Source organism: Ursus americanus, chromosome 9 (genome assembly GCF_024610735.1).
Source record: "Ursus americanus isolate L20-20 chromosome 9, mUrsAme1.1.p, whole genome shotgun sequence".
Taxonomy (NCBI): Eukaryota; Metazoa; Chordata; class Mammalia; order Carnivora; family Ursidae; genus Ursus; species Ursus americanus.
This window is the reverse complement of record NC_142135.1, coordinates 38,913,602-40,066,747: the sequence shown is the minus strand read 5'-3', so window position 1 is coordinate 40,066,747 and position 1,153,146 is coordinate 38,913,602. Positions and strand designations below refer to the sequence as shown.

Here is a 1,153,146-nt window from a genome sequence, read left to right as displayed (position 1 = left end):
TCTGTGAGCCAGGAGCTCGTATGGCTCCTGCTGCCAAGCTACGTCTTCAGTCACACGGCTACTTCTGGGCCACTGCCCAGCAGTAGTCATGTGCCAGAGGCAGCCTGAGGTGGGGTCCGTAACCATGAATTGCTCTATTATGGGGACAGCTTCGGTAGAACTTTTCTTTCTGCTCTTCTCAAAAGGATGCCTCAGATAATACGATTGCTACTTACGTAAGCTACACACCGCTTACATAGTCTGCCTGTTTAAGGAAAACTTATTTATTGGGTTATTCTTTTTGCTGGAATTAACCACCTCAAATATCGATTACATTTTGCAAGATTAATGTTCTTAAATGTCCAGATTGTTTGTGGCTTTGGCAAAAGACCTAAGCATGTTGATAATCTGAGGCGGGAGGGTTTTTGATTTCTATCCTTTTGGGGCCTCTTCTCCTGCTTTACTCCTCTTAGGAGTAGTCATTTCTCTCCCTTTGTAGCGCAGGCAGAGGGAGGACATGAATATGTAGGCCTGTAACAGTTGAACACCATACCCCCACTCATTCAGGCCTGCCGTGTTCACAGCATCCATCCATCCATCCGGTAAGCATTTAATGAGCATCTGCTCTATGCCAGGCCCCAGAGACACAGGAGTGAGCAAAACAAAGTCTCAGCCCTAAGGAGCTTCCACCTAGTGGAGGACATACCACAAGCAAGTAAACATATAACGTAATGAGTGCTGTGAAGCTGTGAAGAATGGGCTGCTGGGGAGATAGGAAGGTCAGGCGGGCTTCTTTGAGGAGGTGGCCCTTGAGCAGCAAGAACAGAAGGGCATAAGGGGAAAGGTAGCCCAGGCAGCGAGAGGAGCCAGTGCAAAGGCTGGAGGCAGAAGAGGTTTTGTGCTGGAGGAAGAGCACTGTTCTCAAATTAAACAGTGTCATTGAGAATTGGGTGTGACCTGGTATCTGTTGGTTACCTGAGCTGACCCACAGATCTATGAGTTGAAGAGGACTGGCCACAGCACTTTATTTTTTTTTAATTTTATTTTAAAATTTATTGTAAAGATTTATTTAAAAGAGAGAGAGAGAGTGCACGTGCACACAAGTAGGAGGGGGTGGGGGGCGCAGAGGGAGAGAGAGAGAGTCTCCAGCAGACTCCCCAGTGTGCGTGGAGCCCTACATGGGGCTCGATCCCAGGACCCTGAGATCATGACCTGAGCCAAAGGTAGACATTTAACTGACTGAGCCACCCAGGTGCCCCAGAACTTTAAACTCCTGTGCAGTCTTTTGGGTTTCTGCAACACTTTCTGAAAGGCATATAGGTCCCGGGGAAGTAACTTTTCATGTTTTTCATATCATGGAACTAAATTTCAGGGCCCTGAGAACAGGTCTCACAGAATGGGCCTCAGGTAATCAACTGTGTTGCATGCTGGGAAGGCAAAACTACTTAGCATGTGCTCTCTGGTAAGGAAGGAGGGAGAAGAAACTGTGGAGTTCCTGCTCTGTATGGGGACAGTTGCTTACCTTCTGAGTCCCACAGCGTCAACTGTAAAAAAGGAGAAAGCAATATCAACTCAGGGAGACAATGCAGTCAGAAAAGTGTCTGGGACATGAGGTGTTCGATAAATGTTTGTTTTCACCAGCACACAGACCTTTTTCTGAGGATTTTATTTTAATGGTTTTGTTTCTAATCACCTTGTAGAAATAGGATTTTTTAAGAGGAAAAACCTAAAGCTTCAAAGCTTTAATAGCTTCTCAGAACTTGAGCCTAAAAAACCAACAAGGTTAAGGACAAAATACTCTCATATTCTTTGATAAGTCTATATAAGCAAGAACCACAGAGGTCTAGACCCATGTTTGAACTTGTCCCTACCTAACTTGTGTTTCGTATCATCTGAATGTTTAAAGCCAGAGTTGGGAAAATAAGCCCTTCCCCAGCACACACACTGATACACCTGTTACTTTACCTGCTCAAACGCAAGTGCAACTGAAACCAATCAAGCGTGGAGGCCATATCGTCCATAATTAAGAATAGTATTTAAAGTGAGAAGCAGCTGTATCTAATGGTTAAGAGCACTAGTTCTGGAATCCGACCTTAGTGCAGGCTATCTGATCTTGGATTTGACCTCTCTTCTCCTTAGTTTCCTCATCTGTAAATGGGGATGATAAGATTGTCTCTATTAGGTGGTTCTGACGATTAAACGAGATCATGCATATAAAACATTTAATATAATGCTTGACGCTATAGTATGAGCTTATTAAAATGTTATACGTGTAACCTGAGAGGACTGAGTTCTACAACCTCAGGAGAGCGATATGTGAGACAGTGGGTCAAGGAAGGCCTCTCAAGAAGGTGAATTTTGAGCCAAGCCCTGAATGATAATAAAGGAGCAAGTAAGCTCTGTGAAGCTCTAGCCAGTGACTTGTCACAGAGGCAGAAGGAACAGTGAGTGTAAAGGCCCATCATAGGCGTCCAGAGAGAGCCAGCAGTGTGGCTGGAGGATAGGGAGGGAGGGGTCGGTGGAAGGAGATGAGGTCAGAAAGGTCATGAGGAAACTTGCAAGCAGGGATGAGGAGTCTGGATTTCATTCTAAATGTGACAGGACATGAGAGCTGGAACCCTGGAGTTTCAGACATGTTGAGATTGAAATGCTCTTTGGATACCAAGGGGGAAATGTTTCGGGCAATCGACTATTTGAGCCCAGAGCTAAAGGGACAGGTGGGGGCTGGTGACATAAATTGTGTGACTTACCAGCTTGTTAATCTTTAAAGACACAGAACTGGATGGAATGGGCAGGGAGAGACGATAAACAGTGAAGAGGGGTGAGGCCTGGGCTTGGGATTCTGACATTTAGAAGAAAGAAGGATGGGGCTCCTAGGTGGCTCAGTTGGTGGAGTGTCCCACTCTTGATTTTGTCTCAGGTCACGATCTTAGGGTCCTGGGATAGAGCCCCGCATCGGGTTCCGTGCTCAGAGGGGAGTCTGCCTGAGATTCTCCCTCTACCTCTGCACTCCCCCCTCCCCCTGTCTGCACTCTCTCTCTCTCTCTCTCAAATAAATAAATAAATAAATAAATAAATAAATGTTAAAAAAAAAAAAAGAGAAAAGGATAAGGAATATTCAGCCAAGAAGACTAAGAAGTAGCAGCCAATTAGGTAAGTGAAAAATTAGAGTGAGAGGGTAGTGCCGAAAATGCCTTCAGAAGGAAATTGTGACCAAGGGCGGAGAAGCCACATCTGATTAAGGATAGCAAAATGGGGGACGCCTGGGTGGGTGAGCCGGTTAAGCATCTGCCTTTGGCCGGGGTCGTGAACCCAGGGTCCTGGGATCAAGTCCCACTTCGGGCTCCCTGCTTGGTGGGGAGCCTGCTTCTCCCTCTGCCTGCCGCTCCCCCTGCTTGTGCACTCTCTCTGACAATTAAATAAAATAAAATCTTTAAAAAAAAAAAGGGGGGGGGCAGCAAAATGGTCTCTGGAGCTGGCAAGGTGGCGGTCAGGTCAGTGGTACCCTCGGATGAACAGTTCTGGTGGATTGATTGGTGGCTACGGAATTCTGATGAGAGAAAGGAAGGTCACAAGAAAGCGAGACTGTGGGAAGAGGAAGCAGAGACAGAAAGCCTAAGTGTGTCAGTTTGCTAGGGCCGCCATACCGGAGTGCTGCAGACTGGTGGCTTAACCACCGGACGTTTGTTTTCTCACAGTTCTGGAGGCTGGAAGTCCAAGATCAAGGTGTTGACAGGATTGGTTTCTCCTGAGGCCTCTTTCCGCGGCTTGCAGATGGCTGCCTTCTCCCTGTGTCCTCACATGGACTTCCTCTGTGTTGTCTGCATCCCAGTCTCCTCAGATTGGGATTGGAGCCCACTCAGGCTGCCCTGGTTTAACCTACACCTCTTTAGAGGCTCTGTCTCCCAATACAGTCACCTTCTGAGGTGCTGGGGGCTAGGGCTTCCACATATTAATTTTGGGGGTGGGGGGTGACACCCAATTCAGTCTGTAACACGAAGCAATTCTTTTTTAGGAATTTTGTTGTTAAGGAGACCAGAGCAAAGGATTGGGGTGGAACTAAAGACAGTCTTTCCAAATGGGGAGACAGGGAGGTTTTGTGTTTATTTTGGATTTTTACTAAGGGAGAAGCTCCAGCCGCTGGTATTGCTGACGAGAATGGCATGGTAGAGAATCAGAGACTACGGCTGCAGGGGAGAGGGGTTATTTCAGAAGGAAAATCCTGGAATAGCAGAGAAGGGATGGGATCAAGAGGTGTTAAATGACTTACCCAGGTCACTGACTTGTGAGTGGTAGGGCTCGCACTCGACCCCTGAAACACACTGTCCCACTGACTACATTTCAATCCTTGGGAGCAGCCATAACCAGAACAATCCCCTAGGAAGGAAGGAGAGGAACACAAGAGAGGAAACATGTTCACACATGGAATTACAGCTGTCCGGGCCACCTACTACCATCTGCGGGGGTGAGGGAGGTCGTGAGGGGTTCATAGATGGGGAAGGAGGAGAAACAGGTGAGGCTCTACTTGGCTGATTCATGAACTAAAACACCCTCCGGAAGTCCAGCTCCAAAAGTGGTTGAGTATTTCCGGTCTGAGCCCCAGCCCTGGCCTATTTATTTGAACTGAGCTTGGCTACAGGGCACCGCCAGTTTCAGATAGTTACATCAGCTTTTCATACGCAGATCGCTACCCTCTCTTACCAGCACCAAGAAGCAGGTGGCTTTGTGATTTTGCTTCTACAAACTCTCTTATCACAGCACTTGCATGTTAGGGCCCAGGTGTTAAACAAATTAATCAATAAATAAACCTTGGCTTCACATTTTGTACAAATTTGACACCTACACGTACAACATCTCTTAGCTGCTCACAGCCTCTGGGTCTTGGGGTCTTCTGCAAACACTTCCTTCTTTTTTTTGTTTTGTTAAGATTTTATTTATTTATTTGAGAGAGAGAGAGCACACGAGCATGGAGAGGGGGAGGGGCAGAGCAGGGAGCCTGATGAGGGGCTCGATCCCAGGACCCTGAGATCACAACCTGAGCCGAAGGCAGGTGCTTAACCAACGGAGCCACCAGGCGCCCTCCCCTTTTTGTTAACAGCTTTATTGACACACAATTCACATGCCACAGAATCCACCCATTTGAAGTGTACAATTCATTGTTTTTTAGTGTATTCAGAGTTGTCTACACATCCTTCTTGACTCTGTGCTTCGAGCGAACGGGCCAGTCTCCTGCTGTTCGTGTGGCTCTGCCATCCCGGTCACAGCAATTTCCTCACCTGAGCAGCGCACCGGAAGGCGCGTGTCCATCTGACTGTGACTTCCCCGGTGCCTCGGGAGCAGCTGGGGACCTGTCCAAATTCACCGTGAAAACCACGCAGTGTCTGTTCCGTGGGCGACTGCTGTGGAATGAATAGACACGGAACCGGGGGAGCAGGTCTCAACACAGCGAGGGATGGGCGCTCTACTTGGTGCTCAGACGACGGCATCCCAGCATTTTAAATTCACGTGGTGGAACACCAAATCCCTTACATTTGTTTCATGTCTTCTTACGAACCCTTTCCCTTAAATGCTCCATTGCATTATCCTCCAAAGCATTTGTTTAGAAACCGTGTGTGTCCTCCTTCCTCTCATGGAAACCACCTGTAGCAGCAACAACTGGGGCGGCTGCAAACATTTGTTTTTGATAACCGTGTATTTTGAACGTCTGTGGTTTCAATTTCTATTTTTGTTCCTTACTGTCGCAATTTTTCGATCTCTTCTTGCTTTTTACAGATAGTTTTGCTTTTCCCAGGCAGTTGTACTCTGCTGAAGACGTCAGCTGCAAAAACTGTGACCTGAGAATTTCTACATTTCCCAAAATCAGTACCCCGGTCCAATGACTTATATTTTCCAATACGTTTTCATCTGCAATATTTAAATTGGTCTTCACAACAATTCAGTGGATGAAGTCGGGGCAATTGTTAATATTCCCATTTTATAGATCAAAAAACTCATGTCTCCTGGCTAGCCTGTGGCAAAAAGTATAGTAAAAATATGGGCAATTTCAATTCTAGTCTAGGATTTTTTTCCCTACCGTACAACTGGCTATAATATATGACTACGGTTCTCCAGCTTTAATGGAATCAGAATCATTTAGAAGACTTGTCACAGCACAGAATGCTGGGGTCCACCTCTAGCACTTGTGGTTCCGTAGACCTGGGTGGGGCCCAAAGCTGTCCTCATTCATACCCCTGCCCCTTCACTTTCTCCCTTGCCCTCCCCTCCTTTCTCAGCCTCCCTTGTAGCTCAGGCTGGTCATGTGACATCGTTTTGGCCAATGAGATGTAAATGGAAGTTTTCTGGGACATCCTTGGCTCTTCATCCTTCCTACCTCTTCCTGCTTACTTATATGTAATGCTCAGAGGTACAGCAGCCATCTTAGGACCAACTCATCTATCCAGCAGGATAGGAAGATAGGAAGAAGCTTCATCTCAGACAGGCCTGAGTTGCTTACCTACAGACTTCTTGCTGCGTGAGAAAAATAAATCTCTATTTAAGCCACTGTAGTCAGGTTCTCTGTTACTTGCAGCCAAACGCATCTCTACCACATACAGACGAACAGGAAAGAATGATGCGTGAGAGTCCAGGGGACTGCATGAGAAACAGCATTTAACAAGCATTTGTGAGGCCCTAATCTGCAGCTGACATTGTGCCAGGTGAACGAGACATGGTTCCACTCCCAAGGTGTTCACAGTCAGGGTGAAAAAGCCACAATGGAAATACATAAATAATAATACAGTGTGGAAAGCATAGAGATATAAGCAAAATGGTATGAAACCCAGGGAAGGAATCCAGCCTAGGGAGGTCAGGGAAGGCTCCTGGGAGGGGACATTTGAGCAAGCCCTAAAAGATAAGTAACGTTCTGCCAGGTAGAGAAGAGAGAGAGGAAAAAAAAAAAAAAAAGCTTTCTGTGCTGTGTCCCTTCTCACCCCTACCTTTTGGGGCCAGAGGCCGGCCTGACTGGGTGGGGGCACGTTGGAACAAGCTGCTGGCAGAGTCAATAGCTCCACAGGCAACTCAAAGTCCAGAGAACCAGGAGGGAAGTTGTGAGGGTTGGCAAAAACTCCTGACAGCAGGTCTAGGGAGCCAGAAATCTGGGGCAGAAAGACAAGAGCAAGAGATCAGAGGGCAAGCAGGGAGGAGCAGGGCTGGAGCCCAAGAGGATGGGTCAAGGCTTGCTGCTCAAGCAAGTAAGAAACTCAGGGCACTAACTGTCCCATTTTTCTTATCACTCAACTTCATTTCGCCCTCAGCCCCCATCTTGTTAGGCCTGTAGGAAATTCAGTCTTCGTCCCTCCTGGGGCTTCCCCTTGCACCTAAAGCTGTGCTAAAATCCTGTGCAGCCTGCTGGGCTGTGCGGTCCCCTGCACCGCTGTCTAAATGGCACAACACCCTGACTGTGGAATCCCTTCTCCCTGGTGCATGATGGGTATTTCCGCCAAGTCCCTGGTACATCCTCTGGTGCATCTAGAAAGCAGGGCACAGGTCTCTGCAGCTGGGGCTCCAGGGAGCTCTTTCTTCTCCCCAGGCTCAGTCATCTCTTCTTGGTTTGGGGGAAATAACCTCCCTCTAGCCCTGCTCCCACCAGAGACACTCTCTCACCTCTTCAGCTCCGTGGGCTCAGGGTTCGGGAAATACAAGCCAGGAAGGCAAGCATCTCCAGGCCAGCTCTGTGGTCCACCTGCCCAGCTGCCCCTGATACAAAGGACAGAACCTTTTAGAATGGGTGGAGGCAAAGAGGGAAATGCAGGGAGAAAAATTTAAACTTTCAAATAGTTATTAGGCCACATAGCGACGGTGATGGTGTGGTTTAAAGGACCAAGGGCAAGACATACACATCCCAACAGCTCTGAAGACAGAGTCAGGAAAGGGCCTGAGAATGGTGAGTACCTGGGGAAAGAGGAGCAGGGGCTGAAGGGGATGCAATGAGACAGACTTGGATGACCATTTGTTGAATTTGGATTTTATTCTGTAGGCAAGAAAATTCAGGAAAGGCCCATAAGCTATGCTGATACAAGATACTGTTTTGCTTTTTCTTCCCCCCAAAGGGACAACTCTGATAGAAGGGTGGGAGGTTAAGTTGTAGAGAGCCTATAACTGGCCATAGAAATAAGAGTAATAATGGAGATAGAAAAGCATGGTCACAGTTCTAGTATAGAATCAACAGAATTTGGTCACCGATTGGCTATGAGGGAATGATGGGGACTAACAGAGAGAAGCTGAAGAAGATTCCAAGATTTCTATCTTGGGAAACTGGGCAGTTGGTGAAGCCATTTACCTGAAGGTGAGAAGACAGAAGACAGGGATGCCTGGGTGGCTCAGTCAGTTAAGCAATTGCCTTTGGCTCAGGTCATGATCCCATGGTCCTAGGATCGAGTTCCACATCAGGCTCCTTGCTCAGCTGGGGTTCTGCTTCTCCCTCTGCCTGCTGTTCCCCCTGCTTGTGTGCTCTCTCTCTCTGACATAATAAATAAATAAATAAATAAATAAATAAATAAATAAATAAGATCTTAAAAGAAAAAAAAAAGAAGACAGAAGATAGTGGACATGGGTGGGGGGTGGGATGGGTGATGGGGATGAGAGAATTAAAGGTATCTAGCACTGGTTATATGCCAAGAACTGTTTTACATAGATTTGTGTCATAAAAACCCTATGAAGTAGTAGTATTAGGTTCATTACATCTCAGATAAGAAAACTAAGCCTCAGAGATGCTGTTACTCACCCAAGGTTACTCAGAGTAATGGAGTCAGGGTTGGAAACTATTTCTACCTGACTCCACAATCCATGCTATCCCCAAAATGCTTCTAAGGTGCCATCCGGTTGGGATATCTAGGAGTCACTGTGACTCTGCGTCTAGAGCTTGGGAAATAGGCAGAAGGTGCAGGCATCAGTTTGGGAGTCTTTATTATGTAGATGGTTCCTGGAGTCACGGGAGCAGATGTGATGAGCTGGGAAAAGTGTGTGCATGAAAAGAGAAGACAAGGACAGATTCCTGGGAAGTTCATATTTAAGGGTTATGTCACTTATGCTATTGATAACAGAAAAAAACAAGTAACAAGATTAGGATTTCTATTTCTCTCATCACAGAAGTTCTGAGGTGGGGTTCTCAGGGTTAGTATGTTGGCTTCATTAGAGACCTCGGCCCTCTCTTTTCTTTCACCATATTTAGTGTGTGTGTTTCAGCCTCAAATTTGCTTCAATCATTAAATGGCCACATTAGGTCCCACCACCACATTTCAGGAAGCAGGAAAGCGGAAGAGGGCAGCCAAGTGAGCCTGTTTTTAAGGAAGTCTTTCCAGAAGACCCACCCCATAATTTCTCCTTATACTAGCCAGAACTTAGTCACATGACCTATCTTCAAGGGAGGCTGGGAAATGTAGTTCTTTAGCTGGGCGCCTTACTGCTCTCACTAAATCAGTATTCTCTTGCTAGAGAAGAAGGGAGAATGGAAACTGGGTAGACAACTGTAATCTCTACCACTAAGGGGGTAGGTGGAGGAAAGAAAAAGATAAAGAAGAACATTTGGGGACAGGGGACAGAATGATGGCATAAAAACTGTTGGGATGCTTTTCATTTCAAATTATTGAAAAGTCAGCCCAAGCTAGTTTAAATTTTGCTCACGTAACCAAAAAAATTTACAGGTAGGGCAGGTATGTTCACTGGGTTTCTGACTCTGTGACTTACTTTCTTGGCTCTGCCCACTCTGTGTTGGCTTTGCATTCAGGGTGGCTTAACAAATGGTAATAAAACGGCCAAAGTCATTTCCAGTACTCACATAGGCACACCACATTGTCCAGAGCAAAAGAGTCCGTCTTCCTAGCACAACTGAAGTTCAGTCATTCATTCAGAAATATTGCTGAGTAACTACTGTGTGCACTTTTCTAGATGTTGGGGATAATGTGGATAAAATAAATAGGAATCTTGCTCCACTGGACCTTGTTTTAGTCATTTATTGCTGTGTAATACATTTCTCCAAAACTCAGAGGCTTAAAACAATGAACTTTTGTTATTTCAGTGTTTCTATGGGTCAGGAATTTAGGCATGACTTGGGAACTCTGAGTGCCTGTGGCTTGGGGTCTCTCATAAGGCTGTAGTCATCTCAAGGTCTAGTAGGGGAGGATCTATTTCCCAGCTCACTCATGTGGTTGTTAGCCTCACGTCTTCCTGGTTGTTGGCCAGAGACATCAACTCATTGCAACGTGGGCCTTTCCATTGAGCCAGAGGTCAAGCAAGAAGCAGGATGGCAGTTTGTCTTTTGTAACCTAATTTTAGCAGTGATGTCCAATCACTTTTTCCATATTCTATTTGTTGTGAAATAAGTCTAGGTTCAGCTCACACTCAAGCGGAGGGGATTATATAAGGGCATGAATACTGGAAAGTGAGGATCATGGGAAACCACTTAGAGGTTTCTACCACAGAGCTACATTCTAGTCAGTGGAGATAGACAATGAACAATAAATAGACACATCATATGTAGGTGACAATAAGTGCTCTGAAGAAAAATAAAGCAGAGTAAGGGAAGGCCTCTTTCATGAAATGACATTTGAGTAGAGTCTGAAGCAGATGAGGTCACAAGGGAGCTGCGGAGGAGGTTTCCAGGTAGAGGGAAGAACCGGTGTGAACTCTCTGAGGCAGGAGCATGCTTGGTTCTCTTGAATGAATCACACAACCGACTTGACTGGAGCAGAGTAAGCAAGGGAGAAAACAGTCAAAAAGGTGGGGTGGGAGACAATAGGTACAGACTTATAGGACATGGTAAAGACTTTATGGAAGGGTGACATGATTTACCTTACTTTTAAAAGGCTTTAGTATGGGGAAGAGATGATACAAGGGCCAAGCGTTAGAGCAGGAAGACCAGGCGGGATTCTACCAGAGCAGCCCAGGTGAGAGATAATGGAGTCTTGGATTGGCAGAAGTGAGAAGTGACTGGATTCCAGATATATTTGATACGATTTGCTGACAGACTGGATTTAGGGTATGACAGAGTGGAATCAGAGATGACTCCAAAGCTTTTAATGTGAGCCTCTGTAAGGCTGAGGTTGCCATTTGCGAGGATAGGGAGGACAAGTCTGAGAGAGTAAATCAAAGATTTGACTTTGGCCTTGTGGTCATGTTAAGTTTGCGATGGCTATTAAATGTCCAAGTGGAGATGTTGCAGAGGAAGTTGGAGTATGGAGTTCAAGGGTGAGGTTCGGGTTGGCAATAGAAATTTGGGAGTCACCAGTATGGAGTTGGCATTTATAGCTACAGGACTAAATCAGATTAATCACCTAAAGAATAAGACTTAATGAACAAGAGAAGATATCTCTCAGAACCTTTGGAAATGGGAGGAGTACGAGGGGGACTGAGAAGAAGCAGTCAGTGAGAAAGGGCAGGTGGTACTGGGGAGGCAATCAACAGGGTCCACCTTGCAGGCCAAGAGGAGAGGTGCTCTCCACCTTCCAGATGCCTCTAGGGGGTCAGGTGGGGCCACAAGATTTAAAAGGTGGTAGAAGGTCATTGGAGACTTTATAGAGAGCAGCTTGTAAGAAGTCCTAGATTCAACAGCTGGATGATGGTGGATTTTGAAGACAGTGGAATTTAGAAAAGCAACCTAGTGGGTACGGGCCTCTCTTTCAAGAATGTCAGTGTTAGAAACAATAGAAGTACAGGAGAAAGTTATAAAAAAGTTATAAAAGATAAGTTATAAAAAAACTGGAAAATATCTATATCAATAAAGAAACACTATAGCATTAAAACTCAGGCCACAGAAAGAGGGAAATTGTTTTCAGCAAATATGACACGGTTTAGAATCTTTAAAACGGAAAAAAACTCATGCAAATCAGTAAGAGGAACATGAAGACCCTACTAGGTAAATGGACAAAGGACGCTAACAGACAATTCACAAAGGAGGAAATACAGTTAGTAAACAAAGATAAAGAAAAATGTTTGGCACCATTAGCAAGGAAAGAAATACAGATTAAAACCACAAGATGACGTGTTTTAAACTATCAAATTAGCAAAAGCTGTTTATTCCCTTTAACCCGGCAATTCCAGTTCAGGGAATCCTAAGAAACCAAGCCAAAAATGCAGATGAAAGAGCTGGCCACAGTTTTATTTACAATAGTTAATAAGAGGAAATAATCTAAAGGCTGAACACCAAAAAAAAAAAAAAAAAGGCTTAGAAAATTTTGGTACATTCACACAAATATTAATATCACTCACATGCACACAGGGAAAAAATGGGGAAGAATTTGTGGAATACAGTATCTTAGGCTGCTATAAAAAACACCAGAGACTAGGTCTCTTATAAACAACGGAAATTTATTTATCTTGTTAACCCAAGATCAGGGTGCTAGCATGGTCTGTAAGGGTCCTCTTGAGGTCACAGACTTCTCATAGCATCCTCACATGGTGGAAGAGGCAAGCGAGCTCTCCGGGGTTTCTTCTATACAAGCACTAATCCCGTTTTATGAGGGCTCCACCCTCACGGCCTACCGACCTCCTAAAGGCTCTACCTCCTAACATCGTCTCCTTGGGCATTAAGTTTTCAACATATAAATTTGGGGTTGGGGGGCGCAATTATTCAGACTATAGCACACAGGAAAATGCCTGTATCATGTTCATTGGAAACAAAAAGTAGGATTGCAAATTGTGTATACCTTATATTCTCACCCATGGGAAAAATATTTATAGAAAAAGGAAACCTATCCAAATGTCCCCTCCAGGTCACACAGGAAGACTGGCTACCTTTCTTCCAAGCAGCACACCTTTGTGGAGTTCCGTACTGGCCTCTCTCTGTCAAGACCTGGGATGACAAAGATAATTCAGATATTTTTGTCCTTCAGGAGTTTGCATCTAATTAAAGCTTTAAAAAACTGTTCTGTGGGAGAGGTGCCTGGGTGGCTTGGTGGCTTAAGCGTCCAGGGTCGGGTTCCCTGCCTCTCCCGCTCCCCCTGCTTGTGCTTTCTCTCTCTCTCTCGCTCTCTGTCAAATAAATAAATAAAATCTTAAACAAAACAAAACTGTTCTGTGGGAGTAAATAATGGAAATAAATAATAAAGTCTCAAAAGATACAAACACAGTTGGGATTCCAAAATATCCCAGCAAAGATGAGCCACAAACTGAACATCGGCGACACAGTTGGGCCCTTTGGTGGCCAAAGTGATCGGGTGTTGGGGCAGGAGTGGGGCGGGGGGCAGGCTTAGCTGTCAGTTGAGTTCTTTTTGGAAACACCAGTGCTGGGGTCGAGGCGGTCTTGACCGCGAAGGAATGAAAGTCAAGCAACAGTTACTGGAACTATAGGATAAAGCTGAAGCTTCCGAATAACGTGTGTCACCTACCTTCCTGCTCTAAGAGGTTCGGTGCAGCCTCGGAAGCACTGGGACAATAACATCGGGTCACTGCTCGCCTTTCCTCCCTTCTGGGGCTGCTTCTCCAGCTCATGTGGCAGAGACGGGCTTGGGAGGTTCTTGCGGTGGTGTCAGGCTCAGGCTGGTGGGAATGCTTCTGTGCTCGGGTTTCTCGTGGATGGAGATTACAGACGACCATACCTTCTGTTTCTAGAGTCCTTTATGTATATTTCACACGTGTTTTAAAAAATTCTGACTCACCTGCAAAGGGAGGCATGGTGATGTCAGCTGTAAAACCAACCAGCTATTACTTGTTTCCTGGCAGTGTCACCTCAACCTTGCTTCCCCACTTATCAAATTGCAGCTACTTGACAAATGCTACATAAGAAAAATAATGGCTCTGATAGCATCAGGCAGAAAGCTCTCCTGGAAAGCTGTTCTCTGAAAAGATGAAAGAGCTTATTTTTCAAAATGATGAAGTGTTTTAGTCAATGGCACGCAAGACCGATTTAGAGGGCAAAGACGTGATCTTTAAATAGCACTGGGTGTTATCCGCAACTGATAAACTGTTGAACTCTACATCTGAACTTAATAATGTACATATGTTGGCTCATTGAATGTAAATTAAAAAAACAGATCATCAAGGTCAAGCTAAAGGCAAATGAACTTCTAATTACGAAGATGAGTACATTTAAAAAATTCAGTTCTCAAGAGGAACTCTCAGTAATTACCATGGAATTAGGACTGCAAGTTCTAAAGACAAACTGGGTTCAAATCCTGGCTTTGCCACTATCAGCTGTGCGACCCGAAGGGAGCAATTTCTCTGTGTCGCAGTTTTTTCCTCATCTGTGAAATGGGGACAACGATAGGACCTACCTACCCGATAAAGTTGTTAAGAGAACGAAACGAGTTAGTGTTGGTAAACAGCTCTGAGCAGCACCTGGTATGTGACCCTTGCTATGGAAGTGCTTGTTAAGTAAAAATATTAATAAAAGCAACCACTGATTTTTTCTTGCTATCTTATTAATAACACAATTGTCACAAGTAAAAACTAGCACATAAAATAGTTCTGTCACAAAATAGTCTTCATTTATGTTTCTCCCTTCTCTGGGTGTCCTTCTCGCCTCCTTTCAAGCAGGGAGCCATGCTCTCGTGCCTGTGGCTGGAGGGATTCTTGTACCGGGGGAAGCCCAGAGGCGCCTGAAGCCAGCGGCTCTTCCAGTCTCCCAGGAAAGCTGAACCCCGGGACAGGTGATGCTGGGTGTCCCTGGAGAGAGGTGGAGGTGGGTGAGGCCTGCGGGTCCGAGACGGGGGAGGGACAGGAGGAAATTAGTGCCTAGGGGCTAGCGAGCCCGTGCAGGGTTACAACGGTGGCATCCCGTCAGTGGGGGAGCGGCGGTGCTCTAAGGAAGGCGGCGCCCATCATTCCGTGCCTTGCAGCCCAGATAACCTTTTCAACAAATGGTGCTAGAACAATGAGACGTCATGGGCCAAAAACGAACAAAAAGAAACCCCCAAATCTTGTCCTATGTCTCAGAGCTTATAGAAAAATTAACTCATGGGGCGCCTGGGTAGCGCAGTCGTTAAAGCGTCTGCCTTCGGCTCAGGGCGTGATCCCGGCGTTGCGGGATCGAATCCCACATCGGGCTCCTCTGCTGGGAGCCTGCTTCTTCCTCTCTCACTCGCCTGCTGTGTTCCCTCTCTCACTGGCTGTCTCTCTGTCACCTAAATAAATAAAAAAAACTTTAAAAAAAAAAAAAAGAAAGAAAAATTAACTCATGGACTTCAATGTGAAACTACAAAACTTTCAGAATAGAACATAGGAGAAAAATCTCAGAATCTAGGATTCTCAGACTCAATGCTGAAAGTAAGATCTATAAAGGGAAAAATGGTTAAATCGAACTTCATTAAAATTACAAACTTGCTCTGAGAAAGGCCCTGTTAAAAGAATAAAAACAGAAGCTACAAAACAGGAGCAAATATTTGCAAACCACACATTCCACAAAGAACCAGTATCTAGAATCTATAAAGAATTCTCAGAACTCAACAATAAAAAAAAAAAAATCTAATCACAAAACAGGTACAACCCATGAAGAGACATTTCACCAAAGAGGAATACAGATGGCAAATAAGCACACGAAAAGATGTTCCACTTCATTAGCCATTACAGAAATACAGATTAAAATCACAGTGAAATATTGCTAGACACCGATCAGAATGGCTAAACCAAACAACAGTGACAATACCAAAGTCTGGCGAGAACACAGAGCAACTGGCTCACTCAGACATTGTTAGTAGGAACGTAAAATGGCACAACCACCCTGGAAGACAGTTTGGCCATTTCTTTTAAAACTAAACATGTAACTATCCCACGACTCAGCAATTGCACTCCCAAGCATTTATCCCAGAGAAATGAAGACTCATGTTCACGCAAAAATCCATACATGAATGTTTACAGGAGCTTTCTTCGTAACAGCCCAGGCATGTTTCAATGTGTGAATGCTCAAACAAACTGTGGTACAGTCATACCGTGGAATAGTACTCTGCAGTACAAGGGAACAAACTTTTCATATCTATATATTGTATTTATTTATTTTTAAGTAGGCTCCACGCCCAGTGTGGAGCCCAATTCGGGGCTTGAACTCATGACCCTGAGATCAAGACCTGAGCCGATATCAAGAGTCAGATGCTTAACCCCCTGAGCCACCCAGGTGCCCCAGGGAACAAACTATTGATATAAGCAATGACCTGATGCATCTCCAGAGAATTATGCTGAGTGAAAAAAAGTCAACCCCCAAAGTTACATACTGTATCACTCCATTTATACAACATTCTTGAAATGACAAGAATGAAATTATGGATAAGAACACATTAGTGGTGGCCAGGGGTTGAGGAGGGGACAAATGTGGCTGTGGCTATAAAAGGGCAGCAGGAAGGATCCTTGTGGCGATGGAAATGTTCTGTATCCTGACTCTTTCAAAGTCAGTCTCCTGATGCTGATCTTGCACCACAGCTACCATTGGGGGAAACTAGCAAAAGCTACTTGAGATCTCTCTGTAGTATTTCTTACAACTGCATTGGAATCGACAGTTATCTCAAAGTAAAAAGTAAAAAGTAAAAAGACCTTGCAAGGAACGTCTGGCGTACTTCCAAATAGAAGCCTCACCCACATGAATTTGCTATCAGCAAGATCCCAGCCCAAGATCCCTCAGATGCAAGTTTATTGGTGGACAGATCTATTTTTTTTGAGGGTCTTTGTAGACTGAAAGTGCTAATGGTCCCTCCCAAACGAAATTCACTCCCTTTATTGTGGGTAACATTAAATCCAATGTCTAGAAACACATCTGGAGGAAGTTGTATAAATGCAGATGTTTTTACACCCCTAAAAATAGATATCCATGGGGTGTTGTAAATATGTGAAACATATGTGCACAGCAAGAGCACATGCTTATAAAATAGTCTGGAGAATGTTACAGATCTCACCTGTGTGTTTCAGCTCCTAGTTCCTAGAGAGAGAGCAGCTTCCGGTTAGCAACTGAGACTTGGTAGTAGGGGTTCTTTCAGAAGGGTGGACTGACTGACCATCTGTTGAGTACCTGGCCTGTGCGAGGGGAGCTACAGAATCCAGTTTCATCTTTAGCCCTATGCCAGGAGGTGGGCGATATTACCCCCAGAACAGGTACTGAATCTCCGAATGTCTCAGTGAAGACATGTGCCTCAAGCCTTGACCTGAAATTCACACCCAAGGCATTCTAGGTCCCAAGCGAGTAAGTGCAGCCAGGAAGTCAAACCCAGCTTTGTTTCCAAAACGCCAGCTCTTCACTGCTGTCTTTCCACGTGGGGCGTTTGCCGGCCCCACCTGCGTCATCCAAATGCTGGGTTGCCCCTAGGATAAGAGCAAGCCTTTCTCTGCCCTCCCTGAAGCTGCTGGGGCCAGGCAGAGACGGAGGGGGGGGTGCAGGGGATGGAGGGTCCCCTTTCATTCACACTCTGCAGCTGGCTTTCTTGAGTCTATTTTCCCCTTTCAAGCTATGTTAATTGATCATTTTAGCCAGATTTTATCTTCTTAGGAGGGAGGTGTGGGAGGAGAAAAGAGCAGATGAAGGCACAGTGAGATGTCTACTGAACTACTCCTTCCTCCAAGGCTTCCGCTGAAAATTCCAGGTGTGCCTCCCAGGCCCTGAGCTCGAGTCCCACCAAGGCTCAGGCAGAGGGGAGCCAAGGCAGTTAGAGAGAGGACACGCTCATAGAACTCCGGTGACCCGCAGCTGCTGCTCTCTGGGAAGCTCTCTCTATTGCTCTTGTGTGCTAGACTTTTGTACGGTTTTTTGGATATGTTTGCTAGACTTTTGACTGTATTTACAGGGTGTAGGATTGGGGATAGAGAAAGAGAGGGAGGGAGGGCAGGGGGGAGAAAAGGCCTGAATGGGCGCTGGGAAATGGCTCATCTGAAGAGACTGCCTCCAAGGTCATTTCCAGTCAGATATTCAGGTCATTATTAATTTTTTTTCCTGTCAACAGTGCTTTGTATTTTATTTTCAGCCTCATTAGCGGACTCTTTCTTAGGATCATATGTTGTTGTTTTATAACCTGTTTTCATTTTCCGAACGGGATTCCCTCCTGAATAGCTGGAATCAACCTTGGCCGCACACTGGCATCACTTGGGAACTTTAAAAATACTGATGCTTGGGGCGCCTGGGTGGCACAGCGGTTAAGCGTCTGCCTTCGGCTCAGGGCGTGATCCCGGCGTTCTGGGATCGAGCCCCACATCAGGCTCCTCCGCTGGGAGCCTGCTTCTTCCTCTCCCACTCCCCTGCTTGTGTTTCCTCTCTCTCTGGCTGTCTCTATCTCTGTCGAATAAATAAATTAAAAAATCTTAAAAAAAAAATACTGATGCTTGTGTCCCAAGAAAGTCTGACCCAACTGGGGGGTCGTGAAGTCCGGGGAGCAGTTAAATGTGGTCTGGGGAGCAGTGGGTACCTGACTCGTAAAAGCTCCCAGGCAACACGGAGGCCTGTGTCTCAGCGGATCTGAAATCCCAAATTTTCACGTCCTCATTGTTCTGGTAACTCTGTTTTCTCAGGGGGCAAGTTCCTCCTTTTGTTGAGATTTTTGTCTCATTTGGATGGTGTTGGCCTTTTTCAGAGGCTGGGTGAGCTCACCTTCTGCTACCTTCTTTTTTAAACAATGGTGGGGAAATGGAGCCACTCATGTTAAAGTTGAGTCCACTGCAGAAGCGCCCGTGGTCAGAAACGGTTTGGAGGAGACACCCAAGCTCAAAGAAGCTGACTGCGGTGTATCCTGAGGAAGGTGTGCCTGGACGGTGGTTACTGTCCGAAGAAAACTAACATTGTCAACTAATACCTTAACTGTATTGGGCGTGGAGTCAGAGGTTAGTAGATTTTTGTCTATTTACAGCTAGTCCCCATTTTTTCAGCAAGCGTGCCTTTGTCTATTTGGGCATCCACCCCTCCATAAGCCAGGAAGCGTCTGGGGCTCCACCTTTGCCTCAGGAGGACGGGACATGACGTAGGCCCATGCCAATCAGCATTTCACATTCCTCTTGCCTCATGATTGGTTCAAAGGTGAGCAACTGATTTAAGCCAGTTAAATTGAAGCCACTAAATTGAAGAGGCTCTTTTTTGTTGTTGTTGTACTTGAACTTGAACCTCGTGGCTGCAGCAGCTGTAGCCATCTTGCTTCCATGAGGAGCCTGAGAATTACACGATATATGGAGAGGAGCAAATGATGTGAACCCTCGTCTGGCCATGGTGAGGTCAGGTCTTCTGCCCTTAGATTTTCAGTTATGTGAGCAAGTACATTTCCTAAGCCAGGCTGAGCTGGGCTTTTAGATATTTATAACCCAAATACTTCTACAAACTGTGCTTATGGAGATTTGCTTTAAAAGGAAAACTAGAGAGTGAGAATTGTTGCCTTTCATTCAGTGCTTTCTTAAGACAGCTGATGAGAACTCCATTTCTTGACCCCCCCACCCCGATTTGCGGGACCGATGCATCCCTCCCCTGCAGAAACAGTCATCTGTTTGGTTAGCCTAGCCTGATGGAAAGGTCTCCCCACGGCATCCAACTCCTATTTCTGCTTCCAGATTTTCCAAACTATCTTCTGACCTGTGATTTGGTCCCTTGACTGGGTTGATGATCAGGGAGGTACCCTCCCACTGCTCATGAACGTACTGGCATTACACGTGCCCAGTCAGCCTCCTGGGGGTTTGGTTATGCGATTAGTTGCTAGAGTTTGCATGAACTGGAAACCTTGAGGTTCTGGCTGCAAAGCTGAGAACTGTCCCAACTCCATGCTGACCCACCCTAATACAGAGGAGCCAACCAACTTAGCTCTTTATGTCTCTAACGGTAACAAGCTCATTCACATAGAGAGAGGAGGAATAAAGGCAGAGTGTGCACAGTCAGCATGTGGCTCTGACCACACCAGTTGGCTCTGGGCCACGGCAGGCCCGGGTTTACTGCCCCTGCTTTCAGTAGAGTCTTGGGCCGGCCAGCATCTCCCTCAGCCTCTGTTTTGATTCTTCTACTCTAAAGTGGAGACAATAATAATTTTCTCAGGGGGTTATTGCAAAAACCAAAGAGAACAATATACACGAAGTCCGAGCACGATAAAAGCTACATAGCAGCGGATTTTACAGAAAGCCAATGAACCTTCAGTGTCCGCAGGCCAGGCAGTCTGCATCCAAGGGGTGTCCGGGGCCCGTGGTTTCTCCATTCCACATGCTTTCCCAAACTCAGTTGGCCAAACAATCACCAGAAGGCCCTTTGTAAAGTGCAAACTCCCTGGCTCAGCTCAGAGCTCCCAAATTAGGATCTCTAGGGGAGGGACTTGGGACTCTATTTTTAATATTCTTCCCAAATGAATTTGATGAGTAGGCGGATAATTGCTCTTCAACCTGTTGCCTCTGGTATAATAAGAGTTCAATATAAGTTGGCTAAGATTATAATAAAAATTGTTTTTATTATAATAGAGACCTCAATCTTGGGTTTCACAGAGGAGGCAGCATTTAAACTAAGCTGTGGAGAACAGACAGAACTTTGCAAAGCGGAAACAAGGGAGGAAGTCTATACGCTGTGTATATCTAGTACAAAAAAAATGTGATAAAATGCAACCTCTGTAGTTCCTTTTATCTGAACTGAAATAGACATTTACTGAGATCACTTGAACAGTCAAGTTGTTATCTCACCTAAAAGAATTTTGGTTACTTTTACCTCTGGTTAATTATTGTTGCCAAAATTTGGTGTTGGTGGAGTCAAAAGTTTTTCTTTTTCTTTTTTTTTTAATGAAAGTTCTCTAGCTTACTTAAGTAAATGTGAAGCCATCACATTTGGAACACACCTGACAAAGATCCAGCAGGGCCACAGAAGTATCTAATCAAAAGGAAATCAGGACATTTCAACAATGAAGCACTTTAACATCACTGAGGAGCTGGTATAGGCCCAATACAGCGTTGGCGCTCTTTTGCCAAAAGTAAATGGAAGGATATTTATTTCTTGTGTATTGAGTTTGAAAAGTTCTTTGTAGATCTGGATACCAGTCTTTTATCTGTAGTGTCATTTGCATATCTTCTCCCATACCGTGGGCTGCCTCTTAGTTTTTTTGACTGTTTCCTTGGCTGTGCAGAAGCTTTTTGTCTTGATGAAGTCCCACAAGTTCATTTTTTCTTTTCTTTCTCTTGCCTTTGGAGATGTGTCATGAAAAAGGTTGCTGTGGCCGATGTCAAAGAGGTTGCTGCCTATGTTCTCCTCTAGGATTTTGATGGATTCCTGTCTCACGTCGAGGTCTTTCATCCATTTGGAATTTATCTTTGTGAAGGATAAAGCTTTGTGACTCATTCAGTCTGGGGAAGGAAAGAAGAAAACCCTACCAAAGGGCCTGCAGATTTTGTGTCCGAATTGAGTGAAAACTAATTTCCCATGTGTAATATTTGTCTACTATACTTTCTACTAAATACATAGCCATAGGCTTCAAAGGTTCTGAAAGATGGAGAACCAGTGAATTTTTAATTTACTTATGCAAATTCTAAACATACACACAAGTGGGGTGCTATAAGGAATTTCCACACAGCTATCATCTAGCTCCAACAACTCTTAACATGCTGCTAATTTTGAGAAGCAGTTGAAAAATCAATAAAGACCAGTGCTTAGAAGTTACAGAATTTGGAAGGGTTAAAACAGCCATTCCAATAATTTGGGAGAGGAAAACAGCTGCTTTTAGGTAAACTTCCTAAATAATTCGGGCAAGAAATATTCTTATAGTTAAAACACAGTGGAAAAGAGAAAAAGACAATGTTAAACTTTTGGGGTAGCTCTTTTGTACCATATTGCTTCACTCAAATCCCCCCAAATACTATACTATGAAGAGAAACTTGTTTTCTGTTACACTTCCTTCTGCAGCTCAGAGGGCGAAACAGTTCAATTCAATTCACCAGACTTGTCAAGACTTTGCAGACCCTGTGCTAGACCTCGTGTGGGGAGTCTCCTAGTGCTATGGGAGACCAGAGGGAAGAGTTGCAAAGTATGATCAATTATTTGCATGGTGTCTGAGTGACAATTTCAGGAGTGGACTCTATGTTTAAAAGCAGACGTGGAAGGAGACAGAATCCCAGGCTGAGGGAACTGCATGTGCGAAGATGGGAGGCAGAAAGAAAGGTAGGGTGAATTTGAGGGTGGGGTACATTGTAGACTTTGTGATGAAAAGGCCATTTAAGACCTGTAAGAATCTTAAAGGTGACATCATGGAGCAAAGCATACGTTCTGTCTGCAGACAGACCTGTCTGGTTACCTACTGCCTTGGCTGACAGTGCTGTTGCCAATCCAAGAGACATTCCCATTGTGTTTTCCTTGCTGGTAGAGCTGCCTCCCTCTTAAAGGCTGAAAATACCAGGTACTCATTAACCAGCCTCTCTTGCAGCTGGGGTGTGGCCATGTGATCCAACTTTGGTCAAAGAAACCTGAAAGGAAATTTGCAGGTGGGCTTCTGGAAAGAGTTTTCTCCCTTAAAAAAAAAAAAAAATGATTCTAAAGCAAAAACTTCTTTTTGCCTTTGAACACAATTGTATGACACTGAGCTTTAAAGCTGTGGCCGCCATCTTGTGACCGGAAGGCACAAGCTGAGGATGAATGCAAGGTGGTAAGGATGGCGAAGGAGGAAGATGAAAAGTGACTCGGTCCTCAAAGACATCATTATGCCACTCTACCTCTGTCACCCTATGTCTGGAGCTTTGTGTTGTATGAAATAATACATTTTCCTTATTGTTCAAGTCATTTTGAGTTGCCTAACCCCTGGGTTGACATCCGCCCAGAAAACAGAAGTTACTCTCCTACTTAAGATTATTTCTCCTTTACAGCCTCTTACTTTTAAAAATTATTTAGAACATACAAGTATATGTAGACAGCAAAAACGATTCTTCTGTATTTTTGAAAAACCTCATATCTAGCCAAATCGTGCACTAAAAATAAAAGAGCAAGAGCTTATGGGAAAAACAGAGTTAAGAACAGGCCACTCAAAAATCTTAAGAAGTTTGTAAGCAGAGTCCTAATAAAACTGATAACCATCCTCATGGCACCCCAGCTGCCTCACTCCTCATTGGCATTTGCAGCCAAACTCATAGGCTTTTTTTTTTTTTTTTAAGATTTATTTATTTGAGAGAGAGAATGCGAGAGTGAGCACACGTGCGGCATGGGGGTGGGGGTAGCAGAGGGAAAGGGAGAGAGACACCCAAGCACACTCCACGCTGAGCACGAACCCAATGTGGGGCTCGATCTCACTACCCTGAGATTGTGACCTGAGCCAAAACAAAGAGCTGGACACTTACCCGACTGAACCATGTAGGCACCCCAACACATGGCCTTTTTTTGGAGTCTAATCTTCCAAAAGAGATGATCAATCTAGCTTTCTTGAATCACTTTATTTAAACATAGGAGGGGGTCTTCATAATTTCTCACCTGCTTCAGGTAGAGGAAATGCAGAAGTTCTTGAAGCCACAAAACCAGCCACTATATTCACTCAAGGAAGGCACTGATGTGGGATTTTCAGCTTTTTTCTTAGGGTCCTCAAAATATGATGAACACTTCCCTTTGTGAGAAGGTTTGCCCTGATCATGTCAAAATATTAACAGACTGGAAAAACTGCATATGAACCAACTGGGTTTCTGTCTTATGTTGCTACCATTCCCTCTCCACCTGTCACATGGGGGCCAGTAGCATGAAAAGAACACCAGTGTGGTTAAAATGGTAAATTTTGTTATGTATATTTTACCAAAATTAAAAAAAAAAAAAGACTACTCAGGCATATGAAACAGACGAATTGAGGACTGGAAGGAGCTCTCATTTATGTAGTGGTGTCCATCAGTGTTTATTTTTTTAGTCATTAAGACTGAGAAATTTAAAGAAAATGAACTCCATTGTGAACAGATGGTGCTCTGAACGCTCACTAACCCACCACTCAGCTTCAGCAATGAAACTCCTAATATCATGGAGTTCCTTTGTCTTTCCCTGAAAGCACTGCTTCTCTGTCCCTCAAGGGGAACAACTATCCAGGACTTGGTCTTTTGTCATTCCCATGTCTTTCTTTGTGGTTTTTCCAAATTTGGATATATCCCTGGGGACACAGAGTTTTGAAATTTTAAGTCAACATAATCACACTATGTGTAGTATTCTTCAACTTTTATGGTTCTTCTTGGTTCATTCACCCTTACAGATGAAAGGCCCTCCCAGATCAGGGGTGCGCTCTCCCTAATACTGTATTAGTTTGCTTTGATGTTTTGCTTCCAGTCTCTCTCAGAAGTTATGGTGGGACACTGTGAGATAACAATAAGTATATATTGGTCTCTGCTCTTGGTTCCTGACACAGTGCTCTTGAAATCCCTATAATTTCCGGGGTGATTGGAGTGTCTTTTGTTCTAAGAAGGCAACCCTGGGTGGCTCCAGGTTGAGGGCTGGGCACCAAAACACCAAGCCATGATTAGAAGTTTGGAATTTTCCACTCTGCTCCCCTCCCCCATTCTTTTGAGAAGGGAGAAGGGCTGAAAATGGAATTAATGACCCATTCTGCCTACATAATGAAGCCTCTGTAAAATCCCAATAGTACTGGGGGTGGGGGACTCAGAGAGGTTCCGGATTGGTGAACACGTCCTACTGGGAGGATGAGGATGCACCCCAACTCCATGGGGACAAAAGCTCCTGTGCTCACAGCCCCCCCCACCCCCACCAGATCTTGCCTCTATGTATCTCTGCATCCAGCTGTTCACCTGTATCCTTTACCATATCCCTTAATAAACTGGTAGTTGTGTTTCTCTGAGTTCTGTGAGCTGCTCTAGCAAATTAACCAAACCCAAGGAGCAGGCTGTTGGAGCCTCCCCTCTACAGTTGGTAGGTCAGAAGCACAGGTAATAACCTGGGCTTGCAACTGGACTCTGAAATGAGTTCGTGTATCTCTGGGTAGAGAGTGTCAGACCTGAGTCAAATTGTAAGACACCCAGCTGGTATTGAAGACTTGCTTGCTGTTGTAGGGAAACCACCCCCACTCATACATTTGGTGACCAGAAGTGTCAGAAGTGAAGTGTTTTGTAAAATCTTTTTTAAAAGATTTTCTTTATTTGAGAGAGAGAGAGAGAGAGCACGAGCGGGAAAAGGAGCAGAGGAAGAGGGAGAAGCAGACTCCTGGCTGAGCATAGAGCCAGACATATGGCTCAATCTCAGGACCTGGGAGCATGACCTGAGCCAAATGCAGACGCTTAACCGAATGAGCCACCCAGGAGCCCCAGAAGTGAAGTGTTTTGTGTGGATAGTAAAAGAAACACTCAGGAGATAGACTGAACTGAGGTTTTTTTCTAAATCCCACAACAGGAGGGAAAGACCAGGTTTTTCGTTTTATTTATTTATCTGAGTGAGGGAAAGGAAGTACAGGCAGGTGGAGGGGCAGGGGGAGAGGGAGAAACAGACTTCCTAGCACACAAATATTCAGAAGAGGAGCAGAGGCCAGTACTGACTAGAACAGTCCTACCTGGCAGATCCACCCAGATTTAAGCTGGTTGGTTCACTGAGATCCTAGAATAGGAATCTAGGAAGAGAGGAAAGCTCTCTTCTTGGGAGACAAAGTGGAAGTGAGAAATGAACTGTAAAAAACTCACTGAGGTTGAAACATCAACCTGGTATTGTACATAGTAAGTTCTGACGAGGTTCTCTTGTTTCTATCAGCTTCCTTCTCTTAGTCTAGTTAACTAGGCTGGTATTTAACTTTGATGCTTCTGAGTTCATTTATTCAACTTTATTATCCTTGCTATATGCTATAGACTTGATATTTGTGTCCCCCCAAAATTCATAGGTTGAAATCCAAATTCCTATGTGCTGGTTTTTGGAGGTGGGGCCTTTGGAATGTGATTAGGTCATGAGGGTGAAATCCTCATGAATGGGATCAGTGCTTTTATAAGAGACCCCAGAGAGCTCTCTTGCTCTCTTCTGCCATCTGAGGACACAGTGAGAAGATGGCCATCTATGAACAGAGAGTGAGTCCTCACCAGAAACCGAATCTGTCAGCACCTTGATCTTGGACTCCCCAGACTCCAGAACTGCGAGAAATAAGTTTCTGTTGTTTATAAGCAATCCAGTCTATGGTATTCTCTTATAGCAGCCTGAACCTATCTTCAGTGTGATTAATGCATCCAGACTGTTTTCTAGTATATCCAGGTTTGAACCTGTGGGTTGTGGGGCACCTGGGTAGCTCAGTTGGTCAAGCATCTGAGTTTTGATCTCAGCTCAGGTCTTGATTTCAGGGTCGTGAGTTCAAGCCCTATATGTTGGGCTCCATGCTGGGGATGGACCCTACTGAAAATGAAACAAAACCAAAAAAATACCTGTGGGTTGTTTCATTTGCATATAGATTGGTTTTTATACCATAGAGCATTGCTTGACTGTTTATAGAAGACTCACTACCAGGATGAACATTACTGTATGTTGCACTGAAGCTATCCGGAGAGAATACAAAAATGATGGTTTTGGCATACCATCAGAGAAACTGTAAAACTCAAATGACCATGTATAGTTTGTCAAGAGTCTAGATTAGTTTTGTTTTACACCATATGGGATGAAGAAACGTCCATGGGGCTCATTAAGCGTGCTCTTGCTAGCTGCTGAAAAATAGAAGTTGGCTACTCTTGGAATTTGATTTAAAGCTGGACATATTTGCTTTGTTAGGGTCAAAGTTTTGTCTAAAGTTGTTTTCTTTTTTAAGATTTATTTATTTATTTTAGAGAGAGAGCATGGGAAATCAAGGGGGAGGGGGAAGGTGGGAAGGGGCAGAGGGAGAGAGAAAATCCCAAGCAGACTCCCCTCCCTTCCCTGCTGAGCGTGGAGCCTGACATGGGCTCCATCTCACAACCCTGAGATCATGACCTGAGCCGAAATCAAGAGTCAGATGCTCAACCGACTGAGCCACCCAGGCGCCCCCAAAGTTGTTTTCTTTTAAAACTGAATAAAATCTCTGTATACAGAAATTATTATATTATAGTAGCCTCCACTATGGTATCTCCCGACCGGGGACTCGTCTAAGTGTATAAAACTAGTGGGTAGACAAGAGTCAGTGGGATGAATTTCGTAACATTTGCATATGTAGCTGTGGATTGTGGAGACAGCCTTGGCACCTGAAGTTGAATGGTGATGGCTGTCGACCTCTGATGTACTTCTTTTTAATCAGAAACTTTTTTTCTCTCTCTCAGCTCTCACAGGCCCGTTCTAATGACCTATGACTTGCTCACAGACAGCAACAGAGAAGAGAGACGTAGAATCTGAGAAAGAGACAGGGGCAACAGAGAGAACTGTGTTCTACAGAGACCCATTTTTTTATTGACTTCTTTTTATTTTTTTCCCTGGAAATAGGGAAAAACCCTTAAACGGCAATAGCAAATAGTGAGGAGGCTGCCTGGACCACTGAGGTGACAGTCCTAGAAGCTACGCTGCATTTCTTAGCTTCATTCCCTATTGCAGAATGTTGTAGATACATGTGTTTTAGAAGTAGAAATGAACATGTACTTTTAAGTTATGGGACCTAGTGGATTTTATGGAATGAGCACTGGTTTGGGAGCCAGGAGACCTGGCTTTGAATGGCCCATTTATTTGCATTAGTTTCTTCACATATAAAATGAAATATACCAAAAAATAAAATAAAATAAAATAGGATACATCATCTACTAATGAATGGATAAATAAAATGAAACATCCACATAATGGAATATCATTCAGCCATAAAAGGGAATGAAGTACCGAAACATGCTACGACATGGATGAGCCATAGAAACATTATGCAAGGTGGAGGAAGCCAGTCACAACAGATTATGCATTATAGGGTTCCACTTAGGTGACACGTGCAGAATAATTAAATCTATAAGGATAGAAACTATATATAAGATAGCAGTTATGGGGTTTTTTTCTGGAGTGATGAAAATGTTCCTAAAATTGATTATGGTGATAGCTTATTCACAACTTTATGAATGTAGTAAAAGCTACTGAACTGCACACTTTAAATGGTAAGTTGTGTGGTATGAGAATTATATCTCAATGAAGCTGTTATTTATAAAAGGAAGAGAGGCGCCTGGATGGCTCAGTCGGTTAAGCATCTGCCTTTGGCTCAGGTCATGAGCCCAGGGTCCTGGGATCGAGCCCCATGTTGGGCTCCCTGCTCAGCAGGGAGCCTGCTTCTCCCTCTCCCTCTGGTTGGGCTCTCTCTTGCTATCTCTCTCTCAAATAAATAAATAAAATCTTTTAAAAAATAATAAAGGGAAAAAAGAAAGAAAAGAGAATAATTTCTGCCCACTTCAGCTACGTTGTGAAGCTCAAAAGAGTTGTTTTCCAAATAAGAAAGGTATTTCGAACTATATAATGATGATGATTTTTAGACCTCACTACTTCCTTCAGTTGGAAGCTGATATGCTAAGAGTTCTCCGGTGATAACTGGCACTCCTGTAGGTCAGAGAGACAGGGCCGTGGCTCTGAAGCATGGAGACCTGAGAAGAGGGAGCAGTTTGAAGCTGGTGAGTGATGAGGGAGAGAACCACAGCTGCACTGTAAGCTCCTCGAGGGCAGGGATTGCAACTCTGTCGTGCTCTGTTGCAAGCCCGGTGCCTAATATGCCATCTGGCTCAGCAAGTACAAATGAATGAGTAACTGCATAATGAATGAACGTGTGGTGAAGTGAACGAATGGAGGGTCCCCGAGGAAACCATGAGACACCATCCAGCCAATACACCATTTCACCAGATTCTCGCTTTGATGCTGACCGGTGACTGGGGATCTGGGTGTTATATGTATTCCATGACCAAGGGAGTGCTCCTTCTCTTTCAAGCATTGCAGATCACAGGGGTTCTTATTTCTCCTTAAGACTGCAGAGAAGGAAAGTTTTACTCTATATTGACTTTAGCAGTGTCATGGCTAAGATTGCTTCATCTTCTCTTAGTTGTGAAGCCAAGGAGAGGGCTGGTCTCCAGAACAAAAGCACCACAAGGTCTGGTCTGGTCATGCTGGGAGGACCGAGGGCCTGTGGGTCAAGCCCGAGGTCAGCTTTGCTGCAAGACAAAGGCAAAGCGTTCATAAGGTGGTTTGGAACTAGGGCAACCATTTTGTGTGGTCCTTGCATTGTAAGTTCCTGTGATGGGGACAGGAGTCACCTCAGGAAAAAGCAACTGCTCTATTATTCCATCTTTACCAGAGAATGGAAAAGTGGAGAACCCTCCACTTTCTGCTATGGGTTCTGGAGATTCCCCTCTTTTTCACTAAACTTAAAAAAAAAAAAATCCTTGCCATCCAAAGAGTCCTAATTAGAACCCCTCCAAAGGACATACATCGCCAGGTCTTACACTTAAGTAACAACCATGAACATGTGACTAACGGACTTTAGGAGGAGAACTGCTCAGACCAAGAGCTGCTTGATTCAAGGCCTGGATATTTCCATTTAGAAACCGATTCTGGCTTAAGAGAGATTTCCTCATGACATGGAAAAAAGGACACGATTAGTTAAGAAAAGATCTAGAACACACAGTATAACTTAACTGGGAGCCAAAACTTTCCTGCTGATGGATGAACTCCAGACTTTTCCATTTATGCTCAGATAGTAAGTCCTCCCTACCGAGGAGACTTGCAGCAGTGATGGTAGAAGTCTTAACCAGGAATGGACTTCTCTTCACCTTTTTTTTTTTTTTTTAAGATTGATTTATTTATTTGGGAGAGAGAGAACAGATGGGAGGGGCAGGGGGAGAGAATCTTCAAGCAGACTCCCCACCAAGTGCAGAGCCTGAGGAGGGGCTCGATCCCACGACCCATGAGATCATGACCTGAGCCGAAACCAAGAATAGGACGCTCAACCAACTGAGCCACCCAGGCACCCCTTTTCTTCACCTTTTATTTCCCTTCCTATATTTCCAGTCTTTCTTGGACCACATATCCTGGACCTAAACAGCATAAATGCTAAACTTCAAAAGCCTCAACAAAAAATTACTTGCCTAAGGGAACTGTACGTACCACATAAAGTAGATCATCTTTCCATCCCCTCCTCCACTTACTGCTTCCAAAGCAGACATCTAAAAAGCTAGGAAGTCAACAAAGGAACAAATAAACAAAAGAAACCACCAGTAAAACCAGCCCACCCCACCCCACCAATAAAAAAACATCTCCCAATCTCTAGCCCCTTGTATTTGCATAAACACCTTAAAATATGTTTGGCTATTACTTTTGATTATTCAGCTTTCAATATGATTTATTTTAGATCATAAATCTGAAGACCAGGGGCACATGCTTATTCAGGGAACAGTTTGCATCATGTTAAAGCATGGACTTTGGAGTTAGGCTGGAATTAGGCTCCATGTTTACCAGCTGTGTAAACTGGTAAACTGGGCAAGTGACTTGGTCTTTCTAATCTCCATCTGTAAAATGGGGGTAACAATACTTGCTGCAGATTTGTTATAAGGCTCTAATGACATTTTATATAAATGGGAAAACAATCTAGAATGACCCTTTGTTCCTATCTACACCCTTCTCTCCAGATAACCAATTCTATTTGCTTCTTATCCCTCCAGAGTTTCTTTATGCAACTATAAGCAAATTAAAAATATATGTTATATGTATACTTATAAATGTATTCTTCTCTTGCCTTCTTGCTTACATAAAAGGAGCATACAGCTGTTCTGTACTCTGTTTTTTTCTTCATCTAATCTATCTTGGAAATCTTTCCATATCAGTACAAGAAGGGCTTCCTCATTCTTTTTTTTTTTTTTTAAATAACAGCATGAGATTCCATTGTGTGTCTGTAGCACAGTTTATTTAACTGTCCCTTCTTGGAAGACACTTGGATTATTTCCAGATTTTTCCTATAACAAACAAAGCTACTCTGAATATCCTTGTACATAGTATCATTTTGCATGTGTGAGTACATCTAAAGGGTTTATGCATTTGTAATATTTTTTAAACGACTTGATTAAGGTATAATTAACTGCATTTGTAATTTTGATGTTTTTTTTCCCCCAAATTGCCGTCCAAAGGGGTTCTGCATTTTGCTCTCCCCAGCAATGTAGGAGAATGTGCACCAAATTCCTAGAAGCACATATTTTGAAAATATGGAAATACACTAGGGGTAGAGGGCCCAAGAGGATTTGACTTTCTTTCTTTAAAAATGATTATATGTTAAGAAAATTTTTACATGTAGATATATTCTTACGGTAAAATGTAGCAAGCAGTAGAAATATGGTAAAAATGTAAAGTTCTGGCGATCACTCTTTTCTTCCCTGCCACCAACCCCAGCCGCTCTCATGCTGTGAACTGTTTGAATTACCAACTGTCAAATCTGATGGCCATTTCTCAGTCCTCATCCTTCTTGAGATTTCCAGAGAGCTCTTACCAAGATTCTCTTTTCCTTTGGCTTCCATGACACAACCATTCGTCTGGTTCTCTCATATTTCTCTGATCCTTTACCATTTTCTCCGGAATCTCTTTCTTCTCTTGCCTTGAAAAACAGGCCCGATAACAGGCAATATTTATTTAATGCTGATGATGCATAAGAACAATGGAATTCTGGGGCGCCTGGGTGGCACAGCGGTTAAGCGTCTGCCTTCGGCTCAGGGCGTGATCCTGGCGTTATGGGATCGAGCCCCACATCAGGCTCCTCTGCTATGAGCCTGCTTCTTCCTCTCTCACTCCCCCTGCTTGTGTTCCCTCTCTCGCTGGCTGTCTCTATCTCTGTCAAATAAATAAATAAAATCTTTAAAAAAAAAAAAAAGAACAATGGAATTCCAAACTACAAGGAGCTTCTGGTCTTGGGGTGGGGGTGGGGGGTGCGGCAGAATGTCAGAAAAGGTATAGCTGCAACAATTCCTCCTGTCTTTCTAAGTCTACTAGTCGGCTGGGGCTACCATAACAGAATACCACAGACTGGGTAGCTTAAACAGAAATTTATTTTATCACAATTCTGGAGGCCAGAAGTCCAAGATCAAGGTGTCAGCAAGGCTGGCTGGATTTCTTTCTTTTTCTTTTTCTTTCTTTCTTTCTTTCAGAGGGAGGGGGGAGGGGCAGAGTGAGGGAGAGAGACTTTTTTTTTTTTAAGATTTTATTTATTTATTTGACAGAGAGAGACAGCCAGCGAGAGAGGGAACACAAGCAGGGGGAGCAGGAGAGGAAGAAGCAGGCTCCTAGTAGAGAAGCCTGATATGGGGCTCGATCCCAGAACTCCGGGATCATGCCCTGAGCTGAAGGCAGACGCTTAATGACTGCGCCACCCAGGCGCCCCGGGACAGAGACTCTTAAGCAGGCTCCACACCCAGCACAGAGCCCAACACAGGGCTCAATCATATGACCCTGAGATCATGACCTGAGCCAAAATCAAGAGCCTCACTGAGCCACCCAGATGCCCCAGGGTTGGTTTCTTCTGAGGCCCCTCTCCTTGGCTTGTAGATGGCTGTCTTCTTGTTCACATGGTGTTTTCCCTCTCTGTGTGTCTGTGTCCTAAACCCCTCCTCTTACAAGGACAACAGTTATATTGGGTGTTTCTCCCCTCAATGGAAAGGACAGCAAAATCACATTGTAAAGAAGCATGCTTGTTGGTATGAACTGAATTCTGCTCTGCTCTCCCAAATTCATATGTTGAAGTCCTAACCCCCAGTAACCTCGGAATGTAATTGTATTTGGAGACAGGGCCTTTAAAAGGGTAATTAAGCTAAAATGAGGTCTTTAGAGTGGGCCCTGATCTAATATGATTGGAGACTAGAACAGTGGCACCCACAGAGGGAACACAATGTGGAAACACAGGTAGGAGAAGATGGCCACCTTCTAGCCAAAGAGAGTGGCTTCCAAAGAAATCAACCCTGCCGACACCTTGAGCTTGGCCTTCTGGGCTGCAGAACTGTGAGAAAATAAATTTCTTTTGTCTCAGCCACCTAGTCCGGGTACTACGCTACAGCAGCCCTAGCAAACCAATACAAAGGATTATGCCATCTGTTTCGCAATAAGTCAAGAAAGTAACTTATTTCAGAGAAGAATGTGTGTTTGAAAACATGAATCCGAAAGGGCCCATCTCAGGGCCCCCTATTTGGAGTTCATCCTCCATTCTGAGGAGAGGAACGTGGAGATGCAGCAGAAGGGAGCACGTTCCCTGGAGCCTTCACACGTGGCCACAGGGCAGGCCCCAACCCGAGGCCAGGGTCACCCCTGCCAGGATTTCAGCAGGCACTTAAGCAAAACAGAAAGAAGGGGGATGGAGGAGAGGGGGGTGCGGATTGTAAGAGACAGATATGTAATGTAATGTGATATAAAGGGGAAAATGATCTTTTCTTCCACAACACATCTGCTTGGAACACCTCAATGATACCCCTAAAGGAGACATGAATATATTTTTAACTCCGAATCCTTTCCGTGACTTTACCAGAGAATGTTTTGCTGGGTTTTAAGAAGTCTGCAGAACTCCACAGTTGGTCTTGTTGTGACACGCAGAGTAGCTGGCTCTCAATTAGTTGTCTTATTAAAAGGATTCACAGGGCTACCTATTATTAGTGTATATTATTTTTCTCGATGCTTCAGACACTTTGGCATTTATTTTACTGTTGCCATAGAAACCCAGGTCTGTAATAAGCAGTTCTTTTAATTCTGATAATTAGGCTTATATAAAGGAATATTTTAATGAGGTGAAGAATTTGGAGAGCTCCATCAGAGGACTGCTGGAAGAAGAACCCTATTCTCCAAATGGTTACAAAATTAGCTTAGATTATCCTTTGTTACCACTGCTCTCTTTGACAACTGCTGAGTGTTCATTAGCCAGGCCTTCCTAAGGACCTGTGGTTTCCCATAAAGACGGGAGGTTTGCTTATTTCTGGGAAACTGCAATTCCAACCACCCCAGTCTCCCTCTTACACCCAGGCTGCTCTCCTGGCTAGAAGCAGATGCAACTTCTCCCTTTTTATGGTAAATCAGAAAAAGTCTAGGTTTATCTTTAAGCTTCACAGACCATAAAGGCTTTTTTTTCCCTTTTAAACCAGCTGATAAAAAATAATTATGCCTTTCTACATGTAGGATATTTGGAAGCCAGAAATCTTGTTTTTTTAAAATCTTGTCTTTCTTATATTCACTGCCTATAAAGTCATTTTGGAGGAATATTTATTAATGGATTTTAGTGACAGGCAACCCACGTACACAGCACAAAAATCAAGAGGCAGATAGTGAAATAGTCTCCTTTCTATGCCTGTCCCTAGGTGGCAACCGTTGTTACTAGTTTCCTTTGTATTCTTCCAAACTATTCTCTGCCACCAAATACACACACATACACACACACACACCGGTAGCATATTATCCATACTGTATGGCATCTTGCTTTTTTCACTTACTGCTGAAAAATGTGGATGCCATTCTATTTCACTACATAAAGAACTGTTCTGTTCTTCATAAAGGCTTTTCCCTGTAATTACTTGACAGTCATGTACCAAGTGCTACAGGCATTGTGTGGGGCCCTGGCATACGAGGGAGGGACCACGAAGTCCCCAATCTCGGAAACCCACCCTAGTGGAAGAGGTGACGGGCTATCTGGTGCCCGGCACTGTGATGAATTGGGGGGAAGGGGAGGTGGAAGCACCCAGAAGGGAGTCTGGCTCTGCTCAGAAGGGTCACAGAGGGTTCACGGGCAAGATACTTGAGCAGGATCTCGAAGGGTAAGCCAGGGGCCCTCAGGCAGTCAAGGAGGCAAGTACATTTCAGACAAAGGGAGCAAGAAGTCCCAGGTCCTCTAGAGTAGAAAGCAGCATGATGTTTTGGTGTGCTGAAAGTGGTTTGTTATGGCTGGGGAGCAGGGTGTGTGTGTAACTTAGACTAGACTAGTGGCTCTCAAACTTTCTGACTGCAGCCCAGAGTGAAGAAATACATTTTACATCACCACACAGTATGTGCAAAACGGAAACAAAATTTCACAAAACAATACCCTCATTAAATGTACTGTTTTTTTTTCTCTACTGAATTCTATTCTATTCTTTTTAAATGCCAGTCCTGACTCGCTACACTGATTTCACAAACCACTAAGAGGCACTATCTGAAAGTTGGGAAACAGGACTATAGTGTCTACAGGCTCTGATCGTCTATTAACTAATCAGCCTTTCCCTGATTTACATGACTGTGACCACTTTTTTATTTTATTTATTTATTTATTTATTTATTTATTTAATTTGTTTATTTTAAGATTTTATTTATTTATTTGACAGAGAGAGAGACAGCCAGCGAGAGAGGGAACACAGGCAGTGGGAGTGGGAGAGGAAGAAGCAGGCTCCCAGCGGAGAAGCCTGATGTGGGGCTCGATCCCAGGACTCTGGGATCACGCCCTGAGCCGAAGGCAGATGCTTAACGACTGAGCCACCCAGGCGCCCCTGTGACTACTTTTTAAATCAGAATAGATTGACAGGCGTCAAGAGGCTTATTTGGATATTCATTCAGCACGCGCAGTGTCTTAGACATTGTGCTATATGCTAAAGGTATAGGGCTGTGGCAAAATGAAACATGGTTTCTACCCTCATAGAACCAAAATTTGGTCTCACAGATGAATTATTTGCTGCCATAATTTAAAAATGTGCATTTTAGTATAAAAGTAAAACTGCCTATTGCAAAAAATATTCAAACTATGTCATAGAGCATAACGTACCAATCCCCTCTTCTTTTTTGAAAAAAGATTTATTTATTTGGTGGGGGGTGGGAGCAGAGGGAGAGGGAGAGAGAGAATCTCAAGCAGACGTGTTGCTGAGAGTAGAGCCTGATGTGTGGCTTGATCTCACGACCCCAAGGTCATGACCTGAGTCAAAATTAAGAGTCAGACACTTAATCGACTGAGGCACCCAGGTGCCCCACCAATCCCCTCTTCTTATAAGAAAAAAAAATCTCGGGTGCCTGGGTGGCTCAGTTGGTTAAGCATCTGCCCTTGGCTCAGGTCATGATCCTGGGGTCCTGGGACCAAGCCCTGCGTCAGGCTCCCTGCTGAGCAGTGAGCCTGCTTCTCTCTCTCCCTCTGTGCTCTCTCTCTCACTCTCAGATAAAGAAATAAGATCTTAAAAAAAGAGAAAAAGAAAAAAAATCCCCTGACCTTTTTGTGCATAAAGTTTCTGTATTTACTTCATTAGGGTTGAAGACTCAATTTCAGGGTGGTTGAATCTCTGACCCATTGGGAAGTGTTTTGGGGGAGTGCAACTCAGTTTCCTAGACTTCAATCACCCTTTTAAGACGGTTAATTTTATCAACTTGATTTGGCTAAGGGGGGCCCAGATAGCTGGTAGAATGTTATTTCTGAGTGTGTCTGTGAGGGTGTCTCTGGAAGAGAGAAGCATTTGAATCAGTAGACTGAGTAAAGAAGGTCACTCTCACCAATGAGGTGGGCATCATTCAATCCACTGAGGGACTGAATAGAATAAAAAGGCAGAGAAAGAATTTGCTCGCTCAACCTGAGCTGAGACATTTATCTTTTCCTGCTCTCAGATAGTGGCGTTCCTGGTTGTTGAGCTTTCTGACACACCCGGGACTTACACCACCATTCTCATCCCTCCACCCCCCTGCAACCCCCTTTCACAGGCCTGTCTGTACCCAGACAGAAGTACATCACGAGCTTCCCTGGTTCTCCAGCTCACAGATCAGCCTCCATAACCACATGAGCCAATTCCTAGAATAAATCTCCTATACATCCTATTATACAAGCCATTCATGGTTCTGTTTCTCTGGAGAATGCCGGACTAACACACCTATCTTGAATAGTAGGTCTAGTCAAATTGCTAATCAAATGCAGAACTGAGGCCCTGAGCCTCGATGCTTCACCCTGGTAATGCCACTCTGTGGTGACACCCGACTGCGCAGCCAGCCACCTGGTCGCTCCAGATCTTAACTGCAGCCAGGAAAGCTTTCAGGGGACTGAGGACACTGAGCAATGTTATTACTGCTGAGATGACATAATCACTTCGGGCATATTTACCCAGATGCCTTTTGCCTGATTCCCCTAAGGCTGTCCAGAGATTAGACTAAGATTCCTGGATTCTTGCATAAACTGTTGCTTCCATTTGGCTGTCCAGGGCTAGACTCAGACCTCTGAAGCAGCTGAAGAGGAAACAATGTGAGGAAGCTGGGGAGGAGCACACCCGAGGGAGAAGATTGGATTTGAGTTGCTCACCATTCCTTCAACAGACATTCCCTTCCCAGAGCATGTGCAGACTGAAAGTTTCAGGGGTGGTGGTGCACCGACGATGCAGAGTTGAATGAAATTCTGCCACCATATTTAACATAGAGCTGGAATAGTTCAAACAATTAGGCGTCATCAGTGTTCTCTGGAGAAGCAGGGCATTTTGCAGCCATTGAGTTTACCGAGGGTTAGACGCATACAGAGGATCAGATTAACCTACCCTTATGTAGTTGGAAAGAAATCTGGAGACAATGAAAAGAGGATTTACTGACTCCTACAGTTGCTAATTTATGTGTGTGGAAATGCTGTGTTTGACTTTATTTATGAGTGGTTTTGTATTTCCAGGATATTTGGTTCCTGATCTATTTATAAAATGTTTCCAAACTTGTTCTGCATTCTTCTAACACTTCCTGATAAAAATATCTTCTGCTCTCAGTCTAGAGCTTTGTTTCTCCATAAGGATCTATGCTACTTACTTTCCTCTCTATTCATTTTCTATTCAGGCCAAGGCAATTCACATTATTTGCTGAATGCGTGCCTCCAGAGCCTCAGAGCAGAGACTGTGTCCGGCCTTCTTTCTCTTCTCCTCTGCACAGCTGGCACACGGGAGTGCAATTAAGAACAGCTACCTTTTACTGAGCACCTACCACAGACTTAAGCCCTGCATCCAAGGTACTTATTATCTGGTAGGGAGACATGGCCAAGAACACAACCAAAATAAGAAGCAAAATCTATAACGTGCCATTGGGAGTCACAGGCAATTGCTTTAGGGTTCTGAGAAGGATCCTACTTGGTCTGGGGGGTCAAAATTTTTTTATAGATGGAAATGAGGTTTGAATTGGACCCGGAATGATTGTTAGGATTTCAACATGTATTTCATACTATTGAGCGCCCTTCATGCTAGATGCTGTGATTCAAGGTCGGTGTCTAGCTGAGCACGTAGAGTCTAGCCCAGGAGACAACAGGTATATTCACTGAGACTGTTTTGGGGGGCAAGTAAACAAAACCGGCTCCTGCTGGCTTAAGCAAAAAAGGCACTTGAATGGCTTGTACAACTGTGAGTTCCAGGAAGGGAGGTGGCATCAGGTGGCACCAGCCAAAGAATGTGATCCTGGCTTGGGTTTCCTCTTTTTTCCCCCCTCTATGTGGTAGTGGTTAGAAGTCACGGTGTGGAAATTGGCCACAGACAACTTCTGGATTACATCATCTCAGCTGGTAGATCTAAACAAAGAGAGACCGGTTCACTCTCCACATATATGATCCTGAGAAAAGATGCTGATTGGCCTAGTTTGGGTCACGTGCTCCTAATTATAGCCAGATGGTCCTGGATCCACATTTGGGAGCCGTGTCAGATCCACATGAGAGAAGGAAGGGCAAGTGTCTAACTGCAGGCCGGACCTGTTATCAAGACAAGGAGATGAGCCATGAAGAAGGGATCTTGGGCAGATGAACACAACAGATACCGTCTACAAATGGAAACAAAAAATTAGAATAAAATGTGACAAGGGCTGTAACAGAGATGTGCATTAAATTCTACAGGAACAATGAGAAAGGACTGATTTATGTCATGCAGAGGGCATTCCTAAGGGAGCAAAGTACACAAGCAATGGCACAGAGGTGAGAAAGCAGTGGAGAACTTCTGGTCCAATCTGGTTCACCACTGGGTGGGTATTCCAAGAGGAACAGAAGGGACAGATGATAGAGAAGGTTTTGGAGATATGACTCCAGCGGGGGTCTCTGGGCCCTACTGCGGAAGGCTTTTAACACAAGCTCAGTTTTTACTTAGGTTGGTGGACTCCAACGGAGGGACGTGATTGAAATCATACTTTAAAAACGCTCCCGTGGTAAGTGTGTGGCGTAGAGCAATGCTCTCCACTTCCTAGCCCCTCACCTCACAGCCACCCCCCTCCACCTCCAGAGCCCTAGGCCCTCTGGAACCTCCCCGTGGCTTTTGCCTCTTCAGCCTTCAACTCTCCTGCACTCTCAGTTTTGTACCATCGGGGAAAAGCCTAACCCGAGGCAGGCCCCTCTTTCTGTGCTCTCTCTATACCTGACTCCACAGCTGAGTGGTGCTGGAGAAAGTCACACTCCAGGGCAAAATGGGGTGAGAGAAATCCCAGATGGCCGACTTACAACCAGCTCTAAGCACTGCCAGACAACCACCCCTGCTCCTGAGAACCTGCTCACATGAACACTTCAGACCTTCTCCACTGTTTTAAGCTTCTACCTTCCCATCTCATACCCCCAGTGGGTGGATCTCCCGCTTCACAAGAGAACTGAATCCCTTGACTTCCCATCGCCCTCCTCTCTCCTTCTCTGCCTCTTGCTTTAGGGGCAATTCCTCTCCGTGACTCAGCCGTGCCACCGCACCCATGCTTTGCACTCTGCGGCTCTGCCTCGAGCACCTCACCCTTACACGATCCTTCACTCTTCTGTAACCAGTCTTCTTAATCGGTATCTTTCCCATCCACATCAAACATATTCAGTTCTCTCATCCTACCAAACTTTTTGAGGGACTTAGCTACCGCCAGCCGCATTTTCTCCTCTTTCGCTAACTCCTCCACCCACCGGGTCTGACTTCACCACCATTTTTCCATTGATCAGCTCTTGCTAAGTGGATCATTTCAGTTAATTCACCCTTCCTAACATTCTTAACTACGTTCTCCTTTAGTAAACTTTCTTTTCCTTGGCTCCATGATGCCACACTCTCTTGCTTTCTTCCAAATTCTCTATTATTATTTTTTTGTGTGGTAAAACATAAATAATATAAAATTTGTGTTTTTCACCATTTTAAAACACACAATTCAGTGTCATTAACAACAATCATGATGTTGTGCAACCATCCAAAACTTTTTTTATCACCCTAAACAGAAACTCTGTACCCATTAATAAATAACTCCCCATCTCTCCCTCATCCAGACCCTGGTAGCTCCTAGTCTACCTTCTGTCTCTACGAGCTTGCCTATTCTAGATACGTCATTTAAGTAGAATCATATAATATTTGTCCTTTTCTGCGTGGCTTATTTCACTTAAAATGTCTTCAAGAATCACCCATATTTTAGCATGTAGGAGAACTTCGTTTCCTTTTATGGCTGAGTAACATTCCACTGTATGGATATACTATATCTGTTGACACACCTTTTGGCTCTTATGAATAATGCAACAATAAACTCTGGCATACAAGTATCTGTTTGAGTCCTTGTTTTCAATTAATTTGGATATATACCTAGGACTGAGATTGCTGGGTCCTATGGTAAGTATATGTTTAGCTTTTTGAGGAACCCCCACACTGTATTCCACAGTGCCTGCACCATTTTATCGTCCCACCAGTAATATATGAGGATTCCAATTTCTCTACATTGTCACCAACACATTATTTTCCATTCCATAGATTACGGTCATTGTATTAGTTTGGTCAGTCTGTCATAACGGAATGCCACAGATGTAGCTTAAACAACGTAAATTTATTTTCTCGCAGTTCTGAAGGCTAGAAGTCCAAGATCAAGATGCCAGTAGGGTTGGTTCCTGGTTAGGCCACTCTCCCTGGCTTGTAGACAGCAACTTTTCACTTGTCTTCACATGGCCTTTTTTCTGTGCATGCAAGGAGAGAGAGAGGGAGCACTCTGGTGTCTCTTCCTTTTCTTATAAGGACATCAGTGCTATTAGATTAGGGTGCTACCCTTATTACTTCATTTAACTTTATTGATCTCACTGGGGGCCAGGGCTCCAACATATGAATTTGGGAGGGGGAACACACAGATCGGTTCCTAACAGCCATCCTAATAGGTATGAGATGGTACTTCATTGAGGTTTTCTATCTCCTTTGATGATTCAACCTACTCTTCCTAGCCATAAATGTTGGAGGTGTCCAGACTTGTCCAGCAGCCCGCTCCTCTTCGCATCCCACACGCACTGTCTAGGTACATTGTGTTCTTCCCTATGGTTTCAGTTACATGCCAGTGAATCCCACTTTTAAAATGGAGAACTCCCTTCTGAGTTCTAAATAAACTCTTCTACAGTGCTTACTACGTGCCAGGCACTACTTTAAGTGCTTTACGATCAGCTCATTTTCTCCTCATGACAACTCTAGGAGAAAGGTAGTGTTATTCCTAGTTACAGACGACGATGGGGCTGTGTCTAACAAATTTACATTAAGCTGAGTGTGCCCCCACAGTTGGTAAACAGCAGACAGAGCCTGGGTCCAAACCCAGGCAGAGGGCTCCAGAGCCCATGCTTTTAGCTACCTTGTTGTTTCTCAAATAGCCCCTTAAACTCAGTTTGTCCAGAGTCAGATTTCTGATTTTCTTTCCTATGTTAGTTTCCTAGGGCTCCTATCACAAAGTACCCCAAGCTGGGTGGCTTACAAAACAGAGATGTGTTGTCTGTTATCTATTCTGGAGGCTAGAAGTCTGGGATCTAGATGCTGGCAGGGTGGGTCCTGCTGAGGGCAATGGGCAATACTCTGTTCCATGCCTCTCTCGCAGCCTCTGGTAGCCTCAGGCATGCCTTTACCTGCAGATGGTGCTCTCCCTGTGTCTCACATGGTCTTCTCTGCGCAGGTCTCTGGGTCCAAATTTCCCTTTTTTACAAAGACACCTGTCATTTTGGAGTAGGACCCACCCTAATGACTTCATTTTAACTTGATTACCTCTATAAAGAAACTATTTCCACATAAGGTCATATTGTGAAGTACTTGGGGTTAGGATTTTAACATACCTTTTTTGAGGGGGCACAATTCAACGCGTAACCATCCCCAAACGTGGCCTACCATGTTTTCCTAGCTCAGTGAATACCTTAATCATTTGTTCAAGTTAGAAACCTAGGAGTCATGCTGGCACTTCACTCTCCCCTGCTCCCATGTCCAGTGCACTGCCAAGTCCTGTTATGGCTCCTGAATCACTCTTCCTATCTTCACTGCCCTCTGTCTCCATGGCCGTCATCACAGGTCATGCTCTCATTCTCTGTCACCTGCAATTCCACAGTAGCCGAGAGGTGGTCTCTACTCACTCTCCAATTCAGTGTCTATGCTGCCGCCAGAGTGATCTTCCAAACCAATTCTGACATCTGACCGTAGCCACCCCGTCCTCATTTCCTTCCTGAATTAAAATTCTCTGCTACTGAGAATCCCACTTGCTGTTAGGATATAAACCAAAATCCTTACCCTGGCCCACGGATCCTCCCATGATCTGCCCTGGCCCCCTCCCAGCTTCACCGAGGCCACCTTCCTTCCTCACTCTTCGTTTCTCTTTGTTTCTTGATGAGCCTTGCTCCCTCCCACCACTGGCACAGCACCCATCTCCTCTGCTTAATGCTCTCTCCAGTCCTTTCTCTCCTCTCTAATCTCCTTCTTGATCTCTCAGCTCCTGTCCTTTTCTCTGGGAAACCTTCCCTTGGCTCTCAAAGTTGGTTCAGTTTCCTTCCGTATACTCTTATTGACCTGCGTTCCTTTTCTTCACAGCTCTTCCTTCTGTTTGAATTAGGCTCATTCTTAGTGGCCTTCAGCAAACTGTGAGCTCTAAGATCTGTTCTGTTCACCACTGTAGGCACTCACCTGTCATGGACCATACATTCAGTCCATGTTTGTTGAGTGAGTGAATAGAGAGAGAGTTGCTTCTTTTCTATTTGCCGGATCCATTCCCCACTTCTCTGTACGGGGCGGATGACCCATGATTGCAAACCTGGTTCCATTGGTGGTCCGGCTTCTGAGTTGGAGCAGGGGGTGGCTCCAATAGATCCGAGGAGAGAGAGGTTTCCTCCTTCCTCCTCCCATGGCTGTAGTTCCTAAGCAGCGGCAGCTCTGCAGTATTTTGGCCCTAGGCACGGTTGTAGTTTCTCACTGTTGCTAGTTTCTGGATGTCTCCCTATTATTTAAAAAAATTCTTTGCCTTGGGGCGCCTGGGTGTCTCAGTAGGTGAAGCGTCTGACTCTTTATTTCAGCTCAGGTCGTGATCTTGGGGTCATGGGATCGAGCCCCACAACAGGCTCCGTCTGCGCTCAGCAGTCATTTGGCCCCCTCTCTCTGCTCCCCCCACCCAAATAAATAAATAAATAAATTCTTTACGCTGCCCACAACTCTGAGTAGATCTCCCATGACCTGGCTAAAAACACAGAAAGACCACTTTTTTTTTCTTTAAAGATTTTATTTCTTAGAGAGAGAGAGTGAGAACGAGGAGGAGGGAGAAAGAATCCGAAGCAGATTCCACACTGAGCACAGAGCCTAATGTGGGGCTTGATGCCAGGAGAGCTGTGAGATCATGAGCTGAGCTGAAACCAAGAACTGGAGCTTAACCGACTGAGCCATCCAGCCATCCCCAGAAAGACCACTTGTAAGACTACTGTCCAGGCAGTGAGGGCCTATACCAGAGACTCAGAAGAGGAATATGGGGAGAGATATATGAGAAGTGAATCCTATATGGTTTAGTAACTGATTCCATGTACAAACTGTATTCTCTTTGGGAGTGGGAATTGTATTTCATTCATTCTTTAACCCCAATGCCTAGCTCTTATTAGATGATCTATAAAGAGTGGTGTAATGATTGATTGGAAGGATCAATAAAGACTCCAAGGTTCAAGCCTGTGTACATTCCCTTAAAGAAAGGGGAAATCAAGTCAATTTACAAGCAGTAGTTAAAGTAACAGTAAGAATGACACAAAGATACTGTAGAAATAGCATCATTTTTAGAGTGAGATGGATCTAAAGCCCACCTTTCCCACCCAACCTTGGGCAAATGACTTGATAACTCTCTTTGAGGTCAGTTTCCTTCCCTGGACAATAGGAGTAAAAATCTCCAACTCACAGAGATGCTATGAGGAATACCTGAGATTATATATGCGGAGCACATCGGGACCATTCACGAGGTTTCTCTGGAAGTATATTTTAGGTTGCCATGAAACAAACCATGAGTCGTGACTGTTCTGCTCCTTCCTGGAGGACCACTGCAGATTTTAAAATCTTCCTCGACCTGCCCTCGGTAGCATCCTAGAAAGTTTCAGCTTGGGCCAATGTTGCTCATTAGCTTGTATTTTAGCTCTTAGAACTCTGGGCTCTTCGGAGTGGGGCTGACGACATGAGCCTCCCTCCTTCTATTGTGCTTTTCCCTTCGGCACTCGCGTTCGGACCAGCAGGAACACATTAACTCCGCAGCAGAGATGGAATTCAGACTCAAACCTTCCTCTCACCTTTGTGCCCTTTGTCTCTTTGTCTCCCCTATTCTTCTCTAAATGCCCTTGGCCAGGCCAATGCCTATTGGTCTCAAAGATAGAATTTCCCAACTCCAACTGGACAGATGCCTTCTTATTTCAGTCTGTTAAATAATGGTTTGTTATGTCTGTTAAAAAATGGTTGTCTCTATGCTCTGTACTGAATTTGCTGAAATAACCATAAATGCTTCCCCAGGAGACAATGCAGTTGTGAGAACTGGGCAAACAAGAGGAAGAAGTTCTTTTTCAGGATATTTATAATTCAGATAATGACCTCTGTTGACCTGTTACCCAGGATTAACCTTCCCTTCTAACTCATGACAGTTGACTTTCTTATTGTTTTAGTTGTCACTCCTTTCTCCTTTAAGACATTGCTGTAAGACTTGTCTTTCAAAGACCCTCTATCCGTCAGGTTTTATTTTAGCATTAGCCTCGGGTGTCCAAGAACACTCGTTCATCATACCATTTACTCTGGTTGAATATTCACAGCTTCACACACGTGCAAGTTCTAGAAGTTTACCAAAGCCAGTTAGTGGACACTGAGAAAGTATGCTTTAAAGGTGCAGACAGTATATATCTTAAATTTGTATTAATATGTTGGAATAGTAAGACTGAAATACTCGCAGTCCATAAAATCCAATATAAAGGTAAAAAAAAAAGAGTATGCAATGGGTACTTTTTTATTTGAAACACACAATTTATTCTTTCCTATCATTTCCTATTTTCTGGATTGCTTAGTCTAGTTTCTTAGGCTTATATGAAAACGCTCCTGCTACTTCATGGAAATATTTGCATTCTAACCAAATAATTGCAGAACTTCTCAAAGGCTGAGAGAGATCCAGGCTGCCTCCATTATTTTTGAGGTTCCCAGTGTATTAATTTTTTTTAAATCGCTAAAAGAATTAAAAACTGTGGTGTTAAGGGTGCCTGGGTGGTTTAGTTGGTTGGGCACTGCCTTCGGCTCAGGTTGTGATCCCAGGGTCCTGGGACTGAGTCCCGCATTGGGCTCCCTGCTCAGTGGGGAGTCTGCTTCTTCCTCTGCCCCTCCCCCCAGCTCGTTCTCTCTGTCTCTCTCAAAAATAAAATCTTTTAAAAAATAAACAAAAATTGTAGTGTTTTGAATGTTCACATTTTTAACAATTGACGACTATAACACAAAAAAATTACAACACAAAACAGTTGTGCTAGTCAGAAGATAATTTAAAGATTTAATTTTGGGGGGCGCCTGTGTGGCTCAGTTGGTTAAGCAACTGCCTACAGCTCAGGTCATGATCCCGGAGTCCTGGGATCAAGTCCCGCATTGGTTTGCTCTGTGGGGAGCCTGCTTCTCCCTCTCCCTCTGCCACTCCCCCTGCTTGTGCTCTCCTGCTCTCTCTCTGTCAACTAAAAAGAATCTTTTATAAAGAAAGAAGGCAGGAAGGCAGGAAGGCAGGAAGGCAGGAAGGCAGGAAGGCAGGAAGGCAAGAAAGAAAGAAAGAAAGAAAGAAAGAAAGAAAGAAAGAAAGAAAGAAAGAAAGAAAGAAAGAAAGAAAGAAAGAAAGATTGATTTAATTTTTTAAATTTATAGTACACTAAAGGTGATACACTTTAGACAGGGATCTCAATTTTAAATTTGGATGAGGGTGTCTCTTTCAATTCCATCAGCATATGTTTGTGTAATCTCCTTTGGAGGTAAAGTCAAAAGCCTAAATTCAAGGCCCTTTATAATGTCAGGACTGGGCCAGATAGCCTTTCAGCTCTGTGCCTGCCCCTCTTCCTCTTCCTCTCCCTTACCATAAGCCAAGAATATTTAATTAATAAGTGAGAAACTACATTATTATTTAGTAATACATAATGCATTAAAGATGATGTTCATCAGGTCTTATCCATTTCTAATTGTGTAAAGAAAAACTTCGAATAATCCTAGCTTGGAGAAGTATAACAAAGGGCAAATTCTAAGACCAGTTTTCCCCCCCAATGCTGAAGCCTAGGCTTTTCTTAGCCAATTTTTATAGGTATTGGTTTGATAAGTCTTGTTTAGATCACAAGCTCCTTACAAAGGAACTGTATTTATCCTGAGCTGTTACTAAAAACAGTAATTAATCTTACTGGGCAGTTTCCATTTATTTTTAAGATTTTTTTTTTTTTTTTTGACAGAGACAGAGACAGCCAGTGAGAGAGGGAACACAAGCAGGGGGAGTGGGAGAGGAAGAAGCAGGCTCACAGCAGAGGAGCCTGATGTGGGGCTCGATTCCACAACGCCGGGACCACGCCCTGAGCCGAAGGCAGACGCTTAACCACTGTGCCACCCAGGCGCCCCAGGGCAGTTTCCATTTAAACTATTTAAGATTAAAACAGGAAAACAATTTTCCACTTATGATATGGGCTACACTAATACTTACACATACATATTATAGATGTGGACATATCCTGAACTCTGTGCTTAGGAACACACACGTCATCACTGTTAGCCAACATATAATACATAAACATACAAGGACACATAAGTAAATACCGTTCACTCAAATGATTGCCTCTGATTTGGAAACAACCTGTCTCAATTTAGTGCCACAGAAAAGATACTCAACCAACCGTGTGTAATTTGTAGCTGAAACTACCCTTCTGTATAGACAAGTTGGTTGTTCCATAGTGTCAACAGAAACCAGGTATAGCTGGACTTAGATCATCAGCCACCTTGCCCTGGGGACTACTGGGTCAGTGGGTCACAGGAGAGAGCTCCTCAAAGCAGCAGCAGAGAAAGGTCTAGGGACCAGGGTCTTCCTAAGAGGCTGAGAAATCTCACTGTAACCTCATCTGCTCCAGGCCAGGGGGTGGAAAGTGGATAACTGAAGGTCAAGCAACCTGGGTCTGAAGTTGAGCTTCTCCTTTTTGTAAAGGAGAAAGAGCCAAGCGCAGATGTAATTTCAGCAGAGATCACAAAAGAGGCCAGAGAACCGAGCATTTAGAGAATGAAAGGAATTGACAAATATATTCCCCTATTAAACACACAGAAAAATAATTTTGAATGTCAGTTTCTCCCTTAACGTATTTAAAAGCTTATTAAACAAGTAATAAGTATTTATTAATGTTATTTTTAAAGTAATTTTAAAGTAACGCATTTTTAAAGTAATTTTTTTCTTCCTCACAAAACAAAGAATGCCCCTCCCCACAAAAATACACTGTATTGAATGAATGATTGTAAATTCCCCAGCACATAGAATAGATCAGAAAGGCCAAGTAGCCTTATGTGTTGCTTTTCTGAAAAAGAAAACGGAGTTGTCTTTCTAAGAAATACAATTGGTAAATTGAAAACAATGAAAAGGAAAATGTAGCCAATAGAAAAAAAAATCCTAAAGATTGAACCTTTTGTTCTTCTTGAATAATTTAAGCGCTAGTTTCTCTAGGTGGATGTTACCACCAAGTATGACCGTAATCCTGAATAATGCAAACATAGTTATAACCATTTGGAATGTTAACTGTTTACTAAGATGGCTGCAAAGTTGTGTTGTTTGTGGTCTGCTTCTGTAACTGGAGATCTAGATGACAGTTTTCAAAGGCTCTGTGGACGAATGCTCCCGCGCAAAGTCAGGGACTTTAGTTGGAAGAAACTTCAAGATCTTTTCTTATTCTAAAACTAGAAGTCCATTGTTCATAAAAGTTAGAAAGTTTTGTCACAATATTTGTTAGGTCTTTCGCCTCCAAAATTTCTTTCATTACTTTTTAACAACAAAAAAATGAAAAGGAATATGTTCTGGAGGGAGTTTGTGATTGTTTGCTCAGACAAAATCGGTCATCAGTCAAGGTCAAACAGTGACTGTGTGGCAGAGAACAGACTGGCAATTATTCGGTTTTAAATTCTGAACTTGAAATTAAAATAAGACAAAGTTCCTTTTGGTATCTTAAAGATCCCCACGGGTGTGAAACAGTTGCAGTTGCAAAGAGGGGTCTTTAGCTGTGCCAGGGGCTCTCCGGGGAGCAGGTGCAGAGACAGGGAAGGAGTGGGAAGGGAGTAAAAGCTGTGAAGACAAAGGGGAGGCAAGCCCGCTTGGGCAGCGGCGGGGATGGGGGGGGGGGGGGTAAACCCTCTGACCCAGGCCCTCTTGACAAAGGCTTGGCCGGAATCAGGGACGCTCAAAGAACAGCTTGCACGGTAAAGGAGCCTTCTATCTGGCAGCAATGTTTAGGCCTTGTCCATGGCCTGCCTCAGTCATTGCTGGGGGCTACCCTGAAAAGAGCGGACTCCTCCCCAGCTCCTGGAAGAAAAAACAAAAAATCCTGGAGCGGCTCCTGACGGAGGTATCAGCTGGAGGCAGTCCTCCAACCCCGCGCTGGGGCTCCCGGATGCGAACTGGGGAGGGAGTGTCAGAGATGCTCCCAGGCCTCGGTGCCCTGTGCCGGCTGAGCCTCCCCTTCCCTCTCAAACCCCCTCAAACCTCACCCATTTCCTGACCTGCTCTCCTCCCCCACTCTAGGAGAAGTCCAGGTTCTTCTCACTTTGTTACGCAGAGCAGTTAACAGGATAAAAATAACCTTTCTTAGTGAGAGGAGTCTTGTCTTTTCTATTCAAAGAGGCCTCTCACCTGGTCTTTTCCCTGGCTGTACACAGGAAACATAAAGCCGCACTCCCTTAATATGAGAAAATGATCGTGGCAAATTCTCGCTCTAAGTCACACTTGCCCCTTCTCATTACAAACAGAAACAACCAGGGATGGCAAGAGCAGAGAGTAACGTTTGGGAACCAAGGCTGTGAGGTTTACTGCCCTGGGCACACGCCCTGCCCTTCCTTCACCTAAGTTCACCTTTGGGTGAGAGACGGGGTTAGTGAAGGAGTGGTAGGAGCTGAAGAGTTATTTTCTTAAATAGTCACAACGAAATCCCTAGAACAGCATTTCAAGGAATTGGACTACATGCCTTGCCTCTACTTGCCATTTAATAAATGTTGATTGTGCTATTTAATTAATAATTAATTCTGTAGAGAGCAGGAATTTTACTCCATAAATTCAAAAGCACAAGAAATATCATATTCTTGATTTGTTTAGAACCAAATGGGCACCCCTAGGTCTCTCCTATATTGAAATTCTGGAGTCTTATTGATATGTATCATTTTGAGGGCTGACTCTTTTGTAGGACAGATTCCTAAACATGGGATTTTTGGGTCAGAAGGTCAATGTATTTCAAATCTGAACATACAGTTTCACATACTGTCCCACACCCGAAAGTTTCAAAGTGTCTGATTATCCACACCCTCACCAGCCTGGAAGTTATCAATCTTTTCAACTTTTGTCAAGCAGATGGGCAAAAATTTAATTTTGTTATTATTTTAATTTGCATTTCCCTGGCTACTGGCAAGATTGAGCAACTTTTAATGTTTATATGGCACCTGCACTTTCTTTGATCCACGGGGTCATTTGTCTTCTCACTGATCTATAAAAGCCTTACGTAAGTAAGGGCTCTTAACTCTTTTTTGTGTGTGTATGCTGCAAATATTTTCTTCTAATTTACCACTTGTCCTTTGACTGCCTATGGGCTAGCAAAGACAAAGCCTCCTGCCCCTCAGCTCATAGTCCAATAGGGGCATCAGATGAAAGATAATAATAAGACAACTTGATAAAATTATCTACAGATAATACATCCTAATAAATGCCACAGGGGCCACTTCGAATATCTGCAGCAGGCAAAATTTGTTTTCATATTAAAAATGCTTTTTAAAAATATTTATTTAGTTAGTTTTTAAAGATATTATTTATTTATTTTAGAGAGAAAGAGCAAGAGCACGCACACAAGTCGGGGGAGGAGCAGAGGGAGAGGGACAAGCAGCCTCCGCGCTGAGTGCAGAGCCCCACGTGGGGCTCAGTCCCATGACCCTGAGATCAGGACCTGAGCCAAAACCAAGAGTCGGATGCTTAACTGCCTGCACCACCCAGGTGCCCCTAAAAATGCTTTTTAATGTGTAATAAACACAATGTAGCTCCACTGAAGGCCACTGGCATACTTTTATCATGAAGTCAGGCATAAAGACCACTACTTTTAGATTTTGTCATACTTGACCACTTTTAACCTCATTCAACTTCTACCACTGCTCACATGTCCTCCCTCAACCTACCACTCCCAAATTCCATTCTTCCCCAGAGTGTTTCTATTCAGTCTTCTATTTTCAAAGTAATGGTATTTGTTAGTTTGTGATAGAGATTTTGGATAGATGTCTGGTGAGTCTTAGACTCCAAATATGTACATTAAAGAAACTGGAGAAGTCTTAGCTTCTTCAAAGTCTTTTTTTTTTTTTAAGATTTATTGATTTATTTTAGAGAGACAGAGAGAGAAAGTGCGGGGGGAGGGGCAGAGAGAGAGAGTCTTAAGCTGACTCCACACTGAGTGCAGACCCTGAAATCATGACCTGAACCAAAACCAAGGGTCAGACGCCTAACCAACTACACCACCCAGGCACCCCAGTTTCTTCAAATTCTTGACTATGCAAACAGAAGTTTCAGACTTTAATATTTTAAAACTGGAGAATCTATTTTCCTGTTTAGTATTCACTCATTTACCAAATATTTGATTGCATACCTTCGATATACTTAGGCACTGTTTTATTTATTTATTTATTTTTTAAAAAAGATTTTATTTATTTATTTGACAGAGAGAGCACAAACAGAATAAGGGACAGAGGGAGAGGGAGAAGCAGACTACCCACTGAGCAAGGAGCCTGATGTGGGGCTTGATCCCAGGACTCTGGAATCATGACCTGAGCCGAAGGCAGATGCTTAACCAACTGAGCCACCCAGGCGCCCCATAGACACTGTTTTAAATAACATTATATCCACATGTTCATGGAACTTACATCCTAGTTGGGAGAGAGAGAGACATTAAAGGTTATAATATGTCAGACAGTGATATATACTATAAAAGAAAATAAGGCAAGATAAGAAGGGTATTATGGGTTGAACTGTGCCCCCTCCAAAACTGAAGTCCCAGTACTTGTGAATGTGTGACCTCATTTGGAAATAGGATCTTTGCAGATGATCAAGTCATGATGAAGCCATTAGAGTGGGCCCTAATCCAATGACTAGTGTCCTTATAAAAAGGGGAAATTTGACACAGAGACATGCACACAGGAAGAACACCATGTGAAGATGAAGGCAGAGATCTGGCTGATGCTTCTAGAAGCCAAGGAACATTAAAGTTTGCCAGCAAACCGCCAGAAGCTAAGAGTGAAACATGGAATAGATTCTTTCTCATGGCCTCAGAACAAACCAACTCTGTCAACACCTTGACCTCAGACTTCTAGCTTTTAGGACTGTGAGACAATAAATTTCTGTTGTGCAAGCCTCCCACATTGTAATACTTTGTTAGGACTGCCCTAGGAAACTAATAAGGAAGAGGGAAAGTCAGATTTTAGATAGGGTGATGAGGGAAGTTTGCGTATGAAAAGAGAACAGAATATGGTCAGGAAGGTAACTGGGATAAGACCAGGCAGAGGGAAGAGCAAGTACAAATACCTTCTGGTGGGAGCACATGACTGGCAAGGGTAAGGATTGCTAAGGTCAGGGTTCCTGAAGCATAGTGAGCAAAGTGAAGGAAAGTGGGTGGAGATAAGGTCAGACCACAGAGGGACCAACTGGTCACGTGTGGATAGTTGCCTTCTTCCCTGGGTAAGATGAGAAGCCAATGGAGGGCAGAGAAATGACATCATTGTCAAAAGTAGCATATTTAGTTTTCTGTTGAGCAGAAAACAAGTTCCAAGTTCTTGATTTATGGTTTTGCTTATGCCTCTGTTTTAGCCAGGACTCTTGGGGTTGTAAGTGACAGAGATTCAGCTCAAACTCTCCTAAGCAAGGGAGGGAACTTATTAGCTCCCATAACCAAAAAGCCCATGAGTAATTCAGGCAGAGCTGGGGATCAACCCACATCATCAATAATCTGTCTCCTTTTCTCCTTTCCATTCTCCTTTCCTCTGTGTTGACTTTACTTGCAGGTAAGCTTTTATTATGTGGCAAAAGAACCACTTCGTGCTTAGTATTGGATATCCCAGGAGACTTTTTCTCTCCTACCATTTACATAATCCCCCAAAGAATGCTGGTTGGCCGCCTTGGTCATGAGCCTAGTCTTACAATAATCAATGGTGGTTTCTAGAGATAATTCTTTGACTAACTGGCCTAGATCTCGTGTCTACTTCTGTGGCAAGGAAGCAGACCCACAGGCTGGACTATCTAGGTGGGAGAGGAACATTTACCAAAAGAAAAGAGTTATGCCAGGGCCACAAAGCTGTACAGCTTCAGAACTCAGATTCATGTTAACGTCTGCATGAATGGGACCCACTGCAGTGCACAATCCCTAAGAAACCATACATGGTGGTCTGTGGTTTTCTAACCTAGGAAGGGGGAAAAGAAGCTGTGCAGACAAAAACAGCAGGCATCCCCGAGTCCATCTAATAACAAAGCTAGTCATTTATAACTCTAAGAAAGAACTTATTTTTTTTAAGACTATTTATGCAAAGTCGGCTGGACTTCTGGGTTCCTAGAACAAAAGATGACTCATAAAATGCAAATCTACAGCAGATATATAAATACATTTATTTATCTAAAGAATGATATCCAGTAGTCCTAATTATGGCACACCCTTGAGCTTAAGGCAAGCAAATAATTCACCTTTGATAAAGGTAGTATAAACGGAGTTATGATTCACAGATGCATGGTTCTTCCTAAGAACTTTGTGCGTTCATTTATTTCACAGCTATAGATTGGCCCCTAATACTGACAGGTACTATGTTAGGAATTACAAATATAGTGGGGGAACCAAACAAACCTGGTTCCTGTCCTCATGGGTGAGATGGACATTGGACAATGAACACACAAATAAATATATACTTATATTGTGATAGTATGTAGACGGAAAAGAACTGGGTTCTATCAGAGAAAATTAACAGGAGGTTGGAGGTTAATTTAGATTGGGATCAGGGATTTATCTGAGGTTGTGCCATTTAGGCAGAACGCTGAGGGATAAATAGGAATTAGCCAGATGAAGAGTGGGAGAGGAAGGGAGAGTATTCCAGGCAGAGGGAATAGAATGTGCAAAGGCCTTAAAGAGTTTCAGATATCACCAGACATCCCTGCCCAGGCCCTGGGACGTTATCCCAGATGCTTACCATTTCTATTGTTCATTGCTTTCTTTTTGTTGTTGTTGTTGTTTAAATATTTTATTTATTTATTTGACAGAGAGACAGCCAGTGAGAGAGGGAACACAGGCAGGGGGAGTGGGAGAGGAAGAAGCAGGCTCCCAGCAAAGGAGTCTGATGTGGGGCTAGATCCCAGGACTCTGGGATCACGCCCTGAGCCAAAGGCAGACACTTAACGACTGAGCCATCCAGGCACCCCTGTTTGTTGCTTTCCATGATATTTCTAATTAACTAAATAACACACATTCCCTTTCATCATTACATAGTAGATGAAATGTTTAGATTTCCCCCACTGATTATAATTTTTATGTATTAATGTATTAGTATACAAAGATGGCACAGTGACCAAAACTGATCAAAAATGGAACTGATGAAAGGATGATTGTAATTATTTCATGCTGGCAATATACTTTCAAATGTTTTGTAGTCATTTACCACTTCTGTTTCCATAACTTCATGGTAGGAAAGAAGAGGCAAAACGACTTAGAAAGAGCTGAGGACACCAGCTATGGAGAGGAGGTTAGTATTCACAGGTAATTCTCTAAAGTTCTCTTCTGGCATCTACTAAGTGAAGAACAGAAGCATGGGTGCTAACTACTGGGGAGGATGTAAAACTTGGATGTCATAGTCCAGGCCCTTGAAAAATCAGGGTCCAAACAGAAAACAGATGGCACACGCAGAAGGGGCTAATTTGGGGTGTCTTGAATATGAAGGGACTGTTTTCAAAGGTGTGTGTATATGAGCTCTTACTATATAAGTCCACAGGTATGAGAAAAGATGGTTACTGGACCTAAGAGACCTATCTATCTATCTATCTATCTATCTATCTATCTATCTATCTATCATCATCTATCTATCTACAGAGAGTCATAGAGTCATGTAGAGTTGCCACTCTGTATCAGAGAGGAGTAATTCCCTTCAGTCAAGAGACACAGCCAGCTGGAGGCAACTCTATAGAAAGGGAACAAGGTGGGGGTGCCCAGATGGCTCAGTTGGCTAAGTGTCTGACTCTTGGTTTCGGCTCAGGTCTCCTTTCGGCTCAGGATCTCAGGGTTGTGAGATCCAGCCCTGTGTCAAGCTCCGTGCACAGTGAGGAGTCTACTTGAAGATTTTCTCTTTCTGCCCTCCCCCCCACTCACATGCATGCTCTCTCTCAAATAATCTTAAAAAAAAAAAGAGAACAAAGGGATCAAGCAACCTGACCTCCTTCTCCTTCTTCCTTCTCTTTGACTTCTAACTCAACCCAACTAGAAGGCAGAAATCATGAGCATCCACCAATGTGGTCCATACAGGTCAACCTTCCAGGAAGAGAGTAGGATGGAGAAGAGGAAGAATAGATCAGACCTGAAGGATCAAAAGATATTTTGCCAGAATTTTTTACAGGTAGAAACCAATCCCCAGGTATCTAGCTAGCTAATGTTGCCTAGATGGATCTGGTTCTTCTTGACAATATTTCATAATTCATAGAGGCTGGATATATATTAAAATAGACCAAAGTGCTTATCTGCTGATTCCTAGGTTGCCCTGACAACTGGACAAGTAGTGTCAATTCCTGCTCTTCTAGTTTCAGAGTTATTTGCTGCTTTTTTTTTTTTCCTGCCCAGTCAACTCCTAAAAATGTACAGCCCAATAGACTTCTGCAATCATGTGTACTTGGAACAATTCCCTAATTAAGTGATGAGATACCTGAAGAAAGGCACTTTTGTCATACTGCTATCACCCTATCACTCATCTTGGTTTTTCAAAATATGATAGGAATTTTTAAATATGAAAAACAGCACAGAGAGTAAGATAACGTGTACTCATATATCCGCCACCCTGATTTAGAAAATGTTAATATTTTGACATTTGTTTCCGAATTTTTAAACAAAATATCACAGATATTACACAGAGTGTAAGGCTTCTTGTTACTTGTCACTACCTCCTATTTATTCGTTCATTAATGCCTTCATTACCTTCATTTTAAAAAGATTTATTGAACAACTACTTAGTATGCTACAAAAGCCACAGGATAAAAACAAATAAGATTGAGACTTACTTCCTTTCCTCAAGGTATTCCCAATCTAGTAACGATATCGCCAAAATGTTTGTCTGTTTTCAGAAGGTGGGTGTGAATATACAAAAATGGGGAGAAAAACTAAAGAAATGACAGCTTCTGCATTGAAAAATTGGCAATTTAAGATCACAGTGGAAACCAAAGAGCGAGATGGATAAAACTCCAATTGCACTAACATAGTGACCACTTTGCCTCTTCTTGTTTCTGATAGAAGGGTATGGTAGATGTCCTTTTAGCAAATGAAAACCTGCCACTAAATAGGTATTTGACATTGGTCAATTTTTATGACAGCTTCTAGTGCTTGGTCCGTACTGAACATATAGACAGTATTAACTGCTCAAACAAACAAACAAAAAATAGATAGGTAGCTTTCAGGTCTAAAACCCTGTAACTGTATACATTTTTTTAAACTGTAATTGAGGATTAACACACTACACTGAAAAGTGTAATGCATTCAAATTCCTCTTATTCATAATTGACGGTAAGTTCTCTAAAATCAGGTAACTGTGAGGCTTGCCTATTAGATGAGTAGTGGAAACTTTTCACAAGGGAAGCTATTCCTTTCAAGCTTGAATTTCTTCACGTTCTGCCATGCTGCTGGGTCTGGTTTGTCTGGGTCTGCAGTCGGGAAGACTGCGAGTCTATGTAGTATCTAGGTACAATTTAGGAGATACCCCCTCTGGGCTCCTACAGGCCTGCCAGCTTGTGCCTTGTGCCCTCTCCTCAGAGACAGCCCCAGAGCAGCCCACCCCAGCCCCACCCGCCCCCTTGGCCCAGCATGCTTGTGCACTGCACACACCGTACAACCAGGGGCCTTGTTTCCAGTGCCAGAAAACACGGCTTTCAGCAGGCTACACCGAACACCTCCCAGTGCCGGGCACTTGGCCAGGCACTGGAAATAAAAAGAGGAATAAGACGGAGTCTACCTTTGGTGTCTGGGAAGAGGGCCATATAAACAGATTACCACAATAAGACCTAGTAAAGGGATCAAAGAGAAATACAAACAGGATCACTAATGAAGGAACCACTCGTTTTTCTTGGATGGGGCTGTGGTCGAGGAAAATTCAGAAAGGAAGAGGCTTCTGAATTGGGGTTCATAGAATGAGTAGAAGTTCATGAGGCGGGAAAAGGGCATCCGGGCTTTTGATGACAAGGATTGGCTTGGGAGTCTCTTCCTGCGGCCTCGGCCTCGGGAAAGCCGGGGCTGCAGCTTCATCATTTTGATCTAGGTTTTGGGTCCCACCATTTTGGTCGGGTTCGTCTATGTCTCTTTTTGTCTTTGAAGTGATCCAGACAAGCTCAGCAGCGGGGCTCGTATAAACAGTGTAAAAAAACAGTGTTCCCTTGCCAGCGCTGTCCCCCCACATAGCTCTCTTGGGAGTCTACAGAGGCAGGAGGTGGCTGGTCAAAGGCCAGGGAGTTGGGAACGTGGCCAAATGGCCTCCTTGAAGATACAGCACACAAGGACATTCCAGGAAGAGGGAGCAGTATAATACCACACACAGTATTTTGTTTGCCAGATGGAAATATCCTTAGTGACAAACATATTTAATTTGGCTGCAGGTGTGACCTTTGATTATGCAATAGAATCGTGGATCAGCTAGAATGTAATTTTTGAAAGAGACCTAGACTGCTTATTTCCCTGGAAGGATCAGTTAGTTTTGCCCAGAAAAGCTATTCAAAGACTGTGGACTACATTTCTAACTCTAATGAACCTTTCCCTCTGTTGGCATGTTCTACTCGTTGCTAGAAGAATCAGGAGGAAGCATGTGCCCAGAATAGTTCCATAGAAGCCACTGTCACTCTCAGAAAAACAGCTAGGTGTGTGTCCTTCCGGCAGGGAGTTAGAGAGCACTTCTCTGGGTCATTAAGGGAGAGTGGTCAGAGGCATCGGACTGACTGTAGAGGGTAGGGGACCAGCGGCAAGGACCTTTATTTCTGCCCTTACCGTAGGGACTCTGACGTTGCAGTGATGTACTGAAATGACGGTGTCCTCTGAACCTGTTTGTGGAGTTCAAGGAGGACTAGAAGCACTGTTCAGCACAATAAGGACAACAACAACAAACCTGCTGACTGTGTTTTTACGGATTAGTTCCAAACTAGCTATTCCAGGCCACACACTCACAAACTAGGTTCTCCTTTGATGACCCCTATGTTGAAATAAAAGGAGGTGGTGAGTTATGCAGCCCCGGCCCTCAGGAACTGCCTGAGGGCCCTCGTTGCAACAATCTGATAACAGCGGAAAGCACTGAGGAGTACCTCCCCGCCCATGTTTGTGATCCTCCACTGCCCAAAACACTCCTTTCCAGGCTCCCACAGACTAGGCAATGGAAAACCTTGGCCCATATTAGTACCCAGGTAGGAGTCATCAATGAGAACACAAGACAAACTCAAGCACACTTTGTAAACACAAAAGAACATTCCTACAAAGTAGGCAGGCCCATTAAAACATAGGAGGTAAAAAAGAATAATAATAAAAGATAAAATAAAATAAAATAAAATAAAATAAAATAAAATAAAAAAGACCAAGGGCAGCCACAGAGAGTTGAGGGATACGTCAGCTTGTATTTAAGGACCTGCAAAAGGGGATCACATGTCAATGAATAGCATTGGGAAAGTACCATGCACCAAAATGTCCTCAATCACCCTATAAAGACTTCATATTCTTCAGCTCAGGAATGAAAAAGATACCCCATTCCATCAGGTGCATATGCCAAAAATCCAGGAACCATCATTTATTTCTCTCTTTTCTCCACTGCTTTCCTCCCACCAGTCTGTCAGCAAGCCTACTCCAAATTATCCCAGTCCAAGACACAATAATCTCTTTGCCCAGACAACCTCAATATCCCACCTACTGGTTTCTCTATACTCACTTCGGCTCCCCACCATCTCTGATTTCAGTATGGGAAGGTCTTTCTAAGCATAAACTGATGGAAGAAATTAACATAGGAAGAGTTACATATTTGACAACAAAGAAAGCTTAACATTTTGAATGTCAAAAAAAAATCACCAAACATATCCCTTAGCAGAAGTGAGAGGATTGGGGCAAAGAGAAATTTCACTTTCTACTATACATGTTTCTGTATTATTTAATTTATTCAGTGCATAGATATGTCTTTTAAAATAAAGAAAATTGCATACAACAAAACATGCTACAAACAACTAAAAATAAACAACAAACTGGAAAAGTATTTGACACAAATATGATAAGACTTAATAAATTTGATGGTCTTAATATATAAAAATTCATACAAATCAAAAAGAAAAACATTAAGACCATCAGCATTAAAATGGATAAGGAAAGGGGTACCTGGGTGGCTTAGTGGGTTGAGCAACTGACTCTGGGTTTCAGCTCAGGTCATGATCTCACGGGTCGTGGGATAGGGCACTCAGTGGAGAATCTGCTTGAAGATTCTCTCCCCGCTTGCGCACGTATGTGCATGTGCACGTGTGCTCTCTCTCTCTCAAATGAATAAATAAAGCTTTACAAAAATGGGTAAGAAAAAAATTATACTTTGAAATAAACTGCCAGGTTTTTGACAAAAAAATGAGGAAGGATATTGACAATAAATCACTGAAAATCCAATACAAATATGTAGTAAAGAGAAAATGTCCTACTCACTAGTAATCAAATAAAAGAAAATTAAAAGTGAGATAACACTTTTTACATTTTAGGGTACCAAGACTTTTTAAAAATTTAATAAATCTATCACTTTCACCCACATTTTGTGGGAGTACCTAACGCCTTTGGTAAGAATTTTGGCAATGTCAGATATCTCAAAAGTCACAGCCTTTTTTTTTTTTTTTTAAGATTTTATTTATATGAGTGAGAGAAAGAGAGAGAGAAAGAAAGCACGCGGGAGCACGTGCGTGCAAGAGCATGGGAGGAGGGGCAGAGGGACAGGGAGAAGCAGACTCCAGACTGAGCAGGGGCCGGACATGGGGCTAGATCCCAGGGCCCTGAGATATGACCTGAACCAAAGGAAAATGCTTAACCAACTGAGCCACCCAGATGCCCCAAAAGTTCACAGCCTTTGACTAGTGATTTTATTTCTAGGAATTTATCACGAGGTAATAAAATCACAGATATGGACAAAGATTAAACTATAGTGGTTCATCTAAGAATTATTTATAAAATAAAAAATTGGGGAAAACATAAGGATCAAATAACAAGAACACAGTTAAATCAATGGTGTTACATCTAACAGTAAGGTAAGTTATAATAGTGCCATTAAAAATGTTTATGGGGGTACCTGGGTGGCTCAGTTGGTTAAGCGTCTGCCTTCAGCTCAGGTCATGATCTAAGAGTCCTGGGATTGAGCCCCCTGTCGGGCTCTCTGCGCAGCAGGGAGTCTGCTTCTCTCTCTCTCTCTCTCTCTCCCTCTCAAATAAATAAATAAAATCGTTAAAAAATGTTTATGAAGGCTCAATATAATAAAAATACCTATTTTCCATAATTTAGCTATAAATTTAATATAATTCCAATAAAAATACCTTCAGAATTTTTTCAATAGAAAAACTGATCCTAAAAGTCAAATGGAAAAATAAACAAGACTGGCCAGGAAAACACTGGTAAGGGAAAAGAGCAATGAGAAAGGACCAATATTACCAGACATATATGATAACATACTTTATGCAATAGTTAAGAGAGTACAGTATTAGAATATTAATAGACAAATGGAACAGTATAGACACAAAAACATACATTAGTTCATTCCTTGGAAAAGTAAGCATCTTAAGTCAAAGGGGAAAGGTGGACCCATGAGTATATGATGTCAAGACAACTAGAAAGATACAAAGAAAACAGTTGGATCCATGCCTTTGCAATATTTATCCCCTCCAAAAAACAAACCCAAGAAAGACAAATATAAAAATTAGAAGTATAGAAGTACTAGAAGAAAACAAAGATTAAAAAATTTTTTTAATTGGGAAGGTCTTTATAATGATGATTCAAAATCCAGAAACCATAAAAGTAAATATTAAGTCTGACTACATAAAAACATATGCAAAAATTTCTACATGGGAAGATTCTACAAGAAAAGTCAAAGCCAAAACAAACTGAGAAAAAAGTTGTGATTTATGTCCCAGACATATGACTAATCTCCCTCATGTACACAGAGCTCCTATAAATCAATATGGAAGGCCTGTAACCTGTAGAAAAGTGGGCAAAGTTTATGAAAAGACAGTTTAGTTCCATACAAATTTTAGGATTGTTTGTTCCAGCTCTGTGAAAAATGCTGATGGTATTTTGATAAGGATTGCACTGAATGTGTAGATTGTTTTGGGTTGCATAGACATTTTAACAATATTTGTTCTTCCAATCCATGAGCATGGAATGTTTTTCCATTTCTTTGTGTCTTCCTCAATGTCTTTCATAAGTGTTTTATAGTTTTCAGAGTACAAACAAAGAGTACCTCTTTGGTTAAGTTTATTCCTAGGTATCTTAATAGCCAATCTGTTGAAAAAGAAAACCAAAGCTGGAGGCATCACAATTCCAGATTTCAAGCTCTATTACAAAGCTATAATCATCAAGACAGTATGGTATGGCACAAAAACAGACACATAGATCTATGGTCCAGAACCCAGAACCCAGAACCCAGAAATGGACCCTCAACTCCATAGTCGACTGATCTTCAGCAAAGCAGGAAAGGATATCCAATGGAAAAGACAGTCTCTTTAACAAATGGTGTTGGGAAAATTGGACAGCAACATGCAGAAGAATGAAACTGGACCACTTTCTTACACCATACACAAAAATAAATTCAAAATTGATGAAAGACCTAAACATGAGACAGGAATCTATAAAATCCTGGAAGAGAACACAGGCAGCAACCTCTTTGACCTTGGCTTCAGCAACTTTTTGCTCTACACATCTCCAAAGGCAAGAGAAACAAAAGCAAAAATGAACTGCTGGGACTTCATCAAGATAAAAAGTTTGCACAGCAAAGGAAATAGTCAACAAAACTAAAAGGCAACCTATGGAATGGGAGAAGTTATTTGCAAATGACTTATCAGGTAAAGGGCTAATACTCAAAATCTATAAAGAACTTATCAAACTCAACACCCAAAACCAAAAAATCCAGTCATGAAATGGGCAGAAGACATGAACAGATATTTCTCCAAATAAGACATCCAAATGGCCAACAGACACATGGAAAAATTCTCAACATCACTGAGCATCAGGGAAATACAAATCAAGACCACAATGAGATACCACCTCACACCAGTCAGAATGGCAAAAATTAAACACTCAGGAAACAACAGACGTTGGTGAGGATGCAGAGAAAGGGGAACCCTCTTACACTGTTGGTGGGAATACAAGCTGGTGCGGACACTGGAAAACAGTATGGAGGTTCCTCAAAATGTTAAAAATAGAATTACCCTACAACCCAGTAATTGCACTACTAGGTATTTATCCAAAGAATACAAAAACAGTGATTTGAAGGGGTTCATGCACTGCCCCAATGTTTATAGCAGCAGTGTCCACAATAGCCAAAATATGGAAGGAGCCCAGATGTCCGTCGACAGATGAATGGGTAAAGAAGATGTGGTATACATATACAACAGAATATTACTCAGCCATCTAAAAAAAAAAAAAAGAAATCTTGCCATTTGTAATATGGATGGAACTAGAAGGTATTATGCTAAGCAAAATAAGTCAGAAACAAAACAGATGGACACAGGGGAAGGGAAGGAAAAATAAAATAAGATAAAAACAGAGAGGGAGGCAAACCATAAGAGACTTAACTATAGGAAACAAACTGAGGTTGCTTCGGGGGTGGCTGAGAGATGGGATAACTGGGTGATGGGCATTAAGGAGGGCATATGATGTAATGAGTACTGGTGTTATATGGAACTGATGAATCACTAAATTCTACTCTGAAATTTAAAAAAAAGAAAAGCATATGGAAGAATTCTGTACCGGATGTCCTTTTCAAGACTCTTTAAGATTTCATGCCACTTTAAAGAAGTTGAAATTTGGAATTGTGGATTACACATTATAGATGTGATTTATGCAAAAAAGAGATAGCAAGGATCCCCTGTGAGGGCACCAGGCTCAAAGAAAAGGCTTTGGCCCTATGTTAAAATATTGGCAAATAGGGGTGCCTGGCTGGCTCAGTTGGTAGAGTGTGGGACTCTCGATATTGGGGTTGAGTTCAAGCCCCATGCTGGGCATAGCGTTTACTTAAAAAAAAAAAAATGTATATATATATATATATATATATATATGTGTATATATATATTTATATATACATATATATAATATATATGTGTATATATATATACACACACATATATATATACACATATATATATACACACACATATATATTCTTTTTAAAATATTGACAAATAAATGACACAGTGTTTTAAGTTAAAATGTTTAAAGTACAAAAAAATGACAGTTTATAGGAAAGGATATAAGAATAATTCTAAAACTATGAAAAGATTCTCATCTTCACTTTTTTTTGGAGAGGGAGAGAGGGAGGGAGGAGAGGGGCAGAGAGTGATAGAGAATTTTTTAAAAAGATTTATTTATTTATTTATTTATTTGAGAGGGAGGGAGGGAGAGTAAGTGGAGGGGGGCTGGAGAGGGAGAGAGAATCCTCAAGCAAACTCCTTGCTGAGCCTGGAGCCCAATGCTGGGGGTGGGAAGGGGGTGATCCCAGGACCCTGAAGTCATGACTTGAGCCAAAATCAAGAGTCAGATGCTTAATTGACTGAGCCACCCAGGTGCCCCTCATCTTCACTCTTAATAAGAGAAATACAAATTAAAACTAAACTGAAATACTACTTTTTTACTTATCCAATTGGTAAAAATGTCCAAACTTTCGGCAAGGCTGCACAGAACTGTGTTCTCTCACAGCTAGTAGGAGTCCAAAATGCCGTAAGTTCAATAAAGGGAACTTAGCAGCATCTATCAAAAACATAATTTTGACCCAGAAATTCTACTTTTGGGAATTTATTTATGCATTTGCATGCAAAAATAATGTACAAAGCTAATAATTTAAGCACTGGTTGTCATAGGAAATGAATAGAGAAAAACAAGTGTCTACCATTAGAAGACTAGTTAAATTAACCAGTATGTACCTATTAAAAAATGGTAAAACTCACTATGAACTTCTATGGAAATATCGGTAAGAGAAATTATGATAATGTGAACAATATACTATCTTTTATGTAAAAAGGAGGGGGAGAGAATAAAATCTATATTCATATCTGCATATATATGCATAAATAAAGGGTACTGTATTAGTTATTTATGGCCATATAACGAATCACCCTAAACCTTAATGGATTAAAACAACCAATATTTAATACCTCATATGGCTTTTGAAGGGCCAGGGATCAGGAAGTAGCTTTGCTGGGTGGCTCTGGGTGGCTGTGGCACAGGGTCTCTCATGACGCTGCAGGGAAGTTGTCAGCTGGGGCTGCAGTCATCTGAAGGGGCTGGAACATCCACTTCTCAGCTCACTCGTGACTGCTGGCAGGAGGCTTCAGTTCTTTGCCATACGGGCCTCTCCACAGGGCTGCTCACATGTGTGGCAGTTTTCTTCCCGCAGTGCAAGTGACGGGTGGGGTGGGGGTGGGGATCCCAAGATGGCAAGTGCAGACCTTTTAGCTCCTCATCTCAGAAGTGGAATATCATTTTCCTTGTTAGAAGCAAATATGATAGAATTTGTGGACATGGTTTTTAAATTACCACAGACACATTCTAACTAATGATAGTGGTTACCTAGGGGTTATGGGGGAGTGAGGAGATGGGCAGGTATGGAATGGGTCAGAGAAAAACTTTCACTGGTATCTTCAATTGTGGTAAAATATATATAACAAAATTTATCATCTTAACCGTTTTTAAGTGTATAGCTCTGCATCATTAAGTCCATTCACATTGTTGTGCAACCATCACCACCATCCAGCCCCAGAATTATCACCATTTTGCAAAACTCAAACCCTGTACGAATTAGACAATGACTGCCCCCTCCTTCCCTACAGCTCTGGCAACCACCATTCTTTCAATCTCTGTGAATTTGACTCCTCCGGGTACCTTATATAAGAGGAATCATATAGTGTGTGTCCTTTTGTGACTGACTTACTTCGCTCAGCATAATGTCCTCAAGTTTCATTCACAGTATAGCATGTGTCAGAATTTCCTTCCTTTTTAAGGCTGAATAATATTCCACTGCATGTATAGACCATATTTTTTATCCATTCATCAATCAGTGAACATGTGGTTTGCTTCTACCCCTTGGCTATCATGAATGATGCTATGAATATCTGTGTACAAATATCTCTTTGAGTCCTCACTTGTGTATTTTTATATTTAAAAATTTTTATACCATGGAAATTGTATTAATAACCAGTTGCTACATAAGAACAATGACTTATTATTGCTTCTGGTTCTGTGGGTTGGCTGGGTGGTTCTTCTGCTTGTTTATCTGGCCTCAGTCACGTGGTAGCATTGAGCTGGGAGATGTGGTGGGCCCGAAGGCCCAAGTTGGCCTTGTTCACATGGCTGCCAGTTGGTCTTGGCTCTTGTTTTCCTCCCTAATCCTCTAGTGGGTTAGACCAACTTCCTTACAGGGAGGACTCAGAGAAGTGTTCAAGACAGGAAAAGCAGGGGTGCCTGGGTGGCGCAGTCGTTAAGCGGCTGCCTTCGGCTCAGGGTGTGATCCCAGCATTCTGGGATCGAGTCCCACATCAGGCTCCTCCGCTAAGAGCCTGCTTCTTCCTCTCCCACTCCCCCTGCTTGTGTTCCCTCTCTCGCTGGCTGTCTCTCTCTCTCTGTCAAATAAATAAATAAAATCTTAAAAAAAAAAAAAGACAGGAAAAGCAGAAGCTGCAAGGTTTCTGAGGCATACGCTCTGGGACTTGCACAATGTCACTTCTGTTATCTTCTATTGGTCGAAGCAAATGTCAAAGACAGCTCAGATTTCAGATACAGAAAGACAAATGCCACATGATTTCACTCATATGTGAAATCAAAAGAGCAAAACAAACAAGCAAACAACAACAAAAAACCAAAGAGACTTTTAAATACAGAGAACAAACTGGTGGTTACCAGAGGAGAGGTCGATGGAGGGGGGGATGGGTGAAACAGATGAAGGGGATTAAGAGGTACAAACTTCCGGGTATAAAATAAATGAATCATAGAGATGAAAAGTACAGCACAGGAAATAAAATCAATAATATTGTAATTGTGTAGTATGGTGACAGATGGTGACCACACATACCATGGTGAGAACCAAGTAATGTATAGAATCGTTGAATTATGTTGTTATACAACTGAAACTAATGTAATGCTGGCTGTTAATTGTGCTTCAAAAAACCCCAGCTCCACTTCAAGGGATGGGGAACACTCTACCTCTTGATGAGAGTAGCTGCAAGATATCTGTGGCCATATTCAGGGGCACCTGGGTGGCGAAGTCAGTTAAGTGTCCTGCTCTTGGTTTCAAATCAGGTCATGATCTTGGGGTCCTGGGATTGAGCCCCAAGTTGGGCTCTGCGCTCAGTGTGGAGTCTGCCTAAGATTCTCTACCTCTCTCTCCCTCTGCCCCTCCTGCTCGTGCTGTCTCTCTCTCTCTAAAAAAATAAAAAAATAAAAAAAATGTTAAAAAAAAAATCTGGGGCCATTATTTAACCCACCACAAGAACATATTACTTATTCCAAAACATTAAATAAAAATGTCTATAAGTAAATCTTAATGATACGGGAAAATTCATGTTATATTTTAATAAGCAGAGAGCAAAACTGTATACAAAAGATGATTTATACCTCTACCACCATTGTCGCCTGGCTTCCCTGCTGCCTCCCTGACTACTCTGTGTTTAGTCCTTTTCTCTGTCTCCACGAGAGGGAATGGCTCAAGCCAAAATGCTTAAATAGTAAGGGCTATGGATTATTTCACATAACAGAGAGTTGGGAGGAAGGCAGCTCCAGCGGTTGGAAATGCATCTGCTTGCTCATGTCAGCAGGCCCCACAGCCAGGTCAGCCGTTCAGCCAGATGCTCACGCTAGTCTCCCTCATGGCCACACCACCGCCGTGTCAGTTACAGGCGTCGCATTCAGAACTGACAGCCTCCAGCGGGAGAAGAGTATGTGTCTTCCTGGTGTCTTTCTGCCCCGTCATCTCTTCACTTTGAAAAATTTTAAACATACAGAAAAGTTGAGAATAGTAACCACGACCCATATACCCTCCACCTAGATTCAACAATTGATAACATTTTGCCACATGCTACAATTGCTTAATCTCTCTCCTTCACTCTTTTTCCCGGACCATTTGAAAGTAATTTGCAGACATCATACAGTACCCCTACACAATTCAGCCTATATTTCCTTTTTTATAAAGATTTTATTTATTTATTTGAGAGAGAGAGTGAGCACAAGTGGGGGAGGGGGCAGAGGGAGAGGGACAAGAAGACTCTCCACTGAGAGCGATGCCCGACATCAAGCTTGATCAAAGGACCCCCGAGATCATGACCTGAGCTGAAGTCAGACGCTTAACCGACTGAGCCACCCAGATGCCCCATCCGCCTATATTTCCTAAGAATACAATGTCTCGGGGGGACTGGGTGGCTCAGTCAGTTAAGCGTCTGCCTTTGGCTCAGGTCATGATCCCAGGGTCTTGGCATCCCTGTGTCGGGCTCCCTGTTCCGCAGGTAGTCTGTTTCTCCCTCTTGCTCTGCCTCTTCCCCTGCTCGTGCTCTCTCTCTCTCTCCCCCCCTCACTCTCTCACTCAAATACATAAAATCTTTTAAAAAAGAATAAATATGTCTACTACAGATCCACAATAACAGCACACTTAAGAAAAATTAACAGTAATTCCCTAGAATCACTTAATATTCAGTCCAAGTTCAAATCTCCTCAGTAGTCCCTAAAATGTATTTTATAGCTTATCTTTTTTTGTACCAGAATCCAATCAAGTTTCATACACTGCATTTGGTTTTATGTTTTTTGGTCCCCTTTCATTTAGAATATTCCCTCAATTTGATTCTCATTGCATTGTGTTTTTCTTTTGAAGCATTCTGATATATTTCCTCATGATGCCATTTATTTTGTTCCTCTTATCTTTGTATTTCTTGTGAACTTCAAAATTAGATTTAGACGCTTAACTAGATTTATGTTAAACCTTTGGCAAGAATATTTCATAAGTGGTTTATTGTATCTTTATCAGTGAGGCGAATTTCTCAGAAGCCCCATAGTAGACTTTTTCATAAGTGCCACTGGCCACAGCAGGGACAGCACTGGCCTGGACCAATCACTGGTGACGGAAGTGGAAATACCATGCTTAGGTTGAGCCCACAGAGGTCTCGGGGTGTTGCCTAGCTCCTCGAAGGGAGGAAGGTGGATACACGTAGAAAAAGGGTTCTGCCAGGTGGAGGAAGCTAGGACACACCCTTTCCTTGACCCCTCCCATGCATCAGCAAGTTCTGCTGGTGCGACCTTCACCCACATGATATCTACCCACTTTTCTCCATCTCCACTACTCCACTTGTCCAAGTCACCAACAATGTTGGCCCGGGCTCCAGCCACAAGCTCCTAACCAGTGTCCCTGCTTCCAGTCTATTCTCCAGACAGACACCAGAGCTGTCTTTTAAAATCTAAGTTGGATTATCCCAAACCCCTGCTTTAATCCCTCCACGGGCTTCCTTGTGCACTTAAGCTAAAATCCTCAAATCTCAACTTGGCCTACAACACACCACATCCCTGGTTCCTGCTTACCTCTCCACTTTCCCTTGGCCCACCCTCCTGCACATTCAATAAATGCCAGCTACGCAGGTTTTCGCTCTTTGAATGCACTACTGGAATCAGTAGTGACTGATTCAGGGTTTGTGCACACGCCGTTCCCTCTCGTGGAACACTACCCCCCATCCCCACACACAGTCTTAGCCTGGTAGCAGAATGTACTAGTTGTTATGGGCTCGAATTGTGTTCCCCCCAAATTCATATCTTGAGGCCAACTTCCAGGACCTCAGAATGTAACTATTATTTAGAGATAGCATTTTCAAAGATGTAATTAAGGTAAAATGAGGTCATTAGGGTGGGTCCTAATCCAATGACTGATGTCCTTATAAAAGATAATATTAGGCCGCAGACACAGAGGACAGAGCATGTAAAGACACAGGGAGAAGGGCGCCGTTTACCAGTCAAGAGAAGCCTCTGAATAAATCAACCCTGCTGACACTTTGATCTTGGACATCGAGCTTCTAGAAGTGCAAGAAAATAAATTTCTGTTGTTGAAGCCACCCAGTCCGTGGCACTTTATTATGGCTGCCCCACCAGTAGTGAAGCAGGCAGGTTCCAGAGCGGCCTTCCTGGATGCAAACTCTGCCAGTTACTAGCTGAGTAATTTGGGGCAACTTTCTTAACCTTTTCATGCCTTGGTTTCCTTTTCTGTAAAATGGGGATGGTGACAACAGTACCGCCACAGTGACAACCATCCAGTTTGCCCCAGACTGAGGGGTGTCCCAGGATGCAGGACTTTCAACCCTAAAACCTCAACAATCACCCTAAGTGAGAGACTGAATTAATACGGGGAGCAAACTCGAAGAAGGCCCGGCACTTGGGAAGCACTCAATAAGTAACGAGCGTCGTCACTACTATTATTACTAATTACATTTCAGATCTCAGTTTAACTGTCACTTTCTCAGAGATATTTTCCTGACTCCATAATCTGAATTAGGACTCCCTGTTAAATCCTTTCATAGTGTAAGGTTCTTTTTTTGTTAGTGGTACCACAATATCCGTTCTCCTCATTTTCAATAATAATAGGACCCCTGATTTCTAACTGGGTACATGGCTGACTAGAATAAAAACGATCTCCCAGCTTCCCTTGTAGAAAACTAAATTCTGACCAATGGGATATGGGCAGATGTGATATGTGGGAATTCTGGGGTGTTCCCTTAAAGCAGAAGGTTTTCTGTGTGTTTTTTTTTTTTAAGATTTATTTATTTATTTGAGAGACAGAGAGAGAGTGCACAGTGCAGAGGGGCAGAGGGAGAGGGAGAGAGAAACTCTAAGTAGACTCTACACTTGGTGTGAAGCCCCACACAGGACTTGATCTCATGACCCTGAGATCATGACCTGAGCCAAGACCACAGGTCAAAAGCTCAACCAACTGCACCACCCAGGCACCCCAAGCAGGAGGTTCTTAACCTAAAAAAGTTGTGGATAGAATTCTCGGAGCCTGTGAACTAGAATGGGGGAAAAAAATTACATCTGTAGTTTTGTGAACTGCTAACTGAAATTCAGCATTTGCTTCAATTATGAATACAGGCAACGAAGCACAAAAATATTGGCACTAACTGTGATCCTGTCACCGAACGAAACCACAGACTTTTTCATATCACATAATTGTTTTGCATATATCTAATATATTGTTTATGTTCATCGCCACTATGAAATTTGAAATTAGACTCACTGAAAGTTTATTAGTTAATGCTTAAAGGAGCACATACTTGGTTATATGCCATGGCACAAAAATGACTTCATTCTTAAAGAGAAGGGCGTCTTGCCCCTATCCTTTCACTCATGCTACTGGCTGCCATATGGAACTACTAGAGAGCCATGCTAGACATACCGGAGAGGGCTACACTCCTCAGATGGTAGAATGACCAGACTGAAAGAGCCTAAGTCTCTGGGATCTCCGTACAATCTGAGACTGCATTCACCCAAACTGCCATGTGACCGAGGGATAAATGTTTACCTTGTTGATAGCACTGTTATTTTGTGACTTTATTTGAGAGGCTGAATTTATATCCTTAATAACACACTAGCAGTTATCACATTTTATGATTATATATTTATTTGTGATGATTTTTGGATAAGTGTCTTTATCTACTACTAAAGAATAAACTCTTTGAGGACATGGAGCATGTCTATTTGCTTGCTCTGGAATCTGGGCAACTAGTATCGTGTAGGAACAGAGTACACGTCCAATAAATGTTTTAGAATGAATGAAATAATAGCATAATAAAAGTTTATAACCATGTTTAGCTATTCAAATAATATTGTACAGGCAATATTTAAAAGCAAGCAAAAAGCCTATGCATAGAAAAAAGGTTAGAGCTAATACCAAAATGTAAACAGTAACTGTTTGAATTATTGGTTTTAGCATGATTTTTCCCCTACATATATATATCTATATCTATACTTTATATACTTCAATTGTATATATATATTTATGCTTTAATGATTATATATATATATATGTATATATATATATATACACACACACACACATATATCATTGAAGGAAATCTGGAAACTATAGGCAACTCTGTGTGTGTGTGTGTGTGTGTGTGTGTGTGTGTGTGTGTGTGTGTAAAATGAAAAACATGTAACAAAACAAAATGGACTAAGAAGTCAGTTGATCCCTGAGGGCCTTGGAGAAGGAGGAGAAAGTATGTGGAGTAGTCTTATCCTGGGAGATTTAACCAGCTGTGATCTGGTGTAGACCCTCTCAGACCGTTTAGATGCTCAAGATGTCATGTAAAAGCCAAAATGCCAGACTGACTCTTAACATAAGGAACAAAACTCACTTCTTGACAGAGGGCCTGGAAAAAATAAGAGGGGGAGCAATATTATGGAACAATAAGGCATAACTCTATAAAATATAGCAATCAGGGGTGCCTGGGTAGCTCAGTCGGTTAAGCGGCTGCCTTCGGCTCAGGTCATGATCCCAGGGTCCTGCGATCGAGCCCCGCATAGAGCTCCTTCCTCAGCGGAGAGCCTGCTTCTCCCTCTCCCTCTGCCTGACGCTCCACCTGCTTGTGCTCTCTATGTCAAATAAATAAATAAATAAATAATCTTAAAAAAATACTAACTCCTCTAGTCCTTATAGCAAAAAATACTATTAAAAATAAAATAAAATATACCAACCAACCATAGGACAATCCTTATTGGGCTAAAGCTTGGAAAGAAATGCTATTATATTTCATCCATTATTACACAGATGGAACAGTTATAATCACCATCGACTCAGAAAGGATATAGTGAGCAAATGCCATAGCTAAAGGCCACGTTAATGAATTGTTCTCTGTGGTCATTTATTTGTAAATGTTAGTCCTGGTGTTAAGCACTGAGTTTCTGCCTTGATTGTAACCTGGACTGAATAAAAGTTGATGCATATTTCAAATATATTGGTTTTGATACCAAGTAATTAGACTAAGGAAATCTTTTATGTGCTCATAATTCTAAAAAAATTAATTCCAAGATTAGCAAATAATAGACGTTCTTATAAATGTTAGTTGGTGGCAGTGTGTTATCCATAGCATAATTTTAAAAGTCCTTAATTTTTCCTCCATTGCCATTAATTGGAATTCGGCCTTAGGGTTTATAGATCTATGGACTCATACTGTGCGTTTCTTAGATTTGCATTAATTTGTGATTACTAGAAATGATATTCTTCAATACAGACTGATTGACCTGGAGATAAGGAAACAAATGAAATATGTCCATCAGAAAGATGTAAAACTAGGTACTGGAAGTAAAAGGGAAGAGAAGTTAATAATACCTAATGGTAGTTGTTAAAGAATAATTTTTAACAAGATTGTATAACCACGACTCTCATACAGATATAAAATGAACACATGTCAAAAATTTCATTTAAAGGGCACCTGGCTGGCTCAGTCAGTAAAGCATGAGACTCTTGATCTTGGGGTTGTGAGTTCAAGCCCCACGTTGGGAGCAGAGATTACTTAAAAATCTTTTTTAAAAAGATTTATTTATTTATTTATTTGAGAGCGAGAGAGAGGGAGAGAGAGAGATAGCACGAGTGGGAGGGGCAGGGGGAGAGGGAGAGAGAATCTCAAGCAGATGCCATGCTCAGGGTGGAGCCTGATGCCCAGCTCGATCTCACCACCCGGAGATCACGACCTGAGCCGAAACCAAAAGTTGGATGCTTAATCGACTGTGCCATCCAGGAGCCCCAAAATAAAATCTTAAAAAAAATTTTTTTTTCATTTAACTCATTAATTAATGTGGGAACCAGTAAGATGTTGCAACCAATTCAAAGAAGTAATCTAAGTACCAGACTATATACGCAGTTAGGAACACTTAAGTAAATCTGCTGAACAGACACAAAGCTGGCAAAACTGGTCAATATCCATAGAACAGTAATCAACAGAATCTCCTACAAACATAATTTGCATATTTATGGACAAGAATTATTTGCATTGTTGTCAATATCCTGCAACTTGTGGAACTGTAAAATAGCTCAAAGATGATGAAAGGCACAAAGACCCCATCAAATCAAATAACCTGAACAATGTCTAGCATCCCACTGGGACACCCAGCAATCTTTTTGCTTCTTTTATTTATTTAAAGAGAGAGAGAAAGAGTGCATGGGGGGGCCAAGGGTTAGAAGGAGAGGGAGAGAGAGACTCTGAAGCAGGCTCCACACTCAGCACAGAGCCCATGCAGGGCTCTATCTCACAAGATCATGTGAGCTGAGATCATGACCTGAGCTGAAATCAAGAGTTGGACACCTAATGGATTGAGCCACCCAAACACCCCTTTTTGCTCCTTTTAAACAGTCTTTCTTAATATTTCCCCTACATAGCTGACTTGTGTTAAGTGCTGTTTATGGGCCAGACACTGCCTAGGTGCCTTTAATGTATTATCTTATTTAATTCTCATTAGAACCTTATGAGGTAGGTTTTATTATTATTTCCATTTTGTAGGGGAGGAATCTGAGGCACAAGAAAAGGTAAATCTGTCACCCAAGGTCACAGAGATAGGAAGTGGAGCCAGGATCAGAGTCCAGGTTTCTCATCAGCTATGAAGCCACGGATGAGAGTATGTGAAGGAAAAAAAAACTGATGGACCTGACCAACTATATTACATTATATAGAGAAGAGGGAAAAGGGAAGGATGACTCCAAAGTGTTTCCTCTGGTTGTGAGAGGGGGAATACTGTCCAGAGAAATAAAGAGACTGAGAAGGGCAGTTAGTTTGATTTGGTTTTTAGACAGATGGACTTTGAAGTAATGGCAAGATGTCTAGATGGAAAAGTCCTGCTGGGCAGGAGATCAGAATTGGAGATGTGGATGAGTGATTTTTCTTTTATGGATCAGGTTTAAACTGTGGTATTGAAAACACTAGTGTGTGTGTGTTTGAGCTAAAGGACAAAAGGCCACTGGGAAAAGAGAGCATTAGGCAGGAGGGACTGAGGTCCTGCACGGGCTGCAGGGAGGCGGTCTCAGGGAGTAAAACTAAAGCAGGGTGAATCCGCTAGATTTCGTAGGTCCAGGCAACAGGGTACACACTCCTTTGGGTTTAAGGAGAGGGAGTCACAAATGCAAATAGTTAGGGTTGAGGCTGAAAAGTAAACAGAGGCCATATCATGGAGGGGCGTTATCCAATGCACAGTAAAGACTGTCAAGCAAGCAAGGATCATGATCAGATATACACATTAGAAAGAACCAGTTTGGCTACCGCATGAACAGTCCGGGCAAATCTGCAGGCAGGTGTCACTGGGATCCAGATGTAGGCAGGGATGGCCTGGACCAGGGCAGGTCTTAGCAACTAGACCCAGCTCTAACATTTGAAAGGCCACGGGTAAGAGTACCAAAGAAGGCTCACATACCATGTGATAAGTACTTAAAAGTTGTCAGTTAAGCTAGTAAACTATCAGATAACATATTCTCTATCCTCCTACCTCGATAAATATTTTCAGAAGGACCTGGAAGGAAGGAGGAGAGCCGAGGCGAGGTCCCACGGATTTAGGCGGGGTTTTTCTGGAACCCACAAGGCAGAAGAGCGCGGCGACCCACATGCAGAGGACCACAGCGACACCTGGCTCCCCTCCGAGCTGCGTCCGCGGGCCGCCTGCCCGCCACTGAGAGGTGGGCGGGTGAACCTGCGGAGGCGTGGCGGGGTCGGAGGGCACGTGGCGTCGGTGTCATGGCGGCCTCTGTGCTGGGCTCCGCCTGCGGCCCGCTGCGGCTCGCTGTTGCCGGCATGGGCCGCCGCCGGCCGCCCCGGGGACTGTGGGCGCGCGCGCGGCGGCTCCCGGGGCTCGCGGGATCCGGGCGGAGCGTGGCCGCGGCCAGCGGATCGGGCGCCTGGGGCACCGACCGCTACTGCTTGGAGCTGCTGCGGTGAGCGAGCCCGGCCTGCCCCGGCAGGCGGTCGGGGAGCGGCCCGAGGGGACCGGGTGGGCGCGGCGGGACTCGGGGCCGACCCGGGCGAGCGGACGACTGCCTTCCTGCGCTCGTGTTGGCGGGGAGTGAGGCCGTGGGAACTTTCACGCGGGTCACAGAATGGTGGCAAAACTCCGTCTGTCACCTTGACTGAAACTTTATTTTTACCTAGTTAAACGTACTGTCCGTACACCTTTTAAAAAATGGACAGACGACTAGTAATTTTTAGCCCAGTTCATATGTGTCAGGCACTACGCAAAGTACAAGTATTTCACTTAATCTTCGTTACAAATTGTGATACACGCGTGTAGACCTACCATTTAGGGTTAGGAGGATTAAAGCGTTTAGAACAATGTCGGGCACAAAGCAAGGGCACAGTGAGTACAATATAAGCCGTTATTATCATATTTAAATGGATGAGGATACGAAGGTTTTGAGAGATTAGGGAATTTACCAGAGATTCAGTAGAATAGTCTCATGAAGTCAGGGCCTGATGACAATAACACCGGAAAGGCTTGGCACATGGCAGTCGCTGTTAATCACGTGTGGTCGAGTTAGATGAATCAGGTCAACCAGGTGACCCAGTTCATTAGGCCTGACTGCAAAGACCAGTGGCTGAGGCCCTACTGCCCTTCTGCTGCCTTTGATTTATAACAGTGGTGAAATGCTCAAAGTACCTGGTGTTAAGAACTTCTGAGAAGTGCTAGAATAATTAAGCTACCTTGGATTTGATTGGGCGAATACATCCAATTTTTTTGAATTTTATTTTAGCAAAATGTAGCATAACACAACAGAATTCCCATGCATTTCAGAATTTTGTTTTTAATCACTTTTAAAAATAATGTTCCTGCCCCACTCTATTCGTTGATTACTTGTAACTGAAACAAGATAACAATAGTGGAAATCAGAGCGATAAGAACTTGTAAAAGCCAAAACTGCTAAAAGTTATATTCATTTTTATATATTTTAAAGTTACCATTTTTTGATAATAAAAAGACACAAGTTACCAAAATGTATACCACCCATATCCACTGGTCCAGTACAATTTTTGACACTGGTAGTGTCCTAACTTCCCTGTCCAGAGGTGAATAATCACTCTTCCTTTTTTTTTTTTTTTTTAAGATTTTATTTATTTTATTTGAGAGAGTGAGTGAGAGAGAGCATGAGGGGGTAAGGAGCAGAGGGAGAGGGAGAAGCAGACTCCCTGCTGAGCTGGGAGCCTGATGGGGGGCTCCATCCCGGGACTCCGGAATCATGACCTGAGCCGAAGGCAGACGTTTAACCGACTGAGCCACCCAGGTACCCTCACTCTTCCTAATTTCTTATGTACTACTATGTATAAGTAATAGTATGATCACTATATAACCTATATAATATATATATTACTACATGTATATAGTGTATATGGTACATATAGTGTATATGGTACATATATAGTGTGTGTGTGTATATTTATATAGTGATCATACTATACTTCCAGTAATAGTCTGTGGGTGTCACATGACAGTTTTCTCAAATATATATTTACAAATGGGCAGATACTTAATCTGTCCATATAGGTATTTGAGTGGAATGGATGCTTTTGACTGTAGTGATTTATTAAAACCCTGGATTTTGCAGACAGACATGATCTGAGTTTATTAATCCTAGGTCCATCACTTGGGAAAGTTACTCATATTAAGATATTTCCTCATTTGTGGGGCGCATGGGTGGCACAGAGGTTGGGCGTCTGCCTTCGGCTCAGGGCGTGATCCTGGCGTTCTGGGATCGAGCCCCACATCAGGCTCCTCTGCTATGAGTCTGCTTCTTCCTCTCCCACTGCCCCTGCTTGTGTTCCCTCTCTCGCTGGCTGTCTCTATCTCTGTCGAATAAATAAATAAAAATCTTTAAAAAAAAAAAGATATTTCCTCATTTGTAAATTTCTACTCCTACTTTATAGCCTGGTTATGAGGGTTAAATGCAATGATGTATATAAAAATGCTGGCGTATAACATGCACCACAGTAGTTCTTAAATAAAAACAAAAACTTGAAAGAAAGATTGCAATGTCTGTCTTCTGATTGTCCATTAATCTTTTTGGCCTCTGAAATTATCTGGGCAGAGTTGTTTTGGACATGTATCTTTTGTAAGGCTTCCAAATATTGAAAAAGATACCAGGCCAGAAGTGCAGGTTAGCCAACCAGAGCTCTGCTAGGAGTCTAGGTTCCTGGGAGTATCTCAAACCTAATTTACATAGGTTTCTTGGGGTATGGTTTTGAGGAACCCCCAGGCTGCCTAAGGCCTTGGGATTAGCACTATAAGGAGGTAAGGAGGTGCTAGTGGTGATGTGTGAAAGTGTACCTGTTCTCCATTCTCCCCCAGCCACACTGGGGAACCGCTTTTTGTACCTTGATGGCACAGGTCCATGAACTAGAACTAGCACAGTGGTCCTAACATCAGATATGCTTATTTTTCATGTCTGCCTCTCCCTGCCAGACTGAAGTCTGAAACTATCTTCAGTGTCTAGCACAGTGCTGGTGCATAGTGGGCACTGGATAAATGTTACAATGAATGAATGAATGAAAGGTTCTTGGCCCTGTTGCTGTATAAAACCATCATAGTATGGAATGTCTCACTATCTGGAACAGTTCTCCAATAACTGGACCTTGTTCGGCTACTTAAGATACCCTGTCTACCAATAGTCGGTATTTATAACAATGATCCTAAGTGATGAAGAAATGGTTAAATATTCAGTATATCTTACTCAGTGTAAAGAAGTTGGTAATATTGTTTAGAAAAATTTCCAACCAAAATTTAATTTAATTTAATTTAATTAAAAATTTTTTAAAAATTTAAATTAAAAAAATTAAAAAAAAAAACTTTACAGGGAAACCCTTCTCTGCAGAATATCTTATTTCCCAAAGCTTGTTACCATACTAGTATGTCTTCATTTTTCATTTCCCTGTAAGAAACCTGAAGTACTTCACATATTGATTATTTTTAGGAGATATGAGACAGGTTATCAAGCGTCATTTTGCAAATTAGGAAATAGATGTGGCAGGTATCATTTCTGCTAGCCACTTGAATGGAAGTTAAGATTGTAATTTTGATTCCTACCCACTATTTTCTCACTGTTTCATAATAACATCCTAATGTTTTTAAGCAGTTTTGATGTTCAGAGACTTATACTAAAATTAAATTTTAAAATTTGTCTGTATTTATTATAGATATATATTTATATTATTAAATTTATTAAATATCTATATATTATAGATATATTAAAATATATCTATATGTATTTGAAAGTAGAAATTATAGAGCTGTTTTGCCCACACTGTGCATTTTGTAGCTGTAACCACTTACAGTGAAATTTTTTCATAGAGCTGTTTTGTGTTAGCAGGGTTACTTGTCATTATTGCTTCCTTTTGTTTATGTGGAAGTTGGAGGAAATTGTGAAGGGTGTGGCTAGAAGAAGTTTAAGTTCTCTGTTAGGCAGACAACAAAATGTAACCAATTGAGGGGCGCCTGGGTGGCTCAGTCAGTTGAGCATCCAAGTCTTGATTTTGGCTCAGGTGGTGATCTCAGGGTGGTGAGATCAAGTCCGGAGTCAGGCTCTGCACTGAGCATGGAGCCTGCTTGGGATTCTCTCTCTCTCCCCCTACCCCTCCCTCCTGCTCACATTCTTTCTCTCTCTCTCTCTCTCTCTCTCTCTCTCAAGAAAGAAAATTAAATTAAATTGAAAAAAAAGTGAACCAATTGAAATGTGGGAGTAGTCTGAATTTCAGTACCTAAACTCCATGGAAGGATGTTGGACCCCCTTTATTTAGGTTACTGTTTTAAAGGAAATAATGTTACAATAAAGTTCCAATATATTGTAGTGAAAGCCTTGTTGATAGGCAGTCATCCTGTGCTGTATATAATAAGGATTATATTGTTTTAAACTTTTTATTTTGAAGTAATTTCAAATTGATATAGAAATTATAGAAATAATACACAGAGCTCCAGTATACTCTTCATCCAGATTCCCTCATTGTTAACATTTTGAGCCACTTGAGAATAAGATGTAGACATGATGCCCCATTACCTCCTCTTAATATGTTGGTGTGTATTTTTTAAAGATTGATTGATTTTAGAGCGCGCGCGCGCGAGAGAGCATGGGTGCGTGTGAGTGGGGGAGAGGGAGAGAGAGAGAATCTCAAGCAGACTTCCTGCCAAGCGTAGAGCCTGATGTCAGGCTTGATTCCACAACCCCAAGATCAAGACCTGAGCCAAAAGCAAGAGTTGGTCACTCAACTGATTGAGCCACCAGGTGTCCCTTGGTTTGTATTTTTTAATGCACACGGGTCCTCTTCCATATAACTATGGTAAAACCATCAAAATCAGGATATTAAAATCAATCCATATTACGATTGAATCCACAGACTCCATTCAAATTTTGCTGATTATTCGATTATGACTTTCATACATCCAGGATCATATGCTACATTTTTTTGTGAAATCTCTAGTCTTTTCCAGCCTTGAACAACTTCTCAGTCTTTCCTTATCTTTCATGAGTTTGACAGTTTTTGAAGAGAACAGGCCAGTTACTATGTAGAATTTTTATCAGTTGGGTTTATTTAATGTTTCCTTGTGATTTATACATTTTTGGCAGGAATATTACAGAAGCGATGCTGTGTTTTTCTCAGTATGGTTTCAGGAAGCACATGATGTTGATTTTCCTATTTCTGTGGTGTGAACCTTTTATTGCTTTGTTGAAAAGGTAGTTTTGGGGTTTCTCCCCTGTAAATTTAGTTAATAAGAATATTAATTAGTAACATGTATTTTGTGAAGAGATACTTCACAGGTATGTCAACATTCTGTTTCTATCACACTTTCATCCATTTAACATTTTAAGATATTTATTGATGATTTTTGACTGAATTGTCACTTTGATAGTTATCAAATAATTATTTAAAAATTTTTCAGCATGTCTTCTAGATTTATCAGTTGGCATTGTACTGTTGTCAGATTTTTCCTTCTCTTCCTATTCATCCATTCTTTTATATTGGTATGGACTTACGGCATTCTGTTACAGTCTGTGAGTATCATTATTTTTTTTTTATGCTCAGATTGTCCCAGACTTAGTGAGAACTTCGTCAGGCCAGTTTCTTTGTCATTTTGACAAGTCCCTCAAACATTTCATTACTTTCTGTCCAAGAAGATGTTTCTGGCTTATCTTGTATTTTCCCTGCCCCAGCCCTGGACTTAGTCCCTCCTCCAATGAGCCCTAGTTTCTTCCAGTGGAGAATGGTATTTAGAAACCAAGGATCTAGGTGTTAGGTGTGTTCACTGATACTGGGGGCTTGGGGGATATCATTGCTTCTAGGCTTTCTTAGCAGATGCTGCTAGGAGACTAAGTGTGCACCCAGGTACACACACCCACACGCTCCATATTATTTTCTGTTTCTGTGTCTTATCTGTGTCTATCTGTGCACTGAAGACTGTGAGTTCGTACCAGTACTTGCTGGTATTACTTTCTTGATTTCTACCTTAGTAGGTTATTTGAATTCTTATTAAAATGAAAGTGATTCTGAAACAATAAAAATTGTAAGTACTATATAAGTCCAAATAAATTAATAGAGATTATTTCTTTTTAACTGGTCTGGGATTGGGGGCAGATACATTTTTTGTAATTTTAAAGAAATAAGTATAAAATATAAGAAATTTCAGGCCTATTTTGAATTGAAGTCTTGTTTTTTCCAGTTAATTCTAGTCAGCATTTTTGTGTGTGTACAGTTTAGAAAGTGAAAAGTGACTGTCTTTTATTGCCTATTTGTTATAGGAAACGAGATTATGAAGGCTATTTATGCTCCCTACTGCTCCCTGCCGAATCCAGAAGCTCTGCTTTTGCACTGAGGGCCTTCAATGTGGAACTGGCTCAGGCTGGTATTAAAATACCTTAAAAAATTACTTGCAAAAATGGTGATATAATGTGTTTAATGCTGAACCATAAAGAAATACAGTTATAACTTATGTTAGATGTGCATAAGGTCTCTGCTGTTGATTTGTTTGTCCTGCTATATAGGCTTATCAATTCAATTCCAGAAATAAACTAGCTAACAAACTTCATGTTTGTCAAGATATCAGGGTTGTGGGATCAAGCCCCTGGGTAGGGCTTGTCGCTGAGTGCGGAACCTGCTTAAGATTCTCTCTCTCCCTGTGGATTTGTGGTGAGGGCTGTGATCAGATAATCCCTGGGACGGAACCTAGCAAAGGGCCTGACACTCCTGGTCATTTGATACATGTTACTTCCTTCCCTGCTTCTTCTGGAAAGCCCCTGGTTCTGTTTCCTAGGTTTATCTCCACACTTAAACATAATTTTACCATCACTAATCCAATGAGGATTGTTTTTCTTCTCTTCTACTTATTTTTAAAAACCTTTTTATTATGGAAAACTTGGAACATACATAGAATTAGAGAGCGTAGTATAATAAATTCCCATAAACCCATCACCCAGCTCCATCAGTTACTAATTTATGGCCAATCCAGATTTTTCATCTCTATCCCCACCTACCCTATCCTCACCTCTGTTATTTTGAAAGAAGTCTCAGATAAATTTTTTCATCTGTAAATATTTAGGTATGTATCTCTAAAAGATAACTCATTAAAAAATAACTATAATACCATTGTCATACATTAAAAATTTAATACCTCTTTAATATCTTAAACATCCAGTGTTCAGATTTTTCCCAGTTGTCTCTCTTCAAATCAGGATACAGATAAACTCCACATAGTGCAGTTGGTTCCTCTATCAAATTTCTTTTAATCTAAATGTTCCCACCCCACTATTTTTTTCCTTGCAATTTATAACTAGAAGAATATCTCCTATTTTGGAATGCAAATCTTGAAAATATTGGAAGTAATTTGTAGGTTACTTAGGAAACTCTTAATGACAACAATTTAATTGACATCTAGCTTCAAGGAAAAATTAAAACAAATGTAAAGAATTAAATAGTTTTGGGCTGAATTATGTGATTATGCAGTCAACAGATTCTGATTTTGAGACTGTGAAGAGTGCATTTATTAAGGTTTTTGAACGCTGTTTATAGGTAAAGGACTCCGTCTCTGAGAAAACAATTGGACTGATGAGAATGGAGTTTTGGAAAAAAACAGTGGACGACATATACTGTGACAGCCCACCCCAGCAGCCTGTGGCCCTCGAGCTATGGAAGGTAAAAACAAAATGCTACTTTCAATTTTTAAGTGTTATTTGAGCATACTTTTTGATGCATATAATTTGGCTAGTGGTGATAGGGAGTCTATCCTGAAAATAATGTTAGGCTCATGTAATGTTCAGAGCTCTGTTTTGACAGGAATTTAAAATCATCTGCTAATAATTTGCACAGATCTTTAGTGAATTTCTTTATGAAAGGAAAAAAAGAGGAATCTGGTCTCTTTGTGTTATAAATTATGTATTTATTTTCCACATATTTGCTGTAGAAATTAAACCCCACAAATTTTGAAGCAGTGGCAGGTTAATTGTCTGTTTTGTCTGCCCAGCAGCTCCTTATTCCAGTGCTCTGATCCGTACTGTGGGCTGTAGAAAAACACAGACTGATCTTTTGTGAAGGGAGACTTGCCCTCACCATTGTCCAGACACAAATATAAAACTGTCTTGTTGAGTTTGATAGAGTTACATATTCATTGATGAATTTGAAGTATTAGAGAATGGAAACCTGTGCGCTAGAGAATTCTTTGGATAGCTAGATGTATCTAGTGAATGGTTTCACAGTAGAGCAGTTATATGGATCCTTCGTTCATGAACAGCTCTGCGGAGTTTGGAAATGTGCTACACCATGATTGGAGGAAGGGAATTAGGTGCCTTTTGTCACTGATCTGTGTCCCCACTATAGCGTCAGGAGTGCCAAAAGACAGGTTCTGTGACGGAGCCACTGAACGGACCTGACAGGGGTGCACCTCTCCTCAGGTCTGCGTACCAGCAGAGGCAGGCCCCATTCCTGGGCCCCCGATTGACTTCACAGAGCCCCAGTAAGGATGGAAAGCCAGGCAACCCCCCAACTGGGGACTAAGAAGAAAAAGTGGATGGGAAGCTGTGAGTATTAGATTAGTTGTTTACCTCTGTTCATCTCCCTTTAAGAACCTCAACCTTGCTGACTGCGTTTAAAGAAGAGTTTCTCTAAAGCCCAGAAAAACGGTGATTTTACACGCAAACATCACTGCAGTGGGAGTTTATGCTAAGACTTGCATTGAAGGTCCTGGCCTTTGCCAGGAAACATCATGGAAGATTAGAGATTCCTTCATCACAAATTTATCTTGTTCTTGGCCCCTCTTAAAAAAAAAAACAGAGGAGGTATCTGAATTGTAGAATGTTTACACGTGTGCCAATTTGTCCAGTTTTCATAGCTGCTTAAATTTAGATGATTGCTGTTGGCCAGCTTTCTGATATGACCAGTGTTGAGTTTAATATGAATATTTGAAATAAGCGGGTGGTGTGCATAGCAGTTGTCCCCATTGCATGTTCTCTTCCCTTCCCCATCCTGCTGGACCATATGCTTACTGGACTGCTGTCCAGTAAAACGTTCCATTGGTTCTTTGGAGAGGGTCAGGTTCTTTTAGAAGATTAAATAGGGAAGGAGTGACGGTATTGTTCAGAGGACACTTTTCTGCCACAGTGATTCATTAGTGCTTTTAGGGTACAAAATCATTGCATTTCTATAATTACATATGTGTTTCATATGGGCTTCTTCATTTCTCTGTATATTAATGTTAGTTGCAGTTTGAATTTATGTTTATAGCCAAGGTTTTTATTTTATTTGTCTTTGTTTCCGAAATTGATACTATTCAGCAGATTTTCAGCTTCTTATTAACTACTTGTTTTTTACCTTGATCTCTGATTTCCTCCAGAATCAGACAGAAGAATTGTATTTTGTGGTCAAGGAACTGCAGCTGGTATGGGTTCAGCCTTGAGTAAACAGGAATCTGACTTTCAGGGGTTAAATATTTCTTGAGTACTTTACGTACCAGGAATGGTGCTTGATGGTGTTGCAAAGATCAAACATGCCTCACTCCACTTAGACACGTACAAAATAAAGCAATATCAGGATTCTGTAATGACTGAGGAATCCCAGGCTGATTCCTGGGAGTGGGGAGAGGCCTGTAGGTAGTCCTACCATGTAATAGTGGCTGTACTGAGAGCACTTTGCAGCCAATGCCATGCAGCACTTGGAGCTTCTGTTAGGTTCCCGCCGGGCAAAATGGGCTCTGTGCTCCCTGCTTCCACCTCTGTCACAGAAATGTGTATTGATGAGCATGCTTTTACATTTTAGTATCAGTGACATCTTAGAGTCTTAAGTGGTGTATAGGATAGTCCTAAGATTTTGTTTCACTACCATCTTTATTTATTATGAAAATATATCTTGTTGACTTGGTAAGGAAACGATGTTTTAAAAACTTACTTGGAAATAATTTCAAACTTTCAGAAAGTTTGCAAAATTTAAAAGAGTACAAAGAACACTTCTATAAGCTATATCCATATTCACCTGTGGTTAACATTGTATCCTATTCGTTAATGATTTCTGAGTACTCACTTACATGTGCATGTGCGCTCTGTGCGTGTGTGTGCATTTACACACTCATAATTTTTATCTGAATCACCTGAGTGGAAGTTATATACATCATGGCCCTTTATGCCTAAATACTTCAATGAGTATTTCCTAAGAATAGCGATATTCTCTTCTGTAACCAGAACAGTTACTGACTTTCGTAAATTTAACTTTGATATAATACTTTTATCTAATTTTCCATTTATATTCCACATTTGTCAGTTTCTCCGCTAATGTCCAGGATAGTATTTTTCCCCTCCGGTATAGGATCCAGTCTAGGATCAGGTATTAGTCATCATGTTTCTTTAGTCTGCTTAATCAGGAACATTTCTAGAGCTTCTCTTTGTCTTCTAAGACATTGACTTTTTTTTTTAAGCGTATAGCCCCTTCCCCCCTGCCATTTTAAAGCATTCCTCATTTTGTAATTGTCTGATGTTTTCTCATGACTAATTCGGTTTATGGGTGTTTGGGCAGAATACTGCGAAGGTGACATGTTCTTCTCAGGATGTCATGTCTAGAGGCACATTTTGTCCATCTGTCCTTTATTGGCGTTGTTAATTTTCATCACCTGGTCAAGGTGTTGCCTGGTTTTCCCAGTCTATAATTATAATTCTTCTTACAAAGTAGTTGACTTTAAGACGATGCGTGTATCCTGCTCCTCATCAGTTTCTTCCTAAACTTAGCATTCATTGATGGTTCTTGTCTGATTCAGTCTTTACTTGTGATGATTGCAAAATGATAATTTCCAGAGTCTAGCACTCTGCCAACATTACTAGCTGGCACTTGGCATTCTGCCATAAGGAAGAGCTCTCAATCTCCTGTGTTTATTTATTTGTTTATTAATTACTGCTATGAACTCATGAATTCCTATTTTTTCCAGTAGTTTATAATTCATTACTATATTTAATTATTTTGGTGTTCAAGCTGGCCCAGATTTGGACAGTGGGAGCCCTTTCAAACTGGCTCCTTTTGTCATGCACCCCATCACTTTTGGGGGCACTTTCTATTTTCTGGCACAGTAAAATATTCTGGGATTACCTTGACTCTCCCCTGCCCTAGTTCTGGAATCACCCATTTTTCCAGAGCCTTGTTTCCTTTGGGAGGAATGGGACTGGAGACCATGATCTGGGCACTAGGTCTGCTTTTTCCTACTGGAGTGTCTTTGTTTGCTAAGATAACACTGTGCCCTGCCGATTATTTTCTTTGGATCTTTAGTTATTCTTTTCATGTTTGGAGAAGTGGTTATTTTCACTAAGTAGAATTTTTATCCTATGGAAAAAAGTTTATGTGGGATAAAGAAGCATAGAACTTAAGACGCATCATATAACAGAAGCTGGTATTTAATTCTTATTTTGTTTTTGTTTTGAAAGTGGAATTGTTAAATTACTAATAGCATAAGAAAAAAAGTCTAGTGGAAATGTTTTGGATGTATCATCTGTACTTTGAAATGTTTTGAAATATTTTCTAGGGACATTTTCTTTTCCCCTGATATTTCTTTAACATGGCTGTTTATCTGGTGATGAGTTATTACAAATGTTTTCTTACCTAGTTTTGTATTTGGTTTGTTTATTTTATTCAGGTCTGCTGAAGTAATTTCTAGTACTTTCTAAAAATTTACAACACTGTTTGTTGTTTTTTTAGGCTGTCAAAAGACATAATCTGACCAAAAGATGGCTTATGAAAATCATTGATGAAAGAGTAAGTTGAAATTGCTCAAGTTTTCAGTGTTTTCTTCCTTTTTAATCCGTAAGCTAATTCCTCAGGGAGGAAATGTCTTATTATGTGTATTATATTTTGGAGGAAGGAACCTCTTAGAGGACTGTGCCATTCTGTCTGTTGTCCCTCACTTCATGCCACCCACCTCAGCCCCTGCCCTGCATCGAGTCAGACAGGCAACCACAAGCACCCAGGCAAAGGCACGTGCATGAACACCCACATACTGATGTTTTGTGGGTTTTGTTGTTGTTTTTTAATGGAAATTTTCGGGCTTATACAAAAGTAGAGAGAATAGTGTGATATACTTTCACGTATCTGTAACCCAACTTTAGCTATGAACACATGTCCACTCTTGTTTCATTTATACTCTACCAGCTCCTCTCATTAAACCTTATGGGATTATTTTAAAGTCAACCCCAGATATCATATTAGTTGATCTGCAAATATATATGAATCTTGAAAAGATTTAAAAAATGCTTTTAGAAAACATACCCACAATAAATGATCATACCTTTAAAATTGACAGTTCCTTAATATCATCAAAACTTGAGTAGTCGTGCACATACCTTTATGTACACCCAGTGTTTGGATCTCTGTCTAGATAGTAGAGGGAATAGGGAAGGTCTGATGATTCTATTCTAGTGAATGGAGTACTATACTATGTTCTAAGAACTGAGTTCTAGGTCCAACCAAGCATGCAGATTGCTCTCTGTCCTGGGCTAACTTATGTAATCTTTCTGACACATTGTTGGCTCAGTGTCCTCATCAGCCTGATATTTATCACATACTGTTATCATGAAAATGTAAGTTTAGTTTATTTGGATACAACCCATTAATACCATAGGCTGTGGGGCAGCTGGCTAGCTTAGTCAATTAAGCGTCTGCCTTCGGCTCAGGGCTCGATCCCGCCCTGGGATCGAGCCCTGCATCAGGTGCCCTGCTCAGCGGGGAGCCTGCTTCTCCCTCTGCCTGTCGCTCCCCCTGCTTGTGCTCTCTCTCTCATTATCAGATAAATAAATATCTTTAAAAAATCATAATCATAAGCTACAGTAATTATAATATAAACCAAAATGGGAGATAATGATTTAGCATTTTAAAAAAATTGCGCAGTTGGCCTACAGAGTTAATTGGCACTAGAAAGATCTATTTTTCAGGTGTTTTCTGTTTTGTTTTTTTAAAGATTTATTTTAGAGAGAGAGACCACGTGCTTGCATGTGTGTATGTGTGTGAGCTGGGGGTGGGGGGTGGGCAGAGGGAGAGGGAGAGAATCTCAAGCAGACTTCCTGCTTCGTGTGGAGCTTGGGAGGGCGGGGCTGGATCTTATGACCCTGAGATCATGAGATCATGACCTGAGCCAAAACAGTCAGAGGCCTAACCAACTGAGCCATCGAGGCACCAAAGGTGTTTTCTGTTTTTATGAGGTAAAGACAGAGAATTCAAGACAGAGAGAACTTTTTGGTTTAATGGAAAATAACATTTGGCATTTGTAGGGAGGGATATTTAAGAGTAAAAGATGGGGATCAATCTCGCACATTGATCTTTAGATTCAGTGCAATTCCTATAGAAATGCCAGCTGCCTTTTTGCAGAAATTGACTAGCTGGTCCTGAAATCCATGTGGAAATGCAAGAGACCCAGAATCACTAAAGCAATCTTGAAAAAGAAGAAAGCTCCAAAGTTACAATAGTCAGACATAGAGTATTAGCATGCCATGGACATACAGATCAATGGAATAGAATTGAGAGTCCAGAAATAAACCTATATATTTATAGTTAATCGATTTTTTTTGACAGGGATGTGAAGATAATGGAATGGGGAAAGAATAGCCTTTTCAACAAATAATGCCAGGACAACTGGATATCCACATGCAAAGGAATGAATGTGGATGCCTGTTTAATACCATGTACAGAAGCTGACTCCAAATAGGTCAGACACCAAAATCTAACAGTTGGAACTGTGAAACACTTAGGAAAACGCTTTGGCATAAATCTTTGGGACTTCGGGTTAGGCAGTGATTTCTTAGATATGATAGTAAAAGCCTAAGCAATAAAAGAAAGAAACAGGTAATTGGACTTCAACAAAATTAAAAATTTCAAGAAAGTGAAAAGGCAGCCCATGGAATGGGAGAAAATATTTGCAAGTTATATATTTGATAAGGAAGAAGTATCTAGAATATGTAAAGAACTCTTACAACTTAACAGTAAAAAAGACAAATAACCCAACTTAAAATGGGGCAAAGGATTTGAGTAAACAGTTCTGCAAGGAAGATCTACAAATGAGCAGTAAGCACCTAAAAGATGCTCAGCATCTTTTCATTAGGGGAATGCAAATCAGAACCAGACTACATGACTCCTTTCCACGCATTAGGACGGCTGTGATAAAAGAGATGAGCAGTAATGAGTGTTGGTGAGGACGGAGAGAAATTAGAGACCTTCGTACACTACTGATGGGAATGGGAAATGGGGCAACCACTTTGGAAAAACAGTTCGGCAGTTCTTCAGAAAGTTAGACATAGAGTTACCGTTGACCCAGCGATTCACTCCTATATTTATAGCCAAGAGAAATGAAAACGTGTCCACACAAAACTTGCACACAGCTGTTCATAGCAGTGTTATTCATAACAGTCCAAAAGTGGGAACAACTCAGTCTATCAATGAGTGAATAAAAATATAATGTGGTATATCCATACAATGGAATATTATTAATAATTTCTTCAGTTAAAAAGCATCAGGTACCGATACATGCTCCAACACAGATGAACCTTGAAAACCTGCTAACTGAAAGAAGCCAGATACAAAAAACTACATATCATATTTCTGCATTTGTTTTTAAAGATTTATTAGAGAGAGAGAGAGAGAGTGTACAAGCAGGGGGGAGGGGCAGAGGGAGAAGCAGACTCCCCGCAGAGCAGGGAGCCCAGTGTGGGGCTTCATCCCAGGACCATGAGATCATGACTTCAGCGGAAGGCAGATGCTTAACCAACTGAGCCACCCAGGTGCCCCATGTATCACTGCATTTTTATAAAATGTCCAGAACAAACAAATCCATGGAGATAGAAAGTCGATGTGTGGTTTGCTGGGGGATGAGGGAAGGGGGAAATGGTTTGTAACTGCTTAATGGATACAGGGTTTCCTTTTTGAGGTGGAGAAAACATTCTGGGATTAGATCATGGTGATAGTTGTACAACTTTGTGAATACACTAAAAACCACTGAATTGTACATTTGAAGAGGGTATATTTTATGGTATGTGAATTAAGTCTCAATTTTTAAAAAAATGTAAAAGATCGGACATAATTTTTTCCCCCTGGGATCATTGCTGGTGCCATTTTCTTCTGATTAAAAAAAAAAAAAGGAGGAGGAAGCAGTGTATTTCCTTAGCAATAGAGTCTTTTAAATGTATTATTATAAAAGTAGCTAGATGTTCTTGCTCTGAGATTTACATTTTCCTGTTTCTGGGATATAGTTGTCATCAGGTAACATAATCATCCCTGTTACTTTATTGAACATGGTTTCTTTGGGGTGGGGGCTAGTTATGATCTCCTTTCCTTTTCTAGGCACCTTTTCTTTATTAAGAACATGGACTTAACAGTTAAAATATATGGGTTTGAATCCTATCCCCACCATTTACTAGCTCTGTGACCTTGGGAATATTACTTAATGTATCCATGACTCAGTTTCTTCATCTGCAACATGGAAAAAGCATTAATTCTTCTCTTTTGGTAAGAGGTTTTTAGGATTAAGAAGTAATGTCTAAAGTATGTGAGAACTCAGTTAAGTCTGTTTCTCATGATTCCTTGGGCTTTTGAAGGAATTAAAAATTAAGCTAACCACATGTCTATGCATTGATGTTATTCCCAAGGTATTATTTTGAGGGGTGATTTGTAAGTATTGAATGTGTAGGACTTTAATATTTTAATTTTATTGTGTACTAAACAATATATACTAATTTTAAAAAATTATTAGTTCTTTAGGGCAAAAAAATGGTGCCTTTTCTTTATAAAATATTGACAATTCATCAAACTGTAATTGAATTTTGTTTGACTATAGGAAAAAAATTTGGATGACAAAGCATATCGTAATATTCAGGAATTGGAAAATTATGCTGAAAACACACAGAGCTCTCTTCTCTACTTAACACTAGAAATATTGGGTAAGTCTTTTTTCTGTTTTATAATTCTCTTTTTCAAAGAAAATACCCTTCAGACTTGATTCATAATTTGACAGTCTGATCAGTTTAACACTGAAGTTTTTCTTTGCATCACCGATAAAAGAACAGTTTTTAGTTTTGTTTTTTAAACAAGAAGGGGAATATGTAGCTTTCTTTGGAGTACAGACTAATCAAATACTCAGGCTCTCATAAAAGTACTTTAGCTACCTCATGGGAATGCTGTAATTAATACTCTGGTAATTGCAGATGGTGTTTCTTTTTTAAGTGTCTCCTACAGTTTGGAAGGCCTGGGGCCTAACTCTTCCTTCCCTGTCAATAATACTTCCCCACATTAAAAAAAAAAAAGAGTAGAAAATATAAAACTGAATTTCTCAAAGTTTTTATGAGATTTTTCTTTCTCTTTCTTCTTAAAAATAAATAAAACAAATGAATTGAGATGATACTTTTCCTCATCTGACTTTTAAGTTGGTGAAGTCTTATTATAATGAGGAAATTATTTGGACCAAAGACAATACCCTCTCTTTGAAGAAGGTAATATATCTTTATGTCATCCTAAAGGAATAACACAAGTCCCTGTTGAGATTCCCAGGCCTCTTCTGCCTGTACACCCGGTGACACGTTTGCCAACACAATGAAAGGAGGGAGCAAAGAGCAGAATGTTTGTCAAGCGTATACTTGAAATGAGGTCACATGGAAATTGCATTGAGGAGAAGAAATGGAAGACTTGTAATGTTTTTCCAAGACAGCTGATTAAAATTCCAAATGTGTTCTCAGTGGGCCGTAGTCCGAGGAGAACTCTTTTCTTTAAAAGTTGAGGTTCGGAAACCTGTTCAGTGGTAAACAGTCAGCTTGATCTTGTGCCCAGTTTTGCTCAAATAAGTCCTGTTTTTCAGCTTTACAACATAGGATGAACACCTGCTTTTCCACGTGTAGGTGGTTTCTGCAAGCTGCTTCTGTTGAGTTGTTGTGCACGTAAGGAGTAAAGAGCAGCCCTGTTGCTTAATTTCTGAAATCATAGGTGTAAGGGATCTTCATGCAGATCATGCCGCAAGTCACATTGGAAAAGCCCAGGGCATTGTCACGTGCTTGAGAGCGACGCCCTATCATGGTAGCAGAAGAAGGGTGTTCCTTCCCATGGATATTTGTATGCTGGTAAGACTGACTTGTTTCCTCTAATGAGTTACCTCAGGAACTCGGGGAGGGCCGTGATCTCTTGGTTCTTTTGCTTCATCTATTCAAGTAACTGCTTTGAAATGAATGCTGATTGCTTTTTGGCTCCATTTAGCAAGTCAGATTTTTATCAGTCAGGCACCTAGGTCTATGAGGGATCCATATGTGTGTTTTCTTGTTTGTATAATTTTGTTCTACGTGCAACTGTGGTTAATTAACATCTTGTTGTATATTCTTCTAGGAGTGTGTGTGTATGTGTGTCTGTATACACACACGTGCATAAACATGTATTTTCAAAACAAAATAGGCATTATACTGTACATACTGTTCTATCACCCGTTTTTCTGGAGCTAAAAGTGTGCCTTTAGATTCCTAATGTAATATGTATTTTCCCACACAGCATGGTGTTTCACAAGAGGATTTTCTACGGAAGAACCAAGATAAAAATGTGAGAGATGTGATATATGACATTGCCAGTCAGGCACACTTGCACCTGAAGCACGTAAGTAGCCTCTCTGCCAAACCATGTAGGAAACTACCATTTCTAGATGTGGCTGTTCCTAGCGTGTGGTGATGGTTCCCAGCCTTTATTCTGTTTCTCATTGAAATCCCAGCAGATTTATCTCAGGGACTATTGTGAACTCTCTCCAGTTTTTTACAGTCCCCCTTTCTCCCTGTCAGTGGATGAACACATCCTTCCTCAGCTTCCTCGCTGAGCTCCTGTCTGCTCTGTGCGCCCGCCAGCTCTCGCTCTCGGGGGACAGGGTGTGTCTCTGCCTTGCCAGGGCTGGTGGCTCCTTTCCCGGGAGCTCATGTCCTCAGCGTCCGCAGCTGGCCTGATAATTCGCCCCTTTTCTGGGCAGCTTGTGGACCCTCCTGTGGCTCATTTGCCCCTCCCAGGTAAACTTCTGTAAGTGGTCTGCATTCATTCCCTCAAGGCCAGCATCACCCTAGCACCATTCATCGTGCTATCATTCCGCTTCCTTCCCGCCTACTCTGATAATAAGCAATCTCCTTATTGCCGCATTTAACGGGCACTTAAAACTCTCGTTCATGTTAACTCTGCTTTTGACACCACAGACATTTTTTTCTCCTTGAAACTTTCTGATATCTTTTTCCCTTGGTTCTCTGACTTGGCTTCTAAACTGGATCCTGATTTCTCCTGCATACTACTTTCAGTGCTTCCTCAGAGTTAGGCCTTCATGTTTTCTCAAACTGTAACTTGTCTTCTCTTGACTCCCCCCACCCCTGCTTTCTTTTTTTTTTTAAGGCTTTAAGTAATCTCTATACCCAATGTGGGGCTTGACCTCACACCCCCCAGATCAAGAGTCATGTGCTCCATGGACTGAGCCAGCCAGGCACGTCCTGCCCCCACTTTCTTGAAACTGTGTCCTTCATTCCAATAATTTATTCCTTCCCAGTTCTCCTGGAACTATTCCTTCATTTTAGTGGCTCCTGAGAACTTGGTGGAAACTTTCTATTTCCTTGACTCCCATGATGCTGTTTTTTCCTGATTCTTCTTGTGAAACCGCCCCCCCCCAGCTTTTTTTTTTTTTTTTTTTTGAGCTTCAGTGGATCCTAAAGACTTGTCATTTACCTGCAAATCTCAGGGCCTTTGTACTTGCTGTTTATCTGCCTGGAAGATGTTCTCCACCCCCCAACTCCTCCACCCCCAACCCCATAGACAGTATTAAATATCACCTTATCAGAACGATCTTTCCTGGCCACCATATCTAAAATAACATCCTCCCTTTCCATCACCCTCAGTCCCTTTACCTGGCTGAGTACTTTTCACTACCTGACGTACTAAAAGTTTGTTTAATGCTTCCCCATCTCATAGAATGTAAGTGACTTTGGTTCTTCAGCATCTAAAGTGCCTGGTACATTATAGGCACTCAGTAAATATTTGTGTAATATTAAGTAGGTAATCTGATTGTAAGCTTTTTGAAGGCAAAGAGTCTTTCTTAATCTTTTTTTTTAATTTCCTGAAGCACGGTTCTCTGCTATAACAGAGGTATAGATAAAATACATGGGACTTTAGATGAGAAATAAACTGGCAGAGTTTTAGGTAAAGTCTGAGAACACAACAAAATCATAGAAGCAGGAAAGCCTTATGCTGGAAGCTGAATAGTTCCAGTTGATGGACACTTAAGGCACCTGAAAAATACAGATTCCCAGGCCTCACCCCCTGGAGATACAGTAAATCTAGGATGAGGCCAGGAATTAAAATTTCCAAATGATTTTAAACAGCCACGTTTGAAAACTACTGGTGTGTAGGTTATGTGAACCAGGACCCTGATAAACAGGTTTGGAAGGGTGGATTGAAGAAAGAGTACGGCGTGTGGGAAGCTTACGAGAGGCGCTGGAGCATGGGAGATCAGAGTGCAGACTCTGGAACCGGAACTTGACTTTGAGTCCTGGCTCCGCAATTTACTAATCACATGATCTTAACCTCTGTGCCTCAGTTTCCTCCTCCGGGAAAGAGGGTCAGATTAGTACCTAGCTCAAAGGGCTGTGATTTGGATAAATGGGGTTAGCGTGTATAAAGACTTCATAACTGTGCCTGGCATACCGTAAGTGACATGTTTCCCCATTGTCACCATGAAGTGGAGCAGGGACAGTCGTGTTGCACATGAGAGAACCTGGCCAGCAGTGTTGGAGATGAATCTGGGGAGTGGGAGATCTGTTAGGAGGCTTGTTCAGGAGAGAGAGAAAGAGGATCTGACTTAGAGACAGTAGGTGTTTATGTAGATTTACACACACGTACACACAGCAGAGGTGGAGTCAGCTAGACTCGATGATGGATTGGGTCGTGGCAGGATCGGGGAGAGGGAAGGCTGCAGAGTTCAGGTTCAGGTAGTGATGGTGCCATTCAGAGACTACAGTGAAAAGCAGTGGCCTACTGGTGCTGATCAGTAGCCTCTGGACCAACTGTTGGACATCATGGAATTTAAGGGGATTCAACGGGCTGTTGAAGACTGCAGGATTGTGAGTTTGCCGGGAGGTTAGAACTGGAGATGGAGATTTGGGAGTCATGCACATAGAACGCCTATGGTTAAAGCTCTAAGTGTGGATGGGGTTGTCCGAGGAGAATGTACATCTAGACATGAGGACCAAGGGCAGAACCCGAGGCCCACCTCTGCCTCTCAGGTTGGAGGAGAAGGAACTAGTGCTCAAAGAAGTAGGTGCACTAAGAATCAGTCTCTTGGAAACCAGGGGAGGAGAAAATTCTCGAAAGGGGAATATTAAAGTTGTGCATGCTGTGGAGAGGTTGAAAAGATGGGTATGGTGATTAAGTAAACCATGGATGATCTTGAAAAGAGCAATTTTAGTGGACAGGTGAGGGTAAAGCCAGAGTGCCGGGGGTGAAGACGTCAGGAAGTAGAGGCCCTGTCAGTGTAAACGAAGAGTGGCTTGCTGAGTGCAGGGTGATAGGCATCTGCGTGAGTGGATCCGGGCTTCGTAGTCCAGGGCAATAGTGAGATACGGAGGCCTTGGAACCCCAAAATGAAGCCAACACTTGTGTATCAGGGAGTTAAGTTAAAGAAAGTAAAAACAAAACAGAGACTAAGGACATTCATTTGGCTGCCTGTATGAACTGGACGAAAGGTGGAGAACGCAGGCAGGAGATCAGTCAGGACCCTCTGAAGTTCAGGTAACCGGGAGCTGCCCACGATCGAAGCTAGGCTGCTGCCGGGACTTGGGAATGCCACTATTTCTTCCTTCCCCCTCACTGCAGAGCTAGAGGGCCAAAGCTGTGAGATGTTGGAAGACAGCTGGCAAAGGCCAGAGTCAATCTGCAAGAACGAATGGGATTCTTATTAGAGTACTTTTTCCTGAGTCCTTTAGGCTTAAGAAATTAATTTTCATTGGCAAGAGAGCTATTTTCTTGTCTTTGAGAGAGGCCCTAGCCGTGTTGTTGAACTTCTAGTGTTGCTTTGTGATCACTTTCAGAGGCAGAGTGTTTATTTCCAGAAATATTTATGTTTGAAACCAGTTTCCTTTTGTCTTCCTTTGTAGGCTAGGTCCTTCCACAAAAGTGTTCCTGTGAAAGCATTTCCTGCTTTTCTTCAGACGGTAAGTAGATTAACAGAGAAGGCTGTTTAATTAATGAAACAGATGTGTATGATCTCTTTTTCTGTTTTGTAAGGTTCCCAATGCAGTTCTTTAGCGTGGGATCTTTGTGTTTGCTTCCCTCCCTTCTGGTGTGTTTGTTCGTTACGTTCTGCTTTTGGTGACGGCCGTGCCTGTGTTTCTGGGGCAGGGAGTGCAGTCACCAGACTGCATAGGTCTATATAGGCGCACGCGCGTGTGTGTGTAGCCAGACTTTCCTTTGGATCCAATCCTAATTTGTGAATGTCCAGTTGAGCTCTGATTTTGAGGTCACATTTCATCTATATTTGAATGGAATTTTCTCCTAGTTGTAAAAACTACATTCTCAGTTGTAAAAACTACATTCTCAGAACAGAGATTTGGACAGTATAAAAAAATGAGAAGGAGGGGCGCCTGGGTCGCACAGCGGTTAAGCGTCTGCCTTCAGCTCAGGGCGTGATCCCGGCGTTCTGGGATCGAGCCCCACATCAGGCTCCTCTGCTATGAGCCTGCTTCTTCCTCTCCCACTCCCCCTGCTGGTGTTCCCTCTCTCACTGGCTGTCTCTATCTCTGTCGAATAAATAAATAAAATCTTAAAAAAAAAAAAAAAATGAGAAGGAGAGAGCAACCACCTATAATGCCGGGACCCAGACATAACCACTGCTTATTCTGTTTTGTTTTTTTTAATGAATTTTTGTGTACAGTTGAAATCCCACTTTATAGGTCATTGTCCTACTTATCAAGCATCTAGCTACATCATTAAAGATATTTAGAAGTACAATATTTAATGGCTATATAATATTCTGTCATGTGCTGGCACCTTAATTTCATTAACTATTCCTTATAATTAAATATTATAAACTACTAAAATGAATATAGTAGAATTCTTAGAGATGGAAAGTTGATCACAAAATATTTTCCTTCTCTTTAAAATTTTTAATATTTGATATCTACAAATGAATGTGGTCTATTTACATATGTGTGCACGTGTTATAAAGCATAACGTCACGGACACCCATGAGCTCACCACTCAATCCAGGAGCGAGAACGTCACCATCAAACTGCCCTCGTGTGCTTTCCCCCATCTCACCCCCCTGCCTCTGCCTGCCTCCTTCAAATAGCTCTCCCGAATTCTAATTTATTATTCTGTTGCTTTTATTCCAAAGGGCTCTTCCCCATTTTACATATTCCTAAGCAACAGATTGTTTAGTTTTGGTTTTGAGCTTTATAAAAATGGATCATACTGTTTATGTCTTTTAGGTCACATGTTTCACTGCAGTGTATTTCGTTGTGTGAATAGTGCTTTCTTTTTTGGGGGGGGGGGTCAAAGGCCTGGATTGTTTGCAGGTATTTTGCTAATACAACACACAGCAGCTGTGCACATTCATGCGTATCTCCTGTTGTACACATCTATAAGTTTAGGGTTTAAAATGTAGATGCTGAATTTGTATGTACATTTGTCTGTGTGTAGGAAAAGAGTCTGGGAGAAAATACAGTCCTTTTTGTTGTCTTTTGGCTCCTCCATATATTCTAGCGAATCCGCAGCAGGGCCTCTGCGGGGTCACACAGCTTGTCCTGCAGACACTAGGCGGAGCTGTGCACGTGGACTGAGAAGGCGAGAGGTGCCTCAGGATGGTGCAGTGCAAAACTAAGCGCTTCTGTTTAATCAAGTTATTGCGATAACATTAAAATGTACAAATTAATAAAAATAACTGAAAACCATAAAATAAAGAGGACGGCCCATCGCAACTGTTTTCCGTCCTGCTTCCCAGTCCGCATGAAAGTTTAATCAAGTTTTGCATGATGGGCGAAGCATGGGGTGATATTTATTAGGGACCTGTGGTGGTTCTCCCAGGTTGCTAATTGTTTTCTAACAAGAACATGGAGACCCATTAAACTTTTCCACAAAATAATGTTTTCAACAAACAACTTAAGCTCATCTTCACAGAACAATGCATTTGTGCGGGGGGGGGGGGGGGGGCTCAGTGTCCTTGATTGACACACCCCTTCTGTTTACTACAGAATCTAGTAATAATACCTGACAAACAATAATTTCTCTAATTTTTTACACATTTTGTGTAAAACACAAATTCGAATACATATATGTTCTATTAAGTTATGATCAGAATTGACTTGATAATTTCTAGTACTAGCTCTTTGATCCTGTTTTACTGGTCTACTAGAAACTTCTTAGATGTCTTTATTTTCTCTCTCCCTTTTAAAATTCTCATTTAGAATTAGTACATAGTACATACATCCTAGCACATAGAAGACCATCTCAGGGAAACTAAAATAACCTTAATGCTTAGAATTTTTCTTTAGTTTCTTTAAAACCCTTAATCATTCTGTGACCTCATGACCATTATTCTCCTTTTCCAGGTTGCTCTGGAGGACTACTTAAAGAAAATTCAACAGGTGGACTTTGACATATTCCACCCATCTTTACAGCAGAAGAATACGTTACTTCCATTATCATTGTATATTCAGTCATGGAGAAAAAGATATTAAAATAATTTTATGGCACTGCTCTTTACTTTTGTTAGTTTCATAAAAGTATACTGGTTAGGGTTCTTGTTTACAAACAACAGGAGCTGACTGTTTACTTGAGGAGAAAGCGGATTTTTAGGATGGGTGTGTGTGGCTCACAGAATCAATGAGACGTTGCTGGGGGGCGGAGGCACCCCAGCGCCGCTCGGATTCTGCCACAGGCACCACTGCTGTCGCCAGCTGTCACCAGCAGCCCAGAGAAGTGTGCTGTGCTATCCCTGTCAAGTCGGAGCCCCGGGAGGGACTGCGGTTTTAGTGGCACTGAGAGTGCAGGCTGTGCGTCAGCCACCAGGGGGCAGGGAGAAGGACCGTCTCCTCCCTTCTTCACTCTTGGAGCCAGGCAAGGAGCTCAGGTGACACCCCCCCCCCCCCCCCCCGGTCCGTTTGCATGTGGAGCAGCCACACTCGGGGCCCGTACAGCTAGGAAATGCTTTTCCTTAGGGGTCACGAAGAGTGAAGTTACTACTGGGGAGTGTCAGTCACTATGGCGAGGGCTTTATATCCCAAACATTTCATCTTTACAACTCTGTAGACTTTCCCATGATGAGAAAATAAAAGGTAAGCTGGCTGGCTGTCCAGAGCTAGAACCCTAATTTGACTCGAGGTCTGGCTGACTTGTCCTGTGCTTGTATAAGTTAGTATACTCTTAGTTGATGCTGATGCCGAAAGAATATCCTCTTGTTTAACTTTGTGGCTTTAGAGGGCCTTTTAGCTTATCTAAAAGAGGCAAGTACAAGGAAATGGCACACATTTCCTCTTGGGATTCTGAGTGGAGTTCAGTAGAGACATTCTTTGTTAGTAAGCATTGTCTGTGTGTCTTCCCAGGTTAAATCGGGTAGCAATCAGCTGCTAAGCATCTTGGTTCCTATCTAAGGGTCTTAAAAAGAAGGGTTTAAACATGAAGTGGATTACTGGATTCTTTACTGGCTCAGTAGCTAACTTACTATTAAGTAAATAATTTCAAAATACTCTCTAAGCCGTTTTAAATTTGGTGCTTAGAAATTTGGACGAACTGATGTTTCCAGTATGCTAGAGATTAAAATGGCATCTTATTCAGTGACATTTACTGTACTCCTAACTTCATGGCAGAAAAGACACTCCTTTAGGTAGTGGTGCCAACATTCTTTTTCATTTTTCACATTTCTTTTTTTTTATTGGAGCATTTTAAAGGAGTCCGATGCATTTTTAAACCATTTAAGATGTATTTTGGTATTGAATAGGTGGAGAGCAACAGGTAACATGTTAAATATAAATTACAGATTAATCTCAATGTAGGTAAAGTTGCATATCATTATAAAATACACCTTGAGGGGCGCCTGGGTGGCACAGCGGTTGGGCGTCTGCCTTCGGCTCAGGGCGTGATCCCGGCGTTGTGGGATCGAGCCCCACATCAGGCTCCTCTGCTAGGAGCCTGCTTCTTCCTCTCCCACTCCCCCTGCTTGTGTTCCCTCTCTCGCTGGCTGTCTCTATGTCTGTCGAATAAATAAATAAAATCTTTAAAAAAAATAAAAAAAAATAAAAAAATAAAATACACCTTGAGTAATTCCTACTCAACTCGCAGTATCCTTCCTCTCTTTTTGATTAAATGTCTCCTTTTCACAAAACTAAATTCCTCTTGAGAAATACCATAGCAGCTAACACTCAGCTGAGCATGAATTTGGACAGGTGATAGCTCTGCACCCTTTGCATTAATCTTCACAGAGAAGGAAGTCTTTATTTTCCAAAGGATAAAACTGCCTCAGAGTTGTTAAGTTCAAGGTCACATAGCCATTAGAACTGGAGTTGGATGCCAAACCCACATTCGTTCAACGCCGAAGCCCACAACCCATGTATTTTTACCATTCTTGAGATTGTAAAATAAACTGCCAAGTTTAAAAGCTCAAGGGCACAGCTAAAAAGTAAGTATGACTATATGTATTTTAGGTACAAATTAGGTTAAGAAGTATAGTTCCAACTACAAATTAGGTGAGAGATAAATAGGCAACTGAAATAGATACTAAGTGCTGGGCACGGGGTATATACAGGGGAGACACGTCACCACTTTGGAGGTCAGGGGATGTGGCATGCGAGGAGTGTCAGGGAGGTTGGGTAGGAGCCAGAGTCTGGGGAGGGGGTGTAGATGTAGGGCGGGCCTGGCTGAGGGAGCAGTAGAAACAAAGGCCAGGAGGCAAAACAGATAGCATATCAAAAGACTCCTAATATTTTGGCTTTCGTGAGAGTAAAAACAGAATGTGATGTCCAGAGTTCTTAGAAAAGTCTGTGAATAAAATGTGGCTACATCCCCTCGTCCAGTGAAACATTTTGAATGAAGATCAAAGAGTTGGGAGTTTATATTTTGCCCATTTCACCAAATCCCTAAGTGCCCCTGGATTTGTTTTAGCACACATAAATAGGATTTCTCTGAAGACACTGGCCTAATAACCGATTGCCTTGTCCAGAAAGATCCACAGAGTTGTAAACATTACGCAGTTATTGAAAAGAAAGCATTATCCCGTTTGTACCTGTAAAGAGGACTGGGCAACAAACCACCAAGCCCCAGAACTGGGAAGGGTATCGCAGCGGGTCGGAAGGAGGGGGGGAGGAGCTGGAGAGTGAGGGAATCCGTGAAGCACCAGACCCTTCCCTGGGCCTGCTTTCTGGAACACAGGATTAGGACCCTTCAGATCAGAAAGATGGTGATAAGCAGGGAATGTGATTAGGTTCATGAAACAATGGATAGATGGACATGAATTTTTCCATCAAAACTGTATACACCAGATAAAAGAGTTTGTTCAACAAAATGGAGTAAGATTTGGCATGCTAAATCATTAACCGTGTAACTCATTCGTATGATAAGCTGAATAAAGAAATGTTAAAAGTTCGGGTACAGAGCAACAGAGTGCTTTCAAGCACTTCTTTTAAAGGTGTAGACTCTGGAGATGGCTAGTGCCAGACCCCAGCTCCCCCCACCCTAGCCGCTGTGCCACCTCAGCAAGGGACACGAACTCTCCAGGGCCTCAGTCGGTCCACTTAGCAAATGCGCAAAATCATAGTATCTGTCTCAATGGTTGTGAGGAGTACGTGAAAACACGTGAAGTGCCTAGAACAAGGACTTACACGTACTAAACGTGAGATGACGCGTCAGTATTATACAGAAGCCACCCACTGGCAGCCTGCACCCCGTGAGGCCTGCGGGCAGATTTCATTTTGCAGGCATGGCACCTGAAAAAGACGGAGACCTTGAGTGACGTCGGACAGAATGTGTGCGCTCCATCCGGCCTCAGCCCCAGCAGGCGCGCCCACAGCCAGCCGGACGCCTGCGTCCGTGTTACTCGCTTACGCTCCAAGCGCTCGTGTCTGCTCGAGAATTTGTGGATGGTGGATTCATAACAAGTGGTCACCACAAGCATGGCCCCCCTTCTCCACCAAAGCCAGCCAGCTTGTAACTATTGTTGATACGTCTGTCCCGCACTCGCCAAAGTTCTTTGAGTGCATGACCACGTTGTAGTCATGTCTCTCTTCGTCCCCCGACCCTCCCCTAGGCCCTGATGCCGCTGTGTGCATCTCTCTATCTGAATGAACATGCTGTAGTATGAGGCGGGGCGCTGGGCTCTGAGGAAACGTGAACACGTTGGGGCTCAGACGTGCAGGCTGAAACTGGAAATGCGTGTGGAAGGTGTGCGGCGAGGCAGTGCCCGGGCGTTCGAGAAACAAGGTTGTTGGGTACCCCGGCAAAGGAGGGTGTGAGGAAGGAAAGAGAAATCACAGACACATTCAAGTGTTTGGCTTTTAAGAATGGGCATGAAATTTGAAAATGGTCCATAATACATGTATTTTGTGTATAGGCTCACGGAGAGTATTTGCATTCATTCCAATGTAATCATTTCTTTGGGTAAGCAGTACCTTTTGAGTCGCATATGAGATACAATGTCTTTATTCTTATTTGATAAGTCTGTGGCTTGACTTTTCATTACCCTGTACAAATATTGTTTCCCTTCAAGTTACCCTTTTCTCATAAAACAGTCCTGCCCTGGTGTACTGTGTGTTTTCCCTTTTTATTTTTAATCACGATTAATCTTCCCAGCTGCTCAGTTATATAATAATATCCTGCGTGTATTTAAACACAGGCCTACAGATTAAATTTCTCAGAGAGCAAATTCAAGAGCTGTTCAAAACCACAGGATCCCTTTTACGGGTGCTCCAAAGATTTTTTAGGAAGTCAACATTAATGATTTGAGAAGCTATTTCACTACGTCTTATATTAATTTCTTGTTGCAGTGATTCTATCCTATATTAATCTCCTAAATTGACAAACAAGTTGAGAAAGTTCTCACCTAAATTAATCAACATAAAGACACTTCTTCCATTCTTTGTAAGTTATCCCATGTGGTTGTTAGAAATCTGAGTCTTGGCTTGGAGGAATGTATCATGCACTCTTTACTGGGAGAGATTTTTTTTTTAAATTAATGTGCTTATTTTTTTATACAAGTAATGTACATGTGCTCATTGCAGAAATATTGAGAAAAAGAAATACAAAAGTATAAAGAAAAAGTATTTTAAAATTCAACTATAATTTTACTAGGTAAGAGATAACCATCATTAACATTTTGGTCTATGTTCTTCCAATTTTTTCCTTGACATACAAAATATACAATATTGGGATATTCTATATGCTGTTTTTTAGTCTGCATTTTAGCTTAGTAATACAATGTAAAAAGATACTAGAAAAATATTCTTAATTTTTATTCTATAGAATGTTAATTTAGTAGGAATATGTTCTCTTATTTTGCAATTGTAATCTAAATTGTACCTAAGGCCCTCAGTCTTCTGAAGTCAACCTTTCCTTGAATAACCAAATAAAATGGTGTAGGCCACATCCCATGGAATGTTCTATGAAAAGCCAGCATAATAACATTTGCCAATATTTACAAGATTTCCAGGGTAGAATGGAACACAGGATTTATTGATTTCTATCACTTCTCCATACAGTTTCATTTGTCTTTCTCTTATTATGGATGAATTTGAACATCTTTTCATGTATTTAAAAGTCCTTTGTTTATCCTTTAATTCTGTATATTCTTTGCCCACTGGAAGATTATAAAAAAACATTTCTCTCACAATTTTAGTATTTGTGTGTGTGTATTTTTTTCCGTGTAAACCCACATGAAATGAATGTGAGGCAAGATGTGGAGTATGGGGCCACAGATGGTCGCCCAACTGAACCAATGCCATCAGCCTTGTTGAGCGTACACTCAATTTCCAATTTGAATCTGAAGGGTATTTTAAATCAATTAGAGGAGGTCACTTTTTAAAGAAATGTTCCAACTCCTCTTTGTTAAAAATAAAAGACTCTTTGAGAATTGGGCAGTGATTCTCAACATATTACACAATTATAAATCATCTCGACCTTTTTCTTTTTTCTTAGTTTTGGACAGCTACAAAAGAAAACAGGATTTTCCTTTTGTTGCCTGAAGTGCTAGCTCGGACGTGAGCCATCATAAGAGAAATGGCATGTTGGGTCTCGGCTTGACCCAGGAATATGAAGCAGACTAATAATTTAGCTCTATCCAAACTAATATTCATTTAAATAAAATTTCATGGTTCATTTAGTGTGGATGGAGCCGGTGCCCACGGGGACCATTTTCCCCACTCAAGGCACTGTCTTCTTCTGTGGGAGCGGGACCAGTTTCCATATACTGGTTATGTGAGGAGATGCTTGTGGGACCTGTTATTCCTGTGATGTTTACTGGTTCATATGGACTGAACACGCCCCACACAGCTGTTCAGCTCACCTCTTAAACTAGTTCTGGGGGGGCAAGCTCTTACTCTCTCTGACCTTTTCATGAGCGTGCCTGTGTGTGTGTGTGTGTGTGTGTGTGAGAGAGAGAGAGAGAGAGAGAGAGAGAGGATGAACAGATGAAATTTATCTTGTGTTGCCTGAATGTCACAGGCAAAATTACGTCAGTGTGTGCCTCAGGCTGAATGGGCTCTGAAGGATCCACCCAGCTGGGTCCTGGTGAGAATTGGAGGTCGAAGACACTTATTTTGCTCCTGTCAGAGGAAGAGTTACTACTGCAGCTGATTGCCAGGGCAGCTGCACTGGTCCTGGCTCATGGAATGTTCCTAGAAAATACACTTAGGGGGATGGAGAAGCAGGAGAGAAGAGGAAATTGGGGCAGACACAGATATGAGGAATGACTGCTTTGTGGAAAGGCTACTCTCCCATCTTGACCACAGAGCAGTCCACCGAGAGGCCTGGGCCTGGTTCTGCAGTTGCCCAGAATGCCCAGTGCATGGACACATTGTTTTCTGGGGCAAAGGGCATTTTCTTGTCACTGGTAAATTTTCTCCCATAATTAAATGGAAAAAAAAAAAGAGTCATTTGGCTCTTCATTTTTTCTCTTTGTTCAAAGGGAGAACGGAGAAGTGTCCTTGTGCGTGTCTCGATTTTAAAATTTTTCAATCTTGATGCAAACTCCCCAGATAGGAATTTTTTTTTTCTAATGGCATTTCTGGGATATAACTCATTTGATGTGTAATTGTAATGTAAATCACTATTTAGATTGACATGATACTTCCTGTTTGGAGTCTTATCTTGCCTGAACCAAGGAAACCACACTAGGGAGTAGAGAATGCGGTTAAATGTTAAGTGCGAACCTATCCTAGGGATAGGCCTCTTCATTCTCCCTGGTGAACATCAGGACTTTCTTGTGCTAGGCCAGTCACTACTTCACACACATCACTGAGTCCATTGGTGGTTCCAACTCCTCATTGTCTACACCTGAAATCAGTTGCCCAGGGAGTTTTGTTACCCCCCCCCCCCCGAAAAAAAAAAGATATATTAGTCAGTCATTCAGCAAACTGGATGCTCTGTTGCAAGCTGGGTAAGCAAAGATATCTATGACGCCACAGCACGCCTTGTCCTGCCAACAGTTTGGCTTTATGAGCCTTCCAGTAAATTCCTCCTTTTGCTTATGCAAGTTTGAGTTCAATTTCTGTCATTCATAACCACAACGGTCTGGTCAAGAGAGGGGCTGAGAGCCTGAGGGGATGAGATGTGTGTGCCACATCCTTCGCTGAGGAAAAGGCCCAACCATCATCTTGCCGCTGTGTGACCACGCTAATCAAGTGTGCGCTTATGCGTTTGTTCGCATGTCCCGAGAAGGTAAATGACAAACTTTTGTCATAGCCACTGTACATGTGCTTTTGTTAATGTAAGAAATTTTCTATAGAAGTAGAATGTACAGGGGCACTTGGGTGGCTCAGTCAGTTGGGTGTTGAACTCTTGATTTTGGCTCAGGTCATGATCTTAGGGTTTGTGGGATCGAGCCCTGCCTTGGGCTCCACACAGCCTGGAGCCTGCTTGAGATAGTCTCTCTCCCTCTCCCTCTGCCTCTCTCCCCTTTTACACTCTCTTGTGTACATATGCTGAAAGAAAGAAAGAAAGAAAGAAAGAAAGAAAGAAAGAAAGAAAGAAAGAAAGAAAGAAAGAAAGAAAGAAAGAAGTACAAAGTACTTCTTGGTTAGGAAAGAGAATTTAGGCTTAAATAGGGGAGCTTCCAGTAGAGCAATATTTTGGCCAATCTTTTATGAAACCATCTGTGAATGTGAAAACAACTTTGTAAATACAGATTTTCGTAATTTGGGTTTGCTTAACGTGAGTGCTTCCCCTGCCCCTATTTGGGAAGGGAAGAGAGGAGTTATCTGTTGTGGCAGATAAAATGCAGTCAACATCAATTTGTAATGAAAGTGAAATACAATTTAAATCTTCGCTTTTGATAAACTAACTCCAATATAAACCCAATGGTTATTTCTAAATATTTCAAGGGACAATAGGTGTGATTAATAGAGTTTTCTAAATTGTGAAATTTGGTTATAATCCTATCTTGGCATATGTTCCATGGGCAGTTGAAAAGACTGTGCATTCTGCTATTTTTGGGTGAGGTGTTCTGTAAATGTCAGTTGAATCCTGTTACTTGATGATGTTCTATATCCTCGCTGATTCTATGTCTAGGTGTTCTATCAATTGCAGAGAGAAGGATACTGGATTCTCCAACCATAACTGTGGATTTGTCTCCTCCTTTTCAGTCTAGCACCTGTTGCTTCCTGTATTTCGTAGCTCACTGTTTGGTACCTCCACCATATTTAAGATTGCTATGTCTCCTTGCTGGATTAATCCTTTCATCATTACATAATATGCCTATTGCGGGTAAATTTCTTCACTCTAAAGTGTACTTTATTGATATTATTATAGCCACTTCTGCTTTCCTTCAATTAATGTTTGCATGATATGTCTTTCTCTATCTTTTTACTTTCAACCTACCTATACAGTTATATCTAAGTGAGTTTCTTGTAAACGGCATTCAGTTGGGTCATATTTTCTATTCCATCCTGCCAATCTTTGTCTTTCAATTGATGGATTTCGATCACTTACATTTTTGAATTATTTTTATTTATTTATTGAAGTACAGTTGAGACACAATGTTCTTTTAGTTTCGGGTGTACAACATCATGATTTCACAATTCTGTATATTATGATATGCTCCCCATGGTAACTATAATTACCATCTGTCACCATACAATGTTATTACAATATTATTGACTATATTCTATGCTGTACTTGAAGTTTGTAACTCTTAATCCCCTTCACTTATTTCCCGAAACTTGCTCCAACTCCTCCTCTGGAAACCACTAGTTTGTTCCCTGTGTTTATGATTCTGTTTCTGTTTTTATTTTGTTTTTGAGATTCCATATATATACGTGAAATTATATGGTATTTGTCTTTGTCTTATTTCACTTAGCATAATACCTCGTTTTGCATATGGCAAGATCTCATTCGTTTTTAATGGTTAATACTCCTCTGTGTGTGTGTGTGTGTGTGTGTACCACATCTTCTTATCCATTCATCTATTGATAAATATTTGGGTTGTTTTCATATCTTGGCTATTGTAAATATGCTACAATAAACATTGGGGCGCATGTATCTTTTTGAATTAGTGTTTTGTGTTCCTCAGGTAAATACCCAATAGGAGAATTACTAGATCATATCGTATGATATTTTTATTTTTTTGAGGAATCTCCATACTGTTTTCCAAAGTGGCTGCACTAATTTATATTCCCACCAACAGTGCACTAGGGCCCCCTTTTCTCCACATCTTACCAATGCTTGATCCTAGCTCATTCTGACAAATAGAAGGTGGTGTCTCCTGCTTTTGATTAGATCATTTACATTTAATATAATTATTGATATTAGGACTTAAATCTGCCATTCTATTTTTTGTTTTCTATTTGTTCTATTTCTTATTTTTCTATTTATTTATTTTTGGGGTTTTTTTGTGGATTACTTATACAATTTTTGGAATTCTATTTTCATCTATAGAGGGTTTTTTTTAACTTTAATTTTTATTTTAAAATTATTCTATACATTCTCTTAGGACTATGGTGTTTGTTTGGGGTGTATCTCTTTGTAGCTTTTTTAATGGTTGCTCCAGCTATTACTTTATAGATGCATAATTTATTATAGTCTAATGGTGTCAATATTTTATTGTTTAAGTCAAGTATAGAAAACTTAAATCTGGGATGCTTGGGTGGCTCAGTCAGTTAAGCACTGGCTCAGGCCATGATCCCAGGGTCCTGGGATTGAGCCCTGCATCAGGCTGCCTGCTCAGCGGGGAGCCTGCTTCTCCCTCTCCCTCTGCCTGCCACTCCCTCTGCTTGTGCGCTCTCTCTTGCTCTGTCAAATAAATAAAATCTTAAAAAAAAAAAAAACTTAAATCCCTTTACATCCTTTTGCCTTCCCCTGCTTATAAATTCTTTAAAGTATTTTGTTCACATACATACATTTTTTTTTAAGTAGGCTCCAAACCCAGTGTGGAACCCAGTGTGGAGCTTGAACTCGTGACCCTGAGATCAAAATTCAGATGCTTAATCAACTGAGCCACCCAGGCGCCCCTCCTCTACATACATTTACAAGCACAACAGACAGTGTTATAATTTTTGGTTCAACCATCAAACATAATTCAGAAGCTTAAGAGAAGAAGGAAATGTATTTACTTTTAACTTCTACTCTTTCTATTGTTCTTTCTTTCTTCCTGATATTTTAGGATTCTTTTCTTTTTCATTTCTTTTCTGTTTCTCTAACAGAACTTCTTTTAGTCATTCTCTTAAGATAAGTCTGCTGATGACAAATTCATTTAGTTTTTCTTCAGCTGATAATGTCTTGGTTTTCCCTTCATTTTTGAAAGATATGTTCACTGGACATAGAATTCTGGGTTGTCAGTTTTTTCATTTCATCACTTGTAAAATGTGCCATTTTCTTCTGGCCTCCATGGTTTCTGATGGGAAATCTGCTATCCTTCAAGCTGTTTTTGTTCTACATGTAAGGTATTACTTCTCTCTGACTGCTTTCAAGATTTTTTTGTCTTAGTTTAAAAAAAAAAAAAAAGCTCTAAATTTTATTATTATACTCAGCAGGCATAAAATTACATTGAAGTAAATATAAGAACAAATTCTATATTCAGTTTTGAGAGGTGCCTGGGTGGCTCAGTCTTTAAGCGTCTGCCTTTGGCTCAGGTCATGATCCCAGAGTGCTGGGATGTAGCCCCACATCAGACTCCCTGCTCAGCAGGAAGCCTGCTTCTCCTTCTCCCACTGCCCCTGCTGGTGTTCCCTCTTTCACTGTGATTCCCTCTCTGTCAAATAAATAAATAAAATCTTTTTTAAAAAATTCTATATTCAATTTTGAGAAGTTTGAGTTGGTATGGATTTCTTTGGTTTATCCTGTTTGTGATTCACTCACACCTTGAATCTGTAGGTTTATGTCTTTTGTCAAATTTGGAAAGTTTTCAGCCATTATTTCTATAAGTATTTTTTCAGCTTTGCTCTCTTTCTCCTCACATACTGTGATTTGGATGACAGAAATGTTAGATTTTTTGTTGTGGGCCCACAGGTCCTTGAGCCTCTGCTGGCTTTCTTTCTCTTTTTCTTTCTCTTTTTTCTTTTCTTTCCTTTCCTTTTCTTTCTTCCTTTCTTTTTTTCTCTTTTTTTTCTTTCTCCTTCCTTCCTTCCTCCCTCCTTCCCTTCCATTCATTCTTTCTTTTCCTTCCTTCCTTCCTTTCTTCTTTCCCCCCATCCCTTCCTTTCCTTTCTTCCTTTCCTTCCCTCCCTCCCCCTCTCTCTGTCTTCTTCTTCTCCTTCTTCTTCCTAGTCTATTTTCTCTTTATTTTTCAGATTGGGCAATTTCTGTTGCTGTATATTCTAGCTCACAGATTTCATTTTTCTCTGGCCCCTGCACCCTTCTATGGAGCACATCCACCAAGTTAACTTCTGTTATTGTATTTTTAAGTTCTGAAGTTTCCATTTGGTTCTTTTTACCTTCTATTTCTGTACGGCGACTACATTTCTTTACTTGGACTTTTGATTTTTTTCACATTTCAAACATGTCTGTAATTGCTTTTTGAAGCATTCTCAGATGGCTCCTTTAGTACCTTTGTCAGATAATTCTAACATCTCTGCCACTTTAGTGTTGGCATCTATTGATGATCTTTTGTCTTAAGATTTTTCTAATATTTGGCAGATGAGTGGTTTTCAATCAAAAACTGGACATTTTGGATATTATGTTATGAGACTCCGATCTTACTTAAACTTCCTGTTTTCACTGGCTGTTCTGATGCCAATCTGGCAGAGGAAGGGAGGAGCACTGCCTTGTTACTGCCAGGGTGGGGGAGTGTGGGGCTGAGGGGGTAGGAGGCCACATTCATCACTTGACCTCTGTTCATGCTGGAGAGGGAAGGGGCTCCTAGTTGCTGCTGAGCAGGGGTGGGAGCTCTAGATCCCACGAGGCATCCACTACTATTATATCAGCCTGCCTGGGAGGGGCAGAGGTGCCTTGTTATGGCTGATGCTACAGGAAGGGGGTTTCCTTACGTCTGGGCAGTGGTGAAAGTCCTGACGGCTTCTTTGACACCACTCGAGCAGGGAGAGGGAGAGGGAGGGGTATTTTATTACTGCAGTCTGTGGGTAGAGTTCAGATTCCCCATGTGGTCTCTACTGATCCTGTGGTGGCAGGGGCCTTGCTACAGTCATATGGGAATAAAAGTCCCAGCTCTCTATGGCCTGCTCTGATAGCACCCCAGCATGTATGAGTGTGTGTGTGTGTGTGTGTGTGTGGTGCGCAGTTGGAGTTCTTTGCTAAAGCCTGGTGAAGCAGGAAGTCTAGGCTCCTGCTCCCTGCTTTACTGCTGTGGGTGGGAGCGGGGCCACCATTTCTCCTGTGTTGTTGTTTTGTTGGGTGGGGGGGAGGCAGAGGGAGAGGGAGAGGGAAAATCTTAAGCAGGTTCCATGCCCAGCATGGAGCCCAGTGCAGGGCTTGATCTCACCACCCTGAGATCATGACCTGCTCTGAAATCAAGAGTCAGACACTTCACCGACTGCGCCACCCAGGCGCCCCTCTCCTGTGGTTTTTAGCTGGAGTAAGTGATTACTGTCTAAAAGTTTTTAGTCTTGGTAGGCCGCCCCTTTCCTGGACTTTGAGAGAACAGGCTTTTGTTGGGGATTTTTTTTTATTTGTTTGCTCCCGTTGGCATTTCTAGGTTGCCAGCTTCTTCAGCTCTAAGTCTGGTATACATGAAGCTAAGAGAAAACCCAGACAACTCATCACCAGGGTGTGCTTTGGATCCCACAGTCCCTAGTCTGTCCCTTCTCTCCACCTTTCAGGATCGTCTCATGTCTTATATACTATGTCCAGGGTTTTTAGCTGTACTTAGTGGGACCAATAGGAAAAAGTGCATCTAACTCCATTTTCCTAGAAGTGGAAGCCAAGATATAATTTTAAAATACTAGTTGGCTTCATGTCTTTGGAATTGTACAGAGATCTATTTCCCATGGTATGCTAACCTCCCCACCAGAACAGTGTCTGGCACATGGTAAAACTTAATATTCAGTGACTAATGTTCAGTGACTGAATCCCCACTTTACTGATGAGAAAACTTAGGGAATTAAGCCATCTCCCTCAGGTCTCACAGCTGGTAATAGGAAGAACTGGGATTTGAACTAGGGCATTCTGATTCCAAAGCCTGAGCTCTCAGAAGCATCACTGGGGCACTTGTGAAATTCAAGGCCCCTTTTGTTCTCTTAGGACAAAGGACAAGTGAGAGGGAGCATCCACTTGAGACAGTAACAAAGTAACAACAGGACACTTCTCTATTGAATTAACAATGTCATTGCATTTGCAAGAAAATGTCCAATGCTGTCATCTCTCTTTCCTTCCATTCACTGCCAAACTTCCTGTCTAGCATCTCAATTACTCCTTAAGTCCCTTGCAAATGGGGTCCCACTGCAGTTTCTCTCCTGCTGTTGCCCCTCTTTTCAGCCCCAAGACCAAATGCAACAGTGTTTTCCCAATTCTCACTCTTCTAAATCTTTCTGTAGCGCTTCCTAATGCTGCTCACCACTTCCCGAACTGCACCCCTACTCTTGGCTTCCACTTTCTGTGGCTGCCCTTATCCTGCTGCGTTCTGCCTCCTCTTTCGGTCCCATCCTTAAAATGCCAGTCTCATCCTCAAATCACTTCCCCAAGCCCACGGCCTCAACAAGGCTAGCAATACACTCACTCGCTTGCTCATTCATTTGTTCAGTGTTCATTTATTGGACACCTGCTGTGTACCAGGCACTGTACTACAGCAGGAAACAAGGTAAACAAGGTAACTATTCTCGTGGACCTTATATTCTAGGTAGAAGATACAGAGAGTAAGAAACAGCAACAAGTCAGTTAGTTATGGAGCCATATGACATTTCCACAATATGAATCACACTTGTAAACTTTCGCGTGCATAGTCTCAATGATCCATTAGATTCTAAAAATACTGAGGGTAAGAACTGTGTTATTTCCATAAAACTAATGCTACCGCCTTATATTTATTTGTATTATGGTTTGCTTGAAAGATGGGCTTTCACGTAGTTGGTGATTTTAAAAATCCTTTGAATTATTAAATATTAGTTTTTTTCTAAGACCTTTATTTACAAATGCCTCAAAGCAGTTTCATGTGTTCTTGATGTGACACAATGACTTCAAAACCTGTCCAGCCACACAGTCTGAGGCAGACTTAACCTCTCTGAACAAGAACATTATTCTTGTATTCTTGTCACTAGGAGCACCTTAACTTGTGAACCTCATCCCCACACAAGGACTCAACTCAAGGCAGGTGTCTTGAGGGTCCTTTGTCTCCTAAGGAGAGGAGGACCTCCTCCTCCTCCCCCTCTTCTTCTTCTTCTTTTTTTCTTTTCTTTCTTTTTTTTTTTGAGAAACACTGCATATAGAGCAGAATGTGGCTCTGGGACCAGGCAGCTTGGATTTTTGTGCTAGCTCCTTCACTTCCTAGTGTTTGACCCTTAGCAAGTTATTTAACCTCTCAGTGCCTCTATTTTTTCATCCATAAAATGGGGGTCATGATAATGCCTACTCCCTAGAACTGTCATGAAGATTAAATGAGTCAATACCTGTAAGTGTCTACATAGTACCTGGCACTGAGTAAGTGTTGCATGTGTGTTTGCTCCTTTAATCCATACACAGTGTCTATTTCCCGTTCAGAGAAAACTGCGTCACTCTATTTTATCTATTGTAATCTTATGACGTTAAGGTTTGAATCTCAGACTTTTTACATCTTGGATGCTTTACTGATTTCAGGTTATCAAACAACTTTCAGAGAGGAAATACATTTTTATCTCTTTCAACTTCAGCGAATGAGCTTCTAAAAATAAGTGTTGCGTTTCTCCCCACTTTAGATTATGGAAAAAAGAAGATGTATGTGTGTGTATATATATACACACACATATACATATATAAACAAAAGAAAAAGCACATAAAAATCCATTAATTCAGAAGCTATATTTAGAATAAATGGGCCAGATGGCAGGTAATTAATATACACTAAAATTGTTAATATCACACATAAGGATTAAAATGTATCAACAACCAGAAGCCAGGCAGAGAATTTTTGGTGTCATAATTCGTTTCTATAGCACTTTGCTGTGTAATTCATCCACAATGAAAAACAGAAAAAACCTCTCACACGCGTCTCTTTTTCTCAGGTTTGTAATTTGAAAGTGTATCGCCCATGATTTTCCCCCACCCTGATCACTTTCCCTATATTATTTGTCTAAGTCAGAGGAAGAAAATGATCTTAGAAGAGCAACAAGCAATAAAAAAAAAAAAAAATTCTATTCCAGGCAAACAAGATCCTGACTCATCTCCAGATCACTTAGCGGCGGAATTTCCAAGCCCAGTAAAACCAGCTCCTTTGCTTCTGTTAGTACCGTAGGATTCTGCGCAAGCCTGAGGCCGACTTCACCAGCACAGCACCTCCTTGTGCAGCCAGCGTCACCGCCTTGCGCGCCCCCGCGGGCTGTCCTGGGGGCCCCAGGGCCTGCAGAGGGGTTGAAGAGGTTGGCCATTCACCAGGGCTGACTCAGCGGCCTCTGCAGCTTCCCCGTGAGGGTTTCAGGGTCCTGCATCCTGTTCAGAGGGCAAAGGAAAGGGCTCATGGGCTGAATATAGCTAGCCTGGCTCCATGCGGCTCAAAGTAGTTCCTGGCAGAATTCCTGCAGGAATGAGTTTGGATGGTGCTAGAGTCGCGTCCCTCCTCCTTTCGGAGGTGGTGGCTGGAGGGGCCTGTGGGAATCTCGAGGGCAGCCATCTGAAGCCATTCCTGGCCCGGGCTCAGCTCCAGCCATGCCCAGGGCACCTTGGAACCAGCTGTGCCTCAGAGCAGAGACCCTTTCATGGGCTTTTGGTGAGAAAGGAGCTACACTGGCATAGAAATCAGTACCAGGCACGGGGGTTTTCTTGCTTCTCATACCCACTTCTTTCAAGTCTTCTTTCATTCTGCACACACTGGTTTTATCTTCAAGGGAAAGGAGGAACAAAAGATGCGGGTTTCCACCTCAACAACGTTTAACCCCTCTTGCCCAGAACTTAATCTGTGTCTCTGCAGCAGCACAATGGCCATCTCGATGTGCAGGAAGATGACAGTTTCCTTGCCCGGCGTATCTCCTGCCTTCCCCATCCAGGCTACTCACTAAGACCCAGGGCCTTCGTGTTGGGCTGCCCACTTTGCAGCCCCATCTGGACCTGTCCAGGGCTGCTCCCCCTGCTAGAGCCCGCTCAACCCCCATCAGAACCAAGCTATCCATTGTTCCTTTCCCCACACATCTTCATTTTCATCATTGAAGCCACCATATCCTTTATACTAATCTACATCTTATAGTACATTTTGAGAGGCATTGGGTATCTGCTGGTACTGAGTTAACCTTGTGCCAGAGGCCTCAGGTGCCGAAGCAAAGCTGTGATGGACGCTGAGATTTGGGGGTGTCTGGGTAGTTGGAGAAAGGGAGTTGAACTGACTCTGCTTCTCAGCTCACAGGTTTCCTATTACGGCTCAGAAGCCCTGCCCAGCATTTCCTTCTGAAGAGAGACCTTTGTGATGAGCCCAGCCTCTTTCCAGAACTTTCCAAGGCAAAGAAGGACTTACTGCTCCTGGCTCTGCTGCAAGGCAGAGTGAAGCAGCCACCTGGGCATTCCTGGGACACAGGTGACCAAGTTGGCTTGATCCACCAATCTGAGACCAGGTGTGTTTGCACGATGGTGCAACCTGCTGCTTCCTCAGGCCTGTGTGCAGGACAGGAGTGTCCTTCATTGAAGGCACAGAACAAGGGTGACTCCAAATACCTCCACAGGCAGCAAGAAAGTGGGGCACAGCTGTGAGGACAATGGGTGGTGGGCACTTGGAGGAAGAGCGAGGCCCCGGGGTGGGGGGTAGAGAGAGAATCCACAGGGTAAAAGAGACTTAAAAGCTTATCAGCCAATCCCAATCTGTGGCCTAATTTGAATTCTGATTCAAATAAACTAGTTGTGTGTTTTTTTAATGGAAATGTGAACCTGACTTGACATGAATAATATATCACTCAATTTTTAAGGCATAATAATGGTATTGTGCTTTTGTGTTTAAAAAAGAGTCCTTATCTTTTGAAATTCATACTGAAATATTTATAACGAAAGATGTGATGTCTGGAATTTGCTTCAAAATCACAATCACAGGGAGAAGTGGGTGCAGGCGGAAGAAGACAAGATGGACCATGATTTGATCGTTGCTGAGGCTGCGTGATGGGAACATGGGTGTCCATTATGTTCTTTCTACCCTAGCTTATTTTTTAAGTTCTCTATAATAAGAAGTTTAAAAAAAAAGAAAAGAGGAAAGAAAACGATATATTCCAGCTGACTGGTCTCAACGCTGCCAGGGCTAGATATGAGTATATGGAGAACTGGAGAAGACTTGGGGTTGCTGAGCTGTGTGGCTCCTCTGGTGCCCTCTGACCCCTGACTGGGGTGACCTTTGACCTGGGGCTGGGGTTTCTAACCCTCTGCACTTCCCTTCCTGAACATTCACAAAAAGTGGCCCTGGGTTTCCAATGACCTGAAAGGCAGGTTTCTAGTTCTTCCAGCCTCAGTATGTCTGAAACCATGCAGCTTCGTGCTCTCGCTCCAAACTCCCCATTTCTATGAATAGTTGAGTAGGTCCCCTGCTGCTGTCACAGACTAGAGCCACCCTGCTGAGCCGTCGTCAACCACCCGCTCCTTTTCTCTCCGTATATCCATGTATTTGGCACGTTCTATGGATTCTTCTTTCACAGCGGTTCTCAGACTCACCTCTTCCTTTCCGCCCTTGCAGCTATCCTCCAATCCCAGATGTGGATTCTGTCCTGTGTGCCTTTCCGTCCCCACAAGTTCCCTGCCCTTCCTGCCATCCTTCCGGCCATCCCCCTGCCCCTGACCATTAGAGAGTGCCAGGAGCTCAACAGCCTCATGTGTAGTCTGAAGCCAAAAGAGGGGGAGTCATGACGTAGGCGTTGCAAATCCCGAATTCTACCCTGACAGTCTTGAAAGAGTCTCATTCAAAGGAACTTGGAACGATGTTTATCAGGCAGCCAATAAAAAGGGCAGCACAGCTCCACCAGAGCCTAACGTGTAAAACGTTACTTCTCACCAATGGTTGGTAGGTCCACAACACCCCAGACCTGGGTGATCAACAAGCAGGATCCAAGGTCACAAGGGTCGCATTCAAGTGGGTCAACAGACAAATGAAAACTCCAATGACAGAAGAAGGCAGATCCAGAGATGCCTGCTAATGTCTCTAATATGTCCTACAATACATCAGGCCTCCTAAACCAAGGACAGAAGATTTGACAAATCACTTTCAGATTTGTTCATTCATATGAAGTTGTACAAAGGTGTACCAAAAAATCACACTTAGTTATACACTTAAAAATCTTTACTAAGGAAAAATTATATTAAATGAAACTGGAACTATTCAGGAAAATTCAGGCTATGAGGTCACCAGGAACAGCCAGCCTCAAAATGCTTGAAAATAAAAATGATTTATTTGAGGCCCCAAAACAGACATTTATTATTTTATCAGCCTAGATTAGCACCCCCTTTTTTGAGAAGGGATTTTCTGCTTCCCAGGCCAATCATAAGCTTCTCTTGGGGCAAGGGTGGATAGATGAACTAATCAGTATTTCCCTATAATTTTCTAGTTGGTTCTGGTAAGGAAGGCTCCTCTTTCCTCTTTGGAGGAAATGAAGGATGTAGCCATTCAGGATGTGAGTCTTGTGTAACCAGCCAGCCAGCCAGCAAGAGTGAAGCCAACATAAGACAGATTTGAGGGACTGGAATTCCTGGTTCCAGGCATGACTAAGGCCAGCTGCACCCCCACTCCTCTAGTTGCTTGGGCTTAGAAAACTTTTGCTTAACTAGCTCTAGGGGGTTTTGTCAATTACCACAAGAGAATCCTCGACAAACACAGATCAGTGGTCGTGTGAGCAGGGCAAGGTAACCCCAATGAAATCGAAACAATAAAAGAAGAGAGCCACTTGCTGGGTCTCCCAGAAGGCCAGTGGAATTACCCCAACTCTTTAAAAGCTTTAAACAAGGATAGTGACTCGCCCCTACTAGAAAATGACCTGGTTGTGTCATAAAAGGAGTCGATTTTAATACGAGGACTCAAAGATCCCGTTACCTAATGTTACATCACGAGAAAAACCAAACTTTGACCAGAAAGAGGTAGTCCCGGCCCCCCTTCACAATTTTCTCAAATTCTTAATAAAAACTGCATATCTCAGGCAGAAGTTCTCTGAGGCCAGATTTTCCACTAACATTCAAATGCTGGTTCTCTCAAGTTCTTCCTCTGCTCATGACCTCTAGGGCAGCTGTGTCACTTGCAGGGTAATTTCCAAATGCCTCAGCTGGGCAGTCGGGACTTCTAGAATTGGGCTTGATCAGAGCAAGGAAGAATGTATGTATATTAAGCCATGTATATATATTATATATGTATATGTAAATATTTCTACATGTCACCTTCTGTATCTATATTAAAAAACATGAGTTTTTAAGTTAAACATGAGTTCATACTATGTCTCCCAATCTAATCATAATATGTCTGTAACCTCCCACTCGAACAGAGGGAAATCTGGCTCCTCCTATCCGCCATCATTTACTTAATTGCTGAATTCCAACATACATGAACAGTGGTTTCTGAATTAACTTGTAGCCCCTTGGGGGCTACCAACTAGAGCACGGCACTTATGTGTAGTTACTTTTGCCTTTAGCTTTACAGACTCTAATCATTTCCAAAATTAATTAGGTCAGCACTTTTTCTCCTACCCCCTCCAGTGAGGTTGTTTCATACATTTATAAAGCAGTCAGATGCTTTGCTCACATTCCACATTCCATCCTGGGATTCCCCCAACCTCCTAAATGATGTGTTAAAAAATTTGCATACATTAAGGTTCATTCGTTGCGCTGAAAAGCCCTACAGGTTTTGACAAATGCATAGTAGCATGCATTCACCATTATAGTATCACACAGAATAGATTACTTTGAGTAAAATTTCAGACATCCTGTCATTTCAGCAGTAAATATTTAGTATATACCTCTAAAAGATAAAGACACTTTTAAAAAGTACCACTACTACATCTTTAAAAAAAAAAAAAATCTAACATCCAGTCTGTGTTTAAATCTTTTCGATTATCTCATAATTTAAAAAAAAGTACCAGTTTGTTTAAATTAGGATACAGAGAAATCCCAATATCACCCTTCATATTGCTCTTGATGTCCTTAGTCTCTCCTTGATTTGAGTCCAACACCTGGCTACAGCTGGGGTGCGACCTGGCTAGAACATCTACTCACACTAGTGGATTTGTACACATATCCCATTGGGAGCCATTCATCTTCATTTGGTACCACTACCTTGGCTTGACACCAATTCAGCTGGCTTTCTACTTAACTGGACTCAAACACCAAGACTTTAGATGGCAAACTCCACAGTAGGTGAGACCATTAGAAATCTAAAACCCCCTCTCACATCAGGCTCAGAAAGGGAGGTTCCTTTTTGCACCAAACAACACTTGGGTGCCTACCATGAGAGTTAGCTTTTGTAACTGAACTTTCACAGAAATAGAACTTGAGAAAGTACTAGGGAGTAAAGGGAATATATTTAGAGGCTGCCTTACTTTCATAGATCTTAAGTATAGTATAGAGGCTCAGGTCCAAGTAATTTTGGTTTCGAACTCCTTGATGATCTCTATACTAAAAACTTCATTGCTTGGTCTAGAACCACACTTGGTAAATGTGCAACGACATTACAATACCATCCGACAACTCCTTCATGGTGCTTTGGTCAAAGACAGATTTCTAATGGCCTCTAATACCTGGGATCAGATTTGTAGCACAAAAGCCTATTGGCTGTCACCTGTAAATCGGACAGAGATCTGCCATCTTGGTAAACTAATGCTTGCCTTCAGGATCATCCAGGGTCCCCTTGACCCATAAAATTCCCTTAGATTATGTGATTCTAAGAATGAGAAAAACTGGATTTTGATCTGAGTTCAAAAACTTTCACCGCTCAAAAGGAATTTGGGGCTATCTTTTCCAATGTCTCTTCATTCCATTCTTTACAAAAGGCCTGAAGAATGAGAAAAATCCCCTGAACTTTGGCTCAGAGAATAGCAGGAGAGCTAGACACCGTCACTAAGGTGATGGAAAACTTCAGGAGGTTCATAAAATCAGATGGGTGGTGGTATAGAACACTCTAGATACCATAGAGGCCTCCCAAGGTGGAACATAGGTCATCTCAGAGGAGTGTTGCACCTGCATGCCTATAGACCTCTTCAGAATCTTAAACATTATTAAAAAGACCTGAGAAATAAATGTGGAAATCAGGAGAATAGGTAATTTAACTAATACCCCTGTCTCTGGTTCCACAGGCTCTGCAGACTGGGGATGGAACTGGTTCTCTGGCATAATTTTGAGTAAATTGGCTCTTGGTTTAGAAATGGACTTGGGGCGCCTGGATGGCACAGCGGTTAAGCGTCTGCCTTCGGCTCAGGGCGTGATCCCGGAGATCTGGGATCAAGCCCCACATCAGGCTCTTCTGCTATGAGCCTGCTTCTTCCTCTCCCACTCCCCCTGCTTGTGTTCCCTCTCTCGCTGGCTGTCTCTATCTCTGTCGAATAAATAAATAAAAAATCTTAAAAAAAAAAAAAGAAATGGACAACACACACTGATCATGATCTATTCTGCTAATATTTGTCTGTGTTGTAGTTATCAAATGGGTGACCTCCAGAGTCCATGCTAATGCATAGCCATTGTCCTATCAGATGAGCCGCAGTTTATCTCACAACAGAAGGAATGAGAACCTTCCTTTCATCTGACTATGGGCTATGTTCTCTGAACTGCTTTCAGATCAACCCAGATTATGGTGAAGATCTGGGTTTCACAGATCAATGTCCTACGGGCTGACACTGTCTGCTCGTGGCCAGAATGGGACTGAAAGAGAAAAACCTGACTGATACTTAAGAGTAAAAACCAGCTCAAATTGAGACAGAAAAAAGCAGTCCTACCTTTAACTGCGGCGGGAGGACAGACAGATTGGGCCAGCTGCAAAATAAACAGAAAACATTTTTTTCTCTCAAGACTGCAAAATGTCATAATACTCCTCTCTTTGAGCGATTATTGATTTGTACCAATGACGCCCCCAGACCTACCTTGCTACTTACATAGATGACTGTGGACAGCTCATTCCTCAGCCACAAACAGCTCTCAATTCTTAGGTAATCCTGCTTCTAATGTTGCCCGAGAAACAGCAATCAATCCAGAAACGGCCCTTTCCTGTACACCCTCCTCAGAATCCTGACAGAAGATGCTTCCTTCCTTTCTCTCGTCCTCTGGGAGTGCCCTCCCTCGCCGCCATCCGGTCCGCACAACCTCGTGTCCCCACACCAAGTCCCCTACACCAAGTAAGGTGTGGCCGCCATTACCCCAGGCAGGTGTTCGCTATCCTCGCGGTGCGCCTGCGCCCTCCGCAGTTTGTGGGTTACCAGGGGCCAAATAAAACAGTTCATGCTGGGCACCTGGGTGGCTCAGTGGGTTCAGCGTCCGCCATTGGCTCAGGTCATGATCCCGGGGTTTTAGGATCCCGGGCTCCCTGCTCAGCGGGGAGTCTGCTTCTCCCTTTACCACTCCCGCCTTTTCTCTCTCTCTCTCTCTCTCTCTCTCTCTCTCAAATAAATAAAATCTGAAAAAACAAAACAAACACCAACCCATGCTTACACCTTGCCCTGTCTCCTTTCTATAATGTTTTTTTCTGGTTCTGGCTGCTTCTTACACATTTGTGGGCGCCCCCATTTCTGCTCTCCAGAGTCTTCAACCCCATAGCGGGCGCCTGGTACTTCTTTTCTTTCTTGGAGTAAGGCACTCTGTTCCCTTTCCCATTTCCCCTAAAGTCCCCCCTCCCATTCCTCATTCTCTGATTTGGGCTATGACAACTGCTCCTCGCACTTTTCTGGCCGCTGTGTCATTCTCTACCTTTCTCTCCTTGACCTACGCGCTTCATCTAAACCGTGGGGCCGCCACAAACCTGCTTCCGTTTAAAACCTTGCTGTGCCTTGCTCCTTTCCTGACATGCTTTTAACTTACAACATTTTAAAAGCATTTCTCGCCATTCTGTGCTTCCTTGAAAAGAGATCCAAATACCCTTCCGTTGTGCTTTTATTTTACTTTGCATTTCTCTGTACGGCCCAGTCGCCGAGGGCTTGGTGCCGCGGACCCACCGCCCGGCCTCGGAGGTCCGGTTTCCACTCTTACCACAAGGTCCGCAGCGAGGCGGCGTCTTCCGACTTGGGTTTCACAACCTGCAGTCTTGCTTGCACGTTCGGTTCAGGGCCGGGGAGGGGCACGCACCCGATTACAACAAAACGCGGTTTCTCAAGACTCCCCTCCCCCAGCTAGCTAACTGGAAAACCCGGCCTCGCCCGGGCCGTGGGGAGAGGAAGGCAGCCGTCCCCGCGTGGGTGGGTGTATCTTCCCGCAGGTGCCCGCCCTTGCCGCCTGCAGCGCCCTCTGCAGCCCTCCCCGCCGCAGGGGCCGCGGAGTCCAGGGCGCCCACCTGGCTTGACAGCCTCTAATGGCTGTGCCCGCTCTCTCACCTCTGTGGCAGACTCGCCCATCATGGACCCCTAGGCCCCTGGCAGGACTGGAGGGAGACAGGCATGCCCATTAGATGGCGTCCCAAAGTGAGGCACCCCCACCCTTGCCCATTCTCGGTCTTTCTAGATTCCTTCCAGAAACTGGAAGTGGAAGATCGAAGTCGTTACCGGTCCCAGATTGTGCAACAGTTGGCTATTCTTCCATTGTACACTGTCTGGTTGGATTCTGCTCCTTTCTACCCCGACTTCACTGAATTCCCCGCCCGCACACCCACCCGGCCGTCTCCCGCGCGTTGCAAGCCCACCAGGATGGGTCTGCGGGGGCCGCTCCCCGCGGCAGGCTCCCCGTGTTCATAGCGCGCCGCAGATGCGTACTCTGTTACTCACACAGTGACCTAGGGCTTTGGCTTCAGAAATCGGCCGTAGGTTATTTTCAGCTGCATCGCTTTCCTAAAGATTCCTCTGAAATTCCCTTCCAGTGTCACTTGATATAGAAGTGTATCTACGTTATAAACTACTTAGAAAAAGGAAGGGGGAGTTGTCAATATTCTTACTCCTCACATTTCATAACAGAATTTCCCCCCTACAATTTATTTCTCCAAACATCCTCTTAAACCTCAGAGCTCCTGTGCATGTAGTGTGGGTGGAAGCAGTCATTCTGGGGAAGAGGAAGTGACAGCATGGCTGTGGCCGGCTCACTCCCTTCAAACCCAGCAGTCCCCTCCATAGCAGGCGTGACATGTGCCACCCCCGATAATGGGCACGTCCTTTCCAGGCTGGCCAAGGTCCTCAGGATCATTTGTGCTTGCGCAGTTCAGTGTGGCGTCTGTGGGGCTCAGAATCAGCTCTTCTATCATGTGTGTTTTCTGTGAAAATATTTTGAAAAATATTATTCTTAACGCCACCATAGTGGGGCCTGTGTTTTGTGTTTAAATACTGCCCCCCCCCCCCTTATGACACGATTGTGCAGTTTTACTGGACTTCCCTTCCTGCTGGTTGGGTAAATATCTGACACCTGAGAGTCCCCCTACCTTGGGCTCTTCTCAGCCCTTCCTCTGAGGTATCTTCCCCCACCTCCTGTGTCCCCCACAGTGGGAGGGCTCCAGACCTTGTGCCTCAGCAGAGGTCACCTCCTGACTGGTGTGGGAAGTTCTCCTTATTCTATATTTTCGATCACATTGGAGTCTACCCAATGGGCCCCCCTCCCCAAATATCCCATGGTGCTGGGGAGAACCCCCTCTGCCGTTTCTGTGCACAGGAAGTGGCCCTCTCTGTATCACATTAGAAGTTCCCTTGTAGGGGCGCCTGGGTGGCAGAGCGGTTAAGCGTCTGCCTTCGGCTCAGGGTGTGATCCCGGTGTTATGGGATCAAGCCCCACATCAGGCTCCTCTTCTATGAGCCTGCTTCTTCCTCTCCCACTCCCACCGCTTGTGTTCCCTCTCTCGCTGGCTGTCTCTATCTCTGTCGAGTAAATAAATTAAAAAAAAAAAAAGTTTCCTTGTAGAGTTCCCATCTCTAGAATTTTCCATTCCCAGGCCACTTAAGTAGCATGGTCCCACCTGCTACTCAAGCGTCATAATGTTAATATCCTTCTCCTGTTCTGCTTTATTTCATGTTCTACTGGTGTCTCCAGCTCTACGCTCCAACATCTCTTTTCTTGGAGACTTGAGATTCCGACAATGAACCTCATAATCCTTCCTCTCCTTTCCCTTATTAATTCTCCTGGGTGGTCTCCCTGCCCTCCTTTTCCTCCTCTGCAGGCTTAAGACAGAATTGAGTCATGGTCCTCTCATTTCCTCTCAGCAGCTCTCTTCTCCCACTCTTTCTTGTTGCTGCTCTCGTTTATTGCTTACAGTTATGAAAGTCACCAGTCCCATTCTCCAAACACCTGCCCCAAGCTGAGTTCTATCTTCTTTATCTTCTCCTGGAAGCTTTTCCAGAAATACTCCATCCTTTTACATATCTCCCCACCCCAATTCTTACCTTCATTCTTTCAGACAAATGAAAATAACTCATTCGTTCCTCTTCCCTTTTCTTTCGTATGCCCTTCAAGCAAGCCCAGCTCTGCCCACCTCCTTCTAATTTTGTCACGCTCTTGGGCAATTGGCCCCACTGCATGCTAACCGTAAACAACTGCTGTTGTTCATCTTCCACATTTACACTGTCTCCCTTACAGCTGGACCAATGTTCCCAGCGTCACCTTGCGCTCAAGAGCTTTCAATCACACCTGTGTGACTTCCACTGTCTCTAAATGCAATTATCTAGCATGTGGTTAACCTCAAGTTCCCCTCTGATATACTTTGATTCCATACTAATCATCTCCAAGCTCGGCACCCAAACTCGGTCAGCACCTTTAATTAGGCTCACGAAGCCTCTTAAAGCAAATCATAAACTCTCCTATATCCATCCTTACCTGTAGAAATAGTATCCAAAATACAACCGACCCTTGAACAATACAGATTTGAATTGCATGGGTCTACTTATATGCAGATTTTTTTTTCAGTAAATATATTGGAAAAATTTTTGGAGATTTGTGATAATTTGAAAAAAGTTACAAATGGCATAGCCTAGAAACATTTAAAAAATTAAGTGTGTCATGAATGTATAAATATATGTAGATTCTAGACTATTTTATTATTTACTACCATAAAATATACATGAATCTATTGTAAAAAGTTAAAATTTATCAAAATTTATCCACACGAGCACTTACAGACTGTACACGGTACTATTTGCTTGGAGAAAAAGGTAAGCAAGTGGGAAGATGCAGTATTAAATCGTAACTGCACAAAATTATTGTAGTACTTAATGATTTCATGGCCATCTCCTGTTGCTATTACATTGAGCTCAAGTGTTGTATCTGCTTAAAACGTCATGTGATGATAATTATCTCCGTGAAGAGTTTGTCTCTCCAGCAAATCGTGTATCACTGTAAAAACTGATCTCGCTGTTCCCACGTATTTTTCACTGTGGTTAGTACCGTACCTTAAACCTTGAATAACATCATGAGACCCATAGGAAGTGCCACTAGTGATGTTGCAAATGCTCCCAAGAAGCAGAGAAAAATTGTGACATTACAAGAAAAAGTTGAGTTGCTTGATACGTCCACAGATTGAGGTCTGCACCTGCAGTGGCCCACCATTTCAAGATAAATTAATCCAGTGTAAGGATCGTTGTAAAAAAAGAAAAGAAAAGAAAATCTGTGACGTTATGCTGCATCTATGCCAGCAGGTTGCAAAAACCTTGTACTCTTTGCAAAATACCTTTTTATCTCATACTGAAAATGCAGCCTTTATGTGGGTGTAGTATTGTATAAGAAAGGCATACCCGTGTACTCTAATATGATTCGAGAAAAAGTGAAGTCATTATATGACAACTTAAAGCAAAAGGAAGGTGAAAGATCTCAAGCTGGAGAATTTAATGCCAGCAAAGGATGGTCTGATAATTTTAGAAAGAGGTTTGTCTTAAAACATGTCAAGATAAGAGGAGAAGCAACTTCTGCTGACTGAGAGGCAACTGACGAGATCCCAGACGCCACTAAGAAAATCACTGAAGACCCTGGAAAGATGCTCAACATCATTAATCATCAGGGAAATGTAAATTAAAACCACAATGAGATACCACTTTACACCTGTCAGAATGTATCAAAAAGAAGAGAAATAACAAATGTTGGTGAAAATGTGGAGAAGGAACCCTTATGTACTGTTGGTGGGAATGCAAACTGGTGCAGCCACTGTGGAAAACAGTATGGAGGTTCCTCAAAAAGTTAAAAATAGAACGACCATATGATTCAATAATTCCACTACTGGCTATTTACCCAAAGAAAATGGAAACACCAGCTCAAAAAGATACATGCACCCTATGTTTATTGCAGCATTATTTGCAATAGCAAAGATATGGAAGTAACCCAAGTGTTTACTGATAGATGAGAGGATACGGAGATGTGCCATATATGTATCCATCCAGGTTGCTGAAATGGCAAGACCTCATTCTTTTTTTATGACCAAGTTATTCTCTATTGTATTGGTCATAAAAAGAATGAGATCTTGCCATTTCAACAACATGGATGGACCTAGAGGGTATTATGCTAAGTGAAATAAGTCAAAGACAAATACCATATAATTTCACTTACATGTATAATATAAAAACCAAACCAAACAAACATTTAAAAAAAGCAGAAACAGACCCATAAATACGAGAACAAACTGATGGATGCCAGAGGGGAAGAGTGTGAGGGAATGGGCAAAATGGGTGAAGGGGAATGGGGATACAGGCTTCCAGTTATAGAATGAAAAAGTCACAGGGATGAAAGGTACAGCATAGGGAATGTAGTCAATAATGTAATGGCATTGTATGGTGACAGATGGTAGCTACACTTGTGGTGTCCATAGCATAACGTAAGAGTTGTTGAATTACTATGTTGTGCACTGAAACTAATGTAACATTGTGTGTCAACTATAGTTCAGTTGAAAAGGAAAAGAAAATCACTGAGGAGACAGGATATGTACCCCAAAACTTTTTCTTTCTTCTTCTTTTTTTTTAAAGTGAGCTCTACTCCCAATGTGGGGCTCAAACTCAGGACCCCAAAATCAAAAGTGCCATGCCTGCCAGATGCCCCTGCCTGGAAATTTTTTAATGCAGATGATAAGTGTCCTGTTCTGGGGAAAAAATGCCACAAAGGACATTTCTTAGTAAAGAAGATAAGTGAGCACCAGGGTTTAAGGCAGGAAGTCTGTTTAGCGCAAATGCAGTTGGGTTTATGATCAGGCCTGCCCTTATTATAAAGTTGCTAACCCCCAGCTTTGAAGGGAAGAGATAAACACCAGCTGTCAGGCTTTTGGTTGTAGAACAAGAAGGCCTGGACAATGAGAAACCCTTTTCTGGATTTGTTCTATCAATGCTTTGTCCCCGAAGTCAGGAGTATCTTGCCAGTAAGGGACTGCCTTTTAAAGTTCTTTTATAGGACAAATGTCCCAGGCCACCCAGAACCCCATGAGTTCAAAAGTGAAGGTGTCAAAATAATCTACTTGTCCTCAAATATAACGTTTCTAGTTCAGCCTCTAGATCAGGGAGTCCTAAGGACTTTTATTTATTTATTTAAAGATTCTATTTATTTGACAGAGAGAAAGAGTACAAGGAGGTGGAACGGCTGGGAGAGGGAGAAGCAGGCTCCCGCTGAGCAGAGCCTGACATGGGGCTCGGATCCCAGGACCCTGGGATCATGACCAGAGCAGATGCTTAACCAACTGAGCCACCCAGATGCCCCCATAGGGACCTTTAAAGCTCATTACACACGGTACTCTATGGAGAAGACTGTCAACACTATGGAGGAGAACCCCAACAGAGAGAAAAACATTAAAGTCTGGAAGGGTTACGCCACTGAAGATACCGTTGTTACAGAAAAAGCCATGAAAGCTATCAAGCCTGAAATAATAAATTCCTGCTGGAGAAAACCGTGTCTAAATGTGCATGATTTCACAGGATTTACAATAGATCCAACAAGGAAATCATGAAAGAGATTATGCATATAACCAAAAAGGGGTGGGGTTGGGGTGAGGTGAAAGGTCTCAAGATATGGGTCTTGGAGAAATTCAAGAGCTAAGAGACACCACGCCAGAGAAATTAACAGAAGATGACCTAACGGAGACGAGTGATTCCAAACCAGTGCCAGATGACGAGAAAGGAGACATAGAAGAAGCTGGGCTAAAAAACAAATTTACATGAGACAATCTGGCAGAAGGGTTCTAGTTATTCAAGACTGCTTTTGACTTCTCTTATGACATGGACCCTTCCATGATATGCGCATTGAAACTAAAGCAAATGGCGGAAGAAGGATTGGTACCCTATAGAAATATTTTAGAGAAATAAAAAGCAAGAAAGTCACACAGAAATTATGACGTATTTCCATGAAGTTCCACTAAGTGTGCCTACCTGTCCTGCCTCCTCCTCCCCCCGCACCTCCTGTGTCTCTGCACCCCTGAGAGAGCAAGACCAACCCCTCTTCTCCTGAGCCCTGTGAGGAGGGGAAGGATGAAGACCTTTATGATGATGCACTTTCACTTAATGAATAGTAAATAATTGTCATGCTGTTAGGTTAAAAAACTTCTCTGTGGTGTATGTGTGTGAGTGTCTTCGTGTGAGAACCTAAGAACTATGCAGCAAGAACTGCAGGAGACATTTTTGTGTCATCATCATCATCACTGCCCAAGTATTCATCGTGTAGACCATCATGGGCAAGACTCATACGAAGTAGAAGCCATCCTTACAGGCATAAAGTGAGTGATTTTCTTTTTTCTTTTTCCTTCTTTCTTTCTCTTTCTTTCTTTCTTTCTTTCTTTCTTTCTTTCTTTCTTTCTTTCTTTCCTTTTTCTTTCTTTCTTGAGAGAGAGAGAGAGTGCACATGAGTGGGGAGGGGCAGGGAGGGACAGAGGGAGAGAGAAAGAGAGAATCCCAAGCAGATTCTACGCCCAGTGCGAGCCTGACGCAGGGCCCGATCTCACGATCCTGAGATCATGACCTGAACCAAAATCAAGAGTTGGATGCTTAATAGACTGAGTCACCCAGGTGCTCCAAGTGAGTGATATTTAATATAAAATTCATAATGTGTTACTTATCTTACTGTTTTATAACCTTGCTTTCAAAGAATTACATTACCATAGAGTATGCCTCTCTCATAATTGGAGAAACTACACACCAGCCTATCGTTATAGGCAAGTGGTTTTTAAAAATGTAACAATGTTTCTGGTACTGTATTATAAATATGACTGTAATATGGTATGCCATAAAAATTTTATAACCATTCATTAGTGTATAGGCTAGGCTACGGGGAAGCAATCCTACCGATTACAGTAGGCTACCATAAAGCAATCGTACTGCTGCTTCTTCACTATCGACCCATGCATTGTTGCATTTGTAAATGAGAATTTCTTGTTCACATTATCTTTTCATTTTTGATGTCTAGTGTGAATAATATATAATGGCTACGGTGTTTGCATCTTGTAAGACAATATTGATGTAGTTAATGACAGATGATTCATCTTTACAAGATTTACACATTCATCTTTACACACTTACAATGTGATGTAAACTTATGGTATCTATAAATACAGTATAGTACTGTACATGGATTTTCTCTTCCTTATGCTTTGCTTAATAATTTGCTTTTCTCCAGCTTACTTTGTTTTAAGAAAACAGTATATAATACTTGTACAAAATGTTTGTTGATTGACTTTATGTCTTCTGCTCTATCAGTAAATTTTGTGGGGAGTCAAAAGTTATAGTGGATGTTCCAATGTATGGGGGTCAGCACCCCATCCTCTGTGTTGTTCAAGGGTCAACTGTGTATTAATTTACAGTCAGACTCTACAACTTGCTTTGGCTGAAATTAAGATAATTTGGCATCTTAGCAACTGGCCAAGTGAAAGCTGCTTTTAATATTTTGTCATTGATTCTTTCTGCTTTTAATACCCTAAAAGCTACTACGAAATAGTCTAAGTCACAAAAGCTATTTCTAAAGCACAAGATGTAAAATGTCAAACTATCACCGGACACTTGATGTTATCATTGGTACTTCCCTATTATGGAATATAGGGAAATGATTAACAACTTCATAAGTCATTTATGTTTCTACATCAGACATGCTTTTCATTCTTTTATTCAGGCAAGGAAAGCAACAGGGGAAAACCTGACTTTCATTGTAACACAGGTTTTAGCGTCCATACTGACAGACTTAGATAAAATAGCCCAGAGAAATGCTTTTAAAAGATAGAAGCCTATAAAATTGGGAGTCATTACGCTCCCAAATATGCTTTGTTATACCAAGTTAAAAGTAAACTGGTTTCAAAAAAAGCTGGGTATTCAAAAATATAATCTCTCTTAACCTCATTGTCCTTGCTCTAGCAGTTTGCTCTGCTTTTTCTATTTCTTGACACATTACTCTGTATAATTATTGTCATTTAATTAGCAACATTCCCTTTGTACATGTGAATACCAATGTTTCTGTTTACAGATTTTATTTTCCTGAAATATGCCATGATGTGTCATACTGGCTCAAAGACAGATGTAGAATTGTATATAATAGTGGCCACTTATTTTTCCTATGGCAGAAATATGTTTTCAAGTAATTTCTAGAGAACTGTTTGCTTCAAACCCACTTCAAGGCTTTTCACTAAAACCCTCTCAAAATTTAATAAATTTCATTCATGAACTCCTCATCCAAATTGAGGTCCTAAGTCTTCTCCCTCAAGCTTATTCTCTGTCAGGGTCACACCACTGTTACAGTAAGTTGATGTGTGATTTACTTAGAAGTTGAACTGAAGCTCTGAAAATAACTTTACGCCTTTACTTTCTAATCATCATCATGAAATAAGAACTGGAAACCACCTGGCTTGTCTTGGGAAAGCTAGCCCTCAGGTGCTGTGACCAATGTCCACTGACTTGGTGGAAAGCAGGGGGTTTCAAGCCCCTGAGGTCTTAGCAGGGGTGGAGTCAGAACAAGTGAGGGGTGGGCCTGGTTGCTGTTCTCCAACCCTCCCTTCAGCCAGAGTAGCTCACACCTCTCGTTTTATCAGTCTGATTTGTACATGCTGCCATTGAGTTTGTTGTGCTCGCTTGCTTGCTCTTTTTTCTCTCCGCCACCTCCTGCCTTTCTTTTTCTAGGAGGTATGGAATGTGCAGCCCTTCCCTTCTTCTGCACGATTCTGTCCTAATGCCATTTGGTGGGCCAGAGCAAGGCAGGGGTCTGTGCAAAGGGGCAGCTAGTGTAGGGTGTCAGAGACTAGAGGAGAGTATGCAGAGGGGGTGTGAAGTGTGGGAGAGGGTAGATAGCCTGGTGCAAGGAGTCAGAGCCCAAAGAGGGCAAGGTGTCTACATGGGGGGAGCGGCTTGGCATGGTGGTTGGAGCCTGAGCGGAGTGAGGAGAGAGGGTATCCTTCCATGGGGGCAGCTTGGCGTGTAGTTCTATATCCCAAGCATGGCAAAAAGGGCAGTTGTGCAGGGGGAAGACTGGGGGCCTGGTGTCAAAGCTCAAGCAGGATGAAGAAGGGGCTCAGGCAGGTGAATGAGGGGAGTCAGAGACCCAGCAGGGTAGAGTGTCTCTGTGTGTGGGTGACTCAGAGCTAGGCAGGGTGAGGAGTGTCCCCACAGAGAGGGCGTCCACTGATGAGGACTGGAACCCAAGTGTGGAGAGTATCCATAGGTGAGGGCAGCCCAGAAGGAGGTTTTAGACAACAGAGGGTGAAGATGTTTACAGGGGGTGGGCGTGGGGGAGGCCCAGCATGGGGTGTTGGAGCCTAAGTGGGATAAGGGGGGCATCCATGATGAGAACAGCCTGGTATGAAGCATCAGAGCCCGAGGGGGTTAGAGGTATCCATGTGAGAGAGAGGTAGCAGTGGTGATGAGAGACAGGTTACAAACAGGGAGACTGATCTAATAATTTAAATATAGTAAAGCTAAGGCGACCCAGTCTTCCACAGTCAGAGAAGAGAGAAACCCTATAGTGTTGTTACGTTTGGAGATACCAGTATGAACTCATGGATTTCAATACAGAGACAGAAATCTAGATCTAAATGTATGTCTATATGCACATACATATGTTCCCTAGATTTGTCTCCTAAAAGAGCTCGGGAGAGGCACTCTCTCCAAAGCAACAAGCACACAAAATGCCCAGACCTCGGCTTTTAAGTACTCTCCACTAAAAGACACAAGGGCTCCTGGGAAAAGGGCTGATTCCTGGGTGGGGGCAGGGAAAATTCAAGATGAATCTAGAACATCCTATTGTAGCAAAAATGTAAGGGACTGAAATAATGATTTGTCATTAGGGCACAGAAACCAGCCTGCCACTGGCCAAATAGGGATAATAGGAGCATCAAAAGAAATTATGATAATAAAGGGTAGTAAAGTATGGTCCCTGGGCCAGCAGCAACAGCAGCACTGGGAACTTCTTGGAAATGCAAACTTTTTGGGTCTCCAGACCTACAGGATCTCTGGAGATGGGGCCTAGCAGTTTGTGTTTTTACAAGCCCTCCAAGGCATTCTCAGACACTCAAGTTTGAGAACCACTGAACTAGGAAAACAGGAGTCCGTTAAGGAAGGAAATGAATAAAATGAAAGTTTGTTGAGGAATGTAACTTCCACATAGTCTCCAAAGTACCACTTCACAAAATACTATAAAAAGAGTAACCTTACAATGAAAAAGTCTGGGCTACAGCACTTGGTGAAGTGGTCAAAGTGAACACAGTAAGTGATGGGACAAAGTGAGTGAGCACCGCCTGATAAGATGTGACGAGAAAACATACTTCTGTGATATTCCTGCTACACAGATGCGTAACTTAATAACGAAACGTCGGACAAACCCCTGTTGAGGGTCATTCTACAAAATCACTCCTGCCTCATATTTTAAAAATACCAAGGTCATGAAAATCACGAGAATCACGCGTTGGAACAGCAACTCATTCTTTTCAACAGTAGTAGACACATTAGAAGTGCTCAATAAATGTTTATGAAGTAAAAAGTTTGCCTTAAGTAGCTCTGGAATTTTGGTTTCTTCAAGTCATGATTCCTATAAAATATATAAAAAATCAAAACTTTACAATTTTACCCTATTACTTTTGTAATAGTTTATCTTAAGTCAGAATAGTTGACCTTGAGGGGTTCTTTCTGACAGTAACTGGACTACAAAGAGAAATTATACTGAGGCAGCTCCAAATAACAATAAACCATGTCATCAGTATATGGAATAATGTGTGTTTTCTGAGTCTGCCTGCAGTACATCCAAAAGTATATTTCTACCCTAGGAAAAGGCTGATGTGAACACACTGCTGTTTCACTTGCCTGGAAATTCCCTAATGAATGATCTAATTCACTAGGAAATAGTTTCCAACTCTAATTTTGGAGGTATATTAAGACTACATTCTGTGTATCAATAACCAAGAGTCTTCATCAGACTCAGAGTTGGAAGAAAACACAGGAGTAAATCTTCATGATCTTGAGTTAGGCAATGACACCAAAAGCATAATAGACAAAAGAAGAAATTGATAAATTGGAGTTCATTAAAATTGAACTTTTGTGCTTCAAACAATACCATCAAGAAAGCGAAAAGACAGTTCACAGACTGGGAGAAAACATTTGCAAATCCTGTATTGGTTAGGGTCTTATATTCAGATTATATGAATAACACTCCTACGACTCAATGATAAAAACAACCTAGAGCAAAGGATCAAAATAGACACTTCTCCTAAGAAGATATGCAAATGACCAATAATCACACGAAAAGATCCTTAACAGCATTAGCCATTAGGAAAATGCAAATGAAAAGCAGAGACAGTTCACATGCTACAATCAGAGACAGCAGGTGTTGGGGAAGATGGGGAGAAACTGGAACCCTCCTATATTGCTGATGGGAAAGTAAAATGGAGCAGTAAAGTGGTGCAGACTTTGGAAAAGTTTGGCAATTCCTCAAAAGGTTAAACGTAGAGGAACAACGTAACCCAGCAGGTCCACTTTGAGGTACATACCCAAGAGGAAGAAAAACATGTCTACGCAAAAGCCTGAACACAAATATTCACAGCAACATTATTATTCATAATAGCCCCAAAGTGGAAACAGCCCAAATGTCAACTGATGAAAAATATGGGACATACATATCACAGAATATTTGGCAACAAACAGGAATAAGTACGTACTCTTGCTTGATACAACACGAATGCTACTTAAAAACATACTAAGTGAACGAAACCAGTCACCAAAGACCACAGAAGACATGATTTCATTTGTGAAATGTCCAGATAAGGTACATCCATAGAGAGAGAGGATTAGTGGCTGCTTGGGCTAGGGGACTGGGGAATGAAACGGGAGAGACTGCTAACAGCGCATTTCTCTCTGCAGTGATGAAAATGTTCTGGGAAGTGACATGGTTTTAGCGAATATACCAAAAACCCCTGGATTTTATACCTTGAATTAAATTGTGTGGTATGTGAATTTTATCTCAAAGCTGCTAAAAATAAAGAATAGAAAAGCATGCATTTCCTCTAAACATTAAGAGAACAGCAGTATGCCAATTCAAATAGTACTTACTGCTTTTTTCTTGATAAACTAGTTGATAATACCATCAAAGCTTTACTGCAGTCTTTTTAACTAGTGTGAGTAACAGTAACGGTAGGGACGAAGAGAAGATAGTGTTAACAATATTATCAACCAACTTCCTCTACTTTTCAATTCCTGATGAAAGGATAGGGTTCGCAGGCCAAGCAATGGTACCAGTGGCAGTTTGTGTTTTCCCCACACTACACTGGCAGTGGAGGCAGAGAAATACTGTTGGTTTTATGGCTTAAAATTCTGCTTTCTAGTGGTGAAATTTTGTATGAGTATACTGTGGTAAAAAAATATTTCAATTAGGGTAGATGCCAAGGACAAAGTAATTCTTTTTAAAGATTTATTTTAGAGCAAGTGGGGGGAGGGTAGGGACAGAGGGAGAGAATCTTCAAGCAGACTGCTTGGCATGAGCTGAAACCAAGAGTTGGATGCTTAACCAACTGAGCTACCCAGGAGCCCCGAATACAAAATAATTTTTAAGGAATTTATTTTGAGTTGATATTTAAGAGAATGCTATTGATAATAAACTTTACAGAAATGTACCTTTAAAAAGTTTAGAACACCCAACACCAAATCTATAGAGCCTGACATTATAGTTAATAAATGCTGAATGATCTAAAATAACTTAGTTTTAAAAGAAAGCCTTACAATTACTATGGATAAATTTAATTTCAAGGGGACCTGGGTGGCTCAGTCATTAAGCGTCTGCCTTTGGCTCAGGTCATGATATCAGGGCTCTCGGATTGAGCCCGGCATCGGGGGTCTCTACTCGGTGGGGAGCCTGCCTCTCCCTCCCCTCTGCCTGCTGCTCCCCCTACTTGTGCTGTCAAATAAATAAAAATCTTTAAAAATAAATAAATATACATAATTTCATGTATTTTAATCCTAAACTTCACTATGAAATTTTATCCTGTAAAATGTATAGCAATCTAATGAATGTGGATATGTAAATAATTGCTACTATACTCTTTAAAGCTACAACCTATATCTGAGAACAAAATTAGCATATCTGAGAGAAAAGAGTGTGGCTGAAGTCCTGGGACCTTTTAAGAATCATTAGGTATACAACTGAATGCTACCTATCTATAAGAATTACAGAATAAAGGTAATAAAGATATATAAACAAATGACTTTATATTAACTAAGGACATTTTATGCACTTGACCCAAAGGTATGAATTCCTGTATTAAGGTGTATTCAATTTAATATTTTCTCTTGATATCTAGAGAATCTTGCTTTCTTTACATCTATAGTTACCAATTTGGTTAATGAACTGCAGGTCCAGTATAGTCCAAGTAAATTTCATTCAAGAGGAATGGCATGAAAAATAGGCACCAAAATCATTTCCGGTTTACATATAACTAAGATTTAGAAAAGCTTTTTTAGGGGGCGCCTGGGTGGCTCAGTCGTTAGGCGTCTGCCTTCGGCTCAGGGCGTGATCCTGGAATTCTGGGATCGAGCCCCGCATTGGGCTCCTCTGCGGGAAGCCTGCTTCTTCCTCTCCCACTCCCCTTGCTTGTGTTCCCTCTCTCGCTGGCTGTCTCTCTCTGTGAGATAAATAAATAAAATCTTTAAAAAAAAAAAAGAAAGAAAAGAAAAGCTATTTTAGAAAATATGCATAATACTTCCATAACCTTAAAAAGGGGGAAAAATTTTCAAGTCACAATATGCAGAGTTAAATTGTAAAATATTTTTTATTGTAAAAACAGAGTCAACAGAAGTTGACAATGCAAATGTCATCCCAGAACATTTCCCCTTGGTTCTTGAATTTGCTAGGTTCCCAGGTACCAGCAAGTCTCCATTAGCACTTCTCAGGTTTCATGGTCATTTTGAGATATGTTGATTAATTATATGTATATATTGCTTGGAAATAAATGTCCATCTGATATTAAAACAAACAAACAAAAAAACTGTTGTGTCTTTGTTTCACATTTCCTACAGGGAAATCTATATATCTCAGATACCTTCACAATTTAACAGTAAAGTTAGTGCCTTAACCAAACCCCGAAATTCTCCATCACATTATTAAATCAAACTCATGACATTTGCAATATATCCAGATTTAAATGTTTAAAAACAAAAAAAGTTTGGAATTTAAAACAAACTTTAGGCTGATTTTTTCATATTTAAAAGACTGTAGTTACTTGCAGCATACAAATGGAGAAAATAGTGCAAAATGCATCAAGTTTTATATGATAAATATACTTTCAACCTAAATGGCTTCCTCAAAAGCAAAGAGTGAAAAATTACCAATTCTCAAAAGCAATCTAGACTCAATAAAGTTCACAATTTAGAAAGATCAATTGCTACTCTATTTCTATAGATTGCAAAAGATTTCAGAAACAGATTAAACATACAATTGTTTTACAAAAATAGAAATATTGTTTGGGACTTTACAAAACTTTATAAAATATAACACTATATTTGCAAATTCAAGATAGTTTCACACTGAAATAGACAATACGTCCACCGATATAAAGTCTAGTCAATCTTAACTGGTCTGTCTTGACCATTCTTACACATTATTTCTTCCAAGTCTTGAGCCTAAGTAGATCTGTGCTCTATCATGGGATTTTTTTTTTTTTTAAGAGATTGTTTAATTTGAAAGGTTTACAAGATTTTTCATTCTAGAAATAATGTTAAACCAGATGAATTTATACCTACAAATATGTTTTACTAAAAGTAGAAACTAAGGCAATGTGAAAATTCTGTATGTGATAAATTTCAAACCAAATTCTTAAGAATGAAAACCTACCTACTGATTTAAAATATATATTTGACAATTATAATTTGGTACCTATAAAACATAAAAATATAATCACAACTATTTTATGGAAAAAATATTTATTCCTATAAAATGAAGAAGCTCTAAATTTAGTTATTTGTAGCTGGCAGATGAGAAGTATTTTCAAATTACACCCATTCATAAATGCTCATTTTATCACCTCAAAGAGCACCAGTGTATTTTCAAAACAAGCTAAAAGTGAGAAGGTAGGGGCTTATTTCACGTAACAGTGCTATTATGATAAGGCACCATTTGGTATATGAAACAGCCGAACAAAATAATTTCAAATCACGTTTTTTTGTTACTGGTGTCTTAACCATTAGATAGGATGGTTAGGAAAAAGCTAATTAATATTAGCCAACCGCATTGTACTCCTTTTCCCATCTTTTTTTGCTTTTAGTTTTTCCATGTAACAGAACATACAGTAAACAACAATGCAGTACCCGATCTGTTAAATAAACATCTTTTCCCAACCTTCCAACAAAATAATCCAAAATTAAACAAGAATAAGAAACCAAAAATTTATCTGATATACTTTGCAATAATCTATCCCTGTAGAAGAGTGAGGAGTTGGGTGGGGAGGGGGTGACAACACAATGACAGGACCTATTTTCTATAGCATATATTGAGGCACACAGGTTATAAGTTTCTCAGGCAAATTCAAGGCTAGAGCAAAACCGAGAGAAAGCTCAGAATTTTACATTCCCCCCAGAGCTGATTTCTCAGGTAGTCACACCCAATTAAATATTTCAAAGTACGTCCTTAGTCACTGCTATCATCATCATCATCATCATCAGACACATCATTTAAAGGAGACTTCAATGACTGACTGTAAGAGTCTGATCTAGTAGGCTGGCATGCGGCCATGTCCCCCGTAGAAAGCAGGTCATAGCAGAAGTCACAAATCCGCACAGGCTTAGAAGACTGGCTTGGAAGAAGAAATCTCTTTTCAGAGCAGGGCCCACAGACAACAAAACCACATTTGCGGCAATGGTGACGACGATTAACAGGTGTGAATTTTGCTTTCTGGCAACGCATACATACAGTTGCTTCAGAGTCAGGAACCCAGACAGCAGCATGTTCATTACTGGGTGTCTTCCCACTTTTGGAGAGTAAATCAGTAACACATTTATTTATGTGATTCATCCATTCTGATTTCTCAGTGGCAGTGGCAGCATAAACTGCAAATGATTTAGTTGGTGTCTTGATAAGCCATCCATTCCTCAAGTCTCCCTCATCTTTGATGGAATCAATAGTGACATTCTCCAGGGGAATAATATGTTGTTTGTTATATTTTTTCTTCTGGATGACAATATTGCCATATACAAGAATATCATTAAATAAGAAAAACTGCCTTGCTTTGGGCTTTTTTCTGCACAACTTAGTCAATACTCCTTCTCCAATAAGAACCCTTCCAGGTATAGTTAAGGGTTGACCAGCTGCTCCAAAACAGTTTTCTACTATATTTATACGTCTAGTATTTGCTTCACTGTTTGCCAAGCGATCCACCATCTTTTGCTAGTAGCCTTAAAAAAAGAGAGAGAAAGAAAGAAATAAGCACACAGAAATGATAAATTCGTAAGTTAAAAATTATATAACCTAAATTTAATCTAATAAATCGTTACTTTTACTCAAAGGCAAAATTCTCTAATATTGTTTCCCTCTCAAGATAATCACCAAGCATACCAAAAGCGTTAACATCTCCTACTTTTTATAATCATCAAAAACATTTATTAACCATCTCCATATAGCACTATACTCATTATGTAGGTATTTATAAAAGTATAAACTTCTTAAGGCATAAATGAATAAACAATTGGACAATGAATATAAGTCATCTTGCAAAACAATAATCTCAGTTCCACGAAATTTAATCTCAGAGGGATTCTAAAGAAGAGGGCGAAATTCCGTAAAAACCTAGAGAAATTGATTTTTCTGGTAAACTATTCCCATGGAGCTAAAGCCTTAATCCTCTCACCTGGATTACCAGAACTGTTTCCCAACATGTCTCTTTGCCTTTGGTCTTGCACCCTAAATCAATCTTCAGGCAGTGATTTCTCAAATGCAAATCTCACCATGTCATTATTCAAAAGAACTCCCCTTGATCTACAAAATGCAGAATTTTTAGCATGGCATACAAGGCTGTTTATTATCTGGGTTTTTTTTTTTTAAGATTTTATTTATTAATTTGACAGAGAGAGAGAATGAAAGAGGGATGGAGAGAGAGCCACGTGCACAAGCAGAGGGAATGGCAGAGAGAGAGGGAGAAGCAGGCTCCCTGCTGAGCAGAGAGCCAGATGCGGAACTCATCCTAGGACACTGGGATCGTGACCTGAGCTGAAGGCCGACGCTTAACTGACCAAACCACCCAGGCGCCCCCATGATCTGGTTCTTGCTTACCTTCCCAGACTCGTCAATAGTCACTGTCACTCTTTACCTCAAACTTTATGTTCTAAGAAAACTCTACTACTCAGAGTCCATTTCATCCATGCACGCCTTCTCTCACGCTGCTATATCCTTTACTACTTACTACTCAGAGCTAACTCTTACTGATCCTTCAGGACTCAGTTTAGGGTATCATACTGAAGCCAGAAGTCTCCCTTAAACTCTTTTAGACTAAACACCTTCCTCTGTGCTCTTTACATTCCATGTACCCTCTGGCTGCATTATTAACAAAGGATTGAAATGTCTTCCTTAAAGGCTGCAATGGAACCTAAAAGACAGAGACCATCTGATACCTACCTATCTTTGAAACTGACACCCTCTGGCACAACAAAGGTGATCAAAAATGCTGACAAGAATATTTTGGCATTGTGCAAAAACTTATATTAATCTACTCTTAAATGATGACAGATTTAATCTCTAGATCCAATAGTGACTTCACTCAAGTCCTTGAGTTGTGCCCTATTTCAGATCTACTAACCTAATACTACCACAACCAAGTCATATTAAAGAGAAGAGGAACATTGAAAGTCTAACAGCACAGTCTGAATTCCAGTATTCAGCTCACAAACTGTTTGATGATACTGCACCCCTTCTTGGCCTCCATTATAAAGGTTCTGATCATTCCTGAACTTGTCTCCTCTAATCTTGGGTCCTTATAAAGCCCTCTTGCTCTCCACAAGGGTAGGCTGTGCCCTGAAAGTTGTTCCCAAGAAATTATATGATAATGCATGGTTCCAAACCGTGATGACTTCTTTTTCTAGTAACAGCAAATGTGCCAGCCAATTAAAGGTTTATTGTCCTATGCACAGTGCATCACAGAAGAGGAACTAAAAACAGCTCATGAACACCAACATGCATAATTAAAGAAATGATAATACAACATTAGGATATTTTTTTCACTTATCAGATTAACAAAAATTTTAAAAATGTCCTAAGATGCAGTACTACTGAGGATACAGGGAAACAGGCACCCTCATACACTAGAGAAAAGATGTGTATTCACTGATCTAGGGATTTTATCAAAAGAAATTCCAGACAAGTGCATAAAGGATATCCAACACTGCGCTGTTCGTAACATACACACAAAACTGGAAAAGCTCCAAATGTCCAAGAGGAACTGGTTGAACAATTTATGATACACCCATAATAATATGCTAGATATCTGTTAATAATGAGATAGATGTAAACACAGTGATATGGGAAAATGTTCAAAATATTTGGGGGGGAGATGTATTTGTTTCAAATATATACTGCGTTTATTGCGTTTCATCAAATCTAAGATGCTACAGATTTTCATTTTATGTGCCACTGAAAATGAAAAAATGCTGCCAAGTATATCATGGCATACCCCTGATTATATGAGGTCCCAATTTCAGAGACATAAAATACAGTAAAACATGTTCATCTTTAGACTCAATGAAATATGGTATAAATGCATAATCACGGGGCACATGGGTGCCTCAGTCGTTAAGCGTCTGCCTTTGGCCCCAGGCGTGATCCCAGGGTCCTGGGACCAAGCCCCTCATTGGGCTCGCTGCTCCGCTGGAAGCCTGCTTCTCCCTCTCCCACTCCCCGCTTGTGTTCCCTCCCTCGCTGGCTCTCTGTCAAATAAATAAATAAAATCTTAAAAAAAAATGCATAATCACAGACACTTGTAAATATGTAAGCATACACACATAAAATAAAATTAGAAAACTATATACCACAATATCAACAACTGTTATTAATCTCTGAGAAGTACAATTATGGATAATTTTTCATACTTTACACTATCTTTAAACATTCAACAGGTATTTATTTTGTTAGGCACTGATCTAAGTGCAGGAGAAAAGAAATATACAAAACAGGCACGGTCCCTGTTCCTTAAGGCTTACATCCTAGTTGGTGAAAACGAGTGAAAAGAAAACTGAGAACCAACTTGTAAATCAAGTTATAATTAAAGTGATTTTTTAAAAAACCAACTGGGAAGCTATTCAGACTGGATGGTCAGGGAAGGCCTTTCTAAAGTGGTATTATTTTAGCTGATAAGGAGGAACTAGATAGACAAGAGGCCCACGTGGAGAGAGAGTAGTATATTTCAAGCAAACAGAGTAACTGCGAAGGTCCTAAAGCAGAAAGAGGTTGGCACTTTGAGAGAACTGAAAGTACCTATTTATTCCCATCTAAATCAACTGCAGAGTCTACTGCTTTGGACGCACAGTTATTAATCAGCTCATAAGCAATGCAAACAATTTCCTATGATTGCTACTACTGGAATTGATACCATCTAAATTTGTGCAGTACTTTCCACATTTATTATCTTCTGATTTTAACTGTCACAAATTCCTGTGAAGTAATGAGAAGTTTTTACATCTTCCAAAGCAGCATCTAATAATATTAGCTAAAATGTGAGCTGAAGGAGAAACTAAGGCACAAAGTGAGAGATTCCATAATGTTCAAGGCAAAATAGCCTGGAAGTAATTCTACTCATTGGGAGTCCAGCAACCAGCTGAGCACTTTGAATGTGATACAGTATATTCTATTCACTGCAACCTTAAATAGATATGCGCTACTATCCCCACTTTACAGATGAGTAAACAGATAAAAAGTGGTTAAGGGCCGCCTGGGTGGCACAGTCGTTAAAGCGTCTGCCTTCGGCTCAGGGCGTGATCCCGGCGTACCGGGATCGAGTCCCACATCGGGCTCCTCCGCTGTGAGCCTGCTTCTTCCTCTCCCACTCCCCCTGCTGTGTTCCCTCTCTCTCTGGCTGTCTCTCTGTCACATAAATAAATAAAATCTTTAAAAAAAAAAAAAAAGTGGTTAAGTACTTGGCCCAAGGCTGTCACAGAAGTGAGGCTCCAATCTGATTCCTTGGTGCTGTTACCAGCGTATTATGGTACACTAATTATTCCTTATGGCTCCACTCACTCTATAAGAACTGAGAAAGCTATTGCTAACCTTTGGACCTCCTCTGCAAAACCTACAAAGAAGAAAGAAGAAAGAGAATACTAACTTGAGCAAATAAACTGAAACGACAGGTCATCATGATTTAGCCAGTCTCTTGAATGTTTCATTCTTCAAATTTTGCAATATATTAAGCCTGAATCTCTTTTCATAAATCTTGCCCCATTTAAGAATGATGCAACAAAAGAGAAGCTTAGGCATCATTAATTGGTATTTGGCTAGAACAAAATAGCTTTCAAAGTTTGACAGTGACCCACATAAAAAGTACATTTCACACTGCAAGGTTATAAATACATACTCATAATTCTTTCAACTATAAATAATGTGTTCTATTATCTTCACTTATTTTAATGATATGCAGCCCACTTGATTGATTTCACTAATGGATTATAACCTATACTGGAAAAACAATGAGCATGAAGAACTTAAGACCTTTCCATTATCCCTGTATGTCCTAAAATAGTTTCTGTATGTGTCTGACATGAAGAAAGAAAGCACTGAGCTAAAAAACCCAGGAATACACAAATGCCTTACACACACACACACACACACACACACACACACGAGATAGTTGGGTGTCCAGCAGGAACAGCACAGAGAGGAATGGGAAAATAGGGGGAAGTTACCAAAAGGGAAATCAAAGTACCACTTTTAGCTGGATTACTGCTAGATACCCCAAAGCAAGGTTCTTTGGTAAACTGGATTAGGGTACTACCCTTTGGCTCAGAGCCTCAACATGGCCTCAACAGGGCCTCTGCCTTCCCCCAAAGCCGAAATCCAAATTTACCACCAGCACACTGAAGTGCCCCAAGCAGTAAGAACTCTTAAAGATTTTTGTGAGAATATTACAAGATTACTCAGCCTGGCCAAGGAGTGAATCCTATGCACAACTTGCTCATTGTGGGGCACAGAAAGAGGAAGCAGAAGACAACTACAGGACAAGGCCCAACTAAATTTGTCTACTTTTCTTAGGAAGGAATACCAGTTACTATAAGAAGAGCTACGAAGAAAGCTTCTGAATCTCCTGGCAGAGATGACTTCTTTAGAACAGTTTCCAAGAAGTAAAATTACTGGGTCAAAAGACATGAATGTTTAAGGCTCCTGCTACCTTGTATAAAATTTCCATTCTGAAAGGTAACACCAATTTACCAAGCAGTACAATGACTGTACCCATCCCATCTCGTCTCATGTATTTTTCTTTAAAAATGTCAGTAAACAAGATAGATTTCAAAAATGGTATCTCATTTTATCCATTTATTTTTTTATTTATCCAACATTTATTGAACACTTTTTAGATGGCATTCATATTCTTTTCCTCTTAGAGCACAGAGTCTGCTGAAGGAGAAAGAGAGTAGGTAAGTAAATAGGTGATTCCGAAAGGTGAAGTGCAATGAAGGAAATCAGCAGGGTGTCAAGATACAGGGAAAAACTCATTTACTAAGTGGTTCAAAAGGCCTCACTGGAGATGGTGCTATACACGAGTCTTAAAGGATGGGGAGTCAGCCATACAAAGGAACTAATACCACGGACATAGGTCCTAAGACAGCAAAGAACAAATACACTACTTTCAGTTTAATTAAATGTTTTATTTCATAGCTACCTAGTGAAGGCAACCACTTTCTAATGTGTTTATTAACCACCTGTATTTCTAAGCTCATATATTTAGAGTTTATTAATTTGCATGAGAGTGTTTTACACATAAAGGCTAAAAACCAATTTCTTTGCTTTTCCTAGTATATTAAGCTGTAATTTTATGGAGTTTGGCATGGGGCAGTTTTATCTCTTAAGTAGTTAAACTTACCCATATATTCTTTTGTGCTTTTTCTTTCATTACTCCTAAGCTCTCCTTGTTCAGATATCAGATACACCTACAGGTTTCCTCTGCCACCTCAGAGTAGAGCATTCCTAGGAAACCTTTTGTAAGCCAAAAAGGCTTAAAGCAAAAAAGCAATTACCACTAATTTACGTGGAAAACTTTTGAGTGTTCCCAGACCGAAAAAAACCCCACTTTATTAGGCTTTTCTGATTCCTTAGGACACATCTTGTTAACAGATATACAAAAATAAATCAAGATAAAACACAGATGCTTTATCAAAGACACATGGCGGCTTGATGTGGAGATGCTGAGTTCCAGGAAAGGAGCTTGGTGGTGCCACTCTTCCTGCTCAGGGTATGTACTGCCTCTATAATGGCTCGCTGCAAAACACTATTTTCTTTTTTTATATATTTTTTAAAAGTAATCTCTACACCCAACGTGGGGCTCGAACTCACAACCCCGAGATCCAGAGTCGCATGCTCTACTGACTGAGCCAAAACAGACACTACCTGCACCTATTTCACTTTTTTTCATAAAGGTAAATTCTTTGGGTTTCTTTCAGCTACCGAAAACAGGTACTAATGTAGGTCTTTCATAAAAGTGAATTGTGTAATGCAAAGTTCAAAAAGTGGGGTATACCTGTATTTAGTGTCTATATATTTAGGATATGAACTTTACATTTAATTCTTTTATCCACCTGAAATGTACTGACATAGGTAAAAATTCCTTTCTTTTTAAATATTTACATTCTAAGAGAGCTAATTAATTTGCTTCAGAATCACCAAATACTGTGTGACCTCAGGTTTCCTCCCTTGTAAATGGGAATAATAGCAACAGCTATGTCAGGAAGAGGATTAAATGATAATGCATATAAAATGTTCATCAAGTAGTGAATAAGTGATAGCACTTAACGGTATTAATAATCTAATCTACAGATTTATAACACTCTCTTTATATTAACTTTTATATATTCTGATATCTGCTTCTGGGCTGTTTGGTCAAATCCATTAATCTGTTTTCTAATTCTTATGTGAGTACCATGTACCTCGTAGGACTAGTCTAGGCTATCTCCATTACTTAACCTTTTAAAAAAAGGCTTACCTAATCTCCTCTGTTTATTTGTTCAGATGAAGTTTACTTAGAACAGTGGTTCTCAACCTTAGCTGTACACTGGAACCACAGGAGAGCTTTAACTTTCAGTATACCAGAAAAAAACAGCCATCCCAACTTACTGAGTCCAAATTACCCCTCTTATTTATTTTTAACATTTTAAGCCATTTTATGACTAATTTATAGAAATAATAAAGGAATAGTTAAAAAATGATTTTACGGGGGCGCCTGGGTGGCACAGCGGTTAAGCGTCTGCCTTCAGCTCAGGGCGTGATCCTGGCATTATGGGATCGAGCCCCACATCAGGCTCCTCCGCTATGAGCCTGCTTCTTCCTCTCCCACTCCCCCTGCTTGTGTTCCCTCTCTCGCTGGCTGTCTCTCTCTCTCTGTCAAATAAATAAATAAAATCTTTAAAAAAAAATGATTTTACGAATCTTTATAAAAAAATAAACATAGCAAATTTCTTTTTTTTTTTTTCTTAAAGATTTATTTATTTATTTATTTAACAGAGACAGCCAGCGAGAGAGGGAACACAAACAGGGGGAGTGGGAGAGGAAGAAGCAGGCTCCTAGCGGAGGAGCCGATGTGGGGCTCGATCCCAGAACGCCGGGTATCACGCCCTGAGCCGAAGACAGACACTTAACGACTGCACCACCCAGGCACCCCAAACATGGCAAATTTCTTGTTCCACATTTCTCTGTTATTGAAGGTATATATATCCAAAAAACCAGCATCTTTTGAATGCAACACTCCTTATAAGCTATCATGCATGAATCTGTAATACGTTCATTTCCGTCTTTAGGAGTACTGTTCAATGATTTGAGTTTGAGAAACCTCATCTAGAATATCATCTGAACACTCAGTCTGAGATTTCACTTATGATTCACCAACATTATTAGTCTAAGTGTTGCTGTTTCTTTATATTCATCTTCTGACTTGTCTGGTAGTTCTGAAATGTCTACCTTTTCTGATTTTTTTCTTTGCAGTTAAAGATGAAAAATGTAGAATAAAAAAAATCTTAAATTCTCAAATATGTTAAATGAAGGCTTAAAACAAACAAACAAAAGAAAAAGAAAGACGAATATCTCCAAACTGTTTTGTATCTTTTTGAAAGATGATGCAGTACTTTGGGCAATGCCATAATAAAACTGAAGATGGTGCAATACTGATGATTTATTTCATCCTCATATCATCCTTCTAGGCAATTACATCACTCTTCCATTTTTTTCTTTTTGGTTAAATGATTCTTAGGACACTGAAATAGTGAACTGCTTCAAAACATAGAAAAGCAAGGTCATTAAGATCCTGTATTGTAGATTTATATATGTCCTATGAAGCTAGATGTAATTGCAAGCTAGAATGAATTTTATTCTATTTTTTAGTAATTTCCCTTTTTATTTTGCAAATCTCTAAGAAATAATAAAAGTTACAAAATATCAATTACTACAAATAATTTGAACTGCTTAAACAGAAACTCAAAAACCAAAATGGAAGCCAATGGACTCTGATGATAAACAAAAAGAGTTACAGAAATACTGATCCCTAAGGTCCCTCCCCCAAAATAAAATATTCTGATTTTATTGGTCTGGGGTATGGAAGGTATGGAGGGAAACTGGAATATTTTATTTTATTTATTTAATTTTTAATAGATTTTAGATTCACAAAAAGGAGAAAGAGAGAGAGAAAAAAAAAAACATCAGTGGGGGGGAGGGGCAGAGGGAGAGACAGAGGGAGGGAGCAGGGAGCCCAACATGGGGTTTGATCTCAGAACTCTGAGATCAAGACATGAGACAAAACCAAGAGTTAGACCCTTAACCGACTGAGCCACCCAGGTGCCCCTGGACACTGGAATATTTTAAAGTTCGCCAAGTAATTCTAATATGCAGCTAAGGTTTAGAACCATTTTTCAATTACAATAAATATAGAACAAAATCCACTAAAATTATGGAACTCATATTACACCCATATATTAATTTAGAGTAAGTTAACATCTTAAGCTTTTTTTTTTTAAAGATTTTATTTTTAAGCAGTGTCTACATGTGAGGCTCAAACTCAAAACCCCAAGATCAAGAGTTCCCTGCTCCACTGATCGAGCCAGCCAGGCACCCCAACACCTTCTTAAGTTTTTATTGTTCCTAGTCAGGTTGATAATATCTCTTCCCAAGGTTTCGAATCTTCTTTTGTGGCCCAATAATTTTATAGGTTTCTTCTCACAAGATTATTACACCTTTTTTTTTTTTTTTAAAGGGAGGGTTGGGGGAGAGGATGACAGAAAAAGGGAATCTTAAGGAGGCTCCATGGAGCCTGACATGGGGATCGATCTCACAACCCTGACTGAGGTCAGAGAGTCAGACACTTAACCAACTGAGCCACCCAGGCACCCCTACACATTTCTTTAGTGGGTTCCGAGGTATTTCATACTTTTTGTTGCTATTTTGAATCTAATCTTTCCCCATTATATTTTCTAATTAGTTACTAGTATTGATAAGAAAACTACTGATACATGTCTTTTCTCCCCTATGTCCAGCCATTTCACAGAACTCTATAAATTCCCAATTTCCCAAATGATTTCCCCTTTGTCTTCTTTTCCAGCAAACAGTGTCTGGCAGTGCTATTTCATAGCTAAAAATGTAAGACTCCATGGCAAAAGAATAAAAAAAAAAACAACTAAACTTTTACAAAGCTAGATTTGTATACCAATTTAAAAAATTAATCCGAAGTTTCAAGTTCTCTCCTTCAAAACTGCAGACAAGAACTGCTTTTGAATTGTCCAAGCTCCACCCTAGTCTTTTGGTAACATCTTGTTTCTGAATATGTTCTTCAGTGGAGTGTCTACCACCTGTTAAAAATGTAACACTAGAAGAGGCAAAAACTCTTCTAAAAAAGAGACAGAATACTATTTACAATGGAGAAGAGAGCCCAACTGTCACAGAATACTATGGCCCAGTTCTTACCAAAAATCAAAACTTCTTATCTTTGCAGTTGAGTTTAAAACAAAAAAAAAAACATCTAATTAATTTCTTACATGTACCCATGACATCTGATATCAGTGAACATCAGTATTCAACTATGCATTATAGTTGGAAAAATCAATAAACTATGAACCAAAAGACCTGGATTCTAATGACAGCTCAGGCACTAAAATAAGAGATTTCATACAAATTACCTAACTGTTGGGGAGGAGGGAGGAGGGGAGGAGGAGCAGTGGCAGCCACAGCCTTAAATAAAGTAATCTCTAAAACACCTTCTGTCTTTAAAATAATAAACTCTGACTGTAGTTGGGCCATGTTTCTGGTTTACTGCAAGGCTGACTTGCCTACAAATAAATTTTTAATAAAAAATTTGACTGTGTCTTAATATCAATCAAGATTTTAAAATCTGTTGTTACTGCTGAATTGAGACTACAGAAAATGTAAAAGGGAGAGACAAACAGAAAAGTGATGAAGAGGAAAAAAATGGCAACAAATTATCAGAGATACATCTTCCCTGGGCAAATGTTAAAGTACTAAAGCACACTACTCCTTCTCCTAATACAGTAAGTCAGATGAACAATTATTCTTTGTGCCTACTATATGCAGAAGACAGGACCATTCTCATTTTCAAAAGTTCTATAGTTTAGTAAGCATGATAACAATAATCAGGAAATTCTAGGTCAGATTTTCAATAAAATAATAGGATGATAAAGCAAAGAAGAAATACTTGGAAATTTATCAAAATTTGTAATTTCAGTAAATTTTACTTATCCCATCAATAAGAAGAGACAAAATTTTGTCCTCACCTTTCCAATAAGATTTCTGCCACTGTGACAAACCAACTGCATAAAAGAATACATGTGTTTACTATTGAGGTATAATTGACGTATAACATATTAGCTTCAGATGTACGTTTTGACATTTGTATACACTGCAAAATGATCACTACAGTAAGACTAGTTACCATCTGTCACCGTACAAATTTTGTTTTCTTGTGATGAGAACTTCAAAGATTTACTCTCTTCAGAATGTGCACAATATTGTTGACTCCTGTCACCATGCTACGTATTACCTCCCTACGACTGGAAGTTTGTTCCTCTTGATCCCCTTAACCCATTTCACCCACCCCCCTGGCAACCACCATTCTGAGTTTTTTTGTTCATCTTTGCTTTTAGATTTCAATTTTAATTGAGATCATATAGTACTGTCTCTGCCTAACTTACTTCATTAGCATAACACACTCACGGTCCATCCATGTTGTCACAAATGGCGAGATCTCATTCTTTTTTATGTCTGAGCACTACCCCATTATGTATATATATAGCCATTCTAATAGGTGTGAGGTGATACCTCATTTTGATTTTGATTTGCATTTCCCTGATGATCAGTGATACTGAGCATCTTTTCACGGGCCAGTTCTCCATCTGTATGTCTTCTTTGAAAAAATGTCTATTCAGATCCTTTGACCATTTTTTTTTTATTAAAATTGATTGTTTTTTGTCCATTGAGTTTTAAGAGTTCTTTACATATTCTGGATATAAATCCCTTATCAGATATATGATTTGCAACTATTTTCTCCCATTCAGTAGGTTGCCTTTTTATTTTGTTGATGGCCACCTTTGCTGTGCAGAAGCTTTTTAGTTTGATGTAATTCTACTTATTTTTATTTTGTTGCCTTTGCTACTAGAGTCAGATCCAAAAAACCATTGCCAAGATGGATGTCAAGTAGGTCACTGCCTACAATTTCTTCTAGGAGTTCTATGGTTTCAGATCTTAACGTTCAAGTCTTTAATCTGTTTTAAGTTGATTTTTGTGTATGGTAAATGACAGTACCCTAGTTTCACTCTTTTGCATGTGGCTGTCCAGTTTTCCAAATACCACTTTTTAAAGAGACAGTCCTTTTTCCATTGTATATTCTTGCCTCCTTCAATATAGTTTGAAATCAGGGAGTGTGATGCCTCCACCTTTGTTCTTTCTCAAGATTGCTTTGACTATTCAGGGTCTTTTGGGGTCCATACATATTTTAGGATTGTCTGTTCAATTCTGTGAAAAATAACACTGGTAGGGATTGCACTGAATCTGTAGATTACTTTGGGAAATATGGACATTTTAAGAATATTCTTTTAAACCATGAGCATGGAATATCTTTCCATTTATTTGTGTCTTCAGTTTCTTTCATTAATGTCTTAAAGTTTTCAGTGTGCAAGTTTCTCATCTTGGTTAAATTTATTCCTAGGTATTTTATTCTTTTTGATGCAGTTGTAAATGGGACTGTTTTCTTAATTTCTCTTTTGGGTAGTTTGTTGTTACCATATATAAATGCATGATTTTTTACTTTCTACACTGAGACTCTACTGCATTCATTTATTAGTTTTAATAGTTTTATGGCAGAGTCTTTAGAGTTTTCTATATAGAAAAGCATGTCATCTGCAAATAATGAGTTTTACTTCTTTCCAATTTGGACAGCTTTTATTTCTTGCTTAACTACTGTGACTAGGGATTTCCAATACTATGTTTAATAAAAGTGGTGAGAGTGGGCAGGCATCCTTGTCTTTTTCCTAATCTTAGAGGAAAAGCTTTCAGTTTTTCACATTTAGTATGATCTTAGCTCTGGGCTTGTCATACATAGCCTTTATTATGTTGATGAATGTTTCCTCCATACCCACATATTCAGAAGTTCTTATCATAAATAGATGTTGAATGTTGACAAATGCTTTTTCTACATCTATTGAGATTACCATATGATTTTTATCCTTCATTTTGTTAATGGGCTATATTACATTGATTTGCAAATGTTAAACTATCCTTGCATCCCTGGAATAAATCCCACTCAATTACAGTGTATTATCCTTTTAAGGTATTGTTAAGTAAGGGTTTGCTAGTATTTTGTTGATGATTTTTGCATCTGTGTTCATCAGGAATACTGGCCTACAATTTTTGTGTGTGTGATGCCCGTCTGGCCAGATAATGCTGGCCTTGTAAAGTGAGTCTGGAAGCATTCCCTCCTCTTCCATCTTCCCGAAGAGTTTGAGAAGGGTAGGTATTAACTCTTTAAATGTTTGGTTGGTAGAGTTCATCTGTGAAGCCATCTGGTCCTGGACTTTTGTTGGGAGGTTTTTGATTACTGCTTTGATCTCCTTACCCCCATCTATTCAGATTTTCTATTTCTTCATTATTCAGTCTTGGAAAATTATATGTTTCTAGAAATTTATCCATTTCTCCCAGGCTGTCCAATTTCTTGATGTGTAAGCATTTATAGTAGTCTTTTATGATCCTTTGTATTTCTGTGGTATCACCTGTAACTTCTCTTTCATTTCTGATTTATTTGAGTCCCCTCTTTTCTTCTTGGTGAGTCTAACTAAAGCTCTGTCAATTTTATCTTTTAAAAAACCAGCTTTTAGTTTCATTGATCTTTTCTATCATCTTTTAGTCTCTTTTTCATTTATTTCTGCTCGGATCTTTATTTCCTCCCTTCTACTAACTTTGGCTTTGTTTGTTCTTTTTCTTCTATTTCTTTTAGGCATAAAGTCAGATTATTTGAGATCTTTCTTGTTTCTTATGGTAGGCTTATAATGCTATGAATTTCCCTCCTAGAACCGTTTTTGCTGCCTCCCATAGACTTTGGTAAATTGTATTTCCATTTTCATTTGTCCCAAAGTATTTTTTTTTAATCTTTAAAAATTTATTTCAGTAGGCTCCACACCTAGTGTGGAGCCCAGAATTGGGCTTTAACTCCAGACCCAGAGATCAAGACCTGAGCTGAGATCAAGAGCTGGACGCTTAACCAACTGAGCCACCTAGGTGCTCCTCAAAAAAAAAATTTTTTTTTTTTTAAATTTCTCCATTGATTTCTTCATTGACACACTGGTTGTTAGGTAGCATGTTGTTTAATCTCCCAAGTATTTGTGATTTTTCTAGTTTTCTTCTTGTAATTGATTTCCGGTGTCATACCACTGTGGTCAGAGGAGATATTATGATTTCTTCTTAACTTTGTTTTGTGGAGTAGCATATGATCTATCTTGGAATATTCCATGTGCATTTGAGAAGAATGTGTATTCTGCTGCTTTTGGATAGAATGTTCTGTATGTACCTATTAAGTCCATCTACTCTAATGTGTTGTTTAAGGCTGATGTTTCTTTATTGATTTCCTATCTGGATGATCTATCCATTGATGTAAGTGGGGCACTGAAGTCCCCTACTGTTATCATATTGCTGTCAATTTCTCCCTTTAGGTCTGTTATGTAAAGCAAACATTATTTAGGTGCTCCTATGTTGGGTGCATAAATACGTATAAATGTTATAATCCTCTTGTTGGACTGAACCTCTTATCATTATATAATGCCTATGCCTATCTTTGTCTTTTACTACAGTCTTTTTTAAAAGTCTAGCTTGTTTGATATAGGTATAGCTACCCCAGCTTTCTTTTGAGTTCTATCTGCATGAAATGTCTTTTCACATCTCTTCACTTTCTGTCTGTGTCTTTACATCTGAGGTGAGTCTCTTGTAGGCAAGGTATAGATGGGTCTTTTTTGGTTGTTGATTAAACCTATTCAACCACTCTGTGTCTTCTGATTGGAGAATTTAGTCCTTTTACATTTAAAGTACTTATTGATTTCTGGCTGTTTTGTTGTTCTTCTCTATTCCTTTCTTCTTCTCTTGCTCTCTTCACTTGTGGTTAACACTTTTCTTCAGTGTTATGCTTAGGTTTTTCTTACTACGTTTTGTGTATCTAAAATAGGTTTTTGTTTTGTCATTACCATGAAGCTCACATGTAACATCCTATATATAAAAAACAGTCTATTTTGACTTGATAGCAACCTAAGTTTAAATGTATTCTTAAAACTCTATACTTTTACCCCTCCATGTTTTGTTTTTGATGTCACTTTTTATTTTGTGTATCCCTTAACTGATCATTGTAGTTACAGGTTTTTTTAAATTACTTTTATCTTTTAACTTTCACATTAGCCTTATAAATAATTTACCCACTATCTTTACTATATATTTACCTTTACCAGTGAGATTTATATTGCCCAATGTTACCTTGTTATTAATTAATGCCCTTTATTTTCAGCTTAAAGAAGTCCCTTAAACATTTCTGTAAGACTGGTTTACTGGTGATGAACTTCTTCAGCTTTTGTTTGTCTGGGAAAACTCTTTACCTCTTCTTCAATTCTGAATGATAACCTTGCCATGTAAGATATTCTTAGTTGGAATTTATTTATCTTTCAGCACTTGGAATACACTGTGCCACATTCCCGTGGCCTGCAAAGCTTCCGCTGAAAAATATGCCTTTTCTTGTTACCAGTTGTTTTTTCTCTTGCTATTTTTAAGATGCTCCCTTTAACTTTTGACATTTCAATTATAATGTGTCTTGGTGTGGATCTTTGGGGGTTCATCTTATTTGGAACTCTCTGGGCTTCCTGGATCTGGATGTCTGTTTCCTTCCCAAGTTAGTAAAGTTTTTAGCCATTATGTCTTCAAGTAAGTTTTCTGCCCCTTACTTTCTCTCTTCTCCTTTTGGGACCCCTATATGCAAATGTTATTCTGCTTGATGTTGTCCCATAGGTCCCTTAAGCTATCTTCATTTTTTAAAGTTCTTTTTTCTTTTTGCTGCTCTGTTTCGGAGAGTTATACTGCCCTGACTTCTAGATTACTAGTCCTTTTTTCTGCTTCATCTAGTCTGCTGCTGAATGGCTCTAATGTATTTTTCAGTTCAGTTAGTGTATTCTTCAGCTCTGTGAGTTTGTTGGGTACGTTCTTATTTTTCTATCTCTGTTGAAGTTCTCACTGTACTTATTCTTCTCCTAAGTTCAGTGAGCATCTTTATGACCATTACTTTATCAGGGCAGAGACCCCTGGCTCCTCAAGGAGCAGCTTCATTTGTGAGATCCATCCCAACTGTGCACTGCCACAATGGGTGGGGTTTTTGGAAAGATTGCATCTCTGCCTCTCCTACCTGTCTCAGTGTGGCCCTTTTACTGTTGGTTGTGAAGGAGTTGTTTGGCTAGTTTTTGGGTCTTATTCAGAGGAAATTGTTCCATAGGTAGCTGTAGATTCAGTGTGTCCACGGGAGGACGGGAATTCCTATACCATCATCTTGAACATCCCTTCCACAACATATATTGTAGAAATTAGTAGTGATTAACAAAAAAAATAAAAATAAAAAAAATCCATGTTTTAGATAAGAAAAAAGGGACAAGCATTTATATTTTAAATTTAAAAGCATATAAAGCTGGATTGAGAGAACTGAACAAAATATCAAACATTTAGAGAGAAGCCACAGTAATTTTTTAAAAAGTCTCTCCTAGACACCAAATCTGCCTATTATTGAAGCATAAACTCAAATGTATTATTCTACAGGCTTAGCCAGAAAAGGAAAAGAGAAAAAAACTAACATTTACTCAACACCTATACACATGCTAGGCACTTCCACATTTTACTATTTTAATGACCTAAATGTTGTTAAGTGGTAATTATATACATTTTACAAAAAGTAAATTGAATCATGTATAGTTAAACAATTTTCCCATTGTCTCACAGCTAGCTTTTATAAAAATGCATGTTTTTCTATTATACTTTGCTACCTCCAGAAATACTACAGAAATATTTCACTTATGTGAACCATATTATGTATGTGGAGAAAGCCACTGATAAGAGAAAAAAATGAAAACATGGTAGTAAGTATAAAAATGCTAAAAGTGATCATTCAATACTAAAAGGAAGTGAAAAGTAAAGCTGTCACTAGTATAGGGTGTCAGTAAAGGCAATTTCAAATAGATTAGGCTTCCTAGAGAAATTTACCATGGAGTATAAAAACTGAGCCACAGTTGAGGATTTTAGAGAATCTGGAAAACCAAAATAGAGACACTGGGAGTTATAAAAGGTTTTTAGAGAGGTAGGAGATAGAGGAAGAATACAGACCTCAAGTTCTGAGCAGGACTCCAGACTTAAACTAGCATTTAAGGCATACAACACAAGGCAAGATTAATATTCTTTTTTTTTTTTTTTTTTTGAGAGAGAGAGAGAGAACACGTGCACACACACACAGATATAGTGGGGGAGGGAGGGGCAGAGGGAGAGACAGAGAATCTCAAGCAAGCTCCATGCCCAGAGCAGAGCTCGATGTAGGGCTCAATCTCATGACCCCGAGATCATGACCCAAATCGAAATCAAGAGTCAGATGTCCAACCGACCAGGTGCCCCAAGATTAATATCCTTTAACTACACTATAATCAGGTAATCCCTATTCAAAAATCAAAGGTTCCCTGGCTGACCAAATTAAATCTAAAATCCTTAATCTGGCATTAAAGCCCTTCACAGTCAAGCCCCAGCCTGTCCCATTCTATCTTTCCAGTTTTACCTCTTTCTATATGTTCCCTGTTATAGTCAAAGCAGATTACATGCTATTCCCAGAATATGCTGACCTTCCTCACCTACCTCTGAGCCCAATATGTGGCCCCCTCCCCTGCTATTCTGAAATTTGACCAATTCTTCATGATGCAGTCAGTTCAGCAGCCTCATAGCCAGATAACTGTTTCATCTTTAAATCCTCATACCATTTTATCTGCACCACCTTATGGCACTTACGTTCTACTAGGTTTTATAAAGATGTGTATACCTGCTTTTCTCCCCAAAAGATTGGAGGTTCCTAGAAACAAGAATATCTTTTCCTACAACTCTGTATTCCTCAAAGCACCTACAATAATGCTTGCATATATATGCCATCAATCTGTACCAAGCTGAGTATGACCAGCAATTAAAAGTGGCAGTAGCTTCTCAACCTAGAGTTGACAAAAATCAAAGACTTCACTTTGACATCTGTACCAGTGTTCACAGAAAACAGGAACCACACCCTACACATCAATTGCTTCACTAGATCCAGAGATTTTAAATTCACAAGCAAATGTTTGGGTCCATTTAACTAGTACCTAATTATGAATTCTAAGTATTGAGCATGGCAGATCCTGTTTAAAAAAAATCTCAATCTCATGATAATATACAAAAATGATTTCTTCTCTTGCCAAGAAGCACAGCTGTTTAGTTAGCAAATAAAAAATGATGATGTGTGCATATTTTCACCACCAACAAAATTCAGATAAAAAAGTGCATCATTTCAAGAAGTTTTTATACAGGGGCAGCTGTACAGTGCTGACTGCTATAAAGACACCACTGTGTAATACTGAAAAGTAAAGCTAGTGAAGCTCAAATAAACACTACTGTGGAGCTGGTTACTCCATCACATCCCTAACAAATTTTCTTATAAAGCAGTTACAATCCGCTCACCACATTTCAAGGCTTTACGCTTTGTGTCAGAGGGAAAAAAGAATGAACAAGACACTGTGATTTAAGACACGTACCACAGAGTTTTAATAAAAAGCACAATGAGTTAAGTACTGTGATAAAAATAGTAACAAAGCAGTGAGGAAGCAAAAAAGGAAGAATGAAGGTATGGCTTGAAAAATGTAGCTTTTGAACACTTGAAACAGGTGTGAACAGTAAGTGGAACCTCAAAAGGCAAAACAATGGTAAAGGCATAAAGATCTGCAAGAAAATAGGTGTTAAAAAAAAGTCACATGTACAGATGCAGCAGAGGCTAGAGGGAGTTATTTAGTAGAAAAACAGGAGAGAAAAAAAGTAAGACCAGATCTTGCTGGTTCCTGAGAGTTCTTTCTGAAGCTTTTGGAATGAGTGGTCTGATTGAGTTGACACAAGTGAAGTTCGCAACAGAAGAAAGAATAGTGACCAGGTGCAGGATTGCTATGACTAACTACGAGTGGAAGAGTAAAGCTGCAGTCGCAGGTTTTTGGTCTAAGCAATAGGGAAGCTGGCAAAACCAATATTAATTTTCCACAAATTTGAAGTAGTAGCAAACATTTATTGACCAACTCTAAGATGACCAGAAATTCAAGCTAGGCCTTAAGGCAAAAGTAGTAGGTCAAACTATTTGGGGGAGAGGGAGAGACAAGGGGGGGGGGTGGTGTACAAACATATTCCTCCGAGAAGAAATAGGTGAACCCAGGCTGGAGGAGGTAGGGCCAGGACAAAGGATGGTGGTAGAACAGAAATCTGGTAAGATAGAGAAGAGCCAAACCGCAAAAGAAAATAAGCATCAGACTAAAGAGTTTAGACTTTATTATTATATAGGCAACAGGAAGACTGAGGCTTTCAAATAGGAAAATATTAATCAGTACACAAAAGCAGTACACAGGATGGACTGGAGAAACTACTGAAGTTAGACTGAAGGCAAACAAAACAAAACAAAAAACCAGAGGGTAACAAAAGCCTCAGTCACAGTAATTGACAGCAGAAATAAAAAGGGGAAGAGAGACTTACTGAGTTATAGAGGATAGGATTTAGAAATCAACTGAATATATGCGTGAAAGTGAGTGCAAGATGACTTCAAACATCTAAGCATAAGCCTTTGGCAGATGCCAGGTTTGCTTCAGGAGGGAAAGACATCAGTTTAGGACACAGTTCTCTTGAAGTACCTTCAGGGTATCCGTAAGACAAACATCAGTCCGATAAACACAAATGCTAGGATGAGCAGGCAGCTACAGAACCGAAAAAGACTGAGTAGCCATTCATGTAGAGATGCTGGCTGGTGCTGCGGAAGACAGAAGAGGTCAAAGGACTGAACTTTGGGGAACACCTAGTTTAGAAAGCAAGAGACAAGCAAGAGAAGAGAGAAGGGGAGAAAAGAGCACAAAGCATCTTTTCAACATGATTTCACATGTCTCACAGGTCTCAGAGACTAAATAATCTTACTGTGCCAAAAAATCACAATAAGCAGTGAAACACGTGGAAAAATTGAGGACTAATGGTAACGTATAATAATAAAATGCTTCAGAAAGCACTGCCCTTTGATCCTGGAATTTTTAACCAGAGAAATCTATCCTGAGAAAGAAACTCTTGTGGGGGTCAGGGGAGGGGCACACATGCTGTACATAAAAAGTTTCCTTCTGGCATTAACTCTGATAGTGAAAAACAGAATCTAAATTTCTAGCCATAGAGAGGAATGGTTATATATACCATGAAAGAGCCAAATGTCTTAAAGGAAGATATTTTACCACATAAAATTTTAAAACTTCAACATTGAAGGGAAAAAGCATTAAAGTTAAAGAAAAATATTTGTGACATATGACAAAGGGTCAATATTTTTAATATATAAAGGGCCCATGTAATTAAATCAAAAGAAAAAAGGCAAATATCCCCAAAAAAAAATGGGTAAGATACAAACAGCAATTTCCAAAACAACAAATAAAAATGATGAGTAAATGGAATAATGTTGGTTCTCAGTGCTAATCAAAGAAATAAAAATGAAAATGATGTATTAATCACCCCTCTGAGATGTGGGGAAAATGGGCACTCATATTCTTGACAGAATACACTGGAACAACTTTTCTAAATGCCATTTTTGGCAACAGAAGCACTTTAGAAAGTTTACACAAAAATTCTATTTCCAAGAACATATGCAAAAAAACTTTAGACCATTGTACAAAGTTATTCACATACAGAAGTTCACTGTAGCTTTGTCTTAATAATGCTGAAAAGCCAGAAATAACCTAAGCATTCAACAACAGAATACTAGTTAAGTAAATTGTGGCATATCCATATAATGGATTTTTCGAAAGCTTTTGAAGGAACAGACATTAATATTTATGTGGAAAATTGTTAAATAAGGCAGTTTATTAAATAAAGGTTTCTAAATAGCACATATAATATAAACCTTTTTTTTTTTTTTTAAGTCTGGAAAGATACACACCAAAAATTTAGTACTGGTTGTCTCTAAGTACTAGGGTAAAATATTTTTACATTGCCTAATTATTTTATAATGACATATATTCTCTTTTTTTAAAAAAAAAGATTTTATTTATTTATTTCATAGAGAGAGTGAGAGTGAGAGAGAGAGAGAGAGTGCGCGCATGAGCAGGGGGAGGGGTGGAGGGAGAAGCAGACTCCTGGCTGAGCAGGGAGCCCAATGTGGGACTAGATCCCAGGACCCTGGGATTATGACCTGAGCCAAAGGAAAACGCTTAACCCTAACCAACTGAGCCACCCAGGCACCCAACACGTATTCTAATAGACAAAGAATACTTGTTGCTTCTTAAGTAACGATGTAAAGAAGAACATGTAGAAAAATATAGGTGTAAAAAACAAATGCAAAACTACAGATACAATTGATAAAAATATGAAAAAACAACAAAAATCTTTTTTAATTTCCCCCAACTATTGTTTAAATGAAACAAGCATAAAGAATCAAGTATAGTTCCATTTACAAAAACGTAAAGAAGGGGCGCCTGGGTGGCACAGCGGTTAAGTGTCTGCCTTCAGCTCAGGGCGTGATCCCGGCGTTCCGGGATGGAGCCCCACATCAGGCTCCTCCACTATGAGCCTGCTTCTTCCTCTCCCACTCCCCCTGCTTGTGTTCCCTCTCTCGCTGTCTGTCTCTATCTCTGTCGAATAAATAAATAAAATCTTTAAAAAAAAAAGTGAAGAAAAAAAGATGAAGTTAATGCAAAGAAGAAAAGAGAAAATTCACATCACAAAATCTTAATCATTTTAGAAGGAAGCAAGTTCATTTCTAAGAGTCAAGCGTTTCAAGATTGGGGTTAACAATGTGAGTTAGACTGAAAACACAACAGAGAAAATGAGTCAACTTTGGGATGAGAAAAAAGGATTAGAAAGCAACTAGTACACAGGCAGCTGGAAAACAAATACTCAACAGTCACCAAAGCTGTGACTTTTTTTCAGGAGTGCTGGGGAGAAGAAGGAAATGGTGGTATTTACAAGCCGAGAATTGACCAGTTATATGCAGCAAAGGTCAAGGAGGGGAATATGAGGTGCTAGTAAGTTCACAGAATATGAACTACAAGGTTCACCACCGGAAAGAAGGTAGAAACTAACAGCCTGGGAGGTGGCAATGAGGACAAAAAGCTGGTTCATCAGGTATGATGGAAAACAGAAACACAGGCTCTTGAATCACCGCCTCTGGTGAGTTTAAGACTTGAGGTAGTTCAAAATGATGACAAGGTTAAATAATGCGGTCATCCGTGTAGGCTGCTGATGTAGAGTGGCGGTGAAGGTCACTGGAGTAAGTCAACTGTAGTTACTTACAAATGTGGCCCACCTTTCTGGTCTGAAATGAATATAACTATTACTTTAATCTCTACATACTTCACTTTCCTCTGACTCATATATATCCCTCTGTAGTCTGACTGAGGAATTTGGGGGGCACTTAACTTCTCTCTGCACTTTATTCAACCACAAAATGAAGAGAATAAGGAGACAGGAGAGTGAATTATATCAATGATTCTCAACCTTAACTACACATTAAAATCATGGGTGCTTAAAAAAAAAACCAAAAAACCAAACAAACAGGCAAAACTACCCATGCTTTGACCCCAAACCCGGTAATTCTGACTTGGTTCTAGGGTGGAGTTCAGGAATCAGTATTTTTAAGAAGTTCCTCAGGGAATTCTAATGTGTGGCCAAGGTGGAGAACTAAACTACACATTTCTAATGGCTGCTTCCCCCCCCCTTTTTTTTAAAGATTTATTTATTCATTTATTTATTTGAGAGAGAGAGAGAACATGAACAAGCAGGAGGAACAGAGGGAGAGCAAATCTCAAGCAGACTCCATGCCGAGTTCGGAGCCTCACTCAGGCTCGACCCCACCACCTGGAGATCAGACCTGAGCCAAAACCAAGTCGAATGCTCAACCAACCGTGCCACCCAGGTGCCCCTAAAGGTTGCTTCCTTTTAAAATGCTTCCACAAACATATTTTAGTAAATCCTCACAACAGTTTGAGGCAAGTATTTGTGTCCATTTCACAAATGAGTCCTGTGAAGCTTAGAAAAATGAAGCAACTTGTTCTAGAGTCACAAGTCAGTCAGGAGCAGAGCTAGGATACAGGTTTGTTTGGCCCAGTCCACCCTATGTGCAACCTGCTTTCTCTAGCACTCACAGCAACTACTTGAATGCCTTCTCTTCCTTCCTAGGACCTCACAAATTGGACACACCAAATTGTGATTTATGGATTGGAGGGAAAGTTATTTTTTGGGGGGGCAGGGAATTAACCCCAAATTCTACAGTAATTTCATTACAGAATTAGTAAACACCTTCACCTAAAGAGGTTTGAAACTTGACACAGCACTCCGTAAGTGTATCTATGAAGTATATTTTATTCAGTTAAGCCAACAAGAATGTTGCTATTAGGCATGCAGCTGGCATACAAAGCTGGTTCTCAGAGATAAGCTTATCAATAGAAAAGCAATTTTTATATGCTTTCCATTAAGTAAGGCATTCTAAACCAAAATCCTAACGTAATTCTGACAAAACAATAATTGACAGAGAAATGAGAGTTGCTCTATCAAAGAGCTTATATGTATAAATATGACCTTCAAATTTATAAGGATTTACCTCTATTTCCATCTAGTACAAATAAATTCAATTACACTTTAAAATTATGATCATTATTCTTTCGTTGACACACTGCTTCTTCTTTGTTGATTATACCATTATCTACTTAGAAATTTCATAAACATTCAAGTTCTGTATCCCCAGGCGAAAATTTATTGAGTTAACAAGATAAATTCTCAAAAAAGAAATAAAAAGAAAAGAAAAAAGTATTAGAGAAGATTTAACTTCTATGCCCATGGAAAGGGCAATTTATTTTATCTTAAAGATCTTATTTATTTGAGAGAGAGTGCGAGAGCACGTGAGCTCCTGAGTGAGCATGGTGGAGAGGGAAAGAATCTCATGCACACTCTGCTCTGAGCGCTGGGGTTCCATCTCACAACCCTGAGAACACGAACTGAGCCAAAACCAAGAGTTGGATGCTTAACCGACTGTGCCACCCAGGTGCCCCTGGAAAAGGCAATGTAATAAATTCATGAAGTATATTTACAAGGGAACAGATGTGTCCACATCCATTCAAACCTTTCCTGAGCATCTGCTATGTTCTCTGCACACTGGGGATGAAGAGGCAGATCAGACTTCATGCAAGGACTGTGGTCAAGGAGGTACCATGACAGATCAGTGTAGTATTTACGGGACTGCAGTGGGATAAGTGAATTATTCTTGGTGAGAGAAGGGGTGGGTAAGGAGAACAGCACAGAGAAGGTTTCAAAAAGTACAGGCTCAAGTGAAAATTTCACTACAAGAACCCTTGTAAATCAGCTCTCTAGGAAATAAGTATACTGAGGAACTAAAATCAGAAAAAGCAGCAAAGACGGAGGAAACAAGGTGGACAGAGATTGCTCCAAAACAGGGAGTTGCGTATCCTACAAAGTTAATGCTATAGGAAAAACAAGAAGGCTTCAGAGTCATAAAGACCTCCGTTAAATACCAGTTTGGCTGCTAGATTTATGAAGTTAGTTAAGTCACCTCATTCCTAAGTTAACTCTTCATCCAGAAAAACAAATGTGTATAAGGGTGTTTACCTGACAATGAAGCAAAACAAAAAGGATTTAAGAAGTAAGGAAATTAGCAGCCAAATCTGAGCAGAAGCTCTACTATTACATCTAGATTAAGAAGAGAACTTCTCCAAGACATGTTTTAGGGTTTATCCTATTTGTGGTTAAGAGTCCCTTCACTTTAACAGAATTTTAAAGCTAAGATGCCTTTATTAAAACACATCAATTTACATCCATTGACTGGGGTAAATCAGGCTCAATCTTTTTTGATACCTTGGGTTAGTACATCAGTTTTATTGTTTGAGGCGATAGCATGTGCTTTCCAATTAAGTACAGAAACTCAATACCATTCACCTCCAGTGCTGTCTGGACCCAAAGAGATTAAAAATAGAAGCCTTCGTTAATACTGAATTAACCTGAGGACCCCGTGAGCTACTACAGTACAGGAAAAAAGGTAAATGCTCAAAACAAGACAGGCACGCACCTTTAAAAAACCAAAGGGAGAAAAAAAAAAAAAAACTTCGTAACGTCAAGATTACTTCACCTTAAGACACACGCCTTTAAGTATGTCAAAGCTCCTAAGTCTGTCGTTAGTCTCTTCTGTAACGTACTAAAACACAACAAAGAAGGTATTTATCAATTTACATACTTTGAGTCTATGAATTACAAAAGGGCTTAGTTATCTGTAACCTTATTACTACCATTTCCACCGCACACTCAGGGGTTATTGCTATAATGTCAGAACACACAAGGGAATTCAAACAACATGAGCAGCAAGCTCTCGGCCCTCGGTAAAATTTTAAAAAGGAAAAATAAATTCAGCCGAAGACTATAAACTTTAGAAGACTCTAAATAAACGTGTTAGAGCCAGCCTTCCATCAGAGCAAATTCTGCGGTGCCATTTTTTGCCCCAAGTCACATAAAAATATGCTGTTCAACTTACAACGTCCCTAATGCCCAGACCCCGCAAACTTTTTGGAGAGAAAGACGGAGACTCCAGTGGCCGCGAATGGGACCCAGTCCTCACGCCCCACAACTTCTCGCCGACCTCGGGACCCCCTTGGCGCCTCCGCCCGTCCCCGGCCCCCCGGTCCGCGGTCCCGCGGCCCCGGCAGGCACCAGCGCGGACCCTCCGGACAGCCCCCAAGCCCGCGGGCACAGGCGGCGGTGTTCTGCGGCCGGGCGCGACTCGCTCCCGGCGTCCGCGGGCCAGCCCAAGCTCGCGGGGAGCGGCCGGGAGCGCCCCGTTTCTCACAGACCCCAACATGGCGTCGGCCGCCGCCCGCGACGACGACACCTCCCCGCGCCGCAGACGGCCCGGGGACCGTGGAGGGAAGCGCCGGAAAGTTTCGCTTCTCCTCTCCCGGCCCGCCAGGGACCGGCGCACAACCAACCTCGAGCTTCACCTACCCAGCCGGGCGCGGGCGGCGGCGACGGCGGCGAAGGTCCGACTCCTCCTCGTCCCGGTCGCCGGGCGCGGACTCTGCCCGCTCCTCCGCCCCAGCCTCCCAGGGTGTGTGTAGCCAGCGGCCCAGCGCAGCCGGCGCGATCCGGACGCGGCGGGCGGGCGGGCGGGCAGGCGGCCGGCACCGCCGCTCGCAGGTGACTCCCCCGCCGCTCCAGTCGAACCCCACAACGGCCGCCTAGGCTGGCCTCTCCCCTGCGCGTGCACGGGCGCGCCGCCGCCCACACGCCAGGCGCGAGCGCTCGGGTACGAGCACACCCACCAGGCTCACTCCCCGCCCTTTCTTGCTTGTCCCCTCGCCCCGCCCGTGCGGCCCCGCGCGTTGTGCTCGATGGGGCGGGGCCTCAGCGAAGGCCACACCCACCTAGGCAGCCGGGACAGAGAGTAGGTTCCTCCGCTCGCTGTGCGAACGCGCGCACCGGAATCGTTTGGGTGCACTTGGAACGCCTTACCTGATTTTCCTGGCTCTTGGCAATCCTTTGGGAAGGATTGTTCATCTCATTACTAGGTTCTTAGGAAGAACGGAAGGAAGGTTGGGTTGCCTTTCCCCTACCACCGAACGGGCATCCCAGGGAACTCAAACTTTCTGCGGGCGAAAGAGAAAGGCTCTTTGGATGTTAGATGCCCAAAGGATTCCGGGCAGACGTCTGTTTGCTACTCCCAGTTAGCGCGGCGTTCCTGTCCGTCACACCTTTCATTCGCTTTCCCTGAAACCCCTACCTCTTGAAACCGAAAGAGCTGCGGTTGCAACACATATACCCTGCGGACTCTGCACAGCCCTTTAAGTGCATGCCTTTATTGCCTGCCTTAGAACTCTGGTCTTACCAGAACTTTTCTCTGACGCTGCAAAACCTCGTCTACCTACTTCACATACTTGGAAACGGTAATGATAGTATATAAGGTTAAACCTGCCCTTCTCAGACCGCAGCAACTGTGCTAAACGCGCTGGGGGGTACGTGGAAAGATATCAAGCTGTCGGAGGTCGCCAAGGAATGGGGGAAGGGGACGGCATACTCCACACGAAAAGTGTATAGGTGAAATTAGATTTGGGTAAATTTTATCTTTCCCATTGGTCTATTCAAGGGTATTTAACCTTTGTTAGTTCTTGAATCAGAGCCTCCAGCATCCAAGCTGCACGTCAATGAGCACCCACCCAGGGAAATGAGCAGGTCTTGCTTCTGATCAGCTTTCTCTACATCTGGGATTCTACCTCCTCCGGGTCTTTGGCCCATCCTCCCCTATTTCAATGTCTCAGAAACAAATCTTTTTTTTTTTTTTTTTTTTTCAAAAAAAAAATAGTAACTAGAGCAAAACTAGCAAGGATGGACTTGGGGAAACTTACAGTATCACCATCACACAAATCTTCATATGTGTTAGCTACACTTGTCTCTGTAGACAAGTACGAATGCCCCCGGACCCTTGTTTCAACCATCACCCTACCCACCCCTTCATTCAGCCTCATCCCTCTCTACATGCAAAGCAACACTTTATCAGTGGGAAAAAAGGTGGGCTTGATCATCCAAAATTCCTTTAAATTTTGAAATTAGGAGTTGCTATGTCTAGTCTACAGCAATAGTCACCAAACATTTTTGGTCACTCAGCCATCAGTAAAAATGTTTGCCTACTCTCCCCTCCCAATATACTTATTTAGCTTATCCTAAAATGCATGTAGTTAGAAGTCAACAGGACTGTAATGAAAGCATCTACCTCACAGTATCATTATGAAGATTAAATGAGTTAATATTTGTAAAGCATAGTGCCTGGTACATGGTAAGTGCTATGTAAGTGTTAGATAAGAGGTATTATATATAATATATATTAATTACATATGTAATAGTATATATAATACATAGTATGCATATACACACACACATCTATTATATAACTAATATATTAGGTACATTATAAAACATACACACAAAAAATCAGAAATGATTATTTAAAATGTTGTGTGGGTTTTCTTTCTCTATTCTGCATGTTCTGTCCCTTTCCTGGGCTGTGCACAACCCAATTTGTACTCCATTGATTTAGAGCTGTACTGACAAATATGGTAGCCACTAACCACATGTAGTTATTAAAAATTCAGTTCCAAAAAAAAAAAATTCAGTTCCTCAGTCACACTGACCACATTTCAAGTACTTAATAGCCACAGGACTACTGGAAGGTGCAGATATAAAATATTTACATTGTTGCAGAAAGTACTATTGGATAGCACTGACGAAGCTGAAATAAACAAGGGACTAAGGCAAATAGGATCAACCCATGCCTGGGACCTGTAACCATGGCACCATGTTCAAATCGAGTGATAAGATCTCTCTTTGAGCTTCACATCTCTGTAAAATGAAGATAAAAATAGGAACTACCTCATGGACTGCAGAGCAGAGGAAATGAGATAAGGTGTGTAAAGTCTGTGGCAGAGTGCCTAAAACATAGAGGAACTTGAAAATATTGGTAAAATTTGACTTTAACCCAATTCGATAAACCTGAAAGGCAAAGATCTTATTATTGTCCTTGATTTTAATGGGTAAGTTTTTCAAGGTATTTATTTTGGAAAAGACAAAGAGTTTGGTGAATTTTTAGTTAAAAGCAGAGCATTCAAGGAGAGCTGGCAAACACCTGGATTTTACTTACTCCTTGATTTCCTCTTTCTGAAGCCCCTGGTCTTCTCCTAGTTGTGCCCATCTCAGTGAAATTGCACTGCCACCCACAAGCCTGGTGAGTCATCACCGTGTCATCCTCTTTTCTATTGCCTTCATCCAGTCCCTTGGCCTCCAAAATATTGTAGAATCTACTTCCAAAGCACTTCCACTGAAATCCTCTCATCTCCTTGTGTCCCCTCCACACAGGGACAACACAGGATTGCACCACTCCCCTGCAGAAAGCCTTCCATGGCTCCCCACAGAGGCTGCCATACACAGTTGTACAGGTTGCAGTAGAATAAAACTTTGCAAGAGTGCCTTTCACATTGGGGCATTGTAAATTTTGTATTTATTACAAATATCCTCTGGCAGGTTTCAGAGAAATGGCTTATTCTACTAAAATTATTTTACAACAATTTTCTAGCAAGATAGAAATGTGTCGAGGAGTGGATGCCTTTTTCTAATTTGCCCAAAGGTGTCATATGGAGTAGGAACATTTCACATTTCTATTTCACTTAGAACTAAATGCCAGTTCATCACCGAGTCCTATAAAGCCCAGCACAATCCAACCTCGGCCATCCTCTCCACTGTAAAATGATGCCAAGCTCCACCAAATTCCATTCATGTCGACCTCCTGTTGTTTTTAAAATATACCAAGCGCTTTTCTGCTAGGGGACCCTCTGCCCCGGCCACTTCTCTACCTAGACAGTCAAGCCCATCGCACCTCACACTTCACATAACTGTGGCTCCTTGTCATCTTTCAGGCCTCTGCGCCCTGACAGACTGCCCCTGTCATTCTGGGTCGCAGCGCTGTGTGTTTCCCTCATGGCCCATACAGAGACTGTAAGCTCTGTGAAGGCAGGGAGTTCATTGTCTTCTCTGTTCTATCCCCAGCTTCTCCGGGATCAACTTAGCACTGTTGCCACCCCTCTCTACATTCTTCTGTGCACAATGGGAGAAAGCCCAGAATTCTATTTTCCAGAAGACTTTTCACTGAATGCTTCCAGGTGAAATTCTGCCAGTGGAGACACCTATCTGAGATTCGAAATGTAGAAGAAAAGGAGAAATCGTTCCTCTTCAGCATAGCTTCAGACAGACAGCTCAGATCAGAGAGAGCGTTTCCCTAGGTTTCTGGGAAAATATCAGACAAACTGAAAACATAATATTCTGTTTTTTAAGAGGGGCGGTAGGGCTATAGTCTTAAAAAGAGCAGTGGAAATGTTCCAGATTAAAAAGAGTAAAAGAGGGGGCGCCTGGGTGGCACAGCAGTTAAGCGTCTGCCTTCGGCTCAGGGCGTGATCCCGGCGTTCTGGGATCGAGCCCCACATCAGGCTCTTCTGCTATGAGCCTGCTTCTTCCTCTCCCACTCCCCCTGCTTGTGTTCCCTCTCTCGCTGGCTGTCTCTATCTCTGTCAAATAAATAAATAAATAAAATCTTTAAAAAAAAAAAGAGTAAAAGAGATATGACAGTGAGGCCTTGGTGGCTCATTTGGTCGGGTGTCTGAGTCTTGATTTCGGCTCAGGTCATGATCTGTGGGTTGTGGGAGTGAGCTCTGTGTCAGGCTCTGTACTGGGCATAGAAGCTACTTAAGATTCTCCCTTTCCCTCTTCCTCTGGCCCTCCTGCCCCCACCCCAAAAGAAAGACACATGACAACTAACTATAATACCTGACCCTAGACTGGGTCCTGTAGTGGAAAGGGAGAATGCTACAAAGGACATTATTGGGCTAATTGAAAAAATTGGAATATGAACTGAAAAGTAGATAAAGGTACTATATTAGAGTGAAACATACTGTCTTGGTTATATAAGAGAATGTCCTCTTCTTCGGATATACACACAGAAGTATTTAGGGGTAAAGGACCATGAGGTATATAACATACCCTCAAAGGATTCAGAAAACATTTCATATGTAACATTTAAATATTATCTCTGAAAGAAAGACATCACCTATATATATGATAAGGCAAATGGAGTAAAACGTTTGTAAGTAAATCTGGATAAAGAGTATACGGGCGTTCTTGGTATAATTTCTATTTGTGCAAGCTATAAGTTTGAAATTATTCCCCCCCTAAAAAATAGTTTAAAATGTGTATATAAGAAAGCACTAAAGAAACTATACTAAATAATTCAAAACAAACTAGGATAGGTGTCTTAAATATCCAGTCTCAAAATAGGTCCAGACTGACAGCCACATGATTAAAGAACAATGTGTTTTTGCTTTTTTTCTAATTCCCCAGGGAACAAAAAGTGAATTTATCCTTCCTGCAGGAGACAAAATGCTCCCTGGCTATGGGAGAATAATCCCTCCTACACAGAGGGTCTTTCTAAACACTGAAGCATGGGCTGTTTGTGGCTTTGCCCGCCACTGTGTCCTACAACCGGTTTGGCACAATCACGTTTACTGTAGATCCTGGGCTGCAGGGAGTGGGAACAGACACTATATTCCTTACAGAACTTCATTATGTGAAGAGAACAATCCAAATTATAACCATATCTCCAAATGTCATCACTGCACACTTTTTGCTTTGAAGCAGGAAGGCCCCGTGACTCCGGGAAATACAGTTCTATGCTGTTTTATCAGAGAGCCTTATAGTCAGCCCTTAGAAGATCATTTAGAAACATTTCCCAATTAAATGACATAGAAAGTTCTCTTAAAAATATTGCAAGACAGTCAAATGATCCGTGGTTGCCAGGTGTTAGGGGGAAGGGAGGGATAAGCAGGATTTTAGGGCAGTGAAACTATTCTGTACAATACTATACTGGTGGATACATGTCACTATGTATTTGTCAAAAGTCATAGAATGTATTATAACAGGAGTGAACCTTAACACACACTATGGACTTTGGGTGATAAGGACATGTCAGTGCAGGTTCATTGATTGTAATAACTGTGCCACTCTGGTGCAGGATGCTGATAGTGGGGGAGGCTTGTGTGGGTGTAGGAGTTTTATGGAGCTCTCTGTACTTTCCACTCAGTTTTGCTCTGAACCTAAAGCTGCTCTAAAAAACATAATCCCTGCAAAAAGAAAAAAAAATATTGCACATGTCTCTTGGAAAGTTTGGAATTTAAGCTTGGGGAGTTGAGAAGCTTTCTGGAAGGAATTTTAATTCATTTCTTGAAAGATTTATTGTCAATTGTATTTCCCAGACTACTGCTCTTTTAAGCATCTGTCAAACTATCTTACCTTAGAATCAAAAGCTGACATTTAAATTTGAACAAAGAAGCCTATTAATATTTTAAAAAATTAAATTTTCTTGGCAGAAATTTGATGTTGAGGGCGCCTGGGTAGCGCAGTCGTTAAAGCGTCTGCCTTCAGCTCAAGGCGTGATCCTGGCGTTCCGGGATCGAGTCCCACATCGGGCTCCTCTGCTGGGAGCCTGCTTCTTCCTCTCTCACTCTCCTGCTGTGTTCCCTCTCTCGCTGGCTGTCTCTCTGTCACATAAATAAATAAAATCTTTTAAAAAAAAAAAAAAAGAAATTTGATGTTGATCTTGGCAGTTTTTTTTTTTTTAAGATTTTATTTATTTATTTAACAGAGATAGAGACAGCCAGCGAGAGGGGGAACACAAGCAGGGGGAGTGGGAGAGGAAGAAGCAGGCTCATAGCGGAGGAGCCTGATGTGGGGCTCGATCCCACAACGCTGGGATCACGCCCTGAGCTGAAGGCAGACGCTTAACCGCTGTGCCACCCAGGCGCCCCTGATCTTGGCAGTTTTAACATATGAATCTAGTATACATCAAGAATCTTGTGAATTTTCCCAACAGTGGATATAAATTGATCAGGGATTTGCCTCACTGCAAACCAAGTTTATGTATTTCCAACAGGGACACCATGTATCATATTGGAAACTAAGGGACTAGTTTCAAGTTCATCTCTGTCTCACCAGAAACATAAGGCTTAACGCCCCTTACTGAAATAACTTCCATGTAGAGTAGTAAATTACATGTAAACTATGTAAACTTTGGAATAAAAAAGACATGTAAAATATACAACTATATTAATTATCTTTAGTAGGGTTATGCATGATTCTTTTTCTTCTCTGTGTTTTACCAATCTTCTATAATAAATATGTACTGTTTTATTAAAAAAAAAAAAAACCACAAGGCACAATCATTGGTAAGTTCTCAATGAAGTAAAAATCATATTCAAGTACTCATACACAAAAAGGCACAATGGTTGCTTTCTTCTCTAGAAAATTCCTAAATTATTTGCACATTACCTTCCCTGCCGGTAGAGTGGAATTATACAACAAATGCCTTATGCCTCTCCGTTAACCCTATAAATGACAAAACGTGAATCTCAACAAGCAGTTATTGAAAAAGTTTACCTTCTATAAAACTAGCTTAAAATAAGTACCAAACTTGCAAAGTTGAAATACTGTATCACATTTTTAAAAGTTGGTGCCAGATTAAATAAAATTTAACAGAAACTTTAAATCCAAATATTATCAAGAGAACCTATTCTAAAAAGCAATATACTTTTCAGGAGTAGTAGTATAAATAGGTCATTCATACTTCTATGTAAAGAGAAGAAATTGAAGCATGATTTCATTTAAAAAATTCATTTCAAATAAAAATAAAAACTTTCAGAGTTTGGAGCCAGATAGAGCTGTGTTCAAATTCTGATTCTGCAACTTATTGGCTGTATAACCTTGTGTACATGGCTTAACCGTTCTGCTCTGCTCAATTTTCTTATTCGTAAAATCTGTAAAAATGGGAAAAGAATCCCTTCTGCCCTAGGATGATAAAGATTGGGGATAATAGAAGCAAAGCTCATAGTGAACAGTAGGTGCCTGGAAAATATTGGTACTCTATAAACAGCGGATGCGGTAGTTATGTTGTAGTAGTAAATGTTGTTGCTGTTGAAATTCTTAATAAAATATAAATTTTATCACTTCTGTGAAAAGGCAGGAAATAGCCTATTAAATCTTGACATGCCTGATTTCTAGATCTCTGGCCAGTTCTTTCAAAGGTCCTTCCTCCATATTTGTGTCTTTCTAGTGACCCTTCATACACTCTAGATTGACAACAAACAAGGAATGTTCATAAGCAGAAGAAATCCCATGAAAACAAGCCATTGTTCATTACACTCCTCACCTAGTCTCCCCCTGGCTCTGTATGGAGCCGCCCCCAACACCACCTCAGTCCGTGACTTCTACCCAAATCCACCCATGCGTTTCTTCACTTCTTAACCCAAACTCAGCTCCCAGAACTGGTGGGTGCCAGCCAGCCAGGCATGGCCAGATACAACAGGGCCTCTGGTTCTGGAAGAGGGGCCAGGTGGCTGGGCCCAGAGCACTCTGGAGACTCTTTGTAGAACAGTAGTCCTGTTCCACCTCACTCGAGCCTCAGCATATGCAATCACTTTACTGCACCATGACTCACACGTGAGGAAACTCGAATTTGGAAATGAAACTGAGTGGCAAGGCAGGCAAACCAGCCAAGAAATAGGGAACACAGTCGAAAGACATAGGCTCACAGCCAGAGACCGTAGGACGTGGTGCAGAGGACTACTTCTAAAGCTGGGGTCAAAACTCCTTAAGGTTGGAAAGAACATTTTGATCTGGAAAACACTGAACAGCTTTTTTAATGATAATGCAAAGGTATGAATGGCCTCTTCTGCCATATAGCACCTTCTTCTCATGTTCTCCAAGTATTGAACCCTTTTCCTGTCATTTTTCTTCCATATGATCGCCAGCATATTTTCACTTTATTTTCTCCTAGCCTCTGCCTTCCTGCATGAGGAGTCCTGATACACATTCTACTTTCCCAGAAATGGACTGTCATGTATATGTATAGAAATATAGGGGGTCGGGGCGCCTGGGTGGCACAGCGGTTAAGCGTCTGCCTTCGGCTCAGGGCGTGATCCCGGCGTTGTGGGATCGAGCCCCACATCAGGCTCCTCTGCTGTGAGCCTGCTTCTTCCTCTCCCACTCTCCCTGCTTGTGTTCCCTCTCTCGCTGGCTGTCTCTGTCTCTGTCAAATAAATAAATAAAATCTTAAAAAAAAAAAAAAAAAAGAAATATATGGGGCGCCTTGGTAGCGCAGTCGTTAAAGCGTCTGCCTTCGGCTCAGGGCATGATCCCGGCATTCCGGGATCGAGTCCCACATCGGGCTCCTCTGCTGGGAGCCTGCTTCTTCCTCTCTCACTCACCTGCTGTGTTCCCTCTCTCGCTGGCTGTCTCTCTGTCACATAAATAAATAAAATCTAAAAAAAAAAAAAAAGAAGAAATATAAATATGTACATCATGGATTTGAAGACCAAAATAATCCATGAAAATCTACTTGGGGATAAACTTGGGATGGAGATATAAGATAGAGTGACTCAGTCCTATTTATTTATAAAGCAATTCATTAACTTATTAGAAAATATCCATTGATTGCTATGAGTTAGGTATTGTTCTTAGAGTTGGGGGTGGCATGGGGTACATTAGGAAGACAGACAAGAACCATGTCTTTAAGAAGCCTACCTTCCAGCAAGGGGAGAAAACCCAGATAAGATCATTGCGGACAGTAATGAGTGCAGTAAAGGAAATAGATATGGCAAGTACCCTGATATCACCCAGGACTGTTGAGGGTGGGAGGTATTTTATCCCCATAGTATTCATCAATCCCACCACCACTGTTACTGATCTTTGAGAAGACAATTGAGAGTCTCTCAGTCTCATGCAAGTTGCTACGTGAATGCATTTTCAAGACAAGCATTCTAAATGAAAGTTGCCACCAGCCCCTCCCACCTCACACACTCAAACAGACTATTGCCCCTAAACTATTCTTCTATAAAAGTTCTGGAACTATCACAGGGTATTTAATGGAAAGTGACTGGCTATTTTCAATAGAATAGTCCATACAACTTCTCTAAGAAGACGACAATTGAAAGATAAGAAAGAGGCAACTCCTGGTAGAGCTAGGGAAAAGTGTTCTAGGACAAGAAGGAACAGATGCAAAGGCCCTGAGGCAAAAAGAGTTTATAGTGAACTCAGACAAGAAAGATCAGTGTGGCTGGGGAGGGGCAGATGTTAAGAGCTATGTGCAGTAGATAGAGGCCAAAGGGTTCTGGCCTGAACCAGAAGGGCCTGAACTAAAGGGTTATAGGCAGGAGAGTAACACTCTCTGATTCACAGTTTTAACAGATCTAACTCAGAATTGAAGACAAAAATGGAAGCAGGAAGACCTTTTAGCAAAACATTGCAATAGCTCAGGGGAAGACAATGATAGATTAGGCCAGGCGGGCAGCTTTGGAAAGAAAGAAATGGACAAAGGAGGTATATTTTGGAGATAAAACAGGTAGGACTTGTTAACTGACTGCAAGAAGGCAAAAGAATGGATGGAATGAAGAACGACTCCCACATTTAGGCTTGAGCAGTTGAGCAGATCCTGGCCTCATTTACTGAGAGAAAAAGGCCTGGGGAAGGAGCTGATTTGAGAAGTGGAGGGAAATCAAGAATAATTTGACGTATTTGGTTTGAAATGTCTATTAGTGATCACAAGTAGTGATGTCAAATCTAGAGTAAGTGGAGAGATCTGGACTGGAAATATAAACTGGGGCATTGTCCACAGAGGACACAGTTAGGGATGATCTCAAGAAATTTATTAGAATAAAACCTTTCAAAATCAGGGATCTAAAGATGAATGAATATAATCTATCAAAAAGAAATAACACTTTAAGCACAAAGATATTTATGGCAGTATTATATATGGCACTAAACGTATCTACATGGCATAATAACTATACAAAAATATACATAAAAGATAAGAAGGAAATATATGAAAGATTAATCATAGTCATTTTTTCTTTGAACTTTTGCATATTTTCTGTAATTCCCATTCTGTTCGATAGCTCCAGTGAGGCTTATGCTAAGGTAACAAACAACCCCCAAAATTTCAATAGCTTATTGCATAAAATGATTTCTTGCTCATCCAAAGTCCACTGTAGGTCAGATATAGTAGATAATAAAAGATGGCCACTATCATACTTTCCCTTCCTAAAACATATGCTACTCTCTATATCAAGTGTAGGAGTTTGATTTCCCTTGCTTTGAACCTGGACTGGCCTTGGTGACTTGCCTTGACCCATAGAATATGGCAGCAGTGATGGTATGGGACATCCCAAATACGTTTTAAGAAGCCTTTTAATTCCTCCTGGGTCTCTTGGAACACAAGCTCTTGGGATGCATCTTCTCAGAACCCGGGACCCAGGCAATAAGAAGCCCAAGACATATAGGCACTGGGGTTGATAGCGCAGAGCCCCCAGTTGATAGCATCAAGTCCAGCCATTTTGGACATCCAGTTCAGGTGAGTGGTCAGATGACTGCAGCATCAGTCAACCACTGTCTGCATGAGAGACCCCTGGTGAGATCTGCCTAACTGAGCCCGCTCAGCACACACGGAACCGTGAGAGCTAATAGAAAATTATTGCTTTAAGCCAGTAAGTTTGGGAGTGATTTGACACACAGAAATCAATAACCAGAACCTGTGACCACTTTCCAAGGCCGCTGACATCCTTGCAGTGACTCAGAGATGCATGTTTCTTTGCTCTTGTGGCTCTCCCATCTCACCTGTCTGCCATCACCATCACCCTGAAGGGGAAGGCAGAACTGAACGTTTGCACAGGACGTTTCACTGCCTCAGACCAGAAGAGACAGGTATCATTTTTGCTTACAGCCTGTTGGTCAACACGAGGCAAGCAAGGAAACGTAGTTTCTTGGGTATGTAGGAGGGGGGAAAATGGTATATTGGTAAGCGCTGGTAATGTCTACTGTGCCTTTACATTACTTTCACTTTTTAATTGTGAACTATTCTAAACCTAACAAAAAAGGTACAAAGAGGAAAATAATAGGCGTCCATCTACTCACTAACCAGACATCAAACTCTTAGAACTACACACAAAAAAGTTTTATTTGTAAAAAGGCTGTTAGATACTAAATGCCTCTGGAGAGCTTTCTGGGGATGTTGGGTGATGATTGCTGACTACAACTCTTCGAAGTTCAGACTCCCTAACACAGCCCTTCACTATGACTCCTCAGCCTCCCTTTCTGGATAGCTTACAGTCTTCCCCCCAACACACTTAATAGAGAATGTTGGTTATTTTTCCCTCCTTGTATCCATGTACTCTTCTTTTGGTAAAACATTATCCCAATTTTCTTTTGCATAATCATTTCTACCCCATTCTTAGCAAAATGATTTAGTGGGATCAACTCACCTTCAGCTCAAGGATGAGCTGGCTTTTGTCCAGCACGCTACCCCATCCTCCCAGACCCAGGAATCTGTCCCATTCCTGGGATGAAACCCAGGAATTGTAGTTGTCATTTGAAGAAAAAGATGTTCTCTCTCCTGACATGAACAAAGAATCCTATGACCCCAGGACTGTTAGGGTCACGTAGTAGAAGCCAAAACAGAGGGAGGAGAAGAAACGAGACCCTTAACCCATCAAGCCTTATCAGTAGCCTGAATCATCTCTGGCATGAACGACTGCTTGCCTTTTAGGGGAGACAATGAATTTCTTTTGTTTTATCAGTCTAAATTGGATTTTCAGTTGATTTCAACAAAAAGACTAATTATTATTAGTTAATAGCAACACTGTGATCCAACCACCTTAAGTCACTTTTGGTTCCCTAAAATACATGTATTTTCACTTCAAAATAAGGTTAAACTGAGCCTAAAATGTATTGAGAGTTGTCTCCACAAAAAGCATGGTCCGGGCCCCTGTTGTCATGGCTGAAGAACAAAACTACCATCTGCAGCATCCAGGAAACATTTTAAAAATTGTGAACATTCCAGATTATCAGCTGTCGAGGTGTGCTGTTCCTTAAGTGTTGACTTGTAGACATCAGTAATTTCAGGGCATTTGCCTGGACAAATGACCATGGGAAGCTGTCTGAGGTCCAAGTTTCCCTCAAAACTATACATTGAGGGGCGCCTAGCTGGCTCAGTTGGCAGAGCACGCCACTCTTGATCTCAGGGTGGTGAGTGTGAGTCCCATGCTGGGTGTAGAGTTTACTTAAAAAACAACAAACAACAACAACAACAAACTATCTGTTGAGCAGTTGGGTTGAATGCCCCTGAGAATAAACCTGACGCAATGTAAAGACCCTCATCCGAGGCCCAACAGCTTGTATATGGAAAACACGTGGACAGAAAAATTACCGTTGGGTCAAAGTTATGCTTCTAACTTCCTGATGCGGTCCTATGAATGGGGAAGTGTGTGTCCCTTGGAGAATATGCAACGCAGCTCCAGCCAGTGTGACCGAGTCAACAAGACAGGGTTTCAAGGTGACATCAAAGGGGGAAGTGGAGAAACATTTTTCAATCAGAGGAGCTAGACCCTCCCTTACCTTCATATTATCATTTTCTCATCTTGTCACCACATTTGAACAGCTAGAGAAGCCTCCAAGGAATGACGATAGAACACTTAAAAGTTGCCAAGGGAGACCTTCCAGAAATAGTGTAGTAAATGAAACAGGTGGTTTACGGTCTTCCTGGCCATATGAATCCATCTTTTCTTTTCTTTTCTTTTTTAAAGATTTTATTTATTTATTTGATGGAGAGAGAGACAGCCAGTGAGAGAGGGAACACACCAGGGGGAGTGGGAGAGGAAGAAGCAGGCTCCCAGCGGAGGAGCCTGATGGGGAGCTCCATCCCAGGACTCTGGGATCACACCCTGAGCTGAAGGCAGACGCTTAAGGACCGAGCCACCCAGGCATCCCCTAATCCATCTTTTCTTGAGTCACTTTCCCTCTCTCCTTCAGTCTGCTTGGGGTTGACACATATGGGGGTGTTCAAGATTCACTTTTTAGACTCAGTAGCAATGACGGACAGAGCAGACCTACCGAACATGAAAAGGGATTTTTGAAGTCTTGGTCATTTGGTAAGAGGAGCACACGATTTGAGAGGCCGGGCAAAGGCAAGCCTTTCTCGATATACACTTCTGCTTATTGCAAATCGCAGAAGAACTTTTATAGTAGCTTATTTGCAATTTCAGATAGAAGTGGAAGCACCAGCGTCAAAGTGAGTTTTAGAAATCCCCATGGGGGGCGCCTGGGGGGCGCAGTCGTTAAGCGTCTGCCGTCGGCTCAGGGCGTGATCCCAGCGTTCTGGGATCGAGTCCCACATCAGGCTCCTCCGCTGGGAGCCTGCTTCTTCCTCTCCCACTTCCCCTGCTTGTGTTCTCTCTCTCGCTGGCTGTCTCTGTCAAATAAATAAATAAAATCTTAAAAACAAAGAAAGAAGGAAGGAGATCCCCATGTGATAGTAACGAAAATCGCATCTGCCCTTTGGGTTGTTGTTGCTATTTTGATCTCAGAAAAAAAGAATGTAGGCGAAGGTAAAAACATCATTATCACCTGTATTCACTGAATGAAAGAATGTGATTATAGAACAGGGGTAGAAAATATATACAGCAAGCTGGCGAGATGACTCACAAGTAGAAGTGCCAAAATAGCTCCGCTTTTGTATATGATATGACAGGTCTGCCAACAGCTAACTAATGTCGTAGAATCATGAATCACTTGGGACTAGATTGATTTAAAAGTTCCCATAAAGCACACCTACACATGTAGTACCAGAAAAGGCCACTGACTTTGCCCAAACACGGCCGTTAGCATATGTGGGGTCAGGGAGTAGAGGCAAGGAGATCATGCACTGGTAAATCCCATAGTACCAGACACTCTTGCTTTTAGTAGGCCCCCCTCACTTTCCCCTCCACCTGTCTGTGGTGAAGCCCCATGGGCCACGCCTGTGGCTGAGGCTGAGGTAGGCCTCCCTGGTTCTCCTTTTTCTCTTCTGCAGGTCCCAGGCTGCTGAGGGCTCTTCCCTCTTTCAAGGCAACACCGCCCCTGTTATCTCTGGATTCACTTCTCCACTTCAAGGCTGGAGATGCAGGCTTGCTTGTTTTATGGTCTCTGCCCCTCCCTCACATAAGCTCGTGTGAACTTTCCATACCAAGGCCTCACAGGATCAGCTCAGAGAGGCCGGCAGGGAAAGAAAAGCAAGTGTGGGGAAACCTCAGGCTTCAGGAAATCTTACCAAGTTCTCACCTTTGGGGTCCTGGCTGTCATTCCCAACCCTCTGGAAGTCTCTCAGCCTCCATGTACTCTGAGCTCTCTGCCATGATTGTATCATGAGCTTGGAGCTCACCTCAACCTGGGGTGCCAGTGGAGGGCACCCCATACCCCTGCCCACTCTCCCTCGAGGTTGATGTATTCCTTGGGTCTGAGGCTCCAACTGGGACTAAATGATGAGTCCACTAGTAGCCCCTATGATGCCATTCTTCTGAAATAATTAATTTGTGTTTCTGAGGGCCCCGGGCTGGATGACACTCCTTTCCAAGGATTCCCTACTCCAGAGAGAAATGACCCTCTCCAGGCATTTCCTCACATGCTCTGCAGCAGAGCTCAGAGCCAAGCTGCGTGGCCTCGGGCCCTCATTCTGCTACCTGCTTGCCACCTATGGGACCTCAGGCACATCATTGAACCTTCTTTAGCCTCAGTGTCTTTACCCGTCTCGTGGTGGTAGAGTTTCAAAGAGATGGTCCACTGAGCGTAGTTCCCAGAACACAGTAAGAATTCTCATCGGGACGCTTGCCAATATCTGGCAGCCATGATCCAGCACCTAGAGGGGTAGTGCCCGGCCCGGCAGGGGCCTCCGGGACCGTGCTCCATCCCTGCAGCCAGCGGCCATTCCGACTGGGCAGGGCCTGGGCCATCCCACTTGCTCAACATTTTTAATCTTCACGTTGGCTACACTGTGTGTATTGAAAGCAGAGCTACACCGGGGACTGTGGGCTAATGAGTCCTTAAAGCACAGGAGAGCTGAGACAGGAACTACCAGCAAAAGCATGGAGGGAGGGAGCGAGCAGGAAGGCAAGGTGTCTTTTGTCTACAGTGTGCTAGGCGAACAGGATCTTAGCAGCTCACAGCATGACAGAGAAATATAGGGAAGGTGGTTGTATTTTTTTCTGTGATAGCCATAACAAATGACCACAAACTGGGCTTTAAAACAGGAGAAATGGATTCTCTCACAATTCTGGAGGCCAGAAGTCTGAACTCCCTCTGAAAGTGTTGGCAGGGCTGTCTGTGCTCCTTCTGAAGACTGGTATAGAATCCTTCCTTGCTTCTTCCAACTTCAAGCAACATCAGGCTTTCATTGGCTTGTGGCAACAAAAGTCCAATCTTTGCCACTGTCATCACATGGCCGTGCCACTGTGTGTCTCTGTGCCTCAAATCTCCTGCCTTTCTCTTATAAGGACATCTCTTGTTGGAATTAGGGCCACCCTGAGACCAGGATGATCTTATCTTGAGATCCTTAATGTAATTATATCTGCAAGGAACTTTATTCAAAATAAGGTCATAGTCGTAGGTTGTGGGGGTTAATACTTGAACATATTTGGGGGGCACCACTATTCAACCTGCTGTAATTACATACAAAAGCAGAGGCCTTGGGGCACCTGGGTGGCACAGTTGGTTAAGCAACCAACTCTTGGTTTTGGCTCCAGTCATTATCTCAGGGTTGTGAGATCAAGCCCCACGTCTGGTTCTGAACGCTCAGTGCAGAGTCTGCTTGGGATTCTCTCTTCCTTTGACCCTCCCCGCCTCTAAAATAAATAAATAAATCTTAAAAATGCAGAAGTCTTTGCACACAGAGGGCCCCTAATAAATATTGTGGCTGATACATGTCTACGTTGTGCTTGACGATTTTCAGAAAACTGTAATTCTCTGACATCAAAGAAGATAATGTGGGAACCTTGGCACTTACTCAAAGATGTTTCTCAGGACCATTCTTCTGCTCTGGCTCTAGGAAATAATCTATTTTTTTCATTTTCCGAGCTTCTGGAGGACACGTCTGCTTACATCTTCCTTCTCTGACTCGGGCCCTTCTGCTTCACTTTTATAAGGACCCTTATGATGACATTGGGCCCACCCAGATAATCCAGGGTAATCTTTCCATCTTGAGATCCTTAATTTAATTACATTAGCAAAGCCTTTTCTGCCATGTAAGATACCATAATCAGGTTCCAGCATTTAGGACATGACTATCTTTGGGGTCATTATTCTGTTAACCAGAGTCGGGAATTTGGGTTTCATCCTTAGAGCAGCAGAACTCAACAGAGGGTTTTAAGCAAGGAAATGAAATCAAAGAATCAGAATGGTAAAAGCAGAAGAAGAATCACTGGATTGCGAGGACAAAAGAGTTAACCACGGCCAGTGGACTTAAAAGTTAACATGGAATCACTCTAAACAATACTTGAGACTTATGGAATATCTGGTCATGTGTAGGATAACTGGTATATAATAGGTTCCTCTTCCTTCATAGTCTGCGTTTGGTCTGTTTTATTTAATTCTTTGAGGTTTTTATGAAGCCCTGAGTTCCACCTTTGGTTATATTATTAGAGGTAGCCAGCTGGGCAAGGTGGACCTGAAAGACTCTTCCCGTCAAGATTCTATGCCCACGATGAGTATGAGCCCAGGTGTACGTGTGCCTGGGGGAATGCTGCTTTAGCAGGCACAGGTCCACAACATCTTATCAAGCATTGCCCAGGACAGAAAGATACTGGAGTTGCTGCTTTGAGAGTAAGGAAATGGCCAAAGAGCAACAGGAAGGAGTGTCATAAAACTTAAAGATCCAAGAATGTGGACTCTGTTGATTACTGGAAATGCCTCATTAACACTAAGTGAAAAGAGTACACAGAATTGTTCCTATTGATTACACGCATATGTAAGGGATATGAAAATTAATAAGATTTGAATAGAATTTTAAGTTTTCTCTGACGTTTGTGAAGTTTATTCAAACATGTCTGTGCTTCTGGCAACAACTTCCTGTCTCTGATCTTGCACAGAGTTGCTCAAAATTGCCTGGAAGGCCCTCTAATGACTCCTTTTGGCTGGCCTCTTCCTGCTCCTGTCTTCACTGCCTTTCTGAACCCATTCTTCTCCGCTTTAGCTCTTTTTACCTACCTCAATGTTACCTTGTTTAGGTGACGTGTTAGAATAAAACTCCTGAGTTCATTGGCTGTCTCCAACCTGTCTGAGAGTCTTGGCTCCCCTTTCATAGCCATGGATGAGAGCCTCAGCCTCCCTGCCCAGGCTGCTCAGGGTCAGACAAGCCAGGCCAGCCCATCAGGCTTCACCTCCAAGTAGGGAATCCAGAGAGATGGGATAATAATTCCTTTCCAGGGACATCTGGCTGGCTCAGTCAGTAGAGTATGCGACTCTTGATTGGTTGTGAGTTTGAGCCCCACGTTGGGTGTAGAAATTACTTTAAAAAAATAAAATCTTTAAAAAGTAATCATAATTCCTTTCCAGAAACTCATTGCCTGAAAAAGTTACAAGTTATTTGCTAATCAGCATAAGAAAACCTCTTTCAGCCAGAAATTTTCCGTAGCAACACAAATCACAGAACTGACACTAAATGTTGGTATCCAGAAACAATATCAACCAAGGACACCTTGATGGGGGGCGAGGGGTGGGGAGACAAACAACCAACCCTAAAGAAGGCCAAAATGTCCTTCAGGAGGCTGGAAGACAGTGTGGTTCTGATGTATAATTATCAGCTATGTCAAACTGTATAGGACAGATGAGGCAGAAGAGTGTCAAGATTTAAAAGCACAGATTCTGACACCAGCTTTTCTGGACTCAAACCCCAGCTCTGCCACTTGCTGGCAGCTCCTTTGGGAGAAGTGACTTAACAGCTCTTTATTCAATCAGAATAATCATAGTCCCTACCTTACTGGGTTATTTTGAAGATGAAATGAGTAAACATCAAGAGCCCTCAGAACAGTGCCTGGGACAGAGAGAGCACTCAACGTGTGTTAGTTATATTTGTACTGGAATGTGTCTAACACTGTACATGGGTGATAGTGAAAACTGCCTAAATAGCCCATCTAGCTTCTTAAGTGAATGGCACCCACGAACGATACATCATTGAGCAATGAAATCGTGTCTGTTGATACAGAGCTCTGCAAAGGCGTCTTGATGGTTGCTGGGTAGGAGGCTGGAGCATGTTCTGTCTGGTGCCTGGTTTGCGGGGTAGGCAAGATGCTAATGAGACCATAGCTGTAGAGTTAAATATGTTCATTCTGTTCCATGACCCCAAACTGAAGTCTTTGCTTCTCTAACCATCTCTCAGGTATATGCCACTAGTCCTAAGGGCACCTGCCCACCATTATTGGTTACTATTGGGGACTGAGGGCACCATTATTGGAAGAAATGCCCCAACTCATGGGCAACATTAGGATTCCCCATCCTTAATTGATAAGAATGACTTCTATCCTCATCAGAGGGCTGGATAAAGGTAATTCAAAGAAGATAGAGAAAAGAAGAATCCCTATAAAGACATACTGATACACAACTTCAAATTGTTTGGAAGTGTAGCAAACTATTTCATAAAGAGAGGCAGAGACAGCCCCCCCTGCATAATCTTGGATAAGCCACTTTTTATTTCACAAATTAAAGTTTGTTTCCTTATCAGCAGAGGGGTCGGGAAGTTGCAGACAGTGACCTAGATCAGCCTTATTGGAAGACCGAATCCTTTCCTACCCGGAACACGCAGAACATCACATGGCACATTATTAGAAGCACTATCCCAGAGGGTCTGTCGTGAGAGGTATCTCATTTATTATGCTCCCAGGGCAGCCGCAGCAGCCCCCCTGGCTCAGACAAGGGTTTCCGCCTCAAGTCTCACACAGCACTCCCTCCCCTTAGCCTATCCCTATGCTCTTGGGTCTAGATGCCACGTGCACTTATGATATTCTAATTTGCAGACTCAAAATAATATGAATATGAATATTTATGCATGAGCTTGGAGCTACAGAGAAGAGAGCCCCTAAGTATCCCACGTGGGTCTGAGACTCATCTCAAGCCTCTGCTCAATTCTTCTGGGTCCTGTATCTTGGTAAAACCTGAGGGATGGTTTTGGGTGCCATCTAATGCCCTCTCTGTGCTAATCTCACTGCATTGCCTCTTACATGCTCCCCACTCCACACCCACCACTCAGGACAAAGCTTCTGTGTAACTGGGTTTCCTTTTCTGTAGAAAATAGTATGGCAGTTTCTCTCCGGGGGCTGCACCATTTTAAGCTCCCAGCAGCAATGCACAAGGGTTCCAATTTCTCCGCATCTGCACCAACATTTGTTGTGTTCTATTCTTTTGTTAATAGCCATCCTAATGGATGAGAAACGCCAGCAGATGTTAAGATCCTTGGAGCGAGAGGGCTTGCCAATAGAACCTAACTAGACACCTGCTGCCCGGACCATTTAATACCACAGTCAGGGGCCGTCCTGGTCCCCTCAGGTTTCCTCTGGGATTGTCCAAGCTCTTAGGTCACCAATCCAAATGACCCAGGGCGTCTGGTTATACACTCCCAAGCTCCTCTTGTTCCTTAAATTCGGGCAGACTCAATCTGTCCCACACATTTGTCCTTCATGACTTCCCTGGTACCTTCAAAAAACTCAATAATTGGTATTTACATTAACTGTCTTTAAAAAAAAACACTTTAAAATAACAGCTTTATTGAGATATAATTCACACACCACAAAATTAGCCTTTTTAAAGTAACATTCTTAAAGGCAACTTTCTGGTTCCTATGGGTGATTAAGATGGTTGCCCCACGTTCATGGTCCCTTTTTGGAAGACGAGTCTCTCATGCTTGAGCAGGAGTGAACTGTCTCCCAGCTAGACGTCTGCTTACAGGCATGGCTTGCTATCTTGGTCAGGCTCCTTTGGTTGATCGAAACAAAGACTCAGTCAAGTCCTTCGGAAAAGGGCATTTACGATAAAGATCTTTGTTAACAGAAACTAGGAAGCCATCCGGAAACAAAGCTACTTTTTCTTTCTCTTGGACAACGCTATCTCCGTCTCTGTTTCTTACAGCAACATTGTTTCTCTGTGTGCATCTGTCCCACTCAAAATGTGACTTGCTATTACCATTGTTGGTGGCCCCAGTTCTAACTTGTGTTCACTCTTTCTAGGCAGCCTTTCCTTTCCTGTTCCTGTTAACAGCAGCTTCATTGTCTCAGAGAGAATTCTGATTGGCCCGGCTTCTCTTGTCCAGCTGGGCCGCAGGGTAAGTGCTGACCAGCCGATGTAATGCTGTCCTAGAATCAGGTGCCCAGACTGGCCCAATTTACTTTGCCATAAGGGGGGACTAAGGTCACATAATAAACACAGCTGTTGGGGTGACGTGAAGAGAACCCAATGGCAACTGCACACACAATGGGGTGAGTTATAGGAGGGAAGCCTGAGCTTAGGAAACGTGAATCTTTTACAATGGGCAGTAATAATTCCCTTTGCTCCAGAGGAGACATTATCTTTATTAGATTGGACGGTATGCTTGGCTGCCCTTTGCTCTGCAGGGAGACGCTATTTTTATATTCCAACTATATTCCAAGGCTAGTCACTGTATAAACATTCTTAGATGAGGCTAAGAAATACGATCTAGGGGCACCTGGGTGGCACAGTGGTTAAGCGTCTGCCTTCGGCTCAGGGCGTGATCCCGGCGTTGTGGGATCGAGCCCCACATCAGGCTCCTTCGCGATGAGCCTGCTTCTTCCTCTCCCACTCCCCCTGCTTGTGTTCCCTCTCTCACTGGCTGTCTCTATCTCTGTCGAATAAATAAGTAAAATCTTAAAAAAAAAAAAAAGAAAAGAAAAGAAATACGATCTAGAGGGGCACCTGGGTGGCTCAGTCGGTTAAGCATCTGCCTTGGGCTCAGGTCATGATTCCAAGGTCCTGGGATGGAGCCCGCATCGGGATCCCTGCTCAGCGGGGAGTCTGCTTCTCCCTCTCCCTCTCCTCCCACCTGTCCCCTTGCTTGTGTGCACTCTCTTTCTCTCTCTTTCAAATAAATAGACAAAATCATAAAAAGAAAAAAAAGAATATGATCTAGAATAAAGGTAGGTCAGTAACTGCTTGTAAGCCATACAGAAACACTAAAGATCAATAGAGAATTATTTCCTGACAGTTACCAGCAAATCTCTTCTCCTCACTTTGTGTGTGTGTGTGTGTGTGTGTGTGTGTAAATACTAGGAAGATCATAGGATTCTATTGTGTATGCTGTGATGTGCTATTCATGAATGCGAATGTGGATATTCTAAATTCTTTTCTGCGTGATGATTATACTATTATAATCACCACAGCCATGCTTAACTGCAAAGGTAATGTGCCTATTGTTGTTTTATTCTTGTAAGAGTTACAGAAATAGACCAGCCTTTGCCTGGGCCCTTCTAGGCTCTACTTGGTAAGTGTTGACTAGTCTCACCTAAAAGAGTACAGATGGGTGTCCACCTGGTTGAAACAAGATACCCAGAATGGCAGGGAAGACCCCAACCATGGGGGCCTAGCACACGTTTAAATGCCTACATTGGCCAGGCAGGTAGGTAAATGAGTGAGGTGGCCAGTTGTAATAACTGGGATTAGTGGGGACTACAGCAAACAGGAGAGAGCATCCTCTATTCTGAAGGTGGCAGCCACTACTCGGGTCTAATTGATCATTTCATTTTGACAACGAGAGTCCTAAGTCCTTTGATTTCCACCCTCCCACCAAAGAACTTGAAATGAGATTTGTATGTGGTATCACCCACTCTTTATATGTTGCAACTAATTCAAATGTAAAATACAGCAAGAACCCAGAAAATAACCCAAAGGAGCAGTGGTTGGAAGTGAGGGAGCCTCATCAAGGAGGGAGCCGGATCTGGTGGGTGCCTGAGGCTCCAAGAATAGGTAGCTAAAACTTCGTTAACCCAATTAACCAAGCTAGAGAGTGTGGGTGGGGCTTTACTAGAATTACATTCCTATTCTCTTGCCCACTACCCCCCCCTCACTCTTCCCCAGGGGAAGAAGAATAGCTTATTTGCAGAGGGAAGTTTAGAAAAAATAATTGCGCATGTCTGGATCAGCTCACTCCTCTCCTTCTCTTTGAGATTTGTCTACCTACAGAGAACACAAGCCTTGGTCTACTCCCCTAGGTCTATGTCATAAGCTTTACAGTTGCCAATGCATACGGCCTGAGGGACGGGGAGGTGTGCAGCGTCCTGCGGGCTGTTCAGTACTACCAGAGACTGGGTCAGCCCCTGAAAGTCATTCAATACCAACTTTTCTCCCTAATAAAGCTGAAATGCTATACTCCATCTTACTGACTCTTGACTCTATTTCTCAATTGTTTCTAAATGTGGTCAGGAATAAATGTGTGACATTTTTAAAATCCCTTCTAACGCAAATGGCATTATTACCATTTGTACTCTACAAAGGTGAGAAAACAGAGGCATTGGTTGATTGAGACCTTTGCTCTAATAGCCACCAGTGTGGTTTTTGCCTGAGTATCAGCTGTTCCTTCTTCTGGTATCGACAACTTGATTTTACTTGGAATTTTCTCTGTACACTTGACAGGGGTGATGTGAACTCACCCCTACCTCTAGGGGCAGGATACCTCAGGGCTGGCCTTTCAGGGCAACAGAACCACCAGGATACTGTGACTGGTGCAGGAATGAACACATGATACAAGATTGACAAACTAGGGTTGATTAAAATTCATCTGGTATAATACTTGGGAGAGTATTCCCTTCCCAGCTGAGTCACCAAGAGGAGGAGATAGAAACCTGGAGCTACTGACAGCCATCTTGCCATCATAGGAGAGTGGGTACAGAGCCTGAAGAGAGGAAAGGAATATAATGGTTGTTTGCCAGTTACTGATTTATTGTCTCTGAGCCCCAAATTCATCTTTTATTGTCTGCTCTGCAAAAGTGTAGATGGGCCCTTAAATATTTTTTCTTTAGTAGCTGTCATATGCTACACTTTGTCAGCATCTACACTTTCCCCAGCATCCTAAGAAGATGAATTTGCAGCAAATTCCAGGGGGTAAATTTCCAGAAAGTTCCCCTGAAACAGCATGACAGCTACTTGTCTGCTGGTCAGTGAAAGAGAGCTGCGACCTCTCCAACAAGGCCTGGATCTCAGCTTAGGGTCAGGGAATGGGAATGGCGGGCTCTTCCTTGGATACTCTATTCCAGCCCTAAGGGGAATATTGTTCCTTCTTTGTGCTACTCCTGCGTTTTCAAGAATTCTCTTTACTTCTAGGGGCACCTGGCTGGCTCAGCCGGAGGAGTATGTGACTCTTGATCTCGGGGTTATGAGTTTGAGCCTTATGTTGGGTGTAGAGATTACTTAAAAATAATATCTTGAAAAAAAAAGAATTCTCTTCACTTCTTGATAGCCAATCCCTTGTTAATCAAATCCCCTGTTATAGTTAATAGTTCTTTAGATTAAACTTTCCCCGTTCAAGTGATTGTGCGGTTTTTTTCTCCTGATGGGATGCGGAAGGGCACAGATGGCAAGTGAGGCCAAGTTCTAACGGAGTTGACTGGGCCAGAATCCTCCTCTTCCTCTGGACTTTTCGGTTCGTAAATCAGTACTTTTTTTCTTCATTTGAGCCAGTTTGAATTGGGTTTCCTGCCTCTGGCAAGTTAAAGAATCTCAATTGTGTAAGCCACAGGAGAACGAACAGTTGAAAGAACAAGAAATGTTGACCTGGAAAAAGAAAGTCCCCTTCTTAGGGGGCAATATGAGAACTATTTACATTTTCTCTGTGGGAAAGAAGAATTTAAACGTTGCGATCAATTTGAATTTTATGACCAAAATATAACCTGTCATTTGATGATCAAATTAGGACCAATGGGTGGAAATTACAGAGACCAAAATCTCAGTTCATCATGACAACATGAGGAAGAACTTTCCAGGAATTCAGGGATGGGGTTTTGGAATATAGGTGAGGTTCAGTGGGGTGGAGTCCGGAGCTGATGACCAAGAAAGAATTCTTGAGATGTCTCTGGTGCAATGGTGGTTCAAGAAAGCACGGGGACAGGAGCGGTGGGCAGAAAGAGCTGCTGCCCGGGGTTGTGAGGGGTGGCGGATTGTAAACTATGGGGTTGGGGGTGGTAAGGGAAAAGGGAGGTTTCAAAAGAACTTTCATATGCTAAAAAGGACCTAAAAGATCGGGAGGCCTTGCCATTGTCAAGTTAAGGTTGTTTCCCCCTCTAGCAAGGTATTAACATTAAGATAGTTGGGAGACCCCTGGAAGAACTTCACACATGTCCCACCCAGGAGTGGGGGTGGGGGGAGGTTGCAAGGTGTCAGCTTATGCTTTGTCTTCAGCTAGCTTTCTGCTCCCTCATAGTCAGTGTTCAACAGTGGAATGAAGTGCCTTGTCCACTGTGAGGGCCCTGTCCCTGGAAGTGGTGGGGGACAAGGGGTGATGGCCGCTGGCAGGTATGCTATGGAAGAGAGTATTGCACTGGGTGGGAAATGCACTGAATGACCTAAGAGGTCCCTCCCAAATCTAAGATTCTACTAATAAGTTTGTGGAAATTCCTTAGCCCAAATTCTGTTGGACAGTCCCACTTAAGAGAAAACCAGACAAGAGCAACATCATACATGATGTGAATCACTGGGCATTGGAACTTCGGATACTGCCAGATGTTATCATCAGATGCAAAGAAAATGGACCAAGTCACCAGATAGGGGTGTTTAAATACACTTCTTTGCCCTGCTAAGAACACAATGTATTGCATGAAAAACAGGAAAGCAATTACTATAAATAAAATTATTCTGAAAATAAGCATATTAAACACTTGACATTAATTTGGCTCCAGCATATTTACCTGACTCAGAATTAGATTGCTTAAATGAGTAGGCAAATGAAAAGTGCTCCAAGATCCGGCAACATTAAGCTGGGAGGCAGCCAACATTCACTTTATTCCTGCTTTTTATAGTGACCTTGGGGCGAGGGAGGGCGGGGTGGAGGGGAAGAAGAAAAAGAACTTGGTTTTGCTGAGCTTTGGCTGGTCCAAGTACAAGAATCAACAAAACAATAGTCATACCTACATCACAGAGTATGTAAAAGTAAAACAGGAAATGCCTACAAAAATAGAAAACAATGTATTCTTCTGTGGACATAATAGATACAGTGACTCAGAATTTTTTAATGCAAAGGTTTCTAGTCAGAAATTACACTGAAAGCTGCATTATTTAACTAATATTTTCCAGCACCCTCTGAATTAATATAACTTTAAAAAATATCTGATCCAAAACTAGCTAGCTCTAGCACAGAAGATAAGCTGGTTTAACATATGCTAACAACACACAGAAAGTGAAACTAAAACCTATAGAAAATCAGTAACAAGTGGATTCAAAGGTATAATATATTTAGAAAGTCAGAGGCAACTTTGCCTCTGACCTTATATGGAATAGTTCTCTAAACCAAACATTTCAGCAAATCAGACCATTTTCTTTTCACTATCAGTATTTTTTTTCTTTTCTTTAAGAGAAAAAAAAATCCAACCACAATTACATCACAGTTTTTGTGGAGCAAAACTTGCTTTCAAGTTTAATTACTTGTTTCTGCTTACCATTATTCCCTCTATTTATTTTTTGCATGTAGACCCCATCCTGAGGAGGAAATCATTTTAAAACCTAATTCTTATGGATATCCTCATTTCAGGGTCTTTTTGTGGTAGCATATTTATTCCTAACACAGAGTGAGGGACAACAGGGATTACTAGGAGCCGAGAAGGGTAGGGACTGCCCCTGGATCGACTCTTTACAATTTAGCTTCCCTGATTGGTTCAAGTCAATTTCTAGATCTGACAGACTCATCCATATTCAATTTACTCTAGTGCCTCATGTATGATTTAGGGGATCATTATCTGCAACCCAGATCGATGCAGAAGAGCCCAGACACTCTCAGAGTCTCAGAGGGAGAGGGCTTGAGAAAGCACTTTTGCAGATGTTCTCCTGAAGCCTAAAGCAATGAAAGGGGTACCAGAGAAAGCATTAGAGGCCAAATTTCTACTAATGGAAGATCCATTATTTTATAGGCACTTGCAAACGCCCAGTTATAGGAAATGCTTCAGAGATGAGGCAGAAGAAGTGGGGTAGTTAGTAATGAGAGTGGGACAGTAGGGGTGGTGGGTGCCTCCAGCAAGCCCGTGAGAACGGTTGGACTCTGTAACCTGGGTTGAAGAGGTGGGAAGGATGGAACATTTAAGAGGTTGGTCTTCAGGGAACACCACTGCAGGCGCTCTCCTCTCATAGTCACCCCCTGGCATGAACCATGGAAGTTTTGACCAGGCATGGAAGTGAAGGAGTGGAGACAAGGTGGAGGCAGGCGTGATGAACACAGCCATTTTTTTGGCCGGCCCGAAGCCCAGGAGAACCGGTGGTGACCCATCAGAACACACCCAGAGAGCAAAGCCAGCTTTCAAGGAAAATGGGTCTTTCTGGATTGAGGTGGTGCCCCCACCACACTGGAAGTAAGAGGAGAGGCCTCAGTGTTACTAAAGACTTTGAGGTCGCACATCAAAGGACAGATGTAGCCGAAATCTACCATGAGCAATGGCCTGTTTTAATATGCTCGGGATACGGCTGAGTCAGCATGGGTGCATTTTCTCAGGTTTAAAGGAAAAAGACCCTGTTCCTTTCATAGTGCCTGGTCCCAGGGAGGGCTTGGCTTGTTGGGAAATAGGTTTTCAGGATTCAGGGATTTTAACCCCCCCCCCTTGCCACAGCTGTAAGTTTGGCTCTTTCCCTCTGGAGAGGCGCTCCAGCAGACTCCCTGCTGAGCTCGGAGCCCAGCGTGGGACTCAATCCCACAATCCCGGGATCATGACCTGAGCTGAAATCAGGAGTTGGACACTCAACAGACTGAGCCACCCAGGCACCCTTTTTCTTCTAGTCTTTTTTTTTTTTTTTAAAGATTTTATTTATTTATTTGACAGAGATAGAGACAGCCAGCGAGAGAGGGAACACAAGCAGGGGGAGTGGGAGAGGAAGAAGCAGGCTCATAGCGGAGGAGCCTGATGTGGGGCTCGATCCCAGAACGCCGGGATCACGCCCTGAGCCGAAGGCAGACGCTTAACTGCTGTGCCACCCAGGCGCCCCTTTTCTTCTAGTCTTTTAAAATTGAATGCATAATTTTTTAAAACTGAAGTAAAAATACACATAACATAAAATTTCTCATTTTACTCAGTTTTAAGCGTGCGATTCCATGGCATTAAGTACACTCACACTGTGAGGCAAACATCACCACCATCCGTCTCCAGAACTCTTTTCTTCTCAAAACACTGGAACTCTGTACCCCTCCCCCACTCGTGTGTGTGTGTGTGTGTGTGTGTGTGTGTGCGCGTGCACGCGTGTACAGGCTCTTTCTCTCTCTCTCTCTCAAATAAATAAGTCTTTGAAAAAAAAAAAACTAGAAGAAAGTAACAAAATACCAGAAGTTATTACTTTGCAATGGTGAGATTACAGATAGTTTGTTTTCTTTATGCTTTTTAAAATATTTTCTAACTTTTGTAAACATTTTTAATCATTAAAAATTTTTTAATCAAAAAATAATTTTAAACATCTCTCTTCAAATTCCAGTTTTCTCAGATTTCTCAAATTGTCAGTTTACGTTTCAACTTCCTCAAGATTTCCCAAGCACAGCTACTAGGTTTTCTTCTTCTTGGGACACAATCTGTCTAGTTTCCCATTAAGGTTTTGTAGAATTAGGAAACCATATATTCCAAATATTGCAACAGAGTTCAGTTTCATCCTCGTACTCAGAACACCACTATTTAACCCAGAGAGTGTGCCACTGCACCTATGAGGTTTTTCAACTGCCCGCAGCCATTGCCCACCTTGTTTTCTCTCATCTCTTCCTTTTGTTATCTCAGAAGCTGTGGTAGGTGAGGTTTCACACCTTGCCCCCTGATTGCAGTCAGTTCATTGTTTCATTGTTCAGTGCTCTACACATCTTCCCAATTCTGAACACTCAAGATGTAGCAATAGACAATATTATTTTAAATTTGTTAAGAGAATTCACCCTGGAGACCCCAGATTCAGAGGAGACCCCAGATCAGAATATCACCACTAAAGCATCAGCTGCTCTCGCCTGCAAAAAACCCTTCACAAACAAGGAGCTGTAAGAAATAAAGGACCTCTTCTCACCTTTCTAATGTGTCATTGCAGCTGCAGACAAAGGGATTCAGAAGCCACCAGGAATCTCTCAAACACCTGCATCAGCAGCCTCTTTTCCAGTCCAGCCATAGACTTCGGAAGACAAAGGAGGTCTGCACACCAGGCTCTACTCCAGTCTAGGAGTTGACTTCGGAAAACCAAGTAGGTCCTGGGAATGAAAGGAGCCCTAGCGATCCCCCACAAGCAACAGATGAGCCGCCATATAGCAGGATTTTCCAAAGACCTTTACAGTCATCAGATCCTAGGCTCCCCCGTTAGTGCCTTTAAGTTCTAGAAGTTAGTTCTTTCAGGAGCATGGCGACTTTTAAAAGCTTGATTTTCAACTAGGAGTCAACCATATAGGCAGAAAATAGATTGTGCACAAATATTTAAATGACTGTATAGCAGTCTATATCTTCTACTGCTGAACATTTTGGTTTTCCCATTTTTTACCTCTTACCAATTATGCCATTACCAACAAGGGATGTAGTAATTCTTTATTTTCATTGGGAACTTTCCTCCTGCATAATGCTTCTGTCATCTAAGCTCATGTTGTATATATGTGAATAATTCGATCTAACTTCCCTTTACAGTAAAAGCTGTGCTGTGTGTTTTAGGGGCCAGATTTACCTGGACGGTTAAAACTGTCCTTCTCTTTGGCATGGGTCCTCATTTGGAGTTAACCTCACTGCCCAGGATGGAAACTAGAACTGCCTTTAAATCATAATTGGTAATTTTTTTCAATTTTAGGCATGCTCTTCTGTTCATAACAACAACAATAACAGTGATTTAATTAATAACAACAACGGTTATAGTAACAACTATCACTTGAGGCTGCTCTGTATGACAGGCCCTGTTCTAAACACAGTCATGAAGTCGATTAATTCTCATGCCAGACCTATGAGGTAGGTGTGTTATTATTATCTTTAACTTGTAGGGATAGCGACATAGTTAACACATCCAATAATCGGCTGGCCCGTGATGTGAAGCCAGGCAGACTGGCTCAAAGTCACGCTGCTGTGTCTAGCCCGAAGGGGCTCTACAAAGTTGGGGAAGTCTCTGTGGGTATTTGAGGGAACTGCCGAAGAGTTTTGCAAATGAGCAACACTAGCAAGTTCCTACTCTTAAAATAAGCTTCAGCTCAATATCCTCATCTGTCTTTTTCATTTCATTGCTGATTCTCTGGGCTTCTTCAATGCTTCATTTATGTTATGTTTTGCATCCACTATATTTATCATAATGAGGCTATTTACTCTACCAAATGTGACCTGAGGGAAAGGATCCCGTATTATTATTTTAGAATCTTTGATATTTATTCAATCAACACACTTATTCTTTTATTGATTTATCCATTTAGTGGTAGGAATTTAGCTGCTTTTCCATAATCTCCATTATTCTCTGCACCAAATCACTCCAAGTCCACCCATGATCTAAGGAGAAAGAAGGCGCTTGCTGGGCAAACCAGCCTGAAGGCACGCGCCTTCCATCAGCCCTCGACTGAGACCCCTCAGCTCCGTTTATATAGAAACGAGGCAGCCACTACTACGTTCAGTAAATTTATGTCAACTACACAGCACAATGGTTGACTCATCCATTCACCAGAATGAACCAGCAAGAATCTCATAGAGCAAGTACTTCTACCAGCCACTGTTCAGGCTCTGGGATGATAGCAGTGATCAAAGGAACTGGAGGGCCTGCCCACGTGACGTTCGTGTTCTGTACATCATACAATACAACGTCAGGCAGTGTACGTTCTACGATGAAAATGACATTCGTGTGAGGGACAGAGAGCTGGGAAGAGCTCCAGTTTTGAATCCCTACTATGTACATAGCCAGGTCTTCAGGAATTTTGGGGATGAATGCATGTTACAGCTCTAGATAGAAATGCAGTCTACTGCTGGGGCGCCTGGGGGGCTCAGTCGTTGAGCGGCTGCCTTCGGCTCAGGTCATGATCCTGGGTTCCTGGGATCAAGTCCTGCAGCAGGCTCCCTGCTCAGCAGGGAGTCTCCCTCTCTCTCTGCCTGCAACTCCCCCTGCTTGTGCTCTCTCTCTCTCTGTGTCAAATAAATAAATAAAACCTTAAAAAAGAAAGAAAGAAAGAAATGTAGTCTATAGTCCTAAACTAAAATCAACTATTAGGTTATAATTCTATTCTGAAGGATGAACATTTGCTTAAGTAATCCATACTTAAAAAATAAAGTTGGCCTCTAGACCAAGAGGAAGCTAGGCCCTGCTAGGAAATATTTGACTTGGATTCAAGAACTTTTGCTCACTTACTGAATTCAAACAGAATGATACTTTTATGGTCAAGTTTTTTTAAAAAGATTATTTATTTATTTATTTATTTATTTATTTATTTATTTATTTATTTTTGAGAGAGAGAGAGAGAGAGAACTTGCGTGCGCATGAGCAGGAGGAGGGCCAGAGGGAGAAGCAGACTTCCCGCAGAGCAGGGAGCCTGAGGCGGAACTCCATCCCAGGACTCCGAGATCATGACCTGAGCTGGAGGCAGACGCTTAACCAACTGAGCCACCCAGGCGCCCCTGGGGTCAAGTTTACATGCATCTTTCAATTCATGAATTTGTTAAGACTTTCCTTTGTGGAAGACTGAAGAAAGACTTATCTTGCTTTGGGATGACAAAGAGGAAAAAAAAATTATGAGTGAGTAAATTAGGCATGCCAGCAATGGTCATACGTGGAATGCTAGCAAAACAGCCCAGGCAGGGCTCATTCTCATTTAAAGTCATTCTCTGTCCTAGTCTGTCATTGGATGAGCGGCTTTGAAGTGGGCTACCCCACTGCTTCGTTCAGCTTCCGAGGACGGCCACTAATTAGGGTATTACGTAGCTAAAGAACGCAGCTCTTTCCAGGCCTGTGTGAGTTCTTAGAACGGGGAGCTCTGAAACGAAAGATGGAGATTTGCTTCCTGGCACTGGAAGTTCGGAGAAAACCCAGCTCAACAGTGACCGCTTCCCAGCCTTCTCCCTGTAGCCCCCTCTTCTCTGCACCCCACCTCCCACCAGAAGCATCCTCATCTGCCAGTCTAATCTGCTCCTGTTGTCCTAGAGTCTCTCTATGGGGCTTGTTTCTTAGACTTTCTTGGGACCCATGAGGCCGAGGGTTGCTTGTTCATGCTTTTATCCTCAGGGCTTCACACAGGGCCGGACCTATAGTAGGTGCTCAATAATTACGAATTGAATTGGAGGCGATCAAAGTGCCCCCTTGAGCGTCCTCCTTTAGGGGAAAGAGAAATGTCTCCTGAATCTGCACACATACAGGATTTTCTTTAAGCGAGCCTGGCAAGCTCCATGGCAGGGCGGCTGCCGGCTTACAGGTTAATGCACGCCGCACCGGGTGTGCCGAGGACGGCCGGCGCCCCTGCTGCCTCGCAGGCCGGCTCCGCGGGCCTCGCGCGAGGGGCGGCCTGCCCAGCCCGGCGGTGCAAGCGCCGGGAGCACAAGCCCACGGCGGGGATGGCCCTTCCAAAGGCGTCGGGGCCTCTTCACTCCGTTCTGGGGCCCCGGCTTGGCCGAGCCCGGGCTCTTCCTTGATGTGGCCTGTCCGCCAAAGGAGACGCAGCGGGTGTTGGCTTTTCCAAATGCGCTTTGGAAATGACACACGGAATCTGCTCCAGCAGACGCGAGGTCTCTGCTACTCCCCGTCCCCTCTCTCCTGATTTCTTCCGCTGCTCCAATCCTTCCACAAACCAGTGTAAGAATACGCACTTGAGACAGACTTCGAATTGCTTTCGGCGGCTTCACAGAAGGAAAAGCTTTTCTACTAACTTCACTTTGGGGACAATTGGAATCTGTTTATTTAAACTTGGAGACCTACTTCTCTGTTTTCCAATGAACGGAGAAACCAAAAGCTGCTTCTTTATTGAAGCTTATGGCTGGCTTTTAGGTGGGCGGAGGGCAAGACTGATCAGTTGGTAACTACAAAAAATATGGCACATTATAGGGATATGTATGGAGAAAAATACAATTTTTTTCTGGGGACTACTAACATTTTAGTCAGTATCCCATTGTAGGCTGTTTGGCTGAAGAAAAATTCAAGATCTTAGAAATTTCTCATAGACCATGATGGTGATCAGAGTGTGGAAAATAGGGGCTTTGAAAGTTGCTATCACTTTTATTTCCAGTGGCCAAAAAGAAAGTTGGGAGCTGACTTTAATAGGATTCCCTTACAATAAGGCTTTATAAGCAAAATCTGGGTATACTACATATCAATAAAGGAAATTATGTAATAGTAAACAATATATGGCACGGGCATGGAATGATCTCTTTAAGAGATGTCGTCCATAATACCGGTTCTGGGGGGAAATCTCTGGTGCTTTAGCTGTTGATTATAATGTTGCATATTGTTTACATGTCTTAAATAACAAAGGTTCTCCATCAGCATTGGTAAGAAGCCCATCACTGAACTGGATGGGTACAGAAATTCCCACACCGGAGAAGCAATGTGGGTGGAAAGGAGATGGGCTTTAGTTTCCATCAGAACCAGAATGACATTCCAACCCATGCTGTTGTGGACTTGCAGCATGACCTTGTTGGTTATACAATCTCTCTGAGTCTTAGTTTCTTTATTTGAGAGCTGGGGTCAATAATACCTTGCAGAATTTTTGGGTAGGTTCAACGAGAGTCCACAAAGCTCTAATACCCATCATGCTCGCCACACAATAAATGTTCAAAGCATGTGGCTGTCATGATTTTGGAAACATCTCATTGTAAAAATGCTATAAACGTGCATCAGGAGCAAATTTTATTGTGTTCTTTTGGTGGTATTTTCTTTTTTTTTTTTTTTCTTTTAAAGATTTTATTTATTTATTCGACAGAGATAGAGACAGCCAGCGAGAGAGGGAACACAAGCAGGGGGAGTGGGAGAGGAAGAAGCAGGCTCATAGCGGAAGAGCCTGATGTGGGGCTCGATCCCATAACGCCGGGATCACGTCCTGAGCCGAAGGCAGACGCTTAACCGCTGTGCCACCCAGGCACCCCTTTTGGTGGTATTTTCTATCTGTATTCATGTCAAGATAATTCTCTAGTTCCAAAAATTAAATACAGAGATTATATTGTCTCCTCATGAAAAGAAATTGCAAAGCAAATGACCTCACATCTTATGTAGAAAAAGAAATTAAATGCCAGAAAGATCCAGAGTACATGAGATTATCGAGGGAGAGCGCAGTGGAAAGATGATGAACATAGCCGTGGAGCTAAGGGTATTTGGAAGACAGTGATTAATTCAACATGTCATGGAGACTGGGTTTGATAGGGAAGGAAGTAAAAATAGGTTGATAGAGAAGGAGAAAGCAGAGGAGTCAAGATACCTAAGGTCTTGCTGAAATAAAAGATAGATGGTAATTGAAATGAAAGTGGTAGCTTGTGATCAGAGTGGGCTGTTGGATTTAAGATGTCATAGCCAGAACAATTCTGAGTGATGACAAGGTTTAGGAGGTGGCCAAGAGGAGGAAGGCTTAAGTGGCTTTGAGGGGACATTCTTTTGAGATCACAGAACTAAGATCTTGAAGCTGCCCAGGATAATGGCGGGACTTGGTGGGGAAAGGAAGTTTGGGCAAGGTGCCAAAAGCTCCTTGAATGAAGAGGAGGAACGTCTGGAGGTTGGCATTTGACGTTGACAGAGTGTAGTATAAAGGCTCATTTAGCATTAGCCTAATTGGGTAAAGGAATTGTCATCTGGAACTGACATTGGGATTCTCCCAACTCCTAGATTTAGTCTGTGGGGTGAGGGAGAATGAGTGGCATCTCCTTGGGAAGGCTGCAAAGGAGAAATGCTGTCTTTGCAAGGGTGAGCTAGGGTTCATTTAGCCTGAAGAGATGGAGGGAAGTGACATGATTGTGGGTGAGAGAGATTTTACGTGGCATGAAGTTCTAGAGGGCTCAGGTAAAGGTTACAGAGGGAAGAGAGCAATGGAAGTTGGTCAATGGCAAGGGAGCTCATGTTTGGGGTTAGAGTATAGGCGAAGAGATGACCAGGGGGCTCACATTTTGGCCATTGGTCAAAGATAGTAGGACTCTGGTGCTGGGAAGGACTGGCTGGCTGCAAGTGTTCCAAAGAACGGGTTCAGAAGTCCCTCAGTAGATGGCAGGGGGATGAAGACTTGGGTATCTCTGAAAGAAAGCAGCCTTCCTTGGACTGGAGAGGGAGGATTTTCCCAGAGAGGGAAGGGTCAGACGCACAGAAGAAGAGGCAGTTTCGTACTACCAGGAACCAATGACTAAGTAGTTCAGTGGGGCTGAGACACAGTGTTTGTGGAAGAGTGACAGGCGGGGCCAGACCGTGAGGGGCCTTGCAGCACTGCTCAGATGTTGCTAAGCAGGGATGTGCAGAGCGACTGAATGCAGACTATGGCAGGGGCGGGGTGCCGGGAGCTAAACATGCAAGGTTTGACCCTTGCTGCCCTCACCCCACCCCACTCTAAATAGGAACATGTAAATACTATGGAACAGATCTTCTTTTTGTACATTTTGCTTTTTTAGGACCTATGTGAACAAATAGATGTAGTTTCTGTTTGTTACCCTTCCTTTTTATAAATGGTGATTATTAACTGTACTAAATCTCTTGTAATTTAATCTAACATCCCAAACTCACTTAGAAACCAAATAATGCACATCGTTGAGGCTGCGGGGACCTCACCACCTGCCAATCCTTAAATGAGACATGGTTATTCTTGATTTATAAATTTATTCATGCCTTGACTCCTTTAATTAAAAATCCAGGGATAAGTAACTCAGAAACATGAGGATAGACTAGAGAAATTAAAGGTAACTGAAACAAAAATCTAAGTAAAGGCCCGAGGTAGCATGTGGGGCTATGACTGGCTACAGGGCTTGATAAACTCACGCAGTGATTGTTTGATGCGCCGTTCTCGGAGTTACCGAGGTTTAAACATTCCGAATTTACTCTGGGTTTCTCTGTAACTGCTCAACAATTAAATATGAATTCATCACTATTTTATTCCTTTTGCTATTTTGTAATACTAACAGCAGGAGTCTATATAAGTTCAGAAGTTCAGTCATATTGGGGCGCCTGGGTGGCTCAGTCGTTAAGCGTCTGCCTTCGGCTCAGGGCGTGATCCCAGAGTCCTGGGATCGAGCCCCACATCGGGCTCCTCCGCTGGGAGCCTGCTTCTTCCTCTCCCACTCTCCCTGCTTGTGTTCCCTCTCTCTCTGGCTGTGTCTCTCTGTCAAATAAATAAATAAAATCTTAAAAAAAAAAAAAAAGTTCAGTCATATTACCCATAAGGGATAGATGATTTTGCTGACCTCCTTATCATCAGTTGTCCTAAGATGTTCTCATGCAGTCCAGTGCAGGGCAGAGACTGTTTTCCTTATTCTATGTTTATGAGATACAACGTGTTTAGCCTGCGTATGGTATACGGGGCAGAGGCCGCCCGCATGAGTATATGTGTGCAAGTGTGTGTGTTCATATGTCTGTGAACTGGTCCGTCTTGGGTAGTATACCCAAAGTTCATACACTGGTCAGAATTTGAGACTTGGAGTTCTTTTTCACTCCAGCCTTCGCCTGCTGTGAGGCAGGAGGTGAACACAATCATAGACGTTTGTAGCTGGAGGGGCTGTAGGTCGTCTGACCCGCTCCATGTGTCCAGGCGAGGAATCTGAAACCCCGGGTAATGACTTGCCTGAGGCCTTGAGACGGAGGCCTGCGAACAATCCAATGTCCTAGTTACTTGGTGATATTTGCTAATTGGGATGATTGAGGTCCTGGGGTAATTTTGATAAAGAATACTGAAATGAAGACGTGTCCTTTGAAATGAATGTTTGAGTGAAGAGAGCAGAGAGCAGGAGACCCATTGCGGCTTCTCCCGATGCATGGTTCCAGTGCTTGGGTGCGGCTGGGTGGGGAGTGGAAGGACGGCTGCCCCTCGAGTCCATCCAGACATGGGCTCATGACTTGACCCGAAGGCAGATGTGCTTCAGATTTAAGCAATTTAAGCATTTGCTCATTTGATACCACGGTGGACTATTATTTTGCTGAAACCAATTAATTCTAATACGAAAGTCATATAGATAAGATTATCCCAGCCTCTTAATATACTTCTTTCTCTCCTCTCTTATGTCCTCCCTTTGCTTCCCTTTACTTTCTTTCCCCAAACTTAGCTTCTATTTTTTTTTTTTTTCTGGTAGAATTGTTTGAAGCCTCCCCCCACCACTAGCGGTGTCCTGCTTAGAAAATGATACCCACTTTCTACGTCCTTCTACTTACTCTTTTATTTCTCCCTTCATCCAAGCTTGTCAACTATAGCTTGTTTATTCTTTAGAGTAAGAGTTTGTGGGTTTTTTTTTTTTAATTAAATTTATTTGTTTGTTTATTTTGCTTTTCTTTTTTTTCTTTTAGGAAAAAATATTTGATGACTTCCCCTTACCTTTAAGTTTTCCTTCAGTTAATGCTAATTTCCTAGCTGGTCGCTTATTGGTTGTGTGACTGGACACAATATTCTTAACGTGTTTAAGCCTGTTTCCTCTCCTGTGAAATGGGGATAATAATAGCGTTTTCTGAAAGAGTTGTTTTTAAGAAGTCCATGAGATAATTAGAGTGGGTAGTTTGGGGTACCCCAAATGTTTAATTAATGGTAACTATTAAGATTCTCAGTTTTAAATTTAAGACTTGTATTTTAAATTACATCACCTAGCTGCTGCCTAAAGATAAAGAATATTTCTATTGTTAGTTTTTTTGTTTTTGTTTTTGTTTTTTTATTTATTTGACAGACACAGAGACAGCCAGCGAGAGAGGGAACACAAGCAGGGGAGTGGGAGAGGAAGAAGCAGGCTCCCAGCGGAGCAGGGAGCCTGATGCGGGGCTCGATCCCAGGACTCTGGGATCATGCTCTGAGCCAAAGGCAGACGCTTAACGACTGAGCCACCCAGGCGCCCCTCTATTGTTAGTTTTAATTTCACTTCGCTTCATCCCCATTGTATATGTGGATAATGTTTGCGTCCTGAAACTGTTCTGAATGGGGAGAACTCCTCATAGCTTTTTCTTTTTTTTAGTCTTTAATGAACTTTACTTTTAAACGTGTTTTAGGTTCACAGAAACATTGAGTGGAAAGTACAGGGAGTTCCCATACGTCCCCTTTCCCCACCACTGCTCAGGCGCCCCCGCTGTAAACAAGGGGCATCAGAGTGGTAACTTTGTTACCATCAGTGAGCCTATATTGGCTTATTTTTTTTAACTCTCATATTTGCAAGTGTAAATTTTTCTGAAAAGCGGTCATCCCTGTCATCCCTGTGTTCTGTGAGCCCTCCTTAAGACCCCCTTTTCCCAGCATGTTAGGATAAGGTATCGGGTCAATGGGGACCAGCTGCGCGTTAACCTTTCATTATCTATTCAAGATGCAGGAGTTCCTTGGAACTGGATGAACTGCTCAGAATAGTACCACCAGTGTGTCCGGTGTGACTGCCTCTTTTCTTGTCTCTTCTACTTCGTGAAGTTCTTTAAGGGCCTCAAAATGCAGAAACGCAGCCCGAACCCCACAATGGGGTGAGAGACAAAGCCAGCTTCAGAGACGCCAGGGTTTACGCTGAAGGGACGTGGGCAGAATCTGCCAACAGATAATATAACACGAACCCATTCAGACCGGGTTCTGAGTGGGTGTGGTGAATGAGTAACGAGCGTCCCCACCAGCCCTGTCCCTTCTGCCTGAGAGCACAGAGTAAACTGTGCCCGGTGTGGGTAGCTCGCCAGCCTCCAGGAACCACTTCCCCGCTGGCTGCCCCGCCTGCAGGCACAAGCTCGGAGAACCCGGCAGGGAGATCTGGCTAAGAATTAACTTTCAGTTGAGCTCTGCCCAAATTAAAGAGGGGATGACAGGACAATAGGACATGGCCCTGGGTCTGGATGGTTAGCATACTTCACACTGATTTCTTCTTTTGCAAGGTCGCCACATTTGAGTTACAGAAATCATAATATAATTTCTTCTCCCCGAACTACCAAATGTCTTAAAAATTAATAGAAGTGGAATTTGAACCTAGGATGTTAAAGTGACTCAAGAAACAAGGTCCCAGAGAGCCATCTGGTAATCTTTGTCTGTTGATTGACTAAAAGAGGAAACAAATATCATGAAAGCAAGGAGTAAAGAGGAAATCTTTATTTTTTCTAAAGTTTTGCATCTCCATGTCTATTGTCAAGTATTACATTTGTCAAGAAATGCATTTATAATCTCATTTCAAAAAAATAATTAGATTAGTAAGCAATTCTCTTAGAGAGTAGATTGAATGGCTTCTAGAGATGTTTAAAAAGAGAGACTGGCAAGTACAGTGTTCTGGAAGGTCCGGTGTTGCTCTGTGTTCAGCCGGCAGAATACAGCCCTGGCAAAAGCTACCTCACCCTCTGTCTCTCACTTAGGCAAATTGGATTCTGATTTACAGGACTGGGGAATGCCTCCCCCCACACACACACTTTGGGCTTAAATTATGGTGCCCTAATCAACGGGTTCATCTAACCATGGTTGTGAAAGGTTTGACTGAAAAGCTGATTTAAATGTGGGTTACTGAACTTTCCGGGGGCTACAAGAGCTCATCATTTGTTCAGCCCTTACATTCAGGGAAACCTTTTTAATGAACCTCATTTCACGTTGACACACAATAGACCAGCTTAGCTGGAAGAGACAGGAAGCCCCCTGCTCAGGCACCCTGAATAAAGGGGTGTGTGTGTGTGTGTGTGTGTGTGTGTGTGCAGGGGGTGGCGGTATGTCCAGCATGATCACAGCTTCTGTCCCCTCTTTGGAGAAGCTTCTTATTCTCCAGCGACGGGTACCTGCCATCCCCCCATCAGCTTCCTCCGCGTGCTCCTCTGACCATCTCTCTACCTTTAACTACTGCAGTAAATGGCTGTAAAAGGCTAAACGCCAACACCTTCAATCCATTCTTTCCTACCCCTCCCCCCGTTTGTTTCTTCCTCCTTAGCACCTACGACCACCTAACAGGCTACTTATTTTGTGTGCACATTTTGTTTGTTGTCTCTTTTGCCGGGTCAGCGTCATGAGGCCAGGACTTTTGGTTTTGTGTATTGTTTTATCTTCAGCACTTGCAACGGTGCCTGGCACATAACATAGTAGGTGCTCAATCAGTATTTGTGGAGTGAACAAATAACGGCAGGCCCTATCGCTCAAGCCACGTCCTATCTCTTAGTGCAGTGTTACTTAATAGGAGACGAGAGTGGCAGAGTTGGGGGGAGAGGGGATATGGTTGTCACCACGGTCAGCTTCCCGGCTGTGCTCTGTGCAGATTGCCTAGACCCGGCCTCAGAAGGGTCTTGTGCTTGATTTAATGCTCTGCTGTCACTGTGTCAAAATTCCTATGCATTTTTTTCTTTGAACTTCTGCTTCGTGAAGTCCAGTGGGACAAAGGAGGATGCACGTGAGAGACAGACATAGGCACTGAGGGTCCCTTCCTCACCACCCCATTTACATACAATGCTCATGATGCCCTAGGAGCACAGAGTTCCGGACGCATGATGCGAGGGAGTTCAATGAGACTCAAGCAGGTGCAAGACAGGTGTGTTGTCTCTGCCTGAGTGAGCAGGGCCTCTAGCAGCCCGGGAGGCCATACATTTTTGTTTGACTCAGAACTTGCTTTGATGGGGCGCCTGGGTGGCTCAATCGGTTAACGGTCTGCCTTCAGTTCAGGTCATGATCTCAGAGTCCTGAGATCCAGCCCTGCACTGGACTCCCTGCTCAGAGGGGAGCCTGCTTCTCCTTCTCCCTCTGCCCTCCCCTCCCCCCTGCCCCAGCTGTGCTGTCTCTCTCTCACGCTCTCTCTCTCAAATAAAGGAATAAAATTTTATTAAAAAAAAAGAAAGAACTTGCTTTGAACACAGAAAGAAGGCAAGAGACATGAACGAACAAAAAACTCTATCATATCCTATGTTATTCCCGTTCTTTTCCTGGGTGAGCAGACCTCTTGCCCTGGAAGGAAAGAGAGAGAACTGTTCCTAGTTCCTTTCCTTTCAGTCCTTCCTTGCTTGTCAGTAAGCTGAAGGTAAAGGTTGGCACTCCGTTTTGTATTAAGTAAAATAAAATTAGCTGAGTTAGTTTTGTACAACATTTCCACTGTTATGTTAAGAATGAAATACATATGCAAGTACTCGGAAATAGAAATTTTGTAAAATGCTCTTACATTTGCATTTAAAGCTGGCATTGCTCAATATAAAGATGAACAGTGTAATTCATGCTAATATTTTAGAAGTTTACTTTTCCTTTACTGAGGACAATATTAACTAGCAAATAAAAAACACCCATGGAAGGAAGGAGAGAGCTTTATAATTCACTACCTTTAACAGCACTTTTTTCTTGCTTTTTGAACAAGGGGCCCCAGGATTGGGACCCACAAATTACGTAGCCGGCCCTGTTTGTCATGGCTGTAGTTGAATAATTCAATCCAGCCTGTCAAATTCTGGGGCTATGTTTCTAAAACAAACTTTAACGTATGGGAAGCCCAACGTACCGACAGACTGCGTTCCACTTGATTATATAAGTCAGCTGTTTGGAACTTGGCACATATTTTCTTACAGGAACACTGTTTTGAATAGCGGTCAGTTTGCCAAACTAGCCCTCAAAAATGTACTGAAACTAGAGTATGGTGGACTTCTCTAGCACATGAGAGTGATTGGATTAATGCCGCTGAGGACTCAGTGCTGTTTGCCAAGTACTGCGCTGCAGGCTTGCACTTAACGGTTGGGTGGGGTCATGGGAATTCTGGTTGGTTCTGGCCAATGAGCTGTGAGTACTGGCAGGAGCTGACCAGGGCCAGAGACCCTCTGAGGTGCTTTCTTCCTCTCCGTTAGAGGGACTGGCACTCTTCCAGGGGTGACTGCTCCATCAGCCCGGGCACAATGAGGGTAGGACTCAGAGCAGAGTTCCAGTGGGCTGTGACAACACGTAGCATTACCAGACCATAACCTGACCAACCCTGACCGATAAAATTGTTCATTAGAGTTCTTTGATTGCAGGCAATAGAAACCAATCCCAGCTAATGAAAGCAAACAGGGATGTGTTGGCTCCTGGGGCAGCTGACAGATGTGAAGACACACCCAGGACTTAGGTGGCAGAGCAGCCCCAGGACTCTCAGGCATTTATGGGCCGATATCGGCATAACTCAGTGCCCATCATTTTCTGCCCCTGTGTTACCCCACGCAAGAGCGGGATTTCAGGGAGAGAGGGCTGGGTTGATTGAGTTTGGGTCTGCCCCTCCCTTAGCTGAGAGTGGAGACCTTGAGGGGCAGTCCCAGCAGGAATGCCCCCAAAGAAACGTGGAGGTGCGGCTGTCCACCATAAGCCGCACGGCCGCTGCAGCCCCGGGGGGCCGGTGGAAAGCAATGTCAGAGCAACCCTGCCGCTGGAGCACTGTTTCATAGCTTGGGGTCTGTCGCTCGGGAAAGCTGGTACATGCTTTGTGTCTGAACATCACAGGGCTTTCCTGGCTTTCAGACCAGCGGTTCTGAACCCTGGCTGCACGCCTGGGGTGGGGGTGGGTGGGGAGGAGGAGTTTCTGTAAAAATAACCAATGCCCAGGGCCTTGTCCCTGAGATGGTGATTTAGCTGTCTTGTGAGCCTGGACGTCAGTTTATTCACCGCTCCCCTGGTTAAGCCAACACGTACCCAGGATTGCAGAGTGGATTTGCTCTGGGCCCTAACCGGCCAAACCCCACCCCAGCACTTGGTCACTACTTCCCAGGGGCGGGGGGGGCTACGTGGGGGTGTTCCTCTTCCATAGGTTTATTGCCTGAAAAGTATTCAAGCTGCTTATGCTTTTTCTAGAAGCTCAAGGTATGTTTTCTGCAGTGTCTTAGCCCCCCTTTATTTATCCAGTGAAATTTCAGGCTTGTGGCTGGAGCAAATAGACTGAGCTACTCAGTACTCAGAGGAGAAGAAAAACCGGGAAGATTGGGCTGGAATTCCTTCATCCTGCTGTTATTTCTTTATTTCTTCCCCTGCTGTGGCTGCCTGGTGACTCCTCTAAAGTCCCTCTTACACCCAGTCCCTGCCTGGAAAGAAAAAGGGACAGTTAAAAATACTTCAGCTGTGTATGCTCATGCCACAATCGAGTGGTGAAGTCACATCCCTGGCTCCTGGTGGTAAAGCCTTGCCAAGCTGCATGTACCCTCTCAGTGGCTTGAGCCAACCTCCCTTTGCAAAGCAGGCACAGCAGTAAGCTGGGACAGGAGGCATCCCGGGAGCAGAGACTTGTTTTCGTTTTGAACTGCAATTATCAGGCGATCTGTCACTGCTGAATCGCTTCGTCTCTTTTGTCTTGACTTAGTGGGTTTCACGTTGGTTCCACTGCCCCCTCTCATCGGCTGGAAGGCCGAGGAAGAAATGCCCACTCCAGCTTGGGGAGTCATTCCTTGCAAGTGGTAGGTGGAGTCATTTATGGGCACATCCACTTGGCAGAGGGCCTCTGTTGTGGGGAGGAGGAAGTGGTAATCCCGGGCACCCGAGCCCCCTCCCTGTGACTTAGGTCACCACCCGGCACCAGCCCGCTGGAGAAGATGGCAAGCAAAGCATCATCCTCTGGGTGGGAAGCCAGGGCACAGCTATCCTGCTGCAGCCTCATTTTGGAGTCACACCAGGGGCTTGCTGGCCACAGCAGTCTCTCGTGCTGCTCCCGTGGATACGTTGGGTACATGCCAGGGTCCCTGGCATTTCCCTTTGCTCGCTTGGCCTCTTAGGGACATTCCTAAATATATTCATGAACCCAGAAGTCGTGGAGTCTCAGTCTGTTTTTCTTTTATGACATGAGGGGGAGGCCCTCTGGTATTAAAATTCTGAGTTCCTATACATTTTCTTAGAATCATTCCATTTCAGCAGTGGAAGGAGTTTTGGTATCATCTGACTCTCCCAAGAGAAATTTTCACGGGAAAAAGTTTGAAAACTCTATCTAAGAATCTCAGAATTGGCAGGGTAGGTTTTAACTGGGAAGTAGTGTGGTATATAAACAGATCCTTGACTAAGAGTAGCCAGGCTCCTGACCCCCATGCTGACTGTTGACCTTAGGCCCTCTGTCCTTGTGTTAACTTCCCTATGACCGAGGGAAGGTGGGCAGTCTGGTGGTTAGGGACGTGGGCTTTGGTGTCAGACCCGCCTGGGGTTAACACTTGGTCCAGCCGGTTTCCACCATGTGAACTTGCAGGAGTAACTTAACTTTGTCAAGGCCTTAGTTCCTTCATCTGTATAAACAGGATGTAAGAATTTGTGCAAATTTGCATTTACTTAACTTCCTTAAGCCATCAGTTCCCTTGGCTGGAAACTGGGGATAATAAATGTCCCAATCTTGGACAGTTGTTGAAGCATTTAGGCCAGTCCTGGGCACAGAGTGGTGCCTCCCCAAATCCGAAAATCCAAGTCCTGCGTACGGAGGCCCCTACCACCTCCATTGTAGGTGGTTCTTTGGCTCAAATGAAGCAGTGTTTCCAAAAGCACTTGGTAAACTGGAGATGAACGTACATGTAAGATGATTGTTTGGAAACATTGCTTTTCTGGCTCATTAAGGCTAAAACTCTTACTTTTTGAAGGAGCATGATTTCCAATTGATATCCCATTTATTTTTCATGAGCAATTTTGTGAGATACCAGAAAAAAATGTGAAATCAGTAGTTTATAAAAGCTTGTTTTGGGAAGCTTGAAAGACAAACTAGGTTTCCAGAACATGCTCTATTAGGTACCCAATTCTATCCTGTATCTTTAGCCAGTATATTTCTATTTATCTCTGTTCCTCTGCCTCTGTCTCTCTCTCTCTCTCCCTTGCTCTCTCTCTTTTTTTTCCCCTCTTCCCTTCTCTTCCTCTCCCTTTTCCTCTCTATGTCTTCCTGTCTCTCCTGACTCTCATATAAATGCCCACAGGGCTCTCACATCTTTACAAATTAAGAAAAACATGAGCAAGGGGCGCCTGACTGGCTCAGTCAGTAGAGCATGCAATTCTTGGCTGGCTCAGTTGATAGAGCATATGACTCTTGATCGCAGGGTTTTGAGTTCAAGCCCCACATTGGGCATGAAGCCAACTTAAAAAAAATAAAAATAAAAAGCATCAGCAAATAAAATCCTCCCTAATTTCTGTCCCTCTCCAGCTACTGCCCCATCTCTCCACATCCCTTCTTGTCCAAACATCTGGGGAGAGAATGGAGACCTTTTATTCCCTTATCAGTTCTGTCCAAAGATGTTACAGCTTTTCACATTTACTATTTCTGAAATTGGGCTGTATCTTGTGTGTGTGTGTTCCAATAAAACTTTTTTTTAATAGATGCTGAAATCTGAATTTCATATAATTTTTACTTGTCATGAAGAATTATTCTTTTAACTTTTTTAACCATTTATTAATGTAAAAACCATTTTGAGCTCCTGGTCCATACAGAAGCAGGAATTCAGCCCTAGTTCTGCCAACCCTTGGGCTGTGTCATTTAAACCTGTCAAGAGAAACTTGCAGCCAGGCTGAGGACAAGCTCTATCATGAGTGTCTTGGCATCTGTGCATATGAAAACTTGGCCTGACGCATCTGCTTATCAGATGTGTACTTCTCTGAGTTATTTGCTTAGAATGCACCTCACATGACTGAATCTTAACTTTAGATTCTTAATTATTTCTTCATGTCTTTAGAAAATCGCACGATGACATGGCATTGAAGTCAAAGTTCAGAACGTGGCTCGCACATGCCAGGCAAAGGAATTGACGTGGTAGAAATGGCCAAATCCCTCAGAATCGATCCCAGAATTTTCAAAATTCAGAAAAGTTAGAGGGATGGACAGTTTGTCAAAGACTTCAGGAGAAGCCATCTAATTTCCATAATGTAGAATCCCATGAAGGAAAGCAGAAACTTCAAGGGGACCCAGAAATGCAAGCAATTCTACAATTCTTGCACAGACATGGATTTACACTGTTAGTTTTAAAGCTGTTACAGAAGTCAAGGTCACAAGGCCTGACTATGGAAGACGCGACGCCTCTGCATAGTTTCACAGAGCTGCTGATGGCCAAAAATTATTTCCAAGGCTCTTTAGATGTTCAGTACCAAGCAGGCTTAGGGCACCTGGGTGGCTCAGCCAGTTAAGCGTCTGCCTTTGGCTCAGGTCATGATCCCAGGGTCCTGGGATCGAGTCCTGCATTAGGTTCCTTGTTCTGTGGGGAGTCTTCTTCTCCTTCTCTCCCAGCTCGTGCTCACTCTCTCTCTCTTAAATAAAAAAATTTTTTTTAAAAAGAAAAAACAAAGCAGGCTTAAACTTAATCATAATATGATATAATAAAATGAAGAAAGTGACATAATGGTATTTTGACGAATGTATGCTATGGACAGTTGAAAAAAATATGTAATTTCAGCAGGACTAGGATGAGGGGAGTGAAGTGGCCAGGAAGAAATGTAGGGAGGAGGTCACTTTCAGGGTGTGGCAAAGTGAAAGTGAGGGCCTCCTTACATTTTCTGTCCTAGGTGTCTCCCTTGTTTCACCCTAGACTGGCCCTGAATTTAAATATAGTTTGTTTTTTCTTCCCCAAGAGCTGAGAAATCCATGGTGTATCTTACAATCTGCGGTACCTCAGACTCAAGGCAGTGCAGTGGTTGGGGTTCTGCCGAGGGGGCGAGGTTGTCCCCCTGGGCCCCTTAGGGGTCTCCTTGACCTGGCCATCTTGGTGCGTCTCTTCAGCCTGGGAGGCCAGCAGGCGCCCTAACTCTGTGTGCTCCTCATGCCCTGGGTTTATGTTTTTATGGGTCCTGTGCTCAATGTAATTGTTTTTTCAGAATCTGTCTCTCCTCTAGACTATGAGCTCTTTGGGAAGAAAAACTCCTCATCTCTTTATTTTGCCATGGCTGATGCCCAAATCCGGCCGTACTCAGCCAATGCCAGGACAGTGCATGCATAAAGCAAACTGCTGAATGAATAAATATTTTCCACAATTGAGTTCAAATGACTTTTAATGCTTGGAAGATGCAGAGAATGCAAAACTTGACCTGATAAAGCAAGTCATATCTTCTTTATGTCTGGCCAATTTGAAATCCTATGGTGACCCTGCTTTGGAAAATCTGACCTTTCACCTTTTCAGATGATGAATACACTTTATGACCTCCCAGCTTAGAGCAATGACTAAATTCTTGACTTCCAAATGCCATTGAGGGAGACGAGCAGGGCTCGAGGATCAGGATTTAAGCAGCAGTGGTGTCATACCGTCTGCAGTCGGCCCAATGGCAGAGTCGGTAAGCTAGGACATTCTTTGGGGATGGAAAGAAAAAATGAATTCCTTTGCTGATGGAATTACTAATTTTTCTATTTTAAGGGTCAGTACGGTCCATGGTGGGCTGATAAAATGTCCTCAGAGGCTGCTGGGCCAAGCCTTGCCCTTGCCTTCAGTCCAGGGCTAATCTGATCATCCAGGAATATGTAGCTTTTACTTTTTAAGACTCACAACTCCAGCACTTTTTTTTTTTTTTTTTTAAGAGCTCAAAGTTAGTCTTAGTCAAAATGGGTGCAGTCCCTGGGAACCTTTGGAAGAAGGTGCCTCCACGTACTGGTGCCTAGTGTAAGGCCGCAGGTGTGTTGTCTAAGGTGCGTTGTGTAAGCTGTTTAAAATCCCTCTGGTTCCATTAAAGCTAAGATGCTAACTTTCTAAAGGAAGCAGGGCTTCCAAATTCTGTTGAGATCCCTAGACAAATTGTCTGATTCATATAAAAAGGCATAACTTACACATGACTCCCGTTTCTAAAATGTGACATTCTGAGCTGATTGCCCTCTCCAACCTACCCCCACTTATTAGCCACAGAATTTCCAGTTCATCTTATCCTGACAATAGTGTAGATCTGTCTATACTGGCTTATTATAATTTGAGAAGTCCTGACTTTTAGCATTTAAAGATGTATTTATGTATTTTAGAGAGAGAGAGCATGAGTGGGAGGGGTAGAGGAAGAGGGAGGGAGGCTCTCAAGCAGACTCGGTGCAGAGTGCAGAGCCCAGGCACAGAGACCTGAGTGAAGAGCTCCACGCGGGGCTCCATCTTACAAGCCTGAGGTCGCAGTCCTGACATCATGACCCTGAGATCATGACCCTGAGATCACGATCTGAGCTGAAACCAAGAGCTGGAGCCTTAACTGATTGCGCCACCCAGGCACCCCACAAGTTTGTAGCATTTAAAAAAGTAATTATGGAAAAAAAAGTAATTACGTAGGGCCGCCCGGTAGCTCAGTCGGTTGAGCGGCTGACTTTTTAATTTCGGCACAGGTCATGATCTCAGGGTCTGGGGATTGAGTTCCATGTGGGCTCAACGCTCAGCAGGGTGTCGCTTGAGGATTCTTTGTCTCCCTCCACTCCTCCCCCTGCTCATGCTCGCTCACTCTCTCTCTCAAATAAATAACTCTTAAGAAAGAGTAATTATGTAAACATGTATATTAGTATATTCTGGTCAGCAGGGTGGAGGCATGGACACAAAGGGGGAGGTGCTGATGGCTGGAAAGATTCATAGCAGGATAGAGAAGATAAAAATCATATCTCATATGATGGCATAATGCCATTCAACCTCTTTTAATCGCATGTATTTAGAACGTTTTGTTATAAGAATAATACTCAATTAGCATAGAAAAAGAAGGGGGAAAAGCCTGTAATCCCGGCATTTAGATAACCAATGTTACCATCATGCTGTTGTTTGTTTTTTTACCCTGCACAGAAAGGCAAACACTGAATATGCATTACTCCTTCTGCGTGTTCCCAAACAAAAACATAGCGCAAACTTTAATTATACAAGATAGAAATGATTGCACACAGTATGTGCTGACATATCCCACATTTCAAACTTATTTATAAACATCGATGAAAAATATCAAATAAAATAGTAGGTATAGAATCCAGCCGCATAATTTACGAAACTTATTATGACTGGGTGACGTTCATCCAGGAATGCAGAGATAACAAAATATTAGGAGATCTATTAACATAATCAATCTTATATGAACACTTCTTATGACCATTTTGACACTGAAAAGCCATATAAAACTTTACAATGTGATTTTTAAAAAAAATCTCAAACTAACAGAATTATGCTTAATTAGACATCGTCCTGTTAAAGTCAGAGAAAGACAAGTGTCACTGTTATCTCCTTGTTAAAAAGCGCTTGTCCGTACGGTGAGCAGGACTATTAAACAAGATGTGTAACTCCAGGAGGTAAGGAGGCAAAGCATCTCCATTTGAAGATGATGTGATTGCCTACTGAGAGAATCATTAAAATATTTTCTTGGAAGTAATAGAGTTCAATATAGTGCGTAAATGCAAAATAAATATATATATAAAATTTATAGTTTCTTATATATCAGCAACAATCCATCAGAAAATATAATGGAAAAGCAATTCCACTCATAATTAACATCAGGAAAATAAAACACCTGGGAACACATGTAACAGAAAACAAATACAGAACAAAATAGAATAGCATCTTTGTGAAACTCTCCTGGGACTGGTAAGGTTTGAATACACAGAAGGACAAATCTTATTATTGGATGGTGTATTAGTTTCCTAGGGTTGCTGTAATGAATGACCACACACTGAGCGGCCAAGAAATTTGCTCTCACAGTTCTGGGGGCTGGAATTCTTTTTTTTTTTTTTTTAAGATTTTATTTATGTATTTGAGAGAGAGAGACTGAGATAGTGACAGAGATAGCAAGAGAGAGCATGAGAGGGGGAACGAGGGAGGAGGAGGCTCCCCGATGAACAGGGAGCCTGATGCGGGATTCCATCCCAGGACCCTGGGATCATGACCTGAGCAGAAGACAGATACCCAACCGGCTAAGCCACCCAGGTGCCCCTGGGGGCCGGAATTCTGACATCAGGGTGTCTGCAGACTCCCTCTGAAGGCTCTGTGCAATGCATTTCTCTTGGCTTCTGGTGTTACTGGAACCCCTGGTGTTCCTTGGGCTGTGGACACATCATTCCAATCTTTGCCTCTGTCACCACATAGCGGTTTCCTTGTATTTCTGTCTCTGTGTCCCTGCTCCTTTTCTCATCAACACTTCAGTCATATTGGATTCAGCCTATCCTAATGACCTCATCTTAACTTGACTACATCTGCAAAGACCCTATTTTTCCAAATAAAGTCATATTCACAGGCACCAGGGGCGAGGATTTCAACACGTCTTTGGGGGAAACACATTTCAACATATAACAGATGTGAAGACCCAATATTAAAAAGAAGCACATTCTCAAACTAATCTATAATTCCTATTCAACCTCAGTAAAAATCCCCAAAAGATTCCAAACGAATCCTGAAACTCACAGGGGGAGTAAGCAATGTGAAATTAGCCAGGACAATTCTGAAAAAGTCAAGTCACGAGGCGATAGGTTTTGCCCTGCTAAATATGAAAATGTGTTACAAAGTTCCAACAACTGTGTTTGATACTGTTGCAGGTACAGACAGATCAATGAAATAAGGTGATCCAGACCCAAGTGAATCCAATGTGCATGTGTGTGAATTATGGGCTGAATGGTATTCCCCCAAAATTCATATATTGAAGTTCTAACCCCCAGTACCTCAGAATGTGACTTTATTTGGAGCCAGGAGGTTCAAAGAGGTACTTAAGTTAAATGAGCTCATTAGATTGGCTTTAATCCAATATGATTGGTGTCCTAATAAGAAGAGGATAGGACACAGACACGCACAGAGGTAAGATCAGGTGAAGACACAGGCAGAGAACAGCCCTGTACAAGCCAAGGACAGCGGCCTTAGGAGAAATCGACCTGCTGGTAACTTGACTTTGGACTTCCAGCTTCAGAACGGGGAGAAAGCAAGTTTCCGTTGCTCAAGCCATATGCTCTGTGGTTCTTTGTTATGGTAACCCCAGCAAACCCACACAGTGTGTGTATATAAATATGTAACAGAATTGAGCATCTGTGTGTGCTAAAAAGGGCGTTTCAAATCTCTGTGACAACTCTAGCAGAAAAACCATAAAGCTTGATCCTAATCTCATTTTTACACCAAAATAAATTGTAAGAAATAAGAAACTCAAATATTAGAAGTGAACCATAAAGTACTAAATATGGGTAAATATTTTTATTGTCTTGAAGTGCAGAAGGTATGATGCCAAAAGGAAACTACAATGGAATATTTTATAGATTAAAAAACGTGCAGTTAAAAAAAGAAACCACCTGGCATGTTAAGAGTAATAAAGTTGAAACACAAGTAACAAACTAGGAAATATGTTTGCAACATATGTGACACTGAGTTAATATCTCTAATATGCACAGGACATTTACAAATTAATTTTAAAAAGGCAAGTCTTTTAAAAAGTGAGCAAAGGATATCAACAGCAGTTCACAAAAGATAAAAAGCAAATGAGAAATAAATATATGCAAATATGTTAATTCTCACTCATCATTAAAAGAGTGTCCATCAAAACAATAAAGACAGTTTGTATTTGGCTGCCAGATTGGTGGCAATTACAAAGATTGACAGGATAACAGTTCTTGATTACATGAGTCTTTGGCAAATATTTTCTTCTGCCCTGTGGCTAGTGTTTTCATTCTCTTGACAGTGTCTTTCACACAGCAGTTTTTAATTTTAGTGAAGTCCAGTTTGTCAGTTAGCTCTTTGGTGTTACACCTAGAAAGTCATCACTATACCCAAGGTCACCTTGATGTTTTCCTATGTTATATTCTAAGAATTTTATAGTTTTGCATTTGACATTTAGGTCTATGATCCATTTTGTTGTGAAGAGAGTAAGATCTGTGTGTCCAGATTATTATTATTTTCTATATGGATGTCCCATTGTTCCAACACCATTTGTGGAAAAGACGGTCTTTTCTCCATTGTATTGCTCCTCACAGTCTCTTGTTAAGTAACCCATCCCCTCACCTTTCATTTGAGGTGCATCTTTTATCCCATGTCAGGTTCTTTGTAGAAGGTACATTTCCAGATTCTTAATTGTGCTCTGTTAATGTGTTTGCCCATAACTTGCCTATACTTGCTTTTTTAATTTAATAAGTTTTAAAATCAAGAAACACCACTCCCCAATTATTACTATTTTTTTTCAGTGTAAATGTATTGGTTTTCCCTGGCCTGTTTATTTTTCCAAATCAGCGAGGTTTCACCAAAAAAGTCCCGTCAGAATTTTGAACGGAAGTAACAAAGCCATAAATTAATTAATTTGGGGGAAGATTGACACATTTGTTTCTGGTTTCTAAGAACCTGGTGGGTCTCTCAGCCACGTTGTTTTGCTCATTCATCAAACCAGGCCGAAGGGCAAGGAGCTGGGAAGGGACCTCAGCTGAAAGGGGGGGCACCACACCACGACAGGCATTCCCTAAATGTGGTTTATGTGAGGAGTGGCCAGAAATTGTGGGGATCACAGGGGCTCTCCTGTGAGAATTTATCAACCAGAGGCATTATGGGGGCCGGCCTTTGTTTTGAAGTTTTGTTTTGTTTTTTTAAGATTTTATTCGACAGAGAGAGACAGCCAGCGAGAGAGGGAACACAAGCAGGGGGAGTGGGAGAGGAAGAAGCAGGCTCATAGCGGAAGAGCCTGATGTGGGGCTCGATCCCATAACGCCGGGATCACGTCCTGAGCCGAAGGCAGACGCTTAACCGCTGTGCCACCCAGGCGCCCCTGTTTTGAAGTTTTTATCCCAGGACAGATTTGCCCCAAGGGGAAGTGAGGCTGGGTTTGACACAGATTCCTCCGTCTGCAGGAAGGGGCGTGGAAGAGCGGGCTGGAACTGGCATTGCGGGAGTTCTGCCTCCAACCCACCCCAGGGAGGAGGGGCCGTGGGCGGGGTGGAACACACCCGGAGGGTGGGAGGGGCAGTTCTGGGTTTGAGTTCTGGCGGCTGTGTGATCTTGGGCCCTTAACTCTCCATCCTCATCTGGAATGTGGATAATGATACTCACCTGACCAGAGTGGTTGTTTGTGGTAAATGAGATAGTGACATAAAGTCTGTGTGTCGGCCCGGCACATGGTAACACTCAAACAAATCAGGAGTGGTCATACAATTATTGGGGGGTTTTTTTGGTGGTGGGGGGAGGATTAAAAGAGGTAATGGAGTAAAGAGTTATCACAATGCCTGGCACATACTCACACCAGTCCACAAACACCCTAGTATGTTAGTACATACTCATAACACCATCGTTACTCTTGTCGCTGCATTGTTGCTGTTTGTGGAGCCGTCAAGCATTCCACATGTGATCGCAAACCACTTGCGTGCAAAGGCATTCGTTATGAACCGTGGGCAGGGGCCACGAGGGCGTCCCTGCCCGTCTGTGTAGTGCTGCCCGCCGGAACCCAGGTGGACTTGGTCTACGTGCCTGGGCTCCACTCTAAGGGCTGAGTCCCTGGCTGGGACCTGCCTTCTCTGACCATAGTGAAGCGGGATCCCCCATGGCTCCACCAGCCGTAGCTCTTCCTTACCTGTAAGCTCTGACCCACTAAAAAGTAGGGTGGGAGGTCAGGGGCTCAAGGTTCCAGTCCCCACCCACTTTTTCTGAGCTGTGGCACATGAAGCAAATCAGGTTACTTCCCAAAGTATCCTTTTTCTCATCTGCACGGTAAGGTCAATATAACTTAATCATGGCCCCCTCTCAGGGCTGAGTGAAGACGGAATGAGAGAACGGGCAGACAACCTTAGGCGCACAGTAGGCCTCCAACTAGGGTCACCTGATAAAATACAGGACACCCAGTTACCCTTGAATTTCAGATAAACAACAAAGAATTTTTTAGTATAAGAACATCCCAAATATTCATAGGGTATACTTACACTAAAAAATTATTTGCTGTTTATCTGAAATTCAAATTTAACTGGGAATCTCATGCTTTGATTTGCTAAATCTGGCACCCTGACCCCTAACAGATGTTGGTTTCTTCCCCTTCTTACCATCTGTAAGAATGATTTTGTAATAACCCTGGCCACCTCCCAGGTCACTGTGAGGATCGCATTAATTCCCGTGAACGGATTCAACCAACAAAGGCCCGTTGGGCGGGTACAGAAGCTTCATGAAGGCAGAGGAATATAGATTAACCAGGTTTCTGGCTTAGGCATTATGAAATGCCCTGGAAAAGGTTAAGTGCAGTTCAAACATGAGCTGTTGGGGGCCATTCAGTTTTTGCAGGCCTCCTTTTAAACTGGGAACTCCAAAAGAATGGCATTTGATCTCTTTCAGGAGCTTAATGTGGTATCTGTCATCATCCCCCCCCCCCCCCCCCCCGCCCTGTTCCTAGGAAGCTTGTCAGGGCAGAGGAAGGGCACGGTCACTTGCAGGTCAGGGGAGAAGCCGGGATTAGCACCTCCAGGCTCACAAAGCCGCACCCCTCCAGCAACCCCTCCCTAACTCTGCTCACACCTGTCCATGAGTCTTCACTTTATTCTAGGCCCCCTGAAGGCATGAGCCCTCCCGGCCCGCCCCATGATAGAGATCGCTTTCTGGGGTCTTCAGAATGAGAAAGTGAGAGAGCAGATGGCTGCCCTGGGCCACACGTTCAGGTTCCCCTGGGTGCTGGGTTGATTACGTCCCCTGAGCAGGGACAGGGACAGCAGAACCCATGCCTCACCATGTGGCCAGGTCACTGCAAGGTAGGTAAAGTGATGACCCACCTACCAGAGTCAGAGGACAGGAAGCAGGTAAGTGCAGCAGATTTTCCTCCTGCCTTTTTGGGGGTGCTTGGGGTGGGGGTAAGGCAAAGCTGTCAGTCATCTTAGGGAGGATTAAAGTGGGCCAAGCTGAAAGGTTCGTATAAACTTGTACTGGGTCAGGTGACTTACAGGTGCGGCTGCTCTCACCCAGGGGGAGAACAGAAGCCCTGAACACCTGGGTTGAGCTCTAGCACATACACCTGAACCTCAGGTTAGCGCTTCTTTGTGCCCAGTTGCCTCTGCAAATTAGGTACAAGGAACTGCCAGACTCCCGGGGCTGCTGTGAGGCATAATGAAAAGATGCAACCAAAACGCTTGGTCTAGCGCCTCATGTTAGTAAGACAAGGAAAAGCAGCTCTGATGTTGGGTTTAAATGGTTTCCCCTGAGTAAGCTGAAAAGAGGGCCATATCTTGCTTTCTGCAGGTGTCCTAGGGGGTGGATGGCGGGTCCTTCCTTCCCCCACCCCCGCTGCCTCCAGGAAAGGGTGCACGTGTGTGTCCACGTGGAGTGTAGAGGGGGCGATGATCTCACGGGCTCACTGCAAAGCCACCTAATCTTTATAAACTGAAAACCTGTCCCTTCAGAATAGCAACCAGCAGGCACACCTGAAAGACAATGCTGAAGGAATTTTATCCTCCCAGGATGGGCCATTGATATACGTAATGATGGCTCTGTCCTTAGCCCCACATGGGTTTGCATCTGTGTGACACAGGGACTGAAGGGTAATACCGCTCCCAGCTTCTGCGATCACCGATTATAGACATGAAGAGAGGTATGCCGAGATGCTGACGTGAGGGATCTTAGAGGTGAGAAGAAGGAAGGTAACACTGGGTGCACCTGGGTGCTAGGTGTTCTGCAAACATCACTTCGTTAAATCTTCATAAGAACTCTATATCATAAATAGGTCTCATCAGTTTATAGAAATGGGTGCCCAGAGGTTAAGCAACAGTGTCACCTAATGTGTGAATGGGAAGCCGGCATTCACACCCACTAAGCTGATTACAGCACACTCTCCCACTGAATCCAGGGCAGCCTCAGCACTCTTCCAAATACAGTGGGTGGCTACTTACCTGCAGGGTGGGCATGGGGACCACGCCCGTGGGCCCTCCCAGCATTACCCAAGCTGCCTTCCAATTGGCATTACAAGCTCTTTGTGCCAGCTCAGGTGAATCTTAGGGCCCAGCTCCCCCTGCAGAAGACTGGTGCTGGACTCGGGTAGGCAGCACAGGGGGCATAACAGACTTCCTCTGAAGATTTATCTTTGATCGGGCATTTTTTTTTTATTAGCAATGCATACTTTCAAGTCACTCATTGCCCTCTTCTCTGTTAAAACGTGAGTACTGGGGCACCTGGGTGGCTCAGTCAGTTAAGCATCTGTCTTCGGCTTAGGTCATGATCTCAGGGTTCTGGGATTGAGCCGGGTGTCAGGCTCCCTGCTCAGCCAGGAGTCTGCTTCTCCCTCTCCCAATGCCCCTCCCCCCACTCATGAGAGAGAGAGAGAGAGAGCACTCACACGCTCTCTCTAATAAATAAAATCTTAAAAAAATTACAAAAAAAAAGAAATGTGAGTACCTCTGGGATTAGGTGACACCTGTACTTTACTGTGAATTTATATTCTGGCTCACTTTTTTCCTTGTTGAGAAGGATAGGCTAGACTTTTCCAGCTCTCTGGGATATTGGTTAAAGCCCAAGGCTGAGAAGAATAGGTGATCTCCCAGCCCTACCACTTTCACCTCTACCAACACACATGTATTTTTAAGAGAGGAGCTAGGCCATCCATGAAGAGTTGCTAAGAAGTATCCAAACTGGTTCTGCAACTTCTGGTCTTGACACATCACCCATGTCCAGCTGAGTTCTAAGAAAAGGCTAACAATTGCTGAGAGAGTCAAGAATTTCTTTATTCAGAAAGAATGCAGGCCACTCCGTGAGGCTCCATTAAAGTGTTTCTTGGGAGTGGCATATGCTTCTAGAATTTGTTGCGGCCAGGGCTGGGATGTTTACTTGGCCAGGTGTCAGGTCACCTTGGAAGGTAGCTAGGCTTGAGGGTCTTGAAAGTACCGCACCCGAGATTTCTGCCTGCTCAGGAGGGGAGACTCTAACAGAAAGCGTCTCTGTGAGCTATACCTTCAAGCAGGAGTTGAGGAACTTTTGTAGAAAGTTAGCTGGAGAGGGTATCACCCATGTTTCCTGGATCGAGAATGGCACTGGAGATCCCCAGCTGGAGGTCTTCAAAGAGCCCACTAAAATACAAGAGGAAGGAAAACTTCCAAATTCATTCTATGAGGACAGTATCACCCTGATACCAAAACCAGATACAGACACCACCAAAAAAAGAGAGCTGCAGGCCAATATCTCTCACGAATATACTTGCAAAAATCCTCAGCAATATATTAGCCAATCGAATCCAACAATACATCAAAAAATATATATATATACACCACGATCAAGTGGGATTTATTCCCGGGATGCAAGAGGGGTTCCATAGTCACAAAACAACCAATGTGATACATCACATCAATACGAGAAAGGATAAAAACCACGTGATAATTTCAATAGATACAGAAAAAGCGTTTGATAAAGTACAACCGTTTGTGATAAAAACCCTCAACAAAGTAGGTCTACAGGGAACAGACTTAACATAATAAGGCCTTATATGAAAAAGCCACAGCCAACAGCATCCTCAATGGTGAAAAAGTGAAAGCTTTTCCCTTAAGGTCAGGAATAAGACAAGGACGTCCACTCTCACCACTTTTATTCAATGTAGTACAGGAAATCCTAGCCACAGCAATCAGACAACATAAAGAAACACAAGGCATCTGAATTGGTAAGGAAGAAGTGAAACTCTCACTATTTGCAAATGATATGATACCAAATATAAAAAAACCCAAAGACTCCACCAAAAAAACTACTGGAACTGATCAATGAATTCAGTAAAGTCACAGGATACATAATCAATGTGCAGAAATCTGTTGCATTCTTATACATTAATAATGAAGCAGCAGAAAGTGAAATTAAGAAAACAATCCCATTTACAATTATACCAAAACAACAAAATACCTAAGAATAAACTCAGCCAAAGAGGTGAAAGACCTGTACTCTAAAAACTATAAAACACTGATAAAAGAAATTAAAGATGACACAAAGAAATGGAAAAACATTCCATGCTCATGGTTAGAAGAATAAATCTTGTTAAAATGTCAATACTATCCAAAGCAATCTACACATTTAATGTAATTCCTACCAAAATACCAATGACATTTTTCACAGAACTAGAACAATCCTAAAATTTGTATGGAACTACAAAAGACCTCAAATGGCTAAAGCAATGTTGAAAAAGAAAAACACCAGCCATCAAAAAGGATGAATACACACCACTTGCCTTGACATGGACGGCACTGGAGGAGATTATGCTAAATGAAATAAGTTAAGCAGAGAAAGACAATTATCATATGGTTTCACTTATATGTGGAATATAAGGAATAGCGCTAGTGCGGGGGACCACAGGGGGAGGGAGGGAAAACTGAATGGGAAGCAATCAGAGAGGGAGACATGCCATGAGAAACTCTGGACTCTGGGAAACAAACTGAGGGTTGCAGAAGGGAGGGGGTGGGGGGATGGGGCAACCAGATGATGCGTATTAAGGAGGGCACGTGTGGTGATAAGCACTGGGTGTTAAATGCAACTAATGAATCATTGAACGCTACATCAAAAACTAATGATGTACTACATGTTGGCTAATTGAACATAATAAAAAAATATAGAAAAAAAGAAAAAAGCAAGGTATCACAATTCCTGGCTTCAAGTTACATCACAAAGTGGTAGTAATTAACACAGTATGGTACTGCATTAAAATAGACACATAGATAATAGAATAGAACAGAAAACCCAGAAATAAACCCACAATTATTTGGTCAATTTATCTTGAAAGAGGAGGAATAAATATACAATGGGGAAAAGACAGTGTCTTCCACAAATGGTGTTGGGAATACTGGACAGCCATATGCAAAAGAATGACACTGGACTGCTTTCTTTTACTATACATGAAAATAAACTGAAAATCAATTAAAGAGCCAAATGTGAGACCAGCAACCATAAAAATTCTTGAAGTGAGCACAGGCAGTCATTTCTCTGACATTGGCCATAGCAACATTTTTCTAGATATGTCTTTTGAGGCAAGAGAAATAAAAGTGAAAATAGGCTATTGGAACTACATCAAAATAAAAAGTTTCTGCACAGCAAAGGAAACAATCAACAAAACTAAAAGGCAACCCACCGAATGGGAGAAGATATTTGCAAATGACATCTCTGATAAAGGGTTACTATCCAAAATATATAAAGAACTGATACAACTAAATACCCCAAAAACAAATAATCCAATTAAAAATGGGCAGAAGACATGAACAGACATTTCTCCAAGGAAGACATCCAGATGGTCAACAGATCACTCATCATCAGGGAAATACAAATCAAAACTACAATGAGATATCCCCTCACACCTGTCAGAATGGTTGCAATCAAAAACACAAGAAAAAACAAGTGCTGGTAAGGATGTGGAGAAAAAGGAACCCTCATGCACGGTTGGTGGGAATGCAAACTGGTGCAGCCACTGTGGAAGACAGTATGGAGTTTCCTCAAAAAGTTAAAAATAGAACTACCGTATGACCCAGCAATTGCACTACTGGATACTTACCCCCAAAATACAAAAACACTAATTTAAAGGGATACATGCACCCCTATGTTTATTGCAGCATTATTTACAGTAGCCAAGCTATGGAAGCAGCCTAAGTGTCCATCATAGGTGAATGGATAAAGAAGATGTGGCAAATACATACAATGAATATTATTCAGCAATAAAAAAGAATGAAATCTTGCCATTTGCAACAATGTGGATGGAGCTAGAGAGTATAATCCTGAATGAAATAAGTCAGCCTGAGGAAGACAAATACCATATGATCTCACTCATATGTGGAACTTAAGAAACAAAACAAACGAGCAAAGGAAAAAAAAAAAAAGAGACAAACCAAGAAACAGACTCTTAACTATAGAGAACCAACTGATGGTTACCAGATGCCAACAAACTGATTGGCAGAATCTGAGACACATGCCTTCGTCTGTTGCAAGAAAGGCTGCAATTTGATTTGAGTTCTATGTTGTAGAAGTGGGATGCACAGGGCTGAAATGATCCCAAACAGCAAGGACATTTAACATGCGCTGAGATGTCAGTAAACATGACTGATGTCTGCAAATGCGGTGTAGGAAGTTAGAGAGTCTCGGCATTGGGCAGCCAGGCTATGGTTTCCAAATGAAACACAGGATATCCAAGTATGGCATGCCACTTTCTTGTACCAAAAATCCTTTCTTGTTTATCTGACATTCACATTTAACTGAGCAGCCTGTTTTTTTATTTGTTGAATCTGGCCAGAGAGGAGTAGAAATCTCATTACTTAAGTAAAAGGACATTTTGCTCTTTTGCTTGTCATTTCTCCTCCCTGCCCCAAACCCAGAGAGCCGGAAACAGGTGGTCGATGTGGATGGAGAGGGGGAAATGCTCAGAGGAAGAGACAAAGAAGAGACGGTGACTCTCCTCAAGGCAGTTTCTGCTTCTGGGTCAGGCGTGGGGTTTGAAGATGGGATAGGAGATGAAGGTGAAGGAATAAACTGGCTGAGACCTGCAAGGTCTCACTGAGATTGGCCTGGCACTTTTAATATCTGAAAATAAAGGTCATTGGTTGATATCTGAAAATGACCAAAACGTTTTGGGATTTTCCACAGTGCCAGGTAGGGAAGAGGGAACCAAAAGCACAGATTAGAAAGTCAGGAGTAGGAAGAAAAGTGAAGGTGATGCCCACCTGCTCAAAGAGTTGGGTGTAGTCAACAACCCGGTTCTGATCCCTTTATCCAATCACTATTCTCTCTGCTGAATTGCCCTTCTCGCTTCTAGGAAGAGTAACACCCACATGTTACCAGGCTGTAATTTTACTGGATTGCTTTTCTTCCTGTGCCAGGAAAGAGGACAGGGCACCACAGTGAGGGGACAGGGTGAGGATGGGGCAGACGTTGCAGAGGGGACCTCAGAAATAACGAGGACCCTGTGTGGACCTGATCTCTCCAGGCCTGACTACCTCATGAGACAGGACCTGAGCAGCTTTGGTGAACCAAGCCCAAATCCTATCATCAAAAGGGAAAATGTGGTGAAGTTGCAGATTCATACGCCTGGAATTTTCTGGACAGGTCCTGTGAAAATTTCCCAAAGCAGAGATCTCTCCAGAATTCCAAGTGACCACAAAAGCATTGGCTACCGGGAACTGCTTAGGACATTTCTCTACACCGGGGTTTTCTTGACTTAAGCAGATGTGAATGGCTTCTGTCTGACTCACCCTGAGCTTGACCTATTTTTGAAATGCTTTCTTTACAAAAAGCTGGAGATAAGTGCAGAGAATTATACATTTATAATCCCAGTATAGACAGGATTGTCTAACCCTCTCATTTTAGTTGCTCCCTGTCCTGCCGCTGGTAGGTGAATGCTGACCGAAAGTTGGGGAGAGTCTAATGGCCTAAGCTATTTGCTCTAGCAGTAATTACCAGGAAGGTAGGGGTGCGGTAGGAGATGGGGAGTGGGAGAAGGTCATGCCAGGTGCCAGAGCAGCAGGCTGGGGGAGGCTGTGAGGGCCCCAGAGATTCATTTGGAATTCTGCCTCTGCTTCATGGCACCCCAGGAACCGCTGAAGGATGAATGGGCCACAATGAGGTATCAGCACGGCAGGGTGTTGGCTTGGTGCAGTGGGAAGAGCTGGGACTTCAGATTCAGATCTGGGTTTGGATTTTTTTCTGCCATTGTACTTGCCATGTGATGTTGGCTTTCACTCCATCTTCCAGAACCCATTTCCTCACCTAACCAATGGGTATAGTGATTTACCTTTCATGCCTCTCAGATTTCATGGAAGAGGAAATAAATATTACATGTGAAATGCTGTTCTATACTGTTCTGTGTTATAAAGTGCTCTACAAAATTACTGAAAGCACTTGAAGAGCTTTAAATGGGGTTTCTGAAAATGTGCCTTTTTCATGGGTAGAAGGGGGAGCGAAGTCTACGTTAATTCTCAGTGATGACTGATGCTAACATGGTTTGGACTGGCTGAGCCCACCTGAGACTCTCCAGTTGGCCAAGACTCTCCCCCACCTGACTCCCTTTCAGGGTTTTTGTGTGGGAGCCCAGTGGGTCCCACGTCACTCTGGGTAGTAACTAGAACTGCCACTGATAATACTGATTGCTGCTGGTCTAGTGCCCCTGAGAAAGTCTCTATTTCCATCTCGGTGCCCACAGACGAGGAGTAGGGAGCACTCTGGGACTGGCAGGCATGGTAGTAAAGCAGACAGCACCTCGCTGGGTTCAGCCATGGCCACCTGCTAGCTGCCTTAGCAATCACTGAACGTGGAAACTTGAGGGCATGTTGGTGGTGACTTCGGGTTCAGCTCAGATGACACGCTCATTCCTGCTGCTGAGAGCAGCTACCTACAAGGGCACATATGAGCTTTTTTTGATGCAGTGGAGAAGGGTTATTTATTCTCTCCCAGAGTTCCCTTAGGCTCCATCTTTGAAAAGGGAAGATGTGATGTAATGGCTGAGTCAGGTGATTTGACTCGTTTCCTTGGAGATCTGACTTGTTACCACTGGGACCCTAGGCACAGGTGGAGCTGGCCTCCTGTGCATTTGTTCTCAATGCCTGGTGTTAGCAGAATGCCGGGATTCTAAACACTTCCCAGGTCTAGCTGGGCCAGTGTAGACAGTGCCAGGAATCTGCAAGCAGGCCGGCAGTCCAGTCAGGGAATACACAGGCCCTGGAGGGCACAGGTGGGGAGGGAGAAGGGGAGGCCCCGTCTCAGCCAGAAGTCGCAGACACACTTCCTGCTGGGCTCTGCTACCTATCCCAGCTGTGGCCAGGCTGCACCTGCAGATGAGCTGCTCTGGGGTGGGTGGGAAATGGGGAAGTCAGCTGCATTGAGAAGCAGGACCAGAGCAAGGTGCGTTTACGGACAAAAGCATTGCTCTACGGACTTCGGAGGATACTGTAGGATGGATAAGCACCTTTCCTGGTGTCCAACATGCAAAACTGTAAAGCTGTTCTTATCTTTGTCTTTTGCCATGATCATTAGCTGAAAATACCCCTAGCACATGGACAGTATCTCCACGGTGTAATGGTTATTTAAATATGCAAGTTTTAGATCCAGACTGCTCGGGTTCAAATCCTAATTTTTTCCCTTACTTGCTGGGTGACTTTGGGCAAGTAACATAACCTGTCTGTGCCTCAGTTTTCTCCTAGGTAAAATGGGACTTATAACAGTATCAACCTCATAGGATTGTTGTGAAGGAGCAAAATGAGTTAATACATGTAAAATGCTTAGACTAGGGACTGCTGGCACAAGATAACGACTCAAGGAGTATGAGCTATTCTTGTTTCGTGTCATTGTCTCAAGAGTAGCACGGTTCCCCTTTACTTTTGGCACTTCTGGCTGGCTCTGATGGAAAAGAAGTTTCAACCTGTGTGTCAAATTCAATCACTTGGTTGTAGCTACCTGGACAGCTGTGTTGAGAAAGATTCTGAGGCTGCATCCAATCTCAGCAAGAGGGAATTGTAAGTGTCCCGTTAGCAAGGTCCGCCATGAGTGAGGAAATAGGGCATGGTGGCCTGGGTGCCAGATAGTTTCCTGTTCTATGACTTCTCTTACTGTAAGTTTTTTCCCTACCTCTGTCTCAGTCCTTCCTGCCTTTGCTTCTGCAACGCTTCCTGGTTCTTGGATGGGTTTTCCTGCAAATCGGAAGGAGTCTGGAATCCATTCCAAATAGGAACCTTCCAAGACTATTTTCTTTGGAGACAACAAAGTCCGTGTGGTATGGTATTGAGGATGCTTCTAGCCCATGCTTCTAGTATCTGTAGGTTCCTCTGTGTGCAGAGCAAGAGTGTTCTTAGAGAAACCAGTAAGTTCTTCACCAATTAGTCTTCCGTGACCCCCATGGTTCTGGAATCCAAACACTAGTGATTAACATAGGAACTTCCTCATGGCCTTGCCTTGGCAATCATTGATTTGTTAATCCACGCAGGACCTCGTGCTGAGTTATGTCTATTTCCATTGTGATGAGGTCTCTGCTTGCACCTTTGTTTGCAAATGTGCCTTTCTGTCAGTTTTTATGAGCTGCGCTGTTTGAGTTTGAATTCCTTTCTCTACCAATTACTAGCATTATAATTTGAATAAGTTGCTTAAATTCTCTAAGCCTCACTATCCTTGTCTAAAAAATTGGAAAAACAGAGCAGCTTGTACTGAGGCCGAAGTCAACAATGTATTAAAAGTACTCGGTACGGGCCTCGCCCGCAGGAAGCGTGCCAAAAGCAGTAGCCATTCTTTTCTTAGCGAGAAAGCTCATCTGTGTTAAATGATATAATATAAAAATAATGCAATGTGATATAATGTAAATTTGTGTGACACTTTCACATTTATCACACCTTGCACAGAGCAAATGCTCAATGAATATTAGCTGTTATTATTATTTCTATTATTGGCAGCAGCAGTTCTATCTCAGCAGCTGTGAAGGGTAAGATTATCAACCAAGCCCTTGACCAGGCTTCTTAGTGTGGGGCCCATGGACCCCTGGATGGTCTGTGGGTAGAATTTGTGGGGTCTGTGACCTTGGCTAGGAAAAAATTTCGACCTTCTATTTTCACTGACTTCTAACTAAAATTTAGAATCTCCTCCAGTTATGAATGTAGGCCACAAAACACACCAGTGGGAACACCACCTGTGACTTTGACACCAACACAAGTCCACATTTCTTTATAGTTGTTGCAGGTAACTTGAAAGAGTGGCTATGCTTGTCACTACTTCAAAACTAGGTATTAAATCTGCTACTAGAACTTGTTATTAATTAATTAATTAATTAATTAATTTTATTTGACAGAGAGTGAGAGAGCGCACAAGCAGGGGGAGCAGCAGGCAGAGGGAGAGGGAGAAGCAGGCTCCCCCCTGAGCAGGGAGCCCGATGCGGAACTCGATCCCAGGACCCTGGGATCATGATCTGACTGGAAGGCAGACGCTTACCCGACTGAGCCACCCAGGTGCCCCTAGAACTTGTTATTTAATGTGTCAATAAAGAAGCACGTGTTTTGATACTTTGATTTCAATGTGACTGGTTTTCTTTGAATACTTTATATTTCATTTTATGCGTTTAAGAACATAATCCTGGAAAAGGTCCATAGGCTTCACCAGACTGCCAAGGGAGTCAGTCCATGGCACAAAAATAGGTAAGAACTTAGAACGTGGACCACCCTCACTTCTGATGCCAATTGCAAGTCTGGGGGTCCCCAAGTCCACCCTCAGTTTCGATAAATGACTAGGACTTCGAGAATACACTGAAAGCTGTTAGGGTTACAGTGTATTACAATGAAAGCAATGAGCCAAGGGAAGAGACACACGGAGCAGAAAGTTCCAAGAGTAGAGCTTCTGGCTCTCCTTTCCCAGTGGAATCATAGACAGCACCAATTTTTCCTGGCAACAGGGTATGACAACACACATGGAGGACGGCCAACCAGGGAAACTCCCCCGAAATTTGGTGTCCAGAGTTTTTACTGGAGCTCAGTCAGGTCGCCATCATGGACTACCCACTTGGCTGACCTTTAATCTCTAGCCATTCTGGAGGTCAAGCTGATACCATGTGGCCAAAGCCCCACCATAAATCACATTGTGCGGCCCAAGGCCCCCAGGTAAACTCTTATCAGGCAGGACATTCCAAGGGCTTAGAGATACCTCAGAGGACCTGAACACAGAGGCTGGACTTCTCTTTGGGTAAGGTCGATTCTTTACTACTCAGCACTCTGCTCAGGAAACTCCACTCTGGAGCTGTAAGCATGGAGGCAGGTAACGAGGAAGGGGGTGGGGAATCAGCTGACACATAGTTGTAGCTACTGAAACAAAGTTTAGAGGAAGATTTTTTTTTTTTTTTTTTTTTTTGGTGTGTGTGGGGGAACCCTGCAAAGACGATGTAGAATTCATTGTTTCCAGAGGAAACTGAATAATGCCAGTGATTAAAAACATCACTTGGCCTTCCATACCCAATTCTTGTCCAAGTGTACTTCCATCTGTTCTCTCGTTTAATCCTCAAAGGAGGTGGAAAGAAGGGGGGTTGTTCAGTGTCTGAGATGCAGGAGGCCCAGGAGGTTGGGGCGGAATGAGGACTGTCTTGGCCTCCTTCCTTGCCCGGCACTGCCCATTGCCTCCTCTCAGGTTGTTCAGACAGAGCCCTGCGGCCAGGAAGATCAGCAGATATTTTGCAGCATCAGGTATCTGGTAATGCCGGGGTGGTGCAAGGAGCCTAACCAGTTTTGGAGGTGGCCTCTTCTGGAGTTTACCGCATGGGGTGATTACATGAGGTCACCGCCTGCCCGATGTAGCCAGCGAATGTGTGGAAAAGCACGAGCTTGCCGGAGCGTGGAGTCTCGTAGGCCCAACGTGTTTTGACTCATCTAAAGCAAGCCCGGAGTTGTGACCTCACCCTGAAGTTTGGGGTAAATTGCATGCAGTCAGTCTCTGTGTTAACACCGAAAAGCCATTCTTTCAGGGCCCTTTCCATGGTATCTTCCCTGGGTTAGACCATTTCTGTGGGCCGGTCAGCGGCTGAGGCCTGCTCAGCAGGAGCCTTCATTCTCTAAAGGGGGGAGCGCCGTGAACATGGGCCTCCTCTGACCAGCTTTGTCCCCACAGGGACCGAAGGCTTTCTGGGATGCAGCTGGGATCTGGAGAGCTTTGTGTTTTCCCTGAAGAGCACATCTGTGCTTACAAGTATACTTGTATATAATTTGTCAAGTAATTGCCACTATTTTATGGAGACCCATGTGGGGTTTTTTAAAGCTACCTTTAGAAAGTATCGTTTAAAAGGACCGTTCGTTCCTTGTCTGGGAGGCTGCCATAATTTGTAGGCAGCTCTGTCGGACGGTCACTCCATGCCTTTGGGCCCTCCCCACGCAGCTGGGTGCAGTGCTGTGGGGCCAGGCCTGCTCCGTCCTGTTCACGGCTGCATTTCACACCTACGCCAGTGCTCGGCCTATGGTAGGCGTTTGGTAAATGTTGAATGAATAATAGAAAAGAATCCTGTGAGGTCACTCCCTGTATTAATTTCCTGTGGTTCCTGTAGCAAATCCCCAGAAACCGGGTGGCTTCAAACACAGAAATTCATTCTCTCACACTTCTGGAGGCTGTAAGGGCTAGGTCAGTCTCCCTGGGCCCAATTAAGGTGTCAGCAGGGCCCTACTCCCTCTGGAGGCTCGAGGGGAGAATTTGCTCCTCGTTTCTTCTAGCCTCTGATGGCTGCACATTCCTTGGCTTGTGGCTACATTATTCCAGTCTCTGCCTCTGTGGTCACCTCATCTTCTCTTCTGTGTATGCCAAATGTCCCTGTGCCTCCCTCTTGTAAGGATCCATGTGATTACATTTGGGGTCCTCCAGGAAATCCAGGATAATCTGTGCATCTCAAGATCCTTAATCACACCTGCAAACTTCCTCCCCCCACCCACCCTTTTCTGTATAAGGTAGCACCCATGGGTTCTAGGACTAGGAAGTAGAAATGTCTTGGGGGCCATTGTTCAGCCTACCACACTCACAAAGGGGAGAGAAGCATGGAGAAGTCTAGGCCGGGAGACACCCAAGAATCCTTACTATGCACCTGCTATGCTGGGAATACGGATAACACTTGGAAGTGGGTGTGGATGGATTCCTCTTGTCCAGGCTGAGGCTGGTCTGTCCGGAGGCTGGGCTGTGGGCTGGAGCTGTAGGAGCACAGGACTTCCCAGGCCCATCCTGCTGGCCTTGCTAAGCAGTCAGGCGCCTGGGCTGGAAGGGACTAGAATCTGAAATGTCCTCCACCCCGAAGCAGATGTGAGGAGGGTGCCGGTCCCAAGGACACGTGGTTGGCGCAGGTTTCTCTGGGAGTCAGGACCAGGGCGGTAGAGTCCTGCCGGACCTGCAAGGAAGTTCATGGGGTGAAGTGTGGAGCTGCCAAACCCCAGGGGACTGGGAGGCCTGCAGCCCAGGTGTGGAGCCGTCCAGAGGGCTGCCAGCCATGGGAGCTTACAGCCGCTCTCTCCAGGGACAGGCTCCCTGATGTGGGGCTCGACGGGAGCTGTGGTTTGCACTCACTTTTGTGCCTGTTTGGCCTGAAGGAAGGGATGGATGTCCCTGGAGGACAGAGGGGTCTCCGGCCTTTCTACCACTCGTGGGACTCTGGGCAACACTGACCTTGGGCCTGAGGGTTTCTGGACCTTGGTTTTCCTGTGACAGTGCACCCTGGCCATGGGGATGTATGTGAGGCCATCCCTGGGCACGCTGAACCAGAGAGCGTACCGGCCTGACTCACTGAGTCAGCTGATAGGGGGCGGTGGCATCTTTTCTTCAACTTTATGGAAGAGACAGAGTTCAGGGAAGAGGGAGTGGTCTTGTCAAATCAGGGAGAGAAAGACTGAGGGAAGTTAGCCAGGAACAGGAGCTGGGGATGCCGGTTAGCACCCAGAAACCAGAACGTTTCAGCACTTCCTGAAAAGAGGACGTCCCCCTCAGAGGGAGAGGTCAGTATTCCATTCATTTCTTTGAGGGATCAGGAAACTTTGGGAATCTGACGTGGTGAGGACAGTGGCAGCTTCTGTGGCGCTCTGTGGCTATCTCTCTCCTCTCTCCATTTCTGTCTTTCCATCCCATCTCCCCTCTGGGCTGCTCTTTTCGCTCTCCATCCCTTGTTTTGTCTCTTTATGTCTCCTTGACTCTTCCTGGATCTCTTTCTGTCCGGTGCTGGTGTCTGCCTCTGTGACACGCCCCCCTACACACCCCCACCCACACCCCCACCCTGGCTGTATTCGGATCACTTGGGCTAAAGTGCCAGGACGTGTGACAGGAAGCACCTGTGCTCTGACTCCTCCCAAGCACATTTTTTCCCCATTTATACTTCCTCATTCATCCTTTCCTTTATAAATACTTGCTCACAATGTCATCTGTGACTTTCTGGGTCCCCTCACGTATCTTCATCTGTTTTTATTAGCAAACAACCAAACATCTTCCTGTGTCCCCCAACCCTTTGGCCTGGACCAGGCTGGCAGAGAAGCCTCAGCTCCTTGGGGCCCAGGTTAGGTCAGGAGCCTGCTGTGGGTGGGCTGCAGGCAGACATGTCCAGAGAGGTCTGGCTTCTCACCTTGACTCCTGAGAAGCCACTCAAATAGGAGGAGGAGAATACAGCCTCCCCTCAGCTCTCAGACTCCTGGGGCTGCTCCTAGGGGAAGGCTGCAGAGCGTCTCATTAGCACATGACTTGGAGCTGGGATACCAGACCTCCGATGACCTCTGACGAGTCACGTAATCCCTTGGAGCCTCAGTATTTTTAATGTGGAAAATGGGTATTTTTTAAAATAATAATATTTTTTTAGTATATCATGTTAGTCACCATACAGTACATCCCTAGTTTTTGATGTAGAGTTCCATGATTCATTACTTGCGTACAACACCCAGTTGGAAAATGGGTATTTTATTATCACAGGTGCCTTCACGTAAAAGTCACTTAATTCTACCACAAACTTATGAGTAGGTACTATCATTATCTCTGCTTTGCAGGTGAGAAAATAGAGGTGCAAAGAGGTTAAGCTACTTGTCTAAGGTTGCACAGCTGTAAGCGGCTGAGCTGAGATTCAAACCCAGCAGTCTGGTCCCGACCTCACACCCAGATGAGTGTTTTCCTGATGGCCTGGGAAACACTCTTCCTTTCCTATACTTCAATGGCCTGGGAGAACAATGGTGGTGCCCCTCTCCCAGGAACCCTGAGAAACTCTATATGCAGGCCTGGCTCTGTGGACAAATGCCCAGGGAGAGGTGACCCAGTCTGCAGAAGTGATTGTCCAGTGCCTGAGGGCACATGGCCATCCCACCTTGGCCTTGTGAGGGATGTGGGGGGTCACAGGAAGGAAGGCAGGGGTTGCTCCAAGGCTTCAGTAACCAGCTCTGTTTTTCGGTGAGGTTTCTTCAGGCTTTGTTTCCACAATACATTTATTTTTGGAGAATTACTATTCCCAGCTTGGCCCACCAGGCCTCTTATTTGTCAGCCACATTCCTTCTGGTTTCTGTGTAAGTGTGCTGTGAATCAGCTTTGCTGCTGTTAACTTTGCTTCTCTTCTAAAAACAGTATTCGTGTGGGAAGTGCTGTGTATTCACTCGCTTCCACAAACATGATTTCTGTGTACAGGACACTGCGGTGGTTGCTCGGGGACATCAAAGATGAGATCAATGTGGTCTTAGCCCTCAAGGATCTACTCGCAACAATATAACATGCACAGGGGTCCCTAAAATGGCACGTGGATGTTGTATGGGCATTGCCTCCAAAGTCACGAGAGGACATCAGACAGAGCTCTCAGGGAAGCTTCCACAGAGAAGACAATACATAAACAAGCCATGGTGCAGAGATGCCAAGACACTGTCTCTTATGCAAGGTCAATCTTAAGATACGATTTTATTTCTCTCTCCTACAACAGTGCGGATGCAGGCGGCAGTCCAGGCTGGAGGGACCGCTCAGCTCCACAAGGTCGTTCAGGGACCCAGTTCTGCTCTATCCCGTTGCTCTGCTCCATTGTCCTGGTGGGTATTGTCTTCAACTATATGGTTAAAACTTGGTCGTTGCCACATGAATGTTCCAGCTTGTGGGAAGGGCAAAAAAGGATGGAGGAACACACAACAGATGCTTTGAAGCACAGACCCAGAAGTGGCTCACATATCCTGGTGGCTGCAACTTGGTCATTTGGTCACATCTAGTTACAAAGCATGCTGGGAAATCATTTTTTTTGTAGTCTATAGCCAAGTTTTTTGTAGTCTATAGCCAAGTAGATAGGCTATGTTGGGTAGAAATTAGAGGGCGAGGATGTTCCAGGCAGAGAAGATGGCAGAAGTATGAGAAGGTGCAGGATGGAGTTGAGGCACGGGAGTAGCAAGCATAACTGAGTGTGGGGTTAGGTAGAAGAGCTTGTGGGTGGAGCTGGGGCGGGTTTCATCCATTTAGCAGGCTGCTCGGTCTTCCCACAGAAGGTGACCCTTGTCACCTGCTATCCAAAACGAATCTTCTTTGGTCACCCACACAGGATGTGTGCACTTTTGGCCTGAGTCAGGAGATTTAATCTTCAACTGATAGTGATCTAGTTCCTATCAATGGGGCACCTGGGTGGCTCAGTCAGTTAAGGGTCTGACTCTTGATTTCAGCTCAGGTCATGCAGGGTCATGAGACTGAGCCCTGCGTGGGGTTCCAAGCTTAGTGGAGTCTGCTTAACACTCTGTCTCCCTCCGCCCTCCCCCCACCCACGTGTGCATGTGCTTTCTCTCTCTCTCAAATAAATAAATAAGGGTGCCTGGGTGGCTCAGTTAGTTGTGTCTGCCTTTGGCTCAGGTTATGATCCAGGGGTCCTGGGTTCGAATCCCACATCGGGCTCCCTGCTGGTCTGCTTCTGCCTCTGACCCTCCCCCCTGCTTGTGCTCTCTCTCAAATAAATAAAAATAAAACCTTTAAAAATAAATAAATAAATAAGTAAATCTCTCTTTAAAAAAAATCTTGGCTGCCCAAGGGTGTGCTACTTTCAGCAGTGATTACGGTATTAGATGCTGATCCCCATTTGATACAAGTTCTATGAAGAACTACATTAGCCCAGTCGCCTAGCACAAGACCTTTACCGTGTTGGATTTTGTGTTAAGCCCTTGGAAGAAATGGCCACATGAAGGACACTTAGGTATATTTCAATAAAACATTAAGGATGTTGCCTGCTATTTTGTTCATTGTATAATATGGTATTTTTCTTTGTATGAGAATCAACCAGTTATATGGCAATCATAGCTCAACAGAACTGAAAAAACATAAATTTAAATGTATTTATAAAGATCCTATGTACATACAGACCACTTTTGGGATTTTTTTGTTGAGCCTTTGTCTTGGTTTTTGGCGTTAGAATACATGTATTTTAATAATGATGTTATTGTTTTAGCTCAAACCTTGTTTTTTGTCTTGCTTTCCCAAAATGGCCATGCTGTCTTTCAGAGTTTTCATGATTTCTGGATTTTTATGTGATTTACTAAACGAATGAATTTTTTCCATGCATAGATATCCTTCCTTCCAATATGAAATGCCAAAAGCAAACAAACAAATATCATGAAAAAAAATCATCAACCAGATCTCTCTCTTAATATCATGCTGTTCTCTCCTTGGCATTCGACACTTGAACAAATGTTTATTAAGGCACTACTGGCAGGTACGGTCCAGGTGCTGGGAATACAGAGAAGAGACACAGTCCCAAATTTGAGGGAGCTCACAGTCTGAGGCAGGGTGCAAGGCTGTGTGGCGTGTGGAGTAGAGAGATAAATAACTGGTATTTATGATATAATCTGCAGATGTTGCGAGAGACACAGGACAAGACGGTATGGAAGCCAGAAGAGAGAAGGCTGAAGGGGCCGAGTCTGGAAGGTTGAATAAGGGTTAAAAATGTGAGAAGAAAGGGAAGAAGAAAGGGGGGGTAATCAGAAGGGGGAATGAAGCATGAGAGACTATGGATTCTGAGAGACAAACTGAGGGCTTCAGAGGGGAGGGGTATGGGGGAATGGGATAGACCGGTGATGGGTAGTAAGGAGGGCACGTATTGCATGGTGCACTGGGTGTTATACGCAACTAATGAATCATTGAACTTTACATCAAAAACCAGGGATGTACTGTATGGTGACTAACATAATATAATAAAAAATATTATTATAATAAAAAAAATGTGAGGAATGAATAAAAGTGTTCCCAGAGAAGGGAACAGCTTATGCAAAGCATGGAGAAATGAGAGCTAGTGGGGAGGGGCGTGGAAGTGGTGGGGGACTGCAAGTAGCTCCACAGGGCTCTGGCTCAGGGGACCAGGGGCTGGGGAAGCAGCTGGGGCTGTCCACCTGGGCCTTGCGGCCACACTGAGCAGGTGGGTCTCAGGCCCAAAGGCTCTGTGCAGTCCTGCACGTGTTTAGATCTGTGTCTTAGAAACACCAGCTTAGTAAGCATATATTGGGCAAGGAAGAGACTGAGAAGGGAAGCTGTTGCATTATTTCAGGTGGGACATGATGTAGCTTTCAGTGTGTGCAGACGAGGTGGACAGGGAGAGGCCGAGAGAGCTAAGGGGTATTAAGAAAGAAGCACCTCTGGCATTTGATGACTGGTTTGGAGAGAAGGGCTGGTGCCTGCAGATGTTTGGACCAGGTGGTTGCTCACAGATGAAATGACAGAAGCCAGGTAAGGAGTGGACGATGTGGAATTTGACCGGGGCCACTGTGAGATAGGGGCAGGCAGTCAGATATGCAGGAGGAAGTGAGAGGGATAGCAGGTACCATGTGCGGATGCTGGTTGAAGATAGGAGTGTGCTTAAACCTGGTGAATACCGAATGACGCAAGTAAAAAAGCTTATGGCGTGCCCACTGTGGGCCTGGAAGCTCTGCATTTCCTCTTTCAGCCCTCTGCATACGCCTGCAAGGAAGGATTTGTTTACTGCTCCCCGGTCTAGCTGGAGAAAGGATTTAAGTCTGCCGGTACTGGTAGCAGTCCGATTTCACAGCGAGGTGCTGGGAGTGGCACGAGCGGCTCAAGGTCAGACAACCCAGAAGGTACGGAGGGGGATTTGGAGCCGGGCTTGGGCAGCCTGCTCTTTATCACAACTGCTCTTCGTGCTGTGGGTGAACTTTGAGCGGGAGGAGCTTAGACTGGGGTGGACCGTGGTGCCCACAGGCGGTTGCATGAGTAGGTGGGAGGAGGGCAACGTGACCACGGCCTTGACTCATGTTCGTGTACTGCGTTCTGCATCGGGCACACCCTGAGGAAGACTCAGCACAGTGATCTGGTAACCTTCGCAGAAGGTTTGGCACTCATTACCCTCGTGGGAACAGGAGGCTTTCTGCCTCTCAGTCCCCCGCCTGTCCTGCCATCCTAGCTGCAGGAGGGGAGGTCTGCAATGAGCCAAAACACACCAGGGCAGGCCTGTCTCTGGTGAGAGGAGAGGTTCCCTAGCACCGGGTTTGAAAAGGTTTGCACAAGGGGGTGGGAGGTGGGGAACAAAGTGGGACGAGGTACTTAATCACTGAACTTTATTTAGTACAAGGCTGGTGTAGTGGGTTGAACTGTGTCCCCCAACCCCCATCAATATGTCTAAGTCCTAACCCCTGGTACCTGTAAATGTGTCCTTTGGAAAAGGGGTCTTTGCAGATGTAATTAAGGTACTGAGCTTGAGATGAGATCATCCTGGATTCAGGGTGGGTACTAAATCTACAGACTGGTGTCCTCATAAAAGCAAGGGGAGGGGGAGGAAGGGGGCCCTTGTGAAGGAAGGAGGAAGAGGGTCATGTGAAGCCGGAGGCAGGAGTGGAGGCTGCTGGGACCACTGCAAGCTGCAGCAGGTGGGGAAGGATTCTTCCAAGAGCGTTTAGAGGAAGCATGGCCCTACTGACACCTTGATTTTGACCCAGTGAGACTAATTTCAGACTTCTGGCTTCCAGAACTGTGAGAGAATAAATTTCTGTTGTTGTAAGCCACCCAGTTTGTGGTAATTCATTGTAGTAGTCCCAGGAATGTAATACGGCCTCGAACACGGGGCAGGCAAGGGTGTCCTGTGCCCGCGGCAGGCATCAGCAATCGCGCTCAGCATTCTTTCCCATGGAAGCCACACCGCCCTACCCCGTCCAGCTGCGACCCCGTGCCTGGAGCTGGCAAGCCCCATGAAACCGATCGGCATCCCTGATTTGGTGCCTACCACTGGGTGAGGCTCTGGCAGTTCATGGCAGGACCACTGTTCTCAAGGGGCTCGGAATCTTCGCCTGTCTGGGGTGTGGGTGTATTGTCTCTGCAGCATTTACAGCTCTTGTTCTGTTCCAACATCTGCTCAGGCCCACCTGGACTGTTCGACAGCTGGGCCTCCTCCAGCTCCCTGCTGGTCCAGCTGCTCTCAGCAGATAGCAGCCTAGGAGTTGCGGCTTGCCTCCCACCCCCCCGCCCAGTGAGTAAGTCACCCACCAAGCATTAAGCAGTGAAAACCACCACTTGCGCCAATATGATAAATAAAATGCACCAGCGCCGAGATTTAAGGGCTATGAAGTTCCCAAGGAGGCCTCCTTAACTTGGTCTGGAGCCACGGAGACACAGCACAGGGGAGATGTGACCTGGGAGCTGGGTCTAGGAGGAGGAGCAGAAATTTATCTAGGTATGGAGAAAGAGGTAAGACGTCATTAAGGATGCAGCCTTCCCTACCCATCATGGGGAGGCGCTTCTTATCCTTCTGTCAAGGGCTGATTGCTAACTCAGGGCTCCTTCCTTCCCTCCCTCCTTCCTTCCTTCCTTCCTTCCTTCCTTCCTTGCTCCCTCCTTCTTCCTTCCTTCCTTCCTTCCTTCCTTCCTTCCTTCCTTCCTTCCTTCCTCCCTCCCTCCCTCCCTTCTCTATCTCTTTCTTTCCTTCCTCCCCTTCCTCCTCCTTTTTTTCAGCGTACTGATGAAGCATTACTTTCATCAGAATCACTAGCTATATTTATGAAAATGTGGATTCCTGGGCTGCATCCCAAACATTAAGAGTTAGAATCTCTAAGGACAGGACTTAAAGATCTTAGGTATCTGCATTTTTAACCCTCTTCCCAGATTATTCTGATGCATCATCAGCTGGGAATTATTGACCTAAAGGATTTCCAATGCAGCCCACCGTTGTTGGACTGATACAAAGCGGGTGTGTGGGACTTTGGGCCGAGTCCCATTCTCTCCTTGGGAAACAGGTCATGGATATGGAGGCCCCTTGGTTCAGAACACCCCTGAGCTGTGGGCCAGTCTGGGCAGGGTGTAGCACTTAGCGGCTAGCCTGGGATTTGGTGAGACAGGCTTTGCTACTTATTACCTGGGTGGTCTTAAGCAAGTGGGTTCCCTTCTATCTCAGCTTTCACATCTGTCAAATGGGGCTACCAAGAGAACCAACCTCCGAGGGCTGCTGAGAGGACAAACGAGGGCATGCACGTGAAGTGCCTCACCTGGCACATTGTACAGTTTAATAAAGCAGAGTTTTTGTTTGTGTTTGTTTTTAAATAATGGTGATGAAGAAAAGTAAGGTATCTTATCTAGGAGAGAAAACTTGATTGAAATCATCATTACAAAGTGCAGTTGAAACTGAGCTGTTTCTGAGCTAAAGATCAAATTGGTGAAAACAGGGTCAGGTATGCCTGGGGGTAAGGAATGATTCTCAACAGACTGCACATCCGACCCGCTGTGTTCAAAAACAGCAGCCTCACCTTGTCCCTGCCACCCCCACCCTGCTGGACTGTAATCTCTAGTGAGGAGGCTTCTGCATTTAAAAAAAGAAAAAGAGGGACGCCTGGGTGGCTCAGTCGGTTAACTGTCCGACTCTTGATGTAAACTCAGGTCTTGATCTCAGGGTCATGAGTTAGAGCCCTGAGATGGTCTCCTCACTGGGCATGGAGCCTACTTAAAAAATAGAAATAGAGAGAGAGAAAGAGAGAGAGAGGAAGGAAGGAAAGGAAGGCAGGCAGGCAAAAACAGAAAGCTTTCCTATGGTAAGAGTCAGGTGAGGGCACTTGTTGAAATGACATCTTTCTTGACCTCTCCTGGGAATTTTGCTTCAGGGTGTTGGGGATGGGTTCTGGAATTTGCATTTTAAAACAGGGGCTTCTTTTGAGAAGTTAGGGAAGCACCGATTGAAAGCAAGTTTGACCTTCTGTAGCGGAGAGAACTTCTGGCGTCATCCAACTCAGAAGCCTCCTCGACTGGCCACACTTCTTTGTGATTGTGCTCCCCCCAGCCAGGGCTCTGGAAAGTGTTCATGGCCGGCAGGAGACCAAGAGAGTTGTCTGGAGGTTACAGAGCAGAAAACCGTAGTCAGTGCGCGTATGTGTTTGTACAAACCTGTGCACACTCAAACACACTTGCGGACACTACCCAAGATGACGGCAGAAAAGGAATTGGCTAAAATCATTGAATTTGGGCGCAGAGACTGTGTTCAGAGGAATATTATCTCTAATTTTAAAAACAAAAGGATGAAGGGATAGTCCCATGGATAATTGGGGAGAATTTGGGTCTCAGTCCTGAATGGAGGGAGGGTCTTGTCGCTGAAACCCAACAGTCTTCACCTCGGTCACCTTCCAGGATGGTGCAGCTTCACCCACTGTGTCCTCCTGGCAATTCCCAGAGGGCTAACAACTGTGTGCTTTATGCCTAGAAAATGCTAGAACCTGGTGGAACAGGGAAAGGCCCTCTTAGCCAGCCTCAGTGAGACAGGAGCCAGGAGAGGCTAAGGCTCTCCCTCCCGGTCTCCCCACTGTAGAGGCCACTTTTAGGCAACAGGCCTGAGCAATAGAAACCAGGGCAAGGCAAACGGACCACAGTGACCACCAAGCTGAATGCGAACAGGCTCACTGGGCAACTGACCTCAAAATAGCCATAGACCCTAACTACCCAATGGGCTACTTATAACTGGTAATCCTAACATTTCCAAAAAAGGGAAAATTCCATACGGCCCCATAGTCCCTCACTATGGCCCCTCAGCACCACCTCATGGCCGACAGTCTCCTTTGCTGTCCTGACCCCTGCTCCCTGGCTGTGTATTCAGTAAACTTCTCTTTTGTTCTGCTTGGGTGAATTCTTTCACCGGCTGCCCTGCTGCCCCCCCCCATCAGAGCACCCCACACCCACCTCCTTCTAGGGAACACTCTCTCCAGTCTAGACTCTCCTGTCTGTCTCCTCCCTGGGGCCCGCTGCCAAGGGGACGGCTTTGCTTGCTGAACCCCATGTAGCTTTTCTGTGTGACTTCTCTAACAGGAACTTGAAAATGGTATTCTGAACATATCATGCTCAACCGGTCCCATTTTGAGGGACCACGCATACCAGGCGTGTTGAAGTTTGGGATGAACCGGTGCTGGATTAATAGACCAGACCAGGAGCCACCAGACGTGACAGGGATTGAACTGGGCCTGGAAAATGGTTTATGAGAACAAAACAAAAATGAGAATATGCGACTCTGTGAATGTACTAAAAACCATTGAGTTGTACACGGTCAATGGGTGAATTATGTGGTATGTGAATTATACCTCAATAAAACTGCTACCCTCTCACCCCCCCAAAAAGAATTAAATACTGAGAAGTAGATAATTTCCTGGAAAGGCAGTTTCTCATTTTAAGACATAATGACCAGCCCATGTGAGGCTTGGTTTTCTCTCCCATCCTATCCTGTTTAGAAATACCAGCCTGTGTCACCCACCAGCAGCCCGGAGCCTGACCCATGCCCACCCCCACAAACCATGCCACTATTGAAGAGGGCGAGATTTGACAAATCCCAAAGCAGCCAAAGAGGCTAACCATGGTTTTTCAGGTTTGGGTTTGCAAGCTGAATCCTGACGACGACGACTAACCGCCAGCACTCGGTGAAGAGTTACGACAGGCCAGGCACTGAACCCTGTAAGGTACTGCTAGCAGATCTGCGTCTCACACAGGAGAAAACTGAAGCACGGTTTCCGGAAATTGCCCAGACTCACTCAGCCGCGGAGTGGCTGGCCACGGTTCAACTTCAGGTTCTAACTTGGGTTGTACCGGGGAAACACCTGGAGAGTTTCTAATCCACTGGTACCTGGTTCCTGCCCCTGGAGATTCTAATTTTATTGATTTAGGGTGTGGCCCGAGCATCAGGCTTTTTTTGGTTTTGTTTAGAGCACACCAGGTGATTCCAATGAGAACCTATCTCCAGGGTCCAAGGTCCACAAGATCAAGGCTGTTCACTCCTTGCAGGCACCACGCCCGTGACTTGAGTGGCAGTTACTGACGGCAAGGCTGAATTCCTCCGTTTGGGGTTAATACAGGGAAGAAGAAGAGAGGTTTCAGGACAGGGGCCCTGGCTGCAGGCCTCTGCAGGATTTGTCAGGCCTTGGCTGATCCTTGACCTCTGTCAGCCTCCCCTCTGCACAGCTGGAGACCATGATCTCACTGCCCAGTCCAGCCTACCCCACTCCAAGCCCTCTGCCCAAGTCTCGCCCTGGGTGGGGCAGGGTGGGGGGGCAGGCAACTCTTGTGCATATCAACAGCAAGAATTTTTTTTTTTTAAAGATTTTATTTATTTATTCGACAGAGATAGAGACAGCCAGCGAGAGAGGGAACACAAGCAGGGGAGAGGAAGAAGCAGGCTCATAGCGGAGGAGCCTGATGTGGGGCTCGATCCCATGACACCGGGATCACGCCCTGAGCCGAAAGCAGACACTTAACCGCTGTGCCACCCAGGCGCCCCTCAACAGCAAGAATTCTTGATCAGGAACCCACCTGACCCGTTGCTAAGCTCCGTAACCAGCTTCCGGACTTAGTCCTGGGTCGGCCCTTGTGAACCTGGCTAAGGTGACTCTGAATCGGCCCACTTCCTGCAAAGTTCTCATCAGGAACGCCGTTCCCGCATACATGTGTAGCCCCTGCATTTCACCTAGCAAGCGGTGAGTCCCTCTTCAGGCTTTGACCCCAGAGCTGCCCCTTTATAATAGCCGTCCCAAATCCCTATCCTGCCACGATTCCCGAGTGGCTCTCTCTCCATCAGTTTTGAGCTGGCCTCCTTTCGAGTCCTGGCAGGCTGCTGCCTATTAAATGGTCCTCTTAAAGACCCACACACGTGCCCAGGATTTACACTTTCAATTGTTTATCGGTCTGCCCTTCAAAAATAGAGATGGAGAGTCCTCTGAAATTAATATGAAAATTAGGTTGGAAACATGCAATTAAAACAGTCAAGAAGACAAAGCAGGAAATGAGCCTGAGAAGATGATGGCCCACCCTCCGGCCCTCTCTGCTGGGGCTGGAGGGGGAGCTCGTCTTCCCACTCGGCCCCCAAGGCTTCGCTGGCCCTGCCTGCAGCCTCCCTGCCCTGCCCTCCCAAACTCGGGCTGGCTTCCTGCCCACCCCTGCCAGTAGAAGGCAGCTGCTGCAGGGAACCTTTGTCTCCCCAAACCTCACAAGTTCAGCAGGACATTGGCTAAACTCCACTGAAAAATGTGAGCCCCTTGACTCTCCCTGTTAACTTCTTTTTTTTTTTTTTTTAAGATTTTATTTATTTATTTGACAGAGAGAGAGACAGTCAGCGAGAGAGGGAACACAAGCAGGGGGAGTGGGAGAGGAAGAAGCAGGCTCATAGCGGAGGAGCCTGATGTGGGGCTCGATCCCATAATGCTGGGATCACGCCCTGAGCCGAAGGCAGACGCTTAACTGCTGTGCCACCCAGGCGCCCCTCACTGTTAACTTCTGTCTTGCATACGGCCCCCTCCCATGGTCCAGGACAGGATGCTCTGACTGGCAGGCTCCCAGCTACCTTCTCACTGCTGAGCTCCCCACTCTCAAGGCTTTTAGAAACACTTCCGTTACTGACACCCTCCCCCTTGGCTTCTAGCTCTTTGCAGAACCTCCCTCCTCCTCCTCCCTTCAGCGAAGGAACACAACTGCCTAGAGCCCCTGTGAGTGGAGGCTACTTGTTCTTAACACTTCCAATTTACCTTAGGCCTAGAAGCCACTGCTGACGTTCTTGCAGCTTCTTGCTGTTTACAGGCAAATACATGCTCAGCCTCCTTTGAAATCTGTGCCATCGTCCTAAACCATCTGTAATATTGAGGCTTAGTTCCTCTACTGACAGAAGACCTCACGGAACAGTGTTTCAACCTCACCAGATTTTTATTTTTTGAGTTAAAGATGTCTCAGAGGTAGACAGTCCAGAGCAAGTATGGTGGCTTTGTGAGGTCCTCAGGGACCCAGGCTTTTTCCTGCTCAGTGCTTTGCCATTGCTAGGTTGGGACCCTCATCCTCAGGGCCCAAGATGCATCTCAGGCTTCTGTCATTACATGGGATTTCCAGGTTGGCCATCGAGGAAAGGAGACAAAAAGGCTTCCAGAAGTACCAGAGAGCAGTCACATGGGCACCCCGAGCTGCCAGCTAGGCTGGGCAAAGTGTTTAAAAAGTCTAGGTGACAGTGGTTCCAGCTAAAAAAATCAAACTCCTTATTGCTGAGGAAGAAGGGGGAGGTGGGTATTTGGTGGCAACAGTCCGTCCCTTCCATGCCCTTCTCTACCAGCCTTGTTGTGCCCTCCACCTACAACTTGGTTCTTCTTCACAAGCTCTGAGGACTTCAGTACTTGCATCATCTGGGGAGTCCTTAGCACCCCCACTCTGTGACCTTCCCATGCCAACAATTGTGGCCTCCCTCCAGCCTCCCATCCTCGCGGCCATAGCACGGAGCTCGGAGCTTGTCGGTACACCTTGGGGAAGGGTGCGGTGTCCTCTGACCACAACCTCTTACCTTCCAGCTCCCTCCTCCCTCCCTCCAATTCTATTCCGGGACCTCATTCGGATCTTGAGTTCCCTGACTCTGCATTTAGCATCCGCAATTTACTCCCCAGGGCCAGATGGTGTCCTGCTGTCCTCTTGCCCACACTCCCAGGTCCCTCCTCCTGGACCCCAGCCCCTGCCTCCCTCTGCAGACCCTGCTCCTTCAGACACCACACAGCCCAGATGCATGGTGTCCAGTGGCAGCTGCCTCCACACACTGCTTTCTTTCAAAGCCTCTTCCATGGACTTTGTCAAATCCTTCCCCCAATTCCCTTAGCAGAGATTTCAAACCCTAATGACTCCCTTAAGCCTTCCCCCCAGTAATGACCCTGCTTCTTCTATTTTTTTTTAAAGATTTTATTTATGTGAGGGGGGTTGGTAGGGGCAGAGGGAGAGAGAGAATCTGAAGCAGACTTCCAGTTGAGTGTGGAGCCCAATGCAGGGTTTGATCTCAGGACCCTGAGATCATGACCTGAGCCGAAATCAAGTGGAACACTTAACTGACTGAGCCCCCCAGGCTATCCTTCAGAGAAGGGGTCCTTAGGTGTGGTCTCCTCCACTCCCCCGCCCCACCTGCAAGCTTCCTGAATCCAGCCCTTTCCTTCGGCCCCCATCTCCAAGGAGGAGGGGTCTCCTCCCTGGGCCAAGGCTGAACCGCTACAGGCAGTACACTTCTCCTCTCCCTTTGAGTAGCCCCTCCATTGCCTGTACCTTTAATCTCTTTGTCCTTTTTGGCTTCTTCCTCCCAGGGTAGAAATATGAGGCTCTCTTTCAAACTGAAAAAGCCCCCATGTATCTCACCCTACTGGCCTATAGAGATCCTTCTGCAGCCCAGTTTGTGGAAAAGTTGCCTCCCCTCCCTTTCTCCACTTCCTCACTCCCTCGGACTTCCACCCTTTCCTGTCTGGCTCCTGCTCTTACTATGTCCTGGAAACTGGGTCAAGGTGCCCACTGACAAGGCTTTTTTGGGCTTCTCCTTGGTGGCTTCCCCTGGGGCAGGACTCACTATCACTATCAGCCACTGCCTCCCTCTTCGGAAATCCTCCGTCCTCTCTCGGCTTTCTTGGCTCGGCCCCCCTTCAGGGTCTGCTGTGCCAGCTCCTTCTCCTCTGGGCCTTGATATGGGTAATTAGTCCATCCAGGGAAGTGGAGGCTGCCCCCACGGCCTGGGCCCCATCACAAGTCTGAATCAGCTGGACTTGCGGAAACGCCTCTCTGTCTAGGAAATGGAACATGCAAACTCAGCCTTCGCTCACCTTTCCCTGGCAAACAGGACCTGCTGGCCTTATAGGGAAGGCCCTGACCCCCCGCCAGTCACACTCTGCTCCCCACTTGCTGCCTCGAAGGCTCTACAACACAGGCTCTCCTCTCAGAGAGGCCCTGTCTTCCCCAATTCAGGGACTGCTTTCCCTTGAACAAGCCCACCAAGCTCCTTACCAATTGTTTTATTTTTGTCACCTGACAGCGTCTTGAGAAGTTGGGTTCTCCCAGCGCTCCCCAGCCCCACGGCTCTTCCCAGCGTCCGTATCCCTGTGATGAAGGAGAGTCGGAAGAAAGGCAGGCAGGGACCCGGGACAAGGGGCCACCCCGCCCGAAGAAACCACCCTTGAAAGGATTTGACAGCACCCTGGAAGGAGCCCTCCACCCTTTCCCATATGATAGATAAGTGACAAAAACCTGATTGGGTGACAGGCACGTGGAGGGTTAATCAGATTAAAACGGCCCGCCAGTAAGCCGTAAAAACCCCTAGACCTAGCGACTCCGGTGCAGGGTCTCCTCCCTTCTTGGGCCTTGTGCTGTCCCTGTCCTATTAGCTCAATAAACCCGCTTTGCTGCCCACCACGCTGTCCAGTCGGTCTACCTCTTCAGTCTTTGAAGCGGTGAGACCAAGAACTTCAGGAACCCGAAGGAAAAAAATCTTATAACCCCCGACGGGGATCTCTTTCATACCCAGGGTTTTGACTGCTCCCTACATCCCAGCAGGACTCTCTGGTTTGAACTGAACTGAGCCCCCCAGCTCTCAGGCACGTTTGGGCATGTGTGGGGGCCCGCTGGATGGGATGGGCTCCGGTCCGTTTCTGTGTGGACTAGATGTCTCCTGGGGAAGAACATGGCTATCGTTTCCATCCCCTCATCGCAGATCAACAGAGTGATTACAGAGTTAATCCAACGCATATTAACAAGCAGTCTTCTAGCCCTGGGAGGTGGGGGTCAGCAGCGAACAAAAAAGACAAAATCCTGTCTTCGTGCGGACAGGCATAAACAGCAAAATAAGAAAGACACGTTGTGAGAAGTGCTAAGGAGAAAAATTACACAGGGTGAAGGGATAGGAAGTGTGTGTGTGAGGCTTGACGTTTGAGGTGGCATAACCGCTGAGATGGTGCGGCAAGATTGAGGGGTGATGTGCGGCCGTGTGCAGGGGACAGTACTCCAAGGGGAGGGGACAGCAAGTGCAAAAGCCCTGAGAGGACAGAAAAGGTCCTTTGCTTGAGGACCGAAGGGAGTGAATAAGGAACAGCAGCCTAGAGATAAGGTCAGAGCATCACGAGGGGGGGTGTGTGTGTGTGTGGTTGTGCAAAGGCTGATAGCACAGGGCTTTGTAAAGACTTGGGTTTCATTTTGAGGTGGGCAGGCAGGGAGGGTTTTGAGCAGAGGAGTGACACGGTCTGGCGGATTCGAAAGGCTCACTGGGGCTGCTGTGTTAAGAACAGGCTAAAGGGCAGAAACGGGAAAACCAATTAGGAGGCTCTAAGCCAGGCGAGATGTAAGGGTGGCTGGGTCTGGGCTGGGAACAGCGGAGGTGGTAAGTGGTTAGGATTTGCGTGGATTTTGAGGGTAGTGCCAACAGGATTTGCTACTGGTGGACCCAGAGGTGATATTATATAAGAATGAACGATCCAGACTCTGGGTACTGATCTTGCCTACGTGGGCTATGCCTTCAGGTTGTACCCCATGGGTGGGGTTAGGTTTTTCCCTTCCTCCTGGAGCAAATTCATGGTTCCCACATCAGGCATTGTGGGAAGATGCTAACCCTGGGGTAGGAAGGCAGGCAGGTTTGGACTGGGGCCGGGGTGTGGAGATGCTGGGGACATTTCCAGTGATGGTGGCGGAGGTCTTGGTGTTGGCAGCAGCGTGCGCTGAGTGAGTTAGCCCTGACCTAGGCAGGGCTTGGCCTGCTAAGGGACCAGCTGAGGGTAGAGCTGGGTTCTGTTGTTTTCAGAGAAACCACTTTTAAAAAAAAAATTTTTTTTATTGTGTTATGTTAGTCAGCATACCGTACACCATTAAGAGAAACCACTTCTCATCGTGGACGTGCTTCATTTGTTTGTTGCACGTTTGTTCTCTGCAGTGCAGACATGCGTGCCCCTGATGGCAGGTACTGGCCCCAGTGGGTCGGGGCTAGTGTCATGGCCGTTCGAGGGCCCTAGGCATGGCCGAGCCCAGGGGGCCCACGGTGAGCCCAACAGGCAGGGGAAACCATGGCTACCATGGGGCAGCACAGGTCTAGTTGATGAGTAAGTTCATGTAAGGTACCCCCCTCACACCCCCACCCGGTGGTCCCCAGATTTCCCGGGATGTGTGGGGGAGGCACTGGAGTTTCCTAGGAGCCGGAGGAGATCCAGGCAGAGAAAGCCCGTCCTGGGTGACTCACTGTCATGCTATTTTCCACACCAGGCTCCTGTTGTCTGGGAAACGTGCCTTCTCCTAGTTGGCTGACTCTGGGTCTCTGCCTCCAAGGTAGCTTTCCCTCCTGACATCCGTACCTCCGGGGCATCTTCTGATATACCAGACCTCAAGCCCAGCATGTCCCACAGTGAGCTCTTCTTCCCCTGCCACCCTCGCTCCCTCCTCTCAGCCTCCAGAACCATACCATCACCCAGCCAGCTGCAGGCCAGAACCCTGCAGTGAAACCTGACTCCCTCTTTCCTTTTGTCCGTCACACCCACTTAATCATCTGGCCCTATGTGCCACTTCCCAAACACCTCTCCATTCCCTCTTTTTTTTCATCCTTGCTGCCCCAGGCAGTTCCGGGGTGACCCGTTGCAGGTTGCCCCCACCGCTCCCAGAGTGACCTTCTGGTGCTCTCGTCATCCTGCTCACCATTCTTCATGGCTCCCCATCGCCTTCGGGAGTCAAGCTCTCGCCCACTGCACAGCGCAGAGACCTTGTGTGTGGCTGGCGTGTGGCCCCAGGCTACCTGCCCACCTGTTCGGCCTTAGGCAACCCCTCTGTAGCATTTCCCATGGCAGCCACTCTGAACGGGGGGGGGGGGGGCAGTTATTCCCAAGGTCTTCTGTTTCTATGGACTGGAAGGAATTTTAGACTCCCCAGAGGGAAGAATATAGAAGAAAAAGCCCCTCCCTCTGCTCTCCTGGGGCTGGGGGTGGGCTATTTGTTGACTTGGGAGAAAAGAACAGCACTTTCAGCCAGGTATCTTTCCCTTCCTGTCCTGCAGAAAGATGCATGTGGGCCTGTTTCCAGTGGTTGTGACTGGGGTGGGCTTTGCTTTGGGAAGGGGGAGGTCTACGGTTTTGGGCGGGAGGAATTCAATTTATGGGGGAGGACCCTTCGAAAGCCCACTCCCTCCAGAGTGCTATTTATTATTCCCCTAAAACTCTGGCGAAACAGGGCTCTTTCAGACCCTCGTGCTTCAGCTTCTGCTCTCTCCTCCCTGCAAGGTCCTAGCCATTGTAGTGAATTTCCTTCTTGTGTCCAAACTCACTCAGGTTCTGCATGGGCCGCGGCGGTCACCACAACCCCTTTCTCCAGGCCGACTCCTGGCCTCCTTCCTCGTGTCTCCACCAAACTTTGCTAATCCTTCCATCCTTACAAGTCCCCAGTTCCACTGCGGTGTCTGTCTGTTTAACGCAGGGTGTTTTTTTGTTTGTTTGTCTCTTTGTTACCTCATTTTCATCTTTGTAGCTCTTGTTTTTCGCACCAGGTCTGGCACATAGTATTTTGCTTGGTAAAAGTTTGCAGAATAATTAAGTTCAGCATAGTGTATTCAGCATAAATGAGGCTCGGGGCACTCGAAGCACTGGGTTACAAGAATGAGTAAGATGGGGACCCCTGGAGGTGTACAGTCTAGTGGAAAAGGCACACACACTTGCAATTAAATAATTATCAAATAATATGCTAAATTCAACAACTATGTCTACGAAAGCTGCAGCTCTTAGGTGGTTAAATACTGAATCTGGAGTTAGGACCCAGGTTTATAAATCCTAGCTCCACGACCCACCAGCTTCATGTTCACAGCTGTGAAATGGGAGGAGCAGTGCCCGCATCAATAGGCTAAGGATAAAGGGAGATAAGTAGGCAAAAGCATCGGGCCTGGTTACTGGGCACATAACATGGGCCCAATTCAAGTTTGCAGGCTGTCTGGGCTGCAAAGCCCAGAGCCTTTGATTTTGCCTGGGGCAGTTGGGCGGATGAGGCGGAGGAAGGCCGCTGGCGCCGGATTCAGAGACAGGGGCTCTAAGCTGCATTTCTGGAAAGAAGTCTCTCCGTGGGGGGTCTGTGACCCTGTGCCGCTTCAGGCAAGGCAGCGTTCAGGGGTGAAGTAAGCTCGCAGGAACAGCGATGAGATCTGGGGTAATGTGTCCCCAGCCTGCCTCTGAAGCTGCTGAGTCAGGCCAAGGCCCAAAGGGCTCTGTTTTGTTCCGAAGGCACTTGTGGCTGAAGGACAGGCCTGGACAGGGCCTGGGTGCTGGGACTTTGTGCCCAGTTATTTCCTGGGAGCAGCTCAAAGCCCTGCCCCGCCAGGCCCCTCCCATTCCCCCACCCCTGCAGACAGGCCCCAGGGAGCCTCAGCCCAGCTTCCTAAAGTGAGTTCCAGCCTGGATTTACAGAGGGGATGTTTCTGGCTTGGGGCTTTGTTCTAGATGCAGCCCCCAAAGCAAGAATTCCTGCCTCAAGAGGCAGGTTTCAGCCCGGGGTGAAATCCCAGTTCTTGGTCTGTAGCCTTGAACAAGTAGTCTCACTTCCTTAAGCCAAGCCCCTTCATCTGTAAAATGGAGAGAGCAGCACCAGCCTCCCGCGATTGCTACCGGAATGAAGTGAGAGAAGGTGTGTTTACTTTGCATCAAGACCTTCATACCTCATGTTTATTATTCTCATGGGTCTTGGGGGAGAGGGAAAGAAATGAACTAGAGACTCACCTCTAGATTTAATCAATCTTGCAGTTGCCTGGAAATCAGCGCTTCTCAAATGTTCTCATCGCCCAGTGATCTGCAGGATGGATTCTGACCCAGCAGGCCTGGGGTGGGGGCAGCGAGTCCGAATTGCCAACAAGTCCGGAGCTGAGCTGACGTCTGCACCGTCCTGTCCTGTCACCACACACGGCGGTGCGTGGCTGCAGGCGCTTCTCCAACACGTCTCCCTAAGGGCTCCCTGCCCTGTTCTCATAACCTGCCTGGCTGCCTCCAGCCCTCCCCACCTCAGTGCAGGCCGCTCACCGTTGCTGGACCAGTCTTACTGAAGTGGAGGAGAAAATTTCTGCTGTATAGCCATGATCAATGGCAGGAGCAACTGCTTTCATGGGAGAGGGGGAAGGAGGGCATCTTTGTCTCAGGAGTGGATGGGCTTTTGTCTAGCAAAACACGTCAGAGTCTGCCTGGGTGTGGGAGGTGAATCACCCGGGGCTTGTTTATAAGGAGACCTTAAGTGGTGTGAGGTATAACATGAAAGGGGGCTATTCCAAATCCTGACGCTTCTCCCTGTGGGCCATGATTGCTGTTAGGCTCTTTGCCGGTTTCTCGGTTAGGAAAAGGCTTAGCAGGTGCCTGGAATCGCCGGCCGATTGGCAGTGAGGAGCACCTCTCTGGGAAGGAGGCCCGGTGAAAGGCCCAGAGCCAATCGTGTCTGCCCCCTCTCTGCTCAGCTCCAGTGTCCTGGGGGGAGAGGAGAAGGCTTGGTGTAGTCCCTTAGCCTTTTAGAAACATGCTTAGGCATTTGAACAGATCAAGTCCTTCTTGAAAGAGCTGGCGGCCTTCTCCATAATGTGCTTCGAGATACTCTGGAGAAAAGAGGAAAATGGGCTGACGGGTGCTGGGGAATACGGTGGGTGTCCCAGTTGAGTGGCTCCCAGCATCACCAGGGGCTGGGCCCCACACAAACCTTCCCCTCAGCTGAGAGGGCTTCCCTTGTTTTCTGACAGCCGTAGTGTCAGCCAAGGAGAAGCGCTGTGCTGTCTTCGCATGGTCCTAATGTCAAGAAATAGAAAATTAAGATTTAATAAACTGTACAAAACTGAAAGAGTCGCTGTGCACCTGGGCCAGTCTGGAGCTGTAGCCAAAGATTCTGCCACCAGGGGTTGGAGGGTTGATCTGTAAGGTCAGATTCTAAGAGCAGATCCGGAGGAACGCAATTTTCTAGCTGACGAATGAGAAAATGCAGATGGCAATTACTGCACATAAACCGCGTTTGGGACATTGGGGCCCCCGTGAGGCTTCATGCACGCTTTGGGTCTCCTTGCATAAAAGAGATGATTGGCGTGAGCCTGGCGGGTCTGTTAGCTAAACACAGATGTGTGCTTGCAGCTGCCGCTGGACTTGTCTGGCCAGCAGGAAGAAACGGTGTGCTGTGCAGGGGTGAGCAACGCACCGAACAGGGGAAGCTGGCCGTCCACCAGTGGTGGCTCTGATTCCGCTTTGACGGCCTAGACAGAAGATAAGGAACTGCTTTAAAACATGGGAGGGCCTGGATTTAATCTAGCAAATTACTTTACACCTATGGAGGCTCTGTGGAATAAAAAAAAAAAAAAAAGAAAAAAGAAAAAAACCACTTTCCCAATATTCTTATTTCATTTATTTATTAATCTACTTCCAGAAAGTAATGGAGGCAACTTATAATTAAAAATACATGTATAAACTGGGCAGCTTAGATATATGTCAGAAAGGTCAAAAGCCAGAGAGGAAGCAGGGAGAAAATTCCGCCCAGAACCTAAGGTAAGTGGTTTTGGGCATTAAATGTAATCCTGACCCTCACGTGTCTTGTTTTCTCCACCTTCCGGTACACGTGACCCTGAAGAAGTTGCATTTCCCATGGCTCTCTCTCGAAAGAAGTTATGAAAAATTTCTCAAGAAGTTCAAAGCTGGAGTCTGGATCAGCTCTCAGCAGCTTTCAGAGGCCATGGATAGAGCTCAGGAACCATCCTTTTTGAGCCTGTGGTGCCCTCTCCTTGCTCTGAAAGGTCTCTGCTCACCCCTGCTGCCCCCAGGGTTTGTTCTTGACCCCAGACCCTGTGAAAGCCCCTGTTCTGGCCTCAGCTCACTGGGTGTCCAGTGGAGAGGCAGCCATGGCGAGTACAGGGAGGCCAGGTGCTCCACTAGACAGCAGGTGCCGAGGACTGGTCTTTGGCTGGTGTCTGCACGTGGACCCATTCCCTTCTGAATGCTCATCTGAGTTGGGGGGTGTGGTGCCAGCAGTGCAGGGAGAAGCCAAGGGTGGGAGAGACCAGAGGCTGGAGAGTGGACAGGGCACTGAAGGCCATGTTGAACCAGGGACTGTGTTTTAAGCAGGGAAGGGGCCTGGTCAGATTTAAGCCTCATCCTCACCTACCACTGGGTCCCCAGCTACTGTGACAGGTGACACTCAACACTCCCTTGGTCTCTGCCATTCCTCAGGCCTGCTCTCTGAGTCGCAGTCATACTGCAGATCTTTAAGTTCCTCCAAAGGTCTTGTTCTCTCCCGTCTCTGGGCCTTCCTGCGGGTTTTCCCTCCTAAGATTATGAACCCACAACCTTCACTTGGCTGAGGCCTGCTCCTTCCTTGGGGAACACATCCCCGCTGCCTTACCCTGGGGCAGGTGACCCATGGCCCCTTGTAGTTCCCCTTTGAAATATTCTCCTCACTAGTAATTACATGGATGGGGCGGATAGTCCCTATTTTTGTGGCCTAGCAGCCTATTTTGTATGTATTAGCCACTGCACCTATGTTTTATTTTGGGGTACAACCCCTCCTTCTCTCTCAACCTATGTGCTGTGGGTAAAGTTGACCCCTACCATGGGGGAGCATGTGACCTAGTCTACACTAATCAGTAGAGTCCATCCCCCTTGGCTTCAGTGATTGGGCTCAGGAATGGGCAGGTGATCTAAATAAGCCAATCAGGGCTAAGGGCACTCAATCCCCGAATATTAGTTTGAGTTTCTGGGATCGTTGATTCACTCACTTCTAATGGCCTAAGTTGGTAATGATATGAGCTGCAAGTTGCCTGGGCCACCATGACTTGCCTGAGAATTAAACTAACCAAGAGGGAGCAAAGGCAAGGGATGGCTCCTCATGACAGCATTTAAGCTTTGGATCAAGCTGTACCTAAAGCCAACTCTATCCTTGCAGGCTGCAGTTATAGGAGCCAGTCAATTCTCTTATTTATTTGAAGATTTTATTTATTACTTGACAGAGAGAGAGCACCCACAAGCAGGCAAAGCATTAGGCAGGGGGAGAAGCAGGCTCCCCACTGAGCAGGAAGCCCGATTCCAGACTCTATCCCAGGAACCTGGGATCATGACCTGAGCCAAAGGCAGATGCTTAACCGACTGAGCCACCCAAGCGCCTTCAATTCTCTTTTTATTTTTTATTTATTTTTTTAATGATTTTTTTATATTATGTTAGTCACCATACAGTACATCCCTAGTTTTTGATGTAAAGTTCCATGATTCATTACTTGAGTGTAACACCCAGTGCACCATGCAATACGTGCCCTCCTTAATACCCATCACCAGCCTATCCCAATTCCCCACTCCCCTCCCCTCTGAAGCCCTCAGTTTGTTTCCCAGAGTCCATAGTCTCTCGTGGTTCATTCCCCCTTCTGTTTACCCCACCCCCTTTCTTCTACAATTCTCTTTTTAAACACAGACCTGTTTGGGTGGATTTGCTGTCATTTGCAGTTGGAATAATATAAACGATAACCTTGGTCTATGTTGTCTTCCTTTTGCCATGAGTGCAGGGACTATGTCTGCGTCCTCAGGGCCTGGTTCAGTGCCTGGCCCATAGGAATGTATAACTAACGAATCTAGATATGAAAAAAGGGGTCCCAGAGCTTTTCCAACCCCACCCCTTCTTCCTTTCAGACTTGAAGATGAGGCAGTGGGCTGTGGTTCTTTCTGGGTGATGATCTTGTTACAGAATCCTGTTGGAACTAATTTTCATTAGAGCGGGGAACTCAGACTACGAGAAAGCAGCCCCTTACAGGTCATTGCTAAAAGGGGCTCTGGAAAAGAACTGTCGTCCAATGAGATATTTAGAGTGCCTAAAGTTCTACCGTCAAGATTTCTTTGGCTTATAGTTCTGAGAACTCTTAAGAATTTTCTGTGAATATATATATCTCTATCTGCTTATATAAGTATAAAGAAACTCTGAAAAGATACACAAGAAACTAATAAAAATGATTACCTGTGGAGTTGGGATGGGAATTGGTTCAATGAAAGGCAGGTGGGGAATGAGGATTTTTATACGGTTTGAATTTTGAGCCACATAAATTGAGACTTTTCAAAAATTAAGTTAAAAAAAAGAATATCCATGAGTGCAGAACCACTCAGAGCCATTATCAGCTTTTAACAGCTGGGGTGGGAGCCATTTATTTATCAGTTTGTTTTTCAACTTGGGGAGCTGGTTTCGGGGGGGGGGAGGCCATGATAGTATGGACAGGAGCAGTTTGTCTTGTTGAGGGAGGGGAGGTGGAAAGAGGGGACCACCCGGAGAGATCTGGCCTGGGCCGGTCACACATGTGACAAAGTAAAAGTTAAGAGAATTAGGCCAAAGGGAGGGGTAGGGCCTTGAAGATACTCTTTCCCAAGCGCCTACCTGTCTCTGGCTGGACTTGATAATTTCCAGACTCCTCTCATCTAAAAAAGATCCTGACGCCATTATCTGTGTGTCTGTAGGTGTGTCGCTTCAACTTTCTGAGTGTGACTTGTGTGTAAAAGGAAGGGGCTGGATGAATGATCTAGTCTGATGTTCTTTCCAGTTCTGATGCTCTCATTCTGAGATGCTGTCTTCTCTCCTTGCAGCCTGTCCTAAGGCCCTGCCCCTGTCCAGAAAAGACGCAGCTTATAATAATCAGGGAACAATACATGTACCTGCAGGACATGCAAGCTTAACCACTGCAGAGACCTTGGGACATAGAGTATCTGGCAAGGACTTTCACAGTTCCTTCCTGCCTGTCGCTGGTGCTCCTTGAGGGTAAGTGGATGAGCCAGCACGTGATGATTTAGCTAACTGCTGTGACGGGCTTCCTGCCACTCTCACCCTGCACTTCCGAGTCTCCCTGGCGGACCCTCTAATGCCCTCCTGATGCAGCAGACTCCTTCATGGGCAGTGGACACCTGCAGAGCTGAAAACCTGGGCTGGTGACCGTGACCCTAGGGAGGTTGCTGTCCCTCACCTCTGAGAGAGCAGGGAAGGCCCTCACCTTTGAAGTGTAGTCATCGTGGTTGCTGTGGTTCTGTCAGTGGCCAGGGGGCAGCAAAGGCCAGGGGGCAGCAAAGGGGCAGTGGCCAGGGGGCAGCAAAGGTTCTGTCAGTGGCCAGGGGGCAGCAAAGGTCTGCAAGAACACAGACCTGATGTGGGGTGACAGTGGTGCACCCAGGCTTGTGTGTGGGGCTGGATGATGGACGTGGACCCTTGGGCACAAGGTCTGTTAAGGGATGGGAAGACAGGAAGCCCAGGGGGAACATTTACCAAGGACTCAGGTTTAGGTCTTGATATTATAGCAATAAATACAGGCACAGAGATACGGGGGCAGGACTGAAAGGCATCCTGTCCCTTAAAACTGGCAGCTCCTGGCCTCCAGCTCTTATGATAGTTTGAGCACAGCAGCAGCAGCTCACAGGTAGGAGAACAGCAGGGGGTTAGAGATGCTGTTCAAGCCCCACAGAACCTACTGCTTATACTGCCCTGTTTAAAAATAAAAAATAAAAAAAATACATATATATGTATATATATACACACATATATAAATACCTATATAAATAAATATATATACATACAATTTATAGCATCTACAGTGCTTATAATACACTGTAAAAAATATACACATATAACATACAATATATTACATATTACATATAATATATATGCAATTAATTTCTGTAACTTTATGTGGCTTGTACTTTTGTGTTCATAAGTAATTTGCTTAATGTAATGGTTTAAATGATATCAGAATTTTTGTGACCTTGTTTTGAGCATTCATTTTCTGACTGTGAGGCGTGGCACGTGGAGGCAGAGGCGGCTCTCTTTGCCAGGAGGCCCTGTGGGGAGATGGTGGGCCCCACTGAGCTCCCTCCTCTGCACATGGTGGGCTTGAGGTTGCCCAGGCAGCTAATGGGACTCCATCATTTTCTTTGCTAAGGAAAGAAAAAAATTTTAGTAAATGTCTCATCCACCCATCCAGAAGGATGGGCACCAAATGAACAGTGTTTCCCTCTTGGGATAGTCGAAGGATTTCTGCATTTTTATATATTGTAGTATTTCAATGCACAAAAAAAGAGTTATGAAATGATTTTTTTCTTTTGTTTTTTTTTGTACATTTAAATAAACAAAATTAAAAATAAAACCCAATCACTGTATTCTGGGAATATTTGTGCTGAATAATCATGCTCTAAGGTCATGGAGATATGGTTTCCTGGTCTCAGAACGCCTGTCAGCACAAACTCTCACCCCGGTGGCTTCCCCAATTGTCTCTGCCAAGCTCGGCTCCCTGATTTCCCATCTTTTGTTGGAGGTGAGGAGTCCTTTTATGGCTCCTCTTGAATTTTAGGTCCACTTAGAGTCCCTGAAGTCCTTAAGGAGTTAGTTTTTGGAAGGGAGTTACTGAAACTGTTCGGATTGTCTTCCAGACGCGGGGCCATAAGCCCCAGAAGACAAGTGCTTCCGCGTGGAGGGGGTGGTTCCGCGTCTTTGGTAAAAGGGATCTCGTGTTTGGTGACTCTCCTTTTCTCCTAAAATCAGACAGATGGTTTCGACGACGGATGATTTCTATTTTTGGCCAGAGAAGAAACACGGAACTCCACCACAGCAGGCGCACTGACGGAAAATGGGACGGACGATGTTTTACAACAGTGTTACGGGTGCTCTTCCCAGATCACAGCCCAACAAAGAAATTTTATCCGTGCTCAGTGCAGGTCTGCCCCCTATGGGCCAGATTCCCAACTTACTTAGTTTCATCAAGTCTGTTAGGGCTCAGAACGATGGGTCTTTTTAAATCCTTAAGTCCTGGGAGCAAAATTCGTGTCTTTCTTCTCCACTGTAACTAGCTGTCGCTCTGTAAAGAGTTCTTCAGGACCTCCTTCCTTCGCTGGGTCCCTCAGGCCTCAGGGACCGCGGAGTTGGGCTCAGAATGTGATTGGATGACTCAACAGCTGACCCGAAATCACAGTAAGAATTTTTAAACTCTAGAAGCGAAAGTTTAGGCAAAGTGCTTTCCATACTCTCTGCCTGGGAGAAGTGCATGTCTCTAGCTCAAGTACGGACACATAGATGAAGTTTCCATTTTGGACATGATATAACCAAAGATGAGCGAACGCGGGGTGTCCTGGGTTGAATTTCACTAGGTTGCGAAGGGCCTAAACGTACCGATTCTGCCTGTAGGTGTCTGCATTTTGTCGTTTGGTATTCACCAGAGTCAGACACTTAATGTAAAAGACTGATTATTATAGTTCCTTAAGAAATAACCCACGTTTGACCCACTCTGCTCCTGTGTGACGACCAGCAACTCTGGGCCTGCTGGCCACACAAGGAGCACAGCGCAGGTGGGCCCTTTAAGTGAAATACACCTGCGATTTGAAGCTCCTTTTAAATGGGTCGTTTTGGGTCTGCATGTGACATGATGCTTGCTGGTAGTGGAACACCTTTAAGGCAAAATAGGAAGAATGTCGGAGGAGAAAACCCATCTAGGATTGTGGCAGGAAGTCGTCTTTAAGGTAGGCACTTTTATACTGACAGAACTTTGCAGAGAATTCGCACTTACTAAGCACTTACTATGAGCCAGGTGTCACGTTAAATGCTTTCCATGGATTATTTCATTCGTTTCCTCCCACCAGTTCTGTGAGGCTGGCGTTCTTGCAATCTCTGTTCCACTGGTGGGGGAGAAGAGGCTCAGGGAGGGTAAGTGACTTGGAGAACATCACGTGCCCTGAAGTTGGAGAGTCCGGATTCACATCCAGGCAGTCTGACTCCAGGTCTGTGCTCCTCACCTCACCTACCGTAGCAACTTATTTAGGGCCCAACCCTGCTGATTATCAGGGGCAAAGGCAATCAGGGGCATGGGGCTCCTTCACTGAGGACCCGGTGCTGAGCTTCTAGTCAGCGTACACATCTATGCCTCTGTAGGTGGGGTCATGCAAATCTTTTCCTTCTCAGTCCCTGGGTTTATTACTAGACCTGGGATATTTCAGAATAAATTTGTGCTGGTAATTAAATATCCAGTGTTCTTCCATAAAAGCTGAGTGCGAAGAAGCCCCAGTAGTCTTGAGCGAATAGTAAGCGGTGGAAGGAAACCAAGGCCAGAGAGAAGGGACTTCGAAGGTGTTTTCTGGGTCCTTCCAGGCACCAGATGTTGAGGTGGGAGATGATTGTAATATGATATGCCTCAATCTACCGGAGAAAAATCTTGTTTAATCCCCCATCCTTCAATAAAAAATGTAAAAAAAAAATTATGTTGTTTGAGAGCAAATCTTTTATAATTTTCCTTACACATCTTGTGGATGTCAATTAAAAACAATCTTTGGGGCACCTGGGTGGCTCAGTCGGTTAAGTGTCTGACTCGGTTTCGGATCAGGTGATGATTTCATGGGTTGTGAGATCAAGCCCCACGTCAGGCTCCCCGCTCAGAGGGGCTTCTGCTTTAAGATTCTCTCCCTCTGCTGCCCCCCGCCTTAAATAAATAAATCTTAAAACAATCTTTAATATAAGAACTTACAATGGCTCCTAAGTTATGTACGATTTCTCTATTGCCTTAAAATTGTTTTCAATCTACTTTCTAGAGTCCTGATTTCTACTTGATATTATTAGTAAGTGGTGCTTTTTGCAGGGGAAGACGGTGCTGGTGACAGACTTTCTGGAGAGCCACGTGCTCTGAGATGCTTCTCCTCGTGGGAAGGATTTGCATCATTTACATTTGGAGGTTGCAATTCTTTCCCATGTAAGGCGAATAGGTTATTATGGGACTCAAACCTTGACCCCAGCATTGACACCAAGCTGTTTCCAGGGACTAAGAAACACTAACAATAATATATTCTGAGCCCTAAATGAAATAATTATTTTAGAATGATTACATCATGAAGAAGACTCATGAAAGTGTTTAATCCTAGAAGGGACGTTAAAAATTACCTACTGTAGGGGCACCTGGGTGGCACAGCAGTTAAGCGCCTGCCTTCGGCTCAGGGCGTGTAAAATCTTAAAAAAAAAATTACCTACTGTAAGCTCATATTTTTATACTGGCAGTTAGAGCTTTTAACAAATAACTTTTTTTTAAAAAAGATTTTATTTATTTATTTGACAGAGATAGAGACAGCCAGCGAGAGAGGGAACACAAGCAGGGGGAGTGGGAGAGGAAGAAGCAGGCTCTTAGCGGAGGAGCCTGATGTGGGGCTCGATCCCATAACGCCGGGATCACGCCCTGAGCCGAAGGCAGACGCTTAACTGCTGTGCCACCCAGGCGCCCCAAATAACTATTTTTTTTTAAACAGATGAGGACAGTAAGCCCAAAGAGGAATGTGATGTGCCCAAGAGCCCATTGCTATTAGTAGATATCAATCCTGACTGCACACTGGAATAACTTAAGAGTTCAAAAAAAAAAAAATACTGATGCTCAGGCCACACTGCAGATGGACTAATAAGAATTTCTGGGCCTTGGGCCTGGGTACTAGCACTTTTTAAAGCTCCCAGGTGACTCACTTTGAAGCCAGAGTTGAGAACCACTGAGCTAAGACAAGAACCCAGGGTCGTCATATCCATCGTTGTCTCTCATTCCTCATCCCTGAGCCCATGGCAGACTTGACTAGTGGACTATGGAATGCTTTCCTGTTGTGCCTAACCTGGCCTCTTCCTCATATTGTTCCTGGAAGCTACCACCTGCCCATCAGCATTGGGTGACGACCAGAAACCTACCTACATCCAGGCACTCACTGTATCTTGCTTCCTCTAAACAAAATTATGGAAAATATCTCAAAGTATTATTCTGGTAAAAGTGGGATCCTACATTCTCATAGCCTGGGGTATTCATCTCTTAGTCCATTAGGGCTCTACTGGGGAATACCAGGGTGAAAAGCCCTGGATTACTCAATGAGGTTCTGCTCTAGTTCCTGTGGAAAGCAACTTCTCCTTTTCCTCTACTACACACAGATGCAGTTGGGTTGATCTAGGTTTGCATCCTGATCTGCTATTTACAAACCATGTGACTTTGGGCAAGTTCTTTGTGCCTCAGTTTCCTCAACCATAAGTAAGAATAATGATGAAACTATCTCATGGGTTCATTCTTCTTGCCTTTCTTCTGGTATTGATCTCTAGCAAACTGAAGCCTTCTTTATCTGTCTGAATCCTCTCAGCTCCCTGATAACAACTTGTTCTAATGAACAAATTCTTTTTTTTTTTTTTTAAGATTTTATTTATTTGACAGAGCAAGTGAGAGAGAGAGCAAGAGCACGTGCACAAGCAGCGGAAGCGGCAGGCAGAGGGAGAGGAAGAAGCAGGCTCCCCGCTGAGCAGGGAGCTCCATGTGGGGCTTAATCCCAGGACCCCGGGATCATGACCTGAGGCAAAGGCAGATGCCCAACCGACTGAGCCACCCAGGTGTCCTAATGAACAAATTCTTGATAGAAATGGTTGGTCCTTAGGCTTTACTCGTTAGTATTTAGAGTGCATATAATGGCCTTCTGAGGACAATGACTATGTTTCAACCCATTTTTTTCCTTGGGTACCTTGTACTTCCCTAGCCAGAGATAAGCTTTGAAGTTTCCTAACAATCTGGATTTTATTAGAATCAATACTATTCAAAACTGAGATAAACGGGTGTAGACGGCAGACCCTGATACAGCAAACAGTCCAACAGCCTGGGTCACCAATCATAGCCCTGAGACTATGTCATACATGGAAACTGCCTTGTTTCTAGTCGGAACCAGAGTTTCAGTTAGATCCAATCCCCCGATTCCTATTGTTTTTTGGCTGAAATGTAAGTTCTTCCAGGCTCTCATCTCAATACTGCTCCATTCTTCTTACCCATCTACTGCCATCCCCAGCTCCCCCGTCTTCTCTCTTGGCCAACTTTGTTCACCATGCCTTCTGGAACACCTGCTCTATGGTGAAACTCCACATGCCCTCCCTCTGCCTTAACTGAACATGGCTTTCTTGGGAATGCCTCCTTGGCATCCTTTCATTCTCAGAGTGTGGATGTCATTCTTAATCCCCTGAGTTCAACAGGTGAGGATATGTGGTTCTCCTGGAGGGAGGAAAGAGAGTAATGGTGAACACCACACACATTCATGTCACTCAGAGAAAGTGTCAGCCTTCTCTTTCAACTGCTTCTTCCTGTTAGCTCAATTTCTATTCTAAGGGAGATATGGGCCAGGTTTCCTAATTCAGTCCTACTTGCCTGGGCAGCCTCAGGTCTTACCACTCCATTCCTCCAGATTCACTACAGAAAAGCAAGCCAAATCAATTTACTTGTCATTCTTCTAAAACATTAAGACAACTTAAGAATCATCTTCTACAGGGAGAAAGAACCTTCTTTTCTCCCAACCTGATTTAGATGCCTGCTCCCTGTAAGGACCCCGTTTACTTCTGAGAGCACTCATGGTCTCAATAGTAAGTGGTTCACTTCTTTCCCCTACTGACTGAAAGCTCTAAGAGGGTGCAGATATTGTCTTTTGGAAACTCACGTCTCTCTGACCCCAAAATCTGGGTGCTTCCCCACGACAAGTACCTTACCTCTCAGTGTATGGATGGTATAACACTGAATCCACAAGTTCTTTTAAGAGGAACGATATTCAATACCGTTTTCTGGTTAGAAGGAAAACATGATTAAATCCAACTCTCATTTAATACATGGGCCCAAAGACACAGTGGCTTACCCACATTACCCCAGGAAGTTAGTGGCACAGCTGTCCCAGACAGTTCCCCCTATACCACTGAGACATCATTCAAGACTTTAGAGCTCTAAATCTAATCTTTAAGATGAATACACTAAGCACACAAATAATTGTAATACAAGGTATTATATGAGAAGTAGAAAGTCTGAAAGCAGATCAAAGGGGGAGAAATCACATCTTTAGGCCAGGGTGGCATGTGCGTAAAGAGGGTACAAAGGATTTGTATAATGGTTCTCAAGTTTTTTGGTCTCAAGACCCTTTTTCACTCTTAAAAATTATGTGAACCCCAGGGGCGCCTGTGTGGCACAGCGGTTAAGTGTCTGCCTTCGGCTCAGGGTGTGATCCCGGCGTTCTGGGATCGAGCCCCACATCAGGCTCCTCTGCTGTGAGCCTGCTTCTTCCTCTCCCACTCCCCCTGCCTGTGTTCCTTCTCTCGCTGGCTGTCTCTATCTCTGTCAAATAAATAAATAAAATCTTAAAAAAAAAAATTATGTGAACCCCAAACAGCTTGGTTTTTGCAGTTCTATCTATTGATATTTATATTAGAAATTAACAGAGATTATTATTAGACTATTAAAAATAATAAACCCACTACATGTTATCACATTTTAATGAAAACGATTATTTTCCAAAACAAAGATAGTGAGAAGAGTGGCATTTTATGTGTCTGCGAATCTCTTTAATCTCTGACTTAATAGAAGACATCTGGATTCTCATCTATCTACTGATGCATTTGCTCTTGGGATCTTGTTTTGGTTGAAGCCTTAGAAGAAAATTCAGCCTCATGCAGACATGTAGTTGGAAAAGGGAAGAGTCCTTTCAGATATCTGTGGCTCTTCTTCAATACTACATCACAACTTGAAAAGTGCTAGTTTCTTAAAAGTTAGTTGTACTGTGGAAACTGAAATCATATCAATGAACATTTAGTATTCTGTTTCATTAAAATCCATTGGTCTATCTTGCATTTTAAATGCATAGTTTTGTAATATCATTCATCGGTCATTTAGCAATGCTGATTTGCTGAACTATACAGATCTTCCAAATATTTTCACATTTCATTATATAATAGGATGGGGAAAAAATCACTTGTTCATATCACCACCAGTCTCATCAGGAAAGCCTTTAAGTATTGGGGAAGAGGTCATACTCACAGTGGCTGATACATTTTCCAGAATTCTTATTTTTGCTTGAAGACTTGAATTTTATCATTGGCAAAAACACTGTCAGTTATTTTCCTGGATGTGACTCACTTGGTTAATTTTCGAGAAAATGGATGCCAAATATTCAAGTCTGAATACGCACAGTTTGTTCTTTCACGCAAAAATGAATTCCATGAAAAAAGTGGTTTGTTCAGCTCACAAGTCAATTGCACAAGTGCTTTTTGTGTACTCCCCATTTAGTCTCACAGCATATGAAAAAGATATGTTCTTAAAGGCCCAGATTAATCAAGTTAGTAATTTGTACTGTCTTTTTCAAGGACATTTTTAAGTAAAACTGGCTTTTTCTACTGCCAGGTGCCTGGGCCACTACTTTGAATCATGTTCAGTAAGGTGCCAGCAGGTTGACCCGCACTTGCACCATCAGGATGAATGTCAGCACAGTGAAAAAGGAAGCTGATGTCTTAGCATGATGCAAATAGGTTTGACCATGTGGGTCCTCTTTTGTGGGGACTCCCCTGAGAGTGGACAACACTCTGACAACTATACAAGGTACAGGCTTTGAAAAATGAGTCCGATTTTGATAGGCTCAGATGAGGGAGAGTAGGAACATCAAGAAGGCAGTAAAACATGAGGAGTATCTAAGGGACAATGGGGAGGATATATGTCTGGATGGAAGAGGAGAGAAGCAGAGGCAGAAAGCTGAGAAGATACTGGGAAAGGCCCAGATGTCATCATGACCATCAATTAGGTTTAAACCAGACAGGAAGAGGAGGCTAGGGTGAGTGATTTTTGTCTTGTTCTGGTTTTGAAAGCTTTAGTTTCAAGTTATATAAAAATAACGCTAGTCATGTTTACATTTACTAGTTATAAAATAAAAATGAGAGCATAGCTGCTTTCCTCATAAGTCTGTTCAGGGAATGAAAAAATAAACATGTGGTCAAATGCTTTGTTGTACCAAACATGCTGCACTATTTGATTTAGACAGTATTATTCTCAGAAGGAAAAAGAATGAGAACACTTATTAAGCATTATTGTGAATGAAACACTATGCTCGTCGCTTTTCATATAATGTAATCTTACACAAGCTTATAAAATAGGTATCACCATTCATATAAATAAGGCAGATGAAGCCCGAAAAGTTAAGTAACTTTCCAAGGGACATGACTGAACTCTGATTTGGTAACATTTCATATTGTCACCTATTATTTCAAGGCATTTGGGGGAAGTCTGAAAACAAATTTAATTATCAACCACATATATTTATATATCCATATATCCATGCAACCTTTTAAAATAAGGCACAAAATATTGTCACAAACCCAAATATATTAAATCTTTAAAAAAGAGATTGCATATTTTGATTTTTTTGTTCCCTTCAAGGACTATTTTAAACAATATGTAAGGCTGATTACTAGTAGTATGTTGACTGACAGAATTTTGTTAAAATAACAACTGAAGGACGCCTAGCTGGCTCAGTTGGTAGAGCATGTGACTCTTGAGCTCTGGGTTGTGAGTTTGAGCCCTATGTTGGATATAGAGATTACTTAAAAATAAGTAAAACCGTAAAAAAACCCAAATGTAACCACTGAGAAAAGTTAGCATTTGAAAGTTGCTGCTAAGCTCATCACAGTACTTATTGGATATAAACACCTTTTTCTCCATATTTTAAAATATCAGATCATGAAGAAAAGGAGGGAAAGCAATTCAAAATCATAGTCTGATGCCATTTTCTTTGACCTAAGAGGAAAAAAAAAATGCCAAGGTTACTGACATCAACATACAGGGTCTGGATGTATACCACCCACCATCCATAGCCATGTGGCTCATTCTTCCTGCACTTGGGCCTGCTCCTTTGAATACCGATGCTCCAGAAGCTCCCTGCACAGTGTGGTTGTGTTTGTGGCCCGTGTGAGGAGGCACTTTGGAACTAGTCCCGTGGTAAGCAGCATGCAGAAACCTGGAACTGGTGGAGCCCAGAAGGCTGTGAAGACAGTACCATTTCCTCAGTGGCAGACCTCTGCCTAAGAATGTCTTTCCTGGGGCGCCTGGGTGGCTCAGTCGCTAAGCGTCTGCCTTCGGCTCAGGGCGTGATCCCGGCGTTATGGGATCGAGCCCCACATCAGGCTCCTCTGCTAGGAGCCTGCTTCTTCCTCTCGCACTCCCCCTCCTTGTGTTCCCTCTCTCGCTGCCTGTCTCTCTCTCTGTCAAATGAATAAATAAAATCTTTAAAAAAAAGAAAAAAAAAGAATGTCTTTCCTCCCTCATTTGAATCACCCTCGCATGGGAATCCCAGCACTCCCATCAGGGATCTGACCCCCAGGGTTTCCTGACTCCTCCACCTGTAGCTCCAGCGATCTCAACGATTCCTGTACCAATGAGCATTATGGCTGCAGCTCCAACTGTCTTAGTCTATGGTTGGAAAGCATTTGGGAAAAAGAAAGAATAATCCAGGCTTAGAGACTAAGGAAAATGATGAAAACTGTGGTCCTACTACTATAACTTTGTTAGTAATATTTCTGAGAAAGCTTCAGACATGCTTATAAGGTAACTCCTTGCTAAATGTGGCTTGGTTTTGAGCTGGAAGGGTACAAGGTGCACCTGGAAAATTTCAAGCCTTTGGATTCTGTGGGTATAAGGAGCCTGAATCTACCCCTGTGCACTTAGGTTATGGCACGACCTGCAGAATGGAGAGCAGACGCTCCTTGTTAAAGTTGATGTAAGGATGAAGGCACAACGGGGGGAATGGAAAGCAAAGAAGAAAGCTTCTAATGGGAATGCCAGGCCAGAAACCGTCACTAATGATAAGAAGCCTCGGATGTAGAAACAAAAAAGATCAGATGATCAAAGGGGCCTTTGAAGTTTTAATACATGAATACTCCAGTGAACTCAATGCCCCTTCCCAAGAATCTGACTCTCACCCCAGGAAGAAGTAAAGAAGGAGGACAGTTTCCACACACTTCTAGCAGCTCCACTGGTCAATTATCCACTTACCACTAAGGAGGATATAATTGCTATAAAAATGGAAGAAGACAAAAAAGACCTGATATCCTAAGAAATCAGCAAATTCAGAGACACACACAAGAAACTGAGAGAAAGGCAACAAGGAAACGGAAAAAGACAGGAAATCGATAAAGGACAGAAAGAGAGAAGGGATGTAAGTGGGAACAAGAAAGGTGAGAATGGGAATGAGAAAGGGAGAGAACGTGAACGAAAGAAGGAATGGGAGCAGGAAGGACAATGGCAAAGGGATCGGGACTGCAACTAGGAAAGGAGCTCAGATCACAGTAAGGATGGCAGTTGATCGAGAGGAAAGAGCAGAGATCACGAAAAGGAATGAGGACGAGAAAGAATGTGAATGGGGGGGTGGAGAAGACAAGAAGCAGGAGTATGAAAAGGATGAAGAAGATGTAGATGAACAAAGAAAACCTGAATGAAAACTCTGAGAGAAAGAAGCTTCTTACTAAGAGCACCTTCAGAACTGGGAAAGCAGAGACCAGAAGAAAACCTGGGAGTACGAGAAGGAGGCTGAAAAAGAAGAGAGAAGAGAAAGGGCAAAAGAAGCTAAATGACTAAAAGAAATCTTAGAAGATTCTGACGATAGAGATGACCCCAAATATCACAGAGGAAGTGTTCTTCAGAAATGGGTGCACGACAGGGAAAAGGAAACAGAAGCAGATGAATGGACTGAGGAGAGAGAAGGAAGGACTAGAGATCAGGCAGCACCTTCTGGATCCAGATGCAGAGCTCCAGAGGCTGAGAGGATGTGGACAAGTACAGGTAAAGCAAGAACCAGAACCAGAGGATGAGGAAGAAGAAAAGCAAGAAAAAGAAGAAAATGAGAGGAACCCACGGAAGAGGAAGAGCCAGAGCAAAGGCCTGTCTCAAAGCAACTCTGAGGCCGTCGGCTCTGCTCCATCTGTTTCCTCTGCCAGTGGCCATGCAACCCCCAACACTCCGGGGGAGGTGTCTCCCTGTGGTGTTATTATTCCTCATGAAAATCCTCCAGACCAACAACAACCTGGAGAGCATAGACCAAAAACAGCACTAAGTCTTAAATGGGGTGTTTCTAATAGTCCTGGTCAGCCTCATTCTGTGAAGGGAAAGAAACTTCTGGTAGATAGTGTTCTTAACAAATCTGAGGATGAAGACAGTGATGATATACCATGAAAAAGGAAACTGGTTCCCCTGGATTACTGTGAGGATGATAAAAACGCTGCCGAAGGCCCTGTAAACACTGAAGAGAAGCACAAACACGTTAAGAGTCTCATCGAGAAAATCCCTACAGCCAAACCTGAGCTCTTTGCTTATCTCCTGGATTGGTCTACTGTGGATTTCTATTGACAGAATGACGAATTAGACCATGGATTAATAAGAAAATCATAGAATACACAGGCAAAAAAGGGGCTACACGAGTTGATTTCATTTATTCTAAGGTTATTGCTTAGTTTGAATTATTTCAGATGATGTTGCCATGGTCCTTGATAAAGCAGAAGTTCTTATAGTCAAAATGTGGAGATTATTGACAAATGAAACAGAAGAAAATTGGTCTTGTGAAATAAAGCTCTTTATATATTTGTGAAAAAAATATCTATGCTCTTTTATACGTGCATGTACATACACTTAAACTTATGGCATGTTTCTCCTCTCCAATGTAAATAAATAAATTCTCTGTTCAACTGGATAGTCTGAAATGCTTTTGTTGACATTTTAAAAGAAATTACCGAAATTAATGGCAAAAATAGACAAGGCAAGAAACAACAATTGTTGGAGAGGATGTGGAGAAAGGGGATCCCTCCTACATTGTTGGTGGGAATGCAAGTTGGTACAGCCACTCTGGAAAACAGTGTGGAGGTCCCTTAAAAAGTTAAAAATTGAGCTACCCTATGATCCAGCCATTGCACTACTGGGTATTTACCCCAAAGATACAGACGTAGTGAAGAGAAGGGCCATATGCACCCCAATGTTCATAGCAGCAATGTCCACAATAGCTAAATCGTGGAAGGAGCCGAGATGCCCTTCAACAGATGACTGGATTAAGAAGTTGTGGTCCATATATACAACGGAATATTACTCAGCTATCAGAAAGAACGAGTTCTCAACATTTGCTACAACATGGACGGCACTGGAGGAGATAATGCTAAGTGAAATAAGTCAAGCAGAGAAAGACAACTATCATATGATTTCTCTCATCTATGGAACATAAGAACTAGGATGATTGGTAGGGGAAGAAAGGGATAAAGAAAGGGGGGGTAATCAGAAGGGGGAATGAAACATGAGAGAGAAACAAACTGAGGACTTCAGAGGGGAGGGGGGTGGGGGAATGGGATAGACCGGTGATGGGTAGTAAGGAGGGCACATATTGCATGGTGCACTGGGTGTTATACACAACTAATGAATCATCGAGCCTTACATCGGAAACTGGGGATGTACTGTATGGTGACTAACATAATATAATAAAAAATCATTAAAAAAAAAAACAAAAAAACACACGATCAATTGTCTTTAGAGATTTCACATACTTAATAAAGCTATATATTTTTGAAACAAACAAAAAAAGAAATTACCAAAATTATTTCAAACTAATCCCCATATGAATATTTTACTATAAAAATAAAAATGTAACTAAATATAGAATGAAGCTATTTATTATTTATTCATTTCTAGGCAGGATAAGGGTCAGAGAGTATAATACAGTTCAAAGAAAGTAGCTACCTAGCTTGACAAAAAACAGATAATTGCTAAAGTAGAAAATTATTATAAATATTAAAAATAAATAGGCAAAACATCTTGAAAGTTTTATAGACTCTGCATTTTAAAATTACAGTTCATCAGCAACTATGATTTTCTTCTGTATTGTTACTAAAATAGTTGCATTTTGGCTTAAATTTCAACTGGTAATAATTTATCCATTTGTATACAAACATAATATTCTTTCCACATTTTAGATTAAAAATTGTACAATATTAAAAAGCTTATAAAGTAAGTTGTCAAGAAAAATGTGAACTCATATGTACATTTTTGACATTGGGGAATTATGTTACGGAATGCCAAACATAAGCAATGTATCCAAGATATAGGATAGTAATGAAATAACGAAAGAGAAAAAATATTTTCATATTAATGATTTACTAAATTTGCTCATTTGAATAAAAAGAAAACATCATCATTGTAATGGTTTCTCAATCAAATCCCCTTGTTTCTCATACAATTACACAGAGATAAAATTTTAGGGAATAAAAAATTTTTATTCAAAGATGAAATCTGTAAACATTGTCAATACAAAAATGTAAGCATCTGCCACTGTGAGTTCACTATGGGTTTTGCTGCAATGCTAGACGTGGTAGAGTCAATTTTACAGGTAGGCAAACGTGTCACGGCTAGGAAAAGGATTTTAATGGCTGATCTCTCTTCTTACTAGAGTAGGGTGACTGGAATGGATTCAGCATGAGACTAAGCAATCACAACTTTGCTTCAATTACTCCCTTTCAGCATGCCTTGTGTCGTATTTTTGAAATATGTCTTAGACACATGCAATAAAGAGCTTATGGCGGATTGGAAAGCCCCCAGAATTTCTCCATGGTGCTGGGAACCGGTAATTTTGAGGTAACTGATTTCCTGAATGTACTACTGCAGGGTTCCTCAAGTCTCAGAGATGTCAAGGAGGAGCACAACAGATTACCTGTTGGTTCCACTATGCTTTATTTCTTTTCTCATGCATTCATCTAACAAACAATATGTCAACCTGATCCCACCAGAAAATCAACAGGCTGCCTGAGAAAATATCTTACTTGCTGTTCACTTGATGGTATTTTAGGCACTGAAGGCTAGAGAAGTACTTGGAAAAAATCCAATAATGATCTTTCCACATTAGGATTTTCCCTTGTGACTACAGGTACATCAAAATAATTTTTATATATAAATGAATATTTACTAAAACAAAATAGCAAACTAACTTTTGATATCTAAATGAACAAAAGGAGAAGAAATAAGCTAAAACTAGAGTATATACTTATCATTATTGTGTATAATATCACTTGGAGTTATCGAGGTAAGGTCAATATAAGCAGTGTTTTCATTTACAATAAATCTATGCTCCCCAAAATCCTTCAGTTAGCCACTGATCACATGGTTTCTGCCATGTCCAAATTCTGATCTTTGGCAGCAATAGATCTGGTGGGAGGAGATGATGTATACACCCCCCAGTGACCTCTCTGCACTGGCTGGCTTTATCCCCTTTAAATGTTATAAATGAGGAATATTTAGCTAAGTGTATTAGCAGTGACTAACATTGCAGTTGCTAATGAATGGCTATATATTTGTATGAAACTCCAAAATTAAACTTCCATTTAATAGGAGATAGGCTAGCAAAGAATTTAGATAACTTGCTACCTTACTTACTAAGTGAAATGCCCATATATCAGAAAGAAATAATTCCAAAATGTTAAAGCACATTATCTTCTCAAGTTCATTAGGTCTTTGAAAATCTATACTGTGTAGTCATTAAATGAAATTTCCTGTCTTTCTTCAAAGGGCACGATACTGTTTCGTACCTTTATCTAAATATGTTGATGATTACTGGAGACTGCTTTCATTGTATGCATTTGTCTGAATACGAAACGTCTGCATTCTTAATGTTTACCACAAACCCAACGAAGCTGGTGATCAGTCTGAAGGTCAGTCAGATCTTCAACAGTTCTCCAGCTACACTGGCAGGCATATGCCCGTGTTCCTTTCTTCTTTATCAACTTTGTTCTTAATTTGTGGAATTCTGGCATGTTGTTCCTATTAATAAAAAATGAAAATTTTAGCCCAGTGGCTTTGCTCAGAGCTGAATGACTTAAAAAACGTTCTCATTGCTTTATTTTCCTATCTTTACAACATCTGAACACTAAACAACCTTGGTCCTCTCACCCAAACAACAGAAGATAGGCTTCTGTGTTCTTTCTGGTGGTATTTCCTTGGTATCCAGTACTTCTGAATGGCAATCCTCTACGCCTGTTTATTAAAGCTGTCATAATAGAACACAATGAACTAAAAGGCTGAACGAAGAATTATTGATTTGTCCCATCAGAGATGACATGATATGAGAAGAGAGTGGGAAGGATGGTGGTCCATCTCCTACCTCAGATACTCACCTATACCATACTCTAGAATCCCACAATATGGCCAATGGAGGGCATGTAAGAGGCATAAATAGGCTTCTGATGGGTTAACTATAGGAGTTCTCATTAAATAGAGAAAAAGTGCCTGTTATTTCTATTTGTTGAACTAATACTGTATCTTTCATTTGTTTCAATGATATACTTACCAGCAAGATATACTATTAGCAACAGAATAAATGTCTATCCCGCATTAAATGTCAATAATGTTAAAATAATTAAATCAATGGGCAGGACCTTCATAAAAAATGATAACCATCTGACCTGATGCTACTATAAAAAAAGACTAGAGAAGTTAATTTAAGTTTAATGAACTGAAGATCAATATGATTTTCATGATAATCCATGTACTGAATTTTTTTTATTCTGTGACAGGAAAAAAGGAAAAATTCAAAATGAAATGATGAAAAAATACAAAGTAAAATGATGAAATACAGTATGAATATTAAAAAAAGAGACACAACGTGCTGTCACTGCAACAGAAGGCAGGCTACAAAGTGCCCTCTGGTGGCCAACGGGCACCACACTCAATACTGTATTGTACAAAATCCAGGCATAGTCTAGGTTTGAATGTTAACAAAACCTAGGAGATTTTCCAGGCCACCTGTTTGATTTCAGTAAACTAGGGGAAAAGATGGATCGTCTAAGTTTTTTTTTTTTTTTAAGATTTTTTATTTATTTATTCTACAGAGATAGAGACAGCCAGCGAGAGAGGGAACACAAGCAGGGGGAGTGGGAGAGGAAGAAGCAGGCTCATAGCGGAAGAGCCTGATGCGGGGCTCGATCCCATAATGCTGGGATCACGCCCTGAGCCGAAGGCAGACGCTTAACCGCTGTGCCACCCAGGCGCCCCGGATCATCTAAGTTTTATCAGGAAGGAAAAAACCCCACAAAATGAAAACGAAATGTTCTTTATTCAATCTGCAATGTATCATGACAAATTTAACATTTGATACTTGACTGAATTCTTAATTAGAGATTTTATGAGTAGGAATCATGAATAGCCAGGAAACTAATGAATGCATTTCGAATTGTTTTTAGAAAGCACATATCTTAAAAGCTTAGAAAAATAATTTCCCATAAAGAAAATGACTTAGCAGGAAAATAAGAGCATTTTATTTAGCTACTATGGCAGGATGATCAAGTATAGCTTATACTTCTTTTTGAAAATTCTAGAACTTGTCAAAGCTAGGATACACATTTCCCTCATGTATAAGATAAGGACAATAAAACAAGCCAATGTGCTGACTGATACCACTAAAAATAAATGGCTCCCCATGTTCTGCCAGGCCATCGATGGCACCCTGCAAGCCTTTTAACTTGCCTTCCTCGGTGACCACCTAGCTGTGCTTTCCTTCGCCTATTAGTCCCCACCCACCTCAAGTGTTTCTTCTCCCCGCTCCTTTACTTTAAGCAGCTCACATCCTCCTTCACACAGCCATGCCATCAGATGTGAAAATCTTCCATTTCCTAGCCTTCCCCCGAATACATCACTATTTTACCTCCTTCTACCCAGTCACAGAGAGCTTACCATAGCATGGACATTACATGCTCCTATCATTCTATACCAGTTTTCTAAAAATTGGTGGTTCATATTGGTGACATAGGGGGATTACTGACCACTGATTATATCAACCAGAGCAGAGGACTGAGAAAAGTCAGAAATGGCAAAACAGACCTGAAATTAAAAGTTAACTTTTCCAACCCTGGGATTAAAAGTGGGCTAACCTGATCTGGGATTCTGGGACTGCACTAGGCTTCATTTGGGTTGGGAAATGTGAAACCTCTCAAATTGTAATTTTTCCATGAAATTGTGTATTTGAATTTTTGTGTATGTGTAGAGAGCATTCAAAGTTTTCGTAAGATTTTCAAAGTGGTTGGATGTGAAAGAGTTTAAAAACAATCCAAGTAGAGGAGACTCCTATGGATTTACCGGAGAATGGCTGCCAGAAGAGGTGTGGAAGAAAGACTCTCACCTTTTTCTTTATCTGTGAGAGAGAGATGCAATATATTCTGATTACTTGTATCAGAAAATATAATTCTTGTTTAGGCCCAGGGTTGGGGTGGGGGATAAAAATGCATGACACATGCACTTCATTAATTATTAGGTCTTAATTTTTATTTGAAAATGTGATGTATAATTCACAGCCTTATTTATTTGTTTGTTTGTTCAAGCAGGCTCCATGCCCAGCACAGAGCCCAACGTGGGGCCTGAACTCATGACCCTGAGATCAAAACCAGAGCTGCAACCATGGGTCAGATGCTTTACCAACTGAACCACCCAGCTGCCCCATGGGATGTTATGATTCAGATACATTTTTATAACTTACAACATCTTAAAGACATTAGGTATGGAGTAAGTGTACAAGAATGTATAAACTGCAAAAACACGAGTGAGACACTATCCTGACCCCAAGGAGGGAGGCAGACCTATACCAACCTAAGATTTTCAATCTTCTATTCCAGTGAGTGCTAGAATAGATACAAAGTGCTATGGACACATAGGAAAGGATGAATTTACTTCCAACTTGACAGAGTGGTGAGGGAATCATGAAGGATGTGCAATGAATTGTACCCTGAGGGACAGGTCAGGTTTAGGTAAATAAATGGTGGGATGGTGGGAAGGCTGCACCGGGAAGGGAAGAGCTTTGCACTGTCACAGGGGATGGCAGTACTGAGTACTCTGATGCAGCTGTAATCTTGTGAAGTGAAAAGTGAACTGTGGAAGGACACGCTGGGTGACAGACAGATGGGGGCTGGATGGTGAAGGGTCTTGAACGCTGTACTAAGGAATTTGGACATGATTCCACAAGCAGAAGAGTTTTGGGGGCAATAGCATGACACACTCAGAGTTATGCGTTAATTCTCAGCAAGGAAAGGGTGCAGAAGTTACTGCAAGCAGAGAAATCAGTGAGAAGGCTATTACTATACTCCTGTGTGGAAGTAACATAGCCTCACATAGGCTGACAGCAGACTGATGGAGAGGAGGAGATGACAGAAATATGCAAGAGGTAAGGGCCACGTGATCTTGCCAAGTCCACCAAGACACGTTATAGCAAAATAAGAAATATAAAGTTATTGCTTAGTGTGTTTTTTCAGAATGAAGTTCTTTGGAAACATACCTGAAAAACAGATAATCGCATGATTTGTCCCACATATGGTCATCGTAGCTCACAACCCAGAAATCACATGCTATACAACGCAGATGATCACATGCTCTGTTCAGAGAAAAACAACAGTACATTAAAGATTACTGATATGTTTAAATATGGAAATCTGGTGATTTATTCATAGGATACTCCACATATTATAGATTACTGAGTAAACAACAGAAAAGTCAAGATTAATGTGATTAAACAGTTTTGTATGAAAGACAGATTACATATCTTTAGGTAAAAATTTTCAGGTTAAATTTCTTTTTTTTTTTTTTTAAGATTTTATTTATTTATTTGACAGAGACAGTCAGCGAGAGAGGGAACACAAGCAGGGGGAGTGGGAGAGGAAGAAGCAGGCTCCCAGTGGAGGAGCCTGATGTGGGGCTCGATCCCAGAACTCCAGGATCACGCCCTGAGCTGAAGGCAGACGCTTAACGACTGCGCCACCCAGGCGCCCCTCAGGTTAAATTTCTGTACAAACTTTCAGTTTAAATTTCTGTATAAAGCTACCTATTTCACTAAATCTTATGCATTGATATATATATATGTGTATATGCATACACATACATGCATATCGTACAGATATAAAACAAGAGGGATGTGCAGATCTTTTAGTTCAATGGTTTTCAAACTGGGTCTGAGGGATATCTTCACTTAAGATAACTTCTTTAAGTTGCTTCCCTTCCTATTGAAAATTTCAGGAGTGCCTCTATCACAGAATTTGCCACATTATATGGAAATGAATCTGTTTCCCCATAAGCTACTTAAATACTGGGACAATATCTGATTTGCTTCTGCTTCGCCAGTACTTGGCATTAATGCATTCGTCCAGTTAAAAGACATTTCCTGAAAGCATACTATGTGCTGGAGAGTTTCTGTCCTCATGGAGCTTATATTCTAATGAGAGAAGAAATTATACTTGTAATAACTAAATTATATAGTTTGTTAGAAGGTGAAAAGTGGGGCGCCTGGGTGGCTCAGTCGGTTAAGTGGCTGCCTTCGGCTCAGGTCATGATCCCAGGGTCCTGGGATGGAGTCCCACATCGGTCTCCTTGCTCAGCAGGGAGCCTGCTTCTCCCTCTCCCTCTGCTGCTCCCCCTGCTTGTGCTCACTCTTTCTCTCAAATAAATAAAATCTTAAAAAATGTGAAAAGTGTTTCCAATTTTCGAAATAAGTAGAGTAAATAAAACTGGGAGTATCGGGAAGGAGTGGATTGCAATTGTGAGTAGAGTAGTCTGCACAGGCCTCACTGAGAAGGTACATCCATTGGAGCAGGTTCTTTAAATGGAGTGAGAGGTGGTTAAGAACGGGGTTAGAGAAGGGTATATTTAAGCAGGGAGGGGGAAAAAAGCCTATATTTATGTTGATGGCAAAGATGCAGTGAAAAGCAAAACCCTGATGATACAGGAAGGGGTAGAAGTGCTGGAATGACACTTAGCATTTAACAGGTCCTTACTGAACATGTGCGGAAATGAAATGCCATGCAATTCTCAAAACTCATATGCAACATAGTAAGTTTAGGAGTAAAATAACAATATATGGAACTGCTTATGACCTGTTGTTGCAAACAATTTGATTTATATAGTAATTATGATTTATTTTAAAAAGAAGAAACTTCTTCCATTGTTTGAAGTATTTAAAAACTACAATCAATATATACATTTGATTATCTAAAAATTAAATAGAAGAGCTTTTTTTTTTTTTTAAGATTTATTTCTTTTAGAGAGTGTGTGTGCCTCTGCATGTGGACACACAGGGGTAGGGGCAGAAAACCTGCAAGCGGACTCCCCACTGAGCGTGGAGCATGATGTGCGGCTCAATTTCAGGACCCATGAAATCATGACCTGAGCTGAAACGGAGTTAGATGCTTAACTGACTGAGCCACCCAGGCACCCCAAGGAGAGATTTTAAGATACCAAAAACGAAGTGAAAACACCAGTCAGTGACAGAGTGGAAGAAAATGTTTTCAACACACGGTTAAATACTTACACTATACAAAAAGTGCTTACAAATGACAAAAAAACTTAAAAATATACTCGACCTCTCTAATACAGGTATTACAGAATAGTAGTTAAGAGCACAGACTGTGGAGACAGAGGGCCTAGGTTCAGATGTATTCCACTATTTACTAGCTGTGTAACTACAGTCAAATAACTTCTCTGTGACTCAGTTTCCCCATCTGTAAAATAGGGGTAAATACTAATACTTACATACCTCATAGAATTGTTACGTGGACCTAATAAGTTAACGTTGGTAAAGTGCTTGTAACAGTGCCTGGTACAGTGTTTGTTAGTTAAAATATAATGTAATTAAAATGTAAAGCAACCACGAAATAAATGTTTTAACCAATTAAGTTAGCAAAAATTAGCACCCGCAGACATTCCTGGTGGGTATGTGAATTTCTATAACCTTTTGGGAAAACCTCAGCACTACTTTAAAATTAAAATTATCCCTAGCTGTTGCTCTAGCAACCCCATTTTTTTTTTTTTAATTTATTTATTCGACAGTGACAGAGACAGCCAGCGAGAGAGGGAACACAAGCAGGGGGAGTGGGAGAGGAAGAAGCAGGCTCCTAGCAGAGGAGCCTGATGTGGGGCTCGATCCCATCACGCTGGGATCACGCCCTGAGCCGAAGGCAGACGCTTAACCGCTGTGCCACCCAGGCACCCCTCTAGCAACCCCATTTTTGGGAACCTATTACATATAAATAAAAACATCAGCCAATAAGCCATTTATCTCAAAAATTTTAACTGCATTGCAGAATTGCTGAAGTGGCAAAAACAAGGATACCACTTGGATACCTATTAAAAAGGGAAAAGACCAAATAATATGCAATATATATGGAATATTAGTAGCCAATAAAGAGAATTAGATTTATCTACTGACCTAGAGGGATATCCAAACCAAGGTACACAGTTAACATATATAGCATGAGCCTATTTTCGTTAAAAACACCAAAAAAATTTCCTGTATAGGTGTAAGTTTTGTAAAAACATGGAGAAAAACATGGAAAGTTATACACTATAGAGCTAACACCGGCTGCCTCAGGGGTAGTGGGGATGGAGGAGAGACAAGATTATTATCTTTTTCTTTATACATTTTTAAATTGTTTTATTTTTTAAATAAGCATTCTTCTGCAATAAAAAATAATTTAAAAAGCCCATCATTAGATTTTTTTTTCACTTATTTCCCTCTAAAATTCAGATATGATTAACTTCAAAATTGCAAATACTTTTTGGCCTGAAAATTTCTTTGAAAATAAATGTTTTATTTTAAAAATTATTAATCATAAAAACAACTAAACACTCAAAATCTATGTAAGTTTCATAAACAATTCCATATTTTCTTTCAAACTGTTAGCAATTTATAGAGTTGTATTTGTACATATGGAAATTCAACACAATTACATTTGTACACGTTTGAACTTGGATTTTGAATGTACAAGTCAGGAAATGCAAAATGATGGTTCCCAAAGCTGCCATAACTTGCTTTCTTATGCATATGTAGTTTATTACATGATTGCACAGAGTGTTAACTTTAATGCCTTAATACATATGTGCAATTTGGCTAAATTATTGCTGTTGTGGGAACTATAATTTAGAATTTCCTGACGTTTTGTATGTGTAAAATCTCAACCATAATGTTAAATACAGCTTTTTAATTTAATTTAAAATTTAGTAGTTTATTCAAATCTATTCACACTACCACATTTTCCTACAAACACTGCCCTGTGAGAAAAATAAAACTAACTTGCAGCTAAGAAATCATTCTGCTGCTACGATTCACTCTATTAGATCATAATTAGTAGCAGTCTATGGAATAATCCAGTCTTACAAGTAGTTTAAAAAATAGGAAAGTAAAATTCCATTTGGCTTGAAAATAATGCCTTGATTTTATCTATACCTTATTAATGCCACCATGCTTCCTGCTACTACTCTTTCTCCTTTCCACAAAGTCGGTAAAAGACTCAAATCTTTACACTCTAAAATCATTCAGCAGTACTTCCAAACCAGAACTTTATCTAGAAATCAAACAAATAAAACACATGGAAAATAGGCAGAATAGACTCAATTTCCTTTATGCCCTGGGCATGTAAATCAGTACTTATTTTCAGGGCTTAAATGTATTTTTCTTCCCTAACTATATACATATAGGAGGATATCTAAAAAAAAGGGCATGATTCTAATGAAAGACAAACTGAGGGCTTCAGAGGGGAGGGGGGGGTGGGGGATTGGGATAGGCCGGTGATGGGTATTAAGGAGGGCACATATTGCATGGTGCACTGGGTGTTATACACAAATAATGAATCATGGAACATTGCATCAAAAACTAAGTATATACTGTATGGTGACTAACATAACAAAATAAAAATTATTATAAAAAAAATTGTCAGGATTTTCCTTCTAAAATATGGATACGAATATAAAGGTGTCACCAACAGCTTTGTCCTTTTGTCCATCTAGTACGTACAATCTTTACTATTTTTAAGGTGTTCATGATGGGAATGCCCAAAATACAGCCCAAGATAGTCTTCTGCCCAGACTGGTTCTTAGTTAAATCCTGTCAGATCTACACAGGTCTAGGAAGCCTTGCTGTTTGGACACTTGGAAAATAACAGCAGCCACAATAGCAAAAACAGCTAAGTTTCTTCCCTCTTGCATACATTACACCGCCTTCTATAAACTGGTATACTACAAAGGATAATGGACCAGGAACAAGTTACATATTTGAGTCCTTGGTTTGTAACAACTTACGTGATTTTGGCAAGGCCCATTACTTGGAAGTCATTCTTGAGAACATTCTCTTTTACATCCCATAGACATTTAAACGCTGAGTTCTGTCAATTCTAGATTCTAAATGGCACAAACAGGACACCCTTTCCCTATAGCTACTGTCACTACTCAGGTCACAGCTACCATCCCCGTCTCCTTCCTGGAGCACTGTTAACTACTACCTGCTAACTGTTCTCTCTGTGTCCTCTCTTGTCTTGCGCCTTCGACTTCTAAACCATTTTCCATTCAGCAGCCAAAATGACTTTCTTTAGAAACACAAATAGGATTGTCACCCCATCTGCCAAAAACAAAAACCAAAAAAACCCTCCCAAACAACTAAAGGCTTCCACTGCATATGATACACTTTTCCTAAAATCCTCCAGAGGACTACAGGACCCCAAACCAAATGTCCCTTGACTACCTCTCCAGCCCCATCAAGAGCCATTTCCCCCCCCACTCACTATACTGCAGCTCATCCGGCTGCCCTCTGCTACTCCAGCTCAGGGGTCATCTAACACTGTGTGCCCTCTGGCTCTAATGGTCTCCTCTCAGTCTGCTAGCTCACTTTTCATACTGTAGTCTGATTAAATGTTATTTGCTTGGGAAAGCATTCTCTAACCCTTCATATTAACTGGGGTGCTAATTATCAATGCTTATCGCACCCTGCACTTTCCCTTCACATTATGTGTTGTATGATGTAGGACCTAGCAAGCAGGTGGTTAATTAATGTGTTCAATGAGTTTAACACCAGTGTCTCAATTTCCTCATTTATAAAATGGGGTGAAGAAGTCTTGCTCTATTTGCATCTAGGACATGCTCTATTTGGTTTTTTTTTCTGTGGAGCTGAACCAATAAGCATATATAAAAAAGTGCTCTGGACAGTATAGAGTACTTCACACACAGAATGTTGTACGTGCACATGAACAAGTATAGGCTTATCTTTCTGTGGGTGCAGATCTGTGTTACGAAGAGGTTCGCCCATAAGGGTATCTTTGTAATGGTGAGGAGGAAAAGACCTGTGAATATACACATTTACCTACGCATATATATGCAAACAGTATGTGTTTTTTCATCTGGTAGCTGTGGAGAAAGTAGGAAGGAGTCTGATGAATACTGTCATGCTCATGGATCAATGCTGTGTGATAGGATCCTTTAGCTATAAAAATAGGCCATTCTTTTGTCTACTTGCTTCCATCTGGAGCAAGACTCTTCTGTGCCAGAACCAAATCAAAGTACATGTAAAAAAATACCATAGAAAAGATGATCCTCATGAAGTATTTACTCTTTGAAAGTAAACCAGAATGGATAATCTTGGAGACTATTTTTATTTATTTGTTATTTTTATTTTTTGAGAGAGAGACTAACAGTGAGCACATGTGCGGGCGTGGGGGGGTGGGGGGCAGAGGGAGACGGAGAGATCTTAGGCAGGCTCCTTGCCCAGCATGGAGCCCAATGCAGGGCTTGATCTCACGACCATGAGATCATGACCTGAGCTGAATCAAGAATCGGCCGCTTAACTGACTGAGTCATCCAGGCGCCCCGAGACCATTTTAAAAATCAGAAGACCCGTGTAGGTAAACACTGACACATATTACCTGAGATAAAATGGAAACGTAGTAGAGGAATATAGGATTCCTGGCGCTGAAATAGAATACAATGAGAGGGCAGCACTGACAGATGATAAAGACACAGGACTAACTGCGAACTATTACTCAAACTATCTGGCTGTCTTTGCACCACAGGTATACTGTAACATATTATTCCATTTAATCCTCACAGTATCTCCATGGAGTGTGTTGGGTGAGGAAACCAAAGTTTTAGAAGATACATCCCTTCTCTCAAGGCTTCACATCTCATAAGTGGCACAATGAAAGATTTGAACTCAGGCATTCTGCCATCAGAGCTCCTCCTCTTCATGCTCTAGGGTGTCATCATTTGCTTCTTTACCAGTTCCTCTCCTGGCTACGGTTTTATTTATTTATTTATTTTTGGTATCTAGTATTTAGCACAGGGCCTAGGACATGCCAGGCATTCAGTGAATATTATAAAAAGAAAAGAAAAAAGAAGCTCAAATAGAATGACAAAATAAATTTGTAGATAAGCAGATAAGACAGTGAGGACACACATTAGAAAGGAGGGTCACTCCAGACAGGGAATAAATGTAAAAATACCAGAAGCAGAAAGATGTAAGTTGAGAGTAGAGGATAACAAATGTTCTAGTGGAAGTGGACTATCTGACCTGGACTCTCACTGGAGGTGAAGGGACCAAGAAGAGAAAGAACACAATTTGGTAAAGCAAATAACCCTAGAGTTAATGTGAGACAAATGGCAACTCTCATTTTCTCTCTGCACAGGGGAGATGTGCTCAGAAGAATAAGTTAGGGATATTATCCTTCATGTTAGGTGTGGGTGAAGAAAGAGAAGGAAGTGGATGGTAGCAAGGAATCTGGTGCAGTTGCCAAGTAATTGGAAAGAACCTGGGATTGGAGGGGGTGTGGTCTGGAAACGTGAGACAAGTCCCAGTGACCCCACACAGGTAAGTCAGGACTGAGAGCAACCCGACTATACTCTTCTTTAAGGGCCTGCTTGTGTCTCTAATTCTTTGTATAGGTAGCCCTCAACACACAATGATTCAAGTGCTATCAATTGTTATTTCCAGCCCTTACAGCAGGCAGCACCCCAGTGGGCTTCTGTTAGCCTGTCTGCCACCTGGTATTCCCGATATAGGCTTCCCCGGACTCTCAACTTTCCTTTGGTCCCACAGCCTTTCTTTCTAGGCTTCCTAGGATCTACGCCAGCACCACCACAACCCTCCAACAATGTCTTTTCAGATCCCACTTCTATTATTCAATATAACCATTATTCCTCCTAAAATGTGGTCAACATGCAATCATGTATCTCATTCTTCTCTTTCTTAAAAAATTAACAGAAAATAAAAAAGTGTGTTAGAAATAACTAGACAAAATGTAATAATCTAGGCAAATAGGCCTCTGCAAAAATAGACTCAACACTATCAGGACAACAGAAAGATATGCTTAAAACCTGTGTGTTTCTCTACATTATGAGAATGATAATGGAATATGGTAGCAGTATGGGGTAGGTGGTATCATGACCACAAGACTGCCCTGAAAGGAGTAATGGGTGAGATAGTGGCTGTAAGGGATGGGGAAGAGATGAAGAAAGGAGGATTTCTGCATTTTAAATATGTAAAATCAAGTGACTATGCTTGAGAACTTTTTGGGTCCTGAAGACCCAGCTTTCTCATGCTGACAGTTTGGCCAAGACAGTGGGTAACACATCATGTGGCTGCATGGCCACATTGCTTCACCTGTCTTATCCGCTGGCTTCTACTGCCCAGGAGGCAAAAATGGCAAGGCAGAAGCTCACTCTCTTGATGTCCTGTGGAAAGCAGGCTGGCACTGGAGTGACCCAGGCACTTCAAGTGGGGCTTAGAAATGGACATCAACAAAATGAACAACACATACCCAATATCACAGCTTTCAAAAGCTATTGCCCAGAATAACAAACATTTCAGTACCGTGTTCTCAGACTGGCTAATAAAATACACCTTAGATTTTGACATAGATGGATGCCAAGATAGCAAGAACATTTTAACAAGAGGGTATCAACTGGGAAAAGCCTAATAAGGAAGAAAGAAAATCTATTTATTTTCTTTTTTAAAAAAAGATTTATTTATTTGAGAGCGAGACAGAGTGTGTACGTGCACACGCACAAGCAGGAGGAAGGGCAGAGGGAGAGAGAGAGAATGGCAAGCAGACTCCCTGCTGAGAGTGGAGCCGGACATGGAGCTGGGATCTCACAACCCTGAGATCATGACCTGAGCTGAAATCAAGAGCCAGACGCTTAACTGACTGAGCCCCCCAGGCACCCCAAGAAAATCTATTTCTGACATCCTACCTCTGTGAAGTATTTGTTCCAATTCCACATGGAGCAGTGCTTCCACCAAGGTACACTGGGCTGCAGCTAGACATGTTCAATAGATGAAAGACAAAAATTACAACAAAAAAAATATGAGAAGTTAATTTGGCCTCATTGAGCCTATATTCTTGTAATCAAATTGTATATTTTCCTGAGCAGGCCAATTATTTCAAAGAAGAGGCATTTATTCTAGGCTCACTGCATTATTGGACATAACCTGTACATTCAGGAACACTCAAGGAGTTAAAATGAGTCACAGAAAAACGTGTTTGCCAAATAATATAAGGGATAAAGTAAACATTGAAGAACATAACAGAACATTAATTCTGAGAAACTGTTCACACTTATTTTTTTTTCATGTGGCAGAAAATTATTTACAATAGCAATAATCTCCCATTCAAGTTCTTTTACACCAAGGGGTCACAGACCTTAAGAACACGGAAGATATTACTATTGGTCTTTCTCCTGAAAGCAAACCAGTGCTTTGTTGTTCAACGTTACTGTTGTTTAAATGGTAACAAAATCTACTAGACTTTGCTCACAGTGTTTGCTCACTAGTGTGTGTAATTCACTAAAGCCATCTCAACTTACCTTTTACCAAGGCCTTGAATGGAAGCTCTGACAGATGTGTTACCTGAAGATTTAGATTTTAATTTCTGTTAAAAAAATAAAACAATAAAAGGCCAAGGGTAACTTTGAGAATTCTAACATAAAAACTAATATTCTTTATTTTATAACAAGAATATTTTTAAAATGACTTAAATAAAAATTTTGTATCATTTTAAAGTTTCTGAAATAAAAACAATGATCAAAACCTTTTAAAGGCAAAAGGGAAGTAGACCTCCCTGAGGAATTTGTAAATTACTCGGCTAACTTTTAGTCTAGGAAATTGATACACTGCCATTATTAGCATGCTAAGATTTAGAGTCACTTTATAACTCTTCAGTTAATACCAAGTTCAGTGATTTAATATGAAGGATCTGCTATTTAAAACTTCATCCTAGAAAAATTCAATTGAGGAGGAAAAAAACCTCAGAATCATTTTTAAAGGCTGTGAATGGTACTCACCTGAACTAAAAATAAACTAACCAAACTCCTGGGTAACTTCAGGAATATTAATTTTGATCAAATGAAATGGTATCGACCAATAGACATTCAAGGAAATTGTACAACTACCTAGTCACAACCATACAGTAGTTCCTATATGGTTACATAACATCATCATTATTAGTAAGCATTTATTAAGTGTTAACTGGTATATGGTACCAAACAACATAAACCAACCACATACTAGGACCACCGCCAAGGAAAGGAAGTAAGTTGGAGAAAAGGCAATTTAAACTATGCAGAGACATGCCTTCATTTTACCTTGTAGGTGAGGAAATTTAATGGAGGCAAAAATATTTCATTTTACTGTTGCTCTTAATTTTCTTATTTGATGTTAAACAGAACTGGAAAAATTTCTGGTGCGTGTCTGAAAAAATAATAATGTGCGTGAGTCGTTTTTTATTTTGAGAAAAATGTTTCATGTACCATCCGGGCTCACACTTATGACTTGAAGCTGGCATACTGTGGCATTTGTTGTCATTCTTGGGCTCTCTTGTGTGGGTCTGAGAGCAGTTCAGAAACTCAGCAGAATAGGTGAGTGATGGGGGCGGAAGCAGTACTCGCAGGAGCACGACCTGGTCTCAGCAAGGTGGGCAGACACACCTCTTCACAGACCCCTCTTTTCCTCACCCAATCCATGTTTGAAACAGACCTGCTCTCCTCCAGAAGTTTATTTAGGTTGTTTTTTTTCCCTTGCAGTCTGGAGAACTGGATATAATAACTAAGAAAAGAGAGTATACAGAAGAAGCACATAGGAGTTTACCTCTTCATGACTGTAGGAGTTATTCTTATTTCAAATTCGTGTATCTTAAAGCCAAAGCAGAGAAATATTTCCTTCTCCTGAAATGTCTTGAACTAGAGATACTGCCTCACATATACACACCCTGTAGTACTTAATAACGAACTGTTCAGATGATCCATGAATAAGATCATCATGTAATCTTCTCTACTATTAATTAAATTAGCATTGCTATTTGGCATTTATGATGCATTCTTGTTTGCAGAGTATTCAAAACCATTATTACTATGTTAATGTGTTAATCAACTAGGCCATCATCTTATTAATTTACCATCTGCTTATGAACTGAAAATGTTAAATACAGAGAAATAAAGATCTTAAGCTCTATATTAGTCATTTGATTTTAGAGAGGCTGACAAAAATAAAAATGGCTCATATCCATATCCTTACCACCACCACTGCCTAGTGATTTTTAGTCTATCTCACTGTAATCTTCCCCCTTCAAAAAAAACCTCTTTGGCATTATATTTATTCTTTTCTTTTTTTTTAAGATTTTATTTATTTATTTGACAGAGAGAGAGAGAGAGACAGCCAGCGAGAGACGGAACACAAGCAGGGGGAGTGGGAGAGGAAGAAGCAGGCTCATAGTGGAGGAGCCTGATGTGGGGCTCGATCCCATAACGCCGGGATCACGCCCTGAGCCGAAGGCAGACGCTTAACCGCTATGCCACCCAGGCGCCCCCGCCCCAAGGTATTATATTTATTCTTAGATATTTTTTTTCTTTGTGGTCTCTGCAATTTATTTATTTATTTATTTATTTTTAAAAAGATTTTACTTATTTATTTGACACAGAGAGAGACAGCTAGCGAGAGAGGGAACACAAGCAGGGGGAGTGGGAGAGGAAGAAGCAGGCTCATAGCGGAGGAGCCTGATGTGGGGCTCGAACCCAAAACCCTGGGATCACGCCCTGAGCCGAAGGCAGACGCGTAACCGCTGTGCCACCCAGGCGCCCCGGTCTCTGCAATTTAAACCTCCATTTGGTCTCCTCTTAAATCTCACAAATACATTTTACACCTACCACACTGGTAAAAATTAAAGTACACAGATTTTCATCTATTGCTGGTGAGAAGAACAGAAATGATACAGTCACTCTGGAAAATATTTTGGCAATGGGTAGAAATGTTGAAGATAAGCACACCTAATGACCTAGTAATTCCTTCCCTAGGTTTGCACATCCTAGAGAAACTCCTATATGTAGGTAAAAGAAGACATGTGAAAATATCTGATGAAACACTGTTTTTAAAAGCAACAACCGGGCACAATCTATAGGTCTATTACCAGGGAAGTGTATAAATAAACTGGCAGAGTTACATAATGGACGTCAGTTAAAATGGTTTGATTAAACAAGTATAATTAAAATAGAAAAGTATGGATGGAAAGGACAGGTTACGTCTAGGAAGGAAAGCAGAAGAATAGGATCTGGAGAGTTCTTAAACTATACCTATAATTTTTATTTAAAAGAAAAATCCAGAGAAGCAAATATGACAAAACATTAAGATATATTCACTACGGGTGGTAGATATATAGCTGGCTGATATACTGTTTTATGAGCTTTTTATAAAGTTGATAGATACAAAAGCACTTAAACATTAAAATACTAACAATTTACTTATAGGCTCATAGGATAACAGCAATGGCACTGCATCTGAGATATCAAGCACATTCCTATAATAAAAGCTGTTTTTGGTCTTTTAGAAAAGTGTTCTTAGAAATATAAATAAAGTAACCAACTTCATTTGTGAGCTGACTTCTGCTCTAAAGGAACAGCAAAACACATGAGAGTTCTTAATATTTTATTTCTTCTACAACTCTAAATGGAATAATTCCCTTAAAACAACTGTATTTTTCAGAATTCAAAGGACTAGATACTTGTACATTCTATAAATTTTCAGACTATTCTAAACATGTTTTGAAATAACGAAAGAATTACTGCACATTTATAATACTTAACTTACAAAGGGTTTTTTGTCAAAGTTGGGTTCTTCAAATATTTCATTAATAAGACTGTCAAGATCATCTTCTCTCTCAAATGTTTCTGCTGATCTGAAAACAAAATAGCTGAAGCTTAAGTACAGATAAAGTCAGTATCAGAAGAATTTTGCTTAAATAGTCTATTATTAGAGTTGATAACAGAAGGATAAATGTGATGTTAATTAATTTTTTCCCTCTATGGACATAGTTGAAGATTGTTGAGACAAAGATGTAGTTTATCAGGTACAAATTCACATACATACGTTATTATTTCACACTTAAGACATTTAAAGCTATATGTTATATTCAAGAGAAAGCTGGGCATGTGCTTTTCTAAATTATGGACTTATTTAAAGAACACAAAATATGTACAATTATAAGTAGAACCTGAGAATTATAAACAAAGATAATTTTAATGAGTCTTTCTAATTTTTTCCCTAAGAGTTCCACTGTAAGTCAAATAACCGTATCTTTTTACTACAGGAGCTGAAGGTTATATAATCAAATGATCAATATAAAAAAAAAAAAGAGCAATATTCACTTGACGGAGTATCTCAATTACCTTTCTACTTTGCCCAGGGAAAGCCATCACAGAATTATTGATACAAACTGTTATTGCACAAAACCTCTATTTAACAGCTAACATTTACTGAATACTTACAATATAGATGAAGAAGCAGGGACTGAGAGATTCAGAAACTCGCCCAAGGTCATACAACTAGTGGGAGGAGAGGCTTGGGATTGAATCTAGGGCAGTCCGGACACCTAACACTAAACAAGATGAACTCTTTTAAAAAAGAGTTTATACATTATAGATGGTTCACATCAAGTTTATAACTTCATTAGACCATTAAAATATTTATTTTATAAGACAAGTTTTTTAGTCAGACTCTAATTTTAGAAATGTATTTACCCTGAAAATTCTTAACTTTAGGATTATACTCCTTTGTTACTGCTTGGAGTAATTAACCCAATGTAAGAAAAACCAGACGGTGCTGCTTAATACATAACGTCTGATTCCATCTACCTCCAGGCTTTGCCTCTTCAGTTGCTCCCTCTCTAACTTTTATCTTTAAAGTCTTCTACCTGACACTGGATTGTTCTCTTGACTTACAAGTATGTACAAGATCTACTCTTCAAAGAAACACTCCAAAAACTCTCCTGAGCTGCCACCCTCTTACTACTGGAGTCTATCTACTTCCTTACAAGTATAATGGATGGTGATCTGGATGAGGGTTTCCCAACCATGGAACTACTGACATTTGGGGCCACATCACTCTTCAGTGTGTATGTGTGGTGAGAAGTAGGGCTGTTGTGCATTGCACAGTGTTTTCCAGTATCCCTAACTTCTACCCACTAGTTGCCAGTAGCAGGCATACATACCGTTCCCTGGTTGTGACAATTAAAAATGCCAAGACATTGCCAAACGTCCCTTGAGTGGTAAAATCCTCACTGGTTGAGAACTACTGACCTACTTTAAACTATTTAACCTCTCTGAACCTCAGATATTTTATCTGTAAAAAGGAGATCTAGACAACTATATACAACTTCTTCTGGATGTAATATTCTATCTCTGGCCTCTATATCCCTCAACTATAGTGAAAATCTTCTCTCAAAGGTCAATACTGCCCACATCCCTAAATTCGATGGCCCTTTTTAATTCCAATCCTCCTTAATCTTTCAGAAATACCTGACACTCTTAGGGACCAATTCCTTCAATTTCTTTTATGACAGCAGGTTGCTAAGTTGTCCTCTTGAAATTCTCTCCTCTAGTTTTCATAACATACTCTTTGGGTTCTTGTCCCTCATGCAGTTTCACAGTTTTAAGAATCAGATACACTCAAACTTTATCAAACCAATGAATACTATCAGGGATCCACACTTACATAAGATTCTGGTCTGCTTTACAATTTCATGATGCATACAACTGCCTACGCTTTATTGTAGAAATGAAAAAAAAAGAATACCATCATTTCAATGAGAATTCATACAAATTTTAAAAGACCGTATAATACTTTTAGTCTTTTGGGGCGCCTGGGTGGTGCAGTCGTTAAGCGTCTGCCTTCGGCTCAGGGTGTGATCCCAGCGTTCTGGGATCGAGTCCCACATCAGGTTCCTCCGATAGGAACCTGCTTCTTCCTCTCCCACTCCCCCTGCTTATGTTCCCTCTCTCGCTGGCTGGCTGTCTCTGTCAAATTAATAAATAAAATCTAAAAAAAAAATACTTTTAGTCTTTTGATGCTATAATAATCTTTTTTTAAAAAAGTTTATTTATTTATTTATTTAGTAATCTCTACACCCAACGTGGGGCTCAAACTCACAACCTCGAGATCAAGAGTTGCATGCTTTTCCAACTGAGCCAGCCAGGTGTCCTTATAATACAATAACCTTAATCAAAGGTTAATAAACATTTATTGGTTCCCCCCCAACTTTGCTTCTTATACTGTAATCTTGATTAAAGATACAGTTTTTGTCAATAAAAGGTCTTTTATTATTTAATTGTTGAAGCCTACAATTAAATGTGAAAGGCATATGTAAAAGCTTAAATCTAGATCTACAATATCCTGGTAGACTTGGAAATATGACCTTGGGCAAGTAACTCTTTTACTAAGTCTTAGTTTGGTCAGGGGGATAATAGTATTATTCACGTCATAGGACTGGGGAGAATAAATGAAATAACACATACAAAGCACTTAGGCATATGGATAGGACTCAATAAATGTTGGCTATTAATATAACTACTATTTGGAGGTTATGATATTATCTGTAAATATTCCCATCTGTATCATCCTGAACCACTTTAGTCCTATTGCAGTTCAACTCACAGTTGTTTTTTTTTTTTAACTAATCATGTACTTTTCTTTATCATTTTGAAACTTAAACAACTTGTATATGTTTTGACCTCTTACATTAGTAGTTGTTCCTGGTATCCAGATGTTGTATGGTCATTTATTTTATTGTTTGCAGATCTATCATTTTAATAGACAACTTCAGTTTTTTAACTTTTATAAGGGAAAGAGATAACAGCTGTATCATTGTACAATTGGCAGATAGTCTCCTGTCAATAAATTCATAACATAAATCAGTTTCTAATTTTTAAAAATCAATTTTGGCCAGGATAACATTTTTATATGTGACATTATATAACAGGTAAGGATTGTATTTGGGTATTAGGTTTAGGGCCTGTACTGCTCTTTTTTACATAAATTACTTTTACAAATACTTTACCAAATGAAAAGTTTTAAGACATGAATAACCACAGTACCGGCTTGCTACCGCTTTAACAAATGTATTACTGAAAAATCTGGTGTAGTAAGGTGGGATGGGATGCCAGCAACATTACGGATGGATTTTAGTAGTGCAGTAACAGGTTATGAAGAGAGGCATAAAAGGACCTGTTCTTGAAAATGATCCACCTTAGCAGCCCTTTCCATTTTGACCAGCCTGCTCCATATCATCCTATTCCTCTGCATGCTAGTGCTCCTAAGATGAACAAGCTTTGGAAGGCTCTTTGATAAATTCTCTCCACCCCCCAAAGGAATGAATAAAAAGAACAAAAGAAATTTTGTAACACTGCTGTGGGATGGGAATGGTGGATGTACCGGGAATGAGTACAGAAGGACCTCCAGCATACAAGACAATAACATACAAATTAATGAGAATGATCTTTGCAATAAACATTCAGTCAAGTAAGCCTTAGCCCCTTCAAAGTAGTCATTTTAGTTGGCTCTACATTTGAGTTTTAGAACGCTGCCCAGTACTGAACTAATTTTTAGAACTTCTGTTTCTGAACTTTAGAATCTTCTCAACGTTTTTATCTTTTAAGGGTTAAGTTTTTATAAACAAGTGCCATTAGAGGTTACGTTTGATAAACTGGGTACCAATGTTTTTGGGTAAATACTTCTGGGAAATCATGCCCACGAACACCAAGACCAAACAAAACCAAACCACAGATGCAGGCATAAATTGACAAGAATGACTTTCTTGGGTTGTTCCAAAGCTGCCTTTGTGTAATTTCACAAACATTTCCAACAGAGTTATTGCAGAGGCTCCCAAGTCATCACTTTGAAGGACAATATTCATTCTGATGCAACAATTTTGACCTTTTGGGATTGAGGATAAAATGAGAGGAAAAGGAAGTCCTATTATTTTATGATTATACGGAATCAAAGAGATTACTTTGAAAGGTAGTTTTTTTGATCAAAAACCAGAATATTTAAGAAATCGCCTCAAATTTCATTTTGGATGCCTGAGATTCCCTGAGACCTTACCTGGGGACCAGGGGAGAAGGTAGGTGGTTGGATTAATACAGACAGTGTTCACAATAATTAACCATTTATCATAAATGTAATCTCATTCAATTCTCTGAGTTAAAAAAAAAATCAGCTAATGATGACACAGAATAGAACGGAATCGTTTTCTCCAACAACCGGCCCAAGGATTATTCTGCCTGGGGAACTGGGTCAGAGGCGATAGGCTGAGGTTCTCTGTGGGAACGAACATCTCACGGGAGGGCGTGGGGTGAGAACAACTCAGGCATATAGAGCTGGTCAGACAGGCCCTCTCGGGGCTCTGGGGAGGGCCGCTAAGCTGCACCTCTCTCTCCCCACCTCCATTAGGTCCCCCGGGGCTCCACCTGGGTGAAAGAGACTGGGTGAGGGCTCTCACGGGTGGGGCTGGCTCACTGGGGCTTGCCCCGGTTGCCGAATTGGGCCTTGGCAAGAGATGCCCAAATCCTCCTGGACAGGGAGTTGAGGTGTGCGCTGCCCCGGGGGTGGGGAACTGAGGATCTGGGCCCGACTAGGTACAGGAGCTGGAGATCGTGGGCAGAGGACGGTTTCAGGGCGTGCAGCAGGCTTTACTAGGACAGCTCACCCCTCCCGCCTGTTAACCTGAGATTCTCTTTCGCCTCGGCTCCGTTCCGGTCGTTGCTGAGGATGCCGCTGCCGCAGCCTCTGGGCCGCTCGACCAAGCCCAGTCTCGGTGGGTCTGGTCTGCAAAATTTGGACTCGACCTCATCCAAGAGCTCGTCCAAGTCCTTCGCCATCTTGAATCGTTACGTCTTTCCCCAGCTCCCGTCGCGGTAGCGCCGGGTGGTTTCCAGGGGCAACGCGAGGACCCGCCGTGCGCGCCCCGCGCCCGCGCATGCGCTTGCCGTCCCAAGGCGGCCCAGGCGTCCGCGAGGTTTTGGGGCTAAGGCGCTCGAGCAAAGGGACGCCGGGGGCCCGCGAGTTCTGGTGGCGCTGGGCTACCCTCGGGGTCAGAGGTCGGAACTGTCTCTTTTCTGCGTGACCTCGCGACGCTTTGCTTTTCTTCGTTCCAGACTGGAGTGTTTTGTTCCATCTCCCCCTCCTGGGCCCAGGTCGTAACCACAATCACACGACACCGTAGCTCCCTCATGCGCTCCTTTTACGGCCCCCCTCGGGTCCCCGTTGTATTCCCAGCATTCATAAATTACTTAAATAATCTGCGGGGAAAGGTGGGGAGAACGCTCCAAAACGAAAGCAGCAAAAAGCTGATTTTTCCCGTAGTCGGCAGGATTCGAACCTGCGCGGGGAGACCCCAATGGATTTCTAGTCCATCGCCTTAACCACTCGGCCACGACTACTGCTGTTGTTAATTTTGGCAGTAAGATCTATGTAGACTCTTCACACAAGTGTCGGCGGTGTAACAGGTATGTTTGGATGGGGGAGAAAAACATTACAAAGCTGTTCGATCAGATAAGAGCATATTTGAATGTAATGACTCTAATAATTTTAGCTTCTTGAGAGACTCTTCGAGCATATCCCGTCCAACCCAATCCTTTTCTTTTCTATCAGGAAAAACTGAGTTCTAGTCAGATTTCTAGTTAGAGGCAGAAAACGGAAGGGAGGGAGGAAAGCCTGGTACTACCGTACACTTGCTTTCTCAGTAATGGACCCATTTCCAGGAGGGAATCTGGAACCTAGGGGCATCTGGCCGGCTCTAGGCTTCCTTGCCTGGCTCGCAGTTCCATCTCTCCACCTCTGTCTTGGACAAACAGCTTCCAGGACAGTCTCTTCATGGACAAGGTACTAAAATGCTATTATTACCCACCGATTTAAATTCACTAGGCAGGATCAGACTGTCCCATCGTGCTCTAAAGCTCTACTTTGAAAAGTGTAATGCGTGATACAAATACAAGGTGTTATTTGATGATATTCCTGTAAATACTACAAAAGGTGTAACCTGAACTTTGAGTATTTCTAAGGTGGGGTAGCAAAGAGGTTGGTACCCTTGGAAACCCTGGAAATAGTTTGATCCAAGTGATTTAGTAGCTTCATTTATTTGGTTTGTTGTTCGTTGAAAATGTCTTTAATGTCCCTGGAGAGCAAAGTTCAGTGGTTTGCTGGAGCCAAGGGTACCTACTCACTTGAGCCCACCTTTATATTTTTATGAATTTTGGAAGCCAATTGTTAAATGCAACCATTAATCAAAACTAAATTATATAAACTTACAACTAATGACATTAAAAACAAAAGTAATACTCAAAATTCATCATAGTCTAGTTATCTCACCACATTTTATTATAATTTATGCTGTTGAAGTTAGTTATATCTATCGTGAATCTCTTCTTGACTTCCTATTCAGGGATGTCACTTGGGTAGTTTGAAATCACCCTTCCTGGGTTCTTTTGCACCAGGGACATTGCAAATGCTACAAAACATGGCTTTTTTTTTCCATATGAGCTGGTTGTCAAGCATCTACCAGCAACTACTAATGTTACTATCAGACCAACTTTGAATATTCTTAGGAAGGCAACACTCCTCTTGTCTGTAGGGTTGCTCTGGTTATTCCCTCTGCAGCTTTGTTTTAGCCATAAGAATCCTGACATGCTGTCTGATTTCCTACTCAATTTTTTAAAATTATTATCTTTTTTCCCTCCAAGTTGCCTTGCTGGGTGATTGTACTTGGAACTGGCCTCCAGCAGAAAGACAGGAATAAGCCATTTGATACTGAAGTTGCCCTTGCAACATGGGTTCCAGGGGGAGTAATGAATAGTTACCATCCAGTTTAACAGGCTTAAACTAATAATTTGATTTTTCTCTAGCAATGATGAAATCTGAGGTGGTATGGCTAGTAGTTGAGAGAATCTATTAGCAAGTAGAGGATTTGCATGAAGGACTGTGAAACGTTAAAAGCGGAAATGCTTGTAGTCGTGTGTTTTGTTTGTATGAATATAAGAAAATATTGGGGCTTGTTTCCTTCTTCTTCCACTCCCTCATTTTAATAAAATACCATGTATAGATAGATCATTCAGGGGTTGGTGCTTTGAGAATTTTGCTTACAGCTCATTCAATTCTTCATTGGGTCTCTTGACTTTAGTGGCATTGCCTTTCTTGTTTGCCTTAGAGAAAACAAGTTCCATGTCTACAAGGAGAAGTGTCGCGTATCACACATGTGTGTGGCTGTGTGATAAACTGTAAAATGATAGGTAGTGGAGTATTAAAAATCTCTAGTTGTCAGGAGTGATGCTAGGTGTACTTCAGTGGCTTGTGAACAATGGAGGTGGATGTACGCACAATGACTGTGGACATAGCTTTAGAAGATTCTGCAGTCCTGCAAAAAATATTAGAAGATTAAAAAAAATACTATTATATATTCCTTTGGTATTTTCTTTTTGTTTTCCAAAGTGAGGAATCTTATCTATTAGCTCTATAGTTGCTAATCTGTGTAGACAGTGAAGTAAGTTCCTTGTCCCCCAAAGTCTTCCACAGTTTTGGAAAGCATGCCTAGTGTCAGATGTTTCATAAAGGAGAATAGCCAAGTGTTTTCAGATGAGACAATTATTAGACATGGTAAAAGGAGCATGCTGTGTATTATTACATTACTTAGGATTCTAAGGAAGTATTTTAGGAGAAAGGTGTCCAGAATAAGAAAACAAAGCCCTGTCGGCTTTTCCAAGTAACCGCAGAAAGCTCTGAGCCTGCCTTCTTGCTAGCACCGTTCTAAATGAGTTAGGGATGGTGATACAGCTGGTTGTGTTGTCCCACACAGCTCCCGGCCAACCCCCTCAGTTACAAGGTGTTTTATAATCCTCCTGGCTATTCACATAATGAATTGCAAGGCCTCTTTAAATTCCCATGTACTTGGGTTTAATTTTCCCAGCTCTGCTTTACTCCCACACATCCCAGACCTTCTAAAATGAGCATCCACGGGTGGGCAGTGACAGTGGTGTGAGGGGAGGCATCCTCCCAGAACAATTGCCAGCCCCCCAGCAGCTGATGCCGTAGAAGAAACAGAATAGCACTGAGGCAGCTCCGGTTCTTTTAAGTGGTCCCTCTGTTAGGCCTCGATGTCGTGTAGGTAAATTCAGTCCAGAACATGCGGAATCTTTATTGGAATTTGTGCATTCATCTCTCACAGCTGTGGAGAGTTTAGACTAATCACAACCCTCACTGGGATACTATCATCTTCGTAATTTGAAAAAGGATCAGGAGCCTGCAGGCTTGGAACGTCTTGAGAAAACTCTGGCCCCGAAATACATCATCACACGTGGGGGACACCACTTGCAGCATCATCGCAGAGAGCTTAAGAATGCTGAAATCAAGTATTTCTCTGGCGTGATTTCAAATGGCCTGAGAAATCTGAGAACTGCTTTTAAAAAAATCTTTTTTTACTGCAAAACAGATTCTTTCCTCTTCCATCAACCCCGTTGCTGTCAATGTGTCCAATGTTAGGTGCCAGAAATGAGCATAACCTTTTAATGATAACAATGCCAAGGTTAACATGGCCGCCAGGGGCTCTCTCAAGAATCTGTTAGGGTGTATTTTGATCCACAGACACGTTCCGAAGGCGTGCACCTCCTTAGTCTTTCCAGTCTCAGTACATTTCTCTTCGGCAGCCTGGATAAAACCTGTCACTTTTTGCAAGAACTTCTCATGCTTGGGGGCCCCTCGGACACTATTTTTCATTGACCCCATGTGTCCATATGGCAGAGCTAGGTTCAAAGTGGGTATTTGGAAAGCAGCCTCTGACAGCACAGAAGCCTAGTGAACTATGGTTATTTGTTCAAGAGGCCGGTATTCACAGATGTGCTCTAAGAGTGTAATACAATTTTTGGCCCCACCCAAATATGTATTTTATTACCATCCATATAGCAACCAACAAACAGATCAGCCTGAGGAGGCAAGTGCTAATGTATGTGGCTCAAACCAGGCAACCCTCTGAGGAGTCAGTAGTCCAGCCTTTCTTTTGAGGCTTGAGCATTAAAATATGCCTTTCAATTCTACAGTTCTGTGAGCACAGCTCCCTCTTCCCTCCTTCTTGTTTCATATTAGTTTTTGCTTTACGATTTTAAACCTTCAGAAAGTTAATCCTGATTCAAGAGAAAGAAAAAAGGATCAATTGGAGAACTCTGTGGGATGGGGAGTAGGAATTACAGCTAGGTGTGAGAATGAAAGCAAAGTGAGAACCAAGCTGACAGAGGCAATCGGAAATGGCTCACGGCCTGGGCTTAGGTTTCGTGCCCATCAGTCTTCCGTCCCCCAACTGGCCATATTGCCTTCTAGGGAGGAGCCAGGGTTTTAAGCAGACCAGTCCTCTCTATTTTCTCAGTCACATTTCCACATGTCAACCAATCTATGGCTTTAAAAAAAGATGCCTGTAGGTTTCTGAAAATCCAAAAGCTCTTCGCAGCCACAAAAAACTCATGGAAGTCCCTAAGGATAAAGCCAACAGAGCTATCTCCCTTACAGTGAATTGCCCAAGGAATATTTGAAAGGACTTTAGTGATTATGTATAAAACTCTTCCATTTTATAGAATGAGCACTCAAGGCAAGAATCGAAACAATTTAGAAATTCTTTGATTATTAAGAGATTTTCACTGCAACTATTACATTGTCTTACTTCTTATCATCCTGGTTATTCTGGATAAGACTCTTTCTAGTGGCCATGACATTGATGATATAAGTTTAATATGAAATTGCCACAGTTTGGAACCCTTTCATGCCTGCATTGACATATCAATAAAAACATCTCTTATCCCTTCATGGTTTTGATCTCTGATTGTCTGTGTCACTCTAATGTACTCACCCCTTTATAGTTTAGTGATTATGTCTAGACCTCATATTACATGTGAGGACACAGGCTCCTTGAAGGACAGGGACTATAGCTGATGAATACCTGTTTCTCCTATAGTGCCTAGGAAGGGATGGAGAAGTGTGGTTTTTGAGAACATCTAAGCTGAAATCCTATTATAACAGTACTTTTTGGGGTCAGGGAATCCCCATTGTATTCTAACAGTAAGGCTGATTCTCTGACCTGTGACTTAGAAGGCTGTAGAAATGGTAAGTTCTTTCTTTTCCCGATCCTCCTTTCTTACTAACATGGGCACAAAATGGTCTTTTCAAGCCATAGAAGCTCTTGGCTGAAGGAGAATGTGTCTTGTTGAGCATGCACGGAGGTCTCATTCTAAGAGAGACTGTGGGGGCTACAGGGAAGGGCCAGAGCAGATCAAGAGCTCTGGGAGAGCAAGACCTGTCTTCACCTCTGCACCCCTAGTGTGGGCATGTGCCTAGAATGTGAATGAAAGGACAGATTCCTTCCATAGTGGGAGGAGCATATTTTCCGGCTTTTTTCCTCCCGAAACCAACTTAGACTACATGTGACCAGGTTCTATAAGATATTTATCATTTATTGGCAGAACATCACTGGTTTCTCTCTCAGTTTCTGTTTGCCTGCTTGGCTGTGGGTACTGAAACACGTCCCTGCAAGATGAACCACACCAGCCTCTGAGCCAGCCCAGAGCTTGCTCACTCTTCTCCCTCATGGTTCAATCTGGAATTGGTCTGGATGGCCTAACTCTGGTATCTGGCGAGTGACAGACAGTGCTCTCTGCCCCATTGAGCCCCTTGTGATGGACTTCTCTTCTACTTTTAGATTGAACTCTGTTTCTGTTCTTGAGCTGAAACTTCACCCAAACCCCAGACCCTTGTCCAGGGCTGCAGTACGCTGTTAGGGCTGCCAATAACAAATTGCCACAAACTGGGTGGCTTAAAGCAACAGAAATTATTCTCTTGGTTCTGGAGGCCAGGAGCCTGAAATCAAGCTGTGGGCAGGATCATACTCCCTCTGAAGGTTCCAAGGAACAATTCGTTCCTTGCCTCTTCCCACTTCTCGTGGCTTTTAGCACTTCTTGGCTCGTGGCCTTATCACTCCAATCTCTGCCTCTGTCTTCACGTGGCCTTCTCCTCTGTGTGTCTTCTGTTGTGTATCATTTTTTTAAACGTGGGGTGGGGAGGAGCAGAGGGAGAGAGGGAGAGAATCTTAAGCAGGCTCCACAGCTGGTGAGGAGCCTGATGTGGGGCTTGATCTCACGACCCTGAGATCATGACACGAGCCAAAACCAAGAGTCAGATGCTTAACTGATTGAGCCACCCAGGTGCCCCTTGTGTGTCCATTTTAAAAGACACATGTGATTGCCTTTAGGGCCGTCCCAGCTAATCCAGGTTGAGCTCTTCTTTTCAAGATCCTTAACTTAATTACATCTGCAAAGATCCCTTTTCCAAAGAAGGTAACATTCATAGATTCCGGGGTTTTGACATGGTTATCCTTTTTAGGGCTATTTCTTCGCTTACCACAAGGACCCCGACAAACTCTTGGCCCGTGCCGGCCCCTTGCCTCTTTTGGTTATGGCTAAAGTTGTGCTTCAACCTGAATGAGTCTGTCTGGAATCAGATTCTGTCACCCACTTGACTATGAATATCTCCACAGCTCACACATTCTTACTGCCTTTCCAGGCCTCCACTTCCAGCCCCTTGGGTATAAGTGTCAGGCTGGATCGGATCCAAGCTTGCCTTTGAAAACTGTGAGTTTTGCCTGGTGGACTCCTTTCATATAAATAAGCCCCAGGTCAGGTCAGTTCTCTTAGCCTGAGCTACACTGCAATGGTTTCTGTCCTCTCGTCAGGCAGGCACTGAGGTGTCAGCGTGCCTCAGGGCAATGATCATGTTGGGTATAGCAGTCTCACATCTATAATATAATTTATTGCATACTACCTATCCTGAGCTCTTTATGTAACCTATTTTATTTAATTGTTACAGCTGAAGAACTAGGGACAGAGAGGTAAAGTTACTTGTCCAAAGTCATACAGCCTGGGTTTTGAAATTGGGTCTAACTCCAGAGCGCATGTTCATTTTACCATGTCATACTATAGTTTACATGTTTTCATTATTTATCTTAAGGTTATCTTTTCTCCTCCTAATTAATAAAAAAACAACTGAGGCAAGGGTAGGAATATGCTTTAATTTGATCTTCTAATTACTTATAAGGACTCGGCTGAGAAATTTACCCAACCAAACAATTTAATTCTTTAATCTTATCTGTGGGGGATCTGTTCAATTCAGGATTTTTGAGTGTATATAAGTTCATATGACACTTGCCAGTTTGCATTATTCTACAGTTATTACAGATGTCCACTGTGTGTAGAATCAGTCTGTACTCTCTTAACATTCTCCAGCAACCATCCTGTGTGCACAGAGAAGATGAGATGTGAGTGCGAAGGAAAATGCTAATAAGTTCCATCAGCTAGGAAAAGTTTAAAAGTCTATTCCAAGGAAGAGGTTGTGCAGTGAATTTACACAGTGGCCTCTGGCAGAAATCCAGACCAGTATCTATCTATGCCCCGAGTACAGTTAGATTAAAATTCTTTGAACCAACAGCAATTTGTCACTTGGCTTCGCTAGCTCTGGTTTTGGATCTAGCTCTGTTACTGGGTTATGTCTTAGAGGAGACATTGAAATTCTTGTTTTTCAGTCTCCTGATCTGTAAGTTGTGACTAGTAAATACCTGATATACTTCCATACCTTAGCTTTCTATGGTATAATAAACTAAAAGCAATCTTAAAAAATTTAAAGAGATGTAGTGAAAAGAAGGGGCACATGCACCCCAATGTTCATAGCAGCAATGTCCACAATAGCCAAACTGTGGAAGGAGACGAGATGTCCTTCAACTGATGAATGGATAAAGAAGATGTGGTCCATATATACAATGGAATATTACTCAGCCATCAGAAAGGATGAATACCTACGATTTGCATCGACATGGATGGAACTGGAGGGGATTATGCTAAATGAAATAAGTCAAGCAGAGAAAGACAATTATCATATGGTTTCACTCATATGTGGAATATAAGGAATAGTGCCGAGAACCATAGGGGAAGGGAGGGAAAACTGAATAGGAAGAATTCAGAGAGGGAGACAAACCATGAGAAACTCTGGACTCTTGAAACAAACTGAGGGTTACAGAAGGGAGGGAGGTGGGGAATGGGGTAACCGAGTGATGGGTATTAGGGAGGGCAAATGATGTGATGAGCACTGGGTGTTAAATGCAACTAATGAATCGTTGAACTCTACATCAGAAACTAATGATGCACTATCTATTGGCTAATTGAACATAATAAAAAAAGAAAAAAAACCTTAAAGTTTCTTAATCGAAAGGAAACATAGTTTAATGAAAGGCAGTGTGCCAAAGGAGGTGAACACGTGGCATTAGAAGTCACATTGGCCTGGGTTGCAATCTCATTTCCCCTGTTCACTAGCTGAGGGTGGTGGGTACCTGAAGGTGTTGCTTATTTTCTCTGATCATCAGTTTCTTCACCTGTTAAAAAATGGGGTTACTAATATAGTACTTACCTAGCAAGGATGTTGTGAGGGCTGAATGGGTGGAGACAACAGAAGTGCAGAGCTACTGAGAGAGCCAGGATGGCCTCTACTGTGGAGCCCAAGAGAAAAAGACCATCTTCACTGTCTTGCACCTCTCTGGCTTGTCTAGTGTTTTCTCCCCAAAGTCAGGACGTATTTTGTAACAGACAGGTTATTGTTTGAGCCCTGCGGAGGCATGCAACATGGAAGTTAAGCCTCTTGATAGGAAACGGGCAAGTGAGAAGAGGTCTTCGAAGGATTCCAGTAGAGGGCACAGAGAACAGGTGAATGATGTTCCAGTGTAGATTAAGTAAGAGAAAACATATTTATTGCACAAAACTCTTTCTGTTGAATCCAGCTGCTACCACCTAATTTAGTTTCCTCCATTACTGAAACCCGAAAATATCCTCTAACTGGTTTTCCTGCCCCCACTCTTTCTCCAATCGAATCGGTATGCTTCCACTCCTGGCCATCTTCTTAGAGCTGAAGACTTCACACTTTTTGATCCTGACTTACAGTAAGAAATATTTTATTTATTTAAGATCTTTTTAATTATTTGAGAGAGCGTGTGTGAGCAGGGGTAGGGAGTGGGGGCGGGGAGAAGAGGGAGAGGAACAAGCAGACTTGGTGCTGAGCATGGAGCTCAAAGTGGGGCTTGATCCCACTACCCTGAGATCATGACCTGAGCCGAAATCAAGAGTTGGATGTTTAACCGACTGAGCCACCCAGGAGCCCCAAGAAATACATTTTAGATGACAGCCCAGTATACACATACATCTCTCTGCCATCTATCTATCATCTATTTAATCATCTACTTATTACCTGTATGTTACCTATCTAAAGTGAGACAGAAGTTTTATAAAATTGTATTTTAATCAATGTGAGGTGCATTCTAATATTTTCTGTTCCAATCTGTTCTATCCTTCTATTTAAAAAAGTGCTAGTTAAAACCTACCTAAATAGATTCCATGACCCACTAGTAAGTAGTAACCCAGAGTTTGAAGTATTCTGTTCTTAGGGCATTGCTCTGATTATGTCCTTAGTTTCTTACTAAATCTCTGATGGCCTTACATTGCCTGCCATATGAAGTCCAGGCACCTAGTTCCCCCTCGGATCCATTTCCCATTACCCCTGGCAGGAGGCATTTGAGTGTAGTGGGGGTTTTGAAGTCAGATGGGCCACAACTGAAAGTTGGTCAATGGCACTTACCAGTGCTGTGACACTGGTTGAACAAGTTAACATTTTTTTTATATCCCTGCACGCTTACCTGTAAAAGGGAACAATGGTGCCTACCTCATCAGGCTGTTGTGAGTGTCAGATGAGAAAGCACACGGTAAATACTCAGTGTTAGTGATGTGGTTGTTAGTGGTGTGGTTGTTCTGTCCGGGATAGCCTTCGGTTTCTAACTCCATTCTGTTTTCCAGAAGCATTTAGTGTCTTCCTGTATCTGTGCATTTGTTCATTCCATTACTCCTTCCCTGACTGTACTATCTTTTTTGGGAAATCTTATCAGTCTTTTATTATTCAGCTAAAATGAGACCACCACGTTAGTCTTCCCTGACCAGTCAATGAGACTTCTCTTTTATCTGTAGCCCTATAACTACATTGTGGCACTTTGTTTTTGTTATTGTCTGTCATAGTTATTTCTAATGTCCCTCATGGTGAGATCCATGAGGGTGTGTTCATCCCATGCGTCCTTTCCCAGGGTACACCCCTCAGAACACCCAGCACAGATAATATGTTGAATGATTAACTATGTAAAATTTCCACTTACTGTAGGAAGCTGAAATGAGTAAGGCTTCAACTTTCCCAGTTAAAATAGAAGGTCTGATACTATGTATCTAACTGAGAATGTCATGCCTACCTTATATTTTTAATTCCACTAGAAATGAAGTAAAAATAATCCTTGGTTGATCTGAACTTTTCATATATACACAGATTGCCCATGTAAATGACTAGCTCATGGCCGGTTTTATATCAATGATATCAATACTGTTAATGATCGTCATTCCCAGAACTATCTTGTGTGCATGTGTGTATGTGTGCTCTAATTCTTGTAACAATGCATGGTGGGGGAAATGAGTTAGCAAAAGAACAGATGTGCATAGTTCTAGAATGAATCCTGGCTTAAGAATACAGGGTGGTGGTTATGGGTACAGGCTCCACGCCTAAACCTCCTGAATTTAAACCCTATTTAAATAGAATTCATCTATTTACTGGCAGTGTTATTTAACCTATTTAATCCTAAGTGCTTCTGTTCCTCTTCTGTAAAAATGGGGGCTAACGATAGGACTTTCACTGTTAAGACTATTATAAGACTATTACGAGGATTTAGTGAGCTAATCCACGTGAAGGACTTAAACCATATCTGTTCAGCATCTACTAGTGGAACAGTATGCATACCCTATGTCCAAGCAATTCCACTTCTAAGTATATATCCAATATGTATTTACCAAAAGACATGTACTAGAATGCTCACAGTTGCAGGATGTATAGTAGCCCCAAACTGGAAGCTACCCGAATGCCCATCAAAAGTGGAATGGATAAATAAATCGCAGCATATTTATGTAATAGAATATTACACAGCAACAAAAATTAATAAACTGTATGTACTTGCAAAAACATGGATGAACCTCGCAAATGTAATGAAGAATAAAAGAGTCAGGTACAAGAGAATAAATGCTGTATGATTCCATTTACATAAAGATAAAAAACAGGCAACACTAGAAAATAGGATAGTGAGTGCCCTAGTTGGGCAGAATGAGTAGCTAGTAACATGAAGGGTTTCTGGGGGTGCTGGAAATGTTGTGTTCCCTGTTGTGGTTCTGACTATGTGGGTGTGCTTAGCTGGTGAAAATTCACCAAGCTCTATATTTGTACTTTTCTGATTATTTTTTTAATAATATATTTTTTTATTATATTATGTTAGTCACCATACAGTACATCCCTAGTTTTTGATGTAAAGTTCCATGATTCATTACTTGCACATAACACCCAGTGCACCGTGTACTACGTGCCCTCCTTAATACCCATCACCAGCCTATCCCATTCCCCCACTCCCCTCCCCTCTGAAGCCCTCAGTTTGTTTCCCAGAGTCCATAGTCTCTCATGGTTCATTCCCCCTTCTGTTTACCCCCCCTTTCTTCTTCCCTTTCTTCTCCTACCAATCTTCCTACTTTTTATGTTCCATAAATGAGTGAAACCATATGATAATTGTCTTTCTCTGCTGGACTTATTTCGCTTAGCATTATCTCCTCCAGTCCCGTCCATGTTGCAGCAAATGATGAGAAATCGTTCTTTTTGATGGCTGAGTGCTATTCCATTGTATATATGGACCACATCTTCTTTTCTGATTATTTTAAAAAGTTTTTAAGAAGTACATGGTGAATAAAAAGTGCTTAATGCATGTCAGATATTATTATTATTATTATTATTTGCCAGAAATACTAGGTTTTGAGTGCTGGCTTTGTGGTCACTGAGACTAAGGAGTGTTTTAAATTCTCCCTTTCTAAAGCAATAAACAGAAATCATGATACTTGCCTTAAGGAGATGTTAGGCGCTATTGAGAACTGGTGAGATGAGATTTTTAAAATGACACCAGCCTCTTTAACATCCAGCAGCAGCCTTAGATCAGATTTTTATTATAATAGGAAATTTTATTATAATAGGAAATATAATTGGAAAAGTCCCGTGAGTGTAAACTCCCTGAGTTGTAAAAATGTAAGGTCAGTAGACACCCCTGCCCCTGGGATAATATTAAGGGGTTTTTGTTTATGGTTTGACCAAGGAAGCTCCCTGATCAAAGCCCTTGGTATATATAGAACTGGTCTTGAGTAGAAGTTGGTCATTTTGCCAGTGTTTGGTGTGCCCATGAGGTAGCCACCAAAGTAATGGTACCGGTGAGCTAATAGAACTTTCTAGTTATTTCTCTCATCTGGCATTTGGAAGTATGATTGACCCATTAGAACTGAAAAAGGCTCGAGGATGTTGGACCGTGTAGGGATGGAGGAATGGGAAAGATCTTAAGGAAGGAGTTCCAAACTCCCTGCTGGTAAGGTCTTTGGGTCTCAAGCAATTCACTAGAATAATAAAATAAATGAAACACTATTTGTATTCTAAGCCAGTAAAACATACATCCTGGTTAAATGAGAATAGCTCTAATAAGGGCTGTCATTTATTGGGCACTTACTATGTGTACAGCATGGAGACTGATCTTTGTTCACCAAAATTTGTCCTCTCCTCCTTCCTAGACATGTAAGCAGACTAGATTTCTCAACATCCTTGGAGTTAGATGTGATCCTGTGACTAATTTCAGAGCAGTGATATTGTATAGTACTTCTGGTGTTAGACCTCAGGGCGACTGAAGGTTCTCCTCCAGTGCTCTCTTCCCCTGATGCTGTTTGGACCCTGTAGTAATCCAGGCAGTAGTTAGCACTGTCCTAGGGAGGACAGAGCAACATAAAAGAAAGAACCTGGGTCACTGAATGACTCTGTGGAGTTAGGCTTCCCTGCTACTCTGTTAGCATTGTTAGCACTGGAACTGTTAATGAGAGTAAAAATAAGCTTCTTTGTTTTCTGAACTTGCATTTCTCAGCTTTAATGGGCACAAGAGTCACTTGGCGATCTTATTGAGATGCAAATCCTGATTCAGTGGGTCTTGGATGAGGGCTTGAGTGGGGCTTGAGATTCTACATTTCTAATGAGTTCTTAGGTGATATTAGTGATATTAATGATGTTGGTATTCTCCCAGGAATTTTGATTTAATTAGCTGGGGTAGGGTTCAGAGACCTATGATACTAATCACCCCCCAAAAGCCCCTCCCCAGGTGATTCTAATCACAGACAGGGTTAAAACCCACTGGATGGGAGGAATATTTTCTGAGGATGCAGGAATCTTGAGATTATTCCTTCTAGCTCTTCTAAAGAACCTTGTCCTTCTATCTCCTTATTAACCACTTATGGGTAATGCTTCTGGTTACTTGTCTGCACTGCTGGGAGTACTTGTCTTCCTAAACTTCATTTTAGCCAGAAACTTCTTTTTTTGACATCTTCTTGTTTGACATCTTGTTTTGCATGCTGAGCTTTGTCTTTGAACAAAATAATTCAAGATGGTGATGTACAGAGAACTGATTGTTGGCTCTTCCCAAAACCTGCCTTTAGGGACTGCATATTGAGCACGAAGTCTTTTTTTTTTTGTTTTTTTTTTAAAGATTTTATTTATTTGACAGAGATAGAGACAGCCAGCGAGAGAGGGAACACAAGCAGGGGGAGTGGGAGAGGAAGAAGCAGGCTCACAGCAGAAGAGCCTGATGTGGGGCTCGATCCCATAACGCCGGGATCACGCCCTGAGCCGAAGGCAGACGCTTAACCGCTGTGCCACCCAGGCGCCCTGAGCACAAAGTCTTAAACCCTGCAGCAACAGTCTAACCTGAGATCTCAGTGCTGAGACGGACAGACACACTCCATTACTGAGATGGATGATGTAGTAATTAAACTACTATTTTGTGCAATCAGTTTCACCTGAAGGTTCCAAAGCCTTAAGAACATCTGCTGGCAATTTGTAGTTAGCACAACATTATTTTGCATTTATTAAGTGTTGATAATGCACTAGGTGTTGTTACCGAATACAATCCCTGTTCAGAGGTCAAGACAGAGGGCAAATATATCCCACAAGAAAGGAGGTGAGGCTCATAGTAGTTAAGGACTTTTCCTAGAAAACCCTCTATCTAGGTTAGTTGAAACTTTATAATTTTGAAAAAGGCTGCCATTTGTATACATTCTCTGCACTTTATAACAGGTTTTTACATAGCTGTCTAATTTAATCTTCACTCTAGCCTTACTGCATTATGGTTTAGTCAGCAGTGAGCAACTGAGAGCCTGAATCAAGCTGCATTAAACAGTAAGAAAAGTTACAATGGTCTCAACTGTAAATCCAGAGGTGTGGTGAGCTCGTGGTTGTTACCCCATCAGGTTGGTAAGGATTCAGTTAGTTCTCTCTTTCCACTCTTTTTCATCCAGGGCATCGGCTCCAGCCAAGGCTACTTTCCCTCATGGTAGTAAGAACTCTGTCAGTAGCAACTGGAGTTACCCATCTCATTATTCATGTCTAGCTGAAAAGAAGAAAACTCTCTCAGCCCAGCATGGAAGAGAAGTCATTCTCTTCTCCTGATTAGCCAGTGTAGGTAATGTGTCCATTGCATAAGAGAGTGGGGGAATGGAGGGATGACCTATAGTGACTGGCTTCGGTGCCTGAACCAATTACCGGCAAGGAAGGATGGGATTACTATGACTGGCATAGACCAGTCAGTATCCATGTTGGAGATGGATGTGGAGTCCAGTACCCTTGGGTCACATAGAGGAAGGAGATAAATGAACAAAGTCCGGCTACTGTTAGGAAATAAGCAGAAGGGAATGGAGGCTGGTAGCACTCAATGGGGTTTAGTTCAAGTATTTGGTGCCAATTTACAGAGGAAAAATACTGGGCATTATGGAAGTTGAGTGACTGCCCAAGTTAGGTGGGTGGCAGAACAGAGACTTGTCATTACCAATCCGTTGTCTACCTTAGTGGTAGAACCAACCTAAGACAGTCCTCAAAGCAGAGGTTTGTCTGCAGCGCCTCCCTTTCCTCCTATGCGTCCTCTGTCAACCTGTTTCCCTTACAGTTTAGGGGGGAAGAAAGCATTTATTGGCATTATTGTGTTGTCCTAGACTATACAATGATGCTTGCAGCTAAAAATGCCTGCAGCACTTGCCAGGCCCAGCTGGTGTTATTCGTAGGAAGTCCCTGCAGACATTTCCCCAGCCTGGGCCAATGTTGTGGCTGCACTGGCCCTTGTAGTTTTTATTCTGATTGTGGGACCCACTTTAGCAAAACCTTCGGGGAATTTTGAGCATCAGGGTTTGTTACTCATGAATCCTGAAGGGTACACGGCACACCCAAAAGCCACACAGTGAAGTCAAAATCAAGCGGGTGAGGTGGAGAGAGAGAGAGAGAGAGAGAGGGAGGGAGAGAATGAACCTGGAATTCTGCTTTCATTAGGGGCTGAGGGTAGGACGTCTAAGGTTTGCAGATTCACTCTATTGGGTAATTTAAAGCATGACAGCAGGAATTAGGGTGTAGGAAGGGAGAAGCAGCATCACTCAGGTGGTCAGTTATTTGGGTTACCCAGGGCTTTTTGAAGTGGGGTGGGGGGAGCCTAATTTCTTATCTGGCTGTTTTGCTGGTAGCTGTGTCACACAGCTGACAATATATTTATTTAAGATGGATGTCTTATGAAATGGATGCCTTGGCAATCAAAAACTTAATGTTAGGCCGTTACAATACAAGCATGAAGATACCAGTTTCTGCATTGTCATGAACTCTAGAACTTTGGGCACATTATTTTATTTCTTTGGGCTTCCGTTCTTCAAGGAGGACATTAGAACTGTTTTGGCATTTGCAGAGAATTCTAATTTTCATGAATTTTACGGTTCTTTCCTCCCTACTTCCCCATTTACCCTGAAGCCTCTACTTATCAATGGCTTCAAACTTTTCCGGTAAATACACATGGTAAGATGTGTATTTTATATAAAGACTCAGTACATGTGTGCACACACACATACCAACACCCTTGAATTAAAAATTTCATTGCACGATATTTATTCTTAGTACAGAATGTAATCACTCTTCTAGTATAGTCTAGTTTATTTTATATCTTATCCTATCTTAGCCTATTCTGTTATATCCTATTTTATTTATTTTTTTTAAAAATTTTGGTGAAAAATGGACTACATTGGTTTCACGAACCCTTCCGTGGGTCTCAACCCTTTAGTAAATCTTTCAGGGTTAACCTTTGACTCTTTGGGCCTTAAACTTGACAAGTCTGTATTCCCTCAATCTCTCCATCTACCTGACACCTGACACCAAATTTCTCAACCTTACATTTTATTTCCTTGGCATCCTGGCTCCTGCTTTGCCCTGTGGACAGTTCGTTAGTTAGATACACTGGCATTCAGTTCACTGCTCGGCTAACGATCTTTATTCTGCCCAACCCTCTCTGGCCCAAACTATTATGAAAGCCACTGGTTAGATCTAGTTGGGTCTGTCTTGACTTCTGATACCTAGAAGTCATAAATGAGACAGAAACTATTCTTTTCTAGAACAGAGAAAAAAGACTAGACTAGAGCATTCAAAAAAAGGGAGCCACTTCTTTCCTCGAATGTCTGTGTAATCAGCTTCTCTCCTACTCTTTCTACTTCTTCCTCCTCTCTCCCCCCCCATCTTTTCCTCTCCTGAGAGTGAGGTGCTTAGGTCTGAGACTTAGTAATGGTTGGTCCCACTTAAATACTCAGCCTCTTCACCACTAAAGTTTCATGTTCGGTCTGCCTGTAGAACTGTAGCTCTGCCTTGAATTCCTACAGAAATGCTGGATTCGTGCAGGTTCACCAGCAACTTTCACCCCCAGGAAATCAAGTCCAGTCTAGCTATTCATAAGTACATAAATCATTTTGGGGAAGGTGAAAGTTCATCTGGCCCAATATTTCTCCTCTGTTTTTGGTTTATCTTAATCCCGTTTTGCTATTTTTTCACCACGCCCTCAATCTTCTCTGTCTCCAAAAGAAGCATAACTGCCTCTCCTCAACTTTTGGAGACTCTGTTCGAGCCACTTTCTTCGGTAACTTATTCCATATGTTGCATACATGAGCTCCATCAGGATCCTCCCTCCCCCCTCTGAGTCCTCATTTTTGTATGGCATCCCTCGGTGTTTGAATCATCACAAGGAAGAGAAAACCTTTATCTTTGGTGTGTTCAGCATGTTCTGTCATTTAAAAGGTTTTGTGGAAGTTTTTCTAACCCGGTGAGAAACAGCTGGTTTGCCTTCACTGTCCCCCTTCTTCCCTTAAAAGCCCCATGTGGCTTGGGTGGTGCTGCCCCTCCCTGCTCCGGACACTCTGCTTCTGAGGATAAAGGACAGAACAGGCCTCCATCTTCCTGAGAGGGGTCCAGTGAGAACTCTGAGCAGACACAGGACACCTCTCTGGTTTTCCAGTCAATAGCTTTTGCAAATACACTTTCAGATTTCAGCTGTTTTAAAATGCAGCTGGGTATAGGACTGACGATTTTTTAAAATAGATTTTTTTTCTCTTTCTAAATAACTGCACTTATCTCCATTTTGGTTCTTTTTGACTGTTCCCTGAGGCACATACTCTGCTGTTTCTCTATTCCCAGAGTATTCCATTATTTGCTAATACTAATTACTTTTCCCTTTCAGGTGGATATAGCTTTTCCTTGTGATGAGAACTTTTCTGTGCACAACAGGCTTTATCACCCTTTACCTCCTTCCACATCTCTCTGAAATCAGAGAGGGGGCCTCGCCCGCCTCTCCCCGGGCCAGGGCCGCACAGGTGCTGCAAACAGTTCACAGGACCTGGCAGGGCAGCAGGGGGGCAATTGGCCTGCATTATTGTGGATTTGTAAGTCTGACCTTTCTTCCATGCTGCCAGGAAGCTACTTCAGAGTATTTGCCATGCCTCGCAGGCATGGAACCCTGTGGATGTGGTCAGCCTGTAGAGGCTGTGCCAAGGTTTATGAAAGGGAGAGTGATGTGTGGTGAGTATTTTTTCACAATACCAACTTCTTCCTAACTTTCCCCCTTCCCAGTCTTTTAAAGATGTCATTGGGTTTGCTCCACTGGTCCAAATGACTACCTCTTTGCAAATGCTGGCCTCCTTGTTGGAGGCACTTCAAAGGCAAAGGGGACTTGATAGATTCCCTTGTTTCTCATTTGACCCCATAGTGCATTATGTAAGGGGGTTCTTTTGTTTGGCCCCATAATATAGTGTTCAAGTAAATAAACTCCGACACCATACTGCCTAGATAAAATATCCCAGGTCTACTTCTTATTCACTAGGGATGTTGGGGAAGTTACTTTATCTTTCCATACCTCAGTTTCCTCATCTGTAAAGTGAAGCTGATTACACTACTCTCCTGAGAAATAAGGGAATTAATGTACGAGAGTGCTTAGAAGAGTGCCTGGCACATAGTAAGCAACCCAACATATCTTGGGTGTTGTTATTTGGCATTTCAGCGTTCTAGCTCCGTTCTCCAACATACCTCCCCAACCCCAAACACGTTCATGAATGGACAGTTAGAATGAGTTTTATTAGGTCACATTGATCCCTGGAAATGTATTCTTTTTTTCTATCTCTGGTGTTCTTTAGCCACCTTCTGGGGTTCTAGATCTGTGCATAGTATGGACATAGGACTTTTGCATTTGTGACTCCCAGCAGGGAAAACAGAAGAGATTTTCAGCTATGTCTGTGTCTCTCCAGGGAGGCACCTGTACCACTTTTCCAGTTGACTTAAGGGAATCAGTCCCATCCAGGTGTCCCTGCCTAATTACCCTATTACCTGCTCTGACTCAGCTGTTAACTTTGTTGTTTATTAATGATGCTGCGATTGGCCTCTAAGGTGTGTCTTTTGTTTATGCAAGTTAACCAGAATCACATTTTGGGGCAACAGTGATATGGTGGCTGCTATAGCTTGATTTGACCTTTCTAAGCTCTTTCCATACCTAAATTTTGTTTGTATTGGTAATTTTATGAGATAATGTAATCACTTTCTAACCTTTGTGAAGGTTTTCCCTGGGTGAACTGCCATTTTAATTTTTTTGGCAAGGGAGCTACAGATAGTTTGTTATTATAGCAAAACATGTTGAATATGTTTGACTGAATTGAACATGAAGTTAACTGAATCTTTTACTAAATTGGCAAGTTAACTGAATGAATTGATTGATTTATTAGTTTCTTCGGTCAGCTTTCTTGAATAGTTGGTTTGTTATCATATAGATAGAGCCTGCAACAGTTTCACTTCCCTTAGCCCCAAGGAAATACCAGTATTGATTCACTGTAGTTCTTTCTCAACCAGTATTTCTTCTCAAAACCCTGCTACAGGGGATATTTTCAGATACTATTACATGGATTGTCTTTGGAACTCTCCTTATCCCATGTGTGAATCAGTTCATCAGAATAACAGATTTGTCTGAGCTACCAGACCATTTCTCTGCCTCGAATCACTTGCCAAGTGGTTTTGACCTTGAAGGGCAAAGCTTAGCATTGGCTTGTGTCTTTATCACCAAACAGACCAACTACCAATTCTATAGGGACTTGGGGGCAAGGGAAGTCTCTGAAGCTGGCTTATTTCTCAGCTCGGGGCTGCTATTGTGTCAGTGTTTGGGGGTAACTCAGTTCTTATGGTTATAGGCCTCCACATTTATTTTATTAATTTCCAGGCAGTGATAATAACGGTGACATAACTCTTCCTGTGTGTGGGCACAGCTCTAAGTACTTTAGATACGTTCCTCTTTTCAATGCTTTCAATAGCCCTATGAGGTAAACTCTGTTCTTTTGCCCACTTTACAGATGAGGAAACAAAAAGTGCTTCAGAGAGATGAGATTCTTGCCTGAGGTCCCACCGCAAGTATGTGGTAATATCCAAGGTCTCCGAGCTGGTGAGGGCAGTTCCAGTATTAAACTCAAGCAGCCTGGCTCTGGAGTTATAGGTACTGTACTGAGGGACTGACTTAAGTCCTGTTGAAACCAGAATGGAAATGGATTTATTTGCAACAAGAGATGTAATAACTGTGATAATAAATGGTTATTTTCTCTGGTCACTTCCTTCCAGTGAGAAAATCCACTTGAAAGTCCATGTCATGATCATTTGTTGCTAGATGAGCACAAAACCAGAACAAAGACATTAAAAAAAAAATGATTTGGATTGGATGGATAGGGAACAAGTCCTTCTGGACTCCAGGTCACATGGCCTCAGTCTTCTTTTTCAGAAACACATCGGTGTTTGGAGCTGAGAGGTGATGTCTGGGTCTTGCTCCACAAAATCTTAGGTCAGTACCAAGAGTCTGGGGCACTGTTACCAACTCCACCCTGGGAAACAAGCAGAGAGGGAGCCAAGGGGAGAAGCCAAGAGAACTGAGAACCATGTGTGATGTGTGAGAAGGCTCCAAGCAGGCTATGTGGAGGCATTCTGGAAGAATTTCCTGAGGCGGAGTCCAGTGTTTGCCATGGCTTTTTATGTGTGCCACTGGTGTGGGCATCCTGGGAAGAGTTAAAGGAGCTGCCAAGGAGGAGACTTGATTTCTAGGACTCTGAGGAAGCTGCATGGATCACCCTTCCTCCTTCCAGGGATGTGCTTAGAACTCTGACGATGGTCCCAGAATCAGACTGCCTCCTTTCTTGGGTGGATCAGACTCACAATAACACTCCAATTCTCAAATCCCTTTTCAAACAACTTTTTATTTTGAAATAATTAAAGATTTATAGGAAATTGTAAAAATAGTACAGTGAGGTCCTTCACCCAGTTTTCCCTGATGGTAACATCTTACCTAGCTAGAGTGCAGTATCAACCAGGAAGTTGACACTGATACAATCCACAGATCTTTTTCAGATTTTACCAGTTTTCCATGCACTTATTTTTATGTGCGAATAATTCTTTACCATGGGAGGCACCCAATAAACATTTCTGAAATGGATGAACCCTTTCTCTCTTGATTCTTACTGCTAATGCTCTTAGTGAGGGGTCCTCCTTCAACCCTGTATAGTTCTGTCCCAGCACCTTGGTTGACCCCGATATTGGATCTGATTCAATCCTGCAACTTTTACTTCATTCTATTTTAATGGATTCTTGTCTCGCATGGACTACCATGTACTTTTAACAAAAACATAATACAATTTTTTATAAAATTAAAGAAATTTTAAATCAAATTGCAGTTAAAATTTGTTAAGCTTAGAGTAAATATGCTTGACAAATATTAATGGCCACTGCTCATGCCTGCCTGTCTCCCTCCTCACCTGCCTGCTATCCTGTTTCTTCTCACAACTCTTCATTTCATTGCGCTAAAACATCTACCAATTCCGTGACACTCATGCTCCCCCACCATGTAAGTGCTGATGAAAAATCTCATTAGCAGAGAGGTGGAGCAAGTTACATTTTTTTGAGGTCCCACAGTTTGAGTTTCATGATCCCTGCTTCATGGTTCCTGTTAAGGTGACACACGTCCAGTCACCGGACACATGGAGCAGAACTTGTTTTCATGACTGGACTACGATTATTTCATAGTTATTGAGTGTCTCAGGGAGAGTGACTACTAGTTGCAAGGTGAAAGTTGGTATGAGGAGGGGTAGAATGAGGAGAGGTGAAAGGCCAGAATGGAAAATGACTAAGTAGGAAGTCAAAGATACTCTTTATCAACTAGGATAGATACCTGACTTCTCTCGCTAATATTGAAAGTCCGGGCAATTTTTTTCATGTGTCAATAAGGGGCAGGCCTGAGATATGCAAATGCATGTGGGCTAAGTCTACCCATCAAGCTTGCTTTTCTTTCCAGTGTTTTCAGTTTGGACAGAGGTTTTTTTTTTCCTGCTCTGATTTTGATAACTGGTTGAAATTCTCTGTTTAGTATATTAATTTTCATTGGTTTTTCCTCTGACACTACCTTCATCTAGTGTCTGGACTCTTGAAACTGTATGTCTAATGGTATCCTGACTTCAGAAACCCCTCTCTGCTTTTGTACCCATAGGTACCACCATTATTTACAGTTTAACCTTTGAAAAACCCAGATTTAATCAAGAGCCTATGGCTGCACATTGGACAAAATCAAGTCAAAACTCCTGTCACTCATAGCTCTCTTTTTTAACCTGACTCCTTACCCTGTGTCCCCAAGGTCTGTATGCTTCTTTGATGGCCCTCTTCACGCAGCATCTAACTGCTATTAGTATACATAACAATGAGATGCACGATAGGTAGCGGTTAAACATGTAGTATTAATTTCCTAGGACTGCTATAACAAATCACCCAAACTTGGTGGCTTAAAACAATACAGATTGATTCTTTCACAGTTCTGGAGGCTAGGGGTCCAAAATCAAGGTATCTGGATGGTTGTGTTCCCTCTGAAGGCTCTAGGGGAGATTCTTTCCTTCCCTCTTTTGCTTTCTGGTGGCTACGTGAGTTCTGTGACTTGTAGCTGCATTACTCTAATCTCTGCCTCCATCTTCACATGGCCCTCTCTTTTCTCTGTCTCCCCTGGGTGTCTCTTATAAGGACACTTGTCCTTAAATATAGAGCCCCCCTAGGTAATACATGATGATCTTATGTTGAGATCCCTATAAATATATCTGCAAAGCCCCTTTTTTCAAATAAGGTCACATGCACATGTTTTAGGGGCTAGGATGGGGACATGTTATTTTTGGGCACGCTATTCAACTGGCTATGATACTTAAACCTAAAGAGCATTGATTCTGAGGTATCAACCAATGCTATTAAAATATTAGTAATGATTTGGACAACAAAATAAAACCTTATTCAACTTGTGGTTAAGATGAAGCTGGGTTGGGTAGTTATACACTTGAAAACAGAAGCTCCACTATAGTTTTCGTAGGTTAAAAGAATGAGTCAAAATTAACAAAATGGACTTTGACTTTGTACTTATCTCTGTTACATTATTTCTCACATTGTTTTGCTCACCCATCTGACTGGAAGTTCCTTGACTCTATGTCTTGTGCTTAGCATATCTATTAAGTAATGAATAAAGGAAGAAATGGGAAGTCTCAAATTGGATTCAAATAATTAACCATACAGGTAGGGACTAGGGGGAAATCCAGCCTTTTAGGAATTTACGTGGAGAATTATTCAGTAGACTTCAAGCTTAAAATAAATAGTGTGACATGGCTGCAAAAAATGCCACACAATCTCAGGGTGCATTATTTGAAGTCCAGAGTCCAGCTCATAGAGGTAATAATTATCTATAAATTACATAGACTAGAAGACATGTAAAAAAATGTCCAGACCCACAAATGATAAGGACCCTTTGTAGCTTTTTATAAGCTGATAGCCCCTTCTAGAGAAAGTGAAGATTCTTCTTGTCTTCTTATTATGGAGATTTATGAAACTTAGGGAAAGGGAAGGCAATGATGAAAGTTGAAGGAGGCAAAGTTAATGTCTTGTCACACTGACTCCTATTTTCATCAGTGCTTAGGTAAAGACATACTGATCTACCGTTTGCTCCGGTTGAGCATAAAAGTGTAGGTGCTAGCTGTGGGCTCTATTACTAAGTCAAATGTCATCAGTGGTTGCAATGGTCAGTTTTATGTGATTTATGTGTCAAACTTACATCTCGGTATTGCTATGAAGGTGTTTTGTGGATGTCATTAAAGCCCATATCAGTTGACTTTAAGGGAGATTATCCCAGATAATCCGAGTGGGCCTGATTTAGTCCATTGGAAGGTCTTAAAGGCAGAGCTGAGGCTTCCCTAAGAAAAGAAATTTTGCCTGGGATAGCACCTTCAGCTGTGTAGCCTTCTCTTCTGATGGCCTGTCCTGTGGATTTAGGACTTGCCTAATCAGCCTAACAATCTTGGAAGCCAATTCCTTGCGATACATCTCTTCATATCTTTTTACCAGTTTTGTGTCTCTGGTTAGAATTGATACAGTGATTTCCAGGATCCCTGGCAAGGGGCTGAGTGGCTGGAGAGGAACTGGGAGGCGGTAGAGTGTTTATCAGTGTTCCATTAACTTTAAAGTGATATGAATCATCTGGGGATCTTGTGCGTCAATAGGCCTGAGTGGACCCAGGTGATGTTGGTGCTGTCCGTGGACTGTGCTTTGAGTGGCAAGGATGTGTCTGTAGTCCTCAACTCAGGCTGCACATTAGAATCATCTGAAGGGCTTTTGAAAAATACTGATGTCTGGTCTACACCTCTAATGATTATGGTTTAATTGGCCTGTGCTAAATGCAGACAGCAGTAGAGAAGCAAGAGTGTAGCTGCATGGTTTTTAAAGTGTGGTCCCAAGACATCAACATTACTTGGGAACGTGTTAGAAATGCAAACGAGCAGACCTCATGCCAGTCCTGCTAAATCTGAAACTCCAGGATTGGGCCCCAGCAAGCTCTTGATTCCCTGCAGGTGATTCTGATGCTCACTAATGTTTGAGAACCACTGGTTCAGGTGGTGAGATTCTGGCTTATCTAGTCAGGCTTCCTTCTTAGGCAGGCAGTTCAGGGTCACTGTACCTGGTTTTCACGTCTGTGGAACAGGCTCTTTTGTGCTGCTGGAGCTGGGTCGGGGAACTGACCCAGAGATCATGGTTGGGAGGCTGAAGTTTGAATGCCAGGAGAGCATACGTAAGTGCTAAACTTGGAGAGATTGAAGCCAGGGATAGAGGCAAGGTTTACAGTGAATGAGAGAAAACAATTCGGGCCTCCTACTGGAGGTTCAGAACCCTGAAACTGAGGGAAAGAAACCACGCTCTGGCAGGACAAAGGTGGGAAGACTAGAAAGTGAGCTAGTCTGGCGTTGCTTTTGGGAACCAACAGGAGGGAAATGCCTGGACCCAGGTTCTAGAACGTGGATATGGCAGACAAGCCCACCAGCCCAAACTCTGGCCCTTCTGAGGCTTATCTGGTGGCACAGCTGTTCTGAGGTCCTGAGCAAAGCCAGGACTGGAACTCTTGTCTGTTTTCTGAGGGTCACGGATGGGAAGGCAGGAATGGAGCCAATGTCAGCGAATCCTGCCTCTCCATTTCCCCCAGCCCATGACGTTTTTAAAGTTGTAGATGGATTTCTGGGCTCCCCTCTTGGACCAACAAGTACCTTGACCATAAGCACATTGTGAGTCTTTAGTTCTCTAAGAACTGAAGAGGACGGTGTAAGAATGAAATAGTTATATCTGAAGTGGTTGCCAGGATTAGGGAATAGGTAGGGGTGAGGCTCCTGGCCATGAAACAAGGGGCTGCCAGGAAGTGAAGGCTAGTTTCTCTTGTGATGTGTGAGGGGCAAGGAGAAAAGCTCCTGTTCATCCACCTGAGCTTGGTACCCCAGGAGAATGGAACAGTGTTAAACCTCCGTCCTGCCTTGAATTTTTTTTATCTTTCTGTATTACTGCTTTGGGCTGTTTCTACGTTTCTTCCTCTTTGTCCTTTCCTTCCTCTTCTTCCATCTTTTTGATGAAAAAGAAGAGGGAGCTGGCCAATAATCTGAATTAATAAAATCTGCCATGCTGTTTGAGAAAATGTTAATGCTGTATCCCAGACCTAAATAATTAAAAATCATTTGTAGTGTTTATTTGTTATGGAAACAACATGTATTGGGATTTGTTAGTGTGAAAAAACCCTGTTTCAGCTTTGAGGAACAACCAAAGCTTACTGTGGGTTGGGGATGAACACCGCACACTGGCAATCTTATGTGTCTGTGTAGTTAATTGATCCGGAGTGGAGAAGCAGCCTCTGAGAAACCATGAACTGATTGAGAGGTCCAGAGCTTGACACAGTAGAAGGGACCTTCTAATTGTCTGTAAGGAATTCAAGATCAAGTCTCAAGTGTGTTTTAAGGAATTCAAGAAGGCACAGGAAAGTCAGTATTTTTATGGTCGTTTTGGAGGGACATTTATTGGCTGGAAGGCTTGGTGTCTGGTATTTAGCCAGTTGATTATAGATCTGTAGCTAGGGAGTAAAGCACCAAATCCTTTGTATCCACTGAAATTTCTAGAATCCTTCTGGAAAAGCTGGAAGCTGAGTTTTACAAATGGTACCCTGAATCTGTACCCTGGAGTCAGATAGACTGGGTTCAAATTCACTTCATGGTGTGCTTGCTCCCAGGGTAAGTTATTTCTCAGAACCTTGGTTTTCTCTTTGAAATGGAGAGAATGGTGGGGATTAAATGAAGTAATTACATATGTGCATGTGGTTTGTAAAGTGCTATTCAATACTTGTTATCCTTGCCATGTCTTGTTTCTTAGACTAGAAGATTAAACGAGATACCCTGAGGGGTCTCAGGTGTTTGTATGCCTCTAAGTGGAGGGGGGAAAAACAGAATGCATTCCAGCATTGTTACCCCAACTGCAGGGGAACCTTTGGGACCTGAACCTGTGTCTTTCTTCCTTATCTATTAATAGCTAGAGGAATAATTGCAGTCATTGCAAAGTCCTGTTAAAGCCAAGTTTTTCCTTCCCTCTACCTCAGGCTCTTTGGGTTGGGAGCCTGTGTGGAGAGAAGGGGGGGGGGCTTGACTGGCTCCTCTGTTCTTCTTGTTCTTTTACTTCAGCAGCACTCCCTCTACTGCCCTGGGTGGCAGTAGGAGGGAAGGAGAAGGGACTGGAAGGTGTTATTTGACAGCACAGTCGTAATCTGGCACTGGGGTGCTTGGGCGGGTTGGATGCTGCGGTGTTAACGCTGACTCTTGGGGAGAAGGAGCCGTGCAGTGAATTTTCAGGGATTCCAGTCCTAGATTTGTTCACCTGCGGCTCCCTTGCTATGGGCGGTGGCTCATGCAGCTGAACATTTATGACCCTCCCCAGCTCTGGACTCCCCTGTGATAGCCGTCTGCTGGAATCACCTGGGGGATCTACTTAAGATAACCTAAGTTTTTTCACTTCCATACAGGTTTATGGCTGCCCAACAGGAAACTCCTAAATGTCTTTGCCACACGAAAGTCTAGAAAGGCTGGCTCTTCCCTTTGTTGTGCTTTCTCTTGTCACCAGGCAGGATATTTCAGTCAGTCTCTTTCTTACCTTTAACACTTGAGGGATAAGTCAGGTGTCTGTCCTATAGTCTCTAGGGAACAAATGACAAACTCTAAGTTTTTTTGAAGAGTTCTTCACTTGGCATAAGGGAGGGGTTCGGGGGAGGCACCACCTCCTCCTTGTCCATGATGAGGACTCTTGGAGCACCAACTCTTAAAATCTCTACTACTTCCTAGCTTTATCCTCTCCTAATAAATACATTGCTATTTATATTGTCAAGAGGTGGGTGACCCTCCTTTTCTCCCTTTGGAAAAACCATTTCTTTGGTCACCCCCTTGCAATCCTGTGGGGATTGTCTTGGTGTCTATTTTCTAAGCTTTGGGGGCATGGCCCACACTTGGAGATGGGAGTAGTTCCATCTGAACACCTTGCTTCACCAGGGTAAGTTTAAGTCTTCACCAAGATGGGGCTGTAAACAGAATTCCTTCAGAGTCCTTCTGCTGCCCCTGGATACCCAAAGGCTCCTTCCTGGACCCCAGGCCTCAGGACCTCTTCTTGAACATGCTCCAGACTCCCTAATGCAAGTCTTAAAACTTTTCACTCCCAATTAACCCCAAACCAAGCTGTTAGTCAAAGCCAATGTGATTCAAGGAAATCACACTAAAGCAAATGTAAAACCAGTTCACTCAAGCTTCCCAGAGTTGTTTGCATGTTGAAAGAGAAAGAAAATTCATCAGGGCAACAAAATCCAAGGAGAATTTCTATATAGAGTTCTTGGCAGATGAAACCAACATTATGTCCTACTGTGGCCTTCCAGTCTGGGTTGGAGGCCAGGATGGGGCAGTTCTTAAGATTTGAGGCACTCTGCTCCTCTTGCTGGAGGGGTTCTCTTCTACTTTCTCTCGAGTTTGAAGTTCTCCTTTCTACTGACACTGGGTTGTCACCAATGTGATCCATAGGTATTCTCTATAAGCTTGTAACCAGGATGATGTAGGTACCAAAATGATACCCAGTTTGTAGGGTATGTTGAGGGGAGAAAAACCCCAACCTTACCACAGAGTCCTTCTCTCAGCACCCCTTAGAAAGTCACTACCATTCCCTCTGTTTTCTTAACTTCTTAAAAAATGACCAGTAGGGGGCACTGCAGGGTGAGATTCCCAGCCCTTACTCCCACCTCCTAACCGATGAAAAGTTACTGGAACATGAAGTATCGAATATAATACACCTATTTTAAGTGAGAATAGCATACTTTTAGCTACTATATTTGCTGAGAGATGATAAATTTTAAATCTCAGTTGCTCTTGGGATGTGATTAACTGAAGGAAGTTTTAGCTTGACCTGGGATACATTCTGACTGGGCATCAGAAGGACATGAAGCCCTGGGCCCTAATTATTTTCCCTGGAAGAATGGTTCCTGCATGACCACTGTAGGACCAGGATGCATTTGGCTAGGGCACTGAAAGAAGGATCTGGCAGCCTAAGGTGAAAGGATGTGAGAGAACCAGAGACGTGAAAGCTGAGTGTTTTAAAAGCTCAGGAAGCAGCTATCTTCTCTGCCTGACTTTATTGGATACTGTGAACTCGGGCACTTGAACTTAAAGCCAGCAGCAAGTTTATCATAAAATCAAATGGAGGGACACATGGTTCTTTTCTTCAAGGAAGGGAGATTGAGGTACCCATGGAGAGTAAAGAGAAAACAAATCATAGATATTTAAGACTCCGATAATAAAATAAAAATTGAAGGCAGATTTTGAAACTGGGACTTTTTTTAAACAATCATTTTTCAATCTGGGAATACATTCAAGTGATTCAAATCAAAAGTTACAAAGAGGTTGATAGTCTCCCACCCCTTTCTACCAGGCCCCAATTTCCCCTCCCTATGGCTTTCTAGAGATATTTCATGTGTATATATACAAATTATGTATTATCCTGGTTTTATGTTTTTAGTAAGACTATAACTTGTTAATTTTTTCCCTCATTCTTAAGTACTAAAAGTGTTTAATTTCTAATGCAGTGCTTCCAGCAACGACTGAAACTAAACTTAAACATAGTTATAGAACATACAAGCTTGAGTATGCTGAAACAAAGTTTAACAATAAAAGGAATGAATAAGCATTTGTAGTTAGGATGTCCTGGATGCTTCATACACCCTGGTGACAAGGAGCCTGTGTCAAGTCCTATGTAGGTTCACAAGGCTCGTGATTTTAGAGCAAGGAAATGTTATTTCTATTTTTTGTAAGACTGAATTGGGAAATATCAAAATGCAATTTCAATTTAAAGACATTTATGACAGTGTTCAGGTTCTTTGCCAGATTCTACACCTTGAACTACAGGTAAACTGAAATTTATTTCATCAGTGCGTAGGTGTCCATAGATCTACTTGCATACTCACCTCTGTGTCCAGGGAGGTATTAAATGTGCAATCAGCACTCCACATATACTGTTGCCATGGCATAGAAGAATATGTATTTGCCTTTCCAGGAATCTTTCTGCTTTTCTGTGTTGGGTTGCCAGCTTGGGTAAGCTGGGAGTTATATTTCTTAGAATCTCCTTCCCTATATAGTTCTGGGTTAAAATCCTCCTAAAGCAGGGTCTAATTTACCCACTAAAGAGTCAGAACTGGCTATACAATTTTCAGGGACTAGTACAAAATGAAAATGTGGGGCCCTGTATTCATTTGCAAGGCCTGCCATAACAAAGTACCACAGACTGGGTGGCTTAAACAACAAATTGTTTTCCCACAATTCTGGAGACTGGAAGTCCAAGATTAAGGTGTCAGCAGGGCTGGTTTCTATCAAGGCCTCTCTCCTTGGCTTGCAAATGGTTGTCTTCTCTTGCTCTCTCTCCTTCTGTCTTCACATGGTCAGTCTTCTGTATGTGTATACCCCTGATGTCTCTCTGTGTGGCCAATGTCCTCCAATAAAGCTACCAGTCCTATTGGGTTAGTAATCACCTTAAGGACTTGATTTTAACTTAATTTCCTGTTTAAAAACCTTTTCTCCAAATATAGCCCTAGTCTGAAGGTACTTGGGGTTAGGGCTTCAGCCCATAACCGATCCCATGTTCAGATAGCAGGAAAAAAGTGTTAAAAGGCACTAAAATATAACAGGTTTCCCCTCTGTTGTCTTTCTCTTGACTCGTTGTAATATTTACTTTGCTCTTTAATATCTCACTTCCGTGTATGTAGAGACATTCTCTGGCCTAGTGTAGACTCACCCAGAGTCCCAGGAATTCTGCCCTGTGACTCAGTTTGCACACATACATGTGCCTTCCAGGTGCTGAATCAACACACTGAAGCCAGGTTGGGGCCAGGAAAGTCAATTCACCCAGAGAAACCTCCCAGGTCCCTGTGCCCAGGTCACTGCTGGGGGTGGAGGGCAGTGGAGGTCACTGGCAGTGGAGATCACTGGCCAGGGTGAGGATGGGAAGGCCAGTCAACGCCCAGAGCAACAGTCATTACCTTCTGAAGGTCTTTTTATCCTCATTCTTTTTCTTATTACTGTAAAAATATTCTATCGTCCATTTTTAGTCCTTTGCTATTATGAGGATTTATTGGATTTCCTTAAGAAGCTGGGCTCTGGAGAGCATACCAAGGCTTTCCACAATAGTCAGTTCAGTATCTGGCTGCTTTGAGGGGGCTACCATGGAGGCACTACATTCACGAGGTGGGGGGGCAAGGACCCCAAAAGATCTTTATATACCCACCAACTTAAGGCTGTAAAGGTCTGTGAAATCAGCTCTAACCCAAGACCATTTATAATCTTTACAAGGCTTTACCTAAATGGTCTTGCTCTATAGATCCCAAGGAACTTTCTACTTTAATCCTCTTTGTCTCCTCTGGCCTCCATTTATTCATCTGTAAAATCAGAAAACTGGAGTATAAGATATTCTCAAACTTCTTCTTAAGCCATACTACTTTTTTTTCCCCATTAGATGAAATGCAGGAAAAACCCTAATAAGTACTCCAGATAGAAGCAAGGGACAGTATGCCTTCAAAGTTTCCTTATTTCTTGGTGAATGGTTTTCTGTGGAACTGCCAAAGTACCTCTGAGAAGCTGGGGGGATCTATGGAGTATTAGATGGGAAATAAAAAGACACCAGCGTGAAGGCTTTGTGTTCATGTCTATGATAACCTTACAATGACGTCAGCTTAACTTGATTTCTAGGGGCACAGGGTTCTTGAGTTTTTACGATTCACCAGCTTCTATATAAATCATGAGGATTAGATTGTCCGGGAGGGAAAAGGCCAAAGACTTGGAATGTGAGAAGTGTGTCTGGGTGGTGATGGTGGGCAGGTGGGTAGGAAGAAAATAAAGGGTAAGAACCAGGGACAAAAGAGACCTTCACGTGAACTTTAGATTCTTGAGGCTTTGAGACGCAAGTACAGTTCTCCCCACTCATCTGTGGTTTCGCATTCCGCAGTTTCGCAGTTTTGGTTCCCCCGCGGTCATTTGCAGTCTGGAAGCGGATGATCCTCTTTTTGACGAATCGCCTGAAGGTCAATAGTAGCCTGAGTCTACGTCACAGTGCCTGCGTCATTCACCTCCCTTCATCTCACGTAGGCATTTTCTCTCCCATCGCAAGAAGGGTGAGTACTGTAAAATGATATTTTGAGAGCGACCACATTCCCATAACTTTTATTAGAGTATATCATAATTGTTCTATTAATCTCTTACTCTGCCAAACTTACAAATTAAACTTTATCTTCCATATGTACGTAGAGGAAAAAAATATGGGGTTTGGTATGACCTGTGGTTTCAGGCATCCACTGGGGGTCTTGGAATGTATCCCCCATGGGTAAGTGGGGCCTTCTGTATCTTTTGTGAGCTGATTCCTGCATATGGGAGACTCTGCGACGATTTTACGCAGGTTGCGAAGAGATTACGAGATACTTTCAGTTTAGTTGAGATTTTAAAAATGTAACATTTAGATGTTATTCTTCAGCATAAATAACTTCATCTTTGGATTTTTAGTTGGAAAGATTCTAAACATGGTGTGGTTATGTAGCCTGGTGGAAGCCTATTTCCATCGTATTCCATCTTGAGGCAGAATCCTGGGAGGGGGGGGTGTCTTTCGTCATGCAGTAAGATTGAACCGTCAGCTCTGGCCTGGGGGTTTGGCATCATTCACCTCTTATGAATGTCCTCTGAGGGTCTGCAGTCCCTGGGGAAATTGGGCTGAGGCAGGCAGAATTCAGTGGAGATTTAGCCTTAAAATACTACAGCGTGAACGTTTGTGGCCCTGGCACTTTGAATGATAATCGAGGAAAGTCCCCGAGCAGCTTCATTTTTTCCTCCTCAGTCACAACAGATTATCCCCCACATCCATGTTAAGAAAGACTCCCAGCATTGATAAGCAAAATTTATTTTTAAAAATGATGAGATGTGAATATAGTATAGAATGATAAAACGAGGGTTCTGTGAGCTCTTAATTGTTAATATTATGTTACCATTGCTGCCACCTCCCCTTTCCTGTTAAGGTTTGCTGTCTGAATTTTCTCTCTGAATTTAATGTAAGTCAAGAAGAGGGAATGGGAAGTGCAAGGCGTGTGTGTGTGTGTGTGGGGGGGGGTAGCAGGCAAAAAGAAGTTATGGCTTCAAACTTTTTTTAAAATATTTTTTTATTATATTATGTTAGTCACCATACAGTACACCCCTGGTTTTTGATTCATTAGTTGTGTATAACACCCAGTGCACCATGCAATACGTGCCCTCCTTACTACCCATCACCAGCCTATCCCATTCCCCCACCCCCCTCCCCTCTGAAGCCCTCAGTTTGTTACTCAGAGTCCATAGTCTCTCATGCTTCATTCCCCCTTCTGATTACCCCCCCTTTCTTTATTCCTTTCTTCTACAACCGATCTTCCTAGTTCTTATGTTCCATAGATGAGAGAAACCATATGATAATTGTCTTTCTCTGCTTGACTTATTTCACTTAGCATTATCTCCTCCAGTATGGCTTCAAACTTTATTCAGTTTCCTGAGTATATCCGGATAATGAAAAACTTGATAGTCCAAATATTGTCTGTCTTGACCTTTAGTACCATGTAGAATTATGAGCGATACTAGGATTTCTTTCTTTTTTTTTTCCTGCAACTATCTGGGAAATTTTATGGATCTTCAAAGTAGGATTCAAAATCTATTTTCTGTACAGTCTGTCATATATAAGCCATCCTGTCCAAGAAATGCTTTACCATGGCACAGGGAATTTGTGAAGTCTTTTGACTGAAATGAGTTTGCATAGACAAATGACAGGTAGCAGGAGAGTATAGAAGATGATAAACCTGCCCTGAGAGGTCATCACTTCACCAATTAGCTTCCGAACTTGGGCATAGAGAACTGACAAGGCCGAGGGTAAGAGTCTGATCTCCTCAGAAATTATTAAGGGGTTTGCCAACCCCAGAATGAGCTTGCTGATACTGGTCACAGAAGGGTAGGGTCAATGAGCATCTTATCACTACCATTGAAAATCTGGTTCAAAATTGTTACTAATATTTGGTCAATGATATCACTGTATAACAAGCAGAAATCCTGTTGAAGAGACACTGCTAGTTAAGTGGCTTATTAATGGTCTCATTTGAGAAGTGCCTTAGAATGGTTATAATAATTGTGAACAAGCAAATCAAGTATTTTTTGACCTCATCCCTGTTGAATTATACATCCTGGCCATTGGCAATGTAGGACTACTATCCCATTGTGGCTAATAAAAGATAATTCACACATGAGATCCTTATGAACAAAGAGAATAACTTCCTTTCTTCCCCCTGAGGATAGTGTAAAAAAACAAACAAACCCAAAAACCTTTATTTTTAAAAGGAGGCTTTTTTTTTTTTTAAAGATTTTATTTATTTATTTGACAGAGAGACAGCCAGCGAGAGAGGGAACACAGGCAGGGGGAGTGGGAGAGGAAGAAGCAGGCTCCCAGCAGAGGAGCCTGATGTGGGGCTCGATCCCAGGACTCTAGGATCACGCCCTGAGCCGAAGGCAAACGCTTAATGACTGAGCCACCCAGGCACCCCTAAAAGGAGCTCTTTGAAGAGATTGAAGCACCTGAAGGGTAGGGACGTTATATATAATTTTTATCTTGTTCTCTCTTCCTATGCCCTCTGGTGTGGTTTTGGGCAGAGTGCACATCTTTTAAGTGTGATGGACAGAACAATGTTCTAGCTTTCAGTATTTGAAACAATTCCTCAAAGATCTGGAGAGAGGCTGTGATGATGGAAAGCAGTTTTATGAAGGGGATGTGGAATTTGGAAGGGAGATAGAAAAACTGGAGAGTGTCTATAGGAAGAAGAGGAAAAAAAACTTTGTAGAAATGTTGGAAAAAAAGATCCCGGACCAATTTGATCTCGCTGAGCTATGCTTCATTGCCCAGCTGTGTGATTGTGGGAAAGTTGCTTAAACTCTTCAATATTTCTTTTTTTTTTTTTTTTTTAAAGATCCTGGAATCCTTTTTTTTTTTTTTTTAAGATTTTTTAATTTATTTATTCGACAGAGATAGAGACAGCCAGCAAGAGAGGGAACACAAGCAGGGGGAGTGGGAGAGGAAGAAGCAGGCTCATAGCGGAGGAGCCTGATGTGGGGCTCGATCCCATAACGCTGGGATCACGCCCTGAGCCGAAGGCAGACGCTTAACCACTGTGCCACCCAGGCGCCCCAAACTCTTCAATATTTCTGTTTCCTCCTCTATAAAACTGAAAGAAGAATATATTTACAATGTAGGGTTGTTTCAGGAATTAAATGAACTAACATATTAGAACTTGGAGCAATGTTTGGTAATAGTAATTTCTCAACAAATGTTAACTATTATCACACTCATTAAAGATCTTGGGGGAAAGAATAGATTAGCTTCTTTCCTCTCCCAAAACATGAAATATTTGGCTATCATACTTTAAAAATAACCTCTTAATTATGGAAAGAGATTTTTGTGAACCTTCCAGCATAGTAATTCACAAGTGTGGAGTCTGTCATGCTTTCCTCTTACTTCAACTTCTTTGGTATCTCAAACTACTTGGGATATGGGCCTTTGGTGCTCTCCAGAGGGAAGACCCATGAGGCAATGCAGCTTAGAGGAAGGAGTCCTGAATGTGGAGCAGACACCTGTTTCCACCTCTGCTATTTACTGGCCCTGGGAGCCATGGGAGTCACTTAGCTTCTTATATGTCAGTGGTACCCAGTGAAATGGATGTGAGAGAAACTCTGTATGGTTTTAAGGGAAAAAAAACCCATAAGGGATTATAAAAAGATTGGTAATGTAACAAGTGTTACTTCTTATACATGTAAAAGAGTATTTTTTTTCCAGTATAATGTATTTACCTTCAGAGGCATAAGATACCCATATTACTCAAAATAATTTGGTACCCCTTTCAGAATTCAGATTCATGGGTGAAAACCTGTCTTGTAACTTTGTATCACACTTTTAAGCTTTTAAATTAAAAATTTTTTGACATAAAATTTCAAATTCACAAGTTATAGATTCCACATACCCTTATCCAATTTCCCCAAATATCAACACCTTTTATAAGTATAATCATCAAAAGAAATTAACATTAATATAATACTATGTAATTATACACTCTATTCAAATTTCACAAACCATCTTCCTGATGTCCTTTTTCTGGTCCAGAATCCAGTTAAGGACCATTACATTTAGTTGTATTTCCTTTGTTCCCTTTAACCTGGAACATTTCCTTGGTCTTTGTCTTCTATGACCTTGACACTTATGATAAAGATTGCCTAGTTACCTTGTTGATTCTCCCTCAATTTAGTTGCTCTCATGTTTTCTCAAAAAGTTCATTTTTTGGTAAGGATACCATAGACATGATGTGGTGGCTTTCTTGGTACATACTATATTAGGAGGTACATATATTTGTCTCATTTCTGATTCCTGGGGATATTAACTTTGCTTACTTGGTTAAGGTAGTGTCTGCTAGGCTTCTCCACTCAAGTTGCTACTTTTCCCATTGTAATAAGTCTCTTGGGGGAGATCCTTGGAGACCGTGTAAAAGTCTTCTTTCTCATCATATGCTAACTTTTACTTTATATTAGAGTTCTCCACAGAAACAATAGGGTGTGTATGTATTTATAGATATTATGAGGAATTGACTGACATCTAGAAAGCTGAGAAGTTCCGTGATCTGCCACCTTTAAGTTGAAGATCCAGGGAAAGTGGGTGGTATAATTCTAGTCTGAGTCCAAAGGCCTGAGAAGCAGAGGAGCCAATGATGTAAATCCCAGTCCAAGAGCGGGAGAAGATCAATGTCTCAGATCAGGTAAGTAGGCAGGCAGGAAGATAAAGGGAGCAAATCTCTACTTTTCTTTACCTTTTTTTGTTCTATTCAGGCCCTCAAGGGATTGGATGATGCCTACCCATATGGGGAGGGCAGTCTGTTTCACTGAGTTTACTGATGAAAGTGCTACTGTCCTCTGGAAACCTACAGATAAAACCAGAAATACTGTTTAATTTGGGGACCTCATGGTATGGTCAAGTTTAGGTATAAAATTAACCTTCACAAGCAACTATCTAGAATTCTTCCTCGAAACAATTATTACTTGTGCATTTGACAAATGGTCACATTTGTTTTTAAAACTCCAAACCAGTTTGTCCAAATGGGTGATTTAGTCTAACACACTTGACTCAGGATGACTGTGGGTTGTTCCTCACATTCAAATCCAAAGTCAGAGTTTTTCTTTTCTTCTATCTCTCCATCCATCCCTCCCACCCTCCCTGTCCTGTCCTGTCCTATTTCACACTGCCAGTATGGGGTCTTATCAGACAGAGGAAAGCACATGTTCTTTGGAAGCAGACAGCTCTGGATTTCAATCCTCTACCTACCACCTACTAGTTGGGTGACCCATTCAAGTAACTTAATCTCTCTGCATTTCAGGTGCCTTTAGATAGAGGATTCTACTTCATGGGTTGGTCTTAAAGTATGTAAGCTACCGTGTATAAAATGTTCTCCAAGCATGATGTGAATCTCATCAATGAACGTTGGTGCACGTGCGCTCTCTCTCTTTTTTTTTCTTTCTAATGAAAACACTCAAACTGCCACAGTAAATAAGAGGCTGAATTTGAATTTCATTGGTCAGGATTGGAGTCAGCTTTAAAAACTCTTAAGGTGATTCTAATGTGAATCCATGGTTGAGAACCACTGATTTAGATGCTCACTTAAGGTCTTTGTGATTTAAAACTCTAAGGTAAAAGAAAATTGAATATCTGGTTTTAGCATTGTATTTATGTATTTATTATTATTATTATTTTTAATAATATATATTTTTTATTATGTTAGTCGCTGTACAGTACATCCCTAGTTTTTGATGTAAGTTCCATGATTCATTACTTGAGTATATCACACAGTGCACCATGCAGTACGTGCCCTCCTTACTACCCATCACCGGCCTATCCCATTCCCTCACCCCCCTCCCCTCTGAAGCCCTCAGTTTGTTTCTCAGAGTCCATAGTCTCTCATGCTTCATTCCCCCTCCTGATTACCCCCCCTTTCTTTATCCCTTTCTTCTCCTACCGATCTTCCTAGTTCTTATGTTCCATAGATGAGAGAAACCATATGATAATTGTCTTTCTCTGCTTGACTTATTTCACTTAGCATTATCTCCTCTAGTGCTGTCCATGTTGCAGCAAATGTTGAGAAATCATTCTTTTTGATAGCTGAGTAATATTCCATTGTATATATGGACCACATCTTCTTAATCCAGTCATCTGTTGAAGGGCGTCTCAGCTCCTTCCACAATTTAGCTATTTGGACAATGCTGCTATGAACATTGGGGTGCATATGGCCCTTCTCTTCACTATGTCTGTATCTTTGGGATAAATACCCAGTAGTGCAATTGCTGGATCATAGGGTAGCTCAATTTTTAACTTTTTAAGGGACCTCCACACCGTTTTCCAGAGTGGCTGTACCAACTTGCATTCCCACCAACAATGTAGGAGGGATCCCCTTTCTCCACATCCTCTCCAACAATTGCTGTTTCTTGCCTTGTCCATTTTTGCCATTCTAACTGGCGTAAGGTGGTATCTTAGTGTGGTTTTGATTCGAATTTCCCTGATGGCTACTGATTTTGAACATTTTTTCATGTGTCTGTTAGCCATTTGTATGTCTTCCTTGGAAAAGTGTCTGTTCATATCTTCTGCCCATTTTATGATTTGTTTATTTGTTCCTTGTGTATTGAGTTTGAGAAGTTCTTTGTAGATCTTGGATACCAGTCTTTTATCTGTAGTGTCCTTTGCAAATATCTTCTCCCATTCCGTGGGCTACCTCTTAGTTTTTTTGACGGTTTCCTTGGCTGTGCAGAATCTTTTTATCTTGATGAGTCCCACAAGTTCATTTTATCTTTTGTTTCTCTTGCCTTTGGCGATGTGTCATGAAAAAGGTTGCTGTGGCCGATGTCGTAGAGGTTGCTGCCTATGCTCTCCTCTAGGATTTTGATGGATTCCTGTCTCACATTGAGGTCTTTTTTTTTTTTTTTTTAAAGATTTTATTTATATATTCGACAGAGATAGAGACAGCCAGCGAGAGAGGGAACACAGCAGGGGGAGTGGGAGAGGAAGAAGCAGGCTCATAGCGGAGGAGCCTGATGTGGGGCTCGATCCCACAACGCCGGGATCACGCCCTGAGCCGAAGGCAGGCGCTCAACCGCTGTGCCACCCAGGCGCCCCTCACATTGAGGTCTTTCATCCATTTAGAGTTGATCTTTGTGTATGGTGTGAGAGAGTGGTCAAGTTTCATTCTTTTGCATGTAGCTGTCCAATTTTCCCAGCACCATTTATTGAAGAGACTGTCTTTTTTTCCCACTAGATGTTTTTTCCTGCTTTATCAAAGATTAGTTGCCCAAAGAGCTGAGTGTCCATTTCTGGGCTCTCTATTCTGTTCCATTGGTCTATGTGTCTGTTTTTGTGCCAGTACCATGCTGTCTTTGTGATCACAGCTTTGTAGTACAGCTTGAAATCCGGCATTGTGATGCCCCCAGCTTTGTTTTTCCTTTTCAACAATTCCTTGGTGATTCGGGGCCTTTTCTGGTTCCACACAAATTTAAGGGCTGTTTGTTCCAGTTCTTTGAAAAATGTCATTGGTATTTTGATTGGGATAGCATTGAAAGTGTAGATTGTTCTGGGTAGCATGGACATTTTAACTATGTTAATTTTTGGATCCATGAGCATGGAATATTTTTCCATCTTTTTGTGTCTTCTTCAGTGTCTTTCAAGAGTGATTTGTAGTTTCTAGAATATAGATCCTTTACGTCTCTGGTTAATTCCAAGGTAACGTATGATTTTTGGTGCTATTGTAAATGGGATGGATTCCCTAATTTCACTTTCTTCAGTCTCATTATTTATGTATAGAAATGCAACTGATTTCTGAGCATTGATTTTTTTATCCTGCCACATTACTGAATTGTTCTATAACTTCTAGTAGTTTGGGGGTGGATTCTTTTGGGTTTTCCATATAGAGTATCATGTCATCTGCGAAGAGAGCAGTTTGACTTCTTCTTCTTCTTCTTTTTTAAAGATTTCATTGATTTATTTGACAGAGAGACAGCCAGCGAGAGAGGGAACACAAGCAGGGGGAGTGGGAGAGGAAGAAGCAGGCTCATAGCAGAGGAGCCTGATGCGGGGCTCAATCCCAGGACTCTAGGATCACGCCCTGAGCCGAAGGCAGACGCTTAACGACTGTGCTACCCAGGCGCCCCTGACTTCTTCTTTGCCGATTTGGATACCTTTTATCCATTTTTGTTGTCTGATTGCTGTTGCAAGGACTTCTAGTACTATGTTGAATAATAATGGCGAGAGTGGGCATCCTTGTCGTGTTCCTGATCTCAAGGGAAAGGCTTCCAGCTTTTCCCCATTGAGAATGATATTTGCTGTAGGCTTTTCATATATGGTTTTTATGAGATTGAGGAATGTACCCTCTGTCCCTACACTCTGAAGGGTTAATCAGGAAAGGATGCTGTATTTTGTCATATGCTTTTTCTGCATCTATTGAGAGGATCATATGATTTTTGGCTTTTTTCTTGTTGATAAAAATCTATCACACTGATAGATTTGTGAATGTTGAACCACCCTTGCATCCCAGGGATGAATCCCACTTGGTCATGATGGATAATCCTTTTAATGTACTGTTGGATTCTATTAGCAAGGATCTTATTGAGAATTTTGGCGTCCATATTCATCAGGGAAATCGGTCTGTAATTCTCTTTTTTGTTGGGGTCTTTGCCTGGTTTGGGGATCAAGGTAATATTGGCCTCATAGAATGAGTTTGGTAGCTTTCCTTCTGTTTCTATTTTTTGAAATAGCTTTAGGAGAATAGGTATTATTTCTTCTTTGAATGTTTGGTAGAATTCCCCGTGAAAACCATCAGGCCCTGGGGTTTTGTTTTTTGGAAGGTTTTTAATCACTGTTTCAATCTCTTCATAACTAATTGGCCTGTTTAAAAAACCAATTTCTTCCTGTTTCAGTCTTGGTACTTGATAGGTTTCCAGGAAGGCCTCCATCTCTTCCAGATTGCTTAATTTATTGGCATAAAGCTGTTGATAAAAGTTTCTAATAATCCTTCCAATTTCATTGGTGTTGGTCGTGACCTCTCCTTTTTCATTCATAATTTTATTAATTTGGGTCCTTTCTCTATTTTTTTGGGTAAGTCTTGCCAGTGGTTTGTCAATTTTATTTACTCTTTCAAAGAACCAGCTTCTAGTTCTGTTGATCTGCTCTACTGTGCTCCTGGTTTCTAATTCATTGATCTCTGCTCTAATCTTGATTACCTGCTTTCTCGTGCGTGGATTAGGCCTGTTCCTCTGTTGCTGTTCCAGCCTCTTGAGGTGAGAATATAAAAACTGCATTTTAGATTTTTCTGTTCTTTTGAGTGAGGCTTGGATGGCTATTGTATTTTCTCCTTAGGATTGCCTTTGCAGTGTCCCATAGGTTTTGGACTGCTGTATTTTCATTCTTGTTGGTCTCCATAAATTGTTTAAATTCATTTTTGATTTCCTGGTTTGTTGGATCATTCTTGAGCAGGATGGTTCTTAGTCTCCAAGTGTTTGAGTTTCTTCCAAATTTTTCCTTGTGATTGAGTTCCAGTTTCAAAGCATTGTGGTCTGAGAATATGCAGGGAATAATTTCAGTCTTTTGGTATCAGTTGAGACCTGTTTTGTGACCCAGAGCATGGTCTATTCTTGAGAATGTTCCATGGGCATTAGAATAGAATGAGTATTCTTTGGTTCTGGGGTGTAGTGTTCTATATATATCTATGAGGTCCAACTCGTCTAGTATGGCATTCAAAGCTCTTGTTTCTTTGTTGATTTTTCTGCTTAGGTGATCTGTCTATTGCTGATAGTGGAGTGTTGAGTTCCCCTACTATTAACATATTTTTATCTGTATGTCTCCTTATTCTGGTTAAGAGTTGGCTTGTGGATCTTGCTGCTCCCCTGTTGGGGGCATAGATATTTATAATTGTCATATCCACTTGTTGGATACATCCTTTAAGAATAATATAGTGCCCTTCTGTATCTCTAACTATATTCTTTAGTTTAAAATCCAATATGTCTGATATTGCTACCCCAGCTTTCTTTTGAGGTCCATTGGCATGAAAGATGGTATTCCATCCCTTTACTTTCAGTCTGGAGGTATCTTTAGGTTCAAATGAGTCTCTTGTAAACAGCAAATGGATGGGTCATGTCTTTTTATCCAGTCTGCAGCCCTGTGGCGTTATGGGAGCATTTAACCATTTACATTGAGACTGATTATTGAGAGATAAGATTTTAATGATGCCATGTTGCCTGTTAAGTCTTTGTTTCTATAGATTGTGACTTTCTGTTCTGTATCACTCTTGGGGCCTTTTTACTTTTATAGAATTCCCCTTAATATCTCCTGTAGGGCTGGTTTTGTGGTTACGAAATTGGTCAGTGACTGGTGATTCTGGAAGGTCTTTATCTCTCCATCAATTCTGAATGACAGCCTTGCTGGGTAAAGGATCCTTGGCTGCATGTTTTTCTCTGAAAGAGCTTTAAAAATGCCCCCCCCCCCAACCCTTTGTTTCATTCCAGGTCTGTGTAGACAGATCTGACATAATTCTGATACCTTTGCCTTGGTACGTGAGAAATTTCTTTGCCCTAGCCGCTTTCAGTACTGTATCCTTGGATCTGATATTTGTTAATTGCACTATGACGTGATGTGCTGTAGGTTTGTCGTGGTTGAGCTTGGGAGGGGTCCTCTCTGCCTCTTGGATATGAATGCTTGTTTCCTTTGCTAAATTAGGGAAGTTTTCAGCTACAGTTTGTTCAAGTATCTCTTCTAGACCTCTGTTTTTCTCCACCCCCTCAGGGATGCCGATGATTCTGACATTGGAGCGTTTCATTGAGTCCGTAATCTCCCATAACCTATGTTCTTGAGATTGGATTTTTTTGAGCCAAGTTTCTATTATAGCTTTCTCTTCTACTAACCCATCCTCCAATTCGCCAGTACGTTCTTCTGCCTCATTCACCCTGGCTGTCAGGGCCTCTAGTTTTGACTGCATTTGATTCATAGAATTTTAGTTTCTGCCAGATTTGCTCTCATTTCTGCCCTTAGAGATTCTATATTCTCATTAACATTTTCGTTAATACTTTTTTCAAGTCTACACATCATTTTGACCATTGTTACTCTGAACTCCATTTCTGATAATTTGGTTATATCCATATCCATTAGTTCTGTGGCAGAGGCCAGAGACTCATTGTCTTTTCTTTGCTGGGGGGGTATTTCTCCTCCTCCTCATTCTGATGAGGAGAGGTTGCGGGGTTGTCCAGAGCCAAATTATTGACCAGGACCCAGGCAGTGCACTCTTGTTTTATAGGGACCTTAGGGATGTGGGCTTCTTGATTTTTTTTCAGCCTGCCTTCTGGGGGAGGGGCCTGCCGCACCGATATTCAGGCAACCCTGTTTGGGTAGAGTCTCCTGGTCCCCTGCGAGGGGGGATGGGGATGTGCACACTGTAAGCCGGTATTTCCAGGCTTTTGTTCTCTGGTGGCTTTCCCTGGCGGCTTACTGTGCCTCTTCTGAGAGTCAGAGCAGCAGTGGCCGAATCTCAGCCTCTGTCTCAGAGGGATCGCAGACGCGTTTTCCACTGATGTTCTGGCCACTTTAACTCTGTTTCTGTTGGTGCTGCTCAACCCTGCAGCGATCCGGGATGTGCACCCCACAGCCAGCATCCCAGCCCTACTTCTAGGGCCGGCACTTCTCTGTCCTTTGCGTTTCTAACACCGCCAGCCCCCGCCCCCCCCATGCTCCGGAGCTCCGTTTCAGTGTGGTTCACACGCACTCTGGAGCTCGGTTTTCAGACTGGTTGCGTGCGTTTCCCCGGCTCACGGTCTCAGTCTGCTCTCTCGCGGGTGCCGGTCACGTCCACCTGCTCCCCAGTGCAAGTGGCTACCGCTTCCCGGTGCCTAAACGCGGCAGCTCCCTCCCCCTTCCGTTTATCTTCCGGTATCTGTGCGCGGCTTCATGTACCTCAATACTCATCGCTGGAGATGTTCATTTGTAGAGATCCAGATGTATCTTCCTGCATCTCAGGCTGATCCCGTGGATGTTCCGGATGGTCTGGTACCTATCCAGCTCGACTCGGAACCAGCTGAAAAGGGGTCCCCTACTCCTCCACCATCTTAACTCCTCCCCTCTCTCCACTCCGAAGTGTTTTAATCAGGAAAGGATGCTGTATTTTGTCAAATGCTTTTTGTGCATCAATTGAGAGGATCATATGGTTCTTGACTCTTTTCTTGATATGATCTATCACACTGATTGATTTGTGAATGTTGAACTACCCTTGTATCCCAGGGATGAATCCCACTTGGTCATGATGGATAAACCTTTTAATGTACTGTTGGATCCTATTAGCTAGGATCTTGTTGAGAATTTTGGCATCCATATTCATCAGGGATATTGGTCTGTAATTCTCCTTTTTGATGGGGTCTTTGCCTGGTTTGGGGATCAAGGTAATACTGGCCTCATAGAATGAGTTTGGTAGTTTTCCTTCTGTTTCTATTTTTTGAAACAGTTTCAGGAGAATAGGTATTATTTGGTCTTCGAATGTTTGGTAGAATTCCCCGGGGAATCCGTCAGGCCCTGGACTCTTGTTTTTTGGGAGGTTTTTGATCACTGCTTCAATCTCTTCATAATTAATCGGTCTGTTTAAAAAATCAATTTCTTCCTGTTTTAGTCTTGGTAGATTATAGGTTTCTAGGAAGGCCTCCATCTCTTCCAGATTGCTTAATTTATTGGCATATAGCTGTTGATAAAAGTTTCTAATAATCCTTCCAATTTCATTGGTGTTGGTCGTGACCTCTCCTTTTTCATTCATAATTTTATTAATTTGGGTCCTTTCTCTATTCTTTTGGATAAGTCTTGCCAGTGGTTTGTCAATTTTATTTACTCTTTCAAAGAACCAGCTTCTAGTTCTGTTGATCTGCTCTACTGTGCTACTGGTTTTTAATTCATTGATTTCTGCTCTAATCTTGATCAGCTGCTTTCTCATGCGTGGGTTAGGCCTGTTCTTCTGTTCCAGCTCCAGCTTCTTGAGGTGAGAATATAAAAACTGCATTTTAGATTTTTCTATTCTTTTGAGTGAGGTAGCATTGTATTTAAGGTATGGACAACAAAAATGTTGCATATCGGGGGAAATTTTGTGAAGGGGAAATTTGAGGTATTGGTTCTTTCATCCATTGAGGTAATCATTGGTGTTTTTGAATGCTGTGTTTAGGCATTGTGTTATGCACTGGTCCTTTTGAAGATGAAATTGGCACAATGAGGCAGCCACAATATGCAGTAGAGTGTGATGCAAACTGAAGGCAGGTATAGTGGTCTAGTAGCCAAGAATACTATGCTTGGTGTTTGCCATGCAAATGCATTCAGATTTTATTTTATCAGTGTTTGATGACATATGGAGAATATTGAGTGGGTGGGAATCATGATTAAATATTAGAAGTATTACGCTGGTGTGCTTGGAACGGGTGAGTTAGGAGGTAGGGTGGGTAGTGGAGAAGAAGAAAGAGACTGAGGGCTCCATACTAACCTGTGGCAGTGGGGATGAAAAGAAGGGGCTGGACTTGGTAAGTTGGAGGTGGAATGACAGGACTTAAAGAGCAATTATGTAAAGGGGAGGTTTTGATGACTTCCAGATGCCTGAGTAGGTTGTGGCATCAAACACTGACCTAGGGGAGGGGCAAAGTTATGGATAGGGATATTCAGTTTTGAGCTGGGTACAGGCATTTAGGAACATATTATCTAGTAGATGATTGCTATCTGGATCTGGAACTTGGGAATGGAACCTCCATTAGAGATAAAGCTGAGGAACTCTGTAGTTGGTATTTATAGCCATAGGTATGGATGACATTGTCAGAACGTGTAGGAGAATAAGAAAAACAAGGACAGAGCTCAGGAATTGTTAGCATTAAGTGGGGGTGGAAAAGGATCAGCTGGAGAAGAGAGTCTGAGAAGGAGAGGCAGAGAGCCTGAAGAGGACGAGGAGAGGGGAGTCTCGGAGAGACAAAGTTGAAGAAAGGCAAACTGGTCAGCTGTGTAAAAGCAACAGCAGAATCAAAGTAAGTTCTGAATTGAACTACGAGAACTGGATTTGGCTTCTAGGTGGGCATAGGAGAGTTTATTGAATGTGTGTAATAAAATTTGCAGAGTCTGCGAAGCGCAGGCTGAACACAATAGATTGAACAGATTGAAGAAGTGAGGACAAGTGGGACTTAAGACGTCTATCCAAGCCATTCCCACTTACATGGGCATTGGTGCAGCTAGTTCATTCTAATGTCCTACTTGCTCACATGTTGCTTATTTACATTCTGGTTGTTTTCTACTTATGTAGTTTGTAGGTTTTCCTGTTTTCAAAGGTTTTAGAGGATGGGAACTCCATCTCTCCTCCTTGATTACTTTCTCTCTTACTGTTGATCTTTTGACTTCACAGACTGTTTGAAAGAATAAATAAGCTGTGATTTTGGGGCAGAAAGACCCTACAAAACAACCCACATAATCTAGGAGAAAAACCCTGTAACAAAGTGTTTCTTAGGAACTCATTCAGCAGAGGGTCAGAACCTGACATTCCAGTTTGGTTTGTCTATTTGTGTTCTTTTATTGCAGAAAATCCAGCTCTGGCCATCAAGCATTTTGTTGTCTGATGCCGGGCATCACTTAGCAAAGCCTTGAGCTTCTGTCTTTTCCCTACTACCATTCTTTTGGTCGAGTGGCATTTGGGGCCATGGGGAGGATGGGAGGAGTTTGGAGGAAATAATGGCCCAAATCACTTAGACTCTTGAGATTTAGCGAGCCTAGTGTGTCTGAGAAAGTTCATCTAGAGCCCTCTTTGTCTTTTAGAAGTATTGTTCACTCATAACTTTTTAGGTGAGTTGTTATGCCTATCTCAACCACTTTTGGTCTCTTCCAGTTATTTCTGTCTGCTCAGGCTGTCTTTTCTCTTTGTCTCCTTTAGTTTCTTTGTGCTTCTATCTCTTTGTATCATTGTCCAGCTATAGACCTGTGTCTATATGTCTTTTTCTGTCTCCATCTCTAAGGAGGGGAAGGACAGGGGAAGCCCTATGGATAAAACTCCTTGGCAAAACAGTGATACATGTTGTTTAATAAATGTTGTAATTGGGCGATCAGAAGGTATTTTGATGTTCTGGGACCATGGAATTGATGAGTGAATGATAGTGTATAGTAGTCAATAACATTTCTTTTAAGCACCAGCATTTTGATCAAGGACCACCAAGTACTGTGTAGTCCTCACTCAGAAAGTTAGAGATAGACAATGTATAGACCTTTAGAGAAGTTTGACCTTGTAGCTCTACAAGTGAGTAGGGGCTCCTCTAGGAGTCACTTATCTCTGAATCTATAGCCATAGAAATCCCATTCAGACATGTGATATGCATACTAGAATGGTGAGCCCATCAGGAATTTGTGAAGTTATTTAGCATGGTGGACATTAAAAATTCTTAGACTACCCAGCAGCCATTATCCCTTCATAGAATTATCCTGATTTCCTTTTGAGTCCAGACCTGGCTCCACTGTGATGTCTTGGTATCACACACATGTCAGCAGGCCATCATAGAAGTGGAGAGGACAAGATACTTTCTCTCCCTCTTGGTACAACCAGGAGCTACACATGGCTTAGGCTTAGACAATTGGAGACATCCTTCTGGGACTTAGAAACAGTTGGGATTGCTTATCCCAGCAGTGGCATCCTGACCAGTGCTCTGTTCCTGATTCTTCATTCTCTGGAGCTGACTTGGATCCTGCCAGTTTCTAGGCTGGTTCTCCATCTTCTAGTCAGTTCTGCGAGCCCTTTTATTCCTTTGACTGGTGTTAGTCTGCTTGGACTGCCATAACAAAATGCTACAAACTGTGTGGCTTAAATTTATTTTCTCACAGTTCTAGAGGCTGGGAAGTCCAAGATCAAGGTTCTGTTAGGGTTTGGTTTTGGTAAGAACTTTCTTCCTGTCTTGTAGATCGTTGCTTTGGCTTCACATGGTCTTTCCTCTGCATTTGCACACTAGGAGAGTGCAAGCTTGCTCTCTGGTGTCTCTTCTTGTAAAGACACTAATCTTAATGAACCAGGGCTCTACCCATATGACCTCATTTAACCTTAATTACTTCCTTCAAATACATACACGCTGGGGATTAGGACTTCAACATATGAATTTTGGAGGGCCAGAAACATTTAGTCTGTAACACCAGCTAAAGTCATTTTGTCAGGCTTATAGATTAGGAACTTTAGCAGATACGCCTAAATCTAAATTTTCTAGTCTTATTTTTTCTTCTGAAAATACTTCTTTTTTTTTTCCCATCTTTTTCTGAAAGTCTGGCTTTATTCAGTTGGTTGAAGTACTGGTCTATTTGACAAATAGTGAGGGCCTTTTGAGCAAAATTAATCCCCCTCCTCTACCTCTTTTCTTGTGTCTCTGGCTTTCCTGGCTTTTTTTTTTTGAGCAAGACTGTCAGTCAAGCAGGTGATTGGAGACTCTCTGATGTCATTCTCCACACTGATGTCAGACGCCAACCTTGGGGCTGGCTGGGTGGAAAAATGACCAGCTTGGCTCTTACAGTTATGGCTCCATGTTGCAAGAAGTTGGCAATTCTCGTCTTGCTTTTTTCTTTTTATTGCTTGTTCCACAGTCTGGGAAGCATACACAGCTGCCTGGCAGTTCTGCTCCTAAAGCTATGGCACTCACCATCAAAGGTTCTTACTCTGCTTGCTGCTCCAGACAGAAGGACAATGACAAGTAATGTTAAGCCAGGCCCTTCTCCCAAGGGTCTCTGAGCTAGAAATCTTACAGGGAACTTATCAGTGATAAATCTGCCTGAAGCTGTCCCCAGCATAAGGCTTCTTTCAAACAAGTAGCACATCGTGCTACATGCTACATTTATGTGCAAAGAGTTACCAGAAAGGTATATGTAAATATGCCCTGAAAAACTTTTTGTTTATGCTCATTTCATTTTTTTATTCTGCTCCAGTTTCCCCCTTCACACCTGGAAATCACTCAGTATGAAGTAAACCAGAGCAGTTTCCAGGACACTCTGTGTGTGTGTGTGTGTGTGTGTGTGTGTGTGTGTGTATTTTCAACTGCAGATGTCCAGGAAACAGTAAACTCTTGTTTTGAAGCTTTTTAAAATTGAGCTTTTGATTCCAAGCAATTGAAAATTGTTCCTGTTTATGCTTCTTATTGGTGATAGTTTAACTAGCTGGATTTTGTTTTCTCTGGATTATGGTTTTTTTTATGGTTTTCCTTTAGGAGTTTACCAGTCCCTGGAGCTCACTAGTAGCAGAGGAAAAAAGTGTCTAGAGAAATTGAATTTCTTTCATGTTCACAGAAAAGGTGGCCACTTGCCATTATAGGATAAACTCAGGGCTTTTTTCCCCAGGGGTTCATGGATTAGTAAAATCTGAGCAATAGTAATACATTTTTTCTTTTTTTCTTGTTTCTTCTTCTTCTTCTTCTTCTTCTTTTTTTTTTTTTTTGCAAGGCTAGGGTATATATTTCGGAAAGTGTCCATAAAATTAAGATAATTTATTTCTGGCATTTGTTATGGTATAATTATCCTAATAGTTCTTTACTCTTGTAATTTAGCAAAAGGGATGTTTCACTCTTGTGTTATTTGGGAAAGCATGACTAAAGGTCACCCAAGTGTAGATCGTTTATTAAAATGTCTAAATCCTTCTTTTGCAGTTAGTATAACAGGTAGTTTTTACTGTCCTGCAGCATTTTCACCAGTGTTTCCCTTATCCATCAATTAAAATCACCCAAGCAGTTACTGAGAACTCACTGTGTGCACATTCTGGGGTTCTAGGCTGAGGGTTGAAGAATCGATATAATGAAGAAAGGCTTTGCCAGGGCATATCTCTTATAGGAGAGCTCAGGCTTTATGTGGATTGTGTGGAATAGACGGTAGGAAGTGGTAATTCCAGGCCGGAAGGAAGATGGCTGAGAAGAGATGTACATGGAAAAGCCAGTTGGTAAGAAAAATATCGTTGGACACTCTGTTAAATGTTGAATGACACCCAGTAAAACATTTAATCTTTATTAATTTACAAAGTAGGAGGTTTTTTGCCTTTATTTAAAACTGAAGTCACTTAAAGAGCATGTATTGGAGTTGATAATGAAATTCCAGTCCACTTGACTCCAAAGAATGAAAATGATCAAGACTTGCTTGGGGGCACTTTCCCTGGCTGGTTAGGGAGGCCCTCTGTAGGGTGGAGTGAGAGACGAAGTTAGATACTTTGGTAGTGGGGCAGGGAGGGCACATTTATATATCCTAGGAAAGCTAATCTGAAGCTCTGGTAGATCCTTGAGTTGGGGTAGTGACCTGAAGGGAATGAGGGTAGTGGGGTACTGGCTTGGGATCTTGTGCCCCTTCACAGGTAACCAAGCACAGGTAGCATGAAGCTGTAATACCCCTGACTTTCATTCTTGCTGAGCTTGCTCTTAGCTGTCTCCATTCTAATTGGTCTTGCTCTCAGAAGTGAGACTTGGCTCTTCCAAGCATCATTTGGAGTCCGTTCCTTCCTTAGAATAGTGCTGAGGACCCCAATAGTGTGCCTTCCTAATTGTAAGCCTATTGTCTCTTCTTTTGCACATTATAATTCCTTGCCCAGCCCAGTGCCCGTCTACCCCCCCCTTTTTTTTTAGATTTATTTATTTGAGTGAGCACAAGAGTGTGTGGGGGGAGGGGCAAAGGGAGACCATCTTCACGCAGACTCCCTGCTGAGTGTGGATCCCACTGTGGGGCTTGATCTCACAACCCTCAAACAAGAGTTGGAAGCTTAACTGACTGAGCCACCCACGCATCCTACTCCATCTACCCTTCTGATGGCAAAACTCATGTATTCTGCCAGAGTTTCTTTCTTCAGTTAAGTGAATTTGACCTTTCTTGGCAAGTCTTTCTAGATGGAATCAACTTGGTTTTGAGGGCCATTCTAACAGGACTCTCAGTTTTTGTGGTTAAAAATATAAGAATCTAAACTGGCAAAGAAGTCAAACTCTCCCTCTTCGCAGAAGACATGATACTTTATATGGAAAACCCAAAAGACTGCACCCCAAGGTTGCTGGAACTCATACAGGAATTTGGCAAAGTGGCAGAATATAAAATCAATGCACAGAAATTAGTTGCATTTCTATAAATGAACAATGAGACAGAAGAAAGAGAAATTAAGGAGTCGATACCATTTACAATTGCACCAAAACCTATAAGATGCCTAGGAATAAACCTAACCAAAGAGGCAAAGGATCTGCACTCAGAAAACTATAGAACGTTCATAAAAGAAATTGAGGAAGACATAAAGAAATGGAAAAACATTCCATGCTCACGGATTGGAAGAACAAATATTATGAAAATGTCTATGCTACCTAGAGGAATCTACACCTTCAATGCAATCCCTATCAAACTACCATCAACTTTTTTCACAGAAATGGAACAAATAATCCTAAAATTTGTATGGAACCAAAAAAGACCTTGAATAGCCAAAGGAATGTTGAAAAAGAAAACTAAAGCTGGTGGCAACACAATCCTAGATTTCAAGCTGTATTACAAAGCTATAATCATCAGGACTGTATAGTACTGGCACAAAAACAGACACACGGAATAGAGAACCCAGAAATAGACCCTCAACTCTCTGGTCAAGATCTTCAACAAAGCAGGAAAGAATATCCAATGGAAAAAAGACAGTCTCTCCAACAAATGGTGGTGGGAAAATTGGACAGCCACATGTAGAAGAATGAAACTGGACCATTTCCTTGCACCATACACAAAAATAGACTCAAAATGAATGAAAGACCTAAATGTAAGACAGGAATCCGTCAAAATCCTAGAGGAGAACACTGGCAGCAACCTCTGTGACCTCGGCCGTTCTTGCTAGACACATCTCCAAAGGCAAGGGAAGTAAAGGCAAAAATTGAACTATTGGGACTTCATCAACACGAAGAGCTTTTGCACAGCAAAGGAAACCGTCAACAAAACCAAAAGATAGCTGACAGAATGGGAGAAGATACTTGCAAATGTCTTATCAGATAAAGCGCTAGTATCCAAAATCTATAAAGAACTTACCAACTCAATACCCAAAGAACAAATAATCCGGTCAAGAAATGAACGGAAGACATGAACAGACATTTCTCCAAAGAAGATCTACAAATGGTTAACAGACACATGAAAAAATGCTAAACACTTGGCATCAGGGAAATACAAACGAAACCACGAGATACCACCTTGCACCAGTCAGAATGGCTAAAATTAAGCACTCTGGAAACAACAGATGTTGGCGGGGATGTAGAGAAAGGGGAATCCTCTTACGCTGTTTGTGGGAATGCAAGCTGGTGCAGCCATTCTGGAAAATAGTATGGAGGTTTCTTGAAAAGTTGAAAATACAGCTACCCTATGACCCAGCAATTGCACTACTAGGTATTTACCCCAAAGATACAAATGTAGTGAAAAGAAGGGGTGTCTGTACCCCAATATTTATAGCAGCAATGTCCATAATAACCAAACTATGGAAAGAGCCCAGATGTCCATTGACAGATGAATGGATAAAGATATTGTGTGTGTGTGTGTGTGTGTGTGTGTGTGTATTTATATTTGAATACTACTCAGCTATCAAAAATATGAAATCTTGCTGTTTGCAACGATGTGGATGGAACTAGAGGGTATTATGTTAAGCAAAGTAAATCAATCAGAGAAAGACAGTTATATGATCTCACTCATATGTGGAATTTAAGAAACAAAGCAGAGGATCATAGGGGAAGGGAGGGAAAAATAAAACCAGATGAAATCAGAGAAGGAGACAAACCATAAGAGACTCTTAAGTATAGGGAAAAACTGAGGGTTGCTGGAGGGGAGGGGGATGGGAGGATGGAATAACTGAGTGATGGACATTAAGGAGGGCACATGATGTAATGAGCACTGGGTATTATATAAGACTGATGAGTCACTGAACTCTACCTCTGCAACTAATAATACACTATATGTTAATATACCTATATTTTTTATTTAGATTAATATTTTTTCATCAATACAGACTTGACACAGACTAATTGCAATCTAACAGCAGACACATGAAATTCACAATCTCAAGGGTGGTCAAGGGACTGTGTTGTTTAAGGCCTGCTGTCTTCCCAAAATGGCTGGTTAAATATTTGTCTTTGATAGTTACCAGATTGTTGCCCAAGTAAGTATAATATACTTGTTATTAAACTTTTTCCTTCTGCTGAACATTCTTGGCTGACAGTGGCTTCATTTTCTTTAGGCCTGAACTATTATCTTTGGTTCTTGGGCTTTCTTACTCTTTGCATATCTACTTGATCCTACAGGTAGGTCAAGGGAAGTGTGCTGGGAATGAGGTTAATGATTCTGCCTTACATGGGGCGGGGAAGATAATTAAATACAAACCTTTTAATTCTTCTTTTTCTCTCCTATTCCTCTTGCAGCATTGTAGCTCTCCTAGAGGGGTCCTAGCTGCCCTGTCCTCTGAAACCCCATAAGAGCATACATAGCTCAGCAGCTTATCCTGCTGGGGGCACCCAGCATAGTGTTTGGACAGCTGCCTGATTAGGCCAGAAAGGAGCCCTTTGCTTGTCTTCTGGTACCTGCATTGTTGCCTTGCCTGTATATGAGTGGCCAGCCACGCTCCTCCTTACTAAGCCAGCTACTTGATATATTGAGCTCAGTCCTATACAGTGTTTTTCACTTTATTTTTGATTTATCTATTTTAGAGAGCGAGCAGGGGGAGGGGTGGGGGGGAGAGAATCTCAAGCTGACACTCTATTGAGCATGGAGCCTGATGCGGGGCCCTGAGATCATGACTTGAGCTGAAACCAAGAGTCCCTTAACTAACTGACCCACCCAGGCTCCCCAGCGTTTCTCTTTAGATTAGTGTGACCGTCTCCAGTTGACACAGGAATTGGGTTCTTTATGCACAATTGGATTTGTGTTCTTTAGGCACAGTGACAAAGACCTTTCTTTGATTTTTACGTTGATTATTATGTCAACCAGTCTTTTTTTTTTTTTTTTTGGCTAAAGCATGTAACCATATTTATGATTACTTAATATTTTATACTTAGAGATGCTAAAAGAGTTCAAACTTAGCAAAGTGAGGAGCTCTCCTGTTGTATCTCCTTGTCAGGGGGTATTTCTCCAGGAAGCCATAAAATACTTTCTCAGTGAATCCTTTCTTCTCTCAATGAGAGAGAGTTGATCTTTTTTATACTGGGTTTTGTTCTCCAGATCATGGTCTTTCCTCTTCTTCCCAGAGCACTAACTGAGCTTGCCACATGGCTCACTCATACTGAGAGTACTTTATTTACTAATATGTGTAATCCTGAGAGATTATAATAGCTTCCTGTCTCTCTGTGAAGGAAATTAATGGGTAACCACTCTTTGGCTAGCTTCTTACTGGTCTCTTCTCATTCTTGTCTAACAGAAATGGTTGACAGGGTTTCAACTAAAAAAGAAAAAAGGTCTGTGCCTAATGTTCCTTGAGGTTAGTTCCCTTAGGTGTGAGCTATTCTAGATTATAAGAACTTGAGGTTGAAGATTGTATCTGGTAAGGCTTCTTATGCAGCAACTAGTATTAGTGATAAACCGAGAGATCCTTGATGAATGCCTTGGAAAAGGATACATAATGAGATTAGAATATTCAGCAAAGAAATATGTGAAACCGATTTTTATTGGGTACCGATGATTACTCTCACATGTGTGGGTTTGTGTTTTCACTTTAGCTATGTACTTCAGGTTCATAAATCTTTAGGAATATTTTCTCTAAATGCAAATGAGTCCCAACTAGATTTGGTCCCACCCAGGCCCAGCCAGGTAGAGCTGTTCCTGTGGGTAGCCTGTTGTGAAGAAGTCCTAAGTTGAGGCTTGGGTATTGTCATGAATATGCCCAGGCAGAAAGGAGCAGGGAAACATGCAGGAGGAATGAGGGCCAGTGGCAGAGCCAGGAGCAACAAGAGGTTTCATATCAAAGTATTTTGTCAAGAATACGGCCAGAGAGGTCTGAGCGGGGCAGGTGGAGAACACAGAGGAGGGATGACATACAAAACAGGTGTGGTTGGCAGTTTAGGAAACAGTACTAAAAATAGGTCTTATGAGTCATACCTTTTTATACAGAGTTTAAAGTGTGCTGCCAGGGCGGGGATGACAAGGGCGTGAAAGGCATAGCCAAGATGGCTGGGTTCCTACAAGCCTTTGTCTATTTTTGCACATGCAACAGCAGAACTGTCTTCAAGCTATCCCAACCATAACTTTCAATCAAGAGCATCAGTTTTGTCTTTCCTCCTGGCACATGGCCAGAAGTGTTGTTTCTTCTGATTAGACCATCATAAAGATAAGTTGTAGTTCATTAGTTTCAGTAAAGATAGTTCAGAACTGATTGGTAGGTGTTTTCAGAAATGGATCAAGATGACTTGGGTCTAGTTTGCAGCAGTCATAAAATATTCCTCAGAGTGTGGCCAGTGTTGCTCTTTATTATTATTATTTTTTATGTATAGTAAGTCTGAAATAGGCATGTTGAAAAGGCAAAGTCTTAGATTCCATCCCATCCAGACTCATCAAATTAGAAAACTGGGAGCCTGGGAATCAGCATCTTAACATCTCTGCCACCCTATCCCCAACCCATGGCTGAGTTTCACGCTAAAGTTTGAGAAACTGTGGGCAGATGGATCAGAACACCTTGTAGACTTTCAAGCCTTCCACGTTAACTGAGCCCTGATTTCCAAGGAAGAATCCAGTAGTGGGGCCAATGAATCTTCAGTGGCTTGTGAAAATTAAATAATACTGAATGTTTCTACCAGTCCAGATAGTACCTATTCTCGTAGACCTAGCTTAAGTTTACCTTTTAGATGGAGGCCTTCAAGTCCTACCTTGGCCATGGAGTACCCTCGCCATCATTTGTATTCACAGCGTGTATTTATATAGTGTTCTTGGCAACTCTTTTTACTGTCTTGTGATAGCTCTAAGCTAAATCTTACACAGCTATTGAACTTTTTAAATTGCACTGTAACTTACATACAGTAATATGTACATACTTAAATTTCCTGTCAATTAAATTTTATTTAATTTTTACATGTGTATACAACCATGTAATGACCACTCAGATCTTTTTTTTTTTTTATAGATTTTATTTATTTGTCAGAAGAGAGAGAACAAGCGAGCAAAGGGGGAGCAGCAGGCAGTGGGAAAAGCAGGCTTCCTGCTGAGCAGGGAGCCCGATGTGGGACTTGATCCCAGGACCCTGGGATCATGACATGAGCTCAACGCAGAGGCTTAACTGACTGAGCCATGCAAACGTCCCACTCAGATCATTTTTAACACTCCAGAAAATTCCCTGTGCCCACTGGTAATATCTCTCTCAAAGTAGCCACTATTTAGATTTTTTAAAGACTTTTATTTATTTATTTGAGGGTGCGTGAGAGGGCAAGGAAGAAGCAGACTTACTGCTGATCAGGGACCCCGATGCAGGGCTCGATCCCTGGACCCTGAGATCATGACCTGAGCCTAAGGCAGATACTCAACTGATTGAGTTACCCAGGTGCCCTGCCACTATTTAGATTTTTGTCATTATGGATTCACTTAGGCTATTTTTAAACATATATGGAATCCTATAGTATGTAGTCTTTTGTGTATAGCTTCTTCCACTTAACGTTATATCTGATATTTCTCCATATTGCTGAAAGTATTAGTTTTTTTATTGTTATATCTTATTATATAAATATACCATAATTTACTTATTCTACTCTTGATGAATATTTTGGTTACCAGTATTGAGCTACTGTGACAAAGCTACTAATGACATTTAAGTCTTCAGTGTTTAAACCCACTCATTTTTGTTGGAGATATACTCAGGAGTCCTAAGTTATAGGCATACATGTGTTTGGGTTTAGTAGGCACTTCTAAACTGCAATTTGTGTAGTGGGTTGTACTTGCTTATATTCTTACCAGCTGTGTAGACGAGTTCCAGCCCATGTAATTTTCATCTCTTGTCTCCCTGACATGACTTTGGACAGGACAGTAGGCAACCAGGCACAGATATTTTGTATTCGCCATGGGACCTGCACAGAGACTGTAGGTGATAAGGGTGTGATAAACGTCAAAGGACTGAACAATCAGAAACTCACACTGATCAGATCTCTTTGCTGCAAAAAGATGACAAGAGACTGCAGGAAAATCAAGATCGTTCAGATCCTGAGAAAGGGAACAGTATGACTTAAAACTTCCATGCACTGTTTGAAAATCTTACCCCACTTCTTACCATTCAACATTAAGATATTACCCAAGGTGAACCCAACAACTGTTTGTACACCATGGAGCCAAAATCCTGCTTAAATAATAGTCTTGTGCAAACAGCGATCTTTATTTGAGAATAGTAAAGCGGTTTTGTCATCTTAGGTGATCTAAACAAATTTTCTTTTTTTTTTTTTTTTTAAAGATTTTATTTATTTATTCAACAGAGATACAGACAGCCAGCGAGAGAGGGAACACAAGCAGGGGGAGTGGGAGAGGAAGAAGCAGACTCATAGTGGAGGAGCCTGATGTGGGGCTCGATCCCAGAACGCCGGGATCACGCCCTGAGCCGAAGGCAGACGCTTAACCGCTGTGCCACCCAGGCGCCCCCGTGCCACCCAGGCGCCCCCGTGCCACCCAGGCGCCCCTAAACAAATTTTCTAAGAAATGACTGTAGCTCTTTTTTTAAAAATAATTTTTATTTGGTATATTAGTCACCATACAGCACATCCCCAGTTTTTCATGCAATGTTCCATGATTCATCATTTGTGTATAACACCCAGTGCACCATGCAATATGTGCCCTCCTTAATACCCATCACTGGCCTATCCCAATCCCCTACTCCCCTCCCCTCTCAAGTCCTCAGTTTGTTTCCCAGAGTCCACAGTCTCTCATGGTTCCCCCTTCTGTTTACCCCCCCTTTCTTCTTCTCTTCCTTCTCCTACCAATCTTCCTATTTCTTATGTGCCATAAATGAGTGAAACCATATGATAATTGTCTTTCTCTGTTTGACTTATTTCACTTAGCATTATCTCCTCTAGTCCTGTCCATGTTGCTGCAAATGTTGGATAATCGTTCTTTCTGATGGCTGAGTAATATTCCATTGTATGTATGGACCACATCTTCTTAATCCAGTCATCTGTTGAAGGGCATCTTGGCTCCTTCCATGATTCGGCTGTTGTGGACAATGCTGCTATGAACATTGGGGTGCATATGGCCCTTCTCTTCACTACGTCTGTATCTTTGGGGTAAATACCCAGTAGTGCAATGGCTGGATCATAGGGTAGCTCAATTTTTAACTTTTTAAGGGACCTCCACACTGTTTTCCAAAGTGGCTGGACCAACTTGCATTCCCACCAACAGTGTAAGAGGGATCCCCTTTCTCCACATCCTCTCCAACATTTGTTGTTTCCTGCCTTGTCCATTTTTGCCATTCTAACTGGTGTAAGGTGGTATCTCAAGGTGGTTTTGGTTTGAATTTCCCTGATGGCTACTGATTTTGAACATTTTTTCATGTGTCTCTTAGCCATTTGTATATCTTCCTTGGAAAAGTGTCTGTTCATATCTTCTGCCCTTTTTTTGATTTATTTGTTCCTTGTGTATTGAGTTTGAGAAGTTCTTTGTAGATCTTGGATACCAGTCTTTTATCTGTAGTGTCCTTTGCAAATATCTTCTCCCATTCCGTGGGCTGCCTCTTAGTTTTTTTGACGGTTTCCTTGGCTGTGCAGAAGATTTTGATCCTGATGAAGTCCCACAAGTTCATTTTATCTTTTGTTTCTCTTGCCTTTGGAGATGTGTCATGAAAAAAGTTGCTGTGGCCGATGTCAAAGAGGTTACAGCCTATGTTCTCCTCTAGGATTTTGATGGATTCCTGTCCCACATCGAGGTTTTTCATCCATTTGGCGTTTATCTTTGTGTATGGTGTGAGAGAGTGGTCAAGTTTCATTCTTTTGTATATAGCTGTCCAATTTTCCCAGCACCATTTATTGAAGAGACTGTCTTTTTTCCACTAGATGTTTTTTCCTGCTTTGTCAAAGATTAGTTGCCCAAAGAGCCGAGGGTCCATTTCTGGGTTCTCTATTCTGTTCCATTGGTCTATGTGTCTGTTTTTGTGCCAGTAGCATGCTGTCTTTGTGTGGATCCCCAGAACTTATTTCAGAGTTGGAAGTTTGTATTCTTTGGCCAGCAATGCCCTCCCACAGCCCCTGGTAACTACTAACTCTCTTGTTTCCTGGAGTTCAGCTTTCCAAGATTCCACACATAAGTGATACCATACAGTATTTGCCTTTCTGTATCTGACTTATTTCACTGAGCACAATGCCCTCAAGTTACATTCGTGTCGCAAATGGCAGGATTTCCTTCTTTATCACGGCTGAATAGAATACAACTGTTTATATACACCATGTTTTCTTTATCCATTCATCCATTGACAGACAACTGGGTTATCTCCATTCCTGGGCTATTGTGAATAATGTGATAATGAACATGGGGTGCAGATATTACTTTGAGATCCTGTTTTCATTTCCCAGAAGTGGGATTGCTGGATCATATCGTAGTTCTATTTTTAATTTTTTGAGGAACTATTATACTTTTTTCCATAGTGATTTCCCTTCAGTTTCTCTGTGATAGTGATGGTTGGTGGTAGCATTGGTTTAGGGTCTAACCTGGATGAGAACCTGGAACCTGGCTCTGCCGTGAAGTACCTGTTTGACTTGGACAAATTACTTAGTCTTACTAAGCTTTAGGCTCTTCATTTGTAAGGTGAGGTTTCCAACTTCATAGTGTTGTGGTGGGATTAAATGAGCAAAGTAAACTTTTCAGTTATATGTAAAGCGAACTCCTTAGAGGCTGGTGCATAATAGTAGCTCAGTATCTTGTTTTTCCTGTTCCATGATTTCTCCCACACAAGAATTTCAACCCTTAAGATTTTGAACTTCCCAAGAATCTTAGCATAAAGGCATAAAAGGTCCAAGTTGCAAGATGTTGAATGGCATGAAGGACTTGTAATTATTTGCTTATTTGAATCAGAATTTGCAAATCTTGAAATTTTGGAGGCAGAAACCATATCTTTTATAGTTTAATAAAAGAATGGTACTACTAAACTTTCAGTTTTATAAATGATGTAGTAGATTGTGTATAATAATCAGCTTTCATTTTATATTAGTTGTATAGATTTATTTATTTTTTAATAATTTTTTATTATGTTAGTCATCACACAGTACATCCTTAGTTTTTGATGTAGTGTTCCGTGATTCATTATTTGCATATAACACCCAGTCCTATAGATTTATTTATAATAACACTTTCCCCATACGTCCCCAAAAGAACTCAGAAATCTTGTTGTTGAACCCAACTTCCACAATGGTCAAGGTGGATGTACGCTGAAATTCAAGAGGATAGCCTGTTTTCGGGTGAAGACTTTTAGAACAGTGGTTCTCATGGGGACATTTCTGAAATTTGGGGGGTGGGGCATTACTGGGAAGCACCACTAGTGTGTAGTGGCCAGAGTCCCAGGATGCAAGATGTCCCTGTAATATGTAGAATTGCCCCACATATAAAATATTACCCTATTTTCCACACTTTTGAATGTTTTCATCTTCAAGGTAAATCCCTCATTTTCCTTATTGTCTTTAGATAAGAAGTTGGCAGAGGTAAGTGTATATTATAATAGTTTAGTATGTGCCAGTACCTTCTTTCATTTTCTTGTCCTTCCCATACAGAATGGCTTCTGGTTTTCTCAAAAGCAGACATTCCTAAGGAGTGAATACATGTATCAGACTATTGCGTTATTTTCTTCTGTAGCCCTGTACAAGCATTTTCATATCGAAACACAAATTATTTATTATAGTTAAGGTAGTACATATATACAGTTTCAGAAAATGGATATATGTATAGGTTATGTTTTATTAAGGTCATTTCAGAATTGTACAGTGATGAGGCTGAGGCTGAGAGGATTGGATCTCTTCGTACCAAGTTTTGTTTTTGTTTTTGTTTTTTTAGTGAGTGAGCTTTCCAGTTCCTATGCCTCTCCAATGCAACATTCTTACATTATAGATAATTCACACTTGTGCTTAAAAAAAAATGGGGAGAGACTCTGCACTGTGCCCTGGTTATTCTCCTGCTATGTACTTATGAGTCTTTTAGGTGCCAAAACATTTTTGTTGTTAGAGGGCAGAGGCACCTAATTGCCAGAGGGACTGACCCTACCTTCTTCTCTTCTGTTCTATCCCCTAACATATGCTTGTTCTCTGGTACCTTAAGATTTTATTTATTTATTTGGGGGTGAGGGAGCATGGTGGGGGAGGCAGGGGGAGGGATGAGCAGACTCCTCACTAAGCGGGAGCCCAACGCAGGGCTCGATTTCACAACCCTGAGCTCATGACCTGAGCTGAAATCAAGCGTGATGTTGGATGCTTACCAGGTGCCCTCCTGGTTACCTTAAATCACACGCCTACTTCTTTGGAGATTTTCCTTAATGCCTCCTTATCTTAGTCGTACATGCCTAGGATTTCAGCCCCACCTTCTGCTGGTGAACACCTGAAGGGATGTGGGGTTTAGGAACAGATTCCAGCTGAATAGGAAGGAGGCTTGCAGGAAGCCACATGGCAAGAGCATGACGTAGAGAGGCACAGCTACCATAGCAAATCCTACCAAACAGGGATGCCCTTCTTTGGTGCCAGCTTGCTATAAAGGCAGAACTAGTCAAAGATAAGGGTAATACCAATTTTGAGCACCAAAGCTTTGGGATTCTTTCAACAGCCTGATTTGTTTGTATTCTATTGAGCTGAGTGATAAAGAAATTTATGTCTGGTGTCCTTGTGAGGGCTGAGTGCAAATGTATGAACTAATCCTAATGTAGGGATGATGTAGTAGTTAGTATGTAGGCTCTCAGTTCACATCCTTGCTACTTATCTAGCTTTGTCATCTTGGGCAAGTTACAAACTTCTCTGTGCCTCCATTTCCTCTTTGTATAATAGAGATGATGGTGCCTACCTCTGAGTGGTATGTAAAGGCTGACTTTTGTCTGTCATACAGTAGGAATTTCGATGTTACTTGTTAGTATGCAGTTGTCATTTATGAAGTATTTTCAAATCCTCTGACCCTCTAGAGAGGCTTCCTGTCATTGATCTTACAACCTAGGTTCAAGAATAATGGTGTTACACATTTTTATTGCTAGGTTTTGAAAGACAAGATTAAATTTGTGGCACATTCAAATTCATTTAATGAGTTTTTTATAAAGGAAGTCTACAACACTGGTTTTCCCCAGATTTTCACTCTGCAGAGCCCTATTTCTGCAAGATGTTCTCCAGAAAAGGGTTCTATGTTAAAGTATAACTGGTTTGCAACACACAATATGTCATTGTTGAAGACCCATGACATAGGTCAGAATGTCAAAGGCTTGTAGAAGTACTGTGAAGGAGCTTGTTTAATTAAAAAAAAAAAGACTGTATTAATATATTTCCTAGAAAATAGAGCCTAAGCCAAAGTTTGCATCCTAAGGATTTAGCAGAGGTGCAGTCCTAGTGAGACAGAGAGAAAGCAAATGCTGGCTGGTGTTACCCAGCTGGTCACAGCCTCATAAGAGAGCACCTTATCACCAGGCATGAGCTGTGTCTTCCAGGTAGGCTGTGTGGAACCAGCACACTTTGGAATCATCTGGAGTCATTTTCTATTAAAGTTTACCCATAAAGTGTTAATGCTGCTGGACTTAGGGATTGTGTTACCTGGCCTCTTTGGGCAGTCGCTGGGTTAGGCAGATCTTCTGCTCTGCAACACAGCCTTGGACCCTTGGTTAGATCTGGGCCCTGGAACTCCTGTAGACCCTCTGCAGAGGACACAGTGATGGCTTTGTTAAAGCCTTGTCCTCACTTCTGGGGAGGCTGAGACCGCCTGTTGTGCTATGCTAGGAGATGAGGCCCTGGTGCCTGAGGGCTTGAGAAGGGTGTGAGGGCAAGCAAATCTGGAAGGGATGTAAAGTGGGTCCTGTATATCTGTCCTTTTACAAATATGCACTGTGTAAATTTCACTTTTTACTCCCCTTTTAAAATTATGTTATTCCATGAAACTCCCGAGGCATAGATTATGGAGCTATGTTCAACAACTGTTAGTAATGTGGTATAGCATTAATAAGATTGAACTCCATAGCTTTTGAAGATGATTCTAGAACTAGCGATACTTAGTTTTAGAGCTCTGTGTGTCTGGAAAGATGGTCCATTTTAAATTTGGGACAGTAGTCACACTGAGAATCCTCATTCATCGTACACAGTATTCCCATGCAAACGGATGATCCCAAGTAACGTACTTAGGAACAGTTGTGTTTCCTCCTAATGTCTATTTCCTTTTTTTTCTGCCGCCCTCAGTTTGTCATTTATCTTCTGACTTTGCTTTTGACTTTTTTTTAAAGTGTGTAGATATTTAAAAATTGAGGCGCTTTTAATAAAATATTTTTTAAAAAAGATTTGAGAGAGAGAGAGAGAGAGAAGGAGCAGGGAAAGGGGCAGAGGGAAAGGGAGAAGCAGACTCCCCACTGAGCAGGGAGCCTGACATGGGACTTGATCCCAAGACCCTGAGATCATGACCTGAGCTGAAGGCAGACGCTTAACTGACTGAGCCACCCAGGCGCCCCTAATAAAACATTTTTTTAGACTATTTTTAACTTATAGAAAAGTTGCAAAAATAGTACAAAGAATTCCCATATATCCTTCACCTAGAGACCCAACTCGAGATTTGCCAGTTGTCCTGGTAACATTGTCTATAACAAAAGGATCGAGATCTGAATCGTGTGCTTTTAGTGATCATCTGTCTCTAATCTGCTTGAATCTGAATAGTACCTCAGTCTTCCTATGACTTATGATATCCATATTTTAAAGATTAGAAGCCAGTCATTTTGTAAAATATTACTCAATTTGGGTTTTTCTAGTGTTTCCTCAGGACTAGACCCAGGTTGTGTATTTTTGGTTGGAGCATTACAGAAGCAACGAGTCTGTGTTCTTCATATTGTACCTATAGTGTGCCGTATGATGTTGACTTCCCTAATTATTGTTGGTAACTAATTTTGATCACTTGGTGAAGACGGTGTCTGCCAGGTTTCTCCACTATAAATTTTCTTCCCCCACCCTTTATTAATGCAATTAACAAGCATTTTGTGGACCAATACTTCAAGACTCTGTAAAACCCATTTCTCATTCCACTTCTGTCCACTAGTTTGAGAATTCTTGCCGCAATTATTATGGTTGTGGTTGCAAATTGTGATTTGTAGTTCCATAATTCTTTCTGTATTTGTTGACATTCTGCCATAAGGGAGACCTTTCTTTTCCCTCCATCTATTTTTTTAATTTATAAGAGACAACTCCTGGATTCCAGCTTGTTCAGTGGGTCTTAATCCATTATTATCACTTCGATACTTAAATTGTCCCAGACTTGACCAGTAAGAGGCCTTTCAAATGGGCTTCTGTGTCCTTTTGATATATCCCCTTCATGCTATGAGAACTTCCTTACTCGCTCACAAGACAAATATTCCAGGCTCATCGTATTCTTTCCCTGCCCCAGTCTGGGAATCAGTCATTTCTCCAAGGAGCCCTGGTTACTTTTAGTAGAGAGTGATAGCTTTTTTTTTTTTTTTTTTTGGAGTTTGATGGTTTTATTAACACAAATACAATGTGCACATAAGCTTTTTATATTCTTCGCTGCACAGCCTGGCATTAGGATTGGTGACTCTGATGGCCAGTTGGGCTGCTTTTTCTAAATGGATTTGGGGTTCTTGGAGGAGACATTGCTCACAATCTCTGCACAGTAGGATTTGTTGCACATCAGCAGCACTTCAAGTTCCTTGACGTTGTGGACTAGGAACTTCCGGAGGCCACTGGGCAGCATGTGCTTTGTTTTCTTGTTGCTCCTGTACCCAGTGGTCAAGATCTGACCTATGAATCTTCTGCGCACCATGTTGTCAGTGCCTTTGGGTTTCCACCAGTTGTGCTTAATTTTGACATATTGGTCTGACTGGTGCTAGATGAACTTCTTGGTTTTTTTTTTTTGTAAATGATCTTGGGCTTCACCAGCGGTCTGTGGGTGGCCACCTCTGTAGGAAGCACTGAGGAAAAGAGTGGAGAGTGATATTTAGAAATCCATATCTGAATAGTAGCTGTGCTCATTGTTACTGAGATGTAATGGTACCCAGGCCTTCTCAGAATACTGTAGAATTCTGTAGAATTCTGAACTAGGAAATATATGTGTATAAACATATATGTGTGCATTTGCATTTATTTCTATCTTCCTCTATTAAAAATAATTCACACTGCTACCTTCAATTCCAGTCAAACACCATAGGGTTCATTCTAGCTTTACCCCTTTCCAAGTTTGTACCTTCCTTCTCTGGTAGTAAGAAATCAGACTTCCATTATCATTAATACATTTGTTTACTTAATCTCTGAGTGTAGGTGATCTTCGGGCCATTGTAGGGCCACCAGTTGCTTGGACATCTCATGCAGGCCCCAACTTACACCCTGTTCAGAACCTCTCCCCGTAGGAGGAAGGTTTGATGGTAATCTTAAAACTTAGTTATAACTTAAGCTTTCTTAGTAACTTTTTCTGGCTTGGTCATTCATAAATATTTCCAAATCCTTTGGGGCTTAATTTGTATTTCCCATTTCTACAACTCTCATGGTGTAACGAGTTCCACAAGTCTAATCTTGACTTCGTGAAACAGTACTTCCTCATATTTCCTAAATTTAAGTTTCTTGAATTTTAAAAGGTGGTCTTAAATTCTTAAATTTCAGTATTTGGTGCACACATTTCCAGTAGTTCAATTTCAGCCCCAAAGTCAACAACCACAGAATTTGTTCACCTCTTACCCATATGGTACACAGTTGTATACATTTTGATCATGACCTCTTTAAATGTGTGAGCAGTCAAATCTTTGTGGACAGCATTGTCTTTTGCCACTTTCTTAATTCTTTTCAAAAATTTTCCTAGTTCCATTATATGATTTTTGGTGTCTGATTATCATTTTATACAATGTTCCAGCTGTTTTGCATAGGGCAGAACCAATTTCTCTGTTTTCCTGTTTCTCCTTGGGCCAACTGTTCCTTGTTGAGGGAGCCTAGAATGCAGGAGCCTGAACCCAATCAGGAGGAATAATTGTCCCAAGTGACTAGTAAGAGGTAAATCAGAGGATAAATGGCATTCTTGTTTTAGGAACAAGGGAGGCCAAAGAGGGCACCTGGTGAGAAAAAGAGGCCTCTGAGCATTTTCTATAAATGAGGCTGTGGGACCTGACATGGTTTTGAGGGCTCTGGCTTCTTGGTTTAAAGACAAGAGTTAAGGCAGATGATAGCAGAACATGGAACTAATGTTTTGTGGGAATAAACTATAGTAAATGTGAAGTCCTGTTCCTGAATCAAAGTCTGTTCTCCAGACCCTTCGTTCTTTATGCATATTTAAATAATTTCAAATAACACATTTTGTTGTGGTCTTTTTTTTTTTTTTTACATCTTCAGAAAGTTTTTATTATGCAGTTTTAGAGCAGGTTGTAATTTTGTCCAGACAAATAAATTTTGACTTTTAAAACAATAAAATTCATATAGAATTAACTCTTGCTGATACTGAAGTTGTAGATAAAACTAAGCACTTTCTCAACATTTTTACTAGGCATTTTGGTTCAAAAGTCAGTTGAATTGGTAAAGAAATGCCATCTTGAGTTTTAAGTAAGCAATCAAATAATTTAAAAACTGGGGGAGAAATACTCAGAAAATTGTTTTTTTTTAATAATTTTTTTTATTATATTATGTTAGTCACTGTACAGTACATCCCTGGTTTTTGATGTAAAGTTCCATGATTCATTAGTTGCATATAACACCCAGTGCACCATGCAATATGTGCCCTCCTTAATAGCCATCACCAGCCTATCCCATTCCCCCACCCCCTCCCCTCTGAAGCCCTCAGTTTGTTTCCCATAATCTCTCATGCTTCATTCCCCCTTCTGATTACCCTACCTTTCTTTATCCCTTTCTTCTCCTACCGATCTTCCTACTTCTTATGTACCGTAAATGAGTGAAACCATATGATAATTGTCTTTCTCTGCTTGACTTATTTCACTTAGCATTATCTCCTCCAGTGCCATCCATATTGCAGGAAGTGTTGAGAAATCAGTCTTTTTGATAGCTGAGTAATATTCCATTGTATATATGGACCACAGCTTCTTAATCCAGTCATCTGTTGAAGGACATCTCGGCTCCTAACATGATTCGGCTGTTGTGGACAATGCTGCTATGAACATTGGGGTGCATATGGCCCTTCTCTTCACTACGTCTGTATCTTTGGGGTAAACACCCAGTAGTGCAATGGCTGGATCATAGGGTAGCTCAATTTTTAACTTTTTGAGGGACCTCCACACTGTTTTCCAGAGTGGCTGTACCAACTTGCATTCCCACCAGCAATGTAGGAGGGATCCCCTTTCTCCACATCCTCTCCAACAATTGTTTCTTGCCTTGTCCGTTTTTGCCATTCTAACTGGTGTAAGGTGGTATCTCAGTGTGGTTTTGATTCGAATTTCCCTGATGACTACTGATTTTGAACATTTTTTCATGTGTCTGTTAGCCAATTCTATGTCTTCATTGGAAAAGTGTCTGTTCATATCTTCTGCCCATTTTATGATTTGTTTATTTGTTCCTTGTGTATTGAGTTTGAGAAGTTCTTTGTAGATCTTGGATACCAGTCTTTTATCTGTAGTGTCATTTGTAAATATCTTCTCCCATTCCATGGACTGCCTCTTAGTTTTTTTGACTGTTTCCTTGGCTGTGCAGAAGCTTTTTATCTTGATGAAGTCCCACAAGTTCATTTTATCTTTTGTTTCTCTTGTCTTTGGAGATGTGTCATGAAAAAGGTTGCTTTGGCTGATGTCCTATAGGTTGCTGCCTATGCTCTCCTCTAGGATTTTGATGGATTCCTGTCTCACATCGAGGTTTTTCATCCATTTGGAGTTTATCTTTGTGTATGGTGTGAGAGAGTGGTCAAGTTTCATTCTTTTGCATGTAGCTGTCCAATTTTCCCAGCACCATTTATTGAAGAGACTGTCTTTTTTCCACTGGCTGTTTTTTCCTGCTTTGTCAAAGATTAGTTGCCCAAAGAGCCGAGGGTCCATTTCTGGGTTCTCTATTCTGTTCCATTGGTCTATGTGTCTGTTTTTGTGTCAGAGTGTAGGGATAGAGGGTACATTCCTCAATCTCATAAAAACCATCTATGAAACGCCTACAGCCAAATATCATTCTCAATGGGGAAAAGCTGGAAGCCTTTCCCTTGAGATCAGGAACACGACAGGATGCCCACCCTCGCCATTATTATTCAACATAGTACTAGAAGTCCTTGCAACAGCAATCAGACAACAAAAAGGGATAAAAGGTATCCAAATCGGCAAAGAAGTCAAACTGTCTCTCTTCGCAGATGACATGATACTCTATATGGAAAACCCAAAAGACTCCACCCCCAAACTACTAGAAGTTATAGAGCAATTCAGTAATGTGGCGGGATACAAAATCAATGCTCAGAAATCAGTTGCATTTCTATACACGAACAATGAGACCAAAGAAAGAGAAATTAGGGAATCCATTCCATTTACAATAGCACCAAAAATCGTATGTTACCTTGGAATTAACCAGAGACGTAAAGGCTCTATATTCTAGAAACTACAAATCACTCTTGAAAGACATTGAAGAAGACACAAAAAGATCGAAATATATTCCATGCCCATGGATCGGAAGAATAAACATAGTTAAAATGTCCATGCTACCCAGAGCAATCTACACTTTCAGTGCTATCCTGATCAAAATAACAATGACATTTTTCAAAGAACTGGAACAAACAGCCCTTAAATTTGTATGGAACCATTTATTGAAGAGACTTTTTTTCCACTGGATGTTTTTTCCTGCTTTGTCAAAGATTAATTGACCATAAAGTCGAGGGTCCATTTCTGGGTTCTCTATTCTGTTTCATTGGTCTATGTGTCTGTTTTTGTGCCAGTACCATGCTATCTTGGTAATCACAGCTTTGTAGTATAGCTTGAAATCAGGCAACATGATGCCCCCAGCTTTGATTTTTGTTTTCAACAATTCCTTGGCGATTCGGGGTCTTTTCTGGTTCCACACAAATTTCGGATTGTTTGTTCCAGCTCTTTGAAAAATGTCGTTGGTATTTTGATCGAGATGGCGTTGAAAGTGTAGATTGCTCTGGGTAGCATAGTCATTTTAACTATGTTTATTCTTCAGATCCATGAACGTGGAATGTTTTTCCATCTTTTTGTGTCTTCTTCAATGTCTTTCATCAGTGTTCTGTAGTTTCTAGAGTATAGATCCTTTACCTCTCTGGTTAAGTTTATTCCAAAATATCTTATGGTTTTTGGTGCTATTGTAAATGGAATTGATTCCCTAATTTCTCTTGCTTCAGTCTCATTGTGTATAGAAATGCAACTGATTTCTGAGCATTGATTTTTGTATCCTGCCGCATTACTGAATTGTTGTATGAGTTCTGGTAATTTGGGGGTGGAGTCTTTTGGGTTTTCCATATAAAGTATCATGTCACCTGTGAAGAGAGAGAGTTTGACTTCTTCTTTGCCAATTTGAATACCTTTTATTCTTTTTTGTTGTCTGATTGTTGTTGCAAGGACTTCTAGTACTATGTTGAACAATAGTGGCGAGAGTGTGCATCATTGTCGTGTTCCTGATCTTAAGGGAAAGGCTTCCAGTTTTTTCCCACTGAGAATGATATTTGCTGTAGGCTTTTCATAGATGGTTTTTATAAAATTGAGGAATGTGTCCTCTATCTCTACATTCTGAAGGGTTTTAATCAGGAAAGGATGCTGTATTTTGTCAGATGCTTTTTCTGCATCAATTGAGAGGATCATATGGTTCTTTCCTCTTCTCTTATTAATGTGATCTATCACACTGATCGATTTGTGAATGTTGAACCACTCTTGCATCCCAGGGATGAATCCCACTTGGTTGTAATGGATAATCCTTTTAATGTACTGTTGGATCCTATTCGCTAGGATCTTGTTGAGAATTTTGGCATCTGTATTCATCAGGGATATCAGTTTGTAATTCTTTTTGATGGGGGTCTTTGCCTGGCTTTGGGAAAGTGAAGGGATAGAGAACCATTTTTCCTGCCAATGGACCTCAAAAGAAAGCTGGGGTAGCAATTCTTATATCAGACAGATTAGATTTTAAACTAAAGACTGTAGTTAGAGATACAGAAGGACAGTATATTATTCTTAAAGGATGTATTCAACAAGTAGATATGACAATTATAAATATCTATGCCCCCAACAGGGGAGCCGCTAGATACACAAGCCAACTCTTAACCAGAATAAAGAGACAGAGATAATAATATGTTAATATTAGGGGACCTCAACACTCCGCTGTCAGCAATAGACAGATCACCTAAGCAGAAAATCAACAAAGAAACAAGAGCTTTGAATGACATACTGGACCAGATGGACCTCATAGATATATACAGAACACTACACCTCAGAACAACAGAATACTCATTCTTTTCGAATGCACATGGAATTTTCTCCAGAATAGATCGTATACTGGGTCATGAAGCAGCTCTCAACCAATACCAAAAGACTAAGATTATTCCCTGCATATTCTGAGACCACAATGCTTTGAAACTGGAACTCAATCACAAGGAAGAATTTGAAAGAAACTCAAACACTTGGAAACTAAGAACCATCCTGCTCAAGAATGATTGGGTAAACCAGGAAATTAAAGAAGAACTTAAGCAATTTATGGAAACCAATGAGAATGAAAACACATCAGTCCAAAACCTGTGGGACACCGCAAAGGCGGTCCTAAGGGGAAAATACATAGCTATCCAAGCCTCACTCAAAAGAATAGAACAATCTAAAATGCAGTCCTTATATTCTCACCTTAAGAAGCTGGAGATAGAACAGAAGAACAGGCGTAACCCATGCACGAGAAGACAATTAAGATTAGAGTAGAGATCAATGAATTAGAAACCAGGAGCACAGTAGAGCAGATCAACAGAACTAGAAGCTGGTTCTTTGAAAGAATTAATAAGATCGATAAGCCACTGGCCAGACTTATTCAAAAGAATAAAGGACCCAGATGAATAAAATTAGGAATGAAAGGGGAGAGGTCACGGCCAACACCAAGGAAATAGAAACAATCATTAGAAACTATTATCAAGAGGTATATTCCAATAAATTAAACAACCTGGAAGAAATGGATGCCTTCCTGGAAATGTATGAACTACCTGTATAAAGACTGAAACAGGAAGAAATTGATTATCTAAACAGACCGATTAATCATGAAGAGATTGAAGCAGTGATCAAAAACCTCCCAAAAAAACAAGAGTTCCAGGGCCTGATGAATTCCCTGGGGAATTTTACCAAACATTCAAAGAAGAAATAATACCTATTCTCCTGAAGCTGTTTCAAAAAATAGAAACAGAGGGAAAACTACCAAACTCATTCTATGAGGCCAGTATTACCTTGATCCGAAAACCAGCCGCAAGTTTCTATTCTGTCATTTACTAGTTGTTGGTCTGTAAGAGTTACTTAAATTAGAACTCCTCTCCTTACCTATGAAATAGAGATAATATATACCTTATGTGATTTATTTGCAGAACCTGTATATAAAGTGTCTGACCTATGGATGCTTAGGAAGTGGTAGCTATCTTTGTAATTAGGACTACTATAGGACTCCATATTGCTTCTTGAGTTGCCCTATTATGAAACATTCCTGGGATACTCTAGAAATGACCACCAGATGCTTATAACTCTGAGGAATAGCAATTTCCCCCCCTCCATTCCATGGTACTGGAGGTTTTGTACTCAACATTAACTTATTCCTCTATTCCATTGTGTCCTTCAGTATGTGGAGGCCAGGCAGCCTACTGAGGTTTTGGATCAGAGTCCATTTCCACCAGTTATACACACTTGTGTTATATTTGGGGCACTGCTTGCCTATTTTCTACTAGAAAGCAAGGTAGAGGAGATGCTGGCTGTTTCTGTAGCAGTGATCCTATCACTTGACCCTTGGTGAGGGTCCAGGGGTGACTGTAGTGATGAGAGCTGTGGGTTTGTACTAATTGCATGGACTGCAGAAGCATCCTAGTGCTTATTCCCTAGTGCTGTGGGGGCAAGAGGCTGTTGTGGAAGTGGTAGAAGCTTCTTGATTCCACACCTTATTCATTATGACAGAGAAAGCAGCTCCCTTGGCAGGCAAATTTGGCAGTGTTGTTCCACAAGTCACTCTTGGAGTCACATTCATCCAGCATTTTAATGATATTTGAAGGAGAACTTGCCTGTATTGATTCCCTTTTTCCTGCAGTTAGCTAGAATGACTTGGTTTCCTTCAGTTGAACACTGCCAGAAAAAAATTCTCTAATTTTGGTCTGATGTCCTGGCCTGTGACTGCAGACCCTGGTCTTCCTCTTTTGAGACTTGCTTTCTGGGACTGAAGCCTTGATTCAAGCCTGTCCTGCAGCCATGAATAGATATTCTGATTGGTGGCAACTGTTGGCCTGCTGGAGCTCTCTAGCTTTTATTGGTGCTTAAGTTCCTCCACTGGGCCCCACCTGTCTGAGTGGACTGCACAGTGCATATTGTTGCTTGGGGTATCCTGATCTTGGTATAGCTTTTGAAATCCATGCCTGAATTCCCTACTGCCTCCCTTAATAGCTACTCAGTTCTTCCAGCCCTTTACTCTGGTCTTGAGCTGAACCCACTCTCATGGGCTGTTCTCTGTGGCCATAAATAATCCACAGTGTTATATACCATGGGCTTGATCACAGATCTCCATTGGGCTAGCTCCATGGCACTTGCCCTTTACCCAGAAGAGTTTAGAGTCAGTCACCAATATGTATCACTAGGTTCTCCTTTGAGATCACATACAGAAATACGGGTATTAAGGAGGGCATGTATTGCATGGTGCACTGGGTGTTATATGCAAGTAATGAATCATGGAACATTACATAAAAAACTAGGGATGTACTATATGGTGACTAACATAACATAATAAAAAATTATTATAAAAAAATAGCAAATTTTACAGACTAAATTTTGCAGAAATACCAAAAGCTCTGTTTAGATGTTTCCAACTAGAGAAGAATTAAACTGCCTCTGAGGTAGTTCTCTATTATGAAGAAGTTGAATGATGGTATTGTTTTTAAAATGCTTCTGCTTAAGTCACCATATATTTTTACCTATACCGTGATTGACAAAAGATGAATTTTTCCCACCTTCAAGAGGATAGGTATAGTTTTTATATGGGTTGAATTATAATACTATTTGTCAGAGTAGTAAGTAGGTTAAATAGTGATACATTAGTTTTCTCATAACCAATGAGTAAATAAGTAAGTAGAAAAGTTTCTGTGCTAAGTTATATAAAACAGTTATAACTAGAATTCATAGAATTTTTAAGTACTCCACTATACAATAAGATGAAAAACTAATTTGAAACAAGACCTTTGCCCTGTAGCTAAAATTTGTATCTGAGAGACTGAATATACACGTAGACAATGGTCAGACTATATATACAAATAGAACTTTGACCTAGCAACCTGCCTAGGAAACCAACCCATTTTTTTTTTAATAAGCATCCCAGGAAGCCAGCATGTTATCAATCAGATTTGGAGGAAGTCAGACAGCTATTTTTAGTAATAATCCAGGAAGCCAAACAATAACCTCTAACAGTTGGCCTCAAATGATCGGTTCTTGATTAATAACTGACCATTTCCCTCATTTTTGCCACTGCTTCCAACCTAGGACCGATAGGACAAAGCCAAATGTGTCCCCTAATCAGTCACATTGGATGTTGCACTTCTAGTTGCCCCACCTCTAGGTTCCCCATGCCAACCACCTCCAATCAGGGCACACCTAAAGCCTTCCCTTTTTTCCGTTATGAAACGTCCCCATTCCTCTGCCTGCCTTTGAGTCTTTGACATCATAGGTATGGTGACTGACTCTCTTGCTATAGCAAGCTCCGAATGAATTGCTTTTGCTTGTTCTCATTTGGTTGGTCTTGCTTTATTTCCACCTATCCACAGTGTCTTTAGGGAATCTTGTCTTGTAAAGATGTTTATTTTTTCCCTGTTGCCTATAAGTATGCTGGTATTCTTAAAGTCCTGAGTCAATTTAAAGTTTCTCAATCTCTCAACTTTCCTGTTAATTTCAAATCAGAGGATATAGATTTCTCTTTAATGCTGAATTTGAAAATTTGCTTTATAATTTAAAATTCAACACTATCCATAGTGAAACAGTTCTATAATTCTAGATTGCATTATACCTAAAAATTTAGCAATCTTTGGTATAAAATTGAACCCATTTTGAATGTTAACTAGAAGATATCCATTAATTTAGTTTTATGTGCATGCTCATGTATTTCTTGAGAAATGCAAATGATTATCCAGAACCCACAGTACATTATTTTTCTTTAAGTGTTTCGGTCTTCCTTTGTTTGATTCAGCAACCTTTTCTCATTAGTATCTTCATCTTATTAGTCTTTCTCATTTTATTCTCCTTTCCTTGCATTACAGTAAGTCTTTGTTTCTCAAAGTGTAGTTCTCAAGCCACCTGTAATATCCAAAAAGCTGGTCAAAATGCAGATTCTTGAACCTCATTTCAGAGGCAGACTTTGGAGTGGGTCCCAGGAATTTGCATCGCAAACACGTTCCTCAGATGATTTCTATATATATAACATTCATTTTAATCTCTTTCTATGTTTGTGTATCTATGTATCTGTTTGACTGTATACAGACTCAAATTTAGGAACCACTGGTCTATATGGCAGGTACTTGATAGACATTATAATTTATGACCATTTTAAAGATTAAAGAGATAATTTCTATTTAATTAATGGGATTGTGGCTCAAGATAAGTGACTTGTCCAGGGTCACAGTTAGCAGACTATACAGCTGGGAGTACAAGCCAGATTGCCAACATAGAAATAATTCTCAGTGTTCAAGAAAATTTTTTTTAGCTTTTCTATGGGGACTAACCTTAATGCTTTACCGAATCACCCATCCAATTCTGCTGCAAAAGTCTCTTTGGTAGCTGGGTGTAGACATAGGCTGAATTGTGAGATATGTTTTTGGTAATGAAACTTAACCGTCATCCCATTTATGAGATAAAACAACGTCTCAGTGGGAGCCTTGAGCAAAGGTATGAATGATGAGTTACACCCAGGGTGGTTGTGGACGATCTGCTTAGAGCAGCAAGCAATATCGTTTAAGCAGAGAATCCTGTGTTTGTTGAAATTGGGACTAAACTTGAACTACGGGGATCTAAGTTCATTTTCTTTTGGCAAAACATCTTTAAGGGAAAGTCTTAAAAAGGCTTATAAAAACTTAAAAGGCCCTTGGACATCAAATAGCTCTTACAAATTAATCAGAAACATACGGATTAGATTTCTCATAAAATACTTTAAGTTTAAAATTATGGGAAAAAGCACAGGCAAAATGTCTTTTAGGTTTGTCCAAACCAAACCCTAAATGCTTGGGAAAAGTTGGAAATACTTTAACAAAAGCAGGATGACACTGAGTACATATGCGGCATCTTTAGGTGACACAGGGAAACAGATCCCATTTTACAGTGGAGTGGGGCCTAAACTCACATGGAAATGTGGAAATCCGCTCTGGCAGGTTTCAGTGATGGTGGGTAGTGGGATAAGTGTTGCAAGAGGAGTTGGGAAGGGAGGAGGAGAGTTTGGAGTATGAGAAAATGGTCTTTCACTCTTTCCAGGGAGGTGGGCTAATGGCATTCTTTTCCTGCCTTGGTGCTGGCTCCTTCCCACCCTTGGTGAGTCTTCTAGGAGCAACCTTGGTGTAAAGGAGTGCTATAAGGCTGGGTGGCATACGACCTTCTTAGCCTGTGCCTTCTTAGCTGTCTGATGATGTTCAAGGTACCCTCACCCTAAGGGGAATGCCTACCGTGATCTATGAGGCTTCCTAATCCTCAGTTTCCCAACCACTGAACAGGAGGTAGCACAGACTGGCTGTGGTGTTGGGAAGATTTGGGTGAGATTATTTAATCCATTTAAGCACTAGTGCCTGACACCTTGCAAGTGCTCAGTAAGTTACTATTATTATTCGGCACGATCCTAATGTAATTGTTTTGAGATTTCTAAGGAAAAGGGAGACCATTGCTATCCAGAATGCATTAAGAGGGAAGAATGGAGGAGGGATGCGAGAATGGTTTCCCTTGCGTCCAGGTGGAAGATAAATTTTAGCACTGAATTTAGATATGGGAATGAATGTTCCCTTGTATGGAGGGGTGAATATGATCTATTAATTCCTCCTTTGGATGCAAACAGTTTTTGGGTCTTAAAAAAAATATCAGTCATGGATGCGCAAACGGTTAGTCCTTCTAAATTTGTATTTTGTTTTGGAAATTGATCTGGTTTTTGAATAATATATTTTTGTATGAACTATTGGTCCAATTCAGAGGCTGCAGAAAGTCTTTCCATGGACATGGTGCCTTTCCAAAAGCAAAAGGAAATGTTATTGAAAATAAATAATATCAGTGTTATGAATAATCCTCAATCTAGTTTGATCAGTTTCTTCCCTCCTTTCTGATCTAGGCTTCTGTCTAGAGAGCATGGCCTCCATAAGGGTAACTCAAATTTTGTAAAGCTGGCTAGATCTTTGGAAGTGACCCATTTTCCCAACTTTTCCTCCTCCTCCAACACAGACTCACAGCTTACTCAAGGCTCACGGAGACAGAATACCTAACTAAATTTGTCCATTTTTGGAATCCACACACAAAAATGATTTCTTGTCTTTAAAAATGTTTTGGTTGCTGTCTTCTAGTTTAAAAGAGCTTGAATTAAAATGTGTGGACACAGCCATCATATAGTTGAGTATACACTCTGGACATTTTATAAAATGTTAGATACTTAGAAATGCATAAGCATCTGGGCATGTTAATATTTTGTATTCTTAGATCTTTTTTTTTTGTGTTTGTATTTATGCGACCTTGTAAACCATGGATCAAATAAAACACACCTGTCAAGTTGGAGAAAATGAATGCGAATCTCATTATTGGTTGCATAAGCATTTGTGCATCTGCGTGACTGCATACATATTTTATTTGATTACAGATTTTAAATGAAAGAGGGCTCAAATGCAATAATTTAATGTTACCATGGGAATTCAATTTATTTTATTCTTTATGTTTAACTGTAGTTTTGCTTATCCATTACGGTGGTTACACACTTTCAGGGTATATGTACAGTGGAAAACCATTCACTGCTGAGAACCTCTCGTTAAAACTGGATTGTATAAGCTCAGACCAGTGTGTTACATAATAAGACAATTTACAATCATCATGATAACAGAGGCTGTTTTCTGGAAAGAAAAGATAGCAATATCTGTAAAACTGCACCTGCAAGGAGGCTATAATTTCTGTGTGGCTGTGACAGACAGTGTGAATCATGGATTATTACCATTTTTTAAGGGCTCCATGCATTTCCCATTATTTATTATAGCTCCTATAGGACCTACCCCAGTATACTCACATGGATTGAGATATATATTCAGACACACAGATGTGTATATAGTTATATACATATATTACATGCACATGTATTATGCTTGTGCATAGCAAATTTATAGCAAAGAAAATAAATAAGCTCAATGGTTAAAACCTTGCAAAACACCAAAACTCAGACAAAAGGAACCTTTACATCTGCCTGTTAGGCTTAACTGGAAGGATTCTCAAAGCTGCTGACCAGATTTTCAAGAAGAAAGCTCAATCTTGTTAATGAACCGTAGCCAAAGGCCAGGGTTCCCTCTGGTATACATGTACCCAATGGCCTCATTTGTCATTTTGCTTTGGGCTCTGCTGAGCTGCATCCAACCCCCAGTGCCCACGGATATGACTGATTCCAGCAAAACCAAATGGAACTCTTTCTTTGCACTTTCTTGTTGTCATCAAGCTGTTTATAAGCCCCATTCTCTTGGTGCCAAATGATTCCCTGATGCAAATGAATCACTTCTGTGAAATACTTATAGTATAATCAATTAGATATTTAATAATTCTACATAGCAACAGGGCAAAAACAAAGTGTCAAGTTTGATATGTCTCCTTTTTCTTTCTTGATAACCTTGACCATTCTCAAACATCTCTAGTCCCAGTACTCTGTTGGTTGCTTATTGCCACGATAATGCTGAGTAACAACTATACAACCTCAGAGATGTAATTAGCATTTATTGTTCATCCTAGAGCCAGCTGTGGATTAGCTAGAGGGTTCTGCTGATCTTGGTTGGGCTTGCTCACCCATCTGGGGGGCATCAGACTGTTGAATGATCTCAGATGGCCTCAGCTGGGGCAATTGACCTTTGCCAGTTATCTTCATCTTCTGGCAGTTGAGTCTGAGCATGTTCTTATGGTGTTGGCAGTGGCGCAAGATGGAGGGCAAGCTGGACTGTGAAGCACTTTTCAAATCTTCTTGCATCACAATTGCTAACATCTCATCAGCCAAAGCAAATCATATGGATGAGACCAGAGTCAGACTGGAGGGCATTGCCAAATTACATGGCAAAGGGCACAGATATAGAAAAGGGTGAAGAGTTAGGGCTATGCTTTTGATGTATTATAGTCTTTCTCCCATAGAACTACTTCTCAGGAAAGGATTCAAGCAGTATTTACAGTGAGCTGCAATGATGGTTTTGTGCAAAGCTAAAACATTGCTGGTATCATGGCTGCTTTGATATATGTGATAAAAATACAGAAGAAAAGGAATGCAGCTCTGTGGTGGGGTAAAGATGTCCACTAATTCTTTGTCACACCCTCACCGAGAGGAAGGGTTATTTCTCTATTCTTTTGAACCTGGGCTGGGCCAGTGGCTATTTGATTAATAGAACAGTGGAAGTGACTCTTTGTTCTGGGCCCAGCCCTTTAGGAGACTGGCAGCATCCATATCCCCCCCCCCCTTGGAATATTCATTCTTGCCATATCCTCTCTGAGTGCAGTTGCCATGAGATGAGAAGTACAAGCCACACACAGAGGCTACACGTGGGCTTTCTGGTCAAAAGTTAGCCTCAGCTGCCAACCATGTGATATGAGTGGTTTAGCCTAGTTGGGTTGCAGATGACTGCAGCCCCATCTAATGAGAAGAACATGCCCAGCTTCGCTATCTTGGCCAAGAATGTGAGAGATAATAAAATTACTATAGTTCATTTAAGTCACTAATATTTGGGCTGGTTTGTTATATGGCCATAAATAACTGAAACAAGTTTAAGAGTGACTTCCCAGGCATTAGATCAGGGTGAGGGAGGCATTTTTGATCTAAGAGTTTTTCTAGAGCCTTTGAAAAGATAGTGACCTATTTTTACCTAAACCTAACAGCCAACTTCATAAATAGTTCTCTGGAAAGGTAAATGCAGTTTATCAAGTGCTGACTTGCAAGTAGAGAAGCATAAATCTTGAAGAGATCTTGGCCATTGTAGTTTTTGCCATATCATCACCTTGGGCTCTGGTCTCTAGTCTTGACTCCAGGGAGCACTGCAGAGAGCTCTTCCAGCAAAAGGGGCTACCTTCTCTTTATCACTACTAATGCATGCATGTGCTTACCTGTGTGTGTGTGTGTGTGTGTGTGCATGTGCGTGCCCACTGCCAATTTCATTTTTCATTGACCCCCAGCATGGTTCAGGGCTTATGTTTCATCCATTCATTGATAAGTACCAACCTCTGCCTTGACACTGGATTTAATTTTGAAAGATTTGCTGTTGTGGCTGACAAATCCCATTGTGTCTTCTCAGGACAAATAGCATCTTCATTTGAATTGTCACCTGCTATGAGTCCTCCAGACTTTCGCTTCTTCCTTGTTGCAGGTGGTCAGAAGCAGCTGTACCATCGTTTAACACAGGTGATCTCTATTTAGCTGCAAATTCCTGTCTTGTCACTTGTTTTCTTTTAGTGCCCCTCACCTTTATTGAGGTATAATCGACAAAACTGTATATAAAGTATACAGTGTAATGATTTGATGTGTACATTATGAAATATTTGCCACAATTTACTTAACACATCCATCACCTTACATAATTACCCCTTTTTGTGTGTGTGTTGAAAACAGTTAAGATCTACACTCAGAAAATTTTTTAATAATATTTTTTTATTATATTATGTTAGTCACCATACAGTACATCCTAGTTTTTGATGTAAAGTTCCATGATTCATTACTTGCGTATAACACCCAGTGCACCATGCAATATGTGCCCTCTTTACTACCCATCACCAGCCTGTCCCATTCCCCCATCCCCCCTCCCCTCTGACGACCTCAGTTTGTTTCCCAGAGTCCATAGTCTCTCATGGGTCATTCCCTCTTCTGTTTACCCCCCTTTTCTTCTTCCCTTTCTTCTACTGATCTTCCTACTTCTTATGTTCCATAAATGAGTGAAACCATATGATAATTGTCTTTCTCTGCTTGACTTATTTCACATAGCATTATTTCCCCAGTCCCGTCCATGTTGCAGCAAATGTTGAGAAATCATTCTTTTTGATGGCTGAGTAATATTCCATTGTATATATGGACCACATCTTCTTAATCAGTCATCTGTTGAAGGGCTATTATGGACAATGCTGCTATGAACATTGGGGTGCATATGGCCCTTCTCTTCACTATGTCTGTATCTTTGGGGTATACCCAGTAGTGCAATGGCTGGGTCATAGGGTAGCTCAATTTTTAACTTTTTAGGGGACCTCCACACTGTTTTCCAAAGTGGCTGGACCAACTTGCATTCCCAACAACAGTGGGGATCCCCTTTCTCCACATCCTCTCCAACAATTGTTGTTTCCTGCCTTGTCAATTTTTTGCCATTCTAACTGGCGTAAGGTGGTATCTCAATATGGTTAAAACCACTCTCAGCAAATTTTAAGTATACAGTACAGTATCAGGTAAAATCACATTAGTGTCTCCACTAACATTGTAAGTAATTTACATTAATATTGCAAATAATGCTGCAATAAACATAGGGGTACATATATCCCTTTGAATTAGTGTTTTTGTATTCTTTGGGTAAATATCCAGTATTGTGATTACTGGATGATATGGTAGTTCTATTTTTAAGTTTTTGAGGACCCCCCAATACTTTGTTTCACAGTAGCTATATCACTTTACATTTCCACTAATAGCATACAAGGGTTCCTTTTTCTCCATGTCCTCACCAACATCTGTTATTTCTTGATCCTAACATGCCTGAGCTGATCTGGTTGTGATTCTTTTTTTTTTTTAAGATTTTTTTTTTTTTAAGATTTTATTTATTTATTTGACAGAGATAGAGACAGCCAGCGAGAGAGGGAACACAAGCAGGGGGAGCGGGAGAGGAAGAAGCAGGCTCATAGCGGAAGAGCCTGATGTGGGGCTTGATCCCACAACGCGGGGATCACGCCCTGAGCCGAAAGCAGACGCTTAACTGCTGTGCCACCCAGGCGCCCCCTGACTGTGATTCTTAAGCAGGTAAACCACCAAAGAACTAGGGCCAAGCTGCTACCCTGGTTCAGTGAAGATAGCTCTGGGCTCAGGCTTTGTGATGTCTGTGAGTCTCTTCAGCTTCTCTGGGTCTCCATTTCCTTATCATAAAGTGGAGGCTGATTAGAGATGACAGTCCTGTAAAAAGACCCTTGGATTTTATGGAGCACCGGGAGACACTAACATTGCCTTTTGGAAACTTCTCTGAGGGTTCTTTCCACAATGTAGGCAGTGTTGGGGCATCATAAGGAACATGTCCTTTAGGAAAATAAACACAACTATAATGCTTCAGATCCTTACCTCCTGGCTCTCCTTGTTTACCTGTCATGTTGAAAATGGGATCCATGATTTTACAAATCCTGCCAGTATTTGCTGGAACAAACCAAAGGGAGAATTTAGGCTAAAGGGGAATGGATTACAAAAATAAGTTCTTTCACTTCAATGCGTTGAAAACCCAGTTCTTTTCTTCATGGTGGACAGGAGGTCTCAAGATCTCTTCTGGGTGTGGAGGGCTAAGACCCCTGTTCCTTTCCCCACAACGTATATGTCTGTATTTTCTGAGCTGTTGGAAATCTCCTAGGGTAGCTCTGAGATTAGCACATCCTGGCCTGGACCCATTCCCTCAGGAGGTGTGTGTGGGGGGGCTCGATTCTGGGGTGCAAGCTGAAGGGAGCATACCAGATGGTCGGATGAAGATCATATTGGCACTTGTTTCTGCAGCAAAGCTCTGGGGTGATGAATGGTGCACTCAAATGATGAGCATTACATTAGAAACTTGGAAAGGTATATTCACATACTGGTGGTAAACTCGGCAGTGATTTGGATGTACCCAACCACTTTTCAAGTGCTAGGGGGTCAGGAAAAGCATAAAGCTTGTTTTGCTCAGAATTTTTCCCCTCATTTTTAGACTCATGTGCATTTTAATGGAAATTTAATCATATGTTTCAGATTTATTTACACTTAACTCATCAAAATGTTTTGCAAGAGGGATTCAAGGTCCAAGAAGCCTTTCGAGTTTTTTATAAGCTTTTCAAGGACTTTTTAAAATATATATAAATAGGAAACCATGTATCACTGAGAGCAAACAAACTTGAACTCCAAAGCGTTCAAGTTTGATGTGAAACTTATAAGTCACGAAGAATATTCTGCTGTGAAATGGATTCTCTCGTTTTTTCTTAGACATCTATGGGGAAACAGTTGAGGATTTCAGTAGAATATTACCTAGTTTTCTAAAATTAGTGAATATCCTGGAATGTAGCATACAGATTAGAAATGTTATAGCTCTTTTTTTTTTTTCTTTTTTAGTATTACTTGCTTTTGATACGTTTTTCAGTGCTTTTTTCACCCTGCTTTGGGTGAAGTACAAAACCAGAATATAAGCAGAGATTTCATTTTTTTAAAAGCTGTTTGTTTGTTTGTTTGTTTATTTAATCAGAGAGCGTGCATGTGCACAAGCAAGGGGAGCAGCAGGCAGAGGGAGAAGCAGGCTCCCCGCTGAGCCCAATATGGGATTAAATCCCAGGACCTTGGGATCATGACCTGAACTGAAGGCAGATGCTTAACCGACTGAGCCATCCAGGCATCCCAGCAGAGATTTCATTTTTTGTCAAGTTTCTTAGCGTTAAAGTCATACCAAAAAAAAAATACTGTGCTATTAAAAATGTCCATTTACAAGCAAAACTGTGGTCTAACTTTTCCCAATTTTTTTTTTTTTGTCTCTACTGTCTTTACTATACAGGTAAAGTGGACAGATGATTGGCTCGTTTGTAGATCTCTGTACAGTTCCCTGCCCCCTTCCCCCCCGCTAAGGGGTTGAAGCAATTCTCACAAAAATCTAAATATTGAAGAAATTATTGTTTTTGTAATTTGAATTAGTATATACTTTTGTATGCTCCTATACCTTTAGGCTATGTTTTACTTATATACTCTATTGACTTTATGCTTATTACTTATGTAAGTATATGTACTTACATATTTTATGCTCTAAGTATTTCACTTCTCTATTTATACTTGTATACTTATATATTAGAGTTTGGATTTGTACTTACATTAGAAATCATTTTTACTTAGTGTAGGCTGTGCCTCTATGCACTTCATCATCTTTTTTGACATCAATTTATTTTCCCCTGGATATACAGATCAATTAATTGATTGCAAGTTTAATGCTAGAAGAAATGAAATAAGCAAAATGGACTGAATATTCAGCTGAGAGCCCATCACTTAGTCCTTGGTCTTTGCAATGGTTGGAGAAACAGGAATTGACCTAAGAGCATTCAATTTGTGCTTGCCGGAGAAGTACCTCTATAGACTGATGCTCTGCCAGTTGGGTCAAATGCGGAATGGGAAGTTTCTCCACATTCAGTTCTCTGGAATACATGACTATCAATTGCTCTTATGTGAACCCGACCTTCTTTCCTGGAGGGAGGGAGAGAGAGAGTGCGAGAGACTGTGTGTGTGTGTGTGTGTGTGTGTGTGTGTGTGTGTGTCTTGATAGGAGAAAAAGGTCTTTTCTAGTTCATTACCACCTGACTAAACTTTATATTCTTTGTACTGTGAATCTACTGTAATTTTAAATATGGTGGCTCAAGGTAAGATTAGTTTTGTAACATCTTAATATGAAAGCAATTCATTTGAATTTTACTCACTACCTACATGTAATGAGTTGGAAGGGTCTGACAAGTGTTTTCAATAACCTTACACGTTAATTCTTGTTTGAGTACTAATATTTTATTACAAATACAAATATATATTAAAGTCAGAAACACCTTTTGGAGAAATGAGTAGTTTTTTAAAAAAACGAACCACAAAATTTTATCAATGCCATAATCACAACCAGTGAAGTAATGACTAGAAACTTCCCCAGGTTCACATCCTTTCCAGCTGTTCAGAGGAACTCTATCAGATCTGCCTGGGAGAGCAATAAAGAGACTCGGTGGCAAAACACAACACAAATAATTGCTCATCCTGTGTGAAATGCCTTCCATCCGCTTTGGGGAAAACCTCCTTGTGACAGGAAGAAGCCAGGTAGCATGGAATAAAAGGGTAAGTGGTTTCTGCCAAGCAGGTACTCCAGAGCCAGCTGGCTAAGAATGACTCATGGGCGGAGACCCAGATTTGAATGGCAAAAGCCAAAGGAAAAAACAAGGATTGCACCAGCTTCAGAAACAAGCACTTAATGGCCTCATCGAGGAGGACGCTGTGGGGGAATTCACATAAATAAAGATAAACTTAAAAACAGGCTTTATAGGCCCAGTGTAGTGTGTTAGCTGCTAGGGGCCTCTGAGAGTGCCCAAGGATGCGTCATTGTGGGTGGTTATGGCTCTTGGAAAAATGTAGGACTGTGCTGGGCTTCGCTGGGGCGGTGCAGGTAAATTGCTGGTCTTTTATGTGGAGGTTGAGATCTTTTTATGATCCGTTTGCAAACTGGGTCAGGCTGTGCCCTCCATATGCCAGTCACATTCATCTTCATTCTGAATTTGAATCAGTCTGCATTTATCAGTGTTGTGGTTTAATAATTCTGTAACCCCTTGGGGCGCCTGGGTGGCACAGCGGTTAAGCGTCTGCCTTCGGCTCAGGGCGTGATCCCAGCGTTATGGGATCGAGCCCCACATCAGGCTCCTCTGCTATGAGCCTGCTTCTTCCTCTCCCACTCCCCCTGCTTGTGTTCCCTCTCTCGCTGGCTGTCTCTATCTCTGTCAAATAAATAAATAAAATCTTTAAAAAAAAAAATTCTGTAACCCCTTGTCTGGGAAATAACTCTGATAATACATTCCACATCATTACAAATGATGTCAAAGCAGAAACCCTCAAAAAGCGTGACCCACACATCTATATATCTATATCTATCTATCTATCTAGATCTATATCTATCTATCTATATCTATCTATCTAGATCTATATCTATCTATCTATATCTATCTATCTAGATATATATCTATGTATCTATATCTATCTATATAGATATATATATATGAAATTCACTTTTAAGTATTCATGTTGTTACTCTTTTAGATTTAAAATTAAAATATTTTGATAAATGACTTTGATTCCCTGTGAGAAGAGGGCTTATAGACAGGTTTATAGGAAGTGAGAGTCTTCCTGGCACATCTTCCAGTTTAGAGTTTTTGCATATAAATTTTTAGATTTAGTTTAGGCTTGTGATTATAGTAAACATCAGAATTTGTTTTTTTCTTTCTCTCTCTTTTTTTTTTTTTGGAAACAAAAATCTACAAGCTTCTCTTCCCTTCTCCTCACAATCTAAACAAAATTCAGATACTCATTACAATTTTGTTTCATCTTTAAAGGCCTTTTCTCAAAGGAGCCAAAGAATTTGGACTTCTCTACTCCTTCCCGTGGAATACATTTGGCTTTGTTCTTTGCAGCATAGGCAATTGCTGTTGAGGAGACTTTCGGTTTAACATGTAATTAATAGTTTGGCATTTCCCAAGGGCTTTCCTTGGGACCCTTTCTGTATCTGTTTTGTATTACAGGGCTCCCTTGCTAAATATTTCCAGATCATATAGATTTAGATAAGACAAGTTCCAGAACTTAGAGTATTTTTTATTTTGACATTTATAGTATTTATTAGCACAATGAAAATAATACTTTGACAAGTCCCCAAGTAATAAATGGCAATATTCTCAACCCCTGAGAAGTTTAGAGTAACGTTCAGTGGCTAGTGACCACCTGATGTCCAACTGTTCTCTTTTCAGAGGTGTTAGCAAATTTGAAGTACCTCAGGATCAGTTCTTTTAGCATGCTTTCCCATGATGGTAATTGTATTTCCTCCCAGTCCCTCCAGGTGGTCAGTGAGCTTGACGTATCTTGTTCCTTCATCTGTGAGAATTAAAAAGTTAGTAAAGGATGAACTACACCTCCAGGCAAATCACATTCGTTGTGCTTGGGCTGAGCCTGGTCATGTTGGGAGTCATGGTGTATTGGGGGAGCAGCCATTACTCCCAAACCAAAGGTGTTAACCAGAGGGCAGTATGGGTCACCCTGAGTATCAGGAGACATGTCTTAACTGAAACATAATTTCAACTCAATCTGGGAACTAATTATGGTTCCCTTGCATGTTTTCCAGAATAGTCTGCCGTGAGCTGAGTTGGGTGGCCTTTATTCTCCCTTTCTCCCCTCTCTACAGATCTTTACCTTTCTTATGGAATTCACCTCATTTTGCCTCATGACCTAGGAACTTGAATATGTCTTTGCTTTCCTAGGTTTGGACGTGGGAAGGGATAGATTTTCTCATTGATCAATCTCCCCAACTCTTAACATACTCCTTTGCATAAATAATTTTCAAATTGTAATGAAGTTCTAAATCTCAGTCTGTATTTCTTTTAGTTAATATAATGCTAGCTGCTTTTATAATGCTTTTGGTGGCAAATAAACCACCATATTTTAGTGGCTTCACTAAAAAGTTGACTTCTAATTCATGTAATATTCCAGCACACATGTGCTTAATAAGTGGTCACTTCGTCCATGTGGTGATTCAGGGATCCAGCCTCCTTCTTGTCTTGTGGATCTGCCCTCTTCTAGGCCCTCATAATCCTCTGCATCCAGCCAGAGATAGGGGAAGAGAGTGTGGAAGAGGGACATCAGCATCTTAATCGCCTTGCCTGGAAGTGACCTGCATTATTTCCACTCATATTCTGTTGGGGAGAACAAGTCACATGGCACCACCTAGCTGTAAGGGCATCTGGGAGGAGTAGTTCCTGGTAGGCTGCTGCTTCTCAGTAGAGAAGGGGAAGCTATAGAAGGAAGAACACATTTTTGGAAACCACGTGTCTGTATCATCTCTCCCTTAAACATCTTGAAGAATGACAGAATCGTACAAAATTAGATTTGGGGGGACTTCAGAGCCATTATTCCCCCTTCTCCACTTTACAATTGAGGATACATGGATACAAAGTAGTAATGAGAGTGTTCCAAGTCCACACAGCTAGTTAATGGCAGAGTCGGGGCTAAAAATTGGGTTTTCTTTTCTCTCTCTTTTTTTTTTAAAGATTTTATTTATTTATTTGACAGAGATAGAGACAGCCAGCGAGAGAGGGAACACAAGCAGGGGGAGTGGGAGAGGAAGAAGCAGGCTCATAGCGGAGGATCCTGATGTGGGGCTCGATCCCATAACGCCGGGATCACGCCCTGAGCTGAAGGCAGACGCTAACGACTGCGCCACCCAGGCGCCCCTAAAAATTGGGTTTTCTGATTATCAGTTACTTTTGTAGTATTCTGATCAAAGTGCCTGTGATTTTTTTTGCACTGCTTGGGTATACATCAGGTGCTTGAGAACAGTGGATGGGGAGTATTTTTGCGGAGAGTTCAGTTGGAGTTGTTGTGTCATGTTTCATTTTGGGGTATTTAACTCTGCTTCTACTTTCCCCTTGTAGCCTTTCACCTCTGACTTACAGAAGTTCTCTCTCCTTATGATAACCAACAATAGTAGTAAATTGGCTGCATTTGGAGGTGAGGGAGAAATGGGAGCATGGTCTGGGGCAAAGGTATGGCCAGAGTGACTGATATCGCTGGTAAAGTGAGTCTAGTACTATAAGGTAAGGCATGGTACAATTTAGAAGAATATAGGTCTAAAACCTAGTGGTCAATATGAATCTTCTCTTGACCTTTTTTAAAAATAAGGGTTTCTTGTTAAAATATACTTGTAGACATTATTTGGCTAATATATAAGCATCCAAAAATCTCTTTACTGATTGGTTTGTCAGCATGTTGAACAGTGGTGAGCAGGGACTTGAGGGAACAAGGGAGAGGGTGGGTAAGTTTTGAGAAGAGGAGACTGAGAAGGTTTGGAGGGTATAATACTTTGGGCATGGGGAGACTGGAATGAAGGGAAAACAATAGTCAAAGGTTTGAAAGAATGCCCTGGGAAGGTGGGGGAACTGAAGACAAGTTTCTTCTCTTCTGGGTGATATCACGGACCATTATCTCATGGCAAAGAGTCTAGGGTTCTCAACTTGGTTCTATATTAAATCCTTGAATACCATTGTGGGCAGTGACTTAACCTTTCTGGGCTTCAGTTTCTCTACTTATAAAATAGGGTGTACTAGACCATTAGTTTTCTTCTTAAGATCTTATTTCTTTTTAGAGAGGAAGAGCATGTGCCTGAGCAGGGGGAGGGGCTGAGGGAGAGAGAGAATTTCAAGTAGACTCGAGTGGAGCCTGATGTGAGGCTCGATCTCATGACTCTGAGACCATGACCTGAGCGAACTCACGAGTTGGAGCTTAATTGACTGAGTCACCCAGGTGCTCCTTGACTAGCTTTCTAACCATGTTGTCTGGGGACTTGGGGTCTTGTGGAGGTGCTTCAAGGGCATGACTAGGAATGGCTGCAAGTAGCAAGTGAGTGGTTTGTTGTACCCTATTACCTCCACTTGAACCAAATGAGCTCTGCTCTGTTTAGTATTGAATTTCTGCAGAAACTTTTTGTTTGAAGAGTAGCTTCTGTGTAAAAAAAAGAGGATTTGGAAAGTACTCAGCCTTGACAGTTTTTTAGGCTTCTTCTAGTTCGACATTTGGGAATCTGATCAGTTATCAGTCTTCAAATCTTGGGGGCTGAATACAGGCCAGATCTTAGGCTTCCTGTCTTCAGGAGACTAACTGAAGACTGACAACTAGTAGGGATTTGGACAACTATTGCATGGGAAAGATTATCAAATGCATAAAAAGGAAGACTCATTTATTGAGTTCTGAGTGCCTGGCTCTGTTTTAGGCTTTTTACATAATATTTAACTCTCCCAATAATTCAATTAGATAGATACTATTATTGCTTTTATCATTTTAAAAATGAGACTAAGGCTCAGAGAAAGCAACTGAGCCCAAAAGAAAGAGGGTCAAGATTCAAAATTGGCTCTGACCCCAGGGTCAATGCTCTTCTTGGTTCTCCCTCTCTGACCTGAGCATTCCCTTAGTTGGCTCTGTTTGTGGGCTTCCTCACCCCTAATCGTTCCTAGATGGCTCTTCCATAGTGGAGAGACTTCCTGTCCTGAGTAGGTGTACCAGTTCTGCAGCTGTCAAGGTGACTTAAGTTTTCAACTGGGCTACAAGTGCCTCACTAAGTACGGTGCTCAGCCCAGTGCAGTCTAATGCCTGGTGAATGACCCATCACTTATAAGCTCCTCCAGGATGCAGGGTTCCTGAGGACACAGCATAAGGCAAGGAGCTGGGCTGCCGTAAGTGCATTTTCCTGATTGTTTTATGGTAAAGTGTACTAAGATTCTGGTTGTAGGGAAGGAGAAACCACTTAAAAAAATAGAACAAAATCTTTAAGTCTGAAAACAGCCATATGTTGAGAGGTACTGGATTTTTCTCAGATTTTCAACATCCCCTGGCTTTTTGCTTCTAACTCCATGTGTTTTTAATGGCTTTGTTAAACTTAGTCATATTAGTAAATGCTAGTCAACCTGCACACTAATTGTGCAGGAGCAAAATGAAGTTGAAGATGGGCTTGTAATCTACACTTCCTCACTTCTGTGTGTGCCTAAATTGTAGGGCTTAGCCTACCTCCCTTATGCTGGCTCTTTGAGTAGCATAACCTTGATGATGAATTCCAGATGTTGAACTGTGTAGTGCTTTAGGGGCTTAGATGTTGTAGTTCTGAGTGAATAAATGTATTTTTTTCCTTGTGATTAAAAGGCTAAATAGTAGGTCATGCGTACCTATGCATGGAAAAGGGTGTTTGTTTTTTTGATCAGGTGAAATGCACCTGGGGACTATAAATATCACAGATTGGTGTAAGGTGATTGAATCTAAAAGTCTGAATGGCCCAAAAGATCAACTCTATCTAGACTTTCTTTTTCCTTTTTCCCAACTGCTTTTCAATTCTTCTCTCTTTCCTATCCTTCTTTGCCTCCTCCATTCCCCCTTTCTCCTGTTCCTCCTTCTTTTCCTTCTTAAATACCCTTTTGAAAGCAAAAGCCTTAGTGGATTACTCGCCCATCAGCAATGAACCTAGACCATCAGGGTGATGTGAGGATTATCTTCATATTTCAGAAGAAAACTGAACTATTAGAGTTTATTGGCTCTTATTGGTTTTGTGGGAAGAGTTTCAGTAGGGTTCATAATCTTTAAATTCCTGTAGAAGTCTGGAGTCCACACCTTGTAAAGCATGGGTTTTGTCTAATAATGTTTTTCTGATTAGTATTTTTGGGAGGTGGTTGGGATGGGAGGACTTTTCCCATGGCTTCTTACTTCTGGGGGAGGGAAACTCCACTAGAGGGATATTCCTGGCCTCCTGTCACTGGTTGGAGAGCTTTGGAGAAGGAATGATGCAAAGTAGCCTAGCTGGGTCAGTGTTCTCTCTGGGAGGTGTTGGATATATCTATTATCTTGCTTGTGGTGATGGTTTCCTAGGTGTTTGCATATGTCCAAACTCAACAAATCGTACACTTTATATATAGTTCTTTGTTTAAAAAGCTGGAATAAAGGAGAAAATTGTTGGAAAAAAAAATTCTACCAAAGGGTACAGTCCTCTTTGCCTCTTTGTTCAGAATTATCAACCTCATGCCTCATTTCTGATTTTTTTCTTGGCCCCCAGAAGCTAGAGTTTTTGATCATTTCATTTCATTCATTAGTTCATTCAGAAATCTTCATTACTTGGGGTGCCTGGGTGACTCAGTTGGTTAAGTGTCTGACTCTTGGTTTTGGCTCAGGTCATCATCTTGGGGTCATGAGATTGAACCTTGCGTTGGGCTCTGTGCTCAGTGTGGAGTCTGCTTGAGATTTTCTCCCTCTCTCTCTGTCCCTCTTCCAGCTGACTTGCTCTCTCCATCTCCTCTAAAATAATAAAATCTTAAGAAATCTTGAGGGGTGCTGGATAGCTCAGTTGTTTAAGCGTCTGCTTTTGGCTCAGGTCGTGATCTCAGGGTCCTGGAATTGAGCTCTGCATAGGGCTCCCTGCTCAGTGAGGGGTCTGCTTCTCCCTCTCCCTCTGCCCCTCCTCCCACTTGTGTGCTCTCTCTGTCTCTTTTTCTCAAATCTTTTAAAAAAAAATCTTCATTACTGTGCTAAATGAATAAATTGGCAGCAACCAAATGATATCGATTTGGGCCCTTTATTCATATCTGGTAGAGAAGAAAGATTTATAAACCAAGAACTGGTGTAGTGTGTGTTAAGTATTCTAGAGGCAAATGTCGTTTGTACCATGGCTGAGCAAAGGAGAAGAGAGTATATGAATAGGAGGATTGTGCAATGTGAGTGTGACTTAGCCTGATGAAGTGGGGAAGCAGGAGGAAAAGCCAAGCATCCAGAACAGTGTGAGAAAGAGCACTGTGGGAAGAAATAGCCACCATCATTTAGTATGTAAAGTGAGGGAACCGTGATTGGTTGAGTTGGGCTGGAGTTGAATAATGTAAGGTATTAGTGGGGGAGATTAGCATGCCTGACATTCTCTACCTTACCCCACTGTAGCATTACCATACCCATCATAACTTCCTATTTACCTGCCTAGTTCCTCTTCCAGACAAAGTTCTTTGGGGCAGACACTGATTTTCTTTTAGCACTGTGTGAACCCAGGATCAAATATAGTGCTTGGCGTGTGGTAGGAAGATTCAACTACGTAATGGAGGATCGGATGAAAGAGGAGGGTGAGAACAACACGTAGCAGGTATAGTTACTGGGTGGTAACTATGCCTTAACTGCTTTCACTCAGTCTTGGGAGTCAGTCACCCTCTCAGACTTGGACCCGGCATGCTTTCCAGGTGGCTGGCTGAGCCACCCTGCTGTCTTCTCTAGGGTCAGCTTCTTCAGTTGAGTTGGTTCGTGCTGGACTCACTTCACCCTCTAGAGACCATCTGTCTGGTCAAGTTTTCCTCTCCCTATAATCCTCCGTGGTGTCTACCTGAGTTACGACAACATGGACCTTTTATTTTTTGGCTTAAAGCAATAAATATTATTGCTCACATGGTATTAGTACTCTCATTCTCCTTCACAGTGTTTACCAAATATTTATTCACTATAGAATTATGTCATCAGAAGTTTCAAAACTGCTAGAATATGTATTTCATGAGGACAGGGATTCCTGACTTTCCCCCTCCTCGGTATCTAGTGTCTAGTACAGTACCTGACATGCTCAGTAATGCTCAGTAAACACTTGTAGAGCAAATGAATGTCACAAACTCCTAGAGAACTCATTGTCTATGGCACATACTGTGGTAGCTGCCTGTACCTCATGCTCTTGTCTCTTTGTGGCAAGATTTTGAGCTCTTTGAGGGTAAGACTTTCCCTCTTCAAGGGTAAGGAAAATAGGGCAATACTGGATTCTCTTGGACTTGGTATTGAGGGGTTGTCAGTTTTACTTTTATGGTCCATGTGGTACCTCTGAGTCTCTCTCCAAGCACAAGATTGCTGTGCTGTGATCCTGCAGCCCTTGAGGCTGACAGCCTTCTGGGCCACACCCCCTTTTTTTGAGATGGCTGATGTCAGTTCCAGCATGAGGCAATCTCTTAATTCCAGCTGCTGACCACTGGGGTTTTCCTTTGGCTGTGCATGCCAGCTCTCCTGGTTGAGTGCCCTCTAATATATAATTAATGATGACTCTCAGCAGTTCACATTTTCAGAAGTCTTTCTAGGCATGATCTCACCACCAAGCTGTGATGCCTCACTGCCGTGGGGCTCCACGTGGGCCCAGGGGAGGTGTCTCAGTCCAGCCAGTCTGCAAGTTTGGTGTTCAGTAATGTTATGAGGTGGGGAGTGTGCCTGGATCCAGCGACTCATTCCCACCCTGCCCCCCACTGTAAAACATACAGCATTGATTTCAGATGGAGACCAAAGTATACACTGGCCACTGGAAAAGCTTTCAATAACTTAAAACCTCCAAACGCTGATTCTTAATTATGGTGACCTACTGTTCAGTTTGCCCAGGACTGAAGGGTTTTCTGGGAAGTAAGACTTCCATTGCTAAAGCCAGTCTTGGGAAAACTAGGATGGTTGGTCACCCTAATCTTAATTGAGATTCAGATTGGAGAATGCAGTTGGCCCTTGGATGGAAGAAAGCTGCAGAAAGAGAGCAGGTCTAGCCTGATTTATCCTCTGAGCCAAAACCGACGGTGGTTTTGGTAACTTCTTGAACCTGCAATTGGTATCAGAAGTGTGAGCAATCTTGCAGGTTGACTGTGCCCCTCTAATATTGTATAGTTAGCAAACTCTTGCTATTAGGCTTAATTGTTTGCATCTTAAGAAGCGTTGGAACCAGGAACTGAACATATATCAAGCTCAGCATCTTAGTTGGGTTCATCCAGAGCCAGATCCTAGATTAAGGACTTAAGTGCAAGTAGTTTATTTGGGAGGTGAAGGAAAACAACGGTAAGGGAATAGAGAAGTGAGAGAAGGAAGAGAAGGTGGCCAGTAAAGGACACCTTAGCAACCTGGTTACTGGCTCTGGGGAACTTAAGTCTTCAATCTCTTTCAGCCTTGGCACTATTGTCATTTTGGGCTGGATAATTCTTTGTTGTGGGGGTTTTCCTGAGCATTGTAGGATGTTTAACAGCATCCCTGGTCTCTATTCATAGATATCCCTCCCTTTTTCCCAGATATGATAACCAAAAATGTCTGCAGACACTGTCACATGCCCCCTGGGGTGCAAAATTGCCTGGCTGATAACCAGCGTTCTAGCACACACATTCAGAAGTATCCCAAGTAGAGGTTGAGGGAGTTGGAATATTTCTTTTTCTTTTTCTTTTTTTTTTTAAAGATTTTATTTATTTATTTGACAGAGATAGAGACAGCCAAGGAGAGAGGGAACACAAGCAGGGGGAGTGGGACCACAAGCAGGGGGAGTGGGAGAGGAAGAAGCAGGCTTCTAGCAGAGGAGCCTGATGTGAGGCTCGATCCCAGAACGCCGGGATCATGCCCTGAGCCGAAGGCAGACGCTTAACGACTGAGCCACCAGGCGCCCCGGGAGTTGGAATATTTCTGCACTACTTTTTCTGTCATTGTTTCAGGACTGCCAAGGAAGACTTTAGAGAAAGCTCTCAGGAAAATGCTGGCGCTTGGCGCTTGGCTAGTGCACACAAGGTGGAATGAAGGATCTGAGCAGGGCACTTGATAGCATCGGCTTCTATCTGCTGTATTTGTTTTCCTTCTGCAGACCAGTTTTTTCTCTGTCCATTCGGTGGAATCTGACTCCTGACCACTCCTAGCCACACATATGAATCTCATCAGTCTTTAAATTCTAATTCCAAATTCCCAGGACAGACCATCTGAATCGCCAAATTTGGGTCAGATGTTCAATCTGGGCTAATCAGCTATGACCATATAGTACAAATACGGCTTTTGAGGGGCCCACTTCTGTTTCAGTTCAGCGCAAGTGGGCAGCATGAGGAGACTGGCTGTCATGTACAGCTGGGTTGAGGCAAGGATGGGCAACTATTTCAGCAAACACTTATCAGGCATCTTCTATGTGCAAGGCTGTTTGAAGCGTACATAGACAAATGACTTGTCAGAATGCCCAGAATGTGTGAACAGAATACAGAATTTAAAGAGAGAACCGAGACCTTTGGGGATGGCATGGTAGGAAACACTTTCTTTCCTTGATTCCTAGGTGAATAATTGTGCCAGGGAGAGCCAGAAGAAAAGCTGAAGTAATTGCCCTACCATGTGCACACTCTACAGTGAACAGCAAAATGGACATTTTGATGGTTTGGGGCAATTTTCTAGCCAGACCTCAAGATGAATATAGGCCTCCTTACCAAATTCTCTTAAGCCTTTGCTTCTAGGGGAGGGTTGTGAGAATCCAGTATTAGATTGATTGCCAGGGCAAAGCAGGTGGCATATGACATGGTCGGGTGGGGAAGAAATGTCCGTGTCGGACAGCCTAATCTGTTTGCTGTCTATTGTAAAAGAAGGCAGGAGCATGGGGACTTCTGACTGCTGGCCCATCTCCTTGCCAGCCCCATTCTTTTTTCAAAGCAGTTAAAGTTGCAAACAAATCAGGAACAGAACAATTCTTTACCAGACTCTGGTGTGAGGGGCTCTTTGCCCTTGGCAAGCCTGCTTGCTTGGCAAGTGCAGAGAGGGTGAGTTGTCATATGCTCTGTGAGTCCTTCAGATCCCTCTGCATGGGGACAGCAGTGTACGTTTGGCAGAGCAAGGACATTGCGTTGTACTTGGAACGTGTGTTTATGAGGGGTGGCTTTCTGGAGGGCCTGAGGGAGGTTATGGGGGCTTGGGCATAGTCCCTCCAGGTGGATTGTTGCCATATACAACCCAAAGAGACACCACCCTTGGTGGGTTGCAGTGTGACATTGCCCCTGGGGCAGTGACCCTGCCAAGTCATCCCTAGTTCCTCTGCAGAGAACCACTTGCCAAAATGTGATGGTATTTGTGCCCTGTTGCATCTCTTAGCTTCTTCTGGTCAATTCCCAGGCCTATCTGTGGTGGGGGAAGGTGAACCATAGTTTTGTCTAGGTCCTTCTGAACTCTTAGAGGACAGCTGATTTGTTTGTGGTGGTTGTCATCCCAAACCTTGGGGCTTCATCTGGGTGAGGAGCACTCAAGAAGCATGGTCATGGCAACATAAAGTTGATTCATAGTCCCTTTCCCTCAGTAGGGTGATGGGGTGGCCATGAGAAAGCACTTGCAGGCACAGGAGGTAACCGACCAAAGCCCTTAGCTTTGAAATCCATCTCCACGTTTGTGCTGAGGTCCCTTCCTGAAGCCTGGTCCCAGCCTCTGGCTGAGTGTGGCAGAGAGGCTAAGGCAGGCCAGTTCCTGGGGGACACAAGTATCCTCTGGTGGCCAGCCTTGGCCCTCCCTGACTGCCTTGCCAAACCTTCCATAAATTACTCAGCCACCTTTGGGGCTTGCATGTGCCATCTCCCCCCTCTTGAGATGTGCCTGGCAATCTGACCACTCTCCCACTTTACCCAGCTCTTCCCCATTTCATCTCATAAAGGTACTTTCCCTAATACAGTCTTCGCATGGGTAATTCCATTGTTTCTGCTTCCCAGTGGGCCAGACCAATACAGATCACTCTATAATTTACAATTTGAACTGAGGTACTTCCGGAATGAAAGAAAATAAATGGTGAAATAACAGTAGTAAAACAGGGTGGGCCTAGAGAGACATAAGCAAAATTTTTGAAGAAAACCCAATTGCTTTGATTGAGATTCCTAAGCCTATGAGAGATGGTGATACCTGGTACTTGGCTTGGTGAATATGAAAATGAGAACGCAACCCATTTAATTCTGGAAAATGACCAATTTTGTTAAAGTAACATTTGTAAAGTGATCCTTGTGTGCCAAGAAAGAGGCTGGGCATAGAAAGTTGAGTGAGACCTGGTCTCTGCCCTCATGTGGCTTGTAATCTAGAGGGGGAGACCCAAGTATTGATGGTTTTACTGAAATATGATTCTTGTAAGATAAAGAGCTGGCAATGGAACTAACTCAGCAGTATAAAGACAGGAACCAGTGCCAATATCCCCCGCCCCCCATGCCCCCCATTCCTAGTTCCTTCCTAGGAGGCAGTGTTGATGCAGGGGAAGGGGCCTGGGCAAGCTTTGGAGGCCTGATTTATGCCAGTGGAGGAGTGAGAGGGATAGCCGGTGATAAAAGCAGGGCAAGTGAGACTTCTGTTGTAGCCCCAGGATAAAGTGCTGTGTATCCCTAGCATTTCTTTTTCCTTTTTAATTAGCAAGAAAGCCAGTTTTCCCCCTTCCTCTCATACACGGGTGGAAAAACAGCTTTGTAATGCACATAGTGATTAGACTTAAGATGTGTTTTCTGAGGAATTCCTGTCATATGCACATGTGTATAAACGCAAATCAACTGAGCCATTATGTGCCCTCCCAGGCAGCTTGCATTTAGCAAATACTGGCAAATGAAACCTGCTCAGACAAGCAGGCAGGTAATTGGCTTCCTCTGGGCTCTGTTTAAAACGCCTCTCCTCTAAAGCAGCTGGTGCTACCAGGTTTTCTGGCGAAGTTGCTCTTTCTAGAGGTGGGGCTAGGAAAGAGCGCAGTGCAATGAAAAAAAGAAAAACTTGAACAAAAAACACTTGAATAAACAGATGCCTGGTTTACCCCTCTCGCCTTTTCCTTGGCCTCATGACGCCTGACAAAATACGAGTCGAAAGTGACGGCTGGGCTAAGATGAGGCCAGCAATATGTCACCCGATCAAGCCGAGACCCCAGGGATGGAAGAGGCATTTAGCTCTAAGCTCAGCTATGGTGCTGCAGTAAGACAAGAGCCCTTGTAGCTCTGGCGGCTACACTCCTTCTTTCCGCATGATTCAATTTCATGCCATTTGCGATTGTGAGACAAAAGAATGTTCCAAATTCCGGGCCCCCATCCTGAAGTATCCTTGGTAAGCCCAGGGAAGGAAGCTCAACAGCCTCATGCATTCTGCTGGCCATGGGCAGCCAGTGGTGATATTTGAGGGATAGAACCCATTCCTGGTTTTCAACTTTTAACCCCAATGGGTAGAAAATCTCTTGAATTTAAAGTTTCATGCTTTTAGAAAGAATGTAAAAAAAAAAAAAATGGTGAGAGCTTCTTAAAGCCCAGGATTTATTTTTCTGTACGGCAGGGGAGATCACAGCTTTGGCATATGTAACTATAGTCAGATGAAAAAGTGTTAGAAGTTATCTCAGCATAGCATACTTGCTTTATACTTGGGGCAAAAAGCAGCAAGTTATCTCAGAAAACTTCAAAACCCACTTGCATGTTTGCTCAGAACCATCGTCACTTGCCACCTGTTTGTCATCGATTACACTTGCCATCACTTTGGCATTGGCCTCCACCTATAAGTATTTTGGGTGGATGTGGTCCCTGGCCTCTGTGGCCTAAGCTTGTATTGTCACAACTGGCCAGAGCTGCTTGTAGGAATGCGGTGACTCTGGAGTGTGTGTGCACCTTGGTAGTGATGAGGGATTAAAAGGTAATATTTTTAGTCCTTTAATCTGAATTGTGGCCCAAAGATAACATGGGGTTCTAGCTGGGAACCTACATCAAAGAAACCTACATCTAGGAACCTACATCAAAATGAAATAATACCATATTTCATGATGGCACTTGAATTTCATTTGGATGGGTAATCTGGGCACCGAAGGGTGTTAGACTCTACCTGAGCAGTTCTAGTGTGGTACCAGGAGGCTGAAGCCATAGATCAGGTGAGGATGTGAGTGAGAAGCAAGAAAAGGGAGGTCAGGAGTTGTATAGGTTGCGCTTTCAAAATTATTTCCAGCTAATGGAAGGAGATCCAAAAGGCAGGAGATAGAGGAGGAAGTAAAAGAAAGTGTTTTTGTTTGGTTTTGTCCTGTAGGGTTTTGGTTTTATTTTTGTTTTGAGGAGAGTGGTAGGGGAGTTAATGGTAGAATTTGAACATTAAGGGGAAGTCTTTATTTCACTTTCCTTCTCTTCCCCCTTTCTTTTCTTTTCCATTCTTTTTCTTCCCTCCTTCCTAGTTAGCCAATCAAACTCTGGCAGTGGAAGAGAGTATAGTATGGTAAGAAACAAATCATTTGCAAAAAATGATCATTTGCTATTTACTATCCATAAACCCCATCTTATAAAGAGGACAGATTCTATTAAGTAATACCTTTTGTTTACTGGGTAGAGTCATGAGTGTAAGAATTCATGACTGGAGAATCCAGGAGAGAGCTCAGTTGCTGGGGATGAATAATAAAGAGGCTAGGAATTGGGAATTTCCAGGAGATAGTGAAGACTAAAGATGGTAAGGCTCAGAAATCTGCATGGAAAAAATGTCAAGAGGAGTAAGTTCAAACTGGGACTTTAGAGGGAAATATCTAGTCTGATGATCTAATCTACTTCTTCATATTCCTGTAAGATTTTCAGCAAAAATCTGCCTTAATTGCTAATACTTGGCAGAATGGGATTTGCTTTTAGGGGCTGCAGTAAAGTGCCAAATCCTCCTTCATGAAAGAATAGAGGATGCTCATTGTGTTCTGTACGATGCTTTTGGCTACAAGTTACAGAGAAGCCAACACGTAGTGATCGAACCAAAAGCTGATTTATTATCTGTTTAGGAAGTTGGAGGCAGGTGCTTTCAAGACTGGTTGAACACTTCTAGTATGCCCTGATGCTGGCTCAGCATCTCTGGAATTCTCTTGATTTGCCCCTCCTGGTTGCAAGATGATTGCCTAGTTCTGGTCACCAAGCCTTCAACTTGAGGATAAAATGAGCCTCTCTCTTTTCGTTATGGAGGAAAGTCTTTTGCAGATGATTTCCAACAGATGTTCCTGTGTCTCTCACTGACCAACAGCAGGTCATAGGACTCCTATAGCTGCAAGGGAGGCTTGGGAGAGCATCTGGCTGTTCTCAGCCTCTATAGTGGGAATGAGCCAGAGCAGTGACTGAGAGCGGCGATTGCATTGCTATTGCTATCTGTGCAGATGTTTGCAGGCACCTTAGGTTCTTGGAAAAGCGGCTTGCACAAAGACAGTGAAGATTTCCTTTGCATTTTTCGTAAGGATGGGCTTCTGTTTTCTCTTTTTCCAGAATCTGCTTCCTTTATAAGATCACTTCTGACGTTCATTTGTATCCTGGTCCTTGTGAAGTGATTGAAATTTAGAAAAATTCCTTAGTCATTTTCACTTTGTTTTCCTGATGGTGTATATGTCATGTAACTGCAAGGAGACAGAGCACACATTTCAGGGTACAGATTAGACTGGACACCAGCATGATAGTGAGCAGGAGTCTATGGCTAGCATGGCCCAGGTTTAAGGACCTTGGTTTTGTGATTGTGTATTGCTAAACACCAGGGTCCCAGCTTTTAAATGAGCATTTTCTGTACCTGACTTTGCTGTGTGTGTGTGTGTGTGTGTGTGTGTGTGTGTGTTAAAAGAAGTGACATTAATATGATTTTTGTAAGGAAAAAAAATTCAATTTCCCAGAGTCTGTCTTGCCTGTAGAAAGCTGCTGGCTGCATGTATCTTTTAAAGAAGACTAGTTGCTGATAATGAAAAGGCATTTAACAGGATACTCTGAAGAATGATTTCCAGACCCAGGAAGATTGAGTACTGCGTTTAATGGTCACCTTCAGAAATCACTGGTTTATGTTTTTACGATGTATCCGTTAACCCTGAACTTCAGTGAGTCACATAACTCTTACAGCCTTTCCACTCCTGCAGGGTGGATGTAAATCTTGCTGACAATGACCTCTCTATCTTTTGGCCTGTTCCCAACCTCCTGTGGGCAACATGGAAGCACATATCCACTCTTCTGAGCATTGCCTTGGGCTTGGGTAGGCACATCTCTCTGGTACAAAGAGCCAATAATTTACCTTGGATGACACTGTTCAGTATTATTTGTGTGCTTTCTGATAAATGGTCTTAAGCTTTGGAACAGAACTGTGTTTAGAGGGGTTTGGAAGAGGGACCTCTGCCAGATGGTTGTACCCGTGGTGCAGTCTCCTCTTGTTGTGTGCGTGATGGAGAGCAAGTGCGGGTGCTGCTCATACTGTGTCTCCTTTGGGCTCCCACCCGGTTGGTGCAAAGAGAGAACAACTAGCTTGTCTTTCGTTAGACACTGTTCTTCAGAGGAGCCACCCAGATGCATATGATGGAGTCACGTCAGCTCGCTAGGGTGGTTCCAGGAAAGGCAGGGATGTGGACAGCTTGGTGCAGAGGAGCACATCTAGCACTGGGTGTTGGGATGTTGGTTGTTTCATTTATGAACTCTGGCCATAGCTGATTGTGTCTATAAAGATGGGTGCTGTGCCTTAATATTTTCCTTTGTGCCTATGTCTGGAACATTTTACATTTTTGTTGACTGAATTGATCTTATGAAAGGTCACTTAGCCCCTCTGAACCCGTTTTTTTCCTTTGAAAATGAAAACAACTATGTCTTAGATGGAAGGGAGTAAATGAAACAAATTTTCATAAAATAATTTGCTGTAATAAAGGGACCCCAAAATACAGTGGCTTATATGAGCTAGAAGGTCATTTCTCCCCCTAAATGCTCAAACTCCCAGAGTTTGTAGGTAAGAGGATCAGGGTGAGTGTGGAAACTTGATTGTCCTCAATAAACAACTCCGTGTCTCATCATCCCTCAGCTAGTAGGAAGAGTGAAAGAAAAGGTCAGGGATGCCTACCCATAAATACTTTTAGGGACAAGACCCAGAGTGGCACACATCACTTTTGCTCACATTCAGTTACTTGGAACGTAGTCAAATGACACCAATACACTGGTGAACAAAACAAAGATCCTTGCTCAGGAGGAATGAGGCAGGGTGAGGGAGTGGGGAAGACAGATACACAAAGGGCCATAATAAATAGCTTACAGAGAATTTTAGGTAATAAGTGCTGTGGAAAAATGGAAACGTAGAACAGGGGACTCGTGAGTGCCAGAGGTTGCAGGAAGCCAACTGCAGTCTCAAATGCCTCCTGAAGAGGGCAGGGGGTGAACAGGGGCATAAAGGAGACCAGTGTTTGGCCAGGTGCTTGCATTGGTGGAGTGATGGAGTGGAGTGTCCAGCTTATTCTCGATGCTCTTGTCTGCCGAAGCCCACTATGAGGCTCAAATGCACGTGCTGTCTTCCGCCCTGGCTCCTGACCCTTCCATCCATCCCATTTTCCTTTTCTGATTCTATTTTCTTCTCCATCCTTTCTCCCAACCCTAAGTTGGACACAGCAAGGGAGGCCAGGGTGATGAGCGGAATAAGCACTTGCCAGGATAGGAGAGAGGTCAGAAAGGGAATGGGTGTCAGCTCAGCGCAGCCTCCCACTTTGGCTTTCACTCTGTGTGAAATGGGAGCCACTGGAGTGTGTTGAGTAATGGAGTTACAGGACCCGAATTTCCTTTGAAAAAGGCCACTCTTGTTGCTGTGTTGAGAATTAACTATAGATGACACAGGTGGAAGTAGGGAGGCTAGTTGAGTAGCCACTGCTGTACTCCAGGCCATAGACCCATGCAGCTTGGGCTGGTCAGCAGTACAGGAGGTGAGAAGTGCTTGCATTCTGTGCCTTTAGTGGGGACTCAGAAAGTAACCAAGAGTTGAGAACCAGTGAACTTGCCCCCACCCCTGGCGTCACTGTGGCGGGGGGCAAAGTGAGCCCATCCAAGGGGTTTTAAGGTAGATGGTCCGTAGGTCAGTGGAAGAGTATAGCTGACAGGGGTGCCTGGGTGGCTCAGTCGTTAACCATCTGCCTTCTGCTCAGGTCATGATCCCAGGGTCCTGGGATTGAGCCCTGCATCAGGCTCCCTGCTCGGCGGGAAGCCTGCTTCTCCCTCTCCCACTCCCCCTGTTGGTGTTCCCTCTCTCGCTGTGTCTCTCTCTGTCCAATAAATAAACAAAATCTTCAAAAAAAAAAAAAAGTATAGTTGACAGTCTGAGGGACTGCAAAGAGTCAGGGTCCTATCCTGGCCAAGAGAACAGAGCATGTATGTCCCCAGCTTCCAAAACTTCAGAAGGGTTTGCAGTAGGCAGAGACCAATGCCCAGGGATTGGGGAACACCACAGTGCTCAATAGAGGAGGGTAACAGGGACATCCTTCCTCTCAATGCCTTGAGAATGCAACAGTGTCATCTTGTACACGCTCCCCATTTTCAGACAGAGGAGTGGCAGTGGAGACCGTCAGAGGGAAAAAAACAGCACTGAAAATGAGTTTGGACTTTGAGAGAGTATCCCAATGATACTGCTTTAAATGGAAAGAGACTAAATAGACTTAACTAGCAAGTTTATTATTTTTTCTACTCTGGGAATGGGAGCTTTTGGCAAGCTCAGTTCAGATATAGAAAAATAAAAGAAGCAACAGTTTTGCACAGACCCTCCATACATGTTACCAACTAGAAAAAATAATTGAGGCCCCTTTTGTTAATGATCTTGAGTTCTGCCTCCAAAGTTTGTTCTGGTTGGATTTCCTGCCTAAAGGAGTGACTAAATGGTGGGAATTTCCCGAAGGAGGATTAGTAAACTGGTAGAGGAGAGATTTGCGTCCTCTGGATCTTTCTGGACCCTCCTGTCAAACCAGAGGAGTCCTGACTGTGCTGGGTGTGGATGGGGCAAAACTTCCTGTATCAGAAGATCATTTAGGGGATGGGAACTGGAGGAATCACATAGTCCTTAGAAGTAACTAATCAGAGGGGAACAGCAATACCATTATCTTAGTTTTGCAGCAATACCATTATCTTAGTTTTGAAGAAAATCACCATAGGTAAAATTGGTATAATAAACAAGCACTGAAATAAGAAGTGTCCCGTTTTCTTAAAAACAAAACAAAAACCCAAAAAACCAAAAACTAAAAACCCATTTCTCCTCCCATTCCAGGCAGCCATGGCACTTGGGCACCGAGCAGCTGAGACCGAGGAGCCATCTTACCCTGTCTGGTTCCCGAGTGGCAGTCAGTTAGGTGACCAGATATGCTGCACGAAGCTTTGCAGACCCTCCCTCAGCCCTTCCTCAGGCTGCTCTGGGGGCCCTGAGGAAGACAGACATTTTCTTGGAGCATGACCTACTTATTACTTTACACCCTGGGCATGCTGTGATGTCATACTCTACCGTAAAACCTTGCAAAGGGGTGAAGCCACTCCAGAAAGCCTGGAGTCTAGGGGAGATATGGACAATTCTAGGAGCTTTTGGGATAGAGGCCAGGCTTGAAGGCAGGGCTTGTGTTTCTGACCTCTCATGGAAAAGGACCCAGCACCTTCCTTAACATGCTGCTGGAGGCTGGGGAAGATGGATGGCAGCACCCTGGCCCACATCTGCGGTTGCGGTGAAAACTCCTCCACCATTCAGTGGAACCCGAGAAGTGTGGTGCTGGCAGCCCGCTCAGGCAGTACGAACTGTGAGGAGGGCAGGGTGGGAGCTGCCACTCTGCCAGCAGAGTGAGGTTGGACCTGTTCCTGGGCGTGTGCCTGGATGTGATTTGCTTGCCTAAGTACCAGACCGCGGGCTGCGTGTGAATTGACAGAAAATAAGACGTTTTCTGCTCGTAGTTTCTTATCTGGCGCTTTTCCAGACATTGTCCTTGTGAGCCCAGTGGGGCTCTGACATCCTGCTGTTGTGTGGATTAAAAGAAAAGTCAGGGTGCACCCTGCCCTGTTCCAGAAAGAATTTAAGGCTATTTGGAAAATCACACATGGCCCAACCAGATGGCACGTGACTCATCATTACTATTTGGTGAAGGTGATTTCAGGGAGGAATAAAAGAGAAAGAGTACTGATGGGAGTCCGAAAGGAAGGGGGTCATGACATCCTTAGCTTCTTTATTAGGTGCTATTAAAATGGGGGTAATAATTGCACCTGCCTCAAAGGGTTGTTTCAAGGAAGAAGTGTGTTTAGGTGAGAGGTGGTTAACATGTACTGCAACATGCAAGGACTCCATATCGGTTAACTATTACTGTTACGGCAGTGAAGATTATTCCCATTGGGAGGCGCTTCTAGGTGGCAGTCTAGCCTACTGGTTAGGAACATCGGCTTTTCGGTCTATTGAATATAGACTTGAGTCTGACTAGACTTGAGCTAGGCTTATTGCCTTTCTGAAGGACAGATTAGGTGACCTCTCTCAACCTGGACTCTCATATCTCTTACGTGCAGGTAATGGTACTGACCTTACAGGGTTGTTATGAGAATGAAAAACTGGAATGTTTTCTTGTATTGTCATCTTGGGCTGCTATTACAAAGTACCATAGACTGGGGGACTTAAACATAATCTCACAGTTCTGGAGGCTGGACATCCAAGATCAAGGTATTGGCGAGGCAGGCTTCATTATGGGAAGCTGCTGTTTTTGGCTTGTAGGTGGCCACATCTCACTGTGCTCATGTGACTTCTTTCTGTGTGGCAGGGATAGAGAGAGAGAGAGAGAGAGAGGGAGCGAGCAGGATTGGACAAGCTCTCTGGTTGTCTCTTATAAGGACACTAATCTTGTCATATCAAGTTCCCATCCTTGTGACCTCATTTAACCTTAATTACTTCCTTAGAGCCCCCATCTCCAAATACAGCCATGCTGAGGGTTAGGTCTTCAATGTACGAATCTGGGGGTGCACAACATCCAGTCCATAATGCATGTCTGTCAGGAGGTGATGTCCAGATCATCTGGGGATTCTGAAAGTTCAGAGTAGGTCTTATTTAGTGTTGGTTAATGACCTATGTGTGCAAAGCAGGGGATTGAGCCCTGTGGGCAGTGATAAAACTGTGGCAAGGAGTTCTCAAAGGGGCTTGCTATTTAGTGTAATGTGTGGACAACATCCAAAAAGGACAGGAAGCAAATACGGTGGGCTGCCCATGTGAAGGCTAAGTGCCGAGTGGGCCTCTGTACTTGAGCAAGAGTTCTGGGGAAGAACTGCTTTTAAAAGGTAAGATTGTGCTCCAGCAGGGCAAAGTATCAGGTGGTACACACCTGTGTGGCCGTATTGGTGGTTAAATGTAGAAGGACCTCGGCCCTGGTTGCTAAATGGTCTGTGTACTCAGAGGGGCCTCCAGCACCCTGCCCAGCCGTTGGCTGAGTGCTTTCTGGTTGGTTGGGAAGTGGTTTGATTATCATGTCTGTATGTGAAAGCACATTCTGGGGACAGATTCAGATTAAGGAGCCCCTGGGGCAGAAATGGAATATGGAGAGGCCCATTAGGCTTTTTGTACCCTAAGTATTCTCTTTTTTGTGTAGTTTCTAGGTGCTTGTGTCACAGCAAAAATGTGTGTGGATTATCATGTTTATGTATACATGTAATATTTGATAAACTCTCAGTCGCTGACTGTAAAATAAAATAAATAAAGGAGTGAGGCTGAGGGCAGGGGTTCAGGACCCATATTCAGGGTGTACCAGTCTGAATCATTGAAAGGTTGGAAGCCAGTGGAATTGCAGGCTATAGGGAGACCAGGGCCATTATTTTTGAGGGAGTAACAGAAGTGAGGCTTTCTGGTTTTTCCAGTGGTGTGGAAGATGGTTCTGATGGTTCTGGACATTCTCTGGGGCTCTTTTTTTTTTTTTTTTTAAGATTTTATGTATTTGAGAAGGAGAGTGCTCATGTGAGAGAGAGAGCGCCCTTGTGCACATGCGTGCGCATGAGCATGGGGGAGGGGTAGAGGGAGGAGCAGGCTCCTGCTGAGCAGGGTGCCCCATGTGGGACTCGATCCCAGGACCCTGGGACGGTGACCTGAGCCGAAGGCGGATGCTAAACCAACCTAGTCACCCGGGTGCCCTCCCTGGGGCTCTTCTATGGACTGAATGTCTCTCCAAATTCATATGTTAAAGTCTCCACCCCCTTTGTGATGGTATTTAAAGATGGGACCTTCGGTAGGTTTAGATGAGGTCATGAGGGTGGGGCCCTCATAATGGGATTAGTGTCCTTAAACTAAGAGACACCAGAGAGCTTGTTCTCTTTCTCTATAGTCCCAGGAGAAAGCTCTCACCAGAAAACAATCACGCTGGCACCTTCAGTTTGGACTTCCAGCCTCCAGAACTATGACAAAATAGATTTCTGCTTTAGCCATCTAGTCTGTGGTAGTTTGTTAGATTAGCCCTAACTGAGTAAGACAGGCTTCCCAGTTTTTATACATCAAAGGGTGAGGAAAGGGTCTAATTATGTTTTCTGTACCGTGTTTATTTTACAGGTGCTTCTTTGCTTCTCTGTTTACCTAGCAATACCTGTTCTCATGAAAGTCAGCAGCATGAAATGGGGGGGAGTGAAGATCAAGGAAGACCTAAGGTTTAGGCCAAAGAATTTTTAACTGTGGTATGCCCAACATCAGGTCCTCCCAGTCAGCTAGAGGGAACCTAGAGCCTGGCCAGGCTTCTGGCACTGCTGGGCACACACCGAGCACTCAGGAGATGTTTGAAGGTGACTTAGCTGAGTGTGTCAGTGTCTGTTTATCAGCAGCCTGCTGAGGATATCCTGTAAAGGAGGAAGAACATTCCTTTGGGGTATTCTCTTTTCTAAGCAACCTCTTAGAAGAAGAAACAACTACCAGAGATTCTAGGGGGGGTGGCTTTCTTGGACTCTTCCCAGCCAGTTGAGAGCTATTATAGAATTCATATATTTAACCATGGCCTATGGAACTGGAGAAGTTTAGAGGGACTGAGGTTTCCCAGGATAGCCTGACCTTCTGTTCTCTGCTATCTTGCATGTTTAAGCAAGTCTTTTCTTCTCTAGTCTATTCTCTGAAGCATTTAAGAGACGAGAAATACCTTTCAGCGTGTCTAAACTCAATTAAGCTACAGAAGAAAATGAACACAACACAATGAACTCTTAAAATACCCTCCTTCCCAAGGATTCCTCTGAGCCAGTTTCTCTCTAATACTTCAGTCTTACTCTCATTAAAAAAAAAAAAAAAAAACAAAACCAAAACTAGGTTCTAAGAAAAGGGGACAATTGTTTGAGGTGGTTGGGTTGCCAGGGTACCAAACCAAGTGATCTCCTGCAGGCCAAAAAGGGCTAAGTTGGTTCCTTAAAACCCTTCTCTTTTGCGAATGACTCTTGACTTTGCAGAGCATTTTCAGATCTATGCTCTTGTTTATCTTAATGACAACCTTATGTGAAAGGGCAAAGAAATTTAGGGCCAGAGGCTCATGGCTGTTAAATGCCTTTTAGAAGATCCTGTAGCTGGTTGACAACCAAAAGCAGGCCTAGAGAGGTGGCTGCTAGGGATGTGAGAGTCTGGGAGCCTCTGACAGTCCGGAGAGTCCCATCCAGGCTGAGACAAGTATTTGCTTTTGTCCCTGGTTAGTCAGGGCACAGGGAGGGACTGGGTGGAAAGTGCTGGTGGAAGAGACATTGTTTACCTCCAGTGGAAGAAATGATGACATAGAGTGTGGGTGGGTTGGGCATGTCAGATGCCTCAGAATTACCAAAGCATTTGTTTTTCATCATTAATAACAGCAACAAGCATTTATTAAGTGCTAACTCTGTGCAAGGCCCAAGGCAGGATGCAGCGATGAATAAGACGTGATGTTTGTAGTTCATCAGGGGAGGTTAAGACAGTCATTTGAAAAAACATAAATGTCAACACAAGATGGTATTTGGTGAATGCTGAATGAATGGTAGAGAAACAAGAGCTCAAAGAGTTTGGAAGTGGGAGAGCGAAAGTTCTGAGGTGTCCAGGGGAAGTTTCTAGAGACAGGGTCTCAGATGGTGCAGAAAAGCAGAGAGCATTTATGGTTGAGACAAATAATGTAGGGAAGTAGGGCTGAGAGAATGTAAGATGGCTTTGTTGGGGACATGTGATCATCTGGCAGGAAGAGAGAGTTGACTAAGGAGAAAGAATGGGAACCCACCCTGGGAAGGGAAAATGGAATGGGGCTGAAATATCAGGCTAAGAAGGACTTAGGGCTTTGGACTATGGGTCATGAAGAAACAGGGAATGTTTTTGTATGACACATACAGCAGAGCACAGGGAATAGCACATCCTTTGTGAAGGCAGTCATCATAGTCCTGACTTCCCAGAAGGGACACAGGGGGGCTTTCATATATTAAGTTGCTGCTTTGTGCCAGGCACTGTGTCAGTTCCTGAAGATGCAAAGGTGAGTAAGAACAGTTCCAATCTTCAAGGAGTTTTTGGTTCAGGGACTTGGATTAAAGCAAACTCTTCTTAGTAGAGAATTAATGTCTACTCTTGACAATTCAACTTCTATTCTTCCCCTCCCCCATTTGTCTTATTTCCTGTCAACCTCCCCTTTGTGTTTTTCCTTGTTCTGTGAATACCTTCCATTACTTTCAGTGCAATCTACCAGAACCTTTGAGTCACTCAGTTTCTTCAAGGTGACTTTGAATACTTCTTGTGTCAACTCCAGCATTATGTGTTGATTTTGTTGGATAACCCTCAGGGAGCAGCCTTGTTTATTTAATCTCTAAATTAAAAAAGAATGCTCCATTGAGTTGCCCAAGTACTGTATATGTACAGGTTCAACCTAAGCTTGAAAGTATAGAGTTTCTGAAGTACATATTTCTGTTTTTGAAAATAAGATCAGGAGTTGCTCATTTGCTCTTCACATACATCTCCAGCTTCCACATTCCCAGTTGGTAACAGACAGTGGCTTTTTTTTTTTTTTTTTTTGTATTGGGTGTAGGTTTGATTGAAACCTGGAACTTGAAACATACTGAAAGCTATTAAATGTTCTCTTTCTGGCTTCTCCACGTACTACTAGGGTCTCAGGCTTTTCTCTACCTCATCATCACCAACTACCACCTTCATTTTTGAACATCTATTTACTGAGAAATGTACTAAAAAATACGAGTTCTATTGTAAAAATATGTCCATAATCCTTCTAATAACCCTGGAAGGTAGCTGTTAATATCCTCATTACGCAGATATGGAAATTGGGATCAGATTGGGTGATTTGCTCCAAACCACTTATCTCCTAAGTAGGGAAGCACAGGTGTGAACACAGATCTGTCCAGTCCCAAAGCTAAAGTGTGAGCCATTGCACTGTACTTCCTCTTCCTCTCTGTTCTTCTTTCTAGCCCTATTCTAGCCACTATTTGTGGTTTCCTTTGGTGTCTTCTTTAGGCTTCATCTTTAGAGAAGAGGAATAGGAAGGCAGACTAGCTGAGTGATGAGAGTTAAGCTTGAGGGGAACCTGGGTGGCTCAGTCAATTAAGCATCTGCCTTCTGCCCAGGTCATGATCTCAGGGTCCTGGGATTGAGCCCTGCATTGGGCTCACTGCTCAGTGGGGAGCCTCCTTCTCCCTCTGCCTGCCTCTCTCTCTATATATCAAATAAATAAATAAAATCTTAAAAAAAAAAGTCAAGCTTGAGAGTCAAACATGAGTTTGAATCCTGAATCTACCACGTACTCTAGCTACTATTAATCTTGCTGAGCCTTTGTTTCCATATCTATAAAAGAGAGCACTACCTCAGATGATTTTCTGAGGTTTCGGAGAGACATGTATATCCTTTAGGACAGGGCCTGGAATAATAGTAAGTGCTCAACAAATGGGGCTGTTACTCACAAGGCCTGGAGTCCCAGTCCAGAGGAGCCCCAGTTCCTCGGCTTGACTCCAGTAGTGCAATTTCTCATCCACTTTCTCCTCTCTGACAAGTTCTTCCTCTCACCACCGCCTTGCCTCTGGTTCTGATTCTTTTCTGAGGAACGTTTTTTCTTTTTGGGTTTTCATCTCAGGCTGTCCTTCTGTGTTTTGTCCCATAACTGGAATGGCTTCATAATTCATTTTCTGCTTTGGTTTGAGTCACTCGGATGTGCAGTACACATGATTGGTGACTGGCTCAAGAAATTAAAAAAAGGCAAACATCTTTCATACCATACAGGTCATTGGCATTGATTCTTGTTGTCCAGAAGTCTTGGGGCATTTGTACAGTGCTTTCTCTAAACTAGAGGTTTTTGGACCAGCACTGGCAGCATTACATGGAAAACTATTAGAAATGCAAACTCTTGTGTTCTACCTGAGAAACTCTGAAGGTGGTTTACTATTTGTGTTTTAACAAGCCCTCCAGGGGATTCTGATCCACATTAATGTTTGAGAAGCACTGAGGAGTCTCCCATGAATTGGGACTTTGATTATGTACCTCTGGGCTGCCTAGCTAATGCCTTCTTAGGGCTAGCCTTAGCCTGTGGCTAAGTGCTAGTTACTCGCGATAGTCTGTGTATTCTGATTGGTAACCTTGTGCTGAAGGACTTGATAACTCATATGCCATCCACCTTTGGTATAGACCAAATGGCTTCTCAGAACTGGATTCTTTAGAGATTTGTTTTATCTGATTTGAATTGAATTTAGGTTAAATTCCTCTTCTAAAAAATAATGTAGCTTTTCTGTTAAGCCCAATCTGTATAGCTTTCTTTTATTATACAGCTCATTATGTATCCATTTGTCTCTTAAGGATCACCTTTAATATATTAGGGGTGTGTTATTGTTATAGCTATTATTTAAGACAAATTTTGGATGAATCTTGTTTCAAGACTATTCTTGGATTAGTAGGAATATGAATTATATGGACTTAATTTATATGGATGGAATGGGCTGAAAACTGAAATAGGTTCAAGAAGAATGCACTTCATCAGACTGTGAAACTTAAGGAGAAGGATCATGTCTTACCTGCCTTTGAGTCCTCATCACCTAGTACCATGGCCATTGAATATTTATTGAGTGTCTACTATGCACTAGGATTTGGGGCTACAATGATGAAAAAATAGATGTGGTTCCTACCCTTATAAAGTTTATAGTCTGCTGGTACTCAATGAATAAATCATGATTTAGTGGGAAACAATATATCATATATTATTAAGTGAAAGACTGTATGAGATTTCTTGGATCCAGGAGTTAATACTGGGGAGGATCACCTAAATGAATGAAACTGGGTTAATACAGCACTTGAAAATATTCTGATAACACATATGAAACTAGCTCTAGTTTGAGCTTCTCACAAAAGTCCTCCTTGTTGGCAAAGAGACAAAAATAAGCTGTATTACTTAGCACCTTGGGGTAGCAGAAATAATGACAGTGACAACACAGCCAGTCACAGCCAGCTTGTGTTTAGTGCTTGCCCTGTGTCAGGCAGGGTGCCAAGTGCTATGCGGCTCTGGTCCTAATAGTCTAATGAGCAGTACACAGAGAGAGGATCCCCCGTCCTCCCAGCTCTGCCACCGCCTGCAGTGTGACTCTGCTAAACCGCCTTGCTTCTCTGGTTCTCAGTGTTCTTGCTTCTAAAATGAAGGGATTAGAGTAAATGTTGTCTATGACTTTTAAGATCCCAGTCTGTGTGTGTGTCTTATTAATAGTTAACAGAAATATTCAGAGACTTAGGTTGCAACCTAACTAACTCTTTAGCACAGTATGTGAAGCATGTAGCAAGGTCTGACCATATACTAGGGCATGGTGTCGCGTCTAGAGAGGATAGTTCCTGCAGCAGGGCCCTGAGTTAGGAAGGTCTGTGCATGAGTCTCCACAAATGTCCTGGTCTTTGAGACTGAACTTACCCTACCAACAAAATTTTTGCTTATAAATAAGTAAGTAATGCATATTGCATTAAAAAAGTATGTCCATGATATCACATTATTTTGCTTATTAACAACTACAGAACGTATGCTAAATTTATGAGACGTGCAACAGAATGTTACAGCGTACTTGAGCCACCACTGTTTTACAAATTTGGCATCTGCAGGCCTCAAAAAGCTGAAATGTTTTAAATTTATTTACACCCTGCAGTTTCCTTAGGGAACTGTTTTCCATAAGCTAATGAGGCGCTGGTGCAAGGCCTCTCTGTTATTCCTGGCAGGAACACTGAGACACATCGGCCTGCTGCCCTGCTTTTTTTCTTCAGTAGTCCAGTGCAAATAATAAATATGGGAAAATACATCATCCCTTTGAATGTGGGAGCCAAGCTGCAGGGCTGCCAAGGTTAAAACAAAGCAATTGCAAGCTTGGAGTCTGTTCATGTCCAGTACCACATGTGCCCGCATTTTAGGGACACTCTGAACATGGCTGTTATCATGTCGGATTACTTACTCTGAGCACATAGTCTTTTGAAATCTACTCTATAAAATAAACCTTTCTGAAAATGTTTTCTTCTAGTGTATCCAGTGCTATCCTTAGGTCACGGAACTTACCTTCTCAATTATAGGTCAAATAGAATTTATCAAGTCACCTCCAAGGTGCCCAACTCTGTGTTTTGATAGCAGCAATACAAAGAGAAGCAGCGGGGAATGACAGAACTTCTTGTTTCACAAGCATGAAGAGGCAGCTGGAGGGCGTCTTTCAGATTATGAAGGTTGCTCTTATCAAGGTCAATAACTGTCATATGTTCGCCCAACTTAGGAGTTCAACATGATGGAGGTCTAGATGCATCCTTGACACGTAGTAGGTGCCCAGTGACTGAACGAATGAATTGAGGTTGCTGCTTTGCTTCTAGTCTCCCATGAGAGCTATCTAACTGGTATTTTATCATGGGAGTAAACTGGTATTAATGTTAGCAAAGGCCAAAGACTAAACAAATGGGTTAAATGGCCTCGTGGCCTTCCTAGCCTCCAGACTCAGCCCTTAATACGTGCAGACATTCCCACCTCCAGCTGTCCTTTGATATCACCCTTGTCCAGCTTAAGTCCATATGGGCAATTAAATCTTACTGATTTAATTGGGCACATTTCCCCCCCCTTCTTTTGTGCTTTGTTTTCTCTGCTTGTCACTCAGAGCTCATTGAGGTCAATATGCATGTGTTTCCTGAGTTTGGGGAGGTAGGAAAGAGAATCTAACAAAATTCACTTGGTGGCTTGTAAGAAATGAAGGTCTTTTCAATAATTAGACACATTTCTGTCTTTGCTGTAGTTCTTAGGTAGTCTTGGGTCTGGGGGCAGAGAATTATCCTGATAATTTTGAAAGGCCTTTTCCAGTTCTGGGACTTAACTAGAGCAACATTATCCTTCATACTTGGGAGACCGTGGCACACCAGTCAGAGCTGATCCTCAAGGAGGATGTAGAGTGGGTAAAGCTTGTTTTGTGCCCATTTATCTCCTCCCCCTGCTCCCCTTCTTAACTTCTTGATTGCTTTCCCCAGATGTCTGATATATCCTTGGATTTTGCCCTTAGCTGACTGTCCCTCAACGTATTATCAAAGAACCAGAATCTTAGCTAATAAGCGCTTAAGAATTGCTAAAGGAGAAAAAGGTAGAGAACCAGAAAAAGGGTGGATATGGGAGCTAAAGCCCAGGTTCTGGGTCATTGTGAATTAGTCAGTGTGCCTATGGCCTTGGATATATTTCTTGCACATGTGGGCCTTGTCTGTCGAGTAAGACTTACCCTTGTGTCTGCTTCTCCATTGCTTTTCTGAGACCACAGACTTGAGTGCTGGGAGTTGTTTCATTCTGCTATGATTGGGAGCAGTCCTCTCTGCTTCATTTCTCCACCTAGGGATATGGGCCTGGAGGAGGAAATCAGAAACTAAGGGTTCTGTAAGATTTTTTCTGTGGGTGCCAGGTGCTTCACATACACTACCTCTTTCTGTGGGTGCCAGGTGCTTCACATACACTACCTCTATAATTGTATATTTAAGACAACCTTATGAGATATATATTTTATTGTTTTACAGATGAGGAAAGTCAAATTCTGAGAATTTAATGGCTGCAAATCACATAGCAATTAGTGGCTAAGCCAATGTGGGTATCCATGGCAGTGTTTGTCTGTTTTTTCTCCACCCCCCCATCTTTACTATACTATGGTATCTCATTCAATCTATCAGCTCTGAGTTGTCTGGGCAATTGATTTACATCTTCACCAACCTTTGCACGGTAGACCATCTGGCTCTGTCCCTAGAGCCTCTTTTCCAGCTGTGGGAAAATTAGGAGCCTGGCTGTGGGTAAGGGCTAGATGCTCTTCACATGGACAGAACTCCTGGCCTTGCCCTCCCACAACTTCAGTCCTTTGCATGTACTCTTCCCTTTTCTTGAAAACCCTTCCCTGCTCCCAGTATCATTGGGATAATATTAGTCCTCTGTAAATCTGCTTCTGTAGGACCGCATGTGTGGCTCTAGTAAGGAGAGCATCTTTCATGCCATGCTGTCTTTATTTGAATACATGTCTGTGTCTTTATCTACAGCATAAAGTCATGAATTTGGTGGAGATCTTCTTAAGCCTCTATACTTGGCATGATAGACATTTAATAAAGATTTAATAAATTAATGATTCAATAAAGATTTAATAAATGATACAGAGAGACAAAATTCTCATCACTGCTCTGTTTCAGGATGACAACACAACTAATTCTTGCCTGAGCATGGGAGAAAATTCAGTCCTATAGGGGTTACTGTTTATGTTAAGGCAAAGGCCAATGGTGGACTGGAAGTGTCAGGCTATAGTGCTGATCAAGGTTCTGGAGCTTTGGCACAGAGGAGGACTGTTGACAGATTGTCCCGCACTCAATTATGTATTTCCCCAATTAGCAATTCCTTTAGGTTGATAAAGGGTTAAGATGGAGACACCTCCCAGAGGAGTTAAATCTACTGATGTTTCAGTGTCCTTTTACTTATATTAGTTATTATTATATTAACCATTTTTTAAATGTTAGATTCAAACTGCTTTCAGCTTACTTGAGGTGATCTCTTTGAGGGAAACAGAACAAGGAATGTGATGGGGGACTGACTTAGGGGGCACAGAAATCCCATAGAGAAGGTACCGCTTTGGGGAGACCTTTTTTCCCATGAGGATTACCCTGATAAGTCAGCATAAGGGAGCTACGAGGGAAGAGAGTATAGAAGGAAGGGAGGAAGAAGCCAGAGAACAGTGCCATTGCTCTGATGGTGAAGACAAACTTGCAAGGGAGGATTCCCTTCCATGGCTGATGCCTGGGTCAGAGCGCGAGGCTTGTCAGAGAAATGACAGTATTTGTCTGTGACTGTGTAATTGCTGTTGAAGGGGAGGTCCTCTGCTGCACGTAAATGGTGCCAACACCAAGGAGGTCTCAGTGAACATAAAATTAACGTAGGTTCAAAGACCCTTGAAACACATGGAACATAATTCATCAGAAATCCCAATTAACTGATATGTTTGGGACAGTCTGCAGTTAAAAGAAAGCAGCAGGAGAGAGCAGGCTGGCATTTAGGATTTATAGGGGCTGTTAAAGGGACTGAATTTTAGATCTAGGCAGTTGCCTACAATGCCTGCATCTTCCTAATGAGAGATGATTTTCACAATGAGAACTCTGGAGTCTTGTAAGATTTTCATTCACCAAAGTTAGATCTTCTGGTGAAGGTGGCAAGTTAGATCTTCCGTTGGCAGGTGGCAAGACTGTTCTTTGAATCAGTGCATCAGAATATGCGCACTCAGATGGGTTTGCCCACTAAGTTAAAGTCGTCAGTGTAGGAATTTACACTACCATTTTACTTAAGTAATCCATCCCTGTGATCAGGGTTTGTGGTACTTTCTTCTGAATATCTCTAATGGATTCTCTTCTAATGCCAGTGGATGGGTTTGGTGAAAGCCTCCCAGTGTCTCTGGGTACCAAGTTTGGGAAAGTAGACAAGAGGACAATTGACCAAGCTGTATAAAATGATACAATTTTGATACAAAAGAATGCATGGCTTTGAAAGAGGAAGTCATGGAGATGTCTATGTCACTGGTGCTACGAAGGCAGCCTGCCGCAGAACCCAGAGCTCCCCTGTGGTTCAGGAAGGGCACTTTCAAAACAGAGCCTCTCCAAATCAAGCTCTAGTTCTGATCCAGCACCACTGTTGTGTTGCCTTAGATAGCAGCCCAAACAGCAGTTGGCACCAGGACCTTTTCTGTGCCTCTTTCAGAAGACTAATAACACAGAAAGGAGGTCTTAGACTGACACCGATGCACATTCTTGGCTCCTACAGGACCTGCGGGATGGTGTTTCTCTTGCAGAGTCATGAAAGAGGAATGAAACATGGGCTTTTGGGGTTTGCAAAACTGCATTTGAATTCTGAGACTAGTTGGCCCTGATGAGAATCATGAGAGCCTCAGTTTCCTCATCTGTCATATGGAGATGATAACACTGGAAGGTTATTAAGAGGCTGAAAGAGAAGACAGAAAGTGCCCAGCACATAGTATCCTTTTCTTTGACCAACTCCCATTTATCCATAATAGTTTTGCTCAAACATGCCTGCCCTCAGGAAACCTTCTTTGATCTCTAAGTCTGTGTAAGGCATCCCATCCATAGACACTATTCTTCTCCACCATACTTAACACATTTCAAAGCATTGTTTTCTTTTTTTTAATAATTTTTTATTATGTTATGTTAGTCACCATACAGTACATCCTTAGTTTTTGATGTAATGTTCCATGATTCACTGTTTGCGTATAACACCCAGTGCACCATGCAATACATGCCTTCCTTTTTTTTTTTTTTTAAAGATTTTATTTATTTATTTGACAGAGAGAGAGAGAGAGACAGCCAGCGAGAGAGGAAACACAAGCAGGGGGAGTGGGAGAGGAAGAAGCAGGTCTCATAGCAGAGGAGCCTGATGTGGGGCTCGATCCCGGAACGCCGGGATCATGCCCTGAGCCGAAGGCAGACGCTTAACCGCTGTGCCACCCAGGTGCCCCAATACGTGCCCACCTTAATACCCATCACCAGCCTATCCCAGTCCTCCACTCCCCTCCCCTCTGAAACCCTCAGTTTGTTTCCCAGAGTCCATAGTCTCTCATGATTCATTCCCCCTTCTGTTTACCCCCCTTTCATTCTTCCCTTCCTTCTCCTACTGATCTTCCTGCTATTTCTTATGTTCCATAAATGAGTGAAACCATATGATAATTGTCTTTCTCTGCTTGACTTATTTCACTTAGCATAATCCCCTCCATGTTGTTGTGAATGGTAGGTATTGTTTTCTAAGCTCCACACTTGAGAAAACAGTCTTATTGCCCAAAACCCATCACAGTGCCTGACACGTAGTTGGTTTTCCATATTCAATGTTCATTGAATGAGTGAAGTAAATGAATGAACAGTATATAGTACTTGTTTCTTTCCTTTGACTGAGGGAAGAGGCTCATTGGTGTGGCAGAACAAGTCTGGACATAAGATTTTTGTGGGTTCAGTTTGGTACTGCCAGCAGTGGGGTGCTGGGCGTGGTCACCCAGATGAGGTGGCTCAGGTGTGTCCACTTGACCCGAATGCTTCCTTCCTTTAGTTCTGGCCATATAAAGTTTTGAAGGTGATCACCCACAACAGACAAGTCAAGAGGGGAAATTACATTTTTTTTGGATAAATTTTAAGTATTAAAATACTCATGCATGTGGTCAGTGGTGAGTTGATAGAAATCTAGATATTTTCTCTTGAGTCTTTTTAAAAGGGTAGTAGGTGGAGATCTTTATTTCAGGCTTGATTCTACTCACTGGGTTGGAAGGGGTGTAGAGTTGTTGGACTAAGATGGGGGTATGAAGAATCTAGGCATGTATCAGGAGTTCTAGACATTTTGATCTGCACTTAATCAAATAGCACTGTGTGTGGGGCATGCACCTACAGTCCAATGACCAGAGTTTATGTGACATCTCATCCTTCTGCTAGCTGATTACCTAATTTTTCTGTCTGCCCAATCTGTCTCAGTTTTCATATCTGTAAAGTGAGCACAGTAGTACTGACTTCACAGGCTTGCCACAAAGCTGAAATTAGTGCTGTATCAAGGTAAGAAGTCATGTAAAATAGTGATCTCTGGAAGTTGCACAGGCTGAGCCCAGTGGACACTGATGGGAACAATTTCTATCGTGGCAGGTACCAAGAAACTTGGCACCCCTCTGCTGTTCCTTTCTGTGATGAAATCAGCCATCAAGCTCTAGTTGGCTTATATGTAAATAGAAAAATAATACGACCAAAGTAAACAAAAGTGGGAAATTGCATTTGTATAATTTAAAAATGGTTTATTTTTTAAAAATTCAAGTCATTTGTTTTCATTCAAGCCATTTCCTCTTGGTTTGAATGGATTATTGCTTTGTCGTTAATTGCACTTTGCTTAGAGTTTTTCTCCTTCTATTTCAAGACCAAGTACTATTCTTTTGTTGATATAACCACTGACCTTATTAAAAGTTTGTCCAGATAAATCATGGTTTTTAAGATAAGAGGGACACTAACACAAACATGGAAAGCTGGTCACCACATGGAGGCTTGGAAAAGTCAGTGCTCTACAATTGGTTAATGGGGGCACATTTTAGCCTACAGTACTGATTTGCCTTTTTCAATCCATTTGCAGCCTCATTGGGAAATGGGGAGAAGCTGTGAGTTTACTTGTAAATTTGCATGGAGAGTTACATTTTTAAGAAATTTCTAAAGCATTTTGATTTAGACAAGCTTTTGTTGGCTGAGAAATTATATGATGCACCCAAAATACTTCTGCAAAGTATAGTGTTGAGTGCCGTTTTATTCCCATGAACTAGAAGTTCAGTACAAAAGGCCAGGAATGAGAAATGCAGTCTGACCTTTTATATACTTACATGTATCTCACTTAGGGCCAAGCCATTCCTGAAAGTTAGTTTAAATTTTCCAAGTATCTTTAGGGAGAGACAAAAGCCTCAAAATCTGAGAGGTACAGAGGCATCTCATTTGTGGGCCTTTCCATTCCTTTATTATGTGTACATGAGGGAAAGCTCTTTAATGTTAAAAGTAAATAATGGCCTTTAAGGTAGAAGCATTCAGATTAATGACTTTAAATATTATTATACATTTGTAACTGCAGCCAGATTATTTGATAATGCCTGTCTCTATTATCAGAGAACACTTGGAATGCTTTCGGCCTATTTTATGAAGGTTTGTTTCATAAGAGGAAGTAGATGTTTTAAAATATGATAACAAGGTTATGAAACTTCAGTTTCAGATGTAAAGAATGGTTGTTTGTTGATGAGAACAGAGCATGCCCAAAGCAGAAAAGCTTTTTATTACTACCATCCAGGTCGACCCGCTTTAAGCAGCAACAGATGAATCTTTTTGATACTAGATAGGGTGGAGTGAGTTGAAATTGTTTTACTTATCTGCCTTTATCTTAATTCATCTGCATATTTACTTATTGCAAATGCAATTATCTTATTTATCTGCATTTTCTCAGGGTGCAAGGGGGGAATTTGAGCACCCTTCCTACAGTCCTTCCTATCGAGTCCCTACATTCTTCTATTTGCACATGACTGTGTCATAGGCATCTAATACAGAGCCCCCTTCTGCTAACTAGCAGAATTAAACTGACTAGTTTACAACTAGTCTATAACTTAAGTTACCACATCCTGTAGATTTTTACTTTGCAGCATCTCTCGACTCTGCCCCCTTGTTTATTTCCATTTCCAATACTACTCTGGCAGTCTGGCCTCTGATCTAACATGACTGGACTAACTGCTCATCCATGTAATGTAGTTCATTCTCTACTGTGCTGTCAGATTAATTTCCTAATGTGGCATTTTATTCCTACCACTTCCCTGCTAAAGCACCACCATAGCTCTCATTACCTGCTGAGAAAGTGCCAACTTCTCAATCTCGCATTTAAGCTGCTTAATAATATGGTTCATCTATGGACTCTGAGAAACAAACTGAGGGCTTCAGAAGGGAGGGGGTGGGGGAATGGGATAGGCTGGTGATGGGTAGTAAGGAGGGCACATATTGCATGGTGCACTGGGTGTTATACACAACTAATGAATCATTGAACTTTACATCAGAAACCAGGGATGTACTGTATGGTGACTAATATATTATAATAAAAAAAAACATTAAAATAAAAAAAATAAAAAAAATAAAAAGCACACACACACAAAAATAATATGGTTCCATCCATTGGAAAAAACAAAAAAACCCCACAATACTTCAAAACCTTTCTCAGCACACTGAAGGGTTTTGAGGACATAGGGACAAGGCCAGGAAGTGCCTCTGCCATTATGGATCTTCTAATGAGGGAGACAGATGTTAAATAGCTTATGGCAAAATCAGTTATTTGTTGACCACTATGAGATGTGCTACAAAGGAGAAGCACCGTGTGCTTGGAAGGTATGTTACAAGAATGTCAGAAATGTCTCACTGAACTCTGAAAGACATCCTGAAGTGTGAGGAGAAACTGGTTAGATGGAGTGAGGTTGGGGCAATGGGAGTGGGGAAGGGAAGGGGGGTCATGCAGAGGGAACAGACCATGGGGAGGAAGAAGGTGCACCCATGAGGAACAGAAAGCAGACTTTGCAGAGTAATGCAGGAGAGAGCAAGAGAGGAAAGTGGGCTCCATCTGCAGGGCTTGGTGGGCCTGGAAAGATTTCGGATTTTCTTCTATGGGCGGTGGGAAACTGAGTAGGATATGACATAACCAGATCTGGGTTTTATTTTATTTTATTTATTTTCTTATTTATTTTCTTATGATATGTTTGTCACCATACAGTACATCATTAGTCTTTTTTTTTTTTTTTAAATTTTATTTGACAGAGATAGAGACAGCCAGCGAGAGAGGGAACACAAGCAGGGGGAGTGGGAGAGGAAGAAGCAGGCCCATAGCAGAGGAGTCTGATGTGGGGCTCGATCCCATAACGCCAGGATCACGCCCTGAGCCAAAGGCAGACGTTTAACCGCTGTGCCACCCAGGCGCCCCGACATCATTAGTCTTTAAAAAGTCACTCTGTCTGCTGTGGGAGAAAGTTCTGGAGGCAGCCGTGGGTAAGTAAGCTCTTGTAAAAGCCCAGGCAAGATACTACTGTTGGGTGGAAGTCAGATTTAATCAATATGTTTAAGGTGGATTGAAAAGGATTTGGAAACTGTTGGGACAGGCAGGTAAGGGATCAGCAGAATGACTGTTGGGGGTGCTGGTGACCATTCTCCCAAGACAGGGAATACTAGAGGAAGACCAGATTTGGGGAGAAATATTATGACTTCAGTTTTCTTTTTTTTCTTTTCTTTTCTTTCTTTCTTTTTTTTTAGGGGGGCTGAGGTAGAGGCAGAGGGGGAGAGAGAGAATTTTTTTTTTAAATTTCAATTTTAGGTAGTTAACATACAGTGCAATATTGGTTTCTGGAGTAGAATTCAGTGACTCATTACTTTATGTACAACACCCAGTGCTCATCATAACAAGTGCTTTTTTCTTTCTTTCCTTTTTTTTTTTTAAAACATTTTATTTATTTTGAGAGAGTGCACATATGAGGGAAGAAGGGAGAGGGAGAAGCAGACTCCCCGCTAAGCAGGGAGCCTGATGCGGGACTCAATCCCAGGACCCTGGGATCATGACCTGAGCTGAAGGCAGATGCTTAATGACTGAGCCACCAGGGTGTCCTGGTCTTTCTTCTTCACTCAGAGTTCCTCTTAAATTTTCTGGCAGGGCTGGCTTCGTGGTCATAAACTGCTTTAGTTTTTGTTTGTCTGGGAAACTCTTTATCTCTCTTTTTATTCTGAATGACAGCCTTTCTGGATAAAGTATTCTTGGCTGCATATTTTTCTCATTCAGTACATTGAATATTTCTTTCCACTACTTTCTGGTCTGCCAAGTTGGGAGAGAGAGAATCTTAAGCAGGGTGTGTAGCCTGGCACAGGGCTCGATCTCACAACCCTGAGATCTTGACCTGAGATGAAATCAAGAGTTGGACATTTAACAACTGTGCCACCCAGGTGCCCCTACTTTTTACTTTCTATAAGACATTCAAATAGTGATTTTCAGTAGGCAAATAAATTGAAGGACAGTGTTGTAGTGGTCTGTGGACCCTGATTGACTCTTAGCAGCTGTGTGACCTTGGGAAAGTTTCTTAACCTTTCTGTGCTCCCTAGTTTCTTCATCTGTAAAATGGGAATTATAACAATAGTACCTATGTTATAAGTTTCCTTTGAGGCCCAAATGGGCTTAGCATATCTAAAGGACTTAGACTGGTGCCTGGCACAGAATGAATACTCTATTGATATTAGTCACTATTATTGTTAGACAAGTTCAAAGCTCAAAGAAATCTGGGCTGCTCCTGTAAATCTGGGGCTTGTTCACAAATGGTAAGTGAAGCTTCATGTGGGATGGGGCTCTTTTGGGAGTGTATACAGAATGAAGAAGGAAGATGGCCTTACTCCAGGTCTCAAGGAATCCAAGAGTAGACTGAAGATGATGAGTGAGTCACAGTGCCTGGGACTGAGCGGAACAGAGTTAGAGACCGGAGAAATTTGGAAGCAAAGGGAAGACTGCTTTGAGGAGGAGGGAGGCTTCAGCAGCATCATATGCTGCTGAGTGTTTGAAGGCTAGGACTGAAAAACGCCCAACTGATTGCAAGCCACCACTGAAAACTTTTGCAAATTTCAGGTGGTGCAGTGGAGATTGAAGGTTGGAGAGTGGGGAAAGAGGGAGACTTCAGGTGGGAACCTATTATTTGAGAAGGTTGGCTTTTCAGAGAAGAAAACTTCAGCCAGGTTACCTCCTGGCCAAGTGTGGGTCAGTCAGTAAGGACTAGCCCTGAAGTATCTAAATTCCCTTTTGCATGCGGTGGAGGGAGCTATAACTCCCTTGGTCATGGCCTTTAGTTGGATTGAGAAATTACCCACAGCAGTCTCCTGCATTGGCTGAGTTTAGCAGTTGTGGAAGTGGCCTGTGTTGGCCAGGTTTCTGTAGGATTCAGTGGTCTTGACATCACCAGTGGGCAGCAAGAATATCTTACCACCCAGGGAAGATGATAGGTGAAGTATTGCAGAACATGGCAGCCAGGCTCTTCCTGGAAATTAGCTAGAGCCATGATTCAGAAGGAAACTGGCTTCCCTGACTGTCAGTCTGGGCTCAGATGCTTGGGTGTGGAAAGAGCATTTTTTTTTTCTTTTTTTGTATGATACAGGTCTGGATGAGACCCCAGATCAAAGTACCACTTTAACAAATGTATGTTCCATCACCTCAAGTGAGGAATCCTGGCAGAACAATCAGGTCCAGGTTGAAAATAGATGTTTTGTGGGAACATCTGCTTTTGAAAAGACTTTCCTCTAATGTCCCTCTTTAACTACAAAGTGTGAGCCTTTCATTGTACCTTGCTATAATTTGCTGACAGCTGTTAGAATGTGGAGGTGAACTACCTTAGGTCATCTGGTTATGATGCCAGGCCACTGGAGGGCTCTAGGCAGGCTGGATTCAGAACTGTAAAGTCATTGGATTTTGTAAGGGAAGAGTTTACTGAGATTGATGGTACTCACTTCCCATGGTTTCTGCCCCCCCGAACACTATACCTTTTGTGCAAGAAAGAAGCAAATAATAGGAAATTAAACCTAGTCAATTTGCATTATTCATGGTAGTTTTGTACTAAAAGTTTCTGTGTAAACACTGAATTAGTGAATATTGAACCACTGTTCCAAGAGGAAATACAGGCTTAGGCTGTATTTCTTCACATTTTCTTTAGTGGTTAAGATGTAGCCTTGTTTTATGTGCATATCTGCTTACAGATATCTTATTGTTGATTCATTAATATTGAACTCTTGGCCAGCAGTGCTAGAATTCATGAGTGAGTGAAGTTTATCTAAGACATATATTTTCTCTGTAGCGTCTATCATATCATAGCTTTCTTGTGCTTAGGAGTGGTAGATAGCACTTCAGTACAATGGGGCCATTTTTAACAGTGAAATCATTAAAAAGTACAAAACAAAAATTGTGACATTAAATACACCATGAAAAAGATGCTTGTATATAGTCTGAAAGCTGAAACAAGAAGGCAGGGTGTCCCTACTATTTGACTTCAGCTGGGAACATGTGTGTCAGGCAACTCAAAATTTGCCCCTACTCTGTGCATGTTCACAAATGAGCGGGAAAGCAGGGTGAATATTGATATTGGGATTACAAATAAATTTTACTGAGTAGATGAATTAAAAAATACAGAATCCATGAGTAATGAGGTTCAATTTTCAGGGATGTCTGTAATTTGGATAGTTTGGTACAAGTTGATTATTCTAACCATTTAACACACCTTCTTACGCTGAGATTCTATCATTGTCCTGGGGGTTAAAACCAAGTAAGTCCAGTGTTTATACCTTTTATATCTAAAATGCAACATAGGAGATGTTCAGAAACATGGGAAGATACCAAAAGGTCTGTCCTCAGACTTGTTCTTCGCATAGCTGCAAGATGGCTGTGGCAGTTCTGAGCATCATATTCAGACCCACAAAAGAGAAACTATTTCTTCCTGTGTGTCTTCTATTAGTGAAAAATCCTTCTCTGAAGCATTCCAAGAGATTTTTCCTCTCATATCTCATTGGCTAGGAGTATGTCACAGGTCTAGCCATTTGCTGGAAAAAGTAATGAGATTAAAATAATTGACTTAAACCAATCCAAATTCACTCCATGGTGCTGGGAATGCACATCTTCTGAAGGAACATGGCTTTGCAGAAAAGATGATTTTGAACAAAACTGGGCTCAGTCAGAAGAGGAAAGGGAAATGAATTTGGGATAATCAAACAATAGTGTTTACCATACCTACTAATCAAAGAGTGTGCATTAATATATGGGAAGAATTTTAATCTCAAGTTTGTGTTTTATATTAAAGTTTCTACCATCTCTAGTAGGCTGCCAGGACAATTACATGGTTTCCTTCTGATTACTTCTCTTCAGAGGGAATCTTCAGATGTTCGTTCTTTCAGGCACATAAAAAAGAGGCTGTCATTAAAACCATTGGTGGGAAAAACTGTGAGCAAGAATTTATGGGACTTAATGTTGTTATGGTAGGCTAAAGGGGAGTCCAGATTCTAAGCTACTACTCCCTTTGAGAGATGGAATCTAATTGCCCACCCCTGGAGTTGGGCTGGTCTTTATGGGTTGCTTAATCAAAGAATTTAGACCCAGACCTCTTTGAATATTCCATCTTAAGATATAGCTACTGTGTTATGAAGAAGTCCAAATATTCCATGGAGAGGCCCCTGTGAAGAAGAACCAAAGCCCCTGATGACAAATGGGCATCAGCTTGCCAGGCATGTGAGTACATCATCTTGGAAGTAGATCTTCCAGCTCCAGGTGAGCCTCCCAGCTGAAGCTGCATGGAGCAGACATGAACCATCTCTACTGAGTGCTACCCTAATTGCAGATTCATGAGCAAGATAAATGACTATTTTTGTTTTAAGCCACTGTAGTTTTGGGTGGTTTGTTATTAAGCAATATATAACCAGAACACTTAAGAGAAAGGAAGACCGACTCAAGATTGCAATAATTCTAGCTGGATGCTTAGGAAATGGATAGGATTTTAATTACTCTTTTAATCACCCTACCTCCACCATGGTGTTCAAAAATGTTTATTGAATGAATGAATGAATGAATGAATGAATGGTCATTTCACCCTTGCTGCCTTCAGAATAGGGAATAAGGAGAAACCTTTAGGCAGTTCTTTTCTAGGAATATGATTTCAAACCTTGGTCCTTTCTGTTTCTTTGGAACATCCAGAAAAATCCTAGAATCCCCAAGAGCTGAAAGGGAGCATGTGTGATTTGTCACCCTGCCCTGGGGTTACATGGCACTTCATTCATACGCTTTCCAAGTTGGTTTTATTGCCTCTTTAACTTTTCTCTTGAAAATCTCAAGAGAAGAAAAGCATCAACCTCAGTTTGTGACAAGTGAGTCATTAATATTAGTCAAGAAAATGGAGGAAAACCTTCTTCCCTTAATTTATAATAAAAAAAGATTTTTATATTTTCTGAAATGTACTTATTTCCACATTTTGTATAATGAAATCCACTGCATTTTGGAATGATTTCTCAACAGATGACAGAATTCCCATTTTTCCTTTTAGAGGATTATTTACAACAGTCCATAGAGCAGAGCCCCCCACAATTTTGTAGAGCATTGGGAGGTGTCTACCTCATTGGCTAGTGACTGCCAGATTTCTCTAGTGGGGACATTGCCTTGAGTGACTGGACTCATCAGGCACCACAGAAACAAACTCTTGGGTTAAGTTTGCTACCTGCCTGGGCATTGCCTTTAAGTGCTTAGGCTTATAGTACTCACTCTGGAGATGCCTGGACTCTTCACATGAATTTTATATATAGAGGAAGGTTATGACCAATGAAGTCTTTGCTTGAGAAGCAGTTTCAGTTCTTTAAATTATGTCTTCAGTTTTATTATCTGCCTCAAGGAGGCAGATTGATACTATTGTGAATAGCTAAGAGAGTTGGGAAAGAGCTGGTAATTCACACAAATTTGCTCCATGAATCTTTCTCGTTGTGCAACCCATGTTCTCTGCTTAATGTGAAAAAAGAAGTTGGGGTATGTATTTTTGCTAAATCCTAAGATCAACAACTTTGTAGGACAGAGTAAACTGGAGAACTGCCTCAAAGGCCGGTGTTGAAATCCCATTTCTGTAATGCAGTGTTTTCAAAGGGCAGCCTGCAAACCCTTTTTACCAGAATTACCTAGTGTGTATGTGTGTGTACTTGTTAAATATTCAAATACCTGGGCCTCACTGTAAACAGTGAATCCAAAGGGGGTTGGGGCAGGAATCTGCTTTTCTATTAAGCCTTTCCTGTTATTTAAAAGGTCCTGACACCTGCTGTCCCTGCAGGAAGACTGGTGGTTTGTGAACAACCATCCCAGAGGTAAAAAGAGCCTTTAGAAGACTCTGAGAGATGAGTATTTCATCTTCCACTGTCCCCAAATGACTTGTCAGGAAGTGGAACTTACATAGAGGTCTTTGGGACTCCATAAGTGGTTCTGAACAGGAATCTTTAAACTCTTGATCAGTCATTTTCTACTTTAAATTTCTAAATTTCTATCATTTGTTTTTATGCAGAAGGACTGTTCAGTAGAATTTTGGGGCATTTTTAAAAATACTGCATTATCACAGACCTTGCTTAACCCAAAGGCAAGGAATCAAAGGGGTTGGATATTTGCCTGTTTAAGGGAATACTTGGACACTTTAGAAATTACGGTTAGAATATTTTGTTCCTTATGGTGTATGAAAACTTGTGGTCATAAAAACATTGTCTTAAATTGTTAAAGTGGTTCCATTAAGTCACACCTTTCTGAATTGAACCTGGGCTGGCCTAATGACTTCCTTGGGCTGAAACCACTCGGTGGAAATAACATTGTACAAGTTTTGGGACAGGATCCACTTTCATGCTCTTGTGGCTTGTCATGTAAAGAAGCTTAGGCTAGCCTCCTTGAGCATGAGGGGACCTATAGAGGGAGAAGCCCTAGTGGGTAAATGATGATGAGCTCTCAAGATTGAGGTGCCAGAGCTGTGAGTAGAGCCATCTTGGATTCTCCAGCCTCAGTCAGTTTGCCAATTGACTGAAAAATGCATGAATGAACCCAGAAAACTCATGGAGCACAGACAAACTACCCAGCTGAGTGCAGCCCAGATTGTAGAATTATGAGCAATTAATGGTTTTAAGTCACTGAATTGGGATGATTTGTTACATAGCACTAGATAACTGTAACAAGCATGGTGGGAGACATGGGTCCTTTGGGTCACATGATACTCAGGCAAACCAGATAGGAGGAACTATTATGGAAACACCTGGTGATGGTGACACTCTTAAATTGTTCCTACCAGTTGGGCTGTGGATGCCTCCGTTTTCTCTGAGGGATTGCAACATGATGTCTTGTGCATACTTTTGTTTGGCACTAATATAAGGTGATTCTTTTCTCTGCCTATCTCTCCCATGAGAATGTGGAGAGTTCCTTGTAGAAGAGGCCATATTTCAGTTGTTCTGTAGCTCTAGCACCTAACAGTGTTTACCATATAGAGGCTGCTCAAGAAATGTTTGTTAAAAAACCAAAACACTGAAATAACCCCAGTGAAGTGCTACTGTGTTATCAAGGAATAGGAAGGAAATGGTGCACTTTTGAATGAACGAGTACAGAGGATTCTAGAGAAAGGAAACATTAGTTGTTCCTTTTTTATTTTTTATTTTTATTTATTAGCACAAGTGGTGGTGGGGAGGGGAGAAGGGAGAGGGAGGAGCAGACTCCCTGCTGAGCAGGGAGCCCAATGCAGGGCTCGATCCCAGGACCCTGGGATCATGACCTGAGCTGAAGGCAGACATAGCCAACTGAGCCACCCAGGCGCCCTAGTTGTTTCTTTTGAATTTATGATTTTTTCTTCTTTGAGTTGCACAGTTTATATTTCCATTCTATTTCCTTTCCAGGATGCTTGGTGCTTATACATTGATCCTTCACGTTGTGGTAATTACTATTGCTCCCTGGAAAAAGGATATTGAACTTCATTGTTGGATTTTCTCCCCTATGATTTAATCCCATCATTTCAACTGGCTTGTGTGAAAAGACAATTTCATTTATGCCTATAGTTGAGAAAATAGAATGGAACTTTAAATGTCTTTGGTGGCAGTATCATACAAGATCACAAAATGAATGTTATGTCAGCTTTGAAAATTGGTATACACGTGTGTGTTTGTGTGTCCATGGTTGCTCAGAGTGTCTATTTCTGCATGTCCCTATTCTGTTTCTCTCCCCCGCCCTCTTTTTCCTTATCCTTGTTTTTGTCCGTCTTTCAGTTTTCTATCTTTATAAACACTTGCTGTGTCTTTATCTTATTTAGCATTAAAATCAAACTACAGCACATAGTTTACTAATTATATTATAAACCATTTGTATTTTTTGCTGTTAATCTAAAAATCAAATGAATAGAACATCATATAATTCTCTTTCTTAAAACACTCCTAATTATGAGGAAGTCTTATGTAATTTATGTCACTGATGAATTTTCTGTGGGTAGTGGCCCTCAATATTAAAAAGTTTCTCTCCAACAATTGTTGGAGAGGATGTGGAGAAAGGGGATCCCTCCTACAATGTTGGTGGGAATGCAAGTTGGTACAGCCACTCTGGAAAACAGTGTGGAGGTCCCTTAAAAAGTTAAAAATTGAGCTACCCTATGACCCAGCCATTGCACTACTGGGTATTTACCCCAAAGATACAGACGTAGTGAAGAGAAGGGCCATATGCACCCCAATGTTCATAGCAGCATTGTCCACAATAGCTAAATCATGGAAGGAGCCGAGATGCCCTTCAACAGATGACTGGATTAAGAAGCTGTGGTCCATATATACAATGGAATATTACTCAGCTTATCAAAAAGAATGATTTCTCAACACTTCCTGCAATATGGATGGCACTGGAGGAGATAATGCTAAGTGACATAAGTCAAGCAGAGAAAGACAATTATCATATGGTTTCTCTCATCTATGGAACATAAGAACTAGGAAGATCGGTAGGAGAAGAAAGGGATAAAGAAAGGGGGGTTAATCAGAAGGGGGAATGAAGCATGAGAGACTATGGACTATGAGAAACAAACTGAGGGCCTCAGAGGGAAGGGGGGTAGGGGAATGGGATAGGCTGGTGATGGGTAGTAAGGAGGGCACGTATTGCATGGTGCACTGGGTGTTATACGCAACTAAAGAATCATCGAACTTTGCATCAAAAACCAGGGATGTACTGTATCGTGACTAACATAATATAATAAAAAATATTATAAAAAAATAAAACAAAAAGTTTCTCTCTACAGGGTGAGATCTGGCCTATGATGCTTTTAAGGGCCTATTTCCTCTTTTCAGTCATATTGAACTTGAGTAAATGGGGAGAGAGGAATGAAGTTTAGCTCGAACCTATTTACAAGCCCTCAGAGGACTTCCTTGCCTCTGTTTGGAGACAGAATCCCAGCTGGAATGGAAGCCCTGATGACAGTCAGCCTTGACCTTTTCTGAAAACCAATCAGCAGATTGTCAGAGACTGCTTTCTAACCTCCCTCTTAAGCTCTTCCATGTTTGGAGCAGGGTCTCACTGTTCCTACCAGGCTCTACCTCCACCTGGGAAAACACAGAGTGTGAGATAGTGTGATTTCTCTGCCCATGACAAATCTGCCTAGTTTTCTGTCTTTCCTCCTTTGTGAACCCCATCAATCCCAAATCCCTGGTTATTTCTTGGATCCCTAACTCTGAGGTCATAATTTCTAAACCCTAGGTGCTACACAAGTATGGCAGAGACTGCTGCTGCCCACCAAGAGTCATTCTCTTCTTCATTCCCCAGCTTCACTCAGAGTTATATGTATTCATGTAGCTGAATTCATGCCAATGGGATGTGAGTGAATATGGTATGGTGTAGGCCCATTTGGGCTGGCCATAATCTTCCATGTTTGTTCTTCTGTTCTTTCTCTGTTCTGCCCAACTGGAATGGCAATGCCCAGGATGACCTTGGAAGCATGGTAGAGATTGACAGAGCAGCTGTCAGCATGGATCCCTGAAAAACTGCATGGGGCAGACCTCCCTTCTTTAATCTGGAGCCACCCTGGATTGTTATGTGAATGAAAAATTAATTCTGTTGGGGTTGAGGCTTTACATTTTGGTCTATTTAGCATTTAGCTTATCCTAACTAATAAACCAAGATAATATAACAATTGTGTAAGTGTTCAGTAAACAAGTTCAACCTAAGACATTGATCAGTTTTAAGTGGCTGATAGTGGAAAGAACTCTGGTGAGCATTCCAAAGCAAGCTTGTGTGTGCGTGTGTGTGTGTATGTGTGTATTTCAGGTTAAAAGCAGATCCTGTTCTGGCATAATGAAGTGTATCAGTTAGCTTATGCTGTTGAACAAACCACCCCCCAAATGTAAGGACTTAATAACATTTTAATTAATTAATAATAGTATGGAGCAGCAATCAACTGGATAGTTTCTCTGGTCTTGCCTGGGCTCACTCGTGCACCTACAAGCAGCAGGCAGCTTGCCTGGGGCTGAATGGTCCAGGTGGTCTCATGGCTAGAGTACATTGGTGATTCTCTGGCTAGCTGGGGCCTGTTCACATAGTAATCTCAGGGTTCTGAGTGCAGCAAGAGAGGGCAACTGTCAATGCGTGAGCATGTTTCAAGCCTTTTCTTGTATCACGTTCGCTAACATCCAAACGGCTAAAGCAAGTGACATGACCAACCTCAGGTTCAGGGTGTAGAGAAATGAGCTTTTTCTGTATGTGGCATTGATGGGAGGACATGCAAAGTATTGTGGCTTTTTTGGGGGGGAAATTTATCACTATTGAGTCATGAAAGTAAAGTGCCACAATGCTAAGCAACCTCATAGAAGGTGGAGTCTGGTACCCTGTTGCCACCTTTTTTTTTTTTTTTTTTTTTTTTGCCATGGGACCTTAGAAAAGTCACTCACCTGTACTCCCCACCCCAGATGCAGGAATGGAAGCACAGTAAATTGCTCAGCTCAGTAATCTCTGAAGTCCCACCCTGTACTCTAATTTTGTCTTTCTTTCCCAGCAGAGGAGTCAGGGTCAAAGTACATATTATGGGAACTAAAAACATAGTTTCATGTGTTGTTTTATGGTGGTTGCAGGGGCACCTCCTGACCAGCCAAACCCTGAGCAGGACTCAGAGCAAATTGAGTGGGTGCCAGTGCCAAGGGCAGTGCCAGGGCAGAGCTGTGCCAGCCCAGCTGTGGCCACTTCCATCTCCTTTCAAGTTTAACTCGGGTGAGTGGGAGGTGGGAATCCATTTTTATTTCTGGTCTGCTTCCTGCTGATTGTGATTCTTCCGTTAATGCCCTGTGCAAGTTGAATCTCACCTCCACTATCCTCTTGAAGGCCACATTCTCCTTTTATAGGTGTTTTCTTTTGCGGGGGTGGTGAATTGATGCAGCCACATTTTCCAAATACAAATAAACCAGAGTGGAAGGTGCGCTTGAAAGCATTAGTACTTGGAGCAAAGTCCCGGAACTCTGTGGAGCTGTCAGCCTCCTGGGGGTCTGCTCTTGCTTTGCCAGAGTTTGTTGGTTAGGGAGGGACGGGTGGCAATGGCGACAATCCTCTTCTTTCAGAAAGCAGCAGTCAAAAACCTTGAAACCTCCTTGAAATAATCCCCTTTTAATGCCTAGGGGAAAAAAACCTGACCTTGATGGGAGAAGATGAGGGGATGGAGTGGGGGCAGAATTGAGATTTTGTCTTTTCCCCAGATGAACAGCTATTATTCCCCACACGGGCTACCCCACACTTTTCTTCCAGAGGGATTTGTCCTAGGGGGTTCGGCTGGAATAGTGTCCTGCATGCAGCCTCTTTCCCTCTAGCCTCTCCATGTTTTCTTACAAATAGAAAATTGGGCTATTCCACCAGGAGAGAAAGTGCTGGAAGGGGAAAAGGAGCCATAGATGAGCAGCCTCCATGCCTAAGGTGAGGAGAGGCATTCCCATGGAGCGGAGGAGCTGATGGGCAGAGTGGGCGAAAGGGCTTCAGTGCTCTTTGAGTCTGTCTCCAGCTCCCGATCCCATAAACTGCTGGGCTGATGCCAGGAAGAAAGCTCTCAGTGAGCCTGGGGCTCCAAAGCTGGGCATAGTTCTCTGAAAATAACGATGAGGGTGGTAGTGACCGGTGGCTGTCGCAAACCAGAAGGAGAGGATGAGAAGGAAGTGAATGGGGAGGGAAGGAGAAAGATTAAAACTGATTTTCCCAACCCAGTTCTACAAATGGGAATTTCTGGGTAAACATGGTGACTCCTTTTGTTCTAATATTGCTTCTTCTAACAATTAAAATTGAAGATCAGGCAGAAGACAATAGCCAGTCGTTGGCGCCCTTTCCTATGTTATGATGCTGTTAGTACAACTCCTGCCCTAGAGCAGATCCTCAGTAAGGGTCAGTTTCTTCGAGAATAAAGAATGAAGCAGGGTTATCAGATTTTCAGCAAATCTTAGTGACTCAAACTCTGGGCCACCATTTAATGGCTGTGCTGGATGAATATAAAATAGTTGAAAGATCATAACTGTGAGCTACAGTGACCATGGAGATAGATGATTGTGTGCTCGGAGAGCAGTGGAGAAAGAGTTTAGGATGTAAATTAAGGAGGAGAGGAAGTTGAAGAGTATGGGTAAATGTAGATTATTGAAAAAAGGAAAGGGAGAGAACAGACAACACAACTGAGTTTGTGGAGGATGTTTTGTGTGTGTCAGCAAAGAGGGGCAAGAAGTGACAGGAAGCTTTTTTGGCATAAAACTGCTTCCCTGCAGAGGCTGACTTGGGGAGGGCAGGGAAGCTCATACGAGAGTTTCAGACTCTGTTATAAAAGGAAACTTCTTAGAGGCATTCCATCCAAACACTGGTTAAGATGTTTGCTGATCCACTGTGTCCAGGGCTGGCCATGATGAAAGATTAGAAGTAACTAGTGTAACCAATAAAACTCCAGCCTTATTAGTCTGTGTCCTGCAAATAAGTCGTCCGCTTTCTTTTACTATCCCAATTCATTTTCTCGAGTACGCATTGGCCTAATTGCAGGAAATTCATTTCTCTCAAAAGTTCCCTAGCTAATTTTCAGACCACTTCCTTACTGTATAATTAAAAGGGCTCAACCATGTTACTGCTCAGAGAATAAAGGGATAGACTGCTTCAAAGTCAATTCTGGGTTGCCTCCAGAAGGCAGAAACTATTACTTTCAGAAGGGAGTTATTTTTTCTGCTTTCAAACAAGCAAGGTTGGTCTCTGCAGGTACCTCGTGGCAATGCAAACAACCGCCTCTTTCATTAAGTGCCTACTATGTACCAGACACTTTGTTGGGCGCTATATTAAATGAGGCACAGGTTAAGTTGTACAACTGGGTCCCAATGTGACAGTGGCTTAAAGAGCACAGAGTTTATTCCTCTCTTTGTAAAAGTCTGGCCGGCGTTTTGGCTCTGCTCTACAGTCGTGTAAGGTGCCCAGTTTCTTTGATCTCATTGCTCTGCTATCCCCCGGGTCTTGTCCCTGTCCATGCCTTCCAGGGTGGCTCTCCATCATATCACATGCCAGCCAGAGCCAAGGAGAAAGGGGGAAAAAAGGGCAAGCCCAGAGATCATACATTTTTTTTTTTCACATTCCAGAACTTAGGCCATGACTAATCTAGCTGCAAGGGAAGTTTGAAAATACAGGTTTTACTCTGAATGATCATGTGCCCGGCTATAAATGCTATTATAGTGGCGGAAAGAGAAAGTATATAATGAGTAAAAAGCAATAGTTGTTGTCATAGGTACCTAATGTACATTTTTTTTCATTTAACCTTTACAGCAGCTCCGCAAGATCATTACATTATCCCTTGGGAATTTAGGCTTAAGGAGGCGACTTCCGTTGGCCAGACTTACCAGGAAGCCAGAGGGCAGGGAAGACTTAAAGAATGTAGAGAGCAGAGGAGGGGAAAGGTTGGGAATGGATGAGAGCAAACAGGTTGGTGACAGGCATGTCATCCAGAAGTCACCATTGACTTGGCACGTGAAGAAATCCCTATTTCTCCACCAAAGTGCAAACACTTATTTGCTGGATATGTGCCACAAGGATATGTGTCTAAGTAAAAACAGGCTCAGGGAAAAAGAGGACAGTTTTGAGTTTGAGATTTATAGTACAAGATTGAAAGGAGAATAGTTTAATTCTGTGCTTTCTGAAAACCCTTGTCCTTCTACCCAGAATAGAGATGAAGAAGATAGAGATGGTGACTATTTGACAGGATATTAGATTGGGAGTAAATGTACAATAACGTCAAATCAAGCTTCCCTGTTGTTCTCACACTGACTTGAAATGATGCACATGATAGAAATAAAGCTATTCCTGTATGCCATGTAACATTTGCTGGAACTGCTTTCTCAGATGTTCCTTGGTGCCTCTTACCTCCTGAACATGTTCCTTTTGAAACTCCACCCCCACATCTCTCTTACCATTCCCCCTTGTAAACCTTCTCCCATTTTCCTGTATTCAGCTCATACCTTCTCATCCATTAAGTCTCACTAGATGCCAGTTCCTCAGGAGGCTCCCTGCAAACCTGGGTTAGACTTGTCTTCTATGCATATTACTGCTACATCACTCCTAGTGATGGTAATCATATTATTAATGCTTATTGAATACTTTCCAATGGTAAGTGCTGTGCTAAGTGCTTTTCTATGCCTTATCTCCTTTTAACAGCCTGATAAGATGTGTACTATTATTTTCCATATTTTAGAGTTGAGAAAACTGAAGATCAGAGAGTCTTAGAGTATTAGTTTCCTTCAGCTGTTATAACAAATTACAATAGACTTGGTGGCTTAAAACAACAGAAGTTTATTCTCATAGTTCTGGAGGCCAGAAGTCCAAAATCAATTTGAGGGCAGGCTGTGCTCCCCTCCAAAGTTTCCAAGGGAGCCTGCCTTCCCTCTTGAAGCTGCTGGAGGTTCCAGGTGTTTCTTGGCTACATCATTCCAGTCTCTGTCCCTGCTTTCTCCTTTATGTGTCTGTGTCTTTTGTTTCTAATAAGAGCACATGTCACTGGAGTTAGTGCCCACTTAGATAATCTAGGATGACCCCGTCTCAGGATCCTTAATTACATCTGCAAAGACCTTTTATCCAGATAAGGTCATATTCACAGGTTCAGGGGTTAGAATGTAGACCTATCTTTATGGGGGTCACCACTAGACTAATTCAGACAGTTGCTCAAGGCTAGGATGTGAACTTGGGCAGTGAGACTTGAGAACTCAAGCTTATAATCTCTCCTGTTTTGTTTCCCTGGGTGCTGTCTTGAGTATCCACTGACCCTTTCTTAATGCTATATACGTGTATAGTTTCCCCTTAACTGGACTGTGTCCCATGTTAGGAGTAGCAGGACTAACTGTCTTTGTAGATACCCATTGTTTTCCCAGCACAGTGCCTGGTTGGTGATATGTTTTCAGTGACTTCATGCTGAATGAATAAATCAATGCCGGTTATATTGCAGAACTCTCCGGAGCATATTGTTTGATCTGAGTCCCTATACTGGCGTCAGAGCTGGTCATCTCCTCACTGTCCCCTCCTTCCTGAAGGTGCTGCCCACCTCTTGTTCTGTGCAGCTGTTGCTGGAGCCTTTGCCCAGCACCTTGGGTGGCGGAAGTCTGAGCTCTGTGCCCAGGCCGACTCTCCCTCATGCCCAGCACCCCAACCCTATCTGTACTGAGAATCTCTCCACTTCTGGACTTGGATAAAGCACCACTCCATGGGAATGGACTCCAGCTTTCTGAGCAGCCATGGAGGAGCCAGATGATATAACTGAGAAATATGGGGGTCAGCTTGTTATGGGGTTAACCTCCCTTAGTGAGGAGCAGGGAAATTTAGACTTACAGACCAATTGGAAAGAAAGACTATAATTCTGCTTCTCCAGATGCCACTTGTGCCCCTTGATAGGATGTGAACATTGTGTAGCACCTTGAAATATTTTTGATATTCTCTACTAGGTCCCCCAAATTCTTGAATTATAACGGAAATTATGTATATAATGATGGGATGATAATGAAATGATGGGATTATGTTGGAAATTATGTATATATAAAATGATACAACCTCATATTCAGGTGGTGGAAAACCTGCGTCTTTTCCTTGTTGAAAAGCCACATAGTGATCTTAGCATCGACCTTTCTCATCCCTTATTCACTAAATGATGCTATTTATTCATGAGTTTATCTTACAATTGAGGAAATAAGGAACACAGACATGAAGAAATGATAAAGAGGTGGCAGGGAGTGTGTGAGGAGAGGCCTGGCTTCCATTTCTCAGGAGGAACTGATGAGCTCCAGCTGGGTAGGTCTCAGGTGGTAGCCAGTGAAATGGAGCTGGAAGATGAGTCGGTCAAGGGAGGCGGGAAGGAGAGTAAGGGGCATCCAGAGGGAGAAGGGAATGATCTGGGCGTGGCATGGAGGCTGGAGTTCGTGTCATGACCTCTCTTCTTCCTAACGTTTCTTGCTTGGACTCCATAGTCATCCTTTTAGAATTGAGGTAATATTCATATAAAATGTTCAAAAAACATAAATTGCTCATTTGATAGTGTGCAGTTCAGTGGCATTTAGTACATTCACAGTGTTGTGTGATCATCACCTCTATCTAGTTTCAGAACATGTCATCACCCCAAAGTAAACCCTGTCCCCATTAAGCAGCACCCTCCCCTTCTTTCCCCAGCCCTGGCAACCACCAGTCTGTGTCCCGTCTCTAAGGATTCACCTAGTCCAGATATTTCATATGAATGGAATCACACATATGTGACCTTTCATGTCTGGCTTCTCATTATAGTCTTTTTAACATGTCTTCCATCTTCCCTCATTGTCTCTTCCAATCTATTCTCTTTAAGCAGTCATGACGCTCTTTCTAAACCACAAAACTGAGCATGCCACTCCCTTTTGTAAAATTCTTCAAATGCTTCCAAGTGCCCTTGGGATAAAGTCTGTATGATTGTGCCTGCCTGATTCTCCAGGCAGCTTTCAGACTCCTTGGTCCTCATGGACCACTCTCACTGCCAAACCGAACTCCTTTCAGTTTTTGCTCACCTTTCGGCCTTGCTGTAGCTGTGACCCTTGCCTGGAGCACTCCCTCCTCCCCCACCCTCTCCTACCTTGTATTAGATGTGACTCCCTTCAGAAAACCTCTAGACTGGGCCAGTACCCTTGGTACAAACTATTTTCTCCTTTTCTGTCAGCCTCATAGAATGGGAACTCTCTATTGCATTCTGTAGTTAAAACACTAGTTTCCCCTACTGGAGAGAATCCGCCTCCAATGAGATGGGCTGAATATTGGTTTTTCTTAAAGCCCTCCATATTCCAATAGGCAGTCAGTGTTAATGTCCACTATCCCAAAGGGATTCTCCCCCCTGTTATAAGACAGCAGACACTGGAGTATCAGCTTCCTGAAGGCACGCTCTGTGTGGGTCTTGCTTTTTGGCACATGGCAGCAATCAGTAATGTTTGTTTAATGAAGAGAGGTGGGGAAGAAGATATTTTTGAGGGATGTCAGAGAAGTTTCTGAAAGGAGGGTTCAGAAATTGGACAGTGGTGTTATGGCATGACCAAACTGAGGAGAACCTTGAATGCTAGGAGTTTAGAGTTCATCCTGTAGGCCAAGGGTTAACAAATTCTAAAAACTGACTGGGGCCAGTGGGAACTATAATGGGTGAAGGGCCAGAAGAGGAGCCAAAGGTGCTGGTGGGAACATGGTGGATAGTAGAGAGCAGATGCCAGAGACAGGCATGCAGGGGTACTCAGCGTCAGCTGATTATTGCCAGGTGGGAACACAGGCCCTGAGTTGCCAGACTTTTTGAATTTTTAAGAGAAACCAGAGGGGTATGTGTGTGTGTGTGTGTGTGTGTGTGTGTGTGTGTGTGTGCGCGCGCATGTGCGTGCACACACACACGTGCATCTCTATTTTAAAATGTTGTATCTAAATCAAGTTTTTGAAAAACACAGTGTGAGCCAAACAAAAGCCAGCTGGGGCTGGATTCAACTCCGAGGCTTCCAGTTTTCAGCCTCTGCTAGAGGCATTAAAGGCGTTTGAGCAGGGAAGTAACAGATTGAATGTGGCATCAGAGGAAGATAACCACACAGGTGAACTTCCAAAGATACAATACAGTATTATTAACTATAATTACCATGCTGTACATTAGATCCCCAGAGCTTATTCATTTGGTATTTGGAAGTTTTTGACCAGCATCTTTCCATTTTCCCCAACCCCCAGCCCCTGGTGACCACCATTCTACTCTCTGTTTTTATGAGTTTGGCTTTTTTCATATTTTTATTTATTTTTATTTTTTATTTTTTTTAAAAGATTTTATTTATTTGACAGAGAGAGGCAGCGAGAGAGGGAACATAAGCAGGGGGAGGGGGAGAGGAAGAAGCAGGCTCCCAGTGGAGGAGCCTGATGCAGGGCTCGATACCAGAACTCCGGGATCACGCCCTGAGCCAAAGGCAGATGCTTAACGACTGAGCCACCCAGGCGCCCCATATTTTAATTTTTTAAGATTTATTTATTTGAGAGAGAGAGTGAGAGTGAGTGAGCCGGGGTGGGGGGAAGAGCAGAAAGAGAGGAAGAGAAATCCTCAAGTAGACTCCCCACTGAGCAGGGAGCCCAACACAGGCCTCCATCCCAGGACCCTGAGATCATGACTTGAGTCCAAATCAAGAATCAAGTCAGACACTGAACCCACTGAGCCACCCATGTGCCTCAAGTTTGGCTTTTTTAGAAGCCACATTTAAGTGATATCCTACAATGTTTTCCTTTCTTTGTCTTATTTCACTTTGCATAATGCTCTAAAGCTCTGTGTGGTCACAAATGGTAGGATGTCCTTTTTTCTTATGGCTGAATAATATTCCATTGTGTGTGTATATATATAAATACACATGTGTATATCTATATATATGTGTGTGTGTTCATGTATATATATATATGTATTCTCACTCTCTCTCTCTCTCTGTCCCTCCCTCTCTACATCATCTTTATCCATTCACCCATTGATGGGTCCTTAGGTTTTTTTCTGTGTGTTGGCTATTGTGAATAATGCTGCAGAGAATATGGGAGATCTTTTTTTATTTTATTTTTTTTATTTTTAAGATTTTATTTATTTGACAGAGAGCCCAAGCAGGGGAGCTGCAGAGGGAGAGAGAGAAGCAGGCTCCCTGTAGGACTTGATCCCAGGACCCCGAAATCATGACCTGAGCCGAAGGTAGATACTTAACTGACTGAGCCACTCAGTTGCCCCCGAATATAGGAGATCTTTTTTCTCTGAGATTTGTTTTCATTTCCTTTGGATAAATACTCAGAAGTGGAACTGCTGGATTGTTGGTAGTTCTGTTTTTAACTCTTCGAGGAACCTCCATATTGTGTTTCGTCCTGGCTGTACTATGAGAATTTTACATTCTCATCAGTGGTGTACAAAGGTTCTTTTTTCTCCACATCCTCATCGACATTGTTGTCTTTTGTCTTTTTAATGATTGCCATGGCTTCAGTTTTAATGGTGAGTTTTTACTACTTTGTGACAGACTCTTTGGTCGGCTTACCTGCTTAATTTATTTTTCACCTATTCCTGCATTTTCTATATTGTACTTTCCCAGTCTGTGGGGATACCTCAGTTGTCTTATTTAGACTGTCCTACCCAACTCTGTGATGGTCACTGCCTGTTGAGGCTGCTACCCGTTGTTCTCTTTTCTTTTGGGTGGCTGTTCTGCCTGCAGGCCTGGACTTTCCTTCAGGGACTATCCCCTGCTGTCTCCCTCAGCAGATGGTCTTGTTCTGGATCCTGACCCTTTATTGCCTACCCAGATGCATACCAGGCCCTGATACGTAGTAGTATCTACCCTCCTAAAGAAAAGCAAAAGTATGGAACATTTGCATACATTCCAGGGGTTTAGATGGGGAATGGTCAAGTTAACACTTCAAAAGACCTATCACCGAAAAGATGATGGCTTATTCCCACCCATTTGTGATTAAAAAAAAAAAAATCATAAAATTCCAAGCACACATGTATTTGGAAATAAAATAATCCACGTTTCAATTTTCTGGTTGAATCAAATCTAAACCTTCCTCATATTCTCTTCCTATTTGAAAGCACCCTAACCATATCAATCTATTTCGGGCCCAGGGGTCAGGCAGGGTGAGGGGAATAGAAAAACCAAACAGTGAGAATGGGCTTAAGGTGATAATGAAGCAAGGAGTTTCTCAGTGATTCTAGATCTTACATGTCCCATAGCTCTCTTACCTGTTGACTTAATGATGTCATTGCTTAAGGGCAAGCCTAAAATTAAGTGGTTATTGATTAGGTATGGGTTTTAAATCAGATTTGAGTCCAAGCAAAAAAAAATTTTTTTTAATGAGAGAAAAGGGTTTTAAGAATTTCAAAAACTTCTCAGTCATGTCAATTTCCACATGTGGCCAACTGAGACTGTAGAGATCTTACCAAAAGCTATAGTGCAGAGAAAGGAGGAGGCAGTTGGCGTGAGGGAAGTTTCTGGTAGGTTGGCAGGAAGGGGAAAGCCTTGCTTGTTTTTGGACAAGAGCTTGGAGGGTCATGGAAGAGCGGCAGGTCAGATTCGTGTGTATTTATTTTACTGTGTGACCAGAATGATCATGTCAGTAACCAGTCAGCCAAGTGACAGCCCAGAGCTGACAAGGGCAGATGGGACCAGATCACTCTGTGGACTCCAGCACAGGAGGCTCAGTGAGCAGAGCAGGGAGATGAACATCTTAGCAGAGCAGAGCATAGACCTTGGTCCTGGCCCCCTTTGCTGTCAGGAGAGATGCTTGTACTTGGGGATCTTCTTGGGAATTAAGAGGGGGAGAAAGATCTCTTGAGAGGGAAGTAATAGTCCTGATACGGAGTTTAAATTTTGCATGGGCTATTTTAAATATTTTTGTTTTTCTGCCATCAACAGGACTTGAGAAAAAAAGAGTTGCTAAAGTTAAAAAAAATTGTTAATATCTGAACCATAGTGTGTTTATATCAAGTTCCCCATCCCCTCACTCTCTCTCTCTCTCTCACACACACAAATATGCAGCAGGCTATTGTGCAGAAATTGGGTTGATGAGACATCATGAATGAAGACTATACAATCACATACAGTACTTTGTGTCTGGATATTGGGAACAAAGGAGAAGAAAGGGTCTAAGGTGACTTCGAATGACTGGACTAAGGAGAATGTAAAACAATGATAACATAAATAGAAAAACAGGGTGTGGTAGATATATGTGGTTTGCCACAGTTTGAGGGTAGCTAACTCTTCCTTCCTTGTGGTAATCATTCTAAGTCTGAGGTCCTTCCTGCCCCCTACCTTGTCCTGGGCTGCCTCCTCTATTGGGGATCTGTTTTCTTTTCCCTGTTTTAGCAGAGGCTGGTTGGGGGTAGGGAGAGGAGACCATTTAATCTGACTGCACCTCCATGTCCTAACCACCTTCTTTAATGGGCAAAAGTAAAGTCAAATTAATTTGCGTTATCACTGGTAGCAACTTCTGATGCAATGGTTGCAAAGGAGCTTAGAAACTTCCAATAATTTTGAATGCTGCTGGTATAGTTGAGGATTGATTATATTATTTGAGATATTTTGAGAAAACAAACTCTAAACTTTTGATATTAGTATTAATTTAGTCTTAAACTTTATTATAGAATCAAATAAGCTCAGGGGCGCCTGGGTGGCTCAGTCGATTAAGCATCTGCCTTCAGCTCAGGTCATGATCCCAGTGGCCTGGGATCAAGTCCCGCATTGGCTCCCTGCTCCTTGGGGAACCTGCTTCTCCCTCTCCCTCTGCTGGCCACTGGCCCTGCTTGTGCATGCTCGATTAGTCTCTCTCTTTCTCTCTCTCTCTCCCCCTCCATCAAATAAGTAAATAAGTAAAATCTTTAAAAAAAAATCAAATAAGCTCAGAATCTTAGGTTTTGAAGAAGTCTTAGAAAAAATTTAATTCACCTTTAGCCTAACACAAAAATCCCCAATAATAGCACTTTGGTGTTTAATCAGTGAGACAAACTTCGAGTCAAGGACTGTGTCTTAATTATTTTGGAATTTCCGATGCTTTGTTAATGCCTGGCACGTAGTAAGTGCTCATTAACTGTTTTAGTGACTGTTAAATATATTGATTTGTTGGTAAGCAGTAAACCAGTTTATCTTAGAATACTCTAAGTCTCTAAATCTAGATTTCTTGTTCCTTGAAGTCTTCAATTTAGCAGAGACCACATCACAGATGAAGCTTAGATGCTAGAAACATGTAAATCAATGGCTGTGATGGAGATGTTAAGATAATGCAAAGGTCAAAAAGGCTGATTTTCTATGCTGACGTATTAGGGTTAGGAATTAAAACACTTTGTTCAGTAAGAGTTCAAATGGTATTCGACCCATTCCTTGTCTAGTTCAAAAAAAATAGATCAAAAACTCTTTAAGGCTTTGAAGAGTTTTTTTTTTAAGTCAGGTAGACTACAGAATCTTGACTTTAAAATATGCTTTTGATATTAATACTTTTAATATTGAAAATATAGATTTCACATGTGGGAATAAAGAAAAAACAGATAGTGAATCTTCTCTCTTGAGATCAGCCATATCCCATCTGAAAAGACAAGAATGCTGGTTGGGTTAAGCATAATTATAGCAGCAGCAGGGCCTGGAGACTTTCTGATAGGAATGTTCACAGCAGAGAGTGAACCCAAAAAATTAAATAAAAAGGTTCCAAAATGACGAGGGCCCAAATTGTTGCATCTCCATAGCAACAAAAAATGCAATATTTATGCCCTTATTTACCCTTCTATTCAACCAAAAAAAATGCATGGCATTTGCCATGGTAATGCCTACATCATATACGCATGTATCGCTTCAGATATGCAGCCTGCTGTTCTAAAAACAACAAACACATACCAAGACATGCGCGTCATGTGAAACCTCTACTCATTTTACAATGTTTTGATGGAAAAATATGTCCCACTGGACCTTAACATCTTTTTCTCAAGGACTGTTTTCCAATTTCAGTGGCAGAAAACCCAGGTGTGTCTCTGCTCCTTTCTTTGCCTCCCAAGTAACAGTGTGAGTGTTATAGATGTGTCATCACAAGTGGATGTGGGAAGGGGTTCAGGGTAAGAGTGTCCGTGATAGGACAAGGTCAAGGAGATTATGGCTTTGACAGGACAGGGGAAGGGGACTCTGTGTCTATAGTGACAGAACATATGGTAGAGGCGAGTGGAGGAGACTGTCACTTATGTCCCTAGAGTGATTTGAAAAGCCCTGAAAGGCCTCTTCTCTCCAAAAGATTCTTCTCTGGATTTGCCTTGAGGGCTGAAATTCAGACAGTCACATCTTTCAATCACAGCAGCAGTGTTGCCTCTTACAGTGTAATCATCCAGGAGAATATGTGCCTTAATCTCATAGTGGCCAGTATTGCCTTGGCTTACATAAATTAATGTGTTGGCTTGCCCAGGCCTGAAGAGAACTGGACTTAGGACTGATAAGACAGGGTAGAGGAGAAGGAAGGTGTTGGGGCTGTGGTGCTGCTGGGGTGGCTTCAGAGTTGGAGTGCCTCAGAAGAACTAGACAGTAGGTGGCTGAAGTATGGGACTCAAGTTACTGAAAGGGGAAAGGGGCCAGGGGAATGAAGAAATAATAAGAAATATTGATTGTGTCACCCGTGTGGCAGATACCAGGCTCTGGAAATAAACTTTACAGTTTTGTCCGTGGCTGCCCAGGTTTTTAGCTTTCTAATTTACCCTGCTATTGGCTTGACATAAAAGTTTGGGGTTTGGCTGAGAAGTAAAGGTTCCATGCTGGTTGTACGGCCTCCATCCCCATCTTTTCCTTAGCCCTTCACTATAACATCTTTCCCAACTTCACGTCTTTGGAATGACCAGTGTATCCACAAGAGAGGGCAGACTTTCATTTCCTGTCCTTATTTTATTTGGCACTTCTCTACTTTTATTACCAGTTTGATGGCCACTATTTTTGGTAGCTCCTGACTCAGATAATCTTGAGGAAAGAGTGCCCTTATCTGAGGGTAGTGCTGTTACGTTCCTTTCCTAGCTTTGAGTCCCACTGAGCAGGAGGTGCTTCTGGCTGCCTAGTCACATTAGTCAGGCTAAGCTCTGCTGCTGTGATGAACACACTCCAAAATCTCAGTGGCTTAACATATAAAGGTTTGTTTCTTGTTCAAGAAAAGCTTGGCAGTTCCCTAGAGCATTTTCCTTACTGGCCTTACTCAGAGATGGAGCCTTCTTGACATCCTGGTAATGCTTTCGGAAGTGGAAGACAGAGTCAGAGCATCATGCACTGGTTCTTCAAGATTTCAGTCCAGAAGTGACATATTACTTTCACTCATGGCTCATTGGCTAGAAATAGACACATGGCCCTACCCCAGTCACTGGGGGGGGGGGGAAGGGGCTAGGAAATGTGGCTGAGCTCATGAATATTCAGTGTGCAGTGAATATGTGGTGATCCTCATGGCAGCTCTGATATGTAGGCAGACCAGATAGGAATAGAACAATTTTGTAGCAGTTGCAGGTTTTCTTTCCTAAAAGACCTACACTCTTATGGGGGTGAGTGTGCGCTGTGGAAAAGGAAATAAACTTTTCAGAGATTCCTAGGCATTGGTTCTGAACTAATACTAATTCAAGAGACCCAAAATGTCACTGTGGCCCACCAGTCAGAGTAGGGCACGGAGGGCAGGTGATCAGTGGAGTCTTAGCTCACATCCATCTGCCACCCAGTCAGCCCCCAAACCTGTCCTGTGGTCGTTGTCCCAGTTCTGGAATGCATAATTGGAATAGACCTCCTGAGCAACTGGCAGAATCCCCTCCCTGGGGAGACCTTCCTCCAGGCTCACTCCCCTTCTTCATCTGCCCCTCCCAGTTTTCCTTCTCTTTCCCTAGGGAGGATCAGGTGCCCCTTCTTTGTGTTCTTTGAGCATTATTTATTTCCCTTATCAAAATGTACATCACACTCTTATAATTTTTCTTGCAATTGTTTTTCCCATTTGAGGGAACCAGTGAATAAGTAACTGAGTCTCAGGCACATTATGACATTTATCCAAGAAAACCCAGCTGAAAATGGTAGAGCCAGGCCTTGAACACAGATCTCAATTCCAAGTTCAGGGCTCCTTGTACAATATCAGAAACCCTTACCTCTAACTGTTGACCTTGCCCTGAACCTCTTGTTCACATGGTCTAATTTGGTGTCTTGGTCAGTGCTTTGCAGGCAGAGTGGTGGTTATTACCAGGACTGACCACATAATTTCTAGGACCCAGTGCAAAATGAGAATGCAGGAGGCTTTGCTCAAAAAGTATTAGTAATTTCAAGACTGAAGTAGAAGAGCATTAAACCAAGGGTAGGCCCTTCTACCTGTAGGCATGCACAAGTTGCACACCCACAAAGCTGGCCCTGGTACCCACAGGGAACATGTAGCTTTAGGAGGTAAATGACATTGCTGACTCTATGAGCTATTCCTGTAGTTTGAGTATGTCTATTCCTGGGTAGGGCTTGATCAGTCACTTCCAGCAGGAAGGGCATAGTAACAGACACTTAGCAGAACTGAATTCCAGACACCAGACCCTGCTGAGAATGGGTGAGTCCCCACACAGATCTTTCATGGACTGTCCTTCCCTAGTCTTCCCTGGAGGTCTCCTCACAGGGACAGTGGGCATATTGGGAGTATGATGGAGTTGAATGAGCTGTGTGGATTTTTATCTTTAAGTTCTCTGCCTGGATTATTCTATTTTCACTTTGAACGCTGAAGAATCCATTTGCATAAAAACATCAGTGAGCTATGTCAATTTTTTGTAGGTTGCATGCAGGAGAACTGGGAGCACATACCTTCATCATCTCAAAACAACTTAAAATCCTTACTAGGAATTTGTTTTCTCCCTAGTCCCCTATGTAGCCTTGTTCTTCTTTTCTTCTTCCTCTCTGTTCCTTCCCTCCCTGACCCCCAACCATTTTGGCCTCTCCCACATTCTACTTCTCCTTTATTTTGGGAACTCCAGACTCCTGACCTCTTTTTTATATGATGCACTTCAGCCTCTCCACAGCATCTAGGTGCAAACAGAACAGAGAAACAAAGGACTGTTCAGCCAGTGGGACCCTTTCCATTTATAAGGTGACTTAGTGACCATCTTTATTTGAGTGTGAGTTTGTTATTTGAGTGTACCCCTTGGGGTCTCCCTCTTTACCTCAGGTGGTCAATGTTACTTACTTATTATGTATTTACGGTGAATGAGTACAATTTACTCTATCCTTGTTCCTTTATTATGACACTTCTTTCATCCTGGCTTTTGTATAGGACATCCCCACTACTATCCAGCTATGGCGGATGGGTAGCAGGTGGTTGGCTGTGGCAGTCTGTTCTCCCTAATTGAGATGAGTTTTGATCTCTGAGTCCCTAGTAGGAGAGGAATATCCTCCTGGTATTCTGGGGGAGATGGTGGTACTGAGTCTCAGTTCTTTTTTTTTTTATAATATTTTTTTATTATATTATGTTAGTCACCATACAGTACAGTTCTGGATGGCCGGTACTGTCTGTGCAGTGACCACTTTGTTTACTGCCATGCGCCTACTTTTATTTTGTAGACTCACAGTTTTAGCCGAGGCAAGTATCACCACCAGAAAGGAAGAAATGGTAAACAATTTAAATATAGAATTTTGTGCATTTCGGTATTGTCTTGAGAGAATGCTTTATACTTGGCAGCCTTTTGTCTTAAATGGGAGAAATGCTTTCCACTAGAATAAGATGTGAACTTGAAAGGAAAAGAACACAGGCAAGGAAATATTAGCCATTTGGGGAAAGAAGCAGATGCTGTCTGCTCTTCCCTCATGGGAAACATAACACCAGGATTAATGTTACTAGGTGTGGTCTAATGAAGTCAGCTGGCTCAAAGTTGGATGGAATCCTGCTCCTTGGGAGAGCAATATTCATGTGCTAGTCTAGTATGGTACTCAGTTTCTTTTTAGTGGAAGAAAAACTTGAATACACAAAACCTTAGCATCTTTCCTGCCAAGCACAGGGACATAGTGCAACTTAGACTGAGTTTTCATTCTCACTTCTGAGAAGCGCCAGCATCACCCTTCCCTGGATAGGTAGGTGTATGGTACTTTTGAAGGCTCTGTCTCTTCTCATTTCAATGCCAGCTCTGCCCATGTCTGTCTTTCCTCAGTTGAATCAAGCCAGTAGCTACCCCTAGACCATGCATGACTCCACAGAGAAGGATTTTATGTGCTGTTAGGATCCTTAGCCACTTGGGAATGGGATTGGTCTATTTACAGTAGTGTCCCAGGATGTGGCTCAGTGCCTGGCATATAGTAGCTGCTCAGTAAATGTGGAATAAATAAAGAAACAGGAGAAGAATTGAATAGCTCTTTTCAAAGCAATATCCATGAAAAGCACTGGGGCCTCCATTTTGGAGCAATGTAGAAGATCAAGGAGAGTGAGACTGAGTAAGGGCCCATGGAACTGTATTCACAAGCTAGGGTATTGTGTTTTTTTTTTTTTTTAAAGATTTTATTTATTTATTTGACAGAGACAGCGAAAGAGGGAAGCAAGGGGAGTGTGAGAGGGAGAAGCTGGCTTCTCGCTGAGCGGGGAACCCAATGCGGGGCTCGATCCCAGGACCCTGGGATCATGACCTGAGCCGAAGGCAGATGCTTTACCGCTGAGCCACCCAGGCGCCTCTGGGGTATTGTGGTATTGAAAGTGGCTGGGGCGGGGGCCCATGCTTATCTGTACTGGAGTCTATTGCTGCTACTATACATAGCACACCTATGTCAAAGATCTTCATCTGGGAGTGAGGCAGGAGTTGGAATGAAGAAATGGCCCGTGGGTGAAGCTTTCAGAACTAGAGCTTAAGGATTGGTGTTGTTCATTATGCAATAGGATTCTGTGACTGGAAAGGGACCTTAGAAATAATCCAGTTCAACCTCCTCTTTCTCTTTTGCCATCTTTTCCTCCATGTCCTCCCCGCCCCTTTTTTTTGAGATAGAAGCCAAAGCCTGGGGAAGAGACTTGTTCAAAGCATATAGCTAGTTTCAGCAGATTCAAGAACGTATAGCTGATCTACTCCCTAGTCAAGAGCTTTATTCCATTTTTCTTCTGTGACCTTGCTCTGGGCAGCAGTTCTTAAACATTTTGGAGTCACTCTTTGATAATCTGATGGAATCTCTATAGTCATCTCTTCTTAAACATTTTGGGGTCACTCTTTGATAATCTGATGGAAGCTCTATAGTCAACTCACAAAATGTTTGTCTTCTGAATCATACAAAGTTCTACATATTCTAGTATCCCTGTAACTTACTATGTATTCCTCCCACTTTTGTTTACTTTCACCATTGGCATTGGGCAAATTGTAGAAATGCCTCAGAGTTAAAGTGAAACATAATTCTCACTCAGCATATTAGGTTCAGCACCCTTTAAGGGTTATAGAGCCAAAAGACATTTTTTCCCATTCTAGGGGGAATGGTAAAAAAAAAAAAACTATAATTGCAGAATGAGATGGAAAAAGAAAAAATTACAAAAGCACTAGTGGGGTTGAATCCCAGGGGAAATCTTTTGAGTGGAATAACTATCAGAATGTGGAGTCATTGCGCAAGATAGGGGACTGTAGCCTCATTGCAAGCATGCCTGGATGCAGTTGGAGTCCACAGACCTTGGGGAACAATGTCTGTCTGGCAGGGTGCAAGCACAAGATGACTTAATAAATCTTTTCCATTTCTCGTTTCTATGATTCTGTGAAATGAAAACATTAGTCATACATCTCCTAAAAGCAGGCCATTTCAGAGCTGGCTTGATTACAAAGATCAGACTTAAAGTTAATGTCCATATCTGGGATTTTGAAGTTTCAAACTGTGGTCTTCACAGGAGGACAAGTAGGAGGGACATTATGCAATCAATTGATTTTCACGTGTTGCTTTTCAGCACTAAGCACTTTAGAGGGCGTGAGAAGACAACAAAACTGGTTAGGTCAAATATATGCTCTCTCATTGAGAGCCATTGGACATCCTGTAGTACCATGTGGTGCTGGAACCGTTAGTGTGCAGGAGACCTTTGCTGCTGTTCCCATCTCATCACATTCTGCTTAAACAGCACCAAGATGAGCTGGGATCCATCCAGGCTGGCTTCTGTGTTCTTTTGACACGTCCCCATCGTTATTTAAGCATTTTCTTGCTTTCTGGTGTGAAAGGTGTTCTACTTTCCCTACTCCAGTCTTGGAATCACCCGTTTTTTGAAGGAACTCTAATCTTGCTGTGGAGAAGAGTACTTAGAAGCCAAGCATGGGGCACTAGGTGTGCTCATTGTTCTTGTGGTGTCCATGCCCCAAGGCCTTCTCGGTGGACAGAGCTAGGAAACATATGTATGTATGTACCTCTACATAAAAAAGATAGACATATATACATGTGTGTATATGGAGGAGGCTGCCCCATGCAGCTGCCTCCTGCTAGGTTTCTGACTCCTCAGGCCAGGTTGCCCTCCCGCATGGATGCTTTTCTCATCTTCCTTGATCTGCCTTATTTTTCATATCTTTAATTATCTCTTTGTTTCTAGCCTAGAGGTCATTATATCTTTTTAGTTTTTGGAAAACATCAATCACTGTATTTTTCATTTCTGATATTTCAGATAAGTTTTTAAAAATCACATATATCAATTTTTAATTTTTATGTGTTTTATAAATTTTAGTTCAGTTTAATGGCATCTTTATCTTTCTGAGCATCCTAAGCATGCTTATTTTATTTGTTTGTGAAATTCTTCCATACAGTTTATTTCACCTGTAATAAATTTATGTTCAAAGTTTGGTGGCTAACTTTCTTAGTATTATATTTCTTAAGTTTTAGAATTTTGGTTTGAAAATTTATTTTAAGTGGGAGCTTTTGTTTTGTTTTTTTTCTCTTCCTTGTCCATTTCTGTTTTGTTGCTGTTCCATTTTTGCCTTTGTCTCTGGGGTGCCACACCTTAAAATTGAGCTTTCATGATTAAACTTAGTTCCTCGTCATGAAGCTCTGTCTCTTTGCCCCCATTTCCCTCAGCTCACAGCTTCGTATGAAGCTATAGCCCTCTGTGTTATGTCAGTACTTTAAATTTTCTAGCTCCTTCCATAATCAAGAAAACCTCAGCCCCTTGGCTTCATGCAGAGAACCTGGCTCCATACCTACTTGTAAATGGAGCACCTTTAGTTCTTATTAGCCTGTCTTACTCTGGCAGCCCTGGACTGCCACTACTTCTTGACTCCAGGAACCCAGCAGACCCATAGCTTCAACCCTGACTTTAGATTTTTTATAGATATTTTGAGCCTGTATATGTCTTATGATTTCATCCCTTTCTGTTTTCATCTATTATTTGGAAGAGAGGCGAAACCACATCATGAAGCTATCTTGCCTGGGAAACTTATTTTTAAATGTATAATTCTCTGAACCATGGGCCTAGTGTAATGGGATTTCCCTATAACTTCTAGCCACATGGAACCTCTTAGTCATGCCCTTGACTTCTGGAAGGCAGGAATGTGCAGTCCTTCACTTAATATTCTTAGTATTGGAGGGTCTTCCTGCTGGAGGATCAAAGTGTACTCTTGGAGGATTGACTACATTCGTAGTTCAGAAGATGGTGAAAATCAGTTCTCTTCCAGATTATTCCAGTCCATACTGAGTGCCTGCAGATGGGTTTAGGAAGTCTCTGTTTTCTGATCATTCTCTCCCTTCTTTTTCCTCATGATCGTTTCTACATTTCCTAAAGTTTCTTCTTCCCAGTTTTTGTTTTTCTCAATGGGGCTGGGTCCTGGTGGAGCTGGTGGAGCTGGTGACAGTGTGTGCTTTAGGTCCTGCATAAAGAGGAAATGTCATGAAGAAAAGTGGCTGTTCCCAAATATTCTGAGAGCATAGCTCTGGTATATTATTTTGTTAAGTGTGAGCCTCTTTTCCCTACATTTCAAAGACCCTCTTCTGTTATGCTTTGTGGCCAAGTTCCCTGGAAGGAGATGGTTTTGCTTCTAGTCCCAGAAAGTGGGTGCAAAAGAAAAGCAAAGGAAAAGCAAATCCCATCCTGCCATACTTTCACAGAATTAAGTTGAACCCCATGAAATGCCACAGAATAAATACCTTTGGAAAACTTCTGTTGCCCATTCCAAGTTTTTAAACCCAAAAACTGAATCTAAGGTATCTGTTGAAACTTCTAACGCACCCTACAAAATAGGATCAAAACAGGCAACTTCTTGAGCACTTTTGCGTAATAGACTGACAGTAATTGACTTCCAATTAGAAGTATATCTTAAACATTTAAAAAGATTATGGTGTTGGTTGAATCACCTGATCATTTCAAGATAGAAGACTTCAAGTTACATGGGAGTCAGTTTTATTTCTCCAATAATTTCAGGGCATAATGTAAATACATGAGGTTATTTTACTTTATTTGAAATATAATTCATTTCAGTTTTTACAGATCTCTTAAATAAAATCTGTTTGGTACCTCCAAAGACTGGAAACTCTTTTTGTATTTCTTGCCCAGTCAGGTTTTCTGCCTCTCAGAAGGGACCGTTTCCTCAAGTTATATAGTCTGTGGAATCAGATAATTTAATGTCAGAATCCTCTCCCAACATCAGATTTTATTCACTTTGCTGATGAAGGAAAGCTGTTTTTGAGACAAGAGGAGCAATGGTGGTAGAAGCAAAGGGCCATCTGTCTACCCTCATTTCCCAGTCTCCAGAGTGAAGCAAGTTTTATTAGAGAAATTAGCCTGTCTTTCCCAAGCATTTGGAGAGTTATATCATCAGAGACTAAGTTCTGTGGGATGTGTAGCAGATAAATGGACTTTTTGACCCATGACACTGGTAATTGATCATCTGCTAGAAGGAACTGAGAAGGGAGGGCACCTGAGAGCAGGAGAGACCATCCTCTGACCAGGAATTCGTAAATTCAAAGGCCTCAGTGACCTGGTTTAAGACCCTGTCCTAGTTTGGGTGGCTCCTAAAAATAGACTACATTGTAGTGACACATGGATGTTTTATAGTCCCATTTATCTAGGTATGACAATATTAATTGAACTGTCGAATTACTGAGGACGGGGGTGCTTGGTCCAAATACTTGGAATTACAGAGAAAGAAATTCCCAGGGGGGTCAAAGCAGCTGGACTCAACGTGGAATGCAAAACTCCTAGGGGTAGCTGCCTGCTGGCCTTTATCTGGTCAGAGATTCCAGGGAGCTGCTGGACTCATTCATGCTTGAATGATTATATTAAGAAGCCTGGATCTTGCAGAGGTGTCTCAGGCAAACATGTTGTGTGCACAGCTGGTTCTGTTACCTTAAAATACCAGTTAGCCTTGAATTAAGGCTTTGATGAAAGATGTCAGTGTTGATCTTGGGAAACTCTCTACACATTAATTCAAGAAGTGTGTTAGCCAGAGTTTGGGGCAGAGGCTGGAGATATACTAAGAGGGTAAAGGAAAACAAGGCATTATTTTCCATGTTATCTGCTTCTAGATGGGGAAAGGTGTCGGACCTTGCCACCTTCTGAAATTTGGGGTGGGAGTTAAGATACAGATTACCCTTGATTTCAAAATGTTTAGTTCACTCAATCATGAATCCAGGATTCAGTATTTTCTCCATGGTCATGTGGCAGTGGCAGCTCTATAGGATACAAGAAGGGAATTAATTAACTCTTGGTATTGGAAATAGCAATCTGGAATTCTAACTGCCCAGGATCCTCTGAAGAATAAATTCATTGAGTCAGTCCAGTTTTTGCAACTGTCATGAAACCACTTAAAAATTTTATGTTTGAAAGCCTCGCCCAAATTTGCTATTTAAAAATGTGCTGTGGTGTGGAATACATGCGCCATAAGGAAACAGTTCTGGAAACTTGTCATCCAAGGTAGGTGAGTTCTAGCCTCAGCCCAGCTGGTCTAAGAGAAGTACTAGTATATGGAAATTTTAAGTAATGTCTAACTGCCTGCTTCCATCCAGAAAGCTTTTGGGGGAGAGAATATATCACTTCCCTATTTTGCATGCATTGTCTTTATCAATATATCCCCCCCCCAGTTGAGACTTATCAGCCCATGTGTTATTGACTCTAGACTTGCCTGTTTATCTGCTCACTATGGTCTCCCCTTCTAAATGAGATGATGTATGTCAAATTGCTTTGCAAATTGTGAGCCTTTTTTCAGTTAATTATTTTTCTTGCCTTCATATTTTTGTTTACTCTGTTCTGTCCATTTGGTGTCCCCTCCACTTCTTAGTGTTCATTCAGAATTTCCCCAATTTTCTAAGGTTGGCACATAGTCACCTGCAGCTAAGTAGATGCTCAGTAAATACTTAAGTAATGAAAGGTTGTCTCAAGACCAGCTTTTTCATGAAACATCTCCAAGCCATCTTCCGATAATGCACCCATTAGGTGGCTTCCTAAGGTGAGTGTGGGTACAGTCACCATTATCAGCAGGACCACCATTATCTGGAGCCCCCACCTGCTCTGTGCTCTCTGGAGCCCTTCCTGTGTCAGAGTCACATTGTATTCAGGGCAGGTGTGGAAAGCATGGCTATGTCCTCTTCTTTGTTCCTATGAGCTTTAAGGGTATGAAAACAGTTCTGCTTTGTCTCTTAGTTTCTCAGAGTTCAGAGAAAACACTACTATATGTTCTTGACTAACATTTCCCAACCTCTTTGTAGTTTGGACAAATCCAAGTTAGGGACATTGTGCTGTATTCCATCCATCCATTTATTCATTCCAAAAAACCATTTACTGGAACTTCAAGGTGTCTACCATTGGGCCAGATACTTAGAATACAGTGGTGATAAGGTAGATAGGGTCCTTGCTCTCAGGAAGTTAGAGGTATGGTAACTGAGCAGACTTTGTGTGTCTGCTTCTTTCATTTTTAGGTGTTTTCCCTAAAAGGTTTCTCAGACTCTCAGCAAGTAGACTCTTGGCAAGTCTGTTTCACTTTTCTTACAGGTGAGGTCAGGCAGATATAATGGGGCTGCATTTCATAGCTATCCTTATTGGAGCAGGTGGTAGGCAATGGGGAGGGGGGTGGGAATCTCTTGGGATTTTGTTCACTCCCTTCAAAGATCATGTGCCTGGGGCTTAGCTTTCCATACTAATCCCTGCCTTGCTCAATGTCAGGATTCCCACTGTTGGCTTTAGGAGGGTTATAAAACTGATGAGCTATTGAATGGGCCTTGTCCACCTGGGAAAGTTTGGATGGACCAAGAAGATTCTTGGGTGGTATGTGGCTATTGGAAGAAGTGCTCAGAGTTGGAAATGAGGACAGTTAAGATGATGCTCAGTACAAGTGATGAAGGAGCTCACAGGAATGGTGACTGATAGTCTGCAGCTTTGGGATCAGCTACCATATGGATCCGTGGTGCTGGTGAATGGCCTTGTGTTGGGCAAGAGACTGGACCATCTCTCAGAGCTGACTCAGTTCCTCTTGAGTGTCTCTCCAGATCTGGCCCTCTCAGCATAAATTCACAGAGCTCTGTCCAAGTCAAACATCCTCCTTCCTAGGCTGGACAGCTCTTATCTGGTCTCTGTACACACACACTCTGACTCTTCATCTATTTTTCATGCTCGTTCATTAATTTGAGCAGTTTCTCAGGGTGCTGTTGGCTTTGGGATAATTAAATAATGCCCCACCAATATTTCCAACTCAATCCCACTTCTTACCCCCATCATGCTTAAGGGGGAGGTGCCACATTTCTCATAGATCAAAACTACAGGCTTATAAACTCTTTAAGTTTTGCTTCTTTCATGGTTTAGCTTTTAATTCTCAATGAACTTTTCTCTTAAAAAGACTGGTTCCTACAACACAAAAACTTTTGGGTTTCCACATTATTTCTGTTATGAATTTTTAACATCTATGTAAAACTTCAGAAATTAAACATTAAAGCAGGTTCCCCCCCCATCTCTGCTATAATTCTATTTGGGTCAGTGAATGGGTGGATGTGGGTTCCAATGAGCAGTCCTAGTGGTTCCAAGGAAGATCGTTATTTAAAATTTTCAAATTCATCCCAGTGCTCATGTCTGAAGCTCAGCAGAAAAATATAGCTTAGAGTTTAACAGGGCCCCTTAGTACATCACTTACAACATTCTAATTTGTTCTACTTCCTACTGTTTTAATTAGAGAGAGAGAGGGACAGTGACAGTATGGCTTCTTTAAGATGTCCAAAGCTAACAGAAAAGCCATTGCTAGGAGAGAGGGATGCTGATTTAGGAAAGATGACCATAGACACCTTTAGTTTGAGACTAACAGATCTGTAGCAGAAGGCAAGGGCAACTTTGGAGCAAATTCAGAGCAGTTGAGGGTCCCAATTATTCAGAAAAAGCAGAGTATATCATTAAAAAAACTGTGTGCAGTAGATAGATAAATCGTGAAGGAAAAAATGTGATGGCCGAAAATGCTTGTCTTTACTAGAAACTGAAAAACAATCAGAATGGCAAAGAGTAAAGTCTATTTATGTTAAGAGTTGTTAAGGTGGGTGGTGGGCATTGCTTACTTTACTATTAGGATAGTAAACTTAGATATTCAGAACATTGTGAAGTACAGTTTGACAATAAGTATTGAAATCCTTAGACAATATATATGCTTAAAGAGAGTATCAAATAAAGCAGTTTCACTCAGGTATGCACGAAGAATGTTTATCATAGCATTCTTTATAAAGGAGGAAAATTAGAAAATGTACAGATGTAAATCAGTGGAGGATTGGTTAAATTTGATGTACATTCACCATGATAATGTTGATCTTTATTGACCAGGAAATGTAACCATCATATGTTTTTTAAGGAGGAGAAAATAAGACAGACTATAAGGCAGTGAATAGCCTTAACTATTTTGGTAAAAATTTTAAAATTATATGTGCATATTTATGTATAGAAAAGGTTTAAAAGGATAAAATGCTATCTCTGAGCTGTGAGATTATAGATGATTTTTATTCTTTTATATTTGTGTTTTCTGAATGCTTAATAGAATAATTAGGACAAAAGAAAGTATTTCTTCTTAAGAATACAGTTTCAGTTATTTGTCTTTTTCCTCTGATCAATAGCTAGAAAATGGCTGGAAGAGATGAGACAGAGAAACATGCAAAGGTCCTGGGACAGCTCTGGAAACCTAAGATGGTGATCTGCTTTCTGGTAGGAAGAAAAAAAGAAGACTCAAGAAACAGTTAAGTGGAGATTTCCTTTCTTTTAACTTTTGTTCTGTCTGGTGTATTGCCCTGTTATAAGAAGGTATTTGTCATACCATACTGATGTTTTCTTTTCCTTAAGAGAGAATAATGTATTTTGATGTCTCACGGACGTAGTGGAGCATGTTTATCTGTCTCTGTAGGGCTATTTATGCTTTTTATCTTTTCTAACAGCATCAAAATGGAAACCATCCCCAAACGTAACAAGGCCGCCTTATGTTCATCATCTTAGAGGATGTATGAAGAGGCTGGAGGGAGCAGGTCCCTAGAATAAAATGAAGGAGATTGAACCCCAGGATGGTTAATCTAGTGTGGTTTAGAAGTCTGGTTTGAAATTATCTATTTTTTAAACAACAGAAATAAGCACAGCAAACGTGGTCTTACTTTGGTAGGTCCACAGTCAGTTGTGAGCTTAGATCTATCTTCTTCTTGTCTGCAGAGGAGCCAAACCTCACAGACTCAGCGACAGGTCGCTTGTATGTGGGAATGGTCAGGGATTGTAGGAGGGTTATCAGAGTTATAACGCGTCTCAGATTTGAACTATATCTTATAGGCTGGTATTTTATCATCTTTATGTCAGGAAGACTCTAAGGCTTGTGCTCTTTCCATCCTTCAGTGAATAGATGACTTTGCCAATAGCTTTTGTGACTGTATTTCTGAAAAGTACAGGAAAACGCTCTGTTTGGTTTAATCAGCAAGTAGGTGAGACATTCCTCCTCCGATTCCATTAGTGTGTTTAAACATTTCCCAAACCCACATTAATATCAAAGGATAAAGTCCATCTCAGTCCACAATTAGTGACTTTATATATATGATTTTAATTTGATCATTAAAACACATATGTATAATAGTCTCTGAGCCACAACCTGATTTCTCTCCCCACCCCCCTTGACCCTGCCAGCCCTTACTTCATTCTAGCTTTGTGCAGTGACCTCTTCGCCCCTGCCAGCCTTTTTCTCTGGCCAGGCCCACATATGCGTAACTGAAATATCATGAATTCCAGATGAGTGGGATCCAAATTTGTGAGGTTATTCTATATGCTTATTAATTCCACTGCCCCACACAGGTGGAAATGTGGTTTTGAGAGATGTTGGACACTGAATTTTCCCCATGCATTGCAAGGATGGAAAAAACATGTGCTAAATAACTGCGCTGACCGGCTGCAAAACCGTAGTACTCAATAGCTCTTAAATTTTTATAATGGCCTGCCTACCTTTGGTGGTCTCGTTACTAGGCTTTGGTAATTGTACTTTGGGACTCTAATAGTAGAAGCATGAGGTAACCTTGCTTTAAGATTTCTTAAATGAGTTAATACCTGGGAGGTGCCCTTGCCCTCTTTCACCCATTAAACAGCGTTTCTTTGTCTTTTAGCTTATATTAAATGCACTTAAGAGGACAAAAGAGGTTCTAGAGGGAATAAAAAAAAGTGTACTGGACTGAGATTTTAAAATACACCTAGTAAACGTCAAATCCTGCATCCAAACTTATGATAGGAATCTAGGTGGTAGTCTGCATCTTTTGTTTGAAAAAACACCAGCTGCCGTGGATGGGAACTGTGTGTGTAGATGGAAAATAAATTGGAAAAACTGAGTCAGCATGATGGCAAATAGTAGGCCAAAGATGGCTTTCTTTTGAAATAGGTAATGAAGCAAAGTGCTTTTAAAGTTTCACTTAGTTAATTAAAAGTCCCAATTATTCCTTTGGTGTCAGACATGCTGTTCTCAAATCTAGTGGAATATGGGGTGAGGCATTCACTTTTGTAAGCCCTGGTTTCATTATCTGGTTAATGGGAATGGCAATAGTATCTGTTTCATCATTGTTATGTGGATTAAACAAAATAATTCTTACGAAACATTTAAATAACATCATGCCTGGATTTAGTACATATTGTTAATTTATGGGTGCTTTGCTGTCTACAGATGATGTTATCTGCTCTAGAATTGAAGGATGTGATATATTTCCACACAAAATATCTCATTTGATTCTTCCCACTGTCCTTTGAGGTGGGCAGGGCAGAGGTTTTTTTTTTTTTTTGTTTGTTTGTTTGTTTTTTTATCACACTGTATTAGGGTAGCGTAGGCTGTAGTAACTGGCCACAAAGCTTTAGTGGTCCAATGCAATCAGTGTTTGTTTCTTGCACATGAAATAGTCCCATTAAGATATTTTGGTTAAAGGTCAGCTTTCTTTCCCAGGGTGATCCTGGGATATATTTTCCAGTTTTGTCATCTTCAATGTGTGGATATTGAGGTCTCCAGCATTAACCACATCCAGTTTGTGGGGGAAGAAGAGGGGGCACACCAACTTTTTGGCTTGAAAATGGCACACACCATTTTTGTTCATAGTCTGTTGGCTAGTCACATGGCCATGCTTAACCACAAAGGAAACGAGGTTATGTACTCTAGTTGTGTGCCCAGGAAGAAGATGAAACAGATTCATGGTGGACAGCTGGCAGCCTCTGTAACCCACGCAGTTAACCGGATGAAACTGAAGTCCAGGGAAGCTGGAGTAATTTGCCCACTGTGGCATCAATCTTTGTAGCCATTGTCCAACATGTTGGGATATAATGTGAATCCCAGCTAGAATAATAAGTGAGGGGCAATGAAGAGGGTGTAGAAGGAAAGGAAGAGCTGAGCTGATAGAGGGCTAGCCTTGATACTAGGCTTGGCGGTGCCTCACCCAGCACATTCCCCAGGGACTCTCCCAGCAGCTCTGTTTGGTGCCCTGGGAGAGCTTTAACTTCCACTTCGCTTGAATTTCTTACTGTTTCTTGTTCCCATCTGTAGACGCCTGGTGGGCTGCTAGTCCTGGGTAAGAGAGTTTCAAATCACCACTGAGATAAAGCAACAGCACCTCTCCAGCTGCTATTGTTGCAGGCACCCTGGCTGCAGGCTCAAGGAGAAAACCTTGAATCAATTTGTCTTGTGGAGGCCGAGGGGTTGGCTGCCTGCCCTTCACAACTTGTTAAAATGAACACTTAGACTCTGGGAGGGGTAAAGCTAAATCTGTGGGGGTGATTCTCACTCCGTGATCCTCTCTGCTGGTGTTTTTAGGTTCTAGGATGTCAGTGTCACAGTGTTGGGAGTGGGGGGAGCACTGAGCCTTCCATCTCTTTTCTTTCCTACCTGAAATGCTTTTGAAAACACTACAAATTGGCTGGAATTTTGCCCAGATACTTCTTCTCTCCTGGCTGGACTCAAACACTCTCCTAGAGTTGTTCCTTTGGTACAAGAGTCTCAAAAGACCACACTCCTCCCTTTCTCTGCGGGGTGATTAATACCCAGGTCACATATGCTTCAGACGCACTGCGGAAGGGGCTCCCCCTCTCCCCTGGCCAATGGCCGATTGGACCAGCCAACAAGTTTTGTTTTACTTGACATGAAAGCTGGTTGAAGTTAAGCAGGAGACATGTTTTTGTTTCTTTAATAAATAAAAGTAAGGGCCCTGTACATGAATAAAAGTAAAAGTCACTCCCCTGAGGTTTTTAGGCTTCCAAAAATAGTTCCAAGCTTAGCCAAGGCTAATGCGGCCAGAATTTCCATGGAAAGCTTCACTGGTGAGGAAGAGGCAATGCCAGTGGGTGTACAAACAGGCCGCCTGTCCTCCCCCCACCCCCTTCCTGTCTCAGTCACTGGGAGTTTAGAAAACAGGTTTTTGAAATTGTGTTCATTTTCTGGTTGGAGATAAAGACAAGGGCAGCAGCAGCGATATTTGTTCACCACGGAATCCACTTGGAGGGCTGCAGGGAGGTGGGGAAGTAGACAGTGAGGTGGATTTATACAGGGGAGCAGGGGGAAATTTGTCCCTGTCAGCCAGTGAAGACGTATGTCTTTTAAAAAAAAAAGTCGGGGCCAGAAAATTATACTAAGTAAATTGATGTTTAAAAAAAAAAAAGAAAAGAAAAAAGGAAAGAAAAGAAAAACCTGTTTTAAAGTAGCTTTCCCGTCCTCTAATTGATTATTCATGGCAAAGGTGAGCTGGTTAGCAGCAAGAAACTGTCTTCTAGTATTTTTAGCTGGAGATCCTCTTCTTGGGATTTGCCCCGCAGTTTAGGGGCTGCTTCAGCAGACATCCTAGGTGTGGATTGCTCACCTTGTCCACCTGCAGCTGTGGCTAACTTGTTTCTCTTTGAGCGAATTGGTCCAAGTATTAATATTTGTCTGCTTAGCAAATTTTACTGAAGTTCAGGGTTCCAGGAACCATTAGAAATATGAGAAAGAAAGAACTGCACTGGCTAGGGTAGATTGCACTTCTCCCCACTGTTGGGCACCTTAGAAGTTGCTGTGGCTTGGGCTTGGGGGAACAAACCTGGAAGTCTTGAGGAACACAGATGTAAAAAATAAGCACCTTTTTGCTGGGGAGGGAATGAGGATGATGGTAATGTCTTTTGCTATTAAAAGTTCAGCTCTGCTTGAGAAACGTTAGTGGCTTTAAAAAAGATTTTTATAAACGAATCCGTTCTTAACAAAAGGTGATTTTCAAAAATGAGAAAATCCTCCGATGGGTAACTCAAGCTGAATAAAAGGGTAAATACTTTTCCTGTTTCAAGACATAACTTGATTTTTCTTGTTTGCCCAATTTAGAAGGCTGTATGTGAAGGATGGTCATATGTATATATGTGTGCCGAATATGGAGGGGGGTTTATTATATACATTATCTGTCAGAAACTTCCAAATACTCCTCAGTTTGAAAGACAGAAAAAGCAAACTAAAATGGATAATAATTATAAGTATTATTTTATACTTCCCTGTGGGCCAAATATTCACGACAATGAAGAGACTTTTAGGAGCAAGTCCCCTGGGGTCATGTTCTGCCTATGGTTTGGGGAGGCTGTGTGGGGTCAGGAGGGACTGGGATGAGGTGGTCATCCTTCCCCACAACAGCTGAGTAGTGGAATTAGGCTCTTCATGCAGAGATGCTTGTTCAGAGAAACAAATTGGATCCCAAGTCTTTCTTCAGAAACTCAGTAGCCCTGCTTGGTGAGGTGATCAAGAGTTTGATAGCATAGGAGACAAAGATATGTCATCTTATTTCCTTTGATTACATTGGGGGGAATATAGAAAAGCTCATTAACTGTGAAAAAAAAATACAAAGCATATTTTCATTCTCGAGTCTCCAAAGAAATAGTTTTGAAAGGGCCTCCTCCTTACAAATAATGAATCATGGAATGCTACATCAAAAACTAATGAAGTACTGTATGGTGACTAACATAACATAATAAAAAAAATAATAAAAAAAAAATGAAGGGACCTCCTCCTAGGTTTCTCAAAAAGTTAAAAATAGAACTACCCTATGATCCAGCAATCACATTACTGGGTATTTACCCAGAGAATACAAGAACACCAGTTCAAAGGGATATGCACCCTTATGTTTATAGCAGCATTATTTACAGTAACCAAGATATGGAAGCAGCCCAAGGGTCCATTGACTGATGAATGGATAAAGAAGATGTGGTATATACACAACGTAGTACACTCTGACAGTGCACCTGTCAGAGCACCTGCAATGCTTCCTTTCATATAAGGACATCCTGCTCTTTCAAGCTGCAGTCATAGCAAGTTTCAGTAAACAAATCCATCTTTACCATATGCTGTGCCTTTCACAATTCTACAGACTTCAATTTTAACCCTGCAGTTTTAATCATTAGAAGGGGCTTGCCTGTTGGGCCTGTCTTCATAAGGAATTTTCTTTCCCTTTTGAGTGAAGATTCTGTTGTCTGTAGGCAAGTGTGCCTGCATCTCCAGGAATTAGAATCATGGACTGTTGCATGCCTTGTAGGACACCTAGACTTGGCTCTTGATTTATAGTTGAAGAAATTGTGGCCCAGAATGGTAAAGGGGCTTCTCCCGTCTAAATGTGAAGATAAGTATCACCTGCTTTGTTGCCTAAAATGTTTCTCAAGGCCCTTGCCACCTTTCTCCCCCCAACCACTGCCCTGGTTCAGCCTTCATCACTTTTTCTTTGGGCCCTAACATAACAGCCCCTTATCTAGCCTTTCCCAATCTTCTCCTGTCCACTTTACACCCTTGCTACTGAAGTTAGAGTAATCCATCTAAAATATGCATATGGTGAATGCTGAGAAGACTTCTGTGCTAAGGCACCCATCACCTTCAGGGTGAATTCCAAGTTTCTTAGCCCAGTGTCCCAGCCACTCTGTGACTTAACCCCTGTGCATCTCGGTAGCCTCATTTGCCATCCTTTTCATCTCATTTTTAATGCTTTCTTGATACTGAACTGCCTGTGATGCCCCCACCACACATCCACAACCACCAAACTGTCACTCACCTGTGAGGTTGTGCTCATGCTGTTCTTATATCGGGCAGGTGTTTTGGCTGCAATAAATGAAGCCAACCCCAGTTGACCTGGTCAGAAAAGAAATTTATTAAAGAGACATTGGGCAGCTCATAGAATTACCATGAAGGCTGAAGAACTTGGTCACAGGCTACCCAGCTGAAACTAGCTCAAATCACACTCTGGAGCAGGTCTTTTGAGGTTGTATTGCTGTGGTTCCCACACTGCAGCCTTCTCTGCCTGCGTCTTGACCCTGGGACTGGGAACTGCCCTGGCTCCTTTGGCACCACTGTCTGTGGAAGCTGGGCCTTGATATGGCTGCTCACAGTACCAGAAGTGATTTTTTTTTTTTTTTTGTGGTCTGTGTTTCTTTGTGTCATTAGCTCTCAGTTTAATGTTTTTGGCATGTGGACCTGCTTGTCCAAGCCTAAGTCACATGCATGCTCCTAATTGCATAGGATGAGGAAAAGATAGTATCTGAAATGTTCACCTTCTATGCAGGGAAACCCACAAAGCTTCAAAAGGAGAGAAATTCCCCAAAGGAAGTTCAGATACTGAGCAGCCTAAAGAGTGACAGTTATCCACTGTGATTCTTCAGTCTTTGTGACAATTCTGTGAGCTTCCCAGCATTCTTTCATGGCTTACTTCGATGCACTCTTCCACCTTTATTTATCTAGTTAATTCTTGCTCATGTTTTCATATAAGCACAAGTGTCTTTGCCTTAAGGAAGTCTTCCTTGCACCCAGGTTGGGATTGGTCTCGCCCATAGTCCTTTGGGCATATTTATGCTTTATCGTTTTTTTTTTTTTTTAAGATTTTTATTTATTTATTTAGACAGCCAGCGAGAGAGGGAACACAAGCAGGGGGAGTGGGAGAGGAAGAAGCAGGCTTCCAGCGGAGGTGCCTGGAATGCCGGGATCACGCCCAGAGCCGAAGGCAGACACCTAACGACTGCGCTACCCAGGCGCCCCTATGCTTTATCGTTTATGACACTTTATTGTATTTCTGGTTAGGTATTTGTTCCTATTAGCTATTTTTTTCCTGTTGAGGTACCCACCTCTCATTTTTAAGCTCTCCATGGGTAGGTATTGTGCCTTAGGTATCTTTGGACACTCAGTGCTTCCTGTAGTGTTTGGTTAATTGACCCGCCTGATGGATTCATTCATTAATTTATTTGCTGTTAGTTGAACTGAATAGAACTGAGTTGCCACAGGTTACACAAGTAATTAGTGGCAGAGGTGGGAGTAAACCCCAAGTCTCTTGACTTCATTATTTCTGAAGGAAACAGGTACATCCCCCACTTTCATCCATCATCCCTATTAATTTCTCTCCATGGTTTAGATTCTACCAGTCTTCTTCACTCTGAGTGGATTCTTTTTTTTTTTAAATAATTTTTTATTATGTTATGTTAGTCACCATACAGTATATCCTTAGTTTTTGATGCAATGTTCTGTGATTCATTATTTGCGTATAACACCCAGTGCACTATGCAATATGTGCCCTCCTTAATACCCATCACCGGCCTATCCCAGTCCCCCACCCCCTCCCCTCTGAAGCCCTCAGTTTTTTCCCCAGAGTCCAGAGTCTCTCATGAGTGGATTCTTTTCCAACCAGTGCTATGGCAAATGTTTTAAGGAACTCAGAGCTATTGATTTGTAAACTGTGGTCCTGTCCTGGATATTGAATAGGCAAATGCAGAGAACTTTTGGGAAAATACATGTAGCCACAATCTGGCCTTGAATCATTATGTCCCATATTGAATAGGCTTCCTTGGAGCAGAAGTCCTAATAGATCAATACTTTGGCTCATGGACCCTGTGGGTAAGAAGTGCATGCATTTTTAAGAGGAACATAAACACAGCTCACACCAAATCCTGCAGCAGTTTGGGTAGATGGATTTATGCTACACCAGTCATCCCTGGGTAGAAATGTGGGCCAAGAGCCAGGAGACCCTAGTTCAATTTCCAGTTAAGTCATCTCTGTTTATTTCTCACAGAATACATATTTTAAAAAAGTTGAAATTAAAACGTCATGCTTAAAACACTCTATAGTAAACAGAGGTCTTAAAAGAGGAGCTGTTGCCAGCACCACTTTTTGTTAAAGCTGTATCCAATTTAAAGTTTATTTTATACCCGGGATACAGAATGGTGTGTAGAGTGCTATAAGAAGTCCCCACACATCTGGGCAGGACTCATCAGACATTTTGGCAGGCTTTTCTCTGGACAGGCTACCCACATGCTTGGGGTGGCTTTGGGCATTGGTGGATCTGCACATGGGACATTGGAAACTAGGTGTGCACATCTACAACCCACTCCTTTCTGCCACATTTCACAAGTCCGTAGGTGTCTCCTTTCTCTTCATGTCCTTCCCCACCCCTGTCACCCCACCACCTTCAGATTAGTCTCTGTGCCACCACTGTTTCCCCTCTCCAGTCAGTATGGATCATTTTACTCATACCATCTCTGCTTCAACTCAATCAGTGCTTCCTGTTGTTCTCAGGATGAGGGTCAAAATCCTTAATATGGCCCAAGCTCTTAGATCTGGCCCCATCTTTTCTCCAGCCTGACCTGGCAACCACCCTGCTTCCTCTGCTCTCCATGGGGTAACCGTACTGGGCTGTCAGTCACATGAGATTGTGCCATGCCTCTCCTGCCCTAAGGACACACCTCATGATGTTTCTTCTGTTTGGGAGCCTCTTCGTGACTCTCCTTACCCCTAGTCTCTTCACCTAGTTGATGCCTACTCATCCTTCCAATTTCAGTTCAGAAGTCACTTCCTTAGGAAACTCTTTCCTACCCTCCTACCCACTGTGAGTCCCCCTTGCTTATATGCTTACAACACTGCAAGAGCATTCTTTTCCTTTTCAGCATTTGTCATCGTTTGAACTTAGACATTTATTTCTGTAATAATTTGAATAACCTTTTATTGTCTCTCCTAACACCAATGAAAACATTTATCCAACACTTACTGCATGTAGATGGTCTCTGACTTATGATGGTTTGACTTAAAATTTTTCTACTTTATGATGGTGCAGAAATGATTTTTTTATTATGTTATGTTAGAAACCATACTTAGAATTTTGAATTTGGATTTTTTCCCAGACTAGTGATATATACAGTATGATCCTGTGTCATGATGCTGATCAGGGGCTGTGAGTCACAGCTCTAAGTCAGCCGTGCGACTACGAGGGTAAACAACCTATACACTCACAACCATTCTGTTTTTTGCTTTCAGTATACTATTCAATAAATTACACGAGATATTCAACATTTTATTATATAATTGTCTTTGTATTGGGTAATTGTTGCCCAACTGTAGGCTACTGTAAGTGTTCTGAGCGTGTTTAAGGTAGGCTGGGCTAAGCTGTGATGTTCAGGAGGTTAGGTGTAGTAAATGCATTTTCAACTTTAGAGTTTTTTTCCTCCAAGATTTTATTTAAATTCAAGTTAGTTAACGTATAGTGTAGCATATAGTGTAGTTTCAGGAGTAGAATCTAGTGATTCATCACTTACATATAATACCCAGGGCTCATCACAAGTGCCCTCCTTAATGTCCATCACCCGTTTAGCCCATCCCCCCCATCCACCTCCCCTCCAGCAACCCTCAGTTTTTTCTATATAGTTAAGAGTCTCTTATAGTTTGCCTCCCTCTCTTTTTATCCTATTTTTATTTTCCTTCCCTTCCCCTAGGTTCATCTGTTTTGTTTCTTAAATTTTCAACTTACAGTGGATTTATCTGGATGCTCATCGTCAATCAAGGAAGATCTGTATTTGGCAATTTCTAAGTCCTCACAATGCATTGACTTATTTAATCCTCACATAACTGAGGAAGTATGTCCTATTACCGTCCTTCCTGAGGGCTTAAGTAACTTGCTCACAGCCACATAGCTAGTAAGTGTAGAGTTGGGATTTGAATCCAGGCTGACTGACCCCAGTGTGTACAGATTTAATCAAGACCTTGCATTACCTTCTGGTCGACCAAGATTTCTCAGTCTTTGATTATTGCTCCCTTAAGGAGCACTTTTTAGATGGGTTTTACTAATCCTCTCCGTGGGAAATTTTAATACTAAAAGATACACTGTTATAGGCAGAATAGTGGCTCCCCCCCACCCCAGACATCCATATCCTAAACCCTGGAAACTGTGAATAAGTCATATTACATGGAAAGGGAGAATTAAGCCTGCAGATGGATTAAAGTTTGTTATTTAGCTGACCTTGAGATGGGAAGATTATCCTGGATTATCCTGATGGGCCCAGTGTAATCAGAAGGGTTCTCATAAGTGAAAGAGGGAGGCAGGAGAGTCAGTATGAGGAAGATGGCAGTGTGAGAGAGACTTGATTGTCATTCCTGGCTATGAAGATAGAAGAGGGCCAAGAGCCAGGGAATGTGGGCGACTTCTAGAAACTGGGAAAGACAAGGAAACCGATTCTTCCCCAAAGTTTACAGAAGGAATGCAGCCTTGCCAAGGCCTTGATTTCAACCCAATGAGACCTATTTCAGACTTCTGACTCCAGAACTGGAAGATAATAAATTTGAGTTACCACAAATGTGGTAGTTTAAGATAATTTGTTACAGCAACAACAAGTATATTGTTATGTATATTACATGCGTGTATATATACATATATATGTGTACAATATGTTTATATGTGTATATGTATGCACATGTATGTGTACAGTTGCATATATTGCATTACTATATACACAATCTGTTTTATACATAAAATGAGTAAGGTTTTTTCACCACCTAGGAACCAGTTTGTTCCCCTTTGGGGCAGTATTGCCTCTGTTGAAAATGCATATACTGGTCCACAAGAACAAGAATCATCTCTGGCTTGGATCACTGTTCTATCTCCGCATAGTACCTGGCACATTGTAGGCAGTCAATAAATATTTGTTGATTGAGAGAATGAATAAATAGGTGAATGACTATGAATGACTTGAATTAAGGGTCATAATCCTGTTTATGAAAAATAAAGAGGGCTAAAGGTCTAACTCCGTGTTGGCAGTGGGAGAATCAGCATTTTTGAATACCTGTGAGACTGTAGTGCTGTGAATGGCATGCTTATCTCCGCATTTTATAGTGTCTGAGGGCACCTTTAGCCTTGGCTAAAGTGATCAAGGCACTGCAGAAAGGGGCTTGAGGGAGTGATCAAGGCACCGCAGGAAGGGGCTTGAGGGTGTACTCTGTGGCATGCAGTGAACCCAGCAGTAGGCAAATGGCGTTGGTTTGCAAAGCTCTAGGATTTGATCTTAAACGAGCCATTCTAAGTTTTATATGGAGCCAAGAGCTTCAGGGACAGATGCTGTTTTTCTGCCAGTTCTCCCTCTTCTCTCTTACCTGTCACGTGTTCACTTGGAAGGAGGTTAAACCTCCATTATTGGTGACCCAGCTTGTGCAGGAGAACCCACATTCCCATGTGGTTTTCTGGCCACCACCCTGGCTCTGGGGAGGGTGCAGACTCTTCCCAGGGCCTGCTCTGTGTGTGTATTGCAGTGATGATGGGAGCACTAAACTACCTTGGATGACAGGCCATGCTGGCTTTGGTTATGCTCCTGGTGCTGGCAAGTTAAGCACATTCCTTTCTAACTCTCCTAGAGATGCTGTGTGGGACAGCCAGGCAGAACCACCCCATTGGGGTGAATCCAGGGGGATGAAGTGAAGAATGTGCCTAGCTCTGCACTTCCATGCCAACTGGAAATGGCCAAAGTCCGGAGGACTGCTGGAGGAGAAGCTGGGGGTCTTTGGAGAGGTGGCCAAGATGGGGGGTGGTGCACTGCACAGCACAGGAGGCCTTTGGGGGAGTTATTTCTCAGGCACATGTGAAGGATGGCCTCAAAGCTGTACTTGGCAGAGTCTGTCACTTCACTTGATCTTACCACATGGCAGTACTGGTCTCCAGGGCCCATGCATAGCTAACAAGGAACACTTGTCTGGCATTCACGTTTACAAATAACTTTCCAGTGCAAGGTTTTGGGATGGTGAGTCTTGAGAGGGTCTAGTCCAGCCTCTTAGTGGTGGTTTTGTTTCCATATTTTAGCCACCATAGATTCCAGTGCCTACTACGTGCAGTGATAACAGCAAACACAAACATTTGGATTGCATTTTCCATTTATTGTGTTTTGGCTTCTGTTAGTTGAGTGGAAGTTGTGAGACTGGATCTTATACATAACCTCATTTTTCAGATGAGAAAACTTAGCAAAGCAAATTAACATGTACTATTTATTGGGCAATGAAAATAATAACATGATCTGCCTAAGTATGTGCACTACAGTAAATGCTTATATTCATTTAATTCCCAGAGCACTGGGGTGGGCATTATTATTACTCTGTTTACAAATGCAAAAAATTGAGGTGCAAGATGACAAACAACTTGCCCAAGCTCATACAGCTATTAAGAATAGGCAGGGTTTGAACCTAGGCAGCCTGGCTTCATAGACAGCCATTTCAACCTCTATGCCATTCTGTATCCCTACACATGATTTCCAGGGCTGAATTCCACATCCTTATTTCATTTCTACCATGGTTACCTCTCTATTCCAAGCAATCTGTGAAGGAAAATGATCCTATTCAAGTGTTTGTAGTCTAGTTGGGGAGAAAGGTATGTACCAGGTGAAAGCCATAGGGGACCAGAGGAGTGGTGTGGGACCTTGAGGAGTAGCCCAAGAGACTTAGATCTGGTGGTCTCTACAGCTCCTTCCCTGCTGATCTTGCCAACTCTGGCCTCCCAGTCCCAAATTGTCTCTTAAAGGGAGTCCCCTTGCCATTTTCCTGGATTAGTCTTTTTGACCTTATATTTGGGGGGATTTGGGGGCCATGCCTCTGGGACATTTCTCCTAGGAAATTCACCCCATGTGCAGCATGATTAGCAAACACAGAGGTCACTGGTAAGTAAAACTGCACAGAAGAAGTATCCTAAATCGTCCTATGCTAGGTGCCTGAAATGGAGAACTTTTGGGCTCTGACTTTTCCTGGCTGGTTTCTCATCAACTTGGAAGGATCATCTGTTGCTGCCTCTGTTGGGTGCTGCCTTTTCTAATTTTGGACTGAACCCAGCACTCCATGGCTACTTTTCCCCAGATACTAGCCCGGTTCGGCCTTGACTGCTACCTCCCCATGGGCATCATTTTCTAGACTGTAGTGCCATCTTTTGCCTATATTTTGCAAACCCTAAATTGGAATTTGTAGGTGTGGCATGTATTTATATACTTTTGGGGGTAATGCTTTAAAATGTTTGAAAGCAGAGGTGTCATTTAGTTTTCTGAACATTTGGTTGCCATCACCACCACTTTAATTTTGCCAGAATCCCTATATTCTGACTGCTGTGATCATCTCTTTCTTCCCACTAGCCATGACAGAATCTCATTTCCTGCATCAGGGTTCTCTGTGCTCTCTCCCTCTTTCTCTCTCTCTCTCTCTCTCTCTCTTTTTTTTTTTTTCTTTGCCTACCCCAAGTCTGTGCCTTTGTTATCACAGCTTGAAAAGGTGATACTCTGCATGCATGATTGTATCACTAAGTAATATAAAACCATTTGATGTATCCTTAGCACTTTACTCTTAACCTTGATGTAGCTTTTTGTACCTGCATTAGAGTTATTTGTTTCCATATCTGTTTCTTTTATCATAAACTTCTTAAGATCAGGGATCCTTCCTCATTCATCTTTGCATTCTCAGTCCAAGCATGGTACAGGAAACACAATATCTGTCCAAAAAGTGGTGTAGAAAAATCAAATTAATGTCTTTGATCTGTTTCATAAATGATTCACTTTTATCACCCACCGAGTCACAAGTATATATGTATGTCTCCTCTACCAAGTGTTAGGCTTTTAGCTTGGACTGTCTAGTACAAACTGTAGATTAATATTATTTTTTTTCTGTAGCAGTCATTTCTCTAAGCATGTGGTAGTAAAACTAATTAGCATGCTCAAGGAGTCTGTGCTCACTCATACTGATAATAATTCTAATAAAAAACATCCATAAAATATTATATGTCAGGCACTGTTATAGGACCTAGCAGAGATTATTACAACATTATTATCCATTTTGCCAAGAACTAAAGTAATTTGCCCAAGGTGATGCTGCCAAGTGATCAAGCTGGGATTGAATCTTGTAAAATGAACCAGAGGCCTAGCACTTAGACAGTATGCTATATTTCCTTTTGAGTAACCTAATTAACATCTACTGAGATCCTGTGTGATAATTCTTCTTCATTTTCTTATATAACCTTGACAATAAGACTAAGAGATTAGTATAATTATTAGTTTCTTTTTTTAAATTCTTTTTTTCTTCCAAGATTTTATTTAAATTTAACATATAATGTATTATTGGTTTCAGGAGTTAAATCTAGTGATTCATCACTTATATAGAACACCCAGTGCTCATCACAACACATGCCCTCATTAACGCCCATCACCCATTTATAAAGCCCATCCCCCCACTGACCTCCTCTCCAGCAACCCTCAGATTTTTCTCTATAGTTAAGCCTCATATGATTTGCCTCCCTCTCTTTTTTACCTTTTTTTTTTTTAAAGATTTTTTTCTTTATGAGAGAGAATGTGCATGCATGAGAGAGAGCATAAGCAGGGGGAGGGGCAGAGGGAGAGGGAGAAGCAGACTCCCAGCTGAGCAGGGAGCCAGATGTAGGGCTTGATCCCAGGACCCTGGGATCATGACCTGAGCTGAAGGCAGATGCTTAACTGACTGAGCCACCCAGGTGCCCCTCTCTGTTTTTATCTTATTTTATTTTTCTTTTCCTTCCCTTATGTTCATCTGTTTCATTTCTTAAATTCCACATACGAGTGAAATCATACAATATTTGTTTTTCTCTGGCTGACTTATTTTGTTTAGCGTAATACAATCTAGTTCCATCCACATGGTAGTAAAAGGCAAGATTTCATTCTTTTTGATGACTGAGTAATATTCAATTGTATATGTGTACCACATCTTCTTTATGCATTTATCAGTTGATGGACATTTGGGCTTTTTGCATAATTAGGCTATTATTGATAATGCGACTATAAACATCAGTGTGCATGTGCCCCTTCAAACCAGTATTTTTGTATTCTTCAGGTAAATACCTAGTAGTGCATTTTCTGGGTCACAGGGTAGTTCTGTTTTTACCTTTTAGAGGAACCTCCATAGTCTTTTCCAGAGTGGCTGCACCAGTTTGCATTTCCCAACAGTATGAGAGGGTTCCCCTTTCTCTGCATCCTCAACAACATCTGTTGTTTCCTGAGTTGTTAATTTTAAACATTCTGACAGGTGTGTGGTGGTATTTCATTGTGGTTTTGATTTGTATTTCTCCTGATGATGAGTGATGTTGAGCATTTTTTCATGTGTCTGTTAACCATTTGTATGTCTTCTTCGGAGAAATGTCTGTTCATGTCTTTTTCCCATTTTTTTTTTTTTTTTATGTTCAGTTAGCCAACACATAGTTGTACATCATTAGTTTTTGATGTAGCATTCAGTGATTCATTAGTTGCGTATAACACCCAATGCTCAACACAACATGTGCCCTCCTTAATACCCATCACCCAGTTACCCTCTCCCCTCACCCCCCTCCCTTCTGTAACCCTCAGTTTATTTCCCAGAGTCCAAAGTTTCTCATAGTTTGTTTTCTTCTTTGATGTCTTCCCATTCAGTTTTCCCTCCCTTCTCCTCTGGTCCTCCATGCTATTCCTTATGTTCCACATATGAGTGAAACCATATGGTAATTGTTTTTTTCTGCTTGACTTATTTCACTTAGCATAATCCCCCACAGTTCTATCCATGTCATCGATGCAAATGGTAGGTATTTATCCTTTCTGATGGCTGAATAATATTTAATTGTATATATGAACCACATCTCCTATATCCGTTCATCTCTTGAAGGACATCTTGGGTCCTTCCACACTTTGGCTATTGTGGACATGCTGCTATGAACATTGGAGTGCATGTGCTCCTTTTTTCACTACATCTTTATCTTTGGGATAAATACCTATGACCCAGCAATTGCACCACTAGGTGTTTATCTTTTGCCCTTTTCTTATTTCAGTTTTTTAGTTGAGAAAACTGAAACTCTGCTTAAATCGCTAGTCCAAGGTCATGCCACTAGTAAGAGGAAGAGTCTAAATTTGGAAGCATTTAGATGCCCTGTTCTTTCCATCATATCACAGCTGGATGTAAATCAGTGAATCAGTGCTAAATTCCTGGGGCCTAGTATGTCACAGTTTTCACTTTGCAAATCTAAGTCTTAAGAGAAGGGGCTTTGGAGTTTGACAGATTTTGGTTTGAGTCCTGGTTCTGCCACTTTCTAGTTCTCAGACACTATTCAAGTAAAATTAACATCTTGGTGTCTCTGTTTCCTTATCATGAAAATGGATTTTATATGTGAAAATTAAATTTATAGGTTATAAGGAGAGTGCCTAGTACATGGGTAAAGCTCTACATATTAACTTCTAGTCACAAGGCTGGCAAATGGTGGGGTTTGAATATGCAACCTTGCTTAACTCCATTAGACCCCTCTACTTCTCATCTGGCTCCCAATGGGCACTCTCTGCAGCCTCCTATCATCACCTTATTTAATGATTTAATAAGGGGGGATGAATGGCTCTAGCAGAACTAGCAAGTTTTATTGATGGCTCCTTAATTGATTCCAAAAACAAGAAAATATTTATTCTAGAACTAAATAGTTTTGGGTGCAAAATCACCAAGTCAAAGAAGGAGAAACAACAGAATTAGGTCTGTGGAAATTTGTAGTTTAGGGCCTATCATCAGTTTAACTTTATGCAGTTTTTCTGGAGGTAGCTGCTTAGAGCAATGTATGACTCTGAGACATAAAACCCAGAAAGGGCAGATAACTCCTAGGACAAAAGAAAATTAAACAAAGGAAAAAAAACCCAAATACACCAACAAGATGAATTTGTCCCATTTAAAGGCCATCAAACAATGCTTAGGTTATACATATTTTTTTTTTTTTTAAGAAAGAGGGTGGGGTTGGGGGAGGGGTAGAGGAAGGAGAGAGAGAATCTCAGGCAGGCTCCATGCCCAGTGTGGAGCCTGATGCAGGGCTGGATCCCAAGACCTTGAGATCGTGACCTGAGCCGAAATCAATAGATGCTTAACCAACTGAATCCCTATACAGGATTCTTTTTAATGCATGAATTTCAGATGTCTCAGATTCACTAGTTTGCAGTTAGTTCTCACCTTCTATGAAGCAAGGTAGAGGTAGGATCAGCCTGTAAGGGGAGGGAGAGGTGGTGATCTGGGAACTCTTTCCTGGGACCGTTGCTTCCCTGCTGGTCCAGGTGGCCCCTGTAGCTTGAGCTTGGGCACCCTGGGGCTCTACTCTCTACTCTTCTCCCCACTGGCTGCTTTCCTTTTGCAAAATCATGATGTTCTTTCCTAAGTTAGGGGACAAGAATTTTATTTTCCAGAATAGACTATGAAGCTAGGATACAATTACTCATATGGTTTAATTTAAAATGCAAAATCTTTGAAAAATAGGTATTTTCAAAATAAGCGTTTTGGTCTGGAGCTCTGGTTCTCATTAACTTGGCTGAAGCCCTTGATGATATGTTGGAACTGCTTAAACACCAGCTCACATGCCTGCTCTCAGGTGTTCATAAACCCCCTACTTTCCCGGGGGACCCTGGCCAGAGGCATCCTGACAAGTCGAGCCAAAGCCTGGTGTTCCCCTCACTCCATCCGTGACTTTTGTGAAAGGGAGCTGAGTGGTTTAATGTGATGTTTTGTTAATCTCTGCTCATTTTGCTGAAGTGCATGGTGCAGGAATGACAGTACTTGGGGTCTTGTTCTGCCTCAAACAGTGTATGCATGGTCTCCTGCCTCCCTGGCCAGGGACTTAACCTTCACTGGGGTTCATTGCATGTGAGTCTTTAAGAAAAAACTTTGGCTGAGGCTGAAGAGCTTTTCCAGCCTGATGGGAGTATATTAAATATTACTAGAACAGGCCAAATATAATCTCTGTACCTACTGTTAAACCTAGAAGGCATGGTAGAAAAAAGGCATTCCATACACATATAAAATTACATGTTTACTTTAAGACATGCCTTTTATCTGTGATGTCCAAGTACATTAAAAGCATTAACTGTTGGTTCTCAGGAATGACCTTCTTTAGGGAGAAAAGCAAGAAACCTGGTAATCCTTTTTCTGTTGGTCCGCATGAAAGGGACAGCAGAGCTCTAAGGCTGCAAACACCCCCATTTCAGGGTGCTAAGGCCTGGATGATGCTTGTGAGGTACATGGTCCTTCTCTTCCTTGAGAGAGGTCCTGTGCTATAAACATAATCAAGGCTTAAGTCCCCTGGCCACCCCCACAAGCTGTGATACCACAGACAAGGGTGCATTTGGAAAGTCTTCTGGACCCCTTAGCCACTTTGTTCAGACTTCTCTTCAAAAGACTTCAGAAGAGCTTCTTAGCAGTTTTCTATTTCAAAAGTGAATGGATGTATTTTTTAAATCTCATTATCCTGATACTTCTTGGGACTCAACATTCATAAACCCAGGCAATTCAACTGTGCCCCATATCTTTGGCATCTTGGCCTCTGCTGTCAATGCTAAGTCTCTACTCAGACTCTTTTTCTCTTCATACTGCCCAGGACTTCCTCCTCCATCCTCCTTATTCTGCTCTCCCCCTTCCCAACATATTCCACTTTGCCCTCCTAGGTGCGTAGACCTTTATTCTTTTCCGTGAGTGTCCCTTTCACCATCTGCTCAGCAGAAACTTGTTGTAGATCTGCTTTTAGCATTTCTCTGCTGCAAAGTTTGCAATTCTGAAATAAAGAAATGCATTGAGAACTGAAAACTCTTTGAGTCTTCGTGACAAAAATAGACCTGAATTGATGTGAAGCTATTTATCCTACTTGCTATTAATCATACATTTGTCTGCAGAAATATTAGGGTATTTGGTTATGAAGTGTTATGTATTAACTATGTGTGTTCCATTATTAATTTTATAAAATCTGAAAAATTCTGAATCCAGAAACACATCTGGCCCCAAGGGTTTTGGATAAGGAATTATAGACCTATACTTCTAAACCATTGCTTTTAACTCTGGTAAAGTCCTTTCTTGCATTTAGGATTGTGTGCTTTCTGGTTATTCCCCGTGTTCCTGTGTTCATGTTGACATTGTCCGCTTATCTTCTGGTCATTTCCCTCCATGATGGAGACTACATCTTCTTCTTTTTCTTCTCCCCTGATCTCTGAACTAAATTCACCTTGACTCAACCCACTGCTTACCAACTCCAGGGGACCTTTTTCATTATTTTGCTTCCTCTATCACTAGAAACTGTTCATTTCTCCTTTCTTGATACCATCTCCTCCCTTTTCTTCTTTAGCACCATTCTCCCTGGTCCTCTTCTCCCTCTCCAACCAGTATTCCTTGTTAATGTGGTTTCCTGGCCCATTACACTCTGTCCATGTGTCCTCTCAGAGGTCACTGCTAACAAGAAGGCTGGGTCATTCCAGGTGATTCCATAGGCCCTCCCTTCCCATGAGCCCTGCCTTCTTTGTGTCTATTCATTTATCAAGAAGAGGATGGTCATCATCCCTCCTCATTCTTTAATTCTCCAAAAACAATCTCATGCACTCTTAAGTTTCATCTTAAGACTTAGACCTCCCCCTGAAGTCTAGAGTGGGGAATACAACTTCCTACTGGATATTACCTTTCTCATGGATCATCTTCCAAGTCCTTTTGACATGATCTTTGATAGCATCTTTTATCTTCTGGAATGATAAGCTATTCCAGGCTCATCTTTCCTAATTCCTGCCCCAGACATGGAGTCATTCATTTCTCCAGTGATTCTTGGGCCCTGCTGGTGGAAGATGATATTTATGGGTGTGGAGATGCTGATTTCTGAGGTCAGTCATAGTTTCTAGGCCTTTTAAGCAGACAATGCCATAAGAAGATACCATTTAAAAAAATTTTAATTCCAGTATAGTTAACGTATAATGTTATATTACTGTCATGTATACAATATAGTGATTCAACAGTTTTATAGATTTCTCAGTGCTCATCATGGTAAGAGTACTCTCAGTCCCTTTCATCTATTTTACCCACCTCCCCTCTGGAACCTTTGGTTTGTTCTCTGTAATTGAGTCTTTTTGTGATCTATTGCTTCTTTTCTTTGTTCATTCATTTCTTAAATTCCACATGTATGAAATCATAGGGTATTTGTTTTTCTATCACTTATTTCACTTTTGATTATACCCTTTAGATCTATCCATGTTGTTGTAAATGGCAATATTTCATTCTTTTTTATGGCTGAGTAATATTCCATTGTGTGTGTGTATACATATATATATATACACACATATATATATATTTATATATATGTGTATATATATGTGTATATATATGTACATATATATCACATCTTCTGTGTCCATTCCTCTACTGATGAATACTTGGATTGCTTACATAATTTGGCTATTGTGACTCATTCTACAATAAACATAAGGGAACATATGCCTTTTAGAAAGAGTGTTTTCTTTGGGTAAATACCCAGTAGTAGAATTACTGGGTTATATGGTAATTCTATCTTTAATTTTTTGTGGAACCTCCATACTGTTTTCCACAGTGGCTGTACCAGTTTGCATTCCCAAAAACACTGATAAGGAGTCCTTTTTCTCTGTGTCCTTGACAACTCTTGTTATTTCTTGTGTTTTTGTTTAGCCTTTATGACCAATGTAAGGGGGTATTGCACTGTGGTTTTGATTCACATTTCCCTGATAATGGGTGATGTTGAGCATCTTTTCATGTGTTTTTTGGCCATCTGGATGTCTTTGGAGAAATGTCTGTTCATGTCTTCTGCCCATTTTTTAATTACATTATTTGTTTTTTTCTGCTGTGAAGTTGTATAATACTTTATATATTTTGGATCCTAATCCTTTATCAGATACATTATTTGCAAATATCTTCCCATGTTCAGTAGATTGTCTTTTAGTTTTGTTGATTGTTACTTTTGCTGTGTCAAAGCTTTTCTTTTTATCTAATCCCAGTCATTTATTTTTGCTTTTGTGTCCCTTGCCTCAGGAGACAAAAGTAGAGAAGATTGCTATGGCCAGTGTCAGAGAAATTACTGACTGTGCTCTTTTCTAGGAATTTTATGGTTCCAGGTCTCACATTTAGGTCTTTAATCCATTTTGAGTTTACTTTTTTTTTTTTTTAAAGATTTTACTTATTTATTTGACAGAGAGAGACAGCCAGCAAGAGAGGGAACACAAGCAGGGGGAGTGGAAGAGAAAGAAGCAGGCTTCCAGTGGAGGAGCCTGATGTGGGGCTCGATCCCAGGACTCCGGGATCACGCCCTGAGCCGAAGGCAGATGTTTAACCCCTGTGCCACCCAGGCGCCCCTTGAGTTTACTTTTTTTATATGGCGTAAGAAAGTGGTTCAGTTTCATTCTTTTGCATGCTGCTTTCCAGTTTTCCCAGCACCATGTGTAAAAGAGACTGTCTTTTTTTTGCATAGTCTTGTCTCCTTTGTCAGAGTAGTTCATATAATTGTGGGTTGTTTTCCTGGGCTCTCTATTACAGTGATCTTTGTGACTGTTTTTGTGCTAGTACGGTACTGGTTTGATCACTGCAGATTTGCGGTGTATCTTAAAATCTGGGATTGTGATACTTCCAGTTTTGTTCTTTTTCAAGATTGCTTTGGCTATTTGGGGTCCTTTATGATTCCATTAAAGTTTTAGAATTATTCTAGTTCTGTGAAAAATGCTGGTAAAGTCCTTTTGATAGGCATTGGGTTAAATCTGTAGATTGCTTTGGGTAGTACGGACATTTAAAAATAATTGTTCTCCCAATCCATGAACATGGAATATCTTTCCATGTATTTGCATTGTCTTCAATTTCTTTCATCAGTATTTTATAGTTTTCAGAGTACAGGTCTTTCACTTTCTTGGTTAAGTTTATTTCTAGTTATTTTATTATTTTTGGTACAATTGTAAATGGGATTGTATCATCATCATCATCCTCCCCCTCCCCTTCCTCCTCCTCCTCCTTCTCCTTCTTCTTCTTCCTCTTCCTCCTCCTCCTCTTCTTCCTCTTCTTCTTCCTCCTCTTCTTTTTCTCCTCCTCCCCCCTTCCCCCTCCTTCTCCTTTTTCTTTTTTTTCTTCTTCGTCTTTGTCTTCTTCATCATCTTGTCATCTTTGTCGTCATCGTCTTCTTTGTTTTCTTCATCTTCTTCTTCTTCTTCGTCTTCTTCATCTTCTTCTGGCAGAGGGAGAGGGAATCTTAAGCAGGCTCCACACCCAGCACAGAGCCTGACACAGGGTTTGATCTCAGGCCTTGAGATCATGACCTGAGCCAAAATCAAGAGTCAGACTCTTAACTGACTGAGCCACCCAGGCACCCCAGTGGGATTATATTCTCAATTTCTCTTTCTGCTACTTCATTATTAGTGTGTAGAAATGCAACAGATTACTATACATTGATTTTATATCCTGTGGCCTTACTGAATTCATTTATCAGTTCTAGTAGTTTTTTGGTGGAGTCTTCAGGGTTTTCTATTTATAGTATCATGTCTTCTACAAATAGTGAAAGTTTTAGTTCTTTCTGAACAACTTGGATGCCTTTTATTTCTTTTTCTTGTCTGATTGCTGTGACTAGGACTTGCAGTACTGTGTTGAATAAAAGTGGTGAGTGTGGACATCTTTGTCTTGTTCCTGATCTTAGGAGAAAAGCTCTCAGTTTTTCACCATTGAGTATGATGTTAACTGTGGGTTTTTCACATGTGGCCTTTATTATGTGGACATGTGTTTCCTCTAAACCTACTTTGTTGGCTTTGCTCATGAATGGATGTTGTGCTTTGTCAAATGCTTTTTCTGCATCTATTGAAATGATCATATGGTTCTTGTCTTTCTGTTATTGATGGGATGTATCATGTTGATTGATTTGCTAGTATTGAAGCACCCTTGCATCCCAGGAATAACTTCCACTTGATCGTGGTGAATTACTTTTTTCTTTTTTAATGTATTGTTGGATTTGGCTTGCTAATATTTTGTTCAGGTTTTTTTTTTTTTTAAGATTTTATTTTTCAGAGAGAGTGCACAAGCAGGGGGGAAGGGGCAGGCAGAGGGGGAAGCTGGCTCCCCACTGAGCAAGGAGCCTGATGCAGGACTCAATCCCAGGCTCCTGAGATCATGACTTGAGCTGAAGGGAGATGCTTAACTGACTGAGCCACTGAGGCGTACGGAGGATTTTTGTATCTATGTTCATCAGAGATACTGGCCTGTAGTTCTCTTTTTTTTATGGGTCTCTATCTGGTCTTGGTATCATGGTAATGCTGGCCTCATAGAATGCATTTAGAAGTTTTCTTTTCTCTTCTACTTTTTAAAAATAGTTTCAGAAAAATAGGTATTGGGGCTCCTGGGTGGCACAGCGGTTAGGCGTCTGCCTTCGGCTCGGGGCGTGGTCCCGGCGTTATGGGATCGAGCCCCACATCAGGCTCCTCCGCTGGGAGCCTGCTTCTTCCTCTCCCACTCCCCCTGCTTGTGTTCCCTCTCTCGCTGGCTGTCTCTATCTCTGTCGAATAAATAAATAAAATCTTTAAAAAAAAAAAAAGAAAAATAGGTATTAATTCTTTTTTAAATGTTTGGTAGAATTCAGCTATGAAGCCATTTGGACCTGGACTTTTGTTTGTTGGGAGTTTTTTTGATTACTGATTCAATATCATTGCTGGTAATAGGTCTGTTCAAATTTTCTATTTCTTCCTGATTCATTGTTATGAGATTATATGATTCTAGGAATTTATCCATTTCTTCTAGGTTGTCCAATTTGTTGGCATATAATTTTTCATGATTTTTTTTTTACAGTTCTTTGTATTTCTTTGGTATTGATTATTTTTCTTCTTTCATTTCTGATTTTGAGTTTTCTCTCTCTCTTTTTGTTTTTGTTTGTTTGTTTTGGATTAGTCTGGCTAGAGGTTTATCAATTCTTTTGATCTTCTCAAAGAGTCAGCTTCTGCTTTCATTTTTACTCCTCTCTCCACCCCACATTGTAGGTATATGGTGACATACCTTATATCCTTTTATTTTGTGAATCCCTTGACTGATTTTTATAGATATACTTAATTTTACTGCTTTTGTATTTCTTATTTTCTTACTCCTGCTTATAGCCTTTCCTTTTCACTCAAAATGTCCCCTTTAACATTTCTTATAAGACTGGTTTAGTGGTGATAAATTCCTTTAACTTTTGTCTATCTGGGAAACTCTGTATCTCTCCTTCTATTCTGAACGATAGCCTTGCTGCACAGAGTATTCTTGATTGCAGGTTTCTTTCTTTCTGCACTTTGAATATATCAAGCCACTCTCCCCTGGCCTGCAAAGTTTCTGCTGAAAAATTAGCTGATAGCCTTATGGGGTTTCCCTGTACGTAACTGTTTTCTTTTTCTTGGTGCTTTAAAATTTTTTTATCACTACTTTTCACCATTTTAATTACTATGTGTCTTTGTGTGGACCTCCTTAGGTTGATTTTGTTGGGGGCTTTTTGTGCCTCTTGGACCTAGATTTCTGTTTCCTTACCCAGATTCAGAAAGTTATCAGCTATTATTTCTTCAAATAATTTTTCTGCCCCCCTTTATCTCTCTTCTCCTTCTTGGATCCCTATAATGGGAATGTTATTATGCTTGATGGTGTAGTGGAGTTCCCTTCATCTATTCTCATTTTTCATTAGTCTTTTTTTTCTTTCTCCTATTCAGCTTGGTTGTTTTCCGTTACTCTGTCCTCTGGGTCACTGGTCCATTCTTCTGCTTCCTTTAGTTTACTATTTATTTCTTCCATTTTTGTATATTTTTAATTTCATTTATTGAGTTCATCTCTGATTGGTTCTATTTTATGTTTTCTTTTTGTCAGTAGTCTCACTGAGGTCCTCCATTATTTCCTCAAGTCCAGTGAGTATCTTTATGACCATTACTTTAAATTCTCTTATTAGGAATATTTATCTCCATTTTGTTTAGCTGTCTTGCTGTACTTTTGTTTTATTCTTTCATTTGGGCCATCTACCTCTGTCTAATTTTATTTAACTCTCCATGTCTGTTTCTTTGTGTTTTGAAAATCAGCTATATCTCCTGGTCTTGAAAATAGTGGCCTCATAAAAAAGAGGTCCCGTGGTACCCTGCAGTGCAGTGTCCCCTGTTCACCAGAATCTGGCACTTTAGAGGTGTCTCCTGTGTGTTGTGTGTGCTCTACGGTCTGAGCTTCGTTTGCCTTCAGTTGTCTGCAATGGTTCTCTTTGCCTATTGATGGCTGGGTTTGGTCCTTATGTTGTTAGTGGGCCAGGTTGGGGTCACCTTGTGCTGAGTTGGGTCAGACCAGGTGTTTTCCAGAGATGTAGTAGCACTGAACTATAGGATGCTCTCCCTGTGTTGTCCCCTGAGAAGCTTCCTTGTTGTGTGGGACCTTCAGTCAGATGTCTGCCCCTAGCCCACTGTTGGGGCCACACTTGTACTCTTGTGTGTTGTGATCTTCTGCTCTTCCAGGGGTAGGAGTCACTTTGGAGTTGTGCGGGCCCCTTTTGGGGATCGTGTACACTGCCAGGCTTGTGGCACCAGTTTGGATCGGCTCTGCCCAAGGGCTTATTATAGGAGGTAGATCCACAGGAGAAAGCAGGTATGGGGTGCATGGTATCTGCAAGTTCCCTGTTGGTCTGCTGAGTGAGGGAACCTGTAGCTGCCTTGGAAACTCCGACCAAGGCTGGTGGGGTTTGATGGGGTGGATCCACAAAAGCACCCAGCAGTGGGGTGGGTTGTTAGCAAAGTAGGTAGAGGGTGTTCATGCTGTGCTGGCTTCCACAGGTGTTTGTGTATCTAGGCTGGGTGGAGGGGCAGAGAAATGGTGCCTGTGAGCTCTTTTGTTCTTGGAGAAGTCTCCCAAAGATCCCTGTCCTTCTAGCACATGCTCTGAAATTAGTAATAAATCTCCTACCCATGTAACCCAGGCAATTTTCATACTTCTGTGCTATATCTCAGTGGAAGTATTTGTTGTGCTATCTTTTTAAGGGCAAGGACTCCACTCTCCCAGCTCTCCTAGAGCCAAGCCCACTTATTTTTAAATTTCCAGATGTTAAACTGCACTGATTGTTAGGACTCTCTGGTTTTCAAAGCCAAATGTTATGGGGATTCATCTTACCCATGTGGGTTCCCTGTGTCTGGGGTACCTAGTGTGCATGTGTTCTCTTCCTCCTCTGTGCCTGAAGTGTCCCTCCCTCTGCTGACAGTCTTGAGGGTCCATTTGGCTCCCAACAATTTCTCAGTCCTTTTTACCCTCCTTGATGTGGCCTCCTCTCTACATTATCTATGAAGAGTCTATTCTGTAATTCATCAGGTCGTTTTCTGGGTTATTTATATTGATGTGAATGTTACCTAGTTGTAGCCATGGGATGAGGTGAATTTAGGATCTTCCTACTCCACCAACTTCCCTAGAATTGCCAAGACATGTACTGTTTTGAAGATATGAGTTTGTGCTGATACACCCAATTCAAATTCAGGACTGCCAGGTTTTTACTTAAGCTCCTTAGTCTTACATTTGTATCTGCTTTTTTCCATGCTGAAAATTGTGGTTCTCAATTATAACATCATGTTTGCTCAATTGCTTTGTCCCACAATAGACAATTAGAATAAAACCAATAGTAACATAAACATTATGATTACTTAAATCAGTTTAAGTTGTTAAACCATTTTCTCCTTACAGCATATCCTACTAGGTATGTATAGTCAAATTTTTCTAATTAAAGCAACTTGAAATAATTCCTATGTGGTTAATGCCACCCTACATATGTAGTTAGACTTGTTTTTTGCCTTTGATTTTCAAGACTTGCTTTAAAAAGATTTAATTTTGTTTTTAATTTACATGATATATGTTTATAGTTCAAAAGACATGTCTATAAACAAGGAATATTTAAAAGTCTAATTTCTTTCCTGTTCCCTCCACCCTACTCCAGGACCAAACAAATTCATATATTAATAAATGAAATTGTTTAATTAGTTCCATTAATAAGTAGAGCTATTAGGCATTTCTTTTGGCCTAAGGATACCATGAAAAATTATTGAACATTAAGGGGGTTATGAGTCAAGAAAGTTTTAGAGTTTGTGTAGTTTATGGAGAGAGAGAGAGAGAGAGTGTGTGTGTGTGTGTGTGTAGAGAGAGAGAGAGAGAGAGAATATACTATATATTAGTATATGTAGTATATGAAGTATATTCTTTTTATAGCTGCCTCGTACCCCTTTAGGTGGGTACACTGTAGTTAATGCCACTGCCCCCATGACATACAGTTGGGTTGTTTGTAACTTTAGCTATTTCAAATAGTGCTGAAATGAATAGTCTTGTGGGGTGTGTGTGTGTTTTTATATCTTCACCAGTTTTTCTGTGAGAGATATTCCTATAAGTGGGATGGCTGGGTCAAAGGGCAAACACATATGACATTTTACTAGATACTGCCAAATTCCCCTTCATAGGGGTTATACCATTTTGTATTCTCATAATCAAATTATGAGAGTGTCTGTTCCCCCTAAAGTCTTGCCAGCAAAGTATGATGTCAGAGTTTTGGTGTTTTGCCAGTAAGACAGGTGAGAAATTGTATCTAACTGTAGTTTTAGTTTGCATTTCTCTTATTACAAAAGAGGCTGAACATTTTTTTCAAATAAGTAAGAGTAATTTGCATTTATTTTTCTATGAATTGTTCATTTATATATTGAGTAAAATTTTCTATGGGCTTTGGTCTTTTTCTTCTCCAATTTTAGAGTCTTTTTACATATAAATTGCCAATATTTTTCCTAGTTTGTCATTTTTGTCTTTTTAAAAAATAAATATATTTCCTAAAAATCCTTTGGATTGTCATTTGTCTTTTTAGCTGCATGTCATGGAGGTGTATCTTTTTCTTTGTTATGCAGATTCTTACACTTTTGTGTTATTGATTGTTTTTGGTGAAGCTTCTGGGTGTTGAACCACAGGATTCGGATATTTTACTTGACTGTATGAACTCATGCTTTCTTCTAATCCACTTTTGATTTTGCCATACCTCTCTATGTGCAGAAAATAGGGAAGACAATCAAAGAAAAATCATGTAAAATTTGGGAGGACCAGGACAAACTTTTTTACCTTGGAGTGTCAGGACTTGGAATGACTTTCTGCATTTTCCTTTGGACATATAGTCAGTCATCATTTGTATTTGACTTCAAGTTGTAACTCTAAAAAGTGCCCATTTTTACCTGGGAGATTTACTTTAAAATATATCGACTATAGGCGTTTGCCTTTGTTTTACCCAAGGAAAGATAAGGAAGTGAATTGACTGCCAGAGCAGAGAAAACATACAAATAAAGGAGCAGTGAAATTCTAGAGGCTGATTTGAGTAGATTTATTGGCATTTAAAATGTTTTGGTGGAGTTTGTGTGTGTGCGTGTGTGTGCGTATGTGTGTGTGTGTGTGTGTATACACGTGTATGATGATCCATAGAGGTACCTTGTTCCTCTTTTTTCCGAAGTGATGTTGACTTATGACCACTCAAATACTGTGCAGCAGAGAAGCAAAAGAAAGCTTTATAAAAGAACGAACTACATTTCTATGATAATGTTAGAAAACACTAACTTTGATCCGAATTAATTTAAATATTACCCCAACAAGAAATTTCCACTCTTCTCATTTGTATATTATAAAAAATTATATTTTATTTTGTTTTGAGTTTTGTTTAAAATGTTGTTAAAAAGTTTGTGAACGTTTGTTTTCTATTTTGTTACATAGGTTATCTACAAAAAATCCTTGATTTTGCTTCTTGGCATGCAAAGCTTAAGATATATTTTACCTGGGACCACACAGAAAACATTTGCCAACTCTTGCATTAAATAAACAGTTATACGCAAACAATGAATCATGGAACACTACATGAAAAACTAATGAAGTACTGTATGGTGACTAACATAACATAATAAAATAAATAAACAAATAAATAGTCACATTTGTGCCATCAGGAGGAAGTTCAGAGTGTAATAGGAGAGTACAGCTAGGGGTTTTAACTCGTTTATAGCATAGATTCCAGCACTTCAGGGTACCCCACCCTCGCCCCCCAACTGTAGTCTGATTCAGTAGCTGTAAAGTGAAAACATGGCTTCTGCATTTTTTTAAAAATAATTTTTATTTTGTTATATTAGTCACCATACAGTACATCCCCAGTTTTTGATGCAATGTTCTATGATTCATTACTTGCGTGTAACACCCAGTGCACCATGCAATATGTGCCCTCCTTAATACCCATCACCGGCCTATCCCAATCCTCCCCCACCCCGAAGCCCTCAGTTTGTTTCATTTTAAACAAGAATCTGCATGATTCTTTTGGAGTTTGACTGCCATGAGAAACCTGCAGGTGGAGCACAGGCCTTTCTAGGAAAGTAAAACCCAAGCTGAGACTTGGAGACTGAAGGGAGCAAAAATGGGTGGTTTGGAGAAGAGTGTTCTGAGAAGGGATGGTGAACCAAGGCAGGAGTACCTGAGAAAGTGAAAGAAGTCTGAGGTTTCTGAACAAGAGAAGTGCTGAGTGCGAGACAGAGGAGCCAGACTCACTTCTAGAAGGACTATAAGCTGTATTATAGTTTGGACTTGATCCTAGGGACAATAAGAAACCATTGAAATGTTTTAAAAAATCATTTTATAGTTATATCTTCATATACTTCTGTACACATATGTATGATTTTATGTAGTGCATATGCATGCCTTTTTTTTTTAGTGTAGTCCTTTTACTTTTCCTTCCTTCCTTCCTTCCTTCCTTCCTTCCTTCCTTCCTTCTTTCTTTCTTTCTTTCTTTCTTTCTTTCTTTCTTTCTTTCTTTCTTTCTTTCTTTCTTTCTTTCTTTCTTTCTTTCATCATCTCTGCCTTGGAATGTGACTGGATTTGGAGATAGAGCCTTTAAAGAGATAATTAAGGTTAAATTGTCGTAATGGTGGGGCCCTAATCCAGTATGACTCATGTCCTTATTGGAAGGGGGTAACACACTAGGGATGTGCATAGAGAAAAAAAGGTGTGTGAAGACATAGTGAGAAGGAGGCCTTCTACAAGCCAAGGAGAGAGGCTTCAGGAGAAACCAACCCTGCTGACACCTTGATCTTGGGCTTCCAGCCTCCAGAACTGCGGGAAAATAAATTTCTGTTGTTTAAACTACACCCCGCCCCAGTCTGTGGGCAGTCCTACCAGACTAATACATTCAAATTAGGATCCTTGATCATGTCCATCCGTAATTTTCTCCTTACTCATACAATATTGTACAGATATTAATATACACTTATTTATACCACATATTTCTCTTACTTTAAGATGTCATTAGTGTAAGACACACAATTATCTTGTACATAGAAAGAAACAAATGCTGTCCATTAAACCATGACACAATGCTTTCTTAACCCTTGTAATTTTTATTTTAAATTTATTGAATTAGTTCTTTTAGTTCTATTTGGACATCATTCTTTTGTGCACATGAAAAGAAAACTATATGTGGAATAAGTTGGGTAAGATATTCCTAGAACTTCATATTCCAAGTCGACTCTTTGGAAGTCCTTCTCAATTCATAGACATTGGAGTCTGTGCTTTTCCACACACTGCTGTCATCTGTGCCAAGAGCATTAGTGATGCAATATGGCCTGTAATAGTGCTCCATTGTTGTTTTGGGGGCTGTTCCTTGAACCCCCAACACCCATTGTATATGGATGGATATACTTTGATGTGCATGTATGGGCAAGGACAATGCTGTAATGACTGCCATATGGCATTTGGCGACTAGAAGATACAAACTCATTTAAGAGATGTTACAATGTGAAAAAAATAGGTATTTCAGAATAAAGGAAACACAAACATATATTTTATACGTATATACACCTGCACAGATATTTTTTGAGTGGTGTGTTTTTTTCTTTTTCAAGATGGCATCATATTCACATTTTCTTGCATTTTGCTTTTCTCAGTACTGTGTAGAACTCCCTCCAAGTCACTTGGCATAGCTCTCTTTCATTTTTTTAGGTAGCCATATACTATTTTATTGTATAGATGTATCACAATGTATTTAACCAGTTTCCCGTTTATGAACATTCATTTTGTTTATAGAGAGCTATAAATGATGCTGTAGTATGTATCTTTGTATATCTGTCCTTAAGTATTAGTGCTTTTATTTCCTGGGACTAGAATTATTGAGTCAAAGGATACTGCTTTGTTGTATACTGCTTTGTAATATGTTGTAAGATTGCTTTCCACAAATGTTGGTTAACCTCCTCTTTCCACAGGCAGTGTATGAGAGTGCTCTGTTCCACATAACCTGCGTATTTATTTTGCAAGGATTGACATTTAATGATAATAGGTTTTACCATCAAAGATAGTGGTTATCTTGTTTGTCTTTAATAATATTTCTAGTTTCCTTAATATAGTTCTTAAATACTTTTTGTTAAATTTATTCCTAAGTATTTTATAGTTTTTGTTCTTCTTAAGATGAAATATTTCCCCCATTTCATTCCTAAGAGCTTATTCTAGAATAAAGCTTTTGATTTTTAAGTCACTTCTTTCTCAGCCTCTGGAGCCTGTCAGCAAATTACATGGAGTTTTTCTCTTGATGGTAAATGTAAGACCTCTGTGACTGCCACAGACTGTTCATTCAACTTTCTTCCATAGAATACTTTTAATTTCTGCTTAACTTCTGTCCTTCCTCTACCCTCTTGTGAACACTTTTGTCTTTCTCCTCTCTCTACCCACCAGCCTCAACTTCTACATTTTGTTGAGATAGTGCTTCTTATTAAATACATCTCTTCTATTTCAGTGATCCTTGTTTATCACAAGCTGTATACGACTATACAAAGAGATATACATTTTCATTAAGATTTAAGTTTATACACATGCACACATATCAGGGATTATTGCTCAATAATTTTGTTTTTATCTTCTCCCACCTTAAAGTTTCTGATTAATTTATTGGAATGCTAATTTTTTTTTCTCAAGTGTTTTTCTCATATGGGGAACTTGAGTAATATACTTTTTGGGGGGAATCTTTTCCTGTATTCTAGTATTTTCCATCCATCTGACAAAGGAATAGTATCTTGGCTGGGTATAAAATTCTTCATTCACAGTCCTTCCATTCAGTTTTTTGTAGATCCTTTTTCTTTTCTTTTTTTTCTTTTTTTAAAGATTTTATTTGTTTGACAGAGATAGAGAGCCAGCGAGAGAGGGAACACAAGCAGGGGGAGTGGGAGAGGAAGAAGCAGGCTCATAGCAGAGGAGCCTGATGTGGGGCTCGATCCCATAACGCTGGGATCTCGCCCTGAGCCGAAGGCAGATGCTTAACTGCTGTGCCACCCAGGCGCCCCAGACCCTTTTTCTTAACTCCTAGCTTCCTAGGTTCTGGGTGAGAAGTTAGATTTTTTTTTCTCTCATGATACCAGGTAGGGGTTTTGTTTTGTTTTTTGTTTTTTGTTTGTTTTTTTTTAATGGTCTTCATGCTTATGAGATTTTTACTTTCTCCTTAAAGTTCAAGAATTTCAATCTGCCTATCTGTGATTCTTCTTGTCAGTCCAGCTTGAATCTCCATATACACCCTTCTAATCCAAGGATTTAGATATTCCTACAGTTTGGGGACATTTTTTCCTACTCTTTATTGAATGATTGTTTTCCTCCATCAGTTCTTTTTCCTCTTTTAGTAACACCTATTATTTTCATATTAATGAAATGTTTCCAGTTTCTGTTTTTTTCCTGGATACTTTAATTACTTTTAACTTTTTGCTCAGTACTTTGAAGTGTTTGTTGTATTTACTCTTTCAGAGCACTGATTAAAGTCTTAATGATCATCTTCTCTAATTCAGCTAATAAAATTTTCCAGTGAGGGATGTTATTTTTTTGTTAGTAAAGTCTCTTTAAACTGCTTTAGAACTCCTTAGTAATTTTATTTTCTGTTCAGGTTTCCATCTATTTTATCCAGCAGTTTTATTTCACTGAGAACTAATTTTGATTATTCTACCTGATCTTTCTGTCTGGTTGCTAGGACCTATTAGATGGGTTTTAAGTTTTCCCTGTTCACTCTTTAGAACTTAGGCCTGATTGTTGAAGTGTCCTTATTGGTGAGAATCCTATAGGAGGTGAAAAGCAAATGAATTTATGGTCCTATAAGCTGTATAAAAGTAGATGTTAGCATCCTGATGAGAGACCTGAGAGAAAGGAACTCCTGTGGTCTTCCTTTACTCATTCAGCTCAGGAGAAGGGAAGATTTATTCACCTTTCTTCCTTATCTTGACCTTGGAAGGGTCTGAAAGACCTAGCATAAGCACATGAAGTCACCTTTGAGGAAATGAAGGACATAGTTGGATTCCACAAGTCTCTGGCTGAAAAGTTCTTCCTCTGTACCCATAGGTTCTAGCTACCAATCCTGTTCTGCTGTGAACTGTCCAGCCCCCATGGGAAGGGAAAGTCCCCTGAAGGGACTTTGTGGGATCCAAGCTTTCTCTCACAGGTCTCAGCACCTGCCTGCTGCTGGAGAAGCAAGCAGTTCATTCTGGGAGTGCTGAGATGGGTGGGGACATTATTCAGTTTACCATGTTCCCAGAACCCCCAGTATCTTTCTCTTATTGGAATATGTTAAGCATAGGAGTGATGTGGCCAGATTTGTACTTGAAAAAGATTGTAATACTGGAAGCAGGAAATCTAGTTAGGAGGTTTTTGCAGGAGCCCAGGAAAGAAATGAAGGTGGTTTGGACTATGGTGGTAGCACAGCAGATGGAAAGAAGTGGACAGATTTGAGACTTATTGAGAAGTGTTATTTGAGACTATAGAACGATTGAGTAGTTGGAGATGGTGGTGAAGGAAGAGGCTAGAATTAGTAAATAACATGCTAACTTAATTAAATAGAATTTGAAAGACAAATCCGAACTTAGATGGCCAGAGACTCTTCATGAACGTTGGCAAGAGAAATATAAAGGTTTATGCAAAAAAGTTTATGCTTATTCTTAGAGGAACTGAATAAAAAATGCCAGAACAAATAACATCCATTCATTTGTAAAATATGTATGTAGCATATGTGCTAGTAGTATGTGTTAGTCACTGTGCTATGGGCTGAAGATACATTGATGAATAAGACATTGTACCTGCCAATAGGAGGCAATTATGTTTTTCAGACAGATGACCTGAGGTGGTCTACCCTATCAAAATTACTTGTCCATGTAATTAGAAAGAGGAAGGGCTCAAAGTCTTTTATAATAAGATATTACCCTGGAATAGGGAGGGGGAAGCCTCTCAGATATTAGTTTTGGTTTTTCCTTTTTTTGTGAGAGCAACTCCAGCTACTTCATAGTATAGGAGGAGGTATCACTATAGAATCTCTAAGTGTCCATTCTCACAGAAAGGTAAATGACCATGAAATCATGAGAAGGGTTGGGGTAAGGCACATGGGTGTCATTTGAGGGGAGGCGACTTGGTCAGATCCAGTAGATAGTGCATGCCAGAACCAGTCCTGTTTAGTACTCCTGGGGCCTGCTTAGACCTGTGATTTTAAACTGAGATCTGCAGAAGATATGACCTAGGTCTAGCGGAGTGAGAGAACCTGGTGTCCAACATGACGGGATGATTGTCTTTCTTCAGTGTCTGGTGAGGGAGCGCTTTGCTCCAGCCCCTGTTGTGGCTGCAGTGCCAGGTCAAGACTTCCCACTGCTCTTTATGCCTGTCTTTCAGGAGGGGTGCCACAGCATGGGCAGGACTCCTCCCAGGCCTGAGTAGAGCCACACCTCCTGCCCCAGACACTCAACCACTGTGGCAGTCCTGAGCTGCATTTTACCCAGGGAGGAATGCCCAACACAACTAAATCCCTTTGAGTTATGATGAAGGAATCTAATGGCAGTTAACTGAGATTTTCAGTCCTCTTTGGATGAAAATCTCCTTCACTGAGGATGTGGGAATGAAAGGGCTTTACCCCAAAGAACAAGAGCCAGCTTGACTGGGAGCCCCTACCCAGATTGTACATGGATGACCTACTCAAACACCCACAGCCTTTTCTTGGTTTAAGAATTGTATCCAGCTTTTAACATCTGGACACAATGTGCCAAAGCTAGCTTTACTTAGTCACAAGTAACCCAAGGCCATAGTCAGTGCTTCAAGACAGGACTGAGTCACCCAGTACTGACTGACAGACCCTCTGAGGGCCATAGACTCAATTATGGATCATTGGCTCTTACTGGCACATCTGAGACTAGAACATGTATACTCAGCATGGAAAATGTATAGAGTGGCCCAGTGGTGGCTCTTGGCAATGAAGGCACAGATGTTCTGTTTTCTGGGATCCTTTCAGGCAGTTGTTAATTTGAATAAGAAAAGAAGGGTCAAAGTCAGTGCATTTAGAAATCCCTCCCTGTCACAATATTGGAGAGGATTCTTAGTCATCAGAGGGAATATTCCTGAGAATCCACCTACTGGCTTTGGGAAGATACAGCAATTTTCTCTTTGTGAGTTGTGAGTTTTGTTGCACAGATAAGTGGGCATGAAACAAGCTATAGATGGGAAGTAAGAGGGATGGTGGTGAATTTACCAGTGACACGGGAACTTATTCTTCTGCCAACATCAGTGTTTATTCTTCTGTTTCTTAAACCGCATTTCTTCCCTCCTCCTCCACATGTCCCTCTGGTGAGCTGCAGGGAACAAAGCTGAATACAGTGCCTCAAAAGGTGTAAGAAGGCAATAACCAGGACAGTGGAATAAGATGGTCCAGGGAAGAAGAGAGATGCATCTCTCCAAGGGGTAAGGGAGTGAGCTGGCTGTTGTGTTGGCGGGGGCAGACCCAGCTGCAGCTCTATCAGGGGACTCCTAGGCACTCACTGTATGAGAACTCCCCCGCCTTCTCTTCCCCTCCCCTTCCACCTGGGATTTGTCTGCACTGCGAGGACAGTAAGGGATATTGACATAGCTATGCTGATATCAGGGATTCGGGGACATTTCCAGTTTTAAAAGGTAATTTTATAGAAATGCATTTTCTGTAAAGATTGGTAAATATCTTTGTATTCTTATAGATTATGTAGATAGATTATAGATTAGATGCTCACAGACTTATTGTGCAAGGTATCGTGTTTTCTTTATACTCAATATTCCATTGTGTAAATTCTAAACTGGAGTCCTAGGGACTCTCTTTCATATTTATGAGGTATTTTTCTTCTGTTCTCCAGAGGCAAGTATGCCTGATTGGGCTTAGCTCTCTGCATAGGTCTGGCTAAGTCCCCCCATCCCTCTGTGTCTGTGCCTCGCTGGTAGGACAGGCATATTTGCTTTGTAGGCAAAGTTATTTTAGGTCATGAGAAAGGGAGGAGGAGGCCCTTAGGTGTTCAATCCTGGACTCCAACCCAGCTTAGCAGAGAAGTTGGCCTGCGTATCCTGGGGTCACCCTGCGGTTAATAAAGAGCTGCTCCATTTCTCCCCACAACTTTGGTTGTCCTTATGTGCTTGCTCTCCGGATGTCCAGAACGCCAAACATCGTCTGTGATTCTTTTCCTTTTTCCTTCTTCCTCTCTCTCTCTTCTTCTCTTCCATTTTTCTTCTTTCGTTCTTTCCTTTCTTCACAAATTACATGCCAGTAGCTATTCTAAAATTCTATATTAACTCATTTTATTTTCACAGTAGCCTGATAAGGTAGATACTTATGTTGTTATCCCATTATACAGATGAGGAAACTGAGGCACACAGTTGATGTAAGTATCATGCAGCAGAGCATTCAAAGCCAGGCAGTTTAGCACCAGAGCCCACACACATAACTCCTCTTCTGTACTCTGTAGCAACTCCAGGTATGGTGGCCCAACTTAAGAAGAGATTTATCATAGACCAATATTGATGCTTGCACTGAGATGTAGCCAAGATCAGTCACCAGCAGACATGCTTCAAGAATCCTGAGGAAGACTTGCCCTTCCAAAAAAGCGTAAGAACTAGAAGAGCAAAATCATGTACCCTCTCCTATGACTTTAAATTTATGGATGAAACCTAGAAGATTTATTTTCATCTGTTGAACAGTAATATCAAAACATGACAAAATAATAGTCCTAGAACAGTTTCCTCAGACGTGTTCTAAGGAACCCTAGTTCTGCAAGTGATTAGTGGATGTACAAAGAGTTTCATGGTCAAGTAAATTTGGGAAATTGTGCTTAAAATAGATATAAATAGGTTTCTTTATTGCAGGACTTTTCAGAGCCTTTGACATGCTAATAATCATAGTCTGCAAGAGGGAGATAGAGCATGCATTTTTCCATCAAACTGATTTCCCCAAACTATCCACCCCCTCCCTGCCACAGCTTGTACCTTTATTTGCTTAGTTCATCTCCCAGGAAGAGTAGGAACACTTTCCTTTTTTATTTTGTAAATCTGCTTACCCCATACTGTAAGGGATAATAGTATTACTGTCTTCAGTCCCTGTCTCAGAAATAACATGGTGAATGTCCTGAAGTGTGCTCATCAAGTTGAGACGCATAAGCTGTTTTCTTCTTCCTCTGCAAGGTGCTCTTAGCTATTCATGGTGAAGCTCTTACATTTTTTTTTTTTTTTTTTAGTTCTTTTCACGCAGGTCTTTCAACATTACCTCATTTTAACCTATTGGGTAATTTATTTTTAGCCTCAAATCCAATTAATCCAAAGGTGTTAGGAGAATCTGATCCAAATATTTGTCTATTTAACCCTTTCTCAGAGGAAGCACTGAGATTTCCCTATTCTGTACCACATAATTGCTGCTCTGTAACCATAGCTAATTAAGGAGGAAAGGACATAAAATTTATGTGACAGGGTTGTGGTACCACAGAGGTCACAAGATATTTTAGGGAAGACTAAAAGTTGGAGAGGTAAAGATAACAATAAAAAATGTGTTTCTAATTTAATATGTTCACAATAGTTTACACATGAGGCTGCCACTAGAACATGTTGGAAACAGAATAAGTAAAATAAAAGCATGAAAAACAATCTCATTTTGTGGATTGAAACATTTTAGGGGAAATATTTGCTTTAAATTAATTCCAAGGCCCCACAACAAAATATGGATCTTTTCTCCATTTGTCTGTGGTGGTGGATATATGTAGGAGGAGAAAACAGATATCAAAAGAGCTTTGAAGTGTTTAGATTCAAACCAACCCTCTGTGGAAAGGCTGGGGGAGAAGGGTGTGAAAAAAATTCACGATTTGGCAAATTCTCAAAATAGTTTTCCTTTCATCTTTTTTTTTCCTCTTCTTCTCCCCCAGGTTCTTAATTCTGAGACAGGAATGATAAAGGGGCCCAGCAGTGCTTGCTCTTGAAACCAGATTCTAAAAGGGGAATGCTCAGAATCTTCTAAAGAAACCTGATCAATTAGATAAATTTTAGTGGCTCAGGTGTGAGGAGAAGACTGGGGGAGTCATTTGATGGCTGTCACCAGAGACCAGAGCAGGTACACCCCTGCAGAAGGGCAAAGATGAAAACACTTCGGCAAGAAGATTGGTCATGGGTTTGTGCTGGCACCAGGAAAACATGCCTTCCTTTTCCTTCCTGTTGTCCATCCTTCCATCCTTTTCCTTTCTTCCTCTTTTTCCTAGGACAAGGAAAGCAATCTGTAATTCTTCATCCAAAACCCTGAGGAAATGTCTGTTTCTGAAGTCAGAATATTCAGATTTTAGAAAGGCAATTTAGTATAGATATTGTATAATATGTATACCCTTAGCAAGATCTGAGGAAGCACTCTGATGATTTGCAGTTTAATGCATGAATAGTATCACTCAATAGGATAAATATAGACTATACATAGTTTTGAATCAGGCTAAGTCAGATGGATGTTGCCTTACAAAACCTTTTTGACTTTCTGAGCTTTTGGATTTTGGCATCTTGGATGAATCATGTGAACTTTTAAAAATGACCTTTGTAGATATGTAACGTACATACAACTAGAATACATCCATTTTACAGTACAGTTTGATGAGTTTTGACAAATGTGCTCACTAACAGATTACAGGACATTTGCTTCACCCCCAAGATTTTCTTCATGCCCTCCCACTCCAGGTCCCAGGCAACTGACCTGCTTTCTATCACCATACCCTAGATTACTCTTTTCTAGAATTTCTTGTATAGTATATACTCTTCTTATGTCTAGGTTTTCTGGGTCACTTTAATGTTTCAGATTCATCCATGTTGGTATATGTATCAATAGTTCTTTTTTTGTTGCTGAATAGTATTTCATTGTATTGATGGACCAAGACTTATTATCTGCTTAGCCTTCGATCGACATTTGCATGTAGAAACAATGCAAAGGCTTTGGCTATTATCAATAAAGCTTCTATAAACATTTGTCTACTAATTTTGAAAAATTCTTTGGGTAAATACTTAAAAATAGACTTGCTTGATCTGATAAGCATGTGCTGTACTTTAGAAGAAGCTCCAAACTGTTTTCTAGTGGTTCTATTGTTTTACATTCCCGGCAGCGGCGTTTGAGAGTTCCAGTTGCTCCACATTCTTGGTAATGTCATTCTTCCAAAATTTTAGCTGTTCTAGTGGGGTAATGGTGTCTTATCATGATTTTAGTTTGAATTTCCCTAGCGATGCTGAACATCTTTTATATACTTATGTTCCATCCTCATGTTTTTGTTAAGCGTTCAAATTTATTTTTGCCCATTTTTATTGGGTTGTTTTTCAAATTATTTAGTTGAGAGAATTTTATTTTTTAAGATGTATTTTTGATGCAAGTCCTTTGTCAGATACACATATTGCAAATGTTTTCTTTCAGTCTGTGGTTTGCCTTTTCACTTTCTGACTGGGCTGTTACAAAGAATATAAGTTTTAAATTCAAATGGAGTTCAGTTTATCTTTTAAAGCTCATGCTTTTTGTGTTCAGTGAAAGGATCTTTTCTTACCACTTGTCATGTTGTTGAGTGTTGTCTGTTTATAAACAAGAAGTAGTCATTGAAGCAAAAGAACTAAAAATGATCTTAGGGCATGAGTGCCTGCTATATGCCTGGTTGTGTGCTAAGGGCTTTCTCATGTGTCATTAACCTTCATAGCAATCCTTTGGAGTATTTTTTTAAAAAAGATTTATTTATTTATTTTTAGAGAGAGAGTGCCCACGTGTACATGGGGAGAGGGAGAGAGAGAATCTCAAGCAGACTCCCCACTGAGCATGGAGCCTGATATGGGGCTCTCTCTGGGGCTCAGTCTCACAACCCTGAGATGATGACCTGACCCAAAACCAAGAGTCAAATGCTCAACCAACTGAGTCACCCAGGCACCCAAATCCTTTAGGGTATTAAAGGGTATGTGATGGAGGCTCAAGAGAGGTTAAATAATTTGCTTAAAGTTATACAGCTGCCCAATAGAAAAGATAGGATTTTAAATTAAGACTCCTGAATAATGATGGCAGTGTCTTCCATTTATTGAATACTTAACCCATGCTATTCACTCTGCACTAAGTGCAGCATGTGGGGTAATTTAAACTAATCATCACACCAACCCTATGAAATAAGTAATATCGTTTTATGGATGAGGAAACTGCGATTCAGAGAAGTTAAGTAACCTATACAATATCACACAGCCCTTAAGCTTGATTTCCCCTGCTTTATTCCAGTCCCTTTTAGGAATCCTATTCTAAGAAGATGTGTTGAGTTTCACATGTTTGATATGTAAGTGGTGATGCTTCTGGGAAGTTCGGCTCTTCATTGGCCTTGCTAGGCTACAGTAGCTTTTGTAGAAGAAGATTTAAGAAAGAACTGTGATCATCTTTTTTATTTCATTCCTCCAGTTCTATGTGACTGTTTGCTAGGGAGTAGGTTTGGAACTTAGTGCCATAGAGCTCACCTCAATAGTCATAATATGTGTCTGCACCCATTTAATCAAGTTTTTATGAAAATGTGACATCTTATTTTTTGCATTAATTTTATAGCCTTAATCTAATGGTTTGACTCCTGATTCCCTAATGACTGCTTTTGGTTTGAAAGGATAATTCTTGCATTGTCTATAGAAGTTTACATTTTATAATAACTTTAAAAGGAGCTACAAATGTGGCCTAATGGAAACATCCCTTCATACCTTCTGCTGGTGTCATATCTCTTTAGAGCGACATCTCTTATTTTTTCTCTTATTGTAAAGTTGGGTGGTAACTTTTTTTTAGCACACTGTCACCTTCAAAGTCACCATAAAAGTCTCCTTTGGGTTATTCATTCTCCTCCTTTCTCTCTCTTTCTCACACACAGACACATCACATAGCATAATACATACACACCTACATCCACACACCCAAGGTAAGCAAAATTCTACAAAGGAATCTGTTGTCCTGTGATACCAGACCTCCAAAAGAAGAGATAATTCTAGAAGTTACTTTTCTTCCTCCTCTCAGTGTATAAAGACTCTAGGCTGTCCTATGAGAACAGGTGACTACTCAATTGAAAGTTGGGTTACCCTTATGAAGAGTACAACATTTTTCATGGGAACTGGTGGGCCAGAATATTTGAAATCCAAACTATTTAGGTCATAAGGTCACCAAATCTCTCCTAAGTAAATACTTTGGGTTGGTCCAGTTCTGTTGGCCCTTAAAATTGGTCTTCTCTTCACTGGCTTCCTTCTGAAGAAGAACTCAGCAACACTTCTATGTAAGACAGGCTGTGTACATAGGCCTGCACTCTTGTCAGACAGGGAAAGCCATCTCTAAAGTAACAGTAATGGGGTGGGATGACAAGGGGCTATGGACCCAGGCACTCAGTTTAAGAACTAAGACTGCAGCCTTCAAACTTGTGTGTATACCTGGAGGTACATGTTGACTTTCCAAAGGGGTGTGTGCAGATGGTTTTAAGGAAGTCAGTTTTCAATCCTTACAATGCTACCTTTTTTTTTTTTTTAACACTCCCTGAGAACAAACCTGTACTCACATTTATCCCTCAGTAGAATCTAACTGTGGTGGATTATGGCAGGATATTATACTCCTTGTGGCCAAAGTAATATTTAGAAAATTTTATTTTGGACAAGGCTCCTTTAAAGATTAATCAAAGTCTCTCAATTTGGTGGGGCTTTTTGTCTTTCCCTGTGTTGTTCATATTTCTGTTTAGGGTAGAGCTGGATCTGTATTGGGATGTTCTGAATTCAGAGCACAAAAATGCTGTAGATTAATAATTCTGAGTCTTCTAAATGTATCTTTAATCTTTTAAGTGGAATGTTTTTTGGGACTGTTAAATTTTTCAAGATGCATTCATTAACACCCACAGATAAAAGTTTTGCATGACTTCTTTTGGATTTAACATGTTATTGCATAAGGTAGTAAAAGCCTATTTTATCACATAGTGTAATGAATTACTTATTCTGAGATAAAACATTCAGTCTTCACTATATTTTAGCTTATAACATTTTTAAGATTTTCTCCTTATTACAAATATATTTTGATATGTATGATGAATGTTTTAGACTCTGATTTAAAAGATGTGAAGGGATACATGGTTTTTTGTTACTTAAGGAGCTAGGTGAGCAAGACAGCCTGAAGACTGCTGACATGAGAGACCATGCTAGAATGACTAGCACTGCCTGAACTCAGGGAAAGGTCTTTGGTGGAAGTGGATCACGTGACCATCTGCCATACATTTATATGTGTACAGGAGAGTCATCTGACCATCTGCTATGCACTTGTATACAGACTGGTCCAAATCCAACGGAAAGAATGTATAACTTTTATCTGTGGGTGTTATCAGATGTATCTTGAAAAATTTGGTAGTCTCAGAAAACATTCCTTTAAACAAAGATACCCTGAAAAGAGAGTATCACTGACTTACAACATTTTGGATGTTTTGAATTTAGAACATCTCAACACAGATCTGGCTCCATCCTAAACACAAATATGTACAAATATGGTAATTGGTCATTATGAGTGACTTTAAAACACTCATGAGTAGTTCTTTCATATATTTATTTTTCATTAAGCTTCATTTATTCTTTATGTTAATGGCAATAAAAAGGTCTGATATCTTTTTCAAACTTCTTTGAAAGTTTTTGTTTAGGGTATAACTTGTTTTTATTTCTCATGAGACTATTCATTCTGACATAAAATCTTTAATTGCTGTAGTTGAGGTGCCTAATAATTATGTAAATTGAAGTGTAGAACATGGCTCAGAGCCACATAACTGTCTTAGTCTATTCAGGCTGCTATAGCAAAATACTATACACTGGGTGGCTTAAACAACAAACATTTATTTCTCACAGTTCTGAAGGCTGGGAAGTTCAAGATCAGGCACAAATATATTCACTGTCTGGTGAGAGCCCACAGCAATCTTCTTACATGGCAGAAGGGGCAAAGGAACTCTCTGGAGTCTCTTTTATAAGGGTACTAATCCCATTCATGAGGGTTCCACCTCCATGACCTAATCAACTCCCCAAGGCCCCACCTCCAAACACTAACACAGTGGGGACTAGGTTGTGATAGATGAATTGTGGGGGAGACACAGACATTCAGTATGTGCTCTCATAAATGTAATTTTTCTGTGAAGTTGCATTTATCCTCAGAGGAAGAAAATTACTAGAAACAGTATAGTGACTTAATTTTTAAAAAATGATAAATATAAGATAGAAAACAGAGGGTATAACAAAAAATGAAAGTGTAAGTGACCTGTGCTTATAGTAATTTTCAAAAGACTAACACCTAAATAAACTGGCATTCTAGGATATTCTAGCAACCATGATAAAGAAGTTCAAGTTTTGGGAGAGAGAAGAACAAGGCAGGGCAGGACAGGCCTGCTTCTTGTAGTAAGTGGCATATGTGGACAGATGAATGAGAAACACAGGAAAGCTTAATTGTTGTTTTGTTCTTTTCTGTTTAGTAGAATGATCTTTCGGTAGAAAAAAATATTAAGAGGAAACTGAAGTCCAAGTAGAGGAAGGTAGGACTTGTATGTTCTTAATAAGTTTAGGAATTTTGGTCCTGCCATACAAGGTAGGACTTGTATGTTCTTAATAAGTGTCTCGGAATCATACAAAAACTAGGGGATGATATTGCTGAGCAAATTGCTGTTAGAGCTATTTAAGGAATGGATATAAGTGAGCAGGATTCTGATTTTTAAAAATCAGATCTTTAGCCTGAGGGAATGAAATAATGGAGTTTTCATTTCTTGAAGAATGAGTTTTCATGTCTTAAGTTGGGAAGGGTGCAGAAAGAGCTAGTTTATGGTGATGGTAGAGGTAGGGCAGTTATCAGAACCTCAGTATTTGACACATTAGGTTTGGAAATCTTATTAGACATTCAAATGGGTATGTCAAGTAGACAGATATTCAGACCTGGTGTTCAGGGGAGAGTTGGGCTGCAGGCAATAGCGCGCCAATTCTACCTAATCCATGAGTCTGGATGAGATCATCTAGGAGTAGGTGTGGCTAGAAAAGAGAAGAGATCCAAGGACTGAGTTCTGGGATGCTTCAAAATTCAGATGTCAAGGAAATGAAGGGGAACTGGGGAAAGAAGTAGCCAGAAATGTAAGAGGAAAACCCAAATGGGTATGGTTTCCTGGAAGCCAAATGAAGAAAGTATTTAAAGAAGGAGTGGAGATCAGAGAAAGGCAGTAGAGTACCAGGACTTGAGTAAAACATGTGGCAAAGTCTCTAATGAAATCCCATCAACAAGGAAAAAAAATATAAACCAGAGTTTTAGCTACCTGCCCAGTTATATTCAAGGATCCTGACTGATAGAATATTATTAACTCAGGCAAGATGCCTTAAATTTTCAAAATCCTTGGTTCTAATTAGTAAACTTGAAAACTCCTGAAGTTCCTGCAGTTTGTAATGGGAGGTCAATATTTTTTTCAATATAAAATATGAAATGTAAAATGCTTTTTCAGGCCTACACATTCCCCAGATTCCCACTGTGTGGATTCTTTTTTTTTTTTTTTTAAAGATTTTATTTATTTATTTGACAGAGATAGAGACAGCCAGCGAGAGAGGGAACACAAGCAGGGGGAGTGGGAGAGGAAGAAGCAGGCTTCCAGCAGAGGAGCCTGATGTGGGGCTCCATCCCAGAACGCCGGGATCACGCCCTGAGCTGAAGGCAGATGCTTAATGACTGAGCCACCCAGGCGCCCCCCACCGTGTGGATTCTGATATACCTACTAGGAAGTCCTGCCCTGCTCTTGTATTGGAGAACAGTCACAGAGGTCCCAGGACTCTGTTCTCAGCCTAGTCTTTTCAAATTTTTAAAAGAAACTTACATTGTTGTTTTTGATTGAGGCATGGAGCAAGTAATTATGGACGGTTATTTATTTATTTATTTATTTATTTATTTATTTATTTATTTATTTATTTATTCTTCTCATGTTCAGTTAGTTACAGCATATACATCATTAGTTCTTGATGTAGCGTTCAGTGATTCAGTAGTTACATATAACACCCAGTGCTCATCACAACAGGTGCCCTCCTTAATACCCATCACCCTGTTACCCCCTCCCCCCACCGTCCTATCCTGGGACCCCCAGTCTGTTTCTTGGGGTCTGTAGTCTCTCATGGTTTGTCTCCCTCTCTGACTTCTCCCCCTTCAGTTTTTCCTCCTTTCCCCTATGGTCCTTTTTGCTATTGCTTATGTTCTGCATATGAGTGAAACCATATAATTGTGTTTCTCTGCTTGACTTACTTCATTTAACATAATCCCCTCTAGTTCCATCCATGTCCATGAGAATGGTGGGTATTCATCCTTTCTGATGGCTGAGTAGTATTCCGTTGTGTGTACACACACACACACATACATACACACCACATCTTTCCATTGTGTGTACACACACACACATACATACACACACACCACATCTTTATCCATTCATCTGTTCAAGGGCATCTCAGCTCTTCTACAGTTTGGCTATTGTGGACACAATGCTATGAACATTGGGGAGCATGTGCCCCTTCTTTTCACTACATCTGTATTTTTGAGGTAAATACCTAGTAGTGCAATTGCTGGGTCATAGGGTAGCTCTATTTTTAACATCTTGAAGAACCTCCATACTGTTTTCCACAGTGGCTATACCAGCTTGCATTCCCACCAGCAGTGTAAGAGCGTTTCCCTTTCTCCACATCCTCGCCAACATTTGTTGTTTCCTGTTTTGTTAATTCTTGCCAGTCTAATTGGTGTAAAGTGATATCTCACTGTGGTTTTGATTTGTATTTCCCTGATGGCTCATGATTTTTTCATGCATCTGTTAGCCATTTGTATGTCTTTGGAGAAGTGTCTGTTCATGTCTTCTGCCCATTTTTTGACCAGGTTATTTGTTTTTTGAGTGTTGAGTTTGAGAAGTTCTTTATATATCTTGGATATCAGCCCTTTATCTGTAATGTCATTTGCAAATATCTTCTCCCATTCCGCTGGCTGCCTTTTAGTTTTATTGACTGTTTCCTTTGCTGTGCAGAAACTTTTTATCTTGATGAAGTTCCAAAAGTTCATTTTTGCTTTTGTTTCACTTGCCTTTGAAGATGTGTCCTGAAAGAAGTTACTGTGTTCAGTGTCGAAGAGGTTACTGCCTATGTTCCCCTCTGGGACAAACAGCTTAAAATCCATGAGAACAGCTGTAGAGAGATTAATGATGCCATGAAACATTCCAACTTCAGAATTATTGGGATACCTGAGGGGTTGGAGAGAGAGAGAGGACTAGGAGGTATATTTGAGCAAACTATAGCTGAGCACTTCTATAATCTGGGGAATGAAACAAGCATTCCTGTCCTAGAGGCAGAGAAGACCCCTCCCAAGATCAAGTAGAACAGACCAATGCTCCAGCATGTAATAGTAAAGCTTGCAAATCTTAGAACCAAGGAAGCCATCCTGAGAGCATCTAGGGGGAAGAGATTTCTTACCTATGGAGGGAGGAACATCAGAATAACATCAGACCTGTCCACAGAGACCTGGCAAGCCAGAAAGGGCTGGCAAGACATATTCAGGGTACTAAATGAGAAGAACGTGCAACCAAGAATACTTTATCCAGGAAGGATGTCATTCAGAGTGGATGGAGAAATAAAGAGCTTCCAGGACTGGTAGAAACTGAAAGAATATGTGACCCTCAAGCCAGCCCTGCAAGAAATACTAAAGGGGATTCTATAAAAGAAGAAAGACCCCCAAGAGTAATATAGACCAGAAATTTATAGAGACAATCCATAGAAACAGGTACTGTACAGACAGTAGGATGGCAATAAATACATACCTTTCATTAGTAACTCTCAACATGAACGGCCTAAATGCTCCCATGAAATGAAACAGGGTTGCAGATTGGGTAGAAAGACAGAACCATCCATATGCTGTCTATAAGAGACTCATTTTGAACCTAAAGACACCTCCAGACTGAAAGTGAGGATATGGAGAACCATTTATCATGGCAATGAACCTCAAAAGAAAGCTGAGGTAGCAAATTTTTATATCAGACAAATTAGAATTTAAACCAAAGACTGTAATAAGAGATCCAGAGGGACACTATATCATTCTTAAAAGGTCTATCTAACAAGAAAATCTAACAGTTGTAAATATCTATGCCCCCAACATGGGAACAGCCAATTACATAAGCCAGATATTAAGCAAAATAAAGAATCAGATTGACAATAGTACATTAAAAGTAGGAGATTTTAACATTACGCTCTCAGCATTGGACAGATCATCTAAACAGAAGATCAACAAAGAAACAAGAGCTTTGAATGACACATTGGACCAGAGGGACTTCGTAGATATATATAGAACATTCCACCCTAAAACAACAGAATACTCATCCTTCTCGAATGCACACAGAACTTTCTCCAAAATAGACCACATTCTGGGTCACAAATCAGGTCTCAGCCAATACCAAAAGATTGAGATTATTCCCTGCATGTTATCAGACCACAATGCCTTAATACTGGAACTCAATCATGATAAAAAATTGGGAAGGAATTCAAACACTTGGAAGTTAAAGAGCATCCTGATAAACAATGATTGGGTCAACCAGGAAATTAAAGAAGAACTTAAACAATTTATGGAAATGAATGAGAACAAAAACACTTCAGTCCAAAACCTATGGGATACTGCAAAGGTGGTCCTAAGAGGGAAATACATAGCCATCCAAGCCTCTCCCAGAAAATTAGAAAAATCCCAAATGCACAAGCTAACCTTATACCTGAACGAGCTGGAAAACGAACAGCAAATAAAACTTAAACCAAGCAGGAGAAGATAAATAATAAAGATTGGAGCAGAGTCAATGAAATAGAAACCAGAAAAACAGTAGAACAGATCAATGAAACTAGAAGCCTGTTCTTTGAAAGAATTAATAAGATCCATAAACCACTGGCCAAACTTATCCAAAAGAAAAGAGAAAGGACCCAAATTAATAAAATCATGAATGAAAGTGGAGCGATCACGACTAACACCAAGGAAATAGAAACAATTATTTGAAATTATTACCAGCAACTATATGCTAACAAATTAAGAAATGTGGAAGAAATGGATGCCTTCCTGGAAACTTACAAACTACTAAGACTGAAACAGGAAGAAATAGACAATCTGAATAGTCCAATAACCAGTAATGAAATTGAAGCAGTAATCAAAACCTCTCCCAAAACCAAAGTCCAGGGTCAGTTGGCTTCCCAGGGGAATTCTACCAAACATTTAAAGGAGAAATAATACCTATTCTACTGAAGCTGTTCCAAAAAATTAGAGATGTTTTAGAACTTTAATAACATATACATTACATAATAAGATCTGAATTTAAAAAGAACTTGAGTAGGAGTTGGTGATCTTTTGGCAATTTTGGAGTGCAGGGAAGGTGTCAGGAGGTTGGAATATTGAAAGTGTAGTTTTGACTTAAAAAAATTAAAGAATGAGACCACAAACAACAGATCACTGAGTTTGAAGTCAAATATGGGCAAGAGTCTATAGTGAAGAAGTAAAAGGATGGTTTGTGACCATTTTGAAAAAGAGGTAGCCTGACTTAACATGTCATGTTGCCCTCATTCTATCCTAGGATGTGGTTCTCACACTGGCAGGACAGGAAACTAATTTTTGGAGGTTTTTCCTTTGACAGTAATCTATCATTATATCACTGAAGCATCATCAAAGAGTCTAAAGCAGAGGAATACAGTCAAAAAGGCATGTGATTTATAGTCAGAGGACCTGGGTTTGGACCTAAACTTTTCAGCTTATTTATGTGGCCCAGGAAAAATTGACCTAACTGCCATAAATTACGGTTACTTTGTCTAAAAATGATGAAAATAATATCTTTTTACTGATTGTTTACAGATTTAAATGAGATATAAAGATGAAAATAATTTCTAAAGCATAAAGTACTAATTAAATATCAGTTATTATGGACTGAAAAAATGTTACTCAAATGATAGTGTAGTAGTCCTCCCTTACCCATGGTTTTATTTTCTGCAATTTCAGTTCCCCATAGTCAACTGTGGTCCAGAAGCAGGTGGTCCTCCTCCTGACAAATTGTAAGAAAGTCCATGGTAGGTTAACACTATATCACAGTGCCTACATTTTTCACATCACTTCATCTCATCACATAGGCATTTTATCATCTCACATCATTACCAGAAGAAGGGTAAATACAGTACAGTAAGGCATTTTGGGAAAGAGACCACATCCATGTAACTTTTATTACTGTACTGTTACAACTATTGTACTTCATTATTGTTAATCTCTTATTGTACCTTTCTTATAAATTAAACTTTATCATAGGTATATGTGAATAGAGAAAACAGTATATATAGGGTTTGGTACTATCTGAAGTTTTAGGCATCTATTGGGAGGTCTTGGAATGTGTACCCCATGGATAAAGGGGGACTACTGCAGCTACCAATAGTGCTGATGAGATCTTGGTTGAATTAAAGGAAGAATAGCATGTAGAACAAGACAGATGACAGTCAACTTTGTCTCTGGAATTCTATATTCAGGTCTATATTTTTAGAGGGACATTGGATTGCAACTAGAGGGCCTTATCAGAATATTGAGAGTATTGGACAAATATCCTATGAAGAATATTTGAAGGGGTTGAGAAGACTTGGAGGTGATAATGTTGGGGTGAGAGAACCATTTTCAGATAGATGAAGAATGTTAGGTTGCAGAAAGATTTTGTTTGTTCTGTTTGGTCTTTAGGGGTAGCAATAGGATGGGATGGATAAAGCTAGACTTCTGGTCATGGAGAGAAAGGACTTTCTCTTGAGTTGTACATGGCTACAGCAGGATTGGAGAGGTCCCCATCAGTGGAGATTTTTCTAACTATGGGCTGGATGATGTCCTGGTAGGGAAGAGAATTCCTGAAGTAGATGGGTGGTCAGGGACCCATTAGGGTCAAGTGACCCCTTAAGGACCTTCTGACCTCACAAGTCCATCATTCTGTGACATAGTCTGATTTATCTTTCTGTGTATCCCTGTACCATATGATATTCATGGGTATATTGTGTCATAATCTGTTAAAACTTCATTCCCACATTATTTAGTCCTGGATTTCAAAAAGGTCATTTAAATTGGAATGTACCCTTTAATTTTTTCCCCTATTCTGCCTTGGCTCCCTGGCACTTGTTCTGACCATTCATGTGCCTCAAAACAAGAGATCCCAGAGAGACCTCAGATTATGTGAAAGGATTTTCCAAGGCCAAACTAACTGCATTCAGTCTTTATCCCAAATGAAAGAACAACTTTGATCTGTCATCTGTGAAAAGTATACTGGGCATGACCTTCACTCATCACCAATCATCTCCTTGAATGACATTTGTTAACTTTATTCTGATATTAAATCATGGTCTTTGTTCTGTCTTGATTGTTTTCATTCAGAGTCTCATTATTTCCATATATATATGTGTGTGTGTGTGTGTGTGTGTGTGTGTGTGTGTGTATATATATGGAATACATACACACACACAGAGTTTGAAAGTCTGATGTGTTGAATGTGAAGTTTATCTCTGTGTGGCTCAAATTTGAAGACATATTCTTATATTTCCTGATATTTGCCCAAGAAACAAGGAGAGAAAATAGAGATCAGCTTTAAAGTCAAATATACTTTAAAGTACTTACTTCATTGCCCTGGAGACCTCAAGCATTTCTTTTGCTGTGCGGATTGTATCTTCTAGTTCCTTTGGTTCTGTTGTGCCTTTTCACCCGGAAGGCACCCAAATGACAGTTATTACTTCTTAGAGGACATAACTTCAGAGAAGCTGTCACCATGAATCCGGCTGCACCCGACTTGAAGAAACCTTCTGGATTCTGACATGTTGCAAGTGTTTTATGTGACTGAAGCTCTTATTTGCTGAACAGTTATCAGAGCACCATAGCAGGTGAATATTTTCACAGCATACAGAAGATAGGCTGATCATTTTCTCATGAACATTTCCAAATAAGCTATATATAATTAGTGGTATATCACTTTATGGTAATTCTCGAGTATTTCAGTACTTTTAAAACCCTTTAACTTGATATTTAAATTTTTTAATACAAATTGATTAACTATTTAAACATGTTCAGACCACACATAAATAAGAACTTAAATAAATCTTGAAAATATTTGTTCAAAGTCATTCCAGGTAAGAAAATTGTGTCTATCATAAAACTGGAATTGGCTCTTTACTCATCTGCTAGTTATTGCCCTTGAACTCTGAGCCATGTCAGTTGTCCTCTGTCACATCTCACATCAGAAGGCTAAAATAACCTGGACAGAGAACACATGTAAAATTGCCCTGCCCCCCTTTCTCCCAGGCTTCCATGAAGGGATAACAAAAAGGGAAGGAAAAGAGAGATACTATGCATTAAATTTATTTTTAAAATTTATTTCTAATTGTTTTTGCCTCAGATATATAAGTAAGTAGGTGATTATTTTCATGGCTACATTCCTTTATATTGAATGAGTTGAATCATTAAAGAATAACAAAAATCAAGCCAAGGTTTCTGATTATATTCCAATAAAGTATAAAATTATAAAGTAATGCCAATCAAATTTTTTGTTAGAATGTCCTGAGGGATAAGTCCCTTTTATTGAATAAACATGAACTCAAAGAAACTGCTAGAATTATTAGTAATGTGCTAGAAATAATGATGTTCAGGGTCGGGGTTAATAACCTGTGGAAGTGACTGGTTTGATACCTTAGTTCTTGAATCTTCCCAGCATGTCACCAAGAATGACAACCATTTTAGACATTTTGACTTGAAATTAGGCTTGAAAATAGCTACTCTCTTGGGGTGAGTTAACATTTAATGTTGGGCAAGTAGAAATGACTGCTGATTTTCATTCTTTATATTAATTCCATGGGGAGGGTGAGCTAGTAAAACATTTGTGTGAGCTGGTCATTATTTGAAATTTATTTACCAAAGTGGCTTACGTAATAATCATCCCCGTGCTAAATCAGTCAGTCAACAAGTTTTTATTGAGTCCCCATTGGATTAGAGTAATGTATAGTAATGATGTATTCAGTAGTGTACAGATGTATGCAGCAAAGATTAGACATGAGCTCGACCCCCAAGGCCTTACAAGCCATTAGAGGAGACAAACAGACACATAGCATCAACTGAAATGTAACCAGATGACTTAGCTCCCAGAGCGTGGAGGAGGAATGGCCGGGCTGGGATTGTTCTGGTGGGTGATGGGATGGTTAAATGTGGGAAAATTTCATGATGTAGGTGCCTTGGTCTGGGTTAGGTCAAACAAAGTTAGCAGCTTTAGATGAGAAAAGCATTTTGGCTTAGTGAATATAGTATAACTCAGACAAAGATTAAAGTAGAGAATGGAAGTCTGTTAAATTTATCTGGAGATATAGCAAGATGGACGAACACAGAGGTAAAATGGGTAATGGAAAGAGTTATTTGAAACCCGAGCTTGAGCAGGGATGACACTGGAAGGGTAGGAGTCCCATATCACAAGTTCCATTTTAACTTTATTAAATGCAAGGCATCTTATGAAAAGAAGTTAAATCAAGAGGCTTTTGTTTTGGGATTGCTCATATGGAATTGGTCCTGATACTGACCATGTCTGGCTAATTTAAGACAGACTCACACTTGATGGGATGGGTACCCCAGACTGAAAAATACACATGCCATCTGCAGGTTTCTGAACCAATTCTCCCTGCTCAAGCAAAACCCTGGTTCTTGACTGACCACCATCACTGAACATCATGTGAACATCGTTGGTGGACTTTCTCTTTCATTATCAGCCCCTTCCCACACTTAAATACTGTTACCATACGGACAATGGTCAGTTAGATTCTGCTTTTCTTGGCATTCTGCCTCTTTTAATAATTTTAAGGAAATAGTCAATTTTAGTTAAGACTTTCTAACTTGTTTGATTATGGAAGAAATGATGATGGCTGCTGCTTTGAATAGTTGAACTTCTCCATACACTTTATTATAAAGGCACCCAACCAAAGGATCAGGGTCAGCAATGAATACTAGTTGTAGGGAATGGTAATTTTGCACTGGTAACTGAGCCAGCCAACTAGTCTGAGCCTCATGTGCTATCAAGGTTTAGTAATTCATAAACCATTTTTTCCTCATTAGGTACAAAATGGATATCATTTTGGCCCATGACAATCCTCATAAAATCCGTCTCCTATTCCTTAATTTTCAATTTAGAGATCCTCCTCTGACTCTTCATTAGATCTATGATTTATGGGTCACTAAATATTAACAGCGTTCTTGGGCTTTACTTTTATTATCTCATTTAAACTACAGAACAGGTCTGTGAGGTAGGTACTATTATTAGCTCTGTCTTCAGATGAGAAATTTGTGTGTGTGGTGTGCGTGCACGTGCACTTCCCTCTTATGTATTGATGAGGCCGATTATGGTATAAAGAAGAAAGCTTATCATGGATGTAAATTGTGGATTACAATCTTAGATAAGAATAAAACTAACTGATCCAAGATGCTGGGATAGAAGAAAACTGTGTATGAGTTGGGGGAGGAGGCTAGGGAAAGCATGGGCTTTGAATCAGATTGTCTGGGATCAAATGTGTATTTCATCATTTACCAGCTGTGTGACTGAGGGCAAAATGTTTAATTTCTCCATATCTCAATTTCTTCTGAATATATCCCTGTATACTCAGGGATAATAATAGTTTCTGTACAGAGAGTTGTTGTGATAAATGCATGTAAAGTCATCATGTCTGAGGCATATCAGACTCAATAGATGGTAAGAAAAATTATATAAGAAAAACAGTTCTTTATATTGCCTGAAAAAACTCAACTCTCAAGGATGGAAGATGGGACACAGTGATGTCAAAGTCCATTATAATCAACTTTAGAAGTATTTGAACTCAAAATTCTACTGGAATTTGACATTGAATTTTGCTGGGCTTTAGCCAGTGCCAAGAAGTATTTTTGCCAGAGTGAAATATTTGTTGTAACAGTGCTTGCTGGTATAGAATTTAACTTGGATTGGTAAATAGTTTAATTAATAGTGAAAAAAATCAAGAATCTCTGAGTCTTAAATGTGACTTCTCTACTTAACATTTTACACATTTTACTTTCCATAACAATTCAAAATAGAGGGCATGATTTTTCTACATCCGAGTGGCTTACTTCCACCATATTAATTAATTGGCTGTGCATAATTTGTAGTTTAAATGGTAGATTTTTAAATTAGTATCTGTTATTAAAAATGATCTGTTCTTATGTGCCTATTTGAAGGACCTTTTAGAAAAGCCATGGGAACGACAATTACTGGAAAATAACTGGCTGCCTCATCTTTGGCTTAGGTGGTTTCAGTATTGTCAAATTTTAGTCTGTTTCAGAGCAAACCAAGGGAGTCTTCCATTGATGCAAGATTTAAAGATATTGCCAAACTTGGTTTTGAAGGTACTTGGGATATTACTTATAATTTCTTAATGAATTCCAGCAGCTCCTTTTCAATAATTAGGGAATAAGTGGAGCCCTCAGCAGCATGCCAGTACAGTGGAGTAATGGCCGTTAAAGACATGAGCTTTGGGACTATTTGGAAACAAATGGTCATTTCACCAGAAAAGTAAAACAAACTGAGCAGTTTTACTCAACTTTCCTTCTTTGTATCCATGCCATATTTATAGGTCAACTCCAACTAGTCAGCCATGGTGAGTTTTTTATTTGTCAGTTGTATGAATTTTTACTATGGCTGTGCTTAGCTCTGTTTCTCTGCTCTGATAGCAGGTACACATTTTATTTTCTTTAATAAAGAGCTCTATTTTTTTCATATCCAGTACCATTATAAAACAATTATTCAGAATTGAACCCAGTCAGCTCCAGTTCATCCTGGATGACAACTGCAAATACATATGGATTGTGTCTCCCTGCTTTGCCTTTTAGTAGCATTTTGATTTAACATATTCATTTTATATTAATGGAAGCATTGCAAGTAATTTTAAGTGATGAATATTAGTTCCTTTCCCTCATTCAGGGTATAGCTTTCTCTTTTGTAAAATTAACGGTCTTATGATTCCTAAAGAAAAATGTTCACTTTCTACCCCTTATAATGACCTACAAGGTGTTAAAATGTGATGAAAGTAAAACAAGAAGGAAAAAAATCTCAGTAAAAAAGTCCCTTTTTCAGTTGGACAGTTGGAGCGGATCATTTTGCCTTTGTTGAAAATGTGCCGAGTAATGAAATAATAAAGCTTTAACGAAAGAATTGGTATGTGAGGAGGCAGGGGAAATAGAAAGCAGGCGGGCCATGTCTGTGTTAGGTTTATACACCATGCTCGGTGGATTTAGTTTTCTTTTTTGTGGGCTGTCTTAAATTGCTATTGCAATTTTTGGTTAAGTATAGCTGTTCTCAGTTACATAACTGCTCCCTTTGGCCTCTAAAAAGAAGGTATATTCTAAGGTCAAAAAGGAATCACGGTAAAAAGAACAGAGCATGAATGTGGTTGGGTCAAAAGATTCAGATTCCTGGATGGCAGCACTCCAGGTACTGGTGTTAAGCCTAGGTCAGAAAAAGTCTTTCAAAGGTGGGTAGAAAGAAGTCTAGAACGTGATTTGGACAAATTGCTTCAGCAAATTTTCACAGACTCTCAGGCCCATGAAGCAGTCAAGAGTAAGGACCTTAGAGGTTATTACCTCTTCATTTTGGAGATGATGAAATTGAAGCAGCACATGAAAAAGCAGGAGGCCAGAGGAATGACATGAAGGCTCCCAACAATTCAGGGGGAAAGCTGGTATTGCAGTGTAGACATAAGCCTGGCTTTTTTTTTTTTTTTTTTTTGCCATCATAGCATCATAGCTGGCATTGTAACTCCCACTACAATGGGACCAGGAATACCTACAGAGTTGTAGATGGTAAAAGAGAACACAAATCACTCCACTGGGCAAAAGACCTATGTCAGAGTTGTTTTCTTGAATCTTTGGTTAAGCAATCAATGCTCTAAACATCAGTTTTTTCATGTACAAACTGGGTGCCATTTACCTCAACAGATGCAACGGGATGTTGTTTGCGAAAGTGCTATGACAACTAAGGCAGTTCATGTGTAAGGCATTACAGAATACCATTGGCTATTCTTTCTCTAAGGACTTTTCCGCAGCTATCCAGGGCTACTGGAACATCCCAACTGACTACCACCCAGAGGACATATGAGAGACAAAAAATTGTCTGGCGTCTCAAATGAATCTGCAGCCCACCCAGAGTGAGATACTCAAGAAGCCTGCTTTTAACTCAGCAAGTTGTGGACACTCATTTCTTTATTTATTCATGAACGTATTCACTGAATAATTGAGGCATAAAAATATTAGACATAGTTCTTGCCCTTCTCTTAAGGGGGTAATAGATAAATAAATGTGATTCAATGTGGAAAATGTTGTATATTAAGGACAGTGGGGAGACTAAAAGAGAAAATAAAGGGTTATGAAGAGGTTTTAAGAAGTGGTCTTAAAAGTTGAGTAATACTGGGACCTGATGAGAATGTGTGGACATGCTGAGATTTCTACTGAGTGAGGAATCTCAGTGAAGTCATGAGAATGTGACAGAAGAGATGTGTGGGAAGCGTTGGGTTGTGCAGTGAGCCAGAGGGTAGGGAATATGGGGGAGACCACTGAGAAATGGGTCTAGACAGGATGAAGTTAGATCATGAAAGTCCTTGAATAGCATGCTAAGGAGATTGGTCTTTGTACAAAAGACATGGAAGACACTAACATTTATTCTATCACTACATTTTTTTTAGTTAAAAATGAGACTAGGTAGCTACTGAAATATTCAAACAATTTACACATATACAAAGAAAGCTGGGGAAAAAAAAACACACTCCATGAATCCAAACCTCTGGAAATAAGTTATTACCACTAGGTGAACATTGTAAACTTTTTTTCTATGCACACATATAGATTAAAAGAAACACCTTTTATAAAAATATAATGTGTTCTGGTTCTGATCACAAGGTCAGCTGAATTGATATAAACTACACACACCTTTCAATTCCACAGTTACAAAACCATAGACATGCCAAATGTACAAAAATAGAATCTAAATATATAAATTAAGTTGAAGAAAGATCATTTTTTATATAAATTAAGTTGAAGAAAGATCATTTTTGGCATGATAACATGCCAGAAATGAAAGCAGCTTTAGGTTTGAGCAGTAAACTTAGGAGCAGATGCTGTGATAGTTTGGGAAGATATTCGAGTGGATAAGGGGATTAGAGGCTAAGATTTTAATGCCCATGTAAATATGGAAAATACAGCATCAAACCTGAGTGAGGCATGGAGCTGGAATAGACATCCTTCCTTAAAGCTGGGATCCTGGAAAGAAAGGCTGCTCCTGTGGTAAAAGGAGACTAGTAAAAATGTACTCACTGATTCAGGTAATATGACTCGAAAATGTGTTACTTTTGAAACTCTGGGTGGGAAAATATGAGAGGAATTAAAGCCTTTGGCTACCAAAAATCGTGTGAAGTTGGAATTTACCAATTTAGTGTTGGGAATGTCCAAGCTGGAAAACTAATGTCAAAAGTAATTGCAGGACAAATGCAAAAGTAAAATGATCCTGTAGTAAGACTTTTACACTCAGGGTGCCACAGGTTTTCTGGGGGTAGAGAGAAGAAAGAGAGGAAACAATGAAAACTTATAAATTCCATGGGGAAATAATCTATCATATGAGGGAGTCAGCAGACACTAAAAGTAGGAAAGCTATTCCCGTGAACTTGAGGTAATAGAGCAATCTGAAAAAAAAGACTATAAAATAGTTATGCTTCAAATGGTTAAAGTGATAAAAACAAGAACTGGAAATCATAAGGAGAGAACAACACACCAAAGAGATAAATTTGAAGAACAAATAGAGCTTCTAGAAATATAGACATGTCATTGATATACCCATGGAAGAGTTAAATACCAGTTTATATACAGCTGAAGAATGAATTAGTGAGTTGGAAGACAGAATTGAGGAAATTACCTAAAATGCAACAGAGAAGAGATACAGAGATGGAAAAAATGAAAGCGTTTTAGAGATACAGAAGAGAGTAAGAGAAGAAAATAAGAGAAAGGGAAATGCTTGAGGAGATGATAACTTAGAATTTTCCAAAATTGATTAAAAAAACCCACCAACTCTTAATTTGAAGAACAATGTACTAGTGTAGTGGTTAATGTTAAATAACCAGCTTGCTGAGATAAAAAGTTAACACTGACTTGTAGTGTTTGCTGACTGCTGTGCTATAAATACTGTTGTCATGACTGATTTCAGCTTACTTCACTGAATATGGAGTTGGGAAGAGATGTGCGTAACTGGCTCTTGTGTGCTGGTGTGAGCTGACTCTAGCACACATCCGCATTGGCTGAATCCTTGTGAGATCTAAAGACAAATCTGTACATAGGTACATTATAATGAAACTTTAGAACACCCATGACTAAGATAATATCTTAATTACGGACACAAAAGATAAATTCTCAACTTCTGGGGAAGGTGGTGGAGTAGGAGGATGGTACGCTTATGTTGTCTCATGGATACACCTAGATGACACCCACATCAGTGTAAATAGCCCAGAAAATGTCCCAAAGACTGGCAGAACAGACTCCCCACAGCTAAACGTAGAGAAGGGGCCCCATGGAAGAGGGTAGGAGGGGTGAAGATGCTGTCTAGAGCCAAATGAACTCATGGGACTGTCTATGGGAGGGAGGGATGCTGCAGGTGCAGAGAGGTAAGAGGAGCAGATCCCGTACTAGGCACCCCAGGCACAGGAGAACTGCACTAGGAAGACGAATCTCTGTAACATTTGGCTTTGAAAACCAGAGGGGCTTACCTTCATGAGGTCTTACATCAGTGGGGCTTAAACCTGGAACTTTTAAAACCAGTGGCTCCTCTCTGGGAGAGCCAGAGGGTAATAGGAAAGAAATGAAGTCCCTGCCCTTAAAGAGATAGCATAACAAATAGCACTGCTGAGATATAATATAGAAGCAGCAGTTTGAAAGACCCCTGGGATATATGGGAGGGAGATTTGTTTACTAACCTCAGGGCATCTACTGGAGGGCCAGAGATCTTTGGGAGATGTCTCCCAGAACAAAAGAGCTGGCAGGTACCATTTCCATCCCCTGCTCTGAACTTAGATACACAGACACCTGTAGGAACTAGCACAGTTGAATACCCTCCACTTAGCTTATAAATAGCATGTCTGGTCCCTGCATTCCCCAGTAGACTTGTTCCCTTCAACATGACCTCAGCAGGAGGCAATCCAAAATGGCACCACAAGCATGGCAGCATGTAAGTGGCCCTGGTAGAGGTCAGCATCACCCCAAAGTGATTCCTGCCCCAGGCAGAGGGGAATAAAACCACGTACCAATATGAATGTGGGCCAGGCACTGGGCTGGAGGAGTCATGCTTATATTGGACAAAATAGATTTTAAAACAAAGACTAATGAGAGACAAAGAGGGATGCACCTAAACATAAAGGGAAACACTCCAACAGGAAGATATAACAATTGCAAATATTTATGCACCCAAATACATAAGTCTGCTAATAATGAACATAAAGGAAGTAACTGATAGTAATACAATAATAGTAGGGGACTTTAACACACCACTTACATCAATGGATAAATCATCCATACTGAAAAATCAACAATGAAAAATGGCTTTGAATGACACATTGGACCAGATGTATCTAAATAGATATATTCAGAACATTCCATCCTAAAACTGCAGAATACACATTCTTTTTTTTTTTAAATAAAAAGATATTTTTTTTTAATATAGGAAAAAATCAAATGATTCTGTAACTTCAGAAGAAGCTGAAAACTGAAAACTTGCTTTCACACGCTGGGAAAAGTGGAGGGAAATATAGGGTTAAATCTAGAGAAAAATATAAAGAAGGAAAAAATTTAACATAGTGTATATGTAATTTCTTCTTTACTTTCCCCCAATAGACAAAGAAGAAGCTAGAAGAGACCTATAGCATTGACTGTGTATAGGCTTGGTGCATAATTAATGTTAGTGTTGCATATTTCATTTTTTAGTATGCCAAATAGAACCAGAGACCTAAAAATATATACTAAGTAAAAATAAAGTTCCATAACACTGGATTTATCTTTATTAATCATTCAGGGTTACCATCAACTACTGTCACGTCTCGTTACTACAGAGGACGTTGTACCCTTCTGTTTTCCAAGCTGTGTTGCATTCATTCAAGTTAAATGTGTAAGAACTTCTATATTTTAGAAAGAAAAACACACAAATTGGGATAGAGATTCTTTTCAATTGTTTTTCTACCAAATAAATAAGACATTACAGATCGAAAGTTTTCCTCAGAGGAAACATGAAATTGATTATGCTACAGACTTTGATAGGCTGTGTCTTTGTGAGGTATAGGGAATGGCAGTTTAATTATCTAAGTGCAAGGTATCCCTTGGTAAGAATCACTGCTCTAGACAGGAGCGTTTGTTCCAAATGTGATCGGATTTGTCAGGCTTAGAAACATAAATCTGTTTCTTCCCTCTGCATTATGCATGATTGCCTATCATTACATTAAGGTTATCAAAGAGAAGATTAAACGTTTCCTTTTCAAAAGTGCACCTCAAGTTCCTTTGTCCCTATACTCACAATTGTCGGTACTGGTTTTATTTCTTTTTTTTTTTTTTTTTTGAGTTATCTAAGAATTTAATGATTTTTTATTATATTATGTTAGTCACCATACAGTACATCCCCGGTTTCCGATGTAAGGCTCGATGATTCATTAGCTGTGTATAACACCCAGTGCACCATGTAATACGTGCCCTCCTTACTACCCATCACCGGTCTATCCCATTCCCCCACTCCCCTCCCCTCTGAAGTCCTCAGTTTGTTTCTCATAGTCCATAGTCTCTCATGTTTCATTCCCCCTTCTGATTACCCCCCCTTTCTTTATCCCTTTCTTCCCCTACTGATCATCCTAGTTCTTATGTTCCATAGATGAGAGAAATCATAATTGTCTTTCTCTGACTTATTTCACTTAACATTATCTCCTCCAGTGCTGTCCATGTTGTAGCAAATGTTGAGAACTCGTTCTTTCTGATAGCTGAGTAATATTCCATTGTATATATGGACCACAACTTCTTAATCCAGTCATCTGTTGAAGGGCATCTCGGCTCCTTCCACGATTTAGCTATTGTGGACATTGCTGCTATGAACATTGGGGTGCATATGGCCCTTCTCTTCACTACGTCTGTACCTTTGGGGTAAATACCCAGTAGTGCAATGGCTGGATCATAGGGTAGCTCAATTTTTAACTTTTTAAGGGACCTCCACACTGTTTTCCAGAGTGGCTGTACCAACTTGCATTCCCACCAACATTGTAGGAGGGATCCCCTTTCTCCACATCCTCTCCAACAATTGTTGTTTCTTGCCTTGTCTATTTTTGCCATTCTAACTGGCGTAAGGTGGTATCTCAGTGTGGTTTTGATTTGAATTTCCTTGATGGCTAATGATTTTGAACATTTTTTCATGTGTCTGTTAGCCATTTGTATGTCTTCATTGGAAAAGTGTCTGTTCATATCTTCTGCCCATTTTTTGATTTGTTTATTTGTTTCTCGTGTATTGAGTTTGAGAAGTTCTTTGTAGATCTTGGATACCAGTCCTTTATCTGTAGTGTCATTTGCAAATATCTTCTCCCATTCCGTGGGCTGCCTCTTAGTTTTTCTGACTGTTTCCTTGGCTGTGCAGAAACTTTTAATCTTTTTTTTTTTTTTTAAAGATTTTATTTATTTATTCGACAGAGATAGAGACAGCCAGCGAGAGAGGGAACACAAGCAGAGGGAGTAGGAGAGGAAGAAGCAGGCTCATAGCGGAGGAGCCTGATGTGGGGCTCGATCCCAGATCGCCGGGATCACGCCCTGAGCCGAAGGCAGACGCTTAACCGCTGTGCCACCCAGGCGCCCCCAGAAACTTTTAATCTTGATGAAGTCCCATAAATTCATTTTATCTTTTGTTTCTCTTGCCTTTGGGGATGTGTCATGAAAAAGGTTGCTTTGGCCGATGTCATAGAGGTTGTTGCCTATGTTCTCCTCTAGAATTTTGATGGATTCCTGTCTCACATTGAGGTCTTTCATCCATTTGGAGTTTATTTTTGTGTATGGTGTGAGATAGTGGTCAAGTTTCATTCTTTTGCATGTAGCTGTCCAATTTTCCCAGCACCATTTATTGAAGAGACTGTCTTTTTCCCACCGGATGTTTTTTCCTGCTTTATCAAATATTAGTTGCCCAAAGAGCCGAGGGTCCATTTCTGGGCTCTCTATTCTGTTCCATTGGTCTATGTGTCTGTTTTTGTGCCAGTACCATGCTGTCTTTGTGATCACAGCTTTGTAGTACAGCTCAAAATCTGGCATTGTGATGCCCCCAGCTTTGTTTTTCCTTTTCAACAGTTCCTTGGAGATTCGGGGCCTTTTCTGTTTCCATACAAATTTAAGGACTGTTTGTTCCAGTTCTTTGAAAAATGTCCTTGGTATTTTGATCGGGATAGCATTGAAAGTGTAGATTGCTCTGGGTAGCATGGACATTTTAACTATGTTAATTCTTCCGATCCATGAGCATGGAATATCTTTCCATCTTTTTATGTCTTCCTCAATGTCTTTCAAGAGTGATTTATAGTTTCTAGAATATAGGTCCTTTACGTCTCTGGTTAAGTTAATTCCAAGGTAACGTATGGTTTTTGGTGCTATTGTAAATGGGATGGATTCCCTAATTTCTCTTTCTTTGGTCTCGTTATTCGTGTACAGAAATGCAACTGATTTCTGAGCATTTATTTTGTATCCTGCCACGTTACTGAATTGCTCTATAACTTCTAATAATTTGGGAGTGGCTTCTTTTGGGTTTTCCATATAGAGTATCATGTCATCTGCAAAGAGAGACATTTTGACTTCTTCTTTGCCAATTTGAATACCTTTGATCCCTTTTTGTCGTCTGATTGCTGTTGCAAGGACTTCTAGTACTATGTTGAATAATAGTGGCGAGAGTGGGCATCCTTGTTGAGTTCCTGATCTTAAGGGAAAGGCTTCCAGCTTTTCTCCATTGAGAATAATATCTGCAGTAGGCTTTTCATAGATGGCTTTTATGAGATTGAGAAATGTACCTTCTATTCCTACACTCTGAAGGGTTTTAATCAGGAAAGGATGCTGTATTTTGTCAAATGCTTTTTCGGCATCGATTGAGAGGATCATATGGTTCCTGAGTCTTTTCTTGTTGATATGATGTATCACGCTGATTGATTTGCAAATATTGAACCACGCTTGCATCCCAGGTATGAATCCCACTTGATCGTGATGGATAATCCTTTTAATGTACTGTTGGATTCTATTAGCAAGTATCTTGTTGAGGATTTTGGCGTCCATATTCATTAGGGAAATCGGTCTGTAATTCTCCTTTTTGATGGGGTCTTTGCCTGGTTTGGGGATCAAGGTAATATTGGCCTCATAGAATGAGTTTGGTAGCTTTCCTTCTGTTTCTATTTTTTGAAATAGCTTTAGGAGAATAGGTATTATTTCTTCTTTGAATGTTTGGTAGAATTCCCCAGGAAAACCGTCCAGGCTTGGAGTTTTGTTATTTGGAAGGTTGTTTATCACTGACTCAATTTCTTCATAATTAATTGGCCTGTTTAAGGAATCAATTTCTTCCTGTTTCAATCTTGGTAGTTTATAGGTTTCCAGGAAGGATTCCATCTCTTCCAGATTGCTTAGTTTATTGGCATATAGCTGTTGATAAAAATTTCTAATAATCCTTCCAATTTCAATGGTGCTCGTCGTGACCTCTCCTTTTTCATTCATAATTTTAATAATCTGGGTCCTTTCTCTTTTCTTTTGGATAAGTCTTGCCAGTGGTCTGTCAATTTTATTGATTCTCTCAAAGAACCAGCTTCTAGTCCTGTTGATCTGCTCTACTGTACTTCTGGTTTCTGCTTGATTGATTTCAGCTCTAATTTTGGTCAACTGCTTCCTCGTGCGTGGATTAGGCCTGTCCCTCTGTTGCTGTTCCAGCTTCTTGAGGTGAGAATATAAAAACTGCATTTTAGATTTTTCTGTTCTTTTGAGTGTGGCTTGGATGGCTATGTATTTCCCCCTTAGGACTGCCTGTGCAGTATCCCATAGGTTTTGGACTGTTGTATTTTCATTCTCATTGGTCTCCATAAATTGTTTAATTTGATTTTTGATTTCCTGGTTTATCGAGTCATTCCTGAGCAGGATGGTTCTTAGTCTCCAAGTGTTTGAGTTTCTTCCAAATTTTTCCTTGTGGTTGAGTTCCAATTTCAGAGCATTGTGGTCTGAGAATATGCAGGGGATAATTTCAATCTTTTGGTATCGGTTGAGACCTGTTTTGTGTCCCAGAACATGGTCTATTCTTGAGAATGTTCCATGGGCATTAGAATAGAATGAGTATTCTTTGGTTCTGGGGTGTAGTGTTCTATATATATCTATGAGGTCCAACTCGTCTAGTATGGCATTCAAAGCCTTTGATTCTTTGCTTAGTTTTTGCCAGGGTGTTCTGTCTATTTCTGATAGTGGAGTGTTGAGGTCCCCTAGTATTAATGTATTTTCATTTATATGTCTCTTTATTCTGGATAAGAGTTGGCTTGTGTATCTTGCTGCTCCCCTGTTGGGGGCATATATATTTATAATTGTCATATCCACTTGTTGAATACTTCCCTTAAGAATAATATAGTGCCCTTCTGCGTCTCTAACTATAGTCTGTAGTTTAAAATCCAATTTATCTGATATGAGAATTGCTACCCCAGCTTTCTTTTGAGGACCATTTGCGTGAAAGATGGTACTCCATCCCCTTACTCTCAGTCTGAATGCATCTTTGGGTTTGAAATGAGTTTCTTGTAGACAGCAAATGGATGGGTCATTTCTTTTTATCCAATCTGCAACCCTGTGGCGTTTATGGGATGGTTCAAACCATTTACATTAAGACTGATTACTGATAGATATGATTTTAATGTTGCCATGTTGCCAGTAAAGTCTTTTTTTGTATTGGCTGTGACTTTCTGTTCTGTATCACTCTTGGGGCCTTTTTACTTTTATAGAACCCCCCGTAATATCTCCTGTAGGGCTGGTTTCGTAGTTACAAAATTGGTTAGTGACTGGCGATTCTGAAATGTCTTTATTTCTCCATCAATTCTGAATGACAGTCTTGCTGGATAAAGGATCCTTGGCTGCATGTTTTTCTCTGAAAGAGCTTTAAATATGCTCCCCCAACCCTTTCTCTCATTCCAGGTCTGTGTAGACAGGTCTGACGTAATTCTGATGCTTTTGCCTTGGTACGTGAGAAATTTCTTTGCCCTGGCCGCTTTCAATACTGTATCCTTGCATCTAATATTTGCGAAATGCACTATGACGTGACGTGGCGTAGGTTTGTCGTGGTTGAGCTTGGGAGGGGTCCTCTCTGCCTCTTGGACACGAATGTTTGTTTCCCTTGCTAGATTAGGGAAGTTTTCAGCTACAATTTGTTCAAATATCTCTTCTAGACCTCTGTTTTTCTCCACCCCCTCGGGGATGCCGATGATTCTAACATTGGATCTTTTCATTGAGTCAGTAATCTCCCGTAACCTACATTCGTGGGCGTGGATTTTTTTAAGACCATCTTCTATTTTCATTTTTTCCTCTATTAACCCATCCTCCAATTCACTAACCCGTTCCTCTGCTTCTGCGACCCTGGCTGTCAGAGCCTCTAGTTTTGCCTGCATTTGGCTCATAGAATTTTTAATTTCTGTCAGATTCGCTCTCATTTCTGTCCTTAGGGATTCTATATTCTCAGTAACCTTTTCGTTTATACTTTTTTCAATTCTACTCATCATTTTGACCATCGTTACTCTGAATTCCATTTCTGATAATTTGGTTACATCCATATCCATTATTTCTGTGGCAGAGGCCACAGTCTCACTGTCTTTTCTTTGCTGGGGGGGGCTTCTCCTTCTTGTCATTCTGATGAAGAGAGGTTGTGGGGTTTCCAGAGCCCAAATTATTGACTGGGTCCCAGGCCGTGCCCCTTGTTTTATAGGGATCTTAGGGATGTGGGCTTCTTCTTTAAAGATTTTATTTATTTATGTGGCAGCCAACCAGCGAGAGAGGGAACAGAAGCAGGGGAGTGGGAGAGGAAGAAGCAGGCTCCCAGCGGAGGAGCCCGATGAGGGACTCCTTTCCGGAACACCGGGATCACGCCCTAAGCCAAAGGCAGGCGCTCAATGCCTGCACCACCCAGGCGCCCGGGTTGTGGGCTTCTTGATTTTTCAGCCTGCCTTCTGCGTTCTGGGGGAGGGGCCTGCCGCACCGATACTCAGGCAGCCATGTTTGGGTAGAGTCGGCGTCCCCTTCGAGGGGGGATGGGGATGGGCACTCCCTGAGCCGGTATTTCCAGGCTTTTGTTCTCTGGCGGCTTTCCCTGGCGGTTTGCTGTGCCTCTTCTGAGAGTCAGAGCAGCAGCGGCCAAATTTCAGCCTCTGTCACGGAACAGAGGGATTGCGGCCCGTTCTCTACTAATGTTCTGGCCACTTTAACTCTGTTACTGTTGGTGCTGCTCAACCCTGCAGCGTCCCGGGATGTGCGCCCCACACCCGGCGTCCCAGCCCTCACTTCCAGGGCCGGCGCGTCTCTGTCCTTTGTGTTTCTAATGCCGCCAGCCGCCAGCCGCCCCGCGCCCGCTCCCGGATCTCCCGGTCTCAGTCTAGATCCAGTGAGCGCACCAGGATTCCGGGGTTCCGCGAGATGCCTGGTGGCGCGTGCACCCGGCTCACGGTCTCAGTCTGCTGTTTTGCGGGTGCCGACCGCGAGCCCCGCCCGCTCTCCCGTGCAAGTGGCTACCGCTTCCCGGCACCCGAACGCGACGGCTCCCTCCCCCTTCCGTTTATCTTCCGATATCTGTGCACAGTTTCATGGCTCCCCGCTTCGTACCTCAATACTCAGCGCTGGAGATGTTCATTTGTAGAGATCCAGATGCGTCTTCCTGCGTCTCAGGCTGATTCCGTGGTTGTTTAGGCTGGTCTGGTACCTATCCAGCCCGACTCGGAGGACCGGCTGAAAACGGTGTCTCCTACTCCTCCGCCATCTTAACTCCTCTTGAATACACATTCTTTTCAGGAGCAAGTGGAACATTCTCCAGAATAGATCACATCTTAGGCTACAAAGTAAATCTCTACAAATGAACAAGATCAAAGTGATACCGTGCATCTTTCCAACCAAAATGCTACAAAATTAGAAATCACCACAGAAAATATGGAAAGAACACAAATTCATGGAGGTTAAATAACATGCTACTGAATAATGAGTGAGTCAACCAAAAAAAATCAAAGAGGAAATAAAAAAAATATGTGGAGACAAATGAAAATGAAAACACAATAATCCAAAATTTTTGTGATGCAGCCAAAGCTGTTCTAAAAGGGAAATTTACAGCAATACAGGTCTACTGTAAGAACAAGAAAAATCTCAAACATCTTAATCATACACCTAAAGGAGCTAGAAAAAGAAAAAACAAAACCCAAAACCAGTAGAAGGAAGGAAATAATAAAGATCAGAGCAGAAATAAATGAAATACTTTTTTCCCTTTGGCAATTTTTATTTCATTTTATAAAATATTTTTTATTATGAAATAAAAAAATATAACAGGTCATTGAAAGCAGGAGCTGGTTGTTTGAAAAGATCAGCAAAATTGACAAACCTCTCACCAGACTAATCGGGGGGAGGGGGGAGACGACTCAGAATCAGAAATGAACAAGAAATAACCAACACCACAGAAATACAAAGGATTATGAGAATATCATAAAAAATTATATGCCAACAGATCAGACACTCTAAAATAAAAGGATTTCTAGAAACATATAACCTTATAAAACTGTATTAGGTAGAAATAGAAAATTTGAACAGATTGCTATGATCAGCAATGATATTGAATCAGTAAACAAAAAACTCCCAACAAACGAAAGTCCAGATCCAGATGGCTCCACAGCTGAATTCTACCAAACATTTCAAAAGAGTTAATACCTATTTTTCTGAAATTACTTTAAAAAAGAAGAGAAAGGAAAGCTTCCAAATTCATTCTATGAGGCCAGCATTACCCTGATACCAAGACCAGATGAAGACTCTATAAAAAAAAGAGAACTACAGGCTAGTGTCTCTGATGAACATAGATACAAAAATCCTCAACAAAATATTAGCAAACCAAATCCAACAATACATTATAAAAGAGTAATTCACCACAATCAAGTGGGAGTTACTCCTGGGATGCAAGGGTGGTTCAATATTAGCAAATCAATCAACACGATATATCACATGAATAACAGAAAGATAACCATGTGATCATTTCAATAGATGCAGAAAAAGCACTTGACAAAGCACAACATCCATTCATGAGCAAAGCCAACAAAGTAGGTTTAGAGGGAACATAGGTCCACATAATAAAGGGCACATGTGAAAAACCTACAGCAACATCATACTTAATGGTGAATAACTGAGACCTTTTCTTCTAAGATCAAGAATAAGACAAGAATGTCTACTCTTACTGCTTTTATTCAGTATAGACTGAAGTCGTAGTCTCAGCAGTCAGACAAGAAAAAGAAATAAAAGGCATCCAGGTTGTTTAGAAAGAACGAAAACTTTCACTATTTGCAGAAGACATAACACTATATATAGAAAACCCTAAACACCAAAAAAACTACTAGAACTGGTGAATTCAGTAAGGTTGTAGTATATGTCAATGTACAGAAATCTGTTGTATTTCTGTACACTAATAATGAAATCGCAAAAAGGAATTAAGAAAACCATCCTGTTTACAATTGCACCAAAAAATAAAATACCTAGGAATAAACTTAACCAAGAAAGTGAAAGACTTATTTTCTGAAAAGTATAAAAGGTTGATGAAAGAAATTGATGACATAAACAAATGGAAAGATATTCCATGCCCATGGATTGGGAGAACAAATATTGTTAAAATATCCATACTACCCACAGTAATCTACAGATTTAATGTAATCCCTATCAAAATACCAACAGACTTTTTCAGAAAACTAGAACAAATAATCCTAAAATTTGCATGGAACCACAAAGAATCCCAAATAGAGCAATCTATAAAAAGAATAAAACTGGAAGTATCACAATCCCAGATTTCAAGATATCTTACAAAGCTGTAGTAATCAATATGGTACAGTAGTGGCACAAAAAATGGACACATAGGTCAATGGAACAGAACAGAGAGCTGAGAAATAAACCCACAATTATATGGTCAAATAATCTTTTAAGAAAGGAAACAAGAATATGCAATGGGAAAAAGGACATTCTTTTCAACATGGTGCTGGGAAAACTGGTCTATTTTACACCATACACAAAAATAAAGTCAAGATGGATTAAAGACCTAAATGTGAGATGAAACCATGAAAATCCTAGAACAGAGCACAGGCAATAATTTCTCTGACATCAGTTATAGCAACATGTTTCTAGATATGTCTCCTTTGGCAAGGGAAACAAAAGGAAAATTTAACTGTTGGGACTACACAAAATATAAAGCTTCTGCACAGCAAAGGAAACCATCCACAAAACAGAAAGAGAAGCTACTGAATGGAGAGAGATGTTTGCATATGATATATCTGAGAAGGGTTAATATCCAAAATATATAAAGAACTTACACACAAAAAGAATACCAGCACCAAAAAAATAATCCAGTTAAAAAATGGGCAGAAGATATGAACAGATATTTTTCTAAAATAGGTGTACAGTTGGCAACAGACACATGAAAAGATGCTTAACATCATTAACCATCAGGGAAATGCAAATCAAAATCATAATGAGATATCACCTTACACCTGTTAGAATGGCTACAATAAAAAACATAAGAACCAAGTGTTGGTAAGGATGTAGAGAAAAAGAAACACTTGTGTACTGTTGGTGGGAATTCAAAGTGTGCAGCCACTGTGGAAAACAGTGTGGAAGTTCCTCAAAAATTAAAAATAGAATTGCCATATGATCCAGTAATTCTATTGGATTGGTATTTACTTAAAGAATATGAAAACACTAATTTGAAAAGATATATGCACTTCTGTTTTTTGCAGCATTATTTACAGTAGCCAAGTTATGGAAGCAACTCATGTGTCCATCGATAGATGAATGGATAAAGAAGATGTGAGATAGACATATATATACATGTATATATATATATATGTAAATAAAATGGAATATTAATTACTGCACTGTAAAAAGAATGAAATCTTGCCATTTGCAACAACATGGATGTATTTAGAGGGTATAAATCTAAGTGAAATAAGTCAAAGAAGGACAAATACCATATGATTTCATTCATGTGGAATTTAAGAAACAAAATGAATGAACAAATTAAAGATAAAACAATAGGCTCTTAAATATGGTGAGGAAACTGGTAGTTGCTGAAGGGGAGGTGGGGGGATGGGTGACAAAGATGGATGGGATTAAGAGTACGCTTATTGTGATGAGCAGTGGGTAATGTATTGAATTGTTGAATCACGATATTGTACACCTGAAACTAATATAACACTAAATAGTAATTATACTGGAAAAATTAAGAAAAAAAGACATTCTCTCTTGAGGAATAATTAGTGTGACAGCAGACTTATGGCAGTGATAGATTGAGCATCATGGAATACTGTCTTCAAAGTACTGAGTAAAAAAAAAATCTACAATTCTATACTTAGTTTTATCATTTTTAAAAAGTGAGATACAGAATTTTTTTTCCACACAAATGATGAGAAAATTTACCAAGCACTGACTCTTGCTAAAAGAATTTATTAAGGAATATTTTTCAGAAGATATGAACAGACACTTTTCCAATGAAGACATACAAATGGCTAACAGACACATGAAAAAATGTTCAAAATCATTAGCCATCAGGGAAATTCAAATCAAAACCACACTAAGATACCACCTTATGCCAGTTAGAATGGCAAAAACGGACAAGGCAAGAAACAGCAATTGTTGGAGAGGATGTGGAGAAAGGGGATCCCTCCTACATTGTTGGTGGGAATGCAAGTTGGTACAGCCACTCTGGAAAACAGTGTGGAGGTCCCTTAAAAAGTTAAAAATTGAGCTACCCAATGATCCAGCCATTGCTCTACTGGGTATTTACCCCAAAGATACAGACATAGTGAAGAGAAGGGCCATATGCACCCCAATGGTCATAGCAGCATTGTCCACAATATCTAAATCGTGGAAGGAGCCGAGATGTCCTTCAACAGATGACTGGATTAAGAAGTTGTGGTCCATATATACAATGGAATATTACTTAGCTATCAAAAAGAATGATTTCTCAACACTTCCTGCAATATGGATGGCACTGGAGGAGATAAAATCTAAGTGAAATAAGTCAAGCAGAGAAAGACAATTATCATATGGTTTCTCTCATCTATGGAACATAAGAACTAGGAAGATCGGTAGGAGAAGAAAGGGATAAAGAAAGGGGGGTAATCAGAAGGGGGAGTGAAGCATGAGAGACTGTGGACTCTGAGAAGCAAACTGAGGGCTTCGGGGGGGAGTGGGGTGAGCTGGTGATGGGTAGTGAGGAGGGCACGTATTGCATGGTGCACTGGGTGTTACACGCAACTAATGAATCATTGAACTTTACATGAAAAAAAAATTAAGGAAAAAAATAAAAGAAAGAAAAGAACCACCTGAGAAGGACAGTTTTATACATCAGTGCAATAATAAAATCATAATCATGGATAAATATAAGCATTTAAAAATTATTTATAAATTATAGTAGTGACTAATTTGGAAGGATTTAATAAGTTAGAATTTAAATATTATACTGCAATAAAATGAAAGGTGAGATTGTTGTAAAGCATTGTAATGTTTGGCAGGAGCAGAATCTAACAGAAACCAGGAAAGGAGAAACAAGTAACGGTATCTGTTAGATGCCGAACAGAAAAGGAAACATAAAACACAAAATAGAATGGTACAAATACATTCAAATGCATTAGTAATCTCAATAAATGAAAACATTATGAGTTCACCTTAAAGGCAGAGATTCTCACATTGTATTTAAAATTTCTGGCTATATGCAGTTTAAAGAAAAATACAAATACATAGCACAGATTTGCAAGCAAAAGGATGGGGAAAGATATACTAATATCTAATAATAAATACTAAAACCACAACATATACTCTCACAAACAAAACAATATTATAGTAGTAATATTGCTAGTCAGACAAAATGAATATTAAGACAAAATTTATTAAAGCTTTTTTCAATGAACTATATTTACCTATAATAGCATGGATAAAGTTTTTAAAAAAATGAGTATAAAGAAAAAATGAGCTTTAGACAGAAAAACAGTAATTGTGACATGAAATCATATATGTGTAAAATTTTACAAATGCACAAAATAATGTTAAGTTTTCCTGTGGGTATTAGGTTGGTTATCAATTTATTGTCTCTCAGCTTCAAATTTGTTCTTTTAGATGCTCTGTGAAAATTTATCTGGGCCGCTTAAATGTTTTTCCTTTGCCAGCTTGTCCTAAAGCTTTGTTAATAGAGGGTTCTGGCAGTCATTGGAGGAGGAAAATGGTTTTGCTTCCTGGTTTTGGTGGTCTCCTTTGGCAGGCTTTCTCTAGCCCTGGATTATTACGGTCCTGGCAGCTTCTCCAGCAGCAAGCAGCTCCCAGCAGCTACTCCTCCCTCTCCCACCCTGCACACCTACCCTGGGAAGACTTGCAGTGGATTGCCTCCAGTGTGATACCTCCCTCTGAATAGCTTCCTCCAGTTTCCTAGAAGGTTGGATTTCTAACAAGTTCCAGAAAAATTTTGAAACATAAAGATTTAATATTTCCTAAATTTATTGGAAGAGAAAGTGAAGTGAAATGGAAGAATTGATGCACTATAATTATATACACACATATATAGCAGAACTCAGTATAAGAAATATTTGAAAGTTCTCTCTAGAGTTTATATTCCCTGGAATAAAGAGTTATTTGTCTTCAATGTTTTAAGCAAGAATCCTAAAATTTACCTTTTTTGACTCATTGAATTCACATGCTCAGCCTGAATCAATATTTGTGGCCAAGGAAGTAGAATTTGCTAGATTGGTTTAAACCAATCTGAACCTGCTCTTTGTTTTGGACATGGGGTGGGTCTGCATCCCCAAAACACAGGAGGGGGGTGAATCTCTGAGTACTTTTTGTTCTCAGGAAGGAGGAAGAGAAATGGATATTAGATGGACAAACCAGGTATATCCACAGCATGGTATATATTTTTAAAAACCAACTTTTCTTCATTTTAAGGAGAAATTTTTCTTCCAGTAATCTTTGAATGATTTTTTTTCTTCCACATTTTGAATTTTGTACGTAAGGGAAACGCAAAACTTGTCTTTATTCTAGGTTATCTTTGTTATTTTTATATATTTTCCTCTTACTGTTTTAATGTCTGCCTTTTTCCTCTGCATTTCCTGGGATCCCTTTCATCCCACTCATCTTGTCTTACTGAATTAACACACCTATGAAATTCTTATATAGATTGAAGTGCTCATGGGGAACTCTCTTCTCCTCCATGATTATGTTTTTGGGCAAACTGAGTTCTATCTTGCTTGTTGTGTTGCTTCCTTTCATTCCTTTCCTCTTTGTAATATGTCTGCATGGTTACCACACTGTTTGTTTTCATCTCACTTATGTTAAACATAGGGAACTTGATGCAGACTTTTTTTGTGCTGATATATCATAAATGAATTATTCTGACTCGTTCTCCTTTCATCTTCACTGAATCTAGTTGGAGGTGTTTCCTCTTTCATTGGGTAGACACCCTTGGACTTTGGAGTACTTTTCCCATTCTATGTAGAGTTCTAGAGTCTTCAGTCCTTCTGAGAGAGCCAGCCCTGTTTATTCACTTCACCCTATGATTATTTCCCTAGCAAACCATTTTCTCTTGAAAGAAGGAAAAGATAAGAGAACTCCACTTAAGTTGCTTCCTCCCCACATTGGGAGTGTTAATAGAAATTCTCAAGATTCATTAAGTCACCAATACTACTTCTAAGAGGCTTAGGGACATTTTGTGTCAGAATGTTGTTTCCTCAGCTCCCAGTTTTTGATGAGTTGTGACAGTAGGTTTTCCCCCCTTTGTTTGCTTTGTTGATCCTGATGTTTGCATTCCACCCAACCCTCATTTTGTTAATTTTTGTTTGGAATAACAGAGCATCAGGGGAGACTCATGTTTTAAATCATGATGGCAGGAACATGGAGACACTCAGAACTATTCATAGAATGAATGAATGAACAATAGAGGTACATAAATGAAGTGGAATGGTAAGGAAATGCATAATGGTCGGTATGGAGGAGCAGATTGGTAACTTGACTTTGGAATTCTTTTGAGTAAGAATGATGTTCATTTAATCTGGTCTCTACCTTTGGATAGAAGTTAAGGATTTGCAGAAGCATGAGTCTTAATCCATGGAGACAGTTGTTGAAGGGAACCAACTGGCTATATAAATGAAAGTTCGTGGACCTAGGAACACTTTCATTTTGTTAGTTGTATGACAAAGTTCTGGGTTTGAGCAGGGTTCTTGGTTATGCCCTGCCTCCTCTCTCCTCACACCTCATCCTCTCCTGTCCGAATGCCAGCACATAGACCATGATCGACAGATGCACTCTGCACAGAAAAGATCATTAGGTTCTAAATCAATTGCTTTCATAAAGTTAGTACTATGACTTTGATAAACTTTAAAGAAATTAACTGGCCGGAGGTAGGCTTCCTTGAGTATGAGACTCTGGTTCCCTCTCACCTTCTTGGTTATTATTTGAACTTGCTTGATGTCAGTCAGGTTGTAGACATGCAGCCTGTAGAGTAGGGAGTGAACTGGTCATGACTCTTTTCCTTGATAGTGTCAGATAGCCAATCTAGACTAGCATAAACAAAGTAATACATAAAAAGAGATGGTGTAGCTTATGCACTGAAATGATGGAGCAGAGGAGGGGCTGGCCTGTGGGTGATGAGGTCCAGGAACAGGTACATCAGGACTCCCTCGTCATCTCTCATTTCTTCTTCTCTCTGCTTGTAGCCCTGTTCTCTTTAGCTGTCCAACTCCATGAGACTCCAGGAATCCAGGATCTTATATTCTTATAGCCTAGAGAGGAAAGAAAGCTCTTTCCCTCCAAATCTTGTGAGAAACCCTAAGGAAGATTCTGATTGGCTCATACTGGTCACGTGTCCAACTGTGGGGGTGAGATTGTGGGATAATAAATTGGCAGCTCTCACCAGAAATGATGCTCTCTAAAAAATCAGGGGAGGAGGTGATAGTCCGAGCACATAAAATAACACATTTTCACTGAGGGGAGAAATAAAAGTCTCCATATGCTTTGCAGGAACTAAATTCACCCATGCCAAGCTGTCAGAGGATATGAGCCTTCATTCATGTCCAAATATGAGTGCCATTTGATACCTTTACCTTGCTCCCCCTTTCCCCAGCTCAGAAAAATGGCACTTGTTGATTTTGTAACCTCAAGTAAAAATGAACCCCAGGATGTTTTCAGGTTCAGCTTAATTCCAACCAGTTGTCACTTCCTCAGCCCAGAAGCTGGTATGGAAATAGGTATTAGGCATCTGCTGCATTGTGTTATGGCTAATGCATAAGGGAGATGCTTTTTCAGAACCAAGGAGCCATAGTTGCACCACTGAGGATGAAGAAAGACTGCAGGGGACCAACTGGTTTTTGTTTGAACCACGATTAAGAGAAGGCTTACTTGCTCTAATGCTTTTAAAATCAGCTCCGCTCCAAAGCACTTGGGTTATGTATTTGCCATCTTGTAGAAAGACTCAGCAATTGAGATTCAAGCCAAATGCTTTTTACCTACTTATAAAAGACACTGCTGCCCTGGGCCTTGCTGGCTACAGGGGCTGACTGGGCTGGAAGCCAGCTCTGAGACTGACCATGATAGTGCATGCCATTTATAGGAAAAGAAGAATGGTGACATGGTTTAGATTAGGAGTGATGCTAACTATTTACAGGATACCTTTCACACAGTTAAGGCACTTTTTTAAAGCCAACTTTCATGATTAAACAGTAAAATCTGACATTTAAAAAGGTACACTGCTATTATTTTGCTCTTCAAAAAGCTGGTATGTATCATATTGTTCCTCTAGATTCATAGATTAAAAATCAATGCCCTGGGAGAAAATGTCATAAAATTACAAAGACTATAAATGGGTAGATTAAGAGTGACTTATTTGTTGACTTTAAGTTTCATATGGAAGAAGACTGTTTTCTTGTCTTATTTTTGTTTAGCTTTGTTTTGTATTTTCTATCTAGTATTGAGCACAATGGCTGGCACATAGTTGGTACTCAGCAGACATTTATTGAATGAATGAATAATGTATAAAACCTTTTAGGAGGAAGAACTCTCCAAAGATTAAAATGAAAATTCAGAGAAAAGCAAGTTTAAATATGTGCTCCCATACAAAGACAGTTGAGCACCTGAGAGGAGAGTCTAACTAGTTTTCTCTTTACCCTATTTTATATGGAGTAGGAAGTGGAAGTTCCAAACTCTGAAACAAATGAATTGTCCTTGCAGTTTTACGAGAAGTTCCTAGGTACTGTATGAGTCCAACTTGCTGGTTTTCCAGCTGTAGTTTCTTAACTAAAGTGTTTCAAGATAAATTGGTTAGTTTTTTTGTCAAATGTATGACACAAGTGACCTATGTAAAAAGTAACTCAGAATCCTCATGTCAGTTTTGGTATTATAATTAGGGCCAGTTAAATAATTTGTGGGGCCCAATACAAAATGAAAATATGGGGCCCTTGTTAAATTGTTAAGAATTTCAGGATAGTGACAGCATTAAACCAACTTTAGGCCCTTCTAATTCATGCACCTGAGTGCATATGTGGCAGGTCCATGAAGCCAACCCTGTATAGATTGCTTATCTTTGGGGACTTATGAAGCATTGGTGAGTTCATATTCACAGCAAAACCTTATTGAAATTGCTGGGTTATTTAATTATCTCAAACATGATATGAGCAGTGGGGAAACTGCATTGGTATAGATGGGACCAGAATCTAGGGCCATTGGATCCCAGTCTGAGGTATCCTCCAGTAGAAATATTATAACTAAAAATTCCATATATATAACTTGCTTCTTCTTTTCACTGTTAAATAATATTCTTTGGTCTTATATTACATTTTTATCATTTTGCTTTTGAGTGATCTGAGAGTTATAATATCTGGACCATTAAAAACGTCTTTGAGTTTTTCTTTTCTGGCTAGGAGGCACAGGACACCCCATTCATGGACCAGGAGGCTGTGGCGAGGATGGGTGTGGTGGTAAGCGCCGGTGTGTGCACCCTGGTGGCAGGAGGGTGGGGGGGATGCTGGCCCAGTATATATGCACTTTGAAGAGGAAGACAACATGGAAAACCAAGATCATCAAGATGTCTGTATCCAAGCCCTACATCTCTGGAAATTACTTACCACCTATGCTGTTGTCCTAGGACAAATTCAAGGACAAAAGAACTTGAATGCTCTAAGGAAGATTGGATAACCACAAAATGCCTAATCAAGATTCCACTGTTGAAGGGCATCTTGGCTCCTTCCACGACCTTCAGCAGATGACTGAATTAAGAAGTTGTGGTCCAGGGGCGCCTGGGTGGCACAGCGGTTAAGCGCCTGCCTTCGGCTCAGGGCGTGATCCTGGCGTTATGGGATCGAGCCCCACATCAGGCTCCTCCGCTATGAGCCTGCTTCTTCCTCTCCCACTCCCCCTGCTTGTGTTCCCTCTCTTGCTGGCTGTCTCTATCTCTGTCAAATAAATAAAAATAAAATCTAAAAAAAAAAAAAAGTTGTGGTCCATATATACAATGGAATATTACTCAGCTATCAAAAAGAACGATTTCTCAACATTTGCTGCAACATGGACGGCACTGGAGGAGATAATGCTAAGTGAAATAAGTCAAGCAGAGAAAGACAATTATCATATGGTTTCTCTCATCTATGGAACCTAAGAACTAGGAAGATCGGTAGAAGAAAGGGATAAAGAAAGGGGGGTTAATCAGAAGGGGGAATGAAGCATGAGAGACTGTGGACTCTGAGAAGCAAACTGAGGGCTTCAGAGGGGAGGGGGGTGGGGGAATGGAATGGACTGGTGATGGGTGGTGGGGAGGGCACGTATTGCATGGTGCACTGGGTGTTATACGCAACTAATGAATCATCGAACTTTACATCAAAAACCAGGGATGTACTGTATGGTGACTAAAAATATAATAAAAAAATATTAAGAAAAAAAGATTCCACTGTACATATGAAAATGATGCAAGAATTCCAGAGAAGTTCAGTTTGAATCAAGAACCCTGCAAGAGTAGAAGAAATTATCTGTGGTCTTATTAAGGGAGGAGCTGCCATACTTCAGATAATAACAGACTTTGATATGACACTGAGTAGATTTTCCTATGAAGGAAAAGATGCCCAGCATGTTGTTATGTCATTGACAAGAAACAGTAAGCTGGTTACAGATGAATGTTGAAAAAAGTTATTGCAACTGAAGGAAAAATATGCTATTGAAATCCTGTTCTTACTATAGAAGAGTAGTACTCCTATATGGTAGAATGGTATACTAAATCACATGGTTTGCTTGTTGAACAGGCTTTACCAAAAGCCAAACTTAAAGAAACTGTGGCAGAATCCAATGTTATGCTCAAGGAAGGGTGTTAGGATTTCTTCGATAAACTCCCAACAATACAGTATCCCTGTGTTCATATTTTCAGCTGGTATTGGTGATACACTGGGGGGGGGGGGGGGTAATCCATCAAGCTAGTGTTTATCACCCAAACATCACAGTAGTGTCCAACTTCATGGATCTTGATGATAATGGGGTGCTCAAAGGATTTAAAGGCAAACCAATTCCTTTATTTAACAAACATAATGGTGCCTTGAAGAATACAGAATATTTCAATTGATAAAAGACAAATATGAGGGTTTTAGAGGGGAGGAGGGTAGGGGGATGGGCTAGCCCAGTGAAGGGTATTAAGGAGGGCACATATTGCATGGAGCACTGGGTGTTATATGCAAACAATAAATCATGGAACTACCTCAAAAACTAAAGATGTACTGTATGGTGACTAACATACCGTAATAATAATAATAATAAAAAATATAATAGCAACATAATTCTGGGAGATTCCCAAGGGGATATAAGAAGGGCAGATGGAGTAGTCAATTTTGAACATATTCTGAGAATTGGATATCTAAATGATAGGGTGGATGAACATTTAGAAAAGTACATGGACTCTTACGATATTGTTCTAGTAAAAGATGAATCATTGGATGTAGCCAACTCTATCTTATAGAAGATTCTATAAACTAGCATTCTTTGAGACCTCTCTCCTGTGGATGCAATTGATGCAAGAGCTGCTCACCTGTCCATCTTGCTGAAAGGCTTCTATTTATAATACATTCTTGCTCTTGAAGTTTTTTCTCTACATTATTGAGGTATTTTCAGACATATTGAATCCATCAACTAGAAGCTCCTTTTTTCTCCACCCCTCTCCACACACTCCTCACTATATGGTTTCACAGATTAAAAAAAAAAAACTTAAAGCAAAAATTTGAAAAACAGCTTCCTGCATTTCCATACTGAATTTTGTAGTTTAACGTTATAATAGGGCTTTTGAGGAATCTTTTTACTCTGGGAAAGTTTATAGAAGTTTAAAGAGGAGTTTTATGAAATGGTGAAATAATGTACATGATTTTAAGTACTGCCATTTTTGTAATTTAGGTGAATTATGCCGATATCATCATCTCCTGAAATTGTGTTATGTTTAGTTAATTTGTGTGAAAATTAGCATTTACCAGAAAATACTAGCAGTCAGTGTTTGAAGAAAATCATTGGTATCCACATGTCACTAATCTTGACAATATGTTTTATATTGAAGCACTGATAACACGCATAAAATGAAAAGCCTTTTTAAATTTTGCTGTCAAGATGATTATTCACTTATTTGACAACAAAAAATGCCTTGGATAGGTTTCATTTGTTTTAAGTGTATTAATTACCATCTTCATAATGTTGCTATACTGTGTGATACTATTTTCTAATATTAAACACCTTTACCATTATGGGCCAGCTGAAGTTAGCTTGAAGTTATTTTTCTAAGATTTGATCTCATCTGATCATATCTTATGAAAGTTTATTGAAAAAGTCTGATGTATAAACTACTGGTCCAGAACTGGGGAGAAGTGAGTCCTTTCAGGTCTGTAGTCTAGTTACACTCAGGAAATATTTCTCGAATATTTACATTAATGAATGTTAAATTATTTCACAGGTAATTACTATAGATGCTAATTGATGATAGTAATACTAAATGATGTCTCACTTTTGAACAACTTTTATTTGTGGTAAACACTTTAGGAAAATGTATTCTATTCATCTGAAAATCTATCACAAAAAGAAATTTCAATAATTCAAATAATACTCTGAATTCTGCCTTGATTTAATTTGAGTAAACATCATTAAAATCATGATTAACAGGGTGATTTATATGCATTTAATTTTGGATTTATTGTAATGTTTTCTTTGGTTTACTAAGATACAGTTTACATATTGTAAAATTCACCCTTTTTCCATGTACAGTTTGATGAATTTTGACAGACTTACACAGTCATGCAGTTGCCTCCACGGTCAAGATACAGAACATTCCCATTGTCCCAAAAATTTCCTTAAGTTCCTTTGTAGATAATTGCTTCTTCCCTCCTTGATAACCACTGATATGATATATGTCCTAGTTTTGCCTTTTCCGGAATGTCATATAAAAGAAATGATTTATATGACAGCCCTTTGAGTTTGGCTTTTTTTTTTTTAACTTACCATGTTTTTTTTCACATCCTCACCAACAGTATTGATAATTATCTTAAAAAAAAAAAAAAACCCACAACAGCCTATCCAGTAGGTGTGCAGTAGTATCTCATGGTGGGTTTAATATTCATTTCCCTAATGACTAATATTAAGCATTATTTTTTTCATGTGCTATTTGCTTCATGTATCTTCTTTGGTGAAGTATCTTGTTCAAATCTTTTCTTTTGTTATTTTCTTTTATTTACTTATTTTAAAAAGTTTTTTTTTTTTTTAGTTTTTAGTTTCTTTTAAGTTTTCTTTTTTTTTTTTTTTAAGATTTTATTTATTTATTCGACAGAGATAGAGACAGCCAGTGAGAGAGGGAACACAAGCAGGGGGAGTGGGAGAGGAAGAAGCAGGCTCATAGCAGAAGAGCCTGATGTGGAACTCGATCCCAGATCGCCGGGATCACGCCCTGAGCCGAAGGCAGACGCTTAACCGCTGTGCCACCCAGGCGCCCCTCTTTTAAGTTTTCTTGAGATATAATTGACATAGCATTGTATAAGTTTAAGGTGTACAACATAATGATTTATTATGTGTATGGTGAAATGCTTATCACAATAAGTTAACATTCGTCACCTCAATTACACATTTTTCTTGTGATGAGGACTTTTAAGATCTACTCTCTTGGCAACTTTCAAACATACTATACAGTATTGTAAACTGTAGTCATCATCCTGTGCATTATATCCTCAGAAATTATTTATCCCATAACTGGGAGTTTGTACCTTTTGATCACCTTTACCCAGTTCCTCCACCCAGTACTCCTTGTGACTGTTTTTTCTATGTATGTGAAAAATGGCATTGGAATCTTGTTTGGAATTGCACCGAATCTATGGGTGGCTTTAGGTAGTATAGACATTTTAACAATATTTTTTCCAGTTTCTTTCATTAATGTCTTTTAGTTTTCAGTGTAGAGATCTTTCACCTCCTTGTTTTAATTTATCCCTAAGTATTTTATTATTTTTGATGCTATTATAAATGGGGTTGTTTTATTTCTTTTTCAGATAATTTGTTTTTTGTGTATAGAAACACAACTAATTTATTTTTCTAATTGAAGTCTAGTTGACATACAATGTTATATTAGTTTCAGGTGTATAGCATAGTGATTCAACAATTCTATACATTAAGCTATGCTCACCAGGATAAGTATAGTTAAGATCTGTCACTATACAACATTATTGCAATATTATTGACTATATTCCCCATTCTGTACTTTTCATCTCTATGCCTTATTTATTTTATAACTGGGAGTTTATAGCTGTTAATTCCCTTCACCTAATTTTAGCTGTCCAGTCAACCCCCGCCCCTTTGGCAATCACCAGTATGTTCTCTGTTTTTATGGGTCTGTTTCTGCTTTGATTGTTCATTTGTTTTGTTTTTCTGATTCCACATATAACTAAAATAATATGGTATCTGTCTTTGTACACACACACACACACACACACACACACACACACTCATACACTCATACATACTGTATCTTCTTTATCCATTCATCTATTTATGGACCCTTGGGTTACTTCCATATCTTGGCTATTATAAATAATGCTGCAATATACCTAGAGGTACATATATCTTTTTTGGGTACATATACGTATGTCTTTTTGAATCAGTGTTTTCACTTTTTTTGGGTAAATATCTACTAGTGGAAGTACCAAGCCTATGGTATTTCTGTTTTTAGTTTTTTTGAGGAACTTCCATACCATTTTGCACAGTGCTTGCACCAATTTACATTCCCACCAACAGTGTACAAGGGTTCCATTTTCTCCATATCCTCACTAACACTTGTTATTTCTTGTGTTTTTGATATTAGCCATTTTGACAGGCATGAGGTTATATCTCATTGTGGTTTTGATTTGCATTTCCCTGATGATTAGTGATGTTGAACATCTTTTCCTGTTGGCTGTCTGGAAAAATGCCTATTTAGGTACTCTGCCCATTTTTTGATCAGGTTTTTTTTTTTTTTTGGCGTTGAGTTGTGTAGGTTTTTAAAATATATTTTGGATATTAACCCCTTATTGGATATCATTTGGAAATATCTTCCCCCACTCAGTAGATTGCCTTTTCATTTTGTGAATGGTTTCCTTTGCTGTGAAAAGCTTTTTATTCTGGTATAGTCCCAGTAGTTTATTTTTGTTGTTGTTTGCCTTGCCTGAGGAGACATATCTAGAAAAATGTTGCTAAGGATGATATCAAAGAGATTAATGTCTATGTTTTCCTTAAGGAGTTTTATGATTTCAGGTCTGATATTTAGGTCTTTAATCCATTTTGAGTTTATTCTTATATATGGTTTAAGAAAATGGTCCAGTTTCATTCTTTTGCATGTAGCTTCCAATTTTCCCAGCACAATCATTGGCAAGACTGTCTTTTCCCCATTATATACTTGCCTCCTTTTGTTATAGATTAATTGACCATATAAGCATGGGTTTATTTTTGGGCTTTCTATCCTGTTTTATTGATCTGTATGTCTGTTTCTGTGCTAGTACCATACTTTTTTGATTACTATAGCTTTGTAGTATATCTTGAAATTTGAGGTTGTGCTACCTCCAGATGTGTTTTTCTTTCTCAAAATTGCTTTGGCTAGAAATGCAACTAATTTTAGTATGTTGATTTTCTTTCTTTTTTTTTTTAAATGATTTTTTATTATATTATGTTAGTCACCATACAGTACATCCCCAGTTTCCGATATAAAGTTCGATGATTCATTAGTTGCGTATAACACCCAGTGCACCATGCAATACATGCCCTCCTTACTACCCATCACCGGTCTATCCCATTCCCCCACTCCCTTCCCCTCTGAGGCCCTCAGTTTGTTTCTCATAGTCCATAGTCTCTCATGTTTCATTCCCCCTTCTGGTTACCACCCCCCCTTTCTTTATCCTTTTCTTCCCCTACCGATCATCCTATTTCTTATGTTCCATAGATGAGAGAAATCCTATGATATTTGTCTTTCTCTGCTTGACTTATTTCACTTAGCATTATCTCCTCCAGTGCCGTCCGTGTTGCAGCAAATGTTGAGAATTCGTTCTTTCTGATAGCTGAGTAATATTCCATTGTATATATGGACCACAACTTCTTAATCCAGTCATCTGTTGAAGGACATCTCGGCTCCTTCCACGATTTAGATATTGTGGACAATGCTGCTATGAACACTGGGGTGCATATGGCCCTTCTCTTCACTACGTCTGTATCTTTGGGGTAAACACCCAGTAGTGCAATGGCTGGATCATAGGCTAGCTCAATTTTTCACTTTTTAAGGGACCTCCACACTGTTTTCCAGAGTGGCTGTACCAACGTGCATTCCCACCAACAATGTAGGAGGGATCCCCTTTCTCCACATCCTTTCCAACAATTGCTGTTTCTTGCCTTGTCCATTTTTGCCATTCTAACTGGCATAAGGTGGTATCTCAGTGTGGTTTTGATTTGAATTTCCCTGATGGCTACTGATTTTGAACATTTTTTCATGTGTCTGTTAGCCATTTGTATGTCTTCCTTGGAAAAGTGTCTGTTCATATCTTCTGCCCATTTTTTGATTTGTTTATTTGTTTTTCGTGTATTGAGTTTGAGAAGTTCTTTATAGATCTTGGATACCAGTCTTTTATCTGTAGTGTCATTTGCAAATATCTTCTCCCATTCCGTGGGCTGCCTCTTAGTTTTTTTGACTGTTTCCTTGGCTGTGCAGAAGCTTTTTATCTTGATGAAGTCCCATAAGTTCATTTTATCTTTTGTTTCTCTTGCCTCTGGAGATGTGTCATGAAAAAGGTTGCTTTGGCCGATGTCGTAGAGGTTGTTGCCTATGTTCTCCTCTAGAATTTTGATGGATTCCTGTCTCAAATCGAGGTCTTTCATCCATTGGGAGTTTATCTTTGTGTATGGTGTGAGAGAGTGGTCAAGTTTCATTCTTTTGCATGTAGCTGTCCAATTTTCCCAGCACCAATTATTGAAGAGACTGTCTTTTTTCCACTGTATGTTTTTTCCTGCTTTATCAAAGTTTAGTTGCCCAAAGAGCCAAGGGTCCATTTCTGGGTTCTCTATTCTGTTCCATTGGACTATGTGTCTGTTTTTGTGCCAGTACCATGCTGTCTTTGTGATCACAGCTTTGTAGTACAGCTCGAAATCCGGCATTGTGATGCCCCCAGCTTTGTTTTTCCTTTTCAACAGTTCCTTGGCGATTCGGGGCCTTTTCTGGTTCCATACAAATTTAAGGACTATTTGTTCCAGTTCTTTGAAAAATGTCCTTGGTATTTTGATTGGGATAGCACTGAAAGTGTAGATTGCTCTGGGTAGCATGGATATTTTAACTATGTTAATTCTTTCGATCCGTGAGCATGGAATATTTTTGCATCTTTTTATGTCTTCCTCAATGTCTTTCAAGAGTGATTTATAGTTTCTAGACTATAGATCCTTTACGTCTCTGGTTAAGTTAATTCCAAGGTAACGTATGGGTTTTGGTGCTATTGTAAATGGGATGGATTCCCTAATTTCTCTTTCTTCAGTCTCATTATTTGTGTATAGAAATGCAACTGATTTCTGAGCATTTATTTTGTATCCTGCCACGTTACTGAATTGCTTTATAACTTCTAATAGTTTGGGAGTGGATTCTTTTGGGTTTTCCATATACAGTATCATGTCATCTGCTAAGAGAGACATTTTGACTTCTTCTTTGCCGATTTGGATACCTTTTATCCCTTTTTGTTGTCTGATTGCTGTTGCAAGGACTTCTAGTACTATGTTGAATAATAGTGGAGAGAGTGGGCATCCTTGTCGTGTGCCTGATCTTAAGGGAAAGGCTTCTAGCTTTTCCTCACTGAGAATAATATTTGCTGTAGGCTTTTCATAGATGGCTTTTATGAGATTGAGAAATGTACCTCTGTTCCTACACTCTGAAGGGTTTTAATCAGGAAAGGATGCTGTATTTTGTCAAATGCTTTTTCTGCATCAATTGAGAGGATCATATGGTTCCTGAGTCTTTTCTTGTTGATATGACGTATCACGCTGATCGATTTGCAAATGTTGAACCACGCTTGCATCACAGGAATGAATCCCACTTGGTCATGATGGCTTAGTTGGTTCTTCTTTTACTAGTTCCTTGAGGTATAAAGTTAGCTTTTTTTTTTGATTTGTGAATTCTCCTTTTTTCTGGATGTATATGTTTATCCCTGTAAACTTATTTCTTAGGATCACTTTTGTTGTATTTCATATATTTTGGGATAGTATGTTTCCATTTTTGTTTGACCCAGTTGCTTTTTTTATTTCCCTTTTAATTTCTCTTTGATTTATTGGTTGTTTAGGACTGTGTTGTTTAATTTTCATGTTTTGTAAGTTTTCTAGTTTCTTCCTGTTTGATTTCTACTTTCATATTATTGTGGTCAGAAAAGATACTTGGTATGATTTTAATCTTCTTAAATTTGCTAAGATTTGTTTTTTGGCCTAACATGAGTTGTCCCAGAAAATGCTTCATGTGTGCTTGAGTAGAACTTGTATTCTGCTATTGTAGGATGGCATGTTCTATACATGTCTGGTAGGCCATTTGGTCTATAATGTTGTTCAAATCTGTTTCCTTATTGATTTTCTGTAAGGTTGATCTATCCATTGTTGAGAAAGGGATAATAAAGTCCCAACTAGTATCGTATTGCTATTTATGTCTTCTCTTAGTTCATTTAGTATTTACTTTATAAATTAAGGTTCTCCAATATTGAGTGCTTAAATATTTACAATTGTATCTTATTAGGATAGATTGGCCCCTTTATCATTATATAATGATCTTCTTTCTCTTTTGACCATTTTTAGCTTAAAGTCTATTTTGCCTAATATAAATATAACTACCTCAGCTTTCTTTTGGTTCTCATTTGCTTGAAATATGCTTTTCCATCTCTTCATTCTCAGTCTATGTGTGTCTTAAAGCAAGTATGTCTCTTATAGGGAGCATATTGTTGGATCTAGTTTGTTTTTTTAATCCATTCATCCATTTGATGTCTTTTGATGGGAGAATTTACTTCATTTACATTTAAAGTAATTATCGATAGCTAAGTTCTTATTATTATTTTGTTAATTGTTTTCTGAATGTTTTGTAGATTTTGTTCCTTGCTCCTTATTTTCTCTCTTCTTTTGTGATTTGATGACTTTTTGTAGTAGTATGTTTTGATTCCTTTACATAATCTTTTGTGTAACTACTATACGTGGTTGGTTTCCATGGGGTCTCATAAATTATATTTATAACATCTTATTTTAAACTGATAACTTTAAAGATTTCTAAGCTGCATGCTTTCACTTTTCTCTTACCGCTTCACATTGTAGGTTATTAATATCCAATTTACCTAATTTTTAAAAAGATTTTATTTATTTGAGAGAGAGATTGAGAGTGTGTGTGTGTGCATGAGTTGGTTGGGAGGGGCAGAGGGAGAGGGAGAAGATGACTCTCCACTAAGCAGGGAGCCCAATGTGGGACTTGATCCCAGGACCCCGAGATTATTACCTGAGCTGAAGGCAGATGCTTAATTGACTGTGCCACCCAGGTGCCCCCAGCTTACTTATTTTTTATTTTGTGTATCCAATAAAAAATTATTAGTTATGGTTATTTTTTACTATGGTTTTTAACTTTTAAACTAGAGTTGTAAATTATTCACTGCCTTTACAGTATTAGAGAATCTTAATTTGAATATATATTTACTATTATCAGTGTCTTTTACACCTACATTCATATGTTTTGATGATATTAGTTATCACTCTTTTATTTACACTTGAAGAACTCTCTTTAGCATTTCTTGTGAGGTAGAGCTAGTAGTGATAAACTCCTTCATCTTTCATTTGCTTGGGAAAGTATCTTTCCTTCATTTCTGAAAGACAGCTTTGTTGGGTATAGTTTTCTTGGTTTACAGTTTTTTTCTTTCAATATTTTGAATATATCATCTCGTTCTCTCCTGACATGAAAAGTTTCTGTTGTAAAATCTACACATAGTCTTATGGGGGTTACCTTGTATTTGACATGTTATTTTTCTCTTGTTCCTTTCAATTTTATCTCTTTGTCTTTGATTTTTGATAATTTAATGATAACGTGTCTTAGTATGGCTCTCTTCAGGTTCAAACTATTTGGGGTCTTCTGGGCCTCATGAATCTGGACGTCTATTTTTCTCTCTAGGTTTGGGAAGTTTTCAAACTTTACTGCTTTAAATATAATTTTTTTTGTCCCTTTCTTTCCTCCTCTTGGAATTCCCATAATGTGTATATTATGTCCCATAATGTGTACATTACTTCCTTGATGATGTCCCATAAGTTCCATAGGTGTTCTTCACTCTTATTCATTCTTTTTTCTTTTTGCTCCTCTGACTGGATAATTCCAAATGACCTATCTTCTGATTTACTGATTCTTGTCTCTGTTTGATCAAGTCTATTGTTGAAGCTCTCTATTCAAATGTTCAACTCAGTCATTGTCTTATTCAGCTCTTGAGTTCACTAAACTTCTTAAGAGGATTTTCTGAATTGTCGGACAATTTATAGATCTCCATTTCTTTAGGGTCTGTTATTGGAGCTTTATTTCATCTGTTGGTGTCATGTTTACTTAATTCTTTGTGATCCTTGATTTCTTGCATTGGTATCTGGGCATATGAGGAAGTGGGCTCCTCCTCCAGACCTTATAGATTCACTTTGGCAGAGAGTCCTTCACCAGTCATCTTAGTTTGGGGTTCCGGACCAGTCAGCTGGTAGTATTTTGGGGCAGGTGGGGCTTGCTATCAGGGTCTCTATTTGGTGAGGCTACTGCCCAAGCACTGAGGTTTAGAGGAGTGCCACTGGCTGAGAATAGTTGGGTGGGACTTCTTCCTTAGTTCTCTGATCAAGCAAGACTGTATGATGGTTCTGCAGTTGACTAGATTCCCTGGTTAGTTTTCTCAGTCAGGTGGGACTGGATGCTATAATCAGCCCTTGAGTGGGGCTGTGAACTTGCTTCCCTGCCTTTGTGGGGTGCTGGGTTGGGCTCCATAGCCATTATAGCTTGATGGCTGGGGACCTGAACCCAGCAGGGCTGCCCACAAAGCTTCTGGCAATAGAGGACCATTGGCTTGGCTCTGCAGATGGGCAGAGCCACTGGCTGGGCTTTCTGTTTGGGTGCCATTGTCGGTGGGGCTGTCAGATGGAGAACGCAGCTTCCCAAGTATTCTTGGTAAGAGTTCCTGGTCAGGCAGGGCTGGAGGCTATATTCAGCCCCAGGCAGGGCTTCAGATTTGCTTCTCAGCTTGGGTGGGGCTATATAACAGGCTCCAGGGCCAGTAGAACTCATTGGCTGGAGACCAGCATTAAGCAGAAGTGTTCACTGACTTCCCTGGCCAGACAGGACCAACATCTTAGGTCTGCAGATGGGCAGAGCTGCTATGTCTCTGCTCTTTCCTTAGGTAACTTGTAGGTGGGTTCCTGGGTGCCCTGGTGAGGTTTCCTGGTTGGGTGAAACTAAGGTTTATACCCAGAAGTGGGCAGGATCATGAACTCACTTAACCTGTGTGGACAGCATAGCAGAGCAGGCTCCAAGAGTGGCACATTTCACTAGCCAGAAAACCAAATTATGCAGACCTGTGCACTGAGCTACCTGGCCAGAGAGGGCCACCACCTAAGCTCTGCAGGTAGGCAGAACTGCTGGCTGGGCTTTCTGTTCAAGTGCTGCTGGGCTACCTAGCTTTCCAGCTGCTCTTGCAAGGTTTCATGGTCAGGCAGAGAGGGGGCTGCACTTAGCAGTAGGTGGGGCTGTGAATTAGCTTCCCTGTCTGGGTGGGGTGGCAGAATAAGCTCGAAGACTGGCAGGGCTTGTTGTTTAGGGTCCTGAATCAGGCAGAACTGCACACCATGTTCCCTCATTGGATGGGGCCACTGGCTTGGCTCTGTAGTTGGGCAGTACAGCTGGCTAGGATCTCTAATTGGGTACCATTGTGAGGAAGATTTTGGTCTGCTGAGATCTGAGCTCTGGTTGCTGTAAGCCCCACCCATCTTCTCTATCACAACCTGATCTCTAGTGGTAAAGCGCTACAGATTCCCCCCAGGATCACAGGTGAGGTGACACCCAAATAGGCCTCCTGGGAAATGATCCACAACACTTATGGAGCTGGATGTTCATCTTGGGCTCTCTGGAACCCACCAGGACCTCTGGTGGCAGCCAGAGATAGGGATGTGCAGGAGGGAGACCAACTTTGTATTGTTTCCTTTAGCTTTGAGTAGATTGGAGCTTGGTTTGTGCTATACTTCTCAGAGGAACGGCATGACTAAAATATGAGAAACAGTATTCTCTTTCTTTGATTACTTTCCTCTCTCTGCTGCTATTTTGGAAATCTCACTCATTCCAATTGTCTCTCATTCTATCCCCTTTATCTTTTCCTTCCATTACTCCAAATTCTTTGTCAAATTTCTGATGCTTATTAAAAAGACGATTCTCTGAAGATTAGAAATGTGAACTAAATATATTTGGGTAGAAATTTTGAGATTAAAAACATATTAAGCATTAAATTAATCAAAATTATTGGAATGTACAGATTATGATTAATTGTTGGATAAAATGTTCTGACAACCTAGGAATGTTCCCCCTGGTTTGACTCCACTCTTAATCCATAACTCCATCTCCAAATAGCAGTGTCTTTGTAGTGCGTCTTTTACAATTTAATGGAATCACTGAGTTTCAGATTTTCTTTCTTCTTCATGCCTGGCATCCATGGACCAATTAATCTGAAAATATGAACATTTGAGGAGGATTTTCTTCAGTGACTCAGGAGGGCAACAGATGGTAAAATGTTTAATGTTTATTCCAAATACATTTCCATATTGAATTAACATCCATGAATGCTTAAAAACATTTTTGTTTGGATAGAAACTGTTGTTCACGATCAGACAACAATCTCTGTTTGAAAACACCATCATTTGAATTACAACATCTCTGACAGGTGTGGGGCAGTCATTGCAATTTCAGGTATCATGAATCTGGCCTTCCTTACCTCACACTCTATTTTACTTACCAAGGATATATTTTCAAATGTTGGGTTTTCATAGCTTTTGTTAATTCATGAATCCATTCATTCATTCATTCATCGCAAAACTTGTGTTAAGCACTTATATAGGTATATTATACAAGTATTTATCTACAGATAAAAAGACAATAAAATGGCCTGTAGTCAAGGACTATAGAGTCTCTTGGATTCAGTAGCTTCATCAATAAGATTTAATCCTATTAAAGCATTTTAAAGATAACCCTGCTTTCGATTTTGTTTGGGCATACCTTTCATTCTGAAGTACCTCGAAGATTGTGTAGGGGAGCTGGCTTGGTGCCTACCTACCAGTGTCAGATTTACCTGGAAGGGAATAAAATTAATATTTCAGAGCCCATGTTGCTTGCATAGATCACTTTCATGGTTCTGAGAGGGACCCAACAATGTGTTTATGTGGTTCTAGTTTTTGTAAAGTTTTTAAAGGTAAAATATTTTAACTGTAATTGGTTAAGACCAGTACCTCTTTCCATTCTGAATTTCCTCCATTGTTCTTTTCCTCACATTAGATGGTAATGGAAGAGCTATGGACATTTTGGGGGTCCAGCTAAGTGGGATTTGTGTTAGGGTTAACTTAGTTTGGGTTTTGTAAGATATATTTATGGTTTACAGTCTACGCAATGAATAATTTTCTAGCTGTTTCCAATGTAGAAATAAGTATATGCCTATTGCTCACTGAAATGACTTCTCCAGTGTTTTAATCTGGAGTTGCAAGAAGAGAAGTCCTAGTACATAGCTATGTCCAGCATGAGAAACATGTGGTATGGAGAAGGAACAGTTTAAAATGTGGGGAGCTACAAGCTATGGGAAAGTCTTTCAAACTGTAGATGTGTAAAATTGTAAGCAATAGATTTAATTTTTATCAATGCTTAAACAAAATGGAAGTTCTTTCTCTTGATGAAATTATATTCTTTGATGCAGTGCATGCAATTTTAAATGCACTGTATAGCCTTTTTATATATGAGAAGCACATAGAATAGAATTTGCTGGAATTTCTATATTTGTAGGACACAAATTATAGCTGTAGTATAAAGTAGGTAATACATTATGTGACATTTTATATTTTAAGCATTCTAAGGTATAGCATCTTAGGACGGCTTTATCATTAATAGTTATGAAGCCAAAATAAACTATTCTGAACTACCAAGTACACAAAATTAACTTTGAACAATTACTCTAGAGGGAAAAATCAGTTAAAAAATTTCTATATAGAGGGGTGCCTGGGTGGCTCAGTTGGTTAAGCATCCAACTCTTGATTTTGGCTCAGGTCATGATCGCAGGGTCCTGAGATATCAGACTCTCTGCTTCTCTCCCTCTTCCTCTCCCTCTCCCCCTGCTTGCACTCTCTCTGTCTCTCTCTAAAATAAATAAATCTTTAAAAAATTTCTTTATTGAAAATGGTATTACAATGTTCTTGTCATATGAAGAGGTAGCAGAGTAACAGCTAAAAGATGTAGGACAAAAAATACACAGATGTGTCAGTCAGTTAAAAATATTCTGGTGACTTTCTGGATTTTGTGATTTTTGTTAGCTTTTAAAATTTGTAGTTCTAATTTCTTTTCTCATTCTAAATAAATACTTATACATCTGCCTAGTTTTATATTAGTAACTTTGCATTATTTCTCTTAAAGGTATCTCTCAAAATGTGTATGTTTCACAGCTCCCAAAACTTGGATCTCCTATCTGCCCCAGATTTCATTTTGTTTGTCCAGTGATTTCTCAAGGCAGGTTAAATCTTTTGGACTGTATTAATCTTAGAGAAGGAAATGCAGGCATTGGGAACTGGTGCAGGAAAGGGTGAAGCTAGGATAAAAATGCAGGAAAAGGGAAGTTAATCGGTTGAACATTTATATGGTTGATTTAAAATTGGTAGCGGATTAAGAGAATGAAAACACGGGAAGAAGAATGGAAATGGAAAAAAGGAAGATGAATGGGACAACAAATCTATTTAGTTTAGTGGAAAGAATACAGAAGTTGGAATCAGAAAGCAAGTTCCTTAAACCTTCCAGCAGTAGGTCATACCTACATGGTCAATTCATTTATGGCCTTTGGGCTTCTTGCTTCTTCCTCTTGGTTGTCAGGACTAAAAACAACTATAGCAAACCCCCAGCCCACTCATGGCCCTTATCCTTGTCGTTGATCCAATTAAGCATTGTGAAGGAGGGCAGGGAGCTGCAGCAAAATGCAGAATCCCAGATCTGGGAAAAAAAAAAAACAACAACTTCAGAGACCAATATGAAGTGAAAATGAGGCCAGGCATTGCCCACTTATGAAGGGAAAAGAGATAGGAGGCAGAAGAATGATTTGGTATATATGAGGTAAAAGAGGAGGAGAAAACAGATTCTTCATAATCTAACTGCTGTGTGATGGACAGAGAAGAAGAAAAATGGCTCTTTGATGGAGATGGCCGAAGAAGAATAGAAAGATGAGCAAAGCCTTCCAGGGCTCTTGGGTTAAAAAGTTTGAAAGTGGTAGTGCTGACAAGTGTATGGTCATTTGGCCAAAAGGTTGATTGTCAGTATATCTGCATCTGTCACACTGATGAATGGCTAGCGCCAGGGCTCTTGGACACATACTATGTCTATCTATAAAACTAGGTCTGTAAGAAACTCAGAGGCTCCAATCAGATAATGAAGAGTCTGGGTTACAATGGAATTTTGCAATGAAATACAAGGGTCAGCAAATAAAAATTTCAATTTGTATCTGGTCAGTTGTCATTTTTGCTGAAGTTAGTGGGGTTAGGGGAAAAGGAATACTTTAGTAAAAGAGAAAAAAGTTCATTACAGAAAACCAATACATTATTATAGGGGTGAAAAAAAACATACTTCAGGTGGCTTTTTTTTTTTTTAGTTTTTGATATAATGTTCAATGATTCATTAGTTGTGTATAACACCCAGTGCTCATCACATCACATGCCCTCCTTATTGCCCATCACTGTGTTACCCCATCCCCCCACCCACCTCCTTTTCTGCAACCCTCAGTTTGTTTCCCAGAGTCAAGAGTATTATATGGTTTGTCTTCTTCTCTTATTTGCAGAGGACAATAGGGGAAGGGAGGGAAAACTGAAGGCGAAGAAATAAGAGAGGTCACTTTTCCTTTAAAGAAAGTTAAGTTTGAAATGTTGACTTCTTAGTCTATAAATTAGAACCTACATATTTACATTTATTTCAGTCAATGGTTGGCTTTCTGGTCCATATCTGTTGCCTAAACCAGGACCCAGGAGGCAGATATATGTATGTTTAAAAAAGAGGAGTGGTGACAAGTGGCACAAGTATGATCAAAAGCAGACATATGAGGAGAACTACAGGCTAAAGCTGAGTATTACTCAGTAATGTGACAAAACTCTCTTCTTGACCAAACTTCAGTGAGGCTTGCCTCAGCCCTCTTCTCCATTAGGCCTTGACCCGGGCCCCATCCCTACCTTCACCTTAGTACTTGCATAACCTACATAGCCCCGTTTAGTACGAATCTTGCTAATTCAGTCTAGAGAGAATCCCCCATCCTTGATATGGACCTGCTTTGGGCAAGAATCCCATTAGCTCAGTTAAACAAGAACTCCCCCTACCCTTGGTGTCTTCTCTTAGTAATTTTCCATCCACCAACCTTCTCTTTGGCTATAACCCCCCACTTGTTCCTTTTGTGTTCGGAATTGAGCCCAGTTCTATACTGAGGTCTCTTTTCCCCTATTTCAGTAGTTTCTGAATGAAATCTATTTTTGCTGCTTTACTGTCTGGCTCTACTTTTCTTTAACAAATGTAAGATTGTTACTGGAAACCATCATTCTGGGCTGGTAACCACCAAGTTGGCAAGCAATCCACTGTGTTAGGCACTGGGAACACTCTTACCGAATAATTTTAGTAACACTCATAATTGCCACTTGTGTACAATTAAGAATTTCATAGGCATTTGCATGTATTATTTTATTTTTTCCTTACAACGACCCTTGTGAGGTAGTCAGGGAACTTATGAATGAGGAAGCAGGCTCAGAGCCATTGCATGTCTTGGTGAGGGTCACTCAGCAAGTGACAGCCAGACTAGAATTGAGGCTTTCAGAATCCTCACTCAGTGCTTTGAGTTACAATTAGAATCTTTTCTTTTTAGATGAAATAGATTTTATTATAGTAAAACTTCCTCCCTTGCCCCCAACACTAATAGCTTCTGCTTTACATTAATTTGTTATTTCCCATTTGTTCAAAACACAAAATAAGTTCACTGTAACAAAAAGATGTTACTGTTTCACCTTTTCATGGTGAAAATTAATTTAATTTCTTTTTTTTTTCAATAAGCTTTCATATAGCCCCCCTACAATTAGAATTTAACACTTAAAAGAGACATAGGGTACATTGGGGATGTCCTAGCAGAAAATGAATTGTTAAGAAGATGAAGAATTTGCCGAGTTTTAAGCAGAGCCATAAAAGAATGAGGTGGTAAATAGTAACTATCTTAGGCATTAGAATGAATAATTATTTCATGGATATCCTTGAATAATTTACTTCTTTCATATGGAGAATCAGAGTTTCAATATCTTTAAATTATGACAGAAGATACTTAGACACATCATAAGCAAATCTTGGCTGTAAAGCCGATTACAGGCTCAACATACAGCATCTCCATCATTCAGCAAACTCATTGAAGTATCCATGATTCTCAGCCCCTGGCTAAGATGCTAGAGGGAAAATGATGGCCAAGATGCAGTCCTTGCCATCTGAAGTTCTTGGCTAGTTTGTGCAGGAGTGATGTGGTCAGACACCTAGTTCCAGAGCAGTGAGGAGGGGTGTGCTCTGCGTGTGAGTGGAGTGTGCTGATTGAAAACAGTCCTTGGTCTGCCTCGCTGTGTACCTGTCTATGGCAGGAGGCTGGACCAGCTGTTCTCTGAAGTTCTTTTCTTTCACTGAATCGCAAATCCTGTTTTCACAAGGGCTGCTATTTCTATTGCTATGGAAATGATGGTGATGTATATCACAAATTCAAATATTATGACATGAGTATGGGACTCAAGAGGAGGAAAAGATGAGCTGTAAAGGGGTACAGTTTTTCTCTAAGCCAAATACCTTTGCTAATGAGCAAGTATATTAACAAAAAAAATATGAAAAACATATGAGAAGGCAGTCGGCTGGGAGAATGGGATATGTGAGTGAGGTTCTTCAACAGATGTGCCTGGGGTGAGCTCAGTAGATAAATCTTAGCACCTTCCATTGGAACATTTCTCAAGCCAAAATGCTACTCCCTGGACAATCCAACAGCTGCAGTCTCCTGTTTTGATGTAGGAGGAGGTCGATAGGTCTCTGCCTGGGTAAAGAGAGAAATTAGCTACCCTTTGCCCCTGGGCCGTCTCCCCTCCAGTGGGAGTTGATGCCTAATTTTAGGAGCTGCTGAGTTGGCATCAAGACAGATGCTGATGTGATGAGAAAGACCACCTTCTCTCTGAAGCAGTTTCAGATGCACCTTACTTGGCCTAGGCCTTGGGAGGAAAATTGTTCAAGTGCCACTGTGACCTGCTCTGTTCTTCTTGTTCCTCTGAGAATGTTTCAGCCATATTCCTGGAACTTCCCCCTCCCCCCGCCGCCGCCCTGCATTTGCAGAAAAATTCCTGTGTGGCTTTACTTTCTGTCTGAGATAGAGTTTGGGGGGACCCTGGAGATGAAGCTCCAAGGTCAGCTACAGAGCTTTCACAGAGAAGCCGCAGTCTCTCATTTGAGCAGAGTTGGCTGTGCGTGTTAGTCTTCCCCACCCTCTGGCCTGGTCTTCAAGGATGTCATGGTGAAAGTAAAGGAAACTTTGTTTAGTCTGCACCACAGCCTTGAATAGGCCATAAAAACTCCCCAGGCTGTGACTGACCAGACTTGGAACGGCAGACCTCCGCTCGTCACTTGTGCACCTTCTTTGTCACTTAGTATTTTGTGTGTTGCTCTCTCTCCACCCTGGTGGCCTGTAAACACACATACCTGCCATCTGGAAGTTGCTGTGCTGATGCTGTGTTCTCCAAAGCCCTGTGCACATGCTGATGAAATAATGGGATCTATGCCATTGTTGTTACCTTTAGGGGACAGAATTAAATGTAGACACTTGGAATTCGAGAAACAAGGTGAAATATTTCTAAGATAAAATCCCCTCTCCCGGGACCTTCCTCACCTTCAGATGCTAGTGGCTTACGCATCTTCATTATGATTTGAAAGACTACAACACAGGCCTTGATTAGAAACATCTTGATTCCTAAGTTTCTGGGAAAAAAAAACCTCAATACCTGTGCATTTAAAAAGATGTGCTTAACTATGAAGTGGTTGAAAGACTTCCCTATGCACAAGTCCTCCTTTCACTTAGTTAATTTAGAGCAATGATTTTTTAAACATTTTTGTCATGGAAAAGAGGAGGAGGAGGAGGGGGACAGAGCAATGGATGGGGATGGAGAAGATGAAGGAGAAGAAAGAAAAGAAAAGAGTTTGCCGCTGAGCTGAAAATTCAACTAGAAAGCCAGGGCCCAGCTTGGAGCAGAGTTTTATGGCTGAGTTATAAACTCTGAAAATAGGGCTTTCTAATGGAAATGTTGACAGACTCTCTACTATAACCGGGCTAGCGGATGCCCGCTGTAATGTACTGTGTAATTTATAGGAGTCACCTGTTAAGCCATCTGGGAAAGAAAATTTCCCTTCTTTTAAAATGTTAATAACTTGATTAACCTTTTGAACTTCATCTTTATTCCAAATGGAGTCCGTGCGAGTCAGTTGCAGCTAGACAGCCAATTTGTATTTGCAGATAAAATTTGAGATTAAAAAAAAAATCATATTGAGTGGCTTTCTTACTCTTAACCCTGTAGGAAGTTGTTAAGGGAGAAGCTGCACCTTCATGGCTTGACTTCTGCAAGGTAAAGCTGCCCACAAGTTAGAGCAAGTTAGTATTTCCTTGTACATGAATCCCTATGTGTGTTTATCTTCTCTTCCTACTTCCTCCCCCATTGGTTTTTCAGGCAAGAAACCAGGAACTGAGATCCCTCCTGCCCTCAGGGAAAATAGATATTGTTCACTCTGGGAACCTTGACTCCATAACTCTTTAATGGATTCTAAATGGCTCCTGTATATGGTTTTATGACTTTTACACTTGTAGAGTTGAAGGTCCCCATATATGAACTCCCCTATTTTCCTAGATTCCTTCTTCTTTCATTTTTAGTATTGCTCTCATTCCTTATCAAAATATTCTTATAGAATCTCTCTAATTTCATCATTATTCCCTAAGCAACCACCTCCCAGGCTGCGCTCCACTAGCTTGCTTCTTTAATTCTCAGGATCTATCTGTGGGACTTTTTTTTTACCGTATGGAACAAAGTCTTACTGAACAAATCTAGGGTTAGAATTCCCTCAGACAGTGGTGGGGAATACTAGTTCTGCTCTTTAATGAATACTAGTTCCGCTCTTATAGGAAGATTTAGTACTTTCTGGAGATGAAATTGCTCAGTTGGAGTTTTCTAACTTGAGAATGCTGTTTCAAAGACACATCAAGGACCTCTTATCTATTTTTTCTTGTTTAATTTCTCCAGGCTGACTATTTTACTGTTAATTTGGGTTACAAGTGTTTTTATGTGAGGACACATCATTGTCTACAGTATATGATATTCTTATGTGATCTTCATTGATTAAATCAAGAGATCCTTTACTGTGTTCCCCCTAGAACACTGAAGCAGTTGTACCCAAAGAAGGTCATATTGAAATGACTATCTTAAGAAATGTAACCTTGGCAGAGCCAGTTATGTTAAGACATAGCCCCATAATTTCCTTCAACCCTTTGATCTGAAAGAGAATATTTAGCTAAAAGACATAATGCCCAAGGAGGGAGTTGTCTGATGGGAGAGTAAATATATGGAATCCTCTTGAACCTTTTGGTAACTTCATCTCTATTTTCTTTATTAAGGCAACTGATCATTCTGGTTTTCCTGGGTACTGAAGAGTCCTTGATCCCAGGAAACCCTCAATTTCCAGGGAAAACTAAAACAGTTGACCATCTTCTTATTGAGAAATTTTTCCCCTTCATTACCTGATTGTATTAGTGCAAAGAGAAGATAGAACTGTCTAAGACTTAGTATGAGGAATCATATTCTCATTGCTAGGGTATTCACAAATGATTGGGCCTCCTTGGAAGATGGTAAGCTCTTTGTCACTGGCAATGTTCATACAGAAGTTGAATGACTACCTGCAAGAAGACTGTGGGTGAGTATTTGTATTTTGGCCAAAAGGCTGAACTTAATGACCTCAAGTGGTCTTTCCAAATCTAAATTAAAAAAAAATTTTATAGGTGTTTCCAAAAGACAGAAACGATGACAGCTACAGGTGGACATTGAGAATCTTGAATTCTGGTGTCTTTTTGTGCTTTGTGTAAGTTTTGTATTTTTCTATTAACCTGATTTCATATCTTGCCTGGAGCTCTCCTATATGAATATATACAGTGCTATCCTATTTTGTAAAACAGTATATGCTACTTGGATTCTAATGACCTCTTCTGTCATTTTCAAACACTTATTCCTTCATTGGATGGAGCCTGGGCTCTTAATTTGAATATGATGTTCATTAATGCCTTGACCATTTCTCCACTGGAACCGTGGTTCCCATTTGCAGTTTGATGTCATTCACCCCTCACACACTCTGACACATATACGTTTCACAGATGTGTCAAGAGAGGCCTCAAAACGTTAAGAGGAAAAGTTTGCCAGGGCTACAGTGAGATTATGTGGCAAAGCCAAGAATGAAAAAGTAAAAAATCTGGCTCTGAATCCTTTTTTCTAATGACTAGAGACCACTCCCTCATTGGAACATATTTGATTTTAATGACTTAAAGGGACCTAGGGAGCTGGCTGGTTTACAAAACTGAGAACTACTCTTTCTACTGGAGCAGCATGGCCTTCCCTGCCACCATCTTGAGGGAGCTTTAGATCTTCTTTACTAGATAAAGTCCCTCTCCTCCCCTGTCTTTTCTCTCCATACCTCTTCTTCTCTAACTCCCTCCTGAATGTTCTGGATGGAATATTATTCTGATATTAGTTGTTTAAGAGCAACAGAAATTTCCAAAGCACATAAAAATGTTTACAAGTATGTAGAATGATACAGAATCTAGATAAGGAGGTGATTCTTAAGAGTTCATGTCTCTGTTGAGATCTGAGAGAAGGGTATCTGGAAACAAAGTATTTTTATTTTTTCTATGTCTAAATTGAGCTTGCCCTCCTTGAATTGTCAGAGAAATCTCTTGTTTTATTGAATCCAAAACTTCCTGAACTCAATTCTTTTCCCTTTTTCTCTTTGTTACCCTTCATCCTCTCTCTTTGATGTCATTATAAACTCTTTCTTTCATTCATTAAGAATTTACTGAGCACCTACCGTATTCTATGTATCCTGCTGGCTTGAGATAGTAAAATACATAATGTCCCTATTGTATCCTTGAGGAGCTTACTTTGTATGTGATGGTGGTGAAAGAGAGGGAGAGATAGAAAAACCTCTCCAAAACTAACAATAAAATAATTTGATACATGTTGAAAGCTGTAAATGAACAGGCATAAGACTTTTCTAGAACAGGCAGAGTGGCAGCCATTGTTTGCCCATTAACATGATTTGCTGCTCACTTAACATGTTTTCCCTGATGGTATGATCTTAACTATGTTGTAGATCAGCAAATTCAAGCTTATATCTGCCCTTTAATAAATCAGATCATTTGAACAATTGTATTGGACTGCATCAGTATTGGATTTCTTTAGACCTGATTTCTGACCTTTGCTTTGGTATGATGCCATGAGCTCGTATTTTGGAGCATCATTAAAAAGTCCTGTGAAACTTGTCATTGTGTTTATTGTAGTAACATATAAAAAAATAATTTATATAGTGTTTTCTCCATGAAGACTCAGGGGAGAATTTTTTTCCAGGCTCAGGATTAGAACAGTCACATATTTTCTGAGAATTTACTTCTTTTTAGCTTAGGGGGATTGTGACCCTTTTAACTGATTGTGCTTTCCTTTTTGAGCTAGGTCTTAATAGTCACGTTCAATCACTTCTATATCCAGTACTTATATCCCCTCAACTAGGTGTCTAATCCAATATTTTTCAACATTTTAGACTGTAGTCCACACTAAAAACACGTTTTACGTTGTGACCTAATACAAATGTCTATATGTGTGTGTACACACACTCCCAAAAGTAATTAGAAATAAAATTTCACAAAGCAAAACTAATTTCTAGTGCATTGCCCTACATTTCTTACTCTCTTCTGTTCCATCCCATTCTATTTCATTCCATTCCTTTCTAGTTTCTTAAAAATGCTAGTTACAACTCATAAATTGATTTCATAACCTTTAGTGAATTGTGACCCACAGTTTGAGAAACACTGATTCAATCCTTTCCTTGAACATTTCCAGCTACAGACAACTTCATACTGCCCAAGAAAGCCGATTTTATCATTGGAAAATTTGGAGCTTCTCTCAACTGAGCTTAAACCTGCCTCTTTGGTAGATCTTGCCCAGTATCCTCTTAATTCTGTCTTTTAGTTTCATGCAGAACAGTCCAATCCTTCTTGTTCCTGACCACTCATCCAATATTTGGAGAGAATGCACCCCCCTAAAAACTCCTTGCCCATTTATATTTGGTTGTGGCTCCAGCAAGAGGCTTGGTGGCCAGATGTCAATAGCTGAAGAAAAGTGTTAGGCCAGGGCAATTAGAAATGTTCCCTGAAGCATTTGAGTAATTTGAAGGAAAGTGTTGCTTTTTAAAAATGTGCTCAATTTAACTGAACAATTGCCCCAATTCCCTACTTTACTTCAGCTGTGGAAAACCTGGCCCAACTTCTGCTACATATTGATTTTGCTCAAAGGTGGCAAGTGACAACACAGTCATTACATAAATGACATGAGAAAACAGCCTTCTTCCCCTAAGGTATTTAGCACACTCCACAGATGGCAACGACCTAATTCAGTCCAAAGAAGAAACAAGTGAAATCATTCACTCAATTACTTTCATTGGGTAGAGGCAGTGTGGCTCTCTCGGCTTTCCCAGAAGAAAAAAACCCTTCCTGAAACTGCCATGCACGGGCAATTTCATTACAACAGAGTTCCAGTCACCTCTTATTTTCTTAAACTTGTATTATTGAAAGATTAGTCTTCTGTTTATGGTTACATTGCCAAGTATCCAAAGCAGAACTCTCTCCTTCATTCGGAGTTAATCGAACTGAAATGGACATGGCATTACCAAGACCCATGGCCCTATGAGATCAGAAGAATTACTCAATCTGTACCACTTAGGATAGAAGTTTTTGAAAAAAGTTAGGATAAATTGACAAAGATTGCTTGCCTCAGAATAGAGAGTTCGAAATACAGTTCAGAAAGACTCCATTATAATTACATGCTGTAATGGGAAAGATTAAAATGTTGAATGGCTGGATGGTAGGACTCTCTTAAGTAATAGCTAAACCTAATGCTGAGAGGTGACCAAGGGTATTCACTTTGTTCTTGATTCTTATGGACAAAAATAAACATCAAATCTGTGTCCTCAAAGGGAAGTCTTGGAGAGAATGATTCTCTAACTTGATTATAAATTCTCTAAATATGTTAATTTTATCTTATACAATCCTGTAGCTGGATTCCACAGAAATTTAACTGAAGCTCAAGAATAATACATGGATATTTAACCCAACTGATGAGGATGAACTAAGTTAAGAATTAGCATATATTTTCTGTTTTCGTAAGATTTCAGTTTTGAGATAGGTCTTTGGTATTTTCAGATGGTTTTACTTTAAGGTGGATTCATTCAGAAAACATACTGAGAAGAAGAGCAATTATCCCATAAACAATCTTTTCTTAGTTCTCTGTTTCCCATTTCTAGTTTGTATCATATTTTAGTCTTTCTCAGTTTAGTCTATTCTTGGCTAAGATTTCTTGTATTTAATTTCTTTATTAATTTGAATTTATTCATTTCAATTTGGAGCCCTTGTGAGGAGTGACGACTAAGAGCCTAACTAAAGTCTTGGCTAAGGTCTTAGTCCTTTGACAACAAAAGGCCAAAGATGGTGTGTGTGTGGGAACTAAGCAGGAGAAGAATAAAAATCTGTGTTATTTCCCATGATACCACTTATCAGATGGGAATGGTGTTCCTGGGATTAGCAAGAGATGACTTTCTTAGAAGGGGCGATGCTGGGGGTGCCTGGGTGACTCAGGTGGTTAAGCGTCTGATTCTTTATTTTGGCTCAGGTCGTGATCTCAGGGTGGTGAAATATAGCCCTGCGTTGTGCTCCATGCTGAGTGTGGAGCTTGCTTAAGATTCTCTCTCTCCGGGACACCTGGGTGGCTCAGTTGTTGAGCATCTGCCTTTGGCTCAGGGCGTGATCACAGCGTTCTGGGATCGAGCCCCATATCAGGGTTCCTGCTCGGCGCGAAGCCTGCTTCTCCCTCTCCCACTCCCCCTGCTTGTATTCCCTCTCTCACTGCCTCTCTCTCTCTGTCAAATAAATAAATAAAATCTTAAAAAAAAAAAAAAAGATTCTCTCTCTCCCTCTCCCCCACTCCCCGCCTGATTTGTGTGCATGTGCACACACAAACACTCTCTCTCTAAAATAAATTTTAAAAATAATAAAAAAAGAAGAGAAGATGCTGCTGTTTGAACATAGAAGATACTCTCAGCCAGGTGGAACTTTAAATAAACATGGACAAAAAGTACATGATAATTTAGGAAGGATAATGAATATTATTAGCCTATTGTGCATTTACTAGCTGCTTTCATTTTATTTTTCCCCCTTGCTTTGAAGTGGTTGGGAAAAATCAAGATTTGGAAAAACTCATTGTAGGAGTTGCAAAGTGCTGGCCTAAAGGCTGAAAATGTCCTGCAGATGGATTTGGTTTGGCACATATGATGTTAAAAAATAAAAACATTCATGATAAAAACTTCCAGAAAAATAGAATAGAGGGTAACTTCTTCAACTTGATAAAAGAACATTTACAAAACCCTACAGCTAACATTATACTTAATGGTGAAAAACTGAATACTTTGCTTCCCAGATCAGGAACAAGACAAGGATGATTGCTCTTTCCACTCTTATTCAACAGAGCACTGGAAGTTCTAGTTAATGCAATAAGGCAAGAAAAGGAAACAAAGAGCATACCGATTGGGAAAGAAGAAATATTATTACCCCAATTTGCAGATAATATGATTGTCTACATAGATAATTCAAAAAGAATCTACCAAAAAACTCCTAGAAGTTACTAAATTTAGTAAAGTCATAGGAAACAAGATAAACATACAAAAAAATATTTCAATACAGTAGCAATGAACATGCAGACACTGAAATTAAAAGTACAATATCATTTACAGTTGCTGAAAAAATACTTGGGTATAACTCTAGCAGAACATGAAGAGGACTTATAGGCTGACAAGTATAAAAACATCAATGAAAAAAGTAAAAGAAGATCTAAATAAATAGAGATGTAGTGTGTTCATGGATTGGAAGACCTAACATAGTAAAGATGTCAGTTCTCCCCAAACATTGAGTTTAATGCAATTCAAAATCCCAGCATAATTTTTTGAAGATGTAGTACCAGAGCAAGTAGATATCCAGACACAAAAAATGAACCTCACCCTGAGTCTTACATTTTATATAAAAACTGACTCAGATATAAATTTTTAATAATCTTAGAAACAATAAAGGAAAAAATCTCTGAAAACTAGAGATAGGCAAAAAGGCCTTATAGGTTTGACCCCAAAAGCATGATCTAGAAATAGTAAATTGGATAAATTAGACTACATAAAAATCAAAATCCTAATGCTCTGTGGAAGACTAAGAGAATGAAAGACAAGCTACAAACTGGCTAAAAATATTTTCAAAGTACGTTTCTTACAAAGAAGTACTATCTAGAACATACAAAGGAATTTCAAAACAGGTAAAAAAAACCAAAATATCAAACCAAACAAAAATAAAATCCAATTAGAGAATGAACAAAAGGCATAAAGAAACATTTATTAAAGAGGATAAACAGATGGCAAAGAAACACACTGAAAGATACTTAACATCATTAGCCATTAGGGAAATGCAAATTAAAACTACAATGAGATATTACTACAAATATACCAGAAGGGTAAAATAAATAGTGACATCAAATGCTGACAAAAGTACAGAGAAACTGGCTCACTCATACATTGCTGTCAGGAATGTAAAATGGTACAGACATTCTGGAAAACAGTTTGGCACTTTCTTAAAAATCAAAACATGTAACTAACATAGAACCCAGTGATTGCACTCCTGGGCATTTGTCCCAGAGAAATGAAAACTTTTGGTTATACAAAAACATGTACATGAATGTTTACAATAGCTTTATTCACAATAGCCAAAATTTTGAAACAATATAGGTATCTGTAAATGGGTGAATGGTTAAACCAACGGTGGTACACCCATACCATGGAATAGTACTCAGCAATAAAAAAACCAAAATATTGGTAAATGTAACAATATTGATGAATCTCTAAAAAATAATTCAGAGTGAGGGGTAGAAAAATACCTTGAAATTTTACATACTGTGATTCTATTTTTTTTTTTTTAGATTTTATTTATTTGAGAGCAAGAGAGCATGTGCATGCACAAGCAGGGTGGGGCGGGTGGGGGGGGGGGAGAGGGAGAAGCTGACTCCCCACAGAGCATGGAGCCCAACACAGGGCTCAGTCTCATGACCCCAGATCATGATATGAGCCTAAACCAAGAGTCAGACTCTCAACTGTCTGGGTCACCCAGGCGCCCCTACTGTGATTCTATTTCTATAACATTTGTGAAATGACAAAATTTTGGAAATGGAGAACAGACTAGGGATTGCCAGGGATTCAGGAGAAGGTGGGAGCAGGAAGTAGTTGAAATTATAAAAAGATGACTTGAGGGACACTTGTGGTGATGGAAATGTTCTGTATCCTAACCTTATCAATGTCAGCACTCTGGCTGTGATGTTATAATGTTATAAAATAGTCTTTCAAGATGCTACCTGTGTGGAAAACCAGGTAAAGGGTACACAGGACCATTGTGTAATTTGTATCATTTCTTACAACTGTAAATGAATCTATAATTATCTCAAAAAGTTAAAGCTTCATTTTATCAGAATCCTTACTATTTTCAATTTAATTCATTAAATTAGTTCCCACTAATTTCAGTATAATTTCAGCTATTTTCAATTTAATTTCAAACCTAGTCGTTCACTTTATACAGTTTTGTTATCTCTCTGGCACCTATAGGCATGAGAGAGAGAAAAAGAAAAAGAGAATGGGATCTTGGTAACAAAATACACAGAAGAAATGTCATGTAATGTTCCTCTATTGGGGACAGATGCATTCTTTTTTAGAAAATTGGGTGGGTTTTAACATTTGGAAACATTGTATTTTCATATTAGTTCAGAGATCCATACTGGAGAATGGGGCCATATCTGTTGTAACACGTTATTCTTTAAGGATCTCTGCATGTATCTCCCCTTCATTAAATTTCTTGAGGGCTAGGGCCATGACTTGTTTGTTCTTTCTTTTCCATCTACCTTCTTTCTTCCATCTAGCATAGAGGCTTAATCTAGCAGTTAATAGGGGAGAGAAGAGATTTCTAAGTTGTTTAGTAACATAGCATGGTCATAATACTAACAACAAGTACTCATGACCTAGTAACTACCTTTCTAACCATAATTTGCATGACTTCCTTCCTGGTGCCTAATAATTTAGCCAACCTAAATTGCTCCAGTCTGCACACATGTTAGGGAATTTTCTCAACTCCTTGCCTTTGCCCACACCTGTTCCCTTTGTCCGGTGTTCCCTCCTCCGTCTCTACATGTCTGAATTCTATTGATCTTTCACTCTTCAGTCTAAAAGACACCTCTTCCAAGAAGTCTTCCATGTTGCAAATACCATTTCACAATATGTATCTATCATCAGTTTTAACCTTGTAGGAGCATTAGATTTGCCCTGTGCTACTTGGGGACTGATCTTTCCTGATCCTTCTAGATTGTACAGAAATGGGCTCAGTGTGCTGCCCACAGCAGACACCATAAATGTGTTTTGAAAGAGAAAAGAAAGAAATTGAAAAGAAAGAAAAAAGAAAGAATGCCCAGTCTAGCGTGATGGAGGCTCTTATAGAAGCCAAATAAAAACGATAGGAAGCTAGAAAGGAGAGTGGGTCAGAAGTAATAGCAGACAATGTTAAAATGTTGCAAGGCTGATTTTACCTGGCATTGGTAGAGATTAAGGTCCTCACCACAGCCAGTTTCATTGTAAATCATATAACAGACCTTGTAGAAATGCCAAGATAGTAGAAGTCTGCTTAAAACACTGAGCTCCAAGACATGCTTGACTTGAAACATTGTTTACTTTCTTCATTAGGAGCTAAAGAGAAACAAGTGCAAGGCAGTGGATGGCAATTACCTAATATCTTTGCAGCAAGAGAGATTTTTCAAAATGTGCTTTTCTCACTAATCCTTCAGGGGAAATGAGGTTTATTTATGGTGTCAGAAGAGAACAAGGCATTAATAGTAAAAGATTTTATATGACTTCATGTTTTTAGGAAAGTCATTTGTTTACAAATCCAACTCAGTCAAACCCAAAGGTATTTAATATAGTCCAGATCTGAATGTCACCTGATTTTGCACCCAAATTTCAGACTAGAGGAAGTAATGATGATAAAGTGTATATGTTGATGTAAGAAGATATAGATTATAAGTATTTCCTTACCATAGATGAAAATCTTAGAGTTAGACCATCCTATAATCCAGGAAAAGAATGGAATAATTAAACAGATTTCTTCCCTCTCTAGCTTTGACTAAAATTGTATGGGGGTAATGGAGTTGTCTAAAGTTACATAACTATTTTATTTGAGAATTCAGAATAACAGTCTTTGACTAAGAAATAATTTTGTAAGGTAAACAGACTAAAGTTCAGTTATATGAAAATAACTATGGCTAGTTTTATTTTTATTTGTTTATCAGTCCTTAAAGAGAGGGCCTCTAGTCATTAAAAAAACAATGTCTTGCATTTGGTCAAAACTGGTTTTCAAAATATGTTTGCATGGTTTATTTTATTTGATCCTTCTTACAATAATCTCGTGGCTCAAGCAGGGATTATTATTTTTGTTTTGGTCAAGAGCAAACTAAGACCCAAACAAAATAAACCCCCCAAATAGGATATTAGATTTTAGAGCTGGAAGGAATCTCATGAGATTCTGTGGAAACATTATCATATGTAATATCATGTAGTCTTTTGGTCAAGCTGCCTTGCTTTAAGATGTAGAGTTACTCTCCTGTTTTGAAGACAAGGTATCTGAAATTTGGCCAGTTTGTGTCTGGGCCAACATCACATGGCTGGGACGTTGCAGCAGCAGCATACACATTGGGCAGTGGGCAAGGGAGCTGCTTCCAGATTTTACTCTGCATTGGTTAGGCTCTGGTTCTAGGATATCTAGACTCACTTGTATGTCACAACTTCCTACCTGAATCTGTGGGAGATGCAACATGAAAGAAAGAACCTTGAACATGAAGGGAAACAGTAATAACCTTGGCTGTCAGAACAGTAGTGAAATGTCATGGAAAGAAGAACAGTGTGCATAACAGTAGGTAACAAGGCCTTGCATGAGATCCCAAGGTAGGTGAGCCACTGGATAGCTCATTCATTAATCAGGGGACTCTTCTACTGAAAATACCAGCACCTTAACTGAGAATTCTTGGAGTGCTGACAAGTTAGCACAACTCTCAGAGAGCAGGGACCTATCACAGAATCTCCTAGAGAACAGCTGGTACAACAAGCTTAAGAATAAGGGAGGGCTAAAGTCTCCTGGAAACTTCTAAAGCAGAAGTTCCTCCCTTGGAAAATAGAGTGCACAAGACAACAGATTTCTTCAGTGAATTTCAACTTTAAGAACAGAACCATCTAGTCAGACTTACATGTAGGGTTTTCTTTCTACCATAATAATTGTATTAAAAATATTGGAAGGAGTTACTTTATGCTCGGGATTGGGTGAGCCCTCTCAAGAGTCCTTTTCAAATTTTTAAGCTACAGTTTTGGGAGTCATTTAACAGAAAGCTTTTATAGGAACTGTAGTCAACTACATGGTAGTAGATCGCTATTATTCCTCTATGTTGATTATTGTTTTAGTAACAGTATAGTGGCAGACTAATTTCAAGGACTATTTGTGCTTTGTCTTTATCTTGATTTCAAGAAAGTAGCTAGCCCTTTGTGTTCTCTCATCTCAGGGGCCTTAGAAGTTGCTTGAAGACTCCTCTGTGAAGGGATTATTCTACGTTTGTTCAGAGAGAAAGGAAAGCATGCTGGCAGGGTAGAGATGGTGGGCAACTTGGGAAAGGGAAAACTGTTGCCAAACCTGGGAATGAGTGCCAGCCTGTGGGCTGTTGAGCCATGAACAGCATTCTGGCTCCTCACAGTGCTGCCAGGACCCCAACAGGGAAGGCTTCATGGTTTACCTGGGCAGCTCTGCCTCCAGATGCCAGAGCTCCTAGCTGGGGCAAAACCACAGGTCCCAGCTTGGCCCGGAAGTGCAGAGCCACCTGTCTTTATGAAGCTTGGCCCTTAAGCATATTTGTAGAGAGTGGTGTGGACCAAAGATGAGAGGGCTGTCTCCAAATGTGAGGACCTGGGAAAGTCCCTTGGAGCTCTAAAAGATCCTAGGAGCAATGGAAGGGAGCACCAGTAATAACAGAAATTGAATTTCTTGCCATTTAGTGGCATCTGGTACAGATTACATTTGATTTCGAGAAATAAATGTGACATCAAGTCTATCTGTTAATAAAACTGACAGTATCTGTACGGTTCTTAAAAGTTTACGGTATACATACCTGCTATCTCATTGTGTCCTAATAACTATAAAGGGATTAAGGAGATTATATTCATTTTACAAGTGATTTTCCCAAGGTCCCAGAGCCTGTAATTGGCAGCACAGCTCTCACTGCTGCCACCCTCAAAAGGGGATCCCCTACTTCCCATCTAAGCTGCGTTATGTGTCCTCTTTCCCCCATCTGCGTTTGTTGCAGTCATTTAGCAAACATTCCCTGAGGAACAACAACATATTGGTCACTGTATAAGGCATGAGGATCCAGAATCCAGTAAGACATGGTCCCTGCCCTCAAGGAATCTTAGCTTTGAAAAGAGGAACTCCTGGGGAAGAATGCGTTGGGGGGGGGGGAGGGGTGCTGTGTGGGAGCTGGGAGATGAGGCTGCAGGGGAAGCCAGGAACCCGATGATGAATGTGTTCTGAGCTTTTATTCCAGAAACTGTGAATAGCCAATATAGAGTTTGACGTTTTAATTTATTTTTAAATTACAGAAGTCTCTGAATGGTTAATAAACCAATTTAATAAGTATTCTAAAGTTCCAGGTCCTGTGTGGTGCTGAGGACATAGTGGTCCCAAGGTGGTTTTGGGTCTGGGCCTCCAGGAAATTTATACTCTGTTGGAAAGAGATAGACAAAACCCTTGCTAGAAATAAACATAAGAAATTAATTATGGACTGTGATGATGGCATGCCATGAAGAAAATAAAGAGCATCCTGGGATAAGGAGAAATGAGTAATCTGAGGTGTATAAAGAAAGAAAATCTCTTCCTCTAAGCCTCACTTCTATTTACCCCATAGTGCCTATTTTTTAATGTCTTTCTTCTAAAACAAATGTATGCAAATATATGACTGCCTAGTTTTTATAAATATAGAATAATGCTACACATATTACTTTGTAACCTGTTTTTCTTTTTAAGAATACATTACGGATACCTTTCACAATAATACATTTAGATCTGATTCATTCTTTTAAATTGGTGCTAATATTGTTCCATAATAAAAATGTCCTTTGGCTCTTCTATTGATGGTCATTCAGGTTGTTTCTAGTTTTTCTGCTATTACAAATAGTACTGTAATAAACATTTAAAAATGTTTTAATTTTAATTGAAATATAGTTCGCATCCAATATTAATTTCAAGTATACAACATAATGATTTGACAATTACGTACATTACAAATGTTCACCACGGTTAAGTATAGTTAGCATCTATCACCATACAAAGTTATTGCAATATTATTGACAATATTCCCTATGCTATGCTTTTCATCCCTGTGACTCATTTATTTTATGACTGGGAGTTTATACTTCTTAAGCCCCTTCACCTATGTCCCACATCCCCCATCCCTTCCCCTCCAGCAACCACCATTTCTCTGTATTTAGGAGTCTGTTTTTTGTTTTGTTTTGTTTTTGTTTGATTTTTTATTTGTTTGTTTTTATCTATATATTGGTGCTTATATATTGGTGCTTTTCTTTTTTTGGAAAGAGACCTAGATGGGATAGCTGGTCCCAAAGTTCTATTCCTTTTTTAATTTTTATACTGTCAGACTTTTCTTCATAAAGGTTGTGGCAATATATACAAGTCCATAAGTCGACATGCCCTCTGAGTCAGTGAAAAAATAGGTGAAAAAATAGAATCTCATTCTTCTGATTTATGTTTATTTGACAACTGGAGCTCATGAAACTTTTCAAAAGTTTATTGATCATTTCCTAATGGATGGAAGGCCTGCTTATAGTCTCTGCCCATCCTTCTGTTGCATTGTTTCTTCTCAACAATGTATGGGCACTCCAAGTATGTGAGGGATTTTAACCCTTTACCACATGTGTTGTATATATTTCCTCCCTATTTGTCATTTGCCTTTTGACTTTGTTTTGGCATCATTGAAGGGTTTTAAGCAGGGTAGTAACCAGATCGTATTTACGTTTTTGGAAGCTCATTTTCTGAGGTCATGGAGGGCTAATTGGAAGGAACAAGATTAGGCAGCAGGGCACCTTTTGGGAGTTTGTAGGCAAATGTGAGGAACTGAATTTAACAGCGGGAAAGGAAAGGCAAAAACAGATTTGAGACCATGAGGAAATGAACCCTGAATGATGCTGGGACTAATTGGATGGGGTTGTAAGGGCAAGTGAGGTTGACTTTCAGGTTTTTGAAGCAGGCGAGTGGGAGTGTTTGGGTGGCATTTTCTAAGAGGACAACAGGGCATGCGTGAGAGTAGAGGCATGTAGTTTGTGTTCAGATAGGATTTGGGGATGTCTAAGGAATGTTCAATAGGAGAAATGCAGTAAGCTCTTTGGTGTTGGAGTCTAGCCCGCAGGAGAATGGTGTGACTGCGGAGGGCTACCAAGATTTGGCAATACACAGATGGTGTCTGACTACAGACATGGGAGTGAGGGAACTGCTGTGAGGTTATGGGGACTCTGAGGGGCACAACGTTCTGAGAAGGAACCCCATGGTATGGCCATGTTCAAAGGGTTCACTGAGAGAAGGAGCTGATAATAGAGACTTTCTTACCTTTAGGCCCCAGAATCCAGCCTGCACTCACCAGGGACAAAGTTGCCCTCAGCAGGCTGTTTCCTGCCCTTGATTGGGGGTGTCTCCAGTTTGAGAAGAGGGCTGTAATGGTAATCATGTCTCCTCCTTCTGCAGACAGTTCTCTTACTTCTCCTCTTTCCTCCACTGCAGCCTGGGTAAGATCCAGAGATTCTCACCAGTTCTTCTCCCACTGAAGAATGTAAGCCTGCAGTCTCACTGTGGCCACTGTGATTCTCCTGGCTGCCAGCCAGGAGACCAACACACCCCACTGGGTCCTGCTTCCTTCACATTCTCCAGAGGACCTAGGTCTTTCTCTGACCTCCATTGCAGAGCCCAATTTACCATCTCAGTGAAAGGTGGTGGAATCTTTCACTAGCTCACTGCAGCTTAATTTATGCCAAGGAAGTGAAATGAATTCTCCTTAACGAAGTTCCAGTGAATGAGCTCACCCCACATTTGGTTTTTGATTTAAAAGACCACTCTGAGATTTGGCCTGTCCTCCAAATACCAGAAAACTGGCTCCCGCCCATATGGAAATATTTGTTGTGTAAACTAGATTGATATGCATTAATTTTAAAAGTTACTTTTACCCAGTTTTGTCCATTGGGATTAAAGGAGTCCAGGTGACACAGAAAGAGAAAACTTCAGTGTTTGTTGCAGTTGATAGTGACACAGTTTACAGAAGGCCTTGTGAATGTAGACATGATCTAAGAAGCCAGCGTTTATGGAAGAACAACACACACTATGTAAAACACCTGGTCTCTTAAACAGGAACCTGATACTTTCTCAGTTATCCAAATGTGACTTGGCCATTAACTCATAGTCTCTGGCTCGGTGGCTGTTTGTCTCTTCACTTTGATGCATTGTAAATTTGGCACAAATTTAGGGCCATCCATAGTTTAAAACTACTATGGCAAATGAGTCATAACCATTGAATGTTATGGTTGGCAGGGGCTTTAGAGACCATCTAGGCCCACCCCCTCATTTTTCAGATGAGGAGACTGAGAGTGAAAACTTGTCTAGGATCCCGTGACTAGCTTACATAACTGGATTTTGCATGGGTTCCCCAATCTCCAGTCCTGTGTGGTTAGTACACCTCCATGCTGTCACTCAGTGGTAATCAGGAAGGGCTGGCTTTGACTCCTGTTCTCCACCTGTTCCCCCATACCTCCAGTTCCTCCAGATAAACATGCAAGTAAAACCACTGATCTTGCTAAGAAAATTCAGCCTTAGACAAGGCTTCTGACTTCCTGTCCAAACAGATGGCCACTTCTAAGAAAGTGCCTTCCGTATAGAAATTTTGAAGCCACCACTGACTTTGACCACGAGTGTTGGGGTGATGACCTGGATCAGACCACAAGGCTATCCACAGTTCCCTTCCACGTTCTTCAACTTCCTTTTTATATCTGGCTCCAGTGACAATGTATCTCCTATAGGAGATCATTTTTTTTTAAATCTCTCTCTTCTCTATGCTGAACTAATTATTCAGCTGAATAATAATAATAGCCAGAAAAGAGATACAGTAAAAATTTTATTTCTTGATGTATGTGTATATAATCATGCTAGCAAATTAAATAAATAAGTAAATAAACCAAATATTGTACCAAAAAGGAAAAAGTAATAGATTAATACTTTTAATTACTTTTTAAAAGATTTATTTATTTATTTGAGAGAGAGAGAGAGAGCACAGGGTGGAGGGAGGAGGAGAGGGAGAGAGAGAATCCCGAACAGACTCCCCACTGAGTGTGGAGACCAAAGCGGGGCTTGATCTCATGACCCTGAGATCATGACCTGAGCTGAAACCAAGAGTCTAACACTTAACTGACTGAGCCACCAGGCACCCCAAAACTTTAAATATACTAATCTATTTTCGTGGTGAAAGAAAAAATCCTTATACTTACATTGTTCTGAAACTGTAATGAATAATATTAGTTTCTATTTTTCAGCCTTAACTTCTACAAATTTGTCAATGACGAATTTATCTTTTTTGCATATTCATGATCAATAGACAGTTTAGTCACATTTGTCAACTTATCTTCACTCATAATTGATGGAAAAACACTTTTTATTACACTTAATTTTAAAAAATTTTTTTATTATGTTATGTTAGTCACCATACAGTAGTTTTTGATGGTGTTCCATGATTCATTGTTTGCGTATAACACCCAGTGCTCCATGCAGTACATGCCCTCCTTAATACCCATCACTGGCCTTAATTTTTTTTAATGTGATTCAACAGATATGCAAATAGCTAGGAAAAGTCTCACAGATAAGGCTGTGTTCTCTGGAAATTCATAAAAATCCCAGTCACAATAATTCAGAAAAGGCAGTGCTGTTCATGTCTATTTTTTCTTCAGGCACATTTCTAGTGGTTTTCATACATTTCTCAGTAGAAACATTTCCACTAAAATATTTAAACTAGAAATTTTACCAGAAATTTCTATTATTTCTGGTATGAACTTACAAAGTTTTGATTTTTCTGCAAAAGTTATTTTAAAATGACTGAAGGACAGAGGACATTGACTTTTTTTGAACCATGGTTTGAGAATAATGTCCAGTTCTGGTGAAAATGATTGAGGGATTCAGATATTACTGTTTAATTCCTTTTGGCAATGTAAGACCACCATCCTTTGTAGTTTCTCTTGGTGTTCTTCAAAATTTGATTCTTTTTTCTAGAAAATATCCATTTCCTTATACTTTTATTTTTGCATGTTTAATGGCCTTGTATGTGTAAGCTGATCTAAAAGAATCAGTTATAAAGCTGGATATTTCAGTATGGTTCAAGGCTGATTCTGGTAGTTTGCAAATAGTTTTGTTTCTGGCTAATTTCATCTAAAGCTTTACACCAGGGAAAAAGATAACATAAAAGAAAAAAATTCATGGAAGAGAGAATAAACTTGGAGCTGATCCTCTTGTGCCATATTTTCTTTTGTGTCTTTACTGTGGGCATAGCTTCAACTTCTCTAGGAAAGCCTTTTCATTGTTATACCTATGTTCTGCAGCATTTTCCAACAGGAAGGTGGTACTGGAGTGAATGAATTGTTTTTTCCAAAAGTTCCAAAAAAGAAAAAACTTCAAGTGCTTACACAGAGTGCCGAATTAAAGTATTTCAAATTCTATTTCTTTGCCTTTACAATTACCTTGCTATCATTGTTTGTTTTGAATCTACTACATATATACAAGAATATTTATTTATTTATTTATTTATTTTTAAAGATTTTATTTATTTATTCAACAGAGATAGAGACAGCCAGCGAGAGAGGGAACACAAGCAGGGGGAGTGGGAGAGGAAGAAGCAGGCTCATAGCAGAGGAGCCTGATGGGCTCGATCCCATAACCACGGGATCACGCCCTGAGCCGAAGGCAGACGCTTAACCGCTGTGCCACCCAGGCGCCCCAAATACCAGAATATTTAATACCATGGGATTGGAGAGTTGAGTTGTGACCAAAGTGAGCTTGAAAGATACTAAACTATTGGGGCACCTGGGTGGCTCAGTCATTAAGTGTTTGCCTTCGGCCCTGGGCGTGATCCCAGGGTCCTGGGATTGAGCCCCGCCTCGGGCTTCTCCGCTAGGAGCCTGCTTCTTCTTCTCCCACTCCCCCTGCTTGTGTTCCCTCTCTCACTGGCTGTGTCTTTCTCTGTCAAATAAATAAATAAAATCTTAAAAAAAAAAAAGAAAAAGATACTGAACTGTTACCAACTTACTCTCAAAACAAATGAGTGTATCTGAGTCTATGTCTGTTGAGGGCTGACTATACCTAGGAGTTTTCTGAGTTAGCTTTCATGAATAGTACAATATGTATTAAAGAGTAATTAATAAAAATTACTCATTTGAGGCTTGAATATTAATGTCAAAACTCATCAGAATCTATAATATTGTTTAGAACTTAGACCAAGTAGTGATTTTTTTGTGAAACAGTAGCTTCTCACTGACATTGTTTAGAATTGTCAGCACATGGTGATAATAAAAGGCAGATAAACTGTTTAGTCAGTTTTATTGTTGTTTTCAAATTCTCTACAGAAAATTCTCTACTACAAGGTAGAGTATGCTCACTTTTCTGCCCTTCACATGCCACCTCTGGGTTTCCTTCTAATTTTAACTATGGAAGTGACCTGTGTGCCTGGCTGCTTTTGTCTTGCCTTTCAGAGATCATGCTTATCCTCATTTCTTTGACTTCCATGAGGAAATGGTGGGAAAGGAGAAAGAAGATCAAGTTGTCATGGTAGATACGGCAATCACTCCAACTACCTTCTGCCCTTTTGCTCTTCTCTGTAACAAATAAATATGTGAAGATTAAGTTAATACAAGTCAAGTATTTAGAACTACATCTAACACATAAAAAGTGCTCAATAAATGCTTGCCGTTACTTGAAAGTAGGTCCTTGAATGGTAGCATTGTTAGAGTTAGATCCTTACTTATACCTTCTCCTCACAAGACCCTCTTGAGTGTTAGAAGACTGGGTTTTCAGCAGAAGTTACTTCTTCTACCATGTTTAAGGCATCATAACATTTTGTATGTTAATATGAGGTATTTTGGAGGGAAGGCATGACAAACCTTTACATGAGACATTTTCATCTCAGGTGTGTCATCTCTGGACTTGGGTCCTATCTGAGTCATAAGATTTCTCTTCAGGAACCTTCATCACCAATACATATTTACAAAGCCCACCCTGAAAATGGGGTCTGTGCTTCTTTCAGCTTTGCCCTGGGAGATGGGTGTTCCATTGAAGAAAATAAAATCATGCCTGCCAAAGAGAATTTTTTAATGGGTATAGAGGCTATTTGCTTACTTAAAGGAATAATGTACATACAAAGAAAGCATAGATATTGTTTATTTCAATGAGTTTTGAAAGTTCTATACACTCTTCTATCGCTCAAACCAAGATATCAAATATTTTCATATGGCAGAAATTTCCCTTTTATTTATTCATTTTAAAATTTTGGACACAGGGACGCCTAGGCAGCTCAGTTGGTTAAGCATCCGACTCTTGATTTCAGCTCAGGTCATGATCTCAGGGTCGTGATCCAGCCCTGCGTCAGGCTCAGTGTGAAGTCTGCTTGTCCTTCTCCCTCTGCTCCCCCACCTCAAATAAATAAATAAATAAATAAATAAATAAATAAATAAAATCTTTAAAAATAATAAAATAACATTTGGATACAGGTTTCCAGACATCGGCTACCACATAAAGAGTGTAGGACAGAAGAGAGATGGCAGAACTGGAGCCATCAGAAGGAGCAGGCAGAAGGGGCAGTGGATGATAAGTTGTCTCAGCCCACAAAAGAATGCTGAAGACTCCCTGACAGGTGGATTCATGAATGGCCCTTAGAATCAAGGGGCAAAATTTATTCCAAAAGAAAACTCAGCTGAACTGAAAAGAGTACGAAATAAACAATGTTAATTAGATGCAATATTTTCAGTGGTGTTGAAGAAATATTTTCGTATTCTCTTGCTAGAATAGGTAATGTGATCTTTGATTCTTCCAGATTTTGTAAAGAAAGATTATGCAGATATCACTACTTTTTATCCCTGAGTTGTATATAAAACTCTGGACTGAAGTTCTAGCAGGCAAATGTCTATTTTTAGCGTCTACCAGTAGACTTACAGGAGCAGGCGCAACTTTTGAGCAGAACTGGGGCTCCTTCAGTGATATTTGTGACCCATTGAAAGGCTGATGATCTTGAAATATTTGTAATCCACATTGATTATGACAAATCCCTACTGCCAAACTAATTAATGAGATACAGATTCAAAGGAAAATCTTTGAAAACCCTGCTGCTTGCCGTTTATCAATGGACATCTCCTCAGCACCGTTTCATGCCTTTAAAAAATTTTTGACATTATGTAGCTGTGAAATTATGTAATCTGCATTTGTGTAACCTTTGTTACTTGAATCTGAACTAAGAGAATGTTCTGTTTTGCCAAAAAGTCCCAGCTAGCTTAAGTGCAATGAAATAACACCACACGATTAACACTATGTGTGCTATGAGAAACTTAATGTTCAGCAACTCAAAGGTTAAGCCTACAGTTTTGGAGTCCTATGTGCTTATGTGTACAGCAACATACCATTTATTTTATTATTTTTAAAATTTTAATTCCAGTAGAATTAGCACACAGTGTTATATTTGTTTCAGGTATACAATGTAGTGATAAAACAATTCTGTACATTACTCAGTGCTCATTGTGATAGCTGTACTCTTAATCCCCTTTACCTGTTTCACCCATTCTCCCATCCACCTCCCCTGGGGCAACCACCAGTTCTCTATATTTAAGAATCTGTATTTTTGTCTCTGTTTCTTTGTTTTCTTTCTTAAATTCCACATTTGAGTGAAATCATATAGTATTTCTTTCTCTTATTTCACTTAGCATTATGCCCTCTAGATTTGTCCGTGTTGTTTCAAATGGCAAGATTTCTTTCTTTTTTATGGATGAATAGTATTCCTTGTATATATATATACCACATTTTCTTTATCCATTCATCTATCAATGAGTGCTTAGGTTGTTTCCATAATTTGGCTATTGTAAATAATGCTGCATGCTGGGCCAGCACTAAAGATTAACAAGTGAAAAAAATGTGAGAAGAAGCAGAAAGTGTAATTTTCAGATCAGAAAATAGAACCCTGGCAAGTTTTCACTGTGGAATATGAAGGTATGTACAAATATTGTGAACATGATAGCAATGAATGAATAAATTAGTCTACTGAAAAAGAATAAATAATGCTGAAATAAATATAGGGCTGCATATATCTTTTTGAATTAGTGTTTTCCTATTCTTTGCATAAAACTCAGTGGTGGAAATAGTGGATCATATGGTAAATCTATTTTTAATTTTTTTGTGGAACCTCCATAGTGTTTTCCACATTGGCTGCCCCAGTTTGCATCCTCACCAATAGTGTACAAGGTTTCCATTTTTTTCTGTTTGCCAGCACTTGTTTTTTCTTGTGCTTTTGATTGTAGCCATTGTGATAGGTGTGAAGTGATATATCATTATGGTTTTGATTTGCATTTCCCTGATGATGAATGATGTTGAGCATCTTTTCATGTGTCTGTTGGCCATCTGTATGTTATCTTTGAAGAAATGTCTGTTCATGTCTTCTGCCCATTTTTAAATCGGATTATTTGTGGGGTTTTTTGGTGAGGAGTTGTATAAGTTCTTTATTTATTTTGGTTACTAACCCCTTATTAGATATATCATTTGCAAATATATCCTCCCATTCAGTAGGTTGTCTTTTATTTTTGTTGATTGTTTCCTTTGCTGTGCAGAAGCTTTTTATTTTGATGTAGTCCCAATCATTTATGTTTGTTTTTCTTTCCCATGCCGCAGGAGACATATCTATAAAAATGTTGCTATGGCTGCTGTCAAAGAAATTACTGCCTATGGTCTCTTCTAGGATTTTTATGGTTTCAGGACTCACATTTAGGTCCTTATTCCATTTTGAGTTTATTTTTGTGTATGTGGTGAGAAAGTGGTCTAGATTCATTCTTTTGCATGTAGCTTTCCAGTTTTCCCAGCACCATTTGTTGGAGAGACTATCTTTTTCCCATTGCATATTCTTTCCTCCTCTGCCAAAGATTAATTGGCCATATAATCATGGGTTTATTTCTGGGCTCTCTATTCAGTTTCATTGACCTATGTATCTATTTTTGTGCCATTACCATACTGTTTTGATTATATAGTTTTGTAGTATATCTTAAAATCGGGGATTGTGCTGTCTCCAGTTTTGTTCTTCTTTTTCAAGATTGTTTTGGCTTTTGGAGTCTTTTGTGTTCCATACAAATTTTAGAATTATTTGTTCTGGTTCTGTGAAAAATGCCGTTGATATTTTGGTAGGGGTTGGGTTAAATCTATAGATTGCTTTGAGTAGTATGGGCATTTTAACAATATCTGTTCTCACAGTCCATGAACATGGAATATCTTTTCGTGTATTTGCATCATCTTCAATTTCTTTCATCATTGTTTTATAGTTTTCAGAGTACAGGTCTTTTACCTCCTTAGTTAAGTCTGTTCCTAGGTATTTTTTTATTTTTGGTGCAATTGTAAATGAGATTGTACTGTTAATTTCTCTTTTTGCTACTTCATTATTAGCATATAGAAATGCAATGGATTTCTGTTTATTGATTTTGTATCTTGTGACCTTATGGAATTCATTTGTCAGTTCTAGTCATTTCTTGTGGAGTCTTTAGGGTTTTCTATATATAGTATCATGTCATCTGCAAATAGTGAAAGTTTTACTTCTTCCTTCCTTACCAATTTGGATGACTATTATTTCTTTTTCTTATCTGATTGCTGTGGGTAGGGCTTCCAGTATCATGTTGAATGAAAGTGATGAGAGTGGGCATCCTTGTCTTTTCCTGACCTTAAGAGAAAAGGTCTCAGTTTTTCACAATTGGGTATGATGTTACCTGTGGATTTTTTATATAAGGCCTTTATTATGTTGATGTATGTTTCTTCTAAACCTACTTTGTTGAGGATTTTTATCATGAATAGATGTTGTATTTTGTCGGATGCTTTTTCTGCATCTATTGAAGTGATCATATGGTTCTCTTTCTCTTACTGATGTGATGTACAATTTTGATTGATTTGCTAATATTGAACCAGCCTTGCATCACAAGAATAAATCCCCTTGATCACGGTAAATGACTTTTTTTTTTATTTTTTATTATTTTTTTAATGATTTTTTATTATATTATGTTAGTCACCATACAGTACATCCCCGGTTTCCGATGTAAGGCTCGATGATTCATTAGTTGTGTATAACACCCAGTGCACCATGCAATACGTGCCCTCCTTACTACCCATCACCAGCCTATCCCATTCCCCCACCCCCCGGTAAATGACTTTTTAAATGTATTGTTGGATTCAGTTTGCCAATACTTTGTTGAGGATTTTTGCATCTATGTTTATCAGAGATATTGGCTTGTAGTTCTCTTTTTTTGTGGTGTCTTTATCTGTTTTTGGTATCAGGGTAATGCTGGCCTCATAGATTGAATTTGGAAGCTCTCCTTCCTCTTCTATTTTTTTTGGAATAGTTTGAGAAGAATACGTATTAACTCTTTAAATGTTTGTTATAATTCAACTGTGAAGCCATGTGGTCCTGGTCTTTGTTGGGAGGTGTTTTTGTTTTGTTTTGTTTTGTTTTGTTTTTTGTTTTTCAATTGCTGATTCAATTCATTGCTGGTAATTTTTCTGTTCAAGTGTTATATTTCTTCCTGATACAGATTTGGGCAGTTACATGTTTCTAGGAATTTATCCATTTTTTTCTAGGCTGTCCAATTTGTTGACACATGATGTTTCATGATATTCTCTTATAATCCTTTGTATTTCTGTGGCATCAGTTGTTATTTCTCCTCTTTCATTTTTGGTTTTGTTTGAGTTCTCTCTCTTCCTCCTTCTCTGGATGAATCTAACTAAAGGTTTATCAATTTTGTTGATCTTTTCAAAGAAGTGGCTCTTGGTTTCATTGATCTGTTCTATTGATATTTTTAGTTCTTATTTCATTTACTTCTGTTCTGATCTTTAATATTTCCTTCCTTTTACTGGTTTTGTGTTTTGTTCTTTTTCTAGCATCATCAGGGGTAAGGTTAGATTGAGATTTTTATTTCTTGAGGTAGGCCTGTAGTGCTATAAACTTCCCTTTTAGAACAACTTCTGCTGCATCCCAAAGATTTTGGACCATTTTGTTTTTATTTTCATTTGTCTCCATGTATTTTTTCATTTCCTCTTTTAATTTGTCATTGAATATTTCATTGTTCAGTAGTGTGTTATTTAATTTCCATGTGTTTGTGTTCTTTCCACATGTTTCCTGTGGTTTATTTCTAGTTTCATAGCACTGTGGTTGGAAAACATGCATGGTGTCACCTTGATCCTTTTCATTTGTTGAGATTTGTTTTGTGGCCTAACGTGATTTTATTCTGGAGGATGTTCTACTTGCTCTTGAAAAGAATGTGTTCTGCAGTTTTAGGATGGAATGTTCTGAATAAATCTGTTAGATCCATCTAGTCCAATGTGTCATTCAAAGCCATTGTTTCCTTGTTGATTTTCTGTTTGGGAGATGATCTATCCATTGGTGGGGTGTTAAAGTCTACTATTATTGTATTACTATCTATTACTTTTTGTATGTTTATTATTAGCTGATTTATGTATTTGGGTGCTCCCATGTTGGGTGCATAAATATTTACAATAGTTATACCTTTTTGTTTGATTCCTTTATGATTAGGTAGTGTCCTTCTTTGACTCTTTTTACAGTCTTTGATTTAAAGTCTATTTTGTTTGATATAAGTATTGCTACTCCAACTTTATTTTCATTTCCATTAAATGCTTCCATCCTTTCACTTTCAGTGTGCATGTATCTTTCAGTCTGAAATGGTTCTCTTGTAGGCAGCATATAGATGTGTCTTGCTTTTTTATCCATTCCACCACCACATATCTTTTAATTAGAGCATTTAGTCCATTTACATCAAAGTAATTATTGATAGGTATGTACTTATTGCTGTTTCGTTACTTGTTTTATGGTTGTTTTTGTAGTTCTCTTGCTGTCTTCTCTCATGGTTTGCTGGCCTTTCTTTAGTGATAGACTTGGATTCCTTCTCTTTATTGTTTACTTATCTGTTACCAGTTTTGATTTGTGGTTACCATTAGGTTTATATATAACATATTATGCATGTAGCAATCTATATTAAGTTGATTGTCACTTAAGTTTGAACCCATTAAAAAAACACTACATTTTTACTCTTTCTCCCCACTCCATGTTTTAGGTATATGGTGTCATACCTCACATCCTTTTCTTTTGTAAATCCCTTGCCTGATTTTTATAGATATACTCAATTTTACTACTTTGGTGCTTCCTAGTTGTTTTGTTTTGTTTTGTTTTTACTCCTTGTTGTCTTTACTTTCCACTCAAAGAGTCCCTTTTAAGGTATCTTCCAAGGCTGGTTTGGTGGTGATGAATTCCTTTAACTTTTGTCTGTTTCAGAAACTCTTTATCTCTCCTTCTATTCTGAATGATAGCCTTGCTGGATAGAGTATTCTTGATTGCAGGTTTCTTTCTTTTAGCACTTTGAAAATATTAAGCCATTCTCTTCCGGCTGCAAAGTTCTGTTGAAAAATCAGCTGTTAGCCTTATGGGGTTTCCATGTAATTATTTTATGTAATTATGTAATTATTGTGTAATTATGTAATTATGTAATTATTTTCTTTTTCTTGGTACTTTAAAAATTCTCTCTTTATACTACTTTTTGCCATTTTAATTACTATTTGTCTTGGTGTGGACCTCCTTAGGTTAATTTTTGTTGGGGGCTCTTTGTGCCTCCTGGGTGTGGATTTCTGTTTCCTTCCCCAGATTTGGGAAGTTCTTAGCTATTATTTCTTCAAATAAATTTTTGCCCACTTTTCACTCTCTTCTCCTTTTGGGATCCCTATAATGCAAATATTATTATGCTTGATGGGACTGCAGAGTTCCCTTAACCTATTCTCATTTTTTATTAGTTTTTTTCTCTCTCCTGTTCAGCTTGATTGCTTTCCATTTCTCTGTTCTCCAGATCACTGATCTGTTCTTCTGCTTCCTCTAATCTAGTCATTCCTTCTATTTTTTGCATATTTTTAATCCTGTTATTGAGTTCTTCATCTCTGATTGTTTCTTTTTTATGTTTTCTATGTCTTTATTGAGGGTCTCACTGAGGTCCTCCACTGTTTCCTCAAGTCCGGTGAGTATCTTTATTACCATTACTTTAAATTCTGTATCAGGAATATTATGTATTTCCATTTCATTTAGCTATCTTGCTGGGATTTTGTCCTCTTCTTTCATTTGGGACATATACCTCTGTTTCCTCATTTTGCCTAACTTGCTGTGTCTGTTTCTGTGTGTTAGAAAAGTCAGCTATGTCTCTGTCTCTTGAAAGTAGTGGCCTTATGGGGCACCGATGTGGCTTAGTCAGTTGAGCATCTTACTCTTGCTTTTGGCTCAGGTCATGATCTCAGGGTCAGGATATTGAGCCCTGAGTTGGGCTCCATGCTTGACAGGGAGTCTGCTTGGGATTTTCTCCTTCTCCCTCTGCCCCTCCCCCAACTTGCACATGCCTTTTCTCTCTAAAATAATCTAGAAAGGAAGGAAGGAAGGGAGGGAGGAAGGAAAAGAAAAGAAAAGAAAAGAAAAGAAAAGAGTAGCCTTATGAAGAAGAGGCCGTGTAGTGCCCCGCAATGCAATGTCCCGTTTACCAGAATCTGACACTTCAGGCGTATCTCCTGTGTGTGTTGTATGTGTTCTGTGGCTATAGCTGAGGCATGTTTGCCTTCAGTCCTGATGTCTGAAATTGTGATTTGCCTTTTGTGGGCAGGGTTTGGTCCCTGTGTTGTTAGTGGGCCAGTCTGGGTCTGCCTTATGCTTGAGTTGGATCAGACCAGATGTTTGCCAGAGCGGCAGTCCCACCATACTGTAGGGTGCACTCCCTGTGTTGCCTCATGAAAAGTTTTTGTTGATGGGTTGGATCTATAGTCAGACCTGATATCTGCTGCTAGTCTACTGCTGGGGCTACAGTCAAACTCACGTCTATTGTATTCTTCCCTTATTCCTGGAGCTGGGGTCACTTTGGAGATGGTGCTGACCCCCGTTGGGGCTGCTTGTGCACCACCATGCTTGTGCTGCTTTGGATGGATTCCTGCTGAGGGTGTTTTGGGGGGTGGGTCCACAGATGAATGTGGGGTGAGGCTTGTTTTGTTAGGAAGGTTTGTGCTGGTGTGCTGTAGGTGGGGACCTGTAGCTGGTTTTGAAAACTTTTGCTAAGGCCAGTTTGGGGATGGGGCCTGGTCAGCAGAAGAGCATGGGATGAGTTAGGCTGTTAACTAGACAGGTGGAGAGTGTTGGTGCCATTCCCACAGGTGTTTGTGTGTCTAGGCTGGAGGCTTGGGGAGGGAAATGGTATCTTCCAGCTCTTTTGTTCTTGCAGATTTCTCCCAAAGATCCCTGCCTCTCCTGCACATGCTCTGAGATTAGTAAACAAATCTCTCTCTTATACAGTACACACAGGGTACTGTGTGTTTTTTAAACTGATGTTTCTATGCTTTATCTCAATGAGGCTGTTTATTATTGCTGTTTCTTTAAGGGAGGGGATTCAGTTTCTTATTGCCCTTCAGCTCTCCCAGAGCTGAGCCCACCAATTTTCAAAGTTCCAGGTGTTAAGCCCTACTGATTGTAAGAACTTGCAAAGTTAACCCCCTTTGGTTTTAAGCCAAATGTTACGTGGATTCGCCTTTCCAGTGTGTGGAGACCCCTGTGCCTGTGGTGCCTGGTATGGGGTCTGCTTCTCTCCCCTCTCCACTCCTGCAGTGTTCTTCCTTCCCAAGCATAGTTCTGTGGGCCAGTTTGGCTCCTGACCATGTCTCTGTCCTTCCTACCCTCTTCAATGTGGTCTCTTTTCTACATTTAGCTGTGGAGAGTCTTTTCTGCCAGTCTCTGGGTCATTTTCTTGCTTATTTACACTGATGTGGATGTTATTGAGGTGTATCCATAAGGTGAGGCTAGGATCTTCCTACTCTGCCATCTTCCCTGGAAGTCTTATTGTTTATTTTTAAGGGAGTACTCACTTGACAATGAGGCAGTCACTCTTGATTTATACAGAGCTTTTATGGGGACTAGTCAGTGTGAACAGGTCAAGTTGTTCCTCCACTTTACCAGCAGGTTTATTAAATCATTATCTGGGAGAATTACTGACTGGGCAAGTTACAGTGGAGTGAAACAGTTGGTAGGAAGGTCTGGGCTAGGAAATATTGCTCCTAGTGACCTTATTTCAATTCAAGGTTAGTTGTTAAAGTAATTTTCGAAATCTAGAATTAATTATTCCGAAAGAGAAGTGCAAACTCAAGGTTGGGTTTCTATCCAAGGTATCATCCCTGGAGAGCTTCCCCACCTGGTGGACCAATTTCAATGCCCAAGTTTAACAAAGTAGCAAGAGAAATTAAACAGGGAGTCTGCCACACTGTACTCACATGTTCTGGGCAAGACTTTCAAACATATTTTATCCACTAATTGGATGAGGAAGAAGAATGGCATGCAGCCTCTGAAGTCAGCTACTTGGGACAAGCAGATGTATGCACAGGGCTTGGGGGGACTTGGTGTATAATAGTATAGGACAATTCATTTTACCCAAATGAAAAAAGTCTATGTATGCTCTTTCCCTTGACATGAGAATGAAGTGATTGCCATTCAGGAGTCGTTTTGCAGGTCATACAGTGAGTAAATGTACAGTGCTGGCTGGAAGCAGCATTGTGAAACCAATTAAATATACTTTCAGGCATCATACAGATGCCTCAAAGAGTGAGACAGAGCTCCAGTGTTAGGACTTTAGACTACTTTTCAAGTTGTTTCTATTGTTTGAAGATCTTCATTTCTACTTGGGTGCTTTTTCTGCAATTAGAGGGCTCTAACACCAGATGGCACCTTTGTTATAATCATAATGTCTGAAGAGCTGGACCTCTTATCCAATATGTGTGCATTTATGTGGTATAAATATAAGTGTGTGTATAAATGTATAAATATATACATATTGGTGTATACTTATGTGTGTGTGTGTGTGTGTATACTTTATATATACATGGGGCCTTTACGAAATTTTAACATGGTTGCAAAAGAACATAGACTCTGAATCCTGACTGCCTAAAATCAAAGCCAAGTTCTGTTACCTACCAGCCTTGATTTCCAGCAAGTTATATAGCATATATGCTTCAGTGTCCTCATTTATAAAATGATGTTAATAACAATATTGCTTATTTCATTGGGTTGTTGTAAGTTAATATATATAATGAGTTAATTTTTAAATGAGTTAATATATTTAAATATTTATAGTAATTTCTTGTATATAAGAAGTGTCTGGCATATAACTGTTAATACTTACTAAACAATTTATTCAGAAGTTGATCTGTGATTGTCCTTCCAACAGTGATTTCACCTCTTCCCTGTTGTGTGGTAGCCATATAGTTTGGGGAAGGTTTTAACCTACCACCAACTACAAGTGAAGGACCTAACTTATGTAGTGTAATTGGGAAAGTCCCTTTTGCCATAGTGATAGGTCCAGGTAATCCAGGCACAAGTCAATCAATATATGGCATTTTTCCTGAATACTGTACTTTGTGAAGGTTAAGGAAAGGGTGTTGACCACGGTTAAATCAACAAAATGTGAGTGGAAGTTTTTGGAGGAAATAAGGTCTTTTGTGATGTGAGGATGCAAACCCTAGAGTTACTGCAGTTCCTTCTACCACAAAGGAAAACAAACTGAAGATGCTGTTGATCTTACAGGAAGGAGAACAGAGAAACCAAAAGAAGCCAGTCCTTGACTACCTGATGGAGCTGGTGGGTCAAACCAATCCTGAGGCTTGCCCTACCTCTGAGACCAATAAATCCCTGTTATTCTTTAGGCCAGTTTGAGTTGGTCTTTCTCATGGAGTCCTAATTGATACAAGATCAAATATATATTTTTATTTTTAAAATGGCTGAACAAGGTTATTATTACTAATTACTATTCCTATATGATATGCTCCTATATGAAAATATAAAATAATACAAAATTAAAAATATTGGCATCTTGTCCTTACCCACTACATATGGTTCTTAGTTCTTCCTCCTTCCCTCTTTTTACTTTAGGGTCTCAGAGAACACACCTTGTTTCTTTGAACTTACCTGTTTAATTCAGTGTTGAAATATCTGTATTTATCTTCACATAGATCTGTGCATGAGTTTATAACCAGAATCGCTGGCCTCCTCATATCTAGTTATAGCTTGTTTCTAAGTCCTTCCTTCTCTTGGCTAGAACAAACTTCCAGAAAGGTGGGGGAAGTAAAGGAAAGGCATAGTGCAGTCTTCCCTGAGGAAAGACAGTACAGGGACACCCGGGTGGCTCAGTCAGTTAAGCGTCTGACTCTTGATTTTGGCTCAGGTCATGATCTTGGGGTTGTGGGATTGAGCCCCACATTGGGTTTCACACTGGGTGCAGAACCTGCTTAAGATTCTCTCCCTTCCTCTCCACCTGTCCTTCTCCCCAGTCTTAAAAAAAAAAAAAGTAAGAAAGTCATAATACAGCTTTTTTCAAAGTGGAAAACTGGTTCTACCAGATAATAGTTAAAAACAAAACCAAACTGTAAAGGGTCTGTGGTCAAATCAGTGGAAAAAACTGCATTTAATAAAAATAAACATGATTTCTAGCTGTAATGCCTTTCAGACATTTAAAATACAAAATATTTTATTAGGATAAATGGTGTTATAAAAAAAAAACATTGAAATCTCAGTGGCTTACTATAATAAGATATATTCCTGGCTCATGACATGGTCTAATGCTAGAGCTCTTGATTAGGTGGCTGCCTCCAAGAGGTAATTCATAAAGTTAAGCACCATCCACATAAATTTCATCATCCTCAGTGTTTAGCTCCAGAAATCACCCCAGGTTTATCTCCACTTGAGAAAGTTGGAAGGGGAAAAGAGAGATGGTACATGGGAAGTTTTAATGGGCCAAACCAGAAAGTGGCACACATGACTTCTACCCAAAAGTCACATCCCATTGGCCAGAAATCAGTCATATGGCCTTTCCTAACTGCTGTGAATATTGGGAAATGTGATCTAGAGAATAGGATATAGTTTTAGTGAACTTGTAGCAGTCTCTGCCACACTCCTGTTTTAACTTCCTAAGAGAGACCTATAGCATAAAACTTTCCTCAGACTTACTTATTCTGAGACCTTCCCCTTCATCACTCTAGCATCTATCCATTCAGGTATTCCATGGTACACATTTTGAGACATACTTATGTTTCTTCTCTTAGCCTCTCAAAGAGTTGCTATTGGATTTCTTGCCTTCTAACCATGCTGTAGAAACCAAAAGAAATGCTGTGGGTAGAGGTATTTGTAGATAATGACTCTTTGAGGATTGTGTTTTCAAATTAAAAGATTGTTAGTCACTTCATACATTATTTTCTGTTTGAGCAGACCTTACTTGTGCCTTTTTTCTGTGTGTTTGCCTAGCTCTTGGAAGCATAGTTCAAGACTTGCCATCAATGTTTCCCTCCATACTGCTATGCCCTGGCAGGATTAAAACCCTATTTAAATAGAAACTGATATGTGTTCTATTGGTTTTACGGCAAGAAAAGGGAAGACAGTTTCCTTCTCTTCCTCTGTCCTCCCATATTTCCTAGTGCCTTCCTGCATCTTCCAGGGTCTTCTCCCTTTCCTAGCATTTTCCTTCCCATTACAAATAGTTGCATCAAACTTTATTTACCTCTTCTATTAAAAACTCATCACCATGAACACCGAAATGACAAACTTCATGTGTTATTCTTCTCTTTTATATTTACGTTTTAGTTTAGGGGAAAAAACATGAAAGAAGAGGAATAAACTTCTGCTGGAATTTCAGGTATCACTAACAGACCTTGGGGAGGTGTTTTGAGGACAGCATTAGTGGGACATTCAGAATATAGAGCTTGGGTATCTCCTTCCCAGGCCCATTTATGAGATTAGCCCTGACCAAAGGCTTTGTGGTATTTCTTTCAGGGAAGGCAGATCAACTTTTAATTTGGCCCTCATGCCATTACTCTGCACATATTGACTTTATTACAGGAGGGCAGAATTTTTTTCCTAGACAAGTTTATGAGATGTCACTTCCCATTACAACGATTACAAAAAATTTAACAAGTTTAATTTCCTTACCTGTTTAATTCCACTTTGGCCACAAACCCAATTTGTCAAAAAGTAGGAGTACTCCTAGATTATAACCCTGAATAAAAATATGACCCTGAATTTGCTCTTCTATTTTCAATGCATTTATTCTAGATATGCAGAGCTATTTGTACCTAAACATTTGAAAGGTAACAGGCAAGGAATTATTGCATATATCTAATGAATTTCTGATTGAAGCCTCTTAATATCAATAAAAATGAATAGTTTGGTAAATAAGCATTACATTTTACATTGTAAAGTGGAGAGGTCAGTTGTCATTCTACAGACTCCATTTCAGTGGAGGAAGTTATTTTTCAGAAGTGCATTTCCTATGAAAGGTTGCATTTTATTAATTTATTCCAGAAGTTTTGCCAAGACAAATTGCAAAAATGAGTTCATAATTTGCACATGAATTTTGGGGAAACAGCATTTTATAAAAGTTTTTGATTTATTTAAAAAAATGAAAAAGAATTTTGATTCATGATTGACATGAATATATACTCTGATAGAGCAATGGAGGGAATTTAAAAAATATCCTTACTACTGGGTGCCGTATATGTTTATTTAAAGAAAAAATAAATTTGAGATCAAATTCAAGATAATTGGTTTATAGTAAATATATAGTTTTTCGGTAAGGACCAAGTCATGTTTAACTTAAATTGTTTGATTTTAGAGAAACTAATGACTATGGCAAAAAGATTAGTAGTAGGTAGAGATTCAAAGCATGCATTTTTTTTTCTTGCTGTTGTGAGGGCTATTTATTTTTATATACAAAATTAAAATTTTGGTCAGGACTACAACTTTTGAATAGTAAATTGCAAAAAGGGAATGAAGAAACTTTCTCCATTTAATTCATGGACAATGGAAGCTTCAAATCCAGAAGTGACCACCACCATGTTGTACTGTGATTTCAACAACAGATCTAGGACTCTGTAATCTTAAAGTTTTCAGGAAAAGCAACAAGTATCTGTACTTTACTGTTGAACCCCTTTCTGTTTCTCAGTGCCTCCAGCTACAGATTTTCAGTGAGTAGCAGATCCATTCAGAAACCAGGGGTGATAATCATAGGAGACACACTGTAATGTTCAAAACAACACAGATGCAAGACTTCTGGTAAACCATACATTTGTAATGAAACAACAAAACTGACTCATTAAATTAGCCTCCGAATTTCCTGCCTGCATAACATTCTCTGCAGATATATACATATATAACAACCTTGACATCAGCAGAGTCTTGAAATTACGTCTGTGTATGTATGTTTCACAGAATTTGTGTCCAGCATGTAGGATATCTAACAACTCTCACTGTGAGAAGTTTTCCTACCATAATTTATTCATTTTTTTTAAAGGCCATGGCATCAAGAGTTAATAAGCCTACTGACTGTGAAACCTGGGCTCTAGTCAACTTGGTCCACATTGACCCTTTTCTGCTTCCCTTGGATTCATCTGAATCTTGGTGAGCTTAAGGTGAGAGTGAGACACATCAATTCAACATAGAGTTGGGGTGTGCTGAAGGTTGCACAGTTCTAATTAAAAAAGCCACAGTGTTTTTATGGGCTAGATTCTGGAGGGCTGCACTGATTTCCTGATGAATGTTGACAGGGCTATTAAAACTGTGAAACAGCATCTCCTGAATATGGCATTGAATGAAAGAACTAGCTTAGCCATGCTGCTTTTGGATGTTATTAGCTGATTAAAGTGGAGCCACAGGGAAAATCGTCTTTGGGCTATGCATTCACTTTCTCAGCTTTTTTGTTTGTTGGCATTTTTTCCCACAGGGTTGGTAGCTAGGTTTCTTTACTGAAGTCTTTAAACTTTATCTGTGACATAAAGGATGAACTACTGTGTCCCTAGATCCTTTAGTTACCCCAAGACATCTGGTGTGCTACATAAAAGAACCCCCCGTTCCCCCACCTTTTCTGAGCCATAATTTTGACTGGTTGTGTGTATTTCTATAGATGAAGACTTGATTTTGGCCAAACCCATTTCAACTTTGATCACACCCTTTATTTTCCTAAGAGCCTTTAACCTCTCTGAGACTCAGTTTTCCTTAGCTATAAAATGGGCATGATGATACCTTGAGAGTTTATTCTGGGAGTGGGAGATAATATAAAGTACCTAACATAGTTCTTGGCATAGATTAGGCACTCAGTAAAGGCCACCTTTTGTTATTATTATTGAAACAGGTTGGTGAGAGAAAAATGTAGGAGTTATTTTCACTTGTGTTAGATAGGAATTTGGGAGAGTGGAACAAAAATTGTTTTTTTCACAAATGGAAATGAATGAGATCTGAACAATTTGAACTACATTTTAGGCCTTTGGTAAGAATTGGCACACCTCTTTGAAGAATTAATTTTGATATAATTAGGATAATTTGACTTTAAAAGAACTTTCAAATAAAGTCCTAAGGGAAGTTGGATGACGGTCTTCCAGTCATTATATGAAATGTGGCTAGTATCTGAGAGCTATTTAAACCAAGAACAGATAATAAAAAAAATAAGAACACATTACAATATGTGAGTTGTAGGTTAGATCTAAATCATCCCATGATTTTTCTAATAAGGTGTTGAAATACGAAATTAGGAAATTGGAAGATGCTTCAAATACTTCTTTTCTAATTATTTTAAATCTGCAAGTGAGAGTGTAATTTTCTGATAGATAATAAGATTTCAAAAACTTTAATCTTTTGATTCCATTTCTATTTACCCATTCCATGGGAAAATACAAAATTAAGAAATTTGCTCTATGCACAAAGATGTTTACTATAGTATTGTTGAAAATAAAAACCTGAAAACAATTTAAATGCCCCCAAATAGGGAAATGATTAAAACAATTATGCTAAATTTCATGTAAATATATTTTATGTACAGTTTATTTGTAAGAAGTTTAATGGGGAAATATTTCTGCAAAGAAAAAATATGCAAAATTATATATAACTTATTTTAACTATGTAAAACAGTTATTGAAAAAAGACTAGAAGGAAAGTTATCTGGACCTTATAAAGTTGATTTTGACCTATAGAAGTACTGTTTCACATGGTTTAATGTAATAACACATGAATGTCTTTGGGAAGTGATGAAATCTTCAGCAATATTCTCTTTCTGTGAATTTTATTTATAACTTCCTATTTTTATGGAAACATTTTTTGTAATTATAAAAAATTTTTAGTAGAAAGTAACTTGGTCACCTAAAAAGGAACTGTTCTAATTTAGGCAAAATTTAAAAACAATAAATTAGATTTCCATTTTGGGCAGTATCACAAGCTTGATATTCTGAAAAGTTTTACACCACAAAATAATCCAAAATATTATATAAAGTGGAAAACTTTTCAGTGCATGGCTGAGTTGGCAATAGAGTAAGGAAATCCCTAGCAGTCAAACATGAAGTAAAAGCATTAATCCTGAGAGAAAAATCTCTGACTGCTCTCTGGGCACCATGGATTTCTGGTGATCCAGATATTAGGTTTTAATGGCCTCATGGGGAGCAGGGAAAAAAAATGTTAGTGTCAATATAACATAGAGAGTCAGATCAAGGACCTGTGTGAAGCCAAGACCCTACCTACACAAAAGGGCCATACCTTCAGTGAACTAGACGTAAAATCTAATTTACAAGGGAAACTTGCCTATTTTGACTTCAATTCTAACTGGAAGGAAAACCAAAATATTAGGAAAAAGTAAGTTTAAAGGTGGCTAGCAGAAGCAAATATAAATTCTCTCCAGATGAAAGAACCCTCAACTTCATGCCTCTTAGAATTCCTTCAGGGAAAACTGCATCAGATAATCGACTCAGTAGTCAAATATCACAACATAGATGTGAGAACAAGAAACATGGCTAAAGGGGCACCTGAGTGACTTAGTCCATTAAGTGTCTGACTTTGGCTCAGGTCATGATCTCAGGGTCCTGGGATCCAGCCCTGCGTTGCTCCCCTGGGGAACTCAGTAGGGAGTCTACTTCTCCCTTTCCCTCTGCTCCCCCCTTCTGCCCCTCCCCTGCTTGTTCTGTCTCTCTCTCTCTCATATAAATAAATAAAATCTTTGCAAAAAAAGAAACATGGCTGAAAATCAGCAGCAGTACCCAATAGTTGAATCAAATATACAAAGATTTATGATATTCAAATGATCAAATATAGAATAGAAAATGAACATAGTTTGTAAGTTTAAAAAAAATATAAAATGTATTGCAAGTATGAGTAAGGTTCAGCAACTCTCAATGATGACAAAGTTACATTCGAAAAAGAAATTATAGACCTGGAAAATATAACTGAAATAAACTCAGGGTTTTTTTTATTTTAAGATTTTATTTTTAACTAATCTCTACACCCATCGTGGGGGTCAGAATTACAACCCCAAGATCAAGAGTCATGTGGTCCATTGACTGAGCCAGCCAGGCACCCCAACACAGTTGGTTTTAAGAAAGAGATTACATACAACTCAGAAGTACTAACTGCAATATAAACTTGCAGAAGTGACCAGACACACCAGTGTAAAATATATGGTAACCATGAAAGAGAAATCAAGAATCACGGAACATAAAATGAGAATATTCTAACATGTAATCAGAGTTAAAGAAGGAGAGTCTAGAAGGAATGAAAAATAGATAATATTCTAAGAGATAAGAGATAATTGTGCAAAATTTCCCCAAACTGATAAAAGACACAGATCTTAAGATTTAGGTATCATTAAATTCCAAGCAGGAAAAATGCAGAGACCTGTATACCTGGTTACGTTCTAATAAGGCTGCAGAATACACAAAGAAAAACAAATCTAATAAATAGAAAGAAAAGACAGATTAGCAACAAATACGTAACAATTAGATTGAAGGCAAAAATAAAAAATAGAATGTAGTGTTATACTACTTTAAAGCCAGAGAGAAAATAAATGTAAACTGGAATTATATAGCCTACTGACTTTATAAACTGTCTTTTAAGAAGAATGAAAGTAGATAAAGGCACTTTCAGAGAAACAAAAACCTGTTTACCATCAAATATGGTGTTTATGGTATTTAGCAAGGCAAATAAAAAGGCAAAAATAAGATGGTAAAAAGAAATGCGGTATATCAATAATCTCAATTATTAATTAACTAAACTCTTTAGTTAGAAGATTAAGTTTGGCTGGATTTAGAAAGACCTAACGATGTTATTTGTGAGAGACTTACCTATAATATAAAAATTAAAAAATTTAAAAGGTTGGAAGAAGATATACCAGGAAAATAGTAATGAAAAATAAATTGATGTGGTTTTGATAATATCAGACAAAATAAGTCTTTAAGAATCACTACTAGAAATAAAAAAAATTATGTATTGATAAAAGGTTGAATTCTGTTGAATAAATAACGGTTCAAACATGCATGCATGTAATTATATTACTTCAAAATATATAAAATAACAAGTAAAAATAACTATAAGGATAAAATGAAAAATTCACCATCATTATAACCAATATTAAAATAACTCTCACCAACTGATAAATCAAGCAGGAAAGTCAATAGGTTAGAATATACAACATTTGCCCACTGTAGTCAACAAATTGTCAGTATTTTGACTCTTGCACCAAACAACTGGAAAAAAACATTCTTTGCAGCATCCATTGAACATTTATGAAAACTGAATCAGTTGTGAGAATGAAGTCTCATCAAATTTACAAAATTGTTATGCATACTATATTCTGTGATAAAAATGCAATTAAATTATAATATATTACAAAAAGATTACTCAACTACATTTGAAAAATTTAAAATACATTTGAAAAATTCTAAAGACAATAACTCATGGGTCAAATAAAAATTATAATGAAATTAGAAAATACTGCATATCAAATTTGTGGAATACAGGTAAGGCAATATTTAAGTATATTAGAAAAAAATGAAGATTAATAAGGTAATACTTTAACTTAAAATTACTTTAATAAAATTTAATTTGATAAAAATTATTAAAAATAGCAATAGAGTAAGCCAAAGAACATAAAAAGAAAGAAATAGCAAAGATAGAAGCAGAAATGAATGAAGTTAATGAAATAGAAAACAGAGAGAATCAACAAAATTGCGTTCTTGTGAAGTAATAAAATCGCTCAGTGTCTTGTAAGATTGATCAAAAAAGGCACCAAAATATCTATATTAGGAATTTTAAAAAAGGGAGCTGCAACTTCAGATGCAGAAGAACCTAAAAAGATAACAGAATATTATATATAATTTATTTCAGTAAATTAAAAGATAGGATAAAATGCATAAGTTTTTTTCCTTGAAAAAAAACCTATCTAAACAAAAAAAAAAGAGAAAATCTGAATAGTCTTATTGCCATAAAATACTTTGAATCAGTGGTTTAAAATCCTTTTACAAAGAGAATGGTAGGGTTAGGTGATTTTATCAGCAAATTCTTCCAAATACTTTGAAACATTTAAATAACAGATAATTCCACATTTTTTCAGCAAATAGGAAAAGAGAGGACACACCCCAACTTATTTTATGAGGCTATTACACCTTATTATCAAAACCAGACAATGATGGTATAAAAAGAGCAATTATAGGACAAGTTCACTCACTAATATGGGTGCAAAAATTCTAATGGAAATAATAGGCAAATGAAATCCAACGAAACAATCATCGCTAATCTGGATTCCTAGTTATAAAATTAGTTCAATATTAGAAAGTCACCGTATTAACAGATTGAAGAGGAAAGTGATACAATCCTCTCAACAGGTGAAAAATAAAAGCAATAATTCAGACTCCCAATACATTCATATTAAAAAAAATCTTAGTAAGCTGGGAATGAAAAAGAACATCTTTGATCCGATAAGTGATATCTACCAAAGAACTACAGAGGATGTTTATTTAATGAATCATGAGAGACTATGGACTCTGGGTAACAAACTGAGGGCTTTGGGGGCAGTGGGGGATGGGATAGGCTGGTGATGGGTATTAAGGAAGGCACGTATTGCATGGTGCACTGGGTATTATACGCAAGTAATGAATCATGGAACTTTACATCAAAAAATGGGGATGTACTGTATGGTGACTAACATAATAAAAACAATTAAAAAATAAATTATGAAATGGAAAAGCATTCCCTTTAAAATCAGAAACAAAACAGTAATGCTATTAACATTTTTATTCAATAGTTTACTGCTAGTCCTAACCAACACAGTAAAAGGAGAAAAATAAATAAGCAGTATAAAACTTGGAAAGGAAGAAATAAAACTGCCATTACTGCAGATGATAGAATTATCTACATAGAAGATAAACTGACAATTTCTTTTTTTTTTTTAAGATTTATTTATTTATTTGACAGAGAGAGAGACAGCCAGCGAGAGAGGGAACGCAAGCAGGGGGAGTGGGAGAGGAAGAAGCAGGCTCCCAGCGGAACATTGAGACCGATGCGGGGCTCAATCCCAGGACCCCGGGATCATGCCCTGAGCTGAAGGCAGACGCTTAACGACTGAGCCACCCAGGCACCCCAAACTGACAATTTGTTTTGAATTAGTAGAGAGTTTAGGGTGCTAGATGTAGGTCAAGTTAATTGCATATTTATAATCAGCAACAAGTAGAACAGGTATATATTTAAAAGATGCTATTTACAATGGCAACAAAAATAAGGTTCTAGGGATAAATCTAATAAGAGATGTGCAGAACATTTGGAGAGAAAAATATGACAATCTATTGAAAGATATTACCAAGACCTAGACAAAAGATACTTCATCTTTTCATAAAAAGACTCAGTATCACAAAAATATCAATTCTCTTCCAATCTCCAAACTCAGTGCAATTTCAATCAAAATTTCAGTAGGGTTTTTAATGGAACTGGACAAATGAATTTAAAAAATACAAACAGATGAACAAAGGGCCATGAAGAGCTGAGATATTCTTGAAGAAGAACAAAGTAGGAGCACTTAGCCTAGCTGATGTCAAGAATTATTACAAACCTATTGTTAATTATAGCAACATGGTTTTGGTGAAGGCATAATTAGGTCAGTGGAACAGAATAGAGAGACTAGAAGCCGACTCATACCTATTTGGAAGCGTCAGTTTCACAGAACTGGCATTGCAGCCAGGATGGGCAGGATGGGTGGTTGGTCCGTAGGGATGTTGGGGCAGTACTTTTTTCACAAATGTTATAAAATAATTTTAATATCTGGCAAAAAGGATGGCATGCTTGTGGGAATCATCTGACTGCCATCCTTATTTCTTTCTTCTCATCTGTCTGATTTGGGGTAAGTGGGTCTGTTCTTTCATCCGGCTGAGATGATAATTGGTTACATTGACTATGTGTTCAGCACAGGGAAGGGCTGAGCTCCTTCAATAAACTTTTCCTCAGTTTCAGTTCTGGGTTCACTTCTTGTCTCAAGAGTGCACCTTGGGGTGCCTGGGTGGCTTAGTCGTTAAGCGTCTGCCTTCAGCTCAGGGCGTGATCCCGGCGTTCTGGGATCGAGCCCCGCGTCAGGCTCCTCCGCTGGGAGCCTGCTTCTTCCTCTCCCACTCCCCCTGCTTGTGTTTCCTCTCTCGCTGGCTGTCTCTCTCTCTGTCAAATAAATAAATAAAAATCTTTAAAAATATATATATATATAAAAAGAGTGCACCTTATGTATGCCATACTACTATAATACCTACTTTGCTCTATTATCATAAAATCATGGGTGGATAACAAAATTGGCTGGGTTCAAGCATGACCTTGGGCAAATAGCTTAATCTCAGTTTTCTCACAATAAAAGAAGGATAATAACCTTCTAATTCTTATGAGGATTGAAAGATATGTTCAGGCAAAACATAATGAAGCACCCTCTGATGCTATAATAGTTAGGTGTCTGTATGCTTTAAAATTATATTAAAAGTCACGTATTTGTTTCTCTTCCTAGACTGAACACTCCTTAAGGTCAGAGACTGTCTTAATTATCTTCAGATACCCAGTGCCTAGCACGTGCCTTGGTAGTAGATATCCAGTAAATATTGAACCAAACAAAGGCAAATGCTGTTAAGAAATCTGTACCATTGGAAATGGTAATTTTCATGCTCTTTTATGGCATTATTGATTCAATAGCTATTCATTAAACTAATGAAACATTAACAGTTAATTAGAATGAATAATTCAATTATTCATTCACAGTGCTCTGGGATAGAAGAGGCATTCAGTCAAGCCTTGAAGCCTTCACTTCCTGAAGGAAGTGATAATAACCACGCTGGACTGAAGCCCAAGAGAGCTGGGACCTTCTCCATCCCCATCATTGCTTTCTATTCAGCGTCTAGCCCATTGTTTGGCCCAATAAATGTTAGATGAAAAAATTAAGGAATGGAAACTAGTTAGGAGAAAAGGGAAGATGGTGGTGAAATATGGCTTTCCAGGTAGGAGGAATAGCATGCTCAACGTTTCAGAGGTTGAGTTGGAGGGATAGTTGGATTGCTCAGCCCAATCAGACAATCAAGTAAATTGGGGAAGGGGAGAGATGACGCTGGGCGACAGGAAGGGCCACATTGTGGTTCTTTCATGGCACACAAAGGAATTTGGACTTTTTCTTGAGACTGGATAATTGAAGGCATTTAAGCAGAGGAATGCTATAATCAGATCTGCATTTTAGAGAGATCACTGGTCACAGTGGGAGGAATCATTTACAAGGTGCAAAGTCGGAAGCAAGGAGATGAGCTAGGGATTGCGCAGTCATGCTTTGTTTTACCCCTGAGGCTTGCAGTTACTCACCTATTACCTTTGTATGCCTTAACTGTCTCCTACAGAGAAACATCACAGTGCTTAGAAACCGTTTCACTTTTTTCCCTTTCCCTTCCTACTTGGTGACTCTATGTGCTTTATGTGGGCATTCCATTATTTTCCTTTATTTTCAGAGTACATAGTCACTAAACTTTCCGTAATTTACTCTAAGCTACTTTCCATCGATGTCCAACCCAGTGTCTTTTGTTCAGTGGATCACACACATTTTTCCAAATTTTGCTTCACTGAAGTTTAAAGCCTTATTTTTTCCATTTCTGTGACTGTCCTTGGGCTTAATGGGAAAAATGAAGCAGCATATTCAAAGACCCATTTGGCTGCTATGCAACCCTGTTGATTTATCATCAATAGGTAAACAGAAACTTTTTTTTTTTAATCCATGCTTGAGCTCTTTCTTTTTGAAACAGTTCTCAGACAAAAATTGTTCCACATGCTTTTGCAGATCTTCTTTGGAGCTATTTGTTTCATTTATCTAATCTGGGTACCTTTAGTCCCAGCATGCAAACAAGGTGGGCTCCAAAGCACCCCTTGTGTCAGATGTGGCCCACACCCCTCTCCATCCACACACCTGCTACTCCCTAAGCTAACATCCTCTAACTGCAACCTTATTTAAGAAACTCTCCGTGTGAAACGAGAGGGTATAGAAATAGCAGGTGACTCCATTTCAGCAGTTTTGGTGGCCAGAGAAGAATTATTGCTTCCTTCACTTTGTGACTCTGGTAAGTGCCCAAGAGGTGTAGTCAAAAAATCAACACATTAGTAATCCAGCAGGACTGACTCCAGCTGTTTAACATGGCCCAGCTCAAATGTCACATCCTCGGGGATGCCTTCCCTGACCCCCTTCAATTTCACTACGCCCTTTGTGCTCCCATAGCCCTTTGTTCAAACTACTACTAGGATAGCATTTATCATCCACTGTTATTTTAACTTTTTAAAAATTGCATTTGAATATGGTAGAGGGGAAAGAGAATGGATTTTCAAGGAGGACAGATCTAAGTGCCCATCCATCTATGCTACACTCAGGTTTGATAATTTGGGTCAGTAAATACTCTCTTGGAACCTCAGTGTTCTTATCTGTAAAAGAGATAAAACAAAGGAGAGCAGATCATACATACAGCATAGAGCCTGGCCTCCAACAGATATTTAACAAATATATTTCCTTTCTTCTCCCTTCCTGCTTGGTTGTGGATCAGTCTGTCTCTCCCAATAGACCATGAAACCCTCTAGGGAGACACCTAGACATATTAATCTTTCTAGCCCCCAGCCCTAGTATAGTGCCCAATACAGGTGTTTAATACAAGTGTGTTGGCTGTTAGATAAAAGGAATGCCATGTCACGCCCTGGAAAACTTGGCCCAGCTTATTGGCCAGCCTCCCATAACAATGCATATGGACCTCTGTTTTGGTGTGCCTCTTTATTTCATCTGAGCCCCTGATTTGTGGGTGATGAATGGAGATAGGGACTTAATTAAGTCCATATAGTCTTTGAACTTAAGCAAATGTAGACTCCTTATCGGAATTACTACTCTTTGGAAAGCTGTGAGTTATAAATTAAGAACCAGGTTTACTTGGTGAAAAAATGATTGGGGCTAAATATTGGAGCCATTGGAGCTGTTTGGGGAAGGTTTTGACTGCTGTTGAGGTGTTCCTCAGGAATGGCCCTGCAATACAAATATGGATTCATGATCAAGGCTTCTTGGCCTTCTTTTGTGGAAAAGCACATGCATTTGGCTGAAGAGAAAAAAGTAACTTGGCAGGTACCAGACTGCTTTAAAGTCCTTTCAATATCTGAATTAATTCCATGTCACCACACTTAGCTTCAAGCCAGTGTTTCATCTGAACCATGCCCTGTTGTACTTACTGCATGTGTTGTGACCAAATAAGTTGATGGCAATCCCCTTGTAAAATAACATCGAGATAAGTGATGATGACCTGTGAATACTTTGCATTTACTGGACATCTTTTCCTTTTGACCATCTTCTCTACAGTACTTTCTAGACCAGTGCCCAGTTTGGATCTCTGTAAAAATCTGGCATTGCCATTGATCCAGTCAAGTCAGCATCTACTATGTGCCAGGCATTATTCTGGGTTTTGGGGATATGGTGCGAAGCAGGACAGAAAGGTTCTGATCTCAAGGAGCTTACATTTTAGTGCACCTATAAACTCCTTTATTTACCCCATTTTTGATGTTTTGGCTTTCATTTCCTTCCCTTTGGTTTATCTACCCATGAATTTTGTTAAGTGTATCTGGCACATTCCATTTTGGTTTTTAAGGTTTTTGAGTTCTCCTTTTTCCTTGAGGGCTTACTTATTTTTTAAAGCTAGGATATGGTCATAAACTTTTCGAGCTAGATGAGCTTTGAGTTCATGTAGCTCAACAGTGATCCATGGAGATGTATTGATTTGTCCAGTCGCTTGGCAACACTTTGGTAGTGGAAGACCAGCACTGATTCCCGGTTCATTGTTTTTCATTTTCCATTACACTGTGTTCCTGATTTCCTATCTAATGTTTACCCTGATGGAGAATTCTTTTATTCAGCAAACATTTGTGGATTCCAACTTCATGCCAGGCTCTGCTCTAGATACTGGGGAGACAGAGACATTGGAAAAGAGATCACAAGTCTTCCTTCTTTGCTTATTCCTCTCACTTTATTTTAAATTTCTTCATATTCTAACAAGATTTGTGGGTTCCTCGTATAGCCCTGTCAAATTTCTCATTTTTTAATTTGCTATTTTTAAGCTCTAACTTTTACCTGTATTCTTATTTACACATAATTATGCCTTCTGTTGATTCACTTCTCTTTTAGATATGCCATTCTACATGGTAGATAGGTTTAGATAAGTAAGCACTCCTCAATAAGATTTTTCTTACAGATTGACCCCGAAATTTTAAATTTCAGACAGTCACTTTTCATGTTTTCCAGCTAACACATGAAACTCCTTAGCAAATTGTGTTAAAAATATGGGTGCTGGGACACCTCCCCACCCCCAAAATTAATTCAGAATATCTGGGGATGGAGCCTAGATGCTGATATGGTTCAAAATATGACTCTAACATGCAGCCAAGGTGGAGGACCACTGGTCAACAGATAAGCATCATTTCCTTCTGTAATTCCGCTTTTCCATTTCTTTTGGAAATTTATTTTATATACTAGCTCTTTTCCCACAGCTCAAAGCCATCATTGCATATCTTTTATCAGAGGTAAAATAATGTTCAGACTTTCACTAAATGCCCTCTTTATGGGTATATCTGTATTCCTATATTGACCTATATAGAGAAATTTTTTCTTGCTCTGAGCTATCTCGACTTTTTTCTTCTCAAGGGTTCTGTACGCATACACTGTTTAAATCCATTTTCCAACCCGAAGGTGCATTTTCTCCATACTTGTGACATTCACATTTCATTTCATCTTTTCAGCCCCTACTTCAAGTGCTCCCCCCACCTTCTTTTTTTTCCCCCGTTTGCTGTCTCAAGTTCATTGTTACTGTGCTCTTTTATAGACTTGGAATTTAGGTTTCCTACAGTGGGCTGCTGTTTCTATTTTCATGTTTTTTCATTCATTTTTCCAGAAACTTTCCTTCTCCCTTACTTTTCTGCTATTAAACCCGATTCCTTTGAAGCTGGGATCCCAGGGTTTTGATATCTGAAAAGAAGTAGGTTTCCAATTTTCTTCACTGTTCTCTTACTGCATGTTGCTTATTCCCAACACTTATATTCTCAGTATGGAGACTCGAAATACACATCATCTATTCTCTCCCTTTTATCTCATCCCAGATGTTTTCTGTGGTCATCTTTCAGTCCAGTGCCTAACTTCGTGACTCTTCTTCTGTTTGTTACACTTGTATGAGTTCTCCAGCTATGCATATAACACACTTATCCCACCTTATCTCCACATTTAAAATTCCTGGAAAATATTTAACCCTCTCCTCCGCTCATCACAGATCTCCTCGACAATCATATTTTTCTCGTGCAGACCATGTCTGTTACTTTCAGTGGTATTAATGCACCTTCCTGTCTGTTAATCATGCTACGTAATTGCTTTTAGTCACTCTTTCTTTCATTCTTGAACTAAATGAGCTTGGGATCCCAGACTGCCTGGAGTCATCTCCCCATGGTTATTTCTGTAGTGCAGATCCTTTTTCTCCTTGGTGCAATCTCTCTAAACAAATCCTATTTCTCTGTTGCTCTGGGAGTCACTACCAAGTCCAACTAAGAGATTTGGATTACTGCAAATAGATGCATGGGTACATTCTATAGTGCTGGAATATCAATATTGAAATACACACTGTGCTTCATCTTGTCTACACTAGTTTGTCCTTAATTTGGGCTCATTTGGATTTCCCTTGATCAGCTTTTGGTTTCACAGGGTCTTTCTTCGGCCCTTGGTCTGTGCTGCTCTATTGATGATTGCTTCCTACGTGAGATTGGTGGGCTGGCTGCCACTGACTCCCAGCTGCACAAACTAATTCATCCCTGGAGCTTGGCATCCCTGGGCACTTACACATTGTTTTTCCTGCTCACTTTACTCGGAGCTGCCAATACATCAGTTGCCTCAGATTCCTTCTGCTTTTCCTCACTAGCATATGGTATGGTCTGACCTGAAGCTGAGTTTCAATTTCTTTTTTTTTTTTCTGAGTTTCAATTTCACTGAGAAAAGAGGCAGTCTGATGTAAGCTGAACATGGAGAGTGACAGAATAGAGATTTCTACTGTCATTTATTCAACAGCTTTTTGTTAAGCACTTGATCTAAGCCAGGTACTTTACTAGTCTACAGTGAAGCTACAGATATGCGTAAGATTTTAGCTCTGACCTCAAGGTGCTTTCAAATTAATGGAAGAGACGGGTAGGCATACCCATAAAAAAGTATATCAGTAAATATATGTTAAAATTATTATAAAAGCTAGAATGATCTAGGGCTGAAGAGGACAGGGATGGAAGTCAGACAGACCTGCACTTCAAATTGCACCTCACCACTGATGACAATCTGGCCTGCAGCCAAGTTCCTTAGTGTTTCTATCCTCCTCCTCCTTGTCTATGAAATGATTTTAAGTGACACTTCTTAGAAGATTGTCATGAAGATTAAATTTATTAATAGAGGTTTTGTACCTAGCCCTTCCTTAATAAGTGCTCAGCAAAAATGAGTTTAAAAAATGGTAGTGCTATGTATGGGCTTCTGTGGGAACGCAGTGGGAGAGTTCAGGAAGATTTCTGGGAGGAAATGATATGAGTTGAGTCTTGAGGGATAAGTAGTCAATAGCTAAATGAGGAGAAGAAAAGAAATTCTAATTCAGAGGGAGCAGTACACGCCAAGGTATTGAGGTATGAAATATGAGGAATGCATGAACCCCATGTGGTTCATTGTGTATGGCAGGAATAAAATAATCCATGACTGGAAGAAGGGAATGATGATGACTGAGACAAAATATTAAAATTCATTTCAGCAGAAGAAATTCTGCAACAGAAACCATGTATCACTCTTCTACACCTCTACACACAATCTCAAACTGGCAAAGATGTCTAAGAAATGTGGGGTGGAAAGGACAGCAGAATGAAAAAAAGAGGTGGCAGATATATTGGCATCCTGACACTAAATTAGAAACGTCATTAAAAAAAAGATCTTAGTGTCTAGCTCAAAAAATCAAAAAGTTGCAACCTGTACATTTCCTCCAGACCCATGACCCCCAAATCTCATCTCCTCCTACCACTACATTAAACTTTTAGCCAGTCCCTCTCCCTGCTTTTTGTTATCAGACACATAAGTATGTGGCTTAAGATCTTAAAGAACAGAGCAGCTTGGTGCTATGACACCTGAGCCCAGCAGCTGTGTGTGAATGACCTGCAGACACAAAAGCAATACTCCTTGTCCAAGCAACCTAGACATGGCTGCTCTGTGTCCTGTAGACACCCAGGGTTGAATTTGTACAGTCATTGCCAGAAAAGCACACCACACCCACATGTCAAAACAAACATGATATCCAGGGGAGGAAAATCAAGGTTTCAAGTTGTTTCTTTTCTTCTCTCTCCAAATCCCAAGAATCCAGTGAGTTTTAATAACACTTCTAAAATGTCAGGAGAAAAAAAAATTTTTACTTTTAAAGAAAGTTGGAGCAACCGAGGGGGTCTTTTGTAGAGTCTAGTTTCACTCCAGTTCCCTCAGGGATACTAAGGGGTGCAGGTGTGCCTTGCTTTAAGAAAATGCAGTGAAAAAAAAAAGCATCGAATAGAGACTTTAGGAGGTAATTATTCATATTGTAATACATATTTTTAGTATTATCTGAATCATAGGTTTGCTTTAAAACAGCAGTCCCCCTTTTGTGAATCAGTTTAGATTGCTAATTTGGTAGAGTTGAGAAGAGAGTGTTGAGAAATTTAGTGTCCAAGGATTAAATGATTATTTTTATTTATGGAAGATCTGTCAAAAACAAAGACTAAGCATTTATGAAATGCTGGGAGTCATTGAGAAGGGAAATAGTATTTATTGCACGTAAGGCACTTTACGTGTGTGATAGGGATAATATTTACTAAAGAGTAACTCCAATTTTACGTCCCTCTTCCCTTTTCTCTGCCTTTCAGTCTGTGCAACTCCTCTCTTCCTCTCCCCTGTAAGAAGAGATCTGAATTTGTGGCTGGGTTCTTATGATTTTAAAATACAGAATCAGGAAAATGGGTAGAGAGAGACAAGGCTGGAGAGTTCAGGAAGAAAGGGGGAAGAGCTGGCGCAGACTATGGCGTGGAGAGTGGGACAAAGTATAGACTCAGGAGGGACTTGGATGGACATCCCAGAGATGCTGTGGGCTATGAGAAAACGAATTTTAAGAAGTTAGGCTTTAAGTTCTGAGCTGAATTTCCTTTGTGTTTCTCAAGAGGTGCAAAGAAAGATTAAAATTCTTTTCAAATTGCTTTTGAATCCCGATGGTGCTCCTTTGAATGTGGAAATCAGTTGGCACCATGCAGTAGAAGGCTCTGATATGTGTTTGATCTCATTCAATCTTGTAATAACTATACAAAGAGGGCATTTCCTTTTCATTATATATACAAGAAGCTGAGTTACAAAGATTTTCAGGGACAAGCTGGTAAATGGCAGAGCCTTGATTTTAAAATAGACCTGTTTCTAACATAAAAAAAGGTAAGTGAAAACGTGTTGGCAAGGTTGTGAAGAAAAGGGAACCCTTGTGCACAGTGGGTAGGAATGTAAATTGGTACAGATGTTATAGAAAATGGGAGTGAGGTTTCTCAAAAACGTAAAATAGAACTTCCATACTAATCCATATAATCTAGCAATCCCACTACTGGGTATCTATGCAAAGGAAATGAAAGGATCTTGAAGAGGTATCTGCACTCCCATGTTCACTGCAGCATTATTCGCAAGAGTTAAGATACAGGAAAAACTTGGGTATAGTGAATATTTTGACATGTTTTTCCTTCTAACACCACCCCACATCTTCCTTCCCCTCTCTTAAGTTTCTATAATTTTTTGAGTACATTTGTCGTGTCTATATTCTCTTTTAATAATCACTTTTAACATTTATATTCAGATTTTCTCAACTATAATTCTCAATTACAAAAAAATATAGAACTGTATTTTCCAGATTCTGGCCGTTGGTTACTTGACAGCCAAATCACTATGTTGTCTTTCAGTGCTATATCTTTATGTCTTTTTCATGTGTTGTCATAACATTTTTAGTGGAAGGGTGGACAGAAGAATAGGGAAATGTGATATAGCTAAATGTGCATATTTCATAAGAGAAAGCTAATAGATAATTCAATAAATATCAATATAATTTTATGGAAAAAATGGCTGAAATATTTAAAAGTGATTGCCTGGGGGATGGTAAAGGTGAGATAGATTACATACCTTTTAATGTTTTGATTTGTAGAGTAGCTATGTGCATACATTTTCTAAATAAACAGTGATATAAATGCCAAGGTCCTAGTCTAAACCATAAATATGGAATAAATGTGGGTGAATATGTAATATATCTGTGCTGCTCTTTTTCTCCCTCCCAAAGAATTATATGATCCTCCAACATGTTAGTGGAGGAGACTTGGAGAACACTAGGAAACTTCTATCTGGCAATGTTCTCAAGAATCATGCCCTGCAGACTGTCCCACTCCTACCCTGGACTGAATCCCAGGGGATGGCCATAGAAGTCCCAGATAGATTTGGGGATCCAAATATCAAGGAGTCCTATGTTCCACTTCTTGTCAGGCTCTTGGGAGGCAGCAAGCCCCTGTAGTTCTTTGTGCCACCATGGGTTAGACAGACAGAAGCACCTATATTGGGTGCCAAGGCAGACTGACCTCAGGAAAATTCACAGAGCCTTCATGTGCCCTAGTGGGGTTCAGGGGCAGCAAATTCTTTTCCATGGGACTGACATTGTCCAGCATCTGAGACTGAGGCTGGGAGACTTGGAGGATGGAGATGCCATAGTACATGTGATGTGAACCATAAGACCAGGGGCCAGATGGAGAACAAGGACCTCTCAGTTGTGGCCAGCATGAAGAGGGGACGATGACTAAGGACTAGATAGAATCACTTACATCTCTGTGGGTGCCCATGTGGAACAGAGTACATCCAAGGTCCAGGAGACTCCTTGGGATGAGAAACTGCTATGTAAAGTCCTGTGGGGCTTTGGTGCCTCACCCACCACCCTGTCAGAGCAGTTTTGGGAGTAATACTTCAGTGAATTGTCAGGATCCTTGGTTAGAAATAAAGGAACAACGCTAGTTAACATAAGCAGAAAAGGAATTTATGGGAAGGATACCAGGGAGTTCTCAGAATCAGTGGGCTCAGAAAAAGGGCAGAACCACCTCCTGCCAAAACCACAGCACAGGAAATGTCTGCTAAGATACAGATGACACCTCCACTGCATCACTGCTGTCAGAAATGGACACAGGACATCACTGCCGTCAACCTCTGCCACTCCCAGAATAGGACTTTGGATCTCATTGCTGCTACTGCTGCCAGAATAAATTCTCCAGCATCCCTCACTTCCCACTCACTGCTGATTTGGTGTCCTGGGAGATCCTATCTTATTGGCCAACATCAACCATGTGCCCACTCTCCAGCTGCTTGGGAGCAGACCTATCTTTGGCTTTGATCCTGAGGGAATGTGCCCTCCCATTTGTTGTGGCATCCCTCACCCCTGCCCCCACTCAAAGGAAGAAAGTCCACACTCATACAGTCACAAAGGACAGTATCCAGCACTCTTGACTGAGAATACCTTAAATAAACCTGACATGCATGGAGCTGACTTGACTTGATTTCTGCCACTGGAAGGACTTTAGTTTACAATCTAAATTCAACCATAAGAAAAGATAAATTTACATTTTCACACCCTGAGCTTTGGTCTGAGGAAACACCATACCCATGCAAATGAATGCTCTATTTAACCCTCAAACTCCCCTGGACTGCATTATTAGCCCATTTTCTAATCAGGAAGCTGAGAGTCAAGGAAGTGGAGGGACTTTTTCATACCAGTAATTGCCAGAGCCAAGATTGAACCTTTCCAAAACATTACACTGTGATTTGTTCTCAAGATGTTAGGGCCAAATGGTTAGAGCTAAATTAGACTATTCTAGATCATTTGTTCTGAGCTTTTGTTCTTAGCATGGTGCCATTTACCCCATCTGTAATGCCTAAAAGGGGAGTCAGTGCACATGTCTGAAATGTTGTATGTCTCCTCCAAACAGGACATGGAAATTTAATAAACCCTGCAGAACTCATCCTTTTTAGGCCACAGTCCTGTGCCACCAGAGAAACAGAATTAGTCAGGAACAAAGAATGAAGTATTGTTTGCCTACCCACCCCATTTTTTCAATTGTCTAAGCTTCCTTTCTTTCTCTTGCATTCCCTGAGTAGGGAGGGACGAGTAGAGGGGAAAAAAGGCATTTTCCAGTTCATTTTGTCAGCTGCTCTTCACCTTGACTGTATGTGGAGACATTGTGGATCCCCCCTCTTTGCAGAGTACCTAGAAGGCAGGAAATGTTTAAGACCAGAACTTTAATAGGTGTAAGTAAGAAACATATCTGTTTCCACTAAGAAGATTAACTTCTCTGTTGGGGTTGTTGTTATAGGACTGGGTCAGGGCACTGTTTGGGGCTGATTGGTGCCTTCTCTGACTGGGTGGGCAATTTCCCCCTCCAGCTCTCCTTCTGAGGCAGGCACTCTTCTTCCAAACCTCCTTTCCTCAGCTGGAGTCAGACTGAGCAGAGGCCCTGCTTTAAGTAGTGACACAATAGGGTAATAAAGGTGAATCCTTGTTTTCAGGACAAGGGAGTGCTGTGCCCCATGTATTTTATAGCTGTTCAATGAAGCCATTCCCATGTTGAATTACGGAATAAGTACGTTTTATAGTAAAAATAACATCCTATGCTGGTTTCCCATACATGTTTATCTCTTAATTCTATCAACCCAACCCTCATATAGAGCCTCATACAGGGTCACGATGTAGTAAATATTTGATGAGTAGACTGATGAAAACTCTCTAGAGACTTAGAAACAAATGTAAATCCCTGTAGTCCAACAAACTGGATTTAAATAGACCAAAAGGATACACTTAAGAATGTCAGTGAAAAATAGTTGACAACTTATCCTGACTCTTCATTTGTTTCCTGGGCAGCCTTCCTTCCTTCCTTCCTCTCTGTTCTCCTCTTCCTCCTCCTTCTCTTCCTTCTTCTCTGTCTCTGTTTTTCCCTCTCTTCCTTACACTTGGTCCCTCTCTTTTTCTCTTTTTCTTTCTTTCTTTGTAACTTTCATTATGGCAGTTTAAAAACAAACACGGAAGTAGAATTGTCCACTGAATCCCCATGGATACCCAGCTTTGATAACTATCCATTTTTCTGCTTCATCATTTGTAACCCCCCTTCATATTTTGTGGGAGTATTTTGTATCAAAACTCAAACTTATATGATTTTTCCTTCAATTATTTTCCTATGTATCTCAAACAGAAGAGGACTATAAAAAACATACAACCCTAATGCCATTATCACCCCCTCTCCCAAATTAACAGTCTGTAATACCATCTAACAGTTAATTCGTGTTTGGTTTTCATCTCTTCTGGGCTTCCCATAAGATTTTGTTAATGTTAATTTGTGGCTTAAGACTAGTGCTTTCCTATTTTTCATGGTAACTTCTAGCACCCTTCCCTCCAAACCTCACTTGAGTACTTACAATTGCTAAATGGATAATTTACATCTATGTTAATTCACTCAAGGAGTGAGCGCTTAAAATGCGTCTACCATTATAAATGACTCTGGAGCTACCGGGTGAATAAGATGGACAGTGTTCTTGGCCCGAAGGAGCTTACCCTTCCAGCTTGGATATCCCTCTAACACTTGACACTCAGCCTGATAAAATCAATCTTATCACCTTGCCCTAAAACTCCAGCTCTCCTTAAGTTTGTCAAGTCTGACAGTGACGTCAAACATTTTCTATGCCTCTTGGGCTCCACACTCTTGACTGTCTTCATCCTGTCAGTTCCAAGCCTGGCTATTTTTCTTCTGAAATTATTTCTATATCCCTTTTTTTTTTTCTCCAGGAGGGCAGTCTTCTGTGACGAAGAAAGACAAACTGCATTAGAATTTACAATTTGGCCTTTTATGTTGGGCCAAACTGAGCCAAACTGAGAGGCAGTTAGTAGCTCCAAGGGTCTGGAGGCCAGTGTTGTGCCAGGAGAGGCTTCATATGAGATGGGTCCAAGGCTTCATATGAGAAGGGTCAGGATGGAAATACAAGAGCATGGGGCAAGGAGACCGGAAAACAGTACTATGCATCCCATATGATGTGTGTGGCAAGTAGGAAATGAGCAAAAAGGAAGTAAAGCTGTGACCAGGAATGAAATGAAATAATGCAGGTATGAGGCATGACTCTAGTTGATCCATTTGGAATTTCGTTTGGAAGCAGAGAATCAGAGTTGGGTCACTTCCTTTACCTAATTGCTGTGTAACAAATTACAGCAAATTTAGCACTTCAAACAAAACTTATTATTATCTTACAGTTCTACAGGTCAGAAATCCAGGCAGCTCGGCTAGGTTCTTTGCTCAGGGTCTCACAGGCTAATGTCCAGGTATTGGCCAGCCAGTGGTCTTACTTGAAATCTGGGGAAATCAATTATCATTTCCATAACCTTCTTTCAGGTAATCAAATACAGAAAAAGACCATCTTCAAATGATGGGGATGATTTCTACTTTCTCTGCACTCTTCAGCGAGGCAATGAAATGAACAATGAACAAAATCTTTCTGTTTCCTCAGCTGGACAATGGCTTAATCTCCTTCCTTAACATTAGAGCCCATGTTCTCTGTTTATTAAAAAAAAAAAAAAAAGCATAGAACTCTTTTGTAAGTTTGAAAAGATTCATGTTTTGTGTGTGTGCTCATATGTGTTTTTATTTAAATTAAATTCTTGTAACTTCATGACTTTACCCCATTGAAAATTGAGATGCTAAGACCCATCGCCTCTTCTCATTGATGTTAGGGCCATCTGGAATATTTAGTGTATTTAACACATGATCACATCAACATAAACTTTCTAGTTGTTCTTAAGAAAACTTTTTTTACTTAGTTTACAGAAATTATTAAAAATAAGTCTCCTGCTATTAGACTCGTTCCCTAAGCTCTCTTCCCACATTTTATCAAAAGATTCATGGTTTGCTAATTGTAATTTTCATGTCTGAGGTTAGTATGTGAAAATGAGGATTTTTGACAGGTTAAGCAATTATACCAAATATGCAGTTGAACGTTATAAACATACTACTCTGAAGATGAAAATAGTCCTAGGTTTTCTTTCGAGCCAGTGTGAGCACTGTTTTCTTAGTATGAGATTGCTATTAGTACCTTTTTTTTTTTTAACATTTTAAGAAAAAACTCCCCCCTCAACTTCTTTTAGAATCCAATAGTTTGCCTATATAAAATTAAAAAAAATAATGCATTTACTGGTAATTTAAATCTGATCCATTTACCTTGGAAACCAATGGCAGTCTTAGAGAATACATTCTTAGAAAACCAAAACAATACTTAACAGATGTTTAAGAACAACATTCACAAGGTTAGGTACTATTATCTGATAAAAGTGAGATGACATGTTGATTTTTGTATTTTCAAGTTAATTTTCCAACTCAGAATCCATTTGACCTAGTGTTGACTTAAACAGATAGTGCCCCAAAGAAAACTGTCCACTCCAAAAATTATTTCTACTGGAGGCCTTCTGCAATTTTAAAATGTATGTAACATTTTATCCAGTACTTGAACTGGCTAAAAGGAGGGTGGAATGGTCTTAGGACAGTTGTGCATCCATCATTCTTGTCTTAGCAGATCTACGCAGGATAAAAGCAGTGGTGTTAGGGATACCTGGTCTGTAATTGGTGCTCATGAAAGAGTTTTTGAATGAATGAATGAATGAATGAATGAGGATAGCACAAAAGCAAGGAGGCTGCATTCTTCCAGAGTGATTTTTATCCTCTATAAGGCAGCAGGTGATTTGCAGGAACCAAGAACAGAACAGCTGCTTCCCATCACCTTCCCCCAAACTACAGCAGTGGGTGTTGCTGTGACCTCAGTCTCACTGGCACTTACTGTGCAGGGAGGACGTGCAGGTTCAGAAATTTTGTGAAATAAAGTCAAGAAAATTTACAGGATGCCTGCAGGGCAGGGGGTACCAAAAAGACCAAATGGGAGTTTATGTAGTGACTGTACCGGCAAAAACTTCCCCTGGTGGTTGGCTGTGAAGTCTAGAATTTGGCTCCTAATGTCATCAAGAGTGACACATGTTATTAATGGCACTGCTTCCTGGAATCTACTTGAATCTTGCAAATTTCTCTCTCGTTCTCTCTCCCCCTCCCTCCCTTTTCTCCTCCACCCCTCTCTCATCACATTCCCTCTCTTTTCCCTCCCTCTGTGTCTCTCACACACTCCCTCTTTCTAAGATGGTGGTAGACAGGTGTAAGGAAGACAGCTTAGGATCTGCTGTGGTGGAGGGGCAGTTCCTCCTGTGATAGGCACAATCATGAACTCAGGGTCATACTCCAAGAACATCTAAAGATGATTCAGCATCAGCATGACGTACTTTGAGTTTTTTGGCATTTTCTAAATTACCGGGGAGGGGGGGGTGGCGGGGGGGGACAAAAAGGTGGAAATGAATCACTTCATGTAAATAAAACTTCAATAGTACTTTTCTGGAAAAAAAAAAAGAAACAGCCCATCATAGAGACGACAGTTTCTGTGCCAAGAGGGAAGTGAGCAGGGAGCAGTTTGAACATGTACCAGGTCACCTCCTGTAGTAGCCTGTACTCCTCCAGGAGTAGCTTGGTCTCGAATTTTCGGGATTATCCAAGCAGGAAAACTGAGGAAGATGAATATATGATTAAATGTCATGGTGAAAATCATGATCAGTAGTTGTCAGAGGAGACGCTAAGGCAACTGGGCAGGGAGATATTAAGGAACTTCTGCCAAGAACTTTAAGTGTCTGAAATTGTTACTGTTGTTATCATTTGGGGAGAAAATTTGCAGTGGCTAGTGTCTAGGGTTTGCTCCTTGTCCTGCTAGGGCTGGTTGGGGTCTTGATTTGTTCAGACTGTTTCCTCACTTGAGCTGGACTGTAAGATTTAACATTTCAAGTACTGTCTTGACATCTTTGAAACTGACCAGTTTCCAAAGGGCTGTGAGTTCCCTTGCTTTCACCAGATATGCCTCCCACCCCCCGACACCCAGTAGAAAAGGCTCCACCTGGCTAGTTCCTTCATCAGCCAGATCATTTGCGCTCCACCTCGGACTCAACTCAACAGGCTTTACTTTCCTGCCAGTCTGCAAAATTATTCAAACAAGCCATGGGAACCAGGAAGTGCCTCATTCTCTCTCTCTCTCTCTCTTTTTTTTTTTTCAGATTTATTTATTTATTTGAGAGAGCGCAAGAGTGCACATGTGGAGGGGAGGGATAGAGAATCTTAAGCAGACTCCATGCTGAGCGTGGAACCTGACACAGGGCTCAATCTCAACACCGTGAGATTAGGACTTGAGCTGAAACCAATTAATTGAATATGCCACCCAGGCACCCCTCACCCTCTTGATACTACAAAGTATGCCTCCCACAGCTAGGTGCAATTTCTGTGTGACCCTATCTAGTATGCAGTGTCCTCCTCCCTCAGGCTGTGAATATATGTAGACTAATAAACAGCCATTGACCTCATCTGTCCTATGTTCAAGGGTTGTGTGTTCAGCCATCTCATGCTATTTAGGCCGGGGGAACACCTCTTTTGCCAACAGGGTTGCAATACTACGATTTATAAGAAATGTATTTGGTCATTGAGATCTCCAAAATCTATTTCTCATATATATTTGGTCTTTGTCCAGAGTTTCTGCTTCAGAGCTTCCAAAACCCTTAGAGTTTCCTGAGCAATAAGAACAATGGGACCATCTTTTATCATAATATTTGGTCTCTTGTCCTCAGTTCTTGAAATCACATCAGAGTCATAAAGGTAAAATAAGTGTCTTGTTATTCAAAGCAAGCCCTTTCCACCACAACTGGGTTTATGTTAATATGGTAACATTTGGAAAGCACATAAGGATGGGGTTTGGTTGCCAGGGGAACCAACTGTGAATAAAGTGTTGAAACTTTCATTCCCATCCTAACTTCCTGGAAGGGGAGAGGGGCTGGAAGTTGAATCAGTCATCAGTAGTCCATAATTTAATCAATCATGCATACATAATGAAGTCTTCATAAAAATCCAAAAGGAGGAAGTTCAGAGAGCTTCCAGGTTGGGTAACCAGAACTTCCATGTGCCACAGTGTTGGTTCCCAAACTCCACAAGGACAGAGGCTCCTGTGTTTGGGACCTCCCTCTGTGTATCCGTCTCTTCATCTGGCTGTCGATTTGTGTCTTTTAATATCCTTTGTAATAAATCTGTAATCTAGTGAGTAAAAGGGTTTCCTAAGTTCTGTGAGCCACTCTAGCAAGTTAATCAAACCCAAGGAAGGGGGTCATGGGAACCTCCAATCTGTAGTCATTGGGTCAGAAGCATCTAACAATCTGGTCTTGCGATTAACAAATGAAGCAGAAGACAGTCTTGTGGGACTGAGCCATTAACCTGTGGGATCTGATGCTATCTCCAGGTAAATAGTGTCAGAGTTGAGTTGAATTGTAGCAGCTAGTGTCAGAACATTGCTTGGTAGTGGTGAAGAAACCCCTACACATACATGTTGAAATTGAGTACAACACCCTTTTTAAGGGCAAATAGGAGATTATTAGAACATGTGCATTCGTGACTCTTGTGTATTGGCCAGTACTTGGTTCATCCAGTGGCCAAAAGTCTATTCAAATTTCTGGGGGCACCCACCTGCAGATGCATGGAAATACAAAACAGTCAGAATAAGGAATCAATAAGCACAGAACTGACCTGATCCTTTGATTCTTGGAGCAAGACTAATGATCCAGGTACCAGGCAAGGATCAGGAATCTGAACTTATCCAGTGAAAAACTGACTCTATCTTCACACACCTGTCTTTTCCCATGGTGAAGCACAATCTTTAAGACTTACAGTGTACTGGAGTCAGCTCTTTATTTTATGTCTGGTAACTGTAGTTCATGAAGTCTGTTGACTGCATTGCTTAACATGAATTTGACATAGAAGCATCAACATGGAAAAACAGTGAAAGTGTTTAACTAGAATTTAGAAACAAGGTACAACCTTAGATGTTTTCATCTTAATAAAAACTACCACAATACTTAACAGAGATTAAGTTGCACTGACTACAATTATTACTTTATATTTGGCTGTGTTATTCTCGGTGTCAAATAATATTTGGTTCTCTTTTTCCCCCATATAGAACCTCAAAATCCATCAGCCCATGGAATATTTTCTTTAAACTGGTCGATTTGGTGGAGTAATTTATTTAAAATAAGTTTTTTAAAAAAATATAGTTTTCTCTTTATTTCACAAAATGAGTAATGCAAGTTGGGATGTGGAGCTATAAAGTCATTGTGAAAAAAAATTACACAGCAAAACTGCTATTTTTGGCTTTTAATTCCTACCAGTTTGCCAACTTGTTGCAAGTTATACTTATCAAGGGATCATACACTTTTTCCATCTTGTTTCATCTTGAACCCTAAAATGCTAACAGAGACCATGAATGGTATTTGGCTTAATTAGCTAGTGCTGCTATTGCTTGCTACATCTCCCAGCTCTAAATATCTCTAAAAATAGTTTTCCTTTGATTCCAGCTTTTAAGTGACATAAATTGTATTCATAGGAGAGAAGAGCATTACTTAAGTTATCTATATCTGTTTATATTTCTAACTGGTATGGTTTATCACACAGTCCTTGGTTTATGTTATAAAAGGAGGGATCTATAATAAGTTAGCAGAAACCGCAGGCATTCCTTTGAAATAACTCTTAACGGGAAATGTTTTTTTAAAATAATATTTGAACTTTACAAAAATGAATTTTTAAAGAAGCAATTTTATTTTATTCACACCCTGTGAAATTTGAGACATTGAAATTAAACATTATAATATATAGTACACAGGTGCAGTTCCTTTTTTTTTTTTTCTTAAAACATGAAGTATTTAGTCAGTATCATTTGGGTCATTGAAATTAAACAATTTTAACCTGTTTTACACAGAGAAAGACGTGCTCCAAACAAGGCATAGATTTATGTAAAGAATGTTATTTAATAGTCAAGAGTCTTTATTGGCCAGAATTCAAAGGAAACAATGGCCAAGTTCAGATATGAAATTTAACAGAGCATGTGGTAGACAGAATTCTAAGATAGCCTCAAAGATTCCCTCCTCCCTAACTACCCCCCTACCGTGGAGTGCATGGCTGTGACATCCTGAGAATGTGGATGTAATGGATTTTACTCCATGGTTAGGTTATATTACATGGCACAGTTGACCTTAATTTAGGGAGATTATCCATGTGGGCCTGACCTAACCCGTGGCAGGGGTCACAGAAGAGGAAGTCAGAGATTTGAAGCACGAGTATTGATGCCCTGTTACTAGCATAAAGATGAAGGAAGCCAAGTGGCAAAAAAGTTATGGGCACTGTCTAGGAGTTGAGAGTGGATTCTGGCTGACAGCCAGTCAGGAAAGAGGACCTCAGTCCTGTCATTGCAAGGAACTAAATTATGCTAACAACAAGAATGATCTTGGGAGTAGACTTTTCCTTAGAGCCTCCAGGTAAGAACTCAGTCCAGCCAACACCTTGATTTTTGCCAGGTGATATATTGAGCAGAGAAACCAGCCATGCTGCTCCAGACTTTTGACCTAAAGGACTGTGAACTAATAAATGGGCATTGTTTTAAGCTGCTAAACTTGTAGTAATTTGTTACACAGGAATACAAAATTAATATAGAGCATACAATTATATTTTATGGGGAATTTAAATGGGAGAACTTCTGTTAATTACTCATGCTTATTTTTCATAGGAGAATAGAGAGGGGAGGACATAAACTCAAGTGCTCAGCTATTTCAAATTATCTGTGGTGAAGCACTGATCTTGTTTATTTTTAATCTATCATGGATTGATTCTTTTATAAAGTATGATAAAAGTGAATCAGTATAAAAATGAAATGAAACCACAAAGATATCCAAAATCAATCCCAAATTTGTTATTAGAGTCAAAGCTACTTTGTCAAATTGTTATAAATGTTTATAAGCACTTATTCTCAGTTTTGTGCTTTTTACAGATTAATAACAAACAGTCCATGGGCCAACTCTAGTTTGTGGACCACATTTTGAGTAGCACTGGTTTAGGTCATATTATATTTGAAGGTTTCTGAGGCTAAAAACATTGACCTGTCCTAAAACTTAAGAGAAAAAAATTGAACTGTTTGTGTGTTTTCAGCTGCTTTTAAATCAGAACTAGAGAAACTGATATTTCAGCCTCAAAACCCTTTTATCATCAAAGCACTAAGCTATACTGAAAATGAAAAAGTGTTTTATATGAGCTTGACAGAAATAGACTAAAAATATTGTTCTGAGGCCTGAGTGTGTGTGTGTCATAAGAGTGTAGAAAATGATACTACATCCCTTCAAATAAGTAAAAAAATTTCAAGTTGACCACTTTGTGATAATATGGAATGGATCATTGTCCCAGTTCCCAGCAATTTCTGAATGGAAAACCACAAAGGCACCGAAGTGACATGTACAGACACATTATATCCCAGGAAGCACTTACTCTGTTCATCATTACTAATTAATATTTTTTGGCTTTCTAAAAATCTTCATGTTGTACAGACAACCACCAATCACTCATCATCTCTATTGCCTTACTTACACAACATCTCTCAGTTTATTAATCCATTGAGTGGAAAGTGCTTTTTACTGTCTTTTTCTAGTAGGCTTTCTTAATGTTTAAAACATTTGTTATAGAACTTAAAAGAAGGGTTTTTGATGTTAGTATTCACAGGCAAGCAGCATAAAGAAAGCAAGATGGTTTAAGCATGACTTCAGTAGAGGGACTAAGAACAGCAAGATAGTTTATATCATGTTCATATCATACTTTCATATTTTATGAAGGAATTTAGCTTCATGAGGATTATCACTCTATGAAGAAATGTGGCATGGATAATAACAGTTTTACTGAACAGAGAACCATGTACCTGGAAACAACATCAGGGTCATTGAATCTAGGCCCTTGTTGATAGTGCATAGATAACATGAGACAGCCTTTACTCTCTCCTAAGTTCCAGGTGAACCTTGCTAACCATGCAACATTCTTTCCACTGATTCCAGATAGAGCCTCAGAATCTTTCTCAACATAATATTCTAGGAAATTAATAATTATGTGTTGAGATTGGCTCAAAATTAAACCTGTATGCCATCCATGCACCTAAGTCATTCAAGATAGATTCTGTCTCTTCTTCTGTAGATTAAATTGATTGCCATCTCATCCTCATTAATGAGCATCTGGCCCTGGGAGTGGAAGTGGAGTGCCATAAAGAGAAACCAAAGTTCTCAATGTAATTTCTAAACACAGGGGCATGGCCGGATTAAAATATTTAAAAGACATTTTCCTCGGACCAGCTACCAACCAGAATCCCCCAATTTTTTGTGCACTGCCAAGAAAGTGCACGACTGGTTAAAATGTTACTTCTAGCAATTTTCAGTGGTTTTTCCATCAACTAAAAGGCAAAGGAGAAGATCAAGTATAATTTCATTGGGATCAGTCTTTGGCTGGCATATATTAAGTTTCACTCTTGACTTAAGGAGATGGGATGGTGTATACCCGCGAAATTTGCAAATGGGTGAGTTGGCTAGGACCTTATATAACTCTATTAAAATTTAGAAGAACTGTGATACTGTAAACATGTGCACTGCTCTGTTTCTAATAGAAGCAAAATGTAGGGAACAGTAAAGCACTGCTGTGTACATGTTTACCTTTGGTAAAATTGGTTTTTTTCAAATATTCAGTAAGCACAATGGCAATATCAAGTAATTGGCCAAGACTTGAAGATTGCTTCACAATGGAAGTGGCTGGATGTGTTAGGATTGATGTCACACTACTAAATCATTTAGTGGTGTCACAATTCTGGCTATCCTTGTGGAATATATGTTGTATCACCATTGCTTCATAAAGGAAAAGCTTAAAGTGAAGGATAACATTGCAAGTGTACTTGAAATTAAACTTACAATAAAGACTTTGGAAGGAAATTGCAGCTGAATTTTTGGTCTTACATGAAACAAGATAGGCATGTGCACCCTAAAAATTACTCATGAATTGCTATGGGCCGGTGATCCAGTAGTTTCTGGGGTATTGAGAAAAAAAATCGACATCGTTGACATTTCGGATTATTCCAAACTGATACTTTGATGGAGTGAACAGCATGAGAATGAAGGAGAAAACAAGGGAGGCAGCATACCTTAACTTTAGGAAGGTTTTATAATATAAACTGTATGGCATACTAATCAAAACTTTTTGAAGTTCAAACAACTACTTAAGATGAATGAGAGATGACTTCTGGAATGGTGAAGTGATGAGCTCTGTAAACCTTCTGTCCAATGAAACAACTGTAGCTGGTGAAAATCACTTAAAAAATGAAAATCCTTGGGAATTATCTTAAAGGTACACAATTAGAAATATACTTGAAGTACATTTAAATTTTAGGAATAAAGAAACATTTGTTCAAGAATATCTATGATATCAGTAAGAGTAGAAAGAGTTTGTGGCATTTGAGTCACAACTCAGCCCCTCCCTCCCCACTTCCAGGTGTATGCAGCTAAGAACACAGGGCTCTCTTCCCTTCCTTGCTGAGGGTTATGCTATCTTCCTGGGAAGTGCAGGCCACCAGAATCCCCCACAGTTTGCAGCCTCTGATGTTATGCCTCAAAGATACAGCCTTGGACTGTTGGATAGAACAAAAGAAAGGGATAGCTAAAAAAACCCTTCCTAACAAACCTCAAAGCCTGACTTCAAAGATTGCCACTGCAAAGGAACACAAATTTAATGGAATCAAATTATGGAGAAATTGATGCCTCATGGCGTTTTTTAAAATGCAGTGCAGTCACCTGGCAGCTGGTAGAAGCTAACAGCTGACTGTGATACCAACACAACAGATAGCTTAATAGAAATATCAGGTAAAGAGACAATAAAAGAGAGCTCTGATAAACCACTGTCAAACCAAGGTGACTGAGTTTGCTCAAGGCTGTACCATTGAGGCATGATATCAGAGACTGCACACTGTTAGGGAATTAGACTTCACTAAAATAGTTCAGGGAAGTCATCAAACAAACAAAAATGCAAACAACAACAAAAACAATGACTCAGGGGAAAAGGGCATCAATATCTAGAGTTGCTACAATATTTTATCTAAAATTTCCAGTTTTCAACAAAATTAATGAGATATGCAGAAAACCAGGAAAGTGTAACACACAGAAAAGAAAGCAGCAATTAGAAACTGCCTTTGAGAGGGACCAGATATCAGTCTTAATAAAGACTTCAAGGTAGCTATTATAAAGAAATAATTCTTTAAAAAGAATGGAATGACAATGTCTTATCAAATAGGGAATATAAATATATAAATTATAGAAAAGAACCAAATAGAAATTCTGGAGTTGGGGCGCCTGGGTGGCACAGCGGTTAAGCGTATGCCTTCGGCTCAGGGCGTGGTCCCGGCGTTATGGGATCGAGCCCCACATCAGGCTCCTCCACTATGAGCCTGCTTCTTTCTCTCCCACTCCCCCTGCTTGTGTTCCCTCTCTTGCTGGCTGTCTCTATCTCTGTCAAATAAATAAATAAAATCTTAAAAAAAAAAAAAAAGAAATTCTGGAGTTATAAAGTACAATAAGTGAAATGACAAATTCACTAGAGGGGCTCAATAGTAGAGTTAAACTGGTAGAGGAAGGAATCAGTAAACTTGAAGATAACTTTATAGAGATTATGTAATCTAAAGAATAAAGAAATAAAGGAATATAGAATGAACAGATTCTCAGGGAAATGAGTGCACCAACATATGCATAATGGGAGTATCAGAAGGAGAGGAGAAAAAAAGGGACAGAGAAATATTTGAAAATATAATGGTTATAATTGTCCCAAATTTGTTGAAAAACATTAATCTATACATCCAGGAACCTCAACATACTGCATAGGATGAATCGAAAGAGAGTCACACCCACATACATCATTGTAAAAATGTTGAAACCTAAAGATAGAGAAAACTTTGAAAATAGTAATAGATAAATGACTTGAGATGTTCAAGGAAATCCTGGTAAGATAAACCTTTAACTTCTCACAGACACACCGGAGGCCAAAAAGCAACTGGGTAACATTCAAAATGCTGAAAGAAAAAACTGTCAAAGCGTCTGCCTTTGGCCCAGGTCATGATCCCAGGGTCCTGGGATTGAATCCTGCTTTGGGCTCCTTGCTCAGCAGGGAACCTGCTTCTCCCTCTGCCTGCTTCCCTGCTTGTTCTCTCTCTCTCTGATAAATAAATAAATAAACACACAAATAAAATCTTAAAAACAATTGTATAAAACAGTACGTATGTAATTGTATTATTGGCCTGTGACATAAGGAAATGTAATATATTTGATAATAATAGCACAGAGAAGGTAAATGTGAGTAAAACTATACCGGAGTAAGGAAATGATACCAGATAGTCTTCAAATCCACAAACGGTTTCAATGTAAAGGATATAAAAATATATATAATGCAACCCACAACTGTAAGAAAGGTGGAGTGGCTATACTAGTATCAGACAAAATAGACTTAAAAACAAAATTGTTGCTAGAGATAGGGGGACATTTTATAATGACAAAAGTGTCAATCCATTAGGAAGATATAATGGTTATAAACATATGTGTACCTAACAACAGAGCCTCAAAATATATAAAGCAAAAACTGACAGAATTAAAGAAAGAAATAAATGATTGAATAGTAATATTTGTATACTTCAATACCCCACTTGCAATGATGAATAGAACAAACAAGCAGAAGATCAACAGTATAAATAAACTGTAACTAATAAACATCTGTAGAACACCCTATCCAACAATGGTAGAATACATACATATTCCTTGCAAGTACATATTGAACATTCTTCAGGATAGACCACATACGAAGCCAAAAAACAAGCCTCAATAAATGTAAAAGTATTCAAATCATACAAAGTATGTTTTCGGACCATGATGGAATGAATTTAGAAATCAATAACAAAAAGAAATTTGGGAATTCAAAAATGTATGGAAATTAATCAGTATGCTCTTAAATTACCAATGGGCCCACACAAAATTACAAGGAAAATTAGAAAATACTCTCAGATTAATGGAAATGAAGATACAACTTATAAAAATGTATGGAATGCATCTAAAGCAGTACTTACTGGATAATTTTTATCTAGAAATGCCTACATTAAAAAAGAAAATGATCTCAAATGAATTACCTAACCTTTCACCTTAACACACTGGATAAAGAAGAAAAACTAAACCTAAAGCAAACAGAAGGAAGGAAATAATTAAGGTTAGGGTGGAAATTAATGAAATAGAAAAACAATAGAATAAATGAAATCTAAATGAATAATCAAATCACAAAACTTAGTAATGGAATAGGGGACTTCACTACTGATCTTACCCGAATAAAAAGGATATTAAGGGAACACTGTGAACAATTGAACGTCAAAAAATTAAATTTTTAGAAAACTGCAACCTCCTGGAACTGACTAAAGAAGAAATAGCATAAGCGACAAAAGAAAAAACAGATATACGAAACTTCATCAAAATTAAAAACATTTATGCTTCAAAGGACACCATAAAAAGGATGAAAAGACAATCCACAGAATGAGAGAAAATATTTTCAAATCATATATTTGCTAAGGGACTTGTTCACAGAGTATAAAAAGCTCATACAACTCAGTAATAGATAACTCGATAAAAAATAATCAAAGGATCTTAATAGACATTTCTCCAAGAAAGATACACAAATGGTAAATAAGCACATGTAAAGATGCTCAAAATCATTAGTTATCAAAGAGATGCAAATCAAAACCACAATGAGTTATGACTAAACACCCTCTAGGATGACTATGATCAAAATGACAGATAATAGCAAGTGTTGGTGAGAATACAGAGAAATCGGAGACCTCATACACTGCTGGTGGAAATGTAAAATGGTGTGGCCACTTTGGGAAACAGTCTGGCAGCTCCTTAAAAGGTTAAACAGAGTTACCACAAGACATAGCAATGCCATTCTTAATTATATGCTCAAGAAAAATGAAAACATGCATTTATACTAAAAACTAGTACCTAAATATTTATAGCAGTGTTATTCATAATAGTAAAAAAAAGTGGAAATGACTTATCAACTGATGAATGAGTAAATAAAATATGGTATGCACATACAGTGAAATATTATTTGACCATAAAAAGGAATAATAAGTGCTACGACAGGACTAACCTTGAAAACATTATGCTGAGTGAAAGAAGACAATTACAAAGAGCACATGTTTTATGTTTCCATTTATATGAAATGTCCAAAATAGGCAAATTTACTGAGACTAAAAGTATAATCTCAATAAATTTAGTAGTTGTCTAGGACTGGGAGTAAGGAGATGGAGAGTGCCCAAGGTCCTGGGATTGAGATCTGCGTCAGGCTCCCTGCTCAGCGGGGAACCTGCTTCTCCCTCTCCCCTGCTTATGCTCTCTCTTTCTCTGTCTCAAATAAACAGATAAAATCTTTAAAAAAACCAAATAACTCTTATGGTCAACTAATCTTCAACAAAGCAGGAAAGACTATCCAATGCAAAAAAGATAGTCTCTTCAACAAATGCTGCTGGGAAAATTGGATAGCCACATGCACTAGAAGGAAACTGGATCATTTTCTCACACCATACACAAAAATAAACTAAAAATGGATGAAGGACCTTAATGTGAGACAGGAATCTATCAGAATCCTAGAGGAGAACACAGGCAGCAACCTCTTCCACCTCAGTCACAGCAACTTCTTCCTAGACACATCTCCAAAGGCAAGGGAAACAAAAGCAAAAATGAACTGCTGGGACTTCATCAAGATAAAAAGCTTTTGCACAGCTAAGGAAACCATCCACAAAACCAAAAGATAACCTACAGAATGGGAGAAGATAGTTGGAAATGTCTTATCAGATAAAGGGCTAGTATACAAGGTCTATAAAGAACTTATCAAACACAACACCCAAAAAATAAATAATCCAGTCATAAAATGGACAGAACACATGAACAGACATTTCTCCAAAGAAGATGTACAAATGGCCAACAGACACATGAAAAAATGGTCAACATCACTTGGGATCAGGGAGATACAAATCAAAACCACAATGAAATGCCACCTCCCAACAGTCAGAATGGCTAAAATTAACAAGTCAGGAAACAACAAATGTTGGCGAGGATGCAGAAAAAGAGGAACTCTCTTACACTGCTGGTGGTACAGCCACTCTGCAAAACTGTGTGGAGTTGCCTCAAGATGTAAAAAATAGAGCTACCCTATGACCCAGCAATTGCACTACTAGGTATTTACCCAAAGGATACAAACATAGTGATCCAAATGGGCACCTGCACCCCAATGTTTATAGCAACAATGTCCACAATAGCCAAACTATGGAAAGAGCCCAGATGTCCATCAACAGATGAAAGGATGAAGAAGATGTGGTGTATATATACAATGGAATATTACTCAGCCATCAAAAATTGAAATCTTACCATTTGTAATGACGTGGATGGAACTAGAATGTATTATGCTAAGCGAAATCAGAGAAAGACAAATACCATACGATTTCACTTATATGTGGAATTTAAGATACAAAACAGGATCATAGGGGAATGGAGGGAAAAATAAAATAAAATGAAATCAGAGAGGGAGACAAACCATAAGAGACTCTTAATTATAGGAAACAAATGAGGGTTGCTGGAGGGGAGGTGGGTGGGTGGATGGGGTAACTGGTTGATGTGATGAGTACTGGGTGCAACTGATGAATCACTGAACTCTACCTCTGAAACTAATAATACACTATATATTAATTGAATTTAAATAAAAATAATTGCTGATATTTCATCTAAATATAGAGCTGGATATGCTACTGCAGATTTTTTGTGGCAGGAGAGAAGGATATTTCCTTTTAGTCACTTTCTCATTTATAAAGGAAGAATTTACAAATTGGTGTGATGTGGATGAATGCATCTGGCTTTTCAAATAGTGGCTGTGGTCTCAGTGCATGGGAACAGATAGGATGGGATCAAAGCCACATGTGTGAACACTACAATGATCACTTGTATTTCTGCATTGGACTTAGTTGCCTAAGATAGAAATTTGTCATTCATTTTGGCTCTTTATTCATTCTGGTTCAGCATCTAAACCCTGAGTAAAATGTCAAGAGAATATTTGTTTAATTCCCCATCCTATGTGTCTTGGTGTGGAACAGCCTTTTACTATAGTTGCTGAAAATGCTAGATTTTTGCTTTTTCAGCCCTCTTTACAGGAGAACACAAGCACCCAACATAACAGTCATGAATACCTATATTAGAATTTTATTCAGGAACTCATAACTCAAGAAGTAAAGGATAAGAACTTTCTCTTTAAGGCTGCAGGGCCAATTAGCTGTAGCTATTTCCTTATTGAACAAGGTTCTATATTTGGGAGCCATGGCTACTTAGTTTCAAGATCTTCTAAAGATTCTGTTAGTTGCCTGATACCTTCTTAATTAATTTCTTTTTCTTCTTAATGTAGCCAGAATTTGCCTCTGGTACTTAAAATTAAAAGCCCTCACTGATACAACACTCATTAACACACTATCTAGTTAATCTCAGGGCTAATCAGTCAGTCACCAGAATAGGCTGCTTTTCTGGAATGTGAAGGGCAATGATAATAATTGGAGGTTGTGTAACAGAATTAAAAGGAAGAAAGGCATTTTAATTCTTCAAACACATTTAAAAACAGAAATTTATTTTTAATAGATAATAAAATGATATAAAGTTAATTAAAATAAATGGTATATATACCTCACTTGTATCAGTTTGTTTCCCAGTAGGAATCTTGAAAGGTACATACATTACAGCAAAATGAGAAATTTTTAAATAAATTGAAAACATGAGGGAAAGTAAATATAAAGTTAGGAAAATAAGATGGAAGTGTATATTGAAGTTTGCATACAAATTGCATACCATGAATTCTAATACATTTGCTGGAGGTAGACAATAGTCCTAGCATGACTGTTTCATTTGTTGTGTGGCCTGGGGCCCTTCTGAAAATGAAAGACAACTCTATGATTAATTACTGCAGGACAATAGACATTAACCTCAACTTTTCCAGACAAATACTACAAAAAGTATACAGTTATAGTCAAACTACAGTGCATAAGGGGTCATTTAATAAACTTTACACACATATACACACACACAGAGTACACTTAAATAAACTTGGATTTCACTATTCTATCTGAAGTTCTAGTATGTTACACCAGCATATGCTACATTATGCTGTGGAAGAAAGCAGATCTCAAACCTCAGTGACTTGAAGAATAATAGTTCTTATCTTATCTCAGTTGTACTGCATGTCCTTCAATGGTCCACTGGGACTTTTGCTCTATTTCTCCTTTATCATTACTCAAGTCCCACGGTCTTGGGTGGAACATCCACTTGCTAGAACATTCTCAATCATTGTGGTAGAAGGAAAATGGTATTTTATAGCAGGACCTAACTGCGATGCCAGGAATACTTCCAGCCTAATTCATTGGTCAGAGGTGGTCACATGGCTATACCTAACTACAAGGGTCCAGGAAATGCAATCTTATCATGTTCCTGGAGTGTGGAGAACTGTAAATATTTGTTTAGCAGCGTTAACAGCTAGTTTTTTTTTTTAAGACACTGTCCTTTTTAAAACAAACTTCTTACTTTAGAATAGTTTTAGATCTACAGAAAAGTTGCAAAGATCGTATGACCATGTCATATTTAAAGTATGTCTTCATAACTGAGGAAATGGTGATGCTCAGTACAAATATCAGAAAGGAGAACAAAATTGAAGTATATTGTTGCCTAAACCCCCTATATTCTAAGTCCTTCCTTTCTGCCATCTACTGTTGAAGATGGCTGCAGTTGATTCCCAGGCTTCTCTTGCTGCTTGAAACTCTGTCACTAACTGCCCTGACCACCCTGTAGCAACTGGAGAAAGAATTCTATCATATCCTTAGCCAAATCAGAGACCAAATCAGAGACCCAGCCAAATCACCGGGTGCCATTTACAGCAACAGCGTTCTATAGCTCCAGAACCCAAAAAACTGTCTTAAATAAACAAGTAGGAGATACTAATTATAGGAATAAACTCCCCAATAAACTAATCATCAGTACATAAGCCTTGGGTTTCCTTTTTTGACTGAACTCTGGGAATGTGTCATTAATGCATTGTTGGTAAGACATTGGCTGTTTGAAGAGGTGACCTGACAAATGTGTGCTGTATTGGTGGCTGATGCCTATCATGTTCTTATTGTAACATGTGTCTTTTGGAGAACAGAATTTTATTGTTTAATGGTGGGTGGGTAGATGATACTTCTGCTATTTTTAAAGATTTTTTATTTATTTATTTGACAGAGATAGAGACAGCCAGCGAGATAGGGAACACAAGCAGGGGGAGTGGGAGTGGAAGAAGCAGGCTCATAGCGGAAAAGCCTGATGTGGGGCTCGATCCTATAACGCCAGGATCATGCCCTGAGCCGAAGGCAGAGGCTTAACCGCTGTGCCACCCAGGCGCCCCTCTGCTATTTTTAAATCCATAAGATGAAAAATAAGAATTTTCAATTTGAAGGGGAGTTTAAATGGTAAATTACAGACCTAATGATTTGTCTCCCAGAACTCAAGGGCCATGATCGGACTAAAGGTGAGTATCACAGTTGGTGCCAAGTATCTAGCAATGGCTGAAAGCAAAGTAAGAGAAACGACCAGTTCTGCAGTTGAATCTAGGAGACAAAAATATAGCAGATCCTTGGGAGAAACACAGCTACACTGTAGATAAGACCAGAGATAAATGCCTCTTATGAGTTCTCAAAGAGAAGAACAGCATGACATAATAGACAGCACCCTTAGCAAATACTGTAATAAATTATACTGAGCTATTTCATCTAATGCTCTTCAGTATGTTCCATTGTGCCAAAACACCATTTAATTGAAATAAGTGGAATTTGTTTAATTAAAATAAATGGGTCATTAGAGTGGCATTTAATTTATCATCCAAATAATGGGGCACTTTTGAGAGTAAGAGAAAGTGCCTGTTAACCATTTATACTCAGACGACAGGAATAAACCAGGACTGTCTTAGGCAGAATAGGAAGAAAGACACCCTTATTGCAATGGACTGGAAGTACACAGTTCTTTGTGTACCCAAAAGGTCCGAATGCCTCCCTGGTTGTGAATGTCTACCAATATTCCAGGCAGTCCATTTCCGTGGAGCCATGTTGAAATCTCAGAGATCAGGAGCTGACATGATCTTAATATAGGGTTTTTCCCATTGATTCCAAACCTAATCCTCTATATTGTCCTTTTGCATGATCTGGGCTTAGTCAGGGCTATCCTAGGAACATTGACATTTTTATTAATTTTTATTAACTTTGGATAGAAATAGGAGTATGGATTAAAATAGATGTTTGGAGCAGGAGTCTTTACTTACTTCATTCTTGCACTGATTTGCCCATGTTTCTTTGTTTTGAAAAGTCAACTTCTTTTATAAATTATGCTGTTATGATGAGCATCTCCATACCTACACGTTTGCATAATTTTTTCTTATTGTCTTAGGCCTAATGTATAGCAATTGAATATCTAGGTCAAAGAGTTTGTAAGGCACTTAACATTTGTAAGGTACTTAATACATATTTCTGAATTGACTTTCAGAAATTACCAGTTTAAATTCAGAGTAACAGTGGATGAGAAAGCCTATTTCTATCCATCAACACTGGGCTTATCTTTAATGTTTGTAAACTTAATAGGTGAAAATTTGTATCTTAATTTTATGTCTTTGAGATACCAGATTTTAGACCATATCCACTGACCCCTAGATTGTACATATTTTCATATGATTATGGGCCATTTTAATATTGTTTCTTATGAATTTACTATAGGTATCCTTTGCCCATTTTAAGCAAGTATTTTTCATTTTTTCCTGTTTGATTTATAAAAACCATTCATATATATTAACTGTCTATCTACTTGACTAGCTAATTAGCATATATATTGCTATTATGTGAGCTATAGATCTCCAGGTTGGGTTTTTTTTTTTTTTTGCCATTGTATTTTGCTTATGGTGATTTTGACATCCATAAGTTTATTTATTCTCACCCTACTGAAGTCATATATAACCAGCTCGTCCTTTTATATTTTGAGTATGCCTTTATACTCATAAAGACCAATTCTACTCAGAGTTAAGAGAAAAATTTCCTCTTTTTCCTTTTTTTTTAAAGTTTTTATTTAAATCCCAGTTAACATGCAGTGTAATATTAGTTTCAGGTATATAATTTAGTGATTCAACACTTCCATACAACACCCAGTGTTCATCATGACAAGTGCACTCCTTAATCCCCATCTTCTATTTAATCCATCACCCCACCAGCCTCCCCTCTGGTAACCATCAGTTTGTTCCCTATAATTAAGAACAGAGTTTAAGAACATAGTTAGGAATCCGTTTCTTGGTTTGCCCTCCTCTCTCTTTTATTTCCCTATGATCATTTGTTTTGTTTCTTAAATTCCATTTATGAGTGAAATCATATGGTATTTTTCTTTCTTTGATTGACTTATTTCATTTAGCATAATACTCTCTAGTTCCATCCACATTGTTGCAAATGGCAAGATTTCATTCTTTTTTATGGCTGAGTAATATTCCATTGTATGTATATGTGTGTATATATATACACATATACATACATACCACATCTTCTTTATCCATTCATCAGTTAATGAACCTTTGGGCTCCTTCCATAATTTGGCTATTGTTGATAATGCTGCTATAAACATAGGGGTGCATGTATTCCCTTTGAATTAGTATTTTTGTATTCTTTGGGTAAAAACCTGCTAGTGCAATTGCTGTATCATAGGGTAGTTCTATTTTTAACTTTTTGAGGAAGTTCCATAGTATTTTCTAAAGTGACTGCACTAGTTTGCATTCCCGCCAACTGTGCATGAAGGTTCCTTTTTCTCCACATGCTCAACACCACCTGTTGTTTCTTGTGTTACTGATTTTAGCCAATCTGACAGGTGTGAGGTGATATCTCATTGTAGTTTTGATTTGCACTTCCTTGATGATCAGTGATATTGAGCATCTTTTCATGTGTCTGTTGGCCATCTGTAGGTCTTTTTTGGGGGACTGTCTGTGTATGCTTTCCCATTTTTTAATAGGATTATTTGTTTTCTGGGTGTTGAGTTATATTCTTTTGTTTCAAATTTTTTATTTAGCTTCTAGTTGGTTAATGTATAGTGTAATATTGTTTTCAGGAGCAAAATTTAGTGATTTATCACTTACATATAACACCCAGTGCTCATCCCAACAAGTGTCTCCTTAATACCCATCACCCATTTAGTCCATACCCTGCCCACCTCCCCTCCATCAACCCTCAGTTCTCTTTAATTAAGAGTCTCTTATGGTTTGATTAGTACAAACAAGTATTCTGATTTGAATTTTCCTTAGCATTTATTAAACTCTTATGTCTTCTTGGATTTTTTTTTTTTTTAATTTCATAGTCCACCTACTAAGTTCTATGTCAGGACAAAAATGCTTTAGTTATTACAGCTTTTTTATGCTTTTAAGTTATAGCAGTTTCTCCTCCTCCACCCCCAATTTTTTTGAGTGCTTTTATCAGCTTAATTTACCATGAATTTTATTTTATTTTATTTTTTATTTTATTTTATTAAGATTTTATTTATTTACATGAGAGATAGAGTGAGTACACAAGCAGGGGGAGGGGCAGTGGGAGAGGAAGAAGCAGACTCCTGGCTGAGTGGGGAACCCAGCACAGGACTGGATCCCAGGACCCTGAGATCATGATGTGAGCCGAAGGTAGACACAACCAGCTGAGCCACTCATGTGCCCTTACCATGGATTTGATTTGATTTAATTTGATTTTTTTTTACCATGGATTTTAGAATCCTCACATTTATGAAGTCACTTTGGGATTTAATGCAATCACAAATTTACAATTACAGTTGCTCTAAATGCACCTATTAATTTGAGAAGACAGCAGATTATATTTTGAAGTGAGAGTTCGTTTGAAGTTTCAAAATTTCCCTGATTGAAATTCCTTATTCATGGAAATAGAAAACTATTTTAACTCATTGCAGGAATCTCCAACTGATAAAATAGGAGCAATATACTTTATAGACTCTCTCACCCCATGGTGTCATGAGGTACACAATAAAGGGAAGAGTAGCTAAAGAGGTGTTTAAGACAATCATGTCAGAGGATGGTGGAACCATGAAGAGTGCTGTCCAGGTGGCAATGGCAGGGGAGAAGAAGCCCAAGATTAAACTGACCACGTTGGAGACTACTATAGATGTTTTTGCTGTTAGTATGGCCCCAGGATTTTTATTTTCCCTCTGAGGTGGGGTGAGTAACATCAGGGAATGGTAGACCTGGAACTCAGGAAAAGAGACGTCACCCTGGACTTGAGAAGGCTAACCAACACAAACACACAGTAAAACTGTGCCCCCTGGGTCCTCCAGAGAGGGAAAAGAGTGCATGCTGCTGGCTGGGGGGAGCTTGGAGCGGCCAGCAGAATCCTTTGCCAAGATTCACAAGCCAAGATTGAATTTCGGCTTAATTTCCAGGAAATTTGAGCCAAATTGTGAAGGGACCTGGGCTGTGTGGAATGTCAGGTAGGAGACATGAGAAAATCATTTAATTCAGGATTATTCATTTGATCCCAAACTAGAAAGTGGGGAGCAGTCTAGGAAATTTAGATTCACAGGAATCCCTCCCAAAGATAAGCCTCCTGGTAACTGCTTTGTCAGTCTCGGGCTTTGTAGGACATTAATCTCTTTGTACCCCCACATATTCTTGAATGCAGGAGGGCAAGACCCATGAGTTCACCCATGCAAAGAACAATACTATACTTTCTTTGTAATGTTTGATTGCAAAGAAGAATTAATTTCTTTATTGAAGTAACAGCGTTAGAAGGTTGGAGATGGTGTAGAATTCCTTTCCAGGTGATTTTTGAGAAAAGGGAACGCTTCATCCTGACTTCCTCCTTTTTTTTTTTTTTTTTTTTTTTTTTTTTTGGTTATAGAAACTTGGGGAGGAATAAATTGATGCCATCTGGAAGTAACTTCAGCTCTTTTTAGAAATTTTTACTTACATTTTGCTAAGCAAGTAGGAAATCACATTTATTTAAGTGTTTTATAAATATGTATGCTTATTTTTAAATCTTTGTATTCCGATTCTTTTACCCATCATGGGACACAGGATGGTACTATAGATTGAGCAATGGAAATCTAGGTTCTAGATCCAACTCTGCCTGTAACTACATAAAGGACTTGGGACAAGTCACCTAACTGGTGTGAGCCTCATTTTCAATTTGGAAAATGAGTTTGTTGAACTAGATAATGTTTGTAGTTACCTTGACCCCACCATCAGCTTTAAATTTCTAAGAATATATATGTCCACTTAGAAGTAGGATAAAAGGCACATATGCAAATAGAATAAAAGAGTTACCAGATTTTTGCTGTAAAAATGAGTATTTCTGGCTTCTGTATGGTACTTATTAAGTAATATCTCAATTAGCTTATGCTGCTTTTTTGCCTATTCCAATAATTTATACACCTCTCACCAGATGTTTAAATGCAGAATTGTGCAAACCCATATCTAGACTTAAGTAATGTTAGCTGAGAGTGTACAGGAGTATGTGTTTGTGTGTGCATGTGTACCTTTTCCACTAGGAATTAAATCATTATCTTCAACTAAGGATGTGATTCTTTAAGAACAATGTCCATTCCATGAACGGTTTAAAAGTGTTAACCCAGGGGGCGCCTGGGTGGCTCAGTCGTTAAGCAGCTGCCTTCGGCTCAGGTCATGATCCCAGCGTTCTGGGATAGAGCCCCACATCGGGCTCCCTGCTCAGCAGGAAGCCTGCTTCTCCCTCTCCCACTCCCCCTGCTTGTGTTCCTTCTCTCGCTGCCTCTCTCTCTCTGTCAAATAAATAAATAAAATCTTCAAAAAAAAATGTTAACTTGGTTACCAGATAAATACAATGTCCCTAGCCAGTTTACAGCTGTACAACTGCAGCTCTGCTTTCTGGCTCACTCTGGAGCAGTTGGGTTCGGGTCTTTCTTAGAATACTTCTTCCTAATAAAAGAATGATGTGGTGTGTCCCTTCATTTTTCTCTGAAATTTCCTTTGTATGTTGATCTTAGTTCAAATGGAAAAACAAAAACAAAAACAACTTACCTGGAATATGGAAAAGAGGCCCTATAGAGAAAAACAAATGTTTTGTATAAGGTATTTATACATTTGGTAAGAAAAGGAAGTATTACAGGACTTCAGGAATAGTCTTTTCTTTGCATAAGTATGAAGTAAGATGTCGGGTTGACCGAAAATTAATGTATAGAATTTTGGTTTTTTTTCATCATTAAAACCCCAAGTCTCCCTGTTATTGAAGAAATATGTTATCTTTGTAAATGGTCTCAGTTTTAATTCTTCCTTGAGCTACATTTGGGATCTGAGAGTGTTAAGAAAAGAATTGGTATGATCTAGTACCAGTCCCTAATTTAATGAAAACTTTACAGAGAAAGGAAAAGGACAATGAGATATCATTACATCCACCAGAATGGCTAAAAATAAAAATTCTAACAATACCAAGTGTCGGCAAGGATATGAAGCAACTAGGATTCATATACGTTGCTGGTGACAGTATAAAATGACACCAGTTTGAAAAACAGTTTGTAAGTTTCTTGTAAAGCTAAATGTATACTTACCATATGACACAGCAATTCTAGCAGCCTTAGGTTTTTACCCCCCCCTACCCCCAAAAAGCAAAATCATGTCTATACAAAAATTTGTTCAAATTAGCTTTACTCATGATAGCCTCAAACTGGAAACAACCCAGATGTTCATCAACAGGTGACCAGATTAAACAGTTGTGGTACATTGGTACATTGGAATACTGCTTGGCAATAAAATGGATGATCAACATGGATGAATCCCAAAAACAGTGTACTGAGCAAAAGTAGCTAGTCATGAAAGAGTACGTATTGTCTAATTTCCTTTATGAATCTAGACAAGGCAAATCAAATCTATAGTGATAAAAAGCAGACCAGTGGTTGGTTGCTAAACCTAGGGCTGGAGATTGGGGAAGGGGCACAGAGAACCATTTGGACTGATGAAAATGTTTCCTATTTTGATTGTAGTGGTGGTTTCATGAATGTATATATTGTCAAAGCTCCTTAAATTGGTCTGGTTCCCCACCACAGGCACTCTAAGGTGAGGTGATGGGAGTAGTCCACTCCAAGATACAGTCAATAAGGGCATATGTTGTCTGGGAGAATTTCAAATATCAGTAAACTGACTAAAAGTCCGATTTTCTTTTCCCCATGCAATGTCAATGATAAAATGCTTCTCTCTTAGAAAAACTTTCATTAGTCTAAGAATTGTTGGTGTTGCTATTGATTTTTTAAAATATCTTTGCAAGCTTCAAATTAGCATCTGTAGCGCAGGTCCTTACTAACAATATACTCGGTGAATGCAATAACTCCCTCAGGCGGTTGTCTTCATTTCAGTCTGCTCTTGTCCCAGCCTTCCCTTGATACTGCCCACCAACAGCATTGAAAAGCTCCTCTAGTTAAATATACCAATTATGTCCCTTCCCAAAAGCATAAGGACAGTACTGTAGCTAGGACAACTGGGCCCTCTGGTTCTGGAGCTAATGCTTCCATTCTAGACCCTCACTGGTCACTTCTCCTCACACTTTCTATTTCAGTATACCTCACTGTGTGGTCCATGGACTTCCTGCATCGGAATCACAGAGTGGGGTGGAGGATAGAGATGGATGTACCTAGGTCCTGCTCATAATCTGCAGAATCAATATATCTGGGGATGGGGCTCTGAGCTCCTCAGATGATTCTAAGTACAATAAAATGTCGACATTTCTGTTGTATCTTCACCAGCTATTTCCCTGTTTTTCTGAACATGTGGTGTATCTTGACACTAGGAGTCTGTTCTTTCTCCTGGAATACCCCTTTCCCATTTATCTTTACAAAGTGAATCTTTCCAGTATTTTATGGACCAGCCTAAGTGTCACCTATTCTATGGAACCTTCTCTGTTCCTCCAGGATCCTTCCTTATGCTCCCATAGCACTTCTTACACACTTAGATTACAACTCATATGACTTGGTGCTGTGGTTACTGTGGTAGTCATTAGTGTGATCGCCCAAATATTTATAGTTTTCCTTCTTCCATGATAAGATTGACTTCTTGGCTGTCTGTGATTAGGGGATCATGTGACCAATTCTAACCAAGGAATTATGAATAGAAGTCTTATGTACCATTTACAGGACAGGACATTTAATAAAGCTCTACTTCCCTGTAATGTGGCAACTTGGTAATATTGCAAAAAATGATTATGGACCTCCATCTGAAAGGACAATTGACTAGGGTGGCCTTGTGGGTCCTTATGTCTATCTACCCTTCATAGATACATGCTACTCACCATCGTTGTCAGTAATGCCTATCAGTAGTGGTTCAAGGATCTTGTCTTAGTCCATTCAGGCTGCTATAACAAATACCATAACCTGGGTAGCTTAAGGAGCAACATTTACTTCTCACAGTTCGGGAGGCTGAAAGTCCAAGATCAATGTATTGGCGGAGTTGGTGTCTGGTGTGGGACAACTTTTTGATTCATAGATGGCCACTTTCTCGCTGTGTCCTCATATGGGGGATGGAATAAGGGAGCTTACTGGTGTCTCCTTTATAAGGAAGGGCCTCATCCAATTCATAAGGACTTTACCTTCATGACCCAGTCATCTCCCAAAGACCCACCTCTTAATATCATCACATTGGGGATTAAGTTTCAGCATAGGAATTTTGGGGAGAACACAAACATTCAGATCCATATCAGACCTAATGAACAATTTGAATCCCATTACTTTGGCTTTTTTCTTTACTCTTCATTAAGCTGGACCATGTGAGAAAGCATGGAGACTGCGTACAGTACTGGTTAAGGGCACAGGTTTAGACCTGAATTCAAAGCCCAGTTCCACCATTTACTGGCTGTATAATCATGGTCAAGTTACTTAAGCTCTCTAAATTTCAATTTTCTTATCTTTATTTTTTAAAAGATTTTATTTGTTTATTATTTTAGAGAGAGAGAGAGAGTGGGGGAAGGATCAGAGGGAGATGGACAGGCAAACTCCACGCTGAGCATGGAGCTGGATACAGGCCTTGATCCCATGACCCTGAGATCATGACCTGAGCCGAAATGAAGAGTCGGAGGCTAAATTGACTGAGCCACCCAGATGCCCCCCAATTTTCCTGTCTTTGAAATGAGAGTAAGAATTTCTACTCTAAAGGATTGTAGTGAGAGTCAAATAAGGTTATGTGTAACTCTCTGTCATCACATTGCCAGGTATCAGTGTTGTGGGAATCATGCAGGATTACCTGCATCCATGGGACCATCTTGCCTGAGACTTTTGGTTTCTAAGGCCACACATCAGATACATAATTCATTTGTTCAAGCCTAACATTTCTAGTTTAATTGGGTAGTTTTTTCAAGCAGACACATGCAATTACTTAAATCATATGGAGAAAAAAACCAAAATGGTATTATTTATATAAAACTGAGAGCTAAAAAATTTGCTAAAACTTTTAACTATTTTGTTACATTTTAACTCCTGAATTTTATAACCTCCCTTAACAGCCACAGAGAATTAATACCATAAAAGTCTTTGTATATTAAGAGGACATACTATTCATCATTGCTGTCTTACTGGCACTCTTACTAAAATATAAAATTAGTTCTAAAATCAAAGACATTTATAACTCAAAATGGCTTCAAAAATAATCTGATTCACTGCTTTCCTTTCTCAGGTGAAGAAACTGCAACCCAGTTTATGGGATTATGAGGGCTAACCTCCCTCCGCCCCCGCCAGACTCTTGAATCAAATGATTTTACACTAATACAATTCTGACCTAGTAGGGCTGTATACTTAATTGTATACTATATATTGTATATATTATATTGTATACTAGTATAGTACTGACATAGTAGGGCTGTATATTTAAAATAAAATTCTCCAGAAGTATAAGAAGGTACTACGTGTGGGTGGATACCAAAATTATCTGTATTTATCTTTATTTAAGCTCATATCATTTCAGTTAATTCAGTAGATTTATTCATTTCTAAGTCAGAATTAAAATCTTGCCTATGGTAAACTGATATCCCTTATGAATTCTTATTTTCTTATTTTTCAAAAGTTTCCAATGCATTTTACATTCTACTACCTAAGTCATGTTCCTGTTGCATGACCATAACCATGGGAACATCAAATGTTGAAGCTTTCAAATTATTTAAAGATAACTCTATCAAATTATTCTATTTAGATGTTAAGTACCTTGCTTATTACTTAAAATTACATGTCATTCCTTCATCCTGTCCCTTCTTCCCTCCTTGCCTCCCTTTTTTCTCGCTCCCTCCCAGAAATTAGTTATTTAACATTTACAGTGTCAGGCAAAGTTCCAGAGGCCAGACATACAGTGATGAACAAAACCTATGAGGATCCTGACCTCGGGGAGCACAGCACCTAGCTTAGAAGAAAGACATTAAGCATGAAAATACAATACAGTGTGATCATTGTTAAAGGGAGGGGGGATGCCAATATGGGTAGACTTTTCTCACTTGAGGGATATTTGCCTCTTTTTTTTTGCCATTTTTTTTAAATAAAATGGTTATACCGTGACTTGTAGCAGAACACCTGAAGTAGCCATGACTAATACTTTGTTTACATTTTCTCTTCCGTTTTTGACCTTTGATGCCATTATTTTGTTTACTTTTTGTTCTTCCCTCATTTTTCTCTCCTATCAGCACTCTTCTGTGCTGTTGTATGTAGAAACTGCAACTCTTTATCTTCAACACCTCAGAATCACCACTGACATTTGATCACATGGAGTGCTTTTTATAAAAATGATTTATAAATTACAGTGATGGGCAAATATTCATACCTTAAAAAATTCTAAAAGCACATCTCCTCACAGTCCTGCCTTTCTCCTACTCTATCATGATTTTTATGTAACTTCTTATTCCCAAGTAAGTGGAGATGCTGATGTTAATTTCTGTGAGCTGATATATGTCTGTGTTGTTCTGGAAAAAGAAGATGTTATGAAATTTCACAGTGGGTACTAGCACATGAAATTTTTGCTTGACTTCAGAAACCACTCTTGGTTTTATCTTTTTTCTGGCTCCCACTTGGTAGCTGAAAGCATTATTTCTAATTAGCCAAACTGATAGTTATTAGTTTTTTCCCCATGGCAAGATATGTGGATCCTGAATTGGGTTCATAGAAGCTCATTGACACAGGACCAAATAATTCAGGTAAAATTATTTGGTGACTGATTCCTTCCATGTTCTGTATGAGCTCCTTCAGGGGTTTTAAATTCAGCCTTATCTTTGCACTCGGAATTCCTGCCTTCATCTAAATGTTTTCAAAGTTTACCCATGTTCATGTCCATTGTGAATTCAGTGGTTGGCCCACCCTGCCTCACCTCACCTACACCCTGACACCTGCTCCCATTTGTCAGCCTCATCTGTCATTGGTATCTGTTACACCCAGTTCCATTACATCTCCTATAACTAAAAAGAGAACTCTCCTTTTTGCTACCTCCCTTCATCTGCTGCACTCACGCTTTAGGTAGGTGAATTTCACTCCCTCTTAAATTCCCTCACCTGCTTAAGGTCTGCCAAAATTAACATCCAAGTGTGAAGCTCACAGTCCAAGCTACACTTGAATCCAGGAAGATAGAGTTGACATTGGAAAGCAAACTTTGTTTTGGCCATTATATAATTAGCCACACGATTCTAAATTCTTTCATCTTCCTTTCCCTTTGCTTCTTGGTTAGTTAAAAGGATCTGCACAACAATTTTACACGTAGTTATCTCTTTACATCTTGGCAACAATGTGTATAGACAGAAGAAAATGTGGCTCAGGTGGGATTTGATGTTTTTAATATATTTAACTCGGCAAGGCTTCAAGTAAAGCAGTGACACTATTCTGCATGAGAATGTTTAGATAAGTGATTGTTGAGATTCTCACTTGTCCCAAGGCTGGTTTGTTCTTGATAGTCCTTGAAAGTCCCCCCCCCCCCCAGTCACAGTCAATTTAAGCTGACCTGGCAAGCAACCAGGTTGCCTCTATGAGGATTATGAGTTATTAGTGTCATTGCCTCCTCTGCTGCACAAATGGTTGCTATGTTTTGAACAGCAACCAGGCAGCACTTTGACCCAACCAGCCGTTCTAAAGATCCTTTAAAGAAGAGGATGATGTACATTTGATTTCAACATCTGAATTGCCTTCCTGGGTTTTCTGAGCAAACCAACTTTACTTTTGCCCTTAATTTCCAAGTCAATAGATAAGTAACTGCCAAAGAAGACCCATCCCATGAAAGGCACTGCTTACAAATCCAGCCACTGGTCTCCAAGAGCTTCACCAAGATGGTCATTCGTTCCCTACATTTGAGTGCTAAGAAGAATATAAGCCCTGTTGGATTTTAGCTGTGACCAAGCGGAGCTAAGTCCGGTGACAGTAACTGCTGCTTGACTCTACACTGCACTGTCTTCAGTCTTCCAGCTGCTTTCTTCTACCAAGCTCAGCATCGTAGCCACTTGACTCTGCCAGGTATTATAGGCTATTGGGAAGAACTGGTGGGGCCAACTGAATTTTTCATCTTTCTAAAAAAATTTTATCTTTATGCAAAGTGACTTTTGGTGGTGCAAAGCAGATAATCATGCACTAACTGCTGATGTGGGCCTCCCAATTGAGTACAGGATACCATGGAATTGGAAATGTATCCAAAGATTCCTGCTCAGTAATGTTTCCTGAATATGGTCTAGAAAAAGGCAGAGCTCCGTATAACTGAACTACGTTTTCTGCAAAAGTGAGACTTGTGGAAATAAGTGGTCTTAGCAGAAAGAAAGTCTGAATCATGCGTTCATGAATGCCAGGTGTATTATAGTTATTCTTCTCTCACTATTTTTAGTTACTATAAAAGTATTGTAAAGATTTGGGGATATTCTGAAATGAATACATACTCGCTGCCTGAGAAACTATCCTTAGGGATAGGTCTTTTCCCTGAGATGGGTAGAGTATACTAATGTGATTGGGATAAGAGATTTCCTTTAAAACACATGTGCTCATTGTGAGTCAGGAGTACTCTTGGTTTCATGGTTGACAGATTGTGCAGCTTGAGGCTGGTGATGTACTTTTCCTATTCCTTATTTCCTTTTCCTGCAAAATGGACAAAAGAATTCCTGCATGTGAGAAAGCACGTGAAACAACCACAGTATTGCATTTTTTTTACAAACATATCCAAAAGTTTTGCTAAGAGGATTTCTCTCAATTAAAGTAGACAGTAGCATAATAATTGTAGGATACTTGAGTAGTTATTTAATTCTTAAGCGGGATGGATTTTGTTACAAACACGTAAATCAAGCAAGAATTTAAAAGAAAATTCTACTTCTTCTAATAATAATGATTCTATTTAAAGTTCACTGTTACTAATATGTTGAGATATTGTGTGCATGTGTGATCTGGAATCCCTCAGCCAAGGACTGGGAAATATTGTTGGTGATTAAGTGAAAATGAATCTCACCTTGGGAATGAAGGAAACAAGTATGTTTGAGAATAAGTTCAACATTTGTGCATGGGTTTGGGGCAGGACTGCCTTAACGTTGTAATCCTTTAAAAAGGTTCTAAATGAAGTAGATAACTAATTTGTCCTGCAGAAAGGCTTCTCATATTACTCTGTGTGTGTACAGGATGGTTCCAATCCCACTTGAGGACTTTATTGTTCAACGCACTCATCATCTGACCAGGACTGAGCCAAGTGGGATGAGGGAAGGTTAAATGGGAAGGCTTCATGTTTTTAGACAGTTCTTAAACTTTTAGGAAAGTTAATTAGGAATTGAAACCTTCAGCACTTGGCAGTGTGCATTGTTGGCTACTAGGGCATGGTGACAAATAGCCCTGAAAGGTCTTCACTTTCTTTTGTAAACAGAAAGGTAAGGAATTTGCACAAAAATGCACTGGTCAAGATCTGCTTTTCATCAGGGCCTAACCACATAGTAAACAACAGAAATAACTTGTTTTAATAAAGTGTAGTGTTGAAACATTTATCAGCAAGTCCTTTCTACCAGCTTCAAAAGGTGTATTTGGATAAGAGAAACCTTTGCCTGAAAGAACACGATCTGAAATTTAATTATAACATTTTCTTCATGTCAGGGTCAAGAGACTTAAGGCAAAAAGTTTGACTTTCATGTAATTATGAATTTATCTCTTATCAGGCTAAGGTATTATGACTAAGTATTTACTTATTATTGGGGGTAGATGTGGTTGGAGGAGAGGCGAGTACTCTGAAAATTGTTTGATCTGGAATGGCTTAATTAATTCTATCACTGGAAGTGCTTCCTTCCTTCCTCTTCCTCTGGGTTGTACTGGGTTCCATGAGAAGAACCTTTCCAAATGAAAAAGCATATTGTTATGATGAGAAAATATAACAAGATGCAGACTGACCTGTTAAGAAAACATAGGTAACATTGGGGGGCAGGTCTGAGCCTGGCCCAGGGAAAGTGCAAAAGTGTTTGAGATGCAAGCTCAAGGAAGTGGGATTGAGCAGTACCAGCAGAGAAATTCAAAATGAAAGAGAAACAGAGGAAGGGAGAATATTAGCATAATAGTTTTAATAGTTTCCAGTTTGGAGATGGGTACTGAAAGGTTGCAAATATAATTGGTTTGTTGAAGTCTCAGTTTCTCTCCCCTAAGTAAGAAACAGAACCTCCTAGGAGGGCTGTGTAGAGCTGTTCAATGGAAAGTTCTAAGATGATGGAAAATGATCTTCTGTGCTGCCTGAGACTGTGGCCACTAGCCACATCTTGTTACTGAACACTTGGAATGTAGCTAGTGAGTTTGAGTAGCTGCATTTTAAATTTTATTTAATTTTAATAGCCACATGTGGCTAGTGACATCATGTTGTGCAAGGCAGCTAGGCTTTACCTGTTCAGATTTCTGTATATCGTGATCAAGTGATAGGTTTTGTCATTGGTCAGAAAGAATAGTTTTGAGAAAATTTGAGGGCTCTGCTGAGAAAAGAAAACTTCTTGCCTTAAGTCTATAACTGTACTAAGCCCCTCAATCTGCACTAATTCAAATATTCCCTAATTGTAAATAATTCATACCTGTTCACCCTCATTGAGTATTCAGCATTGGTAATGGACCAGACCCATCCTTGCCTGGGATGGCTACATGGACCAAAGGAGGAGAAGGTGGGATTCTCCTACAGAAAATTAAAGAGCATGCATTTTAAATGAAATTAGATGGAATCTTGAAGTTTCCACTCTTTGGCCTTTGAGTGACTGCTAATTACAGCAATGTAGAATTTGATGAATATAAACAAATAGTTTGTTTTGCTATAGGGCTATTAGAAATTTGTTACAATATGCTCTTTTGGTTGACTTTTACCGTGGATTTTTGTTTGTTGGATTGCCTCCTCTTTGGTTCCTGGACAATTCATGAAACATTTGTTTCTGTACAAATGAATATATAGATCTTCCTCAACTTATGATAAACTCACCCTAAGTTGAAAATATTATAAGTTGTAAATGCATTTAATATATCTAACCTACTGAATATCATACTAGCCCACCTTAAATGTGCTCAAAACACATTAGCCTATGGTTGGGCAAAATCATCTAATACAAAGCCTATTTTATAATAAAGTGTTGAATATCTCATGCAATTTATTGAATACTGTAATGAAAGTGAAAAACAGAATGTTGTATGGGTACAGAATTTTTGTAAGTGTATCGATTATTTACCCTCATGATCATGGGCTCACTGGGAGCTGTGGCTCATTGCCACTGCCCAGCATCATGAGAGAGATTCGTAGAGCATATTACTAGCCGGGGTAAAGGTCAAAAGTGAAAGTTTGAAGTATGGTTTCTACCAAATGCATGTTGTTCTCACATCATTGTAAAGTCAAAAAATCATAAGTCACACCGTGGTTAAGTTGGGGAACATATCTATATTCATAAGTCAATATAGCAAGGTAAAGCAAAATGTTAGTAAAGGAATAATATATGCAAAGGGACAACAGAGAAACGAGGGAAATGTGGATTAAAGCCTTTGTATAAATATTGAATAAGATCTAGGGATTAATTATCTCTAAGTATTATTAACAAAGGTTATAACATGATAAGATTTAGAGAATTATTAAATTACCATCCAATGTGGAACCCAATTATATGATGAACTAGGATGAGAGAATTCTATTAAGTGGATACCTAAAAACCCTTGAAAGGGTTTCCATAGTTATCAGTACAGTTCGCTCTACCTTGACAAGATCAACCAGCTCAAGCAACTGACCATCCGTCCCTCTGACTTTTCTCTGTCCTGTCTTTTCTGTTTCAGCAACGGTGGTTATGAGTGAGTGAAGGATTATAGCAGAGGATCAGTGAGGAAAATCCCAGTTTTGATTTTGGTCGTGTCCCCCACTATCTACGAGTCTCTGGTATTCTTTATCCCTTCATAATTTTCATAGAACTCTTGGGACCCAAACAAAGGAAGTGAGTTAAACTTGCTACATTAACCAACTAATCAATCAACTAACCAACAACCCTTGAGTTCCTCGTATGTGCAAGTGACTACTCCAAGGGATTTGACATTGGTGTGCCTGACTTTGAACCAAAGGCCATGTCACTGTAGAAGTGTAAATCCCTATGCCTTCTTTTTCAGCACACCTGTTTGGTTTAAAAACAAATGTTAGATTCACATTCCATAGAGAACAGAAATTTTCTCCACTTTTTAATGGCTTCCCAAATGTCTGGAGAATTTCATAGTATTAGTGAATATCATGAAAGAGAATAGGAAGTAAGAAAAAAAGTGAGAAAAAGAAACTTTTACTGCTTCAAAAACAGTGGCAAGTCCCCTGAAATGGTAAATGGACCATCTGTGTGCTCTGGCACCAGAAAATGTGTAATTTATTTAAAGTACCAGGGACGTATCTGTCCTTTTAAATGTCTATCTGAAATAATATGTGTATTGTACATGAAAATGAAGCAGGGAAACAGTGGGCTTTTTAAAGCATGGTGTGCTTATTTACTTCAAAGCTACTATTCTACTTGTCAACAAGAGTAAAATTTATTAACTCAGATAAGTACAAAGAATTAGCCATTTTTTTGCAATAAGGAGGGTAAGCAGATCACACCTTGAAAACCTGTCTGCTCCTATTTGTAAAAGCACTGCCTTAAATCTTAAACATTTTTTAAAAAAGATTTTATTTATTTATTTGAGACAGAGAGGCTGAGCGAATACAAGCAGGGGGAGGAGCAGAGGGAGAGGGAGAAGCAGACTCCTCACTGGGCACAAAGCCCTACTCATGGCTCAAGCCCAGGACCCCAGGATCATGACCTGAGCCAAAGGCAGACACTTAACCAGCTGAGCCACCCAGGTGCCCCTAAACATTTTTTTTCTTTTATTTGAAAGTTTACAGACATTGTAGTGGGAAAGGGAATGCTCAGGTTCTGAGAGAGACTACTTACCCTCTCAGTAGTCATGGGATTTGTTATCTTTGGGAAAACACATGCCCCACCGATTCTCTAGGTGTTCAGTGTTAAACTCAGAGTCAAGAAAAGGACCTGCTATTTTTTCTGGCTAGTTCCAATGCCTTCCTTCTTTTCAGTCCTGGTTTACTACTTATGAGGTTTATAGAAACACAGAAATCAGAGAGGGAAAATCTCTGTGGAATTACCCTGTACTTTCCTTCCATAAATACAAATCTCCTATTCATCTCAAAGCTCTGTGTGTGTGTGTTGCGGGGTGGGGTAGTTACCAGATTTGATGGAATTAAGTAGAGATTCACCCAGTAACATTTTAGCAAAATCCAAGTTTCTGGAATGTCTTTTCTCCCACCCTTCCTCTTCAGGCAGCCTTCCTTCAGGAATGCTGCTGTTAAATTTCTGCCAAGCTGGCCTCCTTCCAGTTCTTTTGCACCTTTGGACCTTCCCATTTGCTGTTCCCTGAGCCTGGAGCCCTCTTGACCAGGCTAATTTCTGGTTAATTTTAAGGTCTCAGCTTAAGTATCTCCTTCCCAGAGCAGTTGTTTGATCTTTGACTTGATTCATCTGGTGTGTATTTTGCTTCTAAGAGGTATTTGTAAGAGTTGGAAGTTTGAAGTTGGACCAAAGAGAAATTATTGTCATTTATGACCAAACCCAAAAGTTAGCTGTTAATTTATTGTTGATTTTTAAAAATAATTTCTATGCCACTGAATGATATTTAAGATATTATAATATTTTCATTTTCAGTAATGGTTCTTTGTCTCTGGTATTGATTTCGATTCTTTCACTTCCCTAGAGTTTTCATAATTTTGGGTTGATTGCTAGATATATTATCATTTAACTATTGTTTTTTCTCTTTCTCACATTTCTATTGCAAATATGTATATACTGAAAAGTGCATGAAATATACAGATACAGCTTAATAACCCATTATAGAAGAAAATCTGTAACCACCAGCTTCTTGAAGTAAACATTATCCTGTATCCTGACTTTTTAAAAATGATTTCTTCTTTCCTTTATTATCTTTATGTATACTTAAACAATATAATTTAGTTTTGCTCATCTTTGAAATGTACTTACACAGAACAATGATACATATATTTTTGTGGCTTCTTTCGTTTAATATTGTGTTTGTGAGACTTATCAGTATTTTTGCATGTAGTTGTAGGTCATTTCTAAAATTTATTTATCCATTCTGCTATTAATGGAACAAGATTTGGGTTGCTTCCAGATGCACATTTTTGGGCATATATCCTGGTGTACAAGTACATTGATTCCTTTTGGATATATATGCTTGATTTTTTTGGATCATTGGGTATTCACATCTTCATTTTTACTAGGTAATGGCAAACTGTTTTACAAAGTAGTTGTACCAGTATATACTTACACCAGAAATAGATGAGTTCCCATTGCTCTGCATTTTTGCCAGTGTTTGGTACTATTAGATATTTACATTTTTGCCCATCTGATGAGTGTGAAACTTAATCTGTATATCCCTGATTACTAAAGAGGTTTCATTTTTTTTAACTGATCATTTGCCATTTGGATGTTGTCTTTAATTTTTTGCCCATTATTCCTTTGGATTACCTATTTTTTTTCCTTATTGATTTGTATGGCATCTTCACTTTATAGTGTGTTGTTGGGAGAAAGAGGGCTCTATGCTATTCAGTCATTTGGAGACCCAGGCTCCTTCCAATCCAAAGCCTCATCACCTCATAGGACCTTGGAGCCCTCCACCATATCCTCTACGTTTACTTTTGGCCATAAGATGAAGGAAGAGAGGCATGATATGGGAAGAGGAGGATCATGTGGGAAGTTTTATAGGAGTCAGGCCTGGAAATGCTGTGTATCAGTCACTTCTGCCTAAAGTCCAATGGCCAGTTGCTGGTTATGTGGTTCCTAGGAAATACAAGTGAGGCTAGGAAATGTGCTCTTAGAGTGCCCACAATGAAAAGGATACTGAGTTTGTCACCAAAGCACTGTCTCTGCCATCTATCCCATGATCATGACAATATTCTCCTATTATTTTCTAAAAGCTTTATAGTTTTTTCGTTTTACATTTAAATGTTTAACCAATTTGGAATTGAATTTTGATTTTTGTATATGATGCAAAGTAGTCATCCAATTTAAATTTTTAAAATAATTTGGATGGCGGTTGTTCCAGGATCATCTTGAAAAACCTGTCCTTTCTCCTGATCTATAGTGGCACTTATCAGACCAAGAATCAGTATATGGATAGGTCTATTTCTGGGCTATTTTGTTACTCTATATGCCATTTGCAGTGTCAGCACCACACATTTCATATTGTCATCATATACAACTTATATAAAATTCCTTTTTTAAAATGAGTAACTGAGGGATAAATGTCTTGTCTATAAATGCCCCACTCAGGCCTTGAACAAGGTATTTATTCTTTCTCATGTCAGTACAATGGAGAGAATGATAATCAATGGTTGAGGAGTTAATTTTAATTTATAAAAAGGTGCTATTTTATATTAAGCAGAATTCACATTATTTGGGCCCATGAGGTATTTAAATTTTAGTTGATTATTGAAATTTTTTCTTCTAAATACTAAAGCAATTTTAATGGACAGCTTAGTATATCTGACTGGTGATAATCATCGCTTAGCCTCTTTCTGCTACACTAACGATTGTGTTCTCCTGGGGAAATTATTTAACATGAGACAACCCCTCTTGCAAGAACTTTTGGTTTATTTTCCTACTCACTTTAGGTCTTTCCTTTTTATCCCTGTTTAATTTCTAGAAGTCTTAATTTCTCTTAAGACTTTGAATAGCATTAGTTTATTTAGAATGATCTTCTTTGCTGAAAGCCCCATTCCACTGTTTTCTCAGTTGGTTTTCTTTCCTTTTTCTCTTTTATTTTTTAAAAAATTGGGTTCTTTTTGCTTTCATATCTTTGAAGGGTCCTCTGTGAATTCACAGAATGTATTTCTTGGTGCTTACATTTTTTTTTTCTTTTTCAGTGAAACTATAGCTTATTTTGTCTTTTTGCAGTTCCAGCTCTCTTCTACACTCATGTGTTTTTATTGCTTCCTCCCCCACACCAGTGGTCCCCCACCTGTTCCCTCATGAGCCACCAGCAGCTCACAAAGCTGTTTCAGGTGGCCCATAAGCGGCCTGTCAGCTCACTGCTCCTGCCTTCACAAGCCAAGTGGTCAGCAAGGAGGCCTCCTCATGCTTCCTGGCCACTGTCAGAGCTGACGCCCACCTGTTCCACAGTTTCTCCCTCCACCAGGGAAATAAACCTTCTTTCAAGTTTATGACTCATAACATTATAAATGGGGCATATCAGAGTAATTTGAATAATAAGAAAGAATACCCTGACAAGTCATACACCAACAGGAAGTCCACATTTCCTTAAGACTTGTGAACTGAGTATGAATTTCATACTGTCACAAACTGTAACAAAAAAAGGTAATGAATTTATTTATCTATACCTAAACTCTTTCTAGATTTAAAAACCCATTTTAGCTTTAGAAAACTTATCAGTTCCAGATGATTCACTGACTTCTAGTCTAACAATACCTTAGCGGGGAGGGGTTGGTAATTCATTAGTCAAATCAGGATTCTCCCCTCTCTCTGGATTTTTCTCTTCTTCCTGGGTTGGAGGGGGCACATATCACATATGGCCTACATAGAAAGTGGTGTGGGGAGGTTGGCATATGTCCCGGATCACCTCTTGTCCTTGTCAGCCTGTCCCAGATGTAATCATTTCGTCAGGCCTGGGCATTGGTAAATCTCTATCACTGCTGGTGTCAGCAGTTCTTCTGTGGCTCCCAGGTACTGGCTCCTCTCACTCTGTGCTCTCCTCATAACAATGATGAGGCCTCTTCTGGTCCATTTCTGGTCTATCAGCCCCTCCAGCCCCTTTGTACATGCTGAAGTGGGGTGGGGAGATTAGAGCTCGGGGCTGGAGGTTTTCGCCACAGCACTTTGGGCTGTTCAAGATTCTGTGAGGCTTCTTTGGAGGTCTTTTTTCCTAGAAATCTTCTCCAGTCATTGCTTCTTTACTGCCTAGGGTCCATGTGGGAGGCAGAGGTTCCCAAGTGGCTTGCAGTCTTATGCTCTGAGAAGCAGCCAGGAAGTGGTCTATTCTGCTCAGGGACTCCTCAGACTTCTTTGAAGTTTCTGTTATACTTCTTCTGGGATCCAGCCCCGGGTGGTGGTGCTGCCACTCTCGTTCCTCTCTTTCACAAGGGGATGGAGCCCTCTTCTCCTTTAGGGTGGGTGGATGGCATTACATCACTCTGCTTTCATCCCTACTTATGGTATAAATTATATGTTTTGGGTCTTCCAGGGTTTGGCCCTGAAATCAACCTCCTGAATTTCAAAAAAAATTGTTCTCTCTTTCAATTGCCTGACTCTTGCAACTGAAAGCCATGGCTTTTAAGACTGTTGTTTCTGCTCTGAATTTACAAAAATTGATTTCAGAACTAAAAAGCTGGGAGTGTACTGTTTAATTTTCTCCCTATAGTGCCTTCCCTAACAGAAGGGCGTATTGAAAGACCTTACTGCTGCTTGAATGGGAGAGAGTGGTGGGGAATAGAACCACTCACATAAAATATTATGCTGTAATATTTAAATTTGTCTGTCTTTGTATAAAATATGTAATAATTACCCAGAAAGGTCTTCCCACCTCATCATTCTCTGGTACAGCTATCATATTGGGAAAGCCTGTGGCTTATCGGTACATGGAAAGATTCAATAATTGTAATGAACCACTAAAAATTGTGACATTTCAAATATTTAGAAATATATCATTTTGTTTATAATTTTAATTATGACATAGGAAATTTAATGGGGGGAGATACGATGGAGTAGCTTTTGAGTTAGATAGATAAGGTTTTAAATCCTGGATCTGGCACATATTAGCAGTATGACCTTGAGTAACTTACTTAAATCCTCTGAGTCTTTATTATCTCACTGTAAAATTGGGGGAACATTTCAGTGTTGTTCTATAGCACACTATTTAGGAAGAACATAATGCAAAAGAGAGACTTTTGTGGTCAAATAAAATTGGAAAGCACTTGAAAAATCACAATTGAATAAATGTATTTAGTCCGATACCTCCAAAATCCTGTGTACAGCTAAATTCAATTTTTGGTTATGCAAGAAGGGAACATTAAATAGTGGTTCTTAGTTGCAAGGAACAGAAACTCATTCTGATTGATACAAGTAGGAAAGGAATGCATTAGACAGATATTGGGGTGGCTCATAGAGATGGCAAGAAGACTAGAGCCAGGTATGGAGAAAACGCAGAGACAAAGAAGGTTGGGGGACACCAGGACCATCTTCATAGCCCAAACCAGTTGTGGCAGCCTACATCCCCCTCGTTGTGGAGTCCTGTGTGCATCTGCTCTGCTGGCTCTGCCGTGAGTGCTAACAGTGGGTGCTACTGCCACTCTTGGGATTTTGGTGGTGACATGTCTGGGGTCACCTCTTATTCCCAGCATGGATTCTCTTTAAGCCCTGGTTCTTTGTCTTATTAACTTCCAATTCAAAATCTGGGGGCCTGCATAATGATCCCCCAAAGATGTCCATGTCCTAATCCCTGGAACCTGTGAATGAATATCTTACCTGGTAAAAGAGATTTTGCAGATATGATTAAGGATTTAGAGATGGGGAAATTACCCTGGATTTTTCTGGGTGGGACCAATATAATCCTCAAGGTCCTTTTAAGTGGGGGTATGGGAATCAGTTAGTAGTAAGAGATGTGATGATGGAAGCAAGAATGTGAAGTGATATGAAGTGGGGGCCATGAGCCAAGGATTGTAGGCAGCCTCTACAAGCAAGGAAACAGATTCTGCCCTCAGAGCCTCCAGACGGAACCAGCACTGCTAGCACGGTGATTGTGGACTAGTGAAACCCATTTTTAACTTCTGATCTCCAGAATGGTAAGAAAATAAATTTGAATTGTTGAAGACACTAAATTTATGGTACTTCATTATAGTAGCAATGAAAAAGTAAAACAAAATCCTTAAATTGATTGGCATATTCCAAGCTATGTATCCAAGCCCAAATAGAAAGGCTGGGGAAAAAGATATGAGGAGTTTTCAGTTTCTCTAGTGGAAAGTGGCCTCTATTGTCACCAAGATGACTAAGAACATAAGAAATGTGTTGTGATGCTGGTAGCTTACCCCACTTCTGGAAAGACAAAATCTACCACCTACAAGAGTATTCTACAGTGTTTTCTAAATGTATCAGATAGCAGAACCTCTATTTCCTATTTTTTCTTGGAAAACTTTCAGAACATCATCTAGGCTGGATTAGAAATAATAATGAGAAGCACATGGCACATAGTATTCTCTCAAAGTGATGATCTCTTTATGGCTGCTTTTGGTAGCTCACTAAACTAATAACCAATAGGTTTGATAGTTGCAGAAAACTATTGTTTTAGTCTTCTTGTGTAAGAGAAAAAATATGCCAGTACAAACTATGGGAAGCTTGAAGCAATAGAGCATCAGTTGAGAATAAGGAAGGAAATGAGAAAATAAAAATGAGGAGAGCTGCGGAACAGCTGGGCAGTGCTGTTCTCCATGTGGGAAAGGAATGGAGTCCGGGAGGCAAGAGCAGTAGCTATGGAAATACTCCTGAGACAATGGACATGGGGAGGAAAGGTCAAATATGAGGGAGTCTTTGAAAGAGCGACTTACAGGGCTTGGCAACTGATGGTCATAGGGGACAAATTGAAAAGAGAGCCAAGACAGCTGCAAGGACTGAAGACTAGGGGCCACTCAAAACATGATGGTGCTGAAATGGAGACTTTGCAAAAGGAGCTGGTTTTTGTTTTTGTTTTTTTAAAGATTTATTTATTTATTTGAGAAAGAGAGAGAGAGCAGGAGCAGGAGAGACAGAGGGAGAGGAAGAGAGACTCTCATGAGCATGGAACTTGATGAGGGGTTTGATCTCCCAACCCTGAGAGTATGACTTGAGCCGAAACTGAGAGTTGGACTCTTAACCAACTGAGCCACACAGGCACAACTGTTTTGTCTTGTTTTAGATTTCCTTTAAGAAACTTGAAACTGGGGCTAGAACCAGTTAGAGCATTGGTTTTGTAGATGTGGTTTTGGGTGCCACCAGGGCAAACAGGCTTGCTCAAACTTTAAGGGTGTGTGTACTAAGTGAGGAGGAAAGAAGCATGTGGTTGCATGGAAACATTAGTATAAGAATCTTAGAATTTTTTGATGATTTTATCCAGCGCACTCTACCTATAGATAAGGAAATGATGCCTAGAAGTTTTAAGTGAAAAGGAGAAACTACCAGCAAAAGAGACAAAAAAGGAAGATATGACAAAATAGAGAGGTTTTAATGTTACAGAAACAAAGGAAAGGGGACACATCAAAGGTGCATCAAAGAGAGACTTGAAAGAAACAGTATGAGCTCAACCCCGTAGGTTCAAAGTGTGGTGCTAGACATTTTTTGCATATATTAGCCCATTTAATTTTCACAGCAACCCTGCAGTGTTAAATTTACCCACCCATTTAACAGTGGGTGAAAATGCACCCACCCATTTGACAGTGGGTGAAATTGAGGCTAAAAGAGTTAAGTATCCTGCCCAAGATTATGCAGTATATAAGTTGTAGGCCTGGGATTTGACTTCATTTGCCTGACTCCAAAGCTTTGCTTCATTGTAGGTAGTTTTTAGAGTAAGGGAGTATATGGGACAGATATCTGGAGGGGCACAGATCATAGTTTAGGAGATGTTTCTAGAACTCCTTAAAATTGACCCTGATGGGATGATCTTTACATTATCTCTATGTCTGGCCTGGCCAGGAATATTTTCCCACTGGTTGAAAATTCTCAAGGTACAAACTCTAAATGCAGAGCAGCAAGTCACAAGTATTCAGTGGAGTCACAGATGGTTGCTTAGTCTAGTTGAAGAGGAAGGTTGCATTTGTGATCAATCTTCTTGCTCTATTTCCCCGAAAAGTTCACCTACTAACCCACACCTTTCCAGATCAGTCTGGTTTCTCCTCTTGCATCTCCAGTTCAGACCTGGGGCATTCCATCTTCTATCTCTGGAATGTTGAAAGAGTCATGTCCTATCTGTCTGAAGTCTTCAGATTACTCAGATGCCTTTACTGACAAAAGTCCTCTTGGGCTAACTTTTCTCTTGATTCTTATCTTCTAGCTCTCAAACTAGTCTTTGGTTCATTTCCCTGCTTACATAGTAGCTTATCTTCAGTTTCTTACCTATTTTACAAGTGTAAGAATCCAACTCATATCTCAGTTCTGCAAAAAAGGCATGTATGAAATTTGGTCACAAATATATTAGACCAGGGCTGTTTTCACAGAGCAATCAGTGATAGGAAAAGACAGCATTGTCAGAGATTTCATAGGTTTGCAAGTGAAATTTCATAGTGGCAATGAAATGAACAGTATGGAAACACCAGAAGCAGGTATAAATTCTTGGTTTGAAAAAACTTGGCTGAAGGGAAAGGATGGGGTTGAGTAGTTGTCAAACTGATAAGAACTTGTCTTTTTGTTCTTGCTGTTGATACTTTTAAGGAGAGGCTGCTGCAGTGTGTCTGATGGAATTGGGAGATGGGTGAGCATAATGATTAAGGGCTAGAATTCTAGAGTCAGGAAATTATGGGCTTGAATTCCAGGCTCTGCTTCTTAATAGCTGGGTGTTTGGGGCATGTTTCTTAACCATCATAATCCATGCTACTCAAAGTGTGGTCTCTGGGTCAGCATCACCTGGAATTTGTTGGAAATGCAGACTCTTGGTTCCTGCGCCAGGTCTATGTATTTTGAAAATATCTCTGGATGATTCATATGTACATTATAGTTTGAGAAGCTCTGCTCTAAGCCACAGTTTCCTCATTTATAAAATAGGGATAATAATGATAATGTAGTAGCAGTGAGGATGAAATAGCATGATACATATTAGGCACATAGCAAGTATTCAAGAAATGTTCAATTATTACTGTCATTATGATTGAGGTTGAAGACACTGAAGAGGAGAGAATAGGTTTGGCAAAACTGTCCCTTAGCAGGAGAGTTGGGATAAGTTCAAGGTGTAGTTGGAGGACTCTCCAGAGAAGCAGGACCGGCTTTTCTCTCAGGGGCAACAGGGAAGGATGGTTCTCTCCTTGACCATTTTCTCTTCCAGCAGAGGGAATCTCTGAGCCCCAACTCCACTTCCTCAGGATCCTCAGTCTTTCTGATTCTCTCAGGAGTATTAAAATTCTAAAAATTATGAAGGCTCTACTTAAATACCCTTTAGAAACTAAATAGACTTACTAAAGACATTTTAGTGAATTCAACAATTGGGATTTAGCATTAAAAGGGGGCAGAGGCACTGGTTTTTGACCTGATACCTAAGTATTCATTTGGATTTTGCTTAAATTGGCGGCAACTCTTAAATGCATGGTTTTGTGAAGGAATAGACAGAAAAGATAATGTTATTTCTGTTGTTTCCATGACAACGGACATGCTTCATGGAATATATCCATCATGCATAGTCTTGAACCATCTGGTTTCTAAGTCCTTGGTGAAAACCCTCTAGGAATGAAGTGTAGGTAAACTTTAATCAGTTTTATAATTACTGTAGTCCTTGCAGAAATTATTTAACTTGATTTTGCAGCTGGTTCGACATAAGGCCCAGAGGTCTTATTAGGGTTTTTATTGCCACTTTTAAGGAGCAGTTTAAGAATCATTATTGTACTTTAGCTGCAGATGCCACTGTTTCTGTTTTAGGTCCTGAGACTAGGTCGTAGTGACATCACACAAAGACGGAGAAAGGTCAAAGTTATTTTTTCCAACTGGCTCTGTCAAATATAAAAATTAACCATACTTTGAGCTGGGTTTTATGTATTGGTAATATATGTTTATGTTAGAGTTTCTGTCAAAACAGGGATTAAAGATAAATGTAGCTAATTAAAAGAACATTTGCTTAGAGCTCCTGGTAATAGATACCTCTTTGTGAGGTCTTGAGGTATGGCTTTCTTTAAGAACTGATGCAATTTGTGTGACTGAATCTGAAGAGGAGAGGAGACATTTGATTTCTGAAACTAAAACACGAGTCTGAGAGCTATCCAGTGCAAGCACTAAGGAAATAACCCAAGTAATGGTTAGGTAAAGTTTGCTTATGTGGTGAGCTATGTAAAATGCACACATCTAACACACTTCCGACCTTGCACCCCACCAAATACTGCTTCTCAGCAAAGCCTTTGAAGCAAATCTGCTCCGTCAGGAATTGATACCCCTAAAGTGGTATTGGATGAATCAACATATTTCAAAACTGAGCCCTAGATGATTGAAAAATAAAACCCTGCAGGGTCCAAGTAGGCAATTGTTACCTTTCTTCTTCTTGTTTCTACTAGGCAGTTGGACCCTCACTGCTAATAATTGTGTTTCTGTCATCTGTGTTTTCTTGTTTTTCCGTAGTTAGAGGGAAAAATGTGGGGGCCCAGGGGTAGTTTTTCCTACTTCCCATCAGCTACCAAAGCCAACTGGATTTATGGTCCAAAAGATGTAGGTCGATTCTTAGGAATTAGAAGGCATCTTATAAAAGAGGTACCATTATTGTCTCTGCTTGTGTGTGTGTGTGGTGTGTGTGTATTTTATATCACGTATGGATTCATGTTACCAGCACCTTCATTTTTTTTTTAAGATTTTGTTTATTTATTTGAGAGAGAGAGAGCACAAGTAGGGGAAGGGGCAGAAGGAGAGGGAGAAGCAGACTCCCCACTGAGCAGGGAGTCAGACGCGGGGCTCCATCCCAGGACCCTGAGATCATGACCTGAGCCGAAGACAGACACTTAACCTAATGAACAACTGAGCCCCTCAGCGCCTTCATTTTTGAGAGACATTTTTTGATGCATATAAATTTACACATTGACAGTTTCTTCAGCTCTTGGGAGATGTTAGTCTGTTGTCTTGTACTTGCATGGATTCTGATAAGCCTACTATAATTTTTTTCCTTTGTAGGTAACAATGTCTCTTTTTTCCTTCTGACTCTGGGATGGTTTATTTTATGTGTCAACTTGATTGGACCACTGGGTACGCAGATATTTGGTCAAACCTTATTCTGGTGTTTCTGTGAATGTTTTGGGATGAGATTAACATTTATATTGATTGGCTGAATAAAGCAGATTGTTCTCCCTAATGTAGGTGGGCCTTCTCCAATTAGTTGAGGGCCATAGAGAGAACAGAAAGGCTGTTTTTGTTTGTTTTGTTTTGTGAGAGAGAGAGTTCTTCCTGCCTCATGGCGTTTGAGCTGGGACATTGGCTTTTCCCCCCTGACTTCAAACTGGAACTGAAACGTCTCAAACCTGCTAGCCTTCAGACAGGAACTCTACCATCCATTCTCCTCGTTCTTAGGCCTTCAGACTCAGATTGGAAATGAACCAGGACTTTCCCGCATCTGCAACTTGCTGGTCCACTGTACAGATCCTGGGACTTGTCTTCTTCCATAATCACATGGGCCAATTCCCTATAATAAATCCCTTCCTTCCCCTTGTTCCTTGCTCTCTTAAAACAAGTGTTAGCATCATTTATCTCAAGAAACCTATTGCATCTTATACGCTCTATGTTACATGGTGTAATACAAAAGAAGTTTCATCTACCAATGAAGAGATTTAAATGTTGGGTGTAGGATGCAGTAAAATTTCCAAATAAACCACGTTAGTTGCAGTGGATTTTGACATTTGAAGCCATTTTATATTTAAGGGGGTTAGGGACTATCAGAATGACCTTCTAGTCATCGGAGTGATTCTGGAGCTCATTTCTAACTTCTAACTTTACTTTGACATAAGGTGTTATTCCATGGATTTAAATATTTATTAACTCCAAACCCTTTGCCAGGAAAGCACGCATATCACAAAGAGTTATATAAAGTAAAAACCTGCACTCATTTTAATAAAAGGCCCCTTTGAAGATTAAGAATTGCCAAGCTTCTGGTTGTGAAATATAAGTTTTTATCATTAGATTACTAAGAGAGGTTTATGTTAGGGAACTTAATAGTGAGTACGGTAATTCTACCACCAGAGGGCTCCAGATTTTTTCTTGAACGCAGTTAGAAAAGAAATTAGTCTTGGTATTTAAGAAAAATTTCTTTCTCATCTGATATGTCCAAGCCATATACCACAGCATAAAGGCAAAAACTGGGTTTCCATTCAACTACCCCACATTTAAAAAAAAGATATATATATGTATATATAATTGTGTGTACATATATATGCATGGAAAATTTTGCTTCTATGTTTCATAAGGCAGTTTTATGTCCTTTATGGAGATTTAAAAAAATCAAAACCTGTTATGGGCTCCTAACTTTTTGTGTATATGAAGTTGAGATACTTATTTTCTTGACAGATCTTGAGGTCTTCTGGAGTCAGATTGAAAGTGGTGCTTTTGGTTAAGTTGGCCAACCTATTAGTATTTCAGTATGCTACAAGGAGGTAACAACTGAATGGAGGACTTAGTGGAGCTAACCTTATAGAAAGCTGTGAGAGGAAGACCCAGGTGCTTATCAAGGCAGTATGTTGTGCATGGAGCAGGCTGAGTAAGGCACCCCATGCAGTAAAACCATGGTCTACAAGGATAGAGAGCGTCCGGTGTGAGTTACACAACAAGTAAGAACAACACTGAAAAAGAGATTTTGGAACATAAAGGTCCTATAATAAAATTTATATTTACATGTAAGTTACTAGAATTTTTGATGCTGAATGTCTAAAATATATCTGTTTATTCATATTTCTATTCATTTATTACCAATTTATACTTCACTTTTTTTTTCCAAAAAGGATTTAAAGCAGTTACTCCATTTGAATTTTTTTCACTTGGTTTATGTGATACCCTAGAACCTTTATAGTGAAAAGTCCATTGGCTGGGAGTTTTTATTTCTGATTCTGATTCTCATGAAACTAGCTCTGTGATTTGGAGTAAATTACATTACCTCCTTGGTCTTCCCTTCCTGTGCATACATAGCTTTATTGAGATACTGCTTATATACCATAAAGTTCACCCTGTGTACATATAAAGTTCAATGATTTTTAGAAAAGATACAGACTCGGGGTGCCTGGGTAGCGCAGTCGTTAGGCGGCTGCCTTCAGCTCAGGGCGTGATCCTGGCGTTCTGGGATCGAGCCCCGCATCAGGCTCCTCCACTGGGAGCCTGCTTCTTCCTCTCCCACTCCCCCTGCTTGTGTTCCCTTTCTCGCTGGCTGTCTCTCTGTCACATAAATAAATAAAAAATCTTAAAAAAAAAAAAGAAGAAAAGAAAAGATACAGACTTGTGGAACCATTACCACAATCCAGTTTTAGAATATTTTCATCACCCATAAAGTTCACTCATGCCTATTTGCATCCAGTCTGTGCTCCCCACACCAGCCTGAGGCAATCCATAATCTATTTTTTGTCTCTATGAATTTGTTTTTTCTGGAATTTTCATACTAATAGAATCGTACAACATGTAGTTTTGCTGTGATTGGCTTCCTTCACTTAGCACGATGTTTTTGAGATTTATCATGTGGCACGTATGGAGGCTTTGTTCCTTTTTATTGGCTGAGTGGTATTCCATTGTATAGATATTGTCAGATTTTGTTTGAAAATATTTAGGTTGTTTCCAGTTTGTGTCTCCCAGGAATAATGCTGCTATGATCATTAATCATTAACACATGCTTTTTTTTTTCTCTTGGTGTATACCCAAGAATAGAATTGTTTAGCCATATGGGAATTCAATACTTAATTTTTAGAAATTGCCAAAATTTTTTAGTATGGCTGCTGTATGTACCATTTTACATCACCAGTATACAAGGGTTCCAGTTTCTCCTCATCTTCACCAACACTTTCTATTCTTCTTCTTTTTTATTATAGCCATTCTGGTGGTTATAGTAGTAACTCACGGTAATTTTAATTTGTATTTCCCTAATGACTAATAATATTGAGCATTTTTGCACACTTAATAGCTACTTATATATTCTTTTGTGAGTAATCTATTCTAATATTTTGTCCATTTTTAATTGTGTTGCTTGTTTTCTTATCAAGTTGTAAAACTCCTTTATATTTTCTTAATATGGCTTTTTAAAATTAGTAAACTCTTTTTTTTAGGGTAGTTTCATGTTCACAGCAAAATTGAGCAGAAAATACAAAGAGTTCCCATACATCCCTGTCCTCACACATGAACAAACTCCCATACTATTCACATCCCATAGGACAGTAGTAAATTTGTTAAAATTGTTGGATTTATGTTGATACATCATTTTACACAAAGTTCATGGTTTACATTAGGGTTCACTTTTGGTATTGTAGATTCCTATAGATTTTGACAAACATAAAGACATGTATTCACTATTGTAGTATCATACAGAGTAGTTTCATTGCCCTAAAAAGAGGACATGAAATCAGTTAATATTCTTATTCAAACTTATTGTAGCTTATCACAAATTAATGCTTCTCAATATATTGTTTATTTTGGTCAATTGCCAGAGCCCTTAAATACCTGTTTTTGATTATTTTGTCCAGTTTTAACTTGCTTTCTCAGGAGAGGATTTGTCAGCCTCTTAATTCTGCTGTCGTTGGAAATTCTGTCCTGAGTCAGTTTTTTTTTTTTTAAGTTTTTGTTTAAATTCTATTTAGTTAACATGTAGGGTACTATTAGTATCAGGAGTAGAATTTAGTTTTAATTCACAATTACTGTTGTCTATTTTTTTTTCCACGAAATATCACCCTCTGTACCATTGGAAGCATTAGTGGTGGAGTATTTCTTAAAATAACGTTCTGTTATAGTCTCTAGGATATTCTTCTAGCCATTGATGCTTACTCTGCAGATTTTGATGCCGGAACTTTCTTGATCTGACCATAAAGTGTCAACAAAAGGTGGTAAGACAACAACTAGTACTCATTCCTTCTTCAAATAGTTCTTAAACAGTTTATTAACTAAACTGTTGAGGAGTTGCCGTTGTTCAGTCATTCCACCAAGGTTGACAATTAAGCTTGTTCATGTGCCTACGATGACAATTACATCACAACTGTTAACTACATTACAGTAATTGTGAGTCACCTTAATTATGGACACATTAAAATGTGAAAACATGTACCTCTTGGAATTGATGAAATATGTTAATATTATAATACAGTTTACTCTAGAGAAGATCTGGGATTAAATAATTTTTATTGCATCTTATCCATGAGGCTTAAGGGCCCAAAGAAAACAGGAGGTTCTTACCTATGAAGGGATTACATACATGGAATTCTCTTTCAGAATGAGCTCAGGAAATAGTTAATCTGGCTTATTTCTTCTCTGTATTCATTTTTATTGAAACTATGATTTTGTTAAAAAGACAATAAAAATGTTTCACTATAATTTGAGTCAAGGAAAAGGGCAAAGCCATTAAGACAACTTGAACTGAATCAAAGTCCTGCCTTTAATGAAATTTCAGATTGGAAGTTGGCTCTAAACTATGGAATTAATCTATTTTTGTCTTCAAGTAGTAATACTTTTTAAAATTACCAGTCAAAAAACTTGAATAGGGTTCATCTTTATCTTTCCCTCTATTTTGTACTTGGTAAGAAAAAACCCTTATAAAAATTAGATCATAACAGAGGAAACAAAAGTAGGAGAAATGAGCATTTTTACCCTCATCAGTCACTTCTGAACATAAGAAAATACTGTTTTGCACCTTTCCCAAGTGCCTTGTCTTTTTATCTGTTATAACCTGGAAACATATGACTTTAGGGAGAGCTTGATAGTTGATAAAAGAAGTGAGGAAGACACAGTGCCCAGGAGTTCTAACTTCTGGCCACATTAGTAACTGTCATCAGACCATAAATTTAGATAGTTGGAAGGAATTGTAGAGGTCCTTTAGGCTTGGTGACACAAATACAGAGGACTGCAGAGGCCAGAGAGGTAATACAAATAAATGGAGAAGGACAATTTTATGATCTTACCTATTTTTCTTGAAACACATGGTCCTCTCAGGATATATATCTTTTCCCTACTGTTGACAGTATCATGAGTAGGGAGAGATATTTCTCTGACAAAAACAGTAGTGCAAGTGAAAAGATATATGGCAGAGGTTGATAACTATAGCCCAGTGGCCAAATTCAGCCTGCTCCCTGTTTTAGTAAATCAGTTTGTTTTTCTGTTTTAGAATGCAATAATATATGTTTGTTTATGTATTGTCTATGACTGCTTTCATGATATGATGACAAAGTTGTATACTTGTGACAGAGACTGTATGGCCCTCCAGGCCTGAAATATTTACTATATGGCCGTTTATTGAAGGAGTTTACCAACTTGTGATAAATAGCAGCTTGCCCAGCCTCATTGATGGGGAGATAGAAAGTGGTGGGGAAAGTAGCAAACTGGAGTGTGAGCTCCATCTTAGCAGATTGTTGTCTTGTGTGAATTGGCTCAGTGTTGCCAGACCTCATTTTATGAGAAGCTCAAAATTTGAATTTTATGTGAAATCTTCTTGTCTTTAGAGATTGGTTCAAGATTTTATTTAAATGCTATAGGCCAAAACTTCAGAATCCCCCATATGAATTCAGGCTAGATTTGGCCTTCGGACTTTATGACTTAAGATCTTTTTTCCTTAATTTTGGTTATTCTATTTTTTCTTTCCAGAAGTTGTATTGAGTTGTTGTTTTTTCGTAAAAACAAATCTGCTATGCTACTTTTTATAGTTTCCTTATTCCTTGCATGTATTTTCAAACTTATCTTTTGAGTATGGTTGTTTTATAGTTTGCACCTGATAAATAATTCTAGTATTTGACATTTTTGTGGATCTGCTTTCTATTGTTATTTCTGCTTATCAGATTTCTGGTGTCTTCTTTCCTTAAATGCTTGGTTATCTCTGATTATAATATGTTCATCATACCTGAAAAATACATTTATAGGAGTAACTGGAAGCCTAGGATGAAGGCACTTTCTTCCTTAGAGGATTTTATTTGCTTCTCATAGGCATATGAACATACTAAAGTCCCAGGCCAACTTCATCCAAGTTCAAGACTTCAGATTTCCTGAACCATGGAAAGTGGATTGCAAGAGCATGAGGGAGTAGGTTTATCTTAAAGTTTGTTTACTGTGGAAAGATTCGTCTACTAATGTCTCACATTATTTTTTTTTAAGATTTTATTTATTTTTCAGAGAGATCAAGAAAGAGCACAAGCAGGGGGAGAGGCAGGCAGAGGGAGAATCAGGCTCCCTGCTGAGCAAGGAGCCCGATGTGGGACTCGATCCCAGGACCCTAGGATCATGACCTGAGCCGAGGGCAGACACTTATCTGATTGAGCCATTCAGGTGTCCCTGTGTCTCACATTAAACTTAAATTTCTACCTGCCATTGAGGCCAGCAAAATAAAAATAAAAATTTGTTAGAATTGGCAAATTCCCTTAAGGCCAAAGGAACTCTTTTCCTGCTTACTGCACTATTTTTGTTTTGTTTTGTTTTGTTTTGTTTTGTTTTGTTTTCCTTCAGTTTTATCCTGATTCCTGATTTCTTGTTAGGTCTTTGGTGGTTCTATATTTTTATATATTTTATCCAGCATTTTTAGTTTGTAATGGGAGGGCTATCTAAATAGTAAATCATCATTATCAAAAACAGAAACCTGATCTATTTCAACCCTCTCATTTTATAGGTGAAGAAACTTTAGTACCATAATGTGAAGTAAATTATTCAAGACCATACAAATAGCATTTTGTAATACATGGATTAACACTTAGTTCTCATGACCCCCAAATCAGAATTCTTTCTACCATCCACACTTTAATTTAGAATCTGATTCAGTAATATGCTGGCAAATGTTTAACAACTGGATTTCTAGAAAAAAATCTTGATCATTAAAAAAATCTTGTCAAATTTTTGTGGTATAAATGCTCCCACCATGGCTAATTTGAAGCTACCAACTTGATACTAAGCACAGAGTTGAGAAGAGATGCACATAATTGGCTGTCATGAGCTGGTATAACATGGCTCAAGCACACTACTGTACCTAACTGAGAGATAATTAATGTTTTTTTAAAAAAATAATTCTATATGCCAGGTACACTACTTATACCATCTGGTTTAATTTTCATGATTATATTGCAAGATTATTGTTATCATAATCATAATTTTATAGATAAGGAACTTGAGATTCAGAACCTGCTCATTCAAAGTCACATTGCCAGAAGTGGTAGAACCAATATTTGAAATCAAGTCTGTGAGATTGTCAAAGCCAGTGGTTTTCCTGATAATCCAACATTATTTCATGAGTGATATGGTAGACCTAATATCTCCTCATAAGATGGAATCATTGGTGGGTTAGTGGAGACTTTCTTTTCTTCTTTCCAATGTGTATCTGACCCTGGTTTCTTGAAAGTATCTTTGCACCCATTTCTCCATCCTTCCCTTCTTCTTTCCATCTATCCATCCCTAAAATGTGCCGGACATTGTGTTAGGTTCTGGGATACAGAAATTAATCTGAGAGGTTAAAGGTCTCTGCTCTAAAGAAGAACCATATTTAACATCCAAAGAATGTCAAGAATGTTGACACTTCTTCCCCCAGAGGAATAAAAAAAATGACATTGTATTATAAAATCCATGGAGTTTTTTAAAGCTGAGAAATCAAAGTAGCCTAGCAAGGAAGCTGGTTGTTCTTTTCTCCCATTTTCATAAATTCTCTGTTTTGTAAGAGGTTCCTACACTGAGAGAGAAGTAGCATATTTTAAAGTGACAGGTAGACAAACTAGCCTTCTCTTTCAGACCTCCCACTTCCAGCTGGAGGATGCCCCCTTTGACCTAGTTGGAGACCCATTTAACACATCCATTTCAAAGGATAGGGACAAAGTTTTCTTTGCCCTTCTGCCAGCTGCAAATTCTTAGTCTGGTTCCCCATTTTCAGTAATGATTTAATATAAATATATTTAAAATAATAATCATGATCTCTTTCTGCCTTCCCCTTCCCAGCTGTGGCTTCCTACCTTGAGTTGGCATCTGAACTGTGATTAATAGGTATATTTAAAGAAGCAGTCATTTCTCCTCTTTTTTTTTCTTCCTTACAGCTGTATTTTACTCACCCTAGCAGTTCCTCTCCTATACCTATTACCTATACATATTTTAATTCTAGACTTTCAGAAGCATTTTTAAAAAAATACTGGATCTTAAAATTATGTTCTCTTCGTGCTACACTGTGCCCTTATACTACAGTTCCATCTTGAGATCAGGAGGGTGCTTTTCTTTTTCTTTTTAGATTTTATTTATTTATTTGAGAGAATGAGACAGAACATGATCAGGGGGTGGGGGACAGAAGGAGAGGGAGAAGCAAATTCCTTGCTGATCAGGGAGCCTGATGTGGGGCTTGAACCCAGGACCCTAAGATCATGACCTGAGCTGAAAGCAGATGCTTAACTGACTGAGCCACCCAGGAGCCCCTAGGAAGGTGCTTTAAACAGATATGTTCATATGTCTCAAGTGAGTAACAAAGTCCTATTGACAAATGCCTAGTGACCGCAACTCTTCTCTGCCTTCAGCAAAATCAATTTTCCATCTTCCTTCTGGTCACTGAAATGGAACAGGGTGAGATCTATAGTTCAGAGCATCCTGAGAATTTTGGGTGCATGAGATTGTATTCTCTGTCAATGGAGCATTCTCCTTTTTGTGTCTTCTAGGGCCATATTTTTTTTTAATTGAGGTGTAAATTCACATAACATCAAATTATCCATTTTAAAGCATACAATTCAGTTTCACTTAGTACATTCACAATGTTGTGCAACCATCACCTTTATCTAGTTCCAAAATATTTTCATCACTCCCAAAGGAGACCCCCATACCCATTAAGCAGTCATTCCTCATTTCCCCATTACCTCAGCCTCTGGCAACTATTAATGTGCTTTCTGTCTCTACAGAAGGGCCATAATTTTTAGATAGAAGTGTCAACAATGCTACTTATTGAACAAACTCCTCAATGTGGTTTGCTCCAGAGCTGAGTGATGAAGGTCTCAAAGCCACAACTATCTGGCAACAGGCTGGCACTAGCACATTGTGCTCTTAGAGAATATCTTGGTGACTAATTCAATGCATGATGGATTGGACCTGGATGTGATATGGTTCAGCTACGTTGAAACTCAGATTTAACATCTGACAATTTGAACCTTGTGAGAAAGAAAATTTCTGAATCCCTCCCAGCAGTGGTTGAAGACCTAAAAACAGCCATCAAGGATAGTTTAAATGAAGTCAACCAGAATGGAAGAAGACATCAAAATAGCATAGGGAAAACAAAAACTGAATGGAGAATGGGGGTGGGGTGGGTAATGCATACTGAAGACTTCTTTTTTTTTTTTTTAAGATTTTATTTATTTATTCGACAGAGATAGAGACAGCCAGCGAGAGAGGGAACACAAGCAGGAGGAGTGGGAGAGGAAGAAGCAGGCTCATAGCGGAGGAGCCTGATGTGGGGCTTGATCCCATAACGCCGGGATCACGCCCTGAGCTGAAGGCAGACGCTTAACCGCTGTGACACCCAGGCGCCCCCAGCATACTGAAGACTTCTAAGTCCTAAGCCCAGAGATCTTATAATATCTCTGTACAAGATCAAAACAAAAGTGGGAAGAAGTCTTTAGTTTCACTCCTCTTCCCTAGACTCAGTCATGACACTTGTGCCTCTCTCCTATTCAACTAAATCTAGAAATGCATAAATTGTGGTGAGGGCAGGTCTTTGTTTTCCTTCCATTATAGTATTTCCCTTCTACCACCCCCCCCACCCACTATGTATTCCCCAGGGCATTAATTCTAGAGGGTTTTAATAGGTGTTACATAAAAATGGTTACATGATTTGTTCTCATTCATTTTCTTTTCATTTAACAAGTGTTCACTGAATTTCTCTGATGTTTTATGTTCTGGGGATATAAGGGTGAGCAAAACAGACAAGACAGGTTTGTTCTAAAACTGTATTCCTTACTACAGGCCTTCCCAGTACCTAAATTTGATAAGACAGTGTGAATTGTGAAACTTCAAGATGAATTTCAAAGAATTTTTCTAAAGGGATTTGACCACATGGAACTTGTATTCTTTGGAGACACTTTGGAAAATGCATTATTATTAAAGTGAAAAAGAGTCTCTTTTTCTCAATTTTTCCACTGCTGCTATAACCTGATTCCCCTAGTAGATCTCCCTTATTATTCCCCATTGATAGAGAATATTTTTTTTTCCCTTCAGAGCACTTAACTACCGTGTGAAGTTAGGTGGTTTTTGCAGGGGCAGGGCGGGATTTACTTGTTTATGCCTGTTTCTGCTGTTGCTTTATTGATAGACACAGTACCTGGAACCTAGTAGGCACCCCAGTGAATAATTTGAATTTGTTGAATGGATAACTGAAATAATAACTACTTATCTATTACCTCCATTAATTTTACCCAAAGTTTGAGCTCCCCTTTCTCCCAATTTTTTCATTTCTCTAAGATACAGCAGCCTCATAGAACAATACTGGGCAGGTCTACTACCACAGGTAAGAGCTGCATATAAAGGCACATTTTTGTTGGGTTTGTTAGGCAGGTCCATACTGTGCACTAACATTTGTATCAATAATATGCTTACACTCTTGGAGGTGTAATGCTGTCATATTCTTAGAGCAGAACCAACTTTCATGGCACTACAACATTAACTAGGAAAAACAACAGCAACTTTGTTCCAATAACCAGATATTTCACAAAATACTCCTGCTCTTAAGGTGAGAGAACATTTTAGGCGTTATTTTTTCATGTTTTTTCTGAGGTGTATGAAGGATTGAATTCCAGTTGTCTTACTCTCGCCTCCCACACTCATTAACCATTAGATTGTCCTGCCTCAGGACGTAGTCAGTGTTCCTAAAAAGAGGTGGAGGACACATGACAGCATCTGGCAAGGAAAATGGACTTCATGGGAACAAGATGACTAAAAAGGGCAGAATGGAGTGGAAGATTATTTGAATGGTGGCTTCCATTTTAAGGATGGTGAAGCTGAGTCTCATTGAGGTGCTGCCTGGATCATGGATACACGGCTAATTATTTAATTATTGGTAGATCAGAGCATTTTAAACTCTACTGCACATACAAATCAATCTAGAAAGGCCCAAGATTCTGCATTTCTAACAAGCTTCCAAATGAGGCTGATGTTTTAAGTAGGAAGGTAGTGGTGTACTCTTAATCTTCAGGTAAGAAATAATGGTTATCTCTTATGGACATTTTGTATAAATGGGTATATCTGTCTAGACTCCTTTCTGAATAGAGTCTTGATTGAAGTAAAGGAGAGAGAATACAGAAACAGGATCATTTTATCTCAGAAGAAGAATGTCAGGAAAAGCTTCAGTGTAGCCACACAGCAGCTTGAGAGCACTTTATTTTCTGAGGATGGGTTTATAGAGGGAAGCCAGACACCAGGAGAGATACCCAAAGGGCCCTGTAGAAAGAAAATGAAACAAAACAAAACAAAAAAGCCTCCTCTCCAAACTAGATCCAGTCTGGGTTATGACTGAGGACGCACAGTAAGGCATAGTTGTAAACAAGATAGTTTCTTGTGGCATGCTAAATGTATGTAATGTACTTAGTACATTGCCTGGTGTCTTTACTTAGAGCTGCCATAAAAATATCATAGACTGGGTGGCTTAAATAACAGAAATTTCTTTTTCACTGTTCTGGAGGCTAAGTCTAAGATCAAGGTGCTGGGAAGGTAGGTTTCATGCTGAGGCCTTTTCTTTTGGCTTGTAGGCAGCCACCAGTTTGTTGTATGCTCACATGTCCTCTTCTTTGTGTGTATATGGAAAAAGAGAGATCTCTTGCTGTCTGTTCCTCTTCTTACAAGTTCACTAGTTCTCTCAGATTAGGACCTGACCCTTACAACGGCATTTAGAGGCCCTATCTCCATATACAGTCAGAGTAGAGTTTAGGGATTCAAAACACGAATTTGGAGGGGGCACAATTCAGTCTATAAAACCTAATATGTAGTAGGTAATCAATAAACTTCAGGTAGACAAATATCTTTAAGGGCAAGGACTGTGCCTCATGCATCTTCACATTACCACACAGTGGCACATAGTAGGTATTTAATAAATATTTGATAGATAAATGAATAGCACCCTGGGAAGGTTGGTGTGCCAGAAACAGAGATAGCACATTGTATAGTTTGGATGCTCAATACCGGTACCTACAAAACAGAGTAACCTTTATGGAGCTCAATGTGTAAGGACTTCTGGCTGGTCACACTTACACTTAGTAGTAAACACCCTGTCCACCAAGGTCATCTTTAGTAGGAGGGGCAATAGATAATCATCTCCTAGAGAGTGGATTGCCTCCCATTTACTTTTGCGAGTTATCTGTAATGTGTTCCTTTGGGTCCTTAGCAATACTTCATCTTTGAAAATGTTTTCAATAAGTGAAACAAAAATATGCATATCGGTCGGCTGCTTCTTGGTAGAAATTGAACCAGTGTAAAACATATTATTTTCTTTCCTTCCTTCATGGCCCCAAATCATGCAGGATGCAATGACATAGTATTTTATTTGCATGGAGAGAATACTCTTGAATACTGTCTTTTGGTTAACATGCCCAGTAATCCTCCTGGGCCACATGAGCAGCCAGAATTTTTGATACCAGCTGAACCTGATCTCTGGAATAGCTCTGGATATGCCTTCCTTTTCTTCCTCTTAGGAGACTGAGCACCATTTAACAATTGCCCCATTGCTGATTCATCTGGAAAGGCTATTGACTCCTACTCACCCATAAATACTTCCACTGAATTCAGGAATCTGAAGGAGGGGCTGTTGTGTCCACACCTTCTCCAAAGGAGAAGACTCAAAGTTTAGGAAAGGATTCTGATTCTTTGTGAGAGAAGGGAATAGGAATGGGGAGAATTCTGTGTATTTTTTTTTCTCCTAACTTCTAAAGGAGGCTCTTTCCCAAACTGTCTCTCCAGATTTATTTATTAGTATAACAGGCTTTTAGTTAGACAGGATAATTTTGGGGTCAAGGGAAATAGGGTTTTCAGAATACATATATCACACCAGGAGAATTTCAAAAACTTGGAGGGAGTGTTGATGGTTAAAACAAACAGTGTTGCCATAATTTTAGTTTGCCAAGACATGAAAACATATACACATAACTAACATCTGCTACAATTAGCACTTCATAAGAGAAAGGTCATTTTAATATAAGAAAGTGGATAGTTCTTTATAAGAAGTAAGAGTTGGCAAACATACCATACAGGCACGTGCGGGTGCACATATACACACACGGATGCTCACTCATGAACATCATCCTTATTTTTCATATTTTTGTGCACTCATTAGAATTTAATCTTGGACAGCACTGATCAAAGCTATGTAATTTCTAAGGTTGCTTAGATCTAAGATTCTACCATTCATTGAGTTATCCTAATATCAAATCACCCTCCTTCTAGTACCCCTCATGAATACATTGAGCAGGAGAGTCTTGATATACAGAACTAAAACTCACAGACATGACTAAGCATGACACAAAGAAGTAAAAAATAGAAAACATGCAAAGAAATTGCAGTGCTCCACTGGTGTACCTCACCCTGGGCCTAGGTCTTTATTTTTGCCAAGATACAAATTCATTCACTCAACAAAGCATGTAATTGACCATTTTCAAGGTCCAATGGATGTGCAATTTCATAAAAGTTGCTTCAAGTTAAAAGCTTTGCTCAAGCCTATAATGTGGCCAGAGCAAGTTTCATCTATTGGAATTTCATGCGAAATTTATAAGTGTGATTATTATAACAGTAGAAATGTAGAAATATAGAAATATACCTTTCTACATTCTACCTATAAAAGTAGAAATATACCTTTCCTACTTAAGGTATTTAAAAACTCATAGCATCTGATCTGGCTTCCCTTCACACTCTTTCTAGATGCTTTCTCTTTACTTCATTCACACAGATATATTACTACCTTTTCCCCAATGGCCCTAATCTGATATTTATATCCTGTCTACAAGAGCATCATTGTTGTCATTCACTTCCTCAATGAGGTAGTGATGCTGGCTAAATTCAGGCATTCTCCTGCTCGCTTTATCATCCATAGTTAGTTTCTTCATTAGTCTTTGCCACATAATACCAGGAATCATACTGTGGTTCTCCCTGGAAGAACTCCTGAAATCTTCCTGCTCTGTTTGTGTCCTTGGCCATAACATTCTTGAGCTTATTGTCATAGTTATTTAGTGAGGTTTCTGGTAGTGGACATTTCCTGTGCATGGAATGTGTGTTAAATGACCAGCTGGCTCGGAAGTACAAGAGCTCAAAGTCTCATCTGAACCAAGTTGTGAATTATTACCCTTTGCATGGGAGATTTCACTATGGAAGTTTTATAACTATTCCACTTCTATGTGGTCAGATTTTTCTGATCAGTCCAATCCTTTTAGACATTGAAAATTGCATAGAAGATGCTTAGTGAGGGGAAGGTACAAGGAGATGACTCATGCCGGTTTGCCCTGGACTAGGGTGTGTTGGCAGCTAATGTGGTGGTATGATGAAAGGATGTGGAAAATGAAGGCCCAGCAGTTAATGATGATGTGGTATAGACTCATAGGAATCAACGAAATTGAGTAAAATTGTTCTGATCAATGTAGTCATGAGGCCATTGACTTGAGATTCCCGAAGAGCCCTATAGAAGGATCTTTGCAGGATTTCTTAGAATGCACTGATACTTTTGAGCAATTGTGGGTTAAGGAACTTTGTCAAAAAGAATCAGAGAATTTAGGTGACTCCTTCCAACAGCACATCCCGTCAAAAGCAATATGTGAAAAAGCGGGAATATGGGTTGGAATAAGGTAAAGGAAAGAATGTCCCGGTAAGAGAGAAGAGTGAGGACTCTATTAGAGAATTAAGTAAGTATCCAAAAGTAAGAGTAGTTGGAGAAGTCAGGGGTTTAAAAGAATAGTTTCCAGTGTCTTAAAACAATAAAGGACCAAAGATCAGATAATACAGTTTTGGTGACCAAAATAGGAAAAGATGTGCTTATTTAAAATTATAAAAGAAAAAAACTATGTCCTGAGAGTAAAAATAAAGATGAGATGAAAGACCATCAACAAAGCTTTATTTGACAAGAAATGCAGTGGAAAAGATGGCAGCATATGTGTTTAGCGTTTCAGAGTGTACAAGGCATTTATTCATATATTATCTTACTTGATTCACATTGTCATCCTGGGCAGCAAAAGGATAACTAAGATTTTTCTTCAGGACGGGAACCTAAGATTTGGAGAAATGAAGTAACCTTTCTCACAGTCATGAGGCTAGCAAGGCCAATAATTTCATTTCCTGAATCAAATGCCTTTGTGCATTCCTCTCTGCTATACTGGAAATCTGGAACTTTATATTTTGTTTCAGTTATACTCTCTCTCTTCTGAGTGGATGTGCAATATTCTACACCAGAAGTAGACAAAATTTTCTGTAAAGAGCCAGATAGTAAATACGTTAGGCTTTGTGAGTCATATGTTCTCTGTTCTAACCACTCAACATAAACTTTGTAGTCTAAGGTAGCCATAGACAATATGTAAATGAATGGATATGGCTGTGTTACAATAAGACTTTATTTGCAAAAACAGATGGTAGGCTGGATTTGAATTGTAAGCTGTAGTTTGCTGACCCCTGTTCTGCACCATAAAATCCCATGAATATTCTTGTTGTCCTCGCGTAAGAACTCCTAAAAGCCTACCACTCTGTGTTGTATATATAACTTTCCCACCTAGACAATTTTGGCTTCTTTAGGTCAAGGATCACATTTGGCTTACCAGTGTACTCGTAATTCTTACCTGTCTAGTACACACAGGGTGTTTGACAATTATTTGTTGAATGAAGGTTTTCTATATTAGATGCACACATTTTCCCTTTCTCTTCTGCATCTGTTCTTCCTAACTCCCTGTCCAAACACTTTTTTCTTCATTGGACGTATTTTATTTTGCAAAGATGGCTATAATACTAACTCTGGTCCTACACGCTCTTATAATGTAATATTGACACTTTTCCCATCAAGAGTATGGAGCCTATGTTCCCTCCTTTTGCATATGGATGGGCTTGTGAAAACAGCAGCAGGGATATTATGTAATTTCTGAGGCTAGGTCATAAAAGGTAGTACAGCTTTTATGTGACTCTCTTGCAACCTTAAACTACCATCTAAGTAGTCTGACCTGAAGCTTCAGCGCTGTGAGGAAGACCAGTTTAGCTCACATGGAATGATCTCAGGGACACGACTTGAGACTACCTGGAGAAATAGAGATGCTTGGCCAGCCCTCACCTACTTTAATTTCTCTTACCCCCACCCCAATTATTCCAGCTCCATAGAGTGGCACAAAAACCCAGAAGCCCAGGCAAGCTTTTCCTGAATTCTTGACCCACAGAAACTGTGAGATATAATAAAATGATTGCTGTCTTAACCCACTAAATTGCAGCAATGTATAACTGGAGTACCTCTCTCCTCCCTTTCACTCTTCTGTTCCTAGGAAGGTGGTGTCCATAGCAGTTAAAGATGATGACGTAAGGTTGTCTTCTTTGTTTCAGTCTCAACTTTCATACTTTCTAACTATGGGGCATAGTGAAATTTGCTTAACCTCAGCATCTCCATTTCCCTATCTGTAAAATGGAGCTAATGAAGATGTTTTTTGTCTTGGGGTTAAGGGGTATTATAAGTATCAAACAAATTAATGCATATGGAGCCTTTAGAATAGTGGTTGACCAATAGTAAAGCTCTGGGACTATGTATTATTATCATCCCATGTCTTTCATTATTCCCAATTCTTTAAAGATGGGATAATGAAGGGGATATAGATAATAGAGGTGCCATCCTGATGACTTCCAAGTAGAAATTTCCAGTATTGACCATGTCATGGCATTGCAGATGTATACATCCAATGAACTACTTGCCTTATAGCAGTCTCACAGTATTCCAACTTTAATATTCAAGGAAGAATTATTCATTCCCATCTCACTCCAAAGATATACACCTAACTTCTTGTTACATAAATGGTTCTACTATCCATCTATTAGGTAGGAGTCATCCATGATCTTTCCAACTCCCACCCCTTCTTAATTGAATCCATGACTAAACCTGATTGGATCTATCTCCAGTGTATCTTTTATAGGTTTATATGCTTCTCTTCCTTTTTACTATTAATATCTGAGTCCAAATAGTCATTATTCTTCACCTAGACATTGAAATTGCTTTGTAACAGATCTTCTCATTTCCCCCCTATTCCCTCTGATTCATTGTAAAGTCAATTAAAATAAAAAACTATACTATAACATAGTACAGAAGTGAAAAAATCATAAATGTTCAGTTCACTAAATGATAACAAAGTGAACAAAATCTTTTGTTTTGTTTTGTTTTATTAATTTTTATTTTGTTATATTAGTCACCATACAGTACATCCCCACTTTTTGATGCAATGTTCCATGATTCATTATTTGCGTATAACACCCAGTGAACCATGCAATATGTGCCCTCCTTAATACCCATCACCGGCCTATCCCAGTACCCCACCCCCCTCCCCCTCTGAAGCCCTCAGTTTGTTTCCCAGAGTCCATAGTCTTTCATGGTTCATTCCCCCTTCTGTTTACGCTCCTTTCATTGTTCCCTTCCTTCTCCTACCGATCTTACTGATATTTCTTATGTTCCATAAATGAATGAAACCATATGATAATTGTCTTTCTCTGCTTGACTTATTTCACTTAGCATTATCTCCTCCAGTCCCATCCATGTTGCTGCAAATATTGGGTAATCATTCTTTCTGATGGCTGAGTAATATTCCATTGTATATATGGACCACATCTTCTTAATCCAGTCATCTGTTGAAGGGCATCTCGGCTACTTCCACAATTTAGCATTGTGGACAATGCTGCTATGAACATTGGGGTGCATATGGCCCTTCTCTTCACTGCATCTGTATCTTTGGGGTAAATACCCAGTAGTGCAAATGCTGGATCATAGGGTAGCTCAATTTTTAACTTTTTAAGGGACCTCCACACTGTTTTCCAGAGTGACTGTACCAACTTGCATTCCCACCAACAATGTAGGAGGGATCCCCTTTCTCCACATCCTCTCCAACAATTGTTGTTTCTTGCCTTGTCCATTTTTGCCATTCTAACTGGCATAAGGTGGTATCTTAGTGTGGTTTTGATTGGAATTTCCCTGATGGCTAATGATTTTGAACATTTTTTCATGTGTCTGTTAGCCATTTGTATGTCTTCCTTGGAAAAGTGTCTGTTCGTATCTTCTGCCCATTTTTTGATTTGATTATTTGTTTCACGTGTATTAAGTTTGAAAAGTTCTTTATAGATCTTGGATTACCAGTCTTTTATTTGTAGTGTCATTTGCAAATATCTTCTCCCATTCCGTGGGCTGCCTCTTAGTTTTTTTGACTGTTTCCTTGGCTGTGCAGAAGCTTTTTATCTTGATGAAGTCCCACAAGTTCATTTTATCTTTTGTTTCTCTTGCCTTTGGAGATGTGTCATGAAAAAGGTTGCTGTGGCCGATGTCATAAAGGTTGCTGCCTATGCTCTTCTCCAGGATTTTGATGGATTCCTGTCCCACATCGAGATCTTTCATCCATTTGGAGTTTATCTTTGTGTATGGTGTGAGAGAGTGGTCAAGTTTCATTCTTTTGCATGTAGCTGTCCAATTTTCCCAGCACCATTTATTGAAGAGACTGTCTTTTTTCCACCGGGTGTTTTTTCCTGCTTTATCAAAGATTAGTTGCCCAAAGAGCCGAGGGCCCATTTCTGGGTTCTCTATTCTGTTCCATTGGTCTTTGTGTCTGTTTTGTGCCAGTACCATGCTGTCTTTGTGATCACAGCTTTGTAGTACAACTTGAAATCCGGCATTGTGATGCCCCCAGCTTTGTTTTTCCTTTTCAACACTTCCTCGGCGATTTGTGGCCTTTTCTGTTTCCACAGAATTTAAGGGCTGTTTGTTCCAGTTCTTTGAAAGATGTCATTGGTATTTTGATTGGGATAGCATTGAAAGTGTAGATTGCTCTGGGTAGCATGGACATTTTAACTATGTTAATTCTTCCGATCCATGAGCATGGAATATTCTTCCATCTTTTTGTGTCTTCTTCAATGTCTTTCAAGAGTGATTTGTAGTTTCTAGAATATAGATCCTTTACGTCTCTGGGTACGTTAATTCCGAAATACGTATGATTTTTGGTGCTATTGTAAATGGAATGGATTCCCTAATTTCTCTTTCTTCAGTCTCATTGTTCACGTATAGAAATGCAACTGATTTCTGAGCATTGATTTTGTATCCCGCCACATTACTGAATTGCTCTATAACTTCTAGTAGTTTGGGGGTGGAGTCTTTTGGGTTTTCCATTTAGAATATCATGTCATCTGCGAGGAGAGACAGTTTGACTTCTTCTTTGCCGATTTGGATACCTTTTATCCCTTTTTGTTGTCTGTTTACTGTTGCAAGGACTTCTAGTACTATGTTGAATAATAATGGCGAGGGTAGGTATCCTGTCGTGTTCCTGATCTTAAGGGAAAGGCTTCCAGCTTTTCCCCATTGAGAATGATATTTGCCGTAGGCTTTTCATAGATGGTTTTTATGAAATTGAGGAATGTACCCTCTATGCCTACACTCAAGGGTTTTAATCAGGAATGGATGCTGTATTTTGTCAAATGCTTTTTCTGCATCAACTGAGAGGATCATATGGTTCTTGACTCTTTTCTTGTTGATATGATCTATCACACTGATCGATTTGCGAATGTCGAACCACCCTTGCATCCCAGGGATGAATCCCATTTGGTCATGATGGATAATCCTTTTAATGTACTGTTGGGTCCTATTAGCTAGGATCTTGTTGAGAATTTTGGCATCCATATTTATCAGAGATATCGGTCTGTAATTCTCCTTTTTGATGTGGTCTTTGCCTGGTTTGGGGATCAAGGTAATACTGGCCTCATAGAATGAGTTTGGTAGTTTTCCTTCTGTTTCTATTTTTTGAAACAGCTTCAGGAGAATAGATATTATTTCTTCTTTGAATGTTTGGTATAATTCCCTGGGGAATCCGTCAGGCCCTGGACTCTTGTATTTGGGGAGGTTTTTGATCACTGCTTCGATCTCTTCATAATTAATCGGTCTGTTTAAAAAATCAATTTCTTCCTGTTTCAGTCTTGGTAGTTTATAGGTTTCCAGGAAGGCATCCATTTCTTCCAGGTTGTTTAATTTATTGGCATAAAGCTGTTGATAAAAGTTTCTAATGATCCTTCCTATTTCATTGGTGTTGGTCATGATCTCTCCCCTTTCATTCCTAATTTTATTAATTTGGGTCCTTTCTCTATTCTTTTGAATAAGTCTGGCCAGTGGCTTATCGATCTTATTTATTTTTTCAAAGAACCAGCTTCTAGTTCTGTTGATCTGCTCTACTGTGCTCCTGGTTTCTAATTCATTGATCTTTGCTCTAAATTTGATCACCTGCCTTCTTGTGCATGGGTTAGGCCTGTTCTTCTGTTTCAGCTCCAGCTTCTTGAGGTGAGAATATAAAAGCTGCATTTTAGATTTTTCTATTCTTTTGAGTGAGGCTTGGGTGGCTATGTATTTTCCCCTTAGGACTGCCTTTGCAGTGTCCCATAGGTTTTGGACCGATGTGTTTTCATTTTCGTTGGTCTCCAAAAATTGTTTAATCTCCTTCTTAATTACCTGGTTTACCCAATCATTCTTGAGCAGGATGGTTCTTAGTTTCCAAGTGTTCGAGTTTCTTCCAAATTTTTCCTTGTGATTGAGTTTCAGTTTCAAAGCACTGTGGTCTGAGAATATGCAGGGAATAATCTTAGTCTTTTGGTATTAGTTGAGACCTGTTTTGTGACCCAGTATATGGTCTATTCTGGAGAAAGTTCCATGTGCATTCGAAAAGAATGAGTATTCTGTTGTTCTGGGGTGTAGTATTCTGTATATATCTATGAGGTCCGTCTGTTCCAGTATGTCATTCAAAGCTCTTGTTTCTCTGTTGATTTTCTTCTTAGATGATCTGTCTGTTGCTGAGAGCGGAGTGTTGAAGTCCCCTACTATTAACGTACTATTATCTGTATGTCTCTTTATTCTGGTTAAGAGTTGGCTTGTGTATCTAGCTGCTCCCCTGTTGGGGGCATAGATATTTATAATTGTCATATCCACTTGTTGGATACGTCCTTTAAGAATAATATAGTGTCCTTCTGTATCTCTCACTCCAGTCTTTAGTTTAAAATCTAATCTGTCGGATATGAGAATTGCTACCCCAACTTTCTTTTGAGGTCCATTGGCATGAAAAATGGTTTTCCATCCCTTCACTTTCAGTCTCGATGTATCTTTAGGTTCAAAATGAGTGTCTTGTAAGACGTAAAGGACCTTTATTCTAGAAACTATAAATCACTCTTAAAAGACATTGAGGAAGACATAAAAAGATGGAAAGATATTCCATGCTCATGGATTGGAAGAATTAACATAGTTAAAATGTCCATGCTACCCAGAGCAATCTACACTTTCAATGCTATCCCGATCAAAATACCGATGACATTTTTCAAAGAACTGGAACAAATAGTCCTTAAATTTGTATGGAACCAGAAAAGGCCCCGAATCTCCAAGGAACTGTTGAAAAGGAAAAACAAAGCTGGGGGCATCACAATGCCGGATTTCAAGTTGTACTACAAAGCTGTGATCACAAAGACAGCATGGTCCTGGCACAAAAACAGACACATAGACCAATGGAACAGAATAGAGAGCCCAGAAATGGACCCTCAGCTCTTTGGGCAACTAATCTTTGATAAAGCAGGAAAAAACATCCGGTGGGAAAAAGACAGTCTCTTCAATAAATGGTGCTGGGAAAATTGGACAGCTACATGCAAAAGAATGAAACTTGACCACTATCTCACACCATACACAAAAATAAACTCCAAATGGATGAAAGACCTCGATGTGAGACAGGAATCCATCAAAATTCTAGAGGAGAACATAGGCAGCAACCTCTACGACATCGGCCAAAGCAACCTTTTTCATGATACATCCCCAAAGGCAAGAGAAACAAAAGATAAAATGAATTTATGGGACTTCATCAAGACTAAAAGTTTCTGCACAGCCAAGGAAACAGTCAGAAAAACTAAGAGGCAGCCCACGGAATGGGAGAATATATTTGCAAATGACACTACAGATAAAGGACTGGTATCCAAGATCTACAAAGAACTTCTCAAACTCAATACACGAGAAACAAATAAACAAATCAAAAAATGGGCAGAAGATATGAACAGACACTTTTCCAAGGAAGACATACAAATGGCTAACAGACACATGAAAAAATGTTCAAAATCATTAGCCATCAGGGAAATTCCAATCAAAACCACACTGAGATACCACCTTACGCCAGTTAGAATGGCAAAAATAGACAAGGCAAGAAACAACAATTGTTGGAGAGGATGTGGAGAAAGGGGATCCCTCCTACATTGTTGGTGGGAATGCAAGTTGGTACAGCCACTCTGGAAAACAGTGTGGAAGTCCCTTAAAAAGTTAAAAATTGAGCTACCCTATGATCCAGCCATTGCACTACTGGGTGTTTACCCCAAAGATACAGACGTAGTGAAGAGAAGGGCCATATGCACCCCAATGTTCATAGCAGCAGTGTTCACAATAGCTAAATCGTGGAAGGAGCCGAGATGCCCTTCAACAGATGACTGGATTAAGAAGTTGTGGTCTATATATACAATGGAATATTACTCAGCTATCAGAAAGAACGAGTTCTCAACATTTGCTACAACATGGACGGCACTGGAGGAGATGATGCTGAGTGAAATAAGTCAAGCAGAGAAAGACAACTATCATATGATTTCTCTCATCTATGGAACATAAGAACTAGAATGATCAGTAGGGTAAGAAAGGGATAAAGAAAGGGGGGGTAATCAGAAGGGGGAATGAAACATGAGAGACTATGGATTATGAGAAACAAACTGAGGGCTACAGAGGGGAGGGGGGTGGGGGAATGGGATAGACCGGTGATGGGTAGTAAGGAGGGCACATATTGCATGGTGCACTGGGTGTTATACACAACTAATGAATCATCGAGCCTTACATCGGAAACCGGGGATGTACTGTATGGTGACTATCATAATATAATAAAAAATCATTATAAAAAAAAATGAGTTTCTTGTAGACAGCAAATGGATGGGTCATGTATTTTTATCCAATCTGCAACCATGTGGCCTTTATGGGAGTGTTTAGGCCATTCACATTGAGACTGATTATTGAGAGATATGATTTTAATGATGTCATGTTGCCTGTGAAGTCTGTGTTTCTATAGATTGTAAATTTCTGTTCTGTATCACTCTTGGGTCCTTTTTACTTTTATAGAACCCCCCTTAGAATCTCTTGTAGGGCTGGCTTGGTGGTCACAAATTCCTTCAGTTTCTGCCGGTCTTGGAAGGTCCTTATCTCTCCATCAATTCTAAATGACAGCCTTGCTGGATAAAAGATCCTTGGCTTCATGTTGTTCTCAGTTAGAGCTTTGAAAATACCATGCCAACCCTTCCTGGACTGCCAGGTCTCTGTAGATAGGTCTGACGTTATTCTGATACTCTTCCCTCTGTATGTAAGGATTTTCTTCCCCCGGCTGCTTTCAAGACTGTATCTTTGGATCTAATATTTGCGAAATGCACTATGATGTGACGTGGTATAGGTCTGTTCTCATTGATCTTGGGAGGGGTCCTCTCTTCCTCTTGGACACGAATGATAGTTTCCTTTGCCAGATTAGGGAAATTCTCAGCTACAATTTGTTCATTTATCTCTTGTAGACCTCTCTCTTTCTCCACCCCCTCAGGGATGCTGATGATTCTGACGTTGGAACATTTCATTGAGTCAGTAATCTCCCGTAATTTACATTCTTGAGATTGGATTTTTTTGAGCCAAGTTTCCGTTTTTACTTTCTCTTCTACCATCCCATCTTCCAATTCACTAACTCGAACTTCTGCCTCATTTACCCTTGCTATCAAAGCGTCTAGTTTAGACTGCATTGATTCATAGCATTTTTAATTTCTGCGAGATTCGCTCTCATTTCCGCCCTTAGAGATTCTATACTCTTGTTAATATTTTCGTTAATATTTTTTCCAGCCTACACTTCATCTTGACCATTGTTACTCTGAACTCCATTTCTGACAATTGGTTATATCCATATCCATCAGTTCTGTGGCAGAGGCCACAGTCTCTGTGTCCTCTTTCCTGGGGGGGATTTCTCTGCCTCGTCATTCTGATGAGGAGAGGATGTGAGGATGCCTAGAGCCCAAATAATTGACCAGGACCCAGTCAGTGTGCCCTTGTTTTATGGGGACCTTAGGGATGTGGTCTTCTTGATTTTTCAGCCTGCCTTCTGGGGGAGGGGCCTGCCACGCTGATACTCCGTCAACCCTGTTTGGTAGAGTTGCCCCGCCCCCTGCGAGGGGTGATGGGGATGGGCACAGTGTGAACTGGTATTTTTGGGCTTTTGTTCTCTGGCGGCTTTCCCTGGTGGTTTTCTTTTTCTTTTTTTTTTTTTTTTTTTAATGATTTTTTATTATATTATGTTAGTCACCATACAGTACAACCCCGGTTTCCGATGTAAGGCTCGATGATTCATTAGTTGTGTATAACACCCAGTGCACCATGCAATACGTGCCCTCCTTACTACCCATCACCGGTCTATCCCATTCCCCCACCCCCCTCCCCTCTGAAGTCCTCAGTTTGTTTCTCATAGTCCATAGTCTCTCATGTTTCATTCCCCCTTCTGATTACCCCCCCTTTCTTTATCCCTTTCTTCCCCTACCGATCATCCTAGTTCTTATGTTCCATAGATGAGAGAAATCATATGATAGTTGTCTTTCTCTGCTTGACTTATTTCACTTAGCATTATCTCCTCCAGTGCTGTCCATGTTGTAGCAAATGTTGAGAACTCGTTCTTTCTGATAGCTGAGTAATATTCCATTGTATATATGGACCACAACTTCTTAATCCAGTCATCTGTTGAAGGGCATCTCGGCTCCTTCCACAATTTAGCTATTGTGGACATTGCTGCTATGAACATTGGGGTGCATATGGCCCTTCTCTTCACTACGTCTGTATCTTTGGGGTAAATACCCAGTAGTGCAATGGCTGGATCATAGGGTAGCTCAATTTTTAACTTTTTAAGGGACCTCCACACTGTTTTCCAGAGTGGCTGTACCAACTTGCATTCCCACCAACAATGTAGGAGGGATCCCCTTTCTCCACATCCTCTCCAACAATTGTTCTTTCTTGCCTTGTCTATTTTTGCCATTCTAACTGGCGTAAGGTGGTATCTCAGTGTGGTTTTGATTTGAATTTCCTTGATAGCTAATGATTTTGAACATTTTTTCATGTGTCTGTTAGCCATTTGTATGTCTTCCTTGGAAAAGTGTCTGTTCATATCTTCTGCCCATTTTTTGATTTGTTTATTTGTTTCTCGTGTATTGAGTTTGAGAAGTTCTTTGTAGATCTTGGATACCAGTCCTTTATCTGTAGTGTCATTTGCAAATATATTCTCCCATTCCGTGGGCTGCCTCTTAGTTTTTCTGACTGTTTCCTTGGCTGTGCAGAAACTTTTAATCTTGATGAAGTCCCATAAATTCATTTTATCTTTTGTTTCTCTTGCCTTTGGGGATGTGTCATGAAAAAGGTTGCTTTGGCCGATGTCGTAGAGGTTGCTGCCTATGTTCTCCTCTAGAATTTTGATGGATTCCTGTCTCACATCGAGGTCTTTCATCCATTTGGAGTTTATTTTTGTGTATGGTGTGAGATAGTGGTCAAGTTTCATTCTCTTGCATGTAGCAGTCCAATTTTCCCAGCACCATTTATTGAAGAGACTGTCTTTTTCCCACCGGATGTTTTTTCCTGCTTTATCAAATATTAGTTGCCCAAAGAGCCGAGGGTCCATTTCTGGGCTCTCTATTCTGTTCCATTGGTCTATGTGTCTGTTTTTGTGCCAGTACCATGCTGTCTTTGTGATCACAGCTTTGTAGTACAGCTCGAAATCCGGCATTGTGATGCCCCCAGCTTTGTTTTTCCTTTTCAACAGTTCCTTGGAGATTCGGGGCCTTTTCTGTTTCCATACAAATTTAAGGACTGTTTGTTCCAGTTCTTTGAAAAACGTCCTTGGTATTTTGATCGGGATAGCATTGAAAGTGTAGATTGCTCTGGGTAGCATGGACATTTTAACTATGTTAATTCTTCCGATCCATGAGCATGGAATATCTTTCCATCTTTTTATGTCTTCCTCAATGTCTTTTAAGAGTGATTTATAGTTTCTAGAATATAGGTCCTTTATGTCTCTGGTTAAGTTAATTCCAAGGTAATGTACGGTTTTTGGTGCTATTGTAAATGGGATGGATTCCCTAATTTCTCTTTCTTCGGTCTCGTTATTCATGTACAGAAATGCAACTGATTTCTGAGCATTTATTTTGTATCCTGCCACGTTACTGAATTGCTCTATAACTTCTAATAGTTTGGGAGTGGCTTCTTTTGGGTTTTCCATATAGAGTATCATGTCATCTGCAAAGAGAGACATTTTGATTTCTTCTTTGCCTATTTGAATACCTTTGATCCCTTTTTGTCGTCTGATTGCTGTTGCAAGGACTTCTAGTACTATGTTGAATAATAGTGGCGAGAGTGGGCATCCTTGTCGAGTTCCTGATCTTAAGGGAAAGGCTTCCAGCTTTTCCCCATTGAGAATAATATCTGCAGTAGGCTTTTCATAGATGGCTTTTATGAGATTGAGAAATGTACCTTCTATTCCTACACTCTGAAGGGTTTTAATCAGGAAAGGATGCTGTATTTTGTCAAATGCTTTTTCGGCATCGATTGAGAGGATCATATGGTTCCTGAGTCTTTTCTTGTTGATATGATGTATCACGCTGATTGATTTGCGAATATTGAACCACGCTTGCATCCCAGGTATGAATCCCACTTGATCGTGATGGATAATGCTTTTAATGTACTGTTGGATTCTATTAGCAAGTATCTTGTTGAGGATTTTGGCGTCCATATTCATTAGGGAAATCGGTCTGTAATTCTCCTTTTTGAGGGGGTCTTTGCCTGGTTTGGGGATCAAGGTAATATTGGCCTCATAGAATGAATTTGGTAGCTTTCCTTCTGTTTCTATTTTTTGAAATAGCTTTAGGAGAATAGGTATTATTTCTTCTTTGAATGTTTGGTAGAATTCCCCAAGGGAAACCATCCGGGGCCTGGAGTTTTGTTATTTGGAAGGTTGTTTATCACTGACTCAATTTCTTCATAATTAATTGGCCTGTTTAAGAAATCAATTTCTTCCTGTTTCAATCTTGGTAGTTTATAGGTTTCCAGGAAGGATTCCATCTCTTCCAGATTGCTTAGTTTATTGGCATATAGCTGTTGATAAAAATTTCTAATAATCCTTCCAATTTCAATGGTGCTCGTCGTGACCTCTCCTTTTTCATTCATAATTTTAATAATCTGGGTCCTTTCTCTTTTCTTTTGGATAAGTCTTGCCAGTGGTCTGTCAATTTTATTGATTCTCTCAAAGAACCAGCTTCTAGTCCTGTTGATCTGCTCTACTGTACTTCTGGTTTCTGCTTGATTGATTTCAGCTCTAATTTTGGTCAAGTGCTTCCTCGTGCGTGGATTAGGCCTGTCCCTCTGTTGCTGTTCCAGCTTCTTGAGGTGAGAATATAAAAACTGCATTTTAGATTTTTCTATTCTTTTGAGTGAGGCTTGGATGGCTATGTATTTCCCCCTTAGGACTGCCTTTGCAGTATCCCATAGCTTTTGGACTGTTGTATTTTCATTCTCATTGGTCTCCATAAATTGTTTAATTTGATTTTTGATTTCCTGGTTTATCGAGTCATTCCTGAGCAGGATGGTTCTTAGTCTCCAAGTGTTTGAGTTTCTTCCAAATTTTTCCTTGTGGTTGAGTTCCAATTTCAGAGCGTTGTGGTCTGAGAATATGCAGGGGATAATTTCAATCTTTTGGTATCGGTTGAGACCTGTTTTGTGTCCCAGAACATGGTCTATTCTTGAGAATGTTCCATGGGCATTAGAATAGAATGAGTATTCTTTGGTTCTGGGGTGTAGTGTTCTATATATATCTATGAGGTCCAACTCGTCGAGTATGGCATTCAAAGCCTTTGATTCTTTGCTTAGTTTTTGCCAGGGTGTTCTGTCTATTTCTGATAGTGGAGTGTTGAGGTCCCCTACTATTAATGTATTTTTATTTATATGTCTCTTTATTCTGGTTAAGAGTTGGCTTGTGTATCTTGCTGCTCCCCTGTTGGGGGCATATATATTTATAATTGTCATATCCACTTGTTGAATACTTCCCTTAAGAATAATATAGTGCCCTTCTGCATCTCTAACTATAGTCTGTAGTTTAAAATCCAATTTATCTGATATGAGAATTGCTACCCCAGCTTTCTTTTGAGGTCCATTTGCGTGAAAGATGGTACTCCATCCCCTTACTCTCAGTCTGAATGCATCTTTGGGTTTGAAATGAGTCTCTTGTAGACAGCAAATGGATGGGTCATTTCTTTTTATCCAATCTGCAACCCTGTGGCGTTTTATGGGATGGTTCAAACCATTTACATTAAGACTGATTACTGAGAGATATGCTTTTAATGATTCCATGTTGCCAGTAAAGTCTTTTTTGTATTGGCTGTGACTTTCTGTTCTGTATCACTCTTGGGGCCTTTTTACTTTTATAGAACCCCCCGTAATACCTCCTGTAGGGCTGGTTTCGTGGTTACGAAATTGGTTAGTGACTGGCGATTCTGAAATATCTTTATTTCTCCATCAATTCTGAATGACAGCCTTGCTGGATAAAGGATCCTTGGCTGCATGTTTTTCTCTGAAAGAGCTTTAAATATGCTCCCCCAACCCTTTCTCTCATTCCAGGTCTGTGTAGACAGGTCTGATGTAATTCTGATGCTTTTGCCTTGGTACGTGAGAAATTTCTTTGCCCTGGCCGCTTTCAATACTGTATCCTTGCATCTAATATTTGCGAATATGCACTATGACGTGACGTAGCGTAGGTTTGTCATGGTTGAGCTTGGGAGGGGTCCTCTCTGCCTCTTGGACACGAATGTTTGTTTCCCTTGCTAGATTAGGGAAGTTTTCAGCTACAATTTGTTCAAATATCTCTTCTAGACCTCTGTTTTTCTCCACCCCCTCGGGGATGCCGATGATTCTAACATTGGATCGTTTCATTGAGTCAGTAATCTCCCGTAACCTACATTCGTGGGCGTGGATTTTTTTAAGACCATCTTCTGTTTTCATTTTTTCCTCTATTAACCCATCCTCCAATTCACTAACCCGTTCCTCTGCTTCTGCGACCCTGGCCGTCAGAGCCTCTAGTTTTGCCTGCATTTGGCTCATAGAATTTTTAATTTCTGTCAGATTCGCTCTCATTTCTGTCCTTAGGGATTCTATATTCTCAGTAACCTTTTCGTTTATAGTTTTTTCAATTCTACTCATCATTTTGACCATGGTTACTCTGAATTCCATTTCTGATACTTTGGTTACATCCATATCCATTATTTCTGTGGCAGAGGCCACAGAATCACTGTCTTTTCTTTGCTGGGGGGGGCTTCTCCTTCTTGTCATTCTGATGAGGAGAGGTTGCGGGGTTTCCAGAGCCCAAATTATTGACTTGGTCCCAGGCCGTGCCCCTTGTTTTATAGGGATCTTAGGGATGTGGGCTTCTTCTTTAAAGATTTTATTTATTTATTTATGTGGCAGCCAACCAGCGAGAGAGGGAACAGAAGCAGGGGAGTGGGAGAGGAAGAAGCAGGCTCCCAGCGGAGGAGCCCGATGAGGGACTCCTTTCCGGAATGCCGGGATCACGCCCTAAGCCGAAGGCAGGCGCTCAATGACTGCGCCACCCAGGCGCCCGGGTTGTGGGCTTCTTGATTTTTCAGCCTGCCTTCTGTGTTCTGGGGGAGGGGCCTGCCGCGCCGATACTCAGGCAACCCTGTTTGGGTAGAGTCTCGGCGTCCCCTGCGAAGGGGGATGGGGATGGGCACTCCCTGAGCCGGTATTTCCAGGCTTTTGTTCTCTGGCGGCTTTCCCTGGCGGTTTGCTGTGCCTCTTCTGAGAGTCAGAGCAGCAGCGGCCAAATTTCAGCCTCTGTCACAGAACAGAGGGATTGCGGCCCGTTCTCTACTAATGTTCTGGCCACTTTAACTCTGTTTCTGTTGGTGCTGCTCAACCCTGCAGCGTCCAGGGATGTGCGCCCCACACCCGGCGTCCCAGCCCTCACTTCCAGGGCCGGCGCGTCTCTGTCCTTTGTGTTTCTAATGCCGCCAGCCGCCAGCCGCCCCGCGCGCGCTCCCGGATCTCCCGGTCTCAGTCTGGATCCAGTGAGCGCACCGGGATTCCGGTGTTCCGCGAGATGCCTGGTGGCGCGCGCACCCGGCTCACGGTCTCAGTCTGTTGTTTTGCGGGTGCCATCCGCGAGCCCCGCCCGCTCTCCCGTGCAAGTGGCTACCACTTCCCGGCGCCCGAACACAGCGGCTCCCTCCCCCTTCCGTTTATCTTCCGATATCTGTGCACAGTTTCATGGCTCCCCGCTTCGTACCTCAATACTCAGCGCTGGAGATGTTCATTTGTAGAGATCCAGATGCGTCCTCCTGCGTCTCAGGCTGGTTCCGTGGTTGTTTAGGCTGGTCTGGTACCTATCCAGCTCGACTCGGAGGACTGGCTGAAAACGGTGTCTCCTACTCCTCCGCCATCTTAACTCACTCCTCCCTGGTGGTTTTCTGTGCCCCTCCTGGGAGTCGGAGTAGCAGTGGTCATATCCAACCTCTGTCTCAGAACAGAGAGATTACAGTCCACTCTCCTCTGAGCTCTCCTGGCCACTTTAACTCTGTTTCTGTCAGTGCTGCTAAAAATCCTGCAGTGTTCTGGGATGTGTGCCCCACAGCCGGTGTCCTAGCCCTCACTTCCAGGGCCGGCACATCTCTGTCCTTTGTGCAGCTAACACCACCAGCCACCCCCGGTTCCTGCGTGCTCCCGAGCTCCTAGTTTCAGTGTGGTTCGCGTACGCTCCGGAGCACTGGTTTTCCATCTGGTTGCGCGTTCACTCCCCAGCTCCTGGTTTCAGTCTGGTTCCAGTGAGCGCTCCAGAGCTCCGGTTTTCAGTCTGGTTGCATGCACATTCCCGGGCTCACGGTCTCAGTCTGCTTTCTCGTGGGTGCTGGTCCGTGAGTCCAGCCGCTCCCCTGTGCAGGGGTCTACTGCTTCCCGGCACCCAAGCGCAGCGGCTCCCTCCCTCTTCCCTTTATCTTCGGATATCTGTGCGTGGATTCACGGCTCCCTGGTTCGTACCTCAATACTCAGCGCTGGAGATGTTCATTTGTAGAGATCCAGATGTATCTTCCTACATCTCAGGCTGATTTCGTGGGTGTTTATGATGGTCTGGTAGATATCCAGCTCGATTCAGGGGACCAGCTGAAAAAAGGGTCCCCTACTCCTCCACCATCTCCCCCCCCAAAGTGAACACAATCTTAACCAACACCTAAGTCACGAGATAAAACATTGCCTGAATCCTGGACACCCGTTACCCTTGATACCCGCCTATTATTATTCTTTTCCTCCCCCCCAAAGAAAACCTTATCCTGTCTTCTGATGCTGTAAATTAATTTTCCCTTTAATATTTACACCAATGGGATAATAAATGTATACATATTTATATGCTATTATATTTGGCTTCCTTTGTTCAACATTATGTTTATTATGTTTATGAAATTCAACTATGTATAGCAGAAGCTTGACCAGTTCCATTGTTCTATAGTATTTCAATGTATAAATATACATCAATTCCATGATCTAATTCACTGATAATAAACCTTTGGTTTGTTTTCATTTTGGTGCTATTATGAAAGATGCTACTAGAATTATCTGTATGTGTGTGTATATATGCGTGCATACACGCATACTTGCATTTGCATATATGTATGTATTTTGGTTGCATATATACCTAAAAGTAGAATTTCTAGGTCATAAGTTGTTCATATAACACTTTACATTTCTACCAGCAAGATATACGAGTCCTGTTTGCTCCATATATTTGTCAATACTTTGTATGGTCTGTCATTTTCATTTTATCCATGCTGGCAGATGTGTATTGGTACCACAGTATACTTCTTATTTGCTTTACTTTAACACTAATGAAGTTGATCATTTTTCAAGTGTTTATTGGCTATTGGAATATCTGGTGAAGTAACTGAGTCTCTTGTCCATTTTTATGTTGGGCTATTTTCTTACTGATGAGTAAGTGCTATTTTATATTCTAGACATGTGCCCTTTGTCAATTGCATGTGTCATAAATATGTTCTGTAGGTTGCCTTTTCAATTCTAAATACATACCAAAATTGCTATTTTATTGTTGTCAAATTTATCAGCTTTTGTCTTTTTTTTTATGTTACTGTCCTTATGGTTAGAGATTTTTCTATCTTTTTAAGAAATCCTTTTCTATATTGAATTTGTGAATAAATTCTATTTATATTCTAGATTCATTGTTTTATTTTTCAAAGTTAGGTATATAATCTACATGAACATTCATTTTCATGTGTGGTGTGAGATAGAGGTCAATTTCATTTTTTCTCTATGTATATTCAGTTGAACCAGAGCATCCTTTCCCCACTGCTCTGCAGTGTCATTTTGGTCATGAGTCAAGTATCTTTACATTCATGGATGTGTTTTGGTTAACATCTGAGTCCAAATAGTCATCATTCTTCACCTAACCACTGAAAGCACTTTGTAACAGGTCTTACCATGTTTTCCCATTCTCTTCTGCCATCAGTTGTCTTCACAGCAAAGTGACATTTTGGGGGGGGGCAGGGTATTTTAAATTTTATTTATTTATTTTATATTCTTCTCTTTTGTCTCTTTTTTTCAAAACTATACCATACTATATTCATGATTGTAACTATATATAAGTCTTGATTCAATAAATTAAGTCCTACTTTGTTTTTTTTAAAAATTCTTATTTTCCCCTTGCTTCTCTTTTCCTTTTTCTTCTTTTCTTTCCTCTTCCTCCTCCTTCCTTTTCAAGAATATGTGGTCTACTTTTGACCTTGAACAGTGCAAGATCCTTAGAACACCTTACTCTATTTCCTCCAGACTTTTGTAGTATAGTGGGTATATTTTAATTATATACATACTGTAAACTCCATGAGACATTGCTATTATTATTTCACACTACAAATATTCGTTTGGGTTTATTGCAATATTTCCATTTACGCTATAGATATTCATTTGAATTTATTGTAGTTTTCATTGCTCTATGTAAATTCTTACATCTCTGAGCTTACTTCTGCAAATATTTTCTTTTTGCCTGAAGAATACCTTTTAGTATTTTTTGAAATGTTTTTCAGCTGGGGACAAATTATCTCTATATTTGTTTGTTTCAAATGTCTTTATTTTTCCTTCATTTTTGGATTTTACATGCATGAAATTCAACCATGCCATTTTATATAGCAGAAGTTTATTCAATTCCATTGTTTTGTAGTGTTCCAATCTATGAGTATACCTTGATTTATTTAGCTAACCCACTAATAATGGATATTTGGTTTGTTTCCAGTTTGGGACTATTATGAGGGATACTGCTATGAACATCTGCTATGAACATCTGTGCACACACAATTTCCATTTCTGTTGGCATATATATAGATGTAGAATAAAAGTAAGTGTAAATCTAAGATAGCAGTTGTTTTCTATTCATATTTTAAAAGTATTCTGTTGTCTTGTAGATTTCATGCATCTGTTGAGAAGTCAGCTGTTAGTCTTGGCATTCCTTTTTGCGTGTGTATGTAGAAACCATCTTTATTTTTTTCCTTCATTTTAAAAAATTTTATTATATTTAAATTCAATTAATTAACATATAGTGTATCATTAGTTTCAGAGGTAGAGTTCAGTTATTCATCCATTGCATGTAATACCCAGTGCTAATTACATCATGTGTCCTCCTTAATGCCCATCAGCTAGTTACCCCTTCCCTCCACCCACCTCCCCTTCTGCAACCCTCAGTTTGTTTCCTATAGTTAAGAGTCTCTTATGGTTTGTCTCCTTCTCTGATTTTGTCTTATTTTTTTTTCTCCCTTCCCCTATGATCCTCTGTTTTGTTTCTTAATTTCCATATATGAGTAAAATCATGGATAATTATCTTTCTCTGACTGACTTATTTTGCCTAGAATAGTATCCTCTAGTTCCATCCATGTCATTGCAAATGGTAAAATTTCATTTTTTGATGGCTGAACAATATTCCATTGTGTGTGTGTGTGTGTGTGTGTATATATATATATATATATATACACACACACACACACCCCACATCTTTATCCATTCATCTTCCGACGTTTCTCCAAAGAAGACATACAAATGGCCAACAGACACATGAAAAAATGCTCAACATCACTTGGCATCAGGGAAATACAAATTATTGTTCCTTTTTTAGTTCTGAGTGGGAAGACTGATCCTAAGCAACCTAATCAGTCTAGGCCAAAAGGGGAACCAAAGCAATCTTTTAAGAGCATAGATCAGATCCTATCACCTAATGCTTAAAATGCTCAGTGGCTTCTCCACTGCTCTTATGTATAACCAAAAGCCCTTATCCCGATTAGCAGATCCTATTCCATCTGGCTGCTGTGTAGCTCTCTGAACCTTTTTCCTACCACCCTCTTTCTTACTTAATAGATTCTAGTCATATTAGCCTGTCTTTCAAAATAGTAAGCTCATTCTCACCATTGATAGCTCATTTTTAGCATGCAAGTCTCAGCCTAATGATACCTTCCTTGAAGAGCTAAGCTAAAGTAGTTCATCCCATTCATTTTTTCTTACATCACCCTGTTGATGTTCTTATAACACGTAACACTATTTCTTTAAAGATCTTATTTATTTATTTATTTATTTATTTATTTATTTATTTGAGAGAGAGAGAGCAAGAGAGAGAACACCAGCAGAGGGAGAGGCAGAGGGACAAGCAGATTCCCTGTTAAGCAGGGAGCCCAATGCAGGGCTCATTCCCAGGACCCTGAGAGCATTACCTGGGCTGAAGGCAGACACTTAACCAACTGAGCCACCCAGGTGCCCCCAACATGTAACACTCTCTTAATTCAACTTACTCATGTTGGTTTTCTTGTTTATTTCTCTCTCCTCCTCCACAAACCAAGTATAAGTTCCACAAGAATAGAAGACTTATCTTTTATTCATTGCTGTTTTCCCAGGCTGAGAACAATAGCTGGAATATAATCCCTGCTGAATAAATATCATAGAATCATAGAAAGTTGGAACAATCATAGAAATTTCCAGAAATGTTTTAGGAGGCTGGTAATAAGAAACTGAATTTAGAGCAGTGAACCTGACCAAAACTGATTTAAAAAAACAAACTTTTTTTTCTGATTTTACAAAGCACTTTAATATATATTAATAGTTCTCATTTGCTTCTGATGAAAAAAAGAGGGTAGGAGCCATAATACAGCAATGTAATTAATGAAAAATAAACTGAACACTTTTTTCCTAAATTTTTATAAATTTTAAGTATATGCGTCATCCCTAGTGGATTATCTCCATTTTTGGTTGGATAAAGACCCTAGAAATTATACTCTAATTTAACATTTTTGAAATTACAATATTGCTTTTGACTATTATATAAATCTGATTTGTAATAGTATTGTTTTTTCCCTTCATACTTCATCAGAGAAGATTTTAGGAAACACTTAAAAGAGCCACGCAAGCCTTTAGACTTCAAATTTGCTCCACAGGACCACACTTTCAGTTCTGTGTTTCACTCCCAGTTTTTCCTGCCTTCTCTCTGGTCATGGCACAAGAAGCAATGACCTGACTCAAGGCAGGCAGAAGAAGAGAAAGCCAAGTCAAAGGACCTGGATGATCAAAACCCTGCATAATTTTGTTGACCACATCTAGTCTGTCAGTCTTTAGGGAGATATTTATATTTCTCCCTTTCACGCCCCCGCCCCCGTCACCAAGGAGTTTTATTTCCCTCTTAAGTGGCCTAGCCCAGAAAGGAAGTGGGAAAGTGGGAATAATCATTTAAGAAATGCAGCCAAACCACAACTACACCTTGTTCTTTTGGAGTCTTGCCTGTCCTCCTGTTTGAAGTTATCTAGGTTATTCTATTTGTGTCTGTTCCGCTTGTACCTGCTTCCCTTAAAGCTGTGCTTTGTAAAGTGGCAGAAGTCTGAAAGCTTAGTAAACATCTTCTTAAAATGAGTATATTGCTTGTGAGATCAATCTGCTCCTAAGGGATACCACTGCCAGTCAGTCTTCTAAACCAATTTCTGTAGGCCACAGGTGTTTCCTCAGTAGTATAAAGGAGCATCTCCTCACCCCCACCAGTGCCACAGATTCATGTTCCTGGATCTGGGACAGTTTGTTTTATGAGCCAGTATGGTCTTCATTCACAGGCAACTTGATAATAACATAGATGACAATAGGTTGCCTTCCCTTGTTCCCCTTATTCCATAGAAATCTGACTTGCACTCTCAGACAGCAGAGCACTAACTCAGTGTTTTTGGCTTCTCCCTTTTCTGAAAACAGACCGCACAGTTGTAATGGGTGAAGAGAAGCCAAAAAAAAAAAAAAAAAAAAAAAAAGACTCGGTCTGGGCAAATTTCTCCTGCCATGGAATGTCTTTTCACAACCTTCCTACTTTTCTTTCTCACTGCATAAGACTGTTCAGGAACAGAATGTGGGGAATCAGGGTTGGGGGGATAAAACAGGTAAGAAAGGACAGTTTTATTATTATTCCATTTGTGACCCAATACTCTTTTTAAAAAACAGAAAATGTTAATTTTACAAAAGGGAGCTGCTGTAGATTTGAACCCTTTAACATGCAAATGTTAGTCCTGATTAGATTCTGACAGTTTCACTGGATCATTCTTTCTGGCACAAAATGACTTTAGTTATCACTAGAGAATTCTGATTCCTCTGTTGCTTTTCTTTCTCAAGGTGGTTTTATCGGATTGCTTCATTGTAGAGTTCATTTAAACCCTTGAAATCCAATCACACTTTATTTTAGATTTTTTTTTTTTAAATGTATAAACTTGGACTCTTTCAGTAGTCTCACAGCTGAGCCAGGTTTGCTGACCCTTGTACCGGGTTTTTGTTAAACAATTGGCTGAATTGTACGGTGCACATCTGAGTAAAATGTTAGATTTGAAATGCCATCAAGAAGATTCTGTTTCCCAAATACTTTGGTGTAGTGAAATAGGCAGATCTGAAACTTTGGAGAGGGAACTTCAGAAGAAACTGGAGACCAAAGTTTACTGCTAATTTGATATTTAGAAGCAATGTTTCAGGCCCTGACCAGGCTGCCAAGATGGAATTTTCTTCCTATATCCCAATTATTGGTTCAGTTTAACCCAGAGTGTTGTTGCAAGCCAACAAGATCCTTTTGAGGCTCCCTTTGCTTTCCTTACTTTCTTTGTTCTCCTGCTTATTTTTAGGCACTTTTTATTAGAATTTGCCTGATGGTAACTTGATATATTTCTGGCTCTCTACCTTATCAATCTTGATTAAAATATTGAAGTCCTCATGGTCAACTGCTGATGGCAGATGACATCCATTAATTCAGTGTGATCTATGTTGTCTTTCCACATGAGGTGGTGGTCTGTAGTATAGTACAACTCCATAGTATAGCTCCATAGTTGTATTTTGGTGATGGAATACAGAAGAAAATACCATAAAATGCATTTTATTTCACAGGAATCCAACTTGTTTGTTTCTCAAGGGAAAGGACTATGTTTTTTTTTTTTTAATTTCCCAGCTCCACCATCTAGCACACTAATGGAAAAAAGGATATAACTAATAAATACTAATTAATTTGATGTCATAGCACATATATAACATTAGCAGTGTTTATTTTTCACTTATGGGTGATTTAAGGGATTTTTGAGCATAATTCAATCTATAGGTAAATTGTGCCTTAAAGGCTGGAGCTGAAGAGTAAATATCACTTTTAGAATATCCATGAACTCTACCATTCACCCATCTCTGCCTGGTCCTCTTATTTTATTTACATTGGTTATCAGGCTCTTGTATGTTTCCGAGTTTGCAACTTCTGTTCTAAAGTTCATCTGCCTTGTGAGACATCCCAGATTCTATCAAGATGAAATTGTGATATCTTCCTCATTTAAGCCCCACTTCTCCCCTTACATAAACCTCTATTATGACACTTGTAGTTTTCTACCTTTATGACCATGTTTCATCCTTCCTTATTCATAACTGGTTTTCTGTTTTCATGGCTGCAGATGAATAGTAGACTCAGGAAAATCATGACTTTCATAGGGAATCAAGATTTGGGGTTGAGGTGGAAGAATTAAAATGGAGATTTGCAGGCCACAGAATCTGATATTTTTACTAAAAGTTAATTTGAATATTCCTATAGTGGTCAAAGCAAAACAATTAACTGCCTGATTCCTATATTTGCCCATAAAGAAAAAGCATGTGAGTTCCTTTGGGAAGGTAAACATCATCTCTAATAATTATAAGGTTCTTGAGTCCTAGGAACAAGTATTTTTTCTATTTTGTATTACCCCACAGCTCCCATCATGATGCCATCCTCTGGGTAAGGATTCAATAAATATTCGTGGAATATTGTCATCAGAGATTTCATTGACCTGAAGAATGGTTGGCTTGCTACCTGACCTTTGTGAACTTACAAGGGCAACTCATCCAACATACCATCAGTTGGTCAGCTTGGAAGTTCTTGATTAACAATAGCTAATAACTGACCCATTGTGACATTTTACCCCAAATACTCATTACTTCCCTTACCTCCCTGGTTGAAATGACTTTTTATCTCATCGTAGTTCATGACATGAACTTCAGCTCAAATTTGGCTCCCATCCCTTTATTCTTTATTTTTCCTAGTCTTAACTTCTATAAATGTTTCATATCGTTTAGTCACAGATGTGCACATTAACTGACAAAGGGTGATTGTTATAGGATATCAAGAAGCCCTTCACATTTATTGGACCAGTTTCTTGGGTTTGTGTGTTACTTAGAGGCATGAAGAGGCCATGAAGAACTAATTATAGTGAAGACAAAGACAGAGTAATACAGACAGCCACAAACCATCCTATTTAACTAGGCTTTTTATTTCCCTAGACTGTTTTCAGGGTTGTTTCTGTGAAACAGAAGAAGAGTTGGCTCAGAAACTGCAAGCAGGGAATGCCTGCCATGCCGTGTCACTGTCTCTCTGCCATTCCCTAACAGGTAGTAGTGATATACCTGGCTCCCTGCCTTGGTGTCTTTGTTCACAGCTCCCAGGAATCTACCTTTTATTCCCTTCCTTCCCTTCCTTCTCCATCCTGCCTGTGGTCCACTCCCTCAACCTCATTGCTTATTCTGGCTGTCAGCAGGTAGTGCCAATGCCAGCTTTGTCTTTCTCACCTCTGTGGCTAGATACCAAAGTTTCAACACAGAACTTTTCCCAGAGACTCATAACACCTCAGCACCTGTCAAAGCTTTTGTAGTCTGAGTACTGGGATGGGGGAGAGCCTCCAGGTATATAGAAGGTGATCAATAGAAAGCTTTTTTTGTTCCTAGTAATGCTCCTAGTTAGTCCATGAATTGTGGACTATTAAGGGGATGTGAATGAATTCTATAAATTTCTCTCTCATCTCCCCACCTCTAGCAACTACCTCTTCATTTTAAACTCAACTGTTGAATAGTTCTTTTCAGATAGTTTATCAGAGCCCTGTTCAGGAGGTAGTCCCTCCTGCCTACTCTGTGAAATGTCAATACTTCAGTGTTTAATGCTTCAGCTTTGCCGTGTCAAAAACACAAAGGGTATAACAACTTGAAAGAACTTCATACTTAGCAAATCTATTTCCCTGAAAAGACAACAGATTGAAACCCAGAGAAGTGAGGTAACTTACTCAAAACCACATAGCTGTAAATGATAAAGCTTTTTGGGGAATGGAGGGAAGAGGTCAAACTTCTACCCAAAGATTCTTTTCCCTAAAGCACTAAGTTAATCATAACCTCATGAGCAAATTTGGAAAGATATACAATTATTATTGAGCTCTGTGTGCATATGTAAGGATCTGATAGTTGGAAGTTTGAGGCTTGGAAGCTTGTATCTGTGCCAGCAGTCTGCTTGTCTCTCTGCCCCTCCCCTGACTCGTTCTCTCTCTGTCTCTCTCTCAGATAAATAAACTCTTTAAAAAAATACATCATCCTGGATGACAGAAGTTTGTTAGAGTAATTTTAATAATCATTATTATCTTTAGAAATTCCTTATTCTTTAGAAATGTCATCATAACACTCTTCCAAGAAAGCCGTAACTCCATCTCACTAATGAGCACTCTGAAGATCAGAGAGGTTAAGCAACTTGTCCAATAATATAGACAAGCTAATGAATGACAGCTGGAATTAAACACAGCCTCTCTGACCACAAGGTCTGCAGACTTAACTACTCGGCTCTACTCTCAGCACAGTGTGTCCAATATGGGGCTTGATCCCAGGACTCTTAGGTCATGACCTGAGCTGAAGGCAGATTCTTAACTGACTGAGCCACTCAGTTGCCCCAAGGATAATGTATTATTGAACTTTATATATCCTTTCTCGCCCAGCTTCTTGCTACTTCTCCTCTGTGACTTTGAATATACCACCCTCTCTTTTCTTTTTTTTTTTTGAAGATTTATTTATTTATTTTTAGAGGAGGCCAGAGGGAGAGGAAGAGAGAGAATCTCAAGTAGACTCCCTGCTGAGCACAGAGCCCCATGTGTAACTTGATCTCATGACTCAGATCATGACCTGAGCCAAAATCAAGAGTCAGACACAATCAACCCACCTAGGTACCCCACCACCCTCTCTTTTCTATACATATTAACTCCCTCACCTTCTCAATATCTCTGCCATTCCCCAACATGACACCATTGTCTTGCTTACTTCTTATGTAATTCAGTGAAACCTTGTTTAGCTAAAATCTTTGAAAGAGCATCATAGGAAGTCATTGGGAGAATACACCTATTGGTAAGTAGTTTGTTACTCATATATTATGTGATTTTAGTACTGTACAGTTAAGATTCTTTGAGTGTAATAATAGCAAGCTGGACTCCAGTGGCTTACATTTCTTTATTATATTAGTATACTATTTCTGCTATAACAAATTCATGACAAATTTAGTGGATTAAAATAGTCCAAATTTATTTTCATATGGTTCTGGAGGTCAGAAGTCTGAAATGGGTCTCATTGGGCTAAAATCAAGGTATTGGCAAGGCTGTGTTTCTTTTGTAGGCTCTAGGAGAGGATTTGATTTTCTTGCCTTTTTATAGCTCCTAAATGCTGTTTGTATACCTTGGCTCATGGCCCCATTCCTCTAACTTCAAAAGCAGCAATAGCAGGTCATTCTCCTGTTACCATCTTCTGGTTTCCTCTTTTGTGTCTCTCTTGTGACCACATTGGGCCTCCTCAGATAATCCAGATTAATCTCCCCATCACAAGGTCAGCTTAATTCCTCATTACTAGGTAACCTGACATATTCATCATTTGTGGAATTTTAGGACATGGGCATCTTTGGGGACCGCTATTCTCCCTATCACTTTTATATATACCTTGTGGTTTTACTTCTTAGGTGTGGGTTCTGTTTTCAGACCTGATCCTGTGTCTGCAAGATGTCTTCTAGCAGCTCCTAGTATGTATTTTCATGGCTTCATATCTAGCAGAATACAGTGAACATCTTTGTCTTATTCATTCTCAGCAAAGGTATTGATGTTTAATGTGAGTAGACTTATAAAGGACATGTGCCCGGCCATCATTGCAGCCAGTGAAAGATGTGCTGATTGGCTTAGGCTCCTGATTGGACCTGAGAGCATGGGAGGAATGAATCAGTCACAATTGAATTGAGGAATTTGATGAGAATTTTTAAAAAGGAATTATATATGAAGGTACAGGCAGGTGTAAGAAAACCAAAAGGAAGATCACAGTGTTTGTGGCCAGTCAGAGCATGGGTTGTCAACATACCTGGGCCTCTGTATGATGGACAGTATGATGGAAGGAATATTTGCCAATACCTGGAGATAGTCCACATGGAGAGGGCCTGTCCGAGATAACCCTATAGAGAGGAAGCTGGGGAAATGAGAATTCTGTTGTCCCCATCCTCACTCCCATCTGCTGTGCACTCAAAGTTGGGGAGGGAGAGCTTGTGGAGCTCCTATTGGTTAAGGTAGGAATACTCAGCAGAGTGGGAAGGTGGAAGAGAGGATCAAGAGAAGCAGTGGAGACCCAGCTTAATCACTATGCAAAAGTCAGAATTGTTGGAATAAGAGGGAATGGTTTTTAGGGAGGCAAATGACAACACCCATTATAGGTGGAAAGAAAACCTTTGAATTCATTAAGGTACGAGTGAATTAAGGTTTTATATAGCCATTTGCTTTTCTTTCTTTCTTTCTTTCTTTGGTTCGTTTTTATTTAAATTCTAGTTAATACAGTGTAATAGTAGTTTCAGGTGTGGAATTTAGTGATTCAACACTTATATACAACTCCCATTGCTCATTACAATAAGTGCACTCCTTAATTCCCCATCACCTATTTAACCCACCCCCCACTTACCTCCCCTCCAGGAACCCTTAGTTTGTTCTCTGTAGTTAAGAGTCTGTTTTATGAGTCTGTTTTATGGTTTGCCTCTCTTCCCCCTCCCCCCCATATACCCATTTTCCATCACACTTATTCAACCTAGTTGATAGAATTTACTGTAGAAATGTTCTTTGGCTAAGAAGACTGACAAGTCTTTTGGCCACCTTTATATTTACTGAACTCCACATATGGGATATAAAATATATTCTTTATGGACCAAATATGTGAAGAATTTCCTAGAACAAATTTGACAAGAATAAAGGAAACCTTTTCAATTAAATATACTAAGTCCGTTAAGCACCTGTTCTGTTCAAAGCAATGTGGGAGGCATTGGTTGGGGGGAGTTAGAGAAGGTTAGGGACATCAGAGCTGCTGGTGTTAACACTACAACACAAACTCTTTCATATCTTCAAGGGCTTTCTTCACCTTTTTTTTGCTTCTTTCCAGATGACCTTGACCTTTCTTCTCTTCATCCTTCCAGGCTCACCTCACTTGCTCAGTTAAGACTTTCAAGAATGACCCCCCATCTCAACAGAGTTAAGTAGCTCTTAAGTCTATACTCCACAGTGTGATATACATATGAAAATAATAACACTCATTACATTGTCACAACCTTGCTTAAGTGGCTATCTCCTAGCTAGACTTAAAGGTCTCTAGCAACAGAGTCTGTGACTTACTCTTCTCTCAGAGAGGTGCTATAGGCCACAGAGACCTTGGAGAGTCTTCTGAGGGGATTCCTGCTGGGTGTGATGGGATAAAGTTTGTTCATAACAGAGAAATGTGATGGAATAATTTTCAAAAATTCAGTCAGCATTGTCCCTGTACCATACACATTTCTTCTCTTTGTCTTTCCTTTTGATTTGAAGAGCTTTAGACATTTCTGTGCTTATCAGCTTAGTGATGGGGTTGAGGGGAATCTTACAGACAAAAAGTAAGAGTTGGAGAGAAATGGAAAACTAAATCAGATGTCATAACCTTCAGTGAGGTGAGAGATGATCAGATGGTCAGTAGACAGAAGGGGAATGAACCATGAGAGACTCTGGACTCTGGGAAACAAACTGAGGGCTTCAGAGGGGAGGGGGGTGGGGGATTGGGATAGGCCGGTGATGGGTATTAAGGAGGGCACGTATTGCATGGTGCACTGGGTGTTATACGCAATTAATGAATCATGGAACATTACATCAAAAACTAGGGATGTACTGTATGGTGACTAACATAACATAATAAAAAATTATTATAAAAAAAAAAAACAGGGGCGCCTGTGTGGCTCAGTCGTTAAGCGTCTGCCTTTGGCTCAGGGCGTGATCCTGGCATTCTGGGATTGAGCCCCATATCGGGCTTCTCCGCTGGGAGCCTGCTTCTTCCTCTCCCATTTTCCCTGCTTGTGTTCCCTCTCTTGCTGGCTGTTTCTCTCTCTGTCAAATAAATAAATAAAATCTATTAAAAAAGAAAAAAAAACCCAAATGGTCAGTAGAGGTCAGAAATCCTGTGAAGTCAGGAGTGGGATAGCAGGATACAATCAGCCTCAGAGGCACAGTAATGTTACTTGAGAGTCAAAAGAGTAACAGTTTTGAGGTAACAGTGGCTGTGAAAAGAAAGTCAAATCTCGTATTTCAAGCCACAGGCTCCTTATCTGCAATGACATATGAACAACTTTTAACTTCTACTTGCGTTCCTATCCTCCTCTGTTCTGACAGTCACTGTGGGATATCCCTTCCTGTAGGTTTTCCAACAGACTCTTACAAATTGCTTCATCCCTTTCTCCTGTAGTTTTTTCACCAGAAGTATACACCAACACAAGGTAGTGAGTGGGCTCCTCGCTCTTCTGTTTTGCTATTTCCTGTAGTTTTCCTGCAGGGAGGAGAGAGTAGAGAGGAAAGCAGCTTCATTCTTCCTGCTGGAAGTTCTCACCCAAAAGAAAGGGAAGAAAGTTAAGCTATCCATACCTGGTTTCTCCTTAAGTTCTCCCCTCCAGCCGCCAACAGCGAAAAGTGAGAGAATGTGGAGAGAGACCAGGAGTGTCACCTCAACTCGGTTCCTTCCAGGTGCGAGAAGAGCTCCCTCCTGCAGTGGCTGCTATAATGTGCTACCCAGATGTCTGCAGGATAGAGGCACCATTCCCCCAGGTTCTGGAATTGTTGTCTGCTGAAAGACCATGGCTGGATACCTCCCCAGGAATTGTCCTCCTGTCTAGGGGAGTTGCCTTGCCCAAGGTTATGCTTCCTCTCCAGGGCTAGCTCTCACCTGGTGAATGTTTGATGCACAGGACAAAGGCCTGATCCTCTTCCCTCAACTGAAGGCAGCTCTGTAGGGCCTCCCAGTGTCCGAGCTCCCCATGGCACTGACTGGTGTCTTTGTTGCAACTGCATGCCATTTCATATTCTGTCTTTCGACACTGCCTGTATTCACAGTTGTTGCTGAGAACACTCCCCAAATAGTTTTCTGCTTGCAGATCTCTGTTTCAGAATCCCCCATTTCTCAGGGAATCCAACCTGTGATATTTTCTACATCAATAGATTTTAATATCAGAAAATGCAATTATCTTATTTCTCTGTCCCTGTCTATGTCTGTCTCTCTGCTTCTCAGGTCAGAACTCTCAATTCTACTCAATTCCACACTAAATGCAATCGAGATAATTTCGTAGAGGAAGAAAACGTTATGAGCTCTAGTTTCTCTTCCTCCTCCTCTGATATCAGGAATCATCCCAATTCAAAGCCCTAGGATTTTAAAGGAAAGGGAGTTTTCTATAATCACATCCTTTGGAAGAAGACAAGGAATATGTGTGTAAACAGGTCTCTCTCCAGCTTCCATCTTTTTGTAGATATTGGTGCACAGACATTGGAAGGTAAGCATGTAATGATATCCAGTACCTCTATGCTGCTGTGAGTACTGAATAATCATTTTAATCATTTTTCATAGTTGGATTGATTAAAACACTGAACAGCATGCCCAGAATTTTAGCTTCCAGCACAGACATATCTGCATCCCTGATGACCACATTACCCCAAAGGAAATTCCATTTTAATATCACATAGTGAAGTACATGTTACACTTTAATATATAAGATATGTAAGCCTAATATCCCTAAACTCTCAGAGGAAGTTAATATTTTAAAGAATTTTAAAGAAGCCCCCTACCCTCCTCAAAGGCCTGTGAAGCTGTTATTGAACCTCTCAGCTGTTATGATAGAGCTTCACCATCACTAACTACTAGGAACTTGGTCGGAGCCACCCTCTTGTTCCTTTCAAAGCAGGCTTCCCTCATTATCAAGGGTGAGCCTTGCCTCTCTCTTCTTTTCTTCCTTGACTGGCTCTGATAACTAAAAAAAAGTAGGAATAGTGGTCAGATTCTACCTGCTGAAACTTAGAGAACATTTCACTTAGAATTAAACGCAGTTTGCTCTTTATCTGTCTTACATTTTCTTACTTGAATTTCTTTCTCTGGCAGTGGTATCTATATCTTTAAACACAAAACTGTTCTCATTCCCTTCTAGTAAGTAAGTGAGAAATTATTTGATGCTACCTCTGCTTTCAACATTCTTAAGCCTGGCCAAGAGCACAGGTGCAAGTGTTACTATGATTGGTGGAGGGTCTGCTTTAAGCCCAGATGCCAGCACTCTGATCATCATTTTAGCAGTATCCTTGTTGAGGTTAATATACGGCTGTACAAATTGTTAAAATATTGAATAAAGTCCATTTACAGTTGGCAAATAAAGTCCATTTACAGTTGGCAAATCTATTCTATGTCCCTCCCCCAGCCTCTATCTTGTTTACCTCTTTAGCAGCATAAACATCTCTCCCTAGACTGCCCCCTCCCAACCTTCCCACAATACAATAACTAAAGTGTTATTGTGCCCGGAACAGCAGAAGACCCCTGAGAACCTATTCCAGTGCTGTTGTTGGCACCACTTATACTGGTTTGAATAATGTCCCCACCAAAATTCATGGCCATGTGAACCTCAGATTGGGATTTTATTTGGAAATAGAGTTTTTGCAGAAGTAATTAGGATGAGGTCATACTAGAATAGGGTGCACCCTAAATCCAGTAATTAGTATCCTTGTAAAAAGGGGACACATAGAAACATACACAAGGAAGAATGCCATGTGAAGACAGAGGCAGATATTGGAGAGATGCAGCTACAAACCAAGGAGAATCAAGGATTGTTGGGAGCCAGTAAATGCTAGGAATAGGTAAGAAAGGATTCGTCTCTAAAGTTTTCAAGGGAGCATGGACTTCTACCTTCCAGAACTTTGACACAATAAGTTTCTGTCGTTTTTTTTTTAAAGATTTATTTATTTATTTTAGAGAAGGTGGGTGGAGAGCGCACAAGCAGGAGGGTCAGGGAGAGGAAGAGAAAATCTCAAGGAGACTCCATGCTGAACATGGAGCCCAATGCAGGGCTTGATCTCCTGACCATGAGATCATGATCTGAGCTGAAACCAAGAGTTGTATGCTCAACTGACTGCACCACGCAGGTGCCCCTAAGTTTCCGTTGTTCTAAGCCACCAAATTTGTGATGATTTATTATGGTAGCCCTAAGAAACTAATTTACCACTTTGATTAATGCCTGTGCCATTTCATTTATGAAATAATATGAATTTCAACCCAGGTTGTATGTCCTAGTCAACATTTCAAGCTGCCTGTGTTTTTACTCTTTTGTCCTTTTAGCAATAGGATCAGTAGACCAGCAGACTTCATAACAAATTGCCTTTGATTCACTACTTTGCTAGTGCATCTAGCCTAGAACTGCACATTCTAATTCATTTTAATTAGAATTACCTTCTTCCAGTCCTGTCACACTAGGAGGAATTCCCATGAGTACCATTTTGTAGAATAGATTGATTTCTACCCTGTTGTATTGTTCTTCTAGTAATCTAATGCCTGTCCTAAACAATGCTGCTGAGATGAGACAGAAATGTTTGGCTCTAGGCTGTGGGTGCTACCAAACGCATGGTATAATGTACATTGCACAGAATCTCAGATTCCTAACCTGATGAGCTCCAACTGTAATGGAGCTGGTTCTTTACTGTCCTGACTCCAGAGGGCATCTTGAGCTGGCTCTGCTCAGCACCTGATTGGGTTCTGAGGATGTTTTTTCCCCAACACTATTACTTCAGTTTTAAAAGACTTCTAGTTGTCCTAGGAAATTGTAAGGGGGTAATTTCTTCAGGTGTAGATTGGCATCACTTCTGTTTGATGATTACCAGAAAAGTTTTAGATATAGTCAAAGTATAGTCCTTTGCAAGGACCTACACTAAGGGTCAGCTAACCTAGACCCTAGAACAGAGAGAATGTTCATTGCAGTGAGGGCTGGGCTGGCCTGGATACTGATTCAGCTCCCACATGGCTCCTGGCTGCTCCAGCAATCCCTCCACCCAGCCCTTTGTTAAAATAGTCCTTGTTCCTGGCAAACAGCTCCCCACCTTTCTGTTCTTTTTACCTCCTTGTCTGTTTCACCCCCTACTTCTTCATTTCATCTGGGGCACCTTTTTTTGATGAGCAGAAATTGCTCTGTGTTCTCTCTCTCTCTCTCCTGTTTCTCGCAAACATTTTATTTGTCCACAGAAACCTTTTTGTTTCTCCAAGGGCTGAGGCTGTTGCAAAGAGTGCCAGGAAGAATCCTTTTGCTTGCTTGCTTTCCTATGATTTCACGAGGCCAGGATAGCCCAGCTGCTGTACAGGGTGAAGATAAAGAATAAAATTGTTTTATATCCATTATATTTTCAAGAATACTATCCTACCACATTGAAAGTATTCTAAAAACTCTATTACGATTAACCCACAGTTTTTAAATATGATTTCCCAGACCCATGAAACACCTTCCAGACAGATGTATGAGTGACCTATAGACCATATAGCCTGAAATCCTGTATACTGTGATGAGGTTCTAGATGTGGCCTCTTCAAGGGCAGGTGTGGCATCTGTTTCATTAACTTGGGACAACACCCAGCACATGTGGGTTCTTAAAAATGCTTCCTGGTGTCTCTGGAGTCCCTGGGCCTGGGTCCACAGCCCTATGAATCTGGGGCAGAGATCTGTTTCCTCTTTTTATGAAAGATAAATAACTGTTTGGGGCCAGCCACAGCATCTGAGCAGACTGGGAAAGTCAACAGGAAATAAAGATGAGTGATACGTGGCTCACAACTTTTAAGAAGGGAAAATCTCCTTTGCTGTGACAATTTCATCTCTTTATCCCAACCCAGTGTACAATTAGCATCTTATTCCTGTATTCTAATGTGAGCCTCCAGGGATGTTGCTCTCCTTCTCTCATCCAAGTGGAAGGTGGGGTGTCTCTGACACATGGATTATGGAGTCATTACAAATGGCTGCATGGACTTGCAGCTGGGTAAGGCTTTCAGCACTCTTCCCAACCTTATCTTCTCTTGCTTCCTCCTCCCTGTAGCTATTACCTTGCTTTTCCTTTTAGATCAAACAGCAGCAGTCTTTCTTCTTGGCTTCCTGGATCTATTCCTATTAACCCATGTCAGCAGCTGAAATCCACATAGGCAAAAAGTCCGACTGAGTAGAGATGATGATCCCAGCTCGGTACAGGCCACATGTGGCCCATTTTCCCACACACACAAGTCCTGTCCTAGACTTCAGAGGGAACTGCTGAAACTCTGCAGTTTACTGCAGCTTGCAGGATGGAAAAAGGATTATAGAACCATCTTTTATAACCTCCTCTGAATTGATCTGGTATTTTGGAAAACGTAATTTTTGCCTGACAGAACAAATGCATGAATGTAAAAGAGGAGATCTCACTTCGGTTCTCTGTTACTAGGTCATTCTGTCCCAGCTTCACATGGCAAGTCTTTTATATTCGAATCTCATCCTAGACTCTTCCTATCAAGGAAAATTCATATTTAAAAAAAAAATCACCGATCTCTCTTTATAAATTGTGTGGACAGGCTTGGACAGTCGTTGTCTTCCTAATCCTTCTCCAGGTTCTTATTTCATCACTGGGGAGCTCTGCTTCCAGTGATAAATCTGAGATGGTTCTGCCATTTGATGTCTGACACTTCACTGCTAACACAGACACAGGAATAATGTAGGGGCTGTTTGTGTGCTCCACCCCCTTCAGTTGTTAATCCTCCACCTACTTTCTTTTTTGTTGTAGGCACTAAATTTAGTTTTCAGATCTTCCCATTTTTCCTTTTGGGTTAATGTTATCTTTTCTTCAGTGTAAAACCATTTTATTATCCACAAACCTCTGCCACTTAAAAATTCAACTTTCTAATTAGGCAGCCAGATAGTATGTGTCTGTGTTATGATGCAATACATCACCTATGATGTGTTCAAGCCAAAAATCTTAAACTTGAATCCTTTAAACCTTTAGCTGCAGGAAAGCAGTGCTGTGAGTCAGTGTCATAAAACACAGTTGGATGGGGCAATGTGCTAGATAAGAAGAGAAGTAATGGACAGAACAGCCAGATGCAGCATGTGGTCCTGGATTGGACCTGGTCTGAACCACTTACCTCTAAAGGATGTTTTGACACAATTGGTCAAACTCAATTCAGTATACATTAGATTCATTAGATAAGCATCTTGCTGGCATAAAAAGGCAGAGATTGGTAAATGAAAAGGAAGATTATTGTGCAGCATGTCTGATATCTGATTTTAAATAAAAAACACACAAGTATTTTAGCACCTACTTATGTGTATATATGCATATACATATAATATACATAAAAAGATTGGTAAGCATATACAATACTTAGTGTAAATGCCTGGTTTTTTTATTTTATTATTCTTATTGATCTATATTTTGTAACTTTCTATAAGACATTCCTTTGCAATAATTGCTTTAATTAATTAAGAAAGGAAGACATCTTAGTGATGATTGGTGGTGACTTGCACTGCTTTTGTGAGACATCAAAGAGTTGTGAGAATTTTAATGTGACAGTTCAATTATGTTAATTATTGTGATTCTTAAACATCAGGAGAGGATAATTCTTCTGGGACTTCATTTTTTGCTACCCTTAGCCCCCTTAATTATTTTTTTAAAAATATTCACTCCATTTGTTAAAAAGGAGTGAAAAAGATAATCACTAGTTAAAAAAATAACCCAAATCCTGATGTCTGAAGCTTTTTTGTCATTCATGTATCTCTCCTTTTGTTAAAATGAACCCTTTTTAGATCAAATGTTCTAGGGAGGCTGCCTGGCTACCTGAGAAAAAGTACAGAAAGTAGATGGCTTCTAAATGACAAAGCTCAACTCTTACTTTTCAAATTTGGGCTATACATTCTTTAGGTTTCAAGAAGCCAAGAACTGAGTGGGTACTGCAGTATAACTGCTAACTGTTAAGTTACAATCAACAATGATCTCATCTCTCTCATTGAGTGGCCTTCTTTGGAATACAGATCCATGCTGTGTGTCTGTTAAACTGCGCCACATTTGTCTCATCATGTTAAGTCTTCTGTGTTCCTCACAGCATCCATTAATGTCATGACATTTTCTTAGTTTCTAATCATTCACTCTAAATGATCAGTATGTCATTACGAAAATAGAATATGGTTGAGGAAAGAACCTACTGTGTGCCACAGGAGGAAGCCTCCCTAAGTTAGCAAAAGCAGTCATTAAACCGGTTAGGAATCCATCTAACTATGCACATTGCTTTTTTGTCTTGAAGGATGCGTTGAGACACTGTTGGGAAGCTCGCTAAAATCTAGATGCACTGTGCTATGTGTTTCCTTGATTTATTACTCTAGAAAAACTATGACAAAATGAAGTGAGGCTTTTCAACAAGGCTTTCCCCAAGAAAACTCATACTAACTCCTTTTAATGTTATCTTCTAGAATCTTGCTTTATACAGCTATCAAATCATTGATCTGTGCTTTTCAGAATCAGTATTCTTAGTCATTTTGAAAATATTTGAGCTCTAAGTACTCTCCCACTCTTTTCTTTTTTTTTTTAAGATTTTATTTATTTATTTGACAGAGAGAAAGGCAGCGAGAGAGGGAGCACAAGCAGGGGGAGTGGGAGAGGGAAAAACAGGCTTCCCACTGAGCAGGGAGTCCGATGCGGGGCTCAATGCGGGCTCGATCCCAGAATGCTGGGATCATGACCTAAGCTGAAGGCAGACGCTTAACGACTGAGCCACCCAGGCGCCCCAGTTCTCTCCCACTTTTAGTGAAGCCACAGCAACAACTGATAGAAGTTAACCAGTCTCCTCTTAGTCTCTGAGATGTAGTTGTTTCTAATTAGGATTCCTGAACCCATCAGAGCATCTAGGTTCTTTCTTACAAGCACCGAACATGCACTGAACTTCAATTCTGCTCTCTTTTTCCGATATCTGTTTCATCTTTTCCAATTGAAACATCAATTGTTTTGGCAGAAGAGATGGATGTCACACAAATTTTGCTATCATTCTGTCACCTATAAAATTACAGTTCTATTCTTTCTTTATTATTCTTGCCCCAACACTAAAAAGTCCTCTTGGTGTTCTTTCCAGGGGTGAAAGTTTGAGCTTATTCTCAGTGTTAACCTTTTGGACATCATTCTTGCTGCATTCTTTTGTTGATCCTTAGTTATGTGCCTTTATTTCTATCTTTTGTGCATTGCTTTTCAATTTAAACTACTTGGAAAATTCTCTGTGTAGCCATGAATTTTTAGGCTACGTTGTCATTTCTTCCTCATTGAAGTCACTTGCAGTTGCTTAGTCAAAGTTACGGTTTGGAGAACAGCTTGACCCTCTGGAACTACTTTTACACCAGTTCATGGAACTGAGTTATCTTTTCTTTGATATTCATGAAATCCACTGGCCCCAAGTCCTATGCCTGTGACAGCAGACAACTGATTTTGGCACTACTGTGCTTCACTTTCATGCCCATTGGCAGCATCACTAATTGATCAAGAGACCCTTTCCCATGTCCACATTCTTCTTCAGAGATTTTCTTAACCCTGGTCTATAACTACCACTATGTGAGCTGGCACTTGATTTGTTGTCCCTGTTATCCAATTCTTACAACATTCCAAGATTTTTTAAATTTCTACTTAAATCAGTTCCCCCCAAAATCATATTGAGGATATATGAAGGTATTAGAAGCATAACTCAAGAAAATAACTGTATAAATAATAAATAGTGCAGATTAGGTCAATCCAGATAGGTTTACTCCTTTAAATATCTCAGCTTCTAAATCAGTTTGTAACATTCAGATGCTTTCTTTGTCCTTATGTTCTCCCCAGCCTAGTTTCTTTAAGAAGGGAATTATCTATTATATATAACTCTCAAATTTATTCCCTGTTCTGGTCCACTAGTATGAACTCCTAATTCTTGTTTTTTAAAAATATGCAACCCTTGGCTTGGAACTAAGGGGATATATTTGGCAGCTATGGTATAATTACTACTTATTAACGGGCTGACATTCAAGGTATTTGACAACTGCTTTGGCTTGGGCACTGACCACTCAGAGTGGGCACTGAATAATCAATCATCAGGCTAGAAGCTTACTTTAAACAACTGTTATGGTCATACTGATAACAGGTATAACCATTGAATGCTGCCTACTTATTTTTCTCTCTCCGTTCAAATGGATGAAAATATGTTGAGCATAAATGAAAACTTGACTACTTCAAGTGCCTGGGTTGGCATTGAGGAAACAAAAATGAATAAGGAGATTCTGTATGTCTGTTCTTCATGGAATTTAAAGGCCTTGGCAATTAATGCATCCTCTGCCTAGAATGCTTTTTCTCCGATATCCACTTGGTTCACTCCATTACTTCCTTCACTTCTCTGGTTCATAAGTTACTATATCAGAGTATTTCCTTGCTCATCCTAAATAAAATAATACCCTCCCATTATTTCCTATCCTTAACATACTTTTTCATATCACCTATAACTGCACAGAATATCATAAATTTATTATTTGGTTTCTTCACAAAAGCTAAATGAAATCATGTCCTTAGCACTGAAAATACCTGACACAGAGTAGGTGCACAGCAAATATGTGTTGAATTGAATCGAATGCTTGTTGAGCTATAGAATGGAGGGAGATGGCAGAGACAAAGATAATTGAAGTTCAATCGAGAGCTTCAGGAGGAATAATGATGCCACTAACAGAAGTAGGGAGGACACGAGGCAGAAGTATTTTCATTGTAGTTACTGTTTTTGTGCCATATCCAAAGATTTGTCTCTTTGGAAGTACACATTTGATTGCATTCTGGAACATCCCACAGATATAAAAACAAGCAACTAATGTTCCAAAATATTTCCTGACATGCACAATTCTTTGTTAGCCATTTGGCCTGCTGCCCTTTTACCTTGCAACATCTTCTGGGACATCTTTACTACAGGAAATGCTACTCTGTCTTAGGATGACCAGTCTCCATGGTTAGTTATTAATCAGAGAAAAACGATAATGACTCATGTTAGTCTTTTATCCTTGGCAAGGCTATTTCCTAGAAGTAATATCTAAACATGATGAGGTGTAGAATCTCAGTTGCCTAGCCTACAGAAGGTTAATGTTGGTCTCAGTTCCCACACAGGTGCATGGGGTTGCAGAGATAATGGAAAAGGGCTGGGAATCCCAGACACAAACAGGACCTCAGGGTCAAGGAGGGCGTCCCAAAAATAACAACTCTTCAAGAGCCAGGGCCTCTCTGGGTGCAAGCCAATGGACATCAATAGTACACACAGCACTCAAGTGAAAACATAGGCGAATGATTTGGCAGTTGTTTCCTGACCATATAAAACTATGAAAAAAAGTTCCGTTAACATAAAACTAATAGAGGGATTTTTGCAGCTGTACTATGACTACATTTTACATATCAGTTCTTGAAGCCTAGAAATAGTGGATTTTGAGTGGCTTTATTATATAAGAAGCCCTAGAAAGAAGCTGTAACCAGGGTTCCAGTTCTCATTTTGGTGATCCTGAAGAAATGAGGGGGCGGGTATCCAGGAGTGTCTGCTGGGGAGGGATGAAGGGGGGAGATGATAAACTGTAATGAGTTTTCTCTACTGACATCAACCCAGATCTCCTCAACAGTGGTTTTCAAACCTTGCTGCACATAACCTGGCAAAGCTTTATTTTATTTTTAATTGAAGTGTTGGCATATTCACCTGGAAAAACTTTAAAAATGCCTCTACCCAGGCTGCTGCTGAGATCAGAATCTCTGGAACTGGTTTCTGACATACGTATTTTGTAAAGCTTGCCAGGTGTATGAGTTTCTTAGGGCTGCCATAAAAAGTACCACAGACTGGGTGGTTTAACCAACAGAAATTTATTGTCTTACAGTTCTGGAGGCTAGAGGTTCAAGATCAAGATGTCAGCATGCTTGGTTCCTTCTGAGGGTTGTGAGGGGCAATCTATTCCATGCCACTCTCCCAGCTTCTGGTAGTCTTAGGTATTCCTTGGCTTGTAGATGGCCTTTTTTTCTGTGTCTTTATGTCATCTTTTCTCTGTATGGGTTTGTTTCTGTGCCCAAATTTCCCCTTTTTATAAGAACACCAACCATATTGGATTAAGGCTCACCTGAATGACCTCATCCTAACTTGATCGTCAGGACCCTAGCATCTTTTGGGACTTACAAATTGTCTTGACTCATATACCAGGTTTTCCACTGTGCAGCCAGTGAGAGATTCTCATCTAAATCTGACTTGGGCCTCCCTCCAACCAGCCACTTAGAAAAAAAGAGAAGGGGAGAGGAAAAGAAGAGAAGGAATATGTCAAGGGGGTGTCTAGGAGAGCTCGTACTTGATCATATTTGAGGAGGAAGGACTACTTGTTCTGATGCCTCTTACAACTCCTCATCCCCAAGAAATGACCTGCTCGTGAAGATAAGCACTCTCTGGCTTCAGCTTCCTCTACTTATTCTGACCATGCAAACCCGATCTTTCCTACAAGACTGGTGCAGGAAGTACCTCTGGTCAGTGGTCCTCTTGGTCCAGAGTAAACATTAGGATAATGTAGGGAACTTTTAAGTAAAACACCAAGCTCAACCCTCATCTCTAGCAAGTAAGTTAGGATCTCTGTGAGCATAAATTAGTCATAAAGATACTTTTAGAGTACCTCAAATTTCTATGTGTAATAGTCACTGCAACTGGGCTTTCCCTTCCGCTGAAAAAAAAATAGAGAACTTATCAGAATATATGAAATAATAGTTTTCTGACATTGAACAACATGAAGCACAGAGAGAAGGGAAACTGAAGAGATGAGCCCTATGATCTCCCAGCTTTCTTCCTAAGGACACCTTTGAGTCAGGCAAGAGAAGGGATCAGAAGCAGATCACACCTAGTAAAGGAGATAAAGATCAGAGTTCAGGAAACCTGAAGCAGCCATAATTTGTAGGGCAAAGTATCAGAGAGGGGGGAGGTATACAGAGACATCTGCCTAAGTTTTCTCTTGAGTGTTGCAGGATATTGAACCTTGCATGTGCAGAAACACTGCAGGTCCAAGCACAACCTGCCAGGTAGCAGGAAGGTTAACAATTTCTAGAACTCCCACAGGACTGGGAGACATCCGGTTCTGGCCAGCCAGAATGGAGTTGATAACTATCATGCACAATGCTCTCAGACTGCTGTACATGTATGTATATTGTATGTGCACATGCATTCTCAACTATCAATGTGTTGTATCTAACATGAAAGGATGACTTAATGGATTTCAGTTCTTTAAACAAGGATACATTTCTACACTTGGCATTATATTATAACCATATTTGAAATCTAAGCACAGAAAATAACGAGTGAGCATCTGAAGACCCCATTCATGGGTGCTCTCCTGCATCTTTACAGACATATAAAACTTGGCTCTGATAAGAACATTCCAATAAATATCATGGTCTCAATAGAAAAAACAAAATAAAACAGTGGTACCCTAAAGAGATACTCTAGGAAAGGAGATGTTCCAAGTAGCTTCTTAAATCCTTATCTGGGTACAGAGATGGGGAAGTTGGCTGTTTGAGAATGTATTTCCCAAAGAATATAGGGGTCAAGTGACTAGCTTTAGCAATGAGAACAGTATTCAATTGCTTTTTAAAATGCAGTGGCTGGGGAGCCTGGGTGGCACAGCGGTTAAGCGTCTGCCTTCGGCTCAGGGCGTGATCCCGGCATTCTGGGATCGAGCCCCACGTCAGGCTCCTCTGCTATAAGCCTGCTTCTTCCTCTCCCACTCCCCCTGCTTGTGTTCCCTCTCTCGCTGGCTGTCTCTATCTCTGTGAATAAATAAATAAAATATCTTTAAAAAAAAATGCAGTGGCTGTGCAGACAAGTGACTAAAAGTATTATTTCAGAATCAATCAAATCATGCTGTGTGATTAAGGTACTTCAGATTTGTTCTTGAAATTCCCAAACTTAGCACTGGAGCAGTATATAGTAAAGAACTTATATCTAACTCAAAAATCCTTTGCCTGCATAGTTGATCATCATTATAATCTTGTATCATTAGGTAAGCAACAGGAGTGGAAATATTTTTAATTCAAATAAACATTAGCTATATTGACAATTTGAAGTTAAAAACCTAATGAGTCATATAAAGAAGTGTTAATCACAACAGTGATTTTTATACTTTTAAATGGTTATATATAATACAATATTTGATTTCATGCAGCTTTCTGCCTAGAATGTTGCAAAAGATCTCATGATATTTCACAGACTCCAAGAGAAAAATGCTGACTTGGAAAACATTCAGTAAATGACACTGAGGTTAATCCCAAAAGGAAAAATCATGCTGTAGAGAATATTTATATCTGAACAATGAGGAGCCAGTGTCTGCCTTAAAATAATATCATGCAAGATCCACTGAAGCCCACTGGAGTCCAAACTCTGAGATACTCTGAGCCCTCTTTTCTTTTCTTTTTTTTTTTGTGAACAGCATTTTGGGGAAACAATGAGAAAACTGAACTTTAGATGATAAATTCCTTTCATGGGAAAATGTGAACCCTAGTAATATTTTTATCTGATATAGATAATAAGACAAATAGATATTCAGAAACAGACTAGAAAATTCAAAGCAGAAATCAGGAAGTAGTATTAAACCAAGAAATCACAAGTATGTGAGAAAGATTATTGTGGAAGAGGGCTAAAAGATAGAGTGAAGACAGAGAGGGAGAGGTATATTTGTGTAGGCATTGTGGAAACAATCTGAAGATGTCACGGGGGAAGAAATATAGAATATGTAAGACATGCATAACCTTTTGTAGTGTCAGTTCTGATTGCTAAATCTTTTGTGTCTTGAGCTCTTCAGCAGACCTCCGGTAGATGCGGTTATGTCCTGTTTGGTTTACCTCTCTCCTCATCACTCTGCCAGAGTGTGACTTCTAGGCCTGCCAAGTTCGCTGATAGAAAAGTTATCTGTGGATGAACAAAGATAAATGCATCCCCTACTTGTAAAGGCACAAAAGAAGGGTCTTACTAAAACTTTATTACTTAGGTGGATCACATATTTTCTCCTTTAAGCCTGATAGCTAGTGTACTGGAATCAATTTCTGAAAACAGTAGAGAGGCTTCAGTACCATTATTCTAACTTTTGTTAGGCTAACCCATTACTGAAATCTCACAAGAGTGATCACCTTAATCTCTGATAATGTATGAAAAGTTTATCCTGGGCGCATATCATGGGAATGCTGTGATAGATTGTTTACATCTCTGACTCTTTAATTTGTCTCCTAGCTTTGCTGTGTGACTCTCCCTAGATGAACTAGCTGAGCTCATAGCTCTTCACGTGATTCAGTAGTCACAGCACATGCGCTAGCTGTTCCTCTCCACTGGGTGTGATTCAGGCCTTGGTGAAGGGAGTATCCTCTGGTGAAGGGAGTATCCCACTGTGGGATTTCTCAAAATCCTTGGATATTTCTTTTACAGCACACCAAGGAAGTTCAGGCATTTTAACTTCACAACCTCTCAATCAGTTGTCAGATTTGAGCCAGTTTATAGACCCAGAACTTCATGAATAAAGAGGAATCTGGGCCCCCTTGAGGAAAGACTCTGCTTCACTGCCAAAAATGTATCCTTTTAATCATTCTCTGAGCTTTCCTCAAAGGAACTTGTCTTTGTCCAGTTACCAAGGTGACCGTACACTGGGGAAGGGGAAACAATCAGATTTTGGAGGGATGAGTGGATACTTGCTTTAGACTGACACTAATTTTTGGAGACCCAAATGCCACCATGGTTCACCAGTCAGAGTAGGGGCTTATGGAGATCAGATCATCAGTGCAGTTTTGGTCAGGTACATCACACAGTCAAACCACTGGATCCCTGAGTTGACCCTCTGGTTATTTCCTTGGTTGTTGATGCATAATTGATTGCATAATTTCGATGCCTTATTTTGGTGCATAATAGACACACTCAGAAATTGACATATACCTACATCTGACCCATACTGTGAGAGCTATATGGTAGGAAAAACAAGTAGAAGCTGCTAGAACTCCTTCTACCTGCAAAAATCATAAACTTCAATCAGTACTGCATTCCTTGAGCAATTTCAGAAACTAGCGCTACCACCAAGGACTTGAAAGATGTGGTGGTGGGGATTTCTACCACATCCCCACGCACTTCATATATTTGGCCTGCGCAGAAGACAGATGGATCTTAGAGAATGATAGTAGGCTGTTGTAAACATAACAGGTAGTGACTGAGATAGCAACTGGTGTTCCAGATGTAGTTTAATTTCTAGAGCAAATTAACACAACCCCTGGTAATTCATATGTGGCTATTAAACTACTTAGTATTTTTTTTTCTCTATACCTGTTAGTAAAGGCCATTGGAGTTGTTAGTTTTAAGCTATCAGGACCAGCACTATACCTCCACTGTCATTCCTCAGAGTTATATCAACTCTCCCACGCTATGTCATAATATAGTCCACAGGGACCTTGATTGCCTTTCTGTTCAATAAGATATGGTGCTGGTCCATTATATTGATGCTATTGAGTTGCTTGGACCTGGTGAGCAGGAAGTAAAAACTATTCTAGACATATTAAGATACTTGTATGCCATGGAATGAAAAGTAACTACCACAAAAATTCAAAGGTCTGCCATGTTGGTGAAATTTCTAAGATTTCAGTAGTCAGGAGCATGTTGCGTTATTCATTCCATGGTGAAAGACAAGCTGCATCTGGCCCCTCCTTCCAGTAAGGAAGAGACATAATACCTCATTGATTTTTTTTTTGGATTATGAAGGCAATATGTAACATATTTGGGCATAATACTCCAACCCATTACCGCATGATCTGGAGAGCTGCCTGTTTTGAATAGGGCTCAGAATAAGAGAAGGCTTCAGAGCAGTTCCAGGCTGTTATGCAGGCTGCTCTGCCACCTGAACTATATGTCTCAACAAATATGGTGCTTAAAATGTCAGTGGCAAGATAGGGATGCTGTATAGAGCCTCTGGTGGGCCTCTGTAGATGAATCATAGTTCATACTCTTTGGATTTTGGAGCAAAGCCATGACATCCTCTGAAGATAACTACTCTCTTTTTGAGAACAGCTTTTGGCTTATTACTAGGCATTGGTAAAAACTGAAACTGACTAGAGGCCACCATGTTACCATGTGACCCAGGGTGTCCATCATGAACTGGTACCCATCACTACTCTAGCATTAGATGTGAAGAAAATTGCTCCCACGATTGTGTTATGTCAAATATGTATTTCTTCCAGTGGTTCTGCTTCTTTGATTGAACCCTAATTGATATATAACTATACCTTTAGATGTAAGCCACATTGACCTGGGGACTGGGTAGCTCATCTGGGTCAAAGAGAGATCTGATGCCAAGTTCTGGTTCCACCATAAACTGACTAGGAAATCATTTATGTGGCATATTTGACAGTTCTATGTCTTCCCTAAGTCCTGTCCTATGGGGCTGAAAAGGATTTTCCTAAGGAGCTGTATGCATCCTAATTGACTTAAATGTTTAACCACCTAGAAGGGATAACCTAGTTTGCAAGCTATAAGTGTAGATTCTATATTAGGGTGACAGTTCCTGCTATAACATATTTCATAATGCTAAATGTCTCAAACTCACACACATGTATAGTGTGTGTGTGTGTGTGTGTGTGTGTGTGTGTGTGTGTGTGTATGTCTAGATATATAGATATATATGAGATATCTAGGTTATGGAACTATAAAAACTTTTAAAACCTTTTTTTATGAAGAAACATTATTTTGTAATCAGAGAAGTCTTATATTAGAATGCAAAATTGTTTTATTCTCTGTGACCTAAATAGAAAGTGGGCCCCTAGGTGATGGTCAACATACACCATTTGGTTTGGCAGGGCAGGAGATATTAGGTAGAATATGGAGAATTTACTTGGTCGGGATACCACTGGTAGGAAGCTGGTGGGAAGGTAACAGTTAGTTGACAGAGAGGTAAAAGAGGCAGTGCTGCCTAGTGGTTAATCACACAGATTCTGGTGCCAGCCTATTTCTTATCCTGACTCCACCTCTTATTTGATGTGTGGCCTTGGCAAATCGAATTTTCTCTGCCATGATTTTTTTATCTGTGAAACGGGAATAATAATAGTAGTACCTTCTAGGGTTGTTGTAAGGAGTCAATGAGTTAATATATGTATTTGCTCAATCAGGAGAGATATTATCATTACTGTTCCCAAGTTTGGCCTTGAGCTTGCTCTGAGCTACTAGTGGCAGGCCTGTGCACTAGAAAGATACTGAAGCACATTCCCTCTTTAGTCCTTTCTTCATCTGTTCTGGCTGCTGCATGTGGGGAGCACCTAGGAAATCTGAGCTTAAACTCTGGATAATTTGTATTTTTTTTTTTCTCTTTAAGTCAGCCTAAATCTTTCCATTGCTTTCATGGAACAAAATTTTCTCTGACCTTTGCCAATTTTTATCACTGTTGTTTCTGTTAATAACTTTTACTAAGTACAGAGTTGTAGATGATGTTATAACAAACAAAAGGATCACTAACCAAGAGACCTAACCCTTCCACACCCAAGCTAAACCACTGAATAAAGATCACAATGTTATTTTTCTTCCTGCTCTTTCCTTTTCCATGTTTTAAAATGTCATTTTTTAATTAAAGTTTTATTCTGAGGAATGTTAAACAAGACCAGCCCCTGCTATTCTTTTTTTTTTTTTTTTCAGATTTTTAAAATTTATTTGACAGAGATAGAGACAGCCAGCGAGAGAGGGAACACAAGCAGGGGGAGTGGGAGAGGAAGAAGCAGGCTTATAGCAGAGGAGCCTGATGTGGGGCTCGATCCCAGAACGCTGGGATCACGCCCTGAGCTGAAGGCAGACGCTTAACCGCTGTGCCACCCAGGCGCCCCTAGCCCCTGCTATTCTTAACACTGACACTTTCTCTGGTTGAATATAAGAATAAGAATGTAAATTCCATAAGGAAAATGACCTCATCTGTTTTCTACATTACTATGTCCCTAGTTCTTCAAGGGCAGTACATGCTCAATAGGTGATTTATTAATAAATGTTTTAAAAGATTTGTTTATTTATTTTAGAGAGGTGCACATGAGAGGAGCTAAGGGCAGAAGGAGAAACAGAATCTCAAGCAGACTCCATGCGCTGAACATGGAGCCAGACATGAGGCTTGATCTCACAACCCCGAGTTTACGATCTGAGCTGAAACCCAAGAGTCAGACACTTAACCGACTGAGCCACGCAGGTGCCCCTATTAGTAAATTTTAAAATGAAAAAGTATAGCTAGTTCTATTACCCCATTTACAATTGCATCAAAAATAAAATATTTAGGGGTTAATTTAACAAAGGAGGCAAAAGACCTGTACACCGAAATCTGTAAGACATTGATGAAAGAAATTGAAGAAGACACAAATAAATGGAAAGATATTTTTGATCATGGATTGGAGGAATTAATATTGTTAAAATGGGGGCGCCTGGGTGGCACAGCGGTTAAGCGTCTGCCTTCGGCTCAGGGCGTGATCCCGGCGTTCTGGGATCGAGCCCCACATCAGGCTCCTCCACTATGAGTCTGCTTCTTCCTCTCCCACTCCCCTTGCTTGTGTTCCCTCTCTCGCTGGCTGTCTGTATCTCTGTTGAATAAATAAATAAAATCTTAAAAAAAAAATATTGTTAAAATGTCCATACTACCAAAAACAATTTAAAGTTTCAATGCAGTCTCTTTCAAAATTCCAAAGACATTTTCGCAGAAATAGAAGAAAATTCCTAAAATTTGTATGGAATCACAAAAGATCCCAAATAGCTAAGCAATCCTGAGAAAGAAGAACAAAGCTGGAGATATCACACTCCCTGATTTCAAACCATATTACAAAACTATAGTAATTTAAACTGTATGGTATTAGCATGAAAATAAACATATAAACTTAAAAAAAACCCCAGATTTATAGAATAATGAAATAGAATAGAGAGCCCAGAAATAAATCAACACGTATATGATCAATTAACTTATGACAAAGGAGCAAAAATGAACAAGTTGGGACTAATCAAACTAGAAACTTCTGTATATCAAAGGAAACCATCAACAAAATGAAAAGGCAACACCCAAAAATGGGAAAAGGTATTTGCAAATCATATACATACCCAGTAAGGGATTAATATCCAAACAATATAAGGAACTCATACAACTCAATAGCAAAATAACCAATCTGATTTAAAAATGGGCAGAGGAACTAAACAGACATTTTTCTAAGGAAGGACATACAAATGGCCAGCAAGTACATGAAAAGGTGCTCAACATCACTAATCATCAGAGAAATGCAAATAAAAACCCCAATGACACATCGCCTCACACCTGTTAGAATCGCTCTCATCAAAAGGACAAGAGACAATAAGTGTTGGCAAGAATGTGGAGCAAAGGGAACACTTCTACACTGTTGGTGAGAATGTAAATTGGTGCAGCCACTATGGAGGGTCCTCAAAAAGTTAAAAATGGAACTGTCATATAATGTAGCAATTCTGCTTCTGGGTATTTATCCAAAGGAAGCAAAGTCACTATTTTGAAAAGATACCTGCACCCTCATGTTCATTGCTGCATTATTTACAATAGCAAAGTCATTGAAACAACCTAAGTATCCGTTGACACATGAATGGATGAAGAAAATGCATGTATATGCAGTAGAATGTTATTCAGCTATAAAAAGAGGGAAATCTTGCCATTTGCAACAACATGGATGGACCTTGAAGGCATTACGCTAAGTGAAATAAGTCAGAGAAAGATAAATACTGGTAAATCTCACTTATTGGAGGCTCACTAAAACACTGAGGGTAAATACTAGGATTGTCTTCATTGAGCAGTCCAGGAAAAGGCACGGAGTGATTAGAAAGCTTGTCTGAGATCACATGGTGAGTAAAGACAGAGGTGGGATCTGAATCCATTTAGGTTCATTCCAGGTCACGCTATGCCTCTTCCCCATCAGTGCTTCTGCTTGCTTGTGTGAAACAATAAATGGTGTAACTATGTCTACTGTATTCCAGACCTTGTGTACAGAGCACCTTGAGGATATTAGACAAATAACTGCTTCGCATCTGCAGTCTGAAGGAATCCCACTATCTTTTAATGCCCAATTGTGTAATTTCTCATGTTTGATGACGGGAAGCCCAGTTTTTTCCTCAAGTCTCTCCTCAAGGTCTATAGCTCATCTTGGTTGTACTTTATTCCCTTGGGCCTGGCTCCTGACCACTGCTTCACTTCACTGGATGTCCTTTCTCACCCAGAAACCTGCTTTCCTCATACTGCTGCACCGCTATCTGCCTCCTTGCCCCAAGTGTGCACATAGTCCCTACCCTTAATTCCCCAGAGGTAACAGCTATGACCAAGCTATACTGTTTAAGACTAATTTATCGAAAGCTTATGGGTGAATAATTGGAGTTCTAGTGCAGGAAAGAACGTCAATGACAACATAGTATATAACATGGATATCAGATACTAGACACTATTATTCTTCAACTGCACAGGTCAAGTTCTTACCTAGAAATTTACCTTTTGGTCTATTAGCCCTAGCCAATTATCAAGCTGCAGGGGACAAGCTACTTTTTCTCTGGAAGTGTCCTCCAACAGGTTTCCCCTATCTAGAATCTAAATGATCACAACTCTAAGATTCCCTAGGAGAGAAAAAACAAAACAAATTTCCTACAATAGACAATGAGCCTCAGTAATGCAATGCTACCCAAAATGATGACATTTTACCTTGTGCAAATACCCTAGCTACTTAGTACCTCTAATCTTTCCATGTCAGAATAAAAATTGTACTTTATTTTTTTTTCCTTTATTTTTTTACTCTATCTTGAAGTAAAGGTAACTGCCTCAGTGAAGGGGCCCACTCCTAGAACCAAAAGACAGGCAGTCCTGCAGGCAAATTCTAGTCTCCTGTTGCTAAAGAAATTTTTTTTTTTCATAATTTAAAAAAATTATAGCCTGTCATAGATTTTGACCATCCCAGCTACTCTTCTTAAACACTCTACTAATGTAACTGCAGAATGTTGCTGTTGAATGTTGGTTTAGATTCAGACTTTATCTCACCCCATTGATAGGTATGGCTGTGCCATTTTTGAAATGGTTGATGTTCGTGCTGATTGGTCAGTTGTTTGTTCTGATTGGCCAGTCCTGTGCTGTACGAGTTGTTACATACTTTGAATAATGTCTGGCCTTAGAGATCATTTGGTTCAGGGTCTGGAAATACATGCCTTGTCAGCTATTACTCCTGGGCCCATGAGTGACACTCTCATCTACTTATTTATCTTCCCTAGGTTCTATGGACTGAATATTTGTGCCCTGCCCCTCCCATTCATATGTTGAATCCTAGCCCCCAAGATGGTAGTATTAGGAAGTGGGGCATTTGGGAAATGATTAGGTCATGAAGGTGGAGTGCTTGTGAATGGGATTAAAGACCTCATAAAAGAGGCCCAAGAAAACTTCCTTGCTCCATCTGCCACGTGAGGTTATAGTGGTAAGATGGCTGTCAATGAGTGCTGTGCTCTTAGACTTCCCAGTCTTCAGAACTGTGAGAAAATAATTTCTGTTGTTTTTAAGCCACACAGCTTATGGTAATTTTGTTTTTGCAGCCTGAATGGACTATGACCCTGGGTCTGGATGTGACTGCATGGCCCCTGTCATCACAGCTCTCCAGGGAGCCCCTATGAAAGGATTACCTTTGGCATGCAGGAGGATATCTATTTACTCTTCCAGATCTAGTTGAAGCCTTTCATCTTTCGGATGAGGCTTTACTCAGTAGAGAAAAAAACTGGCTTTTCTGACATATAGCTGGTGACAGAGTTGGGAGAGTGAGCAAATATAAACATACTGTCTGCCACAGAATAGACACACTAAATGCTTGCTTTCTTCTTTAAAACCCATATCATTATGATATTTCTGTTACACAAAGCTGTGTTTTATAGGATCAAGTTTATTAACTCATTTTTTCTCTGATTTCTTAGAAAAAGGAGAGTGCTTAGTCTCTTACATAGTCAAGCATTTCTTGCTTTCTATGCTGTTCCATTGAGAGTGCTCTCTTTATTCTGTCCCAAGTCTCTCTGGAGCCTGTCAAGTGAGCTAACTTGTATAAACTAGGTTGCTGAATGTTCTCTGTGAATAAGTTGAGTCTGGACAAAGTACAGCATTTACTTGTAGGATGAAAATCAATCTACCAGAAGAATTTCTCTACTGCTTAATAAGTCTTATGTGTCCAAATATGTGAACACCAGTGCATAAATCATTGTCCAGAAATTGCTTTCTCCATTATCTATTCCAAGAAATTATTTTCCAATTCTCAAAATTAATGAAAAAGACTTTTCAAATAGAAGACCTGAAAACCTAACTTTAATTTTGCTTATTGACACCTTAACTGGCTGATGAAGAGTTCATGAATGCCACGTTTGCCATGGGACAAGTATTACTCAGGTATAAGCGCCTTATTGTTCCCACTCATTCTGTAGAATTGCAGAAATACTCTCAAAAAAAGGAAAGATGTTCAGATCACAGAGTGGAGATACAATGATCTGTGTGCAGAGTTCAAAGTCAAGAAAACCTAAAAATTTTCTTGCCATATTTTGGGCTAACTTATTTAACTGGAATGGTGTAGATAGTTACAAAGCAGTGGAAACTGGGTTCTAGCCTGTTTGCTGACAAACACATTCAGTCCTTTCAGTCTATATTGAACATCAGAAGGGAGTATGTGTTCTATTGTTGGTGAATTTCTGAAGACCTCTTGGAATCATGTAATAGGCACCCAAATAACTGTTTCACAACATGAATTCCCTTTCGACCTTCACTTAGGAACTATATGACAACTCCCATGGTTCAGAAAAAGCATTTCAGCCAGAAAATAGAGCAAATAGAGGATGCCATCAACAGATGAAGGTCAGTTAAAACACTAAAGAGTAAATGAATACTTTCTACTTACAGGGTCCTCCAATGGCAATCCAGTGCCTGAGAGCTGCTGATCAATTAAATTCATCAGTATGTCTCATAGTAATAATGGCTATGAAATGTTTCTAGTCCTTGCTTTTAAAGAGTGCCAAAGTTATCATTGTATTTGGAAACTCAAATATTTAGGCACAAACTAACCATCCACTTTAGGCAACACTTTTATTTTTGTAGTTCTTATCCTTTTCCTTTATAGGTAAGGAGTTTTCCCCCCCACTCTGGTTGCCTTCAAGATTTTCTCTTTGTCTTCAGTTTTTGGCAGTTTGTCTAAGTGTATGTATATATGTGCACATCTGTTTTGTGTTTATCCTGCCAGGTGTTCTCTGAGTTTCTTGGATGTGTTGGTTGGAATCTCTCAGTAATTTTGAAAAATTTTGGCCATTATTTCTTCTGCTCTGTTCTCCCTTTCTTCTTTGTGTATCTCAGTAATGTATATGCTGTACCATTTGATATTACTTCACAGCTCTTGGATATTCTGTTGTTTTGTGGTTTTGTTTTTGTTTTTTTCTTCATTCTTTGCATTTCAGTTTAGGTGATTTCTATTGACCTATCTTCAAGTTCACTGAGTCTTTCCTCGGTTGCATTTGAGGATACTGATGTACCTGTCAAAGGCATTCTTTATTTGTTTCTCTTTTAGATTTCTAGCATCTCCTTTCAGCTCTTTCTTATAGTTTCCCTGTCTCTGCTGGTCTTGCATGTTGTCTACTTCTTCCATTAGAACTTTTAACATCTTAATCATAGTTATTTTAAATCTCTCTCTGACAATTCCAACATCTGTGTCACATCGGAGTCTCCTTCTGATGATTGCTTTATCTCTTCAGACTGGGTTTTTTTGCATATCTTATAATTTTTTGTTGATGTGGCACATATTGTATAGAAAATTAGATAAAGAGGTTAACAGACCTTCAGTGTGAGGATTTATGTCAAGCTGACCAAGATATGGGCTATGTTTGATGTTTGTTATATCCATGGATGCCAGAGTATTCAAATTAATTTAGTGACCTTATTTTGTCTCCCTCCTTGGCTTTGGGGTATTTCTTTGTGCTGTTCCTCAGAGAGAATCTGTCTCTTGCAGCTCTCTCTGCTATATTCTATTACTCTTGTTACTGGTGGCTTATTTGTGTGGAGTAAGGGTGTGTGTTGGGAGGATTCTCTAATCTTCTGATTAAGTAGAGTGCAAAGTGGACTTGTGTCTCAGGAGTGTGACCTTTGCAAGTGTTTCTGTTCTTCTTCAAGGGATAGAGATATTTTTCCTTTTGCCCTCAATCTCTTCCCTGACTGCAGGTGATATACTCCAGTCTTCCCAATTTATGTCTTTAAAGGCTTTTCCCATGTAGTTTGTATATTAATTTTCTTGGGTGAACTAGAGTGGAATAGAATTCCCCAACTTCAGCTGGAATGGGATTTCACTGTTACTTTCTGGAAATGTCCTCCCTGGAGATTAAGCCTAAGAAAAGGCCTTAAGCAATTTCACCATGACTGTTCTTCTGCCTCTGCCATGGCCCCAAGGGGAACTTTTTCCAGATTCTCCCTGATTCACCCTATGAGAGCCTAGTGGGGTTCCTGGAACAGAAGACTGCTTATATGAGTGAAGCTTCTTACTCTGATGCTGACCTACACCTGGCTTCCAGTAATTAATCAAAATGTCTAGTTTAATGTTTCAGAGGCATCTGCTTCAGGTAAGCAAAGTTTCAGGCCATTTGTCTCCCTGGAGGTACCTCCCAAATTTTGGGAGTTTTCTCTGTGACCTCAGTTCTCTGATGGGTCAAAGAAAAGTCAATGGTTTTTATTTTTCCAGTTTTTCTTGTTATAAAGATGGGAATGATGACTTCTAAGCTTTTTCTATATCTGAACTTAAACTGGAAGTACTCACACACTTTTGTTTTAATTCTTTCGTTTTGTTTTAAAGATTTTATTTATTTATTTGACAGAGAGAGCCAGTGAGAGAGGGAATACAAGCAGGGGGAGTGGGAGAGGAAGAAGCAGGCTCCCAGCAGAGCAGGGAGCCCGACGCAGGGCTCAATCCCAGGACCCTGGGATCAGGCCCTGAGCCAAAGGCAGACGCTTAACGACTGAGCCACCCAGGCGCCCTTGTTTTGTTTTGCTTTGTTTTGTTTGCTCTAATTTTAGTGATTTCATTTTGTCCAGCAGCAGGTGACCAAAAAAAAAAAAAAAAAGTAGTGGTTTGGACAAGATATAAGTTTATTTGTGTTTCAATAAAAGGTCATTGGGGGAAGCTCTGGTGTCCATGTGTCTGAGATCAGATTCCTACTTTGTTTCTTCACTAACCTTAGCAAGTGGAATCCACATAATGGTCCAAAACAATGCCAACCTCAGCCATCACACCTGAATTCAAACTAGCAGGAAGCAAGAAGAGGTAAAAGAAGGTACTCTTTTTATGAACACTTCCTGGAAGCATGTGACATGATTGCTTACGTCCCATCAGCTAGAACTTATTCACATGACCATACCTAGCTACAAAGGAAACTTGGAATTATAGTCTTTATTCTCAGTGGCATCTATGCCCAGCTGAAAACTAGGGGTTTTCTTACTAAGGGAGAAGAGGAGGATGGATATTGAAAGACAGTAGTTTGAGTGAGTGTTTATGTATCCGTGTGTGTGTTTGTAGTGTAGTGTAAGTATGTTAACTTTGGAACAAACTTTGATCTTGAGCATATTTCCAATACCTGAATTCCCAAATGGCTTTTTTACCCCCAACACTTAATCAAGTCCACCTATGCATTTCTGCCTTTTTAGAATGCAGAGGCTGGATTTTCATATCTGAGACACAATGTTTCTGATAAATCGTGTGTAGCAGTTTATCAGTTAAGCCTAAAATAAATGTTCTGATAACAAATGCAGGTAAGCAATAGGGCAAAGTAAGTGGTATGTGGATTGGGAAGTATAAAGCTATGAATCAGGTTATTAGTTCTTGGGGAAATCAGCCTGTTAGTTGCTTCCACATCAACTTTTCTTAGACTCAGTCAAATCAAATGACCAATAGGAAGTTAACTGAGGATTTACTGTGTTCTTGGTTATGAGCTGGATATAAATAAGAAATAAAAGACATGGTCCTTTTCCTCAAGGAACCAAGACTAAAAGATGAAATTGTCTGATTCAGTTAAGTGGCATTTATCTGTGTGTACAGATAATCACTGTTGTAGTAGTCGTTGAAATGGCGCACTTGGTGCAGGCAGGATAGTTAGGAATGTGTGATTTATCCCACTCTTGGGCTGGCAAAGATCTGTGATGTTAGAATAAAGATACTCTCACTCCCTACCAGACAGGATAAAATAAAACATTATACAATAGAATTATAGAATAATTTCATAAAATGAAAGCTAAAACATAAATATGAAGCGATTGTCATTATTATCTAAAAGCCACAAAGGCCATTGCTTGCTTCACATTTGTTCTAAATTCAAGAACTGACAAGGAGTTAACAAGTACTCCCTGCTCCCTGGCCACTTGGCAATTAATGGTATGCCTAAAAGTAGTTACTAATTGTAATAGGCTTTTATTCAGAAAAGAAAAATATCAAGGCAATCACTCACAGAAGGAAAATTATTATCTAAGTTTCCATTAAGTAATCCCCCCCCCCCCAAATACTTAGAGTTGGGTTATGGGCTTCCTGCCTTGGTAGGCTCCACTTCTTTGAGTCACTTTGCTGTTTCTAACATCTCTAACTAATCATAGTCACAGAAATGACAGATCCAAACTGGACAGCTGTTTCTTGAAAATAAAATGTCTAATGGCAAAACTATTGCCCTTGCCAATGAAAAAGCAAAGGCATCTGCACTTCTCAACTAAAAGTGGCTGTTTCTTGGTTTTTTGGTTCCTTTGTAGTTTCAGGCCACATTTAGATGAATCTGTTTTGCTAAAATACTGAATTTTCCAGTGAAATCAGTTAGGTATTAGCCTTTTGTCAGGCTTAACAGAATCACGGCATATTTAAAGATCCAAGATGCTTAGTACAACAGTGATGTAGTTTTATTCATTTTCTCTAAATTCTGAGGCAAACAAGATGCCATAGCCTGATTGTTTGGAACAATTTTGGAGCCAAAAATAGAACCTCATTACTACTCATTTGTTCCCATAGTGAAGTTTGAAATGTTTCAGGGTTTGTGGTAGTGCAAAGAAACCCAGTTAGATTCGTCAAATTACAGGGTCAAGAACATATCCACAGGCAATGAAGGACCACATATGTAAAGAGCAATGTGATTTCAGTTTGTTTAAAGAAACAATTTAGGCTATCCTTTTTAAATTAAGATGAGGAAACATCTGTATCTAAAAGTCCTACTAATAGTAATGATGATAATAAATAATGACCTAGTTTTCCATTTGAAGGGAAAAAAAAACTATTAGCAAGAGAGAGGTAAAGAGAAAACAAGAGAAGTGGAAGATAAAAGAAAAATCATCAAAAAGAGCTGTTAATACAGGTCCAAAGAGATACTTTGTCATGGTCCAAGATGTGGCTTTTAGAATATTTGTTGCTAAAGACTTTTATAACTCCATGTGATTTTTTTTGTTATTACTGTTTTAATGAGAGCAGTACTATTATCTTTTTTATATTTGTCTCTTCTCAGAGAAGTACTTTGAGATCCTGATTTGAGCCTGTCAGCAATTCCTCATCCTGGCCTGCAGTTTTGAGTTAATTCTGTCTTACAGAGTGCTTCAAACTATGTGAAATAATGCACAGGAGTTAGAGTAAAGGTGTATTGGCTGTTATAAAAATGTCTTTCTGTCCTTAAAGTCTCCAAATACATCAAGGAGACTAAAAAAAAAAGCAAAGAAAACCAAGCAAACAATATGATGTTTTAGAGATGATGGGCCTTAATGTCATTCCAGCAGAGTACATTCATTTTACGGATGAAAATATCAGATCCCAAACAATTGAAATGACTTATCCAAGGATCGTAAAGGCAAATGGTGGGACAGCACCCGAGTTGTATCTCCTATCTCTATTTTCCTTCTTCTCTATATAAAATAAAGCTATGGTATATAGGTACCTCTGTAGAATTTTCCTTTGCATTCCACATTCTACTCAAAAAGGCACCCTGAATAACTAAGCCAGGTGCCTAGTAGATAAAAAAATTATATTTGCTTTTCCTAAAAACTCTGTATTAATGATATCAACAACATTTGGATACAGGTTCTCTTTAAATGGCTAGTGATAACTGGAGTTTCTCCTCATTCCCTCTCATGCCAGAATAAAAGAGCAGAATTTTTATTTTTGCTTAGGCCTTTCAATTCTAAAGAATTGGATGAGGAAAATGAATGTGTCATTGGAATAAAAGTATCGATTTCTCCTTTCCCTCTTCTCAGGGACATGTAACAATAACTTACATCTGGGCCACCACCAGGACAAGTAGGGAGGGACTGTCAAATAGCTGAGAATTATGGGTTAATCTGACTCATGATATAATGCAGCCAAATACTTTTTGATCAAAGTGCAAACATTCTCTTATTTGAACACTCGGAACACACAATTTAAAATGTCATTTTTCGGGGCGCTTGGGTGGCACAGCGGTTAAGCGTCTGCCTTCGGCTCAGGGCGTGATCCCGGCGTTCTGGGATCAAGCCCCACATCAGGCTCCTCTGCTATGAGCCTGCTTCTTCCTCTCCCACTCCCCCTGCTTATGTTCCCTCTCTCGCTGGCTGTCTCTATCTCTGTCAAATAAATTTTAAAAATCTTTAAATAAATAAATAAATAAAATGTCATTTTTCAATGAGACCATTTCCAGTTAGTTGATAAATAAATTCCTAAATTTGATACCTAACAGTTGTAGGACTCAGAGCAAAAACATTTCAGTACTATATAACTCAGTTTCCTCATCAGTAAGATAGATATGAAGTGACTTTACCTCACATGGATGTTGGAGCAATGAATGACAAAATTTACCTCTCTGAACATCTCAACCCAAATGAATGTAATGTGCTAAGCATTATGACAAATTGGGTGTGTAAGCCACTTGTTAGTTCATTAAATTCTAATTCCATTAAAGCCATTTAAGTTGAATGCTGAAGGTTTCCCTGAATTGAATCACACCTTGTCACTTTTGTACAATTGATACCATATTAAAAGGTAAATGTGTAAATACCTCATACACAGTCCTGTCTTTCCAACATCCCAATTAGTTAGGAGAAGAAATGTTGTAATGGTATAATAGCCTACAGGAATTTATAAAAAACAGTTCCCCCTTTAAATTCATTAAATTATCTCATAAGATACGATAGATCATCTATAAATCTTGGAAAATCATAGCATCAAGTAAAACACCATGTGTAATCACTTTAAGTTAATGTTACTCTCCATGAAATACCTTTTGAAGAGTGATGTACAGTATAATTGGCAGGATATTGAACACCACAATTAGAATGCCCTTGTTTTCCATCTTTTATTGCTTTTTTTTTTTTCTTTTCAAAAACAGAAGTCAGAATTTTTCCATGGAAAGAGAAATTACAAAGTATTTTCAATTTGCAGAGCTATCAGGGCATGGAAAAGGAAGACCCTAAATTCCTAACTGGGAGCAACCCGAAAAGTTTGACAGGAACCATTTCTGCTTAGCTCTAAACTAAAGGTATCCAAGTTGCTAATGGAGTGACATTTCTACTACACATATTGGACCTTTGGTCCTTTGCATTGTTTATTTAGATGTGCATTAGCAATTATTCTAATGAGCAAAAGAAGTTAAGAATTAGCAATTATAGAGGTTAACTCAATCAATTTAAGCCAACTGGATAGCTCATTCAGTTCCCAAAGTGATTATCTGGCTTGATTGCCTAGATTTATTGACACACATGAGCTAAAATTATACTTCCTTTTTCTTTGGGAACATGATGTTGATAAATCTATGTAAGTGAGAATGTGGGACTCATTAAAATGTGATTAAGTTCACTTTTTTTTTTTTTTGCATTCTTTATGGTGTAAGACACAGATACCATGTGAAAAATTTGTATTTGCTTACATTATGGGGATTTAAATATTCACTACACATATCTAAAATGTAAAGTCAGGTTTGATTGAATCCTCTTGATATTGTATCAAGTTGTATGTTCCACTAAACATATTGGGAGAGTAAAAGCCAAAGATAAGATTAGTCTACAAGAGGAAAAGATGAAACATAGAGGCAATAGACTCTAAATAAGTAGAAGGAGAAATAGTTTCCTAACTGCTTTGCAATGTACAAATCCACTTGTCTGCAAGGGAAACAATGCTTCATGTTGTTACGAAAAGCAATGCTATTTCTTTCCCTTCATCCTCACCTCCCCCTAGTTTTAAATTTCATTCCAACCCCTTCCTACTTTTAAATTGTAGGAAGTACAAAGGGCCTGACAGTTATGAAAATAGACCCCTTGCTGAGTCAATTACCTATTAATGGGTGATCCTTTAGTTAACCAAAGATCAGAAAATCTGAAAACAAAACAAAGATCAGAAAATCTTTGCTATGGCCAAATCCAGGGATTCTATCAAGTTTTAACAGAGACCTGGCTCCACTCTGTTGGGGGTTAGATGGGGTTAGGGGCATAAAAACCAGCAAAACAATGGTTTTATTCTTCCACTTCCCAATGCTTCATTTAATAAATATTATTTATTGCCTTGCGTATGCCCAGCACTGGCCATCTCCACCAGTTCCTTCTCAATCCAGCTCTTAGAAAACGGGGATTTTCTCCACAGTTCTACGTTGGTTCCTTTTTCCCTCATTGCCTGTAGTCTTTTTCAACTTTTACTGGATCTAATGATACCATCCTTTTCTCTTGCTATCTGTAATCACTTGACCCATAATTGAAAAAGATCAGATAAATAAGATAAAGAGGTTACTAATTGAAACCCTTTCATATATTCCTTTCTTGGAAGCATTAGAAGTTTTACTAGATACATGTATTTAATGGATATATATATAGAGAGAGAGAGACACACACATACACACACACAAATATGTAATTTCAGGTCCTGGCTGCATGGCTGAGGGAAGAGATTTTCTGCAGCAGAGGGCTTTTCTCATTTCTGTAACACACACCGCTTAGGCCATCATATCTAGAAGTTTAGCTTCCTGCCCTCATCTAGCAGGGGTAAGCAGGGCTATTTCCCCAAACTAAGGTTGTAAAAGAGTTCACTTCACTTCTGGAGAAGGAGTGGTTTGGAAGGACATTGATTCTTTTCTACAAGGAAAACAATTTGACCAGCCTCTGAACAGTAGCTCCCCTGCTGCCTGGAAACATTAGCAACCTGTTTATTCAAGCAAGTCACAGCAGGGACTCCTATTTATAACAATATCTTCCCCTTGCATAAGCCTTTCTCCCTACCATTTCCTGAGGTAAATTGGTTGTTGGATTACAGAAAAAAGAATAACTTGAGAAAAACTAAGATTTCTAGATAAGACTGGAGAAACTCAGGCTCATTCTCTGAGAAGAAATGCCTCTTTAGAGCGGGGAGAAGGAAATTGGCCCTGATCTGTAAAGCCTCCTGGCCCATAGGGAAGGACATGCTGCCCTGACAGGGCCGGGTCAGCGCCAGTTGTCTCCTCAGGCACCTTGCAGTCCAGGCTTCCAGAGGTTGCAGGTGGAAGCCTGTGGCTGACGACGTGACTCAGAAGTGGCAGCCAGAATTCCAAGAATCTGTTCTCTCTGGCAGGTGGTCGAGGTATTGAACGGGCTGGGCCTTGACAGCGGGAGAACCTGGGCCAAAACCTGAGGGAGTCTTAGCACGGAAAAGCTGACACTTGGCCTGGAAATCAAATTCCAGGCACATGTGGCAATGTGGTTGCTGTTTTACAAGAATGCTCAGGAAAAAGTCTCAGAAGCTGCCAGGCCCGGGTCATCTGCATCCTGCCCCAGATTGGCTGAGGGTCATAGGCAGGAGAGCACTGGACTTCTTGCCGCAAAATGCCTAGTGCACTCGACTGATAAGATTCACATTCCCCTAGTCCCTCTGCTGCCCACCCCACCACTGCCTGAGTTCCTTTGGTGCAGGAGTTCATTTTGTGTCAGGGACCCCCTTTTGCAGTTGGTGACGTCCTTGGACTTCTTCTCAAAATAATGGGTTTTTTTAGATATAGCAAATAAAATACATAGGCACAAAGGAAACCAAGTTTCTTTGATAATGTGTTATCAAAATACTATTATTGGGGCACCTGGGTGGCACAGCGGTTAAGCATCTGCCTTCGGCTCAGGGCGTGATCCCAGCGTTCTAGGATCGAGCCCCACATCAGGCTCCTCTGCTGGGAGCCTGCTTCTTCCTCTCCCACTCCCCCTGCTTGTGTTCCCTCTCTCGCTGGCTGTCTCTATCTCTGTCAAATAAATAAATAAAATCTTTAAAAAAAAATACTATTAAATTCATGAGAGATAGAAACAGAAAATTTATGAGACAGAAACATAGGTATGTTTGTGTGTATACTTCTGTACAAATTCATTAAATAACAAGCTTTAGTACAGATATCTAATAACTGATTTAATTTCAAAGTAGTGGTGAGTGTAAAAACATTTCAAGAGGTTGGTGATAACTGAAATGTGATATGGAAACATCTGATTTCTATTGACAAAGAGGCACAGGTATTATTAATGCCACCTAGGTTTGCTGTCGATGGTAAAAATTGAAGCATATGATAAATTTCAGTTAGAGGTAAATAAAAACATGCTGTGATTTTTTCCCTCAAGTTCATGGACCCTTATGTTTGGAACCCCCATTCTATGCTGGTTCTCTACCTTCCTTCCTCATTAGCAATCAGAGAGCACTTACTTCTTGACTTCTGGAATGTCAAACAGTCTGGAATGTGTACTTCACCCTGGCATTGATATTTGACAAAGGATAAGAAAGGGGTCAAACAATTTTAAGGTCTTCTTTGTGCTGAAAGCATTTATAAATATTTTCTCATTTAATTCAATCTTCACAACTTTTCAAAGTAGAGATGGCCTTTTATATAGATGAGGAAACTACAGCTTAGCCAAGGCTGTAGCTTCTGAGTTCCAGAATCAAGTTTAGAACCTAGAGCTCAACCTAGTCATGTCTCCTCCTCAAATTTATCTAGTTTCTTTGGGCAAGTTGCACACCTAAGGTCAAGTAGTATCCAGGACTTATCAGAGACTTACTTTCAAGCTAACTCAGTAAACATTTCAATGTAGTGGTGATGCATAAAATCTCTGGAGGAGACTACTTAATTTCAAGTCTTAGCCCTGGAACTTACTCTGTAACTTTGGGCAGGTTGCTTAATCTTTGCAAATCTCAATTTCTTCAAGTGTTAAATATCTTACCAGGCTTTTGTGAAGATCTCATGAATTAATTCAGGTCGATGATAGCTATTATTATTTGGAAATCAACCTGGAAAACCTCTTACTACTTTATAGCCATATTTTATGTTTCTTTATACTCTCCTGTTATCAGTCTTGTCCCATCCATCCATTCTCCACAATTAAGTCAAACTGTTATTTCCAAATTGAAAATGTGGATTGTATCCTTTCCCTGCTTAAAATGGCTCAGTGTTCAGTGGGTCCCCGTTACCTTCAGGAGGAAGTCTACTCTCATGGGCCTTAAAAGGTCCATCATGATCTGGCTGGACCCTACTTTCCACTTACCTCACTCCCAACTTTGTCCTTTGTATTCTAAGCATACTGAATTATTTGAATTTCCTGTCTCATGTTCTCAGTAGCAAACATTAGAGAGTATAATAGTAATTTTCTTACTCCTTTTTACTAAAGAACCTTAAATGTATTTACTGGTCCTACAGAGGATAAATCTTTTGAGAAGGCTGTTTCTCTCCTGAGTTCCTGGAAATAAATCTTAATTGTTCTAAGAAATAGTGGTTAACTCATTACCTTTTCAAAATGGTTGTTTAAGGCCAATCATTGACATTAATCATGTGACACTAATCTGTCCACGGAGACAGAGAAAGTCTGTTGGGGGCTCTTGGGATCCAAGACAAGAATGATTCCTTTTCTTACTTTTGGAGTTTGATGTGTAAAGATATGGTACCAGGAGCTGCTATAGCCAACTTATGGCCGTGAGTGGAGCTGCAAACAGTTTGGAATGGCAGAACAGAAGGCTAAAATAATATGTACTCTTTATGATTTTATGGAACTTTAAATTAACCTACTTCACCCTTCCTCCAGACATCGTATTCTGTGAGTTAGTAAGTGTCTTATGATGTATACTGGCTTTCTGTTTCTTGCTCCTGAAAGTCTGATATGTAATCTCATCTGTTGTCTTTTGCACTTATTTTTTCTTTGTCTGGATCAGTCTTTACCTGTCTCACTTACTCTTTACCTGACCAACTCTTTGATTATCCTACCTACATAAGTACTGAATTTCCCATCCTCCCTTACTACTGGTGGTGGCTATATGACACAGCCTGGTCGATCAAATAAAATACAGAATTAGTTGAGAGGTTTTGGACGGCTATGCTTTTCCCAATGAAAAACACAGTTGACTGTCACGGCCCTTCCTTCTCTTTTTGCCTTGAATGCAGAAATATTATTTGAAACCATAGCCATCTGGTGACTTTGACATGAGATGCATTTGGGAAGTGCCAAGAGAATTTCAAAGACATCATCAACACTGACATCACTGAGCTGCTGAAACAATATTAGTAACTGTCTAACTCTTGAATTCTTATTAAGTGAGCAGGAGAAAACCTAGCTTTTTTAAGCTACCATCGTGAGATTTTCTATTACAGCCAAATGTATTGATATAAAAGTATTCAGTAAATATGTACTAAGCCCTGGATTTAACACAATGCATCAATGTGCCCACTATTAAGAATGGTCTCTTAAGAGACTACTACCTTCAAGTAAGATAGAGTGGATTGTGGCAGGTCCATTCTCCCCTTGTAAATTCTGATAAATTACAAACATTATATCCTAAAGGCACCTCAGAGCTGTGAAAACTATGAAGACAAGATACACTAGAATTCTAGAGGATGGAGAACTGCTCAAATTTGAGATGACAATCACAAGCCATTTTTTCCTTGAGGACATTTACTGATATTGAGTACAGATTATCAGGATCTTTTCTTGGAGAAAAAACTCACAGTGCTTTTTTGGTTAGTAACAAGTTGGAATTGTGAAGATTTTTCCCATAGGCCATTTTTTGAGCTCTAGGGCTATACAAAAGGCTTTAAGCTAGGTCAGAATCTTCTAAAATACAGAATAAAACCACCTGTAGTCTTTCAGAGTTTATGAAATAAAGATTCTCGCTCAGAATGAGACATATTTTAAGCACCCTGCTGGTATTCTTTTTAAGATACTTGCTGGATTTTGAGGCTGTTTAGTGTAGAAGGTTGGAGAGCTAGGATAGAAATCTCTGAAGGTCAGAGCTGAAGCTCCTGCAGTCACTTAGAACTGAGGAAATGGAAGTATACTAGGATCTCAACCAAAATCCTGGGAAGACCATTCAGTAAAAACAGAAGCAAGCTACAATCTTACCAGAGAAAGATAGACTCGTACCAAAATTGAATGTCAGCCCAATTTAGCTCACTCCTTCACCCTATCTGCCTATGAGAAGAAAGGGAAATCCACTTCTGGTGGAATATAATATTGTCTGGATCCTGTAGGATTGTATAATGTCCGGAATGAAATAAAAATAACTAGTCAAAGGGAAAGGCAAGAAAATATGATTGATAATTAAAGAATAAAAGAAGCAATGCAGATATTTTAGGTAACAGACAATGACTTCAAAATAATGATTAATATGTTTAATAAAAAATGAAAAGATGACAAACTATATGAAAAAATGAAAATGTAATCAAGAATTTGATTTATACTGCAAAACAATTAAATGGACATTATAGAACTGAAAAGCTATAGTATCTGAAATGAAAAACTAATGGGATGGGTTTAGCAACAGATTTGTTATAGTAGATGAAAAGGATAGTGGCCTAGAAGTTAAGTCAATTAAAATATACCCAAACTAGAACACTGGGAAAAAGAAGAGCAGAAAAATATCACATCAGAGATATGTGGGAAATGCTCATATAGATGTATAAATGGTGTTCCAGAATCAGAGGAGACAGAGAATGTTAGAGGTAATGGCTAAGCATTTTTTAAAACTAAGGAAAGACATCAATCCACAGGTTTAAGAAACTCTTCAAACCTCAGGCGGTATGAATGCACAGATAACCACATACAGCATGTTTATCAAACTTCTAAAATTAAAGACCTGAAGAACATTTTAGAAGCATCCAGAAAAATAAAGAAAAATTCAAAGAAGCAGAAGTGACTTATGTCTGGTTTCTGAAAGGAAATGACAGAAGCCAGAAAAATGGATTTATTTAAAGGGCTAAATGAGGGCTTGGGGGCAGTGAAAATATTCTTCAAAGGTGAAGGTAAAATACAAAAATGTTTTTAGAAAAACAACAACAGAGGGAATTAATCACCAGTAGGCCTTCCTTACAAGAAATATTCAAGGAACTTCTTCAAGTAAAATAAATGACTCCAGGTAGATAAATGTATGGGCAGGAATGAAGAAAGAGCACCTCAAAGGGTGTATATATGGAAAAATAAGTAAATAATACATGTATATAAGTAGATAGGCTATAAGAAACAGTTATGATATCTTCTAAGGTTCAGATATGTACACAACTAAAATACATGACAAAATTTATGAAAAAATAATGAAAAAGAAGGGAAAAGAGAAAATTGAGTTTAAAAGGTCTGAGTATATCCTGGAAGTGATAAAAGTACAAGTTTGTATGAAAATCTAATAAGTCATGCCATAGTCTTAGGAAAATCACTTTAAAAAAGTAAAAAAAAGGTATATAACAAATTAGAGAAGGAAAACTGGTGTAATAAAAACATATCTGATTAACCAACAAGGAGACAAGAAAAAAATAAATATAAAACAGATGGCCCTAAATAGGAAAAGAAAACAAACAAGCCCAAACTCTAATATGATGGTAGATATAAGCCCTACTATACCTGTAATTACATTAAATATAAATAGATGAAATACTCGAAGCAAAATAATAAGATTGTCAGAGTGGATAAAAAACAAAACTCCACAATATGCTTTTAACAAAAGATGCACTTTAAATATAAAGACCAGAGGTTCAAAAGTGAAAGGTCGGAAATGGATATACCATGTAAGAATTAACCAAATGAAATTGTGAGTAGCTACACTTATATCAGAAAATATGGACCTTAAGGAAAAAGACTTATTATTGAAGATAAACTGAGAAATTCTGTAGTGATAAGGGAATCAATATAAAATGAAATAATAACAATTTTAAATCTGCGTGTACCTAATTACATAGATTTGACATATATAAAGCAATAAATGACAGAAATAAAAAGATCCATGAATAAATCCACAAATACAGGGGAACTATGATAAATCAAGGTATATATTGTAAGCCCTAGAACAGGAATTTGCAAAATTTTTTCTGTCAAGATAGAAAATATTTTCGTTTTTGCAGGTCATATGGTTTCTGTCACAACTACTCAGTTCTGCCCTTGCAGTGTAAAAGCAGCTACTGACATAAATAAATGAATGCGTATGGCTGTATTCCAATAAAACTTTACTTATTAAAAAAAAAAGGTGGGGGGGTAGATTTGGACTGCAGGCTATAGTTTGCTGTCTCTCTCTTATTTTAACGCAACCACCGAAACCAACTGAAAAAACAACAGCAAAAATACTTAGCCAATAGTAGAGATAAATGGAATCATAAAGAACTCTCAAGTCATCCAAAGGAAAAGAAAAGGAGGGAAAAGAAAGGAAAAAACATTGTGACCTCAAACAAAACAAAGCATACCTCGCTTATCACTAATGAAAGTGATATTTTGAGCTCTATTTTCATGTCTTTTATGTCTCTCAATTATTTCTGATACTGGGTGGGGAAAAGAGAAGTATTGTTTATTGACCTCCTAAATCACCAAAACTCATCAACTTCCAAATCGAACGCTCCCCTTTATTTTCTCTCTCTCTTTCACACACACACACACACACACATGAATCCTACTCACAGAAGCCTCTGTGTATACAAGAGTTTAAGTTTGGGAAAATGAAGAAAAGGTTTTGCATCATAGTCACTCAAGAACTTCATATTGCATATTAGACGTGCTTGTTCTTACAAGTCTTCTGGTAGAGTTCTGCTTTCAGCTAGGATGGACTAGGTCACGTGGGCCGCTTACCTCATTGAAGAGCTAGGAATATTAAATCAATTACAATAATTATATATTTGAAGGGTTGGCAGACTATAGCTTGCAGGGCAAATCGGCCATGCCCATTTTTTTTTGGTATTGTTTTGTGCTATAACAACATGACTAAGTAGTTGTGACAAAGACCACATGGCCTACAAAGCCAAAAATATTTACTATCTGGTCTTGACAGGAAAGTTTGCTGGCTTCTGACATTCTAAAGGCACCAGAGAGCTTCAGAAACATTGAAGACAAAAAGGAGTAAAACTGCTTAGAGAGAGGAAATACTCAAAGAGAAGTTGAGGAACTGCTGCTGTCCCTGGGGGGCATGTGCTGATTCTTGGTGAAGGCTGGAGTCTAAGAATCTAGGTTTGGCTTGGGCAGAGTATCATGGATCTCTACAAAGAAAGTAGAGATATTTTGGTGCTCACATGAGACAGGTGACAAAATTGGAGATTTGAAGGGCCGTTCCCTGAATTCCAAAGATGCATGGGGCAGAAGCTTACAAATTAAACCAAAACCTTGATAAGGCGGTTTCCTGCTGCTTGGGGCACAGGGCCCCATTGAGGGAAGGACATTGTTAACAACTGGAGAGATTCTGAAGCCCTAGATTAATAGTCCATTGTCACTGACGATCTACATCCCCTTTACCCTTAGGCAGGGAAACTTGCTCATCAGGGACATCATGAGTGGAGAATCCAGGCTTGGACCTCAGTGGAGGTTCATTGCTAGGGGACAGAGAAACAAGACTTCTAACAGTCAGTATCTCCTCCGAAGAGGGTAAATGACCAAAAGGGGACAAAACAGGGGGTAGGTATTTATAATGTTTCTATTTCATGGTTTGGGTGTGATCATTTTCTAAAAATTCATAGAGTTATATTCTTTGGATTTGTACAGTTTGGAGTATGTATATTATATTTCAATGAAATTTTACAAAAAATTAAGTCCTTAGGCTAACTATCTCTGACTCTTTCCCAATCCACAATTTCTGTTAGTTTCTAAGAACAGTTTAGTCTTTTGATTACTTGACTCCCACCTAACCCATGCCTTCAAGGTTCTACCTCAAGCTACTTACTGATTTAATTTCCTAAATACAGTTTCTTCCTTAAAAAATAATTCTGAATTTAGTTATTAAAATGATTTATTTTCACCCCTTTTCAGAAGTAATGGTCACATTGCATTCTGTATGGCTCAGATTAGCAGAGTATCATGTTTAAAGAAGAACACAGACTGGAACATGTCCAGAAGAGGGCAAGTAAGATGATAAAGTATATGAGCATTATGTTGTATGTGGAATATCTGAAGGGACTGGGGATTTTCAAACTGAAAAATAACAGAGTCGAAGTTGTGGTGCAATCTTTGCTTTCAAACCCATTACATATTTTGTGGAAGAAAGATGTATTTTATTCTAAGTATTTTGAAAGCAGAACAGGGACAGAGGATTGACCATTACAAGGAGGGAGTTTCCTTTGAATTCTTAATTATCCATTCATGGAAAAAGAATAGTTGTGTTCATTAACTCATTTAACAAATATTTATTGAATGGTAAATATATTACAGAATTTACTGCCAAGAAGTTTGTAGTCTACTGCTGAAGATAAATACATACAAGTACAAAACCAAGTAAAGATCCAAAGAGTGGTATCACAAGCTGATGTTGGAGCCCACAGGAGAGAGGGATGGGGGAGGAGCAGGAAGTAAGGAGGGAGCCGCAAAGCAGAACATGGAGTTTTCCTACCCTCTGCTCTCCATCCCATACGCCTCATGGAAATGGACAGCACCACCATCCACCCAGTTACTCAAGCTGACAGCCAGAGATTCACTGTGACCTCACCTTTTCCCTCACCCTCATATCCACATCCAGTTAGCCTCTCAATTCAATCAGTCCTAGCACAAACATTTCTCAAGCAAGTCTCTTCATTCTTGTTACCATGGCTGGCCTTAGGTTTCCAGATTATTTGCATGAATAGTTTTGTGGCATCTTAACTATTCTGCCTACAGGCCTGGCCCCTTCAAATCAGACATCACACAGACCATAAGGTTATTTTTCTGAAATAAAAATGGGTCCTGTAAATGTCCTGCGTACAGTCCTTCATAGGATCTTAGCATGTAAAAAAGCCCTCACTCATCACCCATCCTGCTTATCTCAGACCAGCTTCCTATTTGTATGTACCCTACGGTCAAGTAGTCATTGGCTCACTTCAGTGATTCTGCCACGTCACACTGTTGCTATATCCACATCTGTGTTCACCATGTTCCTTTTAATTGAAACTCCCTTTCTCAGCACATCCATCCAGAAATACTACTCATCCTCCGTGTATCGGTTTTAACATCAATTCTACAAAGTCTTTCCTGACCCCCACACTCGGAAGATGGATAGCTTCCTCCTCTATGTACCCACTTGTTTCCTGCATATCTCTAAATAGTCTGGGTTTGCCTCTGTTCTTGCCAGGCTGTGAGCTCTTGAGGAGCATGAACAAAGTTGCATGACATAGTGGACTCTGGAGTGATGCTGCCTGGGTTTAGACTCTGGAGTCAGGCTGCCTGGTTTTAAACTCTGGCTCCATTTCTTATTAGTTGCATATCTTTGGTTTCTTCACGTCTTTGAACTTCTGTTTTTTCATTTGCATAGTGGAAATAATGGTACCATAAGGCTGTTGTAAAAACCAAATGAGGGATTACCTTTGAAGTGCTTAGAACAGAACTTGGAATATAGTAATTATATTTTATTGTTTTTGTTACTATTATCTCTGCATGGGAGGTACTAACTCAGAGGATGGTATATAGTAGATCCTCAATAAGTTTTTAATGTATTTTTTCTAACTCTACACATTGCAAGAAAACTTAACATTGAAATACACTCATACACACACGTACCCTGAGAACTAGAATCTGAGAAATTTACATGTTACAGGTATTATTTTTATCGTAGTGGTCCATTTCTGGTCCTCAAAGGGGAAATTTTTCTTCACAATCCAGTCTCCTATAGTCTTCTTTGTTCTATATTCTTCTTTGCCCTGTACCCAGCATTTTTTGAGAAATTCAGTGCTTTAAGCTAAAGAAGTAGCCATAGAGGAGGACCCTCAGTGACATTTATCCATAAAATAATAGCAGGTAGGAGGAAACTTGGAGATGAAAATCTTAGCCCATGGGCAGGCATTTGACTGCTCTGTTGTTAGGAATAAGTTTTCACATAATTTACACTAAATCATCTCTGTGCTCCAATCTGAAGTATAAAAGCCACCTTTCAAGCATAAGCCAGTAACCATGAGCTTTCATAACATTAGAATTTGATACAAAAAGTCATTTAATATAGTTTTTGTAATGACAGTGTTCCTCCCTGGCCTTGTCACCTTGCCACACCAAGACCTTCTAAGACTAATTAAACCAGTAAGGTGTTTCTTTTTTTCCTTTCATCTCTTTCCTTTCCTTTCATCTGGATTCTGAAAATTTTTATTTGAGGTACAGAGTGCTTCTTTCTTTATATTTCTAAGGAAGCTTTCATAACATGACGGCCAAATTATTTGAAAAATGTTTCCCTGTGGTGATGTCATTTTGAAGGAAAAACATACTTGGGATATGAAGTATTCCCATCAGAAATCTCTGAGATCTTGCATCTGTACTCTTAACCCCAAGAGGTTATCAAATGATAGTAGATGATTGTAAAAGGGATGACTTCTAATGGGGTGTTGGCAGGCAGGCTGGCCAACAGTCATAGGTCACTGAACAAATATTTATAGGGGAAGTGAAGCCTTCATTTTTGCTTTCGCTATCAGACAGCTTTCAAAAATCTGCAAAAGAAAGACTAATGCTCAGGATTAAGATACCCTTGTACATGAGAAAAATCCAGAAACCAATAGCTAGCTCTGTTGCAGATTCTCATATGGTGTCAAATGCCAACCTGTAATAATACAATGTGGACTGCCTTAAAGATTTCTACAATGAAGGGGAAATATCCCATAAATAAGCAAAGCCAGACCAAGAAGTTTAAGGAAAAAATGCATCACCTGCCAAAGTAGAACATGAAGCCTTATAGAGTGTGTAGATATTAATTATAAACTGTGGGGAAACATTTATTCGTTGATGATTTCAGAATGGTTGCCAAGATCAGACACTTTAGAGAAATTTTTTTTATTCCCACCTGGCCAAAGGTATATTATAGCAAGTTTTCTTATCAACTGTTCATTCACAGAGCAAGAGCTATATGATTGTAAGTACAGTTGGCTGACAAAAATGGAAAGAAAAAACAGATAATTTAGTTTCAAGTGGTCCTTTAATTGGCTCACTGGGGAAGCATCACAGAGTTGCAGCTAGGCCGTAGACTTTAAAGCAAGAAAAACTCAAGTCAAAAGCCTTTTTCTGTACCTTGCTAGCCCTGTCTTACCCAAGTTCTTTAACTTCTCTAGGCCCCATTATCCTCTTCTATAAAATGGGTACAATTCCACAGGGTCATTGTGAGGATTGAGTGAGATCCTGATGATTAAATCTTTGGCATGTTTCCTGGCATTCAAACATTATTCCAAAGTATTTAGTTATTGTACAATTGAATCAGTGACCAGAGGAAGAGGTCACCTTCTATTTCATTCAGCTCATGGAGTGAAACCTGATTTTTCTGATAGTGTTGACGAATCTTCCCAGGGATTGGTGTCAATGTTTTCAAGCCTCATAGGAGAGCCAGAAGAACCTAGACACCAGACTCCCCAGCTATAAAGTAGGAGAAAGGGCTTTTAAGGCCAAGAACCGCCAGCAGCAAACGCTGTGAGTCTGACTTACTAAATAGTTTATGTTGATACTTTGATTCATTGCTATGAGTGATGACAACTGCAGGAAGGACAGGACCATGGTGATGGCAGCAGAAATGAGAGTTGAGATGAGTCACAGAATAATCACAACAGACCACATAAGATTGCATACCCTTGCCAGACAGCTGACTTCTTTCATTGTAGAGATTGAAAGAGCATATGTGAGGATTTATTAATCTATTTCCAGGTATCACAGAGAACACAGTCAATGAATAGTAAGACTTACAGCTGGATTGCAGCCCATGGGTTTCTCATTTTGATAGTGCTAAAAGAACCACAAAATACAAGTTTCATATTTTAGCAAACTCTTTTTTATACTAGTCTATGGGGAAAATTTATGGCAAATGCTTTCTCCATATATATCACAATTAGCTGACAGCAAAAGTGAAATGTTAATTGGGTACTAAGTTGAGAAAAACTCAGATCTTTTATGCAATTATTTCCTAATAAACAACTCTGCCTGCTAATTTTATTTTGAACTGGGCATTTTTAAAAAGGAACATAACAACTTGGACATGTGTTGTTTATTAATAAGTGTATGATATGCCTCAACCATCCCACAAATAAATATTGCTAGCATATAGCATGGATTATCTGAAATTTTCAAAGGACTAGATCTAAACCAGTTTCTGTTCTTTATATCAAATGTGTAAAATTAGTTATCTTCACCCAGTCAGGATCCAAAAAGTGCAACAGGTATGCAGCAAACTCAGTTAAACCTTTTTCTTGGAATACTTTTTAAGAGCAATCCATCATGGCATCCGTGCGTTATGTATATATTTGCATATATGTGTGTAAAACTTCATGGAAATATGTAAAGTAACCTAGTTACAGTAAGTAGTGGCATTATAGCAGATTCGATTGTTTATATCCCTACCTTACTACATTGTTATGTTGCTTTTACAGGTAAAATATTATAAAATGAAATGCATTAGTCCAGTTTTCTACCTCAGTAAACAGAATATAGTGACATCTCTTTGAGATGATTTAGGATCATGTAGGGACTCAACATTTAACATCCTGAGCATCCACATTCATATGGAAAGTGGAAGAGAAAGGGAATGACATAGGGTGATCCCAGAATATGATGTCCCATGTATTAGTTTTCTGTGGCTGTCGTAACAAATTACCAATAACAGGGAGGCTTAAAACAACAGAAATGTATGCTCTCACAGCTCTGGAGGCCAGGAGCTAAAATCAAGGTGTCTGCAGAGTTGCTTTTTTCTGGAGACTCTGAGGGAGAATCAGTTCCATGCCTCATTTCTACCTCTGGTGGCTGCCCGTAGTCGTTGGGGCTCTCAACTTGTAGATACATCACTCCAATATCTGCCTCTGTCTTCACAGAAATTTTCCTCTTCATCTTCTTCCCTTCTCTTCTCTTACATGGACCCTTGTCCTTGGATTTTGGGTCCATCCTAATTCGGGATGATCTTATCTCAAGATCCTTAACCAGTCTGCAAAGACCTTTTTTTCCGCATATGGTCACATTCTGAAGTTTTGAGTCAACATACCTTTTGGTAGTTTATAAATCAACCTGCTATATGAGTTATGGAAATAAACCCATTACACCACTCTCACAGCATTATATTCTAGATGGCTGTCACAAATAAAACAAAGCTGTGTTACTGGCCTGATTTCCCATTTTATGTTGGCTACCTGGGAGCTTTTAGATAATTCAGAGGGCTGCTTGAAGTTGCTATCCAAGTCATGATAGAATGCTTTTATTGACCTCACTCCTGTTTTTGACCCTGGTTTTTATATCTTCTTCTCTCCATCATGTTTTTAATTCAGGCAATTTTTGTTGGATTCTTAGGAATCACCTTGAAACCTTTCTGGAAAAAGCCAGAGCATAAGTATAATATATGCCTGTTATGGACAGAATTGTGCCCCCCCCCCCCATTCATATTTTGAAGCCCTAACACTTAAGACCTCAGATTGTGACCATATTTGGAGATAAAGCCTCTAAAGAGATAATTCAGTTAAAATGGAGTTGCTAGGATGGGCCCTAATCCAATCTGATTGGTGTCCTTATAAGAAGAGAAGATGAGGACAGGGAGGGAAAATCATGCGAGGACACAGTGAGGAGATAGCCATTTGCAAACTGAGAGAGAAGCCTCAGAAGAAACCATACCTGTTGACACTTTGATCTTAGGCATCCATGCCTATAACTGTGAGAAAATAAACATCTGGTGTTTAAGCCACCTTGTCTATGGCATTTGTTACGGCAGCCATAGCAAAGTAATACAATGACCAAATATAAGGCAATTTCTTTCCTCAAAATTAGTACTCAGAAAGGAAGAACTTGCCTTATAGTCAAAACCTTAGAATATTACAGGGCACTCTGTCAAATATTTTATATTAGATAATGAGGTATAGTTTGGGGAAGAAACATTAGTCTGAAATGACTACAATCAGTGCTAATTTGGGGTGTTTTATGAAGGTCACCTGACAAAATTGGTGAAAGGAATCATAATAGCAAAAGGAAATAGATTATTTCACAATTATATCTTTGTGTATGATTTCACAATTGCAAATGTTAAATACTATTTAAAATAAGATTTTTTAAAAAATACTTTAAAAACCAATGCATTAAGTGTTGTGGAGAAATGAATAAATAGGATGGATATCTATTATAATATTACGTGAAAGGGTTAGGAGACTTGCGGTTTGGTGTAAAATTTCCAGTGATGATATCATATGAAATCTAAAAAGTGCTAGTGCTCTATCTCAAATAACTAGATGGAAGTGAAGTGGCAATTCTGCTTTAGAAATAAATGAGGAAATGAAGACTCTTGTCAAGATCTCCCACCTGTGTGCCAGGCATGTAAACGAGTCAAGCTGGAAATAAATTCTCCAGACCCAGGCAAGCCTTCACATGACTGCAACTCCAGCTGACATTTGTTTCTGCAACCTCATGAGAGACCATGAGCTAGAAGCCCCTGGCTAAGCAGCTTCTAGAGCCTTGACCCACAAGAAATTGTGTGAAATAATAATATTTCATTGATTTAAGCTACTTAATTTGGAGTAAATTGTTATGTAGCAATAGAGCAAGTCTTAGAAATTTATTTGTCACAGTTCTGGTGAACACGGCTTGGTTCTGGTGAGAGCTGACTTCCCGGTTTGCCGTCTTCTTGCTGTGTCCTCACATGGTGGAAAGAGTGGGGAAGAGGTGAAAATTCTTTCCTGTCTCTCCTTACCAGGGTGTTGATTCCACACTGAAGGTAAAACCTTCCCCAAAGTCCACCTCCTAATACTACCACATCAGGAATTAAACTTTCAACATATGAATTTGGAGGGGGGTGGGCACAAACATTCATCTCATAGCAGATAGCTAAAAAAAATTTTGGTACCTGGAAGTGGAGTGTCCATAAATAAACAAACAAAAAGAAAAAAGAATGAGAGAGAGTAGCTTTGGAACAGAGCAGTAGGTGTAAACTTTTCAAAAACTTTGAGAATGTTAGTGAAAGCCTAAAGTTTCCTGAAGAGACTATCATTAGAAGCTTGATAGACTTTGAAAGGGCTGTTGGTTAGATTTTAAAGGAACGTGAGGTAAATATTGTTATGCACACACACACACACACACACACACACACACACACATACACACACACATTTAAAAACTGCAGGAAATCAGATTGTTATATACTGGCTGAGAGTTTAGCCACTCTGTCACCAGTATTAACATGAAAGAAGGTAAGTTAACCAAAGAAGTAGATGATGTAGATAAGGAGATTTCCACACAGAGTGATGAAGGTGCTACCCAGTATTTCCTTGTTGCTAAAAGCAAAATACAAGAGAAGAATGATAAGGTAAAGGAAAGAATATTCATCAAAAGGAAGTCATGACTTGTTGGTTATGGAATTTTCCAATCTTTCTGATGGATATCGATGTTAAAATTAAGAAATAGCTTTTAGGAAAAGATCAAATCCAGGGCATTGCTGAGAAAACATGTTTTAATAATAAAGCTTGGGGTGTAACTAAAAAAATTCTTTGTTAAGGCTTCAGAAGGATTTCGGATGGTAGTTTAGAAAACCATTCAGTGTCTTCTAAGAAGATCAGTTATTTCATCAGAAACCATGATACAGAAAGACTTATCTCCAAGAGATCTATGGATGTAGTTTCTGTTTAATGACTGAACAAAAATAATATTCATAGAAGACCCGCAAAGATTTTAAGAGAAGTGTGTTGGCAGAAAGAAGTGTATTGACAAAGTATGTTGCTTTGAAAGGAATGGAAATAGTGTGACATAAAAGGAAGTGTTTGGGCCATCAGATTTGTACAGGCAACAAACAAGTTGAGAAAAGTACTCAGCTGAAAACATAGACTTCCTTCCATGAAAGAATGATCCAGTGGGTGGAAACAAATGCTCAGAGGATAGAGCCAAGAGTCATGAAGAATCCTTCCTAAATAGAAGTAGGATGGAATTCTAATTAAGTAACTTCTTTTTTTTTTATAATAATTTTTTATTATATTATGTTAGTCACCATACAGTACATCCCCGGTTTCCGATGTAAGGCTCGATGATTCATTAGTTGCGTATAACACCCAGTGCACCATGCAATACGTGCCCTCCTTACTACCCATCACCGGTCTATCCCGTTCCCCCACCCCCCTCCCCTCTGTAGCCCTCAGTTTGTTTCTCATAGTCCATAGTCTCTCATGTTTCATTCCCCCTTCTGATTACCCCCCTTTCTTTATCCCTTTCTTCCCCTACTGATCATTCTAGTTCTTATGTTCCATAGATGAGAGAAATCATATGATAGTTGTCTTTCTCTGCTTGACTTATTTCACTTAGCATCATCTCCTCCAGTGCCGTCCATGTTGTAGCAAATGTTGAGAACTCGTTCTTTCTGATAGCTGAGTAATATTCCATTGTATATATGGACCACAACTTCTTAATCCAGTCATCTGTTGAAGGGCATCTCGGCTCCTTCCACGATTTAGCTATTGTGAACATTGCTGCTATGAACATTGGGGTGCATATGGCCCTTCTCTTTACTACGTCTGTATCTTTGGGGTAAACACCCAGTAGTGCAATGGCTGGACCATAGGGTAGCTCAATTTTTAACTTTTTAAGGGACTTCCACACTGTTTTCCAGAGTGGCTGTACCAACTTGCATTCCCACCAACAATGTAGGAGGGATCCCCTTTCTCCACATCCTCTCCAACAATTGTTGTTTCTTGCCTTGTCTATTTTTGCCATTCTAACTGGCGTAAGGTGGTATCTCAGTGTGGTTTTGATTTGAATTTCCTTGATGGCTAATGATTTTGAACATTTTTTCATGTGTCTGTTAGCCATTTGTATGTCTTCCTTGGAAAAGTGTCTGTTCATATCTTCTGCCCATTCTATGATTTGTTTATTTGTTTCTTGTGTATTGAGTTTGAGAAGTTCTTTGTAGATCTTGGATACCAGTCCTTTATCTGTAGTGTCATTTGCAAATATCTTCTCCCATTCCGTGGGCTGCCTCTTAGTTTTTCTGACTGTTTCCTTGGCTGTGCAGAAACTTTTAATCTTGATGAAGTCCCATAAATTCATTTTATCTTTTGTTTCTCTTGCCTTTGGGGATGTATCATGAAAAAGGTTGCTTTGGCCGATGTCGTAGAGATTGCTGCCTATGTTCTCCTCTAGAATTTTGATGGATTCCTGTCTCACATCGAGGTCTTTCATCCATTTGGAGTTTATTTTTGTGTATGGTGTGAGATAGTGGTCAAGTTTCATTCTTTTGCATGTAGCTGTCCAATTTTCCCAGCACCATTTATTGAAGAGACTGTCTTTTTCCCACCGGATGTTTTTTCCTGCTTTATCAAAGATTAGTTGCCCAAAGAGCCGAGGGTCCATTTCTGGGCTCTCTATTCTGTTCCATTGGTCTATGTGTCTGTTTTTGTGCCAGTACCATGCCGTCTTTGTGATCACAGCTTTGTAGTACAGCTCGAAATCCGGCATTGTGATGCCCCCAGCTTTGTTTTTCCTTTTCAACAGTTCCTTGGAGATTCGGGGCCTTTTCTGTTTCCATACAAATTTAAGGACTATTTGTTCCAGTTCTTTGACAAATGTCCTCGGTATTTTGATCGGGATAGCATTGAAAGTGTAGATTGCTCTGGGTAGCATGGACATTTTAACTATGTTAATTCTTCCGATCCATGAGCATGGAATATCTTTCCATCTTTTTATGTCTTCCTCAATGTCTTTCAAGAGTGATTTATAGTTTCTAGAATATAGGTCCTTTACGTCTCTGGTTAAGTTAATTCCAAGGTAACCTATGGTTTTTGGTGCTATTGTAAATGGGATGGATTCCCTAATTTCTCTTTCTTCGTTCTCGTTATTCGTGTATAGAAATGCAACTGATTTCTGAGCATTGATTTTGTATCCTGCTGCGTTACTGAATTGCTCTATAACTTCTAATAGTTTGGGAGTGGCTTCTTTTGGGTTTTTTTTTAGAGTATCATGTCATCTGCGAAGAGAGACATTTTGACTTCTTCTTTGCCGATTTGAATACCTTTGATCCCTTTTTGTCGTCTGATTGCGGTTGCAAGGACTTCTAGTACTATGTTGAAAATAGTGGCGAGAGTGGGCATCCTTGTCGTGTTCCTGATCTTAAGGGAAAGGCTTACAGCTTTTCCCCATTGAGAATAATATTTGCAGTAGGCTTTTCATAGATGGCTTTTATGAGATTGAGAAATGTACCCTCTATTCCTACACTCTGAAGGGTTTTAATCAGGAAAGCATGCTGTATTTTGTCAAATGCTTTTTCGGCATCGATTGAGAGGATCATATGGTTCCTGAGTCTTTTCTTGTTGATATGATGTATCACGCTGATTGATTTGCGAATATTGAACCACGCTTGCATCCCAGGTATGAATCCCACTTGATCGTGGTGGATAATCCTTTTAATGAACTGTTGGATTCTATTAGCAAGTATCTTGTTGAGGATTTTGGCGTCCATATTCATTAGGGAAATCGGTCTGTAATTCTCCTTTTTGATGGGGTCTTTGCCTGGTTTGGGGATCAAGGTAATATTGGCCTCATAGAATGAGTTTGGTAGCTTTCCTTCTGTTTCTATTTTTTGAAATAGCTTTAGGAGAATAGGTATTATTTCTTCTTTGAATGTTTGGTAAAATTCCCCAGGAAAACCGTCCGGGCCTGGAGTTTTGTTATTTGGAAGGTTGTTTATCACTGACTCAATTTCTTCATAATTAATTGGCCTGTTTAAGAAATCAATTTCTTCCTGTTTCAATCTTGGTAGTTTATAGGTTTCCAGGAAGGATTCCATCTCTTCCAGATTGCTTAGTTTATTGGCATATAGCTGTTGATAAAAATTTCTAATAATCCTTCCAATTTCAATGGTGCTCGTTGTGACCTCTCCTTTTTCATTCATAATTTTAATAATCTGGGTCCTTTCTCTTTTCTTTTGGATAAGTCTTGCCAGTGGTCTGTCAATTTTATTGATTCTCTCAAAGAACCAGCTTCTAGTCCTGTTGATCTGCTCTACTGTATTTCTGGTTTCTGCTTGATTGATTTCAGCTCTAATTTTGGTCAACTGCTTCCTCGTGCGTGGATTAGGCCTGTCCCTCTGTTGCTGTTCCAGCTTCTTGAGGTGAGAATATAAAAACTGCATTTTAGATTTTTCTATTCTTTTGAGTGAGGCTTGGATGGCTATGTATTTCCCCCTTAGGACTGCCTTTGCAGTATCCCATAGGTTTTGGACTGTTGTATTTTCATTCTCATTGGTCTCCATAAATTGTTTAATTTGATTTTTGATTTCCTGGTTTATCGAGTCATTCCTGAGCAGGATGGTTCTTAGTCTCCAAGTGTTTGAGTTTCTTCCAAATTTTTCCTTGTGGTTGAGTTCCAATTTCAGAGCGTTGTGGTCTGAGAATATGCAGGGGATAATTTCAATCTTTTGGTATTGGCTGAGACCTGTTTTGTGTCCCAGAACATGGTCTATTCTTGAGAATGTTCCATGGGCATTAGAATAGAATGAGTATTCTTTGGTTCTGGGGTGTAGTGTTCTATATATATCTATGAGGTCCAACTCGTCGAGTATGGCATTCAAAGCCTTTGATTCATTGCTTAGTTTTTGCCAGGGTGTTCTGTCTATTTCTGAGAGTGGAGTGTTGAGTTCCCCTACTATTAATGTATTTTTATTTATATGTCTCTTTATTCTGGTTAAGAGTTGGCTTGTGTATCTTGCTGCTCCCCTGTTGGGGGCATATATATTTATAATTGTCATATCCACTTGTTGAATACTTCCTTTAAGAATAATATAGTGCCTTTCTGCGTCTCTAACTATAGTCTATAGTTTAAAATCTAGTTTATCTGATATGAGAATTGCTACCCCAGCTTTCTTTTGAAGTCCATTTGCGTGAAAGATGGTACTCCATCCCCTTACTCTCAGTCTGAATGCATCTTTGGGTTCGAAATGAGTCTCTTGTAGACAGCAAATGGATGGGTCATTTCTTTGTATCCAGTCTGCAACCCTGTGGCGTATAAGGAAGAATTTAAGCCATTAATATTAAGACTGATTACTGAGAGATATGCTTTTAATGATTCCATGTTGTCAGTAAAGTCTTTGTATGTATTGGCTGTGACTTTCTGTTCTGTATCACTCTTGGGGCCTTTTTACTTTTATAGAACCCCCCGTAATACCTCCTGTAGGGCTGGTTTCTTGGTTACGAAATTGGTTAGTGACTGGCGATTCTGAAATGTCTTTATTTCTCCATCAATTCTGAATGACAGCCTTGCTGGATAAAGGATCCTTGGCTGCATGTTTTTCTCTGAAAGAGCTTTAAAAATGCTCCCCCAACCCTTTCTCTCATTCCAGGTCTGTGTAGACAGGTCTGACGTAATTCTGATGCCTTTGCCTTGGTACGTGAGGAATTTCTTTGCCCTGGCCGCTTTCAGTACTGTATCCTTGGATCTAATATTTGCGAATATGCACTATGACGTGACGTGGCGTAGGTTTGTTGTGGTTGAGCTTGGGAGGGGTCCTCTCTGCCTCTTGGACACGAATGTTTGTTTCCCTTGCTAGATTAGGGAAGTTTTCAGCTACAATTTGTTCAAGTATCTCTTCTAGACCTCTGTTTTTCTCCACCCCCTCGAGGATGCCGATGATTCTAACATTGGATCGTTTCGTTGAGTCAGTAATCTCCCGTAGCCAACATTCGTGGGCGTGGATTTTTTTAAAAGCATCTTCTATTTTCATTTTTTCCTCTATTAACCCATCCTCCAATTCACTAACCCTTTCCTCTGCTTCGGTGACCCTGGCCGTCAGAGCCTCTAGTTTTGCCTGCATTTGGCTCATAGAATTTTTAATTTCTGTCAAATTCGCTCTCATTTCCGCCCTTAGGGGTTCTATATTCTCAGTAACATTTTCCTTAGTACTTTTTTCAAGTCTACTCATCATCTTGACCATTGTTACTCTGAATTCCATTTCTGATAATTTGGTTACATCCATATCCGTTACTTCTGTGGCAGAGGCCACAGACTCACTGTCTTTTCTTTGCTGGGGGGGGCTTCTCCTTCTTGTCATTCTGATGAGGAGAGGTTGCGGGGTTGTCCAGAGCCCAAATTATTGACTGGGTCCCAGGCCGTGCCCCTTGTTTTATAGGGATCTTAGAGATGTGGGCTTCTTCTTTAAAGATTTTATTTATTTATTTATCTGAGAGAGGGAGACAGACAGTCAGCAAGAACGGGAACAGAAGCAGGGGAGTGAGAGAGGAAGAAGCAGGCTCCCAGCGGAGGAGCCCGATGAGGGACTCCTTTCCGGAACGCTGAGATCACGCCCTAAGCCGGAGACAGGCGCTCAATGACTGCGCCACCCAGGCGCCCGGGTTGTGGGCTTCTTGATTTTTCAGCCTGCCTTCTGTGTTCTGGGGGAGGAGCCTGCCGCACCGATACTCAGGCAACCCTGTTTGGGTAGAGTCTCCGCGTCCCCTGCGAGGGAGGATGAGGATGGGCACTCCCTGAGCCGGTATGTCCAGGCTTTTGTTCTCTGGCGGCTTTCCCTGGCGGTTTGCTGTGCCTCTTCTGAGAGTCAGAGCAGCAGCGGCCAAATTTCAGCCTCTGTCACAGAACAGAGGGATTACGGCCCGTTCTCCACTGATGTTCTGGCCACTTTAACTCTGTTACTGTTGGTGCTGCTCAACCCTGCAGCGTCCCGGGATGTGCGCCCCACACCCGGCGTCCCTGCCCTCACTTACAGGGCCGGCACGTCTCTGTCCTTTGTGTTTCTAATACCTCCAGCCACCGGCCGCCCCGCGCTCCCGGGTCTCCCGGTCTCAGTCTATGCCCGGTGAGCACACCGCGATTCCGGAGTTCCGTGAGAAGCCTGGTGGCGTGCGCACCCGGTTCAGGGTCTCAGTCTGCTGTTTCGCGGGTGCCGACCGCGAGTCCGCCCGCTCCCCCGTGCAGGTGGCCCGCCAGCCACCAGCCGCCACGCGCGCGCTCCAGGAGCTCCTGGTCTCGGTCTGGATCCCGTGAGCGCACCGGGATTCCGGTGTTCCGGGAGATGCCTGGTGGCGCGCGTTCACGGCTCACCAGTCTCAGTCCGCTCTCTCGCGGGTGCCCTCCATGAGTCCGCCTGCTCCCCCGTGCAGGTGGCTGCCGCTTCCCGGCACCCAAACGCGGCGGCTCCCTCCCCCTTCCGTTTATCTTCCGATATCTGTGCACGGTTTTAGGGCTCCCCTCTTGGTACCTCAATACTCAGCGCTGGAGATGTTCATTTGTAGAGATCTAGATGTATCTTCCTGCGTCTCAGGCTGATTCCGTGGTTATTTAGGCTGGTCTGTTACCTATCCAGCTCGACTCAGGGGAGCAGCTGAAAAAGGGGTCCCCTACTCCTCCGCCATCTTAACTCCTCCTTCCTAATTAAGTAACTTCTAAAACATATGCCCAGCTATATTTAAAAATTCTGTGGAACAGTTACCCCTGTGTGCCTATTCAATTCACACTTTTTGAACAGCTGTATCAATAGTAGTTATCCACTCTCTGTAAACACCATTGTTTGGGGTGTATGAAGATAACCTGTCTCTTTGGTTCACAGATACTCAACTTGAGAGAAACTGTATTTGAGGAGCTCCACTTAAGGAAGTATACTCAAGGAGACTCAACTGCCAATTGGACTTAACTTAGGTTTTGAGAATCTGGTCTTTGATGAGATGATGTTGTAACAAGGGATGAGACTCACATCCATGAGTACTGATTGGTGTTTGTGTGGTGATGGGGGTTCTTCTCCACAGCATCATGCAGGGATTCAGGTTGATAGAGGCTCTGCCATCTTTAGCATATAACTTCTGTGGTCACTTTGCATATTGAAATCCCAGTGTCAGAGAGGTTAAAGTTGAAGATGCATATGAAAAATTTGAATAAAATTTTCTTTAAATATGAGAGTGGAATAGAGCAATACACATCTAAACTTTCAAATGTACATACATATAAGTAAATTTTAAAAATGTATATCATAAATTGAGAGCTGATTATTTCAATTACATTCTCTAAAATTTGATATTTTAGAGTTGGTCAAAATAATTATTTTTTAAAATTTTTGTCATTGAGAAAATAGAAGATTGCCTTATGTATAATATCATTTTCTCTTCGGGCAAACACAGAAATTTTTTTTAAAAAGTCATTAATTCTTGTTGAGAATTTTGGCGTCCATATTCATCAGGGAAATTGGTCTGTAATTCTCCTTTTTGATGGGGTCTCTGCCTTGTTTGGGGATCAAGGTAATACTGGCCTCATAGAATGAGTTTGGTAGCTTTCCTTCTGTTTCTATTTTTTGAAATAGCTTTAGGAGAATAGGTTTTATTTCTTCTTTGAATGTTTGGTGGAATTCCCCGGGGAATCCATCAGGCCCTGGCGTTTTGTTTTTTGGAAGGTTTTTAATCACTGTTTCAATCACTTCATAATTAATTGGTCTGTTAAAAAAATCAATTTCTTCCTGTTTCAGTCTTGGTAGTTTATAGGTTTCCAGGAAGGCCTCCCATCTCTTCCAGATTACTTAATTTATTGGCATAAAGCTGTTGATAAAAGTTTATAATAATCCTTCCTATTTCATTGGTGTTGGTTGTGACCTCTCCCTTTTCATTCATAATTTTATTAATTTGGGTCCTTTCTCTTTTCTTTTGGATAAGTCTTGCCAGTGGTTTGTCAATTTTATTTATTCTTTCAAAGAACCAGCTTCTAGTTCTGTTGATCTGCTCTACTGTGCTCCTGGTTTCTAATTCATTGATCTCTGCTCTAATCTTGATCAACTGCTTTCTCGTGCATGGATTAGGCCTGTTCTTCTGTTGCTGTTCCAGCTTCTTGAGGTGAGAATATAAAAACTGCATTTTAGATTTTTCTATTCGTTTGAGTGAGGCTTGGATGGCTATGTATTTTCCCCTTAGGACGGCCTTTGCAGTGTCCCATAGGTTTTGGACCACTGTGTTTTCATTCTCGTTGGTCTCCATAAGTTGTTTAAATTGATTTTTGATTTCCTGGTTTATCGAATCATTCTTGAGCAGGATGGTTCTTAGTCTCCAAGTGTTTGAGTTTCTTCCAAATTTTTCCTTGTGGTTGAGTTCCAATTACAAGATCCTTGCTAATAGGATCCAACAGTACATTAAAAGGATTATCCATCATGACCAAGTGGGATTCATCCCTGGGATCCAAGGGTGGTTCAACATTTGCAAATCTATCAGTGTGATAGATTATATCAACAAGAAAAAAGCCAAAAATCATATGATCCTCTCAATAGATGCAGAAAAAGCATTTGACAAAATACAGCATCCTTTCCTGATTAAAACCCTTCAGTGTGTAGGGATAGAGGGTACATTCCTCAATCTCATAAAAACCATCTATGAAAAGCCTATGGCAAATATCATTCTCAATGGGGAAAAGCTGGAAGCCTTTCCCTTAAGATCAGGAACACGACAGGATACCTACCCTCGCCATTATTATTCAACATAGTACTAGAAGTCCTTGCAACAGCAATCAGACAACAAAAATGGATAAAAGGTATCCAAATCGGCAAAGAAGAAGTCAAACTGTCTCTCCTCGCAGATGACATGATACTCTATATGGAAAACCCAAAAGACTCTACCCCCAAACTACTAGAAGTTATAGAGCAATTCAGTAATGTGGCGGGATACAAAATCAATGCTCAGAAATCAGTTGCATTTCTATACATGAACAATGAGACTGAAGAAAGAGAAATTAGGGAATCCATTCCATTTACAATAGCACCAAAAATCATACGTTATCTCGGAATTAACTTACCCAGAGACGTAAAGGATCTATATTCTAGAAACTACAAATCACTCTTGAAAGACATTGAAGAAGACACAAAAAGATGGAAAAATATTCCATGCTCATGGATCGGAAGAATTAACATAGTTAAAATGTCCATGCTACCCAGAGCAATCTACACTTTCATTGCTATCCCGATCAAAATACTGATGACATTTTTCAAAGAACTGGAACAAACAGCCCTTAAATTTGTGTGGAACCAGAAAAGGCCACAAATTGCCGAGGAAGTGTTGAAAAGGAAAAACAAAGCTGGGGGCATCACAATGCCAGATTTCAAGTCGTACTACAAAGCTGTGATCACAAAGACGGCATGGTACTGGCACAAAAACAGACACATAGACCAATGGAACAGAATAGAGAACCCAGAAATGGGCCCTCTGCTCTTTGGGCAACTAATCTTTGATAAAGCAGGAAAAAACATCCGGTGGAAAAAAGACAGTCTCTTCAATAAATGGTGCTGGGAAAATTGGACAGCTACATGCAAAAGAATGAAACTTGACCACTATCTCACACCATACACAAAAATAAACTCCAAATGGATGAAAGACCTCGATGTGGGACAGGAATCCATCAAAATCCTAGAGAAGAGCATAGGCAGCAACCTTTATGACATCGGCCACAGCAACCTTTTTCATGACACATCTCCAGAGGCAAGAGAAACAAAAGATAAAATGAACTTGTGGGACTTCATCAGGATCAAAGCTTCTGCACAGCCAAGGAAACAGTCAAAAAAACTAAGAGGCAGCCCACGGAATGGGAGAAGATATTTGCAAATGACACTGCAGATAAAAGACTGGTATCCAAGATCTACAAAGAACTTCTCAAACTCAATACACAAGAAACAAATAAACAAATCATAAAATGGGCAGAAGATATGAACAGACACTTTTCCAAGGAAGACATACAAATGGCTTACAGACACATGAAAAAATGTTCAAAATCATTAGCCATCAGGGAAATTCAAATCAAAACCACACTAAGATACCACCTTATGCCAGTTAGAATGGCAAAAATGGACAAGGCAAGAAACAACAATTGTTGGAGAGGATGTGGAGAAAGGGGATCCCTCCTACATTGTTGGTGGGAATGCAAGTTGGTACAGCCACTCTGGAAAACAATGTGGAGGTCCCTTAAAAAGTTAAAAATTAGCTACCCTATGATCCAGCCATCGCACTAATGGGTATTTACTCCAAAGATACAGACATAGTGAAGAGAAGGGCCATATGCACCCCAATGTTCATAGCAGCATTGTCCACAATAGCTACATCGTGGAAGGAGCCAAGATGCCCTTCAACACATGACTGGATTAAGAAGTTGTGGTCCATATATACAATGGAATATTAGTGAGCTATCAAAAAGAATGATTTCTCAACATTTGCTGCAACATGGACGGCACTGGAGGAGATAATGGTAAGTGACATAAGTCAAGCAGAGAAAGACAATTATCATATGGTTTCACTCATTTATGGAACATAAGAACTAGGAAGATCGGTAGGGGAAGAAAGGGAAGAAGAAAGGGGGGTAATCAGAAGGGGGAATGAAGCATGAGAGTCTATGGACTCTGAGAAACAACCTGAGGGCTTCAGAGGGGAGGGGGGTGGGGGAATGGGATAGGCTGGTGATGGGTAGTAAGGAGGGCATGTATTGCATGGTGCACTCGGTGTTATATGCAGCTAATGAATCATTGAACTTTACATCCAAAACCAGGGATGATGTACTGTATGGTGACTAACATAATATAATAAAAAAATATTATTATTAAAAAAAAGTCATTAATTCACTGCTATGTCATAGTGCTCCCCACCGTGTTATGAAGAACAGTAGTCTCTTGATATATTCTGGGAAGATAAGTTTCTTAAGTAAGAAACTTAAGTAAGTTTGGGAAAAACTGTATACATTTTCTCCTTCATAGAGAATTCAATGCATATCAGCGTATTAAAGGCTCTGTAAGCAAACTAGTTTGATTTTATTTGGCCAGCATCTCCCAAGCATGATTTATTTAAGAGAAAACTCTCTCCATTAAAAAAAAAATAGAACTTATTTTTTAGAGCAGTTTTAGATTTACAGAAAGATTGAATGGAAAGTATAGTCCCCATATACCTCATTCCCCCCTCAGTTTCTCCTCTTATTAACACCTTGTATTATTATGGTACATTTATTACAATTGGTGAACCAATATTGACACATTATTATTAAAGTCCATAGTTTACATTAGGGTTCACTCTTTGCATTGTGCAGTTCTATGAACTCTGAAAAATGCTTAATGTCATGTGACCACGTATCATGCATAATAGTTTCACTTCCCTAAACATGCTCTGTGCTACATCTATTCATCTCTTTCCCTTACATCCTAAATATCTAACAACCACCGAAGTGTTTATTATCTCAATAGTTTTGAATTTTCTCGAATATCATGTAGTTGGAATCATATAGTATATAGTTTTTTTCAGAAACCCGATTCTTTCATTTAGTAATATACATTTAAGGTTCTTACATGTTTTCATTTTTAGTGCTGATTAATATTCTACCATATGGATGTACAAAGTTTGTTTATTTGTTCACTTATTGAATGACTTTGTGATTGCATCTAAGTTTGGGAAATAAGAATAAATCTGCTATAAATTTTCTTGGGCTTGCTTTGTGTGCGAATAGGCTTTCAGTCATTTGAGTAAATAAAAGATTTGCTGGACTGTATGATTAGTTTTTTGTTGTTGTTTTGTTTTGTTTTTTAAGATTTTATTTATTTATTTGACACAGAGAGAGGCAGCCAGTGAGAGAAGGAACACAAGTGGGGGGAGTGGGAGAGGAAGAAGCAGGCTCCCAGTGGAGGAGCCTGATGTGGGACTCGATCCCAGGACACTGGGATCACGCCCTGGGCCGAAGGCAGATGCTTAACTACTGAGCCACCCGGGCGCTCCAAGACCTTATGATTAGTTTTTTAAGAAACGGCCAGGCTGTATTCCAATGTGGCTGTACTATTTTGCTTTTCCATCAACAATGACTGAAAGCTCCTATTGCTCCACATCTTCGTCAGCATTTGGTGTTGTCAGCGTTTTATATTTTAGCCATCCTGGGAGGTAAGTAGTGGTGTCTCATTGTTTTAATTTGCAGTTACCTAATGACATATAAGGTTGAGCATCTTTTCATAAACTTGTTTTTCATCTGTGTATCTTCTTTAAGAGAGATGTTTGTTCATATCTTTTACCCACTTTTTTTAATTGTTTTTTTTTTTTAATGTTGAATTGTAAGAGTCTTTGTATATTTTGGACACAAGTCCTTTATCAGGTATGCGTTTTGCAAATGTCTTCTCTCAGTCTGGCTTGTCTTTTTATTCTCTTAACAGTGTCTTTTGCAGAGTAGAAGTTGTTTGGTTTTTGTTTTTGTTTTGTTTTGCTTTGTTTTTAACAAAGTCCAGTTATCATTCTCTTTCATGGATTGTGCTTTTGGAGTTACATTGAAAAACTTACTGCCAGATCTGTGGTCACCCAGATTTTCTCTTATTTTTTTCCTAAAAGTTGTGTACTTTTCCCTTTTTCAATTAGGACTGATCCATTTTGTTTTGTTTTGTTTTGTTTTGTTTTGTTTTTTAAGATTTTATTTATTTATTCAACAGAGATAGAGACAGCCAGTGAGAGAGGGAAGACAAGCAGGGGGAGTGGGAGAGGAAGAAGCAGGCTCATAGCGGAAGAGCCTGATGTGGGGCTCGATCCCAGAACGCCGGGATCACGCCCTGAGCCGAAGGCAGACGCTTAACCGCTGTGCCACCCAGGCGCCCCTGGACTGATCCATTTTGAGTTATTTTTTGTGACAGATGTAAAGTCCACATCTAGATTTTTTTTTTTTTTTGCATATGCATGTCCAGTTGCTCTAGCACAATTTGTTCAAAAGACTGTTCTTCACGAGAGACTATGGACTCTGGGAAACAATCTGAGGGTTTTAGAGGGGAGGGGGTTGGGGGGATGGACTAGCCCAGTGAAGGGTAGTAAGGTGGACACGAATGGAGCGCTGGGTGTTATACGAAACAATGAATCATGGAACACTACATCAAAAACTAATGATGTGTACTGTATGGTCGCTAACATATTATAAAACAAACAAACAAACAAAAAAGACTGTTCTTTCTTCATTAATTTGCCTTTGCTTCTTTGTCAAAGATCAATTTACTATATTTATGTGAGTCTGTTTCTGTGCTTTCTATTCTGTTCCATTGATCTATTTATCTGTTCTTTGACTGTTACCACACTGTCTTGATCACTGTAGCTTCATGGTAAGTTTGGTTTTTTTTTTTTTTTCAGTTTATTTTTCATTGAACATATAGTGTTATATTATTTTCAGATGTACAACATAATGATTCGACAATTCTATACATTATTCAGTGCTCACATACTGTTTTTCATACTCTCAATAACAGTGCATTAGGGTTCCTTTATCTCCACATCCTCACCAGTACTTGTTATTTTTGTCTTTTTGATTCCAGCCATTCTGACAGGTGTAAGGTAATATCTTACTGTGTTTTTAATTTGCATTTTCCTTATGATTAGTGATGTTGAGCATCTTTTTGTCTGTTAGCCATCCGTATGTCTTCTTCGGAAAAATGTCTATTCAAGGGTCCTCTTTTTTTTAATCAAATTATTGGGGTTTTTTGTTCTTTTTTGGTGTTGTATAAGTTCTTTATATATTTTGGATATTAACCCTTTATTGGATATATCATTTGTAAATATCTTCTTCCATTCAGTAAGTTGCCTTTTTGTTGTGCTGATGTTTTCCTTTGTTGTGTAAAGCTTCTCATTTTGATATAGTCCTAATAGTTTATTTTTGCTTTTGTTTCCATAGCCTGAGAAGACTTATCTAGAAAAAGGTTGCTAAGGCTGATGTCAAAGATATTATTATGTTCTTTTCTAGGAGTTTCACGGTGTCAGGTCTTACATTTAGTTCTTTAATTCATTTTATTTTTATGTATGGTGTAAGAAGGTGGTCCAATTACATTCTTTTGCATGTAGCTGTCTAGGTTTCCTAACATCATTTGTTGAAGAAGTTGTCTTTTTCCTATTATATATTCTTGCTTTCTTTGTTATAGATTAATCGATCATATAAGCATGGGTTTATTTCTGGACTTTCTGTTTTGTTCCATTGATTTATGTGCCTATTTTTGTGCCAGTACCATACTGTTTTGATTACGATGGCATTGTAGTATATCTTGAAATTTGAGATTGTGATACCTCCAGTTTTGTTCTTTCTCCAGATCACTTTAACTATTCAGAGTCTTTTGTGGTTCCATGCAGATCTTAGTATTATTTGTTCTAGTTTTGTGAAAAATGCTGTTGTTATTTTGATAAGGATTACATTAAATCTGTAGATTGCTCTTTTTTCTAGTATTATTGAGGTATAAATGACTTGTAGTAACTCTTAAAGTTGGGTGATGCCAGTTTACCAACTTTGTTCTTCATCCTGTTGGCTATTCTGGTCTTTTACCTTGCCAGATAAACTTTAAAATCAGTTTGTCAGTGACCACAAAATAACTTAAGAATTTTAGTTGTATCTATAGATTAAATTGAGAAGAGTTGACATTTTGATAACTCTTACTATCTATTAACTTGGAATACTTCTCTTTATTTTGATCTTTGATTTATTTCATCAGAGTTTTGTATCTTTTCTTTTATGGATCTGGTACATGCTTGGTTATATGTATACCTTCTTAGGGTGCTAATGTAAATGATATTCTGTTTTTAATTTAAGATTACAATTATTCATTGCCATTTTGTAAGAAAGCAGTTGACTTTGTATCCTGCCAACTTGCTATATGCACTTGTTAGTTATAGCAGTTTTTTGTTGTTATTATTAATTCTTTGGGATTTTCTACATTGATTTATATCACCTATGAACAAAGATAGTTCGATTTCTTTCTTTCCAATCTATATACCTCTTATTTCCTTTTCTTCCCTTATTGCATTAGCTAGGACTTCTGGTATAATGTTGAGTAGGAATGGTAAGGGGATATCTTTATCTTGTTTCCCATTTTAGGGGAAAAACATTGAGTTTTTCATCATTAAGTATGATGTCAACTGTAGAGTTTTTGTAGATGTTCTCTGTTAAATAAAAGAAGTTTTCTTTTATTCCTGATTTGCAGAGAGTTCTTATCATGAATGGGTATTAGATGTTTTCAAATGCTTCTTCTGTGTCTATTGATATGATTTTATGATTTTTCTTCTTTAACGTGTTAATGTGATGAAACATCAATTAATTTTCAAGTGTTGAACCAAACTTGCGTACCTGGAATAAATCTCACTTGGTTGTGGTATATAATTCTCACATTATTAGATTCAATTTGCTAATACTGTGTTTGCATCTATATTCATGAGAAATATTGGTCTGTAATTTTCTTTCCTAGTAATGTCTTTGTATGGTTCTGATATTAGGGTAATGGTGGCCTCATAAAATAAATTAGAAAGTGTTTCCTCTGCTTCCGTTTTCTGGAAGAGATTGTAGGGAATGGGTATCATTTTTTCATCTTCCCATGTAAAAGTTCTTTCAAAACTCAGCCAATAAAAGTATTTTGCCTTTAATTAATCACATTATTATTTAATTACCTGGTTATTATTTTTATTTTTATTTATTTTTTTGCTCTTTATGGATATTTTTGTCTTAGTTTATATACAATAAAATGCACGGATAGTAACTGTACCATTTGATAAGTTCTGACAACTGTATATACCCATTTAACCACCACTCCAATCAGGATATAGAATAAGTTACCCTAGAAATCTCCCTTGTGCCCCTTTCCAGTCAATTCTCCCTGCCCACAAACATGCAGTGGTAACCATTCTTCTGATTTCTATTACTAAAGCTCAGCTTTTCCTCTTTATATAAATAGAGTTATACATCATGTACTTCTTTTACATCTCACTTTTTTCACTCAATATAATGTTTTTGAGATTCATCCACATTATTCTGTGTGACAGTAGCTCATCTCTTTTTTATTACTGAGTAGTAATATACCACAATCCATTCTCCTGTTTGTGAACATTTGAGTTATTTCCATTTAGAGTGATCATGATTAAAGCTGACAGGAACGTTCTTCTACAAATCTCTTTATGAACGTATGTTTTCATTTGGGGAAGGGAGGTAAATATCTAGGAGTGCAATTTCTGGGTAATAGGTACGTATGTGTTGAGATTTATAAGTTTATGAGTTATCCAAGATGATTGTACCACTTTCCATTTTCATCAGCAGTGTATGAGCATCCCAGTTCCACGTTCTCACCAACATTTGGTATTATCAGTCTTTAAAAATTTTTTATCAATTCTGCCTGAGTATCTCAGTTGGTTGGGCATCTGCCTTCGGCTCAGGTCATGATCCTGGAGTCCTGGGATCCAGCCCTACATCAGGCTCTGTGCTCAGTGGGGAGCCTGCTTCTCCCTCTCCCTCTTTCCTGCCCCCCACCCTGGCACATGCTTTCTCTTGCTCTCTATCTCAAATAAATAAATAAAAATCTTTAAAAATTTTTTTATCAGTTCCAGTTAAATAATATCTTATTGAGGTCTTAATTTGAATTTTCTCAATGACTAATGGTGATCATGCATATATCATCTTTTGTGAAATGTCTGTTCAAGTCTTTTGCTCATTTTTTTAGAGGCTGTACAAGTTTTTTATGTATGCTGGATTCAAGAACACTGCCAGTTATATGTATCACAAATATTTCTAATCAGTCTGTGGACTTGCCTTTTCATTTTATTAATAAAGTCTTTTATGAATAAGAGTTTTTAATTTGAATTAAGTCCAATTTATCAGTTTTTCTTTTATGCTTAGTATGTTTTTTCCTATCTAAGAAATCTTTGCCTATCCTAAAGTCCCATAGGTATTATCCTACATTTTCTTATAGAAGCTTTATTATTATAGCTCTTATGTTTAGATCCATCTTCCAACTCAAGTTAACTTTTCTGTATGATGTGAAGGGGAGATTGAGATTTACTTTTCCTATGCAGGTATCTGGTTGTTTCAACATCATTTGTTGAAAATATTTTTCTTTTTTAAATGTCTTAGTGCCTTTGTTGAAAATTATATGGGTCTATTTCTAGAATATCTATTCTGTTCTACCAATCCGTGTGTCTATCTACACTGTCTTTATTAGTGAAGCTTTATGGTGTTTCTTGAAATCAGTAGTCCTTCAACTTTGTTCTTTTTCAAGACTGTTTTGGCTATCTTGAGTCCTTGTCATTTCCATATATATTTTAGAATTGGCTTGTCAGTATCTACCAAAATCCTGCTTGGATTTTAGTGGAATTGGGTTGATCTAAAGATAATTTTAGAGAAAATTAACATTTCAATAATATTGAATCTTTCCATTAATAAATAATTTCTCTCTCTCCACTTATTAGAAGAATATATCTCTTAGTAATGTTTTATAATTTTTAGTGTAGATTTTTTTCAAAGTTTTCTTAAATTAATTGCTAATTATTTTTGATGCAATTATCAATGGTATTTTAAAATTTCCTTTTCTGCTTGTTTAATTGCTAGTATAGAAAAATTTTGTAACTTGATCCAGTGTGCTGTTGCTTTGCTAAATTATTATTTCTAATAATTTCTTTATAGATTCCTTGGTATGTGTCTATTACTAACAATAGGGTTTCTTCTTCCTTTCCTTTTTTCCCCTTTTACTTCTTTTTCTCTATTGCTATGCTGGGACCTTTAGTATATGGTGAATAGAAGTGGTGAGAGTGGATATCCTTGTTTTTTCCTCCAATCTAATGGTAAAATAATCAATATTTTACTGTTACATAAAATGTTATGTGTAAGTTTTTAATAGATGTCCTTTAGACATTGAGAAAGTTCCCTTTTATATAAAAAAAAGTTTTTATTTAAATTCCAGTTAGTATACAGTGTAACATTAGTTTCAGATATACAATTTAGTGATTCAGCACTTCTGTACAACACCTGGTGCTCATTACAACAAGTGCCCTCCTCAATCCCCATCACCTATTTAACCCATCCCCCCACCCACCTCCCCTCTGGTGACCGTCAGTTTGTTCTGTATAGTTTAGAGTCTGTTTCTTGGTTTTCATTTGTTTTATTTTTTAGATTCCACATTTGAGTGAAATCATACGATATTTCTTTCTTTGACTTACTTTGCTTAATACTCTCTAGCTCCATCCATGTCATTGCAAATGTCAAGATATCATTTCTTTTTATGTCTGAATAATATTCCATTGTATATACATGAGAAAGTTCCCGTCTATTCCCTGAATGAATGTTGAATTTTGTCAGATGTTTTTTCTGCCTCACTTAAGTCGGTCATACAATTCTCTACTTTATTCTGTTACGGTAGTGAATTGACTGATTTCAAATGTTAAGCCAAATTGAATTAATGTGCTATTATGCTTTTGATATAGAGCAATGTATTATTATCCTTTTGATACATTGCTGGATTTGATTTGCTAATATTATGTTGTGTGTGTATACGTGTGTATTTATACATTTATATATTGCAGGGTCTGATTTGATAATATTTTGTTAAGGATTTTTCATATTATGTTTGTGAAAAACAGTGGTTTGTAATTTTGTGTCCTGTATTGTGCTTTTTAGGTTTTTGTATCTGGGATATGTTACACCCATAAATAAGTTAGGTAATATTCTCTACTCTTTTACTTTTAGTGAAATGCTATAATTTCTTCTTGTTTAGAATTCCTCAGCAAAGAAATCTGGTCCTGGAGTTATCTTTTAGGGAAGACTTTTAATTATAAAAATCGATATCTATAATACATACAGGGCTATTCAGATTTTCTTTTCTTTTTTCTTTTTTTTTTAGGGCTATTCAGATTTTCTATACCTTCTTGTGGTAATGTGTTTTTCTAGGAATTTTTGTTCTATTTCTTTGTCCACCTAATGTTATTGTCAAAATTACTGACAAAGTTGGGACGCCTGGGTGGCTGAGTCGTTAAGCATCTGTCTTCAGCTCAGTGTGTGATCCCAGGGTCCTGGGATCGAGCCAAGCATCAGGTTCCCTGCTCTGCTGGGAGCCTGCTTCTTCCTCTTCCACTCCCCCTGCTTGTGTTCCCTCTCTCACTGGCTCTCTCTCTCTCTGTCAAATAAATAAATCTTTAAAAAAATTATTGACAAAGTTATTCATGATATCCTTTTATTTATTATTTTTTAAGTGATCTCCATGTGGAGCCCAATGAAAGGCTTGAACTCACAACCCTGAGATCAAGACCAGAGCTGAGATCAAGAGTCGGACACTTAACCAACTGAGCCACCAAGGCACCCCCTATTATTTTTTAATTTCTGCATTATGAGCAGTGAGGTCTCCTACTTTCATTCCTGTTATTGCTAGTTTGTGTTCTCTCTCTGTATATACATTATTCTTGGTAGAAATTTAAGTCATTCACCTTTTCAAAGAAATAACTTTAACTTCCAGAATGTATCTAATTTTTGAGAGGAGGACTGTTTTCTAATTTATTGGCTGCCAATCTCATCTTTATTATTTCCATTCATATACCTAGTCTGAGTTTAATTTGCTCTCTCCCTTCCCCATTTTTATTAGGTTTAACTTTTAACTGTTTTTCTAATACATGCATTTTTAAAGCTAAATATTTTGTCCAAACATAGTTTTAACTTCATGTCACAAATTATGATTTGTTGTGTTTTTATTATATTTCGGTTAAAACTGTTTTCACATATTCCTTGTGATTTCTTGCTTGACACGTGGTAATTTATATATGTTCCTTAATTCTAAAATATTTGGAGATTTTCTAGATATCTTATTGTTAATTAATTTTTAAACTTAATTATATTGTAGCCAGAGAAAATGCTCTGATTTTATGGCCCAATATATAATATTTTTGATAAATATTCCATATTTTGTTCCATGCTTACCCTGCTTGGAGTTGAATTAACTTCCTGGATCAGTGGATTTTTGTTTTTAATCAGGTTAGGTAATTTTCAAATACATTTCTGTTTTCTCTCTGTCCTCCTTCTGAGGCTCTTTTTTTTTTTTAAGATTTTATTTATTTATTTGTCAGAGAGAGAGACAGCCAGAGAGAGGGGGAACACAAGCAGGGGGAGTGGCAGAAAAAGAAGCAGGCTCCAAGCAGAGCAGGGAGCCTGATGCATGGCTCGAACCCAGGATCTCAGGATCACACCCTGTGCCGAAGGCAGATGCTTAACGACTGAGCCACCGAGGCACCCCTCCTTCTGGGGTTCTAATTACACAAAAGTTTAGTTTACTCTGTCTACAAGTCATTAAGTCTCTTTTTCTTTAATTTTCAATCTTTTTCTCTCTCTGTGTTTTGATTTAAATAATATTTATTTAACATGACTTCAAGTTCACTGATCCTTTCTAATGTAATCTCTGATGCTACTTCATCCGGTTAATAATAACATTTTGTTTTCTGATATTTTAGTTCTTAGTTCTAAGATTTCTAATTGGTTCTTCTCAGAGTTTTCATAATTTTTTGAAATTCTCTATTTCATAATTCATTTATCCTTTCCTGTACATTTCTTAACATATTTATCAAATTTTTTAAAGTTCTTATCTATTAATTTTGACATCTTTATCATCCAAAGGTCTCCTTCTGTAGACTATATTTTCTCTTGAATCATAGCTCACTTTTTCCAGCTTCCTTGCCTATCAAGTAGTTTCTTATTTAAATTTGACAAAATGCTTCATTTATTTATTTATTTATTTATTTATTTATTTATCTTTTTTTTTTAAATAATAATATTTTTTTATTATATTATGTTAGTCACCATACAGTACATCCATGGTTTCGGATGTAAAGTTCAATGATTCATTAGCTGCATATAACACCGAGTGCACCATGCAATACATGCCCTCCTTACTACCCATCACCAGCCTATCCCATTCCCCCACCCCCCTCCCCTCTGAAGCCCTCAGGTTGTTTCTCAGAGTCCATAGTCTCTCATGCTTCATTCCCCCTTCTGATTACCCCCCTTTCTTCTTCCCTTTCTTCCCCTACCGATCTTCCTAGTTCTTATGTTCCATAAATGAGTGAAACCATATGATAATTGTCTTTCTCTGCTTGACTTATGTCACTTACCATTATCTCCTCCAGTGCCGTCCATGTTGCAGCAAATGTTGAGAAATCATTCTTTTTGATAGCTCACTAATATTCCATTGTATATATGGACCACAACTTCTTAATCCAGTCATGTGTTGAAGGGCATCTTGGCTCCTTCCACGATGTAGCTATTGTGGACAATGCTGCTATGAACATTGGGGTGCATATGGCCCTTCTCTTCACTATGTCTGTATCTTTGGAGTAAATACCCATTAGTGCGATGGCTGGATCATAGGGTAGCTAATTTTTAACTTTTTAAGGGACCTCCACATTGTTTTCCAGAGTGGCTGTACCAACTTGCATTCCCACCAACAATGTAGGAGGGATCCCCTTTCTCCACATCCTCTCCAACAATTGTTGTTTCTTGCCTTGTCCATTTTTGCCATTCTAACTGGCATAAGGTGGTATCTTAGTGTGGTTTTGATTTGAATTTCCCTGATGGCTAATGATTTTGAACATTTTTTCATGTGTCTGTAAGCCATTTGTATGTCTTCCTTGGAAAAGTGTCTGTTCATATCTTCTGCCCATTTTATGATTTGTTTATTTGTTTCTTGTGTATTGAGTTTGAGAAGTTCTTTGTAGATCTTGGATACCAGTCTTTTATCTGCAGTGTCATTTGCAAATATCTTCTCCCATTCCGTGGGCTGCCTCTTAGTTTTTTTGACTGTTTCCTTGGCTGTGCAGAAGCTTTGATCCTGATGAAGTCCCACAAGTTCATTTTATCTTTTGTTTCTCTTGCCTCTGGAGATGTGTCATGAAAAAGGTTGCTGTGGCCGATGTCATAAAGGTTGCTGCCTATGCTCTTCTCTAGGATTTTGATGGATTCCTGTCCCACATCGAGGTCTTTCATCCATTTGGAGTTTATTTTTGTGTATGGTGTGAGATAGTGGTCAAGTTTCATTCTTTTGCATGTAGCTGTCCAATTTTCCCAGCACCATTTATTGAAGAGACTGTCTTTTTTCCACCGGATGTTTTTTCCTGCTTTATCAAAGATTAGTTGCCCAAAGAGCAGAGGGCCCATTTCTGGGTTCTCTATTCTGTTCCATTGGTCTATGTGTCTGTTTTTGTGCCAGTACCATGCCGTCTTTGTGATCACAGCTTTGTAGTACGACTTGAAATCTGGCATTGTGATGCCCCCAGCTTTGTTTTTCCTTTTCAACACTTCCTCGGCAATTTGTGGCCTTTTCTGGTTCCACACAAATTTAAGGGCTGTTTGTTCCAGTTCTTTGAAAAATGTCATCAGTATTTTGATCGGGATAGCAATGAAAGTGTAGATTGCTCTGGGTAGCATGGACATTTTAACTATGTTAATTCTTCCGATCCATGAGCATGGAATATTTTTCCATCTTTTTGTGTCTTCTTCAATGTCTTTCAAGAGTGATTTGTAGTTTCTAGAATATAGATCCTTTACGTCTCTGGGTAAGTTAATTCCGAGATAACGTATGATTTTTGGTGCTATTGTAAATGGAATGGATTCCCTAATTTCTCTTTCTTCAGTCTCATTGTTCATGTATAGAAATGCAACTGATTTCTGAGCATTGATTTTGTATCCCGCCACATTACTGAATTGCTCTATAACTTCTAGTAGTTTGGGGGTAGAGTCTTTTGGGTTTTCCATATAGAGTATCATGTCATCTGCGAGGAGAGACAGTTTGACTTCTTCTTTGCCGATTTGGATACCTTTTATCCATTTTTGTTGTCTGATTGCTGTTGCAAGGACTTCTAGTACTATGTTGAATAATAATGGCGAGGGTAGGTATCCTGTCGTGTTCCTGATCTTAAGGGAAAGGCTTCCAGCTTTTCCCCATTGAGAATGATATTTGCCATAGGCTTTTCATAGATGGTTTTTATGAGATTGAGGAATGTACCCTCTATCCCTACACACTGAAGGGTTTTAATCAGGAAAGGATGCTGTATTTTGTCAAATGCTTTTTCTGCATCTATTGAGAGGATCATATGATTTTTGGCTTTTTTCTTGTTGATATAATCTATCACACTGATAGATTTGCAAATGTTGAACCACCCTTGGATCCCAGGGATGAATCCCACTTGGTCATGATGGATAATCCTTTTAATGTACTGTTGGATTCTATTAGCTAGGATCTTGTTGAGAATTTTGGCGTCCATATTCATCAGGGAAATCGGTCTGTATTTCTCCTTTTTGATGGGGTCTTTGCCTGGTTTGGGGATCAAGGTAATACTGGCCTCATAGAATGAGTTTGGTAGCTTTCCTTCTGTTCTATTCTTTGAAATAGCTTTAGGAGAATAGGTTTTATTTCTTCTTTGAATGTTTGGTGGAATTCCCCGGGGAATCCATCAGGCCCTGGCGTTTTGTTTTTTGGAAGGTTTTTAATCACTGTTTCAATCACTTCATAATTAATTGGTCTGTTAAAAAAATCAATTTCTTCCTGTTTCAGTCTTGGTAGTTTATAGGTTTCCAGGAAGGCCTCCCATCTCTTCCAGATTACTTAATTTATTGGCATAAAGCTGTTGATAAAAGTTTATAATAATCCTTCCTATTTCATTGGTGTTGGTTGTGACCTCTCCCTTTTCATTCATAATTTTATTAATTTGGGTCCTTTCTCTGTTCTTTTGGATAAGTCTTGCCAGTGGTTTGTCAATTTTATTTATTCTTTCAAAGAACCAGCTTCTAGTTCTGTTGATCTGCTCTACTGTGCTCCTGGTTTCTAATTCATTGATCTCTGCTCTAATCTTGATCAACTGCTTTCTCATGCGTGGATTAGGCCTGTTCTTCTGTTGCTGTTCCAGCTTCTTGAGGTGAGAATATAAAAACTGCATTTTAGATTTTTCTATTCGTTTGAGTGAGGCTTGGATGGCTATGTATTTTCCCCTTAGGACGGCCTTTGCAGTGTCCCATAGGTTTTGGACCACTGTGTTTTCATTCTCGTTGGTCTCCATAAGTTGTTTAAATTGATTTTTGATTTCCTGGTTTATCGAATCATTCTTGAGCAGGATGGTTCTTAGTCTCCAAGTGTTTGAGTTTCTTCCAAATTTTTCCTTGTGATTGAGTTCCAATTTCAAAGCATTGTGGTCTGAGAATATGCAGGGAATAATTTCAGTCTTTTGGTATCTGTTGAGACCTGTTTTGTGACCCAGAGCATGGTCTATTCTTGAGAATGTTCCATGGGCATTAGGATAGAATGAGTATTCTTTGGTTCTGGGGTGTAGTGTTCAATATATATATATGAGGTCCAGCTCGTCTAGTATGGCATTCAAAGCTCTTGTTTCTTTGTTGATTTTCTGCTTAGGTGATCTGTCTATTGCTGATAGTGGAGTGTTGAGGTCCCCGACTATTAACGTATTTTTTCTATATGTCTCTTTATTCTGGTTAAGAGTTGGCTGGTGTATCTTGCTGCTCCCCTGTTGGGGGCATATATATTTATAATTGTCATATCCACTTGTTGGATAAACCAGCACTATAGGAGTTATTAAGGGGTGGGGGTTCTATAAAAGTAAAAAGGCCCCAAGAGTGAAACAGAACAGAAAGTCACAATCTGTAGAAACAAAGACTTCACAGGCAACATGGCATTGGTAAAATCATATCTCTCAGTAATCACTCTCAATGGAAATGACCTAAATGCTCCCATAAATGCCACAGGGTTGCAGATTGGATAAAAAGACATGACCCTTCCATTTGCTGTCTACAAGAGACTCACTTTGAACCTAAAGATACATCCAGACTGAAAGTGAAGGGATGGAATACCATCTTTCATGCCAATGGACCTCAAAAGAAAGCTGGGGTAGCAATTCTCATATCAGACAGATTGGATTTTAAACTAAAGACTATAGTTAGAGATACAGAAGGGCACTATATTATTCTTCATTTATTTATTTTTAAATTTAAATTCAATTAACCAACATATAGTACATCATTAATTTTTGATGTTATGTTCCATGATTCATTAGTTGCAGATATCACCCAGTGCTCATCCCATCAATATGTTTTATTATTGAAGATGCACCATAGAGATTCTAGATTTTTCATTTTCTTTAAAGAGTGTTTTTTTTCACAAATACTAAATTATTGACAGATTATCTCATTTCTACAGAGGCCTGGTTTTAGGGATTTATTAGGGAGGATTTATTTTGGTTCTGCCTTAGTCCTAAAGATTCAGCCCTTAGTCTTGGGATATAGTCCTTACTTCCAAGTCATGGTCCTTCTGAGGCTTTAAAGGGAAACTGTGGTATTTACTAATTCCCTCTAATTTGGTAGAACTTGAACTCAAAATTGTCTCCCCTAGAACTTTATTTGCTGATATCTCTACTCAGCACTTTTGCTTCCAGGTATATGTTCACTTGATCGCTCCTTGGAGTCTTGCCTTGCACATTCATAATTTTAGAGTCAGCCAAGAATTTGAGTGGAATTTTTATACAGGTATGTGCTCTTTTTTCCATGGCTACCTCCTTTCCAGCATATCTTTCCTTAATTCCCAGCTGCACTGGCAACCCAAAATGCAACCTCCAAATCCTCAGTCCAGGAGTCTGAGCTCTATCCTTTATTCTCATGCAAAGTAGGAAGTGCCCTTGGGGGAAAAGTTGGATAAATATGACTCTTAACCTAATTGACATCTCATCTTAAAAAGTTCATATCTCCTTCAGTATCTGCCAGCTCTAGATTTATCTGCAAGCCTTTCAAGTGACCTTTTTTTTTTTTTTTTGGTCCAGAATTTATAGTTGTCATCAGTAAGAAGGTTACTCCAGTTGAAGCTATTCTGCCATTACCAGAACTGTAACTTCTCTAATTACCTGGTTGTTATTTAAAACACACTTTGTAAATAAATAAATGAGAAGGCTTATTCAGGAGCTACCTCTAACACTACAGTTGTGGTTCCTGGTTTATTTTCTAGCACGTGTCTCCATAAACATTACATAATTTCCTCTGAGTCATTTCAAACCATTAAAAAAAAAAATCTCACAATGAAATGTAAACACAAACCCGTTTTGAAGTATTGCAGAACCTTATTCAGTATGTCAGCCTTGACTGCCCTGAGTTCAGTTTATGTATCAGGGGAAGCAAGAGCAATTCTCCTATTCACTGTGAGGTCTCTGCCACCATGTTCCTCAACAATATCATGTAGACCATGGAAGCCGCAGCCATACAAACCATGCCCACAGTTTATTATATACTTATAGCATAGATTAAAGCTTTCACAAAACACCAATAGGTCATGTTACCTATTCTTTTCCAGAGAGTTCAGTTTTCTACATAGCTTATTTTTTTAACCAAAAAATTAATTTGCCTTTTGAAATTTAGTTGTCTCACAGTTTAAGTCCATGCCATCAGGTAGAGACAGAGAAGATCCAGCTTGGGAGTGAGATTGTTGAACTTTGGGCTTCAGATGGATATTGCTTCCAACCTTGGCCACTTTGGAGTTTAGAATTTTACTGGTGCTATGAGTTATATGTATCTCCATGCCAGAAACTATTGTAAGTATTTACACCTGTTAATGTATTTTATCCTCACACCGTACACATTTTACAGTTGAGAAAATGGGCACAAAGATTCATTTATTTCCCCCACGATCACACCCAAGTGTGATCATACCCAAGCATGTTATTTCACTTCAGAACAAGGGGCCAAGTTGTTATTTGAATCCATGGTCTGTTCTCCTACTTATCTGTTGGACTCTGCTGCCTCTCAAGTCCTGTTAATGCCCTTACCCCATTTGTAAGCTGTAGGGAGTACAAATGGGCCATACCATTTATTTTTATTTTTACTACCTCTCATTGTTACGTTTTCTTCCTCATTATTTGCATGGTCAATCTGACAGACTTCAGTCATGCCTAAGTGTTTCTCCTAGGATCATTCCCTTCATCTTAAGAGCCAAGGTCACATAAAGCCATCTTCCTTAGAAGGCCGAAGTCTGACGACTTCTCAGTGTACTTCACGTGACACATCTCTTTTAAGTGTCTCCTCTATGCCGGGCATTACTTAGGTATTGGGAATAAAATAAGATTGTTGTTGCCCTTGAGAATCTCAGGGTCTAGTGGTAAAGAAATACTTGTAACTATACATGAACAGATGATAAAACTTTGTGGTAGACATATGATCAAAGAGCTGTGAGATCACAGAAGAGGAGGCAATTAAATCTGAAACTAGCCCTATTTGGGGAGTTTGGGGAAAGCTCCATAACAGAAGTGTTTTATAAACTGAAACTTAGGGTTCGCACAGAAATAGGCGAGTATATAAGATTGGGAAGTACACTTCCCACAAGGGAACAGCATGTTCAAATGCATAAGGCAGGAATGAGCATGATTTCTTGGGAGGGCAGTGAGAAGGTCAGCCTAAATGCATAGGATAGAAAAGAGAGGATGAGGCTGTGTTAGCAAGCAGGAGACAGGTGGTGAAGGAACTTTGAACTTTGAATTTTATCCTAAAGGAAACCGTGATATGGTTATCCCTAATGTATAGCTTGATTTCATTCTAATCCCTTGACTCTCTCTCTCTCTCTCTCTCTCTCTCTCTCTCTCTCTCTCTCGTACAGTTCTTTCAGTACTCTTCTTATCTCCAGGCTAAGTGTACAACTTGACAAGACAGTATATTCCTTTATTCCTATTGGATTTAAGAATCAAACTGACTTAAAAGATGTTGCATAAATTTACTATTGCCCATCCAAAATGGATTTGCTGGGGACGTGAGGGGGAGATCAAAATGGACAGAAAACCAAAAGCCTTAGAGAAATATAGTTTATCATTCTCCTTTCCCCTTCATTTTTACCTTCCTCCTCCCATCTTTTTGATGGGGAAAAAAAGGAAGAATCTTTTTAGAATGCATGATTATGCTAAATAATCTGTGGCTCATGCTCATTCATCCTGGGCATGATCTATGTCTGTATTTTATTTAACCTGTTAAGAAGTAGGGTGTCAGTTTTAACTAGCTATTGTCTTTTTTCTTCATGCTATTTATAAAGCTATCTGCCCTTTGCCACAGCTGAAAAGCTGAATTGGGCCTTTTGACTTCCTACCTTCCCAGATGTGTAGCTTCAGATTAGACCGAGGTCCAGAATAAATGTTGTTCTAGGCTCTCTCTTCAAGTCTCATCCTTTTTTTCCAGAAGCTAATAAATTCTGAAAGTGTTGCCTAGCTGCTACTGAAGTCAGCCTCTGAAAAAAGACCTGGTGTGCCTGACTTCTTGTTTGACTGCTGTAATCACAGAAAAGAGAAATAAAAAGAGGACAGAAAGGGCACTTTCTGACTCATCCTGTCTCTTCTCTTTCTTTCCAATATTTCCTTCCTTCTTTCCTCCTTTCTCTCTCTCTTCCTATTTTCTTATCACTTGCTCCATTCTCTTCTATTCCTGCTTTTAAGTATCTTCTTTATATTTCAAAAGATGATTCATTCATTTAAAAATAAATTGAGGGGCGCCTGGGTGGCTTAGTCGGTTGGGCATCTGCCTTCGGCTCAGATCATGATCTTGAGGTCCTGGGATTGAGCTCAGCGTCAAGCTCCCTTGCTCAGGGAGGGAGTCTGCTTCTCCCTCTCCGTCTGCCTCTTCCCCTCATGCTCATGCTCTGTCTCTGCCTCTCTCTCTCTCAAATAAATAAATAAAATCTTAAAAAAAATAAATAAATTGAATGCTAACAATGTGCCAGGTAAAAGATGGAGCAAAAGGAACAAAATAAAAAGAGTTCCTGCCTTCAGGGAGTGCCCAATTTAGCCTAGAGTAGTAACAAGCCGATAAGTCAAAATATCAATTTGAAAGGAGGATGATGCTCAGTGTATCTCTGTGGTAGAATTGACATGACCTTAGTTAGCTTTGTAAGATTTCTCCAGTCTTCTAACTGTAAATTCTGTGATTCTATACTCTGGGCATTTCAATTTGAACTCTGTCTAGATAACATTAGAATTGTAATTGAGAGGTAGATTACCTTGAAATGCTAAGAATTCTTCTAAAAATTTATTTTCTGCATTTTCCAAAATTCATATAAGGAACTCTGTAACTTTAGTAATAAAGTTCTCTTCGGAGTATAAAACCAATAATGTATATTCTTACAGTAAAATTATAGAAAATGCATTTTAGCCTTCTTTGAGAGTTTATTTCTTAGAACACTTAAATATAAGCTATTTAAAATACTTTAAAACAACAGCATTAGAGAAAAAACAGAGGATTAGAAAAGAGAAAATGTAATACAACTTACCTAAAAATTATCCATTTCTGTCTTCACATTCTTCTCTAGTTTCTGCCCGTAAGCATATGCATTTTTCGTAGGATTGTTTAGGTTTTTATAGTCTTGACATGGGAACATCTTTTGTCATTCCCTGACTAAATAATTTTAAGTAGTAAAGAAATACAATGTAGATGAAAATCTGCTTTCCTCCCATAATTCTCCTCCTCAAAAAAAGCGCTGTCAACAGTCTGTTGTATTTGCTTCTGACTTTTAAACATATAAACACTTCATGTTTTATTTATGTATTTTTTACTCATCTATTCATTTGTTCATTCAACAAAGTTTAATGGAGTAGCTACTGTAGCTAAGCATTTGTCCGGGCCCTTGGGATATCATGAAGAACAGGGCAGGAGTGGTCCCTACCCTCATGGAATTTGCAGTCTGGTGGGGCTAGGTGTGAGGAAGAGCATTCAGCAAGAAAGATACTCTTTTGGGTTCAAAAGAGTACATTATAATTTTTAAACTTATGATCAAATCATTCTTCTCAAAACAATAGTCCAAAGAGTTCAGATAGCTTACACCTTTCAAAGCAATAATCCTTGAGAATTCCTAATTAAATTTTAAGCAATATATACTTATTTAGAATATAACAATTAGGATTAGACAATATATGTAAAATGCACAAAAACATTTAATAAATGTTATCGATTATTATTATTATTGCAGCAAGCAAAAAGCTGTTGTTTTCATTATATTTGTCCTATTTCAGGGGCTGGACATGTAGCCAAAGCCCAGTAACTTTGGGTTATAACAGATAGGGTCAGTTCCATTGCCTATTGTCAGTCTTATTTGAAACATCTCAGAAATTCAGATTTTAATCGGAGCATTCATGAGCCATGCTCCTAAGGAGGGTTGCTTGCTCCAGTGCATTCAGTAGAGTGATTGGACCACGCACACAAGAATGAGGAATGGCTTATGTTGCCCTTCTCAATGCTGCGATGCCTTCTGTCTCTCTATTCTCTCTGACCACAGCCTCTGGTCTTGTCCTTTTCTCTTTGCAGCCTGAAGGGAATGTTGTAGCTCCAGCTTGAAATGTGTCCTTGGACCGCAGTAGTGTCCTTGGAGGCAGTGAGGCTCCCTCGTAAAGCTAATAAACATCTCTTAAGTCTGCAAAGCTAAGGAGCCACCCCATTTACTCATTCCATGATTGCTATTGTATAAGCTGCTTAAGCTGTGAGATGGAGAAATAGGGTCTGGAAGTTCTTTTACCATATGAATATGACCTAGTTGATTATTAGCACCTGGAAGGCCTCTCAGTTGGTATTCATGTCTTTTTAACTTTGAAGTTGAGAAATGAAAGTTAAGTTCCCTTGCTTGGCCTTTAATTTTTTTAATTAGTCTTTTTTTAAAAAAATAACACTTATTTTTTACTTAAATGTTTAAAATTAATCTTTTGTTGAGTCTGTGAACTTGATGTTAACTTTTTGAGCTTCTGATTTCTGTCTTATGAGGGAGAACATTTTCTGAGAGATCAGCAATCCCCCTGCTAACATGGATAGCACAGAGATGATAAAGTGTAGGGAACTTATGTGCAAAAGGAAACAAATGGCTTTGGAACATTATGCGCCTACCTTAGTGAAGAAATGTTTTGTTCTCTAGAATGCAAGGAAAAGGCTTGGTGCTTATGGCCAAAAGGAGAGAGTGTTGTGAAAAGGAACCCGTCTGGACACTTAGGGTGTGTTTTGCTGTCATTCCTGACCCCCTCTGACCTTCCCCTATCCCTCCTCTCATGGCCCCAAGCCCAGTGATTTGACTAGCTGTTTCACTTCTCAACAAGTTATGTTGGTGTTATGTAGAGACAACCTTAATTAAAGTTTGCATGTGGTGAGTGAGAAAGAGAAGGGCATTTAAACTCACCGAGTCAGGCCCTGTTAGGGGGGGAAAAAAGAGTGTCAGAATGACACAAGGAAAAGCAGGGAGGTGCAAACAGCCATTTGGTTTGAGCTCCGTTGATTCAGGCCAGGGAAGAAGTAATGCCGAGGCCCAGGGGGGTGAGTTAAGGACAGGCTTTCTGCCTTCACTCTCAACGTGCTCGGTTTTATTAGTTTAGGCCAGGCGGCTGCTAACATTATTTTAGTATCTATTTTGTGAGTGATTATGTTGTATGCATGGGCAGGAGGTCAGGCGGGTCAGGTCTTTCTGCTCCAGACCATCTCTGCATGAGCCTTTTGCCTTTAGATCTCAGTGAAACTTGCCACCTGTAAAAGCAGACAACCTAATGGGAAAAAGAGCAGCACTTAAAATCCTGTTTTTTCTCCACCGCTCTCGAGTGTAAAGAACGTTGTAAAAATATTTCAAACTGGATTTTTTGTTTGGATTGTGTTAACTCTTTGTTTGACCATCGTCACCATTTTCCCACAAAATTTACTTTCAGTAACCAGAGATGTTTTGGGGAAACTGAATATTATGTCTACAAACAGAGGGAAGCAGTCAGAGAAACCCAAAGGGGAGGTTTGCTAATGTTCTGATCGCTTAAACTCATCTATTGTATCATACACAATGACCACAACTTTGGAAAGTTAACAAACCAGTCTATTTTTTAGGGGCTCTCTTTCATTTCTGTTTGAACGAAACATCCATGAATCTTGGATTAGCTCCAAGCACAATGTTTTTGATAGCCAACAACCAAAAGAGGGGAAGTCTAGATTTTAATCCTAAATTCTTATCCAACTGCTGGTATGACCTTGGGCTCATCATTATGTCTTAGTGCCTCAGTTTAACTTTTTTTAGTGGGGAGGAACAGAGGGGGAGAGAGAGAGAATCTTAAGCAGGCACGAAACCCCGCATAGAGCCTGACACAGGGCTTGATCTCACGACCCTGAGATCATCACCTGAGCCAAAATCAAGAGTCAGATGCTTAACCAACTGAACCACCCAGGCACCCCTGCATTTAACTTTTAAAGAGCCTACTTGCCTCACTCTTTGGGGGATTGAGATTATTATTACTACTACTACTGCTGAGAACTGTTAGATTGTGAGGCAGGAATCACAGGCTCATGCCTGTGGGGCAAAGTGCAGGGGTATAGATAGACCCATGTGTATCTCCTCTCTGAACCTTGGTTTTGCCCAGCAAAGACTCCATTGTAACCAGCAGGGGCTCAGGCCCCCCAGTGTGGGGATGCACGTTTAGTAAGAAGAGCCCCTCGGGACACCTGGGTGGCTCAGTCGTTAAGCGTCTGCCTTCAGCCCAGGGCATGATCACAGGGTTCTGGGATTGAGCCCCACCTTGGGCTCCCTGCTCCACTGGGAGCCCGTTTCTTCCTCTCCCACTCCCCCTGCTTGTTTTCCCTCTCTCGCTGGCTGTGTCTCTCTCTGTCAAATAAATAAATAAAACCTTTAAAAAAAAAAAAAAAAGGAAGAAGAAGAGCCCCTGGCATCACTTCCGATGCTCTGAAACCACTCCAGCCTTCCGCTAACTCCTCTGGAAACTTTCTGGATATTTATTCTTTTGCTCACTGAACAAATACTTGTTGAACACCAGCTCTGCTCCAGGCATTGTGCTAAGGTGCTCTAGTACCCAAACACCAAATTCCTGTTCTCCTGCACCTTCTACTCAGTGAAGAGATAATGCATGTTCAGTAAATGAATATATATATACTCCATGTCAGATGGTGATAAGTGCTTTGAAAGAAAGCTTAGCAGGATCAGGGAATGGGAAAATATGTCACCTCTTATGAGGGGTCAATGAGCAGACAATGGACAGAATTAAGTGAAAGACTGACCATACAGATCTCAGGGGAAGAGCATTTCAAGTAGAGGGCAGAGCAAGCACAAAGGCCCTGAGGTGGATAGTGTGTGGACTCTCTACAGAGAGCAAGGGGCCTGTGGGGAAAAGCAGAGTGAGTGAGGAAGACATTGGTAGGAGGCTAAGGAGGTAAATAGGGGCTAACTTGTATGGAGTCTGTGGGACAATTAAGTACTTTGGATTTCACTTTCAGTGAGAGGAGGGTAATCAGTGGGCTGTTTTGATCAGAGAAATGTTATGATCTGACTTTGTGTTAAGAAGGACTATCTGCTGCCTCATAGAGAGGATTGCATAGAAGCTGTGGGGCCAGTTAGGAGTCTAACTCAGTGGAGTAGTTGAGTGATGACAATGATGTGGATTAGGATAATACTAAAAGGGGTGAAAGGTGGTCTGATCTGACGTGCATTTCAAATGTTGTGGTGAAAGGATTGTTGATGGTTTGGATATAGGATATAAGTGAGAGAAGTCAGGAATGATACCAGAGCAGGTAGGTGTATGGTGGTGTCATTACAAAGAAAGAACATCATGGAGGGACAAGCTCAGGGGCTTCAGAGGCTAGGGAAAATCTAAAACTGCATTTCAGGTGTGACTTACAGGAATCTGTCTGGAAAGCAGAGCACCTGCTTCTTTAGGCAAAGCTAATTCTTGGTGGATAAAGGGTTAAGGATGGTCTCATGAGGGTCAGAGGTGAAAGCACCTATTTTACAGGGAAGAAACCACATCTAGGCTGTGACACTTGGATGGGACAATGTCACAGTGGGGCAGATACCTCAGTTTGGCCACATGTAGCCAATACTGATCATTGGACCCCTAAGGCTACTGGGTCTGGATAGAGGTGGGCCTCTAGTTAGGGTCCTTAGTGTCTGGGGTTCCAGATGCTGTTCTAACAGCAGCTTGATCAGGGTGGGACAGGCCAACCTGGAAAACACCAGAACCTGAAGGCCCCCCTGCCTCCTACCAACTGCCTCTCCACTGGCATCCCTTATTGCTCCCTTCCTAGCAAAGTTGCAATGAACACTAGGAGGTCATAACTGCAAAGTAGGTGGAACAGAAGGGGCAGAAAAGCCCAGAGTAGGCAACTCTTACAAGTTCGCCAGTCCATAATAGAGGTCCATGCAGGTAAATTCAAAGATAGAAGGGTTCCACTATGGAACTAGGGCAGGATATTAAAGGACGTTAATTTATTTCTTTATTCTTCCTTCCTTCTCCTTTCCTTTCGTGCTTTCCTTTCCCCACTCTTCTCTTCTTTTTTCCCTTCGCCCTTGCACGCCTTGCATTAAGCATTCCTGCTTTCAGGGAACATTCTTTCAATGCCTGCTATGTACCAGTCACTGTGCTAGGTCTTGAGGACTCCTAGAAAAAACATAGTTCAGCCTTCCCAAAGCTAACAGTTTAATGGGGGAATCCTCTCCTGGGGCAGTGCAATAGATAAAAGAGTAGGGAACAGGAGCCATGGAGTTTACCTGACCACATACATATCTGTAGTCTGTTTCAATGTAAAATGTGAAACCACCCTGCTGTAGGCTCTCTTTGTTTTCTTGTATGTTTCTGTTGGGTGAATGATAGGCCTTCCTTGCCTGCAGGATTATTCTAAGTCTTATCATGCACACCACTCGGAGGCTCCATTTCCACAGCAGAAGTTGACCTATTATATGAAAGGACATTATTATTGGCTTGATGCCTTGTAGGAAAATACTGTTTGTTTTTGTTAAGGGAAGTATTTTTATTGACATCCTAGGCAAGAAAGCATAGCAGTTAAGAGAATGGGTTCTGGAATCAGACAAATCTGGGTTGAATCTAGGCCCTGGTATTTAACAGCTGTGTGATTGTGGACAATTAACTTAGACTTTCTTAGCCTCAATATCCTCATCTGTAGAATGGAAAAAATAATTATACCTAGCTCATGGGGTTGTCAGGGATATTAAACAAGATGGTGTAGGCGAAGGGCTGGTGCACAATTAACACTCAACAAGCGGCTCTTATGAGTTATCAAGTGGTAAATCCACAAATTCAGGTTTTTCCAATGCCTCTGTGTTTCTTTCCTCTCCATGTTTGTTTGTTTTTATTTAAAATCGGTTCAATAAACTTATTATGTGTGCCCCAGTTGTCTCGGATCCAGCCTCATAGAACAATTGTAAAAAAAAAAAAAAAGATGGAAGATGGAACTAGAAAACCACTGTAAGCATGGATTAGCACCCAAGTACTAATCGATCTCAATTGCAGAGATATGATCAGAAACAGCAATTTGGGGAACACTGTGATCACTGCCTACTCTCAGAGGGGACACCGAAGAAAACTGCCCAACAGACACTAAATGTAACAGTTAGCTTCTGGCAAATAAAGTCACTTAAGAACAGACGTCCTCAAAAATTCCACTGGAAGCTTAAGAAACAAATTATGCATCATACATTTTGATACTGTTGAACTAAAAATGCTTTAATAGATTTGCAATAGCAAATGGATTTCTTAACATGTGCCAATTCCAATTGGCCATAGCTGCTGGGAGAGCTGTGGATGAAGGTTTCATACTGGATCCATGATAAGGAATGCTGTGACCCCTTGGCAACCTCTTGTATGGACATAGCCATGGGGAACGTTGATGTGAGTGTTCTGTGTTTGTCCTTCCTAGTGTACACTCAGCTAACCTGGGGACATTTCCAGTTTTTGTGATGCTTGAGATGAAACAAAAGTATCTCCTTATCCTAAACAGTGTTCTGTTGCCTTGTTTTTGTTTTGTCTTTGCATAGATTTATCTCTTTAGCAGATAATACTTTGAAATCTGTGTTCCATTATAATCTACAATTAATTCAATTTAGAAAGCATGTAAGTACACTTATGGGTACATTTGAGATATGTACAGATGGGGCAAAGCAAGAATAATAGATAGTTACTCCAAAGGAAAAGGTGAACTGGTAGTCGGAAGGAGAGAAGCCTGAAATAGAAAAGATTAAAGATTGAAATGATTCAAAAGAACATACTAAATATGGAAGACAGAAAACAGAGCTCAGCTCAGAGTTATAGGTGCTTTCAAAAAAGGAATTGGAATAATGGAGGGAAGTCATAGTTTAAAATCTCATCACAAAGAAACTTCTTAAGTTGAAAAGGAAAAGATTTTAATTTCTAGGTCAAATTATGTTGTTTTGGGGAAAAATTAACTCTAATGTTGGTTAAGTGCAAACTTATGGTTTTTATGAACTTTTTATATTTGTATATGGATGAGCCAATGCACTAATAGCAAACATCCCATTAAATAAATCAGTTAAGGCAGAGTTATTAAAGCATTTGAGCAATATGTGAATCTCCAAAATTCAATCATCTAACCAATCAATATTTAGAAAAAGAAAGAAGGATTTATTGGAAATGGCAAATAAAAACTATAAAAAGTGATTTAGAAAACTTACATATAAATATTTTTTGTTTGCTTGTTTCATTTTTAACTTTCCCATTGACAGTTTACCATAAGCTGGATACCCATCTGGCTGGAATGTTATCAAATGAACTATCAAGATCAAGATCCCTAATGTTCCTGAGAATTTAAAATGACACTGGGCTGCCCTACTTATACTAATTTCTATACTAACCACTCCCCACATTTACCTCATTTGTTCTTTAAAGTAAGCCAGACAAATTAGTGTTATAATCTCCATTTTATGATAAAAGCATGAAGTCTTTGAGAGAGTGAAAATGAGAGGCAGGACTCAAACTATAGTTACTTCTGAAGACTGTGCAGCTTTAACCCCAATAACAGTATATTATCTCTTCAACTGGCGAGCCCCTAAAGCTAAGAAGGATGACTCCTGGTGGCGTAAACCATAGGGAAACCGGGGTGATTATCCTGTAGGATGGTATTACATCCCAGAGGGCTCTCTTCATTGAAACCAACCACTTCTATCAGTACTGAACTAACAAATTAGAATGGCTAATTGGGCCTGCGGGGGGCCGGCGGGGGGCCGGGGGGGGGGGGGGGAGCATATTACCTTATTGTTTAGCTGTTGGCAAAATAAGCGCTCTTAATCTGCAACTCTGTTGAAGGTATTGCTCTACAAGACAGCCGTGTTCCTTTATTTTCCTTGTCTCTGGGTTCTCTCATTGGAAGTACAAGAGAATGTCTTCAAACCTCCCATCAGCACAGACGTCTCCAGGGTATGCAAGCATGCTGTGTTGAAGCCATCCACTAGCCACTCCCTTGGGACTTCATTTCCTGTTACATCTACCTTGTCTGTGCCATGGAAGAATGCAGTCAACTATCAGCCTCATTGGTATTTTATCTCCTCAAGTTGTGCTGGATCTGCAGATTTACGAAATGGCAGCACAATGTCTCAGTTTAACCCTGTGCTTTACACATTTATATATACTTTTATCTTCAGTACTAGACACAACAATCCTTTAATTTGTTAAAAGATGTGGCTTAATAAAATACAATCTTATATGGAGAATTTTAAAGAACTGTGTTAACGAGGGGAGGAAAAGGAACTGGTAAATACTTTTATATATAGTTTTAATAACACTCAACTTTCTGTAAGTCACCCCTCCCCCACCTTGATTTCACAGTGGCTTTGGAAAGAATTTAAATCTGATACCAAATCACGGTATTAAATTTCCAAAGTCCCCAAATTCACCTTTAAATTCCTTTCATCCTTCTCCGCTGGATTATGACTTTCATCCAAGAGTTCCCCCCACAGCTTTGTGGTCCCAGAATCAAGAAAATTCCTCTTTACATTGGACTGATCTTTTGGCCAGTGAAATAAAATTTGCCTGGCTATTCTTCTCCAATCATATTGTTATGATTAGTTTGAAATGGAAAGGACCACCCTTCATTTGGACTAAAAGAGAAACATTTTCTTTCAAAAAGAAAATAATAATGAAAACAAAGTATAAGGAAATAATGTTGACTCCTGCCCCAGGTCTGTGTTTTATAGGACACAAAGACAGACCCTGAAAATCGGGGCTGAGGGCTAGTTAGGGAACAAATAGTCCATTGGTTTTATTTAAGTATTGCCAAAGAATTGGTTTGAATAAATTTTAAATGTGGTTTTGGCTTTGTATAGACACTGTTCTGGTGATATTTTCTGAGTACATGAAGCATTTATTCAGGGCCAATTGAGTGTCCTGTCAATAGTCTGCACAAATCGTTCATTCAGCAAACATTTATTAAGCGCCTGCTATCCATTGGAAGGATATTATGCTAAGCCCTGAGGAATATCTTAATGAAGATAGGCCCACTCTATATGATGTGCACTTCTATCATATTTCTAAATACCTTACTGTGTTACACTTTGTAGAGAAAAAAAGCTAGGTCTATTTCATAAATGGCCGTGATAATTGAATAAATAAGTAATAGTTTCAAATACACCTGATTTATAGCAAGGAGGTGACTAGTATCTTGGTGGGCTCTGACACTGACCTACCAAACTCCTGAATAAAAATGAGTTTTCAAGACACAGCTCATCTCCAACATACTCTTCAAAACAGAGGCAACTCCCACTGATGTGCACAAAAGGAGAGAAACTGGGATATGGCTAATAAAATGTCAAATAACCAAAAAAAGAATGTATTTTCTGCTTTTGTGCTTGCATTTATATATGGGCGTTTTTTAGTGTTGGGGAACTAATTTCAAATGGAATCCTGTAGTCACGCTGTGAAGATGACTCAGGAGAGGCTGGCGGTTTTCCAGTTTCCTACTCCTGCCTCTGCTGGGTAGGCTGCTCCTCCAACCACATCCACCCAGACAAGTCCATCCCCTCTCTGATTAAGACCAAGTGCCCACGTACAAATCTTTCCTGGAGTAGGAAATCACTTAAAAGTCTCATTTTTCAAAGGCTTGCTGAGCAAGCAAAGTAAACAAGGAAGTTTATTGAATTAGTAAGGTTGAAATTAAGCAAATTAGTTCCCAACTCTTAATAGTAGCTACCCAAGATGTCAACAAAGCCAGGATCAGTGTCAGGAGTAAAGCAAGGCTAGCAGTGCTCACTAAAACACGAATGATCCAGTGGCATAGAGTAAATTGTTTCTCAGCTCCTGGATTCTAAAGGTCTCCATGAAAGGCAATGATTTTTTTTTTTAGCTTCTTCTCTCAGAGTATGCCAGATCAGGAACTGGGAAAAATACCACTATTAAATAATATAAGAATATTGATAATGACAATGATAATGATTTCTCTGTCTACTCCAGTGTTGAGTCCATTCTGTTTGAGTTGCTTACTTCACCACTCCATGTGTTTCCTTCCCCATTTTTGCTGTAAGCTAACAGGTATTCCATACAAGAAATAATTCTTACAAAGTGTGTAATTCCATCCATAAAGAAGCCCAGCTCCCTGCAGAAGCCTGGGTTTACCAACGGTTGAGATGTACTGATGACGCCTCAGATTGTACCCTCTCTTCTTGATTGAAAGCAGAAGGACCTCCCCTCCTGCCTGGCCTCCTTACTTATGAACAGTGTTGATCCATTTCCTGTTCCCCTCTGTTAATTCATACCAGGACAGACCCAAGATCGGAATGAGGGACCCTGCATTTCGGCACCTTCTTGGAGCAGTGTTGATGGGAATAAGTGTTTGCAGACTGCAGGTTCCTGTTCAGGCTACCAGAGGATGACTTTTCAATTCTTAGTTAACCAGTTCCAGCCCAAAAAATAGCCACTGTACACCAGCACTCTTCAATATTGTTGTTGTTTTATTTCTCCCCTTGAAGTTATGACCACCCAACCATCATCACTCCCAATTTAGAATGAAATATGGAGCACCTCATCTAGGTTTCAAATGAGATGCAATTGTCCCTTTGTTCTGCTGAAATCAATCAGAATCTTGCTCAAATGGAGGGTTTCAGGTTACCACAAGGAATGTGTTTCCAGGGGTGTTTGCTCTGAAATAAAAAATGTGATAATCATTACATGGAGAGCAAATAATTATAAGCATTTCCTCTTGGAATCACAGAGAAAAAAATACAAGGAATATATCAACCTTGGGGGAAAAAAGTATCATTGGATTTCTGTCTAGTATATTAAGGCACCTGGTTGGGGCCTGTAGCCATACTCCTTTGAATGCTGCTGCATTTTAACATCATTGTAACCCTGATTGAATCTGCCATGCTCTTTTACTAAAAGTAGTGCTGAATTTGTCAAGACTTTTTTTTCTTAAAGTGAAACACTCTTTAGTAGAAATTTAGCTGAAATTATTTGTGAAAAATGCAATGTTCTGTTTGTCAAGTACATTCTAATCTGTAAGTGACCATTGATTCTAGTTCTATGGAAAAGTCAAAATTCAATAGGAAATGGGATCCCTGTGGGCAATTACTGGCACCATCATATGTATGATCATATATGTCATATCATCTGTACTTAAAAGAGGCATGCTTGTTGTTTCAGAGACAAATATGTCAAAACTTAGTAGGTTGTTTTTCATTGCACATTCTTGTCATCTTTGTCAGGTCAAACAAATGGTCCCAAGTGTTAGGCATTTCCACCTGCTCAACTCAAAAAAGACTTACCAACTTAGTTTTTTCTTCTGCTGCTTTATGCCCACAATTTAAGTATATTATTTGAAAGACCAAGTGAATTGGTGTTTAAGGCTATTTGCCTGTCAAGTAGGGATGCTCTAAAACTCTGCTAGAATCTACCTTCAATGAATCTCTGTCCAAAGGGATTAATCAAGCAAAATGAATCAGGCTGGTAGCCCTCCCTGAGTTGCCCTGGCTGAAAGGGTAGCAGAAGACCGTGGGGTGCTTGTAGAGCAATTAAACTTCCACAGCTGTCTCCTGGTTGTTTCACTGAAGTTCAAACTTCTGAATTAAACTTTTAAACATGATGTTTTAGAGAAACCCAGGACATTTTTTTGGACACTCAGATTAAAAGTCTCACCGACTTCCCTCTACTTACTTTTATCCTCACTCTTGACTACATACTAATGAAACTTGCATAGGATAACTGCTAAGTCCTGCTAGAACATCCGGATGGGTGAAACCAAGCTTATATTGTAAGTGAGGAGGAAGGGAAGAGAACTAATGCCTACTGAATGTTTTCTATGTGTGCTTGGCCCTTCATGGGCTATCACATTATATCATCAGAAAAAAACTCAGAAGGGAGGTGGTTTTATCCCCACTTTGAACGTGTGAAAAGCAAGTTTAGAGAAGGAAAGCAACTTTCCCCAGGACATTTGTTAGTGGCAAAGCAGGGATTCACTTTCAGCTCTATCCCATTTAAAAGGTACACCCTTCACCTAAACCATGCAGCCACTCAATTCACGGCATTCATAGAAGTCCACAAAGGAAGTGGCCTAGATAACACAGTAGAGGCCCATTGTTTTAGGCCTAAGGAATCTGAGGCATAAGTGACTCAACCAAGGCTAATAGACTGAAGAGCAGATGCAGTTGACTGTGCCCTTGCCACTAAGCAGATAGCACCATTTAAGGACAAATGTGGTTTTAAGACATGTGTCTTGCTAACCCCAAATGCATTCATTTACTGCACTTTTTTGAATCCGAACAAGACAGACTTTGGAATTTCATACAGTTTTTGTGTTTTAAATTTCTCTTTTAATTTGATAAAACAATGTGGAACCTAGTAAAAGAGAGTGGGTGAAAATATGCTTAGAGCAGAGGTAGGAGAGGAGAGATGGACAACAGATCTATGTAGATGTTTGCATGAAAATTTGCATATAGGAGAACTGGACCCCAGATTAGTTCCTGATAAATATCAGAATTTAGTAAATTCATGGAAGGTGAACCAAGGGCTAAATGGAGATTAAATATGGTTCAGTAAGCAAAAGGCAGGCAAATGGGACAGATAGAACCTTTATAGTAACATTTCATAAAAACTTTAGCTCCAGAAAAACTGTATGCTGTGGTAGCTCACACCAGGGTCTCTGGGGACCCTTTGGATGCACACATGCCAAGAGTGCCCTCTGTTGTCTATCAGGAATACTAGGGAGCTTCAGGAAAGCCCATGCCTGTTAGTTTTTAGTTCTTTGCCTACAAAGGTTTTTCAACACCTGGCAAAGGGTCTGAAATATGAATTATGCCCTAAAATGAGGATTTATTTTCTCTACTGTGGAATATTAGATTTTGAAGCATCCTTAACAATTCTGATATCCATTTGCTTTTTTTATAGCTGGGGAGAGAGAGACTCAAAAAAGGAGAAGTATCTCACTTATGAGCATGTCAAGTTAGTGACTGACCTTGGTCTTGAACTCAGGACTCTATGCCTAGTGCCACCTCCTACCCAGCCTCCTAACCTGTAATTTTGCCTCCTTCCTCTTTAAGGATGGACATAAACCTGTGACCTAGAGTAATAGCCTCACAGAACGCTTGAATGGAAGGAAACTGAGAGATGGTATCTCATATGACCATATCTTACTAATAGGAAACTGAAGTCCGTGACTTACCAAGGCCACTTAAGGAGGACGGTAGACCAGGACTCCAGTTTAATCACTTTCCATCAAAGCTATTTAGAGAAAAAAAGGAGAAAGGGGTAAAATGCACACATATCTCATGTAAAGATGAGGTTCTTTCCTCTACGTCAGTGTGTATAATCCCCCTTTATTCTTCATTTTTAGGCTCTTGAGGTCAGGCTATACCATTGAAAAGCCAAAAGGGAATTCAGGCTGAAACCAAGGGAGGATAGCCTGGAATACTGGGATGAGGACTGGTGGGGTAGGGAGTGGGCACAGTAGCTGTCATTCAGGATGGGTTAGAAATAGTGATGGGGTATGGCTGCTGTGTTTAAAGTTGGGGCCCAGGCAGGTACCATATCAGACTCCTACCTGGGATGACTATCAGAGCACTTCTCTTTGCTATTGCACAAAGTGGTGGCAAGGAAGCAAAATCATCAGTCCTGGTTGCCCCAATATATTCCCAAGCAGTGATGCTCAGGGTTTATAAGTGGCTGCTGCTCAGAACTGCTTCTATTTTGGGCTGCATTATGCCTTGTGTCTGAATTTGTCAGCCCAACCAGTCATTACTTATTTTTTTATACTAGGCTCTAGGGTCAATGTCATTGTCAAATTGGCTCTTCCTGAAGAGGATAGAAGGAAAAATGGAGAGACCTAAGATTTCTGAAGGCTTGCTGTATTCCAGGCACTGGGTTAGGTGTTTCCTATGCATTATTCTTTTTAATCTTCACTTTTCTTCCAACAGGTGGTGCCGTTATCCTGAGTATGCAGATGTTGAAACTTGGCACTCAGTGGGGGTAAGTTACCTTGCCCCAAGTCCTACAGCAGTCCTACAGCGTTCTTATTTGAATCCAGTCCTTCTAAAATCTAAGTCGTGACTTTCCCTTGCAGTAAAGACAGGTGGCAGCTGGATGACAAACTGGCATGGTTGGTCTTTTTGACCCTAGCACAGCGTCTCTGGCTTCTGCAGTTCTCCTCACCCCTCGCTTCTGACCACCTATCCAATTTGTAGACCCTCTGACTATCCAGACTGGGGATATTGTGCTCATGTGCTTCTAAACTGTGGGCTTTGGTTGATGTTTTTTCCAACTGTGCAGCTCAGATTGCCCTGTCCTTCCTTATGTGGCTGACATCTTGAGCCAGGGTCTTTTACTAAATGGTGAACAAAACAAAACCAGAAGTTCCTTTGCTGCCCAGAAGTCAGCCCAACTACTGACAAGGGAATCAGTGAGAATGGTGGGTGTGTGGCCCTGGACTATGAAGTTAAGGGAGAAGTCAGAGGCTGACAGTCATCCTAGTGGACAGACTTGATACACAGGACACAGTGGTTCCAAATGGTACTGTGGACACTAGTTAAATGTCCTGAGTAAAAGCACTGGCTCCCTATGCCTCCTGAGAGCTCTCTAACGTGGGTATAATGATATCTGCCATTCGTCGTGGTGCTAGGATTAAATGAGATAACGTTGCAACCTGCATAGCATACACTAGGTAAGTTTTGGCTTCTTCCCCTGTGTGCTCCCTGGGCAGCAGAGCCAGGACCTCAATTAACCGATAAGGATAGTTGTTTTTCCTAGGTTACAAAGATGATCCAAATCTATTTTCTCCATGTTTTACTTTCCTCATGGGGCTATCTAGAGACTTCTGTAACTGACAGATTAGATGCATGAGCCCTTTTTGTTCCAGAGGGGTTTTGCAAACAGTTTACTGTTGAAGCAGATCCCAGACCCTGGGTTTCTCATGTGATCTTCAGCGTACCTGTATTACAATAGAAAATCTACTTGAGAAATCGGAGCTGCCCAGGTCTCAAGCTGGTTCCCCCACTAATTTCCATCCCTGTGCCATTTACTAAAAGTGATACAGGCAGGTGGAAATCAGGTGAGGCCTGCCTTTCAGAAGTAACCAAAGATGCCTGCACACCTCTGTGGATCACTAGCCTATTCTTTCTGGGGATGCCAAATGCAGTCAGGTGTGAGGCCTGGGCTTGTAGGGATACCCAAATATTTTCTTGGAAAGTAATCTCAGTTTATTAGAGTTCCTTGTCTCAATTCAGAGTATAGATTTTTGAATGCGTTTGCTGACAGATTGACCTGGACTATGTTTTCCCCTTACTCAGGGAGCGATCGATCTTTATCAAAAGGATTTGTTGACTGACGGGCTTTCACGGTTCTAATGTGCTGTTTGATACTTTTAAGAGACATATGCCCCTTTGTATAATGAAATTATCTGATAAAAGAGGGAATGAAGCTCAGGTTTTCAGAAGCATCTCAGCTCTTGGCTGCCTCAGTGACTGCTAGGGAATTTTGTTTTTATTTGCCTGTGATGGAAACCTTACAACCCTTGGTGAAATTGTTTTCGAATATTCAAGTTTCTAGACCATATACTGTGTTTCTAGGCCTAAGGGCCTGAACTACACCAAGATTGTGTTTCCCTCAGGTAAGTACTTCCAGACACTCTATCCTCTGTCTTTACAACCCTCTTCTCCTCGTTACTGTACTGTGTAACACTAGACGCGCATTATATTCCACATAAAAAGCCACCTCTGTAGCATCTTGTCATCGTTTCATCGACGCTGCTTTGAAGCCGTGTTGAGTTCTGAACTCAGAGCCTAACAGCAATGGCTCAAGTGCACCGCGCCGTATTATTTACCCAGATGGGGTTAATTGTTGAATAAAAGAATGGTCCCTTTCAGTTTACTTTTTCGCAATCTCTCTCATACTGGTTATGGAAGACAGGGAAGTCTATGATAAATATCAAACTTTCTAATCAGAAACGAGTCCAGTTGTATTTGAAATCTTGAACTTAATCCAGAATCAGGAAATGTAGCCACTTGTGTTACTGTTGCTGAAAGAAGAAAATGACCTTTTTATTGTAGCTTACATTCACTATTGTGCTTGGGAGCCACAGGGAACGGAGCAAGTAAATGTAAAGGCTTAAGTAGATTTTTCCTTTTAACAGCAAGGATACAACATGATGTGCTGGAACCGTCACCTCCCTATATTTTCCAGAGATTTTTTTCGTAGAGAGAAGCCTCAACTGAATCCTAAAAAATATTTTTTCCTAACCCTTTTATCCCAAATCCCTTCAGGCTTCTGATCTCATTGTGGCTAACTGGTTTCTACCAGTGGCTTGATTGATGGGTTGATTGATTGAGGTATAACATACAAAGAGTAAATTTTAAAAATCCTAAGTGTATAGGTTGACGCACTTTTATATGTACCTGCCGATAAACAACTGACACACTTTTATATGTACATGCCCATATCACTACTGTCCAGATCAAGAATATCTCCACTACTCAAAAGGATTCCTCAGACCTCTCCCAGTCAATGCCCTCTATTAGGTAATAACTGCTATTCTAATTTCTATTGTCGTGGATCAGTTTTGTCAATTTGTGAATTTTACATCAAGGGAACCGTATAATATGTACTCTTTTCTGACTGACTTTTTTTTTTTCTCTGTGAATGGTGTTTTTCAGTTCATCCATGTTGTTACATGTGTCATACCACTAGTTTTTCAGACATCTTGTTATTTTGGACAATAACTTTTGAAATGCAATAGATTTTCTGAAAAGGAATTTTTTAGGCAGCACCAGAAAGAATGAAAGAGCTTTTACTTCTTATTCTCCAATCTGTTGGAGTTGATGGTGTTACTCATGTCATAAAGAGGTTTAGGGAAGATTTTACATATATGTATGTACATATCTAAAATCTAAATCTAAACATCTCTGTGTGTGTGTGTGTATAAATATAAAATTTTATACATGTAGTCCCTTTTCTCTTGGAGCTTACATTCTAGTTGGGGAGAATAGACAATAAAAAAGTAGAAGTAAATGAGTAAGTAAACTGGTGAATAAAAGTAATTTCAGATAGTGATGATCAGTGCTAAGACACAGACGAAGAAAAGGTAATGGAGATAGGAGCAATGGTGCAGGTGGGACTATTTGACGTGGGATGCTCAGAGGAGGCTGCTTTGAGGAGGGGCTATCTGAGCAGAAAACAGCAAGAAGGAGCTGGAAATGCAAAGATCTGGGGGCAAGTATGTTCTAGGCCAAGATATAGCAATTGCACGGTCCTGAAGCAAAATCAAACTGATCCAGTTTTAGGCACAGAATGAAAGTCAGCATGGCCAGAGCCTGATGGAAGAAAGAGACAGTGGTGGAGATCAGATCAGGGAAGGAGGCAGCAGGGTCCTGTAGATCCTGGTTGGGGATGTAGAATATTTTAGTTTCAGATGTGATAGGATGCTCTTGGGACATTTCAAACAAGGGCGATAATATGATATGCTCCTGTTATGAAAGTTCACTCTGGCTACCGCGTAGAAAATAGGTGGTAGGGAGGCAAGAATCAAAACAAGAAGACCAGTTAGGAGCCTGTTATTGAAAGATGACTGACTCACATGTGGGTGGTAGCAGTGATGAAGGAGAGAAATGGTAGCATATGGAGTTTATTATTATTTTGGGAGACAGTAAAGCCAACAAGATCTGCTAACGAATTAGATGTAGGGTATGAAACACATAGTGGTTACCATTTCAGTTGTTAGTCAAAGCAAGCACGTAAAAGATGGGACTAGTAAATGCTATCGAGAAGACTGGAAAAGTATCAGTTTAGGAAGGAAATTTAGAGTGCTGTTCCATTCCAGCTTTACATTAAGATTCAGATACCTATTAGATTTATAAATAAAGGCATTAAGGAAACATTGGATATATCCATCTAGAGCCCAAGGGAGAAGTCAGGTCTGGAGACAAAATGTTTGGAGACGTCAATATAAAAGTAGGTATGAAAAGCCATGGGCTTGGATAGGATAAGTTAGGAAGAGCTTAAGGAAAGACGAAAGTAAGTCCTGGGCAAACTCATCCCTATTGACTATATCACCATCAGCTTTGTCTTCATCATCATCATCATCACCATCATCATCATGAAAATAATCATGATCACCATCATCATTTTTTGCGCATGAAATGTTCTAGACGTGAGAAATATAGGAAAAAGGAAAAAGAATCTCTGTCTTAAGAAGGAAAGGGGAAACAGTGAAAAGTTGAAATAATAAATGGGATGATAGTGGTTTTCTCAGGGGGCAGTGGAAGTAACAGACTCAAAAGGCCAGACAGACTTTGAAGAGGACGTGACATTTGAATATTTGAGTTGAGAATTTGGATCCAAGTAGTGTGATCAATGGGGAAAGACTTTTCCAGGTAAAGAACAGCATTTGCAAAATCAAGAGACACGAAGAGGGAGGGAATGATCCTGAAGCTGAATGAATGAATGTGGTGTAAGAGTGCACATGGTAGTAGATGAAGCTGGGGAGTAGCACTGGCCAGATTGTCAAGACAGATATACACCATGCTGAGAAGGTTTAAACTCCATCTTGAAGGCAATGGCAGAGGAACAAGTGGTAGGACAAGAAGGATTTTTAAACAACAGGGTCTCACACTCAAAAGATCAGAATTGAAATCCACCACTTATTAACTTGGTGATATTGTAGATATTGTCCAGCCTCTGTAAGCCCGAGTTTTCACATCTGTAAAGTGGGTAAAACAATAAGCACATGGCAGGGTGGTTATGAGAATTGAGGAGAATAAGTAAAAAGCACTTGCACCCACCAGGGAAAAATAAGCAATAATGATTATTTCTGCTAATATTGGCCCTGTTACTAATAGACTTTTCATTTAAAAGAAGTTTATACAAAAGGATTAGAGAATGCCAGAAATTATATTACTGTGGATAAAAGTGGTGAGCACTTGGTGGTGGGAGAAGGTGACGGAGAGGGTCTGCTAACCGACAGTCCAGGGAAGGAAGAAGGGCAGGGAGTCTAAAATGGGTCTCAGGCTTTCAAGTAGGCAGGTATGTGGGCTGGTTTTTATAGCTCTTTGAAACTAGGGATATTGAAACTGAGTACATTTTTTGGGGAAGGAGATGAATTCATTTGTTGATAGATTTTCACAAAAAGCTACGTTGTGGGTCTGGAGCTCAACAGAAAGAACTGGGTTGGAGATACAGATTTGGGTAGATAAGATGGACAAGAAGAGTATAGTGAGTGAGAAGTCAAAAGTGCAGATTATAAAACCCTCGGGATCATTGAAATGTAGGGAATAGAATAAGTGTCAGGGATAAAGATTAAGAGGAAGCAGCAGAGGTAGAGGGAAAGCCCAGAGGGCAGCTCTGAGGTGTATTCCTCATCCACTCACCCAACAGGCTACTCCTGCCTCCTGGCCCTCCAAGCACTTTCCACTTCATAGAAGAAACATCAGCCCCCACCTTCCTCCCTCAAGCATGATTGATTCAAGTTCACAGTGGAAAAGTCTGAACTCTGGCAAAAATTATAAAAAGATTTGGCCTCTTCCAGTGTCCCTTCAGTGCCCCTCTGTCTCTGGCCTGGATATCCCAATTGCTGGCTCTCCAGGGTCCTATCAATACGAGGCCAAGGGATTAGATCTCAGAACTAACAGTGACTTTATAGATTATTTAATTGAACTCCCAACTCCCTTGTGTGAAAGGTGAGGAAACTGAGCCCCAGAGAAGCGAAGATGTTCAATCAGTTGATGTTTTAACTAAACATAATTAAAGCACTTTTCCAAGGATTTATACTCAGGATTGCTTCTGCTCCAACTTATTTGGTGATAAATGACTTAACATAAAGGTCCTCCCTGGAAGGTTAACATCTAACCTGAACTCAAATTTTGTCAAGCCCAAATCTAATGGTGGTCAAGTAGACACAAGAAGCAAAGAACAGGAAAGAAATTAGAGAGATGAGGCCTGCTTTCTAACAAATACACTGTCAAAATTAAAATTGGGGATAACTTATAGAATAGGAAGTACAAGGAAGATAACTGTGATTTCTCAAGATCATACTTAGAGGAAAATGGTCCTACAAAGACTTTGGATAAGATGTTGAACAAAGAAAAGGGAAAACAATGTGTGATTTGTATTGTTTCTGAGAGCCACAGAATTGGAAATTGTGCCATGTAGCATTGAAGGCCTTCCTCCTGGTATATCCAGACAACTTATGCTGGGAGGCAATCTAAAAAGTGGGGGCAATGCCTGAATTACCCAGTAGATAGCAGATTGTAGATTATTATGGACATTAGTTCTTATGGCAGACATGCCTAGTTGCCTACCCCAAATCTATTTCCTCTTCTTTCTTGGAAACTAGCTGGGGGTGCCTGGGTGGCTCAGCTGGTTAAGTATCTGTCTTTGGCTCAGGTCATGATCCTGGGGTCCTGGGATCAAGCCCTGGGTAGGGCTCTGTGCTCAGTGGGGAGTCTGCTTCTCCCTCTTCCTCTGCAACCCCCCTGTGCTCTCTCTCGCACATGCACTCTCTCTCTCTCTCTCTCTCAAATAAATGAAAAATACAATCTTAAAAAAAAAATAAACAAGACCCTGGTTTTTATTTAGCTGTATCCTTACATAATCAAAAGACTCTATTTCTTAGGCTTCCATTAGTATAATGGGTATAAATAGAAACAAAGTCTTCTTGATGGAAAAGATATCCATGCTTCTTTTTGTTTGTTTGTTGGCTTTTGTTTGTTTTTATATAAATTCAATTAACCTACATATAGTACATCATTAGTGTCAGATGTAGTGTTCAGCAATTCATCAGTTGCATATACCATCCAGTGCTCATCATATCATGTGATATCCATGCTTCTTTTTTGCTTTTTTCATCCAATTGTCTTCAAAATGGACATGATGGCCTTAATTCTAGCAGCCATCATGGCCATGAAAATGAGACCCACAGAGGAAGCCCTCATACCAGCCCTGGACTTCTCACTTCTAGACTCTCTTATACAAGAGAGAAATGAATTTCTACTGAGTTCAAACCACATTATTCTATTAATGCAGTCTCACTTAATCCTTACTAATGAACTTGATTTCTTTTATTGGGTTTTGAGCACTTATGAGAGTATAAGCCATTAGTGGTCCTAACGTAAAGAATAAGATCAAGAAGTAATATTTAACATAATTACTTATGAGTTTGCTACATAAAAGAAAGTACCTTAAATTTGTAGAGTGACCCACATTTCACAAAGTACTCTTCTTTATCTTAAAACAGCTATTTACATTTCAGGTGAAATGCCTAAAATTGAACTTTTAAAAATAGTTAAAATATACATTAATGTTGTTATGGTGATTTCCAGTTTAGTCACTTATTTCCTGCTTCCTGGACATAGATCCTTAATCTCTGAGACTCATTCTTCTCATCAGCCAATCATGGACAATAATTTCTTATTTCCAGAATTAGAGTAAAAGAAGAAGTAATACGGCATAGTGATTAAGTGTTCATCTCAACTAATTTCCAAATAGCTCAAGCAAATTACTTCTCTTTACCTTGATTTTCTGGTCTGTAAAGTGAAAGTAAAAAAGCAAATGCCACTTGAGGATTTCTGTGAAGAGTAACTGAAATAATGCACATGAAACAGAGTCCTGGACACATAATAAAGTCTATTAAATAACTAAAGAAGTGTTAGTTATTTTCCCCAAACTGCCGAGGACGGAACCTTGATATGTCAGGGTCACTCAACAAGCCGTATGGGTCCTGCTGTACATTGTCTGCAACACTAAGACATCTCAGACAAAGTCAGGTATCATGGTGAGTGCTGAGCCCTTGGAGTAAGTGGACGTTCTGGCTCAGTGACATGGTTCCCAAAAGAAGAGCAGAGGCCCTAGGCTGGAGTTAGCAGAAGAAACCTGGCCACCGGCCACATCTCTCTTCTGGACACGGAGGAAGTCTTGGGTCCTAAGTCAGCAAAAGAGCTTTGTATAATAGTATCTGAAACCCATTTTGTTCTTCCCTGGAGCAAGCCAGAGTCACAGACTCAGACTACTATTTGGGATTGAGTCCGCTTCCAAGGTCATTCAGAAAATGATAAAGACTTTATGGGAGTCTCCAGGGATAAATGCTCCAGCCCAAATGGAAGACGGCAGGAGATGGAGAAGCCAAGCACAACTGCATGAGGACAGAGATGACACTGTTTGAGCAGGAGATGGGTCTCCTCAGAGGCAAGAGACCCTTAAAGTGCACATGCACATAACCTGTGGAGGCAAACAGCCCAGGGCATCTGGTAACTCCAGGAGTTAAACCAGATCAAGAAAATGCCAGAAATGTGGATTGCATGCCTAGCAACAAAGATAAGCCTTGTTGCAAAGAGTCTGCTGTGAGGCTACAACAGCTACCCCTGAATTCTCAGGAGGCCTCTGCCCAAGAGCCCTACATTATCACATACCAGTGGCAGGACCTTAGATAAGTCACTGAGAATACAGAACAGAGCTGTAGTTAAGAGCAAGGCTCTTAGCGCTGGATTCAGGTCTGTATCTAATGCACAAACTTTGCTATTCAGCAAGTTACATAACCAATCGAAGTCTCTATTTCTCATCTGTACTATGGGTATCAGAGTACCCATACAGTATTGAACAGTTATTTTGGTAATGCCAAATTATCATAGTGCCTGTACCTACCTATAGTTTTGTTCTAGGGCAGCACTGGTCAATATCACTTTGGGCAATGATGATAATGTCCTGTATCTGCACAGTCCAAGGCAGTAGCCACTAGCCACATGTAGCTATTGAGCACTTGGAATGTGGCTATTATGACTAAGGAATTTTAAATGTTATTTTATTTGAATTCATTTGAATTTAAATAGCCACATGTGACTAGTTGTTGCCTTATTGGACAGTGCAGCAGATCTAGGGACTAAATGAGCTAACATCTTTTATCACTGTGCCTGGCATCAGAGCATGATAACCTCTAGCTGGTATTGTTATTAAACTTCTTCGAGCTTCAATTTCTTTATCTATGAAATGGCATTAAAGATAGTACCCACCTCTTGAGTTTGGTAAGAGGATCAAATAAAAACTCCTGGGTGAGGCAGTGAAAACAGTGCTTGGCACAGTGCAGGTGCTTAGCAAACGTGATTTCCTTTTCCCTTCCACTAAAGTACTTTGGCATTACCAGGATAACTGTCTAATGATGTGCAGGGACATGGAGAACCTATGATGAGAGTCTCGGCAGGCAGTTGATTGTTCAGTAGTCACTTGTACATCCCTAATGCTGGCTTTGGCTACAAAAGGAAAAAAGTCTGCTTGAGAAAGCAAGAAAAAAAGTATTGGCAGTGATATGTGAACTACGAGAGTTCCACAAATATGCATTTGGCAGAAGCCTAACTGTCCAGACAGATCACAAACCACTAGTCAACGCACCTGCTAGACAACAGGGAATGTTAGTGCTGTTATAAAGATATGATTTATGAGTAATCTATACCCCAGGCAAAGACTCGCTTATAGCAGACCTATTGTCCAGACTAGTCATTGACCCTCCAACTGGGGGAATGACAGCACTGATTGAAGAGACAGAAGGGTAGGCCATGGAATTAAGCAAAACACTTGACCTTGTGGTCAGTGGGAGGCTGAGACTCGAGACAGGAAAAGATGCTGTGTTGTAGCTACTTATCCAGATGTTGCAAAATGGCTGGTGTGACAGAAGAAAACAGAACAACTGCAGGTGTGTTGGTCTCTAAAGGAGGGGCTGCTTCGGCTTCCTAACAGCAAGGGGGATTTTAAGCAATGTCTTGTCTGTAAGAGGTCAGAAAAAGAGAAAAGATATGATCAGGGCTAGTCTCAGGAGGAGCAGCTTAGCTCATACCCCAAAACTATTCCCAGGATGTGCTCACTGGTTCTTGGAATTTCAAGCAGAGACTGGTTTCTTTCACTTAAGGATGCCCTCTCATGGGTAAACTGATACCAGATTTGACAGCAGTTACAATGTTAAACTTTTGGTCTGTGGTACCTTCAAATCTTAAAAGTTATTTACTAAGTGTTGAGATTCTTCCTGAAAAAGAAGGGGAAGTGGGGCAATAGCCTAAGTGCATGGAGGCATTGAAGAGATTTGTGTCATGGAGCGATGATATTTGTTATGGAGATGGTAAAAATGTGTTGAAAAGGGAGTTTTCCTACCATGGCTGTACACATTTATTTCTTGAGAGTGACCAAAATGCTGTAACAGTCACACCAGAAGCTTTTTGAGGAAAGAATTTGAATTCCCTCCCCTAACTCCCTCCATCATTATCATCATCATCATCATCCACTATGCAGCAGACAATCTGCAAGGTGACTCACAAACTTGTAATTTATAATTCTTTATCAATTGTCCAACATAGGTATTGTTAATCCCATTTTACAGATGGGAATACTGAAGCTCAGAGGGTGTAACTTGGGTAAGTCCAGATCACATAACTAGTAAGTGACAAAGCTAGGGGTAACATCCTGCTATCTCCCATATATGCCCATGGTCTCTAGCACACAGCTAGCTACTTGAATGGGTACCTAATATGGCTAACCTAAGTGAGGAACCAAATTTTTAATGTTATTTAATGTTAATTAACTGAAATTTAAACTTAATAGCCACATGTGGACAGTGACTACCTTATCCAGCACAACTCTAGGGACCAAATGAGATAATGTCCTTTATCACTGTGCTTGGTGCGTAGTCAGTGCTTGACTAGACTGAACCTACTGGGCCGTCATTATGTGCTGATTTCTAGACTTTGTTGAATACAACTGTGGACAATTTTACCCCAGTCATCCCATTATTTCAGTAACTCAGTCAAAGCCAGTTAATAATAAATAATAAGGTGCTCCTGCTCTGTGTTTTTTTCATCCTCTCATACTGGCTTACCTGGCTTCTTTTCCTGTTTGAATTAGTAACCTGTAACAGCTAACTGCTTGCAGCAGTTGTAAACTCTGTGGTGCTAAAGCCAGTAATATTCTCTAAAATAAAAAAATAGTATTAAGCAAGTTATTAAAAAATTGTATGATGACACTCTAACCAAAATGCAACATTGTAGATACTTATAAATAGCAGTATTGGCATAGTGATGTATGACTTTGATAATGTCAGATATTTGAAACCATTTTGTACCATTCATTGAATTCTCTACCCATCCCCATATCCACCAACATTTTAAAATTTTTATTTCACTGGTCTTTTTCTGCTGTGGAGTAAGTGTTTTTGTCCCCCCAAATTCATATGTTAAATCCTAACACCCAACATGATGATATTAGGAGGTGGGGCTTTGGGAGGTGATTAGGTTGTGAGGGTAGAGTCCTCGTGAATAGCATTAGTACCTAATAAAAGAGACCCCCAAAGCCCCTTCATGTGAGGACAATATCAGAAGATGGCCATCTATGAACTAGGAAGTGGACTCTCACCAGGTACTGAAACTTCTACTGCCTTCATCTTGAATAACCTAGCTTCCAGAATGGTGAGAAATGAACTTCTGTTATTTATAAGCCACCCAGTCTGTGGTATTTTTGTGATAGCAGTCTGAGCTGACTGAGACACTTCCTTTATATGCTATTTACTATAGGCCACTTCATATACTTAAGGCAAAAGTCAAACTCCAACCACACGACACCAACCGAAATAAGTCAATAAACACAAATAAAATGATTAATGATTGGTAGGAACACTAAAATAATATTTATGGTAGAGAAATATGCAGACGGCCTGTATTGTCCCAATAGGCAAACTGACATAAAGAGACAGTTTTGAGTCAGCTCACTCAGGAGGGATCACTTCTACTTATTCAGCTGCCCAAGCACCTGAACAGAATGGTGCCAGAGCTCTGATTTCTCTGGAAGCTTGTCTGCCAGGAGGACGAAACTGGGACCCCAAACCTGCAGATCACCCTGTTCTTTGTTGTTCACTGCTGGGTTCCCCTATGTATTGACTGGGTCATAATTTGTCAGTGTTGTTTTTTAAATCTACAGAGAGGTAGAAAATGCTCTTTTTAACTACTTCTCAGATTTTGGTTTTGTCCCTTTTCTTACACTTCAGGTCACCCGTTCTATTTAATATTATCAGTCTTATGAGTGCTAGGTGCTCTTGCATGTGTTACCTCATTTGGTCTCTTAAAAACCTGTCAAAGATGTACAAGTATTATACATTATTCAGATGAGGAAACCGTGGTAAGTTTCCTGTGGAAACTTGTGGAAACTGTGACATATGCATTTATTTAACTATGCCTATCGGGTGCCAGTCACTGAACCCACTGCTTGCCCCATGACATCTCCTTTGATCTTCAGAACCATCCTAGGACGTGTGTTTTACACTCTTTATTTTAGAAACTGTAGCACTTCCAAGTATCAACCATAGTAATCTACAATTCTAGAATTCATGGAATCCGAGTCTAATGCCATGTCTGTTTATGTTGCCAGATATGAGGTAGAAGAAATATGGTTGTGTTTTTTTAATCCACTCCTTTACTTAAATATTAAGCCTAAAAACTCCTGCAGTAGAGGAATAGCAATATTCTGATCTTATTCTATGGTAATTATGTGTAACCAATTATTTCTTTATGATGACTTCGATTCAGTATTTCAATAAACATTAGATACCTGTTTTCAGTGTGGCAACTCTGTGAATCAAACCAAGGGTAAGAATGGCCTTAGAGTCCATTATTTGAGACTGCAGAGTTCAAATCATGCTAAATAAAGATTAAGGCTGAAATGAGCCACCCAGATGCTAAGAAGGTCATCCAACTGAGTGATAAAGACCAGAAGTCCCTACAAACCTCTGAGAGGAGCTAAATGCAGATAGCAAATTTCACCACCAGCCTGCCCCTCAAAGTAGCTGGCAGCTTTGTCCTTTCCCTGCCCTTCCCTCTGCTAGATCCAGCCCACATCCCCTCACGTCCAGGCCATTGCAGGAGCCCTGGAGATTACTGGGCCCCCAGGAGCTCTGACCTTGCCAGTCTCTGGTGAAAATCTTTCTCTTAACCTATACTCTTCAAATTAAAAACTCTCAAAGCAAAGCCTCTGACTAACACAACCTTAGAAGCCACCACCACCTTGTAGGAAAGGGGGTGGGGGGGGGGTTGCATGGCCTTGACCCTTGCTTATACCAGAACTACCATCCTTTTACCTGCTTTGTGGTGCCCTGTGACATTTAGTTTGCAAAAAGAAATGTTTGGAGGCCAGCAGCCTCCTGCATCATGATCTTCATTTGGTCCACAAGGCCCTCGCTTATCAAACCTTGTCCCACAGTCATTGATTAGACATACAGTGATAAGACTGATATTCCTTTGTGGCTCATGGAAGTTACTTTTCATATTTTGAACTATATTTAGCTACCTCATCTCCCACTACCCTTAGCATGGAGGCCATCTCTCTGACAACCAAGCAGGTCTTTAATGGTCTATAAGCTACCATAGTCAGTCTCATGCCAGTCTTTGCTTATATAATTCCCAAACTTATGTGTTTGCTAAATTGCCAACTCCAGTCTTTTTCTTGATGACCTACCTCTACTGTGTCTCTTAATACAAATTCCCTGTAAGAATCAATTTGTGGTTTACATTCATGGCAGTGGTAGGACATATATCTTGTATTCACTCTGGTCCAGTCATTTGTGGCCAGCAGAGTCATGTGCTATAAACATGTCTCATAGGCTTATCCCTTTACAAGAGCAATGGGAAAGGGAAGTCTCTGGGATGGGACATTACTGGTAAGGTAAATAACCTACTATGAAACCACGTAAAGTCTTGTTGTCTTTATACTTGTTTGTCCACCCCACTATTTTCAAGCTGTATTTTATTTTATTTTTTTAATATTTTATTTATTTATTTGAGAGAGAGAGTGAGTGAGAGAGAGAAAGAGAGAGAGAGAGAACGAGCCAGGGGAGGGGCAGAGAAACAGACTCCCCACTGAGAAGGGAGCCTGACATGGGAATCAATCCCAGGACCCCGGGATCATGACCTGAGCTGAAGGCAGATGCTTAACGAACTGAGCCACACAGGCGCCCTCAAACTATATTTTAAAGATTATATCTTGCTCAGGGTTGCATCCTCTGTACTTAGAATGAGCCTGGCATATAGGTATTTAATATATGTGTGTAGAACAAGTGAATAGATGGAGTGATTGATGGAAGAATGGATAGCAAAGTGGACACAGTTTTGATAAATGGATAGATGGAGACAATATAGCATAGTGGTTAAGAGTGTAACCTATAGAGCCAGACTGCTTTAGGCTCCAGTCCTGGCTCTGCTGCTCACTAGCCGTGATCTTGGCAAATTACTTAACTTCTCTTGTCTCAGTTACCACATCTTAGAACAAGAATAATAATTATGCCAATCTCATAAGGCTTCTGTGATGATTAAAACAAGTTAATCCATGGAAAGCATTTAGAATAGCACCTGCATCTGGTATATGGTAATGCTCACTTTTTATCATTATTATTACTATTGTTACTGATGGTGAGGCCTTAAGACAGCAGGCGTACTTAAAGACCAAGGGGGAAAAAACAAGATTTGAGGAAATGGCTGACAAAAATCAGAAACAAACTAATGGCAAAGAAAAGAGAGTAAATTGTCCCCACTATCAGGAAAAATATGAATTTGAACACACAGCCCATTTCTCAGGTAGAAAGAAAATGTTAGAGAGAAAGTCATGGAGCAAAGAGCGCCTGGCAAGAATTTGTGTCTACAATTTGTGTCTGAAGAGCCAGTCATTACAACAGAGCAGTGCAACTGGAACCAGTGTTGTTATCTGTTTGTGGCTCAGTTCTAATGCCTATCAGAATCTCTGAGGGGATTCCAAGCATACGGTGTTTGGTAAGTGCAGAGGATTATGAATGCAGGCATCAGCAAGGGGACTTGGCAAGAAGAAAGTGCATTCCAGCTACAAGACTAATTAGTGCCAATTTTGTGAGCCACAGAAGAGGTGTTGGAACCATGGCCAGTGGGTACAGTGAGATTCAGCTGGGAAAGCATGTAGAGGTCTGAACTCCAGTCTGTGCTGCAGTTGCTGAGCCCTGAGTCCTGGCACAGGCCCGAGTCAGCCTGGAAGAAAGTCCACCTTCACTCACTGACTGCCTAAAGGGGGCATCTCTGCAGTTCTCATACCCAGAGAGGAGGTCTTTTTCTAATTAGCACAGAGGCCTTTCACTGCTAGCAGCAGTCCTATTTGCAGCCCTGGGAGGTTTTTAAACCAATTGTAAGATAAGTTGGTTTTCAGGAAGAGGAGAGATTAATGGGGCCACAGAAAGATGGATGTGAGCTTGGAGCTGCCTCTGCCTCCCTTCACACACGCTATGGCTAGCAGTGAGGCCAATGGGAATGACCCTGAGTAGAGTTACATATTTTTCACACCTCCTACTAAAACTCAGCAAATGCTTGACTTGCTGTTCCCAGCACAATTTTTCTTCCTGCAAAACGTGTTGGGATTATCACTTTTAGCCACATATGGGCTGGAAGTACTTTGTAGGAGCCCCATGGGCTACAACTGTTCAATCCCAACCCTGGGAGAGAGCTTGGGGAAGCAGGGACCCAAAGTGCCTGTCCAAGAGCTCCCACATAGAGGGCTCATTCCTGCTAATTAAGTCCAGTTTCCAAGACTGCATTAAAGCTGCCATCCAAATGATTTTGAAAGTCGGGAGGTAAAATACAAATTTCAACCCTGACACTTTCCCCTTATCCATCTTCTTGAGCCATTTCAGGACATTGGGTAACATATGACTTTTCTTTCAGTCAATCCGAGATATTATCTGCTGAAATAGCTCTACTGGTATGGGAGGGGGTTTCAAAATATGGAACAGATGCACAGCTGCCACCTGAGATGATGCATTATGAATTCAGAACTGTCATCACCTCCCCCACCACTCCTACCCTCACCCCTAAGCACATATTTGTTCATGTGGTTTACACCTGTGGGATTGTGGGATGCAAGACAGGAATCTAATTACTGTTTGGGAGACAACCCAGTCTCTAAAACGGATTCATGTATCTTTGTTTCCCTAGAGAAGCTTGAAATCTCTCGCCAACTCTTCATGTGGTCCAGCTGGGTTAAAGCTCCAGTCCAATTTTTTCTGGAATGTGGTACCAGTGACTAACTCTGAGGCCTTCATACAACAAGTCTTACAATGTCCGTCTATCTCGGCCCCCCCATTTGTATTCTGCCATGCAGGCAGAGTAATTTTTCAGTGCCTTAGTACATAAGGGGTTGTTGCAATCTGTGGTTAAAAGGGAAATGGTGAGCTCTTGGTCCATGACCATCTGAAGAAAAAGACCCTGTTTTACTGTATTTAGGGGGAGAGGAGATTCCCGACATTGTCTGATTAGAAACCTTCTCTAAGTAAGCACCAGTAGGGGAAAAAAACAATTCAAGAGAAGAGAAAGAAAAGCAGAAGGCTGTTCCAAGAGGTTGGTGTGGGCAGAAAAGAAAGAATTGTTGGATGTCTGATGAGAGAAGGCCCTCTGCAAGAATGCAGATTGAAAGGATTTCTGCTTACTGAGAACTTCACGGTTTTTAATTCTATGTTGACGTATCAACTTGGTCAGTATTAGCCTATTCCACTAGATTATACATTCCATGAGGGCAAAGAATCTGTTTTGTTTATCATTGTATTGCTCCCGCCTAGACTGGTACCCAACACATAGTAGGTACTCAGTAAATAGTTTGTTGAATGATGGCATGTTCCCTGTATACAAGGTGCACATCTAAATAATAGGTCTCTAGGATAAAGCTTCCATTCTGGCTGTAGATGTGAATGGGGAACCAACTTGGTAAGATTCATTAAAGTGTTGGTCACTTTATACACAGGCCAGTGTGTGGTACTGACCATGACGAAAGCTGCTCTGTCAGTCTGGGCTCTGTAGCTACCACCTTCACCTCCAGCTCTTCCTCCTGGAGGATGGTCTGATCCCAGTCCACCTTGGGGCTGAAGCTTTCTCAAATCATTCTGTCTTTTACTCCTAGAGAAGAGGCAGGAACTCTCCCATCCCTTGCCCTTAGCTATATAAATGGCTATTTCCATCATTGCCTAGTTTGGTGTGTTGGACTGGCTGGGTCAGCTGGGGATCAAGGTTCACCAGTTGAGCTCACTGAGAGTCCCAAGGCATAAAGTCATGTTCCTGGCCTCCCTGAAGCATCTTGATTATGCATGTAGTCCTAGCCCTTGTCAACAGCTCATACCCTTAATCAGTTCATAAACCTTAGAATTTGGTCCTTATCTGTTTGATCCTTGTCCCAATCCCTTATCTCCCTCTCTGTTTTCCTACATCAGGAGAAGGGTGGTTGGTGGCAGGGCTATCTCTGAGGAACTCAGAAGATAAGCACTAGAGCCTTGTGGGTTAGAGTTTCCTTCTTTTCAGATGAGGGAAATCAAATTAGGGGTTTGGCTCGAAATGTCAATAAGCAAAGAGGTTAGAAGTCAGACAGAGGGTTTGGCTTGGAAGCTCAATTATTAAAGCAATGAAAATGATCGTCTCATCATCACAAATATATTGAACACCCATACCAGAGGGGTTCCACTCAGCTGTAAGCCATTTTAAGGACAGGGATTCCAAAGAAGAGAGTGAAAAATGGATGTTTTTGTCACAAGACTTGGATAGGGAGGTGACTTTTTACTTAACCCTCTTCCCTTCAGGTTTTGTGAACCTTTGGTTCTCTCTTCTGATTGCCTGGTGACAGAGGATCCCTAGTTTGGATTGTTGAGGAAAGTATCTCCCTCTGATAGTAATTATCAGGACCCCAGACATGTAACATACTCAGAGCAGCATCTTGGACCACAATGCTCAAATTGGAGGGCTTCTAGTTGACAAGTCCTCTGCTTCTAGGCCTCCAACTTAGCAAAACTGCTTGTAGCCAAAGTGAAAAAGCAGAACCTCCCATTCTTTGCTCAGTAAGCACAGTGGGCAAGGTGAACGCCTGTTGCTAATCCCTCAGGCACAGCACATATCTCTATTCTTCACCCCATGCACACAACCTCAGCATGCCACACTGCCAATGACTGTGCAAACTCTCAACCCATGCTTCTACAAATAAGATATGGCCTGAAGGAAGATCCAAATTCTCAAGTCTTCTCCCAGCTCTAATCTCATACAATGGAGGGAATAAGAAGTTAGGTACAACTAGAAGAACTAAACCCAGCTCACTGTCTAGGTTTGTAGGAAGCTGTTTATTCCTGTCTAGGCCCAAGAGCTGATATTAGTATATATTGCCACAGTGTTCTATTGTTGCCCATATACTCTGAAAAGGCAGGATGTCCCCAAATTTAATAAAGTGAAAAGAAAATAATAGAATCTTTTTGTTTCTGGTATCATAAGACTCTAAGAATTCTTTTTCACTTTAAAACACAACTGTTTATTAAAAGTACAAAACATAATTACTAATGTTTGTTTTATTATTTTTTAGTTAAAGATGAAGCACAGGGGCGCCTGGGTGGTGCAGTCGTTAAGCGTCTGCCTTCGGCTCAGGGCGTGATCCCGGCGTTCTGGGATTGAGCCCCACATCGGGCTCCTCCGCTATGAGCCTGCTTCTTCCTCTCCCACTCCATCCGCCTGTGTTCCCTCTCTCGCTGGCTGTCTCTATCTCTGTCAAATAAATAAATAAAATCTTAAAAAAAAAAAAGATGAAGCACAAGTTAGGCAAGACCTACAGAAATGCGAATACCAAGGTTTAAGCAAATTCTGTACTCATGGATCCTTATCTGGTATTAATTGACCTGGTTTTTCCTAAACTCAAGTGTAACATTGTTCATCTCAGACCCTCTAAAATTAGAGTAAACGGTTACTGGGCCATGTAAATAGATATGGGAGACTGGAGAGCCATTTGATATTAAAAGCCTTTGCTGAAAATTGCTCTCAAATTTTCATTGCTTTCCTTCCCTCACTTTCCTCCCTTATATGAATAAGCCACTTTCATGACTGTAAAGACTTCGCAATTCTGCCTGGATCCTCTACTCATAGCTTTGTTTTACCTCCCCTTTCACCCCAGGTATACAATGCCTTCCCACCAGCAACATGAATGGCCTAGTTGCCTTCTCCCCACTTGTCAGTGGCCTCTCCTCACCAACTGTGGAAAAGTCCCTCTTGCTCTCCAACCTCTGGTATTAGCAACTGGTCTCCATGGCAACAAATTCTAGTGCACACTCAAGATATAAAACTATCTTCTTCTTTTGAAGGGCTCAAATTCCCATCCTTAATGAAATTTCAAATTTATCAGATCATGATTTTAGCCCATTAACTCTGAATATGACAGGGTTGCTGTTTCACCAAACAGGACTCTGTTTCCAAGGGTCTGGCCAAACTGAGCTAACTGGTGTTTAGTCTTACACATACACTCTATGTACCAGTGTATATGTATGCTGGGACAAAAAGTATGCAGTATGTTTTTGGGAAAAACCTAAAATTTTGATAAAAATAATTAGAGTAGTTAATGTATGATGTTAGCTAGGCAAGTACTGGATCTCAGTTCCCTTGTTCACAAAATAAGGAGATTGGACTAGATCAGTGGTTTTCAAACAATGTTCCTAGAGTTGTAGGATTTCAGAAGTATATCCTCTGTGGCCACAGAGTGGGGTAGGTGGATTTGGGTAGCTGAGTAGGCAGAAGTCACAGTTCCAACATTCTTCATCTTCCAGAGGAAATCTATTTTTTATCTGTTTTATATGTGGAACTTCTGGGTAAGACTTAATAAAACCAAGTGCTTCATAGCTTAACCATTTCTTTGAAAGCCACTGACCTACATTATCTCTAAATTTTGTCCTCTTAGTCTAAATTTTCAAGAGACTGATTAAAATTATCGTCTTCATCATATCCCATTTGATATAGGCACTGTGAGGTCAGGGTGAATTGGGGTGATAGAGTGAAGAATAGAGCAGCATTAAAGAATTCGGTTTAAAGCAGCAAGGCTTTAGGATCATAAAATAAAAGTTTAGTCCATTAAATAGTTAGTGATGCTTACCTACTAAATACTTCCAGTTGTCAGAAAAAAATTTTTTGCAGCTGCTCAAGTAGTCCCCCAGAAGCTCCTGAGAAAATGTTTTTATTATTGCTATTATTGTTAAACATGGAAACCAAGCATTTCAGGAACTTCCAAGTAGGAATGCTTAAGTTTGTTCTGGAGTTTGATACATTCTTCTGCTTAAAGGAAATAAAGTGAAATGTCAGTTATGTGTTAGACAAAATGTCCCTGCCAATCAAAATAAATAAGTAAATAAGTAAAAATAGCACTTGTGATGTTTGAGGCCAGTTTTCCACATGGTAATGCAACTTGTTTGCCCGGGTAGCTCAGCCTTTTCATGCCTAGTCTCAACCGCAGCACACAACCCACTGTATCCCCAGACAGCCACCCTGGGGTCCTTCTGAGGGCTAGCTAATTGGTCCTGCACACTTGTTCAGCCCCCTATAGTACTAACTGAACCCCGACCTCTAGTGGTAGGAAGGAATTAGCAAGAAGAACAATGGGGGTAGTATAGGTGAAATCCTAAACAAGTGAGGTTGCCTGTGATCTACGGGTTCTATGTGGCCAAGTTGCAAAGTCAGCTAAACTGGGAAACTAGTAACATACAAGTGGATAACCTATGAGAGCTCAATCTAAAAGAGATATCAGATGTTACAATCCCTAGCTCCCTTGAGAAGGGGAAGTTATAACCCAACCATGGGATTTTTTTTTTTCCTCTCATCAAGTAGCACTAATCCATATGGGACTAGGGGATAGGAATTTGGGACGAGTGGGGAGAAAAAAAGTCCATCATGAACCAACCTATGTACAAGGTAACTAAATTTGGTTGGTTTAATTTTAGAAAGAAAAATGTTATTCCTTCTCATGGACATAAAACTTTATTTGGAAAAAAATAGATACCTGCTACATGCCATAGCATAGATGAATCCCATAAACATAATGTTGAACAAAAAGAGATACGAAGGGATAGGTGCTTGATTCTAATCATAGGAGGTTCTAAACTAATCTCTGGTGATAGAGATCAGAAGAATGATTAACTTTGGGGAGGGTGCTGATTGGGAGGGGACATGAGAGAGCCTGCAGGGAGACTGGAAATGTCCAGGGTCTTGACCTAGTGGTAGTTTGTGGACTTTGATGTATGTAAATTATACTTTAACACCAACAAAAAACATAATAAAAATGTACCTAGCACATAGTATGATCTTCCTAAATATTCATTACAGGATTTAATTAATTAATATTTCAGTTCCATTTTATCACCAAAAGTAAAGAGGCTGGGGTAGAGGAGGAATAAGAAGAAGAGAAAGAAGGAAAAGAAAAGGAAAGAGAGTAGTTTTTAAAACAGGGTCTGGGAGAGACTCAATAGAGTGAGGATGAATAAGGACAACAAAACCTGGAAAGAGAAAGGAAAAGCTGGAGCACATCAGAAAGGAAGAGCAATACGAGGGTATTGCTTTTACTTTTCTCTGTGGCTGCCCCTGAAAATTATCCCTCATTTATTTAGAAATAGCCCTTTAGGCCATAGGAAATATCTCATCTTCTTTATGTTTAACTTCAACTTTTCTTTTTAAAATATTTACTATTTTAAGGATATTTAAGTATTTATTTTATGAAATCCTCAAGTTTTACAGTTTTACAGAATAACTGAAGTTGTGGATTTACACTTTGAATCTGAAATTGTCTCCATTGTCTGTAAAATGAGTGAACCATTTCCTGAAAGATTGTCCCTTTAACACATATTTATTGAACCCCCACCCCATACCCCTCTTTTCCTGTCTTTACTCCTTAGGAACTTAGGAATATCTAATTTCACAATATCTAATGTTGCCTTAGAAGCCACTGTACCTCTCTTAGCTATTTTGTTGATGGTGGTTATTTGTGGTAATTAAAGCCAGGTATTGTTATTTGTTTGTTCAATGACTGTGTATGTAGGAAATAAAAAACAAAGCAAGAGCCCTTCTGGAGTAAAAAGTGTGTGTGTGTGTGTGTGTGTGTGTGTGTGTGTGTGTGTGTGTGTGTGGTGGGTGAGCTGCCCTTAGGAGCACTCTGGCTCTTCTTTCTTCTGGCTGAGGTATCCAGGGTGGCCCACTAGGGCTGAAGTTATGACTCAAGCTCTGTGTCCTGAGCAATAGCCTCTTATACTGAACAGAATGACATGAAGCAATAAGCCAGATCCTGGGTGTGGGTTGGAAATACTCCACCCCTGCTCTGAATTGTCAACAATGAATGACCATCTAAACTCTTCTTGAAGGTCTTTAGCAAGAGTTTTCCTCACTGTGTCATGCAAATAGTAACTCTAACAGTAGTGAACCCTTGTTTACTGTTTGCTAAGCATTTATTTAAATACACACACACACACACACACACACTCATTTAATTTACACAACTACTCTGTGAATAGGATACAGGTGAGGAAACAGACACAGTTGAGTGACAATGCCAAGATTGGAACTAAATGGTCTGGATCCAGAGTTGGCTTTCTTTGTGTCCTTGTTTATTAAGAAGGTTTTTAAGGGGCGCCTGGGTGGCTCAGTCGTTAAGTGCCTGCCTTGGGCTCAGGGTGTGATCCCGATGTTCTGGGATCGAGCCCTGCATCCGGCTCCTCCACTGGGAGCCTGCTTCTTCCTCTCCCACTCCCCCTACTTGTGTTGCCTTTCTTGCTGGCTGTCTCTCTCTCTGTCAAATAAATAAATAAAATCTTAAGAAAAGAAAAAGAAGGTTTTTAAAATTATATAAAATTGGTGAGAGCAGGACAGAGGACACAGACTGCCTGGGTCTTAGACTTTTTTCCACTGCTGCTTACCAACTCCATAACTTTGATCACTAGACCTCTTTGGATCTCGGTTAGCACATTCTAAAATTGAAGGTTTTGGTTACTTCCAACCTTTATTCTCATTGAGCCTTCGGATCATAGATTTATAAGATGTCTTAAATGTCTCTTAATCCAACAGTGATTTTTACCTTGATGGTGGTCAGAACCATCTGGAGAGTTTTGCAAATGTATAGAATCCTGAGCCTTGTTCCAGATCGAATGAATCCAAATTTTTAGGAGTGAGGCCTTGAATTCTTTTATTTACTTATTTATTGAATTCTTAGTGTTTAAATCTACTTGAGGAATCTGATATGCTTGAGACCCACTGATTTAGTTCATTTTACCTCAGTGCTACAATTTTTTCCATATCACCTTTCTTCTCTTTATTAGGGAAGATGTTAAATGTACAAAAAAATAGAGAATAAAATAATAAGCCCATCATTAGCTTCAAAAATGATCAACTCATGACTAATTCTATTTCAGTTTTACCCCCATCCACTTCATAGCATTCTTGGCAGGTGATGGCAGCCTTATTTCTCTTTAAATACCTCCACAGATAGAGATCTTACTACCTCCTCAGACTGCTAGTATTAGGGTCCTTTGAACTAAAAGTGACAGAAACCCAACAGTTACTTAAATAAGAGACACCACCTTTTGGAATGCTACTAGGATAGTTCACAAAAATATGAGTTGAATGACCAAGTTGTGTGATGATAAGAGTATCATAAGCTTCAAGAATATCTGGAACTCATGGGGCACCTGGGTGGCTCAGTCAGTTGAGTGTCTGACTCTTGGTTTCTGCTCAGGTCATTATCGCGGGTTGTGGGATCAAGCCCCATGTCAGACTCCAAGATCAACTCAAAGTCTGCTTCTGATTCTCTTTCTCCCTCTCCCTCTGCCCCCCCCCCCCACTCACACATCTCTCTCTCTCTTTCTCTCTCTCTCAAATAAATAAATAAACCTTTAAAAGAAAGGATATCTGGAACTCAGAACACAAACACCTCTGTTTTCCCTCTCTCATTTCTTCTTCTTCTCTCTTCCACCCATCTTTTCTTTCACTCCTCTGAGTGCTAGCTTTATTTGTTCTTTCTTGCTGTATTCATCAGTCTACTCCTCTTGGTGGGAAACTTTTCTCTGGTATTACCTCTTAGAGTTTCTGCCATAGGCAGCCTGACTTTTTCTCACCCCTAAGTCCCAATATCCCAGGGAAAGGACTAATCGGCCTGAATTGAGTCAGGTGCAACTTTCAAGATATTTCAGTGATAACCATGAGGAAATGGGAAGGAATTCCCTAGAAGAGGGGGTGGGGGAGCTAAGGTGCTTAAACACTTTTTCTGCCACCCACAATGTGTCCAAGATTTTTTTAGACTTTACTGACTACTAGAAATGTCTCCCTTGTAGAAGGCTGACCTCTCCCTTCTAACTTCTACCACTGGGTCTTTTTCTCCACTCTGGAAATACATAGACTAAGTCTATTTCTTTTTTCAGATGATGTGATTTGAAAACAACTCTCAAATCCCTCACTTAATCTTCTCTCCCCAAGGCTAAATAGCCCTGGGTCCTTCAACATTCCCTGGCCTGACATGATTTTGAGTCCTTTTTTGTCTTGGTCACTTTCCTCTGGATTGGCTCCAGTTTGTCACTTAAAAGTTGGCACTCAGAATTGAAGGCAATAAATGTTCCAGATGTGCATAGGCCTGCAGAGTCAATAGCAGAACGAAGCAACCTCCACACACATGTATACATGTACATTGTGGACAGGACACTGTCATCATGGCTCCAGCTTGCACTCTTCTTCTGGAACTTCAAAATGCTCAGTTCATGTCAGGTTTGTGGTCAACTAAACCCCAGCTCTCTTTATGGGAATGGCTGTTAATTCAGCAACCCTCCCCCCTCCCACTTTCCCCAACCCTTTTATTTTTATTTATTTATTTTTTTTATTTTTTAAAGATTTTATTTATTTATTTGACAGAGATAGAGACAGCCAGCGAGAGAGGGAACACAAGCAGGGGGAGTGGGAGAGGAAGAAGCAGGCTCATAGCGGAGGAGCCTGACGTGGGGCTCGATCCCATAACGCCGGGATCACGCCCTGAGCTGAAGGCAGACGCTTAACCACTGTGCCACCCAGGCGCCCCCCCAACCCTTTTATTGAATCCAAAGTATTAATCCTGGATTTTAAATGCATCTTGTTAGTTTGGCTTGATTATCCCATGCTGTCAGAATCTTTTGGAATCTTTATTTTGCTCTCTCAAATATTATGTCTCCCTCTTAGCTTTCTCAGCTACAAGTATAATAGCAAGTCCTCTTCATCCTTAAGCCATTGATAAAATATTAAAGGGAACTGGTCAGAACGCTGAGACACAGAGACATGCTTTTGGGAATCTCCTTCATGTCAGTGTGGCTCCATTGATTAGCTTCCTTTGTATTGACTGTTTAGCCACCTTAATGAGCTAAGGTTCATAATTCCTTATTCATAGTTCTGAAAATAAAAAATTAAACTTAAAACTTTCTCCTCAACAAAATACTAGCAAATCAAATCTAATAGCACATGAAAAGGATTATACACCATGACTAAGTGAGATTTATTCCAGGAAAGCAATGGTGGTTCAACATTAAAAAAAAAGAAAATCCATGTAATAACATTACATTAGTAGAACAAAGGAAAAAAAACTCACATGGTCATTTCAATTGATGCAGAAAAGCATTTGACAAAATTCAACACAATTTCCATGATAATAACTGTCAGAAAATTCAGAATAGAAGGAAACATCCTAAAAACAAAAAACAGAACAAGCAAACAAACAAAAAACCCAGAAAAATGAAGGAAACATCCTAAACATTATACAGGGAGTTTATGAAAAATTCACTGCTAACATCATATTGAATAGTGACAGACTGAAAGCTTTTCGTTTAAGATCAGGACGCCTGACTAATGAATCATCGAGCTTTACATCAGAAACCAGGGATGTACTGTATGGTGACTAACATAATATAATAAAAAAAAACATTAAAAAAAAAAAGATCAGGATGCCTGCTTTCACCACTGTTATTCAACATTGTACTGGAAGTTCTAGCCAGAGCCATTAGATAAGAAAAAGAAATAAAAGGCATCTAAATTGGGTAGAAAGAAGTAAAATTATGTCTATTTGCAGATGACATGATCCTGTATATATATATAAACTTTGAAGAATCCATAAGAAAGCTATTAGAGCTAATAAATGAATTCATGAAGTTTCAGGGTACAAGATCAACACATAATAAATTGTGTTTCTGTACATCAAAAATGAACAATGTGAAAAGAACTTTAAGAAAATAATTCCATTTATGATAGCATTGAAAATAATAAAATATCTGGGAATAAATTTAGCCAAGGAGATAGAAGACTTATACTGAAAACTATAAAATATCAATGAAAGAAAGTAAAGAAGACTCAGATAAATGCAAAGACATTCCATCTTCATGGGCAGAAAGATTTACTATCATTAAGAAGGCAATGCTATCCAAAGTGCTCTTCAGATTTAATACAGTCTTTATCAAAATTCCAACAGGTTTTTGTTGTTGTTATCACAGAAATTGAAAAGCTGATATTGAACTTCGTATGGAATTGCAAGAGGCTCCAAATAGCCAAAGCAATCTTTGGAAAGAAGAACAAAGATGGAAGACTCACACTTCTCAAATTCAAAACTTAGGACAAAGTTACAGTAAAAAACAGTATGGTACTGGCATAAGGATGATATATAGACCAATGGAAAAGAATTCGGAATCCAGAAATAAGCCCATCTACAGCCAATTGGTTTTGACAAGAGTACCAAATACTCATTGCCACTCGGTGAAAAAATAGTCTCTTTAACAGAAGGTGCTGGGACAATTAGATTTCCACATGCAAAAAATGAAATGGGACCCTACTTCACATCATATACAAAAATTACTCAAACTGGATCAATAATATAAATATAATAACTGAAACCATAGAACTCTTAGAAGAAAAAAAATAAGGGTAAATATTCATGACCCTGACCTTAGATCTGGCAGTAGATTCTTAGGACATCAAAAGCATGAGCAACAAGAAAAAATAGACAAATCGGACTTCATCAAAATTTTAAAATTTTGTGCATCAGAAGGTATAATGAAGAATGTGAATAGACAGCCTACAGAATGGGAGAAAATATTTTCAAATCACATATATGACAATCACATATTCTAGCATCCAGAGTATATAAAGAACTCTTATAACTCAACAACAAAAGGCAACTCAATTTAAAAATGGGCAAAGGATGTGAATAGACATTTTCTGAAGAAGATCTATAAATGGCCAATATGCATTAGTCATTAGGGAAATGCAAATAAAGACTACAATGAGATTCCACTTTACACCTGCTAAGATGCCAATAGCAATAGCAACAAAGTAAAACTAGTATTGGTGAGGATGTAGAGAAATTAGAACCCTCACATTGCTGCTAGGAAATATATAATGGTTCAGTCACTGTGGAAAACAGATTGGCAGTTCTGCAAAAACACAGAATTCCATAAAAACATAGAATTAATTTAAAAAGCTAGACATGAAATTACCATATGGTTCTGCAGTTCTACTAGATATTTACCCCTGAGAGTTGAAAAGGGTGTTTGAACAAATACTGGTACACGAATGTTCATGATAGCATTATTTGTGATAGCCAAAAGGTGGAAAACCCAAATGTCCATCAATGGGTTTGTCTATAAACAAAATGTGGTATATACATAATGAAGTCCTGACACATGCTACAACATGGAAGAACATTGAAAACATTAAGCTAAATGAAGTTAGACCAACAGACACAAAAGGACAAGAATCCTATGGTCCCACTTACGTGAACTCTCTAGAATAAGCAAATTTATAGAGACAGAAAGTAGAATGGAATTTACCAGGGGCTGGGGAATGGAGGAATGGAGATTTATTAATGGTTACAGTGTTTCTGTTAAATGGGATGGTACAGATGTTTTGGAAATAATGGTGTTGGTTGTACATTATGAATGTATGTAATGCTACTGAATTGTACACTTAAAAATGGTTAAAGTAGTTAAAATTTTATACTATAATTTTAAAAAATTAATAATTTGATATGCAAAAAATCCATTGAATTGTTCACTTTAAATGGTGAATTGTATGGAACGTGAATTATATCTCAATAAGGCTATTTAAAAGAACCCTGTGGGGGTACCTGGCTGGTTCAGTTGGGGGAGCATGTGACTCTTGATCTCAGCGTCATGAGTTTGAGCCCCATGTTTGGTATAGAGATTACTTAAATAAATGATTAAATAAAAACTTTTTAAAAACCTATGAAAAACATTTTAAAAAAATTTGCAGCAAACTCATTTGGTGACAAAACCTGATGTGAACTGACATGAGGTTATTAGTAGTTTTTTTTAAATCATACTCAGCATAAAGAATAGTATTTTTTTTTTCACAGAAATATTAATACATTTGATTCGGGGTACCAGTCCAGACCCTGCTGGGAAGTGTTATATGATATATATGTCTATGTATTTTTTTTTCAAAAATTTGAAAAATTCTCATTTTTCAAAACATCTAACCCCATGGCTTTCAAATAAAGGATTAGGGACTTATTCCAGCTAGCATCCAGGTCTCAATGTCTATAAGATGAGAAGAAAATCCTTTGGCAAATGCTCATTGGAGATCTTGAGGAAGCTGTAGAGTGCCAGGAACAATTAGAGCTGTAATTCCATCCCAAGTATTTACTCAGAGGAAATAAAAACCTATGTCCACAGAAATATTTATACAAGAAGGTTCAGATCAACTTTACTCATAATAGCCCCAAATTGGAACCAACCCAAATGTTCATCAACAAGAGCTTGGTAACAAATTGTGGTATATCCATATAATGGCATACTGTTCAGTAATAAAAAGGAACAAACTCCTGGTACAAGTAGCAACATGAATGAATCTAAAAGGTGAGTGAAAAAGCCAGACAAGAAATAGTACATACTGTATAATTCCATTTTTTTTCGGAAGTCAAGAGTAGGCAAAACTAAGCAACAGCATAAGAAATAAAAAAATTATTCCTTTGGAATGGGAAGGGAAATAGGCTGGTGGGAACCGGAAGGCACTTCCTAAAGTGTTGGCAATGCTCTTTTTATTTTTATTTTTAAAGATTTTATTTATTTATTCGACAGAGATAGAGACAGCCAGTGAGAGAGGGAACACAAGCAGGGGGAGTGGGAGAGGAAGAAGCAGGCTCATAGTTGAAGAGCCTGATGTGGGGCTCGATCCCATAACGCCGGGATCACGCCCTGAGCCGAAGGCAGGCGCTTAACCGCTGTGCCACCCAGGCACCCCGACAATGCTCTTTTTAGATCTGTGAATTTTAATGTATGCAGTAATGTCTCAAAACACACAAGAGGGGCTCCTGGGTGGCACAGTGGTTAAGCGTCTGCCTTCAGCTCAGGGCGTGATCCCGGCGTTATGGGATCGAGCCCCACATCAGGCTCCTCCACTAGGAGCCTGCTTCTTCCTCTCCCACTCCCCCTGCTTGTGTTCCCTCTCTCGCTGGCTGTCTCTATCTCCGTCGAATAAATAAATAAAATCTTAAAAAAAAAAAACACAAGAAATACATGGATAAGATAGTAAAGAAAAAGAAAAAAAGGACCCACCTCAGAGAGTTGTTGGAAATAATGGAAAATATAAAGGTCTTGGCAAGGGTCTGTCTGGCACACGTAAAGTGCTCAAAAACTGTTGGCTCTTAATATTATGCTGAGGACCTCCCCCTAGTTTGTAGTTCAGCTATCCAGGCCCGAAGTTTTTTAGATATTCACTTGTAAATGTGCACGTTTTGCTTTGACTCTATCTTTTGCCCCATTTTAATCTCTCACACATTAATGTGTCAATTTTAATATTACAAAGCAGAGACCTAAGAGGGACACCAGTGACTGACAGACATTATGGTCACACATAATTGGTTAAAAAAAAAAAAAGATTTTCTTCAGGCTCATTTAAGAGATCTTAATGATAGAAGGAGGAAAATGAACACATTTGGGGGGCTCAGTAAAATTCACATTTCCTACAATTAATTGTAGAAAAATTGCTAAAATTCATAGATCCCTCTATGTTTTACAAAACTAAAAGGAAACTAACTCTCAGAGAAGTTAAGTGATTTGCCTAATACCACACAGCTAGAAAAGGGGGAGAAATGAGACCTCAAATCCATGCTGTTTTCATTATCTTGTGAGCGCTTAACCAGGACCCATTAACCCCAGGTGAACTCCCTGAAATTTGGATTTCGGGGTGAGGGGGAGGTCTATAGCTTTCAACAGATTTTCAGATGTCTCCGTAACTTAAAAAAAAACACAACACGCCTTTGTAAAATAGAATAATTGAAATCTAAATATGCAGAAACTTTAATTACCAAGAATTTTTGGTCTTCAATTTTAGAAGAAAGGGCAAATACCAGGCAAATAAACTCATACCAGGGTTTTATTCCAAAAAGTGACACACTCAACTCTGCCCCCTGCACCTTGCATGCCAACATCAACAGCAGGGACTGTAACAAAACATACTCCATCATGAGCTGGAGCATCCTGGATTCCCTCAAGTATTTCAGGTTATTGAGGTTTTACTATCTAAGTAATATTTAAGACAATTACACTTCTTTTTTAAAAAGAATAAATGTAGCCAATATGAATACTGGTTGCTAAGTCTCTGCAAGAAGTAATTGGATACTTATCAATTTCATACTTCTGGGAGTCATGGGGGACAGGAGCTGAAGAAAGCTACACTCAAAGGAATGTAGACCTTCATTTTCAAGGGAAAATAGGATTTACACAGCTTTTGGCGCTACACATCTCCATTTCAATGCATTTGAATATGGAATATTCCCAAGTTTCTCGTGCTGATGAAATAAATGTACTAGAAGCCTGTTGTATCTTCATTGCTTGTCATGAGCTGTTGAGTCTCTGGATCTACTAGATACCTGTATAGTGAAAGAAATACTCATGGGGTCCCCACTGATTAGTCCCAAGCTCTGTAATACTATGCCTTTCAAAAAGTCCTCTTGAGCATAGCTGAGTACATAAAATAGCTTTTTCTATCCTATTGACAATAATCCAGAGGCTATGGGAATTTTGCTTTTACAAATGGAGAGAACAGTTAGTTACAGCTTATACAAGGCCAAAATAGAAACAAAACTCAAGTTCAATTTTAACATCATACATGATAATAATGAAAACATCTCCTGACCCCCTTGCTCCCCAGAAAAAATAATCAAACCAATTGTGGCATCCTTACTGGAGTGTCACTGGCATTGAAAGAAGTAGGACTATTTGTTACAGATCTGGCTCTCCATAGAGTCTTGTCTAAACTTTATTAAGAGATAACTATGATTATGAGATTATCCAATGGATTTTAAGGAGTTTTTTTTTCTCTTGTGAAGTGCTTTTAATTTTGCTCATTCATGATCTTTCATATGACCTAATTACAAGTGGTCAGAAAACAAAAAAGGCCATTTTTCTTCATAATCCAAACACGCAGGCCCTAGTTTTCAGGCTGAGATGTTAGTAAATGAAAAGTCTTCCTTGGAATCACAGGCTTGGTTTCTATCAGTGGCCATCGACAGTGTTTCTTGCTTCTTGGGGGTGCCTCAAGACCTCATCAACAGGCAGAACTGCTGGGCTCTGATTAGCCAATAATAATTTAGTAGCTAAAGTAGGCAGACTTATTAAGGATTGTCAGAAACTAGAATAATGGCTACACACAAATCCAAACCATCTGGCCTATAATAGAGTATGTCCTTCTATAGGTTATATCTTGCTTTTGCTGTAATAAATTATTCTATCACATTCCCAATAAGGAGCTGGAAAGGAGAGGTGAGGTGACCCTGAAATGTTTGATTTAATTCAAGATTCAGTCTCTGTAGCTCCGTATTCTATCACTATCCCTAAAGCAGAGGGGTATTCTTTTCTTTTTCCCGCTGGCCTGACAACCAGGAATGTTACCAGCTGAGTTATAGGGACGGTGGAAGCATTAGTCAAGCCCTGTTCATATGAGCAGGTGGCAGGAAAGAGAGAAGGGGTGTAGAGAATCTAGGAGAATGGTTCCAAAACCTGACTGATTATTAGAATCACATGAAGAACTTTTTTTAAATCACAGACTCCTGAGACTCCTAGTGTGGACCTCAGTGGGTTTGGAGTGGATCCTGGTGTGCTGGTCGGTTTTCACAAAGGTAGCAAACCACCTCAACATCGCAGTAGCTCACATAAACATTTGTGCTCACGTTACATGAGAGCTCTGGGTCTGCTGTAGCTCTGTTGGGCATGCCTGGGCTTGACCTAGAAGCATGTGTATTCTCATTCCAGAACCAGACTGAAGTAGTATCCGCTAACTAGGGCGTGCCGTTCTCATAACTGAGGCCAGAAGCTCAAGGGGGTGCCAAGCCAAACCATGCCAATACATCTAAGGTTTCCACATTGGTGTGGCATGCCTCACACCCACTTATAACTCATTGACTAAGGCAAATCTATGGCCATTCCCAATATTCATAGGGTGAGGATTAAACATCACCTACAGGAAAGCATGGCATATGGGGCAGGCTGAGTGAGGGTGGCAAGGGAGACAAAATTGTGAACAAGCAATACAGCTTACCACACCTAAGAATATACAATTTTTAAAAGCTCCTCAAGCAATATTAATGAGCCCCAATCATTGGTATTTCACAGGAAAGGCATCACTCTTTAAGTGCCTGCTATGACAACTGAGCATTCATTAGTAGCTTCTTCCGGAGAGTGTTTGAACTATGTAACAGGTTACCAATCACTCATTTCGTCAACAGACAGGTGTACCCAACATATAATGAAATCTGATGCTTATGTAAGTCTTTTGCAAAGTACATTTCTATCATTCTTTTCATGTAATCTTCACAACTCTTTCATTAAGTGGCTATTGTTATTACCATTTTGCCAGCATCAAAACCTCATTGGGGGAGATTAAATTAGCCTGATGGCACACATCTAGAAAAGAATGAACCCAGACTTAACCCCATGCCTAAGTCCAGCTCTCTGTCTTCTACAATGGACGTCCTGGGTGCCAAGCCCTGTTACTGCTATCACTTCCTCTCCAAGATATTCTTGCACAGGTATTGGGATCCAGGATGTACATTTTAATGAAGTCGTTCATCTGACGTATTTTTTAAGCAGTAGCACAATCTAGACATCATTCTAGGCACTGGGGAAGCAACATGAACAAAACAGACAAAAAATTCCTACTTACAGCTTAGCTAGGAGGGACTAGTGTTAAACAAGCACATAAACTTATGTCACATGATGACAATTAGAACATAGGTCAGGTGAGGACAAACGCCAAGAGGAAAAGTAACAGGTATTTGGCATGGTCAAAGTCAGCCATAGTGAGATATAACAAGAAGTTAAGTCCGTTTTAAGAAATTAAGAAAGATTATTAAAGGGTTTCGACCCCTCAGATTTCATCAGAGGGCAAAATACTTCCAGAACTTCCTTAAATCACTTTTGTGTTTCAAATACAAACAATAAACTCACATTGATTTTTATGGCATAAGCTTGTTTCTTTTGACAGGTCCATTACTGAAATTCAGTTCTTATTAAAATGATCCGCTTGGCCATTCCAAAACTTTTGGTGAGGAGCAATAGTAAAAGTAAATACAAATGAGCACATTTTTCTTCTTAGAAGCTTCTTACAAGCTGAAAGGACATCAAAATTATTTCATTGCATCTACATCCAGAGTAAAGAACATCTATTATAATGATAAGACAGGTATCTTGAAACATCTTTTGTTTTAATAAAGCAAATTCCCATAGATGGCATATTTACTACCTACTTTTTTTTTAATGTTCAGTTAGCCACTGTATAGTACATCATTAGTTTTTGATGTAGAGTTCAATGATTCATTAGTTACATATAACACCCAGTGTTCATCACAACACGTGCCCTCCTTAATACCCACCACCTTGTTACCCCCTCCCCCTCCCCCTTTGCCCTCTGAACCCCTCAGTTTGTTTCCTGGGGTCCATACCTTCTTATTTCTATTAGGACCTGTTTCGTTGAGAAAAGCAAAAGAAAGACATCACCATTGGATTTCTCTTTTCATTCATCCATTCAACAGATATAAATTGAGCACCTGCTATGTGCCAGATATACATCTACATGCTGGACATAGACAAAACAGACCAAATGCCTTGCCCTTTGGAACTAATATTCCAGCTAAATGGAGACAATTAACAAAATTGTTTGCCTGTTTGATGCAGGCACATGGGGTCTTAGGAAGAACAGTCCAGACATGCAATTGCTCTAAAGCCCTGAGGTCATTCGCAGGCAGGAAGCAGCTGAGTGTTTCAGCACTTAGGCCTTGTTACCACTGACACAGTTGTTAGGTGTGGGCCCCATGCATGTCCCACACTGGCAAGTGGGTTGGGAGATGTTGAGCTTTAAGCCTTCTGGCCCCAATGTGGATCATCTGTCAGGCAATATTTCTGTCTAACTCTCAGATATGGTTATGGGCCATCTAAAGGGAGTGGGACATGATCAGTTTGTTTGAAGAGACATCATGGGGCCACAGCTGGAAACGAACACATTAAGAGTGACAGAATCTTGGCAGTCACAGAGGCTGAGACTTTGAGGCTTGCTTTTCAACCAAACCAAGTGGGATGGCTGGGCATTCATTAGGAAGAAACAGCCTTCCTCACACTGTGGCTCTCACATTGCATCACCTCCTCTCCTCACAAGGACTGAAGAGGGCGACTCCAGGTTTCCAGTTTATCAATGTATCAGAAGTGGGGTTGGTCAGCTTTCACTACAGAAGTAGAATTTGAGAGTCTGAAAAATATATCATAAAATCATTAATAATTCTAGTGTATTTATTTTTTGTAAGATTTTTATTTTTAAGTAATTTCTACACCCAACTTGGGGCTTGAACTTACAACCCAGAGATCAAGAGGCCCATGCTCTACCGACTGAACCAGCCAGGTACCCCTAGTGTGTTTACTTTATTATGAGTAGCTTTAATCACTCAATAAAGAACACATAAACAGAAGAAAATTCTATAGACGCCTTATGTTAAAAATTAACATACTTTAACCAAGAGCTCGTTCTGTAAACTATATGCCTAAAGTCTAGCCATTAACTCAGTGAGAAAAAAATAATGTTGGGGAATTGTCTCTGCAGCTGGTAATTTTACATTGCAGGCAGAAGGATCCTAATACATGGAACATCAGTAATATTCAATTGGATGCAGTTATTAAATGCCTGCTTTGTGGCATGCACCTTGCTAAGAGATTTACATACAACACATTTAAACTTCTCTTTATGAATTAGTGCTATCATCAGCTCTTTGACATCCAGGAAAGTGAGATTCAGAGAATTTAAATCATTTGCCCAAGATCAAAGCTGAGATTTAAGCCGAGGTCTGTCTGGCTCCCAAACTGTTGTGTTCTTTTCATTATTTCAAACTGAATAAAGTCCTATTTTTATCTTGCAGTGGCAGAGACCAAGGACCTGGCCACCCTTCCTCTCTAGCCAGCTCTTTATTAAAGACCAAGAGCTAATGGCAATCTTTTGAGGGTGGGATTTCAGGGCAATTTCACTTTGTTTCTTTCATATATTACATTTGTAATAATAAGAACATAAGTTGTATTTTCAAAGTTATACAACAAGACTCAATGCCCAGAAATCTTTCCTGTCCTTTGTCCCCTTTCCGATGCTATTTGATCTGGGTCCAGGAAAACCCATGTACTATTGATCAGAGAACTCGTGGTTTAATCACTAAGGAGCCAGGGATTTAAAGAAGGCTTGGATTGTGAATCTTCAGAAGACTCTTGCTGAAATGGGCCATGCTGAGAGGTTGTGGGGCTTCTTTCTGCAATGGCTTTAGAGGAGAGAAGAAGCATCTATCCTGGTAACTCAGGAATTCATGCAAGGTCAGGACTGAATGCACCCTTATCTGTAAAATGGAGATAACATCTTGCCCTAAAATTGTAGTGTGGACTAAATGGAATAAAGTATACAGAATAATTACTACAGTTACTGGCATATAACAGGAGCTCAGCTAATGCCACTTCTGTTCTGTCACTGACCAATGGATTATAATGTACACACTGTCACTTCTAAGGAGAGAGATTGGTTTCCTGCAAAGCTCTCCATCCCCATACCCTGTCATGGCTCAAAATTGCATCAGACTGAATTTGATTTTAATGTTAACCTTTGTGAATTAAAAGTTCACACAAATGAAAAAAGGCCAAAGAGGTAAGAGATCAGGGGCATTTTATTATCTCCTTGTCTCTGTCCTGCAGATGGGCCCTGAAACTATTTGGCTTCAATCCCCTTTTTATTTCCTAAGACATTGTCACTTTGCTAAACACTCAGATGTTTCACTGGAGCAGGATTATTTTGTGAGTGAAAGCAACGACAGTTCATATTACTGTATAGGGACCCCACTATTAGTCAAAACAACACTTTGGATCATTCCAATTAGTTATTTACTTAAAGTTCCCCATCTTCTTTCTATGACTATAGATAGTCTCTGGAGAGCATGACTTGTTTTTTCCTTATGGCCATTATTATATTAGGTTACTCAAGTTAACGTACTACATCAGGAATGTTCCACTTGCTAAACTTTTTGAGGGTTTCTTCAATTCACTAACATATTCATCAGCTAAATTCGAAGTACTCTAAAGAGCTTTGTTGTTCCCTTTCGTATTTCTCCCTGGACTCCGAAGTGAAAATATATGCTCGATTAATAATACCATTGTAAGGTTCTTTGGAGGGATCTATAACTGTCAGAAAGGTGCTTCCCGAGGGCTTGGGGAGTTCAGCTTGACTTCTTCTAAATGTCCAAAAAGCTCACAAAGGCGCCATTCTGATTCAGTTTGCCCATCTGTGTGCTTTTCTCTTCAGAGAGGAAAAGTAAATGTCAAGAGATGAAAGAAAAAAAGGATGGGGAGGAAATTAAGAGAGGATAGAGAAGGCTCGGAGGCAATGAGGGAAGAGATGGAAACAGGACAGACCCAGCAATGGGTGCATCCCAAGCCCCTGGAAACCCTCCTGTCATGATGTTGAATGGAATCCCTTTTCGTGTACCTGGCAAACCGTGTCCTTCCTGAGCTCCATGACTAAGCTGCTAAGGATCAAAATTGCCTCTGAATAACAAAATCATTACCCACACAGCACTTCAGATATGGGAAGAAAATTAGCTGGTTTATTTCTTCAGACCTGATTTGACTTTTTTCATGAGTCCTTCACCGATTTGAGTAACAAGAAAAAATTTAGTCTAATTTAGTTTTAAAGTTAGTTCTGTCCAATCATTTATAAAGAATCTTTAGATCCACTAGTTTTTCTGCTCAGTTCTTTGGAGTGCTTGTTTCCCTTTCTTGTCCCCCTCTTGGGGTCCCATGGCCCATGGCCGTGGGGGAAGAGATTTCTTGGATTTGCACTTGTGCTTGGGTGTGAGGTGCCTGTGTCTGCTGAGGAATGCTTGGCACCACCCTATGCCTGGAGTTCACAGCTGGCGCCCACAGCTGACATCTGTGGCTGATGTACTTGTGGTCTATTTCTGCTTGACTTGCTCAGAGTCCAGGGCTCCTTCCTGAAGACTTACCCCCACTCCCCACCCCGCTACTGTTGATGAAGACCCCTTTGAGTCTCTGCCATATCTGCAACTTCTGGCCCCAGTTGTCAGCCTTGGTACTGATGTTGCAGGCTCATCTCAGCCTCCACCCCAGCAACCTGTGGCAGGTCTGTGGCTTCACAAATGAGCATCCATGCCATATGAAAACAGGGGAAGTTCAGGCCCACAAACCAGTCCCTTTTCCAACATCCCACTCCACACTCTAAATTATGTAGGGCCCCTCATATAGTTTCAGGCTCAGTTGTCTCCATCCAAAACAAAGGGTGGGTCAAAAGTTTTTGTGCTCTCACTGTGTTCCCAACCTATTCACTGCTGCCCTTCACCTGATGGGGCTCTGAAGACCTAAAGAAGACACAGTAAAATAGCTATATTCTTCTTTACCTCCCTCCCCTCATTGCCCTATCATCCTCTCTGCACAATTCCTTAGGCCTAGAGGGGGCAAACTTTTCTTTGAGGTCTCCATCTTCTCTGTATTACATAAAACTGTATAATATGTCTCACCAGGACTAGCCCTGATATGTTAAGTGGGCACCAGAATCATTCAGAAAATTCTGGCTCTGTAATGCCTGCTTTCAAGACTGTATTGTCTTGCTACAGAATCCTATTTTGAACATCAAAAACCCAACAATAAAATTCTCTTTATTTTTATTTCATGATAATCTCACTTTTTATTGACTAGGAAGGTGGTCATAAATACATAAAAATGAGAGAGAAAGAATATTAATATCATTTAAGATATCATGCTCACATATGTATTCTGAGGAAGAAACTGAACCACTGTGAGTAGGACAGCTTGAAGAGTAGAGAGGTCCTTCCAGGGCTCCTTCCTTCATGGATTGTTTCTCAGAAGCTAAGGTCTCTGGTTGCTGTTGGGGTTATCAGGATAGCAGTTCCCATCCCATCCCTGAGAAATTATCTGTCACTGACTGTCACTGTCTATCCAGGCTCTAGACTATGGGGCCACCTTCCCTGGGAACACCACCATATCCTGCAGCTAAAAATGAAATCTCTTAGATCTTCCATTCATTCATCAAACATTTCTTAAGCATCTACTATTTTGATATATACTGGACCAAATGCTGTAAGATACAGAAATAAGAAAACGGAATAAAATAAATCTGTCAGAAAAAATAATGTAGCTAAGAATTTAAGCCTCCCTCCCAGCACCATTTATCCAAAGCAGCTCAAAAGTGGTGAACTTAGTTGAACTTAGTGGCTTTCTGAAGACCAGGAGGTTTTTAAACCTCATTCATTTATCTCATTCATTCATCCTTTTAACGAACAGTTAACTGATTATCTTTTATAACCAGATACTTTGCTAGGTTTTGGAGAAGCTTAGGTGATTAAGATATGTTGTCTTCTTCTAAGTGTTCTAGTTCTAGGAATTCTATATTCTAGGAATATAGATATTTCAGTGGCAAGAGTAATGCAGTGTTATAGGTATTCCTAGTACTTCCTGCTGTGAACTCTACACAGGGTTCATTAAACCCTCTGCAGTGAGTGCCAAGAAAGGAGTGGTCAAGTTGATCTTTGGTTGAGGGAGAAGGTAACCAGGAAGGAGACATGAAGAAGGTGATGGCCTAACTAAAACTTCAAATATTCAGTTTGTTTGTTTTCTTATAAGTAAGGAGAGGTTTCTGGGCAGAGGGAGTTTCAAGAGCAGAGGCCTGGGGCACCTGGGTGGCTTAGTTGTTAAGCATCTGCCTTCGGCTCAGGGCATGATCCCAGGGTTTTAGGATCAAGCCCCGCATTGGGCTCCTTGCTCCACTGGGAGCCTGCTTCTTTCTCTCCCACTCCCCCTACTTGTGTTCCCTGTCTCGCTGGCTGTCTTACTCTCTGTCAAATAAATAAAATCTTTACAAAAAGAGCAGAGGCCTGAAGTGATCAACAGCATGAAGCGTCCAGGGAGCTATGAGTGGAGAGAATGAATATGGAAGGAGCCTATGGAACAGAAAGAGGTACAGACTACCTCCTTATACACCTGCCAACCAGTATGAAGTGGAGCTATTTCTGGGTGGAAGCTTTCCTGGTTCTTTTTACATCATACCTCATAGATAACCATCAGCTCATAAAGTCAGCCACAATAAATGCTTCAGAAGAAGGCCACATGTGAGGGCTAGAGGTAAGGGAGAACTGGTTCTCCCATAGTGGATGATCAGGCCTCAGACAGTCTTAATAAATTTGACTATGGCATCAGCTTCTTTTGTCATGTCACTTATTCTATATCCCCAGCCCCTAGAAACTTCAACAAAACCATGTCCCTAAAGTGAAAGACAAAAGTTTGCAGTACTATGAAAATTCCCTCAATCACTTAATATCAATTGAATCATAGTGACTTTTACGCTCTTTACACAGTTTTTGCTTTTCACTTTATTTTTGTTTTGGGGGGGGTGGCCTTTTTCTTTTTTTTTTTTTAATTTTTATTTTTTATTATGTTCAATTAGCCAGCATGCTTTTCACTTTTAATCTGTTTTATATTTGGTCCTCATGAGCTGCTAGTGCCTACACATAGTAGGTTCTCCCTAACTGCCTACTTCTTTCACAGCAACTAAACAAGATAGATGCAGAAAATATCAAGTTTTCTGTTTTTACAGATATAACATGAGCAAGCAGAGGCAAGTTAAAAAAGAGAAAGAGCTAGTTAAGAAAGAGTAAGAGCTAGTTATTGTATATCCAGATAATATTCTCAGAAGTTATGTGAATTAACTCTTCAAATCCTCACAACAGCTTTGTAAGGTGGGTACTATTATGCCTATTTCAAAGGTGAGGAAACTGAGTTATAGTGAATTTAAGTGACTCTTCCAAGGTAACCCATCCAGGCAGTGACAGAGTAGGCAATCAAATATTGACAGCCTGCTCCAGAGTCAAAACTCTTTTTTTTAAGATTTTTAAAAATTTATTTATTCGAGAGAGAGAGATAGCATGAGTGGGAGGAGAGGGAGAAGCAGGCTCCCCGCTGAGCAGGGAGCCCAATGCAGGGCTCAATCCCAGGACTCTGAGATCATGACGTGGGCCAAAGGCAGATGTTTAACCAGTTGAGCCACCCAGGCACCCCCAGAGTCTAAACTTTTATTGACCACTCCCTCTTAGACAAGTGAGATGCCCGTAAGCAAGAAGTGGTAGTGACAGAGCAGGAAAACCGTAGATTAACAGATATATTACATCTGGAACAAAATAATTCATCAAAAATCTTGTGAACAAAGGGGAAATTTGAATTAACATTTGTTAAGTGCCTTCCCAGAACTAAGGCCTATTCTAGATGCTTTAGAAAAGCTTCCACACTGAATGCTCTCAGCAGCCTGAGTTGTCATGAGAAGGTGAGGTCACTGGACAAGGTCATGTATGTCCACCTCAGGTACCTGCCCCACTCCCACCACTGCCTTCTACCTGCACACGGCATGTGGAATCCAGGGAGATGCAATGGTTCTGCAGAGTCCCTATCAGATTTTAAGTAAACAGGGGGAAAAGAATGAAAAAAGGAAGATTCTCTCTGAAATAATTTTGGTTTATAATGGATGGGATCCAACCAGATGCCAAGTCCCAGCTCTGTATTTCTTTATTTTTGTGGGGTTGAGTAACCCCAGGCAGCCTGCCAGGTCCCTGTCCTCTTCAAGCTCAACTTGCTTCAGAGGAAATACCACACATGGAAGAAAGGTTTGAGGAGGGCTGGGGAATGACAATTTGGTTACGTATGCCTGGGGGACAATATAAAGTAACCACTGAAAGATGTGAGCTCTGTGATTTGGGTAAGCCAACCCTCTCACCCTGCCTCACTTTCACTGTGACTGTCCTGAAGAATTGAGAAAGGCAGAAGCTATTTTTGCAGCTAATTTTTACAGAGCCCAGACTTACATAAATGTCTGTTTATTTCTGTCACTCAAACGTGACCTGCATCTGTATAAAGCAAGAGGGAACAGTTTGATCCCCAGCCTCTTTGACCTCATTTTTCAAAACAGGCATGAGTAGTGGGATACCGCCAACAAACAGAATCAACGCCTAACAATCCCTGACCTTAGGCATATCACCTACATGTACCCTTCAGTCTCCACTTCTGTATGTGGAAGGTAAATGAGATCCATCCCAGAGTGCTTTGAGAAATGACTCTGGGTCAATAGAGGGGGCAAAAGAGCATGAGGAAATTGGATCTATTTGAATCTCAGCATTACACTTACAAATCACTTATAGCCCCTAAGTCTCAGATTCCTCATCTGTAGTGCGGACATGATGAGAGTGTCCACCTCATAGGGTTGTTGTCAAGTTCAACTGAGCTGACATATAGAAAAGTCTGAGCCCAATTCCATGCTAGAATTAAGGGATCCAGTAATATTCACCTTTTTTGATTTAAGTAAGCTATCTTTATTCTTTGCATCAGCAAATAATTTTTTTTTTTTTATTTTTTTTATTTTATTTTTTTTATTAATAATGATTTTTTATTATATTATGTTAGTCACCATACAGTACATCCCCGGTTTTCGATGTAAGGCTCGATGATTCATTAGTTGTGTATAACACCCAGTGCACCATGCAATATGTGCCCTCCTTACTACCCATCACCGGTCTATCCCATTCCCCCACCCCCCTCCCCTCTGTAGCCCTCAGTTTGTTTCTCATAGTCCATAGTCTCTCATGTTTCATTCCCCCTTCTGATTACCCCCCCTTTCTTTATCCCTTTCTTCCCCTACTGATCATTCTAGTTCTTATGTTCCATAGATGAGAGAAATCATATGATAGTTGTCTTTCTCTGCTTGACTTATTTCACTAAGCATTATCTCCTCCAGTGCCGTCCATGTTGTAGCAAATGTTGAGAACTCATTCTTTCTGATTGCTGAGTAATATTCCATTGTATATATGGACCACAACTTCTTAATCCAGTCATCTGTTGAAGGGCATCTCGGCTCCTTCCACGATTTAGCTATTGTGGACATTGCTGCTATGAACATTGGGGTGCATATGGCCCTTCTCTTCACTACGTCTGTATCTTTGGGGTAAACACCCAGTAGTGCAATGGCTGGATCATAGGGTAGCTCAATTTTTAACTTTTTAAGGGACCTCCACACGGTTTTCCAGAGTGGCTGTACCAACTTGCATTCCCACCAACAATGTAGGAGGGATCCCCTTTCTCCACATCCTCTCCAACAATTGTTGTTTCTTGCCTTGTCTATTTTTGCCATTCTAACTGGCGTAAGGTGGTATCTCAGTGTGGTTTTGATTTGAATTTCCTTGATGGCTAATGATTTTGAACATTTTTTCATGTGTCTGTTAGCCATTTGTATGTCTTCATTGGAAAAGTGTCTGTCCATATCTTCTGCCCATTTTTTGATTTGTTTATTTGTTTCTCGTGTATTGAGTTTGAGAAGTTCTTTGTAGATCTTGGATACCAGTCCTTTATCTGTAGTGTCATTTGCAAATATATTCTCCCATTCCGTGGGCTGCCTCTTAGTTTTTCTGACTGTTTCCTTGGATGTGCAGAAACTTTTAATCTTGATGAAGTCCCATAAATTCATTTTATCTTTTGTTTCTTTTGCCTTTGGGGATGTGTCATGAAAAAGGTTGCTTAGGCTGATGTCGTAGAGGTTGCTGCCTATGTTCTCCTCTAGAATTTTGATGGATTCCTGTCTCACATCGAGGTCTTTCATCCATTTGGAGTTTATTTTTGTGTATGGTGTGAGATAGTGGTCAAGTTTCATTCTTTTGCACGTAGCTGTCCAATTTTCCCAGCACCATTTATTGAAGAGACTGTCTTTTTCCCACCGGATGTTTTTTCCTGCTTTATCAAATATTAGTTGCCCAAAGAGCTGAGGGTCCATTTCTGGGCTCTCTATTCTGTTCCATTGGTCTATGTGTCTGTTTTTGTGCCAGTACCATGCAGTCTTTGTGATCACAGCTTTGTAGTACAGCTCGAAATCCGGCATTGTGATGCCCCCAGCTTTGTTTTTCCTTTTCAACAGTTCCTTGGAGATTCGGGGTCTTTTCTGGTTCCATACAAATTTAAGGACTATTTGTTCCAGTTCTTTGAAAAACGTTCTCGGTATTTTGATCGGGATAGCATTGAAAGTGTAGATTGCTCTGGGTAGCATGGACATTTTAACTATGTTAATTCTTCCGATCCATGAGCATGGAATATCTTTCCATCTTTTTATGTCTTCCTCAATGTCTTTTAAGAGTGATTTATAGTTTCTAGAATAAAGGTCCTTTACATCTCTGGTTAAGTTAATTCCAAGGTAACGTATGGTTTTTGGTGCTATTGTAAATGGGATGGATTCCCTGATTTCTCTTTCTTCGTTCTCGTTATTCGTGTACAGAAATGCAACTGATTTCTGAGCATTGATTTTGTATCCCGCCACGTTACTGAATTGCTCTATAACTTCTAATAGTTTGGGAGTGGCTTCTTTTGGGTTTTCCATATAGAGTATCATGTCGTCTGCGAAGAGAGACATTTTGACTTCTTCTTTGCCGATTTGAATACCTTTGATCCCTTTTTGTTGTCTGATTGCTGTTGCAAGGACTTCTAGTACTATGTTGAATAATAGTGGCGAGAGTGGGCATCCTTGTCGAGTTCCTGATCTTAAGGGAAAGGCTTCCAGCTTTTCCCCATTGAGAATAATATTTGCAGTAGGCTTTTCATAGATGGCTTTTATGAGATTGAGAAATGTACCTTCTATTCCTACACTCTGAAGGGTTTTAATCAGGAAAGGATGCTGTATTTTGTCAAATGCTTTTTCGGCATCGATTGAGAGGATCATATGGTTCTTGAGTCTTTTCTTGTTGATATGATGTATCACGCTGATTGATTTGCGAATATTGAACCACGCTTGCATCCCAGGTATGAATCCCACTTGATCGTGGTGGATAATCCTTTTAATGAACTGTTGGATTCTATTAGCAAGTATCTTGTTGAGGATTTTGGCGTCCATATTCATTAGGGAAATCGGTCTGTAATTCTCCTTTTTGAGGGGGTCTTTGCCTGGTTTGGGGATCAATGTAATATTGGCCTCATAGAATGAGTTTGGTAGCTTTCCTTCTGTTTCTATTTTTTGAAAAAGCTTTAGGAGAATAGGTATTATTTCTTCTTTGAATGTTTGGTAGAATTCCCCAGGAAAACCGTCCGGGCCTGGAGTTTTGTTATTTGGAAGGTTGTTTATCACTGACTCAATTTCTTCATAATTAATTGGCCTGTTTAAGAAATCAATTTCTTCCGGTTTCAATCTTGGTAGTTTATAGGTTTCCAGGAAGGATTCCATCTCTTCCAGATTGCTTAGTTTATTGGCATATAGCTGTTGATAAAAATTTCTAATAATCCTTCCAATTTCAATGGTGTTCGTCGTGACCTCTCCTTTTTCATTCATAATTTTAATAATCTGGGTCCTTTCTCTTTTCTTTTGGATAAGTCTTGCCAGTGGTCTGTCAATTTTATTGATTCTCTCCAAGAACCAGCTTCTAGTCCTGTTGATCTGCTCTACTGTACTTCTGGTTTCTGCTTGATTGATTTCAGCTTTAATTTTGGTCAACTGCTTCCTTGTGCGTGGATTAGGCCTGTCCCTCTGTTGCTGTTCCAGCTTCTTGAGGTGAGAATATAAAAACTGCATTTTAGATTTTTCTATTCTTTTGAGTGAGGCTTGGATGGCTATGTATTTCCCCCTTAGGACTGCCTTTGCAGTATCCCATAGGTTTTGGACTGTTGTATTTTCATTCTCATTGGTCTCCATAAATTGTTTAATTTGATTTTTGATTTCCTGGTTTATCGAGTCATTCCTGAGCAGGATGGTTCTTAGTCTCCAAGTGTTTGAGTTTCTTCCAAATTTTTCCTTGTGGTTGAGTTCCAATTTCAGAGCGTTGTGGTCTGAGAATATGCAGGGGATAATTTCAATCTTTTGGTATCGGCTGAGACCTGTTTTGTGTCCCAGAACATGGTCTATTCTTGAGAATGTTCCATGGGCATTAGAATAGAATGAGTATTCTTTGGTTCTGGGGTGTAGTGTTCTATATATATCTAAGAGGTCCAACTCGTCGAGTATGGCATTCAAAGCCTTTGATTCTTTGCTTAGTTTTTGCCAGGGTGTTCTGTCTATTTCTGAGAGTGGAGTGTTGAGGTCCCCTACTATTAATGTATTTTTATCTATATGTCTCTTTATTCTGGTTAAGAGTTGCCTTGTGTATCTTGCTGCTCCCCTGTTGGGGGCATATATATTTATAATTGTCATATCCACTTGTTGAATACTTCCTTTAAGAATAATATAGTGCCCTTCTGCATCTCTAACTATAGTCTGTAGTTTAAAATCCAATTTATCTGATATGAGAATTGCTACCCCAGCTTTCTTTTGAGGTCCATTTGCGTGAAAGATGGTACTCCATCCCCTTACTCTCAGTCTGAATGCATCTTTGGGTTCGAAATGAGTCTCTTGTAGACAGCAAATGGATGGGTCATTTCTTTTTATCCAATCTGCAACCCTGTGGCGTTTGAAACCAGAATTTAAACCATTAATGTTCAGGCTGAGTACTGAGAGATATGCTTTTAATTCTGCCATGTTGTCAGTAAAGTCTTTGTTTGTATTGGCTGTGACTTTCTGTTTTGTATCACTCTTGGGGCCTTTTTACTTTTATAGAACCCCCCGTAATACCTCCTGTAGGGCTGGTTTCGTGGTTACGAAATTGGCTAGTGACTGTCGATTCTGAAATGTCTTTATTTCTCCATCAATTCTGAATGACAGCCTTGCATCAGCAAATAATTTTTGTTTAAGTAGGAAGCACTAAGGAAAACATGCAGGTCAGATTACTCAATACATTAAACAGAATACTTGGGATTAATAACACACACACACACACACACACACACACACACACACCCCTGAAAACAAAGCAAAATGCTTTTATAGGCATTTGAAATGGTTATCATTTTAACAACAACAACAAAAAATCCCCAAACTGGGTGATCCCCCCAGAAGATATCTATAATGGATCATAAGGGACAATGGAATAAACAACATGGTTTTGGTGTATAGCTCAGGAATGCTGCTCAGTGGCAGCGAATGAAGGGAGGTGTATTAAGAGTGGAAAGGATTGGGACCCACAGGATGTCGAAGAAGGTACATGAGCTGCTTGAAAGCCTTTGATTTGGGTTTGGTTTACCAGCCAGCCCTGAACTTTTACCAAGCGCCTTCTGTTTTCAAGTCAAAAAATATTTACTGGAAATCTGTTATGTGCCCCTCCACCTCCAAAAATGTCCTCAAGAATTCATATGAAATTTGTACACAACTAACTCAACCATAAGGGATGCTATGAAAAATATTTTGGTTAAGACTGAGCCAGATATCCTTGGAGCACAATGGAGAGAGTGGGTTGCGTACTGACAAGGACAGAGAAGGACAACAGATAAGTTGCTGGCCTCCAGGTGCTTACCGTCTGGCTAGAGAGATAAGACGAAAGGGTTAGAAAAAGACAACTTAAAGACAAGTTATAACTAAAAAGGTCCAAACTGTCCCAAAGTACAAATTTAACTCCTTCTTGACTTACTCTAATTTGTTTGCCAGCTTATTTGTGCATACAATTTCGTGTTGATTAAAAAAGTGATTTCATACATGAATTACTAGATCAGAAGAAAATCTTTTGCTCATCCAATGCACTAGAGAACCCATATTTCCTGGACTTGGAGAAATTGTTTTTTTAGTTAGTGAATATCTGAGAACCCACTTTGGGTGTTATACCTTGCTATTTCAGATCTATTTTTAAAAAGTCGGATCAGGACAAAGCTAACCTACATATAGAGGTGGTAGGTCTCTGCACAATTGCTTTGTACTGGTTATAGGCATGAGCTCTGGATTGAGACTCTCTGGGGGTAAATGTGATGCTCCTACTGATGAGTCTGTGACATTGAGCAAGTCACTTAACCTCCTTGAACCTCAGTTTCACCTTCAGTTAAAAAAAACATAGCAATGGAACCTGCTTTATAAAATTTTTATGTGGATTAAATAAGGCAGTGCACTTAAAGCTTTTATTGATGCCTAGCACATAACAAGTGTTTGCCAAATGCACGAATAATATTATGATTATAGCACTATACTACACCACTTATGTTCTCTCTTTTATATACCCACACAAGACATAAACAATTTTTATACTATTGTAGAACCAATGGAATTGTGTCTGCTTAGAATATTCCCTCTGCTTGCCCTCCACTTAATGTGACAATCTCTGATTGGTCCTTTAGGAATCTCCCAAGACCCCTTCAAAATCAATTTAAGTGACTTCTCTATGTGTCCCAATGGTACTATATACTTAATCTTGTGATAGCAATGTGGCTTTTGGAATTTGTTATGGGATGTGATTTTTTGTTCATGTGTCTGTCTCTGTCTTACTCACCACCACCACTCCTTCACCAAGAGGGGCCATTCCTTGAAGGAAAGGACTACATCTTGTTTTTCATTATATCTCTGGGACCTAACATGATGCCTGACATAATATTGAATACATACGTCCTAAATGGAAGGAAAGAGGGAACGAAGGAAGGGAGGGAAGGTGGAAGGGAGGGAAGGAAGAGGAAGGAAAAGAGAAGGCAGAAAGGGTTGGGTAGAGGTGCTCTGGTCCTGGCAGTGTGACATTTGTCTGAGTCTGCACACCCTCTTCCCTCTCCCTCCCCCTGTCTCTGGTGCCCTATAAAGTGGAGGGAAGTTTGAGCAACGAGAATGTTTTACTTACCCCAAATCACCACTGGAGAAATCCATTGCATTACTGAGCACTGGTAATGGGTTGGCCCTGTTTCAGAATATAGGGTTTTGCTGCCCCTGCCAAGCAGGCTTATCCATGTGGAGCTTAGATGGTGCCTTTGCCCACACCTGTCTGGCTCAGAGAGCTTGCTGTGCTGTCAAAGGGAGTGCTGGGCATTGAGAAAGTCTGATGGGCTTTGACGAAAAAGAGAACCGGGCACACAGGTCTCATTTATAATCCATTCCAGCTGCTCCTCTGCTGGGGGAAACTGGCATTCTGTTTTGTTGGCCCCTTTTCCATCAGGACAGCTGTGAAACCCTACTCAGTGAAGTAATCGCAATAACAACCACCACTTTGCATGTTGATGTCTTTCTTCCAAGGAACTCAAAGTTCTTTGGAGACATAACCTCATTAATCCATCCTGCATGAAGTGGTGGCTGATGGGGAGGGGTAGGAATTCTCACTCATATTTCCAGGGCTGGGGTATTTAGGACAGGAGAGTAAAAAAGGAAGACAAAGAGGTTTCAGAGCTAGGAAAGATAAGGGATGATATCTCTCTTCCTGTGAATCCCCGTCTGGCACAAAATAACATTTTGTAGGACAATACTCAGTTAAATGTGTGAGTAAAAGACATACATTGCAGGCTCACCATCCCCCCAAAAGGAAGAGAATTCTAGATAGGGAGTTAGGAAATCTGATGTCTAGCCCTCATATTGACACAAAATAGCTGTGAGTCAGCCCCATCCTTGGAGTAGTAGTTTCATATTAGACCATGTGACCTCATGCTATGTTGACAGAGCACAAATCCAAGAGTCAGGAGACTGATGCCTGTACAACAGCATGGTTTTAGGTGTATTTATCTCCTGAGTCTCAATGTTCTTATCTGTAAAATAAGGAAATCAGACTGGATTATCTCTAAAGTTTTTTTTAAATACCTGTGAAAGCAATGATTCTAGAACAGGTGGGCTGGGAAATGTCAGATCTGATTGGGGCTTAGACTTTAGGAAAACCGATAACTATCCATGTCGGTTTTCTGTTACTCCCACCCCAAAACTCAGTAGATCCTATAAAACAATAATTTATGGTTTCTCATTATTTTGTGACTTACTTGGGCAGTTCTGTGACTTCATCTGGCTTCACTTATGTGACTGAATTCAGCTTGAGGGTTGACTGGGCCCAGCTGGAACAACGTGATATCTGGGCCTCCCTGGCCCTGTGGCCCTTTCCTCCTCAAGGAGGCTACACTAGGCTTCCTCCCAGAGTTGTGGTAGTACTCTAAGAAGACCAGCCTCAGTGTTAAAGGGTTCTTCACACGTCTTCTGTGTCAAGTTTATTCCTATCATGTGGGCCAGCGCAAGTTTATGTGGTCCAGAATCAATGAGGGAAGGGACCACACTAGGACATTTTTATGAGCCAAATTGCATCCTACAAAAGATAAGTTGAAATCCTAACACCCAAAACTACAGAATGTGGACTTATTTGGAAATAGAGTCTTCACATATATAATCAAGTTAAAATGAGGTTGTATTGAAGTAGGATGGGCTCCTAAACCAGTATGACCGTTGTCTGTCTAAGAAGAGGATAAATCACACAGACATGGGGTCAAGACAGTCATGTGAAGACTGAGCTCAAGAGTGGAATGGTGCTGTCACAAGCCAAGGAATGCCTGGGGTTACCAGAAGCTGGAAGAGGCGAGGGAGAATTCTCCCTAGAGCCTTTGAAAGGAGCATGACACTGCCAACACCTTGATTTCAGACTTCTGGCCTGTGAGAACTGCGAGAGAATAAATTTTTGTCTTAAACCACCTAGTTGGTGGTAGTACTTTATCACAGCAGCCCTAGAAAATAAATATAGTCATGAACACTAGGAGACATGGTTCTTTGGGGACCATTACTGTAACAGACTACTACACTGTGTATTTTTATAGGCAGAACTACACAAATGTTACATGATTATTGTCCAAAATATGAGAAAATACAGGTGTGGTAGATTGCAGTAATCTTAATTCTTTACCCTTTCCTAAATCCATGCCCTTTGACATTTGACTTTACCTGACCCCCTCCTCCCACTAAAGAAATTGGATATGTCTCCCCACTTCTTCCCCTTTTTATGGCCATGTGTCTTACTTTACTTAATAGAAAAAGAAAGAAATGCCATTATGCCAGTTTCTTAAGAGGCCTTTATACTCCTGCAACCTCAATTGCCTATTGTCAGTGCTCCTGGTGGCCAAATTGCCCTGCCTGGGATGCTGTCTCCTGGTGCTCCTGGACCTGTCCCTCCTTAGATGTGAACATAGCATCTCCACTCCCATCACGTTAGGACTTTCAGAGCCAGGTTTTATTTTGGATCAAAACTAGAGAGAATGGCCGCATCTCTATAGGGATCAAACTTATACATAGGCTGGCATAGACCTTCTCTCCTGCTTTTTCCTTCTTCTCCCCTGGGCAGAAGTGTCCCCAGGACTACTGTCTCGTATCCTCTTCTCCCATGCTAATCATGCATACAGTGGAATTGGGATCCAGCTTTTCTACTGTAGTTACATAAATGCAAATGTCTTTATTACTAAAATGGGATCACATTACATCCGTTACTCTGCAGCCTGCCATTTCTACTTAAAATTATATCATCAGTGTTCTTTCAGTATTATAAATACAGATTTGTCTTCATTTTTAATAGCTGTATATATTTCCATATACATATGGAATCTTATTTAAACAATTCCCTATTATCATTCTATTTATTTCCATTTTTATTTATAGACAATGTTGTGCTAAACACACTTTTATGTTAATTTTCATATACTTATTCAGTTATTTTCAACAGATAAATTCATAGAAATAAAATTGCATATACAAAATGTTTTTCGAGGCTTTTGATACATATTTCCAAATTACCTTCTGGAAATACTCTATTGATTTATACCCATCAGTGTATAAAAATGCAAATTTTTTAAAATTCCTATGTGACCTCCATGATTCTCTACAACCTTTGCCAAGTGATAGAAGAAAAAGTTTGTGTTTTATAGTGTATTCTTCAGTCCCCTTTTAAGCAATTGTGTTACTCAAAAATGTGTTTCTAAAATTGAGTAGAACAGAGACAGCAAGAATAAAGGATACTGAAAAAATTAGAAATGAGCTTACAGAAAGAAACCAAGAGCAAGGAAGAAATGAAGTGCAGTATTGGGACACTGTTGGTAATGGTAGTGCTTCATGGATCTTTATTTGGTGTATCAATTTAAAATGGCTCAGATGTGAGTGAATTCAAACACCGTTATATGGACACAATCAGAGAGGTTGGAAATGCCGAATAAGAGCAGATCAGAGGATAAGTAAAATAATATATCAGGGAAGAAAATTATCCCAGCAACATGCTGTTAAATACTATACTCAGTGTGACTGAGTTAGATATAGGCTTGCAGAGTGAAGAGGAACAAGAGTGGCCAAGGTTGATGATTTACACATGGGGCAGCTTCTGCCCTAATGGTCTAAGATGGGACTTTGTTCTGTAAACTGGGTCCATCTAGTTTAACACCTCCATGTTTTCTACAGTGGTTGGTGGTTCTAAGAAAGGAAAGGGATTACTCTATCCAGGATGTTGGCATGGATTAAAAGAATAACGTTTTATCTGTCATATCCATTCAGTGCTGGTAAGAGTAAACTGGTTCAGTCTCTCTAGAGGGTGTATCTTTTATATACATATGGTTCATACCATAGGTCTTAAACATGTGAATGCCGTGTGACCCACAATCTCACTTCTAGGAATTCATCTTAATGAAATAATTTAGATAATCAATAATTTAAATAATTTGCCCAAAGGTTTAGCTAGAAGGATGTTCATTGAACTACTGTTCATAAGTAAATTATAGTAAAATCCAAATATTGAAATCATTTAAAGTTATGATATTACAGACTATGTATACATATATATGAGTCTATGCTATATATATATATATATATATATATATGAATGATACTATACTAATCATACTATATATATATAGTATATATATGATTTAGACTCTGTGTGTGTGTGTGTGTGTGTGTGTCAACATCTATGGATGTTCCATTATGGACAACCAACACTAATGCCTGAGTTTTACTAGCTCCTTAATTCTCCTTTTATGCTCAGTTAAAGGATCCCTACTACAAAGTTATTTGGAATCCTGGATTTTAAGCTTTTACCTTTGTTTTCTCAGTGTCTTCTTCTCTAGCATGTACTAACCTGAGGCATTAAAGAGTGGGATGGATGGGGATTGAAATTATAGCTACCCTGAATCCAGAATTATGACTTTCTTCTTCAATCCCTGTTTCTGAGTTTGGTCCAACCAGCTTGACACTTAAGATGAATTCTTTCTCAGGGATCTCTAGATCTTCTTTGGTATTTGGTTTCTTTTGGGGGAACAGAATCCCAAACACACACACGCATAGTTTGCCAGACATAACTATATGTCTGGACCCCAAGTTGGACATGTCTTGAATTCCATTCTCATAAAGCTCCCCATCTTCATGTGAATCATGGAGAAGCAAAAAGATACTTGCGAAGAGCAGGAGGTGGGTAGGGTGACACCTCATGACATATACCAAACATACCTGAATCTTAGCTTTGGCTTATTCAGGATATCTTATCACATGTGTTTGTGTATATAACTGTGAAATGTATCAGTATGAAGTCCTAAAGGATTTACAACAAAACGTCAACAGTCCTGTGATGGGATTACAGTTGATTCTTATTGCCTTCTTTTATCTTAATATGTGTATTTTAATTTTTTTTACAATGATCACATGTTTCTTGTGATCCATTAAACAAAAGAAGTAATTTTTAAAGGTACTCTTAAAAAATAATACCATTTTGAACAACCACTCAGAAGTGTCTATTAGTTCAACTCCAGTTATTTAATAGTGATAACTATTACATTGGTGCTTGATTCCAGGGCCATCAACTCAAGTACTTTTCAGTGTATTGTAATTTTTGGTCATTCTTTTGATACAATCCCTTATTTCACAGTAAGTCTACAGATGGCCTGTTTTTTTCTTTTTTGGATCGATAATTTTGATGAGTAATGTGAAGAGAATAGGTAAGGTATGTAGGTTTGAAAATACAAGAGAAAGCTTTCCAGAGAAGCTTCATGGAGCATTTGGGAAAGCAATTGAGCATTATTGTAGGATTATAAAGGGGGTGCTTTATGAGCTGAAATGTCTGTAGTGTGATGAAAGTGGCCAGATTCATGGTCAAGACACTGGCTTAAAGTCTGAGAGATAGAATGTATTATGATTGCATGCAGAGAACAAATACAAACTCCAGTAAAGCTTGGGAGGTGGGGTAAAAGAGATAAGGGCAGATTTCAAATTTCCTGGAGAAAAAGAGGAGAAACTTGGCACCAACCATGGGTTGACTCCTTCAGTTTCTGTTCAATTTTTCCCCAACATTACTGCCCCTCCCACTTTCTTTGGTGCCCCATGGGCTGCCCCACCCTTCAGATCGACCCAGCCTTGATCTGGGAGCTACCTCCATGTTCATGAAGGCATTCTGCCACCATTTGGTCCAGTCTCAACCCCACCAGCCTCCTCAGAGATGGGGCATGCCAAAGTTCTTTTGCAAGTATGTAGTGAGATTTTGAGTCACACTCTTGCTTAAGAGGATATTCTATGCATTTTCAGACATATGACTAACCGGGCAAAAAGTTTAAAAAATATAATTCAGAGTAACACAATGTTCAGCAGCAGAGTTGTTCTTTGCTTTTTGTGTTGTTTGGGGGATGGGGGAGGGGGTATAGGATTGGCTTGAAATATGGAACACCATAAAGAGACAGATAGACAGAGAATCAAAGTCCCCGAATAGCATTTAATTCCATGTTGCTGTTTTTCCTGGTCTGGTTTCAGAAATCCTCTGACAGTTGGACTATTTGCTATTTAGTCATTCTACTGTAATCATTTTACTGACAATCAACAGGCATTGCCTAATTTCACACTCAAATTAATAAAAAAGACCGAAGTAGACTACAATATCAAGTCTACATTTAATTTGATGGGATTTTTGAACATTTCCAAAAGAACACATAAGCAGTAAGAGCAGCAAATACACAAGGTTGGAAGACATTTAAATACGTTCCAGTTTTAGCCAAAACAACTTGCAATAACTAGATTAAAAAAAAAAAAAAAAGCACCTAATTGGAGGCTTTCACATTAGGTCCTGAAACACATTTTTTGGTCCCCTTGTGCCTTGTTTCCAAGATGGTAGCACCTGGAAAAACATGCAGCTTGATTTTCGTAATAGATATGAGCTCAGATAGTAAGGACTGCATTACACCAGTTCCTTTGAAACGGGTGGCAGTTATTGCTGGAGTCCAAGTGGCTGAATCGCATTCTTGGAAATAGGAGTATATTCATCTGTTTGTGAAAATCACCAGGCATAGACCGTTTCCACCCAACACACCGTAGAAACTCGCAAGCCTCCTGTTACCAGCAAGAATTGAAGCCAAAATTCAGCGAGAGCACTGCCAGATGATTGCTGCTGTTTTCCTTACGCCTTTATTTTGAATGCTGGACCTTGCGTTACTATACATTCTTTCCTAAGTGAGAACCTTCCGCCAGACGGACAACAGTGTCCTCCGTGAGGCAGTGGCAATTTCCACCAAATCTCTGACCAAGAAAAGTGTCCAGTGTGTGTTCGCTTTTCATCACGATGTGATTAATTACCACAGGAAACTTCATTTCATTCTGCTTGCTAAAATGAGAGTAATTAGAGCAGCCTTTGACCCTTTCTTCTCTACCCCTCTTAGTTTACAGCGAGTTGTGAAATGTGATAAGTTAATTCTTAAATATGTACTTTTATGCCAAGAGCAAGTATCTCCTATTTGACTTGCTTTTCCCCCACAGGAACTTGGTATTGTTTATTTAAGAATTTGACATCCAGCATTTTTGTCAGGTGAAATTGAGAAGCGTCCTCCAGATGACACAACTGCCTTGTTGATAGAGAGTTCAGAACTTGTCCCTTATCTTAACATCTGTAGTAATAACTGGACCCTTAGCGCCACGTGGAAGGTACAGTTTTCATTCCTACTTTGAACTAAAAGCGAAACAGGCCTAGAAACACAGTCAGAGACCATTACAATAAAATATTCAAGCACCCAAAGGATTCCATTTGGAAGTCAAGTACCAAATTTTTCGGGTGTTTTGAAACATAACCTTTGATACATTTGTGGGAACCTTGCGGACTAAGTGAAAGCCATCTTGAATTAACCCAGAAGTATGAGTTTTCTGACTTTTATTAATATGCTTTTTATTATAGGTTATAGGGGCAGTTTTTAGATATTATAGAAAATCTGGGAAACAAAATGTATAAAGAAGAAAATTGAAATTATTTTAATCCTATCTACAGAGATAACCACCTCTAAAATTCCAGTATATATTTCTTTCCAGTCTATTTTTACGCAATTATATAAATATATTTCACCAAAAAACCAAGGCTTGTGCTATAAACAGTTTTTAATTTTTTTCCACTTGACTTATCATGAGCATTTTCCCCTGTCATTAAATATGTGTCAAAAATATAAATTTTCAGAGTGCCTGAGTGGCTCAGTCAGTTAAGCCTCTAACTTTGGCTCAGGTCATGATCCCAGGGTACTGAGATGGAGCCCCACAGCAGGCTTCTTGCTCAGCAGGGAGCCTGCTTCTTCCTCTTCTTTTGCCTGCTGCTCCCCCTGCTTGTGCTTGCTCTTTCTCTCTGTGTGTGTCAAATAAATAAATAAAATATTTTAAAATATATATAAATTTTCATGGCTGCAAAGATTTCATAACACAGGAACTCCGCCCTAAGTCATCTGGGGTTGTCTGCATTCTTGCGGAAATGCAGTGATCCAAACAACATCATGTGGTGGCCAGGACCCTTCCTTGCAAGAGATAATATAAATAAGTGTGAATTCATTGACTCCCATAACAAGGTGTTCTCTTTAGGTACTCAGGTCTTTCCTGGGTTTCACCTGTGGCCTTGAGATCTCAACCCCTCACTTTCCCTCTCTTTCTCTCTCCCTCACCTCCTTCCATGCCACTTTCTTCTCTTAATTTCTCCTTCCCCCCTCTGCCTTTTCTTCCCTCCCTCTCTCCCTTCCTTCCCTCTCTTTCTCTCTCCTACCCTCCTTCCTCTCTCTCTCTCTCACTCTCTCTCATTTCCTCTTCCCCCTCCTCCCTGTCTCCTTACTGTCTTCCCTCCTCCTTCTTCCTCTTTTCAACTCTGCTTACCTCTGCTTGGCTTCTACCTAAGCAAGCAAGCAAGCAAGCTCTCTTTACGTGGAACAAGATGCTACTAACACCTTCAAGCATATACCTGCTCACAGATTGAGATCAGAAAGAGAAAATACCTTTCTTAAAATCTCTCAAGGCCCATGGAGATCTCTAATTGATCTCACAACTGGTCATAGTTGTGATACACATCTCTGAACCAAATTGCAGTCTGGAGGATGGAGTGTTCTGATTGGCCAAATCTAGACTACATCAGGTTCACTTGCAAGGGGTCAGCTCCACGTGATAGGGCCCTGGGCAAGCATATTGAGAGAAGAGCCTATATCCACTCTCTACTGATTTTCTTTCCTGTTTTTAAAATTACTAAACATCAGCACCAGTTCAGCACTGCAATTCAAGTCTTGCCTTTAGTGTAGTAACATCAGATGAGTGTACTCAGTACCTTTGTGAACAGTGCACTAATACCAGCAAAACTGTTTTCCCTGAACTCAGGGGGAAAAATGAATTCCAGAGTCTTTTCATGAAAAAACCATCTATTTTTGCATTTTCTAACCTTGGGACTGTCATTAAGATTATCAGCCAGTCTGCTAGATATCAAATGAATCTTGATTCTAGGATATTGTATGGAAGGTAATGATACAATGACTTTGAGGGGAAGTCAACACCTAGAATTACAGGGGCAGTTCATTTAGTGCTGATTCACTATAGTGCTATTTTTCTGAGAAAGAGAAGTTAATACAAACTTTTCCCATGGCTTTCAGACAGAACAAGAGAGTGCACATCTTGGCTCTCAGTTATTCAAAGTGTGCATGATTACAGCGCTTTCCTCAGTCTTAATGGTGCTGAGTAATTTCTGCTGTGTTTTGACCAAGAGTGGCTGACAAAAGGCATGCATGGGATAGTTTTGGAGATACTAGATGATATCTTATTGCAAGTTAAAATGCAAATTCTACAGCAGGTTAAACTACCTTCAAGGAAATGGTCATGGACACAGGGACTCAGGCTGAGCAGGGTTTGAGGGCAGTCCTTTGACCTTATAAAGTTCGTCTTCATAATGCAGCCTGAGAAGATTGGCCAACAGTTGTAAGAATGCCAGCTGGAGGAAAGCACTGTTGGTAGAATGTCATGGCTTCAGGGGCTTCAAAGAAAACAGAAGAGGAATTACCAATGTCTCATGCTGGGAACACTTCCTTACAGAGACTGACCCTGCTACACTAACCCCCAGATAACTCTGATCGATTTAGCACTTCCATTTTCAGGAGTGAATGCTCAGGATGAAACTTTATACATCTCAGATGTCTGAGAAGCTAATTATTAACCAGTGAGGATAAAAGAACCCATGGGCAGTTGATTCCTCTGTGGATCAATTTTCTGAAGTATTCTGGGCAACTAATAGTCTTTTGGAGCCACCCAAGAAGAATACATTTATGGTCCTCTGGACAGGAGGAAGTAACCTCGATTGTGTTAGCTTTTAATGAGGTCTGGAATGTGCAGTGATCATAGCACTTACTACCCTCTGCTGGAATTGTCTGTCTCCTTCTCTGTCTTCCTCACTGGACTGTGAGTCATCCAAGGGCTGGGGTGGAGTCTTATCAATCTTTGGATTCCTGTGATCTAGAGGAATGCCCTGTAGGTAGTAAATGTTGAGTAAATATTTCTTGGGTGAGTGAATAAATGCTCAGCATGGAAATCTGGGAGTCATTCTTGATTCCCCTTTCTTCCTCATCTTCATCAACCCACTACCACATTCTCTGGAAGGAAAAATAGCTCTTTAGTCTGCCCACTTTCCTCCTTCCCCAGACTATTGCAACTACCTCAGAAATCCTTCCCTGCTTCCCCCGTTGCAGAGCACAAATTAATTTTTCATAAAAACCGGAGAATTTTCAAAAACATAAAATACGTCTACTGGCTTTTCATCTTACGCAGAGTAAAATCCAGAAGCCAATTGCCCATCTCTTCAGGTATATCTCTTTCTTTTTCTCACTTCTTCCCTTTGCTGAGATATGTTGGGCTTCTTTCCATTTCTATAGCTCACTAGGATCTATTCTGCCTCCATTTTGTGTAAAGGCTGTTTATTTGCTGCTCTTCCCCACATCCCTGTCCTGCTATCTCTTGCCCAACCTGCAGGTGTCAGCCAAAATGTCACTTCTCCAGAGAAGCCTCCCTCACCATCCCTGTTAAAAGTAGACTGGCCTGCTAATCTCTGTCCTGGCATTATCCTTTTTCTTTATAGTGCTTATCAAAATTTATAGTTATGCAGCTACATACTAATTATTTTATTATTCATCTCTCTTACTAAACTGTCAGCTGTTTCTTGAGTACAAGGATCATATCAATTTTGCACACTACATCAGATATCTTGCTCATCACTTCTCATCCTCAGCTCACAGCTCTGACAGAGTTCCACAAGCTTTCAAACTGCTCTCCATTGACAGTACACACCCCAAGCCTGCACCAAATGCCTCTGCCTCCTGCCTGAGGGCTTCCCTTACTCCCCTGGGTGAGGCGCTGCGGGAGCCCGCTTGACATTCATGTACGTGCAGCCCAGGAGTGTGCAAGTGTTCTGCTCCATGGGGTGACTCCCAACCAAAGCAGACTAGGGGCAAAGGATAAACGCTTCCCCCCTCTGATTCCTCTATACACTCCTCAGAAGGTGTCAGCAAGACTGGGCACAAGCCACTTGCACCAATGGCCAGCTCTGTAACGTAGCCTTAAATTGGCTTTCCTCTTCTCTGTTTCACTCTTCCTGGTCCCTCACTTCTACTCTCTAACATCACTTCCTAGATAAACCATCCACATGCAAGCCTTAGTCTCAGTCTCAGTCTCAGTTGTAGGGGAAGCCAAGATAAGACAACCACCACATACTAACTCTGTGGCACAGTACCTGGTAAGATGAGTTATCAATAAAAATTTTTAAGCCAACAAATAAGCCAAGTATAAATAAATGAAAATTATTGAAAAACTAAAATGTAAGAGAAGAAGGAAAAAAGAAGCCATTAATACAATTTAGTACAAGAAAATTCAGCATTGCTTTAACTTACCAACTTACCAACTAGCAGAGACCCTCATCACACATGTGCTTTTTAAAAAAAAAAAAATTTAAGATTTATTTATTTATTAGAGAGAGGGGGAGAGAGAGAGAGAGAGCATGGCGGAGGGGCAGAGGGAGAGGGAGAAGGAGATACTCTCAAGCAGACTCCTCACTGAGCACGGAGCCCGATGTAGGGCTCTATCCCATGATGACGCTGAGATCATGACCTGAGCCAAAATCAGGTCAGACTCTTAACTGACTGAGCCACCCAGGTGCCCCTCATGTGCTTTCTTTTTGAGCAGGTGGATTTTTGCCAAGACCTATCTATTTAATCCTTCCTCCTCCAGCCTGACATAGCTTGGTTTGTGAAATGAGAGTGAGGTTTGGAATTAGACCTAACTGGGCTTGAATCGCCACATCTTTCTACTGGCATGACCTTGCCAATTTCTTCAAGGTCCAGTTTGCCTATCTGTAAAGTGGAAATACAAACATTGCTTATAGTATTGTCATAAAGATTTGAAAATAGTCCCCAAAATTTTGATTTTTCTTTCCCCAAAATATCTACTGTCTTTTTCTTTCCATCTCCAATGAAACATATACATTGCATTTGGGAATTTGTTTCTAAACCTGTGCCCCATTGCTCAGAGCTGAAAGCTTGGTACAAGAATTTTCTGGCTAAATTTGTCTTCACTTACATTTGGGAATTTGTTTCTAAACCTGTGCCCCATTGCTCAGAGCTGAAAGCTTGGTACAAGAATCTTCTGGCTAAATTTATCTGCACTTACAATATATCAGCTGTCCCCTCATTCGAAAGAAAATCTTCCTCAGGTAAAGGCCCTTAAAATTACGCAAAAAGCCTGTCAAAGGCGTCATTGCCCTAGGGGCTTTCCCCCTAGGGACAGCACAGTGTGTCATAGGCCCTGATGAGTGGTGGGTGTGTGGACACCGGTGTTCTGTGAGCCTGCAGCTCTCCACCCATCTCCGGCTATTTGTGCCTTTTGTCTGCCTGTGCTCTCAAAGGTCAGACCCTTATGAAAAATACTTGCTCTATTAATCATCTTGGAAGACTGCTCCAGACACATTTTCAGAAGGGATGCTGTAAGTTTTGTCTGCATAGTGCACCCTGGGAAAAGAGTTTCCCTTCCGAAAAGCAAACTTGACTTCAGCCAAGTCTTTTCTGTTTTTTTTTTCTTTTACTTATTTTTTTAAGCGTACAGTTCAATGCTATTTTTTTCTAGTTCTTTTTTTTTTTTAAGCAGTGAAATTACTGCATGTTCCGAAGGTGTTGGGAGGCACGGCCACCCCTTTGGCATAGGCATGTTTGTATTCTCAGGAGATATGTGCCCAATTAGTGAGTTTCACATGACTGCTGGTGTTGGCAAATGATCTATACCCAGCTGGTGCTCAATATTTTGGGGAACAGTGGAAGGTTTAACTATTATTTGACAAGGACTCATTGAGTCAGAGACAGAATGGTATAATGGAGAGCTAAATGACCAGAACTAATGAAAGATGACCAGTGATTCGACTGGCTCACAATCGGGGTAATAATTTTAATACTCACAATTAGACCACAGAACTAAACAGAATGGGACTGATTCCCCCACTGCATTTGCCTACGCAGGGGAGGATATCAGATATTCTTCTCCCATTTCCTCATCTGGACTTTATAGCTCTTAGATTTTCTAGCATGATAGGGGCACTTTCACTCACCAGTTGTATGTAAGCCAGTCTCACCTGCCCGTCTTGCCACTCAGTAGGGAATCACTTCATGTGTGCAGTGATGAAGCAAGCAAAGAAGATAGAAATTCCAGAGCTTGCTTCTGTCTCATGTAGAATTTTTATCTTTTGCCTTTTCCACTTGAGTCTTCCTAGTCCCCACATGATCTAATATCCCATTCCTCCTAGCCAACTCTTGACAACGAGAAAAAAACCTTAACCAATGTGTCGCTCATTCATTAAGATTCCCCTCTTGCAAGAGTAAGGCCCCCCCTTTTTTTTTGCAAAATCATGATAATTTCTGTTATATTTCAATTATAATTTTAAGAAATCTGTGTACCTAATGAAAGCAGGATTTATTTCTATAACAATTCTCACTTAGGATGGGAAATAAATGATAAACAACATCCCACTGGGAGAGACCCCTGCAAAACACTGTGCCTAAAGAGGTAGACTGGTATGTTCAGTGAAAATATTTAACACCTTGGACTGTTTCCCAGTGGAATCAGACCAGACAAGAACAATGTAGTCTGCTTAGGAGACTGTCTGGGGATCTTTGTGAATGGCATCTGCAGGGGATGGATATTTCTTTCCCCCTCAGATTCCTACTCCTGTATATGTGCAGGACTTAAAGCTGAGTCATATTTTTCAAGAATGAATGTGGGTGTCATCGTCAGTGTTCTGTGGTCTATAACTTCATAATTAGCTTGTTCTAAAAGTACTCTAGGCACAGCTGAGCTCAGACGATTTCTTGCATGGCTTAACTCCAAGACTACTTTCAATATGCCTTTTTTTTTATTGTCCACACTCCCTTCTACCACCACTGTCTTGCATAATTTCCACAATCAGCTAAAAGATCTTTCAATGAAGAATCATCTTTGAACAAAAAAGAATAAGGACTGGGAAGTGGTAACCAACTTGTAACTGAGGTATTCTGAAAATAGTCCTAATACAACATTTCCCAGGCCTAACCACAGATGTGATTTGGTAAATCATCAACTAACTCTCAGGCAATAGACAGTGAACATCTGCTAAGGACCAGGTACTACATTAGGTTCTAGGCAACAGAAATGCAAAGGAGAACAAATCTTCACCGTGTCCTGGAGGAGATCTCAGAGACAGAAATGTCAATAATCTTTTTCAGTACAATGACATTTGAGCAACTATGAATGGCTCTGATGGGCAAAAGCATGAAAAGGTGAAAAGTCATGGCATATACAGCGGACTGGTATGCCTGGAGAGTGAGTCGTGAGTGGGCCAGGGCACAAAATGAATTTCTTTGTCAGGCAGCTGCAAAAACCTGATACTTTCTTAACTAGATAAATCAGGGGAGATTTACTACAAGGAGGTAGGGATATTTCTCTAAACTGTAGGGGAAGTGGTCTAAGTAGTAACTTAAGTAACTAAGTAAACTTATGAACAGGAGCACTAATAGAAACTACAGCTGAAACACCCTTTCTACCTCTTTTTTTCTCTTTCTTGGTATGAGGTCACTTATTTCTGCAGCCCAGGTCATTGGTAGACAGCTCTGAATTGATCATTTATTTGCCTGTTCATCAGGAATGGATGTACTCATCCTCTGTGCTTAGTGTGCTCCAGTATAGTAGGATGTCGACCAGCACTGGCTTCATGGACACGGATGGCCCCGCATTTGGTTTTATGCACTGCTGCTGCAATTCTGAATATTTCCACTGAACTTATGTTTTGTAAGTAAAGTCCATTTGAAAGATGGAACATTCACAATTGTAAAGGAGATACTCATAGCTCTTTTCTTCCCATTCACGTATAGTGTTTGGGCTGCCCCCTCAGCAAAGAATTTCCATGGCCCCCACAAATGTAAGAGCATCCAGGGAGGCTTGAAGCAAGTACAAAGAAAGCATGTTATTGCCACTACTGAGTAAGGTGGGAAAGAGGGAGGTATTGACATCCTAGAGGCCATGCTCTTTGTTCCAGCCAGAACAAGGACCAAGGAACCCTTTCAGTTTTATATTAGTTTCAGGTGTGCAATGTAATGATTCAATATTTCTCAGTGCTTATTACTCAGTATTCTTAATCCCTTTTATCTATTTCTTTATTTACCCTTTACCCCCACCTACCTCCCCTCTGGCAACCACAAGTTTGTTCTCTGTATTTAAGACTCTGGTTTTTTGTCTCTTTTTTCTTTGTTTTGTTTCTTAAATTCCACATATGAGTTAAATCATATGGTATTTGTCTTTCTCTGACTTATTTTGCTTAGCTTTGTACCCTCTACATCTACCCATGTTGTTGCAAATAGCAAGATCTCATTCTTTTTTATGGCTGAGTAATATTCCATTGTATATATATACCACATCTTTCTAACCATTCGTCTACTGATGGTCACATGCTTTCTTATGCATGTTACTTCTCTGCATTAACCAACCACTTAATGCTGAAATGATGACATAGAAGGAAAGGGAAAAATAGGTAATACACAGTTCCTTTCCTTTCTGTCCTTCCTTACTTATTAGTAAGCTGAAAGTACAGAGTGTCAGTAGAATGTATTAAGAAATGAAATAAAGACTGTTGAGTTGGTTTTGCGTAGCATTTCTACTGTTGTGGTAAGAATGAAATACATATGCACGTATAAGCCAAGAAATATGAATTGTGTAATTTTTATAATACCACATATGAGTTAAATGTTCTTATAGTTGCATTTAAAACTGGCATTATACAATATAAAGATGAATGATAAAATCCATGCTAATAATTTACAATTTCAATTTTTCTTAACTTAGAACATCATTAAATAGCAAATAAAAAGTAAAATGCTAAGTTGAAAGAGAGACCATCCAAGAAAGAAAAAGTTTGATACCTTAGTACATTTAACAGCCCTTATTTTCTGCTTTTTTTTTTTAAGATTTTTTATTTATTTATTCGACAGAGAGAGAGACAGCCAGCAAGAGAGGGAACACAAGCAGGGGGAGTGGGAGAGGAAGAAGCAGGCTCATAGCAGAGGAGCCTGATGTGGGGCTCGATCCCATAACGCCGGGATCACGCCCTGAGCCGAAGGCAGACGCTTAACCACTGTGCCACCCAGGCGCCCCTATTTTCTGCTTTTTGAACAAAGCACTCTACATATTTATTTTGCTCTGGGCCCCACATACTATGTAGCCAGCCCTATTCTGGAGACATTTGGGTGAACAAAATGGAAAGGGTACCTGTTGTCATGGAGCTCACTTTCTGCTGGGGAGAACAATAAAAGAGACAGAGACGGAGAGGAGGGAGAGGGAGAGAAAGAGAGAGGAAGAAAGGCAGGCAGACAGGAAGGAGGGAAGGAAGGAAGGAAGGAAGGAAGGAAGGGAAGATGGATGGAAGGAAGGAAGAGAAAGAAAGAAAAGAAAACCTCGCTACCTCATAACTGTTTTGAGGAAATAAGCAAGGTGACATGATTATCAAGGGAAGGTGACCTACTATAGTTTGGGTAGCAGAGAAAGCCTCTCTGAGGAAGTGCTTTTCAGCTGAGACTTAAAGCAGGAGAAGTTAATGACTTTGTGGAAGTGAAAATCTTACTCTTCATACCTAGACTGTGTTCCACACTTTGACATCAGCCAGAACAAGCCCAGTTCCTTTGCACAGTTCTACAGATGACAGCCAAGCCTTCCCCAGGCTTCTCCGCTTCTTTCCACTGTGCCTCTGCTCCTGGGTGACCCTCCTCTGGACTCCCTTTCAAAGGACCTTCCAGAGACTTTTCTCATCGAAGCTACCCATAGACCAGGACAGGTTGAGAAGAATAATATGAGGTGCCTATATTTCTGCCCAAGAGCCTCTAGGAGGCCGGAAACAGTCCCTGGAGGAAGAATTCCCATTTTCCAGTAACTTTTGGGAAAAGACACCTGACCAAACCTCCTGCCTTTGTTAGTCATGCAAAGAAAGTCACATCAGAAGAAAGGGTGATTTGAATGAGCCCAGATGTTTCACTTAAAACCACAACCAGGCATAGTATTTAAGCAATTTTTTTTTTGCAGTCATTTCTTTTTATGTCATGCAAATGCTCAAAAGTGGTCTAGGGAGAGAGCATGTCTTAAAAGATGACAATTGCAAATGGCAGCAAATAGCAAACACGATAATAACTTGTCATGTTTAACACAAAGTTACAGCAAAGGCAAGCTGCTTAGCAGTAAGCAGATGTGGACTAAAAGGCAGATTGCAGACAGCTAAATGCAGGCAGGTCACAAAGCATTTTAGTAAAGCATTATAAAAATACTACCTATGGTTGAACATATACAGTAAATATAATATTTCAAGAAGGATTTAGAAACATGCAAGATTTACTATGTGAGAGTTTTAAAAAAGAGCAATTGATGTCTCAATCAAAGGAGCTTAGCGTTTTGCCAAGTGAAGCAGAATATGATTATGTAGAGGATTTTAAACTAGGATTTATTTTTTTTCCAAATAGAATACTGCACTTGGCAGCCATCTCCATTCCAGTGCACAGAAGTTAGTAAACTGATGAAATAGCAGGGGATTCTTCTAGAGAGGCTAATTGCTACGCCAATTTCTGCCAAGACCATTAGAAAATAAACCCCTCTGTCCTAATGTGCTGTCACCTCAAAGAGATTGGGGTTGACAATTAAGAACTCAACAAGTAAAAGGTGAATTTAGGCATTTACACATGATATGTTCTCACTAAATGTGTGTTGAATGAGTTAAAGGATAGAGTCTAGAAGTTGAGGTTGCAGGACAGTCTCCTGGACTAGGCTCTGGGGACTCTAAATATTTTACAATGGCATGAGTATAGATTCTTACGCAAGCATGTACACACACATCTGACATACATGAGCTATTGAGTCCTAACTATATGCCCGTCATGAATCTGAGAAGTTTGGTCTACACATGGAAAAGATGAGTTTACTTGCCAATGGGTCACCTGCAGTGAACAGAAGAGCAGCTTAACACTTGATTGCAGTCGGTAGCACAGACTGCTGTGCCAGACCCGCATTGCCTCATCTTGCAAAGGCTGGGACCATGACCTCTTGTGGGCAAGTCCATTGTATGATGTGATGCAGCAAGTGATTCCAATTGTGACTCTTCTCCAAGCCAGTCCCTACAGACATCGCCAGTTTATGAGATATTTGGAAGCAGTGAAAGCAGCATAGGCAGATGCCGTTTATTTTTATGCTGTCAGATGGAGAAACTTGATGATGAGATTTATGGAGTTGCTTCCTCAGATCAGGGACTTTTGGGAATTGCAAGACCAAGAAGCCCAACTTGTCAGAGTGCTTGCTGTTCATAAAGCAATGTTTTCTGACAGTTGTGACAAAAGAGGGAAATACATTGAGCTTGAAATTCAAGGAAAAAAAAAAAGCAAGGAGCATGACTATACTTTCAGAAGTGCAGTTACTTATTTTAAAACTGGACAGATAACTTTTGAAGAAGGCAATCATCGTGCAATTAAATAAATACAAAATCAATACAAAATGGGAAGGATTACAGAACTATTGATGAAAACAGAATTGGAACTTCAGAAGCAGATTGTCAGCTTTGTCAGATTACAGTCACAATTTTAAAGAATGAACAAGGACCTAAAAGCCAATCAGGTCCCAACAACAATTTTGTTAATATATTAACCCAAGACCTGGTATTCCTACTGCATGTTTAACTCTGGCAAACATTTGGATTCCTATGGGTCCACTGAAATGCATTGTTTCTTCATGCTTCTGAAAACCCAAGCAGAGGGTCACTATCAATACCACAAACCTAGAGTCTGAATCAGAATGGGTGTCCCAGCTGAGAATTGGAAATGATTCATTATGTCAAATATCAGCATTCTCATCAACATGTTCAAAGCAGACCAAAGATATAATTGGGCATATACTGTGTGTGCATGCAAGAAAGAAATAGATTAAAAATAGTTATTTGGAGGGACTTTAAAAACTTAGTATTACTGTTTTAAATCTCCCATACTTTTGAATAACTAATGGGTTTATTATTATTGTTCTTAACTTTACCCCTTGGGGTTTCTAATCCTGTAGCTTACCACCAAAGAAAAAGTGGGTTTTCTAGCTCTAGGTTATTACATTTGCTGAAAGCGAGCCTTGCCTTAGAATTCACTTCATCCCCTCTGAGCCCACTTTGTGCTCCCTCAGGCAGAGAGTAAGATCCATCTGTTTATCTTTAGCCTTGCTGTCACTGGCAGACTGGCTCACATACTGGCAAAGAGATGTCTGTCATTTTGAATTTCATGGAGAACTTTACCCGAGTCTCATGAGTCCCATGACCTTTGTGACTCAGACATGTATGGCCTATTCTCTTCCATGCTTTCTGGATCCAGGATACTAGAGAATGACATAAAGGGCCAGCCATTGGCTGGTTCTGAGAAGACTTCCAAGAATAACTGCCACAAAACTTTTAACAAAACTTTGAGTTTTAAAGATCTAGAATGTTGTCTGTCAACCAAGGCCTAGAATGGAGATTATGAACTAGTGGCCAAATCATCCCACAGGCATGTTTTGCTTGGCCAAACTAGTGTTGGCCTGCAGAGTGTTTAAGAAATATTTAATTAGTTCCCAACATTTAAAAATCAGAAGATTTCACATAAAAATCCAGATTTCTGGCATCACTTGATTTGGTAGCACAAAATCTGCATTCCCACCTGGCAAAAATGGGTTACAGCTCTATAGCAGTTGCCCCTTCTAGATGGGGCAAGCCCACTCCAGTTCGATGTAATTCCTACCACTCCCTATCAGACCTACTTCACTTGTCTCCATAATATGCCTGGCTCCAGTAGGCTTTGGAGGTTGGGATCTTTACTTTAGAGTAACAATGTGGCTAGCACTTACGCTAAGAACTGTGGGGGGAAAACAGGGATAGATTAACATTTCCCAGGGTATCATCCGGTTAGAGAAAACAATAATAATAACAATAATAATAAAGCTAATTTATGGATTGGGGCACCTGGGTGGTGCAGTCGTTAAGCGTCTGCCTTCGGCTCAGGGCGTGATCCCAGGGTTCTGGGATCGAGCCCCACAGCAGGCTCCTCTGCTAGGAGCCTGCTTCTTCCTCTCCCACTCCCCCTGCTTGTGTTCCCTCTCTCGCTGGTTGTCTCTCTCTGTCAAATAAATAAATAAAATCTTTTTTTTAAAAAGCTAATTTATGGATCAATTAAGGTGCTAATTATAAGGTATCAATCACAGAAGTGACCCCTGACCTACACATACTCCTAATGTGTAGCTATCCATTGAAATGATGGCCAAGAAGATCAGCCCTGCATGAGAACAACTGAAGAGCCAAACAATTTGTCCAGTTAGACCATGAAGGTGTCTCTAGCATGGGGTTCAGAAACTTACCCACTCATTCCTTTTTTCAGCAAGTATCTATGAACTGGTTGGGGAGGCCAGAAAAGTTCACTACTCAGATCTCTCTTCAAGTGAATCTTCATGGGAAGCCTCACAGACAATAGCCCCAGATGCTGTTCCTTCGGATCCACTGTGGATCCAGCTTCCCCAGGGTCATTTTCAACCACTGTCTGAGTATGATGGGGGTTTTGGAACCAGGCCACTCCTGCCCAACATGGGACTTCTCTAATAGGCAACCTTTATGTGGGTCCCCCTCTCAGACTGGAGAGGACTTTCTCAGAACTGCCCTGTGGTCTGAGGCTTTCCCTACCCAATCTTCCTTCCTTCCCTTTCTCCATTCACAGTTGTCAGACCTGTGTCGCCATCTGAAAGCTCCCCAGCCTACTCTTGCTTCCTTCCCTTTATCCTTCATAGGTATTTCCACTCATAATCTTCTTGTATGTACTTAATCCTATCTTGGCTTCTGTCCTCAGAGGACTCAGACTGACACAACTGCCTATTGTGTGTCAGGTACTATGCTAGATGCTTGGGACATAGAGCATATGAAACAGACAAGATTCAGTTCATTCACAGAGCTTGCATTAAAGTGAGGGTAGATACACCATAAGCAAGAGAATAAATAAATAAAACTATAGAATAAAACTATTAAAGAATGAGTTGTAGATTGATTGAGTGCTCAGGCAAGGTCTTCCTGAGGAGATGATGCTTAAACTGACACCTGGAATGACATTTCAGGCAGATGGAAGAGCAAGTACAAAGGGTTGAGACAGGAGTGTCACTGGCATAGTTGAGAAAAAAAAAAAAAGGCCAATGTGGCTGAAGAGGAATCAAAGAGGGAAAGAATGGAATGAGCAAGGATGTTGAAGAACTAGTAAGGAGCCTGATATGGGTTTGTAGGCCACAATAAGTAATTTGGAGCAGGTCAGGGAGGAGACCATACTCCACCTCCAAGGACAGATAGAATTAGGTAATGATAGAACTCTGAAGGCTTGTGTCTGCTGCTAAATGTTGCTCTAAAAAGACAAAGGTTTTCATCATATTACAAATATAAAACTTTTGGATGCACCTACTTTAGCAACTTCATGGACCACCTTGGGAAACTAAGTACCACACAAATATTACATCTGTACAAAATGCAGGGTTCTGAGCTGTAGATTTACCGTGTGTGTGTGTGTGTGTGTGTGTGTGTGTGTGTGTGTGTGTGTGTGTGCATGTGTGTAAAAGAAGCCAGTTTATAAGCTGAGTACCATTCCTATGTGTCTTCAGAGTTTGGAGAAGGAAGAGATGATTATGAACTGGAACAAGTCCAAGAGAATTTCTTGGAAGAATGAGAAGTTAGCTTATCAAAATCATTGCCTGCTAGGAAAAGGGTAAAACACCAGATAACTTCTTTTGCTAAAACTGGCTGATCTGATTTCCATTCTAAGAAAATAAGGAGGTAACCAACACCCATTGCAATTATGCCACCACTCCATCTGACTCATTGGCCATTAGCAAGGAACTCCTGAACAAATGAGAAAATATGATGAAATTTGGAGAGGGATTCTTGTGCCTAGGTCTAGAGAGATGTGCAACTCATTTGGAGAATATTCTTTGCATAATAGCTTCAAGAGTTGTCATTTCTGGCCGGTAGCTACTGTTCTTGATGTGGAGATTCCTGGGAATATGCATATTGACCAGACGACCTGGTAAGCTATTGTTAACTTCTGCTCCTACCACTGCCCAGAGTATAATTTGAGTTTTAAAGAGGCTTTGCCTTTTCACCTTGCCTCCTACCTCATCAGGGGCAGGGCAATGAGAAACATCTATAATAGCTCATCGGCCTTTCCTTTGGAAAGTTGCTAGGCAACTACACACCCTAGGAAAGTTTCCTGTAATAGAACTGCATTATCTGAGGACTGAAAAGGGTGCTGGAAAATCTCACTTAGATATAAGAAAACTGATAAAAGGCCTGGATGGTTTCCCATTGTCTGAGGAGCTCAAATTCTCTAAATCAGCCCCAAAATGTCCATCATTTAGCCCTTGCTAAGGCTGGGTCAACGTGATGGCAAACAACAACCTGAGCATTGAAGAATCCAATCAATTATCTTAAGAGAGAGTGCCAGCCATTTGAAATACAAGTTGGATTTTTAAATTTCTGTCTAAATATTTTAAATTTTTGTTGACATGTAATAAACATAGAGAAAATTACACATATTGTGACAAGATCAATAAACTTTTTTTCAGATCAATACACTTTTAAAAAGTTAATATAACTGTATAACCAGATCAAGAACTAGGTATTACCAACACCCCAGAAATTCCCCTGTTGCTCTCTTTCTGCAGAGGGTAGTCACTATCCTGTACTATAAGCAAACTTTTCTTGTTTTGCATTTTATCTAAATTGAATACCGTGGGCATTCCTGATCTCAAGAGAAAAAAATTTAGCATTTCACCATTTAATACAATATAACATATGATTTTACATATCAAATTAAGGAAGTTCTCTTCTATTTTTACTTTGTTATGAATTTTCATCATGAATAGATACTGAATTTTGTCAATAATTTCTTTTATTCTATTGAGGTGATCTTTTTCCTGCCTTTTTTTTTTCATTAATGTAGTGAATTACATTAGTTAATTTTCCTAATGTTAAGTCAACCTTCCGAACCAGAATAAAATCTATTGGCCATAATATATTATTCTTTTTATATATCACTAGTTTCAATTTTCTAGCATTTTATTTAAAAGTTTTTGCATTTATATTTCTGAGTTGTCTGTAATTTTAATAACAAATTTCATTTTTTAAATAGGGCTTAACTTACACTATTCAAAGTTTCTTTAATTCTTTTGTCAGTTGTAATAAGTAATTTATTTGAGGAATTTGTACATTTTATTCAAATTACCAAATGTGTTGGATTAAAGTTTATCACAATACCCTCTTTCTATCATTTGAGACTCCAGGATCTGTAGTAATGTTCTCCATTTTAATGCTGATATTAACCATTTATTTTTATTTCCTGGTTAGTTTTGCTAGTAGTTTATCAATTTTATAGATCTTTTCAGGGAACTAACTTTTGATTTTGCTGATTTTCTCTATAATATGTGTGTGGGTTTTTTAAAAATTTCATTGATTTGTCTTTTTTATTATTTCTATATACTCTTCTTAAATTTGATTTGATGGACTCTTTACTCCTCTTTACTCATTTCTTGAGATGGAAATTTAAGTCATCGATATCATGACTTTCTTCATTTTTCTCCATTTAGAAGTGTAAATTATCCTCCTTCTAAGTAGTGTTTTAACTGCATGCCACAAGTTTTGATATGTCATGTCTTTATCATCATTCAGTTCAAAATATTTTAATTTTCAATTTGATTTCTTCTTTGATACATGAATTATTTATGAATCTATTTTTTTCATTTCTAGGTAAATTTTTTCTAATCTTTTTGTTACTATTTTTTTTCTTGATTCCACTGTGATCAGAGAACACATTCTATGTAATCTTAGTCATTTGAAATTTATTGAGGCTTGCTTAATAGCCTAACATATGATTAATTTGGGTTAGTATTTTATATACACCTGCAAAGAATGTCATTTTGGGGTGCAATGTTCCATATTTGTCAAACAACCCAAGTTTGTTAGTTGTGTTCAGATTTTTTATATCATTCTTAGTTTTTTGGTTGCTTATTCTATCAGCTACTGACTTAAGTACCTTAAAGTCTCCCACTATGATTATGATTTATTTATTTTTCATGTTATTTTGCCAATTTTAAAAAATATTTTTAAGATTTATGGAGTGCAGTCAAATTTAGGGATCCCATGTCACTGAAATGAATTGAACTTTCTTCTTAGAAAATGCCACTTTAAGGAGTACCTGGATGGCTCAGTTGGTATAGCATGGGACTCTTGAACTCAGGGTTGTTAGTGCAAACTCCATATTGAGCGCAGAGCCTACTTTTAAAAAGTGCCTCTTTAAAATATCCAACTACTTTCTAAAATAAATTCCAATCACCTATGTAGATGCATATCTGTACATACTAATATGTATAAATAGACAGAAATATGCATATGGATAGAGAAAGAGAAAAAGAAAGAGAAAGAGAGATAGAGATAGAGAGAGATCCTATTGGTTCTGCTTCTCTGGAACTGATACCCCAGCATTTTATGCATCTGAAAAACTGAGAAAGTATTCTTTGAGGAAAAGTAATCATGTGTTTAAAGCTTCTAATTTTTAATTTGTTATTACAATTTTACAAGACCACTGAAACCTTTACTGGTTTCTGTTTTTCTCAGCAAAGATTCACTCCTACATATTTTCATGCCTCCCTGGCCTTTCATAGGCAACTCCTGATATTTGTAACACCCTCTTTGCCTGGTGAATGACTGAGCTTCAAAACTAGGACTTCAGATTTTTTGTAACTATTCATCCATACATCCACTTCACAGATACTTGTTGAGCTTCTGTCATGTCACAAAACTGACCTTCCTGCTATCAAGGAGATTTTAGTTTCTATTAGGGCAATTAAACCCAAAAACCAGGACCCGTGGTTGGTGATAAAGTTTTTACCTATACATACTGAAATGAAATAAAGATAACAATGTACATGTCGGTATAAAAGAATCCATTTTTCTTCTCTTTAGAAAAACTTTATCCTGAGATTACACCCTCAATATTTTCAATGCTAAATATCTTTTTTTGCTTCTCCTTCCAGAAATCATGTAGTAGCTTATGGCAGCCTCAACAATCAGAAAAAAAAAAAAAAAAAAGCATTTTTTTATTATGTTCAGTTAGCCAGCATACATTTTTTTAAATCATTTTTTGAAGTCTCAGAGAGCTGTAGAAGTAATAAAGACTAGATGAACTAATATTCAAGAGAGTAGAGAGCATTTCCTAGATGGCCCATTGATCATCCGTATGAACTCACAATTGGTCTTCACTTGGGAGCAAGTCATGAAAACATATGGAGCATTCAGATACTGTGAATATGTGTGTACATTTTTAGCACAGGCTGAGTGTGGGAGAGCAATGGGAGATGAGGCCAGAAAAGAGACAGATGTGGTAGGGGAAGAACAGATGCCAAATTCACTCATCTACTATGAAATGTTTCCTATGGCAAAGGAGAGCCATTGAGAAATTTTTAATAGCTAAGTGATACAATACCATTTATACCTATTGTGTTTGATATGTTATTTAAATTATTAATATACTCTTTTTTCCCAGCTTACTAGGGTATTCATCGCTTTCTAAATTTATTTTCAATTACTTCCGGTTGAAGTAGGAATATTTACACTAAGAGTTGCACTCAATACAAATCATGGCTTTTTTTTTCTTCTGGAGAGCAAGTGGTTAGATATTTACCTGCAGTCACCATAGTTGGGACCGTAGAGGACAGGGGTATGCAGTTTTGCTAGGGACCATGATAAAATACAGAAAGGCCTATACACTCTGGAACTTCTAACTGAGGGTCAGCAAATTTTCTAAATGACCACCAATGTGGAGGGGAGTTGCTTGGGAATGAATCCTTGGTTCTATCAATCTGTAAGGGGTTATTTTTCTTCTCTTTACTTCTTTTTTTTTTTTAAGATTTTATTTATTTATTTGACAGAGAGACAGCCAGCAAGAGAGGGAACACAAGCAGGGGGAGTGGGAGAGGAAGAAGCAGGCTCCCAGCAGAGGAGCCTGATGTGGGGCTCGATCCCAGAACGCCGGGATCACGCCCTGAGCCAAAGGCAGACACTTAACGACTGCACTATCCAGGCGCCCCCTTCTTCTCTTTACTTCTTAACCTAACGTGGGATAAATTTGGGAGAGCAGCCATTCCTCTGCATCACCAACTCTAAAAAGCTATAGCTAAATATCTAACCTCAGTAGGGCCAGGGGGAGTGTGATATCTGACAATAGATGGACCTAGGTTTCAATGCCAGAAGAAGCTGCTTTATAAACTGGAACAATAAAAAATTTCATCAGAGTAAGATGCTGATTGGTGGTAGTCATTGAGGAAAAAATAAGCAAAATGATCTCATTTGTATACCAAAGTAGTTGACATGTCCTGTAACTGAAGAAAACTAAGCTTTGTAATTTAGAACTGTAATCACCCAGAATTCAAGATTATCCAAGTTAACTAAGATCTTAAAATACAACATCAAAATTGCTAACAGTCTACCTGTTTTTTGTTTGGTTGGTTGGTTTTGTTTTTTGGTTTTTTTTTTTTTTTCACTTGCAGTGAAGCTTCACTAATATCTTTACTCCCCTCCCCAAAGTTTTGGAGGACATTGGACTTTTCTCTGTACAAGCAGACTGGGTTATTTGTCCAAGTTACTGGCATTTTTGAATAGGAGATCCAGCTTCTATCCATAGGAATCCCCATATCTGGTGGGCAAAAAATAAACTTTATGTGTCTGATACTTATATTTTGGTGCTGAGTATTTGAAATAATCTTTCATGACCATATGTTTGAAATGCTTTGTCTCATCGTAGATAGTCAGTATTCATTTTTTAAAAGAAGGATTTTTAAAAATACAACATCAATAATCTGATAGGGATTTTGAGAGATAATATTTTACCAAGAGGAAGCTACATTACCCGGTGAGCTGAACTGATTTCCCCAAAGGCTGTTCTCTCCCACTCCTAGGTTTCTTTGTACCATAATTATACCACCATAAATTGCTCCAAATGTTTATTTGTATTTTTTTCTAAATGAAAAGAAAAAGTAAAATCCATTTAATCTGCAAATATCTAGGACTGAGAGTTCAGTTTTGTGAACTCTCTCTATATCCGTTGTCTCCATGCCTATACATATCTGCTGGTCAATATTAATTCCAAAGAGGAAACTTGCTAAGAGAAGAAAAGAAAATTACTATTTTTTTCTTTCTGTTGTCACAATTTACTAGCTCTGATAAATGTTTGGTGGGACAAACAGTTCAAAAGTTCTTGTTAAATTCAGTTTTAATAAGCTATCTACTGATTTACTTTACCCATGCTATCTTGCCTTATCATGAATCACTCACAGTAGCAGAAAGTTAGTGGAGACACAACTACAATGAATATGTATTTTGTAGACTCAATTGGCTAGTTATTTGTCATTTCGCCAATGTTAACAAAGACTCTGTTGAGGTAGGTGCTATCGCTCCCATATTACATTTGAGGAAATTGAGGCTCAGAAAGGTAATGAGACTTGAACAAGGTCAGAGAGTAAATGGCAGTCTGGTTTGATCTCAGGTGCCCCAGTTTCAAGTCCAATGGTTTTCCCACTATACCAGAGCCATCTTAATATTCTGCCTTGGTTTCATATTAATTGTACTATTGGTCATGGTAAGAATATTAATGAATACAATTACCAACTATTTAGTAAGGGAATAATTTTAAAAGCTTAAGTTTATTAGAAATGGCCAATTTAGTTTTATAAGGGATAGGTCATACTGAAATAAGTGACTACATTTTTCTAGGATATAATTTCCATAGTGACCATGGAAAGACTGACATTATATACTTGGAATTCCAGAATGGTTTTGGTAACATCTCAGAGATCATTAGCTCATATCTTGGACTGAGGGTAAAGTACCTTATTAGATAGAAACCAAACTCAAAACAGCGGCTTTTGAAAGGATAAATTTTTCTAGCTGGAAAGAAGGCAGAAGTAGAGTACCCATGGTCAGATTGGGTGTTCTATTTGTGATTTATAGGAATATTTAGAATTGTAAATGTGATGTTCCTGGTGTGTTGACAATATATCAATTAGGAGAAAAGTCATCTAGCCAAAAATTAAAAATGTGTTCATTTTAGCATAGCACAAATAATTATTACAACTAATCTAAATTATTTTGCAAGAGATAATGGGCCACTTGGCTAGACAAGTATCTGGATGTAGAGACCAGCTCATAGTAATCCCCAAAGAAAGAAAGTACATGAGCCCTCTCAAGTCAATTGATTTTGTTTTGTTTTGTTAGTAAGAGAGGTACAAATAATAAATATATAAGGAATGAAAATACGATTGTCAAAATTAATAGGAATATATGCAACTGAAAGTCAAAAGAAACACTTAAATTATTCTCTAGTTTTCAATCCATTCTCCACTGACTTCAAAACCTTCATTAACTAATTTACTCTAACTAAACCATTCTCTATCACCCCCATACTGCACTCTTGTTCTCTATTTCTCTCATCTCTTTTATCCCTTAACCCATACAAGCTTTCAAGCTTATCTCCATGCTTTTTGTATAGCCATAAAAAATATCTTCTTCCTGCCATTTTCAATCTCTTCCTATTTGATGCCCAAGCTCGAAACCTAATCCTATGAACAAATAAATGATTGAACGAAGGAAAAAAAAGTCTATCTCTTCCAGTCTTCAGGGTCAACCATACCTTTACCAATGATCTTTTTATGTCCTGTGCCTTCAACAGTTCTCTGCCTCATTTTCATTGTTTTAATTTCTATTCACTTGTATGCTATTTTATGGTTGTTCAACTACTTTTATGAGTAATGCTAGACATCCCTGTAAAGCTAAATAGTCCTAGAAAACAAGGATGATGCACCCCTTTCCCTTTATACCCATGGGCCAAATTTAGCCCTCTACCTGTTTTTATTCTATTTATTTGTTACATGTAGTCTTTATTTTGAGATTTTTTTTCTTATGATGTCTTTGTTGAACCTTGGTATCAGGATCATTCTGACTTCATGGCCTGAGTTAGAAAATGTTTCCTGCTATTCTATTTTTGGGAAGAGTTTGAAAATATTCTTGTTAATTCATTTTTAAATTATTGGTAAAATTCATCTGTGAACCAGCTAGTCCTGGGCTTTTATTTATTGGGTATCCATATATTTTTGTATGGCTTGTGAGATATATGTTACACTTCTAAATGGTTGAAAAAGACCAAAAGAAAAACAATATTTCAAAGCATGTGAACGTTATGTGAAATTCAAATTTTAGTGTCCATACAATTTTGTTGGACCACAGCCATGTTCATTAATTTATGTATTATCTACAGCTTCTTTCACATTACAATGGCAGAACTGAAATATTGCCACAAAATCCAAAGAACTAAAATGTGTATAGTTTCCACAAGTGCCAAAAACCATACAGGGAACTTTGTATATGGTACTATTTCTAATCCTAACAAAAGCTCTGTAAGATATTATGTCCACAGTTTTATGGTTGAGGAAACAGATGCAGAGAGGTTGGTAACTTGCTCATGTCATATAGGAGGTAAGCAGTGGACTTGGCATCTTATCAGTGCTGCCTGACTTGACTTCTTTTTACTACACCATCTCCCAATAGTATAGAAGGACTCCACTTCTATGGAACATAAGAACTAGGAAGATCGGTAGGAGAAGAAAGGGATAAAGAAAGGGGGCAGTAATCAGAAGGGGGAATGAAGCATGAGAGACTGTGGACTCTGAGAAACAAACTGAGGGCTTCAGAGGGGAGTGGGGTGGGGGAACGGGATAGGCTGGTGATGGGTAGTAAGGAGGGCACGTATTGCATGGTGCACTGGGTGTTATACGCAACTAATGAATCATCGAACTTTACATCAAAAACCGGAGATGCACTGTATGGTGAATAACATACTATAATAATATTATTATGAAAAAAAATAAATTTTTACTTAAAAAAAAAAGAAGGACTCCACTTCTGCTCAAGCCTCCTTTTTTCATCCTTGATACCTTGAAGATTGTGAACAAATTCTAAATACATACAGTAGTTGGTATTAAGAAAGAGAGGTTAGTTGCCTAACGTTGGAATCAACACAGTATTAGTTTTATTCTAAGTATTTTACAGAGGGGTGATCTGCAGCTTGTCAACCCCCTGCAGGCTTCAAGTAATCAGAGCTTTTCAGGGAAAGAGAACTTTTTTACACAGAGTTTCTCTATATAATAAAAAACCCTAAAAGCCTCAAGATCTTAAATTATCATCTTATTCCTAGACAAAAGGTTAAAATATACTCAGCCTAAAGAAACAACAATTCCTGGAGAGGATGTGGAGAAAGGGGATCCCTCCTACACTGTTGGTGGGAAACTCTGGAAAACAGTGTGGAGGTCCCTTAAAAAGTTAAAAATTGAGCTACCCTATGACCCAGCCATTGCACTACTGCGTATTTACCCCAAAGATACAGACGTAGTGAAGAGAAGGGCCATATGCACCCCAATGTTCATAGCAGCATTGTCCACAATAGCCAAATCGTGGAAGGAACCGAGATGCCCTTCAACAGATGACTGGATTAAGAAGTTGTGGTCCTTATATACAATGGAATATTACTCAGCTATCAGAAAGAACGATTTCTCAACATTTGCTGCAACATGGACGGCACTGGAGGAGATAATGCTAAGTGAAATAAGTCAAGCAGAGAAAGACAATTATCATGATTTCTCTCATCTATGGAACATGAGAACTAGGAAGATCGATAGGGGAAGAAAGGGATAAAGAAAGGGGGGGTAATCAGAAGGGGGAATGAAGCATGAGAGACTATGGACTCTGAGAAACAAACTGAGGGCTTCAGAGGGGAGTGGGGTGGGGGAATGGGATAGGCTGGTGATGGGTAGTAAGGAGGGCACGTATTGCATGGTGCACTGGGTGTTATATGCAACTGATGAATCATCGAACTTTACATCAAAAACCAGAGATGTACTGTATGGTGACTAACATAATACAATAAAAAAACATTTTAAAAAAATATACTCAGCCTAATTACAGTGTCTTTTTTCCTAATTGTATGTAGTTTAAATGTTAATACATATAGCATAAGTGTCAGTTTAAAAAAACAATATTTTTTAATCAAAACCCCTCATTCTTTATCTGGCCTATGTTGAGAAGAGTTAATGGGTCAGGATGTAAAACTAGGATCTAATTCTAGGTCTTGCTGCTAGCACCATGTTCAACTAATCAGCTACATTGTGTATGAATAGTCAAGATAATGCATCAACAAAACTTTGTAGTAGAGATGAGATCATCCACTAGTGGAAATATACCTCCAGCTCATCTTGGCTTTCACAGAAGATGACTGTGGCCCAGTTTTTACCTGCATGCCCAAGAATAAAAAATCATTTGTCATTTCACTTCTCAGTCCACACTTCAGTTTGGTCATTGTGGACACTTGAAAGAGTGACTCCCAAATGTCTAGCAACCTATACTGGAAAAAGAGTCTAGCATTACAGCATGTTTCCATTTGAATATACCCTCGTAGTATGGGACTGCTAGAGAAAGTCATCATGACACTGGAAAGAATCACACTAGTATCCTGGGGGGAAAGAAAAAACCTAGCACATTTTGCTATACACTGCCCGTTTAATGACTGTTGTTCAGTTACCTTTGGTTTTTCATATGAATATTTATCTTATACACCTTCTAAATTAAATTATATGTTAGTGTTTTATTCTAATTGCTCACTCTGTTATATCCATTATACTAGATGAAAAAAATATTCTGACTTAGATCTCTTTGATCTTACTCTTAATATGCAAGAAAATGAGTGCTGTATTTATAAGGAGACTCTCATCCCAAATCCCTTACATTTTTCATGTGAGCTTTGACCATTTTATCATTCCAGTCAAATCAGTTTAAAGCTCCCCACTCTCAAAAACATGCCTTTTTAATAAGAAAAAGAATTGAGAAATAAAACATCCATTCTTGAGTATTTTTTACATATGTACGTGTAAGTTTTGATCTGCTTTTCTTTAATGTGAAAACAGATCCTGAAACCTTATCCAATATTCTCTCCTTGGAAATAATTTTTCTCTAAAATCACAGGTAGCTAACTAACTCAACGTCCCATTTATATTGCTCAGGCTTTATTTCTCTTTCTATGCTATTTATTAAGCCAGCAGGTAGTTTCATTCTCTGAGAGAAAAAATATTTGAGAAAGTTCACTGTGATGGCTTTCAAGTACCATTGTTGCCAATAAACAGAGGTGAAAAGCTGTGACCAAAATCTCCAAACTAAATGCCCATTCAATTTTCAACTCCCCCACCAGACTTCTGGGAAACTACATATTCAAAGATACACCAGGAAAATTCACTTCAGATGGGAGCTTCATTCCCAAATCTTTCTCTGGCTTCCTACCATGTGAGATTCTCAAGGACCCCCTTGCCTTGTTAGCACCTGGCCTAGAGCAGAGGCAAAACAAAGAGGTCTATTCCAGGTTTCCTATTCTTGGGGTCCATGCTAACTCTGCCTGGACTTCCAAACTGAGAGCACCTTCCTGCTCTGGCATCATCTTGCCACAACTTCATCATGAAATGAAAGAGAGAAGAGAGCACGGAGGGAAGAAGGGTAAAAGAAATATACTGCCCTCATTTATTTTTATTTAAAATCCTTTTATTCTTCCTCTAAAATTCCATTCCTAACAATATATAGGAACCACTAAGAACCCCATTCATCCTTGAACTACTTCTTTCTGTTACCTTGTGTGTGGCAGGCACTGTGCTAGGCATGGATATAACAATGGACAAGGCAGCAGAGTTTGAGCCCTCACAAGCCTCTATACCTGCTCTAGGCTCCCACATTCATGCATATTCTCTTTAATAGTTTGAAAGTATGATTATTATGCTTCTAGCTCAAAGGGTAGCTGGATTAAGCTTTAAAATTAAAATAGTAACACAATAAGCTAGCTACAAAGCACATTCAAACATTTCTCTTTCCTCAGCACATTCTGATGAATACCTTCCATGCCCCAAGCACTGTCACATGCACTGCGGATGTATTTGTGAACAAGTCTGACATGACAAAGGTCTGCACTGTATCAAATAGCCCATACTCTGGTGAGAGGAGATAGATGCTATGAAAGTACACAAGCAAATGAATAACTATGATATATTCAGAGAACTATACAGTCTGTGAAAGAAATTGAAGTGGATCATGAGTCTGATGGAGTAGAATGGAGCAAGCAGAAAGGTGTACATTAGCCCGGGTAATAGAGGAAGGTCTTCCTGAGGAGAGGGTTCATGGACTGGAAGAGCTCACCTGAGCAAAGATCTGGGGTAAGAATATTCTGGACAGAAAGAACAGTAACTATAAAAGCCTTGAGCCAGGAACAAGCTAGCATGTTCTAGGAATAGAAGCAACCAGTGCCTGACAAGTGAGTGGGTGGGCTGTGGGTGCAAGATGAGGTTGGGGGTAACAGGGCCTGGATCATGCAGAACCTGGTAGGTTAAGACGTGGACTTTGGATTTGACTCTAGTGAGATGGGAACATCTTGGAAGGTTTTAGGTAGGGGGGTGTGGTGATCTGATTGACATATTTAAAACATCCTGCTGTCTGTTGTGTTGCTTTGTGGGCAATGAACATTAGGGAGGCAAGAGTGGAAGCAAGGAGATTGGCAGGTACAGCAAACATATGATGCCTCTGAAGTTTAACATGGTGACTGTCTTCAGGCAGTGAAAAGGAACCATGCTAGTTTGCCATGCCCAAACCAAGGTGCAGAGGTAGAGGGCCTTAGCCTACTACAAGGTTCTGGGCACAGCCATGCAGAACCCTCCTCCCACCGAACAACACTCTGTAAAGAGGAGGGCAGCTGGCCTTCAAATGAGACAGGCTGTGTTGGAATCCCAGATCTGTCTGGTCACCTCTCCAGCTTTAGTTTTTTCCTCTCTGAAGTGGAACTAATGGGCCCATGTCTCAGGCAAATTCACATCAGATGGGAGGCTGAGGTGAGGCAACATGGGCAGAAGGACTTGGGGAATGTTAACTTCCCTCACATTTTCAGTGAGGTGGTACAGGGAATAACTCGTCCTCTGCATCCCACACTAGAATGGCCCATGTTAGAAAGGACCCTATGCCTACTGCTCTTCTGGAAGACGCGTTAAAGTAACGTGACAGGAGACTAGGAAGACCGCTTCAACCTGCTTTATTCAGTCAACAAGAAACTCGAACTGAGAGTGGGGGGAAAAAAAGTCAAGAAAAGCAGTCATGGAGAAGGTTTGCCCAACTGCATGGCAAACTGAACTTCTATGTCACACCTTCTCTGAGACAAAGCCATGAGGACTACGGTTTGCATAGTTGCACACTATTTTTTTAATAATTTTTCTTTTATTATATTAGTCACCGTACAGTACATCCCCAGTTTTTGATGCAATGTTCCATGATTCGTTATTTGCATATAACACTCAATGTTGCACACTATTTAAAAGTGCATTCCCTTCTGTATTCCCAGCACGCTATGGGAATGTGATTTGGATGGTGAAACAGATTTGGAGAGTTTGGATCTCTGTGCAAAAAAAAGGGCCAAAATGCAGGTTGGAGTAATAACTTTCACCTGACAGCCAGTGGAGGGGTTTGCTTGGGTAAATGTTTTTCTAATTGACAGTTTTAGGCCCTGGCAACTGCAATAGAAACAGAGTCCAAATCCTTTTGAGGGCATATAACTCTAAAATCTGTGTTAATGCAATAGATTAAATGTACCAAAGCTGAGGCAGCCCAGTGGTAGACCCCGGTGCTGGGATTGCCTTTTCCTGGTTTCACAACTGTTTGTTTTGATTGCTTTAAGTGTTGCAAAGCCCCATTGCCTTCCTTTCCAATTTCTGGCCCACCTCTACCCATACTGCTGGCTCATTTCAACTTCTTTTCAACTTTTGCTTCCTTAGGAAGCCTCTGCTGATCATGCAGTCAAAGATTTTGGGTGGTAAAGTTTGGCTACCCTGAACAGCCATACTGTCCAGGATTCTCCTTTTTCCATGCGTTTCCAGAACTTATTCACACATATTGCATCTGTAATAGTCAGTTTATGCTGTCTAACAAACAGCCTCAAAGATCTTAGCACCTCATGGGTTGGTAGGTGGTAGACCATGTGTCCTCTAATTTAATCTGAGCTCAGCTGGTTGAGTGGCTGTGCTTTGGGGTGTGAGTTTGCTGGGTTGACTCCAGTCTCAGGACTGGGTTCAGGAATGCCTGAATGTCTTTTTTCATGCGTGGGAACAGCAACTACCTGGGGTCTGTCCTCAGGGCAAATGGAAGCAGCTCAAGAGGGCAAGCCAAGTAGACATTTCAAGCCTCTTCCCACATCACTTCTCATATCCCATGGGCCAAGGCAAGTCATATGGCAAAACCCAAAGTCAAGGGGGAGGAAAATATATTCTTCCTCTATTGGGAAGAAGGAGAGTCACATGGCAAAGGGCCTGGATGTATAAATATAACATGGGGATGTTTGGAGAGCTGGAGACCAGTGAGCCAATCTACTACAACCTTCTTCTCCAAGTCCTGGTCCTGCTCCTGGTCTTGGAGCAAGGACTCAAATGACAACCAAGGACTCAAAATGAATGCTCATTCCATGTAGAGTGAAGCCTCTTGGGGAGATCGTTTCACTTCTGAGGGCACCATTGTGGCACTGCAAAACTAAAGCATTGAACCCGGTGGACTCTAAGGTTCAAACACTCTATGGATCTGTATATTCAGAATATGCATTCTTAAAGGGAGAATTTCTAAAATATTTTCTTGGGACAAAGAAGGAAACTGCTAAATGGTGCTAAGAGTTGGAAAGTCACTTAGCGGAAGTATAGAGATTTCCTGTTAGATTTTACTTATTAAATTTGTCCCAAACACTGATTATTGGTCAGAATCATGAAAAGGAGGAAGGATACATTAGGGCCTACTGTTAGCCTCAAGCTGCACCAGGCACTGAGAATACAACATTAAACAAACAGACAAATTCTCTGACTGCATGGAGATCGGTGTCATCTCAAATGTCAGTTTGCCTGGGCTGGGTTCACTTAACCACACATCAACTCTAATTCCGTTTTTCCCAAGTTGCTCAGAATGAATTCATTGCAGTCATACATTTCTATAATTTATCTTTTTATCCTGTGATCTGTTTGGGATTCGATGCTAAGTTTTTAATATTGCCCAAGCATCACCTGAGAAAAAGAGATGATGAGCTATACCCACGAATATTGGGGAGCCACACCCACAAACTGTGTCCCCAGGGAGTTCATGGGCCTGTAGCTCTGGTGTTAATAGCAGTTGTTCAAATTGATCAGAGAAGTGCAGACACTGAGATGTCTATCTATCTGGTTGGTGATTTCCCTTAAGAATGTAAAGAAATATTTGACAAGAGAAATGGAGCTAGAGTCCTCACAGCTGCTTTGAGAAATTCTGAAGACAAGGCAAATCAGCAGGGAAGAGAAGGAGGAGGGGATAGAAGAATGATTAAAATATCAAAAGGGAAATCAGTAAATTTGAAACCCCAAACCTGGAAACCATTAGAAGTCTGCTGGTAACTGTCAAGAATCAATATAAGAAATATGTAATTTTTAATAACTCAGAAATAAAGTATGCTGTTAGCATGCTAGGTAGGGGGTGAAAAGACGTGAGGAGAAATGTGGTCTGTTAGCAATTTTTGTGGATGCCAGGGCCAGCTTAAGGGGGTCACTCTCACCTTCTCAGCACTCCGCTCTGTGTTTCAGCCTCAATGCAGTGCATACCAGCCTGGCATCCCCAGGGCACATCCAGCATTTCTGCTGCTCAGCTAGTTTAAGACACAACGTTATCTAGCATTCCTTGGTGTTACCAATCCACACATGGCTGTCTCTGCCACAATCTTCTTCCCCAAATAAACTGGGGCTACGGGAAACTTTTTATTAAAGAGCCCTTTGTTTTTAAATAAATAAATGTTTACTTTCCATTATTTATATACCAAATTCATATCTTTAGATATTGAAATCTTCCAAGGGCAACTCAAAAGTAGCTTAAGCAAGGATTTTCCCATTTGGTAGGTTTTTGTAGATCTCACCAACAAGAATGTGAAGCCAAATTGGAAAACATCTTTTCTAAGGAATTTTAGAGATGAGTACACCTCGAAGATCACTTCAGAGATGGACATTCCTCCAAAGAAAGAAAGAACAAAAACAGCTGTCTGACATGCAAGCAGACAAGAGGATCCATGGAAAGATTAGATGAGCATTTCCAAAGTGTGCTGTATAGAATATTAATTCTGAGTAGGAATATTAGTTTAATAGGCATTTCATTAAAAAACAACAACAACAAGCAAACAAAATGGGTCCCAATATCAAATGAGTTTGCAAAATGCTGAGTTATACAAAGCTAAACAGATTCCTTTCTTGCAGGACTTTTCAGATCCTGTATGGGATCTGAACAGGATTGTGAATCTCAGAATTTATAAATGGGATGGGATTTACTTTTGTATTATTGAGAAATTATTTCACCACGGACCATTTTCTTATTGATCATCTGCCAAGTTCGATATGAGTTGGCTTTTTTTCTCTAACTCAGCAGGTGTCAATATCTTAAATGCATTGAAATTATAACAAATCATTACAAGGACAAAAATTACAATGAACACCTCTGGCACATTTTTCAAGTTTCAATTCTAATAAGTCTTCTTGGATAAAGAACTATAATGTTGCTCCTGAAGTCCTCTGATCTTCAAAACTGGGTCCATTTCATTGTAGCCCCCAGTTAGTTTCATCCCATTCTAGATCCCAGTTGAGCATCAGACCAGTCTTAATGCCAGTCTCCTTTGGCTATGGAGTATGAGTGATTGTTTCCTGCTTTGTTTCCCTGTAGCTGGAAGTTTGTAGAGAAGAAAGGGGCCTTAGAAATCACCTCTCCTAGGGAGTAAACTGAGGCCTGGAGATGGGGAAGAAGTGCCTTAAAACTACACAGACAACTTTTCTAGCACCCAAGCCTTGTAAAGCCTATCCAGACAACTAAGCCATGCTCCCCTTCCCTGCACCTCTCAGGCATAAAGAGCATCATGTTTCCTCCAACTCCACATCCCACTTGACTCTTCAGGAGTATGAAGCAATTTGAATGAGCTTCCCTGAGCCCTGTCACAGACTGGAGCACATTAAGGGCAGGAAATTAGGCAGGGGCATGTTTGTAGATCCGGTGCCGATTACTCTTCCACTCAGATTGTACATCCACCAATACGGAATGGATTTATCTCTAATTTATTAAAGGTCAGTCAGCATGGACTGATAAAGGAAAGGCCATGTCTGATAAATTCATCTAAATTGAATTCTTGGGCCAAGTTACCAAATCAGCAGACATAATTTATCTGGATTTCAGGAAAGCATTTAGTGCTATACCATATAACAGATGCATTTACTAAGGCAAAGTATTGTGTGACGGTTAAGTGTCAGGTGGCAATTCTGGAAACAGGTTTAAAATGGCCCCGAACCCAACACTGGGTGTGCCGCCAGGAGACACTTAAGAGCACAGAGAGAGGGGTCAGTCTGGGGGTCATTATTTCAAAGTCCTTGACCCTAATTATAATTTAATTTCCACAATGGTCATATCTCTTGAGAGCAAAATTGGGATGAAGGGGACAGTTTTAAAAGGAACAGACTAAAAACAAGTTCTGAATTGCTTTTTTCAATCAGACTGGCTCAGCAAGGGATGAATGAGTTATTCTTCCACCAAATGAACACAAATAAACAAAAGAACAAAGGAAGCCAAAGACCTCTATCCAACAAAGAAATGCAATGAAGAACTCGGAGCAGGACAGTGTTGGGAAGCAGTGAGTTTCACTAATACTCCAAACTCAGAGTCTGAGTTGATACCACAAAAGCAATAGAAATGGAATTTAGGGTTCTTGAGATATAAATAGGGTCAAATAATTACATAACTATGAGTCATTAATATCCTTGCTATAACCTCAAAAGGCACAAGCTCCTAACTCTGGTTTGAATTTACCTCTTCTTAAAGTCAAGATTTATGCATCAGCCTTACATCTTTATTCAGGCAATGTGGAATGGATTTCTCTCTAATTCATTAAAGGTCAGTCAGCATGGATTGATAAAGGGAAACCCATGTCTGATACATTTGCTTAAATTGAATATTTCCTCTGGACTACTGCTAAGGTGACCTGAGGTGACCGTCATCGAGAATGCATTCAGGCAGGCTTAAACGGAGATCTTTGCCTGACATCCTCACTAACTCCTTGGGAACCCAAGAAGAAAGCAGTAGCAAAATGCAGGCTCATTCTCTCACTCAGGAACAAGCTATGTTGTTTGGGCTTGGCCTCAGTAACTAGTTTCCAGGTCTGCCCCAAAGGTGAAACTGAGAGTGTCCACAAACACTGAGCAACTCACAACAGCATTGAGCTCATGCACACTTGCACACATTTGTTCTGTTTCCATGCCTACTTCTCCCACTTCACCCTGGATGCCTGTCAAAGCCAGCTGGGCACCAGAGCCATCTCTGACACTTACTTCTTGTTTGGCACTATGTAGTGTATGATGGTTAGTTGTATATGTCAACTTGGAGGGTGTTTTTGGGTGGGATTAACATTTTGGTGAACTTTCAGTGAGCAGATTGCCCTCCATAATGTGGGTGGGCCTTAACCAATCAGCTGAAGGCCTGAATAGAATAAAAAGGCCAGCCTCCCCTAGCAAGAGAGAATTCTCCAGCAGAGCACCTTTGGACTTCATCTGCACCATTAGTTCTCCTGGGTCTCCAGGCTGCTGACTCATACTTCAGATTTGGATTTGCCAATCTCCAAAATCACATGAGCCAATTCCTTATAATAAATCTCTTACCATAATATCTTTTATATTTACATATTACATATTTTATATTTACATATAAATCTAATATACATATTATATTATATTACATTAATTTACATATAAAGTTGTGTATATGTGTGTGTGTGTGTGTGTGTGTGTGTTATATATATCTTTCCATAAATCTCTTTTCATATTGTTGGTTCTGTTTCTCTGGAGAACCCTAACTAATACACAGGGACATCAATAGTTTTATTTCCATCAGATTTCTGGAGCATCCAACTTCAGGTGAGGTCTCAGCTTCCACTTTAATTCTCTGTTTCTAGGAAACTCTCTCTAGGGAACTCTCTGTATCTACATGAAAAAAATACAGGCATGGAACAGTAGTGCCCCAGGCTTGCAGTAGCAGGAACTAGATTACAGAGTTATTCCAAGAATTAAGGGAAACTCTGGGATCTTGGAGCAGGAGATTTCATGAAGTGTCATGAACAGAACACTACAATATCAGAAGACAGTTTAGAAAAAGGATGCAGTAGAATCATGACACTATTATTGTATCTGTCATTTTAGACGTTCTCTAATCTTATCATGTTTTTGATATTATGGAATCTGTCAGCTGAAATGAAGCACAAGAAAAAATTAAGGTAATTAATTCCAACACATTTTTTCTCCTTAATTGGAGCCCCCAATAGAGTCAGAATAGTACTGATTCAAATTTTCGTAACTTCTCAAGAAAAAACTCATTGTGTTCAAATGGCATTTTTAACTACAGGCTCATAGATATTATATATGCAGTTTATTCATTTACTTATCCATTCAATTAACTAGCATATATTAACTATCCAAAGCCCTAAATTAGGTGCTGGAGGAATTAAAAGAAATTCTTTATAGTAGATGTAAGACATCTTACAATCACCTAGATTGTAACCAACATGTATGAAAGTTCACAAAGTATTTTTTTCCAATTTAGAAAAATAATTTAAAGTCCAGAAAATAGTAAAACACCCACATGTGTATCAGTAACCCATGACCCTGCATGCAGTGTTGGCAGAACCAGGCATGGCCCTCACTGAGCCCATGAACTATGAAATACAGTTGGGAGAAAACAGGTGGGGCTGGCTTATGAGGTGGTGTTAGGACAGAGCTGGGCTGAGCACGTGGAGAGAAAAGTAACTGGGTGCATCAGTCTCCGTGACAACCTTGGCACTAAATAGAGGCTCTGACCCTTAGTGGGTGCTCAATAAGTAGATATGGAATGAATGGATGAATGAATGAATAAAATAATTGGGATGAGGAGGAACAAGGGTATATAAAGTATATCACAAGCTAAAGAGACATTGGGGCACTGTCTTCAAAGAATGAAGCCAAAATGCACAGCAGCCTGGCTGTGTCTTACTCCTTTCATCACACCCCAGACACCATGGTATTGCTGAGGAGTCTAAAGCAAGAGTAATAAATAGAATCAAAATTATCAACTGTCATTAAATGTTAGGTTGAACGAAAGAGTAAACCACAAACTAATCAATCCCTGTTATATATAGGAAATTGGATGAGATTCATCTAAGAAGACTTCCTGAAGTAGGTCAGTTTTGGACTGAAATCTTTTTTATTTGGAACTTTACAAAATAAATATTAAGAGTGATTCGTGTATAATATAATATAAATATATTCTACACACACACCTATACTTCTCAAAATATATTCTCAGATGTTAAATCAAATAATTCTATTGTGGTCTGATGCTTATTTCCCCCACTTAACTTTGGGGGCAATTAGAGTGGAGTAGGATTCCAGCTTGAAATTCCGAAGTACTCAGTCATGCCCCCTTTCTGTGGGTCCTGGGTCACATTCTTTTCTGTTTCTTAAAAGCTGTTTATATGGCTGCAGTTGCTGCTCCCAGGATTGCTGCTTCTGTCCTATGCAAGAGACCATGTCCTGCCTCCTAGAGTCAGAGCCATTACGCTTTTAGCATTTAAGTGACATAAGCCCTTTTCATCATTTTCCTAGGGTTTTTGTTTTTTTTTAATCAGCTTTTACTGGGAAAATGCAGAGTTTTCCAGAGAATGGCTAGAAGGATTTGAGTGGCAGTATCCTGAGTTTTCCTCTGAACAGTCTCCTTGGCCCATCATCATAGCTTTCTCAGCACCATCACTCCATCTGTAGAGGTCAGAGGTCACATCTCTTTTCTTTGGCCAAAAGACCAATTGCATTGTCCCAGATTCTCTTACCATTTCTCCCATGATATCTACTGTCAAGGATTGCCTCAGGGAGAGGGCCCTAAACCCAAGGCTAGGACTGAATCAATCCAATTCTAGGACAGTCATTGAGAACCAAGGGGGCATCTGGCCCGGTGAAAAGGGACAAGATACAATCTTTGAGCAGATTGAAATTATTACCAGTGTTGGTTACATTGCCAGTTCATTCCTGAAACAAGGCAAGGAAGAGCAGAACAAGCTTGCTGGGATAAAGACAAGAATGCCTCCCTTCTGTGTCACCTGCCCAGTGGCATAGAAATCCCAGGGACTTCAAGATCCCAGGTGAGAATGCCAAGCAGGCAGGGCCAGTACACCATCTCAAGTATATGGAGAGTGGGAATGGCTGCATCCTGATGACACTGGGGAAGTCATGGCATGTCTGTCCTTAACTCTAAACCCCATGTTGTGTGTGTTAAAGACTCTCACAAGGTAGACGCCTTTCATTGGTTGAGAAATAAAATGAACTGTCTCAGAAAAATGGATGTTTTTTCTTGAAGCTAAATGGGGTTAAAACAGAGCCAATTCATAAGCCTTTGTGAAGGTGGGATTTTTGGGCACCTGAACAGATCATCTCAGTGGTGTTTCAGGTATGTTTGGCAAAAACAAACAGAAAAATCAGTTAGGACGCTTTTCTTCCTGGCAGGTCTTCAAAGTTATAAGTAGACTTTTTTTTCCTTTTGGTTATTTTGTTTTGTTTGTTTGTTTTATAAATCTGTGAGTGAAAGATACAGAGCTCTAAAAACAGATACAAGTCTAAAAGATTTTTTCTTTTAGAAAAAGAAAAAGCCCTCCAATGGCACTCTGAAATGTCTCTGAGCTCTGAGCAGAGTTTTGAGAATTGCTCCCCTGACCCCACACATTCCCGTCAAGACTTGGACGAGGCAGACAGAAAGAGCTTTTTTCACAAACATGATCTGGTCATTCCTCATTCCTTCTCCCATTCCAATGGCCTGCCTCCCTTTATTACACCCAACGTGATGGACAGTGATGACGTCCAATTACAGCATTTCCTTTCAAATGCATTTGGAGAAGCGGTTTTCTTCGATTCTCTAATAGAGATGTTATAAAGAAAAGCAAGCTTGCCAGAATGTCTCTTGACAAAATACAGGACATAAAAGCTGGAAACCATCCTGTGCTCTGTTCATCTCCCTCACCATAATTACATAAATTATTTCCTGGGGCTGGAAACACCAATCCTTATTTCAAAAGGACAAGTTTTCCAAATCCACATGTGGACAGATGAAGAAAATATTGTCAGTGGGAAACTGGCCGGGAGAATCATCAGCACATGTCTGCAAGGCTGTCCAGGGGCCTGTGGTCCGTGTGGATATGCACAGCAAATCTCACTGGTACCTGGGCTACACTTATGCATCCCAAATAAATGGTCATTGAGTGTCATTGTCCCCACTGTATTGACAGTGAAACTGAAGTCAATGAAAATGAGTTCATATCTCCAAATTCAAATTCATACAAGCTCTTTAGAGATGGAGCTGAGGAGACTCAATCTTAGGCCATATCCTCATTAGCCAAATAAACCTCAGGAAATATTACCAACTTGCCTTCCTCCAGAGGAATGTCACCATTGAAAAAATCTTGGAATTGATTTAGAATAGAACCTCCTAAACCCTGTCTTCCACCCTGTACCTCATGAAACTATTCTACTCCAGAAAAAGAGCAAACATGGAGAGAAGGAAGAGTTTTATGTCTACTTGTCTTCTGGTCCTTCTTGATTCAGTCACAACTTTCAGGCTTCACATGTGGTGCCTGTTTTGACCTGGTAGATTCACGATTTCTTAAGCTGTTAATGCAACTGTTAACAATTATTATTGTTCTAGTTTCACATGAGAGGCAAGAAAGAGAGGGTATTTCCTGCAGGGATTCAGTGGAGCTATTTGGGCAAGGCCACCATAACCATAAACTAGCTTCCCAGTACCATTTGAAACGCTGCCAATTCACTTATCGCTAACATTTTCCTTGAGAACAGAGCTTCTCTTCTCTCCTCATGTCAGCTTGCCAAAAAGCATTATATTGCCACAGCCAGCTACAAGATGGGATGAGATAGAAGTATGCATTAATTGTATTCTGAAGCCTGCCATAAATTCACTGCAGTGAATCTGGATAGGGAGATTAAACAGCATTTAAGAACATTTTCCAAGAAGTAAATCAAGTATAAAATAATGGTCTGTGTAGGACAGAAATAAGATGGCAGAGGATGACTCTAATTTATGTATGTTTCATACTGGGTCACCACTCCTCAAGGGAAGGAGTGGAGTGTTCGTTCTGTACAACTCTTCACAGAGATGTGTTCAGTACCCTTCATATCTACTGAATAATACCATTGCCTGTTGGGCCGTGTCATTAACTGGACTATTTTAGGGGTACTGAAGGAAGAGAGCAAATATTAGGGCTTAAAGAAAGAGGTGACAAGTACTTGACACGGAGGAGCTGAGAATGTGAAAGAAAATTACAAATATTGGAGCCAAGAGTTAAACAAACTTAGGGTGACCACACAATTTGTTGTTGTCCAAACTGAGATACTTTTGAGAGATAAAGGGGGCACTGTGAACATTATGTCAGGATAGCAGGCACAAACTGGTTAACTCTCCTGGCAAATTAACATGCGTGGTCAACCTAAGCACAATGTTCCTTGGCAAAAGAACATAACACTGCAAAGAAAGTGTATTGATTAATGGCATGGATTAAGGACAAGGTCAGGAAGAGGTACTGTTTTAGTTTTCTAGGGCTGCCATAATAAAATACCACACTGGGTGGCTTAAATAACAGAAGTTTATTTTCTCTCAGTTCTGGATGCTAGAAGTCTGAAATCAAGGTGTCGGCAGGCTTGGTTTCTTCTGCATTCTCTATCTTTGAATTGTAGGTGGCCCCGTCTTTTCCATGTGTCTCTCATGGTCTTTTCTGTGTACATGTCTGTGTCCAAATTTCCTCTTTTAGGAGGACCCCAGTCCTATTAGGGCCCACCCTAATAACCTCATTTTAACCTAATTACCTCTTTAAAGACTCTATCCACAAATATATCACATTCTGCCATATTGGGGGTTAGGACATCAACATATGAATTTGGGGGGCTGGGGACATAATTCAGTCCATAGCAGGTGCTAATTCCTAAACAAAGACAAAGTTTTATAAGAGCAGTTCATGCATCTGAGAATGGCGAATGGCTGGGCTCTTCAAGAGACCAACTGTTACAAGATGCTGAGATTCTTAGACTCACCGGGTAGAGATCACAGGAGATGGGTCACATGCCAGCATAGCAGATGAAGCAAAGTTGCACAATTAAGAGTAAGAGTGATGTTTAAATATTTCACTGATATGCTACAGATACTGACAAACCAGTATGAATGTCAGCCATCGCCAAGCTGGAACAGAGCCCTGAAGGCTTCCTGCTGTGTCAGGGATTGGCTTTTAGCTGAAGGATTATGGGGGAGGCTTGCTGGTAGGGCTAGTTCTGAGGAAAAGGCTGGAAGAATTAGAATAGCAGTGGAGGGGTTGGGGGACTGTGGGGCTCAAGGAAACAGCTGTTTACTAACTGTGTAGACCTATTCGGTATTTTAACAACCAGCGCAGCTATACGCATGAGTACCAGCTATATATTAGCCACTGTTAACAGAAGGGAAATGGGAGTCTTACCACTTATGAACTGTATTGTCTTGTCTAATAACATCTCTTCAGGCTTTAGTTCACTGATCTCTGTGAAAGCTGAATGTCCACTAGACTCAGGTCATAGAGGTAGAAGGGATTGTCATTGTCATGTTTGCAGTTTTTCCAAGTTTACTGGCACAGAGCCTCCCCCCCTTCAAAGGGGCAGGATTGTTCCAACTTCCTTTCACTTTCTTTTCTTTCCCTTCCCCTTGTTGTTGCTCTGAAATTATCTGAGAGGACAATGGAAGTCCCTCTCACATAATCAGAGCCACTACTTTTAGCTTAACACTATGAAGTTAGCTTTTGAAAATGACTAGGTGAGGCCTTGAAAAGTGATTTGAGAATATAAATCCGGAAAAGTTTCCATGTACCAGGAAGGGCTTTCAATCTCATTCAAAACCCACTCACATGGATATTTAAATTCTCTTAGCAGGCAACAAATTATGCAATAACAATTTTGCATGTATGTATATTGAATTATGTTCAGTTCCCTGGGCTTCCTCCTTTTGTAATCTGGGCATTGGATTTTTCCAAATTTAAAAAGAAGAAACACGTGATAGGCAGGGTAAGGGGCATAGTATTGAAGGCTAGTTATGGGGGCCCTCTACTACCGTCATGATCCCTGGGGTCCTGGGATCAAGCCCCACATTGGGCTCCCTGCTCAGTGGGGAGCCTGCTTCTCCCTCGTCCTCTGCCCTTCCCCTCTCCCCCCCACCCACTTATGCTCTCTCTCTCAAATAAATAATATCTTTTAAAAAAAAGGCTAACTGTGATTGGCAGGGTGAAATGTCAATAACCCCCACCCCCTGCTTGGAAGCAGCTTATCTAGAAAATCTTTTCATCACATCAAGTTATGACTCCCAGAAAACAATGGTAGTCTATCTACCATTTCTATCACTATCCAAAATAACAAGAAATGGGCATAAGAAATATTGTAAGGAAGTATTCCTCAGGCACCAGGATTCCAGAGTAAAATGTGCAAAATTCTGCACTTTTACCGTGTTTAAAATCAAAGCAGAGTCTCCTCCCTGGAGGCAGGAGGATGACTCTTTAAAGTTCCATCTAGTTTTTGGATATGAGGATTAAAGTGTATGAAGATAGTGAAAGCCAAGAATTCTGTGTGAGGTTTTATGGACGAGGAGTAGGTATTAATCCTTAAAAAAAAAAAAAAAAAAAACCTCTGATTTTCTTTCCTGGATTTATTGTAAAGCCATTTTCAGGGAATTTGGGGAAAACTGTAGATCAGGAGATCATTTTATGTAGTAAATAACGCCAGCCTAGGCTAAACATGTATCTCACCCAGCTTGACAGAGGGATTGGGAAACTCACCAAGCAAAGAGAAAATTATGCTGTAGTGCAGCTAAATCAGAAGAAAATATTGCTGGAAGGATCTTCATATTTTGTCTCTACTAAGGTGGATAGAAAGAGGGGAAGATAATGACCACCAACAGTGGATAAGAAAAGGTAACTAAATATGGCAGCTCCAAGAAGATAGATGGGTTGTGGAATCCCAGAGCACTCAGATTCACTTTAGAGTTTACGGGTGATGATTCCCTTTGATTCATGGCTGCAGTTCTTAAGGGCAAAAGAACTTAGTTAGCTAGAGATGGGATGCAAACAGAAAGAAAGACTTCTCCAGCTGGGAAAACAAAAGATGTTTGGGATGATGTTGATGAAAGCTTTTTTAAAGTGAGAGGTACAAGAGAGAGTGCAAAAGGAAGGCAGCTGGAGCTTGTCCAGGTCGGCTAATGATGCATGGTGCTGCTGACACAGCAGTTCATGCAGCCAGTGCAAGAAAGAGCTCCCTTGGGGACCTGCCCTTATTCTTAGGGTTGGACCCTAAAAGTCCAGGCCAGGGGAGGCTTCACCACTTGGTTTGCAAGACTTTTTCTTGTGCTTTAATTTAAATTCTTACCACAGGGACATACTTAACTAAAACTTAGCTTAATTTTCCCCTTTTCAGACTTCATCCCCCCTTAGCAAGTATTTGGTTTCTAAGATCAGAAATCAACAGGGGAAAGGACATTCGGCTAGGTTATAAAATGAAATGAAATGCCTCCACTTTTTCATCCCCTTTTACTAAAATGCCTGGTGTTTTGTTCACAAGGCTGAGAAAACTCAACCTGGAGATAAAATACTTACCCACTTAGTGATCATTTACCCATCATGAGACCCAGGGAACTGTAAGTCTTGGTAATTATGTCTACCAAGTTTTGAGGTTGGACCTATGTGATCTGAAATGTAAAATATTGTGCATGACAACATACTGCATTTCAATATGTCTTTTTTTCGTGTTGTTTCTCCAGTTGAGGCAAGATGACATGTGCCACAAAGTCAACGTGTTTGATGGTCTTAGAATTTATAAATTCAAGTTATACATCCCATATCACCTTCTCCCCATTATCACTAAGTGAGCTGTAACCACTCTGTACATAATTCCACTACGGGGAGCCCACTGTCTCTGAAAGTAGCTCATTCTATCATCAAACTTTAGTATAAGATGGACTCTAAATTTAACAAAGCTTCTTTCCAGGCGCAACAATAATGCTGATACGTCAATATGCAAAGGCTGTACTCATCGAGACCCACACTGCAGAAAGTGCCCGGCTACTTAGGATCCATATGTGTGGCTAAACTCTTCCCATGCTGTCAAGTGCCATAGAAAAACAATTCAGATGCAGTAGTGTCTGGAGTTTGGTCTCATTTTGATGATAAAGCCTTATCTCTCGCACAATGGATTGAGTTTAGACATTGGAAAGAATTCCCTCATGTGAAGGTTTTTACACGTTGAAACTGTTACTATGAGAGTGGAGAAAAGAGAACGTCCTTCTCTAAATATCTTTTGACATTTTACCAACTCTAATGCCTCTGGGTCGCACCTGAGCACTGGTTGTTCTCTCCTCCATGTGGTCAGGTACTTCCCAAACAGTGGCAAGATGGTCCTAGAGGTTAGTTCATGTCAGAGGTCAGCAAACTACAGCCCATGGACCAGATCAGTTCCTTTGCCTGTTTCTGTAAGCCCTGTGAGCTAAGAATAGTGTTTACATTTGTTAATGGTTGAGAAAAAAATCAAAACAGTGACACGTGAAAATTATATGAAATTCAAATTTCAGTGGCCGTAAATAAAGTTTTCTTAGAAAATAGCCGTGCTCATTATTTATGTGTTTTCTATGACTGATTTCATGTTACAAGAGCAGAGTTGAGTAGTTCTGACAGAGACCAGATGGCCTATGAAGTCTAAAATGTTTTCTTTTTTTTTTTAAATATTTATGTCAGAATTTCTTTTTTTATATAATAATTTTTTATTATATTATGTTAGTCACCATACAGTACATCCCTAGTTTTTGTTGTAAAGTTTCATGATTCATTACTTGCAAAAATGTTTTCTATCTAGCCCTTAATGGAAAAATTTGCTGACCCCTGATGTATGTCTTCCCCAAGCCTTCCTGATCATAATGTCTTAAATTCAACAATCTGTTTGTTTACTTGGATCTGTATCTTCAGAGTCCATTGTTTACAGAGCTTTCTGTACAGTGCCTGGCACATACTAGTTGCTCAATAAATGCTTAATATATATACTACCTATACATATATTATTGGGTATATATATATATGTTATATACATATACATAACATATATGTATGTATATATACACATATACAAATATACATAACATATATGTATATACATATATATACATATATATAACTAATATTTAATTGGTTACATTGAATATAATACATTGAATATGTATTGGTTATATTCAACATAAGAAATAATTTCATTATAAAACAAAGGGAATGGAATAACAGAAGCTTGAAAGATAAAAAGGCCATAGTACTTCTTATTACAAACAGCACAGCAGTTTTTCTTGATGAGTATGCACAGTTTGCACTAAAATATCTGCTGTCCTCTCTGTTATGAGATCTAGTGGTCCTAGACTCTCTGGCTTCTAATTACAAAGCAAAATTTTGTAATGCCAATAATAAGACCAGCCTCTATACCTTTTAAGTGCAATCTTCTTGATTATAAGCAGCAACTGACTAAAGACATCAATTACAGAGGGAGATTTCTTAAACCCTGGGGCTAGAGTTTAGTTAAAAACAACTTGGAAAGTGGTTTAACTCCTTGCAGATCACCCATCCCCAACACAAAGCACTCAAAGCAAGCCATTATTTCCCCACAATGTTGAAGAAAAGAATCACTCTGTGTTTCTTGTTGGATGGCTCCTCTCTCCTAAATGCTATCATCCCGTTTAAAGCTAATATTGAGGAGATGTGGGCAGATTTGTTTCTTCCTGTCTCCTTATTCCATTTCAAAATACCTGGTCCTGGATTTAGAGCTTCAAAATCCTTTTGAAGATTGGAGACATAAACTGAAGCTATGCCTGCCCAACAGAGACTCCAAAGGCCTGCTATCATACACTGTATCTCAGGAAGAGCCAAGCATTCCTGCACAGAAGCCAGGCAGGCTGGGAAGTAGAATGGCAAGGAGAAACCTAGAGAAATTCCAGAAAGAGAACCAACAAATGTCTCATCTCCCAAACAGAAATATGCACCCTGTAGTTCTTGTGTATTTTCAAGCATTCAGCGTGAGAAGATTTACGCAATCAGGTATAAACTAGAGCAATGCCAGTCCATATGCTCATTTAGTCAGTCAGTCACTCACTCTTTCTGTCACCTTGTTTATGATGCCCTCTTTAATTTATTGGGTTAGACCCAGTCACTGCCTCTTTATTATTCTCACAGTTTTTCACACTTGGCTTTCTTTCAACCCCTATGCATTATATATCCTAATGACTTGCTCTTAGTGGCACACTTCAGCCTCTAGAGGGAGTTCAAGTCCCCAAACCTGAAGAGGAAGAGTTCTATTGTGACGTGTGGGTCAAGAACACAAATTGGGCCAAGGTGTTTGGGTGGAGCATTTGGTGGGAGGAGCAAGAAGATTGAAAGCTCTTGCTCCTGCCTGGAGCGCCCACTGGGACCCCTCTCCTTTCAGAATCTGCCTTGTCCTCTTAGCTTTCTTAGAAAAGCCCTTTTCAAAAATTGCTTCACTTTTCTTTCCCTTCCCACCCATGTAGCTGCTTTGATGGTCTGGGCAAAAGGATCCTCACAGTTCAAATACAGTCTAAACTTGTTCATGAGGAAAGGGGATTGGATAGGCATTACATTAAAAGTTCCAATTAAAAATAAGTGGCAAGATAAATATTAGTGCAGCCATTATGGAAAACTAGCATGGAGACCTAGCATATCACCCAGCAATTCCACTTTCGGGTATTTATCTGAAGAAAATGAAAGCACTAACTCAAAAAGATACTTGCACCCCCATGTTCAATGCAGCATTATTTACAATGGCCAAGATATGGAAATAACCTAAACGTCCATCGATAGATAAACAAAGAAAATGTGACACACACACACACACTATAGAATGTTATTCAGCCATGAAAAGCAATGAGATTTTGCCGTTTGTGGCAATATGGATGGACCTTAAGGGAATTATGCTAAGTGAAATAAATCAGGCAGAGAAAGACAAATACCAAATGATCTCACTTATATATGGAATTTAAAAAAGACAAAAGGCCCATAGATACAGAGAACAGATTAGTTGCTGCCAGAAGCAATCAACATTATATTTCTACAACTTTGGTTTAAATTATGCCATAAATTAATTACCAGTAATATGGTAAACTCTATTTCAGGAGATTAACAACAAGGAATTGAGTGCTTCCAAATTTCTGATCATTAAAACAGAAAACATTCTCCAAATTTTCTATAAAACATTGATAAGATGGATTTATCCAGCAAGAATACTGAAATTATGGCATTAAATTATTTGTTACAGGATTTTGAAAAAAATCTACCCTGTGAAAACATCCTAGTTTTTATTGCATTTTAAGGAGTACAGATCACTGGCAATTATTCAGGACACAAAAATAGTTAAAACACAAAACTTCATTTAACAAGGGTGCCTCGGTGGCTCAGTCAGTTAAGCGCCTGCCTTTGGCTCAGGTCATGATCTCAGGGTCCTGAGATCAAACCCTGCATCAGGCTCTCTGCTCAGTGAGGAGTCTGCTTCTCCCTCTCCCTCTGTATTGTGTGCTCTCTCTCTCTCTCTCAAATAAATGAATTTTTTAAAATCTTTAAAAAAATAACTTTAACAAAGTATCAATCTATTTTGGGGTGACCATTTATTTCCTACAGACCCAAAATATTTCTTTCCCTTTGGAAGATTACGGTTGTAAATCTACACTCAAGATTTAATTTATCACTATCTCAATAAGTTGGAGGAGCTATGCAAACTGACCCACAGAAAGCAGTATGCCTAGAGGAAGCAAGAATAAGATGGGAGTTGGGCAAAATGGGTGAAGGAAGTCAAAAGCTACAAACTTCCAGTTATAAAATATGTAAGTCATAGGGATGTAATATATAACATGCTTTTTAAAAAAAGATAAATATTGAGATCGCAGTATCCAGAGACTCTTGCCCCAACTTTACCACCAAAAAAAAATCCTTTATTTGTCAATTTAGTTTTCAAAGCTTTCTCTCCATTTCTTAAAGGAGGCTTTTTTCCTTCTTGAGAGCAAGGCTAAGTAGATCTACTTTATGAGATCTGGTGAGAGGAGATGCAGGAATGGAGGGAAGGACAAAAGAAAAACTATGTGGGCTGGATGGGAGTCTTAAGAGCAGCTTCTTAAATAAGGGAAAAGAATGGGAGAAGAAAGCAAATTCAAGTAAGCATGTCTCCTTTAATGTTCTTTGTAGCATAAAGGCTAGAACTCCCTTTTATTTACTCTTGGTTTTGAATTTGTTTCTGAAACACAACTGTGTTCTGAGACCACATGGGGTTCTAGGTTCATTTGAACTACAGAGAAAGTGTTCATTTGTCCAGTCCCCTTTGCATATTTCCTTTGAAACCCATAATGGGTAGTCACAGAAGGTTGCAGGTTTGGGAGATTTGTGATGAATACCTGACATAGTAGAGCAGATCAGAGCAAATATAGGATCAGGTTGGGGGGACAGGTCTACTCAGGGATATTACACTGAAGCAACAGCCCAAACAGTCAGTACAAATTCCTGGGTGGGAAGCAGAATTCCTGCCTGCACTGGGAGAAGATTTGGAGGAAGTCATCTGTTGTAAGGAGGGATAATCATTCATTCTGGATCAAGAGCAACTTGTCTTTTCATGAACATAGTTCCAGAGAAGTTATGGGACAGTTTTTAAAAGATGGAGTCTGTTATTAATAGCATTCTCTACCTTTTTATAGAACTGCCTAGACTTTTGGGTGACATCTCACAAATATCATCAAGAATTTGGTTTTGGCACTAACAAGATCTCAGTCCTAGATTCAGGGCAAGGTCATCTGCAGGCTCTTCATTGGGTAGACAGAATGGTATTTGATTTTTCAATTTTCCTTTTTTCTGTTTAACTCACCATGGAGTTAGGGCCTGCTAGGGCCTGCAGGAGGAGCAAATTAATCTGGAAGGAACAGAGAGGATCTGCTTTAACAGGGAAAGGTATTTCTAAGAAGAGAGGTCCGTGGTGCCGTTGATGTAGAAGAACTTACAAAAGCATGGCTTACATACCTTGGCTTATAAGGACTGGGCCCAGGACTGCTGGGGTTTGAATCTTAGCATCACCATTTACTAGCTAGATGACCTGGGACTAGCTCCTTAACCTTGCCCTGGCCCAGTGTCCTCATCTGTAGAAGGATAAGTTGTGTTACTGTAAGAATTAAATGAGTTAACACACGTAAAGCAATTAGAACAGTGCCTAGAACATGGCAAATGCTCACAGTGTTAGCCACTATTTCCCATGCATAAGGAAATCAAAGGCTGAGGAAAGATAAAGTTTGAAGGATAAATCTGGTTAAGTATATCATTTTGCTGGAAAATGTATTTTAAAAGTAAATTATTTTATGGGAGAATTCATGTACTTTGCATAATACATTTTGAAAGTTAATCTAAATTTGTTTTGCAAGGAAAAATATATTTTGGTCATATAAATACATAAACTACATTCTGGAGTCCACCAAGAAATCATTATTTCTAACAATATTCTAATTTCACTGATTATATCAGAATACATATGAGCAAGGGTGAGGAAAAAGTATCCTTAAGATGTCATATGCAGGAATTTTCTAATACTGTGGTGATTTGCCTCATGGCATGGAAAAGGTCACTTGCATCTCTGATTGATCACGGAGCCTCGATATTCTTGAGTTAACCCAAGCAATGACAAAAGGTGGCTTGCAATGGCCCTGCCCCACTTCTAGGGCAGCAGTTCTCCCCAATCCAAGCCATGTACCAGTGCTGGGCTGAGTGCCTAAAAATCACCTGGAGAACTTGTTACCATATGGGTCCTAGGTTCCTCCCCAGAATTCTACCCAGAATGGGGCGTCTTTGGGTAATTCTCATGCACAGATTAGAGAATCATTGTACTGAAAAGAGGGAGTTTAAGCATGATTTCCTCCCTCCAGGAAAGGAGCACTGGAATGCATCAAAGGTTCACAATTAGACCAAGGCCAAGGAGTGGAGATTTGTGAATGGAGCAAAAGAGGAGAAAGCTTGAACTTCCATTAGGATTGCTCCTTGGAGGATCACCTTCTCATCCTTCTGGAGACCTTTCCTATATAAGGGCTTGAAGGGGCTCTTCCTTTCTCTTTCCTCCTTTTGGCATAGTTGTGCATCATAGGGCTTCAGAGCAGCCCAACAGATGGCTTAGGAGAAAAAAGGCTAGGGCAAATTTCCTAGGCCTGCTGCTGGCTAACAGGATTAAAAAAACCTCTCCCATCTCATATTTGATCTACTTCTTTTATCAGAATAGAGGGCTACAAAATAATGTGGGCCCAAAGTACTAACAGGTGAGCATTTTTTTTTCAGAGCATCTCACTGGCTTTCTCTCTCAGAGACCTAGAAGACAATAGCTCTGATAGACATGAGTCAGGATCAACAATCTGGGATTCCAGATTAGACTTTCTTGCCTATGGAATCCCTTATCCCCAGTGTCCTACACCACACTCTACCACAAGCTAGCTCATTTTCCTTTCCTGTCATTTGTCTGTCTCAGTCAAGTACCTACTTCATGCTTAGTGCTCTAGGGTTGCAAAATAAGTTACATGATTCTTGCTCTTGGACTTACAGTATGGTAAGAAAGCATAACACCTTAAACATTAAGAAAATTATTGCTGCCTTGCAAAGTACTTGGAGGTAATTATGGCAGTAGCCAAGAGAGATAATATACAAATTCATGTTGCTGAAATCCAGGGAATAGTCCCAGTTTCCAATCTTTCTGATGCTTGATTGATCAGTTCTTCCTCCCATTCTATGAGCTCACCAGCAACCTTCCAATACATCCCTTTTTATTGCTTTGGTTGACCAGAATTGCTTTCTGTGGTTTGCACCAATGATCTCTGGTTGATACTGATTAATCGGGGGTTACACTCTCATGGGGTGATTTGGGAAAGAGAAAATTTGAGAATGAGAAGATGAACCAGTAGGTCACTCCAGTTAACAAAGTACAAGTCCATGGGGAGCTGGATAGAAGAAGAACATAAGAAGAAAGGAGAGGGCAAGAGACACTGTGAAATAACAAAATTCTTTGACAAGCTTTATGTAAGGAATAAGGACAGTTGAAGATAACTCCAAGTTTCCCAGCCTGTCCTGGAAGATGAAAACAGGGGAGTAGTTCATTCACTCAGCAAACTTTTTTTTTTATAATTTTTATTTTGTTTTATTAGTCACCATACAGTACATCCCCAGTTTTTGATGGAATGTTCCATGATTCATTATTTGCGTATAACATTATTTGCATATTGCACCATGCAATATGTGTCCTCCTTAATACCCATCACTGGTCTATTCCAATCCCCCACCCCCTTCCCCTCTGAAGCACTCAGTTGGTTTCCCAGAGTCCACAGTCTCTCCTGGTTCATTCCCCCTTCTGTTTATCCCCCCTTCATTCTTCCCTTCCTTCTCCTACCAATCTTCCTATTTCTTCTGTTCCATAAATGAGTGAAACCATATAATTGTCTTTATCTGCTTGACTTATTTCACTTAGCATAATCTCCTCCAGTCCTGTCCATGTTGCTGCAAATGTTGTGTGACTGTTCTTTCTGATGGCTGAGTAATATTCCTTTGTATATATGGACCACATCTTCTTAATCCAGTCATTTGTTGAAGGACATCTCAGCTCCTTCCACAATTTACCTATTGTGGACAATGCTGCTATGAACATTGGGGTGCATATGGCCCTTCTTTTCACTACATCTGTATCTTTGGGGTAAATACCCAGTAGTGCAATTGCTGGGTCATAGGGTAGCTCAATTTTTAACTTTTTAAGGGACCTCCACACTGTTTTCCAGAGTGGCTGTACCAACTTGCATTCCCACCAATGGTGTAAGAGGGATTCCCTTTCTCCACATCCTCTCCAACATTATTTGTTTCCTGCCTTGTCCATTTTTGCGATTCTAACTGGCGTAAGGTGGTATCTCAAGGTGGTTTTGATTTGAATTTCCCTGATGGCTACTGATTTTGAATATTTTTTCATGTGTCTGTTAGCCATTTGTATGTCATCATTGGAAAAGTGTCTGTTCATATCTTCTGCCCATTTTTTGATTTGATTATTTGTTTCCTGTGTATTGAGTTTGAGAAGTTCTTTGTAGATCTTGGATACTAGTCTTTTATCTGTAGTGTCATTTGCAAATAACTTTTCCCATTCTGTGGGTTGGCTCTTAGTTTTTTTGACTGTTTCTGTGGCTGTGCAGAAGCTTTTGATCCTGATGAAGTCCCACAAGTTAATTTTTTCTTTTGTTTCTCTTGCCTTTGGAGATGTGTCATGAAAAAATTTGCTTTGGCCGATGTCAAAGAGGTTGCAGCCTATGTTCCCTCTAGGATTTTGATGGATTCCTGTCTCACATCGAGGTCTTTCATCCATTTGGAGTTGATCTTTGTGTATGGTGTGAGAGAGTGGTCAAGTTTCATTCTTTTGCATGTAGCTGTCCAATTTCCCCAGCACCGTTTATTGAAGAGACGGTCTTTTTTCCACTGGATGTTTTTTCCTGCTATGTCAAAGATTAGTTGCCCAAAGAGCCGAGGGTGCATTTCCGGAGTGTCTATTCTGTTCCATTGGTCTATGTGTCTGTTTTTGTGCCAGTACCATGCTATCTTTGTGATCACAGTTTTGTAGTATAGCTTCAAATCCGTCAACGTGATGCCCCCAGCTTTGTTTTTCCTTCTCAACAATTCCTTGGTGATTCGGGGCCTTTTCTGGTTCCACACAAATTTAAGGGCTGTTTGTTCCAGTTCTTTGAAAAATGCCATTGGTATTTTGATCGGGATGGCATCGAAAGTGTAGATTGCTCTGCATAGCGTAAACATTTTAACTATGTTTATTCTTCCGATCCATGAGCATGGAATATTTTTCCATCTTTTTGTGTCTTCTGCAATGTCTTTCAAGAGTGATTTGTAGTTTCTAGAATATAGATCCTTTACATCTCTGGTTAAGTTAATTCCGAGATGGGGCACCTGGGTGGCACAGCGGTTAAGCATCTGCCTTCGGCTCAGGGCGTGATCCCGGCGTTATGAGATCGAGCCCCACATCAGGCTCTTCTGCTGTGAGCCTGCTTCTTCCTCTCCCACTCCCCCTGCTTGGGTTCCCTCTCTCGCTGGCTGTCTCTATCTCTGTCGAATAAATAAATAAAATCTTTAAAAAAAAAAAAAAGTTAATTCCGAGATAATGTATAGTTTTTGGTGCTATTGTAAATGGAATCGATTCCCTAATTTCTCTTTCTTCAGTCTCATTGTTTGTGTATAGAAATGCAACTGATTTCTGAGCATTAATTTTGTATCCTGCCACATTACTGAATTGCTCTATAAATTCTAGTAATTTGGGGGTGGAGTCTTTTGGCTTTTCCATTTAGAATATCATGTCATCTGCAAAGAGAGACAGTTTGACTTCTTCTTTTTCGATTTGGATACCTTTTAACCCTTTTTGTTGTCTGATTGCTGTTGCAAGGACTTCTAATACTATGTTGAATAATAATGGCGAGAGTGGGCATCCTTGTCATGTTCCTGATCTTAAGGGAAAGGCTTCCAGCTTTTCCCCATTGAGAATGATATTTGCTGTAGGCTTTTCATAGATGGTTTTAATGAGATTGAGGAATGTACCCTCTATCCCTACACTCTGAAGGGTTTTAATCAGGAATGGATCCTGTATTTTGTCAAATGCTTTTTCTGCATCAACTGAGAGGATCATATGGTTCTTGACTCTTTTCTTGTTGATGTGATGTATCACACTGATCGATTTGCAAATGTTGAACCACCCTTGGATCCCAGGGATGAATCCCACTTGGTCATGATGGATAATCCTTTTAATGTACTTTTGGATCCTATTAGCTAGGATCTTGTTGAGAATTTTGGCGTCCATATTCATCAGGGAAATCGGTTTGTAATTCTCCTTTTTGATGGGGTCTTTGCCTGGTTTGGAGATCGAGGTAATAATGGCCTCATAGAATGAGTTTGGTAGTTTTCCTTCTGTTTCTGTTTTTTGAAACAGCTTCAAGAGAATAGGTATTATTTCTTCTTTGAATGTTTGGTAGAATTCCCTGGGGAATCCGTCAGGCCCTGGACTCTTGTTTTGGGGGAGGTTTTTGATCACTGCTTCAATCTCTTCATAATTAATCGGTCTGTTTAAATAATCAATTTCTTCCTGTTTCAGTCTAGGTAGTGTATAGGTTTCCAGGAAGGCATCCATTTCTTCCAGGTTGTTTAATTTATTGGCATAAAGCTGTTGATAAAAGTTTCTAATGATCCTTCCTATTTCATTGGTGTTGGTTGTGATCTCTCCCCTCTCATTCATAATTTTATTAATTTGGGTCCTTTCTCTATTCTTTTGAGTAAGTCTGGCCAGTGGCTTATCGATCTTATTTATTCTTTCAAAGAACCAGCTTCTAGTTCTGTTGATCTGCTCTACTGTGCTCCTGGTTTCTAATTCATTGATCTCTGCTCTAATCTTGATCAACTGCCTTCTCATGTGTAAGTTAGGCCTGTTCTTCTGTTCCAGCTCCAGCTTCTTGAGGTGAGAATATAAAAACTGCATTTTAGATTTTTCTGTTCTTTTGAGTGAGGCTTGGATGGCTATGTATCTTTCCCTTAGGACCACCTTTGCAGTGTCCCACAGGTTTTGGACCGATGTGTTTTCATTCTCATTGGTCTCCAGAAATTGTTTAAAGTGATTTTTAATTTCCTGGTTTATCGAATCATTCTTGAGCAGGATGGTTCTTAGTTTCCAAGTGCTTGAGTTTCTTCCAAATTTTTCCTTGTGATTAAGTTCCAGTTTCAAAGCATTGTGGTCTGAGAATATGCAGGGAATAATCTCAGTCTTTTGGTATCGTTTGAGACCTGTTTTGGGACCCAGTATATGTTCTTTTCTCATTCAGCAAACTTTATTGTGCGCTTATTATGTGCCAGACACAGTCCAGGTACCAGTGATGCAGAGATTAAAAGTGGCTTCTGATGTAGCTTAGAGGAGAGAGGATAAGCTTCACTTTGGACAGGAAGGGTTTAAAGTACCAGAGTACCAAATTTGGTTGGAAATAGGAAACTAGAACATACCCAAGGAACAGAAATTAAGGAGGAGATTCAGATGTTATTAATGAATTGAGATAGTACTTTAGATAAATTCTCAGGAGTGGGATTACCAAGCCAAAATTATAAAAATATTCTATAGTTCCTATAATATCATCATGTCATTTCCTAGAATGGACCAATAAATAATGCCACCAGAAAATTATTTCACTACAACCTAGTTAGTATTGTTTGCTATGATCAAGAAAATTAAATTTTTCTATATATAATGGCTATAAAATTGTATGTTGTTTTAACTTATGTAATTATTACGTCTTCGTTAATGAGGTTTAACATTCCTTCTTGTGTTTAATAATTATATCCTATTTAGGTAAATTATCTATGTTTCTTGCCAGTGATCTCTCAAATCTTATTTTATTATGAAAGAGTTTCCCAATTTGTGATGTATCTTTTGATTGCAAGTTTCCTATTTGTATTATACAGTTTTAAATTTCTGCGTAGTCACATCTGTTAAATTATCTTATTGCTTTAATCTGACATAATTATATCAGGCTTCTACAAACATAATAAATATATTTTCTACTATTTCCTTTGAGGTAACATTTTTGTAATTAAGTAGTCTGGAGTTTATTTTGTGTTATGAAATGTGAATCTAAAGGATTTGCCTCGATTGGTATCCAATTATTCTAATGGCATTTATTAAGTGGTCTTGATTCTCTACATATTCTAAAGGAAAGCTAGTAGAAGTAACAAATGTTATAGTTCTATACTTGGCCTCTGACACCAATGGACAAGTCCCTTTGCTTTGATAGCTGTCTGTTTATGCATCTCTCAATGAATGCATTAAACTAAGGTCTCCCAGAATTAACATTTGATGATTCTCTGAAAAATTATGACCCTTACTCAGAATAAGATAGGTGCATCATGAGCATGCATCTGGAACATTATGATCCACCACTTTGGCTATTGTTGTTTGGATTTCTCAGATAACTTACAAACATCCTTGGCCACACAGCCATAGTGAAAGCCCAGGATCCAGCATATTTACCTCATTTAGGAATGCTGTGCAGGATATGCCTGACTGACGGTACCTAATGGGCTATAAATATTTTTTGACTACTTGACCTTGGTCATGTTGGTATGACCCTCATCAGGTCTCCTCAATGGTGGGATCATTCAGATGCCTACGAATCACTTCATAAATGAAAAGGATATTTCCCCTAATTGGGGAGAGGAAGTTTGGTAATGTGGTGCAGTAAGTCACACATTTCATGAACACGTGGCTTGATTGGATGCCATAGTAAATCACCCATGGCCAACCCTGTCACTTTCTCCATTTGAGCCAAAAGACCATACAGAGCCATCACTTTTTTTTTATTTTTAGGAGATTTTATTTATTTATTTGACACAGAGAGAGAGAGAGAGTACAAGCAGGGGGAGCAGCAGGCAGAGGGAGAGGGAGAAGCAGGCTCCCCGCTGAGCAGGGAGCCCCATGCGGGGCTGGATCCCCAGGACCTGGGATCATGACCTAAGCTGAAGGCAGACGCTTAACCGACTGAGCCACACAGGTGCCCCCCAGAGCCACCACTTAAAATTATTTGCCTAAGCATCAGTTTAGTGCCACTTTCTACTCCCCCAGCAGCATTTCCTACCATGTTTGCATGCCTCTTTGCTGTATCTGGTTCCTGCTTTTCAGTCAAAGGCATTTTTCCTATCACCCTATATACCTCAAGTTTTTTCTTTCCATGAAGTGTTTGCTCAGAACCCAGACTCCCAAAGAAAATTTTGCTATGTGATGTTAACAATCACTACTATTACTACTACTACTACTACTACTACTACTACTGTCACCATCACCATTGCCATGAACTGAGCCCTTGCTATGTGATTGACACTATACTGTATACTCTATAAACCTCTTTTCATCTTGCAGTCAGGCCATGCATGTCTGAATCTTATTTCTGCCACTTACTGTGTGAGCTGTTTAAGTTACTCTCTCAGTGCCTCAGTTACCATCTGGAAATTAGGAATATTAATAGTACATATTTCACAGGGTTTTTGTGAAGTTTAAATGTGAAGTACTTAGAACTATGCCTGGCACATAATAGGCTTCCAATAAATGTTAAGCAAAAATGATAATGATGATGACAGTGGTGTCTCTATTATACAGATGAAGAAACTGAGCTTCAGAGAAGTTAAATTATTTACTCAATGGTTCAAATTATCTACTGCTGCATAATTACCCACTCAGAGTTTAGTTACTTTAAATAACAATAATTTTATTCTTGCTAATGATTTTGTGTGTGAGGGATCCTTAGGGCCAGGCTTTGTTAGATGGTTCTTCTGTTCCATCTGGCATTGACTGGGGTCAGAGCTGGTGGCTGGGCTGGGTTAGAGGGTCCAATATGACTTGATTCACATATGTCACCTTAGTAGAGATGTCTGGAGGCTTGAATACCAGTGAGCCCCTATCCATCTCCACAGCGACTCTGGACCTTTCCACATGGTCTCACCTCAGACTAGCCAAAGTTTTCTATAGGGCAACTTAGGGTCCAAGAGAGCAAGCTGGAAGCTGACAGTCCTCTTAAAGGCTAGGCCTGAACTGGGGTAGAGTCACTTCTGTACTTGGTCAAAGAAGTCAAAGTCCAGCCCATATTCCAGAGGAGGGAATATAGACTCTACCTACCTCTTGTTGAGAAGAACATCAAAACTTGTGGCCATCTTTAGTCTGATACACCAAAATCTCATATTAGTAAGTGAAGTTGAAATCAGATATTACCTTAAAATATTATGCATAATATCTAGTGTATATTGAGCAATCCAAAACTGATATCTGTTAATAAATGGAAATCTTTATCTCTCTGATTCCCAGTGCTGTGCTCTCAGCCCGATGCTTTTCTCATGCCATGAAGATAACATCTTTGACTAATGTACAGCCTGGATTTCAGTAGGTTTTTACTAAGGACTGTCCGTGGAAAATAAAACATTTGCTTACCTAGACCCCAATTTTCCCAAGACAGAGATCTAACTTCATTTTTATTTGAATTTCTCACCGTGCCTAAAATAATGCAATGCTTTCAATAATAATTCAAAGAAATCATTCAACAAATGTTTTTTAGTCATAAAACACTAAAAATAAGTAAGTTTAATAACGTGTTATTTTTAAGCACATTGTTCATCCATTCACTCCTTCAATAAGTGTTGTTAAGGGCACATAAATGCATATTCTATGTAAATAATCTAAGTTTATGGATGCAGAGAATGTTAGAGCTGGAAGGGAATGTAGTGATCATCATGTTTGCCCCACCCATTTTGCATAGAAAGAAATCAAAGTCCGAAGAGCTTACGTGACTATGTTAGTTGCAACCTTGCTAAGTCAGAGCAGAAAGCTGGGTCTCATTGACTCTCAGGTCACTATTTTTTCCACTGTGTCATCTGACTCTTCCCAACACATACTAGTTATTCTATTTTAATCTTAACTGTCTGGGTTAGGGGTTATGATATTAAATTTGAATTGGAAATATTAAAGTGACCACATGATTTTGTCTCTTTTAAAAGAAAAAAATGCATGTTTCTTAGTGCTCTCTACTGCAAAGACTCAGACACAATGACAATCCAGTAGCAATGAGCATTCTAAGCACCCAGATTAAATGGCCTGTAATACCATTTCCAACAGAGGAACAAGAGACCTTTGAAAAAAATAAACGACTCTTGGTTTTGGAGCGTTGTTTTGTGCCAGAAAGAAAGAAAGCTATCAAAGACTAACTGGGTCATGTCAAAAGGACAGCTTGAAGGGATTCCTAGTGACAAAAAGAATTTTTAAAAAAAAAATAACTGTAGTGGATTTTAACACATCACATATATAATATTTCACAAGCTTATAGTGCTACATTCCCCCCAAAAAACCCAAAAAACAAAAACCTTTATTGGTTATCTTTTAGATTGTTAAAACATCAACTATTTGCTGTGAAACTTTATAAAGGAAAAGAATCAAGCCTTTTTTTTTTTTTTAATTTTTGCCTTTCCCATATAGGCTATATTTCAGAGTTACCAAATAGATGTCAAGGTAATGTTGTTCTTTATAGGGGCATTCCAGCCAATAAATACAAAATAATGGAATTAGAGAATCACTGTGCCACTCCTAAGGGAATAAATGGCTCTAGGTGGCGATCCCCATTGGATGTTAAAACTATTAAGTGAAATTTGATAAGGAAGGATATGACTGACTGATGACACCACTAAAAATTACATGTCATAATGTGATGCAGTAGGAAATGTGCAACACTACCTGTACAGTATTATTGCCTAAAACGTAGAATGGACTTTATTCTTTATCACCAGTGTGATAGCGTGACATAATAAGGAATATATATTTTGTCTTCATTCTTTGCTGCTGGCTAGAGCTCCTAAAAACCCTTGTAATATCCTAAGTACAGTAAAAGTTATCTCTTGTTACAATATTTGGGTTTTGTCCCCTGCTCCTGAAACAGTTCTGGAGTAATAAAGGTAGAAGGGGCATCTTTGTGATCCATATCAGGTCCCTTTCAACTGCACCTGAGTTTATGTTAATGACCTGACTTTTGGGAAGCCTCCAGGGATGGGACTGGTTGCCAGGGAACCAACCTTGTGATTAGAGAGTTGGAAACTTCAGCCCCACCCCTGCCTCCAGGGAGGGAAGAAAGACTACAGGTTGAGTTAATCACTAATGGCCAATAATTTAATCAGTCATGCCTGGAGCATTGAAGACTTTTGAGAAGTGAAAAAAAGGAACTGATGAAATTGATGTTTTAGGAAGATTAATAAAGCCTCTAAATCTAACTGCCAATTTACAGGAAATACAGGGGATAGAGAAACCAAGTTATACACCACCACAAGGAAGTAATCAGCCAAATCCAAGTTGGGGAGAGGGGGTTGGACAAATGACCTGGTTTTTCTAACAAAGCAACAACTTTAAAAAAGGGCAGGAAAGAATCTATTCAAGAAAGATAATTGCATATAATGTGTGGACTTTGAATCCCAATTCAAACAAATCAGCTAGAGAAAACAATCTTTGAAGCAATTGCAGAAATTTAAAAATGGAACAACTATTATGTGATGTTGAAGAATTATTAATTTTGTGCTGGCATGGTGGTTGAAAGGGAAAACTGTGTTTCTCCGGTACAACTCTCACAGCATACCTGAAGATTAATCTGGATAATTGTTGCATATATGTTGGCTACTTACCTAAATAACCATTTCTCCCTTCTTTATTATTAAATTCCAATTTTGCTCAGAGCTGCTCTGTGCCCATCTCTAGGTGGATCATGATAGTCTAAGCCAGTAAACACAAACCTGAGCCCTGTCTTCAGCTTCCCTCCAGATCTGGAAAAGGAGAAATAAGGGGAAATCAGTGGGAATTCCTGAGAATGTTTGTTTTGATAGATGTTTTTAGATGCAGCTGGCCATATCCCTATATTCTTCCTGCCTTGAACATGGATGGGGTAGATGTAGCTATAATAGTAGACATTTTGCTATCCAATAGGAACAATCAAGAGAAAAAACAGATGTCAATTCTAACATTGTTCTGTTTAATCAAAGCCACCAATTGCCTACCTTTGAAATAAACTATTCAAGTCACTATGATCAATTGGAAGCCAAATTTTTTCATAAAAATTAGTTTCGTTTAGAGGAAGAGTTAAAATGGAGTAAATCACCATTTAGTGGGCAGTTGGAATCAAGATTATGGTGCTAGAAAGGTGCTGTTGGATGTGAAGGAAAATCCAAAGAAAGTATTCAGAGAATTGAGTTAAATCGTAGGACACCTAGTGAGTGCCCACCAAGAATTGGAAAATTGCTTGGTGTAGAGAAACCCACACATTTGGTATCAGATTCCTGGTACAACCATATATGTCATCATCCAGAAACTACTATTGGAAAGGCCTCTTGAAAGGGCAACTAAGACTTCGGCTTGGAGATAACCCTGCAATGATGCAGTCCCATCCTTGAAAATGGTATATATCTTAAACCAATTACCATGATATGGTGCTGTGTCCCCAGCAGGAAGAATACATAGGTCTGAGAATCAAGATATGGAAGTAAGGGGCTGCCCAGCTGAACATCATTCCCAGTGACCTGTCTGGGGTATTTGTGCTTCCCATCTCCAAAGCTTTGGCTATTTGGTTCTCAAAGTCCTGGGTCCTGGAAGAGAGATACTTCTGTCAGGGGATACAGTAAGAGTTCCACAAACCTAAAGCTAAGGCTGCCACCTGATCTCTCTGGGATACTTGTGGCAGTAGAGTTGCAGGTGCAGAAAGGAATCACTGCAAGGACAGGAGTAATTAACCCTGACCATGAGGAGGTAGGACTTCTGCTACCAAACAGAGGCAGGAAGAAATACATAGAGTACTCATGATCTACTAGGTCACTCAATACTCCCATGCCAGACTTTCACTATAAATGATCAAGTAGAGCAATTGAGGTTTGCTAAGGGGATGGTAGACAGAGGCTCAAACTCATCCCGGGCTTTGATCATTTAGATTAGCAGAAGTTCTAGTCAAGGGGTATGGAATGTACAGGAAATGTAAAGGGAGATGTTAGTTAGTGAGAATCGACTATAGCCTCAGGACCAACAGCAACAGCCACTAATCTTCATCTTGAAAGCTTTACTGTAAAATACAACAACCAGAGTTGGAGGTAATTGTGTCTGGATGGAAGGAACTTCTTGTGAAAGGCAAGCAGACCTGAACAGGATCAGGGGTAAATGAGTTGAATGCTGTTGGAGCCCCACCAGATCCCCTTGCCAGGCTGATGTCCCCAGTCACCAGCTGGTGTGCATGGTACATGCTAGCTGCTCGCAGCTACCCCCTGCTCCAGAGAATTGCCTTGCGCCAAACGGGAGCAGCTTCACCAGGTGGTTTTATATCTACTTCCTTGACTGGCTGGCTTCTTGTCACTGCCCTAGCCTGCTTACCTCACTTTCCATCTCCTGAAAACACTTTCTCCAGAACTCATCTCACAACTCATTTCCTGCTTCTAGGACACATGATCTAAGATACTGTCTTTTTTAATTTGAATTATGTCCCCCCAAAACACATGTTCAAGTCCTAACTCTCAGTACCTGTGAATGTGACCTTACTTGGATATAGGTCTTTGTAAATGTCAACAAGTTAAGAAGAAGCCATATTGGATTAGAATGGGCCCTAATCCAACAACATGTATCCTTGTAAGAGGAGAGGCATAGAAATAAACACAGAGAGGCTACCGTCTTATGACAGGAACAGAAATTGGATTTATGCGGCTATTAGGGACTGCCAAGGATTGTCAACAATCACTAGAAGCTGGAAGAGATAAGGAAAGAGTCTCACCTAGAGCCTTTAGAGAGAGCATAGCCTAATTTTAAGCCACCCAATTTGTGGTATTTTGTTACAGCAGCCACAGGAATCAAACACACTGTCACTGAAGACCCAACTTAAATTTCAACTCCTCTGTGAAGATTTAGCAGGTCACTCCTGTCCTATTAACACCTCTATCACCTCCAATCATCTGTTTTTCTCCATTCTCCCCTCCTTTCACTGTCACTTGCCATGCACAGCCTCGGAGTGTTTTATCACTTTTCATGGTGCTAGACTATTAGTTCCTAGAGAGCAGAGACCAGGGATGATACTTACCTAATTTCCTAGTTTAAGGAGTCTCTTTGGTTAGTATTATCTTTTCTATGGAAAACTCAGAAGGATGTTTTATTGTGGACTCTTAATTTAGCAAACACTCCCTGTGCATAAAAGATAGGATAAAAGAAATTGAGAATCACTAAAAAACAGGTGTTTTGTATTATGAAAAGTTTCATTTTCTTTATAAGTTGGACCACTTTGACTCAAGGAGGGAAACAAAGCAATGACATAGGGAGATAGACTGGAAAAAATTGCAGGCTGGTAAAAATATTGATAGATGCATAGAATATTTGAAAAGGTTGGATTTGTTAACCTCCTTACTTAAAAAGACTCTCAGGGGCGCCTGGGTGGCTCAGTTGGTTACGCATCTGACTCTTGGTTTTGCTCAGGTCCTGATGTCTTGGGTGATGAGGTTGAGGCCAGGTCCAGCCCTGCCTTGGGCTCCTGCACAACAGGGAGTCTGCTTGGAGATTCTCTCCCTTTGCCCCTCCCCTCTCTCTTCTCTCTCTCTCTCTCCCCCTCTCACAAATAGATAGATAGATGATAGATAGATAGATGATGATGATAGATAGATAGATAGATAGATAGATAGATAGATAGATAGATAGATGATAGATAGATAAAAAGACTCTAAGACTGATCTCTGAGTTTACCTCATTTGCAAGACTCATGCTCTTAAATTCCTCTGGAAGTTAAAACATATCTAAAACAAATACAGGTGAGTGGAAAAGGGTTATTTATGGATTTAATGGAAAAACAGAAACATGCTGGTCTCAATTTCATTCTTTTATTTCAGTATCCAAGAACATTTATTAATTATGGAGACATTCATATTCTGACCTGCCCATTGCTTGGTAGTATTTGTAATTTATATCTGGAAAATTTCCTTTGAGAACAAGTGTCCTACAGAATGCCAGTGATCTATTAGGACCATATTTCTGAGACTATTCTCTTCTGATTAGACTGTTCTGGGAGGGTAGCGGAAGGGAGATGACAAGGAGAGTACTGCTAGCCCATAGAACAAGAGATTAATAATATCAATAAAAAGATCTCATTCTTGGGAGCTGTGTTGGAAATTGTTGCCTTAGCATACATTCTTCAAAAACAGTTTGTAGGATTGAACTTCAGGATGGACTTCACTAGTCAGATTTGTGGATAACTACAGATCCTTTAAATGTAACATTTTGGTCTAGTCAACAACAAATCCTAAAAAGTCAAATCTAATGTTTGTTTTCTTCTAAATCCCCAAAGGAATGGTAGAAATTATTCAACCATAAACCACTTGGATAACTTTAAATAGAGTAAGATGAGTCATTGTCAGAGTTTGCCATTGATGTGAAATAATACAGGTAATGAACAGAATAAAGGCAAGATCACTTAGGGACATATCCAGTTTTATATACATAAAAGAATTAAAAATAAGAAATCCCTTACTGATTATTCTAGAAGATTTCTTTTTTTTCCCTTAAGGCTTGTTTTTCTCTTTTTCCCTAAAATACGTCATAATGTTAAGAGAATGAGGACACTATTCTTCTGCCCCAAATGTCTTATATTCAAAATATTCAAATGTAACATCGGATCAAAAAAGAGGCTCCAATTCTGGAAGAAAAAGAACCTGAAAATGTTTAGAGTATCCAGTGTCATTCTACAAAAACCTTTTCTTTCCTCATGAGAGCCTTTGATACTCTGCCCTGGAAAACCAATACACAGTATTGTACAATTTGATAATGTGCGCACACTGCTCTGTGAGAAGTTGGCAGAAAAAGTAAAGGGAAGAAATAATACTCATAGTTTTAAAGGAAAATAATAAGGTCACTGAAAGTAGAATTTTTCCTTTTGTCCAGTCTCAGTACCCATCATTTTTCTAAGATTGGATTTCATCTGCATTTCCACACTGGTTGTGAAAACTTCATGTTAGTTCTATCAGCTCACCTGCCTGTGACAATCTCAAGATCTTAATAGCCAGACCACCAAACAGGAAATGGTCACGCAGGATCAAGTTTTGGAAGCTATCAGCTCACAAACTTCACTTGCCTGGAATATTTTTTAGAGTCTGTCCAATATTTCCCATTATAATATATAAATTTAAGACACATGTATTTTGTTTATGTCTCTTTATATAGAACAGAAATAAAATATATATTAGGGAAATTAATTCATTTGCGTTTATCTACTTATTTATTTCCATTTTATTCATTCATTATCATTCATTCCTTTAATTAACATGAGTCAGAAACTGTGCTAAGTGATGAAAATATGAAGATGGACATTATATTTTTCTTCAAAGAACTCTTAGGAAGGTAGGGGAGGGGCAAGCATTAAGATAGAATGTGATTTACAGAGAGATGCATCCAGTTCCAAAACAGCTCCACTCAGGTGAAGAAAGAAACATTTAAGGCCTTTCTAAACCACCAGGACATTTAACTCCGATCTCAGACAAGTCAAAGAAACAAATTCCCACTTAAACGGGAATTTGTTCTTCTGCATAGCTTCCTAAAATCCTTGAAAGCCAAGTTCTTCATTTTCTTCCTGGTCTCATTCCAGGAGCAAGTAACTTTGAGTTTGCTTTGCCCAAAACCCTTCTTCCAAGGTTGTTCATATTTCAGTTAGTTTTAAGTAGTTCTCCATGGTCTGTGTATGTTATTGTTTCAATGTCGAGGGGAAGAAGTCGGGGGGCAGGACTGCATCTATTTAAGGAATTTTTCCTGCTAATGGGTAGGGCCACTCACTGCCTCTACTCTCCTCACCAGGCCTTCCAATACCGTGCAGCTCTGGCGTCCTTCATAGGACAAGAGAAAAAAAAGGCTCGAGGTCATGTAATCCCCCTCAACTGCTCCAGCACCATTCTTCTCACATTCTCTCTGTCCCTTGGGCTTCCTGGTCTCTGAGTTCTTTTGCTAATACAATAGTTCAGTTACTCTGCTAGTTTCTAACTCCTCATTCTCAAGTGTGGATGAGTACATTTTTCAGACTCTCCACCCTATTCTGACATTCATAACTCTCTGACCTTTATATTTTTTTGCCACTTCCCTTCTTCTTGATACCTGCCTTGCTTTCAGGGAAGGTGAGTGGTATAGTGGAAAGAAAGAAGCTTCGGAGATAGTCATATGAAATGAGTTTACCTCTTGGCTGTGGCAGTTACTGGCTTTGTGCCTTTAAGCAAAACCAAACCTCTCTAAGCCTCAGTCTCAGATATTATTACCACCTTATACGGTTTTTGTGAAGATTAAGTGAGATGACAATGGTAAAGCACCTAGTATATAGTACAGCTTATAAACAGGAGCTATTTTTATCTGTATCCATTCCCTACATATAGCCAGGGTGGGACATACCCACTTATCGTGCCATGTATCCATCCGCTTGCAGTGTGTCAAGAACCATACAAAATTCTGAGGCTACAATGTGAGGCGAACAAGGACTCTGTCCTAAAGGAATTCACAGATCTTGCAGAAAGGACAAGTATTTACATAAATTATTATGGTACTAAGTAATCATACCACAGTAAAAGTAAAGACACAGTCCTTTGAGAATACAGGAGATAAGAAGACTCTGTAGCATATGGCCCACCAGAGAGGAATAAACTCTGTTAAGACAGAATTCCAGAAAGAGAATTGTGCACATACTTTTGCCAATTCTAGATAACTAGAATGTTGATAGGAGAAGTCAAATTAGCATATTATCAACAATAAATTATAAAATGTATACAGTAACTGCCACATCTTTCTGAATGTTGGTCAGGGTTTGGACAGCAAAACAGATATTTCATCTAGGTATTTCAAGCAGGAAAGTTTTAATGCAGAGAATTGTGCATTTTAAAAAAACCACTGGAAGAACAGCAAAAGGAAGGTCAGAGGCAGCCACTGCTATATCTCAAGGGGACTGCTGGCTTTTAGGGAGTTGAGAAAGTATAGGAACTCCAAGAAGCTGGACAATGATCATAGCACTAAGATGGGTGTTTGGCAGTAAGCATCTCTGTGGTTTCTACAAAAATCTCACCTCTGCTAAAGCCTATGCATTTGCCTGTTGCTGACTATGTAACAATACGTGACTTCTCCAGCTCAGCCTTCCAAATCTCATGTAAATGCCTGTATTTTCTGAGGCTTTTACACCTTGGGGCCTTGCTGACCAAGAAGGACTGCTCCTCCCAGGATTAGCGAATTCCTAGAGATAATAAACAAATCACCAGTTCATATGTGAACCAACCAATCTAGGGTCCACACCTCCAGTCACCTCCTTTATTGATTCTCAGACTCTGGGGAACTACCCTCCTGCCCTAATCACCCTATGATCAAGCACCAGACAACTAGAAACAGCCACTATGACCTAGAGCAAGCTGAAATTACTCAAACTAGTCAATCCTAAACCTGTTTGCCTGCCTCGCTGTTCCTTCCCCTGGAAACCACAATAAAGGATCTTGCTCACATTTTCCCCTTTCAGTCTGCCTCCTGACTGACACTGGTAATTCCTGTGTGGGTGTGTTTCCTGGTGGTGCCCCCTCCTTTTGGGATCTGTGAGTATAACAAACTTTCTTTTCAGTGGCTGTCATCTCCTGATCTGTTAGCCTCACCATACCTGAGTAATAGTAATAACAACAACAACAACAACAATAATAATAATAACCCTACATTTTAATGGTGTCTCTAGATTAGAAACCTAATCTAGAATTTGCTGGCAGAGATATTGAGAATGTAGTTTCCACACTTCCAACTATTATACAAAAGGGCAGTGCACGGAAAGAAAAGTAGTGTTGAATTCCTGAGAGATAGTCCTGCATTCTGAGTCATGAGCTGGTGGTAACCCTCACCTAGTGTGGCTAATGGAGTAGTTCTGGTATGGTCTAGTTTACTCAATTCGAGCAGATTTGACTATGTTTGACTTTATTACTCTTGCTAATTTTTTTATAGTTTTTAAACTTTGATTACTCATTACTCAGACTCAACCTTTAAATACTCATTGATGATTTCCTCAGAAGGCTTTGCCCCATGTGCTGCTTGCTGCACATTTAAATTGGTAACAAATTGGCTGCATAGACTCAGCCACTTAATCATCGTTATAGACCCTGTTCTTTCTCTTGCCTTATCTGTGTCATGTATGATGTGGCATGAAGAAATTTAGAAATCCTTTTGGCAGGAAAACTCACTTCCTGCTTGGAGTTTGAGCTGAAAATGGGTACCTAGTCACTCAACAAATGGCACTTCCTATGCAATAGCTTTAAACCTTCCCCATCCCAACAGAGGAACCCAGGGCTTCAGTGTTAAACCACTTCTGTTGAAGACTCAACAGCTAAAGAGATTTTAGACTCACTCTCATAGGTTAGCCACCAATTTACAGAGAACTATGATCGTGGAAGGTTATTTTAAAACCTCTTTGGGAAGAAGCATGACTTCCAACCTTGATTTCAGGTGAAATTTGATCCCTCTACCCCTGGACTGATATCCTAACAATCCCCGTACACCATTGTTAAATAACCAGCAGGTGCAGTAGTTCAAAAGAAACTTAAGGCCTCTTTCTTTCTTTCTTTCCTTTCTTTCTTTCTTTCTTTCTTTCTTTCTTTCTTTCTTTCTTTCTTTCTCTTTCATTCATTCATGCATTCATTCATTCAAGAAATGTTCATTTCTTCCTCTTCCTCTTCTCTTCCCTTTTGGAACAATTCAGTCCTAAAGTCTTTTTTATGCGCAGAGCAATATGGGCATCCTCACCAGGATGAAGGGAGTTTAGGGACCCAGAGCCTGACCACACAAGGGGGAAGCAGGGAGGTAATTCCAGTGTGCATGTGGACATCCACATGCGGTGAGAGAGTGTCAGCAAAGGAGGATATTCTGCACAGAGTGCACAACCCTAGGCAGAGTAAAAAAGCATCCCCCCAGAGGAGAGCTCTGCATACTGTATGGGTGTCCACAAAGGTAAGGGGAACACGGATGCAGGGAGATGCAGCCTGGTATGGGGTGTAAGAGCCTGCGTGTGATGAGGATGGCATCTGGGAGACTGGAGTAGAGTATCCAAACCTACATGGGATAAGGAGGGCATCCATGCTGGGAGAGGAGGCAGTAGTGACAGGAGATTGCCTACATGAGTAGGATTAATCAAATTAGCAATATATTAAGGATAGTTGGTGCCAGGGTTGTCACTGTTGATGAAGGAATTACAAATATGGAAATCGAGAAAACTAGACTGAACCCTGTGAATTTTGGATTAGAATTGGAGACCTCAGTGAGAATTATAGTCTTCAATGCACAAATTTATTCTCAATGTCTGTGCAGTAAGAGGGCTTGGGAGCAAAGACAGTGAGCACACGTAGCACCAAATCTTAGTTTCCAGAACCACTCTCCACTGAAAAGAACTAGGACTCTGTGGAAAAGCTATGAATTCCAGGGCTGGGGCAGGGAAAATCTAGATAAGTCTGGAACATCTGTGTCATAAAGCAAGAATGATGATGAGAGACGGAAAGGATACAGAAAATGTTTTTAAAAGAAAAGAAAAAAAAAGAGCAAAGGATGCAAAAAACAGCTTAAATCTGGGACAATATAAACAGAAATATAAAAAATGACAGTAATGGATTATATAAACCAATGAATATAATAGGAAACCAAGAGATAAAACTAATATAAATAAATGCACAAATTAAAAGACTGTTGAGAAAGAGGATATCTACAGTATCTCAAAGTATATTTCTTTGATTATTAATTACAAAAGGACAAAGAGTAACTTTACAGTGGAGGGGACTGGTAGACACCCCCGAAATTAAGTGATCAAAATGAACATCATCATTATGGGGACAAATCCCCAACTGATATCATGCAGTGAGAACATTACTTCTGCAGTATCTCTGTCAAAGATCCATAACTTGAGTCTAATCACAAGGAAACATTATACAAACTCAAGTTCAGGGACATTCCAAATAATTAGTCTGCAATCTTCAAAAGATCTTCAAAAGACCATGAAAATCAAGAAAATATTGAGGAAATATTATTCCAAATTAATAGAGATTAAAGATACTTGACAACTAAATGCAATGTGTGATTCTGGACTGGCTCCCTTGCGATAAAGGACATTATTGGGATAATCGGTGAAACTTGAGTGGAGTCTGTGGATTAGGTGGTAGTGATGCATCAATGTTAATTTCCCGATACTGGTGGTTGTATTGTGGGTATGTAGGAGAATGTTCTTGTTTGTAGAAATTACACACTCGAGTTTCTGGGGGTGATAGGGCATCTGGGAGCATCATCTCAAATGGTTTAGGAAATAAAAGAGTTCTTTGTACTAGCAAGTAGTCTGTAAATTTGAGATTGCTTTAGAGCTTTTAAGAAGAAATTCACCTTTAACTTTAGTTTTAAATTTATAGAAAATTGTAAAATTAGTACAGAGAGTTTCTATACGTACCATACCTAGATCTCTTATTATTAGCATCTTACATTAGTATGGTGTTTTCTCACAATTAATAGATCACTAGTGATACATTATTATTAACTAAAGTCCATAGTTTATTCAGATTTCCTTACTTTAAACATTTTTTTTCTGTTCCAGAATCCCATGTAGGATATCCCATTACATTTATGTCCTCATGTCTCTTAAGCTTTTCTTGGCTGTGACAGTTTTTTAGACTTCCCTTGTTTGTTCATGACCTTGACAGTTTTAAGGAGCACTGGTAAGGTATTTTGTAGAATGTCTGAGAATTGGAATTCTCCTGATGTTTTTCTCATAATTAGTCTAGAGTTATAAGATTTTAATAAGAAGATCACAGAAGCAAAGTGTCATTCTCATCACATCACACATATGTTTCCAGATTCTAGTGATTATAAATAAAACTGCTGTAATATTTGTGTGCAGATTTTTACATAGACATACATCTTTTAATCAGTTGGGTAAATATCAAGGAGCACAACTGCTGGTTCAGACCATGTTTAGCTTTGTAAGAAACTGTCAAACTGTTTCCCAAAGTTGTACCATTTTGGCATTCCCAGCAGCAGTAAATGAGACTTCCCATTGCCTCATGTCTTTGTCAGCATTGGTATTGTCAGGTTTTGGATTTTGCCATTCTGATAGGTACACAGTAGTATTTTTTTGTTCTTTTAACTTGCATTTCCCTAATGACCAATGATTCTCACATGCTTATTTGCCATTTCTGTATCTTTGATTAGCTGACCATTCACTGCCCATTTTTAAATTGGATTTTTTGTTGTTTTAAAGTATAAATTAAGAAAGAAATAAAGAAAAGAGAGAGAGAGATGGAGGGAAGGAAGGAGAAACAGAGTGAGAGACTTGTGCATGTACTATGTTCTGGCCACTTAAGATACAGTAGGGAACAAAATAAACAATACTACTCATGAAGGAGATGAGTATGACAAGGAGTATCTAGGCAAGAGGTTTGGAGGCCGATGCAAGCTTGAACAAAGGTCCTAAGGCAGGAATATGCCTAGAACTTTTGAGGAAAAGAAGTGGGGCCAAAGTGGTTAGAGGACAGTGAGTGAGGAGGAGAGCAGTAGAAGAGGCAGTCAGAGAGGTCTAGAGTTTGCAAATCCTGACAGGTCTTCTGGCCATTGTAAGAACTTTGTCTTTTATCTGAGTAAAATGATGAGGTGCAGCAGAGTTTTGAGTAGAGGAGTGACATAATCTGACTTACATTTTAAGAGGATCACCCTGGGTGATGTATAGGGTATAGACTCTAGTGGTGCAAGGTTAGAAGGTGCTGTGATGGTCCAAATGAGAGAGGATGGTGGTGCCAGGAGAGGTGATAGAAGTGGAAGCAGTGAGAAGCAGTCAGATTTATTCTGAAGTACCTCCAGTGTGATTTCCTGATTGATTGACTATGGAAGGTGAGAGGAAGAGGGGAGTCAAGATTCCAATATTTTAGGTCTCCAGCAACTGGCAAGATAGACTTACTCTCAATTGAGATGCAGATAGCTGTGTGGGGAGCAAGGTCTGGACAAAAGATCAGGATTTTGATTCCAGACATATTTTAAGATGCCTGTTAGACATTCAACTGGAGCTGTCAAGAAGGCAGGTGGAGTGGAGTTTAGGAATTTGGAGTTTGGGAGAGAGGTCTGGGTTGGAGATATAGATATATAGTCATCAGCATATTGATGTCTTTAATGCTAGTAAGCCACTGGAGCTGATGATTCACCAAGAGAGGGAGTGTAAACCAGGAAGAGGACCAAAAACTGAGCTATGTTGCATCATCAATGACAGTGACAAGAGTGGTTTGGGGGTGGTCATGGGGGTAAGCCTAGATTGGAGTAGGTTTTAAAGAAAATGGGAGAAAGGAAATAGGAAAGAGTGAATATGGAAAGTTCTTTTGAGGAATTTTGCTGAAAGAAAGAAATGAGGTGGGAGCTAATGAAGAAAGTGAAATCAAAGAAAAGGGTTATCTTTTAGGTTAGGAGAAATAGTAACTGGTTTGAATGCTGACAGGAGCCATCCAGTAGAAAGTGAAAAAAATTGGTGGTGCTAGAGGGAGGAGAAGAATTGCTGGAGTGCTCCCCTTCAGTAAGTAATGCAGGGTGGGAGCAAAGACAGGAACTGGCTTTATACAGGGGCATTGAATGCTAATCTACAGTAGCAGGAAGGGAGGCAGAATATGTCAATTATATGGATGCAGATACTGATGATAGGAAGATGTGATAGGATTCTGGGGAGACTCTTCTATGGCTGCTCCAATTTTCTCAGTGACATTGGAGACAAAGTCATCATTTGCAGATATTTACTTTTAAGCATGCCATACTCACTCATATGCGGACTACAACATTGACACTAGAGAAGTGGGGAATGCCTCCTCATAAGGGATATTATTTACCTGAATTGCGGGGGAAAGGATAGGGGTGAAAGGAATACAGGATTCCCATGTATAAAGGCATGGAAACCTAATAGAACAATAATAAATATTTTCCTGCAACTAGAACACAGAGTGAATGGTTGGACAGAGATGGGAGAGGGGGCTGGCATAGTATTTAGGGCTAGACCATGTAATAGTTTGGAGATAATTTAATATTTAATAGATGGCTCAAGTATGAGAGTGGAATAAGGGGCGCCTGGGTGGCTCAGTCGTTAAGCGTCTGCCTTCGGCTCAGGGCGTGATCCCAGCGTTCCGGGATCGAGCCCCACATCAGGCTCCTCTGCTGGAAGCCTGCTTCTTCCTCTCCCACTCCCCCTGCTTGTGCTCCCTCTCTCGCTGGCTGTCTCTCTCTCTGTCAAATAAGTAAATAAAATCTTTTTTTTTTAAAGAGAGTGGAATAATAACATTTACACTTTACAAAAATAATTTGTTGGCCTTGTGGAAAATGAATTCCACTGAGGAGAGAGGTTCCAGTCCAGAAAACAGGTTAAAATATTGCAATTATGCAAATGGAACACTATGAGGACATAAATGAAGGCAGCAAGAGAGGAGCACTAAAAGAGAACTGGTTGATATATGTTCAGAAGAGTAAATGTGACCTGGTAGTTATTTGAATGTGGAGATGAAAGGAAAGAAGAAATCATCCAGGATATGAAAGTTCCTAACCTAGGTTACTAGGTGGATGGTGAAGACCTTAACTATGGTTGACAGGTTGGAAATACAATTGGAAAAGAAAGTTGAGGGCAGAGAGGGAAAAAAATGAGTATGGTTTTAGACATTTGACCTCAAAGTGCTTTCATTTTTTTTTTCAAAGTGCTTTCAAATCAACAACCATAAGAGGGAGTTTCATGGAAGAGAGTTAGGCTAAAGATTCAGATGTGGGTGACACAAATATATAAATGAGAATACACAGAAGAGATTATAGAATGAACAGAGAAACACATCATGAGGAATGCACCAACATTTAAGAGGAAGAGATATCAAAGGGAATGAAGCAAGATGGCCAGAGGGCAAAACAAAGAACCAAAAAAAGTGACGTCATGGAAGTCAAGGAAAAGAGAATTTTAAAAGGTGGGAGGGGGATAAAGGACTTTAACGGTCCAATCACAAAGTAAAGTTGGTCTATCGATACAGAGATGACACCTGAGGAGTGATCAAAGAAGAGTTGTGCTTAGAGCATGCCCAGATCTGGATGAAGATTTTTCTCTTTCTTCATTCACCCTGTGGTCTACATAGTGGATAATAACTTATTAAACTGTTAGCTTTTCTAGTAATCAAGGAATGATGTACTGAGGTCTGAGGGCAGACATTATTCAGCTAAGGTAAGTGAGCTGGGAAGAAGTGGATGGGAGCCTAGAGGCTTTCCTAGAAAACTAACATCACATCATTACTCATAGTGTGGTGGCTCTTCCAGTTTCAGGTGCAATCAGACAGTGAGCTTTTTAGTACTGCTTACAATTGCTATCCGTTTATGGGTTTGTAGCCAAAAAGACTAACGTGTAGTCAGATTCTGTTCCATGCTGGGCACATGTGCATGCCAGTGTGTGCTTAGCAGAGGCATTCCTAATTCGCACAGCCTGTTGCAATTTGCCTCTTATGTTCACAATCAGCCTGTGGGTTTTGCACAGAAATAGCTATCTCATTCCTTGGAATTGCATTCCAAGACTGCTTCTCTGTACTATATTGCTTCTCTGCACTATATTTATTCTCATCACCAGAGGTGATACTCTAGCGCTTTATGGTTTCCAAAGCACTTCTACATTTAATGTATTTAATTCAAGCCTTGTAACCACCCTATAAGATAGATGAGCCAGTTGTTAATATTATTTCTATTTTATGGATGAGAAAACCAAGGGTCAAAGAAATCACATGACTTAGTGAAATTCAACAGTTAATGCTGAAAACATAATAATAACAGCTAGTATTTCTATTGTATTTACCATGAGCTAGTACTGTTCTATGTAGTCTACATATTAATTCATACTGTAACTCATTTAATCCTTACAACAATCCTGCAAGAGAGGTGCTATTTATTACCCTATTTGATAGATGTGGAAACCCCAGGCACAGAGAGGAGAAACATCTTCTTCAGGCTAATAAGTAATAAAAGAAGGATTCAAACTCAGGTAGTCTGATTTCCAAGCCAGCTATCCTTGAACCTTACCTTCAATTAAACCATGGTATTATTTATATTGTGTGGCCTGAGGCTTAATGTACCAAAAAAGTGTTTCCTCTAGCACTTGTTGCTTAAATTAAATCACTTTGACTTCATTCCTCAAAAGTCACTTCAAATTCCACTTTTCCATGGAAGTGTAGTGAGATAAACAATGTAGACTATATTATAATACCTAATTGTTGAGACTCTTTTCCTTCCATCAAATGTTTTACTACTTAAAGAACTCAGGTTGCTTGAGATTCTGGGTTTGAAATCTGAGGTGGTTCAGAGCTCAATCATATATGAGTTCTCTCTCTCCCATTTCCCATCCCACTCTTTCTTCATCCATCTATTCCCCCCCCCCTTCCTCTCTCATTCTCTCTCTGTATCTCTCTGTATCTCTTTGATTTGTAGCATTTGCCAATTTCCATTCGTAAGTACTCCCATCATGGCTTATTCAAGCTACCGACCTGATGTCAACAGTTTGCAAGATTCCTAAAAATGTAATAATCAACTCTATGTCTATCCTAACTATTTCTATGTAACCCACTTAAAACTCTTGACAACCACTTTCTAAGGAAGATTATATTTATTAGTCACATCTTACAGATGAGAAAACTGAGACACAAAGAGGTTAAGTAACTTGCCAGTTACCAAATGACAAAGTTAGGATTTGGATGTGGGCGTAGAGTTCCAGAGTCCCTACTCTTGTCTGCTACACTGTGCTGCTACCCTCTCTAATATTGGCAGGAGCTTTCAGTTGCATCCTCAATGTCTCTAAAAAAGGAAGAAAAAAAAAAAACCCATCGAGTGCTTTCAAAGTTCCCTGCTTGCTTGTCCAGCCTCCCATCTCTCCATTCCATCTCTCACATACTACTAACAAAATTCCCTTTCTAAAGAAAAGAGCTAATCATATCATTCTCCTGCTCAAATACCCTCAGACAGTTTACTTCTACAGATAGGATAAAATACAAATTCCTCTTCTTGGTATTCATGTCCTCTGTGGTCAGCTCTGAATGCCTTTTGTAGTCTTCATTGCAGCTCCCCTGAAAGTTTTTTCTGCTTCAGTTACACCAAATTAATTGTGACTTCTCAAACAGGCCATGTGCTCTCTTAACTCTGGGCACATGCTAATCTGTCTATCTTTCAAGGTCCTGTAAAAATGCCACTTTCTCTAAGGTCTTCCCACATGCCTCCAGTTGGAATAAATTTATTTTCTGCTTCCTGTTGTCCCACTACATTTGACTTGTACTACCTCTATTATAACACTTACAATGATCTGGTTTTTATTACAGTTATATTCTATAGTGTGGGAGATATGTCTGTCTCCCCTACTACGGAATGAATCTTTTTTTGGGCAGGGTCCATTCCTCTATATATCTCTCCCAGAGAATCCAGAACAGTGTCTTGCTAATAGCAGGCATTGGATCAATAGTTATGAATTTTATTGCTAGGTGATAGTGATGAAAATCTGAGCTTGGAGTAAAAGGAGTATTTACTCTCCTCTTTCCCAGTTCATAGGGCACCATCCACTCTAGGTAGGTCCCTGAGGATGATGGGAATGCCAACTTCCTCAGTCAACTAGGGAAGCAATGTAACACCTTGTCCTGTGGCCACAAGGGGGCACACTGGTTGGGAGAGCAACAGCTGACCTGGGGAGGTCCTGTACCAGTCCCTAGTCTTGGGACTGTCCTCCTCCTGATCTGGGATGGCAGTGATGCTTTCCACTGCCGTCCTTTCCTTGGTCACAGACACAGCACCCTCCAGACTCAAAGCCATCCTAGAGGGTGGGGTCTCCATGTCATGGGCCCAGAATCAAAAACATCTTCCTTCCCTCATTCCCTCCCACCTTATTTGTCTCTGCTTTTTTTATTTTAGAACCTTCAAATATACAACAGAGCCACCTGTCCACTCACCTAAGGTGGCTACCCAGTTATCTGGAAAGTCTATACTCTCTACCCCTACAGCAAGGTAGAGTTGATTTAGTGCCTTCATGACTTTAATGACTCTTAGGTATGGTCAAGGAGTCTCTGGGACTTTCCTGGATAGAGCATAGCAACATACAACACCCCCGTTTCAATGTGTGTACACCAATCCAGACCCCAGAAGGCATCTGTATCTCAAGAGTGGCACTACTGGCGTTTGGGACTGAATAAATCTGTTGTAAGGGCTATCCTGTGCTCTGTAGGTTATTTACCAGTCTTCCTGATACCTACCCACTAGATGCCAGAAGCACCACCACCCTCAGTTGTGACATGCAAAAATGTCTCCACATATTGCCAAATGACCTTGGATGCCAAAACCTCCTGTTTGAGAACCACTACTGGCATAGAGCTTTCCAAAAATTGCCACATAAGTGACCCCTGTCAGGCTAGGATTCTATTTGTTCGAGCTCCAGTCCTCCAATTAGTAGCCTCAATCAGCAGCATTTAGTGTTTGGGGTCAGTGTCTATAGCTTCAGCCCCTGGCCTCTGCACATTCCTGGATGGCTGCCTCCAGGATGGGGGCAAGGCTATTATCTGTGACATTAGTAGTGACTCCCAGGTAGAACAAAAATTGATAGGAGCATGTTTCCAGCAGATGTTTTGTTGAGGTTGGGTACTATTCTTTTGAGAATTCTCTTACCTCTGAGTCTAGCTCTGTGAACAAGGGCCTGGCAGTGGGCAAAAAATGAACAAATACGGTCAACCCAAAGGCTCTTTTTCTAATTAGCCTGCATTTCTTTGTATAGAATAGTTTTGAAAGGATCTCATTTAATGGACTCTTGCCCTAAATTCAAGCAACGTAAGACATCTTCCTCAGCTGCTTTAAGAAAACACCTCAAAGGGTCAATAAGGCATTTGGGGGGAGGGGAAATATATATAAAACCTCCTATTGTCAAATTTTCATGCTCCTTCAACACACACACACACACACACACACACACACACCCTTTTTGACCCAGATTCTTCTTTCCCGTTTTTGAAAGGCTTAATGTATATATTTCTAAATGAAGATAAAATACCTTGTCAATGAACATTAGACATTATTCACAGATCTTCCAATAACTTGCTTTTCTGTAAAATGCAAGAGTATAAGTTTATATTATATTAGTGTTCAGAATGTTTCTTTATGAAGCTTTTTCCTTGGTGTTAAATGGCCTAAAGTACCATATGTTTCTTAATAAAAAGCCATGTAAAAACCTACATTAATAAACTGAACTCAAAGAAAAGCTGCCCCAAGACGGCTCTAACCAATCCTTTTTATGGGCTTGCCAACAATTTCAAGATTGTTTTAATGAAAAAAATTTATGTTCCTGTCTTTGTGGACCACAGCACGCCATCCCCCCCCCCCGCCATTCGCCCCCACCCCACCCCCCAGGCCTAGCCAATTCTCCAGTGCCCTACAGAAGGACTCACTCATACCTTGGCAAGCAGTTCACTGGAAGGGCTGAGCTGTCTGCAAGCCCCTGCACACACACGTGGCCAGGCAGCCAAGCCCTTGCCTGCTAACATTCCCAGGTACTACACTGCCACCCCCATGGCCACTTCACCCTCTCCTGAGGCTACAGTGTGCACAGAAGGCAGGGGAGCCTGCGGGGCTCAATGTCCTTAAAAAGGAAAATTCCTTGGAGCTCAGCCTGAGACTCCATGAGCATGTTTCCAGATTTCATGTTTCTCAGTATATTAGAGGGGAAAGAACACGGCCTTTAGATCAACATTTACCAGTCGTCACTGTCATTGCTTATTTATTTGCTGGTCTCAGCTCCTGGATAAATTTACATGGTAAATTCCATGAAAGTGGGACTGTATTTTGTTGATCACATAAATGCTTAGCAGAAGCCTGGTTTGTCAATAAGCCTTCAATCTATATACATTGAAATTTGAGTACACTCAAATTTTGACCACATACTGGCTCTAAGTTACATAATAAATGTTTGCTGATCAAATGAATCAATGGAAGAGAATGTTAAATAACTGCTATATGTAACTACTAACATGATAGAAGTCACTCAATAAATGATGTCACCTTTATTTTTATTATATTTGTATTATACTGATTACTGTTATTAATGCTAGCTATGTGCACTTGAGGCAATTTACTCTCTCTGAACCTCAGGTTTTTTTCGTCTGTAAAATGGGTTGCATGAAGCCTGCCTCCTTTCTAGGTTACTATGAGGATTAAGAGGCCCGTGGTATGTACTCAATAAAGTTTGGATCTTCTAGTTCTCCTTTCACAGAAGTAATGACCACTTTACTTTCTACCACCTACCAGAACACAAAAATATGACAGCCCCCCTTGCTCAACACATGAGATAACGCTGCCATAATCCCGCAAAGGAAAAATGTGATTCCGCTGTGGCCTCCCCCGCCCCATGCTTATAGAGAGCACACGGAAGGAGGCACTCTGGTTTGGAAGGAATACTATCCAAATTTGTGGCTTATGTCTATTGAGCGTATGCTCATCATTGTTCTTTTGTACTTTATTCCCCCTTGTCTCTCTTAATACAGTTATTTTTGAGAAATACTAGCTTGTATCCACAGAACTAGTGGGAAGAAGAAAATCACTATTAATTAACTCTTTGTGGTCCTACAAAGACAGGAAGGCCTTGCCTAAGAGACTTGGTATGTAGTAGTATCTAGAAGGGTGAACTTTTCTTGGGGTGGGATGAAAATGAAAAAAGACACCAGACTGTGGTACATCATGGCATCTTTTCCCATCTTTCCCTAATGAGCTCTGGATTTGTTTGCTTGTTTTTCTCTTATCTCTTGGAAGATTTTGGAATTTTTATTTTAGATATTTTAAACATCTTTATCTCTTATAAATCGTTATGTAGAAAAAAGAGCAGATGTGTTCTTGTGAGACCACAGGGACAGAGTCAGGACAATGTATAGCAGTCATATAGATGAAATTCTGGGCCCATAAAAAAGAACATTCCAGCGATTAGAATGTTAAAACCAAAGGAAGGAGCTGCCTGGAAGGTGGCAAGCTTACCACTCCTGGAAATGTCCAAACAAACATTTGGATAACCTCGTCAGAGATGCCGTGGAAGAAATTCTTTCTTTAAGTAGGCAATTGAACTAGATGACATGTGGCAAAATAGAAGATTCTTTGGCCTGAGGTTAACTTAAACCTGTTCTTATTTCTGGCCTCACGCGTCTACCCAAGCAGGATGAACCTATATACTATGATTAGTTCTAATGGGCCCAATATTAAATTGGTTCTTTTCTTGGCTGAGGCCATCTAGGATGGAAGATGCATTTCAGTCAAGGGTTCTTTGTGACTAAAGTCTTATAATTGTTCTCTTAGCCCTCTTGTTTGTCTAGCCAAGTTTACTATTTTTTTTTTCTTTTTTCATCAGACTAGTTTTCCCCTCTGGTTTTCATCTGCATGAAAAGGTTCTGACCTTTGACTTCTCTTGACTCTTGGTTGCTGCACATGCCCTGAATTTTGCTTGCCTGCTTGGTGTCTGAATTTCTCCTTTGCCTTGATCTTAATTTATATTTTATACCCAATTCCTAACTACCAGCAAATTTACTGTGGTGGTTAAGTGATTGAGTTCTGGATTAGCCTGGGTTCAAATCCTGCTTCTTGATAACCAGCACAGTTTAGGCAAGTTACTTTTGTCCTCTAAACTTTGTTTTTCTCAGCTGTTAAATGGAAATAATTATAGTATCTATGTGACAGGGAGGTTGGCACACAGTCTTTGCCAACTAAATGTTAGTACTACAACATGTCCGATTCAGCCCATATTCTCAGGTCCCAGCTTCCCAATACTTCTTGATGCTCTGACACCATAAACCACTATCCCAATACAAACAAAATCTTAATTTAGGCTTCCTTGCTTAATAAAAAGGACATGTTCCAGCTAAGTTGGCTATAAACACATTTCCATAAAGTAAGTCCTATTTGTCTATTAAATTTTATTATAAAATCAAAAACTCATTTTAAATATATATATATATATATAAAATAAAGTTGAACTTCAGAATTCAAAACATTTTTAAAGAAAAATAACTTACCAGTAAGTTATTATCCATATTCAAAACAGTTGTCACAATCACACACTGTTTACACAGTTACAGTGGGGACAAGACAATAAGTACAAGAAGCATGGAGCCCCCAAATTCTATCCATCTGAGATGTACAATCCTTTAGAATGCATGTGTGACTAAATTTATAAATTTGTAAGTTTAGAGGTCTGTCCAGCAAAGTGAGATCATTTGTCAGTGTTGCAAAATCACTATGCACTACTATGTTTAGCGTTATTATTCCATCTCAGGACAGCCAACTTAAAGAGAACCAGATATCATACGGGTTCAGACAAGAGGGCTGTGGAAAGGTTTTTGATGAAACAGGCACAGTGCATTCTTGTTAGCCATTGGCCGTTTCCTGAATATGTCCATCAATCTAAAACTCACCAGACTCCTGGAAGCAGGACTTGACCCAAACCTAACTTCAATCTAAAATTCAAGTAGTGAACCTGAATGTTCGTGTATTACTAAACCATGAACTGAACCAACTTTCTTGGGGGAAGGGAAGGAAAAAAACCTACTGAACCAGTTTAATTTGAAGCCGAAAGAAACTTTATATTTTATGAAACTATTGAACTGGAAAAAAATCAGATCAAAATACTCCCTGGATTTAAACTAAACAAAATTTTATTTCCCTCAAATCGAATCTCTGTCTACAAATAAGGCTTACTTTAACGCATATGATATTTAATTCAATACACATATAGTTTATCTTGGAATTTTTTCTGTCCATTTTCTTCTTTATGTAAAGGGGATGATGATACCTACCTAATTCACTATAGTTACTGGGGAGATTCAATGAAATAATAAACACTTCTATCATCGGCATCATCATCATCATCTGATCTGCGTTGAGCTTTAAGTCCTCCAATGTGTTCACTGGCCACCAGAGGGCAGCAAAAAGGTAGAAACCCTTGCTAGAGCTAACTGTGGAACTTGTCTTACAAGGACAGACACTGAGGGCTTACTATGTGCCAAATACTGTTCTAAACACCTTGTATATATTAACACATATAATCCCTAAAATCATGCCATGAGTTGGGTTCTGTTATTCCCAGGGAGAAGATGAGGAAACTGAGGCAAAGAGAGGTGAAGAAATTTGTCTATGATCACCCAGATAACAGGTGGCTGAGCCAGGACTTGAACCCAGGCAGCTTAGTTACAGAGCCTCCACTCTTAACCTACCACCATATAGTGCCATTTGGTATTCATTTTGGAGGATGTTAACCTGGGACAGGTTCAGATCCTGGTAGGAGTGGAACTGCAGCCCAAGATGACCTTATACAGTCTGTCTACAGTTCAGAACCAGAGAAGAGTCACAGCCTGAGCCAGAGGCGTGTGATGTGGTCAGCACTAGTGTTATGGACTAATTCAGGGCACAAGCATCAACCAAGTAAACAGGATAACATCTAAGAAGGGGGACAGGAGGAAGATGGGATTCAAGCTAAATGTAGGAGAATGATCAGGTCAGTTGCTCTTGACAAAAGAGAATAGTTATTCCCATGGTGGTGGAGTCCAACTGGCTCATCCTTCCGAAGCTGCAATGTATCCTGAGCTTTAAAGAGACAGTACTAACAAGATAACAGGGAGCTGACTTGGTTCCACTTTAACAATGTTCTTCTTCTGGGTTTTTTGTTGTTGTTGATTTTTTTTTTTTCAATGAAAACAGTAACAACAAAAAACCCATCATCGCAGCTAAGGCTCTCAAAATGATGATCATACCGACATCCCAATGTCTTCATTTCCTATACTCTCCCCAATCCACTGCAGTCAGACTTCCGCCACACCACTTCACTGATACTAACCTCACCAAGGTCATGAGTTGTCTGCCAAATACCAAATCCAGTAGCTACCTGTTATCTTTTCAGATGTACCTGCAGCTTCTAACATTGTCAGCCATTCCTTCCTTCATGAAACTCTCCCCACCTTGACTTGAAATGCCTCGTTTAATAATCCTCAGTCCCAAATCTATTGCTGCTTCTATGAACACCATTTTGTGGTCTGCTTACTGGTTTCTTTTTTCCATTATCTCTTGTCAAAAAAATGTAATGGCCTTTAACTGCCCTCCCCCCATCTTCACTCTGGACATTCCAATCCATCCTCAACATTGCTGCAGAGAGGGCTTCTCAAAATATGAAAATACTACTCCTGATCATAATTCTCCCTTGCTTCAAAACATTCAATGTTCATGTTTCCCCATCATGAAATTATTTAGCATGGCATTCAACAGTCCTCTTGACTTCTTGCCTACTTTCCCATGTGGTTCTGGCAATGTCTCTACCTATGCTGTTTGTCTACTCACACTACTCAAAACAAGAAAAAAAAGGAGAGAGGGAAACAAGCCATAAGAGACTCTAAACGATAGAGAACAAACAGGGTTGATGGAAGGAGGTGGGTGGGGGTTGACTAGATGTGTGATGGGTAATAAACAGGGCACTTGTGATGAGCACTGGGTGTGGTATGTACATGATGAATCACTGAATTCTACTCCTAAAACCAATATTGCACTATATGTTAACTAACTAAATTTTTTTTTTTTAAAAAGTCATTCTTTCCCATTGCTTCTCAAGCCTGTTTTCCTTTGCATCCTTCAGAATTCAGTTCAGTCATTCCCTTCCTTTTCTGTTGGTTCCCCAAAATCCTTTCCTCTAGAAATGCTGGTTTCCACCAGAGAGCTCCAGTGCTTGTAAGCCATTAGATGATTGTGGCTCACTCACAACCATGGGTCTCCTGTGCCAGACTGCTCTCCCTCGGTAACTGACCAGTTAGCCTGGTACCCTCAGCACCTAACACAGAGAGGCACTTAATATATATCTAATGGTGGGATTGAGATATAATAACTGGGGCATCAAAGCTCATAAAATGGCAGGCGATTTGGAACTGGAATCCTGATTTTTAATATATCCCACCAATTCTTAAAGATCTGAAGGGCAAAGGCAATGCTGAAAGCTACAAACATTAAGTCAAGTGAGAGTGATAATATTGATTTTATTTCTTTATTAATGACAAGGCAACAAGAATGTTAATGAAAACCAGCAGGGTCATGCTGAACCATGGGCCCAATTCAAGTGGGTCTGTCGGACCAGGGAGCAGCCTGTGGGGCTGGCTTTCCTCTCCACATATCACTCAGTGGAACAAGTTCTGACAATTTAACGTGGAGCACAAAATGTGTTCTCTGGGTAACAGAGTACTTAGCATATTTGACTAGAATCATGTGGACCAGATTTTGTTTTGCTTGTCTTGCCAAAAGGAGTAGAATCTTTTCACCCTGCCTCACTCCTACTCCTTAACTTAGTAGTAATTTAATAGTCTAAGAAAATTGGTACAGCTTCCCCATTTGTTTAGTAAAACTTCAGAGAAACATCACCATCACTCTGATCTGTTATCCTAGCAGAGAACTCGGTCACAGCCAGGAGGGGTAGAGACCACAGGAAGTGCCTTCGTGGTAGCTGCTCACCTGCTGAGTCCATTTTTGGTTTGTTTTGTTTTGTTTTGTTTTTGTTTTTTCAGTTTTTAAAACCTTTTTTTATTTTATTTTTTTTTAATATTTTTTTATTATATTATGTTAGTCACCATACAGTACATCCCTGGTTTTTGATGTAAAGGTCGATGATTCATTAGTTGCATATAACATCCAGTGCACCATGCAATACGTGCCCTCCTTACTACCCCTCATCAGCCTATCCCATCCCCCCCCCCCGAAGCCCTCAGTTTGTTTCTCAGAGTCCATAGTCTCTCATGCTTCACTCCCCCCTCTGGTTACCCCTCCTTTTGACCTTGTCTCAGAGGGCTGTGAGAGGGTGATAAGCGTGAACTTCCAATTCTTCTCCAGTCTATTCTCTGACCATGAGGTGGAACGGGAAGTAAAGCATGGGGGACTTCTATTCTATTGCTGTAGGTCAACAGTGTGGGTTATTTTATTCTTTCCCATTGGATGTACCTTCAGTTCCCAGTGTAGAATGGTGATTATATACATGGCCTTTGCATTCAACATTCTGGGTTCAAATCCTAGCTTTTCAAGTTATTAGTCATATGACTTTCAGGCAAATTATTTAACCCCTAGGGTCCTCAGTGCTCTCAACTGTAACATGGGAATAATAATAACTTCCTCAGAGAGTTGCTCTAATGAGAAAATGCCTGTAAAATGCTTGGCATGAAGCCTGAATCAGCACTTTGTAAATGAGTGTTGTTATGACTCTCAGTTTAAATTCTTAGAAATTGGTTTGGCTTTCATGAAGCTCCAGATCAGTCCAAGCTCAGTATGTCTTACATCTGGCCTGAAAGCATTTGGAAACCTCAAGATGACTGCCATGACAGTAATGGCAGAGCACCATGTCTGCTGACGAGAAAGAACAGATCCACTCCCTATGGCTAAAGGTAATCGCTCTTGCAATCACAAGCAATTTTTGCTACTGTCAGCATCACTGAGCCAGAATAGATCTGGATGAGAAAGCTGGATCACTCTGAGTTTGTTCCTATATAAGCCAATTTATCAACAAAATTCCAAATGTCCCCTCTTCTGAGTGATGAGGTAACAAAGGAGTTGACAGGTCAGGTCATCAGGTCTGGAATCCTGCATCCAACTGTGTCCTGCATGTTGAATATCAGATCAAAGTGAAAAAGAAATCATGAGAGAATTGAGCCAAATTTCCATGTGCAAGACTAAACATAATTTGATTTTCAAATTTTAGACCAAGTTCTCAGGACCGACCACTGGAAAAAATTCTTTCTGAATTTTCTTCTCTAAAGTGACATGTATAAATCATAGAATCAAAGATGTTGTTTCCACAGCCACTCTCTTAAGCATCATCTCCTTTCTGTAGATATGAAAGAAACTAATCAATAGAGGGACAGCAGTGGAGAAGAGGATAGAGGAGAGGTTAATAAAAGAACCTTGGAAAGCTTCCCAGATTTCACAACTGCAGCTCTTTTAAAGCAATCTCTAAAGGGAGGTTCTGGAAATCCACTACAAGGGCACTTTCTGTAATGCAGATCACCAAGCACAAAATGAAGAATGTATTTCAACAACAAAGACAATAACAAATCTAAGCCTTCAACTCAGGGCTCAATATCAATGAGATAGAGAGAGATGGTGTATAGTCAGGATTCACTTGGGAAGCAGAGCCACAGGCTGTACCTATATGTATATACGCTGGCTCTACATTTATGTATATACATACATATACAGTGAATATACATATAGGTACAGCCTGTGGCTTGGCTTCCTGAGTGAATTCTGATGATGTGTGTGGGGGGGGTGAAGATGGATGTCATGTTGGGGGAGAATCCACAAGCATGGGCTAGAGCCTTGGAAAGACAGACTGAAACCTGTGTCAGTTCTTATTGCCTCTGACTTTAGTGGTATGGAGAGCTGCGGCCCTCCATCATGGAACTAAACACCTAAACCTAGCCCAGGAGTTGGAGAATCTGAAGGAGAACCCAAAGAAAGGTGAAGCATTTGTAGGTGTAGCTACTACCTCACACCAGTGAGGTGAGTCAGCAGATCAGCAACACCGTGGTGAGCTACAGGATGGCTGCTGCTTCACTTCCACCAGCCAAATCTTCCAAAGCTCTCTGTGGGCTTCCCTTCCTAGAAACATACAGGAAAGGGAGTTCTGGGAACTGTCATTCAGACTAGCCAGGTGATACCTTATGAAGCCACCACAGATAGATATTAGACCTCTCTGCCACTTATTTCTGTGTAACTCCTCTTCGGGCCTAGAGTGGTTTAAAAGTCCATGGAATGAAGACTCTTTTCTTACCTCATCATATCATTCAGAAAGTAAAAATAATTGTTGTTACCTTCAAAAGCAATTCGGATATTCAGAAATCTCAGTTGAATTCTTAAGGCCTAAGACAGCCTGTTCTAAAGGCTATAGAAGCTAATCTATTATGTCAAGAAGAGCTCCCTCTTACACACATTCATGTGCACACACACACACACACACACACACAGAAAGTAATCTATATCCCATAAACATCATTTCACAAGTTTCACGTATTTTCAGCATTTCAGTAAATGTCATGTTTTGACAAGAATGTGGAGTGTGCCTGTCCTCACTGTCCACTTTGAGCACCAGTTGCCCTGAGATTGAGAGATTACTTTGCCCAATACCAAGTCATCTGGAAAGCATCAAATCTGGGTTGCTTAGCTGCTCTTTAAAGTTCGTGGGTGTCTCTTAGTTTTATAATAACTGCAATGTATTGAGATGGTAGAGGTGAACATTACCATTTTAACCAACTCTTTAAAATAGAAAAAATGTAAGAAGCAATCACATGGCAATATTAAATTTTTTTCATTATATTTTCTAATAATTCTCAAGCACTGGTAACCATAAAAGCCATCATAATGTGTTTATTGAGACCAGTAATCAGTGCAGGATGCAATTTTCAATATAACACAGGCAGGTTTTCTATCAAAGTGGCACAGGGAACTCTGCCCCTTTGCTGGAATATAAACTTGACTCCCTCTTTAGGGCATTGAGGTAGTAAAACACAAGAGAACTTCCTAATGGAAATGAGACTATTCTCATTAAATTAAATGAGACCATTTAATGTGGGTGAAAGTGATTTAAAATTCACACACCTCCTGCAAATATGTTCTTGATTTACTTTTTAAAGAGTAAAATGGGTTTAGTAAATATTGCCAGGTATAATAAATCATAAAACATTTAACACCGATTTGTCAAATGTAGTTTACATGAACTAGCACTTAGTGTTATTTATGCCAGACTGAATGAAATGGCTGATATGTTAGGAGGGTTTTTAGCCAGTTAGGAAACATGCAGGGAGCAAAACATTGTACTGGGTGGTATGTTGGTTATAGAAAATTACACGATACCACATTATCCCCAAAGTGCTTACAGTCTGGATGGGATATTCAATCAAGAATACAAGCAGGATATGAGAATGGCCTGTCCAAAGCAGTTCAGTTTCAGCTTAAACCAATCAATCAAAACCACCTTTTCTTATCTGATTCCACCCATCACTCCCACCTGGCCACCATCCATTAGGAAAGTTCCAGCCCTCTAGAACTGTTGACTTGAATCTTCCATTCTGAACTTGGCATCCTGTCTTGTGCTCTGCTTCTAAAACTTTTAGGTTTTCAGCACTTGAAGTCTTGTCTTGGATGTCTTCACAGTCTCTTATAGGACCAACTTTGGTTCCACTCTTCAAATATGATCGTTACTTACTGGTTAGATATGTATAACGTAAACCACTCTGTGTAACATCCTGATGAAATTCAATTTCATGCCCTGGGACTCTACCCTAATATAGGCTGATTTGGCTAATGTCATTACTGGTCTGCCCCTGTTCTGATGATTGTATGAATTCATGAAAGTGCTTATAGGGGTTTGCATCTGTTTCATCAGAAGTTAAGTCATAGAGGAAGGGGGAATATTTAATCAGTAGAAGTGTAGTCCTTTAACATGCTCATAAACAAGTTCTAGAATAGGAGAGGACTTTACCAGGAAAACAGACCACCATCTGAACATTCAAGTGCTTTCTAAAATCATAAATAATATCTTCCTCCTTAGCATAGATATCAACTTACCTTGGAAAGCATGAGGATTTAAACTGTCAATACCAAAATGCCCTGATATGTTCCTTCATCTTTTTTCATCATGTTATTTCATCTTGAGTAGGACATGTGCTCTGTTTCATCTATTCCTCTGGTCAAGATCTTAAGACTTATCCAGAGAAGACTTTATGATAAAGGCTTGACTTTCAGGGAGTAGAGGAGCTGTGTTGGAAGGAGAAGTCAATTGCGGCGGTAGAGTTTGACTTGGTATGCCTAGAGTCAGGAAATGCAAAGGAACAAGTATCCCATTACATGGAAAAAATGGAGATTAAGAATTTGGGCAGCAGCAGGTTGTTAAATCATTTTTCCGGTTAGTGTTCTGTAGCTTTTTAATAGGCATCAAGTCTTTCTAAAAGTATTTGTCAATGATGACAGCAGGTCAGCATCTGGTTGGATAGGATTTGCTAAGTCTGAAGGCTTAAGATTATTTTCCACTGGAGCGATACTTAACAGTGCTGTTTTGTGTGGAAAAAAGACACTGGAACTCTAAGAGTGGGGAAAGAGGTGCAGAAAAGGAAATGTTTGGAAAAGAGGTTCCAGAATCCAAGCCAAAGGAAGTCTATTCTTCAAGAGGGTCCTAGCCTTCTGTATTAAATGAGGGCTCCACCCACCTCCAAACCTTTGCTCAGCTCTATCTTTCTTTCTTTCTTCCCTTCTTTTTTTTACTCTGATGGCAAATGTGTAAATGATTAAAATTATAGCCATGTCATAGAATCTTTTTATCTCCAAGGTTATGGTTTTAAACAGGAAACTGCCTTAAGACCAAGCCTTGGTTATGGCCTGTTCAGACTTTCTTTCACATTCTGGTTTTTGGGTATTGTGTTCTGATCCTCTGGGAAAAGTCGTGCTGTAGCAGACACTTCTGGTGCCTGTGCCATAACTCCTCAGCTCACCTTTGGTTTTAGCTGGAGCTCTTCACTGAACATCTTCAGTTCCCTCTTGCACTGCCAGCACCCTCCTCAAGAGTGTACCTAGTTTCTTTCCACATTCTAACCCCAGGGCCTTCTCTGTTGCCAAAGGAGTTTGGTATAGGAGGAAACACAGCCTTGCAGTCCAAAGGAGTTCATGTTCCCAGAGAAAACCCAACTTCCAATCATTTTGATAGACAGTTCTGTATACTTCTTAAGAGGTCACAGCACAATCAAAATCTATTTTCTACATTGATTTTCCTCCTGACCTCACATCCTCACTACCTCAAATCTGTTTCACGGAATTACCTTTCAAATAACTACCTGCATCCAAGTACTAGTCTCACGTTCCAATTTTAAGGGAAGCCAAACTAATAACCATACTAAGCCAGAAATGCTCCCCTTTCCTTCCCAAATATTCTTGTGTGCATGCACACACACATGTGCACACACACAAAAAAGGAAGCATATATTTGTAATAAGCCATCGTAGTATATTGAACCAGGACATCCCTGAAGTTATTAGGTTATGAAAATTTGTCTTTAAAAGAGAAAGTAGGGGACATTTACTTCTTTCCTTGAAAGATTTATTGCCATGGGATTTGCCATCCTAATAAAAAAAAAACTAGACAAAGTATATAAAATAACTGTTTTCAGACAAAGGTCAGCAAGCAGCATAGCAGTGATTCCTGAGGAAAGCAAATTAGGTGAGCCCTGCAATTGTAACAGCCCACTACTTGGAGATTTTTGAAAATGCAGCTCAGAGAATGTTAACCCAGAGCCTATCAGTCTTGCTGAACAGAAGAAACAGAGATTTAGGAAGGCTCAAATGTCTATAATTTTTAGAGAAGAGTGTTGGAGAAGAGGGAGATGCATAGAATGAGAGCTCTGAGAATTAACAGAGGATCCTGTTAAAGCTTGGTTGAGTAGTGATGTTCACATTAACGAATGGAAATTCTTTAAGGGAAGGGAAAGAAACAATGGAAAGCTGTAGGCCAAACAATTCCTGGAGCTCACAAAGCAGTCAGTGTGGAGAGATCTTGTAATTCATAAGAAATCTGATACAACCTTAAGAGGTCTTTCACCTTTGTAGCAGAACTAAATTATCTCTAGAAAAAAGGTTACTTTAGACCTGATTTAACAGAAATTAGAAGTATGCCTCAAATGGATCAAACTGATCCTAAATAACTTAAGTGTATACCAGAAAAAAGATGAATTCTTCACAACAATACAACAAAATACATCACTCAACAACGTAAAACTCAAAATGTTCATCATCCGAGAAAAAATTAACATACATGCAAAGAAGCAAAAAAAGATGAACCATACTCAAGAGAAATTAATGAATCGTTGAACACTACCTCAGAAACTAATGATGTACTATATGTTGGCTAATTGAACACAATAATAAAAAAACTAAAAATTAAACAAAAAACCTTTGTATACATTAAAAAAAAAAAAAGAAAATCCAATCACTATTAACAGACCCAGACATAATGGAGAGGATGGATTAGCACAGGAGACTCTTTAAAAAGATGTTATAAATGGGAGCAGCCAGGTGGCTCAGTCAGTTAAGTGTCCAACTGTTGATTTTGGCTCAGGTCATGATCTCAGGGATCAAGCCCTATGTTGGGCTCCACATTGTGGGGAGTCTGCTTGAGATTCTCTAGCTCCCTGTCCCTCTGCCCCCCCTAAAATAAATAATAATCTTTTAAAAAAACAATTAAAATTGCATATTGAAAGAGTATATCATGTATCTGCAAATACTGAAGCAGAATGACCAACATGAAAATATACTCAAAACTACTGGACTTTAGAGAAAAAAAATTCTTTGTGCTTTTAGGCAAAGACAGTGTCTTACAAAGGCAAAATATTAAGTAATCAGTACATTTTTTGACAGTAACACTTTATGGCACAAGACAATGGAGTAAAATATTTAGGGTGTCCAAGTAAAGAAAATGTAAACCAAAGATTTTATACCTAGAAAAATTGACTTTCATGCACAACATGCACAAACATTATCAGTGTGCAAGAACTTACAGAATCTTGTTCCATAAATTCTTCCTTATAAATTAGCTTCAGAAAACCAAAATGCATAGGGAGATAGCCAAAGACTGGTGGCAAGCCTTAAGTCTCTAGTTGCTTATAGTTGCTTAATAAATATAAGCTTCAAGGGAGAAAATGTTGTATGTAATGGCTATATGCTCTGGTAATTTATATATTGCAACTATTAAAAATGGGTAGAATTGGGAGAGCATATGCAAAAACATTTTTAAACTATTTTCAGTAATTATATTGGTGTGATATTATAGTTATTCTGAGACTGTTATGCGTATAATGTTGGCCAGAGTAAATGAGTAATTATGGGATATTCTAATTTTTTTTATCCCCTGTGTCTTGAGAGTGAAAGGAAGGAGATGAATAGGTATAATACTGAAAAGTTTTAAGGGAAAAAAATAGAAATACTGAATTGGAGTTGGAATTATCATTTACATTCATGAGGTCTCCATGAGTTCTGCCTCTGTCCACTGAAGAGACACCCTCATTACTAATAAGCATGCCTAGTAATACCTACCCAGTGATCTTAAAGTACAACTTCTCACTAAAGTAAGCCAGAGATTTTGCAGGAATAGCTGATTCCAGATCTAGAAATGTGCAAGATGAGCCTGGAAGACATCATCACACCAGAAAGCAAGGAAGCTATAAAAGACAACCACGGTTCTGTCAAAAGGATCCAGGAACCAACATGAAGAGACATTCATTGGCCAAAAACAGAACAACTTGAACTTTACAAAAGATAATAATTGCAGTTGATCGCAACCTAGCAAGTATGTTTAAATCCATGAATTATGATGACATTTAAAAAAGTTAATTGGTCACTCTCAAAGGATAGTAGTAAGCTACTTAAAACTCGTAATTAAAGGGAAAGATCTGAGGACTTATTCTATATTTCCTACATGACTGACAGCCAATCAAAAACATCTTTTCATAAAAGAAGTACAAGTAATAAGTGACGAAGAAACTTCAGATTACCATTCTGAAGCCCCCAACAAATAATGGATCTAAGCAGTGAACATCAATGGCTGCCAGCGCCAAATGGGGGAGATAATCAGGCTATGTACCTCCTGATGAAAGAACACACCATCACTTATAGTCTTGCCAAAGGGATAGAACACAGGGCTGATCTGGCTACCAATTTGGAGAAAATGCAAAGGTCAGAGGATTATGTTAAAACTGTACCACAAATGTGCAATTGGCAAAACCTAGACTGTAGGGAACTCTATAAGTCATGTGTTCCAGATCCTTCAACAGATAAACTGTAAGAAGAAAGGGATAAAAGGCCAACCTATAGATTAGAAGAATGTGAAAGACATGCCACTTTTTTTTTTTAATGAGCAAGACTAAATTAGAGTCTCTAGGATGCATGTGGATGATAAACTGTAAAAATATTCAAGGAAGTGCGGTGCCTTGCTGACTCAGTCAGTAGAACATGCCACTCATGATCTTGGGTTTGTGAGTTCAAGCCCCATGTTGGGTGTAGAGATTACTTAAAAATAAAATCTTAAAAAATATTCAAGGTATGTGATATGATGAGCACTGGGTGATATAATCAAATAATGAATCACTGAACATTATATCAAAAAAATATTCAAGGAGGTGAAAAGATCCAAATAAATTATGAAGACTCTTTAAAATGATAATGATAATGAAAATATGTATGACAACATCTAAAATAGTATTCACAGGAAAATGTATAGTCCTTACATTAGATGTATCAACCTTACCTCCTTACAGTACTTACATTAACAAGAAAAAATTTTAAAAATGGATTAGATATCCAATTCAAGAAGTTACTTAATAAAAGAAGGAAAATATTAAAGTTAAGGCATAAATTAGTTTGAAAACTAATTCATAAATTCAAGACTGAATCTTTGAGAAAGCCAGTAAAATCAATGAACTTTTTAATAACCTAATCAAGAAAAGTGAAAGGAAAAATCATAAATGCACAAATAAGATAAAGTAAGGGAGAGCACACTTATCTTGATGAGCACTGAGAAATGTGTAGAATTGTTGAATCACTGTATTGTACATCTGAAACTAATATAACATGTATGTTAATTATACTTGAATTAAAACAGAAGACAAAACAAAAAAACTTTAAAAAAAGAAATCTGTACCGTATGTAATAAAAATATAATGATCTAAAAAAAGATAAGATAAGGGAGAAATAACAAATACAGGAGAAATACAAATACAGAAGAAACCAAAAAGTATCATATTCAATAATTTTCTCAACTTAGAAATATGTTAAGAAACCTTGATGAAATGGACATTTCTTAAAGGATAAACAATCTAAATAAATCAATTGCTATAGAAGAAATGAAGGAAGCTAATAAAGAGCTATTTTCCCTCAAATCACCAGGCCTAGATCATTGTGTGAGGAGCTTCTACCTGTCCTAATAGTAATAATAATAATAATTCCCCAGCTAGTTAAACTGTTCCAAAGCACAGAAAAAAAGAAATGTCTCAGCTTTTTCATGCATCAAGCATAACATTGATAACAAAACTCAATACTAATTGCACAATATAAATCAATCTTCCTTATGATTATTGGTGCAAGTACCAAAGAAATACTAATAAACAGACTGCAGCAGCTCATTAAAAGAATCATATGCTATTATCTAGTAATTTATTTCAGCAATGTAAAGATGGTTCAATAATGAAAAAAGTATTATTGTAATTCATTATATTAATAGATATAAGGAAAAACAATCTATAATTCTCCATAGATTTTCAAAAGGCATTTGGTAAACTTCAACATTTGTCCTTGACCTTAACAAATAATTGAAGAAAACTGTTAATTAAATAGGAGACATGAAAATATTCTCAACCTGGTAAGATACCTCTCAACACGTAAGCCAGCATAATGCTTAATGATAAGGCACTAGAAATATTGCCCTTAAAAACTGAAAAAAATACCATAATTTCCACTATTGCCACTATTATCTAATTGACTATTGTTTCTTGGTATTAGCCAAAGAAATTTTGATGAAAGAAAGAAAGAAAGAAAGATAAAAAATTGGGGCAAAGAAGTAAAATTATCACATTTTGCTGTTGGCTGAGTGAAATTAATATATCATCAAAGATTATGTGTACACAAACAGAAATAGGGAAAATATCATTCAATTTACAATAGCAAAAACATAAAATGGAAAAACATAAAATGTACAATTTTATTTTGAGAGAGTGAGAGGGCATGCATATGTAAGTTGGGGGGAGGGGCAGAGGGAGAGGGAGCGAGAGAATCTTAAGCAGGCTCCACACCCAGCATGGAGCCCTACATAGGGCTTAATCTCACGATCCTGAGATCAGGACCTGAGTGGAAATCAAGTCAGACATTTAACTGACTGAGCTACCCAGGCACCCAGAAATGTACAAATTTCTTATTTGAATAAATATTTTTAATACTCCTAAAAGACAGAAAGAATACTTGATCAAATGGCAATTCATACCATGTTCTTGGGTAAGAAGATTCAACATTATAAAAATGCTATTTCCTGCTAAATTAATCTGTAAATACCATATAATCTCAATAAAAATAGCAACACTTTTTTTTTCTGGAACTAGGCAACTTGATGTTAAAGTTCATATGGTGAAATAAACAAGCAAGCATAGAAAAACTTTGAAAAAGAGGAGTATGAAGATGTACTAGAGAGGCAAAAACATCATTATAATAAGTTTTATAACATAATATTATAGGCTCAAGAATTAAAACAGTATGGTACTGGCACTTGAATAGAGAGACAGATTATTGCACCATAATAAAAAGCAAAGAAATACACACAAATATATTGAAAGATCTCAAGTTTGTAGGGAAAGTAATTATTAAATAGGAAGGGAACAAAGAAGTATCCATCTGGAAATAAGCAAAAACTAGATAGTGGATTCATACCACATATGTTATTTAAGATAGATTCCAGAAAGATCAAATATTTAAATATAATAATTGAAATTATAAAAGCTCTACAAGAGAGAAAATTCTCTTACAATCTTTGATTGGGGAAGGTTTTTCTAGCTATGACACAAAATCCAGAAGCTATAAAGAAAAGGTTGATAGATATGAATCCCTAAAATTATTTTTAATTACAAAGCAAAAACTTTCACAAGCAAAGTTTAAAAAAAAAAAAAGACCAACTGGAAAAAAGTACTGGCAATTTATGTTGTAAATTAAGGATTAATGTTCCTAATATATAAAGAAACTCTATAAATCAGTAAGAACAAAAAGACCAACATGCCAATAGAAAAATGGGCTGAGACAGTTCACAGAAAATACATTTGTTTTCAAACATAAGAAATAGGAAGATTGGTAGGAGAAGGAAGGGAAGAATGAAGGGGGGTAAACAGAAGGAGGAGTGAACCATGAGAGACTGTGGACTCTGGGAAACAAGCTGAGGGCTTCAGAGGTAAGGTGGGTGGGGGATTGAGATAGGCTGGTGATGGGTAAGGAGGGCACGTATTGCATGGTGCACTGGGTGTTATACGCAAATAATGAATCATGGAACATTACATCAAAAACTAAGGATATACTGTATGGTACTAACATAACATAATAAAAAATTATTATAAAAAAACATGGAAAGTAACTCCACTCATAATACAAAAATTGCAAATCAAAAATAGACTGAGAAATCATGCTTTATATATCAAATTGTCAAATATCAAAAAGTTATAACACAGTCTATTAGTAGATATGAAGAAATAGATACTTCTGGTGGGTCTGTAAATTGATTCAACCTCTGTGGAGGGCCTTTTGTCAACATATTACAAAGTTGGATATCTACATGTCCTTCAACCTTGTAAAGTCACTTCTCAGAATTTATACTAAAACACAAACTCACACACTCAAAGTGGCTTATATATAACTGTGCTCAGTGTGAGTGGTTTGTGATAGTGAAGTTTGGTAACAATCTAAATGTCCATCAATAAGGGATAGGCTAATATTTATCCATGCAGCCATAAAAAGGGGACATAGGAAACTCTTTACTTATTAGTATGGAAAAATTGCAAAGACAAATTGTTAAGTAAGAAATGTAAAGATATTTGATGCCTCTGGAAAATGCAAAATAGGGTGCATTGAATTTTACCATATGAGGAGAATATATGTGTGTGTGCATATATATATGCAAATACATACCTATGTATATATAACATATATATACAAATACAAATACAGACATGTGTATAAATAATATATATATAAAAATACATATACATAACATATATGTGTATTGTGTATGTACATCTTTACTTGCATGGATAAAATAGCTCTAAATAAAGTATCTCTAGAGAACTCTTCAAGAAACTAATATTATTTTAACATATGGAGAGGGACATTGTAAGTCTAGAGAATAATAGTAGGAAAAAGATTTACACTCTATATGCTTTTTGAATTTTTTCTCTTTTTCTTAGTCTTATTGAAGCATAATTGATATGCAAAAAATTATACACATTTAATGTGTACATCTTGATAAGTTTGGACATATGCATACACCCATGGTGCCATCACTTCCAAAAATTTTCTTGCATTCTTTTGTGATGTATGTGTTGTTGTGTTTTTATGTATGTTTTTGTCTTTGTCTTTTGGTAAGAACACTTAACATGAAATCTATCCTCTTGACAGATTTTAAAGTGCACAACAAAGTTTCTATTATGCAAGATGAATAAGTTCTAGAAATCTAGAGATCTGCTGTATAAGACAGCACCTGTGGTTAATTTTTTGATATTCAAGTTATGTATAGGTACCAACCTGAAAAATACGCCTCTGTGTGTGTGTGTGTATATACACACACATATACATATATATATACATACATACATACACACAGAGGCACATATATATGTATATATACACACACATATAACATATTAATATAAATTATAAGTGTATGTGTATATAACTATATATATATGAAAAATATGGAATATTAAGAGCAAATACCTCTGGTTGGTATTTTTTTTAGGATTTTACCTCTTCTATATTTTTCAGGTTTTCTACAATAACTTTGTATTATAACCACAGAACCATAAATGTCATATTTGAAGGACTAGAGGGATCTCAGTATACTGAAAAAAATCTCAACGTGAGAATCAAAACATCTGGGTCTAATTTCAGATCTAACACTCACCAGCTGGGTGCCATTCATCATATCTTCTAACTTGTCTGAGGCTCAGTTTTCTTGTCTGTAAAATAGGGATAATACTGCTTGCCTTGGTTTTCCTGAATTTGAGAGAAAATCAAATGATAAAATTATCTGAAAGTGCTTATATATCATCATGCTATACAAATGTGCATTATTGTTATAGTTAATGATGTAAGAAGCACTACTAAAGTATTAGATTTCTCTATTTCCTGCTCAAGATACAAATCGGCAAGTGAGTTGGACAAAACCCATTCAGATCTTAAAGAGCTACAAGACAAATGAATTCTGTCCTCCACCACTATTTCCATTTGGAAAGCAGAAAGAAGAAGAAGCAAGTTAAGAGAGTTCTATAGGAACATTCCAAGGGAAAAATTCTCACCCAAGAAAATAACATTTCCTTGTGCTCTCCTGAAGCCAGATATTACCTCACTAACACACATCCAACTCTATCCACTCATTGTATGGAATCCGTTTGTTTCTACTGTACAAACTGGTTGCTTTGTAAACACAGTGCTTTTGGCACATCTGCTTTGCTGTCCATACTCAGAAAAATCTGAATGGACTCAATGCCCAGTGCAGCACTCCCCTGAGGGATTTTCCTCCCCTCCTCCACACCAAAACACACACATGTGCATGCACACATATTTCCAGAATTTTTAAAAAATTATACATAGGGTTACCAGAGAAGATGCTGAAACCATGAAATAATAATAATTATGTCAGCAGGAATGTGGTATTGGAGTTCAGCACGGCTTGTAAAACAATATATCGTTTCAACAAAAACAGGCCAAAAGATCAAAAACAGTTCTGAATCAGTGTCCAAAAGCTCCATTTTTAAGTAATGGTTTCAAAAGTTTTTCCCTTAACATCTGGGGCAACAAAGCAGACACATGGGTAGGCAACTAGATTCCCCTCACCTTGGTCAGCTTGCTGGCTCTCTCTTGCTCTTTCTTTTTTCAGGCATCAGGATGTTTCAAAATGTTTTAAGTGGAAAGCCTAGCTATTCTAAGTGCCTGGGAAATTCATTCACTTAAAGTCACAGACCAATTCACTGCTATCTGCTTCACTACTCAGTGGGGTGTCTCCAAATATCTTGAGGGGTATTGCAAAATACTAAAAATAAATGGAAAAAACCCACAGTTAATTGGTTCAAGTTATTTTTCCTTTAACTTATTTGCACCATACACAGTCCTTTAGGGGAAGTCAGGATGAGTTTTTAAAAAAATCAGCCACCACAAATATAAAAGATTGGAGATCGTTACTTCAGGCCTCTAGATAATTTAATGGTATTATGTATAATATAGCGAGAGTGTGGTCCGAGATTTATATTCTATCTGGGTTCAAATCCCAACTTTAACATTAGCCATGTGGCTTTAAACACTTGTTATTAACCCTTCTGTGCCTCTTTTTCCTCTCACAGAATTGTTGTGAGGACTGAAAATTATTATCTCTGAAAAGTATTGAAAACAATGTATTGAAAAAAGTATTGAATACAATAAGCATTCAATGAATATTAGCTGTTCTTTTAATTATTGCTAGTGATACCATGACAAAAAATTACTAACTGGTCCTTGAACACCTTGTAAGAGTCAAAGTTCTCTCTTAAGCATGTACCCTAAGAAATGCATGTACCCTAAGCATTTACTACCATAGAGCCACTCAGGTACTATGGAGAACCTAACTCTTCAGACGTCAAGCACCTTGTAGCTTCTTGTCTCAAGATTTTGCCTCTCAGCATGGACTGTTAACGTGTGCTTCAAAAACCAAAAAAAAAAAAAGAAAAAAATGCATGCAATCAGTCCAAAACTATGTCTTCTATCTTGCCATGAAGGATGCTGACGGGTTGGTATGCTGCATTCGATTTTTATTAGACTGGCTCTTTTCTAACTACATTCCAGCTCATCTTTGAGCTTCAACAGACGGGTGGGCAATATAGGAGTAGCACGGAACACACTGCTTTGTTTTGATGTCTTAACACTTCAGATGAAAAGAATCGTCTTTAAGCTGGGCCCTCTTTGTAGACTGTGTCTTCAGTGGAACATACTTCATTTTTTCCATTAGTACGACCAAATGACCTGTTGATAAATGTTTTAGGGAACAGATCATAGCAAGAAGAAAACTAAAGGCATATTTGAGTTCATGAAGATACCTAATTTTCCATCACTGAGAGATGTTCTTCTTTATCTCCATGTATGTTATTCATCAAGGCATCTTGACACTATTTACTGGAAAGTAATGGCACTGTTTACCAGAAAACTAGCTTAATCTGCTACTCATTGTTTTCATCAGTTAAATAAAACTGACCTTTCATCTTTAGCATTGTGCTTCCAACAAAATCCTGCCAAAATCACTAATGATCTGTGTTCCTCAGACAGCTGCAACACATTCCCCGTGAGCTAAGGAATGGTGGGATCATCACCCCATCCGGAGATAGAAGGGTTTTACAGACCACATTAACAGGTTATCACTCAAGCCAAGCCATTAGGATCCAGGGGAAAGAGTAAGTGAAGGTAAGAAGCTTGGGAAAGAGAATTCCCAAACCTGGTCTGGAACCCCTAAATCAAGACTGAATTGACAAAGCTCAGAGTCAAGTGGAGAGTTAACGATCAGTCAATAGTATCAAGTTTTGTAGAGTTTCACACTACAAAATTAGTATAGACATTCCACAGTGGAGCCTTACCTACCCTAATCAGTATTCTCTAATTATTAATATGAGCTAAAGACCTTCCAATCCTCCCTTTCATATAGAATGATATCAATATGATACATAATTTCATTTTACTTCTCTCATTGATAAAGATGCTTATGTGAACTTAAGTTCAGTCTCAATTTATCTCTGAAAGACCAAAGTTTACACATTCATGGATATAGGCTGGTTATTTTCTTTTTTTTTTTTTTTTTTTTTTAAAGATTTTATTTATTTATTCGACAGAGATAGAGACAGCTAGCCAGAGAGGGAACACAAGCAGGGGGAGTGGGAGAGGAAGAAGCAGGCTCATAGCGGAAGAGCCTGACGTGGGGCTCGATCCCATAACGCCAGGATCACGCCCTGAGCCGAAGGCAGACGCTTTAACCGCTGTGCCACCCAGGCGCCCCTAGGCTGGTTATTTTCAGCCTAGCTCTAACACCCAAGCATACCATTCAGCATTCTTATACAGTTCAACCAAATTACAGAAGCAAACATTTTACTTAAATGTGTAAGATTACGGGGCACCTAGGTAGTTCAGTCGGTTAAGTGTCTGCCTTCCGCTCAGGTCATGATCCCAGGGTTCTGAATCGAGCCCTGCATTGGGCACCCTGCTCAGCGGGGAGTCTGCTTCTCCCTGTCCCTATGCCCCTTCCCCCAGCTCATACACTCTCGCTCTGCTCTCTCTCTCAAATAAAAAAAAATAAAATCTGTAAAATAAAATAAAAAAAAAAATAAAAATGTAAGATTTCAAATCTTGGGGGTTTGCTTTGATCACCCACCATCCATCCATCCATCCATCCATCCACTCACCCATCTATCCTTCCTTCCTTCCTTCCTTCCTTCCTTCCTTCCTTCCTTCCTTCCTTCCTCCCTCCTTCCTCCTTCCTTCCTTCCTTCCTTCCTTCCTTCCTTCCTTCCTTCCTTCTTTCCTTCCTTCCTTCCTTCCTTCCTTCCTTCCTTCCTTCCTTCCTTCCGTAACAATATCCTAATTCTCCTTTGAGAAACCATTTTATCCCACTCGCATCTGTGTATTTTAACTTGTACCCCAAGATGAATGTACAAGAATGTTCATTGCAGTAAAAATTTAGGAAAAATCTAAGTTTTGGATATTTAACAGGGGAATGAAGAAATTATAAAGCATCTATAGTGAAATATGCAGAATTTAAAAGAATGCAGAAGATCTACGTGGAACAATGTTGATGATTATTAAGTGAAGAAGTAAGCTGCAGAATAATGTGTAAATGTGCTATAGGCACATAAATATATATATAAGTGCACAAAATTTATCCCTATAGATACACACTAGACTGATAATGATGGTTAGTTTGAGGAAAGGTGGATGACTAGAGAAAAGAGGTGAATGGGGAACATTAACTGTAATTACATTATTTTATTTTATATTATTTGAATTTTTATAATAAGCATTCGGTTATAGTATAAGCATGTAAGATTTAAAATAAAGTTCATGAGAAAGGTCTAAGATCAAAAATGAAGTCTTTTTATGGAAGTAAATTACGTCTTCAGTCTTTGAAAAGCACTTTGGATTATTTATTGAAAGTGGTATTTATTAATGAATATGTGGACCCAGCAATTATAGTCTCTTCAAAAAGTAAGTTTTCAGCTTATAATTTACCCACTGATGCAGCAATATAATGTCTCTTTCAAACAACTCAAATAAAGCCTATGTCTTCCTTTTCCCAATCCTAGTTCCCATGCCAAAGTAACTATTGTTATAGATGTAGGATTTAGCCCCACATCAGGCTCCTCTGCTAGGAGCCTGCTTCTTCCTCTCCCACGCCCCCTGCTTGTGTTCCCTCTCTCGCTGGCTGTCTCTGTCAAATAAATAAATAAAATCTTAAAAAAAATAAAAGAAAAGAAAAGAAAAGAAAGAAATACGTAGTTTTACTGTGTCTTTGGAATCCTCAGACAGGTGTCAAACACCTGCCCTCTTGGGCCCTCAAACTCTGGGAAACCTGTGTCAGCCTCTCCAAGTGGGCCCATGTAGTCTATTTCACACCAGAGAAACAATGTCTTCTATTACCAACTCCAAAATTTTAATACTTTCATACCTTTGAGTTGCATAGATTCAGAGGTTAGTCCTTCATGGGTGGTGCAGTACCAACTTTGAAATGTGGAAGTAATTGCCACCGATTGCCTTGGGACCTAGGCAAAAACTAAAAATGAATTGCGTGTATTTTAATATTGAGTTAGTCAAATTTCTTAAACTAATTACTTTTAATATTTGGTTCCCATATGTTAGCCACTGCTTAACTCTTTTATTAGTTTTATCAGCTATTCCTCTTTGGTTTTTACTATAAAAATGTGTTTTGGCTATAAATGATGACGACTCCTTTCTAATGCTTATACCTCCTGTTACTTCTCTTCTTCATGTGTTGGCTAAAATCACCAGTGCAGGGGCACCTGGATGGCTGTTGGGTAAGCATCTGCCTTGGGCTCAGGTCATGATCTTTGGGGTCCTGGGATTGAGTCCCACATCGGGCTCCCTGTTCTGCAGGGAGTCTTCTCCCTCACCCCCCTCCTTCTGCGCTCTCTCTCTGTCTTTCAAATAAATAAATAAATAAAATCTTAAAAAATAAAGTCACCAGCACAAAGTTCAGATTCTCAGTGATAATATATAGCCTTTTTTTCTAACTTAATTAGAAGTGCTTCCATTTCACCATTAGGTGTGATGTTTGCTCTGGATTTCTGTTAGACGCTCTTCAAAAAAAATTTTTTAAAATCTATCCTATTCCTAGCTGATTGAAATTTGTGTATAATTTATGGGTCATTGAATTTTATCAAATGGTTTTTCTGCATCTATTTGAGATGATTGAAAAGATTTTTCTCCCTTAATCTGCTTCATAATGTACTAAATTACATTGGTAAAATTTTCATATGCTGAATCATCTTTGCATTTCTAGGACAACCCTACTTGGTCATGTGCTTTATTCTTTTAAGACAGAGTTGTGTTCTATTTGCTGACATTTCTTTTAAAAATTTTGCCCCATATTTTAAGTAAGAATCTTCTATGCTTTCCTTTCTAGTCCATTGTTTCTCTTGCCAAGTTTTTGGAATTTAGGTAAATGAGTAATTTATGGGTCATGGAGATTATATGTTTCTCAAAGTTTTGGTAGAAATCACCCATATATCTGTTTGGTCCTTTCTCCATTTTTAATATTAGTCATTTGATTCCCATTTCAATTATACTTTATTACAGGCTTATTCAGTTTTCTACTTTGTTTTGAGATCATTTTTATAGAAATCACATTTTCATAGAAAATACTCCATTTCATACAAATTACAAATATAATATTATAAAGTTTTACATATATTCTAACATTTACTCTTTTCTATTGGTATTTATGTCCCTAATGTCCCTGATGGCATTTCAGTTGTCTTTTTACTCTTAATAAGATTTTTCAAAGGTTGATGTAATGTTATCAGTGTTTTCAAATAAACATTTTAATGGATTGATTCATTAATTACTATTTCTATCTTTTAAAATGTCTTCTACTTTTTAAAGCCTATTTTGTTATTATTTTCAAAGTTTTTTAGGTTAGAAGATCACTTCATTTATTTTCAGTCATTATAACTTCATAATATTTGGCTCATGTTATAAATTTTTCTCTGACCACAACTTCATTTTAATTCCACAGCATTTACTGTATTGTGCTTTCATTTACCACTTTTAAGAGGTGTATCATTTATAGTTTTCTTTACTCTATAACTCAAAATATATTTGAAATTGATTTTAAATTTAAAAGTATGTAGTTTTGTTTTCTATCCATTTGGTATAGATTTTAATTTTATTGTAATGAATGTTCCTGGTATAGTTTCTACTTTTGTAATCAATGGGGATTACTTTCATGGCTTAATGTGTCATATATGCTTTTTGTGTGTGAATTTTCCATATGTATTTGGAGAAAAAAGACATTTATTCCTTTTACTGGATGCAATGATATATAAATATAGATATAGAATCAGAATTATTCATTAGATTATTCAAATTCTGTATGTAATTAATTGTCAAAAAACTTCTGAGAAATGTATTAATATGTCCCAATAAGATCATGGATTTATCAGGTTCTATTTATGTGATCCTAACAGATGTTCTTTTATATTTTTCAAAGCAATGTATTTAGATGCAGGATAGCTATGACTTTTATACCTCTGGTGGATTGCTGTCATTGGTATTTTAAATTCAGATCATTTTTTAAGCTTGTTCTTCTAACATTCAGATCATGATTTGTTTCTTGGCTCACTATTTCTTTTGTGTCCTTTGCTTTCCTTGGGGATTAATTTTTTCATTTTGTTGGAATTCATCTTCCATTAATATTCTTAGAGGAAATTTATAGGTAAAGATGTCTCCAGTAATTAAATGTTTCAAATATCTTTATTTTCCCTCATGTTTAAATAATAGTTTGGATAGATAAAGAATTCTAGGCTCAAATTTTTCCTTAGATATCTGAAAATATTTTGTGTTATTTCACTAGAACAAGTATGGCTGGTGAGAAATACAGTATCAGTCTATAGTTCTTTTTTTGTTAAGATTTTATTTATTTATTTATTTATTTATTTATTTATTTATTTATTTATTTATTTATTTGACAGAGAGAGAGAGAGGGAACACAAGCAGGGGGAGTGGGAGAGGGAGAAGCAGGCTTCCTGCTGAGCAGGGAGCCCAATGCCAGGGCTCGATCCCAGGACCCTGAGATCATGACCTGAGCCAGAGCAGACGGTTAATGACTGAGTTGCCCAGGCACCCCTATACTTCTTTTAATATAGGGATTTACTTTATTCTTCTGGCACCTTTTAGGATTTTTTCTTTATATTTGCATCCCCCAAATTAAACTATATTCTGTCTAGATGTGAGTCTGTTTTTATTCATATTGTTTGGCAATTGGTAGACTTTTTTAGTCTACCGTGTCATTTTCATTTCAAAGTCTGCTGGTCTTTCATTTCATTCAAATGAAATCTCTTTCCCTAGGATATATTCTTTTGTTATTTCTTTCACTTTTATCTTATTTAAGTATAGAAGTAAGGCATGGATATATTCTTGTTTAAAAAAATGAATAACCCACAAGCAAATTTGAGCAAAAACTTGAATAACTGTCATCCTTTTCCCAATTCCATCTGATTCTCCCTAGGAGGGATCACTATTAATAAATTAAATGTGTATCCTTCCAGACATTTTTATTATTAATTTGACTTTTATCAAATTAACACACATTTACGATTTACAAAATCAAAAGCAATAAGGTCTGTAACAACAACAATGAAACCACCCCCATGTCCTACCTCCCAACCCCTGATTCCTGCTCCTGGGCCAAATCTCCCTTTGTCTGAGCACTAATTTCATCAGTGAGTTCATGCATCCCCTGACTGACAACCCAAGGCATCTTGAATTTTTAAGGGTTACTCACTTGGAATCACCACTATTCAAGGCTGTGATTTCCAGACCTCTTTCCCTACTCTCTTTATAACAGACAAGGATGACTTTACTAGAAGTAGTCATCACTTCTTGGAAACCAGTGCAGTGAGCAAATCTAGAGGCTCTTTTTCATATAACTAAAGCACTCTTTGTGGTTTTAGCTAGGCTTTGTACTAGAAGGAGGTATACTTAAAAATAAATTAATCAACCACTGTGTATAAATTTCTAACTAAATTTACTTAACAGTTAAATTAAACATGACAACCAATTTCAAACACACAATGCAAGTGTGACTTTAACTTTAATCAACAATGCCTCCTCCTCAGAGAGTTGGCAAATGTTCTCAAGAAATAGTCAGCTCAGAGGAGCCTGGGTGGCTCAGTCCATTCGTTGAGCATTGACTCTTGGATTCAGCTCAGGTCATGATGTCAAGGGTCATGAGATCGAGCCTCACACTGGGCTCCAAGCTTAGCTGGGAGTCTGTTTGAGATTATCTCCCTCTCTCTCTGTTCCTCCCCACCCCACCCCCCTCTAAAATAAATAAATAAATCTTGAAAGAAAGAAAAAGAAAGAAAGAAGAAAGAAAGAAAGAAAGAAAGAAAGAAAGAAAGAAAGAAAGAAAGAAAGAAAGAAAGAAAAAGAAAGAGAAAGGAAGAAAGAAAGAAAGAGAAAGAAAGATAGATACAGTCAGCTGGGTCAGTGTCTCCATCATGATGTACCTTCAGTCCTTCTGTCAGGTGTGTTTCAAGAGACACGCAGCTGTTCTCATAAATGTAGCATCTGTGTATCAACACTACAGATTTGCTTCCATGATTTCAAACCCTTATAAACTCCTTTTTAAAAATTTCTAGTAGGCCCTAGTTTAGTTGATTAAAGAAATTGTATCATAAGGGCATTTAATTAAGTGACTTCAACTGATAAAGTTCACCATTTTTGTTTCTCAACTTAGGTAGCACATTGCAATCATCAGTAGGCTTTAAAAGTATTCCCTGGGATTTTAATGGTTTCATGTCTCACATTTAGGTCTTTCATCCATTTTGAATTTATTTCTGTGTATGGTGTAAGACAGTGGTCCAGTTTCTTTCTTTTGCATGTTGCTGTCCAGTTTTCCCAACACCATTTGTTGAAGAGACTGTCTTTTTTCCATTGGATATTCTTTCCTGAGTTGTTGAAGATTAATTGACCATATAGTTGTGGGTTCATTTCTGAGTTTTCTCTTCTGTTCTGTTGACCTATGTATCTATTTTTGTGCCTGTATCATACTGTTTTGATCACTACAGCTTTGTAATACAACTTGAAGTCTGGAATTGTGATGCCTCCAGCTCTGTTTTTCTTTTTAAGGTTGCTTTGGCTATTTGGGGTCTTCTGTGGCTCCATGCAAATTTTAGGATTGCTTGTTCTAGCTCTGTGAAAAATGCTGATGGTATTTTGATAGAGATTGTATTAAATGTTTAGATTGCTTTGGGTAATATAGACATTGTTTTTAAGATTTATTTATTTGAGAGAGAGAGAGAGCATGGAGGGAGGGGCAGAAGGAGAAGGAGAGACAGGATCTCAAGAAAACTCCCCACTGAACATGGAGCCCAATGCAGGGCTTAATCCCACAACTTTGAGATCCTCACCTGAGCCAAAATCAAGAGTTGGACATTTAACCAATGGAGCCACCCGGGCACCCCACTTTGGGTAGTACAGATATTTTAACAATATTTGTTCTTCTGATCCATGAGCATGGAATGTCTTTCTGCTTCTTTGTGCCCTCTTCAGTTTCTTTCATCAGTGTTTTATAGTTTTCAGAGTACAGGTATTTCATCTCTTTGGTTAGGTATATTCCTAGGTATCTTATGGTTTTTGGTGCAATTGTAAATGGGATTAATTCCTTAATTTCTCTTTCTGCTGCTTCATTATTGGTGTGTATGTGTGTGTGTGTATGTAGTAGACTCAATGTATAACAATAAATTATAGACTCAATGTATTTTAGGCTTAAGGATACCTTAAAGATCAATTAATCTAACAAACACATCTCATAAGCGAAGAGACTGTAGAATTCCTGCCTTCTAGGAAATTCATTACTGGTGCTCTTTTTCCTGGTTTAGGAATCTCACTTGCCTGTCTCTTATATGTGACTCAACCCAACTTCAGGTGTATTTATACATCTTGACCTCAGCTTAATTACTCATTTCTGAATTTCTGTCCTGTTTGCATTCCTCAGACCTATAATGTACTCAGCACACCACCATTTCCTCTGGCTTCAGCAGAGACCTCAGAGCACAGCTTCCCACCCATTGATACCAGCTTGTATCACCCATTGCCTTGGCTCAGCCCTTCAGTAGATACATATTCCTACTTTAGAGATGAAAAATTGGATATCTCTTCATTTTTTATTTTTTTAATAATATTTTTATTATATTATGTTAGTCACCATACAGTACATCCCTAGTTTTTAATGTAAAGTCAGGGAAATTCAAATCAAAACCACCTTGAGATACCACCTTACGCCAGTTAGAATGGCAAAAATTGACAAGGCAGGAAACAACAAATGTTGGAGAGGATGTGGAGAAAGGAGATCCCTCTTACACTGTTGGTGGGAATGCAAGTTGGTACAGCCACTTTGGAAAACAGTGTGCAGGTCCCTTAAAAAGTTAAAAATTGAGCTACTCTTCGTTTTTTAAAAGAGAGCTTTAGGTATATTTAAAATAAATTATTTCAGTTACATTTCTTTTTCATTTTCTTTCCATCCTAACCATATGAATAATAGTAATAGCTAATGGAATTCACCATTGCATTAACAGAGAAATTTTTATTAGAATAAAATCAAGTGTTTTATCCTCAAAGAGATTCAAAGAGATAAAATCAGGGAATTCTGTCTTCAACAGGTAAAATCCGACATAGACATTGAATATTTCTTTTATAATTGTTTTCACCATTGTTATTAAGTTGTACATGTATAAAAGGGCACACAATGAAAAGTAAGTTTCCTGTCCTCTTGTCCCCGCTGCTAAGCTTCTTTTTCAAAGGCAGACATGTCAGCAATCTTGTGAGCACTTTGTTCCAGAGGTACTCTCTAAATACTTCAAAATGGCATCATCCTCAGTTGCCCACATTTTAGGAGAACACAAATGACCTCCTTGTGTGGGTCGGGGTCACTGCTGGGCATCTGGAACATGGCAGGGCATCCACTTACTCCAGTAATCACCAGTGAATTGTAGGGTAGAATACAGGAGCAGGACAAGGCACTGGGGCATCAAGTAGTTGTGGGACTTAATTGCTTATGGCAAAATGGTAATTATAAAGAAGTAGACTATATTTAGTGCCCTAGTAAGGATGAAAAAGGAAAAGGAGAAATTGAAGATGGTGAGTGTTCTACTCAGAACAGAAAAGGAAGTGAGAAACCATCAAGGATGGCTTTGAAGGAGTCTTATCTCCTGTGGTCACAGAACAGATACAAGTGAGTATCAGGTGCAGTGCCTGGTAGTAACAGTGGCTGAGTTGCAACAAGATATAGAAGCTCATCCCTATCAAGTCTCCTGCACTATGGCAGGGGCACTGTGGGAAAGGTGTGGGACCCTGGCATATGGAATAAGGACGTTTGGGCAGACATGCACAAGGCCTAGAACAATGAACCTGCATAACCTTCCCAGCCTATGGAGGCAGCCCCTCTTACTCCCAAGCTTTCTCCCCATGCTTAGAGCATTTCAATGCATGCACCTGGGGCAGGAGCCTCACCATGATTCTAATTCTCTTAGAAGTCCATCCCTACCACCTCTCATTGCCTCCAAGCCTATAATGAGAGTTAGAGCCCAACAAAAGCCAATGGAGAACACAAGGCTTGTTCTGTGCTCTATACCAAGAGACGTAGAGGACCTTACCAATTTGTGTCCACAGGAGTCTGAGGAGCGCTTGGAAGCAAACTCTAAGGGTATTTGAACAAGGATGGAGAAGTATAAGGCTTGACTGGGTGGAATTTATTGATATGCATGTATCCACCCAATGTTTGTATTTAATGAGTTGGCTCAAGCACCTGGCAGTGGTGTTAACAGTCTGCTAGGTTAATTGCCAGTGAGAATGAAATGCCCGAACTTCCTGTACACTGTGGAGGAAGGAATATGAAGGCTCAGGGAGATGAGACTGTTTGAGGATCTGCTATGTGCATCCTTCTAGGCCATTCCTTTACCAGACCTCGACTACCTGCCAGCCCCCTTTGTATGCCATTTCATAGAACCACCAGCCAGTACTCACTCTAGAATATTATTCAGCCTTAAAAAAGAATGAAATTCTGACATATGTTACAAAATGGTTGAACCCTGAAGACAATACTAAATGAAATAAGCCAGTCACATAAGGAGCAATACTGTATGATCCCACTTATATGAGTTACCTAGAGACAGAAAGTAGAATAGAGCTTACCAGGGGTTGGGCAGAGGAAGTAATTTAATGGATACAGGGTTTCTGTTCAAGATGGTGAAAAGGTTCTGGAAATTAATAATGATGGTGGTTGTACAACACTGTGAATATACTTAGTGGCACTGAATTGTACACTTAAAATGGTTAAAATGGTAAATTTTATGTTATATATGTTTTACTACAATAAAAGACACCTATTTTGCCTGGTCAAAGGGTGAGCCTATGACCTATGACCCAAGCTAGGCCAATTGAACTGGTCAGCCTGAACTATACATCTTGAGCTGAAGATTACAAGATGGGTGTCTTGGTTCCTGCTGCTATAACAAAGTATACCATAGACTGGGTGGCTTATAAACAATAGAAATCTATTTCTCACAGTTCTGGAGGCTAGAAAGCTGAGATCAGTGTATAGGCATGGCTGAGTTCTGGTGAGGGCCCTCTTCTGGGTTGCGGCTGCCAACTTTTCATTGTATTCTTACATAGCGTACAGCAGAGAAGGGAAGCAAGCTCTTTCATTACTCTAAGGGCTCTAATCCCATTCGTGAGTGCTCCAACCTCATGAGCTCATCCCAGTCGCCTTGCCAAAGATCCTATTTCCTAATGCAATTGCATTGGGGAATTCAACATACGAATTTGTGGGAGACACAAACATTCAAACCATAACAATGGGTATGACTTAGAATTATTTCTGCTACATTAGCATCTTAGATTCTTCAAGCCATCCCATAGCATTTAAATAATATTTAGAGGGGCGCCTGGGTGGCACAGCAGTTAAGCATCTGCCTTTGGCTCAGGGCATGATCCCGGCGTTACAGGATCAAGCCCCACATCAGGCTCCTCCCCTAGGAGCCTGCTTCTTCCTCTCCCACTCCCCCTGCTTGTGTTCTCTCTCTCGCTGGCTGTCTCTATCTCTGTCGAATAAATAAATAAAATCTTAAAAAATAAATAAATAACATTTAGAGCGATTCTTTTTTAAACTCTCAAATTACCCAGTTTTAGTAGGCCATCTGTCTCCTGCCAGGAATCTGACTAATGAATTGACTAACATTTATTGAGTACCCCCCATATGCCAACACTGAGTATATCACCAAGTTATCAACCTGTCTCTCCAACTCTACCCAGGATTGCTTAGGTGTCATGGGCTTCTGTAGGAGTTTTCGTGTTCTCCTGAAGCTATTCAGAAGTTCTGACTATTTTTAAATTCCTCTTAGAACTATCTAGGGTTTCTATCACCTGCTTCCGAGGATTTTGAATGATCCATGCTAATTTGGTCATTCACAATTATGAAGATCTTTGGGGGAGTAATTAGTAGTCTGTAATATTTATAGGCAGACAAAATCTACAGATAAGATCCTCCACACCTGATAAGTTATAGTGAAGGTGTGTATTGAATTCTACCCCATATGCAGATGCCTATTCACTAGCAGATATAAAACAATCATACAACCTATTCTATAGCTTGACACCTAATGAAGCCACAGGTCTTTGTTCTTTTAGGTGTTCTCATAGTACTTTTCAAAATGGGTTCATTGAATTAAGGAGGGCATGTGTTGTGATGAGCAATGGGTGTTATATGCTTTTCTAGAGGCAGGGTTTGGCGAACATTGTAGACTGATTCATTAGTCCAGAATCTTTCATAAATAGCTGAACATGGAACCATTTTAAAATTACACTTCAGATGCAGTTCTGAAGAGCACAGCCATTGAGATTTTTATACTTTGTCTCTGCAAGGGCAGGAAAGCCTTTATAATATTTCTAGCCTATCCATGTATCTTGAACTTCCCACTTTCACTGATGAAATGACACTTATTATATTTATTCTGTTAGCATAAAACCATCTCTGATGTCTGGGCTTCTGATCAGAAGCTTTAATGTGCTAACTAAACACTTCTAGATAATGTACTCCTGATCAGAATACTGACAACCCCTAAAATATAAATCAAAATCAACAATCATAAATATCACACCGCTTAAGTATTTTAAAGTAAATTCCAGACAAGATGACAAGAAAGCATAAGACAATAGAAATTTCCTGATTCTGATTCCTGATGAATTTATGTTGTTAGAATAAAAGGCCTCCACCCTGCTCCCCAACCACTACCATGTTGCTCTCCTTCCCATTCTAGACAAACTTCTCAAGAGCACACTGCTCCCATGGTCTCTGATTCTTCTCCTCACCCTCATTCTTCATTCTACCCTGGTCTAACTCTGTCTGCACTAAGCCCCTGGGACAGCTCTTGCCAAGGTCACAGTGACATCCACGTCACAAGATCCAGGGCAAATATTTCAGTCTTCCTTCTCCTCATTCCTGAGACATTTTCTTTCTTGGCTTATAAGCCATTTTACTTCCCTGATTTTCCACCTAATTTTCTAAACAGTTTCTTTTCAGTTTCCTTTGCTGACTCAGCCTCCTCTTCAGAGTTTTAAAATCAAACACACTTAGTTAGCTAATCCTAAGTTATTTCATCCACAACCATGGCTTCAATCACTGTTTACATGCTGATATCCAAATATGTACTTCCGACTCAGACCACTCTGGGCTTTGGACAGTAATACCCAACTGCCTGCTTCACATTTCTCTTTGATGCCTCAAAAGCACTTCAAATTTTACAGATTTCACATGGAATTTATTTTTTTTTCAAACAAGGTCCTCTCCTAGTGATTTTTATTTCAATAAATGGAACTACTATCTCCTCCCATACACCTTGCCCAATTATTCAGTCTAAATTCTGGAAGTCATCTTTAACACATTTTCTTCCCCAGACCATCACCAATCCTGGTTGACTCTTATTTCTTTAACATCACCTGAATCTGCTTATCTCTCTATATCTGCATTGCTGCCATCCTGGTCATCATCACCTCTCACTTGGATTCCAGCAATTAACTAGTCTTGTCAGGCAACTGAGTTTCTTATGGTTTAAAACTCATTCTGTTTTATGTAATGCAGCAGAGACTTCTAACTGCCTACCACAATTTGTTTTGCCCTTCATCTTTTAGATGCTCATCATCTTTAAAATAATGCTGATTTTATTTGAGACACTCTACAAAAAGGTCATAATTCCCAGTCTCCTGGAGCTGGGTATGGTTCCATGGGTAAATTCTGGTCAGTGAGATACAAGTTGAAATGATATATGGGACTTCCAGGAAAACTTCCCTGCAGAAGGATAATCATCAAACGGAAATGTCTCAGCTAGAAAGCACACCTCTTTTACCCAACTCCTCTTCGTGCTTCTTGGTATCTGGAATACAGGCGTGATGGCTGATGTTCCAATAAGCACTGTTACCAGAATTGCACAGCTGAGCCCATCTTGAGTTCCTGACCCACAAAAAAACATGATTGATAATGAAATTATAGCACTAGTTTTAAGCACTATGTTTTGGGGTGATTTTCACACAGAAAGAGATGGCTGATATCACCCACTAATTAAGGGTAGGCTCTTTGAACAGGTATATGGTGTGCTGTGTTCCTATTAAGAAGACAGCAAGGACGTTGTCAGCTCTAGGATCCCCCAAAACTTGCATGGGGATACGCATTGCCCTTCTTTTCAGGAATCCTTACATGGAGGAGGGGTCAAAGTGCTAAGCACTTTTCAAAGACCCACTACTTTTTAGCTCCAGTTGCTTCCTCCCCCAACCTTTTCCTTCTAGGTAGCTGAACACAATATTATTTCTTTTTGTTGAAACAAACTCTTACATTATTGGGCCTATTCTTTCCAACCATTATTACTGGGTAAACTTTGTACTCCCTTTCTTCATAGTCAAAGAATTTCATTTTCTCAAATCTCTGGCCCTTTGAGTTAGAAACAGTGGCTTTTACAACCCTTGTCTCTGCTATATATTTATAAAAGTCAACCTAGTTAAAAATGGTTATGATGGCAAATTTCGTGTTATGTATTTTTCACTGCAATTTAAAAAATCAATGTAGGAGCTCAAAGGCCAAGATTCAGTCTTTGTTCTCTATGTATCAAACCTTCTCAGAGAACAAAATGTATAGGCAAAATTAAGTATAAATGCAAAAGTAATTGATAAGTGAAACCATATAATTTACCTGATAAACCCTTTTAAATGAATTCACGTTGCAATTAGAATGAAATTTAAAATATTTTACTTGACCTATAAGACCATGTATAATCGGCCCTGGCCTACTCTTTTAACTTCATGCTGAATCGCTCTTCCCCTCCACTCAGTATTCTCTACCCATGCTGGATTCCTTCCAGAGTTTCTGATGGGACATACACAGTCCTGCCTTGGAGCACACAGTTCCCTCTGCCTATATCACTATTCCTCACATCCTAACTTCCTTAGAGAAGGCTTCTTGATTCCCCCAGACAAGGGGAGTGTTTTCTCTATCAGATGCTCCTTTAGTGATTTGTATTTCCATGTAATGACATCATTGTGTAAATAACTGTTTAATGTTTATTTCCCTTCCTCATCTATGAGCTCCATGATGAGTCAAATCTATCCTCTTTACTACTGTATCTCTAGTACCTATCATATAATAGCATAATAGCTAATGAATAAATAGTTATTGAATAGTCACATCAGTGACTGAATTAGTAGATGGCTTTATAGTTCTTGGGTCATACCAGGGGCTGAATTGCACAATATCTAAAATCCATTCTAACTCTAAAATTACATCTTTCTATGATTTGATTCCCATTCCAGGAAAGGACATTAATCACCAAACTTAGCCCATGTGTATAACAGAGCAAATTTAGGCCCACGTAAAGTTTATATTATACAGATGTTCTCAGCAGTACTTGCCTTTCCAGATGCTTTGTTGATGCATGACTACAAATATAGTGGGAGATGAGTGCAAGATTGAGATGCTCAGCCGGACTGCCAACTAGAGCCCACCTCTAGGGCAGTGCCATAGTGGAGATTCAAAGGGTGAAGTGACCTCAATCATGTGATTGAGAGGTATTGATTTTTTTGACTGTCAGGACTGAGACATTTTTTTAGGCTCTTGTTGATCACAATGAGCATTGAAACTAGCCCCTGAAATAGAGTAGTTGTTCAATAAATGTATGAATGAATGCATGAATGAATGAACGAATGAGAAGGTTGCAGCATAAAATGCACGTGCAGCCTGTCCAAATATGTTTGTAACCAGTTTGTCAAAATTCACAACCTTAAGCAACCTACCACTAAGGATGCATGAACCATGAATCTATGGAAATTAACTCTTGGGTGCCCCAAGTGAAATTACTTCAGGAAAATGTGCTGAAAAATCTCTCCAGTTAAGGACCTTGGCATGACAGCCCCCAGTCAAGCTGAAAGGGACCCAAAGTGTTTAGGTGTGATATTTGTGCCTGGTGAAGTTCAGAAGTAGGAAGTCTCATGCTGGGCTTTTCAAAATGGGTCATTTGTTGCTACAAAAGAATCAGAATGGAGTGGCAGGGGTGGGAAGAGTACCGGGAGATTAATTGGCCTAGCACATCCTCAAATACCACCATTTGAAAATGGCCTTAATTGAAGTCTCTTTTTAGAGTATAATTCCTAAGTGCTGCAGTAATACTCTGAGTAGCCAGTGGGGAGTGGGCTGGCAAAAGGCATTTTTTTCACACAGATCAAGTAACTAGAGGGACCAAGTGCAAATTCTAACACTCACAATATTACATGGACTGTAGCCAATTCTTCATGGATTTGATTCTATAAAAATGAGTTTTGGCAGCTCAGAACAGTAAGATATTGCTTCCTTGTTCTTAACGGAGATTATTTCTAAAGGAAACCTTCTTCCTCTCTTCTCCCACCAGCCTCCTTAAATTTCAAACTCTATGCGCTCAGGACAGAAATGCCTATATAGACTTGTGCTGAACCTCAGGGGTCCCAGTTCTGTTAATTTTATTATTCAAATGAGGTGAAAATGAGCAACCTTGTTCCAGAGTGAAAAGTTCATGTTTCTGTGATTTGCTGATCCATGATAATAATTATTTAGCATTTCAGAGCTGGTTCTGGAAATTAGATAAATTCCAGAAGGCTGCTTAGAGGCTCCATAATTCAGGTTTTAGCAACTCTGCGGGTAATGCTGGCCTCTAAGAATGAAAGCAAACCAAGGAAGACCAGCTGATTTCACTGGAGAAGGAGCGAAGCCTCTTCAGAAAAAAGATGAGGTCTTAGAACATAGTCTAGATGAATATGAAACATAAAAATGAGATCCCAAAGGCCAGAACAGATGCAAAAAGGAAAAGTAATCCTCAAATCAAACTGCTCTGAAATAGAGCACTTGTAAAAGGAGAAAAGGCTTAATTATAGCTGTTTGAGGAAAAGTTACTGGAACCCAAAGAAGACTCACAGAAGAGGAGAGGCAATATGTCAGAGGAAGAATCTAAAATGATTGGACAGATTTGTGAATGCTGAACCACCCTTGCATCCCAGGGATGAATCCCACTTGGTCATGTTGGATAATCCTTTTAATGTACTGTTGGATCCTACTGCTAGGATCTTGTTCAGAATTTTGGCATCCACATTCATTAGGGAAATCGGTCTGTAATTCTCTTTTTTGATGGGGTCTTTGCCTGGTTTGGGGATCAGGTAATATTGGCCTCATAGAATGAGTTTGGTAGCTTTCCTTCTGTTTCTATTTTTTGAAATAGCTTTAGGAGAATAGGTATTATTTCTTCTTTGAATGTTTGGTAGAATTCCCCGGGGAATCCATCAGGCCCTGGCATTTTGTTTTTTGGAAGGTTTTTAATCACTGTTTCAATCTCTTCATAATTAATTGGTCTGTTTAAAAAATCATTTTCTTCCTGTTTCAGTCTTGGTAGTTTATAGGTTTCCAGGAAGGCCTCTATCTCTTCCAGATTGCTTAATTTATTGGCATAAAGTTGTTGATAAAAGTTTCTAATAATCCTTCCTATTTCATTGGTGTTGGTTGTGACCTCTCCCTTTTCATTCATAATTTTATTAATTTGGGTCCTTTCTCTATTCTTTTGGATAAGTCTTGCCAGTGGTTTGTCCATATTATTTATTCTCTCAAAGAACCAGCTTCTAGTTCTTTTGATCTGCTCTACTGTGCTCCTGGTTTCTAATTCATTGATCTCTGCTCTAATCTTGATCAACTGCTTTCTCGTGCGTGGATTAGACCTGTTCTTCTATTGCTGTTCCAGCTTCTTGAGGTGAGAATATAAAAACTGCATTTTAGATTTTTCTGTGAGTGAGGCTTGAATGGCTATGTATTTCCCCCTTAGGACAGCCTTTGCAGTGTCCCATAGGTTTTGGACTGTTGTGTTTTCATTCTCGTTGATCTCCATAAATTGTTTAAATTGATTTTTGATTTCCTGGTTTATCAAATCATTCTTGAGCAGGATGGTTCTTAGTCTCCAAGTGTTTGAGTTTCTTCCAAATTTGTCCTTGTGGTTGAGTTCCAATTTCAGAGCATTGTGGTCTGAGAATATGCAGGGAATAATTTCAGTCTTTTGGTATTGGTTGAGACCTGTTTTGTGTCCCAGAACATGGTCTATTCTTGAGAATGTTCCATGGGCATTAGAATAGAATGAGTATTCTTTGGTTCTGGGGTGTAGTGTTCTCTATATATCTATGAGGTCCAACTCATCTAGTATGGCATTCAAAGCTCTTGTTTCTTTGTTGATTTTCTGCTTAGGTGATCTATCTATTGCTGATAATGGAGTGTTGAAGTCGCCAACTATTAATGTATTTTTATCTATAAGTCTCTTTATTCTGGTTAAGAGTTGGCTTGTGTATCTTGCTGTTCCCCTGTTGGGGGCATATATGTTTATAATTGTCATATCCACTTGTTGGATACATCCTTTAAGAGTAATATAGTGCCCTTCTGTATCTCTAACTATAGACTTTAGTTTAAAATCCAATCGGTCTGATATGAGAATTGCTACCCCAGCTTTCTTTTGAGGTCCATTGGCATGAAAGATGGTATTCCATCCCTTTACTTTTAGTCTGGAGATATCTTTAGGTTCAAAATGAGTCTCTTATAGACAGCAAATGGATGGGTCATGTCTTTTTATCCAATCTGCAACTCTGTGGCATTTTATAGGAGCATTTAGGCCATTTACATTCAGAGTGATTATTGAGAGATATGATTTTAATGATGCCATGTTGCCTGTAAAGTTTTTGTTTCTATAGATTGTGACTTTCTGTTCTGTATCACTCTTGGGGCCTTCTTATGGGACTTCATCAAGATAAAAAGCTTCTGCACAGCCAAGGAAACAGTCAAAAAAACTAAGAGGCAGCCCACGGAATGGGAGAAGATATTTACAAATGACGTTACAGATAAAAGACTGGTATCCAAGATCTACAAAGAACTTCTCAAACTCAATACACAAGAAACAAATAAACAAATCATAAAATGGGCAGAAGATATTAACAGACACTTTTCCAATGAAGACATACAAATGGCTAACAGACACATGAAAAAATGTTCAAAATCATTAGCCATCAGGGAAATTCAAATCAAAACCACACTAAGATACCACCTTACGCCAGTTAGAATGGCAAAAATTGACAAGGCAAGAAACAACAATTGCTGGAGAGGATGTGGAGAAAGGGGATCCCTCCTACGTTGTTGGTGGGAATGCAAGTTGGTACAGCCACTCTGGAAAACAGTGTGGAGGTCCCTTAAAAAGTTAAAAATTGAGCTACCCTATGACCCAGCCATTGCACTACTGGGTATTTACCCCAAAGACGTAGTGAAGAGAAGGGCTATATGCAACCCAATGTTCATAGCAGCATTGTCCACAATGGCTAAATCGTGGAAGAAGCTGAGATGCCCTTCAACAGATGACTGGATTAAGAAGTTGTGGTCCATATATACGATGGAATATTACTCAGCTGTCAAAAAGATTTCTCAACATTTGCTGCAACATGGACAGCACTGGAGGAGATAATGCTAAGTGAAATAAATCAAGCAGAGAAAGACAATTATAATATGGTTTCTTTCATCTATGGAACATAAGAACTAGGAAGATCGGTAGGAGAAGAAAGGGATAAAGAAAGGGGGGTAATCAGAAGGGGGAATGAAGCATGAGAGACTATGGACTCTGAGAAACAAACTGAGGGCTTCAGAGGGGAGTGGGGTGGGGGAATGGGATAGGCTGGTGATGGGTAGTAAGGAGGGCACGTATTGCATGGTACACTGGGTGTTATACGCAACTGATGAATCATCGAACTTTACATCAAAAACCATGGATGTACTGTATGGTGACTAACATAATATAATAAAAAAACATTAAAAAATATTACTGTAAAAAATGAATAAAAAATAAATAAGAAAAAAACAAGGATGTACTGTATGGTGGCCAACATAATAAAAAATATTATTATAAAAAAATAAAATGATTGGACAGATGAATCTAAAATGATTAGACAGAATCCAGGTAACTTTTGAGAGTCTGAGCCATAAGTAACAAGTTCATACAGAAAGCAAGCAGAGACTTGGCCTGGGAAGTCCAGGAGAGCTGTATTATGTGGCTACAGAAAACCTGAGCAGATTTGAGAATGGAAGGCTAGGGAAATCAGAAAAGAATCCTCCAAGCGTGATCTTTGCGTTTCAAAGTATAATACCACTGTAGGTAGAAATAAAGATATTGCCTAGATTCTAAAGAAACATGATCTAGAAATTCATGGCATTGGACCCTAAGGAAAGGCATTTATCTAGGAGATAAGCCATAGTGAAGGGGTAGCAGTCAGAATAGCAATAGATCAAAACCAGGCCTGCATTCAGTGTTTGTCTAATGGTTGGGAGAGTATCTCCTGTCACTCCTCTGTTCAGAGCCCTCCTAAAGCTCTCAGTTCTCGCAGAAGAAAATGCCAAGCCCTCAGATCAGCCTACACCCCCACCTTAGACTGTCCCATCACGTTACCTCTCTGCCTCATCTCTTGCTTCTCCCTTTGCACACCTGCCTCTATCACACAGCCTCCTTGTATTCCAGCACACTCTTGTTGCAGGACTTTTCCTTTTGCTGTGCCCTCTGTCTGGAACACTCTTCCCCAGATATGTGCATATCTCATCCTTTACCTCCCCTTAACACCTCTGCTCAGGGGACCCCTTCTCAGCCAGGCCTCCCTGACCCCCCTATTTTAAACTATAGCAACCCCACTCCAACCCCAGGCACTTCCTATATATCTCTCTGCTTTTGTTTTTCTTCAAGGCACTTTTTATCATCTGAGATGCATGCATTTTACCAATGTGTTTCTTGTTTATCTCCCTCAATACAATAGATGCTCTTTGAGGGCAGGGATATTTGCTGCTTTGTTCCACTAATGATTTGGGGAAAAGAAAATGACCGGTGCTTGGTAGATACTTAAAAAATACTTGTTGAATGTAATGGAAGATTTTTTAAATAATGGATGCTTTCCTGAGGGCTGCAATTGATTCACACCATAGCTTTTACTAAGGGGATCTGTCTAACAAAATCTAAAGGAATATACCAGGAAAACAGAACTGTGGGATTAAAAACAAAGAAAAAGTAAAGAGGAAGAAAAGTGTTTTCTCCCAGTCAACAGCTCTAGCCCTACGTATACTAAAGAAGAAAATGTTCAATTGCTAGAAGCTCAATGACCTTTGAGGTGGGGAAGAGCAGAAAGAGGGGAAACAGTAAGATGTATCCCAGTGCTGCAGAGAAAGATGCAGCAGATGGGAAGCCTCCTCAAGGCCTGAAATATTCAAAAGTCGAGGAAAACAAAATCATGCATGAGCTAATTATTGTTGAAACTGCGTAATGGATAGATGAGGGATTCATTATACTAATCTGTCGGCTTTTGTAGATGTTTGAAATTTTCCATTTAAAAATGAATTTTTTAAAAAGGGGCAGAAGAAGGACCATGCCCAGAGAGGCACCCGGCAGAGGTACTAGAAGTCACCAAGCTCCCAGGGACACACTCTTCAAAAGCAACAACCACAGCTCCCGTTCCTGAATCTACTAGAGGCACTTCTCCAGCTGAACAAATGCAGGCATGGAGGTGCTTTCCCTAGAGGCAGGTGCTTTGGAACTAAATCATCCCCTCATATCAGGCAGTGGAGCAGCCGGTGTGGCTCACAAGAGACTGTGGATGTCATGTCACCATGTGTAGAGCCCACCTCGGTGCTGGTCCAGAGCACAAGAAACTTGGTCTCACAAAAAGCTGAAAAACAAGAAGTCTGGAATGTTGGTTAAAATGTTGGGTAAAAACACATCTCAAATATGATTTGGTGGCTGGGGCTGGCTCCATTAAAAATGTCTAAACTTTGCAGAGAGTTAGCAGTGTCTTAAAGGTTACTCTCTGAGAGAAGAGACAGTGCCCATAGATGAGCCACCTCACGCCCCATATGTGTCATTACAGAGTGCTCTCTTAGGGGACATTTCCCACAAATGAGTTGGTAGGTCGTGGATTCTGGGTGACTGACAGAGTCCAACCGCCTCTGAAGAAACTGAAACCATATCTTCCCTCGGATTGCCATTAGTACTTGGCACTAAAGGGAATTGGTTTGTTTCCTGAATATGGTGGGTATGAAGCTTCTGCTGTCACAAACTTTCCTGTCCTAGAATTCCTTTTGAGGGAAAGCAATTTAGAGACATGACCCTGAACTAGTTTAGCTTCAGAGGTCCTGAAGGAACTCTCACTACAGAGAGAGATGCAGCCCAACACAGGCAACCTCTGCTGGAAGAATTCCTAGCTGCCCACCCTGCAAACAAGAACCCTCCAGTTGAGAGCAAGATAAGAAATTGGCCAGAGAGTGAATTTTTAACTTAAATTACTTTGAGCCCACTAAGGTAAGATAATTTGATTGTGTTCTTAATTTCTTTGGATTTGAATGTTTTGAATCTTTAACTTTTGGGGCCTCAGTTACTCCAAGGACAATTGATACTAAGAGAGCTTTCCATATTCAAATTTGGGACCCTTTTATTGTATTGGCATTTTGTTATTAACATGTATTTATGTATTTTAGTATTGGACCATCTTAAAGTTTCACTTTGATTCTGAGGCAGAATTTCTAATTGCCTATATTTTACATGCAGCTGGAAATAATTTGGAATGGGAATGGGAAGACATGTTTGGCCTTGGGTACCACATGGCACAGAAGTACATTTAAATAAGGCTCTGTTCTGACACATTTTAGAGGTTTCTTTGACAACTGTTGCTGTTGACCTCCTGTGCAGAAGCATTTCATGTGTCAGTGTCCTATAGTTTTTGTATCTTACTTATCACTTCTTGCTGTTTTCTAGTTACCTGTGTTTGTATTCCTGGGTATAGTAAATGTCTGAAGGTCAGAGATCACGTCTTGCCATCTAAGTATTATCTGTAGCACCGAGCATCTTGCCTTGCATGAAAAGTGTGCTTAATGAATAATCACTTTAAAACTAAATGAAAAAAGGACAATTCAGTATTTACTGTTAACTACTACACCTAGATTTTCAGGTTTAAATAACTTCACTAATAAGTCAGTAATTCTCTTGAAACCAGCTAGAGTTTCTTCTTTGACAAAATTCTAAAATGAAAAATGTACAGGTTAATACACCAGTAATCCAATCATTGAGAATAAAACCAAATCCCAGTGGAACTGAAGTAGTTGTTTTCCTCAGAGAAGCTTAAAGCACTGAGGGCTTCAAAGGGGAGGGGGTGGGGGAATGGGACAGACCGGTGATGGGTAGTAAGGAGGGCACGTATTGCATGGTGCACTGGGTGTTATACGCAACTAATGAATCATCGAACTTTACATCAGAAACCAGGGATGTACTGTATGGTGACTAACATAATATAATAAACAAACATTAAAATAAAAAAATTTAAAAAAATTTTTTTAAATTAAAAAAAAAAAAAAGAGAAGCTTAAAGCACTTCATCAACACAACATGCAGGCTCACAGCAGTCCTGGGAGTAACTGTAAGATCTTTCACGGCTACCTAAACACACTGAATGCAATGCATTCCCCCCTTTGAGATCTTACTTTCAGTGCTAGAAACCAAGTAGATGCTTAATAAATATTATTATGAAAAACACTAATATTGATTTGAAGTCCCACAGTGAAGCTAAGAAACTGAGCCCAGCCAAAGACCATATCAGAATCTGTAGTCTCTCTCAGCAAAGCAGGAGACCTTGGTGACTACACGATCACCGTGCCAGGCAGTCAACTGCATTTCCCAAATGTGGCCCAGATGGGAAACTTGAAGGAAGGAATACCACAAACTAAAAAAGGAACTAAAAAAAAAATGCTGAGGAAGATATGGTTCATGGCCTTGAGCTGCCTTCTATGAAAAAGAAACAGAAAATCTTCCAAAAATAACAATATATACCATCGAATACATAGAGGTGCATAAAGCCTTTTGGCTGCATATAACTATAACTGCATAGTGAGTAGAGTTCTCAGTATTAGAAAATATGTAATTTATCTCCATTTTGCTTTTACTCATCAGTTTAGTGTAGTTGTGAGCTTTTTAGTAGTGCATTTGTGTCTGCCATTTTTGGCTGCGTAATATTGGGTTTCACCTTTTTTGTAGCCGCAGCATAACTGTCTTTAAAATGGGAATAAAAATAGCACTAAAAATAGTACTGATATAATAAGGTCATTGCGAGGATTAAATAAAACAATTCATATAAAGTGCTCAGCACAGTACCTGTTTGTTATATAGGAAACTCTAAAAATTGCTATTATTATGATTTATCTTCTGTTTGCATATGTCATAAATCTAAGTAAAGTAGTTTAATTTTTGCATTCTGATTATAAATGTATTATGTATTCTAGAAATCTTAATAAATACAGAATAATATAATTGGAAAAATGAATCTTAACACATAATTCTACCATCCACAGATTAAAAAAATACTAACTTAGCAATAAATTTCCAATTTCTAAGTGTGGGGGCATATTGTTTTATTTGTGCAAAGTACTTGGCACATAGAAGCTGCCCAATGTATTGCATGGTGCACTGGGTGTTATACACAACTAAAGAATCATCGAGCCTTACATCGGAAACCGGGGTGTACTGTATGGTGACTAACATAATATAATAAAAAATCATTTAAAAAAAAAAGAAGCTGCCCACTAAGTGGATGTTAGAAGATCTTATAATCAGGAACGAGTGTATAACAATACGGCTGCTTTTATACATAAATAAAAAGAAACATTCCTTAAGAATGATCTCTGGGCTCCTTCCAAAGTAAAAACATTTACCCAAAATCAAAGAACAAAATACAAATAGAGAATCCCTGGTTATATGTAGGGTTCTTCTTATGCCATACTACCTGAATGCTCCTAAATATAATGCTATCCATGGTCACTCAGAATAAACTATACAAATCTCCCTGTGGTGATTCTTCCATGTCCTTATTCTTTTCTTTTAAATTCTTTTACACAGAATGATTAAAAACTATGCAAAAGCAGGCATTTGTATCTTCTCTTCCTTTTGGATTCTCTGCTATTGCTTAGTCCCAGACTTTGCATTCCATGGTCACACCCTAAATTTTATGGACTGATAAACTGAGTCAGCACCCATTCCAGATCACTGACTTATCCTAACCAAGCAGGGACAATTTATGGAAATGAAAACTTTGTTGTTGGCCCAACTTCACTTCCATTTAATTCCATCTTTTAAAAAATGTAGGGGAGGGGCATCTCAGTGGCTCAGACTTTTGAGCATCTGCCTTGGTGTCGGCTCAGGTCCTGATCTCACGGTTGTGACATCAAGCCCTGCAGAGGGCTCTGCACTCAGTGGGGCGTCTGCTTGAGATCCTCTCCCTCTCGCTCTATCCCTTGTGTGTGTACTCTCTCTCTCTCTAAAATAAATAATCTTTTTTAAAAATGTAGGGGAGCTCAGTTGGCCATTAGTTTTTCCTGCTTAGTCTCTTGCATCATATTAAAGGCATCCATTAAGAAACAGAGCTGCTAAGCAAGTGCCTCAGGTTGGGTCCACAAAACCCCCTTCACTGACCCTAAGTAGCTAAGCACATTTTTCATGATCAAGGTTGCATTAAGAAAGAAGGTAGTCTTTTGAGCCTCACTGCTGGGTTCAAATCCAGGAACCCCTTTCCTACTCCCCAGTGTACCTATGTACTGAACCCCTCCAAGCCTATTTCCTCAGGTACCTGGCACATGACAAGCATTAAATAAATGTCAATTATGATTAGTAGTAGTAGTAGAAGTAGTAATCAAATCAATCCTAGTGATTGGTGGCCTAACAGTATCCCAGCCAAATATCAGTACTGCCATAGTGAAAGGTTACATGGGTATAACTTGAACCTCCACAAGTTACAGGTTTAATCATTCATTCATTTGGTCACTGACAAATGTTTTTGAATACTGATGCTATTCGGATCACAATGTTAAGATCTGTAGAGAACTAAGAGGTGAATAAAGCACACATCTTGCCTTAATAGTTTCATAAAGCAGTAAGAGAAGGCTCAAAGGCTCAAAATCCCAGATGGCATTAGGAGATGTCTTTTTGAAATGGATAGTGAGCTGTTAGTTCCATATGACAAGATGTATATAAAATACAATCTAAGCCTAAAGTAATCGGGAAAATGGGCCTCCTTCCACCCATGCTGATAGTGATCAGTTCCCAACTTATAGTGTCATAAAATTGTTCTCACAAAATTGAATGCCCAGAGTGTTAAGAGTATACATATGTGGTAAAAAAGAACATTATCAACATTTTTATTAAGCGTATCAAGAACAGACAGATTCAGCACTGCTGCATCAAAGAGGGGTTTTTACATTTTATCTCCCTCAGGGGAGAAGGGAAAGTAGGAACATGTAGCTGTGATATAGATAGATAGATGATAGATAGATAGATGATGATAGATAGATAGATAGATAGATAGATAGATAGATAGATAGATAGATGATAGATAGATAGATAGATGATAGATAGATAGATAATAGATAGATAATAGATAGATATGTATATATTATATATATTTATTTCTAATATGAAATTTAGAAACATAGAGTCAAAGACACTTAAACACATGTTGAGGGCCTTATAAAAACATAAGGCTCTGATCAGTCAGTGGGCTTCAGAGTCATATTGGCATGGTTTCAAATTCTAATCTTATCACTCACAAGCTACTTGAACAAATGTAAATTCCTAAAGTTCTCTGAGCTTCACTTTCTTCACCTGTATAAGGGAAGAGATGTTGTGAAGATTGCATGAGACTAACTGTATGTATGGGAAGTGCTTAAAGTAGTACATAGCATGTCGTAAGCATTGAGTTAAAAGTAGCCATTAATAAGGATTATTTTATCATTAGCGGTCATTTTCAAGCATTGACTCCAGAATTACTGCCTACTTAGGCACCCTTAGGTCAGAGCAGACATGCTTGATGGTTTCATCTTGGGCAAAGAGCAGCAATGTTGCCAGGGTATCTTTTCTTGGGTCCCTAATGCTGCTTCTGATGACTGCCTGGTCTCCTTGGGGTTTGATGTGGTTTTATTTCTGGACTTCAAATGTGTCTTTCTTCCTTTTGTGAATACTCCTACCTGCTTGCAAATCAACTTTTTGTAGATTGCTAACTAATCTAGAGATAATCCCTAGTAATGACCCAATTCCCACGTGGACTCTTTCTCTGTCCCACCTTCTCCCCTGTGTCTCAGGAGAAATGACTATAGGAGGCCCTCATGGGACCCATGGTATGTCAAGCTGTACAGCTTGACAACACCAGTTCCTGCATTGGTGTTGACTATATCTTGACTACAAGTTTATAACTGAATCTGAATCTGCTAAAGTAGTTGTATACCTATTTAAAAATTCTTTCACTTCATCTCTCTGCACTTAGGGCCCACAACACAAAGCGGAAGGAAGCGGTGGAGGGAGGAACAAGGCCTAATTGGCAATTCCTGCTTAGACCAATAGACTCACCCTGTTTGCTTTGGAAGGGAAATGCCTGAATGCTTTCCCCACTGTTTGCATGAACCAACGAAGCATCTGATCCATCCAATTACATCCCATAGTACGAGCTAATGGATATTAAAATTACATGGGTCAGGGCTCAAATACAAGTACAGTTCTCTCGGCTTGAGTTAAATCAAGTATTTACTTTGAGACCAAAAGTACAAATTGTGGGCTGTTGAATCAGCTGGAGTTCTCAAAATAGAATTTGACCTGAATAGAGATAATTCCATGAAAACACTACTGGAAACCAAAATGCTTATCTAATCTATAAGTCTGGCAACATGTACAGCATTACTGATCGCTGGTACTGGTGAAAGAGTCTTAATTTTTATGTCTAGAGGAAATTAAGCCAAGAAAAAGAGTACCATTTAGTTCAGAGGAAAGATGTTCATACATTTTATATTTAAATGATTCCATTTGAGCACTTGGAAAATTAGAGGGCCTTTAGCCAAAAACAGCTCTATGTCACTCAGCTATGTGGAGCTTAACTAAAGCTTGGCCTTATCTAACTTCTTAGAAATACACTAACCAGAGACTCTGTATAAGAGTTCCAGAGCTAGCATATGCCTACAAGGGATTAAAGAGAAACCAAAGTGAAGAAAAGCAATTTAATCATAATGGAGAGTATAACAGTTACAGATACCAAGTATGAGAAGGGCTATTCCAGATTGTCAAAAGGAGCTTCAGGCTTACCATCACTAAAAGACCATTCCCAGTGTGGGCAGGAAAGAGCTCTGGTAATTCCTAATAATAGTGAGAAATGGGATTCCTCTGGGAACCTTTAAAAGCTCACCTTTTTTAACAGTTAAAGGCACACAGTTCCACTGAGGAGAACAGCCACTTCTTTTCAGAAAAGTATGTATTTTCTTAGCCTTATTAACAGAGTACTCAAATCTAATATTATTAAAGTGGGTTTTTTAAATAGATTAAGGAAGTTCAGAAGTATGACTTCAAGAGTACCTATAATGCTTTTTCATGATCCTCATCCTATATATATATTACACTAGGTGAAGAAAGTGTGTGTGTGTGTGTGTGTGTGTGTGTGTGTGTGTGCATCCAGTGGCTCAATGCCTAAAAGTATATCCTACTTGACCTTCGTTTCCTTTGTCTAAGTAAGTAGGAAACTGGTCCCTAAAAGGGGGCCCTCAAGAACCTTTATCAGTCATTTACACCTGTCATTAGCTGCTTTTCAAAGAACTAGTGTGAGTCATTAGAAGGGGAAGCAGGAGTTTAGTCACCTAAGTTCAGATGTTTATGGGTTGGGAAAAGAGAGGGGCATAAAAAGGGGAGGCTGAGGGATGGAAAACCACCCTGGCCTTCTGAATAATGGTGGTAAAGACCAGTTCTAAGCACAGCAGTTAAAGTTTAGAAGCCAAAAAAAATCCCAGAATTCAGGAAAAGCTGCAAATCCCTAAACTACAAAGAAAATGAGCAACTCTCAACTCAGCTTGACAGAGATTGTTTTTCCTATTGAGATGGCATTTACAATTTATTTTACAATCTATATCATCACGTTAATTTGGGCTCCAGCCTCTTCTGCAGCCACCATGTCATATTAAAAATAAATACGTGTGTTTTTGTGTGTATGTGTGTGTATACACGTGTGTGTCTGTCTGTTTACATCTATATACGTGTGTGTGCATATACCTGTAGAGAGAGAGATACATACAGACATATACACCAATACTCATTGTTCACAGAATCTGTATTTCCTAATTCACCTACTCACTAAAATTTATTCATAAGCCCAGGATCAGTACTCGTGGCTCTTTCATAGTCATTTGTGGACATGTGCAGACTGGCAAAAATTTGAGTCACTGAACACTCACTTTCCCAACTGAGATCAGACAAGGCAATATTCTGCCTTCTTGCTTCCGCTCTCATATCATCATACCACAAACAAGGGTCCTTTTTGTGGTCTATTCAGCACCACATTTTTTGAATTTTTGTGCTTTTTGTTGGTAATTTCACTGTTTAAAGTGGCCCAAGCACAGTGTTGGAGTCCTGTCTAATGGTCCTAAATGTCAGCAGGTTGTGATGAGCCTTACAGAGAAAATATGTGTGTTAGATAAGCTTTGTTCAAGAATGAATTATAGTCCTGTTGGCTGGGAGTTCAATGTTAATGAGTCAACAATAGATATTGCGTAAGGTGTCCTTAAACAGAAACACACATAAAACAAGCTTATGTATTGATTGGTTGTTGAAAATGTTGTGACCAGAGGCTTGCAGGAACAAAACCTTGTATTTCCCCTGGGAGCCGTGGTTCTGTATTCACTAAGTTAGTGTTCATGGAAAATTTAAAGAACATAACTACTGCAAATAATGAGAATTGACTATTTATATTTTTATTTGAAATCGTTTAAGACTCACAAGAAGATGCAAAAATAATAGTAGAGTTTCTGTGTATGCTTCATTTGGCTGTCTCACCTGAAATATCTTATTTTCAAAATAAAATTTCAAAAAAAAAGCCAGGAAATTAATGTTGGTACAATACTGGTAACTCAAATACAGATCTTATTCTGATATCACCAGTATACACACACACACACATATATATGTAATTCTATGGAATTCTGTCACATGTGTAGATTCATGTAGCCATTACCACAGTCAGCATGCAGGACTGTTCCATCACCACAAGGAAACACCCTCCGGGGGGGCACCTACATGGCTCAGTTGGTTAAGCATCTGCCTTTGGCTCAGGTCATGATCCCAGGGTCCTGGGATCAGGCCCCACATCAGGCTCCCTGCTCCTCAGGGAGCTTCTACCTCTCCCTCTGCCTGCTGTTCCCCCTGCTTGTGCTCACTCTCTCTGTCAAATAAATAAATAAAATCTTGAAAAAAAAAGAGAAAAAGAAAAATCCCTCCTGTTACCACTTAATAGTCACACCTTCCCCTCAACACTAGCTCCTAGCCCCTAGCATCCACTGATCTGTTCTCCATAACTATAATTTTATTACTTGAAAAGTTATATAAATAGAAATATACAGTATGTAATCCTTTGACAGCAGCTTTTTCACTCAGCCTAATGCCCATGAAGTTCATCCAAGCTGTTAAATCTATTGATGTTCTGTTTCTTTTTATTGATGAATAGTATTCCATTGTATGGGTGTACCACAGTCTGGTTTCTCATTTGCCCATTGAATCCATTTGGATTGTTTCCAGTTTGGGGCTATTAAATATCAAGCTTCTCACCATATCTTTTAAGATTTAGTTAAAACTGGCTCAAGCACTATACTCAGTATAGTGAGGAAAACCTGTATTTCTCCCTAGGACAACTGAAGTATGGGTATGACTGAGCACTCATATTTTCTACCTGTTGCCTCTGTCTCCGAGAATCTACTTATTTGTTGAATTTTTAAGTGCCATTCTAGCTTTTTACCTTTATTGTAAACTAGTCTTTTAAATTTCATGTTACCCTACTCAGCACTGCTGTGGTCTTTTTATTCTCCAAAGTACTGCATTCCCACCAAGGCTATGTGTGTGAGGGGCCTTGGCTGAAGGCTCCAGGCAATGGAAAGGGATTATGTCACTGTGGATTATGGCAGCATTGTACAAATACCTAGTCTGAACCATCCTTGGATCATTCTTGCATGGAGGATTTTGAGCAGTCTCTCTGTCAAGCAAACTCAATCTTCCTTCTCTGTCTTCAGATATATCTCTTTCTTGTTCCTTTGACCTCCTCCCCCTTTCAATCTAGCTCATCAGCCAACAACCCATATACTCTGTGTCCATTTCTTATGCAAAAGTAGGATAAATCTCTGTCTTACTTTTGGCTCATTCTGGACTTGCCCTGTGAGAACATTTCCAGAATCAAATTATTCACCCATCAAGGAATTTTACAAAACAACTTCTTCTCCAGGAGAGTTCATCCATCGGCTCTTAAAGTACCTTTTTATCCTTCTTCCATTCCATTTATAATGGAAGTCATCAGAAGCATAGAATTTGTTCAACGAAAAACTGCTTTGTAAGCAATTTTGTGTTATTCGAACCCATGCATGCTTCAAGATATAGTTACTTAAAGGAAGTCAGAGACTGACCCTAATGAAAAGCTGCCTTTACAGCTTCCACTAAGGAGTGCCCATGAGCCCACTCATAGGCCCATCCAATAGTCATTCTAACCATTATACTCTCCAGTGTTTACATCTTCTGCTTACTAGCTGCTTAGCAGAAAGACCTAATGGACAGGGAGTCAAGTCCCTCTGCCACACCTGACAGAACCAGGGGAGCACTGGTATGAGTTGGGAAATGATTCATGAAGAGTTCTGCTGCCACCTGGGAAGGGGAAGAGGCCCCTCCCTTCACCTTCTACCTCTGTTCTCTTCCCTGTCTCCATTGCCCAATAAGTTCTATTCCACAAACAGTCACTGAGCCCTCACTCCCTGCTCTGCTGGTGCCGAGGATACAAATGGGGGAAGTTCATGGCTCTGCCTCAAAGTGCTCCAGTCAACTGGCAGAGCAAGACAGGTGAAAGACTAATCATTAGGGGGGTACCTGCATGGCACAGTCAGTTGAGCATCTGACTCTTGGGTTTTGGCTCAGGTTGTGATCTCGTGGGATTGAGCCCCACATCGGGCTCCACACTCAGCATGGAATTTGCTTGGGATTCTCTCTCCCTCTTTCTCTGCTCCTCCCCACTGTGCATTCTCTCCCTCTCTCTCAAATGAATAAATCTTAAAAAAAAAAAAGACAATCATTTGAAAATGGTACTTATCCAGAGAGAGAAAGCACAGCTGTGAGGGTTAAATGCAGGTATTCAGCCTACAGAAATGCAAGCAAAAAAAGTGATATGGGCCAAACTGGCAGCAATGTTGAAGGAAATGGGCCTGAATGAGGAGCGGTTGGAGCCAGTGGCTAGAAAGCAGATGCAATAATCTAGATTAGAGATGGCCACATTCTTTACCAAGGCAGAGTTCTAGCAGATAGAGATGAGAGGCCAAACACACATGAGTGCAGACTTAGCAGGGTTTTGTGACCAACTACAATGTGGGAGGCAAGAGAGAAGAAGAAACAGAACAATGCAAGAAGTTCCCAGCTGGGGAGGCAGGGAGCACTGTGTGTGTTGGAGAAGGAACAGAGTGGGAAGTACAGCTTGGGTGAGCAGGGAAATAATATGTTTATTCTTTCCCCCCTCTCTGAAGTGAACAATGTCTTTGGACATACAGGCATTCAGAGGGCAGTCTTAAATCTGATTCATACGTAGGAAGCACTCGATACTGTTGGTGGAATGAAATACCACTTTGGAACTCAGAAGAGGACTGAAGCTATAACAGGAATTTAGGGTTGCAAATGTGACCAGTCATCATCCAAGAAGCCTCTTGACCCCAAATTACATCACAGTCTTTCCCTTCTTCCTCTTCACAACCCCTCTTCAAAATCCCTCTCCCTTTTGTCCTCTCAGGAAAATACTTGAAAACGGTACTTGAAATACTTAGGAGTTACCCTAGCATCTGTAATTTAATTGCTTGTGTTATTTTTATATAACTCTACATCTCTATACTATCGCATTTTTTAAAATGTACTGAAAAAAGTGCTTTTGAACTTTTATTCCAATCTTATCTTTTCTTGATGAAGTGACTTCTCTATATTAAAAATTCTCTAACACAAAATAGCAGGATTTTCTCCAGCCCTGTGTCCTGTCAGGAGACCTAGTCAATTGCCACCTTTGATTGATTGAGTGAGTGAGTGAGTGAGTGAGTGAGTGATTAATTATGTTCAGTTAGCCACTGTATAGTACATCTTTAGTTTTTGATTAGTTTTGATGTAGTTTGGTTGTATATAACACCCAGTGCTCATCACAACACATGCCCTCCTCAATACCCATCACCCGGTTACCCCATCCTCCCACCTCCCCTCCCTTCTGAAACCCTAGATTTGTTTCCCAGGGCCCATAGTCTCTCATGGTTCATCTTCCTCTCTGATTTCTCCCCTTTCAGTTTTCCCTCCCTTCCCCTATGGTGTTCGGTGCTATTCCTTATGTTCCACATATGAGTGAAACCATTGATAATTGTTTTTCTCTGCTTGACTTACTTCACTTAGCATAGTCCCTCCAGTTCCATGTCAATGCCACCTTTGTTTTAAAAAGTGCTGGAATTAGCTATTTACGATTCTCCGTTTTCCTCACTTTTCCTTAGAGAGATCAGATAGAACTAAATAGGAATATGGAATAAAGTTTACATTTCCAAAGCAAAACCAAACCAAAGCACTTTAAATAGCTTCCTTAGTCCAGAGCTGGAGTCAATAATAAAAGGGATTTTACATGAAGTTAGGTATTAATCAGAAGTTTCCAGTTTCTTCCTATGTTTAATTAAATCCCCTGCTATTGATATTCCTACATTCTCCATTCATGTCTGAATGGTTGTTATGTTGATGAATAACTAATGTGCACCTATTAATCCTTTCGGGCGCATTACCTGAATGAAACTTTCCTTCATAGCATTTCAGGGAGCTGGGAAGGAAATCACTTTAGGGAGCAGCAGTTCCTGCCCTCTTGCCCTTCTGCCTCTTATACAGAGAGAAGTGCTTCGAGAGCCATGTCTCTGCTCACAAAGGTCTGAGGTGACTCTGCCTCCAGGTGCCCCCTGCAGGAGAGAATGTACCACCCATTGCCCCAGGGCCTCTTTGACCATCTCAGTCACCCTCAGTGATTGCAAATCAACAGCAGTTTGGATCCTTGGGGGCTACTTGGCGTGAAAATAAAGAAAAAAGAACATCAGTTGATTCCTCCCTTCTTTGGGGGAGAGACAAGCCAGGAACCACAAATTTTTCTTTTTCCTCCCACTATACAGGCCCATTACTTACCCAAGTTAACTCTGGAAATGCTTCATTTGACTCTAGAAAAGGAGCTACATATACAGTGTTCACATACCCCTTATTCCATTTATCATGAATTTATTTGATTACAATTCAAATTTTTCTTTACTTTTACTCAGTCTCTACTCTTTGGTGTTTATATAGGATATAAGTCTATTTATTACCTTTAAAAAAGAGACACTGAGCCAGTAAAAAGTAATCCAAAAGATTTATTGAAAGTACATATAAAGTAAGATTATTCTTTTATAATTTAAGTTAAAATAATTGGGAAAAAATGCATATACAGTATGAAGACAACTAATTTTAAAATAAAGCAAAGGGAGTAAAATATGCATGGAAAAAAGAAGTTAATAAAACCTACCAAACTCTTTGGTAATTGTCTTTAGGGAGGGGCAGGTAGACTTTGGGTCATTTTTTTCCTCTTCCTGCTATGTTTCTCCATTTTTTCACTTTTTCTTTAATGAGCATGTGTTTCCAAAGTTTCTGCCTCCCATTTGCTCAGTAAGTAATGACACTCATGTGCCCTTTTGACTCTCTTGCAATTTTTTGGAATCGCCCCCAGGTTGCTCCAGCAGTTTCTCACTGTTACTTAGATAATGTAGGAAGGCCATGATTTGGGTGAGCGTCCTGTCCTATGCTTCTGTAGTTAAGAATGAGAATGAGTGAGAGCATGAGTAACAGAGTCCCTGGAAAATGAGAAAAGTGATTCATAAATGTACCCTGATAACTTCTCTTGCTCACTTCTCTAAATGCCCCTCCACATTTTAGCTTCAATTAACTTTGTCATGTTTTTCCCTGGAGGGATAGCCCTGCTGAGGTCAGCCCTGTGCATTCCAAGTCCTTGAAACAGGCCATGTCATATCTCTAGTCCAAGAGTGTATACAGTTCCTTAACAGAATCCAGAGGCCTTTGGGGTCCAAATACATTTGTTTATTGCCCATTATCTGGCATTCCCATTGCCTTGGTTCTCTTACTAAAGAAAATATTTCTTCTGTGTATTTCTAAGAAAAAATTCAGAAAGATATAGACAAGGGTCTAAGGTCAGCTTCAGTGATTCATTCGTGAATTCATTGTGTTATGTTTTATATATTGAACTTTTATAGATTATATTTTGTATACTTTGACATATCATATTAATGTTTTATGCCCAGATGTAAACTGGATATAAAAGTACAAGAGACAGCTCATGCTGTCAAAGGGTTTCAGTGAGATTAAGGCCTAAGAAGGCAACTTGATAGGAAGAGCAATTACCATACCCTCTGGAAAGTGACATGTAGGTAAACACACAGGCTTTAAGAATACATGGGGGGCCTAATTCAGCTGAAGTGAGGGCATGGCCAGAGAAGACTTCCCAGAAGAGGCAGAGATGGGAAGGAAAAATAGGAGTTAGGGAGAAGAGGGAAGTGAGCAGGCATTCTGGCAGAGGGAATGGCATGTTCAAAGAACAGAATCAAGAGTGACTGTGATTACTTCAGGATGGCCTGAACACTATAAGAAGAGGAGAGCAAAAGACAGAGCTGGAGAGGCAGATGAAGACCTGTCATGTTATGCTCAGTGAGGACAATGGGTAAAGCACTGTAGGACTTTTAAGCAGGTGAAAGAAATGATCAAATACTGTGCCATCTTAAAGCTGGAGAGGACCCTAGAATCTGGTGTGCCATTTTGCAGTTGAGATCCAGAGAGATTAAGTGAGTTACACAATGTCACGCAGCTTATGAAATGGGTGGTGTTGAGTTTATTGCATGCCTGGGTGGCTCAGTCAATTAAGGTCTGACCCTTGATTTTGGCTCAGGTCATGGTCTCAGGGTGGTAAGATCAAGTCCCGAGTTGGGCTCTGGGCTCAGTGCGGGAGTCTACTTGAGATTCTCTCCTTCTCCCTCAGCCCCTTCCCCTGCTCACATGCTCATTCTCTCTCTCTCACCCTCTCTCTCTCGAATAAATAAATAAATAAATAAATAACGTCTTAAAAAGGGTAGAGTTGAGTTCATGACAGTTCAGAATTTTTTCTGCTCCATCACGTTGTCTCTCCCAAAAGAGAGATGGCTGATGACAGTCCTATGAATCAAAGGTTCTGCACAAGACTTTACACTCAAGAATGAAGGTTACCTGCTCATGAGGCGGTTGCAAGTTTGGCCTCCCCCAATGAGAAGAAAGCAATCTTCACAGCCAAGGATAATTTCCCCAGCATTTCCAAAACCAGCAGAGTGTTCAAGATAGAGATAGGATCTGGGAAAAGAATGGAAAAGTGCATTCTGCTGGACAGAAGTCCTATTCTTACAGTATCTGCCGCAGCCTGGCTTTCTGTCCAAATGACTTCACCCTTCCCATTCCCCTCACCTTCCTATGTGCCCTGTTCTCTGCTGGTCTCTTTTTCATCCTTTCTTTTCCATTGCCCTCACTGTCTCCTTTTCTGTACCCTAAATGGGGGATAGACATAGTCAGAATTAATGGCTGAGAAGGTGGTTAGGATTATGGAGAGAAAACTAAAAATATCATAGGTCCCTTTCCTTTATTTGAGCTTTTAGCTCAAAATTAGCCTTCTTTTAACCTGTTTGCCAACCTGCCACTACATAGTGGGAACCCCAGCAATGCTGGGTAAAACCCATGACCAATGTGTCTGAATCCCCAAGGCTGAGCAGTTGATCTGTGGGATCCCTGGATCCTCCCACCAGAGATGAAAGGCCATCTGAACACTAAGCAGACCAGAACTCCAGCTTCCTCTGAGCCATCTAGGTGGGGTGAGTGGAGGGAAATGAGGCACTTGGAGGTCAGCCATTCCCAGCCCATCAGGCTCTGGCTGCTGGGCCTTGGCAAGCAATGCCAGAGAGAGGCAGAACCCCTGCCCCCCAGAGCCAGGCTGGGCCTCAGGGCCGAGTGCAGGCTGGATGAGTAGAGGAAAAGAGGCAGCGTCTGCCTTATTCCCCTGCCCTTTTGAACTTGTTTGGTCACCAGCAGGAAGACCGCCAGGGGAGCAGGGCACTTCGTGAAGGGAGAGGATGAAGCTCCTTGGGAGGGAGTCACTCTGTCTGTGCATGATGTATCAGCCCTCGGAAGCCAATCTCACTTGCAGATAAAGCGCATTTGTTTTGTCCAGCTTGGAGCTGACATGGGGAGTTTTGCTGGCGGGATGGTTTCCGGCCTATTCATCCTTCTTCTGGTAAAACCACCTCTTAGGGGAAGGCGTCTAGGTTGTTTCCTTTCCTCCGGGGCTGCTAAAGCACCTGCTGGTTTGGGGGCCTTCTGCTTACTCCAAACGGCCTCTGCCTCACGGGGACTTCTCCCCACAGCCACCTGAGCCACACAAGCCTTCTAGCAGCAGGCCTGTTGACAGGGAGCAAATGACTGATGAAACAAGAGAAACTCATCCCCTTCCAGGAAAAAGATGAAAGCAGCATGGGACTCAGATCTAGAAGTAGTGATTTCTGCTCCGGCTGGCAGCACTGGTGGGCTCTGACAGAGGATGGGAAAGGAATGTGTCCAGGGAGGCTCACAGGGTGGGAGAGGCACCACTCTTGGCCTTGCCACCAGTATCACAACTTTGAAAGTCTCAGAATCTATGGGAAAACAGGCTCTAACCTTTTTTTATTTTCTGGTTTAGTGTTTAAAGCATTAACTATTAGGTGCTTCTTGCATTTGCATTTAACAAAATGGCCCGATTGTAACCACACCACTCTTTGGTACATCACTTTGCTCCAATTCTGCTTGATATGAGTTCGCATTTGAAGATCGTTTATACCATCATTCAGTGATTCTGCAAGTAATTGTTGAGTGCTTACCATTTGCAGGCTGTGGGGACACAAAGGTGAATGAACCTGGATCTCATCCTTGATGAGCTCGTAGTCCAGAAGGAAAGAAGAACATGTAAATGAATACATTGAACTACAGTGGGTGAAGCTGTTGAGTCAAATTCTTTGGAGTTCAGGGTAAATCAGAGACTGTTCAGAGAAGATAATATTTAGCGTGGGGGAAGGGATGAGTAGGCAGAGAACAGACTTCAGCTGCTGTTGGGCAGTGATGAGGTGTGTTCAAGAGTTATGTTTGTTTGTACTGAAGCAAAGATTTCTTATGGAGTAACTTTGGAAGATGGCCCTAAGAGAAAAATTAGGACTCTACCCCAAAAAGGGTGTTGTCTGCTGTAGTTTTGGTATTTGTGTTTCATCTTATTGGCCAGAGCTTCCCAGTGTTTTTGAGTAAGGATCCCTTTTTTGACATCAAAAAGTCACCAAGCTGGGAGAAAATCGAGAGCCCGTGGATGTTTAAGCAAAAGGAATAGGTGGACTGATGAAGTGGGATACTTAGATTTCTTGGTGAACTTATAAGTACCTTGATTAATACCAGGAACCCAGTGAGAGATTAATAAATGTTTGACAAAGATGATGAAAGCCGCTCCCTCCCACAAAGCTCAAAGTCTAAAGGAAAGGAGGATGTATCCATTCCCTGTGGCTGCTATAACAAATGACCACAAAGTAGGTGGTTTAAAACAAAAGAAATGTGTTCTCTCACAGTTGTGAAGGCCAGCAGTCTAAAATGAAGGTGTAGGCACAGGATTGGCTCCTTCTGGAGGCTCCAAGGGAAAATCTGTTCCATGCCTTTCTCCTAGCTTGGGGTAGGTGTCAGACCCTCGGCATTCCTTGGCTTGTAGATACATGACTCCAATCTCAGCCTGTGTCTTCATGTGGCTTCTCCTTAGTCTGCCTCTGCACTTCTATTTCTTATAAGGACATTTGTCATGGGATTTAGAGCCCATCTAGTAATCCAGGACAATATCATCTTGATATCCTTAATTACCTCTGTAAAAATCCACTTTCCAAATAAGGTCACATTCACAGGTGCTAGGGGTTAGAATCTTTGGGGGGATTTCCAGTCAACCCACTTCAGGAGAGTTTTGGAGAGTGTGACCTACCTCAACTGGTCCAGGTACTTGTTTGCTGAAGTTCTATTGCCTGAAACCCAAATAATTCCCCCCAACAAGGACAGACACTTAGAATAACCAGATGAATAAAACTCTCCTGAAGCCATGCATAAGACCAGGTGGCTTAAACACAAATGATTCCAACTTTTACCAACTAGACAGAGCTCTGTGAGAGAAGAAATCATGTCTCAGATTCAGCACTGTGTCCCCATAGTGCCTGATACATGGTAGGCACTTAATATTTTTTTTAATAAATAAATGATTCGATATAAGAAGAGATCTCACCACTACTCTTCTAGTCTATATATTTCAGGTCATCTTTTAGTCCATGTAAAAGCTAATTCTATCTTTATGAGGCAAACCCTAGAGCCTTTAAGTGACTGTAGAGTTAGAATACAATACAGGCAAGCCCTGCAAGTTTGCAGGGAGACAAATTCTCATAAATTCTAGTTACTAACAGTTTTCAGGGACACCAGACCACTTGGAAAGTAACAAAGATTTTTATCACACACAATATTTGCCCTCAGAGTGAGCCCAATCTACCTATCACCAGTGCCAGTTTAAGGGACCTCATAAATGATGAAATATCTCCTTGCATCTCTGACCAGAACAAAAAGTTGACAGATTTTCTGGAAACTTCTGGAGGGTTTCTAAGCTGAAAGACAATAGTGATGGCAGAAAGATTCTCTTCCTGCCTCATCCAGTAGCTACTAGCTACATGCAGGTATTGAACACTTGAAATATGACTAGTCTGAATTGGTAGGTAATATAAATATAAAATGCACACCAGATTTTAAAGGCTCATGAAAAGAGAAATGTAAAATATCTCACTCACAAATTTTCATGTTCACTGCATGTTGAAATGCTAATATTTTCAATATGTTGAGTTAAATAAAATATAAACAAAAATAATGTCACCTACTTCTTATTACTTTTTCTAATGTGGCCGTTAGAAAATTTTAAATTACATACATGGTTTACATTTGTAGTTTGCATTATATTTCCAGTGGAGAGTTCTGGTCTAGAGCATTGTGGTTTCTGAGGCTGGAACAAGGCTCTTTGGGAAACTGCCAACTCTGACGTAAGCACAGTTCGCTTCACCCACTCCAACACTGCCCTAGATGAGGAACTTGTCTCTTCCCTAAGAGTAATTAAAGCAGACCAATGTGAAACTTCCCAGCTACTCTCCTTTTTCTTCTCTCTCACTTCCAATCCTTGTCCATGGAACTGACACAGACATCTTTTTTTTTTTGTAATTTTTATTTTGTTATATTAGTCACTATACAGTACGTCCCCAGTTTTTGATGCAATGTTCCATGATTCATTATTTGCATATAACACCCAGTGCACCATGCAATATGTGCCCTCCTTAATACCCATCACCAGCCTATCCCAATCCCCCCCCCCCCCAAAGCCCTCAGACATATTTTTAAGTGTAACTCTGACCAGACTTTAAAAATTGTGGTACTCCACAGCACCAACAGAAGAAAGTCAAATTAGTCTGGTGTATAAGACTTTCACATTCTGCCTTCAATGTTCACCATTAGGCACCCAATGCACATCATACAGAGCTACCCATTTTTCTCTGAATATAATTATAGCCAAAACATTGAAAGTTTACTGTGTGCTGGTGATTCATTTAATCATCATAAACAACTTTTAGGGGGTAGATGTTATTATTATCCTCATTTTACAGAAAAAAAAACAATTGAGGTACTAATAAGAAGTAATAATCATAGTGATATAACTAGTAAGTGGCAGAACTGGAATTTAAACCAAGCAATCTATCCCAGAGTCTGTGTTCTTAACTACTACACTATTGTCTGTGGCTTTGCCTGTCCTGCTCCCTCTGCTCTTTCTCACATTATCAGTGCAGCACACATGGACGCATGTTTTAATACCCAGATCAACTATCACATCCCCTATGAAAACTTCATCACTCCCACAGGGAATTAGATACTTTCTCCTCCGAGCAAACATGTATCTCATTCCTTTATTATTATACTCAAGTTGGACTCTACTGCCCTTCTGAGATCTAGATAATAGTGGCTCATACCCCCAGATTTTCAGGCAATGAGAATCCAGAACCCTTCACCAATACCTCTATAAACCCTGAAAAGACTTTCATGTTCATAATCAACTCAACCTCTGGGCTCTAGCTACTGCATGTGTTGTCTTTGTTCCTGACAACCTTGACCAAGACAGGAACACAGGTTGTGTCCAGTTTTTACAGAAATGTCCCTCCCTTACAGCATTTGTCCTTTTTTTTCAGCATTTGTCTTTATGGAAACTCACTGACTATATAGACATAGTAGTGCACTATTCTGAAAAGCAAATTTTGTGATATTTATTCCTATTCTTAAAATTAATTTTAGATATCAAAGGGCTATTTATGGTCCTTTAACTCTATGCGGTATCCAGCCTTTGGCTGCCTTGCTGTGTCCTCTCCTCCCCTTTCCATGCTCAGTCCTCTATTCGCTCATCTCCGTCTCTGCCCTGCTTCCTTTTTAAAGGGTATTCACATTTTCTCATGAAGAAGAGCTTTTGTTTGTTTGTTTTTTCACTTCAGATATCTTCTATTTAAAAGAACTTAAAGTAATTTGTCAAATGCAGTTCACTCCCTGGGAGAAATTTGGATAACAGCTGTTAAAATAATAAAAATTTCACTGCACTAGAGAATTATTTCCTTATACATCTGCCTCATATGCCCTGAACCTAACAAAATAGATATCCAATAAATCCAGTAAATTTGTTGTTGAATGAATTAATGATTTATTAATTAGATATATCCTAGACGACCAAGTGTCCTCTTCATAAACTCAAACCTAAGAATTTTATGATCATTGGTTCTATAGAGAGCAGAATTCCCACTCTATAGAAAATTCTTCTTTAGGACCAAGAGAGATTTAGTCACATATGGTTCCTACACTCTTTGGGACATCTTTTCCCCAGGCAGGGATGACAACCACATTGCTCAGGAATTAAACTGTTCAACTCATGGTCCTCTCTGCCTCAAATTCAAAAGCTGTAGTTCCTAAGGTCAGCAAATGTTAATGAAAACTACTTTGTGTGGATCCATGTTAATGGCCAAAGCATTTGCTTCTGTTGAAGATGTTTAAACAGATTTCATCAAAGATATATTTACCATGAGATGTTTATAAATACAAAAAATTACAAAGAATGATACATCAAAAATTCGTTTAACCACCATCTGGATTTTTAAACATTATTATTTTTGCCACACTTGATCCAGATATTTTTCCAAAGGAGATAAAGCATTACAGATATAGTTGAACCTTTATTATAGCTTTATCTAATTATAACCACAATTATAAAAATTATTTTTCCATCTTGCCCATGTTTTCTACTTTTTTGACAATATTGTTATGTGTGTATAATATTAGTGGTATAATATTAAATATGTTTTAATTGTAATTTTCACTCAAGTTTATGCTTTCAAGCTATATGTGTGTTATACATGAAGTCTTAACTCATCCTTTTCAATTGCTATATAATAAATACTTGACTATATAGCATAAGCTTTATATATCCATTCTCTTAGCATTTGACATTAAGCTAGGTATGTAATTTTGATATTACAAACAATATTGTATACATTTGTATATGTCTGTGCACATGCACAAAGTTTTTGTCCAAATTATGTACACAATTTTTTTACTATCTATATATCAGTTTTTCTTAGTGCATCATAAATGTCTTCTTGTTTGTGGCATTGGTTTCAATTTTATTGTTTCTTTTGTTTTACAGATTTTTTTATATATAATTAATGTGTAATTTTTTAATGTATTAAAAACGTTCTTTTATGGTTGTGCCTGTTGTGTCACATTTAAGAAATCCTCCCCTATCTTCAACATCATGAAGATATTCTCCTACATTTTCATTTCAAAGTTATTAACTTTACTTTCACATTTAGTGAGCATGAATTTATTTTCGTGTGTGTTGTGTGGTTAAGATGTAATTTTTTCCCATATGGAGATCAAATTGTCTAGCACCATTTATGACATAATATTCCTTCATCCCAGTGCTTTTTAGTGGTATGTCTGTCATATCAAATCTCCAGAATGTGGCTATTTCTAGTTCCTTAGTTTGGTCTATTAGTATGGTGATGAGTCCACCTTCCTTTTCCTTCTTCCTGCCTATTCTTGGACTTTGATTCTTAACATAGACTTTGTTTTTAGAAAGTTTTAGATTTACAGAAAAATTGAGCAGATAATGTTACCCCCCATGTTACCCCCCAACACACCCACATAGTCTCCCCTGTCATTAACAATTTACATTAGCGTGGTACATTTGTTACAATTAGTGAACCAATATTGGTATAATATTATTAAGTAAAATTCATAGTTTATTCAGACTTTCTTAGTTTTTACCTAATGTCCTTCCTGTGTTCCAGGATCTCATCCAGGATACAATATTACATTTAGTCATCATGTCTCCTTAGGCTTCTCTTGGCTATGACAGTTTCTAAGGCTTTCCTTGTTTTTATTTTTGTTTTTGTTTTGATGATTTTTAATAATGGTTTGATTTTATTTTTTTCAGTTATTTTTTGTAGCTACCTCGGGCAGCAGTGAATGTTTTATTTTTACATTTTTACTGAAATGTAATTAACATACAATGTTACATTAGTTTCAGGTGTACAACATATTAATAACGTATGGTGACAGACTTTCCATGTTTTTGATGACCTTAACAATTTTGAGGAATACTCTTTGGGCATATTGTAGGATATGCCTCTATTGAAATTTTTCTGATGTTTTTCTCATGATTAGAATGACCTGGACCTTTACTTTTTCTAAAGAATTTTAGGATCAACTGCTCAATTTCATGAAAAATCACATTGATTTTTTAAATTTGGAATTGCAGTGAACTTACACATTTCTTTATGAAAAGTGACTCTTCCTATCCATGTATATAGTATATTACCCTTTATGTGTATTTTCTTTCATGTCCTTCAATAAATTGGTATAGTTTTCTTCATAAAAATCTTACATTTTTTTTTTACTTATTTCAAAATACCTTACAATTCCTGTAGGTATGAATATGATCTTTCTTTTCATTATATTTTCTAATGGGCTGCTGCTAGTGTATACAAACACCGATTTTTGTATGTGGATCCAATGTCCACTGACTTGGCTGAAGTCTGTTATTTGATCTAATAGTTTTTCTCTAAGTTATCTTAGATCTAAGTGTAAATAATACTATGAATAAAATAAATAACTGCAATAGTTCGTTTTGTGTGTGAGCTTGACTGAGTCACGGAGTACTCAGACATTTGGCCAAACATTATTCTGGGTGTGTCTGTGAGGGTGTTTCTAGATGAAATTAACATTTTAATTGGTAGACTGAGTGAAGTAGATGGTTCTCCTTCATGTGGGTGGGCCTTATTCAATCAGTTGAAGAGCTGAATAGAACAAAAAGACTGAATAAGAGGGAATTCCTCCTGCCTAACTGAGCTGGGACAGTGGTCTTTTCCTGTCTTGGAATGAAACATCAGCTCCTCTTGGGTCTCTAGCCTGGTTTTTATTTTTTATTATTATTTTTTTTAAGTAGGCTCCACACCCAGCATGGAGCTCAACACAGGACTTAAACTCACAACCGTGAGATCAAGACCTGAGCTGAGATCAAGAGTCAGACACCTAATGGACTGAGCCACCCAGGTGCCCCTCTAGCCTGGTTTTTAGACTGGAACTTACACCATCACCTTTCCTGTTTCTCAGGCCTTTGGACTTGGACTGAAACTACACATCTGCCCTCCGGGATCTCTAGCTAGCTGACTGCAGATCTTGGTTGGGACTTGCCAGCCTTCTGAACTGCGTGAGTCAATTCCTTATATTTAATAACTGTGTGTGCGCACACACACACATACACGCACACACACATATATGCACACATCCTTTTGGTTCTGTTTCTCTGGATAACACTAATATAATAATAAATGTATATTATATAGTAAATACAGGTAAATAATACTGTGGGTAAAATTTTGACTATTGATTTAAGTTACTTAATGATTATAAATATATCCAGGGTGTTTATGTTTCTTAATTCCATTTTAGTCATTTATATGTTTCTATAAGAAATTGTGCTTATTTTCAAATTTATCGGCACAAAGTTCCTTATGATTTTTGAAACCCTATCCTTCTCTAGTTGTAGTCTCTATTTCTTCCTAATAGTGTTTATTTAATTCTCTCTTTTTAATCAATCTTGCCAATAGTTTGTCAATTTTCAAACCAGTGTGTAGTTTTCTATTTAATAAATGTCTACCCTTTTAAAAATTATTTTCTTAAGTTAATCTCTTTGGATTTATTCTGTTACACTTTTTCTAAATTTTTGCTTGAATGATTGGCCAGAATTAATTTTCAGTACTTTTTTTAACATATGCACTTGATACTATAAATTTCCCTCTGCAGTGCCATGAGTTTTTATTAGTAGAATTTTCTTATCACTCGTTCAGTTCTAAATAATTTTGCTTTATGTTTATTTATTTGGCCTATTAATTATCTGAAGTATAATTTTTTGTTTCTATTTCTATGGGGTTTTAAACTATTTTCATATTGATTTACAATTTTATTGCACCATAGTCATAAACTGTTGTTCTACTAAGTTAATTATTTAATAGCTGATGAGATTAGCTTTGTGATCTAGAAACCTACTGAAGGCAACCTGCTGAATGGAAGATATTTGCAAATGATATATCCAATAAGGGGTGAATATCTAAAATATACAAAGAACTTATACAACTCAATACCAAAAGAAACAAGTAGAACCAAATAATTTTTCAAAATGTTTTACATGCATTTTGAAATAATATGTGTACCCTAGTTTTCTATATGTGTCCACTGGAACTGACATGGTAATATTTTTCAAATCTTCTACATCCTAACTAAATTTTTATTTGTTATTACTTTTTGAGAGAATTACATCAAAATCTCCCTCTATAATTTTGAATTGGTCGGTTTCTCCCTACACACACACACACACACACACACACACACACACGCCCTGTTGGTCCTGTTTCTTTGGAGAACCCTATATAATACACTGTGTTTCTTAAAAATCGCACAAAATACAGTTTTGTGTATTGATCTAAAATGATCACCTTTGGGGGCGCCTGGGTGGCTCAGTTGGTTAAGCATCTGCCTTTGGCTTAGGTCATCATCCCGGAGTCCCAGGATCAAGCCCCGAATCAGGTTCCCCACTCAGCAGGGAGCTGGCTTCTTCCCCTGACACTTCCCCCTCTCGTGATCTCTCTCTTTCTCTCTCTTAAATAAATAAATAAAATCTTTAAAAATAAAATAAAGTAAAATGATCACCTTTGTCTATTAACATGGGAAGTCCATAAATTTATTTTATTTAAAAACTATTATGTTTTGTGGGGTGCTCTGATTAGATGGGGGCCACCAAATGTGGGACATCACAATTGGGTGGAGGCTGGCAGCACAGGAGGTGAAAGAATTCACCCAAGACAGAACGAAAGAGATAAAAGCTTATTGAACACACTGCAAAGGAGCAATGGGCAGGACAGCAAAGGAGAGACTGTCTGCGAGGAGGCTGTGGTGAGGGGCCACATTTATAGGGCGGAGTGAGGGAGTATCAGGATGTAGGGAATTTTCCCTTTTTTGGTAATCTTAGGAACTGTGCCTAGTTGTAACTGGTCGGTTAGGGACTGTGGCTATTTCAAGGTGGGTCGCTTAACGAGCCTGTTTGCATTCAGCCAGTGGTCACTGTGGGCCCTTTTGCCTTGCTCTACATGTTTGGTCATCTTGTGACCTCATATTATGCTATCTTTTTTATTTATCCCTGCTCTTTCCTTACTCTTCTATATTTTATTTTAAGGACTATGTAGTTTTGTTTAATTGAATGCTTTGTTTTTTAATAAATTGAAAGAACACATGCAAATTTTAATTATTCTCATAGTTACTTTTACATTTTAAAATATACATGTTTTAGTTTATATTTTTCTATGTATCACTTTTTAAGACTCAGATTGAAACAGAACTTTGCCAGATATCCCAGAAAACCCTCCATGTGTCCCATCCCAATTAGGGTTGCTAGCCTCCCCTCCAAAAAATAACTCTATCCAGAGTTTCCCCTAATCTCTTCCTTGTATGCCTTTAGGATTTTATCACCCAAGTGAACATTCTTTGGTCTAGCCCATCGTTTGTATTTTAAGGCTTTTTAAATTTCATTCTCCCCCCCCCCCCCCGTTGTTTTATTTTCTTTATAACTTATGTGTTGAAAAGTCAAAGACTCTAACCCATTCAATTCAACATATTTTTGGTCCTTTGTGTTTTCTACATACGAACAGTTGGATCCAGAGACAAATTCAACCCCACTATTTAGACAATAGGAGGTGCACAATGCCTGGGTTCTCTCTTCTTATGATGTTAATAACCATTGGTGGTCAGCATTGTAGATTGAAAAATGGTAACATTAAATTCTCTTTTTGTTTTCATTTATTAGCTAGAAATAATTTTATAAGGAAACATTTCCCCTCATCCACTATTTGGTTACTGTGTGGTAGAGTTCATAGAGAAAAAGCAGGATAAACTCTTGATTCTTTTGTTATATTCACCCAGTTTTCAAATTAATGAATTGGTCCTATCATCCTCAGAAGGTGACCAAAAAAAATTCCATGGATTTAAAAATATTAGATGGGTTTTAATCTCTTACAATTTTCATCCTTAATAAAACTTAATATTCATATGTTGATTATATCTCAATAAGGTGGTTTAAAAAAACTCAAAACATTCTGCTTTTTGGCTAGTAGATTCTCTTCAAACTGGCATGAGGGTTTTTGGGGGGTTTTCTTGTTTATTATTATTATTATTTTTTTATTCTAATAATCTTTGATAACTTTCTCACTATCTGGTATGATATATAAAATAATTGTATAATTAATTATATTTATTACATATATATTAAAATACTTTGTAAGAGCATACTGATATTTCCAGTTCAAATTCAGAACTACAAGATTTTTGCTTAATGTCTTCTATATTAGATCTATATCTCCTTTATTCTACTCCGAGAATCTCTGTTCTCAAAGACACAAGGAATAATAGAATATCTCGTAATTACTCATTTGGTTTATCCACTCTTCACAAACAATAGACTTAGAATAATAATTTAATATTACCACCACCTATTATATTACTGAAAACAGTTAAAATTTTTATTTGCATGGGTTTTCCTCCTTCTCCCCCACATTTTTAATGGTTGGATTGTATCTATATTTTCAGATCATTTAGCCATTGCATATTTTAACCTCTCCTTTAAACCTCATTTAGTCTTATTTCTGCAAGTAACTGTATGTTTAATATTTACCACAAGTCTTTAGGTCAATGTCTCTCTAGTCATTTTGCTTGTCTGAAGCTAATTTTCCAGTAGATTGCTTAGTAAAATCTCAGGGGAACATATTTCCTGAGTTCTTGAGTGTTGATAACCATTTCTGTGTCCTTTATATTTGAAAGCCAGTTTTGTTGGACATAAAATTCTTGGCTCGTATGACTATCTTAAATATGTTACTCTATTTTTCTGTGACATAAGCATTAATATCAAAAAGTCCCAATGATAATCTAGTTCTATTTTCCTTGTAAGTTACTTGCTATTTTTGTCCAGATGCTGAAATGATTTTTCCTGTTTCTGTAATGTCCAATAATTTCACTAGAATATGTCTTGGTGTTGGTCCCTCTTTTTAGGTATGCAATGTACTATTTCAATATGTTATTTAAAATCTTATTTTATGTCAGCAAAATATCCTTGAATTATAGCTCACATTATTTTCCTGTTCCTTCACTTCCCTCCATCAGAGACTCCTATTATCAGTGTTTTGGATCTTCTTAAATATTTGCCATTTTCTCTCAACGCCTCTTTTGTCTCTTTCTTCCTCTTGACTTTAATGTTTCCTCTCTTTCACATTCTATTTCATTTCAGATATTTGTTGTTTATCCACTCTTGTTTTCTTTCTCGTTTAGTCATTTCTAAAATGGTGTTTTTCTTCCATTTTTAATTCTTTACTAAGTCTGTCATCACATTTCTTAGGTTTTCTAATTCTTATTTATGTTATTCTTTCATGTCTAGTATCTTTCCTTAATCCTTTTAGTTTGTTTTTAAATAATCCATTACAGTTTTATCTGTTTTATGAACATGTCTTTCTGGCATGCTTTCCCTGTCTGTGGGGATGTTATTCTACTTTTTAATCTTTTTTTTTCCTATAATAACTTTGTATGAGATTTGGCCTCAGTACTTTTCTGTAGCTTATTTTTATGTGATTTTTTTTCCTGAACTTTTAGAGGGAGGCTTGGTTCAGACGGCAATTCTAACTCTACAGAACAACATTTTCTATTGTTTTTGTATAGTATTTAACAACACAGTGGCTTGTTTTCCAAACACTCCTGGGCTCTGTTACATTTACACTTCTTTTCCTGGCAGTTTCTCCTTGGTGTGGACCCCTAACCTGAAGGGAGTCCTGGTAGGTCTCGTGGTAGGTTTCACGGAGTACTGTGCTTCAGCCACTTTACACTTACAGTGAGCCCCTTAACACTCATCCACTACCGTAGAGGAAAAACCTTTCTGCTTTTATCTACTTTCTCAAATCAACTGACTTTGCTTCCCAATAAATAACTTCAGCTATGCATTCTCCCACTCATGGGACCCTCTGCTTTCTCTAGCACAGACATGGATAACACACAGTCTTGTGGCTATGGTGGTTTGTTGCCACTCACTTTATTTGATTTTTGAAGATATCTTGTCATCTGGTTTTGCTATAAATAATATCTGTGGATCTTGGTTTGCAATTTACATGCTCCATCTCTTTTTACATGGGGATTCGGGAAGATCCAAAAGCTGTGCAGCCACTACCAAAGTCATCGTCACTAATACCCCCATTCTTGAGATTTTACTCACTTATGCTGACTTAATTAGCTCAAGCACATCTTCTATTAGTGTTTTGGAGTGTTTATGTCAGGAAGATATATAAATAATATATTTTCTGAGCTCTTCTTATCTTGGAATTTTGTTCTCACAAAAATTTGCTGAATACAGAATTCTTGAATCTTGACCATTTCCTTTTAAGTCTTGTGATTTAGTTTTTCTGTATTGCAAAAGAGAAATTAAATACCGTATTTCCTTCCTTTTTTCTTTTATTTTTAAAGCAATTTCTGTGTTGTTGTTATTGTTAATGGGGTTTATTGTTGCTGCTGTTTATTTGATGGTGAGATGTTTGTATAATTTTAAATTTTTTCTAGAATACACTTTAATCAGTTTTGACGCTACTGAAACCTGCAGTAATGATATTCAAACTAAAGTTCACATATCCCTGGTTGTATAGAAAGACTTTCCAATGTACATATAGGAAGTGGATAGCTTTAAAGCAATCAATTTCCAGATGTTCAGCTTCTATGTGTAAATTTTCTTAAAATTGATCTACCTAGGAAAAGACATACCACCAAGACATCATAAGCTTCTTATTTCCTTTCACAATTGTCTTTTTCCCACATTAGAAAAGAAACTTACATCTCTCATTCATCCAAATCTTAGTTAGGTACTGTGGCAGTTTTAAAAAGTGGCTGCAATGGGGTGCCTGCGTGGCTCAGTCAGTTAAGCGTCCACCTTTGGCTCAGGTCATGATCTTAGAGTCCTGGGATGGAGCTCTGTGTCAGGCTCCCTGCTTAGCTGGTAGTCTGCTTCTCCATCTCTCTCTGCCCCTTTCCCCCCTGCTCATGCTCGCTCATGCTCTCTCTCTCTCTCTCAAGTAAATAAAATCTTTTTTAAAAATGACTGCAAGTTCTTTGACCCTTCTTCCACAGAGAGGTGGAGTCTATGTGTCCTCTTAGATCTGAACTAGATTATGGCTGCTTTGACCAATACAGTATAGCAGAAGGGGCATTTTATGACTTCCAAGGCCAGATTATACATGACAGTGCAGCTTCTATTTTGTTCACTGGAATATTGACCCTGGAAGCCTTAGCCCTGTAAGAACTCTTGAGGCCATGATACTGTAGCCCAAGCCACATGGAGGGGCTATGGGCCCTCTGATGGATAGTTCTGGCTGAGCTCAGTCTTAAGTCATCCAGTCCGGGCACTGGACATATAAGTGAAGGAGCTTCCAGATAATTTTAGTCCCAAGGCTTAAGAGTTACCACAGCTGAGGTCCCAGACATCATGGAGAAGGAGCAATACCTTACTACACCCTGACCAAGTTCCTGACCCACAGTAATCTATAAACATAACAAAATGGTTGCTTTATGTCTCTGATTTTTGGAGTGGTTTGTTATGTAGCAATAATAACTGAAACAGGTGCATTGGCCTAGGGTTTAAAAACCTCTGGGGTGACAAAGGGACAATTTGAAATACTGGTATAAATGTTGACAAAGGGAAAAACTCTAGCAACTGGGTAGCACATATTGTTGCATGTCACATGGTTTCTGATTCTTTGTTTTCAACAAAATTATAAAACTTTATAGATTTATCAACTGCTAGATAATTTAAATCACTTTTTATATTTGGTAGCTATGTGATTTTTGGTGTACAAGTCAGAAGGAATTCAAAGAATACATGGCATTTCTATAGCAAAAATCCTTGTATTCTTATTTATGTGGATAAAAGTTCTCATTTTCTTCTATACAAATAAAAAAAGAACAAAATGGATCCTGAATCATATATCATTCTAACAATAAATAATATTCATTCATGATCATATGAACTGATTGACCAAAAGATAAATAGCCCTAACCATCTCATTAAGAACTGTATTCTCAGGGGCTCTTGGGTGGCTCAGTTGGCTAAGTGTCAGCCTTTGGCTCAGGTCATGATTTCAGGGTCCTGGGATTGAACCTGTGTCAGGCTGTCTGCTCAGCAGTGGATCTGCTTCTCCCTCTGCCTCTGTGCTCCCTTTTCCTCTGTGCTGTCTCGTGTTCTCTCTCTCTCTCTCTCTCAAGTAAATAAAATCTTTAAAAAAAAAAAAAGAACTGCATTCTCAATAAAACCATATACTTATGGTTAATAACTATCACAATGTGTGATATATTTGTATTATTTTGATCAGTTGGATACCAAAAATTTAGTGATAGCTCAAACTAGAAGAAATTTGTGTAACCCTTAGAGCCTATGGTCATAGAAAATTTTTTAAAGTTTAAGTGCGCATGGGTGCCTCAGTCATTAAGCGTCTGCCTTCGGCTCAGGGCGTAATCCCAGGATCCTGGGATCGAGCCCCGCATAGGGCTCCCTTCTGTGCTGGGAGCCTGCTTCTTCCTCTCCCACTCCCCCTGCTTGTGTTCCATCTCTCTCTCTCTGTCAAATGAATAAATAAAATCTTTTTTAAAATAAATAAAATAAAAAAATAAAGTTTAAGTGTACATTCATATTTCTGGTGTTGCAAATATGATCAATTTAAAAACCTCATGCTTAGGACGCCCAGGTGACTCAGCTGTTAAGCAGCTGACTCTTGATTATTGGTTGGGTCATGATCTCAGGGTCATGAAAATCGAGCCTTGCATCAGGTTCCATACTCAGTGGGGAATCTGCTTTAGATTCTCTCTCTCTACCCCTCCCCCTTCTCACACTCTCTCTTTCTCTCTAAAATAAATAAATAAATCTTTTAAAAAATGCTTAAATTACATTACTATAAATCCTACAGAGAAGGGAAAAGTGAACTGAAAATGCAAGAAACTATTTTAAACTACCCACTGTTAAAGATGAGCTTGTTCAAGTACTTTATAAAGTAAAAATGGTCATTATAAAAGTGACTAAAATCATGTAGATTGTGTTGGGCACATATTAAATAGTGATAGTATGTTTTGTTTTGAAATACCAGTGTTCATAATATGCTCAAAAAGTAGATCCTTTGCAACTACTTGAACTTATGATATCAACTTTAAAATGTATGAAGCATCTAAGTTTATTTACTACCTATATCTCATTGAGCCTTTTTAATCTCTTCCTCCATCCTAAGCAACTAACTCCCTTTTAATCTTAGTCTACTGTTTTATCATCTTCTCTTCCCTCTTTTGTTTCATAGAGGACACGTTTTGAGAATCCTACTGAGAACACAAAACAGATGCTTTCAAAGATTTTCTTTGCATTCCTTTAGTTAACTGATTTTCTTACACAAATTTTTTTCTTTTTATCTTTAATGAACCATTTACCATTTCTTATATTACATAATATTTTCACAAGCCATTTGTTGGTTTTTTTCCTTTGTTGATTCACGTGCCTCTGATTGTCTGCTTCCTCCTCAGAAGTGTGATTATATTACCTGTAAATGTAAGCAGTGGATATAGCATGGATTTCCCAATGTATTTCTTCCTAACTCTGCTATATCTTTCAGGATTCTGTATGTGATTAGGTTCATGCAAATTTTTCCTACAGAATGAAAGACCCTTGACCAGTATTCTCACTGGCATTGGAATATTGGCATATTGTATTGCTTTCAATGATTTCAATGAGTGCTTCTATAATAAAGCAAGTTGGAATTATTAACCAGTCACCCCGATAATCTTTAAGTTAGGGATGAGAAGCTTTCAAATGTTTATATCAATGTGGCAATCTTTGTTTATATAGTCATAAGGGAAATGGAGTATGTTGAAAATTCTGTGTTGGCCACACTTTTTTAAAAATAGAAACAGCAGAGATCAGTGACTCTCACAAGTGGCAGGAAGAGGTGTGTGGCAATGAATCCCAGCTCACAGTTCACTGAAAATCAGCATGCTATAAGATGCTGATCTCTTATTTGAGTATTTCCTTAGCCCAGCTGCTGCCTAAGAGCCTTTAATTAGAAGAAACACAATACTCTTCAAACCAAGATGTTGGCTAATATCCATTTGTATTTGGTTCTCACAAAGGCCAATATTTAATGCCATCAGAGCTCACTCTGGGTGGGGGAGGGTGAGCCTAACCTCTTAGAGTCAAAAATATCCCCCAGGCACAAACAAAAACACAGGTTCCATTCCAGACTAAGTTGAAGAACATTATTTTTCTGTAATCAACAAAGTTGTAAGGAAAACAAGCACAAAAAGCACAGTTCACCAAATAGTGTTGAACTGTGTAGATGACACCTATGGTATTTTCTGCTGTCTTTCATTGATCCACATGGTTAACATGGAAACTTCCATGTAAATACAGTACAACCTCCCCCTCCCCCCAACCCCCACAGTTGACTGGCCTAGAGATGGGCACCAGATTTAAGTTAGGCCAATCCAGTATCCCGTCTCTCCTGCTGTAGCTGATTGTTCCAGGGTGAACACCTATACCAGCCTGTGCCAGTAAGTTCTACATTGCATATTTGGACTTGAGACTGAGGGAGTTAGATCAGTCTCTTCACAGTGGTGAAGAGGGAAACTCATGCCATCATTTCTGCCATGTAGAGAAAGCCAGGCAGCACCAAGAGAGATGGTTCTGGTTGTGATGGGGAACTATCTGCATCCTGGCCACTTCTATAGCTAAAGACCTTAACTCTCTTGGGTTCCCTAAGAGAACCAAGGATCTTTAAAATGAATCCCTATTTGTGGTTAAAATATTTTGAGTTTGGTGTCTGGATTTACAAACAATGGATTCCTGACTTGAAAAAGCAGGTTTATCAGACCTGACCACAAGTGAGTTACCAGACTTTATTTTTATGAACTAGAAAAGTGTGTCATTCCTCTTGGTCATCAGATCTTTCCCGACCCACTCCTTATAGTTTTCTTTTTTTGCTCCACTTGGAGTTAGAAAATTCTTCATTCAAAATGGCTTCTTATGAACAGTGGTTGCTCTGAGAGTTTATCTAGATAGGACTGTTTCCATATGCACAGTGCTCGATTGATAAATGCAGTAAAATATCCAGCACTGTGGATTTTACTGCCAAAATTCTCTCAGAAATGGAAACCAGAACAGCCTTTTTTTTTTTAAGATAGGCCATTTGCCAAGATTTTGTTCATTTAAGGAAGAATATAGGAAGTAAAATAAATGAAAGAAAAACAAGTCATGTCCCCAAGAAGAACTGTGCACTGCTACACAGCAGCTGCTACACAGGGATGGAGAGCACGAGGCCATCACATAGCCTGAATAGGGCTCACCAAGAAGCCTGGGGAATCACCATACCTGTCCCAAACGAAGCCATGAGAATGAGAGAATGAGTGTCCCTGTAATGAGTGTGGAGAGAATGAGAATGAGCATCCATATAATGACTCTCAGGAGCCATGAGAATCAGCAGCCCTGTAATGAGAAGAGATGGTGTGTGTGTGTGTGTGTGTGTGTGGCAATTGAGATTATTAGTAAAAAGCAAAAAGAGAAATTTCCCCCAGAGGGATGCACTAGTGGGAGGGAGTGTGATAGTCCCATAGTTAGCCACATTCCAGCTTTGGTATAGCTGCTCTTCAGTATCCTTGCCTTGCCTTTTCAGCCTCCCTTCTTAATTCTATTTCAATGTCACCCTCATGCATACATACTATGGGAAAGGAATCCTCTCCTGGGGATTCTTTCATGTTCAAAGGAACTCCTGCTAGAAATGTAGTTATCTTGAAAGGCATACACATGAACAGAAGGGGGTCAGTTGCTCTTTGTCCCACTTGCTTCTGAATCGAGCAGGTGCTGAGATTGCCTTCTTCATCTCCCATTTGAGACACATGTAATTAAAGCTTTCTTCCTCCTGTTATGTACACAGGTGCTGGTTAGCTCTTACTCTCTGAGAGTTGCTCACACACACCTGGAAATAAACATCAGTCCCTGGATACACAGCCGTGAAATCTATGCACTAAGATGTCAGACCCTTTCTCCATCCTTTTCTTTTCATTTCTTCTGTTCATCCAGAAGATGCTGCTCTTGCTGCAGATGTTGATTGCAACTTCTAGCACATGGAATTAATTAATTGCCAATTTGGTCAAAACAAACAACCTTGCTGTATTTGTTTTAGATTCTTCTCCTTTCTAGTTAATCACAGCAGAGGAAATGATGGAATTAGGCATTGAGGAGTAGTTATTCCACATAAATGGACAGTCACAGCAACAAATAAGACAAAAGCAGAAGTTTGGCATTGCTAATTACAGAATGAGAACTCAGAGGCTGAGCCCCATTGGCCCAGTGAGTATTTGGAGTAAGTTTGTAGAGCATGCCCAGGAATCATGTCAAGAAAATACCTCCTGAAATTTGTAGGTCTATGATTCCTCTGTCTAGAAAGTTACTAACAAGAAGATCCAGAACAAGAGGTCACAGATGACTGTCAATGGCAATTCTTAAAGTAGAGTTTCTTTTGCTATATTCTTCAGTTCTGGTAGTTAAATGAAAGAGAAGATGAGTAGGGCTGCATGGGGCTTAGCCTTTCCCTAGGCTCCAGCAAAGTTGCAGATGTGGTACATGTCCTCACATTAGCATTGCAGCTTAATATATGATTTGAGACACGGAGTAAAAAAGGAGCTCAGGTCAAACTGGGGCCTCACTTAGGAAAAGTCTCAATCATCCATTATTAAAAACACCAGTCAATGATCTATGTGTCTGTTTTTGTGCCAATACCATGCCATCTTGGTGATCACAGCTTTGTAATATAGCTTGAAATTAGGCAACGTGATGCCCCCAGCTTTGTTTTTCTTTTTCAACATTTCCTTGGTGATTTGGGGTCTTTTCTGGTTCCACACAAATTTTAGGATTGTTTGTTCCAGCTCTTTGAAAAATGCCATTGGTATTTTGATCGGGATGGCATTGAAAGTATAGATTGCTCTGGTCAGCATAGACATTTTAACAATGTTTTGTCTTCCAATCCATGAGTATGGAATGTTTTTCCATCTTTTTGTGTCTTCTTCAATTTCTTTCATAAGTGTTCTGTAGTTTCTAGAGTATAGATCCTTTACCTCTTTGGTTAGGTTTGTTCCTTGGTATCTTATGGTTTTTGGTACTATTGTAAATTGAATCGATTCCTTAATTTCTCTTTCTACAGTTACATTGTTAGTGTATAGAAAAGCAACTGATTTCTGTGCATTGATTTTGTATCCTGCCACATTACTGAATTGCTGTATGAGTTCTAGTAATTTGGGGGTGGATTCTTTTGGGTTTTCCACGTAAAGTATCATGCCATCTGTGAAGAGAGAGTTTGACTTCCTCTTTGCCAATTTGAATACATTTTATTTCTTTTTGTTGTCTAATTGCTGATGCTAGGACTTCTAGTCCTGTGTTGAATAATAGTGGCAAGAGTGAGCATCCTTGCCATGTTCCTGATCTTAAGGGAAAATCTGAGAGGAAAAGCTCTCATTGCAAAGCTGTGGGCTTTTCATAGATAGTTTTTATGAAATTGAGTAATGTTCCCTCTATTCCTACATCTGAAGAGTTTTAATCAGGAAAGGATGTTGTATTTTGTCAAATGTTTTTTCTGCATCAATTGAGAGGATCATATGGTTCTTGTCTTTTCTTTCATTAATGTGTTTTATCACATTGATTGATTTGTGAATGTTGAACCACACTTGCATCCCAGGAATAAATTCCACCTGGTTGTGATGGATAATCCTTTTAATGTACTGTTGGATCCTATTGGCTAGAATCTTGTCTAGAATTTTGGCATCCATATTCATCAGGGATATTGGTCTGTAATTTCCTTTTTGATGGGGTCTTTGCCTGGTTTGGGGATCAAGGTAACACTAGCCTCATAAAACGAGTTTGGAAGTTTTCCTTCTGTTTCTATTTTTTCAAACAGCTTCAGGAGAATAGGTATTATTTCTTCTTTAAACGTTTGGTAGAATTCCTCTGGAAATCCATCAGGCCCTGGACTCTTGTCTTCGATAAATCAGGAAAAAATATCCAATGGAAAAGAGACAGTCTCTTCAATAAATGGTGCTGGGAAAATTGGACAGCTATATACAGAAGAATGAAACTCGACCATTCTCTTACACCATACACAAAGATAAACTCAAAATGATAAAAGACCTCAATGTGAGACAGGAATCCATCAAAATCCTAGAGGAAAACATAGGCAGTAACCTCTTCAACATCGGCCACAGCAATTCTTCCATGAGACGTCGCCAAAGGCAAGGGAAACAAAAGCAAAAATGAACTTTTGGGACTTCATCAAAATACAGAGCTTCTGCACAGCAAAGGAAACAGTAAACAAAACTAAGAGGAAACCCACAGAATGGGAGAAGATATTTGTAAATGACATTACAGGTAAAGGGCTGGTATCCAGGATCTACAAAGAACTTCTCAAACTCAACACCCAAAAAACTATCGAGTCAAAAAAATGGGCAGAAGACATGAACAGACACTTCTCCAAAGAAGACATACAAATGACTAACAGACACATGAAAAAATGTTCAACGTCATTAGCCATCAGGGAAATTAAAATCAAAACCACAGTGAGATACTACCTTACACCAGTTAGAATGGCAAAAATTAACAAGGCAGGAAACAACAAATGCTGGAGAGGATGTGGAGAAAGGGAATCCTTCTTACACTGTTGGCAGGAATGCAACTTGGTACAGCCACTTTGGAAACAGGATGGAGGTTCCTCAAAAAGTTAAAAATATAGCTACCTTACGACCCAGCAATTGCACTACTGGGTATTTACCCCAAAGATACAGATGTAGTGAAAAGAAGGGATACATGCACCCCAATGTTCATAGCAGCAATGTCCACAGTAGTCAAACTGTGGAAGGAGCCGAGATGCCCTTCAACAGACAAATAGATAAAGAAAATATTGTTCATATATACAATGGAATATTATTCAGCTATCAGGATGAATACCCACCATTTGCATCAACATGGATGGAACTGGAGGGGATTATGCTAAGTGAAATAAGTCAAGCAGAGAAGACAATTATATGGTTTCACTCATATGTGGAACATAAGGAATAGCATGGAGGACATTAGGAGAAGGAAGGGAAAACTGAAGGGGGGGAATCAGAGAGGGAGATGAACCATGAGAGACTATGGACTCTGGGAAACAAACTGAGGGTTTCAGAGGGGAGGGAGGTGGGAGGATGGGTTAGCCCAGTGATGGGTATTAATGAGGACACATATTGCAATGAGCACTGGGTGTTATACGCAACTAATGAATCATTGAGAACTACATCAAAAACTAATGAAGTACTGTATAGTGACTAACATAACATAATTAAAAAAAAAAAAACCACCAGCCAATATTGGATGGACAAGTTGGCCTGAACACAATTCCTTCTGAAGGGCTAAAATCTTCTGGGAATGGAGTTCAGTAGTCCTTTCAAGCAGCACTGTAAAACTGCAAATGTGTGAGGACCAAGTGGGCATATAAGAGTTCAGTCCCAAGAACTTTCCTTATGAAGAAAGACAGGCTATATGCAGCACATACTCTACAGGAGTGGCTGCCCCAGGCCCTACTCCAGGTGTGCAAGTAAGCAGCTAATGCTGGAAACCCCATACTTCTGTCAGGCACAACAGCATACATGGGGAAGGGTGAGTTACAATGAACACGAATTACTCAGAGCTGCTTTAAAAAACAGTGCTGCACAGTGGGGGAACCCTGACCAGGCTTCAGTTCTGTGATCTGGAGCACATCATTTACTCCTCTGACACCGTTCTCTTAAACATAAAAGGAGAAGATTGAATTAAGTGATCTCTAAGGGCCCTTTCTGGGAGGAAAAATCAAGATTACTCTATGATTACTTAATAGATTTCAGGGAACTCAGTGGCATATAGGGGTTTTTTTTAATTACTTCTGTGATAAATGACATACTTGAAACATTATTAGTGCAATAATCAGGTGCCAGACAGCACACAACATACTCCTAGTATTTTCCCTTGAGTCTTAAAAAGTACTGACTGATGTGGCAGAGATGATCAGTGTGTGAGGTAAGTCTCTTATTGGAAATGTGATGTGTATTTTAGACACCTCTGTTCATGACAAGGCACACTTTGGTCACATCTCTTACACTGGCTATTAGCCAGAAAAAAATATATTTAAGCTCAAAATAGAGGATGTTACAAAGATTAATTAAATACCATAGCCAACTTTAAAGTCAGTACCTTAGGGACTAGGAGATGAGTATTTAGATACATAGTATGACCCCTGAATCATTTGTGTATATGAGAACTATACAAGTGTACATTTGCAGGCAGGCTTCTGCATGTGTTTGCCAACAAAAACACAAGTGCTAAATTCACACTAAGTTTGGACTTTAAAAGAAATTCAAGACTGATTTAGAAAGAAAGGAAAAACTACTGCCTAATAGTTATTAAAAAGTAGACACAATCAATGAAACCAAAAGCTGTTTCTTTGAAAAGAACAGTAAAATTAATAAACCTTTAGCCAGGCTAGGTAAGAAAAAGAAGACACAAATTATTAGCACCAGAAATAAAAGAGGGAACATCACTACAGATCCCATGGAAATTAAAAGGATAATAAAAAAATACTGTGAACAGCTCTGTGCTCAGAAATTTGATAACTTAGATGCAATGACCAATTCCTTGAAAGACAAATCTGTCAAAACTCACACAAAAAGAAACCGACTATCTGAATAGGCCTATATCAAAGAAATTGAACCAGTAATTAGTAACTTACTTGCTCAAGCCCACAAGGGAAATATTTTAATTTTAAATTCTAACACAAGGAGAATTTTTAATTAACTACAATTAATTAGCTAATTAATTAATGAGGTTACTCTTTCTGGTGTGGTCAGCCCCCATCCTAAGACTATTTGGTGTAGCCAGGTGAGGGAGGAGGGAAAGAAAGAGGGGCGCTGGGAGGAGAGGGGAGGGGAGAGAAGAGAACAGACAGGTCAGGAAAAGAAGCTTTCTTTTGAAAAGCTGATTAATTTCCCAAGCCCCTAACCACTACCCAGTAAGAATGGCCATTTACGTTACCCTTCACATTAGTCAGAGTGTTTGCTTCTTAAACTTTACAACTACCCTAAAAGATGTTCAGGACTTTGTAGATGAGGAAACAGAGAGTCAAGGCTGCCAAGTATAGGACCCTAAGTCCCTCAAGATAGCAAAAAGACTCTCAGGGACCAGAAACCAGGTCTTCTGGCCCCACATTCCTGTACTTTCCAATATAATTTACAGGCTCTGTTTTTCACATGTAGGTCAGTCAGGTCAGTCTTCACTTTACTCCAAGTCTGCAAATTGTAGACTTTTCCTAAAGAGCTCGCAGTCTCTTTCCTACTCTGTTAAGTTCTCAGGCTTCTCATAAAGTTTTGTGATAAATTAGAGAGATGCATATCAGCAACTTTGGAACCTGTGAACAACAATCTTGAGCCGAAAATTATTGTCAAAGGGATATGCAAATTTTTGCTTTCTTTTGGAATTTTGTCATAATGAGGCAGTCACTTGTATCTTAGACTCTTCCTTCCTAGACCACCATCACCACTCCCTATTGGTGAAATAGCATGTATATCAAAGAGCTAAGAAGGGATCTTCCTGACAGGCCTTACTTCATGCAAGCAAGGGGTTAATGGGCTGGCCATAGTAGGCTGGTGGGAAGTGGGGTGGGCCAGGGGCAAGGCATTTTGATTCCACTTTAGACTCTGCCCTGCACCCAATGCCTAGGATTGTGCTTTTTGTCCATTGCTCCAATAAAACCTCAACAGCTAGCAGCTCTTTATCTGATTTCTTACTGAACATTTACTGGGAAAAAATAACACAAAATAAAACTAACATTGGCTAAAACTGTATGTGGTAAAATTTGTCGTAGATGAAAAACTGAACGATAAACATAGGAAACAGGCTTAGCAGAAAAAATTATTCAAAACAAAACCAACAGTATCTAAAATTGCACATGATTTAAAATGCTTATTAGCTGAGAATGAACAGAAGAATCAAATCTTAACATATTTATCAAATTTGACCTGAGAAACAAGTTTGGTAGAAATAATTTCACCAAAGATATCTCAATCACAGAATGTACAACTAGATAAAAGTTGAATCAAAATAAATGAATCACACCAAAAAATTAATTGATCCTAATAATAATTCTTGTGTTCAAACAAATAAAAAATAAAAATTGTTTAACTATTTATGGAAATGTTATCAAAGAACTGAATTGATTTAACAGAGGCTGATCCTATAATAAAGCGTTTTCAATAAAAATCCATCAATTTTGGTGTGATTCTTATTAAATATTTGTGTTTATAAAAAAGATAAAATATCTATGGGGTAAGTATACAAACTGAAAATTAGCAAGGTCAAGTATTTTGCTCTTTTGTTCCTTTTGGTGGGACTGATGTAAAATTACATAAGCACTGGGGCACCTGGGTGGTGCAATCGGTTAGGCAGTTAAGCATCTGACCTGGGCTCAGGTCATGATCTCAGGGTCCTGGTCCTGGGATCAAGCCTGTCCTGTCGTAGTTGTAGGGCTTCACATTGAGTGATTCTCCCTCTCCCTCTGGGCCGCCTCATTGGCGCATGCACACTCTCTCAAATAAATTTGAAAACATATTTTATTTATTTATTTGAGAGAGAGAGAGAGTGAGGGAGGGAAAGAGAGAGAAAACAAAAGCACGCACAAGCTGGGGAAGAGGCAGAGGGAAGGAGAAGCAGATTCCCCATTGAGCAGGGAGCCCAATGTGGGGCTCTGTGGGGCTCAATTCCAGGATCCTGGGATCACGACCTGAGCCAAAGGTAGGCACTTAACCGACTGAGCCACCCAGGTGCCCCAGTACATAAAATCTTTGAAAGAAAAGGGAGAAAAGAAGAAAAAAATTGCACAAGCATTAACTTTAGCAAATGCAAGTAGTTGCTATTGAGAATAGGACCAATATCTACAAAAAGGTTGCCAATGCAGATACTTTGGATTTGGTTCACGTATCACCTTGAATGTAGGAAAGTTGTCTAATTCAACTTTGTGAGTCCTGCTTGGACTTGTCCTGGGCCTGGGACTTGAAGCAAGAAGAGCAGGCAGCGAGTGAAATGGCTGGAGCCCCCTTACCTCACAGGTCCTTACAGTGGCCTGTAAGGCCCTACCTGATCTAGATCCCCTCCTTCTGTGACCTCATCTCCTTCCCCAGCCCTCCCTCCCCCCACCCAGAGCACATTTCTGGTCACATCTGTGGCAGAACAGAGTTGGGTGAGGCGGATGAAAGGAAGGAAAGAAGTATGTTAAGTAGTTCTGATCCAAGTCATAAATGAGTCAACATCCAGTTACCTGATTTTGAGACTCCATGTAACAGGTGGGCATCTGCTAGCTATTAGAACCAAGTTCCCACCCTGAAACCCAGATGAATCCACTCTTGTTCCTGCTATTCCAACATCACTATGGTTACCATCTTTTCCTACCCAAACTAATTCTTAACACACACTGATCAGAATCTGCCCACCAAACTCCATTCCATGGTGGAGGCAGCCACCTGCTACCAGGCCAACCTGGGCTGACCACTAAAATGGCTATCTATCACAAAACTCCACCTGTCAGAGGAAGACCCTGTTTTTGCTCTGGTCCATCTCTGTTTGCCTGAGCTACCACCATCATCTACAGGCAATGTGTTCGGTCTATGCAACCAAACTTCTATTACCCACTCTTGGGTCTGCCTCCACCCCAGGCACCTGCCCCAACCCAGTTGATGTGTCTGATTCGAAGTCCGAATGCTCCCTGTCTGCCACATCCTTGCTCTTTCTCTGTCCAGCTGTAACAAGATGAACCTCAGGCTGGCCTCCGTTTTAGAGCAGCATTTGCTGTCAAGCCCATTCTAACTCAGCCAGGCAGCAGTCCAGCAGGCCCAGATGGATATTTGGTGATATAGAAATGGCTGTGAAATTTCTGTAAGGGATCTCTGGATTAAGTTCAGGACAAGAGGAAACTACAGATTACATGTGTTGAAGAGGTCAGGAACAAATTCTCACCAAGCACCCACTATGCAGACAACACCTCAGCACCAAACCTTTCTTCTTTCAAACAAAACAGAATCATTCTGCTCTGGCATCCCTCCTCCTACACCATCTATTCCTTCTTTCATTATTCCAGTCATATTCACAATTGATTTCTCGTAGAATTCCATTTAAATCTTTCAATTTACCTGGCAACTCTAAACCCACAAGTTGTTCAGTAGAGTTAGCTTTCCAAAGGAGTTTTAAATTTCACAATTAATAGACATGTTACAAAACAAAAATAAAACAGAACATCACACTGGATTGAAGCCATCTCATGGATCTTTTTGTTGTTGTTGTTCTAACCAGAAGTGGGGATTTGTGATATAAGCAGCTGCTACAAAACCAAACAAATGACAGGACTCGACTCAGAGTTTGAGCCTATCCAGGGGCTGAATTATGTTTGCTTTGAGGTTTTGTAAAAGGTCACGAGGCCTAACAAAGTTCAGATGAAACTTGGCTGTTTCTCCATTAGGCTCTGGCTCCCAACTTGTGGCGTTTCATGTGGTTTGGAGTTTTCAAACACAGCGCTTTGCACAGCACTAATAAATGATTCTTTCTCAGCATGGAAAGCAATTAAATGTATGGCCTCTTGGGTTTCGGTCTTAGAATTAGTATTTATTTATTGGGAGCCGGGAGAAGGGCTAAACGGCCTAGAAGAGGGATCACACATAATGAGGTGGGTGAATTTGCTGAAGACACCACATTTTAGATGACTGGAGGCCTGAAAAGCAAGAGAGGAACTCCTGAAGAACCAATAAAATCAGGCCACTGGGAAACTTGCTAATGAATGGAATTTAGCATCAGCCTACAAGGAACACATTAGAACTGCTTACAAAGCCCCAGGGAAGGCCACGTGAAAGGGCCACAGCACCATCTGTCTCCAGCCTGCGCTGGCCACTCTGAAGGGGTCCCATAAGCCTTTCAGTTCACAGAGCTTCATCTATGAGCAAAATTCTCCCCAGCAGTCAGCTTGGATCCCTCTGACTCAATGTTAGGAGAGAGGTTGGGAGTTCCCTCCAAATCAGTCTACCTCTGGCTGGTGCCTTTCCAGAAAAGGGATATTGGGGCACCTGGGTGGCTCAGTCAGTGAAGCATCCAACTCTTGGTTTCGGCTCAGGTCATGATATTAGGGTCCTGGGATGGAGCCTTGTGTCTGGCTCCACACTCAGCAAGGAGTCTGCTTAAGATTCTTTCCCTCTCGGGGCGCCTGGGTGGCGCAGTCGTTGGGCGTCTGCCTTCGGCTCAGGGCATGATCCCGGAGTCCCGGGATCGAGCCCCACGTCGGGCTCCTCTCCTGGGAGCCTGCTTCTTCCTCTCCCACTCCCCCTGCTTGTGTTCCCTCTCTCGCTGGCTGTCTCTCTCTGTCAAATAAATAAATAAAATCTTTAAAAAAAAAAAAAAAGATTCTTTCCCTCTCCCTCTGCCCCTCCCCTCATGTTCTCTCTCTCTCTCTCTCAAATAAATAAATAAATAAATAAATAAATCTTTTAAAAAGTGGGATATGTTTCTTTGCTAGGGCTGCCATACAAAGTACTACTATTAAACAACAGAACTTTATTTTCTCACAATTCTAGAGGCCTCTTCTTATAAGAACACAGTCATGTTCTATTAGGACCCACCCATATAATGTCATTTTATCTTAATTACCTCTAAAGACCCTATCTCCAAATACAGTCACATTCTGAGGTACTAGAGGGCAGGACTTCAACATAAGAATTAAGGGGGAGCACAATTTGGACTGGAATAGGGGCATCACACCGTTTAGTTCAGTGATGTCATCTGTTCAAGCTGTACAACTAAACCAACTCTCCAACCCCTAACTGAGAGTGACCAGGTGACACAAGGCTTTGACTAATGGACCACTCATCTCCTGGCACCTCATGCCTTTGACTAGGTTCAGCCAGCTTGATCAAAACCTGAAAGAGAGAAAGTAAAACTGCAATATAGCAGGCCTAAATGTGCAGGAGGAAACCATAGTTGTGCTCACTTATTTTTAAGGACAAGTATCTGCTTATGGGGACTTGGTAAACTAGAATAGGTCTATAAAGAACATTCTCCAAATAATTCCCATGTGAGCCCAGGGAATCCACTATGGCTTTAATGAAAATTTACTGAGCAGGTAAGAGTCACTGGAGGTACTGTGGAGTACTCCAGCACAGAGGTACTCCACAGCTCCAGCACAGAGCTGTGACTAGTCAGGGCTTACATTTTAGTGGAATATTCTGACAATGAATAAATAATTTGATAAATAAGGCACCTAGACACCTAACAATGATTAGCAGATTGATGGCATTAATGGTGCCAGTCCTTTATCTGCTCCTCTACCCATGTCATTTGCCATGTGACTTTGCAGTTTCTCCCATCAAGAGATGGGGGTCTGTTTGGTCACATGACTCACTTTGGCCAATAGAATGGTGGTAGTTGTGACAGAAGCAGGAGCTTGGTCGAGAGCCTGCACCTCTCTGAGTCTGCTCTTTCACCTGGGTCATTATACTTAGAGCCAGCTTGGGCTGGGAGAAACCTGGGGAGATGAGCTGCATCAAAAACCATTTGATTACCAGCCAATCCCCAGATATGTGAGTCCTCAGCCAATAGGTTACGTGGCCCCCCTATGAAAGCAAGCCCAGTTGAGCCAGAAAAAGTTCCCAGACTAAATTGCCAAACTATAGACTTCTGAGATAAATAAATACTTTTTGTTTGAAGCCTCAGAGTTTGGAATCAGTTTGTAACACAACATAATTATGGCAATATAACTGATCCAGGCACTGAAGGCTCCCGATAAATCTAAACATTACTGAAAGAGGTAGCACATGAAGGCATTATTGGCATTAATACTTTTGTGTGTATAAGGCTCTGAGAGATGGGATAAAGTCGAGACGGAGGCTAGATAAAGTTATGGGGTAAACGTAGAATAGGAGATGGGATGATGAACAAACTGACGGAAAGGTTGAAAGAGCCTGCTCATCATACTTCTGAGGGCTCCCTGTGGCCTTCAGTATAAGATTCAGACTCGTTATTCACAACAGACGAAGTCCTCCTGTCTGGTCCCTGCAGTTTCCCCTCCAGATCCACTCTCCTGTGACTCATAGGGGCCTCAGAGTCTGTGGCTACCAGGACCATGGCCACCAGCCTCCTTGTCTTCTGGCTTCTGGTTGGGTTTGCCAGTGAAAGGCAAGAGCAACAGATTGAAAGTTGGGAGGACAAAGACATGAGAGTTTTTGTGCCTCTGACTCACTCCCCGCTAGGCTATAGTTTGGCCACGGCTGTGTTTTTATTCTTTTTTTTTTTTTTTCTTTTTTAGGAGGTGGTTTTCTCCTACAGTCATAACTCTCACCATCTCTCAGTGACTCCTTCCCATTGTCCCCAGGCCTAAAGGTGGTTACACTTCTTACTGCTGCTAGTCCTGGGGCACTTTATCACCCCATGTTGCTTTCCCTTAACCCAGCCCAGGAATTGCCAAAGGACCCCTCATTCAAACTTTGTAAAAGGGCCCTTCTATTGCCCCTGTAAGAGTGCCATCTGTTTCCTGCGAGGACTTTCCAGAGCACAACTTTTCCAGTCTTTTATATTGTGCCCACTCTCTTCCGCAGACTCTATACTCCAGCACAGTTTCACTCCCTGTCACACTGCCATACCCTTGCTTCTCCTGTACCCTTTTCCCTTTTCTTAGGATGCTTTCCCCCTCTCATGGCCTGACTCTTACACAAGCTAAAAATCTGAACTCAAATGTCACCTTTTCCAGGAAGACTCCCTGCTGCCCCACCATCACACCAGTTCCCCCATACTGGATTAGGCTCCTCTGACGTGCTCCTGCAATTGCCTCAGGGCACCAGTCCTAATGTTTAATGCTCATCTATGAACATGTCTAAATCTCAAAACAGTGGCCTCCCAAAGATGTCCACATCCTAATCTCCAGAACCTATGATTAGCTTATGTTATATAGCAAGGGGGGATTACGTTTGCTAACCAGCTGACTTTAAGATGAGGTAATCCTGGATTATGCAGGTGTGCCCAATGTAATCACAAGTGTCCTTACAACTGGAAGAGGAAGACAGAAGAGTGAGAACCAGAAAAATGGCTATGGGAGAAAGATGTGACTGGCCACTGCTATCTTTGAAGACAGAGGAAGGGGCCACGAGCCAAGGAATGTGGGCAGTCTTTAGAAGCTGGAAAAGGCAAGAAAACAGATTCTCCCCTAGAGACTCCAGAAGAAACACAGTCCTGCCAGCTCCTTGATTGTAATCCAATGGGAGCCATTTTGGACTTCTGACCTCCAGAGCTGCAAGGCGATAAAATGTGCTGTTTAAGCAGCTACGTTTGTGGTAATTTGTTACAGCCCCAATAAGAAATGAATATAATTAATTGTGAGGGTCAGATCCTGGAGAACAGGGATCATGTCTTTGGTTTGCGTGTTCCAAGCTCCTCTCACAAAGCTTGTCTTGGAGTAGTTCTCAGATATATTTGTGAAAGAAAAGTTAGGTTACAAAATTATCTTGCCTACCTATATTTTCAGGATCCTTCTGGGTTTGTGGTTCACATAGCAATAGTTTATCTGAAGGAAGAGATCTGCATTTGCCTATAGAACAAAAAATTGCATTTGATTATCAATCTACTATGTAATCATTGAGAAAAATAATTGTGCCAGTTGCCAAGAAGTGCGAGGATGCAAAAATGTGAAGGCACCCACAGTGTCCTCCCTTGTAGGGGAGCAGCTGTGGTAACTAACAATGAACTGCCTGGGGACATGCCCAGCTCCCCAGATGGGCAGGGAAAGAACACATTGTTCCTTCCCCTGGAGCAGCTGGCCCTGGTTTGGCTGGATCTGGATTCCTGGGCACTGGTTGCTACAGTTTGGCAAGAGCCACCTTCCAGCCTTGCATTTCCAGAAGAGCTGTTGTATTACTAATCTGGAGCAGACACCTCCTATCATCACCACAATCTTGTTCTTACAGCAGCACCAACAACAGACAATCTGCAAATCCCACAACCTGTTCATGAAATGAGAGCTGATGCCTTGGTTGAAAGTCTCTTTGACAATTCTCCCTACTCACTTCAAGCACTGAAACAGAAGTCCAGAGCTCTGGGGTCTAGCCTGGCTCTGCCTTTAACCATCCACGTGACCTTGATTGAGTCATGTCTCATTGCTCACCTAAGAAGTGGAAGGGATAGACTTCTGTGGTCACTGCAGGCTATTGCATTCTGAGTCTATGACAGTTATATAATTCCCAAACACATTTCAGCTTGGAAAACGACAGTGACAAACTGTCCCCAATAAAGAGAGCATTTCATTAGGACAGAAAAGGAGAGCTAGAGTCTGAGAAAAGAAGAAAAGAAGGAAAGGAGGAAGAGAAGGAGGGAGAGAGGAAGTCAGAGGGAAAGAGAAAGAAAAACAAAGATGAGGAGGGGTGGAGAAAAGGAAAAGAGGGAGGGAGGGAAGGAATGAAGAAGGAAAGGAGAATTTATTGAGCACCTGACAAGGACTAGCCTCTTTTGTTTGCCTCAGCTCACACACATCCCAGGCCAGAGCCTCACAAAGTTTTCTACCAAAGTTCTCTGCCCTCAGAGGAGTGACAAGGATCCCTGGGAATCCAGTCTGTAGCAAGTAGGAAAGCTGAAGTCTCATTTAATCTTAAAAATTAACATGAATTTTGTGTTCTACTCCATAAACAGGAGCTTTGTTTCTGCTGTGGAGTAAAACAGTTGCTACAGGAAGATGCAGTGTATTAATGAATCCTGTGGCGTGCAAACCCCCAGCCCACTTCTGTGTCTTCCTAAGATGGGATCCTCCAGTTTTGGAGGCATGGACCTGGGGGGTTGAGAGACAAGACTTATTCCACAACCCCATCCAGGTCATGAGAACACTGGGAGGTTACCCAGTTTATTAGAGCCAGAGAAATCAAGCAAATAAAATAAAAATCAACTAGCCCAGAAATGTTTGCCTCCAGAAAATCAGGATGATAGGTTTACCGGGGCAGACCTGCCTCCCTCACAGTCCGTGCCAGAAGACACTGTCTCTGTTTATTACCCTGTCTATGGCAGCAAGACACTCCGTAGCATTGTCAGCAAGTTGTTAAGGCAGATTTGGGGGTGTTTATTTTCAAAAGCAGTAGAAGTCGGGGGCAAAAGTCCTAGGGAATAGAGATCACATTCTTGGGGGTTAAGCAGACAGACCTAGCCAGAGAGAAGGTTTTAGCTGCCAGCAGGAGGGGGACCAGCTGGGACTTAGCCATGGACCCATCAGAGTAGGGAGTCGACCCCATGTGAGAGTTCTGGAAGGCCAGCCAGGACCAAGTTGAGATGCAAAGACATTGTGGTGAGTACAGCAAGCCCTGTAGATGACCTGCAGGCTGCTGTAAGGTGAAAATGAGCTAGTACATGCCTGACACATAATAAGGACAAGCGTTTGCTAGTATTATTTTTATTCAGGAGTGAGGTCACCTGCCCCCGGTGGCATAATCAACCATCATGAGAGAAATCCAAAATCATTCAGAGGCTGGAGGCAGAAAAAATTGGAACAGACCCAGAGGCCAAGAAGTCTTACTGAAGCTGCTGGAAAGAGATGCAGAAAGGAACTTTTTCCCCCGGGCTAATAGGAGTTAAGACTTGAAGACGAAGGATTCATGAAGTTTTCTGGGTACAAAGGGATGGAACATCATAGCACTAGGATTGGCAAGAAGAGCAAGTAATGGGAAAACGGAGAAGGGAAGTATGATGTAGGACTTAAGCACATGGACATAGGTTTGAATCCTGACCACCACATCTGGTTGTGTGATTTTTGGCAAGCCGTGTAAGCTCTCTGAGCCTCTGTTCATCCTCTTTAAAATGAGGATAATTAGAGTACCTTTCCCACAGGATTGTGCGAGATTCAAGTGGGCTAATTCTTGGGACCTAATAAATGCTCAAAAATGCTAGTTTTTCTTACTGTTAGCTGTTATGTAGCAATTACATAACAGTAAATGGTGCTTTGTCTATATTAAGGTTCTGAGATTGGGTAAGGAGAAAAATGTGCTAGGTAAAAGAAATGCTTCTTCTGTGTCCCTAAATTTTATTTTGGAAGAGTCAAGTGTTAAGAAGGAAGAAGAGGAAAAATGAGGAGGGGTGGGAGCATCAAGGAAAGGGGAAGAGAATCGGAGGGAGAGAGGGAAGAAGAAGGAGAAGGAAGATGAGGGAGAGGAGGAGGAGGGGAAAAAAGAGGAAGAGGAAAAAGAAAAAAGTGGTGGTGGAGGAGAAGATGAAGGGGAGGGGAGGAGAGGAGAAAGAAAAAGTCAAAAAAGAATAGTACTGGTAATTATCAACAAGGCAATTTAACATGAGAACATTCCAAAACAAATCATCAATTGGCCCCTTCTTCTCACTTCCCTCATTCTTCAGCTCTTCCCTTAAATGTTAAAGTTCCTCTGATCCAATTCTCTTCTCCCTTTATTAGATCTTCTTGGGCAACCTCATCTACTCCTGTGGCTTCACTTACTACCCATTCTTTAATCCTCAAACATTTATTTTCAGCCTAGATATCTCTCTTAACCTTCAAACTCTTACTTCCAGCCACCAACTGAACATCTATACCTGGACTGATCCAAGTCAACACATACAAAACACATCTTGAATCTCCCCATAAGGGACCTCCCCATTGAGGTTGAGGGCACCCCATCTGCTCAAGTCAGAAATGTGGGAATCGTCTTAGCTCCAACATTTCTCCTGCCTTAACTTTTCTTGAAGCCTGTTTCAACTTTTAATTCTTGTGTTTACTACCTCAGTTTCACACGTAGTCCTCAACCAGACCCTGGGAACAATCCCCCAACTGGTTTTTCCACTGCCATGCCCATTCCCATCCAATCCATCGTCTATGATCAAACAATTGTGATGTGATCCATGACATTCCCTGACAAGTATTTCAAGGACTCCTCTTCTGGTGTACAGGATAAAAATATAAATTCCTTAGCCTTATATACAAAACTGTTTGCTTGACACCTGTCTATTTTTCTAACTTCATCCATCTTTCTTTTCTCCACTCCCTAACCCACATGCACATATACTTAAATTCCATCCTGACTGAACTACTTATTTGAAGATATTCTTTATTCTGTTGGAGAATTTCCAATTATTTCATCTGCCTGGCAAACTCCGGGCCAAACTCAAGACGCTGCTGCTCAAGTATTACCTCCTATGTGAAGCTTTCTCTGACTTTGCTATGTGAACAATTAAGAATTACTATACCACATTTTTTTCTATAACTCTGCCACAGTACTTAACATATTATGTGTTTAGGTGTTTAAAATATGTGCCTTTCCAACTGGACTGAGAGCCTCTAGAGGGCAGGGGTTGTGCTGTATTCATCATTATATTCCCAGTAGCTAATAAAATGGCTGGAACGGAGTGGTAATCAGTAGTGATTTGTTACATGTATAATTGAATGAATGGATGAATGAAGAACATTTAGAACACGAATATAGTTATACCTATGAACCAAATCCCAACTAACCAGAATTTCAACAGATTTAAAACACACTAAGGTTTAACTCTCTTAGGTTTTTAGAAAGAGGGAAATAAAGAGCTCCCTCAAAAGTACAGCAGGTACTCAGATCGTGCCATCTTGGAGGTAGTGTCTGATGAGGAGACTATAGGCCATCCAGAATCTGCTCCACAATCCTGGAATTCCACGTGGTCTCAGACTTGGTGCTCAGGCTTGGGAGAATGCCACTTTATTAATTATCCATAAAAACATAACTGCCTAGGACTTTAATTGCCAGCTTTCCATAGTTAGCATTTTTTTAGGAGGAGAATATATGGGGAAAATAAGATTATAATCAGAAGTTAGGCTTGATAAACATGGAATAAGCAAGGGATCAGCCCAATTTATTCATCCATCCAACCACGTAGCACAATATCTCTATCCTTGCTGAGCAGGTGGAAATGGGCCCAAAGACCAGCCAGAGTGCTGCCTTCTCTAGAGAGTGATAGAGACACTCTGAAAAATTCTACCTCTTTAGCTTCTCATTTTCTAGACTTTATGCAGTCAATCCCATTATATTGGCTGGGAAGCCACAACTGACCAGGTCTTGATTTTAGACAAGACTAGTACAGTCATATGCACTCCTGATTATCCTCAGGTTAAACATTTCAGCCATTTACATTCAAATTATTGGCTAGAGAAAGTCAATTTTTTTTCATAAGACTGATCTCACCCAAAATAACTTTTCCTAAATTTCTAGCGGGGATGAGGGGGTTGGGAGTGGGTGGTGGGGGCTTATAGTTATGCCTTTGTGCTGAATTGACTTTCCTTTTTTTATTAAAACCGTTTTTGGATTATTAAAGCTTTACTCTGGTGGGAAATATTTGACACAAACTGGGAAGCTAAATAGAAAAAAAAGATACTAGTTAATAGTAATAATACAAATTTAGCTGACGAGCCTTCCTGGGGCTCAGGTGTACAATGGAAGGATTTAAAATCTTTTAAAAAGATGAACCCACCACAGTAGACCATGATTTGTCAGTCTCTGAACCTGGAGGTATCTGTCTTTTCCACAGCATCACATGGAACTGGTTCTGGAGCTGGGTAGGAGGAGACAAGCGGGCTTGGACTAGAGAAGGGTGGGCAGCATCCTACAAGAGGGTTTGGAGGCTTGGTTTTGGGGCAGGACCATTGGAAAGAGGAAGGCCCCTTGGGTGTGACACACCTGCAATCTGAAACATACACAAGTATATGTTTCACAGAGAAGCCCAAGATTGCTCATGGTTTGGACATGGGATTAGAAGGTCATGTTCAAAAAGTGATTCCCAAGAATCCCCAAAGAAAAAAAACTTGGGTTAAAGCATCCTTCCAAGAAACACAAAGCAATTTCCTCTCTCAATGAGAGATAAGATAAATAAGGAAACTTCTTACCTTGGCCTTTTTCTCCACCCTACTTCTAGTTTTTCCAGATGCTTATAGTCACAAGATAGTCACAGTGATTACCCAGAAGTAAAAAATGAAGGATTTTGTGTGTATATGTATATGTTCTGGGTCTCCGTGTGCCATCTGAACTACATCCTCAAAAGAACATTTGCCTAGCAAGGAATGAAGATGTCCAGATCACTCTAAGCAAATTCTGATTGAAGTATGACCAAGGGAGGATCCAATTTTTGTGGGGCTGAATACATTTGGAGATTCCACTCCAGTAAAAATAATACAAAATGAGTGTTTTTATTTAAGAAATATTTTATATTTATTTTTAAAGTAATAAAATATTTATAGAAAAGTTAATGTTTATTTAGAATAAGAAAAGTAATTCTAACAAAGTACAATTCTTAAAAGATGACAAATATCACAGGCATCACAAAATCCAGAAAATTAACCTAATACTATTGTCATAGCATATATTCCACTAAATATTATTATATTTTATTACATTATTATTGTTAATTAACTTCTGATTATTAACTTTGGGCAATAAAGAAGCCAGACAGATTTTAAGCAGAGGAATCACTTAATCAGATTTATATTTTAGACCTACCCAGAGTCACAAAGCTGAAATTCTGCTCAGAAGTCTTGTACACATAGTTCTTTTGCAGAGAATGTTTTGTGGCAAAACTTTCTGAAATTATTGCATTATGTTGTCATTTGTAAATGAAGGAAACTTGTCTTTTCCAGTTAGACATATTTAAAAATAACTTCAAAACACATCTTATTTTTCCACGGCCTTATTTAGGGAAACGTCTTTAAAAGCAGAACACCATGCACAGAGCAAAGTACTGACTCCCTGACCAAGAACTGGTGAGAGGGTCAAATTAGATCAAGACCCAAGTTGGCTCCAGACACAAGCATATGAGAGAATTCTGTCCTTTAGACACAGGAGAGACATCTGCTGGTGGGACTCAAGAGACAGGCCCAAGTTCTCAGAAGGGCTTCCCCAGCAGTGCAAAATGAGGGATTTTGTGTGTATATGTGTGTGTTCTAGGACTCAATGTACAATGTGAGCTGAACCCCAAAAGGAACATTTGTGTAGCAGGGAATGCCAATGCCTGACCACTCTGAGTCAACAAACAGAGCCCTAGCAAGGTTCTCCCTCAGGTAAAGGCCACTGCCAGGGGAACCTTCCATCTCTAAGAAAATCTTCAATCTTCCTGACACTCTTGGGCAAGAGAGAAGCCAAGTACACCAAGGGCGCTCGCTATAGGAGGAGGATTTCACCTATGTCATCCCAGGAGCCAGAAATTCTTGGACGATCTATGCTGTCTTTCTCTCCTAGACTTCTTCCAACAATTCAGAACATCTCTAAAGAAAGAAAATGAAATTCATTGCAGACTGCTCTTTCCTCAAGTTGATCATACTTTTTTACATGGTGGCTGCATATTAGCCATAAGCAATATGCCCTTTGAGGCTCTCTTTTTTCAATTCACTTGTGACCTGCTGTTCATCCATTTTACAATCCTCCTCCCCATTGCTGGGCATTTTCATGCAAAACTAATTGTAAGAGAGAATTCAAGTTCTTTCCTTGTTTCTCTCAGAAGCAGAACAGCAATGAGATATATATACTGCTTTTTTTTTTTTAATGTTGTTTATTTCTATACCTCACAACAATGGGATTCTTGATGATAGTTATTGCCCAAAAAACATGGGACCCCCTTCCCAAAGTATTGCAGCTTCATAAACTGCATTCAAATTGGGAACCCTGGATTTTTTCTGCACCATTACATGCACAGAATAATGAAAAACACCTAAGGATTTTGATTTCAAGCGTGAGTACTATTCCAAAATGACATAATCTCTTCTTTGAGAAAAGGATTCATGCTATAGTCCATGCACAGAAAATACACAAGAAATCATGCTATAATATTGCATAAATTGATTTTTAAAGTAGATGCTTACAGATTTCTGTTAAAATGAAACTACTTTAGGCCACCTTGAGGAGATGATGTTCTAAGAAACGGCATCAGCAGTCATTCGTACTGGCTGCAAGTTTTATAAGTTTTTACAAATTTGTCCAGAGTTCATAGCTAGTTCCAAGGTAGTATCACTGTGTGGCATCAACAGAACACATTTAAACTGGGGGAAAATTTATTCTTCACAGGAATCCCCTGGGATCCTGGCCAAAACACTTGCAGATTAACATAAGAGTGGATTTGGGGAGGGAAAGAAAGAAATGTAATTTTATTTTAAGTTGGTTCAGCATCAGTCTACTTGGCTAATTCACAATGAATTTAATATTCAGGTAAATATTCATCTCTGTTTTCTTATTTTTGGCAATCAAGAGGCTCCTTGCTTGTCTTTCCTACATTGAATCCTTCATTCTTTCCCTCTTCTGTCTCTACACAGCATGATACTCCATGCATTTTTTTTTTATTGAAGATAAAAGAAATCTGTGAGGATCTTTTATTTTTTTTTAATTTTTTATTATGTTATGTTAGTCACCATACAGTACATCATTAGTTTTTTTTGTAGGGTTCCATGATTCATTGTTTACGTATAACACCCAGTGCTCCATGCAATAACGTGCCCTCCTTAATACCCATCACTGGCCTATCCCAATCCCCCACCCCCCTCCCCTCTGAAGCCCTCAGTTTGTTTCCCAGAGTCCATAGTCTCTCGTGGTTCATTCCCCCTTCTGTTTACCTCCTCTTCATTCTTCCCTTCCTTCTTCTACCAATCTCCCTGCTACTTCTTATGTTCCATAAATGAGTTTTTAATTGGTTTAGTCAAATGCCTACTTTCTGCCCAGCTCTTTCCTTGTTCAGAAAGAAGTCTCATGCTGTGAGATAGAGTGGATTATGTGGGGCAACCCATTAATTTGCCCAAAACCCCTGTCTTAGTCTGTTCAGGCTACTAAAACAAAAATACCATAGGTGGGGTGGCTTAAACAACAAACATTCATTTCTCACAGTTCTGGAAGGTGCAGAGTCCAAGATCAAGGTGCCCCCAGATTCAGCATAGTCAGGTCCACTTCCTGGTTCGTGGACGCTCACCCTCATGACCTAATCACCTCCCCGGAGACCTCACCTCCTAACACTATCACTTGGGGTTCTGCTCTCAATATATGAATTTGGGGGGGACAAAAACATTTAATCCATAACACCCACCAAAATCCTAGCTAGCTGACAGAGAACTCTTTCTAAAACAGGCAACTCTGGATACAATTCACAAATGAAAAATTAAGTTCCTGATATGAGTTCAGAGAGTGCTGAGTGCTTTGAAGAAAACTTTAAAAGGGAGAATACAGTGATAGGGCCTGGTATGTTAGGATGGCCAGAAGGCCTCTCCAAGGACATGGCATTTGGGCAGTGACCACCCCTGGGGAAAGTATGCCAGGTGGAAAGAACACATAGGAAGATCTGGAAGGTGGACTGAGCCTGGCAGGTTTGTGGGCTTGTGAGGCTGAGGTGGCTGGCATGGAATAGACAAGAGGAGGAATGTGAGGACCATAGACAGGGGTCAGATCATGAGGGCTCTAACTGTGATGGGTAGATTGATGTGATCATCTTACCCACTAAGAATATGGCTGGCTGATGGGTATAGAAAAGGCAGTGGGAAACAGGGGTTCAGTTAGGTGTGTGTTACAATGGTACAGACAAGAGGCAAGAGGCAAGGCTGGCTGGCATTGGGGGTGGTGCCTTGCCCTGGGAGAGAGAATGGTTGCTAAAAGCATCTCAAAGTAGAGGACAGGACCTGCAGATGGATGGGGTCTGAAGATGTGTGGGGTATGAAGGAAATAGAGGCAATTTAAAAAGTTGTGGCACTCAACAGTGTGCTGTTAGCTCTTTTCCCATAATTTCACCAGTGATATTTTTTTCCTCTTTGCTTATAAGCAAGGATGTTAAACTGTTTTACATTTCTTCATTACTACTGAGGTTAGACATGTTTTGTGTTTATATGCTATTTGTGTCCAATCAATTGCAAAAATAATACTTTAAGCTTGAATTGGTTTTTTTTTTTTGATAATAAGAATGGGTGCTGTCTTCTCCAATAGAATGAATTTCACAAAAGCAAAGAACAGAAATACTTCATTTATTTTAGTTGCTACTCTATCATTGATATCTAAAATAGTGCCTATCATATAGTCATGATAAAAATTATATTTTTTTGAGGAGGCAAAACACAAATTTTTTGCATAATGGAAATTATATATTCAGAATTGGGATCTAGAAAATTCATAGTAAATTTCCCAGACAGGGGACAAAGACTCTCATGTCTGTATTGCCCTAATGCCTGCATGTTGGCTCCTCATCTTTGCTTTCAGTTGGTCCAGTCAAACTTGGGAACTTCAGCAGTTCTTAATTTTAGTGTAGATTTTCATTTTGACTCAGAGAGGTGGCTTCCTACGGAGGCCAGGCAGCATGCCTACAGCGATGACCACAAGTGATGAGAAATCAGAGCAGGAACCTGAGAGACACCTGCCATGTTCAAGAAAAGCAGCAGCATGCAGATGACCCACTCCTGACAGTTCCAAAGGCCATCCACAATGGTTTTCACTGGGCTAACATCAAGGTGTCGTCAAGGCTGTATTCCTTCTGGAGGCTGTAGGAAGGTATCTGTCCCCTTTCCTTTTTAGATTCTAGAAGCCAACTTCATTCCAAAAATTACTAACCCTTAGATACTTTAATATGTGCCAGGCACTGTTATAAGTGCTATTAATACAACCCACTTACAGATTTTTTTAAAAAGCCCTGAACCACAAAGAAGTTAAGTAATTTGCCCAAAGTCGCACAGCTGGTAGGTGGCAGAGCTAGGATTTGAATCAAGACAGTCTGACTCCAGAGTCCAGCTCTTAATCACTGTGTTCTACTGCCTTTCAACAGTAAGTACCAATATATATTTGAGTATGGATTTTAATTAATTTTGCAATCTGTTAAAAGTAAATGTATATGCACACACACAAACACACACACACATATGTGTGTGTGAGTGTGATATATATGTGTGTATTTGTTTAAGGTTAAGTATTTGGAAGAGAAAAATGAAAACGATTTAATAACTATATAAAACCAAGCTAAATTAAACAAACTCACTATAGAAATACAGGATATATTTGCTACAAAAGAAAAATTATTTAAAATCCATTTTGTTAGTAAATTGAGAAAAGGCTTAACACAATATTTCACCCTAGAATTATGCTTCAAATTCTCAACGATGAAATCCCCCTATGGTTAATGAATGACCTAGAGATGTTAAATGAAGCTCTAGAATGAACATTAGTCTCCCAGCTGTCTACTACCCTTGACAAAACTTAAATCCATTCTGCACTCCCTGCTAATTAATCTTCTCAAAACAAGGCTGAACACACATCCCCATCTTCTTCTCCTTGACAACCCCTCATCATAGAACAGAAATTTTCCTGTTGAAAGAAGTATGCAGGGAAAATGACTCCAGCATTGGCTCCCAGGAGTGCTAAGTGTGAAGCTCAGCTGTTCTGGCACCTAGCAAAGTGACTATGGGAAAATCATTTAGTCTCTACCTCCTCCCCCTCCCATGTCTCAACTATAAAATAGGAATCCCGGGCAGACACAGGGCCTGAGTAAGCCAAGGTATATCTGATGGTTAATTTTATGTGTCTATTTGACTGGTCCACAAGGTGCCAGAGTTTAGTCAAACATTATTCTGGATGTGTCTGTGAGGGTGTTTTTGAGTGAGATTAACATTTGAATCAGCAGCCTGAGTAAAGCAGATTGCTCTTCCAATGGGCCTCATCCAATCAGTTGAAGGCTTGAATAAAACAAAAAGCTGACTCCTGAGTAAGAAAGAATTTTCCTCCCTGATGGCCTTTGACTAGTGCATTGGCTTTTTTTCCTGGCTTCAGACTCAAACTGAAACATTGGCTTTTTTGCACCTCAAACCTGCCAATCTTCAGACTAGAACAGCACCATTAGCTCTGCTAGGTCTCTAGCTTGCCAACTCGCCCTGCAAATCTTGGGACTTACCAGCTTTCATATCCCATGAACCAATTCCTTATAACAAATCTGTGTGTGTATATATATTATATGATATTATATTTACACACATATTATATTTACACACATATATTTACACACATATTTGCACTATTATATTATATTATATTATATTATATTATATTATATTATATTAATTATATTATATTATATTATATAGTTGGTTCTGTTTCTTTGGAGAACCCCAACTAATACCATGTACTATCTGCCCCTCAGCACGTACAGTAACTGCTCAGCAGATGTGCTTCATGGCCAGATGTTTCTGGATTTCATTCCTGCTCTGCCATCATTAGCTGTGTAATTAGGGCAAGTTAAAGTCATTTGTCTATGCCTCCCTTTCCTTGTCTTTAAAACAAGCAATATGTAGTTTTTAAGGCTGTTCAGAGGATTAAATAAATAAGTTACATAAAGCACCCAGAACATGGTAAGCTTTCAGTAAATGGTATATGCCATTATTATTCCTTTTTACAGTAGTCTAAAACACAAATGCTTCATGGGACCAGAGGAATAATGTAAACGAATGAAGGAAGCGGGGCATAATTTATCATAGTAATGTAAGGCTGCATTTTAAAGCAGCATCTCTTGGTTCATTCACGTTCAAGAACAAATGCTGTTGAAATGTTGGCCTTTTTCAGTTCAATAAGTTTTTCACCCCATATATTTTTCATCTGCATACCAGTCATAGATCTTACTATGGTTCACTTCATAATGGCAACTTAAATTATATTCTTTGACACAGACACATTGATTGCATATTGACTAGATGGGTGTTGTGTCTCCACATCATATTCATGACCTCATTTCCTCTCAGCTTCACCTATACCTGGACCCTTGACCATTTGTTTCAGCCCAGTCTCCTCATCAGTGATAATCTCTACATGGACACCACTCAGTTGCCACCATAGCAGCGAATTTCGCAAAAGCACAAACCCAAAGCCCCTTTAATCATTTCCATGTTACCTTCCTCTTACCTTGAGCTTCATGTGACCCTGTGGCTGAGGCATGAGATGCCATAGGTCCATTCGGCATTTATGCATGTCCCATGCATGCCCAAACCAGAGTGTGGGGAAGTTAGTGCTCATGAGGCAAAAATATGACAATATTCCTATTCCCAGATGGACTGTTCTGAAGTTCATACAACCCTCAGAAAACGGTCTCATGAGTTTGAGATGGTCAGTTGCATTTGACATCAAGTGGTATCCAGATGGTGATGTACCCTCATATTTGCACTTGTTCCTTTCCTGACTACTCCCATTTCCCCCAAGAATTTCACTCCCTAACAAAGTAGTAGCACATAGCCTTTTATTTTGGTTTCTGCATCCAGACGAACCTAGTATAAAACAGTGGGCACTGTGAGTGACCCTAGAAAGCAGACTCTCAAGCCTAGATTCTGGAGGTAGATTACTCAGTGGTCTGAAAACACAAGAGACATCACTGCTCGTGGTAACTGGGGTGATAACCCTTGGCTTGCAATGGCGTCACAAGTACTAGGGATTTCACCTGGGTTTAGTTGGGATAAGATGCAAATAGAAGATAAGACACTGAGTTATTCAGTACTGTGGCACTTGAATAATATGTGAGCTATGAAAATAATGGATTTGTGCAGGGCTGACTTCTTGTGATTATATTGGAAGCTTTGAAAACATAAATTAATAAGTTTGGAACATCCACTGAGAGCAAGAAGGCTTTTATGGCTGCTTTAAAGAGACTCTCATCTCTTTCAGTTTCAAGGTATACTATGCTGAAAATTATGCCCAGGATCTGATTGTAAGAATGGCAGAACTGCAATGAGAACTGGATATGTAGACTTAACAGGTCTTAACATGTCAAAGTTAGGGTCCTGAAAGGAAATGTGGTCCCCTAAAATATGGAATAGGGATATTTAGGTGGATAAGACTGAGAATCTTCAGGGAGATGGGAATTAAGGAGGGCACTTGATGTAATGAACATTGGGTGTTATATACAACGGATAAATCACAAATTCTACCCCAGAAATTAATAATATGCTATATGTTAAATAACTTGAAATAAAATAAAATTTCAAAAAAAGACAGAATCTTCAAACCCTCAAATCCCCTGCCCTCCAGGCCAGCAAAAGTGGCTCTCTTCATGTCAGAGAAGAAAGTTCCCGTTGCCTGAATACCATATAATGAGCTCAGCTGAAGCAGCTGCCTCCCCAGGTGATACTTGCCCCCACCACTCTTCATTGCCTTCCAACTGTTAATAAAAGTTAGGCCTCCAAATAATCTAAAAGAGATAGTACAATCCCTGAAGGACGAAATGTCTTGTACACTGAAAGAAATGCAGAAACTGCCTAATATGTATGGCAAGAAAGGGGAGAATATGTTTGGGGTAGATTTGGAGAATGTTAGCATTCGGGAGTAAACTACAAAACCTAATAGTTGAGAATTCACTGTTAGAGGACATTCACTTTTAACTCAGGATTCAATGTTTGACAAGGATACCTAGAGCTGGCCCTAATACTGTGCAGGGATGGTGGTTATTTGAAACTTAGTTATGACAGTGGTAGCATGGTAAGACTTCTTTTGGTGTGGCAACAAAGACTCTCTCTTAACCAAACTTTAGTCAGGCTCCTCTAAGCCCCTTTATAAACTAGTCCTCAACTTTGGGTTTCTGTGTCTGTCCTTGTAAAGTCCAATTTATCAAAAAATCTTGCTAACTCAGTTTCACAAGAATCTCCCCAACCCTTGATATGTGACCACTCATGATATCTGATCAAATTCCTCATCCTCCACCCTTGATATTTGATCATGATAGCCTGCCTTCAGTAAGAATCCTGTTAATTCATTTTAGTAAGAATCCTCCTACCCTCAATGTCTCCTCATAGTAGTTTTCTATCCACTGATCTCTTCATTCTGCTTGCTGGCTACAAATTCTCAGCTGTCTTTGCTGTATTTGGATCTCTCTTCCCTACTGCAATGCTCCTATTGCAGTAGTCCTAAACAAAGTCTTCCTACCCATTTTAACAACCATGTGAATATTTTTTTCTTTAACATTGGTACCTAGAAAGAATTCGGATGTCTGAGAGAGGTGGGTATAACAATACATTGACTATTTACAGTCAATTTATTTTCAATAACGGTGCCTTGCTGAAATGGGGAAAAGAATAATCTTTTCAACAAATGATACTGGGTCTACTAGATATCCACATGCGAAAAAATGAAGTTAAACCCCTACCTCACATCATATATAAGAATTAACTCAAAATGAGTCAAAGACCAAATGTAAGAGCTGGAGCTATAAAATTCCTAGAAGAAAATGTAAGTGTGAATCTTTGTGACCTTGGATTAGCCAATGATTTCTTAGATGTGACAACAAAAACACAGGCATCAAAAGAAAAATAGATAAACTAGACATTATAAAAAATTTTTAATTGTGTTTCAAAGAGAACATCAAGAAAGAGAAAATAATTCAAAGAATGGGAGAAAGTTTTACAAATTATATATCTGATAAGGGATTTGTATCTAGAATATTCAAAGACCTATTATAATTTGATAACAGAAAGAAAAATAATTAACCTAATTTAAAAATTGGATTTGAATATACAGTTCTCCAAAGAATATATACAAATGGTCAACCCTAAAAAGATGCCCAATATCATCACCCATCAAGGAAAGGAAAACCGAAGCCAAAATGAGATACTACTTTACACTCACTAGAATGACTATAATAAAAAAAACAGATAATAACAAGTGTTGCTGAGGATAAGGAGACATTGGAGACACTGATGGGAATGCAAAATGATGCTGCCACTTTGGAAAATAGTCTGACAATTTCTCTAACAGTTAAACATAGAGTTACTATATGATCCAGCAATTCCACTCTTAGGTATATACCCAAGCAAACTATAAACATAAGCAAACACAAAAACTTGTATGTAAATGTTCATAGTAGCATTAGTAATAATTAAGCCAAAATGTAGAAATGTCCACCGATGAATAAATAAAATATGATATACCATATAATGGAATATTATTCAACAATAACAAAGAAAGTAGTGATACATGCTACAATATGAATGAACCTTGGAAATATTATGCCAAGTGAAAGAAGTCAGTTATAAAGAACCAAATATTATTGGTTCCATTTATACAAAGCATCCAGAATATGCAAATCTATAGAAACTGCAAAATAGCAGTTGCCTCAGGATAGAGGCTTTGAGAGGATTGGACGGTAATGGCCAAAGGATGCAGGGTGTTAGTGGGGGCAAGAAAATGTTCTAAAACTGTGGTGATAAACAGGTGTTAGAATACTATGTTAATATACTAAAAGCCATTTGATTGTATACTTCATTGGTGAATTAAATCTCAATAAAGCTGTAAAAAAAAAGTGTCAACTATGCTTATGTTACCCGAGTTACCTGAGAACTCTCTACCTGACTGTGTTCCTGGCAAGGCCCAGAGAACATTCAATTCACTAAGTAAAGCATTAAGGAATTCAAGGTAGACTATGCTGAAAATTATGCCCAGTAAGAGGAGCATTGGCATAATTGAGAAACTAGGGGATGGCTGTTCTCTGCAAGCCAGTATACTAGTAGGAGATTAATGATACTGAGTATCAGTGAGAATGATGGGATTCTAGAATAGCAGAAATCAGGCAAGGAGGACAAACACGTCAGAGGCAAGGTGAATTTAATTATCATAATGACTTAATCCGCAGGGATCTGGTAATAGAGAATAGATCATGACGTTCCTGGGGGCAAAATAAATGAACTACAAAAGTACGGCTCAATTTGTATAATCTGAAAAAGTCAAAGGTTAAAGAGTTGAAGGCTAATGATTGCCACCACAGTGAAAAACCCAGTTTTCAGATTTCAGTCAGTTGACAGACCCAGAGCCTTTTGATTGAAGCAGGGCCTGGGTTCCCTTCAGGTCCATCTTTTAGAAAGCCTACTGAATGCCCTCTCCAAAGAGATCACATGGGGTGTTAACCAGCACACTAAGTCCTGGGGTAGAGGTATAACAAGGAATCCTTGAATGAAAAAGTTGATGGAGAAAATAATGTATGTATCCAGTAAAGCCAACCCTCCCTTCTTTTCATTTTAAAAAGAAGCAAATGTTAATACGAAAAGGTAGTGAGTCAATACTGATAGGACAAGAGTAAATATGTGAGGGAAAAAGAAACAAAAGGAGAATGATATTGCTAAGACATCTAACTAATTGGACTAATTGTTTAAACAAAAGTAGAACAATAAATCAAATATAATGAAGGCATAAGAACCTCAGGTTAAGCAAATGACAAATAGAAGAAAGGGGGAGTCATGAAGCACAAAAATGTCTTATCCTCCACAGAGGAGAGACCAAAGTAATTGTGTTTAAAGGTACAGATCTAAATTAATGATTAGAACACTAAACATTTGCCAAGGTAGCTGTGACTGATTTTACGGTAATAAATTAATGACTACTGCAATTAAGAATGTTTATAGCCTGTTTTAAATTAATCGTAAGTAATGGTAAGTATAGGACTTTAACTTTTAAATTATTCTAATATGAAAAAGAAAACATTACAGTCCATTCATCAGAATTTATAATATAAAGGAAAAAACATTGGAATTCATACCTAATAAAACATAAGGAAAACAGAGGACCGAACAAATAAAATAAAGAACAAACATTATTTAATTCACTCATCAAAGGACATGCTATTTGATTATATAAATTCATGATGAATTTAGAGATGTACAAAAAGCACGAAGATACTGAAAAGCTTAAAATATAATATGAGCAGACATTATTAATAAACTCTTGGAATACAAAAGGAGAACATTATATTATGATGGCAGATATAGATTAATTATAAAGATATAATATTAAAAGTAGGCTTGTATGCATTTAATAACCTACAACCAAAAAGTACATACAGACGGGAAAAAAGTGTTAAGAGAATTAACAGAAACCACATTGTACTTAGGGATTTTCATTTTTAGAAATATATAAAAATACAAATTTTAATTAGTACTTTAACTGTCAAATATTATTCAGCAAACATTTAAAAGAACATCACAAACAAATGTTTATTATCACAGAAATGGAATTATGATGCATTATTTAAAAATCCAATAAAATGGCCACATCAAAAATCTTTCAAATAAAATTCACTTGCTCAGCAAATGCTAGGATTGGCCTATTTTATTCTCAATAATGTACTCAAATTCAAGAACAAAGCAAAGAAACCCACCACTACCATTTTAATTTTATTATTGTATTGATTTTTACTAATGCAAAATGTTATGACAAATAAAATGAATACGTATTAGAAAGAGAGAGACAAATTAATAGTTGAAGATGACATGCTTAAATATATGTATTAGTCAGGGTTCTCCAGAGAAACAGAATGAATAAGATATATATGGATATATATAAAAGGAGATTTATTACAAGAATTGGCTCACCTAGTTATGGAGTCAAAAAATCACGAGAAAACCCACTCGAAGTCATAAAAGAACTTATGTAAAGGAGTAGAGTTCAAGATAAATCCTGAAGTCAATATTGCTCCTTCCTAGTGTCGATGACTATTTAAGTAGTACATCAGTTTTAGAAAAACATAGATCCAGATCTCATTTACAATATGGATTTTATAATTTCCTAACAACATAATAGGAGTTACTTGAGAGAAATTTGGAGTTATTTTAAAAGTATCAATATTAATGTAGTATTTTTAAATTTTAACTATATAGAAAAATTTGTCACCAAGTATATAGTATTTTTTAAAATTGCAAAAATTGACTTTTCTGCCCATGTTATTTTGAAATTGGATGCAGTATTAGTAAGAATTTGAAAAAATGCTAATAGTTTACAAGAAAAATAAACATGAGAATGACAAAAATTCTGAAATAAAAGCAACAAGTGTATTTACTTCTATTAGTCATTAAATCCTATCATAGATGGTAATTAAAATAGAGGGGTACTTATGCAAAATAAAAAGCATTCCATGAAACAAGAGTCCAGAAAGAGACTCAATTATCTATAAAAACTCAATATGTGATAAAGTATGCTTTCTAAAATAATTATAAAACAATTTTTTTATTTTAATGTTTTTTATTATATTATGTTAGTCACCATACAGTACATCCCTGGTTTTGGATGTAAAGTTCGATGATTCATTAGTTGCGTATAACACCCAGCGTACCATGCAATACGTGCCCTCCTTACTACCCATCACCAGTCTATCCCATTCCCCCACCTCCCTCCCCTCTGAAGCCCTCAGTTTGTTTCTCAGAGTCCATAGTCTCTCATGCTTCATTCCCCCTTCTGATTATCCCCCCTTCTTTATCCCTTTCTTCCCCTACCGATCTTCCTAGTTCTTATGTTCCATAGATGAGAGAAATCATATGATAATTGTCTTTCTCTGCTTGACTTATTTCACTTAGCATTATCTCCTCCAGTGCCATCCACGTTGCAGCAAATGTTGAGAACTCGTTCTTTCTGATAGCTGAGTAATATTCCATTGTATATATGGACCACAACTTCTTAACCCAGTCATCTGTTGAAGGGCATCTCGGTTCCTTCCACGATTTAGCTATTGTGGACAATGCTGCTATGAACATTGGGGTGCATATGGCCCTTCTCTTCACTACGTCTGTATCTTTGGGGTAAATACCCAGTAGTGCAATGGCTGGGTCATAGGGTAGCTCAAATTTTAACTTTTTAAGGGACCTCCACACCGTTTTCCAGAGTGGCTGTACCAACTTGCATTCCCACCAACAATGTAGGAGGGATCCCCTTTCTCCACATCCTCTCCAGCAGTTGTTGTTTCTTGCCTTGTCAATTTTTGCCATTCTAACAGGTGTAAGGTGGTATCTTAGTGTGGTTTTGATTTGAATTTCCCTGATGGCTAATGATTTTGAACATTTTTTCATGTGTTTGTTAGCCATTTGTATGTCATTATTGGAAAAGTGTCTGTTCATATCTTCTGCCCATTTTATGATTTGTTTATTTGTTTCTCACGTATTGAGTTTGAGAAGTTCTTTGTAGATCTTGGATACCAGTCTTTTATCTGTAGTGTCATTTGCAAATATCTTCTCCCATTCCGTGGGCTGCCTCTCAGTTTTTTTGACTGTTCCCTTGGCTGTGCAGAAGCTTTTGATCCTGATGAAGTCCCACAAGTTCATTTTATCTTTTGTTTCTCTTACCTTTGGAGAAGTGTCATGAAAAAGGTTGCTTTGGCCGATGTCATATAGGTTGCTGCCTATGTTCTCCTATAGGATTTTGATGGATTCCTGTCTCACATCGAGGTCTTTCATCCATTTGGAGTTGATCTTTGTGTATGGTGTGAGAGAGTGGTCAAGTTTCATTCTTTTGCATGTAGCTGTCCAATTTTCCCAGCACCATTTATGGAAGAGACTGTCTTTTTTCCACCAGATGTTTTTTCCTGCTTTATCAAAGATTAGTTACCCAAAGAGCCGAGGGTCCATTTCTGGAGTCTCTATTCTGTTCCATTGGTCTATGTGTCTGTTTTTGTGCCAGTACCATGCTGTCTTTGTGATCGCAGCTTTGTAGTACAGCTCGAAATCCGGCATTGTGATGCCCCCAGCTTTGTTTTTCCTTCTCAACAGTTCCTTGGAGATTCGGGGTCTTTTCTGTTTCCATACAAATTTAAGGACTATTTGTTCCAGTTCTTTGAAAAATGTCCTCGGTATTTTGATCGGGATGGCATTGAAAGTGTAGATTGCTCTGGGTAGCATGGACATTTTAACTATGTTAATTCTTCCTATCCATGAGCATGGAATATTTTTCCATCTTTTTGTGTCTTCCTCAATGTCTTTCAAGAGCAATTTATAGTTTCTTGACTATAGATCCTTTACGTCTCTGGGTAAGTTAATTCCAAGGTAACGTATGGGTTTTGGTGCTATTGTAAATGGGATGGATTCCCTAATTTCTCTTTCTTCAGTCTCATTATTCGTGTATAGAAATGCAACTGATTGGGGCGCCTGGATGGCGCAGTCGTTAAGCGTCTGCCTTCGGCTCAGGGCGTGATCCCGGCGTTCTGGGATCGAGTCCCACATCAGGCTCCTCCGCTGGGAGCCTGCTTCTTCCTCTCCCACTCCCCCTGCTTGTGTTCCCTCTCTCGCTGGCTGTCTCTGTCAAATAAATAAAATCTTTAAAAAAAAAAAATGCAACTGATTTCTGAGCATTGATTTTGTATCCCGCCACATTACTGAATTGCTCTATAACTTCTAATAGCTTGGGAGTGGATTCTTTTGGGTTTTCCATATAGAGTATCATGTCATCTGTGAAGAGAGACAGTTTGACTTCTTCTTTGCCAATTTGGATACCTTTTATCCCTTTTTGTTGTCTGATCGCTGTTGCTAGGACTTCTAGTACTCTGTTGAATAATAGTGGTGAGAGTGGGCATCCTTGTCGTGTTCCTGATCTTAAGGGAAAGGCGTCCAGCTTTTCCCCATTGAGAATGATATTTGCTGTAGGCTTTTCATAGATGGTTTTTATGAGATTGAGAAATGTACCCTCTATCCCTACACTCTGAAGGGTTTTAATCAGGAAAGGATGCTGTATTTTGTCAAATGCTTTTTCTGCATCTATTGAGAGAATCATATGATTTTTGAATTTTTCCTTCTGGATAAAATCTATGACACTGATTGATTTGCGAATGTTGAACCACCCTTGCATCCCAGGGATGAATCCCACTTGGTCATGATGGATAATCCTTTTAATGTACTGTTAGATTGTATTAGCCAGGATCTTGTTGAGGATTTTGGCGTCCATATTCATTAGGGAAATCGGTCCTTCGGTCCTTCCAAAAAACAAAACTCCAGGCCCAGACGGTTTTCCTGGGGAATTCTACCAAACATTCAAAGAAGAAATAATACCTATTCTCCTAAAGCTATTTCAAAAAATAGAAACAGAAGGAAAGCTACCAAGCTCATTCTATGAGGCCAATATCACCTTGATCCCCAAACCAGGCAAAAACCCCATCAAAAAGGAGAATTATAAAACAATTTTTAATAAATTGTTTGAAATTCAGATATATAGACATTTTACAGGGAAATATATTAGAGTGATGTCTTACAGCATATACCAAAATAAACTACAGATGGAATTAAAGAGTTAAATAGAAAATGAGGAACTGAATGCATGGAGAAATGTTTTAAAAGCTACCCACCACCGGGGCGCCTGGGTGGCACAGCGGTTAAGCGTCTGCCTTCGGCTCAGGGCGTGATCCCGGCGTTACAGGATCGAGCCCCACATCAGGCTCCTCTGCTATGAGCCTGCTTCTTCCTCTCCCGCTCCCCCTGCTTGTGTTCCCTCTCTCACTGGCTGTCTCTATCTCTGTCGAATAAATAAATAAAATCTTTAAAAAAAAAAATAAAAAAAAAATATAAATAAATAAATAAAAGCTACCCACCACCACCACTACCAGGATTAAGAAAATTAAAAGTTTCAGACAGATAAAATTTTATATAACAAAATGTGGTAGATTGTACAAGTGGCCACAGCTCTTTGCTGTTCCTCTGATCAACAACTGGAGCTTCTTTCTCCACTCCTTGAGTCTGGGCTTGCTTTGAAACTTGCTTTGGCCAACAGAACATAGTGGAAGCCAAGTTTAGAGTCTGGTCCTCAAGATACCATACATGTAGTATGCTTCCACTCTTGCTCTTGGAACCCCTGCTGCTGCTGCCATGTGAGCAAGTCCAGCCTAGCCTGCTGGATGACAGGACACCATGTGTAGCAAAGACAAGCCATCACAGCTGAAACATCTTGGACCAGCCAGCCAGCCCCCTGCTGACTAGGCTGCTGCCAGCAAATGCCTGAGCAAGCTCAGTCAGCCACAGTCAGCCCAACTACCAGCTAGGCCAGCCCAAATTGCTGACCCATGAACTAAGTGTTTATGTTTTAAGCTACTAAGTGTTGAGGTGGTCTATTACACACTACCATAAATAACTGATATTCTGAATATGTAATTGTACTCAAAAGTAAAAGGGAAAATTATCAGGAAGTCCTCCCTTAGAGACAGATGGAATTTATTACACAGAGAAAAGATCACTCATGATATGTGTACGAATCCTCAGGAGAAGATTATGTCAAAGGTGGGAGAGGCAATATGGTTCACACTTGGGGGAAGGCCAAGATCAGGAAGCATAGGGCAACTGACTATACGATTGGTTGGAGGTATTGACATGACAATAGAAGGCTAGTTGACCTCTGCATATCTTCCCTAATTCCCTGCAACCCCCAGGGACAGCTAGTAACAAAAAGAATGGCCTTGATAATAGCCATGTTGAGAGCAGAGGGATTGAGCAATACCACACAGGATTAAATTTGCATGGAAAGAACAAAGAGCATCCAAGACCAGAAAAGGTGCAGCCCAGGTACTCTGCCTAGCAGCAAACATCATCAGTCCCCCAACTCTCACTGAAGACCTTGTACCATCAAGTGCCCCTGCAACTAGTCAGCCTTATCTCTGAGTAGATCTCTGTAGGAAGAGGAAATGTTTTGTCAGGCAGAGAAACTAGATGTTGTGAGGGTTTTTTATGCATTATCTCATTTAATCCTTATATTAAAATGGTGCTATTTGTAATTCCTTCCTATTAAAGATGAGGAAATTGAAGCATGGAGAGCAATAATTAATTGTAGAGTAAAATGAATAATTTCAGCATAATTAGGAACTTCACAGTCATAAAAGTGGGTATTACATATATGAAACAAGAAAAGATTGTTTTGAAACAAAAATGCCAATTGGAAATGCTAGAAAAAAATATGAAAATAAAAATACAGTGTATTTGCTGGCACAGATGAGGAGCAAGTGAGTGAATTTGTACCTTAATGATTTGCCTATAATGGAAAAAGAAAACATAGACTTGGGTTTTGTGGGTTTTTTTGTTTTGGTTTGTTTTGGTTTTGGTTTTGGTTTGGCAGGGAGGGTTGAAATATGAAGAATAGATTAAGAATCTAATGTCACTAGAAAAATAAGGCAATAAAGAAATAATACTTAAAATTCCCCAAACTGAAGAAAAATCCTCACATTAAAATATTCTATCAAGTTCTGATAGGCCAAACATTAACCTATCACAGTAAAATTGCAGAACATGGAAGAAGAGTTTGAAAATTAAAGAGATCCAAGTATTACGTATCTTCTTGGAATCTTCAACTCCTATCAGTAATTGACAAATCCATCAGGCAGAAAATCAGTAAGGACATGGTTGAACTGAATGGTGCCATCAATCAACTGGATCTAATTCATATCTGTAGAACAGTTCATTCAACAAGAGCAGAATACACATTTTTCTTAAGCTCGTGGAACATTCACCACACTCAGGATCATAAAACACATCTTAATAAACTAAAAAGAATAGAAATCATACAAAGTAATGCTCTCAGCCACAATGGAATTAAACTAGAAATAAATAACAGAAAGATATCTCAAAAATTCCTGAATACTTGGAGATTAAACAACACACTACCAGATAACACATGGGTCAAAGAAAAAGGCTAAAGAAAAATTAAAAACTACTTTTAACTAAATAAAAATGAATATACAACTTATCAAAATTGTGGGATATAATGAAAGTGGTGCTTAGAAGGAAATTTGTACCATCAAGTGCCTACACTAGAAAAGAAGAAAGATCTAAAATCAATAATCTAAGTTTTCACTTTAGGAAACTAGAAAATGAAAATCAAATCCAAAGCAAAAGAAAAAAAATGGGAGTGCCTGGGTGGCTCAGTCAGTTAAGCATCTGACTCTTGGTTTCACATCAGGTCATGGTCTCAGGATTCTGAGATTGAGCCCTGCATTGGGCTCTGCACTCAGCAAGGAGTCTGCTTGGGATTCTCTCTCTCCCTCTCCTTCTGTCCCCCGCCCAACACTCACCACCCCCCCACACACACACGTGTGTGCTCTCTTTCTCTCTAAAATAAATAAATAAATCTTAAAAAAGTAAATGAAAATTAAAACAAAAATCAATGAAATAAGAAATTAATAAACAAGATCAATGAAGCCAAAATCTGGCTCTTTGAAAAGTTTAATAAAATCAAATACCTCCAGCAAGATTAACTAAGGAAAAACAAGTAAAGACACAAGTTACTCATATCATAAATGAAAAAGGGATCATCACTGCTGATCCGATGGAAATTAAGGAAATAATAAAGGAATATTATGAACAACTCTGTGCCCAGAAATTTGATAACCTGCATGAAATGGACCAATTCCTTGAAAGATATGATCTACCAAAACTCATGCAAGGACATATAGATAATATGAACAGGCCTAAATCTTTTAAAGAAATTGAACCAATAATTAATTAATAATCTTTCAAAACAGAAAGCACCAAACCTAGATGGACTCACTGGTGAGTTATACCAAACACTTAAGGAAGAAATTCTATTGAAATTCTATAGCCTCTCCAGGAAGTAAAGGCAAAGAACAAAAGGAATGAACAGAAAAGAAAGAGCAGGATGGTAAATCTAAGTCTAAGCATATCAATAATTACATTAAATATAAATGGTCTAATTAGCCCATTTAAAGGGCATAGGTTGTCAGACGGGACTAAAAAGCATGATTACTTTAAATCTGAAGACCTAATAACTAGGTTAAAAATAAGGGGCGCCTGGGTAACACAGTCGTTAGGCGGCTGCCTTCGGCTCAGGGCGTGATCCTGGCGTTCCAGGATCGAGTCCCACATCGCGCTCCTCCGCTGGGAGCCTGCTTCTTCCTCTCCCACTCCCCCTGCTTGTGTTCCCTCTCTCGCTGGCTGTCTCTCTCTGTCAAAATAAATAAATAAAATCTTTAAAAAAAATAAAATAAAATAAAATAAAAATAAAAAGATATGTGATCCATTTGGGCTTAATTTTTGTGTATGGTGTGAGGTAGGGCATGGGATGATGATGATGATGATGATGATGACGATGATGATGATTACTATTGAATGTGGATATCCAGCATCATTTGTTGAAAATACTATCCCCCCTTTAAACGCCTTTGAACCTTCATAAAAAATTAATTGATTACAAAGTTATTTCTAGACTCTGGTCTGTTCTGTTCTGTTGATCTATATATCTGTCCTTTGGCCAATGCCACACTGTCTTCATTACTCTAGATTTATAGTGGGTTTTGTAGTTGGGTACCATAAGTCCTCCAATTCTGTTCTTCTTTCCAAAACTGTTTGGCTATTCTGGGTCCTCTGCATTCCCATGTAAGTTTTTTAATCAGTTTGTTAGATTCTTCAAAGGAGTCTTCTGGGATTTCAGTAAGGATTATATTGACTATATAGACCCATTTGGGAAGAACTGCCATCTAGGCACTATTGAGTCTTCTAATACATGATTATAGAATGTCTCTGTATTTATTTAAGTCTTCCTTAAATTTTCTCAGCAATGTTCTGTAGTTGTCAACAAACAAGTCATGTATTTATTTTGTTAAAGTAATTCCTGTGTATTGTATTCTTTTGATGCTGTATGGAACTTATTCTTTCTTTTTTAACAGGTTAAGATTTTTTTTTAATTTTATATATTTGTCAGAGAGAGAGAGAGCATGCACACAAGCAGGGGGAACAGCAGGCAGAGGGAATCAGGCTCCCTGTTGAGCAAGGATCCTGATGTGGGACTCGATCCCAGGACCCTGGGATCATGACCTGAGCCTAAGGCAGATGCTAACCAACTGAACCACCCAGGTGTCTGGAACTTATTCTTAATTTCATTTTTAGATAGTTCATTGCTTATATAGAGAAATACAATTGAATTCTGTATCTTGTATCTTGCTGTCTTTCTGTATTTACTTATTAGTTCTGAAGTATTTTTTTGTCGACTTCATTCAAGGTTATGTCATTTGCAAACAGAGGTAGTTTTTTTTTTTCTCAAACAAACCAAAAGATAAAAAGATAAAAGAGATATCAAGCAAACACTAACCTAGAGTGGCTATATTACTATCAGACAAAGTAGCTTTCAAGACAAGAAATATTACAGTGAATAAAGATGTATATTTTATAATGATAAAGAGATCAAATAATCAAAACTACATGATAATCATAAATGTCTATACCTCAAAGCAGAACTTCTAGATACAGGAAATAAAAACTAAAGAACTTGAAGTAGAAATAGAGAAACCCCTAATTATAGCTGGAAATTTCAACAATCCTCTCCCAGTAATGATAAAACAAGTAGAAAGAAAATCAGTAAGGATATATAAGATGTAAAAAAATGTTACCAACCAACTCAACCTAATTATTATTTATATAATCTCCATCCAATAATAGGTTCACACACATGCTTTTACTGCACAAGGAGTATTCACTAAACTAGATCATATTCTGAATGATAAGAAAAAACAAAAACAAAAATCTTGATAAATTTAAAATACTTTAAATTATGTAATGTATCTTCTTTGAACACAAAGGAATAAATTGATAGAAATTGATAACAAATGGTATCTGGAAAATGCTCAATACTTTGATATTACTCACATACTTCTAAATAATGAGTTAATTAAAGCACAAGAAAAAATTATTCTTAAATAGGTAAAAATGAAAGCATATCAACATTGGTGGGACGAATGAAAGCAGTCCTTGGAGAAAAGTTCATAACATTAAGTGCTTATATCAGAAAAGTATCAAATCAGGGCACTTGGGTGGCTCAGTTGGTTAAGCGTCAGCCTTTGCCTCAGGTCCTGATCCCAGTCCTGGGATCAAGTCCCACATTGGGCTCCCTGCTCCGTGGGGAGCCTGCGTCTGCCTCTGCCTCCCTCTCTCTCTGTCTCTCATAAATAAATAAATAAAATCTGAAAGAAAGAAAGAAAGAAAGAAAGAAAGAAAGAAAGAAAGAAAGAAAGGTCTCAAATCAATTATTTAAACTTCCACCTTATGAAAATAGAAAAAAAGTGAATTAAACCTAAAGTAAACAAAATAAAGATAAGAAATTAATGAAATAAAAAACGGAATAACAATAGTGATATATTAATGAAACCAAAAGCTAGTTCTTTGAAAAGATTAATAGTTGATAAGCCTTTAGACAGATTGATCAAGAAAGGGTGACATCACTAGGGATCATGCAGATATTCAAAGGATAATGAAGAAATATTAACTTGACAAATTAGATGAAATGGACAAAATTCTTGAAAAACCACCAATTACCAAAACTGATATGAGAAGAAATAGAAAGTGTGAATGGTCCTTCATTTGTTTAAATAATTGGATTTGTTAATTAAAAGCCTTCCCAGAGAGAAAAGTCCAAGCCCAGATAGCTTCACTGGCAAATTCTACCAAACATTTGAAAGAAGTAATGTCAACTATACATGAACTATTTCAGCAAATGGAAGAGAAGAGAACATTTCCCAATTTATTTTATGAAGCCAGCATTGCCCTTATAGCAAAAAATAAAGATATTACAAGAAGACTATACACCAATATCCCTTATTAACATAAACACAAAACTCCTTAACAAGAATGGGGGTAGGCAAATGATAGACTCTAACGGTAGGATGCTACCCTCTAGGAATTTGATTCTGACTAGGGTGATATAATAATGCAGGGATAATTAGGATATTCTCTGTTGCCAAGTTTCCCTTGGTCCTTACCAATGCTTAATTTGGTGTTCTAGCTTTCAGTCAATTCTATATACTACCCAAAGTTCATTCAATAAATGTGTTTCTGCTAAATTTAGCAACCAAAAATCTGAACAATAAATTCATCCCTGCTAAAGTTCTTGCAACCAAGAACCTGGACTTATAGAAATTGGTTCCAGGGAGTAATTTGCACAAATCATCAAGGAAATGGAAGGAATTTAGATTTGGAAATCTGATCTCATTGGGATGAAGCCTATGAAAATCCCATTAGAATTGAGGGATAGTACTCTGGCATAACAGCTAATTAAATTGACAACTACAATCATCAGAAATTAAGAGCTCAATGAACATAAGTCATGGGTGGGGGGGCACTGTTCAAAAATGTTTTCAGGACTCCCTCTATCTCTCATCCTTGATTTCCTCTGCATTGCCTTCATTATTAGGATTTATTCATATGTATTTACAGATGGCTATAATCAGTTTGAGTCTTATAAAGATTTAGAATTCACATATCTAAAAAAAAATTTCGCTTCTTCTCTTCTCTTCTCTTCTCTTCTCTTCTCTTCCCTTCCCTTCCCTTCCCTTCCCTTCCCTTCCCCCCCTCAGCTTCCCTCCCCTTCCCTCCCCTTCCCTTCTTCCCCTTTCCTTATCACCCCTCCCCTAGCATTTATACAAATCCCTATCAAAAGGACTCTGATTATGTTTGGTACCTGTGGTCACTTAGGTATCATCAATGTCAATAGATAACAAGATATTCTGATTAGTCAGTCTGTATCATGTGCCGCCTCCTGTGGCAGAGAAGATACAGCCTTTTGGTTGACAGTCCTACCTAATTGATATGGAGTGGGAGAAAAACAGCTTCCAAAATGAAGGGATGTTGGACAGACCAAAAAGTAAGTTTTCGGAGACCAGCACAGAGAAAAAAGGCAAAGATGGAGAAGAGACAGGAGATGATCTATCGAGCAAAGCCCCCTTTGAGAAAGTTGAAGGAAGCACACTCAATAGGAAAGGGGGGAGAATGACTTTAGATGGGAAGAGGGATGAGTGCTCTCTCATAATCTATATATGTACTAAGTTACCTCAAGTCCTTAACTAACTAAAGTTAGTAATATCTATAATGTAACTAACAATACAAGGGCATTGTGTCCATGAAAATAAATCATTTTTAAGCATCTGGCACCTTAGCTATTTGCACATTTGCTGACCAACAGTTAATGTGATAGTTATTAATTAATATTGGTAATGAAATTTCTGTCATCATTAAACATGAGCCAATACAATGCTCATTTGGCACACCTGTTTTGAGTAATCGTATGTTCCAGAATATAATAATATAGAATTTATAGATTGACCATAGAAGTCATATACATAGTGGTTAAGAATGCAGATTTGGAAATAGGGAGACCTATGTTTGAATCTTGCCTGTACCAACTTGCCACCTATATGACCCTAGGAAACTTATGTAATATTTAATTCATGTAAAATGATCTACAGAGGGCCTAGAACATGTTAAGTTCTCAATGATAAATGTTATCTATTGATACTGTCATAGTTCTAGAACCTTAAATCCAGTTCATCTTGTACATCATGCTCAACTTCCCATCATTTTAATTTTTCTCTAATTTTCATTGGAATTAGTAAGATTTGACTGTACATTATGTAGTGTAATGTATAAATATTGGAAACAGGGTCACATAACCACCCACCCTGCCTTTTTTCTTTTAAGCAAAAATCCTCTAGATTTCCCTCACCCAGAAATCCTTCCCAGACAGCCCCTTTGAGAACCAGAGCCATACCATAGAACTCTCTCAGGATTCCTCACTAAACTGAAAGAATTCAACCATATTTCTGATGTCCAGTCAAAAACTTGGTAGTTCCCACTTTTAAGAACATGTTTTCTAAACATCTCTGGTAAATGGAGATTTTGACTTTATGCCCGGGACACCCTGGGAGCTGCTCCTACAGAAAAAACTAATAGGATAATAAATCCCAAGTCCTTTTTTCCCCACTCTGAACAAGAGTTGTTTTAGTTAAACTTGCATTCACTTTTCTCTGAACACTGCCCCCGCCCTCATCAGACCATTGTGTTTAATACAAGACTTTTGACTCAGCCATCATTACTCACACTTTACTGATTTTACTTTAAACACTGTTGGCTAAAACGACAATTTATCACGACTGTTTTGCCTAGCAGCGGGAGGATAATTTATTTTCCCGTTGAAGGGTTTGATATTTATTAGCACGGCAGTGAGCTGGTCAGTGGAGATCCACACTCCAGGGGACGAGCTGAGTCCAGCTCCACAGGCTGCTCCACCCTCCTCTGCTCAAACCAACCGATGTTTCTCCTGAGGCAATACCGGCTAGCGCCTGAGGGTCCAGGAGATGCTAACTGGGGAGCTCAGTCTCTTGGGAAAGGGAAGCTTGGGGTACACCTCTCCCTGCAGAAGCTGGGCTCACAGCTGTGAAAGAGCCTAGCCAGCTATCAGGGAGAGAGGCAAGCCCTCAGGGCCTGCTCAGGAGAACCAGCAAGCTGTGAGCAGAGTGGAATACTAGTCACAGAAATGTCTGCACCTATAAGGAGGACTCACTGAAGAATGGTCACCCCTGGCCTCAGCAGCCAAAGAGCATCTGGTTGGCAAGAGTTTACTCAGGTAAGGTGGGGCCTGGTTGAGAAGTGGAGAGCCCCAGACCTCTAATGCCAACGGGAAGCAATTCTTACACAGCACAGGGGGAGCATCTTTGTAGGACAATCATTGTGCCTGGCAAGAGCAAGCTTTTAATTATAGTTCACTTAGCGGCAAATGAATAACCGAAAGAAAAGGAAAAGAACTTGTGTTTAGTGTGTGCCTACTGTGTGCCTGGCACTGTGTTAGATTTACATACATCATGTCATTTAATCCTTGCAGTAACCTTGAGGATGATGATGATGGTGGTGATGATGATGATGATGATGATGATGCCCAAGGTTGAGTGTTCATATCCAATGGGCTCTGGGAGCTTATGAAAATTGCCTATTTTATTTTCCCACAGCTGGTAAGTGGGAGAGCCAGGGAACTAACTCAGCTCTGTCTGACCAAAAGGCCATGCCCTTCTGATGCCACATACCACTTCCCTCCTGGAGGAAAGGCACTGGACTTCAGTGTGGTGCCTGAAGTTCCCGCCCCTGGGTCACTTCTTGACTTAGGGCGTTCTCTCTAACAGAAATATGTTACCTGGGAGACATAGCTAAGTGATCCATTAGCACTTAGTCCACATTAACAGGAAATTATTGGACACTTTTTTCAGAGTAGAGGGAACAAGGCACACACAACACAGTTAACCTCTGATGTTTCCAGTAAAGTGCACTGCTGGGGGTGAGAATGTGAAGAGGTCTTACTGACTTGGCAGGGAAAGGCTGGGGTCGGGGGGGGGGGGGGATCCTGCCAACACACAGTAGGGAGCATGTGAACACACACATAGAGGAGGAGGAAAGGAAGAAAAATGTGAAGGCACTGAAAAAGATCAGCAGGCCATGCCCTTTTGTGCCCCATCACAGCCAAGGCATGAATTTCAAGTGCAAGGAGAGCCAGAGTTTCAGAAGTTCCCCAAAATTTGTGATGAGCCCACTATGCGCTAGACACTGTGCTGGAGCTCAGGTTACAAAACTGCATTGGATACAGTCCCCACCTGTGAAGACTGTAATCTCTTTCCCCTGAGAAGTTAAGGAAATTCCTAGGATGTCAGGAAAAATAAAAACAAAACAAAAACCTCATGGAAGAGATTTAGGGAAGAAAAGACAGGGAGCACTTTAGGAGAGAGGGTTGGAGGCTTTGAAGATAAAGTGCCACTCCCCCTAGACCTCTGTGGAGACACCTGTGATCCAAGTAAAGGTAATGCCTACCCACCCCGGAGTAGCCTTGTTGTTAGAAAGGAGGCCTTAAGGGTTAGCCAATCCTCAGATTCTGCTGGCTGGTATAACATTTCTCATTTCCTAAGAGCCCTTTCGGAGAAGATGGCAGATGGATCAGGGAAAGGGGTTCTGCCTCCCTTCTTCCCAGCATGTGGGATATCTGACACTGGCACTAACACCTGGAGAGAACCACCTCATCTTATTTTGTCAACTCCCTTTTTCTCCTTTGCTATTCCTACTGAGTGTCTCCTTCCTATTTACTCCTCATCCTTACAAAGCACACCCCAGCCTGGGTTATGTAACATTGCCATAAAGAATTGAAGTGGGGGATCTTGCCTCCACTTCAGATGAATCTCCTCAGAAAACAAATTCACTGAGGGATAAACTCAGCTGTGAGAACTTCAGAGGGAGCTTATTTAGGACTTCCAGTGGTCGGAGACTGACAGCAGTCTGAAGGCCAAGCAACAGACAGTGTCCAAGTTCCACCATGATTGCGTCAGCGTGGAAAGAAGTTGCGGCACGGCCTCACCCAACTTTACCAGCAGCTCATCAGGGCCCCAGCTCCCAGGCCTCCCCCTCCGGCCAGTCACTGAAGGTCCAAACTCATTGTTTTGTTGAGTCCACCATGAAATAAAATTCTTTCCAGAGCCTTGATTAACCTTATTAGAGCTCATAAAACTCAAAGTATTTCAGCCTGTCCAAATGTCTCCATTTTCTTCTAAATATTTGTGGTTGAGGGCATTTTCTGCTGTCAGTTTTCAATTAGTAAAGAGATGTGGCAAAAGGAGGGCATATTAAAATTCAAAAGCATCACTTTTTAATATCCTGTGAAAGATGATGACTGAAGAGCATCCAGCCCCCAGGAAGAGAGGGAGATACAGAGAACACCTCCATTCTGTCCACATTCCAACATCAAGTCAGCTGCTGGCTTGTGAGATGCATGTCATGTGATCACATGACATAATTTGAGCCGTTTCATTCTTGTCACAACCTGAAAATCTTGCTAATGCATGGACATATTTATTAAGGTCATTTCTACTTCATGGCTTGTTTGTGGTCATGGGCTATATGTTACCCATTAATAATGGAAGGTTGACCCTAGCCATGTTCTGGGTTCATCAAACAGTTCAATAGGGTGCAGCAGAATCCAAGACATTTTTGCCAAAGCTGTCCCCCAACCCCCCTCCTCCCTTAATTGTAAAACCCATGTGTGTTTTAACAAAAATCTGATCCATCTGTTTCTGATTCATTTACACTTAACTCGTCAACTCTCCTTTTGTCAAGGCTGTCATATCCCACAGGTTCTGCACTGGTGTGCCATGTTGAACCCCTCTTCCCTGAATATCAAGAAGTCTTGTTTAGCCAAGAGATGACACTCTCCACTCCCTGGGGTTGAAGGAGTGCAGTTGGGGAGTGAGAAGAAAGACGTTTCAAATTCCAAACCCCCTGATGCCTCAGTCCACTGTGGGCTTGGCAAAATGTCTCCTCTCATTCACAGTGCTGGCTTGATTGAGCTGTTATTGTTATGGTGTGTGAGTGAGCTTGCATGTGTTTGTGAGAGTGTGTGTGCGTTGACTGGCTGTGATTAAACATGTTTTGTGGCATTAATTCAGACTATGGGTGGGCTTCACTTCTCTGTAATCAGACCAACTGGCTGACTTGGAGAGTATGTGACTGGACCGAATCCCTCCTATGACTTCCACTGCACTGGGTTTTATCCACCTGTCAACCAGGAGCAAAAAAATGAGAAGCAAGAGCATTCAGTAACAGGAGGAAGAACTCAAGTTCTGGGAGTTCTCCCAGCATTCTCCCTTCCAGGCAGCTTTATTCCCAGATGGGGAGAGGGCACACAGATGACCACGGGGCAGATCCACTCTCAGCATGTACTAACGAGGGAAGCAATCACTATCACTTAGCTATGCTGGATACTGGCATCATGCCAGTCCACCCAGAGCCTCCCCCAAACAGGAAGCCACAAAAGAGACCTAGGCTGCCTAAGGCTGTCCCACAGCCCAGGTAAGTTACCATGTCAAATGGTAAATGCCTTCCCTTACCTGTCCCTCAGCAGAGAGGGCCATCAACATCTAAACTCTATTAAACTTAAAACCTACTTCAGAAAAAAAAAGTTTATTGAAGTCTTAGTCATCATGCTACTACTTCTCACACTATTCAAGGTGGTGACATTAATTGCGTCTATCAAGCTAGTTTTCTGTATTAAATGTTCTTTTTCTATAGACTCTGATTATCCCATTTCTTCATAGTTTTTCAGTAAGTCTTGTACCATATAGAAAATTTAACACAAAGTTACATTTGTGGAGTGATGTGGATTATTTGGATTTACACTTTAGAGTTCCTAAAGAAAGACTTCTTGAAATCAAGCACAACACTGTCTACCATCTTAATAAACAGACACAGGGGTTAAATAAGGAAAACAACCTTCATTCCAGAAATAAAAGAGGCATGATTATGTGTGAGAGTAACAGTTCTCAACTGTGGTGTAATGTCATACTTGTGTATCACAATCAGTTGCGAGATATGTTGCAAGTGATCTGTTGCTAATAATAGTTAAAGTACTAACATTTGTGATTCACTTTTAAATAAAACTTAGAAGCAGCCTTGAGCTTATGTCTATAATCGTATCACTTTAAACCACCACATTTACCAGTATGCTTCATTGAGTTGCAGAGAAAGTGTTCATGTTACTTTGAGGACATCTGGAATCACACATGGAGACACAATGGGTACCCTCCTAGAAATGTGTCCTGCATGTCAACATCATCCATCATGCATGTTGTGGCAGAAAACGTTTGGGAATTGCTACACCCAAGGTCTCAGTACATGGCCTGGTCAGAATTGTATGGCTCTTTGTCACTTGTTAACACATAAGGGTTCCATTTTTCTATTCTTTTGTAGCCTTGAACATTATGTTAAACAAACTCATACACAGAAAGGGATATTCAAGAGTTTTAGTGGCCAAAGCAGCATTCCTGGACAGCATGATCTTACAGTAAAACAGGCTTAGGAAATAGCACTGACGTCGATGCAATTTTCCTCTCTCTCTTTCTCCTACTCTGCCTGTGTGTGTGTTTGTGTACACGTGTGTTTATGTGTTCATATGAATGGTTGGTTGATTGGTTGTTTGTTTAGTGTAAAAAGAATTACTCGTTCTGTGAACCATAGGCACAACCATGTCTAAGATCTAGAAAAGCATGAAGCACTTCAGAGGTGGCCCCAGCTGGAGTGCTAATGAGGCCAATGTCATAGCTCTATGTTCAATCTGTGTACTAAGACTATTCGTTTTTGTAATATCCCATAGCCACAGGCTGGGGGCCCCTTAATCCCTATGCCTACCCTAGCCTTCAGCCGGTATCTTCCAAATGCATGTCATGGTTGCAACCTAGACCAAAAGATCAAACATGACAATCAATATGGATCACTGAGAACTCAATGCTCCTCAAACTTCTACTAATAATAAAAAAATACCTACTCCAGGGCACCTGGGTGGCTCCGTTGGTTAAGTGTCTGCCTTTGGCTCAGGTCATGATCCTGGGGTCCTTGGATTGAGCCCCGCATTGGGCTCCCTGCTCAGGAGGGAGTCTGCTTCTCCCTCCGCCCCTCCCCCTGCTCATGCTTGTGCTCTCCCTCCCTCTCTCTTTTTTTGAAATAAGTAAATAAAATCTTCTTAAAAATATCTACTCAGGGGTGTCTTGGTGGTTCAGATGGTTGGGCATCTGCCTTCAGCTCGGGTCATGATCCCAGGGTCCTGGGATCAAGCCCCATGTCAGGCTCCCTGCTCAGTGGGGAGTCTGTTTCTCCCTCTCTCTCTACTGCTGCCTGCTGCTTGTGCTCTCTCACCCTCTCTGTCAAATAAATAAATAAATAATCTTTTTAAAAAATACCTACGCCAAAGAAATAAAGGAAATCTCTCTGCAGTGACATTTTAAAAATTCCCAGTCTCTGGATAGCTGTGTAAATCCACATTGTTGACCACAGGTACACTATGCACCCAGATGAAGAAGGGGATCATACAGTTTTTCCAGGCCAATGGCAGGGCTGTTTCATCTGTTTCATCTTCTGGTATGCACTCATCACCTATCTTCTTTACTACCATCTGACCCTGATACAGAGGCTGTACTTTTAGATTTGGACAAATCCTTGGCCATGTTCTACTAGGCAGTAGCAATTCTGATACCTACCATTGCTCCTTTCACCTACAACAATTAATAAAGAAAAATACAGGGGAAAGTTGACTTAGAGTCCCAAATGTACCAATCAGCTATTTGAGGTGAATTTTGCCTTATCTTTCACCATATCCCCCCACCACTCCCCCAAGTCTTCCCTCTCATACTTATCCTTCACCTTAACCACCAACCACCACTTCCTTCTCTGTTTCCCATGTTATTACCATTTTCATGTTTGCCAGTCCAAAAGTATTCAACTGCTAGTCACAGAAATTGGCTAGTAACAGTAACTAGCTAAAACATCAAGGAATTGTGTTGACTAGAAATCTAAAATGTAGAGAGATTCTGCTGATGATGCATTCAAGACTCCATTTCTCTGTGAGTCTCTTCCCTCTTCCATCTGTTAGCTTTGTCCTGAATCTGTCTTCCCCTCTAGCAGCCAGCAGCAAGATGTACAGAACATTGTTCTTTATTCATACCCCTTGAAAGAAAAAGCTGACTTCTGGCCTGCTATCTTAAGGAGAGGGAAGAACTGTCTTTGAAGCCTCCAGTAACCCTCTCCTAAACCAAAAGTAGGTCATATGCCCATTCCCAAAGCATTCACTGACAAATGGATCCAATTCCTTTGATAGCCGAGATTAATTGGTTCTCACCTCTAAATCTGGAAATGGAGTAACTTCCCCCTAAATCGTATGACCAAAACTGGGATGTCATTGTAAAGAAAAGAGAGAATGGATGCCGGATAAGAAATCAACAATGTCCACTAGAGATATTGGGTATTTTCCATATTAAGTTCTGTGTTAGTTCCCATTATCTGCTTAGATGATACATTGATGTAACTAATGAATAAGAAATTATGAATTGTAAAGCTCCATTCTGTTGCCTTTTTTGGATCATGAAGGATTCAGAGAACTTTGTTTGATCTATGCGGACTATATCTGAAAGGTATTGTGGTCCTTTGGGTTCATTCCCCTCCCACTGGAGCAGTTAGATAATGAAGTAACAACCAGGCCTAAACGCTTGTCTGAACTTAAGCTCCCTTCCCGGAGAAGTGGCCAACTCTACATTCCCATGTCGTAAAATACTCAGGCCTCTGCGTGCAAACTCCTCACTCCTAGGATTTCAAAGGGCAGGCCATTCCTTAAATGGGGATGAAACTGGGTGGGGCACAGGCACATGGCTCACATTTTCCTTCTCACGATATTTTTTCCATTGACTCAAGCAGCAGCTGCTTTTCGGAGGGCCATGTTCACTTACGATGACACAGGCTGTTTCTGAGTTCTGAAGTGGTCATCTTCAGATAGGCCAGTGTGATATCACCTCTTTGGAATCAGATTTCTACTGCCCTGACTGCCCTTGTGAGTCTAAAACAGGACCTGGAATTGAAGAACTATTCATTTTAACATGTAGACATAGCAGCTTCCTCCAAGCAAAAGCAGAAAGGTACCAAGATTATTATCACTGATCCCTTGGCATTGGCTGGTCCAGAGTTGCTCTTATTCAGCTAATTCATTCCTTCTGTTCACACCATGTAAGGTTTCACAGCCTCCCCACCCTTACCTTAGCCACATGCAAGAGTCCTATATAGGTTCAAGTCTGTCCTCTGGAATATTCCTGCCTTGTTCACTGCCCTAGGCTAACTGCCTTCATCTATTACCTCAGTCAACTCCAACTCTCCTTCCTCTATTCTGGAAAAAAAAAGAAAAAGAAAAAATATTTCAATGCTACTCTCCAGGATTGCTGACTTTCACATGAATAAGTCTTACTTCCAGCTCTGTTATTTCAATATGAACTTCTGTTCAGAGTCCATTGGTTAGTATAACTGAAAATACCACACAGAGCAGATATAAATGTGGCCTCCATCAGTTATTAACTATATGAACTTAAGCACGTTTTTTTACCTCTCGTGTAGTCAGTGTGTATTTATCAAGGGCCAACGATATGGCAGACACTGTGCTAAGCCCTAAGATAGTTCTTTCATCTATAAAAAGGAGCTAATAGTAAAACACATCTCATAGACTTGTTGTAAGGATTACATAAGATATATATGTCAAGTGTTCAGCACAATGTCAGATGCATAGGAGACTTTCATAAATAGTCATTAGCATAGCTCTTCTCATCAACGAGAAAGCACCTGGTCTTATCTGACAGTCTTGTATACTGTCCTTCTGAGGAGTTTAGGAGTTCCTCAATCTCTTCTGTATTAATTCCAATTTGTCATGATTCCTAGATATCCTGTAGCTATATATTGGGCAGCTACTTAAAATGGGTCTTGGTGAAGTCAACCCAACTGTGTCCTCACACATGGTATTTGGTTCAGGCTAGTGTGCAAGGTTCTGTTCCTGATCAGAGACAGCCACAGGGTACAGGGCTCAGCCAGTTTCAGGCTCAAATCCCAAGTGCTGTGTCCCTGGTCTGCCCTGCAGTGTGAGTATGCTGAACCTGCATAAGGGGCACACATGCCTTAAGCCATAAATGTTGCATGCCTGTTATAAACCATGAGATCTGGTCACACCAGCAGCAGCTTATCAGTTTTCAAATGCACCACATTCTTCCAGATTTCCAGATGCTCTTCTCTCTCTCTCTCTCTCTCTCTCTCCTTCTCTCTCTGTCCCTCCTTCTCGATCTCTGCCACCCATTCTACCTCCCCATTCTAAAGAGCCCCAGATTGCTTACTGCAATCTAACAATTTGAAATTAAGTTGAATAAAACTTCAGGAGGGGGAAAAAACAGCTGGGAGTTTATATCTAAGGAGAAAGGGGAATGGAAACTTACCACATGTCCTGCTGTGTCATGTGGCTCCCACAGACCATTCATTGCATACCAGCAGACCGAATGAAGGTGGCTCAGTGCTCTCCAACTTAGAGGAAGGAAATGGATGAGAGGAGCTGGTTTGATACCATCACAAATTTACAACGCATTTGAAGTTTCTTGAAGAAAAAGTGTCCTTCCAGAGGATCTATGTTGTTAACAAAAAATAAACCATTAAAAAGGCCTGTTTGCTAGAAACCACATATGGTCTCTTGACTGCACAAGAGAATTCCTTCTCCCAAGACAAAATCTGGGCAAAAATAGCCCTGGCTGAAGCATTACTACCAAGAGGAGAACATGGGTAGATGGCTCTTTCTTCCTTATCTTTTCCTTTGTAGGATGGGGATGAAAACACCGCACCCATTTTGTACTGCAAAGGTCCTCCTGATACCATCTTCCCCACGAGTCCATCAGGGTTTTTGAGAGACTTCATTTGTACTACTTACGGAAATTCTCAAGAAGATATCTGGGTTAAATCATTATAACTCTTAGAAGAAGGAATATCACAGAGAAGTCACCCCACTGAGAAGTTATTTATCCTGTTAAATGATTGCTACTGAATCAATGAATGATGACATTGGACACAGGGCAAGAAGTTTTGGTGGGGAGCCTGGGCATCACCTGAGTGGTGATATGATGCATGCAATGTCAACAGCTAAGCATTGCGAGAAGCATTGTAAGATTCTGGGTGAAGAGGAACAGAGATGGGGAGTTGTGATAAAGGGATGGGAGAATGTCATTCGCAGAATTCCAATGGACTTTCCTGATTCTTAAGACACACAGGGAAAACTTAAGCCACCCAGCTTGTGGTGCTTCTGTTTCAACAGCCCTAGCAAACTAATACAGATTTCAGTACCTGAGGTGGGGTAGCTTACAGCGATAGAAATTTATTGTCTCACGGTTCTAGAGAATAAAAGTGTGAAATTAAGGTGTCAGCCATGCTCCCTCTGACACCTGCTGGGGATAAGCTTTTCTCATCTCTTCTTAGTTTCTCCTGGTGACCATCAATCCTTGGTAATTCTTGCAGCTGCATCACTCCAAGCTCTGCCTCTATTGTCACATGGCGTTCTCTCTGTGTGCCTGTGTCCCGATTTCCTTCTTCATAGGAGGACAACAGGCATCTTGGAATAGGGCCCATCCTAATCACCCCATCTTAACTTGATTATATCTTCAGAGACTCTAATTCCAAACAAGGTCACATTCACAGGTACTACAGGTTAGGACCTCAATGTATTTTTTTTTTTTTTTTGGTGTATGGGGGGTAGGGGTGGGGACGACACAATTAAAGTCTCAATAACCCCCCCCCCCAGTAGACTCTGTCATAGGTCTTCTAGTTGGCTACGGTTAGTGTGTGGCCATTGAGAATGAACTTGATCGAACTGTGAAAAACTAACTTGGGAGGGAAAATGCCACAGCAGGCAATGAAAGAGGATGCTGGGAGTGGAAGACCTCCAGCTCTTGAGCAAGTTCCCTTCTGCATTTACTCGACAGCTTTCCAAGCTCTCAAAAGAGCCTGGGGAGCTCTAAGAGAAGTCAGGGCCCTTCGGCTCTTAGTGAAACGGATGTGAAGTTGTGAAAAAGTGAGGCAAGGTAGCAAGTGGTTTCATAGGATGCTGAACACTTCCTTCTCGGCAGGCAGTCTGATCTCTTGAACTCAAAACACTGAATTTCCCAAGACACTAGAGAGACATAATCACAACTTTCAGATGTACAAATCATTCTGGCAATAGAGTTTCCAAAAAGCAAAAGATCCAGGATTCTTTCCTGCTGAAGCAAATCCAAGTGATGACACAGAGGAGCAGCAGGACGTTGTGTCTGTCATGCTGGAGAGTTGCGTTCGTACCTCTTCTGATCCAAGTGTTTTCAGGTGCAGTCGCAGCTCTGAGCTTGAGTATTTCCTCTCCACAAGCAGGGGAGCTATTCAGAGGCACTTTCAGCATCTGGCAGCATGGGTTCCATGACCACAAAGTAAAAATGAAATAATGCACATACCAAAACATAAACACATTGTAAAGTGCATTCAGCCTCAGATTCCAAACCCAGCGACCCTGCATGAGTTAGCAAAGGGGAAGCCAGACTCCTCTCCCGGGGGGGAGAAAAAGGCCTCCAAACTGACAGCTGCTATCATTCCAAAACAAGTCATTGTTTATAAATGAATATTTTTTGTGATAAATTATTGAATTACATGAAAACTCTATGATTGCCTGCTGCTGCCAGATTTGGTTTTGGTCTCAAAAGCCAGCGTGGAATGTACTACAGACAAAGAGCAAAATTAAAAACTGCTGGCCTTTTCTCACAAAATTCTCCTCTGAACTCTGTCTCCTACTAACCTGTAAAGCTGGTTCTGGCTTTGAAAACCCAGGAGTCCCTTCAGAACATTTATAATATAAACAGTTTTAGGTTAGAAACATTTTGACCTATTTTGAGGAAAATGTAGGTATGAATCACAGCTTGTGAGTTACTTTATGATAATTAGTCTCTCAAAATCTAAAAGCAAAGGGGGGCATGACTTTTGGTGAGTATCCACCATGTGCCAGGCTTTGTGATGGTTGCTTTACATGGCAATCTCACCTAATCCCCAAAACAGCCCTGAGCGGTCATTACTATACCCATTTTACAGATGAGAAAACTGATGTTCGTGGAAGTTCAGTGATTTGCCTAAATTCACACGGCAGTAAATTGAGAGTTCTGGCACCAGGTGGCTGATTCCAGAATTCGTGCTCTTTCCTCAGTAGCATGTTGGTTCCCACCACAGCTTCCACAGCCTCATAAAGGACTGTAATTAGTAGAGGTACTCAAAGAAAAGTTCAGTGCTATCTTCCAACCTGTCACATTGATCCCTTCTGTATTCCCTCTCACGTAGGCCTATATTAGAAAAAATTACATTGAAAAGGAAAAAAAATTACCATCTTCTTTGATTCATCTTTTCCTTCAGAGCTAGATCTTCCTAATCTTCTTCGCTATCCTATGTTCCTAGGGAAATGCAGTTGGTTCCTGTGGAATTAGCAGGAATAAGAGACAACAGCACTGGCTTCTGATCCCAATTTCACTCCTCGTTTAGCGTGTACCTCTCAATCTCAGCTCCTTGCCCTGCCTATTTATCAGGTTGTTATAATGCTCAAATGATATAATGTCAGGGAAAGCATTCTGTAGCTCTTAAAGCTCTGGACTGTAGAAGTGATTATTATGCTCCAGACTTTTCTCTGATAGTTCAGTTAGAAAGAGGGAGATTTTTTAGAAGACTAGTCCAGTGTTAGCCAGTGGCCTGCTGAGTAGGATTTCTGGGAAAAAATTGATTTTTAGTGTTTGCTGATTTCCATACTATAAATACTCCCACCAAGGCCAATTTCAAGCTGTCAGTAGGACATACTGAGCGTAGAAGTGAGAAGAGGTGCTCTCATAAGCCAGTACAAGTCAGATCTACCATACCACTAGTTCTGGTTAAATTTCAAAAGAGCAGCATCTTTAATAAAAACACTTAACCATACCTGGAGTCATACTAAAATTCCCAAAGTATACCCCCTCTCTTCATGTGTTCTCCTGATGATGGCAAGACTATACCTCTAAGCTAGGACAGAAAGCCAGATCCCCCATGAGATCTTGCACAGAGCCCAATGAAACAAATCTTGCCATGTGTTGCTTTGACCCCAATCTGAGGAGTGAGTATCTGCCTCATATAGAACTCATATATTGCCTAGGGAGAAAAATGTGCTCTAAGGAAATGTTATTGCTTCACGCAGACACTGGGTGCCAAGAATGAGAACTCATTCCACCCATTCTTTCCCTGTTCACACTAACAGTTAGCCTTAGGTCTGGCTGCATATCACACACATACACACAGTGGCTTATGCAACATTATTTCTCTCTCATGTCAAAGAAGACTGGAAATAGATCAACCAGAGCTGATCTATACCAAGGGCCCAAGCTTTTTCCAGTTACCCTCTCCACTGTCCTCATGGTCCAAGGTGTCTGCTAGAGCTCCAGACATGACATATGAGTTCCAGTCAGTAGGATGGAAAGAGGACAGAAAAGAAAAACCACTCTCTGACTTCTAAGAGAGTTCCTAGAAGTCCACATAATACTTTGCTTATATCTTATTGCCTAGAAACTAATCATATGAGCACACCCAGCTACAAAAAGAGGCTTGAAAATACAGCCCTTCATCTTGGAGACAATGTACCAGCTAAATATCAGGTTCTTTTATTAAGGAGGAAGGGAGAATAGATGTAGGGATAGGCAGCTAGTAGTCTCTGGTACATGTTTGCTCATATCTGTACAGTAACTCATCAGAGAGTAGAGAAAGAAAAGAAAATAAATATTTTTACTCTTTCTAGCTACACCTCCACGGTCTCTTCTCCCCCATTCATCCCCTACGAGTAAGGTGAGAAGTTAGCAGTCTATAGGTAATTTAAATTGCATATCCATTGAGGGCCAAATAAAGGGGAACTATATCTACTTTTGGGATGTGCATGTAAAACATATCATTAATGTTCTGATCATTGTTCAAAAGATAGTGACAATCATTTATGGTCATTACATCTATTATGTTGGAAGTAGATGGAAGTTCTTGTCTCTCTGAATGCACTTGTCTAAATACAACAGTATTGATTACCTACTTGGATAAAAGTGAGATATGCATCAAACTGATGCCGGAAAAATGTTGGGAGGTGGAGATCCTTCTCTTCTTTAATACTGTTCATCTAGACTCTTTGTGGCATGGAAGTTGGAGATCTGTGTATTATATGAGTTCCGTTCAGAAAATTTTGTTTGGGCATGCAAATGTCTGCCTATAGCCCTATGCCTACATCTTCCACCTCTTGTTCCCATTGGAGATGGTAAGTGGCTAGTCAGCTTACCAGGAAAATTTGCCCTGACCCCTCTAGGGAAGAAGTCTCATGCAGCCAAACAAGGCTCTTCATCTCCAGTCTTTCCAAAATGGCATGGGAGTAGAACCAGACAGACATACTAATCTATGGAGAAGCTTTCCAGTGACAAATGCAAAAGCCACACATGCAGACATGCAAAGGAAAGTATTTGCAGATTGTCAAACCATATCCAGAGATGAGATGGCAACCATCAGCCCACTCCTATCCCATCATAGACCAGAAGAAAAATAATTACTACTGGACATTTCAATTTTACTATAATCCTATTTTATGCATTATTCCATGACCAGTCAGACATACCAACTTCTTCCAGCTCCATCCATCCCTAAAAAGCTAAAATCTTTGACCTTCTAGGTTTTAGCTATCTTTTAACATACAGCTAATTTAATGGATGAACCCAGGCCTGCAACTGGTTTAGTCATTAACATAATTCCTAGCTTTTGGCCCTGCAGGCATTCTTTCATTCCTTCATTTGTTCATTTACTCAGCAAATATTGAACACCTGCTCTGTGCAGAACTATGCCAACAGTGAGGACGCATCAATGAGCAACTTATTTCCAGTCTGCCCTCATGATGTTGCAGCCTGAGGGGAAAAGATTATCATTGAACAAAAGGGCCTGAGGAGGCCGGAGAAGGAGGAAGGAGTTATTATGGGCCATCTCAAAAGTTTGGGACTTTATCCTGGAGGCCATGAAAAGCTATGGGAGGGTATTATGGCAGGAAGTTAGATGGTCAATTTGCAATCTAGAGAGATCATCTATCTGTCAGCAGGCCAGAGAAAGAATGTGGAGAGGGTCAAGAATGGCTGCTGGCAGGCCAATGGTGAGAGGATTATAGCTGTGCAGGTGAGAGGTGGTGGGGTCTTCAACAGGCACAGTGTCCAGAGATAGAAAGAAGTGGATCAATTTATGGTGGCATTGACTATGGAGTCAACCACAGAGGTCACAGTGCCCATGTATCCTCACCCTTAGAAATACTGGCAAAGCCTAGGTATATGACTCCCAGTGAACCTATACACTAAAGAGAAGGAGCTATTCTTTTAAAAACATACTGTTTGGGGGAGCACCTGGGTGGCTTAGTCAGTTAAGCACCTGACTCTTGATTTCAGCTCCGTTCATGATCTCAGAGTAGTGAGATCAAGCCCCACATCAGACTCCATGCTGAGCGTGGAGCCTGCTTAAGATTCTCTCTCTCTCTCTCTCTCTCTCTCTCTCCCTCTGCCCCTCCACCCCCCCCCCCCCGACCTGCGCTCACACACTCTCTCTCTCTCAAAAAAAATTTTTTTAAGATGTTAAAAAGATACTGTTTTTGATTGCATCCAGATCACCCTCTACAGCCTGGCAGGGTTACAGGTACTGAGGTGATGTCAGACTTGGAATATTTACCTTTTCTCAAGCCTGGTGTGGGCCACTTGGATGGCTCTTGCTCCAGGAAAGCCTGCCTGGGATGACCGGTCCATCAGATCCTTCTGGGTGGAATATTAGACTCCTTTTAATGTTTCTCCTTCAAATAATTCAGACACATCATCTCTTGATGAATTTGGAGTTTAAGAAAAATCTAGAAGGTTTCCCTAAGAGGGACAGTGGACCCCACAGGAGCAGGCTGGATTCACATTGGAGGCGTGAGGTGTACGTGGAATGGTGTTTTTAGATGAGTCTGCTAATATGGGGCAGCAGTTTAACTTCTCACTCCAGCATGGAAGTAAAGCAGAGAAGTGGATTTTAGCTTTTAGCCTGGCCTGGTCAACAGATAACCTCACCACCCTGGAGAAGGGTCTTCCCTCGCATTACACACGGAGAGCGTCTTTGGACCAGGAAGTACATACAGCTCAGGTTAATATTAAAGAAAGAAAATATGGATGACCTCCACCAGTCCAACCCCACACACACAAAAAAAATGCAATACAAACTACATGACAAACACCAACTGAAGGCACAGGCTGTCTAAATATGTGCTCCCACTTCCAATTTTCCATGTAGGTTGGCTAAAGCCAGGTCCTGGAATGTTAATTGGGACCTGATCGCAACTAATGGACCAGGAATTATGAAATGCCTCATGTTACCAGTATTTAAACCAGATAGTTAAGGGTCCAGTTATGGTTAGGTTCAAACTGAGGCTTAAATCTAATATATTTATTGTAAGTAACACTGAACACTCGAGGACCCTTATTTTAAATTTAAACGACACCACAGATCGTATCCATTTCCTGCGTCTTTGAACCATGCAGCAGCTGAATCTGTCATCTTTCTTTCTCATTTGGGGGTATTCAAAGTGACATCTCCTACTATGTCACTCTACCTGAGAGAAAATGGGGAGTTGGTTACCATGCACTGTTTTACATTAGAAGAATTTAGTCTGAGACTCTAATGCAAAGCCAGTAACGCGGCTGCCTGGGTTATAACCAGGGTGGTATCTCAGTGTCCTAATCATTCTTTTTTTTTAAAGTTTTGCACCTTTTGCTTCACAAAAACATTTTTTACTTTTCTTGTTCTATCATTATGCCACTTCTTTTTTTCTAGAACTATCTACTGAGAATGTGCACTATACATGGAAATACAAACATGAACCAGAACTAAGAAGGGCCCATGTCCCCTAATGTCAAGATTTCTGTAGAGAAAAATACACAAAGGTAGCCACGCCTCACTCTGGCTTTCTAGTAACCCCAGAAAAAAATTCCAGAAATGTGTTTTAATTCTTTAGCCTGAGTGACAAAAAGGTTAAAATGTTTCCCAAAGTCCACTTAAGAATAATTTCGACCTTGGGAAAATGGATTTTGTTAGCCCCAAAGCCTATTAAGATTAATGGCAAGAGGGGCTTGTTATTCTGCCAGAAAAATCTCCTCACAAATCTAAGAGAGGAGTTTTATTCTGTCCATCTCAAAGAGAGGGGACCCGGAGTGCCTGACAAATACCTACTAGGAATGGGGCACATTTCAGACACGTGGCAGGGATCCAGGGCTGGGAGACTCACTTAGGGTGGTATTGTGCAGCCCAAGAAAGGGATCCTTTAAAGGATTTCTTACATAGATAGGTCACTCTGCTCCCAGTCAGGAAACCCACCACCTTGGCCACACTGCCAGGCTTTATGTAACCCAGAATGGTATTCAGAAGCTAGAGCTGTATTCAGGATATAAACAGTTCTCATGCCTGTTTGACCTTGTCACTCCTCAACAGCAGGGGCTACTGTTTCCTATTGAAGCGCTCGGTCACTGCAGTGACCTCTCCGCTTCTGCTGCCCCTGCTTCTGTCACTGCTGACCAACTGACTCCGCATAGGCCTCGAACTGAAACAACACAGGAGATCCCTGCAATTTGTCCACTCACCACGCAGTACCAGGTAGCTCTGTGGGATGGCGCCCTTGGGCTGGTTGCCTCACAGGCTGCTGAACAATCATGGCTGCTGAATTTTGGCTAAGTCGTCATCCCTGGCCATCGTGACAGGGCAGAGTACAGAAGTCTGTTGCTAAGAGACAGGAATTCCCAGACTCAGAGATGGCCAGACAAGAATTCTGGCTTTGATTACCAGCTTATGGAATTGATGGGAGGCAAATAGACAGGAAGCCTAAGGTTTTAAGCAATTCGGTTCAACCCAAGAAACCCAAGCTTGGCTGACAATAACCTGTAATTACTCAGCTCCTAAGGCAATTCCCAGGCTCCCCAAATCTGCACCAAAAAGTAATGGGTTCCAAAGAAGTACAGATCCCAGAAAGGGTATATACACCAATATCCATCTTAGATGAGCCAGGAAAGACAATGGAAAAGGGGGATCCTCCCAGAAAGCCTAGCCAGCGGTTGCTAGATCGGCTGACCAGGCGATTCACTGCAGTGCCAAGGCAGGCACTGTCCCTGTCAAGCAGGTTGTGTATATAGACAATGAAGCAGTGACCACTAGGTGTTGTCTTCTCATTGTCTACTTCTTCCAATAAAAGTTTTTCTTGCAATTTTTGTATTTTATATTTACTACACCACCATTTTATATTTAACCTGTTGTATTAGAAAGGAGTTCAGACTTAGCTGTTACAACAACAAGACCTAAAATTCAGTGGCTCAAAGAAGACAGGCATTTCTCTCTCATAAGGCAGTCTAGAGCAGCACTGTCCAATAGAAACATAATGCAGGTCACATTGTAGTTTAAAATTCTCTAGCAGCCACATTGAAAAAAAGAAACAGGTGAAGCTAATTTTAAAAATATATTTCATTTAACCTAATTTCATTTAACCTAACCTGTCCAAATTTCAACATGTAGTCAATATAAAACATTACTGAGATATTTTACATTCTTTTTCTTTTATACTTATTTATAGCCCATCTCAGTTCAGACCAGCTATATTTCAAGTGCTCAATGGCCACGTGCGGCTAGTGGCGACTGTGTTGGACAGTGCAGAGGTAGAAGTAGGAGGGCATCCAGAGTAAGTAGACAGTCCTGCTCTACAAAGTTAGCCACGGACCTGCAGTTCTTCTGTTTCATTGTTCCACCATCCTCAAGGTGGAGTTTCTCCATTTCAGCACTATTGCCATTTGAGACCAACGTAAATCTTTGCTGCAGGGGGCTGTCATATGCACTGTATTCATACACACAACCACTGTGTTCCTGTCCCCTACCCACTGGGTACTAGTAGCAGGACCTCTCCTCCACCCATTTTGTGAAAATCAATAATACTACCAAATGCTGGGGATTTAGGGGACAAATCACCCCTGGCAGTGATTCTCAAACTTGTGTGTATCAGAGTGACCTGGAGAGCTTGTTAAAACAGAATTCTTGAGCCCTGCCTTAGTAACTCCCTGATGCTTTCTTGCAGATGATTTTTTTTTAATCTTATCTAACTTTTCAAGTTTTTCTTGGTAGCAATTTCGTTCTGCTACAAGCTCTTTCATTATTTCAGACTAAGACAGAAGTTTCTGTTACCTTTCCTTACTGGAATGTAAAATTCTTGCTCTGCTGTAAGTGTGAATGAATTTGGCAATGTTAGGAGGTGATTTTTAGGAGCAGGGTCTTGTCTCCACCCATATTCACTGCTTCCCCATCTCACAAATAATGCCAGATTATTAAAAATCACTTCCTTTCCCCAACTAAATTAGCATCCTCAAATTATCTTTATAAAACTATTAAGTTTTTTAAAACTAGGGCTTTCTGGGCCTCAGTCCCATAGTTTCTGAATCCATACATCTGAATGGGACCCCAAAATAATGCATTTCTAATGATCTCCCAGGTGATGTTGATGTTCTTTGAGAACACTAAGTGATGGTGCTCCTCTGCGTGACTGGCTCACCACCACATGGCATTCTTGCTATCAGGAAGGGAGACTGAGAAGAGATAGAGGACAAATAATGTATTTGAAGTACGCAGTGGGGAAGTTGCGTGTGTGATTTTTGGTCACATCCTACTGTTGAGAATTTGGACTCATGGCCACACAGAGGTGCAAAGAAAGCTGGGAAAGATAGCATCTAGCTGGGAAGCCATGAGCCCGGTCAAAACGCAGGAGTAAAGGGAATACTGGGAGATTGGATAATAGGGACTATTTGCAGGCTCTTCCATGAGAGTGGACAATATTATGTAGCCATAAATTACCAGACTGTGAAGAGTTCCATCCAAAAACTGACCTAGAAGAAGGTACATCAGCAGATCCCAGATCTGGAGCTCAAGATGAGACTTGGGGCCTTACCTTCTGTGGAAGAGATAGGTGTGGTTCACGTAGGCAGGAACTTTTGAAGGTGTATGTATGGAAAGAAAGGGGGAAACCAAAGGAGTGGGTTTGCCAGTGGATTGTCTCAATATCCAATACTCTCTCCCATTCTTAAGAAGAAAAGAAATTCCCCAACTTTGTTGTTTGAGAAGCTTTAACTCCACCCCCAGCTTTAGAAGTTAGCCCTGACTGATCTAAGCCAATCAAGGAATCAGATTTCCCCAGTCACAGTGATAGATAGATTCAGTGAGGGGCCCATGACCTAACCAGAGGGAGTTCATAACTATTGTTTGATGTTTGGGACAGGAGAAGCTATCTTCCCCCCTGGATGTGAAGAAGGAAACAATAGCCCTGGGGCAGCAGGCAGCCAAGTGACACAAGAGAAGTCAACCTAAGGATGAAGCCAAATGTGAAGGAGAGTCATGGGAAAATAGCTTTGCAATCCTAATGACATTTTGAACCTCTGGATCAAACCATGCCTGATGTCCCACATCTGGAATTTTCACATAAATGAGCCAATACATTTATTATACTGTTTAAATCATTTAGTGAAAGTTCTCTGTCAACTGTAACCAAAAGCACTTCCAGTAAGTTTAACCTGAATGTGCTTCTTCCTTGGCACCTAAAAGCACCAAATAAAGGCAAAGGCAAGTTTATCTCCTAAGCATCTAATATAAGCCCCTCACTATGTGAGTCCCTGGCATGCATTTGCTCACGTAAGTCTCACAGTAACCCTGGAGGTAACTACAAATCAGGAAATTGAGACTCAAAAAGATTAGCTAACCTTCCCAATGTCACTCTGAGAATAAGTGGCTGAACTGAGCCCTGAGCTCAGCCGACTCCAAGTCCAATGCTCTTTCCACAACCTTGGCCTCATATATTATTTTTTGAACCATGTATATAAATAACAAAGGTTTATATGTTTACTCAAACTCCACGTGGAAAACCATTCTGACTTTTGAAAATCTGATTCAATGATCAAAAACACATGTCGAATATTAGTTAGAAGGTGGTGTAGACTGTAGTAGAGTTTTATAGGCATCTTGGGCAGGTCCGTCAGAGTAATTGGGATGTGGAATGTGGAAGTCATTTTTATGGGAAAGTTGGGACATGGCCTCCTGTAGGCAGCCTCAGGCAAAAGAGCGAGTATATCAAGAAAAATATCACATTGAGCCTGGTGATAAGGTTCATGAGAATGTTAATTAAAAGAAATCTCATATTTCAAGGCTGTACTGTTGATATACTTTCAAGCAACAGCATATGACTAGTACACAACAGAAATATAAGGTTTTACCCCAAGATGTCAGTATTCTTTTGAAAATGGTATGTATAGTTTATAAACCATCTGTGGAATTCCTCTCTTGCTCACCTAGCTTCTCACAGTACCTGCTTAGGCTTCTCTTCAAATTCTCCAGCTCGGCCACAAAATAGGAGAAAGATGCCTGTCTCAACATTTTGTTTGAGGATGATAAGGTTTGGCTAACCGTGCTATTTTAGTGAACTCTAAAGCCTCTTATTTATATGTTATTCAAAGTGATTATTCTCTTATGGGGATTAGAAAAAGAATTGTTCATTTTTATACCCACAGTAACTGATACTGGGTTTGTGCCTGAAAATTATCCATTGGATTGAATACCTGATCGATCTCCTAAAAAGAAAAAGCACATGCTCTTACCCTTACTCCATATTTTCCCATACTTAGGTTCCATTTTCCTTCAGACAGTTTTTGCTAAAAATGTCCTCAAAGCTCCCAAATTCTGCTTAAGGAACTACAGCTTCCCCAATGTTAGTCCAACGATAAAAGTAGTTTAGAACTTGGCTTGGTCCAGAAGCCTATTTAGAAGAGACTGCTTTTACCACCTAAACAGGCACACAATTATTTCTATAAACAAATGCTAAAATGTTAATGAAAGAGGCTTGATGGGATCCCTTCACATCAGGTGCTGAGCTATAAAGCAGATTTAATGCACTAACCATCTCATTTGTGTTTTTAATTTGTCTCTTATGAAGTAAGATGAATTGAAATTTTGGTTCCTGCATCCAGGCCTCGACACGTTCTCTGCTAGTTCCCTCCCTGTAGAATGATGTTATTTCCCCACTCCTGGCCTATGGCAGGTATTATTTAAAATTTGGATGCCCACTAGACCCAGGGCCTCTTCATGGGTACTCAGCTAAAGCACATTATCCACCTCCCTTGCATCGAGGGGACACCTCATGCCACAGCATATGAGTGGAAGTGATGTGCCACTACTGGATACAGGCAACTAAGGTCAGGGAATCCCTGACACACACTCTCTTCATCTGGTGGCTAGACAGATGCAGAGGACTCTAAGGTGGAGGAGCCACTAGAAAGAAAGGGCCTGGGTTTCTGAGTGACAGTGTGTGGTGAGCATCCTACTTTTCCAACTCCAGCTGATCCACATTGGACTGGGAAATAAGTAAGAACTGAATCTTTGTTAGATTAAGTCACTGAAATTTGGGGATGCTTGCTTTAGCAGTACTTACATTGATGAACTCATTGCTCTATTGAGAGAACAGGTGAATACTTGAAAGGCCAAAACAATACAAGGCATCGACTGACCAAGCAATTCCACAGCCCAGATAGCCTGAGCCATGCGACCTCACCTTTGAGTTCACCCTGACTTGCCTTAACATTGTCTCCCCATCCCAGCTGCAAGCACCTGGGAAACAAAGACCTTGTCTTACCTTCTACTCTATAGTGCCAACTGCAGCTGATACCATTGTCAGTAATCATGGTGGTTAGTGATAAAATGTCTGGAGAACTGCCTAAATGTGATTAGAAAGGAGCTGAGATGGAGGAAGAAAAATAACATTTGTATAGGCTGTCATATGGCTGGTGCCTTATAAATTGAAGCTCAGAAGTCCCTGGATATTGTCACCTAGGTAGGACCACCATAAGCCTCCCATTCCACACTCTGGAAAAGTCCAGAGCCTTCTCGGCAAAATTTCCTGCAATTTCCAGGGAGGCTAGCACTCCCATACTCATCCGCAGCTCTGAATTCCTTCCTCTGCTGCTTTCTGGTTGATGGATTGTCTTTCTCAGACATCTTGCATGTGATCTACCTCACATTAACACATGCATGAAGTTCAACCCCTCCCTCATTTTTTACCAAAAAAAAACAAAAATTACACTCTTTTTTTTTTAAGATTTTATTTATTTATTTGACAGAGAGAGAGCATGAGCAGGTATAGGGGTAGGGAGAGAGGGACAAACAGACTCCTCACTGAGCAGGGTGCCCAAAGCGGGGCTTGATCCCAGGACCCTGAGAACATGAACTCAGTCAAACCAACTGAGCCACTCAGGTGTCCCCCAAAATCACACTCTTAAAAGGTATCAGTGTGAGTGATGGACTTAGAGATTTAGCCACAGGTGAGATGGTTTCATCCTCTCAATTCACTACCAAATTTAAACATTACCATTCCAGTTCTTCAGGGCTCTTTGGCCCTAATCATCAGTCATTTTTCAGTGCTCCACAACCCCAGCCTCAGATCATCTCAATAATCTCCTACACTCATTCTGATTTCATCCCTCCTCCTCATCTCTTTCCTTCCAAGACACCCAGTCTAACCCCCAGTACAGATCCTTTTTGTCCTTTATAAAAAGGGTCCAGCTTACCTCAGATGCTACTACCGAAGGCTCCAGGAATATTCCTGCATATAATAATCTAGACTCTGCTGATGCAAAGAGATTTCCCTTCACTGAAAGACAGCTTTCCTAGAAGGTCACTATGGTTTAAATTTTTTTCTTCCTCTGTTACATATATAAATGCACATAATAACAAAAATATTAGCCTTCACACTGCTAAATCCAATGTTCAATTCTCAGATCTCATTCTGCTTGACTTTTCAATAGCATTTGACACTAATGGGCTACTCCCTCCCCCTTGAACACTTTCCTCATTTTTTACTTCCATTGGCTTTCCCCCTACTTCCCTAGCTTATCAGACTCCTTTGCTGGCATTCCCTACCATCTCAACCTCTAAATGGGAGTCCTTGGATCTAATGTTTCTGTTTTTAAATCTACATTTATAAACATGAGACTGGTGGTTGTTCTTATCCAGTCTCATGGCTTTAAACAGCATATTTTTGCAGGTGATTCCCAAATTTATATCTCCATTCCAGATCTCTTTTGCAAACTCCAGACTTACATATCCAACTGCCATTGGATATCTCTACTCGGCATCTTAAATTTATGATGTCCAAAAACAAAATCATTATTCCCACACCAGGTACCAAACTGACTTGTCTCCTGAAATCTTCTCCATCTTAGTAAACAGCAACTCCATTCTTCCTGTTGTCCACAATTCACCTTTGAGTCCTCTCTTTCCTTACTACCCTACATCCAAGCTATTAGCAAATCAGCTCTACCTTAAAAATACAATATAGAACCCAACTACTCCTCACTACTTCCACTGCTACCTCTCTGATTCAAGCTACCAGTGTCTCTCATCTAACTGGTCTCCCTCGTCCTCCCCTGCATCCCTATAATCTATTCTGAACATAGCAGCCAGAGTAACCCCATGTCACTGCTTTATCCAAAACCCTCTTCACCTCATTCAGAATAAAGGTCCTCATAGTGACACATAAAACCCTACATGATCTGGCCCCTGTCAGCTTTCAGACCTCACTGATTACTACTCCCATCACCCTCTGCACCCAGTGGCAAGAACAGTGCCCAACACACAGGAGGTACTCTGTAAATATCTGAAAGAACATCAACAACAGCCCTGTAAGGGATGATTGTCCCATTCTGTAGATGAGGAAACTGAAGGTCAGAGAGGTTTCAGATTTGTCCATTTATAGTAATCAAAGCTGGCATTCAAACTCAGTTTCAGTGCAGCTCTAAGTGCCATATCATTTCATAACACAATATTGTCTTCCAGAGAGATCCAGAGCTTTGTAGCCACAAGAGATCGCTGACACACTTCTGAAAGCTATGAAGCCAACTAACATTTATTGAGAGTCTGCAACTGTCTAGTAATTTGCATATATTATATCATTCACTCATTTAGTCAACAAATATTGAGAATATACTATGTGACAGACAGTGTACCAGCCACCAAGAATTCAAAGATAACAAAAACAGACAAAGTCTCAACCTTCCCAGACCAGTACTGAAATCCACACAAATCAATGAGAAAATTTTACCTATAAGTGCAACTAGGAAGAAGTATACAGAGGCCAACTTGGTCTAGAAACTAGAAAAGGCTTCTCTGGAGTTAGGGACATGTGAACTGAGTTCTAAAAGGTGAGTAGGAGTTAAGTGGGCAAAGGAGGGGAAGGAGGGAACATTCTAGACAGAGGGAGTAGCACATGAAAAGGCTGTATGGTAAGAAAGTACACAGCGAGGCGGGACAGAAAGAAGGCCAGTATGGCTGGAGCCAAGAGCATAGGAAATCCATGCTACAAGAGGAGGCTGGACAGCAAGATAGAGATGGACCGCGCAAGGCTTTTTAGCCCAGTTAAGATGAAGGAATTCTTACCCCAGAGCAACAGAGAGCCAGTGAAGAGTTTTAATCTCAATCAAGACTCAACCAATTCTTCTTGAGCATCAATTGTTTGCCAAACATAAATAATTCTTCCCTTGGAAATATATCACTAGACCCATTTCCTAGGAAAGGAAACTGAGTCTTTTAAGAGTTAAATGACACACCCAAGGTCACATGGCTGGCAAGTGGCAGAACCAGAATTTAAAATCAGACTAGCCCAACTTCAGAGCCCGTGCCCTCTCATCCAGTGAAGGAGAAATGGACACAAATGCTGAAGACCCCTGGGGCAACATGAGGCCAATATAATCCCAACCCCGCTGGGATAACCTGCAAGAACCTCTGTGCTCCATCATTCTCTCCTCACCTGCCCTGAGAAGGGGGCCTATTCCTCAACTCTGTGGCCCTGCAGGACTGCTCTGCTAGGTCGTCTGGGGGCCGTGCCAAAGATCAGATGCCAACAGAAATTTCCAGTCATGGGTAGGATTGAAGAGACTGATAAGTAGATCATCACAGCATCTCAGCAGGTCATCTAACTCAAGAATTACAAACAAGGTAGCTCAAATCTACATTCCACTTGGCTTTTTTTTTTTTTTTTTTTTTTTAACAACTGGAGACAGTGGAAAGAGCAGTGGATTTGGAGCAGAAAGATGTGGTTTCAAGTCTTAGCTCTGCCATTTGAAAACCAAGCTTCAATTTCTGATAACTGAGGAAGCCACTGAGATGATTGCTAGGAACATTAAAATAGGTAATGTATGTGCAAGTGCTGTAAATAACACTTCAGACACAAGAACATTCTGCGGATAGATGTCCAGCTTTCACAGTATTATAGGACACATCTATCACCATATCTGTTCTGGAACACGATTATTTTCTTGGTTTCCCTTGCTGGCTCCTCCTCCAGCAAGCTGACCCTTGAATGTTAGGGTCTGCAGAATTGCTGTCTTGATCTCCTCTTCTCCTTCTATTCTCTGTGGGTGATCTTATCTGGCCTCATGACTTATGCACTAAGCATCTCAAAACTGCTCACAGGAGATCCAGAATAATTTCCCAACTAGATATCTCTCATGATATCCTGCAGGTTTCTCAAACTTGGTTCAAAATGGAACTTGCTGTCTTCCCTCCATCCCTTCAACATCATGCATACCATCTTGGTGAATAACACCATAAACCTTTCTGTCCCTGTCTGTCTTCATCTCTCTCTCTCATCCTTACTGTTTGAGTCATAATAATATAAGGAGCATTTATTGAGGACTTACTAGCTGTTGGGCACTGGGTTAAGCATTTGATGTGCATTTTATGATTTAAGCATTAAAACAGCTCTATGAGGTTTTAATGCATTAGCAGTCTGATTTCATAGAGGGAGAAAATTAAGTTTAGATTGATGGTAAATCACCTGCTCACAGGGCCCGGGGCTGTGTGACTTCAGAGGGTAGCTGTTCACCACTATGTTGCAGATGCTTCCTGTTTCTGCATCTCCCACATCCAAGTGGTCACCAAAACTACCTAAATTGTACCTCAAAAATATTTATCTCAATATTCCAGCTGTTCCTTTCTATTCCTTCTGTCCATTACTTAGTCTTGACCATCAGTACCTCTTACCGAGATTTATTAATTTTTTCTCAACAATTATTTGTAATACACTACGTACCAAGCATTATTTTAAACCTTTCCAACCTCCATGTGCTTGCGTATTTTGTTCCCCCATATGAATGCTCATCCACCAAGAAATAAGTCCACTCATCCTTCAAGACGCAAATGTCACCTCCTCTTAAGGAAATTCATTCCTTTTATTTTTAGTACTTGATCACATAACAGTATGATAATGTACAATCCTCTCCTCTGCACACCTTCCTGCCCTGTCATGCGCCATGCCTCAGATGGGGCTGATAAACCCTCTAACGCCAAGCCTACCTTGTGCATCATTATCGTTTTTGGCAGTTGTAAGGGTTCACGATCCATATTTGCTGGGTGAGGCTGTAGGGTTTCTATGATTTGTCCAGAGCCTCAAAGGAGGATGTTGGGATTAACAGTGTTCTGAAATTACAATTTGAGCAGGGGTTCAGTAGTTTTAAGTAAAGTAAGGAAAAGGTTAAAAGCTTGCATTGCTTTCCATGGACAAAATCAGAATTAAGTCTGGTATACATACTTTGAGAAAATAATTAGAGCCATACTTCAGGGGAGTTTTCTTTTAACATTCCCTGCATAACCGCAGCATGCTGCCTGGTAGCCAGAACTCCTACAGGACAGGATGCCCCCACCTTCCTGGGGCTTCTATTTCTCAGGAGAGTGGGACATCTGTATGGAATTCATGGTCACAAATACTCCACAAACATTAAGCGGTGTCGTTTCATGGTTGGTTAGCTTTTCTGGCTTGCTTTTCCTTCCCTTTGTTGTTTTTGTTATTTTGTTTTTTACATTTTGTTTTATTTCTAGTTTTTCGGTAATAACAGCAGTAAACATTTATTGAGTACTTAGTATGAACCTGCCTCTGTTCTAAGGTTTCTAAAATCAATTTGTGGACATCTCCCTTGTGAACATCAGAAATAAAATTACTGGATCTGAAGGTTGAACAGGCAGCAAATATCTTTGAACACAGGTTCTTACATACTGATCCCCTTATGATGTCAGCTAGAATTTTCAGTGTGGGTTTGCAGTATCCAGGATAAGGGGCCTTGCTTTTGAAAGACACTACTGGGTCACAATACACATTCCTACCAACAAGATACAAGATTTGCCTTATCTCTGCCACCAATTGGTGTTGACAGATTTTTTTTTTTAATTTTTGTAGATTTAATGAGTAAAAAACGTAGTGAATGGCTTCCATTTGCATATCTATGACTCTAGAGAGTTGAGCTTCTTTTCATATATGTTTGGACATATTCAGTTCTTACTTTGTGAATCTATTTGCCCATTTTTAAAAATTTTATTGGACTTTATTTTTCTTACCAATTTGAGGATGTTCTTTATACTTAGAGCTTATAATCTACACCCCACCCTCCCTTCCCCACCCCATGGAAATAATTAAATGTACAGCAATAAGACAATGGTCAAATGAATTATGACACTGCCATGCTATGGAATATTGTATTAAAAAAGAAGGGCTTGATCTGTTTGTATTGACCTGGAGGACTGTCTGGCATTTATTATCAGTGAAGAGATGAAAGTTGTAGGGAATTTATTTAGTATGATACCATTTTACAGAAATTAGTAAATAAACCCTACTATGTGCATTTATGTATGCATACATATATGCATGTACATATCTATATGTACATGTATATATATATATTTATTACAAGTTATATACAGATGTTTTATGCATTCATTATATATATTTATTTGATAGATGCATTTGTAAGAACACACGAAAAGTTGTGAAAGGGTACACACCAAACTAATATCTTCAGGAGAGAGGTGGTGGGAGTAGATATGTTTTCCTTATAAGCCACTGAATTCCATGACTTGCTTTAATGAGCATGTATTTGTGATTGTTTTAATCTAATAAAAACAGTGGATTAAGAAAGATCACTGACAGTCTTTACCCAAACCCCTTTAAATAAAGGTATACAGCCCCAGACAGTTTTTTTTTTTTTTAAGTGCTAGAAATTAGAAAATGTTTAGGTCATTTTACCTTACCTTACCTTGAAAATATAGTTTAATTTTCTTAAATTATAGTTTAGAGGACCCTGTAGTTTCCTTGTTCTGGGTTATCAGTGACCACTAACCAAATTCCTCCCCTCCATACAAACCTGAGGGCATATTTATAAACCTGAAAATCAGGAGATGAGTAAGCCAAAGGAGGAGGAAAGGATCAGTCTTCAATAGGTGTGTCGTGTCACTGCCAGGCTGGCCTCTCTCTTCCCCAGCAGCCACCTCAGAGGGTGTAGGATGCTCTCCAGAGCCACAGGAAAGTTTCCCAGGTGAAAATGTACCTCAATTGCCCGACTGCCCACTGATTATAAAAGTTCTACCATGAGACCTTTTCATTCCTCCCCCTCTTAAAAACAGAAAATTCCTGTAGGAGAGGCTATTTACCAGGACTGATGAGTAATTTGCACCTCTCTGAGAATGAGTTTATCTGTTCCTTTCTCCGGAATGGAATCGGCTTTAATAAGAGGGAAAGGCGTGGGAGGCACCTACAAATGGGGGAGGGCATAGGGACAGACTGGAGGAAGAAAGTAGAAGCCAGGGGTGCAGAAATAAAAACTTCACCCAAATCCCTCCTTTGCCCGAGGTTCAACAGCTCTCTTTGACACTAGCCTATTATGGCCTGGGTGGAGAAGCAGGATATGGGACTCAAATATGCTGATAGCTAATAGGCTTTGGTCCTGAGTGAATGAGTCACCAAAGACCATCCTGACTTTCAATGTGCTTTTTTATCCACCATTAGTTAACACTACCCTGCATGCTTCGTGGAAAGGAAAAAGGTATTTAAAAATAAATAAATAAAATCCAAACTCAACGAAATTACCGAATACATCTCAGGGAGATGAGAATGATTACTTCTTACCTCTCAGAACCCCTCTGAGGAGGACTAAGGGAGATAATGCATGCCCAGCACGATGCCTGGTCCTCAGTAGATGTTGCCACCATTCTCACTGACAGGGGGTGGGAGTGGGGTCCAGGCAGTTGCAGGAAAGGTCAATGCTCAGGACAACCACCCTCCTTCTCAATTAAGGCCAAAGTATTTTTGGATGCACAATCCATGTCAATTTGCGTAATCTCTTGCCTATTCTGTGCTTATTCTGGGGATAAATAGATGACTTCAGCCATCAGCACTGTCACTCCAATCCTCCCCCTGAGTGCCAAGAACATGCATCAAAGAAAGAAAGAACAAAAGAAAGAATTAAAGAAGGAGAGAGAGGAGAAGGGAAAGGAGGGAAAGAAGAATAAAGCTAGTTCGTCGAATAAGCTACTACACAAGCTGATTCTCCTCGTAACTGGACTGCTATTTTCATAGTACATCCTACAGAGGAGCAAGGATCCTGGCAACCAGATATTGAGGATCTCCAGGACATTCCAGCAGGTTCTTTCCCCCTTCTTGTTGCCTTTTACCTTCAAGCAGCAGACTGGCATCAAACCAAGAAAATTCTATTTCTTTTCCATTCAGGTGGTCCTTTCACTTTGCCACATGGAGTATCACAAGACCTTTACGTTGTGCAGAAGAGATTATTCCACACCCAGCTGGGGTTATTTTTTAAGATCCTCCATCCAGGCATGAGTCAGACTCAGGATGAGTAACTCAGCCTTCTGGGCAAAAAAAAATTACTCAAAGACTGAAAGAAGAAAGTACCACCACATCCTAAATAAATCTGGAAAAAATCAACTTTTAAAATCTTTTTTAGTTGAGGAGGGTAGTAGTGAAGAGAACGAAAAGAATTTTAAAGTTTAAACTAACTTTTTCTTTGTTTATTTTGCTTCATGTATTATCTAGATGTCATCCTCTCTTGTTCTGTCTCTTGCTCACTCACTCTTGCTCTCTTTCATGCATCAAAAGTCTCTCTCTTCTTTCCAATGGAAAAGCATCCTGAAACACACACACACACACACACACACACACACACACACACACCCCTCATTCCCACATTGTCCTTCAGCTCCCACTGTATTCCCTTTTTCCTCTGCAGCGAAAGTTCTGAAAGAGTTGCTACCTATCCAGTCTTTTCTTCCCCATTTCCCACCTACTCTCTTGTCCACTAAGATTTCACCCATCATTTCCTAAAGCCTCCTTTGGCAAAGTCACCAACGATCTCCTTATAAACAAATCCAAAGAACACTTATCTCAAGAGCTTTGGACACATTGACCACTCGATCCTCTTCTTTATCCTGGCTGTCACCCTCATCTTGTTTTCTGCTCAGTTCACAGACACTCCTTTCCACTATCTCAGCTGGCTCCTCCTCTGACAGATCTTACTTTCCTTTTCTTCCTTTCTTTCTCTTCCTTTCCTCTGGCTCTTTCATTCTTTCTTTCCTTCTTTCTTTAATCCATGTTCTTGGCACTCACGGGAAAGACTGGAGTGACAGTGGTGATGGCTTGAGTTATCTCTTTATCCCCAGGATGAAGTTAAGTTTCTCTGGGCTCTTTGCTTCTCCATCTACACTCTCTTTAGAGGGTCTCATTCATTCCATGGCTTTAAAAACATCTCTGTTAATGATTCCCAAATTCATAGATCTGTTTTTAAAGCCCAAGAGTGATATGTACCCCTGCCTTCTTGTTAATTGTATTTCATAGCCATTTCAAAGACATCACAGACAAAAACGTTCTCTTGATCCTCTCCAACACCCATCTGTAAATCTCCCACCCCAAACCAACCCACTGTTCTCCATTTGAGTAAATGGCACCAACAGAAACAGGATTCATTCTTGATCCTGTCCTTACCTCCTTCCCCCTCCACACACACATAAAGAGTAGTTTCTATCCATCAGCACATCCTGAAAGCTCCTCTTCCAAATTATAGCCATCATTGCCCACCACTCTTCATCTTCACTGTCACCAGCTTGTACCTGGCACCATCCCCTCTTACCTTGGCTGTGAACTATTAAAATATCTTGAAAACTAGTCTGTCTGCTTCCACTCCTGCTCTTTCTCTACCCGGTCTCCAGAAAGGACCATAAAGATCTTTTTTAAAATGTAGGTCATGCTTACACCTCACCTAAAGCCTTTGAGTAACTTCCTATTGCTCTTTGAAAAAAATGTAAAAACCCTTACTATGGTGACATGGCCTATGTGATCTAGCCCCTGCCTAACCCTCCAGTGGTATCTCAAGCCACACTCTGCCCTCACCATTACTCATTCACACTAACCTCCTAACAATCCCCAGAAAACACTCACCTCTTTCACCTCCCTGCCTTCATATCCGCTGTGGCCTGCAGTGCCTTTTCCCTGGACCTTCCTATGGCTGGCTCCTTCTCTGCTGGAAGATCCCAATTTAGGAGTCACTTTCTTAGAAAGGCTACCTAAATTAGGCCCCAACCCTCTGCCATTTATCACAGCACTTTATTACTGTTCCCAGCACTTTTTATTGTACGTCTTATGATATTGTGATAGCCAGCATCTAAGATGGCTCCCAGTGATTCTAACCTCCTGCTATTCACATCCTTGGTAGCTCCACCCCACTGTATAGCAGGGTTGATCTGAAGTGATGATGTGTCACTTCTCTGAGACTAGGTTATAAAAGACACCACAGCTTCCATCCTGCTCTTTCCTTCTCTCCTCTCTTGGGTAACCTGCTCTGGAGGAAAGCAGGTGCCATGTAGTGAACAGTCCCATGGGCTAAAGTATCAAAGCCTGCTGCCAACAGTCACACGAATGAGCTTGGGACTTGGTCCTCCAGGCCAGCCAAGCCTTGAGATGACCAAAGTCACAGCTGACATCTGGACCACAATCTCCTGAGAGGCCCTGAGCCAGAAGTGCCAGCTAACCCACTCCTGGATTCCTGACCCTCAGAGGTTGTCTTCCCCACTAGAAAGACTCACTCACTCGCTCGCTCACTCACTCACTGTATCATCAGTACCTACAACTTTGCCCAGCACACAGTAGTCCCTCAATAGATATTTGCAGAACAAATAGTCCATCACTACTTTTACCATCAATAAAATATTAATTTAACACTTAATAGTTTTAAAATATTTGCATGGTAAAATAGATATGCTTGCCATTTCTTAAGGAAACACCCAAGACCTCAGGCCATTTGTTCGCAGCCACCCTCCCACTATGTTAGAGAACTCGTGCTCCAACCCTGAGCTTCTGGCTTCAGCCTTGGTATTCATTTTCCTACACACCTTGATCTCTTATCAGTAACCCACAGAGCATGAACTCTGTCCTTTTGACTTTCACACTTCGGCACAGAGCATGCAGCATGCTGGCGTCCTGCAGCAGCCACTTCCTGCCCATCCAACCCATGGCTTGATTCATCAGACCTGCTTGACCCAGTCGTCAAGACTGTGCAGAAAAATGCCTAATTTAGAAACACAGAATTGTTCATTCCTCCCTAAAAGGGCAAGGAAAATGTATTACATGGCTTTTCTTTCCCCTTCCAAAACCATAAACGGAAGCAAAAACACACTTTTTTTTTATTTTAATGTTTTTTTATTATATTATGTTAGTCACCATACAGTACATCCCCGGTTTCCGATGTAAGGCTCGATGATTCATTAGTTGTGTATAACACCCAGTGCACCATGCAATACGTGCCCTCCTTACTACCCATCACCAGTCTGTCCCATTCCCCCACCCCCTCCCTTCTGAAGCCCTCAATTTGTTTCTCATAGTCCATAGTCTCCCATGCTTCATTCTCCCTTCTGATTACCCCCCTTCTTTATCCCTTTCTTCCCCTACTGATCTTCCTAGTTCTTATGTTCCATAGATGAGAGAAATCATATGATAATTCTCTTTCTCTGCTTGACTTATTTCACTTAGCATTATCTCCTCCAGTGCCGTCCATGTTGCAGCAAATGCTGAGAATTCGTTCCTTCTGATAGCGGAGTAATATTCCATTGTATATATGGACCACAACTTCTTAATCCAGTCATCTGTTGAAGGGCATCTCGGTTCCTTCCATGCTTTGGCTATTGTGAACAATGCTGCTATGAACATTGGGGTGCATATGGCCCTTCTCTTCACTATGCCTGTATCTTTGGGGTAAATACCCAGTAGTGCAATGGCTGGGTCATAGGGTAGCTCAATTTTTAACTTTTTAAGGGGCCTCCACACTGTTTTCCAGAGTGGCTATACCAACTTGCATTCCCACCAACAATGTAGGAGGGATCCCCTTTCTCCACATCCTCTCCAACAATTGTTGTTTCTTGCCTTGTCCATTTTTGCCATTCTAACGGGCGTAAGTTGGTATCTTAGTGTGATTTTGATTTGAATTTCAAATGATTTTGAACATTTTTTCATGTGTCTATCAGCCATTTGTATGTCTTCATTGGAAAAGTGTCTGTTCATATCTTCTGCCCATTTTTTGATTTGTTTCTCGTGTATTGAGTTTGAGAAGTTCTTTGTAGATCTTGGATACCAGTCTTTTATCTGTAGTATCATTTGCATATATATATTTTCCCATTCCGTGGGCTGCCTCTTAGTTTTTTTGACTGTTTTCTTGGCTGTGCAGAAGCTTTTTATCTTGATGAAGTCCCACAAGTTCATTTTATCTTTTGTTTCTCTTGCCTTTGGAGAAGTGTCATGAAAAAGGTTGCTTTGGCCGATGTCCTATAGGTTGCTGCCTATGCTTTTCTCTAGGATTTTGATGGATTCCTGTCCCACATCAAGGTCTTTCATCCATTTGGAGTTTATCTTTGTGCATGGTGTGAGAGAGTGGTCAAGTTTCATTCTTTTGCATGTAGCTGTCCAATTTTCCCAGCACCATTTATTGAAGAGACTGTCTTTTTTCCACTGGATGTTTTTTCCTGCTTTATCAAAGATTAGTTGCCCAAAGAGCCGAGGGTCCATTTCTGGGTTCTCTATTCTGTTTCATTGGTCTATGTGTCTGTTTTTGTGCCAGTACCATGCTGTCTTTGTGATCACAGCTTTGTAGTACAGCTCGAAATCCGGCATTGTGATGCCCCCAGCTTTGTTTTTCCTTCTCAACAGTTCCTTGGAGATTAGGGGCCTTTTCTGGTTCCATACAAATTTAAGGACTATTTGTTCCAGTTCTTTGAAAAATGTCCTCAGTATTTTGATCGGGATAGCATTGAAAGTGTAGATTGCTCTGGGTAGCATGGACATTTTAACTATGTTAATTCTTCCTATCCATGAGCATGGAATATTTTTCCATCTTTTTGTGTCTTCCTCAATGTCTTTCAAGAGCAATTTATAGTTTCTAGACTATAGATCCTTTACGTCTCTGGCTAAGTTAATTCCAAGGTAACGTATGGGTTTTGGTGCTATTGTAAATGGGATGGATTCCCTAATTTCTCTTTCTTCAGTCTCATTATTCGTGTATAGAAATGCAACTGATTTCTGAGCATTGATTTTGTATCCCGCCACGTTACTGAATTGCTTTATAACTTCTAATAGTTTGGGAGTGGATTCTTTTGGGTTTTCCATATAGAGTATCATGTCATCTGCGAAGAGAGACAGTTTGACTTCTTCTTTGCCGATTTGGATACCTTTTATCCCTTTTTGTTGTCTGATTGCTGTTGTTAGGACTTCTAGTACTATGTTGAATAATAATGGCGAGAGTGGGCATCCTTGTCGTGTTCCTGATCTTAAGAGAAAGGCTTCCAGCAATTCCCCATTGAGAATAATATTTGCTGTAGGCTTTTCATAGATGGCTTTTATGAGATTGAGAAATGCACCCTCTATCCCTACACTCTGAAGGGTTTTAATCAGGAAAGGATGCTGTATTTTGTCAAATGCTTTTTCTGCATCAATTGAGAGGATCATATGGTTCCTGCGACTTTTCTTGAAGATATGATGTATCACGCTGATCGATTTGCGAATGTTGAACCATGCTTCCATCCCAGGTATGAATCCCACTTGGTCATGATGGATAATCCTTTTAATGTACTGTTGGATTCTATTAGCCAGGATCTTGTTGAGGATTTTGACATCCATATTCATCAGGGAAATCGGTCTGTAATTCTCCTTTTTGATGGGGTCTTTGCCTGGTTTGGGAATCAAGGTAATCTTGGCCTCATAGAATGAGTTTGGTAGCTTTCCTTCTGTTTCTATTTTTTGAAATAGCTTTAGGAGAATAGGTATTATTTCTTCTTTGAATGTTTGGTAGAATTCCCCAGGAAAACCGTCTGGGCCTGGAGTTTTGTTATTTGGAAGGTTGTTTATCACTGATTCAATCTCTTCATAATTAATTGGCCTGTTTAAAAAATCAATTTCTTCCTGTTTCAGTCTTGGTAGTTTATAGGTTTCCAGGAAGGCCTCCATCTCTTCCAGATTGCTTAATTTATTGGCATATAGCTGTTGATAAAAGTTTCTAATAATCCTTCCAATTTCGTTGGTGTTGGTCGTGACCTCTCCTTGTTCATTCATAATTTTATTAATTTGGGTCATTTCTCTATTCTTTTGGATAAGTCTTGCCAGCGGTTTGTCAATTTTATTGATTCTGTCAAAGAACCAGCTTCTAGTCCTGTTGATCTGCTCTACTGAACTCCTGGTTTCGAATTCATTGATTTCTGCTCTCATCTTGGTCAACTGCTTCCTCGTGAGTGGATTAGGCCTGTCCCTCTGTTGCTGTTCCAGCTTCTTGAGGTGAGAATATAAAAACTGCATTTTAGATTTTTCTATTCTTTTGAGTGAGGCTTGGATGGCTATGTATTTCCCCCTTAGGACTGCCTTTGCAGTATCCCATAGGTTTTGGACTGTTGTGTTTTCATTCTCGTTTGTCTCCATAAATTGTTTAAATTGATTTTTGATTTCCTGGTTTATCGAGTCATTCCTGAGCAGGATGGTTCTTAGTCTCCAAGTGTTTGAGTTTCTTCCAAATTTGTCCTTGTGGTTGAGTTCCAATTTCAGAGCATTGTGGTCTGAGAATATGCAGGGAATAATTTCAGTCTTTTGGTATCGGTTGAGACCTGTTTTGTGTCCCAGAACATGGTCTATTCTTGAGAATGTTCCATGGGCAATAGAATAGAATGAGTATTCTTTGGTTCTGGGGTGTAGTGTTCTATATATATCTATGAGGTCCAACTCATCTAGTATGGCATTCAAAGCTCTTGTTTCTATGTTGGTTTTCTGCTCTGGTGCTCTGTCTATTGCTGATAGTGGAGTGTTGAGGTCCCCTACTATTAACGTATTTTTATCTATATGTCTCTTTATTCTGGTTAAGAGTTGGCTTGTGTATCTTGCTGCTTCCCTGGTGGGTGCATATATATTTATAATTGTCATATCCACTTGTTGGATACGTCCTTTAAGAATAATATAGTGCCCTTCTGTGTCTCTAACTGTAGTCTTTAGTTTAAAATCCAATCTGTCTGATATGAGAATTGCTACCCCAGCTTTCTTTTGAGGTCCATTGGCATGAAAGATGGTATTCCATCCCTTTACTTTCAGTCTGAATGTATCTTTAGGTTCAAAATGAGTCTCTAGTAGACAGCAAATGGATGGGTCATGTCTTTTTATCCAATCTGCAACCCTGTGGCGTTGTATGGGAGCATTTAGGCCATTTACATTGAGACTGATTATTGAGAGAGATGACTTTAATGATGCCATGCTGCCAGTAAAGTCTTTGTTTCTATTGATTGTGACTTTCTGTTCTGTATCACTCTTGGGGCCTTTTTACTTTTATAGAACCCCCCTTAATATCTCCTGTAGGGCTGGTTTTGTGGTTACGAAATTGGTCAATGACTGGTGATTCTGGAAGGTCTTTATTTCTCCATCCATTCTGAATGACAGCCTTGCTGGATAGAGGATCCTTGGCTGCATGTTTTTCTCTGAAAGAGCTTTAAAAATGCCCCCCCAACCCTTTCTCTCATTCCAGGTCTGTGTAGACAGGTCTGACGTAATTCTGATACCTTTGCCTTGGTACGTGAGAAATTTCTTTGCCCTGGCCGCTTTCAATACTATATCCTTGGATCTGATATTTGCGAAATGCACTATGATGTGACATGGCGTAGGTTTGTCGTGGTTGAGCTTGGGAGGGGTCCTCTCTGCCTCTTGGACACGAATGTTTGTTTCCCTTGCAAGATTAGGGAAGTTTTCAGCTACAATTTGTTCAAATATCTCTTCTAGACCTCTGTTTTTCTCCACCCCCTCAGGGATGCTGATGATTCTGATATTGGAATGTTTCATTGAGTCAGTAATCTCCCATAACCTACATTCCTGTGCGTGGATTTTTTTCAGTCCAGATTCTATTTTAGTTTTTTCTTCTACTAACCCATCCTCCAATTCGCTGATACACTCTTCTGCCTCATTCACCCTGGCCGTCAGAGCCTCTAGTTTTGACTGCATGTGGCTCATAGAATTTTTAATTTCTGCCAAATTGGCTCTCATTTCCGCCCTTAGAGATTCTATATTTTCATTAACATTTTCATTAATACTTTTTTCTAGTCTACACATCATCTTGACCATTGTTACTCAGAATTCCATTTCTGATAATTTGGTTATATCCATATCCATTAGTTCTATGGCAGAGGCCACAGACTCATTGTCTTTTCTTTGCTGGGGGGTGACTTCTCCTTCTCGTCATTCTGATGAGGAGAGGTTGTGGGGTTGTCCAGAGCCCAAATTATTGACCAGGACCCAGGCCGTGCGCCCTTGTTTTATAGGGATCTTAGGGATGTGGGCTTCTTGATTTTTCAGCCTGCCTTCTGGGGGAGGGGCCTGCCGCGCCGATACTCAGGCAGCCATGTTTGGGTAGAGTCTCCGTGTCCCCTGCGAGGGGGGATGGGGATGGGCACTCCCTGAGCCGGTATTTCCAGCCTTTTGTTCTCTGGCGGCTTTCCCTGGCGGTTTGCTGTGCCTCTTCTGAGAGTCAGAGCAGCAGTGGCCGAATCTCAGCCTCTGTCTCAGAACAGAGGGATCGCGGACCGTTCTCCACTGATGTTCTGGCCACTTTAACTCTGTTTCTGTTGGTGCTGCTCAACCCTGCAGCGTCCCGGGATGTGCGCCCCACATCCAGCGTCCCAGCCCTCACTTCCAGGGCCGGCACGTCTCTGTCCTTTGTGTTTCTAATACCGCCAGCCGCCCCCTCGCGCTCCGAAGCTCCAACCCTCAGTCTGGTCGCTCGCGTTCCCCGGCTCACAGTCTCAGTCTGCTGTTTTGCGGGTGCCGTCAGCGAGCCCCGCCCGCTCCCCCGTGCAAGTGGCTACCGCTTCCCGGCGCCCGAACGCGGCGGCTCCCTCCCCCTTCCGTTTATCTTCCGATATCTATGCGCGGTTTCATGGCTCCCCGCTTCGTACCTCAATACTCAGCGCTGGAGATGTTCATTTGTAGAGATCCAGATGCGTCTTCCTGCATCTCAGGCTGATTCCGTGGATGTTCAGGCTGGTCTGGTACCTATCCATCTCGACTCAGGGGACTGGCTGAAAGAGGGGTTCCCTACTCCTCCGCCATCTTAACTTCTCCTCCAAAAACACACTTTAAAGTCCCAGGACTCAATTTTAAATATACTACCAAGTTTCAAACTCTCTGAGGACTTCTAAAAGTGGATATTGTCTTCAATCCCTTGATAAATATTATTTGAAATATAGCAAGTTCTTGAGTATCTGGGGTGATTTATTACTAAAGAGATTACTTGAGGGTCCTCCTCACTCCTGCTTAAGTTAAGTCGCAGGTTGGTGCAGAAAAAGCATGTGTTTGGCTGAACCCAAGACTAAGTGATCCAGAAAGGGATTCACAACTTAATTAGCATGTGTTTCTTTGTGCCATTCATAAGCCAAATACAACCCTATGTTGAGAGATGAAAAAAAATCTCAAATACATATATTAATTTGCCTTAAAAAATAAGTTTAAAAAATTTTTTTTGATATCGCATTTTCCTAATAATTCCCATTATCATTTCTCATGTACCTGTAAGAAAAAACTGTTCCTGAGATAGAATTATTTTAATCAGGGGCGCCTGGATGGCGCAGTCATTAAGCATCTGTCTTCAGCTCAGGGTGTGATCCCAGGGTTCTGAGATCTAGCCCCACATCAGGCTTCTCGGCTAGGAGCCTGCTTCTTCCTCTCCCACTCCCCCTGCTTGTGTTCCCTCTCTTGCTGGCTGTCTCTCTCTGTCAAATAAATAAATAAAATCTTTAAAAAAAAAGAATTACTTTAATCAAATTAGAATACCAAATTTGCTTTAAGAGCATTCTTAATATGTTACCTCTGATTTATCATATGTCAGATGGGGGTAATAATAATATCCCTACCTTACAAGGTTTTGATTGTGAGGATTAAATAAGTGGTTAGAAGAGTACGTGGCACATAGTACTTGCCATATAACTGGCACTACTAATATCATACTAGTTGTTGTTACTATTTGGTGTTGTTATTGTAATAATAATACTATATATCTCTGAAAATTTTAACATTTACTTTCTGCATGCGAGATCTACTCAGGACCTATAAACACATACAACCCCTCCCAACTGTTTCCTTCTTCAGGTCTACTTAAAGTAAATTGTTTCTGTATCTTCAACCATTCACAACCTAAACAAAAACATCATTGAAGAAGGATCTTGGAGAGAGTCTTGCGTACTGTTCCAGGTTGCACACTGCCTTCCTATGTTATTTCAATCGAGTAATGTCTCCAATCTTCTTCCACCAGAAAATTTCATGATCCCTGGCAGTGGAGGGAGAGTTGGATGGTGACTGCAGGACTGAAGAACTATCTGATGATTTAGGTCTTTGTTTGAGACATGCAGGGCAGAAGACTTACTATCATTCTTATTCTGTGCCTTCAGGGTAAAAAGGGGTAGGAGAGATAAGCACTCTTTGGCCAGATGTCTCCAATCAGGATTAGCTTTCCTGAGTCATTTCTAAGATAAAATCTAGATTGCCTTATCTTACACACCTTGAGATAAGAGGGAATATTTATAGAACAATAGATGTTTTGGAGCTAGTTCCATAATGTATTCATTTACATGACAGATTTTTTTCCTCACCACCAGAATCTTTATCTCCATCACCCGCATTTAGGAAAGTAACATATTCAATTGTTCCAGATAGATAGAATCTCATTAAAGAAGCATTAATGATATATAATGGAGTAAATCCATTTTCAGCCATCTTAATAGAAATCAAATAACTTCCTTTACCCAATGAAAGGAAAATTTGAGTTTTGTATACATGTGTTGACATATGACATGACATCTATATACCACCAAACAAAAATTGGATTTAACGTAAACTATAATTAAGAAGAGAAGCAAAAAGCTCTTTTTAGTATCTTACCAGAATAGGATTTTACTCCAGAGCCTGCATCTTTAAACTCTATGCTACACTGTGTGCCATTCTGGTAGACTCCAGCTAGGACCTACCTCTTTATAAATGACAAAGTTCTCCGGCTCTAGCTCCAGCCTCTTTCTTGAGCCCCATGTCCATATTCCTAATTGCCTACAAGGCATTTGTGCTTGAATATCTGACAGAATACCTCAAGTTTAACACATAATCAATCATGAACTACCAATGTTTCAGTCTCAATTTCTAGAATGTGAGTTCCCAGAATGCAGAGACCTTTTGAAAAATCTATATGTTCCTAGTTTTAGTACACGACAAATATTTGATAAATGTGTTTTGAACAAATACCTGGCTTGGTAACTACAGTTATGACTCAGATTAATAAGAATGTACCACCTATCAAGCAGACAGAGTAGGGGCAGGCTGGCTAACTGGGGTTAGGGGAGGAGGAAAAGTGGGTACAAAAGATCAGGGCATAAAGCAGTCATCATTACAGGTCTCTAAACTACCTTTACCACACAGCTGATACTTGGGAGTTGAAATCATATGAAGCTCAAAATTGTCATCACTGCCTTTGCCACTGTATGTCAGTTCTCTTGGCAATGGGGTTTGCCAGAATGTGGGAGACTTTCACATTCAAAGCTTCAGAGAAACCTGATACGTTTTCCTTTTCAAATGGGTCAAATGTCAAGCAGTGAACAGAGAGTGGCTCAAATTCATAAAAACTGCACCAAGATATTTTGGCCCCTTGGAGTCTTGCTCAAGCCCAAACTGTCCTAGCATGTTGAGGCAACCAAAGATGTCATCTCCCAAAGCTGTAAAATTCGACTCTTCCATGATTCCAAGACATTTCTGCAGAAGTGCACAGGAAAAGAGTTCACCTTGGTCAAAAAAAAAAAAAGTCCTATTCTAACATAATAGAATCTCCAATATTGAAGGGCATAAAGGTTCAGGAACATAGGGTTGTAAAAACTGCTCTAAACAGAATGACCATATAACTTTTTTTCCAAACGAGACACTTTTGAAATGGGACACTAATAATAGTTACACTGAGACAACAGCATGAACTGGGGCTGTCCCAGGCAAGGCACACCAGGACATGAGGTTACCCAGGCTGTTCATAAAGGATGAAAGGAGGATTTGGGAGAGTTTCTACAACTCTGTTCTCATGCAGTCCATGCTGATGAGTAACAGAAAGTTCTAAGCGGGACCCTACTGTCTCTGAGTTTGTGCGAAATACAGACACTTTTAGATAATTTTCATACCTAATTTGATTACTTCATTCACCAGCAGTTTGGAATATTTGGAGACAGAGGCATGATGGATTTTAACCAGTCTATATAAATTCTATTTAATTATTCATTCAGTCTTTCAGCAAACTTTGGTTGAGCACCAACTACGATTTGGGAACTTATCAGCGCTCTAGGCAGGGCAGCCACAAAAATGAATGACACACACCTCCCTTCAAAGTCTGTGTGCTAATAGGTGAGATCCATGAAACAAACTAATTACAATGTAATATACTCAAATGCCAGAAGCACATATTTCCCAAGAGGGCATATAGGACTAGTTAAAATTCTTGAGGGAGGCTGCTGCATCTCTCATTACACCATCTCATTTTGTGATGTGAAACCCAGGTAAATTGTCATTCTTCCCTGCCCCACTTTCTTACTGAGGTCTATTTGTATCTTAGTTCACAACATGTACTTAAGGTTTATAAAATTACATGTATTTAAATATCTTCCATAATTCAGGTTGTTAACTAAAAAAGAACTCTCCCCTTTCCTCCCTTTCTTCTAGCTTTAAATTACATGGTTCTGTGATTCCCCTTTGCCTTTTATTCCACATGAGTCAAGGTTTGCTTTGCAGGAGTACTTATTAAGAAAGTATGGCCATTTGAGCCACGTTGCAAAATACACCACACAGGTTTGAGTGGGAAGCCTGATGAATGAACAATCTAAAATCCCCCTTCGCTTCAGTACTGCTAAAGCGCCTCAGCTTACAAGGCGACATTTTTATGAGCTTCTCTTTTTAAGAATTTAGAATTCTATTCTGTAGACCCGATCAATTCCCTTCTGAGAATTGCTACATGTGCTTCCATTTTCCCTAATGATTTTAGAAGTAATTAACACCTCGGGTTTTTGTATTTACCCAGTCATCTAAGGATTGCAAGACACGTACCTGGCTTCATTCCCTTTCAAATCAAGAAAGCTTTCCAAATGGGGATGTTTATTTGAGAAAAGTGAACAGTGAAATTAATTCATGCATTCCTGTATCTGATGTCTTATATTATTTCCCCCATTTTACATTATGGTAGAGAAATCTGGTGGGCATCCGTCTGTGCGGCAGCCCCCTCTATGTTTTCCTGAGATCTAATCCCTTGCTCCCTTTGCCCAAAACCCTAGCCCCCATGGCTACTCTGGGTGTCACATAGTCTTGCCTAATCCTACTCTCGCCGTAAACAATGTCCAGAGTGGGCATCTACTGAAACTAAGCCAATCATAGCACTCTACTAATTTATTCAAAATGGAATTCAAGACAAAACAAAAATAAATTGGCAAAAAATATTATTTTGGTTTTTAATAAAAGTAACACTCCACAAAGAAAATGTAGGGATCAAGAATAGTAGGTCTTCATCATGTCAATGCCATACACTTAATAGCATAGTTTTGATACATAAATAATAGAAGTGATGGGAAATGCAAATCACACTCCTGCAAGGAGATCCTAAAACTCTTGGCTCTGAAATCAATAAACCATTCAGAGGTTCTGAATAACAAACTATCATGTAGTTCCTAAGTGATAACCATAAACCTTTGCATACGACAAAAGAAGAAAATATATATTCTAAATATCCACGACATACTTGAAAAAAATTCATCCTCATGCCATAAGGCTAAATCCCATTAAATGTTTTACATAAGAAAGCGTGCAGGGTGCTGATTCTGAGCATAGTAAAATAAAAATAAACATAACAAAAAGATAAATAAAAAATAATATCTGTCCATATGATCTGGAAATTTTAAAACACTCTTCTGGATAATTATTGAATGAAAAAAAGTAAATCAAAATGGAGACTACAGATGACGTAGAAATGTATGACAAAGAGAACAAGCTCTCAAAATTTTGTGATGTAGCTCAGATGCTGTCTATACACTTAAATACACTCCTTCAAAAAATAAGAAAGAGAAAAAATAAAAATAAAGGCCTAGACATTCAACACTAGAGTATAGACAAATTAAGCTGAAAGAAAAAATTAATAAAAAGAGAGAAAATAAATAAAATAAAGACAAATCTTCTAAAAGGTCAATGTAATAAACAAGCTTTTGTAGGCAAAAAAATAGAAAAGACTTGAATATCATTAGAAATAAAAAGACAGCAAGACAGCAATTATATATATAAATTTTAAAATGCAATAAAATGAAGGGGCACCTGGGTGGCTCAGTTGGTTAAGCGTCTGCCTTCAGCTCAGGTCATGATTCCAGGGTCCTAGAATCCAGTCTCAGAGCCGGCTCCCTACAGAGCAGGGAGCCTGCTTCTCTCTCTGCCTGCTTCTGCCTCAGCCTGCCATTCCCCCTAGTTGTACTCTCTCTCTCTGTCTGACAAATAAATAAAACCTTAAAAAATACATATCTAGCTTTCTTATACTCCAAATTTAAATCAAAAAGAGACTCCATGCATTAGCAACAAAAACTATAAAATAGCTAAGAATGATCTAACAAAAAATAAACATAGGAGTGGAATTATAGACTAAAAATAGAATAGATAGAAGAAAAGCTTAATATCATTTATATGTCAACTATTTTCCAAATAGATCTATAAGTTCATTGACATCCACATCAAATTATTATTTGACTATTATATACAAGTTGGCAAGCCAAATCTAAACTTTACCTGGAAAAGAAAATATGCAAGAGGTGCCAATAAATTTTGAAAAAGAAGAAAAATGGCAAAGGATCTGCCTTACCAGCTAGATAAAGAGTACTTTAAAATATTATATATTGGCTCGAGGATGGTCAAGTGGATAAATGAAACAAACTAGAGTCCAGAAATATATCTATATATACAGGGGAATTTGACATCTGATATAAGTAACTTTTTAGATCAACCCGCATTGACTGAGTCGAAGAGTGATTCAACAAATAGTGTTAGAATAATTGGACATTCATATAGAAAAAACACCCTACCCCACGGTGCCCGTGAAAACAAATTTCAGATAAAGACATTTCTGCGTGTTTCAATATGTAGCTGTACCCACATGTGGGGATTTAAATTTAAACTTTCATTAATTAAAATTAAATAAAAATAAAACTTAAGTTTTTCAGTTCCCCCTAGCCATGTCTCAAGCATTCAACGGTCGCATGTTGTTAGTTACCACCATATCGGATGGGCAAATATCAAGCATTTCTTTTTTTTTTTTAAAGATTTTATTTATTTGTCAGAGAGATAGTGAGAGAGCACAAGAGGGGGGAGCAGCAGGCAGAGGGAGAAGCAGGCTCCCCACTGAGCAGGGAGCCCGATGCAAAACTGGATCCCAGAACCCTGGAATCATGACCTGAGCTGAAGGCAGACGCTTAACCGACCAAGCCACCAAGGCGACCCAAATATCGAGCATTTCTATCACTGAAAAATATTTTTGGGCACTGAAATATTTTATACACTGTATTATATAATTGCTAGAAAAATACAGAAAAAATCTTTATAATCTTGGGGGGGGCAGGTTTTCTAAAGTACAAACCCCAGCAGTCATAAGTAGGAAGACTGTCAGTTTGACTACTCAAAAATAAAAAAAACTTATGTTTCAAAAAAGACACTAAAGTTAAAGGACAAATGACAGAATGAAAATATTTGCAACATGTGTAATAGAAAGGAATGAACTGCTAAAAAAAAAAAAAAAAAAAGCAGTGGGAAAAAGACAAACAATCCAATAGAGACTTGGCTAGAGAATGTGAACAGGCAATGTACAGGAAAAAACTGCACGATAAGAAGATGTCCCACGACTTTACAAATAAAGCACCAGTGAAATGGCAAAGTTTACTCATCAGACACACCGCTCTTGGCGTGTCAACAGTAAATTAAAATATCTGAGAACTCACGTGGAACATAAAATACTTTGCATCATCAAACTCGATGTGTCCCAAATTTATTTATCCAATTCTCCCCCACCCCAGGTGCTTTAGCTATAATGCAAAACGGAGGGCCAAGCAGAGGTCCATAGCAGTTCTATTTTAATAGAACAGCGTTCATCCTAGGTAAATGATAGTTCCGGTGTGCTTGTAAACCAGTGAGGCTCTTAAGTACGTTAAATAAAATACTTTCTCTAAAATGTTTACTGTAGTTACTTAGTAAACCTTTTTCTTCACAGATAACGCAGAGGTGTTACTTAACTCTTCACTCAATTATTACAGATTTTGAGTGTGATTTAAATTAGAAGTTATTTCTGTAAAAAAAGAAAAAGAAAAAGAAAAGCATTGATTATCTTCCTTTGTCTAGTCTCCAATGGAGATGAGGCTGCTACTCAGCACGTACCAGGAGGACCCATGAAAAATCTTGACGGGGAGGGGTGGGAAGGGTGTGCAGAGGGCTTATAACGTGAAAGAGCCTCGGTGAAATTGTACTTATCTCTTTGGGACCATGCCTCCACCTCTAGCTGAGATTCACTGGTTAAGAGGATCTACTTTCAGCCAAAACAATTTTCTATCGTCTATTTTCTACTAAATTTTATCTTCTCTGTTGTACTGACTTACCCAGAAGTCTCTCATCAGCTTATTTGTTCAGCCTGTTTTATTCATATAGCATTCTGACATTTTAAAGTCAAAATTTCCTTGTTATTCATACATCTACTCCAAAATAATGAAAAGCAGTCTTCTTTGAAATTCAGCCTTTTTGCAAAAAATGTTTTTCCAAAACTTTATTTTTATCTATCAAAAACTATGTTCTCTAGTTTCTAGAACAATTTAAAAATTTTCCGTTCAGATGTTCTCCAAACATCATCTCCGTAAAGAAATTTGAAAAGTGGGTATTTTCAACTCCATCTGCCTTTCTTCAGAATTAAAACTTAAAATGTTTTAACTTTAACTGTAAAATTGGTTAATAATTCATGCCTTCAGTAGAATAGAAACCTATTCTTTATTTGTAGATCGCTTTGGAGAAGTACAAAGGAGCATTCTGGTATGTTACCACGGCAATCATTTAATATTTGTTAGGTATAAATGGATATATTTATCAATGAAAAATGCAACGTGGCTATCCTACGCCAATCCTCACCAATCTTTTTAAAAATGATGACTTCACGTGCTGGAAATCATTGAATTGTATACTTTAAAATGGTGAATTTTATGGTATGTGAATTGCATCTCAATTTTAAAAATAATTACTTCATTGTCAGTCAGATCTTTTAAAATTAGCTTTAGATGCTAGGACAAATCATCCCTCCCTAATAACTGGGCTTTTGAAAAACAGACAATCCCTTTGAAGTACGAAACTCTGCCTCATAAGCCTCCTCCACGCAGTTCTGTAAATTACAGGCTTATTTATTTTGCATTGAACTCTTCCTCCAAACTCCCTGTTTTGGATACACGGTACTGTAAAACAAGCATTCTTCACTGCTGATGGTAAAGCCACTGTCCTAATCTGCCGTTCAGTTTAAAATCTGATAATAATGGTTACTTTACCTCAAGAGAAATCCTACAGGCAAACATGTCAGAGTGGCCCAGTTTGACTGAGAACAGATCCAAGCCACTGGTCATAAAGGGTAAACACTTAAGACATTTAACCCAGTCCAACAGTACTAAATGGAAGGGGATGGTCATCTGGATTATGAATCACCTAATTGACATGTCAGAAAATAAGCATTTTATTGACAGAAGGTGATTGTAGGGGAGAGTCATTTTTCACCTAAATAGCCAGATACCTTCCCTCTCTCTCTTGGTATTCATACTTCTGGGGGTGGGGGGGTAGGGGAGAGTGCAGGGGTGCGGTGAGAAAACAAGTAATCCTCTGCTTAATTTACTGTCGCTTGATACATAATAGTGCATGTATTTCTTGTTTTGGCCTTTGTTTCAACAACTCTTCAGATATCTATAATTGTTTATGGCTTCTAAACACATCTCAATTTTTTATCAGAGATCTTTAAGCTTCTCTGTCCCTCCTATTAGTAGTTTAAAGGAGGAATTTACAAGGAAAAGTTGGCATTACTCTCTTGTCCATCCTTTGCTCAGTCGGACCTGTTTCACTGGTTAGTATGACAATGACATTGTAAAAACACACACCTTACACACAAATACCCCACCCCCCACACAAACGCACACCCACACACACGCCACACACATACACCAACACACACCAGCATACACACACACACAGCACACACACACACCACACACATAAACACACACCAGCACACATGCCACACACATACACCAACACACACCAGCATACACACACAGACACACAGCACACATACACACACCCCAACACACTCACAGACATACCCCACACACACAGACACCACACATGCACATACACATACCACACACACACACACACACACACACACACACACTAGTTTACAACAATGGGAATGAATTAACTTCAAAATGGCCTAATCTGTAAGATACTTGAGGTTAAGAGCCTGTTGCTATCGACCCTTTACGTCTCCTCCTAACCCCACTACACCCCAATTGTGATTACGACAGATGCTTATGCATAGTAGCTGTTTAACTATTTGTTGATTTTAGTTTGTTGATTAAATGTTTGTTAATTTAATTTTAATTTGTTGATGTATTGATTCCAGGAAACGTTATCAGGCATCCTCATGACAGGGTTATTAAATTGAAACAGAATTTTTTTAATGGAGCCAAATCATTGCACTGATTTCTTGGTTAAAATGATATTTTATTTTAGTTCTAGTAGGCACTCAATAAATATTTGAGGAAGTCATCTTAACTGAATTATCTTACGTGATCAGGTTTTCAAACTAACTCCCCAATCTCCAAAATGTCTCATTCCTTACAGCATATGGATATATTTTCCACCTGTAAAACCCTTTTCTGGGAAAAGAATGGCTTTAGTTTAATTTACTTCTTTATTCATGAGATCTTGGCTGAATAAGGTCTTTAATATACTACAATTTTCCTTGTAGAAATAATAGCTTTCAACATTCTTGTGAGTAAATTAGTCAGAATCAAAGTTTAAACTTCAAACTTTACACATGGCCAATAACACAAAGGGGGGAAGTCCACCTTATAAACTTAAACAAATAAATAGTAAGCAAAATAATGGGTATATAGAAATCAGAGATAACTATTATATTTGTAGGAAAAACCACATACAGTTCTAAAATACCAAGATGTCACTTAGTATTATATTAATTTTTATGCTAAATTATATTTTCTTCTTATTTCTTTTCTAATTTATACAAACTGTTGGATTATAGATTCGTGTTTGCTCTCCCACCCCACACCCCATGTGGGGGCGCCCAGCAATTTCTGCTCTTGTGTGTGTATGTGAAGGAGGGTAGTAATATAAATACATACTGAAAAATCTAGGTCTGTTCATAATTGGCAAATAATGGTCCCCAGGAATGTTTGACCTCCTCCAACCCTGCCTTTCTCCTTTAAAGAAAACAAGATTCAGAAATAACACTCTTAAAGCAGGTCTTCTGTAAGAAATAAGTCAATCCTCAGCCTCTCAAGGGAGAAAACAATGAACAAAATGTAGTTGAGGGATGAAAATGATCCCACTAAGAAATGAAAGCAGAACGCAACCTGAAAATCATGCACAATTAATACCGCTATTTTTAGATCCCATGATTGGTTAAATGTCTTAATGTCCCAGGTATTTGTTATAAACCTGGAGAATGACCTTTTGAGTCTGGGAATAACCCAGGAAAAGATGGAAGTCCACCCGATCACAGTGGGATGTAATGCCCATTGTCCCAAATCCTCCAATTCCTTTATAGAAGGACTTTTGTGAAGACAGTGACAGCTCAGAATTCCCAACTGAGGCTTTAATCATTTCTGGGAAGGGACATCTCAAATTTTTTTGTGTCCCCAGTGCACAGTTTAGTCTATAGGACTAGTTTAAGCTCAATAAATATTTGGTATTAATGACTTAGAGAAGGGAGGAAACCGGAGAGGTTTCTCTGATTTGGGAATAGGAGAAACATGTTACCTAAGACTGGAGCAAGGAAATGTTACTTGTCTCAATAGCGGTAAAAACCCAGAACGTCCAAAGGTAGCATTGGAAGGAAAATCTGGAAGTTGGGAATAGCCGGGCCACATGCCACCAACTCTGTCCCCTGAGGCTCATCTTTATTTTGCGGCAGGGTTTCTCAATCTTGACACTGTGGACATTTTGGGCTGTATAATTCTCTGCAGTAGAGATTACTCTGTGCATTGCAGGATGTTTAGCAGATCTAATCACTGGATGCCTGTAGCACCCCCCCCCCCATACCACCACCAGTTGTGACGATCAAAAATGTCTCCAGACATTGAGAAATGTCACCAGGGAAGCAAAATTGCCCCCAGATGGAACCACTACATCAGGGTCTCTCCTTGATTATCCCTGGCCTCAGGAGAAAACTGTTCACTCATTTAAAACTGGCCAAGAGTGCCCAATATACCTATTTCTGGGGAATAACAGAAAATAAATTCAGAAAGCTGCATGAATCTAAATAATCTGGTTTACAAACTGCAGCTGACCAAAGCACAGGAAGGCACAATATTTGAGATCTCTCCCTACCTCCCGATTGCTTTCTCCTGATGGATGCTACCTTTGACCTTTGTCAAAGGAAAATCTTCCCAGACACATGGCATCCTTAAAGACTAAATCGAGAGCTCTTTCTCCAGCCTACATTCCCAGAACCTTCCATCTCAATTCCTGTTACTTGCCTAAGGATATTCCTCTTTCTCCAGGTGACTGAAACAGGAATGATCTCATCCGGATAACCATATCTGAGTAGAGTAAAATAACCATGGCCTTCACGCAACAAAAGGAACACACTATAGTTTTGAGGGAGTTGCTTCCTAAATAGGGTCGTACGTTACATCCTATTCTAATTATCTTAAAAGTCACACAGGCACTCACATTATTTTTCTGAGCACATCCAGTGCCTCCTTCTGATCCCTGGGAATCACTGCAGACGCCGTAGTGAAGAAGGGAACGGGGAGAATTCGGTGTCTGGATGCTCAGTCGGCTGTTGCCCGTACGACACAGCTGCACTGGCATGCAGGGATGGACGTGTGAGGTGATTGGAGACTGACATTTCTGCTGTAAAGGCTTTCATTTGTTTCTCATCACGGTGACACACAATTTCCTGCATTCTCTGCCCCGGGGGTGTTTCTTGCAAAGAGAAAACATTACTTTCAACTTTTAGCATATCTGCCCTGAATTAGCCTCAGAAGTTCTCTGTGTTCTCCAAGACCAAGGGAGAAAGAGTAGCGGAACAAAACCTAACATTAAGTAGAACCAACAACTGCTGTGTTTCCTGGAGAAAGTTTCTGCAGAACAGTGTGGGCTGGGTGCAATCCTTGAAGCAGAAAGCAGTAAGACCAATTCTAACAGGTGTTTGAGAAGGAATTTGTGGGAAGTTTAGGAACCGTATTAAAGTCTCCAGTAAAATTTGGAAATACACTTAGGCTCAAAGAGGTGTATATTCCAGGCAGTCAAAACAAACAACACAGAACAAAAAGTGTATTTGTCCCTAAAGCACTCGGGACAGCTTTGGCTTGGACATCCCATGGTATTGGGTCCACACGCAGCCACTCTTTGGCTTTTTGGTGTTGAGCAAGTCACTAAATCTCTTCAGGTCTCAGTTACCTCATCTGTAAAATGAGATCTAGATCAAATTTTTTTTTAATTTCAGGATATTATGTGAATATTGAAGATTGGAAGTTCTTGTAAGTGTTTTTTAATAGGAGTGTACAGGGTGAGGATTTCGTCATGGCAACTCCTTCCCAAAACATTCTCTGATTTTAACCCTCTTACCTTCCATTAGATATGATGTCCATCAATTTGACACTGTCTACTAAACAAATAAATAAATAATAAATAAGTAAGTAAAGTAAGCAGATAGCCAGACAAATACACAGTCAATACACATGGACTTACCCAAATTATCTCAATACTTCCTAGTGGTTTATATAGCTGGCCAAAACCTGAACTCAGGACTTGAGTATCAAACTGCCTACCTGACATCTCCACTTTGATGGCAGCTAGGTATCTCAAGCTTAGCCAGTCTAAAACCAATTACTTGACCTTTTCCCACAAACTTGTTCCTCCCCTGGTCTTCCCCAGATAGCTCCAGCACTATCCAGCCAGTTGCTCAAACCAAAAACAGGCAGTCCTTTGGGGCAGAGATAATGCAACAAACCTCTTTCATGTTCTTCCTGAACAGGCAGCCAGATTATATTAGCCAGCACCCCCCGAATCCCCGCCGTTAAGAGTGATTCTGTAATTGAGCTCCGGCCAATGGAATATGGGTAGAAGTGATGCACCCTGGGCCCCTGAAACGTTCCACCTGGTCTTCCATGCTCTCTCTGTTCCTGGTGATTCTGGAGGCCACCTGTTGACGATGGAGTCTCCATAAGACGTTAGAACCTCAATGTGGGAAGCAGTCTTTCCTCACTCTCCTGCTGACCCACGCTAGACTGTGATAGGAGCAAGAAAATCGCTTTTAGTGGTTAAATCACTGAGACTTAGAAGGGGCTGTCTGTCACAGCGGTTACCACCTGACGAATACATCATTCTGTTATCTCCCTTTCCCTCCCACATCCAGTCCCTTATCCAAATTCCAAGAATTCTTTCATTACAATACATCTTCAGCTCTTCCTCTCCTCCCCATCGTCATTAGCAACACTTTCGTCCAAAGCTCTACCATTTCTTGCTTGGACATCTGCAGTCACCCCTTCGCTTTCATTCTTGCTGCTCTCAAGTTTCCTCTCCGAGTAGTAAACTTCACTAGTTTCCCATTCCACTTGTAATTAAATCCGCCACTCTCGCGACCCGTACCTCAGCGCTCACCTGCCTTATTGCCTTCTTTGGTAGCTACACCCCAGCTTCTTTGGACTTCTCTCTCTCACCTCAGGGTCCTTATCGGTTCTGTTGTGCCCACCACCTGAAGTGTGCTTGCAGTGACTTCTAGTATGGCTGGGCCTTTCTCATCCTTCAAGTCACATCTTAAGCCTTGTCTTTTCAGGGAACTTTCTGTGAGTGCTCAGTCTAAAGCAGATCCTCAGATTATTCTCTCATGACGCTCTGCTTTTTCCTTCACGGCACTCAACAATTAGTAATTATAGGCTTATATTTAATTGTTTGAAATCTGTTTCCACTACTAACTATATGGTAAAATCTACAAGTATCGGGACCTTGTCCATGGTGATCACCACTGAATGCCCAGAACCTAGCACAGTGCCTGGCACATGGTGTATACTCAGTAAATATTTGTTGAATAGGTGAATGGATTGATAGAGATTGATCGCTGACTCTGTCTAGAATCCATCATTTCCTTTTTCTTCCAATACAACCTGTTCCTCCAAATACCACCTCATTCATAACTGTGAGAGGTTTTTGGTTTTTTACTTGTAGGCTCACACCCAGTTTTACCTTATTTGTGTTTACAAGTATTAATCAAACATAACCCATTTGATCAAAGTAGGTTTTTTATTATTTTATTTTTATTTTTTGTCTCCTAATTTTTTTATTATTAAAGTGTAATTGACAATGTTATATTAGTTTCAGGTGTATAGCATATTGATTTGACAATTCTATATATGACTCAATGCTCACCATCAAGATAGATTTTTTAAAGAAAGAAATCTCTATGTCACAATCGTTTTTACAACTGGAGTCAAGACATTTTGTTCTTATTTCTAACGGGAGAAAATGATCTACATAACCTCACTAGCATACCACAAGAACTAGTCTTATTATTGTTGTTTGTGGGATCAGGGGCTTCGCGAGAGCAGAGACTGGGCAGTATGTGATGAGAATCAGCCATGCGAGATGAATTGGTGTGTGACCCAAGGAGCCAAAGAAAGTTGGAGAACATGTACCAGCAAGAGATTTCCCTAAGAACCCTTCCAGAACACTGCAAAAAGTCAAAATCTGGGGACAAACCTCAGTTTGGGAAATTGAATTGAATCAGGAACAGAGTTCTTAGCAACAGCGCACAAATTCTGCTACATATTCCAAGATAAATTCTACTATATACATCCTACAAATTCTACTATGGCTTTTCTTGCCATATTTTGGTTCTGTGATTATTTTTTTTTAATCGTGGCCATCTGGGGTCTTTGGCCTCTGACCATCTTTACCTACACTGTATATATGAAATTTGTATTTCATCTTTATGTTGCCACACAGACTTTATACCACTTTGAAGGCAAAATAATAATTCACCAAGTGGTTATACTATTCTTTTATATGCAAGACAGCATAGCAGAGAGGTTAAAGGCCTATACTTTGTAGCCACACTGCCTGGGTTCCAATACCAGTTCTGCTCCTTACTAGAGCCTTGAAAAATTATTAATCTGTAAAGTGGCCTAATAATAATACCTATTTCATAGGGTCATAATGAGGATTCAGTGAGGTATCTGATATAAAATGTGTAGGTCAGTGCTATACCAATGTAGCTATGTTTATTGTTGGATATCGATGTCTCTGGTATCTGTTTAGACTTACACATAAAACTACAATACCATCTTAATGCATAAGGCTCTTTTCTTCATTGTTAACTACTTCTCCAAAAAGGTCTTTCCCATGTTTTAGCTGAAAGCTAAAGTGTATCCTTCCCCTAGTAACTGCATTTCCTTCCGACAGCTGACAACTGCTTTCACAGACTGTGAACAGCCTTCCACTGGGCCAGCGTGAAGGAGCAAAAAAGCACCCGTTCATGCTGGGCCTTGAATTCTGTTGTTGGACTCAAAGTAAACAGGCAGGTGAAGAGGTTGGGATGATGAAAGACAATAGACCATTACCCAAGACTAATGGCCTTGTAAAGGAGATAAATGTCTTTGAAGTAGCACCCTTAAAACCCGTGACCTTTAGGTTGACCTTCCCTTTCAGATTATGGTATGCAGGTTTTTTGGAGTCTGTGCAAAGTCAGCAATTAAAAAGATGGACCTTGAGAGAAACAGGTCTTTGAGAAAGGTGCCCATCCAGTATGAGCTCCATTTCTGCTACCAACTACCCGCTGGCTTCCAAATTCCCAATCACTTGCCAAACCTTGGAGCTCTAGAGCTCACGCCCTCACGGGTACACTGTCTCCCGACAGAAAATGTTAGTCCCATCCCCATTGTTACAGTTCAAGCTGTGAACACAGGGAAAAAACCAACAGGGGGATTTAGACAAATTTCCCTTCTCTTGTGAGGAGTAAAGGGAATGGAACAGATGGCTAATAACATTAAACACCAGTCACCTGCAAAGAAAATGATATCCCTAAGAATTACTCATTTTGCTAAGAGCTCAGATTATTCTCTGAGGATTGATGACTTTGCTAGAAGTCAATATATCTTTGATTAGAATTAATGATTTAACAGGCAATAGAGTACTATGGAGATTATTTGAAGCAACTGACATTTATACAGTATGTTTTCAAAAAACTTTCCTTTGTGACAACAGCTCATCTCATACAGAATTCTAAGATAAGAAAGCAGACATGATTATTGTTCTTCCAGGACCTAGAACACTTATTGTCTGTTAAACAGTGCCATGCCAAGCCATAGGAGCCTAACACAAAGAAAAAATATGTAATACAGTCTTGTCTTTTCAAGAAAACTTTTGATATTTTGCCAATCATAGATTTTTCACATTCATCTTGATTTTTGAAATATTACATTAAAATGTTATTTTGATTACTGAGGGTTTTGGTATGCCCTCCCCAACCCATTAGTTGTTCATTGCAATGTCATTACTTTTTAAATGTCATTATCCTTACAGCTCAGTATTATTAGCTAGTAAACTTAAATTCTATAGAATTATGTCTACATTTTACACCTTGGGTATATTCTGCTTTACCTTCTACAGCTCAGATGTCAATGAGTGACTCTAAGAAATTTTCCTTATTCTGCCCTCAAACTAGAGAGTAATTAGAGATACAGCTGTTTCCTGATTGATTGCTTTAATTTTTCATTTTAAATATTTTATCAAAAAATAACCTCTATAGAATTGTGTCTTAAACAAAGAACGAGGAGAGCATCTAGTGGAAATTAGCAATCACCTGACCCCCTCTTTCCCATTCCACTTTCCTAGTGTAGCATCCTGAGGCAACAATTTTAGCTTTTGAAAACTGTTTATTCTGATATTAACCTCCATTATTTTAAATAAAACAGTGTGATCCTACCTCTTGATTTATCAAATCGATGCATTATATACTGAAGTTGTGATAGATAATAAATTCTCCTACACCAACAGACTTTTAGCCTCCCAGTACAGCTATCACATAGTTTTTTTAAAAAAAATCAATAACTGCATATATACAATGGAATATTACTCAGCCATCAGAAAGAACGATTACCCAATATTTGCAGCAACATGGACAGGTCTAAGTAGATTATGCTAAGTGAAATAAGTCAAGCAGAGAAAGACAATTATCATATGGTTTTACTCATTTGTGGAACATAAGGAATAGCAGGGAGATCAGTAGGAGAAGGGAGGGAAGAATGAAGGGGTGTAAACAGAAGGGGGGATGAACCATGAAAGGCTAGGGACTCTGGGAAACAAACTGAGAGTTTCAGAGGGGAGGAGGGTGGGGGACTGGGATAGGCCGGTGATGGGTAGTAAGGAGGGCATGTATTGCATGGAGCACTGGGTGTTATACGCAAACAATGAATCATGGAACACTACGTCAAAAACTAATGATGTACTGTATGGTGACTAACATAACATAATAAAAATTTTTTTAAAAATCAATAACTGTCATTACCATTATTATAACACAAAAAATACTGTTCTTTGTACAGCCAAATAATATGATATAATTATGCTGCTTACACAACTTTTTATTTTTACTGGTACTACCTTATTACCTCCCTTTTATCTCATAATTATCTATAAACATATCCTTAGATATCTCAAATCTCTCCCTGTATCATGTGCCTGTGTTTAAACATACCAGATGATGTATCACTTTTATTTTTTTTCCTTAGGAAATTCTCCCTCCTCTTTCCTAATTTCAACCCGGTTGCTCTCTGGGTCTATGGATAACTGTCATTCTGAAGTTCCTTTTGACAAGATCTTCTGTGTGATTTCCTATATCCCAAAGCACAGGTTTTTCCCTTCCTTGTTTTATTCTCTAATTTCTCTGGAGTGCATCCTTTTAGCCTTCTCCAAAAAGGTGAATGGGAAGTAAATATTTTAGTGTGTTGTGTAATTCCCATTTATTTGTGAATTTCTCAGATTTCCCTGTGTTGTTGATTTCTAATTTAGTGCCATTATGGTCAGAAAACATACTTTGTATGACTTGAATTCCTTCAAATTTATCAAGGCCTATTTTATGCTCTACCTTGGTAGACTGTGTGTTGACTTGTTCCATGAGTACTTGGTACCTGGCAGACTTGCTCTCCGTGTACCTGAAGAGAGTGTGTACTATGCTGTTGTTGGGGGGAGTGTTCTATAAATGACAATTAGGTCAAGTTGGTTGATCGTATTGTTCAAGTTGTCTTTACCCATTCTGTTCTGATTTTCTGTCTCCTTGTTCCAGAAGTTGAAAGAGGGATATTGAAATGGACTAAAATTATGGATTTGTCTGTTTCTCATTGCAGTTACATCAGTTTTTGCCTCGTGTATTTTGAAGCTGTGTTATTAGGTGCAGGAACACTTAGGATTGCTCTGACTTCTTGATTTATTGACTCCTGTATCATTAAGAAATCATTTTTATTTCTGATCATGCTTTTTGCTCTGAAGTTTACTTTTTCTGATATGAAGATAGCCTGTGCAGATTTCCTTTGATGAGTTTTAGAATAGTAGATATTCTCCCATCCTTTGACTTTTAACCTAATTATGTGTTTATATTTACACGGGGTTTCTTGTGGGCAACATATTAATTTGGGGTCTTGCTTTTTTCTCCAATCCGATTATAACTGCCTTTTAATTAAGATGTTTATGCCATTTACATTTACATATTTATGGATATAGTTGAGTTTAAATTTACTATCATGCCATTTGTTTTCTATGTGTCCTAACAAACAAATAAATTGTTCTCTGTGTGTTCATTTTTTCCTCTTTTTTCTATCTTTTTGAGGAGCTGAATATTTTTTATGATTCCATTTTATCCTTTTTGTTGACTAATTAGCTACAACTTTTTGGGTTTTTATCTCAGTGGCTACTTTTGGTTTACAGTATACATCTTCAAGTTATAACAGTCTACATTCTAGCAATATTATACCACTTCACATATGGTATAAGAACCTTACAAGAGTATGTTCCTGTTTCTCCCTTCCCCGTCTTTATTCTAGTGGTCATACATTTTACTTTCTGCATACGTTATAGACTGCACACTGCACAGTTTATCCTTTTGTTTAAGTAGTAAATTATCTTTTAAAGAGATGTAAATAATTTTTAGGTCATATATTTACCCGTGTAGATGCCATTTCTGGTGCTCATCATTATCATATTTAGATCCGTATTTCCATCTGGCATAATTTTCCTTCTGCTTCAAGGGCTTCCGTTAGCATTTTTTATAATGCAGGTCTGTGGGTGATCGATTTTTTTCAGCTTTTATATGTCTGAAAAGTTCTATAATTCAACTTAAGTTTCCACTTAGATATTTTTGTGTCTTTTTCTGTTCGGGCCGCTATAACAGAATACAACAGACTGGGTGGCTTATAAATAACAGAAATTTATTTCTCATCGTTCTGGAGCCTGGAAAGTCCGAGATCAAGGCACCTTCAAATGCAGAGTCTGGTGAGGACCCACCTGCTAGTTCATAGTCTGCAGTCTTCTCACTGTGCCCTCATGTGACAGAAGGGGCAAGGAAGCTCTCTGGGGTCTCTTTGTATAATCCCATTAATCTCCTCATGAAGGCTCTGTCCTCATGACCACGTTACCTCCCAAAGCCCCCACATTCTAATAATGTTACACTGGAGTGAGGATTTCAACACAGAAATGAGGAGGGGGCACATTTAGTTTGCAGCACTTTGGGTATTCAAGTTTGGGTTGAAACTTTTTCTTTCAGTACTTTAAAAATATTACTCCACTCTTTTCATTGGGTACCAGATATTTTCCTTATAAGTATTCTTTTTTTTTTTAAGATTTTATTTATTTATTTGACAGAGATAGAGACAGCTAGCGAGAGAGGGAACACAAGCAGGGGGAGTGGGAGAGGAAGAAGCAGGCTCATAGCAGAAGAGCCTGATGTGGGGCTCGATCCCAGATCGCCGGGATCACGCCCTGAGCCGAAGGCAGATGCTTAACCGCTGTGCCACCCAGGCGCCCCTCCTTATAAGTATTCTTGAGCGTCACTCTAGAAGTGACTTAGAAATAGTTCGATCCTTTTGGATGTTGCTTTTAATATTTACTAAGCAAAAACAGAGTAGCATTTCATTTAGGACTAATTTTTTTCTTCTAACGAGGAGAGATCCTTCTGACCATGCTAACTAATGAGGTTTTCCAGTCTGAATAGTGGATACAGGAAGTATTCCCAGACCTATGTGAGCTCAAGGCACTGTTCCCACTAATTCTCTTCTGTGCTGGTTCTTTGCCCAGCCTTAGTGAGGTCACTGATCAGTGCCTTGCTGAATACCTGAGGGAGCTCATCCACAGGTGTCTGGACGTCTCTCTGCACGGCTCTGTTCTCTCCCAGGCTCTGCCTGTGAACTCCAGCCACCACACTCTTTGTTTAATCTCCTTAACCCTTAACTTAATCTCCCTGAGTTCAGCTCTGCAGCCTGAGAATTCTCAAGGTAGCAACCTGAGGCAACCACGTTTGTCTCCCATCCCTCAAGGATCACCGTACTTTGTTGCCTAGTGTCTAATGTCTGGAAAACGTTGTTTTGCATATTGTGCCTGTGTTTTCAGTTCTTTCAGGCAGGAGGATGAACCCAGAGCCCATTATGCCATTTTAGGTGGAAGCAGAAGTCCCTCCATTGTATTTTAGCATGTTTATTGTTGAAAAATCTAAAGCTTTACTCATTTTTGTTTCTCTGTATGTAATTAGTTTTAGGGGATCTCTTTATTTCTGATGTTGGGAAACTTCATGAAATTTCATGATGGCACATCTAATATGGGTCAATATTCATTCATTGTCTTTGGTTCTTAGTGGGCCCCCTCGGTCTTAAGAGTCTTAGTTTTAGCCTTGGGAAAGTTTGAAGGAGGAGAACTGGGTTGGCTTTGTTTTGTGTTTGTTTGGTTTGGGTTTGGGGTTTTGAGTTCTGGGGGTTTTTTCCCAGTAATTTTCTTTCTTTGATTTTTCTCTATTCTTTTCTTCTGGTCTTACAACTAGTTGAATGTCTGGCCTCAAGCTGATCATTTTCATTTATTTCCTCCTTTATTCTTTCTCCCCTGGGAAATTACCTTTGCTGTATCTTCCATCCCAGCTGCCTCTGAGTTATTTTTGGAGATTTCTATGGTTTTCTGCACTACCTTTGTTTCCTTTGGGTTTCTCTTTTGATATCTTTTTTTTTTTTCCATGTTACATACACTTTTCTCTAATGACTGTGATTTAAAGAAAAAAATTCCAAAGTGGGTCTGGATCATCGTGTCATTCCATTCTATTGATAGCAAAGAAGTTATTGATGATACTAATGTTCTATCAGGATTCAGTAGCCAAAATCCCTAGCCAAAAATGAGACAATTTAACCTTCTTAGAATAATAATATCAATGATTTGGAACATATTAAATAGGTTTAAATCCACGAGTTCATAAGAGCAGTAAAGCAAAACAAAATTTAATTGGTCATCATCGGAGGGTATCAGTGAGTCAACTCATTACTTAGAAAACTGCAAATAAAGAGAAAGGCTCAAGCACTTATTATACTTTTACTGTATGTAAGCAAACATCAAATAAGGGGAAGTTTCTCTTTATGGGAACATTCCAACTCATAAATGAAGGAGTGGAAGAATTAGAGTATCAGCACTTTGTATCCCTTACTAAATAAATGGATGAGCGTTGATAACTGCTAACATCGAAAAAAAAAGAAAGACAGTCAGATATTATGTCCCTCCAAATGGAAGAATACAATACCACCTGGGAATTTTTCTTTACAAAAAAATCCAGCCTAAATCTGACCAGGCCTTTAGATCCAATTTATAGGAAATAAGGGCAACAAAGGAACTTATTGAGCTACACCACAGAGATGCAACCAGCAAATCTTACCGCATGGAAACTCCGGAAAGGAAACCCCGGTTTCTTTAACAAATAAATTGCAAACAAAAAGAGGAAGACAGTTATGCGCCCCATGGAGGTAAAGAGATTAAAAGACATATCAACTGATTGCAATCAGTGAAACTAATTTGGGGACCGTTTCAAACAAACTATAAAATAAATTATGACCTTTATAAGACAGTTGAAAATTTAAACCTTTGACCTGATGGTGGATGATATTAAGGGACTGCTGCACTTATTTCAGTGCTGATGATAGGATAGTGGTTTCTTTTGAAGAGTCGGTATCTTTTAGAAACATATGAGATACAACCTAAAATATCTAAGGGTAAAATGATATAATATCTGGGACTTGCTTCAAAATAATACAAGAGAGTGAAAGTGGGTAGCAGTAGGGATAATACAAGATTGGCCATAAATTGCTAATTGTTGATACTGAGCAACAGTATATGAGGGTTTATTATACTACTCTCTCTACTTTTATATCTGTTTGACATTTTCTATAATAAAAGATTTTTAATTAAGCTATTTGGAAATTCCTTGAGTGATCAGGACTTGTAAATTGGTAGACTTCACTATAGCGAAAGGGTCAGCAGGCAGCTCTTCGTCAAGGAACTTCCAATTATCAGTATGTGAAAGTATTTTCTCTGGACCAGTTCAGTGTCTCCAAAGAGCAGTTTTCATTTTCAGAGGAGAAAGGAAGGAAGCAGCTAAGGGTGCCACATTTCATAATGGAGGTTTCTATTTAATTCACTCCTTCAGTTCAACACCCTCTCTTCCCTCCCTATGTCTAGTAGCCCTGAATAATTCCAAAGAATGAACTTTGGACAGCATCCAAATGCTATCCAAAGCAGGATAGCATCCCTGCTTAAATAGCATCAGGGAGTGATTCTGCTTTTTGTTTGTTCTTTTTTTTTTTTTTTCCAGATTCTACATATGAGTGAAATCATATGGTATTTGTCTTTCTCTGTCTGATTTATTTCACTTAGCATTATACCCTCTAGGTCCATCCATGTTGTTGCAAATGGCAAGATCTCATTCTTTTCATGGCTAAGTAATATTCCATATATATGTGAGATATATACATATATGTATATATCTCACATCTTCTTTATCCATCTATTGATGGACACTTGGGTTGCTTCCATTCTTGGCTATTGTTAATAATGGTGCAATAAACAGAACATAATGTATAGACTTGTCTAACCACTGTATTGTATACCTGGTACTAATGTAACATTGTGTGTCATCTCTACTTCAGTTTCTTTAAAAAAAAAAAAATGCATCAGGGAGGAAATCTTGGGGTCCAGTTGTTTCCTTTACAGAATTTCAGTTCAACAAGCCTCCTGGTTTTAGTTCGACACCTCATGCTCACCTTAAGCGTTTCCTGGCACCCCTATATTCTTAAGCACCACAGGAGGAAAGCTACAGGAGCAAGTGATTTGCCAGCCGTCAGTGTCCTTCTCTGACCCTTATCAGCGTTCCTCTCAATAGTACTCGAGGCTATGACCTCCTCTTTCCTACTGTGTCAGGTACAAGTCCTTGTTTTTATTTTCAGTCTTCTTAAATTTCTCATCTTTTAATATTTCCTCCTTCCTTTTAGGGTCTCAAGAGGTAGAGGTAGAGGAGGAAAACACATGAAGTCAATGTATCAATTTAACTAGAAGACTCGTTAAGACTTCGATTTAAAATAAAAGCTGCTTCATGGGAGATACTGTTTATCTTGTTTACCATCACACCTAACACGGTGCAGGGCAGTGTACGGGAGTAATTCTGAATACTATTTAACAACATTCACATTTTTTTTTTAAGACTGTGATGTGTGGCAGGAGGTCAAAAGCACAAGAGCAGATGAAAACTGCAAGGAAAACAGGAAAATGTCCAGAGCTCAGAAACTGATCAGTAATGTATGTGCCATCATTCTTTCTAAAGCTACATTTGAAATATTTTTGGCTTTAACTTTCCTTCCCGTATACCAATCATCTTAGTTGTTAAGTTTGTTTAGAAAGTAATTTTTAAAAGATTACACTGATAACCCCAAGCCAGTTTGAGACAGGGTAAGTCTGCTGATGCGGGACTCTTAAAATGTCCATTAGTACACTTCTCTTGTCACTTATCACCCAGGGGGTCAAGCCTTTGGTATGAAAGTTGTTTATAAACTGGTAGCTTTATTTTTAAAACAGAAAGGAAGGGCTGAGGTGCAGCTGGGCAGAAGATTGTACACTTAAAGTTTTTAGAGATTCGTACACATTATGAACCAGCCCGGGGTTTGTGAGTATTTTACAGCTCAACCATTAATCACTAATCTTCTGTTGGAACTTGATGCAAAAGGTCTCAATCTCTTTCTAAAACCATGAGGTATTGTTGGGAGGCCAAGTTTTTTTTCTATGTAATCCCACAACCAAAGGATATAATAATAACTTTTATTAAAGGGACACCATTTCATGAAGCTTGTGATTCTGTATCTCACAGTTATTTTGGCATTACTGAAACCTTCTGTGATTTTTTTCCCGTGTTCCAGGGGGTATGGTTAAAGTGATAGAATTGGCCTAATTCAACTAACCATCCAAAATCATACCTTCTTTCAAATAATAACAATTTCCCTCATGGCGATAGTGGCTATTTATTGTTTGCGATAATATCCATTCATCCCTTTAAGATTTTCATTCCTGTAATTTCCTCTCCCTTACCCAGGTATCCATTCTAGAAGCTGACCTTGCCTCCTTCCTCCCCCCAACTCCACTTTGATTGGCTTCCACAATCCGTTTATTCCATTTCCCTGGCCATCCTTATGGACTCGTGTGGCATACGTGACATTCACTGAACCAGAGTGAATCTGGGGACACTTCCTTGCAAATATTGAAGTCCCCAAGTGCTGCAGTCACTTCCACCACCATGAGGTCAGTCAGCCAGAGTCACACTGATAAATGATGGGGAGCAGAAATGGCAAAATCACAGAGCAACAGAGCCGGGGCCACGATTAGTCATCCACATGTGAAACCCAACCTACTCTGGACCTTTTCTGAGATAAAAATTCCCCTGTATTGTGGAAGCCATTTGGGGTTAGGTTTTCTGTCACATAGGACAAAAAGCGTCTGGACACCTCTGACATTCCCCTCAGAGCCTACACTTGGGGAAGCACCTTTCAAATTAAACTTAATTTATTTTGTGTGTGCGCAAAGTGAGGCAAGCTACATTGATGTTCAGAGGTGGGCATGAAGACACTGGGCAATGGCCCAAGCACATAGAATGAGTCAGAAAAATGAACTTGATTTCTAGGAGAGCATTTGGCACAGCGTCACCCAGGACCATTTGCAGCATCTTCAAGAGAGACACAGGTCTTGCAGGAGGAAGAGAGTAAATACATTTGACCTAATTCCACTGTGTTGCATGGGTCACCTGATGGGTCTCTAAAATGAACAGAAAGTTCATCTCTATTCTAGGAATAGAGAATCTGGGAGCCCCGATCACTGGCAACCACCTGTCAGTGAGAGGCACTGTCATCTCGGTGAGCGGGCTTGAGAGTGTGGCTGATGACACATTGCCCCAACAAGCCACATCCTTCGCTCTGACTGATTCCCAGCCTACAGCAGAATATGGCCTCTCTGCAGTGAGTCCACTGCACTTCCACTGCTAAGAGCAAGGCCCACCTGCCACTGAGCTCCTTTCATTTGCAGGTTCTGGACAAGGCACGTTACGTACATGTTCTCAGTCCCCACAGAAATCCTGCAAGGAAATATTGTTGTCCCCACTTTGTAGACGAGGTAGCTGAGGCTCAGAAAAATTAACTTTCATTAATTCAGTCCACAAATATGTGCTGAGAACTTAGTCTCTGCTAGGCATTTTGCTAGGCCCTGAGGCACAGAGATGAAATGTCACCGTCCTCAAAGTACTCAAGGTCTGGTGGGAGTTACAGACACTGAAACTGATAATTATAATATGTTACAGGAAGCCAAATGATAGCACTATAAACAGAGCCAGGGGTGGGGTGGGGTAGGAGACAAAAGTTCTGGGAAGGCTTCCTGGAGGAGGTGACGCATGAGCTGAGTCTTCACATTTGCACAGACATCGTCTAGGTGAAGAGGTTGAGGGAAGGAAAAGAGAGTCCTGGAAGAGAGGAAGGTACATTGAGGCAACGAGCAGGAAGCAACTTATGTGTGGGAATCTGATGGAGTTCAGTGAGGCTGGAGCATAAAGGGAGGGAAGGCAAAGGTGAGGGATGAGGCTGGAGATGCTGACAGAGCCCAATTTTGGTGGACCTCATAACCTATGTCAGGGAATCTTTGATTTTTCTCTGGGAATTTCAAAGCATTTTAAGCTAGGTGTTGATAAGAATACAATGTATCAAATGAAGAACAACTCATCTTCTAGATGGTAAAGTTTTATGTAAAAATGTAGATGTGGAAACAATCTAAATGGTCCCTGCCAAAGAAACTTGGCCTATGCATACAGTGGGATATGATTCAGACATAAAGGAGGAAGTTCCGCCATGTGCAATAGCATGGATGGACCTTGAGGACATTATGCTGAGTGGAACAAGCCAGTCATAAGAGGACAAATACTGCATGATTCCGCTTAGATGAAGTATCAAAAATAGTCAAACTCATAAAATCAGACAGTAGAATGGCAGTTGTCAGGGACGGGAGAGGGAGAAATGGGAAGTTGCTATTAAACAGGTATAAAGTTTTGGTTCCACAAGATGGATAAGTTCTAGAGATCTGCTGTACAACCCTGCCTGTAGCTAACAATACTGCATTGTGCACTTACAGGTTGTCAAGACGATAAATCTCACATTAAATGTTCTTACCACAATAAATGTGGTGTATATATACATGTATGTATATATGCGTGTGTACGTGTATATATGGGTGTGTGTGTATGTATATAGGTACACACAACACATAGAAATCTTCAGAATCGATTTGTATACTTTCTGACTCCTTCAGATTTGCAGGGAACCGAAGGGGGAACATGGCTTGGTGTCTATGAGCATGTAGGCATGCTCCTTTGTGAAATACGATTGAAATGCTACTCATGCATTCGTGTGTTTGCTGATGTCCAAAGCTTCTTGGAGGGTTGTTCTGCATCTTGGTGGTGATTCTTCTAGTCTTGCTTTTGTTTGCTACAACCTCTGACTTACCGTACGACCTACAAAAAGACTCCAACAAGCACCCTGACAACACACGAGTCCTGGGAAATGTACCCAGTGTGACGCCTCCGTTCTTCAAAGAGAAAATAGCTAGAAATAAAGCAAGTCGGGAAAGCAGGGCCCCATCAATACACTTTTCTGAATTACCTTAGCAGAATAGTGACAAAAAGATGCCAGTGGGCAAGATACCCCTGGCATAAGAAAGCTGATGTTAAATCTGTCAGTGGCTGTGAAACAACACGTAATAATGTCAGCCAGACATATGGCTGTGCTGTACGAGACACGGGCTCTACGTATGGAATATCCTCCATGCAGAATATGCCCTGAAAGGATAAGATACATATCTTCGTTTTTTTCTTCTTCCAGCGGCCAGCACATATCTTCAAAGTGGAATGAAACAAGTAGTAGCTAGTGAATGAATGAAGAAAGTTACACAGGATATGGATGCAAAAACCAAAACCCTATAGAATTCAAGGGGACAGAGAGATAGATCTGGGCGACCCCCTCCCCTATCAGCTTAGGAAATAGAGGTCAGTAGAGGATTTTCTTACTCTTATCTATAAAAATCATCCCAAGTCCCACAGAAGTCAGTTGAACTAGAGAAAGTGTCTTTGCCAAGCCTCAAAAGAAAAGAGCCCTGTGAGCAAAGTGAGTCATGACAACTCCTTCTAATTGTGGGAACCAAACAGTGACAGGCTGTAAAAGCAAATGCAGGGTACTCCCATAAACCAAGGGGGAAGTCCTGGAGATAGTGTGTAACAGGCTTGAGAGTATTCTCCTCTGTCTTATCGACGATGGTACCTATTCTTGGGGAGGCTATAATCTAGTTAATAAAACAAAACATACAGTCTTTGCAATGGTTTTAAATCACCCAGCGAGCTGCCGTGCATCGAGGGCAAATTAAGAGACTCTACGCTATGATGGGGGAGGCATCCAGGAATCAAGCAACGTTGGGCCCCCTTTGATACACAAACAAGCTGGACCCCTCTGCCTGCTCACCTCTTAAAGACTCATTTTGGCTTGTTTTCCCAGCAAGGATGATGGGCCATACCAAACCATCCCCACTGTCTTATCTCTGCCCTCTGAGCATTGGCCTATACCTTGACCGGTGTTAGAGGGGCAGCCCAGAGCCAGCCACATTTGTCTTTCTGCAAAGCTATCTGAACTTTTAAAAGATCAAGCATAGTCACGGCCAAAATACCGCACTCCCCCCAGCTAGCTTCCCAGAGTAGATCAGAAGGTAAACACAAAAGTTGTACCAACAACCATAAACTTTGACTTGATTCCTTGGCCAAAACTGTCCCAGAAAAAGTCATCAGCGTTCTAATGATAATCAGAGGGACAGTTCCAAAGAATCATTTCTCACCTCATGTGAGAGATGTTGACTTCGATTACACGGTGTTGACTTCGATTTCTCAGAAATAACTGCACTCGTTCCTGCGCACAGCTTTGTGCTGGGCTCTTTGTCATACCCTAGCGTGAGCAAGAAAGTCTCGGTTGCAAGACTCACTAGGCTTGCTTTCTAGAATGATCCATCGTAGGGTGTGGGCTAGGGAGACTCAGCAGAAGCAGCATCCTGGGGTCCCCACTTCCCTCTGCCCGTGGATTAGGTTCTTAAAAGAGAAATGCCACAGGCCTGGGATGCTATAATTATCGCGGCCATTTAAGGATTATGCTCCTGGGAGACTATAATTATCCAAATATTGTTGCATTCAGGAATATTTTACTTACAAGGGAGTGCCTTCATTTTTACAGGATCTTTCAAGGGGGCCCAAAGGGAGTGTCCTCTCTAATGTGGTTCCTGAAAGAAGCCAGAAATAAACAACTGCATCTGGCATGAGGGTGAGGCCCCGCCGAATCCAGCCCGATCAAGGACTTCCAATGTGGGCAGAGGGACCCGCTTCCTTTGTCGCCTTTCAAAGTGATTATCAGTCACTCCGGGCCCAAACCTGAGGACTTTATTCTTTCTTAATCCCATCCTCTTCCTCTTCCCCACCCATCCACAAATACCTCTTCAGCCTGAAGTCTATCTATATTGGAAAATTGTTAGGGGCGCCTGGGTGGCTCAGTCGGTTAAGCATCTGCCTTGGGTTCAGGTCATGATCCCAGGATCCTGCGTTGGGCTCCCCCTTAGCGGGGAGTCTGCTTCTCCCTCTGCCCTTCCCCCATCTCACTCTCTCTCTCTCAAACAAATAAATAAAATCTTAAAAAAAATAGAAAAAGAAAAATTGTTAAAGGGAGTCCTAAGCATTTAAGATACCAGTCCTTTCAGGGCTGTGTGTAGCGTATTATTCACACCATGATAGCCTCCTGCCCTGAGGGTTGACCCTTTCTTACTCCCTCTAAATCCAATAAGATTCTACTTGCTGTAGAAAACTATACAGCCTAAAACAAGATGAGGGGTTGGAGAAAAAGAAAAGGGGTATACAGTGTGGGAAATAAATGCTTAATTCAACTCAGTGAACTTCCTTGATTAAAATCCATTTTTTACTGTGCGGCAAGCCTTATTGTGAGCTATGCATCTCATTAACTCTGACAGCATCCTTATGAGGCAGATACTATTAAGCCATCCTCATTTTACAGATGATGAAATCAAGAAACAGAGAGGTTGGGATCTTGCTCGGTATCACACAGCTGGTAGGCGACAGGTGCAGGACGGACACTCGGCAATCGGACTCCAAACCCACTCTTAGCCACCGGAAGAGCCATACCTCTTCCTTGTCTTGGGTACCTGTCCCGTGCCAGGCATTGTTAGGAGAGGCTGAGAGGAACAGAATGATGAGAGGCATGGTTCCTGCTTTCCAGGGTCTGATGAGCTATGAGCGAAGTCTCTGCAGCACACAGCATGTGACAAATATAACAGATGTATAGATGAACCACTGCAGGAGCGTAGAGAAAGGCCAGCAGAACGGCTCCAGAGAGGGCGGCATGGATGCGTGGCAGACACAGAGAAGGCGTGGGGCAGCCAGCATGCAGAGAAGAGCACCATCAGATGCGCTGGGAAGTCCAGGATGGGCAAGGACGTGGAGTGCAGGGAGGCAGCTGTGAGAACGGAGCTTGCAAATGCCTGATGAGGTCAGAGTGAGAAGAAAAAAGAGAGGGCTGGGAAGAGGGTGGGCAAACTTAATAAGGCTTGGTCTCAGAAGTCCCAGAACATCACCTCTACCACATTCTATTGGTCAAAGCAGCTGGAGAGCCAGCCCAGATTCAAGGGCAGCTACAAAAGCAGCAATCTACCATTATACCCATTATTGGTCAGGTTCGATAAGAAGTGTTAAGATCTGGTCTTTGCTTCAAAAAGCTGGTGACCCGTATCATGGAGATTTGTGTTAGATTAAAAGAGAATGAAGAGATACAACAGTTGAAAATAATGCCTAGACTTTAATTGGATCCTGATTTTTAAAAATAATTCAGCTAAAAGGACATTTTAGGGACAGTGGGGATTTAAATACAAATTTGCCATTTAATTAAATCAGAAATTAGTGTTAATTTTCTTAAATATAATAGTGGTATTGTGATCATGCAGGAAATTGTCCATATTTTGAGATGAATTATTTTTCAGGAAAAGATATGATATCTGCAACTTTCAAATGATTCAGAAAAGAAATTATCAACTGATAGATAAAGCAAGTATTGGTCAAATGTTAACAATTATTGAGTCTAGGTGGTAATAATATGGTTGATGATTATACTATTCTTTCAAGTTTTCTGAAGTTTTTTGCAGTAGAATGTTGGAGACAAAAAAATAATGGCCTACTTCTGACCTCTCCATGGGAGGGGTTCCCCTAAAAGAAACCAAAAAGAAATATACATAAAAAGAAATCATAATTATATGAGTCAGCCCCATCACTGAAGACCCTGACTTCGGAGGTTTCTATCAGTAAATACTGCCTTCCCACTTAACACATTATTCAGAACCGTCGGGGTTAAAGTGTGAAAGAAGACCCTCCTGGAGAGGAAGGGAAGCTGCATCAGGTATTGCTACCACCCTGCTGGCTACCCTGTGCTTCACTTTCTGAATCAAGAGAACAAGATGCGTCTCCTTCTTCCTTTCCGCAGTTGAGAGACTTGAGCTGTCAAAAGAGACTTTCCTTTATGACAAGAGAAGAACGCACAGAACTCGGATAAACAATCTGGGAAATAGGGCAGGTTACTGATCCTCCAGAGCTTCCCACCAACCCTGATGCCTTGTCCGTATGAAAGCATCATCTTGAGGCCAGCCATCCTCATGATGCCCTCCTAAGCTCCCTTGGGATGGCTTGAGTTCAGGAACATCAAGGGATGCTGAATGCCCTCCCATACCTACCTAGGGCCTTGCTTTGGGGTCCTAGTTTAGAGTCTGAGGGGACACCTCTTTCCCAGACAATGGTACACATGTCCAGTGGGACTCCATGCCTGAAGCCAAAAATACAACTCCATATGGTGCAAGAGCCATTGTGTTCCTATAAAACAACACACACCCTTTTTTCCACAGAGCCTCCTTGCCACTCCTCCTCTGTTTCCACAGAGCCTCCTTGCCACTCCTCCTCTGCCTTCTTCTCTACCAACAGACACCACACGGGTGCTGCTCTTTCCTTCCTCCACCACATCTCCCTACAAACATTAGTTATAAGTTCACTTTATCCTCCGCCCCCCCACCCCCCCCCCACACAGAGTATTCCTCTGATTTCCATGATGTTATCCTCTTTTGAACCACCTTCTATTTTGCTGATCCCCTTCTACTCTGTTTTTCTCCGGCTCTTCTTCCTTCTAAATGAGCTGTTTATTTAGGATGTATTTTTTACTCCTTTGGTGGCTTTCAACTCTTTCCGAATCTAAGAATTACCTGCGGAGCTTTGAAAAGAAATATGTGTCAAGTCCAGCCCTTGGAGTTTCTGATTCAGTATGTCTGGAGTGGAGAGCAGCCATTCAATTTTTTAAAGCTCCCAGGTGATTCTGATACACATATCTTCCTCAGCTTACGATGGGGGTAAGTCCTGATAAACCCATCATAGACTGAGAATATCATAAGTTAAAAATGAACTTCATAAACCTGACTTACCAAACATCATAGCCTAGCCAAGCCTATCTTGACAGTGCTCAGAACACTTAACATTAGCTTACAGCTGGTCAAAACCAGCTGACACAAACCTTATCTTATGATACAGTGTTGACTCTCTCATGTAATTTATTAAATACTGGAAGTGAAAAATAGAATGGGCGTGAGTGTATCAGTTGTTTACCCTCATGGTCACCTGGCTGACCAGGAACTGTGGCTGCCTCTGCCCAGGATCATGAGAGAGGATGGTACCATATATTATTAGCCTGGGAAAAGATCCAAATTCAAAATTCGAAGTACAGTTTCGACTGAATGTGTATCACTTTTGCACATCCTAATGTCAAAAAATCACAAGTCAAGCCATTGTAAGTGTGGGACCATCTGTACATCTAAGATGAAAACCACTGTTCTGCTCTCTGTCTTCCTAAGAAATCTTATCAAGTAAATGAGTAAATAAATGAGTGAGTGAAGGAATGATAGCTTCAAATGTTAATATTTAATACTGATTTTTAAATTAATTACTTATTTAAATTAATTGATATTAATATGCTGATGACACCCATGTCAAATAAAATATAACTCCTCCCCCCCAACCTGGATATAAATTTAGTCTCCTAATATGGCATTTATTAATCCTCTGGTGCCACAAAGCTGAGCCTAGCTCCAGCTTTAAACACATTATTGGCTTCCAGTAAATAATCATTGAATGACTCGTGGAGTCATGTTATTTCTAGCCCTCACATCTCTTATAAGCTCTAGCCTGATGTGTCCAACTGCCCGCTAGGCTAGCTACATGCAACTCAAACTGAATTGGTCTAAAACTGAACTCATTATATTTCATGCAAAAACTGAGTTTCTAGCATCACCATCATCTCAGTCTGTCACACTGGGAACTTCAGCATCATCTTTGTCTCCCTGTCTATACAAATAGTAGATCTGACCAGTCGCCAAATCCTCTCAACATTTTTAGCAGTGGTGTTTGCATCATAGGAGTAGAATATCTAGGTGTGAAATATGTTGTGTCCAAGTGCTAGATGCAGTAAGTGGTCCTTTCTTTCAAAGAGGACATCTTGGCCTGTTCTAGACCATTGGACCTCTAGAGGTTTCACTGATAGGGCAGGCCCTGGAATTTTCTAGAGTTTACCTCTTACCCTCTGGGGCCCACATATCTTATCAATAAGGTACTTGCCACTTCTTAGTCATCTGGTCTGATTAATATGTTGTCATCAGTGGAGTATATCAGTGTTATGCTCTGAATGTTCAGAGGGCCTAGGCGTCTTTGAACTATATTGTGACAGAGGATGGAATAGTTACCATAGCCCTGGGTAAGACTGAATGTGTCCAAGTGCATGCCAACTGTGTTCAGTCCTCCTTTCCGATATGAGTGGGGAAATAATATTTTCCAGATCACTAGGTTGCTTCATACCATATACCTGAGGCCGGGTCAATCTACTTTAACAGAGATACCACATCTGGAAGAACAGCCTCAGTAGGGGCTTCTAATTGGTTTAGGTGTGTGTGGATCTGTCATCTTCCATGATCGTCTGGTTTTTGTAAGGGTCAGACTGATTAAATTAAATGCAGACATAATAAGGACCACCACCCTTGCATGTGTCAGAACTTGAGAGGTGGCAGTACTCTCTCATTCCCCTGGGAAGCAATATAATTTTTGATTTACTAACTTGGCCGGAGGGAGTGAACAGTTTCATGGGCTTCCACTTGGTTTTCTCCACTACAAGAGCTCTCACCCCAGAAGCCAAGGAACCAATGTGTAGGTTGTGCCAACTATTAAGTCTGTCCAGGTGTGTTCATGGTCCCAGTGGACCCATTGTGAACCAGATCTGGGCTAGGACCCCACTTATTACTGAGCCCCTGTGTGTCCTTACTCTAAAAGCAGGCTATCATGATGCTTTGGGTCCCCAGGTACAAAGTCAATCAGGACTTGAAATGTTTGGCTATTTCCCTTTTCCTGGTGTATAGTTACAGCATTCATGACAGAAGGGAAGTTCTTTATAGAAGATTTCCAGCTAATAAAGCACCATTTTGTAGCCTTTTAATGAAAGAATGAATGCAGGCAACAACTTAAAACAATTAATTAAATGGGTGATGGTGAATGTCATAATGAATGGATGCAGCTGACACAAACCCATTGCTCAATCTTAGTACCACTGAAAGAAAAACAGCTGCGTATTAGGTGCCTCCTGACAGAGAATAGGAAGTGTACCACCTTTCAGTGTTGCCTAAATCAAGTGAACACAAATCTAATTAATCCTAGACCTAACTACCAGTTTATAGGAAAATAAAAGAAATGAAATAATAAATGAAAGAATACCAAAATAAGCAATCAGCCAAATTTAGAATGTGAGACATTCTACAAACCAAACAGCCCAATGCCTTCAACAAATAAACAAAATGGGGGACGAGGGGTCGAGAAAAGAGGGGGGGCTGGTATAGAAGAAAAAAGACATAAGACATGACTAAATGCAAAGTATGGACCTCGTGTGGATCCTTATTGAATGAGTCAACTGTAAAATGACATTCCTGAGACAAATAAGGAAATTTTAAAAGAAATTGTGTATCCATGATATTTAGGGAACATTGTTAATTGTGGTGGGGGGTAACAATGATATTGTGGTTAAGTTAAAACAAAAACAGCATTTTGATCAAATAATATGGAGCTTATTTTAAAATATACAAGCAAATTAATGCTAATGTATGTTTTTCATTCATCTTCTATACATTGTCCTGCATCCCGTTTCCTCCCTTTATGAAGTATCAGCTAATGCTGCAAAATGTAACACAATGTGACAAAACGTAACAAGAAAAAGTTCCATGGACTATAATAGGAAGCACCAGTGAACACTTTGGGGGGAACTATATTACTTTTGGATGAGATACAAGTGGTCCAGTACAAATTAATGGTCCAATTCAGCAAGCTGGGAGCACTCAGAAAGCAGATCACGTCCACGGCAGTATCGATGAACCAGGCATGAACTCAAATGTCTCCCGAGCTTTGAACGATGCTCATGTGAGCTGATATCTCTGCCTGTCATTTTGGATTTTTTTAAAAACTAGTGCTTGTGAGCCAGTCTTGCGCAGTACGGCAGGTCCATCCTGAAGAGAGTTTCATGCACATACCTTGTAAACCAACACAGGATATAGAAACCAAAATTCCCAGAAACAGAGAATGTCTTTGGATATCACTCCATCTCAAAATATCTGAATTTCCTCCAAATGATAATGTGAAACTTTCATATGATATGATCTATTAAAAACCAAGACCTCAAGAGTCAAACCAATGTGCAAGTATTTAAAACAGCCTCTAACAAAATGTCTCCCTGCATACCTATATAATTAATCTAAACTTTGTGACCCACAAAGCGTCTGCAGATTGGAGGCCGTCCCAGGTTAAGCCACTGTACAGAAAGGACCTTTTAAAGATCCAAATAAATACAGACTAAATACAACTATAGGTCAGAATCAAGAATTTACATAAATTTATTTCTCTTTACACACCCATTTTATCCCAGTCATAGTGTTGTGCTTTATACATTTGTCTATCAATAAGTATTTGTTGAATGAATGAATGTTTAGGGTATCGTATTAGTTCAGACTTTCTCAGTATCTGATGATTTATAAAGAAAAACTCAAACTGGCTAATGAGTTAAGAACAAAAGATAGAGGCGGGGTTTTATCTCCTTGTGTAACTAAAAAATTTCAGGGCTAGTCTGGTTTCAGGCCCAGATGAATCAAGTAACACAAACAATGTCATCAGGATGTGGTTTCTTTCCATCTCTCATGGTGGCTTTCCTCTGAAAGTCTCTATTTTCAGTCATGCTCTGTCCATGGCTACCAGCAGTCCAGAAATACACGCTCCTCCCCACAACCCCAGCAGAAGAAAGGATTACACTAAAGCATTGGAGTTCTCTCTGACTATGTAGACGCAACCCATTCTCGTGCCTCCGCCAGTCACCTGATGGAGAGAATCCAAATCCGGTGCCCTGGTTCGCACCTGCAGCCAATTATGGAGCCCGACAGAGGGCGTTTGGTTCTCTGATTGGCCCGCCTGTGTCTGCGCCTGGATTGGAGAGGGGGCCCCCACCAGGATCATGTGACAGAGGAGAGGAGGTATGTTCCCAAAAGGAATCTGGAGTGTTGTTACCTAAAGCCAGGAGGAATAAATGCAAGGCATCTAATTTGCTTTTTGTTGCATACAGAGTTTCATGGTTTTGCTATGCAAGAAGGTGCTGTTAATATTGTTCTTCTGTTTACCCATCATCTAAGGTGATTCCATATCACTGAAAAGTTTGGACGCAAGGCAGTGACAGCACACTTCAGAAAGTTGGTCCTCAAAAGTGCACTGTAAATCATTATCACTGTCTGAGGCACATAGAAATTTTCTCTGGGTCTTGGGGGTACCTGGGTGGCTCAGTCAGTTAAGCATCTGCCTTGATCTCGGAGCTCTGAGATTGAGCCCCGCATCAGGCTCCCGGCTCAGTGGGGAGCCTGCTCCTCCCTCTTCCTCTGCTACTCCCCCTGCTTGTGCTTTCTCACTCATGCTCGCGCTCTCTCTCTCTCTCTCTCTCTCTGATAAATGAATAAAATCAGGAAGGGAGGAAGGAAGGAGGGAAAGGAAGGAAAGAAGGAGAGAGGGAGGGAGGGAGGGAGAGAGAGAGAGAAAGAAAGAAAAAGAAGGAAAGAAAAAGAAAGAAAGAAAGAAAGAAAGAAAGAAAGAAAGAAAGAAAGAAAGAAGAAGAAAGTAAGAAAGAAAGAAAGAAAAAGAAAAAGAAAAAGAAAAAGAAAAATTTTTCTCTGGGTCTTAGGTGTAAACCGCGTCCTACTGCCTCCTCCTACAGCTGGGAAACACAAATCTAAACCTAATACAGACGAGAGAGCAAAGCAAGGCACAAGAAGAGTCTGACTAAAAGTAACAAACTTTCAGGAACTTAATTAAGCCTTTAAATGAGGGCTCTCTTCAAAGCTGTCACAGCGAGCGGCACCCTGACCCCAGCAGACCTGCCATCAGGAACCCCTTTTGAAATTGCCTTCAGAATCCGTTTTCAAACCCTGTGGATGGTAGGGTTTCCATCTCATTAGCTATGGAAGCCCCAGAAATTGGCACAATGTCTTGGTTTTATTATGTGTTCGATAAATACTTTGAAATGAATAAATAAGAAGCTTCAAATCTCCTTAGATTGACTTTTGTGACACCACTCTCACTGCAAAACGACATAGCTTTAAGGAGCCTTTGTTTGCATCACAGTAAAGTGGATAAAAGGTCCTGAATTGTAAAAAGGGTATCCCAGTGTTTCTAGCACGCTAGCACATAGATTCTCATTCAGAATGACTCTCAGCTGAGGACAGGCCACTAATCTTATGACGCGGAAACAACAGAAGCTCCTGGAAGTTAGGTGCTAAGATCAGGATCTCATTCCTGCTCCCACACATCCTCTCTGCTCCTCACGTTGCTATAATCGATCTGTGTGACCTGCAACATATCTCTAAAAAGCGGGTCCATCTCTAAAATAGTTGAATCAGTTACAGTGATTTTCAAATATTTTATAGCCACAAACCCATTTTTCCAACAAGATATTAACCAGAGCCCCAATATAAAATAAGCAAATAAATACAAAAAGACATAAATAAATGTGAGTCCTCTGGTTGAGGGAGGAGGGAGGAAGGAGGGGGGAGTGCGTGGCGTTCTGAGGCTCCTCTGCTAAGTCCTACAACTACTGAACAAAATCTGACGATCCTTCAATTTCCTTCCAGTTCCTGGTGGAAAATAAAGAGAAGGAAGAGAAAAGAGATTTATTGCAATGGAAAATATTAATGGCCATTAATAGCCAGTACTAATGACCCTCCAAACTGGGTTTTAGATAATGTCCCATGGATTCCAAAAACTCTGCAAACCAATGAGTTTCTCAAACTTGTCTGCACAACAGAATCACTAGTGGAGCTTTTATAAAGAGTGATGCCCAGGTCCCACACTGAGCCCATTAGATGTGACCCCTCAAGGGCTGGAGCCAGGATGTGTGAGTGTGTGTGTGTGTGCGTGTGTAAGTGCCCCAAGTGATTCTATTCTGCCTCAGGGATTGAGAACACTTGCCTTAAGCCTAACATGAGAATCCCTCCTCATCTCTAACTCCTTCTTCTCAGCCTGATTTCTCAATCTCCCCAGGCCATCCAGCTGAGCCAACCTGTTTGTTGACCCTTCAAAGGACTTGTTTACTTGTGGTGATGGGTGACTCTCCCCCTGTGTGTCTAAGAAAATCTGGTGATGCCTCTTGGAGCAGGACGGTCTTGAATGAAGGTACGAAGGACAGAAGTGAGCATGGAGAGGTGGGTTTTCCTCACACGGAGTTCAGCAAGAGCGAAGGGTGAGAATGCCTAGCTAATGCAAGGGGACACCAAATCGCTGGGGGAAAGGAGACAGGCCCTAAAAGAACAATGGAGGCAGAATGTTCTCCAAAGCCCTGGAGAACATGATACAATGAGCACTGAAAATCAATGAAGTAAAAAAAATAGAGTACCACAGAAAATGAATGAGGTGAAAATAAACCAGTCTCTATATTTCTTCCTGGATTTGCACCTGTTTCTAATAGCGAGCCCCTGTTTCATCCCCATAACTGCCCACACTAAACCAAAAATGTGAACTCCCCCAGTTCTCTGACCCTCAGCCAAATCCCAACACAGGCCCCAAAAATCCTTACAAGGTTTAAAAGAGAACAAATTCATCTCGTTATTTTTGATGTGGGTAGAGTCACTGTGTTTTTTCAACTTAAATGTAGTCACCCAACAAATATATCCTGAGGGCCCATTCAGTGCTGGGCACAATGCTGTGCCTAATGATTCAGAGCTAAGCAGAATGTGGCGCCTTCCCTAGGCCAAGGCCACGTTGAATGGGAGACAGTGACGCATAAACAGTGGCAGCTACGTGGGAAGCACCATTATGGGGGGTTCCATGCGAGCTCAAAGGAAGAGGCCCCTAAAGCTGCCGGGTGGCTCTTCCAAGACTTCTAAAGGGAAGGTTGAACAGGAATGTTTCATGCGGACAGAGATGGAGAACATTCCAGACTCAAGGAATCACATGGACAAAAGTACCCAAGCAGGACAAAGCAGAATCTTTATGCACATCTGAGGGACAGCTGAAGGGCTGGGAGTCAGGGGACAACTGCTGGAGGGCCTCTGTTAATTTTTAAACAGTTGGCACTGTATCTTATAGATGATGAATGACTCAGAAAGTGTGTACCATGAGAGACTATGGACTCTGGGAAACAAACTGAGGGCTTCAGAGGGGAGGGGGGTGGGGGAATGGGATAGGCTGGTGATGGGTAGTAAGGAGGGCATGTATTGCATGGAGCACTGGATGTCATACACAAATAATGAATCATGGAACTTTACATCAAAAACTAGGGATGTACTGTATGGTGACTAACATAACATAATAAAAAATTATTATAGAAAAAAAAGAAAGTGTGATGATCTCATTTACTTTTTGGTTTTTGTTTTTTGTTTGCTTTTTTTTTTTAACTATAGGAACTGGATTGGAATGAGTAAGACTAGAGCCAGGGAAACTAGTTTGGGTATGTTGAGCCACATGGTAGACACTACTTGGGATCACCTACATACAGGTTCCCCTCCTTCCTGTGTCTATGCGACAGCTACGCTTCTCAGCCACGTTGCAACGGAAGTAAGAAGTGATGTCATGCGTCACTTCCAGGCTGAGGCCTTGAAGAGCTGGCAGCCACCTCGGCATTCTCTCTCCTGTGTCGCAATGATCTTGGAAGGTCCTAGTGGAGAAGGTGCTGTCACAAGATGGAGGAAACCTAAATCCCGAGGAAACCCCTCCAGTACCTTCCAACCCGTTCTTGCACACAGCATCAGCGTTTGCATGAAGAAGAAATAAACTTTTGCGCTCATATTAAGTAAAAGATTTCATTCTGACCTTGTCTATGAGGAAGATGTGGAAAAATACAAATGGATCAATCAGAGAATAATACAAGCCAACCGGAGCTGAGAATGAAATCAGATAGATAGGTTGTCATGTGAGGAGTAGTCTGGAAGCCTTCATGGAACAGGTAGACTGCGTAAGAGCCTTGAGGAATATCAAGTAGAACTTGAAGAGGTCACAGAGGTCACTGGGCAAGCAGTTGAAAGGAACCTCACAAATACGCCTGCTTTAATTGGGAAACGCTTGACTTCTCCTGGTGCAGGAATCTATAAAAGGATGGTGATAGCTCAAGTTCCATCTGATTGTTTTTCCAAGTGAGGAAGATCGAGCCTGGTTTGTTTTTTTAACAAACCATATTTTTAGTGGAGTCCATTATGAATCTTACATTTTTCAAGCTGTCTCAAAGCTTATTTTATGTTGACATATTTCAAAGCTTGCAAAATTCTTGCTCAGGCTGAGATGGGGAGTTCAAAATGAAAGGAAAGTGCGTAGACAAGAGCATGACTTCATAACCCATTTAAGAAGAGAGAACTTGAGAGAGAAATCATTTGTGAAACCCCTCACGTTATCATCCTGCTATTTTAAAACACTCCTGTTTATAGCAGGCCTTGCTTGGTGAGAATTCATGGCAGACCAGGTGGCCACCTTCTGCCCAGTCCCCTTCTCAGAGTCTACCTCAAAACAAGTCACCCATTCGGACGGCTCCTTAGCAGATCCAGAACCAGGAGACACAGGGAGCCCTGACGATTCCTTTATCCAAGTGTCCTAGGGCCTCATGAACTACCGGGCAAAAATACATACTTCTTGACTTGGCACAAGACTTGGCTCTTTTGATACACGTCACCTTCTAATACCAGACGCTAACTGATTCATTGGATGAGTTATTCAATGAATGTTCAGTGAGGGCATACCATATACAACGCATGCTACAAAGAGGCAAGGGACAGATAAAGACGAAGAAGATGTGGCTCTTAGCTTCAAAGAACCCAGGCTTCTCTTTCCTCTTGGCTCCGTGGTTAGGCCCAGAGGTTGCTCCACATCGCTGTTCAAATAAATCAGGGTTTTCGCTGGTATGATGGGAAATCAAATCCTCTCATTTTGGAACCCTGCCTCTTGGCCAGTTAGTTCCTGGGCAAAAACCAAACTAAAGTGTTGGCTGCCGCCAAGTCACCACCCTCTCTTCCAGCCAGAGTTGGAGTGCCAGTGTGGGCCTCTAGGAGCCCCCAGAGACTCTGAATAGCATACCGTCTCGCTGGGTGCGAAATCCATTTGGGCAGCCTGGATTTTTCACACAAAAGGAACTCAAGACAGAAGCTGTTCTCCCCTGGCTGGCCTGCTAGAGGGGGTTTTACTGAATCATCAACCAAGTCTGTTAACAAAATTTGTAACTAGGTTTGGTGGCCTAAACAGAACTTACACAAAAGAAGCTCTATGGTATCCAGAAGGAAGAAAACGTCCTCCCCCAGATCTGATAAGCAACAGTCTTAATTTAATAATCAGAAACAGCAAGAGCAATAACCCACTTCTAGTCCTTCCTTCAGCTTCCAAATACACCTGGCTCTGATATTAACAGGAAGAGAGGGCGAAGCTGAACTCAAGAGCAGGAACATGCCACTATTTAAAAGCATCAGCTAAGCAAATCAAAATACTGACAATAATCTTGTCACATGAAAACATGGGCTTTTATTTAAGTTTTTATTTAAATTCCAGTTAACATACTGTGTTATTAGTTTCAGGTGTACCATATAGTGGTTCAACAATTCCATACACACCCAGTGCTCATCACAAGTGCCCTCCTTAATCCCCATCACCTGTTTCACTCATCCCCTCACCCACCTCCCCTCTAGTCACCATCAGTGTGTTCTCTATAGTTCAGAGTCTGTCTCTTGGTTCGCCTCTCTATCTTTCTGTCCCTTTGCTCATTTGTTTTGTTTCTTAAATTCCACATATGAGTGAGGTCATATGGTATTTGTCTTTCTCTGACTTATTTCACTTAACATCATACTCTAGCTCCATCCATGTCATTGAAAATGGCAAGATTTCATTCTTTTTGTTGGCTGAGTAATATTCCATTGTATATATATACCACATCTTTATCCATTCATCAGTCGATGGACATTCGGGCTCTTTCCATATTTGGCTATTGTTGATAATGCTGCTATAAACATGGGGGTGCATGTAATCCCTTTGAATTAGTATTTTTGAATTCTTTAGGTAAATACGTAGTAGTGCAATTGCTGGATTGTTGGATAATTCTATTTTTAACTGTTCTCTGGAGTGGCTGCACCAGTTTGTGTTATAGGCTTTTATTTTTAGCTATTGTTTTCTTAAGTTCCATAAATCCATACATAATTCTTAATATAACAGCACAAAGAAACAAATAATTAATTTCACAAAGAAACCAAAGCAGACCATTACAGCTAAGAGACTAACAGGTGATTAGTGATACCCTTATCCAGAGACTTCTGTCTTGGTTTTTCTAATACATTGTATATTGGGGCTGGTTTGTTTTATGTAGTATCTGACTTATTTATAGGCATTGTTTTCAAAAGTGGAAAACACTTATTTTTAAGTTTTGTTTGTCAAAGAACTACCTTGCAAAACACGCTGTTGTTCTGGGACATTTAATTGAACTGGCATCATCCTGTTTTAAAACATCACAGTGTTAAATAAACTTGACCTGTGGCGCCAAGGCACACCTTCCTCTCCAGCTGTGTCATGCTGCCAAAACGTATTTGCACATATGTCATACCCTTACTTCTCCAGATGAACAAGAGCAAATCTCTTTCCTTAAAATAATTAGGGCTTTCTCCCCACCTACCAAATTCTGAGACTCTTACCTCTTTTTTAAGACAAACCTCTTGCACCAAAATAGAGTATTCTTATTTACTAGTCCCTGGGCAAAGTTATTTTCCCTGGAGTTAGCTGCCAGAGGTGAGTGTCTACCAATGGAACTGGACTCCTCTAATGTACGATGGGGTAGCATTAAACATCGAGCAGTCTTCAAGAATTCTAAGAATCAGGTGAGGGTTTATGCACACACATGTTCACTGCAACGTTCTTTATGATTGCAAAGGAAGAGAAAAGAAAAACAAAATGCCTATTAGGAGATGCTTGAGTAAATTATGATATAATTCCTATAATGAAATATCATACATCCTTTAAAATTATGTTAATAGTTCAGATGGCAGTGGATCAAGGAGAATGCAAAGTATGTGTAAAGCAAAGTGGGGAAAAGCAATTACTGCAAGAAACAGGTGAAAATGTGTATCTATCATTATGACGGGGTGGGGGTGGAGACAGGGAATCAAAAGTGATTATCCTATTCTATATTCTTTATATTTTCCAAATTTTCCACAATTGCATGTGTGACCTCCATGTTTGGTTGTTGCTGTGTCGTATATATTAAGGCAAAGGAGAAGGATCTGCCGTCCCTGGAACACAGCCTAGTTACCACCATGACCAATTTCTAACCTCTTTTAAGATGGTTTTGTGATCCTGGAATTTCATAATAGCTTACGTGTTAGGAAGAAGATTGAGTTTGGGGGGAATTTAAAGACACAAAGTACTTTCACTTCCATTTTAAAATACATGGGGAGCTGGAGGAGAAAGAGCTAAACGACATATTGGCACCAAGAGGAAATAAGCATGGAAGTTACAAAGGCACCACAGCGTGGCTTTGTGTGAGGTCAAGAGCGAAGAGGCAGGTTCTGAATTCACAACTAACACCAATGTGTCTAAGGGGGACGGGGGGGGGGGGGGAATACATGAAATGTACAAGCTTCACTTACACTCACCCAATTGTAAACATCTTATTTTTCCTTTTTTTGGGTACCCGATTTCAAGATTTCAAATGTTGGTCCCCCTTAATGCTTAAAGCAATCAAATAAAGCTTGACAAACTCCCATACTATAAATAACTCTTCCTGCTCCCCCCACCCCATTTAGGTGGGCAAATCAACACCACCTAGCAGAGAAAATGAGCCTTGCCAGGCCTCTTTCGCTAAGGCAATGAGAAAGCTGGGAATAGAATCAGGCGATTGAGTTCCAACCTTGTTCAAAATACGCCAAGATATGTGAGAATTTCCGAAGAGCAAAAAGAATGAATGAAGAGGAGTAGATAATGATTTAAAGAGAAATGCTGTGTTCTTACATTTGGTGCATCTCTGGGCTGTTAGGTTATTTTTTTAAGGGGAAAAAAAGAAAGAAAAACACAGAAAAGAGCCCCTTGTGGTTACAAAAATCACATAGCTATGTTATGAGGACCAATAAAACTATTAGCTATTGGCCCAAAGCCAAGAATCCATTAATGACAGACTGGTATCTATCCAGGAATGTAAAATGTTTTACTAAATAAACACTAAAGCAGGAAACAGTCAACTTCTGTCATTATGTAAAACTTAAGTGTGATTCTATTCTGAGTGGAACAGCAAACAGGCCAGTTCAAAAGGGAAAAAAAGAGAGAGAGAAGAAAAAGAAGCAGCAGCAGCTCTCTGGGACCAGGGAGAAGCAACAAAACTTCAAATAGTCTACGATGTAACTTACGAAGCCTGCCATATAAAGGGTAATGCTATCTTAGAGAATGCGAATGGTGGCATTTCAAAACGAAATGAAAGAAGGAACTTGTTTAGAAGGAAGTGGAGTTAGCCACCCGGGATAATGGTTAGTAATTAAACTATAATGACTGATTTTTACAGCTTTTCAAGGCTATACAAACAAAAGATTAAGGCTAATTGAAATATGAGATTAAAATAACGATTACTATTTGTCACTCGAGGCTAACTACTGCTTTCTCACACATATTTACATATTTCTTCAGTGTAATGAAATCTTGTGAAAAATTACCAATAAAATATAACAAATTCCCTGAAAGCATAGAGCTTCCAATAATAAAGCAGAATAATGCCTCGCCACTCCTAGAACACTTAGGACCTTGTATGGATCTCGTAACATTTAGGATTTTTCTGAACTTGATCCGTGTTTTTGCAGACTACAGGGAATAGTTTTCAATCTGATTATGCTTGAATCAGCATTGGCTTTCATCAGGACTTAAAACTTTGTCTAACTAAAGAATCAGAAAAGGAGATCTAGATCGTTATACAAAATTAAGTGTCATTCAAGTATTTTAAGACACACGCAGGTAGCACCAAACGAGTCATTTTGACTAAAACAATCATATTTAACTAAAGAATACACGGCTTGATATTTCCTCCTGCCACTCTCTTCCTGTCTCCTGAGACGAATCTGTTGTGTCACTTCTATACCCTCTGGATGTCTTTCACCCTTGGGAAGCCAAAATAAATGTTAAAAAAAAAAAAAATGACACGACTCAAATTATATTCCTGAAAGCAATTCAGACAGTCGATGATGAACCAGCTCAGACTTCTCTTTTTGTAAGACAAGACTATTTTCAGGATATAGTTTTTCATCCTCAGCTGTCAGATGAAAGCAAGGTCATATGTGAGGGCTCAGGAAAAAAGAAACATGAATTTAGGTACAGCCTTCGAATCCGAGGATATGAAATAGAATCAGAACACAGTCAGGGCACCAGCTTCTGCTACAACCTGACAGCCAAGTACGAGCCCTATTAAGGACCTAGGAATTTAAGGGGTAGCTGTTCAGAATGCCAGGGTCAAGTTAGTAAAGTTAGACCCTTGATCTTTAAAATATCGTTACCACCTGTTGATAACACAGAGGTAGGAAAACCTCTGCGACACCAACAAAGGTCGCCATGGCAACAGCACTCACCCAAAGCCCTCTCCAACACCATCTGTATTTCTATTATAAAGTCCAGTTTTAATGTTTTTTTAAAAAAATAAGACACAAAAGAAATATTGTAGCAAAGCCCACTTTTGAAATACACCTAACTAAAAATGCTTTTCTAGTGCAGTTATAATTCAGGCAACCACTTTAATTAACAGGAAAAATAAATTCTAAATTAGTGAAAAGTCTGAAATTATAGAATATTAAAATAAAATCTGTATATTACAAATACAGAAACTGCTTGCTATAATAAGTAATCTGTTAGAAATTAGAGACTCTCTGCAATCTTAAAGAGAAAACTTCCATTTCTCTAGATACTGTTGATGTTTTGCTACAAGAAAGCTTTAAAGAATGTATTAATTCACAAAACCTTAAGTGTACATCAGAAAATATCTTTTCAAACATCCATAGATCCAGGGGCACCTGGCTGGCTCAGTCAGGGGAACGTGGGACTCTTGATCTTGGGGTTGTAAGTTCAAGCCCTATGTTGGGTATAGAGATGACTTAAAAATAAAATCTTTGTAAAAAGAAATAAAAAAAATAAAACCTTCATAGATTCAATATCCTAATTATCTACTGATTTATGCAAATTTGTGACTATTGTCCAGAATAATATCCCTAAGGAAATATAATATCCATAAATTGAATTCAGTTACCACTTTAGCCAAAACAAAAGAAGGGGATATATTTTTACAGTGTTGAACAACAGAACTTTGTAATGCAAAAAATTAAACAACCCTATCAAGATTGTACCATCCTGTGCTAATGTTCTCAAAGAGTTTGTTCTCTACGACCTGGTTTACACTATCTTTTGCTTAGCAAACCCCTCATTCCGCAGCAAGGGCATATTTAAACCCAGTTCAGCTGAATTATCACAGTCTAAATCAGGGAACTCTTAATTAACAGGTTTTTACCATTTTTGGAAATCTCTGCCCACACCTGTTTTATCAAAACGTCTGCTACCTATTGCTGGTAACAACCATACCTGATTTGACCCCAAAGTTGAGAAATGCATTTTACCAAGTCCTGTAACATCAGTTTGACAATTTTTAAAAAGATATTTCCTGAGCTTGAATCCATAAAATGATCTTTTAAAAAATAAACCCAGGAGTGGAGGACATTTTTTTGACATGCTATAACAGTACAAAATTGACAGTAATTGGTAGAAAAGGAAAGATTAGGCAAAACCTGGAAAATCTCAGAACAAAATCATCTAAGACTAGGAGTAGAGACAGCTTTGCTATTTGAAACAACAAAAACCTAAAATAAATAAAATAACATAACTTAAAATATGTTATTTTACGCATATTACAGATAAATCTTGGTAACCTAAATGCATAAAATTTTCTATGCATTTCATAGAAACAACAAAAACCTAAAATAAATAAAATAACATCAAATATTTTATTTTGTGCATATTATAGATAAATCTAGGTAACCCAAATGCATAGAATTTTCTACATTCTCTAATATTTGCAACTGAATTATTGGATAAAAAAAATGTTAACTAATCAAGCAACTATTTGTTATATATACCAGGAAGCCACTAAAATAACATTATCTGAAAGGACTACAATATGCAGATTTTTTAATTATCCAAACTAAAATATACACAAAATATTTATATTAGATGGCCACGTCCTTGCGTCTTGGTATTAATACGGAGACAGGGTGTGTGCGTGCGTGCACATCCAGATGTGCACACACACATGCAGGTACACACCAACAACCAGCACAAGTATTTCACAAACAGATGTTTAGGGTAGGAAATGTGAAGGTGGAAAAGTGATAAAGTCCTTATGACTCTCTTAAATGAAGTTAAGACCTATTAGGTCAAACCCTGCTGGGTCAATAAACTGCTCCCTGGTGTAAATTAGAAACTTTTGGAGGTGCATTAACTTTTTTAAGCCCCTAAGGTACTGTTTGGTAAATTACTGTTCCAGTGAACTAAACGATACCCTAGGGGCCTGAAAGAGTTAATGCACCTTCAAAAATGAGCAATTTACTCTCTTCTCACCAGTAGGATATCACACACCTGCACACCCGTGTCTCACTAGCTGAGTGCTTCGATAAAATATATTCATTCATTCATTCATTCATCCACTCACTCAGCAACTATTCACTGAGCTCCTGTTCAGAGTTGGCAATGTTCTAGGCACTAGGAATACAGCAGGGAGAAGACAGAAAAAGCCAAGCAGCCTTCCACAATGTTGACATTCTGATGGGTAAAGACCAACACTAAAGAAGTAAAGAAACAGGACGTGTCAGAAGTGATACTTGCAAGGAAGACAATAAAACAAGGCAGGTGGGGCACCTGGGTGGCTCAGTTGGTTGGGCATCTGCCTTCAGCTCGGGTCGTGATCTGAGGGTCCTTGGATCAAGCCCTGCATCAGGCTCCCTGCTCAGTGGAAAGCCTGCTTCTCCCTCTCCCTCTGCTGCTCCTCCTGCTTGTGTTCTCTCTCTTTCTTAAAAAACAAACAAAACAAAAACAAGGCAGGTGCTAGAAAGAGACAGGAGCGACTGGAGAGCTGCCCTGTCCTGGGCATCTGAAAGCTTCCCAGGAGTTGATCTGTAAGCCAAAGCCTGACTGTGGAGAGGAAAACAGAAGGGAGCGTCTCGTGGGATATTGTTACAGGCAGCACAGTCCTCAGACAACAAAGCCCAGAAACAGCCCCGTCAAGGAACAAGAAGGTCAGCGCACCTGGAGTGAGAGTGGACAGAAAGAGGTGGGGCGCCCACTGTGGACCGGAAACTCCTGACCCCACCAAGTTCACACTTAGAAAGCACTCTGATGAGGAAAGGGAGAGTAGGGGGCTAGCTGTAATTTTTTAAAATTAGAAGAGAAAAAGTCTTTGGGAAGTTCAGTAGCATTTGGACAGAGCTTTCCAGGAGGAAAGAAGTAACAAACAAGCTGCAGGGGATCCTAGAGAAAGAGTTATCTCATTTTTCACTATCAGTTGTAAAAGGATTTCAACCTCAATTGGACAGGTTCTGTATTGGTTAGGGTTTTCCAGAGAAACAGCACCAATAGGGTGTGTGTGTGTGTGTGTGTGTGTGTGCACAAATTATGACATCCACTGAATGAAATATTAAGCCAATATTAAAAATGATGTTCAGATAGAAATCTCAAAAATAATGGGGAAAAAATCTGGATATAAAATAAATCTGTAGAATAGTTAACAGGTACAGATTTTAGTCCACAAGCCCAAGGGTGAAAAAATACTTTTTTTTGACCATGTAATTTCCGTTTGAGATCTGTACCTTGGAGCACTGGAAGCTTAACCTCAGAATGCAGGGGTCTTCCTTTCTCCTCGCTGCTCTGCGGTATCCACAGGGCGCTTGGGTGGCTATGGAGAAGCTCAGTGCCCAGTCTGGCCATGGTCCTCGTTTCCAACCAAAGTCAACCCCAACTGGGTCATCTTGCTGCTTCCAGACCACAGTGAGGTACAGGACATGCCGTGAGACTGGTTTAGGCTTTGTTGCCTGGACACACCCACAGCCGTTTCTTCCCTTCGCTGTAATTTGACCACTTTCCCAGGTCCCGCTTGGAAAATGAGAACAAGCTCCTCGACTCTCAAAGCTGACAGTCTGTCCAGAGCTGTTGCCATTTTCCTGAAGGCAAACCTGGAGAACAGGGCCTAGGACTGCTAGGGGGTTTTTCCTTCTCCCAGGAGAAGTGTGTCTGTGTGTGTCTCTGTGTGTGTGTGCGCGCGCGCGTAACAGGGTGCTGGCGCGAAAGAGAAGGTCCTATACTCCTCAAATCCTGTTCTCAGAACTCTGGTCTATGGTCTCCATACCCCTAAGCACATTGGCTTTTCAAACCCCAAAGTCAGGGAGAGATTCCCGTTTTCTCTGCTTTCTGCTCAGTCACATATTTCTTTTTTTTTTTAAGACTTTATTTATTAATTTATTAGAGCACATGCAGGGGGAGCAGCAGGCAGAGGGAGAAGAAGGCTCCCCAGTAAGCAGGGAGCCCAATGCAGGACTTGATTCCAGAACCCTGGGATCATGACCTGGGCCAAAGGCAGACACAACCAACTGACCCATCCAGGCGTCTTTTTTTTTTTTTTTTTTTAGATTTTATTTATTTATTTGTCAGGGAGAGAGAGAGAGAGTCAGTCACATATTTCTCCAGAAGCAATGAGCCCAGAACAATCCAGCTGATTGAGAAGTGTGACTAACCTAAAGTGTTATGCTTATATAATCTTAAGCATCAGGAGGAAAAATCCACCAGAAGTAAACATGTTAAAATGTTAGTAGTGGCTGTTGATTCTGGAGCAGGGTCTTATGGGTGATTTGGCTTTTTTATTTTCTTCCCTCTTCCAAGTTTTTCTGAAAATCTGAGCCTAGAAAGGATGAGATACGGAGCAGCTATTAGGGAAAGAAGTATATAAGAAAAGGTACGTGTACTGTGGGGAAAAAACACGATTGAGATTTTTTTGGGGTCAATTTCTAAAATCTTTGTGAAGACGGATTAGGCTGAGGTGTAATATGCAGCATGTTAAGAGAGCCGTGGAAGTGGTAACGTAGGGTAAACTTCTCGAGCCCCGCTGTGTCATAGATTGCACTGACTGTCTCAGAATACACAATTCACATCTCCTCAGACATCATTTTACAGATAACATCTGGTTGCAAAACTCTGTTTATTCTACTTGGTGGACTTTGAGAAAACATCTATAACACAAGCATCCAAACCATTCTCAGGTATTCCAATGGGTCTGGTGATTTAAAAGAGTTTCAAGAAAATGAGAAGCTTTTAATAGGATTGAGCAGAGAACGTCTCTGAGGAAGCCGATTTGAAAGTTAAATTTATAACTGTGTGAGTGCTGTCATCTTACTGACTGTACAATTCCACGATGTCAGCAGAATCCACAGTTCACCAGTCTTTCCTTCGGCTTTGCTTATTGTGTATGTCAGTTTTATAACGTTTGTAACGTACTGTCTAATTACGTGCTGGTTTAGATGCGCTTTAAAGAAAGAACACTCCCACTTGACTGAAGGTTTGGTCTGCACCCTCTTAAAATGAGGTGTTTCCTTTCTGACTCCTCAACAGGCAGGGACCCACGAGGAGCACATACTTTCAGGGCGTCGCTGACTCGCTATGGGACTTGAGTACGTCACTTCTCCCTCTAGGACTCAATTTTTCCTCACTTCCAGTGTGCAGGTGTGCGTGCTCCACGTGGAGATTCCCTGCGGGTACTGTGGGCTCTGAACAGCAGCTGCAGTCTGGGCTTCTCAGTCTCCTGCTCTGGGCCCTCCTTTCCTCTCAATCTCTAAACATTAGGTCCTCCTGGGAGCATTTGAGGGCCTCCTCCTTCCTCTACCCACACTCACTCTGGAGATCTCCTCCGGACCCAGGGCTTTCCACCTATACCACTTACTTACTGACGGCTTCCCAGTCGACTTCTCCAGCTGGGACCTTCCGCCTGAATTCCAGACCCACGTACCCCGGTGTCCCTATTGAATATGCGATCATCATCTCCGACTTCACATGTCTAAATCAGACACCAGCTCTTCCTCCCCAAACCTGTTCCACCTGCCGCTCTCCCTATTCCATTCTTCCAGGTGCTCAGGACAAAAGTCTTGAGGCCATCCTTGACTCATTTTTTTCTTTCATACACGTGTTCCAATCCAGCAGGGAATTCAATTGACTTTGCCTTCGCGGTTTATCCGGAATCTAGCCACTTCTCAACACTTCCTCTGCTCCTACCTGGGTTCAGGCCACCGCAACTCATTCATTTTGGGTGATGCAGCGGCCTCTACCTGGTCTCTCAACTTCCTCTCACGCCCTCGACAGTCCTGTCTCACACAGCAGATGGAGTGATCCCATTAAAACACCAGCCAGCTCCTTGCTCTTCCCTATTCAGTCCTCCAGTGCCTCGCCCCTACTCAGGAAAAAAGCCAGATCCTTACAATGGCTTCCGAGGCCCAGCACGATCTGCTACTTCTCTCTGCTTTTTCTCACCTGGTTCAATCCTCGCTGGACTCCTGTCCCTCAAACATGCCAAGCTGCCTAAGGCCTTTGCCCTAGGGGCGCTCCCCGCCTAGACCCATATGGCTCATTCCCTCGCTATTTACAAGCCTTCGCTCCGATGCCACTCTCTCAGCAAGGCTTACCTAAAGGCCCCAGTGTTTAAGATGCAACCAACTCCACCCTGCATACCCACTCCGGGTCACCTTGCTTTACTCCCATGTCTCAGTGACACCTTATTTTTTTTTTTTTAATTTTTAATTGTGGTAGAATTCACATAACACAAAGTGTATCATCATAACCATATTTTCGTGTATGTGTAGTCATGTGAAGTATATGCACATTGTTGTGCAATCCATCTCCAGAACACTTTTCATCTGCCCCATTACACAACAACTCTCCTCTCCCCACCCTACCCCTCCGTCTCTATACATTTGACTGTTCTAGGTACCTCATATAAGTGGAATCAGGCCGTATTTGTATTCTTATGACCACCTTATTTCACTTAGCATAATGTCCTCAAGCTTCATCTGCATTATAGCATGTGTCGGAATTTCCTTCCTTTTTAAGGCTGAATAGTATTTCATGTCTGTACTCCATTTTGTTTATCCATCAGTGGACACTTACGTTGCTTCCACCTTTTGGCTATTGTGAATAATGCTACTATGAACATGGGTGTATAAATATCTCTTTGAGACACTGTCTTCAATTCTTTGGGGCATATTATATACCCAGAAGTGAAATTGCTAAATGATACAGTCATTCAATTTTTACTTTTTTGAGGACCTGCCATACTGTTTTCCCCAGCAGTTGCACCATTTTGCATTCCCAGCACGTGCACCAAGGTTCCAATTTCTCTACATTTTTGCCAATACTTGTTATTTTCTATTTGTTTTCGTCTTTTTTTTTTTTTTGTAGTAGCCATCTTAATAGGTATGAAGTGGTCTGTTATTGTGGCTTTACTTTGCATTTCCCTAATGATTAGTGCCATTGAACATCTTTTCCTGTGCTTTTTGGACATTTGTGTATCTTTGGAGAAATCTCTATTCAAGTTCTTTGCCCATCTTTTAATATGGTTATTTGGGGGTGTTGTTGTTGTTGTTGAGTTATAGGAGTTCTTTATATATTCTAGATATTAACCCCTTATCAGATATATGAGTTGCAAAACTTTTCTCCAATTCCACAGGTCGCCTTTTCATTCTGTGGATTGTGTCCTTTGATGTGCAGGAGCCATTTACTTACTCGTAATGTTTGCTGTCTTATTGTCTGTCTCCCCCTCTAGAATGTGAGCTCCAGGAGGGCAAGCCCATGTCTATTTTGCCCACAGCTATAGCCCCAGTGCTCAGAAGAGTGCTTGGCACTTAGTGGGATCTCAACAAATATTCGCAGAATGAATGAATGAGTGAATGGACAGATCAGAGATGTGGCCCAGGCCTTTTGCTCTTTCTAAAACCTACATGCATTGGGAAAAAAATTAAATTAAATTAAATTAAATTAAATTAAGTAAAAAAAAAATCTGAAGTATAACTAATACTTATTAAAAAGAAAAATGCTCTAAAACAATAATTTATAAGTAGGATTCCTGAATTAAGGGTTTTAAAAAATGCTTCTCCCATATGAAGCTGGTTTCCCAGGCTACCTGGAGAGCATGTCTGCCTCCTTCTTTGGAATCCATTAAAGTGACAACTCTGGGTATGTAAGAACACAAACGTGCTCTCAGGCTCCATTTCCCTACCCCGGATTATTGGCTGTCCTCGTTCCCACCCACCCCTGAAGGCCTGGCCTCTCTCCCACATCCTCTTCCCTTTTCTGCCCCGCTCCCTATGGCCCTCTCTCAGATTGCAGGGCCCTGGCTGTGCCCCCATATCTGCTTTATGTCCAAGGTCCCAGGCTGCTCTGTCAGGGATTACTTTGCCTCCATTGTTCCATCAAGGACCACACACAGGGGCAGGGCTCAGGTACCCTTCACTCTAAGGAGGCCTGTGGGAATCTGGGAGAAAGGAATGAAAAGGGACAATGATTGAGCAGTACTTAGGAGGGGGTTGTTAAATGTCAACCCCGATTAATGATAATGGTAATTTAGAATCTGCTTATGGTTTCCATTGTTAGGCTTTGCCAACAAGTTTCCAATGTGGTATTTCAAAGGGTCCCAAGTCTGGCGGAGGCTGCGAACCTACTTTCGGATGCAGGGTCGTCAGCCGGGCAGGGTGAGTGTGGTTTAAGAGGAGCAGTATGTCTGACATGCTGTGCCCTGTCTTTAAATGTGGGTCCTGTCTGGTCAGGTGCATGTCTTCATTCCTGTTCACCAGGACCCACCCACCCCCACCCCCGTGCAGCCATTTAGAAACAGGAAACCCTGATCATTTTCATTACAAAGACAAGTTGTGGAGATTGTCCCTTTTCCTCTATCCCCTCTTCTAGGTTTCCATAATCACTCAACCAACCGACAACAAACAGAAAGAGTAACTACACCTCCCCACCGGGAACAAGGGACTTTAGCAGCTCTGTTGCCAGAGGAGCACAACGGAGTGATCAAGGGCAGATGCACCGGACTAAGGCTGTTGGGGTTCAGATCCTGACCCAGCTGCTTTGCAGCCTTGATTTCAGCAAAAGTCCGAACCTATGATTCACTCTTCTCATAAAAAAAAAAATAAAAAAAATAAAAAGTGATGATTGTAGAACCGGTCTTGTAATCAGCTGTGAGAAATAAATGAGATACCACGTGTAAAACCCTAAGAATGACTGCTGACACGTGGCAAGTACTTGGCAGTGTTAGTTATGGCTTTTATTGCACAGTTAGCGAAGGGGCCAGGGTCTCCTCCTTTAGGACAGGGTTTCTCAGCCTCAGCAGTAGTGACAATTGGGGCCTGATGATTCTCCATCTGTGTACTGATGGATGTTTACCTCATCCCTGATCTCTACTTACTAGATGCCAGTAAAGATCATCCTTCCTTCCCCCACCATGGCTTCCCCACCCCAATTATGACAATGAAAAATGCCTCCAGACATTAATAAATGTCCTTGAAAAGGGGTGGGGGAAGGGCAGGCAAACTTCCCCTGGGTGAGAACCACTGCTTTAGAATAAGCCACAAAAATTATACAAATGTGTGTCTCAGTGGCTATGCCCCACTGGGCAAATGTAGTTTTCCTTAAATGGAGAATTTCAGGACTGCCAGTGGGGCTTTGAAGAGTTACCTGTCACAGAAAATGATCCCAACACACTTCCCATCCTTGCGGTCGTGGTCAGCTACTCCTAGCACCTCCATCCAGCGTTCATCCCTGCCCCCCAAAGGGTGGCCATTCCTTAGCTTCCCTCTGGCTCGGCTCCCTGCAGAGAGGAAGCCAGACTTGCTGCCGTGCCCCTCCCCACACAGTGTACCACACACGCTAGCTGCTTGATGAAGGTGTAGTGAATGAAAGCAAAAGAGGGGAGTCTGAGCGTTTCAGCTCAGTTTCTTTTTCCATTTTCTGTTTGGTTTTGGCTCATAGAACACCATCACCTTTTCAAAAAGCAGCAAATTCCCTGCAAAACAGAAACTGAGTGGCAGAACAGAAAAACAGGAGGCAGAAAAACAAAGGAAGAAAAAGAGAAATTGACAGAAATCCACTGACACCCTACCCTGGGGAAAATGTTACTCTTTAGCTGACAATGCATTCCTTTCCCTATTTTATGGATGTAATGAGCAAGGGAAGAGGGGGAGGGGGATCCTCCCCAGGGGCTTAGAGATCAAGGCAGCTTCCCCCCACTTTCTGGCTGCCCTGAGGAAGGAGGTAAAGCAGAGTGACCACCTCAACAGAGTGAGAAAGTCTCCTCCAGAGGAAAATGAGAGCTCAGAGCAGAACTCAGGGGAGAACTCAACAATGGGAATAACGCCACCAGCATGCAGCCTTGAAGCTGAGGTAGAAGAGAAAGGGAAGGGAACATAGAAGAGCCAAGGAAACACCTGGAGATGATACGTGAGAGGAAGTCAGGGGTGACCCTGTTGTTCTACTTGCTAAGAGTCAATCGTCCTCGTCTTCTTTTTCTCTTGGCCACAATCTGGGGTCAGCTCAGGCCATCTGAATCGCATGTACTTGATAGTAAACTCTTGGGTGTGAAAAGTCCTAGATGGAAATATCCCACCGGATTTACGGCCGGGGGTAGGGAGGAAATGGGGCCAGAGTGAAAGATAAAGCTGGGTAGACTGAGAAGACTAAGGGGGAAGATGTCCTCCCTCAGGCCTCCTTCTTGGCCTCTTTCATGAAATCTCTTTCTTCATAGTGTCCTCATACCACTGATTTTCTGAGACAAGGGTGTTCTTGTTGCTCTCGTCCTCCAGAAATTCCATCTCATTCACTCCTTTCCCTGTGCTTAGCAGAGGAAGCTTTCAGACAGGACTTGGCACTGAAATGCCCAGACAAGGCAATTCCCATGAAGAGTTCTTAGAGAGTGGATTTCGCTGATGGCTATCTTGAGCCCTTCGGGTAGACGGTTGTAGATGTTGTGTCAGTATTGCTGGGGATCTATTCTTTGGGGGCTGGTGGTCTTGTTCTTCTGGTGAGCAACTTTATCCACTTCCTTCATAGACTTTTGTGCTCAGAAAATGATGGCAACAATGATAGAAGCATGACATGGGTCACATGCTACCATCTTGCATTGGCATTGAGGATTTCCTGGGTGAGCTTTGGCTCAGTCAGAACTCAGTACTACCAGTAGCCTAGCCTGGTGGTTAAGGCAAAAGCCAGCATAAAAATGTGAGTAAGTAGGCTACCTGAGCGGCTCAGTCAATTGAGCGTCTGACTCTTGATTTTGGCTCAGGTCATGATCTCAGGGTCATGAGATCCAGCCAAGCATTGGGCTCTGCACTCAGCACAGAGTCTGCTCATCCCTCCCCCTCTGCTCCTCCTTGTGCACTCTCTCTCTCTCTCCCTCTCAAATAAATAAATAAATAAATAAGATCTTTTTTAATAATGTGAGGTAAGAAATAGGGACCAGGCAGACCACCAGCTTATAGAAGTTAGTATTGAACTGACCAGGGAAATGGAGGCAAGCAGGCCGAGGTGAGGTGGCTCAAGTGTCCTAGTCAGTTTGAGCTGCTATAACAAAAATACTATCGACTGCATGGCTTAGGCAGTGAACATTTATCTCTAACAGCCTGGAGGCTGAGAAGTCCTTGGTCAAAGTGCTGGCCAACTCAGTTCCTGGTAAGAGCCCTCATCCTGGTGTGCGAATGGATGCCTTCTTGCTGTATCCTCACACGGCAGAGAAGAGTGAGGGGTCATGGTGAATAAAGCAAGCTCTCTCCTGTCTCTTCTTATAAGGGCACTAATCCCATCATGAGGCCTCCACCTTCATGGCCTAATTGCTTCCTAAAATCCTTATCTCCAAATACCATCCTTTTGGGGACTAGGACTTCAACGTATGGATTTAAGGGCTATACAAACATGCATTCCCTAACACTTGGGTCACTGTCTATCAGAGTTGTCAGCTTTAAGTTTCAGGAGCAAATTAGAGTACTCCATTATTAATGGTCTCCACGAACCAGTGGACAGAGAAGATGATTTTTGGCCAGGTGTCTGGGACTTTGGGGGAAGGTGTTATGCTAAAGGTTATCAGGAGGTGGTCAGGGTCCTGGTCATAGACCTTGCAAATGAGCAGGGTGACCATGCCAGAGCCCATGCCCCCCACACGGAGTCAGCAGGAGACCCTGACGCCTGTAACACCTTTATGTGCCGCGGTTATCTTCCCATGAGGGAGTCTTGGTGGTTATTCTGATAACCTTAGCTGCCTTATCACGATGGAGACCGTCAGCTGTTTCCTCCTCTCTATGGCCCTGGTCGGCTCCAAACTGATTAAAGACAAAGCTGTCCGAGGATCTAGCCAAAAGGACTTGAGCAAACTATATTTCACAGCCCTTGGTTTCTAATTCTCCCGGATGACACGACGAACAAACCGACGACCCGGAGCTTCCCTGCGACGTCCGCAGAGCTGGTCCAGCTGCGGCTCGCCGCGCCATCGAGAGTGGTGGTGGGTCCAGCGCCGCGCTCATCCCCGAACACCGCCCGGAGCTCGGCGCCCACACGATCGCCGTACTGCACAGTTTGGCTAGGCAAGGTTCCCCTCCGTGGAGAGTTTATTTTTATTTTTTATTCCCCACAAAGTAGGTGGAGAACAAGAGAATCGGAATGGTACATTTTTTTCTGCTTCTCACGCACTTGAAGAATGGCACGTGGGCCAGGAAGCCGCAGCCCCTGCATGTGAGTCCGCAGATCCTCAGACGCCGCAGCCCTTGAACTTCATTTCTTTTTCTAATTGTTTTTGCCGGTGTTCGGTTAGAAGCTTCTGAAGGGCAAAAGGGAGTGTCTGGTCCGTCCGATTAACTGTCTCTAACCTAGAGGAGTGTTCGAGGCTGGCCAATGACTCAGGAATCCCTGGCTGTTTAAAAGAAAAGCAGCTCTGCAGACTGTCAACTTTACAGATGTCTCTCATGCTCTACCTTTCTCAAACGTGACACATGGGTGGAGTGGGCTTGAAAGAAGGAGAAATTTCAGTGGTATCAGGACAGCAATTTTTCAGGGCTCCATTATGTTCCGTGGCTTACTTTTCCTGTTGTCAGAACTGAAGAAGCACCAGCTACACATACGTCAAGATAAGAACCGCGCTCCCATTAATGAAAGGGGAGGGTTCACTCGGAATCAAGGAGTTCTTTACATGGCAAATGGTAAAAGGGAATTTGTTCCAAGGTCTTATCTGCCTTTTGATCATCTGGACAGGCTTACAGAAGGAGAAAATCTGTTTATTTTAAGGACAAAAATTGCCTTTTCTTTACATCGAATATATATTGCAGCTGCTCGGACACACTGTTCGGGGAGAGGCAAGCAGCGTGAGCCTGTTCGACCCAGGTGGACAAAACAGCCAGTAAACTGATTAAAAAACCAACAGCAAGTGTACTTAATGCAAGCAGTTTGTGCAAGTCAAGAGAACTTTCAAATCCTCATCTGACTGCCTCAATGAACAGCACCCTACAATAACCAGAGGTTAACACAGTGAATAAGCAAGTGTCCGCTTGCATTAAGAGAAACAGAACAGGAAAACAGAGAGAACCATGTTCATCTGGTTCCTCTTTTCCAGTGTGGGACCGAGACTCCAAGAAAGAACAAAGCTCACTTAGACTGCCGGTGCCCAAACCAGCAGTCGTCTGAGGCATCTGCTCGCTGCGCAACTTCTGTGAACTGATTATGGCCATGCAGATACCTCTCTCTGGCTCCCGCTGAGCTCAGACTCTCGGACTTACCCCTTGTCTGCAGAGGACCAGGACATATTGACCTCGGACTGCTGTCCTGTCTCCTTAAAGCACTTCTACGGAGAAGACCATGCCTTTTCCTCCTGATTCTTACCATAGTGTCTTGCAGCTGCTAATAACCTTTTACTGGGCAAATGAATGAATGAATGGGCTTCTGTCAGTATTCCCGAGTGTAAATATCATCATCACAAGCTGTTGTCTTTGTGAACATGAGAGGAAAAATTTGATTCCCCGGAGCAGCTTCAACTCCTACTCGGACATCCGCTAGTGAAATATCCTACAGGCCAAGAGTGCCCTTCCCATGTTAAATGTCTGGCTAGTCCTGGTCACATCAGCTTTTCCTCTCAATCCTGATCAGCCTTATTTTTTTTAACAATTTTTATTTATTTATTTGACAGAGAGAGACAGAGAGAGCACAAGCAGGGGGAACAGCAGAGGGAGAAGCAGGCTCTCCACTGAGCAGGGACCCCGACATGGGACTCGATCCCAGGACCCTGAGATCATGACCTAAGCTGCAGACAGATGCCCAACCGACTGAGCCACCCAGGTGCCCCCAGATCAGCCTTATTTTTATAACCGCCAACCGTCTCTTTGCTTCTTCTTATCTTCCATTCCTGCACTCGGCCCTCTCCTCTCTTCAGTCACCCTATTGTGCTTCCACCCTATATCCCTTTACAGCCTTTATCAGTTGTAGCTCTTTCTATGGCAAGTAAGAAAACCCAATCCAAATGGCTTAACTGAAAGAGAATTGGTCTATTGCTCATGCAACCGAAAATCTCATGCTGCGCCCAGCTTCAGGCATGGAGCTCAGAGGGTATCATGAAGACCCGGGTTCTCACCATAAATTGTGCGCTCCACTATGTTGTCCATATTCTCTGATAGGCTCTCCCCTCAAGGTTCTAAAGTGTCTGTTGTCACTCCAGCTTAGATCCTTCTAGGTTCAAGTCTATAATTAAAGAAGGGGTCCCAGAATGCCCGGGTGGCTCAGTCGCTAAAGCATTAGACTCTTGGTTTCAGCTCAGGTCCTGATCTCGGAGTCATGAGATGGAGCCCCGTGTGGGGCTCCACACTCAGCGCAGAGTCTGCTTAAGACCCTCTCCCTCTGCCCATCCCCCTGCACTTTCTCTCTCTCTCTCTCAAATAAATAAATCTTAAGGAAGGAAGGAAGGAAGGAAGGAAGGAAGGAAGGAAGGAAGGGAGGGAGAAAGGAAGGGAGGAAGGGAAGAAGGGAGAAAGGAAGGGTACTCTCCCTCAAGAGCTCAATGATGAATCCCAGAATTGAGCTTCCCTAGCACTGACTTGAGAGAAGTACATACACGTGTACCAGCCACTATGCCCAGGGGGTGAAATACAACGTGTAGGATTGGACCCAGCCTCACATTCCAGTACTGGGCTTAGTGGAGTCAACTTAACTCTAAGCACTTGAGGTAAACATTGAATAAGGGTGGTTTCCCCAAAACAAATTCAGGACATTCTCAGTTCAAGAAGTAGGTATGAATGTCAAGTGGCAAAGACAGCAAACACTCACCACCACCCTAAACTTGCTTTCTGGTTTTCTTGTCTTTTCCTGTGTCTCTGCACCCACATGATTCCATACATTCCCTCGCATTCTCTTTCCTTCTCTACTGGTAGCTCTATTAATGCCTCGGTCCCTTTGTCAAACACACAGCAGTTCCATGTTGTCCCTGGCAGCTCTCTGCCTCTTCAGCCATGTTTCTTCTCCTGCCTCCCAGCCAATTTCCACCTGAATTTGAACTCACCACTATCACCTGCAAGAATTAGAGTGCCTGCTGGTGGTAAGCGTCATACCAGAGCTGTGACATTGGCTGGAGCTGTTTGCTTTCTCTAGTGAGCACAGAAATCTCCCTCATTCTTCATCAGCTTTTTCCTTCTGTTTCTATAACCCCATGAAAACCAAATATATCCAGGCTTCCCCCATCCATCTCAGGAAATAAAACTAACCACTTTCCTGCAGCCTTGGCAGCATGCCCGCCCCCACCCTTCTCCTCCCCATTTCCCCAACACACTGTCACCCCATCTCAGCCCCAGCCTTCGGCTCTCCCCACCCATCTCTGCTTTCTTTCACCAAACTCGCTCCTCACATCCCTGAAGCTCTGTTTCTGGAGCTGCCTCCTTTCACCACCCTCTCAAAGATTTCCTCATAGTCAAAATATTTGCGTCTTCTCCCTCCCTCTCCTTCTACATCCAAATCGCCCTCCAGACCTTGCGAACAGATGAACAGACCGTGCAGGTGTCCCTTAGCTCCCTCCCCTCCTCTCCGATCCTTTCACCATGCAAGAGTTCTCTCATAGTTCACCCTCTCCCTTGTTCCAGTCTCACCTTCCTTCAATCTGTCCTTCCATCCGATGCTCAGAAGTCACTTGTGAAACACTCCCCTTCTCTAACAACTCTTCACGGTCAGCTGCAGGACAAAAGTGACACGCGTGCCCTCATCTGTGGTCTTAATCCTGCAGAAACTCTGTGCTCCAGTTGCACCTCCCTGCACGTGCTCACCCTGGTTGCTCCACCTGGAATGATGTTCTCATCCTCCCTTCTGCCACTCCCACAATGAGAAAATTCCTTATCTTTCTCTGAGGCCCCAGGAGCCATCTCCAACAGTTTCACACTCACTTTGGCCCCTCCTCCACAGGACCTTCATCCCACCTTGAAGCAGGATTGAGCCCTTCCGGACTGTACTCCTCTAACCTCATCCCTTGGATTTTGTAACTGCTTACCGGTGATTGTCTCAGAGTTTGAGACCATGAAGGCTGTGAGGGCTGCCTCCATGCCTCCCTTGGCTCCGTCTCACGCCTCGCACGGCGCCGGACACGCACCGCAAGTGCCCTCTTCCCTGCGGCTCTGTTCTTGAGGCTTTACCTACTGTGTGTCTCTTTCATTCCCCAAACCATCGTCTATTTACTCTTCTGCCCCCTGTTTCTGGCCCCACCAGGAGCGAGAATCCACAGAGCCCTCCACACTTCTTCTAGGCAGCTTTTCCCTGGAAAATCCGTTCTGCTTCTGGGAGCTTGCTGTTGGGCTTTGATGTCTCCTTCACATCAGGTTCTGCTTCCTCCATCTGGCCACAACTTCCTCCACCTCACAAGTACGTATTTTTTGCTCAGCACTTTCAGTGAATAAATACCCATTGTCCCCGGGGCTCTTGCTATCATACAGAGTAATGCAGTCCTCCCTTATGATCCCCCACGTGTCCCCTTGTGACAGGAGATCACCAGTGAGGTCACTTTTCACTGTTCTAGTCATCCTGCTTTGTTTATTTGCTTGTTTTATAGCAATCTCTCCAAAATCTATCCTTCCCCCTCCATATGTGTAGCTAAGTATGTGATTTATCCCTTGACTATGAACCATATGTAAACTAAGGTCAAGGGGACTGTATAATTTACCATCCGAGCCGGACACCTGGACAGGGAACAAGAGAGCTAGTAATAGTTTCAGCAGGTGTAAACTGGGACCTTCCCTAGCCAATCAGTACATGCGGCCTTCCTTCTTACTAGACACCCACCCCCAACCCTAAAGCATGCTTTGCATGCTTGCCCTGGTATCTGAGCATGCCACCATCACCTCCTCTCTCTTTATTCCAGCCTCAATACTTCCCAGCACTTCCCCTGTCTCTAGTGTCAAATTCATTCTCCTCCTCCTGCACTTTGCTGAAAATCCACCTGATCCAAATTCTTTGCTCCATCCGATGCCAAGCAGCCACGGGTGACTTTTGTTCTTTGTTCATTTTCCTCTTCGTTTCTTCTTCGGGCAGTCCCCACCTAGAAGAGTCCCCTCCCCTTCACAGTTCCAAGTCAATTTCCCCCTCCTAATTAAAACCCACCGTGAAGTTCACCCTCACTTGAAGGTCACCTTCGCCTGAAATCATGGTGAAGAATCAGGGGAGAAAATAGTCCTATCCAAAGCCAAACACTGACCTCCCCATTTATTTGAATCCTACATTATTTACAAGAGAGAAGCACAGAGAAAATAAAGAGGGGAGGTGGAAAGTATGGTGTTTATCCACAGACTCTCTTCTGCGCTTTACCCTGTAAGTACCCTGCACTTAGGACTCATGCCTCCTGCAGTTTAAACTGTCGCACATGCGTATCTCGACAATAACAGTATCAAAGATGTTAAGGGCTCACTCAAGTCATTATTAATGCACTTTTGGGGAGAGCTTCTGCATGCTTCAACATAAACGGTACTTACGGGCTCAGAGCTATAAGAGAAAAAATTGATAATTTTCTGTTCTCAGTAGCATTTTTCAATTTGACAAATGTTTTTAGTCCAAGAAGCATGCGCGCACCTACAGATGGGTGCCCGTCTGACAGGTGCCTGTACATTTCTCACCTTCCTGCCGAAGCTGCTCCCTCTTCTGGTCAGCACTGCGGGAAAGTGCAGAGGAAGGAGCGCTCTCCCCTCCCTGGGAGGGCGCCGAGGTGGAGTGTGAGAAAGACAGTCCCTCTTACTTTGGCAAGACAAACACAAAGATGGGAGATAGGCTCCGCTCAATTATCACATTTGGTTTAATCAGCTTTGTGAGGCTTTCGTTCTAATCAGAGTCCGAAAATGCCCACCATGGGTCTCAGCAACTCCAGGGAGCGAGAACAATCGCTTCCTTTCTCATCAAAGCCTGCAACCCTGCCAGGCACCAGGGCTGGAGCGCACGCGGCCCACCCCGCTCCCCATCAGCCCGACACCAGGGAGCCCTGCCAAGCTGAAAAGGAAGGGGATGGCAGTTCGGGTCATTACAGAGCACTGCCAAAAAGCGCTCAGAAAATGGACAATTAATTTCGGCTGTCAAAACAGATACTGGAGGAGCCCAGTTAGATTTCAAGCATTTTTTCTCTCCCAGCAAATCCAAGGCTTTGTCGGTGATAAGAGATGGAGCAGATTCTGGGGATGTTTGTGAGACAATATTACACAGTGGTTAAGACTGCTGTGGACTGGCAGATCAGATTGCCTGGTACGGGTCCCAGCTTTGCTTTTTTTTTTTTCTTTCTTCTGGCTGTATCCGCAGGCATTTTTATTTAACCTCTCTGAGCCTCAGTGTTCTTGTCTGTATGTGGGGAATAGTACAAGTAGAGAAGAGGAAATGGGGGAGGCCCAGAATGTGTGGGGAGCACTAGGCATTGCTTATGTCCCAGAGCAAGTGGTCTATAACCCTTGCTGTTTCTTAGGATTACTGGTAGTGGTGATATTATCATGCAAGGCCTCCTGCCTCTCTTGGAAGGTAATAGATTCAGTTTGCTCCCTCTTCATGGATGATTACTGGTTTGCCCAAACTTCAGAAAATCTTCTGAAGATCGGTGCCTCTGGGGAGTCCTCACTGGTAAGCAACGATTTATTGACTCAGTAAAAATGTTCCACGTGAATGTAAAACCTCAAAGAAGAGAGAAACCGTTTTTGTTGCTGTTCTCCCCCAGTGAGGCTGTCGTGTAGATGACACATACATAAGTAAAATGGAATTCGAAAAGCAAGAGGCAGAGTATTTTGAAAAATTAAAAGTTTCTTATAAATCTTTACGAAAATGCATCTGTGTCAACACAATAAAAATAATATCCCAGCCTACTGGTTTTCATCGTCCAGCCCTGGGTCAGCACTCACACATTAACCCTTCCAGCGCCGTCCAGTGCATGAGAAACCAATTGCTGCTGCTCTTTAGGGCACATAAGTGAGCCCTCTACCCTCATCTGCTGTATGGCAAGCGCTTTCTCCCCTCATAAGGTCATAATTTTCCAGATAATTCAAGAAAGCATATCATTTTTTTAAGTAGACACCACACCCAGCATGGAGCCCAACACCAGCATGGGACTTGAACTCACAACCCTGAGATCCAGACCTGAGCTGAGATCAAGAGTTGGATGCTTAACCGAGTGAGCCACCCAGGCGCCCCAAGAAAGCTCACCCTACATTGCTGGCTCCTCCGCTTCTCTATTCCCATTAACATGTCCCATACTATTAGGGAGAATTTACGCAACACTGTCCTTTATTTTATTCTATGTTTTTCTACTTATTATTTTTATTTTTTTAATTATCTTAATTCAAGTGTAGTTATATTAGTTTCAGGTACTCAGTGTAGTGATTCAGCAATTCTACGTGTTACTCAGTGCTGATCAGAGTATACTTTTGATCCCCTTCACCTGTTTCACCTATCCCCTCCTCCCTCCCCCCTCCGCCCGGCAACCACCAGTTCATTCTCCGTAGTTCAGAGTCTGTTTTTTGGTTTGTCTCTTTCTTCTTTGTTCATGTGTTTTATTTCTTAAATTTCACATATGAGTGAAATCATATGGTATTTGTCTCTCTGACTGACTTATTTCATTCAACATTAAACCCTCTAGATCCATCCATGTTGTTACAAATGGCAAGATTTCATTCTTTTTTATGGCTGGGCAATATTCCATTATATATACCACATCTTCTTTATCTGTCCACCTATCCATGGATACTTGAGCTGTTTCCATACATTGGCTATTGTAAATAATGCTGCAATAAACATATGGGTGCATATATCTTTTCAAACTGATGTTTTTGTATTCTTTGGGTAAGTAATCAGTAGTGGAATTATAGGATCGTATGGTAATTCTATTTTTAATTTTTGAGGAACCTCCACAGTGCTTTCCACAGTGGCTGCATTCCCACCAACAGTGCACGAAGGTTCCTTTTTCTTCACATCCTTGCCAGCACTTGTTTCTTGTGTGTTTGATCTTAGCCATTCTGACAGGTGTGAGGTGAGATCTCACTGTGGTTTTGATCTGCAGTTTCCCAAGGATTGGCAGGTAGAGCATCTTTTCATGTGTCTATTGGCCATCTGAGGTCTGTCTTTGGAGAAGTGTCTATTCATATCTTCTGCCCATTTTTAAATTGGATTATTTGTGGTTTTTTGGTATTAAGTTGTATAAGTTCTTTATGTAGTTTGGATACTAACCCTGTATTGAATATGTCATTTGCAAATATCTTCTCATTCGGCAGGTTGCCTTTTGGTTTTGTTGATTATTTACTTTGCTGTGCAGAAGCTTTTTATTTTGGTGTCATTCCAATCATTTATGTTTGCTTGCCTCAGGAGACATATCTACAAAAATGTCGCCATGGCTGTGTCAGAGAAATGACAACCTGTCAGTTGTTAAGTGTCTGCCTCCGGCTCAGGGCATGATCCCACAGTCCTGGGATCGAGCCCGGCATCCAGCTCCCTGCTCTGCTGGGAGCCTGCTTCTTCCTCTCCCACTCCCCCTGCTGTGTGCCCTCTCTCGCGGGCTGTCTCTCTGTCAAAAAAATAAATAAAATCTTTAAAAAAATAATACACACATATTCACACACCTTTGTTTAAAAAAAAAAAAGAAAAAGAAAAAGAAATGACAGCCTGTGCTCTCTTCTAGGATGTTTATGGTTTCAGGTCTCACATTTAGGTCTTTAATCCATTTTGAGTTTATTTTTGTGTTTGGTGAAAGAAAGTGGTCCAGTTTCATTCTTCTGCATGTTGCTTTCCAGTTTTCCCAGCACCATTTGTTGAAAAGAATGTCTTTTTCCCATTGCCTGTTCTTTCCTATTTTGTCAAATATTAATTGACCGTGTAATCATGGGTTTATTATGGCCTCTCTATTCTGTTCTGTTGATCTCTGTGTCTATTTTTGTGCCAGCACCATACTGTTTTGCTAACTATAGCTTCATAGTATATCTTGAAATCTGGCATTGCTATACATGCAGATATACCAACTAGAACATTCTGTGAAAAAATGTTGATATTTTGGTGGGGATTGCATTAAATCTGTAGATTGTTTTGAGTAGTATGGGCATTTTAACAACATTTGTTCTTCCAATCCATAAGCATGGAATATCTTTCCATTTGTTGGTATCATCTTTAATTTCTTCAGTCAGTGTTTTAAACAGGTCTTTCGCTGCCTTGGCTAAGTTTATTCCTGGGTATTTTATTATTTTTGGTGTAATTGTAAATGTTATTATTTTCTTAATTTCTCTTTCTGCTGCTTCATTATTCATGTATAGAAATGCAACAGATTTCTGTGTATTGATTTTATATCCTGTGACCTTACTGAATTCATAGATCAGTTCTAGTAGTTTTTTGGTGGAGTCTTCAAGGTTTTCTATATACAGGATCACGTCATCTGCAAAAAGTGAAAATTTTACTTCTTCCTTATCAATGTGGATCTCTTTTATTTCTTTTTCTTTTCTTTTTTTTTTTTTAAAGATTTTATTTATTTATTTGACAGAGACAGAGACAGCCAGCGAGAGAGGGAACACAAGCAGGGGGAGTGGGAGAGGAAGAAGCAGGCTCCTAGCAGAGGAGCCTGATGTGGGGCTCGATCCCAGAACGCTGGGATCACGCCCTGAGCTGAAGGCAGACGCTTAACGACTGAGCCACCCAGGTGCCCCTTCTTTTTCTTTTCTGATTTCTGTGACTAGGATTTCCAGTACTATGTTGAATAAAAGTGGTAAAAATGGACATCCTTGTCTTGTTCCCAATTTTAGGAGAAAAGCTCTCAGTTTTCCACAGTTAAGTATGATGTTAGCTATGCGTTTTTCATATATGACTTATATTACGTTAGGCCAACACACCTCTTAAAAACCTTACAACCTGGTAATCTATATTCATGCCTGTTATCTCAGAGACTGCCAGTATCTTCCCAATATGCATGTTTTCCCTCCTTCCATGATTACAGAACCTCAGTTTTATTTCCATCAATTATGTGCCCAGGCAAAAGACTACATTTCCCACCCTCCCTTGCAGCCAGGTGAAGCCTTGTGACTAATTTCTAGTCAATGAGATACAAACTAAAGTGTTATGTATGTGAAACTTCATGAAGGCTCCATAAAGATTACTAGCACTGCTGGGATAAGAATGGACCCTTCTTGCCTTTCCTTCTTTCTCTTTCTTGCCTACCGGAACGTGGATGAGATGACAGGAGCTCCAGCAGCTCTCTGGACTATGTGGCAAACTTGAAGATAAAAACACACTTAAATGATGAAAAATTCCCTGATGTCTAAGAAATTACCATATCAATCCTGAAATGTCAAATTCTGATTTTTTTTTTAATAGGAGAGAATAAAATATCCAGTTTGAGCCACTGTTATTTGGGGCTTTCTGTGTTATGCAGATGAACTTGACCCTATTGACCCATCTATTTCCCCCTTCACCCCCCCCCCCTTTTTTTTTGGCCCCAGGATGAATTCTCTGCATTGGCTCATCTGAATATCTGTTCTCAGAGTTTGTTCTACCCAAGAAAACACAGCAAGGTTTATTACACGGCCCACCCTGTAACCTTTAAGATAACTTACTAAAATATAGAGTCCAGGTGAGTTTGCTCAGTGAGGTGAATAAGATGTGCGTCAAAACTTTGATTCTTCAAAGGCCTATTTCATTTTAGGGAGAGAGAAAAAATAGTTTTGTAATCACACATTGCACACTAACTTAGCAACGACCTCATCATTGGTAATTGAGAGATTACCAATCAGGGTGAATGGCTCACTAAAAACTCAAGGGAATGTCACTTATCATGTGAAGGAGCTCTGCTTTCTCCTCCTCAGCATGATGTTCAAATCTCTAATAATACTTCCCATGTTGGGCTGCAAAGATTTTAGCAAGTCTTCCCTTTTACAGAGACTTTCCTATTTAAGTCTATATTCTGAGTGCCAAGCACAGCACCTGGCAAATGATAGATGCCCCATATTCACAACTCCTTAATGAATGAATGATGTTGCTTACTAGAGGCTCATTTGAACTATCATTTCTATCACCAGTCAAAAATTAATGTATTTTCAAAAATCTATCCCAAAAAACTATAATAATAATAATAATGATAACAATAATTAACTTTCCCATACTAGATCATTTGCTAAGCTTGAGAAATCTCTGTAAGAGAGCTAAATATATCTCTGCGTGTATTTCTATATTTTATCTTTATCTATGGTCCACACTTCAGGCCACACATACTCTGCACAAAAGCTGCGTAATTTGGTGCCATGACCCGGTCATAGACCACGCCACATCCACAGAGCCTGAACTGGTTTCTGAGGCCTTTCTGAGCATACTTTTTGTAAGAAATATTTGTTCCGTAGTCTACGTTTAGGAAGCAAAATAATATATAAGGTTATTGGGCACTCAAGGCTTGGTCCATGAAAGGAACTCACCTGTTAGCATTCATGTAGTTCACTATTTTGCCCATCTATGGAATAAAGACCAGCGTTAAATAATGACCAATGTAGAATGTTTAAGGTGTGAGGCAGGAGAGGCCATTTGAAGGGCATGGCCTCGTAAAACCCCACTGGAAACATCCAAATAGTGTAATATTGCTTTTGGTTTTGTTTTTTATCACAGAAAAATGTCACAAATACCATGATGCTCTTCAGTTGACTCTTAAATAACGGGTCTGATCTGCGTGGGTCCACTTACATGTGGATTTTTTCTGATAATACGGCACTGTAAATGTATTTTCTCTTCCTTATGATTTCCTTAATAACATTTTCTTTTGTCTCACTTACTTTATTATAAGAATACAGTAGAAAATACATCTACCGTACAGAATATGTGTTAATCATCGGCACCCCTGACCAGTGGATTGTTCCAGAGTCAACTGTAATTTCTTGGAGTAGCCTGATCTTTTCAACTATCTCATTAAAGACCTTTGATCTGGAGGCTAAAGAGGTTTCACTGTGGTTAGCCTGACTAGTTCTTGCCTCTATCCACTGATTAAGAGCCCAGGTCAGCACTTCATTTCAGTCAGAGTAAAGTACAGTTTTATGCCTACAACCAACTTGAGATTTTACTTATTTTCCATCACTGATAGATGGCAATGAAAGTGATATTCTTGTGATACATACCATGAAATTGCCTAGAATAAACTAATTTATAGCATTTTGGGGGCCAGAGCTCACACTGAAAGTGTGGACCACATTGGAGCAAACAGAAGAGTCTGCTCTTGGGTAGAAGTGAGCTGCTATAGGCTTTGGCTGCCCCAGACGCAATGTCTCAGCACACCTTAATCCTTACGGGCCCATTGGTTGCAGAGCTCAAGAGTTATAAGACTATGCAGTATATATATTTTTAAAGATTTTATTTACTTATTTGACAGAGACAGCCAGCAAGAGAGGGAACACAAGCAGGGGGAGTGGGAGAGGAAGAAGCAGGCTCCTAGTGGAGGAGCCTGATGTGGGGCTCGGTCCCAGAATGCCGGGATCACGCCCTGAGCCGAAGGCAGACGCTTAACCACTACGCCACCCAGGCGCCCCAAGACTATGCAGTACATTATATACACACAGGGAATCTATAAAGATACAGAATATTTCTGTGCATATATAATAATGGGATTATTTATACATCTGTAAGTATCTAACTAGATACACATAGAGCCTAACAAGAACACTTGCAGTATGAAAACTAAGGTCCAGAAGGGATCTTCTACCTTCTACCTCCCACCTTCTCCCAGGAGGAGGAGTTCCTAATCTGTTTGGTCAAAGTTACCATTTGCCTTATTGGTCAACACTTCCATTAGTATGCCCTTTCAGTTAATACGTCTTTCAGTTTAACTTTTGTTTCTACACTGAAGTCACTATATCAGAGTATGCTCTATAGATCCAGACGTTTTCTGGAGGGAGAGAGCAAAAGGCTTGTCTTCCAAGCCTCAGCTTGATTCTCCAGTCAATCTTTTACTGGAGGGCCTGTGCTTCTCCACATCACTTTAGGGACACTTGTTTTTTCTTACAGCTAACTGTACTCTCTGTAAGGAGCTCTCAGGGTTAGGACACCTTTAGGGAAGAGGATGTGAAAGTGATGAGATTGGGTCCATGCCTTAAAACCTAAGCTACTTATTGCCTAACCAAAAAATGAGCATATGCTTTATTGAGTAAGACTACATTTCCTAGTCTCCTTGGAAGCCATGTGTGGGTATGTTCCGCTGGCCAATGAAAAATTGAGAGAAGTGTTGTTTGGGACTTCTGGGAAGGCTGCTTAAAGGGAGCTGATCCAGCTGGGTGAAGCCCTTGTTTTCGATTCTGGCTTTCCTCTTTCTTTTGGCATGCTGCTGGAATGTGATGGGTGGACTTCAGCTGCCATCTTGGACCAGGAGGTAACTTTGAATATGAAAGCTTTGCACTAGAATGGTGGATCAGAAAGATAGGAATCTCGGGCTCTGAAGACACTATGGAACCCTTATTAAGCCCTAGACTGCTTATCACTGAACCTTTTCTTTCTGTGTGTGAAAACTAAACTTTTTAAATTTAAGCTACTCTTAACCTGGAGGTTTCTGTTAAATAAAAGGGAACAAAGCCCTAAGCGATACAACCATCTTTTATCGTCAAAACTTTATCTCTAATTACGAATGGTTAAAATGACTAACACTACAACCACCATTACCCCCCCATTGTCTATAACATTATATCACTAGCAGAGAATCACATCTCTCCACCAACCACAAAAGCCACCAACATTCCAGCAAGCATGAGCAAAATTCCTACCCTAATGATGTCTCCCTCACATTCTTGAATTTCTAGGGAAGATACAAATTCCTTGCTACTTCCCTGCTAGAGAACAAGGGTGGACCTACACAGACTCAGGAAACATGATTGTAAGGGAAGCGCCTCCAGCCTGGGTCACATCAAGAGGCTGGGAGACCCTGATAAGAAGGGGCCAGATCTGCCTGTCCCTGTATCCTGCTGCTGGACAAATAGCCCAAATTCAAAGATTTGGAGGAATTCTAAGATACAGTGGTTGTTCAGATCATGCCTCAAATGGGTTTTCAACCACTATGCCATCCCAATGCTCAATTCTGGGTGCTCCCACTGACAGCTAGGCAGCAACAAATACCAGTGTGCGGGCTAAGAAGTCACTTTCCAATTAATACAAGTAATCTTTAGAAATCAGAAAATGGTTTTTTAATGATATTATTATCTATTTATTTTGAAGAACCATTTGTTCACTGCAATGGCAGACGTTCTCGCTCACCGGCAACCCATTCCCAACGAACTTCAGCCATCGGGTTTTGGCAAGAGTCGAAATCTAGAATGAATATATGCAGTTTTGTTCAAGCCTAAACCAAACATTCTCATAAGGTCAATGTCCATTTGCCCTGGACAGCAATTTTAAAGTAAGCAACATTAAAAATTCTTTCTGGTGGGAATAAACTATGAACTGAGCCTTCTAACCAAGGGTCTTGAATAAATTTAAATCTTCTACCATAATTTGAATGCTAGTGGTGTCCAATAAATATCAGCCACTAGTAAGGGCAAAAATACTAATATACCTCAGAAGCTCATTACCTCCAGGTTTGCTCAACTCATCGGATATTTTAGGTTTAACACTGGAGGTAAGGCAAGTCTCCAAATTAAAACTGAAACTCCAAGACTGTTCAGACTATCTCAACATAGATAGGTAAATACTCCCCTGTGGAAATGACTATATTAGTTTCGAAGGAAAGAAGGGAAGACCTTTCTCTGTCCAGCTGCCCCTTTCTTCCAACAAATTGGAACCCATCATTTCCTGAGAACTTACAAAAATTCAAAGTCAAGATCAAGTCAAGAATTTAAAAAAAAAAAAGAGGGACAGAGAAAGTTTAGGACACAACTGGCTGGTGTAAGTCAGTTGGCATTCACGAGGAAATCATCAGGTCTTCTGGACAGAGACAGAAGATTCTCTCTGTTCTGAAGAGGGACAACCAAACATGAAGATGCCGATGGCCAAATCGCATCACAAATGTCACCCCATTTGGTCGTTGCCCTAGGTCAAGAGTAAATTATCCTGTTAAACTTGTTTTAAAAGTCCCTGGACACATACTATTGGTTTCCTAGCTGTTTTGAGGTGAACAAGTATACTAACTAGCCTCACATTCTTGCTACTGAGTCATTATCATGATTAAGGACTCCCAATAGAAGTAAAAGAATAATCACTTGGAAATACGAATTTTCAAAAACAAAGTTGCATCAAGAGGTTCTAATTTCCATTCACGTGATCGATCATTCTCAGTTCCATCTGGTGAATTCTGCCTTTAGTCAGAGATGACACTAATACATAACAAATATTTATTAAACCTTTTAAATCAAACACATTTTGTTCCTAATAAGTTTGGACTTCTTGGAAGGGTTAGCGTTACATCCTTTATAATTTTGAATGTCTGTGTGGTAGAGAATCCATGGCTATAAGTGTTTTCCCATCCCTCAAAGCTGAATCCTATTCTCCCTGCTTCCTCAACAATTAATGGAGAAAGGTGGATGAAGCTTTCAGGGAATTTGTGAGTTGGAAAGGAAAAGAGTAAGCTATAAAAATGCAGAATATAGGTAAATAGAGCAGCCTGCCTTTAGTCCTAGAACTCAATTTTGGAACTTCCTTCATCTCTAGTTCGATGTGGAAAATGTCCTGGGGCCTCACACAATGCCTGCCATGCTATGGCGACTTAGGAGTTACCTGCCAAATGAGTGAGCAGATGAGAACGCGCTCTGGATTCCACCAGATTACGTCCTAACTCCTTCCAAGCAAGTGACTGACCCTGGCTCAGCCTCAGTTTTCTCGTCTGTCAAGCAGAAAACTAAAGTTTTCATAAAGATTACCTCATAAGATAATAGTAATAATAATAATATTCCTGTGAACTCCTCAAGCATAGGGACTGTGTTTTCATTAACACAGTTTTAGTGCTGTGACCACAGAACTAGACCAGAGCAAAGGATGTGCAGTTTCCATCAGCCACCATTTTAATATCTGTAAGAGCTGTGGCTCTTCCATGGAGGCAGACTCCAGGGGAAAAAAGGCAGAATTCTGATTACCAGAGTTTGAGAATAAAGTTGGAAGAGGTTGTGGAAGAATTTTTTAAGGGCAGAATAATTCAGTAAAGTGGCAGTAATTTTATTTTTTTTTTTAAGATTTTATTTTATTTATTTGAGAGAGGGAGAGAGAGAGAGCATGAGCAGGGGGAGGGGCTGAGGAAGAGGGAGAGAGAGAATCCCAACCAGACTCCTCGCTGAGCCTGGAGCCCAATTTGGGGGCTCCATCTCACAACCCTGAGATCATGACCCCAGCCGAAAACCAAGAGTCAGACGTTTAACTGACTGAGCTGCTCAGGCACCCTGATGGGAAAGTCATTTCAAAGCCAAAGGTGAAAACAAAGACGTGTCCTAAGATCATTAAATAAATGTGAAATCCAATTAATCAGTGAGGAAAGTTAGCTATAATCTTAATGAGGAGTGTGGAATTCAATTTACTCCAATCAAGAGGAATAATTAGTTAATGACCTATCTTGAAACCAAGAGAGACCAAGTCATAAAATATAGGAGTTTGGGGTTCACATTTAACAGTGGGTGTTAAAAGGGAGTTGGCATGCGGTCAGAGCCCAGGGAGAACCCATCCCCTTTCTCGGCTGGAGCCTATGGCAGATTTGCAGCCAGTCTGCTGAAATGCTCTCTCCACCTTGCATGTGACACTGTAATTTTCAGGAGAGGGTTAGTGTTTTTAACCCAAGGAAGTTTCCGAATAGAGTACAAAGATTAAGTAAATTGACTCTAAATCATTAGCACTGTTGTACTAAGTTCAGAAGTAGGGTTTTTTAAATCATTGAGACAATCTGTATATATTTGGTATATAAAACATTTGCAAACTTTAAAAAGTGTTGTTTATTAAGGTACCTCACAGGTTAGCCTTCTGAAATCAATTTAAATGTGTAACTGAGTAATGAATTTTAAATTCTTGGTGTTAAGCTAAATGACATCAACAGTATTGAAATGCTTATTGGAACTTAAGAATCATCTTAAGAAGTTTAATTTATTAGCTCTACTTGGAGTGGTTTACATAGGAAGGTTTTTCCTGTTAGAGAAATGTGAAGGGCTTTAAAAGAGAATTGAATATATTAAATTGATAAAAGCAGTCTACACTATTTAAAGGAAGTTTATTAACTAGGTTTATAGCCAGAATTGATTAAAGGAGGTTGAGCCATTCAACCTGAGGTGAAGAGACATAAATCTAAGGCTCCCTTCAAAGTGCTTGCTAAAATTATTAGATTAATAAGCAAAATAGGATTTGTAAAATTATTCATTCAGCATATACTGAGCGTGTGCTGTGTGTTGGGCATTATTTTGGATGCTGAGAACACGGCAACGAGCAAAATCAAGGGCAACAAATTATGGGGCCTACATTCATGAAACTTAAGTGCTTTAGAAAAAAACAACTAAGTTATTAAATGTATTGCTTTAATACATTGGATATTAATTTTTAAGACAAGTCAGCTATAAATAGTCTCTTCAAAATATACTCTGGGGACATCAAAAAATTCACTTTGGCAAGGCTCTCCACTCGCCCTGTATCATTAGTGCCGAGCTCATATTCAACTCCCCAGATTGCGTGTGGCTGGAGTGTTGAGGCTTCCATATTGTCTTTCACATCTCTCACAAGAAAGCTGAGTTAACCAAGATTCTTTCCTTAAAATGCAAATGTCTCCAAGGTTAAGGAGCTAGGAGATATTTACATCTTCACGTAATTCTATCAGATTGTGTTTCTTCTACCATCTAAGTGAAGGAATAAACTTTCTGATGGAGGGAAGAGAGGCAAATAACTTTGGGGATGGAAATATTTATGCAGAAAAGGGAAATCTCTGGAGTGGGGACATATGACAGTGTGGGCTGGGATTCCCCGGGGCAGTTGGGAGGCTGGGGAATTGGGTGAGGGATATAGAAAGAGTGATGGAAAAATGCAAAGAATTCTCAACTGTTTCAAATACTGCCTCGACCCAGGAAAGAGAAGAGCAAGAGCCTCTTTTTTTCTTTCCCAGGTGATTATCTGTTCCCAACCCCCAGAAGTCAAAGTTGCTTTATTAAAAATTTCCATTTGGGTAAATAAAGCTTATACGAAATGACCTGGAAACTCAAACCAACATTGTTTCCATAGGAAAATGTTTCTCAGTTCTACACAGACCGCTTACAACCAGTCTTTTGAAACATAACCTATTTGTAAATTGACCATTATTTTGAGAACCCAAACTCACAAAACCACACCCAGGCAGTTCCAGAAAACTGCAGAGACTCTACAGAAGCCCAGCAACAACCCGAAACTATGGGTTTCCTGAGGCAAGCCCAAGCGAAGGACCCACTGAGCTTTGCAATCCGCACCCATATTTCAGCATCCCACATCCCAGCAGTCACATGTTCCAAAATCATAAGCAATGCTGGCGGCCCCTGTGACAGCTCACCGACCCCCATAATTGTGACTGATTGCAAATGCCCCATGCTGACATTTAGGCACCAAATGGAGGGCAGGTAGATGATGCTGGAGCAGAACTGCATGGTGGTTAATGTCTCAGGCCCTAGAGTCTGAAAGAACTAGGTTTAAAACCGAAGTACCACGCCCTGGCTGGATGACCACCGGCAGGTTACTTAACCTCTCCGCACCTCAGTTTCCTCGTCTGTGAAGTGGGGATAAAAATAATACCTACATCTTGGAGCTTCTGAGGGGTTTACATGAAATAATGCATGCACATCATTGTACCTGACATACCGTGAGGGCTCAGGCTGGTACAAGCCTAATTTACAGCCCGGGAACAAAGAGAGAAAGAGTGCCTATCTTCTGCTTGCTTTATGCCATCCATGTAAACAGGAGTTACGGACAGCCAGGTTGGCTTAAGTAATTTACAGCTTTTTTTTCAATATTAAAGAAACCAAGAAAATAATCCAATGCTTACTTGGGGTCTTGAGATGCTGGAATGAGTTACAGGCTTATCAACACTGCCCTGATAGTTGACAAGGATTTGGCTTTCACCTGGTGAACGAAAATTTCATGAAGACTCATGGAAGAGTTATGAAGAAAAAAGTGCAAGGCTCTAGGGGCTGGACATTTAAATCATCAGTGCCTTTTCAGACATCCAGTCCCATAGTGGACCAAAGTACCATGGGCAGTCGTTCCTTAAGAAAAGGGTTTTTCTAAATAGATCCATATAAACCAGGCTGAGTGATTGAGGGGGGAAATGAGTTTAATAATACAGTATTAGATTGAGTATCATCCAGGAAAAGTGTACTGTAAAAAATGTTCTGAATATAAAATTGACCTCTGGTAACTTTCGTGTTGTAAATACTTGTATTATAGTGAGGTAGACAGTTTAAAAAAACTCTCCATTAGACAGACTTAAAATTTTGTAATAATATTTAAGAAAATGATAACATTATGAAAGAATGAAATATCTGATTAATGCTTAACTTTGTACAACTCGAATATAAACTTTAAAAATATTAGAAATTATAACATTTGAGTGCATATAACGTTTGCACATTAGGATGAATTGCATGCTATCCACTTCCTCTTTGCACTTCCGGTCACCTTAAATAAACAAATATATACAGCCTTAACAGAACAACAGTGCATCCAAAGCAAATGTGCATTTTAAATTACTTCTCCTGGCCAAGTCTTTTTTTTTTCTTTACTTAGCATTTTATATTAGCATTTATTATCATTCTCACCCTTTCTTGGACAGTTTGTAGTTCTCTGAACCAAACAAGCAACAGGTTTAGATTGAGAGAGCAAAACCACTTAGGAAAAACAAAAACTTTTTTAATGGTCGGTACAAGTTCCCTTGTTTAAACCATTTCATGGTCAAATATGAGAAGGAAACTAACTCTGCAAAGGGCCTACTTACGGGCAGTGTTTGAAAATAATACTGGTGCAGGCTGGGGGAAAGTTCACGTGTTCCACAGTCTGGGAATGGGTATTTAAATTTCGTTGTGCTCTCTCCTTCTTCCTTCCGGAAGATGAATTCCACCCCTGCCTCCTTCCTTACTGTCCCTTCCCCGTCTCCCACCCGGAGCTCAATGTAACACTTTGCTCTTTTCACAGTTTCTCATTACTAAGGTTTAAAAACATTGCCTAACTGGTAATTACAATCTGAAACAATTCTTTTGGGGGAGCCCTGGGCTATCGCTGGCTGGTAATCTTTCAGGAATGTTAGAGAGAGGGGAGGGAACATATATGTGAAAGAAATCTCTGGGCACAGGGACCCGAGTCCCCTTCTCTTCCCTTCCCTGCTTCTGGACTGGCCCCCCTTTCCCCATCCTTCCTAGGGGCCCACCACCTCCCCCCCTGACCTCACCCTCTGCTTCTTGGCTCATTTCCCCTTCTCCGCACCTTTTCTCTTAGTTACACAGCTTCCCACCCCTACTCACTTTTTGTTTAACTGGAAAATCACCTTCCCCTTAAAAGGGGATGTCTGAATTTTGGCAAACTCTGTTCAAAGAAATCAATTAGAAACAGATACCACAGAAGGGTTTTTCCTGGGTTACCTCCAGCCTGGCTCATACACCTCAGTGTCAGCCCTGTCAGAGGCAGGCCTTGTGGTTTCTCATTATCCTTCAGGGGGTTCCATTTGGACTCATTCTTGTCATTCCATCCATACCAGTTCCCCTTTCCCCTACCAGAAAAAGCAACAGTAAAGGCAGTGACCTGAGCCCCCTTGAGTGAGATGCCAGTTGCCAGCTCCCTGTACTGGGAGAGGCCAGGGCAGACCGGTATACAAGCAGGTTCTCCTAAAGGCAGGGCCCCTCCTGGCTTTCCTATTCTCAGTGTTAATTCCTCTAGTTTAACACTCTCTGCTTGGGAGGTCACAAGAGTTAGGCTATGACATGGCCAGAGAAAACCCCACCTTCTTTACATGAGTAGAAAACAATCAAACCAAGATGTGGTCAAAGGTGATTCTTCCTCCCACACGGTTTCTCTTCTCAAGCTATAAATTTTTCAATCCATGGAGCGGTTGAGAAACATGTATGCGTCTACCCGCCCCCCACCTCCTATCAAAACCTGTGAGGCACACAAGGAAATCCAAAGCCACAGTAATAAAGAAAAAAAAAACGAAAGAAATCCTCCTTGGCTTGTTTTTCCTGGGTGGCCAGGCAAGGTGTGAAAATCCGTATCTCCCTCTGGGCTGGCAGGTGGAAGGTTCTGGGAAGGCTGAGCTCCCGCCTCTCCCACCTGGCTGCACGTCCAGGCTGTTCCCCCACCCTCCGCCCCCTCCAAGGCCAGCTCCTCCGCCTGTCTGCAGTCAGGCCTCCCCTGCGGTCTGGGGCCAAGGCCGCGGGAAAGGCGCCGCTACCTGCAGCCGCAGGACTCCACCACCATGTCCTCGTACTGCTTGTAGACCACGTTATTGCCGGCGTCGATGTACAGGATGCTGATGGGAGTCAATTTGGTGGGCACGCAGCAGCTGGGCGGGGTGGAGCCGGGATCCATGGAGTTCATCAACGTCTGGATGATGGCGTGGTTGGTGGGCTCCAAGTGCGAGCGCAGCGGGAAGTCGCACACGCCTTCGCAGTGGTAGGCCTCGTACTCCAGGGGCGCGATAATCCAGTCGTCCCAGCCCAGCTCCTTGAAGTTCACGTGCAGGGGCTTCTTGCTGCAGCGCAGCCTCGACTTCTTGCCGTGCCGCTTACCGTGGCGGCTGGCGAAGGCTGTGCGCCGCCGGCGGCGGCCGGGCGAGGGCAGCCAAGGCCCGGCGTCCGGGGCGCCCGACGGCGGTGGCCACGACCCCTCCGCGCCGGCAGCGGCGGGGCCCGCGACCTCGGCCGAGCCCAGCTGTTCGCGCATCTCGGCGAACAGGTTCTTGCGCTGGGATCTGGTGAACACAACGAGCAGGGCGCGCTCCTGGGGGGGCCGCACCCTCCGGCCGAAGCCCAGACTCCGCAGGTCCGGGGGCGCCGGCTGCTGGGGCGCCGGCGCGCGTACCTCGGCCTCCCCGGCTCCCGGCTCGCCCCACGCGGCCCGCAGCTCCAAGCACAGCTGCTTCCAGGGCTGCTGGCGCAGGCCCTGCCACACGTCGAAGACTTCCCAGCCGGCCCGGGGCGCCCCCTGCGGGTCCAGGGTCCGCGCGTCCAGCAGCAGGGGCGACAAGCAGGGGAAGAGCTGCACGTGGAGCGGCCCGGCCGGTGGCCCCCAGGGCGCTGCGGGCGCCTGGCGAAAGAGCCGCAGCTCCGCGCCCACCAGCTCTTCTTTGTCTGAGAGCGTGGACACATCAAACAAATACTTCTGTCTCCGGAGAGGAGTGTGCGAGAGATCGTCTGCGAGATAAAAAATAATTACAGTCAGTTTCACTTAAGGGGGAGATCAGCCCGGTGCTCTGCGGCCGCCCCCGGGAGGAAAAGGGCGGGGAGCAGGGCAGGCCGGCTGGGAGTCCAGCCCGGCCAGCCCGGGGCCTGACCACCCCGGCTCCCCGCCCGGCCGCTGTGCAGCTAGGGGAGGGGGAGCACCAGGGCAGGACCCCCGCCCCCCGCCCCCCCGTCAGCCCGGGACTCCCAGGGCGGAAGTCGGTGGCTGCTGGAGAGCCCGCTGCGGCGGCGGCCTCCGGGTTTTCCCCCAGGAGCCTGCGTAACCACTAATGTGCCCTTTGTGGTCGTGAGCCTGGGCCGCGCTTCCCCCAGCCCTCCTTTCGGCTGGCTGGCTCGTTCTCATCATTCACGTCTCGGTTCAAATGTCACCTCCTCCTAGAGGCCATCTTCGACCACCCTGATCTAAAGTAGCCTCCCTCGGTCACTACCACAGGACCCGGGTTTATTATCTTACCGGCACTTAGCACTATCTACGATGACCTCGTTTATATTTGTCTCCTTAGTGGTCTTTCCCAGCAACACCCTGCCCCGCCTGCCCCGCCTGCACTGGCCCATAGGAGCTAGGACCATGTCCTGTCCATCGTACCGCAGCCCGCACAGCCGTGCCTGACCTGGCTACATGCTGGTCAGTAAGTTGGAAACTTCCAGGGCAGTTATTCTCACTCTGGGTGCCCTTTATAATCATCTAGAGAATTTAAAAATTACCAGTTGCCAGGGCTTGCTTTAACCAATTAAAGCAATGTCTCTGGACAGAGCCTGGGTACTGGGTTTTTGTTAGTTTTGTGTTTGTTCGTTTTGTCTTTTGTTTTTGTTTTTAAGCTCCAAGATGATTTGAAGATGCAGCCCTAGTTTAGACCCCCTGGTCTGGGGGGATGTCGCTGCCATTAGACACGTCTGCTGAAGTATGTAGGCCCCGCACAAAGCTGACAGAATGAAGATTGCTTGCTTGCTTTTTCAAATTCACCAACCATTTTAACAACAAACAAAAGAGTAACAAAGCCTTCAGAAGTCTGCAGGGGGTGGCAAATGAACAAACACACACACACCAGGCATCTACCCATTGAGAAGATCCTACAGTCAATGAGAAATACATCAGCTAGGAGAAAACCTCAAACACACACACACACAGTGACATTCTCCCTTCCACCCACCCACCCAACTTGAGATCTTGCTTTGAAACTAATCTTGAAGATTAAATTTTTGGTTACAAATAAGAAAAAGAAATTCAGGGCACATGATGGGGGACAGGGGTGTGGGGGGGATAACAGGCTTTTAAAGTCCAAGACGAATTCTTTGGGACCAAGGCAAAGCTTGACTTCTTTTTTGACGCATTTGTGCATGAAGCCAACCCCACTTCAATGTGCAAGGCGGAAAGCTAACCAGATTTTCCTGGTCTGCCTTCTCATAAAATATTTACAACCCAGCAAATACAAAAATCCCCAAAGCCCCCAGCTTTCCCCAGAAGCTAGTAAAGTTTGGTTCGATTTCAATAGTAAAAGTGTCACTGGGTCCCGGGTCCGACCCTCACTGCCTGTCCAGATGTCGCCCCAGGGCATCGGACCTGGAGCCTCAGCCACACCCAGTCCCCACTCTGGGCTGACTGCAGGGCAGGCTACCTCACTCAAAGGCACATGTCCCAACCTGAGATGGAGCTGTGGGAAGGGTTAGAGAGGTGAAGAGGGAAAAGCTGCTGGAGGCGGCTGATTTATGGAAGCCAAGACCTTCAAACCGGCCAGGGTCACATTAAAATCAGTGGGAACTCAGCACACTTTCTTCTCCTCCTTTAAAGAAATCTGCTCTGACAACCCTGAGCCACCACCCAGCTCTCTGGACCTATTGCCTTAGGCTTCACTTTCTCGCCTCTCATATTTCTCTCTCTCCAAACTAAGGATGTGATGAGAGGGCCAGACTTAAGGCATTTGCTGCACCAGCTAAGTGTTGTGAGGGCTGACATACTCTTCATCCTTACTTTATCCGCAAACACAGACCAGTTCTGTAAGGTAGATAGCACCCATTTTACAGGTGGGAAAACCAAGGTTTGGAGAAATTAATTTAATTACCAAAGTCTGAGAGCTAGTAAGTGGTAAAGTTGAGATCCAAACTCAAGTCTATTTAATTCCGGACTTGGACCATTTGGCCCCTAAGCCCCATGGCCCCACTGCTCTCCATTAGAGTGCAGGTACCAGGTTTAAAAGCAACCAGGAATGGCTGGGATATGAGGGATGGGGGATACAGTCCAAACTCTGTTTGCAGGGCTTGCTGGGAATAAAACATGGACGCCATAAGGAAATCATTTCCATCTCAGCTTACATAACTCTTGAGATGGTTTGTCACTGGCTGGAGAGCATAGGAAGGTGTAAAGGGTAATTTATTTATTTCTCTCTCATGTAACATGGAGAAATCAGCCACCTTTTGTTTTTACTTTTTTTTTTTTTTTTAAGAAAGCGTGGGCTAATAATGGTTAGTCTCTACAGCTGAGTCACATTTCTCTGGTGCTCGAGAATGGCCAAAACAGAGGAAAGCATCTGTAAAGAGAGTGCTGTACTGATTCTGCTGCCTTGGGATTTCTGATGATCTTTCTAGCAAGACCAGCCAGCCCGTCATCTTTCCAGGGCTCAAGGAGAGAGTGCAAATGAGGACTTCAGTCTGAAACCTGCCCCTTTCTCTTTCCACACCAGCTCCATCCCACCGCGTGAGCGGCCTCGCTTGCAGGACTGTGGACGCCCTTGCTCACAGGTCTCCCAAGCTTCCCAGGCATGTATTAGTGGTGTAGATACACTTTTAGGGGAACAGACCCGATGAAGCAGCTGCCCAGACCTGCAAGGGGGCTCTGTGCTATTTGGGCAAGAGCCCTATGGTTTAGGTACCACAGTAGAGTAGTAGCTCTCAGGCCACTAAACCTGTAAGGGTCCCTAAATCGCAAGATCGCATCACATTGTACAGTATCACACTTGTTAGAAATAGAAAATTCTCGGGCCGCCTGGGTGGCTCAGTCATTAAGCGTCTGCCTTCGGCTCAGGGCGTGATCCTGGCGTTCCGGGATCAGGCTCCTCCGCTGGGAGTCTGCTTCTTCCTCTCCCACTCCCCCTGCTTGTCTCTCTCTCACTGGCTGTCTCTCTCACTG

At 40.5% G+C, this 1,153,146-nt stretch overlaps 4 protein-coding genes, 3 long non-coding RNA genes, 1 other non-coding gene and 3 pseudogenes across 16 annotated transcripts in view; 4 read left to right on the top strand and 7 right to left on the bottom strand.

Moving 5' to 3' along the window:
- Positions 1 to 60,002: 60,002 nt before the first annotated feature.
- LOC148109453 (uncharacterized) lies at positions 60,003 to 74,294 on the bottom strand. The gene is made up of 3 exons (XR_015725791.1): positions 74,109 to 74,294; positions 63,770 to 64,101; positions 60,003 to 60,902 (listed from the first exon to the last, which is right to left on the bottom strand). It is a non-coding gene; the product is annotated as an uncharacterized LOC148109453 (long non-coding RNA).
- Positions 74,295 to 74,322: 28 nt separating this feature from the next.
- Positions 74,323 to 97,845, top strand: NDUFAF6 (NADH:ubiquinone oxidoreductase complex assembly factor 6). Of its 4 annotated transcripts, XM_087864717.1 has the most exons (10): positions 74,323 to 74,550; positions 80,392 to 80,491; positions 81,659 to 81,781; positions 85,814 to 85,870; positions 89,934 to 90,036; positions 91,073 to 91,206; positions 91,625 to 91,726; positions 95,245 to 95,301; positions 96,851 to 96,938; positions 97,696 to 97,845. In XM_087864717.1, exons 1-9 carry the CDS (start codon positions 74,354 to 74,356, stop codon positions 96,902 to 96,904), a joined length of 927 nt encoding a protein of 308 aa, XP_087720843.1. In that variant the 5' UTR covers positions 74,323 to 74,353; the 3' UTR covers positions 96,905 to 96,938; positions 97,696 to 97,845. The 4 variants fall into 4 exon arrangements, with proteins under 4 accessions (XP_087720843.1, XP_045661874.1, XP_045661876.1 ...); XM_045805918.2 differs by lacking the exon at positions 96,851 to 96,938; XM_045805920.2 differs by lacking the exon at positions 96,851 to 96,938 and having other exon boundaries at positions 74,411 to 74,550; positions 80,392 to 80,495.
- Positions 97,846 to 109,027: 11,182 nt separating this feature from the next.
- LOC123797869 (uncharacterized) lies at positions 109,028 to 123,466 on the bottom strand. Of its 3 annotated transcripts, none has more exons than XR_006781104.2 (4): positions 123,361 to 123,466; positions 121,037 to 122,243; positions 119,794 to 119,830; positions 109,028 to 116,056 (listed from the first exon to the last, which is right to left on the bottom strand). It is a non-coding gene; the product is annotated as an uncharacterized LOC123797869 (long non-coding RNA). The 3 variants fall into 3 exon arrangements; XR_006781105.2 differs by having other exon boundaries at positions 121,765 to 122,243; XR_015725790.1 differs by having other exon boundaries at positions 119,794 to 122,243.
- A 12,573-nt stretch (positions 123,467 to 136,039) lies between these two features.
- PLEKHF2 (pleckstrin homology and FYVE domain containing 2) lies at positions 136,040 to 163,690 on the bottom strand. Of its 4 annotated transcripts, none has more exons than XM_045805915.2 (2): positions 163,348 to 163,690; positions 136,040 to 137,778 (listed from the first exon to the last, which is right to left on the bottom strand). In XM_045805915.2, the coding sequence occupies exon 2, from the start codon at positions 137,762 to 137,764 to the stop codon at positions 137,015 to 137,017; it is 750 nt and encodes a 249-aa protein (XP_045661871.1). In that variant the 5' UTR covers positions 137,765 to 137,778; positions 163,348 to 163,690; the 3' UTR covers positions 136,040 to 137,014. The 4 variants fall into 4 exon arrangements, with proteins under 4 accessions (XP_045661871.1, XP_045661868.1, XP_045661869.1 ...); XM_045805912.2 differs by having other exon boundaries at positions 163,364 to 163,688; XM_045805913.2 differs by lacking the exon at positions 163,348 to 163,690 and adding an exon at positions 162,897 to 163,332.
- A 101,848-nt stretch (positions 163,691 to 265,538) lies between these two features.
- LOC148109452 (RNA-binding protein 25 pseudogene) lies at positions 265,539 to 267,850 on the top strand (annotated as a pseudogene).
- Positions 267,851 to 268,920: 1,070 nt separating this feature from the next.
- On the bottom strand, positions 268,921 to 292,443 carry CFAP418 (cilia and flagella associated protein 418). Its single transcript, XM_045805911.2, has 6 exons — positions 292,087 to 292,443; positions 287,179 to 287,266; positions 283,908 to 283,972; positions 283,296 to 283,361; positions 274,573 to 274,668; positions 268,921 to 271,073 (listed from the first exon to the last, which is right to left on the bottom strand). Exons 1-6 carry the CDS (start codon positions 292,239 to 292,241, stop codon positions 270,920 to 270,922), a joined length of 624 nt encoding a protein of 207 aa, XP_045661867.1. The 5' UTR covers positions 292,242 to 292,443; the 3' UTR covers positions 268,921 to 270,919.
- A 277-nt stretch (positions 292,444 to 292,720) lies between these two features.
- Positions 292,721 to 292,802, bottom strand: TRNAS-AGA (transfer RNA serine (anticodon AGA)). Its single transcript has one exon. It is a non-coding gene; the product is annotated as a tRNA-Ser (tRNA).
- Positions 292,803 to 323,832: 31,030 nt separating this feature from the next.
- Positions 323,833 to 977,600, top strand: LOC148109451 (uncharacterized). The gene is made up of 4 exons (XR_015725641.1): positions 323,833 to 323,950; positions 448,848 to 448,966; positions 780,633 to 780,684; positions 977,163 to 977,600. It is a non-coding gene; the product is annotated as an uncharacterized LOC148109451 (long non-coding RNA).
- LOC123797973 (large ribosomal subunit protein eL32 pseudogene) lies at positions 356,442 to 357,861 on the bottom strand (annotated as a pseudogene).
- On the top strand, positions 526,765 to 528,897 carry LOC123797676 (cytosolic 5'-nucleotidase 3A-like; annotated as a pseudogene).
- A 171,409-nt stretch (positions 977,601 to 1,149,009) lies between the features above and the next one.
- GDF6 (growth differentiation factor 6) overlaps positions 1,149,010 to 1,153,146 on the bottom strand; it is a 16,454-nt gene continuing 12,317 nt past the window's right edge. The window contains exon 2 of the mRNA XM_045805637.2: positions 1,149,010 to 1,149,974. Within this exon, the coding sequence (XP_045661593.2) occupies positions 1,149,010 to 1,149,974 (965 nt within the window). The remainder of the gene's footprint in view (positions 1,149,975 to 1,153,146) is intronic.

Excerpts from the sequence above, each read along its gene's own strand:
- NDUFAF6 (XM_045805918.2), top strand. The coding sequence starts at position 74,354 with ATGGCGGCCTCTGTGCTGGGCTCCGCCTGCGGCCCGCTGCGGCTCGCT. Across the intron at positions 85,871-89,933 it reads TGAAAATCATTGATGAAAGA|GAAAAAAATTTGGATGACAA; the intron begins GTAAGTTGAAAT and ends GTTTGACTATAG. Across the intron at positions 90,037-91,072 it reads CTTAACACTAGAAATATTGG|GTGTAAGGGATCTTCATGCA; the intron begins GTAAGTCTTTTT and ends CTGAAATCATAG.
- PLEKHF2 (XM_045805915.2), bottom strand. The coding sequence starts at position 137,764 with ATGGTGGATCGCTTGGCAAACAGTGAAGCAAATACTAGACGTATAAAT.
- CFAP418 (XM_045805911.2), bottom strand. The coding sequence starts at position 292,241 with ATGGCGAAGGACTTGGACGAGCTCTTGGATGAGGTCGAGTCCAAATTT. Across the intron at positions 274,669-283,295 it reads GGAACAAATACTTCACAGAG|AGCATGTGATCATCTGCGTT; the intron begins GTAGGATGTCAG and ends TTCTCTGAACAG. Across the intron at positions 271,074-274,572 it reads TGCGATTATCTGTTTTTCAG|GAACAACATGCCAGAATTCC; the intron begins GTATGTTTCCAA and ends TTTTATTAATAG.